This window comes from Delphinapterus leucas, chromosome 4, assembly GCF_059928025.1.
Source record: "Delphinapterus leucas isolate spDelLeu-1000000601 "Yukka" chromosome 4, BTC_Dleu_Yukka2, whole genome shotgun sequence".
Lineage (NCBI taxonomy): Eukaryota > Metazoa > Chordata > Mammalia > Artiodactyla > Monodontidae > Delphinapterus > Delphinapterus leucas.
The window spans coordinates 59,426,672-60,580,104 of record NC_143132.1 but is presented as its reverse complement, the minus strand read 5'-3'; the positions used below and the strand labels follow the sequence as shown (position 1 = coordinate 60,580,104).

General features: G+C 40.2%; 15 protein-coding genes, 4 non-coding genes and 2 pseudogenes across 58 annotated transcripts; 11 read left to right on the top strand and 10 right to left on the bottom strand.

Annotated features, from left to right (window-relative positions):
* The first annotated feature begins 12,745 nt into the window (after positions 1–12,745).
* On the top strand, positions 12,746–48,837 carry DRD3 (dopamine receptor D3). 2 transcript variants are annotated; one of them, XM_022574953.2, is made up of 7 exons: positions 12,746–13,056; positions 24,058–24,170; positions 35,436–35,578; positions 42,653–42,849; positions 47,202–47,337; positions 47,437–47,484; positions 48,626–48,837. In XM_022574953.2, the coding sequence occupies exons 1-7, from the start codon at positions 12,787–12,789 to the stop codon at positions 48,820–48,822; spliced, it is 1,104 nt and encodes a 367-aa protein (XP_022430661.1). In that variant the 5' UTR covers positions 12,746–12,786; the 3' UTR covers positions 48,823–48,837. The 2 variants fall into 2 exon arrangements, with proteins under 2 accessions (XP_022430661.1, XP_022430655.1); XM_022574947.2 differs by having other exon boundaries at positions 47,202–47,484.
* A 25,536-nt stretch (positions 48,838–74,373) lies between these two features.
* Positions 74,374–98,856, bottom strand: QTRT2 (queuine tRNA-ribosyltransferase accessory subunit 2). 9 transcript variants are annotated; one of them, XM_089910562.1, is made up of 11 exons: positions 98,731–98,855; positions 98,476–98,550; positions 94,173–94,416; positions 92,122–92,342; positions 91,320–91,375; positions 89,538–89,614; positions 87,363–87,575; positions 83,164–83,360; positions 80,852–81,003; positions 79,044–79,161; positions 74,375–77,155 (listed from the first exon to the last, which is right to left on the bottom strand). In XM_089910562.1, exons 3-11 carry the CDS (start codon positions 94,182–94,184, stop codon positions 76,924–76,926), a joined length of 1,278 nt encoding a protein of 425 aa, XP_089766688.1. In that variant the 5' UTR covers positions 94,185–94,416; positions 98,476–98,550; positions 98,731–98,855; the 3' UTR covers positions 74,375–76,923. The 9 variants fall into 9 exon arrangements, with proteins under 9 accessions (XP_089766691.1, XP_089766688.1, XP_089766689.1 ...); XM_089910563.1 differs by lacking the exon at positions 98,476–98,550 and having other exon boundaries at positions 98,731–98,856; XM_089910560.1 differs by having other exon boundaries at positions 97,925–98,855.
* Positions 98,857–99,061: 205 nt separating this feature from the next.
* Positions 99,062–206,859, top strand: CCDC191 (coiled-coil domain containing 191). 5 transcript variants are annotated; one of them, XM_089910551.1, is made up of 18 exons: positions 99,063–99,224; positions 101,694–101,732; positions 105,748–105,889; positions 116,992–117,135; positions 120,498–120,676; positions 122,145–122,368; positions 125,744–125,897; positions 143,428–143,618; positions 151,750–151,996; positions 160,542–160,987; positions 161,798–161,910; positions 164,673–164,755; positions 165,508–165,609; positions 184,789–184,932; positions 189,251–189,403; positions 189,945–190,090; positions 201,458–201,637; positions 201,848–206,859. In XM_089910551.1, exons 1-17 carry the CDS (start codon positions 99,132–99,134, stop codon positions 201,600–201,602), a joined length of 2,745 nt encoding a protein of 914 aa, XP_089766677.1. In that variant the 5' UTR covers positions 99,063–99,131; the 3' UTR covers positions 201,603–201,637; positions 201,848–206,859. The 5 variants fall into 5 exon arrangements, with proteins under 5 accessions (XP_089766679.1, XP_089766678.1, XP_089766677.1 ...); XM_089910553.1 differs by having other exon boundaries at positions 99,062–99,224; positions 160,806–160,987; positions 201,458–206,859; XM_089910552.1 differs by having other exon boundaries at positions 99,062–99,224; positions 160,641–160,987; positions 201,458–206,859.
* Positions 161,481–183,893, bottom strand: LOC149749318 (ATP synthase peripheral stalk subunit b, mitochondrial pseudogene; annotated as a pseudogene).
* On the bottom strand, positions 191,309–215,584 carry ZDHHC23 (zDHHC palmitoyltransferase 23). 4 transcript variants are annotated; one of them, XM_022554143.3, is made up of 6 exons: positions 215,337–215,584; positions 215,054–215,126; positions 214,561–214,755; positions 211,812–212,522; positions 210,051–210,218; positions 191,309–208,190 (listed from the first exon to the last, which is right to left on the bottom strand). In XM_022554143.3, exons 3-6 carry the CDS (start codon positions 214,719–214,721, stop codon positions 207,923–207,925), a joined length of 1,308 nt encoding a protein of 435 aa, XP_022409851.1. In that variant the 5' UTR covers positions 214,722–214,755; positions 215,054–215,126; positions 215,337–215,584; the 3' UTR covers positions 191,309–207,922. The 4 variants fall into 4 exon arrangements, with proteins under 4 accessions (XP_022409851.1, XP_022409913.1, XP_022409718.1 ...); XM_022554205.3 differs by having other exon boundaries at positions 214,561–214,730; XM_022554010.3 differs by lacking the exon at positions 215,054–215,126.
* Positions 215,585–216,316: 732 nt separating this feature from the next.
* Positions 216,317–250,783, bottom strand: GRAMD1C (GRAM domain containing 1C). 4 transcript variants are annotated; one of them, XM_089910555.1, is made up of 13 exons: positions 250,423–250,783; positions 247,733–247,851; positions 245,205–245,337; positions 241,765–241,924; positions 235,261–235,398; positions 230,962–231,080; positions 229,380–229,522; positions 228,514–228,617; positions 226,983–227,159; positions 225,797–225,854; positions 223,702–223,812; positions 223,376–223,481; positions 216,317–218,758 (listed from the first exon to the last, which is right to left on the bottom strand). In XM_089910555.1, exons 2-13 carry the CDS (start codon positions 247,774–247,776, stop codon positions 218,639–218,641), a joined length of 1,413 nt encoding a protein of 470 aa, XP_089766681.1. In that variant the 5' UTR covers positions 247,777–247,851; positions 250,423–250,783; the 3' UTR covers positions 216,317–218,638. The 4 variants fall into 4 exon arrangements, with proteins under 4 accessions (XP_089766681.1, XP_089766680.1, XP_089766682.1 ...); XM_089910554.1 differs by having other exon boundaries at positions 247,733–250,782; XM_089910556.1 differs by having other exon boundaries at positions 216,319–218,076; positions 247,733–250,778.
* LOC115802405 (U6 spliceosomal RNA) lies at positions 235,689–235,790 on the bottom strand. Its single transcript, XR_004022871.1, has one exon. It is a non-coding gene; the product is annotated as a U6 spliceosomal RNA (small nuclear RNA).
* Positions 250,784–322,674: 71,891 nt separating the features above from the next.
* ATP6V1A (ATPase H+ transporting V1 subunit A) lies at positions 322,675–377,277 on the bottom strand. The gene is made up of 15 exons (XM_089910548.1): positions 377,082–377,277; positions 351,884–351,978; positions 344,491–344,619; positions 342,452–342,666; positions 342,035–342,172; positions 340,619–340,770; positions 337,896–338,058; positions 337,261–337,369; positions 332,856–332,978; positions 332,648–332,762; positions 331,768–331,831; positions 330,087–330,290; positions 328,645–328,739; positions 326,636–326,807; positions 322,675–324,879 (listed from the first exon to the last, which is right to left on the bottom strand). The coding sequence occupies exons 2-15, from the start codon at positions 351,966–351,968 to the stop codon at positions 324,787–324,789; spliced, it is 1,857 nt and encodes a 618-aa protein (XP_089766674.1). The 5' UTR covers positions 351,969–351,978; positions 377,082–377,277; the 3' UTR covers positions 322,675–324,786.
* A 657-nt stretch (positions 377,278–377,934) lies between these two features.
* Positions 377,935–402,797, top strand: NAA50 (N-alpha-acetyltransferase 50, NatE catalytic subunit). 5 transcript variants are annotated; one of them, XM_089910549.1, is made up of 6 exons: positions 377,940–378,266; positions 387,120–387,185; positions 397,098–397,231; positions 397,628–397,747; positions 398,185–398,251; positions 399,620–402,797. In XM_089910549.1, the coding sequence occupies exons 1-6, from the start codon at positions 378,259–378,261 to the stop codon at positions 399,795–399,797; spliced, it is 573 nt and encodes a 190-aa protein (XP_089766675.1). In that variant the 5' UTR covers positions 377,940–378,258; the 3' UTR covers positions 399,798–402,797. The 5 variants fall into 5 exon arrangements, with proteins under 5 accessions (XP_089766676.1, XP_089766675.1, XP_030616657.1 ...); XM_030760797.2 differs by having other exon boundaries at positions 397,095–397,231; XM_089910550.1 differs by lacking the exon at positions 397,628–397,747 and having other exon boundaries at positions 377,935–378,266; positions 397,095–397,231.
* Positions 402,798–403,805: 1,008 nt separating this feature from the next.
* TRNAR-CCU (transfer RNA arginine (anticodon CCU)) lies at positions 403,806–403,878 on the top strand. The gene has a single exon. It is a non-coding gene; the product is annotated as a tRNA-Arg (tRNA).
* Positions 403,879–415,148: 11,270 nt separating this feature from the next.
* Positions 415,149–463,315, top strand: USF3 (upstream transcription factor family member 3). Of its 4 annotated transcripts, none has more exons than XM_022553387.2 (7): positions 415,149–415,421; positions 435,101–435,216; positions 436,645–436,709; positions 438,444–438,472; positions 440,573–440,655; positions 448,167–448,263; positions 450,915–463,315. In XM_022553387.2, the coding sequence occupies exons 3-7, from the start codon at positions 436,663–436,665 to the stop codon at positions 457,343–457,345; spliced, it is 6,687 nt and encodes a 2,228-aa protein (XP_022409095.2). In that variant the 5' UTR covers positions 415,149–415,421; positions 435,101–435,216; positions 436,645–436,662; the 3' UTR covers positions 457,346–463,315. The 4 variants fall into 4 exon arrangements, with proteins under 4 accessions (XP_022409095.2, XP_022409034.2, XP_089766672.1 ...); XM_022553326.2 differs by having other exon boundaries at positions 435,101–435,225; XM_089910546.1 differs by lacking the exons at positions 415,149–415,421; positions 435,101–435,216 and adding an exon at positions 441,581–441,609 and having other exon boundaries at positions 436,647–436,709.
* A 13,540-nt stretch (positions 463,316–476,855) lies between these two features.
* On the bottom strand, positions 476,856–564,949 carry SIDT1 (SID1 transmembrane family member 1). Of its 2 annotated transcripts, XR_016392996.1 has the most exons (26): positions 563,525–564,949; positions 539,066–539,187; positions 537,889–538,059; positions 528,254–528,299; positions 524,888–524,989; positions 524,188–524,271; positions 522,454–522,541; positions 519,995–520,066; positions 519,483–519,576; positions 511,238–511,281; positions 504,849–504,920; positions 503,357–503,502; positions 502,282–502,355; positions 500,826–500,892; positions 499,032–499,105; positions 497,926–498,049; positions 497,601–497,718; positions 495,146–495,282; positions 494,400–494,511; positions 490,536–490,612; positions 487,767–487,813; positions 483,255–483,360; positions 483,060–483,170; positions 481,730–481,843; positions 477,908–478,612; positions 476,856–477,821 (listed from the first exon to the last, which is right to left on the bottom strand). XR_016392996.1 is itself a non-coding variant. In XM_022552926.3 (25 exons), exons 1-25 carry the CDS (start codon positions 563,723–563,725, stop codon positions 478,550–478,552), a joined length of 2,466 nt encoding a protein of 821 aa, XP_022408634.1. In that variant the 5' UTR covers positions 563,726–564,949; the 3' UTR covers positions 476,856–478,549. The 2 variants fall into 2 exon arrangements, 1 of the variants encoding a protein (XP_022408634.1); XM_022552926.3 differs by having other exon boundaries at positions 476,856–478,612.
* Positions 564,950–580,923: 15,974 nt separating this feature from the next.
* Positions 580,924–643,004, top strand: SPICE1 (spindle and centriole associated protein 1). Of its 2 annotated transcripts, XM_022551983.2 has the most exons (18): positions 580,924–581,033; positions 587,925–588,023; positions 591,028–591,075; positions 595,127–595,270; positions 599,588–599,690; positions 600,515–600,621; positions 603,844–603,959; positions 611,538–611,680; positions 611,892–612,029; positions 612,382–612,647; positions 623,362–623,493; positions 626,804–626,945; positions 627,870–628,094; positions 634,362–634,843; positions 636,938–637,121; positions 639,529–639,631; positions 640,481–640,568; positions 642,514–643,004. In XM_022551983.2, the coding sequence occupies exons 2-18, from the start codon at positions 587,925–587,927 to the stop codon at positions 642,565–642,567; spliced, it is 2,574 nt and encodes an 857-aa protein (XP_022407691.1). In that variant the 5' UTR covers positions 580,924–581,033; the 3' UTR covers positions 642,568–643,004. The 2 variants fall into 2 exon arrangements, with proteins under 2 accessions (XP_022407691.1, XP_089766668.1); XM_089910542.1 differs by lacking the exons at positions 639,529–639,631; positions 640,481–640,568; positions 642,514–643,004 and adding an exon at positions 639,265–639,451.
* LOC115802417 (U6 spliceosomal RNA) lies at positions 606,583–606,689 on the top strand. Its single transcript, XR_004022883.1, has one exon. It is a non-coding gene; the product is annotated as a U6 spliceosomal RNA (small nuclear RNA).
* On the top strand, positions 640,482–810,254 carry CFAP44 (cilia and flagella associated protein 44). 2 transcript variants are annotated; one of them, XM_089910540.1, is made up of 37 exons: positions 640,482–640,568; positions 652,103–652,204; positions 668,632–668,787; positions 669,282–669,441; positions 673,268–673,430; positions 675,243–675,345; positions 679,071–679,287; positions 681,185–681,299; positions 684,184–684,348; positions 693,821–693,976; positions 694,774–694,821; positions 695,420–695,519; positions 696,191–696,285; positions 698,946–699,155; positions 699,779–699,889; positions 723,121–723,282; positions 724,326–724,553; positions 731,886–732,031; positions 732,656–732,926; positions 738,403–738,458; positions 738,625–738,787; positions 740,271–740,401; positions 743,530–743,726; positions 746,326–746,500; positions 757,463–757,640; positions 760,199–760,699; positions 766,778–766,981; positions 767,943–768,138; positions 776,190–776,300; positions 777,588–777,718; positions 778,790–778,906; positions 779,779–779,980; positions 783,691–783,851; positions 785,378–785,512; positions 788,443–795,493; positions 796,641–796,719; positions 798,125–810,254. In XM_089910540.1, exons 2-35 carry the CDS (start codon positions 652,108–652,110, stop codon positions 788,614–788,616), a joined length of 5,535 nt encoding a protein of 1,844 aa, XP_089766666.1. In that variant the 5' UTR covers positions 640,482–640,568; positions 652,103–652,107; the 3' UTR covers positions 788,617–795,493; positions 796,641–796,719; positions 798,125–810,254. The 2 variants fall into 2 exon arrangements, with proteins under 2 accessions (XP_089766666.1, XP_022406866.2); XM_022551158.2 differs by having other exon boundaries at positions 788,443–796,719.
* BOC (BOC cell adhesion associated, oncogene regulated) lies at positions 792,627–1,030,766 on the bottom strand. Of its 6 annotated transcripts, XM_022551515.3 has the most exons (21): positions 1,030,637–1,030,766; positions 980,243–980,344; positions 866,836–866,927; positions 833,465–833,626; positions 832,495–832,773; positions 815,783–815,929; positions 813,867–814,010; positions 813,256–813,549; positions 812,622–812,894; positions 811,240–811,547; positions 807,459–807,621; positions 806,941–807,051; positions 806,365–806,571; positions 805,054–805,235; positions 799,397–799,502; positions 799,013–799,135; positions 796,632–796,853; positions 795,632–795,867; positions 795,375–795,451; positions 794,474–794,667; positions 792,627–793,376 (listed from the first exon to the last, which is right to left on the bottom strand). In XM_022551515.3, exons 4-21 carry the CDS (start codon positions 833,559–833,561, stop codon positions 793,189–793,191), a joined length of 3,351 nt encoding a protein of 1,116 aa, XP_022407223.1. In that variant the 5' UTR covers positions 833,562–833,626; positions 866,836–866,927; positions 980,243–980,344; positions 1,030,637–1,030,766; the 3' UTR covers positions 792,627–793,188. The 6 variants fall into 6 exon arrangements, 5 of the variants coding, with proteins under 5 accessions (XP_022407223.1, XP_089766667.1, XP_022407423.1 ...); XM_089910541.1 differs by lacking the exons at positions 980,243–980,344; positions 1,030,637–1,030,766 and adding an exon at positions 870,804–871,310; XM_022551715.3 differs by lacking the exons at positions 980,243–980,344; positions 1,030,637–1,030,766 and adding an exon at positions 870,804–871,310 and having other exon boundaries at positions 807,459–807,618.
* A 4,057-nt stretch (positions 1,030,767–1,034,823) lies between these two features.
* GTPBP8 (GTP binding protein 8) lies at positions 1,034,824–1,093,963 on the bottom strand. 3 transcript variants are annotated; one of them, XR_016392995.1, is made up of 7 exons: positions 1,093,577–1,093,960; positions 1,091,682–1,091,780; positions 1,089,870–1,090,000; positions 1,088,777–1,088,876; positions 1,086,261–1,086,379; positions 1,051,188–1,051,302; positions 1,034,824–1,034,922 (listed from the first exon to the last, which is right to left on the bottom strand). XR_016392995.1 is itself a non-coding variant. In XM_022550968.3 (6 exons), the coding sequence occupies exons 1-6, from the start codon at positions 1,093,910–1,093,912 to the stop codon at positions 1,080,878–1,080,880; spliced, it is 876 nt and encodes a 291-aa protein (XP_022406676.1). In that variant the 5' UTR covers positions 1,093,913–1,093,957; the 3' UTR covers positions 1,080,453–1,080,877. The 3 variants fall into 3 exon arrangements, 2 of the variants coding, with proteins under 2 accessions (XP_022406676.1, XP_022406596.1); XM_022550968.3 differs by lacking the exons at positions 1,034,824–1,034,922; positions 1,051,188–1,051,302 and adding an exon at positions 1,080,453–1,080,968 and having other exon boundaries at positions 1,093,577–1,093,957; XM_022550888.3 differs by lacking the exons at positions 1,034,824–1,034,922; positions 1,051,188–1,051,302 and adding an exon at positions 1,080,975–1,086,066 and having other exon boundaries at positions 1,093,577–1,093,963.
* Positions 1,057,616–1,070,126, top strand: RMP64 (ribonuclease MRP subunit p64). 4 transcript variants are annotated; one of them, XM_022552102.3, is made up of 9 exons: positions 1,057,616–1,057,821; positions 1,059,434–1,059,588; positions 1,061,461–1,061,540; positions 1,061,921–1,062,052; positions 1,062,525–1,062,602; positions 1,064,029–1,064,390; positions 1,064,725–1,064,786; positions 1,067,015–1,067,274; positions 1,068,951–1,070,126. In XM_022552102.3, exons 1-9 carry the CDS (start codon positions 1,057,719–1,057,721, stop codon positions 1,069,408–1,069,410), a joined length of 1,692 nt encoding a protein of 563 aa, XP_022407810.1. In that variant the 5' UTR covers positions 1,057,616–1,057,718; the 3' UTR covers positions 1,069,411–1,070,126. The 4 variants fall into 4 exon arrangements, with proteins under 4 accessions (XP_022407810.1, XP_022407887.1, XP_089766670.1 ...); XM_022552179.3 differs by lacking the exon at positions 1,057,616–1,057,821 and adding an exon at positions 1,057,848–1,059,309; XM_089910544.1 differs by lacking the exon at positions 1,057,616–1,057,821 and having other exon boundaries at positions 1,057,848–1,059,588; positions 1,059,872–1,061,540.
* Positions 1,081,064–1,081,363, top strand: LOC149749317 (signal recognition particle RNA). Its single transcript, XR_016393155.1, has one exon.
* Positions 1,093,964–1,111,982: 18,019 nt separating the features above from the next.
* On the top strand, positions 1,111,983–1,144,921 carry CD200R1 (CD200 receptor 1). Its single transcript, XM_022550689.2, has 8 exons — positions 1,111,983–1,112,283; positions 1,131,691–1,131,774; positions 1,132,868–1,132,927; positions 1,137,913–1,138,230; positions 1,138,346–1,138,597; positions 1,142,316–1,142,421; positions 1,143,141–1,143,180; positions 1,143,850–1,144,921. Exons 1-8 carry the CDS (start codon positions 1,112,217–1,112,219, stop codon positions 1,143,988–1,143,990), a joined length of 1,068 nt encoding a protein of 355 aa, XP_022406397.1. The 5' UTR covers positions 1,111,983–1,112,216; the 3' UTR covers positions 1,143,991–1,144,921.
* A 4,739-nt stretch (positions 1,144,922–1,149,660) lies between these two features.
* Positions 1,149,661–1,150,871, bottom strand: LOC111174592 (protein Cripto-like; annotated as a pseudogene).
* Positions 1,150,872–1,153,433: the final 2,562 nt, after the last annotated feature.

The window sequence follows — 1,153,433 nt, the reverse complement described above, 5'->3', positions numbered from 1 at the left end:
GATTTGCCAAAAAAAAAAAAAGGCACAACCTATTCTATAATAGAATGTTGTCAACTATGAAAAAGTTAAAGAACCTCTACTATCCCTCCATCTTATTCCCCCTATTGTCCCTCACCCCTTAACGTAAGAGTTGAAACGTGCCTCACCCAGTCTAGAGCTTCTAGCTCTCTTTTGGGCTCCCAGATCCCTGCTTTCTTAGCCATCTCTACTTCTGTCATAACATTCCTCGTACTTCTCCCTCATCTCTCACCCCACACACATACAGCCTCCTGATTTCCAGGGGAGCAGTAAAAACAAATGGAAAATAAATAATACATTGTTCATGTCGTGTCTGTAACTGTATCTCTTTTACAGGCTTTTTCTTTACACTAGTGCTTCTCAAACTTTAATGAATAACCGGGGCATCTTGTTAAGATGCAGATTCTAGACTCAGCAAGTCTGGGGTGGTACCCAAGATTCTCCATTTCTAACAACTTCCAAAGTGAAACTGTGGCTGCTGCTCCTGGTCCATGGCCCATACTTTGAGTAACACAGTTTTATAAAATCAGTTACATAAACAGCATCTGAGATTCAAACAAAACACACTAAATAATTAAATGGCAATTGCTTCAGAATGGGATTTGACAGAATTTGAGATGTGCTCTTCTGAACACTAAATGTGACAAGTTCTAGAAAGATTGAATCTACCTGTTGCTATACAATATAATTCTTTGCTTAAAACAGTATCAAACATTTATTGTGCTAATGAATCTGAAATCTGGGCAGAGCTTTGCAGAGACAGATTGTCTCTGTTCCACATGGCATCAACTGGGACAGCTCAATTGGAGATTGGAGGAGCCACTTACAAAATGACTTACTCTTAGGTTTGGCAAGTTGATGCTGGCTTTCAGCTGGAAGCTCACCCAGGGCTGTGGGGCAAACTGTCTTGGTTTCTCTCCATGTGGATCCCTGCAGGGGTTGCTTGGGCTTTCTCAAAGCATGGGGACTGAGTTCCAAGAAAAAGTGTCCCAAAAGAACAAAATGGAAGTATGTGGCATTTTTATGGCCTGACCTCGAAAATCACATAGCATCACTTCTGCCATACTCTATTAGTCGAGGGAGTTACAAAGGCCTACCAGGTTCAAGGAGAGAGACATAGACTCTACTCTTGGTGGTGGAGTGGCAAGGTTCTAGAAGAGCATGAAGGATCGGAGATGTAACTGTGGTCATCTTTGGAAGATACAATCTGCCACACTCAACAACCCAAAGTCCTTTTTGAATAAATGATAAATTAATTAAGATATAGATTTCTCTAATTCCATCCCATCCCCATTCCCTTTTATATGTAATTTGGGGAAGAAGAAAAGAAATAGAATATTGGGGGAGAAAATGAGAAAAAGGTAAAAGAATAAAAGATTATCTGATGGAGAGTAGGAAAAAACAGGAAGAAAATAGGTGGAAAAGTGAAGATGAAAGTATAAAAAGGAAGTAAGATAGATGCAAGCACACAGAAAAGTTGATATAAATATGAAGACAGATATCACTTATTTACTTCCTTCCCTACTCTTACTCTGCTACCTGTAAAAGAGTGGAGTGGGTACTAATCTGATTGGTTGGGAACCTTCCACTGTAACTTGGTGCCATTCTCTGGTAAAAAAGAAGAAAGGTTCGAGCCCAGTACTAGACAATAAAAAATGAATTGACCTATTTTTCTCTTTCATACATTTATTACAGCAGCAGAGTGAATTCAAACATAAAACCTAGGGCTTTCTCATCTATGGCAAGACCACCGTGTCTTTGGTGAGGAATGGGGGCTGGGATTAGGAAGATGCCATCATACTACCTGGACCACTTACTGCATTTGCCAAATTACCTTTGCACTCTACAACTTGAGGTCTGATTCTAGTGAAAAACATACCAAAGGGCTATTCTTTGATGGTATTTATGTAATTTAGTATCGTCATGTGAAGTGAGAGAGTAACACTGACATATATACACTCCCAAATGTAAAATAGATAGCTAGTGGGAAGCAGCCGCATAGCACAGGGAGATCAGCTTGATGCTTTGTGACAACCTAGAGGGGCGGGATAAGGAGGGTGGGAGGGAGGGAGATGCAAGAGGGAAGAGATATGGGGATATGTGTATATGTATAGCTGATTCACTTTGCTGTACAGCAGAAACTAACACAACATTGTAAAGCAATTATACTCCAATAAAGATGTAAAAAAAAAAATATTGTCGGGCTTCCCTGGTGGCGCAGCGGTTGAGAGTCCGCCTGCCGATGCAGGGGACACGGGTTCATGCCCCGGTCTGGGAAGATCCCACATGCCGCGGAGCGGCTGGGCCTGTGAGCCATGGCCGCTGAGCCTGCATGTCCGGAGCCTGTGCTCCGCAACGGGAGAGGCCACAACAGTGAGAGCCCTGAAAATTGGCTCCCTACCCTGCCTCATTTGGTCTCCACACTGTCCTGCTGAGTGTGAGCTCTGTGGCGGCTTAAAGTGATGTGAGAAAGTCATGGTGCTGAAGTGGTTGGTGCTGAAGGCAAGCTTCCTGTGATGAAACCGAAGAACTGCTACCCTGGAGCAGCATTTCAAAGACTAGAGGGGAATATTTCTACCACAGACTTCACGCCAATATCCTTTCAAACAAAACCACTGAGCATGCCTGTGTATCAGACACCCACCACCTCTTAACTCTTGCTCTAAACCTCCCAGTTCAGGTTCAGAATATGAAGACTTCCCTGAGGAAGCACTGTTGACTGCAACATAAGATGTTCCAGTCATGCTACTGAGACGGGTTCCTGGAAGGAAAATGAGAATGATCTATATTTTTCTTGGTTTCTGCCCAAGCATATCGGTTTTGTAGGCGTCCTGGAGTCCTTCCCAGAAGGCAGGTCTCCAAATCTTCAATGCCAATCACGAATAAGAGTTCTGTTTACTTAAAAGATTGAAACTTGTTCAGTGTTGTATGAATGGAAAGTGCCAGATTAAAAGGAGCAATTGCTGACTGTCATCTACACTGAAGTCCTGAGAGAAAGGACCCCCTTAGTCACCACCCACTTTCTGTTCCCTAAGGCAGTCAGGGAATCTACTAGAGAGACAGTTCAGTCAAGACTGAGTTGAGTGCCTAGATGGGTGACTTTGGGCATGTCGGTTAATTTCCCTCTTTATCTTCCTTTGAAACTTGCCAAAGAAAGACATCACAAAAATGCTGAGGAAAATTCTGCCAGCAACATTTATAGCTGCTCTGTGAGGATACACCATGTACTCTCAACACAGAAAGTTGAGAAATGTGACCTTTCCTGCTACATTCGTGCATTATCAGGGCAGCATTATTATCAGATATGATATCATCAAATGTTAAAGAAGGGCTTCCCTGGTGGCGCAGTGGTTGAGCGTCTGCCTGCCGATGCAGGGGACACGGGATCGTACCCTGGTCTGGGAAGATCCCACATACCGCGGAGCGGCTGGGCCCGTCAGCCATGGCTGCTGAGCCCGCACGTCCGGAGCCTGTGCTCTGCAACGGGAGAGGCCACAACAGTGAGAGGAACGTGTACCGCAAAAAAAAAAAAAAAAAAAAAAAAAAATGTTAAAGAAAATAAACGTAGGATACTCAAAGTGGAACCATGATGCTGAAAATGAGCAAGAAGACCCTGAGCTCCTTAATATGATTCTGCTAAATTCTACTCGTACATTCTCTGCTGTTACATATCAGACATGCCAAACCTTGACAGTGCGTATTCTCTTGGTCCGCAAATCCAAGGGAAGAAGAGCCTAGGGGTTTACATTCAAGCTGGAAATTCCAGTTTTAGGGCATATTCGATATATTTATGTCACATAACAGTACATTTATGCCCCATAAATCATGAGCAACCTTGGATATGGCACCTAACCTTCCTAAACTTCTGTATTAGTTTGCTAGGGTTTATGTAACAAAATACTACAGTTTGGATGGCTTAAACAACATAAATTAATTTTCCTACACTTCTCGGGGCTAGAAGTCCAAGATCAACTTGTTGACAGGTTTGGTTTCTCCTGAGGACTCTCTTCTTGGCTTGCAGAGGGCTGCCTTCTTGCTGTGTTCTCATGTGGCCTTTTCTCTGTGTGTGTCTCCCTGGTGTCTCTCCCTCTTCTTATAAGGACACCAGTCAGATTGTATTAGGGCACACTGTAATGGCCTCATTTTTACTTAATCACCTCTTTAAAGACCTTATTTCCAAACATAGTCACATTCTGAGATTATGGATTTGGGGAGGATACAATTCAATCCATAACAGCCTCTGTAAAAATGGGCATCATGAGGAGTTATGTAAGATGCAGTTGGGAGCATGAATTAGAAAATGCCTTATAAACTATAAGTCACCATAGCAATATTGTATCATTGATATCATCATTTTTGTCATCATAATTATTATTCTCTATGACATATTGTCAGTCTCCTGGGAAATCTAAATTTTCCATCTTTGGAAGAATTGTAACATAGCAGTTAAGAGAGCTCCAGAATTAATTGATGTCAAATCCAAGCCCTGGCTCTACTACTTGTTAGCCGCGTGACCTTCAGAAATTATTTTAACCTCTCTAAGCCTCAATTTCCCTATTTATAAACTAGGAATGGAAAAGCAGTACCTACCTTTTAGGGTTGTTGTAAAGATTAAAAGAGAGAATGCATTAAAATGACTGGCTACTAGTACATGCTCAATAAATGATGGCTGTTATTAATAGCAATATTTAGACCTTGTTGTTGCTGCCTTTCTCAGCCAGCAGAGGTCTCTATCATAGTTGAACTGGGACTAGCTTCCCCATGACAGTCTGGACTGCAGCTGCCAAACATATACACTGTTGGCAGAGAAAGTAGTAAAAGCATTACAACACCTTGTGAAGGAAGGAAAAGAAATCGAAAACAAGAACCTAGGGAACAGTTAGGATTCCATGGTTAAATGTTATATGAACAGGTGACAATGAATTAAGATTGTTTAAGTTCTAGTGCTGCTTCAGAAACTGACTTTCACTGACTGTCCTTCATGGCATCTCCCTTTAGCCAGTTCTAAAGTTGAGTTTTAAAAAATTACTCACATATACCTCAGAAGAGCAGTTAGAATGAATTGGCAAACGTTATTGTAAAGTTCTCTGAAAACAAGGAGTGCCACTAAATAAACATTTAACATTTCTCACAGTATGAAACTTATTTCAACTTTATCACCAGTTATTCTTCATGCCTCAGTTTTGCTTCTGCTGTAATATATTTCCTTTAACCTTCTTCTCCAAGACAGGCTTACACCTCCAAGTTCAATTATTCTGTCAATTGTGTTTTAAAGTGTACTGATTTCTATTAACCACTTGTGGTATCAATTTGTTGATCTGCTCATTCTTCTGAACCAATCATCTTTACACCCACCAAAAGCTGGAATGACAATTAAACTAAGGAAGGTGAGAATTATTCAAGAGAAATTAAAGCATAGAAGCAAAGACAGTGGGAAAACTGAGATTCAAAAGAGCACTGAGGGGAAAATACACATATACTAAAAAGCATAGCACAAAGCACATAGAGGCACAGAGGGAAAAGAGAAGAGAGAGGTGGAAAACGGATCCTGCTACACCTCTCTTTCAGCACCAAGGACAGAGCTTCTGAAGGGCTGACCCAAGCAACGTTCAGTTTAGGGTCCCTCCCAAATTCTCTAGAGAAAATGATGCATTCGAAAGCAGCTATGAAACATGCAGTAAGGTCTAATAGGGAAGCTGGAAGAGCAGCACACAAGTGATTTCACCTGAGAGGCAAAAATGGGTGATTTTCTTTCTGTTCATTTCCACAGTTTCTGTGTCTTGGGAAAGGCAAAGTTTGCTTTGCTTGGGCATGTCTGCTGTTAGTAAATGGCTGCAGGAGCTGAGGTGCTAAACCCCACAGTCTCCAGAAATCAGAAGAAATTTTCAGGGTAAGTAGTTTTTCTTTTCGTTTCTAGTTTAATACACAGTGTTTTCCTGAGAGGTTATTTAAGCAGTTTGGGGTTCTGTGGTTCTCTGAGAACACGCATTAAAACTCTGTACCCTCTCTTATTTAAAAACCTGAACCCCTGAGGAAACTGTTTTCATTTTCTTCTCATTTTTTGGGCAGTAGAAACCTGTTCTCTTTCTCTTTTTTTTCCCCCAAATTAGATCCTCATGGGCTCTAGAAGCTATATCAAGGCAGAATTAAAAGACGGAAAATAAAAAGCTGTTACTATTCCTGAGATTTTTATGGAAGTTGATTGTTTTCCTCTTAAGGGTTTTACTTAATTGGAAGGGTCTGTTATTTTAAATTCCCCAATTCAGCACCCTGGTAATCCAGGGCTGAGGGTTTGGAGAGGCACTGTTTTCAATGGTCTATTTTAAGTCAGGCTGTTTCCAAGTCAGAATCCAATTATTCCCAACAGAGATATGCAGTACTTGAGATGATAATTGTGTATATTTTCTTTACTGATGGCATATGATTTTGAGGGTATTGTTGTTTAATTGTAGGACTTTCATTACTTACTGTAGCTTATTGGGTCAACGGAAGTTGTTGCAATTAGTCATTTTTCCAGTTCATGCCTTTAGTTTAATCAAATACTATCAAAATAAATGCACAAACATTCATTTCTAAACACATTCTGCGTGCCTGTTTGCACTTTACAGGTGAAGCCCTTTGCTTACTGACACTAAAAGGTCAGTAAAATGTCTGTCCATGGGTAGGAGTGAAGAATCGCTGCTTGACATAGCATTGGATCTCTTGTAGCCAAAGAGAAGCAGATACCATATGAGAAAGATTCTTACTCAGACACATGTTTATTTATAGTTGAACATTTTTAAGGGTCTGCTTGGCTAGCAGTGTGCAGGGATGTTGGGCATAGAAAACACTGACAGTATCCGAATGCATGCCTGATATTAAAGAATCTATACAGAAGCCTGCTTATTATGGAATATGAATTTAAACAAATACAAAGTAGATTTTACCGAATACTAAATTCATTTTCTAATGTATTGAAGTTTGTCATCAATTAACATTTACTTATTGATTGATTGACTAATCCATTGAGTTCCCCATTTTATCTCTGAATAGAATGGTAGGATGCTCAGACATTAGAATTTGTGATGGAAAGTAGGGATGCTCTGCTTTACTGGGAAAGTTTAATGAAGAAAAACTATATTACCTTAGCTACTGGATCTCAGTAACCAGATATGTTTTTTCTCTGTACATTTACCAACAATGTAGATGTGCCCAAAAATATAAATAGGCTAGGTATTTCAATGCACTCGTGAATTTTTAGTAGGAAAATAAACTAGACAGCAATTTTCAAGAATAAAGTGCCATAGAAATGCTAAAGACTACCTCTAATAATAATGACAATGTAACTCCCACTGTTGCTATGTGCAGTGTGCACCTGCATTGACTTCACTGAGCTTGGTCTGCTCATGTGCACAAGATACTCTGAAAAGGCGAAATTTTAAAATTAGCCCCCAGGGCTTCACTGGTGGCGCAGTGGTTGAGAGTCCGCCTGCCTATGCAGGGGACACGGGTTCGTGCCCCGGTCCGGGAAGATCCCACATGCCGCGGAGCGGCTGGGCCCGTGAGCCATGGCCACTGAGCCTGCGCATCCGGAGCCTGTGCTCCGCAACAGGAGAGGCCGCAACAGTGAGAGGCCCGCGTACCACAAAAAAAAAAAAAAAAAAATTAGCCCCCATTTCAGGCTTGTCTCCTTCACCTGAATAATTGGGAAGTTAAGAACATGGAGCTCTGGAAACAGACAGATCTTGGGTTGAATCAGCTCCATAATTACTGGTGTATGACCTCAGCAAGATACTTAACCTTTCTGTTACTTACTTTCTTCAACTGCAAAAATGGGGATAATAATAGCACCTATTTCCTTCATCAGGTTGTTGTGAGGTTTAAATAAGATAATGCTTATAAAATGTTAGCTATAATTATTAATTTTTTCAGGCAATATAGCAAGTTTGCATTGAAGCCCCAAGCCAGAAAAGCTCTGGAGACTAGAGATCAGGATGTAACTGAGTGAAAGTTTAGAGGTTGCAAAAGACGGAGATCTATGATATAAGTAGTTGGTCTTGTGACCCTGCTATCAAGGCATTTTGTTCTGGGTTCAGGAAAAACCATTTCTATGTGGAAATGACTGCCCACATCACCTTCCACCCCCAGCATAGACACATTAAATAAGTCACAAGTTTTGGATTTAGGGAGACACAAGATGAAAGCTAGGCTCAACGTAGCCCCCTACACATTGTGTAATCTTAAGAAAGTTACTGAGTCTCAATTTTTTAACCTATAAAAGGAAGATATCAATATCCACCTTCAGGGTTACTATAAATATTAAAACGAGGTAATATCTGTACAGTACTAGTGCCCGGCACACAGTAGCAGCCAGAAGTGGTAGTGAATATTGTCTTTAGAAGGAGGTTGAGAACTTAAGATGTTTCTGTTTTTCTTGTTTGTTTTTTGCTTAACTTGATAGCCTTGAGAAAAGAGAACAAACAATTAAAACCCTGTAAATCTTAATAAATAACTTCTTAACAAACTCAATGGGAGCCTGGTATGGAACCAGGAGCCCAAACGAGACAACCTACAGATAGGTGTTCCAGGCAGACTGTGGTTCCACACTGAAGGACTGAATATCATCAAATCAGGATGTACGTCATAGCTGATGGGGGCCTGACCATGCTCTGTCCCCCTGTGTTTTAAAGTAGATTATTCACTCACTCTAAGAGATGCTAGAATAAACTATAAAGACTGTGTAAGAAATTCAAAGGCTCGTTAAAATTTGTAAGTAGTATTATATATAATGATTCTTAAAAGAGTAAGACCAATCTTCTAGTCCTTGCCTTCTCCACTTTCTCACCTCCATCCACTCTTAACTAACACTCTTTGCTGAGGTCATCAGTAATCTCCTAATTTCCAAGTCCATTAGCCACTCTGCAATTGTAGTTTATTTGACCCATGCACCTATTCCCACTTGCCCTTAAACAATAAAAGCTACAATATTTTAAGTGCAACGTGCCAGACATTATGTTAGAGCCATGAATCTCAATGGGGAGAGCAATTTCGCTCCGCAAGGGACATTTGACAACGTCGGAGACTTTTTTCACTGTCACAGCTGGGGCGAGGGGAAGTGCTGCTGGCATCTAGTGAATAGATGTCAGGGATGTTGCTAAAAATCCTACAATGCAGATGACAGCACCCCCTGCCCCAAGAAAGAATTATCCAGCCCCAGTCGTCGACAGTGCCAAGACTTTACGTATATAATTTTAGTTGACTGCACAATAACCCTATAGATGGGTATGATTATCCTGATTTTGCTGATGAAGAAACCAGGCTATCATTATGAATTACTTAGAGAGTGATTGTCAAGTTAATGAATTCTCCAGGCTCTTCACTTCTCCTACCTGAGACCAGTTTACTATCTGATAGCATATCAAAAGGAGAAAGAAAGGAGAAAACCCAGCCCAGTTCTGTGTTATATAAGCAATGCTGGTTAAAAAAAATTTCTTTTTAATCTAAGGAGGGAGGAAGTTGAAACAATGAAGCTGAAAAGTGGGGAGTAATCTAGCATCTCACTCATTTTCTGCTTTCACCTCCCACACCCACAAACTCATCAGGAACTGCCTGGGCAACCAAGGCTTACCCCCACCTGCTGCTCTAAAGAATCTAAGAGCAGAGACAGTGCAATGCAAAAAATAAGTAAATCAGAAACTCATGCAGTGGTGATTACAACGTCAGGCTCAGAATTGATTTTCAGAGTTGAGGGTTTCCTTTCATATAGTTTAGTCATTGACACTTAGCTGTACTATTTTTAAGTAGCTGTCAAACCTCGGCAGAGTAAAATGTCCAGCAAGATGGTAACAAATATCCCAAGGCTTTATGCCTCCCTCCTACCTGACAGGGAAGATGAGGCTAAGACATCATAAGCCAACTACAGACCCTAGGAAAGAGTGATTTCTGGCCATTGATTTCCAACGTGGCCCAGTTGCAGAAGGAAAGGCGTTCTGGGCCTGAGCCTGCCTCGAAGGTGAAAATATCCTTGAACAATCAGAAAGCTTTGTGTTTTTCCAGAAGCTATTGGCAGCAACAGTGCTATCTCCAGGGTAGTGGCTGCCCTTCTCTGAATAATGAGAAAATTATAATTATTATCAAAAATTATTATTATGCTTTAAAATATATTTAGTGCAAACAGTGTGCCAAGATAAAGAACGATTTTTTTTTAAACAATTCTCTGAATTCATTCCAAATCACTCGCCCCTTACAATTATTTGTTCATTTTAACACTTTCACATTCCAGGCTGAAACATTCAAAATAGCATACAAAATGACAGCCAGGATTAAGCCAATCTCCTAATCAAAGGAGAGCAGCAGTTAGCAGAACTGAGAGCAAATCCTGGCCACCAAGCCAGCCTCTACCTCTGCCACAGCCTAGAGCAAGAGTTCCCATGGAGGCCCATATACTCCATGTCTAAATATTTTCGTTATAATTAACAAACACCATTGAATGAAATGTTTACTCCTCCTGTCTTGATAAAGGCACCTTCTTAACAATCTGGAAGGCCAGATTTGAATTTAGGGTCCCTGGGCCTTAAGAGTTCCATACAAAATGTGAGAGGGCAGGAGAAGCTGCCCCACCCGACATCCCGTCCCAGGGACTCTGTCCTCTTCTCTCCACACCTCGGGCTACATCCAAGCTATTCATCTGAGCTCGTCCAAACAGCTACCCCTGGAGCCCATGGGTCCCACACATACATGCCACAGTCTTCCTTCAGGGTGACACATCCAAAATGAGGCTGGTGCTGCCCAAGAAATAGGCTCCAAGCAGTTTGGGCAGAGAATCCTGAGATCTTGGTACCAAGAGTATGGTCTAGAATGGGAGTGTGGACCCGATGGATCTTCTCCTTGGTGCCATGGGAGAGCATGACCTCATCCTCTAGGAAGGATACGACCAGATGGGGTCCAATGTGGAGCCCTCGGAAGCACAGCGCCCAGGGCAGGAGTCACTCTTACCCAAGTCTCAGGGTCCTACCATAGGCTATAAGCCTTGTGCTTCCCCCCCAGCATGTGGCTTTGATGCACTGCTACCCTTGGCACAAAGTCATTTCCATATTTTTCTTCAGGACACAATGACTTTTGTCCCCCACAGACATGCACAAACCTGGCTTTAAGAGCCCAGAGTCTCTTCTGGCCCCAACAGGTTGGTGTCATGGGGGCAACCAATGGGCTCTGTTGCCTTTCCCACGCTATGTCCAAAGTCCCCACGGTTGGAGGATTGGCTTTTCCCAGAGGGCTAGTGATGTGACAATTTCTATGGCTTTCAGATGTCAAAGGAGGGCGTTGGAAGGCCTGCATGCCAGTTCTGCCACTAAGAAGCTGTGACTTAAGTTGTTAATCATCTCTCTGGGCCTCAATTTCCCTGTTTGAACAGTGAGGGCATTGGACTAGGTCAGAGATTGAAAACTGATGATGCATGGGTCATTGGCCATGGATGTGCGATTTTGGGGTGAAGGGGGGATGGGAGACTTCATAAGGCTTAAATATTTTTTAAATTAATAATGAGTCTTTAAAAATTAGGAGGTTTCAGGAATTCCCTGGTGGTCCAGTGGTTAGGATTCGGCACTTTCACTGCCATGGCCTGGGTTCAATCCCTGGTTGGGGAACTAAGATCCCACAAGCCACATGGTGCAGCCAAAAAAAAAAATTAGGAGGTTTCAAATAAAATTCGGTACATGGATTTCCCCTAAATATAAAAACCACTGTACTGCCTCTAAACCCCATTATTCTTGAGATTTTCTCCCACAGCCCAGTCTCCCAAACCCACCATGTCCTGCTACATAAGACCCAAGAGAAAGAATGGGAGATTGAAGGAAGTGAAGGGAGGCATGGGAAAGGCAAATGCGGGCAAGAGAGACAGGGAGGGAGGAGACAAGGAGAGGGGCTGGGAAGCTAAGAGAAACAGACCAATCAGAGAAAAAGAGCTAAGACTTGCATAGCTTTCTAGGTGTCGGGCATGGCTGTCAACGTCTTCCATATGTAATAGCTCATTTAATCTTCACAAAATCCCTGTGGGACGAGTTCCATTATTTCCCCCATTTTACAAAGGAGGAAACTGAAGCTCAGAGAGGTGAAGTTACATGCCCAAGACCCCAGAGTTTGGAAGTGGTAGAGCTGGGATTCTAATCCTGCAACAGCTCCCCATCTCACTCAGAGTCCAAGCATGGTTCTTTCAATGGCCCAGCACGACCTCTCAACCTCACACCCTTCCACTCTGCCCCTGCCTCACCCAGCTCTTTCCACTGGTCTCCCTGCTGTCCCTTCCACCTGCCAGCCGCCCTGCCGCCCTGCCTTTGTACCTGCCATTCCTCCTGCTTGGCTATCAGCACAGTGGGCTTCCTCAGGTCCTCCAGTTCGTGACTCAACTGTCACCACCTCCACGAGGGCTTCCTGCTTACCTAAGTACTCACACACACACCATCCTCACCCTGTCCTCACCCCCTTCCCTACTTTTTTGTTCTCCAAAATACATGTCATCATCGAACATACCACATCTTGGATTTATCTTGTTTATTACTGTCTTCTCTGGAATGGAGGCTTCATGAGGGCAGGGATTTTTTTCTATTTTTTTCATTGCTGTATATCCAGGGCTTAGAATAGTGCCCAGCATATAGAAAGTGCTCACCAAAATATGTATCGAATCAAAAAATGTACCCAAAGCAGCCAAGCTCCAAAGAGTCTGACTTGACCGACATTGTTTTCTATCTCCTCTCAGTAAACGTGTCGGGGTCCCTCCTCTCCCTCCGGGCTATGGCGCCTCTCAGCCAGCTGGGGGGCCACATCAACACCACGTGTGCGGCAGAGAACTCCACCGGGGCCAGCCGGGCCCGCCCACATGCCTACTACGCCCTCTCCTACTGCGTGCTCATCCTGGCCATCATCTTTGGAAATGGTCTGGTGTGTGTGGCCGTGCTGAAGGAACGGGCCCTGCAGACCACCACCAACTATCTGGTGGTGAGCCTGGCCGTGGCAGACCTGCTGGTGGCCACCTTGGTGATGCCCTGGGTGGTGTACCTGGAGGTGAGTAGGTCGCAAGTGCAAGCTGCCCACGTGACCGTGCTTGTCTTTGTCTTCCGTGAGCTCCTGGCATCTGGGGTCAGAATGCTCCCTGCCATGATCCAGGGTCTAGGGAGGGAAGGACAGCTCCTGCCATTCTCCCTTTCATGAGGGACCTGAAGGTCCTGAGAGCACCATTATTCCAGCATCACTTGCCCACGTCAGAACCAGGGAGCTGGGAATGATTCTCTCCCCAGGCCTCCAGCATCCAGGTGACTGGACTTGAGTGATGGGACTTGTCCTAGAAATGCACCAGGCTTACTCTCTGTGCCAGTCATGTTGCAAAGATACGGGGGGTGGGGTGGGAGAAGTCCAGTGGCCATCCTCATCAGTGTTTCAATGTATATAGGGGTGGTGATGTGCAGGAGGCATGTAGGGGCAGAGGAATTAATTTTTAAAAAAACAATTTTCTTTTTTAACTGAATGAGAGGAAAAGAGAGCAGGAACAGTCTGCAGATAGATCAGACTTCTGATGGCTCAGTTGCCCTTGGACTCAGCATTTTCCTCCTGGGTACCAGCTCTCCGCAGACTCCGCTTCCAAAGGAAAAGACCAAATTTATATTTTTGGTGCCTCCATCACCAGTTAGATAATGCAGCAGACCCTGGAGAATTCTGCCGGAGAGAAGCATTTCTTAAATTTGAAAGTATTTTCATTTGAAAGTGCAAAACAGAGTCAGGAGTTGATCAAGGTAAAACATCCATTTGCTAACAAGGAAATCAGGGTGCCTACACCTGTTCAAGAAACAGATATTCCTACCAGGAAAACATGCAATTACTAAAGAGTTTTTTTTAAACCCTTAATATCCTATTAATATTTCTCCTCTGCACTGTGTATCATTCTAAAAAGGTATCCAATGAAGGCTCAAAATGATGCCATGATTAAGAGAAATTAAAATTCATCAAATTAATATCTCAGTTAATATTAATAGTGAAGATGACAGTTAATTAAGTATGACATATCACAGGAGAACAAAAACCTCGAACATAGACTGCTTAGACGAGTAACCATATTAAAGAATGACTGGGAACTAAAATTAGACTTATGATCTCAATGGGGAGACATTAAGGAAAGAAATCAAGGAGATAGAAAAGGAAAGGAAAAGAATAAAAACAACTAGGCTGATTGGGATAGATTTAAAGCCTAAGGGAATACTCAGAGGAAAAAATATGCATTAATTTTTCCCAGTTAGGATTATCTTGATGTCAAAGGGTCTTGTAATTATCTTGACCTTTCTGTCAACCCAATTAGGCCGAGACATCCTTGAAGTCAGAAGCTATGTCTTTGTTCTTTTTTTCCCTGTAGTCCAAACATACTACCTGGCACATAATATGTACTAAATAAATATTTGATGTATGAATGATTAAATGAATCTGGTCTGCAATGTATGCATTAGATGGGCCATTCCTGCTTATACCATCTGCAGCTACATCTATTGTTACAATGAACTATTTACTTTTATTTTATTTTTTAATAATGACACTGAGAAGGAGTTAGAAGTATATGATATTTCTGTTCAAGAGTGAGGCAGACTTTAGGTGCTACAACCCAGTGTGGATGGATTAGTCAATGATTCAGAACATCACCACACCCTCCTCAAAAGTGTTTCTGTCCATCCCTATACATTACAAGGATTCTTATGTCTGCCAGAAGGATGAATGTCGGAAAGAAAGGCAGGAAGAGAACCTTCACTCTGATAAGCATTTTAATTGCCTCTGACATAAAACCAGGCTTTTGGTGTCTGTGCACTCGGGGCACTCATTTGCTGTCCATTTGTGATTGCTTCCAGGACTCTGAATGGATTATATTGGAAAACCTCTGTAGATACGGGTATAGGAGATGGACATTGTGACCTTCTCACGCTAGATACCCCTGCAACTGAGCAACAGAGGGCTAGCATGAAATCTTGCCAAAGGCCTTAGTGGACTCTCCGCAAGTTGTATCTATGGGTTTTCCCCTGTGAGAAGAGCTCTGCTGGAGCTCTTGTTTTCCCTCATTAAAACCAAGATGCCCTCTGTCCGACAGGTTATTTATAACAGGTAGGTGTTCAGTAATCAAGAGTACGGTCACATAAGTTTAAAATCATACAAAAAAGATGTGGGAGAGCAGAGACATCTCTCCACTGGGAAATGGGCTTTGTGACCTCTTTTTGGTCCTACCCACTTGCTTCAAGGCTCTAGTAATTGCAGCTTAGTATCTCTACGTCACTTTCCCCAACAGTCAACTAAGGGTCTGTCTCAATAAAAGACAGAATATGACGTTAGGTAGCCATCATTAACAGACAACCAGTTAAGATAATAGAAGGCTCTATTCCAAAGGATCAGGTCTCCCTATCCCACCCCAGTCTGTATATTTCCCTTAGTCTTAAATGCCTGCCTGCTTTCTGTGGACCTCAGAAGTAGACTGGGTGCTTTAACGAGAGAAAAGAGCACTTTGAGCTCTTAAAGTGATTGTGAATACATAAATTCACATGTCTCAGAGAAGAGCAAAAAGTGTTACTCTCACTAACTTGTCCTAATGATGAGTAGCTGGTCTAGTAATTAGAAGATCATACCAAAGAGCTCCCTTGAAAAGAGGAAAGGATGCAGTGTTGACCACAGAGACTGTTGGAGGTTTGAGGGCCCCCAGGAGGACAGAACAAACATAAGAACACCATGAGGGGGCCAAATTAGCTGTCAAATTCCCAGCTTCCCACGCTTTGATTTGAATGTATCCATCTTGTTTGAAGGGAATATTCGCTCACATTGGCCAGACCCCTTCCTTCAGAGGAAAACTGGCTCATCATGACAGACACCAGAATATATGAGTTATGAATGTTTTGACTGTAAATATTGGAAAATTTGACTCACTGTGGCTTAAACAAATAGGAGTTACTTTTCTCACATAAACAGAATTCTGGAGGAAGGAGTTCTGTTGGTATTGGTTCAGCTGCTCCAGGTGTCATCAAGGACCAGACTCCCATTCTTTCTGTTCATCATCCTTGGCAAACTCACTTCCTCTTGCTACTCACAACAGGGCTGCCATAGCCCCAAGCATCATGGCCATACTCAAAAATAGGATGTGTGGGGACAGCAGAAAAAGAAAAAGTAAATAAAAGCCCTTTCCCTGGAGTGGCTTGAAGCATCTCCCTAAGGAACTTCATTTGTCTAATTGGCTACACCTGGAACATAAGGTCACTTTTAGATGCAAGGGAGGATAGAAAAGGAAAAGTGAAAATGTGGGTTTTATTAAAAAAGAAGATGTGGGGGTGATGTAGGCAATAAAATGTCATATAACTTTGTGCTTCTTCTGGAATTCACTGGGATGAATGTTATTCTGATGCAAGGTTGTGCTATGAGAAAGACTCAGAATTGGGAGTCAGAAGGCGTGGAGTTAAATGAATAAAATGAAAGTGACAACTACACTTTCCCTACCTCACAAGGTTGATTTAGGCTCAACTGTCATCAACTGAAAAAAATGTTTCAATAACTAAAAAGTGTGATCTATAAATATCTCAGTTTAGACAATTTTATTGTTAAGTAAAAGAAACCTTAACTCCGATTGACTTAAACAATGAACAGAATGCATTGGCTCTCATACCAACAAGTTTAAAAGTCCTGTGGTAGGGTGGGCTGCAGGCACAATTTGAACAGGGCTCCAGTTCCATTTCTCTACAGTTCTCTCAGCTCTGTCTTCTTCCATATACTGACCTTATCCACAGGCAAAGGGTAAGCTATAGACCTCACATGTGTGCACCACACCATTCACAGCAAAAGAGAAAATCCATGTCCCAGAATTTCTAGTAGAAGTGTCAAGATGTACTTCGATTGGACTGGCTTATGGCACACGATTTTCTCTGAACTAATCACTGAATAGAATTGTCAGTTTAGCATAGGTTATGTGTACCTTCCATAGAACACATCAACTGCTCAGGAATCTCAGGGGTTCCCAGTGGAATCCAAGGACTATTGGAAAGAGGAAAGAAGATAGTCAGCAAGTATGCACCACAGTGGCCTTCGCTGGTACCATTCTCATCATGAAGGCACACAGAAGACTGGGCCTGGACAATATATTAAAAGGGACTAGCGGGGGCCCGTCACTGACTTTCTTCAGTTTCCTCAGTCCTCAGGCCTAGCAGAGAAGTTGAGGACAAGAGCCATGCAGGTGACCTCAGAGTCAATTATATTCCAGAGGGCCCTGGCCTGGCCGTCTCTGTAATTGTTTGCAGCATTTTCATGAAAACTCTTTTCTGTTCTGTACCAAAGAGTTCTATCTCAGGTTCCCTCTCAAGTTTTTAATTTCCTGATCTAGAAGCTGCAGTCTGTTTGGAGCTCCCTCTCTAAGCACCAACATTCCATTTTGTTCCACTCGGTTAAGCACCTTTTGTGATGTTTAATACATTTGTATCAGGGCAGAAAGGCAACGTAAGCAACCAGGGGGACATTTAGAATACTAAAGTCAGAGTACTTGGGTCCCAGTGTGGACTGGAGAAAAGATTTGAGGGTTAGGGAATATAGACAAGCAAAAAAGTGCCAAGTGGGTTCAGGCAGGGAAACTCGCCATAGAGAGCCTGATCGAAGGTCAGAGAGTGCTGTTTTGGGAGACAGATGCCTTTGGACTCGTAATGATATTGATTATTAAAAGTAAAGACTTTTTTAAGAAGAATTTTACCATTGTTCAAAAAACCCCAGATGATAGCAATTTAAAAGCTCCCTACTGGAAAACAAAAGCAGGGGGTTCTCACAGTCTCTTCACCAAAGTCTAGATTTTTCTGGAAGTCATAGGCTGTGAAAGCTGGAAGGGCTTGGAGTGTATTTCTGCCGTCCTTTCTAAAGTATGATCCAACCTCAAGAAATTTCTGGCCACATTCCAGTGACCGGGATTCTCTGTGGGCATGGGCCTCAGGGTCTGCACTTTAAAAGAGCTCCTCCATGACTCTCATGAACCTAAACTTTGAGCTAAGCCTTTATGACGGGGAGCTGCTTGTTCAAAATACAGACTGATGGGTGTACCCCAGATCTACCAAACCGGAATTTCTAGGGGTGGTCCTGAACGTCTATAGCAACTGTAACAAACCCTTAGTCCCAGGCCCATTCCCACCCCAGCTGATTTGTGCAGCCAGCTGGCCATCTGCTACAAACTGACAGGTAGGAACCACTAATCTGTAAAAAAACCATTTCGCAGATGAGGAAATCGGGATTCAGAGAAGTGAAAAATCCTTATTTAGTACCCTATTTTGTCCCACAGCAATCCCCTCCTGCAAAAAAAAAAAGAAAAGGAGGAAGGAAGGAGGGAGGGAGGGAGGGAGGGAGGGAGGGAGGGAGGGAGGGAGGAAGAAAAAAAAGGATTTCAAATGTGGCAAACAAAAATGGAATGAAGATGCTAATTAGAGAAGTAATTCCATCTTTTCTCCTTGGATATCTCCCACAAACAACTAAAAATCCATCCCTTAGGGCAGGAGTTCTTAACCTGGGGAGTCCATCAACTTGGATATAAATAAAATTACTTCTTTATTTTCACTAAACCGAAATTAAGCACTTCCTTCAATTATGAATGTCAGCATCAACCCACAGCAGAAGGAATCCTTAGCGTCCCCGGTGGAAATCACAGATATTTATATTTTCACATCGCATTACAGTTTTGCAGACCCCTAATACCATTTACACTCATCAGTGCTTCGAAACTACTAGGGCTTGTCATTTAGTGCATTCTTAAAGAATCACATATTTTTTAAAAAAAAACTTTGGTAACTATATTTTGATATAATCACTATCCTTTGTGATCCACTGTATTTTATTTCACGCATTTAAAAACGTTCTTCTGAGAAGGAACTATGAGGCCAAAGGCATCCAAGGGATAAAGAAGGCTTAAGGAGCTCAAGGGACAACCATTTCTTTCTTTCTTTCTTTTTTTTTTGTGGTACGTGGGCCTCTCACTGCTGTGGCCTCTCCCGTTGAGGAGCACAGGCTCCGGACGCGCAGGCTCAGCTGGCTCAGGGGCCCAGCCGCTCCGCGGCACGTGGGATCCTCCCAGACCGGGGCACGAACCCATGTCCCCTTCATCGGCAGGCAGACTCTCAACCACTGCGCCACCAGGGAAGCCCTCTTTCTTTTTTAATATATATATTTTTAAATTTTACTAAAGTAGAGTTGATTTACAATGTTGTGTTCATTTCTGCTGTACAGCAAAGTGACTCAGATATATAGATATAGATATAGATATATCTATATCTATATCTATATATCTATTCTTTAGGGACAAAGTCATGCCCCCACACCCCCTAGAGCCAGCATTTCCCAACCCTTCCAGGCAGCAAAAATCACTGGAGGGACATTATTCTGAGTAGGGCCTAAGAATCATTTTAACAAGAGCCTCAGGTGATAATTTGGGAAACGCTGCCTTAGGCTGTGTCTGTTGAAAATCAATAGCCAACTTCAGTACCTGAAGACACTCTTGCTTCTCCCACCTTCTGTATTGCCAAAGGGAGTTAGTTATATTCATTAGCAAGTGAGAGCAACACCATCTGGCTGCTGTTTAATTCCAAAGTGAGTTTTATTCATTAAAATTTAGGAAGAAGGTAGAACCGTGTTTCTAAAAAGCCTTAAATCAATCAGATTTTTTTTTTTTTGCTTTGCTTTGCTTCTCCTTTAATTTCAAAAATCACTTTACCTTGCATGTTCTCCCAGCACTCTGTAGTACTCATCTCACTGTCAACACTTATCATACTGTATCATAGTTATTTCCTTAGCATCCATCTCCTGGGCCCTCAGTTCATCCCTTCCCATTCACACATGACTCCCCCTAACACACAGATACTATATTTTGAGGCCCTGGGAACAAAAACAGGTTTAATTCATTTCAGTACACCCACCCCAGCAAGGTATCAGCCCTATAATGGGCCCTCAGTGAACACCGGCTATGTGGGTGGGTAGACGGACCAATGCCAACTCTTCTCCCTCCTATGATATGAGAATGGAGTTAAACTGTACACTTCCCAGAAGCAGCGTGTCGGGGTGCTGACCTCTGAGAGGCAAAACAGAGTAATGGTTGATATTAAGGGTTTGAAATTCCAGCTACTTTTTTTTTTTTTTTTTTTTTTTGCTGTCCATGGGCCTCTCACTGTTGTGGCCTCTCCCGTTGCGGAGCACAGGCTCCGGACGCGCAGGCTCAGCGGCCATGGCTCACGGGCCCAGCCGCTCCGCGGCATGTGGGATCTTCCCGGACAGGGGCACGAACCCGTGTCCCCTGCATCGGCAGGTGGACTCTCAACCACTGCGCCACCAGGGAAGCCCCCAGCTACTTTTACTAGCTATATGTCCTTTGGCAAATTATTCAACCCCTCTCAGACTCCATTTCTTTATCTATAAATTGGAAAGAACATTTACCTCATTTGGTTGCTGTAATAGTTACTTAGTATGTTCTTGGCCCTTTCAGCTCTTTATTGATCTTTCACTATTATTTACTTGGCATGGAGGACTTAAGTGTTTCCATTACACATCCCACCAATTAGGGAAAACCAAGTGATGGCACCTTAGCGGGAATTACTTAAATTAGTTAATCAGGTTGTTTTCTTCTTGACACTTAGCTGAGATCAAGGAGTGAATGGGGATTTTGCTGGCAGAGTTGGAGACAGGATGAGAGGAGAGCCAGAATGGGGTAGCACAGTGGGGGCCTGGAAGCCAGAGGGCAGCTTGAGGGCTTTGGTCCTTAGGGGCTCAAGAAACCAGGGACCAAAGAAATCTGCCAGGTACATACTTTCACTAGGCCCCAAAGTCAGTAGCCCCCACTGTTTTGCGCTGTTTTTCTACAACCCTGGGACACAAGCAATCAGAAGGAGGTGTCTCATTCCCTAGAAGGGGGTTGATGCGGTCTGTCACACAAAAATCCTTGATGGCACAAGGTTTTCTCCTTCTCCCTTGTGGCCACCCACTTCCATCCCTTTCCAACAGCTGCCCCTTCCTCACCTGACACCCCCATACAGCAGGTGTGTAACAACCTACATTCCAGTGCCCCACCTGCCTCTATAGCCATGCCTCTCTGGGCAAGGTACTGAACCTCCCCAAGCTTTAGTTTCTTTCTCTGCAATGAAGATAACAATAGTCCTCTCTCACAGGACCATGATCAGCAATAGAGGCCATGTATGTAAAGTTCAGACATCGGTAATTATTAGTATTAACACAGATTATGTCAGAGACCATTCCTTCTGTCAGAATATACTTGCAGGCTGGGCATTGCTCTAGGAGCCTGGATGCAGCAGCAAACAAGTAAGAGTCCCTGCTCCTATCAGGCTGACTAAGTTGCAGTCATTTAATCTCCTATCAAATAAGTGTATAATTTGTCTTCAAAAAGCTTTAAGAGCATATACAGTTTTAAAAAATTCAGGTATCAAGTTATCAGAATCAATGTTTCAAAGTTAGAGAACTTTCTGGAATGGGTCATATGGGTTGGTGACACACATAGATTGAGTTCTCAATAAATGTTAGCTTGTATTAATGATATTAGGATCTCATGATGATCTCTAGGTACTTTATTTAAGAATGGCTTGCTTCTCCAGTTCTCTTCAAGAAGATCTTTTTTAAAAACCTCTTAAAACACGTAACAGGGCTTCCCTGGTGGTGCAATGGTTAAGAATCTGCCTGCCGATGCAGGGGACACAGGTTTGAGCCCTGGGCTGGTAAGATCCCACATGCCGCAGAGCAACTAAGCCCGTGCGCCACAACTACTGAGCCTGTGCTCTAGAGCCCGTAAGCCACGACAACTGAAGCCCGCACGCCTAGAGCCTGTGCTCCAGAGCAAGAGAAGCCACTGCAATGAGAAGCCCACACACTCGCAACGAAGAGTAGCCTCTGCTAAACGCAACTAGAGAAAGCCCAAGCGCAGCAATGAAGACCCAACACAGACAAAAATAAATAAATTTTTAAAAAAAATTTAAAGTACATAACATACCCTCCTCCAATGAACTAAGTATTAGGAGTTTCACAGTACTTGTTTTATGAATGAATGAATGGACAAATGAGCAAACAAATAAATGAACAAACAGGACATCCAGCAAGCCTGCAGTTTTCTATTGTTCTAATGATCCTCTCTCACCTACACTGTCCCCCAACATATGTACACAAACAGGCACTCACAATTTTTCAAAAAAAAAAAAAAGTGGTTTTCCCCAATTTAAGACGTAAATTGTATAGTAAACATATGTTAAAAGAGATTTAGTATACAAATTTCACCTTTTGCAAGAAGCTTTTACAGCATACAACTGTCCTATGGATTGAGCAAAACCATCTTCTATTATCCTGGTTCCTCTCATTGTGTTATGACTATACATGTCCCTTTAAAAAAGTTTTCATTCTCAGAATTCCTTTAAAATTCATATTAAGCTTTTATTTACATAGAGTCAAATGGTTGGACTAAAAGAGAGAAAGTAAATCCACAACTAAATGAACAAAAATGATGACTTCAACCCTAGTTTGAACTTTTCATTGTTGCTTTTAAACAAAATATTTTCGGTCAGAGTTTCTCATAGTAGAGCTTGGAAATGACCAAATATAGGGAAAAGATCAAATGCTGAAAAGGAAATAAATCTAAGGGGAAAGAAATTAGTAGGGAAGGGGAAAGACAGAGAGCCTTTCAGGAACTTGCATTAGTGCCATAAAACAATGATGTATAGTCAAGTGGCCTGGTGATATAACCAGCATCTTGGATGAGAAAAATTAGACAGAGGGCCAACAGCATCTTCATGCACTATTTTTTGTAGCTTTTTTCCTTGAGAACCTACTTCAGAGGCTACTGTACCTATGTTTCACTCCCTTTTCTCTTGAATAGCCATTGGGCCTGCCCAGCAGAGATAACATGAACACCCAGCTATAGCCTGGGGTACAAAGCTTCACAGGTTTCCCCTTGAGAACCATGGTGCCCAAGAATGGCAGCCCCAAGGGCAGGAAGCTGACAAATGCACAAAAGCCTCGGGGCCCCAAGAGTGGCATTTGTGGATGAAAGTGATAATCTCCCTAGCATATCTCTCTGGCTCAATTAGGTAATGTAAAAAAATTTTTAAAGAAAATAGAAATGTGCTAGAATATAACTTAAATTACCTAAATTCCTGACTTACTTGTAAGTGTTACTCGGAGGAGTTATGGAGCTTGGAACACATGTGTAAATGCGTGAGGTCAGAACCATCCTCAGTGATTCCGTGAATAGTAAAGAGGATCTGGGCCCCTTTCCAATGCCCTGGACACACCTTCCCCCTGACCTCTTGGTGAGTGGGACCATGGTGATGAAGGCAGGCACACCAGCACGGATTTATTTTACATAGGCTTTTATAGATGTTGTTAAAGCTTCAAAACCGGAAGCCAGATAGATTTTCATTTTGGAGGTAAGTTTGATGAAAAATGTGTTCTCAGTTTATTTCCTGGTATATGGTGAGCTCTCCACTGGGCGGAGGGCTTCAGAGACGCAGTTTTGGCACGGTGCACGCATCTGGCAGTCACCCAAGTTCTTTTACTCCCAGCTGTGCATCTATGGGCATATCACTTAACCACGATGACCTTTAGTTGCCTCCTGAGTTTGAACCAGATGAGCAATTCACAGACCCTGGTGTGATGGGAGACAGGGGGATTTATTTTTTTAAAAACCAAGATTCATGGGCCCCAAATCCAGAGACTGTGACTCAGGAGGTCTAAGGAAGGGTTCAGAAATCTACATCTTTAATGAGCACCCCGCTGTGGACCACACTTTGAGAAATGCTGGACTAATTGATTTGGAAGATCCCTTCCAGCACTAACATTCTATGGATTTGTCCTTTCTTGGGCGACCAGTCTTGGGCAGCCTGACAGTCCCTCGATGCCTACCTACCCTTGGTAATGATGTTGTACCAACAGGGTGGGCATGTCTGCGTCTGTGCAGGGCAGCCTAGGGAAGGTGGTAGAGTCGAGTGGGTTGCTGTCTCTTCACTGGGGGGAAACACTAACATCCTTGTCTCTGACACCCAGGTGACAGGCGGAGTCTGGAATTTCAGCCGAGTTTGCTGTGATGTTTTCGTCACTCTGGATGTCATGATGTGTACAGCCAGCATCCTGAACCTCTGTGCCATCAGCATCGACAGGTACGGCTGGGCTTCCCTTCCAGACTTAGGAGAGAGGTGGCCTAGGTCAGGTGGTGGGGGAAACCACCTAGGGAAGCTGCTCTTGCTATATTCAAGGCACAGGCTTTGCATCTGATGGCACTGGGGTCACTGCCATGTACAACTTAACTCTGGGACATTTTCTTTTCTTTTTCTTTTAAGCGATGGTTTGTAGGTGAGAGGAAACTCCTGTGACAGGAGAGAAATAACTATCCTATAAGCTTTCCTTTCCCCTAGAGGATTCTGGTTTTGCTTTTCCACCACCCTTGGGGCTTTTGTGATTCCTAATTTTTTGTGGGGAGAAAAGGTGAGGGGGACAAAGAGGTGAGATGAGCTGACACATTTAGGAGAGACTGTTCCTGTTGTTATTGTGTTTTGGTAAAGGGAGGGAGATAGAGCAGGGGCAAAAGACAGAGAGGGGAGAGAAAAGCTTGGGAGCTTGGGAGTACCTGTGAGGAGGGAGAGAGGAGTGGAGAATGGTAATTTTAGAAAATGTGGCTGTGCCCTATTTATTTATTTCCTTCATAGAGTTTAAGAAAAACAAGTAAAGAACAATGTTTTTTAGAATTGCCTTTTGGTTGTTGGAGTGGATTTCTGTGATTTTGACTAGAGCCTTTGTGTGTTCCACCAGAGTAACATCATTCTCTATCCCTAAGAGTGTACCGCCTCGGCTCTGGGGACCTCTGTTCCTCTCTTCCCCTCTCTTTCAGTTTCCTCTCCTCTTTCCCTTTCCTCTCCCTGAGTCTTATATCTGCCATGGCTCCCTTTCCTCTCCCTGAGTCTTATATCTGCCATGGCTCCAAGGACATCTGCCATGGCTTTCCAAGGACACTGAGCGCCCTGGGGAAAGGAAGTCGCTTTCGAGCTTATGGCCCCTGTTGCCAGTCAAGAGCCTCCAATCTAGGGCTTCCCTGGTGGCGCAGTGGTTGAGAGTCCGCCTGCCGATGCAGGGGACACGGGTTCGTGCCCCGGTCCGGGAAGATCCCACATGCCGCTGAGTGGCTGGGCCCGTGAGCCATGGCCGCTGAGCCTGTGCTTCCGGAGCCTGTGCTTCCGGAGCCTGTGCTCCGCAACGGGAGAGGCCACGGCAGTGAGAGGCCCGCGTACGGCAAAAAAAAAAAAAAAAAAAAGTCTCCAATCTTCCCTTCTCCAAGTCCCCGTCCACCTCTTCTTTTCCTACAGTCTCTCCCAGGAATATTATCCATCCACTCCATAGCTCCAACAGGTGACCCCAAATAAAATCTGCCATCTACTGTGAATTTAGCACATCGTGCTAAGGCACGACAAAGCCTTAACTCGTTTCCTCTTCACAACAACTCTCAGGTACTATTACTATCTTCATTTCCAGCTTCTTAGACTAATTAAGGAATTTGCACAGTCACACAGCTGAGAAGAAGCAGTGCCAGGATTTGAATTCATGTCTATCTGACTCCAAGTTAACAATCTTAGGCTTTGTGCTAAGGCTCCTCAAATCTCCAGCCTCACCCCTAATTTCTCCCCTGATATCCAGACCACATTACTTCCTGGATATACCACTGGCTCCTACAAGGCAAAATGTTAAAAACCAAACCATCAAACCATCACAGCACCAAACCATCTTGACTTGATGATCTCTTACTGACAACATCATTCTTCTGAAAACTTGGATTTTGTTCGATTCCTTTCTCTTCATCTCCCACATCTAAGCAATCAACGCTTACAGACTCTGTTTCTGAAATGCTTTCTAAATGTGACCCATCTTTCCCTTCTTACCTCACCTGCTTATTTGGGGCTCCTATGACCTCCCACCTAGACTTCTGCCACAGCCTCCTAATTGGCCCCTCAACCACTCTCAGAATTATTCCCCCAGAAGTAAAGCCCGAATGTCTATTGCCCTACTCAAAACCCTTCAGTGTCTCCCTGGCCTGTGGAATAAAAACTGAAGTTACCTTCACAGCCTAAGATTCAAAGTTTTCCACAATATGGCCTCACGTTAGTTTTTCAATCTCATCTCTTTCTGGGTTGCCCTCTAGCCCTCTCATGCTCCAAGGCCGATCACACTGGCCCCCTTTTCTGTGAAGCCCTTCCAAATGTCTACAGCTTAATTCAGTCACCCCTGTACTCTCACAGTGCTTCCTCTGTAACCATTTGTGGCATCTCCAGGCTCCCTTTGCAGGAGTCCTAATACACGTCCTCCTCACGTCCCCAAGTGTGACATTCACGTGACCCACTGTGGTGCCCTCTGTATCAACAGCCCTAAACTTCCTTGCATGTGTATAACCAAAGAATGGGCATGAAAACCCTATCCTCTAGTGATACTGCAAACCCAGCCAGACAACTCGGTGGGCTTTGACTTTTATCATTTGCTTGGCTATCACTTGACTTTTATTACTTGATTGGCTAGCCTGAGAAGGAAAATTAAAGAACGTGTCCATAATGCTGAAACTAATACCATTAAAGAATGTGTTAAAAATAAAGGGATACAATTGCATAACTGTAAATATACCCAAAAAATCCACATTGATTTGTATACTTAGATGAATTGTGTGGTATGCAAATTATATCTTGATAAAGCTGTTAAAAAGTGAATGGATAGTTAGTGATTTTATAATATGTTTAGCTCTCTGAGAACAGAATTCCTCCAATAACATCTAAGTTTTTTGTGTGATTTCCGGACATTTAGTACATGTTTTAGTACATGCTCTCAGAAATATATCATTTACAGAAGTAATAGACTGCATCTGGTTTGGTATATCATCACCTCCACCACCCCAAACTATTATATCATCCTAGTTCCTCATTACCTGTGAATCTCCCTGCTGTGCCTATTACAGAGCTTTGAACAAGGAATATTAAACAGGGAATTTCCCTGGAGATCCAGTGGTTAAGGCTCCGCGCTTTCACTGCTGAGGGCACAGGTTCAGTCCCTGGCAAGGGAACTAAGATTCCGCAAGCCACCTGGTGCGGCCAAAAAAAAAAAAGGGAATATTAACTGAATCCTGAATCCGGTGGTCCCTGCCTGAGGGTAGCCAATGCTTATACCACAAATATGCACCTTCAGAAAGGACATGAGAGAGTAGGATCAGATCAGCCTTGGAGGAGGGAGGGAAGAACTGTATAAAGAGAGCTTCTAGAAGAGGCTCTGGGACAGCCCCCCCCCCAGCCTTCCAGTTCCGACCCTACCCTCTACCATCTTGGAAAGTGTGCCTATACACTCCACCCACACACATTCTCACACATGCCGCTGGCAGGTGAGGCTGTGCAGGCTGTGCACTGGAGTGTGGGAACTGAATTCAGCCAAGGGCTTCATTGCCAAGCCTTGAGTAAACCAAGAGAGGGTGCCCTTTACCAGGCAGGAAAGGGTATCTTTTTGTAGCTTGCACAAAAGCACCATTTTGTTGGCAGCGGTCATGCTTAATACACGCTTCTACTTGTACCACCTAGTAGATACAACCAACAAGAACAAACCTTGAACTGGCTTCTGTCCCATACAGGGAGAACCCCCAGAATGCATACCATTCACCTACCTGCAACCTGAGGAACAAGTCCTGCCTTAGACCGCAAAGGACAAAGATGCACCCCTCTTGGCCTGTAGGTCTATATGAACCAATCCTCACCAAACTTCAAAATGGAGCCTCCTTTCTCTTCTAGGACTGAAAATAGGCCTTGGAAAAGCCGTCTCCATTATCCTTCACAGCAGTTTGCAGTACACAGCATTAAATTCTGTTCATGGGATGCCAAATAGTTGGTCAATTCATTAAAAATGCAGTCATTCATGCAGACCTTTGGTCTTCACACAATGCTAGTCACCCGTCTGACAAACTTGACCAAATGGATTCAGCATTTTTTGGTCATGAAGCCCTGATCTGTAATAACAGGGTGGTAAGAGATAGGAAAGAAAAGGAAATGATAAAAGGGTTTTTGAAAGCAAGTAATGCCATTGTCATTAGATTCGTAGGCATAGCTCTGGATGTTGGGATTAATGCCGCCTTTTCTTTTGTAAAAAGCAGAGTGGGTGAGCACAACCCCCTAACCCGCCCTTGGCTCCTTGCCTCCCAGTAGGCCAGCCCCCTCCCGCCACATCCTGGGTCAGAACTAACTCGGGGAGAGGGCTGAGAAAGTGTCAAAGGAGCAGGACAAGATCCGAGCAAGCGGTGAGAATTCGAGTCCTCCGCAAGGAGCCCAGGAATAATGCAACCAAATTCATTCACAGGGAGTTCTTTAAGTGGCTCTCAAACGGCACCCATCACATAGGCAAGCCTCCGCGTCTCTGCAGCGAGCACAATAGGTACCAGATGAGTCACCGGCACCTTGGATTTTTAGTTTGCATCTAAATAAGCACTTTATGTTTGCAAAGGGCTTTCCAGTCATTTGCAAAAAGCTTTCTCCTTCAACCATTCCGTGAGGGGAGTCCACGGAACTAAAGATTTATTGAGCCCCCTGTCTGACCAAATAAAAGGTGGTGAAAAGCAGCCCTCACAGAGCTCGGGGGCTCATTAAACCCAGGCGGGGAGTTAGACTCAGGTCCTCCCACCCAGCCCAGCCTCCTTCCTCCCCCACTGCCGCTTCCCCGGGACGCACCTTCCTCTTTTCACACACACACACACACACACACACACCCCTCCCACTTGGGGACAGGGCCCCAGGCAGAGGTCGAATTCTGTGAGGATCCTGAAACCTTCAGCAGGGTGACAAGCCCACGGACCCCCGTCACAGAATTGGGAGTCGTAAGGGGCGTTAGAGTTTAACTCATTTGTGCAGAAATGAGTTAAACTAAATGCCCCCACGGGGACCCGTAGCCTCTTAGGTCTGAAACTAGAACCTGAGTCTCCCAACTCCCACACCACCGGTCTGTCTGGCCCCTTCATTGGTGGAGGCGGGGATGGGACACCGAGGGAGGGGCCTCTGGCCATGCCGGCACCCAGTTTTCTAGGTGCTATTTCCTGGGACTAAACCAGTCACATTTCCTTTGTCTTCAATGCCCTGGCTACCTCTGTGCCAATCCTAACTTGAGTGAATCTAAAGGCAACAGCGGTAGAAATAGCTACCATTTCTTTAGCATGTACTACATGCCGGGCACCAAGAGCTTGTCATTATCGCTAACCCTCACGACATCCCAGCAAGGTAGGTGTATTACCCGCACTCTACCGGTAAGGATTCTTAAGACTAGACTGTGTGGGTAACCTTGCCCAGACTACACAGCTGGTAGGTGCAGGAGAAGGGGTTCAGCCAGCCCCTTTCTAATCCAGCTCACTGCCTTTCTCAGAGGCTTAGCCTACTCTGGGCCCCTAGCTCTGGGTCACACTGCATGGCTGGAAATCCTGGCTCTTTCACTTAATAGCAAGGTGAACTTGAGCAAGTCAGTTAACCTCACTGGGCCTCAGTTCCCTGACCTGTTTAGGGGAGATCAGAGCAAAAGCGTTGTTATGAAGAGTAAATGAGTTAATGTTTGTAAAGGACTTCGAACAGTTGCCTGGCACCTAGAAAGTGCTGTATACTTGTTTGTTTGAGAAATAAATAAATTTAATGTTCCCTGATAATCAGGAATAAGGGGCAGACACCCCTAAACTCACTGATACGAACAATCACAGATCCCTTGGGCTAGCACAATAATAATGACAATAATAATAATACTATTTTTTGAATGCTTAAGATGGACCGGGCATTGTGCTAAAAAACTTCCCAGAGATCATCGCATTCAATACGCATAACAGCTCTATCAGGCGGACTCATTATCCCCCTTGTGCGATGAGGAAACTGGGTCTCAAAGAAGTCACATCTGTGGTCCAGGTCACGAGGTTCAGCGGCAGGCCAAGCGGGATTCAGAGGCTAATCAGTCTGTTTCCAACGTCCATTGACTTACCCACTGAGCACACCGCCAGCGTTCCGGCCACGCCAGAAAAGACCCAAAAAGCTAGGAGCTCAAAGGGAGGCGGCTGGCCAGGTAGCGATTGGGCAGCACGCGCAGCGCGCGCTCACGCTCTGACCGAAGACCCGGAAGAGCCGGGTGAGCGCATCGGGCCCACGCCCAGCCCTGCCCTGACCTGCGGTCGGTCATCTGCGATCGATTCGGGAGGAGATCAGAGGCTGAGCAGTCTGCTTGAGTTGGAATTCAGGGTCCCTGCAGGGCTGCAGGAACCAGGGGGCCCGAGCTTTCCCTCCCCGCCTCCCCACTGGGGGCCTGGAGAACCCCCAGGTGAGCCGTGAACTTCTCACCCCGCCGCGCTGGCTGGGTTCTTGCTGCATTCTGGTGCCCTCCGATGGCCAATGCCGGAACAGCCTCTGTGTTTCAGCCCCGATGGCAAGCTTCCTGGCGTTTTTCACCCTAGAAACAAATTTGGCGCGGCGGGGGGGGGGGTCTCATTTATTCTAAAAGTTTAATCATGTTTTAAAACTAAGAAGAAAAAATATATAAATGTAACAGTGGTAAACGTAGTCTCATCTCTCACTTCTTACCCAAGTTAACAAGAGTTTTGACACAGAAATTTTCCCTAATGCAGACTTTCTCCAACTTGTCTAATCTTGTAAGATGCACTTGCTTGTTAAAAATACAAACTTCTGGAGTGGAACAAGTATCCAAGGGTGTGGCCTTGGAATATGTGTTTTAACAGGACCCCCGGAAATTAATACAATCAAGCTAATTGATGGGGAAACTCAGTTCTGGGTAGCCGCGATGCTCTCAAAGTACAAACCACCTTTCAGTGCCACGTTTCCTGAGGAAGCCCTTGTCCCCCGTAAGGCCTCAGAGACTTGCAGTGCCCTTGGCAGGGAGCAGGGCACCCAGGAGAGACCTGGCCTCGGAGACTGGTACCACCAGCTGTGGGAACTTGATTTCATCATGTAACCTCTCTATGTCCTTGATTCCTCCTTTATAAAATGGAGCCAATGCTCCCTACACTTACTGACTCATTGAATTAATGGGAGTCTCCAAGAAGTTGCTGAATATTAAAGCGGATCTAGGAAAGTGTGCAACATTCAGTGGTGGGCTTGGAGTCAGCTTGTAATGGCTAGTGGGAACTGATTGGCAAAATTTTAGTTTTTTGAGCCGGTTATTAAACCATTGGTGTAACTTGAAGTGGACAATGGTGGGAGTATTTGTACCACAGAAATTGACAAATGGTATAAATTAGGGCTTTTTTTCACCTGCAGAGCCAGTTGTTAGGCATTTAGCAGCACACTACCAAATTATGGAATGGTCAGGTTCTTTTACATCCAAGGTCATTATGTAAATGAAGGCCAACAGGTCTGGACAGGAAGAAGTGTGCCATACCTTTCCTTCCTGACCCTCATCAGCTCTTTGGCCAGGACAGTTGTGGGGCTTCAGGCTCAGCCTCTCCTCTACGGTGCCTCAGGGATCACAGCTAAGGGCCAGACCCTGGTTGACATATTTGACGTGAAGCCCCAGCTCACTGCCCCAGCAGAGTCGGAAGTCCTGAGAGAGTGAGAGGCCTGGAGGAGTGCCAGGTGCTGCTTGCCCTGCTCCTTTATCGCCAAGTTAGGGATTCAAGGGAGGATCTATAGTGTATGTGCATCAGGAGAAGGGAACTGGGTTGTCATGGGCCTTCCTTGAGGCTGATGGTGGGATCGTAATTTGACCTTATTAAATAAGGACTCTATTTCTCCCTCTTGACAAAGAAGCCACCTCTGTCACATGTTAGGGTGCCAAGGCCAAGTTCTGCAGAGTCTGCCTCCATGTGAGCCCTCAGAGCTGACTCTCAGGCTGCTCTTTGGGGATACAAATGTTAACACGTGAACTCTAAGGCCAGATGCATATAAGGCAGATGAGTCAGGTGGCTGGCACATATAGGAGGAGCATCAGGGAGCACTACCCCACCCCCTCCAGCCCAGGGTCTGTCCTTCCCTTCCTCAGCCCCAAGCCTTGAGGTGCACAAGAGGAGCTAAGGGGGTTCCTGCTCTGCATCTGGCCTCCAGGTTCCCTGGACACTGACGAGACAATGAAAAATTGAGCATATGTACTATTTACAATTGCCAAGATATGGAAGCAACCTAAATGTCCATCAACAGATGAATGAATAAAGAAGATGTGGTATATATACACAATGGAATAATACTCAGTCATAAAAAAAAGAATGAAATAATGCCATTTGCAGCAACATGGATGGACCTAGAGATTATCATACTAAGTGAAGTTAGACAGAGAGAGACAAATATCATATATCACTTATATGTGGAATCTAAAAAAAATGATACAGATGAACTTACTTACAAAACAGAAACAGACTCACAAACATAGAAAAATACTTATGCTTACCAAAGGGGAAAGGTGGACAGGACAGATAAATTAGGAATTTGGGAGTAACATATACATACTACTATATATAAAATAGATAAAGCAAGGACCTACTGTATAGCACAGGAACTATACTCAATATTTTGTAATAACCTATATGGGAAAAGAATCTGAAAAAGAATGTATATATAACTGATTCACTTTGCTGTATACCTGAAACTAACACATTGTAAATCAACTATACTTCAATAATAAATAAATAAATAAATACAAATTGAGCATATGTAGACCCAGCTATATATATTAGATCCCTTGAGCTGGGCTAGGATTAGAATTGTCCTCTTATGAGGAAGGAGGCCTTCAGAGTCCATGAGGCAGTCAACAGCTTCTTACTACTTGCTTTGTACAAGGACCTATATGGAATACCAAGGCTATAAGATGATTTGAGCCATTAAGTAACTTAAATCCTATGGGGTCTTTCTCTCTCCAGCCATGAGGCAAGTCCAATAATGCAGGCAGAAGGGCAACGTGATTGATTGGCATAGGAGTGCTATGCATTCAGAGTTAGAGGTCTCTGTAGGATAGAAGGACTGGGAAGGTTACTGGAGAGCTGATCTGGGATCAAAGGAGATAAAAAATGAGCTACCCAGGGAAGGAAAAGGGATAATGGATTGAACAAAGACTGTTGAAGATAACCCGTCACTAGGCCAGTATGGCTGCAGTTATATGTTAAGTGTCAGGGTCCAACGGAAGGTCAGGTTGGCTGGGCAAGTTGGGGTCATGTTGAGGAAGGCTAAGTATTGACGTTGTATTTGTTTTCTGTTGCTGTGTAACAAATTATCACAAATGTAGTGACTTTATATCCATTTTTAATCTCACAGGTCAAACAGTCTGTGCACCATGTAGGTAGGTTCTCTGCTAAAGGTCTCACAAAGCTGAAAATGAGGTGTAGGCTGACTTGTGTTTTCATCTTCCAAACTTATTCAGGTAGTCAGTAGAATTCAGTTCCTTGCAGTTATAAGATTGAGGTTCCCACTTTCTTGGTGGTTGTCAACCAGGGGCTGTTCTCAGCTCACATAGGCCTTTTGCTGTTCCTTGCCAAATGATCTTTTCCCAAATATGGCAGTTTGCCCCTTGCAGGCCAGGAAGATAATTTCTCATGCTTTGAATCTCTCTGAATTAAGGAAGGGCTCAGTCCCTTTCAAGGGCTCACCTTGATAATTATCAGGCTCACCCAATATAATCTCCTTTTTGATTTACTCAGTCTGTTGATTTGTAATCTAATCACAGGATTTCTACTAGTTCTACAGTGCATAAATCTTGGGGGCCATCTTAGAATTATGCCTATTTCAGACAGTTTTCATCTGAGTCGGGGGGAACATGGGGTGGGGTGGACATGATGAAATCTAGTTGGGGACTTAGCCATAGGAGACCAGCCAGGAGGCTGTGGCCATCACAGAGAAAAAGTGGTAGAAAAGAAATGCATGGATAATGGGGGAGATACCATAATGGGTAAATTTACAGGACCTGCTGTCCTTCTGCCTAAAATGTTCTTCTCCTACCTTCCCTCATGACTGGCTCCCTCTCACCCCACTCATTTTCCTACCCACTTATGTCATTTGCCCCTTCTTTACACCCTCCACTATCCTTAAACACATCACCCAGCTTACTTCCTTCGTGATACTCATTTTATATTAGCATTTTTTTCATCTATCTACTCCACTCAACTCCCAGCTCAGTAAGGACAGAGACAATGTCCCATTTGCACATCTCTGTATTTCCAGAATAAGACCTGGTATATAGTGAGAACTCAATAAATATTGAATGAATGAAAGGCTAAATGAATGGGTGAGCAAATGATATGGAAGGGCCAAAGAAGAGTCAAAAAGCCTGAGCGTTGGGTGTGGATGTCTGGAAGAAAGGCAGGAAGTGGAAGCAGATTAAGAGATGTAGGGAAATAGGAAGATATATTTCAGATAATTTGAGTTTGGGACAACCATGGAGCAATCGTGCAGGTAAGTCCAATAAGCAGCTGTAAATGTATGTGTGGATATACCACAGAAAAGACAACAATATCCAACAAGAATAAGAAACTGTGCTTTGACCATGTAAAAGCATGTGCTGTAGAGCGAATGTTTGTGCCCCCCCCCCAAAATTCATATGTTAAAATCCTAACTGCCAATGTGATGGTATAGGAGGTGGGACCTTTGGGTGGTGATTAGGGCTCCACCCTCATGCATGGGATTAGTGCCCTTATAAAAGAGACTCCAGAGAGCTCCCCTCAGCCCTCCCACCGTGTGAGAACACAACAAGAAGACTGCCGTCTACAAGCCAAGAAGTGGGTTTTCACCAGGCACCAAATCTGCCAGCATATTGATGCTGGACTTCCCAGCCTCCTGAACTGTGAAATATAAATATTTATTGTTTAAGTCACCCAGTGTATGGTATTTTTGATATAGCAGCCCAAGCAGATTAAGACAGCATGAAAACTTGATTTTAAAATAAGCCTTCATTGGATATTACTCATCTCTATTTACAAAGTCTCTGCTACTTGGAATAGTTGTCACTACGAGGGTTAGAATTAATGTTAGGATACAGGCAGGGCTAAACATCCTCTTTGGGCACAGTTCCATCATGATCTGAAAAACTGTGGGCGTAAAGGCACACAAACCAGCATCTAGAGTCTTCAAGGTTAAGGGTGTGTGAATATAAGGCTGGGATATGCTGGGCCGTCAACCAGCACTGGTAAGAAGCTCTCCGGCAACCCAGTGTTGCTATGCTATGCTTTTTATTCTTTCTCCCTTTCTCTGCTCACCTCTCTCAATGAGTACTTCATCTATCTTGTCTCAGCCTTTCTGCTATGTTCGCTCAAATACCCCTTTCTCTCTAAGTTTCTCCAACCAAATTATTTTTCTCCTGCCACAAGTATCAACCTGAGTATTTCTCTAGTAACCTCTTTCAACTTGTCTTTAGAACCTTTCTCATCATGTCTATCCTCTCTCCCCTCCCTTTCACAGGTACACTGCAGTGGTCATGCCAGTTCACTACCAACATGGCACAGGACAGAGCTCCTGTCGGCGCGTGACCCTCATGATCACGGCTGTCTGGGTGCTGGCCTTTGCTGTGTCTTGCCCTCTCCTCTTTGGCTTCAACACCACAGGTAACAATGAAGGCCCCACTTCCAATAGCGGCGTGATTCACAGCACATCTGAATGGTTGTGAGTGGCGCTCTGACCCCTGGTCAATGTAATCAAACGAGGATGCTAGACTGCAAAGCGTTGGCCTTTACTGATTACAAATAAAATAGAAAACAAAACCTCTTCAATTAATGGCACAGGAATAATGTTCTGCCCCAATTAATGAAAAGTCTGCTTACTCCTATTTTGAAAGAAAAGCCATTGTATTCATTTGAAGAAATGTGCCAGTTAAAAAACTATGCTATATGAATAATTCAGGTGAAGTTTACTAACGAAAAGATGGTAATTCGTAATGGATTTACAATGCAAAATAACATATCATGAAAGCCCTGGAGTAGGGTATACAGTTCTTTTTATTCAATAAAAATCATTTCTGGTGTTTGGGAACTAGGATGAATTCCTAAATTACTGGAGGATGTATTTTATATTTTTTAATATACAAAAATTTTGGCCATGGTGCTTGGCACATGGTACATCTTCTATTGGATGGATGGATGGATGGATGGATGGGTGGACGGACAAATGGATGAACAATGTGTATATCTGAGTTGTCTGGGATTTTAGATATGACACCAATCCAAACTGACACCTCACAGTGCCTTCAGTGTCTGTTCCATGACCATCTTTCAGCCTCAAGAATTTCATGTGTTGAGTGGAAACTATTAGCACATATAGTATAGTTACAGGTATTGAAAATAAACAGAGTGTTCACTAAGAGAGAACTGATTGACTCATGTTCTAGTGTTCATCTGGATTTCTTATTTTCTCCATTTGAATTGATTCATTCAACTCCTACTATGTTCCGGGTTCATGAATTGCTGGTATATATGTACAAGTCACGTAGCTGTGTACTTATGTGTATACAGATATATTATATGTAACACATTACATATAAATACAGGCAAATCTTAACTTATATATAGTCTTCAAAGAGTCATTTGCTGGTCAATTATTTAGAAGTCAAAATACATTTAGGAAGACAGAGGCTCTGGAGTCAGAAAAATCTAGGTTCAAACTCCAGTTCGGCTGCTTAACAGCTGTGTCTGCTTGAACAAGCTACTTAACTTTTCTAAGTTAAGCTTCCTTGTTGATAAATTTGGGATAACAATATAGCACAGGATAAACTTGAACAAAATCAAGTATGTGGACTAGGTCTATGTATTTAGTTAGGAAGTTTTCAATATTTATTTTTATATATGGCCTCCTACAAGTAAGTCCAGCAACTTCATCTCTAAAATTGTATGTTAGGTTGAACTCTTTATAATAGATGACATATTACTGCATGTGTCATATGTCTTTACTTATTACTGTTCAGGGTTGTAATCAAACCATGCGTATCTTTATATGTGATTCAGGGTGAATTTTGACTCCCTATAATTTTCATTGACTCTAGAATCTAAGCCTACATATGTTATAACTCCACTCTACCTCCTTCACAGAGTTCTTTTACAAGTAAGTGTGGATTAAATTGGGATAACATACATAGATGTGCCAAACACATATCACCTGCTCAAGGTTAGACTTGTTTCTCTGCTGCATTAGAGGTTAAGTAGCCAACTTATCCAACAAAGATGTGCCTGGTTAACTCAGGGTGTTCCTAAAATATGTTGTTATTGTCTTTGCGTTACTCTTTAATGCTTCCCATTATCAGTCACCAATGTCACGTTATAAACACAAACATGCGTGTGCACGCACATGCACCAAGGCGACATTCTCTAACACGACTGTAGAAGCTGACTCTGGCGCTCAAATACCATTTCAATGAGTCTAAGTGTGCTTTGGGGGTTAGTCCGATAACTAAGCCACCTTCTATATCCATGTTTCTATGAGAAAATGCCTTCTAAGTTGGAATTTGTAGTATGGGCCACTACCTACCACTGCTAGACCAAGGCAGTCCTTAACCCGGCCAGCAGCAAAGCCCCACCAACTTTTGCTGGGCCGAGTGATTCCTCTTCCTCATTCTTAGAGGCTGGCAGGGGCGGTCTTTCTCATGTGCACGCGCGGGCACACACACACACACACACACACACACACACACACACACACCTGGTAACACTTAGTCAAAATCTGACATTAGACAGAGTTCCCAGTTAAAGTCAACATATAAAGTGAAGAAGAATGAGGACCTAATGCAGTGTTGTTGCCACCAGTGAGATCATTATTGTTTCAGAAACAAAACTCAGAAAAATCTTTCCAAAAGGATTTTCAAATATAGAATTGAGAAGGCAAAAAAGGCTCATGACTTACCACGTATAGACTCACTTCTTTCTCATCTCTCTCTCTCTCTGTCTCTTACTTATAAATTTATTAATTAGGCTACAGTAGGCTCTCCATGTATTCATGTATTGTGCTCAAGTGACAGGTCCATTGTAAAAGCCCAGTAGATACTAGCTAGTGTTATTGTTGTTATTATTATTATGTATTAGAAAAGTTCCTGTGCCTCAAAATTTAACTATGCCCCTGCTCCAAGGGATATCTAAACAGTGGTAGTCCTTGCTCTGCTCTCAGGGAATTCGTAAGCAGGACTCAAGGCAGAGAAGCCCCACTGGCCTTCTCTGCCTCAGTCTGACCTTCACAGCAAAGCTTCATTATCTTGATAGATGTGGGTTCCTCCAGCACCTCTTACAGCTCTAAGGAATTTCCCAAGTTCATTCAAAAGCCCAATATAAATGACTTCTCTTGGCCATTTTTTTCTGCTCCTCCTGTGAGAAGGAGAAAAGGGCAGGATACTGCCAACAACACCTGATATTGGCAGTGGCCGGACTTTCATGAGGTGCAACACAAAACAGAACTTTCTGGCAGGGCTCTTCTTTTAAGGAAATGGGCTGCCACGTGGGACTCTGAATTGTCAGAGAATGTAACGTAGAGGAAAGTTGAACTTCAGGTTCTTCTATCTTGGAATTGCTCTTATTGCCCGAAAAAGAGTGACATGCATGTCTGGATGCACACATAAAGCAGGATCTTGGGTCACAGAGAGTTCCAGGACTGTGGGGCCTGGCTGACCCGTGTTGCCCCAGGTCCCAGCAGAGACCCAGCAGTCAGGAGCCAAATATCACATCACCAACAGCCCCTGATAGCAGCAGAGGATGGAGTGTTAGTACTAGAGGAAACCTGAAAGATCCCTGACCCTTTTATTTTACAGATAAGAAAAATAACTAGTATTTAAATTTCTGTTAAATCAGATAGCTATTGGGTTATTAAAAATTCCAGAATGGATAAGCAATAGCTGGTGACCAGGGTTTAAGAAACTTTCAAGGGCAGAAGAACTTAAAGTTGCGAAAGTCCTACCAACTGACTTAATATTCCTCTGAAACAAAGAAATGGAGGAGGGCTATTTAGATTTTAGCAATAGAACGCCTCACCTGGCTTTCAGAACCCTGCATCTGGGGGTAGGGGGACTTGGTTGAGAAGCACAAAGAGAATACTAGGCTCATCCTCGATCAAATTCATTAAGATCTCCTGTCTTTGGAAACAAATTGAGGACAAATCCTTCAATGAGCTAGAAGTTCATGAATCTCTCAACTCAACTTGCTTTTGACTTTGCCATTCACATGACTGTGGGACTCAAGTTCCCAGGCTAGCCCACGAAAGACATTTAGTGTATCACCGAGCACAGCGCCTTGAATACAGCGGGTGCTCTGTAAACTTGTGTTGAATGAGTCAGTGGATGAGTCCTCATCATCATTCTTTCCTCCTTAGCTGTTGAGATTAGTTGGGATAAACATCCCAGTCGCGGAGGATGGGGGGTAGCCTCCTGGCCTTCCCTATTATGCTCCAGCTAGTGACCGCTGATGTGCTTATGGAAAATGTTCATCTGTACAGTTTGCTCATTTATTCATCATTCATGTATTCATTCATTCAATAACGGTTATGCTGACAGCACACTACCCTTTCAGTTAAATAATCAAGACAAAGCACCTCATCTCCTGGGGAAGTCTAGCTCCTGGGGGCCCCACTGCCCTCACCACCTCCTCAGGACTCAGCAGAGAGAAGCTTTCAGAATTGGCCGTGTGTGGTGTCTCACTCTGCACTGCCCACAGGACACACACCCAGGCCAGGCCTGGCGGAGGCTGGGGCAGGGCCCCATTCACTGCCCAACCGCCTCCAGCATCACTCTGCCTGCTGTCAGGCCTCACGGGGCGCATAACATGGAGAAATTCTGGGAGAGGCTGCAAAACTCTGTCTAAGGACAGGCAGCTGTTTCTCAGGTAGGGAAGGAAGGAAGGGATGACAATGCAGGTTCAGGGACTGTACACTGAAGATCATTGATCAGCGATTTCGAAATAGCTATGTGCTCTCTCTTCACTCTGTTTCTCATACATATCCTTTCAATATTTCAACGTTTCAATATTTCAGTGTTTTTAATGGAAAAATAAATACTTGCACATGATAAAACATAAGGTATAATGAGGTATATATACAGACTTACCTGTACGTCTCCCTTCTACCCTAGATTGCCAGTCCCCCTGTCCCCTCCCTAGAAGTGAACACCCATATTCTTAAAAGATAATGCTCGGGACTTCCCTGGAGATCCAGTGGTTAAGGCTCCGAGCTTCCACTGCAGGGCGCATGGGTTCAATCCCTGGTCAGGGAACTAAGATCCCGCACGCCACGCTTGAAGCAAGTGCATACACACGCCCGTGCATGGACACATGTGAGTGTGTGTGTGTGTCCATGTTTACACAAACGGAAGCACACTATACCCACTCTGGCTCCTGGCTTTTTAAATGTAGTAGTTAATATATAAAATATAGAGGTCAGCCTCCCAAAGCCCAGAGGAGGATAGAGAAGGGTAGATGGTATATCTGCAGAGACGCATGGGGACTATCTAGCACACCAAGGATGGTGACAAGATGAATAGGGGGAAAGTGACCCTGCCACCCCTCTGACCCCCTCTCACTACAAAACGTGCTGAGGTACCTCCTCATGAGAGGAGGCATTTCAATCATAGTCAGACGCTGACAGCAGGGGAGCTGACGGCAGGGGAGGGGTGATCACTGCCAGCATGGCTCCTTACAGATTCAGAAAGACCACCAGCTGCCTCCCTATCCTTACTCCCAACCCCACTCCCCTAGAAGACCAGAAGATGCCATTTTGTTGACCACTGTTCAGAGTTTTATGAGCCATTTCCTAAAAGACGATGATATAGGCTTTGGTGAGATGACATTAATTTTACCTGAATTTTACCCCCCTACCAAGAGAATCAGAGAATTGGGAGTAGCTCATAAAGATTCTGGTGGCAGTGCCGTCATTAAAATGCCTGACTGAGCACTGAATACATGCTTTCTTGTTCATTTTGTTTTAATTCTTAGCTGTTGCTCCCTTCTCTCCCCCACAAATATTGTTCCCTATAAGTCTCTCTCCAAATTTTCATTCCAAGTGATACCTTCCCTTTCAAGTTCAAAAAGCTCGGAGGAAGTATATAATAAATAGCAGTAAAGAATAAATAGTAATCATAGTTACCATTTCATCTCACAACCACTACATGAGACAATATTTTTGTCCTTCTTTTATAGACCACGAAACTGAGGCTTGGCATGGTTAAGTAACATGCCCAAGGTCACACAGTTAGTAAATGGAGACCTGGCTCTCCCACTTCAGGCTGCCCGGCCTCTACCTACCTCCGTAGACCAAGAAGCAGAACGAGGGGACCATGTGGCCACGGCCCTCTCCCCACCAGTTCACATCTGAGGCTGCATCTTCCGAGGCCAGAGTTTGGGTTGGAGAATGCCCATCCCTTTATTAAGATTGGCTGGGTGTGCCAACACCTGTTGCTGACAGGACGAAGTGCAGATTTGTCGTGCCCCAATGGTAGAGGGAGGTGGAGAGTCAAAATCATAGAAAGAGCATTGGTTTGGGGGTCAAAATGACTGGAGGAACACATCCAGACTGTGTGTTGTTAGGCCACTTACTGAATAGCTCTGAGCCTCAGTCTGCTCATCTGAGAATAGAGACGGTAATGGCACCTGCCTACCTCATGTAGCACATTTATTAGGTAAGATAATGTGTCTAAAGCCCTTGGAATCACCTGGAAGATATTAGTTTCCTTCCACTTTCTTTTTCAAGATGGGGCAAGTTGTAGGCCTCACTTTGGCTACTGGAGGGTCTCAAGATCTGCTAGTGAAGAAGACAAAGCTGCAGGGCCCCCTAAGGAGGAAGGGCAGGAGCGTTTCAGGACATAAAGCAAGGACAAGGATGTGCCTCCATTCACATTGCCCATGATGACAGTAGGTTTACTGGCCCTTTTCCCATCTCAACCCTGAGCAGTACTGGGATTCGCCGAGAAATAGACTTGCCTGTATTCAGCCACCACCTGCCCGACAACTCAGCTTCAAAACCGGGGACCTGGCATTCTCAGCAAAGAAGCCTTCCTCCTTTCTTTCATTGCATGCAACAATCCTCTGATGCCTCCACACAGGCAGGCCCTTTTCTGGGGGCCGCATCCCTCCTGGGAGCCTCTGCTCTGCCGCTCTGTGACACCCCCCGACCCCCGCCTCCCAGGCCGCGTTCCTCTGTGACGCTTAGCGCAGCATACGGAAGGGATCGTCTGTCTGTCTAGACTGGGAGCTCCTTCAAAGGAGGACACTGTGTCTTATTCATCTTTGCAGCCCCATTGTAGAGCAGTGTCTGGCATGTGATCATCGGTAAATTTTCTTTTTAGTGAACTGTGCGTGACATCGGAATGAATTAGACCTCCTACTCTCAGCGAGAGGACGACGTAGGTGTCTGAGATGGCACCCTCACGAGTTAACAATCAGGCCATGTGTGCTAACTGCACAGTAAAGGGCTGTGGGGCACAAAGGAAGTAAGAGTCGCTCCTGACTGAGAAAATCAAGCAAGGAAGCCTCCACGGAAGAGGCAGCACATAGACCAGGACATGATGAGGGGGTAGGTGGGACTGGCCAGTGCTTCTCAAAGCTCCACTGTGGATTCGATGGTGGAGACACCACACATGATGTGAGGTCATATTTTGTGCTCCCCACCGAGGTCCCATACTTGGCCAACTACTTTGCTCTCTCCCCTTCTCTCACTCACAGGAGACCCCAGCATCTGCTCCATCTCCAACCCTGACTTTGTCCTCTACTCTTCAGTGGTGTCCTTCTACCTGCCCTTTGGAGTGACTGTCCTCGTCTATGCCAGGATCTACGTAGTGTTGAGACAGAGGAGACGGAAACGGATCCTCACTCGACAGAACAGTCAGTGCATCAGCGTCAGGCCTGGCTTCCCCCAACAGGTAAGCACCCTGGAGGGGCAAAAGGAAGACAACACTCAGCCCCGTGGCCTCCAGCCTTGTGTCCAGCAGTGCATGCTTTTGCCTGTTCTGCCACATCGGGGACCCACATCTGATACCCACCTTTTAATCAGCAGATATTGGCTAGGCTTTAAAGGTAGGAAATCGAATCTCAAAAGTGCACTGATAGTCTTCCCTAGAGCGCACTTGACTTAGCAAGATGATAGGATAGCTTCTGGGCTTCTTCTGCTCCCCTTCAAAGTCTTTCATTGCCCCTAAATGGCCAGCTGTTCAGATGTCACACAGGTATGAAGTGTTAGTGTGAGCTTTACCATTGGCTGATGCCGGGTTTCCAGGAATGACTTTTTGGCCAGATCATTACATCAGGAATCACTGGGGGGTCCACTGAAACTTCTTGTCCTTTCTAGATCTGCCTCTGTGTTGAGGCACTACCCAGCTGAGGGAATGGGAGATGCTGATGACACATTTTACTAGGTCTTTCAAGGCTCTGAAAAGGAAGGTCACTGAAATCTTCTGATTGCTTGGGCTGTGAATTCTGCTCATTCCAGTGTCTGGCACATGCTTCAAGGTGTACTTGAAGCATGAATGGATGAATACCAATCACCTGCAATCTTCTAGGGAAGAGACAGCAGGAATATTATACAGCCTCTGCCTTCATGTAGCTTAGAATCTTAGACAAGCCGATAAAACACACCTCCACCGAAAATTAATGAGCAGCCCAACACTGACTGGGACGTTTGCCAAATGTGAGATGAAGACAACTAAGCATCTAAATACTAAATGCTGGAGAGGTTATGAGAAGATAAAGGTCAGTATGCTCCAGAAAGGCTTCATAGAGTAAGAATTGAGTTTGATGTTGAAGGACGGTACACGTTGGATGTCTAGATCAACCTATAATGACTTGAATGAGAATCAGAACCTCAAACTCAAAGTCCCAAGACTTGCGTAGAGCAAAAATATTGGCCCCTGCAAAATAGGAGGTCAGGACCCGAGATGGAGGATATGAACACACTGTATTCAAAGCATTGTCACCTATATGGCCCAACTATGTAGAGCTTAACCCACAACTGTTTTTCCTTCAACCCACCCTAGTCTTCCTGGCTACGGTTGCATCCTATGTGACAGTTTTTCAATAAGGGCCAGATTTCCATCAGATGCCATGGGGAAAATGGTGAGTAAGCCATGCCTTTGACTGTAGGAAAAGAATAAGAGACCCTTTCTCAAGTCATTGGCTTGACTTAATTCCGCTTCCACCCCAAAATCAAATTTAGCGCCAAGCTCACACTTGCATCTGTAATAAATAACAGATCTGAGACTGCCTGATTTGAGCTTCAGAATAGGCATTATCAAATAATATTCCAAAAGCATAGGACTGTTGAGGTAGATCCCAATGACCAGAGCCAATGACTCTTGGATGTGTTGTGAAGATACCATCCAGAACAACCTGCATTAGAGGAAACAGGGCATCGCTGAAACAGACATGGGCAGATCCAAGAAACGCCGAAAAGGGAGACTAATGGGAAACCTTCAAGTGCCGTATTTGCCATTAAATATGGGGAAAACCGAGACAATTTCATAGTCACCCTGATTCTTATCCTTCCAATTCAAACCAGCCCCAAGAAAGCCAAGTGCTGCATGGAGCCTGAAGGTGTTAGATAAAAGACCAGTATTCCTCTCCCTGAGCTCCACAGCCAAGTAAATATTAGGAATGAAGCTTCAAAAACCCATAATGATGAATGTCTAAGCCTTGTCTAATCTCCGTATAGTTAATTAACCACTTTTACATGGGCCGGATGTAGCTGTTACAGACTCTTGCTGTAAATGATTTTTTTTAATAGATAAGAGATTTAAAGTCCAAGAAGGCTCCAAGGCCAAAAGAAGGAAAAGTGTTGACTATGGAGGAGAGATGGAAGAGTCAAGAAGCTGGCATTGCCTGGAGTGTGGAGAATTAGGTTCTGTCCTGCCATCTGGGAGTGGAGGGCTCTGCCAGGCAGATCCAATGCAATCCAATGTTTCTTCATGTCAGTCATGGAGGTGGTGATAAAAGTTTGCAGAGAGAGCTGAAAAGCACACTCATCAATATAGAATCTTGGAAGAATCACTTTCCTTCTACATGACTGAATTTCCAAATCTGTGAAATGGAGACAAGCTGTACTAGATCAGTGTTCTCAAATAGGAGATTTCATAAATTTTTTTTTTCCTTTGGCTGTGCTGGGTCTTCGTTGCTGTGTGGGCTTTCTCTAGCTGCAGCGAGCGGGGCCTACTCTTCGCTGTGGTGCATGGGCTTCTCATTGCAGTGGCTTCTCTTGTTGTGGAGCATGGGCTCTCGACGCACAGGCTTCAGTCGTTGCAGCACGCAGGCTCAGTAGTTGCGGCACGCAGGTCCTAGAGTGCAGGCTCAGTAGTTGTGGCGCACGGGCTTAGTTGCTCCGCGGCAAATGGGATCTTCCCGGACCAGGGATCAAACCCATGTCCCCTGCATTGGCAGGTGGATTCTTAAGTACTGCGTCACCAGGGAAGTCCCAAATCTGAGATTTCATAAGCACTCTCAAAAATTTGTCCCTAGTCCTTTAGTTTCAGAAATAATGCATCTTTTAGAAGATCACTAGATGCCAGCTCAATCATAAAATATAATCTTGGTTACAAATGGTCATTCAGATAAAACATGGTATACTTACATTAATTATTAGGAAATTCCATCAAAATGAAAACCAAATTAAAAAAAAAACTATGTTACGATAGAATTCCTACAAACACCTCTGTGGAGCACAGTTTTTAAGACACTAAATAATCTTGAAGCCCACTTACATTAATTCATTTATTCAACAATGTTTCTAAGTTTGTACAGTGTACCAGCCCTGTGTGTCTAGAAAACTATGATTCCTTGAACTAAGGAGAGACTAGTGAAAGTTCTTGGTTGCTGACACTGACTAACTTACGTCAAAAAGGAATTTACTGGAAGGATATCAAGTAGCTCAGACTCAACGAGAAGGCTGAAGGACAGCTTCAGAAGATACTGTTCATGCCTAAGGAAGAATCTGGTTCAAATACCTAGGACACTGAACATTGACTGTCACCACTGCTAGATGAATTCTGAAGTCTCCCTGCTTCATGAGCTCTAATTCAAGGTTGTAGGTGCGAATCTCCAATTGGCTGGGCTTGGTTCAGGTACCAGAGTTCTAGCTGCCCAGTGGGGAGGTCGGGGAAAGTGAATATCTGGCTTTTATGGCTTTGCTAAGGGTGCTGGGGAGTCCTGCCTTCTACTCAAGATTGACACAGCATCTGATTTTTCAAACATGGAAAGAAGCTCAGACGTTGGCACACACACGTCCTCCCAAAATACCAGAAACTTTCACATATCTTCAGTTTCCTACTCTCAGAGTCTGTTCATCCCAAACCTGTTTCTTTTCATTTATTTTCTGTTTTACAAATGAGGCTCAGAGACATTTAATTAACTTGACCAGGATGCATCAACTAAGTAGGAAGCTGAGATGAAAATCCTGGGTTTTTAAAACTTTTTATTATTGAAAATTTCAAAACTAAAAAAGTAGAAAGACAAATATAACTAAGCCTTCAGTAGTCATCAGGCAGCTCCAGCAATTATCAACTCATGGCCCCGTCTTCTTTCAACTACACTCCCACCTACATTCACACCCCCCCGCTGGATTGTTATGAAGCAAATTTCAAACATAACAACATTTCAGCCAAACATATTTCTCTAAGACTCTCTAAAGGATATGGGCTCTTTTATAAAACACGTAACCACAATACCACATCCCACTAAAAAATTTAATAATAATTCCCTACTATCATTAAATATCCAGTCAATGTTAAAATTTCCCCAACTGTCTTACAGATTTTTTATAGTTGGTTTATTTGAATCAAAATTCAAATAAGACCCATACCTGGTAAGTGGTGGTGGCGTTGTCACTGCAATTTATCTGTTGAAGAAACTGAGTCATTTGCCTTATCATTTCCCACTTTCCAGATTTTTCTGCTTACGTCTCAATGGTGCCATTTAACATTTTCCTCTGTGTATCCAGGTCATTCTACCTTAAAAAGGCCAGGCTATAATTGTATTCTGCCCTCCTCAAGGGATTATTGTGACTCTCAAATGTTCTTTATGTGGTAGGTGCTTTTGAGTTGTAAAGGCGGAAGCAGATTTTGTTTACCTTAACTTCCCATGAGCCCACCACTCTCAGATGCACCCTCTGTAGGTTTCACACAATGATGGCTCCTTCTTCCTTCATTGCATTCTGTTTCCCTTTCAGGAACATTCAGAAGATAAACAATATCCCCAGAAATGTCAGGACCCTCTCTTGTTACACCTACAGCCCCTCTCCCCTGCTCAGACACACATGGAGCTGAAGCGCTACTACAGCATCTGCCAAGATACTGTCTTGGGAAGACCAGGCTTCCAAGAAGGGGAAGGAGAGTTGAAAAGGGAGGGGAGGACTCGGAACTCCCTCAGCCCCACCATGGCACCTAAGCTCAGCTTAGAGGTTCGAAAACTCAGTAATGGCAGGCTGTCGACATCCCTGAAGCTGGGCCCCCTGCAACCTCGGGGAGTGCCACTGCGGGAGAAGAAGGCAACCCAGATGCTGGTCATGGTGCTTGGTGAGTCAGGTTAAGTTGGGATGGGTTGGATTACGTTGAGTTAGGTTGAGTTCAATGGAGCTGGTGGAGGATACTAAGGTAACCATATTTAACAGAAATTGGAAATCCAACGACTGTAATATTTATAAATGTTTATAATGTAAATGAAAAGAGTTTGTGAATAAATCTTAACTCTGGTGGAAATTCAAAACACCTAGACTGAAATTTATGAAACCGAACAAGTCACATAATTGAGCTGTGTTTCGTGTCTATCACTTGGAATTATAATGGATAAATAAAATAATAAGTAAGATAATGATTCATTAAAAGCATCTAGCACATACTGGATATTTCCTACCTGCTTACCTATTTTAAAATATTAAGTGAAAAATGTGAGGATGCCAAAAGACTACTGTCATATGGTATTATAACATCTAGATTATTTTAAATACAGAGAAAAAAAGACTGAAAATTAATTCACTCAGATGTCAAAAGTGATTGATTGTCTTTGTGTGGTGGGTGATTATTTCACTTCTTTCTACTTTTGCATATTTACCCAGTTTTCCATACTGTATAAAATCAGGGCTGGTTTTTATAGTAGAAAAATATAAATTTATTTAAATAAAGAAATTAAAAATTGATAAGTTGTGGTACCATACAGAGTTAGTGACGGTGAACATATCCTGTTCACTGTCATAGACAAGCCCCAAACTACTCATGTCTTAGGGACTTCTCATGTCCAGGGAACCTCTATGTTAATCCCCTCAACAACCTTAACTATATGAATTGCATCTTTAAGGTCTTTTTTCCTATCAGTGCCTAGGAACATGTCTTGCATGGATAGACATAAAATAAATATTTGAATTGAATTGAGAAGTAGAAAAGACTAGCGAAGGACTATCTAAAGATCAAACCAGAAAACTGATTTAGGAGCAAAGGCTTGGGATGAATCAAAGATGTTAGCATCTAGTTTTCTCACCTAAAAAAAAAAAAAAGTGACTAATCACACCTGCTTCATAGGGTTGGTGTAAAAATTAAAAGGGTATGTGAAACTTCCAGCGTAGTAGCTGCCGTAAAGTAGACAACTGTGACTCATTTCCATGTTACAACAAAGGGAGTAAACAAATCCCTGACCCAGTTTTTCTCTTCCTTTTCAACCTAGGGACCTTCATTGTCTGCTGGCTGCCCTTCTTCTTGACCCACATTCTCAATACCCACTGCCAAGCATGCCACGTGTCCCCAGAGCTCTACAGTGCCACCACGTGGCTGGGCTACGTGAACAGCGCCCTGAACCCTGTGATCTATACCACCTTCAACATCGAGTTCCGAAAAGCCTTCCTCAAGATCCTGTCTTGCTGAAGGAGGAGGGAAGACTCCCTGTGCCCACCTTTAGCTGCCAGGCCACCGGGCCACTGGCCAGGGCCTGCCCAGAACACACAGTGCGATGTCTGCTGGCATGTGGCAGGAAGAAGATTCCCGAAGGCAAGATGTCCCTGAGTAGCAGGTGTAACGAACTGCTTCCTCCAGAACAGACAGTTCTACCTCCCCAGCTAAACTCCGACTTCACTCTGGCAATCTTCAAGTCGTTCGGAGGCCCCCAAGTGATAAGCAGTAATTCGGCGAGAAGATGATAGAACATGACTCCACACACAAACACAATTTTCATCAGAGGCATGATTCATTATAGCGAAGGAAAAATGAACAGATCTCATCATTCTCAACTTGCCAAGGGTCCTTGAAATCTCAGCCAGTAAACCGTCTTGCAGACAGCCAGTCTCGCTTCCTTCAAACTTCTAATTAACTGTCAGGCTAACCTTGTACTTTCGTGGGCCCACTCTCTTTGGTCATTCCTTTCATTCATTGCATCCTGAAATACAATAGCAAGGCCAATGCTTCCACCTCTCTGTAGAATCTGATTGGCTACATTTGATTTGGGAAATTCCTCACCCTGAGGGAAACATGGTCCCACACTGGGACCTGGGCTTCCTTTTCAAACCTTGCTCCCCCTGTATTTTAGCTCTAGCTAAGAAGCCCCTTTGATGCCATTTCCTTACTCTCAGAGTCTCAGTTCCAGAGTAATTTAAGATGGGGATGTTAAGTGACAAAGGAACGGCAATGCTCACTACAGTATCACTGTTGAATCTTATGGTTCAGAGCACGCTTTAGATGTGTTTTCATAACTCCGTGAGGTTTTCCTACCCAGGCGTCTCCATATCCTGCTTAACAGAGACCCAATACTTTCAGACCCTGAAACCCATTAACTATTAAGTGTCTACAAGGTGCCATTCACCTCCCAGGTTCTGGATATATGACATTGAATAAGACAGCTCCTGCGCTCAAGGAGCCCACCGCCTGCTCTTGTATTTGGCAGGTTACTTGTCTAAGGGTGGTGGGGACCCACCTAAACTGCCAGAGGACACAAGAACTGAGACAGACTAGCTGTCCAAAGCCATCATATGGACAGTCTTTGTAAAGTCCTAATGCAGACGCTAAACATCATCCTCTCACAATTGAGATTAAAGGTATAATAGAAACAATGTGTAAATGTCATTCAAAAGTGCATTTATAAGAAACTTGAATATCCTCCCATTTACCTTTTCACCTACAGAAGCTATTTCTTCTTGATTACAGAATCAAGATACAATCTGTAGATAATTTATGAAAAGTTATCATCCTGAGCTTCAATGAATTTACTGTTAAGACCTGTTAGGGCATAGGCGTGACAGATACCTGCTGCAGTGCTGTTAAAACCTCAAAATACACAGGAGTTTTATATGGAATCTGAGGTGTCCCTTGTCCCTTCTTATTCCTCTAACCCTTAAGTGTATAAGGAGGAAATATATACCACCCCCCCCAGTGAGTCAGTTATGTTACTCCTGAATGCTTTTAATGCCAATATTTTTAAATGTTATCGTTGATAACAATGCTGTCTGCCCACTAGTTCTTGTACCTGGAGCCGTCTAGCTCAACAGGTTTATGGTACAAGCAGAACTAGGGACCGAGACAATTAAATATCAGAAGAAGTCAAAGTACGTGATTCCTAAGTTTTTTCAATCAAAATAAACAGCAAATGGGTGAGAGAGTGGGGTGAAAGACCACAGAATTTCATGTCAAAATCAGAGTTTTACAGAGAGAAATATAAACAGCATCAGTATTCATATATTTGTGAGGAAAAGTGATAGCAAATATTTTGTTGCATTTCTTTACATCAGGTCATCAACCCTTATGATGACTTTCGGAAGATAAACATCATTTTGTAGGTGAGGAAACTGAGACAGAGGGAGGTTAAGAAATTTGCCTCAGGTCACACAGTCAGTAAGTGGCAGAGCCGGGATTCAAGGGCGTGCCTGCCTGATTCCCAAGCTCATGCAATTAACCACTATGGTGCACTGCCTCCCACCAGAGTGGCAAAGGGGTGGGGAGAAAAAGATGGAGCAAGATCCCTGGGAGAGCCTTACCCTGCCCCACCTACCTCCGCCTTAGACTCTCCTGAGAACCCAGCACAAGGCATTACTCTCACTGTCCTGCCATATTCAACCTCTGAACCAGTCACATGGGATATGCATAACCTATATTTATAGAATCATGGAACAGACCCGAGGGAGTATTTGGTTCTACCCTCTCCTTCATTTACAGAAAAGGAAAGCGAGGCCAGGAATTGCTGTCCCATGGTTGGATAATGACACACAAGCATTCAAATCCTCTGAATCCTAGTTCAGTGCTCTTTCTACTTTACCCTACTCCCTGAGAAGCCCATAAAAACTATAAACTCCATACAGATACAAGGATAAAATCATATTGTCATCTCCATCGTTAAACTGAGAGGCACTTTTTTCCCTAGATAGTATCTGTTAGGAGACAACATCTCCTTCCCGGGATTTTCTTCTGATCCAGGAAGAGCCTCCTAGAGGAATCCCAAACACATCTCCCAAGCACTCACTTCAGCCGCTTCATCCTGGGATTCTGCATTCTATCTCTTCCAACTCTACATTCCCAACATGAATCAGTAGGCTTGACCTCAGAGCTCTCCACTTTCAGAGCCAGTGTGACTCTGGAGAGATGTTGGCCTGAATAAAGCAGAGCAGAGTTCTTGGGGCAAACCAGGTCTGGAGCCCAAAGACACCTCACAGCAGTCCATTCTACTTGGGTGAAATGCAAACAGCATCGAAATCCAAACAGATTACAATCAACCTTCAACTCTAGACCTTAGTAAATATTTTCTTCTTCTAAGACACCATCCTGAAAACATTCCATTCATCACTCATTTATTAAATCAGTCCCTTATTCAATAAATAGATTGATGACCTTCTATGTGTTCGGCATGATGCTTGGTGCTGGGAACATGATCAAGGAAGACATAGTCCTTGCTTTCAGAAACCTGTAGACCACTGGGGAGGTAGAATTCCTGTGTACAGTGATGGCCTGCTTGTCATCTATAATAAAGGGAATTCATGGTGTCTGGAAATCCCATATTCTGCTTTGAGAAGGCTTCACAGACGTGTTGCCAGGGCTGAGACATAATGAAAAAGTAGGAAGAGTGTTCTCAGCAGAGAAAACGTCTGAGAAGTTAAAGAAACAAACAAGTAAGGAACATGCAAGGAATCTCAAATAATTCCAACTGGCTGTAGAGAAAAGATCTTACAGATAGCACAGGAAAGGAAAGGGCCGTATCTTTGGAGAAATCCTCTGGCTCTGCTCAGGTGGCAGCTGAGCTTATGGTGACACCTCTCACAGAAAATCTCAAGATTTTGCCTCCACCTTCCTCCAGGTGGGCAACATGCGTCACAGAACATTTATCACTGACTAACTTAACTACCTCTCTCTGAGCTGCAGTCAATTTCAGCAAACGCAGAATTCGATTTGAATTCTCTGCTCTTTTGTCTACAAGAGGAGGGATGGCTGGTTGGGTGTCTGTAGAGTCAAAGATAACTAAAATAAGGCAGTTCAGGGAGTTTAGGTCAGAAACCAAGGGAGGTCAGGCAGAGAGATTTGTTTTTCTGAATGCTTGGGTCAGAACTAAACAGAGAGGCAGGTTAAGGGACTCGCTAAAAACTAGCTGTTTCCTGGAGATCCTGACTCCCAGGCCTGTGCTCTGATCGTATGGTATCTGCTGACATCAGAACACTGAAAAAACTTAATTTGAATCAACACACAGAGAGCAGAGAGCGGATGACAGGCAATTAATTTGATTCCTCCTTTCTACCTAATTCTCTCCTCATCAGCTTAGAAAGGGAGTGAGTTTCCATGACTACCTCCTGCCACGGAGACTCAGTTGAGGGTGATGCCAGGCAGCTCAGCTTTGTAGCACACACTGGCAGAGGCCGAACCTGAAGTCTGTGCCAAGCACAAGACCTGGAGCCTCTCGCTCCACCTACCCTCACCTCAATTAATCACCCAGCCTCCACCACTGTGCATCAAGTCCCAGCTTTGTGCGGTCTGCTGGGTACTGGGACGAGCGGAGAGACGGCCATAGGCCACTGAGGATGGATGTGCCCCAGAGAGGGCGCTGGGCTGAACCCAAGGTTTCTCTGACCAGCTTATGGGAAAAACAATGGACAGAAATGAATCAAAAAGACTGGAGGACTAGCAGGGACAAGCGACCTTGGGCAAGTATTTCACCTCTATGAGTTCCAACCTCCTCATTAGTAAAATGGTGACCTGAAGACCTAGCCTTCTACATAGACCATTGAAAGATTAAATAGCTAATATTGTATTTATTTATTTATTTTGTGGTACGCGGGCCTCTCACTGTTGTGGCCTCTCCCATTGTGGAGCACAGGCTCCGGACGCACAGGCTCAGCGGCCATGGCTCACGGGCCCAGCCGCTCCGCAGCATGTGAGATCTTCCCGAACTGGGGCACAAACCCGTGTCCCCTGAATCGGCAGGCGGACTCTCAACCACTGCGCCACCTGGGAAGCCCTAAATAGCTAATATTAAAAGTGCTTTATTAACTACAAAGCTCTAACAAATGTAAGAGATTATTATTATCATTGATATTATTATTATTATTTCCCCCCTAAGCAGCTGTTTCTATGCTATCTGGTTCACAGCCCACCTTTCTTTCTCTTTGCTGATTCTCTAATAGTCTCAAGTTATTAGGCATAATCTGTTCAGCCTCCCACTTGAAACTGATTTTTCTCTTGTCTTTTATTCCCCAAATGTGCCCAAGATACTTGGCTGAATTTGTAGTCAGATTGTTAGGCAATTGGCTAGTCCCTTTCCCTGTTCACACAGCCAAGTACACAAGTGTGGCATGATCTAACACCAGACTGACGGCAGATGCTCGCTTGCTAAAGTGACCTCAGGGCCTCTCTTCCTCTCCTGGCCAGGAAAAAGCAGCAGAACACATCTATTCCTCAGGACTTTCCAGTTTTGTTCTTCATGACATCTGAGCCAAACATGCTTTTCTCTTTCTCCATCTCTTCCCTCCTGAGACAAGTACATTGGATCTGGTGCAGTAGTTTCCTGGGGCTACTGTAACAAATTACTAAAAACTGGGTGGCTTAAAACAACAATAAAGAAGTTTATTCTTTCACAGTTCCAGGAGCTAGAGTCCAAAGCCAAGGTGTTGGCAGGGCCATGCTCTCTCCGAAGGCTATAAGGGAAGATCCTTCGTTGCCTCTTCCTAGTTTCTGGTAGCTGCCAGCAATCCTTGGTGTTCCATAGCTTGTGGCAGCATGACTCCAATCTCTGCTTCCATCTTCATATGGGGTTCTCTCCTGTGTGTCCATGTCCAAATTTCACTCTTCTTATCAGTCATTGAATTAGGTCCCACCCTAATCTGATATAACCTCATCTTAACTCAATTATATCAGCAAAGACCCTATTTCCAAATAAGGTCACCTTTACAGGTTCTGGGGAATTAGAACTTCAACCTATCTTTTTGTGGGAACACAAATAAATCCATAAGCTATGGTGAAAGTGATCTGAAAGGCAGGAGGACTTGGAACTTGGATGACTTGGGGAAGTGTACAAAGCTCTGTCATTCGGAATATAAGAGGTCTGATTTCAGCCTTGGCATATAGTCCTTTTAGTGGCCCTGAGTCAACTCTGCAGACTTCCTGGAACTCAACTTTCTTATCAGTAAAAGTGATAAGTCTGAATTCCTAAGCTATGATGAGACAAGTTAAAATAATTCTAGAAGGATATGAATTATCTTCTGAGCCCTAAAAGCCTATAAATATGCTTACTAATAAAAGTCAAAACTGTTCAGAAACAACTCTTAGTTGCTTCTCTGTGTCTTAAGAAAAACAACTAATTCAACAGCAATTAGGGGCTGAGGAGGAAAGCTGAGGGAATATCATGTAGGTCTCTTACTCCATGTAGCACCACTTCAGACTGACTAAGGTGGAGGAGGGTGTTTTTTCCTTTAAGAAAAACAAACATAATTGAGTCTTGCATTATGGTTTGAGCAGACTCCATAAAACTCCATAGTAAAGACTTGAAAAGCTCACAGTTCGGGCTTCCCTGGTGGCGCAGTGGTTAAGAATCCGCCTGCCAATGCAGGGGACACGGGTTCGATTCCTGGTCCGGGAAGATCCCACATGCACGGAGCAACTAAGCCCATGCACCACAACTACTGAGTCTGCGCTCTAGAGCCCGCAAGCCATAACTACTGAGCCCACATGCCACAACTACTGAAGCCTGTATGTCTAGAGCCCTTGCTCTGCAACAAGAGAGGCCACTGCAATGAGAAGCCCACGCACCACAACAAAGAGTAGCCCCCGCTCACTCCAACTAGAGAAAGCCCGCGTGCAGCAAGGAAGACCAAACACAGCCAATAAATAAATTTATTTTTTTAAAAAAAGCTTGCAATTCATCACAGGGTAAAATTATGGGATTCAAGAGTTGGAGGGGACTTTACTCCAATCCCCTGGTTATTGTAGAAATTCTCTCTAACATCTCTGATTCGTTAACACCCAGCTGTATTAAGGAGCTGGCTCACTTCTTTCCAAGACATATAACAAATTACCCTTTAGAAAATCCGGCCCTCTTTTAAGCCAAAAGTTGCCTTCTTATAAAATCCACCTTTTGGTCCCTATTCTCTCCTTTGTTCCACCTTCTCAATGATAGCCTTTGTGCGATTAAGACAATTCTCCAAAGTTTCAATCCCTATATCTCTGCTTCAAGGTACATTTTCTTACACTCTGTATCTTGGTTGCTTTCCTCTGGATGTAACCATGTTGTTAGTGTTTCTCTTAAAATATGAGGCCACAGGGGCTTCCCTGGTGGCGCAGTGGTTGAGAGTCTGCCTGCCGATGCGGGGGACACGGGTTCGTGCCCTGGTCCGGGAAGATCCCACATGCCGCGGAGCGGCTGGGCCTGTGAGCCATGGCCGCTGAGCCTGCGCGTCCGGAGCCTGTGCTCCATAACAGGAGAGGCCCGCATACCGCAAAAAAAAAAAAAAAAAAAAATGAGGCCACAAATAGAATCCAATCTTCTAAATATTGTTTAACCAGTTCAGAGTACCATGGACTCATTATTCCACATGATTGGTATATTCCATTTTTAATGACCCAACTCAAATTGCATAGACTCTTAGGGCTCATATTGAAACTCTAAGAAGGAAATTTGCATCCTAAATGGATAAATGTAATGGGGTATGCCTTAAGGAGAAACACCTATACTTGAAGGAAGTAGGATTCAGCAGAGGGAGGAATTGAACAGTGTTGCAGTCACACAAAAATCTTAGATGATCCTACAGGGAGTTCTTGAGGGAGCAGGGTCCCAACCAGTAATTGGATGCAGTCTACCTCTGGGAAGGAGACATGACTTAGGCAAGGAAGCTCTCTTCATTTGAAAGGTTTCAGCTGTCAATACTCCTAGCAACTGGGGGAACAAATTCCTCATTCCTGAAGAGTGATCTGGGTGGCACACCACAGGATCCACTACATTTCACCCTTTATACCATTTGGCTTCACTTTTCCTCATATAGTAAATTCTAGAAATAGCTTCCTCAGGAATCTAGTTGTCCTCTTCCTATGGAAAGTTAGTGGAATGGACTATAATCTCTGCCACAGCAAATGGTTTCAAAGACAAGGTAATTCTCATCATTTCCCTTTCTACTGTCTATTCTAGATTCCCCTCACTATTGATTATCACTCTACTGGTCCAGGTGGCTTACCTGGTAGAGTGATCCTGAGGGACATGGCAACTTTCTCAGGCCGTGGCTGCTACACTTATCCATTACCATCAAAATAAACGAAGGAATACAAAGAGATACCTCAGTGGATCATCCAGGTAGCAGATGTATTCTTCCCTGTCCCCATTGTGTAACAACATCCCTAACTTCTCCTAATGATCAGGATTCAATTATCCAGGATGCTCCATCACTTGCCTGTTGGTCTCCCGGCACAAGGAGCTCTAAATCACTAGATGGAAACTATAACTTAGAGCTTAATGGGATTCTCATCCCCTAGTAGACATGTTCCCCCTTTGAAAACAAGGACTTTACCTCAAAAAGTTAAATATAGCATTGCTATATGATCCAGCAATTCCATTCCTATGTATGTACCCCCCAAATTGGAAACAAATGTTCAAATCCTTGCATAGACATGTTCATAGTAACATTATTCATAATAGCTAAAATTACATATGATATATATATACATATATAGTATATATGATTCCATTATATAGATAATATATATACCACATATATTATATATAACTCCATTTTACATATATATATGTAAATGGAATATTATCCAGCCATAAAAAGGAATGAAGTACTGATACATGTTACAATGCAGGTGAACCTCAAAAACATTATGCTAAATGGAAGAGGCCAAACATAAAGGTCACATATGGTATGATTTCATTTATATGAAATATCCAGAATAGATAAGTCCACAGAGACAGAATGATTGGTGGTTTCCAAGGGTAGATAGGGAGGGAATGGGGAGTAACTGCTTAATTGAGTACATGATTTTCTTTGGGGGTGATGAAAATGTTTTGGAACTAGATAGAGGTAGTGCTTGCACAGTTGTTAGATGTACTAAACGCCACTGAATTGTTCACTTCAAAATGGTTAATTTTATGTTATGTGAACTTCACCTCAATATATTTTTTTTAATTTTAAAAAGAAATAAAAATGAACAAGGGCCTAGAGATCCCATGTTCTTGGACTGGAAGACTCAGTATTGTTAAGATGGCAGTTCTCTCTCCAAATTTATCTATATATTTCATGTAACCCATCTCAAAAGTCCAGCAGACCTTCTTTTTTTTTTTCTTTTTCAGAAACTTATAAGCAGATTGTAAAATTTATATGGAAATGCAAAAGATTCAGAATAGCCAAAATTATTTTTGAAAAGAAGAACAAAATTGGAGAATGTTTACTTTCCAATTTCAAAACTCACTATAAAGCGACAGTTATCAAGGTAATATGGGGCTTCCCTGGTGGCGCAGTGGTTGAGAGTCTGCCTGCCGATGCACGGGACGCGGGTTCGTGCCCCGGTCCGGGAAGATCCCACATGCAGCGGAGCGGCTGGGGCCGTGAGCCATGGCTGCTGGGCCTGTGAGTCTGGAGCCTGTGCTCCACAACAGGAGAGGCCACAACAGTGGCCTACGGCATACCGCAAAAAAAAAAAAAAAAAAGATAATATGGTATTGGCATAAGAATAGATATATAGATAACTGAACAGAATTAAAAGTCTAGAAAGAAATCCTTACATTTATGGTTAATTGATTTTCAAAAAAAGGCAATCTGTTAGCGAAAGGAGAGCCTTTTAAACAAATGGTGTTAGGACGGTTGGATATTCATGTGCATAAACATGAAATTAGACCATCCCCCCATATTAATTCAATATGGATCATAGAATTAAATGTAAGAGCTAAACAATAAAACTTTTAAAAGAAAACCTAGGTAGAAATCTTTGGACCTTAGGATAGACAAAGATTTCTTAGATATAACACTATAAGCACCTTAAAAAAGAAAAACGTGATAAATTGATCTTGTGAAAATTTAAAACTTTGCACTTCAAAAGACACTAATTAGAAACAGCAGACTGCCTTGCAAAATATTTGCAAAACACATATCTGATAAAGGACTTGTATCCAGAATACAAAGAACACTTACAACTCAATAATAAGAAGACAACTCAATCTAAAAATGGCAAAATATTTTAATGGATATTTTACTGAAAAAGATAGAAAAGTTGCTTATAAATACATGAAAAAGATACTCATCATTTTCATTAGAGAATGACTAAAAAATTTTTAAAAAGACAGACAATAACAAATGTTGGAGAGGAGGTGGAGAAATGAGAATCCTCATACATTGCTGATAGGAATGTAAAATAATGCAGTCACTTTGGAAAACAGTTTGGCAGCCTCTTAAAAAGTTAAATATAAATTTACCGTATCATCGGGTGATTCTGCTCCTCGGCATCTATTCAAGAGAAAGTAAATAAAACGAATATCCACACAAAGACTTGCACATTATGCTCTTTGCAGGATTATCCATAATACCCAAAAGTTAAAAACAACCCAAATGTCCATCAACTGGTGAATGGATAGACAGATTGTGGTGTATCTGTACAACAAAATGTTATTCAACAATGGAAAGTAACAAACTGGTTGTACATGCTGTGACGTGGACAAATGTCAGAAACTTTTACTAAATGAAAGAAGCAAGCCACAAGAGACTATGTATTGTATGATTCCGTTTATATGAAATGTCCAAAAAGGCAAATTTATAGAGAAAGAGAGAAGATTCGTGGTTGCCTGGGGCAGGGAGATGTAATGGGCATGAGGATCTTACTGGAATGATACAAATGTTTTAAAACTGATTTATTGTGATGGTTGTACAACTTGGTAAACTTACTAAAAATCACTGAATTATACACTTGAAGTATGTGAATTACACATTATGTAAAATATACCTCAATAAATATGTTTTTTAAAAAAAGACCTGTAAATCTGCAGAGTCCCGAATAGCATGGACAAGAAGTACAAAATTCCTCAAGCGCATCAGAGAGAATAATGTTAAGCAGTGGTGCTTCTACTTCTCATTTCCCAGATCCATGTGTTTTACTGATTGGATTGGCATCATATATGGGTCTTTGGTTTAGAGTATATACTCTGTCTGAAGTCTGGTGCCCATCATCAGAAGGCATCATCTCCAAGCTGATGCCTCTATCGTGCATCCAAAAAGCTGTTGCACATCCATTAGACTAGCAGCTTCTGGGAGGTGTAATATGTGATAGAAACAGTGGATCACATGGTCATGTGCATACGGCCAGCCCTCCATCCATACAAGCAATTACCTGGGTCTGAGGTAATGTTTGTCAGGATTCTATTCCAGTGGATCAAGTACCACATAAGCACTGTTGGGCTAAGATTGTATGAGTAGGAAAGGTAAATCCATACTGGAAAATGTGTTAATTCCTATCAAGAGGAATCACAAGATGGAAGGTCCCATTGTAATAAACTTTCCATTAAGGAGCTGATGGGTCTCTTCAAGAGGTGGAGCCATATTGGGAGCTCATTGCTGGTGTTTTTTGGTGGTAGGCTGGATATTCAACAGTGGCAATAATTAGATCAGACTTAGATAGCTGGAGCCCATGTTTTGGGGCCATGTGTAGCCTCCATCCTTGCTACCATTTCACAGGCCATGGTTGTTGTACTTGTCCATTACCATCATATTTGGGCAACTGAGTATTCTTTTCTGTCTCCATTATGTAAGAGCAGAACTGTCTTCTCCTGGTGATAAAGGTCAGTGAGCCTTGCTAGGATGGTGGCTCCATTTCTTACCTACTAGTGCATTAATGTGCCTTTTGTGCCAGCACTGATAGAAGTTGGCTGACATCAACTAGCTAAGACATTCTGTTTTTTAGGTTGTAAAGCATCAGCTGGCCAAATCATTCCCTACTGCCCATGAGTGATATATATTCTTACCTCAAAGTATTTCTCTTGACAGGCATACTACCTGAGGCTTTGTCCCTTAAAAAGAATTCCCCTCATCCTTGGATTAAGTCTGTAACCCTCTAAAATCCATCCTGGCAAGGGGAATGGAATACCATGATTGGTTTAGCCTTAAACCAGTCATTTGCAATGGAATCGATGTCAGGCTTCCTGATCCATAGTTGGTAGAATCTAATCTGTTCCCCTATGTGAAAAGCCTTCAGCCTTCAGACACCTCTCCCTTTTGCTGTAACCCCCAATGGATTACTGATAGAGGCACTGGGAATCCCTCTGCACTGCACATTATTTCAATTCCTGGCATTTAATTCCTCCAGCTCTAGAAACTTAAATCCACTAAGAGAGGTTCCATGTTTTCTTAATTTCTCACTTATGTGGGACTTCAATTCTCCTTGCACCTTCCTTTCAAAATTGAATGTGGTATATCCTGGTACCCCCTTCCTCTGGTTCCTACATTTGAAAGTTGGTTTTTATTTTCCCCAGGCCCCCTAGGGAACTGAGCTGAGTTCCATCTTCTATTTCCATAAGAAGTCCACTCACGCTAAGGAATTAACAAGCCTTAATGGAATTTACCCAAGATCTGAGCCCAGTGGGGAAGAGGGGAGGGGCAGATCACCATCTTCCTGGGTTGGTCTTTCTCCTGTATCTTCTCACCACCTTTCTCCCAAATTTGGCCTCGGGGCTTCCAAGTCTTCTCCTGTCTTTTTTTTTTTTTTTTTTTTTTCTTCTTCTCCTGTCTTTGATGCCCAGACTCTGGAAATCTTCATTCCTTTTCCAAGTGGGATAATATCAATATACTCCTTCCATACTAGCTAAGAGAAATACAATTTTTTTCCATCTTTTTGCATGTCGGTGAAGACAGAGCAATATAAACAATAGAAAAAATTAAGAACTACTTAACTTATGTTAACATTATACCATCTCACTTACTGAAAGAGCAAGTTGCTCCATGTTTGGGCTTCTCCTTACCATAACAAAGCTTTTAGGGTCCTTACAGCAGTCTTTAGCACTTTTTGTAAGGCTAGGTTTATTCCCAACTTTAGCCTCCTTTATTCTGTTTTTGAAGGTTCATGACAGTCTTTTGTGTTCCAGCTCATCTGTAATCCACTTTCCCTGTCTTTTGTGCATGTCCTTTTAAAAGCTTGAGCTCTGCAGAGAGCTCCCTGTACAACCACCTCCTTCTTTAGATGTCTCCCCTTTTATCCCTGGATTATTTCCTATTATATTATAATCAGGATTTTATTGTTTAAATCTCCCACCTCCCCCAAGTCATATTCCATTCTAAAGTCTCACATCACAGAATCACACCTGTGGTAAATACTCTTTTGAAGTGAAGAGTTAATTTGTAATGCAAATAATTTATCTCATTTTATTATTTATTTATCTCATTTTCAAGTAGGAATTGTCATATATCAAATTTTCATAAAGACAAATTAGGAGCAAATTCTTTCACACCTTTTTTCTTCTCCGTTACTTACTCTCCTTCCCCCTCCCCCTTCCCTCCTGTCTTTTTCCCCTCTGTTTTCCTGCTTCCTTTCGGGATCTGTGTAAGACCCCTGGGCTTCTCTTCCAGACACTGCTTTTGTTGGACTGAAATACCTTCTGTTCATGTATCGGAGTGAGCCTTTGTTGTACCAGGCAAACTCAACTACCACCTGCCTCCAGAAAACTCATGAGTGGAGGTAAGTGAAGAAAGCACTTCTACAGGGAATTGGTTGTCTCCGCCTGTAAACCCTGACAGCTGGGGATTTCCATCTCCTAACTGTTCTGCTTCTATCAACTTCAATTAAAGTCCACCTTCTTCAGCTGACAAACTCTAAGGGGTAAATCTCTGCCTCAGCCTCCTCAGTGAGGGCAATGAACTCTGTCCTGTCTACAGAGCTGTTGAAGAAAAATCACGTGTAAGAAAATATAAACTGGAAACCATGATCTATCTATACAAGAATATCTACTACTTGCGCTTAACATAGATATGTTGCCTGAAAATATCAGGGATGGGAGTTATGAGTTGGAACTGGGTAGAAATGAACAATCTTTAGGGAGAATCTTGAGCAAGGAATGCTGAGAACTGAGTTTTTTAAAAAATTATTTTATTGAAGTACAGTTGATTTGCAACGTTGTGTTAATTTCTGCCATACAGCAAAATGATTCAGTTATACATATATATATACATTCTTTTTCATATTCTTTTCCATTATGGTTTATCATAGGATATTGATATAGTTCCCTGTATTATACAGTAGGACCTTCTTGTTTATCCATTCTACATATAATAGTTTACATCTGCTAATTTCAAACTCCCAATCCATTCCTCCCCTACCTCCCCCTCTTGGCAAACACAAGTCTGAGAACTGAGTTTTTTAAATCAAGAATTGCCCTGTGCCCGCCTCTCCCCATGGGGGTGGCCCTGGGTTTGTGAAAACCAGGGGTGGCCTGTCTGTATTGTGTTTGTGGTATCTGGTTGCAGTGCCCCTCTACATACCTGACTCCAGGGATATCGCAGAAGAGGGGCAGACCAAGATTATAAGGGTCATGCAGGGTATGTAGGGGTGGAGTGTGTGGTCAGGCCACTCAGGATGGCTGTTCTCTTGTTCTCCGTACATCCCCTGCCTGACCAGTGCCTGCTTCACCTGTATCTTACTCATACGACTGAATTTCCTACATACTTATCTCAGGCCCCAGCTAGTGATTGTTCTTATCAAAGGGGCGGTGAAGGGTGTGACCCTCTATTGGTTTCTCTGGTAACTAATGAGCCCACCTGACATGTCAGTTTCCCTATAACTGGTAATCTCCCCCTCCGCCCCCAGGGAAGCCTGCCGCCACCTGCGGCCACACACAGTGGGGTGTCACTCCAGGACCTTTCTTCAGATGTGTAAGTTCCCCTATCAATAAAACTACTGATGTCCCCCCCAACAAAAAAAATGCCCTGTCCCCACACATATGGGGATTAAAGCCTGAGGACATAGGAGGGTTTCATGAGATAAAAAGGTTACTGCCTCTTAGATGATTTGTCTCACTTTTTTTTTTTTTTTTAGAGGGGGGCGGGTGGTGGGAGAGAAGGACTGGGAGTTTGGGATTAGCAGATGCAAACTATTATATACAAGATGGATAAACAACAAGGTCCTACTATACAGCACATGGAACTATATTCAATATCCTCTGATAAATCATTATGGAAAAGAATATGAAAAAGAATGTATATATGTATAACTGAATCACTTTGCTGTACAGCAGAAATTAACACAACATATAGTTGTGTTAATATACACAAGTACAGTAAATCAATGATACTTTAATAAAATTTTTAAAAAAGAAGTGAATGGATACTGTGATATATCCATACAAAGAATTATAGATACATGCCACAACCTAGATGTATCTTAAAATTATTATGCTGAGTGAAAAAAGCCAGAGGGAAAAATAAGAAGTATATATTATAGGATTTAATTTACAAAAAGTTCTGTAAATTGAAAACTAATCTATAGTGACAGAAAGTGGATCATTGGTTGCCTGGAGGTAGGGGGAGCGGTGTAGGAGGGGAGAATGGAAGAAATTATCGAGACAGAAGGGATTTGTCTCACTTTTGAAAATACTATAAAGACAAAACTGTCCAGAAGACTGAGGTAGAGGGAGGGGAGTGGAGATAAGGGCAAGTCTTGCTCAGGATCTGCAAAGGGAGGTAAAGTGAGGGAGCAAAGATTCTGTGAGATAAGGGAAGTTGTGCTGTGTAGGATAGAAATTGAAAGGAAGTAAGAAAACAGCTTGATCAAGTGAAAATAAATTCAAGTTTAGAAAAGAGAGGGAAGCTGTGAGATATGTTAGTAAAGAATTCAGTGAGAAGCTAGAAAGAAGCTAAGAAAGCTAGGAAGAGTAATTCTTTTCAGTGAAGAAGAAAACAAAGCTTGCCTGGTAACGCCATCCCACCCATATTCTCATTCGGCCCAGCACTATCACCTTCAAACTTCATCAGGTTTCACTCTGAAGAAATGTAGGAGAAATCTCAAGGTTCTCGTTCGTTTAATTATGTCAATCCGTGAGCAACATCAGCGGGGTGGAAATAGAAAATGAGTTTTAGTTCTTGTCAGGAAAAAGAAAACAAAACCATAGGGAACAAATAAAAAGTTGGTTCTCTGTTGGGCTGCCCTGGTGGTTACACAAACATGACCTCATACGAACTTCCTAAAGAGGAGACAGGGAGCTCAGAGAGGGGAACTGGAACATCCAGCTGGTAGAAACATTAAATTCTGCAACCCTGGGAGTGGTCCATGAGATTAAAAATGTTGTCTTCTTAGATGATTTATTTCACTTTTGAAAATATCATAAAATGTATCAAATACTCAGAAAACTTTAAAGAATAATACTACACCTAATAGCTATATCAGATGTTAACATTTTGCTATATTCATTTCAGATCTTTTAAAAGAAAGAGTACATTATAAAAACACTTAATCATCTTTATAGCATTTTTCTCCTTCTATGCCCAGAAGGAATCACTATTTGGCATTAAATGTTTATCATTTTCATCATGTTTTATGCTTTGCTACATACACATGTATCCATATTGCATTTTATTTTATGCTTTCAAAGTATATATAAGTACTATTCCCTGAAAATTTGTTTTTTTACATTAGTTGATACATGGAAGTTTAGTTCAATCATTCATTTTAACTCTATATAAACATACCATTCTCCTGTTGATAATCCTATAATCTGTTCAGAAATCTTTATTGTTTTAAAAAGGTATAACGAATATTTTTATAATATATCCTTGAGCATATGTGCTGAATTTTTTCTAGGATATAAACCTATAAGAGAAATTATTGGTAGAAAGATTTGCACATCTTTTACTTTAGTAGATATTATCAAATTTTTCTCCAAAGTGGTTGTGTTAATTTACTTCCCCATCTTTAGTTTATGAGTTCCCATTTATCCATATTCTTTCAAACGTTTGAGTTGTTAACTATTTAATTTGTTAATCTAATGGGTATTATTTGTTCCTAGACACTTTATAGCTTTATGGCTATCATTGATGGAATATCATTTTTATAATTGCAATTTGCTTATTACCACAATATAGAAATACAAGTGATAATTTTGTATTGATATTGTATCCAGAAACCTTCAATGACTCTCTGATTAAGTCTTGTAGTTTGTAGATTCTCTTAGATTTCCTATGTAATCAAAAATGTTGACTGAAAATAAGATCTGTTTTGGAACTTCTTTGTAATTTCTGTACCTCTTACTCTTGAAGATGGCACCAGCTTGCTGTTTAGAGTTTCTGTCAAAGAATAGCAAGGATCTTGTTTATTGAATCCACTGCAAAGGAGATAATGGAATCAGGATTAGCTGCTATAATACATGTGTGTTTTTTTTAAAGGGAACTTCATTATTTTTATTTCTTTATTTTTGGCTGTTTTGTGTCTTCGTTGCCGTGCAGGCTTTCTCTAGTTGGAGCGAGCGGGGGCTACTCTTCGTTGCGGCGCATGGACTTATTGCGGTGGCTTCTCCTGTTGCAGAGCACGGGCTCTCAGCGCATGGGCTTCAGTAGTTGTGGCACACAAGCTTTGTTGCTCCGTGGCATGTGGAATCTTCCCGGACCAGGGCTCAAACCCGTGTCCCCTGCATTGGCAGGTGGATTCTTAACCACTGCACCACCAGGGAAACCCAGGATTAGCTGCTGGTTATGTCAATCACAGAAGTCAATCACTTCTGATTCCAGGAGAGGTTGTAACAGTGGCCAGAATACCTCCCCTGGCTTTGAAGCAGACACCCAATTGTGGGCAGTATCTCCCCACGTTGCCTCTGCTACCCTACATCACCCCCAATGCTGAAATTTAAAAAAGATTGTGGGACTTTTGCCTGGTGGCACAGTGGTTAAGAATCCGCCTGCCAATGCAGGGGACAGGGGTTTGAGCCCTGGTCCGGGAAGATCCCACATGCCATGGAGCAACTAAGCCCGTGCGCCACAACTACTGAGCCACAACTACTGAGCCTGCGTGCCACAACTACTGAAACCCACGCATCTAGAGCCTGTGCTCTGCAATAAGAGAAACCACCACAATGAGAAGCCCAAGCACCACAATGAAGAGTAGCCCCCCGCTCGCTGCAACTAGAGAAAGCCCACACGCAGCAACGAAGACCCAATGCAGCCAAAAATAAATAAATAAATTTTAATAAAAAGATTGTGGATCTAAAGATTTAGATCATCTATGTGAAAAAGTGAAGAAATTCCAACTGCTGTCAGGGAAGGAGACAAATGTTTCCAATCCAGCTTGAGCCAGCGTTCCTCCAGGAGAAGCTCACATGATGGAGACAGGGCTAACTTGAATATGAAACCTCCAGAGGGAAGTTAAATCCCAGCGGGAGAACGCTGGAACGGCTGGAATCAGTGAACCACCCCTTTGTGGAATACCACCTTCCTTCCAGCGCTAAACTTCAGGGATTCTGGGTTTCATTTTATCAGAGGAAACAACATTCCTTTCTTCTGTATCCCTTGCATTGCCTGCCTAGTCAGTCAGCAAATTGTGGGTGAGTAAGGGATGGATAACGGAAGGGTAATCAGAGGCAACATGGCACCGTGGAAAGAGCACAGGCAAGTCCGGGAGGAATTCCTGGACCACTTGGTTAGTGGCCTGGAATCTTCTTCCCTTGGTAAAACTCTATACATCGTTTTTTAAATTACCAAGTCAACTATTTTCCCTGTTGTCCCCATAAGTAGATTCACATTCATCCAACTACATGTTCCTATTTTGGTTAAAAAAAAACATGGTGAGTAAAACTTTCATACCATGGTATTATACTTTGTATATCCCACCAGCAATGTGGTTACTGCGCTGTTTTGCACAGTAAAATGTTTATTTTCTCCACTAAGCTGTGATTTCAAAAGCAAAACCCCTGACATTTTCACCTTTCAATCTCCACCATCCAGCAAATGTGGGACATATAAGCAGGCAATACATGTTGAATGAATAGACCATCCATCGACAAATATTATCAGGCATCCAAACAGGTTAATAGTATGAAATGGCAACTTCTTTAATTTTTTGTTTTCTGGATGAACACTCCAAATGTGGCTTTCTAGCTAGGATCTTTTTACTGACTTCAAAAATCACACGAGAAAACCAGTAGTAGTTTGCTTTGCAGCTACTCTGACCCATACACCCACACCCTTTAAAAAAAAATCATAACCAGAATTACTTAGCTTGACCTTCTCATGAGACATGGATTCAAATGACCTTCTGTTATTTTCTAAAATGTAAAGCACGTATACAATGCTGTCATTACAAACACTCAGCTGGGTGTGCTTTCCAGTCTGAACTCCTTTCCCAAAGTCTGTTTCCAAATGTTGCTCCAAGAAGGTTTTGAATAATTGCTGGGTCATTAGGAAAGGTCTCTACTCCCATGATTATCTTCTAGACATCAAGAATAGATCACTTCTTTCAAAATTCCGTTTAAAAAAAATCAGTGACACGTCTCTGTAGAAATACATTTATTAAAAGAAGGCAGGCTATATATATATCCATTGCAGTGCCCTACCCTGGACCCCAGGTGTCAGTGAGAAGGGGGTGAGGTCAAAATTATAGTGTAGGCTCCAGAGCTAGATATTCCTGGAATCAAGGTACATAATTGTAAGTAGTTATTTGATTGTTCCAGCCTGTTTTCTCAAATATAAATGGGAACAATTATGCTTTTTTGAGGGATTGTACATTTGTTGGGAGCCTTAAAATGAAGAACACTCAAATTGAATTAGTGTGAGCCAGCCCAGGCAAACTCAGCTCACTAATTTGGCCCTCAGTTCTATTTCTTCATTAACGAATAGTAGAAAACTCTTTAACATTTGTATTTTCTTTTTCTATAGGTATTATCATCTGGTGATCTTCTACATTCTCTCATTTCTTAGGACAGTTTCATAGTCTTCTTTCATGGTTGGAATATGATTTAATAGATTATTGAGCAAAGTGTAATTTTCTAACTGTAGAATGTATGTAATTTTGAGTTTGCTCCTGGTCTATAAATTCCAAGAAGGTAGGTGCTCTCTGTGGGGTGTTTGTCATTGAACCCCAAGTGTAGAGAGTGCCTGACACTTAGTTGGAACTGGATAAGTTTTTTCTTGACTGACTGAATGAACGAATGCTAGGTATTGGAAGAATCAGGATGCTGAGGATATATATGACTGAACAATGTCCCCAGTGCCAAATTATGGGGAAGTCCCTCAAGATTTGTTTTTATGTATTGATTTAGCTGGACCAAATTCCATAGATCATCAAGGACACATGAGAAAAAGATATGATCACCTGATGAGGCCCTGGATGATAAACACCATTGCTCACTCCTTCCCCTCTCCTGACACAAAATTCATAAAAAGCAGTGGGGCCCTTTACAATTATGGGAAGGGCATAGGCCAGAGAAGGGATTATAAATGGCATAATGTAATACATTGGGAAAAGCTTGGTCAATATGATCTTTCTGAACTAGGCTTGAGACATCTTTGCCAACCCAACATGGTGCCCACAGTCATAATGAGGTCAATGCAGACTTTTAAAAATGTATCTGCAAACAGAATGACCTTTGTGTTCAAGAATCACTATTATCCCAACAGCTGGGGAGGCTACAGCCACTGCCAGAGTGGTAAAATCATGCCTGTCAGAGTTCTCCAGAGAAAAAGAAACAAAAGGAGATAGAGAGATGATAGATAGATAGATAGAAGACAGATAGGAGAGATTTATTATAGGAATTGGCTCACATGATTATGTAGGTCAAGAAGTCCTACAATCTGATCTGCCATCCACAAACTGGTGGCCCAGAGAAGCTGGTGGTGTCATTCCAGTCCAAACCCAAGGTCCTGAGAACCAGGGGAGCAAATGGTGTAAGTTCCAGTCTGAGTCCAAAGGGCCAAGAATCAGGAACATCGATATCCAGAGGAACAGGAGAAGGTGGATGTCCCAGCTCAAGCAAGAGAGCTAATTCAGCCTTCCTCTGCCTTTTTGTTCTATTCAGGCCCTCAAGAAACTGGATGATGCCCACCGCACTCGTGAGAGAGATCATCTTTATTCAGTCTGTGGATTCGAATGCTAATCTTTCCTGAAACACCCTCACAGACACACTCAGAAATAATGTTTTACCAGCTCTCTGGGCATCACTTACCCAGTCAAGTTGACACATAAAATTAACCATCACAAGCACCCAGTATATGACGTAGGAGCTGCTTAAGAGTACTGAGCCTGCATGAGGCAGAACAAGAGATAGGGACAGAGAGAAGAGCTGAGAAAGGAAACCTAAACTCCTAAACTCCTGTTCCAGCCTTGCCTCCCATTTCCTGTTGGACCTTGGGTTAGTCATATTCTATCTGGGCCACGGTTCTACCTCTGTGTATAAAATGAGGGGTTTGATAAATTATTATATTCTCTGTGTCACCGAAGAATCCTTTACTGACAAGGAGAAAAGCTAATTTCCTCCCCCCACTTCTACAATTTAAATGTCCTTTTGTTTTTCATTTATATGTAAATGTATGAGACTTTGACCAAAACAAAATTACCATCTCTGGGTGACTCCTCAGTCCTCTCATCATTAAAATGCAGCTGCAGATTTCTGGACCCCAAAACGGAAAAGAAAACATTTGCTAAGTCAATCTGACTTACCAGTCCTAGAATAACAGGCAGTAATTACAGGGGTGGCCCAGAGGGCAACCAGGAGAGGTGATCACACAAGGAACTTTGTTTGGCCTAGGCTTCCACCTACCTCTGGCCTTTGTTCCTGAAGGAGAGCAGATGCTCTCAATTTAGGGAGTTCAAGGAGTGAAACTGGGAAACACTGGGCTTCAGACATTGTTTGTTTTTTGCGGGGGGAAGAGGGGAGGGAAGTCCATGGCAACTGGATAGCACCAGATTGTGACAGGCCTAGACATTCATGCAGCCAGCTTAGTGCTGATCTATATGGCATTGGACGGCCATGGAAGGTTTTTAGTCAGGGAGTGTCCCAGGTGAAGGTAACATTTATGACAGCTTAGCCTAGTAGCAGTGAATGGTAAAACTAAAAGAGAAAGAGAGGAGTGGGATCAGACAAGAAGGGGATGAGGGCAGGACAGGTGGTAATCTTCCTTGAATCATGACTTAACTGCATCCTCTGAACCAGTCATCAAGCCTTGTTGCTCTCGCCCTTAAAATATCTTATCCCCATCCCTTTTATGAATTATACCATTCATCCAAGGAGTAAGTTTCCCAGCTGGATTGACTAGAAGACAGGTGCCATTGACAGAGGCAAGGAAGTTGAAGTGGAGAACTAGTTTGATTGAAGGAACATACACAATACATCTAGATTCTGACATGTTGGATTTGTGGTAATAGCTGAATGTTCAAGTCAAAAAGTGGAGTTGAACTGACTTTTTTCACATGACTGGAAGTGACTTTTCTACTTAGACAACATGAAATTGGAGTCTAACCAAAATCAGATACAGGGTAAAAAAAGAAAAAATTGAACATGCTCTGTCATTCTCTTCTCTTTTGATGTGTAATTACTATGTGGGGGACTGAATATATTTACATAGTTTGTATTTTCTTCAGCTGGCATCATGGGGAATGATACAAAGAAGTGTCATGAAATGTTCTATAAGTTTGTTAAATGAAAATAACAATAAAGTAGGGAATGGAAAATGCTGGAAAAAGTGGGTAAATATTTAGCTTTTGGGAGGTGTGATTTGAAAAACTCTTATATCTATTATGTAATTGAATTCTATGAAAGGATTTATGACCAACATAAATGATCCTGGGATGGTTCTGAGTAGTACTTTAACCATTTGGAAGGAAATCAGATCCTCCGAGGGGAGACCATCTTCCCATTCCATCCATAAAAATTAGAGGAAAACTTCACCAGACCACTGGGCTTGTAACGTTCAGTCCTGAGGGCTAATCTTACCTAATTTCTTCACGAAAGAAGCATCCCGAAGATGCTTGCCCCGTTTCTCAGTTTTGGAGATTCCCTCACCCCCTCACCTTTTGGCTTCTCTTCCCTTACTTTTATCTCCTCTCTCATATGCCTTATTGATAGCAACGATAAAGAGTAGTTATGAAATGGTTATGAAACTTTTATCTGAAGCAGAGATGATTATGTTGTTCGGGAGGGAAGGGAAAATGGACTAAATAAAAGGAAGTGACTCTGGGCTGTTAAGAAAGAAGACCATTAATAGCCACATCCTGATTTTGTTCCTAAGTCATCAGAAAGAGGCAGGGAACAAGGGGATAATAAGAGAAAATGTATTTCTCAGACAAAGGAGCAGACAGCAGGGGACAGCAGTTTAGAGAAAGAGGCGAACATTGCAGAGGGAGAGTGTGCAGAGTGGGGATGCCCTAATCCCTCTGAATCACACTGGCAGGGGCACAGGCGTTTGAAGTCCTTGGCAACTTCAGCCTGGTCTCAAAGTGGATTGTGAGGAATAAGAACAAAAGAAAAGTTCACTCTGAGTTCCTCTTGTCAGAGCAGGAGAAATTGCTTTGAGGTCAGCACTAGAAGATGCTAATGGTAGAAAGCCGTCAAAGAAGAGAATAAAAGTGTGTCAGGTCACTGGGAGCTTGCCTAGCGTAAAGTGAGATAAAGCCACACTAACAAGACATTCAGCCTAGGTCCCACCACGTATTGCTGTGCCAGTCACTTCTAACCAGTGCTCAGCTGGCGAAAATCTGAAGACAATGCCTCAACTATTCTGAAAATCTTCGTTCCCTCGACAAACAGTAATTGAGCTGTGTCGCCAGGACTATTGCTGTTAATGCTGGAAGGTGTGACAGGAGACCTTATGTCCTCGTACCAACTGGTTTTGTGAGTCAGAAAGGATCCTTGGAAAGCGGGTACTGGGAAATCACTGCTGACCCTGGAAGGGCACAGCCCGGCAGGAAATAGGGTAGGACGGGGGAGAGCCAAAATGGTAACTGGAAAGAAATATGCTTCTGTTTTAAACTCCTTAAGAGGACAGACACCGTCACTGCTACTCTTTCTTCTCCAGGCCTGACATTTCTCAACCATAAAATAGGTTGAACAAGGCGATCCATACCTTCCCTTTGGGCAGGTTTGGAATGGTTCTGGGAGTTATCTGGGGATTGTGCCAGGGAGTTGGGACAACATAGGGATCTCTTTAAAAAAAAAAATACAATTACTTTACTGATTTCTTAGAATCAAATACTGCCAACTAGCATTAGTTCCACTCATACATCACTAAAAACAAAAGGATATTTCCTTGGTATTTCCAAGTGATGCATTACACAATAAACAAAAAAAGAAATTAAAATGCATCCTGATTAATTATGTAAACTGGTAATTTTTTTAAATAAAAGCATAACTAATAATTTGGTTCCTGACATGGGGACCTCTTAATGGGGAAATCTGTAAATCAGCTGCAGGAAGTAGAAACTCTAGGTGCTTTTTCTATATATTTTTATGCATCCCTGAGAAACTTCTAAATGTTAAAGATGCCAGTCTTCCCTCCAGATTCTAACCCAAAGGCTGCAAACTAGGCACACCTAGGTTTTGTCCGGCTAGCAGGATATTTTTAAAAAATTGATCCAGCATTTAAAAATTGTGAGTTTTCACGTGAAAATCCAGATTTTTGGCTTCTCTGAAACACTGGAAGATCTGACAGCACTGGACCCACAGCAGCAGTTGGCAAGAGGTGGGTAGCAGCTGTCCTGTTTAGATGGGCGTCTGCTCTCTAGTTTGACCATCCCCACCACTCACATTAGGGTGACCATATAACTTGTCCAAACAGGGCACTTTTGAGAGTAGAAGGGGATGCTGTTAGTAATGACGCCTGGACCACAGACATAAACCAGGACTGTTGTGAACAACGAGGATGTATGTTTACCCTACTTCACACTGCCTACACTGGGCTTGCTTTTCTGGTTTGGCCAACTGTTATTTGGGTTATATGGTCATAAGTCAGGGACGCCCATGAGGAAGAAGAGAGAGAAAAGGTGTAAAATGAGGAAGAGACTTGACAGTTGAAAAAAATAAAAGAAATGAAAAAGAATATTAGGATGAATGCCAATTACACCAAACCTTCAGGTAAAGGCAGAGCCTTGCTGGTGGCTGGCTCAGCATGTGAGTTTGACCTTCCTGGCTCCCTGCCCCCGACAGCACTGTCAGTTTTAATAAGCTGTAATCCCATCGCTACCAGCGAGACTAATCAAACTGCAGAGAGCAGCCTGTTCCTAATTAGGAAGGCACGGGATAATCATTTAACTCTGTGGTTTCTCAGTGAGCTCCAAGCTGCCTCAACAGGAAAAAACATCCTGGAGAAGATGGTTGCTTATACACTCTAATCTTGACCTTTTGATGGTCTTTGTTTGAAATTTTTATTAAAATGCTTTAATTACACAAGTATTTAGTTTGAAAAATGTTTTAAAAGAATCTTTTCCCTTTATTCCCAGAGAATAATAAAATATCCTTCCCCCAAGGCATATAGGAAACCTCAGACTCCTATTGACTCCCCACTTTAATTGATCGCAGACAGAAACCCTCTCAAAACCATTCAAGGTGTGATTACAGTCCCCAAACTGGGGTCAGGAAGGATTGGGGGACGTGGAATGGCAACTCACGTTGAGCACCTACAGACCTACGGGTGCCAACATGGTACCATGGGTCACACAGGCCAGGGCCAGCTAGTCTCCAGTGGAGGAGTGGAAACCAGGACTGAGCTGCAGCAAAGCTCCAGAAGCACCCCGCACCTCGGGGCCAGAAGACCCATCTCTTCAGTCCTCACTTCTCATAGCCCCTTCAACTCAGGAGTAAGCCACCAGGAAGAAGCTAGTGCAACGGTTAACTGTTGAGCTTTAGTCAGATGGTGCCAAGTCTAACCTGGGAGCTGACTAGTGGTAGGTCCTTAGGCAAACTACTCAACCTTCCAGAAATTCCTGGTACGCCCTCAGGCAGGCTACTCAACCTTCCCGAAACTCAGGCTAGGAATAATAGTATAAACACCTCACAGCCATGCTCTAAGAGTCAATGAGATATGTGTGGAAAGCAGTTACTAAGGTGCCTGGCACAGTAAAAGTACTCCATAGATTGTGGCTATTATTATTTTTTTATTATGTGCTAGCATAGCCTTAAGGCCCTTGATTATATAATGTAAAAAGACAGGTGCATCCCTGAATTTCTTGGGATTCTGCATTTAGTGTGAGTGCACTTAAAACAATGACTACAGATGGAATAGTAGAGAACATTTCTGGTACCATGGAAATTTAACGTTTTGTTTAATAGACTCATTACTATTTACAGGAAACCAGACTAGTATATTTTTTTAATTAAAAATGTTTATTGGCTATTGACCTTAATAGATTTACATTAAAGGAAAGGAACATTTTTTTCAAATGTGCTAATGAGAAAAAGACCCAGAAAAATGGACAAAGTTGGACAGAATTTTCGGTTTTGAACACAAATAAAACTCATAAATTTTATATGGATTCTGGGATATTTATTAATACTCCTCCAACCATGGGTTTGGCATTGAACAGGAGTTGTAAACATATGAACAACTCCAATCCAATATATTTCAAAACAAGCAGATTCTGTTTTTTTTTTAATAAATTTATTTATTTTTGGCTGCACTGGGTCTTTGTTGCTGCACTCAGGCTTTCTCTAGTTGCGTTGAGCAGGGGCTGCTCTTCGTTGAGGTGCACAGGCTTCTCACTGCGATGGCTTCTCTTGTTGCGGAGCACAGGCTCTCGGTGCGTGGGCTTCGGTAGTTGCAGTACGCAGGCTCAGTAGTTGTGGCGCACGTGCTTAGTTGCTCCATGGCGTGTGGGATCTTCCCGGACCAGGGCTCGAACCCATGTCCCCTGCCCTGGCAGTGGATTCTTAACCACTGTGCCACCAGGGAAGCCCAAAACAAGCAGATTCTTGAGAACAGAAACTCTGTCTTTCATAAGTATCCTTGCCATTAATTGGAGGAGAGGTTGTAAGAATATCCATGAATTCTGGAATTCATGAGCTTTGGAATTCATGGACGTTCTTAAACCACTAATAAAAGAAAACAGTATAGATGGGCACCCTACATGTAAAAATATAGTAACCACATAATAATTAAAAACAAGGTTCAGTAATGCCCACTAAAATGAACAAATAGAAAAATGTAGCACAAGAATGTAAAACATATATTTTATACCCCTACAAACAAAACAAAGACATCTTTTTGGTTCTGCTGTTTCTATAAAAACTATGTGTGAAACGTGCATGTATGCGTATGCTTATAGAAAGCTTGACAAATATAGAAAAGCACAAAGAAAATAAAAATAACCTCTCACACCATCAACATGATGTCATTCCTTTGACGAGAGCAGAAAAAATTCAGAGAATCAGAGGTGATCAGCGAAGGTCTTCCCAGCCTCAGGACCTGCTGATGCCAATTTACCAACCACTTTAAAAGCCACAGGCTAAACCTTTTTAGGCTCTCAAATATCTCTACTGTTGCCTGACTCCTGGCACCACTGCATTTTTCATCAGGCCAATAGTGATCAATAAACAAGGATACACATAAAGCTATGGTTCCAATCTAAAACTTCTTGTTCCCCAAATATTAGAGCTAAACGGAAACTTAGAAATTCGTTTAGTACTATTCACTTTGCCTGTCCCCATTTATTCAGGAGGAAACAGGCATGGAGAGGTTAAGTGATTTGCCCAAGTGTCTTAGTCGAGTAGAACTGAAACCCAATCCTCTAACTGGCAGGCCAGGGCTCCGTCCAAGTGAACACATGGTGACTGAATCTCCCCAGGTGATGTAGCTCCAGTTATTATGTGGTTCGACTCTTAATGAGCCTAAAAGGCAGACCACAGTGGATCTGTACGACCAGATGAAAGCAGCTAGGCAAACTTTCAGCTCCTAATAGGCAACTGCGCTGACTCTAGTGAGACAAGTCACAGAAAGACCATATGGTCAAACGAAGAGTGTGCCCTGGGCCAACTGGTCATTGGAGCAATGTGTGAGCTCCACATTCCATGGAGATGTGAGCCTGGTTAAATCACAAGGTTGATTGCACTGCCAGGACAGCTTGGAAGGCACAAGTGTCCAAAAGAGACCCCTGAGAATATAAGGATTAAAACGAAGAAAACTCTTGAATCAGACAAATTCCTTCTTGGTCAACAGGCATGTGTCCACAGAGGTCATGCTACTCATGACCAATCAATTCCCTTTAAGCTCCAATCCAACTCAGTGAACCCTCAGATTCTCATCATCCCCACTTCAAGGCTGTCCCTTCACATCTAAAGCTTTTATCTTTGACTAAACGAATCTCTGTTGACTAAAAGAGTTAGCGCAGAAATATTCAAGGTCAGGTTTCAATTCTTTCTGATCAATCTAGGTGATTCTAGGTCATTTCAGTCGTATGAAGAAGTCTCTTTAGCCTCAGGCGGGCAGAGTACAGTACAGACGTTCCTTATTTGAGCAGACTTCATTCTCAAATGTAAGTGATTAAAGTGAAGATCACTTCCTGCTGTCTTCCTCCCACATTACAACCGTGGTGCAGGCTCAATGTGAAGAGTCAGGTTATGCATACCAGGTCTCAAGATGCTTGCCTGTGGATGAGCTCTTTCAACTGTGCCAGTCGGTCACTTTTTAGTGCTTCCCGGATGGCCTGGAAAAATCCAAAGTAGTGTTCAAAGTTGTGCATCATAAGCAGGACGCCAGCCAACAGCTCGTTGGTCACCAGCAGATGGTGGATGTACGCACGAGTGTGATTCTTACAGCAGTAACAGGGACACTCTCTCACGAGCGGATCAAAGTCCTCCTGGTACCTGAGAAAGGAAGTTACAACGATATTCCGGAAAGTGAGGAAAACAAGACCTCGACAACCTAGACTAACCTATTCTGCTGGCACGTAACCAATAGTTAGTAACACAACTGGCAAACGTAGTGCCAGGCACCTGCTTAAGACGGCAATGTGGTCAAAAGTTAACAGAGAGTACAATGGGCCAGGAGACTCAGGAGTCTTCCTCAGATGGATACAACCTCCTAGACTGAGGCTTACCAAGGAGCAGCAGAAGAGTCACGTGCTCGCTCCCCCCTGCTGAGCAGGGTTAGTCACACTGTAAAGGCACACAAAAATGTCAGGAGACACTGTTCTGATGAATGACACTTTTCTCCCACTCGCCACCAGAGCTAATATTAGAAGAGATGATACGACCTTTTACTTGCATAGCTTTTTGCAGTTTACAAAAAACTTTTATATATACTGTCTCATTTAATCTCTGCAACCACCCATGGAGATAGGCATTTTTTTTTTTTTTTTTTTTTTGCGGTACGCAGGCCTCTCACTGCTGCGGCCTCTCCCGTTGCGGAGCACAGGCTCCGGACGCATAGGCTCAGCGGCCACGGCTCACGGGCCCGCCTGCTCCACGGCACGTGGGATCCTCCCGGACCAGGGCACGAACCCGTGTCCCCTGCATCGGCAGGCGGACTCTCAACCACTGCGTCACCAGGGAAGCCCGAGATAGGCATTTTTCCTGTCACTTTACCAGTGAAGACTGCCAAGGGGTTTAAGAGGGAGGGCTATGGAGCTACAATGCCTGGGGTTGGTTCCTGGCTAACAACTCACTTGGGAAAGTCACTTAACCTCCCCTTGTGTCTTTCTTTTCTCATCTGAAATGTAATAAGGCAGTAACAGTGCCTACCTAATAGAGTTGTTACAAGAATTAAATAAGTTAATATAGTAAAGGACACTGCTAGGTACATGCTAAGCACTATATACGTGCTACTTTCTATCAGCTATTAAAAAGAAGTTAAATGACTTGACCAAGGTCACACAGTCACAAGCAAGGCTACAATCTGAACACCAAATCTCCAAAACTTCTAGCGCTGATGATAAAAATATTGCAGTTTCCAATTATATCTATAATGTAAAGTGAATTTTAGTAGTAACCATTTATATTACCCTAGCTTTTTAAAAATGGAAATGAATCTCCTTGGCTATTTTTCAAGAAGTCAAATGTGATAAACGTCACCATTACAGACCTATAATCAAGAAATTACTATAGAAAGAAGAGCTAGCAATTTCATATTCTTTCATAAATTTTCAAGTCTGTCCTGTTACTAGATAGACATAAATAAGTCTGAGTCCCTAAAATGTCCCTTTATGTACGACCAAAAACACCCCAGCATTAAAGTGAGTATACCAAGTTCACAGAAAAACCACTCACTGGTTCACTGATTATTTCCACTTTTGGCCAAATACAAAGTTATAAGATATCTTAGTTAAGTCTCTATAGAGGCAAATATTTTATTTAAGATTTATAATCTGTATATAACCAAGATGGCTTAAATTCCTTAAAATTTAAACATTTTGTTGTAATATTTTATCTTGAAATCCTTATTTTACACTGTTATTATTTAAAGTAATCATAAGGAGTAAAGAACACCAAACAATGGATCTGGTCTAATTTTTCTGACAGCTCTTCTAAAACAGCAGTTATCTAGCCTCAGTTTTTTGACAAGACAAAGTACACAAATTCATCTGCAGAGAAAAAGAGTACTGCTGGCACTGAATTTGAGAAGGCCCAAACAATATCCAACTATAAATATTTTTTGAAGTCATGAACTGAAAAGGGAACAGTTATATAAACTTTCAAAACAGACTGAAATTAAAAAGTCAGAAATCAAAATCCATACTTAAAAAAAATTCCTTACTTTTTTTCCTTCAGATTAATTTCAAATGATGTGATTTCTTGGTTGCAACTAGTTGTTTTACTCTTCTTTGTTTGATCCACATATTTTACTTCTTCCTCTGTCCCATTTTGTTGCAGTACTAAAGGACAAACCAACAAAAAGTCTTGAATGAAGATCAGATAAAGAATGGCCATTGGGAGAATTTTATTTTAGTTACTATTTCATGCCCTTTGACCCTGTAATTCCACTCCTCAGAACTTATCCGAAGGAAATAGCACAAGAAAAACAAGGCAATATGTAACAAGATGATCAATGACCTATTATCTATAGTATCAAAACTTGGAGATTCAACTATGTCTAAGTGAATAGTAGTTACAAGTATATATCTTATAATTAAATGGGGACTTGAGTTGTTCCCTTGAACTCTTTGCTTTAAGAAAGAACATTCCTGGAATTGCAAGAGAAACACCAGGAATACTTATCTACTTGCCTCTCTTCAGAGCAGCTGGCTCTTTGCATAGTAACTAGTGTTACTAGGGGGAATTGCTGCCTACATTATGCAACTTATTCCTTTGGAATTTTCACTTTGTAATTGGCAAAAAGCCTCAATTTACTATACACACACACGCACACAAATGTGATTCATAATATTTGCAGAAAAATGTTCAAACTCAGTTTTCCCAATCATAAAGAAATTTGGCTTTCTCTGGCCCAAAAGGAACGTGTTTGTTACAGAGAATTCAATATCAGGGTCTTTGTAGAGTTTTGCGTATTCACGGTACAGAATGTCACCTATGTCCTGGCAGAGATAATTTCACTTGTAAATGAAGTCATGAACATGTATAAAGTGTTTATGGTGTGCCTATCCAAATACATTACGTTCTAGTCTGTCTAAAAGACAGTAAAATTGACCTCCTCTATATATGAATTTGATCAACTTGATTGATTTTGTTTCTAGAACTAATTCCATTTAGATTAACGCTTAAGTTGCTTTATAGGAGTGTAACATATTCTGAATGAAATTTTCATCACTTGTGGGGAATAAAATGAACCCTTAAAGAAGTCTCTGGCCCTACTCAAATTTAAGGCTGGCGGTGATAGAGCAAGAGTTCAACGGAGAGCAGGAGGAGAGAAAGGAAAGCACACTCTGAAGGCCAGACGGAAGGCCAGGCACACAACATTCTCCTGAAACACTGTGGAGACACTTCAAGGGACCCCAACCCAAAGTCTGTATCCTGGTTCCTTTTCTACTGCCAGTTAAATGTTAGAATCTGAAACTGCTTTTCTTGACCTCTGAATAACTAAACACTAAAAGAAAATGGCAGTGCTTCAAAGCACCATTAGCAGAGGAAAACAGCTTTCACATCTCAGTATGTATAAAAAACCAAAAAAGCAAAAGTAACACTAGGATCAGAGGGGATGAGACTCCCTGTATATTAATAGCATGGGGTTTGCAAAAAGCAGACAAGAACTCTTTTGTGAAAAAACAAATTAACTTTTACCAAGCAGTTCAAAGGTTTTCTTTTCTTAGATTTTCATCACTATTCACTCTGAATGCTCTTTTTTCAGGTTGTTAATAGAAGAGGTTTTGTTTTTCTTGGTTCTGCTCACTACAAAATCACTTCCTAATATTGATGAGCTATGTGTATAGTATTAAGTGCCTGGTTTTGTGTGCCAACATGCCAGGGCGTACAGATAAGAAACAAAGACATAGTTTTATAAAAGGCTGGCTTTATAGTATGCACATATTTCTGGCTTGTAACTCAAGGCAAAAATTGATAGGAAATAGAATTTAAGGGTAGCACAGAGATTAACTTCAAAAGACCTACATGTCTCTTCAGGAATCGGCTGGTAATCAAAGCTGAAAGTGAGGGCACATCCCCGCTCTGTTGCTAGATAAGGGAAAAAACTCTCAAATAAGTCCACTCCTCTTTCAATACACTCGAGCACCTCATCTGGCTGGCTAACACCGCAGATGAGCCTGTGAAAATAATATGAACAGTGACATAAGAACAATGCCAGGAATGAAATCAGAGAGTCTTTCCAGAGAGCATTAACAGTAATAATAACAAAAATCATGGTTAGCGTGGCAGGCAGCAGATAAGGAGGTGTATGGAAAGAACATAGAGCTTTGGAGGCAGAGAGACCTGGACCAGAATCCCAGCCCTGCCATTTATTTACTTGCTGTGTTACTTTGGGAAGGTTGCTTAACCTTTCTGAGTTTTAGTTTTCTCATTTTAAAAACAACAGCAAGAATACATACCTCATAGACTGGTTGTAAGGATTAATGATATATTCGCAAAAGCACAAAGTGTAGTTTCTGCCCCAAAGAGAAGCTTAACAAAGGTTAGTTTTCCTTCCCTTCTCATCCCTTCTGAAATAACCTCCGTAGTCTCAGGCTGAACTTTGTAGTCTTCCTATCCACTACATAAGATTTTTTTTAGTGCAAAGCTGTGTGCTTTATTTCCCCTTCAAATACTCTTCCATGTTTTAACTGTATTTTGCTTATAATTCTTTTTCATAATTGCTTCAAGAAAGACATTTTTATCTACTGTATTCTTCACAGGTTCATTTATGAAGCAATTCTTGCTCTCGGAATTTCAACTCTGCCCACAGGCTCGAAGAATCTAGTCAGTTTTCTTTATGCTTCTTTATATTTTCTCCATTAATAAAATGTCTGCATGGTAGAATGAGATGGTATTTCCAGAGGCAATGGGTAATGAATTCTGAGTGTTAATAACATTCAACCAGGTTTTGCCACTAAAACAAGATGAGGAAATGCACTAGACTAGGGCTGGCTGGCTGGCTGCTATTTTTTATGTTTGTTTTTCTACTCATAGGTCCCTTTCACAAACTGGCAGAGAAAAGCTTATAGACTCCCTGATTTCTAAAAGAAGTCCAAAAAAAGGCTTATGTAATATTAAACAACTAGAACCCTTAAATATATGCTGGTTTTTCTGACTACAGTTTCCTTCAAGTAATGTCATGTTTTAGAACTCCTCTCCAACTGAAGCTGGCATTTCTACACACTTATAGAAAGAAAAACAATCCCAGCTTTCAAATCCAGTAACAGACATCTGTGAGCACTTAACTCAAAAGGAGTCCAGAAAATGACTAGAAATACTAGTGCTGAATTATCATCCACACCAGAATGAAATAAGCACAGGAGGGAAAGCAATGAACACAGAGAGCTAGGATAAAACTGGGGCGGGCGGGCGGGGGGAGGGGGGAATGCTGGCTGGGGTGATGGCAATAGCTTGCTCTGGCTGGTGTTTACACAAGCATATATACAAATAAAAATTCATCAGGGTATACATAAGATTCATATACTTAACTGCAAGCTATACCTGGATTTTTTAAAAAAGTAGTAAAATTACATACACATATCCAGCAGCCCAAGGGGTATAAAGCAGCACCCCATAATCAAACCTCTTAATATATCTGTAGGAAAAAAGCATGAATACTCATATCAACTGGGATAAAAGACTACAGTTTTTTAGAAAGAAAAAATTTGAATAGTCTAATAAGACATTGGCTATACTCAGAAACTTGGGGATTTTTAGCTTTGAATCTTGCAGATCACTCTTCTCTCCAGCACATAATGAATCCTGTGACTGATGGAAAGAACCAACCCCACTAGGGTTGCCAGTGCCCTTGATTTCAAAAAATAATACCACTCACTACCTGCCTCAAATCTAAGAACTTCTTAAAGGACCTTATTGACAGAACCCATCTTCATTCCACTAGGCATCCCAGGTCTGTCCTCAACTTTACTTGCTTAAGGCCAGAGTTCCACATGACTTTCTATCTGTCCCCAGGCACCAGGTTATAGTGAATAAAGAACAATATTTACAATTGACACAAGAATGAGGGGAACCAATATAACACTTGCCCTCACTTATAATGAGGATCAAATAAACTAATTCACATGGCAGTGTCCTCTGGTCTACATTCTGAAATCAAAGGCAAGACAGCCTTGATGGAAACTTCCTCCACAGTCTGCCTCAGCAGACTCAGCCCAGAAAGAACGTAATCCAAACATGAAAAGACACACCCATGTACAGACTGCATACCACACATTCGGCAGCACCCCTGCTCTGCAGCCCACCAGGCTCGGCCTGCACCCTAACTGAACACTAGCCTCGGTTTGTGCTCCGGTAGCTCCGCAGTGACTGATGACAGCAAGTGCAGTCTAGTCTCCAGGGTTGCAGTCCCTTGAAAGCCATCCAGAAGGAAGCCACCTACAGGCCGCTTGGCTGTCTCTCGTGCTGACCTCAGCCTCTCCTCCATCACATCTCCACCTTCAATCACTCCAATGATCACACTTTTCTGGAGGACCTAAGGTAAGAAAGGATTGAACGCTTTTAACTGTTTCCAGTAGTGGAGACCTTTGTTTAAATGAGCCTTACCGCCTTCCTAAGAACCCTTAGGGCTCGAAAGAACACAATTTGAAAGCCACTCAAAAAGGGAAGAAAAGACTGAAGAGAAGCTGAGGCAATCAACATAGTTAATCAGGCTTTAGCTTAGATTAAATTAAGCACACACCAAGCAGGTATAAGAGGAAAAGAACAAAAGCAACAGTTTTAATTTCTATAAATGGCTATCCTGGTCTACCTTAGGTTACTTCTAAATCTCTTAGTTAGAAATACCTTTAGGAACTGCAAAACTGTTTGGATGGGACAACTGACTGTCCATTTGGAAAAAGATAAAACAAAAATTACTACTGTACACCATCCTCAAAAATAAATTCCAGGGCTTCCCTGGTGGCGCAGTGGTTGAGAGTCTGCCTGCTAATGCAGGGGACAAGGGTTCGTGCCCCGATCCGGAAAGATCCCACATGCCGCGGAGCAGCTGGGCCCGTGAGCCATGGCCGCTGATCCTGCACGTCCGGAGCCTGTGCTCCGCAACGGGAGAGGCCACAACAGTGAGAGGCCTGTGTACCGCAAATAAATAAATAAATTCCAGATGGCCCTAAGATCTAAACATAAAAAATATAGCTATACAAGTATTAGAAGAATAGGTTGAATATTTTTATAGTCTTGAGATAAGGAAGGCCTTTCAAAGCAAGCTAAAGCTTACAGGAAACGGCAGACATATTTGAGTACAAAAACAATAAAAATTCCCTAGTGAAATATACTATCAACAAAGACAAAGGGGAACTTATTCTTTGGAGGAACACATAAATGTCTACACCATAGGTAAAGCTCCGACAAATCCTCTAAGGAAATGACAACCCCATAGAAATCTAGGCAAATATGTGACTATGAACTTCAGAAAAACAAATGTGAATGCCTCGTACATATCTGGAGAGCTTACTAAACCTCACAAGTAAGGAAATGAAAACTGGAAATAATTCGATACCATTTTTGCCTATCACACCGACAAAAAAGTTAAAAGACAGAGAGCAACATAGCAGAGGTAAAAGTGTTAGAGAAATGGCATTTATATACCCTGATAACTAGAGAGAATAAAAATTAGTTCAGCCTCTTGGGAGGGCAAGTAGATAACACTTACCAAAACGTCAATGCTTTTATCTTTATATATCCTAAAATTCCACTTCTAAGAATATCTCCTACAAATATATTCATTCATATGTACCAAGGTTTATTTGCGAAAGATGTTTAGAATAATGAAAAACTGGAAACATGCTAAACATCCATCAATAGAATAAAGGCTTGGGCTTCCCTGGTGGCACAGTGGTTGAGAGTCTGCCTGCCGATGCAGGGGACACAGGTTCGTGCCCTGGTCCAGGAAGATCCCACATGCTGCGGAGTGGCTGGGCCCGTGAGCCATGGCCGCTGAGCCTGCGCGTCCAGAGCCTGTGCTCCGCAACAGGAGAGGCCACAACAGTGAGAGGCCCGTGTACCACAAAAAAAAAAAAAAAAAAAAAAAATAGAGTAAAGGCTTAAGTAAAGTATCAATATAATATGTTCATAGTAGGCTTCCTATATAGCTGTTTTAAAAAGAAAGCAGAACATATATTAACATATACATTGACAGGAAAAGAGTTTCAAGATATTGTTAAATAAAAACAAGCAAATTTTTGAATAGATGATCATATTCATGTAATAAAAACCACACATAGGCATGCATATGTGTAATAGTTATGTGTATGGAACTGTAAAAAATAAGGTTTGCAGGGAAAAACACAATCAACAGTGGCTCTCTGGTAGAAGAGAGGGATGGGGAGGGAGCCTGGAAGGCTATAAAGAGGGAATTTTGCTTTTTGGTTTAAGTAGGAGGAATACAATCAGTCTACTCCTCCAGAAAGAACACTTCATCTGCTGCACGGAGAATGAATGAGGGGAGGGTAGGATGGGGTAGGAGACGACTTTAATCATCCAGGGAAAGACGAAGAAGATCTGGACTAAGGCAGTGGCGGGGTGGGGGGTGGGGGTGAAGAGGAGAAAGAGGATTTGAAACCTCATCAGGAGGTACAATCAACTCAACCTGACCGATTAGTTGCCTGGGGGGAGGACGAAGACAAAAATCTAGGAGGACTCCTGGCTCCAATTTCAGAAGTCCAGGGAGATGACGAGAGGAGCAAAGACAGGGAATCCTAAGAAAACAGTGGAGGGTGAGGCAAGATGATTATTCTCTTCCGTGCATTCTGGGTTTGAGGTATCAGCCACTGAACATACGGACCGAAAGTCAGGGATATGTATATAAAGTGTGACTGCCCAGCCTAGAGAGAACGGTAGGTGCTTGACACAGTGCTGCCACTCCCCACGCCTGCTGCCATGGCAGACAGAGCCAGCCAGCGGGCCATCCTCACCCCGCTGCACCTGGGAGCAGCTCCAAGCACCTTGAGATGGAACTCATTTGCCATCCCTGGCCTAGGGAATGCATGGAGAAGGAAAGAAAGCCGACAACAGAACCTTGGGGAGCTTCAACATTTAAGGGCATTCAGAGGAAGAGGAGTCAGTGAATCAGAGGGGAAGAAATCACAGGAAGAGGAAAAGATGTATGCCGCCATACAAAGGAGACAGTTACACGGCCTGCCCCTTTCCGTGACCGGTACAGCCCCATCTGGGAAATTCATTTTCACGGTGTAAGAACTATAACCATATAATTTATTGTCTAAAACGGGACACATTTAAAAGTAAAAGGGGGCACTATCAATAATCATGTCAAGACAATAGCGTGAGCATAAGGGGTACAGAGAGGGACCCCTGCATTTGACCAACGCACAGAAACAACGTGAAATGGTCAGGCTGACTGAACACAGAAGAGGGATTTGAGGCTCATCTAATAATCATGCTCCGTCACACGCCCTGTCCTCCCTTTCTCCTCATCCAAACATTACTTATCCTACGAGGATAATTACTGGCTCAAAACAATTGCTAGCAAACAACTGTTGGCAGAGCTAACAATGCAGACCCACAGCCATGGCCCCATGCTGGACCCTTACTGCCCATACTGAGAGTTCTATTAAGAACGACAAGTAAGCTTCCTCTAATTATTTCATGTATATTAACTTGATTAGCCAAGTTATATTTTTTATTGGTAAACTCAAAATAATGACGTTTTTGAAACTCCGTGCGCTTTTGCCGTAGTGGGGCCCACTTGTTGCTCAAGATTACTCTACATAAATGATCAGACACTGACAGCTTCTCCTCTGGTCGTATCTCCTGTTCTCCCACCTCCTCTGCTCTCTCCTAATGAACCCTTCCTTTTCCAGCTTTATTAACTCTGCTATCAAGATCCTTTATTCACTGCTACAGCTTCATCTTCCCCAGCTCATGAGATGATGAGGTTACTGTGCCTTAAGGAGACAAGAAGGGTGGGGAGGGGCACATTCCAGACTTATTTAGGGAACTGGAACCAAGGTGGAGTGAAAAACTGAATATTACTTGGATATTAAAAGGGGTCTTGAAAGACTCAAATCTCTGGGCTGAGGAGCTGGGGGCTGCCACAAAGGGAGACAGAGTATTGAGGGAGAGCCAAAGGAAGAGCAGGTGAGAGGACGGGAGACGCTGAGTTTGGTTATCTCTGAGTTTGAGGTGCATGTGAGGAATACTCTAGTGACAGAACCTAGCAAAGGCCTGTGGTTATGTAATTCTAAAGCTAAGTAGAGTGATCTCCATTACATACACAAGTTCAGAATTTTCAGCAATTTAAACTAAGGGGAGCTGCCCAGGGAGAACAAATAGTGAGGGGTGAAAAGAGAGCCTAAGACAGAATCCTAAAGAGCAATAAAACAATCAGGAAAAAAATCAGGTGATTTTTCCTCCAAGAAATGAGGAGCAGAGAAGCAGAAGGAGAAGAAAGGGTGGTATCTTGGAACGTAAATGAGCGAGAGTTTCTAAGAGAAAGGAGTGGTGAGTGGCACGGCTTTACCTCTGACTCTTCCTGTAGCTTCAGACAATTATCCAGGAATAGAAGCGATCGGTCAACAGACTTTCTGGCTCTCTTTATGGAAGTGGCTTCATCACAAGTTGCCTCTCCATCTGAAAGACACTGGAACCAGTCTGGCTGAAGGACCTGCTGAATTGCCATGAACTTGGAGGCAGTCATTTCCACTCGTCCTCCAACACCCCACACAGACACTGACTGCCACAGGACAAGACGATGAGGGATTCGGAAGAGTAACATGAAAAGAAAAAGAAAATAATAAAATGATCAAAGCAATCCTGAACTCAACTCTTCTTTACAGATGGAGAGATGGTGGCAATTCAATATCCTAGACACGGTGGGTAAAGAGGTTTCCTATACTATATTCCAAATTCTCTAAGGACCTGATAGCTCAGAGGCACTCCGATAGAGTCTTTCAATGGCCACACAAGCCACCTTCTGAGTTAGCGCTCAGAATTCTATAATTACTTTTCCAGAAGCCCAGTCTTCCATTCTCCGCCACCCCCTGCTGTTCCTGAATACACCACAGACTTTAATTCTTCTGTCTTTGATCACATTGTTCCTTTTGACTGAAATGGCCTTCCCCTACTTCTCTGCCTGGTAAAATACTATTCAAGACATAGGAGTTCAAATACCATCTACTCTATTGTGTTCCCCAAACGTTACTAGGCATAATCAATTGCTCACTCTTATAAGATTTTTCAGCAATTTGTATTTATTTCTTTCACAGAAAAGATAGCCCTGGGGCTTCCCTGGTGGCGCAGGGGTTAAGAATCCACCTGCCAATGCAGGCGACAAGGGTTTGATGCCTGGTCCGGGAAGATCCCACATGCTGCGGAACAACTAAGCCTGTGCGCCACAACTACTGAGCCTGCGCTCTACAGCCCACAAGCCACAACTACTGAGCCCATGTGCCACGACTACTGAAGCCCGCACGCCTAGAGCCCGTGCTCTGCAACAAGAGAAACCACTGCAATGAGAAGCCCACGCACCACAACGAAGAGTAGCCCGCACTCGCTGCAACTAGAGAAAGCCCATGAACAGCAACGAAGACCCAACACAGCCATAAATAAACAAACAAAGGAAAAAAGAAAGAAAAAGAAAAGATAGTCCTTATCACACCATTGTATATATGTCTGACTAGAGTATCCGAATTCATGGTTGTACCCCAAGTGCACAGTCTGGGGCCTCACACATTATTAATGTTTAGTAAGTGTTTACTAGATTGAGTTAGATACAGAAATATGTGCAAAGACATAAATCCCATAGTACACAAGAATCTCTATATGTACTTTTGGTTACTCCTTTCCCTACAGCATCTCTCTTCTTAGAAGAGATGGACATAAATGCGGGGCCACATATAATCTTTTTATTCTGGCACAAGAACACTGTTTAAATGAATCGTTTCTCCCTTTCTCTATAAATGGAATAGACAACCGAGGTCAAAATATTTTCTTTTGAATTCAAATTACAAAATAAAAAGAAGTGTAAAAGAGAAGACAAATTTAAAATAGTTACCTTAGGTAAGATTAATAGATATTGTTGATATCAATAAAGTGGGTGCAAGAAAAGTAACTGTTTGTAAAGTGGCAATATATACTAAAGCTTTTCTAGAATGCTGTCCTCAGGGACAATGCAATGGGGCCATATCTCAGGTTAAAACTTTTAAGGAAGTCCTTTGAATACTGTTTTTCACCAGCTAAAATCTCCAGCTTTTTCAAATTCTGTTCTAAAAAGCAGTATTATACTGAGATTCTACTATATATAGTTATACATGTGATAATACTCGTCAGCAACTTTCCCCACTATTCCTGAGGTTGTTAAAACTTCAAATAAAGCATGGTATCAAAAGACTATTGTTTTCTACCATCATAGCAATTTCTTTTTTTGGCATGTACTTGACCTTTCTCTACTCCCAAATTTTGGGCAACAATGAAAAAGCTGAGGATACAGTCCTTACCTTAACCTTATCCTTGGGCTGCCCCACTCTAACTCCTATGAACCACACCATCCCACTATAGTCGTAGAAATAAAGAGAAGGCATAAAGGGGTCTGGAATGGTTCAGCATCCCAAGCAGTGGGATCGTTGCAGCTGAGAGATCCCATAGGCTGACTTCCTGAGAAAAACCTTCAGCCTTGGAGGACCTTCTGAGAACATACCTTATTTGTTACATAACCAGCTGGGCAAGGGCTGACTGGATCATGCAGGGAGCAGTACAAGAGTGATTCTGGCATGCCTGTATAAACATAAAAAAAGAACCCTTGAGAGCACTTACATCAACAATTACACTGTGTTGTAACAGAGAGCAGCTTCATAATGTGTACTGCTGGATAAAGCAAGTCTAAAACACAATAAATTGCTCATACTTTATCTTAGAATTGTAGGAGGCCTGTCAACATGAATGAAAAGATTACTTTGAAACCTACTAATCTAAAAGAAGAATTAAATGTAAAGGTTCATGTCTGAAGACATAGCGAGTTGCTACAAAGGAAAGGTATAACCTGAAGTATGATACAATGAAAGTGTTTAATGATATGTTGACCCTACTTGATTCGCTTTGAAGAATTTAATACCAAGTATGGTCATTCTAGGCACTATCCAAGGGGAACTAGCTACTGGAAAGATGAAATTATACAGTCAATAGGTAATCTTACTAATAATAAATCCAGCCCACACCATGGGTCCCTAGGGACAGAATTATAGAAAAGCTGTAGGACATTGCAAATAGATCTCATTTTCAATGAGTTTCATTTACTCAAGATGCCAGTTTCTTAGGTTCTTTAATCAAAAAGATAGTTGTTTAAAAAAAAAATCCAAAAAAAGTTTACTAAGCCATATGTACTTAAATTTCATATGCTGCATTTTCATAAGAAAAAAACAGAATTTTGCTGAAAAAAGACCAAAAATATAAAGCAAACAAAAATCTCTGCAGTTCTCCACCTTACTGTCTACAATTTCAATTATTACAATTATCTCTACAAAGCTTATATTAGCTATTTTCACTTAATTATACACTCGTATACTTTAAAGCTGGTTATTAAAATTGGTCTCAGATCAAGGAAAACGATATTATATAAATTCCTCTCCTGAAACACAGGTCCTTGTGACAACCAAGTTGTCATGCAGTTTCCCTCAGAAGCAGAGGACTGAACAACCAATGGAAGCAGGATTTTCATTCATTTAAGTGAGTCCTAGATATTGCGAAAAAGCTTCAAGAGAAAATGGTCTAAGAAGAATTGGTTCTCTGGCTGTCCCTGCTAAGCTTTTCCTATAAATAAATGGACACATAGATCAGCATTCAAAATCCTATTTCTGGAACAGAAGATAATATTAACATATCAGAATATAGCTGAATATAGACTCTTCATCCTCTGCCTTATGTTTTAGGTGCAAACAGACAAGCCTGCTTTGGATCTTAGGTGTGTCCCATGCAGTCCTTCACCTCTAGGTCTTTGCTCTTTGCCTGGAGTGTCTGCTCACACCTGTCTGCCACCACCACTGCATCCACCTCCTGACCTGGCTAACGCCTACTCTTCCTTGACCCAGCTAAGGCGCCCCGTCATCTTCTTTGTCAAGAATACTTCCTTTATTCTGACCTCCTTCCACATGGACCCAACAGCAGGTTATGTGTTCCTTCCTCTGGGCTCTCATGATACATGTATCTACACCTGATCCTGTAAATGTAGTCACCACGCTCTACTAGAATTACCTGTTTATCTTTATCCCAGCTAGGCTCTGAGTTTCATGAGGGCAGCAGCTGTTTCCCACTCATCTTTGAATCCCCAGTTCAAAGGCGTTCCTGGTTCTTAGATACTCATTAAATGCTTATTAAATTAATGAATAAATAAATGTATGGATGAAGGATCAAAGAATAAACAGCATCTCCAACCTCCAAATTAATACACCACAAGGCACACACAAATAACTTGATTAACTTTTACCTATAAACTTTCCAACTCCTTCCTTATATTCTGCCAAGACTTCGTGATGTTCTGCCCTGTAAGGAAAACAGAAAACTATGTAACATAATAATAAATCATTCTACAGATACTCTATGCAACAACTGAAGCCCTCTGCTCACCCAAACAAGCTACGTGACAGTAAATGTAGTCTCAAACCACCAAGTACACCATTACTCAAGAGTCCCCACTCATTAGGTTGGGTTCATTAGCCAGAGCAAAGCTCTTCAATTTGCAAGTGGTTCTGTGAGAGGAGAGATTGGCAAAGAGCAATGGCCTCAGAATATCTCGATTTTCTTCTTTCCCTTGTCCCTTTAAAATCACTGTTATTAACACAATCTTACAGAGTTATTTGATCTTACAGCAGATTCTTCAATTAGGGATGAGGTCAGTATGTCCATTACACAAAATGATCTCACTCTTTAGTTGTTTCCCTAGAGTAGAACATGTGCAGAGACAGAGAAAACTTTGAGGCTGGTGCATGAAGACAGCCCCTAGGTTCCAAGTTTAGCCCTCATAGAGCATTCCAGGCCCTGTCACCCCTGGGAGCAGTGGCAATGAGGGCGGTATGGAAAAGTGAAGCAGCTCTATCACGTAGGTCTGGCCCATGATTCCAGATTAGGGCCAGATGATGTACAATATTTGATATCTCTCTTCTGATTTCATTCTAAAAAACCCACAGATTTTGCACGTAAGCAAAGAAGTCTTTCTCTTTACCACACCTTATTAAGGTAACCAAGCTGCTGCCAGGGTTGACATGTGAACGATAAGGCCTCATACTTACAGTGCCGACAGTGTAAGCTGAGCCATGGCAGGAACCCCGTGGATCTTATGCAGTGTGTGATGGGTCAGGTGTGGGGCAGAGCCAGTCTTCGTGTACAGAAGGCAGCCTGGAATGTCCATGGTGCAGTCCCCTGTTTTGCCTAGGTTTTTTATTTTTCCTAGGCGACAGCCATTAACCACCTTGGTAAGACTTAGCTTCATCCTAAGGGGTTCCTCTAGGTCCTGATAAGAAAAGTACATTACATTCAGAAGGAGTTCCATGACATCTAAAAGCTAAACATTTTTCCAAGCAAACTACAAAAAAAAAAAAAGATAGCATGTTTGTTATTACTTCCAGTCTAGGATTTTTTTAGATATCAGGAATAGGGGAATGGGAAAAGACACAGAGAGAATAAGACACCTTCCCCAAAGTCCCAGCACAATATGACGACATCAACCACATTTAAATTCAGTCATGGAAATTTTGTCTGAGCTGATGGAAACCAAACAAACAGAAGGACAGAAGTAAAGACTAATCATGGAAAGAGCACTGTGAAGCCAAGGATTGCTCTCAGCCATGAAAATGTGTATAGAGAAAGGTCATACTGCTTAGGAAATACTGATTACTGATTTGATCTATTTTTTTCTTTCTCTAATTTGAGAGAATACTAGGCAACATAGCAATTTTTCCTAATATGTAATTAAATGAAGAAAACAGGTTCCAAAACAGCATTCTGCTGTTTATTAAAATATATGGAAGAACATACATCAAAAGATAAACAGAGGTTATGTCAGAGAGGTGGGATTATTCTCCAACTTTGTTCTTATACGGTGTCCAAACAGAGGTGAGAAACTGTGTGGGCATCCATGCAATTCGTAAGCAACGTTTCATTATTCTTATAATTGGGAAGGAAAAATATTTGATTAACAAAAAAGATATACTTTCTAAATTCCACAGATACACAGGGAAAAAAATCAGAAAACATGGTCAATTACTTTGTTGGACTGTGTTAATTTATTATTCAGTGAAGCAAATCCTGGGCCCCACTTTTTTTTTTTTTGCAGCACGCGGGCCTCTCACTGCTGCGGCCTCTCCCGCTGCGGAGCACAGGTTCCGGACGCGCAGGCCCAGCGGCCATGGCTCACGGGCCCAGCCGCTCCGCGGCATGTCGGATCCTCCCGGACCGGGGCACGAACCCGCGTCCCCTGCATCGGCAGGCGGACTCCCAACCACTGCGCCACCAGGGAAGCCCATGGGCCCCACTTCTTTAAATGCCCTGTAAAACTCAGTGACCAGGCATGGCAGATCATTTGCAAAATGTCATTGGATATTCAGCATTTTGAAATACCAGCGTCTCTGCAGCAAGTACTGATACCATACCCTCTGGAATTTTTGCCACTTAGGCTAGGCCCAGTTTTATTAATAGATAAATTAATACAGCTCTCTGAGAGGTTCCAACCTTAGATCCTATCCTCTTAAGCATTATACTAAACCACACGCTGAAAGTCAACCATTGTTTAAGATGTTACCAAATAAATAAGCATTATTTATCATTAGTTAAAAAATATTCAGGGATGTATATATTACTTTTTGGGGAGTTATAAATTTTTATATTGAAATAAAATAGTTAACAGACTTTTGAATTTTAGAAATAAGAATAACTACTTTCCGTATGGTTCAATAAGTGATTTCATGTTAAACATGAATTATAAAAAATAGTATAAGTATTTGGGGAAAGGCTGGTCAATTTTCTGTGACTCTACCTTCATTATTTCAAGTTATCACAAAGATTAAATGTCTCACTGGAACCCACAGAAATGGAGAGTGTTAAGAGAAAAAAGTTATTATGTTTTAACAAAGGGTAATATAAAAGCTATTTTTTTAAAGCCATGCTATTACACATTAAAACTGTTAAAGTAAAAGAAAGTTTATACCAAAAAAATAAATATAATTACAGGCTAATGAGAATGTAATATAGAAAATACAAGAGAATACAAAAGAAGAGTCATTAGTTTATACAATCATATTCCTTTTTTAAAAAAAAGATTTATTTATTTATTAATTTTATTTACTTTTGGCTGCATCGGGTCTTAGTTGCGGCACGCGGGATCTTCGTTGAGGCATGCGGGATCTTTCCTTGCGGCGCGTGGGCTTCTCTCTAGTTGTGGCGTGCGGGTTTTCTCTAGTTGTGGCTGGTGGCGTTCAGAGCGCGTGGGTATCCCCCAGGCTCTCTCATTGAGGCGTGCGAGCTCAGTAGTTGCGATGCGCAGGCTTGAGGGATCTTATTTCCCTGACTAGGGATCGAACCTGCGTCCCCTGCGTTGTAAGGTGGATTCTTTACCACTGGACCACCAGGGAAGTCCCTCATACTCCTTATTGATATATCAAATAATACACATAACCTTCTGGTTTCAAGTGATAAAAATCTTTTAAACTAACAGAGCTTGGAAGCCATTTGTAGCAAAGTTAAAGAATGTATTTTGCAATCTAAGTAAGTTCTAGAGAACTGAAGCGGGGGAAGCACGAAAGTAAGAAATTCACTTCAAAGTTAATAAATCAACCCTATTATTCTGACTATTAGAATCAACAAATATGGAACAATAGGTTTTTGAAACATAAATAAGAACTAATGAAAATTTAATGGACCAAGATTACTAATAATGCAACAACTTAGCGCTTACTACCCTCACACACATCTGAGAATGGAAGACACTACATTGTCCCGCGTGTTTTCAGAAAGGCCTAGAGAGAAGAATTTGCTGGTTCCTCCCCTTACTCCAAAAGTTCTGTCTCATCTGAGCTGCTTAAGTTTTGTAAAGAGTTTAAATGTACACAGGAGTTGTATTTTTTAAATTAAATCCATATAAAAGTACGAAGAGTCTTCATAGGATAAAATTAGCATGTTTGAAAAATGAAGTTTAGGATTCTAGAATGCTACCAATTTTTATTATTATCTCTCCCCATCAAACCCTCCTTTCATTTTTCCAGTTTATTAATAAATAACATAAAAGACTGACAATCAAAGCTGCTGACAAGCATGAGATAATGTGCTTTTCCATGTCAAGTTAACTCAATTCCAGGTAAAAACAACAAACCACAGCGCTTTAGTAAACTTCTGTTTAACATCCCAGGTAATGTATGATTGCCATCAGGCTTTAGAAATGCTGAAAATAGTTAAGTCTGACCATTACTACCAGAGACGCCAAACTGAGGGCTCCTCATGGACCATCCCCTCTGCCGTTCCACAATAACAAATCTGAGGCTAAGCAAGATTAATCAGACTTAGTCTAGAACCCAGGTCTCTGCCAAGAGGCCTGAGCTTTTGATTACATCTTTGAAGTGAGAGTAATACAATGTCTGTATATGCATATCTCCTCTTCCCACTCTTTCCTCAATTGAAGAAATAGCTTCCTTCATTCTTAACCCAAGGTCTGTCATTACAGGTCCACAGTAGTCCTAGAGGACCTCAGCCACCATGCTCTTAGATGCAGAGATGGGTCCTCCTGTGATACAATGCACAAAAGTTTAACCTCCATAACTTTAAGGATGAAATTGAAAATCCTTAGCTTAGTGTACTGAACCCACTAGGTCAGCTAGAGAGAAATACCCACTTGGTTCTCTCCACAGTATGGGACTCTGGTGCTGTGTGCTCACATTCTGCTGTTCGGGGTTTCTTAAGAGTCCTACCCTAATCACAGTAAATGGACACAGCATCAAAGGAAAAAGTATAAGCAAGGAAAAGTAGACAAACGCGTCTAAAGAAAAGTATTGTAATAGATAAATTGTTACTGGTGATTCTGTGTATTGTGAGGATGAATGCAAATATGAAGAAATCTGAGGAAAGCATCAGAGAATGTACTTTCCTTCCCCCATTACTGATCAATTTGTGGTTAGTGTTTTTATAATTGCACATTTTTTCTAGGGGCTTGAACACAAAAAGTTTTTATTATGGAGTAATGTAAATATATACACACATACACATATTCATGTACATATATATATATATATATATATATATATATACATATTTTGCGGTACGTGGGCCTCTCACTGTTGTGGCCTCTCCCGCTGCGGAGCACAGGCTCTGGACACGCAGGCCCAGCGGCCATGGCTCACGGGCCCAGCCGCTCCGCGGCATGTGGGATCCTCCCGGACCGGGGCACGAACCCATGTCCCCTTCAGCGGCGGCAGGCGGACTCTCAACCACTGCGCCACCAGGGAAGCCCTCATGTACGTATTTTTAAAACATGCTTTTGGAGTGATACAGTCTATTAATCCAAGCAAAGTTCTCAAGAAGCAAACTAACGGTCTCCAAAATATTAACTGGTTTTTATTTGGCTTCATATCATTACCCTTTTCCCTTTCACTTGTTGTGAGTCTCTTCTAAGATTTCTGGGGTTGTCTTTTCTCAATATACAAACATCTACATTTTCACTTCCTGGTAAAGTCTTAAAAAACCATTAAAAGAGCCATTTGGAAATAATGGTTAATGGAAAAACTCTTAATCACTTTAAGGACAAGTAGATCTATGCTTTTACAAGGGCTAACCAAGATTCCCTGCACTTGTGGCAGCATTGTACATATCTTAATACCTCCATTGCCACATATTTCTCCCCTCCTTCCATCCCCTTAGGAAAAAAGGGATTTTTAAATGTTTCTTAATGGATTCTCTACAGACTGTCATGGAAAGATGACCACAATACACTGAGGGAAAAGAGCAAGCTTAGGTGAACATATTTTTTGCAAAAGAAAAATTGCGTATATATATTTATAAATATGCACACACAAACACACACTGTACACTGTCTGTATATGCATGCAAAAAAAGTCTGAAGGACTTCTAAACAATATGGTGCACTGAGCTGACTAAGAAAGACATACAGAAATGATGGACTCTAAAATCCTAGAAACTAGTAATGGAAGATGAGGAGGAAACTATTCAGAGGTACTATTCTAAAATTCTTACACTATTTGGGAGGAGGAGAGAGATCATGAATAATGTTAAACTTTAAGTATGCATTTTAAAAATTTTTAAGTAAGCATTAAAAGATTACTGAAAATGGATAATTCCCATTCCGCTGGGGAGGGGCAGGGAAGGATCAAGAAAAATTGGTTAATACTTAAGGGAAAAAAAGAGGAAAAGAGACCAAAAAGCACACCAAAAATAGAAAATACAAAATAAGACAGCAGGCGTAAGTCCAAATATGTCAGTAATCACAATAAAAGTTAAATTAGTTTCACCTATTTAAAGAAATAACAACAACAGTAGCAACATTTATTGGGTGTTTACTATGTATCAGGTCCTGTTATTCACATGTTAACTCCACTATTATGTACTGTCATGTCAATCTAAGGCAGATGCTATTATTACGGGCATTTTACAGATGAGCAAACTGAGGCTAAAAAAGTGACCATTTACAAAGTGGCAGAGCCACTTAAATCATAGAAGTCTGCCTTTAGAGGCTGTACTCTAATACGCTGGTAGTCTATTAGAAGTCCCATCTTGTCCATAAACATATGCAATGTTTACAAATTAACTGTAATGTTAAGATATAATGTTACAGTCATATTTTCCATTTTGCTATACTGTTATTACTGTTCTTGTCTTCCTTTATCTCCCTTCTCTGCCTGTATCCATCCTCCAACCTGTACAACCTTTCTATATATGCACACAAACATTTAAATATACTGTATGAGAAAGGGTGTTTTTTAATTTAAAAAATGCAAATATACTATACTATAAGCACTTCTCTGAAATTTGCTTTTCGCCCAGGAATACACAACGGATATTTTTCCTGAAGAAGAGACAAAGAATTTAACTTACCCTTTAAAATAACTACTTCATGATACTGCATAGCTTGGATGTAACACAATTTAATCTACCATCACCCTTCTGATGAACACTCAAGTTACGGAACAGGTCCTGTGATTGCTGCAGTAGTCTTGAGGGCACAGCTTCCCTGATTTTTTTGACAAATCTCAAGTCTATTTCAGTTTACGTTTCCTGGCAGAGTTCTCTACATACATTGATTTTTTAATGGGTACCACACTCTAATGCTTTAGGTACTATAGCTCCCATTTTGCAGATGAGTAAATCGAGGGTCCGAGAGTTATTAAACAAGTTGCGTAAGGTTATACAACTACAAAGTAGCTGGGTCTAAATCTCTACCCTGCCTTATGAACCTACATATCCCAGCATGCACTGTCCCCGGGAACACTTAGGCTCAGTCAGTAACGATGGATTTAGCTTCACTCCATGGGCCATCTCCAGGGGCCCCAGACCTCGCGAAGCGCTTAGATCAGGTATTCGAGATCGGTCCAACCCTCCCAAGCATCCTGGGGAGTCTAGAAAAAACTTGCGCACGGAAACTTGACCTTTAAGCAGAGCCCGGTCGAAAGGAGACACTTTTCTCTCTGAGATGCGGTGAGGCTCACACGATTTGGGAGAATCTGGATTTACAGAAGCCAGGATCCACCAGGAGACCCAGAAAAATGAAAGAGACATAGCGCCAGTACAATCACAGTTACCGCAACACAACCAGGAAGCGTCTAGACGCGACGCGACTCTCTCGCAGCAGCCTCCCCTTACGCGTAGCAGCTCCCACACCAACAGGAAAAGGGGGCACTTACCTGCAAACCTCCCAACTTTTTTGGGCTTGAGACCCCTTAAGCTCCTCGCCGTTCGCTACCACGTGTCCAGCTTTCAGAATTCTCGGCTCCCTGAACCACTGCCTCCGATGCAGAGCCAATCAGGGAGCATTGCGTCATCACCGGGCGCCAGGAAAAGGCAAAGGTAATTGAAAATGAGCTTCGGTGTTTGCAAGACCGAGGGACTGCTACCGTCGCCATGGGTAACTGAGCACACACGTTTCCGCCTGCGCAAAGCCTCCTGGGAGTGGTGGTTCGACGGCGCCCCACACCTGCAGTCTTTGTGGGCAGAGGAACTACAACTCCCAGGGAGCCCCGGAAGCAGTCTAGGCAAAGGAGCGGTTGTTTCGGCTTTGGCCGAAGTCCGGCCCTGAGCCTGGAAAATGCTTCTAGCGCCCCAGGAAAGGACCTCCTCAAGGGAGAGGTCGGGGCTGAATGGATGGAAACAGTTTACAAGGAAGCCGAGTCTCACCAAGGTGATCCATTCCTATCGGGAGCTCTTGGAGAGGAGAGGGGAGGGGAGGCGGGGACCGGCCCTAAGGCCAGCCGCAGCCCCACCTGCGCGTCCTCCCTCTTGCCCCAGGGGCATCATTACCTGGTCCGCTCCTGCCATGACCCACTGAGAGCCAGCACTGCGCTAAGTGAAGGGGGCCTAGGAACTTTGGGGCTTGGTTACCTTACGGCTTTCATGGGCAGCGTCGTGCAAGAACTGTTTCCATCTAACGCTTTTCTCGAAAACCGGAGAGTCTTGATAGTGCCCATCCCGGTGAAGAGAATTCGAGAGCTATCCCGGCTCCCCACCACTCCTGGTTTTAGGGAAGTTCCCACACGGTTTCATTTCTTTTTCTTTTCTTTTCTTTCATTCTTCTTCTTCTTCTTTTTTTTTTTTTTTTTTAATGTTTTGCAAATCATAGGAAACTTCTTTGTTGGAGGGGTAAGATCTTCACCTTAAGTCCTCGGCCTCATATTCCTCCCCTTCTAGTTTTACATAAAGTATCTAAAATGAACTCAGAAATGCAAGTGGATATTGACTATATCAATACTTGATTCACTTGAAAATCTAAATTGTAGAAACAATCAAAAAATAGATCCTCTTTATATTTGCCACCTTCTTTGATGCATTAGCATCCAAAGACATGGAAAACTGATAACCCCACTGTAAACTTGAAACGTGTAAATGACATGTGAAAAGTCACAGTCACACGGAGTGTGCTTTACACAGACTACTTTTTTTAAAAAATTTCTTTATTTTTGGCTGCGTTGGGTCTTCGTTGCTGCGCGCGGGCTTTTCTCTAGTTGTGGCGACAGGGGGCTACCCTTCGTTGCAGTTCGCGGGCTTCTCATTGCAGTGGCTTCTCTTGTTGTGGAGCGCGGGCTCTAGGTGCTTGGGCTTCAGTAGTTGTGGCTCGCGGGATCTAGAGTGCAGGCTCAGTAGTTGTGGCGCATGGGCTTAGCTGCTCTGCGGCATGTGGGATCTTCCCGGAGCATGGCTCGAACCCGTGTCCCCTGCACTGGCAGGCGGATTCTCAACCACTGCACCACCAGGGAAGCCCCACAGACTACTTTTTTTAACAGTCACAAAAATGAATGCTTTAAATGTAAATGGGAGTACCAAATGGAGGACTTCTCAGCTTACAGCTGTTTTCACCCTTAAGTTACCCCTCCTTAAAAAATATTCCGTAGACATGTGGTGTTTCTGTGGCCCCTAGGCAATTGTGCTTGCAGGTTATTCTAAATATACCAGCTAAATAATGCACTGGACATACTTTACTTGGTGAATATCTTGTGCCAGATGCTGGAGTGTGCAGACTGGAGCGTTAAAGAGACTTGGAAACAGAGTCTGCTCCTGTTGTACCAGTTCCATAATAGACTGGATCCAAAGTAGGTTATGGGTATAAACTTGATGATGAAAGGTAAAAACTGGGGACAGTTTTGGGGACCCCAAAAGGAAAGTTTTTGCTGCTAGTGCTCATTGTTACTACCTAGAGGATAGAAAGGTAAAAAACAAGAGATCCTTGAGGTTCAATTGTGTTTGAATAGGATCAGCTGTTTCTTTGTTGCAGCCACAAAATTATTCAGCAGTACAGCTGCATTAATTAGTTATCTGTAAGGTGCTTTGTAGGGGAAGTGTTATATAAGTGAAGGATAGTATTATACCTTTCCCTCCTGTATGTGTCAGCATGTTCGTTTAGATATTCCCTTATTTATTGAAAAACCCACCTGAATTATTAGCAAAGCAAATACCTCTATTTGTTAAGTTGCTATTAGAGGGAATTCTGCAAACTTCTGAGACTTAACAGAGAGTGAAGAAAGCAGGTATCCTACTGGTCTGATTTCTAATTTCAGATTAATATCTGACTGACCTGGGTAGAAATTTATGTGATTTCTGCCTTATTTTTGCTCTGTAAAACAGTGGAAGATTGGTTATCCCTCACTCTACCCCCCATTTCTTATTGGACCAAACAATATCCTTGCTCTAGGTAAATACAAGTTACTCATGAAAAGAGGGGTCTGGGGAGAGGCGCACACCTTTCTCCAAGCAGATTTGCTTCCATGACACTTGGATAACCTGGCTAATTAATCAGTGCTTATGTGGGTTTTTATAAGCAATATTATATGTAGCATTCCTCTGTCTTGGCTCTTAACCCTGGGGAACTTTAAAAAAATACTGACACATGGGCCCTACCCCAGACCAATTAAATCAGAATCTGGAGATGGGCCTAAGTAAGAGATAAAGCAGTCAGAAGTTGTTCCAGAGAAGGCTTCGTGTTTTCTTCATCCTACCAGCATTCTGTATTTTTTTTGTTGCTGAACTTTCTAATGCAATGCTTTGGGGAAAGACTAAAGGACGCTTGTCCACAGGCTTCAACCAGAAAGACAAATTAAAATGGCAAAGTTGATAGATACATTGCTGGGTACTAATATTCTGTATATATTATCTACAGCCTGTGTTTGACCCTGACAATGTGGAACACTGGATTAAGGTAAGGATATTTCATAATTAAGATAGAAAGAGAATTAAGAGTCACACATAGTCAGATGGAATAGGAATACTAATAGGTCTCCATTTTGCATATATTTTGCTGTTTTCCTTCCCATGTGACTATATATGTTGCCTTAGTTTTGTACTATAGTACATTTTCATGATTTTGTGGCTTCTATAAAAGCATGAATGACAAGATAACAGGTAGACATCCCTTTCAAATGCCATGAGGATCATCTGAAGAGGATTAAAGGAGGAGGGGAGGAGAAGCCTTAGGAGAGGACATTGTGGCTTTCCCCAGATAATTGGAAAGAACGTACTGTAGTTACATTGACCTGTGGGACCAATACAATATGTAAAAGCTATGCATGCATCACAAGTAAGAATCTTCTAGTAACTAAAGCAATCCAAAAATGGAGTGGGCATTCTTATAAACAGATGGATTTTCTATCACTAGAGGTATTCAAGTGGGTTCTAAGTGGTCACTTAATGTTAGGACTAATGAGGAATATGTTTGAGCGTTTAGTGGGGGTGGCGGATGGTGGTGGATTGTGTTAGATAACCTCTGAGGTCTCTTCCAGGCCTGAGACGTATATTTTTGAGTCCAAGTACCATTTAAGTTGAAAGTACCATTAAACCACTTCTGGTGCGTGCCTCCGAGTGTCATTTTGGCAACTTGCCATACTCATTTGTGCACCACCTGTTTCAAAATCATGTAGTACCTTCCTGGGAAAATATCCTTCTGCTTGGTAGTATTTTGAAGAGTTATTACTTATCAAAATTGACAGGCATTATGAGCACCAGGCCGAGTGGAACCTAGGACAGATATAATCACTGTTAACCATTTTTTCATCCAGCCAGTATTTATTAAGTTCCTGCCAAGTACTAGCCCACTGTGTTGGGCACTGGAAGTAAAACAGTGCATGGGGCAGGTACAGTTTCTGCCCTCCCAGAGTTTATAGTCCAGTGGGGGGCTAAACAACTTACTTTAAATTGTTGGGAGAATTAAGGATGCAGTGGAAGCTCATGGCGTGGGGCGCTCATATAAATGGGGCCAGGGAAGCTTCCTGGCTCCTGCAGAAGGCCTGACTTAGAAGACAATAAAATGGGTCCACTGTCATGGAGGCTGACCTCTAGGAAGCCCACTTCTCAGTCTCCATCAGGCTCAGCTTGCGTGTCAGTGTTGAAAGTCAGAATGCCAAGCCTTTGCAGGGCTTAATTGGACATTTAGTCACCGTCTCCTCCAGAGGGGAAGATTTGGGTAAAATAAAAGGATAAAATTCTGCTGTGACTTGTCTGCACCATTTTCCTCTTTCATGCTGCTGTCAGCCAGCTTGACTTGGTTAGATTTTATCATTCCTCTAAAACTTCTGCAGTAGCTCTTTCTCCATTATACCCTCAAATCTCCCATCTAGAAAAAAATCAAGAAGTTCTCATTTCACCATGCAGTCCATTCTGATTGCCATACTATTTCTTTTTCCTTTCCAGTATCTTTGGATGTATAGCCTGGACTCCTTGCCTTTGTGTTTTTATTATCCTCTTGTGTCCAAAATTATTTTCCTTCAGTTTCTACTTCTTACCACTCCACAGAAAGTTGTCATAAGTGACTTCCTGAGTAAATCCAGTGGTCCGTTCTTTGTCCTCAAACTTTTTCAGGTCTGTTTGATACAGTTATCATTTTTTTATTCTAGTTATCACTTTTTTATTCCAGAAATTCTCTCCTCCATTACTTTTTCGTGACACTGTTTCCTCTTGCTTCTCTTTTTTTTTTTTTCGCGGTATGCGGGCCTCTCACTGTTGTGGCCTCTCCCGTCGCGGAGCACAGGCTCCGGACGCGCAGGCTCAGCGGCCATGGCTCACGGGCCTAGCCGCTCTGCGGCATGTGGGATCTTCCCAGACCGGGGCACGAACCCATGTCCCCTGCATCGGCAGGCGGACTCTCAACCACTGCGCCACCAGGGAAGCCCCCCCTCTTGCTTCTCTTAATACCTCTCTGTTCACTCCTCTGTCTTCTTGTCTGATTTTATTCCCTAATATATTCCAACTCTGGATGTACCCTAAACTGTTACAACTTCTAGAACCAAGATTTCCAAATCCACTTGAGTGGACCACTCACTCAAAATGGAAGAGGGGGACATATATGGAAAGATAATGTGGGAAACAGATCTCTCCAGAGTGACCTCATAAAGAGTAAATGATACTTTCTTGACTCTAACCCTGATTAGATCATTTTTCTTCTGATTCATATCTTTTCCCATATGTTCTATTTTCTACATCTTTTTCAAGTTACCCTTGCCTTTTCAACTTTATTCCTGTGCTTCTGTCTAATTCAAACTTAGTATACGAAACCTTTGAGAGTTTAAAAGGCAAAGCCCATGGCAGGTTTTGACAGTTGTACTACCAGTCTTTCCACGAAGGGCGTGAGGAAAAATCATTTTCAAAATAGGTCAGACAACAACATAAACTATGGGAAAGTTTGGCTTTTTTGAATAACTCTTTAACATAGTCATTCTTTAACAAACACTGATGGGGCATCTGTTATATACCAAGCACTGTTCTAGGTGCTAGGGGTTTCACGCATGAAAAAGACAAAAATCCCTGCTTATGTTCGAGTTAGGGGAGATGATAAACGATAAAATATGTTATAAGGTCATAAGTGCTACAGAGAAAGTCAGAACTGCCGAGGGAAACTGGGAGAGCCAGGAGGAGGGTGTTTACAATTCTTTAAGGGGTAGTCAGAGCGGGCCTTGCTACGAAGGTGACATTTGAGTAAAGACTTGAGGAGGGGAGGGAAAGAGTAGTACAGCCTTCTGGAGGAGAGCAGTCAGAGGGGAAGAAAGCACAGAGGCTGAGGTGGGAATGCACTTGGCACGTTTAAGGAGGAATAAACAAGGAAGTCAGAGTGGCTGAGGTAGAGTGAGCAGTGGCAGGAGCGGCCAGCGAGCTTAGAGAGCTCACAAAGGGCCTGATGTTGGAGGACCACGGAGTGCATCATGAGGACTTCGACTTGTTCTGAGGGAGCTAGGGAACCATTGAAGGGTTTTGAGTGTAGTTAACAGGAGACGGCTTTCATTTTAAAAGGGCTTCTCTGGCTGCTGCGGTGGGAGACTATTCCAGAAAACGTGTCAGGAGACGGTGGTGCCTTGGACCAGGGTGATAGCCCTGGAGGTAACAAGAAGGGGTCATCTTCTGGATATATTTTGAAATTAGAGTCAACAGATTTCCTGACAGATTATGTGTGGGATAACAGAGAGTGGATTCAAGAAGGCCTCCAAGATTTTTGTCCTGATGAACTGAAAGAATAGAGTTGTCACTACCTGAGCTGGAAGGCTAGGAACACAACAGGCATGGAGAAAAACCAGCTTGTGGGGTGAGGGGTGAAGTCGGGGGTTAATTGTAAAATACACTTTTTATACCATGCAGGTAAACCAAACGCCAGGAGTTTGACCACCTCTGCTAATCCCTTCCCCGTTCCTGTGAATTTGGCCATACTTTTACTAGATTCTCACTGTTGAGTTAAAATATTCCTGATTACTGCAGTTCAATGACTCTGTTTATCCCACTTTTTTTGAACTTACAGTTTCCCTAATATATGATGGGAAGTTCCTTTCAGAGGTAGTAATTTGAGGAAGTGTAGCTACCTGCCTGTGGTTCATATTCATATGCAAGTCCTAGTGACATGGAAACTAATAAAATATTATATATTTTTTAAAATATCCAGGTGTCAGGATCCCATTACTAATGCTCTAAACAAAAGTTATGTAAAGCTTAAATTACCTTTTGTTCAAATATAAACATTGTGAACACCTGTTAAAACTTGGTAAAATACTGTAATTAATTGCATATTTAATGAATGAAATTATTTAGGGTGGATGTTTAAACCTCAGAGTTCCTTTAAAAATGGAAAAATGAAAGTATCTTGGTAGTTGGTAGAAAATCAGATTCTTAAATCTGAGAGAAATTCTTTAACCCTGAAGAAAGCTGTCATCTTAGTGGATTTTTTCTTTTTTTTAAAGAGAGTGGAGAAAGCTTCAGAATTTGCAGTTTCAAAAGCATTTTCTGCTGGAAATTCAGATTTATCCAGAAGGCTTTGGAACCAAATTGTAGATTTGGAAACACCTGAGCAAATAGAGGATCATGATGAAGTCTATGCAGAAGGTAAGAGAATACATTTTTTGCTGCGATGTTAACAATTCTTTGGAGTACAACTTACTAAAGTGTAACTCATAATGTATTTCAGAGTATGAAATGAAAGCTTTTCTTTCTCTTGTTCTTAATTTTTCTTTGTTTCTACTTCCCTGAAGCTAATTTACTCTAACTCCAATATTACAAGTCAGTTTACATTTAAGGCTTATTTTGTCTCTTGAAGTAGAACCACATCCAGAGGCAGTTTTGACATAACACAGTTATCTAGTAAGTGTAAGATATTAATCCTGTGGCACAGAGGGCAGCTTGTTAACTTGATCTACTATCATATAGATAATCTGACCACTAGTTTATAAATCAACTTTGTTCCTTATGAAGAGAGTCTAAAGCTTACCTCACCTCCCTGCCTCCGCAAAACATTTACTCCTCTGGAATTCAGTATTTTAGTTACTGATGCCGTGAGGAACTCCACTGTTTAGGGATGAAAAGATCAGGAGGGACCAGCAAAGAAGACTGGAAAGGAGAGGCCCCTGAGGTAGGAGGAAAGCCAGGGTGCCATGTCCTGGAAGCCAATTTCCATTTGGATCATTTATGTCTCCAGTTTTTCAGATTGTTTCTTCATTTATTCAACATATATATTAAATTGTTACTCTGTGCCAGGTACTACTTTAGGCACTGGAAGAGCAGGTTATGAACAAGAGATGAAGTCCTTGCTTTCATGGAGTATACATTCTAGAGTGGGAATAAATAAAACGAAAACTAAATGGTCAGTTAGTGATAAGTCATCCGAGTTTGGACCTGAATAACAAGAAAGAGCCAGGTGAGCTGTGATGGAGGAAGAGCATCCCAGGCAGTGGGAAAGGTGGCATCAAGAATTAAAGTACAGAGAGACCTTCAAGATGGCGGAGGAGTAAGACGTGGAGATCACCTTCCTCCCCACAAATACATCAGAAATGCATCTACATGTGGAACAACTCCTACAGAACACCTACTGAATGCTGGCAGAAGACCTCAGACCTCCCAAAAGGCAAGAAACTGCCCACGTACCTGGGTAGGGCAAAAGAAAAAAGAATAAACAGAGACAAAAGGATAGGGACAGGACCTGCCCCTCGGGAAGGGATCTATGAAGGAGGAAAAGTTCCCACACACTAGCAAGCCCCTTCACTGGTGGACACGGGGGCTGGCGGGGGGAAGTTTCAGAGCCACGGAGGAGAGTGCAGCAACAGTGGTGCGGAGAGCAAAGCAGAGAGATTCCCACACATAGGATCAGTGCCGACCAGCACTCACCAGCCCAAGAGTCTTGTCTGCTCACCCGCCGGGGTGGGTGGGGGCTGGGAGCTGAGGCTTGGGCTTCGGTCACATCCCAGGGAGAGGACTGGGGTTGGCTGCGTGAACACAGTCTGAAGGGGTTAGTGCACCACAGCTAGCCGGGAGGGAGTCCGGGAAAAAGTCTAGAACTGCCTAAGAGGCAAGAGACCATTGTTTTGGGGTACGCGAGGAGAGGAGATTCAGAGCACTGCCTAAACAAGCTCCAGAGACGGGCGCGAGCCATGGCTACCAGCGCGGACCCCAGAGATGGGCATGAAATGCTAAGGCTGCTGCTGCAGCCCCCAAGAAGCCTGTGTGCAAGCACAGATCACTATCCACACCTCCCCTCCTGGGAGCCCGTGCAGCCCACCAATGCCAGGGTCCTGAGATCCAGGGACAGCTTCCCCAGGAGAACACACGGCACGCCTCAGGCTGTTGCAACATCACGCTAGCCTCTGCCACTGCAGGCTCACCCTGCATTCTGAACCTCTCCCTCCTCCAAGCCTGAGTGAGCCAGAGCCCCCTAATCAACTGCTACTTTAATCCCGTCCTGTCTGAGCGGGAAACATATGCCCTTGGCGGCCTACACGCAGAGGTGTGGCAAAATCCAAAGCTGAACCCCAGGAGCTGTCCGAACAAAGAAGAGAAAGGGAAATTTCTCCCAGCAGCCTCAGGAGCATCAGGTTAAATCTCCACAAGCAACTTGATGTACCCTGCATCTCTGGAATACCTGAAAAGAACAAATCATCCCAAAACTGAGGCGGTGGACTTTGGGAGCAACTGTAGACTTGGAGTGTACTTTCTGCATCTAATTTGTTTTTCGTTTTATGTTTATCGTAGTTTAGTATTTAGAGTTTATTACCATTGTTAGATTTGTTTTATTGATTTGGTTGCTCTCTTCCTTTTTTCTTTTTATATATATATATATTTTTTTTCCTTTTTCTCTTTTTGTGAGTGTGTATGTGTATGCCTCTTTCTGTGATTTTGTCTTCATAGCTTTGCTTTTATCATTTGTCCTAGATTTCTGTTTGTTTGTTTGTTTTTAGTATAATTTTTAGCACTGGTTCTCATTGGTGGCTTTGTTTTTTGGTTTGGTTGCTCTCTTCTTTCTTTCTTTTTTTCTTTTTAAAAAAATTTTTTTATTTCTAATAATTTTAAAATTATTTTTTATTTTAATAAGTTTATTTTATTATATTTTTTCTTTCTTTCCTTCTTTTTTTCTACTTTTTCTTCTGAGCCATATGTCTGACATGGTCTTGGTGCTCCAGCCGGATGTCAGGCCTGTGCCTCTGAGGCGGGAGAGCTAAGTTCAGGACATTGGTCCACCAGAGACCTCCCGGCTCCATGGAATATCAAACAGTGAAAGCTCTCCCAGAAATCTCCAACCCAACACTAACACCCAGCTCTACTCAGTGACCAGCAAGCTACAGTGCTGGACACCCTATGCCAAACAAGTAGCAAGACAGGAACACAACCCCACCCATTAGCAGAGAGGCTGCCTAAAATCATAATAAGGTCGCAGACACCCCAAAACACATCACTGGATGCGGTCCTGCCCATCAGAAAGACAAGATCCAGCCTCATCCACCAGAACACAGACACCAGTCCCCTCTACCAGGAAGCCTACACAACCCACTGAACCAACCTTAGCCACTGGGGGCAGACACCAAAAACAATGGGAACTACAAACCTGCAGCCTGCAAAAAGAAGACCCCAGACACAGGAAGTTAAGCAAAATGAGAAGACAGAGAAACACACAGCAGATGAAGGAGCAAGGCAAAAACCCACCAGACCAAACAGATGAAGAGGAAATAGGCAGTCTACCTGAAAAAGAATTCAGAGTAATGATAGGAAAGATGATCCAAAATCTTGGAAATAGAATGTGGAAAATACAAGAAACGTTTAACAAGGACCTACAAGAACTAAAGAGAAAACAAACAACAATGAACAATACAATAAATGAAATTAAAAATTCTCTAAAAGAAATCAATAGCAGAGTAACTGAGAAAGAAGAACAGATAAGTGACCTGGAAGATAAAATAGTGGAAATAACTACCGCAGAGCAGAATAAAGAAAAAAAAAAATGTAAAGAACTGAAGACAGTCTCAGACACCTCTGGGACAGCATTAAATGCACCAACGTTCTAATTATAGGGGTCCCAGAAAAAGAGGAGAAAAAGAAAGGGACTGAGAAAATATTTGAAGAGATTATAGTTGAAAACTTCCCTAATATGGGAACGGAAATAATCAAGTCCAGGAAGAGCAGAGAGTCCCATACAGGACAAATCCAAGGAGAAACACGCCAAGACACATATTAATCAAACTATGATAAATTAAATACAAAGAAAAAGTATTAAAAGCAGCAAGGGAAAAACAACAAATAACATACAAGGGAATCCCCATAAGGTTAACAGCTGATCTTTCAGCAGAAACTCTGCAAGCCAGAAGGGAGTGGCAGGACATATTTAAAGTGATAAAAGGGAAAAACCTACAACCAAGATTACTCTGCCCAGCAAGGATCTCATTCATATTTGACGGAGAAATTAAAACCTTTACAGACAAGCAAAAGCTAAGAGAATTCAGCACCACCAAACCAGCTTTACAACAAATGCTAAAGGAACTTCTCTAGGCAGGAAACACAAGAGAAGGAAAACACCTACAATAACAAACCCAAAACAATTAAGAAAATGGTAATTGGAACATACATATCGATAACTACCTTAAATGTAAATGGATTAAATGCTCCCACCAAAAGACATAGACTGGCTGAATGAATACAAAAATAAGACCCGTATATATGCTGTCTACAAGAGACCCACTTCAGCCCTAAGGACACATGCAGACTGAAAGTGAGGGGATGGAAAAAGATATTCCATGCAAATGGAAATCAAAAGAAGGCTAGAGTAGCAATTCTCATATCAGACAAAATAGACTTTAAAGACTGTTACAAGAGACAAAGAAGTACACTACATAATGATAAAGGGATCAATCCAAGAAGAAGGTATAACAATTGTAAATATATATGCACCCAACATAGGAGCACATACATAAGGTAGATGCTAACAGCCATAAAAGGGGAAATCAACAGTAACACAATCATAGTAGGGGACTTTAGCACCCCACTTTCACCAATGGACAGATCATCCAAAATGAAAATAAATGATGAAACACAAGCTTTAAATGATGCATTAAACAAGATGGACTTAATTGATGTTTATAGGACATTCCAACCAAAAACAACAGAATACACTTTCTTCTCAAGTGCTCATGGAACGTTCTCCAGGATAGATCATATCTTGGGTCACAAATCAAGCCTTGGTAAATTTAAGGAAATTGAAATCGTATGAAGTATCTTTTCTGACCACAACACTATGAGACTAGATATCAATTACAGAAAAAAATCTGTAAAAACTGCAAAAACATAGAGGGTAAACAATACACTACTAAATAACCAAGAGATCACTGAAGAAATCAAAGAGGAAATCAAAAAATACCTAGAAACAAATGACAGTGAAAACACGATGACCCAAAACCTATGAGATGCAACAAAAGCAGTTCTAAGACGGAAATTTATAGCAATACAATCCTACCTCAAGAAACAAGAAACATCTCAAATAAACAACCTAACCTTACACCTAAAGCAATTAGAGAAAGAAGAACAAAAACCCCTCAAATTTAGCAGAAGGAAAGAAATCATAAGGATCAGATCAGAAATAAATGAAAACGAAATGAAGGAAACAATAGCAGAGATCAATAAAACTAAAAACTGGTTCTTTGAGAAGATAAACAAAATTGAGAAACCATTAGCCAGACTCATCAAGAAAAAAAGGGAGAAGACTTAAATCAATAGAATTGAAATGAAAAAGGAGAAGGAACAACTGACACTGCAGAAATACAAAGGATCATGAGAGATTACTACAGGCAACTACATGCCACTAAAATGGACAACCTGGAAGAAATGGACAAATTCTTAGAAAAGCACAACCTTCTGAGACTGAACCAGGAAGAAATAGAAAATATAAACAGACCAATCACAAACACTGTAATTGAGACTGTGATTAAAAATCTTCCAAGAAACAAAAGCCCACGACCAGATGGCTTCACAGGTGACTTCTATCAAACATTTAGAGAAGAGCTAACACCTATCCTCCTCAAACTCTTCCAAAATATAGCAGAGGGAGGAACACTCCCAAACTCATTCTATGAGGCCACCATCACCCTGATATCAAAAGTAGGCAAAGATGTCGCAAAGAAAGAAAACTAAAGGCCAATATCACTGATGAACACAGATGCAAAATACTAGCAAACAGAATCAAACAGCACATTTAAAGGATCATACACCATGATCAAGTGGGGTTTATCCCAGGAATGCAAGGATTCTTCAGTGTATGCAAGTCAATCAATGTGATACACCATAGTAACAAACTGAAGCATAAAAACCATATGATCATCTCAATAGATGCAAAAGAGCTTTTGACAAAATTCAACACCCATTTATGATAAAATCCCTCCAGAAAGTAGGCATAGAGGGAGCCTACCTCAACATAATAAAGGCCATATATGACAAGCCCACAGCCAACATCGTTCTCAATAGTGAAAAACTGAAACCATTTCCACTAAGATCAGGAACCGAACAAGACAAGGTTGTCCACTCTCACCATTATTATTCAACATAGTTTTGGAAATTTTAGCCACAGCAATCAGAGAAGTAAAAGAAATAGAAGTAATCCAAATCAAAAAAGAAGAAGTAAAGCTGTCACTGTTTGCAGATGACATGATACTATACATAGAGAATCCTAAAGCTGCTACCAGAAATCCACTAGAGCTAATCAATGAATTTGATAAAGTAGCAGGATACAAAATTAACGTACAGAAATCTCTTGCATTCCTATACACTAATGATGAAAAATCTGAAGGAGAAATTAAGGAAACACTCCCATTTACCATTGCTACTAAAAGAATAAAATACCTAGGAGTAAACCGAACGAAGGAGGAAAAAGACCTGTATGTAGAAAACTATAAGACACTGATGAAAGAAATTAAAGATGATGCAAACAGTTGTAGACATATACCATGTTCTTGGATTGGAAGAATCAACATTGTGAAAATGACTATACTACCCAAAGCAATCTACAAATTCAGTGCAATCCCTATACTACTACCAATGGCATTTTCATAGAGCTAGAACAAAAAATTTCACAATTTGTATGGAGACACAAAAGACTCCGAGTAGCCAAAGCAATCTTGAGAAAGAAAAACATAGCTGGAGGAATCAGGCTCCCAGGCTTCAGACTATGCTACAGAGCTACAGTAATCAAGACAGTGTGGTACTGGCACGAAAACAGAAATATAGGTCAATGGAACAGGATAGAAGTCCCAGAGATAAACCCACACACATATGGTCACCTTTTTTTGATAAAGGAGGCAAGAATATACGATGGAGAAGACAGCCTCTTCAATAAGTGGTGCTGGGAAAACTGGACAGGTACATGTAAAAGAATGAAATTAGAACACTCCTTAACACCATACACAAAAATAAACTCAAAATGGATTAAAGACCTAAATGTAAGGCCAGACACTACAAAACTCTTAGAGGAAGACATAGGTAGAACACTGACATAAATCACAGCAAGATCCTTTTTGACCCACCTCATAGGGAAATGGAAATAAAAACAAAAATAAACAAATGGGACCTAATGAAACTTAAAAGCTTTTGCACAGCAAAGGAAACCATAAACAAGGTGAAAATACAACCCTCAGAATGGGTGAAAATATTTGTAAATGAAGCAACTGACAAAGGATTAAACTCCAAAATTTACAAACAGCTCATGCAGTTCAAAATCAAAAAAAACAAACAACCCAATCCAAAAATAGGCAGAAGACCTAAATAGACGTTTCTCCAAAGAAGACATACAGATTGCCAACAAACACATGAAAGGATGCTCAACATCAGTTATCACTAGAGAAATGCAAATCGAAACTACAATGAGGTATCACCTCATACCAGTCAGATTGGCCATCATCAAAAAATCTACAAGCAATATGTGCTGGAGAGGGTGTGGAGAAAAGGGAACCCCCTTGCACTGTTGGTGGGAATGTAAATTGATACAGCCACTATGCAGAAAAGTATGGAGGTTCCTTAAAAAACTAAAAATAGAACTACCATATGACCCAGCAATCCCACTACTGGACATATACCCTGAGAAAACCATAATTCAAAAAGAGTCATGTACCACAATGTTCATTGCAGCTCTTTTTACAATAGCCAGGACATGGAAGCAACCTAAGTGTCCATCGACAGATGAATGGATAAAGAAGATGTGGCACATATATACAATGGAATATTACTCAGCCATAAAAGGAAACAAAATTGAGTTATTTGTAGTGAGGTGGGTGGTCCTAGAGTCTGTCATACGGAGTGAAGTAAGTCAGAAAGAGAAAAACAAATACTGTATGCTAACACATATATATGGAATCTAAATTAAAAAAAAAGTCTGAAGAACCTAGGGGCAGGACAGGAATAAAGACGCAGATGTAGAGAATGGACTTGAGAACATGAGGAGTGGGAAGGGTAACCTAGAATGAAGTGAGATAGTGGCATGTACATATATACACTACCATATGTAAAATAGATAGCTAGTGGGAAGCAGCAGCATAGCACGGGGAGATCAGCTTAGTGCTTTGTGACCACCTAGAGGGGTGGGATGGGGAGGGTGGGAGGGAGATGCAAGAGGGAGGAGATATGGGGATATAAGTATATGTATAGCTGTTTCACTTTGTTATAAAGCAGAAACTAACACACCATTGTAAAGCAATTATACTCCATTAAAGATGTTAAGAAAACAAAAAAGTTAAAGTACAAGCTTGGTGTGCTTGAGTAACTGAAGGAAGACCAGTGTTGCTGCAGCTACCCCATGGAAGTGAGCTTGCAGGAGTGAGCAGAAGACGTGTCACATAGGGCCTTATAGGCCTGGTGAAAGAATTTAGATTTTATTCTGAGTATGATTAGACATCATTGAAGGGTTTTAAGCAGAGGTGTAGTAGGATAATTTATTTAATATATGAAGAATGAATTATAGGGGAGAAAAAGAGGGAAAAGGGAGACTAGTGGGAGGCTGCTGCAGTGGTCTCTGTGAGCTGTAATGGCACTTGGTTTTGGGTGGTTGGTGGTACTGGAGTTGGAGAAAGGAGATTGATTCAGAAATTGGCAAGGCTATGTCTTACCCACCCCTTCTCCCACCCCACCAATAGGAATACACACTAAACTTTAGCCACTCAGCGTTTCCAAAAAGTCCTGTAGTTAAATATATATTTACTTACCCCATTTTCCAAGCTTCCTAGAACCTGAACTCTTTTTATCTTGAAATACATATTAATATCCTGAGAAACTAATGATCCACATTAGAAAGTACTCGTGTATGAATAGAACATGTGTTTCAAAGGTTTATATCCTTTTTTCCTCCTCTCATCAGCCGTCTATTGATATTCAGTAAGAACTAGTGTTCTGGGGAATGTACTTTGAGAAACTCTGCTTTGAGGTAGGCATCAAGCCTCTGATCCAACATGAGGCGTTACTACAGTTGAACCCTCCAAGAGACGTTCTCTTTCCTTGTTCTTTCGAAGCACTTCATAGTATACCTCTGTTTACTAATAAATGGCATTTAGTAGATACAAATTATTTTACACATAATTTATTATAAATATGTGAACTGTTGTACACAGGGTTACTCAGTAAATATCTGCTCCCTTTCTCTACCTTCCTCTGAAAGCCAGTAGTGTCTGTTGCTAGCGTAATTTTTTTTTTTTTTTTTTTTTGTGGTACGCGGGCCTCTCACCGCTGTGGCCTCTCCCGTTGCGGAGCACAGGCTCCGGACGCACAGACCCAGTAGCCATGGCTCACGGGCCCAGCCGCTCCGCGGCATATGGGATCCTCCTGGACCGGGGCACAAACCTGCGTCCCCTGCATCGGCAGGCAGACTCTCAACCACTGCGCCACCAGGGAAGCCCGCTAGCATACTTTTTGTACTTAGTTTCTATCACCTTGATTCATTTTTTTCTATTTTTACATATCATGCATTCCCATCTATGTTAAATGTCTCTTGGCATCATTTAGTATTTGGAAACACTCCATTCCGTTAGAGCTGTGCAATAATGATAATAACAATGATGAAGATAATACTGAAATAGACATTCTTCTTCTTTGAAATGCCCATGCCCTATCCATAAGAGCTGTATGATAATGATGAAAGTAATGCTAAAGTAGACATTTTCTCTCATAACTCTATAATTAAGAAGATTTTCTGAATGTCACTAAGAAAGAAATCCAAATGGAAGTTGGCTTCCAGGATATCACACTCTTTGATTTTCCTCCTACCTCAGTGGTCTCTCCTTCCTAGTCTACTTACCTGGTTCTGCCTTATCTCTTCAACCCCTAAATACTAGAGTTCCTCAGGGATTAGTCCTTGAACCAATTCTCTTATCTACCTTCCTCCTTTGCCGATCTCATTCATTTCTATGGCTTTAAATACCATCTGTATGCTGACAACACCCACATTTATTTCTTCAGCTTGGACCTCTCCCTTGAAATCCAGATGATATAGCCAATACCTATTTGACATCCCTATTTGGACGTCTCATAAGCATCTCAAACCCAACTCATCTGATACTGAACTCCTGATCTTCCGTCCAAACCTGCTGCTCCCTTGGTTTTCCCTATCTCGGTAAATGACATCTCCATTCTATAGTTGCTTAAGCCAAAACCCTTACAGATTTTTCTCTCACATCCCATATCCAGCCCATCAGCAAATCATGTCAACTCCACCTCAAAACATTATGTTCTAGAATCTGAGCATTTCTACTACCTCCACTTCAGGTCTAGGCCATCATCACCCCTTTTCTGGATATTTGTCTCTCAACTGTTGTCTCCGGCTTCTGAGCTTGTCCCCGTATAGTCTATTTTAACATAGTAGTCAGAGTGATGCTCTTAAAATATGTTACCTCTTTGCTCAAAAACCTCCCATTACATACAGAGTAAAAGCCAAAGTACCTAGAATGCTGTCAAGACTTATCTAAACAAAGTGTTTTCAACCTCAACACTGTTGATATTTTGGGCCAGATAATTTTTGTTGTGGGGCCTGTCCTATGAATTGTAGGATGTTTAGCAACATCCCTGGCCTTTACCCAGTTCCCCAGTTGTAATAACCACAAATGGCTCCAGACATTGCCAGATGTCCACTGGGGAGTAAGATCACCCCCACTGCTCTAGAACCACTGCTCTAAACCTGATCCCTACATTACCTCTTCTACCTCATCTCCAACTACTCTCCCTTTACTCATTCCTCCAGCCATACCACCTCCATGCTGTTTCTCCAATACACTAGACACTCTACTGCCTTGGGGCCTTTGCACTTGTTTTCCCTCTGCACAGATTAATTTTCCCTTACGTAGCCGTATGGCTCACTCCCTCACTTCCTTCCCTTTTTTGCTCAAATGTCTTCTCAGTGAGGCCTCCTTTGACCACCCAATTAATTTAAAAGTATCAACACCCATCTTTCATTTCTTGTATACCATTTCTCCTTCTCCTGCTCTGTTTTTCTGACTTGCTTGTTCATTGTCTCTCTTCCCCAATTAGAACATAAGCTTCATGGTGGTAGGTTTTACTTTTCCTGTTTTGTTCACTGGTGTATTCCCAACATCTAGAGCAGTACTTGACACATGATAAGTGCTCAGTTAACGTTTATTGAATGAATGAAAACAGCAAATGAAGAAAGTCTCAGAAGTAAAAAGATGTTTTTGTTTTATTGACAGCTCAGGAATTGGTCAATGACTGGTTAGATACCAAACTTAAGCAAGAACTAGCAAGTGATGGGGACGGTGATACTGAAGACACTGTGTCACGTATCCCTCCTGTGCCAGAAGCCAACGGGCATTTGAAATATGACAAGTTCGATGGTAAGAACTTATTTAATTGTGCTAAGCTTTATCATCCACTGAATGTGTCCAAGAAGTCTTTTTAATTGTTTTGAATAATAAATGATATGTTATTTGAGTTTTCTGTGTTTTGCTTATTTTTTAATTGGCTTTTATTTTTCTTGATTCAATTTAAATTACTTATCTATATCCTCAGTAAATTCGTGGGTTTTTTTAAATTAAAATATTCTATTATTTGTAATTCTTCTTATGATTATAATGGCAATTAATGTTGTTTAAGAGTGTCTCTTTCCATATATTGTTGGATGACCATTTACTTTGATGGCTTTTAAATGTTTTACTATATTTAAACATTGATATCTCATTTTGTGTTTACAAAATGCTTCATATGTCTTTATAAGGGAGGTTATTACTTGTACACAGAGTTAGTGTCAGACAAGTTAAATAGCTAACTTGTGAGGATTCCTCAGTTGTACCCAAAAAGTCTAAGATTTTTTTCCCTAAGCGTAAGGATATGCATAGTGATGGTGGTGGCATCTTGCCATGCATGGCTCAGACACCCCTGATGAACTCATCTTGCAGCATTTCCCTTGTTTAGGACACTACAAAATCCCCAGCTCGCAAATCACAAAGTCATGAGCCCTTAAAGTTAGGGGACTCCTCAAGATCACCTAATCCGATCTACCCTCTTCACCCCTTTAGACAGAGATTCTTCTGTAGTATCCCTAATATGGGGTAATACAATCTCTGCCTGAACACCTCCCAGGATAAGGAGCCTGCACTCTGGGAGGAGCCCATTCAGCTGTTGTGAGGCTCTAATATTCATAAATTCTCTCTTAGTTAGGAGAATTAGGATTTTGTCCTCAGTACCTTTTACCCGTTTGTGCAACAGAAAATAATATCATGTTCTCTCTCTCAAGAAAAGTCTTTTCTTTTCTTGTGGGAGTTGTAATCATATCTGGTCTTTCATATACATCAGTCTTCCTAGATTAAATAGCACCAGTACTCTCAACAGTTCTTTATATCAAATTGTTTCTAGATATACTGATTGCCACCTTCTGGATGTTTTCTAGTTTAATGATATCATTATTAAAGTGAGGCATTTCAGTACATAATATTTATTCTAAAGCATGTCTGAAATATAATGAAACTGCTACTTTCTTTCATATGGTGCTAATATATCTAGTTATATCTCTTAGATTTGTTATTACCTTCTAGTATCTTATCAGGCCTCACTCATCTTATGCTTGTAGTATTACTTTTTTGGGGGATCAAAACATTGAACAAAAATATTACCTAGCCATTAAAAAAGGATGCTTATCAAAATTATTAACTAACGGACTTCCCTGGTGGCGCAGTGGTTAAGAATCCCCCTGCCGATGCAGGGGACATGGGTTCAAGCCCTGGTCCAGGAAGATCCCACATGCCGTGGAGCAACTAAGCTCGTGCGCCGCAACTGCTGAGCCTGCATGCCACAGCTACTGAGGACCGCACTCCTAGAGCCCATGCTCTGCAACAAGAGAAGCCACTACAACAAAGAGTAGCCCCTACTCACCGCAACTAGAGAAAGCCCACGTGTAGCAATGAAGACCCAACACAGCCAAAAATAAATACATTTATTTTTAAAAAATTATTAACTAACATATGATTATCTCAATAGGTGCAGGAAAAATACTTGACAAAATTAATTCCTGATTAAAACTCTCAGCAAACTAGTAATAAAATGTAAATTTTTCATCCTGAAAGGGGCATTTACATGAGACATGTAGAAAACAAATACCAAAATGACAAGCGTAAATCCTGCCTTATCAAGAATTACATTACATGTAAATGGATTAAACATTCCAATCAAAAGATGGAGACTGGCAGAATGAACTTAAAAATATGACCTAACTATATGCTGTCCCAGGAGACACAGTCTAGAGTCAAAGACACAAACAGCTTGAAAATAAAAGGATGGAAAAAGATGTACTATGCAAACAGTAACCAAAAGAGAGTGAGAGCAGCTTACTAGTCTCAGAAAAAATAGGCTCTAAGATAAAAAATTGTTACTCAAGACAAAGAAGGGCATTCTATAATAATAAAAGGGTCAATCCATCAAGAAAACATAACAAGTGTAAACATATATGCACCTAACAAAAGAGCCCCAAAATATGTGAAGCATAAACTGACAAAATTGAAGGGAGAAATAGATAATTCAGCAATAACAGTTGGAGACTTCAGTACCCCATTTTCAATAATGTATGGAACTAAATAGAACATCATCAAGAACGATATTCAGTATTGCTAGTCATTAGGAAAAAGCAAATTAAAACTACCATGAATAACCACTATGCACCTATTATAATGGCTTAAATTAAAAGACTGATCATACCAAGTTTTGGTAAGGATATGGAGGAACTGGAACCCTCCTACACTGCTGGTGAGAATGTGAAATTATATAACCACTTTGGAAAACAGCTTGACAGTTTCTTAAAAATTTAAACACGTAGTTATGTGATCCAACCATTCCAGTCCTAGGCATTTTCCCAAGAGAAAAGAAAGCAAATGTTCATACAAAGACTTGTACACAAATGTTCATAACAACTTTATTTGTAATAGCCAAAATCTGGAAGCAACCCAAATGTTTATGCCCAGATGAATGAATGAACAAATTGTGGTATGCCCATACAGTGGAATACTACTCAGCAATAAAAAGGGATAAACTATTGATACAACAACATGAATGAATCTCAAAATAATTATGCTGAGTAAAAGAAGGACGACCAGAAAGAGTACATAGTATATGATTTAATTGATACCAAATTCTGGAAAATTTAAACTAATCTATTGGCAGAAAGCGGGTCTGGGGTTGCCTGGGATAGGGCAAAGAGCATGGGGAGGAGTGAGAGGAAGAGATTGCAAATCTGCGTGAGGACCCTTTTGCAGCTGACAGACACATTCATTATCTTGATTGTAATGATGTTTAATGGTATCTATATATGTCAAAGCTTATTGCAGACTTTAAATATTTACAAGTTTATTATATGTCAATTATACCACGGTAAAACCTTTTTTAAAAAGAGCAATGGAGTCCTCAAGGATGTTTAGATCCTTGTAACATAAATGTAAAATTAATAGCTTTTAAATTTGGCAGTGAGGGAGTTAGTGACTTGGGTGAGGGCAATTCCTCATGAGTGGAGGTTTTATCCTCTTAGTTGAAGGTAATTGCTGAGGGCTGTATTCATCCAGTTGGCATTATCAGTTACTATTTATTGAACACTCACAGCTTTGTATTTTTATTGTACCAGGATTATTTACATAAATATGGAAATTGTACTAAAATTAAATTTTAAAAAAATTAAAAATTTTTTCCTTCTTTGTTGTTGTTATGTTTCTTCCAGATTTATGTGGTTATTTGGAGGAAGAAGACGAAAGTACCACCTTTCAAAAATTCATAGACCATCTGTTCCATAAAGACGTGGTAGATTCTGGGATATTGGAAGATCTTGGAATGAATGAAAACCAAGACAAGATGTGGCAGAAGGATCCTCATCTTACCATGGAGATGAGACATAAGCAGGTGGGAGGGAAAAGCAAAATTAAAATGGATAACAGGAAGCAATTTTTGTGTAACACATTTAATAAGCTTAAATAAAGACTTAGGCTTTATTGTGAAAAAGGGTGCCATCTGTGGTTTGGTTAGAAAGAATAAAAATAAAATATAAGAACTTCAGAAGAAAAATAATGCTCATAAGCTGAAGATAGGAAACAATTTATTTAAGAAAACCAAAAAGAGGAATAATTGATTTTGACCATGAGAGTGGTGAGCTAAACTTTATTAGTTTGGATGTGATACTTCCTATTATAAATATGTAGATTGGGTTTTGCTTGAATTTGGTTTTTGTATTGTGAGATCAAGATATTAATATCATGAATATTCTGGTGAATGTTATAATGATAATTCTTTTCTAGACAGTGGGAAAATTCACTTATTTTGTGATTATAATTTGAAAGGGAGAACAGAGCTGAATTAAATCTAGTTCAGCTGTTTTGAATTAGAAAGGCGTATGGGAACTTTCTTTTCTCCAAAGGGAATAGTAGGTTATAGGAAAAAGATTCATCTCAACACTTTGTAGAGGAACTTAAGGAAGTACGAAAGACCAAGTCTTTTCCACATGTCCAGAACCAAGACCAGGGTAGTATTAATGTCTATATGTGTGTATGCTATCTTTTTGTAACACTGAATTTCTGATTACTTTAAACCATAATGTATGCCAAAGCAGCACTAAGGGTGTGAGAGAAACTGGAGTAGATGCATGATCCTGGTTTGGATTTATGATAAAAGGGAAGAGAAAATGTTCGGTAAGAGGTAGCAATTATCTAGAAGTCTTATCATAACTGAAGAGTAAGATAAGGGTAAAGTTAAATGAAGCAGGAAGGAAAGGACCACTCCTTAATTCATAGCTAGTCTAAAGAATTGAGTTTGAAAAAAATGATTGTGCTTATTCAGAAATATCTGTGAAGTTTGTGGTTTTGATTTCCAAATATCCAGAATCATTGATAAATGCAAATAAAGATAGAATTGAATAAAAGGTCATGATGCTCCTTTAAGGCAGTAAATCACTGTTCTAGCCTTCACAAAGTAGCCTCTCCAAAATATCCTTATTCTTTCTTAAATTATAATTAACATACAGACAGAGCTTAAATAAATAACAGTAATGTACACCTTGGAAAATCTTATGGATTGAAAATCATTACTAAATAAGAATCCAGAATTTGGCATCCAACCCATTGGATTTTCAGCTTTTCTGTAGTGCCGATCATTCCCAAATTGTTTGGAGTCACCTTGCCTGACTTCATTTAAAATTTTGTATACGCCATTACCCAGTAAACAAATGAATTTCCCCTATTTTTCTGGTAAACAGTGGAGTTCTGGGCCAAAATGTTTCAAAGTAGTTGTATTCTGAACTTCAAAATGTGTCCTAAGGCTTTGCATATCCCTTTCTACTTGAAAGGCTGCATTTCACCCTTGTTGTATTCTCTTTAAGGTAAAAGAAAATCGCTTAAGACGTGAGAAAGAACTGGAGCGCCAGAGAATTGAAAAGACCCTGAAAAAATCAGCCTTCTTAGAGGCTCAGTATCTGGTGCAAGAAGAGAAAAAAAGGAAGGCTCTAGAGGCCAAGAAAGAGGAGGAGGAGATTCAAAGGGAGATGGTAAAGCTGCGGAGGGAGATAATTGAGAGGAGACGCACTGTGGAAGAAGCATGGAAAATGTAAGCCAGCCATGATGAGCAGCATGAAGTGTTTTTGTTTAAGCAGTCATTTTGGAAGTACTTTAAAGGTCCTTAAAATGCACAGACAATGCAATAATAAAACACAAAAGAGAAATCACCCACTAGTCCACCATCTTAACAAGTTAGCTATTTTCATTTTTCCATGTTTCCTCCTGGTCTTGGTCCCTTTATGAACTTAACTGCAACCATAAAGTACATTTAATTTGTTATTCTGCTTGTTGTAATAACCACATCGCCTGGAGTCCTAAGGTCTGTATATTACTCCATTGAGTTCCTATACCATAATTTATGTAATGACCTCCACTCCCTATACTGCTAAGAATTTCAGCTAATTTCAGATTTTTCACCAATAGTGCAGTGAGCATCCTTAAGCATAGAGCTTTTTCATTCTTTTGAATTATGTTCATAGGAGTATAATTACTGAGGTAAATTATGTAGGTTTTTTATGACTTTTGAAACATTGCCAAATTCCTTTCCAGACGAGTTGTGCATATTTACACAATTGCTGACAGTGAGCCCCACTCAGCATTAGGGGAGATCATCATTTTCAATATTTTTGCACTTTTAATAGGTATTTTATTGGTTAGTGTGCATCTCTTTGTGTACCTGAACATTTGTAAGGTTGAACACGTTTCCTTATGCACGTTTGCTAATTATGCCTCATTCTATTGTGATTTGCCTCAGTGTCTTATCTTCTGATAATCATACAGAGAGTCACCATTGCCTTACTGCCACTGATAAAGAAAAAGAATATCTGACATAAGAGGGAAATCAAAATAGTCCTCACAGGATGTAGTACTATTGTGTATTCTCATGCAGAAAATGAGCTTCATAAATGAAATAACTAATGTATTTATTCTGAGAAACAGCACTGGTGCATAAACTGCAAAAGCCTTAAGACAATGTGCCTGAAATGCTTGAATACTCAAACTGAGGGGCCAGAAAGACCTATTAGCCTGCCACCCCCTTCCACCCCCATCAGCCTACACAGCTTTTCCCCCCGTGTTCTTGACTGCTCTCATCCTACCCAGTTTAAAACAGCTCGGCAGTGGACATGCATCTCATTCTTCCAAGTGGCAGGCTGAAGCCTCCTCCAGAGGCCTTTCCTTTCAGAAAGCAATCTCCAGTTTTTTAGTGAGTTCTTGCTAACGTCAGCCTTGCTCTTCAGATTGTTCTCAAGCCCTGAAGAATCTAGGCTGACCTAAAATAAATTGTGAAAACAAGTAATATTTGATGGTAGCAGGAAGTTCTGCTCACAGTGGGCACTCAACAGACATTCACTAACCAGTCATTTCTTTTAAAAGTTAAAAGCTTATCCACATGGGGATATATGTATATGTATAGCTGATTCACTTTGTTATAAAGCAGAAACTAACACACCATTGTAAAGCAATTATACTCCAATAAAGATGTTTAAAAAATAATAATAAATAAAAGTGGGCAAAAAAAAAAAAAAGCTTATCCACAGATACAGTGAGACAGGTAATATGCAGTACTTCTAGGTGGACAGATTGGTTTAAATGTTCCAGAAAGCAATTTGGCAATAAACAATAAGAGCCATAAAAATGTTATCACTTGACCGGGGAATTCCAGTCCTAGGAAAACTACCCTAAGAAAGTGATCAGAATCGCTTCTAGGCCTTTTTGCTAAGATCAAGTGTAGAAAGTGATCAGAAATCCAAAGATTTGTACACAAATATAATGAAAATAATATTATTTATAATAACAGACACTAATAAATATTGGAGAAATTAATAAATACTAGTTGTACAATGAAACAGCATCGACATGTTATCAGGGTTTTCTTCTGGGTAGAAATATGGATGGCTTTTATACACCTCCAATTTTGCACAATGAGCAAACATTGCTTTCATAACAGATACGTATTTTGATTTTTTTTAAAGACTACATCCATGGTATTAGAACTGTATTTCTTTAAATGCCCACTATGATCTGTCTGTAACTATCTAATATAACATTGTTATGGCATTAGTAAGTTTGGAAAGAGTCAATAAAATTTTATTGTTGGTAGGGCTTTTTAAATTTATTTGTAAGGTGTCCTAAATCTGCTTCATTGCATAGTTTCAAAGTATCTTCTCTAAGAGATTTATTGATTACAAAGGGAAAAATAGCAGCTTTACACTGGAGAAACTACCTTAACCAAATGATGGTTCATATCACCAGTAATAAGATTGTGTGCCCCCTGTATGATATATGATAATTAATGAATGAATGTCTATAGATTATTCTGTCATCCCTCTCTCAATTTGAGTTTCCACAACTACAAAGTGAAATTCAGAAAGACTGGTGACTTGCCTGCGTTTTCACAGCTGATTTGTGGCCAGAACCCATGAATCTAGATTCCTGACTAGATGCTATCTTTACTATATCATTGATAAAATATATACCTTATACACTTACACACACCTGTGTAGTTTAATACACTCCAATAAGAAGGCAATGGCTATGAGCTGGCTTGGATTGCTGAGTGTAAGAGGGATGACTGGATGAGAAAGAAAAGGTAGGTGAGTGAGAAAGAGATAAGCAGAAATATGAGCAACAAAGTTACGAAGAGATTCTTGTTAACTTGCCTGAAGTCCTTTTCCTTATTGTTACTAAGTTCTATTTTTTCTCTTTCCAGCTATTTTAGAATTAATATAAATTTCATTTTCTCCTTATTCAGTAACACCTGATTCTTTTATTATTTTTCTTCCGAGAAACCTTGTAAAAACCTTGTGGGAAAAATGTCATTCCTTTCTCACCTGAGGGTCCTGTTTTGTCTCCCCTTGTAAAAAGAGAGAGAACTTATGTCTGTATTAGAGAATACCTGATAGTTGTTATCTCTCAAATTTTGATCAAGGTATCACTCAATTTTAAACTCAATAAAAATACTTTACTAGGGGCTTCCCTGGTGGCGCAGTGGTTGAGAGTCCGCCTGCCGATGCAGGGGACACGAGTTTGTGCCCCGGTCTGGGAGGATCCCACATGCCGTGGAGCGGCTGGTCCGTGAGCCATGGCTGCTGGGCCTGCGCGTCTGGAGCCTGTGCTCCGCAATGGGAGAGGCCACAACAGTGAGAGGCCCGCGTACCGCAAAAAAAAACACAAAACCTTACTAAAATATATATAAGGCTTTCTCCTTTTCGGAGTACATTATAATTTTATTTCATTTAACTGTATTTTATAAAGGAATAAACTAAATCTCAAAAAAAATCACCCTACTTTGTAGTTTTAGGGCCAGATCTAAAAATCTCTATCTTCTGATGGAAAATTCAGTGTTCATTCCACTATGGTATGTTCTAATTACTCACTGTTAAGTCTATTATTCATACTTGTGTTTTTTAATTGTTATTAATAGAGAGAAGAAAAAGCAAGAAGAAAATTCTCAAAAAAATCCAGAGAAAGGCATGTTTCAAAGTGTCCATACTCTTCTGGATGAAGAAAAAATGGCAAAAGAAAGAAAGAAGAAACTGAAAGAGTTATTAATCCAAACTTTCAAGGAAAATCACCAGGTAGGAATTGTAATGTCTCTTTCTTCAGCATTCTGTAGCATAAATGACAAAGGGCTCTGTCAGAGATGGACAGTGTAACGCTAAGCCCAGTTGAGCCTCGTTACAAATACCGAAGTTGCCCACACCGTTTGTTCTGTGCTACCCAGCTGGCTTAGTACACAGGGGAGTGCTTCAATCCTCTATTCAGGGCTATTCTTATATACTCCATGTGATCCTGGGAAATTGGGGTATGAATTTGGGATGTCTTCCTAAATTACCCTTTTTAGAATTGCACGCAAGTGCTAATGTAGATCTCTGGCAGTTTGAAAGCGTAGCTTCCACTTTGACAGTCTTACGGGCCGTTGTGTTCTGGATTATTCAGAAGAATTATTCAGAAAGTTACTTGCCTTTTGGTAGCTCAGATCCTAAACAATGACATGTTTGTGCTTCTACTTTTAATGGTCTGCATTTTATTTTACTCTTCTATCCCTTTCTTTAGTTTCACTTTTTGTAAAATTAACTGGCCAATTTTTTATTGACTAATGAGCATCCTCCCCAGGCTACTTAGGCAGAAATTTTTTTCAGTGAAGTGGGATTGATAACACTATAAATTTGGGGTTTATAAACATTTCAGGTGAAAGGAATTACTTGGAAGATTTGTAAATGAGGTGGTCAGATGAGAAGAGATAAATATGTATATTTTATATCTCCTACAACATCCACTCCAAGGCCTTGGGCATTGATGAAATTCAGTGAAAGTTAATGGAATGAATGTATAAATGAATGGATTTAACAAGAGAAAAGAATGTCAGGAAGAGATTGAGGGAGTTTGATAAATGTAGGATAGACTTAAAGGGACCTAGAAATTAAAAACAGGCCTGTGAATATGATATGGATAACTAAGATATGAGGGAAAAAGTAAAGTAGTCAAAGCAATTCTTTAAAACTAGACACGTTTGATGGTAGCATTTTGGACTGATAGGCAAAAAGTCATAATTATTCAAATATAAAACAACGAGTTTGGTCAGAGTTTTGGCTTTAGGAATAGGCAGAGGCAAGTGTGATAGGAGGAACTATTAAGAGTTGGGACTAACATTTTGGGAAAGATGGGCAAAGGCTTTTGGATGCTGTGTCCCCTCCATGAGACGGATGAAGTTAATGTGTCCTCCTACAGTAACAGTTCAGATTTATGAAAGAAAATAGGAAAGGAAATGAGTACAGAGGGGGCCATCTTGAGAAGACATAAGGAAAAAGGGCCATGATATGTTTGTTCCCCAACCGATGAGAGATGGATAAGATGTGTGTTCCCTATAAGATTAAGTGTTTACTTTTATTGAAGTCCACTGTGCAAGAAGAAGTAATACAGTTGTCCCTTGGTATCCAAGGGGGATTGGTTCCAGGATCCCCTGCAAATACCAAAATCTGTGGATGCTCAAATCCCTTATATAAAATAGCATAGCATTTGCATATAACCTATTCACATACTCCTGTATACTTTAAATCATCTCTAGATTACTTATAACACCTATGTAAAAAATTAAAAAATAGAAACCTGAATTAAGTAGAGTCAGAAGACCAGAAGGGGGAGCTCTCATGCCCTGTGACAATAGCAGAGCCCAAAAGGAAAAAGAAAAACTCTTATTTCCTGGCACAAACTCAGCCAATGAAAAGCCATGGACTCTGCCTACTACAGCCCTCCCAACTTACTTTTCCCTCTATAAGAGTTCTCCTCCCCTTGCCCTGAAAGAGCTTGCACATGGATTACCAAGGATGGAGATCCCAAATTGCAGTTCTTTGCTGATTCCAAATAAATCCATCTTTGCTGGAGTAAACCCTAGCAGTCTATTTGTTCCAGGTCAACACCTAATACAGCATAAATGCTATGTAAATAGATGTAAATACAATGTAAATGCTATGTAAATAGTTGCCAGCCCGGCAAATCAAGTTTTGCTTTTTGGAACTTCATGGAAATTTTTTTTTTTCCGAATGTTTTCTATCCATGGTTGGTTGAATCCACAGATGTAGAGCTTGCAAATACAGAGGGCTGACTATATATGTTTTAGAAAGAAGTGTTAGGTATGAATTTCAGACACACAAAAAGAGTTTTACAAAATTAGTGGCCTACCAAAACAGATTACTCAGCTTTAAAAGGATCAGCTGGTATATTTAAAAATGAGCCAATATGAATAAATTATCTCTACTTTGCCACAGATTCTGCTTGATTTGAACCTATATTTTTGAATCTTTATTTTGAAATAATTTTAGACATACAGAAAAATGGCAAAAAATAGTACATGGAGTTCCTGAATACCCTTCACCCAGCTCTCAATGTTAACATCTTACATAACCATAGTTTAATTATCAAAACTAGGAAATTAACATTGGTAAAATACCATTAAGTACAATTAACAAGACTTATTAGAATGTCACCTATTTTTCCTCTAAGGTCTTTTTTCTGTTTCAGGACTTGATCTGTAATTTCATGCTGCATTTGCTTGTCGTGTCTCCTTAGTCTCCTTCAGTTTGTAATAGTTCCTCAATCTTCGCTTTTCTTTTATGACCTTGACAGTTTTGAAGAGTACTGGTCAGGTATTTTGTAGAATGTCTCTCAATTTGGGGTTTCCCGATGTTCTCTTCTGTTTAGATTGAGATTATGCATTACTGGTAAGAATACTACAAGAAGTGATGCTGTGCCCCGACACTATAATGTCAGGTATACTTAATGGTTTCTTTTGTTGTTTTTTCTTTTTTGTTTTTTAATTTTTTAATTTTATTTTATTTATTTTTTTATACAGCAGGTTCTTATTAGTTATCCATTTTATACATATGAGTGTATATATGTCAATCCCAATATCCCAATTCATCACACCACCACCCCCCAACCCCCCGCCGTTTTCCCCGTTGGTGTCCATACGTTTGTTCTCTACATCTGTGTCTCAATTTCTGCCCTGCAAACCGGTTCACCTGTACCATTTTTCTAGGTTCCACATATATGTGTTAATATACGATATTTGTTTTTCTCTTTTTGGCTTACTTCACTCTGTACAACAGTCTCTAGATCCATCCACGTCTCTACAAATGACCCAATTTCGTTCATTTTTATGGCTGAGTAATATTCCATTGTATATATGTACCACATCTTCTTTATCCATTCGTCTGTCGATGGGCATTTAGGTTGCTTCCATGATCTGGCTATTGTAAATAGTGCTGCAATGAACGTTGGGGTGCATGTGTCTTTTTGAATTATGGTTTTTTCTGGGTATATGCCCAGTAGTGGGATTGCTGGGTCATATGGTAATTCTGTTTTTAGTTTTTTAAGGAACCTCCATACTTTTCTCCATAGTGGCTGCATCAATTTACATTCCTGCCAACAGTGCAAGAGGGTTCCCTTTTCTCCACACCCTCTCCAGCATTTGTTGTTTGTAGATTTTCTGATGATGCCCATTCTAACTGGTGTGAGGTGATATCTCATTGTAGTTTTGATTTGAATTTCTCTAATAATTACTGATGTTGAGAAGCTTTTTATATGCTTCCTGGCATTCTGTATGTCTTCTTTGGAGAAATGCCTATTTAGGTCTTCTGCCCATTTTTGGATTGGGTAGTTTCTTTCTTTAATATTGAGCTGCATGAACTGTTTATATATTTTGGAGATTAATCCTTTGTCCATTGATTCATTTGCAAATATTTTCTCCCATTCTGAGGCTTGTCCTTTTTTTCTTAAATTTATTTATTTATTGACTGTGTTGGTTCTTCCTTGCTGCGTGTGGGCTTTTCTCTAGTTGCAGAGAGCAGGGGCTACTCTTTGTTGCGGTGCATGGGCTTCTCACCGCAGTGGCCCCTCTTGTTGCAGAGCACGGACTCTAGGTGCACAGGCTTCAGTAATTGCGGCACGTGGGCTCAGTAGTTGTGGCTCACGGGCTTTTGTTGCTCCGTGGCATATGGGATCTTCCCGGACCAGGGCTCGAACCCGTGTCCCCTGCATTGGCAGGCAGACTCCCAACCACTGCGCCACCAAGGAAGCCCCTGAGGGTTGTCTTTTCGTCTTGTTTATGGTTTCCTTTGCTTTGCAAAAGCTTTTAAGTTTCATTAGGTCCCATTTGTTTATTTTTGTTTTTATTTCCATTACTCTAGGAGGCGGATCAAAAAAAATCTTGCTGTGATTTATGTCAAAGAATGTTCTTCCTATGTTTTCCTCCAAGAGTTTTATAGTGTCTGGCCTTAAATTTAGGTCTCTAATCCACTTTGAGTTTATTTTTGTGTATGGTGTTAGGGAGTGTTCTAATTTCATTCTTTTACATGTAGCTGTCCAGTTTTCCCAGCACCACTTATTGAAGAGACTGTCTTTTCTCCATTGTATATCCTTGCCTCCTTTGTCATAGATTAGTTGACCATAGATGTGTGGGTTTATCTCTGGGCTTTCTATCCTGTTGCATTGATCTATATTTCTGTTTTTGTGCAAGTACCATATTGTCTTGATTACTGTAGCTTTGTAGTATAGTCTGAAGTCAGGGAGTCTGATTCCTCCAGCTCCGTTTTTTTTCCCTCAAGACTGCTTGGCTATTCGGGGTCTTTTGTGTCTGCATACAAATTTTAAGACTTTTTGTTCTAGTTCTGTAGAAAATGCCATTGGTAATTTTATAGGGATTGCATTGAATCTGTAGATTGCTTTGGGTAGTATAGTCATCTTCACAATATTGATTCTTCCAATCCAAGAACATGGTATATCTCTCCATCTGTTGGTATCATCTTTAATTTCTTTCATCAGTGTCTTATAGTTTTCTGCATACAGGCCTTTTGTCTCCCTAGGTAGGTTTATTCCTAGGTATTTTATTCTTTTTGTTGCAATGCTAAATGGGAGTGTTTCCTTAATTTCTCTTTCAGATTTTTCATCATTAGTGTATAGGAATGTAAGAGATTTCTGTGCATTAATTGTGTATCCTGCAACTTTACCAAATTCATTGATTAGCTCTAGTAGTTTTCTGGTAGAATCTTTAGGATTCTCTATGTATAGTATCATGTCATCTGCAAACAGTGACAGTTTTACATCTTCTTTTCCAATTTGTATTCCTTTTATTTCTTTTCCTTCTCTGATTGCCGTGGCTAGGACTTCCAAAACTATGTTGAATAATAGTGGTGAGAGTGGACATCCTTGTCTTGTTCCTGATCTTAGAGGAAATGCTTTCAGTTTTTCACCATTGAGAATGATGTTTGCTGTAGGTTTGTCTTATATGGCCTTTATTATGTTGACGTAGGTCCCTTCTGTGCCCACTTTCTGGAGTTTCTATCATAAATGGGTGTTGAATTTTGTCAAAAGCTTTTTCTGCATCTATTGAGATGATCATATGGTTTTTATTCTTCAGTTTGTTACTGTGGTGTATCACATTGATTGATTTGTGTATATTGAAGAATCCTTGCATCCCTAGGATAAATCCCACTTGATCATGGCTTATGATCCTTTTAATGTGTTGTTGGATTCTGTTTGCTAGTATTTTGTTGAGGATTGTTACATCTATATTCATCAGTGATATTGGTCTGTAATTTTCTTTTTTTGTAGTATCTTTGTCTGGTTTTGGTATCAGGGTGATGGTGGCCTCGTAGAATGAGTTAGGGAGTGTTCCTTCCTCTGCAATTTTTTGGAAGAGTTTGAGAAGGATGGGTGTTAGCTCTTCTCTAAATGTTTGATAGAATTCACCTGTGAAACCATCTGGTCCTGGGCTTTTGTTTGTTGGAAGATTTTTAATCACAGTTTCAATTTCATTACTTGTGATTGGTCTGTTCATATTTTCTATTTCTTCCTGGTTCAGTCTTGGAGGGTTATACCTTTCTAAGAATTTGTCCATTTCTTCCAGGTTGTCCATTTTATTGGCATAGAGTTGCTTGTAGTAGTCCCTTAGGATGCTTTGTATTTCTGCACTGTCTGTTGTAACTTCTTTTTCATTTCTAATTTTATTGATTTGATTCCTCTCCCTCTTTTTCTTGATGAGTCTGGCTAATGGTTTCTCAATTCTGTTTATCTTCTCAAAGAAGCAGCTTTTAGTTTTATTGATCTTTGCTATTGTTTTCTTTGTTTCTATTTCATTTATTTCTGCTCTGATCTTTATGATTTCTTTCCTTCTACTAACTTTGGGTTTTGTTTGTTCTTCTTTCTCTAGTTCCTTTAGGTGTAAGGTTAGAGTGTTTATTTGAGATGTTTCTTGTTTCTTGAGGTAAACTTGTATTGCTATAAACTTCCCTCTTAGAACTGCTTTTGCTGCATCCCATAGGCTTTGGATTGTCATGTTTTCATTGTAATATGTCTCTAGGTTTTTTTTGATTTCCTCTTTGATTTCTTCAGTGATCTCTTAGTTATTTAGTAACATATTGTTTAGCCTCCATGTGTTTGTATTTTTTATGGTTTTTTTCCCTGTAATTGATTTCTAATCTCATAGCGTTGTTGTCTGAAAAGATGCTTGGTATGATTTCAATTTTCTTAAATTTACTGAGGCTTGATTTGTGACCCAAGATGTGATCTATCCTGGAGAATGTTCCATGTGCACTTGAGAAGAAAGGGTAATCTGCCATTTTTGGATGAAATGTCCTATAAATATCAATTAAATCTCTCTGGTCTATTGTGTCATTTAAAGCTTCTGTTTCCTTATTTATTTTCATTTTGGATGATCTGTCCATTGATGTAGATGAGGTGTTAAAGTCCCCCACTATTATTGTGTTACTGTTGATTTCCTCTTTTACAGCTGTTAGCAGTTGCCTTATGGATTGAGGTGCTCCTGTGTTGGGTGCATATATATTTATAATTGTTATATCTTCTTCTTGGATTGATCCCTTGATCATTATGTAGTGTCCTTCCTTGTCTCTTGTAACATTCTTTATTTTAAAGTCTATTTTATCTGATATGAGTATTGCTACTCCAGCTTTCTTTTGATTTCCATTTACATGGAATATCTTTTTCTGTCCCCTCACTTTTAGTCTGTATGTGTCCCTAGGTCTGAAATGGGTCTCCTGTAGACAGGATATATATGGGTCTTGTTTTTGTATCCATTCAGCAAGCCTGTGTCTTTTGGTTGGAGTATTTAATCCATTCATTTTTAAAGTAATGATCAATATGTATGTTCCTATGAACATTCTCTTAACAGTTTTGGGTTTGTTTTTGTAGGTTCTTTTCTTCTCTTGTGCTTCCCACTTAGAGAAGTTCCTTTAGCATTTGTTGTAGAGCTGGTTTGGTGGTGCTGAATTCTCTTAGATTTTGGTTGCTGTAAAAAAAAAAAATTCTTTATCAAATCTGAATGAGATCATTGCTGGGTAGAGTAATCTTGGTTGTAGGTTCTTCCCTTTCATTACTTTAAGTGTATCATGCCATTCCCTTCTGGCTTGTAGAGCTTCTGCTCAGAAATCAGCTGTTAACCTTATTCAAGTTCCCTTATATGTTATTTGTCATTTTTCCCTTGTTGCTTTCAATAATTTTTCTTTGTCTTTAATTTTTGTCAGTTTGATTACTATGTGTCTCAGCATGTTCCTCCTTGGGTTTTATCCTGCCTGGGACTCTCTGTGCTTCCTGGACTTGGGTGGCTTTTTCCTTTCCCATGTTAGGGAAGTTTTTGACTATAATCTCTTCAAATATTTTCTTGGGTCCTTTCTGTCTCTCTTCTCCTTCTGGGACCCCTATAATGAGAATGTTATTGCATTTAATGTTGTCCCAGAGATCCCTTAGACTGTCTTCATTTCTTTTCATTCTTTTTTCTTTCTTCTGTTCTGCAGCAGTGAATTCCACCATTCTGTCTTCCAGGTCACTTATCCTTTCTTCTGCCTCAGTTATTCTGCTATTGATTCCTTCTCGTGTATTTTTCATTTCAGTTATTATATTGTTCATCTCTGTTTGTTTGTTCTTTAATTCTTCTAGGTCTTTGTTAAACATTTCTTGCATCTTCTCGATCTTTGCCTCCATTCTTTTTCCGAGGTCCTGGATCATCTTCACTATCATTATTCTGAATTCTTTTTCTGGAAGGTTGCCTATCTCCACTTTAGTTGTTTTTCTGGCGTTTATCTTGTTCCTTCATCTTGTACATAGCCCTTTGCCTTTTCATCTTGTCTGTCTTTCTGTGAATGTGGTTTTCTTTCCACAGCCTGCAGGATTGTAGTTCTTCTTGCTTCTGCTGTCTGCCCTCTGGTGGATGGGCTATCTAAGAGGCTTGTGCAAGCTTCCTGATGGGAGGGACTTGTGGTGGGTAGAGCTGGGTGTTGCTCTGGTGGGCAGAGCTCAGTAAAACTTTAATCCACTTGTGTGCTGATGGGTGGGGCTGGGTTCCCTCCCTGTTGGTTGTTTGGCCTGAGGCGACCCAACATCAGAGCCTACCCGGCTCTTTGGTGGGGCTAATGGCAGACTCTGGGAGGGTCACGCCAAGGAGTACTTCTCAGAACCTCTATTGCCAGTGTCCTGGTCCTCACAGTGAGCCACAGCCACCCCTGACCTCTGCAGGAGACCCTCCAACACCAGTAGGTAGGTCTGGTTCAGTCTCCAGTGGGATCACTGCTCTTTCCCCTGGTTCTGGATGTGCACACTACTTTGTGTGTGCCCTCCAAGAGTGGAGTCTCTGTTTCCCCCAGTCCTGTCGAAGTCCTGCAATGAAATCCTGCTAGCCTTCAAAGTCTGATTCTCTAGGAATTCCTCCCGCTGCCGGACCCCCAGGTTGGGAAGCCTGACGTAGGGCTCAGAACCTTCACTCCAGTGGGTGGATTTCTGTGGTATAAGTGTTCTCCAGTTTGTCAGTCACCCACCCAGAAGTTATGGGATTTGATTTTATTGTGATTGTGCCCCTCTTACCATCTCACTGTGGCTTCTTCTTTGTCTTTGGATGTGGGGTATCTTTTTTATTGAGTTCCAGTTCTTCCTGTTGATGATTGTTCAGCAGTTAGTTGTGATTCCAGTGCTCTCGCAAGAGGGAGTGAGAGCACGTCCTTCTATTCAACCATCTTGAGCCAATCTCTGTTTTTCGTTTTTGTTTTTTGGTGGCCATGCCATGCGGCTTGTGGTATCTTAGTTCCCTGACCAGTGGTTGAACCCAGGCTCTCGGCATTGAGAGCGCGGAGTCCTAACCACTGGACTGCCAGGGAATTCCACATAATGTTAATAAGTCTTATTACTGTTGATGTTAACTTTGATCACTTAAGATTGTGTCTGCTGGGTTTCTCCACTGTAAAGTTACTATTTTTCCCTTTGTAATTCATAAATGTCTTAGAGGAAATATTGTGAAACTATGCAAATATTCTGTTTATCCGTAAACTTTCACCTGTTAATTTTAGCATTCATTGATGGGTCTTGCCTGTAACAATAACTAATGTGGTATTTGTCTAATGATGATTTTGTATTTCCCTTCTTGTCTCCATGTATTCATTTAAATTCTTCTAGAAGGAAAAACTGTCCCTTCTCCCCCATTTATTTATTTCATTTATTCAGTTGTTTATTTGTATCAGTATGGACTTGTGGATATTTACTTTATCCTAAGGATTATATTCTAGTATTATTTTTACTTTGTTTCTCAAATTTTTCTAACCTTGGCCACTGGGAAAATTTTCAGGTTGACTCTTTTGCCCTTTCAAAATCCTTTTTTGAAAAAATCCTTTATTTCTCTGGCACCACAAGATGTTCCAGGCTCATCTTATATTTTCCCTGCCCTAGCTCTGGAATCAACCACTTCTATCAATATATGGAACCCTGGTTCCTTTTGTTGGAGAATAATATTTGGAAACCAAGATCTGGGTACTAGCTGTGCTCACTGCTACTGGGGTATCATGTTTTCTGGGCCCTTTCAGCAGACAGAGCTGGGAAATAGTTGTACATATACTAACTACACATACACACACATTATATTTGTTTCTGTGTCTATTTATATGTGTACACATTAAAATCCATTAATTCATACTGATACATCCAATTCCAGTGAAGCAACACAGAGGTCGTGCTCTCCTCCCCTTTCCTTAATTGTCACTTATTTCTCTATCTATCTGTATATATATTAAAATAATTGTGAGCTCATAACGATAACTTCAACCCTAATCTAGCACCATAGGCTTTAGTGTGGCCTTTCCCCCTTGCTTGCTTATACCTGGAGCTTATTATCTAAATTATATTTACTTATTTGTTTAGTCCTAGTATACTATAAAAGTAGTTTCAGAATTGGTAACCTATACTGCTGTGGAAACAAATTTACTAGCTACAGTGTAATATTTGTACAGTTATTTTTGTTTTCAGCCTTACTCGGCCAAAATTGTTTTCCAGAGTTACTTAGGTTGGTTCTTTTCTTCCCCTTCCCCTTCCATGTGATTATGTTATTCGTGTGTATTATTGTTAGTGAACCTCTAATTTAGATTTCCCCAGTGTATGTGGGTATAACTGAGACAGAGGGGGAAATCCACTTTCCACACTCCTCAGGCTTTTACGTAGACTTGGCTGGAGACAGGATGTCCTCTGGTAAACACCGCCAGAGTAGCAGGCCCTCTGGGCTCATTATCTTGGTCCCAGTCCACATTCCTAGCCTGGCTCTGAAGGAGCTGAAGCTGCCCTTGGGTGATGAAACTTGGATACTCAGCAGCCTAAATATGACCACAGAATAAAAAGGGGGAAAATGCCTACCTGGCTTGCAGTGAGTGGTTAGATAGCAGGAAACTCCTGTCAGCACCCTCAGAATGGTTCACTGGCACAAACCCAACGGCAAACTATATAATTCGCAGGAAGACTTCAAAGAATCGTTTCTAAGGGTTGCTCTAGTTCAGGCCCTTTTAGGTCCTGTATTCTTTGTGCTTTGACTCTGGGTTTGTTCTGCCAAACAACTTCTTAACATCACATTTGGGCCACGTTATTTTTTTGAGTGTGTGGGTCAGAAATTTATGTATTTATTTATTTATTTTTATTTACTTTTAAACATCTTTTTTGGAGTATAATTGCTTTACAATAGTGTGTTAGTTTCTGCTTTATAACAAAGTGAATCAGTTATACATATGTCCCCATATCTCTTCCCTCCTGTGTCTCCCTCCCTCCCACCCCTCTAAGTGGTCACAAAGCACCAAGCTGATCTCCCTGTGCTATGCGTGGGCCACATTATTTAATAGGAGACTTTCTGAGAGAAACAGAGCAGGCTCTCTTACCAAAACACAAGTTCAGGTGCAGCACTGTTCATGCCTCTTTCCCACTCATTTCATTGCCAGGTCTCTTTATTTTGTCAAAAACACTTATTTTTATATAGAAACTTTCTACTTCCATCCTATCCTACTTTCTCTTTGATCTTGCAGTGAAATCTCTTGGGGAGATTCAGCAATCCACATGTCAGTGCTAATTAGCAGAAACAACAAGGGATTAAGTATGAAATTCTTACACTGTTTGGAAAGTGGCCTTCTTAATTCTCACCCTATTCTGAAATACATTTTATGTTTTCTTCAGATAAAAAAATCTATGTTCTTTCCTGCTTGTAAAAGTTGAAAGCAAAGAAAGATGCGTTGACACTAACTAAATCTTAATTCTAGGGGGGGAAGGTTTTGAGTTGCTTGTTTACTATCTCTGTTAGAGGATAAGATAATAATGACCCAAAGGAGGCATTGTTGATGTTATGCTTGTGGCATAGTGCCTTCCAGGAGGCTGTCCTGAACTAAACTGAGGGAATGTGGGAATCCATAGAAGAGAAGCCTGCATTTTTTTTTTCTTTCTTTCAAGGTGTTGAAAACTGTAGTTAAGAACCTCATTTATACAGCCTGATTCCTTCCCAAAAATCTTAGTTTTAGCAGGACTGCCTACATAGCACTGAAACACAACCATTCCTGAGCTGAAACATAGCAGTTGCTGCTGTCGTCTCAGCAGTGTTGTCTTACGTTTGGAGAAGAAAATGAAGGAAAAACCTCTTTGCAAATAAAACTGCGGAGTAAGAGAAGTGTTGGGCACACACACGAAGAATATTGGGATTCATGTAACTCTCCCCTCTAAACATATTGCCAAGGACATTGTGTGCTGTGCATTTTAGGAGGGCTTTGATGCATTATTATATATAACTTCATACAGCCACTCTGTGGAAAATTTCCAAATAAAATTTTGTTGGTGTTGGTAAAGAGGTTGTTTAGTTTGTTATTGTACTCTTCCTTACCCTGTGAGTAACCCGGGTTTTCCATTCTCACAGAAGGGACAGTGAGAGCCAGTTTACCAAAACATTGCAAGAGTGTTTTGCTTTTCAAAACACCGTTTTGGGGCTTCCCTGGTGGCGCAGTGGTTGAGAGTCCGCCTGCTGATGCGGGGGACACAGGTTCGTGCCCCGGTCTGGGAGGATCCCACATGCCGCGGAGCGGCTGGGCCCGTGAGCCATGGCCGCTGAGCCTGCGCGTCCGGAGCCTGTGCTCCGCAATGGGGGAGGCCACAGCAGTGAGAGGCCCGCGTACTGAAAAAAACAAAAAAAACAAAAAAAACACCGTTTTGATCCCAGAGGTTGTAATTCAGAAGTATCTGATTTTCTTTTTTTTGTCTTCTGGAAAAAGTACTGATTAAATTCTGCTTTTAAAAAGTTAAGAAAAGAGCCTTTGGCATAAATGAAGCACATTCTCTAAAATTATGCAGAGTAGAGTATCTTTTCCCCTAAACACTAGAAATTTCAGGTGAATATTTATACGGATCTTAAGAACCATATGGGTGAGGAACAAATGACATCACATCATCGCCTTACTGTCAGAGACCCCTAGAGGTGAATCCAGCATTTGTCTAATATATTCTGAGGTCAGCTGTACTTTTGGCATAGTGGGGCATGCTTGGAGTGGGGAGAATGGGCAGAGAGTGGAGATTGTAGAGGGAGGAAGAAGGTCTAGAAGGGAAAGAAAGATGAAAGAGAAGCTGATGAGCAGTAGTCCTGCCTTCCCTAAAGACATGAGGTCATGAAAATTGGTTCAGGCTTTGTTGGGAAAGGAGCCCTATCCTAGTCAGGTTATAGGCTGTATTGTGGTCATTCTTCTTTAAAAGATCCCAGAGCATTTTATTGGTTACGAATTTAATATGATGAGACTAAGCAGTTGCTTTCTGAAATTCTGCTACTTCTGCAGTGAAACAGAATTAGATAAATACAGCAATATTATTGATTGAAACTTCTTAGCAGAATTAAGAAGAATTTATAAAATGTCCTTTTGTTAGTAATACATATCAATGCATTTATGGGTGAAATGATACAATGTCTGATGTCTGGAATTTATTTTTAAATACTCCAGGAAAGAAAAGTGAGTGGAAGAGAAATGAAACAAAATCAGCATAATGCTGGTAATTTTTGAAGCTGAGTGAGGGGTTTATTCTTCTGTTCTCCTTTTGGGTATGTTTATGAAATTTCTGTAATAGAGTGAGGGTTTTTTTTAAGTTTAAAAAATGAAGGGGAAAAAATTAAATCCAGAAGTAAAATGAGCATCACAGCTTCCAGTATATAACAAAAGTAGCTTTTTGTCTGTAGCCAGTGTTACCATTTCACATTGCAGTGGTTGTCAGAGTTTAGGCTTTTCCATGGAACCCAACAGCAAGTCCAGGTCTTAGCACAGTGTGCTGAAAACTGAATGTATTTTCCCTAATATATTTATCTATAATAGTTATGGGAGTGTATATGGTTGGCGGTAGGGGACACAGTGATTTCCTCTCTTTTCTTTGGGGCAAAATTATGAAAATCAGGGATATGATGGGATATAGGGGACTGCTTTTCAGTGCTGCTTCTTCCCAGGGGCATTCATTTCGTCATGAACAAGATCCTCCTCTCCACCCATCAAATACTTCTTAGCATCTGTGGGGTCTTCTGCCTAGCTGTAGTGGTCCTCAAAAAGGAAAAAAGGAGTGGAGGACAGCTTTCTTGGGTAGTATTAGAGCATCTGTCTGTTCCTTTGGGTCTGGGAGCAGCCAGGGGTCAGCTGGGCCCTTTATCTCCAACCTTTGGTCCTTGTCCGGCGCCCCTTGGCCACCAGTTGCACCGGTTAGTTCCATTCGTCAAAAATAAACTCTAAACTTGTTGACATTTTTGTCCTCTTTACAATTCATTGTTTATTTTTCCATGACTGAGAATTTTGAGGCAGTTATCACTGAGCTTTCTGACAAAAGGGAAATAGCTGAGGAATTTTGATGAGTTACCCACTTCATTAATCAGAACAAGCATCTCTAGTGACAGGGTTAGAATTACAATGAAGATTAGATAGCAAATTGCTGTTCCACCTAACGTCAATCATTCCCAGTGACAGCAGTGTGATTACACTTCAGGGAAGAGTTTTTCTTGCCAACAAAACGAGGGTAACTCCAGTGCAGGTAATAAATTTAGCAGGGTGAGCTGTCATTTCTTCTCTTGAGTGGAATCCTTAATGACCAAATGATGTCTCGTGGAAGATTTTGATTTTGAAAAGAGAAAAGCATTTCACTTAAAAACTTTCTAAATTTCACTTTTTAGTATTTTATTTTAAAAATTATTGTAGATATGTACTTAGGAGCAGTTCTTCCTACAGTGATTTTCAGTATTTTACTTACCTGTAACAAGCCGTAATTATCACCACAACTATAATAAAGAGATGGTAGAAGTTACTAAAAGAACGCATGACTGTATTTGAGAATCTATCAGAAATAAAAACATGGTGCAGAAATAAATGAACTAGGTAAGAAACGGAGGAAGGTCAGACTAGTTGTCCATCTAGTTCAAACATTAAGTTATTTGGCTTAAGCAGAAGGTGTTCCTCTTCTGACCAGTTGCGGTTTTAAATAATAGTTCTTGTTTCAAAGAGTAAAGGGATAGAGCACTGCTGTAGTTCGAGTGTAGAACTGAAGAGGAAAAGCAGGCCTGAGCGCTGCAGGGACGCCACTTGGGGGAGGGTAATAGGAAATGTGAACAGTTGGTGACTGTGAACTATGCCACTTCTTGTCCCTTCTAAGTAGGAGCGGAGTGCTAGCATCTTCTCCCAGAGAAGACAGGACCAAGAATGTTTTCCTTTCCCGAGTATTTTCCTCCAAGCACATTTATGGGACTCCTGTTTGCCTAAATAATGTTTGCTGTGAATCAAGAATAACTAAGTGGCTATTCTTGATTCATACTTTTATTTTTTTAATTTAATTTAAATGGGATTGCTCTTTTGAGTAGGCAGGAAAAAAAAACCAATGGCAAGTTGATTTCAAGAAAGCAGTTACTGTATGAGTATGTCACTTTGCTGCTATTAACTTCTGTGTAGTGAAACTGAATTATAGACCTTCAAAACCGATCATTTTGCTCTCACAGTCTAAACTTAAGTATTTTTAAAGAAATATATTGACTATGGCATTTACAGACTCAAATTTTCCCCCTCTTAAATTCACATATTTTCCAGCAGTGCTTTTCTACTGTAGTAAGTTGTATATCAAGTTCTTTCTCTTTCAGAAAACAAGCAAGTAATTTGTTCTTCCTCTTTAAAAGAGACTTTTTGCCTAGTAGATTAGGGTCATCAGGATGCCTGAATGTTTTGGATTTAGCCTTAGGTATACCACTAACTCTTTGCTTTGTGAATATAGTCATTATTCGTTCTCTATTTGAAGTTTGGCTTGGTAAGGTAAATCATAATATCTGCAGCCTCTCTATTTTGTAATGATGGTCTATGAGCCAATAAAATAGTACACGTGAAATGCTTTGGACTAGAGAAAAAAAATGTGGAAATCCAAGAAGGACACTATTAATAGTGCTATTATTGTCAAGGTGGATTATGTTTGTACTATTTAATCATTAGAAATATTCCAAGAGTTAAAATTAGAGATAACTACCCATACATAGACTATTTCATCAAGTCTTTTAAGAAGAATCTCTTAAATGAATCTGGTATATAGATAGATTTTCTTTTGACTATGTTAACACTGTTTTTTTTTCCCCCATGCTGTATTTTGTGGGATAGATAAGCAAATAATAATGCAAAAAGCATACCCTCTCAACCAGGAAGCTGTGTGTCTTTTCCTTGTTATGACTGAAGGCATATCTTATATTCAGCAAATTTCCCTTCATTCATTCCTCCCTTCCTCCCTGTTCTCTTGCTCTCTCCCTCCTTCCCTCCTTTCCTTCCACAGAATCTAAGGTGAAGGTCTAGGAAACGTGCTCTCGTTTGACATAATGGAAAGGGAACAGGGCTTTTTAAAGACTGCCATGGTTTCTCCTAATGGAAAATTATAATAAAGAAGATTTTGTAGTTTGTCTAAATGGGAATATAATTGGTTTCTTTTGTAGAAAATATTTCAGGCCAAATGGGCTATTTCTAAGAAGTCTAGCCTGTGCTCTCTCATGTTATTGGTCTTTTAATTTATATATTCTCTCTCCCTATAACCTTTCAAAAATAGAGATTATATCTTAAACAACTTTTTTCAGAATTCCCAAATTCAAACACAGCTTACTAAATGTTGAAATAGTGAAAGACAAGTATTTTTAAAGAGAAAGAAGCAATAAATAGGGCTGACCCTGATATGGCTACCAAGTTCTCGAAGCTGGTCAGCAGGCATCTCCTATACCTCCCAGAGTCACTTCCTGTGAGGTTACTTTCTGTTTCAGTGTTCCTCACATGTGGTACTCTCGGATCTGCCAGTCCCTCCTTCTGGAGGCTCACAGTCTTGTGGAAACTGGTAAACAGGTGATTATAACACAGTGTGATGACCATTTTGACTAAAGAAAGCATAGGTCGCTCTGGGAACACAGTGGAAGGGCACTTACATGTGGGGAGAGTGATTGGTATTAGGAGGGCTTCCTGAGAGAGGTGACTCTTGAAATAGGCAGAGAGAGGGCAGAAAAGGACAGAGAAATTACTATGACCATAGATAGAAAAGCACAGAACAGTGTGGTTGGTATAAGACCAAGAGCTGAAAGTAATTTGATATAGTAGGAGCATAAAGTTTGCTCTGAAGATAGAAGATGTAGGCAAGGCCTAGATCGCAGAGATTTTCTTAGCCTAGGACCGTAGGTACTTCTCTGGAGACGTGCTTAGGGTCAGTAGACCTTGTCTGATTTGTTGTCAGATACATATAGTGGAAGAACGCAAGCAGCCCGCGTATCTAGCTTCTGTAGGAGTGTTCACCAAAGCCCTGACGTGGTCAGTGGTAGCCCAGCTGAAGCTGGTTTTAGCCATCTTGTTCCCAGGGACCAGAGACCCCATTCCATCCTGTGGGATCTCCCATGTTCATTTGTGCAGGACATCAGTGGTGATAATGGTTAATGGTATTTTAAACTCTAAGACAGCCTGGCAGGGGAGATCTGTTGGAAGCAGGCCTTTCAAGTCTCTCAAACAAGGCCCTTAACTTAGATCTTAGTTGTGACAGTTACTCCAGCCCTGCATAGGACTGGTGCCTTACAATGAGAATTAAATGTTTTAGTTTGCCATGAGGCTGATGGTGCCTTCGTTGCATGGCTTGAATATTTCCTGTCATTTGAGCATAAAGCAATTGTCTGTTCCCCTTCCATCAAGACAACAGTTCCTAGATTTGTTAGAAAAAGTGTGAGGCGGATATCTGAGGACAGGGTTCTCACTAGTAGATATTAGAAACCCTAGTACTGATTTTCCAATGTTTCCATTGCAGTGTCAAAAACGGTATTTCTCTGCCTGGCACAAGCTGATTCTTGATCATAGGATTAAGCTGGGGAAAGCTGGGGCCCTGTCTGACTGGAAGTTGCAACTGAAGGTCCTGCGGGCCTGGAGAGACTACACAAGATCCCAGAAGTTGGGGCGGGAGACTCAAGCCATGGAAAATGACCTTAGGGAAGAAAACAGGTACTTATGCCATGAAAATCCTTCTAGTATGTTTATGTAGGACATCTTTCCTCCTGAAGAATCCAGAAATAAGCTCTAAAAATGCTGTTCACTGGAATCATCTCATCTACTTATAATATATGATAATCACTGTTTTTCTCTGTTACATCCCAAACTAGAAAATTGTAACGGAAAATTATAAGTGAAAAAAAATTTTTGATTAAAATATACCAATGTACATGCTTTCCTATTTTAAAGGAAGCAAGTATTATGCTTTTTCCCTTATCCTTTGATGTAGTATCATTGCACCCTGGACCATCTTACAATTTAGAAGACAGAATTTGGCTTATGCGGTAGTAATTCTCATTGAGAGAAATCACTGTCTGCACATGGAATGTTAATTAGGCAGACAGGGAACATTCATCTGGGAAGGCAGACCTGGCAAGGGTGATTTCTCCCTTCCCCCACACCTTCTTTAGAGGTTTTGGACACCTTTATATCAGCTCCCTCTTAGGCTTGTGAATGACACAGAATTTGCCTTCAAATAAAACTTTCTTTGTTCCATCATCCTAAAATCAAATACATTTTCTTCTTTTCATTTCCAAGGTCAACTTTGCATTCTTGAACCGAAATCATAGATGTAGAAGGAGCCATTTGTTTATTGGTTGGGGGAGCTGGAGGGAGCAGTTCACGGTCTTACGTTTAATCACTTTTCTACGAGCAACTCTGTTATTCCTTCTGGGTGAAAAATTGGATGAATGGTATGTGAAAGTATCGTCATGTAGAAGGGAATGGCGCCCCCTGGAGTTGTACATTCCTGTGACAGCATCAGGCCCTGGGGAGAATACTTAGGAGCCTGACACATGGCCCCTTGTCCTCAAAGAGCTCAGTTTTGTGGGGAAAACGAGATCTAGAAACAGTACAGGTATGGATTAACATTATAAACTTTGTAATGCATCTCCTTCTGCCGCTGAGAACTTAGTAGAGGGAAGTAACTGGGGAGGCTCCTACAGAGTGTCCGGAAAGGCTTTATCAGGAAGATGGGTCTTGCTGGGCTCTGAAGAGTAAGTAGGATATTCCTAGGTAGAAAGAGGGAGATGAGATAATGGCATTACGTGTGGCGGGAAATCATCAAGCATGTGCTTGTCAAGTTCATCAACTTGTGGAAGGCCTTAAATGCTAGGGCAAGGAGTTTAGGCGTTCTTAGGTAAATAAAGGTGAATTCCTGAAGGTTTTTAAGCAGGAGGGTGACCTAGACAGTTTTCCTTTCCTACACTATGTTGGGAGAAATCTTCAGTGGGGAAAAAAAAAAAAGCTCTTTCACAATTTATGTCTAAATTTTCAGGACCTAGTGATTGATCCAGGGAATTGGGATGATAACTTACTCAAAGCTGGATTTGTTGGGTAAAGAAGAGAAATTGGAGGTGTTGGAAAGGGGAAGCATCATGAGTGAGGGCATAGAGGGAGTGGCAACTAAGATATTAAAGGTAAAAGTGGTCTGTGAAATTTACATGGCAGAAGAAACTTGTAGAAGAAAAATCTGAAGAACTTCAGATTCCATTCCAATTAAACTATTTAAATATAAAAGCACTAAATGGGGATTTCATAATAGCATTATGTGCCAATTTTTTTTAAAGATCCTCTTAGAACTTCTTGTCTCATATCTGTGAATTATTTTCAAGTGTCTATTTTTAAATGTTCAGAATGGGTGCTACATTTTTTTAACTGTCAGAGTTAGAAAATATTTAACTTATAATAATTTTTTTTACTATAAAACTTTAGAGCAAAAAGTTCTTAGAGTAGGAAAGCACCTCAAGGAGCATCTAATCCAGCCCCTCATTTTACAGATGATAAAAGTAAGGCACAAAAAGGATAAACAACTGTCTCAAGTCATAAAGTTACGAGTAGCCAGTCCAGGACTAGAGCCTGGTCCTTTCGATGCTGAGTCAGATGCTTTTTCCTATAACATGCTGCTCCTAGTTAAATAGCATGTAGGTGATGGCTCCCTAAGACAGTCATGTTTTTCAGTTATATTGCAGTTGACTTCAGATGATGGTAGATATAAAACAAGAGCAATAATGAACAAATAACAAGTTATGCTAGAAACATATAAGAAAGGAGCTATTAGATACAAACTGTCCTTTATGCTGCTTTCCTACAGATCCCAGGCTCTCTGCATGTTGTCCTTTGTTCTAGAGATTGTTTTAGGAAATTGTTAGGTAATTTTGTTCAAAGAAGGTTGGAATAATAGAGATGGAGAAAAAACCTCAAAGGTAGCTACTATCAATACAAGCAGAAACCAAGAAATGTCAGTGGGATTGGGGGTGTCAGAAGAGCCAGGACCCTCTTTACCGTGCTCATTGGAGCCTCTCCCAGTTCCTCTGTGGACACCAAATACATAATTGTTGAATAATAGCTGAGTTAGTGGATGAATGAAGAGCTCAGTTGCTTCCTCTCCTGCAATTTAACTCCATAATATTCTCAAGCACTTTTTTCTAAATAGTGAGATCGAGGGATAGAGCGCATTTATTGTAAATGGGTTACTCATTGTAACAACTAAACTCTTACCAGATTGACAAGACATAGGTGGTTCTTTGGCCCATCCACCTGGACATGGAAATCATTTGCTGTGTCTGTTTCTCAGATGTCAACTGTGTCCTTAGCCTCCAGCTCTTGAATCCACATTTGTTTTTGCCACTTGGGCTTTCCTCTTACTGGCTATGCAGGGCCCAGCCTTTTGGGCTTCTTTCTTTGCCTTCTTTCCTTTTTGTTCTTCCCACTTTCTCTCTGAAGCAACAACAGATCCCTCACTTCTTCTCATTCACGATTTAGCCACCATATTTTCTTTTTTATAAATTTATTTATTTATTTTTGGCTGCGTTGAGTCTTTGTTGCTGCACGCGGGCTCTCTCTAGTTGGCAGTGAGCGGGGGCTACTCGTCATTGCGGTGTGCAGGCTTCTCATTGCAGTGGCTTCTCTTGTTGCAGAGCATGGGCTCTAGGCACATGGGCTTCAGTAGTTGTGGCTCGCGGGCTCTAGAGCGCAGGCTCAGTAGTTGTGGCGCACAGGCTTAGTTGCTCCGCGGCATGTGGGATCTTCCCAGACCAGGGCTTGAACCCGTGTCCCCTGCATTAGCAGGCAGATTCTTAACCACTGCGCCATCAGGGAAGTCCAGCCACCATATTTTCTTACTGAGCCTGTGCTCAGAGTCTCATTCCACTCCAAGGTCATCCATGTATTTCTTCTAAAAAATGTACCTTGCTTTCCCTAATAGGAATTTTTGTCCATCTCTTTTCTTTTAAAAGTAGTTATGGTAATGGTGTTATAAAATTTCAATACAATATTGTAATACAATTGCAACATTAACAAATATTCCCAAACTCTAACTAAGGATTCAGTCACTCAGGCAATACAACAAAATTCTGGTACACATGCTAAATTAGACCCTTGGACATGGTGGTATGGGAATTTGAACTGTATTTTTAAATTCTTTAGCATATTCATTTCTGAAAGTTGGCTCCAGATCTTTCATTCCTCCTCTCTCCCTTCTTCTCTCAATTTACAGCCAGCCCTAGACAAATTGGGAAGAAGCAGGGTTTGTTTCAACATCCTCTACCCACCCTTCCTGAGCCTTGGTACTCAGTACCAAATACTTTGGGCCTTTCCTGGAACAGGCTTTTATCTCTTCCCTGTGTCCCTCTATCCCCTCATGCTCTGTCTCCATACTCCTCAACTGATGTTATCCCTGCCAGGAAACTTATACATTAATAGGCATTGTCTGGAAACAGTGCCCAAAATGTAAGTGATGGGGATTTGAGGGTACAGTGGCAGGCCAGTAGAAAAACTGGCCCTATGATGTCCCTTAAACCATGGCATTCATTCATTCACTCATTCATTTATTCTGTTTGATAGCATATATTCAGTCAGTCAGCTTTACTGACTGAGGCATGCGGGATCTTAGTTCCCCGACCAGGGATTGATCCCGGGCCCCCTGCATTGGGAGTGTGGAGTCTTAACCACTGGACTGCCAGGGAAGTCCCTAGACTCTTTCTTAAGTACCAGCAGGGGTATTCCTGCCTTCTAGGAGTTTTCAGTCTAAGTGAAGAAGTTAAAAATTTACCCAAATACTAAAAATAATTGCAACAGAAGGCACAATAATATAAAAACTTAGGAGTGACATAGACTTGGCTATCATGCATTACAATCCCCCAAGCAGCTTTTTAAAAATAGAAACTCTTTGGTCCCATCTTCTGAGAGAGACAGATCGTGGCTAAGTAGAAGAGAGCACTTTTCAGTTTAGGGGAAAACTGGTAAACCAGCACATATGCAGCTTGTGTGGGAACAGGCTGGGGTGAACCCGCCAGGCTAGCCTAGGGGTGGGGAGACTGAATTGAAAAGAGATTGTCAGATATTCCCCATTCCCAGCACTCCTAATTTCAGCGTGCGTTAGGGCAGTCATTTATGGAGCACCTCTGTTAGTCATGGTCCATTGCCCTTCCCTCCGTGCTCACCTGGGTATCCAGTTGAGAGGCTAGAAATTGCATGGCATCTGAAGCTGATAAATCTCCTGGTATCTGCCAGAGAGGCAGGAGGACCAGACTTGCATTGACTGGCTCACTTTAAAACTCTTTAAAACAGAACTGTGTTATCTTCCACATTTTCCCTGGGGGGCTACCTGGTGCATTTCTGAATGCATTAGCTTATGCATTCCTATTCCTGCTGAACCTGCCCGTCCCAAATGCAGCTGTTTGCATCATTGCTATTTTTATGTTCTGTTCAGATTTCAGCACTCAATCAGATCAGTAGTATGTAGTTATTTATTTGTCATTTCTCATTTCCCTTTAAAAAATTCAAGACACTTTTTAGATATCTAGTAGTCTTGTTCTAAGATAGTGTTATTACCTTACATGTGAATTTGTTCTATATTTTCAGGTTCTTTTTAAAATTTAATTACATCTTTAAAAACAAAATCCTGTAGGATAGGCAGCATAGGGCTTGTTGTTGTTCTTAGAGTGGCACCATCTTCGAGGAGGAATTTAGATACTTACAGCTGCTTGCCCAGTGTCCTATATCTAGTTGGTCTTGTTCTGACTCCTGTGTTTTAGAATGTGCATCAATAACTGAGTATCATTTGAGGTGTTGATTCTAAGCATCCTGGTTCATATTTAAATTCCTATTTAAACCTATATATCTTATATTCTTAGTTCTTTAGAGACAGTCTTTCTCTGCATGCAGTTGTATAATTATAATGATCAGTTTATAGACCCTTGACAGAAATTCCCTGATTTCAGCTTGGAAACATATTGGGATAGGATGTTTTCCATAAAGAAACTCTGTCCTTCATTTTATGATTATCTGGGAACTGTGGAACCATTTCTTTGGGTTAGCATGCCCAAGTAAATCACATCTGACTAAGCTTTTAAGAAATTTAAGTGATTTTTCACTTTCAGAAATATTTGTGTTTTTAGTGTCATCATTTAAAAAGTATAGAAATGGGGACTCCCCTGGTGGCGCAGTGGTTGGGAGTCCACCTGCCAGTGCAGGGGACGTGGGTTTGAGCACTGATCCGGGAAGATCCCACATGTCACAGAGCAGCTAAGCCCGTGCGCCACAACTACTGAGCCTGCGTGCTGCAACTACTGAAGCCTGCGTGCCTAGAGCCCGTGCTCTGCAACAGGAGAAGCCACCGCAATAAGAAGCCTGCGCACCGCAGTGAAGAGCAGCCCCCACTCATGGCAATTAGAGAAAGCCCGTGTGCAGTAACGAAGACCCAACGCAGCCAAAAATAAATAAATAAAATAAATAACTTTATAAGTGCATCCATTCTTTAAAAAAAAGTATAGAAATGGACTTATCTGCAATATTGTCACTCTGCTGAAGTGAACTTCAAGCGAGCAAGAGTACAACCAGTCTTGTCTGTGGATCCCTAGCTTCTGTGTTCTTACCCTTCCCATGAACATAGATATCTTAAGTACATCTTCAAATCTCCTGCATGATCATGATAGAGAGGGCTCTAAACACAATAATTAACACGCAGTTTTTAACCCACCTTTTTTTTTTTTTACTGTTTAGTCTTTTGTTATATTTACCAGAAATATTTTTCTCTTTGCCTTTTCATACTGTCCAAATAACCCTCTCCTTGTCAGTCAGAACTCCAGTGTGGCTTTTGGCTGTTTATGCTGTAAAAACATGAAATTAACTCATCAAGTAAATTTCACACTCCTCCTTCCTAAGCAGATTGATGTAAATCAAATTTTACATTAATCAGACAGAGCAACATATGTCTTCTAGTCTGTGGAAATACATGATTTCCACTTACTTGAGTAAAATGCCATCAGGTGTTTTGTTTGTTTCACTATTTAGACATTGATATTTTTGGAGCTTTGTTCTTACCCTGTGTTGCTACCTGATTTATTATTCTTATTTCTTTTAAAATTTTTATTTCAAGGCTATTCAGTCTCAGATACTTTCTTTTTTTCATCAAAGTAAAATATTATATATAGATGTTTATTACCACCTATATTGTATTTTTATTATAAAAACCATCAGTCAATCATATTTATTATCTATCATTGCATTAGAAAGAAGCAATTATATATAATGAAATATGCTCTTGGCAGAATTGCTGTTAGCATTTACCCTGAATTCTATTATTTCAGTCAACACTACTCTCACTAATTGGTTGTTTCACCCAGCTTCTCCGACATAATGTTAAATTCTGTGACTCTAGAGTAGTTTCAAGCTAAGGGTTTTAACTCATTAATGGGTCCTAAAATCAGGCTCAAGATGAGGCATATTTTTTGAAAAATAGAAAAGATTAGAAAAGAAACATTGGAGTACATCTCTGGTAGTAAGGGTGAATATCGTTTGGTGGAACCTTTGTTTCAATTATATATACTTTTGTTTCATGGACATGTACACACATCAACTTATTTTGAAGTCATAGTGTGACACTTTTTTCTTTAGGTGGCAGTCAAAAAAGGTTTAAAAGTCACTTAAGCATTTAAGAACTGTAGAAATGTTCTTCTGACTCATTGGCTTAAAATGTTACGATTTTTTTGATATGACCCCAAAAAGTCCATGAGGTGGGTTAAACATTATTTATGTTTAACAGAAATGGATATGCAAATAGTGTTGTAGAGACCTTATTCCAGTCATCTTTACAAGATAAAATCACGTAGGTATCTAAACAATCAAATCTTAAACCTCGAAACTGACCCCGGTTGCGACATAAGTTCCAAGCTCTACAGCTCACTTCTTCAGAGACAATAATCATCCACTTATAGATTGATCTCAGAAAGCTCTACACTTGAATTCTCAACTGGCTACCACAAACATGTCTCCTAATGGAGAGTCCCTTTGGGAGGGGAATGTAGCTGGCAGTTCCCAACTCCACTCAGGCACGTCCTCTAACATCATGAAGTTTCCAGGAATCAAAAGGAGCTCCTCCTTAGGAATAGAGTGAATCAGACCCCCTACTAGACTGTGAGTGAGTTCTCTGAGAGCAAGTGCCTTGTGTATGCCCTTCACACGTTTCTAATGTTCAACAAGTGTCTTCACAAAGCAGTTCTTCATTCACTCAGTTTATGGCTTTGGTAAATGAGACCTTCTCTATAGAGAGCCTTTCCCTGACCAAGTCCTTCTTTCACAAGATCCACCCTCATAATTTCATGTTGATTTTTATAAGTCTTATACTTAGTTATTGACAATTCACTTGTTAAGTTTCGTTCCTTTCTTTTTCTCCCAAACCTCTTGTCTTCCTTAGATTTGCAAGTATAGCTGAATATCTCCCTCATGTATGCATATTTTTTAAAAGCAGTTATTTGAATACCTATTCTTTCTGCTCCTTCCCCTCCAAAAGCTCTCAGAAACTATTTTATGGTAATCAGAAAATTTAATATGCCTTTGTGATGTGATAGAACAGAACAGTCACTCTTCTGAAGCAATGCCTTGAGGTGCCAATGACTTCTATGAGCAGACCCTTTGCCTTGGGGAGCTTTATAAAATGATTCCTTTGAGCTTAAATAAAAGAATAAGCTGGAGCTAAAATGGAGCATTTCTGGGACTCCTTTGGACTTGTATTTCATTTATATTGTCAACCAAAAAGCAGTAAATGGCTTCTTTTTTTTAATGGAAGTGCTTTGCTTCTTAGAAAACAACAACTGGCCACTGACTATAACCGGAAACAAGTTCTCCGACACCATTTTGCAGAATGGCAGCATTGGCATCGTGCAGAGATCCAAAACAGAGAGCTGGCTGTTACAAAGGAGGAAACTAGGAAGAAAATGAATGAGCTGCTGAAGGCAGCATCACTAGGGAAACTCAGTGCAAACGTGTCATCAAGCATCAGTCTACTTGAGGAGGCAACAGCCATGGAGGATCCACCTAGAAATGGAGAGGTAAGTTGCTTTTCCTTTGCTTAGTCTTCCTGCTTTTGAGCTTTATACTTGTATAGCCTGGGGTATGTTAGCTGTTGTCAGGTTGCCTGGCCTGGGCTATCTAAAAGATGAGAGCTGCTACAGTGCACAAAGTTTATCTTTCAGTCAGTGTTGATTTTCTTGAAATGAATCCTCTTTTATAATCACATACAAACTGGTATAGTTGAAACTTGGTAAAGACGTAATATAGACAGGGAATTTAAAACAACTAAGCGAAAGACTCTTTCAGGAACAGATATATAAAGCATTGTTTACAACTCTTGAACACCTCTTATTTGATTGTCAGGCATTTCCTTTCTAAATGAGCTTGTGACTTATAAGACGGGAATGTTTAAGTTTTTATTTTCCTAATAAGAAGAATCTTATGTATTAATTGTAGCAATTTGGCAGGAGAAAATGACAGAGGAAAAAGAAAAGTAGGCAATAATTCTATCATTTAGAGATAACCACCAATAAATAACCACATGTTGAAGTATAGCCATCTTGTCTTTTCTCTATTCAGGCATATGCAGATTTTTCTCTTTAATGTTGTATTTAGCTTTTAAATTTTCTTCAGTAAAGTCATTTAGGATATCTAATCTGTCATAATACAGGAAAAGGAAGGTCATTTTTTTTTTTTTTTTTTTTTCGGTATGCGGGCTTCTCACTGTTGTGGCCTCTCCTGTTGCGGAGCACAGGCTCTGGATGCGCAGGCTCAGTGGCCATGGCTCACGGGCCCAGCCGCTCCGCAGCATGTGGGATCATCCCGGACCGGGGCCCGAACCCGTGTCCCCCGCATCGGCAGGCAGACTCTCAACCACTGCGCCACCAGGGAAGCCCAAGGCCATGTATTTTTTCTTCCTTTTTTTTTAGTTGAAATACAGTTGATTTCCAATATTGTGTTAGTTTCAGGTATACAGCACAAGTGATTCAGTTATATATATATTTTTTTCAGATTATTTTCCATTATAGGTTATTACAAGATATTGCATATAGTTCCCTGTGCTATACAGTAAATCCTTGTTGCTTATCTGTTTTATATACAGTAATTTGTATCTATTAATCCCATACTCCTAATTTATCTCTCCCCCTTTCCTTTTCCCTTTGGTAACCATAAGTCTGTTTTCTATGTCTGTGACTCTATTTCAGTTTTGTATATACATTCATTTATATTATTTTTTAGATTCCACACATAAGTGATATCACGTAATATTTGTCTTTCTCTGTTTGATTTACTTCAGTTAGTATGATATTATCTAGGCCCATCCATGTTGCTGCAGATGGCAATATTTCATTCTTTTCTATGGCTGAGTAATAGTCCACTGTATATATATACACCACATCTTCTTAAACCAGTCGTCTGTTGATAGGCACTTGGGTTGTTTCCATGTCTTGGCTCTTGTAAATAGTGCTGCTATGAACATTGAGGTGTATGTATCTTTTCAAATTAGAGTTTTCATTTTTTCTGGATGTATGCCCAGGAGTGGGATTGCTGGATCTATATGGTAGCTCTATTTTTATTTTTTTAAGGAATCTCTGTACTGTTTTCCATAGTGGATGCACCAATTTACATTCCCACTGACAGTGTATAAGGATTCCCTTTTCTTCACACCCTCTCCAGCATTTATTATTTGTGGACTTTTTGATGATAGCTACTCTGACCAGTGTGAGGTGATACCTCATTGTGGTTTTGATTTGCATTTCTCTGATAATTAGTGATGCTGAGCATCTTTTCATGCGCCTGTTGGCCATCTGTATGTCTTTGGGAAAATGTTTATTTATGTCTTCTGCCCATTTTCTTTATTGGGTTGCTTGCTCTTTTGATATTGAGGTGTATGCATTGTTGTATATTTTGGTTATTAACTCCTTGTCAGTTGCATTGTTTGCAAATATTTTCTCCCATTCAGTGTGTTGTCTCTTCATTTTGTGGATGGTTTCCTTTGCTGTGCAAAAGCTTTTTAGTAGTTTGATTAGGTTTATTTTTGCTTTTATTTCTTTTGCTTTGGGAGCCTGATCTAAGATAATATTGCTATGATTTATGTCTAAGAATGTTTTGCCTATGTTCTCTTCTAGGAGTTTGATGATATCATGTCTTATATTTAGGTCTTTAAACCATTTTGAGTTTATTTTTGTATATGGTGTGAAGGAGTATTCTGATTTCACTGATTTACATGAGATTGTCCAGCTTTCCCAGCGCCACTTGCTGAAGAGACTTTTTTCTCCATTGTATATTCTTGCCTCTTTTGTCATAGATTAATTGACCGTAGGTGTGTGGGTTTATTTCTGGACTGTCTATTCTGTTCCATTGATCTGTATGTATGTTTTTGTGCCAGTACCATGCTGTTTTGATTACTGTAGCTTTGTAGTATTGTCTGAAGTCTGGAAGTGTTATGCCTCCAGCTTTGTTTTTTTTCTTCAGGACTGCTTTGGCAATACTGGGTCTTTTGAGATTCCATATAAATTTTAGGATTATTAGTTATAGTTCTGTGGAAAATGTCATGAGTATTTTGATAGGGGTTGCATTTAATCTGTAGATAGCTTTGGGTAGTATGGCCTTTTTTTTTTTTTTTTTGCGGTACGCGGGCCTCTCACTGTTGTGGCCTCTCCCATTGTGGAGCACAGGCTCTGGACACACAGTCTCAGCAGCCATGGCTCACGGGCCTAGCCGCTCTGCAGCATGTGGGATCTTCCTGGACCAGGGCACAAACATGTGTCCCCTGCATCGGCAGGCGGACTCTCAACCACTGCACCACCAGGGAAGCCCAGTATGGCCATTTTAATAGTATGAATTATTCCAATTCAAGAGCATGGGATATCTTTCCATTTCTTTGAATCACCTTCAGTTTCCTTTATCAGTGTTTTGTAGTTTTCAGTGTATAGGTCTTTCACTTCCTTGGTTAAGTTTATTCCTAGGTTTTTGGGGGTTTTTTTGGACACAACTTTATTTTATTTATTTATTTATTGAAGTATAGTTGATTTACAGTATTGTGCCAATATGATGTAATTTTAAATGGGATTTTCTTTTTTGCTTTCTTGTTCTGATATTTCATTGTTAGTATTAACAAATGCAACAGATTTATGTATGTTAATCTTGTATCCTGCTACCTTACTGAATTCCTTTTTTTTTTTTTTTTTTTTGGCCATGCTACATGGCATGCGGGATCTTAGTTCCCCAATCAGGGATCAAACCCATGCCCCCTGCAGTGGAAGCACGGAGTTTTAACTACTGGACCTCCAGGGAAGTCCCCTTACTGAATTCATTTGTTAGTTCTAATAGTTTTTGTGTAGAGTCTTTATTGTTCTCTGTATAGAGAATCATGTCATCTGCAAATAGTGACAGTTTTACCTCTTCTGTTCCAATTTGGATACCTTTTATTTCTCTTTCTTGTTGATTGCTGTGGCTTGGACTTCCAATACTGTGTTGAATAGAAGTGAGAGTGGGCATCCTTGTCTTGTTCCTGAATTTACTGGGAAGGCTTTCAGCTTTTCACCATTGAGTATTATATTGGCTATGGGTATATCATAAATGGCTTTTATTATGGTGAGATATGTTCCCTCTATACCCACTTTGATGAGAATAGATTTTTCTACTTAATAATAACGTAATCTGTTTTTCTAAAATTATTTTCTGCAATATAACGAGAATTTTCTGTGTCACTAAATCTACTTCTGCAACAGTAGTTCCCAACTGAGAGTATAACATAGAATCAGAATTTACTAAATCAGAATTCTACTAAATCAGAATTTCTGGGTGTGGGGCACCATACTTTTTTTAAAGTTCCACAGGTGAACCTGATGAATAACCCCCGGTTAAGGACTGTCATTCTGTATCTTTTTTAATGGCTGCATGAAATTCTATAATGAACCACGAGCTAGACTGTATACCTCCTTTTTCGTTGCTGGACATTTAAGTTGCTTCTAGTTTGCCACTATTATAAACAGAGCTTCAGTGAACAAGTAGCTAAGTCTTTGCACACATCCATAAGGCTTTACTTAGGATAAATACCTAAAAATAGAATGCATATTTTAAAGACTTTTACCAAATTGCCCTTCCAGGAAGGTTGTGTCAAAGAAGTACCTGTTTTCCTGCCTGATAACATATTTATCATTTTTGCCAAGTTGACAAGTAAAATATTTTTTGTGTTACTATTGCTTCAACATTTGCATTTTTTATTACTAGTGAGGTTAAACATGTTTTATATTTTCTATTTACATATATATATGTATCTGAAAATGGGTATAGAAAGATGAATAGTGATGCCTTTTATCCATTTTTATCCTTGAATATATATCTTTTTCTTGTTTATAGGGGCTCTTTATATTTTTAAGACTATTGATGCTTTTATTATTATATATTCTGCAGGTTTTTTTCATTGTTTTTTTTGTCTTTTTGGTTTATTTATGGTGTTTGGTACTATATACAGTTAAGTTTTGTTTTGTTTTGTTTTTAATTATTTGTCATATTTGAATACAAATAACTTTCCTAGTTATACATTTATTTTATTTATTTTTTTAACATCTTTATTGGAGTATAATTGCTTTACAATGGTGTATTAGTCTCTGCTTTATAACAAAGTGAATCAGCTATGCATATACATATATCCCCATAACTCTTCCCTCTTGCGTCTCCCTCCCACCCTCCCTATCCCACCCCTCTAGGTGGTCACAAAGCACTGAGCTGATCTCCCTGTGCTATGCGGTTGCTTCCCACTAGCTATCTATTTTACATTTGATAGTGTATATAAGTCCATGCCACTCTCTCACTTTGTCCCAGCTTACCCTTCCCCCTCCCCATGTCCTCAAGTCCATTCTCTACGTCTGCATCTTTATTCCTGTGCTGCCCATAGGTTCTTCAGAACTACTTTTTTTTTTTAGATTCCATATATATGTGTTAGCATACGGTATTTGTTTTTCTCTTTCTGACTTACTTCACTCGTATGACAGTGTGTAGGTCCATCCACCTCACTACAAATAACTCAATTTCGTTTCTTTTTATGGCTGAGTAATATTCCATTGTACATGTGTGCCACATCTTCTTTATCCATTCATCTGTCGATGGACACTTAGGTTGCTTCCATGTCCTGGCTATTGTAAATAGAGCTGCAATGAACATTGTGGTACATGACTCTTTTTGAATTATGGTTTTCTCAGGGTATATGCCCAGTAGTGGGGTTGCTGGGTCATATGGTAGTTCTATTTTTAGTTTTTTAAGGAACCTCCATACTGTTCTCCATAGTGGCTGTATCAATTTACATACCCACCAACAGTGCAAGAGGGTTCCATTTTCTCCACACCCTCTCCAGCACTTATTGCTTGTAGATTTTTTGGTGATGGCCATTCTGTCTGGTGTGAGGTGATACCTCATTGTAGTTTTGATTTGCATTTCTCTAGTGATTACTGATGTTGAGCATCCTTTCATTGTAGTTTTGATTTGCATTTCTCTAGTGATTACTGATGTTGAGCATCCTTTCATGTGGTTGTTGGCAATCTGTATATCTTCTTTGGAGAAATGTCTATTTAGGTCTTCTGCCCATTTTTGGATTGGGTTGTTTGATATTGAACTGCATGAGCTGCTTGTGAATTTTGGAGATTAACCCTTTGTCAGTTGCTTCATTTGCAAATATTTTCACCCATTCTGAGGGTTGTCTTTTTGCCTTGTTTATGGTTTCCTTTGCTGTGCAAAAGCTTTTAAGTTTCATTAGGTCCCATTTTTTTATTTTTGTTTTTATTTCCATTTCTCTAGGAGGTGGGTCAAAAAGGATCTTGCTGTGATTTATGTCACAGAGTGTTCTGCCTATGTTTTCCTCTAAGAGTTTGATAGTGTCTGGCCTTACATTTAGGTCTTTAATCCATTTTGAGTTTATTTTTGTGTGTGGTGTTAGGGAGTGTTCTAATTTCATTCTTTTACATTGTACATTTATTTTAAATTCTGTGCTCTAAGTTCAGAATTATTAATCTGTAGGGAAACCTATTTAACTCATTTTCTTTTTTCTTAAGTTTTATTTTATATTGGAGTATCATTGATTAACAATGTTGTGTTAGTTTCAGGTGTACAGCAAAGTGATTTGGTTATACTTATACATGTATTGATTCTTTTTCAAATTCTTTTCCCATTTAAGTTATTACAAAATATTGAGCAGAGTTCCCTGTGCTATGCAGTAGGTCCTTGTTGGTTATCTGTTTAAATATAGCAGTGTGTTTATGTCAATCTCAAACTCCCAATCTATCCTTCCCCCAACCCTTCCCCTGCCACCTTCTACATAATGCCTTTAAGTATCAATACTTAACTCAAATGTGTGAAGTTAAATTGAACACTTGGATGATTCCCAGCCTTGCTTTTTATTGTGATTATTGTTATTACTGCCAGTAATTTAATTTAAGCTTAATTTAAGCTTAATTTAATTTAATTTAAGCTTAATTTAAGCTTAGTGTCTCAACAAAGGGGGATCATGAGGATGCTTATTTGGTCCCTTCCCCTAGGCAATTAATGTAACTTTATGTCAGTTAGATAATCTTGTTTCCATTGAGACCCAAGAGAATCTTATCGGTTCCACCCAATAGCTCTGTGGAACCTTTTACCTCACAAAGTTCCACTATTATCTTCAAACGGAAAATGTCAGCAGAAAGTCTTTTGTTACCTGCATAAAACAGAAAAATTACTAAATGTATATATAATTTAGACTCAAGAGAAATGTCTCCAGATCTCTGAAGTCAAGACAAAAGATTTTATCAAGAAAAGATAAAATTGTGAAAAATAGAGCAAATTAAAATAAAAGGCTATAATAGACTCTGTAGGTTACTGATAAATTCTGATCTTGTCCAGAGTATATAGTGTAACATGAACAAATGACAATATAAAATCTATAGTTAGATGTTCATTAATTGTACAGTCACAGGAACGCATAAACCCATATCTTATACCTTGAAATTTTTTGAAATTATCAGTTAGCTAATAGGTGATTTTCTCTAATTGAGCCAGACTGTTCAGTCCTGTTCTATTAAGTACAGTCTGTACCATTAAGATTTTCTTTCGTTCTCTTATTTTCACCTTAAAAAGTTACCATGATCCAAAAGAAATCTTGTTGCTGTACTCAAGGCTTTTACAGTCTTGCTGGGTTAATAATGTATCATTACCACAAAGTTTAAAAGGGCCTAAAACACAAACCCTGCTTGACGCTAAATTGCTTAAGCAGGTGTTCTCATGAATAAATGTCCACTGACATTTCTGAAATAAAAGATATTTTTTAAAATATTTAACATTTCAGAGCTTCCATATATCACATCTTTCACTTTGGCTGAGTCTATGGAAAATATTTCCATCATTCTGAAAAATATCTTTGAGTTCCCAAATATGGCGCCCTGTTAGAGCTAGAAGCTTCTAAGATAATAAGACAGTTCACAGTACTTTTTTTCCTTACACCACTGCAGGTGACAGAATCAAAAACTGATCAGAGCTTAGAGCATGGAATCAAACTATTCTTGAAGAAACATTTTAACTGTGACATCATTTTAGCCAGGATAAATTTTTCTGATTAAGAATTCTGCATCTTTCCCATCTGTATAGAATTTGTAATTGAGTATGACACCTCAGTGTGTTAAATGAGATTTATGTGATAAAGCTTTGAAAACTATTAAGCCATATGCTAATACAAAATATTATTAGGTAGCATTATTCTTATATAATGCAGATGTTTGCCCAGTGATCGTGGGCTTGCAAATATTTCCCATAAATAAATTGTTTGGGAATAGCTGGATTAAAGCTGTATGCTTTAATCTAGGCCTTGATCCTGAAATAGACAAAAACCCTGTGATTAATTTACTGGTGGCAAGAGAGACATTGAAAGCTCTTATTAAAGAGCTATTGTTAGGGAGGGTGGGAGGGACGGAGACGCACGAGGGAAGAGATATGGGAACATATGTATATGTATAACTGATTCACTTTGTTATAAAGCAGAAACTAACACACCATTGTAAAGCAATTACACTCCAATAAAGATGTAAAAAATAAATAAATAAAAATAAAAAATAAAGAGCTATTGTTATTATTAAAGAGCTATTATTGATTTGTAAAGTTATTCCTTAGTTTTCAAACATTCTTGAGAAACAGTATATACTTTGCCACAATATTTTCAATTTCCTGCAAAATTCAGGGTCAATTCATGCAGATTAAATTCCTGGAATATATATCTGGAGTAATCATGCCTAATTCACAAACAAACTATCCAAATTAGATATTTCTAAGAGCACATTTTTCCGATTCCACATATCCTGGCCATGGCAGTGGTTCGTATGATTGTACCCACTCTTCCACCAGCTTCTGTGGTGAGCAGCAGGGCACGTTCTAAGAGTGACTCACAGAGCTAAGGCTGGTGGCTTCTGAGATGGTCAGGCCAGGAGCACAGGGCAGCTCTGGCTGGGGTGCAGGGCAGTTGTGCCATTAAACAGAACAGTGCTGACCAGGTAGAGTTGGATCTCACCAGTACAGTCCTTTAAATAGCTGAGCTATCACACGTTCCTTCTCTCTCAGGCGGCTGCCGTCCCCTCTTTGTGGGAAAAGCCTCCCTTGGGGACCAATGGTTATGTGCCCAGCCCCCACCTAGGAAGACCAACAAAGGACATCTTGCAGGTTCCCCTCCAGAATGTCCCTCTGGCTACATCTGACACTAAACCGCACAAGGCCCTAGAGGCTGAGCCCTCCCAACAGCCTGGCAACAAAGAGAAGCTCAGAACCAGCAGCCAGAAAGCAGAACCTATGTGCATGGGTCATTTCCATAACCGCCACATCTTCCAGCAACAGCTGATTGAAAAGCAGAAGAAGAAACTTCAGGAACAGCAGAAAACAATTCTGGAGCTGAGGGAAAACCAGCGGCTGGCAGAGGCTCGGCGGGCAGCAGGGCATGCTGACACACAGAGCTGCCTACTCTCAAACCCCAGAGAAGATGAACGAAAAAGAACCTGCCAGGTGCTTCCAAAGTATGTCCATTGTATCAGAGCACTCTTTGGACTCTTTATTTGGGGTTTTTTACTTTGTGATCGAAAGGCTCCTGAACTTTACCCAGCGTCCAGACTCTATAATTACTCCTTTTCTTTTACTGTGCACTCGCAAAGCAGAGAATCCCCGTGCATGGTGATTGGTATGTGACAGGTACCAAAACGTATGTAAGGCAAGTGGCTGCCTATAAGGATCCCGTTATATAGTTAGCATTTGTATGGTGGCTGCCTTTGTCTGAGGAGCTCTGTCTATACTATAGCAGTACTATACCAGTAAAAGAGAAAAATGCTTACTTGCTCTAACTCAATTTCTGGATTTCTGAGTATGTTTAGGGCTGAGAACAAGGTCAGACAATATCAGGTCCAAATGGAGCAGCCCTTGGTTATGGCCAGTTACCTAGCTTAAGTCTGTAGTTGTTTGAGATAAAAGTAAACATCTTTGAGCTTAGAATTAGAGTCCAAATTTCTCAAAAGCTATTTAAGATGGTTTTAGACATGCTTGTGACATACTCAGTATGTGTGATAAATGGTAGGATAAGAAGTGGGTGATGTATTGATTTGAAGCACTGGGATGGGAATCAGAGCGCCTGACTCACATTGTAGACTCAGGCCAATCACTCGACCTTTCCACACCTCATTACACCAATTTACTGAATGGGTATAATAATACATAGTTATTTCAGAAAGTGAGGATTAATTAACGTTTGTAAAAGGTGTTGAGTTCCTCAGATGCAAGGGCTTTGAATGAAGCTGGTCATTGGTCTGAATTCTGTTCCTTTTTTTTTCCCGCAGTTCACCTGTTGCTTCCCCTGGGACTGAAGGTAGTAGAAGTGACTCCCGAAGTTCTCTGTCTGGACCCAGAAGGAATCCAAGGCAGCTGATGGCACCCCATCCCATACTGAAAGGCAGGGCTGTCTTGGTGGGGCCTTGGTTGTGGTTATCTTTCCTCTTGGAGTAGAATGTGTTGGAACTGAATCCTGGCAACTCTTGGGTTTTGAGACTCGGCAGAACCTAGTCAAAGTCTAAGATGGGTAGACACATGAGAAGTGGATACACCAGAGAACGCCACGACTTTTTCCTACCCTTTTTGCCAAACTTTCTAGTCTTCCTAGCCAATACAAAAACAAACAAACAAAACATTGCTGAAAGGTTTAAGCACTTTTCTGTAATTTGGATTGTGATTTTAGAAATGGAACAATTACACAAATAAAAAATTCCATGTAGCTGCTAAGAATAAACCTGATAAAGATCACCTATCACTGTACTTTGTTAACATTAAAATATTGATCAGTTTACAGCAATCCACATCAAGTTATTACATAATTTTATAATGGGTTGTGCCTTGATGATAGGCTTTTAGAATGAAATCCACAAACCAGACATTTAAAAAAACATTTTTTTTATTGAGGTATAGTTGTTTTATGATGTTGTATTAGTTTCTACTGTACAGTGGAGTGAAGAGTTCCCTGTGCTATACAGCAGGTTCTTACTAGTTACCTATTTTATACATATTAGTGTATATATGTCAATCCCAATCTCCCAATTCATCACACCCCCTGCCACTTTCCCCCCTTGGTGTCCATACATTTGTTCCCTACATCCATGTCTCTATTTCTGCCTTGCAAACCGGTTCATCTATACCATTTTTCTAGATTCCACATATATGCGTTGATATATATTTGTTTTTCTCTTTCTGACTTACTTCACTCTGTATGACAGTCTTTAGGTCCATCCACGTCTCTACAAATCAAACCAGACATTTTAATAACATTCTTGATGTGCATAGAAATCATTTTTTAAACCAAACCATACTATGAGAACAGAAGTATTCCTTAGAACCCCCCTAGTGAATCTGCCAGTTGTTTTTACTCTGTACTTAGTCATGCACTGAACATATGTTTATATGAAGTGGTAGGCATTTTGACAATTACATTGTGGTTTGTAAATCTGATCTTTCATCTATGGTAAGAATGCTGCCCTAACAGGAAGTGATGTCACCTGAAGGACACTGTGCCTGAAGTCCATCCCTGTTAATGAAGAAATCAGCCATCTTTACATTGACTCTCTTCCAGGTCAGCAGTTTATGCCCTCTTTGTCCACCAGTGAGGATGCTCAGGAAATGCCCAGTTTGGTGTGATTATTTTTAAAAAATTATTATCCGATCAAAGACTTTGCATGTTTTAGAACACCTGGTTACTTTTCAAGTAGTCTTTAATGACTGGCTCTAGAAAAGATGGAAAAAGGCCATATTACCACAGACTCTGCCTCTCGGGGCTCTCTCACTTTAATCCTCTAGTCTATTTCTGCCCCCTTAAAGAGAGTCTCATTCCTGCCATCTTTGCCAAACCCACTATTCTTTTTCCAGCAAAGCAGACACTTAATATCTGTAAGAAATAGCCTGGTGAGATTTTTATTAATTCTTGAAACTTGGACTTAAATTTTCTTCTCTGTAACATAGCACAAGGAACCGAAAGTAACCATTGGCTGACTTAGGTGAGCAGAACTTGATACTCTTCCTACCCATGCCCCCCTGCCTATGAAACCCCAACTGGTTACAGAGTCGTATTGTCAAGCCATCTTGCACATTTGCTTGTTTTGGATGGATATTTAATAGACTGTCAAGAACAGGAGTCTGACACTTGAATTCATTCAGATGCCAGTTCTTCAGATGCCTAGTACGATTCCATTTCCTGTCCATCTGGATATCCAGGCCTTAAAGCTAGTTTAAAAATGTAATCATTATGACCCCAAACTTCAGTTTGTTTGTTGTCATTGTTGTTACATATACAGACATATGTATAGTGACTTAGGAAAAAGTAGCAAACTCAGTGGGATCTGAGGAGTGATTCTATTCTCAGAGTATTTGTTAGATGTAATTAAAGTTTTCTACATTCATTAAAAGAATTATCAGATTAAAATTCTGGTTTCTGGGTTTCACGTACTAAAAGTATCATCAAGACAGATTATCTTGTTTAAACCAGTGAACAGTTATTCTAATAGAAATGTGAACAAAAACATAATTAATCTGCAAATTGTTCATCATTGCTGAGGATGGGATTGTAGGTCTTTAACTTGTAGGGCGTGTGTGTGTGTGTGTGTGTATACCTACAGTTTTTGTAATTATATATATATTTTTTTAATTTTATTTATTTGTTTGTTTATGTATTTTGACTGCTTTGGTTCTTTGTTGCTGTGCACGGCTTTCTCTAGTTGCTGCGAGCAGGGGCTACTCTTCGTTGTGGTGCGCGGGCTTCTCATTGCGGTGGCTTCTCTTGTTGCAGGGCACGGGCTCCAGGTGCATGGGCTTCAGTAGTTGTGGCACGCGGGCTCAGTAGTTGTTGCTTGTGGGCTCTAGAGTGCAGGCTCAGTAGTTGTGGCACACGGACCTAGTTGCTCCACGGCATGTGGGATCTTCCTGGACCAGGGCTCGAACCTGTACATGCCCCCTGCATTGGCAGGCGGATTCTCAACCACTGCACCACCAGGGAAGCCCTGTAATTATATTTTTATATAAATTTTATGCACACACATATATTTCTGAGATTGTGAACATTCAACTTAAAAGAAAACTTTTAACAATAACACTAAATTTTACTATAAAATGGAGACATTTCTTTTGCAGCATTCCTTATATTTTTTATATTGGATCTGCATTACTATTTTCTAGCCATGGAAGAGAGAGCAGTTCAGCGAGCTGAACGTAGGCGGATCTTGGCAGAGAGGAAGAAAAAAAAAGAAGAGGAGAAATTGGTAATAAATCAAGAATGCAAAGTGAAGCAAGAAAAAGGATTTGTATAGGTCTTTATTAAAAGATGAAACCTAGCTTGTTTAAGACCGTTAAGGCAATAGTGTAACACCAACTTTGGATATGGCTTTTTGCCTCCCGGCCTGAACTCTGTGATAATTTTAGGAAAATGAAGGGAAAAAACATCAGCATTATTAGTATAGCAGGAAGGAAATATTATGAAAGTTGTTGGGAGCTGGCAACTTAGGAGATTTACACATAACCAAGACTAATGTGTTACAGGTAAATGTCCAACCTGATAAGTTTACAAAGGTGAGTAATTCTTATCTTCCAAAGTTTTGACCTGGACTGCCAGAAGTAAATTTTGTACCTACTAAGAAAAAATAAATAGTTCTAACAGCTTTGGGGTTTTTTGGTGAAATGGAAGAAAAATTTTTCTTACGCTATATATAATTTGGACCTAGTATTTCATAAATGAAAATAAGAACTAAAAACTAATCATTTTGTAATGAAAAGTTAATGGTCTTATTCATGCTTAGTCTCATCTTCCCAAGTAGAAGAGAATTCTTTTGGAGAAACATTTAGGTTACACTACTGACCACCTGCTGGTCAGGCTTTCTACTTTTAACACAAAGCGCAGGCTTCTTCCAGAGACTGGGCGAGCACTGTGGTAGATACTTGACTTTCCTCAACATAAAAGATCTTATTTCCACACAAATTGAGGGTTCTGATTTTTACAAATTCTAATCTTGATCAGGCCCAGTTAAAGGCCCAAGAGGAGGAGCGTCGGAAGAGGGAGGCAGAAGAAAAGGAGGCTCAGCTTGAGAAAAAACGAGAAGAGAAGAGACTGAAGAAAATGGTTAGTAGTTTCTATTTGGTCAGCCACCTGTCCTTTGAAGCCTGTTGTGTGCAATCCTGTGGTCCTGTGCACCTTTCCTCCGGAGAACTTCAGTCTAGAACACTCTTCTCTCGCCTCCACCCTTTCTCTACCTTATTTAATGAAAATTTATTCATTCCTCAGATCTTAACTCAACATGGTTAGCCTTTCCTGCCTTGTCCCACCTTCCTCTCTACCCAGAGTTAGCTTAGGTCCCCCTTTATGGACTCTGAGTATATCTTCTTCAAAGTACTACCAGGGCTTATAATTATGTATCTGTTTCTTGATTATCTTATTCATTTCTGTATCCCCAACTAAACCGTAATCTCCCTAAGAATAAAGGGAGCGCTCAGATGTTACTCACTATTGAACTGGCTAGTGGTAGAAACTCAGAAAATCTACTGAATGGATGAAAAATGAATGGACAAACAAATGAACAAATGGAAGAAAATACAGAAGAAGTAAGAGATAAAGCTCTTACTTTCAAGGTTATTAAATTCTAGTTGGAAAGATAAGGCCTAAAAATACACACCTGTCAGAGAGAATATAGTACAAGCATATGCTGTCCTGTGCCTCACAGACCAAAAGAGATCAAGAGAGTTATATGAACAGGGCCAGATTCATGAAGATTTTACAGGAATCAGAAGTATTTTCACAGAAGAAGGATTTGAATTGGAAACTGTATTAGTCAGGGTTCTCCAGTGAAACACAACCAATAAGATATATGTATATGAAGAGATTTATTATGAGGAACTGGCTCACAGGATTATGGAGGTGAGAAGTCCCAGGAGCTGCTGTCTGCAAGCTGAAGACGTAGGAAAGCTGGTAATTCCAGTAATTCCAGTCCAAGTCCAAAGGCCTGAAACCAGAGGAGCCAGTGGTATAATTCCCAGTTCAAGGGCAGGAGAAGACCAATATCCCAGCTCAACAGGCAGGCAAGAAGCAAAAAACAGGCAAATTCCTCCCTCCTCTGCCTTTTTGTCCTCTTCAGGCCCTCAAAGGACTTGATAATGCCCACCCACATTTGGGAGGGCAGCCTGCTTTACTGAGTCAGCAGATTCAAAGGCTAATCTCGCCTGGAAACAGCCTCACAGACACACCCAGAAATGTTTAATCTGGGAACCCTGTGGAACAGTCAAGTTGACACATAAAATCATAAGTCCATGCCTTATCAACTTGGCACCCACAGACATCTCCCTAAACCATACCTAGTCTCCAAATAAACAACAAGATCATAATTCTGCCTAACATGATACAACTATCCTGCATACAACTGAACATGAACACCCCTTCCCCAGAAGAAGAGGTAAAGTCCTTGAATGATGTTTATTCTTCTCCTTGCTAACCACGACACAAAGTCAATACATCTTATGTTACATGATTAGGGAATAAGAGTGGAAAGAAAACAAGATACATATACACACAAACATATTCATAGCAAAATAAGAAGGGAATACTCATGACCATTACAGTCTTCATTTCTGTAACCGGTCAAGTTGATGTAGCTGGTACTTATAGTTACCTTCTTCCACTACCCACTCTATCCTTTGTCTTCAGCAAGCATCACTGCTAATCATGGGATGACCTGAACCTTCACTCCTGAAAGGTCTGGCCCGTTAGTAGTCCAGCATGGATTGGGTTGTAGTTTTCCTTTCACCTTAATCACAGGGCATGGTAATACTAAGAGATACCCTAAGGGGTCTCCTATAGTCCAGGAATACTCTTCCTCACCTCCATTGTGGAGTAGTAGTCCTATTGCCCCTAGTAGCCGGGGTCAGTCACCCCAGCCAGCACTTCCTTTTTTACCTGTTGATTCAGAGGCATGAGGTACCCACAATGATTAGGTGGCATTCTTTCCAGTTCAGTGGAATCATTTTATGTCTCCTTGTGGAAGCATTTCCCCATTTGGAACCAAGACCTCTAGGCCAACAGAACATAAATTTGTGGGAAAAGAAGCAAAAATTTTGCTAGTTATAGTGGTGCCACTCCCACTTCCACCCCTTGCTTCCTGGACCCCATGAATACTGGCTATGGGAGAAACAGTACCATGTACTGGGTGCTGGTTCAGAGCATATTACAGACTTCCAGAGAACTAACCCCAGACCCACAAGGTACTGCCACCTAGCTGGCGTTGCAGCTGAGTCTTCATAAGGCCATTCCACCATTCTGGCAAGCCAGCTGCTTCAGGATGGTGGGATACATGATAAGACCAGTAAATTCCTTGCATATGGGCCCTTTGCTGTACTTTTGTTGTAAAGTGAGTTCCATGATCAGAAGCCATGCTGTGCGGAAATCATCATTGTGAATAAGGCATTCCGTAAATCCAGGGATGGTCTGTAAGTCCATGGATGGCAGTTTTGGCAGAAATATTACAGGGAGGAAAGGCATGTCCATATCCAGAGTAAGTGTCTATTCCAGTAAGAATAGAACATTGCCCTTTACATGATGGAAACAGTCCAATATAATCAGCCACCTGACAGCTGTCTGATCAACCTGGAGAATGGGGCCGTATTGAAGACTCCGTGTTAGTTTCTCCTGCTGCTGGTAGATTGGGCACTCAGCATGGCCATAGCCAGTTGGCCTTGGTGAGGGGAAATCCATGTTTATAAGCCCATGTATATCCTCCATCCCTGCCATCATGGCCACTTTGTTCATGAGCCCATTGGGCAATGACAGCAGTGGCTGGGGGAAGAGGCTGACTGGTATCCACATAATGGGTCATCTTGTCCATGGAGCAAAAGGCATATATAATTCATCCTTTGCTAAATCAGCCAAAGAAATCTCCAGAAACAGCTCAGTTACTTCCCTTAAAAACTACCTGAGGGGGGCTTCCCTGGTGGCACAGTGGTTGAGAATCTGCCTGCTAATGCAGGGGACACAGGTTCAAGCCCTGGTCTGGGAAGATCCCACATGCCGCGGAGCAACTAGGCCCGTGAGCCACAACTACTGAGCCTGCGCGTCTGGAGCCTGTGCTCCGTAACAAGAGAGGCTGCGATAGTGAAGAGGCCCGCTCACCGCAATGAAGAGTGGCCCCCACTTGCCACAACTAGAGAAAGCCCTCACACAGAAACAAAGACCCAACACAGCCAAAAATAAATATATAAATAAATAAATAAAAGATTACTATTAAAAAAAAAAAAAAAACTACCAGAGGGGTTCTAAGCGAACATTTCCCCAACATGTGTTCTGTGTAATCCTAGTAGTTCCTGAGATATTAAGTAGTTTTGAGAAAATACAAATTCTATGGTCAAAAAAATTTGGTAAATGCTGGTTAAAAAAATCAAGTTAAACAAGTTTCATTATTAGCTGCCTTCTCAGAACCTTTAACATCCTACCAGGTATTATGAGTCTCCAGAAGAGGGACAGTGTGCCAAGCAGTCACATATGGCTGACCAAAGAACCCTTTTTATAGAGCAGCCAGCAACATCTCATGAAGAACTGCGGGCATGCTACTGTAAAGAAGTGAGACCATTTAAAAAATACACAGTACAGAACATTTCTCCTCTCGTATCTGTTCATTGTAGAACACCGGAGAAATACAAAAAAGATGGGGGAAAATAATCTATGAGGTAACTACTCTTAATATCTTAGAATATTTACTTCTGTTCTTTTATCTCAATGCATCTCTCTCTTTTACTAATTAAGTTGATAATTTGTGTGTGTAGGTGTATATAGTTTTTAAGCTGCTTTTTTCATTTAGGACTTTATCATGAGTATTTTCACTTGTTATTCAGAATTCTTCAAAACCTTTTTATTTATATGCTGAAGGCCATTTTTTAAAAATAGCCTTTTTATTCTGAAATAATTTGTTTCTCTATTCTTCTGTTAATATTGCTTCCAGTTTTTAGCGATTATGAATAAAGCTGCTACAGACATTCACATGTAGGTTTTTGTTTAGACGTAAGTTTTAAATTCACTTAGGTAAATACCTAGAAGTGTGGTTCCTGGGTAGTATGCTAAGTCTATGTTTAACTTTTTAGGTAACTGCCAAATTCTCTTCCAAAGTCGCTGCATTGTTTTGCATACCCACCAGAAAGTTCCTCTTGTTCCACATCCTTGTCAGCAATTGTTATTGTCCTTTTGTTGGTTGGTTGGTTTGCTTGTTTTTTGCATTTTAAGCATTCTAATAGGTGTGTCATGAGTGGTATCTCATTGTGGTGTTTATTTGCATTTTCCAAACAACAAATAATATTGAGCATCTTATTTGTTTACTTGCCTTCTAAATGTCTTATATGGTGAAGTGTCTGTTCAGATCTTTTTGACCCATTTTTCAATTGAGTTATTTTCTTATTGAGTTGTTATTTCTTATTGCTTATTATCTTATTATTTCTTACTGGGTTTTAAGAGTTCTTTATATATTCTGGACCAAGTCCTCTACTAGATACGTGACTGCAAATATTTTCTCCCAGTCTGTGGCTTGTATTTTAATTCACTTAACAGCGACTTTCACAGAGGAAAAGTTTTAATTTTGATAAAGTCCAATTTATTGATTTTTTTTTCTTTCACTGGATGTGCTTTTAGTATTGTATGCAAAAACTAATCTCCAAATCCAAGGTCACTCAGATTTTCTCTTATATTTTCTTCAAGAAGTTTTATAGTTTTATGTTTTACATTTAGATCTGTTGTCCATTTGGAGATAATTTTTGCATAAGGTGTAAAGTATATAGACATCCATTTGTTTTGCATATAGACATCCATTTGTTCCAGTATCATTTGTTGAGAAGGCTCTCTTTTCTCCATTGAATTACATTTATACTTTTGTCAAAAATCAGTTGACTGCATTTATGTGGGACTATTTCTGGGCTCTGTTCTGTTCATCTTTATGTGTAGTCCTTTGCCAGTACCACATTATCTTTGATTGCTGTAGCTTTATAGTAAATCTTTCAGTCTCACAATGTGAATTTTTCCACTTTATTCTTCTTTTTCAGAATGTTTTGGTTATTCTAGTTTCTTGTACTTTCTATATAAATTGGCAATCTTGTCAATTTGTATAAAAAAGCTTGCTACATTTGGGACCGTATTGAGATTGATTGGGATCATATTGAATGTAGATCAAATCAGGAGAGTTGACATTTTAACAACATTGGGTCTTTAATCTGTGAACATGATATAGCTCTCCATTTATTTAGATCTTTGATTTGTTTATGAGTATTTTATAGCTTTCCACATATCTTATATACTTTTTGTTAGATTTATACCTAAGTACTTATTTTTGTGGTGCTATTGCAAATGACATCTTTTTAAAATTTCAGATTCCATTTATTCATTGCTAGTAGGTAGGAACACAGTTCATTTTTGTATGTTGACCTTGTATCTTGCAACCTTGCTAAACTCACTTATTCATTCTAGGAAGTTTTTTGGTAGATTTTTTGGGGGGGATTTTCTACATAGTCCACCATATTGTCTGCCAATAAACGCAGTTTATTTCTTCCTTTCCAATCTGTATGCCTTTTCTTTCTTTTTCTTACCTTACTGTACTAGCTAGCACTTCCAGTGCAAGGTTGAATAGTACTGAGAGAAGATATCCTTGCCTTAGTCCGGATCTCAGGGGGAAGATTGAGTCTCTCACCATTATTGTCATATATGTCATATATTTTACTTTTATGTATATTATAAATACCCATCACCTTGTCACTGCTATTGCTTTATAGTTATATTTCAGTGTATTTAAAAATAAGCTGAAAATTATATTTTACATTCATTTCTTCCATTTCTGGCGCTCTTTATTTCTTTGTGTAGGTCTAAGTTTTTAAGCTATGTCATATTCCTTCTGCCTGAAGAATGTCCTTTGACATTTCTTACAGGGTTGGTCTACTGGTAATGAATTCCCTTAGTTTTTACTTGTTTGAGAATTCTTTATTTTTCCTTCCTTTTTGAAGGGTATTTTCACAGGGTATATTGATAGAATTCTGGTTTTACAGTTTTTTTTTTCCAACACTTTAAAAATGTCATTCTGTTGTCTTCTTCCTTGTCTGGTTTCTGGCAAGAAGTTTGCTTTAATTCTTATATTTGTTCCTTTGTAGATATCGTAGTCTGCTCAGGCTGCCATAACAAAATACCACAGGGCAGGTGGCTTAAACAACAGAAATTAACATTCTCACAATCCAGGAGGCTGGATGTCCAAGATCAGGGTGACAGCATGGTTAAGGCCACCTTCTCAGTGTGTCATCGCACATCCTTTCCTCGGTGCATGTACACAGAGAGGGAGAGAGACAGTGTGTGAGCTCTCTGGTGTCTCTGTTTATGAGGACACTAATCCCACCCTTAGAACCTCATTTTACCTTAATTACTTCTTTAGCGGCCCCATGTCCAAATACAGCCACACTGGGGCGGTGGGTGGTGTGGGTTTAGGACTTCAACATATGAATCTGGAGGGGAACAAAAACATTAAATCCATAAGAGTAGGTACGATTGGTTTCCTCCAGCTGCCTTCAAGATGTTTTCTGTCTTTGGGTTTTGGCAATTTGAATATGATATGTCTAGGTATAGTAAGTTTGTTTGTTTGTTTGTTTTCCTTGCTTGGTGGCCTCTAAGTTTCTTAGGTATGTGGTTTTGTGTCTGTAATTTTAGGATATGTTTTACCCATTATTTCTTCAAATATTTTACCTGCCCCATTTTTTCTTCTCCTTCTGAGATTCCAGTTACGCTTGTATTGCATTGTTTGATATTGTCCCACAGCTCTTCAGTGCTCTGTTGTTTTTTTTCACTCTTTTTTTTCTCTTTGCTTTTCAGTTTATATAATTTCTATTGCCCCAACTTCAAGTAACCTGATACTTTCCTCAGCTGTATCAGGTCTAGTGATGAGCCTATTGAAGGCCCTCTTCATTTCTATTACCGTGTGTTTTTGATTTCTAGCATTGTCATTTGACTCCTTATTATAGTTTCCATATCTCTGCTAAGATTACTTATCTAATCTTGAATGATGACTGCCTTTTCCATTAGAGCTTTTAATATTATCATAAGTTATTTAAAATTTCCTCTCTGATAGTTCCAACATCTTTCATATTTGAGTGTTGTTCTAATGATGGCTTTATCTTTTCAGACTTTGTTTATTTCTTGTCTTTTAATGTCTGATTTTTTTGTTGTTGAAAGCCAGACATGTACAGGGCAATAGAAACTGAGATAAATGGCCCTTTAGTGTGGAGATTTGTGTTAATGTAGCCAGGCGTTGGGCTATGTTTGAAGTTTGTTGTTGCTATGGTTACCATTGTTGAGGTTTGTTGTTGCTATGGGCACCATAGACTTCAGTGTTCACTAGTGACTTTTTTTTTGTCCTCTCTTTTGGCTTTAGGTCTTCCCTTTGTGCTGTTCCCTGAGAAAATCTGTCTCTCGCAATCCTCCAGCTGTACTCCTCTGTTATTACTAGAGGTTTGCTAGCGTGCTGGTGTGTGGATGAGGGGAGCATTCTCTAACGTTCTCTTGGGAGTGCACCGTATTGGCCATTCGGAAGAATTTCTGCTCCTACTCTAGGGGCAGAGCTTTTCCCTGCCCCTGTGTTCCCTTCTTTCAGTATCCACTGTCTTGGTCTGTGACCTTAAAGCCCTTCCCTCTGTGAGGTTCCTTCTTCACTTGAATGAGATAGGGAGGCTGGTCTGGGCAGAGTTCCCCTCCCCCAGCTGCAGTGGCATTACACTAGTGCCTTCAGGTGGCGCTGCTTGCAGATGAAGCCGTGGAGAAGAGTAGGGGCAGATTTTGCAGTGGTTGCTGTTCCTCTCCCCCAGCTAGAACCACGGTGGGGACTTTATCCAGATTTTCCCTGATCCTCTCTGTGAGAGCCTGGTGGAGTTCCTAGAGCAAAAAGGTAGGAACCTCCCTATGACTGTGACCCCCCCCAGGAGCTTCACCCTTCTCATGCCGGCCCACCCTTGGCCTTCAGCAGTTAGCCAGATTTCTAGCTTAATGATCTTACTGGCTCATGGTGTAGGGTAGCTTCTGCCTCAGATAAGCAAATGCTTGGGTGTTGTGTCTCACTGAAGGTGCCTGTCTCCAGATTTGGGGATGGCTTCAGTTCTCTGATTGGCTCATAAAAAGTCATTAATTTGTTATCTATCTGTCCAGCTTGTTTCTTGCTGGAAGCAAACTGCTTATACAGAGCAAGAAGGATGAGAAATACATTACTGGCCAATAGGTTGTTCTGTTTCTCTCACTATCCAAGCCCAAATCTTTTCTTTTTTATGAAAGGTAAAATGTAAGTTCAGTCTACAACAACAGACAAAAAGATTTTGTCACATAGACTAGTTTCCATTTAGTAAATCAGCTGTTTGTAGCTGTCTCAATTGAGATGGATGCATTTATAGACTGACTTGTTTGAGCTTTCTTTGGGAGCAGCTTTAGATCTAAAATGCACTTGGCAATTGTCTCCTTTTGCTTCTGAGCAAAGATGCTCTGCACAATGTGTTTTTCTACCCAGTTTATCATGTGGTTGTATTCCTTTTGATGCACCATTTTCTGCACAGGTGATTCTTGACCTCCTATATACTTTATATAGCCGTTACCAGTAAGCAACCTCCCAGGCCATAGCAGTGTTATTCCTCTGAACATCAAAAAAGTTAATGACACTTCTCAACCAGTGCCTGCTGTGGCTTGTCCAAATCAGTTGCATCCTGGATGTGTTTGATGGAAGCCTGCTTCCTGTCTTCTAGTTGGGCTGTTTTTGCTCATTAAGTTTATCAGCAAATTGTCCGACAGAGGTACCATACTTCTTTCTAATTACATAGATGAGCAACCCTACTGTTGATAAAGGTCTCTAGCAATCACATATATTTCTTTGGGTAGAAAACACAAGATCAGTTCTGTGATACCAGTTTTAGGATACAGAACTGGAAGAATTCCTCAGGGATAAGCCCATGACAAATTTGTCCTCCATATTTAAAAAAAAGAGGTGGGAATTCACTAGAGGTCCAGTGGTTAAGACTCCATGCTTTCATTGCTGAGGGCGTTGGTTCAATCCCTGGTCGAGTAACTAAGATCCCACAAGCCACATGGTACGGCCAAAAAATAAAACCCCAAAAAACAAAACAAAACAAAACAGAAGTGGTTCAAGGTCTAGACATGGCTGCCCTCTGTGAAAGATTCTTGTTACCTGCAATTTGCCTGTATCTACAAGTACTGCATTCTTCAGAGAGGGGCCACTTAAGCAATGGCAGAAGTACCACCTATGGCAGCATGGTCAGTGATGCTCCAAGTGGTGGCTTAATATCCCTGTGACCCTGACAGGATAGCCTATCAGATGCAGCAGTAAGATGGCCAGTCACAGGTCTCACACAATGATCTTTTTAAGATAATCTAAATTCCTTTTAACCTCCCATTGCTTTATTTTTATTAAAAGTATTCTAGAAATACTTACCAGGCAGTAACTTTTATGGCTGTGTAAATATGCTTTGTATTAATAGACAGTTGATGAAGTTTATGGCGGAAAGATAAATTTATCAGAGAAGACCAGGCAAGATTTGAAGTCTTTCATAATTGCTTAGCAAGCATATTTGTTCATTTAACAAATATATGTAGAGCATCTACTATGTGCTAGGCATTGTTCTAGATATTAGAGAAGTGGAGAAGACAGACAATAGCCCTGCCCTCATAAAGCTTATATGCTAGTGGGGAAAACAGGCAATAAATAAGATAATAACTAAGAAGTAGAGGGAGAGGTATAATGGGGAAAGCAAGATGGGGAAAGCCTCTCTGAAGAACTGATATTTGAGCTGCTAGATGCTGAGGAGGCCTCTATACGGTCCACAAGGGCAGGTTAAATGTGAGATACCTATTAGACATCCAAATGAACATGTCAAATAGGCAGTTGAATATATAAGCCCAGACATCAAGATTGTAGTAAGGAACCTGGGAGTCAAAAACATGTCAGTGTTTTTAATGCTCTGGAAGTGAATGAAATCAACTTGGGAGACTGTCTGGATAGAGGAGAAATATGAGGATCCAGGACTAAGTCCTAGAATATATGAATAACTACTCAGAGGATGAGGAACTCGTGAGGTAGAAAGCATACCAGGAGAATTGTTTATTGAAAAGCTGAGAGAAAAAAGTATTTCTGGAAGGAAGTGATGGTGTTTAACTGGGCTAAATGCTGCTGGGTTCAATTAAAAAGAGGACAGACAAGTGAAACTTTGATTTGGCAACATGGAGGTTATTCATGACATAGACAAGAGTGTTTTCAGTGGACTGCTGGGAAGGGAGCCCATATAATAGGGGTCACATGAGGTCGAAGAAGGATTTTTTTTTTCTGTTGGCAGTTGGTCTTTTGAGTGTTATTTTGTTTTTTAAAAGATGGGAGGTATCAGCACATATATGCATATTGATGGGAATGATCTAGTAGCGAGGGAGAAATTCATGATACAAGAGGGCAAAGACTATAAATCACAGGAGTACCTAACTGGGAATACGTCCCAGAGCACAATGAAAGGGTGGCTTGTAATGGATGGAAGGCAGAGTGTGGGAATGGTGTCGACTGCCCTGTATTCCTCTTAATTCTTGCTGTAATTCCTTGTCTTTCTTTCAAAGCAGTAGTGGTGGAGATATATATATATTTCAAATGAGCCTTATTTGTTGCATATCGTTTGTTGAATAATTTAAATCAGAAAGATACCCTGATTTTGTGTCCCTTTTTAGCCTGAGTGAATTATGCTCTGTGAAACCCTAGCTGCATAGATCCCCAGTATAAGTGCCGTCTCAAGGCAGACAGCATCATTTCATGTAATCCTCCCAATAAACCTTAGATGCAGGTGTTATGGACATTTTCTATACAAGGAAATGGAAAATACAGTATTAGTAATGAAATACAGCCAACTCTATTGAGGAAACCTTAATCAAGGGAGGAAATACACATTTAAAGTAAATTGCTGCATATGAATACAAAACTTTGGCTCAAGCAGATATCTGATTTATTAAATGTTTTTCTTTCTATTTTTCCATGGAAAAGTATACTTTTAAAAAATCTACAAACAATAAATGCTGGAGAGGGTGTGGAGAAAAGGGAACCCTCTTGCACTGTTGGTGGGAATGTAAATTGGTACAGCCACTATGGAGAACAGTATGCAGGGTCCTTAAAAAAAATAAAACTAGAGCTACCATATGATCCAGCAATCCCACTCCTGGGCAGATATGCAGAGAAAACCATAATTTGAAAAGATACATGCACCCCAATGTTCATTATAGCACTATTTACAATAGCCAAGACATGGAAGCAACCTAAATGTCCATCAACAGAGGAATGGATAAAGAAGCTGTGGTACATATATACAGTGGAATATTACTCAGCCATAAAAAAGAATGAAATAATGCCATTTGCAGCAACACGGATGGACCTAGAGATTGTCACTACAGAGTGAAGTAAGTCAGACAGAGACAGACAAATACCATATGATATCACTTATATGTGGAATCTAAAAAAAAAGTACAAATAAACTTATCTACAAAACAAATAGAGTTACAGATGTAGAAAACAAACTTAATGGTTACCAGCAGGTAAGGTGGGGGAGGGATAAATTGGGAGATTGGGATTGACATATACACACTACTATATATAAAATAGATAACTAAAAAGGACCTACTGTATAGCACAGAGAACTCTACTCAATACTCTGTAATGGCCTATATGGGAGACGAATCTAAAAAAGAGTGGATATATGTATATGTATAACTGATTCACTTTGCTGTACAGCAGAAACCTACAGAACATTGTAAATCAACTATATGCCAATAAAAATTTTTTTAAATAAGTAGGCCATTTTCCATCACAAGCCACATGAAAATGGTTTTCCTTAAGAGGCTACGACACCAGCCATAGAGTTGTAATTCTAGGAAGATAACTTAGGTGTGTGTGTGAACAGGGTTGGCCGAGCCTGAGGGCTTCTCCAGACGCTTACTGTGTTAGATTCCTGTCTACAAGTTGCAACTGCTGCCTCGATGCTACAGGGACATTTCAGTGGATGTGAAGATGGCCAGCTTCCATTTTCCTCTCCATTTAACTCTCAGCTTCCTCTTGTTGGTCATAAGAAAATTCTTGAAAATAATTTTTCTGTCCATTCAATATCTCAACTGTCTAATAAAGATTATGAAGGTAATTTTGGTTGAATCCTTTAGAGAATATGGACATTTCATATTCATTGAGGAATGTGTACAGATAAAGGTAGTGTGGATTGGAAGATCAGAGCAAATCTCCCTTCCACCTTAGAAATGTTCCAGTGCCCTATCTCTCTTTTTTTTTTCCTCAGAGAAGACTCAGGCAATTAAGTAGCTTGTCAGAATCAGCCAATTCACCACAACCGTTTTCTTGAAGTGAAATTGTGGCAAATAAAGAAAAAGAAGCTTAAATTAAGTGATTTTTACTGCAGAGACTGACAACTACTGTGAAGACAGTCTGAAGTCTTTGCTTTTGCTCCTGTGACTTGCATAACAGCCATCACTAGACTTTTAATGGAGTATGAAGTATCTTTAAATTTGAATAGAATTATTCATATATAAATTTCTACCCCATGATCTAAATGAAGGGGCTATATTGCTACGTTTCCCGTAATAATAAGGGGAAAATACTGATTGCTCTCCTAACTGTTTTACTTTCTAGTAACTTGGTGAGATGTAAATCATTTCTGTGAACAATGCTGAATAAATCCAAGGATATGCATAGCCCTGATTCTTGCAGGATTCATGAGGAACTTTTCCTCACCCTCTTTGCAGAATTGTTTCCTTTTTTTAATGTTCCAGTGTTCTGTTACCATGATTAACATGCTGTTTAGTGGTTACATATTCAAATTAAAATAATTAGCTATTTGTTGAAATGAAATTCATGAGTTTTTAGGTCATTGCATCTTTTTTTTTTTAGTTTTATTGAGGTGTAATTGACAAAATTGTAAGATACTTAAAATGTACATAAAACATGATTTGATATATGTAGGCATTGTAAAAGGATTCCCACTGGGTTAATTAATATATCCATCACCTCACATACTTATTGTATATGTGTGTGTGTGTGTGTGTGTGTGTGTGTGTGTGTAAGAACGCTTATTTTCTCCTCTCTTAGTAAGTTTCAATTATGAAATGTTAACTATAGTTACCGTGTTATACATTAGGTCCTCAGACCTTATTCATTTTGTAACTGAAAGTCTGTAGCATTTTTCCAGGCCCTACCTATTTCTCCCACCTCAAAGGCACTGACAGTCACCATCCTACTCTGTTTCTACAATTTCAACCCATTTTTGTTTTAAGGTTCCACATATAAGTGATACCACTTAGTATTTTTGTTTTTCTCTGTCTGGCCTATTTTACTGAGCATAATGTCCTCAAAATTCATCCATGTTGTCAATAATGACCACATTTCCTTCTTTTTTTTTAAGGCTGAATAATATTCCATTGTGTGTATCTATAGCACATTTTTTTATCCATTCATACATTGATGGATACCTACTTTGTTTCCATTCCTTGGCTATTGTGAATAAAGTTGCAATAAACATAGGAGTACAGATATGTCTTTGAGACAGTGATTTTGTTTCCTATGGATATATACTCAGAAGTAGGATTGCTGGATAATATGGTAGTTCCATTTTTAATTTCTTGAGGAACCACCATACTGTTTTCCACAGTGGCTGTACCCGTTTACATTCCCCAACAGTGTGCAAGGGTTCCCTTTTCTCCACATCCTCATTAGCATTTGTTTTCTCTTGTCTTTTTGATAATTGCCATCCTAACAGGTGTAAGGTGATAGCTCATTGTGGTTTTGATTTGTGTATCCCTGATAATTAGTGATGCTGAGCACCTTTTCACATACCTGTTGGCCATTTGTGTGTGTCTTCTCTGGAAAAATGTCTTTTCAGATCCTTTACCCATTTTTTCAAATGAGTTTTTTGGGGGTTTTTGCTATTGAGTTATATGAGTTCCTTATATATTTTGGATATTAACCCCTTATTGGATATGTGGTTGCAAATATTTTCTCCCATTCTATAGGTTGCCTTTTCATTTTGTTGATGGTTTCCCTTGCTGTTTAGAAGCTTTTTAGTTTGATGTAGTCCTGCTTATTCATTTTGGCTTTTGTTGCCCTTGCTTTTGGTGTCAAATCCAAGATTTTGATTACTAATTGAGTCTATAGTAATTAGTCTATTCAGATTTTCTAATTCTTCATGATTCGGCCTTAGTAGGTTGCATGTTTCTAGGGATATATCCATTTCTTCTAGATTATCTAACTTGTTGGCATTTAATTGTTTATAGTAGTTTTTTTAGGATTCTTAGTATTTCTCAGTTTTCTGTAGTAATGTCTTTCATTTCTGGTTTTGTCTTTTTTTTTTTTTTTTCCCTTAGTCTAGCTAATGGTTTGTCTGTTTTGTTTTTGGTTTGTTTTTTTTTTTAAACAGCTCTTAGTTTCTGTGATCTTTTTAATTGTCTTTCTACTCTCTATTTCATTTATTTCTGCTCTGATCTTTATTTCCTTTTTACTACTAACTTTGGACTTAGTTTGTTCTTCTTCTAGTTCCTTGAGGTGTATAGTTAGGTTGTTTATTTGAGATCTTTCTTTTTTCTTAATGTAAGCATTTAAACTTATCTCGTAGAACTGCTTTTTGCTGCATCCCATAAGTTCTGGTATGTTGTGTTTCCATTTTCATTTTTGTCAGATATTTTTAAATTATTTTATTTTTCTTTTGATTCCTTTTTTGACCCTTGGTTGTTCACAAGCATGTTGTTTAATCTCCACATATTTGTGAATTTTCCAGTTTTCCTCTTGTAACTGATTTCTAATTTCATAACATTGTAGCTGGAAAATATGCTTGGTATGATTTCAGTCTTTTTTAATTTATTAAGACTTGTTTTATGGCCTAACATATGATCTATCCTGAAGAATGTTCCATGTACACTTGAGAAAAATATGTATTCTGCTGCTGTTGGATGAGATGTTCTGTATATGTCTGTTAATTCCATCTGGTCTAATGTGTTGTTTAAGTCCAATATATCCTTGTTGATTGTCTGTCTGGATGCTCTATCCATTGTTTAAAGTGGGTTATTGAGATCCACTACTGTTATTGTATTTCTGTCTATTTCTCACTTCAAAATGTTAATATTTGCTTTATATTTAGGTGCTCCAATGTTGAATGCATAAATATTTTAAATTGTTACATCTTCTTGATGAATTGACCTCTTTATCATGATATAATGACCTTCTTTGTCCTTGATATCATTTTTGGCTTAATGTCTATATTGTCTTATGTAAAATAACTACCCCTGCTCTCTTTTGGTTCCTGTTTGCATGGAATATCTTTTTCCATTCCTTCACTTTCAGTCTCTATGTGTCCTTAAAGCTGAAGTGAGCCTCTCATAGAAAGCCCATAGTTGGGTCTTGTTTTTTTTATCCATTCAGCTACTCTGTGTCTTTTGAATGAAGGACTTAATCTATGTACATTTAAAGTAATTATTAATAGGTGTGGACTAGCTATTGCCATTTTGTTAATTATTTTCTAGCTGTTTTGTAGTTCCTTTGTTCCTTCCTCTCTTGAATTATTCCTTTGTGCTTTGATTATATGTATTTGTGCTGTGATTTATAAATATTTTGTATATTTACTATAAGTTTATGCTTTATGGTTACCATGAGGCTTACATAAAACATCTTGTAGTTATAACAGTCTATTTTAAGCTGATAACTTCAAATGCATACAAAAACTCTACACTTTTACACTTCTCCCACCATAGTTTATGTGTTGGTCACAATTTTATATTGTGTATCTATTAACAAGTTATTGTAGTTATAGTTATTTTTAATACTTTTGTCTTTTAACCTATACTAGAGTTTTAAGTGATTCACTCATCACCATTATAATATTAAGAGTATTCTGAATTTAACTATATATTTACCTTTATCAGTGAGTTTATACTTTAATATGTTTTCATATTACTTATTAGTGTTCTTCATTTCAACTTGAAGAAGGCCTTTAACATTTCTGGTAAGGCTGGTCTAGTGGTGATGAACTGTTTCAGCTTTTGTTTGTCTGGAAAACTCTTTATCTCTCCTTCAATTCTGAAGAACATTTTTTCTGGGTAGAGTATACTTAATTGGCAGGGTTTTGTCTTTCAGCATTTGAATATAACATCTCACTTCTCTGGCCTATAAGATTTCTGCCCCAAAAATCCACTGATAGTCTTATACTATCAGTGTATAAGGAGTGCACTTATACCTAACAAGTTGCTTTTCTCTTGCTGTTTTTAAGATTCTTTGTCTTTAATTTTTGACAATTTAATTATAAAGTGTCTTGGTGTGTGTCTCTTTAGATTCATCTTATTTGGTACTTTTTGGGCTTCCTGGACCTGGATATCTGTTTCTTTCTCCAGGTTAGGGAAATTTTCAGCCAGTATTTCTTTTTTTTCTTTTTTTTTTTTCTAGATTCATACCATTGTGGTCAGAAAAAAAATGCTTGACATGATTTCAATCTTAAATTTATTGAGACTTATTCTGTGGCCTAGCATGTGATCTGTGCTGGGGAATGTTCCCTGTGCACATGTTTCATGATGCAAGATTCTGGAAAGGGAGTGGTCAAAACCTAAAAAATGTGGTTATAATGAGACTAGAGCAAAATAAGAAGTAATTGGCTTTATAGAATAGGGTATACCAGTGTTTCTGTATATTGTCATAGGTGTAGAGGTAGAGAAATATGAGACAAAGATGGAGATAAAGTACTTTTCCCTTTGAAAGATCTATAAAATTTTATAAAAGAGCAAACTGGGAAAACTCTTTTGCTAAGTTGTTTAATAAGAAAAGTGTTGTTAAGGAAGAGGGACTGGTTACGACAGAATGAAGGCATTGTTTAAAAGGCCAAGTTTATATGGATTTGCCTCTTTAATCAGCAGAATTTTGTGGTTAAAAACAGTCACAGATAAAGTACTACAGGATGGAGCAGATTTAGAACTGGCACTGGGAAAAGACTGTATCACTGAAGCCCAAGGGATTACAGATGCTAAGCATCTTTCCAGCTGCCTGACCATGTGAAGTTGAACTGTCCAGTATTTCTTTGAATAAGTTTTCTGCCCCTTTCTCTTCTCTCTTTCTGGGACTCCTATGTTTATTCTCCCTTTGATGGTGTCCCATTAGTCCCTTAGGGCTATCTTCACTTTTTCTCATTATTTTTTCTTTTTGTTCCTCCAGTTGAATTCCACTGCTCTGTCTATAAGTTGACTGATCTTTTTTTCTGCTTGATCTGGTCTGCTGTTGCAACCCTCTGTTGAATTTTTCAGTTCAGTTATTGTATTCTTCAGCTGTATGATTTATGTTTGGTACTTTTGTATATTTTCTATCTCTGTTGAAATTCTCACTTTGTTCATGCATTGCCCTCCTGACATCAGTGAGCATCTTTATGACCATTATTTTGAAAACTCTATTGGGTAAATCACTTATCTCCATTTCATTAAGACTGGTTTCTGGAGGTTTATCTTGCTCTTTAGGTTGGAACATATTTCTGTGTTTCTTCATTTTTCTTGACTCTCTGGGTTGGTTTCTGTGCATTAGATAAAACAGTCACCTCTGCTAGTCTTGACAGAGTGCTCACATGCAGAAGATGAATCTCATCAGCCTGGCCCAGGCTCCTGGTTGTCTCTCAAACCTTTGTCACTGCCTTTGTCCTTAGTAGCTCCCCGTATTTGAGCGTGTGCCAAGACCTGTCGCTTGGGGTTGGAGATGCAGAGCCTGAGTAAGGGAATCCCTCTCTGCTGGTTCATCCTGTGTCCTGGGGGCTGACTCTGGGGCAGGTGCTTTCTGTGCGGCTCTTCACTAATCCATGCAGCAGTCTCATCTGAACCTCTTTCCAGCTCCCAGAACCCTCTTAAGCCAGCCTGCAGGGCTGTAAATGAGGCAGGCTTCAGGGTCAGGCTAAGGGAAGACCCTCAGGCTGGAGGCAAGGGGGCTGGACAGGGGAGACACTTGGGGAAAGCAAGCAGAAAAATCCTCTGGGCGCAGAAGCGGCTCTCTCTCCAGGAGCCGGGATTGGGAAGGAGCTGGTTTAGAGGCAGCAGCCTTCCCTATAGGGGCCTGGATCTCAGAAGCAGCCCTGTGCTTCTTCCAGCAAATTCTGGTTCCTGGTCAAAAGACAGTTGTCAAAAGAAAGGATCTCGGTCAGCACCTTGATACACACTGATTATTAGAAGCTGTACCCTCAGGCAGCAGCTGTGAAAATACGTAGTTAAGCCCCTTCCAGGGAGAAACTAGGAGATGTGTGTTTTTCCTGCTCCCTTTCACTGAGCCCAGGTGTATAACCATGGGGCTGGGTGGCCAGGGCGATGGGGGGAGGGCGGGGGGGTTTCTCCTGTGCCTGTTTAAAGCCTGCTTGTTTGCCGTAGTCCTATGGGACTTGTGAATGTAAGTTCCACTGGCTGTCAGAGCCAGGCAGTCCAGGAGCCCATCCCACTCAGGTGGCAGTCACAAAAGTTAGCATGCAAAATGTGTGTACAAGCTCCTTTCAGACAGATGCTAGCAATCTGGTTTTACCTTTGGAGTGAGCCAGAGGGAGAAGGCAGAGGAAGTACCCAAAGGCTCCCTCCTGCTCTGGAGAGGATCTCAGCCAGCTCCTAGATGCGTGCTAAATTAGAACCTGGACCCTCAGGCAGCAGTTCGTAAAGTATGGAGTCAAATCTCTTTCAGGGAAAGACTGGGAAATGGGCTTTTTGCCTGCTTTCTCAGGACTGAGTCCTGAGAGCACAGGAGTGAGTATAGGACCATAGCCACGGTGAGTACTCTCATCCAATAAGACCTGTTTCATTGTTTGCTATAGTCTTGTGTGTCTCGTGGACACAAGCCTTGTTGGTGTTTTGGGGGCCCATCCCTTGCTTGAATGGTTGTCTTTAAAGTTGGGGTGCTAGATGTGCAGTCCAAATCCTTCACTCCTTAGGAAGAAGCTGGGAGTTGGGAGTTCCCTCCCTATTACAGGGCACTGAGCCAGGGGTGGCGTTTATGGCAAGCCTGTGTCTCAGCCTTTCCTGTCAATATTTTTGATGTATCAATGTACGTATTTTCTCATTCGCTTGATGTGGAAAAGTCACACAGCTAGTTTCTGGATTTCTTTCAGAGGGAAGTGCTCCATGTGTAGCTATACATTCAGTGCATCCAAGGGAGGAGGGAAGTTCAGGAACTTCCTATGTCACTATTTTGGTTCCTCCTTGGCATTTTTACCTATTTATTTTTTCCAGAAAGAACTAGAGAAGCAGAAGAGAATTAAGAGGAACCAGCAGCTGGAAGCAATAGCCAAGGAACATTATGAAAGCGTATTGCTAAGAAAAAAAGGTCTGGAGCCTTGGAAGAGACTGAGAATGCAAAGCAAGCAGAACCTCCAGGTACAGTGTCACACTCTTATCCCCCCAAATCAGCAAGTGGACTTTAAAATAGGATAAACCCCCAGTGAGGCTTTGGAGGTCGTTTGGAGATTTAAAAGTCAGAGAGATAAATGAATTGAGTGTGGATATTTACTTGTTTTAGATAAAAGTTTGAATTTGGTCTTCCAAGGTAGAGAAAGACTTCTGTAACTGAATAGGTTGGAAAAAACTAGAGTACATTTTTTATTAGAGAACCTCCAAGGTAGGATGAATAGAGGCCTCTCTCAATTTTAGCAGTGTATAGCTATGTAATAAAGCAAAAATAATTACTGTAAGGTATACTAATCAGATTTCTGCTGCAATAAAGCTGCCTAACAAACAGCCCTGAAATATCGTGGCTTACAACTCAGGTATTTATTTCCCACTCATATGTTTGTGGGCCAGTTTAGATCAAATTCAGATCTCTCCACAGCCTCTTTCTGGCTCCAGCTGTTATTCAGGGCAAGCTTTCACCTGGCAAATGTCTGAGATACAAAGGCCAAACCCAATTATGTAAACTCATATGAAACCTTGGTTTGTATCATGTCCACAGCAAGTCATAAGGCCAAACTCAAGGTCACTGAGAGGAGAAAGAGGCTCCATTTACTCCAGTGGGAGACAGGATGAAATCACATGCAAGTGTGTGGGTGTCTGATCCTATTATCTGGAATAGTCATCCACTCTACCACACAGGGATATATGAAATCAAATACCACTGAAATTCAAATTTATCCAGTGCACAGAACAGGGCATTTAACTAAATGATCAAAAGCTCAACATAGATAAAATGTTATCTTTAGAATTCTATTTCATAATAAGGTCAGTAATGCCTACCAGTTATGACCACTTTTATTTACCCATTTGGCCAAGTTAATACTGAAAAGTAAGGCTAATCTTCTTGGTTATGAAAACCAGGATTAAAGATGAACAATAATGCTGTGGTATCATAAGAATCCCACTACACTCAGTAATGCTGCAGGTTGTACCTTTGTGAACGTGACTTAGGCTACTCTTTTTCCTCCCCTAGCCAATCTATTCACCCTTCATTCTCTTTGTTCTCTTCCTATTTTCACACTTTCTTTTCTTCTTTTTATCTTCCCTAAATGCCCTCGCCACTGTTTTTCTGTCTCTGATTTTTTTGTCCTCTGCCTCCTAACCGGTGGTTCTGGAACCACTGAGTATCTCAAACCAGCTAAGGAGGCCAATTTGTGGTGGTCAGGCCTGAGGGCGTGAGGATCCCTCCTCTTGGAGGCCTTGACCCATCTGTGCCCCAAGCATTGCTATTTTCCTGGTAATGATATGGGAGGGCTGAGACTTAGTTTTCTGAGTGAATGAGTCTGGAAATGAAATCTGAATGGAAGTTTGCTTCTTGCAATATACTACAACAAACATTAGTCATATCAGATAATTTGTTATCCAGTTGAGCACTCCTAGTTTTGTTTTATTCTCTCTGGCTTTTGTCTGTTTCTTTGTTTTTAATTATTAATACACAAAGGAAAAGCAGACAGGAAGTAGAAAAACTCACTCTTAAATTCTTATCAGCTCTTCTTTTTTGGTCCCTGTTTTTGACTGAGTAAAATCAAGAAAGGTATAAAATTTAGAAACAAAATAATCTATGGGTGAATAATCAAATTAAATTTTTAAAAATTTACTTATAAGAATATAAAAAGAGGGCTTCCCTGGGGCGCAGTGGTTGAGAGTCCGCCTGCCGATGCAGGGGACATGGGTTCGTGCCCCGGTCTGGGAAGATCCCACATACCACGGAGCAGCTGGGCCCATGAGCCATGGCCACTGAGCCTGCGTGTCCGGAGCCTGTGCTCAGCAACGGGAGAGGCCACAACAGTGAGAGGCCCGCATACCGCAAAAAAAAAAAAAAAAAAAGAATATAAAAAGAAACAGGAATTTGAGTTCAAAATGACAGTTATAGGCCTTAAATATAGAAAAACCTAATTAAAATAAAAACAAGAGAACACAGATCTGAATCCAGCGTTTCCAAATTTTCCTATTCATAAAACCATCTGGAGAGCTTATAAAAATGCAAGTTCCTGTTCCCACCTACAGGTGTTCTCAGTAGGTCTGGGTTGTTGGCCAGGGGGCTGGGGGCGGTGTGTCAGGGAATCTGCATTTTTAAAAAGTAGCCCAGGGACTTCCCTGGTGGTCCAGTGGTTAAGACTCTGCTTTCAATGCAGGGGGTGTAGGTTCGACCCCTGGCTGGGGAACTAGGATCCCACAGGCCACATGGCGTGGCCAAAAAAAAAAAAATTAAAAAAAAAAAAAACAGTAGAATAAAAAACTATAATATTAAAGGAAAAAAAAAGTAGCCCAGGAGATTCTGATCCAAGTAGTCTGAGCACCACATTTTGAGAATCACCTCTTTAGTTTGTAACAAGTGTGTTAGTTTCCTATGCTGTTATAACAAATTACCACAAACATAGTGGCTTAAAACACAAATTTATTATCTTAAATTTCTGGAGGTCAGAAGTCCAAAATCAGACTTGCTGGGCTAAAGTCAAAGTGTCAGCAAGACAACTGCCTTCTGGAGTTTCCCAAGAGAGAAACTGTTTCCTTTTCCAGCTTCTAATGGCTGCCTGCATTCCATTGCCCATAGCCCCTTCCTCAATTCACTCTAATCTCTTACATTCATGTCACATCTCATATTGATGCTGATCCTCCTGCCTCCCTCTTACAAGAACTCTTGTGATTACATTTAGGGCTCTCCCATATAATCCAGGATCATCTCCCCATTTTAAGATCCTTCACTTAATCACATCTGCAAAATCCCTTTTACCATGTAAGGTAACAAAATCCCTTTTACCATGTAAGGTAACATTTACAGGTTCCAGGGATTAGTTTGTGGCTATCCCTGAGGGCCACTATTCATCCTACCACACAAGATAATAGAATTTTAGAATGTTAGTAATCCTCTCCTTCTCTTTCAATTTGTAAATAAGGGAACTGAGTCTTAGGAAAACTGACTTGCTTAAGGTCACACAGCACATTGGTTACAAAGCTAGAATGGAGCTCAGCAACCCCTTCCTCCAAAAATCCTGCCCAGTTCAGGCATGTTTTTTGTGCTGTGTAGGAATCAGAGGTATATGTAGATACCAACCACCAGCTGAAAGTTTAAAAAAAAAAAAAAAGAAAGTTAGAAGAAAAACAGAAAGGAGTAAAAGGAAAAGTTCTGGAGGACAGTAAGAGGAAGCAGTATCTTCTTCATCCAGCAGAGCTGACATCCAGGCAGGGATAGAAAAAATTAAGAAAGAAAAAGGGTCCAGTTAAACAGTTCCTGGCTTCTTTATAACGTTTTTGGTTTTTTTTCAGAAGAGTTATTTAGCATTTTCCCTTAAACTCACATGTGCTATATTTCATTTGTTCCAATAACAGTTTTCAGAATTTTTAAGGGATCTTCTGATTATCTTTCTTTTTCTCCCTGGTTCTCTGTGTTTTCCTAGAAGATGGAGAGCAGAGAGGGTAGGAGGTTGTGTGTTTCTGGCTCCCCTTGCCTTTTGGCTCCCAGGTGTCACAGAGACCTCCTGTGATGGTCATTTTGGCCAGTATGTGTGACTGCCAAGGGACTCAGATCAGTCACATTACAGTGCTCAGTAGCGAGACAAGACTCAGGAAAAGGTCTAATGGGGAGGACTAAGAGAGAAGGGCTTTTCCCTCTGCCTCTTAAGAGAATGTAACAGTTACTTTTAAAAAAATCTATAAAGTCTGAGTTGTATGTTTATTTTGGTAGAATGATACTCTGAGCCCTTTAAGTTGGTAAGAAATTATTCATCATGTTATTTTTCTACCAAATGGTTTGTGGTTTATTGATAATGTCTAAATTTCAGTGCTAGTGACAGCTCCTTCTACAAAACTAATTGAAAGTATTGGCATTTCCTCAATTAGACAGTGGTTAAGCACATAATAGAGAGGTTTGTTATGCAGTTGCTGCCCAAGCTCCAGGAGAAGGAACCAAGAATGTTGCCACCCATGCACTTTAAAGCTCAGTGCGAGCGACAAAATGGTTTTGGAGGTTGTTTGTTCCATTTCCTGAATAACCAGCCAGTCATTGTGGTTTCAGGGAGTCAGCATTGAAAGGCCATGCATGATGTGAATCTAAAGTCCCCATGTAATACAGTAATACAGTCAGTAGTCAGAGCTTTTAGGACATAGGTGAATGTCCGTAAGATTATTCTGTCCAGTAACTGCCTGTATGTGGTTTACAGCATCACTTGCCAAGGTGATGTGTATTTCCTTAAATGATTTAACATATAAGGAATAATTTCCTTTTCTCATTTAAAAAACTGTCCAGGTGGCCAAAGGACATCACTCTTTGGCCCTAGAGAGGAAATGCCTGCTGACCTGGTTCCAGTGGAGTCAGGAAAGCCTGGCTAGGAAGATGGCCAAAGCTGATCGATTTTATTCCCAAATATTACTTAGGAGAGTCATCCGGAGCTGGCTACAGGTAAGGCCCCGATGAAGGGAGTGTTAAATACATGTCTCTGCCCAACCCTATGTAAGAAAATTAGGTGCACTCCAGATGTCAACAGTCATTATGTTTTTTTCAAGAACAATATAGAAGAGGCAATTCAATTCACTGCTTTGAAATGAATTTGAAAATGTCAAATCAATGTTTTGTTAGTATAAAATCTTAAGCACGTTTCTTTTCACATACAGAGTATCCCTATAAACTGTAATGTGTCATCACATCAGCTTTTGTTTTTATACTAATTTCTTCTTTCTTGTCCCATAATTGCTCAAGTGGTTTTACTAGAAACCTACGCCCTCAGTCTTATAACTGTTTCTATCCCTCTGATTCCATTTATTATCTTTTAATACCTTACAGAGGATATGGCCTTGGCTGCCACATCATCCTTTCTCCTTATGACTCCAGTGTCCTTTGTTTTGTGTCTGGTTCGATTCTTTCTCTTTTGTACTGTTTATTTGCTTGAATTCTTTGTCTGTGCTGTTATTTGTCTCACTTTTTCCCCTGTTCTCATCCCCAGTACCTGACTGACCTCGAGGAAGAAGTACAAACACTGTGTGTACGTTTTCTTCAGAAGAAGATTTTCAGGGCCTGGTATAACGTGGTCAGGGAGGCCAGGATCGATTCCCAGAACAAGCACAAGGTTGCGGTGGAGCACAGTGACAGGTGAGGTTTTCATCTCTACGAAAATTCACTCAACTGATTTCACAATTGCTCTGCAATAGATTCTATGCCTGGAATGTTCTAAAAAGATAAGGTGGAGGCTAGGAGAGCTGGGCACTCGGAGATACCCGGCAGGGGTGGGAGTCCCAGCTCGCCCCCTGACTGCATGGGTGAAGACAAGAGAGTAACCCCCTTGAACTCCAGGGTCCCCATCTTTAAAATGAGGAAGGGGAGGAGGATGCCAGGACCAGCAAGAGAATACAGTGAACTGTGCATATAGCTGATTCACTTTGCTATACAGTAGAAACTAACACCACGCTGTAAAGCAACTATACTCCAATAAAAATTTTTTTTTAAAAGTGAATTTTGAAATACATGAAACACACCTAAACAGAGGTACTGTGTTCTTTGTCATAGTTTTTTCTTTAAGTTTAATTTTTTTAAACATTATTTATTGTGAAATATAACACAAATATAGATGAGTGCTTAAATCCTATAAATACAGCTTAATGAACTATAAAGTGGACACCCCTATCACCACTCCTGAGGTTGAGAAGTAGGACACTGCTGGCCCCTAGAAGTCCCCACGGGCTCCTCCCCAATCACAGGTCCCACCCTTTCCTCCTGAAGGTACACTACTCTCCTGACCTTTATGATAAACATTTCCTTGCACTTCATTTTATTTATACCTCCTCAAGACTTGGAACTTTATATAAGTAGAATCATACTGTATGTCATATTAATATTTATAATACAGTGATGACATTTAATTCAGTGTCTTTGGGGAATAAGGTATTCCATATAAGTATGCTTTTTCTCTGTTTTATAACTTTAAGCATTTTGGATAAAAATGTTCTAAATTTCATTATGCCCTTCCCTTGGAGAGTAAACAAACGATCTGTCCTTTTTTGGTGATTTAATGTCATTCCTTAGGAGCACCAGTTAATGTGGTGGGCATAAGCCTCCAGGTTCTGAGGTGTGAAGACTATTGTGAAGGTGTAGAAGTGTCCCTTTTCTCACTATATCAATTCACTTTTGGTTGCTTTGTTTTCATTTGTGTGTATGTGTGTGCGTGTCTGGTTTTTTATAAGTGTTTCCATCTTGTTGCCAGTAGGGTGCCCACCTCCAGCAAAACCTGCTCATCCTTGTTTAATTTACAGGTACTAAAATCTGTGGGCAGAAAAAACATAAGCAAGTTGATTCTAATTTTGTCTAAAATAAATAGGCAATGAATGAGGGTATTCAGAGGACTTGCCTTTGAAGAAGTGCTCGCATTTGAACCTCCCTATTCCTCTTTTATAAAATGAGAATAACCGCAGAACCTGTCTTACAGCGTTGTTGTGAGGACGAAACAAGGTAACGTAGGACCTCAGTTAATGTACTGCTTGGCCCAAAATAATAGCTATTGTTTTGTTTATTGTCATTGTTAATGTATTACTATTAAACACCCTTTTTGTCCGCCTTTGTTTTCTGTTTCTCAGCTGCCAAAAACAGACCAAGAGATTCACTGGGACAGCTGCCTTATGTGACACAGGGCAGTAAGAGGGCTTTCACACATGCCATCTCAGCTGATGGATGAGTATAGGCCAGAGGGGAGGGGGCAGATGTCAGGATTCTCATTTTCAAGCAAAGAAACTGAAGCTATGCTCAGGTCGATGAACTGCCCGAATAAATAACAAATGGTGGAGCCGCTCAGGTCGATGAATTGCCCAAATAACAAGTGGTGGAGCCTGGACTCCAAATCAGGTTTTCTGGCTCCAAATCATCCTCTTCTTGCTAAGTCAGTCTTCTTCCCCATTTTTCTAATTCAATCTCATTTGTAAACTAAAATACAATAGTAAGATAGTGGTCCTATTTAGGGTTTGAAGTTAGTTAGAAAATCAGTGTGTGAATCCATGCACTCAACAAGAAGTAAATTCTCAGCCAGAGTCCACTTGATGTAAGAGCATGGCTGTGACTTCGTCTCTCCCCATTCTGCCCCTGTTCACCATGGTCCAGCCCCACTAGCCTCCCACAGTGTTCCTCAGACGGACAATGTTCACGTCTGTGTCACAGCTCTCACGTGACCCAGATCTCACCATTCAGGTTTCCACTCAGATGCACACCACCTGCCTCCATTCCCGTCTATCCAATAACCTGCCCCCATTCCCGTCTATCCAATAACCTGCCCTATTGTCTTCACAGCACGTAAGACTCTCTGAAATTGTCATTTACTGTTTGTTTACATGTTTATCGTCTCTCCCCATCACATCTTGCGTACAACTGTATCCTCAGCATGACAGAGCCTAGTACATGGGTGTATGATAGATATTTGGTACACAAATAGATGCATTTTATGGCAGGAGTGACACTAATGGATCTTTTAAAAGGAACGTTAACACTTAAAAATTGATATTCAGAGTTCTTAATTTTATTTGAATGGAAGAATATTGTATAGAAAAGCTGTGGGTGAGAAACTGCAGTACCACTGAAAAGATGATTCCTAGTAAGACCATGAAGTTTAATTCTGCGTATCTATATCACTTCTAGGTGTATATAATTTGTAATTGGATATAGATTTATAATTTTACAAATCTGGTATTTTTTATATACATGGTGGGACTAAGAGATGTCTCCAGACCTAAGTCTCTCATTGTCAGCAGTTACTGTATAGTTCTGCAATTAGAGCTCAGCTATGCACTTAGCCAGTTCTTCTCAGCCAAACTAGTACTTCTTATATGTCTGGTATTGCCTTGATACTGCAGTTCTTAACCACTTTGGAATCATAGACCCCTGTGAGGTAGTAATGAAAGTCGCAGACCTGCTCTCCAGAAAATGCACATATGCACATCACATACAACTTCACACAAAATGTCAAGGAGTTGGTGGACCTCAGGTGAATAGATATAGGTAGGTAGATAGATGTACATAGGTAGGTAGGTAGGTAGGTAGATAGATAGAGACTATAAATAAGCACCAAACCAGTGATTGTGCCCATGTGCTTTAGGAGTTCAGAGGAAGGAAGATAAATGCAGGCACAAAGACGATCTAGGAAGATTCCCCCAGAGGGCAGAGCATTTCAGTCAGGATAGAACAGTAGGAGCTAAAATGTAGAAGTCAGAAAATGGGAGCGTAGCCAGAAGAAAGTTGTGAACAGCACGTGAGAGTGGGAGATAGATAGATAGGGGCAAGGACTGTGAGTGGGTCATATAGCCGAGTACAGGAAGCTATAAATGGTGGACTGGATGGATGAAAGAAGAAAGCAAATCAAGCAGCTCCACTCCTTGAAGGCTTTTTTAACTGAACAGTAATACCTCCACCAACAAAAAAATCAACATTATCAGAAGCATCAACCAACCATGAGCCATAAAACTAATGGGAACTGAAATGCATTCTAGGGGGGCTTCATCAGAAGGTCATGAAGCCAGAATAAATCCCATCTATGCCTCTACTTGTGAAAATATAAACTTAGCTATTCTTGCCTCTGCCTTTACTCAAGACATGCCCTCTTCTAGGAATGCCTTTTCTTTGCCTAGGAGGGATCAAGATGGCGGAGCAGGAGGACATGGAGCTCACCTCTCCCCACAAGCACATCAAAAATACGTCTACGGGCTTCCCTGGTGGCGCAGTGGTTGGGGGTCCGCCTGCCGATGCAGGGGACGCGGGTTCGTGCCCCGGTCCGGGAAGATCCCACATGCCGCGGAGCGGCTGGGCCCGTGAGCCATGGCCGCTGAGCCTGTGCGTCCGGAGCCTGTGCTCCGCAACGGGAGAGGCCACAACAGTGAGAGGCCCGCGTACCGCAAAAAAAAAAAACAAACGTCTACATGTGGAACAATTGTCACAGAAAACTAACTAGAAACTGGCAGAAGAACTCTGTACAACCAAAGCTGCAAGAAAGATCTCCACTTAACCGGGTGGGGCAGAAAAAAGGCATCAGATTGGGACCTGTGTCCCTGGGAGGGCTCTGAAAGGAGAAGGTCCACATGGCCAGACCCTTACCCTGGGGAGTGAGCAGGCCAAGCCACAGTCTGAGTGTTCAGTCCTGGGACCCTGAACGGAGGAGACAAGCCCCTTTGGCTGCTGGGAGAACTGCTGGGACAGACAGAAGAGCTGCAGAAGCCTAACTCGACTCACAAGGAGTGCACACAAGTTGGCTTGCAACAGCCAGGGCAGAGAGAGCCTTGCACTGGTGGCTGCTGCCTCACCAGAATCCCTAACCCAAACGGGGCGAACACCCCTGCTCTGTTCACTCCACACCACAGTCTGGTGTGGGATCAGGGCCAACCGGGCCATAGGAGAAGACTCAGGCTAGCCACACAGAGACAGCCCCGGGGGGCCTGGGTTCTGATCTGCGTGGGGTGGCAGCAGCCACTGTCAGCGGGCACTCGGGCAGCACCCCAGGAGCAGGCAGTGGTTCATCCCCCAGCTGAGCAAACACTCCCCGCCCCCATCCACACTGCAGCTTGGTGCAGGATCTGGGGCAGACAGGCCCAGGGAGAAGGCTTGACCTAGCTGCTCAGAGACAGCCCTGGGGGACTGGGCTGTGATCCAGGTGGGGCACCGGCGACCACTGTCAGAGCTCGCTCCAGCAGCACCACAGGAGCACCCGGCCCCGCCCACTCCACAGCACAGCTCGATGCTGGGTCTGGGGGAGACCGGTCCTATAAGAAGGCTGCCACAGAGGCAGCCCAGATCTCAGGCCACCTCAGTCCCTGCAGCCACAGTGCCCTGACCCCCAGCCCCAGCCTAGCAAATGCCCCGGCCCCGCCCACTCCACACCACAGCCTTGCACTCGATCTGGGACAAACACAGCAGGGGAAGAGATGTGACCCTGGGCTGCGTGTGAGCAGAGCTGACGTCACCTACTTAGGCGGCACATTGGTGCTCTGTAAGTGCACGAGCCCCAGTTCCTTCAGCACTCCCCACCTTTGGGGCGGAGCATGCACTCAAGGGTAATGGAGCCTGATCAAGCCTGACCCTCAGAGCTTCTGCTGCAACTGGGAACCTGACAAGGTGGTGACTGCCACTGAGCAGAGAGGAAGTCCTGCCTCACACCCTGCACAGGGTTTAGATCCCCCAACACCAACACCCTATCAGAGTGACAACGGCCAGTACACCCTGAGGACAGACATGGCTGGTGTCCATATCAAAACCAGGCCTCACACCAAAAACATTGGACATACACAGTCTACACAGGGATGCTCTCACATAGAAACACTCCTTCAAGACCAAAATAGATAACTGTTTCTCCTAAATTCATGGAGACAGAGAAACTTAACTAAAATGAAAAGCAGAGGAACTACTCCCAATTAAAAGAGCAAGAGAAATCCCCTAAAATAAAAAATAATGAAACAGAGCTCACCAGTCTACCAGAACTCAAGTTCAAAAAGGTAATAATCAAAATGCTAACTGAATTAAGAAAGATTATCAATATAAACACAGATCACTGTAACAAGGAACTAGAAACTAAAAAAATGAACCAAAGATAATTCAATTTCCAAGATAAAAAGCAAAGCTGACTGAATGATGCAGATGAACAAATAAGTGATCTGGAAGACAAAATAATGGAAATCACCCACTCAGAACAGCAGACCACTATGGAGAACAGTATGGAGGTTCCTTAAAAAACTAAAAATAGAACTACCATATGACCCAGCAATCCCACTGCTGGGCATATACCCTGAGAAGACCATAATTCAAAAAGAGTCATGTACCAAAATGTTCATTGCAGCTGTATTTACGATAGCCAGGGCATGGAAGCAACCTAAGTGTCCATCGACAGACGAATGGATAAAGAAGATGTGCACATATATACAATGGAATATTACTCAGCCATAAAAAGAAACGAAATTGAGTTATTTGTAGTGAGGTGGATGGACCTAGAGACTGTCATACGAGTGAAGTAAGTCAGAAAGAGAAAAACAAATACTGTATACTAACACATATATATGGAATAAAAAAAAAAAAAGTGGTTCTGAAGAACCTAGGGGCAGGACAGGAATAAAGATGCAGACGTAGAGAATGGACTTGAGGACATGGGGAGGGGGAAGGGCAAGCTGGGACAAAGTGAGAGAGTGGCATGGACATATATACATTATCTAATGTAAAATAGATATCTAGTGGGAAGCAGCCGCATAGCACAGGGAGATCAGTTCAGTGCTTTGTGTCCACCTAGAGGGGTGGGAGGGAGACACAAGAGGGAGGAGATATGGGGATATATGTATATCTATAGCTGATTCACTTTGTTATACAGCAGAAACTAACACACCATTGTAAAGCAATTATACTCCAACAAAGATGTTAAAAAATAATAATAATACTTATTGGGCAGGCCAAAAAGTGCCTTCAGTTTTTTAAGTAAAAATAAAAGACACATTTTTCATTTTCACCCAGAGCTTTATTGAACAACATATTCACCCTTTTGTTCCACTACCTTCTACCATTTTTCAGGCAACTTCATAATTCCATCTTCCCAAAACTTTTTATCTTTTTTGAGCAAGACTGCCTTTTACAGTCTTCCAGGGAATTGACATTTTTTCCATTAAGAGAATTTTGTAAAGACCAAAATAAATGGAAATCCAAAGGTGCAATGTCTGCTGAATACGGCAGATGAATCAGAACTTCCCAGCCAAGCTGTAACAGTTTTTGCCAGGTCATCAAAGAAACATGTGGTCTTGCGTTATCCTGACGGAAGATGATGCGTTTTCTTTTGACTAATTCTGGATGCTTTTTGTTGAGTGCTGCTTTCAGTTGGTCTGATTGGGAGCAGAACTTGTTGGAATTAATCGTTTGGTTTTCCGGAAGGAGCTCATAATAGAGGACTCCCTTCCAATCCCACCATATACACAACATCACCTTTTCTGGATGAAAGCCAGCTTTTGGTGTGGTTGGTGGCGGTTCATTTCACATTGTTGTACAGTATCCACTTTTCATCACCCGTCACAATTTGTTTTAAAAACGGAACGTCTTCATTACATTTCAGTAGAGAATATCACGTGGAAACGTGGTCAGGAAGGTTTTTTTCACTTAACTTACGTGGAATCCAAACATCAAAGCAATGAACGTAACCAAGCTGGGGCAAATGATTTTCAACACTTGATTTGGATATTTTGAGTATATCAGCTCTCTCCCGCGTGGTATAGCGTTGATTGTTCTCAATTATTGTTTCGATTTGATTGCTATCAACTTCAACTGGTCTACCCAACCGTGGACCAACATCCAGCGAGAAATCTCCAGCAGGAAACCTCACCACTTTTGACACATTCGACCAGTCACAGCACCTTCTCCATACACTGCACAAATCTTTTTGTGCATTTCAGTTGCTTTTTTACCTTTCTTGAAATAATAAAGCATAAAATGCCAAAAATGTTGTTTTTCTTCCATCTTTCATATTAAAATGGCTACATAAAAATTCACCAATTTTTATGTCTTTTTTTAAATGCATGCTGATATGACAGCTGTCACATACAATCTAACAAAATTGTTTCGAATGAAGTTAAAGACAAGTAAGTGCTACTAGAGCCATCTTATGGAAAAAACCAAACGAACCTATTGGCCCACCCACTAAAATGGCAAAAGTTAAAGAGAGGATTCTAAAGGCAGCAAGAGAAAAACAAAGAGTTGTTTACAAGGGAACCCTCATAACGCTATCAGCTGATTTCTCTGCAGAAACTCTGTAGGCCAGAAGGAAGTGGCGTGATATATTCAACGTTCTGAAAGGGAAAAGCCTGCAACCTAGGATGCTCTATCCAGCAGGATTATCATTTAGAATAGAAGAAGAGATAGAGAATTTCTCAAACAGGCAAAAACTAAAAGAATTCAGCAATACCAAACCTAACCTAAAAGAAAGGTTGAAGGGTCTTCCTTAAATGGAAAGAAGAATCCATAGGAAAGGGAAAATCCCAATAGGAAGAGCAAACATATAGTTAAGGACTGAAGATCACTCAAATAAGCCAGTACATAGATTAAAAAACAATGAAAAAATTATAAGAGATTATAATTACAGTAAACAATAAAAGGATAAGCATGAAGATGTAAAGTAGGACATCGAAATCACAAAACGTGGGGGAGGAGAGTATAAAAATGTAGATATCTTTTAGAATGTGTTTGAACTTGAATGACCATCAGTTTAAAGCAAGTAGACGTATTTATGGGTCAACATACTTTAATTCCATGTTAACCACAAATAAAAAACATACAATAGATTCACAAAAAGAAAGGAATCAAGCATATACTACAAAAGAAAATCATCAAACTACAAAAGTAAAAGCAAGAAGAAGAAATGAACAAAGAAGAACTACAAAAACAATTGGAAAACAAGGATTAAAATGGCAGTAAGTACATATGTATCAATAATTAATTTAAATGCTGATAGACTAAATGCTCCGATCAAAAGACATAGAGTGGCAGACCGGATAAAAAACCAAGAACCTGCAATATGCTGCCTAAAAAGAAACTCACTTCAGGGCAAAAGACACAGACTGAAAGTAAGGGCAGCAAATGGAAACAACAAGAAAGTGGGGGTAGCAATACTCATATCAGACAAAATAGAGAACTTGGATTCATTCCAGGGTCACAAGGATGGTTCAGCATATGCAAATCAATGTGATACACCACATTAACAAAAGGAACAACAAACCACATCATCTCAATAGATGCAGAAAAAGCATTAACAAAATTCAACATCCATTCGTGATAGAAACTCTCACCAAAGTGGGTATAGAGGGAACATATCTCAACACAATAAAGGCCACTTATGACAAATCCACAGCCAATACAATACTCAACAGTGAAAAGCTGAAAGCCTTCCCACTAAATTCAGGAACAAGACAAGGATGCTCACTCTCACCACTTCTATTCAACACAGTATTGGAAGTCCTAGCCACAGCAATCAGACAAGAAAAATAAATAAAAGGTATCCACGTTGGAGGTGAAGAGGTAAAAGTGTCACTATTTGCAGATGACATGATACTCTATATAGAGAACCCTAAGTCTCCACACAAAACTATTAGAACTAATAAATGAATTCAGCAAGGTAGCAGGATACAAAATTAATATACAGAAGTCTGTTGCATTTCTTTACACTAATAATGAAATACCAGAAAGTTTAAAAACTATCCCATTTAAAATCACATCAAGGGACTTCCCTGGTGGTCCAGTGGTAAAGAATCCGCTTTCCAACGAAGGGGACGTGGGTTCGATCCCTGGTCGGGGAATTAAGATCCCACATGCTGAGGGGCAGCTAAGCCCATACACCACAACTACTGAGCCCGCGTGCTGCAAACTACAGAGCCCACGCACTCTGGAACCCGCGTGCCACAACTAGAGAGAAGACTGTGTGCCACAACGAAAGACCCCACATGCCGCAACGAAGATCCTGCATGCCGAAACTAAGACTCAGTGCAGCCAGAAAAGACCCAACGCAGCCAAAAAAGACCCAATGCAGCCAAAAAATAATAATAAAAATAAATAAATAAAATAAAATCGCATCAAAAAAATAAAATATGTAGGAACAAAATTATCCAAGGAGGTGAAAGGCCTACATGCTGAAAAGTACAAAACATTGATAAAGGAAACTGAAGGTGACTCAAGGAAATGGAAAGCTATCCTGTGCTCTTGTTGGAAGAATTAACATTGTTAAAATGGCCGCACTATCCAAAGCAATCTACAGGTTTAATGTGATCCCTATTAAAATACCCATGACATTTTTTACAGAAGTAGAATAATACTAAAATTTATATGGAACCACAGAAGACCCAGAATTGCCAAAGCAATTTTGAGAAAAATGAACAAAGCTGGAGGTATAACCCTCGCAGACTTCAGACAATACTACAAAGCTACAGTAATCAAAACAATGTAGTATTGGCACAAAAAACAGACTTACAGATCAATGGAACACAATAGAGAGCTCAGAAACAAACCCATGCACCTATAGTCAATTAATCTGCAACAAAGGAGGCAAGAATATACAATGGAGAAAAGACAGTCTCTTCAACAAATGGTGTTGGGAAAGCTGGACAGCTACATGTAAATCAATGAAATTAGAATATTCCCTCACACCGTATACAAAAGTAAACTCAAAATGGTTTAAAGGCCTAAATGTAAGACATGACACCATGAAACCTCCTAGAAGAGAACACAGGCAAAACATTCTTTGACATAAATCGTAGCAAAGTTCTCTTAGATCAGTTTCCCAAGGCAAAAGAAATAAAAGCAAAAATTAACCAATGGGAACTAATCAAACTTAAAAGCTTTTGCACAGCAAGGGAAACCATCAACAAAACAAAAGACAATGGACAGAATGGGAGAAAATATTTGAAAATGATGTGACCGACAAGGGGATAATATCCAAAACAACCAGCTCATGCAACTCAATAGAGAAAAAACAAAACAACCCAATCCAAAAAAGGGCAGAAGACCTAAACAGACGTTTTTCCAAAGAAGACATACAGATGCCCAACAGGCACATGAAGAGATGCTCAGCATCGCTAATTATTAGAGAAATGCAAATCAAAGCTACAAGATGTCACCTCACACTAGTCAGAATGATTATCATGAAAAAGTCTACAAATAATAAATGCTGGTGAGGGTGTGGAAAAAAGAGAACCGTTGTACACTGTCGGTGGGAATGTAAATTGGTGCATCCACTATGGAGAACAGTATGGAGGTTCCTTATGAAACTAAAAATACAGCTACCATATAATCCTGCAATCCCACTCCAGAAAAAAATGAAAATTCTAATTCAAAAAGATACATACATCCCAATGTTCATAGCAGCAATGTTCGTAATTTACAAAGCCAAGACATGGAAGCAACCCAAATGCCCATCAGCAGACAACTGGCTTAATATTTTTTTCCTCAACTAAAATTCAAGACCGTTGTTGGAGGTGAGGTTACCAGTGGGCTTTTTAAACAATTCACGTCCAAGCACCAGGACCTTGATGCTAATAACTGTGGCATGTGCTGCACGTGCTGCACGTGCTTTCCCAGCATCTCCATCTCAAGGACTTTGGCTGCTGGAGCCTTTGTTCCACTAGCCCTGCCTCACACACAAGGTGCAGGCTGTGGTCAGACCCCCTGAGGAGTACATCTCATGGCCTGCACTCAGAGGCCACCAGGTGCTCTGCTCAGATGTCACCTTCTCACAGAGGGTGACCTGTGATGGAAGCCCACCTGATGCAAGAGAAAAATAACCCATTAGTCACTTCCATCCTCTTTTGTTGCTTCATTTTCTTTGCAGCATTCTTACTGTCCGAGTCCCAATTGTGATTTCCATACCTTTCATATAACATTTTATTCACATAAGGATTACTTTTGTAAAGTTTGCAATTCAGTTAGATGGAAAGTCAACTTTTCCGTCGTATTTCACTTTTTTCCTTTTTATTCTTAAAGGAGGATTCTCTGGATCACATTTCAGACATGGAAGAAGTTTGCAAAATTTACGAAAGAGGAAAGAGGAAAAGAAGAAAGGCGAGAGCAGCTCCGTAGGAAGGTAGCTGAAATTCTTCCAGACTTCCAGATGCTCACACCGCTGTGACTCAGGTGTACAGCAATCAGATGCTCGGCCCGTGGGTAAGGAGTCCTTGGTGTGCCAGTGGCCACAGCCCAGTGCAGTGCTTGCAATGGGAATCTCCATCAGTCCGTGTGTGTGTGTGTGTGTGTGTGTGTCATCTCCACCCACCCACATATGCGCGCATATATCTGGTTTATGTTCTGTCACGTACTTCTTGGATCAACGAAATTATTTTGTGAATTTGTATTCCCTTCTTTGATATCTCCTAGGTTGCTAATCAGTCCACTAACGCATTTATCACAGCAGGATCATCCAAAGGAACGGTCTAGAGCTCTGCTGTTCAAATGTACCCTATGTATTTTTAGGATCATAAACTTTAAAAAGGACAAGTGTTTGCTTGCCTGAGACTGTGAAGAAAAATATGTCCTTATAGCTTAATGTGAACTGTTGACAAATGTAACTTTAGTTAAATAGAAATTAAAAGTAGTGGGCACTTAGAAAAGGAGGGCCAGTCATCTGGTACCTTAGCATCAGCAACAGGCATCCTGCCAGACCCTGCCCTTTTTGCCCACCTGATGGAGAACCGTGGATCAAAAGGCATCCTAGGCAGCTGCTGCGAAGGGTAGCAGTGTATCCTGATTCCAGAGAAGCTGGAGCACCAGAGATACTTCTCCTCGGTGCACTTTGCTAAGCATGAAGGGAAGTCCAAAAGCTAAAGGCTCTATCAAAGGCAGTCCAGCAATTTGTTCAAGTGTCTGCTTGTGCGCCCAACTGCAACTTCTGCATAACACCCTCGGTCAGTCTTCCAGTCCTCAGCTCAGTTTGCTCTATGTATCAAGGTCCTTATCTTGAATTCAAAGAATGTTTTAATGTTTAAGATGCTAAAGAATATAAAGACTGACAAGACACTCCTGTGAATTGTCTGAGAGAGTTGCCTGCTAGAAAAAAAGTTTTCATTACAAAACACATGTCCATTACAACAAATTCAGGCAGTAAATGCACACAGTAAAATAAGACAGTTCCTTGCAGCCCTGAGGTAACTACTATTATTTGATAAGCTGAAACTTTGAGTTGGTAAAATAAAACTGTGTGTTGTTCAATAAATTCTGTTATTGTCTCTTACTTCCTAGAAGGGATATCTAGCTACACCACCTGCAAAATCACATATCCTTTTTCTAGAGAAAATGTATTATGATTTACTCAGATATGACAAAACATACCATATTGAACTTTATTTCTTCCACAATGTCCCTATTCCCACTCATCTTTTCCTTTAATATGATTATAAAGTCATCATCTAAAAACTCTTTTTAAGACTAATGGCCACTAAAGAAATGCGACTAAAAGTAACTCACAGTTAACCTCTTCCCCCCTAAATCACTATCTATCTTTACTTACCAATAGCACAGTTATAGAATATTGGCCGGCATCGGCGCCCAGAAATAAAATATCAGTTTTATTTTAATGCCAAGCCAGTAGATAAGGAAGGGTGACTACCTCAAGTAAACCTGCCAGGGGCCTAAATAAATCCCATAAAGCTTAAGTTTCCTCTCTTAAGCTTTATTTTAGTTTTATTTCACCTCAAGCATCAGTTAGAGATTGAGTCTTCAGCAGCCCGTATTCTCATTGGGCCAGCGAGGACTTTTTAATCTACTTATAGAACCTTCTAAAGAGACACCGGGAAATAACTTAGAAAATGACCTCCTTAGGAAGTGACTTAGTAAATGACCTAACGTTTCTTGCTGCACTCTAAGTCTTAAAGATATGATTTAAAGTGTTACTGCTGACAAAATGCCCAAATAAGCAGTATCCCTGGCCTACAAAACCGGAAAAGCAACCGCAAGGAAAAGAACAGTTTAGGACTAGGGACGGTTTAAGTCCACAGGATGGGGACATCTAGGTAGCCAAAGAGGCAGCCCAGGTCTAATGCACGCTTTTCTTAAAGCAAAAGAGTTCAGGAGACACACCAAGAAACAACAACGATTTTCCTTAAAGAAAGCACTTTATTTTCCATTTAAACAACTTGGTCACAGTACGTTATTTTACATAAATGGCAGTAATTTTTAAAATCTCCACTTAAAAGGCCTTGTGTCTGGGTCTGAGGTGATAAGAGGATATGAATACAAGTATAAAAACAGTGCAAAACGTTTAGCCCGCAGCGCCCAGTGTTGGCTTCACAAGTCCCCTTTAACGTTGCTGAATCAGTTACGTTAAATTTAATATTAAATAAAATTTCCTGGGTTTCCTCTAGTCTAACATCAGACCCAGAAACGTAAGATTAGATGAAAAGGCTCAGAGGCCCCAACAACTCCAACCAGCAAATCACCTAGACCACAGGATCGCGACAAGCTGAGCTCTGTAACACGGCATCTTGTCAGTGGCGCCATGTGAAGAAATAGAGGGTTTTAGTTGCATCGATAACTAGAATAGACTAGCTCTGCTTTTAAAGGTTTGCTTTTAAAGTATGAGTTTTCTAGAAGTTAATGGTGCCATCGGGAAGGCTAGCTAGGAACGTCACAAGCCCATCTCGGAAACAGTCACAACCTCTAAGGAATGTGTCTCCACTAAACCATTCAGTCTCTGGCCTGCTGCTGATACTACAGTGAAACCCTTAGTGCCAACTGAAGTGGGGATAACTGTCCATTAGAAACAGGATTAAATGTAGCTGATTTTGCAAAAAGTTTATATTAATCACAACAAACATCCACAAGAGCATACCGAATTTTATTCAGCCATCAGTTAAGCATAGCTCTCGTTCTCCCCCTGCATCACCTTGGCAATGTTTAATACAGAATGGCATACTTGTCAAGCTGCTGCTGAGAAAACCAGATTCCAAACAGGTGCCTCAAGCAAAAGTCTCTATCATCCATTGCTTGTTTGAGGAACTGCTCCTTTTTAAAATGCAGGGTACCAAAATATAGCTAAAAATGAAGTCATAGAAACCTGCTGACCGGGACGCTTAAACCTCACAGAACATTAATTTTCAAACATCCTGGTTAAAACTGTGCTTCTAGATGTCATATTTTTGCTTATATTAGTTGTGTTTTATAATAAAAAGCTAATGTCCTACCCAAAGGAAACAGTCTATTAAGCAGATGGTCACTATTACAGAGAACCTGACCAGCATTGTGTTTTCTGGCAGTGGAAGATTCTATTATAGAAAATTTTCTCTTGCTAAAAATTTTAGAAGTACCAAGGACTGTTGCATAAGAGAAAGTTTGTAGCAGTCTTTCTGCTAGGCAGATGGTACAGTGGAAGACAACATTTAGTTCATTCACCAAAGGAGACCACCAGTGCTTGGAAAGCAAAGATTTACAGGATCCAAAAAACAGACACGCAGGTGGCTGACGTGAAAGGAGCAGCCCAGCGTCCCCAAAACACGCTTCAGGCTTGATTCAGCAGCATCAGAGGAGCCTACCAAAGGGCCGCTGTCAGTGGTCAGTTCACCTTAGGTGTGCCCAGCTATAATCACAAAGTACTCTTTGGGTAGCGTAAGAAACATTTCTAAATACTAAAGGATTTTCTCCCTTCGTGCAATCCTGATTCTCAACTATTTCTCCCTCACATCTTTCAAGTGGACCCATTTCTCTCCCCCGCGAAGAGTGTACAGTGGCATGACAGTAATGTAAGTGGTCAGACTACAGCAGATCATTTACTCAACTCCACATCCAGTATGTTTAACAGAAACTGAGGATGTGGGGTGAAAGGGGGGACGCACTTATCTGAAATACGTCAGGGCGGGCCTGCTCCTACGGCCAAGAAACTGCGGTTACAGGTCCGCAGGGCAATCCTCCCAGCCGCCACCACCACTTGCGCCCGGGACTCATTTGTTCCCAGAGGCCTTGTCCTTTCAAAGGACGAAATCCCTCAGATAGCTCCAGACCCTAAAAAGGGTTGAAAGTCCAGGAGTAGAGACCAGGGATATCCCAGAGCCCACAGAAACTGCTCACACGTAGCGCCTTGGTTATACTGCTCCTTTTGGTGCAAATACTTCAGTAGGCTTTTACCTCCGCAGAACCACGGAGCTTTTCAAAGGGTTGAGCTTTCTTCTGTAAACTGCCAACCATGAAGTTCTCAACTTCAAACAAGCACCTGAATTCCAATCAGCCAGAATAATATACAAGGAGTTCTTATCTGAGTGAGGGAAACAGTGAGTTGCCCCATCCAGGTAACCCTGTTAGGGGTGCACTGTTACAAGGATGATGGTCATTCCTAACTCTCCCAGATGACTCTGGTCTTTAGGGTACTCCTCAGCTTCAGTGCATCATATTTTGATTGTGGTTAAAGATTTGGCAAGAGGCCAAGATTACTGACTATATTAACATTTCTATGAATTTTATTATCAATCGCTAGACAGTCAGAGCTGGCTATACATCTGGCATTCAAGAGACTACAAGCAGAGATTTCTGGCCACATGTGCTGTCCTTGACATCATTACTCTCTCTCTCTCTCACCTCCAACCCACACAAAGAGGAATTCGTTACATCACCTCCAATGTTAATTGCAAATAAATGCTTGATTCTGGACCAGGGACAGGGTACCACTGTACACACCACAGACTCTGCTAACATCCCCAGACTTGCTCTTTGGCTCATCCTAGTGGAATACGGAGCCTATCGTTCAGTAAACAATCCATCTCTAGGGAGAGCAACGACAAGCCTGTATAAAAATGTGGTGCCTGTCTTAAGGACAGCCTCGATTAATGGCAGGACATGGGATGGTGCCAGCTGCAGAGGGTGGCAATGCTGTAGAAGTAGCAATATTTCTTCTCGACCTTTATAAACCTCTTGCTACAGCAGCATGCACAGAAAGACTGACTGAAAAAGCTGGCAGTATTTTCCCTATATTAAGCTATTAGCCAAAACAAATTTAAGGGCTCATGAATTCTTTGGGGTTCCAAAAACAAGTACAGGTACAAAACCAAATATTTCAAGAGGGTATTTTTCCCCACGTTAAGTTGCCTCATCTTAATTCTATGCCAGAATCGCTAAATATTTCATCCTTTACACGCTTTCCATTTTGAGGTAGGATTAAAGAAACAATTTAGGAAGAGCCAGGGAAGAACAGTAATCTATTAATTAGTGGAAACCACATATACCCTGTTTCTTCTCTCCTAGTGAGATACTTTTATCTTGGGAAAGGTGAATGAGAAGTAATGTGCAAGTTAAGTGGGAAGACGTCAATCGGCCCCTCAAAGGGAGCTCATGCCAGAATAATGTGAACGCCAGAATACTGGTTTTTGCAACTTGGTGCTATTACTGACAGTGCCTGAATTACTTATATCAACAAAAAAGTCAAGCTCTTGATATTAACCAGCCACCCTACCCACAAAGAGAGTAAAATCTTCCCGATAGGAGTGTCTGTTCTCGTCCAGCCGTTGTCACAAGTGTGCTAGCACCTGACCAGGCAACACGTGGGAAGAGGAAAAAAACACTGATGCCTACTGGAGTTACTTAGAGTAAATCCAAACAGAATAAATCCATAAGAAATAAGATCAATGTGAGAACTCATCACCTAAACTCATGACCACTGTGCATTACACTAGCAATAATTAGGCTCGTAATTATTATCAACTTTCAAGATCAGATGACAGCGTAAATCCATTTGGTCGTCTTCTACCCTGTTTGAGTAGTTAATGTCTAATACTTCAGAAAGAGAAATCCCCATAACCGTACAATATGGTATTTGGGGATCGTTTTTTCACTCTGAAATGCTGAAAATGGACTGGCTTCAACATTCTGACCTGAAATATTTTTTCCAGTCTTAGGAGTCTCCTAATAATAATTCACACCTCTCTGGTGCTTTAGTTTTTTGTTGTTTCTCAGTGCTTTCCACATACCGCATCCCTCTCGTGACCCTCCCGTGTCCCCCCGCACAACCGCTCTGTGAGGTAGCCAGGGCAGCATCAGTACCCCACTTGACAAATGAACCTGAGACTCAGGGAAGTGACCTGACCGAGGGTCGCATGGCTATTAGGAGTTGAAAGAGGGACTAGAAACTACCCTAATCCAAAGCTCTTTCTCCCATACTAATGGGTGAATTGCTTCTATCAATTTCTGCATTAGCAATCCACATCCTTTTCAACTTCTGGTGACTGAGTTAGTTAATAAGGTGACTGGAAAGGAATGGCTCTACTTTTACTGCTTTGATATAAAAATCCCTTAAATTGTGAAGTCAGAAAAATTCATTTCTTCCCAGTCCAGTGCCTAAACCTGAGCATGGCCCTATAACGCCTTTAAGAAACTGGGGATAAACACAAGCATCCTGCGCGTACCGAAGTGTAGGATGCAAGGGAGCAGAGGGAGGAGACGCCCTCCCGCCCCCGGAGCCGTACAGAAGGCACTTCATACTATGTCCTCAGCAGGGTGGTGGAAGGGGTGCGTGCCCAGGGTGGAGAACTGGTGCCAGTTCCGCAGGAAGCCCCGATTGTACTGGCCTGTGTCCACGATGAGCCCGCAGAGCAGCCGGCGCCCCGTCTTCTGTCGAAGGGCCTGCTGCACTTCCCTCTCCGTCACGTTGTAGCTGATGTTTATCAGCTGGATCAGGAAGATGTAGGCCATGCCCCCCATGATGATCACAGAGTACCACACGCAGGTGAAGCACAGAGCTGAGCTGGGAGCAGGAAAAGGCAGGTCAGGGCGGCCAACGCTGCACATTCAGAGAGCTCTCCCCATGGTCACATTTTACACACGTAGTACTTACTCCTAAGGACGCTGGCCCCTTCCCTGATTACCCCACTCGGAAGACACTTTTCTCTCCTCGGAGTGCCAATAAATAACCTGCTTCACTTATGACTCTTAACATGTTCTTATAATTACTGGTGCCTCCTTTTCTAGGATGTGATACTAGAACAGCAGGGACTGTTTTGTGTGTTTCGTGTCCCCCACACAGCCAACAGTGTCTGACACAACCGCAGTCAAGATCTGTTTGTTGCATGAATAATTCCTAAATTGTTCTTAACGCAGAAGAAAACGGAGGCGCCGTGAGATTGCTGTAAACGTCCTCAAGGGAGCTGTGGGTGGGACCGAGCAGCAGTGCTAAGGTTGCTCATCCCCGTTCTTTTCCGTACAAGGCCGACGAGCACAGGTAAGAGGACAGCTCCCAGCACCAGCAGCCCTGAAGGAGCGCCAGGAGCACCGTCACATTTCAAATCCCGCTTTCCAAAACCAAACAGGGTCACACAGGACAAGAAAGCTGCTTCCAGCTCATTAGTAAGGCTGTGAGGAGAGGCTGCCGATTAACGTCTGCCAAGTGATTATTTTCAAACATCTGCACGTGAGTTAGCGGGAAATTCATTCAGAATCTTCATCTGTTAAGCTGAAAGGGACCTCAGGGATGATTAAATCGCCACAAAGATGAGGAAAACTGAGGCCCAGTGAGGAGACATGAATCGTGGGTCCATAGCACTGAGAACACAGCAGCAGGACTGTGTTCCTCATTTCATTTACGGGGCCCACAGAAAGCCTAGAAAACTCATGCTTACCAACATACAGACACAACGACCCCCAAGGGCCTCTGCTTTCTTCTCGCTCTTTGTTTTCAAGACACTCCCTGCTTTGTCCACATAGCACCCCTGTGCGGGCCCTTGTCTGTACCAGTCTGTGGACAGATCTCCCCCTCGCCACTGCAGAGCTAGACATTCGTGGGCATTAGAACAGATGGGCCCTCCTCCGCAGGTTAAGTTCCTGTCTTCTCTGTGTTGAGAGTCTTCATAGGTTGTGAAATCCTTCAGTGACTACTATTCTTAGTGGGTTGTGATAAATGTCCTCAAGCAGAGCTTTCGGGGACAGGGTGGGCAGGGGATTGGGCCAAAACTAAAAAGTTCCCGCTTCTGCTACAGCACGGAGATCATCACACTGTATAAATGGGCCCCAACCTAAAAACACTGAAGGAAATTCTGACCTAGATACCACAGTAATCATGAGTGGTGATTTAAAAAAAAAAAAAAAAAAAAGTAGAACAGGAAAAAAATCAATGGAGGTTAAATAGAAAAGAAAGGTTACAGAGATTGTAAGCATTTCACGAAAGGGTCAGAAGCAGTAAATTAAGACTGGGCTACAAAGCACCAGAAAACAGCAATAAAGTGAGAATTTCCCCAATAACGAGCGACAAAAGAGACCACATCCATACCCAGAGACTGCTACTTTAGTTATCATTTCAGTTTCACTGTGGCTACCTTGGGCAATGCTAGTGGTCGTTTGACTCTGAAGTCCCTGAGTAAGCCTAGTCCTACTTGTAGAGCACTGGTTCCTCACTTTTTAAGGTCAACGTTCCTTGTGACATCACCCAGAAAAATGCACGTATCCACTGCACAACTGTGTGTTGGCAATTTTAGGGATACCCAGCATCCCCAGAACCTGTCCTGTGTTTTGGGTGAGACCCCCTAACCTAGCAGTGAATCACAGCCCCATACATTCACTGCAAATCCACTCCCGCTTCCGTGGGGCCCCGTATGGGGTATCCATGTCTCACCTGTAATTTGCATAAACTCCAGGGCAATAGAAGAGAGCTGTGAAGACACTTCTATCCGTACAAATGGTGTCCAAGGTCAGCGTTATCCCGTACACCGAGGTGAGGAGGAAGACCAGAAGGGCAAGCATAAATGCTTGATGATTTGATTCTCCGACACAGCTATTTATCCTCCAGACAGCACAGAGGGGGAGAAAGCAAACATGTTTTTAAAAGTTCTCTAATAGCTCAATAAACAAGAAAGCTTTTAGAACAGAGATAGTGTGAATTTCAGTTATTAGAAAATAAGTTCTCTTGTTTTTCAGTTTTAGGGAATTAAAAACTTGTCTGCTGAGAGATGTAGTCTTATATTCTCCGCTCTTTGCAAGGTGAAATCATATCATTAGCTTAAGGACAAGACTAAGTCAAAAAGCAGAACCTGGCTAACAAATCTTTCTGGGTATTAATAAGTGAAGTCTGTTACCCAAGTCTGTTACCCAATGTTAAGAGAGTTAACACTGTAATCACCACCATAAGGATAGGATGGTATCAGTTATAAAAACTTAAAAATGCTAAATCAGAAGTATTATACGATGTGGGAAAACATGTATTACATACACATATTAATAAAAGATCCCAAGAGGTTAGAAGCACAGTGTGGGGTAGAGAACTCAATAGTATGCAGACTACTTGTCGGGTACAGAGTTCCATGTCATGGCCGTTTGCAGGGCAGGATGACAGGCACGCCGGGATGCTCCAGCAGGCAGAGATCTCACAGGCGAGGCTGTCAGGACCTCTGCAAACCAGCGCTTGTAAATGGGCCACCACCCTGCACACACGCACGCACACACCCAGGTATGCACGATAATAAATGATGAAGACAGAGAAGAGGAAAACCTAAAAATGAAAATACCTGCTTACTCCTAAAGACAAAGCCCCAGAAAAGAGCTGTCCCTGTTCATGAGCCTTGAACTTAAGGTCTGCTCCTGTGTCCTCCAGGGCTGTCTGCACCCTCACCCTGTCCCATGTCCCCTTCTGAGGGGGAGAGTGTGACATGATCAGAAGCCTAGATAAAAGGCATAATTCACTGACCATGACTGCCTGAAGAGCAAGTTGCAAACATGCTACTTACAGCATTCATATCTGAATTAATCACGCTCCTTTAGTTTAAGATTTATTCAGTAAAGCTGCAACATTTTCTTTAAAAGTTGCACCGCACATGTTACGGGTGTCCTCAGGTGTCCTCGTTTGTCGCTGGCCAGCAAAGAGGTACCCAAAAAGCCCATTTCTGCACCACTAACCAAATAGGGAGTTATCTGGCAGGGCCTTAAGTCAATAATGTCAACTAGAAATCACTGGTAGCATCAAAATGATGACGGATACATGGTCAGAGGATAAGAGTCACCTAAAAGTACAGGAACACTTTCTTGAGCTCTGTGAGCACAGGGGGATGTGCCTATACTATGTCTGATACATTCTTTTTTAAAAAGTCATTCAACTGTAGATACTTCTCTTTTAGAAAGGAGAAGATGAGGGGCAGCTCTAAAGAGAAAGCGGGGAAAAAAAAAAAAAAAAACACCTTCAGGAAATGACTGAAAAGAACTAAATTTGTGAAGCTCAAAAAACTGATGACTAAGTGGGAACATCATAACAGCCCACAAATATCTCCAAGGTGTAAAGCTGGGAAGGAGAGAAATCTGAGGATGGCACAAAGGAAGAGCAAACCCGGCTAGAGAGTCTCACGTGAATGCACCCTCCGCAAGCCTCCAGATTTTTCCAACATACCAGACGCAGTGATGATCCATCCTCCTCACACAGGCGCCGCAGATCCGGCAGTGCCAGGCCCGGGCCGGCCGCACCAGCCGGCACTTGGCGCACCAGTCCTCCTTCCCCGTGGCGGGGCTTCCGGCCGACGTCCTGGGGCAGCCCTTAGGCTCATCCTTGGGCCCGCGGTTGTTGAGACCGCCCGCTGGGTCTGCGCCGGGGAACCCTTTGGGCTTCTCCGGCCCTGTTCTGTTCAGGTATTCGGTTTGGCTGCCGCTTAGAGATCTGTCATCGTTTGCTGGGTTTCTGAGGTAGCCTGGATCCTTCTTGGCTCGGCACAAGGCTAAGAGTATGAGAAGTAACCCGCAGGTAAGCAGAGCCAGCTGAGTGGGCCCTACACGCCCCCTGGGGACGACCTCCTGCAGGAACACGTAGTACATGTAGCCCAGAGAGAACAGTCCGAGGCTCAGGAAAAACAGAGTCTGTTCTTTCCTTCTGTGAGTGAGGTAGTAGTACCACAGAGCCAGCACAGGGAGGGAGGTCAAAACCACCACCCCCAGGAGGAAATGCCACGAAGCCACTCGGAGGAAAACAGGCAGCAGGAAGAGTGGGGGAAGGAGGCTAATGTTAACTTTCCTGGCTCCCCTAAGCCAAGGAATCCGGAGGCGGTCAGAGATCGTATCCATGATCCTTTCGTAGGTCTCGGGCTGCACGGACTTACACGTGATCCATCTGTTCAGAGAGAGCACAGAGAAGACACCTCTGACGTGTTTGTTGAATGAAAAACCACTCAACACTGTAGGCCAGACAGCAGGATAAATGATAAAAGATGCCAAAGACCAAGCATTCTACTTCCTTACTATTAAACACGAGCTCTTCAGATTCATGTATAATTTTTTAATACGAATGACAAAATGTTTAGATACTTAACAGAACTATTTCTCCACGAAACAAATACACAGGAATACACACGTATTGCACGTAAGTCCTGTTCAGACTGGGGTGGGCGTAGAGACATAAAAATCTCAAAAAAATTCACCATCTAGTTGTGAAGACAACATGGGAATTCAAGAAATATTAGGTAAGTGACAAAGTAGCAAAATCACCCAGTGAACTATTACAGTGAAACACGGTAAGGTGTGCTCAGAGGAGAGGACACACTTCTGGGTGGAGTCATCACAGGGGTCTTTGTGGGAAAAAAGGGATTTGTGCTCGACCTTGACGGCTGGCTAGTGTTCCTGTGGGTGGAGAGGAAGGCAAGAAGGCGTTCCAGTGGAGAGATGCATGTGCAGCACAAAACCTGTCCTGGGCCGGGGGAGTAAACCAGTTCAGTAGGGCAGGGGGCTGCATAAGGAAGCGTGGAGGTCAAACTAGTACAAGTCAAATGACTGAGCTTGGTGGACAGGTAGTATTGTTGACTTTTTTTGCATATTAGGCTATTACGGAAAGGAACAGTTTAAGGAAGGATAACATTGGTTTTAGAAATTTAGAATTAAAAAAAAATTTAGAATTTTAAAAATTAGGGCTAGACTTGGAAGTGAATGGGAACTAACTATATGGGAGGCATACAGAGCAGCAGGTCTGCAGAAATGCTGGGAGCCCATCTCATCCAGAAGGGTCTGGAGAGAAGAAAACTCAGGGACCAGCCCAGGTCTCAAGGGCTGGGAGGGAGGAAGAGTTAGAAGGCCAATGGAAGAGCTGTGGTCTTGAGTGATGGAGGTTACAGAAAAGGCATCATTTCTCCATTCATTAGTCCAAAGTGTTCTACTTTCTCAGTATGGATTTTAGACTAAGACTAAAGAACCTACATTTAAAGATACCTGTAAGAGACTATTGACACTGTCAAGGAAGAATTACAAAGGGATTATGGGATACTAGACTACAGTAGTCCCCAAGAACGCTTCTCATGGCGAGATGAACATACCAAGCAGCATACCAAATCAGCAATGTGCCACTGCAATGACTTTTTTTAACCAGAAGGAATTATTGACGGGAAAAGCAAGTTTCCACCATCTGTGTTCTCCCCACATTATGCTTTCCATGTGATAATTTTTAAATATATTATTACTTTGAAAATAGACAAAAACCAGGTTATTACTGTTTGGCACAAAATTTTTTCAGTGATATTAGAAATCACCTCTTTGGATAGTTAATTTCCATCACTTGGAATAATGGTGAAAATAAAAGCCAAATACAATAGCATCAATCAGGACTGTGTCGCTGCTCATGCTGAAAACAGCCAGTCCAGGGGAGGCACATGCCTTCTGGCTGGACCTCCCCAGAAACAAGGGGTGAAACCAATTCCAAGAGCAGAAAAATGATTTTTCAACCCTCAAGGCCCTGTGTGGCCAAGTGCAATCCAGTCCCAAGATGTCAGTCTCTGAATGCTGAGACCACTGAGAATTGTAGGAACTTTCCGGTACTAACGTGTTCATTTTAAACTTACAGATTCTCCTGGCCTGCATTTTATTTTTTTTAATGCGTTTAACTGGCCTACTATCCTTTTACCTGCCTGTTCTCTCTGTCACCTCCTCCCTTTAAATGAGAAATAATGTCCTAGTAAACTGAGCTGAACAGACAGTTGTGCACTACTGAGTAATAGTTCATCTTTATAAAGTCCTCACACTTGACATAAAAGACAACTTTCAGTTGGAGATAAGTGGAAATAGAATGAAGAGCAAATTCTAGTGTTCTGGATGGCTAAGCTGAAAGCATACGTAGTTCTCAAAAGGGCCGGAGGGATCAGCATCAAGAAACACACAGCTCTTACCGATCACACCCTTCATCCAGATCTTGGCAATCACACAAACAAGCTGCCACGTGGTTCTTTTCCCCATTTCGATCTAGGTACTCGCAGCAGCACAGGGGCTCCAGTTCAGGTTCTTCCGCTTTGTTTTTCTTCCCTGGCTTCATACTGCCCTTCTTGGTCATGATTTCCACCTGTCACCACGAGGCATAAGAAGCCCTCAGGAAGTAAAGTGGAAAGAACACAACTCACATCTTGTAAGCACATCCAAGCCTATCCCTGATTAACCACCAACGCCTGAGAAATCAAAAATGAGAAGAGGGGGAGGTGGTCCCCTTTTCATCAGGCTTTACTGGCTCGGCGTGGCCAGACACAAAGCTCTAGGGCTCTAAGGGCTCCAAGCGCCTTCACCGCCAGGTCCCCATCCAGGACAGGCGCCGCCTGGGCGCTAGCCGTTCCCATGACGACAGCCTACTACGCGGCCCGGGACAGCCGGGGCATGGGTGGCTGCACTCACCTGCGGGTGCGGGCTGGGGAGGGCCGGGCTGTCCCCGCCCGAAGCCAGGGTGAGGGTGGAAACACCCTCGGAGCTGCGGGAGGAGACAAAGCATGTATCCGCTGGGGCCGACTACCCGGCTCCGGAGAGGCCACCCGGCGCCCGGGCAGCGCTCAGGGTCGCCGTCCAGACCTACTTCTCCGCCGCGAGGTGGCCGCGCCTCTCCCGCCCCGGCCAATCGTGAGGACGTGGGTGGGCCGAGAACACCGCCCAGCCCGAAGAATGACCTTGGGAGGGAAGTTACCTGCGCTCCCGGGCCGAGGTGCGGCTGCAGTCAAAGAGGCCGAGGCGGAGAGGAGAAGGGTCGGCTCCTCCCGAGGCGCGGACGCGTCTGCCAATCTCTGCTCCACGGGGCTCCCAACGCGATGGCTGGAGTCTCAGAGACCCCGGCTCCGTTCTCCGCCGCGCCCTCTCCGCCGCCGCCCACCTGTGACCACAGCGGGCCGCCGCTGGGGCGGTGCGCCCGCCTCCCGCGGTGCCCCCAGCCAACCCCCGCCGTGTCCCCCGCCGCCCCACGGCCGGCCCGGCTGAGCGCGGCAAGTCTGCGAGCTTCCGGGTGCCCCGCCCCCGGCGCCGGGCATCCCCCGCCCGCACGTGCGGAGCCCTTCGGCGAGGCCCCTCCCCCGGCCCGCTGCCCTGGCGCCCGGGTGAGCGGAGGAGCGAAGGCCGGGCTCCTGCAGCGGGTCCAGGTTAGGCGCCGGGCTGATCCGCACCTCCGCCCCGCCCCAGAGGCGGCCGCCCGGACCCCGCCCGGACCCGCGGGTGCCTGCGGGCGGCGCGTGGGGGAAGCCTCCCGAGCCTTCGGGGGCGGGGGGGTGGGGGGGGTCGGCGAAGGCGGAAATACGGGAAACCTGGACCCCTGAGAGTTTCCTAAATACATGAGACCCGTGGGTCGGCAGGTCTTCGTTCAGACGCCAGCAACAGGCGTTGGGGGAGATCTCTACGGCAAAATGTTACCGACGTACCGCCCCCAAATTCGCTAACCTTCTCTTAAAGGCCCAGGTCACTGTCCCTGATCTGTTAATTATCCAACTTGTTCATTTTCATGATTTCTGGCCAGCAGTCGCTACATGAGACCAGCAGGCCTATCTAGTACTCTTGCTCCAGAAAGCTGCATATTTGAAACGAAACTGCCCTAAGATGAGAGTCCTCTTTGGGTTTCACTTTTAAACAAAATTTTTTTTTAAAGGGTGTAGGCCCATGTATACGTTTTCACAGAAACAGGCTTTCTAGTTTGGGGAGGGTTTGACCGAAAAAGAAGGAAAACAACTCAGAGACTTGGGGTTTTATTGATATTCAATTTACATAGGCTCAAATACAATTAATTGAATGCATACATATTTAGTTGTAATTTACAAAGCAACTTAACTTTGGTAACTTTCTTTGAGGTATTTTATGAAGTACAGGTTTTAAAGAAATATCACAAAAATACTCAGCTTGTCAGTGACCATTTTTGTGAAATTAACAGAGAACAAGGTTTCAAGTTTACAATCCAGTCACTTTTGCTCAGACACATCATAAATCCTTATCAAAAAACCTCCAGGTAGGTACACTGGTATCCCAAGGTAGGTTAGTTGAGATTCGCCCAGAGAAACCCGTTTTTCCTCTAATCCAGTCAATAATTTCATTCCCTATGGGCATCTCGAAAATGACTTTAGCAATCCCATGTGGCTTGGGTGACTGGGCAAAAAAGAGACATCTAACTAAAGGCAATTGTTATTCAAGCAGTAAGAATATATACAAATTATTCTGCACTGTCCTTCTCTTGTTCCACAGACATCACTTGTATTGAGACACATACGCCTAAAAACTTTTAATGAAGAGCCAAAGCTCATGTCTGATTTACAACTTGTCAGTGCACTTATATTGGGAGAAAATGCCCCCCAAAGTCTTTCTTAAAGAGCTAAAGTTTGTCTGGCTTACAACTGACTGACTAAAGCCACACATGTGAATGAGTAAATGAAGCCATACTTGGCTACTGAAAAGTAGTCCACAAATTATAATATTTTCAACCAGATGGCTCATTTCCACCATGAAAGTCTGCTAAGCTGAAGCCAAGCTTAGTTCAAGTATTCATTTGATCTGTCACTAAAATGCCCAGATTTTAACATAATCTTCTAGTTTTTAAAACTCAGAGCATGGTTCTTCGTTTTGAGAGATGGTATCCTACATGTTTCCTTTTCCAAAATTGACTCTTCTGCCATATAATGTATGAAGAGCAAGATAATCTCACCTCTGAGAGCCACCTGAAGAAACACCTATTTCTTTCATAAGGATACCACATGGCTGAAGAACCTTTCAGATAATAATCATCAACATGCAGATTCAAAAGGTTTGACTACTGAATTTACACGCTAAATAAATGAAGGCATTGTATTGATAATATTTATAGTACAAGAATCTATAAATGTTATAATAGATGCCTGAAAACTGATCCTTCAAAGTTAGTAATGATTTAGAGATTTCTTCTTATATTGTCTTCTTTATCCTCTTGAATGTATCTCAAATGTGAAAGCAGCCTATTGGACACATACTGATTCTGTACTAACAGATAAAGTGTCAAACTTCAAACTTCACTGTGAAAATGAGGCCATACCACTCAGTTCAGAATGTCTCATTTTCTTTTTGTATCATAGAAATTCAAATCCACAATATATTTCACGCTTCACTGGAGAAATTCACAGCTTAGAATTATGTATAAGAAATGAAAGGATGGATTCCTAAGGCTGTCAGAGACTAATTCTCCAATAAATGTTATTCAAAAGAATGTTCATATTAGAAGTACAAATAATGAGAAAATATGGAAATGTTCCTATGACAATTCAAATCCTTCACCCTCTAGTTTTCTTCAAGACGTTTTCTTTTGGTTCCACATATCTCTATAATTTTGGTCCTTAAGATCACTAGCTTTGGACAGCCATGCCTGTCTTGTTCTTATTTAGTAGATCAAAGGTTCTCTGAAGCATAATGAGTGAGCTCTTCAACTGCAAAGAAAATTTTCAAAATCAGATTGTTTAAATTTTTCTGATTATTTGTATGCCAAAAGTTTGCATTTAATAAAATTCTGTCTATACTGATGCCCAAATAAAAGACTAACTATAAAACACCCGATTCCTTCGGTTATCTGTCAGTGTGACTGCTAGCGTTCTTTTCATTTGCTGTAGTGTTGCACTTCTTCCTACAACGTATTACTGTATGCTTTACCTCCCAATAAGTCTATTCATCAAATGATCCAAAGTGAAGGGCTTGTTTACTGAAATGGTTTCTGAAGCTACAGTGGTCTCCCCACCATCCCCTAAACAACTCAAGTTCCACTCAAGGCCTCTGCTTGCTATTATGCTCATGTTCATCTTCACCTATCTAAAACTTACCCGTCCCACTGTTTCCGTGCAGTTTTCCCTAATCATCCTGCCTCTAAACTCCTAAAGCTTTACTACTTACTTTGATGCTTAATTTTGTACTTTTTCTTTACAGTCTTTAACAATACACATGGACATCTGACATCTCTAATAAAATTGTAGACAACTTGAGAGCAAGAATTATGTCTTACATATGGACACCAAGGGGGGAAAACTGCGGTGGGGTGGGGATGGTGGTGTGCTGAATTGGGCTATTGGGATTGACATGTATACACTGATGTGTATAAAACTGATGACTAATAAGAACCTGCAGTATAAAAAAACAAACAAAACAAAACAAAAAATTATTTCTTTTTTGTATTCATTCATTCATTCAACAAATATTTTTTGCTTGCCTGTTAAATGCTGGGCACTGTGCTAAGTACTGGGTATACAATGGTGAACCAAATAGGCACTGTCCCTGCCTTCATGGAGCTTACAGACTAGTGAGGGACTCAGAACTAAAACGAATAATTACACAGATAAATATATACTTACACACTGTATGAAGTTTTTCACTTGAGCAACTGGAGGATAGTAGTATCATTTTTTGAAATTAGGTCAACTAGAGGAGAACTAGGTTTGGCTCAAGATGAAAACTTAATTCTTTTTTGGATATGATCAGTTTGGGATGCCTGTTAGCCTCGAGGTAAAGACGCCAAGTCAGCAAGTGGCTGTGTGAGTCTGGACTCAGGGAAGAGGTCAGGGTGAGAGACATGCTTTGGGAGCCATTGGCGCATGTGGTATTCCAAGTTAGGGGAGCAGCTAAGATCACCTAGAGGGCAGTAAAGGAGAAGGGAAGAGAATCTAACGCAAAAGCCTGCAGCACTGGGAGGGGACGAGCTCAGGAAGTGGAGATGGTTTTAACCAGCAAAAAGCAGTTTTACATTATGCTAGGTGGAAGCCAGGCATGAAAGACTGTATATTATATGATTCCATTTATATGAAATGTCCAGAATAGGCAAACCCAAAGAAATAGAAAGTAGATTAGTGATTTCCAGGAGCTGAGAGAGTGAGGGATGGGAATGACTGCTCATGGGTACAGGGCTTCTTTGGGGGACGATAAAATGCTCTGGAATTAGATAGTGGCGATGGTGGGACAACCCTGTGAATACACTAAAAATTCTTTAAAAGGTGAATTTTATGTTATGTGAATTATATCAAAATAAAGCTGTGTTTTTTTCCATGGTTCCAAAGCAGGGAAGATTAGATACACTTCAAGAAAGGAATGGTCAGCTTTGTCAAATGCTGGCACTGTAAGATGAAAAGTTAAAAAAAAAAAAAGGTATATTAACTTTAAAAGCCAGAGGTCACTGGGGAGCTTAGCTTGAGCAGTATCAGTGGAAGATATGGGGGAAGAAATCAAGACAGTGTGAGCTGAAGAGTGAGTGAGCGGATTAAATACAGGCATCCAATTTTGCTCCCTCCTGAAACACCACCAAAAGCACGGTAAAGGGATTTTTTTTTTAAGACATAAGTCCACAAGGACGGAGGAAAACAGAAAAGGTGACAATAGCAACACAACTTTGTAAACTGGATAGCGGATGGATTACTTAGCAGCCCTGAAAACGCTGAATCCTAAGCTAACAGTAGGGAAAGCTGAGAACCAACCAAATGTACCCTGAAGAATCCTCTAAAGCCTCAGGATTGACAGGCATCTCTGGAAATGGGAATAAAGACGAAGGGACTGAAATAAGGATTGGATGAACTTCTGGACATGTGGCCTCTCCTACTACCTGGGCAGAAGTCTAAAGTCCTACTTTCTGGAGAGGATAAAAAAGAGGGTCTCTGGCAGTCTGGCCAGGAGGACACCAATACATCGTTAAAGACAGCAGTACCATACCAAAAATGGGGGTTATACAAAAATGTGTATACCGCACGTTGAGATCATCCCTTTGCCCTGCCCTCCTCAATCTCTCTACTCTCTCTCACCTAAAATGCTGGCAGCCAGCCCTTAGTCCTTCAGGGAGGAGACTGGAAGAGTCTTCTCTGTGGAAGCTGACCAATCCAAGAGAAAAGACCTAAAGATACTGACATCCGGATTTCTTAGCCAACGGCCCAGCCAGATCTACCAAGAAGTTCAGAGTAGACCAGCCCAACCCGCGCGATAAGACTTTGGATCCATACAAGCAGACAGCAAAGGACTACAGACATCTAAAGAAATCCTCTAACCCTAAGGATAGAAATCAAAACAGGGGGAAAGGACCTTGCTGGAATGTGGGTATGCAAGAAGAAGAAAAAAAGATCGTTTTTAATTATCAGTAATATGGTCAGAGAGAAAGATATTATGGCCACTTAAAAAGTTCACACTGCCATTAAAAAAGAAAATTCAGAGAAATGGCAGCTCTTTGAAATTAAAAACTTGTTAGCAAAAACTGAAAAACTCAGTAAAAGAACTTGAAGATTAAGTTGAGGAAATCTCTGAGGAAGTAGAGCAAAAAGGCAAAAAGATGGAAGCTGGAAAGAAAAGGTAAGGTTAGACAACCTGTCCAACAGAAGGCAGACACCTAATTACAGGTGCTATAGGAAGTCAGGGGAGAGAAGGTGGAGGAGAGAAAATCATCAGCCACACAGCTCAGTATATCCCAGGACGAAAGGGCACCAGTTTCCAGACGAAAGGATCAGGAATCTGACAGCCTCAGAATTCTCAGTAGTAACACTGGAAGTCAAAAGGCAATGGAGCAATGCCTTCAGTGTTCTGAAGGAACCTTATTTCCAAGCTAGAATTCTATCCCCAGCCAAATAATTAATCAAAGGGGAAGGACAGAATAAAACATTTCAGACAGGTGAAGTCTTAAAATATTTACCTCCATACCCTCTTTCTCAGGAAGCTACTAGAGGATATGCTCCATTAAAAGGAGGGAGGAAACCAAGAAAGCAGAAAACATGGGATATGGGAAACAGGAGGTGGGCAACAGGAGCCCCAAGATGATAGCTGTGCACCTGCAGAGAGGGCCACTGGCCCTGCCTGGAGCCCGTCAGAGGCGCCATGGATTGAAAACCTGAGGTGACCGAAGATGATGAGAGGAGACAGAGCATCAGGGCATGAAACACTTATAAACAATACAATAAAATAATCAACTGTAATAAGAAGACAATTTCAGGGGTAAGAAAAAGTAGCCGCGGTTCATTCTATGGCTCAGCTCAGAACAGTAAACTTAGTCAAAACAAAGCCAACACTGAATACTGATCCAACCAAAATTACAACTTCCTTTGGAGGATGGGGGATTAGAAATGGGAGCATGAAGAGGTGAAAGAAAACAAAATCCCAGTCTCCATAACGGGAAGTCAAAAGATAACGTCTAAAACTGAAAAATCAAGAAGTATCAACACACGCTTGTGGTTTATAAATATGGAGGTAAACACCAGAAGAATAAACCAGGAGAGTTAGATTGTTGTCTTTGGGAAAGAAATGGAGAAGAGGATACCAGGATTGCTATTTTTCTGAAACAACCCTGTAGAACAAGTTAACTCTTCATGTGAACGAGTGACTTTGGTGAAAATAAAACCTCAAAAAAGTGAAGGAGTTATAAACGATAAAAGAGTGACAGCCAGAGTAGGCAACACCGAGAGTACCTGACGGTGAAAGGGAGGAGAGTGATAGATGAGCAGATGATAGAGAAGGATGTGGATGGCTCGGGTTTTCTAATGTAGGAGATAAGAGAGCAGGGGAGGTGCTGATGGAAAGATCCAGCTGAATGAGGGAGTCTGAAGATGGGGAAGCTAGAGGGGTAGATGGAGTCTCCTGCCAACTCGTGCTGGGACTTGCGTCTCACAGGCAAAGCGATGCTTCTAATGCAGTGCTGAACAGTACGGGTGCAGTGACGGGGGAAGGTCTGTAGATCTGGTTATAGAAGGAGAGGGAGGGTCTCTTTTCTCCTTGAGGCATGGTCATGAGTTCAGAGTCAGCAGGAAATGAGTGGAGAGGATGAGGAGAAAAGTGAGAGTATGATCTACTCCTTGCTGAGGGGGAGGAGAAAGTTACTAACTGCAGGCACTCTGCATCTGAAGAGTGCCTAGCGGAAGCACCTTTAGTGCCCCACATGATGTTCTAAGAAATGCTCAATAATTGAATCTTCTAAAAAACAAACCAATGCATAGAAGAAAAGGATGGAAGCAAATAAAACAAAATGTTAAAAGTGATTATGTCTGAATGCTAGTAGGTTCTCTTCTATTCTCTATTTTTCAATTTTGAAAAGTACACATATATTATAATGGAAGTATTAGTCCTCATTTTTCAAAGGGAATCCTAAGTTTTGGTTCATAGAACCGAGCAGCACACATTGATGACACTAAGTTCAAGAGATAACGCTTATAGCAAAACACCAAAACAACCTAAATGTTCATTCTTCAGTGGAGAACTGGTAAAATAATTATGCCACATATGTACAGTTGAATTCTAATGCAGCTGTTAAAAGAAGAGGATATGAAAGTATCTCCATGATACATGGTTAATAGATAAAAACAAAATAATGAGCAGGTTAATAGATTAAAAACAAAATAATGAGCATGGTTAATAGATAAAATAAAATAATGAGCAATCTACCACTTCTATAAAAAGCTGATACTGAGCATGAAATTTTATATAGAAGGACCAATAAAAAGAATGAGGTATATGTATACAAGCTGATAGGGAAACATCTTCAAAATATATTACTAATTGAAAAAAGAGGGTATGCAACGGTAAGTACAGTACGTTACCATTTTGTTAAAAACAAAAAGTACCAGTGACTATAAAATGTATAATCCAGAAACTGGCAAGGGTAGATGCCTCTAGGAGGGGGATTTCTTCAAATAATGGAACAGTAAATATTCTCTCACAACCAGAGGAGCAGCTGATTCACTGGGATGACTACTAAGTAACGTGGTACACAGAGGTGCTGACCTGTTCCAGCATCACGATGGAGTCCCGGAGCACTCCTTTTAAGCGATGGGCCTGATCTTTGCTCTTTTGAATATTTTCTGCTCTTGACACCATATCAGAGGCTAAACTGAAAGAAAAATACCATCTTAAAGATCAAGGGAATAGCTTCTAGGCTTTCATCTCTAGAAATCATCAGTGCCCTATAAATTTGCAAATAAAACAAAAAAGTAAACAAAAAAGTTTATGACTAGAGAATAGTTGGCAGACCAAAGTCTCTAAAATTGGAATGAAGTTCCCTGCAGCAAAGGAATTATTGACATAATAGGTTGCGAGGGAAGAAGACTTACTTAACAGATTTCTCTTCCTGGAGGTGAAGACGGTAAAAGGACTGAGCAGCGTACTCTATCTTTGACAGCTTCAGAAACAGCGTCACATTCAATAAAACCAGCAACAGCAAACTAGGCAGAGCAAATCAGACCTGGTTAATCCACCATTACTAGGCAGAGCAAATCAGACCTGGTTAATCCACTATTACTCAGACCTAAAGCGTTGCTAGTGCAGAATAGACACACAAAACCTTCAAAAATGTATATTATCCAGACTAGTTTCCAATTATTATTATTTAAATCAATTACCCCTATTTTATTGTATGAAATACTTATTTGTAAGTATTCAGTGGATGTTGAGGGAACAGTTAGAAGATAACTAGTGACAATAAAGTCCCCAAACAAGCAGGTTGCGATTGTCCCTGACGTCTCTTCTCTGCTAGGAATCCCAGCCAGTGTGGATGTGCGACCACTGGCTTAGAAATCTACCATGTTAGCTTTCAAGATCTATTTTTGGGTGATTTTGTCTTAAGCAATTACACATACATAATACTGCACTTCAGAAAGGAAATGAAGATCAATATGGATTTGATCTTAGATCGTGATGTACCTCTTATTCTCAGCAGAAGCCAAAACAAATTCACATTCACAAAATCACCGTTCAGCAAAAATTTCTTCTAGTTCAACTTAGACAAAATTTCAAATCCCAAACATACATTAATTGGATCACATATAAAACATTACCTGCTAAATAAACTTACTCTGTTGGTTCTCACAATAGTATTTCAAGCGAATGAACGTATCTCATTACACATACATGCAAATACATAGGTGGCATCATATCTCTCTGGTTTTTTCTGTTAAAATATTGACTTGCCCTTAAAAATACATCATATTCACTTTTACCCATCCAGAAGATTTTTCTTGAATGAAAACTAAGGTAGTAGCAAGAAAATCAAATCTATGAAATTATTGTGTCACTGAAATGGGGTATAGATCAACATTTCAACATCTGACTGTAAATCTTCTACAAAGTAATACAAAAGATCACAGATAATATTTACTATTCAAAATCGTCACAGCAAACCAATGGAAGCAGAATATGAAAACCTTTTATAAAACTCAAAAGGCACAACAAACACTTTGTATGTTCTGAAATCTATAATTAGAAAAAACAGCTGATATAAGAACTTCATTCCAAAACCCAGAGTGTATCATCCAGTCAGAACTAATTCAATTAAATGTGATGGACTACCTCAAGATCCAAGTACAGCCATGGAGAAAACAGTAGTCTAAATAAGACTGGCTGAGTAGATTCCAGTAGAACACTGAGATTCAGACTAATTGCCCCAGTATTTCTCACCCTACAATCCTCAGATCATTCACATCAGAATAACCTGCATGTGTGTTTTAGAATACTACTGATTCCTGATCCCTACTCAAGACCCACTGACTCGATCTGTAGGACTGGGGCTGGGAAATCTGTATTTCAGCAAGTGATTCTTATGCACAGTAAAGGGTAAGGACCACTGGTCTAACCAAGTAGAGTAAATAAAATAGCATTGTTGGGATTTCATCAGCCTGCATATAAAAATATCCCCTTGGGCTTCCCTGGTGGCCCAGTGGTTGAGAGTCCGCCTGCCGATGCAGGGGACACGGGTTCGTGCCCCGATCCGGGAAGATCCCACATGCCGCGGAGCGGCTGGGCCCGTAAGCCATGGCCACTGAGCCTGCGCGTCCGGAGCCTGTGCTCCGCAACGGGAGAGGCCACAACAGTGAGAGGCCCGCGTACCGCAAAAAAAAAAAAAAAAAATTCCCTTTAAATTTATGGTACTTCCGTAAAAATCTATGATGGTAGAATCAAATCAGATTACTTTAAAAAACAAAAACATTTACTGAACGTGTATTTGGTATTCCCTCGAATTTAACAGTTCTTCTGAAAATCATTCAAAAACTATCAGACTGAAGCATATAAAATTACTGTTTTTGTAGGCCAAAATTGGTCAAATTGTGGTAATTTCTATATAATAATATACAAATACATTCAAATTCTTTTGGAAACCATTAAAAGATGAGTGAGGACACAGCAAACTAAGCGTTCAACACAAATACTTACAAAATACTCATCACCACAATAAGGATGGTGTTATAGCTTTCAATTTCCTTTTTCTTTCCTGCAAATTACAAAAAAAGGCCGATTTAGAATCAGGATTGTTTAATCTCATTTGAAAAGTACTGGAAAAGAAGTTTTTAAAATTATTTGTAAAGACAAAGTGATTTACAGTGAATTCCCCGCACCCCTCTTCTGACTTTTGATATCCTGAGTATTAGTAAACAAATCTACAAAAAGAAATCCTGTATCAGTTCTGCAAATTTGGCCTATATTACAGATTAATTTGTTCTAAAATTAAACAAGCAATTCAATATATCGTGTATGATCTCTAGCTAAGTTCCATCTCTGCAAATAATATTTGAAATAGTTTTACGTATAATGCTTCCCTCCTTAAAAAAAAACTTTTTTAATCATCCTCACCTGTTCTCTGTTTCCCAAATTTTGTTGCCAAGTGCCAAAATTAAAGAGCTATTAAGTTGAAATGGTAGAAAAACATATTCACACTAAGATGTAAACCTTAGAAAAGGATTTGATAATGTAGAAGGATGAGAAGGTATGACAGCTTTATAGCACTGAGAGGGAGGGAACAACAGTTAGTAGGGGCAAGATGTCTTCAAAATTGAGAGTAGAGATAATCAAAGTCACCTTCTATCTCTGCAATTTTGCTGGGCTGGCCCTGATAGTACATAAGGATTAAAAGCATACAAACATGGTAGTAGATTCAAGGGTAGAAATCAAATGTGTACAAACGCTAGGCAGGAAGTTAATGAGTGAAGCGTCCAGCAATAGGGTAAGAGTCGTGGGGACTGGTGACCTAGGGAGAGTGCACGCTCGGTCAAATGGGGCAGCTACTAATAAGCTCCAGCCACCTGCTGCTACGAAGGGATGTGGGTCCAGGGCTGCCAGATCTGAGACTCTATATAAAAATGTCCAAGGTTTAAAATACCATGTGGGCCCAGTAAAATACTTCTACTGGCCACATGCCTGCCATTTTGTAACTGCTCCTTTATACTTATATATTGGTTTTCTTTAAGGAAACCAGAGTTCGACAAACATTATTGGAAAAGGAGAGGAGAAAGGGAGACCTCCTAACTGACGTGTCTTATGAACAAGAGGCATATTTGGCTTCATATAAAATAAACTTATAAGGAAAAAAAACTTTCATCTCTGTTTACCAGGTAACAGCTACCTGTAATATCCCCTTTGGCATCTAAGCCCAGGTCTCCAGAAGAACGCTGAGAAGAAAGTTTAGGAGCTGTTTCTGCTGTTCTGTTGACTGTTCGCCTTCTCCTTCGTAGGCCACTAAGTTTTCCAGGGTCTTCAATGGGCTGATTTACCATAGATTCTTCCATTAACAAATCTGATTCTAAGAAGAAAAAAATCCTTAGATAGTGGAGAAACCTTCTCAACTATAAGATACTGGGGGGTTGGTCACTGTTTTGTTCTCAGTTTGCTTTTTTTTAGACCTTGGTAACTTTCTTTAACTATTACTCAGATTCTTATGGCCTAGATTCAAACTTTACTCTTAATGAAAAGTTTTGGAGTGTACGATGATCCCATAATGAGGCTGCATTATTCTAGGAAGAATGAACTGTATTAATTAATGACAGGATCATCAGAGCAAATTTGCCATGTGCTATATTAAATATTAATGTAGAGATTTCAGTTATGGAAACAACCCACTTACATTGGATCATTAGAAAGATTTCCAAGATAGGTTATAGTACTTGATTGTCAATCTCAAAGGAAGGAGAAGCATATAATAGTTCTAATTTACAATGAGGGTTTGCAAAAAAGGAAGCACTAGTAAAGAAAATCTGCCAACAACCTATCAATAAAAACCTCATTTTCCACATTTGTTTTAACCTTTCCCTTCACCAGATTTTTCATTAGAAGTTCATTATCTAGTGGTCAAACTCATTTCTGAGTTTCATTTTTCTAGTGATCTGGAGCTTAATAATCAAATAACCAAAGACAAGGAAACAAGGAAAATAAATAATCAACAAGCTGGATGATGAAGCCTTAAATTACCCTGAGTTGATTGGCCACCACCTTTCCTTTAACTAAAATTAATTATGCTCACATATGTATATATATATATGTTTTTTCCTCATGTATATTTTAAAGAATATCCAAACAGAACAACTACATCACCTCCCCAGTCTAGTACCCACCTCCACCAAATCCACACATGTACGTGGTACCATTGCTAGGTGGGCCTGCGTAAACCCAGGAGAGCTGCATTGGTAAGGGAGATGTGGGCCTGAGGAGGCTCCAGACCTTCGTGGGTACAAGTGCATACTTGTGACCGGATTACCCAGTCCCTCACTGCAGTCAGCTTCCTTGGCTCCTTACAGAGGGAGGGAGTGTGACAGCTCCTAACTGTGTGATCTTGGACAAGTCACTTAACCTCTCTCTCTGTGTGTTTCAATGGAAAAAAAAATAATAGTACTTATATCTCACAGGGTTGTAAAAAACAGGTTGATATTTATAAAGCACACAGAACAACGTCTGGCATATCATAGACATTATATAAGTGTCTGGTAGACCAATGAAAATTAGAAGTTTTGAAATTCCAAGTGGAGTAGTTGGAACCACTTCAGTAGGAGTCATTCCAACATCACCTACCAGTTCCTGCTACGAATCCAAATGAAGAATCCATCCATTCTGTTAATAAATGCCATTTTTACAAAAATAGATAAATCAAGAAATTTACAAACCAAGCTGTTTGAAATAGTCCGCCAAGGAACTCCAGGAATTCCTCTCAATTAAAGATTTGACAATGGCCCATGGTTGTTTTTTGTATTTCAAATCTGTTGAAACTCTAATAGATAAGGAAGAAAGAATATTTAATTTACAAATTTTAATTATATTATTAACATTACAATTAGATGTAGGAATGAATTCAGCGGAAAGCCAAAAGGATTCAAAGTCATTAAGACTTAAAAAAAAAATTGTTCACTGATAATGAATTCTTTAAAAAATTACTGGGCACTGCTAAAATTTCATCAACTTGGCATTTTATTTCTTTCCTTTCTCTAACCCTGAATTTTCTTTACTTAAATAGCAATAAAGGCTCAAAATAAATTTTAAATTTCCTAAATGCCTCGTATAAAAAATCTCTAGTGGTCATACATTAGCTGCAAGTCACTACATTAGCTGAGACTAGGCCAGTTGTGTGATGGCCCAGCACCATCTTCAACACGCCAACATTTCTGGTCTCCCATCGCAACAGAGCTGTTTACCGCCCACCACGTGCTCCTCAAGTCTCCCAGTCCCCTTGCCATTAAACGGGGTCCTGTGAGCATTTCTGGCCACTGGACTGCGAGCACAGCTCTACAGCTCTCTCTTCCAGTGGCAAATGAAATGACACATATTCTGGATTGTGCAGCCCCGGGAGGTCAAAGCCTTCATCAGCCTGGGTCCTTAAGTAAGGATCCCCGCCCCTCTGTGGATTGCCGGTGGACACGTAAAGCAAGAAATAAAGCTTTGTTGTGTAAGGCTACTACTAAGATTTTGGGATTGATACGTTACCAGCACACAATGTAGTCTGTCCTGACTAAAACACTCATTTACAGCAGCTCACCTCAACCGGCATTTCTGCTTTGAAGATCGGATGATATAGTATCTGTTCAGAGTATAGAAGTAATCATGGTAGGGGACATCGTGTGTCAGCACTTCTGAATCTACCAAGTAAAATTGTGCTTCCCGACTTTCTTTATACAGTCTCTGCCAAAATAAGATTAAGTTTTTTTGCATGTACATGTTTAATACATCAAATTCCTCACCAATATAGTGCCTACATACTCGAATTCCTTCTCACCAATTACAAAAAACATGAGAAGCCTATATACAGAGCCAGAAGGACCACCATGTTGGCTGTGAGATCTATGAATTGAGACGGGACCTGCAGAAATAATATTTGCTACCTCTCTGTCACTTCACTGTATAATTGTTTTTTTCCTTTCTTTGAGGCATGAGGAGGAGAAAGGAACTACATAATCTCTCGTGTGTGTTAGTAATTTATAAAGAATTGCAAACGTTCCTGGTAGGGAAACAATTCAAAATTCAATTGAACAAGGCCAGGACCCCACTCTAAAATTCATCAAAGTTTAACAAAACCACCCTTCACCAAAAACGTGAAGGAAGGAGACAACCAAAAAAAACACTGCTTTCCCTAAACAGGATCAGAAGTGGTTGCTGGCCAAATCTTTCTCATTTTCACCTTACCGATTCTGCCCATCCTCTAAGGTTATCAAAGACTCTCCAATTCAAAATACAAAACTTCTCTTAAATGTTTGAAAATCTTTGGAAGAAAAATATTTAAGTCCTTTTGAACACTGACGGACAAAAACTATGATAGCACAACTAATTCAGATGTTAATAAATATTTTCTAACTTTGCAGAACAGTTATACTATATGTCAACAACAACTGGCCAAACATAAACCCCACTGTATGACAGTGACATGCTGGTCACACAGTAGACAGAGCATTAAATATCTTACAATCTCTTCCTCATATGTCACAGCAGCCATCTAGTTATTTGGCTCTAACCCTTGACATGATCCAGTAAATCAGATTCCAGTAGTGTTCTTTTAAAAACCATTTATTATGGAAAAGTTCAAACATATACAAGAGGAGAAATGAACATTATACAATAAACCCTCATAAGCTCATCAACCAGCTTCAACAATATTAACTCCTGCCCAGTCCTGTTTCATCTGTACCTCTCCCCATATTCCCTCCCTCTACTCCCATCCTCTGCCTGACTAGATTACTTTTAAAAAACACCCTAGATACCAGCATAATTTCATCCAAAAATACATCAGTTTATCTCTTTATAAATTCCTCAGTATATCCCTTTAAAAGATAAATATTCTCTTCTTTAAAATATAGCTACAATACCATTATTGCACATAAAAATGAACAATTCCTTAAATCTCAGAAATACCCTTTTACAGTTGGTTTGTCTGAATTAGGATTGAGTTAATTTGGTTGATATAACTCTTAAATCTCTTTTAACCTGTACACAGTTTCTCCTCTATTTTTTTCCTTGCTGTTTATTTGTTGAAACTGTCCTGTAAATTGGTGACTAGGACCTATGACAGGCATCTTCCCTCTTCCCACATGCACGATTCTTTTGGAATACTGGCAGCACAGACATACCTGCTTTTCAGTGGCCGTGGTGCACTTTCCAGTTAGTGGATTATTAAGGACTATAGTGTAGGTCATGGTTCTCAGTTGGTCACCTCCAGGCTCTACATTCCAAGGGGTAGATACTATATCTAATCACAGCAAATATAAAAAGAGTTAGTTCTAGAAATTTGAGGGGTATGGCTTGGAATGGAATCAAAGAGGGAGTTTTTGGATTATTTCAATTTTTATTTTTGACCAATCCTAACTTCCTTATAACTATGTTATTAGTTTAACATTAAACAAGAGTAAAATCACATGTTAGGCACTCTTCTTGTATGTGACATACGCCCCATCTCTGATCCATTTACTTCTAAATTGTAGTTTATTAAAAAACTTTTTTCTTTTCTCTAGAAGATAAAGTTAAAAGTCATTTCATCAGTAGGCTTCTTTTTAAAGTCCCCAGTACGTACAAAGAGAAGTAACGGTGCTGGCCTTATTAAACAGAGATAGAACACTTCAACATTTCCATCACTGAGGACAAGACCTTGGATATGCAGCAACATGATCTGATCCCAACTTGTGGGGAAATCACGTCGATGAGAAATCATGTAGTGTTAATGGTTTATCTGCTGAGATCTTTAATCAAGGAGGGAGCAATGGAATATAAATAAACTATGTAACCTTTTCTATATGAAGAAAGCTATAGAATAATCTCTCTGCATTTATGGCAAGATCTTGGTCAAAATTCTCTTTTATTTACTTAGCAACAACACAGCGAGTAAAAATACGCTCTGAACGGAAACGTATCTTTAGAACATAGCACCATACATTAACAAAGGTCCTTTAACAAGCGAAACACTAGGAAAATATAGGTAACAGCATCATGAACTCTATTCAAAGATCTGACTAAGCTGGCTAATGTTGTTGGCACAGTGGATTGAGGCAATTAGTATATCTGGCTGCTATTCATCAATGTCCTAAAACATAGGAGCATTTATCTAACCCACTACCCATCATCAAAGGATTGAAGCAAGGCTTTATGATATATCCAATTTTGCTCAACTTCTTTCATTTACTTAGGCCTAGAGATTTAATGAGGGATCCTGAAGCTGCCTTTTGCATATCTAGAAAAGTTGTGCAAGCAAATTAAAAAGGCAACATTACAAAACATGGGATCTACAATACAGAATTTGCTGTAAAAATGATTTATTTAGTTGTCCAAGAAAGCGATATAAAATTAATTATAAAACTTTTCAAAAGATCATTTTAGTCATATGTCAGCCTGTTTCAGAAAAATTATACAAATAGTCCATTGTTAATCAGCAACAGAATTTAAAGATATCATTGAATTCTGCCATTAAAACTGCACACCATTCAACAAAGCAACTATCAACACAGATGAAAGTGTCTCTTCCACTTGTATCTTCACCAATGTTGCCAACAAGCCTACTGAACATAATGTGCCAGAACATCGTCTACTTCAGAGACAGAAAGTAGAACAGTGGTCGTCAGGAGTCGGGGAGAGGGGGGAAATGGAGAGTTATTGTTTAATAGGTACAGAGTTTCAGTTTGGGAAGATGAAAAAGTTCTAGAGATGGATGATACTGATGGCTGCACAACAAAATGTGAAGGTACTTAATGCCACGGAATTGTACTTAAAAATGGCTAAAACGGGAAATTTTATGTTATGTACATTTTACCACAAGAAAAAAGATTGGTGAATCTAGGTAATGGGTATAGGTTTTATTACACTATTCATGCAACTTTTCTGAAGGTTTACATTTTTTTCAAAATTAAAAAGTTGAATAAAAAGACTTAAAACTAGCTTTGAATTACAAAAGTAGTGTCATACAATAGTAAACAAAGATTTAGAAGAATCCAATTCAGATAATTTCTATTGAAAATTATTAAGAATTACCATCATTTTTAATAATTTAAAATCATTATTAAAAAATAGATCCAGCAGTAGCCATTTTAATGCTGAAATTAGGTTAAATCCACAAATTACTGACCATACTAAACTTTCCCATTAAATTCTTGATATTTTTAGAAAGGAGCCTTTGAGACCCATTCTCAAGAAACACAACTTTGATTACTAGGTAACAAGTTCAGAAGATAACATAATAGCGTGCAATCAGAAGCAGATTATCTCTTTTGGGGCAAACCTTCTGACTAATTCTAGGTCTAAAGGCAACATGCCTACAACTATTTACACTTGTGATTAGCCAGAAGGCTTTGCTGCCCAAAACCATTTATAGCATCAGATAGCAAACACAGTCATCCATATTGAAGCTAGATATGATATCAGACACCAAATGCAGCTATGATTCAAAAAACAAACTTCATTTAGTACCAGCGTGGAATAACATGCTAGTTTCTTGTGGGCCTTTTCAGCCATAAAAATAGTGGTGCAACATCAACAGGCATCATCTTAGAAAATTAAGAGAAATTACGTATCCTACTCTTCTGAAATAGCAAGTTCTCCAGGTAGACATGAATGGCAAAAAGATACAAAATAGATTCAAAACAGATATAGTAAGTTAAATATAAGCTACTGAGTGAAAAGATTTATATCCCTCAGGTATTATACATTTTTAAAACTGGAAGAACTGGGGCTTCCCTGGTGGCTCAATGGTTAAGAATCCGCCTGCCAATGTAGGGTACACGGGTTCGAGCCCTGGTCCAGGAAGATCCCACATGCCACGGAGCAACTAAGCCCGTGCACCACAACTACTGAGCCTGCGCTCTAGAGCCGGTGCTCCGCGATAAGAGAAGCCACCGCAATGAGAAGCCCGCACAATGCAACAAAGAGTAGCCCCCGCTCTCCACAACTAGAGAAAGCCCACACACAGCAATGAAGACCCAATGCAGCCAAAAATAAATAAAATAAATAAGTTAAAAAAAAAACTGGAAGAACTGAAAAAAGTAAAGATTTTTAAAAACATGACATTCTTAATATAATCACAAGACTCAGTAGCTATCAATTAGAAACTGCTTTGCTACTCTACTATAAATAATAAGGAAAAATTACTCTTTACAACTGAATCTATATCAATGATATAATCTATGAATATGTAATTATGTTTACATAAAAGTTTCAAATAAAGGAATAACATCTAATCGTTAATAAAATGGCTAAATTATAAACTATATTTAAATTGATTGTAGAATAACTTTCTCTTTGACTATATCAAATGACTCAGCTTATATGGATCTCTGCCACTGCTGATTTCTAATTTTATATAGCAAGCTAAACCACATGCTCCCAAAGTTTCTAAAATATCTTGAAATATTTAGGATAAATTCAATTTCAAATTGACTATAAGCTTATTTGAGACGTTTACCAAAATAGAACTTTTAATACATAATCAATAAAATCTTTTTTATAACTAACTTCCTAACTGGAATTTTTTTTTTTTTTGGTATTTTCATTAAGGTAGACCATAGACACTGCAATCTCAAATTTCCATGAATTTGCACAGAGAAAACACACACGTGTACCACTACCCAGATCAAGACAGAGAACTTTACCAGCATCCCAGAAGCCCCCTCCCAGTCTTTACCCACCCAATTACCAACTGCAGTTAACTAGTATGCTGATTTTATGCCCATAAATAAGTTTTCCCTGTTTTTGAACTTTATATAAAGAAATCACAGTATGTACTGTTTTGTGTCTGGCTTCTTTTGCTTAATACTACAGAATATCAGTAAGATTTACTCATATTATTATAAGTAGCAGGTGTTTTCTTTTCATTGCTATACAGTATTCTTCTGTGTGAACATACACAATCTGTTTATCCATTCTATTATTGGTGGATACTTGGGCTGTTTTTTGAGTTTGGGGGCCATTATAAATAACGCTGCTATGAACACTGCAGTACATGTCATTCAGAGTACACATGTACCCATTTCTGAAGGCTATATATACCTAATAGTAGAATTGTGGAGTCAGCTTTAGTAGATACTGCCAAACCATTTAGCAAAGTGATTGCACCAATTTATACTCTACTAGAATCCAATTTTTCCACAGTAGAACCCTTTTAAAGGTGGTTCAACCCAACTAAACTGCTACATTAATAAATGAATGGAGTTTTAGTTCTCAAAGGGTCTGAACTTAATTGTAGGTAGGACCTGACTAATTGGACAATTATACTATCTACATGTGATTTTAGCCCAAACACCTAAACACTAGTTTATACATCACCAAAATAAAATGGAAGCCTGTCTAAATTTTCCCCTTGACAACATAAATCAATTTACATAGGCTCAAGCCTCTAAGGATAATAAAATTCTCCCAAATTTATCATTAGATAAGAACACAAGACCAACCTATTATATTTCTAGAACTGGCAAATATCTGCATAAAGCGTGAACTGGTGAACAGCAATTCAAACATTCTCTCAGCACTGATATGAAAAACACGGTTGATATAAAGTCTTCCGTGAAGATCTTTCTCAGGGATATTTTCTGGGGAAACAAAAAACATGGAACAAAGAGTGAAGACATCAAGGAAAGGTAATTTCAAGGTTTTGTTTGGTTTGTTTTGGGCACAAAATGGTTTTTACATGTGATTACAATGATCAGCACATTACAGGACACTATTAAAACTCTAAATTGGTATTATATACATATGTACTATGTATAACTATACATAATAGTATATAGTAATTAAACTATACATGATCAATAGTTCAGTCAAAACCCAAAAGACATAGAAATATTTAACTTGAATATCAAACTCCCATAATGTATCATTCAAAAGAATATTTCATGAATTTGTGTGTCATCCCTGTGCAGGGGCCATGCTAATCTTCTCTGTATCATTCCAATTTTAGTATATGTGCTGCCAAAGCGAGCACTCAAAAAAATATTTCAAGAGTGACAAGGGCAGTATTGAGACACATAGGGTGGTATCTACCACGGTGAATAGCAGGTCCTATTTCTGAATACGCAAACATTCGGTAATTACTAAGTCATGAATGACTCGAATATCTCTCTGCTGCACTCACTAACTTACTAGCCTGAACAGTGTTTCAAATCTGACTTGAAGCTCACTCCCCCAAGACAAGTATCACTGTATCCGCTACCTGCTCCCAATACCACACATTAAAAGAAATCCTTCTGAAAAGTATTCTTCAAAGCTAAATAAAGCCCAACGGAATATTACATTTTTCTAAGAATTTGACAGCGATAATTATGTTGAAAACTCCTGGTAGCAAATGAAGAAGCAACATCTGCTCACCTCTCCTCATGTTCCCTGGAAACACTGCATAAAAGAGCCCAGGAATCTATGGTACTTAGCATATGGCAGGTATTGTGCTAAGCACGTTACAAATATTCACTCATCTTATCCTCACAGCAATCCTGTGAGATAAGAGGTATTAACATCTTCATCTCCATCGTACAGAGGAGAAAACTGAGACACTGAGAGAATTGCTGAAACTCGCCGAAGCTCTGTGGCTAGTGAGTGACTGAATGGGAATTTGAATTCACTGTAGCTCCAGAGCACGCAAACTAAACCTCTATTTTATAGTTCAAGGAGTTTAACTTAGAAGAATTAAAAGGAAATGAAAAAAAAAAAAGGGACATCTAGGAATAGGAGCCTGGTAGAATAAAGGAAATAGAATAAAGCAATCCAATGTGAAATTTTAATGATTTCAGGGCTGGGATTATTTATTATTTCAAGGATTATGCCTGTCAGTACAGAATGACAACTGTGACAGAAGCTCCCCACAGTTCACAAATCAAGCTCTAAGAATTATCTGTGTCAAGCACCTGTCCATGTTAAGCCATGAGAAGCAGTCACTTGAAGTAAAAGATAGTGGTTTATGCATCAGAAAAACTCTTCTAGCTCTGCCTTCACCCCAGCTGTTGGCTTTTCTCCCTCATGAAATGGTTTGTGTCTCCCTATTTTGCTACAGGTGCAAAGAACTTAGGGACATCGGGTAGATACTGATTTACCTTCTCCCTGCAACAATACTATGTGTAGGCAAAAGCTATTCACTGCAATTTCAAGTAATGGCTACTTGGGCACAGAAATGAATCACTGAAACTAGGCAATTAACTAAGGTTCTGTGAGGCAACTTCCTAATTAGGCTTGAGAAATAGCTTTTTCTGACATAGAAGTAATACATGTTCATTGTAAAAATAATTCATGTATTCACAAAGAAACAAACAAGTACACGTGATTCTATTAATCCTGCTCGTCACCTTCACAGAACTTATCCCAACTTGTAATTATATTTTTATTGGCTTAGTGACTTGTGTATTGTCTCTCTCCTGCGCTAGACTCTAAGTTCTATGTGGGCAGGGATCATGATGATTTCAAACACCTAAGTACGTTACATGTTTGGCACACAATAAGTGTTAAATAACTTTTTGAATGAATAAGTGACTATTCAAAACGCAAAAAATCTTAGGGTCTACTTTTACTTATAGGACTTTAAATTTGCAATCATATTTTTAAACTTTTTATTTTTTAATAATTTTAGAGGTACAATTAATTAAACTAGGCTTTATTCCTATTTTTTCCAGTAATGTCCCTTTCTGTTCAAGAACCCAACCCAAAGTCCCATGTTGAATTTAGTTGTTATCTTCTTAGTCTCCTCCAATCTATGACAGTCCCTCACTTTTTCCTTGTTTTTCAGTGCCCTTATACATTTGAAAAGTACAGGTCAGGTATTATATAGAATGTCCCTCAATTAGGGTTCATCTGAGGTGGGTTTTTTTCATGATTAGACTGGGGTTTGGATTTTGGGGAAGAATACCACAGAGATGAAGTACCCTTCTCTTCAAACTCAGGGTGTACACGTATCAGCATGACTTATGATGATGTTAACCTTGATCACTTGGTGGTGTCTGGCAGGCTTCTCCACTTCAAAAGTATTATTTTCCTCTTTCCACATTCTATTTGTTAGAAATGAGTCACTAAGTTCAGCCCATACTCAAGGGGAGGAGAATTAAGCTCCACCTCCTGGAAGGGGGAGTATCTACATATATTATTTGGGACTCTGTAAGGAAGACTCATGCTTGCTCCCCCATTTATATATTTATTCAATCATTGGTATCAGTATGGACTTATGAATAATTATTTTATACTTTAGGTTATAATGCAGTATTATCATTATTTATTTTGCTGCTCACATTTTTTTTTGTTTGGCCATTAGAAGTTCTTTCAGGTTGACTCCTATGTCCTTTCGACATGCCTCTTTTTTTCTTTTTCAAGCACTTCTTTATATTCTGGCACTACAAGATGTTCCAGGTTCATTTTGTATATTCCCCAACTGGGCCCTAGAAGCAGCCATTTCTCTAAGGAGTCCTGGAACTATAATTTTTCAAAAGTAAGTTTCCTGTTCACATTTAAGAAGGACATAAATTACACTTATATAAATATTTCAATACAATATCTTCATATTTCATTTAAACTCCATTATTCGATAAAATGTTCTATATCATGACTGATAAAACATAATCTGTGGTATTGCTGCTGGAAATTAACAGTAATACTTTTTGTATGTAAATGTGTTTGAGGAAGTAAGGATATGAAATAAACTATTTCCACCTGGGATTATTTTTTTTAATATTTATTTATTTGGCTGTGCCGGGTCTTAGTTGCGGCATGCGGAATCTTTGTTGCGACGTGCACAATCTTTAGTTGCGGCATGCATGCGGGATCAAGTTCCCTGACCAGGGATCGAACCTGGACCCCTGCATTGTGAGCGTGGAGTCTTAACCGCTGGACCACTAAGGAAGTCCCTGGGATTATTTATTTATTAAATTCATGGTACTTTAAAGCTTCCTACCTAAATAACATCACCAATAACATTGCTGGAAATTTATTAAGCTAGCAGGTGGCATTTTAAATGGGGAAAGGAACACTGCTCAACTTAGTAGCAGGTTACTATTTCCAATAAAGAAGAAATACTATTCCAAGCGTATAAGTTTGAAAGTGGCCAGTGGAAATCGTGGGAAAATTGAGACGTAAGTATGAAAAGGACCTGGACATGAATAAAACTTAAACCAGATGTTGATAGTATTTTGAGGATGTGTGAAAAATGTATTAGGTAGGTATGCAAGAAAATTAGGTAATTTGGAGTTTAACTGAGTAACTAAGGACACACAATTTTTTTTATCTTCCATTTTCTAAAAATGGGTGATTAGGGCTCACATGCAATACAGAAACTACATCACTATTATTCTTTGTTTATTTCTAGATAAAGACACAGCTTATGTGAGTTTTAATGTTATCCTTTAATCATTAATGTTAATTTTATAGGAACTCAATAAAGAAAGTAAGGCATTTTTTTTAAAGGACCATTCTTATAAAAGAGCAGGTGAGAAAAAAGAGGGGAAAAAAAATCCCCGTTTTGCTGTCACTTACGTGTCTGGCCACTGGGTGCCAGAGTAGATCTTCCTACAGTTAGAGGTTCAAGCAGGCAGGGGATAAGTAATTCACAGGGCTGCGTACCCAGGCATGAATGGTAAGGACACCAAGAGAATCTAGTCATTCCTGGTGCTTGACCCTTTTATAAAAAAACTTCCTGTCAACTATCTTTTCAAAAGAACACATCAACTGTCTTCTTAATGCATTCTATGATATTTTAGGGACTTGTTTATTTTTATTTACGTTTTTAAGAGCATGGGTTTAGTTTTCATCAGAGATGCTTCAGTGTTTCCAAACCAAGGGTGAATCTGATTTGGATTTGGATTTGGTCTTGGTTTGGTTTTGGATTTGGATTTGATTTTAGATTTGGATGTGATTTGGATTTGATTTAGATTTGCCTTGGATCTAGTTTTAGTCTTCATGGATTTAGTAAACAGCCTGCAGGGGTTCCCAAACCAGGTCTAAGCCAAACAGTAAGTGGACTAGCAAATACAATCATGCCAGACAGATCCAAACCACTACAACATCCCCATCACCAATATTCTGGTAGGAATATTAATATAACATGCTGGTACAAAAGCAGGTATAGCAAAACTCCACTGGCATTACTCCGTTCTTGAAATTTGAAAGTAGTCACTACCCTAGATCTTTCCCATTGTCTCCTCACTTCACTGACTTCAGTGTCAATAATCTTACAGCTAAAAAGAAAACAAATTCCTTGAAATGCCCATTTGATAAGCATGACAAGCCCTAGGTTATTGGTTCTAACTTAAGAGAAAGTAAAGAGAATATGATTTGCTATAAAGCTTCCCTTAAGCAACTGCTTTTTATTTTTATTATATTCTCTACTTTTGAATCTCTCTCTCTTTCTCTTTTTTTTTGTGGCTAAGGAAAGTAGCAAAATTATAGTGTTACACCATGAAGATTTTTATTATGATTTTTTAAAACTCAAATGGTATTAAAGACTCGAATGTAAGACCTGAAACCATAAAACTTCTAGAAGAAAACATAAGCAGTACATTCTTTGACAGCTTTCTTAGCAGTATTTTTTTGTGTATATCACCTCTGGCAAGATAAATAAAAGCAAAAATAAATAAATGGGACTAGATCAAACAAAAAAGCTTTTGCACAGTGAAAGAAACTATAATCTAAATGAAAAGGCTGACTAGAATGGGAGATGACATTTGCAAACGATATATCTGATAAGGGGTTAATATCCAAAATATACAAAGAACTCATACAACTCAACAACTGAAAACCACCTGATTAAAAAATGAAATGAGTAGAGGACCTGAATAGATATTTTTCCAAAGAAGACATACAGATGGCCAACTGGCACATGAAAAGATGCTCAACATCACTAATCATCAGGGAAATGCAAACCAAAACTACAGTGAGGTACCACCCCACACCTGTCAGAATGGCTGTCATCAAAAAGACAGCAACTGACAAGTACTGGGGAGGATGTGGAGAAAAGGGAACCCTTGTGCACTGTTGGTGGGAATGTAAACTGGTGCAGTTACTATGGAAAATAGTATGTAGGTTCCTCAAAAAATTAAAAATAGAACTACCATACAACCCAGCTATTCCACTCCTGGGTATTTATCTGAAGAAAACGAAAACACTAATTCAATAAGATATATGCACCCCACTATGTTCACTATAGCATTATTTACAGTAGCCAAGATATGGAAGCAACCTAAGTGCCCATCAACAGATAAATGGATAAAGAAGGTAAATGGATAAAGAAGGTGTGGTATGTGTGGGGGTGTGTGTGGGGGTGTGTGTGTGTGTACACACACACACATATATATATATATATATACACACACCCACACCCCCCCACACACACCCACACACACACAATGGAATATTACTCAACCATAAAAAAGAATGAAATCTTGCCGTTTTTGACATAGATGGACCTAGAGGGTATTATGCTTAGTGAAATAAGTCAGACAGAGACACATGCTGTATGCTTTCACTTATATGTGGAATCTAAAAAACAAAACAATGAACAAACATAACAGAAACAGAGTCATAGATACAGAGAACAAACAAGTGGTTGCCAGAGGGGAAGGAGGTTGGAGGAGGAGAAAAACAAGTGAGGGAGATAAGCACAACATCCAGTTACAAATGAGTCATGGATAAAAAGAAAAAAATTGCTTTTCCCTTGTTACTGCTTCATCTCCCCCATCTTAAGGCTTGGGACGTTAAAAGCTAAAAGTGATGAAGATTTTCAAATTCCAGGCTTCTGAAAAGTGGAGAGAGGTTAGATTATGAGCCCCTTTCCTCTATTTCTTATTAACTTCCATCCTTTTTTGGTTCATTATAGAGTGAGACTGTATCTAATGCAAAAACCAAATGCTCAATTTGCACACATCTAATATAAAAGTAAACATTAAAAGACGTAACAGAAATTTTACTAAAATTTATAAGAAATTCTTTACCTTCATCAACAGAATCTGAAGTGCTGCTTTTGTCCAAAGAAAGATATTCATTTTTATTCAAGTCCAGTGATTTTGATGACAGTCTACTTAACCTCTTTTCTGAAGTTAGTGAAGGATTTTTGATCTGTTTCTCACTCTGGGGTTCCTCTTTCCCTAACCCCTAAAAAGCAAACAATGAGATCTTTAATAATAAAGACACTTTGAAATACTGCTTTTTGAAAAAATTGTTATGTTTGTATCACATTTCCAATTCAGTCCAAAAAATATTGGTAGATAACACAGACTATCCTAAAGTCATCTTCTTATACATTAATGAACAATACATTTATGAAGAACATCACAAAAAAAGAACTCACAGACAATTAACAACATGTGAATCACTTAGGTCGAAGAGAAAGGGGACAAAGGACAAAAATAATAGAACAGTCAGTTCTTTGGGGTGTGAAAAGGAAAGGAGTCAAACCCAGTTAGTTTCCCCAGACAATACCTGCCCCATCACCTCAAGGAAGAGAACTCACCCATCTCTTAAGACCAGTAACTAAAGGGGAAAGGGAAAGAAAAAAGAGAGATAAAAGTCACATAAGAGTACAGTGAGGGAGAAAAGATTAAAAGGGAAAATTAATTTCACAGCAAACCCATAAGAACAGAGTTGGCTTTGCTGTTAAGGGACTAAGGAATTGGGCATTAAAATATATTCAATATATACCGCTATCCATACTTTCTGGGAATGGCTTAATAAAGATATGTCATTTCTATAATAAATTTAATACTAGGCATTAAAGTATGAATGCTATTGCTATGTTAGTAGTATTCAAGTAGAACAGTATTATAATTAGGCTTAAAAGAGCAGTGTGATAAATATAAACTACACAGCAATGTACTTTCTTGCATTGTCTGTGTATAAGCAGATGAAAGACAGCAGAAGTGTATCTATAACTTCCTGCCCCATGAGATCTTTGAGCAGCACTTAACAACAGAAACAGCTCCAGGGAGGAGACCGGTTTCCATTGGCCGCTCAGAAAGCAGAATAACAACCGGGCCCCAGGACTCAATTTATTAAAGGATTATACTATCCTAGACGAGGATTGATTTTTCAATCAGAGAGTATTGTTAAAATCAAGACTTGATTTATTTCGGAGTTCCACACTACGAAGCAACAGGTTTATTAGCTGACCCAGGGTCTCTTTAGATGCTAAGTAGAGTAACTTTCCACACATATTACTCCTGTTGTTTCTAATTAAGATATAGTTCCTATTATAAAGAACATGGACAGATACTTACAGGAAAAGTAACAGTCCCTATCTTTGAATGGTTAGCATCTGGACAATTTTTATTTCTTTGTATATTTTTCTATATTTCCTGATTTTTTACAAAGAGTATTAAGTTTATAACTTAAGAAAAACCTATTTTATTCTTGGAAAAAATGTTATTTCTAACTTTTTGTTATTTCCAACTTTGTTGGAAGTAAAAATGAAACAAATTAAGTGACATATGATATTCATGATATCTGAGAATCTCACTTTACTGCTCTTGAGTGCAAAAGGAAAAAAAGGACCAAACTTCTAAATTACTTGTATTCCATAACCTGAAAACATCTATACTAAACATCAATGAATATATAATCAATCTTAAAACATTAAATTATTCCTCTACATTCCATTCCCTTTCATTAGAGAACATATGACTTCCTTTAGGGACAAAACTAGAAGCAAGGACCAATAGGTTAACTGTCCCAAGAGCAGGTACAGAAGACATTGTCTGAGAACCCAGTCCTCAAAGTCAGACTTTTGTAAAAGGAGGAGGGGACTGTAAGAGATCCCCTGTCCTGTTACCACCCCAAAATTGAGTGGTTTGGTCTTCTCAGTGAGAACGTACAAGGGGATTAGCATTCAGAATCACCTCCCTTACACCAGCAGTAAGTTCCCAAGGGTCTCTTGATGAATACGTTTTACGTGAAATCCACAACACAAAATCAGACTGAGATAGGTGCGTGATAATTGCCTGAGACAAGTTTATAACTTGGTGGCCTTTTACATAAATATATTCTGTTTCAATGTTTCCCCAACATTTATTCACAGCAGATGCTGGGAGCTCGAGAGAAGGTAGAAAAAGTCCACTGCTGGCCACACACAGATTCACCTTCAATCATAATAGCTTATGGTTATTGAATACTTAATATGTGCTAGGGACTGTTCAATGCATTTTCACATATATTAATTCATTTAGTGCTTATTAAAAAACCCTGTGGGGTAAGTGTCCTCATCTTATAGTTGAGAAAACAAAAGCATAGAAAGGTTAAGGAATTAAGTTAATTTATTTAAGGTCATACAGTTAGCAAGTGGCAGAGGTAGGATTTGAAGCCAATGCTCTGATCTAAAACAAGAAATTCAGCATTGGCCCCAAACTTGCATCCCCAATCAGAAGAACAAAAGTTGTACACTCTTAGCACTCAGAATGTGGCCTAAGTACCATTCTTCATTAAAACTATGGCTCATTAGAAAAAATGGCTGATACTAAGTCTGGGACAGAAAGTATACAAACAAAATGTGCCTAGGACACATTATTGTATCAGAAAGAAAGGAAGTCATCAAAGATTATTGATTATTTCAAAAGGACAAAGGAGCCAACCTGAAGGGGCTCCCATTGGCAGAGAGGACAAACTGAGTATAAAAAGTAGTAACAGGGTTTCCCTGGTGGCGCAGTGGTTGAGAGTCCGCCTGCCGATGCAGGGGACGCGGGTTCGTGCCCCGGTCTGGGAAGATCCCACATGCCGCGGAGCGGCTGGGCCCGTGAGCCATGGCCACTGAGCCTGCACGTCCGGAGCCTGTGCTCCGCAACGGGAGAGGCCACAACACTGAGAGGCCCACGTACCGAAAAAAAAAAAAAAAAAAAAGTAGTAATAATAATGACTTCAAGTGATAGAAACTCACTGAAATTTAAAAACATTGAAGGGCTTATAATAATACTTGAAAAAATAAAGAAACTAACTAACTATGAAGCCCAGTAATTAACTGGATGTGCCTGTTTTAGTAATCAGCTTAACAAGCATCTCTTGTTATTCAAGCATGGTGCTCAGAGTTCTCCTCTCCCCTTCAAAACAGATTCTTTCCACTACGCACATTACCTACTACGGGAAAAATTCTGCTAACTATGAATTTCTCCACCTTATTATATTTTTAATGATGTCTATCCCCCTTACAGACTGATGCTCAGGGAGCGGCCTGGTAACTCTGCACCATATCCAGCTCTGAACAGAACCACATGTTATTCCCATACAACCTCTGCAACTTATAGGCTTAAAACCCTTGTCCTAAAATACAAGAGCAGCCTGACATCTTAAGTTTTTAAACATTTTGTATATTGTATTTTTATTTTCTCTTCCATTGTGATGAACACATGGCAGTATCAGACAGATTTTAAAAGGGATATCATATACTAACCCCTTTTTGTGGATTTCCATCAATTGACTCTGTTTCTGAAACCCGACTAATTGATTCACAGGTAAAACTGATTGGCTTGGATAATTTTTCATCCCTCTCCCCACAGCCATCCAAGCTGCTCCTTCTTGGACTTCTGTAAGAAACACATCATAGAAACATAAACAAGGTCACTTCCGCACAAGTAGCTGATTCAGTCTCCTCACTGAGGTCCTTTTCTATTACAAAGCATTTGGACAACAAATTTTCTTTTTGTAATGTAACAAATAAGCTTCTACTTATAACAAAGCTATCTTCTTAAATCACATGCAAATTGACTTCACTGCTGAAAATAAAATATGCTTATAAAGATTTTATAAACTTCAGAAACCATTAAGAAATTAACCAAGTACAAGTGGCCGTAACAGCAACTAATAAAATGAACGTTGCTTATTTAAATTTCAGTTGCGGACAATGAAGAAGCTTCGAAAGGTGCAGGGTAGGTGTTTGAGTTGGATGCCAGGCAACACCGGAAGGCAGTTCTAGATCTCGTCTCCTTCCTTCAGATTCAGTACCAGCTGAGATGGCACATCACTCCAGGAAGGGGAAGCTCCTGATGTCTGAGCACAGAGCCCATCCATCAGTCCATGCCTCCCTTCTTGTTCTTCTCGTTCCTGAGAACAGGAATTCCTAAGGTTAAAGGAAAAGCTTTCAAATGGTCATAGGAACAAGATTACAATAAATGTCTTGGGACCTTCTTTTCCTCTTTCAGGGAGTGGGGGAAAAACAGGAAAGTGTATTAAATATAAAAGCAGCACAATGGATCTAATTTCCAGACCTCAACTTTATTGAGCAATTAGCATTCCCATGTAATCATTGCTACGTTTAGACTTAAAGCGCTCCTAAAATAAAGTGGCTGCCTGACATCTGAATCCATATTATCCTGACAAAGAGACAGAAAAGCTAAAAAAGTCTATTCTACTCCACCCAAATAATACTTAGGTCTACTACTCAGTTACTCCTGGCCAGGCAGAATAGCAGGACTCTGAGGGAACCAAACAAGGAAAACGGCTCCTGGAGACAAGACCACCAGCTGAGTGTCTGTACTTGAGGATTTTAAGGATGGAGGTGGATTGTGGAGAAATGAAGAAAAAAAGAGGAAGGAGAGTGAAGGAAAGATTGAAAGTGAAACGAAAGAAGATAGAAGAGCTGAGGAAGTACAAGTGTGAGGTAGATATGCTTCTCTCAGAGATTGGAAGAATGAGAAAAAGAGCAGAAGAGGGAATGAGGATCCAGGGAAGTCCCAAGCCTAGTAAACTTTACAAGGAGAGTATTCTAATGGAAATTTTTAACTTTACAGAAAACTAATAAAATATACACGTGTAACCATGTAAAAAAGACTGTAAAATATTAATGCTGAGCTGACACAATATAAATAGGATCAGTATAACTAGAAGGCTTATCTAGATAGAATAAAATCTTTGTATACACATGAGACTTTGAAAGATTTCCACCTTAAGACTTATTTACTACAGAATTTTTAAATAAATAATTTACCTAATTTTTTATTAAGGTATAATTCATCTATCATAAAGTTCACCCCATTTAAAGTGTACAATACAGTGATTTACAGAGTTGTGCAGTCATCACCACTATTTAACTTTAGAACATTTTTATCACCCCAAAAGAAGCCTTGTGCCCATCAGCAGTTGCACTCTCCACTCTCCCTTTCTCCCAGTCCCTGGCAACTGCCCATCTACTTTCTATCTCTATGGAGTTACTGATTCTGGACTCTATTTCGTATAAATATGAAGACGAGATGTGGTCTTTTGTGACTGGCTCCTTTCACTTAGCATAATGTTTGCTCTAGAATTTTCATGTATTATCCTTAGCTGTTTTTGTTGCTCTGACCTCAATCACCATTGGACAAAAAGCACTTTTATTTGTACAGGTTAATAATAATGTCCACTCTTCCAAATGAATTCCCATCAGTCAAAAACAATCTCTCTCCACCCTGAATTTTTCCCATATTATCTATTGCTCTTCTTGGCCCTTATCATTTCCAACCCTGTATTATATGTATTTGCATTCCCTGTAGCGCTATAAGCTCCTTTCATTAATGCATTCAATATTTATTGAGTGCCAACTACATGTCAAGTACTACGCTAGGGTATCCTTGAGGAAAAGTCATATTATCTTTCTATCCCTTAAAATATCTTCCAGCTAATTTTCTTTATTGTTATCTATAGGTGCAGAGATTTCACTAGGTACTTCTCCATATCCTTAATAAAAAGGTTTACTAACCCCATGCTTTAAGCAAATCCTAGGTGACACAGTTACAAAGTGAACATTTCCTCATCCGACCTGTATTTGCTTACCAATTTAGCAAACTATTCACTGTCCTCACCTTTCACTCATTCCACTACAGAGAAGCAAGAGGCAAATTTCACTGGATGGTGAATAAATAGAAAGCCTGAATTAGTAAAGTCTAAAATAATTCTGCTTTGATTAATGATGAATAAATCTTGTCATTTCAAGACACTTTGCAGTACCTTGGCTGCACACCATCCTCCATCGACAGGGACAAGTTCTCCATCTCTTCAGCATTTAAGCCTAGCTCAGTGCCATAGTTCTGCTGGAGCAGCTGCCAGACTTCCTGTCTGGTCAAGCTCTAGAATGACAGAAAGACTACCCTGACTATTGGAAAACATAACATAGTATACAACATAGTGATTCAAAACATGAATTCTGAAGTCAAAACGACCTGTTATGCAGTTACTAGTGTATGGCTTTGTTAGTTATTTCACCTTTCTAGATATCAGTTTTCTGTATCTATAAAAAGTGGGTTAACAAAACGTATCCGACATAGTTGATACTGGGAATAAGCAGATGATGATTTTAAAGTGTGTAATATAATAACTACTGCCAATGGGTGTAAGACATTTAAAACCCTCTTTTTATAAAATAATTTGTTCATCCTTTCTGGCAATTACTAATCTGTGATTTAAATTCTGCAATCCAACCAGTCTACCAGGATGACTGGATCACCATTCAGAATACCAAACGTCAGTTCAGAATCCCTCCCCTTAATTCATAATGTATCTGAATATTTTAACTATATTTGAAACCTCACATATCAGTAAATTTTAAATTATATTTTCCTAAAATATAAAATGCAAGAGTCTGGAATTCAGAATATTTCCGTTTTTATTTTTATTTATTTTTAATAAAGTCCAGCTTGTTCTTTCTTTGTAGGTATATATCAGTGTTAAATAATCTAAAATGCATGTGTTACAAAGGAAAACCAAAACGATAATAGTATGACAACCAACAGTCTGATTTTTAGAAACATTATGGATGGTTAATTACATAATTAAGCAAGGTAGAGGGAGGCAGCATAACACTTGAAGCAACTGTTGGCAAGATTCTTTACATCTCTTTCATTCAACAGATATTTATTTAGAACTACCACATGTGTATCACTGCACTAGATGCTAAAACAGATAAAAATGATGTCCTACTTGCTCTCAAACAACTATAATTTAGTTGAAGAAACACTGCAAACTTTTAAGTAAAAGTTAAATATGACAAGCTATATCATTATTATGTACTAAAGAACTGGTAGAATCAACATGATATAGAAATCTAAAGGAAAGAAATATTACTGTGGTTTAGGGTGATCAGATAAGGCTTCACATTGCAGAAGGGTCTTCAGCTAAGCTGAAGGAAGGACATGAATAGAGGAAATGGAGAAATAAAAAAATTTGGGAGAGGGAAGCTACATAAAAATATAGAATAAAATACATGAAAAACATAAGCAATATTTGTTTTGAAGTCAGTTATCAATTTATCAGACTAATCAGAGTAAAAATTTTAAGTGGGTAAATAGTAGCGATAAATATAGGGAAATTTTATGGGGCAAAAACATACAGACACCTTGAATTCCTCGCAGATATTCCCAATGACAAATACCACATTTCCTTTTTTCTTTTTCCCTGTTTCTCCTCTCGGTCTAGTAGCTATGGTATCTTTGTTTGTTACATTATACTAGATGACCTTCATTACATTTCATGGAAACTCAAAGATATTAAGAACAGAATTTCTGCACTTTAGACTGCTAGTTCCCAGATGACTAAGATTCCATAAGAGCAGGTGTTGAAACTTCAGATGTTACTATCAGTATTTCAAAAAGTCAAAAATATCCAAACAGTTACCTACAATAAAGTTTTTCAATCTAGGTAAAATGTAAGGCCTCTTCGTTCGGAGCTGAATTATATTAACCTAGAGTGGTTATTCCAGGCTGATAAGAAACTCTCATTGGAAATAATGTATCCCTAACAAACGATAAAGTTCTAACATTTTATTATTTAATATACACCACTTATTTGGTTGACAAAAAGTCTTTTGAAGCATAGTGTCCATAGAAGAAAAAAAGGATCACTAGTGGTAGAGAAAGAAACCACTGTTCTTGATCCTAAAGGTACCCACACACATTTCTGATTCCCACTCCAGAAGAACCATTTGTGAATGGCTTTTTTTTTTTTTCACAATAGCAGTTAGCTCATACTAATAATTAGCTCAATATTCCAAAGATGTTATCTTTGAAACAATTTTAGTGTCATAAATACATGGTTAACTTTATAAAGAGAAACAAGCAATATTTCAATATACTTGTGGAAGATTAACCTTTTATAAAAAGTCTTCTGAAATAATAGGTATCAAAGTATTCCAAAAACAAACTAAAGCAAGTAGATAAACAATGAGCTTAGTAAAATAGTAACAACAAAAATACAATTTTTGTTGTAAAATAGTAACAACAAAATACAATTTTATTTGACTACATCAATAAATGTTTTAAATATATTATCAAATACTATCAGGAAGTTAATAGCAGAGTAACAGAGTAATAGCAGTAATAGCAGAGTAATAGCAGAGTATTAGCAGAGTATTAGCAGAGTAACTTCAATATACTTTTAATCTGTTAATTAAATTTAAACATATAAGGTTAATAGAAAACAAAACAGAACTCATTTAACTTGTCACCTTATAGATTTGCTAATTTGTTAAAAATGACTTTTTCTACAAAGTCACAAAAATGATTATTTACAGCCATGCTGAATATTCAAACATTAAAACATATACCCAGACTGATATTCATAATTCTTTCAATAATCAGCAGCAGAACCAGGGTTAAGTAACCTTAAAAAACAACTTAAGTTTTAAACAAAGGCTGACCACCTACCTGCTAACAATAGGGAGGAAGGCTCCCCGTTCAACCTGCTGAGCACTTGAACAAAATAAAGAGGAATCAAGCAGTAATCAGATAAGGCTCAAAAGTCAGATCAATTTCTGGCCCAGAAAGCTTTGTATTCTAAGTACGCTGCAAAGTCTTTATCTGCAGCAGAGTTCCAAACATTTAGTGACAACCATGCTTCAATCTTCTAGTTTTGTTATGAGAAGTTTTCCTTATAAAAGACAAGCTCTACTATAATTTAAGGCAAATGATTTGTCACTTCCTGGTTTGTAGTATCAGCACTCTTATCCAAGGCTGCCCTTCAGAATGCAGAATTGGAAGTTACACCTCACTCTACAGGTTCCTAAGCCACTCCTACTAGAAGAGGGTAGGTAAACAGGGTTTTATTAAAGAGACAGTTCCCAATTTCTTCTGTTCTACACACTGATTAGAAACAAAAAAATGCAAATGAAAATATCTTGCCTATGCTCAATTATGTAAAATGCTTATTGCAATATGATTTTAATCTCTTTTTTTTTTTTTTTTTTTTTTTTTGCGGTACACGGGCCTCTCACTGTTGTGGCCTCTCCCGTTGCAGAGCACAGGCTCCGGACGCGGAGGCTCAGCGGCCATGGCTCACGGGCCCAACCGCTCCGTGGCATGTGGGATCTTCCCGGACCGGGGCACGAACCCGTGTCCCCTGCATCGGCAGACGGACTCTCAACCACGGCGCCACCAGAGAAGCCCTAATCTCATTTTTAAAATTAAATATATTAAGGGTTAAATTTTCTTCTCCATGCTAATACTTCCTATTCAATTCTGGCCATGTCATTGCTTCTTCATAGCCCACTTCTTCAGTACTAATGTCACATCCCCATCAGACTCCTGCATTAACCCTTTACAACTATCAAGGATTGCAACTCTTGAGTACTGTAAATGGAACGTCAGGAAATGTCAAGAAGAATGAGCTATTCAGGTGGAGCAATTCCAAGAAGCAGGCGGCATATCTTTCATCACTGAAAAGTTTACATGTTGATTACTCAATAATTCTTTCCTTTAGAAATATTTTTTCCTTTATTCAGAATAATTTCCTGGCAGCGACCTACCTGGACTATAATAAACACTATAGAGAGTCTCATCTACCAGTTCTAATTTATTTCCCAGAAGAAAAATTTTCTTCTAAATGAAAAATCAAATCTTGCCCTAATTTCTATGTAGCTAGAAACAGCTACCTAGCTGTTCCATCTAGTCTGGTAAAGTGTGTAGACATGTCAAACGCTACTTGATAGACTGCAAGGATCAACCTTTTGAGGGTAGGTAGGGTTGCTAAAATCTAATCATTTTATACAACAGCAGAATGAGGGACCAAAGCAACACTGGAGGATACTACTCGCTCAAACTGAAGAGAGCTCACTATGGGGCTAGCTTTTACTCCCTAAAAACCAGTGCTCTTGGCATATTATGGCAGGTCTTACTGACCTAAACCATAGATACATATCCTCACTGTACCATGGTAACCAAATAGCTATGAGAAAAATATACATTAATTGTACTGTAAATGATTTTTATATACTTTTGCTAAATATAAAAATCCTTTATAGTAAACCACTGGATATGGAGCAGAGTTGAGCTCAGTAGGTTTAAGAGGGAAAACAGAACCTAAGACTGGGCCCAAAGAAAGTCTGGCATGCAAAGGCTGAGTGGAAGAGGAGGATAAAAGGACAGAAAAATACAAGAGAGGTAGAGCAAAGTTCAGAAAGAATGATATGGAAATCAAGGGAAGAAGGTGTTTCAAAATAGAGGGAGTGTGCCATGGTGTGAAATGCTGCTGAAATATCAAGTAAGATGAACTCATGTACACCAAATGCAAGTGTGCAGAGAAGTGGAGCGGCCTGGCAAGCCAGTTCACCATGACTCGGGAGGGCGGGGAGAGGAAGACACAGAGAGGAAGAAGGAAAGAGTCAGTGGGGAAGGGGGAAGCAGCCAGGTCATGAAGAGCCTGTATTCCATGCCAAATAGAAAGAGCCACCAAATAGTCACGCATAGAAAAGCAACAAGTTCAGAAGTGCGTTTTTAAAAGATCCACTTTTAAAATGACTTCTTTTTTGGTAACAACCTAAAGCAGTGGTCCCCAACCTTTTGGGCACCAGGGACCTAATGTGAGCAATGGGGAGCATCAGATGAAGCTTTGCTCGCTCACCTCCTGCTATGTGGCCCGGTTCCTAACAGGAACCTAACAACCCCCCCAGGGGGTTGGGGTCCCCAGGTTGGGGACCCCTGACCTAAAGGACAGATTAGAGTGTTAAAAAGAGATCCTTAGGAGACTACTGTAATGGTTCAAGCTAGAAATGATGAGGGCCTTGATGACCAACATGACATGTTGGCAAAGAAGAGGTAAGAAACAAGGATGCACCAGGTTTCTGGCTTGAGTGACTGGGCAGGAGGAGGTATACTTCACTGACCAAGGGAAAATAGGTGGAGGAGTTCTGCCAACCAGAAAGGTAAACAAGAGGGAACAATATACAAATACTAATACTTCTACACTGCCAGGTTATTATAGAATATGTGACTAAAATACTTAGCAATTTGCATTTTTTTCCTGGTAGATTTGAATACTGTACTTATTAGATTTATAGGACTACTGGAAAACGTCTAGATTTCCAAGTAATTCCAAAAGAAAGAATCATTGGAGAGGGGCATAAGCAGTAATAAGGGGTTTGATAAGGCTGAGGAGTCTGCAGGAAAAAGCTGTATGACACTCTTCTGAAAGGTCTCAAAGGTGACACTAACTTGATAAACTAACCACTGTTTGCAGAATGGCCTCAGCACTGTTGACATCCTAGAGATGCACTCAGATCAGCTGACTCAAACCAGCCACACTCACAAGCTGCATGTACGTGCTCCGTAGTAAATATACTAATGCACAGCAGGGGAATGATCTTTTCTAATCATCAGAATTCGTTCATCCTACCTGGAGAACCTGAATATTCAGGTATTCAGATACCTGAATACCTTGGAAATCAGACTAGTAATCAGAAATTTGCATGATAAGCATGAAGTCAGAGCAAAGGTAGACAGTTTTAAAGGAAAAACTACTGTGACACTGATGGAGCCTGATGATTCATCTCTGTCCTATCTTTGTACATTTCTCTAGTGGTCAAAGTCCGCCTCTGTGACTTTGCTTTTCTGGCCTAAGTCTTAAGTTCTTGGCCTAAGTCTGGCCAAGCCCGCTTCAGACCAACACATTCCTTCTTTATATATACTAATACAATCAGTAAACTGTTTTAAATCCTTTTTTCCCCAACCCACTTGAGGAACAGGATACTCTCCTGTCATCCTTCAACTAGAGATTCCCAAAATAGAAGATGGAGTGACATGTATCAAAATTGGAAGACGGTGGGTCTGTATACATTGACAAAACACCCCTCATAACCTCCTCCCTAATTCTGACACATGCCTCCTACTTCTGGCCTTTGGGAATAAGCCTGAAAGCCATTCTGTCTCTTTAAGCTTTAGAATTTAAAATGAGCGCAGATTTCTGCTCTGTTAGGCCCCGGATTTAAACATCTACTCTCGATATGTACTCTTAAATTTCCATGGAGAGCTAGCTTCCCAGTAGCCCCCGTGTACTGGCAAGAGATACCACTATTACATCTCTCAGAGAAAAAAATAGTACAAAAAGAACAATTTCATTCTGTACACATCCTGCCTGTATTATTAGCATGAGTAATCCTAAATCTAAAAATATGATAATATCACTAGAAACATAAAAGTATTAATGAGGCTGGAGTGGTGGGCTGGGGCCAGATCATACAGTCTCTATAAACAATTAAAAATTTTTATCCAAGGGTGATGGGTATTAAGCAGGAAGCTAACATTAGCAGGTATGCATTTTATTTTTTTCAAAAAAAGATGAGTTTGGTTTAATATTGTTCAGAGGTTAAAAAACTGTTTCTGTAAAAGACCATAGAGTAAATATTTCAGGCTTTGTGGTCCATTTAGTCTCTGTTGCAACTATTCAAGTCTGCCTCTGTAGTGTGAAACCAACCACAGACAACACATAAAGAATGAGCATGGCTGTGTTTCAATACAATTTTATTAATGGACACTGAAATTTGAATTTCATATAACTGTCAGGAAATATAAATGTAAAACCACTCCTACTTTGTGGACCATACAAAAACAGGCGGGAAGACTGTCTGGCTCCGACACAAAGCATGGAAGGGGGCGGGGCTTAAACTCAAAAAAATGTGGAGGGCTGGAGTGGGGAAGGGCTGAGGTTCTTTACAAAGACAGTAAACATCAATTGTTTGTAATGGAGAATGGAGCTGCCACAGTCTCCTGGCCTCACAAATCTCAAATAGTCAATGTGCTATCTGCAAGAAGGGTGCTAAACTCAAAGGTTGTGAACTAAGCTGAAGTGCTATTAATTACAGCATCAATGACATGGTGACAGTTTAGACACATGTCTAAACATTGAAGACTTATGGTAAGCTAACTCAAATACCTGAAATAAACTGTCCTTTCTGAAGCAATGCATCAGAGGAACCTTACGAATTAAAAACAAATGTACTTTTAAAAGCATTCTTTCTCAAAGGCAATATATTTGCCTCCAGCTTTTTCCCCTTTTGTAGATTTATCTTACTGGAGAATTAAATAAAACACACACACAGATTTAAAATCACTCTATTGTCTTAATCAATCTTACTGGAATAGTCTTTTATCTAGATTAATATGCTATACCTTTAAGGCTTTATTACGCAAACAGCAAGCAAAAGTAACACATATTTACTTTTACTCTCAAATTCCCTAATTAAAAGTAAACATGATTATAATATTCTGAACTTAAATTCCCTAAAATAGTTTGAATATATACAAAATTTATTATTCAAGTTACTTGTGTTGTTTTCTAGAATTTTGTAGTTAGGCTGTGTATTTTATGAATTTTGGTTTTTACCTTCTCTTTTAAAAAATAGTATTACAAAAGATCAAAGAATCTAACCAATGTGGCTTTATCACTTTAAAAAACTAGAAGACAACTGAGGCTCGTAAAATTACAGACAATACTAAGACTACACCAAGCACCTAGCACTATGCCTGGCACCTAACACTTCCTAAGTGGGAGTTACTATTATTGTTATACATATTACCATGTTAAAAAGAATTGTTCTTCAAAGATTACTAGAAGAACACAGGAAGGGTAGCTTTGTTGTTGATTTTGTTTTCTAATTCCTTTTCTGGGTGGATTCTACAGTGTTCAAAATTCCAATTAGGACAGTTTTAAACCTGACATCTCATCTTCAACTTTCATTAAGTCTGTATAGCACTTAACATATAGTATATGCATAAACATTGATTTTTCTCATAGTATAGAGCAGAAATGGTAACCGTTCTCTTTATTAAAATGAGAGTATAGCGATATTCCCTGGCGGCGCAGTGGTTAAGACTCCGCACTTTCACTGCCGAGGCTGCGGGTTCAATCACTGGTGGGGGAACTAAGATCCCGCAAGCTGAGCAGCATGGCCAAAAAAAATTTTTTTTAAAAAGGGTATAGTGTCCACTTGAAATAGAGTTGCATGTTCAATGTTAAAGATAACCAAATAATCCAAAGATCTGAAAGGTATAACTACAGTAAAGATGGTGATACTCCTCGTGTACACATCAAGAACACGGGTGACATGAGGATCTTTTCAAAGAGGGTTAGATTTTACTCCCAGCCAGCATACAAGACATTTCTTGGCTATGGTGGCCTCAGAAGTAGTCTGGAATTCCCTCTCTTTCTCCCACTTCAAAGAGCTTTTTTTTTTCTTCTTTTTTCATTAAATTTCAGATCTCAGTTTCTCCCCGGCTCATCTGTAAGCCTGAACTTTATCATTTCCCAGGAGGTATTTGTTTTCGTGAGGATGCATCCCAACTCACCCCAGTGTGGTAAGCGCAAAAGTGATTTGCAGAGGACACTCTGATCTAGGGTATAACCAAACGTAGGCTGCGTAGCAGTCTTTGGTTCCTTGTTAGCATGAGAACGCACCTGGGGGATTCCCAGAGTACTCGAAAAAAATTGGTATTTGGGGGAAGGGTTAGCCATGCCATGTCCCTAGAGCAACACTGGTAGGGCAGAGTGGAGCTGCGGGGGGCTCATGCCTTAGCACATCTGCTCCGTGCTCTCCCAGGTGGCTGCCATGCACCGCTGGACCTGGCACCCACGGGCCCACCGCCCTAAACATCTCCCAGGTTAGGAGCATGGGCATGGGGAGACTGGGCGCCCAAACTCCTAGAAAGACTCAAGGGGGTGGGGGGAGCTTGGGCTTGGGGCTGCCCTGCCAGCCTTAAACGTTCCCTTAAGGAGGGAGGAGGGTCTGTGCTTGGCAAGTTCCCCCACACCCACCCACTTCTCTCCTCCATCTCCCAACTTCCAGATCACCTTGAGTCCCCCAGCACTCCTGCAAAGTGAAAGCATCCAAGCAGAGCACTGTTTGAAACACCCAGACCTCAGCAGCTGCCTGAAAAACTGGAAGTCATTCAATCCTAAGAGCCCTTAGGCAAAAGCTGTGCACTCCAGTGAGGAGCTGAGCTGGGTAGCGGGGAGGAGAGGAGGTCAAGTTTCTGCCAGTGGTGTTTAAGCTCCTGCTGCAAAGAAGGAGCCTTTCTTATCAGCTGGAAATCTCTACTCTTCCCCCAAACCATTTTTTAAAAAAGTAACAGTTTTACTGAGCTATAATTTACATACCATAAAGTTCACTTTTCTAAAAGCATACAGTACAGATGTTCCTTAAAAAAACTAAAAATACAGCTACCATATGAGCCAGCAATCCCAATCCTGGGCATATATCCAGGGAAAACCAAAATTTGAAAAGATACATGCACCCCAATGTTCATTGCAGCAAGATTTACAATAGCCAAGACATGGAAGCAACCTAAATGGCTATCAACAGAGGAAGGGATAAAGAAGATGTGGTACCTATATATAATGGAATATTAATCAGCCATAAAAAAGAATGAAATAATGCCATTTGCAGCAATATGGATGGACCTAGAGATTATCATACTAAGTGAGGTAAGTCAGACACAGAAAGACAAATACCATATGATATCACTTACATGTGGAATCTAAAAACTGATACAAATGAACTTACAAAACAGATTCACAGATTTAGAAAACAAACTTGTGTTTATCAAAGGGGAAAGATGGTGGGGAGGGATAAATTAACAGTTTGGGATTAACAGATACACATTACTATATATAATATAATCAACAAGCACCTACTGTATAGCACAGGAAACTCTACTCAATACTCTGTAATAACCTATATGGGAAAAGAATCTGAGAAAGAATAGATACATGTATTTGTATTGGTATAACTAAATCACTTTGCTGTACACCGGAAACTAATACAACATTGTAAATCAACTATACTCCAATATAAAATAAAAATCTTTTTTAAAGTTTTTACAAAATAATGGCTATAGAGAAATAAGTGTCTGTTTAAAAAAATTTTTTAAATAACAAATAACAGCTTTACTAAGCTATAATTCACATACCATAAAATTCACTTTTCTAAAAGCATACAATTCAGTAGTATTTAGCATATCCTGAGTTGTACAACTATCACTATGAATTTTAGAATATTTTCATCAACCCAAAAAGGTGGCCAAATTCATTAGCAGTCACTCCTCATTCCTCCCTCCCCCTGGCAACAAATTTATTTTCAACTTCTATGAATTTGCCTATTCTGGACATTTAATAAAAACAGAATCATACAATATGTGTTCATTTGGGACTGGCTTCTTTCACATAGCATAATGTTTCAAGATTTACCATGTTGTACCATGTATCAGTAATTCACTCCTTTTTATTGCTGAATAATATTCCATTTTATGAATATACATTTTGTATATTATTATGTATACTTTCATCTGTTGATGTTTCTATTTTTGGCCACTATGAATAATGTTATGAATATTTGACTGCAAGATTTTGTGTGAACATATGCTTTCAATTTTCTTGCATACAGCCCTAGAAATGGAATTGCTGGGTCATATGGTAGCTCTATATTCAACATTTTGAGAAACTACCAAACTGTTTTTCAAATTTTTCAAAGTTTTACAATGCCACCAGCAATGCATGAGGGCTCTAGTTTATCTACATCTTCAACATGAGGTAATGTCTGTCTTTTTATTTTAGCCATCCCAGTGGGTGTGAAGTGGTATCTCACTGTGGTTTTGATTTATGTTTCTCTAACAGCTAATGACACTAAGCATCTCTGCATGCACTTGGTTATTTGTATATGTTCTTTGGAGAAATTACAATTCAAATCCTTTGCCCACTTTTTAATTGGTTATTTGTCTTTTTCTTGTTGAGTTGTAAGAATTCTTTATATACCCTTAACTTGCACATATTTCCTCTCCAGATATATAACTCTGGATGCAAATACCTTATCAGATATATAACTTGCAGATATCTTCTCCATGAGTTAGTTGCCTTTTCCCTCTCTTGATGGACTCCTTCAAACACAAAGTTTTTAATTTTGATGAAATCCAATTTATCTATTTTTTTCCTTCGTCACTTGAGCTTTTGATGTCATATCTAAGAAACCATTGTCTAATCCAAAGGTTATGAGTATTTATACCTACAGTTTCTTCTGAGAGTTTTATACTTTTAGACATTGCATTTAGGTCTATGATCCATTCTGAGTTAATTTTTGTATATGGTATGAAGTAGGGGTTAAAATTCATTCTTTTGCATGTTGATATCTAGTTATTCCAGCACCATTTGGTAAAAAGACTATTTATTCCCCACTGAATTATCTTGGTAACCTTGTCAAAAATCAATTTATGATTGATAATTAATTTTAAGATTTTATTTCTAGATTCTCAATTCTATGCCATTAATCTATGTCTAGACTTTTGCCAGGTATACTGCCTTGATTACTGCAGATTTGTAGTACACACTGAAATCAAGAAGTGTAAGTCCTCCAATGTTATGAACCAAACACGGTATACTGCCTTGATTACTGCAGGTTTGTAGTAAACATTGAAATCAAGAAGTGTTAAGTCCTCCAATACTATGAAACAAATTGTATTCCCCCAAATTCACATGCTGAAGCTCCAACCCCCAATATGACTATACTTGGAGACAGAGATTTTAAGGAGGAAATTAAGGTTAAATGAAGTTGCTATGGTCCGAATTGTGTCCCCCCCAAACCCATATGTTGAAACCCCAACTCCCAATGTATTTGGCGATGGCACCTTTGGGTTCCAGAACTCTAAGAAAATAAATTTCTATTGTTTAAGCCATTCAGTCTATGGCATTTTTTAAATGGCAGACCTAACAGACTAATTCATCCAACTTTGTTCTTCTTTTTCAGATTGTTCTTGCTACTCTGGGTACCTTGCATTTGCATATGAGTTTTAGAATCCACTTCTCAATTTCTACCAAAATGCCAGTTGGTATTCTGATACGCATTGCACTGAATCTGCAGACTAATTTGGGGAGTACTGCCATCTTAACAATATTAAGTCTTCTAATCCATGATCATAAGATTCTTTTCATTTACTTAAGTCTCCTTTAATTTCTTTCACCTATGTCCAGTAGCTTTCAGTGTACGTGTCTTATACTTCTGTTAAATTTATTCCCAAGTATTTTATTCTTTTTTGATGCTATTGTAAATGAATTTTTTTTAATTTCTATTATCAGATTGTTTATTGTGAATGTATAGAAATATAAGTAATCTGTATTTTGATCATGCATTCTGCAACATTACTGAACTTATTTATTGGTTCTTGCACATTTTTATTGTTTTCCTTAGGATTTCATATACACAAAAACATGTCATCTGTCAATGGAGATACTTTTATTTCTTCATTTTTTTTTTTGGAAATGACAGATCTTTCTTAGAGCTTTTATTTAATTCATGTTGTGTATATCTCTATAGTATATAAAATAGATACATGTGTTGAAATATAAACTTACCAAAGAGAACTTATCTCCTGGCAGTTCTCCTGTTTGAAGAACTAAAATAAATAGTCCCTAAAATTTTTTTAAAATTTTTTAAAATTAATTTTATTTTTTTTTATATAGCAGGTTCTTATTAGTCATCAATTTTATACACATCAGTGTATACATGTCAATGCCAATTGCCCAATTCATCACACCACCAGCACCACCCCCCTGTGGCTTTCCCCCTTGGTGTCCATACGTTTGTTCTCTACATCTGTGTCTCAACTTCTGCCCTGCAAACTGGTTCATCTGTACCATTTTTCTAGGTTCCACATACATGCATTAATACAATGCAATATTTGTTTTTCTCCTTCTGACCTACTTCACTCTGTATGACAGTCTCTAGATCCAACCACGTATCAACAAATGACTCAATTTCGTTCCTTTTTATGGCTGAGTAATATTCCATTGTATATGTACCACATCTTCTTTATCCATTCGCCCACCGATGGGCACTTAGGTTGCTTCCATGACTTGGCTATTGTAAATAGTGCTGCAATGAATATTGGGGTGCATGTGTCTTTTTGAATTATGGTTTTCTCTGGGTATATGCCCAGTAGTGGGATTGCTGGATCATATGGTAATTCAATTTTTAGTTTTTTAAGGAACTTCCATACTGTTCTCCATAGTGGCTGTACCAATTCACATTCCCACCAACAGTGCAAGAGGGTTCCCTTTTCTCCACACTCTCTCCAGCATTTGTTGTTTGTAGATTTTCTGATGATGCCCATTCTAACTGGTGTGAGGTGATACCTCACTGTAGTTTTGATTTGCATTTCTCTAATAATTACTGATGTTGGGCAGCTTTTCATGTGCATCTTGGCCATCTGTATGTCTTCTTTGGAGAAATGTCTATTTAGGTCTTCTACCCATTTTTGGATTGGGTTGTTTGTTTCTTTAATATTGAGCTGCATGAGCTGTTTACATATTTTGGAGATTAATCCTTTGTCCATTGATTCGTTTGCAAATATTTTCTCCCATTCTGAGGGTTGTCTTATCGTCTTGTTTATGGTTTCCTTTGCTTTGCAAAAGCTTTTAAGTTTCATTAGGTTCCATTTGTTTATTTTTGGTTTTATTTCCATTACTTCTAGGAGGTGGATCAAAAAAATTCTTGCTGTGATTTATGTCAAAGAGTGTTCTTCCTATGTTTTCCTCTAAGAGTTTTATAGTGTCCGGTCTTACATTTAGGTCTCTAATCCATTTTGAGTTTATTTTTGTGTACAGTGCTAGGGAGTGTTCTAATTTCATTCTTTTACATGTAGCTGTCCAGTTTTCCCAGCACCACTTACCGAAGAGACTGTCTTTTCTCCATTGTATATCTTTGCCTCCTTTGTCATAGATTAGTTGACCATAGGTGCATGGATTTATCTCTGGGCTTTCTATCTTGTTCCATTGATCTATGTTTCTGTTTTTGTGCCAGTACCATATTGTCTTGATTACTGCAGCTTTGTAGTATAGTCTGAAGTCAGGGAGTCTGATTCCTCCAGCTCCGTTTATTTCCCTCAAGACTGCTTTGGCTATTCAGGGTCTTTTGTGTCTCCATACAAATTTTAAGGTTTTTTGTTCTAGTTCTGTAAAAAATGCCATTGGTAATTTGATAGGGATTGCACTCAATCTGTAGATTGCTTTGGGTAGTAGAGTCATTTTCACAATATTGATTCTTCCAATCCAAGAACATGGTATATCTCTCCACCTGTTGGTATCATTTTTCATTTCTTTCACCAGTGTCTTATAGTTTTCTGCATACAGGTCTTTTGTCTCCCTAGGTAGGTTTATTCCTAGGTATTTTATTCTTTTTGTTGCAGTGGTAAATGGGAGTGTTTCCTTAAATTCTCTTTCAGATTTTTCATCATTAGTGTATAGGAATGCAAGAGATTTCTGTGTATTAATTTTGCATCCTGCAACTTTACCAAATTAATGATTAGCCCTAGTAGTTTTCTGGTGGCATTTTTACGATTCTCTATGTTTGGAATCATGTCATCTGCAAACAGTGACAGTTTTACTTCTTCTCTTCTAATTTGGATTCCTTTTATTTCTTTTTCTTCTCTGATTGCCATGGCTAGGGCTTCCAAAACTATGTTGAATAATAGTGGCGAGAGTGGACATCCTTGTCTTGTTCCTGATCTTAGAGGAAATGCTTTCAGTTTTTCACCATTGAGAATGATGTTTGCTGTAGGTTTGTCTTATATGGCCTTCATTATGTTGACGTAGCTTCCCTCTATGCCCACTTTCTGGAGAGTTTTTATCATAAATGGGTGTTGAATTTTGTCAAAAGCTTTTTCTGCATCTATTGAGATGATCATATGGTTTTTATGCTTCAATTTGTTAATATGGTGTATCACATTGATTGATTTGCATATATTGAAGAATCCTTGCATCCCTGGGATAAATCCCACTTGATCATGATGTATGATCCTTTTAATGTGTTCTTGGATTCTGTTTGCTAGTATTTTGTTAGAATTTTTGCATCTCTATTCATCAGTGATATTGGACTGTAATTTGCTTTTTTTGTAGTATCTTTGTCTGGTTTTGGTATCAGCGTGATGGTGGCCTCATAGAATGAGTTAGGGAGTGTTCCTTCCTCTGCAATTTTTTGGAAGAGTTTGAGAAGGATGGGTGTTAGCTCTTCTCTAAATGTTTGATAGAATTCACCTGTGAAGCCATCTGGTCCTGGGCTTTTGTTTGTTGGAAGATTTTTAATCACAGTTTCAATTTCATTACTTGTGATTGGTCTGTTCATATTTTCTATTTCTTCCTGGTTCAGTCTTGGGAGGTTATACCTTTCTAAGAATTTGTCCATTTCTTCCAGTCCATTTTATTGGCATAGAGTTGCTTGTAGTAGTCTCTTAGGATGCTTTGTATTTCTGTGGTGTCTGTTGTAACTTCTCCTTTTTCATTTCTTATTTTATTGATTTCAGTCCTCTCCCTCTTTTTCTTGATGAGTCTGGCTAATGGTTTATCAATTTTGTTTATCTTCTCAAAGAAGCAGCTTTTAGTTTTGTTGATCTTTGCTATTGTTTCTTTGTTTCTATTTCATTTATTTCTGCTCTGATCTTTATGATTTCTTTCCTTCTGCTAATTTTGGGTTTTGTTTGTTCTTCTTTCTCTAGTTCCTTTAAGTGTAATGTTAGATTGTTTACTTGAGATTTTTCTTGTTATTTGAGGTAGGCTTGTATAGCTATAAACTTCCCTCTTAGAACTGCTTTTGCTGCATCTCATAGGTTTTGGATCCTCGTGTTTTCATTGTCATTTGTCTCCAGGCATTTTTTGATTTCCTCTTTGATTTCTTCAGTGATCTCTTGGTTATTTAGTAACGTATTGTTTAGACTCCATGTGTTTGTGTTTTATACGTTTTCTTCCCTATAATTGATTTCTAATCTCAGAGCGTTGTAGTCAGAAAAGATGCTTGATATCATTTCAGTTTTCTTAAATTTATTGAGGCTTGATTTGTGACCCAAGATGTGATCTATGCTGGAGAATGTTCCACGCGCACTGGAGAAGAAAGCATAATCTGCTGTTTTTGGATGGAATGTCCTATAAATATCAATTAAATCTATCTGGTTTATTGTGCCATTTAAAGCTTCTGTTTCCTTATTAATTTTCTGTTTGGATGATCTGTCCATTGGTGTAAGTGAGGTGTTAAAGTCCCCCACTATTATTGTGTTACTGTTGATTTCCTCTTTTACAGCTGTTAGCAGTTGCCTTATGGATTGAGGTGCTCCTATGTTGGGTGCATATATATTTATAATTGTTATATCTTCTTCTTGGATTGATCCCTTGATCATTATGTAGTGTCCTTCCTTGACTCTTATAACATTCTTTATTTTAAAGTCTATTTTATCTGATATGAGTATTGCTACTCCAGCTTTCTTTTGATTTCCATTTGCATGGAATATCTTTTTCCATCCCCTCACTTTCACTCTGTATGTGTCCCTAGTTCCGAAGTGGGTCTCTTGTAGACAGCATATAGATGGGTCTTGTTTTTGTATCCATTCAGCAAGCCTGTGTCTTTTGGTTGGAGCATTTAATCCATTCATGTTTAAGGTAATTATCAATATGTATGTTCCTATGACCATTTTCTTAATTGTTTTGGATTTGTTTTTGTAGGTCCTTTTCTTCTCTTGTGTTTCCCACTTAGAGAAATTCCTTTAGCATTTATTGTAGAGCTTGTTTGGTGTGCTGAATTCTCTTAGCTTTTCTTTTCTGTAAAGCTTTTGATTTCTCCATTGAATCTGAATGAGATCCTTGCCAGGTAGAGTAATCTTGGTTGTAGCTTCCTCCCTTTCATCACTTTAAGTATATCATGCCACTCCCTTCTGGCTTGTAGAGTTTCTGCTGAGAAATCAGCTGTTAACCTCATGGGAGTTCCCTTGTATGTTATTTGTCGTTTTTCCCTTGCTGCTTTCAATAATTTTTCTTTGTCTTTGATTTTTTCCAATTTGATTACTATGTGTCTTGGCGTGTTTCTCCTTGGATTTATCCTGTATGGGACTCTCTGTGCTTCCTGGACTTGGGTGGCTATTTCCTTTCCCATGTTAGGGAAGTTTTCAACTATAATCTCTTCAAATATTTCCTCAGGTCCTTTCTCTCTCTCTTCTCCTTCCGGGACCCCTATAATTCAAATGTTGTTGCATTTAATGTTGTCCCTGTGGTCTCTTAGGCTGTCTTCATTTCTTTTCATTCTTTTTTCTTTATTCTGTTCTGCAGCAGTGAATTCCACCATTCCGTCTTCCAGGTCATTTATCCGTTCTTCTGCCTCAATTATTCTGCTATTGATTCCTTCTAGTGTAGTTTTCATTTCAGTTATTGTATTGTTCATCTCTGTTTGTTTGTTCTTTAATTCTTCTAGGTCTTTGTTAAACATTTCTTGCATCTTCTCGATCTTTGCCTCCATTCTTTTTCCGAGGTCCTGGATCATCTTCACTATCATTATTCTGAATTCTTTTTCTGGAAGGTTGCCTATCTCCACTTCATTTAGTTGTTTTTCTGGGGTTTTATCTTGCTCCTTCATCTGGTACATAGCCTCTGCCTTTTCATCTTGTCTATATTTCTGTGAATGTGGTTTTTGTTCCACAGGCTGCAGGATTGTAGTTCTTGCTTCTGCTGTCTCTATTTCTTCATTTTTAATGTGGATGTCTTTTACCTCTTTTTCTTGCCTACTTTCCCTGGCTAGAACCTTCACTACAATGTTGAACAGAAGTGGCAAAAAAAGGACATCCGTGCCTTGTTCCTGACCTTAAGGTGGAAGCATTAGTCTCTCACCATTAAATATGTAGGTGTGAATTTTATCAGGCTGTTGAAATTTCCTGCTAGCCCTAGCCTGTTTTATTTTTTATCATGAAAGGATGTTGGATTCTGTCAAATATTTTTCCTGTATTAATTGAGATGATCATGTTTTTTGTCCTCTATTCTAATATAGTGTATTGCACTGATCAATTTTCATATGTTGAACAACCTTGTATAAATCATGGCATATAATCTTTTTATATGTTGCTGACTTTCGTTTGCTAATATTTTCTTGAGGATTTTTGTGTCTACATTCATAGACACAATGAACATAAATATTGGTCTTGTGATGTTCTTTGTCTGTTTTTGGTATCAAGGTAATACAGGCTTCATAGACTGAGGTGGGAAGTGTTCCCTCCTATTTAATTTTTTGGAATACTTTGTGAAAGACTGAAAGATTGGTATTAATTTTACTGTAACATTTGGCAGGATTCACCAATGAAACCATCTAGGCCTTAGCTTTTCTCTGTGGGTAGATTTTTGATTACTAATTCAATCTCTTTCCTTGTTATAGGTCTATTCAGATTTTCTATTTCTGATTGAGTCAGTTTTAATAGTTTGTGACATTCTAGGTATTTGTCCATTTCATTTAGGTTAACTAATTTTTTGGCATACAATTGTTCATAGTATAAACCCTTTATTTTTATAAGGCCGGTAGTAATGTTACCACTTTCACTTCTGAATGTAATAATTTTAATTTTTTCTTGGTAACCCTAGCTAAAGGTTTGTCAATTTTGTTGATCTTTTCAAATAAAGAACTTTTGGTTCTGTTGAATAACACTATTTTTCTATTCTTTATTTTATACATTTCTCTTTTTTAAATAAATTTATTTATTTATTATTTTTGGTTGCATTGGGTCTTTGTTGCTGCATGCGGGCTTTCTCTAGTTGCGGTAAGCAGGGGCCGCTCTTTTTTGTGGTGTGCAGGCTTCTCTTGTTGCAAAGCACAGGCTCTAGGCATGCAGGCTTCAGCAGTTGTGGCACACAGGCTCCGTAGTTGTGGTTTGTGGGCTCTAGAGCACAGGCTCAGTAGTTGTGGGACACAGGCTTAGTTGCTCCGTGGCATGCGGGATCTTCCCAAACCAGGGATCGAACCCGTGTCCCCTGCATTGGCAGGCAGATTCTTAACCACTGCGCCACCAGCGAATTCCCATATATTTCTCTTCTAATCTTTATTATTTCCTTGCTTCTATTCGCTTTCAGTTTAGTTTCCTCTTTTTTTCTAATTTCTTAAGGTAGAAAGTTAGTTTATTGATTTGAGATCACTCTTCTTTTTAAATATAGGTGTTTATAGTTATAAATTCCCCTCCTAAGCCCTGCTTTAGCTGTATCTCATAAGTCTTGGTATGTTGTGTTTTTGTTTTCATTTAACTCAAAGTATTTTCTAATTTCCCTTGTGATTTCTTCTTTCACCATTGGCTTTCTAGGCGTGTTATGCTTAATACCCACTTTTTTGTGAATTTCCCAAATTTTCTTCTGTTACTGAATTCTAATTTTATTCCATTGTGATCAGAGAACACATTTTGTATTATTTCAATCCTTTTGAATTTATTAAGGCTTGTTTTATGACCTAGTGTATGGTCTATTCTGAGAACGTTCCATGTACACTTGAGAAGGATGTGTATTCTGTTTTGAGTGGAATGTTCCACAGATGTCTTTTAGTTCTAGTTATATAGTTTTGTTCATCTTCTACTTCCTTGTTGATATTCTGTCTAGTTATTCTATACATCATTTAAAGTGGGGTACTGAAATCTCCCAACTATTATTGTTAGATTGCCTATTTTTCTCTTCAGTTCTGCCAATTTTTGTTCCATGTATCTTATTTATTTATTTATGTTTATGTGGTGATTTATTTCTGTTCCATATATTTTAGAGTTCTCTTATTAGGTGCATATAAGTCTATAATTATTATGGATTCCAGATGGATTGACCTTTTTATTATTATAAAATATTCTTCCTTGTCTCTACTAATTTTTGTCTTTAAGCTTATTTTGTCTGATATTACTATAGTCACTTCGGCTCTCTTTTGGATATTGTTTGCATAGTATATCTTTTTCTATCCTTTTACTTCCCATCTGTTTCTATCTTTAAATCTAATGTGTCTATATATGGAATCTAAAAAAAAAAAAGAAAATGGTTATGAAGAACCTAGGGGCAGGACAGGAATAAAGGTGCAGATGTAGAGAACAGACTTGAGGACATGGGGAGGGGGAAGGGTAAGCTGGGATGAAGTGAGAGAGTGGCATGGACATATATACACTACCAAATGTAAAACAGATAGCTAGTGGGAAGCAGCCACATAGCACAGGGAGATCAGCTCAGTGCTTTGTGACCACCTAGAGGGGTGGGATGGGGAGGGTGGGAGGGAGACGCAAGAGGGGGGAGATATGGGGTTATATGTGTATGTATAGCTGATTCACTTTGTTATAAAGCAGAAACTAACACACCATTGTAAGGCAATTATACTCCAATAAAGATGTTAAAAAAAATAAAAAATAAAAAAATCTAATGTGTCTCTTATAGATAGCATGTAGTTGGATCATGTTTATCTCTGCCTTCTGCTTGAGGAGTTTCATCCACTTATGTTTAACGATTTAATGTAATGTCTGCTATCTTGCTATTTGTCTTCTTGCTAATGTAATGTCTGCTATCTTATTAGGTCTTTTTTGTCCCTCTATTCCTCCATTACTGCCTTCTTATGTGTTAAATAGATATTTCTAGTGTGCCATTTTCATTCCCTTTATGTTTCTTTTACCATATTTTGGATGGTAAGTTATTATTAAGTTATTTTCTTGGTGGTTACTCTGGGGATTACAATTAACATCTTAACTTGTAACTATGGATTTTGTTTTGCTTCAAGTTTCTTCTTGGATTTGAATAGTCTAGTCAAAATTAACCACAGAAAAATAAAAAAGAGCTTTCAACTCACAAACACTGTTTAGGTACACACTGGGAGGTTGCTATTATAACAAGCACCAGCCTCTGGTATGAACACTTACCTTGTCTAACAGTACGTTCTGCCACAACCTAAAGATACTGAGGTAACTTCTATCCCTGGCAGCAAAAGATGTGAAGAAAAACTGCAAAGACAAATAATAGGACAATTTTAATGTCATGGAAAAAAAAGGGAAAGTATCTGTCATGACAGTCTGCTGTGACTTGATATGGTCAAAGCAAACTAGTAGGTCACCATTGCCTACTTTATATACTCATTTTTGTTAAACTTTTCATTATAATAGAAAAAAACCACGTAACTGGTGCATGAACAAGGTGTCTTTTAAAATTGTACCTTACAGCAAAATAACTTTATCAATATTTACTAGGGAAAGGAGCTTGAACTGGGTAGCTATTTACATTCATTGTAGTTTAATTATTAAAATCAATCTAAATAAACTTATGAAAAAAATTAAAATTTTATTTATTCTGAACTTTGCAGAGAGATATAATTTGGTGGCCGTTTGAGCCAAATATACACAAAGAATAAGAGAAAACTGCAAGTGGACTTCAGAGATAGATTTATTTTAAGGATCCTAATTTAAAATTATATCATCTTTCACAGTCTTCTAAAAAAATCCAGAAATACATAATCTCAATTAATGATAGATATAAAACACCCATGTTAACACTAAACTTTGCTTTCAATGTTATATAAGAAAACTAGCATACTTCAATCTATAATTCCATGTTTGCTTTTAGCCCCATCTCTTCCTCTGCATGTAAATGATTTTTGCAAAGTCGTATCTTATAATAGGCTTTTATGAGAAAATATGACAAGTGGCAGCCCTAAATACAGTCTCTCAGTGGACTGTCTCTTCTGATCCCCCAGTTAGTGACTTTGCATGATTGACTGGCTATATTTAGGAATGAGAAAGCTCAGTTCCATTTTTCATTTATTAAATAAAATGCCAAACAAAATAGTATTTGAGGTGTTTATATTTTTCATAGAAAGGTTTTAAAGTAGTATTTTTCCAGTTAATAAACTGAAACCTAGTTTATATAATATTCTTCAAAAAGCAAAACTTTTTATCATGGGGATATATCTAGAAGCTCTTCCAAACACAGTTACACATATAATATTGTGACCTAATGATCACTATTTACTACCCTTTATCTCCTTTTCTTAGACCAAATTTTAATAATCTTACAACCCTGTATGTAGATACATAGATAAGAAAAATCTCCTAGTCCATCTCTTTTTCACCATGGTGTTATGCTTATTATTCCCACTTTTTAAACCTAAATACTTTGTTATCAACTTTATCCACTCTTATATACCAAAACCACATTCTCAACTCCTTAACACTCCCATCTTTCTGGGCAATCCATGTAAATTACCATCTTATTTTATTCCTTGTTAGATATCCAACTTCAAAAATTTACTAATAGGGCTTCCCTGGTGGCACAGCGGTTGAGAGTCCGCCTGCTGATGCAGGGGACGCAGGTTTGTGCCCCGGTCTGGGAAGATCCCACATGCCGCGGAGCGGCTGGGCCCCTGAGCCATGGCTGTTGAGCCTGCGCGTCCGGAGCCTGGGCTCCGCAACGGGAGAGGCCACAGCAGTGAGAGGCCCACGTACGGCAAAAAAAAAAAAAAAAAAAAAAAAGTTACTAATATATCTTGCTTCTATAATAACCTTAGAGAGTTCCCTGGTTGCCTAGTGGTTAGGATTCCAGGCTTTCACTGCCGTGGCCTGGGTTCAGTCCCTGGTTGGGGAACTGAGATCCCATAAGTTGTGCAGCACAGCCAAATAATAAATAATAATTATTATAATAATAACCTTAATTTGTGAGGAGTTCTGCATAATAACATCTCTAAGCTGCTGGGGCATAGAACGTATGCTAGAAACGAAAACAACTAAAAGTACAATGATTAACCTTCCCTTAACCATACAGTGCATGGAGGGATAAATACTTAGTGTAGATTTTTTTTCTCCATGATGATGGTAAAAGAGATCACTGAATCAATACAGTGAGGTAGTTAGGGCCAGTGTCTCTGCAATTAAACTACCTGGGTTCATATCCTGGTTCTACCACTCAGTTCTATGACTTTGAGTCACTTTTATTTTCTTTAGTTTCCTCATCTACAAAATGAGAATAATTTCAGTAGCAAATTTTTGTGAGAACTAAATGAGAAAATACATGTAAAAAAAACTTAGCACAATATTTAGAACAAGTATGTTCGGCAAATACTAGCTGTGGTTATCATTATTAAAATTTAAATGCTTGGCCTTCCCTGGCAGCGCAGTGGTTGAGAGTCCGCCTGCCGATGCAGGGGACACGGGTTCGTGCCCCGGTCCGGGAAGATCCCACATGCCGCGGAGCGGCTGGGCCCGTGAGCCATGGCCGCTGAGCCTGTGCGTCCGGAGCCTGTGCTCCGCAACGGGAGAGGCCACAGCAGTGAGAGGTCCGCATACCGCAAAAAAAAAATAAAAGAATAAGCTTATTTTAGGTCTTGTTCCCTTCCTGAACAGTTTGGCCCTAAAGCTGTTTAGCGGAACAGAGGAAAGCAAGGCATCCACGCTAGAGGTAAGGGCAGGGGCGGAGGAGCTGCAGTAGCCCAAAGCAGGGTGTCAGCACCAGAGAAGAATGAGGAGGTTGTCCTCGTAGAAGGGCTGCCCTGTGTGGAGTATCAGAGCCCAAGCAGGGTGAGGAGAGCTTTTTCAGGATGAGAGCCCTAGTGTGGTGGTGGGATGGGCAGCAACCTGACTCTACGTGTCAGAAATCAAGTGTAGGGAAGGGGCGGCAGAGGAGATGAAGATGCGTTACATACAGGTCCACTGATCAAAGTAAATATATTAAGGATAATGGGAGCCTGGTTTCTCTCAGTCAGGGAAGGGAGTTACAAATACAAAAGGAAAGGGATTTCCCTGGCAGTCCAGTGGTTGAGACTCCACACTACCAATGCAGGGGGCATGGGTTCCATCCCGGTCAGGGAACTAAGATCCCACATGCCACATGGTGCAGCCAAAAAAAAATGAAGGGGAAAAGTAAAAATAACTCTGTGTTGTTGGACTAGAATTAGAGGTACTCATGTGAATTGGTGATTTACCATTCATAGATAGACAGATAAACGTAGATGTATAAGTGGGAATATACATGTGCGTATTATGTATATAGGTGTGTAATTTATATATATATTGTATATCCCCTTGTTCTGCCCAATTAGAGGGCTCAAACAGTGATACCCTATAGCAATGAACAAACTGGCTTCTAAATATCAGTCTCCCCCAAAAGAAAACAGGACTTCTTGGAGAAATGGCTGATTCCAGGACTGAGGCAGAGAAAACCTGTAACATCTTGTGCTAAAAAGCAAGAAAGTGCTCAAATAATGCTGAGAATGGTCAAAAGAACACTGGAGCCAGCTTGAGGGGGCTCCCACTGGCCAAATTTGGGACAATTTGAGCATCAAAATAAATAATGATAGCAATGGATTATAATTCATTGAATAAAATAAGAAGCTATGAGGTCATATTGATATAAGTAAATAAATGAATACATTTTATGAGGCATAGTATATTTACATAGTTTCAAAGTAGTTGACCACAAAACATTATTACAAAGGAACACAGACTAACTTTACAGTAAAATCTGGCAGGCACCACCTTATTCAAGTGATCAAAGTGAATATCACCAGTAATGGTAGAAATTAAATCATGCACCACTTGATAGGATGCAATGGAAAGAAGAGAGTATCACTTCTGTGTTATTTCTGTCAAAATTGTATAACTTAAACTTAATCATAAGAAAATATCAGACAAACACAATTGAGGGATATCCTACAAAATAACTCACCTATAATCTTTAGAAGCATCAAGGGCACAAAAGTTAAGGTAAGACTAAGGGACTAGTCCAGAATAAGGAAATTAAAGAGCATGACAGCTAAATGTAATACGTATTTCTGAACTGGGCCTATTTGCTATAAAGGATTTTATTGGGATAATTGAGGAAACCGAAGCGGGTTTGAGAACTGAGCAGTGATAATGATCAATGTTAATTTCTTGAATTTGATGGTCATGTTGTGGTTATGTAGGAGAATGTCTTTGTTAGAAATACATGCGATATTTTCTATAAACACATATTAGGTTCATTTCCAACTGCCATCTTTCTGGGGGATGAAAAACTCCCTAGCTGAAATATGTTTGCTAATAAATATAACTTGAGATTTTTCTTTGAAATTAAACTGTAAAAATGTTAAAAAAAGAAAAAAAGAAATACATGATAAACTATCTGGGATCATGTCTGGAGTGATAAGTCTTCAGAGTGACAACTTATTCTCAAATAGTTCAGAGGGTAAAAGTTCTTTGTACTGTACCTGGCAGTGTTCTGTAGGGATGAGATTGTTTAAAAAGAAAACTGAAAGCGCATGTGAAAGAAACTTTACAAGATTAAAAAGTATCATCATAATGATTCAATCTCATGATCGTGTTTCTCTCCCCTCTCCCCTGCTCTCTTTCCTCTTTTCTCTTTCATTTCCTTCCTTCCTTCCTCCTTTCCTTCCTTTCTTCCTTCTTCTTCTCCTTCATTCCCTTCCATACTTTCCTTTTTTCCTTCCTTCCTTCCTTGTTTCTTTTTCTTTCTCAGCATTATGCTTCTTATGTCACATACAGAGCCCGTATCAATTTTCCAGGTGGGTAGAAAAAGATTCTTCATACCAAGAAATGATGGATATTGTAGGTGGATAATAAAAATGATGGCAATTAAAGAAAATCCCCATTCTAAAAAAGATTGTAGTGATTATGTGTTTATTTGTATGCTACCAAATCTCTGTTCACTCTGGTTTTTATTAGTTGCTATTGTGCAGGTATTATTGACCAAACAACGATCATGGAATTATAGGGTATTTAGAAATAATAAGGATATTTGCTAAGGCTTATCCTACCTACCTCTTATAATGAAGAAATGAAAAATATGGGAGAAATTTCTCTGTAAACTATAAACTACAAAAAATTTTAGCAGTCATTTAAAGTTAGTCACCAATAAGTATTTAAGTATACAGAAATCTAGTATTAAATACTATTAAATATTCCTAACTTCAAGAAGAATTGCTTACATTCCCAACATTGATGATCAGTATGAGGCAGATTTTCTCCACATTATGTTACAAGGCAAAGGTAGAAAAGTTTTTCACCTTTTCACCCTCTGTAAAGATCTGGATAGCATTTGGGATGAGTCGAGCGGTCTTCTCCTTGGTCATAAAGGTTATGTTCTTTAAAGCAATAGAAATCTAAACACAAAAAAAAGGATAAAAAATTGCAAAATGAATTTCTCAGAAACATACACAACACAAAATACCAAATATTACATCAATCTAGTCCAGAATATTCAGGTGAAAAACCTAAAGGAGTTAATAAGCACATGCCCACATTCTCTGAGATAAAAACGGTGAACAGATATTCTTCCCTTCAGTAATTTCCTCCATCAGCTCCTATACCTAATATTAGGATAAAGTGTGAAAAGACACATGGGTATTTATGTTCCACATTAACACACACAAAGACACACAAATACACACAAAAAATTCAGACAGTCTGTCACATAAGACATGCTTTTGGCAGCCAAAAGGAGGTATGTTCAAGCTTTTTTCAACCTGAAATCTCTCTTCCCAACTATATTAAATATACACAAATGGAGCTCAATGTATTAAGAAAAATATATTACACACTTATACTACACATAAATATATTTAGATGTATACAAGTATAGATAAATACATGTAACTTACTTTGAAATCTAAAGTACATTGTTTTCAGAAGGACTGTATACATTTCTATCTATGCAACTATTTGTATCAGCAAATCAAATGAAAACACATCTTACTGTAGTTTCCCATCTGAAGATGTTGCTATAGAAACATAGCCAGTTTTCTGAAAGGTATAGTCGTCCCTGAAGCAAAATGTCCCTCTGAAGAGCACAAGCATAATCTACATTAAAAAATAATAATAATAAGGAACAGGTTAGTAACAAAAAAATGTGGCAACTTCATAAATCTTATACTACTTGAACACATGGAAAGTCATCACTTTGTTCATTAGTTCATTCATTCATTCATTCACTTATTCCTATACTTTGGGCACTATACACCAGATATTTTGCTAGTCACTAGGGTTACCAGAAATGGACCTTTCCCTCATGGAACACTGTCTAGAGGGGAAGGCATACAATAAACAAATAGAAAAATAAGTATAATGACCAAAGTGTGGAGAAAGCTGAGAGCATATAGCAAAGGGTATACAGGTATGGGGGAGTGGGCAGGGAGAGTATACATGGAAAAGTTCTCCAGAAAAAGTAATCTATAAACTGAGATCTGAAGATCAACAAAGGGTCAGCAGGAACATGAGGGAACAGCATGTGCAAAGGCCCTGTGGTAGAAGGAAACAACATCTTTGAGCAACTATACAAAGATAGATCTCTTGCTAGAGAAGCTGGAGAAGCTAGCTCATGTAAGGCCTCACAGGCCATGGCATAGCGTGGATTTTATGAAAAGCCATCGATGAGTTTTAAGTGGGAGGACATGATCAGATGTATGTTATTAAAGACCACTTTATTCACACTGTGAGTATGGATTCAGATAAATCAGTTGGAAATCCAGGGGGGAATTGATGGTGGCTCAGACCAAAAGATGACAGTACTAGAGAAAGAAGTAGTTAGATTCAGAGATATTTAAGGGGTAGTACTGATGGGGAATTGGTAACTAATTAGATGTTGGATGAGGGTGAGGGAGGGAGCAAGGATGACTCTAAAAATTGTATACATTTTAAGTTTAGTTTCAAGTTTGATCCTCTCTACCTCAGCACTATAATCCAGCAAAATCAAGAGTGCTCTGGTAAATGCCACTGTCTACAAGCAAGTTAATACCATGCCTCTAAGATTAAGACCTGTCTCTGTGACTAAAGTAAATAGCATTGCTAAATTATTAATAATATAAGATATAAGGAGCTGCTGTGAAGAGATTTAGTTTAATTGATAAATTTTAAAACTATATAAAGTGATTAGCAATTTTAGGAAAAAGTTATTGAGGTTATGAACCTTAAAATATTTCAATTTGCTTGTGGTAAATTTCTAAGCAAACACTAAAAATAGAGCAAAGGAATGCAGTCTTTCACAGTGCTTCCTTCAGCAAAACATGGATGAGAGGATGAGGGATGAGAGGATATTTAACATATATGAAAGGCCACGTAAGTCAGGCAGTCAAGCTTTATTCTAAGGTCATTGGAATACTATCCATGAAGGGTTTTAATCTGATCAGATTTGCATCTTAGAAAAACCACTATAGCTACAGTACTGAATAGATTGAAGGCACATAAGAATAGGGGAGAGACAAGTTAGAAGGTTACTGTGGTGTACACTAAATCTTTATTTCCAGATAATATTTATATTACATATATACACATATATATGTATATATATATTTTATTTTTTTAGTTGTCTTGGCAACTCAACCTCAACATGCCCAAAATTAAAATACTTGCCTTCCTCCAACATGTTATGTCTTCCTTTGTACCACTTCTGTACCTTGTTAAAACTGTTCATATCACCCTGAATCATAGTGATTTGTTTATATGTGTTTGCTCTCCCACCACACTCCAAGTTCTTCAGAAACAGTATGGTGTGTGGCACATACTGAGTACTAATATTTATTGAACTAGCCTATAACGTATAATATTGTGGATTTGAAATGACAATGAGTTCTTTTTTAAAATAAAAGTTTAAATTAAATTTAAGATTCTCTGTTTCAGAAGACAGTGATCCAATATGTGGTTAAATCGAAGAACTCAAAGCGATTTGTACAGAATGATACCAATTAGATATTTTAATTTGTATAGATATGTGTGTCATTGACATTATTTCCAGATAGTACAATTATAGGTGGTTTTAGATTTCTACTTTGTAAATACCTGTATTTTCCAAATTTTATACAATGAACACGTTTATTATAGCAGTGAGTGAGGAAAAACACAAAAAATGTAAATTTTTAAAAGCGAATATACATACTGAAAGATATCTACAAAATATTAAGCAAAATTACATATAGGTAGTAGGATCACCAATGATTTTCAATTTTTTCTTTATACATTTCTGTATGGCTTTAATGCTTTATAGTGAGTATATATCACTGTATTATCAGATTAATTTCTTTCAAGAAAGCAGTGATGAGTATAAAATATTTTATAACGGTTTCCATGAAAAGTATTTGATTTCAAGTGACAAAACTGGCAAGACACATTTGCAACAACATGTGAAAAATATCTTTTTTTTTTTTTTTTTTCTGTATGTGGGCCTCTCACTGTTGTGGCCTCTCCCGTTGCGGAGCACAGGCTCCAGATGCGCAGGCTCAATGGCCATGACCGGGGCACGAACCCGTGTCCCCTGCATCGGCAGGTGGACTCTTAACCACTGCGCCACCAGGGAAGCCCTAAAAATATCTAATTTTTTTTAATATCTAACAAGCTATTACAAGAAAAAGACAAATAACTGCTAGAAAAATGGGCAAAGTTTATGAAAAGAAAGGTTCACAGAAAAATACAAATGATTTATAGATGTTCAACCTCCCTCATAATTAAAGAAATGCATATTTAAATACAATTTCTATCTACCAAATTTTGCTAAAGCAAAGTTCCTGAGGTGTGCCACAACAGATAACTTACATACACTGTTGATGAGAATGAATATTGGTGTAGCCTTTTTGGAGGATAACTTGGCAACAGTATAAACCTTTTAAATGCTCATTACCTTTTAGTCACAATTCCACTTCAAGGAATTTAACCTACAATACATGTGGCACATACGTGCCAAAACAAATGAACATGAAGGTTCAATGTAGCATTAGTGGTAATAGCAAAAGACAGGAAGCAATCAAAATGTCCATCAGTAGGGGATTTATTCAACAAATTATGGTACAAAATTCATTCAATTGACTGCTAGGCAGCCATTAAAAGAATGAAGTGGGTCCATAAGTAGTGCTAATAGAGCTCTAAACAAGACTGAAAACAGTAAGCACAGTGTGCTCCCATTTAAGTTCTCTTATATTCCTCTTGATATACATACAGAAAATTTCTGGAAATATACATAAGAAATTGCTAAAAGTGGTTATCACCCAGGAAGAAGGTCAGAGTGGTCTTGGGTGAAATGATCTTTCACTTTTTTACCATACACTCTATTATCGTGAGACTATATTACATTCCAATCTTTTTAAAAATTGTTTTGATTCATTTCTTTGATATTTAAAGAACTAAACTGAACTCTCTAGAAATTCAGTTACATTGAATTGAATATTAACCAACAGCACCAGAAATCTGAGAAATTCCCATGAATAAATGGTTTAAATGAAATATGTACTAAAACAAAAGCCAACTTCAGTATTTTGATGGTAAAGAATCTATATTATACTTATAGCAAAAATAAAGCACTTTTGTAAGTTCTGTGACTAAATTTTTCCTCTTAAGGCCTATTTCAAAAAAATTCTACCTGAAAGACTATATGAATAATGATAAAGCCCTAAAATATTTTATAAAATTGCTCTATTATCTGCTAAGGAGCACCTTTTTCTGAGGAACAGTAATATATACTGAACATCAAATTTAAACTTTCCCTACAAAACCATATGAAACAAGCACTAGAAGAAACTGACAAATCATTTCCTCTTAGGTCTATTTTTTAGCAGTATAATTGACCCTTGAATAACATGGGTTTGAACTGTGTGGCTGGACTTATATGCAGATTTTTTTAAATAGTAAATACTACAGTACTACAAGATCTGTGGTTGGTCGAATCTATGGATGCAGAGCCACAGACACAGAGGGACAGCAGATATGAAGGGCTGACTATAAGTTATACGTGGATTTTTGACTCTGCAGAGTCAGTGCTCCAAACTCCTTCAATGGTCAAGGGTCGATTGTACTTAATACCGCAGAAATCACTCCTCCCTGAATTACAACTTAGTTTTACATTGTCTAATTACAGATGATAAGACGCTGCTTATCTCAAAAAATAGTTTCTATGTAACATAAAGGCTTAAATTTCCTACAAATATTGTTACTCATCATCTCTACTTTGATGTGGTAGTAAAAGGGTTTTTTGTAACTTCCTGGTTTTTTACCTGCTATCAGCTTCTCTGTATCAGGTAGATGTGTGAACTGTCTTTTATACTCCTCATTCCTGTCTTTATAAGCAGAACTTGAAATCTGCAAAAATAAAAAAATTAATTTTCTGTTTAATTATGATCATCATTAAATGAACTGAATTGTAGTGTCTTAGAAAATAAAATTAAAATGGACCTTAAAATCATTCACTTTTTATGCAATATTTTTGTTTGTCTTTATATGAAAAACCACATAAACATTTCAAAAAACACCAAAAGGAAGCAAAGGATGCTTCCAGGATGATGGAGTGAGGACTTTGGCAAATCCTCCCTGCAAAGTCAAATATACAGTTGGGGAAAAAAAAAAACAACAACTGTCAAAAGCAATCATCTCAAATGATTGGAAACTGACTAAAGGCATACAATAAATGGAGAAATATTTTCTCAGGAAAATCTACTGGACCTGCGTATGAGCATCAGAAGTCTGTGGCACTCTTTCCTGGGCCTGCTCGCATTACTCTTCCTCCCCCACAAGTTAAGTCAGTATACTACTTCTACAAAGGTGGAACAGGCCATGAAAACTAGCAGCGCAGGACTCAGCTGATTCAGAGTGGAAAGCAGAAAACCTATCCCAGGAGTGAAAGGAAAAATTCTGAAACTATCCAAGTGTGTGGAGGTTGAAGTCCCAGTTAGGACAACAAACAAGCAGACTGTCAGATCAGTAGGGAGTGTAACAGAGAGACCTTAGAAGCGAGACAGCCACAGATGAACTTGATAAACTCTCCATGTACTCCTAAATAAACAGGGACTACACGCATGTGTAACAGAGACTGGAGAAATCCCAAACTATCCACACATTCCAGGATGGAGATACAAGAAGTCTCAGTGGAACATTAAAACTGGGACAAACTTGAAAATGATCCGAATTTCGAATGCACTACCCAATCTATACACAGATCTGTCAGCAGAAGGGAAAAGCCTTACTGGCTCTCTGTCTTTGAGCACAATTTCTCACCAATGATTGGCTGATATAAGGGATGACACCAGAAACCAGCCTTAAAAGTAAAAGAACAACAATAATAATAAACTGAGCAAAGACATTTGCTTACACATACCACAGGACAAACATATTTCACAGATTTACTCTAGGCAAGTTACTAAACAGAAATTAGCAATGACAAGCTTTAGCGGTAGAAAGGATGCAATCAGAATCCACAGCTGCTACAATATGTTATCTATATTATCCAATTTTCTTTTTTTGTAATTAATTTTATTTATTTATTTATGACTGTGTTGGGTCTTCGTTGCTGCGCAGGCTTTCTCTAGTTGCGGTGAGCAGGGGCTACTCTTCATTGCGGTGTGCAAGCTTCTCATTGCAGTGGCTTCTCTTGGTGTGGAGCATGGGCTCTAGGCGCGTGGGCTTCAGTAGTTGTGGCTCGCGGGCCCTAGAGCGCAGGCTCAGTAGTTGTGGCACACAGGCTTAGTTGCTCTGCGGCATGTGGGATCTTCACAGACCAGGGGTTGAACCGTGTCCCCTGCATCAGCGGGCGATTCTTAACCACTGCACCACCAGGGAAGTCCCTATGTTGTCCAATTTTCAAAAAACTTATGAAACATGAAAAGAAACAGGAAAATGTGACTCATAATAAGAAAAGAGATAAGCAGGCAATAGAGTCTTTCATGGTTCCCAGATACTGCATCTAGCAAAGACATCAAAGCAGTTATTTAAAATATTTTCAAAGAACTAATGAGAAGAAAAAGAGGAAGAGGACTCAAATCAATAACATTAGAAATGAAAAAGGAGAAGTTACAACGGACACCGCAGAAATACAAAGCATCCTAAGAGACTACTACAAGCAACTCTATGCCAATAAAATGGACAACCTGGAAGAAATGGACAAATTCTTAGAAAGGTATAACCTCCCAAGACTGAACCAGGAAGAAACAGAAAATATGAACAGACCAATCACAAGTAATGAAATTGAAACTGTGATTAAAAATCTTCCAACAAACAAAAGCCCAGGACCAGGTGGCTTCACAGGTGAATTCTATCAAACATTTAGAGAAGAGCTAACACCCATCCTTCTCAAACTCTTCCAAAAAATTGCAGAGGAAGGAACACTCCCTAACTCATTCTATGAGGCCACAATCACCCTGATACCAAAACCAGACAAAGATACTACAAAAAAAGCAAATCACAGACCAATATCACTGATGAACAGAGATGCAAAAATCCTCAGTAAAATACTAGCAAACAGAATCCAAGAACACATTAAAAGGATCACACATCATGATCAAGTGAGGTTTATCCCAGGTTTGCAAGGATTCTTCAATGTACGTGAATCAATCAATGTGATACACCATATTAACAAACTGAAGAATAAAAACCATATGATCATCTCAATAGATGCAGAAAAAGCTTTTGACAAAATTCAACACCCATTTATGATAAAAACTCTTCAGAAAGTGGGCATAGAGGGAACCTACCTCAACATAATGAAGGCCATATACGACAAACCCACAGCAAACATCATTCTCAATGGTGAAAAACTGAAAGCATTTCCTCTAAGATCAGGAACAAGACAAGGATGTCCACTCTCGCCACTATTATTCAACATAGTTTTGGAAGTCCTAGCCACGGCAATCAGAGTGGTTAAGACTCGGCACTCTCCCTGCCAGGGCCCTGGGTTCCATCCCTGGTCGGGGAACAAAGATCCCACAAGCCACGCAGTGTGTCAAATATATATATATTTGTGTGTGTGAAGTCTATATAAATATATATATATATATATATATTTAAAGTATCTGTCCTCGAAGGTCCCAATTTCTTCTTTCTCTAAAATAATTTTCAAAATATAACAATCTTCTCATTCTAAGTAATTCCAACGCTTTTGGTGCATATTTATACATGTCAATGCAGTAAAATTCAATAAACTAGCATCTTGCAGTCCAAAACTCCTAATGGCTGGCAGCAGCTAGTCAAAAACGATCTGGAGAGTCTCACTGATTAGTATCTATGGCACACTCCGTAACCTCATAAGCAGATTTTTAAAGCAGTTTTGATAGCAGACTGGAATAAGAGAAAGTGTAAAAGTTAAGAGTAAATTAACTTGGTACATCAGTCATAAAAGACTACATTGTACGGTAGTAAGCAGCAACTCCCAAATCTCAGTGCTTACAAGAACAATGGTTTATTTCCCATTTAAACACAAATGAACAGTTGTGGGTTGGCAAAAGGCTTAGCTCCACACTGTCCTAACAGAGGGACATACGCTAATAAAGGCTCCACCATCCAGGGACAGGAAGTTGGCAAAGAGTGTATGTACTAACTCTAACGGCTGCCCCCTAGAAATGACACACATCATTTTGTTCACATTTCATTGACAAAAAAAATAGTCACATGGCTACACTTAATTCAGGCACATGGAGAAACAAATATCTATCATGGGCCCAGAAGGAAATGAAACAAAAATCCTGAGGAACAGAATGAATGATTATTTAAGATTACTGAATGGGCTAAATCAAGAATTACCTTACTACTAGAGAGGCAATGAATCTCTTCAGAGAGCCCATTTCTACCCATTCAATGAAGAAGAAAATAGTCATTTAGAGTTCCATGCCAACAAGGCACTCAACTTTGAAAATGGAAATATAATTCACATACCATAAAATTCACCCTTTTACAATATACAGTTCAGTGTGTTTTGGTATAGTCACAAAGCTGTGCCACTATCACCATTATCTAATTCCAAAAACTTTTATCATTCCCAAAAGAAACCCTATACCAATTAGCAGTCATTCCCCACTTGCCCCTCCACCCAGGCCCTATCAACCACTAATTTACTTTCTGTCTCTATAGATTTGCTTATTCTGGGAATTTCATATAAACGGAACCATGCGATATTGTGGTCTTTGTGTCTGTCTTCTATCACTTAGCATAATGTATTCAAGGTTCATCCATATTGTAGCATGAAACATTACAACATTTCAGCTTATGGATATTATTCCACTTTATGAATATATTATACCACATTTTATCTATGCATTCATCAGTTGATGGACATTAGTGTTGTTTCCATTTTTTAGCTATTATGAATACTGTCACTATGAACATGGATGTACAAATTTTTGTGTGAATGTTTCAGTTCTCTTGGGTACATACCCAAGAGTCGAATTGCTGGCTTACATGGTAACTCTATGTTTAACATTTTGAGGAACTGCCAAACTATTTTGCAAATTGGCTGCACCATTTTACATTCCCACAAGCAATGCACGAGGGTTCCTATTTCTCCACATACTCACCAACACCTAATGTCTGTCTTTTTCATTACAGTCATCCTAGAGGGTGTGAAACGGTATCCGATTGTAGTTTTGATTTATGTTTAGATAATGATGATTGATGTTGAACATCTTTTCCTGTGCTTATTCACCATTTGCATATCTTTGGAGAAATGTCTATTCACATTTTAATTGGGTTATTTGTGTTTTTATTATTCAGCTATGAGTTCTTTATATATTCCAGTATAAGCCCCTTATCAGATATTTGATCTGCAAATATATTTTCAAATTCTGTGAGTTGTCTTTTCATTTTCTTAATGGACTCCTTGAATCACAAAAGTTTATAACTTTGATGAAGTCTAACTTATCTATTTTTTTTTTTTTTTGCCCCTTGAGCTTTGTATCATATCTAAGAAATTATTGCCTAATCCAAAGGTCATGAAGATTTACACCTATGTTTTCTTCTTAAAGTTTTACAATTTTAATTCTTACATTTAGGTCTATGATCCATTTTGAATTAATTTTGTATTCAGTATGAAATAGGGGGTCCAAATTCATTCCTTTGTATGTGGATATCTAATTGTCCCAGAACGATCTGTTGAAAAGACTATTTCCCTCAATGAATTGTTTTGGCACCCTTGTCAAAAATCAACTGACCATAAATGTGAGAGTTTATTTCTAGACTCTATTCTATTCTATTAATCTATGTGTCTAGCCTTATATCAGGGCCATGTTGTCTTGATTACTGTAGCTTTGTAGTAAGTTTTGAAATTAGGATGTTTATATTTTCCAACTTCACTCTTTTTCAAGATTGTCTTGGATATTCTTGGCCCTTGCATTTCCAATTGAACTTCGATTCAGCTTGTAAATTTCCACACCCCCCCCAAAAAAAAAAAATCAGTTGGGATCTTGATAGGGATGGCACTGAATTTGTAGATCACTTTAGGGAGTACTGCCATCTCAACAATGTTAAATCTTCCAACCCATGAACAAAAAATATCCTTTCATTTATTTATAGAATTTAAAATTTCTTTCATGAGACTTCATAGTTTCAATGTTCCTGTCTTACACTTCTTTTGTTAAATTTATTCCTAAGTATTTTATTCTTTTGATGCTATTGTAAATGGAATTCTTTTTTAAATTTCATTTTCAAGTCGTTCACTGCAATGTATAGATTTTCAATTAATTTTGGTTTTAGAATCAGGGTAACACTAGCCTCAGTGAATGATTTAGGAAGTGTTCCTTTTTTTTTTTTTTTTTTTTTTTTAGGGAAGGGATTTTGAAGGATTTGTGTTAATTCTCCTTTAAACAATGTGGTAGAATCTGCCAGTGAAGCCATCTGCTACTGAGCTTTACTCTGTGAAGTTTTCTTGCTTTGGTTTGGTTTGGTTTTCTTAGTAATTCAATCTCTTTCCTTGTTATAGGTCTTTTGAGATTTTCTATTTCTTCTTGAGTGAGTTTCAGTAGTTAGTGTTTTTCTAGGAATTTGTCTAGTTCATCTACATTCTCTCAGGTATTATTTCAAATGTATAAGGTTAGCAAAACTTTAAAGACTGATAATATGAAGTGTATTGGAACAAAAACCAAGACAGACTATATGTTCAGCCATATCTCAACAAAGTAAGAGAAGTGAAACCATACGGAGTGTGTTTTCTGACCATAATGAAATCAATCTAGAAATCAGTAACAGGAAGATAGCACAAAAATCCCCAAACACTTGGACACTAAACAATGCACATCTAAATAATCCATGGGCCAAAGAGGAAGTCTCAGGGGAAATAAAAAATGTACTGAACTGAATGAAAATAAAAATACAATATATCAACATCTGTGGGACACAATTGAAGCTGAGAAACAAATTTATAGCACTAAATGCACACATTAGGAAAGGGGAAAAGTCTAATAATCTCAGTGTCCAACTCAAAAGCTTAGAAGAGGGAGAGCAAAATAAACCCAACATGAGCAAAAAAAAAAAAATATATATATATATATATAATAAAGGTAAGAGAAATCAATGAAACAGAAAAACAAAAACAATAGAGTATCGATGAAAAAAGAGATGATTCTTTTAAAATAATCAATGAAACTGGCAAACCTCTAGCAAGACTGACAAAGGAAAAAAAACCTTGAGCAAGATATGAATTACCAATATGAGGAATAAAACAAGGTATATAGCACTACAGACTCCAAAGACATCAAAAGGAAATAAGGCAATACTATAAACAGCTCTACACATATAAATATGACAACTTAGATGAATAGACACAAACTATCACAACTCACTCAATATGAAATAATTTGAATAGATTTACAACCATTAATGAAATTGAATTTATAATTTAAAATCTCCCAAGGAAGAAATCTCCAGGCCCAGATGGCTTCCGTGGAGAATTTTATAAAACTTAAAAAAAATTAACTCTAAGTCTATACAGCCTCTTCTAAAAAACAGAAGAGGAGGGAGCACTTCCCTACTCATTATATTAAGGTAGTATTACCCTGATACCAAAACAAGATAAAGACAGTACAAAAAAAAAAGAAAATTACAGAACAATATCCCTCATAAATATAGATGCAAAATTCCCAACAATATACTAGCAACTGCAATAAAGCAATATATGAAAATTATACAACATGACCAACTGTAGTTTATTCCAGGAATCTAAGGCAGGTTCAACATTCACAAATCGACCAACGTAATCCACCATACTAACATGTTGAAAAAGAAAAATCACATTACCACATCATTTGAAACAGAAATAAAATTTTACAAAAGTCAATGTCCATTTGTGATTTTATTAATTAATTTGTTTGTTTATGGCTGTGTTGGGTCTTTGTTGCTGCACGCGGGCTTTCTCTAGTTGCAGCAAGCAGGGGCTACTCTCTGTTGTGGTGCGTGAGCTTCTCACTGCAGTGGCTTCTCTTTGCTGCGGAGCACGGACTCTAGGTGCACGGGCTTCAGTAGTTGTAGCTCGCGGGCGTAGTTGTTCCGTGGAATGTGGGATCTTCCCGGACCAGGGCTTGAACCCATGTTCCCTGCATTGGCAGGCAGATTCTTAACCACTGCGCCACCAGGGAAGTCCCATTTCTGATCTTAAAAACTCAGAAAAACAGGAATACAGGAAACATCCTCAACTTAATAAAGAACATCTATCATGAATGTTGTGTTAGCAGGCATGAAAACAACATTAATCTCCTTGTATATCTCCATCAGAGCTCCTGGGTGACCAGATGCATTGTCAATGAGCGGTAATATTTTGAAGAAATCTTTTTTTTCAGCTGCAGGTCTCGACGGTGGGCTTAAAATAGTAAACAATATTGTTAGCAGATGTGCTGTCATCCGGACCTTGCTGTGCACAGAGTAGATTTGGCATAATTCTTAAGGGCCCTAGGATTTTCAGAATGGTAAATGAGCACTGGCCTCAACTTAAGTCACCAGCAGCATTGGACCCTAACAAGAGAGTCAGCCTGTTCTCTGAAGCTCGGAAGGCAAGCATTGACTTCTCCTCCCCAGCTATAAATGTCCTAGATGGCATCTTCTTCCAATATTAGGTTCTTTTGTTTACATTGAAAATCTATTGCTTAGTGTAGCCACCTTTGTTAATTATCTTAGCGAGATATTTTGGATAATTTTACTGCAGTTTTACCTTGGACTTTGATGTTATGGAGATGGCTTCCTTCCTTAAACCTCATGAAACAGCATCTGCCAGCTTCAAACTTTTCTTCTGCAGCTCCCTTACCTCTCTCAGTCTTTGCAGAACTGAAGAGAGTTAGGACCTTGTCGGGAGTAGGCTTTGGCTTAAGCGACTGTCGTGGCTGGTTTGATCTTCTATGCAGACCACTAAAACTTTCTCCGTATCAGCAATAAGGCTATTTTGTTTTCTTATCATTCCTGTTCACTGAAGTAGCACTTTTAGTTTCCTTCAAGAACTTTTCCTTTGCATTCGAAACATGGCTAACTGACGCAAAAGACCTAGCTTTCAGCCTATCTCGGCTTTCGACATGCTTTCTTCACTAAGCTTAATCACTTCTAGCTTTTGATTTAAAGTGAGAGATGTATGACTCTTCCTTTCACTTGAACACTTGCAGGGTTATTAAACGGCCTAATCTCAATACTATTGTGTCTCAGGGAATAGGGGGGTCCACAGAGAGGAAGAGACAGGGGAATGGCAGGTCAGTGGAGCAGTCAGAACATAAAAAACATTTACTGATCAAGGTAAACGTTTTATGTTCTGACATAAAACATCCCCAAACAATTACAATACTAACATCAAAGATCATTGATCACAGATCACCATAACAAATATAACAATAAAAAAAGTTTGAAATATGCAAGAATTATCAAAATGTGACACAGAGACACAAAGTGAGCAAATGTTGGAAAAATGGTACTGATAGACTTGCTCAACACAAGCTACAAACCTTCAATTTGTAAAGTATGCAGTATCTGTGAAGTGCAATAAAACAAGGTATGGCTATATTCTAAAATTTAAATTTATATGTAAGGGCCCTTTTCACGATAAAAACTGTCCACAAGGAGGCAAGAATGCAGAGAAACTGTATCACTCACACTTGCTAGTGGAAATGTAAAATAGTACAGCAAGTCTGGAAAAGTTTGGCAGCTTCTTAAAAACTAAATATGCAACGATCAGATGACCCAACAATTGCACTCCTGGGCATTTATCCCAGAGGAAAACTTACGTTCACACAAACACCTGTGTGTGGATGTTTATAGCAGCTTTATTCATCATGGTCAAAAACTGGAAAACAGCCCAGATGTTCTTTCAATGGAAGAATGGTTAAACTGTGATTCATCCATACCATGGAATACCACTCAGCATTAAAGAGGAATAAACTATTGGTACATAAAACAAAAGGGATGGATCTCCAGGGGAATATGAGTGAAAAGAGCCAATATAGAATGTTACAAAACTGTATTATTTGTTTTATATAATATTCTTGAAATGAAACAATTATCAAAATGGAAAATGTTTTCCACTAACCTGGCAAATAGGTTAGTGGTTGCCAAGGGTTAAGTAGGGGCAAGGGGCAGAAATAAAGTGGCTATGTCTATAAAAGGGTTGTGCCTATAAAAAGGATTCTTGTTGTGAAAGAAATGTTCCATATCTTGACCTTATCAATATCAATATGCTAACCGTGATATTGTACTACAGTTTTGCAGGATGTTACCATTAGGCAAAACTGTTTAAAGGGTACAGAGTATCTGTATTATTCTTACAACTATATATGAATGTAAAATTATCTCAAACTACAAGTGAAAACAAAAGAGTAAAAGAAGGAAAGGTTGGTAGGGATAGAATAAAGGTGTTAATTCTATGTAAGAGGGGCAAATGTTTAAAGTGCTTTTAATGCTGATTCAGATGTCAATACCCCGTACCCTTATTTGTACTGCCCACCATTAGGCCATTTTACTACTTAGTAACATCTTGACCAGAGAAACAATGCAATTAAAATAACTTAGTGATTGAGCCAAGTGTGACTAGGGTAATAGAAGCTCACTCTGGTAGATCCACAGGAAGTTTTAGAGGGACTAACATGCTATTTATTGAATCTCCTTCTGCTCACTCATACAGTATTAAATCCAAGTCCCAAAACTTCATGGGAGACGAACAACAGTTAGTCCCAGTTTCCCCCACCACCCCAAGCCCAAGTTGAGACAGATAAGCTTCCTTGTCTTCAACCTGCCCTTTCACAAAGGGTAAAACTCTTCAAGAGTCATAGCTTTGTAAACAGTTCTCAGTTCCAATTCTTACAAATGCAAGGCATCATCCCCTATCCCGGGGTGGCCATTAAACCTTTGGTTACTGAGACTAATAAACTCCTCAGGGCTGCCTCAGCATTAATTCTCATGCTTACAACTCTGGCAATCAGTTCCCTCTTCTCCTTTAGCCCTTAGTTACTTCCCTTGCTATCTTGAGAGCCCATAAAAGCATTTTATTAAAAAGATGTTTGTAACATTTCACCCAGAATTTCTAGGTACTTGGTAGCAAAAGAGCTTTTAAGTTAGACAGTCCTCTCTCCATATTGCTAGAAATGTTAGTTCCTACCCCTTTATAATTAAATCTAAAAGTGTTAAAAAGAGATCTAGGTTTTTCAAACAATATCTATCTATAATTGAAATTTTTTTTTTAATTGAAATTTTTAATTGCATAAAATATGTTTTTTAAGTCAACAGAAATTGGAAAACGAGTTTACTTTTTATCAGTTTCCAAAGTGAAATTACAAAATATCATTCTTAGCTTGAAAAAAATCCAAGATATGTTGTGGAGGACAGCATATTACAGGAAGCCTCTTAGTTGCCAAAGTTTGTTACAAACATACTAATTAATCCTCGTGGGCTTTTTAAAAAAATTTACAGTGCAACATTAATTAATCATCATGATGTACCTATAAATCTGGTTTGTCGCAAGTTTCATCCCCCAGTTATAAGTGGAAAAGCTTACCTGTGAATAACAATAATATGATCATGCAATACATGAATGACAAAGCACACAATCAAGACTTCTGATTTCTTGTACAATTAGAAAAACTAGATTATTATCTAGAAAACTTCAAACATAATTTTTTTTTTTTTGCAGTACGCGGGCCTCTCATTGTTGTGGCCTCTCCCATTGCGGAGCACAGGCTCCGGACGCGCAGGCTCGGCGGCCACGGCTCACGGTCCCAGCCGCTCCGCGGCATGTGGGATCTTCCCGGACCGGGGCATGAACCCGTGTCCCCTGCATCGGCAGGCGGACTCTCAGCCACTGCGCCACCAGGGAAGCCCCAAACATAATATTTTTTATTAAAACATAGGTATACTACTTATTATCTGTACATATGTAGATAATATTTAAAAATCTAGACTTGTTTTGCTCTTAAAATGTTTTAGAGCAAAAAAAGCAACAAATTTTCTAATCTCTTTTAAAATTCTCTTACTCCACCTTTTCTTTTTCCTATTTCCCTTACTAAATCAAAGAACTGAGGGATCGGATATCACATATCTTCTTTACTCTATATTTGTCAAGATTTCCAAATACACAATTATTTAAAGAAAAACACATCAAGGACCTCTTAACAAATTTAGTTTTAATTTTACTTACACAATTCAGAAAACTTTATAAATCCTTCCACTTTTAAAATGCAAACAACAACTAATCAGCTACTAAGGAATAAATATATACAAGTGACAAATATTTTTAAATGGGAACTTTATTAAGTACCTTACTCAAAGCACTAATGCTTCTATTTAAAAAATACAGTATTGCAGCAACATGGATGGACCTAGAGATTTTCATACTTAGTGAAGTAAGTCAGACACAGAAAAACAAATATCACATGCTTATATGTGAAATCTAAAAAAAAAAAGGGTACAAATGAACTTATTTACAAAACAGAAGTAGAGTCACGGATGTAGAAAACAAACTTATGGTTACCAGGGGATAAGGGGTGGGGAGGGATAAACTGGGAGATTGGGATTGACCTGTACACGCTGCTATACATAAAATAGATAACTAATAAGAACCTGCTGTATAGCACAAGGAACTCTATTCAATACTCAGGAATGGCCTATATGGAAAAGAATCTAAAAAAACAAAAAGAGTGGATATATATATATATATATAAAACTGATTCACTTTGCTGTATGCCTGAAACTAACACAACATTGTAAATCACCTATACGCCAATAAAAATTTTTAAAAATCCAGTAAAGGATGTCATCTTCTAAACATACATAACAGAAAATCTCAAAGGCTTTTTTCTACTCCCAATAGTTGCCAGTTCTACATCACTAAGAGAAGCTAACACTAAATAAATGCATCTGCTGCAGATCTCTGTATGCTCTTCCTCTGGGACCTAATCCACCGGGACTATACCATTATTTAGTCAGGAAAAAAGAAAAAAAGTTTATGATTTTGGGTTTTTTTCTTCTGCTATGTATTTTTGCTAACCGATAAAGGGCAAAGCATAAATAGTTATTTGCTATTAACTTCATTTTAAATTTCATTTCTTCATTTCACATCATTTTTATTGTTACATTAGGATTTAAAAGTTAATGATAAAACTCATCTCCCACATATTAGGGTTAAATATTTTCATTTTAAAATAAAAAAATAAAACAAATGTAACAAGATTCCTATGTTTGTAAGATGGAAATTGAAAATCTGTAGCTTTTGATCTCAGTATCAGTTGCTACGGTGATTTAATCATATTCATTTAAATTAAAGTCCTACTGCCAGAAAGACACTAGCCACTCTATTAAGTAGCACAAGATTAAATGGATAGGGTCTAAAAGAAATCAACTTCAGGGGGAGAAAAAAAAACTTAAACTTTGGTTCACTTTCTTGTATCCTCTTAAGTTTTCACAATTTTTTTTTATTTGCGGAAAAGCATCAAAATAATTTTCCAGTAGTACAAATATTATGTCCTCTTATCTAGAACTTTTCAACCTTTTTACAACTGGGACAATGTTAAGGGAAGGTGTTCCCCATGTAACATACTGTCTTATGACTGACACAAAGCTTTCAGGACTGTAAATTATGAGCACTTGCTAGCCATAAACCTCTTTTGTCTTGATTCAAGACACACTGGTGCTGCAATACTATGGCCCAATCTCGAATTTTACAAGTGAGCCACCTGAGGCCAAAGAGGTTAAACAACATACTCAAGGGAACTACACAGTGAAATCACCAGGGGCAGAGCACGTACTCTATCCCAGATGTTTTGTTCCTGATCTCCAATTTGTTCAATTATATCATGCTGGCCTCTAAATTCATCACAGTTAGATCAATAGAGTTAGCCGGGCCAGAATATACGAGATATTCCCCATAAGTGAAGTTTTCAGATCCCTGGGGCTTAACACTTTAAATACCAAAAGTTTACAAGTGCTCAATCTTTTTTGGTACAAACTTTCCCAAAGTGAAAAGGCGCAAAACTAAGTTCCTTGGGTGTTCCAGTGAAACGGCTCTGACACTCTACTAATTCTTTGCTTAACTACCCAGTCATGTGCCTCATGAATATTTTCCTGTTATGCTATTGGTCTTCATTCTGTTACTTTTGGATCTGTCGGCGAACTCTGCCATCTTACTCTATTCATTCAATTCCTACTTTATTGCCGGGAGAACATGAAAATGGCAACATGGTGGAGTAGAGTGGTAGAAGCATATGGATTTAAAATGGCAGAGGGAAAAAAATGCATTATTTATTTTCCAGACTTCTTAACCATTTTTGCCAGCTACAGTACTGTATTAGAGTCAATGATCTGCATAGACCTTTGGCCTCCACATTGAGAGGCCCAAGTTCCTACACTTTTTGAGCTTCTGCTATCACTTCTTGCTACTGTCCATATGTCATCACCAAATAATTCCCATCTCCAATAATCTATTCAATTACACAATGGGAACCTACTTATTTAGGCTTATAAAAAACACGTCAAAAAATACATTAAAGAAATTCCAAATGAAGGCTTAGGGATTCTCCTTTTACAGGATCCATCCGCATGAACTCTGATTTAGCTCTTCAGGTTCTTTTTTGGTTTTGTTTGCTTCTAAGTTCTGATAGTTCTAGTTTCTGGATAAGTGACCTCTGGAAAAGTCAGTAAAACTTCTGAGATGTTGTATTTGTCTCTAAATCTATTCCATGTGAATTCATATAAAAAGTCCTCAAAATAAAGTGTTTGCAATCATCATAGAAACTTAAACTGAGCCAAAGTGAACATTCGACACTCGAAATCAGTGCTTCTCAAACTTGAATGTGCATACAAATCACCTGGAATTCCTGTGAAAATGAAGATTCTGATTCAGTAGGTCTGAGGTTGGGCCCTGGATTCTGCATTTCTAATCAGGTAATGCCAAGTCTGCTAGCCCCACATACTAAACTTAAAGAGTAGCAAAGCTCTAGAACACATACCTCTATTTTTCTCTCTCCTTCTATTTCTAAATCCTCTCATTCCTTTGCTTTTTCCTTTTCTTGCTTTACCCTTTTTTGTTGTTTTAAGTCTGCCACAGGAACTGCTACAGTCTAGTCCTGTAGATAACACTTGGAGCTATAAAGGTTTTCCAAACTATAACATAAGCTGTAAAAATCACAGTGCAGAAGGGTGAAAACACTACAGCAGTCATAAACTTCCTCAAAATGTGACCAAAATTAATATAATCAATATAGATGACATGATTTTTAGGATATGTAGCTATTTTAGTATATTTCTTAGCAATTAAATATTTTCCTTAGGATATGATTCCAAAAAAATATGATGTTAAATTTTTTAATGGGCAGTAAGAACCTGTTATTTATGCTAAGTTTCAATAGCATTCAATAAATGAGCTGCTAATTATGAACGGAATAATGGTGCTTAAAGTGATCCTTATAACCTGTTAATATTGTTTTTTCTTAATCTAGTCTAAAATTATAAGAAATTCTGCTAACCAAGTACACCTAATCCTCAAGAGACGAGCTTTCTAATGAATTAGTATTGGAACTACATATGCCTTAGAATCTTATGTAAATTTCACTTACAGTTGCATTACACCAGATTCTATCAAATGGCTCATAACTCTCATAGGAATTGCTAGATTTAGAATGAGCCCTTTAAAATAATAACTGCTGGCATTCATATGGTAACAGAAATGTTGTCCTTACCAAAGACTCTGTGCTCCTAATCAACAAGCAGGAGTCTCATTTTACAGTGGGGAAACCTGAAGCATATCCAGGATATACAACCAGGTGAACACAGGGCAAAAAGAATATGAAACTCCTACCTTTAAAACCTATCCTATAATCATTACACACTACAGGTCAAACATTGTTAAACCTCCTTTTAGGTACAGGAACGAATTCTTTAAATCAAAATTATGTAAAGTGGCTGGTTTCTCAGTAACATTGAGAAATACAGTTTCTGTATGATATTAGTCTCTTGCCAATATAAGGCACAACAATGTAAGTGGAATCCATTTCTGTGGTGTAGTTTTCTCCCAGGGAAACTGAAGCAGATAATTCTACTCCATCACTGCATCACAATGCAGTGGCCACAACACTGCATTCTAGTGGCCAAAGGAGAGCATAATCAGAAATGTCTTTCGGACTCTGGATTAAAACTTAAAATATCTAAAGTCTAGAAGTTAATAAGAAAATATTATAAATAAGAATTGCTATAGACAAAGAAATCTTGCATTTAAGATTAAAATGAAGATACAAGAAAGAAAATATAGTCAGTCACCACTATAGTGGTCCAGTCACCACTCCAGTTACGTAAATTTGGCCCCTGTTTTGTAGCTGACACTATATTATTCTCATCCACAACTGGACTGATTTTCCTCTAACTCTTCCTGTAACTCAGCAGCAAAGTTTGAATCCCTTTCATTTATTACCTGGAAACAAGTATCAAACAATTAAACTACTTACTGAGAAATGCCCCATTTTAAAAAGAAAACAGTTAATGTTCAAAATACTCAAATTAATATAAAAAGGACAATATTTAAACTTTTAGAAAAGAGTAATTAATATGTTTTTGCCTCTATAGTTCATATGTTTATACATGCAACATATATTTTCCAACTACTACTATTTATTAGGTAGTTTAGTTGGCACTAGAGTGAACCAGGAGTTCATAGTCAGCTAGAGGAACAATTAAAAAAAAAAAAAAAACAACAACAAAAAAAAGTAACGGGAGTTAACCATTCTCTCTTCGGAGAATAATTTGCAATGCCTAGTAGGGTCTAAGATGGGTATACATGTACTACGACCCAGCAATTTAATGTACATGAAGTTAACAATGTTTGTAATACTAAGAAAGTGGAAACAACCTTACTGTCCATTGGTAGGAAAACTGGTAAATTAACTCTGATTTATACAAACATGAAGAAATAAAATAAATGAATCAGATGTCTCAACCAGGCACTGGCCTCAACCTATAGAGTGCTTAGGGGAAAGGTTATACCCTATGCAAGATATTGGCCCATGGGGTGGTCACTCACGAAAAAGCAGTCACTATGGAGTTTAAAAAAAAGGGGCGGGGGTGGAGCGGCATCCATCACAAGACCGCAAAGCTCACCAGGACTCTTAAACACTGCTGCCGCTACTGCAGTCACCACCTATGCCTCTTTTAACAAAAATGCTGATCCTCAGGGTTACAGGGAAAAGCTCCCACAGCACCCACGTGGCACAGTAAAGGGGTAATTCAAACACAACTTCTGCTTGAGTTTCCTAAACTCTACGAAGTAACCACTGCCATGGGGGAAGCCCCTAACCCTGGTGATACTGATTTGAGGTTCTCTGGAGGAAGAAATTTACAAATATGAAAGGATACAGAGGACCCCCTCCACAGGAAGTACATTCACTAACCATCAAAGAGAGAGAGAAAAAAAGAAACAAACTGGGCTGGATACAGGGAGAAGAAACCAACCAAAAACAAAACAAAACAAAAATTGAAACAGAGGTCCACAATTTGACACAGTTGGAAATCCAAAACGTATTAAAATAATTTATACAACAAAAGGTAAAGATGGGCTTTCATACCTCTACAGCATAGGGTTTTTAAAATATATATAACCATTCTTTTTATTGAAGTATAGTTAATTTACAATGTTGTGTCAGTTTCAGGTGTACAGCAAAGTGATTCAGTTCTAAATATATATTCTTTTTCAGATTCTTTTCCATTATAGGTTATTACAAGATATTCAACATCAGTAGGTCCTTGTTGTTTATCTGTTTTATATATAGTAGTGTGCATATGTTAATCCCAACCTGCTAATTTACCTCTCCCCCCACACCATCCCCTCTGGTAACCATAAGGTTGTTTTCTATGTCTGTGAGTCTCTTACTGTTTTGTAAATAAGTTCATTTATATCATTTTTTTTAAGATTCTACATATAAGTGACATCGTATGATTTTTGTCCTTGACTTACTTCACTTAATATGATAATCTCTAGATCCATCCATGTTACTGCAAATGGCATTATTTCATTCTTTTTTATGGCTGAGTAATATTCCATTGCATATATATATATGTACCACATCTCCTTTACCCATTCATCTGTCGATGGACACTTAGATTGCTTCCATGTCTTGGCTATTGTAAATAGTGCTGCTATGAACATTGGGGTGCATGTATCTTTTCTCTAGATATATGCACAGGAGTGGGATTTACAGCATAGGTTTTGAATGAACTTCAACATTTGCTGAAATGCATTGAATGGCAAATCTTCATGGCTCTAATCAATATTGGGCTCAAACTACAGTTATACCTGAAGAACTAAAGAACTGAATTTAAACAAGTTACCCTCTATAATCTTAGAGGAATTACTCAACATAAAATAGACAACAAATAGGTATGTCTCACCTTAACTACCAGAACTACTATCTTGCCTAAATTCTCCCTGGTCATAGAACACATTGCCCTAAAATATCCTGTAGTGGCAAAGGATGCTCTGACCCAATGAGTAATAAATTTATATCAAGCCTTTGGGGCTTACAAAACGCTTTTATAAAAGTCGGACCCTATGGACCACCCCTCAACCCCTAGTTAAAATAGCTAACATAGCTCAATGTAAAATAAAACAGGGCCTTCAAAGATTGAGATTTATTATATAAGACCTAATTAGTGAAAGAGTGATTATCCCTATTGCTTCTCCATTTAACAGCCCAATGTGGCCTGGTAAAGATGGAAAAATGCATAGTGCCTCACAGTTGATTACTGTATCCCTGATGCTATGGTCCTACCCATGAAGGCCCCTCTACCCAATACTACTAAAATTACTGACACCATCCAATCAGAAACTGGTAAATATCTGGATAATTTTGACAAATATGTTCTGTTCAGTGACCTCTCAGTCACAGTTTGCCTTCCCCTACAGAGGGACATGATATACCTTTACCTGGCTACCCATATGGCATCTCAAAAGCCTTGCCACCACATACAACCTTTATAGGTAACTGTATCCAATTCTCTCCAGGAGCACAGGTATGATGTTACATTGATTACATTCTTTTGACACACCCATTCAGGACCTACAAATACTCATGAAAAGAGGATGGGTCACTGCCCCACACATAGTGTAAGGCCTGCCACCTTGTTTACATTCGTGAAAACTATTTGGTAAACCAAGGGCCACTCCACCCCTTACAGTGTCAAGGGGCAACATTAAAACAAGTCCAACAAGGAACAATATATATTCAATATCCTGTGATAAACCATAATGGAAAAGAATATGAAAAAGAATGTATATATCACTTTGCTGTACAGCAGAAATTAACACAACTTTTTAACTCAGCTACACTTGAATAAAATAAATTAGAAAAAACAAAGTCCAACATCTTTTAGGTCCTTTTGGATACTGGAGGTTATATATTACTCATTTACAAATTTTACTTAAGCCTGTTTATGCTGTTACTTGCAGGTCAATCCACCCTTAATAGGTGGATTCCCAAAAAAGATTCTAAAATTTGTCAAAATTATAATATAACAGACACTCCCAACAGTGGTACTTCCTCCCCCTATCCCCCCACACACAAAAAACCCCACACACAAACACACATATAAACACACAAAGAATCCTTCACTGTAGAGACTTTAGCAGCCTCTTTTCATGACTCCTGGAGTCTCTGGACCACCCACAGTGTCCATAAGTTGTCCACTGGCTTCTGATGCAAGAAACTCTCTCCTCACCTCCACACAATATGCCATTTAAACAGCAATGACTGACAGCACACTGGACCCTCCTAGAAGTAGAGGCTCTCACAAGCCCTGAGCCTATGACCCTCCATACCCAGTTGCCCATTATGCCTTGGGTCCTGGAAGCAACACCTTGCAAGCTCAGCATAGCCACCAAGGTCTCCTTGCTGCAGGACAGAAACAAATCTGGGCCCTCTGGCATATCCCACCTACAGGCAGGCATGGCCCTCCCCTGTTCTCATTCAGATGTCACGGTGCTAGAAGAGGTCACCCCTCTCCCGAACCCCTTGAATACCTGGAGACCAGTTTGGATTCAACTGAGTGAAAGCAATAGGAGTTCAACACTTCTAACTCCCATCTTAAGTCTGATGGACAAACTTGCTGTTCAGTGGACAGCATCACGGCCCCTACACATGCTCACTGGAGACCTACTGCTTTTCATCCCTTAACCAGGATGTCCCTGATGAAGGAAAGGACCCAGAGGTCAGCACAACTGGCTGAACTTCCCACAGTTTTCTTAACACTGAATGCTCTGGCCAACAATCGGCTCCATCTGCACATTTTCACAGACTCTTGGGCCATTGCCTAGGAGTTGTACCATTTGGAGTAAAGAACTCTGGAACTCTCTTGCTTTCAGATACTCAAAATATAAATCATGGTCCACATGTCTATACATATACTAAAGCCACAATAAAAGGCCTCACCAAGACACTCTTTATCCCCATTAAGAGTTCCAGACATTACTAATAGTGACCAAGGTACTCATTTTATTTCTCAAAATACACATCATTGGGCTCTTGAACAAGGCATTCCATGGAACTTACGTTTTCCTTACTGACTTCAGGTTGCAGCCCTCATACCACAGCCATGATGGCTTAAACAAGTTCAAAATTAAACTCAATGAAAAATGGTACATTTCAGTCATCAGTCAGACACCAACGGTGAATTGTAATCAGTCTCATTCAATTTTTTTAAGTTTGCCTGCTGACAGCTTTTAGGCCTCACCCCCTCCTTCTTCCTCTCTGTCCCTCAAATGGGCAAGTTGGTAAAAAAAAAAAAAAAAAAAAAGCCTGGGTGCTCTTTCCTTTGGTGTGGGTGGGAGAGTCAAACCAAGCAAGACCCTGTAGGCACACAGGAACCCCTGACCCCACCCCCTAACCACAATAAAAGCCCAGAGCCAGTCTCCTTCCCTTGCCCTTTCAAATCATTTTGGATCTTCTTGAAGAGACTGCCCTGCTCTTCCCTCTTCACTATGTACATATATAAGTAATAAGCCTTTAAATAAAAGTAATAAACCTCTTCACGGTGTGTGTGTGGCATCGTCTGTTTCTCTCTCCAAATCAAATGTTGGGTAGGAGTCCATTCTGGCTTTACAGAGTGGCCACAGCACAATCCTAGCTCTCTAAGGTATTAGCTACGCGGTCACTTGCAGTCGCTCAACCTCTCTAAATCTGTTTTCTCCACTCCACAGTCTGGGTAACAGTGCTCTCTACTCTAGACAATAAGCTCATTGAGAGCAGGGATCACGTCTGTGTTGCTCCCCATTTACCCCAAACACGCAGTGCCAGGGACATAGCTGAATGAGTGACTGCTTCGGTCCATAAATATCTACCTGGCCTATTTCGTAGTAATGTTTTGAGAATCAACTGACGTAGCACATTCATTTATTTGTTCATCCAACAATTATTTGAGTGCCTCTGCCGTTTTATAAACTATAAAATGCTCTCGATTAAAAGGGACTGCACTGGCTGCAACTCTCTAAAAGTAAAACACACACACAACCAAGGTAAAAGCAATGAGGATAGTGTTCAGAAATGCAGGTTCTCCTGCAACAAAAGTGGGCTTTCACCCTAGAGGTTAATCAGCAAGTTCTTCCATTAATCAAATAAGGTAGTAAACAAATAAAACTAGCTGAAACCAAAAACGTAGTTGACTGCACAGTGATTTAAACTATCTATAGTTCTCAGCCCTTTTATCAAGAGCTGAAAGTTAAGGGAATGGCGTGAGACTGGATCGACGTGATCCCAGGTCGGAATCATGACAGTGGGGCCTTAGGCTGGTGCGTCCGGACTAGGACATCTCGGGACCAAATGCCAGCGTTCCACGCCCACAAACAGGCAGATCTTCCCACCACCGCGCAGACGGAAAGGTTCCCAGGAAGCACAGGAAACCGTTTCCTCGGTAACAACTTGCCAAATTACTCTAAAGAGCACCAAGAAAAGGAAAAAGACGAAATAATTTTCATAATCTGAGAGGGTTCAAACTACCTTCGTGAAGAAAACTGCCGGGTGCATCCCCCCGCTTGGGAACTCATTCCAGCGCGCTGCCGCTTACCTGGCGGACCATCAGAGCGCCTTCCATCGCGGATCCCTCCGCCGCCAAGGTACCGCGCACGCGCGCCCCGCCGCGGGGAGGGGGCTGCAGGCGCGCTCCCCGCGGCCCCCCGGCGCGCGCTCCGGGCTCCCGGCCCGGCGCGTCCCTCCCGCCCGCCCTCCGAGGGCCACCTTGGGTCCCGTCGGCGCGTCTTGCGCCCTCTGGCGGCCATTCACGACTCGCCCCCTCCACACACACCCCCACCCCAGTATGTAATGTTAATTTGTTAGCCGGCAGGCCTATCTTCGCTAGAAATCAGGATGAGTCCCTGTCCTTACCTACCTCCCAACCTCAAACTCATGTGCCTACCGTGAAGTGGCTTCTAGGCACAAGTCACTCCTCAAAAAGCCTCCACTCTGCTTCTCATTTATACGTACCCTGCTCCAATGTGCAGAAAAAGTGAATTGCATGGCAAGGGCTGTTCCTTCAAATAAGCAATGGACTTGAGGATATGGGGAGGGGAAGGGTAAGCTGTGACAGAGAGAGAGGCATGGACATATATACACTACCAAACGTAAGGCAGATAGCTAGTGGGAAGCAGCCACATAGCACAGGGAGATCAGCTCGGTGCTTTGTGACCGCCTGGAGGGGTGGGATAGGGAGGGTGGGAGGGAGGGAGATGCAAGAGGGAAGAGATATGGGAACATTGTATATGTATAACTGATTCACTTTGTTATACAGCAGAAACTAACACACCATTGTAAAGCAATTATACTCCAATAAAGATGTAAAAAAGTTTTAAAAATTAAAAGAAATAAGCAATTGAAGTTATTGATAAAAAGCTATTGAATGTTGTTGCAGATGCTAGTTCCAAAAAAGCTATAAAAGACATTTCTAGAACAATTGAGGAATATTGAATACGAAACGTTTATTAGAGCTAGTGTTACAAAATAATGAATGACATAGATAAATTTATTGATATTCGTTTATGGATAATTAATACTTTTGGTTATGTTGGAGAATGTCTTTATTATTAGAAAATTTGTGCTCGAGTATTTAGGAGTGAAGTGTCATGATGTCTGCAACTTGATTTCAAATGCTTCAACAAAGATAGATGCCAGAGAATGGATGTGTCCCCCCAAATTCATACATTGACGCATAGTCTGCTTCCACCGTGTGAGGACGCAGTGAAGAAGACTGCCGTCTGTGAACAGGATGCCAGCTCCCACCAGACACCAAATCTGCTGTTGTCTTGAGCTTGGGCTCCCCAGACTCCACAACCCTGAGAAATAAATGTTTGCTGTTTAAGCCACACAGTCTGTGGTGTTTTTGTTTTGGCAGTCTGAGTGGACTAAGAGAATACATAGAAAGCAGAATAGCAAAATGTTAACAATTATTGCATCTTTGTGGCAGGTATACCAGTGTTCAGTGATTCTTTCTATTTCTGTATGTTTGAAAATAATCATGTAAAGTTGAGGAGGAGGAAAGAGTCAAATCCAGTTCCACAGAAAGTCAGATATTGAGTGTATTTTTAAAATATATAATACATGCTAAAGGACAAATTACCTAATAAGATAATCAAGAAAGGATAGGTTCTTGTCCTAGTCCTGCAAAACTTTGCATAAGCTGTGTTTTCCTTCAATGTTGTGTACAAGAATAGGCTGAAGAAAAAATGACTGTCTATTCTTTGAACCAGAAGCCACACACTTCTTTGGATTGAAAGAGTTTAATAATGCCAGTATTTTTGTTTGTTTGTTTTGCGGTACGCGGGCCTCTCACTGCTGTGGCCTCTCCCGTTGCGGAGCACAGGCTTCGGATGCGCAGGCTCAGCGGCCATGGCTCACGCGCCCAGCCGCTCCGCGGCATGTGGGATCTTCCCAGACCAGGGCACGAACCCGTGTCCCCTGCATCGGCAGGCGGACTCTCAACCACTGTGCCACCAGGGAAGCCCAGTTTAAACTATTTGTAAAGGCTGAAAAAATGAAAATCATCTGATAAAGGAAGATCCTGTGGTTGGGCTGAGCGAATCACTATTCAGGTTTTAGACCCAATTTAAAGTGAATGGCATTGGTTTTAAAAATCTAATTTTTAAGAAAAAGAAGAGGAGAATAGCAGTGAATATCAAATTTCTGCAAGGGTAAAAATTATGTTGTAAGCAATAGAATATATCATAAGAGAAAAATTAATAATGTCCATTAAAATATAAAATTCCAAAGGTTAAAAAAATAACACATTTTTAAAAGACAAAGACTTTTGGTATCTTTAAATGCATAGAGAATTTATTAAACATTAAGACACAATAACATGGATGAATCTCAAGAACATAATGTTGAGTTAAAGAGGTGAGTCAGAAAAATACAGTAAGATTCAGTTTATAACATTTCAAAACATGTAAAACCAAACAGCACACTCCAAATACAGTTAAAGGACACAAATATAATAAAACTCTAGAGAAGAAAAAATCCCAATAAGCACAATTTCCCTTTGAGAGGGAAAGAAAGGCGTTAGATTCAGGGAGGTGCATAGGGAACTTCAAACTGGACAGGGGTATAAAGTTGTTGTATTGTCATTCTGGATACCTTATATATATAGATATATAATATATATATTCTTATCATATAATTATTCTATCTACTCAATATTCAATAAAAGTAATTTTAAAAAATAAGACCCTTCATAGATAAAATGAAAAAAAGATACGATTAGACGATCCCATTGGCTAGGCAGAACAAATGGCTGGCCGTGAAGTAAAAATTGTCTGGGTTCAAATTTTGGCTCCACCATATACTGGCAGCTCATCTAATCTCTTGTTACCTGTGTCCTCATTTGATACGTAGAGATAGCAACAGTATGGTATTAGTCAGCTACCATAACAAAATAACTCAGACTGGGTGTCTTTAAACAACAGAAATGTATTTTTTCACAGTTCTGGAGGCTAGAAGTCCAAGACCAAGGTTCCACCTAGTTTGGTTTCTACTAAGGACTCTCTTCCTGGCTTGCAAATGCCAGCTTCTTGCCATGTCCTCACATGGTGTGCTCTCTGGTGTCTCTTCTTACTAGGGCACTAATCCTGTTGGATCAAGACCCCAACCTTATGACCTCATTTAACCTTAATTACAATACTTCCTGACTCCAAATACAACCAAACTGACAGGCTAGGGTTCAACGTATTAATTTAGAGGGGATACAAATATTTAGTCCCTAATAAGCATGAAGTAATAATGGACTCGAATTTGATAATCTATATAAAATAGCACAGCCTCTAGCACAGAGCAAATTTTCAATTAAGGTTTGCTCTTTTTAGTATATAGTAATCAAAGAAATGCATATTTAAAATGACAAACCATTTTTATAATTCAATTGTGTGATAGTATAAATTGGTACTTTATAAGTCCTTTTCTGGGAATCTACACTAAAGAAATAATCCTTTATTCATCAAGATGTTCTCTGCAGGATTTCTTATACTTGTGAAATATTAGAAAAGTAAACATCCAAAAAATGGGAATGCTAGTAATTAAATTACAGTATATTTACTCAGTGGAAACTTATGAAGGCATTATATGTTTTAGACAGATTTCTGAAGAGCCTACTATCTGGAAGGCACTATGTTTTGGTTTTGGCAGAAATAATAACTTAAATTTCCTAAATTTAAAATATAGAAATGGAGATAGACAATCATATAAAATTCATATTAATGTGAGACTGAGATTATTATAGGGCTAATTTATTTCTCTTTAATCAGACACAAAATTGGTATTATATTAATAAATTGTAACACATTTTATTTTGGTCTCTAAGCAGCCTATGTTGAAATAAAAAAGATTTAAAATGGTTTGTAATCATTAATTCAATGGATATACACTGAGCCCCTAATATGGACCAGGCACTGTTCCGAGAGCTGGGAGCTCATAAATAAAATAGATAAAAATCACAGTCTTCATGGAGCTTATATTCTAAAGTTGGGAGATAGATCATAGGTAAAATTACACCTATGCCAGATGGTGATAATGGCCTTGGAGACCACAAACCAGGGAAGAAACAGAAAGATTTTGAATAAACAGGTCATAGTTTCACTGAGAAGGTAATATTTGAATAAAGGCACGAGGGAAGAAGGGAATATGCCACAGGGATATCTGGGATAAGGGGGCTTTAGACAGAGGGATGAGTGAGCTCAAACATCTCTGGGGTGGAAGGGTGCCTGGCCTGTTTGAGGAGCAACAAGGGAGACCAGTGTGGACAGAAGCAAGTAAGCAAGGGGGAGAGTAAAGTAAATGAGACCAATCAGGCAAGGTGGATGAGGACAAGTCAGATCTCGCAGAAGCTTTTAAGTATCGTAAAGACTCTGGGTTTTCCTTTGCATGAGATGGAAGCCAGTGGAGAGCTGTGAGAATAAGAGTGGTGCCATCTGACTTGCTCTGTAAAAGGACCACTCTGTCTACTGTAGTCTCCTGATTGGTCTCCGTGCTCCTGTCCTCTCCCCTTACAGACTGTAAAGGGGAGCCTGAGCGGACATCCAGATAAGAAGAGCCCCTGCCTTGAGCCTTACTTTAGAGGCTCTACTCTAGGCCTCCTCTGGCCACATTCCTCCCTTTAGAGACCACACTCCAAAGAGCCAGAACTCTGAATTCCTTGCCCAAACTGCCCCAAGTCCACTTCCAGGAACCACAAAGACCTCTTCTGTGAATCTGTTCTTCCAAGAATAAATGACATCACTGGTGTGCACACCCAAAGCCTGTGGAGTTACCAAGGGGTGGCTGTTTGTAATGGGTGTAAATGGAGCTTGGATTTGTAGACTAAGTGTCCATATGCATGGACACAAGGGTCCTTGCAATGGGGAATGGAGCCAGAGCTGGAATAAAAGAAGGGCAGGTTGCAGGCTAGTGGCCAGGAAATAGTTATCTCCACATCACTTACTACCTGGCATAGAATTCTGGGTAGCCCAAGAACTCTAAATTCTAACTGGTGTTTTAGGTCTTTGGAGCGATATATTTGCAAAGATAGGAAAGTAGAATATATTTAAGTTATTGATTTATAATTTTTACAAATTTAGGCAAATACGCACATCCGTTTATATTCTTGTCCCAAACTCCACAAATGTTAGGAAGAGATGATAAAGGGACAATGACAGAATCAAAGAGACCAATTAGAAGGCTACTGCAATAACTCAGGTTAGAGATGATGACTTGGACCAGAGTGGCAGTGGTGGTAGTGGTGAGACTCTGCATAGACAGTATTTTGAAGGAAGAATTAAAATGATTTTCTAGTGGATTGGTTGTGTAGTATGAGAGAAAGAAGTCAGGATCACTCTAAAACTACTAGCCTGAACACTTGAAAGGATGGAACAACTATTAACTGAGATAAGAAAGCCTAAGAGAAGAACAATCTGGGGAGAGCTGTGAGTTTGGTTTTAAACGTGTTAAGTTTGAGATGCCAATTAGACATCCTAATGGATCTGTGAAATAGGAAGTTGTATGCATAATCCCGAAGTTCTGGGGATAGAGATTTGGGAATTATCAGAATATCAATGGTTTTTAAAGCTATGAAAGTGGATGAGATCACCAAGTGAGTGAATGTGGATAGTGAAAACATCTGATGACGTCTTCCTGGAACAATCCAAGATGTAGAAGTTGAGGAGATGAAGAGGAAACAGCAAAAACTCTGGGAAGGAATGGTCCATGAGGTAGAGGACTTCAACCTGAAGCCAAATAAAGCATTTCAAGGAGGATGGAAAAATCAAAGATGACAAATATTGCTAATAGATCAGATAAGATGAGAACTAAGGATAGTTCTAGATTGCTCTGTATTTATCAATCTGGAGGTCATTGGTGACCTTGACAAGAACAATATCAGTGGAGAGCCGATTCAGGAGGAAAGGGAAAAGAGTAGAAGGAAGTGTGTATAAACAACTAGTTGGAAGAGTTTTGCTCTAAATGAGACAGTGAAATAAGGCAGTAATTAGAGGGGGCATTTAGAGTCAAAAGGGGGCTTGTTGTTTAGCTTTGTTTTTAAATTTTGTTTGTTTTTTAAGATGGGAATGATAACAACATGTCTGAACATTCATGGGAATGACCCAACAGAGAGGGAAAGTCACTAATGCAGGAGAGATAGGGTAGGGAGAGCTGCTGGAGTGAAGACCTTGCATAGGTAAGGGGGTAGGATTCAGTGTGCAAGTGGATGGGCTGGCCCCGGATAGGAACCTGGGCTGTTCTTCCTTAGTATCAAGGAAGAATAAATGCGCACAAGTGCAGGTAAGTGAACAGATGTGCTGAGGTGAGTTTGTGGAAGTTCTCTTTTGACTGCGTCAAGGCAGCCCTGACAGCCAGGAGACGGCCTGGCACTCACAGCCAGGCCACGGTGTTCTGTGAACACATAAATTTCACACCACACTAATGTCAAACAAAGCCACTCTGTGACTGCGGTAGAACAAGACAAAAACAGGGTCATAGTCATGTCTAAACAGACACAAAAATATGGACATGGTTCAAACCACCAAAATAAGCAAATATCCCCCTAAGCTGGCTGATACGAGTGACACCTGCTTCTTTCCCAGGCACAGCTTTAGCTTCACTTTGTTCCTCCCATCTTCTAGGTAAGGTGTATGGAGATACCCAATCATAGAATTGCTGCAGCTTTCTGACAACATATAATCCAGGGAAAATCCCCACCTCTTGAATCCTCCCTACAAAACCCCCCAACACAAACCCAAATCCCATAGTAAATCTTTTCCAACACACTTTTACTGAGACGTCCTCAAGGTTCTCCGTGATGTGCTTTAAACCTCATGGCAACGAGTGTTGTTCCACTACAGGTGTGCTCCTGGTGGCCTTTGGCTGAAGGGAATTGATATTTCTCAGTGAAATAACACCCAAGCCTGAAAGTGAATATGGAGGACAAGTTGTTGGAAGTTTGAGGAGAAAGGAGAAATTATGAAATACTTACTTGGGACCATAGGAAAACAAATGGACTGACGTATGAGGGAAACAGGATTGCTGGGCAACACCAATGTTTAAATGAGATTCATTGTCATGTATTTAAAGAGAGGTCACACTAGTAAATAAAGAACTCCTAGAAACTGAAATGGAAAAATCACAATCAGGTAAGAAATTGATAAAGTATATGTCAGAAAGTTCTCAGAGATGAAATACAAGTGCCTCTTTAAAAAATATTAAAAGGTGCTCAATTTCACTCAGAATAAAAGAAATTAAAACCACCGTGAAATATCATTTTCACCTGTTAGATTGACAAAGGTACAGAAATTTGATAACACATTCTATTGACAAGACTGTCAGAGATATAGGAACTCTCATAGTGGGAATGTAAAGCAATATAGCACTTTAGCAATAGCTATAAAAATCACAGGGGATTTTTAGTCGGGGAATTAAGATCCTGCATGCCTCCTGGCATGGCCTAAAAATTTTTTTTTAAATTTAACAAAAAATAAAAATCACAAAATGCAGATACTCTTGCAGCAATTCCACTTCTGGGCTTTTTCCTATAGATTTAATTGCATACATGCAAAATAATGCGCAAAGTTACTCACTGGAGAATTGTTTGCATTAGCAAAAATTGAAAATAAATTGTTCATCAATGAAGGCCTGGCTAAATAAACTATGTACATCCACCCATTGGAATTCTATGCTGATTTTTTTTTAAGAATGAGAGGACGATCTCTATGTCGTACACCTGAAACTAATATAATATGGTAAATCAACTATACTTCAATTAAAAAAAAAAGTGAGAGGGAGTAATATCAACAAAAATGGCAGAGTAGGGAATTCTGAAAGTCTGTGCCTTCACAAAAGCAACAATTAAGCTGGCAAAAACTGTCAGGACCTACCTATTCGGAACTCAGGGATCCAACAAAAAGCTTATAATAATCAGGGGAATGCTTAACTAAGAAAAAAGAGCTGAGTCTCAGTAAGAGAGCTTTGTGACATTTTAATTTACTCTGCTACCACCCCCTGCTTCACAGTAGCCCACATTTCTAGGACTGGTTCCCACTATTAGAGGAGTAGCACAGAACTTATTAAAGAATTGTGGTTGTTTGCTTTGACCTGTCTTGGTGGCTCCCGGAAGGACCAGCTAAAGGATTTGCCTTATTTCACCTAACTCAGAATTCTCTACCTAAAGGAGGGGAGCAGGGTGGGATTTATGGAAAACATTTGAAGGTAAACACTGTAATAGCCATTGCCTGCCATTTGGGACAAGGGAAAACAGTTGAGGCAAACAATAGACAATCTGAGAAGTTTGAGAGGAAAGGCTAGGGAATAAGGGCTTTGAAAAGCTCCCACAAATTCCAGGGAATCCAGAAAGTTACACACATGTCCAGAGCTTGGATCATGAAGACCTAAGGCCCTAAGCTCTCACCTCTGGCTGACTTTCGCCCTCTTCAGAAAAGGAAAGCTAGGGCAGAGTTGTAAATTGCCTAGCTGAGTTTTTTTTTTTTTTTTTTTTTTTTTTGCAGTTTCACGGGCTTCTCACCGCTGTGGCCTCTCCCGCTGCGGAGCACAGGGTCCGGACGCTCAGCCCCAGTCTCTCTCTCTCTCTTTCTTTCTTTCTGTTCCTGGAGTTTAAGGAAATCTCTGTCAAATCTCTAGCTGACCACTAAACTAACAGAGATTTCCATGGCCACACATGATAAACAGTATAAAATTAGTTCAACTTACGAGGTACTTAGAGTAGTCGGATTCAGAGACAGAAAGTAGAACAGTGGTTTCAAGGGGCTGGGGACAGGGCAGAATGGATCCCCTATTGTTTAACAGGTACAGAATTTCAGTTTGGGAAGATGAAAAAGTCCATCCATGTTGCTGCAAATGGCAAAATTTCATTCTTTTTTATGGCTGAGTAATATTCCACTGTATATATACACCACATCTTCTTTATCCATTCATCTGTTGATAGACACTTAGGTTGCTTCCATATCTTGGTTATTGTAAATAATGTTGCTAGGAACATTGGGGTGCAGGTAACTTTTCGAATTACTGTTTTTGGTTTTTTTCCAGGTATATACCCAGGAGTGGAATTGCTGGGTTATATGGTAGTTCTATTTTTAGTTTTTTGATAAACCTCCATACTGTTTTCCACAGTGGCTGCATCAATTTATACCTCCACCAACAGTGTAGGAGGGTTCCCTTTTCTCCACATCCTCGCCAACAATTGTTATTTGTGTTCTTTTTGATGATAGCCATTCTGGCAGGTATGAGGTGACTGGAGTTAGTGTTCTTATAAAAGAGACCCCACGGAGATTCCTTGCCCTTCCACCAGGTAAGAACACAGAGAGTAGGCGCCGGCCATAAATCAAGAAGAGGGCACTCACCAGAACGCAACTGTACTGGCACCTTGATCCTGGACTTCCAGACTCCAGAACTGGAAGAAGTAAATTTCTGTTGTTTATAAGCTACCCAGTCTGTGGTATTTTGTTATAGCAGCCTGAACAAACCAAGACGCCAAGTATAAAAAGAGTAGCACAGAGGAAAGTGACCATGAACAAGGAAATAAATCTTCAATGAAAAAGAGTATGTGGGGCTTCCCTGGTGGCGCAGTGGTTGGGAATCCGTCTGCCGATGCAGGGGACACGGGTTCGTTCCCCGGTCCGGGAAGATCCCACATGCTGCGGAGCGACTGGGCCCGTGAGCCATGGCCGCCGAGCCTGCGTGTCCGGAGCCTGTGCTCCGCAACGGGAGAGGCCACAACGGTGAGAGGCCCGCGTACCGCAAAAAGAAAAAAAAAAAAAAAAGAGTATGTGACTTTGTAGATGACTGCAATGAAGAGAGGTAGTCCGTGGCATACTTTTCTGGCACAAAAGTGAGAGCTAGGGTTTTAGGGAAGAGGGAAGGAGAAGAGTCTGGAAGTACTAGTCAGCAGAAGGAAAGGCAATCACTTTTTCTCTGGGCCCAGTGGTGTTCCATTTAGTATAGCTGCATGACAAATCGCCCAAAACCTTAGTGGCTTGAAAATAACAATAATCATTATCTCTCATGATTTCTGTGGATCAGGAATTTGGGAGCAGCTTGGCCTGGAAGTTCTAGTTCACTGTCTCTCATGAGGTTGCCCTCAGTAATCCTGTGGGGCTCCAGTCATCAAAAGGCCTGACTAAGGCTAGAGGAAGCACTTTCAAGGTGTCTCACATAGTGGCTGGCAACTTGGTGCAGGCTGTTGGTTTGGGGCCTTAGTTTCTCTCCACATGGGCCTTTCTAAGATGCTGCCTGGCGGGGCCTTCCTCAGAGCCTGTTGATCCAGGAGAACAAGGTGAAAGCCGCAATGCTTTTTATGACCTAGCCTTGGAAGTTATACAGTGTCGCCTATACCACATTCTATTGGAGTCAATAGTCAGCTGTGATTCACACTAGAAAGAGGGGAACAAGTGGTAACTGACTTATAAAACTGAGAAAGCCAACCCCTAAACTGGTAGTGGGGAAAACTGGGACCAACCCAATTTATACCACAGAATCCCGCAAAAGCATAGGCATTGGCAACACCAAAATATGTGTGGAACTGGTGATAAATAAAAAGGGAAGAGGAAGTAGAATAGCAGCTAAAATAAGGAGAACAAGGTCAAAGTTGTTTGAGAAGCAGTTACATACCCTAGCTCATCTCACCACCTCCAGGTTACTAGGCAACTATATGTTTTTAAGGTCTACAGTGTCTCAAAAAATTTACCACCCTATCTGAGAAAGAAGCTACTGGAGAAACTGCTCACTGAGAGACCAGTAAAGACAAAAAGTGGGATACAAAGAACAGGAAATGGAACCAGGAGAGAAATGAAGGGAACCCCCAAGAAGATGCTGAAGGAAGATCCCAGAATGACAGCTGGAGACAAGATATAGAAGACAACTGTTTAGACAGGGGCAGTGCAACTCGAGACAAACCAATTGAGTGCTGATTTCCAAGATCCCTGTTGCCATTTACCTTCTTTTAGTTGAGGATAAAATCCCCCCAGGGGTCTTGCTCAGATTCTTTCCCGTACTTAGTTTGTGAAGCTCCTATTCTCCCTCCATGCTCTACTGCTTCACTACACAAGTTTCTGCTTTGACTTCCTCCTGAGAGCTGGAAGTAGCCAGAGGAGGTTTAGAAGCAGAAATCACAGAGCAGGGCTTCCCTGGTGGCGCAGTGGTTGAGAGTCCCCCTGCCGATGCAGGGGACACGGGTTCGTACCCCGGTCCGGGAAGATCCCACGTGCCGCAGAGCGGCTGGGCCCGTGAGCCGTGGCCGCTGAACCTGCGCGTCCAGAGCCTGTGCTCCGCAATGGGAGAGACCACAACAGTGAGAGGTCCGCGTACCGCAAAAAAAAAAACAAAAAAACACAGAGCAGTCTACTCTCTCTGACCATATTTTTGCTAAATGTCTGTTATCTGGTCCAGGGGCCTAAACTATCATGAGCGCTATGCTCTCAGGGCTCCATAAAGCCCTTGCCCCCTGACTTCCTAGAAGAGGTTCTTATAAATGCTCAGGGAACCCAACTGGTGTCATGACCAAATCATGACCCTGACTCTGTTGAGTTTATTTTCTCCTAGAAGTTGTTATCTGATACTGGCAGTGTCACCCTTCCTTTACACAGGAAGCTTGGTGCTTGCTACTCAGCTTTTCTTCTTTTTTTTTTTTCTAACTAAGGAATATTGTTTAGGAATACATATGTGAGTGGTAAATCTGTAAATAAGACAAGGGACTGATTAACACAAAATTCAGAGTGATGTGTATCTTTGTGGGGGAGGAAGATAGATGCAACTGAGGAGAAACACAGGGTTTCTATATTCCTGTAATGTTCTATTTCTTAATCTGAGTAATGGGTACATACATATTTATGCTATTCTTTAAATTGCCCATGTAAATATTATATATTCTTCTGTATGCACGATACATTTCATAGTATTTTTAAGTTAATAAAAAATAAACAACTAACAAAAGTAATTCCCTTTTTATTTAAATGTTGCTTGTTGAATGTTGGTTTGACAGAAAGATTTTGGTTTTGATTTGAATCACTTTTGTAAGATGCAAGTGGCTTGAATGTATTTTTAGCCTAGTAGGAAAGAGCCAAAAGAGAAAAAGAGGATTGAGAAAGGGAAAGGGATAATAATGTTATCTGGGAGAGTAGCATAAGATCCACTGGACAGAACAACTTTACAGACTGGCAAAATCTAAGGGTACATGTGAAGTAGAAGGTAGTGTTGGGATAAAAAGAGAGAAGAGCAAGCTGAGAGAGCTCCTTCGTCATTTGCTAAAGGTATTGGGTTTCTAGATTTCATTCCATTAAACCGTGAATTATTTAAATCCACCTTGAGCCAATTTCTGAAATGGGATGCCTTATATTATCTAATGTAGCACTGTAACCTATGGTGTTAAATAAATAAACATACCTAAATTTGACCTGCCATCTCACACCCCTTTCCTATTCCTTTGCTTTAATGATATCACTTAACCTCACAATTTTAGCATTGCTACTTTAAGTAGAAATGCTTTGCTTTTACAAAGATACAAGTAAATGTTTTCTAATAGACTATTGATAGTGTAATTAAATTCAGAGATCATCAAACATGTTGAGACAATGTTTTCCCTTATATAACACTCTTCCTGGAAATTAGACATATTTAGAAACCATATTATCTATTTTATTGAATCTAACAGGCCACAGGAGTATTGTTTTTTTAAATCTCTAGTAAGATCATTAGCAGTTTAACATTCAATTATAACAATTCATGGATAAGTGTTAATTCTGCCTACAAAAGATAAGAATACAAATTGTGCTCACAGTAATTAGAACGCAATGTTAAATATATACAAACTGTAAAATATGTAGTATTTTTTGTGTAGCTATGTTTGTTGGGGACAGAGAACAGAATACTAATATCAGTGAATATCTTGCCTTGGACCACACAACGGTACATTTAAAAGTAAGTCCCACCCCTGGGAAACAGCATCTGTATGTGATTCAGATCCTAGAAAAGAAGAAGGTCATAGAAGAAAAATATGTGGACTTGAATTCTCAATTCTTTCAAAATGAAGATTATAATTTGAAGGACTTTTTTCAGTGAAAACTTCTCAGAACAAGATGCCTGACCATGTTCAACATGGCTGGAAAAATCCTGGTAGTTATTTCTACTCAGTGAGAAATTCTGTGGAAGAGAAAATGGTCCAAAGGGAGGAAATGGAAGGTGATGTGTTTGGTTCCATTCCCTAGAAATTGAACCTGAGAAAGAGATTCCCGTACAAGTGACTTGCTGAGGGAGTGCTGCTCAGGGGAAACTTATAAGGGAAGCAGGAAAAGAGAGGCAAAGTAGACACTCATGTGGGTGCAGCTGAAGTTCATCCTGATCCCACAAGGAGCTCGAGAGCATGAATGTCGCCACAGGCACACATGACGACATTCACCTTGAGGCAAGAGGATTGGTCTTTGATACCCTCATATTGGCTTGGGACCACCGGGCGTGGGGTGGTGGGAGAGCACAGGCACAGAATGCTTAACCTTCCAGGCATTGCCACATGTGGCAGCTCCTTTTGGTTGAGGGCAAGTTTCAGTACAAGTGCGCTGCTGTGCATCTTAGCGGTCAACACTCAGTTGGAGGCAGTGAACTGGCCTGGTAAATGGACTCTGGGAGTTCACCAACAGGATCAACTACAGGTAATATTTTTATTTGTGTTCTTTTCTCTTTTTTCCTAAGCTGTCACCATCTCCTTCAGTTGCATATTCTAACTCCAGAACATTTTTGGTAGTTGTCATTAATATAATTGTTCAAAATAAAACTGGATTTGATCCCGGGTTCCAGCACCAAAAAGAAAAAAACAAACAAAAATAAGGATTCTAGTGTTCAAACACCTTTTAATTCAGCATCTGGGTCCACTGTTATCTAATACTTTAAAAAGGCAAAATAAAAAGGTTAAATTACTTTTCAGAAAAGTTACCAAAAGTCTTCACTCTGCGTAAGGCATATTGTTGGGTCGATAAGGGAAAAAGCTTTGAGCAAAATAGAAGTGGATTTTTTGTTGCTGTTGTTGTTGCACCTTGCAGCTTGTGGGATCCCCGACCAGGTATTGAACCTAGGCCTTTGGCAGTGAGAGCACCAAGTCCTAACCCCTGGACTGCCAAGGAATTCCCAAAATAGAAGTGAATTTAAATTCTGGCTCTAATATTCACTAGCTGTATGATTGTGTGTAAGTTCCTTCTATGTGCCTCATCTGCTTCTTTATCTGGAAAAAAGAGGAATAGTAACCCCTTCTTAGAATTGTTGTCAGGTTTAAAGAACACATGGTAGAGTTCTAATTGTAGTTCTGGTAATAGGGTGGGCCACTTACTTGGACCAACCTTCCCACTAAGAGTAACTACAAATGCTTTATAAAATATTTTTTTGAAAACCTTCTGTAAATTATCAGAGAGATGACAAGATAGTAAGAATTATCAGGCCAGTATCTAAGGAATCCAGAAACACGAGTGAAGTAATGAAGCCGCTTTTGCTTTGAATCTGGCCAAGCACTAAGTTTTAGTTTACAAGGCCTGGTGAAGAGAATGACAGGAGATAAAGTCCCAATGTGGAGAGTCTAATGGGAAACCACCTTCTCATAAAGCTGGGCATGAACTTGAAGAAAGCCCATCCCATGTTCTCACCAGTAAGAGATTAGAAGGTGAGTTGGGGAACACATACTTGAAATTTTGTTATTATAGACCAACCATTACGCTGCTTTGCAGACCATATTCACACTACCTAGGTGGTCCAAATAAATTTCAATGTGAATTTAGTTTAAAACCATCCTACAAGTCCTTTTTATATAGAAAATTCCAAGCTAATAAATACAGAAGAAATGATGAAATTGGATATCACAAGTGTGAAATAATGGATCTAGACTTGTGCTCTCCAGTACAGTAAGCATACCCACAATTTGCTAACTTTAAATCAATTAAAATTAAAATTCAGTTCCCTAGTCACACTACCACACTTCAAGTGCTCTATTGACTCTAGTGGCTACCGTATTAACAGCACAGATGTAGAATACTTCCATCAACTTAAAAGTTCTATTGGGCAGCCCTAATCAAGACAATGATCATCAATGGTTGCTATTTCACCACTGGGTGAAATATGAGGATGGTAAGGTAGATGGATTGGCTGACAACATCTAAATCCACCATCAGTTTTAACACACACACACACACAAACACACACACACACACTCAAACACATACATTCATTGTGACAAATTTTAAAGACCTTCACAAATTTCCAGAACTCCCTTAAGGATGATGCTACCGTCACTGAGAAACCCTGATCTTTGTCTTGGCTCACGGCTACGTGGAATAAAGACTATATATCTCCCAATTTCTTTGCAGATAGGTGTGGCCTTGTAACTAATAACTGGCCAATTTTATGTTAATAGAAATGGTCTAAAAGGGAAGGACAGGGGCTTCCCTGGTGGCGCAGTGGTTGAGAGTCCGCCTGCCGATGCAGGGGACACGGGTTCGTGCCCCGGTCCGGGAAGATCCCACATGCCGCGGAGCGGCTGGGCCCGTGAGCCATGGCCACTGAGCCTGCACGTCTGGAGCCTGTGCTCCGCAACGGGAGAGGCCACAACGGTGAGAGGCCCGCATACCGCCAAAAAAAAAAAAAAAAAAAATAGGGAAGGACATATTCTTCTTGTTTCTGATGGTTGGGATATGCTATGTAGGCCTAAATGGCAGGAGCTGGAGCTGTGTTGGATGAAAGACGTATATTGAGGATGAAGAACAAATCTGAGTACCTGAAGTACTGAGTAAAGTACTGGAATGCTTACACTTACGTGAAAGAAATAAACTTTAACCTTATTTTAACCACTTTGTTTTGGATTTCTGTCACTCAAGCTGAACCTAACCCTAACTAAAACAGGTAGATATTTTTATCATATCTATTTTACAGATGGGAAAACAGGGGCTAACTTGACTGCCCAAGGTCATACAGCTAGTAAGTAACAGAATTGGGATTTGAAATTGGACCGTCTAATTTAAGAACTTATGCTCTTACTGACCATGATATTTTATCCCTGCTACTAGATAAAGGGGAAAGAGACTACTGGAACAGGAGCAATTGATGATATATATATATTTTTACAATTTATTTATTTATTTTTGGCTGCATTGAGTCTTTGTTGCTGTGCGCAGGCTTTCTCTAGTTGCGGCGGACGGGGGCTACTCTTCGTTGTGGTGTGCGGGATTCTCATTGCAGTGGCTTCTCTTATTGCAGAGCACAGGCTCTAGGTGCGTGTGCTTCAGTAGTTGTGGCACGTGGGCTCAGTAGTTATGGCTCGCGGACTCTAGAACACAGGCTCAGTAGTTGTGGCGTGCAGGCTTAGTTGCTCCACGGCATGTGTGATCTTCCCAGACCAGGGCTCGAACCCATGTCCCCTGCATTGGCAGGCGGATTCTTAACCACTGTGCCACCAGGGATGTCCCAACTGATGATATTTTAAGTATGAGATAATTGTTGGAACAAATTTCTCAGGGGATGATGGGGACAGTAATGAGAACTGCTTATGCTTCAAAGCTTAGAAAGAAATTACACTTACATTTAGTTTAACATATTATGTAGCTGTACTTCAGGAATTCTTTTCCAAAAGAGCAAGCCCATCCTTTTGGCTTCTGTTATGTTTATGAAGTAAGTTATTTTAATGATGTATAATTTTAAAATCTTCACTTTATAACATTTAAATGGATATTGCTTATACTTCAACACAATTTGCTGTAAAATCAAGGTGCATGTTTCCCCTTCTGCTCAATATACAGACTCAATAGCCTGTGTTTCTGTTTACAAAGTTTCTAGGGATTAATTTAATTTTCTCATGAACATACATTTTGAGGACAACATATAGGTGACTCTTGCTATGACACAGGCCCTTTCTTTATGGGCAAAGAATTGTTAACTAAGTTAGAATCTAATGAATGGAGGGTTCAAATAAGCTAGTCACTGAATTTGGGTTAAAATACAGGCAGTGTGGCACATGCAAAATTCCCTTCGGGAAGCCCAAAAAGACACCTCAAAGACACAAAGCAGCTGCAGAGGTGCATTGTGTTATTTCTTACTTGAGCAAATCTATAAATACCAGAGATTTATTTAATTATGTTTATCACAGAACTGCTGCTTACCTGGCAGTAGTTTAATCTAAGTAATACCAAGAGGTGCTGCTACAAGAAAGAAATATATTTGAAATGGTTCTTGTCGGTTCATTCTATTTAATTTTTAACTATTTGATTAGGTAAGTCACATGATTCAAATGTGAAGAAATATGTTTTATTATTTTTGAATTAGTCAATTCCTGAAGAGTTTTACATTTGATGATGAATTTCTATATGGAATCAGGCCAACACTGGTCCTTTCAGAAGTATTCAGTAAGCACTGACATTTTAACAAGCACTAAAAGAGTCCGGCTTTTCACTTGTAGGGGTTGTTAAAATTTCTGGTTTGAAGACTGCCTTCATGATCTGGCCATATCTTCTTATTGCCTGCACTTTTCTGTACTTAATATTTTTCTTTAGAAATGGCTCAAAATTTTTTTTTACTAGTTTGGCCTCCTCCCTAAGCAAATCCTTGAAACCTTGGATATGAAGTACATTTTCATGAAGTACATTTTATTTTTTTAATTTTTATTTTTTTGCGGTACGCGGGCCTCTCACTGTTGTGGCCTCTCCGGTTGTGGAGCACAGGCTCCGGACGCGCAGGCTCAGCGGCCATGGCTCACGGGCCTAGCCATTCCGCGGCATGTGGGATCTTCCCGGACCGGGGCACGAACCCGTGTCCCCTGCATCGGCAGGCGGACTCTCAACCACTGTGCCACCAGGGAAGCCCATGAAGTACATTTTAATGTACAGAGGCAAAAATGTATATTTTTGCCTCTGTACATTAAAATGTACACTATACATCTGTCTCTCCCCCAAAACTACCTCACGGACACAGAATTGTGCTGTGCAATCCCCCGTCAAGGAAAGACTTGTTGGTCAGCTGCCAGGAGTGTGGTCAGCAGACAGCTGCCAGCTGTCAGCTCCTTCTAGGCTAGATCTGCAGATGCCACCTCACCTGAGGTCACATCCTCACAGGGCAGCCTGAACCGGGATTCCATGAGGTTGGGGGGAGAGAGAGAGAGAGAGAGAGAGGCACTGGGGTACTAAGGGCTGGCCGTCTCAGTCTGATGCATGTCAACTCTGATCTGCAATATTTCCTCCACAGCTTCCCCACTGGAGTGGCTAAGGCTTTGCCAAACCTGCTTTGTATTTTGATTTCCTCTCTGCCCAATCCCACTTCACCCCTTTCCTTTCTCGTGTTGATTCCAAATAAGCAACTTGTACCTCCATCTCTATCTCAGCATGTTTCCAGAGAACCCAACCTACAATACCATGCTTGAGACTGTCCTAAATCATATTTTTAGGACAAGTGTCAAAAGGTCTTTATAGAGTTTGAAATAAAGCATGCAATTTAAAAATAAAGGCCATGGAGTTCCCTGGTGGCGTAGTGGTTAAGAATACGCCTGCCAGTGCAGGGGACACTGGTTCGAGCCCTGGTCCAGGAAGATCTCACATGCTGGAGCAACTAAGCCCGTGCACCACAACTACTGAGCCTGTACTCTAGAGCCCGCAAGCCACAGCTACTGAAGCCCCGTGCACCTAGAGCCCATGCTCCACAACAAGAGAAGCCACCGCAATGAGTAGCCCGTGTGCTGCAACAAAGAGTAGCTCCCACTCGCCTCAACTACAGAAAGCCCGTGCATGGCAACGAAGACCCAACTCAGATATAAATAAATAAATAAATAAAAATACAGGCCATGAATAGGATTTTATGTGATTGAAAGTAACATGGCTTTTATACAAGGTGTCTAAAACTCAGTGCAATTTTAAGTCATCTAGTAAATGTTAGATGTACTACTTGGAAGTTATAAAAGTATAAGAGCTGTTCAGATGATGGTTGAAAATCAAACTAAAAAATTATTGTAATGGATTAAAGAACAAGGAATTTTAAATCCCAGGACAAATGCTGTTTAAAAATGAGACTAAATTATATTCTTCTTTCATTTTATTTACAAATTAAGCCTGTGTATGAAAAAATTCAAATATATCACAGAATTTTGATTCCTTTCTGAAATCTCCTGCATACAAAGAAATGAGCAGAAGAGAAATTGCTAGTTCATTCAGTAAATACCTGAAACCACTGTAACAGAATCCTGTTTGAAATCCATAGGTATAACAATTATTATTGCTCAAATTCTTACTGCCAGACAATTCTGGATCTAAATTAGTCAGAATACACATGAATCAGTAGAGCACTGTTTAAGACCAATAACAGGGGATGTCTTAAAGGATAAATGGTTCAGCAAAATCTTAAAATACTGAGATAGATTGTGGTAAAACTGTTAGTATTCAGAGAATACTTATTTAAGTCTCCTGTGTTACCTTTTATATCTAAGCGTTGAATAAAGATACTTATGTCCTAAAACTTGCCCCATAGTAAGAATTATGTGGGTTATTTGTTAAATTGACTCCTATACCTTTTCCCTAGAATGGATTCCAATTCAGTTGGCTTGGTGCAGGGCCTAGGAATCTGTATCATTAACACAGTCCCATATTTCCTATAGTCAGACAAGTTTGAGAAACAGTTCATTAAGACATCTATATTTAAAACATCAAAGCTGGTTTTAACAGTCATCCACTGCTGCTTTAAGGGCTGTGATGTGTGTTCAGGGACACCTGAATACGTATTTGCATGCAACCAGCTATAGCACTGTTAACAAGCCAACAGTGTCTGCATTCTATGGCTGTGTGGTCTGGTTAGCTTCATTCTGTTCCAAGAACATACTTTCCCCAAATCCTGGTCAGCTGTCTGGCAAAGTAAGTTACTTGTTGCAAACAGAACTGAGGGCTCCTGGATTGAAAAATTCAAATCTATCACCACTGCTAGAAAAGTGCACATTTAAAAATCAAACAAACAAAAATGTGATCATTTTACTAGGTAAAATTCAAAAGCACTTTAAAACCACCACTATACATATCTTAGTGTGAAACTACTTTAAATAGAAATCCCTTAAGTGTAATGTTTTTGGTAAACATTATTTAAGTATGATATACATACAGGAAAGTGCTTGAATCATGTGTGTGAATTTTTACAAAATGAACACACCCATGTATGGCAGGATCCACAAGAATCAAAACATTACCAACACCCTAGAAGGTCCCCATATTCCACCCTCTTGATGACACTCCCTTCCCCACATGTGTAACTGCTATCCTGACTTCAAACACCACATATTAGTTTTATGCTTTTGAATTCTATATAAATGGAATCATACAGTATACTTTCTTTTGTTTAGCTTCTTTAAACGTTATTAGTGAGGTTCATTCATGTTGTTGCATTAACTCTCACGTCTATATAGTATTTCACTGTGTGAATATACCACAACCCACTTATCCATTCTTCCATACTTTTTGGGTCATATCTTCTGGTTGTGAACATGTATGTATGCATTTCTATTGTGTATTAGGTATTACTAACTCAACTTTGTAGATACCACCCAAAGTAGTTCTCCAAAGTGGCTGTAGAAATTTATGCTCCCACCAAAAATGTATGAGTTCTGGTTGCTCCACATCTGTATCAACACTTGGTATTCTCTGTCCTTTCCATTTTAGTCATTCTAGTGTATATAAAATTGTATCTCGTGGTAATTTTAATTCACATTTCCCTGATGACTAGAAGCTGACCATCATTATTCAACGATTTTGTGAGGTGCCTGTTCAAGTCTTTCATCCATTTATGTCATCATTTATCTTTTTTTTTTTGACTTGGAGTTCTTCATATATTCTGGATATAAATCCTCAATAAGGTATTTATAATTGTTTATGTTTTTACTCCTCCCCACTTTAAAGACTTCTGTTATATAATTTTGGTAAAAATGGCTATTTCTAGACTCACCTTCCTAAACTCTGGCTCAAACTCAACAGTTTCTCAAACACATTTTCCTTCTAAAAATGACTTGAGTCATGACAATGTCCACAAGCACCTTGGCTAGCCAGCCATTTCTCCCTACTTTTCTTCTGATTGCTTTATCTGTCTCATTTATAAACCCAACTTCTTGGTTCTGAATGAAAAGTACATAATAAGGAAAAGATATACAGTATGATTGAGCACAAAGAGACACTAGAAATCAGGAGGTCTGAATTCTGATATTAAGTGGCTGTGTGACACTGGGCAAATCAGTTAAACTTCCACTTCTCTTCTGTATTATGAGGGGGTTGGAATATATGATCAAAATCCCCACTAATCCAAGAAACTGCTTTACTTTCAGGAGCATTAAACCCCACATCTGCCTATTTATAATCATAATTGGTGTGTGTACTATCTGCTCTTTAAAAGACATCTTTTCTCTTTGAAGAGATGCTCTTTTAAAAACTCTTTTCAAAGAGTGTCCCGATCCTTTTACAGGGTGCTTCTTTATGTTGCAGAACAATGGCTTTTCAGTTATTGATTGAACAATCTTTTTTTCCTATGTCTTAAGAGGCCTGAAGCAGATGCTATGAGTTCCCCACCCAAATCTCTTCAGCCATGAGTACCATTTCAGTGCCCACCAGCTGACCTCCCAACTGCCGGCACCTAAATCTCTTTGCAGAGGGTTTCCTGTGGCCACCAGAGCCCGATCTACTTATACTCATGTGCTGGGCACTGACTCTCCCTGTCTTTGTGGGAACTGCCTTCAGTGGATGACTGACAGCAGGTGGCTGTCAATCAACGATGCTGAAAGGACGCTAGTTCCTTTGCACCCCAGGTGGAATATAACGAGGTGCATATTTTTCAGTTGTTCCCAGAACTCCCCAGCAGGATGGTGCTCCAAAATGTTGACTTGCTTGATAAGAACACGTATTGGCTTCCTTCAATTCTGTCTTAATTCTCTATTTCCCTACTGGTGCTTTCCTAGGATCTCATCCCAAATAAACTGTCTGCACGCAAATACATGTCTCAGTGTCAACTTCTGGGGGAACTCGAACTAAAAGGGAGCCCTTAGAACAACTTCAGAGGCATTTTATCACACCTCACCTGAGAAAATTGGTTCCCTTCTTCATACTCTTACATTGTGGCAATACATTAAAACTAATAACCTGAAAATACTGGATTATTACCAAAAAAGAATAAAAATCACCCATTCTATAATGAATAAGCTTTCTCATGAATTTTTAAGTATTTCTCTACATAAAGTTGGTAGAGTTTTTCATTTCACACTGCTTCTTACTCCTTTAGAAATTGTTAAAATACACTTAAGGAGATAAAAACCATGTTGCTACACTGGGTCTTAAATAATTTGGCTTGCAGAATTACGAATTACAATGCTTTAGTTCATTTGCCAAAAGTAGAGATGAGTACACTGATTTCCTTTCATTTTAAGTCTACTTTTAGAAACCATTCATTTTTTCAATTTAAAGTAATATTCAGAATGCTATGGGATTCCATGTACCATATTTCCAAATCACAGTGGTACATGATTATAGGACTTTTTGCAGTCTATAGTGAGGGCGCCAATTCAATTTCATGATCTTAAGTAACAATCTATAAAGAGGGAAATAAAAAACTTTAAAGTTCATACTGAAAACAAGCCGAAATACAATAAGGTGGCACTTTTTTTAGCAGATCTTGCCACACCCACACAAAAAAAGGAAAAATGTTAATTTAAATCCACTTTTTATTCTTTCATAGATTTTAACAATTATACACAACTTTTAACATAAAGATAGTGAAACCTCAAGGATAAGGAGGCAATATATACGACCTCTTCTATTCGTTTGTCAGGATGGAAGGAAGTTTCCAAAGGGTACAATGTGTGAGATTTAACACTGGAAAAATACATATGAAACTTGTTAACTGGCTCCACTTAGGATCAGGCACAGCACAATAAATATAGAACTGCATCATCTTTTTAAAAGACTGTTGTTAACTTTAACACATTCTTATTAAAGAAATATGATCAGTGACCAATGTGAAATTCTACAACATATGGGTGAAGGGACACTTACAGTGAGGCTCTGAGCAAAGCTTCTCTAGCATGTTCACACCCATACATCAACATTCTTAAAAAGGAGTAAGAATGTACATTGCAAATTCAGAAAAACACAAAAGAAACTTGGTCAAACTTTCTTCGTCATATCATTCATTACTAACACAATCCTAGTTTGCTGGTAGATTTAAGGTAGGAATTGAAAGTTTTTGAAATTCTTTTAATTTCCACTGGTCTTAGGGCCTCTGGGTAGGAGGCCACATTGGAAAGCAAACTGATTCAGCAGCACCATTACATCCACGTCTCAACAAATCACTGCACAATTTTTATCTTCCAATATTCTGAAAGGTTAAAAAAAGATACATGGCAGAATACTTATTCTGAACAGCAGGCCACTGTAAGAACATGTAATCTGCAAGGATTTAAACAAACATAGCTGAATTCTCTAACTGCATCTTTCCTTAACAGACCAAAAGAAATATATTACCTAATGTGCCTTATCATACAAACACAGAAACTTTTATTTTAAAACATATACTTAAAAGATAGGAAGAAATGATCTTTTTTTCACATGACCCAGATTCTGTTATCAGCAGATATAAGAATTAACTTCATCCCTATGAAACAGAATGGAAACTGTTATGCTGCTACAGCTACAGGTATTCTGAGAAATCTTTTGAGCCAGTGAATCAAAAACCATGTGAAAGAATAATATTTTTTACAATCAGGAAGCTGGTTGTTCAGAAATTCAATTAGCAAACAAAAACATGTGAAACATGTCATTATCTTGTAAAAACATAGTGCCACTCTGGCCCCAAGAATCACTAAAGCCCAGCTGGTCCTTAAAGGTGCAAACAGCCTTTAACCACTACTAAATATCTTCTCTGTGGCATTTTACTGCCTATCACATTGCCACATGATTCTTAGAAGCTTAGGGTTCTACGATGTTTGAGGAAAAAAAAGAGGGTGTGATGTGGATCAACTTCTTGGTGATTGTTTTAAACGTAATTTTAAAAAGAATTTGCTAGCAATGTAGTATAATAGTCCTTGATACCGAATTTTTCCTAGTGAAGTAAAATAGGCTTTAACAAGATGATGTTAATCTAAGTTTGATCACCTGGCTCCTTTTTCACTTTTTTAGAGGGCACTGATTCATCTATTGTGCTGAGTCCCACAAATGCCTGCTTTAAAAACAGTACAGTTCTCAACAGTTTCCCACAAACATTCTTGATTTATACTGGGGGAAAGCAACACATAATAGAAACATTAATTATTCACGTTTTAAAAAAGTAATTATTTCCTACAAAGCAGGTTACTTAGCAAAATGCTAAGCTGCAAACAACTTTACCACACAGATGTTGAGTCATTTCACAATGAACCTGACAAAATGTATAGAAGTCTGGCCTTCCATTCCAGATCCATTGCAAAGAGAGTACACGCGGTAGTCCTGTTTACAATTTAATGGCGATGAGGAAAGGGCAAACCTAGGACAAGGAGAGACGTCACCCTACATACACGTTTACAGTAGTGTAGCCATTGTATATCCTATTTACTACATTCACCACTTTGGAGAAAGGATCAGGGAGGCCCTTCAAACACTGGAACAAAGGAATGTTTGTTTTATATAAGACCTACCAAATAAACAGGGAAACAAATGATAACACACATAGGCACTAGTCTCAAAGCTGCACAATAAAGAAGCAAAGGGTTTGAGATGAGAAATTTAGGAAAATATACACATATGAGACCTTGCTGAGGAAAAGGAGGAAAGAAATCACAGTTCTAATCTTCAAGGCTACGGAATGCATTCTGCATATCCTCAAGAAGTTGTGCATAGTCGGCCTTGATCTTTGCCTCACCATCTTTCACTGGATCCTGAAAGAAGACATGACAGAATTCAATTTACCTTTGGAAAATAATTTTCAGAACACATAGTGAGTTATTTATATTTACTATATTTGAGTACTAGGCTGAGGTGCACTGGTAAAACACAGGCAGGAGGCAGAATTAACCTTATTTTTCTTTTTTCCTTTAAGGGTAGAAATGTATAAAGTAGTCATCCAACCAAACAGAAGACAAAATTTCCATTTTGTGTCTTGCTTGCTAACTGTATTCAACAACCAATGGATTTACCCTCAACGATATGCAAACTATTAGGGAATTATGCAGCAATGTGTATTAGATGCATTCCTCTCTGTGTATATGATAGTCGGAATTTAATCAAAACAGAATTTACTATTCAAGGTCTGGTAGTATCACCTTGGGACGGGGGGAGTAAAATTTCTAAAATAATCTCAAAATGCACCCCATTTAAAATCTGTATGGAAAGCAACTTAATTGAGTAAAATGTATGAAAGAAACCTTAAAGTGTTTAAGCCCTCTGACCCAATCTTCCACTTCTGAGAACATATACTAGGAAAATACACAAAACCAACTACATGAACAAAGTTGTCCATACCAACAACTGGAAATTTCCTAAATGCCTAAGAATAGGAAAATATTATTCTCCAGCCACAAAATAGTGCTATAGAAAAATACTTAATGATATTAAAGAACAACTGAAATGTTAATTTGATACAATATACCTGTAAACAGAAAAAAGAGAGCACCTTTAGTTATACTACCAGAAGTCATCACTATTATATTATTGCATATATTTTTTTATCATCTTCCTATGAATGTATAATTTTAAAAAATAAAATTTGGATCAAATTACATATGGAATTTCTTTGCAACCAACTTTTTTCACTAATTATACCATAAGCGTTTCCCTGTGTCTTTGGATATTCTTTGAAAAAAAGATGTTAATGCCTTTATAATATTTTTGCTGTAATGTACATGCCACAGTGGTTCCGTTCACTTTTGGATGACATTTAAAAGTTTAATATACAATCTTTTACATACATCCATATCAAAATCTCTAATTTTTTCCTTGGGTTATATGTTTTGAAATGGAAAGACAGGACTCAAAGGGTGTGAATATTTTAAAATCCTTGATACAGTGAGTGTCTATACAAATTTACTTCCAATCTATAATGCAAACACTATATACATAACATACACATTCAGAGAATCACTCTTAATTTCTCAGTAGGAGATTAGCAAATATACTTGGATGTCATGACTTAGAAATAATTAAATACAACTCAACTGATCAAGTGTTTTAAAAACAATCTTACACATTTGAGTTTCTACAGATAATTTCACTTAATTATCTATTTATGTCTTGTGTACTTCCCAAAGAATGAGAGTCTACTTAAAAGTAAAAATGATGTGTAATAGGATACTTGAAGTAAGCAGCAGAAATCGTTTCAGAGGAGCATCGGGATTAGATATTAACAGGCACTTGAGGTAAGGTAACTGCTCCTTAGCAATGATTTTAGCTCTAAATTGCCTGGCAGTTAAGACAAAAGGGAAAACACGTCGGCGTTTATTTTAGACGTGACATACTATAGTCTTTATCATGTGAATTCCTATTTGAACATAGCTTTGAGGTCTCTTCTGGTTTTACATAACCCGAGCATGTATGAAAATGATAAATGCCAGTTTCACACACCAGGTTTGGGACCCAGATATTTTAAAAAATCAAAAAGAAACTACTAAAAGAAGTTTATGGTAGAAACAAATATACCTTGAATTTCATGGAGGAAAGCTTATAGAGGATCTCCCCCATGTGCTCACGGATAATGGACCATGTGATTTTATTGTCACTCTGGGCAGTGGTTTCAACAGCTCTGCGGGCCATATCATAAAATGCAATCATGTTGGACAGCATCCCTACTGTCTTGTAGAATGGGCAGAACCTAGGATAAATGGAAGTCAAAATAATAAACAAAAACAAAATCCAAAGCAAGTTCATAGTTTTTACTTCATCTGTAAAATACCAGAGCATTAACTTCTTTATTTAGATATGCACACTACTTACATTTATTGCATGATACATAAGGAATGAAAAAAGAATAGTGGAAAAGATCAATAATACTTAACCAGAGTTTTTGGACAGAGATGTCTCAGGAATAGGGGGTGGATGGAGAGATGGAGCTATGTATTCTTTTATTTAAAGAGTGACGTTAATTTTTGTTAACACAATCAAACAGGAAGAACAATGAAACAGTACTGCTACAATCTAATGACCTCTGAGGGTTTGTGTTTGTACAGTGCAGTTAAAGCAGTTACCCAAATGGTAAAATAACTGAGTTGTAAAGACTCCCTTGTGACAGTCGGTGAAGGTTTAATAAATAATAGGAAAGCAGGGAACTGCAATTTCCTAAAGTTAATAAGCATTTCCTTTCTCCATTAATGTGTCCACTTTCATTTACCCATATCTTTTAATAATGAAGACACAGAAGTTAATATTCAACTTGCATCACATGCATTCTAATCAAATTTCCAACGCATTTAAACTTACTTGCATACACAATTTCATGCACACTCTCCATTACACTCTCTTCAAATAATTTTCCCTTTGTGGAGATATCTTTGTGTGGATGCTTCCTAGAGCTTCTTAAGTTCCTGATAGGTTTTTTTGAGCCTTACTGATTATACTGTCATATTTTCTGCTTGTCTTACATTCTGGTAGTCTTCCTATGTGTTCAGTTTCCACTTTAGTCTTATACAGGGCCAAATATGATTGAGGGAGAAAAACTAGCCTATGATGAAAAAGGGTTCAAATTATCAAAGTTTAAAAGAAATGGGAACTTTTAAATAAGCCATGGAAGTAGCAGAGACAATAATGAAAAACAAGCACTGGGCAGGAGTAGCAGGGACTGGTGAGATGTCCGACAGGGACTTCAGTAGAAAGAAAAAGAATATGACTCTTGGGCTTCCCTGGTGGCGCAGTGGTTAAGAATCTACCTGCCAATGCAGGGGACATGAGTTCGAGTCCTCGTCCAGGAAAACCCCACATGCCGCGGAGCAACTAAGCCCGTGCACCGCAACTACTGAGCCTGCACTCTAGAGCCCACGAGCCACAACTACTGAGCCCACGTGCCACAATGGTGAAGTCTGCATGCCTAGAGCCTGTGCTCTGCAATAAGAGAAGCCACCAAAATGAGAAGCCCGTGCTCTGCAACAAAGAGTAGCCCCCGCTCTCTACAACTAGAGGAAGACTGCGTGCAGCAACAGCGACCCAACGCAGCCATAAATAAATAAATAAATAAATATAAAAAGAATAGAACTCTTGGGAAATGAGGCACGAAAGTATATTATTTAGGAAAAGAGTAGAAGAGGCACAGGCTGTGGTAACAGGTAGTGAGAAAAGCTTCTGAAAGAGGCAATGATCCCCAGGCTCTGTACACTAAGCCACAATTTAATCTAATTAAAGATGGCTGGATAATGAGTGAAAACACTGTCATAACTGGAAAAATGAGCCAACTCAAGATAAGGGAACATACTGGATCACTAGATGTCTGCTATGAAAATATAAAATAAACCTATACACGGAGTCAGAGTGTGTCTGTATGAGAAAAAAAAGGCGGCGAGGGTTTTGTTTTGTTTTTTGTGTTTTTTTTGTGGTATGCGGGCCACAACACTGCGCCACCAGGAAAGCCCCGAGGGGAGGGTTTTAATGTGTAGGCAGCTCCTTCTTCAACACTTGATAGAATATCCTCAAATTAAAAAAAGAAAATCAGGCTAGATTACCTGTCATAAGGAGTATATCCATTTTGTTGAAGGAAATCATCTTTGATAAGTTTTGCTACCTCCAGAGTGATTTTATCTGTTTCTGCTAGTGAAGCCTAGAAGAGGAAAAAATACATTTTTAGAAATTTACTGCCACAACGTGGGACCAATAGTTCTAACCAGTTAGCATGCAGAAACCACATAATCAACACACGATCACCTATCATTAATAAATTCACTTCAGGGGCTTCCCCGGTGGCGCAGTGGTTGAGAGTCTGCCTGCTGATGCAGGGGACACGGGTTCGTGCCCTGGTCCGGGAAGATCCCACATGCCGCGGAGCAGCTGGGCCCGTGAGCCATGGCCGCTGAGCCTGCACGTCCGGAGCCTGTGCTCCGCAACGGGAGAGGCCACAACAGTGAGAGGCCCGCGTACCGCAAAAAAAATAAAAATTAAAAAAAAAATTAAAAAAAATAATAAATTCACTTCATAACTGCTTCCTGATTGATGTTCTTTTTTGGATTTTGTTGTGAAAATATATAACATAAATTTACTATCGTAACGATTTTTAAGTGTAGTTCAGTAGGTTAAGTATGTTCACATTGTTGTGAAACAGATTTCCATAACTTTTCATCTTACAAATTTGAAACTCTATACCTATTAAACAACAACTCCCCTTCCGCCCTCCCGGTCCCAGTTAACCACTACTCTACTTTCTACTTCTATGAATTTGACTACTTCAGATACGTTACATATAAGTATTTGTCTTTTTGTGGCTCGTTTATTTCACCTAACATAATGTCCCCTCAAGGTTCATCCACGTTGCAACATGTGTTTGAATTTCCCTTCCTTCTCAAGGCTGAAATGGAATATTAATTCCATTGTGTGTGCATGTGTGTGCGCGTGCGCACGTGAGTGTGTTGCAAAGGACATCTGGGTTGCTCCCACCTTTTAGTGCTTAGATGTTTCTATGAACATGGGTACACAAATAGGCTGATTTTTTTTGAAACACCACATAGAGAGAAATGCCCAGCCAACCCTTAGCTATTCCAGTCATCCTAGCCCAGGCACCAGACATGTGAGGGAAGAAACTTTCAAATGACTATGGTCTCAGCCACCATATGACTGCAAAAACTGTATGAGGGGACCCAAGCAAGGCTTCCCATCTGAGTCCACTAAACCCAAAAACCATGAGCAAAAAAACACTACTTAAGCCACTATATGTCGGAGTGGTTTGTTATTCAATAATAATCTAAACACCAATCATCTTTCTACTTTCCATAACACAAGCAGGTCCCTCAAATATCTGCTGGATAAAGGAATAATCTAAAATCCTATTAGCTTAAAAAATATTTAATAAATACTAATTCTCCCAGCAAGAATCCACATATCCAAGGTTCTGTTTGTCCTTAAAAAGCTTCAGTGCAACTCACAGACCTGTCTTCCACAAGATTTTACAACCTACCTTTCCCACAAGCTGTACAATTTCTGCCAAGTCTTCTTCTTCCTGCAGAATCTCCTTAGCTTTGGTCCTCAGAGGAACAAACTCTGTGAAGTGTTTGTCATAGTACTCATCCAAGGCACGCATGTACTTGCTGTAGCTGATCAGCCAGTTGACAGACGGGAAATGCTTCCGTTGAGCTAGTTTCTTATCTAAGCCCCAGAATACCTGATTTAAAGACAAAAGCAAAAACAAAACATAAAAATTTTTCTTAAATACAATTTTTTTTGAAGTATTGAAATGTATTTGTTTGTCCTAAATATGCAATTCTATACTTTTCTGGTCAAATTATTTATCTTTTTAGTATATAACAAGTATACATGAAATAGAACAAAACTGCAAATAGGAAAATGTATTTCTTTTAGTTTCAGTATGGGTAATATCTACAAATCAAAATTTCCTTAATAGTATGTCAAATCTGATAGCAAAAACACTGACTCCTTTGAAGATTATGACAGTGCAATATAAACAGATGAACCAGAAAATGCTTATTAAGATAGATACTTCACTTTAATGAAAACCTCTAAATGTTCTGAATAAATTCAGTTCCCTATCATTAAGGGCCAATCCTAAAAGATGTGACAGTCATTTTTCTGAGGCCAAACATATATATGTATTTTATGCGTTCCTAACTTTGCTCCCCATTTCACTGCAATTAAAAATTCAAAATTTCAGCAAAGGTTAAACATCTTGAAAGTTGTGAATTTAGCCTCTACCACTTCCTTTTATCTGAAACTGACAGAAATATAGGCAAATATTCTATTTTTCCCATATGAATAATACATATGCTTATAAATGTATCAACATTAAAAAAATTATAGCTCTGATTTATATACATCTTTCATTTAGGCTTACTTTTTAAAAATTTTTTATTTATTTATTTTTTATACAGCAGGTTCTTATTGGTTATCTATTTTATACATATTAGTGTATACATGTCAATCCCAATTTTCCAGTTCATCCCCGCCCCCACCCCCCCCAGGCTTACTTTTAATGGCCAAGTTGGCTGGCTATCCACTAGAATTCATGCCCTTGTCACCGGGAAGCTGCCTAGGCAGAAACTACGCTTTCCAAGTTTTGCTTTCATCTGGGTGTGGCTAACAGAATGAGTGGAGTGACCAGGCCTAAGCCCAAAGTAGGTGTGCCTTCTACACAGTCCCCCTGTGCCAGCCAGATGCAGACAACTACCAGGCTAGGTGGAGCCCAAGGTGGAAGAAGCGCTGGTTCTGGATTACTGTGGAATGGAAAAGAGCTGCCCTCTAATAGGGTTACCTGCCTTGGACCATACCACGAGGAGAAACTTCTATGGGGTTTTTGCCATTATATCTTTTCTGGGCCCATTTGTTTCTACTCCTAGGGTTACTCTAACTCAAAGTGTAGTATTACTTTAACACGAATAAAACTTTGCTACCCGGATGTATTTTCCACTTACAGAATATTAAATCTATTATAAACTCTAGATAAAGAGCTAAGAAAGAACAGACAGCACTGAAGACTTTCAGTAGTAAGAATGTTGCTAAAACAGACTTTACCGCTGCCTACTCTTCAGTGACCAAATGAAATACTTCACAGTGATGTGGATAACATGAGGACAGCCTGGGGTGGGGTGGAGCTCAGAAGCTGACTACACGAGGGAAAGATATACCTGAACAATACCAAGAGTAGCAGATGTAACTGGATCAGAAAAATCACCACCAGGTGGAGAAACTCTAAATTTAAAAGAAGAAAAAGTCATTAGAAATGCTTATGGAAAATAACTTGTATATAAAAGCAATTTTTTGCAAGTCCATTTTAATGTAAATAACTTTAGAAATATGACCTTCGGAAAGAAAATGTTATACAAAAATCTTAAATAAAAACCAGTACTAAGTTAAAAATTAAGAATGACAACTATTAAACACCTTCTAGTTTGAGAAATGAGACAGATTTAATTATAATCTGTTTCACTATTCTAATCAAACAGATGAAACAGGAAGGAAGGAAAAGGTCTGAGAACAAAGTATGGCTTTATGTGGGGATCGTGAATCTTCACATTGTTTTTATCATGATACAGTCTTACCTTAACATGTCTATAATTTTCTAAATTATTTCTATGATATTGTGACTTGAATATAATAACTCAGTCAAGTCAAATCTATAGAACCATAACATGTAGAGATGACCCTAAACATGTGCATTTTAAAGAGCTCCTTGGATGACTCAAGTGCAACCTTGGTTAAGAATCACTGCTCTCGGGCTTCCCTGGTGGCACAGTGGTTGGGAGTCCGCCTGCTGATGCAGGGGGCGTGGGTTCGTGCCCCAGTCCGGGAAGATCCCACATGCCACGGAGCGGCTGGGCCCGTGAGCCATGGCCGCTGAGCCTGCGTGTCTGGAGCCTGTGCTCCGCAACGGGAGAGGCCACAACAGTGAGAGGTCCGCGTACCACAAAAAAAAAAAAAAAAATCACTGCTCTCAGGGGGGCTAAATATTGTCTCTTTAAAATAAATAACCTTTTTTCTTATGAAAAGTACAGTTTTGATACCTACGCTCCTACAATGCTGACACTCCCTTCTCTCTCAGGATTTCCAAGACATTTCACTCTGCCAGCTCGCTCATAGAATGAGGCCAGGCGGGCACCAAGATATGCAGGATATCCACTATCTGAAAAATGAAAAGAAATTTTAAGGAGCGGTTATAAGCCAGTCCCCAAATCCTAAAAGTCTTGCTTATGTAATAAGCAATACAAAGACTTACCTGCAGGCATTTCAGCTAAGCGACCAGAGATTTCTCTAAGAGCCTCAGCCCATCTGGAGGTAGAGTCAGCCATCATACTGACGTGATAGCCCATGTCACGGAAATATTCTGACAGTGTAATTCCTAAATTGGGAAGAATATTACAAGTTATAATCCTATAAAGTATCATCCTGACTTTTTCACCCTTAAGAAAAATTTAAAGCAATAAGTTCCTAAGACTGCTAGCTGTTCACCATAATCTGTGCTGCTTCTTTTGGGCATACAGCTGAATTATATTGTCTAGCCTCCTCTGCATTTAGATGTGGCAAGTAACTGACCCCTATCTAATGGAATGTAAGAGTCATGTGTTCCACCACCAGGCAAGCCACACATCCTTCCATGCTACTTCTTCCTTCTGGTTTACTGAGAGGGCGAGAACTCCCAGGATCCATGCAAGATATGTGTCGAAATGAAAGAGCTCTTTTCAGCCTGCGTCCCAGCCCAAAAATGACAGAATAATGAAGATTGCCCGGATCATCTGAAATAAATGTCTATTATATTGAGCAATTATATGTTTGGGTTTATCATAGCCTAGTATACGTTTTTAAAAGTAGGAAAAGACTTTCCTCCCATTCATTGTTGAGATAATTAGACATAGGCATCAAAAACTCCTCAACTAATTAGCTTGTTTATTTTTCAAAAGTAACAAATGTTATTAACGTGAGTAATAATCTTAATTATCCAGATCATTCTGCTATGCAGATTGGGTCCTCTCCTGTAAAATCACATACAGTAAACCACTTAGAAGAAGCTAATATACAGAAAGATGTCCTGGGTTCTACTTCCTATTCTGTCATTAATTTTAGCAAAATAACTTCATTTCCCAGTGTGGTTTCCTAATCTGTGAAAATGGAATAACTCTCACCCTATCTATCTACACATACCAGATGAAAAGATTTCTATAAATGCCCTCTGCAAAGTACAAAGTACTATACAACTCTAAGATATTAGAAATGTATATTTGTTGCTACATCATAAGCAACAGTAGATTCCAGCAAATCTAGTGCCCTAATTCCCTTATTTTACCAGTAAAGAAACAGATGCTTATAAAAGTAAAACAAAATAGTTGCTGGAAAACTCAGAACTTTACTATTTATCACATCCTTCAGAATAAAAAATACTGACTTAGGCTTCCAAAATATGATCCAAGGAACAAAGTCTTTAAGAAATCCACTTATCATTATTAAGGCTTAAAAAACACAGTAATTATCACATATTTCAATCTGATGGTAGAATCAGATCCTCTCTTATACAAATACGCTATGTCTCTGTGACAACATTCACTAATGCCTGTGTGTATATATTTATTAAAAAGACTTGACAGAAGAGACAGATACACATGACTAAACCTCAAAGAAGTCTCATAGACCACTTTCATAGACCTAAAGATATCAGTGCCTACAAGAAAAAAAAAAAAACCCTCAGACAAAAATCAAAAGATAAGCAAACTAGGACAATATCTGCAACTCATAACAGATGAAAGACTGATTTCAAAGAGCTTTACCAATCCATATGATAAACAGCTACTACCAATACAAAAATGGACAGAAGGCAGTTGTCAAATGGTGAATACACACAGAAAAGATGCTAGCGCACTGTAAGAAATACAGACCAAATAGGCATCTAATAAAGCAGGGATGGTAAAATGCTAATTATCAGATCTAGGTGTGGGGTACATGGGTATTCACTGTAATATTCTTTCAACTTTTCTGTATGATAATGATCATAAGAAAGTATTGAAGAAATTAGCATTGGTGAGTATGTGAAGAAGCAGAATTCTTGTCCACTGTTATTCCTTTTGAAGAGCTATTAGAAACTAAAATCTATATTAACAGTTGTATTCTTAGCAATTTTACTTCTAAGAGCTTACCTGACAAAAATACAAAGAAACATGCGCATAAAACATACAAAGCCACAGTGTAAAAAACATGCTTAAGAATGTTTTATGGTGTGAAGTTTGTGGGAGCAAAAAAATTATCAATAATCCAAGTGCCCCCTAAAAGGATGCTGGTTAAATAAATTACGATATATCCATACAAAGGGATACTGTGCAGCCATTTAAAAGAAGTAGGTAGACTTGTCCTAAAATAGCAGATGAGTATGTCACTTTCTCCTTCTTCTCATAAGAGTAACCACCAAACAAGGAGAATAAGAAATACAGAAACACAAACTCCATAGTCAAAAATTAGGGGCCATGTTTAGCTTCACAACAAAATAATGAGGAAAGCCAACTAAATGAGATAAAAAACAAACAAGGGGGTGGAAAGACACCAAGAATTCACCTGAGGCTGCACATCTCAGATTAAGCTTTTGCAAACCAGAAGGTACATCCTGAGGGGCAAAACAAAGAATCCGTTGTCTGGAACACAGTAAAAGGGGTACAGGGCTAGTGGCAGGGGTTCCTTGGACCCAGTTTGGCATCAAGGGGAAGTAGAGAGATGGGGACCCAAAAAAAAGGAAGGCACTCTTTTTCAGTAAGTAAAAAGTGAATGAGGCAGGGTAGAAGAGAAAGAATTCATTGTAAGTGGCCTTGTAGCTGCGGATTTTTGTTGGCAGGAAAGAAAAAGTAAAATAACTTACACAACTCTATGCTATAACAAACTTCACAGATTACCAGGAAGAATTCCTGCTACCCTGGACCACAGTAACAACCATTCCCTCCCAGCTCCTGCAAAGATGAGTAATAGTAATAATAAACATCAGCACAGGAACAAAAATAAAAGAAAAAGAGAGACAGAAGAGCAGAGTACAGCAATGAACCTGCCAAGAAACAAATGAAAACTGTGACCACAATTAATTAATAAAAGAAAATCTTAATATTGCATCCTACCACAAAATAAAAATCTCAAGGAGTATACAGTAAGATCACAAAAGATGTTTCATGAGCCAGCAGAACTCAGCAAAGAGCTAGAAGAACATAAAGGCTTCACTGGAAGCAATACAAAGAATACACGTTGATTACCCTGTTAAAAAATGGATAAAAGGCTAAATAAAAAGAATTAGAGAGGAAATGATGCATATGGAAACAGCTAAAGGAGACGCTATATGTTTAGCTTCAAGAAGATAACCATAATGGAAAAGAAAAAGTTTCAGAAACCATTCTCAAAAATTTTCCAAAATAAAAGACATATTCATAGATTGAAAAGGTATACTATGTCTCAGGAAAAAATTATCAGAACTATCAATACTGGGATATATCCTAATAAAGTTATAAGACTTCAAGGTTAGGACTTCCCTGGTGGCGCCGTGGTTAAGAATCCGCCTGCCAATGCAGGGGACACTGTTTTGAGCCCTGGTCCGGGAAGATCCCACATGCCGCGGAGCAACTAAGCACGTGTGCCAGAACTACCGAACCTGAGCTCTAGAGCCCACGAGCCACAACTACTGAACCCGTGTGCCACAAGTACTGAAGCCTGCGCACCTACAGTCCAAGCTCCAAAACAAGAGAAGACACTGCAATGAGAAGCCCGTGCAACGCAATGAAGAGTAGCCCTCACTTGTGGCAACTAGAGAAAGCCCGTGCGCAGCAACGAAGACCCAACAATGAAGGTCTGACGCAGCCAAAAAATAAGCAAATAAAAAAAAGAAGACTTCAAAGTTAAAGAGACATTCCTTTGGGTAAAAAGAAAAATCACCTATAAAAGGAAAAAAAAGTAGGCCAGCGTCAGATCTCTCCCCAGCACTTAATGCTGAAATAAGAGTTCTCTAGGCAAGAAATACTGATCAAAAAATTTTATACTCTGCCAAACTGTTAAAATTTAAAGGCAGCTGAAAAAACCCAGACTTACAAAGAAACAAGAATTCAAATTTTGTCCAACCATGAAACAAATGGAAAAACTGTAGTCAAGGGACTGCCAGTGGGCATGACTCCATTTCACTAGGTCTAAGGCTAATACAAATACTGGATTTATGGTTATAGAACAGAATACGAACATTATAAATCCTGAAAATGTAGAAATCAAAGCACCAAAAGCTGGATGGAAGTGGGAGCAAAGATGGAAGATAATACATAAACATACTGATATTCAAAGTATTACAGTTCAAAGCTGATAATTCAAGTTATAGAGATACAGATATATTCAGAGAGCAATGGTAAAACATGTAATGAAAAAAGGAAAACCAGTAGTAGAAGATACATCATTTTAAAGTCATCAAAAAGATTGTGGCAGCTCTATTAATGTCTTAAATTGACATATTCTCAAGATATAATAATATGTGAAATATTAAAAAAAATATTCTAGGAACATGGTTGTGTGTATGTACTTTAGAAGGAAAGAAAAGTTCTTTGGAAAAGAAAAAGTTTGGTGCTAGATTTAAACTTAAGAACAGATATGTTAATCACTTTTATTCCAATTCATATACTCACCAGTATAAATAGAGGCTTCTCTAGCAGCAACAGGCATATTAGAGGTATTGGCTACCAACGCTGTCCTCTTCATAATTGACTCTACCTTACCATCAACTTCCATCGTGAGCTAGAGGCAAGCAATCTATTAGTGATCCCTAGAACATTCAGTCCCCTTTTCACAACTTGTTTATATTTAATCCCTCTTATAATCTGTATTCCCAAAGCCATATTCCCAGCACTCCAACCTCTTCCCTCTATCCCACTGTGTGGTAAAGAAAACAGCCAGTATTTCCATTTCATAAATGAAGCCCATTATTTTATGGAAAAAGGAATATTACTACAGTAACCTAGTAGATCATATAAAGGCTATGTAAATTCACACCTATAAATATTTTGCCTATTGTATCTTTCTCCCAATAACTGAAAACCACCAGACCACAAAAAGAAACTTTCAAGTGTTTCACTGAAAAATTCAAATTCGTCTCCTTGAGTATACAAACTGAATCACAGATATAATTAGAAAACTTCCTTAAAAGATCCTTGACAAATGAGAGCATTGCTCCAGATTCAACACAAAGCTTTATTAATTGCCAATTAAAGTTGATTAGTGGTATTTTCTCTAGATTAGTATTGGAAGCGTTACAAATACAGACCTCTGGGAAGTCCCGGAGGACTTCAGACATCTCATTTCCTCTCTCACCACATCCTACGTAGATGATCACATCACTGTTGGAATACTTGGATAGAGACTGCGATATCACCGTCTTTCCACAGCCAAAAGCCCCAGGGATTGCAGTAGTTCCTCCCTGTACACATCTATACCAATAAAACAAGCACGGATTACTTTACTCGCTAATACATACCAATAAATAAAGTAGGTAAGTGACACAGAAATACAAGTTAAAGAACGAAAGCACTTTATAATACTGTCATCTGTATCTATATATGTACTTACAAAGATAGATATACAGATAGATATATAACAATTGCTCCCCTAGTTTCCACCTATAATAGTATATGTTGTTTATTATAAATTAATCATTTCTATCATCTTTAATAGCGAAAAGTGAAAGTATATTCCATAAGGTAACTGGGGAAGAGGAATATGAAAATAAATAAAATAGCACTAATGATATTCTGAATGCTTAAATAAATTAGTTTATGAAAGGACAATGTAAGAATTAAAGCTGAAAGAGAAATATAAACACTTTGAAAGTTGTCTTCTGAGGTAAAAAATAAGATCTAAGAAATTCCTATCTTGTCACAGAGGTTAATAAATGAAGACTTTTGTTAAGGTGTTAAGTCAACCCCCTTTTACCCATTCAATAACGATTTATGAGGTACTTCCAAGGTACTACAAACTACGCTTGGAGATGCTGGAGAGACAACAGCGGAGAAAATAGCCATGTTTCTGTATTCAAAGAGCTCACATTCCAGTGGAGTCAACTGGAGAGTCAGCTTGTGATTACAGTACCATTTGCACCACTTTCAAACTTTCCCTAAAAAGTGTCAGTGGAGAGTGAAATCCCATTAAGGGCAGAAGGAAGTTAAGAGCAGAGGGAAGTGAATGTCACAGGTGTGTTTGTGTGTGCGGGTGAATGTGTGTGTCAGGCAGGAGTGTCTGGGCAGGAGAAATGAGACATAATGCTAAGGGAAATTCCTTGGTAACAGTGTGTTTTATCATAAAATTCACACAAACACTGCATCGTTAATAATAATAACAGACTTTTCTCATATGAAACTAATACGCATTAAAATGTTTTCTCCTTCAAACCTTTCAGTGACTCTGATACACTAAGAAGGCATGTCCATTCAGCCTATGGCTTTGTATACGTCTTTCAAATCACCTTTAAGCCAGGGTGGGGAGGCAAGGCTGGGTGTGCCCCACTTTAGAAGTTCAACAATCCAATGTGAAAAGTGCTATCATAGAGACCATCCAAGGTTTGTGGGAGTACACAGGAAGGAGTACAAAGTCTGACACTGGATGGGAGTGGGATTAGGAAATTCTTTCTGAAAGAAGCTAAGACCTGAAAGAAAATAGAAATTAGCCAGATACAGGGAAATAACATTCCACATAGAGGGAATAGAATGCCCAAAGGTCCAGGGGCAAGAGGGAGCATTGCTTGAAGAATTAAAAGTCCTTCGTTAAGTCTGGAAGATGGTGTATAAGGAAGCAGTTGGGCAGACAAGTGGCTGAGACAATACTGGAAGGTAAGCAACAGCCAGATCATGGGTGGCTTTGTAAGGAGTTAAGGAGTGTGTGTTTGTCTTGAGAGCAATAAAGAGCTCTGAAGGGTTTCAAGCAATATTGTGCAGGATCACATATGTGCTTTAGTTGGATCACTATGTAATATGGACAACCACTTGGAAAGAAGGCAAAACTGAAGACGGGAAGTCTGATTAAATGAGTTTATTACAGGAATTAGGGTAAGGTCCTTAATTATAGTCATGGAGTAGAGATGACAGATGCAGATAAAAAACATTTAGGGAATAGAATAACAGCATTAGTTCACTAATTAGATGTGGGAGGGTAAAAATGATACTTGAGAGAAGTCATAGCTTTTAGATTAGGCATTCACTGGATGTATGATAATGACACTGGTTGAGAGAGGCAGCAAAGTTTCAAGGAAAGGAGTGGTGATTAAGATGATGATTTTAGTTTTAAACATGCTGACTTTGAGGCACCTATAAGATATTCAAAAGGAGAGGTATAATCAGAAGTGGATGTATGAGTCTGGAACTCAGAAGAGATCTGGGATGAAGATACAGGTTTAGAAATCATCATATATAGATGAACATTTAAGTCTCGAGAGAGAATGAAGTCATCCACAGAGGGTAAGACGTATAATGAGGAATGAAAGAATTACTACATCACTGCTTCAGTCTTTTCTGGGAATTAAATGATAAAGTTATCTGTTAAAAGTAAAGCAGGGTATGGTAATGCCTAAGATTTAAAGAGAAAGGAGGTTTTTAAGCAGGTGATGAAGAAAATGGCAAAGAGCAGACTACAAAGTAAGAAAGATTGCTGGGTAGCATAAAGAACCCAGTTGATGTTAGAAGTCATCAATTTATAGTGACACCAATCTACTAATTCTAGGATAACTTAAGAAAAATAGTTATATTATTCTGGCACAGATTTCCTTCTGGAAATTTCATTTTTTCAGAAAGTTTTAGAAATAATGCTTTCCTTTTGCAACTGTGAAAAAATAAATTTTCTTCAACAGTTTGATTCTCTAAATAAGCACTGGTAAAATATATTTCTCTAGATAAAATGTATTAAAGGATTAGCACATAAAACCTTTATCTACAAAGAAGTGAAACAATAAGCACATATAATAACTCTGAGGGAAAACCACGGGACACAAATCAAACTTACGGAAAAAGGGCATCAAGGACTCTCTGGCCAGTCAACAGAGGATGATTAGCTGGCAACTTCTCAGTGACAGGCCGAACCTGACGTACAGGCCATACTTGGACCATGCTGAACTTCTCCTTTATACCTTCAAATTCAAGCTCCAACACAACATCCTACAAAAATACAGCAGGACTTTAAGTACATCATAAACATTTCTTCCTCTAAAATCAAAGTAACGCCAGATTTCTCTTGGGGGGTTAGGGAGGTGGTATGTGGAAGTGGGGAGGGAGATTTATACTTTTTTATTGTAAATCTTTACATACTGTTCTAATTTTTTTTAAACCAGGTGCATTATTACTATTTTAATGATTTTTTAAAAAAGCTTAGAAGTTTTGGAGAAAGGAGTATCTCAAGTAATAGAGGGATAGTTAAATAAATTACATGAATATGCATAGGAAAAATTCTTGAAGGGTACAGAAGATACTCCTGGGACTGAGGGAGGGAAGAAATGAAAGCTTTCATAATTTATTTTCCATTCTTTATTTTGCTTACTTTATTATAATGCTCTTACACTGCTTTAATGAAAAATACTAATCTATTAAGAACCCTAACATATTTAATAAAGTTAAATATTTTAAATTATTTACAAAAGCAAAAAGATAATGAGTAATACGCTAATATTTGTGAACACTGAGATGGTTTTAACTGTTCACAAACAATCTCAAAGTCCATAGATCTATAGAAATCTGTAATCTTGTTGATGCATGAATCTGAACTGTCTACTTCAGGGTTTTCTTTCAAGTATAGGTGAGTCTCTAAGCTAGTGAGTAAGGTTAGCTGACTGCCCAGAATCCCGATTTAATTCTTTTGCTCTGTATATGTTGTAGAGCACAGACTGATTCTTGTGAAATGATTAGAAAATTATCTTTTATCATATTTTATTGGGAAAAAATTATATGCTATAATGATCTTCTCAATAAAGCTATCTTCATACCCACAAAGATTATCATGCACCTACTGTATTTGGTATGATGTGACTATCAATAACATAAAAGGACTAAGTTTTAAGTGGCTCACCCAGAGTAAGAACTTATATAATCCATTATACAATTCATTATGTGAATAGAGACTGACAAAAAGATCAAAGTCTATTCTATGCCTAAAGAATCAGAGGTTTAAATAATGTAGCATAAGTTAAGAAGGTAGGAAAATACTATACTAGCTATTTCTCTTCAAAAAGAAATAATATATTTTGCTTTTTGTATTCCCAAGCTCAAGTTTTAAAGAAAAAAATCTTAAATAAAAAAATAATTATGGGAGTAACTTAAAACATACACATTAAATACGAATTCTGTAACTATTCAGAGTACTAAAACTGGGCAACTGTCACATATAAGGGGGGCCACTCTTGTGAGATAAAGTTTATATGATACTTACAGAGGTATCGTAATTTCCAGGTGGAGCAATGTAAGTGACAGTTCCTCTGTTTCGTGGGGGCAACATGATTTTGTGTTTGATGAGTGAGTTCTCGTTGACAATTCCATAAATATCTCCACCAGTGATGTGACTACCAACCTAGAGAACAAATGCACTTGTTTAATGTTCAAATAAATGACAAACCATTTAATGTTTAATAAACGTCAAGCAGACTCACCCTTGCTATTATTTAAATCATTTGCTTCACTTATCAATAGAACACATTTGTTCTATAATCCTTCTAGTGGAGCTAAAAAAAAGATGTAAACTATGCTTCTATGGTCTATTTTTATTTTGACTAAGAGTACAAAATAGTTCAGTAAACACTCTTTTCACATTCTTTCACCAATTTTAGAAATTTAGGTTACAAAGACATACCCGTAGGTTTTTGCAAGGTGTGAAATCCCATTTGACATCTCTGCTAAGAGCAGACACATTTACTCCTCTGGGAATGTAAATACTTTGAGTCTGACTGCTGATATCCGACAAAGGTCTTTGAATACCATCAAAAATGGCTCCCATAATGCCAGGACCAAGCTCTACTGAGAGGGGTTTACCAGTGCGGAGTACAGGATCTCCAACAGACACACCAGCTGGAAATGGCAGTTGAGAAAAACTCACTATGAAAGATTAGAGATACTATAAAAAGGAGATACCACAGTTTAACAGGAAATGATACATAAGGCGCTAAACCTGCGATTCTCAAACTTTTAGTCCACAGCATCCTTAGTGTTTCAGTAACTTTTTCATAGTGACCTACAACAAAAGATATATATATATATATATATATATATATAAATATATATATATAATTCCATCTATTAAATAATTATGTCCAAACATCTTAATATATGTGTATGTCCTAACAACTAAGTGGTACTTTGAAAAATTGAAAGAAAAAAGAACATTTTAATTTCATTATAAAATAATCTCAATTCTTAAAAATGGGATTTATGTGCCTGTTGGGTATTCTACAATTTCCAAACCTTGGAGTCAGATTGAATACTCATCCCACATCATTTTTGTATGACACTTGGTTTTTAGCTTAGCAATTGCCAAAACTCAGCTTCACAAAGATATGATACCATCGACAAGAATATAGTACAGTCAAATAATAAAAGTGTTTATTATCTCAAGCTACTAGTTCTCATGGTGTCTGACAAAATGTCTAATATCCCCGTGTTTACCGTAAAACCTTAAAATATCCTGGGGCACCCACGTGAGTTTGCTGCAGCTGCCCAGAGTGCCCTGGGGCACAGTTTAGGAACCACAGGCTTAAAAATAGAAGCAAAAGCCTCTCCATCATACTTTGTTTCAACTATACTGGTGAGGAGTATCAGTTCCCTAAAAAGGATATTAGGACCTGGACAAAAACTTAAACTCTTAAGACTAAGAAACAACCAAAAAAATCTTTAGACTTAACAATCATTAAGGGATTTATTAATAAATGTTGGTATATTCGTAAGCTGGAATTCTATGTAGACGTAAAAAAGACTAGGCACTTCTACAAATTTTTCAAGAAAGATCTCCAAAATATATTTTCATTTCCAATATTTGATTATGAAATATTTCAAACCTACAGCAAAGCTGAAAGAATTTTACAGTGATCTACCATAAACATTGTACTATATTTATCACATATTTATCCATCTTCCACCATACATATATTTTTAAGTGAAAAAAACAAGGTGCAGAACAGTGCATATAATATGCTATCTTTTGGGGAAAAAAGGAAATAAAAATAAATATTTATATTGGTTCATACAACAAACTAGAAGGATACAGAATAAATGGAACTAACAAAATGGGCTGCATGAATGCATGTCTGTTTTGAAAATTGGCCAAATACAGGATAACAAAGGCAGAGCGGGTTCTCACTATACACACGGTCATTTGTTTATTTTAAATCTTCAAGCCATGTAGAAGACTAAATAAAAGATAAACCTAACAATAGAAAAAAATCCTTTTGATTAGTGATGATTTCATAGCTATGAAGACTCTTAATTTTATTAAAAATTTCAAATTAAAAATTTTAATTTTATTAAAAAATTTCAGATTTTGTTTAGAATTAGCACTCCAATACTGACAGAGAGAACAGGTACCATAAGCATATATTTTAGTATGGCAAAAAAGCTGTACCAAATAAAACTTAATTAAGTAGCCAAAGAAGTAATGCTGATCCTGAGAATAAGAGCAATGAAATATTAAGAGCAATGAAAGGTCAGGAGATAATACTAATTTCTTAAAATAAGAGCACTAATTCTTAGTACCTTTCTTCAACAAACTCCTATATATCAGGTTTCTTCAAAACACCAATATTCCACGTTTCTGATACCATTGGTGCTGCTTATACCTTTGCCATAATCTTTCAAATCTGATTTATAGAAAATGGCTAGAAATTGAACCAAAAAGGATACAGGTTTCTTCATACACCTGGATAGTGGCCATGTCACCCTCCAATCGGATAATCTCTCCAACCAACTCACTGTGGCCTACTCGCACCAGTTCATACATGGCTGCACCTGCCATGTCACAAGCTGTAACCACTGAAAAGAACAAATGAGTATTAAGATAATTAAAACATCCAATAAATCCTATAATACACTTCTCTCATATATTCACAGGAAAAATAAAATACCTACTATGGAACACACTATCTCATAAAAAGACAGTTTTAAAAAATTATACTTGATTTAAAATACTGTGTTAGCCGCAGAAATACAAAGCATCCTAAGAGACTACTACAAGCAACTCTATGCCAATAAAATTGACAACCTGGAAGAAATGTTAGAAAGGTATAACCTTCCATGACTGAACCAGGAAGAAACAGAAAATATGAACAGACCAATCACAAGTAATGAAATTGAAACTGTGATTAAAAATCTTCCAACAAACAAAAGTCCAGGACAGATGGCTTTGCAGGTGAATGCTACCAAACATTTAGAGAAGAGCTAACACCCATCCTTCTCAAACTCTTTCAAAAAAGTGCAGAGGAAAGAATACTCCCAAACTCATTCTATGAGGCCACCATCACCCCGATACCAAAACCAGACAAAGATACTATAAAAAAAGAAAATTACAGGCCAATATCACTGATGAATATAGATGCAAAAATCCTCAACAAAATACTAGCAAACAGAATCCAACAACACATTAAAAGGATTACACCATGATCAAGTGGGATTTATCCCAGGGATGCAAGGATTCTTCAATATATGCAAATCAATCAAGGTGATACACCATAGTAACAAACTGAAGAATAAAAACCATATGATCATCTCAATAGATGCAGAAAAAGCCTCTGACAAAATTCAACACCTAGTCATGATAAAAACTCTCCAGAAAGTGGGCATAGAGGGAACCTACCTCAACATAATAAAGACCATATATGACAAACTGACAGCAAACATCATTCTCAATGGTGAAAAACTGAAAGCATTTCTTCTAAGATCAGGAACAAGACAAGGATAACCACTCTCACCACCATTATTCAACAGAGTTTTGGAATTCCTAGCCACAGCAATCAGAGAAGAAAAAGAAATAAAAGGAATACAAATTGGAAAAGAAGAAGTAAAACTGTCACTGTTTGCAGGTGACATGATCCCATACATAGTGAATCCTATACATGCCACCAGCAAACTATTAGAGCTAATCATTAATTTGGTAAAGTTGCAGGATACAAAATTAATGCACAGAAATCTCTTGCATTCCTATACACTAACAACGAAAGATCAGAAAGAGAAATTAAGGAAACAATCCCATTCACCACTGCAACAAAAAGACTAAAATACCTAGGAATAAACCTACCTAAGGAGGCAAAAGGCTTGTATGCAGAAAACTATAAGACACTGATGAAAGAAATCAAACATGACACAAACAGATGGAGAGATATACCATGTTCTTGGATTGGAAAAATCAATCATGTGAAAATGTCTATACTACCCAAAGCAATCTACAGATTCAATGCAATCCCTATCAAATTACCAGTGGCATTTTTTACAGAACTAGAACAAAAAATCTTAAACTTGGTATGGAGACCCCGAATAGCCAAAGCAGTCTTGAGGGAAAAAAACGGAGCTGGAGGAATAAGACTCCCTGACATCAGACTATACTACAAAGCTACAGTAATCAAGACAATATGGTACTGGCACAAAAACAGAAATATAGATCAATGGAACAGGATAGAAAGCCCAGAGATAAACCCATGCACCTATGTTCAACTAATCTATGACAAAGGAGGCAAGGATATACAATGGAGAAAAGACAGTCTCTTCAATAAGTGGTGCTGGGAAAACTGGACAGCTACATGTAAAAGAATAAAATTAGAACACTCCCTAACACCATAGACAAAAATAAACTCAAAGTGGATTAAAGACCTAAATGTAAGACCAGACACTATAAAACTCTTGGAGGAAAACACAGGAAGACCATTCTTTGACATAAATCACAGCAAGATCTTTTTTGATCTACCTCCTAGAGTAATGGAAAGAAAAAAAAATAAACAAATGGGACCTAATGAAACTTAAAAGCTTTTGCAAAGCAAAGGAAACCATAAACAAGACGAAAAGACCACCCTCAGAATGGGAGAAAATATTTGCAAACAAATCAACGGACAAAGGATTAATCTCCAAGATATATGAACAGCTTATGCAGCTCAATATTAAAAAAACAAACAACCCAATCAAAAAGTGGGCAGAAGACCTAAATAGACATTTCTCCAAAGAAGACATACACATGGCCAAGAAGCACATGGAAAGCTGCTCAGCATCGGTAATTATCAGAGAAATTCAAATGAAAACTACAATGAGGTATCACCTCACACCAGTTAGAATGGGCATCATCAGAAAATCTACAAACAACAAATGCCGGACAGGGTGTGGAGAAAAGGGAACCCTCTTGCACTGTTGGTGGGAATGTAAATTGATACAGCCACTATGCAGAACAGTATGGAGGTTCCTTAAAAAACTAAAAATAGAATTACCATGACCCTGCAATCCCACTACTGGGCAAATACCCAGAGAAAACCATAATTCAAAAGGACACATGCCCCCCAGTGTTCATTGTAGCACTATTTACAATAGCCAGGTCATGGAAGCAACTTAAATGCCCATAGACAGACGAGTGGATAAAGAAGATATGGTACATATATACAATGGAATATTACTCAGCCATAAAAAGGAATAAAATTGGGTCATTTGTAGAGACGTGGATGGATCTAGAGACTGTCATACAGAGTGAAGTAAGTCAGAAAGAGAAAAACAAATATCATATATTAATGCATTTATGTGGAACCTAGAAAAATGGTACAGATGAACCTGTTTGCAGGGCAGAAATAGAGACACAGATGTAGAAGACAAATGTATGGACACCAAGGGGCTAAAGTGGGGGGTGTGGGGTGGTGGTGGGCTGAATTGGGAGATTGGGATTGACATGTATACACTGATGTGTATAAAATGGATGACTAATAAGAACCTGCTGTATAAAAAAATAAAATAACATGCAAAAATTCAAAGAAGTATATAAAAAAAAATACTGTGTTAGTTTCAAGTGTACAGCAAATGATTCAGTTATATACTTTTTTTTCAGATTACTTTACATTTATAGATTATTACAATATATGGAATATAATTCCCTGTGCTATACAGTAAATCCTTGTTGCTTATCTATTTCATGCACAATAGTTTGGATCTTAATCCCATACTCCTAATTTGTCCTCTCCTGCTTCCCTCTCCCTTTTGGTAACCATAAATTTGTTTTCTATGTCTGTGAGTCTGTTTCATATACAGATTTATTTGTATTATTTTTTAGATCCCACATCTTAGTGATATCATACAATATTTGTCTTTGACTTACTTCACTAAGTATAATATTCTCTAGGTTCATCCATGTTGCTGCAAATGGCAATATTTCATTCTTTTTATGGCTGAGTAATATTCCATTGTATATATATACCATATCTTCTTAAGCCAATCATCTGTTGATGGGTACTTAGTTTGCTTCTATGTCTTGCCTACTGTAAATAGTGATGCTATGAACATTGGGGTAGATGTATCTTTCGAATTAAGAGTTTTCCTCTTTGCTGGACATATACCCAGAAGTAGGACTGCTGAATCATATGGTAGCTCTATTTTCAGTTTTCTAAGGAACATCCATATTGCTTTCCATAGTAGCTACACCAATTTACATCCCCACCAACAGTGTAGGAGGGTTTGCTTTTCTCCACATCCTCTTCAGCATTTATTATTTGCAGACTTTTTTGATGACAGCCATTCTAACTGCTTTGAGAAGATACCTCACTGTCGTTTTGATCTTCATTTCTCTAATAATTAGTGATGTTGAACATCTTTTTATATGCCTGTTGGTCAGCTGTGTGACTTCTTTGGTAAAATGTCTATTTAGGTCTTCTGCCCATTTTTTTTTTTTTCTGCCCATTTTTTTTTTTTTTTTTTTTTGCGGTACGCGGGCCTCTCACCGCCGTGGCCTCTCCCATTGCGGAGCACAGGCTCTGGAAGCGCAGGCCCAGCGGCCGTGGCTCACGGGCCCAGCCGCTCCGCGGCACGTGGCATCCTCCCGGACTGGGGCACGAACCCGCGTCCCCTGCATCGGCAGGCAGACTCCCAACCACTGTGCCACCAGGGAAGCCCTCTGCCCATTTTTTGATTGTTTGGTTTTTCGATATTGAGTTGCATGAGCTGTTTGTATATTTTGGAGATTAACCCTTCGTCAGTCACATCATCTGCAAATACTTTCTTCCATTCCATATGTTGTCTTTTCGTTTTGTTGATCAAAAGACACATTTTTAGGGACTTCCCTGGTGGCGCAGTGTTTAAGAACCCACCTGCCAATGCAGGGGACACAGGTGAGATCCCTGGTCTGGGAAGATCCCACATGCCATGGAGCAACTAAGCCTGTACGCCACAACTACTGAGCCTGCACTCTAGAGCCCACGTGCTGCAACTACTGAGCCCACGTGCTGCAACTACTGAAGCCTGTGCGCCTAGAGCCCGTGCTCTGCACCAGGAGAAGCCACTGCAATGAGAAGCCTGTGCACCACAACAAAGAGTAGACCCTGCTCGCTGCAACTAGAGGAAGCCCGCACGCAGCAATGAAGACCCAACGCAGCCAAAAAAAAAAAAGAGACATTTTTAGCATAAGACATAGTTGGGGTAAACAATAAACTTTGTTAGGCTAAAGATTACTTATTTACATAATATACATGAAAACTATATTCATTTTGAAGTTCTATATGACAAACTCTTACCTAGTAGCATTGAGGCAAGTTTTGATCAACCTAGGTTGCTATAATATATGGAATGATGGGTTTTGGAACAATAGTAGTAAAAAAAACCCTTAAAACTAAAATGAGCACAAGAGCTTTAGCTAGTTGCATGATAGAATGCCACACAATTATCAGTTTGCTGTGTTGTCACCATCGCTTTGAGAAATATTATATAAAACAACATCTTTACTTTCTAACACTTTATACCAGTGGTTCTTAAAACTCTTCTGGAACAAAGACTCTTGATAAACTAATGACAGATCTATCTAGAAAACCTCCCATTTGCATCAAAAATTTGTTTCATATCCCATAGGATGTTTATTTCATATCCCATAGGACATTTATAATCAGTCACCACCACTGGGTGAAATCCTAATTAAAAATCCCTATTTCTTATAAATACTGAACTAGAATTTACACTTATTATTTTGGTTTATTTATTTGTTTGTTTGTTTGTTTATTTATGGCTGAGTTGGGTCTTCATTGCTGTGCGCGGGCTTTCTCTAGTTGCGGTGAGCAGGGGCTACTCTTTGTTGCGGTGCACAGGCTTCTCATTGCGGTGGCCTGTCCTTGTTGCAGAGCACAGGCTCTAGGGCATGCAGGCTTCAGTAGTTGTGGCACACGGGCTCAGCAGTTGTAGCTCGTGGGCTCTGGGGCGCAGGCTCAGTAGTTGTGGTGCACGGGCTTAGTTGCTCCACGGCATGTGGGATCTTCCGGGACCAGGGATGGAACCTGCGTCCCCTGCATTGGCAGGCACATTTTTAACCATTGCACCACCAGAGAAGTCCTGATCATGTTGTCTAGTAAGCAAAAATTACTTTTCTGGAAGGAGGGGAATGTTGTACATTTTCAGATATGTAGAAATAAGTCTTTTTTTTAAAATTAAGGAATCCACTTCTATGACTGTCATGAAGCCCAGGCTGAGTTAACAGTGACAAGTTATGGAAGTAACAACATCCCACTCTGGACTTTCTGGTTATAACCACTGTCTTCTCTCTCTAACCTCAACCTCTCTACATCTACCTCTCTTTGTCTCTCTATCAGACTCATGAGGCCTCAATCCCTGCCCTCCTATTCCTGGAAGATGCCAAAGCCAGCTATGTAAGAGGCCTTTTCAGGAGAAGACGACTTCTGTCTTCCCAGAAGACAAAGCCTCTACTGTGCTTTATGAGGCGGATAGCAACCCCAAACCACAGATAGGTTGGGACCTGCGCAGGCCTCAATGGAATAAGTCTATTTTAATATTTAGCCTTCTGATACAATTAATTAGATCTATGAATTAGGTAATATTCGAGTGAAAACTATTAAGGTGTTAATATTTATTTAACATTGAACAATGGAAATTTATTAATTTTTTAAATACTTACCTCTGAACCTATATATAAGAATAGTTAAGATGCACCAAAATACCAGAGATCACTAACGTTTGAAATCATATTTCATAAACAAAAGTATGCCATTTTTCTACTACCTCATTAAGTACTTAAAAATTATAAATAGGTTCCAAGAGCAGTTAACTACAAGTTTCAGAAAAATATTTTTACCTAAACTCTTTTGATAGTGTTCTTTTGCCTTTTCCCTAAGAGTTCTTGTGTATAGCCTGTCTTTCCTGAAGACCTTACGATCCTCAAGGGGAAAAATTGTTTCTCTGAATGGCAAAAGAGATTGAAAACAGTGAAATATATTATCTGCTAATAAGTTCAAGCTCAAACACCAATTTCTAAGTGGTAGAAGCTTCTTAGGGAGGAATAGGCACAGTGACTGACAGTGTTTTCTTTGCATTAACACCAAAAAGTGTCATCACCTCTTCTGTGATTAGAACAAGAAAAAGACTACAACATGACTTTGTAAAAAGATATAAGGAAAAATGAATTTCCATGGCACTAAAGATACAAATCAATGAGCAGCTTTACCTATGGAAACTATGAACCACATTTTGCAATAGAAGTGTGGAATAATAAAATGAATACTAGAACAAAATTTATTATTTAAAATGCAGTACCCCAAGTGTGGGTAGAACAAACATAAACTGCTTTCCATTCTCATTATCATGTCATAAGACTATTTTCCTATAGGTAGCTAGTTATGTGATATCTGAATAACCATTCAGGAGGATTTATACATGCAAAGAGCCAAGGTTGATATTTCTGAGAAATGCTTTGAAAGCAATTATTAAAATTCAAATCCAATTAACAGACATCTAGGTATCACATACTAAAACCTATAAACTTTATAGTTTTTTAACCTCACGCTTAACAAAAAAATTAAGACATATAACACCAACTATACATTTATATAATAAACAGGATATCACAAATTAGTACCTCAATAATTATCAAATTTAGATAATAAATGTTACAGTAGCCCTTATGATGGAGGTATTACCTCAGTCTTACAGCAGCTATGAAATCTTTTAAAGACAGAATTTATGTAGGTGAACAGAAACTTGTGTATTTCTGCCTAAAACATCTTGAAAAGACATTAATTGATGTTAGGAATTTTTACTATTGAGATTATTATGTATTACTTACCAGGTCCTGAGACCCCATGCACATAACCAAACGTGCTTTCTTTATCTTCATCACGTATTTTGGGTAGCTTGGAGAAATCCATCATGTTAACTTACCTATGGTAAAAAAAAAAAAAAAAAAAAAGAATTAAGTTATAATTACAAACTTTACAGCAAAAGAACCAATATAGGTAGTGAACTTTGGTGTATTCTTGAGTTATTACCACTTCTTCAAAGTAAAATATAAAATTCTTAAGATTTGGTTAAAAGTACCTCATTCTTGGATAGTCTACAGTTATTAAAACTCAGAATTATATATCCGTATGCAAGACATTCAATAGAAAATACCCCATGGAATGTAACAGACTGTGAATTCTTTCCAACCTCTTATCTAGCCTGACAACATCTTGCCCTTCCATTATTTCTCTGACTGCCTCTCTAACTACTCTTCCCCTTAATCAGGCTGCATAAACACTGAACTCCTTGCCATTACTCAAAGCACATACACATTCTGCCTCAGGGTCTTTGTACATGTTGTTCCCCCTGTCTGGAGTACTCTTCTGCCAGATGTCAGCTTCTATATACCTCCTTCAGGTCTTTCCTCAAATGTCCCCTTCTCTGAGAGGCTTCTCTGCCTATCTGCCCATCTATTTAAAATACCTCCCCTCCTTCTCTGCTTTATTTTTTTTATCATCTAACAAGTTATATCTTACATTTAATAAATGTTTAAATGTAAAATCTACCTTTAAAATATTTCTGGGATCATTTTTCCCTTTTTTCTTTTTTTTAGCAGAACACAGAATATCGTAAGAAATTTAGTTCAACTTCTTTACTTTAGAGATGTGCAATCTGAAAAACCCAAACAATGAACTATTCAAGTCCAAATAGAAAACTGGTTACAGATCCCAAAGTAGAAAGTTTCTATGTAACTGCTGGTCTAACTTATTACTGACAATTTAATAAAGAAGATAAAATATATGTACATTTAAAAAGCTAAATAATGTCTCCAAACAACCATAAAGTAAAGGTTACAGATCAATATGTAATAAAGTATCAAATAATACACACTTATTTAGTAAAAGTTCAAAGATTAGAATGTTTGGGGAAAACATCTTGAAGGTCAGGTATAATTAGCATAGGAAAAGGAGGAGAGCAAAAGGCATTTCAGGTGGGGAAATAACGAGAACAAAAGAAGGGAAATAAAAATCTCAGAAACAGTTAACAGCCTGACTGGAATAAAAGGTTTATGTTATAGCAAAAGTGAGAAATAAGGATAAGGGAGACTAATTTGTGGGTCTTGAAATGAATGCCTACTGGACTTTATCCTACAAACAATAGGAAATAACCAAAGATTGAGGGAGAACTGTTATGAGAATAATGATGTTTAACCAATCTAACGTTAAGTAGGGGAAGGGATGCAGGCATGAAGAGAAGTTGAAAAGCTCCGTAAATAGTTATGGGGTGAGTGTCAATATGTTACCAGAGCTGTCACCAGACCCTTGCTCAAAACCCACCAACCCCTCCTTGGAATAGGAACTAACATATATCTTTAATCACAGGGTCTGGACACAAAGAAAGGAAGCTATAGGAAGAGAAAAACAAAAACCGGACAGAACCAGCTGAAACAAAGATGGCAATAAATCTTAACTCCAAGAGACCCCGAGTCTCTTTCTACACTGATTTTACTACATTAGTGTACTAAATGACACACCTACTGGCAGCCGTGACTGGAAGTCACTGACCAAAAAAGGACAGAAAAGTGGTGGCATCCCATTTCCAGGAAAGCCTGCCTCTTTCCCAGAAAACTAATGCATATGCATCCCCATCATTAGTCTCACTCCTTCCCCCCATTGTCTTTATTCCTTAAAAGCAAATCCGTCTTGCCATTAAGGCGAGAGCTTGATTTGTGAACTAAGTTCCCACTTATCCATTCTCTGGCCATTGAATAAAGCTTCTGTTGCTTCAATTTCTGCTTTGGTTTCATTTTTTGGCTGCTGGAACCCGAATGGAAAAAAACCTTCTCTGTGGAGGCAGAGGGCCTCAGTGGGCTACGGCCCGAGTAAGGGTCCATACAACTTAACTGGTAACAAATGGACTCAATTTATTAATTGTTTACTGAGCTCCTACCAAGGAAAAGGTACTGTGTTAAACTTAGGGAATAAAGACTATGAATAAAAGGAGATTTCACTGGTTTTAAACAACTGTACCATAATACAAAATTACTTAAGTGTTCAAAATGACAACACATTGGGAGAAAAGGAGAAGTTGATTCAGATGTGGGAAAAGTGTAAAGCAATGGGGATGAGTTAGGGGAACAGGTGAGAACTGGAAAGTAAGTTTCAAGGCTGAGTTGAGTCCAAATAGAAAGAATACAGAAAGAGGAAAATCAAACCCTGAGGCTTAGGTATTAATTCAGGCAGGGTACAGTGGTGTTTTTCAGTCTTTCTGGAGTCATTGAAGGATGGCTACAGAACCCTACACTCCTTGGAATACAATTTGTAATCCATTAACCAAGGTATCAAAGAATTCGGGAAGGGCGTGTAACAATAAAGTCATTAACAGTGGAATTCTGGTTTGATACACTTAGTGCCTTCAGAAGCAGGACGGTGTACAGGGATAACAGGGAAGAATTAAAGAGTGATTAAAGAAACAAGCAAGAGTAAAAACAATTAAAGATCAAAACCATATGGCGATTCACTTTGTTATACAGCAGAAACTAACACAACATCGTAAAGCAATTATACTCCAATAAAGATGTTAAAAAACCCAAAAATCAACCACATGGCAATATGGGAGACCTTCCAAATGAGAAGAATATGATCAAAGGGGCAAGAAAAGTACCAACACCTTAAAGATGGTATCAGTGATAAGGTAGAGACTATCATCACTTTGGTCATTTATTGATAAAGATGAAGTTAGTGTATAAGTCCTTAGAAATCATGGAAAAATAATAATAAATCTGATATTACAGTCACAAATGTCAATGTAAAGGAGACAAGGATTTTGGTGTCAGTAGGAAAATTGGAGGAAGCGCAGTTGAGGGAGGAAGTAAAGAAAAGGGGAAACTGGTTTATTTAGGATTTTCCAGCCTCCTAAAGATGCAGAAGGGAACTGTTGAGGAAGTAGGAATGGGACTGCAAAAGATTAGAATATAAAAAGATGAAAGTTTTTCTAGAACCGACTTAGATAACAGGGGAAAAAACAAAGTTTCAAGATAAGCATTTATTTGGGAAATGGGCTGGGCAAAGTCTTCAAAGAAGTACTAAACAAGCAAAGGAGGTCAAATTTTAATCTCCAGAAAATCAAAGATTTTCAAAGTCAGAAGAGAACTTTATAATAATACAGTCTAACTTCTTCCCTAAATATGGGTATTTCCCATGATACATGATCATCTGCCTATTAAAGTGGAAATATCATGAAATATTGAGTCAGCAGGCTTAGGAAATATCCTGATTCTACCAGCGACACACTGCAGGAGATCTTGGACAAATCAAAATCTCTTAATATCTTCATTTGAAAAACACAAGTACCACCTACCCTGGGGCTATGATTAAATTACAGTTTGTCAAAATGTTCCTTGTGAGATGTAAAATGCTCACAAAAAATTCATCTGTAATACCTACCATTTAAACAGGGCTTCAGTTTTGAAAAAGCCATTCTATTTTCAGAAATCGCCTCTTACAGAGTTGTCTTATATCCAACCTAAATCTACTTCCCCAACTTCTACCCTCTGGCCGTTTCTTCCAACTACTGTAGCCACACACAGTATTGTCCCTCCCGGAGGAATTCTCTTTGGTGTCAACTGTCCCTCAAAGGATAGAATTTTTCAGATCTTTCTCCCCTGAGGCTACCCTCTTCCGGAAGTATTTCAGATATCAATGTTTCTTTTAAAACAGAGCAAACAAAATTAAAAACTGTATTCTAAATGTCATATGAGTAAGTTCTGAAGAGTACCACTTTCATCTGTTCTGGCTGCTTTCTTTTTATTGAGAAACAGAGACCAAGGCTTTGAGTCAGACAAATGAAGTCTGAAATTATAAATTGTGCCCTTGAGCAAATCAAATTCTTTCAACCTTTTGAGACTCATTTCATCTGTAAAATCTACTGGGATTGTTGTGAAGCACCTAACAGTAAGCCTAACAGAAAAGTATTACTGATGACTACTAACTTTATTCTGTTAGTACAAGCTAATATTGCCTATATTTCTAAAAAGAACCTAACATATTCTTATCTTCTTATTATATGAACCAAATCTAGTCAAGTGGCTAGTTTTTTTCTTAGCTATTATGTGTATTTTACCATAACTTTATTTTCTAAAACTAAGTAGATTTTATTTTAAGCATCAGTGATATGCCAGGTGCTGTATCATAGACTGAAAATACAGTGGAGTAAGAATAGTTACAATAGGGTAACAAATGTGCTCTCATAGAGCAGTGCAGAGTGATTTAGAAGAGGCATCTAACCTTGACTTGGGCAGGACAAGAGTGACTTAGAGGAGGCTAAGCTGAAACTTGAAAGATGTGGAGGCATTAGAGTATACAGTAGAACTTTCTTACAGATGCTTTAAATCTCCTAGGGTTCATGAAGGTGTTCTAGAATGTTCATGAGGCAATAATAGTGTCTGTTCTGATTTTTAAAAACAGGTGTTTACATATTTTCCCTTTTAAACAACAACAAGAGCCTCCAAATGTATGAGCAATAATTAGTGGAAATCAAATGGGTTTGTTCATGATTCAGCTGCCTTGTGAATTTATCACTCAGCTGGATAATCCTAGCCACCATAGGAAACTGATGATTCTACAGTTTTAAACTTTATTTTTAGGCATATATTGTTTAATTTATGCCAAAGGCAGCAGGCATTAGGAACAGTGATATCAAACTAATAAGTGAACCAAGAGCCTAAGTGATAATTCTATAAATTCACTTAAATATGCTTTTCACCAGATCCACAAATTTCCATTCATCTGATTAATATTCTTATAACAAATCAAGATGATTCTACTTTTTAAAAAGTCAGTGTTTACAACAGCCAAGATATGGAAGCAACCTAAATGCCCATCAATAGATGAATAGGTAAAGAAGATGTGGTATACAAATATAATGGAATATTTCCCGGTTGTAAAAAACGAATGAAACCTTGCCATTTTCAACAACATGGACCTAGAGGGTATTATGCTTAGTGAAATAAGTCAGACAGAAAAGGACAAATACTGCATGAGTTCACTTAAATGTGTAATCTAAAAAACAAAACAGGACTTCCCTGGTGGTCCAGTGGTTAAGACTCCACACTTCCACTGCAAGGGGGCACAGGTTCCATCCCTGGTCGGGGAACTAAGATCCCGAATGCTGCACTGCGCAGCCAAAAGAAAAACAAAACAAATGAAGAAACATAACAAAACACAAACAGAGTCATGGATACAGAGAACAAGCAGGTGGTTGCCAGAGGGGAAAGAGGTGGGGGAAGGAAAGAAATGCGAGATTAAGAGGTACAAACTTCCAGGTGCAAAATGAATGAGTCACAGGCATGAATGTACACTGCGGGGAATACAGTCAGTAAGTATAAAACTGGAAGGAAAAAAAAAGTCAATGTTAAGAGGAGAAAAACATGATGATGGTCACAAGTAATTTAGCTTTTTGTACACCACTGTATGATATTCAGAGAAGTGGTTACAAATACATTCAAAAACCAACTCTTAACACATCTTTCATGATAAAATAAGAAAATTATGAAAACATCAGTTTTTTTTTTTTGCGGTACGTGGGCCTCTCACTGTTGTGGCCTCTCCCGTTGTGGAGCACAGGCTCCGGACGCGCAGGCTCAGCGGCCGTGGCTCACGGGCCCAGCCGCTCCGCGGCATGTGGGATCTTCCTGGACTGGGGCACGAACCCGTGTCCCCTGCATCGGCAGGCGAACTCTCAACCACTGCGCCACCAGGGAAGCCCAAAACACCAGTTTTTAAAGTATAAAATGTAGGAACTCCAGGCACTTTTGTCCATTTTTGATGCTTCAACATGTTAAATTTTAATCTCGGCTTCAACTCAGACCTTTATATTTGCTGTGCCCTGCCTAGAATGTCTTTTCCTCACTCTCATGAAATAGTCCCTCTCCTCCCATTGTCATCCTCAATGCTCTTACCCTGCTTTTCTTCATAGAACTTTTAACTACCTGAAAGAATATTTTTTTTTTAATTTACTTGTTTACTGTGGTTAGTATAAGCATCTGTATCACTCCCTAGAATACTTAGTTTCATGAGGGTAAAGAAAACAGTGCCTGGGCAAAGAAAAAAGCACTCAGTGAATAGTTACTGAATAACTTCATACCCCCTAATACCATCTCCATTTTACAAATGTGGAAACTAAAGAATGGAGATGTCAGTAGCTTTGCCCAAGATCACAAAACCAGCAAACAGTAAAGGTGGGATTATGAGCCGAGGCAGTCTGACATCAAAGCCTATGCTCTTTAAGCACTGCACTCTGCCTCCTCAATTAACTAGGCTGATTTCTATTGTACACATCTAAACAATCCTGTGTGGTACAGAGGACAACAGTCTCTACCTCAAGACTATATGTTTTATCTATATCTTTTATCAACATTCAGATTCCACTTCAAGGAAGAGGATAGCCAACAGCTGTCAGCCCTTCAGGGATGCAGAGAGCTGCCTTGCCCACATTCATACCCTTCACAGAGCAACCTGCACCGGGTGACTGAGCAAAGTGGAGGTATAAAGAAAGGCCCAGCCCTATCAGCCCAATGCGGACGTCACAAGCAATAAATGCTCACTCCAGATCATCCCACCTGGTCAGCTGAGGCTTTGTCGGGCTTGCATTGCATTTGCACTTCTTCCCCAGACCAACTCTGTTTCCGTCCCCTTCCTTTCACATGTGTTGATCCTTAAGAAAATCTTATACACCAGACTCCTTTTAGACATCTGATTCCAGAGAACCTAAAATACTTACAATGAACAAACTGAATAATTACTTCCTGGATAACTGAAACTTAGACTCACACTTGAAGCACTACAATTTTTGGCCTGTTTTCTGTCTTAGTAATCTTGTAATTGGTTACTTCAGGAAAACGAAAAAACAATACAAAAGTGGGTTTAGAAAGCACGGCCCAATAGGCAATTCTCCGGCTAAGGTTCCCATGCAACGAAAGCCTTAGTTTCTGAAAGGAACTTGCTCCTCCTGCTTCAACATAAACCTTAGATACAGCCCATCACCAGCATTCACAGGAAAAGAAGTCTAAAGTACTATTTTCTGATATTGGAAAATATGTTTTCCTGGTCCATAAGTTTCAGGCTCCAACCTCTTAACAGTTAAACACTTTGAGAAACTTCCAAGGATCAGTCCAAGGTACTAGGCTTTCTTGAACATTAAAATTTGCAATTCCCACAGCACTGATATAAGGATACACACACACACACACACACATAGATAATATATTTCTAAAGCTTTTTCATCAAAGCACCCCAATTGCAGAAGAACAAGTAAGCACTAAAGTAATAAATACCTCCCCACCACTTCCTCAGAATCTTGACAGACAACAGGATGTTACTGCAGTCTACTGTAAGCAGCCAAATTTCTTTGTCTGCTCTTGTATACCCTCTTAACCCAAACAAGTTTTGCCCTCTACATCATCATACACAATGTGTGTTTTACAAGAAAAATATGGAAGTGTTTCCTCCCCACAAATAAAATAAAAATGATAAATTAGGTAGACATATTATATTGACAACTACTGAATAGGGCAAAGCATATAGCAGTTTGATAGACATGGTCATACAACGTACTAATTTGTATCCATTAACCACCCTTCATTGTTATCTATGAAAAGAGTGAAAATAAAAATACCCCACTAAAATCTTCTGCTTCACTACTGAATGCTTATGTATCTATGTGAAAAAGTATAGGCTTTTTTTTTTTTTGGCTGCGCGAGCGGTTTACGGGATCTCAGTTCCCCAACCAGGGACTCAACCCATGCCCTCGGCAGTGAAGTCGTGGAGTTCTAGCCACTGGACTGCCAAGGAATTGCCAACGTAGGCTTTTAAAAATGTTAAGACAACAACCTCCCAAAACAGTTTAATGGCTATAAGCAAATGATACTGCAAGTCAGATCATACTGAAAGTTAATCTCATGCCAAATCTCCATAAGATCCAAACTATCATGATATGATTTAATCCTACATGAAGTTTTATGTGCTATGTAATAACTCCTTTCTAATACGATATGCAGCTATTATTGTTGCTTTCAATCGTTTAAAAAATAAAAGCATGATACTTACTTTAAAAACAGTTGCTTTCGATAAAACAATGTGTTATATGTACCTGCGCTCATAGAGAAATCAACTCGATTATATTTTTAAAATTGGCTTTAGTTGTTGGACTCCTCTTTTAAGGATAAAAAGTAAATGCAATTAAAACCAAGCTTCTGGGGACTTCCCTGGTGGCACAGTGGTTAAGAATCCACCTGCCAATGCAGGGGACACGGGTTCGATCCCTGGTCTAGGAAGATCCCACATGCCGCGGAGCAACTAAGCCTGTGCACCACAACTACTGAGGCTGCGCTCTAAAGCCTGCAAGCCACAACTACTGAAACCCACTCACTGCAACTACTGAAGCCCGCACTCCACAACAAGAAGCCACCGCAATGAGAAGCATGCAAACCGCAAAGATGAATAGCCCCCACTCACTGCAACTAGAGAAAAGCCCACACACAGCAATGAAGACCCAGTGCAGCCAAAAAACCCCAAAAAAACAAAAAAAAATCCAAAATTCTAATAGTCACAAACTGTAACCACCCCCCATATTTGTGAAAGATTAAAAAAAAAACCCCAAAACAAAAAACCCTGCTGTAGAAGGGGAAAAATCCAGATAGCACAGGCAACCATCGGATCTAATGAGTCACCAGTCTCTCCTCCAAACACTGCAGAACACTGCAGTGGCAAATCACAACACCAGAGGCCCACTTTTGTTCCTTTTGTTTTACAAGATCCCTTACAAATTGCTATTGGTTAATGCACTATACCTAGTAATTTCATTACTCAAAGAAATGTTTTCACTACCAGTCTTGCATGATACAATTGCTGGAGGCAAGGGTAAGGTGTTATGTAAAAGCTAAATACCAAGGTTCTAAGACAAGATTTATTTACATACAAAATCCTTAATTGATACCGGGGCACTTCATTGATACTTAACATAACACTTGGAAATGTACATCCTATCCAACTGACTGAAGATTATCTTTGGAAATAATAGATTTTTTTTTTAAGATGAAGAAGAATCTAGTTGATTAAAAGCAAATACTTATTTTCATACACAGTTTACCTTCTTGGGGAAAGGCATCAAGAATCTAATATTTTTATGCTTGCTATAAATTATAACGAAAGTTATAGAATTGGTAGAATTCCAGCTAAGCACTACCTTATATTCACAGAGTATAGTACACAATCATTTTGTGAAGTACTTTTCTATTCATTTTATTTAACCTACCTCCCTAGCAACACCATTAGAAGGGCTTATGTGTGGGCTTCCCTGGTGGCGCAGTGGTTAGAGTCCGCCTGCCGATGCAGGGGACACGGGTTCGTGCCCCGGTCCGGGAAGATCCCATATGCCGCGGAGTGGCTGGGCCCGTGAGCCATGGCCGCTGAGCTTGCGCATCCGGAGCCTGTGCTCCGCAACGGGAGAGGCCACAACAGTGAGAGTCCCGCGTACCGCAAAAAAAAAAAAAAAAAAAGAAAGGCTTACGTGGCAGATTACTGACTAGCATAACTAGTTCCCCCTTTTTATCTTGTTAGCAAAACCCTAAATTGGCTGAAATTTTGGTAGACACATCAAGGTAATTCCAGGTCCCCTGTCAATGACTGGTTTGGAAATGAGCATGTTATGATGTTCTGACCAATAAGAGGTAAGGCAAAGTCTACTGGGGAGCTTCTGGGAATGATTTCTTTTTTCTTTTAAAATATACAGGCCATGAAAAACACTTTTTCCCTTGGGATCTGGTCATCTGCGTGGTACATGCAGCCATCTTGGGACCTTGAAAGAAGCAAATCTAAGTAGCCAGGCCACCTTGCTAAGGACAGCAAAACTGAAAGAAAGCATCTGGGTCCCTGTTGCCTTTATAACAAAACAGAACGGAGAGGATTTCAAGAATAAATATTTTTATATGGTATACATATTTCATAGTGTTATTTTTTTTAAAGGATAGGCCAAAAGGTTAAGAATAAAGGCATCTATGAGGTCATTACTTAAATAGTTCACAAAAAATTACTTGAGATGGACTACAAGGAAATATGCAGACAAAAGTGGGAATCAGAGTAGAGAAGTATAGAAAGATCACAGATGGCAAACTGGACTAACAGAATCAGAAAAAATTTATTCCTACTACAATAAAAATTTTTTGAGGGCACACACAGATAACACCCTTTCACTTATTAAAGTACAACTAATCCTGTAAAAGAAACAGTAAAGATAAAAGGTAGGGTGGACAATTAAGCTGGGAATAGAATTCAAATCTTATTGGCTACATATTCTTATGCTTTGATGACAAGCTTATCCATAAACAATTTTGATAGCATTTCTAGAAATAAACAATCACAGATTCCTTTCACTTCAAAATTTTATAAATAAAAGTGGGTTATATTGAGGTGATAATCCAAAGTATTAACCAGAATAACAAAATACTGTATTTAATGTATAAGTTCTATGGTTTGAAATTTACAGGCTAGAAGCCTATGACCAATGGTAGAACTGTCATATGAAGAGACTCAAGTATCCCTGCCTTCAAGGGGCATAAATTTATCATTTTCTTAACTCTCTTCCCTCCACATAGCATGGAGCCTTGCACAGCAGTAACTCAATAAAATGTTCTGATATTAAAAACAGATAAACTACTACTTGTTAAGCACATATCACACTCCAGGCATTATGTTAAAAAATAAACACATCTCATTTAACCTTTAACAACAGTCCTAGGAGGCAGGTATTGTTTGATTACGAAACAGGTTTTGAGACTTTAAGCAACCCGCTCAAGATTAGAGCTATGGAGTGGAGAAGTCCAAATTTAGTCTGATTTTAACATCTAAGCATTTATAATAACAACAAATAATTCAAAAGACCTTATTTAGCCAGTAGCTTTAACCTTTATTATCTTAAAAAAAAAAAAAGCCCAGGATGCCTCTTTTCCATTATTAACTGACTCTATGTTAGAATGGCAAAGAATAATATGCAGGCAAAAGGGAGAAGACGAAAAAGAGATGATATAACAGATCATTCACAAACTAAAGAGCAAGTAGTATAACAACCAAGAATTGACTGTTTCTAGAATATCCATCTCCTAAAGAACTAAGATTTTTAAAGAACAACACACAATGCTGTGTTTTATTAATGCCTAGCTTTATAACACAAACATAAATAACTGATAATAATAGTAAAAATAAATTTAACTGTAAAGTAAATGGCATATTTGGAACTAATAAGAATATTAATGAAAACAGACCCAATATAATTTTGCTACAGGGAATAGTAGTAGACAATTTCTGGTTAATAGTCTGTCATAAATTTGGAATAATAAATTTACCTGAAACAGTATCTGACAAATTCCTCTTATTTTTCTTATCTCTAAGACAAAACTTATTAAAGAGTTAAAAGTTATAGTGAAGCTAACATTAATATCCCATAAGACTTCTATGTGAATTTTTAGAATATTTCTTGATTTCAGATTACAAAGAAAAAAACGAGTCACTGATTTTATATTTTAACTTACCAAGAATGTAAACAGCCAAAAAGATAGCTAAATGATACAAACAGTAAAGAAAATAAGCATTTGTTACATACTTCTGCTTAAAATTTATTTTCAGAAGCAATATGCTTATAATTTTTAAAATACCCAAAGAAAAGTCTCACAACTTGAATACTGTTGACTTTGATGTTATTTCCTCACAATTTTTTATATAATTGTAATCAATACTATAATACAACTTGACATATTTTTAATAAGTATCATCTTAAACAGTACAATATTCCATTAAATGGATACCATAGTTTATGTAATAATTCTCTTTAAACTACAGTACCCCACTTTTTGTTATTTATATATAAATAAATAAATAAATATAAATAAATAAATAAATATATATATATATATATATATATATTTTTTTTTCGGTACGCGGGCCTCTCACTGCTGTGGCCTCTCCCGTTGCAGAGCACGGGCTCCAGACGCGCAGGCTCAGCGGCCATGGCTCACCGGCCTAGCCGCTCCGCGGCATGTGGGATCTTCCGGCAGGCGGACTCTCAACCACTGCGCCACCAGGGAAGCCCTTAGTGGTTATTTTGTTTGATGTTATAAATGCTAGAACACCAAATAATTATACAAAGAATAGATAAAATCTTATCTCCATTATTCTGCCTGGTATTATTATTTAAAATTTTACAAACAAATATTAGCTCAAAAAGGCTATACAGGAACTTCCCTGGTGGTGTGGTGGTTAAGAATCTGCCTGCCAGTGCAGGGGACACGGGTTTGAGCCCTGGTCCAGGAAGATCCCACATGCTGCAGAGCAACTGAGCCTGTGCACCACAACTACTATGCCTGCTCTCTAGAGCCTGAGTACCCCAACTGCTGAGCCCACGAGCCACAACTACTGAAGCCCACGTGCCTAGAGCCCGTGCTCCGCAACAAGAGAAGACACCACAATGAGAAGCCTGCACACTGCAACGAAGGGTAGCCCCCACTCGCCGCAACCAGAGAAAGCCCACGTGCAGCAACGAAGACCCAACGCAGCCAAAAATATAAAAATTAATTTATTTTTTTAAAAAAGGCTATAGAACCACACACAGAAATGGACAACTGACTAAAATGGACAATTTTACACAATTAAAATGATGGGCAAGAGATCTTAAGATATACTGCACAAAGAAGACCCATGAGTGGCAAATAAATACATGAAAATATGCTTAATATTAGGAAAATGCAAAGGAAAACCACAATGAAATGCCACTCCATACCTAGCGGGGCTAAAATTTTAAAAGACTGACCACAGGAAGTGTTGGTAAGGATGCAGAACTAGAACTCTCACGTACTGCTGGTAGGAATGTAAAATGTACAACCACTAAAAAAACAATCTGGCAGTTTCTTAGAAAGTTAAGCATACACCTATCATATGACCCAGTCATTCTACCCCTTGGTATTTACCCATGAGAAATGAAAGCTTATGTCCAAACAAAGAATTTTACATGGATGTTCATAGCAGCTTTATTCATAACAGTCAAAAAGCAGAAACCACCCAAATATCTATCAACAAGTGAAGGGATAGACAAATTGTGGCATTTGTGGTATACAGTGAATACTCAGCAATAAAAAGAAATGCATCATTGAAACATGTAAAAGTAAGAGGTAGACCCCCCCCACCGCCCTGGGCAAAGGGTTACATTTATATAAAACTCTAGAAAATACAAACTAACCTATAGTGATAGAAAAGAGATCAGTGGTTCCTTGGGGATGGGCAGTGGGGAGGTATAGAAGGAAGGGATTACAAAGAGGCACGAGGAAATTTCTTTTGAGGGTGATGGATATGTTCACTATATTGACTGTAGTGATGGTTTCATGGGTGTATACATATATCAAGATGTCAAACAGTACACTTGAAATATGTTTGCAATTATGTCAATTATACCTCAATAAAACTTTTTTTAAAAAGCACAAAGTATTGACAATATGACTCCTGTAAGGGCATAATGCTTACACAGAATATATCATATTCACTTTTGTTTTTACTTGTGAACTAACAGTTACAGAAGACTACATGATGCTATGTATGCCTATGATGCTAATAAGACAACCTTAACCCTAGGAACAGCTGAAAACCACCACACAGGCTTTTGTCTGTTTAGAATGAACTAATGTGGCTCTTGATAAGGTTGTGGGCACCCACTTGTCCAGTCAAGTTCGGCAAATCCTGAGAATTTCCAGTCCCTTATTAACAGCTCAGAAGTATATTAGTCAGAAATGCCTCTAAAGTACTTACTCATCTTTGTTTCAGAACAGGGCTTAATGGCAATATCTTGTGTGAGGATTTAGGAATATTATCTTGAACTGTCGAGCCATGAGGCATGAGGCATAGAAGGGTTTGTCCTCCAAGGTTCAGGCTCAGCTCTAATATTTTAGATATCAAAGTTGCTACGGTGCAATGATTCATTTGGAGGGTGAAGGTAGAGGGAGCTATTGTCTGTTGTTTTATTCTTCTCTGAGGTAGAAATAGTCTACAATAAAGAATTAATAGTCTTTATCATTGCCTATTTTTAGGTACTTCCCCCACCCTCCTTATCCAACAGCATCTTTGGGTGAGGATGAGATCATATTTAAAATACGCACACACCACTGAACAACAGCAGGTACTATAAATCTACATTCAAGCACTGCAGGTGTACCAAGTTGGGACCTGAGCATTCTGTATTTTAAGTGTCTGCTTTGGATCACATTGAAGAGTTTGGGTGTCACTTGGCCTATTCTTTGGATTAATAAGAGATACTTTTCTTTCTTGAAACAAATGAAATAGAGGACACTGAACAGAAGTATGTTATATTCAAAATAATTTGTGGATATTGTAACTCATGTTAATAAAGTCCCTCACTGTCTGATTCTGCATTACCTAAGACTAGTACTTATAGAGTGACAACCCATTTTTCACAAGATACAGTTATTCTCACATTTAGCTAGCTATCACACTCTAAATGTTCGTATTAATTGGCAATCTGATTCCCTATGTATTATTTGAGAGCTCTAACATAATTGTTTTGGTTCATAAAATCAGCAACTTTCACAATTATTAACTGTAGTATTTTACTTTTAATAACTTACAAACTTCAATTGATAGAATTTCAATGTATGAGTCACATAAACAGCACTTCAAGTTATATCTAGGATGTTTACCATTATTTGAAAGTAACAAAAAGTCATGACATTTGTCAGACCTTGATCTCATACTGACACTGTTAGATACTGATTAGATATGGGGTAACCTATGCTATCACATGATGGTAGGTCACATGTAATTCAGGGATGCTAGAAATGTTAAAGGCATCCAGCTATTCAGCTTCCCTAAGACTCAAGCTAAATGGACAGATTTTGGCAAAATACTGAGGACAAACCTGACCTTCAGTGCATCCCTAAATTGGACAATAAGTTGGCAATACCCACCAAAATTCAAAATCCTTTGACCCACCTCTTCCATTTTTAGGAATTTACTTTATGTGTACAAAATGTGCTATTAACAAAATAATCTATTACAGCACTGTTTCTTACAGCAAAAGACTGGAATGTCCATTAATATGGAGACGACGTCTTCAGAGCTGTGGTGTTAAGATAGTAATCTCTGGAAAAAGACTCTCTGGGTTCAACTCCAGAGTCCTATTACTTATGAACTGTGTGACATTTGTGGGCATTTAACCACTCAAAGCCTAAACTGCCTCATCTGTTAAATGGGGATAAAACTAACACCTATCTTATAAGGTTGTTGAGAGCCTTGCATGACTTAATTCAAGAAAAGTGCCTGATACAGGAGTAAACTCTCAAAAAATTGTTATGTAGGATGATGATGATACATTAGTACAACTGAATACTAGACTATTGTTTAAAAGAATGTGGCATCTTTAACTGTATCAATGTGGAAAAATCTCCAAGGTAACATTGTTAAATGAAAAATGTAAGGCCTGGGAATAACATGACAAGATGCTACCTTTGTGAACAAATACATGAGAAAAAAGAGTAAGGATGGAGAGACGGGGAGAAAACGCACACATGTATGAATATAAAAATTTTACTGTATTTGTACATGTATTATCCATTCAACTTAGTTAAAAATATTGAGTGATTCGATGAGCGCTAAACCAATTAAGCCAAGTGATAAAATTACTATATATAACTAATTAACTGAGCAAAGAGCATAGTAACTAAATAATAATGGCAAATATGTACATGGCTCTTATTATGTAAGTCATTGTTCTAATCACTTTTCTTATATTATTCATTTAATCCTCACAACACTTAATGAAATAAATATACTCTTAATATCCTTATTTTAAAGCTGAGAAAAATACAATACAGAGACATAAAAGAAACTTCCCCAAAGTCACACTGCTAAGAAGTAACAGAGCCAGGGTTTGAGCCAGTCTGGCTCCAGTACCTACACCCCTAACCTCCTTGCTTGCTATGGTGCCTCTCAACACTACTCTAAAATTACTTTTTATTTACATATATCCCAACTCTTTTCAAAAGGAATTTGTACATTCCTCAAAAAATGAAAAACAGAACTCTCATATGATCCAGCAATTCCACTCCTGGGTATTTATTTAAAGGAAACAAAAACACTAACTAGAAAAGATATATGCACCCCACTAAGTTCACTGCAGTATTATTGACAATAGCCCAGATATGGAAGCAACCTAAGTGTCCATCAACAGAAAAATGGATAAAGATGATGTGGTGTGTGCATACAATGGAACATTAGCTGTAAAAAAGAATGAAATCTTTCCATTTGCAACAACAGAGATGGACCTATAGGGTATTAGTGAAATCAGTCAGAGAAAGACAAATACTGTATGATTTAGTTACATGTGGAATTTAAAAAACAAATGAACAAAACAAAACAGAAACAAAGTCATAGATACAGAGAACAAACAGGTGGTTGCCAGAGGGAAGGGGATTGAGGGAGGAAAGAAACATGTGAGGGAGATTAAGAGGTACTAACTTCCAGTTGCAAAATAAATGAGTCACAGGTATGAAATGTATAGTGTGGGGAATATAGTCAATAAGTATGTAATATCTTTGTATGGTGACATGTCGTAACTAGACTTATTGTGATTATTTTAAAAGGTATAGAAATATCGAATCACTATGTTGTATAGCAGGAACTAACATAGTATTCGCTTTAAGTCAATTATACTTTGAAAACAAAAGAGATCAGATTTGTGGTTACTAGAAATAAGGGAGCAGGGGAAGGGGTAACCAGATGAAGGTGGTCAAAAGGTACAAACTTCCAGTTATAAATAAGTGCCAGGGATGTACTGTATAACATGATATATAATTACATTACTGAATGTTAAATATGAAAGTTGTCAAGAGAGTAAATCCTAAGAGTCTTCATCACGAGAAAAAAAATTTGTTTAACTTTCCTTAATTTTGTATCTATATGAGAGGATGGATGTTTACCAAAATTACTGTGGTCATCATTTCATGATGTATGTAAGTCAAGTCATTATGCTGTACACCTTAAACTTATACAGTGCTGTATGTCAATTATATCTCAATAAAACTGGAGAGGAAAAATGTGTACAGTTTACAATAAAGAACATATACATAATTAAGTTAGTAAAACTTTTAAGGAAAAGGGGAAACAAAAAATATCAACATGAGAAACAAATACAAATGCTTTAAACATATAACAAATCTCACTCTAAAGCAGGGGTCCCTAACCCCTTGGAACCCGGCTGCACAGCAGGTGAGTGGCAGGCAAGCGAGCGAAGCTTCATCTGCCACTCCCCATTACCGCCTGAACCCTCCCCCCACCACTGCACCACCCCCCCCCACCGCCGCCACCCACCCCGTCTTCAGAAAAACTGTCTTCCATGAAACCGGTGCCAGATGGCAAAAAGGTTGGGGACCGCTGCTCTAAAGCATCTGTTATTTTCTATTACGGCTTTGAATGATATATTAATTTCAGATTCTTAAAAGGACTGAAATCAAGTATTAAGTAACTTAATTTTGCTTCTTTATAGGCATTCTTATTTGAAGCTTTCTAAGGAGAGTTACGTTGTATTTAGTTTTTTTATTCACCAAAACCCAAATGTGGACTTTCCCTTATGCTGACCGTCAAACAATTACGTCAGGTAACAGACTCCATAACTGTGCAATATGCTCTATTATCTCCAAGGCAGAAAACATTTCTGGAGGACTTAATATCCATACCAAAAATAAAATTTGTAACCCTATCTGGTAATGCCTATCACTTTTCTGTACATTTTTAATGACAACTTCTTACTGGATGCCCATGGGTTATCACATACACAAAAAAATTAAGGAGAGTTTATGGAATCAGCAGGGTAATTTATACACTTTCCCCTCAGATACCTAAGTAATTAAGACAAAAAAAAATTTCAGACAATTGCCATTTCTGGCCATTTCAAATGGAATTCTTCCTTTTGTTAATTCCTTCTTTGCCCTAACAGATCTTTTACTTTTAATTAATTAACTTATTAATTAATTAATTTCTGGCTGCGTTGGGTCTTCATTGCTGTGCGCGGGCTTTCTCTAGTTGCGGCGAGCAGGGGGCTTCTCTTCCTTGCGGTGCACGGGCTTCTGCTGCAGAGCACAGGCTCTAGGCGTGTGGGCTCAGTAGTGGTGGCTCGCCGGCTCCAGAGCGCAGGCTCAGTAGTTTGGCACACAGGCTTAGTTGCTTCGTGGCATGTGGGATCTTCCCGGACCAGGGCTTGAACCCGTGTCCCCTGCATTGGCAGGTGGATTCTTAACCACTGCGCAACCAGGGAAGTCGCTTCTTTTTAAAAAAGGTAGTTTTTTCTAATTACAGAAACACTACATGTTCATTGTAAAAATAAAAACACATAATACAGAAAAGGGTAAGAAAATAAAAACCACCCAAAATGCCCATCCATGTACTAAGGTAACCACTAAACATACACTTTGGTGACTATCCTTTCTGCAATTCAACTTGTACAGATATGCACAAACATGTAGTTTTATGCATGTGTTATTGTGAATACCCTGCCTTTTTTCCTTTGTCTTTCTGTTTTCTTTTGCTTACTTCCTCCTTCCAGTGTTGACAATCATATAGGCATATACAAAACTCATGGTGTTTTTCAGCTGTTTAACAAAAATGGGATCTCGTTACATATTTTTCTCTAAACTTTGCCTTTCTCACTTAAGATACATGATGGATCCTTTTAGGATGTATTTGGAAATCCTTTTGATTCACCAGTATGGATTTAACTTCAATTTTTTTTTTAACTCCTACTTTTAATGGACTTTAAAAACATAAAATCTATAAGTTATATACCAATACCCCTACTGACAGGCATTCCCTTTGTTCCCAGGTTTTTGCTACTTCAAACACTGCTTCAATCGACATTCATGTGAACACTTGCTACTTGCTGGTGTTTTTATTCTAAGGAAAAGAGTCCATACGGTGGGATTGTTGGATGGGAGAATATGTGTTTTTAATATTAACAGATATTGCCTGATTGTTTACTAAAAAAACTGTAACAATTTACATCTCCACTAGCATTTTATGAGAAAATCCTTTACCACTAGCGGTAGGTTTACCACTTAATTTCTGCTAATCAGAAAAAAAATTTTTCATTGTTAGTATATTGATTACTAGTGAAGTTATACATCTTTTCATAAGTTTGTTGAATGTCTGGATTTCTCTTCTTGAAGTTCTGATCATATGCTTTACCCATGTTTCTATTGTGTGGACTTTTTCTTAATATGTAAAAGTTCTGACAAATGTTAACTCTATCTGTTATACATATTTCAATTTTTTTTCAATCTGGCTTTTGTCCTCTATTTTTGCCATTGAAAAATTCTTCATTTCTATGTGTTCTCATACACCTATGTTTACTTTTATGACTTTCAGATTTCCTATATTGGTTTAAAAGGTCATCACTACATCTAGATTGTATATATAAAAAAATTTTAGGGATTAATATTTTTAATATTTTATTTTAAATATTTAAGTTTTTAATCCATCTTGAAACTAGTTTCTGCATATGCTGCAAAGTACTGGCTCAAGTTAATTTCTTCCAGACAGACAAGCTGTGTCAGTTACATTTACTATATATGTCCCCATTTTTCCCACTGGATTGAAATATCACTTCACCATGTATTAAATTATTTTATATGCTGGGATTTACTTCTGCTTTTTAAAATTCTGCTGAGCTTACAGAGGCCTAAAAACATACCTGCACCTATAAACTTAAATAACATATTCAGTTATCTGGATAAGTCAAAACATTTTCACTTAGGATATCCAAGTAATTAAGAAGAAATCATCATTTAAATGCCTAATTCTCCATACCAAATTAAAAAATTATTGCCCAAAGCAATAAACAGTGATTGTAGGAACTCAAATAGAAATTTTAGAACTTTCTTAAATCTCCTAATCTAAGATGACTTATTTTGATGCATTTCTGTCCATCTTTTTCAATATGTATATACAATCATTACTACACATACAGTTTCTGTATCATGCCCTTTCTTCAATTTTATAAGTGTTTTCTAATTTAGTCTTCTCTATTTTATTGTTAAATAAACACTTAAAAGAATTAAACTAAGAAATAACTAAAACAAAACAAAGTCTGGTTGTTTTTCATTGCTCAAGCACATGTGCAGCTCTTCTGCATTATATCATGCATTACCCATTTTACTTTCAATGAAATAAGCTTAACTATTTTTCAGAAAAGAAATAAAACATGGCATGTTGTTGATATAATTTTTAAAAAGGCTTGTCAACGAAAGAACAATGGTTTCTACAGATAGCATTAAGATTCAGAAAAACACTGAAAATTTTATTGTAGTAGCTAGTCATAATATTGACACCAAAAAAATAGCAACAAAAAAAACACAGGTTAAATCTCAAAATATCTATGAAATACCAGCAATTTTGAAGGCTAAGTGCAGTTGTGAAATTTATTAAACAGAGCTAACTATGAACAAATATAAAGGGGCGTTTCAAAAAAATTAATCATTAAATAATTTTATTCACAGTAGTAACTAATTCTAAAGATGACTTTAATAGTTACAGGTAAAAATAAAGATTTATTACTATGAAATACATCTATTTCAGCTATCTTTATAAACACACACACAATGTATATGTATTTACTATACATATAATATGTATATACTATATATATATAAAATAATACACTTATATAAACCGAAGTCACTTTCAGTTCACAACAGGAAACAAAGAAAATAGTAAAATTTTAAAGTCTCTACAGAAAAATTAAATGGAAAATATGGTTATTGATCATAATTTATTTCACTATAATAGAAAACTTGACATTAAAGACATTAAAGAGAATATTCAATAATCTCTTAATAAAATCTTTCCTTAGAACAAATGAGTTATTTTTTTCAGGACTAAGGTGAAACATAAACTCATGATAGCTACACTTCAATTATTGTTTAATTTACTGATATTTTCCAATACAAAACCACTAAACCTTGTGAATCGTCAACCTAGGAAGGGAAAAGTTTTACTCTAGTTCACGTCTCCATTGTGTTCTCTATATTCCTATGTCTACTTCAAATGAGGATAAAAATAAGGCATAAAAACAGAATAAAAGGCAGAAATTTTAAATATAAGCTAAACTTGAAAGTTCCACCTCTATAGGGTGGTATAATTTTAATATATTTCTATAATCCAGTGAGGGATAATAATTTAGAAATACAATACTTCCTTAAATTGATTCCACATATTAATGATCATGAGCTCTGGAAAATCTTTATATAGAAAATATTAAGTCACTGCAGTTGCCAAAATAATAGACTTTATGTTGATATTTCTTAGCTCCTATTAATAAATCTATTTTAGAATCTTTGCTAGAAGTACATTTTTCTTGCTATTTTTTGGTAATAAGCCTCATTTCAAATTCTACTCCTTACTCCATACCCCAAACTTGTTGCTCAATTTTATAGGATATCTAAAAGTCTCCTTTAGAAATTCAGTATATAAAATCAAACTAGGTATCAGCAAAGTTAAGTTTTTAAATGTACAAAGTATGTACTAGGCCCTCTGCATCATGATCTAATTTAATAGCATCTATGGCATAGATTTAAACAGGAGGAAATTTAAGCTTAGATTAAGTAAATTGTCCAAGGTCACACAGCTTAAATAAGTGGTAAGGCCAGACTTGAACCCAGGTCTATAGGATCAGGGAATACCGCTTAGTTTTAAAAATACTTTCACATAGATTACCTAGGGTTTATCTCACTTGAAATCGTAACACCCTTGATAGAAAGGTTCCTAAGTATCAAACCATAAGCCCCCACCCCCAACTTTACTTAAAAGCATATAGCTAAAGTGGCAGTACTTAATGATGATTTTCTGACTTTTAGTCTAGTGCTATATCACGTGTAGCCTGTACAGTGCCCCTTTTTTCAATAAACACAACTCACTCCTCTTCCCTTCCCTATCATGCAAACACATATGTTGTGAAAATAAGTTGATCACTACATTAATAAAGTCCATCTGAGGTTTATATCTATTCTATTGACCATGATTTGGATGGTTACTATTAACAATTTATATCTGAAAGCTAATACCTAGTGCATAAACTCAGTAGGAGCTATGATCTGCAAGAACTTTAAAAGTAGTTTAATCTCCCTGTCCAACTGTCAAACACTCATTCAATAAACAATTTATTTAATGCCTATCAAGTACTTCTGCATCCTGGTACTAAAGACACAACAGTAGAGACACTGTCCTTGAATTCCTAGGAGCTTTACAGTTTACTAAGGAACAGCCCAGCAAACAGTAATTAAATACAACGTGCTAGAAATGAAAATAGAAGAATAGAAAATATTGTGTAGTAGTCTATAGAAGTTAGTGCCTAGTTCTGCCCACAGAGGAAGAAAGCATCTTGGTGGTGGCCATAATCTACAAAGGCAGTGACATATAAGAAAGACCTCAGAGTAAGCACACAAGAGGTGTCAGGGACCCGAACACAAAAACCCCCGTGTGCCATTTAATGTTGGACTACAGCACAATTCTCTAATGAATGTTAAGATTTCTACATATAGGGAATTCCCTGGTTGCCCAGTGGTTAGGACTTCGTGCTTTCACTGCCGGGGGTGGGAGTGGCGGGGGGTGGGGGGGCCGGTTCAGTCCCTGGTCAGTGGTCAGTGGACTAAGAACTAAGATCCCATGAGCCACGTGGCAGGCCAAAAAAAAAAAAAAAAATTTTCTGCATATAATACTCATAGATTGATAAAAAGCTCGTCTCAGAAATGGTTTCCACACTTCACATCACTTGTTTGTGTGTGTAAATCGAGTATAACGTCAAAGCTCTTTTTCAAATTCAACTTAAGTAGCAATTTAGTCACCAATTCCTGCTGCCAATCTTCCAGATTTCATTAGTGGTCTAAATTATTGCTTTTGCAAGTTCCCTAAAATCAGGGGAACTGTGAAGTAAAATTGCAAACTCATTCAACCTCTTTCACATTGACATTTTCTCCTCTAGTGCTCAATCCTTTTTAGCCTGTTTTCTCTGTTCCATTTTGGTCTCACCCAGACAGGACTGGTTTAGACTTCAAGAACTCCTCTTATTTGGTGGAATGTTACCTGGGCAATGAAGCAACACTGCTTACATTTTTCTCTCCTCTAGTGATCAGGGAACCTCACTCTGGAGCAAACTAATGGATAAAACTATATTTATATCGGTAGCAAGCATACCGATACTTAAACATCTCAAACAAATTAGTGCTTTTGTCCAATATAAGTTATATGCACAAAATGCTAAAACTGTAAATCATAACAGTGGCCTTCATCATTACTTAGAGAAAGCAAGAAAGATCTTTAAGGTTATGTTTTCTAGTAATGAGCATCAATAAGCGAGTTTCTCTATTTTGAACTTACTACAAAACATTTTGTTAAATTGATGTTACTCTAGAATTTTAACTTCCCCCTTAACAAAATAAGACCAGTTTATTGCAGAGAATTTGGAAGATACCAGAAAAACAAAAATAAGTCATTCATACCCACCACTCAAAGATAATGATTCCATCCTCCTCATTTTTCAGTTGTCTTTCTAATGGATTCTTCAATGACATGGGTTAGAAAACTCTAAGGTTTAACTAAGAATATAATTTTTTCAGATTAAGAAAAAGTGTAATTTAAATTTAAAAAATCAGATTTGTAATTTCTGTAAGGCCTTTCAATTTAAAAGAACCAAGGGACTTTCTGAGTTTGCAGTATAAACAAGAGTTTAACCCCAAACAGAAAAACACTCTTCCCTAAGGCACATTGTTTGGGGTCAAAACATTGGTTACTATATTACATGTGAAATGGGAGTACACTGGGTTGGGCAAAAACCTAAACAATCTTTTCTGCACTTTCAGAAAATACTGTTCATCAAAATCTGAAGAGGTCACCTGGACTTTTACAAATGGGGAAAGCTAAGGAGGGATACAAACGCTACTTAACATAAATTTACCACTAGTCAAGGAATTGACTGGGAGTGGCAATTACGTAGGATTTTAGGGAGAAATGGCAAGAGGATGTCAAAGGCAGAAAATATGAAGTCAGCAATATCTCGACTTAACCTCCTTACCTTTAAGTTTATGGTCAAACACATTAGTTTAATTATCTTTCCAGCCCAATTAGTTTCTGAAGAATTACTTCCCTTTCAGGGAGGTCACTTTTCCATAAGCTAGCCTGGGTCTCCTGCAGATCATGACACCGCAACACCATCTTTCAACGCCTCCCCATTCAATCTAGACTGTCGCATTACCAACACCTCCTATTTTGAAGGTGGCATATATTTATTCTTTCAACTGTCCTCTCCTTTTCTGCACCATTAAGTCAGAGAAGAGAAAGGTAAACGGCCACCTTTTACCCTTCCAGATCCATTCAAAGCTTGTGGACATCTATAAAACGCCTCTCGCAGGGATGTCAGATAAAAGCTAAGAATTAACTGAAAATGCACATTCGGAAGCAAGATTTACAGTGACACCGCAGTGAGGGCCACATCGGTGACATTCTCTCCCAAGCCTGTCTCACAGGAGACGCCTCTGCCTCCGGGGTTTTTCCTATCTCCCCGCTCCCCAGCCCCGGGCTGAAGGTAAAGACTTTACAAGGCCTCTGCCAAAGAACAGGGGATTGAGACCTGGAGGCTACTGCAGACCCCGAAGAATGCCTGAACCAATCCCACTACCCGAAGCCCCAAAGACTCGAAAGGGGAACCATAATGGCGGCACTCACCCCCCAGCCCCGGGAAGGGTGGACATGTTAACTCCTATGTTGCAGGGGCGACCACATTGGGGGAGCGGGTGTCAAGATAACTGGAGAAATGAGATCGCCGGTGCAGGGTGACAGCGGGGGGAAGCCCGGGACAGCAGAGGCCACCATTCACACTCTCTCTTCTCTTCATCCTCTCACCTCTTCTCTTCTATCCCAACCAGCCGCCGGTTACCGGTCGCCACTCACCTGCCGGGGCGCGAGGTCCAGAAACCGTACCGATCACCTACCCAGAGGCTCTGTCACTGTGGGAGGGGAAGTCTTCAGCTGCAGAGGGGGGCGGGTTTAGACAGTCACGTGACCCCGGGCTCCGCCCTGTTCTCCCCAACCGGGCTTGCTGCATCTCCGGCGCCTGTATTTTTGCGGATCGTTTGAACATTAATTTTCTTGCGATTAGATTTTAGGACTGCAAGAACAAAACAAAAATGTCCGCAAAGATTATGTTGTAAAGTGCAACGTAGAAGGCGTGGGTGGAACGGGCTAAAGTGCATTGCTAAGGAAGTGACGTTCACGCAGTGGTCTCGGGGCCGGAAATGGAGATAGAGTTCCGCCCCCCTGGGGCCCGCAGGCAAAATCCCAGGCTTATGGGTTTGGGGCCATCACGTAATATCGAAACCGAAACGTGCTGGACGGAAGCCAAGTTATCCGGCCAATTGTTAAATACACCTATTTGTCTTAAAAGCACTAACTTACTTAAGTCTCCCACAGGCTTCTTTACATTTAGAGGAACCAGCTTTATAAAATCTTATTAGGAGACAGGCGCGTTTGAAGGTCATACTGGAGACTACCAGCTGGGAAGACCAGGGTCGGGGAAGATTGATCTTGTTGAAGTGGGAGAGGTGAGGGAGGGGTGGAAAAATCTAGCTTTTACCGCCAAGGCCTTCCCGGCAAGCCCCACAAGTTGCGTCGTAAGATATGGGAGGAGGAAGATGACGCCGGAAGGCAGAGCCCAGTAGAAAGATGGAGGTCCTCAAGTGGAGGGGGAAGGGTACTCGGAGGCCTGCAGTGCGGCTGCGCGCCGGGCTGCCGACGCGCCGGCGCGCAGAGGGGGCGGGGTGAAAGGTCACAGCGCGGCGGCGGGTCGGGCTGGCGGCTGCGGTGGCGGAGGGCGGGAGGCGAGTGCCCCGTGTGCACGTGTGGAGAAGCGGCGGCACCAGCGCGGCGGCGGGAGGCACCCCCGCCCCCTCTGGAGACGCAGGGCCGCGCTCGACTCTCGCGGCCTCCGTCACCCGCTCAGCTCCCTGCCCTAAGCGAGGAGGCCGGCTTGCGGGGTGGAGTGGCCCGAGCTGAGGGCGCGGAGAGCTCAGGGCGGCGACGACAACGGCGTTGATATCGGTGGTAACAACGGCCTCAGCAGGCGGGGAAGATGAAAGGGTGAGGAAGGGCAATCGGGCAGGGCCCGAACGGCGGGGGAGAGGGGCTGCGAAGGAAGGGAGAGACTCCGGGCGAAGACCCGGCGGAGGGAGGTTTCTGGGCTTCTCTGCTCATGGAGGGGGCGGAGGCTCGGCTCCGGCTGTTGGCGGGCGAGACCCGGGGAGCCTAGGGTTTGGGCCTGGAGGACGAGTGCGGGTTTAGTGCACACCAGCTGCTGAGTGGGGCAGCGGGGAAAAGCTGTCGTGAGGCGCCTGGGGCCTCCTGCCCGGGCGCGGACTGCGGAGCCACCCCCGGCCCGCCCCTCCGAGTGAAGCGGTTTGGTTGTCCTCTTCAGATCCCGGCTCGACACTGAGAACTGTGGTCTTTGACACCTTTCGGGCTTATTCACACTTGGAAGCCGTGCAGAACCTTCTGGAGGGAGCAGGAATTGGAATAAAGAGCACGGAAAGGAGTATTAAGAGCTAGTGACTCAACTGGATTTGGGTTGGGTCAGAGCGAGTGGAGGAGGGGGAGAGAGCGTGAGCACTGAAGACTTGGGGTGCCAAAATGTTTAAGGAAGTGTTGCTGATCAGTAGGTGGAGCTATTGCTCCAGCCGTTTACTGTTGCCCTTGTGCCGCGAGGGGGTCCTGGGTTCCTAGTGAAGCTTTCTTCAGGGGTTTGGCAAAGTGAATATTCTTTCACAGGTTCCCTCTTGGACAAAGTTAGGGATTATTTTGGTTCGACTATTTCCATTTGGATAAGATGTCATCTTACTATTAAATTGCATATTGTTAAAGTATTAATTACCTAACACTGTGTTTTAACATATTGACGGAGTGAGCCGTTTTGAAGCTTGCCTTTACCCTCCTTAAAGAACGAAATGGAATCTTAATCAGTGTTAAAAGCTTTCTGAGGTGCTGAGTGTTTTCTACGATAGCAAGTCAGTTAAAGAATTGTAACTGTTTTGAGTTGGCGAAGCCTTTCAGACTGTTAAGCAGCCCTTTTGAAGATGAAGTAGAAGTCTGTTCGAAGTAATCTCATACTGCCTGAAACAAGGGTCTGTATATTACTTCGGTGTGTATATGTGTTTGAGGTCGCAGAAGAGGTCCAAGAAAGTTTAATTTGAAGGTCTGTAGCGTGATTCCTTACTCTGATTTTGCTTTAAATATTGAGAATCCACTGTAATGTCGAATTGCGTGTTTTGTATCAAGTTTAGAAATCATGAAGAAATTTTCACAGTACCTGCATTAATTCACATCAAGTTCTAAAGAGTTCCAATCAGGATACTAATTGAGGGGGTATTTGAAGTATGTGCTGCACTTGAATCATGATCTAGGAAGTTTGGCTGTTTTGTATATGATCCAATATAACTTGGCGAGATTTATCTCTTTTCCTTGAGTATGGATGCTGTCTCTTAGTTGTTTTTGTGTTCTCATTGGCACTCAGTGCTTATTTGTCTTTGTTAAAGTAATAAAAATGAGGCTGAAGAGTTCTTGGTGTTGAGCTTGTGCATGGATTTATAAAGGAATGCCTCCAAGGAATTATTCTGGATGTTTAGATCCAAAATCTTTTGATCTAGCTCAGTCTGCCTAGGATGTAATGCTCTTCCTGATACTAACTTGGCAATAGAAGTAATCTCCCTTCAGTTAACATACTCATGAGGCAATTATCTTTTTATTTAAAATGGTTATTTTATATGTAACAAATGATGGAGGCCAATCTCCAGAAATGAGTAACTGGTCAAATTTAGAGGAAATTTATAGTTACTGAAGCTGTACCTAATGCCAGCAACTATGCCTAAAATGTAGAGTCCTTAAGTCTAGTTCCTATCACCTCTTACTATTGGGAGCTTAAGATCATGTTCTTAATGGTAAACTTTTAAGATGATTTCAGAGGAACTTCTAAGGTGAACTAACTCCCAGGTAAGATGGGACTGTAAAATTTTTTTCATTTGTTAGTCTTGCCCTTAAGGCACTGAACAAATGAAGACAGTGGATATTATTTAAAAGATTTTAAGTTTCTTGAGTTCAAAGATTTGTATCACCGTGTACAATGTAGTCAGTGTTATAGTCCTGACTCTTGGTTTATGAAGGCCTGTGAAAATGAAACAGTGGTCCTGATTATGTGGTTTTTGTACGAAATTTTATTTGCTAAGTGTTTTATTGTATATTGAGCTAATTGAACTGTAAGTTGAATACAAATATCTAAAATTGAAAACATGCAGAACTCCTCACTCTGAATCAGTCTACTGTTTCAATATTTTACATCGTTGCCTATATTATCTATCATTTTGAAACTTTTAAAACTTAACTATTTTACCTGGCTTTTTCTTCATATTTTTACTTAGTTTTTTATTAGTAGCAGTGGGACGTTCCATGGTATTGGCATGTATTTGCCTTTCCTCCATAGTAGATAAGCTTCCAGTTGTTAATTGCTGCATGCATTTATATTCATGGTTTAGAAATTTGAAGTATATTATGAAGTGTTACTTGTACTGAGGTTGCTTGTTTTTATGAACCAGGGACATTATAGGTTGAATTTGTGGATGGTAAGCTGATTATTTTTATCTGTTCCCCTGTAGGGAGGGTGATATTCAAGCAAGAAGGTATGCTATACACAGCCATGACTGAAATGAGATGGCAGTGTAATTAGTCGATATAATAGAAAGTAAAACTGAGTCCATTTGCCCTTCAATTGTAGCAAAGAGGTGTAAATTCTAATAAAGATGTCTTTAACTAGATGTGAACAAAGTAAAGATGACAGCAATAATATAGTATATAGAACAGTGTAGTTTCCTAATTGAAGTGTTAAAATATAAGATCCTGCAAGTAGAAATGAGTCTGTTGAAGAACTCAAAATAATTGTTACATGGACTGGAAAAGGGCACAAATAACTTTACTGAGGTGCTAGAGACATTCTGTATCTTTACCTTGGGTATTGGTTGCAGAGGGTGTATACATATGTATAAAATCATTGAGCTGTAACAAGATTTGTGCTCTTTACCGAGTGTATCTTATATGTCAATAAAAGTTTTTTTTTTTAAGGTTTTATTGCTGTTTTTGTCAGGGGAAAAAAAAACAAAAACAAAAAAAGAAAGCCAGTAAGGCCGAAGTATGTAGAATTCAGGAACTTTTGTAAAACTGCAATTCATACTCCTTGCTTCTGTGAAGCCAATGATTTGTAGGATGTTGATTAAGTTACTGGATTTTAACAAATACTTTGTAATGTTCCCTTGCTTTGTTCAGATGAATTCATATAAAATATAACCTGTCTGTACCATAATTTTAAAAAATCAATATCCTAACTAATATAAAGGAGAATAAAAGGAAAGTAAACTGCAGTAAGATATCTTTCAATATGCAGATGAGCAGGTACAACAACACCATAAATCATAAGATCAGGTGTTTGCATCTATCTGTAAATATAATCAACTGTATAATTTAAAAAGTATATCTGCTACCAGTACAGATGTGTGCATTGGTGAGTAATGCTCTGTTGCCATCAGTGTTGTGATTTCTTCCCCAAATTGTGGACAGCTGTTGGTAAAGTTCTGAACAAAACGCACAATAATCAAGAACTGTGGGTTGGGAAAGATTTTTAAAAGGCACTCATAAAGCATTATCTTTCAAAGCCAGTGCTTTTGCCAGACCAAACTAATATCTATAGTAAATTTCACTTTGCTAAATCCTCTCTTTTGGTCTGTAGAAATTATTTTGACTCCTGATTTTCTCTTCTAGGTATTAGCTATGGCTTCCAGCTTTGTGCCATCTGGAAAGATACACCTTCTCAATTATTTAAATGGCTGTCCTTTTTTCTTTTTTTAAAAGTGCAGCCTACAGAAACCGTTAGAATACCAGTACTAATCAATAGAAATGTCCTTCGCGTCATAGAAATGAGAATTGTATGATTATAGTTTAATAACTTACAAAATTATATAATTATACTATCACAGAACACTCCTTTCTCTTGAGCTGTTCTCTTCCATCATGTGCTGTTTACGTTCATTCAGTGCCTGACTTATTAGCAGAACGTTAGTCCTGTCTTGTCCAATACAGCAGTGACTAGCTATGTTTGGCTGTGGAGCAGTTGAAATGTGTCTTGTGTTACTGAGGAGCTGAATTAAAATGTCAGTTGTTGGACAATTTTTATGTATGTTTCGAACAACTTGGATGTGTGAATCCACTGTAAATTTTATGAAATTTAAGTACAGATAAAACATTTCCAAGGAAAATTACCATCTGAATTGAGATGTGCCGTAAGTGTAATGCGCACTGGATTTGAAGACTTAGTATGAAAAAAGATTTTTTTAAAAGGTCATTAATTTTATTTTGATTACATGTTGCAATGATTTCAGCTGTTTCTTTATGCCTTGTTAATGTAGATATTAGGGGAAAAAAGTTTTTTTTAACAGGGATTTGAACCCTGGACCTAGAAATTTTTAAATTACATATGTGACTCGAATTACATTTCTGTTGGACTGTGCTGTGCTAGACCCTGAAAAAAACAAATTTGTCTAAAACATGATCTCTTCCCTTAGGATCTAGTTCCTGGATGGTAAATGTTTCAAATGTGGGACAACACGTAGTGTGTGGCTGTTTATACCTCTGTGGTAACCACTCCTGGTTTTCAATTAAGATATTATAATCCAGTAGTATCCTCTGGGTAAATGAAGGGGTAATTGGAAGTATGTATTTGCCTTGCCTGAGCTAGTACAACCTGTATTCTACCTCTGTCATTGTTGAAGCTGTTCTTAAGGGAAAACCTTGTTTCCCAAGTTCAGACTTCTCTCAGTCTTCAGTAGAGCAGAATGCTTGCTTGTATAACTACTGGACACACATGCTTAATTATTTCTTTTGGATAATTCACTAGAGGAGAATTTTTTGGATCAGAAAGTACTGCCATTTTTTTTTTTTTTTTTTTTGCTGTACGCGGGCCTCTCAGTGTTGTGGCCTCTCCCGTTGCGGAGCACAGGCTCCGGACGCGCAGGCTCAGCGGCCATGACTCACGGGGCCAGTAGCTCCGCGGCATGTGGGATCCTCTCGGACCGGGGCACGAACTCGCGTCCCCTGCATCGGCAGGCGGACTCTCAACCACTGCGCCACCAGGGAAGCCCCAGTACTGCCATTTTTAAAGCTCTGATATTTGTTGCCAACTGACCTCCAGAATGATAGTAACAATTTATACTGACAGCAGTGTATGAGAGTGCCCTTCTCTTCAAGGGCTAGTGGAGAAAGGGAGGAGCACTTGCAGAAACTTAAAGGAAAATGGAGGAAGACATTGTGGCTGCCATTTGAGTGATGGGTGGTGTAAATTACCTTTGTCTGCAATGAGTGGCATACATTGAGCATTTCTAAAATGATAGAAATAACTAATAGTGTCTTGACAAGTTGGTTTTGAGGACATATACACATATACCCTTAATTCTAATTTTACTTTGCTGATTAGATGATAAATGGCCTTTCTTTCTTCCTTTCTTGTTGATTACTTGGTGGAGTTGGACATTTCCCACTTTTACTGGCCATTTGTATGCATTTTAAATATTTCTTATTTCTCCTTCCAGAAAACTAAGATATATTTAAGGAAATATTTGGATGCCCCCCACCCCCCAGAATGTAGTTTGTTATTTGTAGCATAATTTATCTTCAAAAAGGAGACTTACTATAATGCAAAAGGCATTTGAACTAAAAGCAACCACATTTTATAGTTCAGTGTGCCACCAATAATAGTCAGCAGTAGTAGGGACACTGACTAATAAGTTCTTGGCTTCTGGGCCCTCATTTCTTTGTCTCTTTTGCAGCTTGTGGGATCTTTAGTTCCCCAACCAGGGATTGAACCCAGGCCCTGGCAGTGAAATCACTGAGTCCTAACCACTGGACCACCAGGAATTCCCTCATTTCTTTGTCTTTAAAGAGAACAGCTTGAACCTGAATAGGAAAGGCTGAAGGTTTGAGTTCTTGTGCCAGTTCTAATCTGTTGATAGTATCTTATCAGTATTATATTTAGTCTGTTGGTAGCTTTGATGAGTTCTCAGACTGTGGGGAAAACAAGTGATGTCATTGATTATTAATGGCACGTGTGTCGCACGTTTGCCATTCCTGGTCTCTGTCAGCTCTAGCTTTCTATGATAGCAAGAAACAAAACTTTGGAATCATATTTGAATTGTTCTCTTTTAAGCTGCACTCTTCATTTTGCTCTTGTGTCTGCTTTTTGGGACCTGCTCTCCCATCCCTTCCCCATGCCACTATTACCTTTTACAGAGGAGGCACTGTTAAGGCAATGTGCCAGGCAGTAGTCTCATTTAATCCTCACAGTAGCTCTAAGATAGTATCCATAGTCTACTAATGTATCTGTAAATATAGTATAAAACAAATATAGAGGTGGGCCAAGAAGGGAAGAAAGCTTGTTGGGTGGTGGGGTTTTTGAGTAGTTTTATATGGCCAAAAAACAATGGGGGGGTGTTGGGGAGAAGGCTAGGCCAGTGGCCACAGCTAGGCGATGAAGGGCTACTTGAATTTTATTTGGTAGATTATGCGCAACTTTTTTGAAAGATTTTACGCAGAGAAGTGGTCAGATTTGTGTTTTAGAAGGATTATTCTGACTGCATTGTGATGGCTTTGTCTCCTTGGCTCTAGTCTTATTCCCCTTTATTAGGCTATTAAAATATGTGTTGAAATGAGGGGTTGAAATGATGGCCTGAACCATGCTGCTAAGAGAAAGGGTATAGGAACAGGTTATAAAGTTAGTTGGGAGGCAGAATTATCAGGGATTAAAATGGGATGTTAGAGTGCATCTGAAGCTCAGTGTCTGTATTGGATGAATGATGGAGCTGTTCGGAAAGGTAGAGAACAGATTTCCTATGGAGAACGATGAGTTCAGTTTTTGATGTGTTGAATTTGTGATTCCTGTAGAGATAGCCAGTAAGCCGTTGGAAATATGTGCTTGAATTCAGAGATTTGTAAGTAAAAACATCAGTGTTTAGGTAGTAGTAGGGAAGGAGCCATACCTGGGAAGGGGCTCTCCTAATTGAACGTATAGATAACGATGGAAAAATTTTTCAAAGGATAATTTTATTCTTTTTTAGGTTATAACCTTGAGTATATTGTGTCCCTGTGTGTGTTTAGCATTTCTGGTACCCAACCAAATAATTACTGAGATTTTTACACACCTGATACTTGCAGTCACACAGCTTGGAGGACTGATTCACCCACCACTGCTTTTTTGATAACCTGCTAAACCTCTAGAACAGTGACTCTCAACCAGCGGTACATCTCCCACCCCACTCTGGATATCTGATAATGTCTGGAGACACTTTTAGTTGTCACAGTGGGATGGCATGGTTACTGACATCTAGTGGGTAAGGCTAGCAATGCTGCTAAACATCCTAGGGTGCTCTGGGAAAGCCCTCACAACAAAATTATCAAGCCCTAAATATCAGTAGTACCAAGATTGAGAAACTGCTCTAAAATCTAGATGAGATGAAAGAGAGCTCATCGGTTTTACTAAGGTCCTAGAGATTCTTAGATTTACTAAAAGTAATTTAGCAATCCTTGAAATAGTTGAGGTTCTGCCCTAAGTCTTGTAGTTCAGTAGAAGAGGTAAGGTTCGAAAACAGATGCTTATAGCAGTGCAGAAGTTCTGTGCCTTGGAAGAGTACAACTGTAATATAGTTCAAATGAGGTGGAAATCTCAGCAGGATGACACGTTAGCCTCATGAGCAGTTAGTATTTAAGCTGTGCTTTGATAAATGCTGAGTGGGCTTACTTTTAGGTTGAAGGAATTTATAGTTTAGATGAATCACTCTTTCATGTAATTTACTTGAAGGCAAGAGTTTAGAACCAGATTACTGCTAGCTAAGAAAAAATTATCTCTAAGCCCCTTGAAATTTTTAATCAAAGGACCATGGGCATACTTTGATCCTTGCCAGAAGACTTAAATTTTATGCAAAAGTCCTTTATCAGTACACCTTAGATAAATGTTGGGTATTTCTCTCTCTCTCTTAACCTTGAGAAGTAAAGATGACTCCTTTGAGGGAAGTCATATGGTGTGGCTAATCTTGCACTATAATGGAATTCGTAGACATAAGCCTGATTCTGGCTTTATTGATAGTTGACTGTATAACTACAGGCACATCGGTCTCTGGGCTTCAGTTCCATCATCTGCAAAATGAAGGGGAAGAGAGCCAGTGGTCTAAGGTCCCGTCCAGATCAAACACTCTTCATAAGAAGTGACCAGACAGTTAAAATTTTGTGCCAGGGTGCACTTAAATACCCATCTAAAGTATAAAGACTTTAAGCTTTCTCTATACATCATTTCCTCTTTTTGCTATGTAACTTTAGCAGTCAGACTTTGCCCAAGAAAGACCCACTTTTGTGTAGTCGTATCTCCATCTTGTGGCCTTTCAGAATATTGCCACTAAATTTTGTTTTTGTAATTATGGCCATAATTGACATTACCCTTAAAAGCTAGAAACATTTGAGTGCTTATTATCTGATGTTGCTGTACTAAATACTTTACCCATGATAAATACCACTTGTTTTTTAAGCCAAGGGTAAAGGTTTCCTACTACCATATTCTAAGTGCAAAGATTATTTGAGATTTGACTGAGTAACAGGCTAATCTTGTGGTGCTACTCTCTAAAAGTAGGAGGCAAGTAAGTAGCTGTGTTTTCCAGATCTAAGGACTTGGTTCACATTTCTGTGGATGCTTGTGCTGTATGAATCTGTCCCCCCCGCTTAGATCTTAGTCTCAAAACTTTGGTATGAAGATGTGTTAGAGTTTGTTATGGATTTGAAAAACAAGAAAAAATAACATGTCACATGAATTTACTTGAGCTAAGAGAATAATTTAGTTACTTTAATAACTGCTGTCTTCAGTTTTTTACTTAGAGTTGTGAACTCTAGTGCCAACAGGAACCCAGGACCTGGGACCAAGCAGATAAGGTAAATGAATAAAACAAGAAATGTAGGCTTTATGTAAAATCTTCTGATTTAAGTATTAGCAACCAAGTTAATTTGGAAAAACAAAAAATTGTTGAGTCAAGTAGATGTGGCCACATGGCTGATTTGACTTCTAGGCTAGGAATTTGGGGCTTATCTACAGAACAGAGGTCTTGAACCGATAAATTAAAAATAGTCTATGTTGTTAAATTATATTGAAATCTTACCTGAAGTAAGCAGTCAGTGTAGTAATTTTAAAAACCCAGCTTTCAGAGTTAGGCTGATTTGAGTTTGGGTCACAGTTCCTCAATACCAGTTATGTCACATACATTAAAGCTATAGTGTAACATACTGTACTGCTTGCATAAGGGAAATGATTAACATTTTATGGGGACATGATTAACATTTTATGGAAACCCACTCTGATCATATAGTGTATTTTTTTGCAGTGGTCTATTCCACTTCCCTGTGCCTGTCTTTAGTCTCTATTTCCCTTACCAGACTCCTTGGATTTAGAAATTTACACACATGCAGTAGGAAGTTTCTTGATTAAAGTGGGTGTTTAATTTGTATGGTTAAAAGAACAAGCTTTATTACAGAAGTAAAGATTCCAAGGTAGGATGTGGGAATTTGAGTTTTTAACCGGCAGAATGATTCTGGTGTATAACCAGGTTTAGAACCCAATCTTGGATTTTAGGACACTGCTTCTCCAGATTTATCCCTACTCTCTTGAATATTGTTTCTCAGACATCTTTATGGGCTCCTACTCTTTTCCTTCTGAAATGAGATTGTCACTTCACACCACTAGAATAACTATAAACAGAAAGGCAGTAAAAAGCATTGGTGAGGATGTGGAGAAACTGGAACCCTAAAACATAGCTAATGGGAATGTAAATGGTCTGGCCACTTAGGGAAACAGTTTAGCAACATATTAGTTTTCCCTTACTACTGTAACAAATTACTACAAGTTTAGTGGCTTAAACAACACAAATGTATCATCTTTGTTCTTCTTTTTTTTTTTTTTTTTTTTGCGGTCCACGGGCCTCTCACTGCTGTGGCCTCTCTGGTTGCGGAGCGCAGGCTCCGGACGCGCAGGCTCAGCGGCCATGGCTCACGGGCCCAGCCGCTCCGTGGCTTGCGGGACCCTCCCGGACCGGGGCACGGACCCGTGTCCCCTACATCGGCAGGCGGACTCTCAACCACTGCGCCACCAGGGAAGCCCCATCTTTGTTCTTGAGACCGAAAGTCTGAAAGGGGTTTCACTCTGTTAAAATCAAGATGATGGTAGGTATAGTGACTCCTGTCTACCTGAAATTTTAGCATGTGACCTTATTTAGAAATAGAATCTTTGCAAATGTAATTAAGATGAGGTCATACTCAATTGGGGTGGGCCCTAAATGACTAATGTCCTTATAAGAGGAGAGCGTACATACACACAGAAGACCATGTGAAGATAGAGGCAGACATTAGAGTTATGCTGCCACAAGCCAAGAAATAACCTGAGGCCACCAGAAGCTGGCAAAGGCAAGGAAAGATTCTGCTCCAGAGCCTAGAGGGCATGGCCCTGCCGACATTCTGATTTTGGACTTCCAGCCTCCAGTACTTCGAGAGAATACATTTCTGTTGTTTTAAGCCACTGAGTTTGTGGTAATTTGTTAAGGCAGCTCTGGGAAACTGATACAACAGGACTGTGTTTCTTCTAGAGGCTCAAGATGATGTAACGTTTCCTTGCCTTTTCAGCTTCTAAGACCACTTGCATTCCTTGGTTCATGAGCCTTCATCTTCAAAGCCAGCAGCATAGCATCTTTAAGTCTCTCGTGTCTCTGCTCTTAATCACATCTTCTCTGACTCCTAAGGACCTGTGTAATTACAGGGGGCCCACCCGGATAATCCTGGTTAATTTTCCCATCTCAGGATCTTACATCTGCAAAGTCCTTTTTTCATGTAAAATAACATATTAAAGGTTCCTGAGATTAGAACATGGACAGCCTCCGGGGGCCATTATTCTGCCTACCACAGGCAGTTTCTTTAAAAAGTAAAACATGGACCCCAGTGTTCATTGCAGCACTATTTATAATAGCCAGGACATGGAAACAACTGAAATGTCCAATGACAGATGAATGGAAAAGAAGATGTGGTACATATATACGATGGAATATTACTCAGCCATAAAAAGGAATGAAATTGGGTCATTTGTAGAGATGTGGATGGACCTAGAGTCTGTCATACAGAGTGAAGTAAGCCAGAAAAAGAAAAATATCATATATTAACACATATATGTGGAATCTAGAAAAATGGTGCAGATGAACCTATTTTCAGGGCAGGAATAGAGACGTAGACATAGAGGACGGACATGTGGACACGGGGCAGGGGAGAGGAGGGTGGGATGAATTGGGAGATAAGGATGGACATATATATACTACCATGCATAAAATAGATAGCTAGCGGGAACATGCTATAAAGCATAGGAAGCTCAGCTCCGTGCTCTGTGACGACCTAGATGGGTGGGGTGGGAGGGAGGTCCAAGAGGGCGGGGATATAGGTATACATATAGCTGATTTACTTCATTGTACAGTAGAAACGAACACAACATTGTAAAGCAATTAAACTCCAATTTAAAAAAAAAAGTGAAACATATTTGCCATACGACCCAGCAGTCCCACTTCTAGGTATCTACCAGAAAAAAACTAAAGCCTATGTCTGCACACATACTTGTATGCAGTAATCATAGCAGCATTGTTTATAATAGCCAGGAAGTAAATACAGTTAAAATGCCCATCAAGTGGTAAATGGATAAACAAAATGTGGTATATTCATACAATGGAGTACTGTTCCACTACTGACACAAATTGCAATATGGATGAACCTCAAAAACATTATGCTGTGTGAAGGAAGTCTAGTCCAAAAGATCACATTTATTGTATGAAATGTTCAGAAATGGCAAGTCTTTAGAAAGAAGGTAGATTTAGTGGTTGGCTTGGAGTAGGTAAGGGGATCTATGTCAGCTGTGCACAAGGGATTTTGGGGATGTGATGTGAGTACTCTAAAGCTGAATTGAGGTGATGATTTCACAACCCTATAAATAGTTTAAAACCATTGAATTGTACACTTAAAATAGGTGAATTTTATAGTATGTAAATTATACCTCAAGAGGGCTGTTTAAGAGAAAAATAAATGAGAGGGTTGTAAGGGGATGAGGCTCATATAGCTAAATGTAATAAATCTTCTAGAAGAAAACAAAAATCTAAATGTTAGTGGCCTTGGGTTAGGCAAAGATTTGTTAGATATTACCCTGAAAAGCATGATCCACAAAAGAAATTCATCAAAATGTATAACTTCTGCTGTGTGAAAAACACTGTTAAGAAAATGAAAAAAGCCACAGACTGGGAGAAATCCTCTGCAACATACATAACTCGCAAAGGACATGTATTCACAGTAACTTAAATCTCAATAATTGGAACCCAGGATTTTTTTAAGAGCAAAAGATTTCAACAGCACCTTTACCAACGAAGATAATATGGGTAGCAAAGAAGTACATGAAAAGATGTTCATCATTATTTAGGGATATGCAAATTAGAACTGCAGTGAAATGTCAGTACACACCTATTAGAATGGCATAGATTTTAAAAGTTGATAGTGCCAAACACTGGTTTCGATGCAGAACACCTGAAACTCTCGTACACTTAACTAATGATCCAGTATCCCCTCTCCTATGTATGTATTCAAGGGAAAGAAAAACTTATGTTCACACAAGAACCTGTACATAAATTGTTTGTGGCAGCTTTATTCATAATCTCCAAAAACTGGAAACACCCAAATGCCCTTCAACAAAAGTATAAACCATGGTACATGCATACAATGGAGTACTACTCAGCAATAGCAAGGAATGAAGTTGATACAGTAGTGTGGTGAATCTCAAAGGCATTGTGCTGAATGAAACAAGCCAAGAAAATGGGAATGTATTGTGTGATTCCATTTATGTGGTATTCTTGAAAAGGCAAAACTATGGGAAACAAAACATTAATGGTTCTGTGGGAGTGGTGGTAGAGCTGAACTACAAAGGGTCATGTGGGAGACTTTTGGGGTGATAGAACCATTGTGTTTCTTGATAATTGTGGTAGTTAGGTGACTATACGTATTTGTCAAAACTCAGAACTATATGCCTGAAGTTAATATAATTTTATATAGGGAATTCCTTGGCGGTCCAGTGGTTAGGACTTGGTGCTTTCACTGCTGTGGGCCTGGGTTCGATCCCTGGTTGGGGAACTAAGATCCCACAAGCCATGCAGCAAAAAAAAAAAAAAAAAAAAAAGGTTTATGTGAACTTTTAAAAGTTTTTTTTGTTTTGTTTTAGCTAAGAAAATTTTTTTTTCCCGAAGAAAGTAAATTGACCCCCCAAAATGGCTGGAAAATAATGGAGCAACTAATAGTTGATACAAATTAGAAAATTGCAAGCTGGTGGACTTGAATACACTATGACAATAATTACGTTAAATCTGAACAGACTAAATACTCTGATTACCAAATTAAAGGAACAAGACTCTTATGCATTTGCTGTTTATAAAAAGACACTTTAAATATAAGGCCACAGAAGTTCAAAGTAAAGGGTGGTAGAAGATATACCATGCAACATTGATTAGAAGAAAACAGTGTGTCTATATTGATAAACAAAGTAGACTTTAAGGCAAGGAATATTACAGCAAAGAGGGACATTTCAAAATGATAAAAGGATCAATTCATCAACTCATAACAGTCCCAAATATTTATGCTGTTAATAACATAACTTGAAAATACAGAAGCAAGAATTGACAGAACTGAAGAACAAGAAGAAACACTTCCAAACTTTCTTTGAGGCCAACAAACCTTATTGATAAGAAAACCTATCAAGAATATTATAAGGGAAAAAAAGAGTGTGTCAGAGTAAGACTTCCTGACATATCATTTGAACAGACGTAAAGGAGGTGAGAGAGTAAACTTGCAGCCAAGAATGGAAAGGCCACCAGCTTAGATAGGGAAAGCTTCAGGAGAAGCACATTTTGTGGGGAAGATCAGATAGCTAGTTTTGGATATGTTTAATTTGAGCTGTCTACTAGAGATGCTTTGGCATTTAGGAGTGATTTCTAGGCTAGAGACAGAAATTTGGGAGTTGGCAGCATTAAATCCATAGGACTATATATAGATTGAGGTCACTGAGAGAATGTAGAGAAAACAATGAAGTACCACCTTGATGTGCAAGGCCCTCCTCTCCAGCCCCGGCTTCCACATGTACACAAAGCATACTTTGTTTTACTATAGCAAACTGCCTGTGGTTTGGGGAATACATGAATGTAAACTCCTTTGCATTCCAGGTGTTAGCACATAGGTGTTGAAATAGAACTGATTTATGCTTTGAATAGGCAACTGTTATGTTCATAAGAACTATAGAAAATTTAAGATTCATGATGGAGTTCTTAAAATCTCTATTATTTAATTTTCTAATCAAGTTCTTTTAACTTCTAAAAGCTTTTGGTTATTTACAGTCAAATGATGTTCTAATTTACTTGATATTCCTACATAACTATGTTTATGCCTTTGGTACTACATGTTCTTTACTGAATTATATTTACAAGTTGATGATATTACTCTGATATATTTAGAATATCCACATCTTAGAATAATTTGGAGCTAAGTGATCAGGATTACAGAAATGTTCCATTTCAGTCAGACATATCATGTTCAGGAGAGTTAAACTGTATCTGAAGGTGAATTTTGCTGACAAAGTTATGTTTAATAGACATTTAATAATTCTGTTTCTAGTATATGCTGACAGTCTGGTAATAATAAAAATTGATTATAAACAGCAAGGTCCTACTGTATAGCACAGAGAACTATATGCAGTCTCCTGGGATAAACCATAATGGAAAAGAATATTAAACAAAGAATGTATATATGTATAAAACTGAGTCACTTTGCTGTACAGCAGAGATTGGCACAGTATTGTGAATCAACTATACTTCAATTTAAAAAAATCAAACTTGATTAATTTCTTTCTTAAACAGCTACCGAACAATACAGTATTCCAATTCTGTTTTAAAACTTGTCAGTATATATGTGCATAGAAGAATATTAGAAGACTATATGTCTAACTCATTTCTATGGTGTTGGGTTTGTTTTTTTAATCAAGACACACTTTTTTTTTTAAATTAGGCATGGTAAGATTAAGCTGCTTATTCCCTAATTATTCAATATTGTATTCTGTATTTAGTCTTGATCTGCCCACCCTAATGGAAATTTTTTTAGTAGTTACCTTTTATTAGTTTCAGTCTACCACACTGCACCATGACCACCTTTTCCTTCTGTATGAAGTCATGAAATACCTGGTTATTATCCTTTTAAAACTTATACATATACTTGAAGCATGGTAATTACCTAGAAATTATTCTTAAACTCTTAAAAACTCAAGTTCTTTCACTTATTGTCTAGAATCTTAACTTCCTAGATTCTGAAGTTTTCCTTTATTGTTTTTTACTATTAGATTTCATAATGTATTTTTTCAATCACTATTAAAATACAGAGACTGACTTTTAAGTGCAGTGGAGTAATTTTTTTTTTTTTTTCTGTGTGGCATGCGGGATCTTAGTTCCCCAACCAGGGATCGATCCCGTGCCCCCTGCAGTGCAAGTGAGGAGTCCTAACCACTGGACCACCAGGGAATTCCCCTGGATTAATTTTTAAATGGTGTGTTCTAAATATAATCAATATAATAAGCTATCTTATATTTAAAATAAATTACTGCACCCAATCTGTGGTACAATATTAAAGAGTAGCATTAGGCTGAGTGAAATAAGCCAGATAAAGACAAATACTGCATAGTATTACTTTATTACTTGTATGTGGAATCTTAAAAAAAAAAAAAAAGACAAGCTCATAGAAACAGAGAGTAGAAAAGTAGTTTCCAGGTGGGGAAGATAAAGAAAGGTTGGTTAAAGGGTACAGACTTTCAGCTGTAAGGTGAGTAAGTTCGGAGAATCTAAAGTATAACATATTTGGTAACACCGTATCATATAATTTAAATTTGCTAAGAGAGTAGAACTTAAATGTTCTTACCAAAAAAAAAAAAAAAAGGTAGGTGATGGATGTATTAATTAAGTGGGAGGAATCCTTTTTTTAAAAAAAAAGAAGAGACTGTGCAGGTAAGATGTGATCCCTGTATTTTAAGGTGAAATGTCATTTACCTCAGCCTTAAAGAAGAGAAAGCCAGGGTGTGCTTTAATGAAAAGGGAAGTTTTTCTGTGAATGAGATGTAACCTAGTAAAGAAGACATGACTCAGTACTTCCCTGGTGGCACAGTGGTTAAGAACCTGCCTGCCAATGCAGGGGACATGGGTTTGATCCCTGGTCCAGGAAGATCCCACATGCCATGGAGTAACTAAGCCCACGTGCCACCACTGCAGAAGCCCTCGCGCCTAGAGCCTGTGCACCGCAACAAGAGAAGCCACTGCAATGAGAAGCCCGCACACTGCGAAGCCTGTGCACGGCAACAAAGAGTAGCCCCCGCTCGTGGCAACTAGAGAAAGCCCACGCGCAGCAACGAAGACCCAATGCAGCCAAAGATAAATACAAATTAAATAAATTTAAAAAAAGAGACATGAGTCATGAAGGGAATTCATTTTAGTCAGATACTTGGGAAGAAGGCCATATTTACTTCATATTTACTCGTGTGGCTAGAAATTGAAAGAAAATATAACAGATCTATATATTTTTTACTAAGATGCCTGCATCTTAAAATTTTGTGTGGCTGCTAAGAAACTCAGTGTGCTTACATTTTAAGAAGACATGCAAGATATACAAGGGTGGTTGGTCACAATAGTGAATAATGAAAAACAGTAGCATACAAATGAAACAGTTGAGACAGGAAGGCTAAAGTTCCAAATGAGTATAAGGGTCTGTAATCAGGTTTTTTTGTTCTTTAAGAACTGTAATACATTCTGGTCGTTTCTGATTATCTTATTAACATTTCAGAGAATATTGTTATAAAAGTTATCCACAAACCACACATTGTTTGAATGTGCTTTTAAACATTTTTCTGTATGTTAACAAAAGTTGGAGATACATTTATATATATCCCCAGGAAACAATATATCAATGTCTTTCTAATATAAATGTATCATGCTTTATTTAATTAACCAGTCCCCTAATGGTGGACACTCAGATTTTTTTCTTTTCCTTTCTTTTTTCTAACCATTATAAAAGTGTGATGATTAGCTTTCTTGTTTAGTCATTTCTGTAACAGCTTTCAAAACCTCTGTGCATATGATGTAAATGGTTAATTAGGGTGCATTGTTAGCATTTTCCTGCTATTGACTAATGCAGTTGTGATGTGGAACTAGCACCTAGTGGTAGGACATACGTCATTTTCTAGCTGCTTGGTTGGCATCAGATTGTTTTGTTTATTTTTGAACTCATTTTTAGTTTGATTTGACAATTTTTTTTATAAGATACTATTTTTTAAATTTATATTTTGGCTGCATTGGGTCTTCGTTGCTGCGCTCAGGTTTTCTCTAGTTGCGGCTAGCGGAGACTTCTGTTCATTGCAATGTGCGGGCTTCTCATTGTGGTGGCTTCTCTTGTTGCAGAGCACAGGTTCTAGGCACGCGGGCTTCAGTAGCTGTGGCGCGTCGGCTCAGTAGTTGTGGCTCGCGGGCTCTAGAGCGCAGGCTCAATAGTTGTGGCACCTGGTGGGATCTTCCCGGACCAGGGATTGAACCTGTGTCCCCTGCATTGGCAGGTGGATGACATTGTTTTCTTTAAATGTTTTTATGACCCACTGTTAAGATTTTTTTAAAATTTTTTTAAACTTTTTATTTTATATTGGAGTATAGTTGATTAACAATGTTGTGTTAGTTTCAGGCGTGTTAAGGTTTTTAAGAAGGCAAATAGTGTATATAAGCAACCTCTACAAATGATAGTGCTGGTGATAATAGGAAGAAAAATTGTGTAGATGCTATTCAGGTTTGTCTTGTCACTTTTGATCAACCTTTAGCATGTGGTGGTGAGATTGATTTGAGCACTTAAAAATTTGTTGACAGCTCTGTAGCCAAATCAACTTTATTACCATGAGTCTGAAACTTTTTAGTGGTTATCCCTTTTCCCATGGAGCCGATTGTTTTGGTTAAGTATGGTTACTTAGCGATGCTACTGTTGTGTTCTTGATAAGTAGTTTTCAAGCTGGGGTTTGTTTCGTTTGGTTGGTTGGTTTTGTTTTGTTTCTGAAATGTAGATTCCCATGTTCCATTTCCAGAGACTGCTTCTGAAGGGGGTGGGGGTGGGGAGTCCAGGAATCTGGATTTGGTCGCCACCCTCTGTGACTCTGGTGTATGTGGTTCCTGTGTCCAGTGACCAGAATACATGTGATTCTTGCATATTTTAATTATTTTCTTAGAATAAATTCCTAGAGTGGGGATACTTTGACAAAGGAGGTGTACTTTTTAGGCTTTTTAGTACATAGTTGTAGATTGTCTTCCAGAGATATTGTATCTATTTACATCCCTGCCAGCAGAGTATAAATATCTTACTTGCCACCCCTTTGCCAATTAGGTATCATCAGTCTTTTTGATCAGTAATAGATGTCTTTAAATTTTTCTGAAAATTTCAACATTTATATGTAGATTATTATTCTGGCCTTCTTAGTAATTGTTGTTTACTGTATTTGTCTCTAAATGTATACAATTGTATGAAAGCTAGGAGTTGGAACCTGGATGGAATGACTGGCAAAATCTGCTTATAAGTGATCTTCATAGGAGTGGAGTGTAAGGTTACTGTGAAAGGGTTGGATTTATCAGTCATGTAAAAGAGACTTGGTACCCTTTTAATATGTCCATCTTAACAAATGAAGCTAATTATATTTTATTGAGTACATTTGGTTTGTTCCAGTAGCCGGATCGAGCTGGGAGATGTGACACCACACAATATTAAGCAGTTGAAGAGATTAAACCAGGTGATCTTTCCAGTCAGCTACAATGACAAGTTCTATAAGGATGTGCTGGAGGTTGGCGAGCTAGCAAAACTTGGTATGATATGGTTTTTCTTCTTCCCTTCATTTGTTTATTCATGTTCTTGACCTCTAGTTTTTAATATCAGGACAAAAAAAGAGTTAACTGATTTGAGGAAATGGGGGTGATCCAGGTTCTGAGAAAAATCAAGATAAAATAAAATACTTGAATTTCAAAAGGAAATGCTAAATATCTTTTCTTATTTAGGCTGTGTCTGTGTTTTCACATATTTAAGAGGGGTCTTAACTTCTGAAGGTATAGGATATTTTTGAGGCTGTTGATACTCAGAGTACCTGATAAAATTTAATTAATGCTAATAACAACAATTTAGTCATTGTACAAGGGCAGGGAAAGATTCAGTAAAATGTGTTATTCTGTCTGCTAAACTTTGTATCTTTATATTTTCCGTGGCAGCCTATTTCAATGATATTGCAGTAGGTGCAGTATGCTGTAGGGTGGATCATTCACAGAATCAGAAGAGACTTTACATCATGACACTAGGATGTCTGGCACCATACCGAAGGCTAGGAATAGGTAAAATTATTTGTGGGTTTTGGTTTTGTTTTTTTCCTTAAAGAAGCATAAATACATTGGTACTGTTCCTGACCCCACTAAGGCAATATTTCTTCTAGGAATACTGGGAAAGGGTTACTGAATTATATAAAGTAAGGTGGAAAAGAACTGTTTTATATGTCAATTGAACATAATTCAATTGAAAGCCCTATATATAAATAGATTTGTTACTAATACACCTTTTGCTTTTTCTGTTTTCCTTCTTCCTGGAAGGGCTGTATATAAAGATTGCTTGTCTGCTAGCAGTTTTAAACACAGTAGGTAGTGTAGAGAGAAAAAAATTGTGGAAAATCAGGATGTCTGCTGTTTACCTCAAATTCTGTTAGGACTCAGTAAGATGTTTAGTTTAAAGATTGATTTTTATGAGATTACTTATTTGTTGTTTGTCTTGTTAATAGGAACTAAAATGTTAAACCATGTCTTAAACATCTGTGAAAAAGATGGCACTTTTGACAACATCTATCTGTAAGTAAAGTCATATTTAATGATCTTATCTAAAGAATTTAATAAATTGGCAATAGAAATCTTTACTAGAAAATTTAAAATCTGGTCACTTATTGTCTTTGGGAAATACCATGGAAGTGGTAGTTATGAAGTTTGTTTTAATAATAGATAATGAACCTGTGATAAAACATTCTTGTTTTGCTTTATTACATTGGGGTGGGAGCTCCAAAGTCACATATCTGAAACCAAGATTAAAACTCGGATCTTCAGAATTTAAGAAATTAATACCATTAATATTACTTTTATCATGCCATCTGTTTGCACTCTGAGTTTTGTTCAAGGCTCTCAGTGACATGCTCATTAGTAGTAGAATTTAATCATCAAAATCAGAGAGTACCTAGCTGATTTATACTTGAATCTTAAGAGTAAGGCTAAGGTAGCAACTATGGATTCCTTTTCTTTTTTTTTTCATTGAAGTATAGTTGATTTACAATGCTGTGCCAATCTCTGCTATACAGCAAAGTGACTTATACACATACATACGTTCTTTTTTAATATTCTTTTCCATTTTGGTTTATCCCAGGAGATTGAATATAGTTCCCTATGTGGATTCTTTATAATACAGATATTGAGATTATTCTCATTTTCACTTTGGCATTGGGAGAGATTAAATTATATAATGCTGTCTTGAGGAGTAATTGAGAAAGCACAAATTATTTTCAAAATCTAACATGTTTTTTATCAATCAGAAAGATATATTCAGGCATTTGACACCCTAGGTTTTGTTTGTTTATTTTTTAATGTGTTACTATGGTCTTTGAATCATCCCTGTAGTTATTTACGTACTTTTAGTTACAGGAACCTTTTCTCCTCTTGAAATAAAAAATGTTATGATACTTTAACCTTTGTTGATTTTAAGAATAAATGCTGTTCCTGCATATCCTAATCTCAGCTAGCTGTCTTCCAAATGTTAGATTAAGACTTAGGTTAGAGGGCTTCCCTGGTGGCGCAGTGGTTGAGAGTCCGCCTGCCGATGCAGGGGACACGGGTTCGTGCCCCGGTCCAGGAAGATTCCACATGCCGTGGAGCAGCTGGGCCTGTGAGCCATGGCCACTGAGCCTGCGAGTCCGGAGCGTGTGCTCTGCAACGGGAAGGGCCACAACAGTGAGAGAGGTCCGCGTACTGCAAAAAAAAAAAAAAGAGAAGTATAAATTTGTCATCAAAGTTTCTCTTAAATGAATACCTAATCTTTGTTGATACCTAGTAATTGTAAAGAGAGTCTAACAAATGTCTGCAGTATTCCAGCTCCAACCAATAGCTATCTGTGGAGGATACATAAAAGCTGATGGAATCTTAATTTTTTTTTTCCGATACCCTCTTGTATCTCAGGCATGTCCAGATCAGCAATGAGTCTGCAATTGACTTCTACAGAAAGTTTGGCTTTGAGATTATTGAGACAAAGAAGAACTACTATAAGAGGATAGAGCCCGCTGATGCTCATGTGCTGCAGAAAAACCTCAAAGTCCCTTCTGGCCAGAACGCAGATATGCAGAAGACAGACAACTGAACAAATTACAGATGAACTTTCTTGCACTTGCTTGTCGCCAAATAAAAGAGAGGCCCATTGATCCCCCCCCTTTCTTTTAAACCTTTCCCCCTTCCTTGTTCTTGTGTTTCCTCCCTTCAAAACTTCCTTCCCTTTCCTCTAAAAGTTTTAAACTTTTAAGGATTTATTAATCATGTTTGGATTGTTTTAGTTTTCTTATTTTATGAGGTGGTTTGATTGTAGGAAGGAGAAGGTATAGATCTGTTTAGTTTCACAGTTAAGATATATGGTCCCGAAAACTTGAGTGTCAATTTCATTTTTTTTTTTAACGTCCTGCTTTCACATTGAAGGGCAGAGCCTACAAAATATTGTATATTTCAAAGGACAAGAAGCAGCAGCAGCAATATCTTGTTCTCTAACTCATAGACAAGTTTAGTGTGTTTGTGGTACTTTGGGGTTTTCAAGATTTTGTGGGATACTAATCCCTATACATTGCCTTCACTCCACCTTTTGTCCTTCTGAGTATTATCTCAGGAGTTGGACCATTGTCATCCTTGTAAGAAATACTAAGCTTATTTTGTTCTGTTAAGCAGTTATTTCTTCCTTCCTCGCTGGTGGCTGACGGTGGCTGGGACAGTCTGAGTAAGTAGTATTATACTTTGGTCTCAGCATTTGAGTTAAACTGCTTTTTGCTAATGAGTGGGCTGGTTGTTAGCAGGTTTATTTTTCCTGCTGTTGATTGTTAGAAGTGGCATTAACTTTAGGAGTGTGGGCTGGTGAGATTAATTTTTTTTAATATCCCAGCTAGAGATAATGGCCTTTAACTGACCTAAAGAGGTTTGTTGTGATTTGCTTTTTTTTCTCTTGTCCTTTTTCTTCAGTAAATCCACAATAGTTAGTCAAACCTTAAAAATGGAGTTGATGTCCTTATAGGTCAATGCCCCTAAATAAACCTGAAGCAGGTGTTGTCTCTTGGACATATGAAAAATACCTAAAAGGAAGCTTAGATGGACTTGTGGCACAATAAATGCATTTAATGTCAGCTAATGCAGACGGTTAGAAGTGTGGCCACTGAGCATTTGATTTTAGAGGAAGGAATATCTAGACAGTATTTTTGAGAATAACATAGCTGTGCTAATTGCTTATCTGTTGGAGAACATCCCAGATTTGCTTACATTCTGTGCCTGTGATATTGAGTTTAAGGATTTGGGGGTGGGGGAATTATTAAACATATTGCTTCTATTCTTGGAAAAAGTAGAAGTCTAGAAGTGTTAATAACGCAAATGTCACTGTGACCTCCTCTACTGACAGGACTGGTTTATGCCAGCTCGTTTCCTGGCACATAGGGAGTGGCTTTGACGGGTCGATAACTTTTTGTAAGATAGAAGACATCTGAAATTTTCATGTTTTCCTCCATAATCCCATCTCCAATATTTAAAATTTTCTACATTGCCAATACTGGTGGCCCAAGAAATGTTTTCATTAGACTTTAAAACAATGCACAGAGCTTGAATTTTCTGTCATTTGACTTTAAAAGGAAGATTGATTCATAATATTTATCCTCTTATGTAAATTCTGGCATAAAAGTTTCATCTCTTCAAATATGTTGAATGACAAAATTATTTTACACAATGTTTATGCACATTTTATAATCTTAAGTTCTTATTTGAGAATGTAAAAATACAAGGTACAATAGACTTCAGCAGTCTTAGTTGAGTGCCAAGTATAATATAGAAAAGGAAGATAGTTGATAAATGAGTTTATAGGGTTATAATCTTAAGATAGTAAAAATGTAGAAAGACCATGCTGGTTTCTTGGGTATCTGTTTCTTAAGCAGTCCAAATCTAAGCTTAGAAGAAAAGTTTAGCATTAAGCACCTTTACCTTCATGGATAAGCTTCAGCTTGCTCTTGCCAAGAGAAGAATGCTTGAGTTACAGAAGGCATAATTAGTTTGAAGATTCAGCCTTTTTGTAAACTTCGCATATCAGAATAGATTTTGATATATAAATGAGTTTTGTGAGATGACACTGCCTCTATTTCTATAACCATTTCACCTGGACTATCTAATCAGTCCTATGAATGTATCCCTGAATGTGGTTAATGAAAACCGAATAGCTGCCTCATGACAATTAAGTACATATTATTTATGGAGGAAAAAATATTAAATTTTGAATTGAGTGTGTAGGCTCCCTATCATTTTAGTGTTTCTTTTTCCACACTAGTCACTGACTTTAACCTAAATTGTAAGTGTTTGTAAAGGGTGAATTGTCCTACATCAAACTTACATGAAATAATTCCATCCACTTATGGAGGAGGAGGATGTAGAAGAGGTGGAAGCTGGGCACTAGTTCACGTGCCTATGAGTCAGTAAAGACTGAAATAATGTCCCATGTTCAGTTGGTTATTTTGATAAAAATTATCGTTGAGGTAAATTCTATTAACTGGAAGATCACAGGATATATCCATCATATTTTTCAGGGTAGATAGTTTTTTTCTGTAGGGCAAATAGATAAACATTATATTGTATGGTAATTCCATTTAGGTTCTAAAGAAAAGAATCTGCAGAGAAATCTATGCAATATATAATTTGTCCAGATTAGTTTTCATTTGGGGAAAGAAGTTCTGAAATATCCCCAAAGTGGCTTACTCATCAATTGAAAGTCCTCCAAAAATAGAACTATTGGGAAACCATGACATATGGGGTGGAAAAGAAAAGCTCCCTCAGTTTTTTGGAGGGAATAACTTTAAAAATACTTAAATAGCTGAGTTTATTTGGTGCAGTTAAGATTTAAACTTGTTGATTTTAACATTGCTGTTACATCTGAAATAAACTTACATGATGTTCTGGTAGTAATCTGTGATGTCTGGTAAATGTCAAAGAAATGTAAATGCATTGTGTTGAATTCTGAGATCAGCAACTATATATGTAGTCATTGTTTACTGTTGCCCATACTGGTTTATGTACTTTCACTTTTCTTTAAGACCTAACTTAAAAACTAATTAAAATAGGCCAAGTGTAATCAAGGCCTCCTAATTCAGACCTTTTGGAACTTGCTAGAAACACTGCCTGGTATCGGCAGTTCAGTCCCAATGAGAGAAAAAATAAGATCTGAAGAGCTGTCTTACTGTTACTATATTTTGAACGCAATTGTTAAAAGCACCTGACACTTTAGGCTGTGAGCTAATTAGCAGTGTGCATTGACTAGAGAGAACATATATTCAGATTTTTTTCTTTCTGTTAACAGTGAGGAAGGAGTTTAGTTGAGTGAGTTGGGAATTGCTTTTTAAGTTTTTTCTGAGTACCAAACAAATATGAATTTAGAATTTTGTCTTTAACAAAATTAACTCAGTATCTTAGTCAAAAGTGTTAGAATTTTGCTTATTCCATTCAAGAAACAATGGGTGATCTTTGCCCGATGTGTCTTAATCACATCATCCCCAAATTTAGCAGCTTAAAACAATGAACATGCATCATCACCCGGTTTCTGAGTCAGGAATCCAAGGGCAGCTTAGTTATGTGGTTCTGGCTTAAGGTCTCATCAGGTTACAGGACTGTCAGCCAGGGCTGGAGAAGCCACTTCTGAGATGACTGACTCACTTGGTTGTTGGAGGGGTTCAGTTCCTCACTACGTGGGTGTCTCTCCAGGGCTGCCTGAGTGACAGCTGGCAGCTGACTTGCCCCAGAGCGAGTGATCCAAGAGAGTAAGCAGAAGCCATACTCTTGTATGACCTACCTTCAGAGTGACATACCTATTACTTCTGCCATATTGCATTGGTCACACAGACCAGCCATTGTACTAGCCTGGTAGTATGGGAGGGGGATACACAAGGATATTACTACCAGGAGGTGGGAATCAGTGGACCTGGCTACCATGTCATGTTTGGAGGAAATGTTGGGCTTTATTGACAGCCAACACAGGGAAGTTGGAAAGGTTCTGTTAATCTTACTCTTTGAAGGGCTTGATTTCCTAAATGAGGGTTAGAAAACATTGCACTTTACCGTTATTCAGAATGTTAAAGAAGGGACTTCCCTGGTGGTCCAGTGGCTAGGACTCTGTGCTCCTAGTGCAGGGGGCCCAGGTTCGATCCCTGGTCAGGGAACTAGATCCCGCCTGCCACAACTAAGACTCGGCACAGCCAAATAAGTAAGTAAATTAATTTTGAAAAAAAAAAAGTTAAATAGGGAGTGGACCTAAAAGTTCTGCTCTTATGGTTGGGTTTTCAACTGTGTGGCCTCACTAATCTGTCTCCCAGGTTGGTGCTTTTCTAGTTGTGTGATCTGAACATTCCTGGGAAGTTGAGTACTGTGGGGATGAGTAGGAGTGATGAGCCTTTGAGAATTTTTCAGGGAGTAAACAATGACAGAGGGTCCTGAATTGGACTTCTTTACAGTGCTGCACTACAGGAATTTAGTCCTAGTTCAAGATACAGCCAAGTAGCATAGCCATATGGAAAAAAAGGCTTGAGTCAGATTTTTACATGTATCAATAGGTATAGTTATCTTGATAGAACATTGAGGAATGTAAAGTGACGAGAATATGTAATCTGTTACTGGGACAGAAGTTCTCACCTTTTCAATTTTCTAAAACAGTTCAGAAAAAAGTATCTAGAATCAAAGCCTACTCCAAGAATAACTGGGAGCATAAAGCTAATATGAATCAATCACCGCTTAAACAGGCTGGAATTTAAATCTCAAAGACTTATAGCCTGGTTTTTTTGTTTTGTTTTCTTGGTTTTTTTTTTTGCGGTACGCGGGCCTCTCACTGTTGTGGTCTCTCCCGTTGCGGAGCACAGGCTCCCGACACGCAGGCTCAGCGGCCATGGCTCACGGGCCCAGCCGCTCCGCGGCATGTGGGATCTTCCCGGAGCGGGGCACGAACCCGTGTCCCCTGCATCGGCAGGCGGACTCTCAACCACTGCGCCACCAGGGAAGCCCCCTATAGCCTGTTTTAATATTGATTTGTGATGGAAGCTTAAATCCAACATTTGGGAGAATAGTCTGTTGTGCAGGGATATTTGGAGTGAGTGAACTTGGAATTATTCCTGATATACTGAAACTAATCTGCCACATAGCTGGATTTCGTCCCGATTTTTACTCTTATTTATTTACTGTGTTCAAGAACTCAAGACATCCTTGGGACTTCCCTGGTGGCGCAGTGGGTAAGACTCTGCGCTCCCAATGCAGGGGACCCAGGTTTGTTCCCTGGTCAGGGAACTAGATCCCATACGCATGCTGCAACTAAGAGTTCGCATGCTGCAACTAAGGTGCCCGCCCACCTGCCGCTACTAACACCTGGTGCAACCAAATAAATAAATATTTTAAAAAACCCTCAAGACATCGTTTTATAAAGGAATCTAAGTAGTATAAATTAAATCACGTTAAATGGCTGTACCCTCAAGAAGATAACTGATTATAATGTTTTTCTTTGTTTCCTTGACCAAACTTCGTTAGTTCGTCTTTTAGAAACTGTACTTACTGGCAATATCAAAAGTTCTCTATAAAGATTTGAACAATCTTAAATCCTATTTGTCACTAGTAATCTCTATACTAAAGTGAAAACTGTATACTGAAAACAGGCACCACAAGTATAACTGCTTATGCAGATGAAACTTGAATACACAACTTGAAATAATTAGTATATAGAGCAGTAAAATCTGGTAAGATGAAGGCTTTCTTATAGCAGTCTAAAAGCAGTTTAATGACTTTCTTTATCCTTACCATCTTCCAATGTGAGAAAGTTATCTGCCTTTCGCTGGTGTAAATGTTGAAAACTTTTTGCGAATTTATTGAACACCTACTATTCTAAGCTTTAGGGATATGTCAATGAACTAGGCAGATAAAAATCATAGTCTCTTTAAAGGGAAGTAAAACTCTAATTAATTTACATAGAATTCATGTCTAAGTAGAGGCCAGCTTCTTTACTAAAATAACAACCAGAGCCTCCAAGGACCTTGACTTTACCTTAACTTTGGAAGGAGCTTGGTGGAGAGGAATATTCTTTATGCTGACTTGCTTTCTTTAACATTGGTTTGAGTATAAACAAAAAACCTAATTCCCATAGAAGAACTGAGACTAAAAATATGAAAGGGAGTGCAAAAGGGATACAAATTCAGAATTTATACAACAAAAAGCATCTAAGTTACATTTTGTAGAGTTTCTGCTTGTCCCCCAGTTCTCAGCCTATCCCATTCTAAACTGCCTTGAGGAAGCTACAATTTAGAAACAGCAGACTAGCTCAACTGGCACCTTAGCTGGAGATTATACTATTAGCCAAATTAAGAATGACCTTCCACAGAATTTGACCTTTTGCCTCAAAATCCAAAGAAAACTTCTACCTCCGTAGGTCTTCCTTCATCATTGGTTTCTCTTCTCTAACAAATTTCTTCTGATGACAGACACTAGGAAAGACTACCTATTAGGGACTTGATTCAATTCATTTGTTTTACGTAGAAGTAAATCTATATGACCTTTGTTCATACTGTTCAGGTTTTATCAGACGTCTTATTTAGTTGGTTATAGTTGAAACACTGATAACTCTTGCAATTTTTAAAAAATTTTCTTTTTTGTGTGCGTTGGGTCTTCGTTGCTGTGTGTGGGCTGTCTCTGGTTTCAGCGAGCGGGGGCTACTCGTCGTTGTAGTGTGTGGGCTTCTCATTGCAGTGGCTTCTCTTTTTGCGGAGCCTGGGCTCTTGGCGCGTGGGCCCAGTAGTTGTGGCTCGCAGGCTCTAGAGTGCAGGCTCAGTAGTTGTGGCGCGCGGGCTTAGTTGCTCCGTGGTATGTGGGATCTTCCCAGACCAGGGCTCGAACCCATGTCCCCTGCATTGACAGGTGGATTCTTAACCACTGAGTCACCAGGGAAGCCCACTCCTGCAATTTTAACTGCAACTACCGTATACTAAAAGCTTCCCCTTCTCTTGTAAAACCCTCTTTCCCTACATAAGATTGTCTAGTGTCTCTTCACTCCAAATTGAAATCCAGCTAGTAATATGTAACCTGGGACAAATTTACAGCATGGTTTCTGGACTACTGCCAGTCCTTAAAGTTATTATTATTATTTTTTTTAATGTTCTTGTAACTTGTGGTACTTAGTACAGAGATAAGGTCAAAGAATGTACCCACAGTGGTTCAGGCACTGACGATACAACAGTGAAAAAGATAGGCATAGACCTGCCCTGGTGATCTTAACAGGGAACAAACATTACATTATTTCAGTCGCCATGAGGTACTGTGTTGGAGTGGTAGGTGTAATACATTTTACAGAATTTTGGAGAAAACATTTCAATCAATTATTACTTTGGTTCTCAATACAAAATGAATAATTGTTAATGTTTTTATACCTAAGAGTGGGGGGAAAAAAGAGAGATGAATGATCATTGTAAAACTTTGAAATTGAAAAGCCCAAGTTATCGCAACATTTCAATACAGAACCAACTAAGTTTAATAAAAGCTAGACACAAGTATCAAGAGCATACTGTCAGCACTCACCAGCTAGATAATGGGAAACTAACCCATTCACAGTGATCACAGAGGAGAGAGATTAACTTAGTAAAAGCTATAGTTTATACAAAATATGAAGTTCCTTTGAAACTGAATGAATTAATGGAAGAGATAAAGTGATATACCACATTCGTGGATGTGAAGAATATAAAATGCCTGTAAAAATGTCTGAAAGAGTGAAGTTTAAAAAAACTCTAATAGGCATATCCTCCAGGAAAGTTACAAAAATCATAAAGTTTTAAAAATATGGTCAGATTTAACAGTTACAAATAATTGTATTAGAAAGGGGACTGCAAAATTTTGCATTAACACAGTTTTTCTGTCTAAAGAGCTCAGAAAAACATTGAGATCTTTTGATGGTGAAAGGACGTAATTCACAAAGGAAATACAATTAATGGAAAAGGAAGCTCTAATAAGGCAGCTTACAAAAGTATGTCCTTTATTTTCCTAAATGATGAGAATTTGAAAATACGTGCATCCTCAGGGCCTAACCCCACTGTCTGTCACTGAATTCATTCATTACTATAACACTTACTGAAAGATTACCATGTGGCAGGCACTTTGATCGATGCTCTCACTGAATTCACACAACAGTCTTTTGTGGTAGGAACTTTCATTAGCTCCATTTTACAGTTTCAGAAACAGGCTTAGAGAAGGTAACTTTCTCAAAGTCACAATTAGTTAAGGGGCTGAGCTGTATAATGCTCACTATCAATATGATAAAATATGGTATCTCAGTATTACCCAGCTTTTAAAAACTAACAATATGATTAAAGTGGAAGAAGGCAAGGTATAAAATGTACACAACAAAGAATAGATGAGACAAATAGAAAACAAATGGCAAGATGGAAACTTCAAATACAACCATATTGATCCTTATATTGAATGTAAATAGTCCAAACACACCAATTAAAAGGCGGAGATTTTTCATACTGAATTAAACAAAACAACATGCTACCTATAAGAAACCCACTTTAAATAAAGTGAACCAGAAGAGGGGTAGAAAAGATACACCATGTAAACACAAATGAAAGGGAAGTTGGAGTGGCTAAATTAATACCAAAGTAGATTTTGGAACAAAATATATTTCCAGGGATAAAAGAGGGATATTTATGATAAAGGAATCCACGAAGAGAATATAATCTTAAATGAATATGAACCTAATAATAGAAAACTGACAAGAGAAATAGACAAATCTTCTGTTATAGAGATTTTGAACTCTTGGTAAGTATGTCACAATATATTAAAGAGGATTGATACTATGCAAACCACATCCTTTAACCACACCAGAACTAAACAAGAAATCAATAAATCTGGAAAATCCCCCAAATACTTGGAAATTAAGCAACATTCTTCTAAATACTCATGTGTCTAAAAAGGAATTGCAAGAGAAGTTAGAAAAAAATGAATAGAAGGAAACAAAATATGTCAAAGCTGTAGGATTAAATGCTTAAAAGATAATTTATAGCATTAAATGTGTATATGAGATCTGTTTTTCTTCCTTGAAGTATAGTTGATTTAGAATATTGTGTTTCAGGTGCACAGCAAAGTTATTCAGTTATTTATTTCAGATTATTTTCTATTATAGTTTATTACAAGATATTGAATCTAGTTACTTGTGCTATATGGTAAATCTTTGTTGCTTGTATATGAGATCTTGAATCAAAGATCTAAGATTTTACCTTAAGAAACTAGAAAAAGAGCCAGTTAAACCTAAAGTAGGCTGAAGGAAGGAAATAATAAAGAGCAGAAAGCCATCAAATTGAAAACAGTAAGAGGAGGAAAATTAAATGAAACTAAAAGCTACTTCTTCGAAAAACTAAAATTGATAGACCTCTCCTCTAGCCAGACTGACCACTCCCCCCGACCCCCTACACAGAAGACACAAATTACCAACATCAGCAAAGAAAGAGAGGACATCACTACAGAACTTACAATAAAAAGATAATGAATATTGCAAACCACTTTATTCAATAAATTCAACAAATAACATGGACAAATTTTTTTGAAAGACACAAGTCACTCAGGTCACCCAAAAAGAAGAGTTTGGCAGTTCTTCAAAAGGTTGAACATATGACTCAGCAGTTCCACTGTTAGGTATGTAAGTATATAATTTCAAGAGAAATTAAAACATGTCCACACAAAAACTTGTACATGAGTGTTCATAGCAGTGTTATTCATCGTAGCCAAAGAGTGGATGCAACCCAAATATTCATTAACTGATGAATGGATAAACAAAATGTTTCATATGCATATAATGGAATATTATTGAACCATAATGGGTGAATTGTAAGTATGTGAATTATATCTCAATAAAGCTGATACCAAAAGAAAAAAGCCAAACATTAGAAAAAAATAAAGAATAGGTAACTTGAATAGCCTTATATGTATGAAAGAAATTGAATTTGTAGTCAAAATCCTTCCTGCAAAGAAAATTCCAGGCCCAAATGGCTTCTCTTGTGAATTCTAAAAGATATTTAAGGAAGAAATAATACCAGTTCTACATTCTTCAAGAAATAGTAGAAAAAAGAATATTGCCCAACTCATGTTATGAGAACAGCATTCTACTAGTACCAAAACCAGACAAAGACATTACAAGAAAACAGTAGACCAATATCCCTCATGATTATCTCGGTAGATGCAGAAAAATTCAGTACTCCTTCACGATAAAAACTTACAATGACAAATAAAAAGAAAATTAACTTGGAAAGGGTATCTGTAAAAACCCTACAGCTGCCATCATACTTAATAGTGAAAAACTGGATGCTTTATATGTAAGATTGTGAAAAAGGCAAGGATGACTGCTCTCACCACTTCTATACAGTATTGCCCTGGAAGCCCTAGCCAGTCCAGTAAGACAAGAAAAAGAGATAATAAGCCTGTATGTAGATTGGGTAGAAAGAAAGAAAATTGTCTTTATTTACAGTTGATATGATGTAGTAGAAAATGCTAAGATAACTTAAAAAAAAAAAACTAGGACTAATAAGTGAGAGTACCAAGTCCACAAGATACAAATATCAATCGTATATCCAGCTATTAAAATTAGAAATTTAATAACATTTACAATAGCATAGATGTGATATTTAGAGATAAATTTAGCAAAATATATGCAGGACCTGTATACATAAAGCTATAAAACAGTCCTCAGAGAAAAATTTAAAAGACCAAAATAAATGGAGAGAACACATTCATGAATCCAAAGACTCAATATTAAGTTGTAATTTCTTCCCAAATTGAATTATAAATCCCACTCAAAATTTTAGCAGGCTTTTTTTTTCCTTCTTGACAAGCTTAGGTCTATATGGAAATGCGAAAGACCTAGAATGTTAAGACAATTTTTTAAAGAACAAGAAAATTGGAGGACTTACATACACTACCTGACTTCAAGACTTACAAAGCTGCAGTGAATTTAAAAAAAAAAAAACTGCAGTGATTAAAACTGTTGTATTGGTGTCAAGATCAATAAATAGATCAATGGAACAGAATAGAGTCCAGAAATAACAACCACACATATATGGTCAACTGATTTTTGCCCAAGGTACAAAGACATCTCAGTGGAAGAAGGATGGTTTTTACAGTTGGTGCTTGAGTACTTCCCTGGTGGTCCAGTGGTTAGGACTCCATGTTTCCATTGCAGGGGGCACGGGTTGTGTTCAATACCTGGTTGGGGAAGTTCCACATGCTGTGCTGTGCAGCCAGAAAGAAAAACAAAAAAACCACAATTGGTGCTTGAAAAACTGGACTTCCCAATACAAAAGAATTTTTCATCCATAGTTCTGTGATATACAGCAATTAATTTAAAATGCACCGTGGATCTAAATATAAAACATGAAACTATAATACTTCTAGAAGAAAAAGAAAAATCTGTGTGACTTTGTGTTAGTCAAAGATTTCTTAGATATGACCCCATAAGCATAATTCATAAAAGCCATAATTGATAAATTGGACTTAAAATTAAGAACAACTATTTGAAAAACAGGAGAATGAAAAGACAACCCAGAACTGGGAGAATATATTGTGTATCACACATCTGATAAAGGCTATGTAGTCAGAATCCATAAAAAACTCTTAAAACCCCATAAATAACAAATGACCCAATAAAAATGGGCAAAAGCTTTAAACAGAACTTCATAAAAGATATACAAATGGCTAATAAGTACATGAAAAGTGCTCAGTATCATTAGTCATTATGGAAATGCAAATTAAGGTCACAAGGAAATACCTCTATACACCTATTAGAATGACTAAAATTTTAAAAGATTGACCATATTAAATGTTGATAAGGCTATGGTACAATTCAGATCCTCAGAGTCTACTAGTGAGAATATAAAATAGTATAACAACTTTGGGAAACAATATGGCAGTTGTTTAAAAAATGTACACTTAGCACCTGACTCAGCCATTCCACTGGATATTTACCAAATTGTTACCCAAGGAAAATGAAAGCAAATGTCCATGCAAAAATTTATACACAAATGTTCTAGCATCTTTATTTGTAATAGTCAAAAATTGCGAACAATCTAACTGTCCACCAACGTGAATATATATGATATATCCATATGATGGAATACTACTTAGCAACAAAAGCTAATGAATTATTGATACAACAAAGTGGATGAACCTCTCCCTCCCCCCCCATGCTGAATGAAAGCAGATAGACAAAAAAAAGTATAAACAGAAAGATTCCATTTATATGCAATTCTAGAAAATGAAACGAATGTAGTGACAGAAAGCAGATTAGTGGTTGCCTGGAGAACAGGATGAGGGCAAGAGGAAGGAGTGAATAAGGAGGATGAGGAAAACTGAGGGCAGGCTTGATATGTTCATTTTTTATTGTGGAGATGGTTTCACAGGTGCTTACAAACTTCAAAACCTGCCATGTTGCACATTTTAAATATGTTCAGTTTATTGAAGATTCCTTAAAGAAGCGATCTTGGTTTTGTCCCCCTCCCCCCCAGGATACTCGGTGAAAATATTTGCACAACATATATCTGAGAAAGAACTTTTACCCAGAGGGTACAAAGAGCTTTTACAACTCAATAACTAGACAAGCATCCTGCTTTTAAAATGGGCTAAAGATTTGAACACTTTACCAAATAAGATGTGTATCTGTCCAATAAACATGGACCATATGCTCAACACCAGTAGTAATTAGTGAAGTGCAAATTAAAATCACGAGAGACCACTTCACACTCACCATAGGGCTACAATGAAAAGGACTGACCATATCAAACGTTGGCGATGTGGAGTACCTGGAATCCGCATATGTTGCTGTTGACAATGCGAAATACTACAACCATCCTGGAAAACAATTGACCGTTCGCTTGTACCGCTGCCATTCATTTCCGAAAGCTTCTAAAAAGAACACGCAAGCTTGGAGCCTCTCTAGCCCTCCACGCATCTGGGGATAGGGGCCCAGCGTGAGCCCCCCGCGGGCCTGGCATCCTGCGACGCGGGGCGCCCGGAGGTTGGGTAGAAGAAGGGCGCGCGCACCCCCATTCTCGTGCCCCACCTGGCTCCGCACGCAGGGGTCCCCTGCGAGGAGGCAGACTCTGCGCGGCCCCCTCTTCTGGGAGCAGGGAGGTGTTGGGTAGAGTAGGGCCCAGAGAGCCCCTCCGTCCCCTAGTCTTTCATCCCCAGGAACAGGAAAAAAGAGGTGTCAGGAAATGAAACTGGGGAGGCAAGCAAGGGGCTTGTAAGTCATGCAGAGAGTCTTTTAGAGCCACTGAAGGATCTTAAGTACGTGGGTGAAAATCATATTTACTCCAGCGGTGTGAAAAATGGATTTGGCCTAGAGGCAGGGAGACCAGTTTCACTTGGCCACCATATTTTATTATCAGTGTAGGTACTATAAGCACATGTCAGCTAGCCGGGAATTGGACTGGTGCGATATTCTGATGTCATCCTCTCATCTAGAGCCGTAAACCAACGTTGAATAGGCAACGTCAACGAAGAGTTCTATGATTAGGACTTGGGTTTCAGTCGGGAATGAGGATTAAATTAAAAAGCGAACATTCAGACCTTTCTGTTGTTCTTGTTGTTGTTAATTTTTTATTGAAGTATGGCTGATTTACAATGTTTTCCATTATATCTTATTACAAGATATTGAATATGGTTCCCTGTAGTATACAGTAGGTCCTCGTTGTTTTTTTATATAGTTTGTATCTGTTAATCTCAAATTCCCAATTTACCACCCCCACCTTTTATCAAATAGAAATTTAACATTTCTACACTGTGCCAGAAAGGTATTCATGTATGTTTTCAATGGTGGTCCAAAGAAACTCTTAACAACTGTTTTCTGAACTGTCAAAACTATTTGTGTTATTTTACTTTAGGCTCGATGCATTGCACTTGCTTGGAAAATCATACATACCCGAGATACAATGTTTATTAACCAGAATAATTTTTAACAAGAATACCTTATATTCTGATCACAATGGAAATTATTTCCTACAGCTGGACATACTAACTAATACTATACAATTTCAGGCGCTATATTAGCATTACTATTAGGCTCTGAATCCTAGGGTCTTATCTGCAGCTTTGATTTGGGTATGCTAAATGCATTCAGAGGCTAGAACTTTATATGCTGAGATGCAAGAGTTAAAGAAAATTTCCAGGCTGTTTATCATGCCATAGTTTACAAGTAACACTAAAGGCCTTCTGTTTCATCATAGCTTTTAAACTGCTGTACAAACATAAGGTGTGGTTACTGTTTAACTTTACACCTTTTCCCAATACAAGGTCAGCTTCCTCTGTACACAGGCTCAAGTAATTCCCACTATGCCATGCCCTGTGTGCACCTTCTGGAAGTTCCCTGGTCTAGCCCCTGGACGTAAGATCTGGGACATTTCCGAACCTGGTGGTGGAAGCGCTTGGAAATCTTTCATCACCACTAGGTGGAGGACACCTGTTTCAGGGGAGGAGGGGTTACGAAATAGGAAGTAAAACCAGGAAAAGGGAGTTGTGACCACGGTTCCAGGGCCCCAAACCCATCTTGGAATTAGTGGACCCTCAGGTCTCCATGCCATCACCCGCGGCTCTGTACCTCCCAGATCTAGGTCTATAAGAACCCAAGCTTGAAGTTCCAAATCCCATCCCCGAATGTCACATATTCGCTTCCCCCAGCTAGGAGGCCCCCAGGACATTTCTGAACGCTGTCATCTCCAGTTCGCAGGAATCCGCCTTTGTGGCTAATGAAAAATGACAGATGACCACAGCCAACAATCTGAGCAGCGTCAGGTCGGCAACGATCTTCCAGTGAAATGGCAGCCGCAGACGTCTGCAATCTCTTTTTTCTTCCCCACCTCCTGTGTTACAGAGGCATCATCCCGCCTTCCTGCCCTCTAGGCTAAGAGGATCTCTCTAATCGTTTCTGAAAGGCTTCCGTGCCCTCCTCCTTTCCAGTTTTTCCACTTCCAAACTCCTACCGAAGACGTGTGAAGCAGAACAGAGACCATGATACAAAGAAGTTTCTTAAAACACCTCCTTTTCTAGGTTCTCAAGGCGTCCCCTTTAACGAACCAGGCCCACCTCTTTCCCATTCACCTACTGGCTTTCCGTCCTGCCCATCACTCTACCTTTAAGAATATTTCCTGTTCCTTCAACCCAACTTGCACACCTCCGCCCCCCGGCCCTCCTCATTGGGCCGCCAGAGGCCCGTTCACTCTTCACTTTTCCCTCCACCTCCTCCCGCCCTCTAGCAGAGCGCAACGGCGTCTCGGGTTCTGATCGGCTACCACGGCAGCCTCCCCGGGATCGGATTGGTGCCATGAGTGGCAGAGGCGGGACCGCGGTGCACCCAGGATAGGCTGTTAGCTAGCCGAGCGGCGGCCGCGGGAGGGGCGGGGGGAGGGGTGGGGAGGGCGGGGGGAGGGGGGCTGGGAAAGTTGAGGCCGTGCTGCTGCCGGGTCTCCGGCCTTGAAGGCTTGGGCTCGCAGCTGCGGCAGTGGCCGCAGGAAGAGGCGGCGGGGGCGGGGGGAGAGGAGGGCCTGGGCCCGCGCTCCCCCAGCCCCAGAGGAGCAAGCGGCGGCCGCAGACTGAGAGATTCGCCCGGGCGGCCGGACAACCCTGTGGAACCCGCTTGGGATCATGACCCAGGCTGGGGTCGCCGCCGCCGCCGCGGCCGAGCCCACGCAGCCCCGGGGTGAGTGACTGCTGGAGGGGGCCGCTGACAGCCGGGGCGGGGGGCGGGGGCCGGGGCTGCGGGGGCGGCTCCGGGGGGCGGCTCCGGGCTCTGCTCCACCCACCCCTTCCCCGCTCCCGGAGGCGAGGGCTGCGCAAAGTGTGTCTTCCTCCTGGGGACCCCTGCGTGCGGAGCCTAGTGGGGCGCGAGCGCCGAAGGTGCGCGCACCCCTCTTCTCCCCGACCTCCCGGCGCCCGCGTCCCCTGGTGCCAGGCCCGTGGGGGGATCGCGCTGCGTCCCGACCCCCGACATGCGCGCGAGGCGAGAAGGGCTCCACGCTGCCCCGAGTGCATAAAGAGCTGGGCATTCAGGTTCATACCGGATGGCCTTTGCCCGCCTCCTTCACCTTTTCCTGTTTCCTTCATTCCCTCTTCTTTCCTTGCCCTCCGATTTTCCTTCGGACCCACTGGTCAGACTCCTGTGACTTGCTTTTTAACTCTGACACCTGTGTCGGAGAGTTAGGCTTGCGTCTTCTTTTTAGAAGCCTTTCTTTTCCTTTCTGAATAGGAACGATTCTCCCATACCCGCTGGCCCCTTCCCCCTCCCCCCACTACGGTTACAGTGGGATATGGTCCTTCGAATTTATTAACTTTATCTGGAGATAAGAGAATGCATAAACCTATACGTGGGATCCCAGCTAATGACTTCCAGCTTACGTTCTCATGCTGTTTTTACTATTAAGTAGATATATTGACCTAACACCACACAAAACTAGACAGTTGTGGCTAACTTAAGTTCGCGGAAAAAAGAGAGTTGCTTACTTATCAAAGTACAGATTTCTTGAATAAACCCTTCCGCGAGTAACAGATTCTGAAGCATATTTGTACCTTTGCTTTTTCTTAAAAAGCAATCAAACAAGCAAACCTGCTTTTTGAAGGATCAACAGGCTGTCATGCACTCTAATCACTTTGATGACTTTTTCCTCCTACACAGGACGCGTGTTTAATGTAGTACAGAGTTGCTGTATGGGATACATTTGGTGTTTCCCTTTATTTGTGAAGTACGTTAAAAGTAATTGTTACAAAATATGCAAAATACTTTGTAATCATTGCACTAATGAAACCAGGAACAGTATCCTGTCTCAGGAACAGTGTAAAGAAGAACTTAATCTCATGTTTTGCTCTAATCTAAGCAGTATGACTTTTTTATACATAGGCATTACATTCTCTCTATATTTAAAAAAGAAGTTTTATAAAATCCAGATATGCATGCAGCCTAGAACATTCTTTGGAATAAAAGCACCTCATTGCAGGGATTCAAGGGCAGCGTAGGATTGAAATGCTATAAATAAAATTCCATGAATTTTATTTCATGGAAATAAAATTCTAAAGTTGCAGACTGTGCAGTCAGTGAAATAGGCAGGTAAGAGAAATTGATCTGCTGTTTTCCTATTTTCAGACCTTAGCATTGTCAACAAGGGAAAAGAAACATAAGAAAACTGAGAATGTTTAACTCAAGTTAGGAGATAGGCTTCAACAGGCAATCAGCTCAAAATTGTTGCTTATAAACAGAGACTGAATCAAGCTTGGGTCTTAACCATATCTTCCATGTCTTACCTTTTTATCCTCTAACCCAGTGGTTCCCAGTCTGGACTATACAGTAGAATCATCTTATGTACTTTCACATTTTAATGCCCAGACTGCTTGCCCCAGAGAGTCTCTTAACTTTTGATGTGGGGTTAACCTCAGCTGTAGGTGTAGTTTTTAAAGCTCCCCAGGTGTTTCAATTCAGCAGTCAGGGTTGAGAGCTACTCTGTGTCTAGAACAATGTCCAATCCACTAGGCTTGCCTTCCAGGCTCTTCTAAATTAGGCCTTCACTCATGTGTCCAGCTTTCCCCCCACTACTTCCCAGCATGAGCCTCCTTGTGGTCCCACAGATATGCAGTTCAGATCCCTGCTTTTGTTAATGACATTGGTCTTTCTCAGCATATGGATGCCCCTCCCTGTGCGCCCTCTCCCCAGTGACAACAGTTCTAACCCTAAACTTTAATGAAGGTTTTCCTGGACAGCCCTTTCTCTTTAGTGATTGGCTCCCTTTGAACTTTTAATCCACATATTGTTTAAAAGACTCCCTTTGTGGTTACATCATGTGGTGGTTTAACTTTCTTTTTCTTTAATACATTTATTTATAACTTCTTTTGTATATGTGTTTCATTATTCTCAAACTTAACGGCAAGGAGTATTTTATTTTTCACTCTTCTACAATAGTTTGCTGTAGGTTGGATTGATTTGCTTTGAAACCTCCCCACTCTGCTTGCAACCATAGTTTCAGGTTTGATCCCATCCCAGATGTTTCTGTCGTGGTAGCTTCCTCACACCTTAACTCACATTGAATTCATGTATGGATGTCAGTTTCTTCCATGTATTTTCCTGACTTCTTCAGTAGGTTGATTATTTTCTGTGGCCCCATAACAGCTTGTACTTATTTCTGTGTTAACACTAATCACATTGCCGTTGAGTATGTGTTTATCCACCTTCTCCATGAGCCTGCTACCCCTAGAGCATCCACATTGAGAGCTCCAGGAGGTATGATTCACACTGTATTCTTAAATACCATTGCAGCATGTGGAGCTAGAACCCCGTGAACATAGCAACTGTGTTCTCTTCATCTTTGTACTTCTGGGACCTAACATAGCACTTATTAGTAGGCACTCAAAAAATGTTTGTGAAATGAGTAAATGACTGTTGTGTTATGTATTATGCAGAGATAACCATATACATCTTTAGCATAGGTTGATTTGGCATTAACTGATTTCACTATTAAATATTTTTATGTCCTAGACTCCTATTATGGATTTATTAGGGATTAGTGGAATTTAAGTAATTATGGTTTTGATAGATCACTTAAACATGTAATCATCCTTCCAATATGCATGGAAATATATGCCTTGAGTCTTTTATTCTGAGCTCTGGAAGTCGACTCTTGTTATCTGTAAAATATTTGTGGAACTCTAAGAGAAAAGCTGTTAACTGTTCAATTAGATAATTTTTCTTTTTCTCATTAAATTTTCCATACGGGTACAATTGCACTACTTCAGAAGTCCAGATCTTTTAATTAGATCAGTAGGGCATAATAAGCTGCTCCTATTAATGTGCTAATATCCTGTTTTTAATTCAGTTCATCAAGTATTTATTGAGTGCTTACCACGTGTCCAATACTCTTAGGTGCTAAAGAGAATACAGAAGTAGTAAATGGTGTGGACTCAGCTCTCAAGAAGTTTTTAGACTTATTGGGAGGATTGGAAAGCATCATATCAAATAAGGGACTGAACACAATATTCATTAGCTAATTTAAACGTAAGTACTCAAAATTGATGATGCAGTGATTAATACCATGTAAAATTAAGAAAGACCAGACATTCCTTCAATAGACATTTATTACTCCCATACTGAGTACTAGTTGTTGAGCATACAAATATGGAAGATGTGGTGTCTACCATTTAGAAGCTTACGGTCTAGTGGGAATAGCCAATAAGCATATAGAGTGTATTTCCTGTTAAGATATTGTGGAGTATGTATTATGTCAGGATGTTTGGGACTAACCTGTAGGGATCAGAGAAAGTTTCAAAGAGGATACTTAGGAGTTCCCAGTTGGAAAGTTGATATGAGCATTCCAAACACAGTGATAGGTGCAAAGGCATGGAGATGAGAGAGGGCATTTCTTGATTAAGGAGCTACAAGTAGATTGTCATGGTAGAAAGTGGTATGTTAAAGAGCGTGGACTTTGGGGTCAGACATGTGTGGTCAGACGTGTAGTCAGACATGCAAACTTTTATTACTGAGAGGTCTGAGCCCTGGCAGACCTTGTCTGTGTAATATAGCAGTAGTGTGGTAATTTTGCTGCTAGTATTAGTAAATAGAGGTTCCCCAGGGTTCTCCCATGCATGAGGAGCCCCAGACAGCCTTCCCTCCAAATTAATGAAGCCATTATTGGGTCCCTTGGCAAAAGCAGTCTCCCCTTAGCTACTATAATTTCTTAAACAGCAGAAGCCTGTAGTGAAGGTGACAGGGAGAAGAAATTTGTAGTGTAACCATGAGAGGTACCACTTCTACCTCTACTCCACTTGCAGGATCAATTTCTCTTTGGTTAGAGCAGCAGAAATTGTCTTTGGCTAACTTAAGCAAAAAAGGGGGATTTATGGATAGATACTGGTAAGTTCATGGAAGTGAAGGAAGGTAGAATAATGAAGCCTTGGGAAGACCAGAGAAAGCAGCTTCTAGGATCACATGGGTCTGTGGGGCTAACTCAGCCTCAGCCAGTTTTCCTCCTTGTGCACAGAGTCTTGTTGGTCAGCCCTGTGCCCATCCCAGAGGTGAGCCCATGTTTGATAGTCATATCAGACCTCAGGAATCAGACAGAGAAGCTGTCCAAAGGAAGAGCGAGGTGGTATTGCCAGAAGGCCAAAACCAAGATATTTCCTACAGAGTTCATAGGATCTGGCAGTGTGGAGATCTTGATGTGTGAGCTTGTTGTAAACAGTTTTAGGAATAAAAGCCATGTAACAGGGAGTTGAAGAGTGAATGGGAAGTGAGGATGAAAGGACAGTGAGTATAAACTACTTGTTCAAGGAGCCTGATGGTGGGACGGGAGAAGAGAATAGGAACATCTAGAATCTGTGGCAAGATCAGAAAAGGAAAAAAAATTTTTTTTAATCTTTTAAATAGGAAAAAAATGAATAATATATTTTAATGTAAAAGCACTAATACGGAAGGAGAAATTAATAATATATGAGAGAAAGGATATATTTTTGTAACAAAATTGCTAAGAAGTGGGAGTGATAGAGTCCAGAACAAAGGTAGAAGGTTTAGTGTTAGCTGGAAATATTAGGGAAGGTTTTATAGAAGAGGACGTATTTGCACTGGGCTTTAAAGAGTTAGCAGGATTTGGATAAGCAGAGCAAAGTGGAAAGGTTGTGTCAGTGGGAAAATAGCATAGATTTAGCAAAAAATAAACTAGCTGATAAGGAGCACAGGGAAACATCTGTCTGAATTGGGGAGGAGGGAAGAGTAGATGATGTGATCAGCTATATAACCCTGCTCCTCTGTGTGTTGTACTAGGTAGAAATGGATGAGTGAGCCCTGCAATAAAGAAGGCAATGTGAGGTAGAGTCATGAAAGGTAGGACCCAAGAGTTTGGATTTGATACAGTAGATGTTGGAAAATGGTACTGTAGATTCTGGAGCAGGACAGGCATGTGATGGGATACAGTGCAATGGAAAGATGAATGAGACATTGGAGTATAAAACCATTGAAGAATAGGGAAAAGACTGGGAGCAAAAAAGAGCCAGACCTGTGTAAAATGGGGACTCATCTAAGGTGGTAGTAACAAACATGAGAAGAACATTGTGCAAGAAATTGAGAGGATTCGGTGAGAAGATCTGAAGGTTACTTTTGGGTTTAAAGCCATGTTAAAGTTTTGGTGTCGTTGATAAAATGGAGAAATTGGAAATAGGTCTCTTAAGAGGCAAGGCCATTTGACATGTTGCACACAGACTCTTGTTTATTGGTTTTGAAATGAATTGCTCTGAAGAGAGCTTTGCCTAACCAAAGATTTGGAATAAGATCAGTGTTGAAATGTAGCTTTATTGTAGAAAATGTAACAGCTTTTACACAGAAACAATTTGAAACTTTGCAGGGGAAAAGCAAATAGAAAAAAAGCATTCAGCCTTGGAAGTCAAAGTGAGAGAAAGACAAGGATTCATGTTAGAGAAAGATGATGCATAATTGGAGAGAGGAAGACAGCCTGGGAGAGAGAATTTCAAGAAAAGGCAGAGATCAGCAGCCTCAAATCCTGCAGAGAGGAGAAGACCTTTGACTTGGTGAAAAATAGTCCCTGACCTCTAAGAAAGCAGTTTTGGCTAGCAGGAGCAATCAGAAGGCGTACTGCCACGGGCTTTAGAAGAGACTGGCCAGTGAAGGAAAGGTGAGACGTTTCATAGGAAAGGAGGAAAGAAACGGAATGATAGACAGAAAAGGCAGTAAATTCCAGTTTAATATGAGGAAACTCTTTGTATTTTGGAAACAAGAGAGAAACGGTTAAGGAGGGAATATAGTACTAAAGAGGAAAGAATCAAGTATAGAATCTCTCTCCACAGGTGGTGGAATTAGCTTTAGGATGTTCTGGTAGCCTGAAAGGACAGATGTGTAGACAGAGGTCTGTTATGATAAATGTAGGATCCAGTTAAGGAACGTGAACCAGATGACCTTCATCTTCCCAGTGAATTAGGGGGGAAATGGAAGAACGGCAAGTAAAGTGTCTTTAGCTCTTGCTACATACCAGGCACTTTGCTTGATCCATTAAATGTATTATCATGTAAACTCCTAAGAGTTCTTTGAGGGGTTGGCGATAATCTCCCAATTTTAAATGTGAGGATACTAAGACTTCAAGGAATACTTACTTTTAAAAGCAAATAGCTAGTAAATGTCAACTTTGAGATTTGATCCTCAGTCTAATATCAAAGGCTAGTCTCATTCCACTGTACCATTCATTCATTCATGTCAGGTGAAGAATATGGGGAACTTGAGAGAATCTGTACCACTGATTACAGTGGCCGTGCCTCACAGTCACTTGAGGAGCTTTGAAAAGCTCCTGCCTGCACCTTACTGATTACCCACTATATTAGTCAGGCTTCTCCAGAGAAACAGTAGGATATATGTCACAGGATGAGTCTGGAGCATCTTACAGTGCCAAAAAGTAAGAAAGTACTAAAGAGTGTTAATAGGAAATTTGAGGAGGACAGCTGGTGGAGAAGACTACTACTTTTACAACTTAAATCCTTCAGAATGATCGGAGTAGTTTAATATAAGGGTGTTTTATTTGTATAATGAAAAAATCCAGTTAAATAACAAGAATAAGAAAATGGGAGAATAAGGACACATCCTTATTAGTGTTGAGAAGCTGGGAAAGGTGTCATCTAAAGACAAAAAACATTGAGGACTTTAGGAGAAATGAAAAGCATATAGGAGCAGCTTGGTGACAAACCTTATAGCATTGAGAAATCTGCAGCCTGATACAGGCTTAAAGCAGAAACACTAGAAAAGTGAGTTTTGCCAACACAATCCCAATTCTCAGAGACTTTGAAAAGTTGAGGTTGGTTGTCTTAGTCCATTTTGGTTGTTATAACAAAATACCGTAGACTGGGTGGCTTATAAACAACTGAAATTTATTTCTCACAGTTCTGGAGGCTGGGAGTCCAGATCAGGGTGCCAGCATGGTTGGATTCTGGTGAAGGCCTTCTTCTGAGTTGCAGACCGCCTACTTCTTGCTGCATCCTCACAAGGTGGAAGGGGCAAGCGACTTCTCTGGGCCTTGTTTTATAAGGGCACCAATCCCTCATGACCTAATCATCTCCTAAAGGTCCCACCTCTTAATACTGTCACCTTAGGGATTAGGATTTCAGCATATGAATTTGGGGGGTGGGGTGGGGAAAGCAAATATTCAGATGGTAACAATGGTCTAAAGGTAATTAGTTACTGGATTTTAGAACAACTGTACTAGGCCTAATTAGAATAGCTAATTACAGTGTTTACTCTCAAGCTAAGCTACTAGAACTTATTTATATAAATTGGGTGTATCTCCATCTTGGGCTTGAGGGCCAGAGAGAGAATCAGGGTTATACCTCAGAGAACTTCTAAGTGCCCCTGTGAATGTAGGGTTCCTTCCTTCAGAAGTTACCCATCTAGCTGCTCCCCTCCATCTCTGCATGATTCTCTGGATAGCCAGCACTCTCATAATCAGCATACACTTTCATGATGGGGAGAAGAGTGATATTCACGTATATTAAAGCAGTGGTTGTTAGTGGTGGAGGCCCATTAAAAGCACCTAGGGAGCTTTTCTTTTCTTTTCTTTTCTTTTCTTTTCTTTTTTTAAAGATGATTTCTACAGTGCATCCAGAGTTGAGAACCACGGTGCTGGGGAAACCAACTTTAGCTATCAGTTCGATTAACCAAGACTCACTAAATATTTAAGGAAAATCAAGAGGGTGAAAGAGGGACACCAAGCTGAACAAACAGAGGAATTGATTTTTGAGAAAACAAATTGAATATAATAGATAAAAGATAATATTTGTTATTCAAAAATAATCCTGAAAGATTTTAGGGAATATAATTTCCATAAAATAACAATGGGGTGCTATGAAAAAGAAACAAGAACAAGACAGTTTTTGGAAATTGAGAACATGTTTTCTGAAATAAAAACTTTAATAGCAGGCTGAATAGCAGCATGGTTGTAATAGATGACTGAATTAACGAACTACAAGATCAGACCAAGGAGTTCTTCCAAAATGTGGTACAAAAGAACAAAGAAGAAAACTGTGAGCTGCTGGACATGAAATATATATCTAGGAGGAGAACTAATACTCTAGAACTAAAATTCTGCACCATTTCAGTAAGTCTTTGGCAGAGGGGAGATGGTGGGCATTTGGTAGGTAAGAATTAGAGTGTGTTAAAACTTCTGTAGTGGTAGAAGAGGAGACCATAGATACTGTTTTTAATAGGAAGAAAATTTGTTTAAATTTAATATTAGTATATCTTAAGTTATTGATATGTGATTCCTTTTCTGTCAGCTTTATCCTCTCAGCTTTGCTTTTCTTTGTGTGTCAGTTTCATCCTCAGACTGGCTTCCCTCTTTTGCAAGATGTCTGCAAGTTCAGTATTTGGAATTACCTGCTTTCTCTTTAAATTGGAGAGAGAAAGGGCACAGCTACCCATATCATCAAAGAAAAGTCCTGAGCTTTGCTTTGATTGGATAGGTCAGAGACCAGTCACTGTTGTCAGAAAAAAAATCATTTGCCAAGACCTGCCAAGGCCTACTACTGAAGCACAAGGGCTATGCTGGGGAGGGGTACATACCTAAGTGAGAACTGGGGAAGTTCATGGAGTGGAGAGGAGAAAATGTCTAACAAATGTCCACTACAGTATGTTTCTTAAAATTGTTAAGGATATTTATGAATAGAATAGATATAGAAGGAAAGAAGATATTGAGGAAAATAAACAAAAAGCCAGCCAAGGAAAAGTAAAAACTTAGTGGAGGAGGGAAGAGAAAAAAAGCGAAATATGACCAAATGTAGCAATAGTTACAATAAATGTGACTGTAATACATTCTCATTTTTTTTAAAAAAGCTCTTAAATTATGTAGAAACAAATCTCCAGATTTGTGTTATTTTAGACAAATATAAACAAAATAATGCAGAAAGGTTCAAAATAAAATACACACATACATACTCCAGGCAAATGTTGAATGGAAGAAAATGCATAGTAATTTGTTATCAAAATTTAATTCCAGACAACAAACATTTAACTTAAAATAGTTGATAAAACTTTATACCTAAGGAGCTAAAAATACACACTCTTCTCAAATACTCATATAACACTTAACAAAAATATATCATGTAACAGGGCTACACAGAAAATCTCAAATTGAAAATTTTTTATTGCCAGTTGTAATGCAAGGAAATAGTTCCCTCCCTCCCTTCCTCCCTCCCTCCCTCCCTCCCTCCCTCCCTCCCTCCCTCCCTCCCTCCCTCCCTCCCTCCCTCTCTCTCTCTCTCCCTCTCTCTCTCTCTCTCTCTCTCACTCTCTCTCCCTCTCTCCCTCTCTCACTCTCACTCTCACACACACAGACTCTTAACAAAAGTGGAACCAAAAAAGAAGAAATATAACTTCTTGGAAAGCTTTTTACTTTACCTAAGTTTGAAGAGGATATAAAAGTTGAAATTACAAGGAAGAAAAAGTCAAGGTAATAAAAACAAGCAAATCATGGAAAAAAGAAATATAAATGATTTATAACATGTGAAAGGGTATTCAGCCTCATTAGTCCTCAAGGAGATGCAAGTTAAGCAATAATAAGATATTTTGTGTTGCTTTGGACTGAAAAATTTAAAAGATGTTGATTATACCCTTTTTTTGTCAGCATTGTTTTTAATAGCAAACAAAATAAAACAAAACCCGGAAGTAAAAAAGGAAGAGGGATAACAACATTGTAAATCAACTATACCCCAATAAAGATTTTAAAAATAAAATAAATAAAAAAGAGGGATAAAGAGTATTTATCAATGGGTAACAGCTAAATAAATGATGGCTCATCCATGTTACACAGTGCTATGCATGTATGAAAAAGAGTAAGTTAAATTGATATGTACTTACTGGAAAGATGTCCATAATGTATTTCTAAGTAAAAATAAAGCAGATTTCAGAGTGACATAGAGCATGATTTAATTTTTATAAAAAAAAAGTTGTGCATGTGATAATACATACATGTAAATAACTCTGTAGAAAGATCAAGAAAATTGATCTCAAATTGATTACCAACTGGGAGAGGGTAGAATGAATAGGTGGAAATGGGGACTTTGATTTTCCTCCTTGAAAAAAGGGATGTGGTTAGGGGTAATGTGTATTTTTTTGTTTTTCCGTATAGCATTTAAAAAATAATTTAATATTTAAGTGAACCTGTATACTATTTAGAAATTAATAACTTGAAAATATTACCTATCAAAATTTATGGGCTGTGGACAAAGTTGTACCTTGAGGAAATATTATAGCCTTAAATGCATTTATTAGAAAGACAAAAATTAATTCATAATGCATACATGTGGCAAAAATTAAAATTGCATTTGAAGATATACACTAGGTCTCCTGTGTACTGTGTCCCCCATTTCCCTTCCTCAAAGGCAGTCCTTCCAGAGAAATTACGTGCATCATTTATTAACATATGTTCTCCTCCCCATCCCAAAGGATAGGTATTATATACAAGTTTACTTGTAACATTTATTTATTTATCAATATTTATTTATTTACTTATTTGCTAGGGCTGCCATAACAAAATACACAGACTGGATGGCTTAAAGAAGAAAAATTAATTTTCTTAAAGTTCTTGAGGCTCAAAATCCAAGATTAAGGTGTTAGCAGGTTTAGTTTCTTCTGAAGCCTCTCCTTGGCTTGTAGATGGTTGCTTTCTCCTCACGTGGTCCTCCCTATGTCTGTGCGGTCTGCATTCTAATCTCCTTTTCTTATAAGGACACCAGTCATCTTGGATTAGGGCCTACCCTAATGACCCCATTTTAACTTAATTACCTCTTTAAAGATCCTATCCTCAAATACAGTCACATTCTGAAGTATTGGGCAGTAGGACTTCAACATGTGAATTTGGGGGAGATACAATACATAACAAATAAATAGGTAAATAAATAAATTTGACTATCAGTACATATAACTACATTGTATGGGTGGAGCTATTAGGCTGAGTGAGAGGCCCGCGTACCGCAAAAAAACAAAACAAAACAAAAAAACCCCATTTTTTTATACAAACAGTTTACTTGTGTAGCTTAAAAATAAAAATTTAAAACTGCATTCAGCAAATTACTATGCCCTTGGCTTATTTCTTTTTCTTGAAATATAGTTTCACTCAACTGCCCAGTAAAAGCAGGACTTCATTATTTCATATTCTTATATATGTAATAGCATCTCAAGGTTGACATTTATGAAAACTCCATGACTGATTGCACCCAACATGATGGTGGGAGCCAGTAGACATTGTTAAAGGACATAATATTTCTTTAACGGCAGAGAAAATTAGAACTTCTGATAGCAGTTGCAGAAAGCAGAAGACAACACAGCACACTCATAAACAGCTCCTCAAGCTCCCACCAAGATGGAAAGCAGCTGCTGAAACCACAGGCACAGAAGAAGGATTCTTTTGGGTGTGAAAAGCACCCCTGTGCTATTCCCACTATTAATACATATATGCCAGATTTCAAGATTTAATGAGTCGGACCCCATAGACCAGGTAGGAGGTTATTAACCTAAAATGCTGGAGAAGATAAATGCAAATTGTAGCTCATCTAGCAAAATACAGAGAGCAAAGGTGCCTCAAAGCACTAAATAAGATGATAGCATACGTATATCCAAGATACTAAACATAAATGCTGTAATCACAATTTTGAATGACATGGAGAAATGCCCACCTTAAGTAAAAAACAGAACATAGCATTGCCTATGGCCTAACATTTTAATGACTGTGACCCAGACCAGGAATTAATGCTTAATTGCGTTGTAATTTCCATGGATCATATTCTAGTTCAGTAGTGTAAATCATTTTGATTGGAGAGGACTAAGGATTTATTATAGATCTCATATAAAGAAATGGAACATATTTTAAAATTGCATATCTACGTAGCCACTCTTAAAACATTTTAAGTAACTGTAAAATGCTTAGGAATGCGTTAAACAGCAGCAAGACAAATACCGAGATTGAAAAGATCTTTCTCAACCCGTGGACAAATGATGTTTAAGCAATGTGCCATAAAATATTTTCAATTAAGACACTTTAATTCCAGCTTGAAATTTTTATAAGAATTAGGTTTTTCTCTTCATAGTATCTAAAGACACAATTAAAATTAACCTTTACCACTAATTTGCTTCTTGGTGGGAAGAAAATGCAACTTGCCACTGAAAGTTAAACTAAATCTTCTCTTAAATAAATGCCAGTACTTTTTGGTGGCTTCACATTTTCCCTGTGTTAGGGAAATTGGGGATGACTGGTAACTAAGTAGAATTTTGAAATTATATGCTGAAAGAAAGCAGATGTACCAAGTGATGAAAAAGATGAATGGGTAGAGTTTCAAATTACCCAAAGAGACTTCTATCAAACAGTTTTTTTTTAATTTAAGATCTTGATTGACACATAATTCACATACCATGAAGTTTACCATTTAAAGAGTAATTCAATGGTTTTTAGTATGTTTACGGAGTTGTGCAACCATCACCATTATCTAATTTTAGAACATTTAATTATCCCCCAAAGACCCCCCACCCCACCTTCCTCATTAGCATTCACTCCCCATCCTTCTCAACCCCTGGCAACTACTTTCTTTCTCTATGGGTTTACCTGTTATGGACATTTCTTATAAATGGAATAAATAAAAGTCACAACATGTGACATTTTGTGTCAGACTTCTTTCATTTAATATAATGTTTATAATATAAAGGATCACCCATGCTGTAGCATGTATCAGTACTTATGTCTTTTTATTGCTGAACAATATTCCACTGTGTGGATATATCACATTTTATTTACTTGTCACTTGAGGACATTTCGCTTGTTCCAACTCTTAAACTATTATGAACTTTGCTGCTACAAATATCCATGTACAAGTTTTTGTGTGAACATGTGTTTTCAATTCTCTTGGGTATATACCTAGGTGGAATTGCTGGATTATATGGCAACTCTGTGTTTAACTATTTGAGGAACTGCCAGACTGTTTTCCAAAGTGACCACACCATTTTACATTCCCACCAGCAATGTATGAGGTAGTAGCACACTTCTGAATGTATACATATATTTTTTCCAGCTTTATTGAGGTATGATTGACAAATAAAAATTATATATATTTAAGGTATATAACATAATGCTTTGATATAAGTGTACGTTGTGAAATGATTACCACAGTCAAGCTAATTAACACATCTGTCACCTCACATAGCTACCGTTTGTGGTGAGAACAATTAAGATTTTCTCTCAGCAAATTTCAAATATACAATACCTTATATTAACTATAGTCACCGTGCTGTACATTAGGTCTTCAGAACTTTCTCAGTGTATAACTGATTGTTTGTACACTTTGACCATTTCCTCCACCCCCTGGCCCCTGGTAACAACAATTTTACCCTCTGTTGCTATGAGTTCGACTTTTTTAGTTTCCACATATAAGTGAGATCATACAGTGTTTGTTTGTCTGTGTCTGGGTTATTTCATTTAGCATAATGTCCTTCAGGCTGATCCATGTTGTTACAAGTGTCAGGATTTCCCTTTTTTTAAGGCCAAATGATATATACATACACATATATATATCACATACAATATACAAAATAATACATTCATATAGTACAGTATTTTCCTTACCCATTCATCTGTCAATGGACACTTAGGTTGTTTCCGTATCTTGGCTACTGTGGATGATGCTGCAATGAATGGAGTACAGATATTTCTTTGAGATAGTGATTTATTTCCTTTGGATATATACCCAGAAGTGTGATGCTGAAACATATGGTAGTTCTATTTTTAATTTTTTGAGGAACCTCCATGCTGTTTTCCATAATGGCTGTACCAGTTTATGTTTCCACCAACAGTGCAAGAGGGTTCCCTTTTCTCCACACCCTCACCAACAACAGTCTTTTGACTTTTTGATAATAGCCATTCTAACAGGTGTGAAGTGAGATCTCTTTGTGGTTTTGATTTGCATTTACCTGATGATTAGATGTTGAGCATCTTTTCACATACCTGTTGGTCATTTGTATGTCTTCTTTGGAAATATATATTCTTCTTTGAATATATATATATATATATATATATATATATATATAATTTATTTATTTATTTATATGGACCATTTTAAAAGTCTTTATTGAATTTGTTACAGTAGTGTTTCTGTTTTATGTTTTGATTTTCTGGCCACAAGGCATGTGGGATCTTAGCTCCCCGACCAGAGATCGAGCCTGCACCCCCTGCATTGGAAGATGAAGTCTTAAACCACCGGACTGCCAGGGAAATCCCTGAATATATACTTATAAAAGAAACTTCAGGGAATTAAGTGGCAGTGACCTCGAAAGAGCCTTTTGAGATGCTGATAATGTTCTATATATTGATCAGAGTGGTGGTTACATAGTTGTATTCATGTATAAAAATGCATGAGGAGTTCCCTGGCGGCCTAGTGGTTAGGATCACAGGCTTTCACTGCCGTGGCCTCCAAAAAAGCATGGAGCAGTGAACTTAAGTTAGTGACTTACTGTACGTAAGTTATATTACCAATAAAAAAGAAAAAATATCCTAACTGCATTGTCCTTTTTTCTATTTTACTGTAGACCGGGGGACTTCATTTTACTTCAGACCAGTGGTGCTAGGCTAGTTTCTTGGATTGCTATTCAAGAACCACTGATTTTAAGATAAAATCTGAACACATTCATTAGGCATAGAAAATTCCTTTACAGTCTGGTCCAAGTTCTCTTTCTGCCCTCCACACCCCCGGCCCTCGGCAGTGAATGTGCAGAGTCCTAACCACTGGACCACCAGGGAATTCCCTAAATTCGCTTTTAAAAACTTTTTATTTTAAAAATAATTATAGACTCAAAGGAAGATACAAACACAGTACAAAGAGTCCATGTGCTCTTCACCCCGCTTCACCCAAAGGTGACATCTTTTATAAATGTAGGACAATACCAAAACCAGGAAGCTGACATTCATTAACCTATCTTTTAATTCATCTTTCACCTTTTAACTTATTTTTTACATTCCCTGTGTTGTCCAGTACAGTAGCCACTAGCCACAAGTAGCTATTTAAATTACTTAAAAATATAGAAAATGAAAAATTTTATTCCATGGTCTCACTAGCCCCATTTCAAGCACTTAATAGCCACGTGTGACTAGTGGTGACCATATGGAAAGTAGATTTTCCACTGCACAAAGCTTTTTTGGAAAGCCCTGATCTAGACTGTATTCATCTCTATTTCTGCAATTGCTAGGCAGTGTACATACTCAATCCATACTTGAACAGTTGAGTCTAGACCTACCCTCTTTTACACATGAAAACACTCAGGCCCTGGGTTATGGTAAATAAAATGGAATATAGCTATTGAGCAGCAAATCTGAGACAGAGCTCAGGTTTCCTAAATCCAGGTTCACTGGTCTTTCCAAGTGGACCCTAATGTGTAAGCTCACCAATTTGTATCAGTTTTAGAGGAAGGAGTGTTAAAGTAATGTAATACTTTCTAACTTTGGGGTGTATAAGAATCAACAGGAAGCTTGTTAGAACTGCATATTCCTGGACCTCTCCCTCCCCTGATTCTGATACATTAGGTCTGGGGTGGGGTGTAGGAATCTATATTTTAAACATAAGCTTAATCAAGACTGTGTGGTGATAATATAAGGATAGATCAGAATATAGAGCAACAGAATAGAGAGCCTAGAAACAGAACTTCACTGTTACAGATATTTGACTTTTAACAAAGATGCCATTGAAGAAAGGAAGTCTTTTCAAGCAATGGTGTTGGAACAACTTAAATATCCGTATGAAAAACAAAGAACTTTGACCCCTACCTCATGTCATAAATAATATGGATCATTGACCTAAATATTATAATTAATTAGTAATTAATTTATAATTATAAACTTCCTAGAAGCAACCATAGGAGAATATCTTTGGGATGGGTAAAGGTTTTTTGGACAGGACACAAAAAGAAATAATCATAAAAGAAAAAATTGAGGGGCTTCCCTGGTGGCGCAGTGGTTGAGAGTCCGCCTGCCAATGCAGGGGACACGGGTTTGTGCCCTGGTCCGGGAGGATCCCACATGCCGTGGAGCGGCTGGGTCCGTGAGCCATGGCCACTGGGCCTGCGCGTCCGGAGCCTGTGCTCCGCAGTGGGAGAGGCCACAGCAGTGAGAGGCCCGCGTACCGCAAAAAAAAAAAAAAAAAAAAAAGATAAGAAAAAGTGATGTTATATTTCATCAAGAATTTTGCTCACCAAAAGGCACCTTTAAGAAAATACATAGGCAGGGACTTCCCTGGCAGTCTAGTGGTTAAGACTCCTTGCTTCCTGTGCAGGGGACGCAGGTTCCATCCCTGGGTGGGGAACTAAGGTCCCACGTGCCCTGAGGTGGAGCCAAAAAATCAATCAAATCAAATCAAATCAGAGAATCAATGAACTTGAAGAGAGAAAAAAAGAAAATAAGAAAAAGCATAGGCAAGCCACGTAATAGGAGAAAGTGTTTGCAAAATATATTTCAGACAAAGGACAGGTGTCCAGAAGATATATCAGTTAATAACTCAGAATATATAAAGACTTCCTATAAATCAATAATAAAAAGATAAACAGCCCAATTAAAAAACTGGTTAAAGATATGAACACACAAAAGAAGATCTACAAATGGTCTTAATAGGCACATAAAAAGCATTCAAGGGAATTCCGTGCCGGTCCAGTGGTTCGGACTCTACGCTTCCACTGCTGGGGGCATGGGCTGGATCCCTGGTTGGGGAACTAAGATGCCGCAAGCTGCGTGATGCAGCAAAAAAAAAAAAAAAAAGCATTCAATATCATTAGTCATGAAGAAGTGCAAATTAAACTATAATGGGATACCGCTATATACTCACCAGCATGGCTAAAATTAACAGGCTGACAAAACCCAGTACTGGCGAGGCTGTGGAGCAACGAGCAATTCTTCTACCTCGTGGGCGGTGCAAAATGGTACTACCACTCTGGAGAAAGTGTGACATCTCTTGGGTAAATACCTAGGAGTGGAACTTAAGGGGACGTGATAAACAATTATACTTGTAGGTATTTACCAAGAGAAATGAAGGACTATATCCACAAAGAGACTTACACAACAGTGTTCTTGGGTAGCAGCTTTATTCATAGTAGCCAAAACATGGAAACAATCCAGGTGGCCATGAACAGAAAAATGAATGAACAAATTGGGTTATAAATTCACACACAATTATATATTCATACTCGGGAGTAAAGAGGAACAAACTACAAATGAATTTTAACATGTTGAGTAAAAGTTTGAAACAGTAGCATTCTCAGTTAATACATTATAAAGCTCTATGGTGAAAAAAATGAGAAGGCTGGTCACCTCTCTGGGAGTAGGGGGAAGGCACTGATTAGGAAGGGTCCTGAGAGAACTTTCTCTGATGATAATAATCCGTACCTTGCTAGGGGTTGTGTCACACAGGTGTGTGCATTTGTCAGAACTCTCTAAATGTTACACTAAAATCTGTGCATTTGACTAATATGTAAGCTTTACCCTGAGGGGGAAAAAAGTTTTAAAAGATGTAATTTTGATGCAGGTGATCTGAAGGCCACACTTTGAGAACCACTGGGTTTGACTGATTTCAGAAATAATTCTTTCTTACCGTGAAAAATAGTAATCCATAGATTACTAATGTAACGTTTTGACAATTTTCAAAAATTCATGGCACTTTAAAATTTTAAAGGGTATATTTGTATTTAGTTACATAAATATTGTATTAAAAGTGCCATTTCCTTATTAGTAGGTTAATTAATAAGTGGACAAGGATTTATGACAATATTATATAGTTCTTCATTCCAGTAAATGTTCTTTTTCAGCGTCAGGAATGCAATTTTAATATCAGGAGGTAATGGACATGGAAATAATTTTGCACTGAATTAGATTAATTGAATTGGTTAAAATGTGCTTTGAGATGGATATTTATAGTGACATTTGGTAAACTGGATGATTTTGATTTGCCGTTATATTCCTCTTTCAGTAAACTACTGGCTTTCACCACAGTGAAGTTTATTGAATGTGTTTACTTATGTGATAGGCCTCTAGTGTCATTTACTTTAAGATTCTAGATGTTAAAAAAAATTAAAACTTTTACTTCATGTATCTTAATTGTAACATGAATCTGCAGACTTGCAAAAGGGCTACAGGGGAACAACTGGAACTATGATATTAATGACCAAATGCTGACTCATGTGGGTATGAGGCAAATCTGACCTTACTGGTTTATAGGTAAAATTATCTGGTCAACTCTCATACCACATCCCAAACAATCTCTCCTACAAGTAGAGTATTGGTCAGGTCCCTGAAATTTCACCAAGATACCTGCCTGTGCTTTCAAATTGTCCTGATAAGAACCACCTGGGGGCACTCATTAAATTTCAGATTCCTCCATCAGAGATTTGAATTCCTTCCTTAGAGATTGATTCAGTGGGTCTGAATCTGTATTTTTAAACTAGTACCTTCAGATGATCAGGAGTGTTTAGGAAATATTGCCCTAAAGAGGAGCTAAGTTTGTCCAAAAAAAAAAAGAGAAGGGCTTCCCTGGTGGCGCAGTGGTTGAGAGTCTGCCTGCCGATGCAGGGGACACGGGTACGTGCCCCGGTCCAGGAAGATCCCACATGCTGCGGAGCGGCTGGGCCTGTAAGGCATGGCCCGCGTACCGCAAAAAAAAAAAAGAAGAAAAGAAAAAGAAAAAAATCATCCAGAGACCTTGTTGAAAATACAGATTCCTGGGCCCTACCTAGCACTTCTCATTTGTCTGGGAGGAAGCCCCCATATGTCTGCTTTTTTTTTTTTTGCCATGCTGCAAGGCTTGTGGGCTCTTTGTTCCCCGGCCAGGGACTGAACCCAGGCCCTGGCAGTGAAAGTGCTGAGTCCTAACCACTGGATCATCAGGGAATTCCCCCCCCATATTTGCATTTTTTAAGAGCATAGACAATGCGCAGATCTGAGGGCTGTCTTCCTGGTGCCTTAGTGGTAGGTTCTTGAGTAAGTTTTCAGTCATTCGCACAAGAGAGAATGGGGAAGTAGGAGATTGAAGGAAAGATAATTTTAGAATTGAGGACAGCAGAGGGCAAGGAAAACTGAGCATGCATGAGAAAGGGGAGAATCACCTCCTGGAGACTGTCCAATGGCTGCTGTGCTACCATCTTTGTGGAGCACTCATAACCCACGGGGAAGTGACTTTTGAAAGAAACCAGGTTCATTAACTTTTGAGAGGTGGGGAGAATTCAGGATCATTCTGTATGCCACGGAAAATCTGCCTGCCTGCTCTAGGTTGCTAGTCCTTGTTTTCCATGCTGCTAATGGAAACCTATAAACATTCACTGATTTTTCTCTTGTGTAGTAAGAAGAAAACATAACTTATAGACCATCTTCTGGCAGAAGATGATAGATTTGGATCAGAAACGGGAGGCGTTGGAAGCCAGGAATCAAAAGTGAAGAAATTCTGCAAGCCCTTGGGTGAGAAAGGTGACAGGGATTGATTTATTTACTCACGTGTCCCGCATTGTCAGTCTGTGGTTATCTAATGTGAACTTGTTTTTTAGGCTGATCTGGACCTTCATAAATGTTAGGGAGAAGGTTGGAATAAGCTGCTGGAAATGGGTCTAGAGCACACATTTCTCCTCAGGCTGCTTCAGTTAGTACTTTTCTGTCAGCACCTTGTCTGCATCTACTTCTTTCTTTCCCAGGACCCTTCCCCCTCCTTTCTAGAGCTAAAGCCTTAACCTGAAATACCTCATTAATATCCATGGCCAATGTTGATTAAATTCTTACTCCAGCTAGGCACCATGCTGTTGTCCTCTCCCTGCATTATTTCATCATTCCTTTCTTGAAACAGCCCAATAATCTAGATACTGTGATTATGATCCACTTTTGAGATGAAGCATCTGAGGTTCCAAGACGTTACATAACTTGCCCAGGACCTCACAGCTAGGAAATGGCAGAACCAGATTTTAAACTCACGCTGACTTCGGTTCCTTACTTGCTGCCTTCTTTTTCTCTCAAAGAGAAAATAGGAAACTGCTCTTGCAGCCTCCTGCAGTATATCAGAACAGGTATCCCAACTTGACAGACCTCTTTTGAAAAGTTGTCAATCCCTGGGATTTAAAAGCATTAAAGTTGTCATTACAAAATTCTGAAAAATCAGAAAAGAGAAAGAAGTCACCTATAATATTCCTGGCCTTATATAACTGTGATTAATATTTTAATGTATTTGCTTTCAGGCTTTTTTGGCATAGGTGTATATTTCCATATTGTACATATATTCTTTAGTATCATGGTATTTTAAATATAAATAGAATTTTCAAACTCAGATTTTTAACGATTCTCAAGTGGTAATGTTTAAGACTTCTAGCAGTTTGAAATGAAGGAAGCCTGGCAAATGAGTGAATGAATAAATGAATGAATGCTTGCTTCCATGTATGGAATATTATTTATTTGTGTACTTGTCACTTTTGTTTTTTTCTGCATTCAGAGAGGAGGACCATTGTTTTAAATTTTGTGTCATGAACAAACAGTATCATGAACAAAGAACATACTCTCCCAACAAGTGTGTTTTACCTGTCTTTCCAGGTCTTGCTCAAATCTACACCCCCCTTTAGGCTTTTCTTGATTTCCAAACCTATAATGACCTTTCTCTCCTCCAATCTTCTCAAGCACTCCTGGCTATACCTCACATTTGACATTCACCATGTTCTCCACCTGCTGGTTATAATATTTTTTGTCCTATCTTCTTATACTTATCTACAACACCTAATCCAGTGCTTTTTCGTGATGTCACTTTTATTTCTTAGCGTCTTGGTATTCAAACCAAATTGCTATTAATCAGTTTCTCCAAGATACCAGAATGCCTTTAGACTTTCTGACATGTCTTTCCATGCCTTGTAGGTTCCTATCACTGTAACCATGCCAGAAATGTCAGAGAATGAGACTCCTACAAAAAAGCAGCACAGGTATGAAGACACAATCCAAAAATAATATAGTTTGGCAGATAAGAGGCAGAATTAGTCCCCACTTTGCTAAATAGGTAGTCCTTTAGGGAACTTTCCTTTGGATGCCTAGAAAACCATTACTCTTCAAAAATAGGTGTGGATAAATATAAATAGATTTACTGAAAGGGGTGCATAATTAAAATTTACCTGTCCTTTAAATTCTACTAGCAGTGTAAGAAATAAAATGACTATCAGTAGTTAAAATAGTGTAATACCTAATCTGTGCTAAATGTTTAGTTCCTCCTGAAATTTTTACTTGCATTCAATATTGGTCTTTGTGGCGGATACTAAGTTCGCTTAGGCTGCAGTCAGCTTCAACAGGCATTTTGTGACATTACAAACCATTAATGCCAATATGCACATTAGTATAGTATTAGTTCTGGTTCTTTGTATAATACCTCCTTCAAACTTTCTAGCATTTGGGGCAACGTTTCTGCTTAGAATTGCATGGCCAGTGCTTCCATTATTAAATATTAAAATCATTATTTTCTTTCCTTACCAAATAGCTATTAGAGAATTCTTATATATTGAGTAATTGTACATAAAAGGGAAAATTGGTGTTTTTAGTAGATCAGCTTTTAAGAAAATGTAAGAGTTTGGATAACCTAAGGTACATAAATGCAAAAGATGGCTCAGATGCCAGTCGTTAGTGCGTGAGTGCTAGTGACTACCACACTTCCCTCCCTGGGGATTACAAGTTTCTTCTGTACCATTGCTTGTTTTCTGTACATACTCATCCCTACCCCTGGCCAGGTGCCAGAGCAAACATCAGAAATCACCTACAGGGACTTTCCTGGTGGTGTAGTGGTTAAGAATCCACCTGCCAATGCAGGAAACATGGGTTCAAGCCCTGGTCTGGGAAGATCCCATATGCCCCAGAGCAACTAAGTCCGTGCGCCACAACTGCTGAGCCTGCGCTCTAGAGCCTGTGAGCCACAACTGCTGAGCCCGCGAGCCACAACTACTGAAGCCCGCACGCCTAGAGCCCATGCTCCGCAACAAGAGAAGCCACTGCAATGAGAAGCCCATGCACTGCAACAAAGAGTAGCCCCCGCTCACCGCAACTAGAAAAAGCCTGCGTGCAGCAATGAAGAGCCAATGCAGACAAGCATAAATTTAAAAAAATAAAATAAATTTATAAAAAAAAAGAAATCACCGACAATTGACCCTTGAACAGCGTGTAGCTAGGGGTATAGCCAGACTTCCTGTTCACAGTTCTCCATATCCATGGTTCCATATCCATGGATTCAACCAACTGTGGATCCTGTGGTACTGTAGTATTTACTATTGAAGAAAATACAAGTATAAGTGGATCCGTGTAGTTCAAACCCATGTTGTTCAAGGAGCAGCTGTACTTGGCACATCACTTAGAGAGCTGACTAGCCCCTTAAGTACATTTTTCAAATAGGTAAGATTTTCAATGATTGACTTACTTCCCAACCAATGACTTCTGGGTGTGGAAAAATGGAGAATTGTAGTTACTTTGAGAAAATTGTGAATTCTGACTTTATATTGATGTATCTGCAGTTAGGTTTTTATACCATAATATATTATTAAGAAAATTTTCCTTCAAATGGTTTCTCATTGATACAACAAATACAAATTCATAAAATTAATTTTTATGGTTCTCAAAATATAACGTAAAATGTTTTCTTATTATTTTCATGTTCCTTTTATCTGTACTTTTTGTTTCAGAAAGAAAAATCGGGAGACACACAATGCAGGTAGAAACAGCAATTTAAGTTTTATTTGTTAGCACTTTTTGCATTCAAAATGAAATTATACTGCAGTTGATTGTGTTTTTATGTTATAAGCACAGAATCATTATTCATTACATTTTAGGAAAGTGTTCCTTTATTGTTTGGGTTATTTTTTTTTTGCATTTTTTATATTGAAGTATACTTGTGCAATGTTATATAAATTACAGGTGTACGACATAGTGATTCAAACTTTTAAAGGTTATATTCCATTTATAGTTATTATAAAATATTGACTGTATTCCCTGTGTTGTACAATACACCCTTGTATCTTACTTATTTAATACAAAATAATTTGTTCTATATTGTTTTTAGTTGACAAAATACTCCCTAAGTCTCATGAAGGTGGCTTATCATTTTCTGATTCACAGTCTATTAAATAATTTAAGGATTAATATACCCCTGGAGCTAGTGTTTTAAGTGATTTCACCCACTGAGGAATTCCAGATATACTCCTCCTGAAAAGAGTGAAGAGTATGTACCTCTGCAGAAATTCTAGAGTGGGCTAGCTGCCTACAGGAGTAGGGAAGAAATGGGGAGCAGCTGTAAATCTTAAAGGTACTTGAAATGTGAACAGTCTTAAATTAAGATGTGGAGTTCTCAATTATAAGAAGAAATGTAGAAAAAAATATTTGATTTTTATCTCAAACGTCAAAATTATAGGCCACAGCCAGGTAAACATTTATAGAAGTAATTGTGCATACATTGACAATTTGGTACATTTTTAACATTTTATTTTCCATCAGGGACTACAGTCAGATCTAAAAATATATATTTTAGACTCAATTTCTATTACTCTATAAATAATCTCTTCCCTTCCCTAAGGAAAGGGCCCTGGGGAAAACTTTATCTATGGAAAGTTGTGTTGAACACTGGTAGGGCATTGCTGTTCCCCAGAATGGGAGTTTACTACCTTTGAATTCCCTTTTATCACTGTGGATAGAGTCTTAATGTTGTTGTTCTTGTGGTTTTATCTACACACATTAAAAAATATGCTCTTAGATAACAGCAAATACTATTGTTAGAGAATTCAGAAGAAAGGTAAGCTATAGTTTATTGCTTTGTGGGGGTTTTTTTTTTGGCCACATCAATAAATCTAATTTTTTTGGCCATATGAACTAAATCTTTTTATTAGAATCAAATGTCACATGGGACCATAAATATGTCCTGATAGTAATTTATTAAGAGAGAGTAAATGGATGTCATTGAAAGGATGTTCTTACTGCTAGATTATGAAGCAAGAAGTATATATTTTGAAAAACAAGACCTACTTATGCTATATCTGAAAGATCATCCTCTTAGAAGCGCTGAAGTCCTTTGTAAAAAGGAAGGTTTTAGAAAACTAACAGAAAGTAGACTGATTTTCCTATTTACAGTGTCTTATAGAAAAATTATTTAGATCATCGCTTGTATCTTCTTGCCACTTTCATACAACTTTTAAAGTTGTAGCACGTAAGCCTGGAACATTGCTCAGTTAATTGAGAAGTTGTCAGTTGTTCAGCTTCTTAGATGGGCCAAAGTGAACAGCACAGACCCCATAGAAAAAAATAAACCAGTGCCTTTTCTTCTCTATTTTAAGTCACAACTAATAGCCGTTTCTATTCCAAAAATGCCTTCTAGTCAGCCTAAAAGGTGTGTTAAAGTTCTTTAATCTGTCTAGAAAGGTCTAATTTGCCCATTTGCTATAAAGAAGCAGCTTTCTAGTAACATAGCTAGTGGGTTCTTGTAATTTAGTTATCATTAGAATCTCTAATAATTACTTGAAATATAATAATGGCCTAAGAGTAATGTAGTATTAGCACATTGTGTTTATAATTTGAATTTAATTATTATAGATTCCATTATTTTAAATCCTAATAAATGGTATGGCTTATATTGATTTCCATAACACTAAACCTAGAATATGACATTCTTAGAAATCTTATTGTAGTTATTTGTATTCAGTAGATACTATTTGATAAGACTTTCTTAGGTATTTCTTTACCTAAAATTTCTTTACCCAGGGAGAATGAGACACTTTGGCAGTAGTATTGTAAGGTTTGATAAATGAATTTTTCCTCTATCTAGTGGAGAGGCATAGAAAGAAGAAAATCAATGCTGGGATAAACAGAATAGGAGAGCTGATCCCATGCTCCCCTGCGCTGAAACAGGTGAGAAATCCACTCATACTTTCACCAATTGCTTGTGATCAGATAATTCCCTAAGTTGTTTCTGTGCTCAGATGATTATTTTTGTTCCCTGCCATTAATGGTTTTTTAGAGTTAATAATTGCCTCATTGTTTTTCATTTGCTCAATTTTCTATATACCTGCCTATCTTTAATTCTTTCCACACCTCCAACAGTCTCTTACTACAGTTTCTATATGGTCAAATTGCCACATAATTTCCATGTTCCTAATTTTTCCTTTGAACCTTTACTTCTGGAACCCTCTACCCTTCCTTTTCAATCTCAATTAGTTGGTTTCTTTCAACTCTTCTGTTTTTAATTTCAGCTCTTATATTTTTAATTTCCAAGTCTTTTTTTCTTATTCTCTTTGTTCCTTTTCATACATGTTTTTTTATGGATATAATATCATCTCAGCTTTGAGAATATTATATAGGGTTTTGGTTTTTTTAAATGTTTCTTCTATTTTCTATATTGTCTTTGTTTCTTCTGATTTCCTTTTCCCCTCCTCTGTTTTGATGTTTTGTCTTTCTTTTTGGAGACATTCCTTAAATGTTCAATGATACTTAGCTGTCTTTTTCATATTTGAGAACGAGGCATTAAAAAGCTGATTGAACAGGCTTGTGGTTTGGTGGTCCTAACTGTCCGGTGATTGGCTAGTGAGCTGATATTGTTGTTATTGTTGCTGAACTAAACAATATCAGTATTTGTAGATTTCTTCTTTTGGGGTTAGCTATTAATTTTTATTTTCCGGAGAAGGATCCTTCAGCACCCTACCTAGGAGTGGGAATGGTGGGAAAAGAACTATAAGGCTCATTGCCATTTTGCTGGGAGCTGGGATGGGGAAGGGGTGCTGGAGAGTCTCATGCTTTAGAAGGCAGGATTTTACTGTACCTCCCTGTTTTCATTTAGGAGCCTCATCTTGTCCACTTCTGTGCCAAGTAAGTATCCTTGAGGCTGAAATCTTCTGGTTCAAATTTCACAGAAAATAAACTTGTCTCCTGTGGTTGGGGAAGAGGGGAAGTCATCCAGCTGCATAGGATGTGTGTGTGTGTGTGTGTGTGTGTGTGTGTGTGTGTGAGTGTGTGTGGTTCTTATTACTGCAAAAGAAGAATCTTTCTATCAGTCCCCTCGGTTTTAACCCATGCCTCACCCCACCTTCTGGGGTAGCTGGAGCTTCCCAGTCCCAAACCATCCCAGGCTTTTGGTGGGGAGGGCCAGATCAATGTGTTCACTTCACAACACTGTCTCCCTCAGCAAGGTCTTACAATTCAGTTTCTTTTCATTCTCCCCTACAAGATGGTACCTAGTCTTGCATAAATGTGCTTTTTAGTCTTTTTAAAAAGGTACTTTCTGTTTCCTTAACACACAGGCAAACTTAAGGGCAGGTACTATGTCTTCTGATTGTTTTTCTTTCTCCACATATCAATGTATAGTAGCTGCTCACTAAGCACTGGTGTTTGCCCAATAAAATGTTCCTCCCCTTGGCTTTTATTCCTACAAGTTTATCCGAAAGGAAACCATAATCATTTCTCTTTCTTGGTGCCCTAGAATGTGCAATGGAAGTCAGTATTTGGTCTCCAGAAGCTGAATAGATTTAGATTTTCTTAACTATTGCCGCATGTCCCCACCCCCATCTGCAGTAGAGAAGCAGTAGGTGGGCATTATCAGGTTCTGCCTTTGTCTCGACATTTGCTTTAAGAAAGGACACTATCTTAGTTTTTTTCTCTAAAGTACGGTGTTTCCTGGGTTATACTGGATTTCTGATGGGACCCAGCCTAAGGGACCCAAAATTGTAACTTGCTGAACCAAAGCCCTAAATCACCAACTCCTACATGAAGAGAGCTATCAGATAAAGTACTGGAGATATTTAATAGTATAAATACTGGGTAGAGCTTAAACATTCACTGTAACATTTTTAAAAGCTGAAGAATAAAAAAAAACGAAATTCCTCTTTCATAGCTTAAGTATTTATCAGTAATAGACTGGTAAACAAAATAAATACAGCCTTTAGAAAGTATAGCGTAGATATAGATATATGCACACACATATCACATCTTATTTATCCATTTATCTATTGATGAGGACTTAGGTTGTTTCCATATCTTGGCTATTGTAAATAATGCTGCAATGAACATAGGGATGCATATATCTTTAGGAATTAGTGTTTTTGTTTTCTTTGGATAAATATCCAGGAGTGGAATTGCTTGATTGTATGGTCATTCTATGTTTAATTTTTTGAGGAGTTTCCATACTGTTTTCCATAGTGACTGCACCAATTTACATTTTCACCAACAGGACATGCAGGTTCCCTTTTCTTCACATCCTCGCCAACACTTCTTATTTGTTGTTTTGGGGTTCTGTTTGTTTGTTTTTTCTGTTTTTTTAAATTTATTTATTTATTTATTTGGTTGCTCCAGGTCTTAGTTGTGGCACACGGGATCTTCGTTGTGGCATGCGTGATCTTTAGTTGTGGCATGCTTACTCTTAGTTGTGGCATGCATGCGGGATCTAGTTCCCCAACCAGGGATCGAACCCAGACCCCTGCACTGGGAGCACGGAGTTTTACCCAGTGGACTACCAGGGAAGTCCCTGTTGTCTTTTTGATAACAGACATTCTGAAAGGTGGGAGGTGATATCTCATTGTAGTTTTGATTTGCATTTCCCTCATGATACTGATGTTGAGCATCTTTTCATGTGCCTGTTGGCCATCTGCATTTCCTCTTTGGAAAAATGTCTATTCAGATCCTCTGCCCATTTTTTAATTGGGTTGTTTGGTTTTTGATATTTAGTTCTATGAGTTCTTTGTATATTTGGATATTAACTCCTTATTGGATATATCATTTGCAAATATCTTCTCCCATTCAGTAGGCAGCCTTTTTGTTTTGTTGATAGTTTCATTCACTGTGCAGTAGGTGGGCATTATCAGGTTCTGCCTTTGTCTCAACTTTTGCTTTATGAAAGGACACTGTCTTAGTTTTTGTTTGATGTAGTCCCTTTCGTTTATTTTTGCTATTGTCTCCCTTGCCTGAGGAGACAGATCCAAAAAAATATTGCTACAATTTATGTCAGAGTGTTCTGCCTATATTTTCTTCTAGGAGTTTTATGGTTTTCAGTCTTGCATTTAGGTCTTTAATCCATTTTGAGTTTATTTTTGTATATGGTCTGAGAAAATGTTTTAATTTCATTCTCTTACATGTAGCTGTCCAGTTTTCCCAGCACCACCTAATAAAGAGATTGTCTTTTTCCCAAAAGCATCCTTGCCTCCTTTGTCATAGGTTAATTGGCCATAAGTGCATAGGTTTATTTCTGGGCTGTCTATTCTATTTCATTGCTCTATGTGTCTGTTTTTATGATAGTACCATACTGTTTGTTTGTTTATTTGTTTGTTTTTGCCACGCTGCACGGCATGTGGAATCTTAGTTCCCCAACCAGGGATTGAACCCACATCCCCTGCATTGGAAGCATGGAGTCTTAACCACTGGACCACCAGGAAAGTCCCAGTACCATACTGTTTTGATTACTGTAGCTTTGTAGTGTAATTTGAAATCACGCATGATACCTCCCGCTTTTTTCTTCTTTTTCAAGATTGTTCTGGTTATTTGGGGTCTTTTGTGTTTCCATACAAATATTAAAATTATTTGTTCTAGTTCTGTGAAAAAAGCCATTGGTATTTTGATAGGTATTGCATTGAATCTGTAGATTACCTTGGGTAGTATGCTCATTTTAACAATATTAGTCCTTCCAATCCATGAGCACAAAAATTACAGGCCAGTATCACTGATGAACATAGATGCAAAAATCCTCAACAAAATGTTAGCAAGTTGAATTCAACAGTACATTAAAAGGATCATAAACAATGATCAAGAAGGATTTATCCCTGGGATGCAAGGATGGTTCACTATCTGCAGAGCAATCAGTGTGTTACACCATATTAACCAACTGAAGAATAAAAATCATATAATCATCTCAATAGATGCAGAAAAAGCTTTTGACAAAATTCAACATCCACTTAAGATCAAAACTCTCAACAAAGTGGGTTTAGAGAAAACATACCTCAGCATAATAAAGCCATATATGACAGCCCACAGCTACCATCATATTCAATGGTAAGAATCTGAAAGTATTTCCTCTAAGAAGACAAGAATGCCCACTCTTGCCACTTTTACTCATCATAGTACTGGAAGTGCTAGCCACAGAAATCAGATAAGAAAAGCAAATAGAAAGAATCCAAATTGGAAAGGAAGAAGTAAAACTGTCACTGTTTGCAGAAGACATGGTACTCTTCATAGAAAATCCTAATGATGCCACCAGGAAACTACTAGAACTCATTAATGAATTTAGTAAAGTTGCAGGATACAAATTAATATACAGAAATCTGTTACGTTTCTATACACTAACAGCAAACTATCTGAAAAAGAAATTAAGAAAACAATCCCATTTATAGTCATATCAAAAAGAATAAAATACCTAGGAATAAATCTAACTAAGGAGGTAAAAGACCTGTACCTGGAAAATTTTAAGACACTGATGAAGGAAATTAAAGACAACACAAACAGATGGAAAGATATACCATGCTCAAGAATTCGAAGATCCATAAAATGACCGTACCATCCAAGATATATAAATATATTTTTTAAATTAATTAATTCATTTTATTTTTGGCTGCACTGGGTCTTTGTTGCTGCACGTGAGTTTTCTCTAGTTGCAGCAAACGGTGGTTACTCCTTGCTGCGGTGCGCAGGCTTCTCACTGCAGTGGCTTCTTTTGTTGTGGAGCATGGGCTCTAGGCATGCGGGCTTCAGTAGTTGTGGCACGTGGACTCTAGAGCACAGGCTCAGTAGTTGTGGCACACGGGCTTAGTTGCTCCATGGCACGTAGGATCTTCCCCGACCAGGGATCGAACCCATTTCCCTGCATTGGCAGGCGGATTCTTAACCATGCACCACCAGGGAAGTCCCCAAAGTATATTTTTGAAAATTAAAACAAAATAATGTAACATACTTAAAATTTTTTTTTGTTGATGTAGAGTTGACTTACAGTGTTGTGACAATCTCTGCTGTATAGCAAAGTGACTCAGTTATACACATATATACATTCTTTTTTTTTAAAATATTCTTTTCCATTATGGTTTATCCCAGGAGATTGAATATAGTTCCCTGTGCTGTACAGTAGGACCTTATTGTTTATCCATTCTAAATGTAATAGTTTGCATCTACCAACCCCAAACTCCCAGTCCATCCCTCTCCCTCCCCGCCTCCGCCTTGGCAACCACAAGTCTGATCTCTATGTCTGTGAGTCTCTTTCTGTTTCATGGATAGGTTCATTTGTGCTGTATTTTAGATTCCACATATAAGTGATATCATATGGTATTTGTCTTTCTCTTTTTTACTTACTTCAGTTAGTATGATAATCTCTAGTTGCATCCATGTAACATACTGTTTATAGTATCCTTCTATCTGGGTTTTTAAAAAAAGATTTATATATATATATATACATACATATACATATATATGTGTATATATATACATATACATATATATGTGTATATATATATATATATATACACATATACATATATATGTATATATGTATTGGCATAGAATATTTCTGGAAAGATACATAAGTAACTTACAGTTGTTGACTCCGGAAAGGGGTTTGGAGGGCTAAAGTCAAAAGGAATGTACTTTTCATTATATATCTCTTCATATTATTTACTTTTTTCTTGCCATATGCATATATTGTATTTTCAATTTTAAAAATTTAAGTAAAGAATACAGGAACTTTGACATAAAATACGATCATTTTGAGAAAGCTTAGGAATGGAATATATTGGGACCATGACACCAAAACTCAAGTGACATTGTTATCTCAACCTACTATTTAGAATAGTTTGTAGCTGTGGTTGACAGAGTAAAGAATAACATTAAAATCTAAAATCTTTCCGTGGTCTTGAAGGCTCTCTCTGGCCTCTCTCCTCTTACTGTTCCCAATATACTTGACTCTAGTCTCACTCACTTCCTTACTATTCCTCCAATACGCCAAACTCAGCCCCGCCTGAGGACCTTTGTCCTTGCTGATCCTGATACCTGAGCCTTCTTCCTCCACATATCCACAGGGCATAATTTCTTGTACTCCCTTCAGATTTTTGCTTAAATATCACCTTACAGAGAGGCCTTCCCCAGCCTCCCTATATTAAATAGATTGTAGCAGAATGTCTTGGTCAGTTTGGGTTGCTATAAGAAAATTACCATAGACTGGGTGGCTTAAATAACAAAAATGTATTTCTCACAGTTCTGGAGGCTGAAAGTCCAAGATCAAGGTGTCACCGGGTTCGGTTCCTGATGTGGGCTTCCTTCTTGGTTGTGTCCTCACATGACAGAGAGAATGATCACCTCTCTCATGTCTTTTCTTCTAAGGGCAGTGATCTCATCCATGAGGGATCTACCCTCATGACCTAATTACCTCCCAAAGGCCCCACCTTCAAATACCATCACATCAGGGATTAGGGCTTCAACATGAATTGTAGGGGGACACACACATTCAGTCCACAGCACAGAGTAACCTCTGCCATCTCTCTGGCCCCCTACTTTACTATTATTTTTTTAATATCTTACAATTTTATTTGTCAATTATACCTCAATAAAGCTGAACAAATAAGGAAACACAATATAGTTCTTCTAATGAGTCCAAGAAATAATGCATTTGATGTACTTAACATAGGACCTGACAAACAGTAGCTACAAGAAGCTAGCAATTATTAAGCACTTTCCATACCCCACTAACTGTGTTCTCAGAGTGTTACATGCTCTCTCTATATTAAAGACTTTAATCCTTACCACACACTTCAAGGTACGTACTTTTATTATCCCCATTTTACAAATGAAAAACTGAGGTTTAGAAAGACTAAGTAACTTTCCCCAGTTACAGAAATGCTAAGTGGGGGAATCTGCGCTCCCATACATTATGCTCTCCTGTGATCTGGAATAATAAAGCACACAGTAAATATCATAGTAAGAGGGGAATAATACCTGCCGTCTAGCCAAGGAAATATAGAGTTCTAGAACAGAGAGGCCCAGGGAAGAGTTCCTAGAGAAAGATGCATCTAAACTCAAACCTAGACCGGGCAAGGGAGGTGACTAGATTAACAGAGAGTGAAGTACCCTACTTGCTTTTTCTTCATAATATTTATCACCACCTGATTTTATTTATAAATATAAATAGATATTAATATATAATAGTTCCTCATAAATAAATAATATTCCTCAAGGTCAGGAACTTTGTCCCTTTAATTTATTATATCCCCAGTGCCTAGAACAGAGCCTCAATAAATACTTACTAAATGAAAGAGGAACAGTAGAAGTTTTGAATATGGTGGCAGTTTTAAATTTTGAAAAGATACGTATCACATATATGTGATAAAACCAAAGCTTTAACTTTCTTCTGGCAAGTTCTTACCCTTCAGTGAAACTTTTAAATGGTTGATTTTCTTTGGCAGAGCAAGAATATGATCCTGGACCAAGCCTTTAAGTATATAACAGAATTGAAAAGGCAAAACGATGAACTCCTGCTTAATGGAGGAAACAATGAACAAGGTAAAGATTTTAAGATTCTTACTTTCTGTTGCTTTTTCAATGTTCAGGCCTTTGTGTCACAGTGCAACTTATATTAGGATACAGAAGGCTTCTTTGCCTCAGTACATTAAGATCATGCATTGGGTGGGCCTGTGAGAATAGTGTTGCAAATAAATTCAACCTAGTTGACCTCTTTTCCCCCTTCTTTGAGCAACTCTAACCTTGTAGGCATACACAATTTTGATTTTTTACTCTTCTTGTACTTCATGTTTGCTAAACTCATGATGCAAATAATACTGGATCATGATGCAAATAATACTGGATCTCCTTCCTTCCAGGTGTATCTTCCAGCTAGGGGAATCCCATAAGAGGATGCAGTGGGAGTCCTGCTCAGTGTAACTTAATAAAGATATGCCTGTGCCAGGACTTAACTAGGAGTTAACTCCGAAGGCCAAAACATTCAGTTCATAATTGTTTATACTGCATGTAATGTGTGCATGAGACTGCCTGGTCATTTAATAACATTTGATTTTTAGAGGTGACTTTTTTATGCTATCAGATGAGTTCCCTTTTCCCATTTGCATTGGAGAGAAGGTTTCCTTGTAACAGCTAAAAAGAAAAATGAGAATCTCCTGTGACAACTCAGTAGGTCACCTTAAAAGGAGACAAACCTCAGAATTTGCTGATGTGGGAGCAATGCTGGGCTGTGTTTATTGTAAGAAGTGCTGGAAAGCACATCCAGAAGGTCGGCATTCTGAACTCTTGTTTACTTTCAGTTAGCTGACAACTTATCCCTCCCCTCAGTCAGCTGTCTTTTATGGTCCAGGTCCTGTTTTATGATGCTGTCAGGCAATGAGATACATAATCAATATTTGGTAACCATTTTGAGGCACCCACAAAAGGGATAGTAAGGCTAGAGTGATGTATAGGCTTTTCTAATGAGGGCTCCTCTGGTTTCACAGCCCAGCATGAGGCAATCGAGTTACCCTAGGGAAAAGGGAAACTTGAAGAAATACAAGTTGCAGGCGGTTCAGGAAGAGCTGAACAGCCAGGCCAGGGGTTGGGGCAGCACCCGAGGCCCCTTAAGTCCGACCATGTTGTCATCGCAGTCATGATCCTTTCTTTGGTTCTGTTTTGTATCTGCTCTCTCTTCTTTTCCCAGCAGCTTCCTCCACATACTCACTGTCCACGTGACAGTCTTGCACAGTGGCCACAGCAGTGCTCTTGGGAGTCAGGCCCACCTGGGTTTGAGCCTTGACTTCCTTTGCTCACTCAGTACCTTTGGCCAGTTACTTAACCTCTCCAAGTGTCAGTTTCCCTGTCTTAAAATGAGGATAATCATAGCATCTATCTAGTCGACTTTAGGCAAATTATATAGCTACTCTGAACCTGTTTCTTACAGCTAAAAGTGATGATGACAAAGGTGTTTGTCCCATCTCGTGGTTGTTATGAGGATTAAAAGAGCTAACACAGGTAAAGCACTTAAAGCGCAGCACAAGAGTAAATGCTTGATAAATGTTACCTGTTGTTGTTGTTGTTGTTATTATTATCATTATCATTAAATGAGACAGTGAATGAAAAGTGCCAGGTATAGAGTAAGTGCACAATAAGTGAGAACCATCTTCTTTATTCCTTGGTCCATGATAATTGTCCTTTAATTTCTAATGTCCATAGCACATTGGCATCTTTCTTCTGTGGCTCTTTCTTTAAATAGCTGAGAAAAACAGTCTGATAGTCTCAGCTCCTCCTTGTTGGAACAGAACTTGTTACTTCAGGCTACCTCATAAGGTACTGGCCTTGAGGATCGGCTGCCTTTGGCGGAGGGAATGGGGGAGAATACCTACTATGGCACGGCAGGTGGGGATGTACAGGGTCACAGAGCATACATACCAACAGCCAAGGCTGACCCTTAGTATCCGTGGTTGAGGCTGTCTCCTTTAAAACAGTGTAGGGCATCACGGACATCTTCGTTACTCACTAGCATACACACATTGGCCCTACCAAGGAAAAAGCAAGTTTCACTGGTGGTGCTTTCTTCAGCACTCTCCCGTCTTACTTCTTACATGTTCTGCTTGGTCTCTGTCGTTTCAAAGGGTAAAATAGAACCAGTTTAAAGCCATTTATAAAAGAGACTGTCGGGAGTTCCCTGGTGGCCTAGTGGTTAGGGTTCTGGGCTTTCACTGCCGTGGTCCCAGGTTAAGTCCCTTGTTGGGGAACTGAGATCCTGAAAGCCATGCAGAGGGGCCAAAAAAAAAAAAAAAAAAACTCTCTGTTACCGCCATAAAGTAATGTTAGTTATTGCAACATTTAAATGCTATTATATTGATATTCAGTGTTATTTTCCTAGCATGTTACCATGACATCAGTATGCCTTTCCTTGCTGCCCTATTTTGAATTTTGGAATTTTGAGATTTCTACATTATGAGTAATTTCTGACCTTTGAATTGTTGACCTTTAAAGATACATACTTTTCAAAGGATTAGGATAGAGATTTGAGGTACCATTCTAAAAAGAAGAAAGAACTTATATTAGAAAAGAGCTGAAGATTCTCAATTGAGGTATTTAGAATGCTAAAATTAGTATTCAGTAGTTTAGTATACAGCTGTTTCTTAAATTATTATAAATATTGACACTTAGAGGTAATTTTTTCATTTTTGTTTTTGATATTGTAGCTGAAGAAATTAAAAAGCTACGTAAACAACTGGAAGAAATTCAAAAAGAAAATGGCCGATATATTGAATTACTAAAAGCAAATGACATATGTTTATATGACGACCCCACAATCCACTGGAAAGGAAATCTTAAAAACTCAAAGGTCTCTGTTGTTATTCCCAGTGACCAGGTTCAAAAGAATATCATTGTTTATTCCAGCGGGAGTCAGCCTGGTGGAAATAGCCAGGGAACAGCTGTTCAGGGGATAACCTTTAACGTTGGTCATAATTTACAGAAGCAAACTGCCAATGTGGTGCCAGTACAGAGGACTTGCAATCTTGTGACTCCTGTGTCTATTTCTGGAGTTTACCCTTCTGAAAACAAGCCATGGCATCAGACCACGGTTTCTGCATTGGCTGCCAACCAGCCTGTTCCTCTTTGTCTTCCTGCTACCATTTCTGCTCAAAATATTCTTGAGGTTTCCACCTCCGAAAGCGAGTCGAGTGTACTTGGTGCCAGCAGTGGCTCACTGATGACTGTCCCTGTCGGGCCTGTACCACCCCAGCATCATTCATTGCACACATGTCTAAAGGATCAAAATTCTTCTGAAAATAAGAATGAGCAAGAGAGCCCCAAATTATTGAAGAAAACAGTCCCTTGTGCCACAAGCGTCTCCTCCAGCTGCTCAGCAACTGCCACTAAAGGACACCAAGGAAGCAAGTCCTGCCTGAGCATACAGGAGTGCAGAAGTGACTTTCAAACCACCTTTGTTGTTTCCGTTGCCACGACAGTCTGCTCCCAGCCTCCAAGATCTGCAGGTGATTCTTGTCCTGCGAGCATTAGCAAGGGTGCAGACTTGACAAGTGTTACTGCGGTGGTGGCCCCATCTGCCCCTGGAGGAGGGGAGACCACCACCCCTGTGAGCACCCTTTCTGCAAACCCTGTGGACAGTGGTTGGACTCTTTCTTGTTCTTTGCCTTCTTCAGCTGTTAGTGCTTCAGATTTGAAAAACATTAATAGCCTTACCCGAATTTCCTCAGCTGGAAACACGCAGACGACGTGGACTACTTTGCAACTGGCGGGAAACACTATTCAGCCCTTAAGCCAGACACCATCTTCTGCTGTGACTCCGGTATTAAATGAGTCTGGTACTAGCCCCACCACGGCCAACCACAGTAGATGTGTGGCTACAGGCGTCAACTTGAATAATTCCTTTCCAGCAGATGGGCAGCCAGTTGAGCAAGTAGTTGTAACCTTGCCTTCTTGTCCATCTTTACCTATGCAGTCACTGATTGCCCAGCCACAAGTTAAATCTCAGCCTCCAAAAAGTATCCTTCCACTGAATTCAGCAATGCAAGTGATTCAGATGGCTCAGCCAGTTGGGTCGGCTGTTAACGCAGCTCCTGCTAATCAAAACGTTATCATTCTTCAGCCACCCAGCACCACCCCGTGCCCAGCAATGATGAGGGCAGAGGTTCCCAACCAAACAGTAGGTCAACAGATAGTAATCATACAGGCAGCTAATCAGAACCCTTTGCCGCTCCTCTCCGCTCCACCTCCTGGTTCTGTTCGACTCCCTGTCAATGGAGCCAGTGCTGTCATAGGGTCTAACAATTCAGTGCAAAATGTTTCGACCCCACAGAGTTTTGGAGGAAAGCACCTTGTCCACATATTACCAAGACCTTCATCTTTATCAGCGTCTAATTCAACACAAACTTTTTCTGTAACCATGTCAAACCAACAACAGCCTCAAACGATTTCTTTAAATGGACAGCTCTTTGCTTTGCAGCCTGTGATGTCTTCATCAGGAACTACAAGTCAAACCCCTATGCAAATTATTCAACCCACCACCAGCGAAGATCCAAATACCAATGTTGCCCTGAATACATTTGGCGCTTTGGCCAGCCTCAATCAAAGCATATCGCAGATGGCTGGGCAAAGCTGTGTACAACTGTCTGTTAGCCAGCCTGCCAATCCTCAAACTGCTGCAAATAGTCAAACCACCCCAGCTAACTGTGTTTCATTAACAACAGCTGTAGCGTCTCCCATGACAACGGAGAATTCAGCCACACTACCCAGTACGTATAATCTAGTGACTACTCCCTCAATGAACACTGTAGCTTGTTTGCCTAACATGAAGCCCAAAAGGCTGAATAAGAAGCCGAGTGTCAAGAAACACGTAGCCACTAATAAGTCAGCCTGCACCCTGAATCCAGCCAGAGATGTGGGTAAGTTAGACTGCCCCAGCACCGAAGGCTCCACAGAGCCATCGTGTAATGATGGACTTCTGGACAGCCTCCCTGGTGTGTTACCGTCGGTCACTATGTCCCAGGTAAATAGTGTGAGTGTTTCTGGCTCACATTCTTTGGATATTCTGAATTCTGAATCAGTGATACCTGAGTCCATACCCAAATCTAAGTCAGCAGAAGAGTCTAGCTCATCCTCCCAAGAATCTGTAACAAGTGAACATTTTACAATGGCCCCAGCAAAATCCAAAGATTCTCTCCCCGTTTTCCAACGAGAGACATCTCAGGATAAGCCACCAACTAGTTTGGCATTGCCAGATGCTGCCAAATCCTGCACTTCAGCCAACGTGTTGATTTCGTCTGCGAATGATCCCCACGTTTTGGTTTCTCAGGTTTCTGATTTGTCATCTGCCACGAGCACTGCAAGTACTGACTGTGTTTCTGAGGTAGAAGTCATTGCGGAACCTTGCAGGGCTGAGCAAGATTCATCGGCTACAGTGCAAACCACAGGTCTCTTAAAGGGGCAGGGTTTAACTGCACTGCTATCTGGTCTTGCTAAAGAAAAAGACCCTCAGAAATCACCTCTTTCAGTCCAGGTGGACCATCCTGACTTTTCTTCGGAAAATTCTAAAATAGTCCATTCAAGTGTTGATTTACATCCCAAACAGGAGCTATTACTGATGAGCAGTGATGACAGAGATCCAGGACAGCATCATTCCTGCATCTCTGATCAGGAGGTTATTAATGGTTCTTTGCTCACCAGTAGGCAGGCTGACTCCCCCATGTCAACCAGCTCTGGCAGTAGCCGTAGTTTCTCAGTTGCATCCATGCTTCCTGAAACAACTAGAGAGGATGTCACCAGCAGTGCAACGACTAATACATGTGACAGCTGTACCTTTGTAGAGCAAACTGATATAGTTGCTCTTGCAGCAAGAGCTATTTTTGACCAGGAGAACCTTGAGAAGGGAAGAGCTGGCGCCCAGGCTGATATAAGGGAAGTTCCTTCAAAGCCTTCTGAAGCATCCTCTTTAGAGGGAGACCAGCCTTTCAAAACCCAGATATCTAAAGAGAATGGCCCAGGACAGGCAGAAGCAACACCAAATGAATTTAATTCTCAGGATTCAATTGAAGCAAGTGTGGGTCGGCCCCTTGAAAAACCAAGTTGTTCTATAGGGATGAAAACATCAAATGCCTCTTTACAGGTTTCGACTTCTCAGCCACCAAGCATCACCAGTTTAAGTGTGAATAATCTTATCCATCAGAGCAGCATCAGCCATCCTCTGGTCAGCTGCGCTGGTTTATCCCAAACTTCAGAGCAAACAGCTGTTCCTGCAACGGTTAATCTGACAGTTTCATCTAGCTCCTATGGCAGTCAGCCTCCTGGCCCATCTCTGATGACCGAATACTCCCAAGAACAGCTCAGTACTATGGCTGGTACCATACCAAATCCACAGATTCAAGAGCCACTCTTAAAGCCAAGTCATGAAAGCCGTAAAAACTCTGCTAAGCGTGCTGTCCAAGATGACCTTTTACTGTCTTCAGCTAAACGTCAAAAGCATTGTCAGCCGGCTCCCCTCCGGCTGGAAGGTCTGTCCCTGATGAGCCGAACTCCAGACAGCATTTCTGATCAAACTCAAATGATGGTTAGTCAGATCCCTCCCAACTCGTCAAACTCAGTTGTGCCTATTAGCAACCCAGCACATGGAGACGGCCTTACGCGGTTATTCCCACCTGGTAACAACTTTGCGGCCCCTGCGTTGAGGCAAACTGAGGTTCAGTGCACTTCGCAGCCTTCCGTGGCTGAGCAGCAGCAAACGCAGGCCAGCCAACATCTGCAGGCCCTGCAGCAGCATGTGCCACCTCAAGGGGTGCCTCACCTGCACAGCAACCATGTCTACTTGAAGCAGCAGCAGCAGCAGGCGGGGCAGTTAAGAGAGAGGCATCACTTATATCAACTGCAGCATCACGCACCTCACGCGGAGAGCTCTGTCCACTCTCAGCCCCACGTCCACCAACAGAGGACCCTGCAACAGGAAGTCCAGATGCAGAAAAAGAGGACTCTTGTTCAGGGCACTCAGGCCTCTCAGCTTTCTCTACAACCCAAGCACCATGGCACTGACCAATCCCGACCCAAGAGTGGTCAGCCACACCCCCACCATCAGCAGATGCAGCAACAGATGCAGCAACACTTTGGAAGCTCCCAGCCGGAGAAGAGTCGTGAAAATCCTTCCACGAGCCGCAGTCACCATAACCATCTCAGTCAAGACATCATGCACCAGCAGGAGGTGGGAAGCCGGCAGCAAGGTGCGGGGCTTTCTTCTGAACACGTATCTGGGCATAATCCAATGCAGAGGCTTCTGACATCAAGAGGCATAGAGCAGCAAATGGTGTCCCAACCGAGTATCGTGACGAGACCTTCAGACATGACTTGTACTCCACACAGGCCAGAGAGAAATAGAGTTTCAAGTTACTCTGCGGAGGCACTCATTGGAAAGACATCTTCCAATTCAGAGCAGAGAATGGGTATATCGATTCAGGGTTCCAGAATTTCAGATCAGCTTGAAATGAGAAGCTACCTTGATGTTCCCAGAAATAAGAGTTTGGCCATTCATAATATGCAGGGTCGTGTGGACCATACTGTTACCTCAGATATCCGCCTTTCCGACTGTCAGACATTTAAGCCCAGCGGAGCCAGTCAGCAGCCCCAGAGTAATTTTGAAGTACAGTCTTCAAGAAATAATGAAATAGGTAACCCTGTGTCATCCTTGAGGAGTATGCAGTCCCAGGCTTTTCGAATTAGTCAAAACCCTGGTCCACCACCAATTGACCGCCAAAAGAGATTACCTTACCCACCAGTTCAGAGCATCCCAACAGGAAATGCTGTCCCACCAAGGGACAGTGAAAATACATGTCACCAAAGTTTCATGCAGAGTTTACTTGCCCCTCACCTGGGTGATCAGGTCATTGGGAGCCAGAGATCACTGCCAGAGCATCAGAGGAATACACAGTGTGGTCCCTCCTCTGCAATCGAATATAATTGTCCCCCAACTCATGAGAGTGTCCATATTAGAAGAGAGAGTGAGAGTCAGAATAGGGAGAGCTGTGACATGTCCCTGGGTGCAGTTAACACCAGGAACAGCACTTTGAATGTTCCGTTTTCGAGTTCTTCTTCCTCAGGAGATATTCAAGGTCGAAACACAAGTCCCAACGTTTCTGTACAGAAGTCCAATCCCATGAGGATTACTGACAGTCACGGGACCAAGGGCCACATGAACCCTCCAGTCACAACCAACATGCATGGGGTTGCAAGGCCAGGTTTGCTGCATCCGTCTGTGTCTCACGGAAATGCTGACCAAGGGCCTCCTGTACGTCAAACTAGTTCTTCAGTTCCCCAGCGATCAAGGCATCCCTTGCAAGACAGCAGCGGTTCCAAAATTCGTCAACCTGAAAGGAATCGCTCTGGAAACCAAAGACACAGTAATGTCTTTGATCCAAGTCTTCCCCATCTTCCTCTGTCTACTAGTGGCAGTATGATTCTCGGTCGCCAACAACCCACTACAGAAAAGAGAGGAAGTATTGTTCGTTTCATGCCTGATGGCCCACAAGTACCTAATGATAATTCAGCGCCTGACCAGCATACCCTATCACAAAATTTTGGTTTTCCGTTTATTCCTGAGGGTGGCATGAATCCACCAATAAATGCTAATACTTCTTTCATTCCACAGGTTACTCAGCCTAGTGCCACTCGAACTCCAGCCCTCATCCCTGTAGATCCCCAAAATACTCTCCCCTCCTTCTATCCCCCGTACTCTCCTGCTCATCCTACACTGTCCAATGATATTTCAATCCCCTATTTTTCTAATCAAATGTTCTCGAATCCTAGCACAGAGAAGGTAAACAGTGGAAGTTTGAATAACCGATTTGGATCAATTTTATCTCCTCCCAGACCTGTTGGTTTTGCTCAACCAAGTTTTCCTCTTCTCCCTGACATGCCTCCAATGCACATGACCAACTCTCACTTATCCAATTTTAATATGACATCTTTGTTTCCAGAAATAGCTACAGCTCTCCCTGACGGCTCAGCAATGTCACCTTTGCTTACGATAGCAAACTCCTCTGCCTCGGACTCTTCCAAGCAGTCCTCAAACAGACCTGCCCACAACATAAGCCATATTTTAGGTCATGATTGCAGTTCAGCTGTTTAAATACTGACTGACTATACATAAATGTAATGGGTGAGATTACAAATGTATTTGTGTGTGTATTCACACATGTGCACAGGAAGAGAGAGAGTGTGTGAGTGTATCTCCTTGTGTTTGTATAATCAATTGTCAGTTATCTTCTGAATGTAGGGAAGCCGTGTCAGAGATGAGGCAAATACTGGGTCGTCGAAAACAAATTATCTTTCATTTTTAACTGCATGGTGTACTTTTTAAATTTTCCAAGCAGATTTACATTTTCAAGTTTGATCTGTAATCTGACATTCCCTAGATATTAATCGGCTGGAAGTTGAGGGAGATCATCTTGGTGTGTCCTGGGTGGTAGGAAGGAACCTAGATTTTTAAACTTGATTGTTGATAATTTGTAAAATAGTTGAGCTGATTGAGTTGCTTTCCAAAAATACAGACAGTTCGATATAACACAATGGCTCATAACCAAGTACGGGCCAGTGTCAGCATCTAGAACAGTTTCTTACCCATGGCAGGTGTTGAATTAATGTAGAATGAATGTCCATGATTCAAGTCAAGCAGTTAGCAAATAAATGAGTTGTTTAATCAACCTGTGTTCCCAAGGTTTGGTTTAGGTAGAGGCTTCTTTCTTAATTATAACAATTCATAAATTATCTGAATGTCATGTCTTGTTCTCCAAATTAGGGAGCCATGTTATCCTTTAATGTGCCAAGATCCTGTAAAAGCAAAGGTCTTCCTTAAACAAGTAGCCTTAAAAGTGGAAAGCTAAAAAGCAAAGTACATAGATGTTCTCCATTTTGTACTTGCATTTTGCATCAGGCCATAAGGATAAAAGCAGTTGTATTGTGGAGTTTTGCATGTGTTCAGTTAAAGATTGTTTGATCCATTGAGTTTTGTTGTAGAATTCTCTCCTATTTATTTGATCTTGAAATAAGTTCTTTTATATTTGTTTAATCATTAGGGACTGATCAGTAAATAGCGCGTTTGGAATCTACACAGTTATTTGAGCCTTACTTTTAAAATATTTCTGAACAGAGTCTTAAGCTCTGTCAGTATTTTCATTACTGATATTTATATTTAAAATATGGCATTGTATATTGCATTATTACCCTTCATAGTAGAATTACAATGAGAAGATGAATTTGTTCATTATTTTTCCTGATGGTAGATGTGAAATGGTGCTTCAAAACATTGTCTTTGCATATGTCCATGTGTGTGAGCGTGTGTATACTCGGACATAGATTTTAAAGTATAAACTGGCTCTTTAAAAATAGGCCTGCCATCTGAAAATGAGGAATTGGGACCTGAGACCTGCTGAAGTGTAGAAGAACTTGACGTAGCGTTTTTTTAAAAGCCCCGCTGAAGTTAATAATGAATTTTAAAAATATATTCAAAATTCATGAATTGAATTTTGAAAATTTAATTAAAAATTAAGAAAACATATGTACTCACATTCTCAAGCCCATTAATTTTTGTTGTTGTTATAGTCTGCCAAAAATGGGATGGAGTGGGAGATATAAACTGTTCTGTCTACTCTGTTAGCAAAGTGAACCCACGGACCAGAATTTTGTGTTTTTTTCCTTAAAAAAAACCTCCTAAGGCTTGGTTAGAGCAGTTAACTCCAGTGAATACCTCTATTAAAGACTCAGCAAAAGGGTCATCTGTGCCTCTTCAACTGTTCTCACCAAATTTTCCCGTCTCTTCCCGCTGCCAGCTGAGGCAGCCTCCTGGGGGCAAAAAAATAAGAAAAATGTATTTTCTCCCTTCAAAACGCTCACGGGGAGGAATAGGAGAGCATCGTGAATTAGTTACTTAAACAAGACAGCAGATAAACACAGTAGTCAATTGAGAAAAAACATGTGAGGTTTATAACTTTAAAAAAAAACTAACTGGGGCTTCCCTGGTGGCGCAGTGGCTGAGGGTCCACCTGCCGATGCAGGGGACGCGGGTTCGTGCCCTGGTCCGGGAGGATCCCACGTGCCGTGGAGCGGCTGGGCCCGTGAGCCATGGCCGCTGAGCCTGCGCGTCCGGAGCCTGTGCTCAACAACGGGAGAGGCCACAACAGTGAGAGGCCCGCGTACCGCAAAAAAAAAAAAAACTAACTGAGTTTTAAGCTTTAACATTCAAGTTTTTCTTTGTTCTTGAAAGGTCCAGTCTGCTAATTGCAAGGACTGGTTTCAATGTGTTCAGCTATTCATTCTCCCTCCCTCCCTTCCTCCCTCTCTCTTTCTCACCTTGTGTTTGTCTATCTGTCTCCCCCTCCTCCTCCTGTACCCGCCAACACACACACAGTGGCTGTTGAGTTCTGAAGAACTGGGGACTGTTAGAATTGGAACTAAGGTAACAGGCTAAGAAGAAGCTCGATTTGAACATTCAGTGGAAAGGCCCCAAGCCTGGTACTTGCAGATATTTCTCTGTTGCCTCGATTGTATTTTTCTGCTCAGCTCTGTTCAGAGGTAGCATTTACATTCCTCAGAGCTTTCATTCCAGGAATATAACACTTTGATCCCGAAAGAGTCTCTGCCCCCTAAGTAAGGCTTATTTGACCATTGGAGGAAAGATATGACCATCTGCAAATAATTTGGCTCCTGCTTACATGTAGCTCTAATTATCTTACAGACATGTATGTATGTAAGAGATCATTTTATACACAAACTCAATTCTGAAAGTGTTTAGAGCACAGTAATCTTACTTGATTTATAAGCATGAGTATATGAGATTTTTTTTTTTTTTTCAGTACGCGGGCCTCTCACTGTTGTGACCTCTCCCATTGCGGAGCACAGGCTCCGGACGCGGAGGCTCAGCGGCCATGGCTCACGGGCCTAGGCGCTCCGGGGCACGTGGGATCCTCCCAGACCGGGGCACGAACCCGTGTCCGCTGCGTCAGCAGGCGAACTCTCAACCACTGCGCCACCAGGGAAGCCCGAGTATATGAGATTTACCAGCAGTATTAAGTATTTGATAATTAGAGCTACATGATTTGGGGGAGGAAATTTATTATTTAATATCTAACGAGCTCTGGATATAATTTTCGGCAAAGGAATGGCAGAGAACATAGTCAATTTTTGTTATAGTAAATTTAATGTTATTCATGGCCTGCTAATATATGTCTATAGAATGTAAAACCATTTCCACAGATAAATTTGTAATTTCTAGAAATACACTAACTTAGGTAGGAGTCATAAGTGAGAGTCATTGATTAAATTGTTTCTCTCTCTTGTAGTGTTATTGATCACATAGAATCAGTTTCAGAAAGTGGTTGATTCCTCTAGACATTTTACACAGCAACTTCTGATGAGGTGAAAATTTTCAGATTTCTCATCATGTGAAAACTTCTAATGTGTCAATCATGGATAAAAGAAATCAACTTTGATGTCATTTCTTTTTTTTTTTTTTTTTGGTACATACAGATTGTTTCGGGGTGTTTTATACTGCTCCAGGAAGTTTATTTTTATTTTAAGACCTTTGGGGTGTACTAGAGATGGCACCCTTTTTCTAAGTAAGGAATGCAAATTGCAGAGTGATCATGCTTTATAAAATGTAATGTATCAGAACTTTGGGAAGAGAAGAACGAGGAAGGAATGTTCTTTTTCAGTGATTTTCAGTCACATATCAGGGTGAACTGCAATGAGGATCAACTTTTAAAAATCAGGCTTCTTAATATACAAAATTATTTAAACATTTTAAAGATAATTCATTTGCCTTGTTCTTGCCTTCTAACATTGGCCATTTCATGGAGAGGCTAAGATTTATACTCCAAAAAAATGTAGAAGTACATTTTAATGGGAGTGAAGTTTTTAAAATTTGAGAAAGGGTAAAGACTCACTAATATGCATCTTCTTAGCTCTATCCTTCCTTTGATACATGAGTACTTAGGCTCTTATTTTCTTCCGTCTGCTCCATGTCAAACAGGTGGCAGGGAATCTGGTCATTTCCTTAGAAGGATGATTACTCCTCTGCCTTGAAACATTTATTGAGTCCAGTGTCTATTGGTTCGGTGTGTGATAGGGACTCATACTTCCAAATCAGTGATTCCCAAATGCCTGCCTTTGGAAACCATTATATCTCCTATTCTATTAAGGGGCAACAAGAATTTCTCAAAACAAAAGTAGTTCACGAGCGACTGAAAATGTTTAATGTGCCATATAGTTCTGTCCCTTGTTTGGGAGAGTTTTTTTTGTTTCCCCCCATGGAGGAGTAAAGAAAGGGCAAATGTGGTAACAAAATCAGACGGCTTTGGGTTGATATCCTTCGGAACCTGGAAGTTGTTGTTCTGATTCTGTTGTCTCTCTAAATCTGCCTTTGCCCAGAGATAATGACCTATGGCTGTGTATTTCCAGAAGGCAATAATAAATGATGATTTTATGATACCTTTATGCAAATTAATGGCCAGAAATTAGTTTCTTCTCCGATACCTTTTTGGCTGAAGGATACCATTTCTCCTTCCTCCAGAGTTCAACAGAAAAGGGTCCTTTTTTTACTTAACAATATCCTCCCTGCATTCTACACTTCCTGTGTGAACCTAAGAGTGTTTCTACTAGGGTCTGTGGGGGACATAAGGTTCAGGTTGAGGCCATCCAGGTGTTCTGGGAAGAAGTGTTGAGGAACTTCTTGGACACAGAGCTTCTAGTTGTGCCCACATGCCACTACCCTGAGACTGCACTTTACCTGCAACTGTGCCTCTGGTCCTAGGACCAGCCATTGGAACATACTGCTCACTCACTCCTCTGTTACAGCAAAGGACCGGCCGGGATGGTCCATGCTGTGTAATCAAACACCTAGACGACAAGTACAGCTGATGTTTCTCACTGTTGCCTTATCATTCTCTGAGCCATCTTTAAAGCCGATCTTGTAAAACACTTAGTAGTTAGATGCAAGACTTCTTTTAAACTCAGAGCTTGTATGTGGTGGCCATTCATTCTTCTTTCTAGATTTGCACAAACCCTGTCAACTGTAATCATTTTCTGGCGCATGCCTGTGTTCAGATGCTTCATAAACATGAGCCAACCTGGGTTGAAAATATTGGGGATAGTATCCAAATTGGTGTTATTTTGAATGACCGCATAACCTGTCACTAGGGATCTCATGAGACATAGAAGACAACTCTTCATTTGTCAACACTTTTTTGAAGAGATGATTAATTTTTTTCCCTCAGTTGTGTGTACAGCTATACACCATACTATGTCATAGGAACTTAAAGTTTACTCCATGTCAGTCCCCTCTTCACTTTTCTGGACCTCTATTCCTCCATCCCCTAAGTCTTAAAACCGTTTTTCATCTGTGAGGCACTGGACGTGACTATATTGGTAACTTTTAGGGGGAGTTGAACTGTTGATCTTCCAGGAAGAAAGGGACCAGACAGTGTTGCTTAAAATGCTGCAGTTGTGTTACTGTGAAGAAAAGATTTGCTTCCACTTTCAACAGGAGATTTTATATATATATATATATATATATATACACACACACACACACACACACATATATATTCATTTCAGTAAAAGTGGGTGGAAAAATCTGAGAACATAGTTACCTTCACAAATTATTTATAGATACACTGGGTGAGAAGCTTACTGTAGGGCAGTCACCAGAAAAAAATCTAACTGTAGTGTTTTCAGTAGTGTATGTAATATTTGTAACTATTCTCACGCCAGCAATATCTGCTGTGCACTGTGTCCTATTACTGTAAATTACCTGGTTTATAATCCTAATGGGAACTAATTTGTTTTGTAATAGAATCCAGAGCAGATATGTATAATATGGTCAGGATTGTCCTACAGTTGTAAATAAGAATAGGTCCTGTTTATTTTGACATCTTTTTACAAATGCATTGTATTAGGGTGTGAATATTCTGAACCATGCTCTTGTTTAAAGTTTTGAAATTTTTATTGGTAAATGTAACATTTTAATGGTTGTAATAATTATTTGTATAGATATGAATATAGTATTTTATTTAAGAAAATAAACTTTGCATTTTTGCATTGTGAATTCTGCCTTTTCTCATCATTGCCCGTGTGCCGCTTCAAACCTGGCATTAAAATGATTCGTCTTACATACTGAAGGTTCATGTTCCGGTAATCTTTAAATTTTGCCAAAATGTCTGAAAATGATACCATGACACATTTCCCATGGGGTTGTGTTTCTGATCAACGAGTCAATCTCAGATAAATCATAATTATGATCAGCGCTATATTTTTGGAGTAAACTGTACACCTCTATATTTATTGTAAAAAGTAGAATTTCAGATCCGGAGAGAATTGATAGATGATTCAATTTAAACTCTCCTCCTTGTGTATTTGTAGTGGCAGAAACTGAAGCACAAAACTTTGGGACAAGAATTAGGTCTTTCATTACAACTACCCACACCAACTTGTCACATCTCACAAGCATGAAGTTTGAGGGGAAAAAATAGGTTGCCGAGGATCTTGTGCGGTATAAAGCTATGTAAAGTTTAAACACCTTTAAATCAAACAATTTATTCTTTGGGGATAGCCTACAGATGTGGGAAAAATTACAAATTGAGGGGAAATTCCCCGGCAGTCCAGTGGTTAGGACTCTGCACTTTCACTGCTGAGGGCCTAGGTTTGATCCCTGGTCAGAGAACTAAGATTCCACAAGCCACATGGTGTGGCCAAAAAACAAACTACAAAAATTATAAATTGAGGAAATGAGAAACCCAAAATTCAGGATAATGGATACTTCTTAGGAAAGGAGGGAGGGAGCAGGTATCAAGAGAGGTACTTCAAAAACACTGGTAGGGGACTTCCCTGATGGCACAGTGGTTAAGAATCCGCCTGCCAATACAAGGGACACAGGTTCAAGCCCTGGTCAGGGGAGATCCCACAGGCCGCGGAGCAACTAAGCCCGTGCACCACAACTACTGAGCCCACGCTCTAGAGCCTGCAAGCCACAACTACCGAGCCCACGTGCTGCAACTACTGAAGACCGCGCGCCTAGAGCCCGTGCTCCACAACAAGAGACGCCATTATAATGAGAAGCCCGTGCACCGCAACGAAGAGTAGCCCCTGCTCGCTGCAACTAGAGAAAGCCCGCACACAGCAACGAAGACCCAATGCAGCCAAAAATAAATAAATAAATTTATACAAAAAAACCCCCAAAACATTGGTAGGTTCTATTGAATCTGAGAGCAGATGCTCAGGTGTTCATCTCACTTACACCTGACATTTTTGTCTTATGAATGAGTAAAACATGTCCTAATATTAAAACAGGTAAAATGAGGACTTTAGAGAGCATTTATTTCACATGTTCTCCAGGAAATTAGTGCTCACTATATTTTCCTGGTCTAGCTTTTTGCGAGTTCAGGTTAAAGCTCAGTATTCTATCAAGGGTTTAGTGTTCTTTCTGCTATTGCCCACTGCCTCTCATATGATAACAGATGTATCATATATTTTGGTTATACAAGGAACCCTAATATGCTGTAAAGTGCATACAACCTATAATAGTGCAACCACTGTGCATAGATTCAATATCCCTAAAATGAATGTGCAAGTTATAACAGCCATATATTTAACGTTTCGTTAGCTTTCCAGTTTAGTTAGATGTTTGAGGGAAAGTGATTTTAGTAACTTATATCTCTTTAAAAAGCTATCCAGGGAATTTTCACTTTTGGATAGAATGTAATAGCTAGTGGCATGTTATCGATCCCACTGCACCACTAGAACAAAGAATAAATTAGAAAATTATGTTTAAAAAGATACTAAAACCCATCAAAATAAGAGGACAAAATTCCTCTGACTATATAAATAGATCTGAACAAAACAGAGAGAAAAGGCCTCCCTAGGTGAGGTGAGATCTCTGGCCTTTCTATTTATCCCCTGGGGACATTGGATGAGTATGGGTTGAAAAGGCAGAGTGAAAGCTCCCACAGTTTTATGAAGCTTGGGAGACAAATTCCTGCTAGATGAAGCAGTCTCACCTTCAAGACACTGAAAACCAGAAGCGAACTGCCTCTAACTACAGCTGCATCCCCGTTCTCACCCAGCTCAACTCTCTAACAGAGGAAAAATGTGATTCCCTTCTGGTGAAAAATAACACAACTTCAATCTTTGCTGTTCGTTTATGTACAATATCCAGGAAATATATACAATGTCCAGAAAAATGTAACCGATAAAAAGAAGAAAAGGCAGACATATGATAGAGAAAATCAGCAAACCCAAAAGTTGATCTTGGGAAAAGATTAAAAAGAAAACAAAAGAGCTCCTAAGAAAGACTGATCAGGGAAAAAAAGAAAATATAAATTACCAATAAAATGAATAGAAAAGGGGACTTCACAAAAGATCATACAAAAATTAAAATCATAAAAAGATCACTTACAACATTATGCCAATATTATTGACAACTGAGATGAAACGGACAAAATTCTTGAAAAATATGATTTACCAAAAGGAACACAAGAAGAAATAGAAAATCTTTATACCTCTATACCTGCTGGCCAAATTGAATCTATAATTAAAAACCTTCCTACTAGGTATTATATAATTCCATTTCTATGAAATGTTCAGTATAGGCAGATCTAAAGAAACAGAAAGTGGATTTGTGGTTACCTAGGGTTGGGGAGTTCGGGAGAAAGTGAGAGGTGGCTGATTGTGTGTGGGGTTTTTGATGGGGGGATGATGAAAATGTTCTAAAATTGATTGTGGTGAGGGCTGTACAGCTCTGTGAATACACTAAAAACTGTTGAATTGTACACTTTAAATGAGGGGATTCTATGGTATGTGAATTATATCTCAATAGCTGTTTTGATTTTTTTAAAGGTCTTCCCACAAAAAACCCTCAAGCCCAAGAGATCTAAGTGGGGAATTCCTCTAAATGTTAAAGGAAGAAGTGATACCAATCTACCCAAACTCATGAGGAAGAGGGATCATTTTCAAACCTGTTTTAAGAAGTTAATATAACCTTGATACCAAATCTGTCACAACATTATAGTAAAAGAAAATTATAGCCCAATATCCCTAATAAACATAGTTGTGAAAATTCTTCTTTTTTTTCTTTTCTGGCTGCATCATGGCTTGCGGGCCAGAGTTCCCAGAGAGGGGTGGAACCCAGGCCCACACAGTGAAAGTGCAGAGTTCTAACCACCGGGCCCCCAGGGAATTCCCTGAAAATTCTAAACAAAATGTCAGCAAATCAGATCTAGAGATATAAGAAAAGAATAGTACATCGTGACCAAATGTGGTTTATTTCAGGAATGCAAAGCTGTTTTAACATTTTAAAATCAATTTATGCAGTTCATTGTATTGACAGAATAAAAGATAAAAAAAATATGGTAACTCAATTACCATATTTTTAAAATATGGTAACTTTTTAGTTGATGAAATTCAGCATCCATTTATGGTAAAAATTCTAAACAAAAGAGGAAGAGAAGGGAGCATTCTCAATCTGATAAAGCATTTCTGCCAAAAAGTCCCCAGTAAACAAAACTACAGCTAATATCATACTTAATAATTTCTCCCAAGTTGGGATCAAGACAAACATGATCAGTGGCAATTGCCACTGAAATCACTGCAGGGGTTTTTTTTTTTGGGGGGGGGTGTGGAAATTGACAACCAGATTCTTAAATTTATATAGTATTTAATATAATAATTATATAAATGTGAAAGTCCTAGAATAGTCTAGACTATCTTACAAATAAAGTTAGAAGACTTAAACTACCAGATTTCAAAACTACTCTAGTAGGGTAGATCTTAAATCCTCATCACAAGAAAAGAAATTTTTTGTAATTATGTATGGTAACAGATGTTAACTAGACTTGCGATGATGGCTTCACAATATATACAAATGTCAAATCATTCTGTTGTACACCTGAAACCAATATAATGTTATATGCAAATTATACATCAATAAAATTTTTTTTAAAATTACTATAAAGCTCCAATAATTAAAACAGTGTGATATTGGCACAAGGATGGACAGTAGACCAACGGAAGGGAACAGAAAATTCAGAAACAGATTAGACACATATAGTCAAATTGATTGATGATAAAGGTGCCAATTCCATTTCAGTGAGTAAAGGATGGTCTTTTCTGTAAATGGGCTGGAGCAAGTGGATATCAGTACGGAAGGGGAAGAAGCCCTAGACACCTGCTCGCCGCCACCACCTCACATGATAAACAAACATTAATTTGAGTCGGGTCAAAGACCTAAATGTAAAAGGTAAAACACTAAAGCTTCTAGAGTAGTGCTTCTTAAAATGTGATCTCCAGCCTCCCTGGGTTTCTCTGAGACCCTTTTAGGGAATCTGTGAGATCAAAATTACTTTTATGATAGAACCAAGATGTGACATGCCTATATACTGTGTCGACGTATGCACTGATGGTGCAAAAGCAATGGTGGGTAAAACTGCTAGTACTTTAGCACAAATCAAGGCAGTGGCACTGACTACTACGCTAGTAGTAATAGTCACTGTATTTTTTTTTTTTTTTTTTTCGGTACGCGGGCCTCTCACTGTTGTGGCCTCTCCCGTTGCGGAGCACAGGCTCCGGACGCGCAGGCTCAGCGGCCATGGCTCACGAGCCCAGCCGCTCCGCTGCATGTGGGATCTTCCCAGACCAGGGCACTGAACCCGTGTTCCCCGCATCGGCAGGCGGACTCTCAACCACTGCGCCACCAGGGAAGCCCATGTATTTTTAATCATCATAAAGTCATGGTAAAAAAAAAAAAAACCAAAACAACGTAGTTTAGAATCTCCTTGATGAAGCAACAGAAATTAACAATTTCATTCAATCTTAACTTTTGAGTATGCTTCCTTTTAATATCCTTTTTAAATATTGTGTGAGCACATGGGAAGCAAACATAAAGCACTTCTGCTGCAAGCCAGAGGATGGTGGTTTTCACAAGGAAAAGCACTGGTGTTAAATTACAGAATGAACTCCTGGTTCTCTTTATGGAATACTATTTTTAGCTGAGAGAATGACTAAAATCTATAGTTATTCAGACTTGGGTATTTGGCAGACATTTTCTCAAAAATGAATGAAATGTACATGCACTGTATCCACTACTGTGAGCTTGACAGGTTCCCATTAAGACCTCTCTGATGAGATCAGTAGTGATGTAAGTGAATAGGATATGTATACACATGTATATAATTAATAATTGTATAATTAAATTTGTAATATTTGAAAGGTTTGCACAATTCAGCGAGACAATATTTTCCAAGTGACTGAGGCATGCTGTTACAAAACCATGCGTGGGTAAGAAGATCCATTCAAATTGAAAGATAGACCAATGGATTTTAACATTACAAAACATGAAAAGTTCACTGATATGGTTTTGGATTCCACATTGCAACTAATTTTGGGAAAGTACCATGTGTTGAGTTTTGGTATAGTATCAAAGAGAATATCTACAGTTATCTAGAACGGCTGCTCCCTTTTCCAACTATGTATTTCTGTAGGGCTAGATTTTCTTCGTATGCTTCAAGCAAAACACACACTGCAGAAGAGTGAAGGCAGAAACCAATATGAGAATCTAACTACCCTCTATTAAGCCAGATATTAAATGGATTTACAAGAACGTGAAACACACTCTTCTCACAATTTTTTTTGCTTTGGAAAATATAGTTATTTTTCATGAAAGATGTTACAGTTGGCCCTCAGTATCCTCGGGTTCCATATCTGAGGTTTCAACCAATTGTGGATTGAAACTATTTGGGACAAAAATTCCAGAAAGTTCCAAAAAGCAAAACTTGAATTTGATGCATGCTGGGAACAATTTACATAGCATTTACATTGTACTGAGTATTATAAGTAATCTAGAGATGATTTAAAGTATCCAGGAGGATGTGCATATTTTATATGCAAACACTATGCCACTTTTATATAAGGGGCTTGAGTATCTGTGGATTTTGGTACAAGGGGGTCCTGAAACCAATTCCGCTCAGCTACCAGGGGAGGACTGTATTTGTGTTATGTAATGAGTTTATGATTATCTTTAAATGAATTAATAAAATTTGTAAACTTTCCATTTTTTATTTCTAATGTGGTAAATATTAACAGATATTAACTCACATAAACATAATAGATATTAACTCACAAACAAATTAATAGATATTAACTCACATAAACTCACATATTAACTCACATAAACAATAGATATTAACTCACATAAACTCTGGGGGGTCCTCAACAATCTTTAGGAGTGTAAATAGGTCCCAAGACCAAAAAATGAGAACTAGTGTTCTAGAAGAAACCACAGGAAATATCATCTGACTGTAACATAAAAGAAAAAAATAAGTTAGATTGCTTTCATTAAAATCACGAATGTCTCTTCAACAAGTCACAGACTAGCGAAGATTATATATATCAGAAAGAAAAAGACTCATAGCCAATTTAAAAAATGGGAAAAGAACTTGAAACAATCCTTTACATAAATGGCCAAGAATTCTATATAAAAAGGTGCTCAACATCAGTAGTTATCAAAGAAATGCAAAATAAAATACAATGAAATACCATTACGCCTCACCCAGAAAGTCTAAAATTGAACGAGCTGACAAATGCCGAGTGTTGGCAAACGTGGAGTAACTGGAACTCTCATATGATGCTGATGAGAGTGTAAACTGATACGACCACCTTGGAAAACAGCTGGTAGTATCCTGGAAAACTAAAGACTTATCCCATGACTCAGCAATTCCATAGTGTACTGTGTACATACTCTGGGGAAAATGTATGTATAAGTTCACCAAAAGAAATGTATAAGAATGTTCATAGAAGCTTTCTTTACAGGCGGCCCAAAACTGAAAACAACCCAAACATCCATCAATAGGAGAATGAATAAGTGAAATGTCATATATTCACACAATGAAGCTGCTGATTCACACAGACAACTCTCACAGACATTACGTTGAGTGAAAGAAGCCAGACGAAAAGGAGTACATACTGCATAATTCCATTTATATAAAGTTCAGGAGTAGGCAAAATTCATCTAGGAGGAGAAAAGCCAGAATAGTGGTTATCTCTGGGGAGGGATGAACTTGGAACAGTCACAGTGATGCTGGAAATGTTTTCTTTCTTAATGTGGGTGGTGGTTACAATGGGGTGTGTGTGTATGTGTGTGTAAATATATCTGTAAAATATATGTAAAAATTTACACATCAGTATACACTTATGATTAGTGCACATTTTGTACATTACTGAATATATTTTATGCCTAAATAAAAAGGTTAAGAAAAAACTATGGAAGTCTGATCTGATGATGTTGGTTTTCTCATGATAAATTTCTTGAGTCAGCCAAACCTAAAAGTTATTTTACTGTCATTCTTTAGCAAAAGAAAAGGCCAAGGCACTATTTTGTATCTGGCTCCTGTTGCCTGGCTATGTGACTTTGAGCAAGTGGCATAACTTCTTTGCATCTTAATTTATTTGCTGGTACCTTATCTGTCCTGTCCAGACCACAGGGTTGTTGTGAAGGACAAATGAGGTTTTATATTTGAAGAGGTTTCACATAGTTGCAAAGGAATATTTAAATGTAAAGTGGCGATTTCTTTCCATGACATTCCTCATTTCTGTTGCCCTACATGGGAGACTGAAATGCAGGGCTCCACTAGCATGTGGTTTCTTGGTCAGTATCAACACCTCTTTTGACCTTTTCGTCTTCCTGTGAGAAATTAAGGACACAATTCCAATTTGCTACCTACATAAGTTCAGAAGTCAGGTAGGTTGCTTACCTAGTATCAATGTGCCACTTAATTTTTCACATGACCATATAAACTACCGATTTGGGGAAGATGTGAAAATCCAGGTTTTAACTAAGTGTGTGCTGTGCAGGTCTGGTTTGGGTGGTGTTTTCTTACATTGCTTTATCACATTCAAATCTGTGGTTTGGAAAGAGACTGAAGCCTAATAGTAGTGGTAGAGAACTTACTGCTGCAGGGACGTTTCCTTCTGGGAACTTGTGATTCAATTAGGTTAAATCCCATTTCAAAAAAGAAATGCTGCTGAGTGGCAAATATGCAAATTCACATTGTTTTTTTTTTTTAAGCCTAAGAGACAGCTTAGTATAGGAGAAGAAAATTGGCTAGTATGTTGGTGTTTCAAACGAAGTCGTATTGGTTTTTTTTTTTTTTTGTCTTACTTCTGGACAATTTAGAAAATTTTATCTCCATTATCATTGTACCCCCAATTGAAGAATTATGATTTCCCAGTTCAACGCAGGCTAGTTCCTCTGCCTCAGTTTGGTGGAATGGAAATACTCCCAGCCACCAGGAACAAAGATGGTTCAGCCATTGATGGGAGTCGTAGATTCTGCCTGACCTACTGGACCAAGCATAGACTGGTTTCAGAGGCAGCTTTGGAGGACTTTAGGACTCTTGACAGTATTTTGAGTCTCTGAACATGTTTTAGGAAATTAAAAAACCCACTTATTCCAGGGACTTCCCTCGTGGTCCAATGGTAAAGAATCCGCCTTCCAATGCAGGGGACGCAGGTTCGATCCCTGGTCAGGGAACTAAGATCCCACATGCTGCAGGGCAACTAAGCCCACGCAGCACAACCACTGAGCTCGCAGGCCTTGACTAGAGAGCCTGCATGCTGCAAACTACAGAGCCCACAAGCTCTGGAGCCCACGAGCTCTGGAGCCCACGCCACAACTAGAAAGAAGCCCGCCCACCACAATGAAAGATCCCACACACCTCAACAAAAGTTCCCGCACGCCTCAACAAAAGATCCCGCACGCCGAAGCTAAGAGCCAATGCAGATAAAAAACAAAACAAAACAAAAAAAACCCCATTTCTTATTCCTGTGCTTTCTCTCCACTGTTATTTTTGTTTCTGAACCAACAGGTTCCCAGTAGAAACCTGACACCTTATGCTACATATATTTCAATTTAAAATGAATCTTTGGGTCTACAGCCCTTTGCCAAATGCAGTCATTGAATGTATAAAAAGGACTTTGGTCCTTAACTTTACAAGCTTAGAAACTGAAGCAAGAGTCCTCTGAATCCTGCTGTTCCAGTTTAAAGAGCCAAAATGATCCACAGCTGCAGTTTTATTGGTTGACTTTCCTAAAGCACGATAGGTTTCACTGTCACTCAGGTTCATATAACAGACACATCTTCTGAATTTTGGAAAAACCTTTTCTTTTTGTTAATATGTTCAAGGGTTATAGAATTCTAGGCTGTGTGTTTTGCATATATAGATACATGAACAAATAAGGGCTGCAACACCATCCACCTTCCCTGTCTCTGTTCTTGTTACCTGAACCACCCATTCCTGACTCTTAATCAAGGCTTCTGCACCTTTCACTTCATCTAGTGGACATCGACTTCTCTAAGTTTCAGTTTCTCTGTCTGGCAAATGGGGATGATAGTAATAATACCGACTTCATGGGGTTGGTGGTGGTGAGTGTTTCAGGATCCAGCATGGAATGTATATAAAACCCTTGGCAGAATGTCCGAGGACAAATGTTTGCTGTTTTAATAATCGGTTCTAGGGGCAGCAATTTAGGGGCTTCACATCTAGGGATAAAAATTGCTGATAATTACTTGGACTTTCTTTGCGTCTGTGCCTAGTAAGATTCTTCTAAGGCCATTCTCTTCTTGGAGCTCTTTGCCCACTTATAATGAACAAGTTACTTGTTTCATGCATCTCTCCCCTTTTGGACCGTAGACCCCGTGATTGAAGAGACTGGGTGTTTTGCCCATTGCTTTGCCCAGTTCCTCACAGTTCTTGGCCCAGATATTTCTTGACTGACTATTGACTGAAGCAGTATTTCTGACTCTATGTAAATGAACAGAGAAATGGTGAGGAAGGAGAGGATAAAGGGGAAATGGACCTCCTAAAAAGCAGGTTACTTTACAAGGTATCCCACACTGAGAGAGAAGCCTAAACCTTAGGCCTGAATTTGTCCTCTTCCTCAAAGGGACCCGCCTAGAACCGGGTACTGAGCCTTGTGAAACTCTCAGATAAGCAATGTAATAAAAATCATAAAACGCAGGACTCCCCTGGTGGCACAATGGATAAGACTCCGTGCTCCCAATGCAGGGGGCCCGGGTTCGATCCCTGGTCAGGGAACTAGATCTCACATGAATGCTGCAACTAAGAGTTCTCATGCCACGACTAAGAAGCCCATATGCCACAACTAAGGAGCCCATGTGCTGCAACTAAGGAGCCCGCCTGCCGCAGCTGAGACCTGGTGCAACCAAATAATTAATTAATTAATTAAAAAAAACAGTGTACTTCTAAAAATAAATCATAAAACGCAAATCAACATTTTTGTATTGGCAACATTAGAGCACCTTAAAAGAGAGAGCTTTTGAATTATTATGGATAGTCTTCTGTTTAAAGGACTTAGAGTCCTAATTCACAAAGAATGTCAAGAGTTTAAAAAAAAATATCAAGAGTTACAGGGTTAGAGGAAATTAGGGGCCCAGGAGCCAACCATAGTGGGATTGCATGTTCTGAGATGAGAAATGAGACACCCAGACATTAGCATGACTGAAATGTGATATAACTTCAAGGCTATTCTATGATGGTTAGCTATTTTTCATCTCCAATGAAAAGGATAAGGCTTAGATGACAGGGAATGAAAAAAAGGTAGGATAAAACCATGGAGTTTTAAAAAATTTAGTTCAGGAAAAATCATGAAAACTTCTAATATAGAGATATTCAGAAAGAACGCAGAGCTCCATTTCCCTAAGACTGGAGGAGCAAAGGGTAATTCTTTGTCAACATTGGTCACCACTTAGCCCTCCTTGTACTTTAATAAGAATAGTAAGACCCTACTTCAGGAAAACCATATGATGAACTGCAAACCCCGCCCCCCTTGGAGTTCACAGGGGTCAAAAAAGTCTAAAAATCGGTTTCTTTTTGCAGAGGAATCCCGTCCAAGTGAAAACTCTATTACTATGGCTTTTTAGAAACTCATTGAAAAAGGCTGATCCATGACCCTCGCCAAGCTTATTTGAATTCATGTGTGTTAAGGCCTAAGATTCAGCAGGTCATTAACCTTATTGACGATGGTGCCTTAATATTGAGGAGACATTTGAACTTAGCCACAGAACTATATCTTGTCCCCACCAAAACCGTGGGTAATTAGTCAAATCCATTTCCCCTGCCTTCACTAATCAATGTCATTTTAAGGCTTGCCTGTTCTCCAAGAAGCACGAGGCCCAAACAAGAAACTGCCTGAGTTGCTTTCCAGGAATTTGGAGCAGGTTGTATCTAGCTCAGCTGAGCTTGTTGAAACTAGGCGGGACCACTGACCTTCCAACTGGGCATGCGCGAGTGTCCACCCGTGACCTTTGGAACGTGCAGAGGCCCGTAGCCTAGCTACGCCTGCGCAGCATGGTGATGACGGCACGTTTTCCAATCACCTTTCCCCGCCTCCCCGGCTTCGCACGCTCCCGTGCCTCAGAGCAGCCTGCTTCTTCATTCCTCGTCCCATAAATACCCCCGCCTCCTCCCTTCGGGGTGGAGGGTTTGAGATTTGTTCTCACGTTTTCTCCCTTGGCTGCCTTGCGATAAGCCCTGTCTTTGCTGCAGACGTCAGTGTCTCCGCGTTTTGGTTGCGGTGCTTCAGGTAAAATGAACCCGGTTCCCTAACACCAGCATTTAAAAACAAAGCAAAAAAATGACTGTAAGCTGGGCAAAATTATGGTAAACATAATTTTGGGTTTTACGTTGCTTCAGGCAGAAGCTAGTTGTATCTTTACTCATAATGCTTTTCCTCAGTTTCACCAGGGGACATTAGAATCATTTCAAAACCAGAGCGACCCTCCCAGGCTTCCTCTGGGACCTGTTTTGTCACCCGCAGGCTGAAGTTCCTCTTCATCCAGGCTGAACATCCAGGCTTTCCCTACGGAACATTTGGTGATAAGGGTCGGGGGAAACGTTTGCACCTGGCATCCCCTGGACTGTAGTAGCTATAGATGCTGGAGAGAGGAGAAAGTCTAGGTTTTCTTTGAGATTGCCAGAGTAGAACTGGCAGTAACGAGGTGTGACTTTATACACAGCCAGACTTTCCACTTGGCCCCAGCTTTGGCAGCAATTTTTCATCTGCGTTGGAGTATTAAGGGCCAAAGACGATGAAATGCAGCAATTAAAGGGCAAGGAGGGGGGCTGGGAGGTGTGATAATTCTGGGCAGTTTCTCTGAAGGTGAAGAGACCTCCCAGCCCCTTCAGGGCCTCCTGGAACTGAGGACAGGAAACAGCATAGCTGGTTTCAATGAGGGGCCCCCTTGGGTGAGAGGTGCCAGCCCAGCAGGGAGACCTGCTCTGGCCCTGCCACCCTGCAGGATTCGAGAGGTGCAGGTGAGGACCTTCTCTCTGCGGGCACCGCTCCAGGTGCTCTACACAGCTCCACCTCTGTCACCTTCATGTCGCGTCATGTAGATGTGGCAATAAAGATCAGAGAGTTCCAGCAGATTGCACAAGGTCACACAGCAAGCAGGTGAACATATGTGGACTAAAGTCTGACTCAAGAGTTTTTCTAGGATTCAACTGTTCCTTCTATGAAGAATGTTTCTCTTTGTTTTTCCCTTTTTCCCAAGTTTTAGACAGAGAGACTGTCTCCCAGGAGGAGAAACATTGGGTATTATTTGTTTCCCCGACACATGCATTTTGCGACCCCACGGGACATTCTGGTGGCAGCTTGGAGCTACAAAAGAAGCTGCCACTCTCTTTACCCCAGGAGCTGACTCGGTGATCTCCTTCAACCATGGAAAGTCCCTTCCCCAGATAGACTCTGGTTTTCCACTGGCTTCTCCTGCTGCTAAAATAAAACCGGGCTAATCCCTCAGCCATCCAGTGTTAACAGGTGGGGCTGCCTCCCCAGCATTTGTCAGAGGTGTGAAGAGGCCTTTTTTATGTGCAGTTTTGCTCCTCTGGCTGCCACACCTCTGTCCTCCAAGGGAACTGCTCTTATTACCCTGGGCCTCTCTGCCAAGAGCCTCTTAGTGGCTGGCTGGCTCCCGTTACCCTCCTGTTGGACTCGGCTTTCAGAGTTGCCTTCCCTTCTCTTGTGAAGAGAGAAGTCCATGAGGACAGACAAAAGTCACACAGCCCTGTGCTACATGTGGATGAGGGACCACTGTGAGTAACTGTGGCTGCCTCCTCCACCCCGAGTTCCTATCAACCCTACAGACGCAGCTGAGTGACTTTCTTGTGGCCTCCAACCATGCACAAATCAGCACTATAGAAAAAGCTAGCAACAGGTACATTTAGAATTGATATTTATAAGAGCAGGCTTGGTCTGGGTTTTTCGTCCTGCTGCAGAGAACAAAACTGACCACAACGTGTAAGTTTGTAGCACAAGACAGACTTTGTCAGAAAACGGTCAAGAATACAGCAGCAGAGTCCGTCCATTTCTCTGGGGCCCCTTCCCCATTTCCATGGACATATTTCCCAGACAAGCTACCGAACAGGTAATGTGTCTTGCAATTTATTCACTTCAGGCCACAGGGCTGCTTGAACAGACTTTGTCGTTCGCATTCTGCACCACCCCACACCCCCGCTTTTTTTTGGATTTGAAAACTTTTAGTGCATTAAAAATAAAAGAATTAGGTCAAATCAGCCAAGTTAAACAGGTTCGAAATTTATTTTAAATGTTAGATTGATACAACCATTTAATAGGTGGCCTTCATATGGCCTATGGAAGCCAACGATTTTTAAGGAATAAAGAATAACAACACCAATTATGAATCTGGGGGCATTTTAGAAAAAAAATCATAATGTTTCATTGAAAGCATCTTTGTGTTCTTAAAATCAGGGAAAGTTTGCCATTCAAACTTCCAAAATGTGTTTTTGAACATTATTTTAGAGAAAATTATATATATATATTTTAAAAAGAATGAAGGATCCTTCTAATGAAGGATCAAGAAAGCAGAGGTGAGAAGGTGACTTCAATTTCACAGGCAAATATATCTGTGTATGCATATTTGCATGTAAATTTTCTGATGACGTCATATCGCAGGTAATACAGGAGTTTGGTCAAAATGGGACTTCCTGGGGGCAGAGCTGCTGGACAGTGAGAGAGTGAAGTGGGACACTGAGTGCTTCAACACCATCCTGGGGAGTGAATGTGAATCAGGTGTGTCAGAGAGACAACCGCCCCGCCCCCAAACCGGCTGAGCTCTTTGCAACTGGAGAGGAGGAGTGAGATGTGTTCACCCTGAGACGGGCCTCCAGAGAAACTCAGGAGAAAGTCTAAAGCCCCTGATCTGCATAAAGCAGCAGAGGAGGGGCTTGGCCGGTTGTACAGGAGCCCGAGAGCAGTGCCCCTGCTTAGAACACTTATTTCTTCCCCAAGGGTGATGCAGGCACAGAATGGAGCTATTTGACTTGGAGGCCTAATTGCCTTCGCTGAATGTACTCCAGGAGCCCAAGTCCTTAACGTGAGGCCTGAGTGCTTGATGCTGATGTCACCGGTCTCCTAGTGCTGTCGGTCATTCCTCTGGTGCCTCCTGCTGCTGGAAGAGTTTTCCCATTTCCCCTTCCGCCTTGGAGCTGGTCTGTGGAGAAGTGGCCTTCCCAAGAAGGTAGAGCCTGAGTCAGGGGGTCAACACACAGCGGTGAGATGAAGACACCAAGGAACAGGGAAGCACCCACACCTTGGTCTCAGGGACAGTTACCTGCCAGGAGCGGGTGACCCAGCCTGATGTAAGAGTCCTCCTAATGCGGTCAGGAACCTGGGGGAAGCGTACAGCATTCCTTTGGTGGAGGTGACGAGCTGGTGCTACAAAACATCTATCCCAGTTGGGTAGGGCCTTGGGGCCACCCCTCTACCAGACTCTAAGGAATCACATCATTCCAGGACTTCGGAGAAGTGGGCTGGTGTTTTGGGATGTCTAGAGCAGCAGATGTTACAGAGGTGCATGGGAGCCACCCTGGAATTTCTGGGCAGGGAGGCAGCTGGAGGGTGGAGAGCAGCATGGTCTCCCCATGGCTGGCGAATATCAGGTGAGGGCGGGAGTGGTCCCAAGGTCAACTTCGATGCAGCTTTTGTCCATGTCTAACTCAGAGTAGTGACAGAAGGGGATGGTGGGTGTTTTTCGACTCTGAAGGGCTTGACTCTGTCCACAGTTGCTGCTTCCCTTCTTGCAGGTTTGGGTCCCCCTGTATCTCCTCTCCTCCCTGCGGGAATGTGTACAGAGCCAACCCAACAGAGGGTGAGTGGAGCATTTGGCAGTGGTTACTTTGCTGCAGTCCCTGTATTTTTCATGAAACAGCACCAAGATTGGTTGCTCTCTCTCCCTGCTCTCCATGCTGGAGGCTTAAAAGACAGGGATCTGGTCTCTCCGAACCACATCCAGGTCATCATCCAGGGTTAACAAAACCTGAAATGAGAGAGGCAGAGAAATGAGAGGAACCCACAGTTGCAATAAATCCCTATTTTCTCCCAAAGACTCACAAGTGCCCTTACTTGTTTTCATGTCTTCTGCAGCTTTCTGCAACGCCGTGCTCTTAACAGGCACTTGTCATAATTACATAGTTCATTTATTAATTCAAATATTTATCAAGGGTCTATTAAGTGCTATTCCACGTGCTAGAGATATGGCTCAGAACAAAAGAGACAAAAATCCCTTCCCTGGTGGGGCTTACATTTGAGAGAGGGCTTCAGACATGAAGCAAACGCATGAGCAAAGTCAAGTATGTTAGCTAGTAATATGTACTAAGGATAATAATTAAACTGTGGTGGGGATATAGAAAGTATGGGATGGGGCGAGGTAAAAAAATTTTTGGTTAACATTTTATTTTTCTAAATTTTGTATTTTTATTTTATATTGGAGTATAGTTGATTAACAATGTTGTGATAGTTTCAGGTATACAGCAAAGTGATTCAGTTGCATATGTATAAAATTTTGTTTTTCATTGGGTGGCCAGGGACATCATTACCACTTAGGAGGGGACATTTGGGTCGGGACCTAAACGGAATGAAACCTTGTTGCATAGAATATTGCCATATAAGAATTGTACCCTAATCCTCCATTTTTAGTTCCCTCTACCATCACTCTCTCCACATGGAACCCTTAGCTCCACTTTTGTTGTCTCTGTCTCTCTAGAGAAGGTGACTATCAAAGATAAAAGCCTTCAGGAATGATGTTTATACAGACTGGTTAAACTTCCCAAACTGGCCACAAGGGGGTAGCCCTGCTCCACTCTTGAGGTTACATGGACAAGACTAAAGTAAGTGGGCAGCGTGAAACCAGGAGGCCTAATATTGGGCTGGCCAAAAGGTTCGTTCGGTTTTTTCCGTAAGATGGCCCTAGTAGCACTTAGTTGTCCAAACTTCATTTGGAACAATTTTGTTAGATTGTGTGTGACAGCTGTCCTATCAGCGTGCATTTAAAAAGAGACCTATCAAAATTGGCGAGTTTTTGTGTAGCCATTTTAATATTGAAGATGGAAGAAAAACAACATTTTCGGCATATTATGCTTTATTATTTCAAGAAAGGTAAAAACAACTGAAACGCAAAAAAAAGATTTGTGCAGTGTATGGAGAAGGTGCTGTGACTGATCGAACATGTCAAAAGTGGTTTGTGAAGTTTTGTGCTGGAGATTTCTCGCTGGACGATGCTCCACAGTCAGGTAGACCAATTGAAGTTGATAGCGATCAAATCGAGACATTAATCGAGAACGATCAATGTTATACCACACGGGAGATAGCCGACATACTCAAAATATCTAAATCAAGCGTTGAAAATCATTTGCACCAGCTTGGTTATGTGAATCACTTTGATGTTTGGGTTTCACATTGAGTTAAGCGAAAAAAACCTTCTTGACTGTATTTCTGCATGTGATTCTCTACTTAAACGTAATGAAAACGTTCTGGTTTTGGGCTTCCCTGGTGGTGCAGTGGTTAAGAATCTGCCTGCTAATGCAGGGGCACGGGTTTGATCCCTGGACTGGGAAGATCCCACATGCCTCAGAGCAACTAAGCCTGTGCGCCACAACTACTGAGCCTGCGCGCCACAACTACTGAAGCCCGTGCACCTAGAGCCCATGCTCCGCAACAAGAGAAGCCACTGCAATGAGAAGCTCGTGCACTGCAACAAAGAGTAGCCCCCGCTCGCCACAACTAGAGAAAGCCCGTGCACAGCAACGAAGACCCAACACGGCCCAAAATAAAAAACAAACATAAAAAGTTCCGTTTTTAAAACAAATTGTGACAGGCAACGAAAAGTTGCTACTGTACAATAAAGTGGAATGGAAGAGACTGTGGGGCAAGCGAAATGAACCACCACCGACCACACCAAAGGTCGGTCTTCATCCAAAGAAGTTGATGCTGTGTATATGGTGGGATTGGAAGGGAGTCCTCTATTATGAGCTAATTCCAGAAAACCAAATGATTAATTCCAACAAGTTCTGCTCCCAATCAGACCAACTGAAAGCGGCACTCGACGAAAAGCATCCAGAATTAGTCAACAGAAAACGCATCATCTTCTATCAGGATAACACAAGACTACATGTTTCTTTGATGACCTGGCAAAAACTGTTACAGCTTGGCTGGGAAGTTCTGATTCATCTGCCGTATTCAGCAGATGCACCTTCGGATTTCCATTTATTTTGGTCTTTACAAAATTCTCTTAATGGAAAAAAATTCAATTCCCTGGAAGACTCTAAAAGGCACCTGGAACAGTTCTTTGCTCAAAAAGATAAAAAGTTTTGGGAAGATGGAATTATGAAGTTGCCTGAAAAGTGTCAGAAGGTAGTGGAACAAAAGGGTGAATACGTTGTTCAGTAAAGTTCTTGGTGAAAATGAAAAATGTCCTTTATTTTTACTTAAAAACTGAAGGCACTTTTTGGCCAACCCAGTGTTATTTGTTAAATGACCTTGTGTACAGGCACCATGGGCTTTTATTTTGGAAAAGTCAAAATTAAGATGGAAGTAGGCTGGGAGTTCTCCTCCTGGGTTGTTATAATATGCATGGCTTCTGGAAAGGTGTTTGGGCAAAAAATGGAGGGACTACAGGAGAGATTTGGAAGAGACTGGTTAGAAGGCAAAAAGAGGCCTGCCTGCTATCCTGAGCCACTCCAAGAACTTGTGAAATGTTTGTAAGACATGCAGTGAGACTGGAAGAGGGGGAGGAATGTGAGTATAGCACAAGAAGGTATAACCTAGTGTGGCTGAGATCGTAGCCAATGCCAAAAGTGGTTCCCGGGGGATTTGGGCATGTGAGTTCTAATCAACAATTCAGTCCAAACATTGCACAACTCAAGGAAAATTATTTTATCACTCTGTGTCTTAAAGTATTGAAGAGTAAAAGGAGAATGAAAATAACGATCTAACCTAAGGATACAGTGTAAAAAAGAAATTCTGTACATTGAATTATAATGAAGACTTGGAAAGGGAAATTAAAAATACAAAAGGGGATGTAAGAAAGAGGGGAAGAGAAAAAAAGGGGTACAGGATGTAAAGCGAGAAGAAATGAAAAAAGTTTTTATAAACTCACCAAGAATGAGAAAAACAGGGCAGTAGCAGAGAGGAAGTGCCAGATGTCATGGTCATCAAAGAAATCCAGCAGGATACACTCTCGATTCTTCTCTCGGGATTCGGCTGGCGTTCCCTGGAAGAAGGTGAGGCAGGATGTAGTGGGGGCATTCCCACAGTTCAACTTCTTAGAGCGCTGAGTATCCAGAAACCTAAAAAGTCACTACTAGATGCCTGGGTCAAAAAGTTAGCTTCCGGACTTCCCTGGTGGCGCAGTGGTTGAGAGTCCGCCTGCTGATGCAGGGGACACGGGTTCGTGTCCCGGTCCGGGAAGATCCCACATGCTGCGGAGCGGCTGGGCCCGTGAGCCATGGCCGCTGAGCCTGCGCGTCCGGAGCCTGTGCTCCGCAGCGGGAGAGGCCACAACAGTGAGAGGCCCGCGTACCGCAAAAAAAAAAAAAAAAAAAAAGTTAGCTTCCAAGAAAACATACGTCCACACAAAACTTGACCACAGTTGTTCACAGCAGCAGCATTCATAAAAGCCAAGAAGCGGAAACAACTTAAATGTCGATAGACTGCTGAACGGGTAGATAAAATGAGGTATATCCATACAATGGAATATTCAGCAATAAAAACATGAAGTACTGATAACATCTACACATGGGTGGACCTAGGAACCATTATGAAGAGAAGCCAAAGACCACATGTAATGTGATTCCATTGATATGAAATGTCCAGAATAGGTAGATCTGTAGAGACAAAAGATAGATAGTGGTTGCCTAAGGCTAAGGGGTTAGGGAGAAATGGTGATTGACTGCTAACGGATGCAGGTTTTTTCCTGGGGTGATAAAAATGTTCTAAAGTTGCCTGTGGTGATTATGGTGATGGAGAGCTAAGACTTCTTCCCTGTTCTGTGCCTCAGATACATCACCCGTTTCCTAGGCCTCAGCTTTCCTATCTGTGAAATGGATTTATAAACACCGGCACCTGTGTATTTGTTTATGGATGGTGACTATGATAAGGTGGAGAAGATACACTAAGCAAGGTTCCTGTACATATTAAACATCCACTGGGAACAGGATCATAATCATAATATGACACATAATGAAGATCACATTTGCAGTGTTGGTAGAGCTTCGTTTTTAAGAGGTGCCACCCTGATAATGATGACATGCCATTTATTGAGCAGTCACGTGTGGATATTGAAAACCATCCCCTTTAGAGAAAGCATTCATGTCAGAGAACATAAAAAAGATAAACAGCAACAAACACATGAAGAGAGGGAGGTAGGAAGGTCATAAAGGCAAGATGGAGAGAGAATGTCATCCTGGAAAAGAAAACTGCCCTCTTACCTCCCAGCTGCTGAGATTCTGGAAGAAAAAATACAAGGCAGCGGCCCACACTGCAGCGGTGGCAACGATGCAGAAGAGCGGGATCAGGAGGATCTTCTCGGAGCTGCGAAGCTGTGGGTGAGAAGCGCTGCTGCCAAGCCGCACGCGTCACCCGAGGAGGGCCCGCGGTGCCCTGCTCCCAGCCGCCACTCTTACCTTCATGATGACGTAAAAGGCCAGGTAGAGCAGCAGGTTACAGATGAAGATGCCCAGCATGTAGGAGGCAAAGTCCCTGGGTCGATAGATCAGTCCAAAGAGGGCACTGAGCACACAGAGGAATTATTTTGTAGCTATGAAGGTGGATTTGTAACATTATTGGCTTTTTCACTTCCACACCCCCATTTCTGGTGGGAGGGGAATTTAAAAATGTTGTAAGTAACTTTCAATTCATTACGTCTTCCTCAGAACATTCATTTTTAACGATTGTGAGGTTCCTATCAGTGGATGTACCATAAGCAATCATCCTACCTCTCTAGTTGAAATGAAGAGTTTTCTCTTTGTCCTTCAGTTGTGCACTATTATTAAAAACTGCAACAATAAATACCTTCAGACATATTGTGCTTTTTTTTCTTTTTGCATTTAAGATGTTTAGAATAGATTACTAGACATAGAATTATCTCAATACTTGGCTTGACACACATTACCAAATTTTTGCTAGCTGTCTAAATTAATACTGAAGTTTATTTTGGTTGGGGTTTGGCCTTAATTTTGCTCCAAATTTCTATTCCGTTCTAACAAAAGTCTTTATTATACAGCCCTTTCTTATCTCCTGGTTTTGAAAGCTTGTGTTTAATACAGACACACCATGCACATATATATATATAGTTGGATTTCTGGCCACTTCATCCTGATTCACTAATTTATAATTTCTAGTTTTGGAGCAGTGGCTCATCATGTTATTGTTGTTTTATAATATGTTAGATTATCTAACAAAGGTTAGGCTAGCTTGCACTATCCAATGTGGTAACCACATGTGGCTATTTAAATAAAAATTAATAAAAATTTTAAAAAAATTGAAAATTCATTTCCTCAGTCACACCACATTTCAAGTGCTCAATAACCACACGTGGCTAATAAACACATCATTCCAGAAAGTTCTATTGAATAATGCTGGGCTGTCACTATACACCTCTGCCCCTCCTTTCTCCGGTTAACCTTTTGCAGAGACCTTTGACAATTTTGTCTAACTAGGTAAATAATTTCAGAATAAAATCCTATTAACTTCATTCCATTTCTAATTCTAAATTTACACATTAACTTGAGAATTGTTATCTTTACAATAGTTAATCTTCTCACCCAGGGCATGCCATCTTTCTTCATTTAGCTAAGTTTTCTTCTATCTCTCCTGATAAGGTAATTAAATTTTCTGCAGAAAGATTCCACACATCTCTCAAAGTTTATTCCTAAGTATTTAAGTGGAAAGCTGTTATTAATGGAGTGTTTTTGTTCATTTTTTAAAAAATTTATTTTTTATTGAAGTATAGTTAATTTACAATGTTATGTTAATTTCTTCTGTACAGCAAAGTGACTCAGTTATACACATCTATACATTCTTTTTAATATTCTTGTCCATTATGATTTGTCCCAGGGTATTGAGTATAGTTCCCTGTGCTATACAGTAAGACCTTGTTGTTTATCCATTCTGTATGTAATAGTTTGCATCTACTAACCCCAAACTCCCAGTCCATCCCTCCCCCGCCCCCCTACACTTGGCAACTACAAGCCAGTTCTCTATGTCTGTGAATCTGTTTCTGTTTCGTGAATAGGTCCATTTGTGCCATATTTTAGATTCCACATGTAAGTGATATCATATGATATTTGTCTTCCTCTTTCTGACTAACTTACTTAGTATGATAATCTCTAGTTGTATCCATATTGCTGCAAATGGCATTATTTCAGTTTTTATGGCTGAGTAGTATTCCATTGTATATATGTACCACAACTTCTTTATTTATTCATCTGTCAATAAACATTTAGATTGTTTCCATGTCTTGGCTATTGTGAGTAGTGCTTCTATGAACATTGGGGTGCATGTATCTTTTTGAATTATAGTTTTCTCTGGATATATGCCCAGGAGTGGGATTGCTGGATCATACGGTAATTCTATTTTTAGTTTTCTGAGGAACCTCCATACAGTTTTCCATAGTGGCTGAACCAACTTACATTCCCACCAACAGTGTAGGAGGGTTCACTTTTCTCCATACCCTCTCTAGCATTACTTATTTGTAGACGTTTTAATTATGGCCATTCTGACCATTGTGAGGTAGTTTTGATTTGCATTTCTCTAATAACTAGTGATGCTGAGCACCTTTTCATGTGCCTATTGGCCATCAGTATGTCTTCTTTGGAGAAAAGTCTATTTAGGTCTTCTGCCCATTTTTTGATTGGGTTGTCTTTTTGTTATTGAGTTGTATGAGCTGTTTATATACTTTGGAAATTAAGCCCTTTTGGGTCGCATTGTTTGCAAATATTTTCTCCCATTCCATAGGTTGTCTTTTTGTTTATGGTTTCTCTTGCTGTGCAAAAGCTTGTAAGTTTGATTAGGTCCCATTTGTTTATTTTTGTTTTTATTTCTATTGACTTGGGAGACTGACCTAAGAAACTTTGGTATGATTTATACCAGAGAATGTTTTGCCTATAATCTTTTCTAGGAGTTTTATGGTGTCATATCTTATGTTTAAGTCTTTAAGCCATTTTGAGTTTATGTTTGTGTATGGTGTGAGGATGTGTTCTAACTTCATTGATTTACATGTGGCTATCCAGCTTTCCCAACACCACTTACTGAGAGACTGTCTTTTACCCATTGTATATTTTTGCCTCCTTTGTCAAAGATTGATTGACCGTAGGTGTGTGGGTTTATTTCTGGGCTCTCTATTCTGTTCCATTGATTCATATGTCTTGTCTGTTTTTGTGCCAGTACCCCACTGTTTTGATTGCTGTAACTTTGTAGTATTGTCTGAAGTCTGGGAGGGTTATGCCTCCTGCTTTGTTCTTTTTCCTCAGGATTGCTTTGGTAGTTCTGGGTATTTTATGGTTCCATATGAATTTTAGGATTATTCTAGTTCTGTGAAAAATGTCATGGGTAATTTGATAGGGATCACGTTAAATCTGTAGGTTGATTTGGGTAGTATGGCCATTTTAACAACATTAATTCTTCCAATCCAAGAGCATGGGACATCTTTCCATTGATTGTTAAATCTGATTGCAGACTTGGGTCTGATTTTAGTTCTACTAGAGGCAGGGACAAGCTAGGTGATGCTGACCCTGCAGACACTATCATCAGTTGTTCAGTATCGTATCTCCTATCAACAGCCTCCATCCTGTCTTACAGAGTCGCCAGGACTGTGGGGTCTTCCCTAAAAGGGTGGCCGAGAGAGCATCGCAGGTGACCACGGCCAAGAATCACCCATCCTGACGTGTCCTTGAGTAAAGGACAGTCCTTCACAGGTATGGACCTTCCCCAAGGTAAACCCTGGGGCAACAATATTGTGGGAAGTTTCTTCCAGAAGCATGTGGCCCCGAAATAAGATTCAAATTCTCATGACTTGATTCTGGCTTTCCCTGATGGTGTGCTTATTTCTTTGCATCTGGTATCTTTTTTTTTTTTTTTTTTTCCCGATACGCAGGCCTCTCACTGCTGTGGCCTCTCCCGTTGCGGAGCACAGGCTCCAGACGCACAGGCTCAGCGGCCGTGGTTCACGGGCCCAGCCGCTCCGCGGCATGTGGGATCTTCCCAGACCAGGGCACGAACCCGTGTCTCCTGCATCAGCAGGCGGACTCTCAACCACTGCGCCACCAGGGAAGCCCTGCATCTGGTATCTTAAAGGGAGGAGGAGTAGGGTGTCACCTTTCTATCAAAGGTCGCTGACCCAGAGGAGCACATCAGCTAAGAACCACTAATAAAAGCAGCTCAACATACTTATTTTTTGAGGGATCAATAAAACATCTCACTCATTCACATTTGTAAGTTAAGAGTAAGTTGCAAAAAATAGATACATAAAATACAGCTAGCAGAATTGTACTTCTGTTGCACTGTTCTACTTAGAGGTCATTTGAGGAAACAAGACCAAGGTGATAATGAGGGAAAAGAAAAGGAAGAAAAATGATATAGGCAGAGTAAGAAGATTGAGACCTGGAGGGAAAGAAAGAAATGAGAAAGACACACACACACACACACACACACACACACACACACACACAGACACACACACACACACAGACACACACACACACACCCTAGTAAGAAAGAGAAATGCCTACCTGGTAGCCTTTATGGAAAGTTCTAAAAAGAGTTTAAAACTGTTGCATTTTTGCTGCTGCTGGCATAATTACTCTCTTTGTATATATGTGTGTATGTGTGTATATGCATATATATCCAATCTAATTTATCCACCTAGATATAGCAAATTTGATGTTTGTCTTGTTGAACAAATGAGCTCAGGGCATCAGTGTGTTGAACTCATTGCTTTAAGGGAGGCAACTATTGGTACACAAGAGCTTCCTAGTGCATTCTTTGCAGGACGAAAAATAGCTTTCAAGTCACTAGAACAAGCACATGCTCTCCTTAATTTAAGACTTCTTTATAAAAATGACAGCCAAGGAAAGCTAAACCACGGTGTTACAGAGAAATTAATAAAGAGAAAAACGTGTTTTCCTAAGACTACTTACAAGGACCAGTTAACCAGATTCCCCACGATGAGCAATACCATTCTGTCCTGGAAAGGAGGAAAGAAAACATCAAATGAGGGGCCGCACATACTGCTTTTTAAAAAACTTACCATAGGGGAAGCATCAATTATGGGAAAACAATTGCCTTGGTGGAAACAATTTTTCTATAGTTTTAAGAGAGCTGTGCCTATGACTGGAAAGTCCTCTACGAGGACTAAATGGCAAAGCCTCTGACTGCTAACAGACGTGACCTCGTCCCTGTAAAAGAAAGCCTGGTGAATAAAGCAGAAGTCTTGCTGTTTTCCCCCCAGTTTTTAAAGGAGCTGGGCGCCTGGGCCCACCTCTTGGCGGGAAGGCTGGTGGTATGTGCTGATTACTCAGTAGTTAAAAGAATTCTGCCACCACTGTTCTGTAACCAAGGACTCTTTCCCTGGGTTGTGTTAACTGGTGGGCCCTAAGGCAGCTGTTGGGATGCACCTGGAATTAGTTTCATTATTCTGGCTCCAAGGAGGTCCTGCAGCTCCCAGGCTCCTGGTTTCTAAACACATGGCCTTATTAAGATTAAAGTTATTGGGGCTTCCCTGGTGGCGCAGGGAAATATCTTCCTTTTAAAAAAACGAATTCATCTACTAGAAAAGCCAAAATCCAAAACACTAACAACACCAGTTGCTCGTGAGGATGTGGAACTCTCACTCGTGGCTGGTGGGAACGCAGAATGGTCCAACCATTTCGGAAGACAGTTTGGTTGGCAGTTTCCTAGAAAACTAAACATACTTTTACTGTATGATCCAGCAGTTGTGCTCCTTGGTATTTACCCAAAGGAGCTGAAAACGTGCCTATACAAAAACCTGCCCACAAAATTTTATAGCAGCTTTATTCATAATTGCCAAAACTTGGAAGCAACCAAGATGTCCTTCAACAGGTGAACGGGTAAATAAACTGTAGCACATCCAGACAGTGGAATATTAGTCAGGACTAAAAAGAAATGAGGGCTTCCCTGGTGGAGCAGTGGTTGAGAGTCCTCCTGCCGATGCAGGGGACATGGGTTCGTGACCCGGTCCGGGAAGATCCCACATGCCGCGGAGCGGCCGGGCCCGTGAGCCATGGCCGCTGAGCCTGCGCATCCGGAGCCTGTGCTCCGCAACGGGAGAGGCCACAGCAGTGAGAGGCCCGCGTACCGCAAAAAAAAAAAAAAAAAAGAAATGAGCTAGCAAGCCATGAAAAAACATGGAGGAAACATAAGTGCATATTATTTCAGCCAATCTGGAAAGGCCGCATACTATATTATTCCAACGATATGACATTCTGGAAAAGGTAAGACTAAGGAGACACTAAAAAAGATCAGTGGCTGCCAGGGGTTGGGGAGGAGGGACAGGTGGAAAGAATAGATGGAGCACAGAGGATTTTTAGGGCAGGAAAACTACTCTACCTTCTTTGATACTATAATGATGAATATATGTCATCACAAACTCGTCAAGAAAACCATAGAATGTACAACACCAGGAGTGAATTGTAATGTAAAGTATAGACTTTGAGTGATTATGATGTGTTAACATAGGTTCACTGACTAGCAAATGCACCTCTTTGGTGAGGGTGTTGATATGGGGAAGCTGTGTCTGTGTGGCAGAGGGGCATACGGGAAATCTCTGTATTTTCTTCTCAATTTTTCGGTGAACCTAAAAAAACTAAAAACTCTTAAAATGCCCTAAAAATAGTCTGTTTAAAAAAACAAAGACAGCCTGCATCAATTAATGTAAAAAACACCAGAAACACTAATTTCCCCTTATGGTTCACAGCTGAGGCATTCTTCTCTCTCCTAATACTCACAGGTCCTAATGGGCTTTTAAGTTCTCCCCTGAGTAAAACCCTCCAGCTTCAATTCAATTTTTAGTGCCTATAGCTCCTGCCCAAGCTCTACCGGGCTTAAAACATTCCCAGGTTCCTTTTTGTAAAAATCCTTCTGATTATAAACTATCAGCAGGAATTTAGTGAATGCCTGTGTGCCAGGCCCAAACGGCATCACTAGTTCTGATCACAGCATGGGGTAAAGGTTGGGGCAGTGGCTCAGAGGAGGTATGTAGCCTTCCCAAGGTCACTGGCCAGCAAGCCAAGGCAGCTGGGAGCAGGGCTGATCCCAGCTCAGTGTAGAAACTACACTGATCCCTCCGCTCAGTGTAGAAATGTGTAATATATTGAAAACCATACGGTAGAATTTTTAAAAGTGTATTTCTGCCATCAAGCAATAGCTACAATTTTGAGAAAGCATTCATGCTCATTGTAAAAGTCAAACAATGTATAAAAAGCAAACAAATGTATAATGTGGAAAGTTCCTAATGAAAGTGATTGGAGTGATCATATGTCCCTAGTTTGCTTGGGACAGTCCAGGTGTCATTATTAATAGTGCCCTCTCTTCACTTTCACAAGTGAAATAATCATACCTCTTTGGATGATTATTTATAGGGACACCCTATCTTGACCCTCCCTCCTCCAGCAATCATCACTTTAATAGTTTTGTGTGTGTATATACATACATATGTTCTTTCTATACTAGCAATTTTTCATGTACAAAAAAGGAACCATCTCAGCGTGTCTTTTAAGAGTGAGAAGGGGAAGCAAGATGCCTCTTCCCTCACTAACTGGACTTCAGCCACGCTAGGCCATCTGGCTCTCTTGGTCTGGGAAGCCTTGTGTGACTACCCCGAGCCTGCCCCTCCTGCTGTCCTCCTGTTGTCTGGGAGAAGGCCAAGGCATGCAGGAACACACACTTACCATATAGAGAGGCCGGCTGCACTGCTGGATGCAGTCTGTGTAGCACACCATAGCGGCCCGTCGGAAAATTCCCAAATCTGCAGATGACACAATCGCATGGTGAGAAGGCTTGATCAGAGATAATCCACAACACTCCCCTTTGGCCCAAGCTTTTGTGGCCAGGATGATGTCACCTCATAAAAGCCATGCTTTGTCCCTAATAGGTCAGCAATAAATGTTTGCTTTAAAAAACGCCACCCACAGCTGCCTGGGCTTTCGTGGCAGGTGTGCTCTATCCATGCAGCATCCCACAGAAAGGCAGGCAAGATGGACACAGGGAACAAGCACTCACAAACCATTTGGGGGGCTGGCCAACCCTCCTATGGTCTCCTTCAGCTAAGTTTCCCTCTGTTGATAGTTTAGTGTTTTCTTTACAGCAGAGATGTATGGGGACTCTCAAAAGTCACCTTGAAACATCTGCTCTCCCTAGACCATGGGAAATCTTAGCTTGTAAAAATTCGAATCTGTGTTTCTCAGTGTGGTTATAAGTCAGTAAGAATTGAACCGGGGACAGTGGGATCTACTAAGCACGTTCAGGAAGCCTGTACGTATGATGATTGTTTTATGAGCAGGGTCAGGGCGAGGCTGGGGTCTTCCCGAAGTGAGCATTTCAGTAAGCGTGGACCCCAGCTCTGCTGTGCTGCTGTTCCTCTTCAAGGCTACCCCTGGGGTCAATTTAAGCAGCGTTCACTAGACTAGATACACTGTGGGGTGGGGGCGCGGGCGTGTCCGTGCACTAGCCCGGAAGAGGCGCGTTGCGGGCTAGGTTGGGGTGCATCCCTGCCTCTGAGCCTCTCTCCAAACCCCCTGCCCACCAAATCCTGCCCAATCTGGAAGAAGTGTTCAGAAAGCAGAGTTGGCAGGTCAGTCAGGCAGGTTGCTTTGTTAAGGAAACAATGTAGAAAACCCTGGGGAGGGTGGCTGAACGTTACCTGTGTCAGACACATCTGAATCAGTGGGAAGCAGAGAATTGAGGAGAGAAAAAAAGATTCGTAAGAAGGTAGCCAAACAGGTAAACTACTGGTCATTTTATTTTTCTCTCGAAACAGATGACTTTAATTTTGTTTTCTGATTACAAAAGTAATCTTCTCGTAAAGAACACAGACTCCTTCTGCCTGTCTCAAACGTTCAGAAGTTCACTACTCTTCAAAGCGTGAATCAGACTTTCCTCTCTCCCTGTGTGCTTTTGTGCACCACTTGCAACTTATAATCCATCCTCTGCCTGTGGTCCTTTTCGGGAAACAAGAGGCACGACGGTGATCTGGGCAAGTAGCTCTGCAGTTTTCTGTCCTGCTTATGAAATGCTCTGCCTCATTGCTACTGCCTTTCCTCGTGTCCACTTTAATTTTCCTGTGTGGCCTAAGGGCCCCAGAGAAAGGAGTCTGTGATTTGAGAAAGCAAAGGCAGCTTATGGAATGGGCAGAGAGGTTGGTGCTGCCTGAACCACTGTCCACTAACCCGACTTCCTGCCTTTGGACTAAATGTAGATGCAATTGTCACAATGTTTTCCTTTTGACTTTGGTAAATCCGTAACCACTTGGGGGAGACTCCCTAGGTACAGAAATTTTAAATGTTGGGTTAAGTTGTGTGAAGGTTATCTTCCCTTTGCCCCTCCAGACTCACCTGCCATGTCTCTCTGTCCTCACCACGCCCAGGGAGGCTGACTGCAGGGACCACTCAATGGGTTCCCTCGCTCCCCTTGGATTTGGACAATGAGAAACGCCAGCAGGAGACTGGAGGGACAGAGGAAGGAGAGTGAGCCCAGAGTACTATCTGTCTGGTGCCTTCCCTGTGAGGTTGCCTGTCTGTTAGCCAAAGGTCACTGCTCCACGCTCATGGAGGAAGGTGACTTTCTCTCCGTGATGCCCTCCTTCCATGTTTTGGTAACCACTTCCTCTATGCCCTTTTGGGCTTGTGGGTAGTAAAAGCTTCTCTGCTACTAACCCCAGGTTACTGTGCTACCCCTTTCATTCTTCCCCACCCCACCCCTGTCCTATGAAGAGTCCCTCTGTGAATAAATCTTTTGTCTTTGTATGTGATAGCTTTTTCCTGTTGGGACCCTGACAAACTAGTACATGGTTATAATAGACTACATTCAATTTCTCCTTTTTTAAAAAGGTAAATTAATTCAGTATTGCAAAGTTGCATGGGGCCAAGGTGGTATAAACATACTAAAAGCTCCTCTATGTATTAATGGTCACTACCATTACATATATCTGTATTCAAGTTTATGTTTCCAACTTGCAAAACCCAGAGGAACAGTGCCTAACTTATGTTCCTTTTGAGAGTTTAGTTTGTATGACTTCATTCACCTTTGAGTGTGGAGGATGGAGCATGAACAGAGTGCTGTACCAAATGTTCTACCCAACCAGCTATTGATGCTTCCACTGGGGGAGGGAGTTGGAGGTATACCGGCTATGTTAACACCAAGGGTTAATCTACTGACCATGCCAAAAGGAAAAACTGAACTGCCAAAATGAGAGATTGTTTTATTTGGTCTTCTAGTCCTAAAGCCACTTGTTTATGTAGAATCGCTCTTAGATCTGGGCAACAGGGGTGCCATATTTTAAAGGCCCTCATTCCCCAGTGACTGAGGAGTCTGCAGGGCAAGGGGACTGCTTCTTCTAGGCCACATTCTGAATTCCTGGACCCAAGAATTCCCTGTCCTGATGTCCTTGAGCCCGCTCTCAGAGCCTGCATAGGTCCTTTCCCTGGTTTGTCTTCCTGAGGGCAGATAGCACCACTAGAGTATGCACTTCTAGTGGCAAGGAATGGCCAATTGGATGTTAGACAAGGGTGTCCATATGCATACCTGTGAGACCCCTTAAGATGCAGGACAGAGCCAGAGGTGAGAAGAAAAGAGGGGCAGGGGTTGGGGACCAGCTCTCCTGTATAGCTATGTTCTGGAGTACTCTTCCATGCACCTGAGAATTTTAAATTTGAACTTGTACCTTGTAGGTTGTAATGAAGGTATGTTTATCAGCTTCTTGGTCTTCCTTCTTTCTTCCTTCCTTTCTTCCATATATTTAATACTTTTTTACTCTGCTTTATAACTTAAACATTTTTATACATATGGTAAGTGGGCTTTTATTTACAGTCTTGCCTTGGGCTCTGCAAATATTAGGGATAGGCCTAGTTTATATATATATTGGTTTTTCTTGAAATATACAAATGAATCTTTGAGTCTGACTTCCCGGACTTTAAAATGATGGGTGAAATTTAGATGCTCTAAAATGACTTGCACCTGCTCAAATGTATGCTGACTGACCAAGAGCAGATCAGAAGCTGATTTCCACGGAACACTTGGTGATCTAACGTGATACGTTCATGCCGTCAGAGGGCGTTCGGCAGGTGTCCTGCCTCTAAGATTGGCAAGTCGGTCTCCAAAACTTCCAGCTCCAGAATTTGAAAATAATGTAGAATTTATTCTTGTTAACCATTTAGGATGGTTAGAGAAATGCTCCTTTTAAGTGCTATGAACTGAAAAACATTCTTCTCGGTGGAACTAGCGGTGTGATGATCGTAGTGTTCTACAAACGCACTTTCAAAGTTTGGTGAATTGAAAACCTTTGGGGACTTGGAGTTAGGAGGACGCCTCAGCTCTGAGCTAGCTTAGTGTCTCAGTTGAAAACAGAACTAGTGATAGTAGATTGTTGCTATCTTATACAGGAGAGGAAGCTCTTGGAGAGAATATATGCTATTAAACACAGAATTCAGAGCAAGCATTCACGGTGACAAGTAACACTTCCGTTTAGGATAGGCAAGACAGTCCTTTCTCAGGGTGAGTTAATCAACATGTTTAGTATAGAGTAACAGGTGACTCACCTATCTTGAAACGACCCATGTAGTAGATCTGGGTGCTGAGGGCCAGAGAAGCCAGAATATGGATTGCAGAGAAGATGACCCAGAACAACCCCAGGTCATTTTTCCCAAACACCTAGGAGTAAAGATGGAAGTTACCTTCATCTGGGTTTTTTTTTTTTTTTCCCCCAGAGAACTTACTAAAATTGTTTCATCTCTCGTGTATGCATAAGCTGTCAAAAACCTAGCTGTGTGTGAATTTTGGTTTTTCTCCCTTCTCTGATCTCACAGGGACCTTACTGCAGCCAGGGCGGGAAAAAGAATGGCTACCTGGCCGAATGAAAAAGAAAGAAATGGAAAAGGGAAGCAATGGGTGAGGCAGCTGAACAGCAGGTGAAGAGGCAGTAGGTCTAAAGCTGGGAGCTAACGCTCTTCAAATAACAGAAGATGACTGGTGCATGTGCACGCACATTTAGAAAGTGGTTTTTGTCCTTTCAAGTCAGTCTCTCTCCCATCAGCCTGTGCATCTCTATTCCAGTCTCACCCGAGTCAGGTCCGGCTTTGTATTGACACTGTCCAGGGCCGGTGTTCCAGGGGCCTGTTACATTATTAAAAATTCTAGCTCAGTAACTAAACTGCTGTGAACGGACCAGTGATGAGGGTGTGTCATGAGCCAAGGATTATGATTAGTTAAACCTGTTCACCTGGGGTCCAAAAAAACAAAATACAAAGCCTCCCAAGAGGGCTGCCGGCTGTGGGGAGGGACGCACCACTCCAAGGACGGTGAGCGTGATGACCAGGGCGAAGGAGATGTAAGCAGCGTAGGCACTGGCGTTGATGTCTGGGTGGCGGGTCTGATAGAGCTTCAGCATGCAGAGGCCGGCGATTATGTACATGAAGGAGGTGTCTGAGGAGAAGCCGAGACAATCGAGATCCAGTAGGTGGCAGACAGACCTCTCTTCAGCCTCAGAGAACCCCTCCCTTCAGGCCTTGGAGTATTTGCTGCCCTCAGCCTGTGTGGTGACCTCCAACACACCAGCCTCTCCAGGCACATTCTAGGTAAACCCTACACACTCCACCTCTCACCCCCTCCAAGGGGGGCATTCCTAGCTCACAGAAGAAAAGTATCAGATGATATGATGAATAATTGCCTATCCCCACTCGCAGGGCTATGTGTGTATAAACGCTCCTGTCCAACAACAACAAAAGAATCCCTAATGGGAACAGGGCAGTGTGACAATAAAGAGAATCCTACGTGGGTGCAGGAGGTCCTTCTCAGTATACTGAAACATAACCACATTGATTACTGCTCATATACAAGGCTTTCTAGCCTAGGGATAGAAGACAGCTAGAAATTCCATGTGGCTTAGCTGCATGGGGGTTAAGGAAATGCAAATTAAAACAGCCATGCAATGTCCCATGTTACTAAAAAATTGGCAAAAGTGTAAATGTCTAATAATAACACATGTTAGTGATGATACGGGGGAAGTGGAAACTCTCACTCAGCCAGTGGGAGTGGGAATTAATATTCTGGGGAGAAAGTTGGCTGTTTTTGGTAAAATGGAAGATGCATCAACCAGGACCATGTGACCCCAAAATTCTACTTCTAGGTATTCCAGGGAACCTCTCTCCCATGTGCGCAACAGGCACAGATGAGGCTATTCATTGTAGCACTGTCTGTACTAGCAGAATATTGGCAACCTCTAAGTGTTGTTCAATAGAGGAATTGATAAGTGTGGTATATTTTTATTACAGAATGACAATCTTTAAAAATGAATGAACTGGATATCCTTGATTTAATACCAATAAATCTTGAAAACATTGTTGAATGAAAAAAGAAGGATGCCGAACGAAGTGTGATAAATTAATATTAATTTGTTACAAATGAAGAAAAACTATAAAAACAAACTGGAAGGATAAATATAAAATTAATCACAGTTGTTGCTTCTAAGGAAGGGGAGAGTTGATAAGTTTAGAAAACAGTTCAAAATGGGACCTCAACTTTACACAATGTTTTATTTCTTAAAGTAGATTTAAGGCAAATATTTTAAAGTGTTGGCATTTGTTCCTTCTGAGTGGTGAATGATATTATTCTCTATAGTTTTCCTCTATTAAAAATATCTTCCAATTTAAACAAACTAAAACGTGATGGAGAATTTCTGTGGTGTTGTGAGTTAACAGCCAGAGGCTAGAGCACAAACACAAAATAACTGTTTTTAAAAACCTCATCCTCGAGTGTGGAGGACATTGTTAATTGCCTTCTTCCAGCATCAGCTATTCCCTTTCTCCATCCTAACAGCATCTCGATACCAACTCAAATATCTCAGCCCCATTTTCTATTCAGAAATGCACACCCTCCCAGACCACTTGCTTTAGGAAAGCTAACCGCACCCCTGGTTCCAGGGAAGGGTCTCATTGTTCTAAAGGTAACCTCACCTCCTTTGCCACCGTGACTGGTGTAGCAATGCTGGCCCGAGCTAACCCTCACACAGAGAAAGATTCTGGAGTGAGCTCAGGGCTGTGTAAGCTGTTGAGGTGTGTGGGGCTGTTATCTGGGGAGTTTAGGGAAAAGAAGTTTCCTGCTCTCAAATGAAGGCTCCTGGAAGCCAGCTCGCTGCTTTCTCTAGACATCATGGTGCGGAGACAGGAAGCCAAAGACCTGCTGTAGCTATTTCTGCCACCACGAGGGAAGGCAGCTGGAGGAGACCACCAGTGTGCAGGCTGGGTGCAACCAAGGGGATCACAGAGAAGCGGAGCCAGAGCCACCAGACAAACTACCCACAAGGCCATTCCACCTCTGTACGTTCGGCTGGTGCACTGGTGAGTGTACCTATTATTTAATCCAATTCGAATTGGGTTTTCTATTACTTTCAACCCAAAACAGGCAAACTGCTAAATTAAGCCAAGCTACACTGAGGGAGATTTCTAGATGTCTGTTGGTGGTTTCTACCTGACCTGCTGCCTGACACTTAGCCCATTGCCCACCTGCAGATCTAGCCATGAGATCAGTATCCAGTGTTCACTCTTTTGTAGTCTACAAATGGTGGTCAGAGAGGAAAAAACGGTACAATGTGGGGAAACCATGCCCTGTGGTGAGGTGCCCTCAGATCACTTCATGTAAAATGTCATTTAATTCTTGCAAGCATGACCTTGACATTTCTGAGAGGGTCCCAGGATAAGACTCCTATAACTCAAATCTGTGTAGCTGATGTAAATTCTAATTACCGAATTGGAAGTTGGAGTAATTAGGGCAGACATGGTAACAAGCACTGAGCACCCCTTCCGTCATCAGTGCGATGCCCATAGCATAGAAGAGACCGAAGTGTTTGGGAATCCCATACTCCTGAAAAAGCAGAAAGCTTGGTCAGTGGAAAGGTACTCCTTAGTGACTCAGCCACAGAACCGGGACGCCCATGCTCTGGCCTCGTGTGGTCCATTACATGTGATCCATCGTCACACCGTCTAGCCAGATGTCCCTCCTCTTTGCAGATCCCGTTTGGAACCATAACCCTTCCTAGCTCTCACCTCCCTCATCCCACCCTCTCCTCACCATGGCAAAGATGTCCTTGGCCTCCAGGGCTCTTCGATGGAGAATGTCCCGGCGCAAGACTATCAGTAGGAAGAGGCAGCCCAGGAGCATGTGGCCCAGGTTACTGAGAATGTTGTTGAAGGCACTAAGGGGATGACAGAGAGACCATGAGAGAGTCAGGGTATCAAAGAGCTTTAGAGACTGAATGAAGGCATGGATGAGCGAGTGAAATCCGCATTCAGTGTTTTCCACTGCTAACCTTTCCATAAGATTTCAGGACCGAGATCATCAGAAAGCATCTTTAACCTAATGCCACGTTAGGATGCTTAGCCTGTGATAATGTGTCCGTTTCCTCTCAGGGATGCCTGCTTAGCTTCCCTAACACCCACTCAATCCTCCCTTGTGCTGATGGCGCTGGCGGGGAATGAATCCTAGGAAAGAGAGTCGCTCCACAGATGGGCAGTTGGGCCAAGCGTTTCAGCTACAATGTGAGAGTGAATTCACATAGATGGACGGACCCACGTTATGTGTCCATACTCAGCTCTGTAACCATGAATTTCAGGATAAGTGTCAACTGGTCACAGCCAACAGATTTATTTAAGGAAACTGAAACTAGTTCAGTTCTGGATCGAGAAGCCAGGCTCGCAACTCCCAGGCAAATGCTCTCTCCACTTCGCCATGTTCTGGAGGCTGGAGCATGGCCTTGGAGGCAGCAGGCCCCGGTGTGAGTCTCAACATCACTAACAAGCTGAGGGACCTTCCGCAAGTCCTTACCTTTCTAACTGAGCCTTAACATCTTCATCTAAAAACGGGGGTAATAATAATCCTATCTATCTCATGAGGTTGTTTAACGGCTTGAATGTACTAGTAGCTCATGCCCATGGATGAGGGTCATCACAGCTAGGGACCTGGTATTTTCAAACATATCTCTGCCTTCTCCTCAGGACTGTTTCCTGAGGGCCCCATACAGGAATGGAAGAGGCATACCTGATCTCAACTTCCTGATTTCATTCCTCTTTACCCTTGATTGGGGTGCTTTTCCACAATTGTTTCTAGTATTTTTAAAAACTGAAATCGTCACATTACACAGAAAGGCATCTCTCATTGCCTCAGAGGACTGGGCTTACCTCAGGACACCCCAGGGGTGAGCGCAGAGGAAGTTGTAGTAGCAGATGTCCTGGTTACCAGTGACATTGACTATCTGTAAAACCAAGAGTGAAAAGAGGAGATGCTGTTTTCCTCCGCCCCCTGAGCCTGAAATCACAAAAAGTGGACAGTGTTCACAGCGATCAACTGTCAGTGATTTACAGTGTAACCAGCGCCCCTTCTCAGCAGGGGATGGGTCATTATCTTCAGCCTTTACACAGTATAGACACATTTCCTTTCAATGCTGCCATCTTGCTTTGAATTGAAATATTCCGTGTCCCTCATTATGTGGCCTCACGGCAGAATGCAACTGAGTATGTTTCCTTTGTTCTCATTATAAAAGGATTTTGAGAGGATGCTAACATTGGGACCTGCCTATTAGGACGGTCATGGTACATCCTATTTTCTAGATGAATCCTGGGAGGGTAAGGAGCTGTTCCATCCTCTGTGTGGAAATGGTAACCACAGGGCAGGTGGACATAAGGAGATGTGTGACCGGTTGTCCATAGTTATCACTATCGCTATCGTTAAGAACCTTCCTAGATCACAGCACAGCTGTATCTTCTGACAGCACCAAAGTATTCAGAGAATATTTAGATTATGAATGGTGGTGCTGAAGCTTTATAAAGTCCTCATCACGTATTAAGTATGGAATTGGTAAAATATTATTAAACTCCTGGCTCTCAAACTTGGCTGTACACTGGAATCACTGGGAGTTTCATCAATACTGATGCCTGGGGCTGCCCTGGTGGCGCAGTGGTTGAGAATCTGCCTGCCAGTGCAGGGGACACGGGTTCGAGCCCTGGTCTGGGAGGATCCCACATGCCGCGGAGCGACCAGCCCCGTGAGCCACAACTACTGAGCCTGCGTGTCTGGAGCCTGTGCTCTGCAACAGGAGAGGCCGCGATAGTGAGAGGCCCACGCACCGTGATGAAGAGTGGCCCCCGCTTGCCGCAACTAGAGAAAGCCCTCGCACAGAAACGAAGACCCAACACAGCAAAAATTAATTAATTAATTAATAAACTCCTACCCCCAACATCTAAAAAAAAAAAAAAAAAAAACTCATGCCTGATTCTGATTCCACTCTGATCTAACTGGTGTGGGGTACAGCTTGGACACTGGGATTTTTAAAAGTCCCCCAGATGATTTTAATGCAAAGTTTGAGAACCATTGCATTAGAAACACCTTTAGCCTGGTGCTATTCTAAATGGGCTTTTTATGTGTAATAGATCCCAGACAGGATCACTTAAGTGACCTGGACCCTAGGGTTCTGTGAAGGTGCAGTGGGGATTCTCAAGCTATTTTAATTATTATTTTTGTTTGTTTTTTTATTTATTTTATATTTTCTTTTAATATTTCATTAGTACTGTGAAGCTGTTTTTACTTTTACAAAACATATTTACCCTCAATTACAGGACACAGGCTAAATTAGACATCAGGTTTCTTTGTTTAGGTCTGGAACTTTACCCATCATCCCATGATGATCAAAAGTGCAGACTGGTAAAAAATAGACATAGTTGATAGATACCAAGACTAAATGAGCGCAAGGTAATAATTTCAGATTGGTAGTCAAAATAATACAAGAGGTCTGTGATAAAACAATTGGGAACTAGATTTAAAGGTCAAAGACGAACCAGTGGAGAAATCCAGTGGGAACCCAAATGGGGAATTAATTCTTGGACGGAGCTCAAGTTATACCTTTCTCTGTAATTCGCAGCAAATATCTTTCCCTGAAGTATGAAAGGTGGGATTTTGGAGCTCGGGGCAGCACTTACTGTCTGGTAGGTGATAACCAGCTGGATCACAGGCAGCGCATAAAACACAGCAATGGTAATGATGTTCCTACGCAGGCAAAGAATCAGAAATGGTTATTTCCAAAATAACCATGGAAACTTTGCCCTTTTTTTTTTTTAAAAAAAGAATCTTTCCACCCCATAACTCCCTAGTTAACTCACAAATGCGATTAGAAACTGATTATGTGGTTCCTGTTTCTCCAATCTTCCTCTCATACAGTTACTTGTAAAACAGTGTAAATAATACTTGCTTCTGGTTTAACCAATTATTAATGAGGGCCTATCTATTTAGGATATTGTTAGATTAAATGTGATCAGAGAGGGACTTCCCTGGGGGTGCAGTGGTTAAGAATCCGCCTGCCAATGCAAGGGACACAGGTTTGATCCCTGGTCCGGGAAGATCCCACATGCTGAAGAGCAACTAAGCCCGTGCACCACAACCACTGAGCTTGTGCTCTAGAGCTCGCGATCCACAACTGCTGAGCCCGCGTGCCACAACTACTGAAGCCCGTGAGCCTAGAGCCTGTGCTCCGCAACAAGAGAAGCCCACCACGGTGAGAAGCCTGCACACCGCAGTGAAGAGTAGCTCCTGCTCGACGCAACTAGAGAAAGCCTGCACACAGCAACAAAGACCCAACGCGACCAAAAATAAATAAATTAAAAAAATAAAAATAAGTTGGTGACTTAAAAATTAAAAAAAAAAGTGATCTGAGAGTAGGTAATGGGTGATGGATCTCACAAAGGGATGTGGCTCTTTTAGATATCTCTTAGTTCCAAAATGATGGTCCTAGTATGGAATTCCATGTGGTCCCCACTGGCCCTTGTTTTCCTCTAATATCTGTATCCCAGTAAAAGGGTATCCTTCCAGAAAAAAGAATGGGAAGGGCTATCACAAGTGTCAGCTGGGGATTTCTGAGAGGAAGGAGGGGACCCTGCCAGGCACCTCAGACTCTCTGCTTGTAGGAAGACTGCATCTGTGTCTGACCATCGCAGGTCTATTTATCATTGGCTGATGGTATCATCTTCACTCAGGGAGGTTTCTAGCTACTATGAGATGCTCTAGGCATCTCATCCCTTTAATCACTGGCTCTTGCAAGAGCAAGTCCTGGTGAGGAGAAGAGGGAAGGTGGTGACATTAATGTTATCGTTACTGTATTTTCCTAGAAAAGGATTTAGTGTCTCCCTATGGGATTCCACTACCGTTCTTATTTAATACTTTGTATTTATTTAATTTAGGGCTGGTTGCCTTTGGTAGTTCATTTTTGTCTTTCCTATCGAATGTGGCATGAATCCTTTAAACACCTATACCTGTGCCTCATTAAACACTGAAACCTGTGATTTGATTCACTTATATGAATCTCATAAGTGATTGTGGCTTTTACAAGGAAAACTTTAATTTTACTAAAGAGAACCATAGCCCTCCTGGTCATCTACTCACCAAAAATAAATCTTATATTTTTTGCTGACAATTCTCCGGTCCTTCCTGGACAGATCTGACAGGTAAAGGAACATCTGGGATGCCAAATAAAAAGAGAGTGCAAAACTGTACTTGGATTTCTTGCATAAAATATAAAGGAGAGCTTTACACATTTCAGTTCAATCACTCACTAGGGATTAAAATTGTTTAACAAGACTTTAATTTTGCTTTTCCCAGGATGCCTTTAAAAATCTTAGTATTTCCCTTGGCTTTAGGGAAATTGGCTGATGTGGGAAACCTATTGGGAGTCTTGAATGCTTCTTAAATCTCAAGAATTGCTTTCCCAGTTTTCAGAGATGCCCATTGTGTGATTCTTGAATTACGAGGTTGAAACGGTACGATTCACCTTTGTGTCCCTTACTGGATACAACACAATGTGATACATACAAGCCAGAAAGAAATGATCTTTTACTCCTGAAGGGTTTTATGTATACACCAGGGGGTTTTTCCAAGTACACCCTTCAAATGACTCTTTTCTCCCATTTGGTTGGATCCCTTCCTCACTTTTGTCCATGGTCAGCCCCTTCAGACCCTGAGAGCGTTTTAGCGCCCTGTTTTCTGTACTGCTCTCACTTTCTCCCTCCGGAACGAAGTGTTAACCAACCAACTATTGCTTTTAGTACGTAGCTAAGTTTTATCTAAAAAGCCCCCTGAACATATATACACTACCAAACGTAAAATAGATAGCTAGTGGGAAGCATCTGCGTAGCACAGGGAGATCAGCTCGGTGCTTTGTGACCACCTAGAGGGGTGGGATAGGGAGGGTGGGAGGGAGACGCGGGAGGGAGGAAACATGGGGATATATGTTTATATACAGCTGATTCACTTTGTCATACAGCAGAAACTAGCACACCATTTAAAGCAATTATACCCCAATAAAGGTGTTTAAAATAAATAAATAAATAAAAAGCTCACTGAGAAATTTGACTCCCCCTGAAGAAAAAATATATATATAAAGGAAATTGAGGCATTGCTGAAGTTGTATTTGGCTCCTGGACTTTTCGCCCTCTCGAAGAGCACCACCCGGCAGAAGTACCTTGGTCCGGATGACGTTCTTATCGCTCTCAATGTCTGGCATGGTGTCGAAGTCACTTTCCTCCACGGAGCTGTCCGTGTCTGACTGGCATGGCTGTCTGCCGTCGGAGGAGGACATTTGCCTGCCAGGACTGGAGCTTGACTCATCTGAAACAGAGGAGACTCACCTGCCTTCCCAAGCCGAGAAGAACCCACCGAGTCCATCTTTCTCTGCAAAAAGCACAGTGCTGACTCATTCCTGAAAACGCTGTGTTGGTAAAAACCAACTCCTTACCCATAGCACGTGTTCTTTCTCTAATTCTTCCTCAATGGACCTCTAATTTTCCTCTCCTCCTATTTTTATATTTAAATCATCTCTTTCCAGGGCTGAATACATAATATAAAGGCATCTGCTCTGTTAACTATTTGGCTGCAAAAATAATATTATGCTTATATTTCATGTTTCATATTTTAAAATATGAGCATAAATGTATAAACATACACATGCACGTAATTATGTATAGCATCTACCACATGTACGTGTAAGTACCCACATGTCCAGCAGCTATACATTTCTCGTGGATAAAGTATTTGTACACCGAAATCCCCCACATGCCATATCTATGATTATATAATGGAAACAACATTCTCAGGAAGAAGAATCCTGTGAATGTTTCCCAGAGCAGATGGGAATTTGCACAGCCTACTGAGCACATGAGCAGAGCCTACCTTCTGCTTTATTTCTTCTATTCAGATGGTTAAAAAAAATAACAGAACCCTGTTCTTGCAGAGCCAGAAATAAGTCTCCAGCACTGAGCCCACATGCTTCTCAAAGTTACAGAATAACAGGGCAGGCATACAGGATTCCCAGCCCCTCTATGCTGACAGCTTAAGGTGCACCATTCATAGGCCCGCAAGCATCATGGAAGTGTGTGGAAGCGTCAATGCACGCGGACTCTAACAAGACAAGGATCAGAATTCTGACCCTTCAGGCCACTGAACGAGCCCTGGGGGTTGCCATGTGAATGACTGGGTGGCAGTGAGCAGGTTCGTTTATGCAGTTATAGCCCAAATGGAAGATCGTTAGGCTTCAGCCGTGTTCACCTGCTGCACAGCCTCAGTCTTCTGATCGCCCTTACTCCACTGAAACCTGAGAATGAAACAACGGGTCAGTTGATGTCGGGCTCCCTGATGTCAGACTCTTGACGCATCTTTCACGCCCTAAACTCAGGCTGGGTACGAAAAAATCCCCAAGGGAGTTGATGGCAACCGTAGAAAATTCTGCTCAAGTGTGGCTAGTAGACCCAAGAAACGGATCAATAGAACCAGAGAAAATTAGAGCTGGAAGGAACCTTCCAGATCATCGAGCCAATTCATCTTATAAATAAAAGATAATCTTATACGATGACGGCCTTGCCCACTCTCACAGTTATTAGTGGCTGGAGGGCTCCTTGTATCCTATTCTTTGGAGAATCAGGAAACACTTCCATGAATGGACTCATCGTAGGAAATACCTATTGCCCCATAATTGCTTTCTTCAGGGGTGCTGGCAGCAATGGGATGTGACACCGACGTATTTCCAGAGCCTGTTAAAAAGAAAAGCAAAGAGGCAAACGCTTTATGTCCCGTTGCCAAAGTGAAAGAACATAACTCTAAATAGTTTGATTTTCTTTTCACTCTAATGTAGGAACCTGCAGGCCAATTTTATGGTCTGCAGACCAGATCTAGCCTGCCACCCGTTTTTGTATGGCCCTTAAACTAAAAGTGGTTTTAAATCTTTTTAATGGTTAGGGAAAAATCAGAAGACGAAGAGTATTTTATGGCAGGTAAAATTATAAATTTCAGTGTTTACATATGACGTTCTACTGAAACACAGCCACTCATTGAGTATGTCTATGGCTGCTTTTGGCTACAATGGCAGAGTGGAGCAGTTGCAACAGAGACTACGTGGCCCGCAGAGCCTAAAACATTTACCATTTGGCACTTTACAGAGAAAACGTTGCCGATTCCTGCCTGGCAGTGTTGCAGAATCACAAGAACAAAGGCGCATGGGTCCTGGAATCACTGTGAGGAAGGCCACCGCTGAACATAAACACCGGAAATAAACTCCTGTGATTAAGGGGCTATAATTCGGAGGTTTATTTGTCACAGTCGTTAACAGTACCCTAACTGTAGACGGGATGAGCCCTGACAGGTTGGAAATTACTGCACTCCTTGGAGCAAAAAATAATGACAACGTGAACTAAGGATGTGCAGGAATATGGGTTATTTGGGGGATAGTTCAGAGGTAGAATAGGCATGTCTGTGGCCAAATGGTTGTTGGCAGTGAGAGAAAAACATTCTTTAAGAGGACGCGCCTCAAACTTTTCCAAATATTACATGTGCAAATAGTAAGCGAAGAATGATACTAAAATCATAAGCCCCAGAATTCTGGGCATTTTCTGTTCCTGGGAAGCCCCCTGGCATGGGAAGTGGACACGTGGGGCGGAGAGCGCTTGAGTTCCTCTGCAGCGGGGGGTTGAAACGGTCTGTAGGAGGCAGAGGGTTTTCGTGTGTGTGATCAAAAGAGAAAAAAATGCAAAAACTAACGTCAAAGCAAGTGAGCAAACAAAAACAATCACTGTTTTGTTAGGCGACAACTTCACTAAAAAGAAAAAGCCAGCTGTGTAGGTTTGTTCAGACTTCGATGATTTCTGCACTCTGCCTCGCAATCGAGCAGGACCTGGTTTCCATGTAGTCGCTAGTTCTTTTCACCCCGAGGCAACCACAACAACAATGGTTCTGTGATGGACAAGAGCATCGAGATTTTCATGAGCAGTGCACTTGTTTCAAATCTGTGCACTTCTGGGCTTCCCTGGTGGCGCAGTGGTTGAGAGTCCGCCTGCCGATGCAGGGGACACGGGTTCGTGCCCCGGTCTGGGAAGATCCCACATGTCACAGAGCGGCTGGGCCCGTGAGCAATGGCCACTGAGCCTGCGCGTCCGGAGCCTGTGCTCCGCAACGGGAGAGGCCACAACGGTGAGAGGCCCGCGTACCACAAAAACAAAACAAAACAAAAACAAATCTGTGCACTTCTATATGCACAATTAAATAGGAGACTGGTCAACACGGGATAACGGTATTCTGTTAACATTTCTAATGTCTAAGACCTTCTTAGAATGCAAAAACCGAAGCATTACCTCCCAAACTTCAAACATGATGGATGCGCCCAGAAGGCAAGCCATATTTCTATTTAACTGTATGGCATTTAGAAAGCAGAATTAAACACAAAATATCAGTTTATAGGACAGACCAAGATGTTCTGGCTGGGAATAAGCAAACATATAAAGTTATGAATGAGCTCATCTTAATGGGGAGACTTGTTCTGGTATGTTTTTCTCTGCGTGCGGGCCCTTTGCCATCTGTCTGCTTTACTAACTTAGAATAGGATATGCTTGCATGCTTGCCTTTTATATTAATTGCTCCATGTGAGGAGAAAAACTTCATTTCATTTTGAGCATGCTTGGCTCTTTCAGGGACGTCACATTTATAATTGTCCTGCCCGCTTCCGTCTCCAGACTCAGGAGGTTGGAAGCGGAAGAGGGAGTCAGTAACGCTGTGAACCAGCTGACATGAGATTTCATTTTTATGCCAGTTGGCTACCTATCCCAACGAGTGTCATGCTGTATCTCAAAAGTTGAGGAGAAAATGAAGAAAACCACTAATCTTTGCAGAAGGACGTAAAAGTAAAATTCCTCTAGAAGAAAAAACCGGGCAGGCAAAGCTGGGAGAAAGCAGAGTAGAGAGTCAGGACTAGAGTCTGAGACCTGTTGCCACAGAGCCTGAGGATGGCCTGTGCTCCCTGACCCCTCTGGACTCAGCACGCTGCTTGTCTTATCCCTCCCGGGCCCTGTTCTTTGCTGGGAGGCTGATTCAGTAATCGCTCCATCCAGGGAAGGATCTGATTGGCCATTTGGTTCTTAAATCTGCAAACTTGGCAAGTTCACCAAGCTCCCTCACTTGAGAAAGTACCCTCCTCTTAGGCTGCACCCAGGTTCATGGTGACAGCTCATGTGGTCCCAGAGGCCTGTGAGTCACGTTTCATCTGTCTCTCTTTCAAGGTGGTAACTGAATTTCTGTATAGGCTCTTTAACAATGTTGTGAAATGTGGGTTTTTTCCACTGATAGAGCCACTGGAGGACGTGTTTTTAGAACACAGAGCCTTGCCCAGTGCCCTTTAGATTACCACAGAGGCCCCTGTCCTAAGTGCTAAGTGAGGAATAGAGAATACAGTGTCCATCCAGTCACACCGCAGTAGTAAAGTCCCTTCACAGCCTGAAGCTGCTCTTTACCAACACTATTTCCATTTCACCTGGGCTCCAGCCTCTTATCTCCTTCTTTATCCCATGAAGTATGAAAGAACTTCCTTTGCTTTTTAGTTTAGTTGGAGCCAATGTCAACATTTTTCAAACACAACTTTAAAAACTGCAGGCAAATCAAAGAAAAACACATGCAGGGGAGCCGACAGATTTTCCAAATGCAGCCTTCCTATCATTACATAACTAAAACAGAGCTGCCAACAATTTAGCAAGTTGTAGGGACCTGGCTCCATTTCCTCCATCTCAGGCATACCTAGGGTGAAAGCATCAGGCCAGGTTCCTCAGATATCTAGCTCCACGTTGATTGCGGCAGACAACATGCCAAATCTAGTGGGGTCCCCTATCTCAAACGCTGCTCCTAGCATTTCTTCTAGGCACTAGCCCCCAGGGCATTTCTTGTAGCTCTAAGCTCCATTAAACTTCTTGTAGCCCCCTTGGGCACACTGATACTGGCCCTTGGGAGACAAAGACATTTCTGTATCCTTGCTCCTCTCTAAAGGTTCCTCCCCTGAATCTTTCACATTAGCTTTCAGATAAGGTCCCTCACTTGCCTCTGTCTCTTGCTACAGGCTGGTTTCTCCATGCTCTGTGTCATGTGATTAAGAGTCACTAACTGGTTCCTCCCTAGGGTAGAGCTTATCTTCTCTGCTCTTGTTTGAAGAACCTAGGTCTTGTCTCACCAGTGGTCATGTGCCATCTTCCCCCATAGCCTCTCAGCATTACACAGGTTCCTTACTTCCTCCTGATTTCAAAGCCCTTTGTGGTGAACATTCCTATTTCCTACTTCTTAACTAAGCTGGGATTTTGTTGGGGTATCCTCCCTCACCTGTGCCTGGAAGCCCATATTTTTAAGTCAGTGATTCTCGGTTGGGGGTAGGGGTGGTGGGAACATTTTGCTCCCAAGAGGATGTTTGACAATGTCTGGGCATAACTTTAGTTGTCACAGGGAGGGAGTGTATTACTGAATTCTAGTAGGTTGAGGTGAAGGATGTGGTTAAACATCCTATAATGTACAGGGCAGCTCCCAACAACAAAGAATGATTCTGGCTGTAATGTCCATAATGTTGAGTTTGAGAAACGCTGGTCCTAGAAAAAGATGACCTCACCCTAATTCTATAAGCAGGCTTGATTGATCTGTAAGTAAATAGATTCCTTTGCAGTGACTGGTTTAGCAACAAGTATATGATCCTCTCTAGGCCAATGAAACATGAGAGAAGTTGCTAGGTGCTTCTGAAACAGTCCTTCCTTCTGGACATTGTCAGGTGAGGACCCATCTCACTACCAGCTTTGGGGGCAAAGCAGAGTCAAGGGAATGGCAGGAAAAAGGACCAGAGCCACTGGACTCAGTGAATCCTGAAGCCCACCCTTCTGCTCAGCTTCCAGGGAGAGGAGACACTCTTTATTGTTTAGGTATGTTTGAGATAAACTTTGCTGTTACCTGCAGCCACATGAATCCAACGGATGCATCTTTATTTATTTTTTTGCTCACTCATTCATTTCTGCTTGTTATCTGAAGGGTGCCTCTAGCTCTTAGCTAATTTTCAGAGCCATCTTGATCTTGGACAGTGATTTGGCTCAAGTCCCAGCTCTGTCTACCAGTGCTTCACTGTTCAGGAGACCCTTCTGAATACGAAGTTCCTTTAATTGTCATTGCAGTGATAAAATGACTTCACTCATACAATAAAAATAACAGAGAATCCATTCACAGAGCACCTATCGGATCCAACCAATCGGGCTTTCTAAGTTCGACTAAGCCTAAATAAGAGCAAAACCTGGAGAGCATCAGAGAGAAAAGGCCGAGATCCAGAGAGAAGACATTTCATTTTAACATTTTATGAATAAAATAGAAAGTAGTACTTAGCATTTTAAAGACACTAGGGCAGGTGTTCTTTTATATTCCTTTACATTGGCTGTTGAATGTTATTAAAACCAATTGCCTGGATGCCTGGAAAAATAGACACGTTGACATTAAGGAAGACAAAAGTCAAAGGAAGGCAGGAGAAGCAGACCTCCAGCAGAGGGAGAGATACTCCTGCTGGGTGGGGTAGGGAGTCGCTTTGTGTCTTTCTAACTTAACTGTAGAAAACACAGAACTAGACATCTGCTGCATACCTACTGTACAGCACAGGGAACTCTACTCAGTCCTCTGCGGTGACCTAAATATGAAGGAGATCCAAAACAAGAGGGGATATATGTATATGTATAGCTGATTCACTTGCTGTACAGTAGAAACTAACACAACATTGTAAAACAACTACACTCCAATAAAAATTAGAAAAAAAAATCTGCTGCATGTGACTTAAAAATCAAGTCTCACTCCATCATTCCTTTTCCAAATGATCATTCTATGCCAAATAGCTTGTGAGCACTGAGTAACTCATGCTGATTGAGGCTTTTCCAAAAATAGGACACTTACAAAAGGTGCAAACTTCCAGTTATAAAATATAAGTAAGTCCTGGGGATGTAATGTACAACATGGTGACTAGAGTTAATAATACTGTATTGTATATTTGAGAATTGCTAAAAGAATGATCTTAAAAGTTCTCATCACGGGCTTCCCTGGTGGCGCAGTGGTTGAGAGTCCGCCTGCCGATGCAGGGGACACGGGTTCGTGCCCAGGTCCGGGAAGATCCCACATGCCGCGGAGCGGCTGTGCCCGTGAGCCATGGCCGCTGAGCCTGCGCGTCCGGAGCCTGTGCTCCGCAACGGGAGAGGCCACAACAGTGAGAGGCCCGCGTACCCCCCCCAAAAAAAAAAAAAAAGTTCTCATCACAAGAAAAAAAAGTATAACTATGTGTGGTGATAGATGTTAATTAGATTTCTAGTGGTGAGCACTTTGCAATATATACAAATATAGAATCGTGTTGTACACCCAAAACTTATACAATGTTACATGTCAATTATATCTCAAGTTTTAAAAATAAGGACATTTAATTTTTTTTAAAAGATTTAATAAAAAGATCAAGCAACTAAATTCCTTTGTTCAAATCCTCAGAGTGGAAGAAAGGGCATATTACAATGGTTGGATAATCAATTACTCTGGATTTCCCAAAGTTATAATACTCTCTTATACTTGCTGGTCTCAAATACTTCAGTTTTCTAGATCCTTGAACAAAAAAACCCTCTATCTCAATTGGGGAAAAGTAAGCTCTGTATTAGATTTGACACAATAAATTCTTACCATTGTTCGCAAGTCAGCTCTGTGATAAGACAGATATGAACAGTTTATGTCCTAGAAAACATTAAACTCCTTAAAAAGATGAATTGCTGACAAATGGGCCGTGGACAACTATGAGGAACTCTCCGAACAAAGGCTCTTCGTGTGAGCTCCATATCTCAGTAATTATCAAGTGTGTAAATTGGTTCTCACTGGCTCTGCTTTCTGCAGGAAGACTGCAAATTGGACCACTCTGTGTGTGTCTGTGGGGGGATAGGAATCAATAGAGGGTTTGGGAAATCACAAAAGTCAGAGAGACAAAAGTACCAAATGGAATGTTGCCACATACTTGACATCAGTTTGAATTGAAACCAGGGATTTTTCTTACCGTCACTGGAACCAAAGCTTCCATCAATGGACTTTCTCTGAAACCTGCAAACAAGCACATACACATGCTCCTAAGACCGCAAAAACGTCAGCATTTTCCATTTGTTCCCTATGGACTTTGTTGCAGATTTGTCTGCTAGGATCTCCTAAAAATGGGCCTTTGGATGTGCAGAAATAGGAACTCTGATACATTGCCGGTGGGACTATAAAATGGAGCAGCCACTTTGAAAAGCCATTTGACAGTTCCTTAAAAAGTTAAACCTAGAGACACAATATGACCCAGCAATTCCACACCTGGGCACATACAGGCATACATATATTAAATTCATTAATTTATTTCCATATTCATTTATTTTCAGATAACTCACATGCCATAAAATTCACCCTTTAATGTGCACAATTCAGTGAATTTTAATATGTTCACAGAGTTGTGCAACCACCACTATTTTCTAGTTGCAGAACATTGTCATCATCACCCAAAGAAATCTCAAACCATAGCAGTTACTGCTCATTCTCTACTCCTCCCAGCCCTTGGCAACCCCTAATCTACTCTCTGTCTCTATAAATTTGCCTATTCTGGACATTTCATATAAATGGAACTGTATTGCATGTGGTCTCTTTGTCTTCTTTCACTTAGCGTAATGCTTTCAAGGTTCATCTATGTGGTAGCATGAATGAATACTTCAGTCTTTTTATGGCTGAATAATATTCCATCGTATGGATATATACCATGCTTAATTTATTTGTTTACACTTGATATACATTTTGATTGTTTCCGCTTTTTAGCTATCATGAATAACACTGCTATGAATATTAGTGTACAAGTTTTTGTGTGGATATATGTGTTAAATTCTCTTGGGTATGACCTAGGAATGGAAGTGCTGAGTATGAGGTAACTCTGTGTTTAACATTTCTTTCTAAACTGTTTTCTACTGTAGCTCAATAGCAGGAACTAAATATTTTACATTCCTACTAGCAATGTACAAGGTTCTAATTTCTCTCCATCCTTGCCAACTCTCGTTATTTTCGTTAAAAAAAATTTATTATAGCCATCCTAGTGGACATGAAGTGATATCTCATTGTAGTTTTGATTTGCGTTTCCCTGATGGCTAATGTTGTTGAACATCTTTTCACATGCTTATTGGCCATTTGCATATTTCTTTGGAGAAACAGCTATTCAATTTTAAAAATGCCTATTTTTAAATGGGGATATTTTTCTTTTTATCTTTGTTTTGTAAGAATTCTTTACCTAGTTTAGATACTAGACTCTTACTGGATATATGATTTACAAACATTTTCTCCAGTTTTGTGTATTGTATTTTCACTTCCTTGATAATGTCCTTTAAAAACACAGAAGTTTTAATTTTGATGAAGTCCAATTTACCTATTTTTTTCTTTTTTTACTTGTGCTTTTGCTATCATATCTAAGAAACTATTACCTAATCTAAGGTCACAAAGATTTACACCTATGTTTTCTTCTAAGAGTTTTATAGATTTGGCTCTTTTATTTAGATCTGTGTTCTATTTAGAGTTAATTATTTTTATATGTTGTGAGGTAGGGGTACAACAACTTCATTCTTTTTCATGTGGATACCCAAGTGTCCCAGCACCATTTGTTGAAAAGAATATCCTTGTTCCATTGAATTGTCTTGCTACTCTTGTCAAAAATCAATTGACCATAAATGTAAGTGTTTATTTCTGAACTCTCAATTCTGTTCCATTGATCTGTATGTCTTTCCTTATGTCAGTGCCAGGGTTTTGAATATTGTCGCTTTGTAGTTAGTTTTGACATCAGAAAGTGTAAGACCTCCAGCTTTGTTCTTTTTTTTTTTCATGATTTTTTTCCTATTCTGGGTCCCTTGCATTTCCAGATGAATTTTAGGATCAGTTTATCAATTTTTGGAAGAAAGTCAGCTGGGACTTTCATAGGGATTGTGTTGAATCTATAAATCAGTTAAGGGAGTATTACCACGTCTTTTAGTTTATATTGCTGCTGTAACAAATTATCACAGTCTTAGTGGTTTAGAACAATACAAATTTATTATCTTCAGTTCTGGATGTCAATTCTAAAATGAGTCTTATGTGGCTAAAATCAAGATATCAGCAGGGCTGTATTCCTTCTGGAGAATCCAGGGGAGGATCCATTTCTTTGCCTTTTCCAACTTCTAGACGTGGCCTGCATTCCTTAAGTCATGGCCCCTTCCCCCATCTTCAAATGTATTACTCCAACCTCTGCTTCCCTCATCACACCTCCTCCTATCTTTGACTCTCTTGCCTCCCTCTTATAAGGACCCTTGTGATTACATTATACCCACACAGATAATCCAGGATAATCTCCATAATTTTATCACATCTGCAAAATCTCTTTTGCCATGTAAAGTAACATATTCACAGGTTCTGAATATTAGAACATGAGCATTTTGGGGGGGCCATTATTCTGTCTACTATACCATCTTAATAATATTAAGTCTTTCAATCTGAGAACACAGGATGTCTTTTCATATATTTAGGTTCTCTTTAAGTTCTTTCAAGGATGTTTTGTAGTTTTCAATGTACAAGTCATATTTAATTTCTTAAATTTTTTCTTAAGTACTCTATTATTATTTTTGATGCTATTGTAAATAGAATTATTTTCTTAATCTCGTGTTTGAATCGTGCACTGCCAGTGTATAGAAATACAATTGATTTCTGTATATTGATCTTGTATCCTATAATCTTGATAAACTCAGGGTTTCTTTTTGGAGGTGATGAAAATTAGACAGTGGTGATGGTTGTGCAACTGTGAATATACTAAAACCACTGAATTTTTAAAGGGGGGTGAATTTTATGGTCTATGAGTTATGTCTTAATAAAGTCATTATTTTAAAAACTGGGTGTATCAAATGTAAATGTCTATCAAAAATTAAAATGTGAATTGCTCTCTTCCCCCCAAATAAGCCTCCCTTTTGGACATGAAGTTGGAGTTGGGGGAGAAGGGAGAAAAGTTGGGGACTACATGTGCCTGTGCTTTGGTACATGTTCTTGTTTATTTCCAAATGGGGGCTCTAGAAGTTGCACACCCCTGATCCTGGTATGTTTGGTGGAAGGACTTCTCTTCATACCTCTTTTGTTCCTAGACACAGCAAACCCATCCCTGCCTCAGGGCCTTTGCTCTTGTTCTCTGCCTGGGCCACTCTCTCCCCAAATCCTCACATGGCTGGCTCCTACTTGCCATTCAGGTCTTGGTCCTGAGAGGTCTTCCCTGCTGAACAAATCAAATCTAAAGTAGCTTCCCCAGTCCAATCATTCTCTGTCCCACCACTGTGTTTGTTCTCCTCCTGTCACTAGCTGAAATTATTTTCTTTATTAATTGCTTGCTTGCTTGCTTGCTTATATGTTTTTCCTTTGTACAATGTAAGCTCTATTAGAGCAGGGATCTAGACTGTCTTGTTCATCACTGTATCACTAACCTTTGGGACAGGGCCTGGCACTCAGGAAATGATAACTAAATATTTGTTGAGTGAACAAGGCATATCATTAAGGAGAGCAGTTACAATTGGGTCTGACTGTTCTAGCTGGCAAATGAGGCTCTAGGGAAGTCCCTTTAAAAAAACAATTTTAGTGATATTAACTAGCAAGCAATTATATGAACTCATAAAAGATGATGTGTTTGGACTGTGTTTGTATTAACAGGCTTTAACCACATTTGCCCGAGGTTTTGGAGCTGATAAAGTTCTTAATTAGAGGAGTTAAATGATTTACAAAGCTAGGGTGAGGCAGGCAGTATCGAGTGAACAAACAAAAAAAGAGTAATTGAGACCTATGCTAGATTGATTGAAAAATGGCTGTACCTCATCTTGTATCTAGCTCCTTCAATCAAAAGTGGAGTCTGTGTCTTTACCTCTTGCAGCTGGACTGGCCTTATCACTTGTTTTGGCCAATAGAAAGAGGGGGAAGTGATATCATGCCACTTTTGAACCTACCTCTTAAGGAAGCCTTGCATTCTTCTGCTATCTCTTTTGGAGATACAGTAGGGCTAGGCTGCTGGAGGATGAGAGGCAAAGTACAGCTGAGGCCAGTCTAGAAAAGCCAGCTCTTCTCTGACCTGCCAGTTGATTTCACTCTATGACCACACCCAGCTGAGATCTCTGAGCCTAGTCCAGATTAGCAGAATCATCCAGCTGACCCATAGATTTGTGAGCAAATGTAAATATGTATTGGAGTTTTTATGGTTGGAGTTTTTGGAGTTTTTATGGTTGATTTTTTTTGTGTGTGGTACGCGGGTCTCTCACTGTTGTGGCCTCTCCCGTTGCGGAGCACAAGCTCCGGACGCGCAGGCTCAGCGGCCATGGCTCACGGGCCCAGCCGCTCCGCGGCATGTGGGATCTTCCCGGTCCGGGGCACGAACCCATGTCCTCTGCGTCAGCAGGCGGACTCTCAACCACTGCGCCACCAGGGAGGCCCTTATGGTTGATTTTTATGCAGCATTATTGTGGCAATAGATAACTAATACAGGAATCAAGGGAAGAACGAGTAATCAGGATCATGTAGTTTGAACTCAACATCTGGCAGGGTGACTGAGAGGAAGGAATAAGAGACATGTATGCAGGGCTTCCCTGGTGGCACAGTGGTTAAGAATCTGCCTGCCAATGCAGGGGACACGGGGTCGAGCCCTGGCCCAGGAAGATCCCACATGCCGTGGAGCAACTAAGCCCGTGCACCACAACTACTGAGCCTGTGCTCTAGAGCCCGTGAGACACAACTACTGAAGCCTGCGCGCCTAGAACCTGTGCTCCACAACAAGAGAAGCCACCGCAATGAGAAGCACGCGCACTGCAACAGAGTAGTCCTTGCCTGCCGCAGCTAGGGAAAGCCCCTGCACAGCAACGAAGACCCAACGCAGCCAAAAGTAAATTAATAAAATAAATTTTAAAAATAAATTGATATAGATATAATATAATTAAAGAAAAAAAGAGACATGTATGTAGTGCTTGACCCAGGGGGGTCATTGCAGGGGCTCCATAAATACTTGCTGAATGAATTGGAGCTGGGGGTGGGGAGGGGAATGGAGTTCAGGGTTGAGCCAAAAAAACATAAAAACAAAAAAACATAAAAAACAAAAAATAGCATAAAAACATTTTGAATTCTTAGCTCCCTGAGGACAGGAGCCATATCTCTAATCATTGTTTTCATCCTGATCTCATAGCATGTACTGCGAACCCCACATGTATTAGTAATAAAGAACAGGGGGCTCAACGAGCAATTGGCATTCTGCTCCAGGACTGGCTGGCTTCACTTGGTTTTGTAGAAAACTTTGTTATTTCTGCTTAGTTCAATGAAGGAAGAGTTCTATTAGCATTTTCTCTCAGTTTATTCCCCTATTTAGATGCCAAGTAGTTCTTATGTCTCCAGATTTCTATTTTCAGTTTGCCTATATTTGGAAAGAATCTATGCTTGTGCAGTTGGCAGTAGCAAAGTAATCTGGCAGCCAGAGGTTTCAACAGAGCCTACGCCACAACTTTCAAAAACTGTGCTCGCTTCAGCAGGCTGAATAACAACTTTAGAGAGATTGATATCCAGCTATTAATTTCTGTCTGTTTGTACACTGGTTATATCTGCTAGGTAACTAAAGAGGTGAAACCTATTTTCTAAAATCTAGAACATCAGTGGTAGAGACAGCCTTCCTAAGAGAGGCAGAAAAGATGAACTTCTTTTCCCATGATGCTGTAACTCATCTGAGTCAAAACTGGCAGCTTTTCGGACCCCTTTTCAATCAAATTCATGCTGCGGTTCCAGGTTTTTGACCTGGTTTCCTTGATTAGGACTGCCCTCCTTCACATGCCCTGATCACTCCAGACCCATCTTGTCTGGGCTGCTTAAGAGCTAAGGCTCTGGAGCCAGGCTGCCTGGGTTCAAACCCAGGCAGTGAATTCTTGGTCAAACTGCTTAACCTCTGAATGCCTCAATTTCCTGAACTGTCAAATAATGCTAATACTACTACTTGTTGTGGGGCTTTAGATGAGATAGTCTACTCAGAGTGCCTGGCAAAGAATAAGTACTTGTTCAGTGTTAGTGATTATGATCTGATAAATTGATGAGCGGATAACCAGTTAATGTATGTATACTTTCCAGGTATAATATTTGCCTGTAGACTGGAGATTTTGTTTTTAATTTTTTATTTGAAAATAATTTCACATTTATAGAGAAGCTGTAAGAATAAGAATAGAATATAGAATACTCATGTATCATTACCTAGATTCACTTATTGTTAGCGTATTACCCCCTTTGCTTTCTCATTCTGTCTCTGGGTGCATATGTGTGTTTTCATATACATGTATATGTAAAAATTTTTTTCTGAACCACTTGAAAGTAAGTTGCATATGTCATGAACTTTTGTGCCTAAATATTTCCAAAGAATAAAGATACTCTCTTCCATAACCACAGTGTAGTTGTCAACTTCAGCACATTTAACATCGGTATGATAATCTTATCTAATCTGCTGTCTGTTTTACAGTTTTGTCAATTGACCCAATAATGTCCTTTATAGCATATTTTTCTTCTAGTAAAAGAACCAGTCTGAGATCAAATATTGTCCTTAGTGGTCACATATATTTAGTCTCCCTCAATCTGGAACATTTCCATAGCTATTTTTTGTCTTTCGTGATACATTTTAATAGAATGTTCATCACTTTGAGTTTGTCTAATTTTTTCCTCAGGATTATATTAAAAATGTGCATTTCTGGCTGGAATACTGCATAAGTGATGCTATTTCCTTCTCAGGGCATCACATCTGGAGACACAGAGTGTCCAACTTTCCCTTGGTCATATTAATTTTTATCACCCTGTCAATAGTCTAATTTCTCCACTGTATAGTTACTACTTTTCCCCTTACAACTACTAAGCGATTTGTGGGGATACACTTAAGGCCATGCAAATATGTTGATCCTCATCAGATTTTCCTGCTAGTTTTAGTATTCATTGATGATTCTTAACCTGATCTATGCAAAATGATGATTTTCCAATTCTAGCACCCTCTTCTTATTCACCAGTCAGTGTTTGGTGTTCTGCTGCAGGCAAGAGTCCTCCCTTCTAGGTCAGTATTTGCTAATGGGTCCTGTCCCTAATGTGTATCTATTTTAGTAATTTTGTTGAGTTTATTAAATGTATATCTGTAAGAATTTTGGTCTTTCTTTCCTTCCTTCCTCCTTCCTTTTCTCCCTTCCTTTCTTCCCTTACTGATATGGATTCATGAATTTCTATTTTTCTTAATGGTTTATAATTCACTATTCTCCTTAATTGTTTTGGCTCTCAAATTGTCCCAGGTATGGCCAGTGGGTTTTTGAAGTCAGTTTCTCAATTGCAAAGCTTCATAAAAGTCACAGAAGGGAGTTATGTTTTGAGTCAGAGGTAGGCCTGTATCACTGAGATAGTTGTATCACTGTGGTAGCCTTGAGGTTTTTCTCCAGATGAGACTAATCTTGCCCATTAATCTGAAAACTCTATACTGGCTTTGTTTTCTTTACATTCTCAAGAGGAGAGAGAACATTTGTTTGTTATACCTCCTGCCATTCCTTTGTAGTTGTTTTACAGAGACCACGACAAGCTATGGAATTCTCAAGGTTCAGGCCTGCTCTGAGATACAAGGAAAGACTGGTGCTCTTTTCACTGGGGGCTCCAAACTCTTGGGAAGGGAAATTTCCAAATTACAGCATGATTGTCTCCTTTTTTTCTCTCGAGGAACATTTTACTGTAAAATTGATGCTACAACAGTAAGAAAGCACCGGGTAATGTAGTGTCAAAGCATATTTATTACTCCTGCTACTTATTATACCTCAATATTTATTTTAGGCATTAATTGTACTTTTTGATGGAATGTTTAAAGCTGTTTCTAAATCTCCATGTTAGGTAGAACTCATTTCTTACATTCCATAGGATCTACATTAAGTATTTTCTGGTCTAAAGATTACCCAAGCTATCTTTCTGTTGAAGTTTCATTAACTATGAAAATAGCTAACACTATCAGCACTTACTCTGTGCAGGACATTCATGTAAACACTGCAGTTACACTGGTCTATGAGGTAAATTATTATCTCATTTTACAGATGAAGAAACTTCAGCACAGAAAGTTTAAGTAACTTGCCCAAGATCACACAGTTTGTGGCTAAGGTAGATCCGAATCCAGTTAATATGGCTCTAAAATCTAATGTGCTAATCACTAAGCAGAGACAGGTGAAGGGGGTTGACATTTCTTGAAACTCTTGACATACCTGATATAATGAACAAATGCAACAAACAGGCATCCCAAGTAGAAGGAGAAGAAGATGAGGAAACTGAGGAGAATGGATTTCACATAAACAGATCCTGAGGGAAGAGAAACAGCCTTGGTCAGGATGTCCTCAAGAGAAGAGAGGACCATGTTTGGGACAGGACAGCTTCATGGGCCCATCTGCATCACACTCATTCTTAAATCCTAAGATAATTCCACTCAAAGCAGCAAAGCTATTGGAGGTCACCCAGACATCGTCCATAAATGGCTGCCTTTCACAGTGATGACTTCCTCAGGGAAGCTGGGGAGGGACTTCCTGTATACAACTTCATAATTGACTTCCCTTTCTTTCTGCAAAGGATTTAGCAAAATGCTTTGATTCTCTCTTCTATCTCTAAGGTAAACATTAGTTTTCTTACGATGTTTCTCTGGAAGGATGACATTAGCATTGAATGACATGACTGCCTTCCTGACATAGGAATCTCTCCACTGAATCTCAGTAACAAGACTGACCTTTGATGGAAGGAACAATGGTCACTTTAAGGTTCTTTGCACGTTGTAGATTCCAGGTCTGGTTCTCCTTTTCTGGTAAAAAAGAACAAAGCACAAAGGATCAGATACTAGGTTCCTGGTCTCTGATCTGAACAGCTGTTTAAAAACTGTCCAGAATTAACTCTGGTTGCTGAATTTCCTTTTAGCAAGAACTACGTGAAAACCTTCAAACTGTCTAATACTCTCTTCGGTTAAAACTTTCAACTTGGCCTTTGTTTGGGTGCATTTTGGTAGCACTAGGTGAGTCAAATGAGAATGCAGCCTCCTTTCTTGAATGAAGACGGCTTGACCCTTCTCCTGATATCATATGGCTCAATATGCCACAGACATCTGAAGAAAACAGCTGCAAAAATAGAAAGCTACTACATTTTTGGTTTGCATTTTCCTTTTTCTTTTTTTTTTTAAAATATCTTTATTGGAGTATAATTGCTTTACAATGTTGTGTTAGTTTCTGCTGTATAACAAAGTGAATCAGCTATACGTATACATATATCCCCATATCTCCTCCCTCTTGCGCCTCCCTTCTACCCTCCCTATCCCACCCCTCTAGGTGGTCACAAAGCACCGAGCTGATCTCCCTGTGCTATGGAGCAGATCTCCCTGTGCTATGGAGCTGCTTCCGACTAGCTATCTATTTTACATTTGGTAGTATATATATGTAAATGCTACTCTCTCACTTCGTCCCAGCTTACCCTTCCCCCTCCCCATGTCCTCAAGTCCATTCTCTATGTCTGTGTCTTTATTCCTGTCCTGCCCCTAGGTTCATCAGAACCATTGTTTTGGTTTTTTTTAGATTTCACGTATATGTGTTAGCATACGGTATTTGTTTTTCTCTTTCTGACTTACTTTGTATGGCAGACTCTAGGTCCATCCACCTCACTACAAATAGCTCAATTTTGTTCCTTTTTATGGCTGAGTAATATTCCACTGTATATGTATGCTGCGTCTTCTTTATCCATTCATCTGTTGAGGGACACTTAGGTTGCTTCCATGTCCTGGCTATTGTAAATAGTCCTGCAATGAACATTGTGGTCCATGTCTCTTTTTGAATTATGGTTTTCTCAGGGTATATGCCCAGTAGTGGGATTGCTGGGTTGTATGGTAGTTCTATTTTTAGTTTTTTAAGGAACCTCCATACTGTTCTGCATAGTGGCTGTATCAATTTACATTCCCACCTAATGAAACTTAAAAGTTTTTGCACAGCAAAGGAAACCATAAACAAGACAAAAAGACAACACTCAGAATGGGAGGAAATATTTACAAACGAAGCAACTGACAAAGGATTAATCTCCAAAATATACAAGCAGCTCATGCAGCTCGATATCAAAAAAACAAACAACCCAATCCAAAAATGGGCAGAAGACCTAAGAAGACATTTCCCCAAAGAAGATATACAGATTGCCAACAAACACATGAAAGAATGCTCAACATCATTAATCATTAGAGAAATGCAAATCAAAACTACAATGAGCTATCACCTCACATTGGTCAGAATGGCCATCATCAAAAAATCTACAAGCAATAAATGCTGGAGAGGGTATGGAGAAAGGGGAACACTCTTGCACTGTTGGTTTGCATTTTTCTAGGCAGTGAGAATTTGTTTTTTTCTTATATGGCCATCAAAGGACTTATAGTTTACCGAGAACATTGGATGTTGGCAAAACTCTAGAGCTATGTAATTAAGAGATTAAAGAATATATTAGAAGAAAATTCACCTAAATACTGAGGGAACGATGTTACACTCAACAGTAAACACTTTTCGTGTTGATCACATATGGCCTATCAGCTGCTGGGGGGTCTGTGTTTTCAATCAACAGCCTATTCCTTTCCCGTGGTAGGTAGTGGGTAGCTGCCCATAACCACTTGTACTATGACTAAGAGCTGACATAACCCCTGCCATTGGGATAAGTTGCCCTACTTTGCTCACTTACTGCCTTGAAAGGTACAATTTTGGCAATGGGAATTGAGAAGTCTGAATTTTCCTTGGGGAAATGATGACTACTGATAAACATAAGTGGCTCCATTACTGCTCGCTACCAAACTGATCTTTGAAAATGGACCTCGATCTGCTGTATAAGATCATTACTTCACGGTAGTAAATATTTGTTGAGTAAAGGGCCCACTGAGTGAACTGGGCCAACTGGGTCAACTGAGGGCGTACAAGACTTTGAAAAGATTCAGGCACTAAATGGCATTTTGTAGTATCAATAATATCTTGAGATTTATTATTTTCTTCCCTTTATTTTTTTCTCACGTATGTCTCAGACTGCCTTGCCAAGCCACTGCTGATGACCCTCACTTAGTGGGAACTAGAGATGGTTGGAAGGGGCCAGACGGGGCCAAAATGAGCTTTTGGCTTCCTTTCCATTGCATTCTGTTAGGTTTTTCTAAGTAGACAAATACTCCTCACTGTTCCTTACCCTGGATGAAGAAAGATCCTCCACAGGCATAATCTTCAGGCTTTATCACAAACACCACATAGAACTGCTCACCTGGAAAATCCTTCTTCTGCACAAGACATAAAGATAGGGAGAAGAAGGGAGAAAGTCCATATAATGGTGGGGGCAAAAAGAAAGAGGAAAGAGAAGAAAAGTAAAGTTCACCTCTGCTCCCTAGCTCCTTAGAAAGGACTCACATTCCCATGATCTACTCCAGGTTATCCATAATAAAATAATTGTTATATCCAAGAAATTATGTAAATAGAGTGTTCTGATTTCAATCTGTCCGGTGCCCACTTGAGTGCTTAGAATTGTAGTAGACCCCGTATAAAATATATGTCAACAGTCTATGTTTAATAATTCATACTTGCATATTAAATTCTTGAATAAACTTTATTTTTTAGGACATATTAAGTTTTTATTATTTTAAAATTTAATGATAAATGACTTTCCTAAAAGTCACACGGTCAGCGGTTAAATAAACAATTTACGTTAGGGAAGCAAAGACTCAAGTCAGGAGACCTGGGTTACAGTCCTGGCTTTGACTTTCTCTACATGGGCTTCTCTGTGTCCCAGTTTCTTATCCATGAATGAAGCATGGTTGACAAGATAATCTTTAAGGTCCAGTATATTTATACAACTCTGATCTTTTTAATTATCCCCAAATTTCTGATATTATGTTTAACCCACTGAGAAAATGGCCCAGTACTGAATCATGGGTCCAAAAGAGAAGTAATAACTTGTTGCCAAACATATTGAAAGTAGGAATGTACTGATGTGATTTGCACTTCATTAATTTGGTGTCCAGATGATGTAAAATCTGAGTTTCCTACTATGGTTATTCTTTTGTCTTTTTAAATTTGGGACCACATAATGCTGATGTGCTAAGGAAGAAAAAATACTAAAAACAAGGGCAGATATTTGAGATATCGAATCTGAGACATTAAAAATAAAAGCCTGACTAGTAGAAGTTTTTTGGTCTGATACCTAAATTATAATTAACCTCTCCTCATTCATGGCCTGCTATTCAATAAACAGTATCTCCTTACCTAGAGAACAGATCAAATTGCAGGTACTCCAAGTAAGTACCGCTCTAAAGCCAGGGACAGAATCTCTTTGAAAATATGCTGACATGATGTCTGTACATTTTTGCTATAAAATTACCATTGAAATAATAATTTAATTATCATACCAAAAGGGCAAACTTCTGCACAAATGTGGTTCATATTCCTTTGAACCTGTCCATTCTGTCCAGAGTTGAAGTTATGTTTTGGTTACAATATGTTTTTTTTCAATTGAAAGATAGTTGATTAAAAATATTGTTTTAGTAGAATACGTTTAGTTGTTTTAAACAGATCAGGTAAACTTTACCCTAAACCAGCATCCCCCATTGGGTAGATTGGAATCTTTTGCCCTTACTTCTCTAAGCAATCTGTCAGACACATGTCCCACTGCATCACAGGTTCCCAAGATTCCCCAAGGGGAACGGAGCACCTGGTAGAGTTGCACTGTCTACTATCACCAAGGCTTTGATTTCAGGTGTAGCAATCTTTGTTTTAAAATCAATCAGAAAGGAAAGAGATTCAAGGCACACAGTGAGCGGTAATCCCTTAGGTTTTTCTAAATCCGGCAGGTAACCTGACTGGTCCAGTAGGTGATCTGATTATAAACTGTGCACTATCATTGACAATAACAACCACAGAAGCGATGTCTCACCTGTAGTGTGATGGCAGCTTTCTTGGTCATGGACTGATAGACACCATTAAATTCTACATTGTGGTCGAGATCATACACTGGGCACTGTAACATGCATGAGGGATAAAAAAGGAAAGCATCACTAATGTCATAGTATACATACCACACATGCCACCTGGATCACAGGGGAGGGGGTCCCTACTGAGCCAGAAACCATGAAGAGTTTTCCCCCAGAACAGTCATGAAATAGTCCTCCTAAAACTTGGTGCCTTGTCCTCTGAAGTCAAGGTCACTTTATATCAAAGAGAACTGAAAAGATCATCTTAAAGTGTATCACACCTTTCCCATTTTTTATTTAACACCTTATGAAACAGAAAGGGCCTAATGACGCAATAAAAATTTTAAAAAATAGAGCAAACAGGTTTCTGTTTTTCTTGTGCAGCCCACAAGTTGGTCTTCCTTGCTCTCTGTCATAATCCTCCCTCCCTCCCTTCCTTCCTTTGTTTATTTTGGTGAGGAGTCAACTGCTCTCTATCTCCCCAGATCAATGTCTACAAGCACAGACTGCCCACTTGTGTGCACAAGATACTGTTTTTATTATTTAGCAGTTTTGTCAGGAATATGTAGCATGAGGATGACATGGTGGTCACCCTTCTCTCTCATTTATCCTGGGACAGTATAGTACTCCATATTGGAAGTTTGACAGGTTATGAAGACTCACCATGATATTCTGGACTGAGACAACAGAGCATGGATAAGCCATTTCAGACACAACTTTAATGATAACTGACTCCACATCTTCAGGAAATTTGTATAGAAAATACTAAGAATAAAAAAAGGAAAGACAGGATTTGTTAATGTTAAGAAATGTTTATGGTCAAAAACTCAAGCTATTTTCCCATGAATAAGGTGGTTTCCTCAAATATTAAGCAGAAAGTTCAGATGTAAATCTCAGTAAACCTCCAGTAATTCAGTCAGCCATTCATCTCTTGCATATTGAGCAAATGCTCTGTGCAGGGCTCAGGCACTAGGAACACAGCAGTGAACAAGAGCAAGGAGCCATTTCATACAATATTGCCATATCATTTTTTCTGGTTTTTCCTTCTCAACTAAACTTTGCTACACTTCATTCTAATTTTGACTTAAGAAGATGCCCCCAACCCTTTGAATTAGAGATATGTGAAATGTGACAGGAGACAAGGTTTGCCTCTGTGGGGTCATTTTGAAACATGAAGCTCCTCCTTGAAAAGCAGATAAGCCTGTTCTTCAAGAATCTTAACCACATTCCCACAGGCAAGAATTAGCACTAGACCCACCCTTCCCCTAGACTTTCTTGCCAAAGAATCTATTTCCTGGCTGGAATACAGTGAGATGACATTTAGATTCAAAGACCAAGCCCTGCATCTAGCCTCCTGAAATACGTTCACAATTTTGGGCAGAAGTATTTCTCCAATATCATCAGAATAAGGAAACATTTATAATAGACAAAAGTTACACTATTTACCTACTTAGATTATCAATCCACTGGAAAAATTTATTAACTCTAAGCCTTAAACATGTTGCTAATAATGAAGAAAGGGGACTTCTGCCCAGTAGTTATAAATATAGAAACTGGTTGAGAAGCTTGACATGAAATATACGATTAAAATTTTGAGGAAAACAAAGCAAACCCCTATCCTAGGGCTTTAGTAAATCTATCACTTTAAAGGAGAAGCAAAACCCGTGAAAACTTCATTTTGCATTCCCACATCCTCTTTATTAACCTTATTCTGAGAACCAGAGCAATAAAAATATAACTTTTTCAACAATCCAAAGCCTTCTTAAGGGGAAAAAAATCATCTCAAGATTAAAGAGTGCCATTAACGCTGCTTTTTGGAAGTCTGTTCATGCCTTGTAACAGATGGCAACACTCTCAAGAAGCCACTCCATTTTTGTGCTTTTATTTTGGAGCTTGATTCAAATACATATAATACAGGGCTCTTCCAAAGGTGAATACTCTGGAATTCCCAAGAGGCGTTCATGGTTCTTAGGGGAACCATACTTTGTAACTCAAAAGCATTATTATGGTTACTATTAGCAGTAATGAGCATCACATATATGCCTGTATATTCTAGGAGTTGGTTTTGTGCAAGCTGTAGACATCTACCGAAGCCTTATCTGTATACCAAGGTATTACTAATCGTTTTTTACCTTTAAATTACCATAAACCCCAAATAAATAAACCCCTTGCCTTGAGAATCTACTTTTACCAGAAGGAAGCAAGTGACAAGGATCCAAAGCAATGCCTGGAATTTAGTCTAAAAATCACCATCTTGTGTCCTGATTATCTATCCAGTTTCTGTAACCTGCTTCTATCTACAGGAATAGAGGCAGACTGTGGTGCTTCAGGTTGTCTGAGTATGTGCAGTAGTTTGGGTGGACTTACAGGAACAGAAAATTTTTTCTACAGTTGAAGAGGATATAAAATATAGGCCGAAATGGGAACAGTTATGAGTAAAGTTAAGACTTTCAGAGATGTCAAAGAATTTCTGTTTTGTTTCATGAGTTTGTTTTAAGTATATTTTACTCTAGTTTGTGATTTATATACAAATTATTTGGGCTTTAGTGTTTAATACTTTTTTAAAATTGAAAGAAGCTATAATATATAATCATCACTGATTTTCAGTCTACAAAGTACATCACGACATTCACACATTTTTATTATATTTATTTATAAATAAATATAATGATATTATATTTATAAATAAATAAATAAATGATATTTATAAATAAATAAGTATGATATTTCTATCATATTTATTATAGCTTTCGACAGGACTATTAGACTGTACTCTTTCTGCAGTTGGGGTACAAGTTTTCCCCTCCCTTTCTATATAGATATCTCCCATTGCCCCTAGTAACTAGTGCTTTCACATATTTCATGAATTAAGTGGCTAATACTCTGAGGGCAATGGATCATGGGACTTAGTCCTCTTCTGTCACTCGGTGGCAGCATATATGCACTGTGGAGGCTTTCACTGATGGGAAATTTAACTCTTCAAGGTGTGCTGGAGTTGGCTCTTGCAGGTCTGGGGAGCTGACTGTACACATCGATTCCAAACTCTGTGTTCAATGACGTCACGCTGGCAGCTTGAAATCCGCCAGAGTGGAGGTATTTACACTGCAGAAATGGGCAGATGCTACAAAACAGGGCTTTCACTCTAAGAACCAGTTGTTAAATATTCACCAGCTCACAAGTGGTTGTAACAGATTTACAACATTATCCATATAATATGTTAATCCCAGTTTTAGTACAGTACATCCAAAGCCATTTTTGACAAAGTTGCATTACAGCCTACAGAAGACTTATAATAAATACCAGGACATTAAATAAATCTGTTTTAAACTTGCTATTGCATAAACTTCACTCTTTCAGAAGCTATGAGAGGAGAAAGGAAGGTAGCTAGAAGTGTCACCAGAAAAGCAGCCTAAGTCAATCAAAGTTTTCATCTATTTAGTCTGTTTATGACTATGGCCTAATGGAGAGCACAGCACAAATATCTAATTCTTCTAATAATTTTTGTCAGCATTCCTTTTCTTTCTTAATGACAGGAGAAACTAATTAATTTCACCCATAACACTGCAGAAATTAAAATCTGTCTCATTTTTATTATACTTTCAGATCAATTGATTATTTTTGTATTTGTTTAGTGGTGGTCTTCCATCCTCTGTCTCCCCACCCCCATCCTGATTATAAGGTCCGTGAAGGCAGAAGTTGCACCTGTCTCTTCTTCATCCTTCTATCCCTGGCACCTAGTACAATCTATCACTGTACTTGGTACATAGTAGGCCCACAATTTTATGAATGAAGGTTGAGCCAAGGAACATCTGCAAATACTTCATGCCTCCCATTTTACACCAATTCAAGTGATAAGGTTAAAGGTGTGTCTAAAATCCCAGTTACATGAACAACATTCCAAAAGTACAAATATAACTCATGTTGTGAAAGATCAAGGGCAACATCACATGCTAACTCTACCTGCTACCATGGTTTCTTTGGGTAACACCAACAGGAAGAATCATGATAACCTTGAAGCCCTTCACTTACCTGGGGTTGAGAGGGACTGGCAGTAAAGTGAAAGGCAACATTTGTCCTGAGAAATATAAGGGGGAGAGGGGAAAGTGGGAAAAGTGAAAGAAAAGCATAAGTTAGCAAACAAAAATTGTTTATTAAAAAAAAATCTTAAACTAGATGCAAGGAAAGCCCTACCCTTTGGGAAAGGAGTTCTGGGCCCATAAAAGTGACAAAGTGTGCTGCATGGGAACTTGGTTTCAACTCTCAAGAATGATCAAATTGGGGAACTGATCAATTTTATGTCTTTGTAAACCCATGAAGTCATACCTATACAAGTAAGTACTTTGTTGACTTTTATAGACACATTTGTCTTTGGATTCTCTTAAGATTTTACAATCAAGTACAGGCTTTAGGTGTCAGAAGTGGTCTGAAAGGGAGAGGAAAAGGAGGTTTGAGGTTCATTTGCATAATTCAGATAGCACTTCCAAATTTTGATGTATCCATGGCAGAAGATCACTTTTTAAAAAATGTGGTGGATAGATAATCACCATGGGAGGGTCTCTAGGGATAGGAGCATACTCTTCCTGCCCCCCAAGCACCCCCAGTTGTCTACATTTCCCTCCAAGGTTGTGTCCTCTTTGGGTTAGGCATTGCCTTCTAAGACCCTTCTTAAAATGCACATACCACCAAAAGAATATAATGAAGTTATTTTCTCTCCAATTATTAATTCGCTGTGAATTATTTTATTAGATATTTTCATTCTTCTGTGAAAGACAGAAATGATCCAGCACTGAGGAAAGGACAGTGTGGGGAGCATGTGGGAAGCATACATCTGTAGCACAGGGTGCTGTTGGAAGGAACATACGTGAACAGTTCAAGAGACTGGAAAACAAAGAGAAATTTGCTCTTCTCTGTAGTCATGTAAGGGCTGTTTGGGGCTTTTGTTCTTTCTGGTTCTTGCCTCATTTTTAGTTGTGAAGATCACTCACACATGCCCACTGCACTCTCAGTGCCTGCGTCCGGGGAGCGTCATGATCCCAACTGTCCAGTGTGACCTGCACTTCTGGGAACCTGAACCTGAACTTCTTCTGGGGTCCTTCCCCAGCTTTATCCCCCAATGCTAAGGAGTCTTTCTCTCCACTCCTAATTTTCCTTTTATAAAAATTAAATAGTTTAAAATTTTTATTAAAGATTCCTTTAGAAAGGGCATGTCAGGACATTTAAGCATGAAGTTTATAATTGGAGGCGTTGTTTAGAAGTCATAAAATTTGAGCACTATTTCTAAAGGTAATGACAAACAATTCAGGCTGTGAGCAGACGAGGCTTAGAGTTTAGCAATGGCTGCAATTTGTATATATTCACTCTCAATAGAAATCATCATCAGAGTCAAGGATTGGTTCTGCTGACATATGGTTAGTAACTCGTGATCTTAAGTCACCTAGAGAAGCCAAAGTCGGTGTCAAATCCAGTTGTGTGTGTTCTCCTGAGATTCCACAGCCAGAGTCAGGACCCGCGGTGCTGTGTGTGGCTCTCAGCGTGTGGGGAGTGTCATCTGCTATTACCAGGGCAACACGGGGCCCTCAATTCTGTTTGTTTCCAGGTCAGGGGAACAAAGAGGACAGTGATTTTCTTGGCTGGCAACAGACAGTGTAAGATTTCCAGGAGAAAACAGTTTTCTTTGGCCAGCAATTTGTGTTTCAATTCTCCCCTGTCATTTGAATTGCAGTTATGACATTGAATGTGTGGACATTGATAGGAATTTTCTGGGTTTTTTTTTTTCTTGTTCTTTATGTTTGCTTTACTAGTACAACACATACAAACTTTGAAAACACTTTATTTTCTTTAAGACTATCACAGTTAAGTCTTCTCTTTCTCATGGAGCCAACAGTGTGTGCAAAATAAACATGGTGCCTGTTGCAGATGAAAGGTTCTGTTTCCTTCCCCATGGGCCTCAGTGGAGGTGGGGAAGGTTTATTTTAACAGGTGTCATTAAGCAACAGAACAAATCTAATTGAGACACACGTACGCCTTTAGTTTTAGAGAAGGAAGTACACAATTTTCGACTTATTTGAAAAAATTAAACACAGGAAACAAAGGTTTATTCAATAAATAAGAAAACCCAAAAGCAAATTTTGTTTCCTCATTTTGGCTAGTTTGAGGGAGAGGGAAAGAGAAAAGGAACAGAGGAGTCAAGAGAGATGGGTGTGCAGGGAAGGGAGTCAGGAGAAGAGGGAGAAAAGGGCCCATGGGGAAGGGAGAGAGAAGGGGGAGAAGTATCTACAGGAGAGTAATAAAACAGAAGGAAAAGGAAGGGGGGATGGGAAGAAAGGGTAAGTCGAAAGACAGGCAGAGACAAAAACTAAGTCGTTTTTGAGGTGAGTACAGAGAGGACTGTGAGATTCAGGGCATCATATTTATCTTCTGACAGCAAGCCCCCAGCACAGAGCACAGTGAGCGTTGAAAACCCTCACTTTGTCGAAGGAAATCACACTGGTTATTCACTTGGACTATGGACTTCAGAGTATCATTTCCTGTTATCTCCTTACTGCCATCTGTCATGAGCTGCCTTTGCTTATCCCAAATCTTTCCCCAACCCTCCATCATCTGTAACCCTCCACCTCAAGGCTCTGGCTGAAGTATAAACTCTCCACGCATGTGCTAAATCCTGTCTTTTCTTCCCTCCTCTGGGACGTTGCTTCTACAAAAATCCAACTCTCCTATAAATTTTACCCGCCTTTCTACTCCTTAGTTTATAAATATACTCTAGTCTCAACCATTTTCAAAATAAATAACAAACAAAAGCACCCCCCAGAATTGCCCTCTTTTCCCCAAATTTCTCTCCTTTGATGTCATTCTATATCCTTCTCCTTCACAACCAGCCTCTTCAAAGAGTGCTCTGCTCCAATCCCTCATTCATGCTTTCCTCTCCCCACTGCTGTCAGGATTCTTTTTCCACCATCTCCCTGAGGTTGCAGTCACCTCCTTGTAGCTAAATCCAGTGACTTAGTTCTTAATTTTCTTTACCTGTCTGTGACAGTTGACACTCAGAGCCACTTCCTCTGTCTTAGAACTTCCTCCCGTGGGCTTGTGACCCCTGCTTTCCTGCGTTTTCTTCCGCACATCTGACTATGACGAGTCAGCTTCTTCTGAGAGCTCCTATTTCTCAGACCATCCCTTATATGAGAATGTGACCCACAGTCCTGTTCTTGATCTCCTCGTTTTCCTTAGCCACATGCATCTTCATTCATATATGTATAATTATATATATTATAATTGCCATAAAATCCATATATATAAATATTCAGTTGCCACAAAAACCACAACAATGGTAGTGAATCACAAGTTTCCATGTCCAGCCCAGGGCTATCTCCTGGGCTCCAGTCACAGAAAAGTGTTTCTCTGCTGGGCTTCTGCACTTCACTGGCCCTCAAGCATCTCAAACTCCATATGATCAAAATGGAATGTACTCCCGTTTCCCTGACCCTGACCTGCCACGTCTGTCGATAAGCCTCACCTGACTTGTGACATCATTGTTGGAGTTGTCTTGAATTCCCTTTTTATCCCTTCCACAGCTGACTGCTCACCAAGTCTTACTGATTCTATTAGTGTAAATGTAACCTGGATGCACCTGCTCCCACCTGAAGCACTGTCTTTGCTCAGTATAGCATCCAAAAAAAAAAAAAAAAAACCCGAAAAACAATGTAAATCACTGTACTCTACCCCAAAATACCAAAGGGCCATTACATAGGATGACATACAGCAAAATGGTCTAAAAGCCTCTTTACTCATCCATTTCCTCAAAAATCTATGACTTTTCACAGCACAGTAGCTGAGCTATCGCACTCAAAACTCTCAAAACAAAGACTCAAGATCCCTACTTAGAAGGCTAGAGGAGGGTTGAAGCCTTCAAGTACTCATGTAAGACTATATTTTTGATTCTGCCACATGTATTTTTTGAATTTGTGAATTATCCCCATGTGTATTACTTGACTCTTTTTCTCCCTTACAACTTTGTTGCTACCATGATATGTTCAGGTCCTAATAATTTTTTAATTCTTCTCTGTTCAAACTTTTGATTTGTCTACGTGCCTCTACCCTCTCCTCTCCAGTTCATCTTCTACACGGCTACTAAAGTCATCTCAAAAATCAGACCTGTTGATATTCTGTTGCTTAAAATCTTTTAGTGGCTCCCATAACCTTAAAGATGAAGTCTAAACTGCCTGGTGCAGCAAAAATATCTCAAAGATCAAGGATTGCGTACTGCCTGTTTCTCCCCTTACCTCCTGTAACTCCACCTCAGGCACCATAGGGACCAGCCTTCTTGAAGCTTCTACTCAGTGGCCTCTCTGTCTCTCAGCCCTCTCTCCTGAGCATCGTGCTGTATAAGTTCAACACTCTGCCAGGCACTGCACTTCAAGTTCAACATGTCCCAAAGTGAACTTATCTTTTCCTTCCCTCCTCAAAATTCTCATTTTCTCTTAGGGGCACCACCAGCTACAAGTTAGATGGTCATCCTAGACTCTCCCACTTCCCTTACCCTGAATATCCAATCAAGCTTTGTCAACTTCACCTCTAAATTCTTCAGTTCATTTCATTATTTATCTTGACCACGGCATCAGCCTTCTAATTTCTCTGCATCCAGTCGAGTCCCCCTCAAATCCATTATCCATACAAATATCACAACATAGACAGCTGTCTAAATTTCTTTCTTTTTCTTTTTAAACTATCTGTCATGCATTTTCCGTTCTTGGGGATATCTTTTTTTTTTTTTGGCCGAGCCACATGGCTTGTGAGATCGAACCCAGGCCCACGGCAGTGAAAGCATGGAGTCCTATTCACTGGATCACCAGAGAATTCCCAACAGCCCTTCCAGGCTCCTCCCACCCCAGGAGCAGGTGCCTGCCTGTTCCTGCAGCCTCCTGCTGTTCCCTGTCTGCAACTTCACACGCTGCAGCACTGAGCGCCAGGGCAATGGGGTCTGGGAAAAGGAGCAGGGGCAAAGCTGGTGTATGTGCATGTGTGGAGGCAGGTGGGGGAGAGTTAAGACGGCACAGAGTAATGCTTTAAGGCAGAAGTTAATTTTTTAAGCTGGATTTAAGTAAATAAATGCTTCATGGAATTGAGAAACATATTTAGGGCAACAAAAATTAGGAGGATGGTGTTAAACAGAAAGTAAAAATAGCATGGTATAGTGGGAACAGCTCAGAACTGCAAGTCAGAAGTCGAATCTAATTTTGATTTTGGCCTTTCCTGGCTGTGTGAGTTTGGACAAATCACTTAACCTCTCTGGGCATCAGTTTGCTCATCTGTAAAAATGAAATGAGTGGATTCAATTCCCAAAGTTCCTTCTATTCTTAAAATTTATGATTCTAGAAAAAAAAAAACGCTTGTAGTCTGCCACTGAAAAACATACAACAGAAACTGCAATGTTGGGAAATTTGAGTTCTTCAGTGTTTCTCTCTATACCTGAGTTCAGATCTCCCCACAGTCCTCAGCTCTTTCCTGTTACCATCGTCCTCTGGATTTCTGAGTTTCCAGCAAGGCTGGTGTGGGACAATCCAGAGCCAGGGAGGAAGAGACACATATATCTTAGTTACCATCTCTTCTCGGGCTTATCTTATTCGCATAAAACCCCTGGTAACTGTGTGCATTTTGAAATGCTCTGCATGTCTGGTTGCTGAGGTCAGGTCACATTGTGAGAGGCGGAAACAGAAAACAATATGAGGGAATAGACTTGCAGTTTCACCACATGCGTATCATTCAATAACCCTCTCACAGAGTTGTGACCTTATGGCTTCAGTTTCACAGAATTCAGTTTCTCCAAAGGGTCTAATTAGCCTCACAGATACCAGCCCTAGAATTCAAGTACACTACTACCAGGTGACAGCGACAGGTCAGACACACAGAGACCAGTTAGTAAATGCAGGGCTTCTCCAAAGTTCAAAATGCACTCTGTTCGGGTAAAGCGCTACCACCTCCTTCAAATTATGAGTACGAATTCCCATACTGTTTAATATCACAAATTAATTTAGTTATTAACACAATTAAACACAAGCACCGCATTTAGAAATTGCTTAAAGGTAGCTGTTCTCAACTCTGCTGCACATTGGAATCACTTGGAGAACCTTAAAAATGTATATACTATAATGCTCAAACCTCCCTCCTAGAGACTCATATAATTGATCTTTTTCTGCCTTTTTTGGGGGGCTGGTTCTTTGCTCTTGAAATTATCACATCACTTTTTTCTACACCAAAATTAATGGAGGGACTTGGAAAAAAAATGCTGTAACTACTTCACCATCCTTCTGACCATTCATTAATCTATCTGTCCATCTGTATCTATGGGTATACACCGTCAAGGGGTGTAGAGAGGACCAAGATAAATATTTGATTCATATCAGCAACTCCACTGGCTACAGACTTCAGGATAAACTGCCTTAGAAAATTTAAGGAGAGCTTTATAATAGGGCAGAACATTCTGATCAGAAAAATAAGCTGCCAAAAAGTAGTATATATTTTAAAATATTCTTATTTTTTAAAAATTAATCTTTTTATTGAAGTGTAACAAACATATAGATAACAAGACATAAGTATATATCTGAAAGAATTCTCACTAAGTAAACATAGCCGTGTACTTCTCCTTTCCTCCCTGACGGTACCACTGTCCTAACTTCTAACATTACAGAATAGTTTCGCCTGTTTTTAAACTTTATATAAATGGAATCAAACAGTGTGTATTCCTTTTGTCTGGCTTCTTTTGCTCAACATTTTGTTTGTGAGATTTATTCACGTTGTTAGGTACAAAAATGGTTTGTTTTTATTGTTGTGTGATATTCCTCGAATGAATAGCACAATTATGTATCTAGGAGTTGAGTATATAAGTAGGAGTGGAACTGCGTTGTCAGTCCTTTCAAAGTATAGCAGTTTGGTAGGTGCAGTGGAATCTCATTATGGTTTTAATTTGCATTTCTGACAGCTGATGAGGTTATGTTTTTGGACCATTTGTATAGTTTCTTTGGTGAAGTGTCTGTTTAAGTCTCTTGCCTATTTTTTTTCCAGTGGGCTTGCCTGTCTTTTTTATTTTTTAGAAGACAATTATAAAAAGAATGCTGGTCATTTTAAATAGTTGACCTGTGGTTTGGTTGATTTTGTCCATTGTTAATTTGCTTTCTATTTCATTGTTTTGGGCTCTTATTTTAGTACTTACTTCCACTTTCTTTGAATTTTATTTTCAGTTCTTTTACTTTTTTTTTTTCAAGCATTTAATTCAAGAATTTATTTTAATGATCATAACAAACCTATAGAAATCAAGAGAATGATGATGTTTTAAAATACACAGAATTTGGACTTCCCTGGTGGCACCGTGGTTAAGAATCCGCCTGCCAATGCAGGAGACATGGGTCTGATCCCTGGTCAGGGAAGATCCCACATGCCGCAGAGCAACTAAGCCCGTGCGCCACAACTACTGAGCCTGCGCGCTGCAACTGCTGCATGCACCTCACCAAAGAGTAGCCCCTGCTCACCACAACTAGAGAAAGCTCACGTGCAGCAACAAAGACCCAATGCAGCCAAAAACCATTGAATAGCAATTATACTCCGATAAAGATGCCAAAAAAAGAAACTACACTAACTGAAAGAAATCTGAAGATTTTTGCTTTTATGAAAAAAGATGAAAAGCGAAAACAGTGCTCAGCGTTTGTTTTGCAGTGTGCACCCTGAGCGGTGAGGGTGGCACTGCCACCGCCTTCCCTGGAGCAACACTCAGCATCTCAGCATCAAGCCACCATAGCTGTGAATTATGTCTGGGAACCTCTGTGCCTTATCTCAATTTATTCTGTGCATCTGTTAGCAAGATGTGTCCTAAGGTAATTGCTTCTTTGCTTAATATCATTTGGCTTATAAAAGGTTTCACAGGAACACTCTACTTTCACATGGTGGGGGAACCTTGTACATACATTTAAAATTTTTGGTTTGTTATTTTATTAGCTATAGAGAAGGTTACCACAAAGATTGTGAATTTGTACACTTCTTCCCATTCTGCAAGTTTTGCTTTGTATATTTTGAAATGATATTACTAGGTACACAGAAATTTAGAATTTAAATTTGTCTTCCTGGTAAATAATTATTTTAGAAATATGGAATGTCTCTCTATATCTAATAATGTTCCTTGCATTAAGGAATATCTTGTATAATGTGATATAATACATCAACTTTCTTTTGTTTAGTATCAGTATGGTATTTCTTTTACTATCTTTTTATTTACATTTATACATTCTTTTTAAAGATTGTACTCTTGTAAGCAACATATATTTAGTTTTCTTTTTTTCTAAATCCCATTTGATATTCTTAGTCTTTTACTTGGCATATTTGAGTCTATTTATATGTCATTTATTTTCATTGGGTAAATATAAACACTGACTCCCCTTCTGAGATCTTCTCTCTCTGTCCCAAAGTTCTAGTGAGAGGTCAAAGTCTCAAATATCGTTTCTGTTCCTGAGATCTCCTCATTTTTGCCCCAGAGAATCTAGTTATTTCACTGAAGCGGAGTCTGAACCTTGCACCCACCTGGGTGCCAGCCCCCACTCTGAGCAGTGCTCAGACTCATAGGCTCCAAGATTCTTGCCCAGAAGTAGCCAGAGCCACAGAAGGGTGGGTGATACTGCAGACAGCAGCCAAAAGCTTGCCAGTGTTTTCTTATTGATTTGTAGGGGTTCTTTATATATTCTGCCTATGAGCCCTTTGTTAGTGTTGGAAACATATTCTCTAGTCTATGGCTTGTCTTTTTGTTCTCTTAATGATAACTTTTGATGAGTACAAAGTAAAATTTTAATATGACCGATTTAATGACATATTTTAAAAAATTTTATTTAAAACACTGAGAGGGGAGGGAATGGTTTGAACCCTTGAGAAGCCTTGAACTTAGAGTAGGATAGGGCAGGAAACTCCCTGAAGTTTCTGGCCTTATTAAGGAATAATCTTAGCCTTTCTGTTTACATTTTCACACAGATTTATGCAATATTTTATGCGACTACCCTCTGGGAGAGAATAGATCCCTTAGAGACAATACCCTCCACTGAATTTATTATACTCCATGTCTAATAAAAAAAATCGAGATGCTGTATCCCGACTGATTTGGTTTCAAAGGATGGTAGAGCAAGGAGAAGGAGGAAACAGTCATAAGTTTTCACTCAAAGCCACATAACATATTATTTTCAACCTGTATACATTCCTAACCAGAAGGAGAAAACTGGAATAGTAATAAGGGTAAGAAAAATAGCTTAAGATCTTCCTTAAAACAAAACCAAAACTTCCTTCAGGAGAGTGGCACTGGTGAGTGACACAGAAGTACCCATCACTAGTGCTTGGGTGTCACACTTGCTTGGACGACAGACAGGAGGGGGCCCTCACAGATGCCCAGGAACAGATACACCTATCAGGTGCGCTGCCCTCTGCTCTGCTCCAGTCGCCTACTGCTTCCCCCTTACACAGACTAAGGCCCTGCTGCCCAGCTGTGTACAGGAGAGTTCAGAAGTTGCTAAGACAATATGCCAAGTGGATGATTTCCTCCTGGGGTGCTGATCTGGGAGGAAGGAAGCTGGACCGTGCACAGACAAGCTCAGGAAGAGCAGACAAGCGAACAGAGAAAGGCCACAAGGAGTCCCGCTTACTGCAGCTGGAAGTGCTTGATCTTGGTAACCAGCAGTCTGTACTGGGCACCCAGGGGCGCCATGGATGCGACATCTACAAATATCAGTTGTTCCAGAGGCCCTGTTTCATTGGTCGCTTCTGAGGGACATAAGGTGCGGCTCACTTCCTGGTAGTTGTAGCTCCTCTGGTATCTGCAGCAGCCAGCGGAGAGAAAAGCCAGCGAGAAGGAGAAAGACACTCAATGAACAAGCAGGGCAAAGAACATCTCGTGTCACTTCTCCCTGAACTTCTTTCCAAGTCCTTATATTTAAAATTTCATCCTGGACCTACTGATAGTAATTTTAGGGCTACCGTGTCTGGCACACATTGTGTGACGTTATAACACAGACATGAGGACTGTTGGGTGTTGAGTGCAGTTCACTTAGGTGTCTTCATTACCAAATCATCCTCCTAATCCAGTCAGGAAAGCTATCAGATTTTGAAGGGAAAACTGTTAAAAACTGACAAAACAACCAGTTGATTCCATTTTTCCAGTCTTCAAGCTTTTGCGAAATGAACATAAAGAAAGCCCCAGAGTCCGAGTCAGGGCATTAGAGTCAGTATTTCAATCCTCACGTGTATTAACCTCCAAAAGTGATTTAACACTGTACTATGTGGCCATGTCTGCATGCTTTCTGGTTTGTTCTTGTTACTGCTCTAGTGCCTTATACAGCAAAAATATAGATTCCACAAGGTGGGAATTTCACTGTTGTCTTCCACCACTGTATCCCCAGCATCTATCATTTGAGCGCTCAATAAATATTATGGGATAAAGAAAGTACACTCGGTGAACATTATGAAGAATGGGGAGAGGTGTCACTCATCGAAGTTGTTGGTGGGACCTAGCCCTGACCTTGGTGGATGACCCACTAACCAACCAAGAGTAACAGAACATTCTGGGTAGAACTAAAATGTTAAACGTTCTTCTGGGTGCTACAAACCTAGACAGAGTGCTTATCAGAACCTCAAAGAGGAGAGAAACTGAACAGAGCTGAACGGTCAATGCAGGCACCACGACGACTGTTTGCACTTAGCATACATAATATGTCAACATTCTGCATGTCTGATTTCTCCTTTCGCGAGGGAAAAGGGCAATTAAGGTCTAGCACATTGAAAGAAAACAAATGTAATGAAGCTGTCGGGGAAAGATCCACTTACAGTCCTTGGAAGAGCAGAGGAACCTGCCAGGACAGCACCTCTTTCTGCTGGCGAACCACGACCAGGACCGGGTAGTCGAGGTTCTCTGAGGAGCTGTTCACGTACACCCGCACGGCGTTCACCTGCGAGCCAGGGCAGAGAGAGAGGAAATGCTAATCACACACGCACGCACACGCACAGACATGTTACATCATAGCTGCCATCTGAAGCTCTGAAAAACTTTAATTCATACGTTTGCTGCTGACCATAGATACTCCAAATATCCCAGCTGTCTTCTCCTCATTCATATTGTAACCATACTCAGTTTCAACACTGATTGCACAATGAAATCACCAGGGGAGATTAAAAAAAAAACTGACGCCTGGGTCCAACCCTCAAAATTTTGATTTAAGTTGTCTTGGGTGAAGCCAAATTATGGAGGCTTCAAATGGCAGGCTGAGGAGTTTGAATTGGGCGGTCAACACAAGATTAGGAGAATAAGCCCAAACAGAAAAAGAAAGAGGCTGATGTGCTTCTCTTCTTATCTGAATATAAATGCTAAATATACAAATATCTTAAAAAAAAATACCTACAAGTGCCTCAGTTGCCAACAAACTTTAATATTGGTTTGGAAAATCATTCTGTGCTTCTGACCAAAATGTTATTGCCACATTGTGTTAAAGTCTAGCAGATGGTCTGATGCTCCCCCAGCAACAAATACTATAGGGGCTGAAGAGTCTTCTCTTTGCCCTGCTCCAAGGCATAGATCAATCCCCAACACTAAATGCTTTTTGATATCAGCAGATCCGTGGCTTCTTTTGAATACATGTGTCACCCCAAGGATTGAACACTATCATGGCTGTTTAAAAGACAGGAAATTGAATTGTGCCCCTGGATCTAGATGGTTTTGGTGTTTCCCTTCAGTTTTTTTTTATATATATATATAATACTGTAGGCAATAGAAAAAAGACAAAGTAAGAAAAAGTTGGTCTTTCGTATGAGATTTTTTTTCCCCTAATGAATTTAAGCCCTAGTGTTCTCTTGAAAACACCTTATTAGGGGAAAGAATTGAAGCAAGAAAGGCTTGCAGTGAAACCCTGAAGATCTATGACATGTTCAAAATGGAAACTGAGAGGCAGCAGAATAGCATGGGAATCATAGATTATTACTATTTGGATATCTTATATCATTCTTGATTAAGACACTTAGTTTTTTAATGTTAAAACCGTCCAAGAGTAATTTATAATTAGACAGGAAGTGCTTGCTCACAAAGGGAGCGTTTTCTTGTGCCTGTGCTCTACATGTTTCCATGGAAATTATGCTGCAGCTGATCTTTGGCGACACCCTGTCTCTAGTGCAGACCTCTTCCCCAAGCGCTGGATGTTCCACAGGCATCTCAAACTCAACCTGTCTGAAGTGGCACCTGTCACTTCCTTCGCCCCTAACTTTCATTTCTTCTGAATTTCCTTGCTTATTGAATGGCCTCACCTCACAGCCATTATTCTGAGCCTGAGTCATCCTTGATTCCTACTTCTGTAGCATTCTCCATCAATAGGTCATCAAGTTCTACACAGTGTTCACACCCAGATCCTCCCCTCCCCCACCAATGACAATCCTCGTCCAGTCCTTTATCACTGTGACCCTCCCTGACAGCACCTTATCTAGTCTTCTTATCCCCAGGGCTATACTCCCTCAGATGCCACTTTCATCTTGGTATTCTCCTGCTGAAAAGGCCTTCAGTGGCTCTGGGAACTTTCAGATTTTCCTCCAAAGGAACGGGAATAGTACTTTTATGACAATATAGAATAGAATAATGAATGCTCATGTACTTATCCAGCTTTAATAATTATTAAAAATTGTACCATTGTCTTTCATTTACACCTTCCATTTTCCACACACATCATTTTTGGATTATTTTAAAGTAAATACCAAAGATCATACCTTTTCATCTGTAAATATTTCAATCTGTACCTCTAAGGGACAAGGCCTCTTCTTTCTAACATAACACATTACCATTATCATACTCAGTAAAATTAGTAATAGTTCTTTAAAATCACCCAATATCCATACAGTGTTTGAATTTCTTCATTTGTTGAAAAAATTGTGCTTTTTTCAGCTTTTAAATTTTGAGTACAAACAAGATCCACATATTGCATTTGGTGGATATGTGTTTTGAATCTCTTTTAATCTAAAGGTAACCGCCCCGCCCCCGCCTTTGGGCATTTATTTGTGAAAGAAAGCAGCTCACAAAGCAGCAGTACAAACCTGAAACACCCACATACTAGGTTTTGCTGACTGCACCCTGTGGTCTCATTGAACAGGTTCCTTTATCCCCTGTGTTTCCTGTAAACTGGCAGTTACAGCTAGAGGCTTGACTAGATTCAAGTAAATACATTTCTCCATCTTTTCCTTGGATTTGGAATTAGTCAAGAAAGTTTTCACCACTCCAGGTTACTGAGGCCTGTATTTTCTTCTAGTACTTTATACTTCTAGTATCATATGTTTAATACTTAAATCCCTATCCCTCCATGATTAATACTAACATATGGTATGAAGAATGATTTTAATTTTATCTTTTTTTTTTTAATATGGCTCTCCAGTTGTCCCAGCACCACCTATTAACAAGTCCATCTTTTCTCCACTGATCTGAATTGCTCTGGGCTTTTCTTGATTATTGCCTTCTTCTCTAGTTTCTTTGCCTGCCAATCCCTCACATGGCCAATTACTTGCTGTTTCTCAAAAGGGCTCTGTCCCCAGTGATTGGCCTTTCAATATCCTTCTCATCCCTAAAGTCCTTTTTTTGGGATGTTTTCCCTGATATGTCCCCATCCCATCAAATAAGTGGGTGTCCCTCTTTTGGGGGGACATGTGGCCTCTGATTACCTCTATACAGCATATTAATACCACTGTGAAATAAGAGAAATATATATGGCCTTTGCCCCCAGTCCCTGGAACAGAGCTCCTAAAACCCTTGTATTTTTCTAAGTGATAAGAGCACTAGTGGCATATTTTGTTCTAATATTTGGTCTTATTCCTGACTCCTGACAGAACTCCTAAATCCTTTGGAATTTTCTGGGTGACAGGAGTCTCTTTTGTTCTAATGAAGAGACTCTTGGTGGGCTCCTGGATAACTTCAGTATGGGAGCTGGTCACCCAAAAGACCTAGCCATGATTAGAAGATTGGAACTTTCAGTTCTACCTCCATCCTCCAGGAAGTGGAGGGGGCTGGAAATTGAGTTAATAATTGATCATGCCCAAATGATGAAGCCTCCATAAAAATTCCTAAAATACAAGGTTTGGAGAACTTCCAGGTTGGTGAATGCATACATATACCAGGAGGATGGAGCAACCCAACTCCGTGGGGATAGAAGCTTCTGTGCTCAGAACACTTTTGGACTTTACCCTATGCACCTCTTCTATATTGCTCATCCTAAGTTATATCCTTTTATAGTTATATCCTACTATAGTAATCTAGTAAATAAACTGTATTCCTGAGTTCTGTGAGCTGCTCTAGCAAATTAATCAAACCTGAGGAGGGGGACTTGGGAACCTCTGATTTATAGCTGTTTGGTCAGAGCATAGGTAACAGCCTGGACTTGTGATCAGCATCTGAAGTGGGAGGTAGGCAGTCTTGTGGGACTGAGCCTTAACCTATGAGATGTGATGCAAACATCAGGTAGACAGTGTCAGAACTGGATTGAATTGTAGGACACCCACCCACATAAAATTGCTTAATGTGTGGAAGATCCATAAATCTAATGTCAGAAGTACTGGGTGAGTAGAAGAAAATAGAAGTTAGCTTTTTCTACAGACAAGCACAAAACATTTTTTCATGCAGTCAAATTTATTCCATTTTTCTTGGTCACTTTTAAAAATTGAGATATAGATAACATACCACACAACTCACTCTTAAAGTGTATAGTTCAGTAGTTTTTAGTATATTCACAGAGCTGTGCACCCATTACCACTACCTAATTCCAGAATAATTTCATCACCCCAGAAAGAAGCCCTGTACCCATTACCAGTCACTCCTCATTCCCTTCCTTCCCCAGTGCCTGGTAACCACTAATTTAACTTCTCTATGGATTTGCCTATTTCACATAGGATATTTCATATACGTGGAATAATGTAATATATGCTCTCTTGTGTCTGGCTTATTTCACTTAGCATAATGTTTTCAAGGTTCTTCCATGTCGTAGCATGTGTCGATACTTCATTTCTGTTTATTGCTCAATAATATTCTAATTGAATGAATATACAACATTTGTTTAATCTTCAGTTAATGGAAATTTTGGTTGTTTCTACGTTTTGGCTATTACAAATAATGCTGCTATGAAACATTTGTAAACAAGTTCTTGTGTGAACATGTGTTTTCAATTCTTTTTTTTAAAATTTTTATTGGAGTATAGTTGATTTACAATGTTGTGTACAGCAAAGTGAATCAGTTATTCATATACATATATCCACTCCTTTTTTCTTTTTAGATTCTTTTCCCATATGGGTCTTTATAGAGTACTGAATAGAGTTCCCTGTGCTTTACGGTGTTTTCAGTTCTTTTGAGTGTATACCTAGGAGGAGAATTGCTGGGTGACATGGTAACTCTTATGTTTAACTTTTTGAGGAACCGTCAAAATGTTTTCCAAAGAGGTGCATCATTTTACATTCCAGCAATTTACATTACCAGCAATGTAAAAGTTTCAAATTTCTCCATATCCTTGTCAGCACTTATTATTGTCTGTCTTCTAGATTGTAATTATGTGGGTGTGAAGTGGTGTCTCATTGTGGACATGGATCTCTCAGTATTCTAACATTTAGTTTACCTGCCTGACTCTTCTGCAAAGCTGAAAACTTCACCTTTGGCATCTCTGGTGCTGGCAAAATGAATTAACTTAGAAGCAGGCTCACTTTTGAGGTTCATAACACAAACACCAACTTACAGCACATGTGTTTAGAGCACACTTTTGTCCGGCTTAAATCTATAGCAGTCAGAACTGAGGTAAAAACCTAAGGAAAGCTGTGCACTAGGCCAGCTTCATCTTTTGCTTGTCTGCTTCCCTTTTCGTTACCTAGGCTGCAGTCTTCTCCTTCCTTCTTAGGTACTTAGTTCCAGAAGGGATTTCCCTCCTTTTTTTTTTTTTTTTTACATGTCACTCTAAGGCAGTGATTCTCAAATTTTAGCGTGCTTTTTAGCATTTGAATCTCTCAAACCCACCCTCATCATTTCTGATTCAGCAGATCAGGAGTAGAACTTAAAAATAATGTGTTTTTAACAGCATGCTAGGGGATTCTGATACATGTGGATTGGAGCCCATACTCTGGGAAGTACTGGGAAGCCCATACTCTGGAAGGTACTGTTCCAAAGAAACCATCTTGTCAGCAGCCTGCCAACTTCCCATTATTATGAGATGCACAACCGTGAGATCACCAATGTCACTAGCACGTCTGGAAGCTAGTGTGTCTGGTGGGGCTGAAACTGGGCCAGCAGGAAGGAGGTCTGCTGCGAGCAGAGCAGGGCAGATTGTTACTCCACTCCACTCCACTCTTTATCTCCACACTCTTTTATTCCTGGTCTGGCTCTTGTAACCCACTTAGTTTTTTTTTTTATTATTATTTAATAATGATCTTACTAATTATAATTTAAAAACTCAGAGATACTGGCATAATAAATTGCAAAAAAAATATATTAGAGTGGGAAATAGAAAACACTGAGCAGTTTTTCAAGATGACCAGATAATGCACCACCCCCGGGAAAGGATATAAAGCCCTGTTCACATGTTGCTTTGCTTTTCCAGAGGCCAATATGCAACTGGGAAAGTTGGATTACATTTGCAGCAGTGAAGTAAGCCATGTAAAGCCAAAACTAAATGAAGGTATTGACAATACATAATGGACCCTGATACCCTGTAACAGACTACTGTTTCTTTTTTAATTTAATTTTATTTATTTTTTTTATACAGCAGATTTTATTAGTTATCTATTTTATACCTATTAGTGTATATATGTCAATCCCAATCTCCCCAGACTACTCTTAAGAGCCAAGATTTTCCCTCCTGTTGTCATGACAAAAAGAGCACATTTATTACATATATCTTGTTCTCCTCCTATGTTACTACAAGCAGGGAATTGCATTATAACTATGAGGGAAGAATTATTTAAGTACTCCCAACTCTGATATTATATAGATCACAATTACAAAAGGTCTTAAAGCTTAGAGAGTCCCTTTTTAATCTTTTAGAACATGTCAGTAGGGAAAAGTTCAAAATTACAAATAATAGAGTTCTGTTGCAGAAAGAGGGTGAAAATGAGTTTAATTCAAAATCTAGTTTGGTTTTGCTAAAATAATGAGACTGTAGGCTTTATTGGAATATCAGATTAAGAATCAGAGATTACTGGTTTCCATATTAGGCACACCATTGTTTTCTGGTGTGATCTTGAAAAGCTGATTCCACTTGTAAGATAGCTACCATAGTATTTGCTAATGGTTCCTTTTCCTCATGTTACAAACGTTAGAAAATGATTTTTTTTACATACAAATGTTATTTGGTAACTGTTTTAATAACCTGTTATGTTCACTGGGTGTGTATTTTGGGGGTGTTTAGGTTCTTTGGTCCTTCTGTCTGTCCTTCCTTCCTCCCTCCCTTCCTTCCTTCCCTCTTTCCTACCCTGTCATGCTCCCTCCATCATTCTTCAAACAGTCACTGAGTCAGGAGCTATGGGAGGTGCTAAGGATATACTAAAGGGAACCCTGTCCTTGAGTAGCTCATCATCTAGTCAGAGAGACAGATGGTGTTATCATCGAAAGCATAATGTGATGATACTATAGTAGCAATGTGAGCAGGTTCACATAGGTCCTGCTGTTGCCTGCCTGGCGCACATGACCTTGACTCATGGCATTAGAGAACCTTGCATCTGGGAAGGTACTCAGGGAGATCATCTAGTCCAAAGGTTCCATTTACAGAGGAGGAGCCCCAGACGTAGAGGTGATATGACTTCCCCAAGGATGCTCAGCTATGGAAGTATCATTACTAGAACCCAAGCTTCTTGCAGCCCAGTCTCCACACAATGCTTGGTCAGATCATGCTATCATCACCATTTTGAATCCCTGACTACACTGAACACCATTGTGGATGTAGACTTCTACTGTGACATCAAGAAGGTGTATAAACACCATAAATGAAGGGAGAGTATAGGAGATGTTATTTGTACATATATAACAGACAAAATATCAGTATTGTGAATGTATAAAGAATCCTAAAAACTCATAGAAAAACACAATAGCCCAATAGAAAAATGGGTAAAGGATGTAAACAGCAACTGAAGAGAAGAATGACCAAAGAACATGTGAAAGGATGAGAATATTTTACAGTCGTCAGAAGGTAAAGACTCAAAAGTATGACAATACCACATTTACAAGGATGGACAGAAATAGGAACTCTTGCATATTGCTTACGAGAATGTTATTCGGTACAACCATTTCAGAGAACAAGCTGGCAATATCTACTAAAGCTGAAGGCGACTTCACATTACAGCCCAGCATTTCCACTCCTAAGTTTACACAAAGTCATGAATAAGAATGAAATGAAATGAAGTAGACTATGGATCAGGGTGGATAACTCTGAAGAAGATAAATTAAGAGAAAGAGCAGGTTGTATGATCCTATTTACATAAACTTTGTAAACAAGCAAAACAATAATATCTGTCTATCTATCTTTCTATCTATCTTTAGTAAAATAATATCTATCTATCTTTCTGTCTATCTTTAGTAAAATATATATACATGGAATTAATACACACCAAATTCAAGACAATTGTTTTCAAAAACTTGGAAGGATCTCAGACTTAACCCCAGTTGCCACAGTTTCTTAGATATTGATAGAAGACCCAGACTCCTGGGTTAGAAGCAAGTACATTATTAGTCTGGTCACAACATGGGCAGAAAGCCTGCCTGAACTTTCCCCAGAGAGGGACACCACCTCTATTTTCTGAGGTGTTCACTATACAAATGTCCTTGAAAGAACTATGTAGAAAAATTTCAGTCATTGCCTTCCTGTAAGATGTGCAGAAATCAAGAGACCTATGAAGAACTGTCTCCCTAAAATGGTTACTTTGGGGGATGAGGGAAGAGGATGGGTGGAGGTAAGGAGGGAATTATAATTGTCTTCTTGTTTCGTAAGCTGAGATGTGGGTACACTGGTGTTATATTGTTTTCTATACTTGTGTATATGTCTGAAATATTTCACCATCATCATCATCATCAAGAAGCCGTGATGTGCTGGCGTTTGTGTTTGCCCACTTCTGAGCAACAGCCCTCATTTTATACATTTTATACAGGTTCTTTGTTTTTGTTTTTGGCCACGTGGCTTGCAGGGCCTTAGTTCCCCGACCAGGGATTGAACCTGGGCCATGGTAGTGAAAGTGCCTAGTCCTAACCACTGGACTGCCAGGAGATTCCTTGTACAGGTTCTTTGCTATTGAAGGAAGTGGCAAACAGTCTCCAAAACATGCTCTCATATAGTCTGTCCTTACTAGTGCTTGACCTGCTTGTACTAACTTCACCGATTATAGCCTGCCCACCTCCCCACCCACCTTGCGCACGTGCAGCCAGCTGGAAAACTTTGCATTGTCTTTGGTCTGATTAACATGACTCATTTCTCCATTGCTCTTCCCTGGAAAGGAAATATGAAGATGAAGCTAGTACTGCACTGGACAGTAATGTGCCAGCCTAGATTCCGTGTTGTTAGGTGTGTGAGTTTCCTAGGGCTGCCGTAAGAAAGTGTCACAAACTGGGTTCTTAAGACAACAGAAATGTATTCTCTCACAGTTCAAGAGACTAGAAGTCTGAAATTAAGATTTCAGCCAGGCCACGCTCCCTCTGAGACTCTGGGTAGAATCCTTTCTTGCCTCTTGCTGTTTCTGGTGGTGATGATCAATCCTTGAGCTTCCTTGGTTTGCAGCTGCGTCACTGCAACTCATGCCTCTGTCATCACGGTATTCTCTCTGTGTGTCTGTTTCACATTCTGTCCTATTCTCTGTGCATGTCTGTGTCCAAATTTCCCTATTCTTATAAGAATTTCAGTCACATTGGATCAGGGCCCACCTTAATAACCTCATCTTGATCTGATTACATCTGGAAAGATCCTACTTCCAAATAAGGTCATATTTACAGGTCCCAGGGGTTAGAGGTTCAACATATATTTTGGAGGTGGGGACATAAATCAACCTATAACATTAGATCTGTAGAATTTTTAAGGAATAAAGCCATTCAGGTACAGATCTGTACCTTTCCCTGACCAGCAGCTTATCTCCAACTTGTACCCACCTGCCAAGACCCTTCATGCTGAATGAAGGAAGGCTTGCTGGGAGAGTCCATTATGTGACTGTTGTATGAAAACACCTTCCCCGGAGTGAAGTGGCCTTGCAGTTCTGAATCCTTTTCTGGAAGGATTAGAGGCTGGAAAGTCCTAGTAAATGAAGCATTTCATCCCACAAGTTTTATAACTACTGCAGGGAACTGAGCTGCTTTAATCACAGGTTATACTTTTTTTTTTAAAGATAAGCTTTAAAGTAATTCCTGTAGTTATTGATGAGACTGTTTAAAATTCCCTCTGCCTGATGTAGCCTTGGAAAACCATCTTCTGTAAACTTATGCTATAAGGCAGAAAGATACATACAACTGGATTTTATTTCTGGCACTACGTCTACTATCTGGGTGACTTTGGACATTCTGTTTCCTCAACTGTAGAATGGGAACAGTAACACCCAAACTATCCACCTCCCTAGACTATGGGTGACCTGTGTTTTGTGACCTGCCGAGCACCAGGCAGAGCAGAAGGCAGAGCTGTCCCATCCGGGCTCTGGGTTGGGGCAGTGCTTTTCCACTCCCACGCGTTCACCAATCAATCAGTTATTGACTGTCTTTTTTCCACGTGTGGAGACACATTTATAAGCCCACCTGCCCCCGGGCAGAAGAGAGGGTTCTGTCCATCTCACATAGGATATGAATTTCCTTTCACAGCTTGGCTTCCAGCTTTCCTGGAACAGCTCATTCATCTCATCGAAAAGAGCAGTTTACCCCTTGGGAGCTATTTCTTCCCTATTCTTTTAGATTCTCAGCATTACAAAATGATTACAATTCAGAGCACTTTCCTAAGAATCATGCTTTACAGACCTCATCTCACCAATTTCATTATGCCAACAATAATCTGGACAGAAATACATTTACATACCTTTTCCTCTTTTGGCTTATGATTTAAATTTTATTTTAAACATTTCAATTCCAATAAAAACATGGGAAAACAGTGAAGAGAGGTTAATGATTGGCAGGCCAGGAATATAGAACAATACACGGTCTAGATTCTAGCTACTTTAGGATGAACTTTGTTCATTCTATAAATATTTGACTCCCCACCCTGTGCCAGGCATTGTTCTGGGCATGGGAGATACATTACTAAGCAGTGTAGACATAGCCTTTTGTCCTCACTGAGATCACAGGTTTACACATGGAATGCCAATTCAACAAGCAAGTGCATTAATATTCAAGTTGCTGTGGAAGTGCATGGCACAGACTTTCCAGGGAATATCTTCCTAAAGGATGAGTAGGAATTAACCAGAAAAATGTGGGCAGAGCTAGAGAAATGTCCAAACAAAGGGAACTGTGTAGCAGACATAAGGAAGGAAAGAGAGGAAGGAGGGAAGGAGGAAAAGAGAGAGAGAGAAGGCAAGAAGCGAGTTTGAAGAATTAAGGGAAAATTAGTTTGGCTGAAGCCTGAGGTGCCTGAAAGGCCATGATAGTCCTGAAGAGTCTTAAAGTCATGTTAGAGAGGTTGGGGCTTTACTCTAAGGACAATAGAAAGCCTTTGGAAGGTTTTAAGTGCTACCACCCCATTGCTATGGCCATCCCTGGACGCCCAGTGCTGCCTCTGTTGCTGCTGAACAGCTGCTTTCCTGCCTCACTGGCTCCCAACTCAAAGTCTGGGGAAAGCAGATCTGATTGGTAGCACCGAGGCCACAGACCCGAGCCTGAGCTTGGTGGGGTTGGGAGGGGTGTGTTCAAGATAGCAGATGCCCGCTGTTCTGCTTCCCTAGTGGAAGGAGCTCTATCTCCAGCAGAGACTCATGAAATGAGGAATTTCCCCAAAACATATAGGAATGGGGTTCAGATACTGGGCAGTTAAAACATGGCCAAATTCCACTACATTTGGAATCCTTTTCACATGCCACACCAAGACTATCCTACAGAACAAATGTTCTATAGAACACACTTTGGGAAATGCTGTGATATTTTTTTCACAAGAACTGAGGTCAAATCAGGTATGTCCTGAAGACCCTAACTCGCCCTAATCTAGCCATTTAATATCATAAAACTTAAGGACGGTTACTACCCAATTTAGTGCTCAATTACATCATATTTTCATGTTTTGTAATATTTGCTAATTGTTCCATGTATTTGTTTCTCTTTGAGGATTTTATCTGTGACATTATTTGGAGTCAAGCATGTATTTGACAGTACATACACTACAGTTTCTGTTTTCATATGAGCGGAGGTAGCCCAGCTAAGGTTGTAGCTTTCAACAAGTCCTAAAAAAACACCCCAGGATGCCAGGGAAATGGCTGTTCTTAATTCTTCAGCATTATTTCTACAGATATTCCTTTCTCTCCATTCGTTTTCTTCCTGTGGGACCCCTATTATGTTGATGTCATAATTGGGTCCGTGCTCCCAATTTCTTAATTTTTCTCTTTATATCCTACATCTCTTTAGGTAGATCCTCAACACGATCCTCCAGTTCTCTGATCCATTATTCATTCTAACGTCCAACCCATTGCTGAGGTCTTTATGTAAACAGTATTATTTTTTAAATCTGGGATTTCCCAGTTGCTTCATCTTTCATCTTTATAGCTGTAACCTGTTTCATTTGAACAACGTCCTCCTATCCACATCTCTTCCAGGATGTTCACTTTGCTTGTCATGAAGTCTTATTCTTCCTGTTCATTAACTCTACTACATCTGGTAAAGGTCATTCAGTTTGACATTTCTCACGTAACTTCCCTCTGTAGATCTGTTGTTATTTTCTCCCATGAGCTCTGATTTCCTGGGCTATCAGCTACCTAGGGTTGTAGCGTGAACTCCAGAGGGGAGGAGCTAAATGTGAGGGGAGTTCAGGGAAGAAGGAGGGACTGGAAGGGTGGAGAGCCTCTGAGTTGACCATGCCCCTTTTCACCCCCCTCCAGGGGTCCAGTCCCTGCCCATCTAATTTTACTTCTACCTTCCTGCCCCTCATCCACCGCCCCCCAGCACCACCGTTCCTGCTCCCATCCTAACCTGCCGGCGTCTGCCCTGTGAAGGGGCCTGTGGGAAAGCAGGGACAGCTCGGGGTCAGCAGGTCAGCAGGCACAGTGGTTACCCTTCTCCACGCCAGCCTCCACAGACATTATCCCGCGAGCCAGCCCGCCCTGGGTGGGTACTGCTTGTTTCCTCCCTCCTGATGATGACGAGGCAGGGCAGGCAGCAGTACACCTGGGCCAAACTGAGGGAGGCAAAAAAGCACCACAAGAAAGCTCTCCTCCAACCTATTCCCTACCCATGGCCTCTTAGACTGAGGGTGGCCACGTGCCTCTCACCCCAAGAGCTGACCATCTTCTGTCTCTCCAGGCCTCTCACAGACTTTGCATTAGCTCCTCTGTCCCACTGCCCTCCGTCTGGCTTGAGGCATCTCCAGCCTTGGCTCCTGGGAGAGAGCCAGGGGCCTCTGTTGGTTCACCAACCTCTTAGGTATCTGTGTCTGCTCATCTCTGTGTGTGATTCCTTTTTCCTCTTTATCTTTCCTGTCTTTTTCTCTCTATTTCCTGCTTATATTCCTTCTTTTGGGAGGGAGAAAAAATTATAAAGAGGTAAAAATAATTTATTTTATGGTTTGAGGCGGAACACAAGGATCTACTCCCTGGATTTTATTTATGTGCTGAGTGATTGCCCTGCAGGCATGTTTCTTCTAGAGCTATTCTGAGGCCTACTTAATTAATGCTCTAAAGATGGAAAAGCACTACAGAACTGCGATGCTTGTCAGAGTTATGATCTGATGTTTATCAGCTGTTTTTTTTTTTTTTTTTTTTTTTTTTTTTGCCGTACGCGGGCCTCTCACTGTTGTGGCCTCTCCCATTGCGGAGCACAGGCTCCGGACGCGCAGGCTCAGCGGCCATGGCTCACGGGCCCAGCCGCTCCGCGGCATGTGGGATCTTCCCGGACCGGGACACGAACCCCTGTCCCCTGCATCGGCAGGCGGACTCTCAACCCCTGCGCCACCAGGGAAGCCCTATCAGCTGTTTATTTCTGTAGTGGTATTCATTGCCAGACTGGTGCCATTTGTAATTTTAAATAAGGATTGGCAGGATATAAGTATTACCTAAAGAAAACTGCTTTCTAAACAAGACAAAGCCAATCATCTGAAAACATCATCCCCTTCAAAATCTTCAAAGATAATTTCCTGAGACTAGTAGAAGCGGCCTCAGGGAAGGCCATATTTCAGAGACACAACTATTTCTAATCATGGAGTAAACACTGTGGCCGAGATGATATATATGACTTGAATTCTTCTCTGGTGCTCAGGTAAGATGTTCCTCTTTACATGGGCAAAGATAGCCTGCAGTAGCCCAGATTTGCTCCCTTTGGTCCCTGATCACTTATGTCTGGGTCCATGTAACTAACCTCCAACAAATGTCCTAGCTAGAGAACACCCCGTGAAAAGTTTTGGTGGGGTTGATTTGGGGGCTGCCCAGCATCCAAATGCCTTGCATGTTTTAGAGGAACTTCCTCCCCTCCACGCCACTGTGTGAGTTTTGTGGGAGGCAAGGCTGCCTGTAGATGCCATTGGGGGCAGGTACAGGACCCACGCTCGGAGAGTTGGATGCTCCCACTTGGTACTTTCAACGGTGATTAAATGATACAAAGATGAAGGAAGAGTTTGACACTCGCTGTCAGTGGTGACATCAGTAGGGACCATGACAACAGGGTCCAGGGGTGACCATGTCTAATGGCAGAGGAGGTGGTAGTGCCTAGGTGAGCATCCTGGCCACACATTCCTGCTGCGTGACTGTTGTTATAATTTCTTGCAGTGTATTCTCTCTTGGTCCCCACAGCGTGAGCTTAGGAACTCAGGTTGGGTGCTATCCAATATCCTTCTAGTAAATTCTTTTTCTCCTTATGTTAGCCAGTTGATTTCTGTTGCCTGCAGCCAATAACCTTGCCTGACCCCACACCCTCTTTCCTTCTCTGTCTACTTCATTCATAGCCCACAGCTAACTTGAGCCTTACTGTCCACAGATCTCCCCAAACCATCTCTGCACACCCAGACTTCACTCTGTTTGCCTGTTTCCTTATCCCCCACTTTTTATCCCTTTATTCCCCAGATAAACATCGTCCTTCTCCTTAGAAACCTATAATTCCTCCACTCTGGTGAAGACGGCGCAGGGATAGAGTGGGGATGAATACAGGATTCCTTTTTTGCAAGTATTAGAGAGGATAAAATAAAACTGTGAGCATTTACATGCTAATTTTGGGGGGAGCATAACATACTCCCCCAGTCAGACAAATTAAAATAGTTGTGAGTCAGTTCGTCCACAGAAGGGCAGTTAGATCTAAAGGGACAGGAAGAGTCAGTCATTCCTGTTTGCTATGGCTTATCTTCATAGCTATTTAGTGGGGATCTGGAAATACCAGTTCTCAGCATTAATACTGCCCTAGAGGAACATATAGGTTAACTGCTTAGGTCTCCAAGCTGCCCTATGTCTGGCACAAAGAAGGAACCCAGCATTAATGACAATAAAGCACAAAAGAGATGAAGGCTGGTCCACAGGGTGGTGGGTGCCTGTGGCTCTGTGAAACACTGAAGGAAATCTGTCACATTCACCGTTTTCCTTAGTGTCAACTCTGCTTGCCTGACTTAACACAGGCAAATGGATGCCTCGACGATCCATGGAGGAAAAACAGAAGTGAAAATCCTCTTGTTTCAACTTTCAGTAACTGTAAGGGAGTCAGACATAAAGCTCTTAAACTGTATGATCAAACAACCTGACTGTGGAATTATGACTATGGTATTTAAAATTTTTATTGTTGTTGATAACCATAACAGATGTGCTTTTGTGGGAGGTTTAGTAGAAATATCCTGAGGAAATGTCCTCAGGAACCTGAGTTATATTCCTGGCTTTGCTTCAAACTAGTTGTATAATTTGGACAAGTAATTTATTTTACCAGCTCTGTTTTCTCTCCTTTTAAGAGAGAGGAGATTGGGTAATTTAAAAGATCCTTTCAGCTCTTAAGTTTAAAATACAATTACCTCTTTCTTATGGTTTTCAGGGATATATATATATATATATATATATATATATTTTTTTTTTGCGGTACGTGGGCCTCTCACTGTTGTGGCCTCTCCCGTTGTGGAGCACAGGCTCCGGACGCGCAGGCTCAGCGGGCATGGCTCACGGGCCCAGCCGCTCCGCGGCACGTGGGATCTTCCCAGACCAGGGCACGAACCCGCGTCCCCTGCATTGGCAGGCGGACTCTCAACCACTGCGTCACCAGGGAAGCCCTTCAGGGATATTTTGTGTTTCTTTTATTGATAGAAAAAATAGAAAAAACATCACAAATGCAAGCCCAATGACACACTTCTGTAGCTAAGCAGACTTGACAAAGAAAATCTTGTTGACATGAAAAAAAGGAAATAATGGTACATGAAGTCAAAACAAATATATACTGATTGCCCAAATAATGTATGCTCTTCATCCTCCACTGTTGGTATTATTAACATTCTATAGCAAAACCTTAAAAATTGGGAGACCGGCTCTGAATCAGGAAGGAAGGAACAAAACATATCTCCTGAGATGAAGAAGAAAGAATATTTTGCCAGTAGCAGAGCTTCAAACGACCAGAGAACAGGAAGAACCTTGATGGACTGACAGTGTTCACAGAAGACTGGAAAGACAAAAGGGGTGGAAGAAGCAGAGAGACAAAAGATACATAGAAAAAAGGAGCAACAAGAGAATGGTAGAGATCGGAGATGGTGGTAACAGAGGGGAAGGTTGGAAACAATGGTAAGAACAATGAGCCCCCAATAAAGAGTTGCTTCAAACTCCTTAGTCCAAGATAGGCTATAAATGTATACACACGTACACAGTACTATAATACTAAAAATATGGGGTGGCCTTTTCAACAAATGGTGCTGGAACAGCTGGATATCATATGCAAAACAAAAACAAAAACCAAACAAAAATTCTAGACAGAGACCTTACACTTTTCACAAAAACTAACCCTAAATGAATCATAAATCTAAACGTGAAATTCAAAACTATAAAACTTCCAGAAGATGATATAAGGAGAAAATCTAGGTGACCTTAGATTTTATGGCAAACTTTTAGATACAACACCAAAGGCATGATCCATGGGGAAAAATTGATAAGTGGTACTTCGTTAAATTAAAAAATGTCTGCTCTGTGAAAAATGCTTTTAAGAGAATGAGAAGACAAGCCCATAGACAAGGAGAAAATATTTGCAAAACTTGTTTCTGATAAAGGACTGGTATCCAAAATCTACAAAGAACACTTAAAATTCAACGGCGAGGAAACAAACAATCCAATTTAAAAATGGGCAAAAGATCTGCAAAGATGCCTCACCAAAGAAGATATACAGATGGCAAATAAGCATATGAAAAGATAATCAACTGTATATGCCATTAGGAAACTGCAAATTAAAACAATAAGAGGGCTTCCCTGGTGGCGCAGTGGTTGAGAGTCCGCCTGCCGATGCAGGGGATGCGGGTTCGTGCCCCGGTCCGGGAAGATCCCACATGCCGCGGAGCGGCTGGGCCCGTGAGCCATGGCCGCTGAGCCTGCGCGTCCGGAGCCTGTGCTCCGCAACGGGAGAGGCCACAACAGTGAGACGCCCGCGTACCGCAAAAAAAAACAAAAACAAAAAACAATAAGATATCATTCTACACCTATCAGAATGGCTAAAATCTAAAGCACTGACAACGCCAGATGCAGATGAAGATATGGAACAACAGGAACTCTCATGCATTGCTGGTGAGAGTGCAAAATGGTACAGTCCTTGTGGAAGACAAGTTTGACAGTTTCTTATAAAACTAAACATACTTTTACCGTATGATCTAGGAATTAAGCTCCTTGGTATATACCCAAATGAGATGAAAACTTATGTCCACACAGAAATCTGCACCCAAATGTTTTCGGCAGCTTTATTCATAATTGCTAAAAATTGGAAGCAACCATGATGTCTTTCATAGGTGAATGGATAAATAAACTATGGCATATCCAGACAATGTAATATTATTTAGTACTAAGAAGACATAAGCTATCAAGCCATGAAAAGATATGGAGGAACCTTGAAAGCATATTGCTAAGTGAAAGAGGCAAGTCTGAAAAGGCTACATGCTGTATGATTTCAACAATATGACATTCTGGAAAAGACAAAACTATAAGGAGAGTAAAAAAAACCAATCAGTGGTTGCTAGGGTCTGAAAGAAAGGAAGAAGGGATGAATAGGTAGAGCACAGGGGATTTTTATGGGAGTGAAATTATTCTATATAACTCACCATAATGATGGATATATGACACTATGCATTTCTCAAAACCCATAGAACTGTACAACACCAATAGTGAACCTAATGTAAACTGTGGACTTTAGTAAATAATAAAGGCCAATAAAATATCAATATTACACCAATATTTGTTCATCATTAGTGTACCACGCTAATGCAAGATATTAATAATGGGGAAACTGTGTGAATGGGGGAGGGTGGGGAGAGGATATATGGGAACTCTGCACTTTCTGCTTAATTTTTCTGTAAACCTAAAACTGCTTTGAAGAATAAAGTTTTGTTAAAAATATGTACATATAGGGGACAGTGAGGAAGCAAACAAAGTTGAAAATCTTTTGCAGCCAAGGTTAGGCAGAGGGAGAGGTGAACTTTTATCTACACTTTTAAATGTCCACAGTATCAAGTGTAAGTTCCCAGGTAGCCAAAGGATGTTTTTACTCAGGACAACATGTTACTTGATGATGTTAGATAAACTTTAATTTTGCCACCATTTTTGGAAATTAAGTATTTTATTCAAACACTTAAGAGTCTAACCAAAACATAGGTGATCTTCACTTTTAAATAACCAATACTTTCATAATTACATAGTGACGCCCCTGGCCATCCTTGGGATCAGCTGTAGAAGGCTGGGTCCAAAATAAAGTTCCTTAAAATTATGGATTGAAAACTAGCTCCTCAAAACCTTTTCAGTGGTCCAAATAAGAGAAAATTTCCCACTTCTTGGGAGCTGTGACAGGGAAGTGGATTCCTACAGCTTTCTTATCAGGAAAGAAAACTCATATTCAACTTTCTCTGGACACATTTTTCAATATAAGACAACTTCAAGCCAGCTTTACTCTTCTTGTTAAACTAACTGAAAAATCCCCTGTTGAATCTTGTAGCAAAATTAACATCTGCGTATAACTTCTTCGCAATAGTAAAATCAATTTCTTTGGCTATTACTGTCACTTCAAATAAACTGAGGGGATGAGAATTTGAAGTAATTAATTATTACAGCAAATTAATTTTATTAATAACATTTACTATATAATTTAAATTTGCTATATAACATTCAGCTTTGCTTTTCAGGAATGGAGCACTATCTTTTAACATGTAAATCAACTGCTTCTATCTAATTTTTACACACATTCTTATATATAAAAACCGAAGGATCTTAGGCTGAGGACTTAATAGAATACAATGTTATTCTTATTGCTGACCTTAGGTTTTAAGCAAAATACAGGTCCTTAGGTTTTGTTTTGGTTTGCATAGCCAGCTAATGTACTGGAAGACCTCAAAGTTTCCATTTTCAAAATGTCCAAGTAAAGAAAAAAAAGATCAATGTTTATAATTTTTTTTTTTTAGCAAAATAGAAAAGACTATATTGTCTGGCAGCCCATGATGTATTTGATATTTTTCTTAGCAAATAAGCAGAAAGGATGGTGAGGCCCCAATTCCAATAGCTCATTAGTTGTGCCTTTAAATCATTAACGCACCATCTTGGTGTGTTGACATGAACTTCAGTCAGCTCCAGCGTTAAACAACGCAGGAAGAGCTGGCTAACATACTCTGGGGTGCTGCATGGCAACGTGTAATAATATCAACAGGGTGTGGTTACTTCTATTTGAAATGAAGAAAGAAATGCTGGCACTTCTAGCAGCAAAGAGGTTTCACGGTATCTTCAAGTCCCTTGGTCTTTAAGATTCAAGCTAACAGTGAGGAATGACATAGGAGATACATCTGGTAACACATTGAAACCAAATCGGGAAAGGCAGAAAGGCTGAAAATCTCGATGAACTGTATAAGAACCTAAAACACCCTGTCAGAAGGGACCATCACAGCAGTAAAATCTACACCAAACAAAATAACAACTGAAAAACCAAACCCAACACTACAGCAAGCTTATAGACATGGCACTCAGCAAGAAACAAAAAGGAATTGAAAAACAAGTTCAGCACAAGTAGCAAAGGTAGAGGTCCATTGTACAGTTTAGCATATGATTATCAGGTCAGGGCAGGCAGAAGATGGGCCCTGCATAAAATCAGACTCATAACTGGAGTAATGTCAGCCCCTAAATACCCTTATGACATGTCAATACTCTTTTTTCAGAGCCACGCAGGAAAATGTGAGAGGTGACTCTACGGACTGAATGTTTGTGTCCCCACATCCCCAAATTCATATGTTGAAGGCTAATCCCCAGGGTGATAGTATTTGGAGGTAGGGCCTTTGGACGTTAATTAGATCTTGAGGTTGGAGCTCTCGAAATTAGTGCCCTTATAATAAGAGACAGGAGAGAGCTGGCTACTCTCTCTGCTCTCTGGGCCACATGAGGACATATCTGTAAGTGCTGTTTACAAGCCCGGAAACCAGCTCTCACCAGATACAAGTCTGCTGACACTTTGATCTTGGACTTCCCAGCCTCCAGAACTGTGAGAAATCAATGTTTATTTCCTAAGTCGCCCAGTCTATGGTACTCTAACAGGCTGAACTGACTGAGACAGTGACCAACCACCCAGGTAATGTGCTAATGAGATGATTCTTCCCAAACAAGCACCAGTCCAGTTCAGTAAGGAGATGTGGGAGGACAGCAGAGGAGGTTTCTCTGCCTCATTTTGTAAAGAAAACGGGGAGAGTACATACGACTTGGAGAGAACTGAGGCTATTGCATTAACATTTTAAATTCTTCTAAGTAGTAATGTATACAGCTAGAAGTTACCCCTGGAATGTCCTGTTCATGAGAATTGGATAGGCTTTTTCAGTCTGGATCTGACAGGCTGGTATAACTGATTCTAGATACTGGTTGATATTAATAAAGCCAAGATTTGTTCCTTAGGCATAGACAACTATATGTCATTAAAAGATAAATGCCTCAGTGTAATAAACAAAATAAAAGAAATAAGTCCAGAGAAACATTTCAAATTCAAAAATCTATGGCAAACAATGAATTCTGTCACTGAAAGCCTCAGAGAGGACCTCTTGCTGGGTCATGGTTAGATTTTTATTTAAGGGCTTCTTATCACCATCTAGCTCAAATATAAACATCTTATTATTGTCGCCACGTGTCTCTACAAGAGCATTCTCATTTCCCAATAAACCTGCTTTTATGCCCTCTGTCCCAGTCAAACCCATCTCTGACAATTTTCTCAACAAGGTGATTTCCTTCTAGTTTGGTCCCAGCCCTTGACAAAATGAAACCCTATGCCCCTTGAAAGGAGTCTCCAGACACTTCCCCTCCAGGGACTGAAATGAACCACGATCTTGCCTGACCTGTACCTTCAATCGTTATTTTCATTATACTTCTTTAAACCAGTCACTCCATTCCTTCAGTGATTTTTCTTTTAACGGCAACTTCATATTTACATTACTCTCAGCCTGGAAGGCATGTGAGACTTTTCCAGGTGCTAGCTTAGCTAATTAGCATGACACATTTGGCTAAATAGTTCTCCAAGACAGCGTTTGGTATGGAAGATGCAGTGGCTGACAGGAGAGGTTAGGAACAAAGTCTCCCATAGCGGTTTCCTCTCTGCACCAAAGCCTAAACTTAGAAGAGTCTTTCTCCTCCAAGCTGAAGGAAAAAGAATGGCAAATATACCAATGGCTTGAAGTGAAAAGGAAAAAAGATTAAAACGAAAAAAATTAGTCTTTTTTTTCCTAAACCGAATTCTTTTTTTTCCTTTTTTTTTTAAATGCACTTATCCACATTGTGTTAATTTTTTCTTCCTTTGCTTACAGCATTATAGTCAGTATTTGCAGACAGTGTCTTTATATGAAACATCCCGTGTAATTTTAATGATGATTAGTCTTTTCCAAAAGAAAAATCTTTAAATAAAATGTACTTAATTAAATTGAGAAAAACTTGTGTGAAGTCAAGATTTCTGGAGAGCTGCTCTCTGGAGAGCTAGATGCTACGTGAAAATTAGGAAATAAAATTTATGTTCATTGGAAAAGAAATGGGAAGCATTTGAAAAAGAGTTCAGGAAAGTCTTCTTTTTATAATGCTCTGTAGTGTGAATTTAATGATTTCATGTGCTACATGTCCATTAGTGCCAATATAAACACTGTTATTTGTATTTCATTCAATATTTTTCAGTTTTCCAATTAAGAATACACCTATGTCTAAACCAAATTCTTAGTCGCACTGAAGACAGGTAGATGGGAAATGACATGTGCAGGGGAGAGAGCCCTGACTAAGACTTTGCTCAGGTTAAAGGAAAAAGGTTCTGCTCTTGGGCTCATAGCTCTTTATTTAGCAGAGTTCTTTAGTGAGTTTGGGGTTGGTCATGGAGGCAAAATTGCTTGACGTGAGAGAATATCAAAAATTTAGAGACTGAGAGGCCAGCATTTGGGGTGAGGGGTGGCCAAGAAGATGGTGACAAGCCAGGACCTGAAAAATAGTGCCACCATCCTGATATTTCTCCTGGTGGAGGAATAGCTGGTAAATTGTTATGACAGTGTTGCTTAGATTTCTGGTTTAATCTATCACCTACTCTGTGCTGTTCTGCAATTTCCTTATGTTACTCCAAACCTTCAGTAAAATTCTGCTATATCCAACAGGATTGTGTTCATGGTATTAGAAGGAGGGGGCGCTGGTCTCCAACATGAGGCAAAAGGGACCAAGAAGAGAGGAGGCCATCAAGAGAAACAGAATAATGGTTTGGATGGGTAGGTCAGAACAATGCCATTTCTGGAGAAAGCAACTGGAATACAGGACTGGAGGAAGAGAAGGGCAATTTTCCAAAGTAAATTGATTGAGGATTCCACTGTCTTATTTGCACATTAAAGAGAAGTTTCAGAAGGCTGTAAGATTTGAGGACATCTGGTTCATATTATTGCATACTGGCATTAAAATAATTAAAACACTTGAGTTTTCTGCTAGTCCTAAGGTTTCCAACTATATTTCTCAGACTAGTAAAATTTAGGGACCGTCAGCTTTTTATTGTATTATGCAAAGATATTTTAAAAACTAATTATCACCATTGTTTCATAAAATAAAGGGCATTTTAACATACATACAGGCAAAGTGGAAAGAGCATAATCCCAGAACAATTTTGAAAAATTTTGTTTTTATCTGAAATGATCTCACATTCAACCTACTAAAAAGTATATTTTATTTAGGTTTAGCTTAAAGAATCCTTAAATCTTTTTTCAACTATTTATTCATTTTTTCAAAAACATTAGTAAACCTGTTATGTGTCAAGCACTGTGCTAGGTACTAGGGTATAGAGATGGACATGACTCTGCCCCCATCCTCAATATCTCACGGTTTTCTGGGAAAGTCAAGTAGGTGACCCTAACTGCAAACAGTGCAACGTGTGCTGAGGTAGAGGAACTCACTGAATACTGCAGCCAAAAAGGTCCAAAGAACAGTAAAAAAGCAGTCACTGTATCTCTAAGCAGCAGTGTAAGAAATACTAAAGCCTGATGTAGGGTCTTACTTTGCACACATCATTTGAGTTTCCTTACCAATGATTTGGGGGGAAACTGGCAGTACACCCCAGAGATCATGGGGTTTTTCAGACATTTATTTATTCTGAGCCAATAACAGGGCTGGGAACACACTTCAGGTGCAATGTCAGCTGGTCCATACAGCACACAGAACTGGAAAATGTGGGTTACAAGGAATGTGGGGAGTAAAAACTGACACCCCCCCCGACTTGTCTACAGTGGAATGGCTCTGCACACAGCCACTCTGCTTACTTCAGGAGTACAACCTAAAGGTCAGCGAGGGACAGGACAGGGTAAGAATATGGTGACATGGTCCATGGTGAAGACCAAGCTTAGGATCTGGTGCCAGACTGGAGATGGTGCACTTGCTCAGTACACACACTTAGGAAATGTCTGGGAGTGGTGATGGGCACACTGGTCCCTCTTGGCTAAATACTACCCCAAGCTACCAGGTTTCTGAGTTTTGATCCTAAGTGAGAGTTAGGGAGGCATAGCATGGTATCCCAATCATCTGGTTCTGGAATTTCCCCAATGAGTAGGGAATGCTGGCATAGTAAGGGATACATATACATTCATACATATGTATACACATATATACACATTCATTCACATACATTCCTGGGAAGAAGATCTAGAGGCAGGTACACTGGGGAGTTTTCTCTTTTCTCTGTGCCTCCTATTAGAGGAGAAAAGCTAACTGTATGCATTTTCTTACATTATACAATCAGAGTATATGTGTCAAAGGAGTAGTTGCTGGAATAGTCCTTTCCTTCCCTTGTCTCACCTCAATTTTTGTCAGAAACAGGTCTAGAACTTTCACTCAATTATCCATCCTTGTATAAAATCAAAACCTCGATAAATCGGCTGATGGCTGCAGTTCCAATATCTTTGGCTGGGTCTTCTGGCTTCTCTGAAGCACAAACGTGTGACAACGGTACAGAAACGCAGACAGTGACTCTTGAACACACAGAGGTTCTGCAGCTTGGTCTGTTCTCACACATTCCCATTTTAGATTCTGAGCAGCTCTCCCTCCCCATGTGCTATGAGATAGAAGTCTGGCAGAATCATCCAAAAAAGATGAGGTTCCTTCCCCGCAGGGGATTAGGAACAGAGGTGCGGTCCTTTCCCTCCTCAGCCTTAGAAATCGTGACCTCCCTAGAGAAGGGCCCAGCAGGGGGCCAGGACCCGCAGACGGTGCGGGGAACCAGCGCCCCTGCAAAGCCCAGAGATGCTAGAGACCAGGCCGGGAAGGCGCGAGAGGAGGCGAAGGTGTCCCCGAGGCCGGTAGGGGAGGATGCGGCAGCTTGGGCAAGGCAGTGATTGCTTTGAAGGAGAAAGGGAACGAGGGTCCCTTGGTCCCTGTGGTCTCCCGAGGTCGATTCCCCAGGGACCCAGAGCAGCGACGGGGCTCTGAGGTCTGGCAAGTTCCTGGGAGCGAAGGGAGCGAGTGTCTTACCTGGCCGGGCTGGCTAGTGTAGTTGAAGGAGTAGATGTTCTCGGTGCTGAGGCTCACCACCCCGTTGTAGATGCGATCGAACTCAGCGCCCCTGACGGGGTCGCGGGGGTCGTGGCGCCGCGCTAAGGGTTGCGCGGGGAGCCCGGGTGCCGCCGGCGGCAGAAGCCAGGACAGCGCGCAGAGCAGCGTGCAGCCCCGCATGGTGGGTGGTGGGCGCCGCGCCCCAGCGGAGCGGGCGAGCGAAGAGCCGGTCCTTCCAAAGCCCCTTGCGGGCCCCGGCGCCGGCTGCAGCGCAGCGCAGGCGATGCCCGGCAAGCCCTGCCGACGAGTGCTGGCAACGCGCTGGCGAAAGGCTGATCAAATATTGATGCAGCCTCCTGGGGTCTCCACGGAAGGTCACGGGGCGGAGGTAGGGGGTGCGGAAGATAGGGGGACCGGGGGCTGCTGCTTTGCTTGCCGGCTTCTAAGTCCGTTTCCTTCCCCCTTTCTCATTTCTGAGAATTCCCCAGCTTACCCAGCCAGAATTTCAACCATCTCTTCCCCCTTAACCTCAAAAAGAAAGAAAGAAAGAAAGAAAATGCGTTGGAGACATTAAAAAGAAATATCCACTAGTCTTGAAGAATCAACCTGACCAGCCATTGAGAGGAAATTCAGTCAGTTTCAAATAAATAGGCACGCGGCTGCAAGCGAAGAAATAGAAAGCAACAGAGCCTGTCCCCAAAGAGGGTGCACAAGTTCGCATTTACAGACTGCTACCTGCAGAGACCTCCTGCTCGTCTGAATGACGGTTAACTCTCAATTCTCCCTTCTCTAACAGAATTCTCCCTTCTCCCTTCCCAGCCACCTGCTTTATTTTCTTATCACATCCTAATCTCAAGGAGCCTCACGTCATCACTTTCTCTCTCCCTCGCCATACGTGTACGTATGTAAATATGTACAGTCATAAAAAACCAAATAGATATGGTAAAGAAAACAATTTCGAACACCGCCTTAAGTCTAGTCCCGGAAGTTGTCAAAGACGACCCAGAGCAGCTGGCTTTGTGCAGAGGGCACAACTTCTGCCCTAACTTCTTGTCTACTTTACCTCTGCAATGACTTCTTAGATTTAGCAGAATCCCCAGGATTCTGTATTGTTTTTCAGGAGAGAAACCGCAGCCCCAAATCAAAAGGAGATACCCTTCAGGAAAAAATTAGGGGAGTCAATTTAAACAGTTGAAGAGGCAGGTAAAGGGTGGGTTGAGAAGAGGATCCCTCGGAAGTCCTGGCAGAACATCAGTCACAAGTCAGGAGGACTCTTTTCTTTCAGCTTCAAGTTATTTGTAAACTAGAAAAGAATATAATTGAGTTCAACCTGAGGGAACATTAAAAAAGAAGCCACAAAGAAGGAAAAATATCATGTTCAAAGAATTACAGATTAAAATCCTAGCATTCCCTACCATTCAATGGGAAGTGTTTCTCTCTTTTTTTAACCTTATTGAATTACTACAATTTATTAAAACATCAAAAACAATGAGCGCAATACATTTGGTTTAAAGTTATAAGTGCACAATCAGAAAACAATGCAGATGGACGATTGAATTAGATGACTTCCTATTAGTACTTTTATTAGAATTTAAATTTTTTTTTACTTTTTAAAAAATGTTTTTGAAAATATATGGGCATGAGGACAAAGATACTGATTCAAAGAAGAGTCTGGGGGTAAAGTTTAAAATAGAACTGATCGTTTTTGAGAAACATAGCATGATAATTTCATCCAGAATTTGAATGATGTTAAATTGCTGTATTTAAAATGTCTATGCCTCTTTATATAATTTTAAAACGTTTCATGAACTTGAAGTTTATGATGTCCTTTGAGATTAGCTGCCCTGGCCAGTTCAAGCCCTTTCTAGAGGAGTAGGATCATGGAGTCCTACTCAAACACTAAGAGGAGTGAGGAACTGGCCCTTTCACAAGGTGACCCCTTCTTTGGGGGGCAAGTGTCTCATTATTAGAAAGATATTTCACATTTTAAATTGAAATCTGCCTCTCTTCCACTCACTGGTGTGAGTTCTGCCGTCTGGAGCCGTAGAAATAAACTTAATCCTTCTTCCACATGACAGCCTTGTAGGGATTTGAAGGGAGCTATGACCCTTCAATCATTTATCCTAACTTTAAGTAATGAATTTAGAAACAGTTGGAACAGACCCTTTATCCCCTAGAGCCCAAAATATTTATTTTAAAGCCATTATAGATGATATCTATACCAGACAATTTTGAGTGTTACATTGCAAATCAGGCTATACTGTGACTGACTCCTAACTCTAGCCCAAATCCAATGAATGACATTAGGTAATTAACCTCCCCAGGATTACAAGATCGCTGTAAGGATAAAAGGGGGGTAGGGGAAGAACGTATTTGGAACTGTGTCAGTATTAGAAAGCATAAAATGTTATACGACCAAATATTATTATCTGACTATATTGTTCAATAGCTAAAAAGTAAAACATGGTCCATCAGCCAGGTTTTAAAAATATCTACAATGCCCAGCTTCCACTGTGAGAGACTAAACACACAAACAGACAATGGGCAGTCCATGTATGATGACAGACGCCCGACCCACAACCTCTGCACCAGCCAGTCCAGGAAGCCAAACCACAAACTCTGTAGCAAATGGCCCAGAACAGTCAGGACTTGGTCAGTGACTGCCAGCTTCTCCAATTTTTGCTCCTGCTTCCAACTTAGGATCAGTCAGAGGAAGCCAAATATGTTCTACAAACCATAAAATGCGCCTGCTTCCAGCTTCTCCATGCCACCAAGATCCAATCAGAGCACTTCTGAAAACCTTCCCTTTTTTACACTATAAAGCTTTCCTACTCCCCTGCCTTTAAGTCTCTGCCAAACACAAGTGGTGGCTTACTATAGCAAGCTCTGAATAAATAACTTCTGGTTGTTTTCCTTGCGTGGTCCTTATTTCCATAGTGTTCCTGATGGTTCCATTGAGATGTTGTCTGCACTGCCTGTCATCAAGGACTCCAGCCTTCAACCAGGTGCAGTACCCACCGAGTCCACTTATAGGCATTGACATGGTAAGTTAAGTCAGCACTGGGTCTGAATTCTGCCCTTTGCTTTGAGTTCTTTGGTTATCGAGTCTCAGTTTGATACCACGGTTTTGTTATTCGTTCCCATTTGTTCGGCATCTCTGGTGGGGTCAGGTCATTCTATCCTTTTTTTTTTTTGCTCTCTTTTCTGCTTCTGTTTTATGTTATGTCATCTAAAAGTGTTGTTTATCACAGAGTAGAACACAGGCATAGGCCTTTTAAGCTCTTTGTTTAAGCTGGTCTCACAGACCAGTACGGTTCTCACTTGCCTGGCATCCTTTTGGACGTACGTTGCTTAGCCTAGATAAGACTATCCTTGTGTTTCAATTTTTTTTGGTCCCCAGAGTTTGGCTTTGATCCACAGAGAGCTTCCTCTCTGGTTCTACACCTGCCTGGAGGTGTAGCTTGTTGGGTCTACATTTGGAGGCAGTTACCATCACACTGGGGGCTCAAGACTCAAAGTGCACAGCATGACTTTCAATGGACTGTTTGTTGCCAGCTCTTATGGGGTCAGCTAAGTCTAATTCCTCTCTTCCTTCTGGAAGAACTCCTACTTCTTATATGTCGACTCATTACAGTTCTAATTCTTGCACCTGTGTTTCAAATGGCATAACTTCCCCAAGGATGATCTGGGCCTTCAATGGCCACCGTGTGGAACAATGGGCTTGAACAAAATTGTTCATCTGAGAGGTGCCTTAAAAAAGAAAGAGAATAAACTTCTTAGACTCAATGGGCAGCATTTTTTTTTACTGGTTTGCAGACACCTTGAAATGAAACTCTGTTCAAAATTGCTTCACTGGGCTTCCCTGGTGGCACAGTGGTTGAGAGTCCACCTGCCGATGCAGAGGACACGGTTTCGTGCCCCGATCCGGGAAGATCCCACATGCCGCGGAGCGGCTGGGCCCGTGAGCCATGGCCGCTGAGCCTGCGCATCCGGAGCCTGTGCTCTGCAGCAGGAGAGGCCACAACAGTGAGAGGCCCGTGTACTGCAAGAAAAAAAAAAAAGAAAAAGAAAAAAAATCTTGCTGTGATTTATGTCAAAGAGTGTTCTTCCTATGTTTTCTTCTAAGTGTTTTATAGTGTCTGGTCTTATATTTAGGTCTCTAATCCATTTTGAGTTTATTTTTGTGTATGGTGTTAGGGAGTGTTGTAATTTCATTCTTTTACATGTAGCTGTCCAGTTTTCCCAGTACCACTTATTGAAGAGACTGTCTTTTCTCCATTGTATATCCTTGCCTCCTTTATCGTATATTAGGTGACCATATGTGCGTGGGTTTATCTCTGGGCTTTCTATCTTGTTCCATTGATCTATGTTTCTGTTTTTGTGCCAGTACCATATTGTCTTGATTACCATAGCTTTGTATTATAGTCTGAAGTCAGGGAGTCTGATTCCTGCAGCTCCGTTGTTTTCCCTCAAGACTGCTTTGGCTATTTGGGTCTTTTGTATCTCCATACCAATTTTAAGATCTTTTGTTCTAGTTCTGTAAAAAATGCTATTGGTAGTTTGATAGGGATTGCATTGAATCCATAGATTGCTTTGGGTAATATAGTCATTTTCACAATATTGATTCTTCCAATCCAAGAATATGGTATATCTCTCCATCTGTTGGTATCATCTTTAATTTCTTTCATCAGTGTTTTATAGTTTTCTGCATACAGTACTTTTGTCTCCCTAGGTAGGTTTATTCCTAGGTATTTTATTCTTTTTGTTGCAATGGTAAATGGGAGTGTTTCCTTAATTTCTCTTTCAGATTTTTCATCATTAGTGTATAGGAATGCAAGAGATTTCTGTGCATTAATTTTGTATCCTGCAACTTTACCAAATTCATTGATTAGCTCTAGTAGTTTTCTGGCAGCATATTTAGGATGTCATCCACAATCAGTGACAATTTTACTTCTTCTTTTCCAATTTGTATTCCTTTAATTTCTTTTTCTTCTCTGATTGCCATGGCTAGGACTTCCAACACTATGTTGAATAATAGTCATGAGAGTGGACATCCTTGTCTTGTTCCTGATCTTAGAGGAACTTTTTTCAGTTTTTCACCTTCGAGAATGATGTTTGCTGTAGGTTTGTCGTATATGGCCTTTATTATGTTGAGGTAGGTTCCCTCTATGCCCACGTTCTGGAGAGTTTTTTATCATAAATGGGTGTTGAATTTCAGCAAAAGCTTTTTCTGAATCTATTGAGATGATCATATGGTTTTTATTCTTCAGTTTGTTAATATGGTGTATCACATTGATTGATTTGTGTATATTGAAGAATCCTTGCATCCCTGGGATAAATCCCACTTGATCATGGTGTATGATCCTTTTAATGTGTTGTTGGATTCTGTTTGCTAGTATTTCGTTGAGGATTTTTGCATCTATATTCATCAGTGATATTGGTCTGTAATTTGCTTTTTTTGTAGTGTCTTTGTCTGGTTTTGGTATCAGGGTGATGGTGGCCTCATAGAATGAGTTTGGGAGTGTTCCTTCCTGTGCAATTTTTTGGAAGAGTTTGAGAAGGATGGGTGTTAGCTCTTCTCTAAATGTGTGATAGAATTCACCTGTGAAGCCATCTGGTCCTGGACTTTTGTTTGTTGGAAGATTTTTAATCACAGTTTCAATTTCATTACTTGTGATTGGTCTGCTCATATTCTCCATTTCTTCCTGGTTCAGTCTTGGAAGGTTATACCTTTCTAAGAATTTGTCCATTTCTTCCAGGTTGTCCATTTTATTGGCATAGAGTTGCTTATAGTAGTCTCTTAAGGTGCTTTGTATTTCTGCAGTGTCTGTTGTAACTTCTCCTTTTTCATTTCTAATTTTATTGATTTGAGTCCTCTCCCTCTTTTTCTTGATGAGCCTGGCTAATGGTTTATCAATATTGTTTATCTTCTCAAAGAACCAGCTTTTAGTTTTATTGATCTTTGTAATTGTTTTCTTTGTTTCTATTTCATTTATTTCTGGCCTGATCTTTATGACTTCTTTCCTTCCACTAACTTTGGGTTTTATTTGTTCTTATTTCTCTAGTTACTTTAGGTGTACAGTTAGATTTGTTAATTTGAGATGTTTGTTGTTTCTTGTGGTAGGATTGTATTGCTATAACTTCCCTCGTAGAACTGCTTTTGCTGCATTCTGTAGGTTTTGGATCGTCGTGTTTTCATTGTCATTTGTCTCTAGGTATTTTTTGATTTCCTCTTTGATTTCTTCAGTGATCTCTTGGCTATTTAGTAACATATTGTTTAGCCTCCATGTGTTTGTGTTTTTTACGTTTTTCCCCCTTTAACTGGTTTCTAATCTCATAGTGTTGTGGTCAGAAAAGATGCTTGATATGATTTCAATTTTCTTAAATTTACTGAGGCTTGATTTGTGACCCAAGATGTGATCTATCCTGGAGAATGGTCCGTGTGCACTTGAGAAGAAAGTGTAATCTGCTGTTTTGGATGGAATGTCCTATAAATATCAATCAAATCTCTCTGGTCTATTGCATCATTTAAAGCTTGTGTTTCCTCATTAATTTTCTGTTTGGATGATCTGTCCATTGGTGTAAGTGAGGTGTTAAAGTCCCCCACTATTATTGTGTTACTGTCGATTTCCTCTTTTATAGCTGTTAGCAGTTGCCTTATGGATTGAGGTGCTCCTATGTTGGGTGCATATATATTTATAATTGTTATATCTTCTTCTTGGATTGATCCCTTGATCATTATGTAGTGTCCTTCCTTGTCTCTTGTAACATTCTTTATTCTAAAGTCCATTTTATCTGATATGAGTATTGCTACTCCAGCTTTCTTTTGATTTCCCTTTGCATGGAATATCTTTTTCCATCCCCTCACTTTCAGTCTGTATGTGTCCCTCGGTCTGAAGTGGGTCTCTTGTAGACAGCATATAGATGGGTCTTGTTTTTGTATCCATTCAGCGAGCCTGTGTCTTTTGGTTGGAGCATTTAATCCATTCACGTTTAAGGCAATTATTGATATGTATGTTCCTATTACCATTTTCTTAATCGTTTTGGGTTTGTTTTTGTAGGTCCTTTTCTTCTCTTGTGTTTCTCACTTAGAGAAGTTCCTTTAGCATTTGTTGTAGAACTGGTTTGGTGTGCTGAATTCTCTTAGCTTTTCTTTTCTGTAAAGCTTTTGATTTATCCATCGAATCTGAATGAGATCCTTGCTGGGTAGTGTAATCTTGGTTGTAGGTTCTTCCCTTTATCACTTTAAGTATATCATGCCACTAACTTCTGGCTTCTAGAGTTTCTGCTGAGAAATCAGCTGTTAACCTTATGGGAGTTCCGTTGTATGTTATTTGTCATTTTTCCCTTGCTGCTTTCAATAATTTTTCTTTGTCTTTAATTTTTGCCAATTTGATTACTATGTGCCTCAGTGTGTTTTCCTTGGGTGTATCCTGTATGGGACTCTCTGCACTTCCTGGACTTGGGTGGCTATTTCCTTTCCCATGTTAGGGAAGTTTTCAATTATAATCTCTTCAAATATTTCCTCGGGTCCTTTTTCTCTCTCTTCTTCTGGGACCCCTATAATGCAAATGCTGTTGCGTTTATTGCTGTTCCAGAGGTCTCATAGGCTGTCTTCATTTCTTTTCATTCTTTTTCTTTATTTTGTTCTGCAGCAGTGAATTCTACCATTCTGTCTTCCAGGTCACTTATCCGTTCTTCTGCCTCAGTTATTCTGCTATTGATCCCTTCTAGTGTAGTTTTCATTTCAGTTATTGTGTTGTTCATCTCTGTTTGTTTGTTCTTTAATTCTTCTAGGTCTTCTTAAAATACTTCTTGCAGGGCTTCCCTGGTGGCACAGTGGTTGAGAGTCTGTGTGCCAATGCAGGGGACATGGGTTCGTGCCCCAGTCTGGGAAGATCCCACATGCCATGAAGCGGCTGGGCCCGTGAGCCATGGCTGCTGAGCCTGCGCGTCCGGAGCCTGTGCTCCGCAATGGGAGAGACCACAACAGTGAGAGGTCTGCATACTGAAAAAAAAAAAAAAAAAAATTTCTTGCATCTTCTTGATCTTTGCCCCATTCTTTTTCTGAGGTCCTGGATCATCTTCACTCTCATTATTCTGAATTCTTTTTCTGGAAGGTTGCCAATCTCCACTTCATTTAGCTGTTTTTCTGGTGTTTTATCTTGTTCCTTCATCTGGTACATAGCCCTCTGCCTTTTCATCTTGTCTATCTGTGGTTTTTGTTCCACAGGCTGCAGGACTGTAGTTCTTCTTGCTTCCACTGTCTGCCATGTGGTATATGAGGCTATGTAAGAGGCTTGTGCAAGTTTCCTGATTGGAGGGACTGGTGGTGGCTAGAGCTGGGTGTTGCTCTGTTGGGCAGAGCTCAGTAAAACTTTAATCCACTTGTCTGCTGATGGGTGTGGCTGGATTCCCTCCCTGTTGGTTGTTTGGCCTGAGGCAACCCAACACTGGAGCCTAAGTGGGCTCTTTGGTGGGGCTAATGGTGGACTCTGGGAGGGCTCACGCCAAGGAGTACTTCCCCAAACTTCTGCTGCCAGCGTCCTTGTCCTCATGGTGAGACACAGCCACCCCCTGCCTCTGCAGGAGACCCTCCAACACTAGCAGGTAGGTCTGGTTCAATCTCCTATGGGGTTACTGCTCCTTCCCCTGGGCCCCAATGTGGACACTACTTTGTGTGTGCCCTCCAAGAGTGGAGTCTCTGTTTCCCCCACTACTATCGAAGTCCTGCAATCAAATCCTGCTAGCCTTCAAAGTCTGATTCTGTAGGAATTCCTCCTCTTGTTGCCGGACCCCCAGGTTGGGAAGCCTGACGTGGGGCTCAGAACCTTTACTCCAGTGGGTGGACTTCTGTGGTATAAGTGTTCTCCAGTCTGTGAGTCACCCACCCAGCAGTTATAGGATTTGATTTTATTTTGATTGCGCCCCTCCTACCGTGTCATTGTGGCTTCTCCTTTGTCTTTGGATGTGGGGTATCTTTTTTGTTGAGTTCCAGTGTCTTCCTGTCAATGGTTGTTCAGCAGTTAGTTGTGATTCCAGTGCTCTCACAAGAGGGAGTGAGAGCACGTCCTTCTACTGCGCCATCTTGAACCAATCTCCACACAACACTTTTAAGTCAGCCAGTTAACCTCTTATGAATTTCTGTTGCCCTCTCCGTCTCACATTACTATTAACTGCACAACACCGCGAATTTTGCCACTCTCCTGCCCTTACCAGAAAGGGAACCTCACAATCGTCTTGCTTCAGCTAGGGACTTTCTGTACCTCGCTCAGCTTTATTAGAGAAGATTCTCCCTTTGAGAATTCTCCCTTTGAGAATAGTATTTGTTGATGAGTCATACTTCAGAATCGAAACTGGAGATTATCATGCCATCATTAATGCTATCACTAATCTCAACTCTCCATTACAGGAGAGTCCTCTACCCGAGGGAAAGTTAGTCCAGACGACAGAATTTATAACACTTATTAGAGCTTGTCAATTAGCTGAAGACCAGAGAATAAACGCATATACAGTTAGCAGGTATGCTTCTGGAGTAGTACATGCTGCTTTAGAAAGAAAAAGATTCTCTCACTTCTGCTGGAATCCCTATCAAAAGTGGACAACAAGTTAAGAAATCTTTAGATGCACTTCAACTTCCCAGTGAAATGGCTATTGTAAAGATTGAGGCCCATTGTAACAGAGACAAAAAGATCAAATGGAAGTTAAAGGAGATGCTCTAGTAGATAATTTTGCCAAACAAGCAGGCTTAACCAAGATTATGATACTAACTCCCTAAAAGACAAATCTCTGGATTGAGACAAAGAAGCCATTATCAAATATCCACATCAAAAATCCAGCCCATGATTTGGAAAAGGAAGAATGGAAGAAATGTGGTGTATATACTTCACTTAGATAATCCTTGAGACTCTCAAGATGACAGATTGGTGGCACCAGATGATTTCAAATGGATATTAGCTGAATTTCTCTTTGAAACTACGCATCATGGTGAAGACATATTGCTTACTATCTTAAATCAATGTTGGTGGGAAAACTTTAAAAGACAGCTGAGATTATTTTGGGGACATGTATTACTTGTGAACAACATAATCCTGGAAAAACTGTAAAGATGAGGCATGGCCAGGAACCAAAACCTCCAGGACCCTTTGAACACCTGCAGATAGATTTTATCCAGCTTCCACTCTCCATGGGATTTATTTATTTTTAGGATGGGTTACAGCATTTTCTGGCTGAAAATCTTCTTTGCTGGACATTCTTTGCAGTCTCTAAAACGCTGCTTGATTTTGTGTTTCGAATCTGGGGTATACCAGCTTTTATATTGAGTGACCAAGGCATACAATTTACATGAACTACTATAAAAGAACTTTGTAAGGCATCACTCTTTCTCAAAAACTATGCTGTCCTTACCACCCACAAGCTTCTGGAAAGATGAAAAGAACCAATGGAATTAAATTAAATTAAAATTAGCAAAACTAAAAAATAAGATTAAAATTAGCAAAACTTTCAGAAATTCTTGAGCTCTCTTGGCTAGAGGTACTCCCACTAGCCCTTTTGGCCATATGTCTCAGTGACACATTGGTTATATCCCTATGAACTGTTAACAGGAAGGCACATACTTTTAGAAATTACACCCCTGATATTAGACTCTTTTCCGCTGCATGCAGATGTGGCAAAATATTGCAGGTCCTATAATGGACACGTTAAGGCCAGCTTCACACGACGCTTCTTAAATTGGCTCTTCGTGATCATCAACTAGGAAATTTCATCTATTGGAAGAGACACTGGGAAAAACCTCTCTCGAACTTCACTGGAAGGGACCTTATTAGGTACTGTTAACAACTGTTGAAATACCTTTCTAGGCCCAAGATGGAGCCACTCCTGCCTGGGGTGCCACATTTAGTAAACTGAAACTTAGATAACTTTCGCATCCCTTTAAATGCTCCACTTGACCAGAAAAGCAGTATATTTAGTCGGTCAGTCCCCAAATGCAAGCCAGCTCTTGGCCTTCTCACCCAAACATGGTTGACAGTGGGGCCCCAGCCAATCAGATATTTTCTGTTTTTCTCTTTCCTTTTCTTTCTTTATCCTGTAAAAGCTTCCTTCCTTCTACCACCCCATTTTGCAGTTCTCCAGAAGGAGATTGTCTACTTCATGAAGTGTTAAGTAAAGTTTGTTTGTATCACCTAAGTTGTCTTCTTTAATCATTTTTTAACACAACAAATATATTAGTGAAACTTCAGTAAGTCAATTTTTTTTTTTTTTTTTTTGCCGTACGCAGGCCTCTCACTGTTGTGGCCTCTCCCCTTGCGGAGCACAGGCTCCGGACGCACAGGCTCAGCAGCCATGGCTCATGGGCCCAGACGCTCTGCGGCATGTGGGATCCTCCTGGACCGGGGCGCGAACCCGTGTCCCCTGCATCGGCAGGCGGACTCTCAACAACTGCGCCACCAGGGAAGCCCAGTAAGTCAATTTTTGACTTAACTTTTCACAGCTAAGTAAGCAACTCAGTTCCATATAACTGGAAATCTACTCCAATAGGGGACTTCAAGCTGAGGATTATCACAGATCCTTTAGAAGCATCGGATCTTTGGAAATAGACAATGGACTGAAGAACTTTGGAATAAGCACATGGCTTTGGAAAGTGGACAGATTCCAACTAAGACATTGTACCAGGACCCCTGTCTAATTGTTGTTTTGTTTTTGACTGACTTACTGATATTCTCCTTCTCTATTACTATATAGATCACTGATGTTTTCTACCCAGAATGCTCCCTTCTCTCCTTTTCCCCCCTCTTTATTATAATTGTTGGATCAGGACATAGTCACTCTTCTTAGATTGTCCCAGATAGGACCCTCTGCCCTCAGCCTTACTGACTGTTGGATACGCCATTCATCATTGGATTCTCACAATGAAAACGTATAGGAGATCATGGAGAACTATAGCCAATGGCTATTCCACTTGCACCTACATGGACAAACTACATTAAACACATTAACCTGTGACTCTGCTAGTTTTCTTTCTCCCAGAGAAAGAATCAATTAGTACAATCTATTGATCAGACCCCAGGTAATTCTAAATTTGAATTCAACAAACTTTGTAGGGTGATGGGCCAAATACTTGCCACTTGGAAGAGACTAATAGAGATCTAAGTATGTAAGTTCTTGGTTCTGATTTCATTTTATGATAAAATCTTTTTTCTCTGATCTCCATGTGCCCCTATAGGCTACTTCTTCCTTTGCAGGCAGAACACATGGTCTTGTTTGCCTCAGACTAAGATTTTATCCAATTTAGTAATAGCATCCCAAGACTTCTTTATACACCTAGACGTTAATTCTATAAACTACCAAGGATGGAAATTCTGACTCAGATGCAAGCTACGAAAGGAGACCACCCTTGATTGTACAGGTACTCTACCTGGAGGAATTGCTGACTCATTGTTTATCCTAATAATCAGAGCAGTCTTCTCAATGGTGAGAATTATACAAATAGAAAAGACTATAAGATGAAGTTATCATTAACTTTGGCAGAAGTTATTAATGATACTACCTAATCTCTAGAAGGAATAGAAATCAGTCTCAACTCATTGGCATGAGCAGTGGTGGACAATTGCATTGCTCTTGATCTCTTGTTTGCTAGTCATGGTGGTGTCTGTGACTGAATATTCAAACAGACAATGGGCAGATGATATATAACAATAGAACTTGACCCACAATCTCTGCAGCAGTCAGTCCAGGAAGCCAAACCATAACCTCTGCAACAATCAACCCAGGATTGTCCTGATTTGGTCATGTTTGCCAGCTTCCCTATTTTTTGTTCCTCATAACCAACCAGAGATCTATATGATTTATATCCCAGTTTAGGTATTTTTACATTTCAAAAATCAGGATATATAAAAAGTATGATTCTTCTCATAGTAGTACTGAAGACGAATCTTCCCCATATTAAAAAAAAACCAGTGTCATAAAAAATAGAAGCAGTTGTGGAAACAAACACTATTGACATGAGAATAAACAGAAATTATTTATTCAGCGTTTGATATAGGAAGGATCATCCACCATCACCTGCATTTGGCGGAGACTCAAAGACAAGAGGGGAGTGGGAAAGGTTTACAAAGTAAATAAAGGGAAGACTTCAGAAATACTCTGATGAGAATTTGGGATGGGGGATCTGGAGGTAGACTAAGCAGAAGTAGAGCATCTTATGGCTTGGGGATCATACCTGGCTCACATGTGGACTGCCCAGAGAAGCTAAACAAATAGCTTTCTTGAGGTATAATCGACATACAACAAACTTCACATATTTAAAGCATATATATCACCTGTGTTATAGACACACATACTCATGAAACCATTTTCTACATATCCAACATCCTCTAAAGTTCTCTTCTTCCTTTAAGTCTCTCTCCTGCTTCCTCTCTGCTTCCTTTCTATTATCAAGCATCCAGTGGTCTGTTTTCTGTTACTACATTAACTTTCATTTTCTAGAGACTCATAAATGGACTCACACAGTATATACCCTTTTTAAAATTTGTTTGGCTTCTTTCACTCAGCATAATTATTTTATTAAATGAGTTTTGTTAAAATTTTGCTAAGAATTTTTGCATCTATAATCATGAGGGATATTCGTCTGTAGTTTTCTTGTAAACTTCTCTCTGATTTAGATATCAGGATAATGCTGGCCTCATAGAGTGAGTTGGAAATTATTCCCTCCTCTTCAACTCTTCAACTTTTTTGAAAGAGTTTCTGTAGAATTGGTAATATTTCTTCCCCAAATGTTTGATAGACTTCACCAGTAAAGCCAACTGGACCTGTACCTTTCTTTGTGAGAAGGTTTCTTTTTTTTTTTAATTGCAACTTTAACTTCTTTAATAGATATAGGACTATTTAGGTTATCCATTTTTCCTTGAGAAAGTCTGGTAATTTATGTCTTTCAAGGAATTTGTCCATTTTTTCCTATGATGTTGAATTTATTATATAGGATTGTTCAAAATATTACATTATTCTTTTAGTATCTGTAGAATCTGTCACCTCTCTCATTTCCAATATTGGTAATTTATATGTAATTTTCCCCTGATCAATTTGTTTATAGGTTCATCAATTTAATTAATCATCTCAAAGATTCAGCTGTTAGTTTCATTGGTTTTCTCTATTGTTTTTTGCTTTACTATTTTATTGATTCAGCTTTAATCTTTATTATTTCTTTCCTCCTTGGATTTAACCATTGTGGTCAGAGAACATAGCTAGTATAACTTGAATCCTTCTGGATTTATTGAAACTTGCCTTATGGTCCAGATTATTGTCCATCTTGCTAAAAATTCTGTATACATATGATAAGCATTTGTATTCTGCTGGTTGTTGGAGTAGTATTCTATGTATGTAATCAGGTCAATATGGCTGATAATGTTTTTCAAGCCTATTATAACCTTGCTGATTTTCTACCTACTTATATTATAGGTTATTCAGGGAGGGGGATTGAAATTTCTGACTATAATTGTGGACTTTATTTCACATTGCAGTTCTATCAGTTTTTGCTTCATTTATTTTGAAGCTCTCTTATTAGGTGCATAAATGTTTAGAATTGTTGTATACTTTTGATTTAATGGCCCCTTTACCATCATGAAATGATCTTATTTACCCCTGGTAATATTCTTTGCTCTGAAATCTACTTCATCAAATATTGATAAAGCCACTCCAGCTTTCTTTTGATTAGTGTTAGCATGATATATCTTTTCCCATCCTTGTACATTAAACTTACTTGTGTTTTTATATTATTGATAAATGTGTGTCTCTTTTTATAGGCAGCAATTAAAAAAATCTAATCTGACAATCTCTGCCTTTTAATCGAGGTGATTAGACTATTTGCATTTAATGTAATAATTGAGTTGTATCTATCACCTTGCTGTTTTTTTCTATTTCTCTCATCTGTTATTTGTTTCCGTTTTTTGCACTTTTCTGCCTACTTTTAATCAACTATTTGTTATTATCTCTTTTATAATATCTCTTTTTATACATATCATCTCTTTTAGCTGTAATTCTTACTACTTTAGTGATAGCTTTAGGGTTTATAGAATACATCTTTAACTTGTTACAGTCTAACTTCAGGTGATTTTATAACACATCAGAATAGTATAAGAGCCTACAACAATATATTTCCTCTGGACTTTATGTTATTGTTGCCATGCATTTTGCCTTTACATATATTATAAACATCACAATACATTTTTATTATACTTGTTTAAGTAGTCAACTATCTTTTAAAGAGATTTAAATAATAAGACAAATAATCTTATATACTTACTCCTGTAGCTATTTCCAGTGCTTGTCATTGTGTAGATCCAGATTTCCATCTGGTATCATTTTCCTTCTGCCTGAAGTACCTACTTTAACATTCCTCATAGTGGGGGTCTGCTGGTGATAAATTTTATCAGTTGTGTGTGGAAGCATATTTATTTCATCCTCATCTTTAAAATATATTTTTGACAGATATAGAATTCTAGGTTGACAGGTATTTTTCTTTTAATACATTAAGGATGTTTTACTCTCTTCTTGCTTGCAATAGTTCTGATGAGAAATATGATGTTATCCTTATTTTTGTTCCTCTGTAATGTCTTCCCTCTGGCTGCTTTTCAGAGTTTTTTCTTTATCACTGAATTTGGTTATTATGTACCTTGATGTAATGTTCTTCATGTTTCTCGTGTTTGGATTTTGTTGAGCTTCTGGAAGGCAGGTTGGTGGGCAACGATGCTGATAGGAGGATTGAATTAGTGATGAGAGCTTATGGATGTTCTCTTCAGATTGCTTCAGTGTTGTCAATGAAGTAGGGAGCAAGGTCACTGGCTGAGACTGAGGACAGAGGAAGAGATGTTGAGCATGAGAGAAGGTATAAAGCTGTCATTTGGGAGGGTAGGAGAATTAATAGAGCAGGGAACGGTACTGTGGTCTTCAGTCATTTTTAAAGGCCCGCTTAAAATTAGTTATCATGAATTTAAAGTCAGCATGGCTGAGTGTTTTTCTCCTTCCAGTTTTATCTGGAAGGGTTCAGGCACTTAGTAAATACAGTGTTGAAATGGCCAGGTTTGTGGTTTTGCCAAGTTTACAGTAACTCAGAGAGGGGCAGGGAGTTGAAGATGTATGCAGGGGATGATTATATTGACTGACCGTTGAATATAACTACATCAAACTTCCTCAATCAGAGTGGAAAGAAACTATTAGAAGGCAGTTCTTTGCATCTAGAAGGTGTTGAATGTGTATTTGCTGGCCCATGTATGGGTATGTCTTAACAGTAGAAAACCAGGACCTGAAGGAGGTTGTATTATTGGACCAAATTAACTCTGTTTTCCAGTGAAATGGTCTGTGAAGATCTTAACATGGGATACGCAACTTTGCCTGTCTTGGCTCCGCCCAATTAGGTCAGCCTTCCTTACACCAACACCAGAGGTACTGGACTTCTTCCACTCCCTTGCACTTGCCACACACCTTTGCATATGTGGCTTCCTCTGCAGGAAGGCTTTACCTGTCCCTGGTAATTTACTCATCCTTGCTTTTCAGCTTTCCTAGTAATTCAGATATCCCTGTAAGTTTAGTATCTAGTTAGTATGACTAATTGTTAGCACTTGTCAGAGTTTTAATTTGACATTTGTATTGTTGGTAACTGTTTGCTATTACACAGTAAGCTTCCTGAGGACAGGGACTTCGCCTGTTTTAAGAGTCCGCTGAATATAACATAGTCTCCGGCACATTGGTAGGTAGTAATAAATATTTTTTAAAATTTTTTTTATTTTTTTTTTAAGAAGATGTTGGGGGTAGGAGTTTATTAATTAATTAATTAATTTTGCTGTGTTGGGTCTTCGTTTCTGTGCGAGGGCTTTCTCTAGTTGTGGCAAGCGGGGGCCACTCTTCATCGCGGTGTGCGGGCCTCTCACTATCGCGGCCTCTCTTGTTGTGGAGCACAGGCTCCAGACGTGCAGGCTCAGTAGTTGTGGCTCACAGGCCTAGTTGCTCCGCGGCATGTGGGATCCTCCCAGACCAGGGCTCGAACCTGTGTCCCTTGCATTAGCAGGCAGATTCTCAACCACTGCGCCACCAGAGAAGCCCAGTAATAAATATTTTTGAATAAAAATATCTTCACAGAGGTGAAAGCAAGTGTGACATGTGAAGTTTGGTGTGGGGAGCAACATCTTGCTTTCCGAGAATTCACAAGAACCTGGCTAATGGTACACGCCTATCCTCCAAAGCTATGCCCGGAACCCTGCCGACCGGGGGCGCCAAGGGAAGACACGCAAGAGCATTTTTATCTCATAGCGTAAGCCAGATCTTGGGAGGCGCCTGCGCACTGGCCTCGGCGGATGTACGCAAGGGAATGGGGCGGGGCTCCGGTAACCTCGGCAACATCCCGGAAGCGGCGGGCTGTGTTAACTTGTGTCCGGCCGGGCGATTCCGGAGCCTGGAGTTTTAGTCGTGGTGGAGGCAGCAGTCAGGAAACTGCAAGGCAGGTTGCGATGACGGGGCGGAGGCCTGCAGCCCGCCCCACAGAATCTTAGGGACAGGGGCTACAGGGCGGGGCGAACGGTCGTGGCGTCTTCCTCTCTGTTCCCTGGGGATCCAGGCGCCTGGGTTGAGGATCCTTACTACAGAAAGTGCACCCGCGACTCCATGTGTTTTGCGAGTGTGTGTGCGTGTCAGGATGCCTGTCTGGGTGTGTTTGTGTTTAGCGCGCTCTCCCAGGAGCATCCTGAGTGTGCGCGTGCGCACCGCTTTCGGGCACTTTTGCGCAGAGCTAGAAATTGGGGTACCCTAATGTAGTTTTCAAGGAATTTCCGGTCTCATGGGAGAGAGACAAACTACCCGGGGTACTTGGGGACAGGGAGGGTCATTTAAGTCGATTTGAAGGTTAGGAAAGGGTTTATCAGGAAGGCCCGCCTGAAAGTTTTGAAGAGTGAGTGGGAGTTAACCCCGTGGAAAAGGGAGTGGAAGTGTGACGGGTGTTCCAAGCAGAGCGTAAGGAACGGCTGGAACTGTATGGGAAGGCGAGAGCTTTGTTTTAGGATGTGTGGGAGATGTGAGAGGAGAAATGACTGCAAAGAAAGGTCAGCTGGGTCGCACGGAGCGGAGAGATTGTCGGAGTGCCGAGCTAAGCTGGATTCCTCTCTGCAGGGGAGCGCTGTTAAAATCGTTTGAGGAAGGAAGTAAAGTTTTGAGAGCTATCCTCTATCCATATATCTGGGTAGGAGTGATTGGAGGGATAGTGTTTGGAAAGAGGTCTTGTTTCCCTTTGATCAATTTTCCACTAGCCAGAGTGGTTTTACTAAATCCCATCGTAACTGACCTTGCTTAAAACACTTCAGTGGCTTCCTATAGGTCTTTAGGTTAGTGTTCAAATTGCTGTGGCTCACAAGGCCATTATCTGGCCTCTGCCTTTCTTTTTTATCCTTTTTCTAGCCTTCCTACCCTCTCAAATCTTTGTTAGTCAAACTGAACCTCTCAAACCCTTTGTAAGTGCCCTCCCCCGACCCCGACCTGGAGCATTTTTTCCCCAGCTTCTAACTTTTATTCATAGTTCTGCTCTCAGCTTCAATATTTTTAGGGGAATTAGAGGGAGGAGGTGGCCTTTTCTCACTGTGTAGAGTAAGATAGGTATTTCTATGACACTGAATTTACTTCCAACGTTAGCCTTTTATTGCAATTCCTTATTTAATTGCGGTCGGACAAGCTAAGCTCTTTGAGGGTCCAGAGTTATTCTACTTTCTTGCTGTATCTGGTGCCAAGCTCTTGGCAGGTGCTTTCAAAATACTTGTTGAAATAATAGATGGATGATGAAGTAGGAGAGTGAATGAGTGAAAGGAAGATTAATTAGGGGAAATAATGAGAACCTGGACAAGAACATTCATAGTAGAGATGAAAAAAGGGGGACATGAGAGAGATGTTTGAGGGAAAGAATGAATAGATTCTGGTGTCTGATTAGCTTTGAGACAAGAAGGGAGAGAAGGTGATGCTAAGGTTTTAAACTGGAGCAACTGGAAGAAAGGTAATTCTGTACTTCAGTGTTATGCAGCAGACATTTACTGAGCAAGCCAGTTATATATCAAGAACTAGACATTGGTGGGGAGGGGGCATGGATGCTAAGCTGTATATTGGCCATACTGTATTTGAGATATTTGAGAGATGTGCACAGAAGCCAGTTGGAAATGAGCGTTAGGTGTTTTGAGGAAAGGTGTGCATCCTTGATTTGGGACTAACTTTCACAGTGTATTTGTGTTCCCAGTACGTTGATAGCTTTGCTCAAGGGAGTAGGTGAGATCACTAAGGGAAGATGTGAATTCCCCGCGGTGATCTAGAAAGTAAGCTCCATGAGAGCTGGTGCCATATTAGACTTGTTTACTATCGTATCTCCAGTGCCCGGCCAGTGCCTAGCATGTGGTAGACTCTCAAAAACAATTACTGGACAAAGAGAGAGGGTGTCCAATGGAAAGAAAAGAAGACTGGGATAGAACTGAGTGAAGATCCTTGACTACATAGTATGTGAATATTGTCTTAGCCTGAAAAGGAGAAAAGAATAGGAGAGAAACCAGGAGAAAGAGTGTTATGGAAGCCAAGGGAGGGGCGAGCTTCCAGGAGTGGGCATCTCTAGAGATGGAAAGGGCCTGAGAAATAAGGGACCAATAATTTTAGCAATTAGGAAGCTATTAGTATTTTAGATTTTCTCCCAACGAGCCTAGATTTTCTGGGTTATGCTAATTTTATTATTTGACATCTTGGCACTGTAAACCATCAGACTATCTTTATAGTCTCACATTTCAGCATGTAAACTATAGCTCCCTTATGATACCTGGTTCCTGTAAGTGGCACAAAATCCCTTCGTTAGACCACGAAGTCTGATCTTTGGTCAAGAAAAATACGGTCACCTTTACTGGTGATGTTTAAGAGAACACTTTTCCGTGCATAGGTGGTTCCTGTGTTATAAAAGTTTGAAGTATAACTGGGGCTTAGTAAATATAAGTGCTTAAATAGGCCTCTCCTTCATGAAGTTTGTTGGTGAAGGGAAGGTCAGAGATGGGATAGCAGCTTTGTTACACCATTGTGAACTTAACCTTTGCGTACTTCAGATTCAGGGATGGTTTTTCAGAATTGAGGCGGTGGAAAAGTATAATATTTTAAATAACTTGAAATAAAGTATTTTAAGAGTAACATGAGTTCATTGTAGAAAGTTTGGAAAATATAGAACCAACCAAAGATAACTTAATTCTAGTAATGTTTTCTAGAATGTGCTTTATTATAATTAGTCATAATTAGTCAGATCTGATTTTGAGTGTCAGCTCCCAGCTCTGTGCATTATTATTTCTGTGACTTGGAGCAATATCTCAAAAGCACCAGTTTTCTCATTTGGGAAAGGGGGTTAATAATTGTTGCTGACATAATCATTAGTAATCCTTAAGTAGAACTTAGGGTGTGCTAGGCAGGGGTTCTGAGCACCTTGTGCATTTAATTCGTTCCATTTTACAGCTAGTGGCAGAGCTGGGATGTGAACCCAGACAGTCTGGTTTTAGACTGTACTCTTAACTACTATGCTCTAGTGTGTCTCAGGATAGTATGTGCCTCATCGGGTTGTGGGATTAAATGTGAAGCTTTTAGCACAGGTAAGTGCTTTATTAGTATTGTGTGTGTATTAACATCATGAGAATATACTATATGCGCAGTTCTGTATTCTACTTTTCTTTTTTTTTTTTTGCATTATGCGGGCCTCTCACTGTTGTGGCCTCTCCCGTTGCGGAGCACAGGCTCCGGACGCGCAGGCTCAGCGGCCATGGCTCACGGGCCCAGCCGCTCCGCAGCATGTGGGATCTTCCCGGCCCGGGGCACGAACCCGTGTCCCCTGCATCGGCAGGCGGACTCTCAACCACTGCGCCACCAGGGAAGCCCCTGTATTCTACTTTTTACACTGAACTTTCTGTGTATTTTCCTACGTTCTTCATAATGTAATTTTAATGAATACATAATTCATCATTTAGATATACTGACATTTTATGATTCCCCTTTGTTTCTGCCAAGTAAATCGAAGATCTAAGTGGTTAAAGAGTAAAATACATAAGAAAGCTTTTTTGAATAACCATTATATTTTTCCATATCTTTTTTTATAACAGCATTGTTGAGATATAACTCACAGACCATAAAATTTAGCCCTTTAAAAGTATACAGTTTAGAGTTTTTTAGTATATTTACAGTTTTGCAACCATCACAACTATCTAATTCCAGGACATTTTCATCACCGCCAAAAGAAACCCTGTACCCATTAGCAGTGGCTCTCCATTTCCTCCTCCCCCCAGACCCTCCCAACCACTAATTTACTTTATGTCTTTATGGACTTGCCTATCCTGGACATTTCATATAAATGGAATCATATAATTTATGACCTTTGGTGTCTGGCTTCTTTCTCTTAGCATAATATTTTCAAGGTTCATCCATGTTGTAGCATGTGTCAGTACTTCATTCCTTATTATTGCTAAATAATATTACAGAATATGAATATACAATATTTTATTTATCCCTTCTTCAGTTAGTGGATATTTGGGATGTTTACACTTTTTGTCTATTAAGAATAATGTTGCTATGAACATTCATGTCCAAATTTTTGTGTGGACATAAGTTTTCAATTCTTTCAGCTATATATGTGGGACTAGAATTGCTGAGTCATGTAGTAACTCTGTGTTTAACTTTTTTAGGAACTGCCAAACTGTTTTCCAAAGTGGCTGTGCCATTTCACACTCCCGCTAGTGATATATAGGGATTCCAGTTTCTCCACATTCTTGCCAAAGCTTGTTATTTACATCTTTTTGATTATAACCATCCTGGTGGGTGTAAGGTATATCTCATTATGGTTTTGATTTGCGTTTTATGACTGGTGATCTTGAACATCTCTTCACATGTTTATTGGCCATTTGTAGTATCTTCTTTGGGGAAATGTGTATTCAAATCCCTTAGCCATTTTATTTATTTATTTTTTCTTTCTTTTTTAAAAAAAATTTAAAATTTGTTTTTGGCGGCATTAGGTCTTCATTGCTGCGCGTGGGTTTTCTCTAGTTGCACCGAGTAGGGGCTACTCTTCGTTGTGGTGTGCAGGCTTCTCATTGCAGTGGCTTCTCTTGTTGCGGAGCATGGGCTCTAGGCATGCAGGCTTCAGTAGTTGTGGCACATGGGCTCAGTAGTTGTGGCTTGCGCACTCTAGAGTGCAGGCTCAGTAGTTTTGGCGCACAGGCTTAGTTGCTCTATGGCATGTGGGATCTTCCCGGACCAGGGCTCAAACCTGTGTCCCCTGCATTGGCAGGCGGATTCTTAACCACTGTGCCACCAGGGAAGCCCCCTTAGCCATTTTAAAATTGGATTTTTTGTTGTTGAGTTGTAAGAGTTCTTTATATATTCTGGATACAAGTTACTTATTAGATACATGATTTGCAAATGTTTTCTCTCATTCTTTTGGTTGTCTCTTCACTTTCTTGATGGTGTCCTTTGAAGCACAGAAGTTTTAAATTTTGATGGAGTCCAATTTATTTTTTTTTGGTTGCTTGTGTTTTTAGTGTCATTTCTGAGAAACCATTGCTTAACCCAAGGTTCATGAAGATTTATGCTTATGTTATCTTCTAGGAGTTTTGTACTTTTAGCTCTTACATTTAAGTCTGTGATTCATTTTAAGTTAATTTTTTTTTACATGTTGTGAGGTAGGGGGTCTTACTTCATTCTTTTTCATATGGATATCCAGTTGCCCCAGCACCATTAATTTAAAAGACTGTTCTTTCCCCATTGAATTGTTTCTTGGCACCCCTGTTGAATATAAACTGCCCATAAGTTTAAAGTTTTGTTTTGGACTCTTGGTTCTATTCCATTCCATATCTTTTAAAATGGCACATATGGCTCTGCAATTTACTGTGTGACCTTCCCAGTCAGTTAACTCTTTGTCCCTTCGTTTTCTCATCTGTAAAGTGAGTAACAAATAGTAAATACTTCATGGGATTAGTGTGAGGATTAAAGGAGATAATATATGGGAAGAGTTTAGAACAGTACGTGGCTTGAAGAAAGTACTTAGTAGCTAATTCCATCATTATAACCACCACCACTGTTGTCATCGTCGCCATCATCACCATCACTATAACACTTAAATGTTATTCTCTAACTTGTATGTGACTTATCTCCTTTGCTGGATTGTACGTTCTGAAATTAGATACCATGCTTAAAGAGTGAATGTGGTTGCTAAGAGTTATAGGACAGAGGGCCAATTCCTGAGAAATACTTGCATTTAGTCATCTTTTTTCACAGTAGACTAAATGATTTTTTTCAAAGATGTACTTAAGGAAGATACTAGAGTCTTTGTTTTAGGATAGTTTGGAGTAAGGGGGTCAGCTGGAAAGTTCTGTAATTATTTAGGTGTTAAAGAAGTTCTGGAATTGGAGTCATGTATATGTGTTGCTTTTTAAAAAGCATATGTGTATCCTCAAATCCTAGTGTTCAGGCTCTGTGAGTCTTTTTCTAATTTTGTATGATGTTTAGTCTAATGTCCTTAGCATTGCATTTTAAAAGTGCCAAGCAACTGTTGGCCATTTTCATATTCTAGTTTAGTATCAATAATCACCCCCATTGAGTATTATGTGAAAAATATACTAGAGATCGTATCATAACTCATTCATTCTCTAAACTTTAGCCACCTTTATTTTAAGGTAAGTACGTATGTGTCTGGTAGTGATTTTGAGTGTTAGATGCTTAAAAAAGAACCCCAACTATCTCTTGCTCTCCTTCTCTTACATTCACGTTGTTCACATGTGATTGACATTTCCTCTATTCATTGCGAATTTGTGTAACAGGTGACAATGCTTATGACTGCTGTCAGATAGATCTCTGCCTTAGGTCATACTTGCTTCATTCCTAGGGTTCTTTATTAATCACATATATTTAATTTGTTGATTTGAAACCTCTTTTATCATAGTTATCAGTATCAACTTTCTAATAATTATGAATTGAAAGAACCAAGTCTTTTGGTAGCCTGTTCCTTTCAGTATACTTAAAGTTCTCTGATTTTTTTTTTTTTTTTTTTTTGCGGTACGCGGGCCTTTCACTGTTGTGGCCTCTCCCTTGCGGAGCACAGGCTCCGGACGCGCAGGCTCAGCAGCCATGGCTCACGGGCCCAGCCGCTCCGCGGCATGTGGGATCTTCCCGGACCGGGGCACGAACCTGTGTCCCCTGCATCAGCAGGCAGACTCTCAACCACTGCACCACCAGGGAAGCCCTCTCTGATGTTTTAAAATTTATTTTCTTAGATATCTTTTTCCCTCTCTGGTGATGATTAATTAGTAGTTTTTCATGTATTTTTAAAATTTGATATGATTATTACTCCTAGATGTCATTTGTCAGAGTGAACCGTTACGGTCCCCGTGGAGGAGGAAGGAAAGCACTGAAAGTAAAGAAGAAGAAAATGTCAGTAAAGCAAGAATGGGATGTAAGTCTAGGTGGGATAATACATGGTATAACGTTACATGGAAGGAATAAATGTGATGACATGGCCTTAGTCACTCAGGATGGTGCTCTGAATGGGGCTTAGCATGCGATATGGTGGAATGGGTTTCTGGGCATGTTATTGGGTTGGCCAAAACGTTTGTTTCGTTTTAAGTAAAAATAAAAGACATTTTTCATTTTCACCAAGAGCTTTATTGAACAACGTATTCATTAACCGAATGAACTTTTTGGCCAATCCCATATCCTAGGTCTTGGAGGGAAGAGCAGATGCCTTTGGGGAATTTTTTAAAAATATGCATGTTGAAGCTATAGCTCTACCTCTTTTTAAGAACTGAAATCTTGGGGCTTCCCTGGTGGCGCAGTGGTTGAGAATCTGCCTACCAATGTAGGGGACACGGGTTCGAGCCCTGGTCTGGGAAGATCCCACATGCCGTGGAGCAACTAGGGCCGTGAGCCACAACTACTGAGCCTGTGCATCTGGAGCCTGTGCTCTGCAACAAGAGAGGCCGCAACAGTGAGAGGCCCGCGCACTGCGATGAAGAGTGGCCCCCGCTTGCCACAACTAGAGAAAGCCCTCGCACAGAAAGGAAGACCCAACACAGCCAAAAATAAATTAATTAAAAAAAGAAAAGAAGAGAAGGGATTTCCTTTCTCTTCTCTCCTTTAAAAAAAAAAAAAAACAAAAAAACCCTGAAATCTTAAGTGGGTGGGGAGTGTGTTTTTAAAAAGTCCCTCACCTCTACTTTGAGAACTCACTGCTTTAAGGCAACTCTAGTTAACCTGAAATCTGAAATTTTTGGGTACATATTTTAGATTTGCCCATAGCAATCTGTGATGTCATAATCATGTGAGTGGCATTTTTGACTGAAAAAGTGGGAGATCCTTGCTCTCTTACCCCTCAAATTGTTTTTTGCTCATCTCCAGAGATTTGTCAGTTTCAGTACAGAGGTTCTCGTAAGATGTAAGACAGGTCTCAGGTATCTGAGACATGATCCCTGGCTCCTACCCGGACTACCACTTGGTATTATCAAGGGGATTTTTATCTTTTGGAGTTGGGTACTTTGGTTTGGACCATGAGACTTTGGGTACTTTTACTTTCTGTTGTGAAGATTAACTGGTCAGGGACTAGTTTGGATCTTAGGGATTCTTTTGGACTTAGAACCTTCTGGGTTGTGGCCAGCCACCTTAGCCAGGTATCCTGGGCAAACTGACAGCCTTAGAAAGTGGGGCAGGGGGATTTCTCTATGTTTAGATTGCTTTGTTGCCATGTGATTGGCTATAAAATAGTATAAGGATATGACTCTAAGGTAATGATACTGATTAAAAGGTGAAAAAATACACCTTAACATTTATGTTATCATAATGTTAACATTATGTTATCATGAAAAGATGATAACATAAGTTGTCCCCTTCAGAGTGGTTACTTTGGGAAGTTCCATATTTATTTTGCTATGCTGCTGTTGCTTAAAACATAATTGAAAACCATTATTTGAAATTGCATTCAGAACCTTCCTCATTTACTTTATATTATCTCCAGTGGTGGAAAAAACTTTGTTTTCTGAAGGTAGATGGAACTTGAAAGTAGTTATAGCTCATTTGGTGTGAATGGTAAATGAGGAAGGAGAGATCAACTGAATAATACTGTTTTGATGAAAATATTGAGGCATTTTCTGAAATGGCTTGTAAATTAGATTTAAAGGCAATTTCAGAAGAAAATACAGTTGACCCTTGAACAACATGGGGGTTAGGGGCACCGACCCTCTGCACAGTCGAAAATCCACGTATAACTTTACAGTTGGCCCTCTGTATCTGTGGATTTGCATCCATGGATTCAGCCAACTGTGGATTGTGTCACACTGTAGTATGTATTGAAAAATATCGACACATAAGTGGACCTGTGTTCAAACCCATGTTGTTCAAGAGTCACCTGTAGTTTTAAGCAATAGTAGTATAAATGAAATTATATTTTCTCCCATGAAAGCTAATTCCAATCATATCACTTATATGCCTAAATTTTTATTATGATTATTAAAAACAATTCTCGGGAATTCCCTCATGGTCCAGTGGTTGGGACTTGGCACTTTCACTGCTGAAGGCCCAGGTTCAATCCCTGGTCGGGGAACTAAGATCCCATAAGCCACGTGGCATGGCCAGGAAAACCCCCCAAAAAACAAACAAAAAAACAATTCTCATGATCTTACTGTTGTATCTTATACTTTTCTAAATCAATATGGAAGGAATAACAGTTTTAGTATATAAAAGACTTGAGCTAAATACAAACTATGGCCCAAAGGTTAAGTCTCTGAATACATCAGAAGCTATTTCACTAGGCTCAGTTCTGTATATTTCTCTTAGAATTAAAAGTCTACATTGCTTTTTTCCCTGCCTTACCAAATCTGTATAACACAAATGGCTGAAGTCATTTTGGAAAGGACCAAATTGCAGGGCTGCTACTCAGAGCTGTGCAGGCTGTGCACTGCACAATTCCAAGGGGCACTATTTACATGGCCTGTGATATCAACAGAACCACCTGAGTTGTGCAATGTGGAAGCCCTGCCTTTTGGTTTAGTGCCTTTTTACTTGAGTGACTGTTTTCACATTTTATGAAATTATACAATACCCTCAAAATTTGTCTCTCATTATGATAGGTTCTATGTTTAAGGTGTTGGCATGGGCACAAATTGAACCTCTACTTTTTGAATTATGTACTACCCGGTTGTTTTCATTATTTTAATATAACGTATGCTTGCTTGGTGAATTTGGTGCTTAATTTCTGTGAGACACTTAAAAATAGTCAGTTATTTTCTACAAGACACCTAAAAGTAATCCATGTTAATATTTAAATTGAGAATTTAATTCTCAAGGAAAGACTTTTTGGTCTCAGGATTTTGAATCCATTTTCAGCCATTAAAATTCAGCATATACTAATATTTTGTAAGAAACCTTTTGCTTTTTAAAGAAAGTTCATCCTTTTTTTTTTTTTGCAGAACACTGTAACTGATCTAACAGTTCATCGGGCAACTCCTGAAGATCTGGTAAGTTTACTATTGAAAGTTAAGTCGTTTGTTCATCATCTTATTTGATATTTGATACTTGATACTTCTAACCTACAGAATAGAAACCAGAGGCACTTCTTAGAAGTTGTTCAGTTATTTTTAATCTTGCTTATGCCTATATAAAATCAAAAAGTGTATGTCCTGGGCTTCTTTATTTTACTTAGGCATATCAGTTAGCATGCATTATAATTTCATTAGATAGGTTTGGTTTACAGTTCAAATCTCTCTAGTCCAGTATTTTCCTGTACACATTTATCGTCTTTTCCTATCTGTAGATATCACTAGCATTATTTACCATTACTTCCCTATACAAAAACATACATTATAATTTATTTCTTGAACATGCCATGTACATTTCCACATTTGAGCCCCAGTTCATGCTATCCTCTTTACTTGGAACAGTTTCCCTACCTTCTTCTCCTCCTCTACAAATCTTACTTTGCTTCCTTATCCTAGTTCAAGTTTTACTTTAAAAAAAAAAGCTTTTATTACAGGTTTGCTTGTTTTTTTAAACAGCTTTATTAAGATATAAATCACATAACATAAAATCTACCCTTTTAAAGTGTACAATTCATTGCTTTTTAATATATTCACAGAGTTATGCAACCGTCATCACTTTCTAATTTTATAACATTTTCATCACTCCCCCAAAAGTAACCCTTTACCCATTAACAGTCACTCTCTATGCCCCACCCCTCCAATCCCTGGCAACAACTAATCTGTTTTATGTCTCTATGGATTTGCCTATTCTGGACATTTCATATAAATGCAATATAATATGTATTCTTTTATATCTGGCTTCTTTCTTTTAACGTAATGTTTTCAAGGTTCATCCATGTTGTAGTATCGGTACTTCATTCCTTATTATTGCCAAATACTATTTTGTTTACGGATATACCATGTTTTATTTATCCATTTATCAGTTGTTGGACATTTGGGTTGTTTCTACTTTTTGACTGTTATAGATAATGCTGCTATGAATATTCATGTACAAGTTTTTGTGTGAACATACACTCTTAGTCTCTTGGGCGTATACCTGGAAGTAGAATTGCTGAGTCGTATGATATCTCTATATTTAACTTTCTGAGGAACTGCCAAACTGTTTTCTAAAGTGGCTGTACCATTTACATTCTTACCAGCATGTATGAGGGTTCCAGTTTTTCCACATCCCTTGCCAGCATTTGTCATTGTCATCTTTGTGGTTTTAGTTCCCTAGGGGGTATAAAGTGGGATCTCATTGTAGTTTTGATTTGCATTTCCCTAATGACTAATGACACTGAGTATCCTTTCATATATTTATTGGCCATTTGTAGTATCTTCTTTGGAGGAATGTCTCTTCAAGTCTCTTAGTTATTTAAAAATTTCCATAGAAAATATGTGACAACTATGAACTGGGCTTGATGAAGAGAGGGACACAAAAAGTAAAATAAAATAAAAATAAAATTGGATTATTTGTGTTTTTTTTGTTGAGTAGTAGGAGTTCTTTATATATTCTGGATATGTTTCTTATCAGATGTATGATTTGCAAATATTTTCTTCCATTCTGTTGGTTGTGTTTTAGCTTTCTTGATAGTATTCTTTGAAACGTAAAAGTTTTAAATTTTGATGAAGTCCAATTTATCTAATTGTTTTCTTTTGTCACTTGTAGCTTTAGTGTCATATCTAAGAAACCATTGTCTAACCAAGGTTCACAAATATTTACTTCTATGTTTTTGTTTAGGAGTTTTAAAGTTTTGGCTCTCATGTTTAGGCCTTTCATCCATTTTGAATTAATTTTTGTGTATGGTGTGAGGTAGGAGTCCAGCTTCATTCTTTTGCAAATGGATATCCAATTGTCTAAGCACCATTTATTAAAAAGACTGTTCTTTTCACATTGAATTGTCTTGGCACCCTTGTTGAAAATCAATTGTCTGTAAAGATAAGGGTTTACTTTGGACTCTCATTTCTATTCCACTGATCTGTATGTCTGTCATTATGCTAGTACCATACTCTCTTGATTATTGTAGTAAGTTTGAAGTCCTACTCTTTGAAGCTGCCTAACAGTTGCTTTCTTCTCTGAACTGTTGTACTTACTACCTACATAAGGCATTGAGTATATGCCATCTAATGCACGTCATTTATCTTTATATGCATAAGTCCAATCTCTCTGGGCAGATTATTAATGTTTTTGAGGGATAGAGGCCGTATCTTATACGTCTTTGTGGACCTAGGAATCTTAATCGTAGTAGGTACTCATTAAATGTTTGTTGAGGATAATAATGATGCCCAGATGACCTAAAATTTTTTATTATGAAAAATTTCTTATTATGAAAAATTTCAAACTCACGTGAAAATAGCGACAAAAGTATAAAGAACTCCCATATGCTGTTCACCTAGATATAATAGTTATGAAAATTTTGCCATACTTGTTTCATTTATCTTACCCTTTGCTTCTTCACTGGAGCATTTTAAAGCAAAGCCCAGAGGACATGTCATTTTGTGCCTACATATTCAGTTTGCATTAAAAAAAATAGATATTTTCATATATAACCACAATACCATTATCATGCCTGACAAAAGTAACACTAATATTTTGGTATTACCTAATCCCAATCCATATTCAGATTTCCCCGATTGTCTCAAAAATGTCATCTTCATTTGTTCTTTGTGAATCAGAATCCTTACATAATATTTGGTTGTTAGTCTCTTAATGGACTGATTTCATATTTACATGGTGCAAACTCAGTAGTACATTTTATCAGATGACATACAGGTTTTGTTCATATTCGTAGTTCTGAATACTAGAGTGCTTGTAAAGCCAACATCTGCTTTTGTTCCTTAGCCACCTTAGTGAACTCCTCCCTTCTAACTCTTAAGCTGTGACTCATATCTCTGCTTCTGCTTCTGGAATTCCACTTCCTTGGAGTCCTGCATCTCCATGGACCCACTTCCACATGCAGCCATTGCAGGGCTATAAAAACACTGCATTGTGAGCTCTTGGTGGTGATGTGAATATCATGGAATGGGTGTGCCTTTGCCAGAGATAACTCAGTGGATTTTGTGCCTTTTATGTCATACTCACTCTGTGTGTGTGTGTGTGTGTGTGTGTGTGTGTTTATAATTGTACATGTACACACATGTGTAACTGAAAAATTTAACAAACGAATTCTTTTTTTTTTTTTTTAATTTATTTATTTATGGCTGTGTTGGGTCTTCATTTCTGTGCTAGGGCTTTCTCTAGTTGTGGCAAGCGGGGGTCACTCTTCATCGCGGTGCACGGGCTTCTCACTATCGCGGCCTCTCTTGTTGCGGAGCACAGGCTCCAGACGCGCAGGCTCAGTAATTGTGGCTCACGGGCCCAGTTGCTCCGCGGCACGTGGGATCTTCCCAGACCAGGGCTCGAACCCGTGTCCCCTGCATTGGCAGGCAGATTCCCAACCACTGAGCCACCAGGGAAGCCCCAACAAACAAATTCTTAACTTTTATTATGTGCAATGTGTTCTTAATATTTTCTATTCTATATTCTATTTTATTTTTTTAAATGTTGGTTTTGATCCACTAATTTATTTTACCACCCATTAAGTGAGTCCCAAGATGCAGTTTGCAAAACACTACTTTATTGGATAGTCTTGTACAAAAGAAGTAGAAATTAATATTCTTTCATTTTGTGTTTTAGCTAGGTCTACTAGTTTGTTTTATTTATTTATTTTTTGTCCATGCCACGTGGCTTGTGGGATCTCAGTACCCGACCAGGGATTAAACCCAGGCCACAGCAGTGAAAGCCCAGAATCCTACCCACTAGGCCACCAGGGAACTCCCTAGGTCTACTAGTTTTAGATACCTCTTTTTTAAAAAATCATTTTTGAAAAAAAAAATCATTTTTGAAAATTTAGGAGATGGTGAAAATTTTGTGAATATATATATATATAAAATATACATATACGGAACTAGAAAAAATTAGAAAAATGAACTAGGTTAGGTTGCCCTACCATCTGAATAGGCAAGTTCTTTGTTCCTGAAATTCTTTTATATATTTTTTCTTCCATAATAGATCCGTCGTCATGAAATACACAAATCGAAGAATAGAGCATTAGTACACTGGGAGCTCCAAGAAAAAGCTTTGAAGAGAAAATGGAAGAAGCAGAAACCGGAAATTTCTAATCTTGAGAAAAGGAGATTGTCTGTCATGAAGGAGGTAATGCTAAACTGCATCATCTGTAGAGTTAGAAAGAAAAGAAGAGGTAAATAGGTGTCTCTCTTTTTCCACGTATTTGATTCACATTGGACAGATTCTAATCATTATCGTGTCCTTACGCAATGATCTACAGGTAGACTTTGGAAAAAGGAGCAGAGTGACGATTACAGTCTAGTTTCGTGATTTGAATTCCCGCTCTTCAGCTTACTAGCCAGGTGACCTTAAATTGTTAACTTCTCAGCCTGAATTTTCTTATCTTTAAACTGGAGTAACAGTATTTACCTGATTGTATTGTTAGGAGATTTCAGTGATAAAATGTTACTAAAGTGATTAGGACAGTCCTTGGCACATAATTGGTGTCATATATATATATATATATAAAGCTGCTATAATTATTTTTCTCAGTTCAGCAGTGATGCTGTTAGATTACTTTGCAAAAAGAAAAATGGGTGCTTGTCCAACAAATTAGTAAGGCACTTGTCTTTGACTTAATCTTTTGTCAGATGTAGGGTGTTTGAATAAGTAATCAGAGTGGGTAGGAATACATATTATGGAAAATAAGAAGAAACTACAGCAAAACCCTTCTTTTATTTGGGCTGAAATCATTGTAAAAGAAATGCCTGTTTTCTTCTTGTTCAGTGTTGGAGCTTATGGCACTTGGCTGTCTGGGTGACCTGCTGCAGCTTTAAGTCACATTCTGTCTTTTGAGGAATTTGTTAGGCTTCTTAGTGAAATATGAAAGTCATGACTTTATATATCATGAAGAAGAAGTATATCTCCCAAATAAATGTTTACATGAGCTTGTAAAAAGAACAGTGGATTGAGAGAATGGTTCTTTAGAGGTACGTATCTTTTGGTGATCTTAGGCAAGTCACCTACATTTAAATGTTACATGGTAATTCTCCATGAAAGGCCTAAGAGCACAGATCTGGCCAGGGAAAAAGGCAGCCCCTTTGAGGTGACTCTGGGCTTTAGTTTCCCCTCGCTAGTGGCCCCTGCTCATGTCCTGAATCCCTTATACCTTGTAGATGTGGTAGAATTAGGGATTGAAGAAGAGTGGTAAGAGAGGGTGAGTGAAATTTCTCTGCCTTCTTTCTGTAATGTGGCTTCTTCATGCCCTAGCGTAGTGTTTATCAACTCTGACTGATTCTAATTTCCATTTAAAAAATTCCCATTTGGGTTTCCCTGGTGGCGCAGTGGTTGAGAGTCCGCCTGCCGATGCAGGGGACACGGGTTCATGCCCCAGCCCGGGAAGATCCCACATGCCGTGGAGTGGCTGGGCCCGTGAGCCATGGCCGCTGAGCCTGCGCATCTGGAGCCTGTGCTCCGCAACGGGAGAGGCCACAACAGTGAGAGGCCTGCGTACTGCAAAAAAAAAAAAAATTCCCATTAAAAAAAAAAAAACAGTATCTGGACTCAGACATATTTATGCTCAGGTATTCTAATTCAGTGGATCTGGGATGCAGCCCCACTTAGGTATTTTTAAGACAGTTGATATGTAATTTTTAATATTTTGCTAGGGTTGAGAACCTCTGCTATTAGTGGGATTTAGGCATTTCCATTTAACAACATATTTTGGAGGTTTTGCTGTGTCAGTATTTAGAAATCTACCTTTTCTTTTTTAATGGCCAGGTAGTATATGGATATACCACAATTTATCTAGTGCTTTATTAATGGACATTTGGGATGTGTATCAGAGCATGGTATAAGCACCTGGAAAAAAAAAAAGACCCCAGAATATACTGGTTTAAACAAAATAGAAATCTATTTCAGTTTTATGGAACAGCTCAGATATACATGGTAGTGGGTAGGGGGATCTCTGGTCCTTTATTACAGGGCTTCCATGTCTGAGTTTGCAGTGGCTGTTCCAGCTTCCTTCAGATGTTTCCCAGGCAGCATGAAGTGGGGAAGAGAATGCACGTTACTCCCTTTACGTATCACCCAGAAGCTCTGGCTTCTATCCCATTGTCCAGAACTTCATCAAGTGACCACTGTCACCTGCAAGGGTGGTTGGGAAATTAGCTATGTACTTGGCTAACTTGGGAGTTCTGCTGTTAAAGAGAAAACAGAAAGAAAGGCTATTGGTGGATAAGTAGCAGTGTCTGCCACCGACAGATTATTTCCTGCCTTGTCACTATAAATGATGTAATGAATATCCTTGAATATGTTTTTGAGTACATGTATAAATATATTTGTAGGATAAATTCTTAAAAGTGGAATTGCTGAGTCAAAGGATTCGTACATCTATTATTTCAGTGTTGCTATATTTGTAATGTCTGTGATAAGGTATGTGAGGGGACCAAAGGAAGAGTCCTCCTTGGGCATATCCACCTAGGTTTTATCATTATGTGTTAGAGCTACCAGGACCCGTCCCCCAGAAGCTGGGCTCCTAGATAAACGTAAATTAAGAAAAAAGTTCTTTGACCAGCATAATCTTAGATTTCATTTGCTGTATGATCCACTCATGCCATAGGAATCAAGCAAATAAGAGTCCAAATCCAAATCAGAGAGAGGGTGGCTTTGATAAAGATTTTGTAAATTTTAAAAGTATATTAACTAACCTAGTCTCTTTGTACTTTCCCAATTCTGTCTGGTTTTCATTACCAGAGAGCAAAACTGCTAGCATGAGAAGTTTCTAATAATGTTTTTGAAGGGACCTTGACTGATCTTTTGAAAATCCAAGATGTATTCTTGGACTAAGTTTGGTTTTGTGCTCTGCAAACCCTGGGGAAGTAATATTATACAGATGGGCCTGCAGGGATTGATTTGCCTATCATGAGGATGAGTTTTATCATAGAGGAGTGATAAAGAAATCCAGAAAGAGCAACAGAAAGCCAATGCTCTGACCTCTGGCCACTCAAGCTGTCTGCCCCAAGGAGCCTGGGCAGGGACTAGCAGGGAGAGGGCTGCAGGGCAGTGGGTTTTCTGGAGACCTCATTATAATTAGTATCAGGTCTTGATATGATAAAATTATTCCTCCACAATCTGCTTCTTTCAATTTATATCTCTTCATTTGGATAGGAAGTCAGTACCTTTTTTAAAAATAGTAAACAAAACTGCTGCTAGGAAATATATTTTGTATAATTTTTCTAGTATAAATGGTAGATTATAGTGCTCCATTTACTTTCTCTCCTAAACTCTAATTGCATGTGCTACAAGATGGCTAACCAGGGATGAAAATTTAAGTTGTAACAACATTCTCAAATATCTCTAGAATTGTATACAGATTTAGTATACACTTTTGTATCTCTTGACAGGGCCTAGGATGCCAGTCTTCTGACTCCAAATGTGCTCTTTGTCCTGTGCCATTCCAAAACTAACTCTTTGTGGAGAGAACAGATTCAGGACTTTATTCTCACTAACAGAGCCAGCCAACCTGCTTGGCTTTAGCAGGGGAAGAAGGGGGAAAAAGTCAGAATGTGACTTTTGTTATTTTTCTTCATGTCCTAAAACAGTAACTGAGGTCACATTGTATGCTTGTTTCCATGGTCTAGAGAAATTCTGGTAAGAGCATTTGTTACCAGATGTTTTGATTTGAGTCAGTGTTGGAAACTGGAAAATTTCCAATTTTGAGACTCCTTTGAGCCTAAGAATGTGATCTGGTGGTGGTAGGTGTTGACTTGGTTTCACTCTAGCCCTTGCATCCTTGCTTGTAACTGGGAAAATTCCTAAGTTGAAAGTGTATAATCAGAGACACCGCCATATTGGTACTTTTTGAGTTCTCATTTTTCCAGAATAAAAATCGAGCTTGCTTATAAATGCAGAAGCATCACTTTTTTGTTTAATGCCCCCAAAGTCGTGTCTCACGTCGTGTTTTTTAAGTTGTGGGTCATGACCCATTAGTGGATTATGAAATCACTTTAGTGGCTGAAACACCAAAGAGCCACACATCTGAGTTTATGGCTCAAAGATTCATGTTTAATCAGTGTTTTTCAAACTGTGGATCACAACTTTTTAATGGATTGTAAAAGTTAGTGGGTTGCAACCATCATTTGAAAAAATAGAATAGAAACTAAAAAGAAAATATCAGAGTGTTTATCAAAGAGTAAGTTTAAGCAAAGCTTTTATTTTGGTGTTTGTCTACATTTGTGTGTGGACTGGGTCATAATTTAATAATGTATTTCTTTGGATCAAAGCCAAGCATTTGAAATCCACTAATTATTATAATAGCTCCATCTACTGGTACTTAATGATATTGCCGCTGAAGGATTTGAGATGATTTTTAAGCTCCTGCCTTTGTATGGACTTTTCCTTTGTGTTTTATTAAGTATATATATTTTTTCTGAATAATAATATTTATCACTAACATGTGTCTAGATTCTTAATGATCAATACCAGATGCAGGATGTATTGGAAAAATCTGATCATTTGATGGCTACAGCAAAAGATCTGTTTGTTGATTTTCCTCGTAGGCGCACAGGTAAAGTAGTCACATCAAACGAAAGTTTCTTTATCTTATTCATCAAAGCCCACACCTGGCTGTTTGAAAGAATTTAAAATCTTTTCTCAGGCATCATATTATTTCTATCACATGTGTTCTAGGGTGGATAGCATACAAGAGTTGTTAGACATAGATTTATTACAATTTATTTGCTTTTCACTAAGAATATTAGCTATTACAAATTACTCAAGTTAAGGAAAGGTAAATTGTTATTATTTACTAAAATATTTTGTGAAATGTATAAGGTTTCATAATTTAAGGTATGATTTCATTTTCAGCTTATTAATATTAAATTACCATATAATTAAAGTATCTGCTTTGTGTGTAATTTGAGTGAAGCTTAATTTGAAAACTAAAGCAACTTCAGTGTCTCTCTAAAAGGAACTTTGCCTCTTGTGGGATGCACAACATTATTCACTTTAATGTGTATATAATCTGTTGTTTATCTTAATCCCTAAAAACAGATCATTAGTTTTTAGTTTAAGGTTTGAATCCTGGCTTGGCCGCTCGCTAGTGTGACTCTGCGCCTGTTGCTTCACGTCTCTGAGTTTCAGTTTACCTATATGTAAAATAATGATACTAATAACCTCATAGGATTTTGTGAGGGTGAAACAATTTAATATATGTAAAAGCATTTAGAACAATGCCTGGCATATAGTAAGCACTGTTTAAGTGCAAGTTGCTTTTATTATTATTTAAGATTTTCATACGATAATTCAGATCTATGGCAGTGTATTATAGTATGTGTGAAGTCAATTTAATTAAATGAAACAAAGTCATCATGACTTACTTTCCTTCTGCAGGGTTTCCGAATGTAACAATGGCTCCTGATTCCTCTCAAGGTCCCATTGTGGTAAATCAAGACCCTGTCACCCAGGCCATCCTTAGTGAATCTGTTATTGAGCCTCAGGTAACGTGCTTTGCTCACAGCCATAATGCTCATGCTGAAATTCAGTTTAAGTTGATGTAGATAGGCATAGTGGTAAACATTTCAAAAGCTTTACTATCTAAATACCAAGTTGTGGTTGCTAGAATTGTTCTTACTCAAGCATAGTGCACTTTCTGTGAGTAATGCTCACAGATAGGACTAGATAATAATAGCTAACATTTATTGAGTGCTTACCTAGGAGGTAGTTACTATTATTATCCCCATTTAGCAGCTGGAAAAACTGAGGCTCAGAAAAATTAAGTAAGTTGTCCAAGGTCACATAGCTAGGTAGCATGGGAGATGGCATTCAAATCTAGGCTGTCTGGCTCCATAAGACTGTGTCACCCAGAGATGTAGAGAACAAACGTATGGACACCAAGGGGGGAAGTTGGGGGGATGGTGGTGGTGGGATGAATTGGGAGATTGGGATTGACATGTATAGTATACACTAATATGTATAAAATAGATAACTAATAAGAACCTGCTGTGTAAAAAATAAATAAATAAAATTAAATAATAAAAAAAAGACTGTGCACCATCTACAAATATGGAAACAGCAAGAGAGTCTTTCCACGTCCCACTTTGGAGTCGGGTGAATCTATGTTCATATTCTGTCACTTACTAGTTGTTCGATGTTGAGTTGATCTCTCAAGGTATCTGAGTTGGCTCAGAGAGTTTTTTGTTAAATGGGAATAGAATATACCTGCTATGGTTGTTGTGAGGATCAGCTCAGATAGGTTATGTAAAGTGTTGAGCATAATACCAGATATTAGCTCTTCATTAAATCTTTGTCCCTTCTTTTTTTTTAAATAAATTTATTTATATTATTTATTTATTTTTGGCTGCTTTGGGTCTTCGTTCCTGCACGTGGGCTTTCTCTAGTTGCAGTGAGTGGGGGCTTCGTTGGGAGCTTCTCATTGCAGTGGCTTCTCTTGTTGCGGAGCATGGGTCCTAGAGCACGCGGGCTTCAGTAGTTGTGGCACCGGTGCTCTAGAACACAGGCTCAGTAGGTGTGGCTCACGGGCTTAGTTACTCTGCGGCATGTGGGATCTTCCTGGACCAGGGATCGAACCCCTGTCCCCTGCATTGGCAGGTGGATTGTTAACCACTGCGCCACCAGGGAAGCCCAAAAAGAATATTTTAGACTATATCTGAAAGTCAGTGAATTAGTTCTAATGTATTAGTAGGTTTAAAAAGCAGCTACCCAAGAAACTTTGAATTTATTGACTAGTTACATGGGAAAAGTATAGTAGTAAAACATTTATTAGCTGTATCTTAATCTAATTGGAACTCTTAATTAATCAAAATGTTTAGAATTTTGAGATAGGAAACATTTTTTAAAAGCCCATGAAGAATTTAATACTAAAATAAATCAACTTTTTAAGAATGACTAGGTCTCAGTACCCGTTTAATGCAATTTCCTAAGTTATTTGTATCTTTTATGAAAAAAAAGGAGAATCATCAATTAGATGGATGATCCTAGGGAATTACAAGGTCCAGAATCATATAAATATACCGTTTTCTACTTATAAAGGCAATTAAGTAGAATGTTACACATACTTATAATAGCCAAAGTCCATTAGCCATATCCCTAGCCAAAAGCCATGTATGTTTTGGCACTTATTAAAAAGTTAGCTTTCTGGGCTTCCCTGGTGGCGCAGTGGTTGAGAGTCCGCCTGCCGATGCAGGGGACATGGGTTCGTGGCCCGGTCCAGGAAGATCCCACATGCCGTGGAGCGGCTAGGCCCGTGAGCCATGGCCGCTGAGCCTGCGTGTCCGGAGCCTGTGCTCCGCAATGGGAGAGGCCACAACAGTGAGAGGCCCAAGTACCACAAAGGAAAAAAAAAAAAAGTTAGCTTTCAAATGATCATGGTCTCTATGATGAAGGTTGGGAAGTGGCAAGAGGCAAGGTAAGAGAGACAAGAAGGAGCTGAGTCACAAAGGGCTAAGGAACCAGAAAGCAAAAGTAGAGCCACTAAAGGATTTTAAGAAGAGCACAGTCATGACGAAATTGACAGTAACGTGGAAGATGGATTGGGGAGGGAGAGACAAGACTGGTGAGTGGATCTGGTTAGAAGACTCACATTGGAATCTTAGCGTGAAGTGGTGAGGACTGACCCAAAGCAGTGGCAGTAGGGAAGGAGGTAGAGGGGAAGAGGGATAGATTTGAGAGATTAAGAAGGGATAGAATTGACAGGATTGGGTGATTGATTGGATGTGATGGATGAGGAAGAAGGATAATTTCCAGTTTGCTGGCTTGAGAACCTGAATAGATAGTGATGCTGTTTATGGTCTTGGTAACATGACAAGAACAAGGTTTCTGGAAGAATGATAGTAGAGGCTTAGGAAAATGATGAATTTTAGACATGTTGAGTATATGTGTGTAGGATGTTCTCCTAGGGATATCTTTTAGGCAGTTAGATATAAATGTTGAGGGCTCAAGAGAGATCTGAGTGAAGCTAGAAATTTGGAAATTAACAGCATTTGGCTCGTAATTGCACCTTGGAATTAGATATAATCATACAGAAAATGAGTCAGATGAGAGGAGAAAAGGTCCAAAGGGAGAACCTTCAGTGACATCAGAAAAAGGGAAGGGTAGGAAAAGAACCAATAAAGGAGATTGGGAAGGAATGGCCAAAAGAAGAAAAACCAAGAAAATATGGTATCATGGAAGTGGAAAAGAAAAGTTTATCTTCCTCAAAAGAAGATTTTGAGGGAAAGAAATGAGTGGTCATTGATGTCTAATGAGTCAGAAGTAAGGGAAAGCAAAGACAGAAATATCCATTTGATTTGGGAGCAGGTGTGTTGATGTTGACCACGTAGAGAACAGCTTAAATGGGGTGGCAGGGCAGAAGCAAAGTTGCAGGGCATAAATGGTGAATGAGAAGTGGTGGGCAGCTTTTTCAAGAAGTTTGTTGCACAGAAAGAGTAGATGGTAGCTCGAGGTGAGTATAGGGTATGGATAAGATGGCAAAGACTTAGATTTAAATGTGGATGAGCTGAAGCCAGTAAGGAGAAGTTGAAGATGCAGGAGAGAGAAGCGGCAATTGATGGACTAGAAGGAGGTAAGAGGGTTTGGGTTCTAGACCACATGTGGAGGGATTAGCCTTAGAAGGAGGGATCTCTCTTCTGTTATGACAAAAAGAAAGGATGAGTGTGTATATAACCAACCTGTGTTATTATTTTATTGTTGTGTTGATAAAGGCTCTTAATGAAGTAGATGATGACCAACGAGAAGGAACTGTTAACAGCCAGTCAGAAGAAAGTGAGAATGAGTTGGATAACTCTCTAAGCTCTCAGTCAAACACAAATGCGGACACGTAAGTATAGATGGCATAAGTATCTAAGATGCTTCCCTTTTTCCCAAGGCCATTTCTTCCCCCACCCCTACTTTATTGAGATATAATTGACATATAATGTTGTATAAGTTTATAAGGCATACAACATGTTGATTTGATATACTTATATACTGCAAAATGGTTACCATCATAGCATTAAGTGATGGATGGTTAATACCTCTGTCACATCATATGATTACCATTTCTTTTTTGTGGTGAAAACATTTAAGATCTTCTCACTTAGCAACTTGCAAGTATAAAATAAAATATTATTAGCTATAATCACAAGAAGTTATTCATCTTATAACTGGAAATTTGTACCCTTTTACCATCTTCCCATTTGCTCCACCTCCCAGCCCCTGGTAACCACCACTCTGTTTCTATGAGTTTAGCTTTTTTATTATATATTTTTTAGTTTTTTAAAAATTGTTTTATTTATTTTTTTTGGCTGCATTGGGTCTTCGTTGCTGCATGGGCTTTTCCTAGTTGCAGTGAGTGGGGGCTACTGTTTGTTGTGGTGCACAGGCTTCTCATTGTGGTGGCTTCTTGTTGCAGAGCACGGGCTCTAGGCTTGTGGGCTTCAGTAGTTGCAGCACGCAGGCTCAGTAGTTGTGGCGCATGGGCTCAGTAGTTGTGGCTCACAGGCTCTAGAGTGCAGGCTCAGTAGTTGTGGCGCATGGGCTTAGTTGCTCTGCGGCGTGTGGGATCTTTCTGGACCAGGGCTCAAACCCGTGTCCCCCTGCATTGGCAGGCGGATTCTTAACCACTGCGCCACCAGGGAAGTCCCCTCAGCTTTTTTAGATTCCACGTATAAGTGATATCATACAGTATTTGTCTTTCTTTGCCTCACTTGTATTTCTCAATGTAATATCTTCCAGGTTCATCCATGTTGTCACAAATGGCATGATTTCCTTCTTTCTCATGGCTGAATAATATCTCACTGTATATGTATACAGTGGAATATGATACGTATCTATGTATCTCAATCACATCTTCTTCATCCATTCATATGTTGACATATACTTAGGTTGTTTCCATATCTTGGTTATTGTGAATAGTGCTGCAGTTAACATGGGGGTGCAGATATCTCTCTGAGATCCTGTTTTCATTTCCTTTTGATATATACCCTGAAGTGGGAATCCTGGATCATATGGTAGTTATATTTTTAATTTTTTGAGGAACTTCCACACTGTTTTCCATAATGGCTGTACCAATTAACAATGCCACCAACAGTGCACAAAGGTTCTCTTTTCTCCACATTCTCATTAACACTTGTTATCTCTTGACTTTTTGATGATAGCCATTCTTATTATAGATGTGAAGAGATACCTTATTGTGGGTTTGTTTTTTTAATCATTTTTATGTGTTTGTTTTATGTTTGCTTTTTTTAGTTTGCTTTCTGTTTTTGTTTTGTTTTTATTGTTTGTTTTTTTCGGGTTCTTTTGTTTGGTTCTCTTGTTTTTTGTTTTCTTTGTTTTTTTACTTTTGTTTGGTTTTGCTTTTATTGTGGCTTTGATTTTCATTTCCCTTATGATTAGTGATGTCAGGCACCTTTTCGTGTATGTGCTTGTTGGCTATTTGTACGTCATCTTTGGAAAAATGTCTTTTCAGTTCCTCTGCCCATTTTTTTTATTGGATTGTTTGGCTTTTTTGCTATTAAGTTGTATGAGTTCTTTATGTATTTTGGATATTAACCCCTAATTAAATATAGGATTTGCAAATATTTTCTCCCATTCCATAGATTGCCTCTTCATTCTGTTGATTGTTTCTTTTGCTGTGCAGAAGCTTTTTGGTTTCCTGTAGTTCCAGTTATTTTTTTTTGCTTGTGTTTTTGGTGTCAGATCCAAAAAACTGTTGCCAAGATCAATGTCAATGAGCTTCCTCTATGTTTTCTTCTAGGATTTTTACCATTTCAGGTCTAATGTTTAAGTCTTTAATCCATTTTGAGTTAATTTTTGTGAGTGGTGTAATGTAGGGGTCCAATTTCATTCTTTTGCACATCTTTATCCAGTTTTTGCAATGCTATATGTGTGTGTATATATATATATATACACACACACACAAGTATTTAAGTTGTTTCCAATATTTTTCAATTAAAAAATGCTGCAGTGAATAACTTAGATGCATATGTATTTTTGTATGGTTGAAGGTGTGTATTTAGAGTAAATTACTAGAAGTGGGATTTTGGGATTAAAAGGTAAATGCTATGTAATTTTTTTCTAAAATTACTGAATTCTGCTTTATGAGGGTTGTAGTATTTTGCACTCCTACTGGCAACTTACAAGAGTGTCTGCACCAGAGTGTGTTGTCAGACTCCTCTGCTGATTTCATAGGAGAGAAATGTTATCTCAGTGTAGTTTTACTTTGCCTTTGTAAGTGAAATTGATAATTTTGTCATATATTTAAGGGACATTACAGTGAATTGTCTATTCATGTCTTTTGCCAATTTTGCTTTTAGGGTTTTGATCCTTTTTTTATTAATTTGTAAGCATTCTTTACATATTAAGGATATTAGTCTTTTACCTGTGTAATATGTTATATTTTCTCCCAATTCGTTGTCTTTTGAATTTCTTTAACAAGTAAAAGATTTAAGAATATATATATAGTGCTCGCTTTGGCAGCACATATGCTAAAACTGGAACAATACAGAGAAAATAAGCATGGCCCCTTTGCAAGGGTGACACACAAATTTGTGATGCATTCCATGTTTAAAAAAAAAGAATATAGGGCTTCCCTGGTGGCGCAGTGGTTGAGAGTCTGCCTGCTGATGCAGGGGACACGGGTTCGTGCCCCGGTCCAGGAAGATCCCACATGCCGTGGAGCGGCTGGGCCTGTGAGCCATGGCCGCTGAGCCTGCGCGTCCGGAGCCTGTGCTCCGCAACGGGAGAGGCCACAACAGTGAGAGGCCCGCGTACCGCAAAAAAAAAACAAAAACAAAAACAAAACAACAGCAACAACAAAAAAGAATTTATATATAGTTTGAATTTATCATTCATTGCTTTTACATGTGGATCTTGAATCATACTCTGAAATTCTTTCCTAAAACTGATTTTAGAGGAATTCACTCATGTTTCTTCTGATACTTCTGTGGTTTTATTTTTTATTTAGTTCTCTGATCCATTGAAAGTTTATTTTGGTATGTGGTATGAGGTATGGCTCTGCTTCTTATCTTTTCCTAAGTTGGTATCCAGTTGCCCCAGCACCATTTATTACTGCCCCACTGATCTGAGATTCTGCCTGCATACGTTAATTACCGTGTGTACCTGGATCTACTTCTGAATTTTCTAGTCCACTGGCCTTGTTTCTGTAGTCATGCTCCAATACCACACTGTTTGTTTTTTTGGTTTTTTTTGCGGTACACAGGCCTCTTACTGTCGTGGCCTCTCCCGTTGCGGAGCACAGGCTCCGGACACGCAGGCTCAGCGGCCATGGCTCATGGGCCCAGCTGCTCCGCGGCATGTGGGATCTTCCTGTACCGGGGCACGAAGCTGTGTCCCCTGCATCAGCAGGCGGACTCTCAACCACTGCGCCACCAGGGAAGCCCACCACACTGTTTTAATTAGAGTTTATATTGTTTTAATAGACTTCCCTCCTAGCCTTTTCCAGTTCAGAGTTTTCATAATGATTGTTACATGTTTATTCTTCTGTATGAATTTAGTGTCAACTTATTTAGCATCATAAAAAAGTTTATTGATATTTTTGTTATATTAATAAATTAACTAGAGAGACCTGACATCTTTATTATGCTGGGTTTTACTATCCAAGAACAAAGGATGTTTTTCAATTTGTTAATGTCTACCTTTTTGTTTTTGAGGAGTATTTTAATGTTTTTTTCATATAGGTTTCCTCATTTCTTGTTAAAATTATTCCTGAGTATTTTTGTTGTTGGTTACTATTTTATTTTATTATATATTAATTTATTTTTTGAGAGAAGGAAGGATTTATTATTACTTGCAGCAAGTAAGATGAACTCGGGGGATATTTCCCAAAGCAGTGTCTCCCCAAACTAAAATTGGGGAAGTTTTAAGCTAAGAGTACGTGCATATTCATGAAGAGGCTTGAGCAGAGGAGAATTCAGCATAGAATTGGGACAAATGTTGGCAGAGTCCAAGCTTTAGTTGATTGAAGTCAGGAGGGTCAACATCATCATTCCATCTTCCACCTAGGTGGGGGCCTTAGTTCCTGCAGAGCTCAAAAACTGTATCAGATTGTTATGTATATCCCTTGAGGAGCAATTAGCACTCGTTTTATTGCTGAACTTTTGTTTCTTGACTGCGTTTTCTTTGTTACTGAATTCCCTTACTTCCCTTAAGATCATTAACTACCGAGACTGGTTCAAGGGCAAGAATTGTGGTCAGGCTTAGATCACAAAATGGCTTAGGCCAAAAGTGGCTTCTCTCTCTCTCTCTCTCTTTTTTTTTTTTTTTTGCGGTACGCAGGCCTCTCACTGTTGTGGCTTCTCCCATTGTGGAGCACAGGCTCCGGATGCACAGGCTCAGCGGCCATGGCTCACGGGCCCAGCCGCTGCGTGGCATGTGGGATCTTCCCGGACCGGGGCACGAACCCGTGTCCCCTGCATCTGCAGGCGGACTCTAAACCACTGCACCACCAGGGAAGCCCTTTTTTTTTTTTTAATGCTAAGGAAACATCTTTCAAATCCTGTTTTCTTGAGTGTTTTTTATTTTGCTGTACGTGGGCCTCTCACTGTTGTGGCCTTTCCCGTTGTGGAGCACAGGCTCCAGACGCGCAGGCTCAGCGGCCATGGCTCATGGGCCCAGCCGCTCTGCGGCATGTGGGATCTTCCTGGACCAGGGCACGCACCCGTGTCCCCTGCATCGGCAGGCGGACTCTCAACCACTGCGCCACCAGGGAAGCCCAGTTTTCTTCTTTTTTTTGCATGTTGGGGGCAGGAATTTTCATTAGCTGAAATATTTCAATTTCAGTTTTCTGTTTTGATATACTGCCTTTGTTATATTGTACATTTTGTGGAGAGGGTTGGGAGTTTTAGGTGATTCTTCTGTCAATTATGGTGAGGCACAGCTTATTTAGAGCCTTTAAAAAAAAAAAAGCGTTGGTGGGTTAAAGTTGGCTTGTTCTCCAATATCATGGTTCTCTTTTGTCTTGAAGGACTTTTGCATCTTTTCTCCTTTAGCACTCAGCCTCCAAAGGGTACCTCTCCCTTCATGTTCACTCTCTTCTCCTTAAGAAGTGATGCCTTCCCAAGACTACCACCTTGGGTTCTACAGACTTCTTGGTGGCGTTATGATTGCCCAGGTTTTTTTTTTTTTTTAAGTATTTACATACTTAGAGTGGACTTTTTCTTTCTAGAGGTGATTTTTGTCACCATTAGGCTCTCAGCTTTCCTTTTCTCTGTGCAGTTATTTTGAACTGCCCCCATTCTTTGCAAAGGCTTCTTACAGGAGCTCAAGAAATATCTTTGCTGGAATTTGATGCTTATTTTTCTACCTACAGGTAGTTTGAAGTTAGTAGTATTCTCTGTCTTCCAATAATATAGAAGGTATGGGTTATATGCTGTTTTATTTGCTTTTCTTGTTTCACTGTATAGTTTTTTGTAGGATGTGTAGAGTAATTCAAATTTAGCTGGTCACCATTTTGTTAGGAATACCTGGAAATATGTATAGTCTTTTAAGTACTTTTTCTTTCAGAACCTAAATATAACTAATCTTGTACAGAATTACGTTTATTCTTCAAGCAACAGAAATTTATTCTCTCACAGTTCTAGAGGCCAGAAATCCTTAATCAGTTTCACTAGACTGAAATGAAGGTGTTGGTATTGCCACATTCCCTCTGGATACTCTAAGTTATAATCCACGCCTTGCCTTTTCCAGCTTCTGCTGGTTGGTGGTGTGTTTTTGGCTTGTGTCCACATCACTCCAGCCTCTGCCTTCACCTCCACATCACCTTCTCCACTTGTGTGTGTCAAAACCTCCCTCTGCTTCTCTCTTAAGGATGCATATTATTGCATTCAGGGCCCACTTGGGTAGTCCAGGATCATCTCCCTATTTCAAGACCCTTAACTTAATCCATCTGCAAAGTCCCTTTTTAGTCAGATAAGGTAACATTCACAAGTTCCAGGGATTAGGTTATGAGTATCTTTTGGAGGGCCATTCTTAAGCCTACCATAGATAGTATTGTCTTATTTTGTTGTTGTTAGATATAACCTAATTCTTAAAAGTATAAACATTAGAGGTGGTAATGGGAGTTCAAACTGGTTTGGATTTTCCCAACTTGTACAGAAATCTCATTATGACACTTTTCTTAGGACTTATCCTGAAGGTTGGACTTAGACCTAACTAACACTGTCTTACAGAGGGGTCTTTCTGATGCTTTGATAACTAGCCATAATGTGAATGGACCACATTACAGCCTTTTGTTAACTAAACTTAATAGCAACTAGTGTTCAATGTGCTGTCCACAGGTTGCTTTAAAGCAACTCCTCTAGGTTGAGGTTTGTAGAGCCACTAAATAAGATCTCCCCTTTCCTCTCTCATTGTTGTTGTTGTTTTCCCATAACAGTTTTATTGATTTATAGTTCACATACCATACACTCTACCCATTTAAAGCATAATATTCAAAGATCTTTAGATTTTTAGTATATTCATTGAATTGTTCAACCTACAGTCAATTTCAGAACATTTTCGTTACCCTCAAAGAAGCCCTATACTCTTAAAGAGTCAGACCCTATTTTCTCCCAAACCTTTCAGCCCAATCTAATTTGCTAGATGAATCTGTTTTTTTTTTGTTTTTGTTTTAAATCTCTGTAGATTTGCCTGTTTGGACATTTCCTCTGTATAGAATCATGCAGTATGTGATATTTTGTGTCTGGGGTCTGTCACATGTTTTCAAGATTTATCCATATTGTAACATGTTAGCACTTCATTCTTTTTATGGCTGAATAATATTCTTTTGTGTGGATAGAGCACATTTTACTTATCCATTCTTCAGCTGGTGGACATTTGGGTTGTTTCCACTTTTAGACCCTCTACCTCTTTTAAATATTAGTCTAGTTGGGGAATAGACAAAGAAATCAGACAGCTGGAGATTGAAAAATCAGCTTTATCAGTGATAAAGCTGATTACAGCAAAAGGCTTATCTCTCTCACCCCCTACACTGTAGCTCTTCTCGTCATTCCCTCTCCCCGCCTCCCTGAAACACAGGGGCAGAGTCTGCTCCAGTCACTTTACTTCAGTGATGAGCAGCGACTGTGCTCTGAGGACAAGCTGCTTCATAGAAACCATGTACTTTCTCTAGAGAAAGAGAGAGGAGGACATAACCTATAGCACAAAACTTCAGAAAGGGCAAATCGCTCCTGGTTTAGGAGCCAGCATAGCTAGGAAACTGGGAGGGAGATGGAATGATTCCTTCTAACACCGAGAAGACTGGCATTTTAGATTTTTATCTTATAAGTTAAAGCAAAACATATTTCTCTTTGATTATGAATTATTAAAAGTTTCTTCAAATCAAACATGTAAACAGTTGAACAAGTTAAATGATAGTACTTATTAATTCTAATATAGCTTGTTGTCCCATAATTTATAGGTTTCTCCACAAAATAACGGAAGATAATTCCGAGTTAATTAATAAACTATGGACTGATATTCAGCAGAAAGAAGCAACACAATCACAAATAACAAGCTCTTCAGGAACTCCACCATCTGCTTCTCCATCAGGAGAACAAAAAGGTTTGGTTCCTGACTGTATTAGTTCTCCCAGAGTAGTAGCTTACTTTATTATGTTCTTTCTTAAGCACAGTAATTTTTTAAAGGAACATTACTTGAGTTTTGACTGTCTTAGCCTGGTTGAGTAAATACTCATTGACCTGTCGATTGACATGCTTAAAATTTTTTTGTTGTTGTTCACTTGAGATACTTTTGGAAAAATTCTCCCTTTTAGCTGCTCTGAATGCTACTAATGCTGTTAAGAGAATCCATACGAGGCTTCAACTGGAAGAATCTACTGAGACTCTAGACTCAAGCTATGTAGTGAGACAAGTGCTGAACTCAAGGAAGCAAAAACAGCTGCTAAATAAAGGTTCAGTCTCTTAATTGACAAAGTGGGTTATTAAACATGTAACTTGACACAGCTCTCTTAGTTTATTAGTGCATGTCTTTTCCCTTAAACTCATCCAGTTGGATCCTACTAAGTAAGAGTTTGTTGAATGGTAGCCAGGCAATGCCTCCTTTTATTCCATGTAACTCTAGAAGGATGGTTCTCATCCATTCATTATAGATAGCGTAAATCTGGTTCAAACAGTATAGATTCTTTATGAGAAAATGATGATAACTTCGATAAAAAACCTTTTATAAATTGTAAACAACAGTCAAACGTTTTTCTACTGTAATTTTTCCCAGTCTTAACATAGAATGACTTCTGTCATTATCAGTGAAAAGAAAACCAGATTTGCGTGCTCCTTCAAAACAGAAGAATAGAGTGTTATCAGCCAGCACAGCCTCCACAGACTTACCGAATAGCAGTAACCCCAGCCTAGATGTCCTCAAACACATGATACATGAAGTGGAACATGAAATGGAAGAATATGAGCGGTGGACAGGACGCGAGGTCCGGGGGCTCCAGAACAGTCAGGGTCTCACCGGCTTCACCCTGTCGCTCGTGAGCTCCCTCTGTCGCCTGGTTCGGTACCTTAAAGAGGTGAGGTTATTAGAGTCTTCTCTTCTGCCAGACTAATGGCAGAAATGGGTAGGTTTTTCCCCTCTACACTTGAATTATTGCAATCTCCAAATAAAGTATAATCAAATTTGAATAGTTTTGTTTAAAATACCTCAGCTTTAGATGATCTGTAGTAAAGGTTTATCCTCTTAATTTTCCTCTACATCCTTATACAGATAACATCAGATAAGTGATGTTGATTTTAATATGAGCTTTAGTAAAATGTAATTAGTTAGGTAAATCTGCTATAAATAAAATTATATCTTGTGCTAATACTTCATATTACTGTTTGGCAGTTACAGGTTAATGAGAACTACTAAACATGTCCTCATTCTACTGCTTTTCTCTGCTTGCTATTCCCACTTCAGTTCAGTTTGGAGAGTGGTATGCCTGTAATCTGTAGACACAGATTAGGAAAATTCTTCATATTATTTGTATCACTGGTAACTTGGGCTTTGCTTCAGTGTTTGAAATGGGAGACATTTTATTGTTGTAAAAGTAATTTATAAGACAAGCAAGAATTGTATCTTTTATTTATTTTTTTTTACATCTTTAAAGAAATGTATCTTTAATTCATTTGTGAATAATAATCAGTCCTCAGAATGCTGTGGGATTAGAAATGGTTATGTATTATACCTTTTTAAAAAACCTATTTAAACTGTTATTTATTTTTTATATATTTAAATTTGTTAAGCAAATATGACCAAAAACTGTTTAAGGAAATTTTATCATTTAAAAAAAGTTGATTCATCACCCTAATTTACATGTATCAATTTCTCTGGAGATGTCTTCCTAAATTTTCTTTTTAAAAAATTAATTAATTAAAATGTTTACTTCTGTTTTATATTTTTTAATTTAATTTAATTTTTATTTTTTATGTTGGAGTATATTTGATTTACAATGTTATGTTAGTTTCAGGTGTACAGAGAAGTGATTATACATATACATAAGTCTATTCTTTTTCAGAGTCTTTTCCCATATAGTTTATTACAGAGTGTTGAGTAGAGTTCCCTGTGCTATACAGTAGGTCCTTGTTGATTATCTATTTTATATATAGTAGTGTGTATATGTTAATCCCAGCCTCCTAATTTATCCCTAGCCCCCACTGCCAACCTTTCCCCTTTGGTAACCATAGTTTGTTTTCTAAGTCTGCTAGTCTGTTTCTGTTTTATAAATAAGTTCATGTGCTATACAGTAGGTCTTGTTGGTTATCTATTTTATATATAGTAGTGTGTATATGTTAACCCCAACCTCCTAATTTATCCCTAGCCCCTCCGCCCCCCTCCACCAACCTTTCCCCTTTGGTAACCATAGTTTGTTTTCTAAGTCTGCTAGTCTGATTCTGTTTTGTAAATAAGTTCATTTGTATCATTTTTTTTAGATTCCACTATAAGTGCTATCATATGATATTTGTCTTTGTCTGACTTACTTCACTTAGTATGATAATCTCTAGGTCCATCCATGTTGCTGCAAATGACATTATTTCATTCTTTTTTTATGGCTGAGTAATAATCCATTGTATATATATACCACATCTTCTTTATCCATTCATCTGTTGATGAACATTTAGGTTGCTTCCATGTCCTACCTATTGTAAATAGTGCTACAGTGAACATGGGGTTGCATGTTTCTTTTCGAAGTATGTTTTTCTCTGGATATATGCCCAGGAATGGGCTTGCTGGATCATCTGGTGGCTCTATTTTTAGTTTTTTAAAGAACCTCCATACTGTTCTCTGTAGTGGCCATACCAATTTACATTCCCACCAACAGTGTAGGAGGGTTCACTTTTCTCCACACCCTTTACAGTATTTATTGGTTGTAGACTTTTTGATGATGGCTGTTCTGATAAGTGTGAGGTGATACCTCATTATAGTTTTGATTTACATTTCTCTAATAATTAGCGATGTTGAGCATCTTGTGCTTTTTGGCCATCTGTATGTCTTCTTTGGAGAAATGTCTATTTAGGTCTTCTGCCCATTTTCTGATTGGGTTGTTTGTTTTTTTGATATTGACCTGCATGAGCTGTTTATATAATATATTTTGGAGATAAATCCCCTGTTGGTCACATCATTTGCAAATATTTTCTCCCATTCAGAGGGTTGTCTTTTTGTTTTGCTTGTTGTTTTCTTTGCTGTGCAAAAGCTTTTAAGTTTAATTAGATCCCATTTGTTTGTTTTTATTTTCATTACTCTAGGAGGTGGATCCAAAAAGATAGTGCTGCGATTTATGTCAAATACTGTTCTGCCTAAGTTTTCCTCTAAGAGTTTTATAGTATCCGGTCTTACATTTAGGTCTCTAATCCATTTTGAATTTATTTTTGTGTATGGTGTTAGAGAATGTTCTAATTTCATTCTTTTACATGTAGCTGTCCAGTTTTCCCAGCACCACTTATTGAAGAGACTGTCTTTTCTCCACTGTATAATCTTGCTTTCTTTGTCAGAGATTGATTGACCATGGGTGTGTGGGTATATTTCTGGGCTTTCTATCCTGTTCCATTGATCTATAAGTCTATCTTTGTGCCAGTACCATACTGTTTTGATTACTGTAGCTTTATAGTATAGTCTGAAGTCAGGGAGCCTGATTCCTCAAGCTCCATTTTTCTTTCTCAAGATTGCTTTAGCTATTCAGGGTCTTTTGTGTTTCCATGCAAACTTTAAGATTTTTTTTGTTCTAGATCTGCAAAAATGCCATTGGTAATTTGATAGGGATTGCATTGAATCGGTAGATTACCTTGGGTAGTGTAGTCATTTTTACAGTATTGATTCTTCCAACCCAAGAACATGGTATATCTTTTCATCTGTTTGTGTCATCTTCGATTTCTTTCATCAGCATCTTATAGTTTTAGGAGTACAGGTCTTTTGCTTAGGTAGGTTTATTACTAGGTATTTTATTCTTTTTGATGTGATAGTAAATGGGATTGTTTCCTTAATTTCTCTTGCTGATTTTTTGTTGTTAGTGTATAGAAATGCAACAGATTTCTGTATTAATTTTGTATTCTGCAACTTTACTGAATTCATGGATTGCTCTAGTAGTTTTCTGGTAGCATCTTTAGGATTTTTTTATGGGCCATGCGAAGAACCATAAATATTACTTACTCTGCAGGCAAAGGGAAATCCTTGACCTGTCCTCAACAAAGGAATGACACAAATGGATTAACATACTGAACCTATCCAGGTTCTGCATGGTGGACTCATTGTAGGAGAGCAGAGCTCCCACTGTTCTTTCCCCACATCATTGCAAGGAATAATGGTTTTGCTTTCTCTGAGAAAAAGCAAGGAGTGAAAAATACCTCCACCTTCATTAGGTCCAGAAGCTCCACCTGGGGAAGAATTTTCACTAAATGTAACCACTGATTTCCACTGGACTGCTGATGAGATCTTTGTTAAGTAGAACATATTTCTTCAATTCTTACACCTGAACATATCTCCTCTCCCTATTATTTTACCTAGAAGCAATAACAATGTCCGAAGATATGCAGTTCTAGCAGGAGTGATAGTGCACACATTCTCAAGCAGGACACCTTTTGGAGTAATTCAGAAATTACAGCCACAGGTCTGTAACAAAGAGAAATGGATATGGTAGCTCTCTGAAAAACAATAATGCATCATGCAAGTAAACATTATTACCAGGAGTTCAATACCAAATATGTGTAAACTAGGACAAGCACCTGCACTAAACTTCTGGTTCTCATCACTTGGTCCATTGAGTCTCTATGTGTAAGCAAGTATCAGAAAAAGATGTTTGGCACTGCCATGACAATAAATCTATCAAAGTTGGAAGCACTGAACTCTGTGAATTATTTCCCAAAATACAAAGCTCAAGCTGGAAAGAGTTGTATTCACCTGAGGCATTTCTGTGAAAATAAATATTACATAAAAGAGACAATGGACATAATCAGTGTCTAGATTGATACAGGATATTTAGTGACTTTCAGAAGACACTTATGATATGCAAAATTGCATTCTCTTCTTGTTTGCAATTATTATACTGAAATGTATTGAGGAAACACTTTGATGTAAATATTGAAGCAGCTATTTGCTTTTTAACACAGTAGTGCAAGGTCATTTCTCCAAAGTGGGGGGGAAATTAAAACTACATGAGTAGCTCTGGAATGTCACACTGATGTTAACGTTACTATTTAGATTAAACTATCAGTATCAATGACTATGGAAAAAATTGAAAAGCATTTTTCCCATTTAAACTTATCAGACAGATAATACCAAAGTAGGGACACGATTTTCCCCTTGGCTCTGGTTAGTCTCGTATGTAGAAAGTGTATGGATAATTTTTCAAGCTTATCAGGGCCTATAGACATACTGACTACATTGTTCTGCAGGGCACAGATCCTACTGGCTTGAAGAGATACTGCAGAAGCCTATCAGCTAGATGAATGTACCTCTCATGTTTTTGTTTCCTGGTTGAGTACATAGATCAAAAAGGTGGCATGTTGGTTTTTTTTTTAACATCTTTATTGGAGTATAATTGCTTTACAATGGTGTGTTAGTTTCTGCTGTATAACAAAGTGAATCAGCTATACGTATACATATATCCCCATATCTCCTCTCTCTTGCATCTCCCTCCTACCCTCCCTATCCCACCCCTCTAGGTGGACACAAAGCACCGACCTGATCTCCCTGTGCTATGCGGCTGCTTCCCACTAGCTATCTATTTTACATTTGGTAGTGTATATATGTCCATGCCACTCTCTCGTGTTTGTGGTTTTTACAGTTTTTTTCTCGTAGTTGATTTCTAATCTCATAGTGTTGTGGTTAGAAAAGATGCTTGATATGTTTTCAGTTTTCTTAGATTATTGAGGCTTTCTTTATGGCCCACTATGTGATCTATCCTGAAGCATGTTCTGTGTGTACTTGAGAAGAATGTGTATTCTGCTGCTTTCGGGTGGAATGTTCTATAAATATCAATTAAGTACATTTGGTATAATGTATAATTTAAGGCCTGTGTTTCCTCATTGACTTTCTTGTCTGGATGATCTGTCCACTGATGTAAGTGGAGTGTTAAAGTCCCCCACTCTTATTGTGTTACTGTAGATTTCTCCTTTTATGGCTGTTAGCATTTGCCTTGTATACTGAGGTGCTCCTATGCTGGATGCATGTATATTTACAATTGTTATATCTTCTTGGATTGATCCCTTGATCATTATGTAGTGTCCTTCTTTGTCTCTGGTAACAGCCTTTATTTTAAAGTCTATTTTGTCTGATATGAGTATTGCTACTACAGCTTTGTTTTAATTTCCATTTGCATGGAGTATCTTTCAGTCTGTATGTGTCCCTAGGTCTGAAGTGGGTCTGTTGTAGACAGTATATGTATGGGTCTTGTTTCTGTATCCATTCAGCCAGTCTGTGTCTTTTGGTTGGAGCCTTTAATCCATTTACATTTAAGATAATTACCAATATGTATTTTCTTATTGCCATTTTTAAAATTATTTTGGGATTGTTTTCATAGGTCTTATTTCTTCCCTTCCTCTTTTTGTTCTCTTTTCTTGTGATTTGATTATCTTTGATGTTGTATTTGGATTCTTTTTCCTTTTTGGTCTGTATATCTATTGTAGATTTTTGGTTTGTGGTTATCATGAGGTTTTGATATAGCAGTTTATATATATACAATATTGTTTTAAGTTGTTGGTCTCTTAATTTCAAATGCATTTCCAATATCCTGCATTTGTACTGTCCTCACGATTGTTGATTTTGATATCATATTTGTGTATGGATGATTTCCTACCTTTACTGTATGTTTGCCTTTACCAGTTAATTTTCCCATTTGTAATTTTCTCATTTCTTGTCGTGGGCTTTTCTTTTCCCCCTAGAGAAGTTCCTTTAGCATTTGTTGTAAAGCTGGTTTGGTGGTGCTGAATTCTCTTAACTTTTGCTTGTCTGTAAACCTTTTGATTTCTCCATCAAGTTGGAACGAGAGCCTTGCTGGGTAGAGTGTTCTTGGTGGTAGGTTTTTCCCTTTTATCACTTTAAGTATATCTTGCCGCTCCCTTCTGGCCTCAGAGTTTCTGCTGAAAAATCAGCTGATAACCTTATGGGGATTCCCTTGTACGTTATTTGTTGATTTTCCCTTGTTGCTTTTAATATTTTCTCTGTCTTTAATTTTTGTCAATTTGATTAACAACTTATTGACGGGCAATGTATTAATACATCTTTTGTTACCTGAACGTTATTGACCAGAGACGTATCAGTACGTTTTTAGAAAGTGATACAATCAATATCACCGTGTGAAGTTGTTAGGGCTTAAAATTGATCAAGGGTTCATTATACAACTTGCGATTGTCATTATTATTCACGTTTTGCTCCATTAGGTTTTTGTTCCAACATTGTGTAAATTATAAATGCAAGTTTATTATCGTAAAATCTTCAAAAATTATGCATCATGAAATTTTGAGTGAAGAAGAATTTTTCGGTGAATTTTATGCAGATACTTTCTCTGATTGTTCTAGTGACATATATACTAGTGTCTCAGGAGATGATAGTTCTTCAGAATATAGTTCTGATTCAGCAGATGTGAATATTAGACCAACAAAAAGACAAAAAACCTTAGTGATTGATTCTGATACAGAAAATGAAAATGAAACTCACAGTGCTGGAGAATGCTTCTTTGCTTCTACAGAAGAGTGGGTTGAAGGCAACATTTCACAAAAATTAGAAGACTTTACGGGTGTGTCAGCTGTAACTATTGAATGTAATAACCCACAAAGTGTTAGTGAAATAGCAGAATTAATTTTTGGTAACGACTTTTTCAAGTTGGTTGCTTCTCAAACAAACTTGTATCACCAACAGAATGAAAAATCATAAAAAGTATGATAAGGCTTTAAAATGGACTGATGTAAGCAATAGTGACATGAAGAAGTTTCTTGGATTAATAATTTTGATGGAACAAATAAGAAAGTCACACTGGAAAGAATATTGGTCGACTGACCCCTTACTTGAAACACCTATCTTTCCAAAGATTTTGACGAGAAGAAGGTTCAAACAAATAATGACATTTCTTCACTTTAATGATAACTTGGAAACTCCACGTCCTGCAGACAGAATTTCAAAAGTTAAATCTCTTTTGGATTGTTTTCAACCAAAATTTCAATCGATCTATGTACCCAAACAAGAGCTATCACTTGAGGAGGCAAAGATAAAGTGGAGAGGACGACTCAGATTCAAAACCTATAGTCCGGGCTTCCCTGGTGGTGCAGTGGTTGAGGGTCCGCCTGCCGATGCAGGGGACACGGGTTTGTGCCCCGGTCCGGGAAGATCCCACATGCCGCAGAGTGGCTGGGCCTGTGAGCCATGGCTGCTGAGCCTGCGCATCCAGAGCCTGTGCTCTGCAACGGAAGAGGCCACAACAGTGAGAGGCCCGCTTACCGCAAAAAAAAAAACAACCCTATAATCCCAGAAAACTTACAAAATATGGAATTTTGGTCAGGATGGTTAGCAAAAGTGAAACTGGATATACATGCAGCCTTGAGATTTACATGGGTGAAGGAAAGAAACTGCAAGAAACAATATTATTGGTCCTACAACCTTATCTTGGTTCATGGCACCATATTTACAAAGACAGTTATTACAACTGTGTCCACATCTGAAATATTGTTGAAAAATAAAACCAGAGTTTGTGGGACTATAAGAGAGAATCGTGGTCTATTAAACCAATTAAAGGAGAAATCTAAAAATCTACAGATGGGAGAAATGACATTCTTACAGAAGAGAGAAGTGATTCTTCTTATATGGAAAGACAAGAGGCTAGTCCGCATGGTGACAGCTATTCATGACGCCTCCATAGCATCTACAGGAAAAGAAGACAGGAGGACTGGCCATCAGATAACTAAGCCCACTTGTATACAGAGTATAATAAATATATGAAAGGAGTTGATTGATCTGATCAAATCTGTCAAACTTCAGTGTCCTCTGGAAAACTCTAAAATGGTATAAGAAACTGGGTTTCTTTTGAGTAATTGTGGTTTATTCAATGTGTTTAAAATTTATTGTAGCCTTAATGCACAGAATAAAATGACTTACAAGTAATTTTTATTAGCTAGACAATGGGTAACTGACCATTCTGGTGAATGTAATGGTAGTCCCGCACCTGGTCCTTCTTGTGGCGTTTCTAAAAGAGCCCCCTGCAAAGATCCACCTTGTCAACTATCAGGTAAAATAAAAACATATTCTAGAGGAAATAATACCCACAGGACTAAAAAGAAGTGCCACCAGAAAGTGTAGCATCTGCTCTTTCAGGGGAAAGCACAGTGAAACACAGTATGTTTGTAATAGATGTTCTGTTCCCCTGCACAGAGGTGCCTGCTATACTGCCCATCACACTCTAACAAAATATTAGAATGCTTTAGTAAGACATGTACAAAGTTTCAAATAAATACATTAAGTGCAAAAAAAAGCTGTCAATATTTACTGAAATGCTAGTGTTTCCATATTCACTTACATAACAATTGCCAGCCACCAGCATTAGTTTCTGCAAAAATCCCCTGGTCAGTAATGTGTTAACATGTGTCTTGGCATGTTCCTCCTTGGCTTTATCCTGTATGAGACTCTCTGTGCTTCCTGGACTTGGATGACTGTTTCCTTTCCCATGTTAGGGAAGTTTTCGGCTATTATCTCTTCACATATTTTCTCAGGCCCTTTCTGTCTCTCTTCTCCTTCTGGGACTCCTAAAATGCAAATGTTGGTCCGTTTAATGTTGTCCCAGAAGTCTCTTAGGCTGTCCCCATTCTTTTTTCTTTATTCTGTTCTGTGGCAGTGATTTCCGCCATTCTGTCTTCCAGCTCACTTATCCGTTCTTCTGCCTCATTTATTCTTCAGTGGATTCCTTCTAGTGTATTTTTCATTTCAGTTATTGCATTGTTTATCTCTTTTTGTTTGTTCTTTGTATCTTCTAGCTCTTAAACGTTCCTTGTATCTTCTCGATCTGTGCATCCATTCTTTTTCTGAGATCTTGGATCATCTTTACTATCATTACTCGGAATTCTTTTTCAGGTAGACTGCCTATCTCCACTTCATTTAGTTGTTCTTCTGGGGTTTTATGTTGTTCCTTTGTCTGGAACATATTCCTCTGTTGTCTCATTTTGTCTAACTTTCTGTGTTTGCGATCCCACAGGCTGCAGGATTATAGTTTTTCTTGCTTCTTGTGTCTGTCTCCTGGTGGATGAAGCTGATCTAAGAGGCTTGTGCAGGCTTCCTGGTAGGAGGGACTGGTGCTGACCACTGGTGGGGTCTTGTCTCTCTCGTGGACAGGGCCATGTCAAGGGGTGTGTTTAGAGGTGGCTGTGGGCTCAGGAAGACTTTAAGCAGCCTGTCTACTGATGGATCAAGCTGTGTTCCTGCCCTGTGGGTTGCTTGGCCTGAGGCATCCCATCACTGGAGCCTTCAGGCTGTTGGGTGGGGCCAGGTCTTGGCATCAAAATGGCAGCCTCCAGGACAGCTCATGCCAATGATTACCCAGTACCTCTGCCACCAGTGTCCTTGTCCTTGTTCCCGCAGTGAGGCACAGCTGCCCCCCACCTCCAAGACCAGGACGTAGGTCTGGCGCAGGCTCCTCTGCAGTCACTGCTTTTTCCCCTGGGTCCTGGTGTACATGAGACCTTGTGTGTACCCTCCAAGAGTGGCGTTTCTGTTTCCCTCAGTCCTGTGGAGTTCCTGTGATCAAGCCCCCCTGGTTTTCAAAGCCAAATGCTCTGGGGGTTCCTCCTCCCAGTGCCAGACCCCCAGACCAGGGAGCCTGACCTGGGCCCAGAACTCTCACTCCTGTGGGAGAACTTCTGCAATATAATTATTTTCCAGTTTGTGGGTTGCCCACCCGGCAGGTATGGGATCTGACCATGTCGTGAATGTGCCCCTCCTACTGTCTCGTGGATTCTTATTTATCTTTGGAAGTAGAAGATCTTTTTTGGTAGGTTCCAGCCCTTTTTTGTCAATGGTTGTTTAGTAGTTAGCTGTGATTTTGGTGTTTTCGTGAGAGGAGGTGAGCTCAGGTCCTTCTACTCCACCATCTTGTAGAGATCTATCTAAATTTGCTTTTTAAAGATTTATTATACTGTCAGACTTGTGATAGTCTTACCATTCGTCTACCCAGAAGTTAGGAATCTCTAGGAATGTACTTTTGGCTCTCTGAACGTATTACAGGCTTAGAAGCATGTACTTTTTAGTTAATCACTTGCTTTACAAAGCTAAATCATTTAAACCCGTTTTTTATTTTTAATTATATTTTAACAAACTTAATTTTTGAATTGGTGATACATTTACATGGTATGAAATTCAAAGATACAGAAGAATATACGATGAAAAACTTAATTCCCACCCCTAACTTCCATTTAACCTGTTTCCTTCCTTGTAGTCAACTATCATTACCAGATACCAGTGTGCCCTTCTGGAGATGGCCTACATACATTCAAGCAACATGTATATGTACTTCCTTCCACTCTCTTCTATAAAAATTGTAGTTGTTTAATTCTACATACCATTCTGTTCATTGTGTTATATTTAAAGAAGGGAAGAGGATAAAGCAGCACATTATAATCAACTATAAACCTTTTAATAAAAATATTTAATTGTCATTACTGTCGCATAATATATACTTTGTAAGTATTCTCTTCTTTGACAGCTTTGAGTAGAAACTTTCAGTTTTCAACATGTGATGCTATGGATGGGAGTTTATTTGACATTTTTTTTTGTAGAGTGAGCTCCAACTGCGTAAAGAAGTAGAGACAAGGAAGCAACTGGAACAAGCATTAGGCGATCATCGAGAGCTGATTGATGCTCTGACAGCAGAAGTTCTTCTCCTTAGAGAAGAAAATACTGCTACCCAGGTACTTAGATGAGATCCCAAACTTTTCTGTGTTTAGTAGTATAAAGCATTTTTATGGATGTATGAGATTCTCTTCTTTGCCTTTGATTTACTTGTGCTGGCATGATTACTTATTGCTTTTTTATTATCATCAAGAGTAAATTTTATGGCACATTTATTATATTGGAGGTAGTATAGTAGAAACTTGGACTACAAATAGTGTAGAATAAGTCTACTGTCTTTAAGAAACTTACTATTTATTGGGGAAGACAGAATCTACATTTAAATGATAACTACCAGTATTATAATAGTTTATCCAAAATATGAAATGAGTGTTATGATAGCTACTTTTCATTTCAAAATAGCAGAGGATACCCTTTGAGGAACCTTCCTATAACATATGCTGTTTAAAGTTGTTTATAGTATCTTCAGTATCTTTATTCATCTTTTTGTTCTCAAATAGTGGTTATTATTACTTTTACTTAACAGCCAAAAGAGACTAGAAAATCAGTAGTTAGTAGACAAGTTATGTTTGTGTCAATGGACATTAGATATAAGACATGCAATTTTTTTAATTGATATATAGTTCACATACCATTTAACTCACCCTTTTAAAGTGTGCAGTTCAGTGGTTTCTTAGTATATTCGTGGAGTTGTGTACCAGCACCATTCGTGGAGTTGTGTACCAGCACCATTAGCTAAGTCCAGAGTATTTTCATTAACCCAAAGAGAAACCCCATACTAATTAGCATTCACTCTCCATTCTCTCCTCCCCTCAACCCCTGGTAACCACAAACATACTTTATGTTTTTATAGATTTGCCTTATCTGGATATTTTATATAAGTGGAATCATGCAATATGTGGTGTTTGGTGTCTGGCTTCTTTCACACAACATAGTATTTTCAGGGTTCATCCATGTCGTCACATGTATCAGTACTACATTCCTCTTTATTGCCCAATAATATTCTAAATATATGCTCTACCACATTTTGCTTATCCATTCATCAGTTGAAGGACGTTTGAGTTGTTTCCACTTTTTGTGTGTAATGAATTAATAATGCTGCTATGGACATTCATGTACAAGTATTTGTGTGAACATATATTTTCAATTCTCTTAGGAAGATAGTACACTTTTCAAGTATACTAGTACGTTCAACAAATCTTTATTGAGCACTTATTGTGGGCCTGGAACTGTTCTAGGTGCAGGAAATACAGTAATGAATGAAAAAAAAATCTTGGCCCTCAAGGAGCTTATATTCTAAATAAACACACCCCCAAATAGTGAAGTATATTGTAAGTTAGATGGTTATTATGTACTATAAAGAAAAATAAAGCAGGTAAGAGGCATAGGAAGTGCCCAAGGTGGGAAGGTATAAATAGGATGGCCCATGTCTGTCTGAGGAGGTGACATTGAGTAAAGGCCTGAAGGAGGTGAGGAAGCGAGGATGCTGATAGCTGAAGGAAGAGCACTCGAGGCAGAGGAACAGCAAGGGTAAAGGTCCTGAGGTGGGAGCATGGCTATTGAGCTCAAAGCCATCAAGGAGACCAGGGTGGCGGGAGTGGGATGTGGCGGAGGGAGCGCAGGAGGAGACAGGAGCAGGGAAGCCAGATCACATGGGGTCCTGCAGGCTGAGTGAGGACTTGGGCTTTTGTTCTGAATGAGATGGGAAATCACTGAAGGGTTTTGGGTAGAGAAGAGATGTGATCTGACTTAAGTTTTAAGAGAATCACTCTAGGCTGTTGTGTTGAGATTAGATCAGAGATCACTGCCCTAGCTCCATTCAAGCCCTTAGTACCTCAGGACACTCCTAGACCAAAGAAATACCCAACAGTTCCATTTATTAAGTAGTTAGGTTCAAACAACTTAATAAGCATTTATGTCTTAACAGCTTGGATGCTGTGTGAAAAAAATAATACATGTAAATTGATAGAAAAAGTCTTATTTTTATCATGATTAAATAACCACAGTTATTTACTAATGGAATATGTATACATGTTGTACATGAAGCATTGTACAGCTTCTCATAGCTTAGAATCATATTGGACACCATCAGTCTTATTTCCTATTCACAATCATTTTTATGCAGTGTTGCTTTTTAGCACAGCAACTAATGAAAACTCAGCCTCACGAAGATATGACATCATCAGAAGGAATGTATCTTGACCTGATGTTGAATCTGTAAACACTTTAAGCTTGTAGGCAATGTCCCCTGCATTGGCAGGTGGATTCTTAACCACTGCGCCACCAGGGAAGCCCCTTAATATATTTTGAAGTCAACCGGTAGAATGTGCCAATGGATAGGATATGGGGTGAAGGGGAAGGTGTGAGAGAAGAGTCAAGAGTTTTGGCCTGAGCAGTTAGAAGGATGGAGTTGTTATTGATGAGGTGGGGATGTTCAGGAGGAGTTTGGTTTTGTGTATTTTAAGTTTGAAAAGCCTGTGTGAGTTCCTGGTGGAGATGTTGAGTAGGCCACTAGATATATGAGTGTGGAATTTGGGAAAAATTTGGGCGGATGTAAAAATGTTTAGTATACTTCATTCAGCAGTCCTACTGATAATATTTCTGACTTCTGACCACATCTGATTTTTATCTAATGTCTGTTCATCTTGGAGATATCTATGTCTGTTTGTGTATATACCATTGGCCCTTGAACAACACTGGTTTGAACTGTGCTGGTTCACTTATACATGAATTTTTTTCAATAAATATGTACTACAGCACTACGCAATCTGTGGTTGGTTGAATCCACAGATGCAGAGCCTCGAATACGGAGGGCCAACTGTAAAGTTATACATGAATTTTCACTGTGCAGAGGCTTGATGCCCCTAATTCCTGTGTTCAAGTGTCAACTGTAATATATATACATATGTGGTATATATATATATATACATATATATATATGTATATATGTATATATATATATAGTCTTTTAACACTATTTTATATACATTACCATAAATTTTTATAATGCTCATGTTTATCAGTTTAAATGCCTCTATAATATTCGGTTGAGTTTCCTCCACTTGATGTATCTCTCAGGGTAGCTCGAGAGTCAGTAGTGTATCATCTATATAAAGAGATTTTGTAAATTGAAAGCCCTATGAAAAGGTTAATTCTTATTGTTGTAGCAGTGTATTTATTTATTAATAATATTCCGTGATTTATTAGACCATTCTTCTATCATGGAATTTTTAAAATATTTATAATTATGTGTCTTAATGAATGCATTGTTTTAGTATTTGAAAGTCTGAAATGATATAGTTATACATACCTAGGTGATGATTTGTTGCCTGATATGCCAATGATATTATTTTGTTCGTTTTTCTCTAGGCAAGACTTCAGCAGTACATGATCACAACAGATGAGCAGTTTATATCACTCACACATGCCATTAAGAACTGTCCTGTGATAAATAACAAAGAAAGTCAGACATTAGAAAGGGGAGCCACAAGTAGAAATATGGACAGTCCAGGTGAGTGGAATAATCTTATTATCCCAGATTGGGATTAAAATACTTACAGAGAAAACAAAACTGTAAACTTGTATGTAATTATTGGCTGTGCATAAACAGCATTAACACTATTACATTTGCCACTGCTACTTCCAGCTAATATTAATTGGATACTTGCTCTATGCCAAGTACTTTTACAGTGTTTTACATGTATTATCTCTTTTAATCCTCATAATAGAGCTTTCATTTAATTTTCAAGAGTTCTTCACTCAGTCTTATGAGGTAGGTGTCATTGTTACCCCCATTTTTTAGATGAGAAAACTAAGGCTTAGAGAAAGTGTTGGTAACTTAGCAAAGTCACACAAATAGAAAGTAGAAGAACTAGCTTCCTAGACATGTGGGAATTTAATACCAGCACCTTTCATTATGGTGCCCCAGGTTCAGAAGGGGACGGGATGGTCATGGAAAGAAAAAAAAATACTGACTTTCAGAAATTCATGACTTTAGTTCATTTGTGGTGATGCTTTTTTTCACCTCATGTGCCATCATTATATGCCATAGGCTGAATAGGACATTTAGGATTTTTTACTTCTAAGTAATATTTTGATGAGTGTCTCTGTGTGGAAAGAGTTTTTTGGATTTAGGCGCGTTTTCTTAGAAGGGATTCTAAGAAGTGGCTGACTCTAAAATTTAACTTGCATGAGATAAACTCAATGGTGAGGGTGGGTCTTCAAGGGCAGTGCTTTTCTCAAAAACAGCCACTTCTTCCCAGTGCTGGCCCCCCAGGAGTTTTGCCTGTGAGGGACTGCTAAATGAGCATATGGACTAGAAGTGAAGGCTCCCGAGGCTCCGTGATTTTGCCCTCTGTGGAAATGCATCTAAGTATAAACACCTGAAATGCGCTCATAATTCCTTTGAGTACTCATAGCCTCTCATCTTCTTCAGAGGGTCCAGCTGTAAATGCTAATGTCTCCGTGCCATTGATGTTCAGAGGGGAAGATATGGTTGAATTGCCACAGGAAGATTTGCCTGTTAAACTGTCTCAGGTGCCAAACCCTCCAGAAAGCAGGAATCTGGCCAGCAGTTTTCCAGGGCATATATTTGAGCCAGCGGTATTGTTAACACCACCCAGGCAGAAGAGCAACTCAGAATTCTGTCCTTTGCAGGATGGTAAGCAGGCTTCTTCTAAAGCTATAAGGCAGCTGTTTTTTTTATGCTTCATATATGTAAAATATTGTGTTCATTTTTCCCTGATAAACAGAATTTTAAAAGATACTGATTACCATACCTAATCTTTAAGCTGAAGGAGGGTCTTTCAGGGTGGTTTATATCATGTGTATTACACTTATGGTGAAATGTGACAGTGAATTTCATTATGTATCTGTTCCATCAGACATTGTAAATATTAATTAAACTCAGATCAAAGGACCAAAGTCCTCAGCAATAAAATGCAGAGTAAGGGGAATCCCATTTGTGTCTATGGTCCAGGGCCACAGGAAGGGGTAAGAAACAAGGGGAGATTGTACTCCAGAGAGCAAGGAAAGGTTAACCAAGGAAAGACAGGAACTGTGACTTAGAGGATTTTGTAAGTCAGATCTGATTATTAACCTCTTTTTTAGCAAAAGTTTTTAGCTCAGTCAGCTTGGAGAATTTTATAATGAAAGCCTATGTATAATTATAAGTAGCTTTAGAATTACTTTTGCAGCACATATAAAGAGAACTTTGAATAATATTTTAAAAATTTATTATTAATCCTTAGCTCATAGATTCTTAAAACTTGGAGCTCATGGATGGTCTTCAGATGTTCCATGGACTCCTTCACTGTTTGGAAAATTATGTTTATTTGTCCACATGTACATTTTTCTGGAGCTATAGCTTTCATTTCATTTTCAGAAGAGTTCTTCAATCAAAAAAACTACCTTAGATGTTCCTCCAAAGTTTTTAGAAAAATGTTATTCAGCCCTGATTTGCCTAAATTTTTCTTTCTTTAAAAAGAGTGTTTATATTTTTATGTAGAGGAACAGAAGAATAATTTTTATTGTCATTAGGACATACAGAATTTGTCAGATTTTCTGCACTTCGTTTCCCTTAGAGGACGTGAAAAGACCATAAGAGGTTAAAGAAAATGACAAATCCTTGCTGTTATAAAATTTGTTTTAGCATTTACAATGCAAATGTAGAGTTTGTCAGATCTGTGTGGTGCAGGGGGACAGCGCTAGGCTGAGGGTCAAAAGTGCTGGAGCCTTGGTGTGCCGGTCCAGTGACTAGCTGTTGTCATGGGGCTAAGATACCTCTCCTGGACTTTAGTTTTCCTGTCTCTCAAATGAGAGTCTTTTCCTTTATCTTTAATGTCCTTCCAGCTCTACAGTTCTGTGATTTGATATTTCCTCTTTAGAGGTCTAGTAAGTATTATTAACATTGGCTAGATTTACGAAATATAATTTCAGTTCTGATTCCTGTGCAAGTTAGCTTTTCATTCCTTATTTTTCAAATGTTTGCATGTTATTAATGGGCTTGCCTAATGATCTCTTATGAGATATTGTAAATTATTTTTCATTGGTGATAACAAGGTAGCTTGAAATCCTTTTAAAGAAATAATTATAATAAATATTTTTACTCTGCAAATATATTAACTGTTTGTGAAAGCAAATTATTCAGGGATTGCTCTAGACAACATTTTGTTAGCATCTTCAGCAGGTTCTGCATTGAAAATAACACTGCACATTTCTTTTACTGTGTGCAGATAGAACTACCTTGGAATATGTATTCTGAATTGGTGAAGTTTTATTAACATACTTTTCAGCATTTTCTTTGGAATGCTCACATGTAAAGAGTTGTTCAGTTAAACTGAACATGCAGAGATGAGAGGTACATAGGGTGCATCATCAGTGTTCATTTATGCTCTAGAACAACTGTTCAATAGAACTTTCTGTGATGATAAAAAATGTTCTGTATCTCCCCCATTTAATATGGTAGCCACTATTAGCCTTATGGGACTGCTGAGAACCTGAAATGTGGCTACTGTGACTGATGGAACTGAATTTTAAATTTTATTTAATTTTAATTAAAGTTTGAATATGAATAGTCACATATAACCAGAGGCTGCCATATTGGACAGTGTTGTTCTAGAATTTCCCATCATAAATACTTTCCTTTAGCTACTAATCAATTTCTACTTTGTTTTATAACCATGCTTCTTGAAAGAGTGGTATACATATGCTGTTTTCACTTTCTTATCTTCCATTCACTTTTTAAAGTATTAATTTAATTCATATTTGCAGGTGGTTAAAAAAAGCACATACAAGGGTCTCCTCCTCCTCCACCTCTAGGCCTACCGCAAGAGGCAGTTATTTTTATCCCAGTTTGATTTCTGTTTATCTGATGGTGGTCTTAATAATTAACATAAAATATTTTCACATCTCTTTTCTTGAAGTATCAACTTTACACAATCATTATAGACTCTCCCTTATTAAAGAAGAGGGTTTAATTCATCTTAACACCTGCCTCTCTTCTCTGTCTAATTTGGATAATTATACTTTTATTTTTATTTCTTCTGTTGCAGAACTTCATGACTTTAAATACTTTCTATTTCTTTTTCATTAACTTCAGGCAGTAGCTATTCGCTCTCTGCTATGAGAGGAGAACACTAACTCCCCTCCCTTCCTTCTTCCTCTCCTTTGTTTCCACCTCCCATCTTCAGTCACCTTTACCTTTCCTTTGGTAGTATCAAGTTTGTTAACATTTACAATGTTCCATTACCATTATATCTTCTCTGTCTCATCTATAGATGGATACTGACATTGAAAACAAATAACAATTACATTTTCTTTTTGGGTCCATTGTTACTATCAGTCCTTGTGCCACACAAAAGGAAAAAGTTCATAGTATGAAGGTCAAGGTGAATTTTTATTTCACTTCATCATTTGCTCAGAATGTTTTATTTGGCTCTGTGTTTATACTGTGATTTTCTTGTTCTGTTTTTATTTTGCCTGAAGATTCAAATTGCTTTTATCGTCTTGTTGACAAAAGTATAATGTGCCTTCACCCATTTCATTTGCATGTCCTTTAGTCATTCCACTTTGACACCAGAGATACCTTCCCAGAGCCCACCAACCTCTATTCCAGTCTCAACGGATTGCTTCCTGGGCCTGTTGCACAGCTCTTATCCTGGGACTTGCTGTTATCACACTTTTAAAAAAAATATTTATTTATTTTATTTTTGGCTGTGTCAGGTCTTAGTTGTGGCACACAGGATCTTCGTTGAGGCATGTGGGATCTTTCGTTGTGGCGTATGGACTTTTCTCGAGTTGTGGCGTGCAGGCTCCAGAGCGCGTGGGCTCTGTAGTTGTGGCACATGGGTTCTCTAGTTGTGGCTCGTGTGCTCAGTAGTTGCGGCACGTGGGCTTAGTTGCCCCGCAGCATGTGGGATCTTAGGTCCCCTGCCAGGGATTGAACCTGTGTCCCCTGCATTGGAAGGCAGATTCTTAACCACTGGACCACCAGGGAAGTCCCTGTTATCACACTGTTGGTTTGGATCTGCTGCGTCCTAGATTCCATTTCTCCCTCTTTTTTGGTTTTCTCCCTCAATTTTCTGAAAGAAGACATCAGAAGGGGTATATAGAAGGTAAACTTTGAGTTTTTGAAAATCTGAAAATATTGTCATTTATCTCTTATACTTGATTGATGATTTGGCTAGAAATAGAATTCTAGGTCCTTAGTCCCTTTTCCTGAGAAATTAAAGGCATTGTTCCATTTATTTTTATTATCCAGTGTTGCAGTCAAGATGTCTGATTTCATATCGAAATTTTATTTCTTTGTATTTTTGACCTACTCTTTCTCTGTGGAAGCTTTTAGGATCCCTTTATTTTTATTCTGAAATTGCACAGGGTGTATCTAAATGTGTGTTTTTTCCTCATTACTGTGAGGCACCCGTGGGACCTTTCTGTCAGAAGACATGACTTTCTGCAGTTTGGGGAAATTATATGTTGACCTTCTGGATTATTTTCTCATGTATTTGGCCTTATATCTTCCTTCTTATATTTTGGAAGTATTTTTCACTTTAAATTCAAGCCTGACTTTTACATTTTTGTATTTCACCAACCATATTTTTAATTTCCAATCAAGGACCCTTTCTTATTTTCTGATTGTCCTTTTTTCCATTGCTGCTCATTATGAATGCAATATCTTCCAGAAACTCTCTTCCGAGGAAACCAGTTAAAATTTTGTTACATTTTCCTCTGTACCTGAATTTTCTTTCTTCTCTTCTTAGTCTGTTCTATTTATCTATCCTGGCTTTTCTTTTTTGTGCTACTGGCTTTCCTCAATGTCTGGTCATCCTTTATTGTCCATTCATATTTAAGAATAAATGACTAGGTTGAATAGTATAGGTAGCTGGCATAAGTTTTCTCCTCTATGATGTAGGTAAGGCTAGGTCTGTCTTCCCAATATGTTTTGCCTTAAGTAGTTGCTTTGCGCATATGGGCGTGAGATGTTAACTGCAGGCTTCCTGTAGCATATGGAAGCAGGATCCAGCTATTCAATTGGGTCTGCCACATTTGCTCTTCCCAACCCTGTTTTTTTTTGTTGTTGTTTCCAAGGATGGGTGTCGGAAGTGGTGAGCAACAGGTTGACTGACATCACTGTATAAAAGACAAGCTTTCAAGTAATTCCCCAGTTTAGCCCTACTTTTCTCTTTCTCTGTACCTGTCAGCTTTGAGCCTGCAGCCTTCTCAGTACTCCCCAAAAGAAACTGGCTTTACCTGTAGCTTCCTTTTAATTAATAGACATATTCTGGACTGTGGCTTCTGCACAATTTCATTCTTTCACACACTTCCCATCCACTCTCAGTCTTCCAGAAATGTGGAAATATCTAGTTTGCTACTGCTTCTCCCCAGACCATTATCTTTACTGGTGTGAGTTTATTTGTGTTTGTATTTCCTTACTGTCAGTTAAAGAAGGCGAGATAAATGTATGCTCAGTCTGTAGTCTTGAAATAGAAGCATCTATTCCCCCGATTCACTCTCAAATTTGTCATTCTACCTAAATCACTCTTGCTAAGGGCTCCAGTGGCCAATGTGTTGTTAACTCCGCTGTACGCTTTCTGTCCTTATGTTTCTAGATCTTACAGTAAAATTACACACAGTTAACCACTGCCTCTTTGTTTCCTTGAAACCACATTCTTGTAATATTTCTTTGTCTTTCTGGCTGCTCCATTTCAGTCTGCTTTGCTAGCTTCTCCTCCTTTATCTGACTCTAAATGTTGAGTTCTTCGTGTCTTGTTACCGGTTTCTTCTCTCACTCTATTCTTTCTCTCTAAATAATCTCACTCGTTCTTGTGGCTTCCATAAGATGTTACGGAAAAACCTGAATGAACTTTTTGGCAAACCCAGTATATGCCCAGTGACCTCCAGTTTGGGATCTTAGCCTAGATAGTCTCTTAAGTTTCTGACCCATGTTTCATCTGCTTGGATGGATATATAGGCACCTTAAACTTAGCATGTTCGAAACAATTCTTAATAATCCTCCCTCCACCAAATCTGTTCTCCTTGTCTTCTCCATGTCAGTAAATGGCATCACCATCCATTCCTTGTGCATGCCATCTTGCTCTGTGCGTTTCCCTCACTCCCTACTTTCAGTTCATCACTCTCAGTTCTATTGCCAAAATATTTCTCAAATGTATCTACTTCTCCATCTTTATAGCAAACATACCTTAGTCAAAGCTACCATCATCTTTCTTCTTGACTACTACAGTTGCTTATTGGTCTCCCTACTTCTATTCCTGGACCTTCCAATTATCGACAGAATTTAAGAAATGTAAATTATGTAAATTGAGTTATTCCCAAACCTCCAGGTTTCATTGCTCTTGGATTAAATTATAAAATTTCTAACATGGCTTTTAAAAGCTCTGCAAGAAATGGCCCTGTATGCCTGTCTGGTTTCGTATACTCCCAGTTCTGCCTTGTTGCTATGCTACAGCCAGACTGGCCTCCTTTCTTTGCTGTTTCCTATTTTGGGGCCTTCACATATGTTGTCCTCTCTGACTGTAATGTTGTTTGCTCTACTTTCTGTCACATATGTAATCATTTAAAAACTTTACTTCTTCAGAGATGCTTCCCCTGCCCATCCTCAGTTTACATTATATATCTATACTCCCCCCAAGATTCCCAGGTATGAGTTAATATATGTGTTAAAATGTGAACTTGGTAGATGGCTTTTCACAAGGATGCCGATAAAGCTCTAAGGAATATAAAAGACTCTGTACTTCATTGTTAGCGCTGGTATTGCTGGTAAGTTCTCTGCTAAAATAAATGAGGCATTCAGAAACCAAATCCTTCTATTGAAATATTTCTCTAACTACTAAGGAGGGCTAATGAGATGATTATAGTGCCAAGTGTGGTTAAGTGGTACATGTTTCTTATGCTTTAATTTTATCTACAGTATTGAGGAGGACTGTTCAAACTCGTCCTGCCCCACGAATTCCTCCAACCGTGGAAATAATTGAGAAGGAACAAAATTGGGAAAAGAAGACTGGCACAGACATTCAGAATTCAAGTGAAGAGAGTCATCTCTTTACTCAGAGGTGGAGGGCCTCTCACATGGGAGAAGATTTGCAGAACAAAACCCAGCCTCCTTTTGTTAACCCCTCACAGCCCCTCTGCAATTCCCGTTCAAGCACTCAGCAATCAAGAAACCCCGCACTCTCAGAAGAACCCCCAGTATTGGGAGATGGGCAACAGCTTAGAACAAATGAGACGTTAATACAAAGAAAGGACATCATGGCACGAATTGCTGAGTTGACACTGCAGAATTCAGCTATCAAGGCACATCTGAATAATATTATTGGGCCAGGGGGAGAGCAAGGGGATGGACTTCGGGAGTTTAACAAACAGGAGACGAGTCATGCCAGCAACATGACCTCTGTGAGTACCCGTTAAGGATTGCCTACAGACATATTGGTATTTAAGTATATTGCTGGAGCATCCAGAAGTGACCCTGGTACTTGAAGCTGGTACTAGATGGCTTATGCTGTGTCAGGTCCTCATCACAAAATAAGTAGAGGTTATTTATCAGTTTATGTCACACATGCATTAAAAGAGTACAACATAAAATTTAAAATGGGGAAATGAATGAGGAAAATAGGACAAAAGTAAAACAGGTAGGAAAGCTAAAATTAAGCTAGGAATGAAGTTTTAAATATAATATATAGAATAAATATGTCTTGAAAGTTTACCACATAACTGTGTTTTAATTGAAATCATTTTTACTCTTAAAGGGGCTCATAAAAGAGAATTATGTGTAGTTGGCCCTCAGCTCGTGAGTAGTTAATTTTTTAGGACACAGAATGCATTTTCCCTTAGAAATGATGTTTTAAAGAATATTAAAGTCAGTCTTTAATGTACATACTAATCATCTGGGAATCTTGCTAAAATGCAGACTCTGATTGAGTAGGTCTGAGGTAGAACCTGTGCGTTTCTAATAAGTTCCCAGGTGATGTTGGTCCAAGGATTACACTTTGAGGAGCAAAAGTCTGCATGTTGTAGTGCTGGAATTTTGTAAGTTACGTAACTGAGGGCTGACCTGGCAACGTGAACCTTCATTTCCTTGTTTGTGGGGAGCAAAGGGATTCTAAGTTCCAGCTGTGGAGTGTTGATAACACACGCCCTCATGCAGATCCCAGTGACGGGAGAGTCCTCCTTTTACCCTGTCATGAGCCAATGTGGCGCCTCTCAGAGTTCTGATGGGAGGCGGGGCCGTGGGAAGGAGCTGGCCAGCTTCATGGATTAGGGGTTCCAGAGTGATCGCTTCCATAGGGGCTTAACCAACTGTGGACTGAGGGCTTCCATGAGGAAGGTTAGGAGAGGGTGGGGGTAAGGGCCATCTCTGTCAGCACTGGCTCATGGGCAATAAGGGCAATACAGGTATCGAGTGACAGAAATAGCAGTCAGAAGGGACTGGCAGAAGAAGCCGAGACAGAGATTAGGAGTGATCGTTTCAATTGTATGTAAGTACAAGCTGCCTCAGTTTTAGTCAACAGAGACGTTTCTGTGTATGCAGAGTTTTGAAGATTATTTGAAACATGTTTTTTAAACATGGTTTTAAAAAGCCCACAGAATTAAAGATGGAGCTTGCCCCCTTTTCCGATTAGTATAACAGTTGGGCTAGAGAGGACAATCCAGTACTATTGCCCTCACCACCCTTTTCATTATAATCAGAATTACAAAATGATTTTTAATTCATGCTGTTTTGCTTATCTCTTTTTTAACTAACGGGCATAAGCTACAAATTAGTGACTTCTAGTAGGAATTGTTTTTCCCCAAAGGGACATATTTACTAAATGAAATACTTAAGAGTGACATTCCTTTCAGGAATTTTCAAATCAAACTTAACATTATATTCCTTGGGTGGCTCCTTTTTACTCTACCTCTCATATTCCTTTCCAGTCACCAGCTTTCTCGAATCAGGTATATTAGGCCAAAAGTGGCCTGGGTAGGGTGACACATGGTCAGAAGGAGTGATAAGATTCCTAGAAATCTTTGCCAAATAGCTCATAGTGCGTGTATGAAGATTATAATTATAGAAGCATCTATTTCAACTATCGCAGGTCCTCTTTTGTATATTGTGATTCAAACTCCAGACCTGTCTTTAATAGGGATGTTAGAAGTCAATCACTTGGAGTAGTATCTTTCCTCGTGTGATCTTTGTGCAGCTCAACAAACGCCAAGAGATGCAGGAAGGCTTTGTTTTGTCCCACAGACACTCTCCATGGACAGAGGGACTAGAGGGCTTATGTGGCACTGATATTAGAAGGATTAGTATCCCTTTACTTTAGCCTTTATTTTTCAATTAAGAGATTTGTAAATTCTATTACTATTTGCCCAGTATTCAAGTTCACATGTAGCAAAGGCTATGAATACTAATTTGCTGGCTCTTAGTGGAAGAGTTCGTTTTTACAGAAGGTCATAATTGTTTGTATTATTTTTAATATGGAGTCTGTGTCCTTTTTTTTTTTTAAGTCTCTTCCAGCAGTACAACCTCTAACACCAAGTAGCATGGAGGAACGGATTGCAGAATTGAATCGACAGAGTATGGAGGCTCGTGGAAAACTCTTGCAATTAATAGAGCAGCAGAAACTTGTTGGTTTGAATCCTTCCTCTCCACCGGTATCACCTATTCGGTCACCTCTCGGAGCATGGACTGGTTAGTCACAAATTCATGATTTAAAAGCCTAGACACGTGAAAATTTTCATTTTCTTGATTTTGCAAGTATATATTTAGCTAAAAGAAATCTCAGAGCGCATATATTTCAGTGTCTTCAATTTTATGTAGAAAGAAACAGACCTAAGTGACAGAAATGGGACTAGAAGGCCGGTCTCTCTAGCTTCTAGAAAGCTATCCCGTGGTGCCTGCAGGTAGTCTGTGGTGTCTGAGTTCCTAAGTTGCCCTACATGTAAATGGGATCTAGTTCTGTATATGATTCGTTCACGGCGTATGCTGCAGCTATTTATAAACATAAGCGTCAAAATAATTTAGAATTTCATCAGCAACAAATTACAAGTTATTATTCTGTTAAAACCATTAAAACATTTTCACTTGTAAGTTAAACTTCCCATTTAATTGTTACGTTTAGGAATGTGGAAAGCTACAGGTGATTCTAAACAATAGAAAGTAACTGAAAAATTAGTTGTCATAGCGATCACATTCCAAAAGGTACTGATGAAAGGAAGTAGACCTCAAGTTGCTCTTTCGCCAAAAATTGAATTATTAAGACCCTCAAGGGGTAGAGCTGCATGAAGGTTCTAGAGAGACTAATTTGGGCCCGGTGTAAGAGAAGGTTCTAATTGTCAGGAATAGACAAAGCTCTGTATCAGTAAGTGGTGTGCCCCCTGAGATGTTCAAGCATTGTTTTAGAGAGATTCCTATGGCCTGTGGCTGGTTGAAGTAGGTTACCTATGAAGGATCTACCAATAAGACTCTTTCTCTCAGAAGTTATTTCCTTTTTGAATTATAGACCCAGAAAACAGAGTGATTTGAGGCACTTCCCTGGTGGTCCAGTGGTTAAGACTCCATGTTCCCAATGCCGGGGGCCCGGGTTCGATCTCTGGTCAGGGAACTAGATTCCTCACGTATTCCGCAACTAGAAATCACGAGTGCCGCAACTAAGACCTGGTGCAGCCAACTAAATAAATAAATAAATATTTAAAAAAAAGAAAACAGGAAAACAGAGTGTTCTGGAAGTTACTGGAAAGTGATAGATAACGCATTTCCCTAAGGTCCTTCCTCTTTGTTTATTCTAGGCTCCTTCACATTACAGCTTTATCTACCGTTCGTCATAGTCAGAAAGTCTAGAGGCAACTTGTGACTAGAATAAATAAGTGAAATCACTCAATATATGTGAATACCAACGATGTGCCACCATGTTCTGGGCACTGGGGATACTGCATCGAACAGGACAAGCCCCTGCCCAGCTTGACTACTCCGGGATTCAAGCTGGGGAGCAGGCAGTACAAATGAGCAAATAAATACATGAGACAATGTCAGTTAGTGCTAAGTGCAATGAAGAAAAAATAAAGCAGATCACTCGTAAGAATAATTTTGTGATAAAATGAGACATCTATTTCAGTAGTTCTTTGAGGTTAATACTTTCATTTCTGTTGGCTCATTTAGTTTTCAACATACCTTCAGAGTAGACAAAGCTGATACAACTATTTGATAAATAAGTAAACCGAGGCACAAAGAGGTTGAGTGATTTGTCTGAAATTCTAAAGTAAACTGGTAGATTTGCAACCATGTTCTTTCCGTTCTAGTGCTTATTTGTCTAAGGTATTCTTTTCTTAAGTAAAATTATTGGTTTCACAGGAACCTCTGTGGGCTATAATGATAAAGATAAAAATAAATCATATGTCATGCAGAACCTCTTTTGTTTTCTAGGGCAACCAAGGAATATGTTATAAAATTGAATAGAGCTTCATTACCCCTTAAAGTCCAGAAATTACTGGTTTTAAGCATGATTCTTAGGAGCACTGCCTGAGCCTTTCATTAGTACATACTTAGTAAATATTTGTTGACTGATTATCTACTTCTGAAATATTGAAAATGTACATAATTATACTTGCCTTTGGCCATACGAGCTCTTCAGCCAACTTTCCCCTCCAAATTTAATGTCTTCAGTAACAGTAATAATGTAATAGATTTAGAAGATTTAAAGTTTTACTGCATAACTCCAGAAATTTTCTTTCTTTTTCATTTTTTTTTTTTTTTTTGGAAAGCTTTAGATAAGTCGCTCTCACCAAGATCTCCTATTCTTTAGGGCTAGCTCTTAATTTCTGTTTTTCACTTGCAGATCTGACATGATACCACTTGTCTGAAGCTTCTGGCTCTCTAGGAACTGGCATGCTCCTGAATTGACACTAAGAACTAAAGTTTCTTGTCCCACAGTTCGTTTTTTAAAAAATCCTTGAAGTGTATTTGTGGTCCATGATGATAAAAATATAGAAAGAACCCTCAAATTTATAATGTATAATTTGCAGTAAGACAGAAATCAAGTTAAATTTTAATTTTCATTTTATTGAAAGGTAATAAACTAATGCTTATTTTTATATTATAGAAGGAGGAAAGAGGACGATTGAGGTATCTATTCCAGTAGCGGAAGCCCCAGAAAGCTCAAAATGCAGTACTGTCTCTCCTACCAGTGGGCTAAATTCAAGAAGGTAGGGTTAAAATCAAGAACGTGGTTTGTGTTTTATTCCCTTTGTGAAAAAAGGTAGTGCATAATATCTGACTTAGTTTCAGACAGATTCACTCATGTAGAGAAAATCAAGTAATTGGGGAGGAGAATTTTGGACGAAAAAAGAAGAAGAGTGAGGAACAAGCCTTAATTAAGTAGAAAAGCATTGGGTTGGCTATTGAAGACAAAAATAGGATAATAGCACATATATAGAGCGTATGTAATAGCACATATGTTGAGCACATATGTAGAGCACGTATGTAGAGCGTAGAGCACATATGTAGAGCGTATAGGGTTACAAAATTAGGACATAATATATGACAGGGTAAATTGACCAATAGTATTTTCCTCCTTTACAGTAAGTGAAACCAAAGCTCATAGAGCTAATTGGGCAATTTGCCTCGATGGGTCACGTGGTTGGTAAATGGTGACACCAAGGATGTACCTGGCCCTCTGTGTCCACTCTACATGCTAGTACTGCACTGCTCCACATCTCATTACTCTTCCACGACCTTGACCTTCTTCCCCACCCCTGCACATCCACTCTTCCTCTTTTAATGTTAAAAACTTATCTGTATGGACCTCTAATGGTCTCTGTACATTCCATTCAGTCTTTCTGTAAACCTAAACATACTCTAAAAAAGAAAATCTATTAATTAAAAAAAAAAGACTTAGGTTGGTGAAAATATGTTGCAAATAATTTACTTCATTTGGACTTAAGTCAGCCATTCCTTTCAAGCTCTTCTCAGTATTGAGAATTGTGTCTTATATAATTTTTAAAGGTGAATAATAATAGATTACTCTCTCACTCTCTTTTATTTCTCATAAATAGATCTCCAGGGGCTACTAGTAATTCTTGTTCTCCATTAAATGCCACCTCAGGAAGTGGGCACTTGACACCTCTTAATCCAAGAGCAGAGGTATGTGATAAAATGTAATTGTGAAATGTGTCTAGAGGTTGGGAGGGCAAAGGTGGGAGGTGGCTGATTTAGTAGTTTCCATGCTTAATATTCCTGTTATCTTAAAGATAATATAAAATTCTCAGAAGAAAAGAAATACTAATTCACCTTCATTAGGAAAAACAAATAAGCATACACTTCTTTTGTTTTTTAGGGTAACTAAGGAATAAGGTAAAATTCAATAAGATTTCAACAAAGATCGGACATTATTGTTTCAGGCAGAGCATTCCAAATAGTGTGGCAAGACACGCAGGGGTGCCTTGAATGGGTTGTGGGCTTACTGAGATACTGGTTTCCTCAGTCTTTGCTGTGGCTGTGTAGGGCTTGGGATAGCCAGAGCGCTGGGGCCAGTCACTTTCCTTGTCACTCTGCCCCAGTGTGCTGTATCTGAGTGTGCCACAGAGAGGTTATGTGCCACACGTAGAGAGGTTATGGCACAAAGGGTAAATAAATGTCTTACATATTTTTTATGTGTTCTGATTTGCTATAGGAATGTACAGAAACTAAGCATCTTACAGTATATCCAAAATTTTTGCAAAAGGCGTTTTTCTGTGCTGGTAATACAGCAAAATATAGTTCCTTTGATTAGTCATAGCAAATTGTGAGGGTGTCTTTATTTTTTATTTTTTTAACATCTTTATTGGGGTATAATTGCTTTACAATGGTGTGTTAGTTTCTGCTTTATAACAAAGTGAATCAGTTATACATATACATATGTTCCCATATCTCTTACCTCTTGCGTCTCCCTCCCTCCCACCCTCCCTATCCCACCCCTCCAGGCGGTCACAAAGCACTGAGCCGATATCCCTGTGCCATGCGGCTGCTTCCCACTAGCTATCTACCTTACGTTTGTTAGTGTATATATGTCCATGCCGCTCTCTCGCCCTGTCACAGCTCACCCTTCCCCCTCCCCATATCCTCAAGTCCGTTCTCCAGTAGGTCTGCGTCTTTATTCCTGTCTTACCCCTAGGTTCTTCATGACATTTTTTTTTTCTTAAATTCCATATATATGTGTTAGCATATGGTATTTGTCTTTCTCTTTCTGACTTACTTCACTCTGTATGACAGACTCTAGATCTATCCACCTCATTACAAATAGCTCAATTTCGTTTCTTTTTAAGGCTGAGTAATATTCCATTGTATACATGTGCCACATCTTCTTTATCCATTCATCCGATGATGGGCACTTAGGTTGTTTCCATCTCCGGGCTATTGTAAATAGAGCTGCAATGAACATTTTGGTACATGACTCTTTTTGAATTTTGGTTTTCTCAGGGTATATGCCCAGTAGTGGGATTGGTGAGGGTGTCTTTAAAATCATAAACATTACATTTGCAAACGTGAGCTAACAACTGTTTGATGGGGTGGAGGGGGGAATCTTCCTTGCTATTCTTACTACTAGCTTCAGTAATTAGACCAAATAGTGAATGCCTCAATAAACATTGAGTATTTATAGTCCAAATTAATCGGTAAGCTCAGAATATTCCAATTGCCCAGCACTGGAAGATTTGTCCTTTGTTGTTTCTTATATTCTTAAAAAGCTTTAACGTAAACTATTTTATATAATTTGCCCTTAATTTCTGGAATTTAGTAACAGATTTAATTTACCAAGGTCAAATAACTTTTTTTGTTATTTTTAAAAGTTGTACTTTGGTTTGTATAAAATACTGGATTGATTCTTTTAAAAAAAATTAGGCCTGCCAAATCAGTAAGGGGATCTGTTGACCAGGGAATATTTGGGAGTGTCTCTGATAGAGAATAAAAATTGCTAGTAGCAATAATTTTTAGTACCATTCAGTGGTGTAAGATAACTGGTTCTAGGTACTTGGTATAAATAATTGTAAATCTTGAGTGGTTTCATGCTCCTGATTACTTTCTAAAGCCTTTCTGCATCTTTGTTCAACAGATTGAGAAACAAAATGAAGAAGGCTGGTTTGCTCTTGCTACCCACGTGTCATAAGTGAGGTCGAGTTGTAGAGTTTGTTCTCAGTAATATATTCTTGAGCTTCCACTCCCCTTTCCCTGCTCCTGCTTTTAAGTTTTTATGTTCTTCTTTCAGATACAACTTACAAAGATCTCGTGACTTAGTACTAATGGAACAAAGAAATAAAGCAATTATTTTAATTTTTAACCTTTTCAAATAGATTTCCAACAAACAAACAACCTATAACCTCTTGTGAATAAAATTTTGACTAGAGGGAAATTAAAGTTTTATATTCTAATAAATTCAAGGATTTTTTTTAGTAATATATTTTTATCTTTATCATCTTTATTCAGATTTTGTTTTGGTCCAGTGTATCTCAAATGTTGATCTATTTTATTTTTATTTTATTTTTTTCTGAAGAACTAAGCTGTTTTTGCATATAACTTACAATAAAATGCCTCAGTGTGACTAAAGTCTGGCTTTCAGAAAAATTTACACCCCCTTTTGAGAGAAGTCACTGTAGTCCATCACTTTTTCCATCAAGGGAATGTATAGTTTTCAAAAGTAAGTGTGGGGGCTTCCCTGGTGGCGCAGTGGTTGGGAGTCCACCTGCTGATGCAGGGGGCGCGGGTTCGTGCCCCGGTCCGGGAGGATCCCGCGTGGCGCGGGGCGGCTGGGCCCGTGAGCCATGGCCGCTGGGCTGGCGCATCCGGAGCTTGTGCTCCGCGGCGGGAGGGGCCACAGCAGTGAGGGGCCCGCGTACCGCAAAAAAAAAAAAAAAAAAGTAAGTGTGGGAGTATTTGTTTATATTTGCTTAAGCAGGTAAGGGTGGTTATATATATTGTAAAATTCTTACATAGTCTTTACATGTGAAAATGTTATCAGTAATGGTAATGTATATCAAAAAAATAATGATTGAGCTTAAATATCTGAATGCAGTAACATTGATTTATTGGTTTATTTAATGTTTGAAACAGAATTGAGTACAAAACGTTGCTATCAATTTTCCCAGCCTTGAATCTACAATGCATTCAGGGTAGATTTTTCTTCAAGGCACCTGTTTGATCTCACATATTGGTTTCTGTTTTAAACTTGGTTTTTGAATGGTCTCTGCTCCGTGGCTCTATGATAGGAATTCTCAGCCTAAGTGAGGTGGGAGTGGCGAGGGGGAAGCACACTGTAACTCCTTGGGGAGCTCTCTCAGATAACACCTTCCCTCCTCCTGCAGTTGTAAGTCACTGTGGTAGGAAGTGTGCTATGCAGCTTTCATTTGGGCCTCTTCATTGTTGTAGGGGCAAAATAATTATTATCTTTTGGTATCACTGATTTTATTTATGTGAAGTCATCTGTATGCATTTGCATTATTGCAGATTCTTCCGTCTGTATCGCACTTTTTAAACCTTGGTGTTTAATAAATACTATCCCTGTATGGCATATAAACCCATTTTCGTGTTATTCCTTCTCTTACTGAAATGTCAAGTTATCTGCTTGCTTTGTGAATACGTTCTTTTGACGTGTATTTTCTTTAATATTCTCCAACTGGTCGGCTCTTTATTTTTTTCCTCTATATTCCTTTCAACCTCTAAGATGACTTGGCATGGCATTTTAAAAAGCTGCTCATGGTGATTTAATGTGCAGCCAGAGTTGAGAACCAATGCAAAAACTTTTACCACTAGCTCACTGGCAACCTTTGGGACTGATATTGAAGTATTCATCCTGTTAATGTTTGTTTTTGCTGATAAAATACAAAGGTAGATTGAAAAAACTCCAAGAATAATAGATACAGCGAAAGGAGCCTTTCTTTCTTAGGCCTTCTGGAGTAGTGCTTCTCAACTTCAGCTGTTATTAGAGTCATCTGGGGACCTTCTAAAATTCCCAGTGCCCAATTCTCACTCCAGACCAATTAAATAAGAAACCCTGGGGACGGGACACAAACATTAGTATTTTAAAAACCTCCTGAGATGATTCCAGTGAACAGCCAAGCTTGGGAAACATCATTATAAAAACATTTATTATCCCCAAGTCATAAATTAGTGCATATTTGTTTTTAATTAAGTTAAACTACCTTTATTAGCTTCTCTTTATCAGCTTTCAGAGCCAGCTGCATCGGTGGGCCTCAAAGCGTGAACACCAGCCAGCAGCATCATTATCACCTGGGGTACTTTTTAGATGTGAAAATTCTTGCGCCCTACCCCAGACCTATTGATCAGAAACTCTGGTGTCTTTTTTAATAAGCCTTTCATGTGATTCGGTGCATGCTCAAATTTGGGAACCATGGATCTATAGCACTGCAGACAGGTGAACGCTGCTGTATTTGACTGTGATGTACTACATTTGTATTTACTTTTAACGGTCCAAACTCAGCTTACTTGTGTTTCTTGGTTTTAGACGCAAGTTTTTTGCTAACATATGTCTTGTCCGATATGTCCCAGAAAGCTGCTGATCAGTTGCTAATAAACTTTAATAAAATTGACAGTTCTCCAAATTGCAGCTTGCGAGAGAAACTAGACTGATAGCTAAATCCATAGTTATGATACAATCACTCCTACACTGTATGGCAGAATCATTTGGATTAGCAGAATTTAATAATGGTCTAGTATGTGCTAAGTGCCAGGCACTGTTCTAGCCGCATGACTTCATGACACCTTCCTGAGGTAAGTACTGTTATCCTTATTTTGCAGATGAGGAAATTAGATCCGAGGAGGTAAGCACTCTCTCAAGGTCACGTAACCAGGGAGTGGTGGCGCTAGAATGGGAACATAGGCAGACTTTCTCCAGTGCCTATGCTGCGCTGCCCTCTTATGGTGTACAGAATATGGAGGCACCGTAATGGTAATAATAGCTGTCCTTTATTGAGCCGTTCCTGTGGCAGGCGCCGTGCTAAGCCGCAGTAGCCTGTTATTGCATTTAAATCTCACAGTCAACCTATGAGTTAGACGTGTTTAAATGCCACCCACCCCCCTTACAGATGAGGAAATTGAGCTCTAGAGGTCGAATAAGCTACCCAATGTCAGAGTGCTTATAAGAAGTAAAGCCAGGACTTGAAGCTCTTTTTAAAAACAATTATTGGACTTCTGCTAACTTAAAAGAAGTAACTAATATAGCATAGTGGCTACGGGTGCAAGTGTTGCCATCAGAAAGCTTGGATTCATATGTCATCTGTGTTCCTTGGGCTGTGTCCCTTGGGCAGATGAATCTCATTTTTCCCATTTGAAAGTCAGAGGTAATACCTTTCTTACAGGGTTGTGAGAATTAAGTGAGGTAAATAGGTGTAAATATGCTAAGAACAGCACCTGACTCACAAGCATTCAGTAATGACTGCCAGCTTTTTGGTGTAGAAATAAATACACTATTCCCTATGTACTTCTGGATTTTTAAAGACATTCTGTAGTGAATTTGTGTTTTTCTCAAATTAATAACTGGATCCAGTGCTTTAAAGATGTTTGGAGGTTGAAAGGAAACATGTTGAGCATATTATTTGAAAATAACGAACATACTGTTTAAAAGTAAGATTATCCTATGTTTTCTGACTTTTTGACACCCTGGATATACTATTTAATAATTAACAGCCGTGATAATGGTCTTGTTTTTTAATCCTCGAGAATACTTGACTAAAGAGAACATTTCAATATTACCAATAAATGCATGGTACAAAGTTTTTGGAAAATCGTTGTGTAACATTACAGAAATCAGTAAACACAAAATATAATACAGCCACTTTTTTCTTACCAACTTTATTGAGAAATAATTTATATACAACAAAATACATCCATACATCCATTTAAAGAGAACAATTCATGGACTTTGGCAGTTGTATATACAGACAGAACTATCACCACAATTAAGACCATTTCTATCATCTCCAGAAGATTCCTCCTGTGTCTTTGCAGTGCATCTCTCCCTTTACTCCAGCTCTAGGGAACCACTGATCTGCTTTTGGTCATCATAGATTTGTTTGCATTTTATATAAATGAAATCACACACACTGTAATATTTTGTGCCTGTCTACTTTCACTCATCCTGAGATTCATCCATGTTGTGTGTATCCGTTTCTTCCTTTTTACTTCTGAGTAGTATTCTGTTGTACAGATATTTATCCATTCACCTGTCAGTGACCATTTGGGTGGTTTCCATTATTTTGCTATTGTGAATATGGCTGCTATGAACATTCACGCATAAGGCTTTGTATGGATGGAAATTTTTTATTCTCTTGGGAAAATACCTGGGACATGGAATCGCTTGGTAAATGTTTAACTTTTAAAGAAATTGCCAAACGTTTTTCCAAAGTGGTCGTGCTACTTTACGTTTTCAACAGCATTATATGAGAGTTCCATTTGCTCCACATCCTTCCACATTTGGTGCTGGCAGTTTTAAAACTTTTACCCATCCCAGTAGATATGGAATGCGTGCATTGTGGTGTGCATCTCCCTGGGACCTACTGTTATGTATCTTTCCATGTGTTTATTGACTGCTCATACATCTGATGTGGTGAGGTATTCAAAGTCCTAGGTGGTTAGTTTTTTTGTTATTGAATTATAAGAGTCTTTACATATTCTGGATACAAAATTCTTTGTCATATTATTGCGAGGCTGTAGCCATTTAAAAACAATGTTTTGTAACCAGTAACATTAGTTAGGTACTTAAAAATAATTAATAATGATTGCTGGCTGTGCCACAGAGCATTTGGAGAGCAAACTGCTAAACCGAAAAAATCTGTCAAGCTAGGCCTATATTTTGTGCACCTGGAGTCCTGTGACCAAGGAGCCCACAACATAAAATACTTACTCTTAAAGTCAACAGAGATAACATAGCGTAAAATAAATAAATAAAACAAAAATCGCCCCGCGACGTATTTTTGCTGATGACGGCGTGTGATCAGGGCACCTTTGAGCCATTTTGTATTATTGGGCATATCCTCGAAAGTCATCAATGTATCATCCTTAGGATAATAATATAAACTAGACATAAAAATTAAACGGGGATAATAAGCTGGTAGAATGCCGGGCTTTCTGTTTGGCCTTGATCCTGAGTCATGGGCCACGAAATAGCCGGGCCAGAGGGCAAGCGAGGTCAAGGGTACCCCTGCCACCGCCTTGGCATTTCCCAGAAAGCGGCCTTAGGGCGGCGCCTGCGCCTCTCGGCCCGCCCCTCTCCGCCCACCCGGGAGGCGGGATGGCGTTGCCGTGGTAACCGCAGTAAACGGAGACCTGGGGCAGACGCCGTGACTGGGAACGCGCGGCGGAGGTCGGTGCCTTAGGTAAGTTTTGACCCCAGCAGCCTGGCAGTTCCCACAACCTCCCCCTCAAATCTGTTGGCGAGTCAGGAATCAGTCGACCCCATTTGGACTTCTCTTAGGCTGAACTAGGGTTCTCCGGGCTTTGCTGAGACACATTCCTTATTTCTATGGATCAGTTCGACAAACATTTGAATTGACAGCGTTCGCAGGCATGGGGCTACACACTTTAGATATAACGTGGACGCTGTTCCTGCCTGCAAGGAGCTCATGATCCAGCTGGGGAGGAGGACAGACGACGGCAGGAGTCCGAGTTGGACCGGGCTGAGCCAGGAACAGGGAGTCTGTGGGAAAGTGCCTGGGTTCTGGGGTCAACAAGCCACCCAGACCTGTTAAGTGTGACACTTGGCAAGTTGACCTTCTGCACTTTAGATTCCTCATCTAAGTAGGGAAGGTGGTAGTGCTTACTTCATGGGGTTCCTGTTGCAATTAAATAGGATAATGCAGGTCAAGTAAGTGTGTAGCACATGCAAGACACGGTAGGTGCACAATAAATCCTTGTTGCATACAAGTAGATATAGTAGCATACAAGTACTCAGCATGCCCGGCCAATTGTGAGTTGTCCAAGGTGGCTACTGACTAAAACTTTTGAGAAGGAGGAGGGGCTGAGGAGGATCCAGGAAAGGGAAAGGTGACAAGAGATGAATTACAGACCCTAAGATGAAGGACCTCTGTGCCACACCAAGGAATCTGAGTTCTTGTTCTGTGGCAATGAGGAGCCATTAAAGGTTTTAAACAAGAAGAGTGGCACATTAAAAGCTGTGTTTTAGGAATATAAGAGGCAGTGTACAAATGGACCAGAGAAGGGAGAGAATGAGGCTGTGGTAATGGTAGAGGTGAGACAGTATGAGGACCAGAACTAGGATGGGGACAGTGGGACTAGAAGGGAGAGGATGAATTCAAAAGGCTTAATAACTGGACACTGGGCAACAGGACTTGGAAGTCAATTGCATGAGTTGGGTGAGAGGGAAAGATTCAAATAGTAACTGCTCTGCTATCTGATCTGTAAAATGCACCTAACTCATAGAGTTTTGAGAAATATATGAAACAGTATGTGTAGAATCCTCAGAACTGTGCTCCACACATGGTAAACATTAAAAACACACAAGCTGTTATTCTCTCCACAGTTGTTATTTCACACTGTAAAGTAAAAACAGTGTCTGTTTTTATACAGGAATCTCTATGAATCTCAGCGTGACCAGCTCTGGCACACTGCTGAGATGGAGTGTTTGAGTTTGTGAGAGTGGGGACCGACCCTGGAATCTAAGGAATGAATCTTGAGTAATGTCATCTTGGGGAGCCCTCTGTCCAGCTTCCAGCCAACCTCCTTCTAGCAACACACACTCTGCAACACTGTGTACTATAATTTTCTCTTTTCTTTACACTTCCTCAGGGTTGACTCAAAACTTCACAGTCTACCTAATGAGTTGGTTAACAGAATTAACCATAGGCTGGACCAATAAGCCTGAGTCTAATGAAAATAGATTTAAGGTAGTTCTGCAAATAGACTTCCAAACCTAGCTAGTTCAGTTGTATAAGATAGGACATGGTTAGGTATACAGAAATAAGGTATAGTCATTCTAGCTGGTTACAAATGGATTATTACGAGTCAGTATATGAGGAGCCTGCCCACCCCCCAGACCCTGGCAAGATAATGTAATATTAGGCTGCCTTGAAAGAATATAATGTCCCCAACGGATAAAGTGATGGTTCATATCTTCTGGAAAGTGTCCAGATCCTTCAGAGGACATACAAAATTGGGAGGGATATATGATGGATTGGGAATTAAGTTTTTGACCTATCCAGATGTTGAAAGGAGTTGAAAACATGTTAGTGAGAAATAGTTGAAAGAATTGGGATGCTTTATTTGGGAAAAGAGAGGATCTGGGTAGGAAAGTTAACTAGCTAATTATTTGAACGGCTATAGTAAACAGGAAAACTTATTCTGTGTGTCCCCAGAAGAATAGGGCCAAATAGATCCAAGTTGCAGGGAGGAAGATTTCATATAATATAAAATGAACTTCCTAAGAACTAGAGCTGAGAACATTAACAGAATGTGCTCACCCTCTTACCTGAAATGTTTAAATTAAAGCTGACTGTCTCTTGGTGTGTTCCTTCATTTGTTCCTTTATTCAGGAATTAAAACATTCATCCCTTCAACTATTTTACCTACTGAGTGAAAGGCACTGTTCTTTGAAAGCTTTACTGTATTAAATCATTGAGATCTCAGAACCACCTTGTGAAGTAGGTACTGCACTTTACAGATGAGAAGGCACAGAGAGGTTAAATACTTGTTTAATACCTCACAACTATAATAGTAAGAGGAAGAGCCAGGCTTTGAGCCCAGTCAGTGTGATTCTAGCCAATACTCTTAGCCTGGGCTTGAGTTGTTGATGCGTGACTTATATTGGGTGGGAGGATTGGACCAAATTAACCCTCTTTCAACTCTCAAGATTCTGTGATCATATTTATTGAGCCCTAGCTGTATTAAAGAGAATGTGTAGTAATTATAGTCAAACTACCATTTTCCAGTACCTACGAAGAGCTTGATATAAACCCATGGTCCTTAACTCTGGTTCCTATTCTTTGGCTCCACAAAAGAATTATATAGAGAGTGAGACCCCGAGAATGGTACATTGTAAAAAGTTTCCAAGTGATTCTAAAGTAAAGCCAGAGTTGAGAACTGTGGGTATAAAAGATCTCATTTAATACTTATAATAACTCTGCCAGACAACCTTATCTTCCCCATTGTACATATAAAAGGACTGACAGGTTAAGGGATGCTAGGGGCTTGGCCCTTGGCCAAGTAAACCTTTTTTCTTTGCCAAACAAGTCTCTGACATCAAAGCCTCATCAGGTTACAATACAACTTCTCAATCCCTTAATTCTAAAAAAATGAAAACAAACACAAAAATCAAGAGAGGGTATCATGATGCCAGTGCAAGGAAACATATGGTATAAACCCTAATGTCCAGATGAAGGTGGGTAGTTGTCATCCTGCACTCTCATGCACTGATCATGTAGTGTAGATCCTGGCTGCTTTGGGCATAGTAGTCTTTCTTGAGAGACCAGGAAGGTATAATAATGCACTAGTTCAGTTAATTCGCATAGCAGCCTTATACATAGTTTTTTCTTCACTCCCATTTTACAATTGAGGAATTGATGTAAAGTAATTAGCTAGTTCTGTGGCAAAACTGGGATTCAAACCTGAATCTAACCACAGATCTCATCCAAACAGAACTACTGCCCTACCTGCCAGCTGTGCCATAGAAGAATGTTGAGGAAACACGGGATGTTTAGTGCGGAGAAATGAAGACTTAGAAGGAAGACATAGTAGATATTCTCATCTACAAGAGCTGCCATAGAGAGAGAGGACAGAGAAGACCTCTCGTGTCACTCCCCTCCTTAAAAACCTTCAATGGCTTTCAATTACCATAGAAATAAGTTCTAAACTCCTTAGCAAAGCTTAGAGACAATTTGATGATCTGCTACCCGTTTCCTCATCAATGTCCATTTCAGTCTCCTGCTCTAGCCAATAGACTGTTCTCAGGCCTTCACAGACATAAGCCTCTCTTAGAAGCTCTCTCTGCCAATAATCTTTCCCATTTTATGCCTGGCCAACGTCTACTCAGTACCTGTGTCTCAAATGCCTCTTCCTTAACCCCAGACATAGTTTAATCTTCTTGCTGTATGTGCCCACAGCACCCCTTTTTTTTTGTAGCACTCATTGTATTTTAATTACTTGTTTAATACCTATATTTCTAAAAAAGCTCCACTGAGTTAAGGATCGTATCTTTCTAGTTCAGTACTACAATTTAGTGCCTAACATAAGATTTGACACATAGAAGTTATCCTCAACAAATATTTAAAAATTGAAATTGATTAGTAACACCAGGGGACTTTGATGATGGGAGGGGGAAGAGGAGGGGATGAACCAAAGGAAGGATGGCAAAGGGTTAATTTTAATGTGGAGCATTTAGAGAAGAGATAGGCTTGGGTGGTGTTTCACTGTGGACTTCTGGAAAACCAGAGGGCACCACAATGACAAGTTTGCCTGGAGGAAGGGATATCTGACTACATTTTGCCATTCTACGGAGGTCTCTGATGATGGCTGTGCCCTCCAGCTGGTGAAGTCATTTCTGATACCTTGCAAACACACAGATTGTCAACACACGTGGTGTTTGGTGCTCATGGAATTTGTTTAGGGGGAAAATAATCTGTTAAAGATTTCTACTTTACAGCTCTATCCCTGTCTCTGTCTCAATTTTTTGCTTACAGAGAAAATGAAGGAACCAGATGATCAGGATACTGATGGGAGGAAATCAGAGAGATCAAAGAGTGATGGAAGGCAGTCTCATTCTTCTAGATCTGCATCAGAACGTGAGTAAAGATTATAATATACACTTAGGGTCTTGATTATTAACTTTAGGTAAAATAATTTTTAAAGAGTGCATATCTAAGTTTATACGACAGAAAGGGTGACTTGTTTAATTCCCTTACTATAAGTTCTTTAAGAGCAGATTCTGTGTTTTAGTCATTTTATCTCTAGTCCTGGAACACGGAAGTTACTATCATCTCTATGCTGATAATGACCCATCTTCACACCTGGTCTGGCTCCTTCCTGTAGGGTCTACAAGGTCTTTAATGGGCTTCTCTAATACAGTGCAGTGGAAAGAGAGCTGGACTTAAGTTTTGAGTCCTGGGTCTACCACTTAGAGATGCTTGATTTGGATAAATTATTTCACCTTTCTGAGCTTCAATTTTCTCACCCATAAAATGATCGTGAGCTGTTTGAGGATTAAATTGGATAACATATGTGGAAGGATATCATAGATTGCAGATAGAAGGGAAAGTGAAGAATTTTGTAATAGGATTTTTAAAAGATGACTGGCTCTGTCTGGGCATCGTGGTGTTAGGTAGCTTAGTGGAATATTGACATGTTTAGTTCTAATCCTAAATATAGTTTCAGAATCTAATTTTTACTATTCACCTAGAGAAGAGCAGGTCCTGGGGAAATCAATTCATTTACAAAATGTACATTAAATTCTTTCAATTTCTCTGAGGCATGTCTGGTAAATCCATGATTTCTCCGTATTGTATTTTATTTTAGAGGTCTATCTCCTCTTGCTTGGACTCTTATAACAAGGATTTCTGCTTAAGTCTTCCTGTCCACACCACCATTAGAGTTATCTTTCCAAAAAATATGATTATATCACTCTCCTGAAAAACTTTAGTTTGCTTCTCGTTTGTTTTTCCATTTCCACTTTTCTCCACTCCCTATGTTTCTGACACAGGATTGTCTACTTTTTAGTTTCTAGTGCTTTGCAGTATTTTCCTGGATGATTTATATTTTTCTTTTTTTTCAAATTTTGTTTTATAGATCTTTATTGGAGTATAATTGCTTCACAATACTGTGTTGGTTCCTGTTGTACAACAAACTGAATCAGCCATATGCATACATATATCCCCATATCCCCTCCCCCTTGTGTCTCTCCCTCCCACCCTCCCTATCCCACCCCTCTAGGTCGTCGCAAAGCCCCAAGTTGATCTCCCTGTGCTATGCTGCTGCTTCCCACTAGCTATCTATTTTATATTTGGTAGTGTATATATGTCGCTGCTACTCTCACTTTGCCCCAGCTTCTGCCTCCTCCTCCCCATGTCCTCAAGTCCATTCTCTTCTTCTCTAAATGTTTGATAGAATTCACCTGTAAAGCCATCTGGTCCTGAACTTTTGTTTGTTGGAAGATTTTTAATTACAGTTTCAATTTCATTCCTTGTGATAGGTCTGTTTATATTTTCTAATTCTTCCTGGTTCAGTCTTGGAAAATTGTACCTTTCCAAGAATTTGTCCATTTTTTCATGGCTGTCCATTTTATTGGCATATAGTTGTTTGCAGTAGTCTCTTATAATCCTTTGTATTTCTGTGGTGTCAGTTGTGATTTCTCCTTTTTCATTTCTAATTTTATTGATTTGTGTCCTCTCCCTTTTTTTCTTGATGAGTCTGGCTAAGGGTATATCAATTTTGTTTATCTTCTCAAAGAACCAGCTTTTAGTTTTATTGATCTTTGCTATTGTTTTTTCATTTCTATTTCATTTATTTCTGCTCTGATTTTTATGACTTCTCTCCTTCTACTGACTTTGGGTTTTCTTTGTTTTTCTTTCTCTAGCTGCTTTAGGTGTAGGGTTAGATTGTTTATTTGAGATTTTTCTTGTTTCCTGAGGTGAGATTGAATTGCTATAAACTTCCCTTTTAAAACTGCTTTTGCTGTGCCCTGTAGGTTTTGGGTCGTCGTGTTTTTGTTATTTGTTTTTATGTATTTTTTTTATTTATTCTTGGATTTCTTCAGTAATCTCTTGCTTATCTAGTAGCACACTGTTTAGCCTCCATGTATTTGTGGGTTTTTTCAGTTTTTTTCCTGTAACTGATTTCCAGTCTCATAGCGTTGTAGTCAGAAAAGATGCTTGTTGTGATTTCAATTTTCTTAAATTTTCCAAGGCTTGATTTGTGACCTAAGATGTGATCTGTCCTGGAGAATGTTCCGTGTGCACTTAAGAAGAAAGTGTATTCTGCCTCTTTTGGGTGGAATGTTCTATAAATATCAGTTAAATCTATCTGGTCTATTGTGTCATTTAAAGCTTGTGTTTCCTTATTTCTCTTCTGTTTGGATGATCTGTCCATTGGTGTAAGTGAGGTGTTAAAGTCCCCTACTATTCTTACGTCACTGTCGATTTCCTCTTTCATGGTTATTAGCATTTGCCTTTTGTATTGAGGTGCTCCTATGTTGGATGCATAAACATTTCTAATTGTTATATCTTCTTCTTGGATTGATCCCTTGATCATTATGTAGTGTCCTTCCTTGTCTCTTGTAACAGAGATAAGACCTCTGTTAGTCTTTATTTTAAAGTCTGTTTTATCTGATATGAGTATTGCTACTCCAGCTTTCTTTTGATTTGCATGGAATATCTTTTTCCATCCCTTCACTTTCAGTCTGTATGTGTCTCTAGGTCTGAAGTGGGTTTCTTGTAGACAGCATATATATGGGTCTTGTTTTTGTATCCATTCTGTGTCTTTTGGTTGGGAGATTTAATCCATTTACATTCAAGGTTATTATCGATATGTATGTTCCTATTACCATTTTCTTAATTGTTTTGGGTTTGTTTTTGTGGGTCTTTTTCTTCTCTTGTGTTTCCCAGCTAGAGAAGTTTCTTTAGCATTTGCTGTAAAGCTGGTTTGTTGGTGCTGAATTCTCTTAGCTTTTGCTTTTGTGAAAAGCTTTTGATTTCTCTGTCGAATCTGAATGAGATCCTTGCTGGGTAGAGTAATCTTGGTCGTAGGTTTTTCTCTTTCATCACTTTAAGTATATCCTGCCTCTCCCTTCTGGCCTGCAGAGTTTCTGCTGAAAGATCAGCTGATAACCTTATGGGGATTCCTTTGTATGTTATTTTTGGTGTTTCCCTTTTAATATTTTTTCTCTGAATTTAATTTTTGTTAGTTTGATTGATGTGTGTCTTAGTGTGTTTCTCCTAGGGTTAACCCTGTATAGGACTCTCTGTGCTTCCTGAACTTGGGTGACTATTTCCTTTCCTATGTTAGGGAAGTTTTCCACTATAATCTCTTCAAATATTTTCTCACACCCTATCTTTTTCTCTTCTTCTTCTGGGACCCCTGTAATGTGAATGTTGGTGCATTTAGTGTTGTCCCAGAGGTCTCTGAGATTTTCTTTTCATTCTTTTATCTTTATTCTGCTCCTTGGCAGTTATTTCCACCATTTTGTCTTCCAGCTCACTTATTCATTCTTCTGCCCCAGTTATTCTGTTATTGATTCCTTCTAGTGTATTTTTCATTTCAGTTATTGTGTTGTTCATCTCTGTTTGTTCTTTAATTCTTCTAGATCTTTGTTAAACATTTCCTGTATTTTCTCAATCCATGCCTCCATTCTATTTCTGAGATTCTGGATCATCTTTACTATCATTACTCTGAATTCTTTCTCAGGTAGGTTGCCTTTTTCCTCTTCATTTATTTGGTCTTATAGGATTTTACCTTGCTCCTTCATCTGTGACATGTTTTTTGCCATCTCATTTTTTTTTTTTTAATGAGTGGGATTGTGTTCCTGCCTTACTGGTTGTTTGGCCTTAGGCTTCCAACACTGGAGCTTGTAAGCTGTTGCTTAGAGCTGGGTCTTGGTGCCAAGATGAGGACCTCTGGGAGACTTCACTCTGATGAGTATTCCCTGTGGTGTCTGAGGTTCTCTGTTAGTCCAGTGGTTCAGATTCGGAGCTCCCACTGCAGGAACTTCAGCCCTAACCCCGGCTTCTGAACCAAGATCCCACAAGCTGCGTGTGGGGCAGCAAAAAAAAATGGAGAAAAATAACAAGTAAAAAATAAAATTAGACTAGGAAACTAACAGATATGTTAGAAAGAATGTAAAAATAAAAATATAGATGAACCAACAACCAGAAAGTAGAAAAGAACCACAGTAGTAAGAAAGAGGAGGAGGAAAAAAAAAAAAAAGGTGGAAAAGGCCTTGGCTGTGGAGGGCGGGTCCTAAGCAGGGGTAGGGTTTGGGCAGTGGGCAGGGCCTATGCTTAGGACCCACAGGGGTGGAAAAGGCCCTGGGAGGTGTGGGGGGTTGGGGCTTAGGCTCAACAGAACAGAGGGGCCCAGGCCTGCCTCCCGCCTGTAGTCGCAGAGGGCAGGGGACACCACGTGGGAGCCCAGCAGGCTTCCAGGGCCCGAGTGGGTGGGACCAACACCCTCTGCTCCTCTCCCGCTCTGGATGGATGGATTTAATGATAATATCCCTTTGTCCAGCACTGCCTGAATCTCCCTTTTTAATGTCAGACCTTCTTAAGGGCAGGTCTTATCAAGTCTGGCCTGGCCCTGTCCTCAGCTCATAAATTAGTTCATAAATCATGGGTTTTAGGATCTCAAATGATAATGTGAAATAGTCTGCTGACACTCTGAAACCTTCTACCTTGGTGCTGTGAGAAGAGGTCTCTGTCCTGGTTCAGCTACATAACTGATAGCTGAATTTTTTTTCCTGGAGCCCTTACCTTGTTCTCAGTCTTTCTAAAATATCTAAGCAACATCTTACCCTTTGGAATTCTCATGCAGAGTGAATTAATTTCCTGGTTTTCTACCTAAGTACAGAGATTAAGGTAGACTCTTCCCCATACCCAACAAGGAGTTTCTGGTGTAACAGAGTCCTATTAAGGGATTTAGGCCAAATGTACCAGCCAGACCATGCAGCATTTTTCACAAGTGTGAAGGACTTTCGTTACCAAGACATTGGTTTCTGATTCTTACCAAAGTACTAAATTATTGCTGACTTCATATAATAAACTGGGAAGTATTTTGGTCTCTTCTATTTTCAGAAATATTTTGTGTAGAATTAGTATTATTTCTTCCTTAAATGTTTGCTGGAACTCACCAATGAAGTAGCTGGGCCTGTAATTTTCTTAGTGGAAAAATTTTTAACTGTGAATTCAATTCCCTTAATAAATAGAGGGTTGTCTCTTTCTTCTTTACTAAGTTTTGTAACTTTGTATCTTTCATAGAATTTATACATTTCTTCTAAATTGTAAAATTTGTTGACATAACTCTGTAGGATCTATTTTAATTCCTGACACTGAAGATTTGTATTGTCTCTCTTTTATTTCTTGATTGGCCTAGCTAGGAGGGCATCCATTTTGTTGATCTTTTCAAAGAATAAGGTTTTGGCTTTGATAATTTTTCTGTTGTTTTGTTGGCTTTTTATTTCACTGAGTCTTGCTTTCATTTTTATTATTTACACTAATTCTATTATTGTTTTATTATTTTATTTTTTTAATTTCCTTTCTTCTACTTACTCTGAGTTTTGGGTTTTTTTGCTTTTCTTTCTCTAGTTTCCTGAGGTGGAATGTTAGGTCACTGATTTTTGAGTTTTCTTATATATGTACTAAAAGCTATAAATTTCCCTCTAAGCATTGCCTTAGCTGTATCCCACAAATTTTGGTGTTATATTTTAATTATCATTTACTTTGAAATGTTTTATAATTTCTTTATTAATTTCTCCTTGACCCATACATTATTATTAAGTGTGTTTTTTAATTGCCAAATGTCTTCTGTAATTTATTTTATTTTATTTTGACATCTTTATTGGGGTATAATTGCTTTACAATGGTGTGTTAGTTTCTGCTTTATAACAAAGTGAATCAGTTATACATATACATATGTTCCCATATCTCTTACCTCTTGCATCTCCCTCCCTCCCACCCTCCCTATCCCACCCCTCCAGGCGGTCACAAAGCACCGAACCAATATCCCTGTGCCATGCGGCTGCTTCCCACTAGCTGTCTACCTTACGTTTGTTAGTGTATATATGTCCATGCCTCTCTCTCGCCCTGTCAAAGCTCACCCTTCCCCCTCCCCATATCCTCAAGTCTGTTCTCCAGTAGGTCTGTGTCTTTATTCTTGTCTTACCCCTAGGTTCTTCATGACATTTTTTTTTCTTAAATTCCATATATATGTGTTAGCATACGGTATTTGTCTTTCTCTTTCTGACTTACTTCACTCTGTATGACAGATTCTAGGTCTATCCACCTCATTACAAATAACTCAATTTCGTTTCTTATTATGGCTGAGTAATATTCCATTGTATATATGTGCCACATCATCTTTATCCATTCATCCGATGATGGGCACTTAGGTTGTTTCCATCTCTGGGCTATTGTAAATAGAGCTGCAATGAACATTTTGGTACATGACTCTTTTTGAATTATGGTTTTCTCAGGGTATATGCCCAGTAGTGGGATTGCTGGGTCATATGGTAATTCTATTTGTAGTTTTTTAAGGAACCTCCATACTGTTCTCCATAGTGGCTGAACCAATTCACATTCCCACCAGCAGTGCAAGAGTGTTCCCTTTTCTCCACACCCTCTCCAGCATTTATTGTTTCTAGATTTTTTGATGATGGCCATTCTGACTGATGTGAGATGATATCTCATTGTACTTTTGATTTGCATTTCTCTAATGATTAATGATGTTGAGCATTCTTTCATGTGTTTGTTGGCAGTCTGTATATCTTCTTTGGAGAAATGTCTATTTAGGTCTTCTGCCCATTTTTGGATTGGGTTGTTTGTTTCTTTGTTATTGAGCTGCATGAGCTGCTTGTAAATTTGGGAGATTAATCCTTTGTCAGTTGCTTCATTTGCAAATATTTTCTCCCATTCTGAGGGTTGTCTTTTGGTCTTGTTTATGCTTTCCTTTGCTGTGCAAAAGCTTTGAAGTTTCATTAGGTCCCATTTGTTTATTTTTGTTTTTATTTCCATTCCTCCAGGAGGTAGGTCAAAAAGGATCTTGCTGTGATTTATGTCATAGAGTGTTCTGCCTATGTTTTCCTCTAAGAGTTTGATAGTTTATGGACTTACATTTAGGTCTTTAATCCATTTTGAGCTTATTTTTGTGTATGGTGTTAGGGAGTGATCTAATCTCATACTTTTACATGTACCTGTCCAGTTTTCCCAGCACCACTTATTGAAGAGGCTGTCCTTTCTCCACTGTACATTCCTGCCTCCTTTATCAAAGATAAGGTGACCATATGTGCGTGGGTTTATCTCTGGGCTTTCTATCCTGTTCCATTGATTTGGCTTTCTATTTTTGTGCCAGTACCATACTGTCTTCATTACTGTAGCTTTGTAGTATAGTCTGAAGTCAGGGAGCCTGATTCCTCCAGCTCCATTTTTCGTTCTCAAGATTGCTTTGGCTCTTCGGGGTCTTTTGTGTTTCTATACAAATTGTGAAATTTTTTGTTCTAGTTCTGTGAAAAATGCCAGTGGTAGTTTGATAGGGATTGCATTGAATCTGTAGATTGCTTTGGGTAGTAGAGTCATTTTCACAATGTTGATTCTTCCCATCCAAGAACATGGTATATCTGTACATCTATTTGTTTCATCTTTAGTTTCTTTCATCAGTGTCTGATAATTTTCTCCATACAGGACTTTTGTCTCCTTAGGTAGGTTTATTCCTAGATATTTTATTCTTTTTATTGCAGAGGTAAATGGGAGTGTTTTCTTGATTTCACTTTCAGATTTTTCATCATTAGTGTATAGGAATGCCAGAGACTTCTGTGCATTAATTTTGATTCCTGCTACTTTACCAAATTCATTGATTAGCTCTAGTAGTTTTCTGGGAGCATCTTTAGGATTCTCTATGTATAGTATCATGTCATCTGCAAACAGTGACTACTTTACTTCTTCTTTTCCGATTTGGATTCCTTTTATTTCCTTTTTTTCTCTGATTGCTGTGGCTAAAACTTCCAAAACTATGTTGAATAAGAGTGGTGAGAGTGGGCAACCTTGTCTTGTTGCTGATCTTAGTGGAAATGCTTTCAGTTTTTCACCATTGAGGATGATGTTGGTTGTGGGCTTGTCATATATGGCCTTTATTATGTTGAGGAAAGTTCCCTCTATGCCTACTTTCTGCAGGGTTTTTATCATAAATGGGTGTTGAATTTTGTCAAAAGCTTTCTCTGCATCTATTGAGATGATCATATGGTTTTTCGCCTTCAATTGGTTAATATGGTATATCACATTGATTGATTTGCATATATTGAAGAATCCTTGCATTCCTGGAATAAACCCCACTTGATCATGGTGTATGATCCTTTTAATGTGCTGTTGGATTCTGTTTGCTAGTATTTTGTTGAGGATTTTTGCATCTATGTTCATCAGTGATATTGGCCTGTAGTTTTCTTTCTTTGTGACATCCTTGTCTGGTTTTGGTATCAAGGTGATGGTGGCCTCATAGAAGGAATTTGGGAGTGTTCCTCCCTCTGCTATATTTTGGAAGAGTTTGAGAAGGATAGGTGTTAGCTCTTTGCTAAATGTTTGATAGAATTCGGCTGTGAAGCCATCTGCTCCTGGGCTTTTGTTTGTTGGAAGATTTTTAATCACAGTTTCGATTTCAGTGCTTGTGATTGGTCTGTTCATATTTTCTGTTTCTTCCTGATTCAGTCTTGGCAGGTTGTGCATTTCTAAGAATTTGTCCATTTCTTCCAGGTTGTCCGTTTTATTGGCATAGAGTTGCTTGTAGTAATCTCTCATGATCTTTTTTATTTCTGCAGTGTCTGTTGTTACTTCTCCTTTTTCATTTCTAATTCTGTTGATTTGAGTCTTCTCCCTTTTTTTCTTGGTGAGTCTGGCTAATGGTTTATCTATTTTGTTTATCTTCTCAAAGAACCAGCTTTTAGTTTTATTGAACTTTGCTATCGTTTCCTTCATTTCTTTTTCATTTATTTCTGATCTGATTTTTGTGATTTCTTTCCTTCTGCTAACCTTGGTTTTTTTTGTTCTTCTTTCTCTAATTGCTTGAGGTGCAAGGTTAGGTTGTTTATTCGAGATGTTTCCTGCTTCTTAAGGTGGGCTTGTATTACTATAAACTTCCCTCTTAGAACTGCTTTTGCTGCATCCCATAGGTTTTGGGTTGTTGTGTCTCCATTGTCGTTTGTTTCTAGGTATTTTTTGATTTCCTCTTTGATTTCTTCAGTGATCACTTTGTTATTAAGTAGTGTATTGTTTAGCCTCCATGTGTTTGTATTTCTTACAGGTCTTTCCTGTAATTGATATCTAGTCTCATGGCGTTGTGGTCGGAAAAGATACTTGATACAATTTCAACTTTCTTAAATTTACCAAGGCTTGATTTGTGACCCAAGATATGATCTATCCTGGAGAATGTTCCATGAGCACTTGAGAAAAATGTGTATTCTGTAGTTTTTGGGTGGAGTGTCCTATAAATATCAATTAAGTCCATCTTATTTAATGTATCATTTAAAGCTTGTGTTTCCTTATTTATTTTCATTTTGGATGATCTGACCATTGGTGAAAGTGGGGTGTTAAAGTCCCCTACTATGAATGTGTTACTGTCGATTTCCCCTTTTATGGCTGTTAGTATTTGCCTTATGTATTGAGGTGCTCCTATGTTGGGTGCATAAATATTTACAATTGTTATATCTTCTTCTTGGATCGATCCCTTGATCATTATGTAGTGTCCTTCTTTGTCTCTTCTAGTAGTCTTTATTTTAAAGTGTATTTTGTCTGAGATGAGAATTGCTGCTCCAGCTTTCTTTTGGTTTCCATTTGCACGGAATATCTTTTTCCATCCCCTTACTTTCAGTCTGTATGTGTCTCTAGGTCTGAAGTGGGTCTCTTGTAGACAGCATATATATGGGTCTTGTTTTTCTATCCATTCAGCCAATCTATGTCTCCTGGTGGGAGCATTTAGTCCATTTACATTTAAGGTAATTATCGATATGTATGTTCCTATTCCCATTTTCTAAATTGTTTTGGGTTCGTTATTGTAGGTCTTTTCCTTCTCCTGTGTTTCTTGCCTAGAGAAGTTCCTTTAGCATTTGTTGTAAAGCTGGTTTGGTGGTGCTGAACTCTCTCAGCTTTTGCTTGTCTGTAAAGATTTTAATTTCTCCATCAAACCTGAATGAGATCCTTGCTGGGTAGAGTAATCTTGGTTGCAGGTTTTTCTCCTTCATCACTTTAAATATGTCCTGCCAGTCCCTTCTGGCTTGCAGAGTTTCTGCTGAAAGATCAGCTGTTAACCTTATGGGGATTCCCTTGTGTGTTATTTGTTGTTTTTCCCTTGCTGCTTTTAATATGCTTTCTTTGTATTTAATTTTTGACAGTTTGATTAATATGTGTCTTGGCGTAGTTCTACTTGGATTTTTCCTGTATGGGATTCTCTGTGCTTCCTGGACCTCATTAACTATTTCCTCTCCCATATTAGGGAAGTTTTCAACTATAATCTCTTCAAATATTTTCTCAGTCCCTTTCTTTTTCTCTTCTTCTTCTGGAACCCCTATAATTCGAATGTTGGTGTGTTTAATGTTGTCCCAGAGGTCTCTGAGACTGTCCTCAGTTCTTTTCATTCTTTTTTCTTTATTCTGCTCTGCAGTAGTTATTTCCACTATTTTATCTTCCAGGTCACTTATCCATTCTTCTGCCTCAGTTATTCTGCTATTGATCCCATCTAGGGTCTTTTTCATTTCATTTACTGTGTTGTTCATCATTGTTTGTTTTATCTTTAGTTCTTCTAGTTCCTTGTTTAATGTTTCTTGCATTTTGTCCATTCTATTTCCAAGATTTTGGATCACCTTTACTATCATTATTCTGAATTCTTTTTCAGGTAGACTGCCTATTTCCTCTTCATTTGTTAGGTCTGGTGCATTTTTATGTTGCTCCTTCATCTGCAGTGTGTTTTTCTGTCTTCTCATTTTGTTTATCTTACTGTGTTTGTGGTCTCCTTTTTGCAGGCTGCAGGTTCATAGTTCCCGTTGTTTTTGATGTCTGTCCCCAGTGGCTAAGGTTGGTTCAGTGGGTTGTGTAGGCTTCCTGGTGGAGGGGACTAGTGCATGTGTTGTGGTGGATGAGGCTGGATCTTGTCTCTCTGGTGGGCAGGTCCATGTCTGGTGGTGTGTTTTGGGGTGTCTGTGGACTTATTATGATTTTAGGCAGCCTCTCTGCTAATGGGTGGGGTTGTGTTCCTGTTTTGCTAGTTGTTTGGCATAGGTTGTCCAGCACTGTAGCTTGCTGGTCGTTGAGTGAAGCTGGGTGCTGGTTTTGAGATGGAGATCTCTGGGAGATTTTCGCCATTTGATATTATGTGGAGCTGGGAGGTCACTTGTTTACCAGTGTCCTGAAGTTGGCTGTCCCACCTCAGAGGCACAGCACTGGCTCCTGGCTGTAGCACCAAGAGCCTTTCATCCACATGGCTCAGAACAAAAGGGAGAAAAAGTAGAGAGAAAGCATTAGTAGAAGTAGGAAGGAAGAAAGAAAGAAAGAAAGAAAGAAGGGAAGGAAGGAAGGAAGACAGAAAGAAGAAAAGAAGGAAAGAAGGAAAGAAAGGAGGGAGGGAGGGAAGGAGGAGGGACAGAAGGAAAAAAGAACGAAAGAAAGAAGATACAGTAAAATAAAATAAATTATAATAAAGTTATTAAATTAAAAAATAATTATTTAGGAAAAAAAGGGGACGGATAGAACCTTAGGACAAATGGTGGAAATAAAGCTATACAGACAAAATCTTACACAGAAGCATACACATACACCCTCACAAAAAGAGGTAAAGGGGAAAAAATCATAAATCTTGCTCTCAAAGTCCACCTCCTCAATTTGGGATGATTCGTTGTCTAAAGGAGAGAAGGAAGGAAAGAAAGCAAGAAAGCAAGCAAGAAAGAAAGAAAGAAAGAAGGAAAGAAGTTAAAGTATAATAAAGTTATTAAAATTAAAATTAATTGTTAAGAAAAGAATTTAAAAACAAAACGGACGGATAGAACCCTAGGACAAATGGTGGAAGCAAAGCTATACAGACAAAATCTCACACAGAAGCATACAGATACACACTCACAAAAAGAGGAAAAGGGGAAAAAATCATAGATCTTGCTCTCGAAGTCCACCTCCTCAATTTGGGATGATTCGTTGTCTATTCATGTATTCCACAGTTGCAGGTACATCAAGTTGATTGTGGAGCTTTAATCCGCTGCTTCTGAGGCTGCTGGGAGAGATTTCCCTTTCTCTTCTTTGTTCTCACAGCTCCCAGGGGCTCAGCTTTGGATTTGGCCCCGCCTCTGTGTGTAGGTCGCCGGAGGGTGTCTGTTTTTTGCTCAGACAGGACGGGGTTAAAGGAGCCGCTGATTCGGGGACTCAGGCTCACTCAGGCCGGGGGAGGGAGGGGCACGGCGTGCAGGGCGGGCCTGCGGTGGCAGAGGCCGGCGTGACGTTGCACCAGCCTGAGGCCTGCCGTGTGTTCTCCCGGGGAAGTTGTCCCTGGATCCTGGGAACCTGGCAGTGGCGGGCTGCACAGGCTCCCCGGAAGGGGGGTGTGGATAGTGACCTGTGCTCGCACACAGGCCCCTTGGTGGCGGCAGCAGCAGCCTTAGCGTCTCCCGCCCGTCTCTGGGGTCCGTGCTTTTAGCCGCGGCTCGCGCCCGTCTCTGGAGCTCCTTTAAGCAGCGCTCTTAATCTCCTCTCCTCGCGCACCAGGAAACAAAGAGAGAAGAAGACGTCTCTTGCCTCTTCGGCAGCTCCAGACCTTTTCCCGGACTCCCTCCTGGCTAGCCGTGGTGCACTAACCCCTTCGGGCTGTGTTCATGCAGCCAACCCCAGTCCTCTCCCTGCCCTCCTACCAAAGCCCGAGCCTCAGCTCGCAGCTCCGCCCACCCCGGCGGGTGAGCAGACAAGCCTCTCGGGCTGGTGAGTGCTGGTCGGCACCGATCCTCTGTGCGGGAATCTCCCCGCTTTGCCCTCCGCACCCCTGTTGCTGTGCTCTCCTCCGCGGCTCTGAAGCTCCCCCCTCCGCCTCCCACACTCTCCGCCCGCGAAGGGGCTTCCTAGTGTGTGGAAACCTTTGCTCCTTCACAGCTCCCTCCCACTGGTGCAGGTGCTGTCCCTATTCTTTTGTCTCTGTTTTTTCTTTTTTTCTTTTGCCCTACCCAGGTACGTGGGGAGTTTCTTGCCTTTTGGGAGGTCTGAGGTCTTCTGCCAGCATTCAGTAGGTGTTCTGTAGGAGTTGCTCTACGTGTAGATGCATTTCTGGTGTATCTGTGGGGAGGAAGGTGATCTCCGTGTCTTATTCTTACGCCATCTTCCCCTCCGCTCCCCTGTAATTTATTTTTAATTTACTACTGTTGTAATCAGAGAATATGCATATTTTGTATTATTTCAATCTTTTAAAAGCTATTAAAACTTGTCTTACGCTCCAGCAAGTGATCTCTCTTGGTAAATGGCCCATGTGCCTTTGAATGTGTAGGTGTAGTGTTTTTTCAATATCAGGTGGGGATGTTTGATAGTGTTTTTCAGATCATCATATCTTATGGAGTTTCAGACTGGTTGTTCCATCAGTTGATGAAAGATGTGTATTACTGTAATATTAACTAAGTAGACTGTGAGAAGTAAAGGATAAATATTATAATCTCTGAAGCAATTATTTAAAAAACAAAGAAAAGTAGTTAAAAAGCTAGCAGAAATTAAAATGGAATTTTAAAGAATAAATAATCTAGAAGAATAACAATAAATGGTCTAACAGAAAATAGGAAAGAAGAAATAGAGGGAAAATGGAAGAGTGGGAAGCACACAAACAGAAAATAAATAATTAAATGTTAAATCAAAATCCAACTATACCAATAGTTATATTAAATATTAATGGATTAATAAGTCTTGTAAAAAGGTACAGATTATCAGAATGGATAATAAAAGCAAGAACCCACTATATGATGCATGAGACACACATTAAGTATTATGATACAAATAGGTTAAAAGTAAATTGATGGAAAAAGATATAGTAGGCATACAGTAAGCATTTGAAGGTTGGAGTGACTATATTAATATCAGATAAAATAGATTTCAAGACAAAGAGTACTCTCTGTGACAAAGAAGTACATTTCACGATGATAAAAGGAACAATACATTAGGAAGACATAACTATCATAAATATGTATGCATCTAATAACAGAGCATCACAATACATGAAGAAAAATAGAATTAAAGGGAGAACTAAATAATTCCAAAATTGTAGTAGGAGAACAGTCTGGTACTCCATCATGGTTACTTCATCATGGCCAAAATGGAAGTCCCAATTATTAATTTTTGTATATTGTTTTTGTATGTAGTAACCATGCAAAACTCTTTTAAAAATTGTAATAATTATAGGGAGTCCTTATGGATGTTCTATGTGCACAGTCACATCATTTGCAGACTTCCTCATTGTGTTCCCAATCTCACAAAGGAGGTGGAGGTAAACAAGGACCAGAGAGGCAAGCTGTATTTGCAGGAGGCAGCCTGCCTCTGTGGCAGCTGGTGAGGAGAGGCACCACAGCTTCATATTTCTATTGGCTAGAGGGAAGAAAAAGCTGAGGAAACTCACCTATAAAATCCTGGGTCAGGGACTTCCTTGGTGGTCCAGTGGGTAAGACTCTGTGCTCCCAATGCAGGGGGCCTGGGTTTGATCCCTGGTTGGGGAACTAGATCTCACATGCATGCCAAAACTAAGAAGTCCGCATGCCACAACTGAGTCTCCATGTTGCAACTAACAGCCCACATGCCACAACCGAAGATCCCGCATGGTGCAGCTAAACATGCTGCAACGAAGATCTTAATTAAGATTGCCATAATTAAGACCTGGTGCAGCCAAAATAATTAATTAATTAATTAATAAAAATCCTTGGTCATAAAACAAACTTTCAGCTGGCTCTTTTTGAGATCTGTGGCTATGGTGTCTCCTCGCCTTGGTTACCTCCCTTTGCTTCCTCCTGCACTCATCCTTGTTCAGTGTCCACTAATTTTGCCAACCCTTCCACCAGCCAGCCCTGCCATCCATTTCTGATTTGAGGTTTTAGCAGCTTCTAGTTCTACAAAAAATGGCATTTGTAATTTTGGCTTTCATTTTCAGTGTTGATTTTAGATTATTTCCAAGAATAGAAAGACAAATGCTGATTTGTACATCAAACCATAATCCTTCCACCTGTCTATTTTGGGATTATAAAAAGTATAGAAATCTTTGTTCTCACCAAGTTGCTAAGATCTGCTGCTTTGCCAGTCTGATTTAATGTGTCTACTTCCTGTTAAATTAGTTTTTTTCCAAACTCCACTTTTCCTCTCAGTGGCACAACCCTTCAACCAGGCTCAGAATATTCATTTTTAGAAAAATGATTTACTCCCCTTCATTCATATTCACTTCTGATTCCTTTATCAGTGATTCCCTCATCCTAGCTGGCAGCCTGAACTCATCTAATGGCAGCTTGAACTCTGTTCCCAGAGAGAGGCAGGCCAGCAGATAATATCCTAATCTTGAGATGGGGATATAATGTTTGATTGCAACAGTCACAAGAAAGAGCTAAGAAATCTGTTAAATGGTATTACTGGAGAATATTTACCCAGGGCTCTCCCCTAGGGGAGTTCAAGAAGTGGGCCCCATTTAGGTGTCCAGGATTATTTTCTTTCCATCCAAATGCATGAATCCTACAGAACCCTGTCCTCTTATTCTGCTAATTGGATTGGCCCAGCTTTCTCACCTCATTCAAGTTAGTCTTGGGCCTTGTTCCTCTTCTTTTAGCCTCATCTCAGATAGACCTACTAGGTGGTTCTACTCTGTTTCTGACATACTTACCATTTCTGCCTTATTATTCTGAAAGTTCATCCAGCCCTTTCACCTGCTGGACATGGTATATGTGAACAATAGCCATGTTTGGACTTGATCTGAATGTTGGCTTATACCTAGGTCTATTCTACTCCCATTCCAATTCTTTTTCTCTTCTAGCTTGTCCTGAAGCAAATAGTCTGATGTATTCCTAGGATATCACTCAGACATAGTCATACCCAGAGGAGTTTATTCTTGAATATGCGTTATTTATCTTTGACATAAAAGGTCCTTATAAATAACGTGTTGTTCAAGTGAAATTGAACTGAAAAAATGATAGCAACATACTAGCCAATCTCTTTTTCTTTATCCTTTACTTTCTTGTAAGCGTGCAGTGGTAGGAAATAGACTGCAAATGAAGTGAAAATGGAGATTTACTCACAGGAAAAGCTTTAAAAATTTTTTGTAAAGCTGCAAGAGTGACCAAATAAAATGATTTTTGTAGCAATTTTTGAGTTTAAAATTCATTCAGTTTAGAGCACAAACGAATTGGAAGTATTAGGTACTTTGGAAATAAGAAATGTTTAATTCAAATTTAGAAATTATTTAATGTTTAAGACAATGTTTAATTCAAATTTAGAAATTATTTAATTCAAATTTAGAAATTATTAAAACAAATTGTTTTTTATAGCCACTATGAAAGAGGATTACAAATCTGTTGTAGATACCACAGGCGAAACATTTACTGAAGTGGAAGAATCATATTTAGGGGACGATGAATCCTATGTGGAACATTTGGAAGGAAGTTCAAGTTCATTTCAAGATGATTATGTGGAAAGCATTGGAAGTAAGTATTACTAGTTTTCTATCAGTACTTGTCACTGTTTTAACTGAACAGTTGTAAATCCATAAAAGAAATGGTTGCAGGAAGTGTGGAGGTGATAAAAGAAAGAGCATCAAACATATCCTGATAGGGTGCTTTAGCAGCTCTGGAGTTGTGTATTCTGAGTATCACATACTCTCATACTCAGTTTTTCTGGGGAGTGGGATTGTCTAAGGAGTGATCTATCCCACATTAGTGAGACTAACTCTCCCTTAGAACTGACCGTGCGCTGTTCTTTGAGACTGTCGGAACCATGCAGGGCTAGGCGTTCACCCCAATGCACACAGGCGTGTTGCCTCTTCTTCCATGCTCACTTGTGGGTGGCATCCTATGTCCAGGCCAGAAGTAGTAGTTACTGCTAGAGTATATGGGCTACGTACATTCCTCCTGTCTTCATGAAATACGATTTTAGGATTGACCAGACACTCTTCTTAGTTAAAATATTTTTAATTTTTTAGAATCTCAGTACATGGAAACTCCTGTCCCAGATGCAGAAGAGGCAGAGGAGGAAGTTAAGAAGAAAATATCAGAAAGCTTCTTCTACGATTACATGGAGCTTGCTTCGATGCCTTTTGTGACTCCGGATTCAAACATACCGCTGGATCTTCTTACACTTGTGTATCCACTCCAGTTACATATGTATAATCTTGGAATTTCAGCTTTTTAGGTCAGGGGTTGGCAAACTGCAGCCTATGGACCAAATCTGGCCTCTGGCCTTTTTCCCTAAATAAAGTTTTATTGGAACACAGCAATGCCCATTCATTTACATGAAGTCTATGACTGCCATCACACTACAAGGGCAGATTTAAGTAGTTACAACAGAAATCATCTGGCTCACAAAGCCTAAAATATTTACTACCTGGCCCTTTACAAAAACAGTTTGCCAACCCCTATCTTAGGTAATTCTAAGAAGCTTAAGATAGAAATGCTTGATCTTAATTTAAACTACGCTTTTGCTGGCTTTTGTTAGATGCCAAATAACCATAAAGAGATATAGTGCTTTTCTGGCTGTCCTTTCAGGAGATGTGATGTGAAGGAGACCAGGAGGCCTCTTATCCCCATTTATCTCTACCAGATTGGCACCCCTTTTTCAATGCCTGTTAAGTTAAAATCATTGATCTCCCTGCTTGAAACGCTGACATGGCCATTGTCAGGCATTACTGCTTTCGCATTATTTACCAGATGAGTTACAGAGAAGACAGCCCTGAGGAAGTGGGCACAATATAACCCATTTTAATAGAAGAATAAAAGTCTGTGAAGAAAAGTAAAAGTGGGATGATTAACAAGGGGATTTAGGGTTTGCCATCACTTTATGATGTTAGGTTTGTGAGGTGCTAGTTAGGAGACAATTTCCATTAAGGCCCTTGGTTAGCAATTTAGCATGCCTACCCTCAGAAGGGCAGTGGTTATGACCGCATGGCCCAGACACTGACTGGCCCCTTATAAAAGGGGTGCTGAGAGGGGAAGGGCAGTGTACTTCCTGACTCAGTTTTGCTTTTTATGTAAAAATAGAACATGTTATTGTTATTATATCTTCTAACTTTATTTCGATCCCAGGTGTAACTAAAACTAATTCACCCTGAAATTTGTAACCTGGAGTTTTCTCTCTTGAGGGCCTTTTTTTTTTCCTTTGTGGCCTTTGGACAGGTTACTGATAAAAGTTATGCTGTTGGCCTTCTAGTCGATTTTTTTCAAATGAAGTGGTTTATTAGTCACCTAGAAGCTTTTCCTGAAATGCACGTGCTCTGATAGCTTCCTGGACCTACTGCATTATTTCCACGTGGAGAGGGGCTTGGGTATATATGTACTCTGAAAAAGCTTCTCGGGTAATTTTTATTGTGCTGCCTTCTCCCAGCTCTCAACACTGGGGATTTGGTGCTCCTGAATACAAGGATCTCTGTATTAGAGAGATATGCCTAGCCTGTAAATAAGGGAGTCAGAGCGATCTTGACGTTTGGCTCAGTGCATGAATACTTTCTACTCATGCTGGAGGAGTGGCTGTATAAGCTATGGACTTGAACACTTTCAAAAGCAGGGCAATCACAAAGCAGCTTATCCCATTTTTGAATAGCTTACATTATTAGAGAGCTCCTCCAGGCCTTGAATTACAATCTGCCTTTCTGGAATGTCCTGCGTTAGACTTAGCCCTACTCTCTAGAGATGAAAAAATATAATCTCTGTTTCTTGTGAGAAGCTGTAAGAAGTCTGCTCTCATGTATCCCCATATACCCTTTTAATTCTTCATCTACTTCAGTTTTAACATTTGTGTCTTCTAAATCAATCAAGAAAGTATAATTTATAAAATATCACGTAAACCACAGCATAATTTATAGAAGACACTAAACAGCCCTTAAGACAGTGTTTAAACACCACTTTAAAGTGGAGGTTCTAGATGGACATGGACAAACAGCGAAGGCCCTGGGCCTCTGATAGGAAGTTAAGAATAGGTGCCAAAAGGGAGGGTGAGATAAAACAGAAGGGAGGTGAAGGTACGTCAGAATACATTTTAACATTTTCAGAGCTCTGCTTAGGGACTGCCTTGTCCTCTGGGGTTAAAAGGAAAAGATCAGACTCTAGTTATTCATTCATTCGTTCATTCAACCGAATAGGCTCAAGACTGTGGCAGGCATTCTAGGAAACAGATGAATGAGAAGCAGCCTCTGCCCTCAAGCAGGTTGTGATTGATTTAGAGGGAAAGTGTTTGGCAAGCTACAATCTAACCCATTTCTGCATTTGAAAGGGCCTTCAATCAAAACAGCAGCAAGTAAGAGGGAGTTTCCCCCTGAAATTACAGATGATAATATTAGATAAATGATCATGTCTCCGATTCCCTGCTGTCATCCAAGTTAGTGAAGGGATGGTAGCCCGCTTCTACCCTCATAGTTGGACATTCTTCTAGCCCTTTAGAGTATTACACTGGCACCTGGGAAAAGGGAAAGGAGAGAAGGAAGAAGGAAAGGTGAGAACAGTAGTTTAGGGAGAGGGAAAAAGAGGGTAGGCAAAACTTCCTGCCCCATACCAGGCTCTGTAAAGATAAGGGGCTGTAGACTCTACTCTTTATTTGTGAGGCAGCCCCAGGTATTCTCCATGAGGGCCGAATAGCTTCATCTAGATCTTGGATCACATATTCATTTGCATTTCTATATAAGTTTCAATTTTAGGCATTAATGTCTTTTAAATTTATAAAACTCCTTTTTCTTGTACAAATGCCCTGAAATGTTCTCTTTCTCTTTTTTCAATTTAACTATGAGGCAGTGAGATAGGTATAGTTACTTGTAGTTAGTTATAATTTATATATTCTTCACAATTCAAATTGCATTAATTAAAATTTGCTCTTCCTTTTTTACATTCTACATATCGTTCTTGTTAAAACTTTTGTATAATTTCTTTCTCTGAAAATATTTACTTACAAATAAGGGGAATCGTCTAAAATCAGACTGAAAAAACAAAACAAAAACAAGGGCTCAAGAAATAAGGATTGCTCCAGTGATCCTTCAACTTTTGTGTTCAGCAATGAATTCTTGGAAAATAAGAATATATCTACTTAAGATACACTACATGATATATATCTTTGGCAAACTCTAATTTTTTAATAGGTTGATCTCATTTAATTATTACACTTATATCTTGGGTTATATTAATTTGAGCTTGAACGTAATAACAAAGTACACTTAAAAAATGTTTTATAGCTCAGTTTTTTTAATCTGTTTTGAATTAATGCAGTTTTACTCTATAGCATAAACGCACACACACGTATATACGCATCTGCACACCCGTACATACCAATGATCTTGGAAAGGAAATGTTAGCCTATTTATTTTATATACTTATATATTATGTAATTTAGTCAATTTTTATAATTTTCATATGGTTAAATTTCAATTATATTTATGTGAATTTATTACAGTAGTCACACTGTCACTGGTGTGTCAGAATTTCACAAACGTGTCAGAATTTTAAACATCTTGTGTTTCAGCATCAAGGAAGAGGCCTACATGATCCTTTTACTATGTTCAGTCAACAAACTGGACAGGCTTTGGGAGTACAAAGATGGCAAAGACAGACTTTCTCTCACGTTATAATGTGATTTAGTTTTAGCAGGAGAGAGGAAAATGAAATTATTTAGGGGACTACTTTGCTCTCTATAGTACCCAAATAGAACGTTTATTTTTTATTGCAAACAAAATTAATGTGCTCTCAGGGTTTTCCTAGGAAAACTAAAAGACTGAATCAGAGTATGAGAATTTTCACCTAATTTAAAAACAAGATTACGTTAGTAATACAGTAAATAACTCTGAGTTTCAGCATAAAATTCAACTACTTCAACCCCGGATCTTTATCTAACTAAGGGTATGGGTTTTAAAAATATATTCATTTCATTACTTTTCCCCTCTCTAGGATGGTCATGTTGTTTCACTTGTTTTCCTTTGCAACTTTCCCTCAGACATTCCTTTGGTTATGACTGCAGAAAGCGGGCCAACCTACAACTTCTGGACAGCAATATGGTGTTGTACGTAGCTGGGAACCAGCTGATCCTTCTGAATTTGAAAACCAAGGAACAGACCTACCTGCGAAGCAGCAGTGGCAGGGGAATTGGTGTCATTGGGGTATGCCTTTAGTAACTTAGAAAACAAAAATCCATCCATGTGTTGTTTGTTCTGTGGACCAGCCAGGCTGTGAGGAGGGATTACATGAGATGCACAGCAGTCTTTATTCTAAGGTATTTTCAATTCACGATGACAACCACTACGTTCACTGACATTAGCTCCATGCAATATTATAATATTATATTAATAATATTATCATCTCATTTTGCAGATAAGGAAACTGGGGCTAATAGAGGTTGAGTGACTTTCCCGTAGTCATGCAGGTTTTTCACAGTAAATGCTATGCTGCTATTCTGCAAAAATACTGAGATGAATAACACAAATGATAATTCACATAATAATTAAAGCTAAGTGCCAGATAAAAGAGTTGAACATTAGGAAATGAAGCATAAATTGTACATTCAGTAGTTTCAAACAGTTGACAAAAAGATCTGTGTGTGATTTCGAGTCTGTCTCTTCATTCCTCCTCAGGTGTCTGTCTCCATCAGTCGTTTTCTTTCTTGTATCTTCAGCCTTTACTTCCTTAGGCATCCTCAGCATAAAAGCATACTAAATCAACTTGTTCTCACTTTAAAAGGCCCCTCTCTGGGAATTCCCTGGTGGTTCAGTGGTTAGAACTCCATGCTTCCACTGCAGGGGGCGCGGGTTCAATCCCTGGTCGGGGAATTAAGAAATCGCAAGTCATGTGCACGGCCAATTAAAAAAAAATAAATAAAGAGGCAAAACCAAAAAGTTAGGTATATATACACAAGTACATGCTACCGTGGCACCAGCTGTTGCAAATATTCACGGGCCCGACATGAAGGCTCTGTGGAGGAAGTTGGTCGGGACCATCTCAAAGTACCATGAGCCCTGAGGTCCCCCCGCATCTGCAGAGGACTGAGCAACATCTAGCCTGCTTATTTTTCTATCACTTTGTGGCCAACAATAGTTTTGAAATGTCTGTTTTTCTATTTTGTGGCACGATAATTTGGTTTGAGGTCAGTAGTTAGGGGTGTAGTGTGAACAAGAATGCTAACCCTAAACCTCACCCTCCTGAACCCTGAGCGCTTGTGTGTCGGTGGGGCTCTTCTCCGTGTGTGCTGGGGCTTGCTGGTGTCCAGACAGTGACAGGGACCTTCCTCCACTGCCCATGTCACTTCAATTTTTCTGAAATAGTTATCCATTTGTGGATGAGAAATGCTCTTGTGAGGCTATGAGAAAGCCATGAGAAATGTGGTTTGGAGGATATAAGCTCTCTTCCAGAAAAGACAGGGTGAATTTATGTGTTGAGTGTAAGTAGATGTCTTGCTTGTCCTAGGTCTCCATTAAAAATAAAGCAAAACACCAAACGCAGGGTAAGCAATTCATCTAACTTAGTTGTTCTCAAAGAGTGGTCCCCAGATTCAGCATCACCTGGGAAATTGTTAGAAATGTAAATGCAGAATATCAGGTCCCAGCCCCAATTTACTGAATCAGAAACTCTAGTGTTAAAGCTTGCAATCTGTGCTTTAATAAGCCCTGCCTGCGATTCTGATGCCTGCTAAAGATTGGGAACCACTGTTCTAGCTCTTCTGATGGCAATTTAAACAATTGTAGAGTTAAGACATGACTCTCTTAATGAAAGTAAAACTTAAAATGAGTATTCTTCTAGTTTTCAGTTTAAATTATATCCATTGTCAAGTATTTATTAGATGCCGAGTTTTGAGTTTTCTATCAGAATGGATCCTAATAAACAAATTATAAAGTAACAGATGCTAAATACTGTATTAACTGAGTGATTTATATGATAATCTCCCTTTCAGTGCTTTAGTGAGATTTTATCTTTTATAGGTTCACCCCCAAAAAACTTACTTCACAGTAGCAGAAAAAGGAGTTTTCCCAAAGATTATCATTTATGAATATCCTTCTTTGAGGCCCTACAGAATACTTCAAGGTGAGTCTAGTAGAATCTTTAAAATATCTCACGTTTAAGGTCAACAACATTTTGAACATGTAACATTATTGTAGCAGTCAGGGTCCTCCAGAGCAACACAGCTGGTGGGAGACAGATGAGAGATTTATTTGAAGGAACTGGCTTACGTAATTACGAGGGCTGGCAAATCTGAAGTTTGTAGGGCAGGCTAGCAGGCTGGAAATTCTTGGGAAGGAATTGATTCTACATCTAAGGGCAGAACTTCTGCTTCCTCAGGGAAACCTTAGTTCTGCTTTAAGTGCTTCCAGCTGATGGGATGAGGCCCACCCAGGTTACCAAGGATAATCTTAACTGATTATAGATGTTGACCACATCTACAAACTATCTTCACAGCAACATCTAGATTAGTGTTTAATTGAATAACTGGGTACTATAGCCCAACCAAGTTGACACATAAAATTACCATCACAATTATCTTACAATTCTGTTTTCCATATAATTTCAGTAGTCAATTTTAAAAAAAGATTTTATTTTTCAGAGCAGTTTTTAGGTTTACAATAAAATTGAGAGGAAGTTTCAGAGATTCCCACATACCCTCTCCCCTCACCCATGCTTAGCCTACTCATTATCAACATAACTCATCAGAATGGTACATTTTTTACCAAGGATGAGTTGATGTTAACAGTCACAATTACCCAAAGTCCGTAGTTTCCCTTAGGGTTCACTTGTGGTGTTCTGTATTCATTTAGACAAGTGTATAATGACATATATCCATCATTATAACATCATTCAGTATTCTGAATAGGAGTTTTCCCAAAGCCTGTCCTAAATATCGTCTGTGCTCTGTCTATTCATAACTGCCCTACTGTCTCTGGCAACCACTGATCTTTTATTGTCTCCATAGTTTTGCCTTTTCCAAAATGTGATAGAGTTGGAATTATACAGTACGTAGCCTTCTCAGATTGGCTTCTTTCACTTAGTACTATGCATTTAAGCTTCCTCCTTGTCTTTTAATGGCTTGATAGTCCATTTCTTTTTAGTGCTCAATAATATTCCATTGTCTGGATGTACTACATCTTATGTACCCATTCACCTATTAAGGGGCATTTTAGCTGCTGTCATTCATTTCAGTTACATATAAGCTTATATATAAGCATTCATTTCACTTACATAACACACACACACACAGACATAAGCATACATAATCAATACATTATTGCTTTTATTTTGAACAGTTATCTGTTACATCAGTCAAGAATAAGAAAAATGAAAGTTTTATTTTACTTTCATTTACTCCTTTGATTCTCTTCCTTTATGTAGATCCAAGTTTCTGACCCATATTATTTTCCTTCTTTCTAAAGAACTTCTTTTAACATTTCTTGCAAGGCAGGTCTCCTGGCAACAGATTCCCTCAGTGTTTGTTGGTCTGAGAAAGTCTTTATCTGTCACCTTTTTTTTTTTTTGCGGTACGCGGGCCTCTCACTGTTGTGGCCTCTCCCGTTGCGGAGCACAGGCTCCGGACGCGCAGGCTCAGCGGCCATGGCTCACGGGCCCAGCCGCTCCGCTCCGCGGCACGAACCCTCGTCCCTGCATAGGCAGGAGGACTCTCAACCACCAGGGAAGCCCTATCTGTCACCTTTGAAGGATAATTTTTCAGGGCGCAGAATTCTAGGTTAGTGTTTTTTAGGTAAGATTTTTGTCCCCCCTCTTTTTCTTTTATCCCCAGTATTTTTTTTCTGTATCTTTCATTTTCTGTAGTGTTTCTGGGCATTTATCCTGGTTGGTGATCTCTGAGCTTCCTGGATCCATGGTTTGGTGTGTGACATTAATTTGGGAAATTTCTCAGTCATTATTGGTTTAAATATTTCTTATGCTCCTCTTTCTTCTCCTTCTGGTATTCCCACCACACATACATTACACCTTTTGTATTTGTCCCACAGCCCTTGGATATTCTGTTCTGTTTTTATCAGTCTTTGTTCTCTTTGCTTTTTGGTTTTTGAAGATTCTATTGAGATATCCTGTAGCTAAGAGTCTTTCCTCAGCTGTGTCCAATCTAGTAATGAGCCCATCAAAAGCATTCTTCATTTCTGTTACAGTGTTTTTTTTTTTTTTTATCTCTAGCATTTCTTTTTGGTTCTTTCCTTAGGATTTCCATCTCTCTGCTGACATTGCCTATCTGCTCTTCTATGTTGTCTACTTTATCTGTTAGAGCCCTTAGCATATTAATTATAGTTGTTTTAAATTCCCAATATGACAATTCCAACATCTATGCCATGTCTGGTTGTGCTGCATGCTTTGTGTCTTCAAACTGTCTTTTTTTGCTTTTTGGTATGCCTTGTAATTTTTTCTGGGTAGCCAGACATGATGTACTGGGTAAAAAGAACTGCCTTAAGTAGGACTTTAGTCACCTGATGGTAAGGTGTGGGGCAGGGGAAGCATTCTCTAGTCCTGGGATTAGGTCTCGGTTTTTTTGGTGAGCCTATGCCTCTGGACTGTGAACTTCACAAATGTTTCTCAGCATTTTTCTCCCCCCTTAGGTAGGACAGGATGGCTAGAGTGGGCTGGGTTGGATATTTCCTTCTCCAGGTCAGTTAAGCTCTGATAACATTCCAGCCGGTCAGGCTCTGGTTAATTAGTTTCCCCTGAGGGCAGACCTTATTAAGAAGAACAGAGGCTCTCGGGTATGTCAAAATGGTTCCTTTTCCCCTCCTTCTGTTGGAAGCCTGGGGGGATTTTTCTAGATATTTTTACGTTAGGAATCTGGTCAACTCCTGGAGGTAAATCTCACAATATTGTTGGGGCCACCTTATGACTGGGTCCCCCTGGAGTTTTTAATTCTCAGACTTGTCCACACTGAGCCTCCAGCAATTCGTCAGTTAGAGTTCGTGTTTTACTTCACCGGCAGTGGTTCCTTTAGCTGTTCTGGCTGTTGCTGCTTGGAAGCCTCTGCTCTGGTGAGTTGCAAATCCCTGTATTTACCTGGTGGTCTCTCCATTCTTGGGGGCAGGGGTTTGCCCTGTTTCCTTTCTTCTCGTATAGATCCAAGAAGAGCTGTTGATTTTTCAGTCTGTTCAGCTTTTTACTTGTTGTTAGGATGGAATGGTGATTTCTTAGCTCCTCACATGCATAACCAGAAAACTGAAGTCATCAATTTTTATTTCGTGAAATTTTCAGTGACAGATTTTAAATTGATTTCTCTCTGCTGTCTAATATGCTTTTGTGTCACCCTTCCCCACTTCATAAAGTAGAATGTATTCTCAAAGTGTTTTTCTCATGCAAAGTGTGATTAAGATTTCTTCACCCTCCCCCGCTCCCCCCATATCATGTAGTTCATTCTACAGCCAAGGGTGATGAGTGATTTTGGAATTGTTTCTTTAGGGGAGTCTTGGCATGCTTCCACCAATGCACACCACTAAGGGTGCTCTCTCTCTCTCTTTTTAAAATTTTATTTATTTATTTATTTGTGGTACGCGGGTCTCTCACTGCCGTGGCCTCTCCCGCCGCGGAGCAGAGGCTCCAGACGCGCAGGCCCAGCGGCCATGGCTCACGGGCCTTCTGCTCCGCGGCACGTGGGATCTTCGCGGACCGGGGCACGAACCCGCGCCCCCTGCATCGGCAGGCGGACTCTCAACCACTGCGCCACCAGGGAAGCCCTCTCTCCTTTTTTTTGATTTAACTAATACATTTTTGAGAAGTAAGTGCTGTCCGTGTTCATTAGACTTGCATTCATCTTTTCATCCTTTCAGATGGGACTGATCTGGCCTATGCATGTGTAGACTTTAACTGCGATGGTACTTTGCTGGCCTCTGTGGGTGGCAACCCTGACCACACACTGACAATCTGGAATTGGAAAGAAGAGCAGCCCCTACTGAGGACAAAAGCTTTTTCCCAGGAAGTTTTCAAGGTTACTTTCAATCCTGAAGATGACGAGCAGCTTACTACATCGGGATCCGGCCACATCAAGTAGGTTGCATGACTGATACAGGTGCTAGTCGTTTATTGTTAGGGTCTTTTCTAAGAGGATTGACCAGCTGGAGACATTTTTGCTGATGTTGTTAACATTAGGATAATTTTTAAATGTGTTATTTAAAAAACTAACTGTAGTGCAGCTTTTCTAGTTGGGTATGGAGATTTTATTACTGAAACCAGCATAGATAAAAGAAGGGCTTTTGAATTTTGCTTGCTGCCTTCACTTCCTAAGAGAGTTTGTATAATGTCTTACTAACATTGGCGTGCTGTGTCCAAGTTCATATTGAACTTTCATATCCACTGTTCAATGTGTTGTAGTGATACTGTGAGATGGATAAGTCATCTTGATGTCTCTGAACTCAGTCTTCACTTGTAGAATAAGAATTATAACAGAACCATTCCTGATGCAGGACCCTCAATACTAAATGGTAACAGAGCCCACTCTTGATCTCAGGTCTCTGGGTGTTTTCCACTATATTATATACCCTTTGTTCTTTGTTCAGGATGGAATTGATTTTGTCCTTTATTTAACAACCTTCTAGCAATACTCTCGAGCTGCCCTTAACTTGATTCCCAGTGTCTCTTTATGAGAAAGAGGTTTTTTTAATCTATCTTAAATTCTTTTCATTCCAGTTTAAGTCTGGTCCTTTTGAAATATAGAATAATTGAACAGATTTTTAAATCTTGGGGGAATTGTCAACTGACTCTCTGCTGATAGGTTAAAAAATTCTAATTTTTCCATTGCTTACTAGAGTGCATATTTTCTTTTTTTTTAACATCTTTATTGGGGTATAATTGCTTTACAATGGTGTGTTAGTTTCTGCTTTATAACAAAGTGAATCAGTTATACATATACACATGTTCCCATATCTCTTCCCTCTTGCGTCTCCCTCCCTCCCACCCTCCTTATCCCACCCCTCCAGGCGGTCACAAAGCACCGAGCTGATCTCCCTGTGCTATACGTAGAGTGCATATTTTCTATGTACTATGTCTTTGGGGAAAGACAGACCTTGAACAATTTCATGTGTGGTGTGCTGTAAAAGAAACAGAGGAAATGGAAACATATGATCAGGGGACCTACAACAGCCTTGGAGAAGGGTGTTGGTCATTTAGGCTCTTGGCTTCATATTATTGGCTTTTTGATACTGTCCATTATCTATTCTATATCCAGTTGGTAGGCCAGATTCTTTCTTTTATCTACATGGTTTTTCGTCACTCTGACTATTGATTTGTTTAGATTATGAATAAGAAAATATTGGTAACTTAACATTTATTGACCTTATGTGCTAGGCACTGTTCTAAAAGAGTTTTTCAATTTCATGAGGTTGGTGCAAATAATATTCTCCTTTTACACATGAGCGAATGAAAGTACAATGTGATCACGAAAATCACTCAAAGCTACACAACAAGTAAATTAGAACTTTTGGGAAACGTTTATATCCTCTAAAGTGGTACTATGCGGTAGAACTTTCTGCTAGGGTGGGGGTGCTCTGTGCTGGCCAATCTAGTAGACAGTAGCCACATGTAGCCATTGAATACTTGAAACTGATCAGTCTGAATGAAACACTGATGTTTGAATTTTATTTAATGTTAATTACTTTAAGTCTAAATTAAAATAGTCAAACGTGTGGCTATTGCATAGGAAAACACAACTCTAAAATGTACGATCTGCAAAGGCATGGAATGTTTTCTTTTTGGACTATTTTGCTCGATGCCGAATTCATATTGCCTAGAACTTTGCCTGACAAGTAGTTGATACTTAATACATTTTCATTGAATGAATGGATAAATGAAATAATATGTGACTATGAAATATGTAAATGTTTGGATGATATTAAAATTAAAATAAATAAAATTTCTTTGAGGTACATTCAGGCTCTTTTGTTGGCAGGTTCTGGGAAATGGCTCTAACATTCACTGGCCTCAAGCTTCAGGGTTCATTGGGTCGATTTGGCAAAACAGCCACTAATGATATAGAAGGTTACATGGAGCTCCCAGATGGGAAGGTGAGTACAGCTACTATTCTACAATAATGAAATTATTGAAATGAAATGAAGTGATATACATATATGAAAGCAGTCTAAAAAGCACTGCCAATATTGGCAATAACAGGCACTATAATTGCAAATATAATGAGCATTTAATTTTACCTTTTCAGATTATCAATTTTAATTCTGTGAAATTGTCATAATCCACATGTACATATCATTTTGTCTTTACTAAATATTATATACACATATAAAGTATGTGAGCATTTTCATATATTAACATAGTGACTTGTCACTTTTAACTGTGTCATGGAGTTGCAATGTTTATAATGTTTATCTTTCCCTTCTCTCTTCTTTGCCATTATCCTCCAAGAGGACTTACTGGGTCAAAGGTTATATACAGTCTTGTGGCTTTTGCTTTTATATCAAATTATTGTTCAGGAAGATTGAGCCACTGTATAGTGACATCTACAACACTGCAATTTTAATCTGTTAGTTTCTTCTTCTTATAAAATTTATAGACATATTGCCTATAGGATCAGTTCTCCATTAATATTGTATAAGGCTCCCTATTAGGATGAGTTATATAGTATTATTTGTGGTCATCTCAGTTATAAGAAAATGCCAACATACAAATATTACTCTGAGGAACCAAATGGTCTAGTCATTGCCTAGTGGAATATTCTTAATTTGAAATCATGGTGTATGGTAGGAAATAAAAAGTCTTGGGTGCTGGCTAAATTATAAATTATATATCCAAACCTATAAGATGATAATCATTCCAGCTTCAAATTCTGTAAGAATTAAGCTAAAGATCATTAAAAACATGGTATGAGATATATCTGAAAAAGGTTCAGAAGAGTTTGTGTAGAGGTAGGGGAGAAAAGAACCCATTTTAAATGAAAGAGCCACAAAAGGAAATATTTAGAGTTAGGAGTAAATATTACATATTTAGAGGATTAATTGGAGTACTCATGTTGGGAAGGAGTGGGAAATGAGATTGAGAAGTATGGTGGGGCCCTAGTGTATGAGGACTGGAACAGCCAGGCGGAGCTATTAGGTTCTGGAAGAGTAGAGTTGCAAATGAAAGAAGTTATATATAAATTTGGCCACAAATGCCAAGCATATTAGAAGGGAAATGTGGAGCCAAGGAGATGAGCTCAGAAGGAAGATAACTGCTTTTATGTAAGAAGAGATGATGAGAGTCTGGACTTTTCTCAGGACAAATGGAAGAGGGAAGCTAGACATGAGTGACATTTCAGAAAGAAATGACTTATAGGCTTTGGTGACTTTTGGTGGTTTTAGTTACTGGACAGAAAAAAAGAAGTCTAAGTAAAGACAAGTGGGCTGAGGCTTAATAGGTAAAATAGGTAGAATAGATAAGCATAGGTAGACTGGAGAAGTAGAAAAGACTGAGTAAGGTCATAAGTTCCTCTAGGTGAGAGGAAAATGGGGCTGCAGAGTCCTCGAGCAGGCAGGCAAGAATTAGATCAGAGTTCCCCAAAGGGCATCGCCTGCAACATTATTTTGCACAGAAACTCTATGAAAAGACTTTCCTGGTCAAATTCCTTTGCAGCTAGAAATTTCTCATGGTGATTCCCAGTGAACACTTCTGTATTAAAGCTTCCAAGGGAGGCTTCCCTGGTGGCGCAGTGGTTGAGAGTCTGCCTGCTAATACAGGGGACACGGGTTCGAGCCCTGGTCTGGGAGGATCCCACGTGCCACGGAGCGACTGGGCCCGTGAGCCACAACTGCTGAGCCTGCGCGTCTGGAGCTTGTGCTCCGCAACAAGAGAGGCCGCGATAGTGAGAGGCCCGCGCACCGCGATGAAGAATGGCCCCCGCTTGCCACAACTGGAGAAAGCCCTCGCACAGAAACGGGGACCCAACACAGCCAAAAATAAATAAATTAATTAATTTAAAAAAAAAGAAAAAAACGCTTCCAAGGGGTCCTAGAGAAAAGAAACTTGTTTGACTTTGTTTTTCCTAGCATATGTCTTTTGAGGCAGCATTAGTTGGAATGGGAGGTTTTGAGCCATAGCGCGTGGTTTAGAACCCTGACTCCTCTGAGTAATTTTGGGCATTCTGTGCTTCAGTTTTTTTACTTTATAAAATGGGGATAGTAATAGTCAGGACTCCCATCATCAGCCCAGATGGTTCCTTTGTGCAAATGAGAAAAACTGTCTCTTCTGGGAAAATAAAGTACCCAACCTGTACAACAGCACATGGTATCCTTGGTAAATGTACCTAGTTCATATGGTTTTTAGGATTAAATAACAACATATGTTAAGTGCTCAAGCACTGCTTGGCATGGAGTCAATATTCAATTAGTATTACTTATTATATTAGTTAAACATCTTAAGAACTAGTGTTTGGTGGTACATACTTTGGGAAGTGCTGGATTAAGTGCATTAATGTGAAGTGGTTCTAGATGATCATCCTTATTTGAAATTGAATTATATTCTGCTATAATTTGCTGAGTTCAGTACTGACCTCACAATTATCAAACATAACATTTGATATTATCACTCTTAAAAAGTAGAATTTCATCTATCAAGAACTTTAAACATGTCTCTAAATTTTGACCTGGTAATTCCACTCCTGGGTTGTGTCCTTAAGAGATGTACAAAGAAATCTACTGCAGATATGTTTGAAAAATTAACCAACATACACAATGAGGTAAAACTATATATAACGCTAGGCAAATATGTCAAAATGTGACAAGTGGTTGTTTCTGGGGTAGTGAATTTTCATAGCTGTATCTTATTATTTTAAAAATTAAAAAAATTTTTACTTTCATAACCAAGAAAAATCTTTAGAAACAAGTCTCACCAGCTCTTTGAAGCATATATACACGTTTGTCTGTCTTCATGCACGTTCTTTCCTTTCCGCACACCTGCCAGGTGCTCTCAGGGTCAGAATGGGGCAACATGCTGCTTTGGGAAGGTGGCCACATCAAAGTCGAGCTGAGTCGAGCTGCAGGCAAGCCTTGTCACCGGGGTCCCATTAACCAGATAATGCTGGACGAGGGTGAAGTCATCACCATCGGGTCAGATGGATGTGTTAGGGTAAGTTTTCTTTACACTTGGACAGTAGCACCCACATCAAAACCTTGCAGATCACCCTGTGGGTTTTATCAGATTTTTATTTCTCACAAAGGTCACTTGATAAAGGAGATCAGTGGTCATTTACTCCTAGGGCCACCTCATTTTAAATAATGCTTCTCTTGTAAATATTTAAATTCTAGTCAAAATTCATTTATATCTTGACACTGAAGTTTTCTGAGGGGACCTTTTGTTATTTTGATTCTGTTGATATATCAATAGTAGCTTTGGAAAATGAATATCCATCCTAGCACAATATTTTTTTTTTTTGCTTTAGATATCGATTTGTTTTTATTTTATGTATTTTTTAAACATCTTTATTGGGGTATAATTGCTTTACAATGGTGTGTTAGTTTCTGCTTTATAACAAAGTGAATCAGTCATACATATACATATGTTCCCATATCTCTTCCCTCTTGCGTCTCCCTCCCTCCCACCCTCCCTATCCCACCCCTCCAGGCGGTCACAAAGCATCGAGCTGATCTCCCTGTGCTATGCGGCTGCTTCCTACCAGCTATCTACCTTACGTTTGGTAGTGTATATATGTCCATGCCTCTCTCTCGCTTTGTCACAGCTTACCCTTCCCCCTGCCCATATCCTCAAGTCCGTTCTCTAGTAGGTCTGTGTCTTTATTCCTGTCTTACCCCCAGGTTCTTCATGACATTTTTTTCCTTAAATTCCATATATATGTGTTAGCATACGGTATTTGTCTTTCTCTTTCTGACTTACTTCACTCTGTATGACAGACTCTAGGTCTATCCATCTCATTACAAATAACTCAATTTCGTTTCGTTTTATGGCTGAGTAATATTCCATTGTATATATGTGCCACATCTTCTTTATCCATTCATCCGATGATGGGCACTTAGGTTGTTTCCATCTCCGGGCTATTGTAAATAGAGCTGCAATGAACATTTTGGTACATGACTCTTTTTGAATTATGGTTTTCTCAGGGTATATGCCCAGTAGTGGGACTGCTGGGTCATATGGTAGTTCTATTTGTAGTTTTTTAAGGAACCTCCATACTGTTCTCCATAGTGGCTGAGCCAATTCACTTTCCCACCAGCAGTGCAAGAGTGTTCCCTTTTCTCCACACCCTCTCCAGCATTTATTGTTTCTAGATTTTTTGATGATGGCCATTCTGACTGGTGTGAGATGATATCTCATTGTAGTTTTGATTTGCATTTCTCTAATGATTAATGATGTTGAGCATTCTTTCATGTGTTTGTTGGCAGTCTGTATATCTTCTTTGGAGAAATGTCTATTTAGGTCTTCTGCCCATTTTTGGATTGGCTTGTTTGTTTTTTTGTTATTGAGCTGCACGAGCTGCTTATAAATTTGGGAGATTAATCCTTTGTTAGTTGCTTCATTTGCAAATATTTTCTCCCATTCTCAGGGTTGTCTTTTGGTCTTGTTTATGGTTTCCTTTGCTGTGCAAAAGCTTTGAAGTTTCATTAGGTCCCATTTGTTTATTTTTGTTTTTATTTCCATTTCTCTAGGAGGTGGGTCAAAAAGGATCTTGCTGTGATTTATGTCATAGAGTGTTCTGCCTATGTTTTCCTCTAAGAGTTTGATAGTTTATGGACTTACATTTAGGTCTTTAATCCATTTTGAGCTTATTTTTGTGTATGGTGTTAGGGAGTGATCTAGTCTCATACTTTTACATGTACCTGTCCAGTTTTCCCAGCACCACTTATTGAAGAGGCTGTCCTTTCTCCACTGTACATTCCTGCCTCCTTTATTAAAGATAAGGTGACCATATGTGCGTGTGTTTATCTCTGGGCTTTCTATCCTGTTCCATTGATCTATCTTTCTGTTTTTGTGCCAGTACCATACTGTCTTCATTACTGTAGCTTTGTAGTATAGTCTGAAGTCAGGGAGCCTGATTCCTCCAGCACCGTTTTTGGTTCTCAAGATTGCTTTGGCTATTCGGCGTCTTTTGTGTTTCCATACAAATTGTGAAATTTTTTGTTCTAGTTCTGTGAAAAATGCCAGTGGTAGTTTGATAGGGATTACACTGAATCTGTAGATTGCTTTGGGTAGTAGAGTCATTTTCACAAGGCTGATTCTTCCCATCCAAGAACATGGTATATCTCTCCATCTATTTGTATCATCTTTAATTTCTTTCATCAGTGTCTTATAATTTTCTGCATACAGGTCTTTTTTCTCCTTAGGTAGGTTTATTCCTAGGTATTTTATTCTTTTTGTTGCAGTGGTAAATGGGAGTGTTTTCTTGATTTCACTTTCAGATTTTTCATCATTAGTGTATAGGAATGCCAGAGACTTCTGTGCATTAAATTGTATCCTGCTACTTTACCAAATTCATTGATTAGCTCTAGTAGTTTTCTGGTAGCATCTTTAGGATTCTCTATGTATAGTATCATGTCATCTGCAAACAGTGACAGCTTTACTTCTTCTTTTCCGATTTGGATTCCTTTTATTTCCTTTTTTTCTCTGATTGCTGTGGCTAAAACTTCCAAAACTATGTTGAATAAGAGTGGTGAGAGTGGGCAACCTTGTCTTGTTGCTGATCTTAGTGGAAATGCTTTCAGTTTTTCACCATTGAGGATGATGTTGGCTGTGGGTTTGTCATATATGGCCTTTATTATGTTGAGGAAAGTTCCCTGTATGCCTACTTTCTTGAGGGTTTTTTATCATAAATGGGTGTTGATTTTTGTCGAAAGCTTTCTCTGCATCTATTGAGATGATCATATGGTTTTTCTCCTTCAATTTGTTAATATGGTTTATCACATTGATTGATTTGCATATATTGAAGAATCCTTGCATTCCTGAAATAAACCCCACTTGATCGTGGTGTATGATCCTTTTAACGTGCTGCTGGATTCTGTTTGCTGGTATTTTGTTGAGGGTTTTTGCATCTATATGATATTGGCCTGCAGTTTTCTTTCTTTGTGACATCCTTGTCTGGTTTTGGTATCAGGGTGATGGTGGCCTCGTAGAATGAGTTTGGGAGTGTTCCTCCCTCTGCTATATTTTGGAAGAGTTTGAGAAGGATAGGTGTTAGCTCTTCTGTAAATGTTTGGTAGAATTCCCCTGTGAAGCCATCTGGTCCTGGGCTTTTGTTTGTTGGAAGATTTTTAGTCACAGTTTCAATTTCAGTGCTTGTGATTGGTCTGTTCATATTTTCTATTTCTTCCTGATTCAGTCTTGGCAGGTTGTGCATTTCTAAGAATTTGTCCATTTCTTCCAGGTTGTCCATTTTATTGGCATAGAGCTGCTTGTAGTAATCTCTCATGATCTTTTGTATTTCTGCAGTGTCAGGTGTTACTTTTCCTTTTTCATTTCTAATTCTATTGATTTGAGTCTTCTCCCTTTTTTTCTTGTTGAGTCTGGCTAATGGTTTATCTATTTTGTTTATCTTCTCAAAGAACCAGCTTTTAGGTTTATTGATCTTTGCTATTGTTTCTTTCATTTCTTTTTCATTTATTTCTGATCTGATTTTTATGATTTCTTTCCTTCTGCTAACTTTGGGGTTTTTTTGTTTTTCTTTCTCTAATTGCTTGAGGTGCAAGGTTAGGTTGTTTATTCGAGACATTTCCTGTTTCTTAAGGTGGTCTTCTATTGCTATAAACTTCCCTCTTAGAACTGCTTTTGCTGCATCTCATAGGTTTTGGGTCGTCGTTTCTCCATTGTCGTTTGTTTCTAGGTATTTTTTGATTTCCTCTTTGATTTCTTCAGTGATCACTTCGTTATTAAGTAGTGTATTGTTTAGCCTCCATGTGTTTGTATCTTTTACAGATCTTTTCCTGTAATTGATATCTAGTCTCATGGCGTTGTGGTCGGAAAAGATACTTGATACAGTTTCAATTTTCTTAAATTTACCAAGGCTTGATTTGTGACCCAAGATATGATCTATCCTGGAGAATGTTCCATGAGCACTTGAGAAAAATGTGTATTCTGTTGTTTTTGGATGGAGTGTCCTATAAATATCAATTAAGTCCATCTTGTTTAATGTATCATTTAAAGCTTGTGTTTCCTATTTATTTTCATTTTGGATGATCTGTCCATTGGTGAAAGTGGGGTGTTAAAGTCCCCTACTATGATTGTGTTACTGTCGATTTCCTCTCTTATGGCTGTTAGTATTTGTTAGTATTTGTTAGTATTTGCTCCTATGTTGGGTGCATAAATATTTACAATTGTTATATCTTCTTCTTGGATCGATCCCTTGATCATTATGTAGTGTCCTTCTTTGTCTCTTCTAATAGTCCTTATTTTAAAGTGTATCTTGTCTGATATGAGAATTGCTACCCCAGCTTTCTTTTTTTTTCCATTTGCATGGAATATCTTTTTCCATCCCCTTACTTTCAGTCTGTATGTGTCTCTAGGTCTGAAGTGGGTCTCTTGTAGACAGCATATATATGGGTCTTGTTTTTCTATCCATTCAGCCAATCTATGTCTCCTGGTGGGAGCATTTAGTCCATTTACATTTAAGGTAATTATCGATATGTATGTTCCTATTCCCATTTTCTAAATTGTTTTGGGTTCGTTATTGTAGGTCTTTTCCTTCTCCTGTGTTTCTTGCCTAGAGAAGTTCCTTTAGCATTTGTTGTAAAGCTGGTTTGGTGGTGCTGAACTCTCTCAGCTTTTGCTTGTCTGTAAAGGTTTTGATTTCTCCATCAAGCCTGAATGAGATCCTTGCTGGGCAGAGTAATCTTGGTTGCAGGTTCTTCTCCTTCATCACTTTAAATATGTCCTGCCACTCCCTTCTGGCTTGCAGAGTTTCTGCTGAAAGATCAGCTGTTAACCTTATGGGGATTCCCTTGTGTGTTATTTGTTGTTTTTCCCTTGCTGCTTTTAATATGCTTTCTTTGTATTTAATTTTTGACAGTTTGATTAATATGTGTATTGGCGTATTTCTTCTTGGATTTATTCTGTATGGGACTCTCTGTGCTTCCTGGACTTGATTAACTATTTCCTTTCCCATATTAGGGAAGTTTTCAACTATAATCTCTTCAAATATTTTCTCAGTCCCTTTCTTTTTCTCTTCTTCTTCTGGAACCCTTAATTCAAATGTTGGTGTGTTTAATGTTGTCCCAGAGGTCTCTGAGACTGTCCTCAGTTCTTTTCATTCTTTTTTCTTTATTCTGCTCTGCAGTAGTTATTTCCACTATTTTATCTTCCAGGTCACTTATCCGTTCTTCTGCCTCAGTTATTCTGCTATTGATACCATCTGGATAATTTTTCATTTCATTTATTGTGTTGTTCATCGTTGTTTGTTTCATCTTTAGTTCTTCTAGGTCCTTATTAAATGTTTCTTGCATTTTGTCTATTCTATTTCCAAGATTTTGGATCATCTTTACTATCATTATTCTGAATTCTTTTTCAGGTAGACTGCCTATTTCCTCTTCATTTGTTAGGCCTGGTGGGTTTTTATCTTGCTCCTTCATCTGCAGTGTGTTTTTCTGTCTTCTCATTTTGCTTATCTTACTGTGTTTGGGGTCTCCTTTTTGCAGGCTGCAGGTTCGTAGCTCCCATTGTTTTTGGTGTCTGTCCCCAGTGGCTAAGGTTGGTTCAGTGGGTTGTGTAGGCTTCCTGGTGGAGGGAACTAGTGCCTGTGTTCTGGTGGATGAGGCTGGATCTTGTCTCTCTGGTGGGCAGGTCCACGTCTGGTGGTGTGTTTTGGGGTGTCTGTTGACTTATTATGATTTTAGGCAGCCTCTCTGCTAATGGGTGGGGTTGTGTTCCTGTTTTGCTGGCATAGGGTGTCCAGCACTGTAGCTTGCTGGTCGATGAGTGAAGCTGGGTGCTGGCGTTGAGATGGAAATCTCTGGGAGATTTTCGCTATTTGATATCATGTGGAGCTGGGAGGTCTCTTGTTGACCAGTGTCCTGAAGTTGGCTGTCCCACCTCAGAGGCACAGCACTGACTCCTGGCTGCGGCACCAAGAGCCTTTCATCCACACGGCTCAAAATAAAAGGGAGAAAAAGTAGAGAGAAAGAATTAGTAGAAGTAGGAAGAAAGAAAGAAAGAAAGAAAGGAAGAAAGAAAAGAAGGAAGGAAGAAGGGAAAGAAGGAAAGAAGGAAAGTAAGGAGGGAGGGAGGGATGGTGGGAGGAAGGAAGGAGGGAAGGAAGGAAAAGAGAAAGAAAGAAAGAAGGTAAAGTAAAATAAAAAAAAGTAAAATGTAATAAAGTTATTAAATTAAAAAATAATTATTAAGAAAAAAAATTAAAAAACGGACGGATAGAACCTTAGGACAAATGGTGGAAGCAAAGCTATACAGACAAAATCTCACACAGAAGCATACAGATACACACTCACAAAAAGAGGAAAAGGGGAAAAAATCATAAATCTTGCTCTCAAAGTCCACCTCCTCAATTTCAGATGATTCGTTGTCTATTCATGTATTCCACAGATGCAGGTACATCAAGTTGATTGTGGAGCTTTAATCCGCTGCTTCTGAGGCTGCTGGGAGAGATTTCCCTTTCTCTTCTTTGTTCTCACAGCTCCCAGGGGCTCAGCTTTGGATTTGGCCCCGCCTCTGTGCGTAGGTCGCAGGAGGGCGTCTGTGTTTTGCTCAGACAGGACGGGGTTAAAGGAGCCGCTGATTCGGGGACTCAGGCTCACTCAGGCTGGGGGGAGGGAGGGGTACGGAGTGTGGGGCGAGCCTGCGGCGGCAGAGGCCGGCGTGACGTTGCACCAGCCTGAGGCCCGCCGTGCGTTCTCCCGGGGAAGTTGTTCCTGGATCCCGGGAACCTGGCAGTGGCGGGCTGCACAGGCTCCCCGGAAGGGGGGTGTGGATAGTGACCTGTGCTCGCACACAGGCTTCTTGGTGGCGGCAGCAGCAGCCTTAGCGTCTCCCGCCCGTCTCTGGGGTCCGCGCTTTTAGCCGCGGCTCGCGCCCGTCTCTGGAGCTCCTTTACGCAGCGCTCTTAATCCCCTCTCCTCGCGCACCAGGAAACAAAGAGGGAAGAAAAAGCCTCTTACTTCTTCGGCAGCTCCGGACTTTACCGGACTCCCTCCCGGCTAGCCGTGGCGCACTAACCCCTTCAGGCTGTGTTCACGCCGCCAACCCCAGTCCTCTCCCTGCGCTCCGACCAAAGCCGGAGCCTCAGCTCGCAGCTCCGCCTGCCCCGGCGGGTGAGCAGACAAGCCTCTCGGGCTGGTGAGTGCCGGTCGGTGCCGATCCTCTGTGCAGGAATCTCCCCGCTTTGCCCTCCGCACCCCTGTTGCTGTGCTCTCCTCCGCGGCTCTGAAGCTCCCCCCCTCTGCCTCCCGCAGTCTCCGCCCGCGAAGGGGCTTCCTAGTGTGTGGATACCTTTCCTCCTTCACAGCTCCCTGCCACTGGTGCAGGTCCCGTCCCTATTCTTTTGTCTCTGTTTATTCTTTTTTCTTTTGCCCTACCCAGGTACGTGGGGGGGTTTCTTGCCTTTTGGGAGGTCTGAGGTCTTCTGCCAGCATTCAGTAGGTGTTCTGTAGGAGCTGCTCTACGTGTAGATGTATTTCTGGTGTATCTGTGGGGAGGAAGGTGATCTCCGTGTCTTATTCTTACGCCATCTTCCCCTCGTCCCATGTTAGCACAGTATTAAGAGTGGACTCAGATGTCCTTCCAAAATGCCTGGTATGAATGGGTCATTTTCTAGGGACAACGAGGCCAAACATTTGTTAGATGTTTTTTTACTGAGTTTACCGATTAGAAATACAAAGGTGAGCTGATAGAGTTTGCCTATGGATGCTCCCTTCCTGGTGCTCTGTGCACTAGTGAACTCGCTTGTCCTCACCTGTGGACACTGTCCTGCCCATAGTGTGGGCTAAGCTGGGACATTGCTTCTGCATCTCCATCCTTCTGGCTGTTGTCACACCTCTTCTCCCACCTACCCATGTGTAGGTACCCTGCTGTTGCTGGCAAAACTGCAGTCTTCTGATTTGCCTTGTGGTCCCCACAGTATGTATTTCTACTGGGGCCTTTCATAAGAAAATATTCATAAAAGGGAGTATTCTCCGGACATTCTTTAGGAAGTAGTATTATCAGAAATGAGACTGTATTATTATTTTTTTTACTAGTATGGTTACTCTGATACTTACTGAGTTTATGTATGGCTCACACAATATATTAGAGACATGTCTTCCACAGTTTGTCCTCTTACCATTGGCTTTTTGAGTCATGTTAAATTTAATTTTGTTCTATTTTACTCATTGCTCTGAGAATCTTTTGTCCTTTATTATGTCATACAACATATTCAGTATCCTTCCAAGGCATATGTCACCCCCAAATATGTCAAAATACCAAGTGGAGGAAAACCTCAAGAGAAGAGAAGTTAAATACTTCACAGAAGATCCCTTCATGGACATCACTAATTTGCTTCCCCTTTCAAAGTCTGCCCTTATCTCTTCAGTCCTCTATGTTGTAAATCTCTACTTCTCACCCTCTAGGAAAAACCTACTCCAACTCCCAGGAGTTAGTCTGACCCTAGGATCTGGGACTCTCCTCCACAATGCTACTTTGTGGGACACCACCAATCCTCCCAAAGTCTGAGTTGTTGAGTCTAGGATGACGTAGCAGGATGTGGCTACAGAACCATCCAGGCTGGCCTTCGGTGCTTCACAGAGGAAGTCCTTCTGAGTCTCTTCACCACATAAAGTGAAACTGTGCTCCCTCATCCTTCCCTAGTACTATTCTGGTCTCCTATCGCAAGAACGACAATCCTTATCGGAATAGGACAGTCTAAATCTATGATAAGGAAGAGAAACATTATCTCATGAAGACATTCCCTACATCCATTTTTCTCTGCTTATAATGAAGATAGTGCTTGAATCATTAAGCAAGAAAGTCTGTGTCCCCTCTCCAGGAGCCCACGAATCTAATGTAAGACGAGGCTCGTCATAATGTCTCAGTGTATGGCTGAACCATTTATTCCTTGCGGCCGCTATATATGCAGTAAGGCCTGACAGAAACCTTGAAATGAAGTTTACTTTGGGCAAATTAGAATTCTTATTCAGGTCTGTACTTTCTCACTAATCTCCATAAATACAAAGGAAATTATAATAATTCATTATTCCCATTTCAGAGCAAAATCCCAGGGTTAGATTTTGTCTGGTGTTTTAATTTATACCTACTCATTATTTTCCTGAAACAAGAAGAAATGACTTTTGAAAAAAAAATGGGGCCTAGGGGCTTCCCTGGTGGCGCAGTGGTTGCGAGTCCGCCTGCCGATGCAGGGGATGCGGGTTCGTGCCCCAGTCCGGGAAGATGCCACATGCCGTGGAGTGGCTGGGCCCGTGAGCCATGGCCACTGAGCCTGCGCGTCCAGAGCCTGTGCTCCGCAACGGGAGAGGCCACAACAGTGAGAGGCCTGCATACCGCACAAAAAAAAAAACAAAACCAAACAAACAAACAAAAAATGGGGCCTTTTCTGGCTTATAAAATATATATTCAGAAACTGCTGATTGATTAAAGTATTTTCTTATTTTTTAAGATATGGGATTTTGAGACAATAGACACTGCTGATACTATAGACGAGACTGGATTGTTAGAGATAGAGCCCATTAATGAACTTCAAGTAGACAAGAATGTCAGACTCTTCTCTATGATAAAAATGAATGAAATCGGAAATAACTTTTGGTTGTCTCAGGTAAGATGCACTCTTCTCTCTTTGCTCTTTAAAGTTATCTGGACATTGGGACTTCCCTGGTGGTCCAGTGGTTAAGACTTTGACTTCTAATGCAGGGGGTGCAGGTTTGATCCCTGGTCGGGGAGATAAGATCCCACATACCTCATGGCCAAAAAACCAAAACATAAAACAGAAGCAATACTGTAACAAATTCAATAAAGACTTAAAAAAAATACATTTAAAAAAGTTACCTGGGGCTTCCCTGGTGGCGCAGTGGTTGAGAGTCCGCCTGCCGATGCAGGGGACACGGGTTCGTGCCCCGGTCTGGGAGGGTCCCACGTGCCGCGGAGCGGCTGGGCCTGCGCGTCCGGAGCCTGTGCTCCGCAATGGGAGAGGCCGCAACAGCGAGAGGCCTGCGTACGGCCAAAAAAAAAAAAAGTTATCTGGACATAAAATTAAAATAGTAGTATAATTTATGGTCACTGTAAATCCATTGTACTATTAAGACTACTGTTGATACTACAATGAAGAGTTCCCTGAATTTTGATATTTAATTGACTTGTATTTTATACACAGAAAACAAATTAGCATTTTTATTATGTTAAATTGACTGTAAGTTTTATGAGATTGCTTCATTTATTGTGTCGTTGTGTTCTAAGGTGCATGAAAGTTGCTATTGTTTAATTTCAGTCACACTTTACAATATATGTAAGTTTTTGGTATGTTTTGTCCTTTAACTAAATCATAAAAAAAATTCCTTTAATTTGATAAAAGTCCAAAACGATGAAGAAAATATTATTAGGTATTTAATTTTTTAGGATTCCAATGGAGCCATATGGAAGCTTGACCTTAGCTTTTCAAATATTGTAAGTTGCCTATTTTTCTTTTTTTCTAATTCTCATAGTAAAGACCTTTGTTGTTATTCTTTAAAAGATACTCTTTTTCCATATTTGATCATTGTTGTCATCAAAAACTTGCTCAGCATATCCAAAGAATTCTTACTGTCTCTGTCTCTTTCTCTCGTTATGACTTTACATAAAAGAGGATCTATCTCATAACAGAATTTACAAGAAAAGTGGCAAAGCTTTACAGTTTTCATAAACATATGGCATTTTATTGTATATTATCTCATATAATCCTCACAACTACTCTGTTTTGTAGGCAGGCAGTTGCCATCCTCTCATTTTACTGATGAAGAAATGGAAACCGGCATTTGAAGTGACTTGTGCCAAATCACACAGCCATCAAGCGCATCATCTGTCTCCCCTAATTCCAAACTTCAGCGCCCTTTCTATCTTACTATGCCTTTTCTTATTTCTGTTCAGATAAAGTCACACATGATACAGGGTTCTAATTGCATTTCTTTAAACTTGGCCTTAGTTCTGTGTTAACCTATCTTTGAGCTCTAATAGGATCTTTTTACCTATCTTTGAGCTCTAATAGGATCTTTTTTTTTGTTATCAGACCCAAGATCCAGAATGCCTCTTCTCCTTCCATTCTGGAGCCATTGAAGCCTTGGCCGTCTCTCCTCTCACTTATCTCATGGCCACTACTGGCTTGGACTGTAAGTAGGAACTCATATCTGGACCTTTGTGTTTTGTTTTCAATTCATTTTTTAATGTGTTTGATTAAAGTATTTGAGAATTTTTCCAAAAGGGAAGCTTTTTGATGCAAGTGAGGTGAGTTTCAGGAGAGGGGAAAGGGCCCAAAATACGGCAACCATGGTTATTGCAAGAGATTAAAATAAAGACACATCAGTAAGTTACTCGTGAAAATACCATTCATCTTGGTGTTATCCGCATTCATGCTTTTCCCTTTCTTTCCATCTCCTTTCTTCCTTCTTGACTTACAGTGAATCTATGTGGACTGTGCAAGGTGAAATTGATCCACCAGTCAATCATCAGTTGTTTCTTTACTACAGTCGTCCCTTGGTATCTGTGTAGGGATTTGTTCCAGGACTCCAGATACCAAAATCCACAGATGCTCAAGTCCCTTATATAAAATGGCATAGTATATATATATATATAATGGCATATAAACATTATTCATGTTTATAAATTACCTGATTGAGGATATACATGTAAAGTTTTAACTAAAGAAAGGCCATTAGATTATCAGTTGATTTAATTTTTATGATGTTTCTTGTTTAGTGCTTAAATGTGAAGTGAGCTAAAGTTATTAAAGATATTTATATATATATATATACATGTTTCTTTTAAAACTGTCTTTCTGTAGGCTCTGTTAGACTCTATGATTTTGCTAGCAAAACTCCTTTGGTTCAGATGAAATTCAAACAAGGAGGTACTGCCCTTGCTTGGGTACCACGACGGGTAAGCTTATTGTTATGATGAATTTCTACTAGAATCTATTTGTAAATATGGTATATTAGTGCTGTTTCTTAGAAACACAGATATTTTCTGACTCTGGATTTTAGAGAAGAACAAAAATTTTAGTTCACTCAGAATGTGATAGAAATCATATCATGACTTTGCTATCGTGGTTTTGGTTCAGTTTTAATGAAAATCTGTTGTTATGCCACCTAAAGATTAGAAATATTTCCATGTTAAAAAGTAATTACCTGATGGGCTTCCCTGGTGGCGCAGTGGTTGGGAGTCCACCTGCCGATGCAGGGGACACGGGTTCGTGTCCCGGTCCGGGAAGATCCCACATGGCCGCGGAGTGGCTAGGTCCATGAGCCATGGCCGCTGAGCTTGTGCGTCCGGAGCCTGTGCTCCACAACGGGAGAGGCCAGAACAGTGAGAGGCCCACGTATCGCAAAAAAAAAAAAAAAAAAAAAAAAGTAATTACCTGACAGAACTTTGTGTATCTGTCCTTTGCCTCACTCTGATTCATTCATTCTATACATTTCCAGCATGTTTGCAACGTGCCAGTCCTGATTCTGGGAATATAGCAATGAACAAAAAGAAAAAAAATATTTGCCCTCATGAATCTCCCACTAGAGTGGGAGACAGGAGGCAGAGACAGACAAAAAACAAAATAAGTAAATTTATGTGATATGTTAGATAATGATAAGAGCTATGGAAAAAATTAGAGATCATTGTTCTAGTTGTCTATTGCTGTGTAATAAACTACCCCAAATGTAGTGGCATAAAACGGCAATCATCTTATTTTGCTCAGTCTCTGGTTTGGGAATTCGGACAGGTGACAACAAGGATGGATTATCTCTGCTTCACAGTATCTGGGGCCTCAGTAGGGGAGATTTGAATGGTTGGGGCCTAGAGTCATCTGAAGGCTTCTTTGTTACAGGTCTGGCACCTGGGTTGAAGGTTAAGCTAAGCTGGGATGTCAACAGCAGTGCTTACCTGAAGCCCATGCCACATGGAGAGGTCATTATCACAGTATGGTGGCCTCAGGGCAGTCACACACTTCTTTATGGCAGCTCAGGGCTCCAAGATCTAGTGTTCCAGCAAATAAGGCAGAAGCTGCTGTCCTTTTATGACCTGGCCTCGGAAGTCACATAACGTCACTTGTACCATACTCAGTTGGGTGAAGCAGTCACAGGCCCCCCCACCCACCCAGATTCAAGGAGGGAGGGACTTAAACCCCACCTCTCCATGAGAGGCATAGCAAAAAATTTGCAGCCAAGTTTTAAAAATGTCATGGGAATATTTGGGGAATATTTTATCCTTATTGTTTTGGGTTGAAGTCAAAGAGAAAATGTTCCAGGCCCAAAGTAGATGTGGAGGTGGCTGGAATGGAGGGGAATTTCATGATGGGATCAAGACCAGAAGGAGAACTCAGGCCAGGGAATAGAAGCAGAACAATGATGAGGCTGGATTAAGTAGAAATGACAGAGTATTTAGATTACCAAACATGGATCACTCTTTATCCTAATCTATTTACACTCTTACCTAAATTCTTTAAAATACAGCCTATGTAATTGAATCATTTTTTCAGATGCTTGGGCAGTGTCCATAGACTGTTTCCTTTTTTAGCCTTATATCCAAGTAATGATCTTATGGACATTATGCTTGAATTGCCCCTTCTCCATACCCTCTTGCCTTTCTGGAAAACTGCACATCATTGTTTACAGTTTAGCCCAGGTCAGATATCATCTCCTCTGCATAGCCCTCCAGGACCCCACCTTCAAGTAGAGCTGTGTACTTCTTCCTTTGCGGTTTTTGTTTAAGGACTGTGTATATACCTCTTTTATAGCACTTATCACAGTGTACTAAGATGACTTGCTTTATTGACTGTCTTTCCCACCAGACTGTTTGTTCTTCATGGCGACGCCATATCTTACTCTTCTTTGTACTTCCAGTGCCTCTACAGTTACTGGTACATTTAGACACTTAGTAAATGTTTGCATAAACATTCAGTTGGAATTGAATGGAATATAGTTTTCTTATTCCCAAGGTTTTCATAATTGCCTGGCTTCAGGGATGATCAGTCTGCTCTAAAGAATACCAAGGCTCTTGCCCTTCTCCTGAATGCCTTTTGAGATAGCAGATTTAGTACATTAAGACATTGCTAGATTTATATCTCTGGCCCAGACTTCTCCTCTAAGCTGCAGACTAGGTCAGCTTTCTTTGCTATGTGCTCTCAGAATGTTTATTTCCTTTTACTTATTTCAGTTCATAATTCCATATTCATTTGTGTGGTTGATTAATGTCAGTCCTCCCACTCGACCATACATTTGTGAAAACAGAGGTTGAGACTGTTTATGCTCACACTTGGGCTGCTGGTGATGGGTGCCTGGCACATAGTAGATGGACGCTCCACCAACTTTTGCTCATTGAATGCTTGGATTGTCATTGTTTACCTGTCTCATGGTCTGCAGTGATAAGGAACTGTCATAGAAGAGATGGAGGTTACCAGAAAGTAGTATAAGGAATTATTGATTAGCATTTATTTTAGTTAATTATTTAGTTAAATAATTTAAGTCTAAATAAAACACAGAAATCTGTTATGTAGTACAGCTTTCTTAATCAACAAATTTCAGAAACCTTGCATTTCTTTTTTGTCCAAGGTAAGCAACGGTGGAGCACAGATTACTGCAGGATTTGAAGATGGCGTTGTTCGAATTCTTGAACTTTATGATCCAGAAGGGCTCACAAGTTTTGTGGGACGGAAGAGAGTTTCAGATGCAGATATTCGTTTGAAACAGGTTTTCAAACCTCATACTTCTCCTGTCACTGCTTTAGCTTATGATCGTGATGGAGAAGTTCTAGCCACAGGGGTAAGTAGTAGATTTCCTTGTGTTTCCTATTGAATTTTCCTGGTTCGCCCTGCCTTATTAGTCTTCCTACTTAATGATGCCTTATTTGCTTATATTCCTTTCTGAGAATATATCCCTATTTTGTTTTCTTTGTATTCAGATTCTTTCAGTATAGTCTGTGCATGACATTTAAAAATATTCTTACAAATTGAGTTGTAATGCTTATTTTAAATGAATAGAAATGTTCAACTGGGAATCATGCAACATGTTTTACGTATAATCAATGTTTTATAACCTAGGTATGTTCTTATATAGAATTGGCCTAAATGAAGAGAATAAACATGTAAATGCTTTATGCATAAATAGGTGAGCATATGCATTGTGGAATTTTTTGTGAATCTTATATACAGGTATGGTGAGCATCTTTTCAGAAACACATACAAGAAAACATGGTTTGTCAAGTGTTCTCATGGGGATAATGAAGCAAATATTTGAAACAGGAATGTTCCCAGAATAACCTGGGGAAATATGATCATTGTAGGTATACGTATACAGTGGGTGTAATATAGCTGTTAAATGCTTCTTTGTACTGTATGCAATATGTTTCATAATAATATATATTTCGGTATCTCTCTTTTTCTTAGAGTAAAGATCAAACTGTCTTCTTCTTTGAAGTGGAAAGGGGTTATAAGCCAATCGGTTATATTACTACTCCTGGACCTGTTTGCCAGTTAACCTGGTCTACAGCCTCTCATGTAAGTAGTTATTTGTCTTCATGTTTAAATCTCAGTTACTACGTAGTGAAGTGATCTGGTAGATAGACAATAGTGGGTGGGATTATTAGCTCCACTCCTGGGTCCCGCTGTGAGGGGCCAGGGAAGCTGCTCAGCTTTACTAGTGGAGCATTACTCAGGAGCTTCAAGCCCTTCCCATTACCTCCTCCTTCTTCCATAATCTAATTATTGTATCAGACTTTGCTTCAACAATGGAGACTTCAGCCCAGAACACAACATGTCAGAATGTGTTGAGTGTACTTGTCCTGTTTAATCTCTTTACTTCTCTTCTGCTCCCGTTCCAGCTCCATTTTCTCTTCTAATCTTCCATTGCCTCTTTTCTAATAACAATTGGGGATTCAGTATTGATTACTAATCTTATTTAATGCCCCTAATTTCCCTAATTTTGAGCATAGGATAATTCAGTCACCTGAATATTGATTGAATGTATAAACCGGGTACTGTACTAGGGTTCCAACATAATAATAATGCTGATGAACTGCATAGAGGTACTGTCAGGATTTTGGGGGGGGGTAACATCTGTAATCTATTTTAAGCTCTTCTAAAGAAAATGGCTATAAAAATATAGTAGTACCTAGTAAAAATATTTTTTTAATTAACAAATACTCATTGTTTTCATCTTTGCTAGGCCCTGGCAATGGATTCAATAAGCAGTACATAACAGTATCTTCTGAAGGAGAAAAAAAATACACATGTTTAAGAAGTTATATTGATCTGTGATAGAATTATTTAAGATTTCACAAGGGAATGGGTGACTAAATTATCAGTGATATCAGTGGTATAGACAATACGTGCTGTGAATATAGAGCATGTATATCAAGAAAGGGAGAAGTTAACACGTGATGTGAGCTAGTTGAGAGGGGGAGAGTGCAAGTTGTGTAGGTGAAGCAAAGAGAGCTGCAAAGGATGCTCTGTGTTAAAGCATGAGCTACTGTATTACAACATATAATATTTTGTGCATCCTTCAATCATTTCCCTATATAACAAAGTTTTAAAAAACCCAGCATTTTTCAGGGGTTGGGAATGATGGGCGGGAAGGGGGTGGGTGTGACTACAAAGGGGCAGCTTGAGGGAGATCTTTGTAGTGATGGGATAGTTTATGTTTTGATCGTGGATGGTTGCATGAATCTGCACATGTGATAAAATGACATAGAACTATACACGCATTCTATATTAATGTTGATTTCCTAGTTTTGATATTGTTGCAGAAGTAACCAGTGGGAGAAACTGGGCAAAAGGTATAAACCTCTTTGTACTATCTTTGCAGCTTCATATGAATTAATAGTTACTTCAAAATAAGAAGCTAAAACAAAAATTAAGGCAGAAAAGGCACCCCCCCCAAAACAAAAAAACAATTCAAAAGTCATTTCAGGCAGTGGTGCCAATTAGCACTTATATTTCTAGTATTATTTGGGAATTACTAATGTAAATTACTCTCATCTCACAATATCTACATGCACCAAATCATCACGTTATGCACCTTAAACTTACACAAGGTTATGTCAGTTATATTACAATGAAGCTGAGGGAAAAAAGTAAATTAACATGTATAACTGATACTGCACACTTCAGTTGACAAATGGCAATAGCGGTTAGCCCCTACCAGCTCACTGGTCAGACCTCCTACCTTCCTGAATGCATTAAGCTTCTGCTCATTATTTTGATTTCCAATAAAGCTGCATCACACACAGAACCATTCCATCTGCAGTGGTCACTACCATGATCACTTAGGCAGCAGTGTGGAGAAGTTACAAGGGAGCCAAATGAGAGGCAGGTAGATCTATTGGACAGCTGTGTTCCAGAGAAGATGTGACCAAAGTGTGAAAGACTGTGTGGATAAGAGATAGGTAGAATTGACTGAACTTGGTGATCTTCTGAATTTCTGGGGGGTGATTTTGATGTGTCTAAATGAAATTCATTAGAGTTTTTCTAAGACATGTTTTTTTTCCTCCTGCATTTTTCTGAGAACACCATTCTCCCTCTTATCTAAACCAGAAAATCTTTAGAGCCATCTCTTCCCTACCTCTAACCACCCTGCTTTGGTGGTTCACCAAGCCCCCCCATTGGTTATGCACCCTAAACATCTGTTAAATCTGTCTCTTCCTCTATGTTGTCTTGTTCCTCTTTGTTTCATGCATTAAGCTTTGAACTTGATCTTCTCTGCCTAAAATGACCTCCTTCTTGTCATCCTAGCACACATCAACTCACTATATTTTAACACACACACAGTTTACTAATATTTTATTAAGGATTTTTGCATCTACATTCATAACAGAGTGATAATTTCCCCCTTTTGTAATGTCCTTGCCAGGTTTGGAATCAAGGTATTTCTGTCCTCTTTTTTTTTTTTTTTTTTTTAAAAAAAAGGTCTTTTCTATTCTCTGGACCTGATTTGTTGTTTGTAGGAGGATTTTTAATAATGGATTGAATTTCTTCAGTAGATGTCTTCTTTTAGCAGTTTATAGTTCTATAACTTCCAACCCACAATTTTATACCCAGTGGTAGTATCTTTCAAAAATGAAAGTAAGTAAACAATAATGTGAATTTTTGGATGAAATGAGCAACTCCTGTTCTCATGCAGCTTAGGGTTGTGCAAATGTTTTAAAGGCAAAGGCCCAGCAGAATGTCAGGCTCCCTTTTCTGCATTTCCCTTTTCTCTGGTATCATGTGCCAGCAGGCCCTAACTTTCTTGTCACTTTGAACTTCAGCTTGTGTCTATTCGTCTCTGAGAGAATGCCTAAAGCTCTAGAACACTGCATTCTGTTTGGCTTCTAGGTCCCATGCAGTAAGTTGACCAATGCCCTTAGGAGAAAGAGGTGCAGAGAATGCCCAGCTCACCTCACCTAGCTTCCCTTCTCCTGCTATCTTGGCTCTTAGAGCTGTGGCTGTACTGGTTTCTCTGTGTTGTCTTGAACTAGCTGGTTTAGCAAAGTTTTCATGTGTCATTGAATTCAGTTTGCTAACATTAGTGTTTTTCATCTATGTTTATAAAAAAGATTTGGATAATATTTTCTGTCTTCATAGTTCATCATCAAGTTTGTTATTAAGGTTTTTTTCATCTCCTAAGATGAGTTGTAAACTATTCTCTCTCTCTCTTCTCTTGAAGAATTTGTAATATATTAGAATTTTGAGTTTTTGGCAGACTTGGTAGTAGAGCCATCAGAGCATAGGGTTTTTTTTTTTTTGAGGTGCTTTAAAAAAAATTAATTCAATGCCTTTAATGATTATAATTCTTCTTTTTAAATTTTAAAGTATAATTGACATAAATAAGTCTCAGATATGTGACATGATTTGATAATTGTATACATTGAGAACTGATCACCACAGTAAGTCTAGTTAACATCTGTTACCATACATGAGAACTTTTGAGATCTACTCTGAGCAACATTCAAATATGCAGTACAGTATTATTAACTATAGTCATCATGCTGTACATTACATTCCCATGACTTATTTTATCACTGGAAATTTGTACATTTTGAACCCCTCCATTTTATCATCACCCAGCCCCTGCCTCTGGCAACCACCAGTCTGTTTTCTGTGCCTAATTTTTTTTCTTTTTTAAAGATTCCACATACAATTGATATCATGCAATATTTGTCTTTCTTTTCCTGACTTATTTCACTTAGCATAATGTCCTCAAGGTCCATCCATATTGTTGCAAATGATAAGATTTCATTCTTTTTTATGGCTGAATAATATTCCACTGTGTACGTATAATCACAATGGAATATTTTCTTTAACCATTCACCCTTCAATGAACACATAGTTTCCATATCTTGGCTATTGTAAAGAATATTATGATAAACTTGAGGGTGCATGTATCTTTTCCAGTTAATGTTTTCATCTCAGATAAATACCCTGAAGTGGGATTGCTGGATCATGTGGTAGTTCTATTTTTAATTTTTTGAAGAATCTCCACAATGTTTTCCATAGTGGCTGTACTGATTTATGTTCTCACCAACAGTGCACAAGGGTTCCCTTTTCTCTACATCTTAGCCAACATTTCTTGTCTTTTTGATAATAGCTATTCTAACAGGTGTGAGGTGATATCTCATTGTGGTTTTGATTTGCAGTTCCCTGATGATTAGTGATGTTGAGCATATCTTCATGTACTTGTTGTGTGTCTCTATGTCTTCTTTGGAAAAATGTTCGGATCTTCTGCCCCCTTTATAATTGGATTCTTTGTGCTTTTTTTTTTGCTAATGAGTTGTATGAGTTCTTTATGTATTTTGGATATTAATCCCTTTTCAGATAGATTATTTGCAAATATTTTTGCTTATTCATAAGGTTGCCTTTCATTTTGTTGAGTTCTTTGCTGTGCAAAAGCTTTTTTAGTTTGATGTAGTCTCACTTTGTTTTTGTTTTGTTTTTGTTTTTGCTTTTGTTGCCTTTGATTTTGGTGTCAGATCCAAAAACTCATCACAAAGACCAATGACAAAGTCAAGGAACTTACTGCCTATGTTTTCTGTAAGGAGTTTTATGGTTTCAGGTCTTACGTTCAAGTCTTTAATTTGTTTTGAGTTAATTTTTGTGCACGGTATAAGATAGTAGTCCAGTTTCATCCTTTTGCCTGTGGCTGTCCAGTTTTCCCAGCACCATTTATTGAAGAGACTGTCTTAACCCCCTTGTGTAGTCTTGGCTCCTTTGTCATAAATTAATTTACCATATATATGTGGATTTATTTTTGGGTTCTCTATTCTGTTCCATTGATCTCTATGACTGTTTTTATGCCAATACCATATTGTTTTGATTACTATAACTTTGCAGTATAGTTTGAAATCAGGTAGTGTGATGCCTCCAGCTTTGACTTCTTTCTCAAGATTGCTTTGGCTATTCAGGGTCTCTTGTGGTTCCAATCAGATGTATTCTTCTTGATTTAATTTTGGTAAGTACATGTTTTCCCCCTAGGGGACCTGTTTATTTCCTTTGAACTTTCAAATTTTTTGTCTGTAATTTTCATAATATTCTTAATGTCACAGGATCTGTAATGATGTTTCCTTTTCAGTTTTTTATACTGGTCATTTTTTTCCCTTCCTCTTGCTTAATCTTCCTAGATGTTTGTCAATTAGTGTTTTCAAGGAACTTTTCACTTTATTGATTTTATTTTGTTTTTTATTTTATTAAGTTATATTCTTTTATTACAATCCTACATTTACTGTCTTAAGGTTTATTTTCTTGTTTTCTAATTTCATGAAACGGATATTTATATTTTATTCTTCTTCTTTATATGTATCTTTGGTGTACCTTGTAAAGCTATAGGCTTTAATGTATCCCACAAGTTTTGATAATGTAGTATTTTTATTATCATCCAGTTGAAAATATTTTCTCAGTTTCATTTTGATTTCCTTGACCTATGGACTATTAAAAAGTATTGATATTTTATTGTTTATTTATTTTTAATCTTTTTTTTTTTTGGCTGTATTGGGTCTTCGTTGCTGTGCACAGGGTTTCTCTAGTTGCGGAGAGTGGGGGCTACTCTTTGTTGTGGTGCACAGGCTTCTCATTGCAGTGGATTCTCTTGTTGTGGAGCATGGGCTCTAGGCACGCGGGCTCAGTAGTTGCAGCACATGGACCCTAGAGTTCATGGGTTTCAGTAGTTGCGGTGCATGGGCTTAGTAGTTGCAGCATGTGGGCTGTAGGGTGCACAGGCTTTAGTAGTTGTGGCTCATGGGCTCTAGAGTGCAGGCTCAGTAGTTGTGGCACACAGGCTTAGTTCTCTGCGACATGTGGGATCTTCCTGGACCAGGGATTGAGCCTGTGTCCCCTACATTGGCAGGGAAATTCTTGACCACTGCACCACAGGGAAATCCTTTATTTTTATTATTTAACCTTTATTTTTATTGAAGTATAGTTGATTTACAATATTAGTTTCAGGTGTACAATATAGTGATTCAGTATTTTTATAGATTATACTCCACTTGAATTGATTATAAAATATTGGCTATATTCCCTATGCTGTACAATATATCGTGTGGCTTGTTTATTTTACACATAGTAGTTTGTACCTCTTAATCCCCTACCTGTATCTTGTCCTCCATCTCCACTGGTAACTACTAGTTTGTTCTCTATATCTGTGAGTCTGTTTTGTTATATTCACTAGTTTGTTTCATTTTTTAGATTCCACATATAAGTGATAACATACAGTATTTGTCTTTGTCTGACTTATTTCACTAAGTGTGATACCGTTCAGGTCCATCCATGTTGTTGCAAATGCAAAATTTCATTCTTTTTTATGGCTGAGTAACCACATCATCTTTATCCATTCATTTGTTGATGGACAGTTAGGTTGTTTCCATGTCTTAGCTGTTGTAAATAATGCTGCTATGAACATTGGGGTGCATGTATCTTTTCAAATTAGTGTTTTTGGGTTTTGTTTTGTTGGGGATATATACCCAGAAGTAGAATTGCCAGATCATATTGTAGTAATATTTTTAGCTTTTTTAGTAACCTCCATACTGTTTTTTTACAGTAGCTTCATCAATTTACATTCCCACCAACAGTGTACCAGGGTTCCCTTTTCTCCACATCCTCCCCAACACTTATTAATTATGGTCTTTGGGTTGATAGCCATTCTGGCAGTTGTGGGATGATATCTCATTGTGGGCTTTGATTTGCAATTCCCTGTTGGTTAGTGATGTTGAGCATGTTTTCATATGCCTGTTGACCATCTGTATGTCTTCTTTTAAAAAAATGTCTATTCAGGTCTTCTGACCATTTTTAAAATTGTTTGTTTGGATATCGAGTTGTATGAGCTGTTTATATATTTTGGATATTAACCCCTTATGGGTCATGTCATTTGCCAATATTTTCTCTTGTTTAGTAGGTTGTCTTTTTGTCAGTGGTTTACTTTGCTGTGCAAAAGATTAAATTTAATTAGGCCCCATTTGTTTATTTTTGCTTTTGTTTCCTTTGTTTTAGGAAACAGATCCAAAAAAATATTGTATGGTTTTGGTCAAAGAGTGTTCTGCCTATGTGTTCTTCTAGGAGTGTAATGGTTTCTGGTCTTACATTTAGCTCTATAATCCGTTTTGTGTTTATTTTTTGTATATGGTGTGAGAAAATGTTCTAGTTTCATTCTCTAACATATAGCTGTCCAGTTTTCCCAGCATCATTTATTGAAGGGACTACTTTCCCCATTGTATATTCTTGCCTCTTGTTGTAGATTAATTTTGCCCATAAGTGTGTGGTTTATTTCTGGGCTCTCTATTCTGTTCCATTGATCTATGTGTCTGTTTTTATGCCAGTACCATACTGTTTTGATTACTGTAGCTTTGTAGTATAGTCTGAAATCATGGCATGTGATACCTCCAGCTTTGTTCTTTTTTTTCAAGATTGCTTTGGCTATTCAGTGTCTTTTATAGTTCCATGTAAATTTTAGGATTATTTTATTTCTGTGAAAAATGCCATCAGTATTTTAATGAGCATTGCATTAAATCTGTAGATTGCCTTAGGTAGTATGGTTATTTTAACAATATTAATTCTTCCAATTCATGTACATGGGGTATTTTTCCATTTCTTTGTATCTTCAACTTCATCAATGTCCTATAGTTTTCAAAGTATAGATCTCCTACCTCCTTGGTTAAGTTTATTCCTAGGTATTTTATTCTTTTTCATGTGGTTTTAAAAAGGACTGTTTTCTTGCTTTTTCTTTTTGATAGTTCATTATTAGTATATAGAAAAGCAACAAATTTCTGTAGATTAATCTTTTTTTGCCTTTTTTATTTCTGTTTATTGTAAAGTTTATTTATTTTTACAATTGCTTCAATTTCAACATTTGCAAGGACAACCACAGAAACAAACTTTTTATCAAATTTGTTGTCATATCCTAGTATATGCCTAAATTCTTAGAAAATGTCATTTTATATTTGCAAACATTCACTCTGCTTAAGCATACTTTGGGGTGATTGATATGTTCATACATGTAAAATAGATTCTAGGTAATCAAGAACTGAAACATCAGACAATCAGGAACAAAAGTTTGCAAATTAGCCTTGAATAAGATGTTTATAAATGAATATTTTATCAGTCTGGCATTCTGCTATAACAGAATACCATATACTAGGTGCCTTAAACAACAAACATTTATTTCTCACTGTTCTGGAGGCTGGAAGTCTGAGATCAGCCTCATGGTCAACCTGCTCAGATGCCAGCATGGTCAGATTCATAGTGAGGGCCTTCTACCTGCTTTCCAGATCACTGCCTTCTTGCTGATTCCTCACATGGAGAAAGAGCGAGCTCTGGTCTCTTCATCTTATAAAAGTACTAGCCCCATAATGGGGGCTCCACCCTAAGGGCTTCATCTAAATCTAGTTACCTCCCAAAGCCCCCACCTCCACATAGGGTTTCAACATATGGATTTTGGAGGAACCCAAATATTTAGTCCATAGTAAGTGGCAAGCAGTTATTCCCTAAAAATATTTGATTTCAGGAAGTGTATTTTACTGAAGATCATTTAGGATATGTTGTTAGTATCTAAAATATTTGGGATACATTATCTAACCTTTCAATATTAGCATCCAACTTGTATCATTTCTTGAATAAGACAAGGGTAGACTGATTTTTTCAATTTTTGAGAGAGATTAATGAATCAAAAAGAATGACAAGATTAATAGTTGCTATATTCTTAAAGTTATGAGAATTAAAATATTCAATATTTTTCATCATGGGGAGAGTATGTTTACTAATTATCAAATTGGAAAATTGAAATGATACACTTCAGTTCATCCCCAAAATGCAATATTACTCATGTGATAAAAGCTTAATAAATGTATTTTTGAGTGCACTACTTGAAAATTTGAAAAAAATGCTCTCCACAATGAAGGGGCTTTGATTTAGCTAGTTCTTATTGGTTCTTATTGGTAGTTTTTCCAATGTTAGTAACTTTGTCATATAGAGTAATTACAGAGTATAACCAGTGGGTGACTATTACATTAACTATGATTTGTCAATTGAATCTGCTAATTTAATAAGGAGTAAATGTCTAGGTCTTAACAATAACAATGGAGTTCTTCGTAGTACTTCACAAATACCCAGCCAACCCTTGTCAATTAATTTGCTTAGTGGAATTTAGATGACCTTCATAAAATATCCTCTTGATTTATCTAGTCACGTTGTAAATAAAAAGATTAATCAAGGTGTAATACAAAAGAAAATGAATTTCCTTTTATAGAATTTCACTTGATTAGAAAAGGAAATCTATAAAATGTGGTAGAGAAGTATTAAAGCTCCTTATTCCTATAGGGCATATATTCTGCTGCTTTGATTCATTTTGGGGATGAAGTCTATAAATAAATGTATATGTAAGAAAACCACAGCATTTTCTCTTTAGATGATTCTGAAGTTTTCTAGTTACCTAGCAAAAATGGCATGGCATGCATATATATGTATATATGCATATATGTGTATATACATAATATATATGTCATGTTTCTGTATACATATATGCATACTGTACATAAATATCAGTCTTCAAAATTTAAATAAATTTACTGGTTGTTGACATACAGCTTTTCATGAAGGAATTTTGTAAGACAGATTAAAGACAGGAAGAATAGAAACTGCAAAACAGTGCCTCTCTAACATCTTTCATCTCTAAAACATAAACTACATTCAGTCATCAAGGATACAGACCTTCATGAAGGATAGAGAAGTATAATGAAATTGAATTTTCAGGTATTTTAGAATTAACAATGTGATGAGAGTGACTTACTGTGATACACATGATGGATGAAAAATATCTGGTTGAGTTATTACAATTACAACGATGATTTTGTCATTTTATCACAAAAAATAACCCAACATCTTCCACTTGAATAAGATTACTTAAGAATGTGTGCATAGAACATACAATTGGGTAAGGGTCTGCATTAGCTCATGGAGTACTAGGTGGCTCAATTCAACCTTTTCATGAGGATAAATAAAAGGTTTGACAGAATAACCAAGGCATCTTATTGGTGGTGTGAGATGTAGCACAAATACTGGGAAAACTTCAAGTACCGAAAACTGATTCTGCTAAGAGGGCAGGCATATTCTGATCAAAAGGAAAAAAAGGAAAGAAAGAAAAAAAAAAAGAGCCTCAAAAATTGGCTATCTTTTTTTTTTTTTTTTTTTTGTGGTATGTGGGCCTCTCATTGTAGCCTCTCCCGTTGCGGAACACAGGCTCCGGGCGCGCAGGCTCAGCGGTTCCGCAGCATGTGGGACCGTCGCGGACCGGGGCACGAACCCGTGTCCCGTGCATCGGCAGACGGACTCTCAACCACTGCACCACCAGGGAAGCCCCAAAATTGGCTATCTTTTTGATGTCCTCCTTAGTCTATGGAGACTCATGTTCAAGATGAGGGCATAGCAAAGGAAGAAATTATGACAAACCTTCACTAACTTAAGCTTTTTTTTTTCTTTTAAGGTTTAAACAAGGAACCAGCTAAAGGATCCATTCTAATTCACTATTTTTTTCTAACTCTCCCTCCATCCATCTCCCTCTCCTCCTTGGCAACCACTAACTAAAACTTATATCCCCCAAAACTATGTACTAAGATAAAGATGAACCATAAGTTAAATAGCTCTAAAATGCACACTTATGGCCCTGTGTTGGATCACCCAAGTGATTTGGAAATCTTCAAATATGAAAATTGGAATAATGTAGTTCTAGACTAATAGAAACCCCGGAAGACCTCAGGAGAAAGAAACTCTTTCCTCCTCTACAGGGGAAAAATATTCTAACATCAAGTAAAGAAAGGTTGATTGGAAATTCCAATAAATTGTTTCTCTAACATTATTTCCAATGTCTGGATGCTTGAAGGGAATAAGCTGATGAAGCCACGTAGAGATATGTGACCTTGATTTATATTTTGGGTATCTATGAGTCAAGATATTCCTTGGATAAGGAATGTTGTTACTACCATTGGCTGTATCAGGCAGACAGACAATTGTTAATGGCTCAAGATTTTATAAAAATATTGATGAACTAGTTGTTGGCCAGTGCTAAGATGACTACCAGAAGTATCTCCAACTATGTTGACCCATGGGTCCTGACTTTTATCATGGATGTCCTGGTTAAGGGACGTAAAACAGCAACTCTCCAGTGGGTTTATCATGCATGATGGTAGTTGATACCATGTGTACAGTGTATGACTGTATATTAATCTTGTATTTTGCGACTTCATTCTAATACAGACTAGGATTTTTCTATATATAGTATCATGTCATCTTTAAAAAGTGAGTTTTACTTCTACCCTTCCAATTTGTCTTATTTTTCTTATTTGATTGCTGTTGCCAGGCCTTCCAATACTATGTTTAAAATATTAATAGAATTGGTGAGAGTGGGCATCCTTGTCTTTTTCCCAATTTTATAGGAAAAGCTTTCAGTTTTTCACTATTGAGTATGATGATAGCTCTGCGTTTGTCATAAACGGCCTTTTTTATGGTGAGGTATGTTCCCTCAAGGCCAACATTGATAAGTTTTTTTTTTTTATCATGAATGGATGTTGAAATTCGTGAAATGCTTTTTCTGCATCTATTGAGATGATAATGTGATTTTTTTTAAACATCTTTATTGGAGTATAATTGCTTTACAATAGTATGTTTCTGCTTTATAACAAAGTGAATCAGTCATACATATACATATGTGCCCATATCTCTTCCCTGTTGCATCTCCCTCCCTCTGAGCCTCCCTATCCCACCCCTCTAGATGGTCAAAAAGCACCGAGCTGATCTCCCTGTGCTATGCGGCTGCTTCCCACTAGCTATCTATTTAACGTTTGGTACTGTATATATGTCCATGCCACTCTCTCGCTTTGTCACAGCTTACCCTTCCCCCTCCCCATGTCCTCAAGTCCATTCTCTAGTAGGTCTGTGTCTTTATTCCCGTCTTACTCCTAGGTTCTTCATGACATTTTTTTTCTTAAATTCCATATATATGTGTTAGCATACGGTATTTGTCTTCCTCTTTCTGACTTACTTCACTCTGTATAACAGACTCTAGGTCCATCCACTTCATTACAAATAGCTCAATTTCGTTTCTTTTTATGGCTGAGTAATATTCCATTGTATATATGTGCCACATCTTCTTTATCCATTCATCTGATGATGGACACTTAGGTTGATTCCATCTCGGGGCTATTGTAAATAGAGATGCAATGAATATTTTCATACATGACTCTTTTTGAATTATGGTTTTCTCAGGGTATATGCCCAGTAGTGGGATTGCTGGGTCGTATGGTAGTTCTATTTGTAGTTTTTTAAGGAACCTTCATACTGTTCTCCATAGTGGCTGTACTAATTCACATTCCCACCAGCAGTGCAAGAGTGCTCCCTTTTTTATTTTTTTGCAGTACGTGTGCCTCTCATTGTTGTGGCCTCTCCCGTTGTGGAGCACAGGCTCCGGACGCGCGGGCTCAGCGGCCATGGCTCACGGGCCTAGCCACTCCGTGGCATGTGGGATCTTCCCGGACTGGGGCACAAACCTGTGTCCCCTGCATCGGCAGGAGGACTCTCAACCACTGCGCCACCAGGGAAGCCCTAGTGTTCCCTTTTCTCCACACCCTCTCCAGCATTTATTGTTTCTAGATTTTTTGATGATGGCCATTCTGACTGGTGTGAGATGATATCTCATTGTAGTTTTGATTTGCATTTCTCTAATGATTAATGATGTTGAGCATTCTTTCATGTGTTTCTTGGAAGTCTGTATATCTTCTTTGGAGAAATGTCTATTTAGGTCTTCTGCCCAGTTTTGGATTGGGTAGTTTGTTTTTTTGTTATTGAGCTGCATGAGCTGCTTATAAATTTGGGAGATTAATCCTTTGTCAGTTACTTCATTTGCAAATATTTTCTCCCATTCTCAGGGTTGTCTTTTGGTCTTGTTTATGGTTTCCTTTGCTGTGCAAAAGCTTTGAAGTTTCATTAGGTCCCATTTGCTTATTTATGTTTTTATTTCCATTACTCTAGGAGGTGGGTCAAAAAGAATCTTGCTGTGATTTATGTCATAGAGTGTTCTGCCTATGTTTTCCTCTAAGAGTTTGATAGTTTCTGGCCTTACATTTAGGTCTTTAATCCATTTTGAGCTTATTTTTGTGTATGGTGTTAGGGAGTGATCTAATCTCATACTTTTACATGTACCTGTCCAGCTTTCCCAGCACCACTTATTGAAGAGGCTGTCCTTTCTCCACTGTATATTGCTGCCTCCTTTATCAAAGATAAGGTGACCATATGTGCATGGGTTTATCTCTGGGCTTTCTATCCTGTTCCATTGATCTATCTTTCTGTTTTTGTGCCAGTACCATACTGTCTTGATTACTGTAGCTTTGTAGTATAGTCTGAAGTCAGGGAGCCTGATTCCTCCAGCTCCATTTTTCATTCTCAAGATTACTTTGGCTATTCGGGGTCTTTTGTGTTTCCATACAAATTGTGAAATGTTTTGTTCTGGTTCTGTGAAAAATGCCAGTGGTAGTTTGATAGGGATTGCATTGAATCTGTAGATTGCTTTGGGTAGTAGAGTCTTTTTCACAATGTTGATTCTTCCTATCCAAGAACATGGTATATCTCTCCATCTATTTGTATCCTCTTTACTTTCTTTCATCAGTGTCTTATAATTTTCTGCATACAGGTCTTTTTTCTCCTTAGGTAGGTTTATTCCTAGATATTTTATTCTTTTTGTTGCAATGGTAAATGGGAGTGTTTTCTTGATTTCACTTTCAGATTTTTCATCATTAGTGTATAGGAATGCCAGAGACTTCTGTGCATTAAACTGTATCCTGCTACTTTACCAAATTCACTGATTAGCTCTAGTAGTTTTCTGGGAGCATCTTTAGGATTCTCTATGTATAGTATCATGTCATCTGCAAACAGTGACAGCTTTACTTCTTCTTTTCCAATTTGGATTCCTTTTATTTCCTTTTCTTCTCTGATTGCTGTGGCTAAAACTTCCAAAACTATGTTGAATAAGAGTGGTGAGAGTGGGCAACCTTGTCTTGTTGCTGATCTTAGTGGAAATGCTTTCAGTTTTTCACCATTGATGATGATGTTGGCTGTGGGTTTGTCACATATGGCCTTTATTATGTTGAGGAAATTTCCCTCTATGCCTACTTTCTTGAGGGTTTTTATCATAAATGGGTGTTGAATTTTGTCGAAAGCTTTCTCTGCATCTATTGAGATGATCATATGGTTTTTCTCCTTCAATTTGTTAATATGGTTTATCACATTGATAGATTTGCATATATTGAAGAGTCCTTGCATTCCTGGAATAAACCCCACTTGATCATGGTGTATGATCCTTTTAATGTGCTGTTGGATTCTGTTTGCTAGTATCTTGTTGAGGATTTTTGCATCTATGTTCATCAGTGATATTGGCCTGTAGTTTTCTTTCTTTGTGACATCCTTGTCTGGTTTTGGTATCAGGGTGATGGTGGCCTCGTAGAAGGAATTTGGGTGTGTTCCTCCCTCTGCTATATTTTGGAAGAGTTTGAGAAGGATAGGTGTTAGCTCTTCTGTAAATGTTTGATAGAATTCGCCTGTGAAGCCATCTGGCCCTGGGCTTTTGTTTGTTGGAAGATTGTAAATCACAGTTTCGATTTCAGTGCTTGTGATTGGTCTGTTCATATTTTCTATTTCTTCTTGATTCAGCCTTGGCAGTTGTGCATTTCTAAGAATTTGTCCATTTCTTCCAGGTTGTCCATTTTATTGGCATAGCGTTGCTTGTAGTAATCTCTCATGATCTTTTGTATTTCTGCAGTGTCAGGTGTTACTTTTCCTTTTTCATTTCTAATTCTGTTGATTTGAGTCTTCTCCCTTTTTTTCTTGTTGAGTCTGGCTAATGGTTTATCAATTTTGTTGATCTTCTCAAAGAACCAGCTTTTAGTTTTATTGATCTTTGCTATCATTTCCTTCATTTCTTTTTCATTTTATTCTGATCTGATCTTTATGAGTTCTTTCCTTCTGCTAACTTTGGGGTTTTTTTGTTCTTCTTTTTCTAATTGCTTTAGGTGCAAGGTTAGGTTGTTTCTTAAGGTGGGATTGTATTGCTATAAACTTCCCTCTTAGGACTGCTTTTGCTGCATCCCATAGGTTTTGGGTCGTCATGTCTGCATTGTCATTTGTTTCTAGGTATTTTTTGATTTCTTCAGTGATCACTTCGTTATTAAGTAGTATATTGTTTAGCCTCCATGTGTTTGTATTTTTTACAGATCTTTTCCTGTAATTGATATCTAGTCTCATAGCTTTGTGGTCAGAAAAGATACTTGGTACAATTTCAGTTTTCTTAATTTTACCAAGGCTTGATTTGTCACCCAAGATATGATCTATCCTGGAGAATGTTCCATGAGCACTTGAGAAAAATGTGTATTCTGTTGTTTTTGGATGGAATGTCCTATAAATATCAATTAAGTCCGTCTTGTTTAATGTATCATTTAAAGCTTGTGTTTCCTTATTTATTTTCATTTTGGATGATCTGTCCATTGGTGAAAGTAGGGTGTTAAAGTCCCCTACTATGAATGTGTTACTGTTGATTTCCCCTTTTATGGTTGTTAGTATTTGCCTTGTATATTGAGCTGCTCCTATGTTGGGTGCATAAATATTTACAATTGTTACATCTTCTTCTTGGATCGATCCCTTGATCATTATGTAGTGTCCTTCTTTGTTCTCTTCTAATAGTCTTTATTTTAAAGTCTATTTTGTCTGATATGAGAATTGCTGCTCCAGCTTTCTTTTTGTTTCCATTTGCATGGAATATCTTTTTCCATCCCCTTACTTTCAGTCTGTATGTGTCTCTAGGTCTGAACTGGGTCTCTTGTAGACAGCATATATATGGGTCTTGTTTTTGTATCCATTCAGCTAATCTATGTCTCCTGGTGGGAGCCTTTAGTCCATTTACATTTAAGGTAATTATCGATATGTATGTTTCTATTCCCATTTTCTTAATTGTTTTGGGTTCATTATTGTAGGTCTTTTCCTTCTCTTGTGTTTCTTGCCTAGAGAAGTTCCTTTAGCATTTGTTGTAAAGCTGGTTTGGTGGTGCTGAACTCTCTCAGCTTTTGCTTGTCTATAAAGGTTTTAATTTCTCCATCAAATCTGAATGAGATCCTTGCTGGGTAGAGTAATCTTGGTTGCAGGTTTTTCTCCTTCATCACTTTAAATATGTCCTGCCAGTCCCTTCTGGTTTGCAGAGTTTCTGCTGAAAGATCAGCTGTTAACCTTATGGGGATTCCCTTGTGTGTTATTTGTTGTTTTTCCCTTGCTGCTTTTAATATGCTTTCTTTGTATTTAATTTTTGACAGTTTGATTAATATGTGTCTTGGCATATTTCTCCTTGGGTTTGTCCTGTATGGGACTCTTTGTGCTTCCTGGACTTGATTAACTATTTCCTTTCCCATATTAGGGAAGTTTTCAACTATAATCTCTTCAAATATTTTCTCAGTCCCTTTCTTTTTCTCTTCTTCTTCTGGATCCCCTATAAGTCGAATGTTGGTGCGTTTGATGTTGTCCCAGAGGTCTCTGAGAGTGTCCTCAGTTCTTCTCAGACTTTTTTCTTTATTCTGCTCTGCAGTAGTTATTTCCACTATTTTATCTTCTAGGTCACTTATCCGTTCTTCTGCCTCAGTTATTCTGCTATTGATCCCATCTAGAGTATTTTTAATTTCATTTATTGTGTTGTTCCTTTATTGCTTGTTTCATCTTTAGTTCTTCTAGGTCCTTGTTAAATGTTTCTTGCATTTTGTCTATTCTGTATCCGAGATTTTGGATCATCTTTACTATCATTATTCTGAATTCTTTTTCAGGTAGACTGCCTATTTCCTCTTCATTTGTTAGGTCTGGTGGGTTTTTATCTTGCTCCTTCATCTGCAGTGTGTTTTTCTGTCTTCTCATTTTGCTTATCTTACTGTGTTTGGGGTCTCCTTTTTGCAGGCTGCAGGTTCATAGTTCCTGTTGTTTTTGTTGTCTGTTCCCAGTGGCTAAAGTTAGTTCAGTGGATTGTGTAGGCTTCCTGGTGGAGATAATGTGATTTTTACCATTCATTTTGTTAATGTGCTGTATCATATTGAGTTTTGTGGATATTGAACCATCCTTGCATCTCTGGAATAAATCCCACTTGATCATGCTGTATGATCCTTTTTATATATGATCTTTTCTACATATTGCTGAATTTTGTTTTCTAATATTTTGTTGAGGGTTTTTGCTATTGACCTGTAATTTTCTTTTTTTTGTAGTGTATTTTGTTTTGGTATCAGGGTAATGGTGGCCTCATAGAATGAATTTGGATGTGTTCAATTTTTTGGAACAGTTTTAGAAGGATAGGTATTAGATCTTTTTATATATTTGGTAGAATTCCCCTGTGAAGTCATAAACTTGTTTGCTGGGAGTTGATTACTAATTCAGTTTCACTACTAGTGATTGGTCTGTTCACATTGTCTATATCTTTCTGATTCAGTCTATGTAGATTGTATGTTTCTAGAAATTTATCCATGTCTTCTAGGTCATCCAATTTGTTGGCATATAACCTTTCACAGTGTTCTGTTGTGATTTTTTTGTTTCTCTGTGATGTCAGTTGTAATTTCTCCTCTCTCATTTCTTATTTTGTTTACTTGGGTCCGCTCTCTTTTCTTCTAAATGATCCTGGCTAAAAGATAATCAATTTTGTTCATGTTTTGTTAAAAAAAAAACAGCTCTTGATCTCATTGCTGTATTCTGTTTTTTTGGGTCTCTATTTCCTCTCTGATCTTTATTTCGTTTCTTCTGCTGATTTCTTTTGGCTTTGTTTTCTTTTTGTAATTCCTTTAGGTGATTGGTTAGGTTACTTGATATTTTTCTTGTTTCTTGAAATAGGCGTGCATCACTATAAACTTGATCTTAGAACTGCTTTTGCTGTGTCCATAGCTTTTGGAAAGTTCTGTTTTTATTTCCATTTGTCTCATGATATTTGCTGATTTCCTCTTTGATTTATTCATTGGCCCTTTGGTTTTTCAGTAGCATGTTGTTTAGACCCCACATATTTGTGTTTTTGCCAATTTTCTTCGTGTAATTGATTTCTAATTTCGTACCATGTTGTTGGAAAAAATGCTTGATATCATTTCTATTCTATTAAATTTGTTGAGACTTGTTTTGTGGCCTAGCATGTGTTCTGTCCTAGAGAAAGTGCCATGTGCACTTGAGAATAATATGTATTCAGCAGTTTTGGGATGGAATGTTCTATATTTATCTATTAAGTCCAACTGGTCTAATGTGTCATTAAAAACCACCACTTCCTTACTGATTTTCTGTCTGGATGATCTGTCCATTGACATTAGTGGGGTGTTAAAGTTCCCCTACAATTATTGTATTATTGTCAATTTTTTCCTTCATGTCTGTTAATATTTGCCTTATATGTTTAGGTGCTCCTATATTAGGTGCATATGTTTTTTAGAAACATTTAAAAATTATTTATTTATTTATTTGGCTGCACCGGGTCTTAGTTGCAGCATACAGGATCTTTAGTTGTGGCCTGCAGGAACTTCACTGTGGCATGTGGGATCTGGTTCTCTGACCAGGGATTGAACCTGGGTCCCCTACATTGGGAGTGCAGAGCCTAAGCTGCTGGACCACCAGGGAAGTCCCAGATGCATATATGTTAATGAATGTTATATTCTCTTCCTGTATTGTTCCCTTAATCACTGCATAATGCCCTTCTTTGTCTTTTGTGTAAAATTTGTTTTAAGGTCTGCTTTGTCCTATATGAGTATTGCTACCTCAGCTTTCTTGTCATTTCCATTTGCATGAAATATATTTTTCCGTCCCCTCATTTTCAGTCTCTGTGTGTCTTTAGCTTTGAAGTGAGTCTTTTGTAAGCAGCATATGGATGGTCTTTTTTTAAAAGACCCAATGAGCCACCCATAATTCTTTGTTGAAGTATTTGGTCCATTGACATTTAAAGTGGTTATTTATAGGCATGTGCTTATTGCTATTTTGTTACTTGTTTTCTGGCTGTTTTTGTAGTTCTTCTGTGTTCTTTTAGTTTCTTCACTTGTGGTTTATCCTGTTTGGGAATCTCTGTGCTTCCTGTACCTGGATATCTATTTCCTTCTGCAGGTTTGGGAAGTTTTCAGCCATAATTTCATCAAATAGATTATCAACCCCTTTCTCTTTCTCTCTTCTCCTTCTCGGATCTCTATAATGGGAATGTTAGTATGCTTGATGGTGTCCCAGAAGTCCCTTAAACTATCCTCATTTAAAATTTTTTTTTCTTTTTGCTATTCTGATTGGGTGATTGCCATTATTCTACCTTCAAGATCACTTATGCTTTCTTCTGTATCACTTAGTTTGCTCTAATTCCTTCTAGTGTGTTTTTCATTTGTTACTGTATTCTTCAGCTCTGATTATTTTTAATATTTTTCTAGTTTTTGTTAAAATTCTCACGTGTTCATCTATTCTTTTTTCAAATTCAGTTAGCATATGTATTACTAGTGCTTTGAGCTCTTCATCTGGTAAATTGTTTCTGTTTCATTAATCTTTTTTTTTTTTTAAGGGTTTTTTCCCTTGTTCTTTTGTTTGTAACAAATTCCTCTGTCCTCTCATTTTGTTTAACTTTCTCTGTCTCTACTCCTACTTTTTCCAAAATGTCACACTGGTTTTTTCTGTCATATAAATGACAGATCTTCCGTATTTTCTAGCTTAAAAAAATCTCTCCAGGCTGTATTTTACAGATTTCTTCTCATATTTTCTACTGACTAGTAATCTCTTCAGTTATCTGGTGTTAAAGCCATCCTTTGTGATCTTATTTTCAACTTCTGTATTTTTTAGTTCTTGAAGTTTTATTTGGTTGTTTGTCATATTTGTTTTGTTAGTTTTATATTTTTTTGCTTCCTGTGGATACTTCTATATTCCTTTACATATAGTAAGCATAATTGTTTTTTGGACTGAGTCTGATAATTTCAACATCTGAAGTCTTTATGGATTTTTTTGGTATTTGTTTTGTTGACTCTCACTTTTGATGTCTTATTTCTAATGTGTCTGGTTATTTTATCTTCATGGATATGGATTGACCATATCTTCACTGAATGAATAAATGAATACCCTTTTCTGTACTCGAAAAAATTCTATTCTGAGGAGAAAAGTGTGAAAGGATACACATCAACTTTTTAGCATTCATTATATATGTTTGGGGTCAGGGAGAGAAGTATAATAGTTAACTTTTATTTCATTTGTGACAATATTTATTACTTTTATGACTTGACTCATAAAATACAAACACAGCTCCTCTGAGGCTCTTGTAACTTGGCTATATCACCTTCTATCTTTTTATGTTGCTGTTATCATCTGACCACCTGGTCAAGCCTGCCTCTTTATTAAAATTTTGAGAATATGGTTATCTTTCTTTTTATCTGAAGTGTAAACAATTATACTGAATGATATTAGCACCATATGCCTAGTCAATCAAATCACATCAGCCTCTGAGCTTCTTGACCTCTTCATTTCCCATGACCTTTACAGTTTATCCACACACATTCACAGCCACCCACTGGGCACTATTACCACAGTTTATTAGTTTACTAGGGCCTCCATAACAAAATACCACAGTCTGGGTGGCTTAAAGAACAGGAATTTTTTTTCTCACAGTTCTTTAGGCTAGAAGTTTAAGATCAAAATGCTGACAGGTTTGGTTCCTTCTGAGACCTCTCTCCTTGCCTTGCAGATGGCCACCTTCTCACTGTGTCCTCACATGATTGTCCCTCTGTGTCCTAATCTCCCCTTCTTATAAGGACACCAGTCCTATTGGATTAGGACCCACCCTAACAACTGTATTGTAACATAATTACCTGCTTAAAGGCCCCATCTCCAAATACAGTCACATTCTGAGATACTGGGGATTAGGACTTCTGCATAAGAATTTGGGGGGACATGATTCAGACTACAACGTCTTGTAAGAACTCAACTTTAAAAGTCTACTATTCAGATATCTCACATTCTAACCTCAACCTCTCTTCTATCCAGCCTGTTAACTTAGCTACTTCTGCTCTACTTGTTCTCTGAAGTCACAGGCACCCCTTGTTCATTCACCATTTGCTTTCCCTCACTCATTAGTCCACTCTTGTCTTAAATTCCCCCTACATCCGGCTTAAATGTCATGATTCTTTTCAGTAGGGTTCAATAGCACTCTTCCAATGCCTTGAGCTCCCTTCTCATTTTTTCATACACTTCTGGCAAAAATCCATCCCTGAATGCCCCCAACTGATTTGTATTTGCCTACAGTGATTACCAAGGGCAGCTGGAGATAGTCATACATCAGAGAAGATTAGCTTCTCCCTAATTTAGTGACTCAAATGGCCTCAACACAATTCATGGTATGGCTTAGCAATCCTATGACATTGTTCTTATCAACTCTCTTTCACCCACAATGAACACTTAAAAACTCCTCCTCTTCTCAGAGCTTCAAGCCTCCCACTAGCTGGCTCACTCTCATTCTCAGCATCATTTATTTCATAGAGTAGGAGCCCTCTGCCAGGAACTCCTTTGCCTTCCCACTACCAAACGTAAAGTCCTGTTACCTCTTCATGTACCTGCTCCTCTTCCCTTTTTTTTTTTTTTACAATAGGGGTGCTGTGTGCCTTCCTACTTGAGGCCAATTCTCCCTTGTGACCTTTGGATTCTACTCCCACTTTTTTCAACATTTCACACATTTATTTTCTCTTTTCTGTCATATAAATTTAACCTTACTTGTTAAATGGATTATTTCCATCAGTATTTAAATATATTCAAGACCCTCATGTATAAAAAATAAATTCCTTGACTTCATGTTCTCTTCCAGTCACTGCTCCATGTTTCTCCTCCCAATTTTCTTAAGGGGATTGCTTATTCCTACAAACTGCATTTCCTTACACCTACTCCTTCCTTTACACATTCTTACGAGTTTCTTGTGTCTCATAATTCCACCAGATCAGCTCTTCTAAAGATACCGGAGGTATCCATTTAACAGTTTTAGTTCTTATCTTCTTGCCCTCTTAGCCTCAATTGACCTTGTTGACCCTCACTTCCTCTTTGAAACACCATGTTTGTTTGATTTGGGGGACATTATGCTCTCCTTGTTCCTTCTCTTACATCTTGTCACTCCTTCTCAGTCTCCCTCACTCAGCCTTTGAGTGTTGTTTCCCCAAGGCTCTGTCCCAGTCTCTCTTCTCACTCTGTTCTCTTCACCTAGGTGATACCACCAAGGCCACAACTTTCTTAAAAGCCCAAATGTGCCACAGGATATTTGCACATGGTATGTCCTTTACATAGCATGCTCCCTCAAATCCTCCCCTAAGTCATTATAAAAATATCTTCCACTCATCCTTCACCTTGAGACTTAGGTACCACCTTCTCAGGAAGCCTTGTACAACCTCCTTACTCTTGTGGTACCTCTGCAACACTTATTGCAGTTATAATTTACATTTATTTATATGATTTGCTAAATGACAGGCTCTCCCATTGGAGGTAAGCTTCATAATGACAGAGACAATCCCTATTTTTCTTATTATAATTTTGCCTCTAGCCCTCTACAAAATTCTGAACACATAGTAGGTGTATAATAAGTATAGAATAGAATAACTGAATGAATAAACATTTCGAATAAACATTTTGAATAACGTTTCTGTAGACTATCAAGATGGGGATTTCCCACACATGGTTAAATACGTGATTTTGGACTGGACTAGAGAGATTAATCTGGAGTCTAATTGCTTGTGAGTGGTAATGAAGCCTTGATTGGCTATAAGATTTCCCAGGGCATGTTTATGGAGAGAAAGAAGAAGAGGGAAGTGAACAAAAATCTTGGGGACATCCACATTAAATGAACTCAGGCAGAGAGAGGATGATCCATCAAAGGAGGCTGAGGTTGTATATGCCATTCACATACTGCAGATTTTCCTTGGCTGTCCTAATTTTAATATTCTGCCGTTTGGGCTAACATTTCACAACCAATTTTTGGCTCAGAAAATATGGCATCTATAAGGGAAATGAATCTAAATCTAATTTTAACACTTATTAATTAATGATATAATTGTACTAATAATTGTGTATAGTGATTAATAAGATTGACTAAGTTCCTCACTGTGGTTATTACTGGTAATAAGTATCTTTTAAAAATGGCTAATATACATAGCAATTATAGTTTCCCTGGTTTAAAATCTTTATGAACTGTGCTTCTAAAAATTTGCCTAAATGTAAATGATATGTTTTAATTTTGTTTTTAGCCTGAAAGTACTTTACTGATTATTTGTGAGAATGACTATGTTCTTGAAGCTCCATTTCCAACTATAAAGGAGGAGGAGGAGGACCATGATGTAGTTTCCTATGAAATCAAAGACATGTGTATAAAATGTTTCCATTTCTCAAGTATCAAATCTAAGATTCTGGTATGAAATACCCTTGAAGCATTGTCTTCTAATTTTTTTTCTTTCTTAGAATATAAAATATCCTGTGTTAAATGCTGGGAAAATACGAAGAAGAATAAGACATAGACTTTTACTTTAAGGAGCTTATTTGGTAGAAAGCAGCTTATTGTATTAGAAGGTGGTAATGAGTAGATATTAAAATCACAGTGCAAAGAAAACAATTTTAGGGGCACACAGAGGAAAGAATATATGATTCTGATAGAGGGGTGAGAGGAGGTCAAGGATGACTTCATGGAGGTAATATTTAGTATTTAAAGAATGGGAAGGATTTTCACAGGTTGAAAATGAGGAGGAAGGCAATAAAAGCTGGGAGAACATCCTGAGGGAAGGAAGAGTTGCAAGAGTTTTGGTATCTTCGAGAAATGAAGAATGGACCATGAGGCAGAGGGATGCAATTTGTGGAGGGGTGTGACAGGAGTCTGTGACCACCACATGGAACCCCTTAAATATTAGCCAAGTTGTTTTAATTTAATTTTTGGGCCACTGGAATCCATTTTGAATTTTTGAGGAGGAGATTGATGTGATGAGATCATATAAATTTGGAAGTTAATTCTAAGAAGTAAATGGAATAAAGAGGTAAAAGATGGGAGGTAGGGATGCCAGTGCTAGGGGGCTTTTGCAATAGCCAGTTGATAGAGGCTGAGGGCCTAAATCACTGTACCACTAAAGATAGAGACAGCTTCCCCCGTGGACTCTTTCAATCCACCAAATTCATGGATTGACAGTGATAGGCTCTGAGAGAAGCTATATTTAACTTCTCTATTAGGAAAAAAAAGGCAAAATGATTTCTGTAAAACCAGGATCAATGGAAGTTATGAAGAAAGTCACTCCAATGATTTGAAAATTTTAACAATAAAAATATATTCCCAACTTGATAATAATCTTTAAATGACATTATTTGTTACATTAGAGCTGTGAATTTTTCTAGGACTCTGTCTTCCTCCTACTTTAATAATAGTGTGAATGAATGAGTTTTTTTTATCTCAATGTCTCTCTTGCACAAGAGATTAATAGAAATTGCAAAGAGAAAGAAACAAAAGGAGTTGAAGGAGAAGGAAAAGGAAGAAAGGAGGAAAAGCCTAGAAGCACAGATGGGAGAAGATGGAGAAAAGGAACTCCAGGGGGAAGAGGAGGAGGAGGAGGAACCATTACCCGAAATCTTTATTCCTTTAACCCCCTGTCACATCCTCTGTGGATTTTACTCTGGACCAGGGAAGTTCTGGGTTTCTTTGGTAAGTAATAATGTAATAAATTTTTATCTCAACCCTAATCTAATTATAGGTATTATTTTCCATCACTTTCTTCCTTACTCTATGGTAAGACTTCAGCTATTAACTACTACCAAAGGTGTGAATTTTGATGAATGAATGTGAGTTTGTTTTTATATCATCTTAATATGTTTTATATGTCTACTTATTGTATCTGTTATCTATGACAATCACACATTTCAGAAGGTCAAAGGGGAGGAGAATTAAAGGTAGAAGGGCAAAGGGCTAAGGGGTTTTCCAGCTGTGTTTATCATTTTAAAGTTTTGAATATGATTGCAGCACAGTCAACTAGACTTTGCTTACCTTTCATTATCTACAACTATGCTGTGTGGCTGCATGGAAGTGTGGGAAGCTGACTGTTTTTAGATGGTCACATTGCCACCCTGAGTGAGATTGGGACTTGGCTAATAAGGAAGAAGAGAAAAATGCGAGACAAGTACCTGCAAATGTTACAATAATGTGACAATTACATCCCCTAATTATATATTTTCTACTCTTATAAAATATTTTATTCATCTATTGCAAAGCAAGATTTCCTTCATTATGAATTTGTCACAAATTTCAATTCCATTCACCAAAAAAGTAGTCTTTCACATATACTTTTATGTCAATTATTATCTCTAATTCATAAGTGGTATCAGATCTTTGGCCAGGCCAGGAGACTGCCTAGCTGAGTACTGTTGCTATAAGGAATGATGAGAGTTAACTCCACTCCTCTTCAACATTTCTTAGAAATATATCTTTGATGGCAACTTCTAAGGAGACAAGCAGCAAGGATAGAAAGTAGTGATGGAGGCACCTTAGGATTCCATGTATTAGTGCCTTGACCTTTTATCCTCTGTGCTTTATGAAACAATTATCGATGGTTACTGTTGTGTGGGGTTCATGGGGTAAAGGAATAATTAAGACATGATCCTGCCTTCTGAAAGTTCCCTCATATCATGAGGGAGAGAGGCACAGAAACAACTGTACAGTAATATAATAGAGTTCTAGTGTCCTTGAAACATATGCAAGAATTATTAATTATTTGACAAACTTTTTTTTTTTTGGCGGTACGCGGGCCTCTCACTGTTGTGGCCTCTCCCGTTGCGGAGCACAGGCTCCGGACGCGCAGGCTCAGCGGCCATGGCTTACGGGCCCAGCCGCTCCGTGGCATGTGGGATCTTCCTGGACCGGGGCACGAACCCGTGTCCCCTACATCAGCAGGCAGACTCTCAACCACTGCGCCACCAGGGAAGCCCTGACAAACATATTTAATGCTTACCTTTAGGGGTGCCAGATAAGTATTACATGGGACATGCTTATACTAAAAACATATTTGTTGTTTATCTGAAATTCAAATTAACTGTGCATCCTGCATTTAAAAACTTGTTTCCTGGTTTTACTGATATAATTGACATGCAGCATTGTATAATTTAAGGTATACAGCATAATGATTTGACTTGCATGTATCATGAAATGATTACCACAGTAAGTTTAGTTAACATTCATTCTGTATTTTTATTTGCTAAATCTGGAAACCTGCTTATTATATACCAGTCACCATTCTAAGTGACCACCCTATAAAATAAGCGCTCTTCATAATTTGCATTTTACATAAGAAGAAACCAAGGAGGGGAGAGGTTAGGTCACTTATCTGAGGTTGTATAATTAATGAGGGGTGGAACCAGGATCTGGACTCAGGCAGTCTGGGTCTAGAGTCCGCACTCTTAACCATTAAACTACACTAGCATACAAGGTCAAGGCATAGTTCAGAAGAAGTGACACTAACCCTGCTTGACTCAACTATTTGCCAACTCTGTGCCTGCATCCAAGCAGATGGCAGAAAACCAGTCTCATTTTGAAGGCACGACCACAGTTCTCAAATCAGTACTCACAGTGCAGGCTGGTTCTACTGCCCAGCCATGTTCACTTTCCCACTTTCCAAATTATCGCTTTAATTCTTCTCCCATCAATCATTTTGTACCTTCCCTCAACTTCTAATGATAACCTTATCTCACATTTCTTTTCTTTTTCCTTTTCTTTTTTTTCTTTTCCCCGCTGAGCGGCTTACAGGATCTTAGTTCCCTGACCAGGGATTGAACCCAGGCCCCGGCAGTGAAAGCACAGAGTCCTAACCACTGGACTGCCAAGGAATTCCCATCTCACATTTCACTGAGAAAATGAAATAAAAACAATCAGATGGAATTTCCTTATCTTGTCTTAATGAGATCTAATGTCCTATGGAGATCCATACAAGTTTGTCTGCTACTGTTAACAATTGGTGAATGGTCCCCTGCAACTTTCCAAGGACACTATTCCAAATGGCCTCTTGATCCTATCCCCTCTCACTTTCTCAAAGATTTTACTCCTGAAATAAACTGGCTGGTCTCCTGTATCTTCAACCTCTCTCTGTTTACTCATTTCTTATCGTCAGCACGTAAACATGCTCCTAGTACTTGATTTTTTTCTTTCACATCTCTTTTCTTCTCATCCACTTCTCCTTTATAGGAAAACTTGAAAGAATTGTCTGTAGTCACTGGCTTCATTTCTTCACATCCTATTTGGTTTTGAACACATTCCAGTCAGGTTTCTAGCTCCACCACTTCAAGTCATCAAAGATTTTCCTACTGCAGAGCTCAGTGGTCACTTCTCTGTCCATTTGACCTCTCAGAAACATTTGATAAAGTTAACCCTCCATTCTTCTTAAAGCATTTTCTTTTTTGGCTTCCATGACACCACGATCTGCTGGCCACTCCTTTTTAGACTCTTTTGCTGGCTTCTTATATGTTGAACTAGCTTTGAACTTTGAAGTACTCTAGGATGTGGTCTTGGGTGCCCTCTTTCTTGCTAGATGATTTTATCTGGTCCCAAGATTTTAAATATCAAATATATGCCAATAAATTTCATTTTTATCTCTAATCTTGACCTCTCCTCTCATATTCGGACTTGTATGTCCAACTTGACATCACTACTTGGCACCTCAAAATGGACATGTCCAAAATATAACTTTTTTTTTTAATATTTATTTTGGTTGCTCTGGGTTTTAGTCACGGCACATGGAATCTTTAGTTGTGGCATGTGGGATCTTTAGTTGCATCACGTGGGATCTTTAGTTGCGGCATGTGGACTTCTTAGTTGTGGTGTGCGGACTTCTTAGTTGCAGTATGTGGACTTCTTAGTTGCGGCATGCATGCAGGATCTAGTTCCCCAACCAGGGATCGAACCTGGGCCCCCTGAATTGGGAGCACAGAGTCTTACCCACTGTACCACCAGGGAAATCCCCAAAATATAACTTTTAAATCACACTTGCCCTGTGCAAACCTGCTTCATCTCCATCTCAGTAAATAGGACAACCATCCATCCAATTACTAAGCCAAAACTCTGAGTTGTTAATGATTCTTTTCTTTCCTTTACCTTTGATATTCTTATTTCAAAGTATGTCTTTTGTAAGCAGCACATGGCTAGGCTTTTCTTTTTAATCCTGTAGTAAAATCTTTATTTTAATAGAACACTGTGTCCTTTTATATTTAATGTAATGGCTAATATATTTTAGATTAAATCTACCATCTTATTATTTCTGTTTATCACACCAATTCTACGTTTGGTTTTTCACCTTCTATCAGATGATTAGGTAGTTTTTCCCCCAATTTTCCTCCTCTATTAGGTTATTAGTTTTTTTTTTACTATTTTGTTTTTAGTGGTGATGCTAAAGGTCATATAGTATATATCCTTAATTTAATAAAATCTGATACAAATTTATTCTTTTATTAGCTCTAGAGAAAAAAGATCTTTGGGCACTTTAGTGTTGTGTATCCTCCTCCTCACCTCATTGTCACATTATATATATATATATATATATATATATACATACACACACACACACATATATATGTATATATAAGTTTGGGGGTTTTTTTTGCCTCGTGCCTATTTTGCCTTTAAAAGTTTTAGTTCTTCTGTATATTTTCTTTTTAAAACTTTGATATCTTATCATCTTTTGTCTTCCATTCTGCCATCTATATCTTTTTTTTAAATTTACTTTTGGCTACATTGGGTTTTTGTAGCTGTGTGGGGGCTACTCTTCATTGCAGTGCACAGGCTTCTCATTGTGGTAGCATCTCTGTTGCAGAGCATATCCTCTAGGTGCACGGGCTTCAGTAGTTGTGGCATGCAGGCTCAGTAGTTGTGGCTTGCGGGCTCTAGAGCACAGGCTCAGTAGTTGTTGTTCACGAGCTTAGTTGCTCTGTTGCTCCACGGCATGTGGGATCTTCCCGGACCAGGGATCAAACCTGTGTCCCCTGCATTGGCAGGCGGATTCTTAACCACTGCGCTACCAGGGAAGCCCTATGTACATCTTTTTATTGTTATTTTTTGTTACCTATGCATCTTTTTTTCTCTTGTTGCTTTGAAGATTTTGTGTTAAAAGGTGTAACTTCTTTATTTTTTTATTGAAGTACAGTTGATTTACAGTGTTGTGCCAGTCTCTGCTGTACAGCAACGTGACTCAGTTATATACATGCGGCCTTTTTTTTTCATATTCTTTTCCATTATGGTTTATCACAGGATATTGAATATAGTTCCCTGTGCTATACAGTAGGACCTTGTTGTTTATCCATCCTATATATAATAGTTTACATCTGCTAATCCCACACTCCCAGTCCTTCCCTCTCCCACCCTCCTCCCCCTTGGCAACTACAAGTCTGAACTCTATGTCTGTGAGTCTGTTTCTGTTTTGTAGCTAGGTTCATTTGTGCCATATTTTAGATTCCACATATAAGTGATATCATATGGTATTTGTCTTTCTTTTTTTGACTTCAGTTAGTATGATAATCTCTAGTTTCATCCATGTTGCTGTAAATGGCATTATTTCATTCTTTTTATGGCTGAGTAGTATTCCATTGTGTATATGTACCACATCTTCTTTATCCATTCATCTGTCAGTGGACATTTAGGTTGTTTCCATGTTTGGGCTATTGTGAATAGTGCTGCTATGAACATAGGGGTACATGTATCTTTTGAATTATAGCATTGTCTGTGTGTATGCCCAGGAGTGGGATTGCTGGATCATATGGTAATTATATTTTTAGTTTTCTGAGCAACCTCCATACTGTTTTCCATAGTGGCTGCCCCAACTTACATTTCCACCAACAGTGTAGGAGGGTTCCCTTTTCTCCACACCCTCTCTAGCATTTGTTATTTGTAGACTTTTAATGATGGCCATTCTGACAGGTGTGAGGTGGTACCTCATTGTAGTTTTGATTTGCATTTCTCTAGTGATTAGTGATGTTGAGCATCTTTTTATGTGCCTGCTAGCCATCTGTATGTCTTCTTTGGAGAAATGTCTATTTAGGTCTTCTGCCCATTTTTTGATTGGGTTGTTTGTTATTTTGTTGTTGAGTTGTATGAGCTGTTTGTATATTTTGGAGATTAAGCCCTTGTCTGTCACATCATTTGCAAATATTTTCTCCCATTCCATAGGTTGTCTTTTGTTTTTAATGGTTTCCTTTGCTGTGCAAAAGCTTGTAAGTTTGATTAGGTCCCATTTGTTTATTTTTATTTCTGTCACCTTGGGAGACTGACCTAAGAAAACATTGGTATGATTTATGTCAGAGAATGTTTTGCTTATGCTCTCTTCTGGGAGTTTTATGGTGTAATGTTAAAAGGTGTAAATTCTTCACATATCTTCCTTGTGGGTCATTGCATTTCTTGTACTTCAATACATTTGTATTCAGTTTTTAGAAAATTCTCAGACATTTATCGACCACAATACTGCTTCTGGTCCATCTTTTTAGTCTCTTCTTGTGGGATTCTAATTTTGTGTATATTAATCATTATCATTATGTCCCATGTAGATCTTACACTCCTTTTTAAAAAATTTTACATCTGTATTTTCTCTCTCCTGCCTTACTCTATTTTTTCTGATTCCGTTCCAGCTTCATAACTCTAGTTTTAGCTGTGTCTAGTTGCTTTTAAACCAATCTATTGAATTCTAATTTTTGTCATTTTATTTTTCAGTTCTAGAATTATTTTTTCCATTATCTACTTTTTTATAGACCCTAGTTGACTTCTTTCTGTATTGCCTTCAAAGGCCTAAATATATTAATCAGAGTTATTTTGAAGTCCATTTTGAAAACACCTCTATCACTATTTTTTGTACTTTTGTTTCTTTGGTCTGTTTTTTCTTTTGATTTTCAATCAAGACTTTTCTTTGTTAGTATACCTAGTTTTTTTTTTTTAATAATTGAACGCTGGATCTTGCCTGTCAAAAACTGTAGCATCAGCTTGAGTCTCTGTATATTGCTGTTGTCTCCTGACATTTATTTTTAGCTCTGGAAAGCAACTAAAAATCCTAGATCAGTTTCATCCAGTCAGTGATTGAGATGACTTGAAATTAGGTTTTACTTCCTACGAGGGCCAGTCTATTTCTGGTTTATCCATACGTGTGGGATATAGTCCTCCAGGGTTGCAATGGAAAGCCCAGTAGAAGGTGAGTTTACAATGGCTCCTTCTTCTTGGAGGACTCTGGGAATTCTTTGCCTTTCCCTAAGCCCATGACACTACAGATTGCTCTGCTCAATTTCTTAACCTCTCAGCTGCCACTTTCAGAACTGGCAGTTGCCTTAGGGAGAAAAAAAATCTCCTGGACTGGAAATCTCTGAAAACCATGATCTACAAAACTCTATTGTTAAATACTGCTTATGCTGAATAATCCTTAAAATAAAATGGAATTCAGTATGTAGATAGAAATGATATCTCTCGTGTATTGTCTTTTTTTAAATATTTATTTTTATTTATTTTGGCTGTGTCAGATCTTTGTTGCAGCATGTGGAATCTTTCATTGCAGTGCATGGGCTCTTCCTTGCGGCACATGAGCTCAGTAGTTGCAGCGCGTGGGCTCCAGAGTGCATGGGCTCTGTAGTTGTGGGTGCATGGGCTCTCTAGTTGAGGTGCACGGGCTTAGTTGCCCCGTGGCATGTGGATCCTAGTTCCCCAACAAGGGATCGAACCCGCGTCCCCTGCATTAGGAGAAGGATTCTTAACCACTAGACCACCAGGGAAGTCCCTCTTGTATTGTCTTTTAAGTAGGAACAAATCATTGTAAGGTGTTTTATTTTTATAATTATGTAGTTGCATATAAATGATTAATAGGTTTTATAAAGCATCTCCATCTGTAACCATAGAAATCATACAAAAGTATATGTTTTAAGACACCTATTTTATGTGTTAAAATTTGAAATAATCAAAAACTCCTCATGTGGTCATAGGATTTTTATATTCAGGTACTACCTTGTATGTTATTTATCTCTTTTCCAGGGTGGCTATGATTCTGGTTTTCTATATCACTGTGAGTTTCCCCCATATGACAAAAGCAGTGATATCACAGAAAAGAAAGATGAACCCTTTGATTTCCGTCTTCTTGAGGATACAGAGGATAATCCCATCACAACTATTACTTTCAGGTGACCAGAATTTCAGAAAGCTTTAAAACAACTATATCCCATTACTCTCTGTTTTTGTCCATCATTAATGTTGTCAATTTTAAAGATCTGTCCAAATGGAGGAGTACTCAAACAATGTTTAGTTAAATAAATCAAGTGACTAGAGTAGAATCTAAACTATTCCTGAAACTACTTCAATCCCTTCTATCAAATATTCTGTCAGAATTTACCACACAGTTCAATTGTATGGATTTTCTTTCTGTTACTTAGGAGGATGCTACTGCACAGTCAGATAATGAAAGTTCTGGGTTACAATGATTCTGGAAAGATCACTAATTGAATCATTAGTCCTTTAATAGTTAGTTCTTTAATAATTAAAGGATATATGCTTATATCCTGGTCATTTTTTTGAAGACTGAATATAATAGCTCCAAATTTCAAATTGTCTTTTTCTCCTTCTACTCTTTTGTATTAGTTTGCTAGAGCTGCCATAGTTTGTTAGGGCTTCAGCATATGAATTTTGTGGGGACACAATTTACTCCAAAACATCTTTGTTTTTAAAACTTTAGTCATTTTTCAATTAACTTACAATTAAACATTTTCAGATTAATGTGAAGAACGATTTACTTTCCTTTTGTTTCGTAGCATTAACCAAGAAATGATGTTTTGTGGAATGCAAAATGGAGCAATTCGAGTCTATATCCTAAATAAGAATGATCCTTCATTGACCAATATGGAGGACTACTGGCACTTCAGTATGCATGACAATAATTATGGATGCATTAAAGCCATCTCCACTAGCTTTGATGACCGTTTCTTGGTGACTGCTGGAGCAGACAGTAATATCTTTGTTTTCAACATTTTTTCTGAATTTGCGTTAAAGAAAGTCATGAAAGCCAAGGTGCCATCTCCCAGGGTATGTAACTGACTAATAATAATAACTTTATTTTAATATTGTGATGTTAAAATGCTCATATTCTTTAAAAATGAAACTTTTTCGACACAAATACCTCGCAGTCTAATCTTCCTGCCAGTATTATAATTTTGCCTTTCTGGTGCCTCTGTTATCAAATATTAAAGATGTTGAATTCACCTTATTATTAAAGGTGCAGAAGTCCCTCTATTAAAAAGACTGTCAATTTTTCTGTCTCCATCACCTTCACAAAGTTTTTTGTTTTCAAGATGCCCAACTTTTTTCCAATATATTTTGCTTTCTGTTTATTCATTTGCTTATTGAAGAAGCATATGTGGGATGTATACCATAATTTGTACCTTTGAAAGGGGTTGTAAAAATATTATTATCTTTAGTATTAGAATATGAGAGTTTCATCAAAGATTCAGGTAAATTATTGTATTCTTAAACAGAATACATTATTGGCTTTGTAATGAAGATTGAGGGTTTGAATCCCCAAATTATATCCCTTTGCCCTATCACAAGACCTAAATTTTCTATTATCAAAATGGTTCCTTTGGAGAGAATAGCTAACACCTATCCTTCTCAAACTCTTCCAAAAAATTGCAGAGGGAGGAACACTCCCAAACTCGTTCTACAAGGCCACCATAATCCTGATACCAAAACCAGACATGGTATCACAAAACAAGAAAATTACAGACCAATATCACTGATGAACATGGATGCAAAAATCCTCAACGAAATACTAGCAAACAGAATCCAACAACACATTAAAGTATCAACACCAAGATCAAGTGGGATTTATCCCAGGGATGCAAGGATTCTTCAATATACGCAAATCAATCAATGTGATACACCATATTAACAAACTGAAGAATAAAAACCATATGATCATCTCAATAGATTCAGAAAAAGCTTTTGACAAAATTCAACACCTATTTATGATAAAAACTCTCCAGAAAGTGGGCATAGAGGGAACCTACCTCAACATAAAAAGGCCATATATGAATAAACCCATTGCAAACATCATTCTCAGTGGTGAAAAACTGAAAGCATTTCCTCTAAGATCAGGAATAAGACAAGGATGTCCATTCTCACCACTCTTATTCAACACAGTTTTGGAAATCCTAGCCAAGGCAGTCAGAGAAGAAAAAGAAATAAAAGTAATACAAATTGGAAAAGAATTAAAACTGTCACTGTTTGTAGATGACATGATAGTATACATAGAAAATCCTAAAGACAGCACCAGAAAACTACTAGAGCTAATCAGTGAATTTAGTAAAGGTGCAGGATACAAAATTCACAGAAGTCTCTCACATTCCTATACACTAACAGTGAAAGATCAGAAAGAGAAATTAAGGAAGCAATCCCATTTACTATCGCAACAGAAAGAATAAAATACCTAGGAATAAACCTACCTAAGGAAGCAAAAGACTTGTACTCAGAGAACTATAAAACACTAATGAAAGAAATCAAAGATGATACAAACAGATGGAGAAATATACCATGTTCTTGGATTGGAAGAATCAACATTGTGAAAATGACTATACTACCCAAAGCAATCTACAGGCTCAGTGCAATCCCTGTCAAATTACCAATGGCATTCTTCATAGAATTAGAACAAAAAATTTTACAATTTGTGTGGAAACACAAGACCCCAAATAGCCAAAGCAATCTTGAGAAAGTAAAATAGAGCTGGAGGAATCAGGCTCCCTGACTTCAGACTATACTACAAAGCTACAGTAATCAAGACAGTATGGTACTGGCACAAAAACAGAAATATAGATCAATGGAACAAGATAGAAAGCCCAGAGATAAACCCACACACCTATGGTCACCTAATCTATGCCAAAGGAGGCAAGAATATACAATGGAGAAAAGACAGCCTCTTCAATAAGTGGTGCTGGGAAAACTAGACAGCTAGCTACATGTAAAAGAAGGAAATTAAGAACACTCCCTAACACCATACACAAAAATAAACTCAAAATGGATTAAAGACCTAAATTTAAGACTGGACACTATAAAACTCTTAGAGGAAAACAGAAAAAACACTCTTTGACATAAACCATAGCAAGATCTTTTTTGACCCACCTCCTATAGTAATGAAAATAAAACCAAAAATAAACAAATGGGACCTAATGAAACTTAAAAGCCTTTGCACAGCAAAGGAAACCATAAACAAGACGAAAAGACAGCTCTCAGAATGGGAGGAAATATTTGCAAATGAAGCAACGGAGAAAGGATTAATCTCCAAAATATACAAACAACTCATGGAGCTCAATATCAAAAAAAAAAAAAAAGTCAAAAAACGGGCAGAAGGCTTAATTAAATAGACATTTCTCCAAAGAAGACATAGAGATGGCCAAGAAGCACATGAAAAGCTGCTCAACATCACTAATTATTAGAGAAATGCAAATCAAAACTACAATGAGGTATCATCTCACACCAGTCAGAATGGCTATTGTCAAAAATCTACAAACAAATGCTGGAGAGGGTGTGGAGAAAAGGGAACCCTCATGCACTGTTGGTGGGAATGTAAATTGATAGTCACTATGGAGAACAGTATGGATGTTCCTTAAAAAACTAAAAATAGAACTACCATATGACCCAGAAATCCCACTACTGGACATATACCCTGAGAAAAACATAATTCAAAAGAACACATCTACCCCAATGTTCATTGCAACGCTATTTACAATATCCAGGACGTGGAAATAATCTAAATGTCCAACAACAGATAAATGGATAAAGAAGATGTGGTACATATATACAATGGAATCTTACTCAGCCATAAAAAGGAATGAAATTGGGTCATTTGTAGAGATGTGGATGGACCTAGAGTCTGTCATATGGAGTGAAGTAAGTCAGAAAGAGAAAAACAAATATCATATATTAATGCATATATGTGGAATCTAGAAAAATGGTATAGATGAACCTATTTCCAGGGCAAGAGTAGAGACAAGGATGTAGAGAACAGACATTGGCACACAGAGGGGGAAGGGGAGGGTGGGATGAAATGGGAGATTAGGATTGACATATATACGCTACCATGTGTAAAATAGATAGCTAATGGGAACCTGCTGTATAGCACAGGGAGCTCAGCTCCATGCTCTGTAATGACCTAGATGGGTGGGATGGGGGGGAAGGGTGGGAGGGAGGTCCAAGAGGGAGGGAATATATGTATACATATAGCTGATTTACTTTGTTGTACAGCAGAAACTAACACAACATTGTAAAACAATTATACTCCAATAAAAAAAATGGTTCCTTTGGATAAAATGACTAATAACTGTTAGAATTGCTTCTAAAGAATAAAGGATTGTATTAGACCAAAGTTAAAATTCCTGTGGACACATTGGCTTCCTATTTAACAGGTAGCCTGCTTCAAAAGAATATGCAAAGAATGTAGGGAAGATTTGAGCAGGTAAATTTTCATTTCTATTAATAGCAGCAGAATTTGGAGAATGAACTGCTGTCTAATGAGGTCAAGCTAAGGAAGAGGAATTTTCCAGAAGGGAAAGTGTATGAACAAGAAGAAAATCTTTATCTTTCTACTTAGTGCCAACTCTCTATGGAAACCCATATGGGATAGAAAAAATCCATTCCACATTTGTATAATGGTCTCCTTTTATTTATGACTGCAATAAATATTTCTGAAGTCACTGAAGCAGCCTCTGCGTTTTAGAAGGCAAAATCAGAAAGAATTGAATAGACAAAATTAAAAACTAAGCTCTGCATAGGTCTGAGGTTCTTACCGTATTTTAGAATCACAGGGGAGCTCTTGAAACTATAGATGCCTGAGCAGTTAAATCAGAATCTCGGAAAGTGAGGCCCAGGCATCAGTACGGACATTCTTCAACATGAGATACGATGGGATTGTGCCCTGATAAACCCATCATAAGCTGAAAATGCATTTGATACATCTAACCTACCAAACACCACAGCTTAGCCTAGCCTACCTTAAACGTGCTCAGAACACTTGCATTAGCCTACAGTTGGGCAAAATCATCTACCACAAAGCCTATTTTATAATAAAGTGTTGACTATCTCATAATTTGTTGAATACTGTATTCAAAGTGAGAAACAGAATGGTTATGTGGGTACCGGTTGTTGACCCTCATGATCGTGTGGCTGCCTGGGAGCTGTGGCTGCAGCAGCTGCCCAGCATCACGAGAGTGGATCTACCACATGTCCCTAGCCAGGAAAAGGTCAAAATTCCAAACTTGAAGTATGCTTTCTACCAAATGCAAAGTCATCAAGTTGACCGTTGTAAGTAAGGGACCATCTGTATTTTATAAAAGTCACCCCTCCCCCCAGCCCCCGTGGTTCTAGAGTGCAGTCACGATTGAGAACAATTGGCAGGTGTTTTGGAACTCTTTGGAAGCACCTTTGTTTAACTCAAATTTATTGTAAACAGCTGAGGTCAGGAGAGAGTTGGCTGATATCAGTATCAAATCCTGGAAATCGTAACTGATATTGGAGAAGCAAGGGGCTTAACTCTGAGCAATAAAAGAATAGAGTTCAGTCAAGTTGTATCCTAAGTGATTAATAGTAACTAAAATGTATTAGCCATCACTTGTCTCTTACATTGGTCATGTTTTATGACTTCACTTTATGAAAATCACAAATCTTGTCTTATATAAATGTAGATTTATATTTTATGTGTATAAAGACTAGTACTGTAATAAAACAACTTGATCAAAAGAGAATCTTTATTTCTTTACAACAAATGATAGCTAAACAGAGACCTATGTGCTATGAAGAGAATAGAAAATAAGTTCAGTTTTACTTAAGAACTGGTTAGCTAGCAAACTAGGACTTTTTGTTTCATTCACTGGGTTATAAATCCTGTTCTTTAACAGCCTAAGACATTTTTCAGCACAGCACCTGAATAAACAAAGTACTTCTGAGTGATTTACTTCATAGTGCTTCTTAATTTAAACTGATTTCCTTTCTAAAGGGAGAGTCATATTTCTGATTTCATCTTTCTTTCTCAAGGAGAGGGATTATAGTATTCTGTGTATTTCTCACTGAATATCTGTGATAAGATCAAGTGAAACACTTAAAATTTTAAAAATATACATAAACTTTTTCCTGTATACACATGAGGTATTGTGGTGGGAATCAAAGCATGTATGAAAGGAATATGCTAAAAAAACAGTACTTTAAAGTAAATGATCTAGAGGATTTTTTGGTGTATTTTTTGTTAGTAACACATGAATATTACTAATTCGTATTTTGGAGGGGAATATGGTGATATTAACATTTTGCATACATGTGATTTTCTTTTTCTACATACCTCTTTAAATGAAGTAGAAACAAATAAGTTTTTTTCCCTAGTTTATTTTTTGTGACAATACTTTCCAGGCCTACAGTTGTTAGAAATTAGCAGAGAAAACCCCTCAATTTACTACTTATTAGATATTTTAAGGTAAATATGCAATTTAAAGGAGCTAAGCTTTTACTCCTTTTCCTACAGTTTGGAATAGAAACAGAGCCAATTCCAGAAGATATTGAAGATCCTAAAGCCTACAGGTATGGGAATTTTTGATCAATACCTAATAGGACTGGGCTTTTGCAAAACACACCAATATTTCACCAAAGCTGACCAAGTTAAATGAATTTCCAAATTATTAAATACTAATTTTCTCTGCTGTTTCTCTATCTTTAACCTGTTACCTTTTAAATTTTCTGTTTTCAGTATTGAGAATGCCAGAAGAAAAAGAGAACATGACAAGTTAATGAAAGAAGGGGAAGAAATCAAGGCTGAGAAGAGAGAACGAATCAAAGCTTTAAGGAATCAATTACAGAAACTACTACAGATGAATGAAGAATTACCAAAACATATGCAGTTTAAACGGACAGTAAGCCTAAAATAAATTTGATTTTAATTTTAACATATGCTATTTCTGAATTGAGGCTGCTATTTTGCCAACAAGTAGGAACACTTAAAACTACCTTTAAATTTCCCTTGTCTGGTTGGTCAGTGTGTTGGCAGCAACTAAACTACTGTAGAACTTGTCATGCAACTTGGTTTGGATGTAGATGAGCCTCTTTACACAAAGTTTACTTCTGGATTTAGCTACTTCACATTTTTTTGGTAATAAGATATAAGTTTGAATCTGGTTATCCTTACCATACCTAGCCAAGATATTTAACTGTTGGATAGGTACATACTATATAATTTGATTCTCTGTGGTTCCTTTTCCATAATTCATCAACTCTATTGAAAAGATAGTACCTGGTTCATCCACAAAGTTTCTAAAAGATGACTTAGTATAGTTGTAGCTATGGGGACAATCACCAAATTGTTTAAGCTAATATTGTATTAAATTTTTTTCTTCTGTGACTTGTTGCAAAGCCCCATTTACCTCCTAGTGATAACTTTTTTCCTAATTTTTTTTACATTATCTTAAATGGAATTACTGTCAGGAGCCTAATCAAATAAAAGCTCAGAATTTATTATCCTGACTATACCCATGGGTTACCCAGTCCTATAATTCCAGAAGCACTTAGCCAATTTCATATTAAAAAAAAAACTGTGGTGAAATCATGATTAACTCATTATATTGGTTAAAAGACCAACTTATAATGGTTAAAAGATGTTTGTTATTTTACTAAGAAAAGTGTTGACACTTGCAGAATATGGTTACATAATTCAAAATAAAGAACAACTGAGGTAAGTTCTGTGGCTAAGCATTTTACATACACCATTATTTAAAGCACCAACACACCTGGAAAGAATAATTACTCTCAATTCAGTGTGAATGAAGGCCCTGATATTTTTCCGGGAGTGAAGGAAAGAAACACGAGGCCCCTAAGTATCCTTATGGGGAAAATGGCCCCTTTGGTGAGGGATATTCAACCAGAACTTGGTTATATCCGGAAGACACCAAAGACATTACTGTCTTTCCTAGGTGGGGAGTCACATGGGAAGGAAGGTTCAGCTAATGATCAAGTGCCATGAACTTTTACCCCATGCCCTGCTGGTTATGTAATAGTAGTTATTCTGGGGTGGAGAGAGTTCCTCTTTTTTAAACTGTTTAAACTCTCCAAATATTCTGTTAGCATTCATTGTTTTTATTGTGGGAAAAATCTTTTAATATGTAACTGTATTTTCATCATTGTTAATTATTTCTGGGAACTTTTCTCCATATTTTGTGACAGTAAAATCAAAAGTATGTTTCTTTTTCTAGAACGAGAGAGTTTATGATACTTAGGAGACAGTTATGATGTAGCATAAAATTGAGGACAAACCTTAAAAATCTGTATTTATGTATGAAATAGGATTGATAAAGTCCATCGATAAAGGTACCCATTTTGATGAACAAATCTACTTATCTGCAGGATTTTGATCTAGATTCCAAAATTCGTGCTGAGATTGACAGGAAAACAGCTAATAAAATTCAACGAGTGGAAAAGGAATTAGCTTGGGAAAAAGAGAAACACCAGCTTGGCCTAATGAAGCTACAGAATAGGTAGGATCCATATTTCTTGCAAGTTAAGATGTCTGAGAGCATATATTTGAAGAAAGTAGTTCCCAGTGGCTTTATTGAAGTGGTCAGATTAAGAGGTCTCCTGAAGTACCTACTAACTCCTAAAATCTCAAGGAATCCTCTTGTCAGTGCTACTGATTTCCTGAGCTCATTCCTTCCTAGTTTAAGTCTGCAAAATTTTTTGCAAACCAAATTATGTCATACATATTTACTTTCGGTTTTTAACAAACTATTTATTTTATAACTAATTAACACGTGAGCATGTATATATTAGAAAATCAAAATTAAAGTAGAGCCAAGGGGGCTTCCCTGGTGGTGCAGTGGTTAAGAATCCACCTGCCATTGCAGGGGACATGGGTTCGAGCCCTGGTCCAGGAAAATCACATATGCCACGGAGCAACTAAGCCTGTGCGCCACAACTACTGAGCCTGCATACCACAACTACTGAGCCTACACTCTAGAGCTCACGAGCCGCAGCCCACAATGAGAAGACTGTGCACGGCAATGAAGAGTAGCCCCCACTCGCCACAACTAGAGAAAGCCCAAGCACAGCAACGAAGACCCAACACAGCCAAAAAAAGAAATAAAAATTCAAAAAAATTAAAAAAATAAAAGAACTTTTATAACACTCCAGAAATTTCCCTCGTGGCCTCCTCCCGATAAATATTTACTCTCCAAAGATGAATGTTTATCACCATAGATTAGTTGTGTCTGTGAACTTCATATACATGGAAAGCTGCAGTATGAACGCTTTTGTATCTGGCTTCTTTATTCAGTATCATGCCTAAGATTACCCATGTTGATGCAGGTAGCAGTACTTCATTCATTTTCATTGCTTTGTAATATTCTATTAAATGGTTGTACCACAATTTATTAATCCATTTAACTGCTGATATTTGAGTTGTTCCTATTTTTTGGCTTCGATGAATAATGCTGACATTCTTGTGCATGTCTTTTGGTGGACATAAGCACTTATTTCTGTTTTCTATATAATCAGGAGTGGAACTGCTAGACCGTAGGTTCTAAGCATGTTTAGCTTTATTAGACACTGACAAACAGTTCTCCAAAATGGCTCAATTTATTTATACTCTGATCATCAATGTATGAGAATTCCAATTGATTCCCATTGTATTCATTTTCTAGGGCTTCCATAACAAAGTACCACAGACAGGCTGGCTTACAATAACAGACATTTATTATCTGATAATTCTGGAGACCGGAAGTCCAAAATCGAAGTGTTGACTAAATTGGTTTCTTTTGAGAGCTGGGAGGGAGAATCTGTTCCATGCCTTTTTCTGAGCTTCTGGTGGCTTGGCCAGCAATCTTTGGTGTTTCTTAGCTTGTAGATGCATCACTCTAAATTTTCTGTCTTCACAGGTGTTCTCTCTGTGTCTCTTCATATAATATTGCCTCTGTGCTTGTCCAACTTTTCTCCTTTTATGAGGACATCAGTCATGTTGGATTAGGATCCACCCTAATGATCTCATTTTAACTTGATTACCTCTGTTAAGACCTTATTTCCAGATAAGGTCATATTCTGAGGTACCTGGGGGGTTAGGACTTCATATTCTTTTGGGGGGACACAATTCAACCCATAACACTCATGCTTGCCATCACTGGGCATTGTCAGCTCTTTAAATTTCAGCTATTCTGTAGTAGTGTCTCAGTGTGATTTAAATTGGCATTTTCCAGATGAGTGACGATTTTCAGTCGCTTTTCCTATACTTACTGGTTATTTTTATATTCTCTTTTGTTAGGGGTTTGCTCAAGTCTTTTGTTCATTTAAAAATTGGGTTGTGGGAGTTGTATATTCTGGATGAGTCTCGTCATACACACGACACATGTATATATGACATATCTATGTGTGTGTATGCATGCATGTAAAATATCTTGCTCTACTCTGAGGCTTGTCTTTTCATCCTCATTATAGTGTCTTTTTGAACAGAAATTTTTCATTTTAATAAAGTTTAGCTTATCAGTGTTTTCCTTTGCAATTTATCAATATTTTCACTAACTTTTTATGGTTAGTGCTTTTATGTTGTAGTTAAGGAATCTTTGCCTATTCCCAATTCATGAAATAATTCTCTGTTTTCTTCTAGAAGCTCTACTGTTTTGCCATTATCTATCTTGGGTAATTTTTGTGGGTGGTGTAAGATAGAGATCAAATGTCTTTTGTTTCTATATGGATATCCAATTGGCCCACTGTCATTCGCTGAAAAGACCATCCTTTCCTTACTAGACTGTAGTGATGCTTTTGTCAAAAATCCGGTAACCACATATATGTGGGTCTGTTTCTAAACTTTTCATTTTATTCCATTGGTCTGTCTGTTTTTGTGCTAGTGTCACAAGACCTTAATTATTCTTGACATCTGATATTATGAACCCTCTGGATTGTTCTTCACCTTCAATATTGCTTAGGTCCTTTGCACAGAATAAGTTTGTCAACTTTCACGACAAAACCTAGGATTTTGATTGGAATTACATTGAATCTATAAATCAACTTAGACATAAAAAGATGAGGAAATAATTGTGAACCAGCCAAAAATAACAACAATTAAATTGATGAAGAACTTTTAAAAGATAGATATCTGTGAGCTATAAGAGAAAGTTGAACTGGAGAGTAGTACAGACTCCTGAGCTTAATGTTTTTTATAGAGACAAATAGGGTAATATGTACATACATGTATCACCACCTGTTATCTATCGTGTATGTAATATATGAAATATTATATATAATAAATGAGATAATAGATAGGAATCTGAATTACATTTCCTCAGAGTTTGATATAATCCATTTACCTTTAAACTGTAGTCTGTCTGAAAATTTTTGACTCTTCATACTATCAAAACAATGGCATTATACTGTTTATAATGAGATGTTTAGTATTTTCATTAAGAAGAAAATTCTACTTGCTCTTTAACCAAGTCCTATTCAAATTCCACTACATCCTTGTTGGGTTGGTAGTGGAATTCATGGTTGAATTTTGGATCCAGTGTGATATAATGGTATCATTTATCAGCATAGTACATTGTGATCTTATTTTATTATGTAATAATCATGCAGCATGATTAAACTGGTAATGATTGCAAATACTTTTTCTTCCCTTCAGATTTCGTGATTCGTTGGAAAGCGATACTATTGTGGTTCATGCCATACAAAGTGAACACAAGATATCCTCCTATAGGCTTGTGAAGCCCTCTAAATACTCCAAATCCAAACGGCCAAGTCAATCAGAGAGAAGAGCGAGCAAATTTGAGAGGTTTGAAAAAGAAGGAACTGGAAGAAAGGACAGTCAGAGAGATACAGGTAACCTAAATGACAAGAAGGCTTTTAAATCCCTATTTATTAAAATTTCAAAGTTGAATTATCTTTTTGTGAGCAGAACCTTTGACTCCCAGTCATGGAACTGAGAGTGGATGAGAGCACCTGGTGCTGCGGATTTCTTAACTTCCCATGTCCAGCTGTTCTTAAATCTAGGATTTCCCCAGATGCTAGTTTTCCTAGGCAGTGTTTGTTCCCAGATTCCTGGGCTCCATCCCAGAGGGTAGGGCTAGAACACAGCATTTCACACTCTTTTCCAAGAGCGTATGCTTTAAACAGTGATGAGCTGAGAATACAGATGTGAAAATAGTGCCTCTAATCCCTGCGCCTTGCCTCTTGTGACTGCCTGCAGGATGACTGCAGGTGAGTAGGAGGAAGACAGGAATTCTGGGAATGGCTTGCAGAGCCCAGTCAAGGATAAAGGTCACTGTAGCCTGACCAGATCTAGACTAGTGCCCAGGATACAGTACTGACCTTAATACTGGTTCACTCTCTTCATTGAGAAACTTTTAATGGCTTCTTTCTGCCTCTAGGATAAAATCTGAAACCATTATCCCCATATTTAATCCTTCCACAATATCCCTAATTTATTTCCAATAGCGCATTCTCATACTGCGTGATTGGCACGTTTAGCTTATTGTCCTGCTTGTTGCTTCCTAATTATGTCTGAAACTTCCACATCCAGGTTCCTGATGGAGTGACCAATTCACTCCTCTCCCCTCTGAATTCTCCCCGGTCCTTGGGGATCCAGATCAAATTATACTTTTAATTTTTTAATTGAAGTATAGTTGATTTACAATGTTGTGTTAGTTTCAGGTGTACAGCACAGTGATTGTTATATTTATATTCTTTATCAGATTCTTTTCCCTTATAGGTTATTACAAAATATTGAGTATAGTTCCCTGTGCTCTACAGTAGGACCTTGTTGGTTATCTATTTTATATATACAAATTACACTTTTACTATAAAGCCTTTCTGTGGCCACTCAGGCCACATTAAACTATTATTTTACCATGGTGCCATATATTTGAAATATGAAATGAAATGGTAGCTTATAACTGTATGACCATCCATATTATTTAACTTTTTTTGTGTATATCCAAAGTATATCTCTATGCAACTTGAACGTAGAGTAATACCCCCAGTAGATACTTATAACTGATAAAAATCAGTTATTTTAATTAATTGTTATAGAAGTTTAATTGACCTACAAAACTGTTAGTTCTAAGTATGCAACGTAGTGATTCCATATTTCTATACATTACAGAATGATCACCATGATAAGTCTAGTTATCATCTGTTACCATACAAAATTATTACTACATTATTGACTGTGTTTCCTATGCTGTACATTTCATCCCCCGACTCACTCGTTTTGTAACTGGAAGTTTGTACCGCTTAATCTCCCTCACCTATTTCATCCCCCCACCCCCTCCCCTCTGGCAACCAGCTGTTAGTTTTCTGTATCTATGAGTCTGTTTCTGTTTTATTATGTTTGTTCATTTGTTTTGTTTTTTTAGATTCCACATATAAGAGAAATCATGCAGTATTTTTCTTTGTCTGACTTATTTCAGTCTAATACCCTCTAGGTCATCCATGTTGTCACAAATGGCAAGATTTTAATTTTTTTATGGCTGAGTAATATTCCATATTATCCTGATATCCATATACATGGATATATATATCCATGTATAATATATATATGTATACCACGTCTTCTTTATCTGTTCACCTATCGATGGACACTTAGGTTGCTTCCGTATCTTGGCTATTGTAAATAATGCTGCAGTGAACATAGGGGCACATACATTTTTTGAATTAGCGGGGTTTTTTCCCTTTGGAAAAATATCCAGAAGTGGAATTCCTGGGTCATATGGTAGTTGTATTTTTAATTTTTGAGGAACCCCCATACTGTTTTCTATAGTGGCTGCACTAATTTACATTCCTACCAGCAGTGCACAAAGGTTTCCTTTTCTCTATCTCCTCACCAACACTTGTTATTTGTCGTCTTTTTGATAACAGCAATTCTGACAGGTATGAGGTGATATCTCATTGTGGTTTTGATTTGCATTTCCCTGATGACTAGTGATGTTGAGCATTTTTTCATGTGTCTGTGATAAAGCCCATAATTTTTAAATTCTACACGTGTGTGTTTCTGACTAGTTTTTTGATTGGTCACAGACCACTGCAGTTGGTATATGTCACCTCAAATTATACATGTCAAATAGGACTCACTTGCCTTTCCCTTCCCCCATCATCATGTTACAGACACTCTTTCCCTGCTTCCCAATATCTGTCAGTGGTCTGTTATTCATTACCTTGTTCTCTAATTGTTATCTCACCAACTTTTTAATAAGGTTCGGAGGAGCAAAAATTGTGATTTAGATCTCTTTATTTTGGTATTCTAAAATACTTATGGGATTTAATTCATGGTAGTTGCTTAATATATACTGCAGATTATAATATATATTACAGATTCATTATATTCTTGGATTTTTAAAATGTGGCAGGGTAAAAACAATATTTGAAAGTTTTATTTTGATGTTTCAAAAAGATTGAAAAAAAATGTTGACTCTCTTTACAGGTGGGAGTATTAGTGTGCCAGAAGAATCAATCATAGAAAAAGGGAAGAAATTTCGGCCTAAAACCCTAAGTGAAATTATGGTGGAAAGTCAAATTGAGAAAACAAGGAAACTTATATTAAAGGCTGAAAGGGCCCAACTGAAAATTCAGCAGCGAAAAAAAGAATGGGAGGAAATGTAAGTTTTGTTTACCTGAAATCTTTTGTTTTAACGAGTCTCAAAATATCTTTTAAAATCTTTACATTTATTGAAATTGGTATTTAAATAAAGAACTAAAAGAAATAGAAACCGATAGAGATATTAAAGTCAGGTTAGGTGGATCTTTCAGGGTGGTGATACTGTGGTGGACCTTCAGCGACCCCTTGAGTTTCAGGTCTAGGAATTTCATTTTACTAATATATTCAGTGATTTTTAAGAATTAAGAAATTCTTTTTTATCCCAACATTAAGAAGATATTACTCCTGTACGTTCTTCTAACATCCTATAGTTTGGGTCTTCATCTTTAGGTCTCTAAAGGTACTTTAATTTAACAAGCACATCTTTTCATTTATTTGTTTTCCACCTTTATATCTTTGGTTAAATATCTCTTCATGTCTTTTGCTTATGTTCAGATAACAGTGTTTATCTTGTACTGTTAACTTTTGAGAGTTCTTCGTATATTCTAGACATGAGTACTGTGTTGGATATTTTATTTGCAAATATTTTCTCCTAGTCTGTGGCTTGTCTTTTTATTCCCTTAACAGGATCTTTTTCAGAGCAAAAGTTTTTAATTAGGTTGAAGACAATTTATTAATTTTTTTTCCCTATGAATCCTGTTTTTGGTATCAGGTCTAAGAATTCTGCCTGGCCATAGGTCCCAAAGATTTTCTCCTATTTTTAGTCTAAAGGTTTTATAGTTTTACATTTTACATTTAAGTCTGTGATCCATTTTGGTGTTCATTTCTGTGTAAGATGTGTAAAATGTGGGATTTAGATGTAATTTCATCTTTTTTTTTTTTTGCCTGTGGATGACTAATTGCTCTAACACCACTTGTTGAAAAGGCTCTCTTTCCTCCATTGAATTGCTTTTGCACCTTTGTAAAAAATTATTTAGGCATATTTGTGTGGGCCTATTTCTGGGTTCGCTTTCTATTCCATTAATCTATATGTCTGTCCCTTTGCCAATACCGTAGTGTCTGTAGATTACTGTAGCTATGTAATAAGTCTTGAAATTGGGTAAACTGATTCCTTTCATCTTATTCTTCTTTTTCAAAATTATTTTAGCCATTCTAGTTATTTTGCCTTTCCATGTAAATCATATATTCACCCCCAAAAAATCTTGCTGAAATTCTTTAGGAATTATTTTAATCCTGTATATCAGTTTGGGGAGAATTGATGTATTTATTATGTTGTCTTCTAATCCGTGGACACGGTATGACTCTACATTTACTTAGATCTCCTTTGATTTCACCAGTGTTTTGTTGTTTTTAATATAAAAGTCCTATATATATCTTGTCAGATTTACACACAGATATTTCACTTTGGGGGTCAATTGTAAATGGTATTTTTTAAAATTTTGATACCTATGTGTTCCTGGTATAGAAATAAAATTGTATTTTGTAGGTTTATCTGGTATTCTGCAACCTTGCTGAACTGTCATATTAGTTCTGAGAATATTTTTGTAGGTTCCTTGGCATTTTCTGTGTAGGCAATCATGTAATCTGTGAATAGAGACAGTTTTATTTCTTCTTATCCAATCTGTTTGCCTCTTCTTTTCTTTTCCTTTCCTACTGCACTGGCTAAGACTGCCAGTACCATGTCAAAATAGCATAGGGAGAGCTGGTGTCCACAACTTGTTCCTGATCTTAGGGGAGAAGCATTCAGTACTGATGGTGTAACTTTTCATTCTTTTATTTCAATCTTCTTATATAGCTACATTTGACTTTAGTGTGTTTTTGACAGCATATAGTTGGGTTATGTTTTTAAATCCACTCTGTCAATCTCAGTTCTTCACTGGGTGTATTTAGACCATTTACACTTAATGTAATTATCGATGTTTAGGGCTTATATCTGCTATTTTATATTTTGTTTTCTATTCTGTATTTTTCATTTTTCTTCTTTTTCTTGCTTTCCTGTGGTTGAATATTTTAGGGTTCCAATACGATTAATCTGTAATGTTTTTGAGTGCATCATTTTGTGTAGCTTTTTAGTGTTTGCTCTAGGTATTACATTATGAATACATGACTAATCACAGTCTGCTAGTGTTGACATTTTATCAGCTTGACTGAAGTATAGAAACCTTACCTGCCTTTATGTCCCTTTACCCACCCTTCCTCATTTCCCTTGTTTGTAATATAATTGTATAAATATTTCTTCTATGTACATTTTAGAACCATATCAGACAGTTACAGTTTTTTCTTCAGTCATCAAACATAAATTAGACAATAGTAGAAGAAAAGTGTATTTGCCCATATTTTTACTATTAACATCATAATTTCTTCCTTCTTGAGGTTCCAAGATTCCTTCTATCATTTTATTTCTGTTCAGAGAGCTTCCTCTAGCCATTCTTTTAGAGTAGGTATGCTGGTAACAAATTCTCTTAGTTTTATTTGATCTAAGAATGGCTTGATTTCCCCTTTATTTCTGAAGGATATTCTTACTGTACATAGAATTCTGTGTTTATCATTCTTTTTTTTAGAACATGAAAAATTCCTGCTGGCCTCCATGGTTTCTTATGATCAATCTGCTGACATTCAAATTGTTTTCCCCATAAATATAAGGTGTTATTTTTCCCTTGCTGCTCTCAATATATTTTCTTTTAGTTTTCAGAAGTTTGATGTATCTTGGTATGTCTTTGAATTTTTTTTTTTTGGTATTTATTAAACTTCTTGAATCTGTATACTGTGTCTCTTGCCAAATTTGGGAGGGTTTTCAGCCATTATTTCTTATAGTTATTTTGAAGACCTGTCCTTTTTTTTCCTTTCCTTCTGGGACCCCAATGAGACCAATATTAGATCCCTGAGACTCTGCTTTCTGTTGTTGTTTGTTGTTGTTTGTTTGTTTCTAGTATCTTTTCTTTCTGCTATTCAGATTGGGTAATTTCTATTGTATCTTCAAGTTAATTGATTCTTTCCTGTGTCTCCTCCATTTTGATTTTGAGCCCATCTATTAAGTTTTTTTTTTTTGGTTGTTACGTTTTTCAGTTCTTTTAAAGATTCTGTTTGGTTCTTTGTTATCCTACATTTATTTATGAGACTTTCTATTTTTTCACTTGTTTCAAGCATCTTCCTAATGATTTTTTGAAGAACTTTATGATGGCTGATTTTTTGAAGAACTTTATGATGGCTGATTTTTTGAAGAACTTTATGATGGCTGCAATAATCTGAAAACTTGTCAGATTATTCTAACATCTCTGTCATCTTGGGTTTGGTATCTGGTAATTGTCTTTTCTCACTCAAGTTGAGGTCATCCTGATTCTTGGTATGTCAGATTATTTTTTATTGAAATCTGGACATTTGGGGTATTATGAGACTCTGGATGTTATTTATACATTCTGTTTTAGCTGGCTTTCTCTGATTTCAGCAGGATAAGGAGGAGTGCCATCTTATTATGAGTATAGAAGTCCAGGTTACCCATTCTTCTCCAGTTGACACCTTAGGAAGGAAGGGGCTACTCACTGGTCAAAAGTTGGTGCTCCAGATTCCACTAGGCTCCCACTAATACCACTTTGCTCTCCAGTTGACTTCCACTGTTACTGTGGAGCATGGTGAAAATCATTACTCTCCACTAGGGCTCCTCACACACAACTGCAGCAGGGAGGGGGAGGGGTAGATCACCTTGTTACTGCTAGGCAGGAGTGGAAGTCCAGATTCCCTTTGGGGTCTCCACTGACACTGTGGTAGGGAGGTTTGTTCCACACACTGGTGATGAAAGTCCTGGTTCCCAGGACTCACTTTCTCTAACACCACTCTGTTGGGGTTGTGTTGCCTTGTTAAAGCCTGGTGATGGAGGACGTTTAGACTCCCCACTTGGCCTTTGCTGGCATGGGTGGAAGTAGCACCACATATTTTTTTCTGTGGTATTGGCTGGAGTAGAGAGTTTAGTGTCTACGAGTTTTTTCTCTCGCCATTCTGTTCTTTTCTTGATGCTTTAGCTAGAGAGAGCAGGATTTTGTTGGGCTTTTGTTGTCTAAACACACTGGTGTTTCTGAGTTACTGTTTTTTTTCTTTTTTTAATTGAAGCATAGTTGACTTACAATGTTGTGTTGATTTCTGCTGTATAGCAAAGTGATTCAGTTATACATATATATTCATTCTTTTTTATATTTTGAGACATTATGGTTTATCACCATCAGATATTGAATATAGTTCCCTGTGCTATCAAGTAGGACCTTGTTGTTTATCCATTCTATATATAATAGTTTGCATCTGCTAACCCCAAACTCCCTATTCATCCCTCCCCAATTACCCCTCCCTTTTGACAACCACAAGTCTGTTCTCTTTGTCTGTGAGTATGTTTCTGTTTCATAGATAGATTCATTTGTGTCATATTCTAGATTCCACTTCTAAGGGATACCTTATGGTATTTGTCTTTCTCTTTCTGACTTAACTTCACTTAGTATGATAATCTCTAAGTCCACCCATGTTGCTGCAAATGGCATTATTTCATTCTTTTTATGGCTGAGTAGTATTCCATTGTGTATGTGTACAACATCGTCTTTATCTATTAATCTGTCAATGGACATTTAGGTTGTTTCCATGTCTTGGCTATTGTGAATAGTGCTGCTATGAACACAGAGGTGCGTGTATCTTTTTGAATTATATTTTGTCCAAATATATGTCCAGGAGTGGGATTGACAGATCATATGACATGAGTTACTGTTTTCTTTAGCTCCAAGTCTGAGATACACAAGGCAAAAATAAAACCCAGAGAACTTGCCATCATATACTTCCTTGGGTCCCAAGGTTTTATGTGGCCTACCTCCTTTTCACCTTTCAGAATCTTCTTATATTTGTTTTATATATAATGTCCAGGGTTTTTATTTTCTGCTTGCTGGAAAAAATAGAAAAATGTGGGTCTATTCCATCTTCCTGGAAGTGGAACTCCTCTCAATTGATTTTTCTCATATTTATTTTTAATCTGATGATGTTGCTAAGCTTACTTGGTGTAGTAGCTTTTTTTCAGATTCTTTACAGTAGTTTACAATAGTACAGTCATCTGGTCTCATGGGAGACGAGCCTTATCTTTCAGCCTGGCCTGAGATCTTCATTGTCTCTTAGACCTTTGTGATTATCCAAGGCATCTTTGTTCTTAATGGCCCCCAGTGGCTGAAAGTGTGCCAAGATCCATTTCAATATGTGTATTTTTTCATTCACCAACGTGTGGGAATCATTCAGCTAGTTTCTGAACTTCTTTCAGATGTAATTATACCATGAATAGCTGTAGATTTGGTGTGTCTGTAGGAGATGGTGAGTTCAGGAACCTCATATGTCACCACCTTGGACCAGAATCCTAAACCTGGTGTTGCCTTAGGAGAAGCTACTGAATTCTGCTTCTTCTATGAGCTTTACTTTAGACAGTAGTTACTCAATCATCTGTGAGCTGCTCCACCAAGCTCAGGCATCAGTGGAAATTTAATCTGTGGAGATTTCAATAGCTTACTAGCTCTTTTTACTGTCTGGCTCACTCTGTCTTGCTCGCTCTGCTTCCGTCTCCCTTTCTCTCTGTCACACACACATACCCTTCTTTGCATCAGTATCCCTGATGAACATAGATGCAAAAATCCTCAACAAATTTAGTAAACTGTATTCAACAACATATTAAAGGGATAATATACCATGATCAAGTGGGATTTATTCTAGGGCTGCAAGGATGATTGAACATCCACAAATCAGTGTGACATATCACATTAACAAAAGATAAAAATCATATTTCAATAGCTGCAGAAAAAGCATTGACCAAATTCAACGTCCATTCGTAATAAAAACTCACAGCACACTGGATATAGCAGGAACATAACTCAACATAATAAAGGCCATATATGACAAGCCCACAGCTAACATTATACTCAGTGGTGAAGAGCTGAAAGCTTTCCCTCTAAGGTCAGGAACAAGACAAGTATACTCACTATTGTTATTTCTATTCAACATAAGAATGAAAGTTCTAGCCAGAGTAGTTAGGCAAGAAAAGAAATAAAAAGCATCCAAAGGAAGAAGTAAAGCCATCTCTGTTTGCAGATGTCATATTATATAAAGAAAATCTTAAAGACTCCACCAAAATACCATTAGAACTAATAAACAAATTCAATAAAGTTGCAGGATACAAAATCAATACACAAAAATCAGTTGCATTCCTATACACCAATTATGAACTATCAGAAAGAGAAATTAAGAAAGAAATCAAATTTACAACTGCATCAGAAAGAATAAAATACTAAGGAATAAATTTAACCAAGGAGGTAAAATATCTGTACACCAAAGAGTATAAGAACAGTGAGACAGAAATTAAAGAAGACACAAATAAATGGAAAGATATTCTGTGCTTATGGACTAGAAGACATAGTATTGTTAAAATATCCATAGTATCTAAAGCAATCTACAGATTCAGTGCAACCCCTATCAAAATGCCAATAGCATTTCCCACAGAAATGGAAAAAAATACTAAATATTGTACAGAACAACCAAAGACCCCGAAAAACCAAAGCAATCTTGAGAAAGAAGATCAAAGCTGGAGGTATAACACTCCCTGATTTCAAAACTATATTACAAAGCTGTAGCAATCAAAATAGTATGGTGTTGGCATAAGAAGAGATATATAGGCTAATAAAATAGAATAGATAGCTCAGAAATAAACCCATGCATATATGGTCAGTTTATGACAAAGGAGCCAAGAATATGCAATGAGGAAAGAGAGTCTCTTCAATAAATGGGGTTGGGTAAACTGGACCACTATCTCACACCATACAAAAAAATAAACTTAAAATCGATTAAAGACTTGAATGTAAGACCTGAAACCATAAAACTCTAGAAAAAAATAGGTGGTAAGCTCCATGACATCAGCCTTGCAATGATTTTTTTTGGATTTAACATCAAAGGCAATAAAAACAAGAAGTAAATAACTGTACTACATTAAACTAAAAAGCTTCTGTACATCAAAGGAAACCATCAACAAAATGAAAAGGCAACTCATGGAATGGGAGAAAATATTTACAATCATATATCTGATAAGGAGTTAATATCCAAAATGTATAAAGAACTCGTACAACTCAATAGCAAATAAAATTTAAAAAAAATGGACAGAGGAACTGAATAGACATTTTTCCAAAGAAGGCATACAGATGGCCAACAGGTATGTGAAAGTGTTCAGCATCACTAATCATCAGGGAAATGCGAATCAAACCCACAATGAAATACCATTTCACACCTGTTAGAATGTCTGTCATCCAAAGGACAAGAGATAACAAGTGTTGGTGAGGATGTGGAGAAAAGAGAATCCTTGTGCACTGTCGGTGGGAACATAAGTTGGTGTAGCCACTATGGAAAACAGTGTGGGGATTCCTCAAAAAATTAAAAATAGAACTACCGTATAATCCAGCAATTCCACTCCTGGTTATATATACAAGGGAGATAAAATCATTATCTCAGAGATATCTGTACCCCCATATTCATTGTATTTGTAATAGCCAAGACAGGAAAACAACCTAAATCTCCACTGATGGATGAATGGATTTTAAAAAGTTGTGGCACATATACTGTACAACAGAATATTATTTAGCTATAAAAAAAGAAAGCAGTCCATTTGTGACAACACAAATGGACCTTGAGGGCATTATACTAAGTGAAACAAGTTTGACAGAGAAAGATAAATACTATATGATCTCACTTGTATGTGGAATCTAAAAAAATCTGACCTTATTGAAACAGAACAGATTGGTGGTTGCTAGAGGCAAGCGGTGTTAGGTGGGGATGGGAGAAATGGGTAAAAGTGGTCAAAAATACAAACTTGCAGTTATAAGAAATAAGTTCTGGGAATGTAACTTACCGCATGGTGACTATTAACAATACTGTTTTGTGTATTTGAGCTGAGAGAGTCAATCTTAATAATTCTCAGCATAAGGAAAACATTGTAACAGTGTGTGGTAATAGATGTTAACTAAATTTATTGTGGTAAATGTTTTGCAGTATATACACATATCAAATCATTATGTTGTATACCTTAAACTAATACAATATTGTATGTCAATTATATCTCAATGAAACAAAAATAAAATAGACTTTTGATATTTTCAAAAAATATTTTGCTGGATTTGATTTGCTAGTAGTTTGTTAAGGACTTTTGTATCTTATTAATGAAGAATATTGTTCTCTAGTTTTATTTTTATGCAATGTCTTCTCTGGGTTGTTATCAGGATGACAGTGGTTTCATAAAAAGAGTTGAAGTTTTTCTTTTCTATCTTCTAAAAGACTTTGTTTAGGCTTGGTATTATTTCTTCCTTAAATATTTGATAATATTTATCAGTAAAGCCATCTGGACCTGGAGTATTCTTTGAAGGAAGGTTATAAATTATAAACTCAAACTTTAAATTATTATAGTGCTATTCAGATCTTCCATTTCTTCTTGGGTCAGTTTTGGTAATTTGTGTCTTTCAAGGAATTTGTGCATTTCATCAGATTTATTGGCATAATATAGTTCATACAATACTATTCCCTTATTATTATTTTAATTTCTGTAGTATCTGTTGTGTTGTCCTCTTTTATTTTTGACATAGTTAATTTGTATCTTCTCTCTTTCTTGATCATTCCAGCGAGAGGTTTATCAATTTTATTAATTTTTTTAAGCAACTGGCTTTTGGTTATAGATTAAAAAATATATATTGTTTGTCTGATTTCTATGTCATTGATTTCTGTTCTATATCATTTCCTTCATTCTAGTTTAATTGGGTTTAATTAACTCTTTTCTTTCTTGTTGAGGTTTAAGTTTAAGGTGTAAACTTTGATTTTATACTTTTCTTCTAATGTAAGTATTTAAAGTAAAATTTTCCCTCTAAGCCCTGTGCTGCATTCCACTAGTTTTGATATATTTTCATTATTCTTCAGTCCAAAATATTTTCTAGTATCCCTTGTGATTTTTTCCTTGATTTGTGGTTTATTTTAAAATATGCTGTTTAGTTTCCAAATATTTTGAGGTTTAAAAAATATCTTTCTGTTTGATTTCTAATTTAATTTTTTTGTGGTCATAGAAAATAGTCTGTGTGATTTAAATTCTTTTAAATTTATTGGAAATTGTATAGGCCTGCATATAGTCTCTTAGTTAAAGTTCAATGTGTGCTTGAAAAAGAGTGTGTATTCTTGTATTCTTGGGTGTACTGTTCCATACGTGTCAATGAGGACAAGGTGATTGATAATATTGTCTAAATCTTCTGTTTCTCCTACTTTGAAGGCATGACTCTTTTGGGGTTTCTACTGAATGTCTTCTACATTTAACAAGGTCTCTTTAGCTGGTGGGATCATAAGTGAGTCCCACCCATGTGTAAACTATGAGAATTAGTTGTCTTACAGCTTCCCAGTATTTGACTTTCCCCAGATGTTCTTTGTTCACCTTCATGGTGTTTCACATTACAAGTGTACAAATTAATACTCAGCCAAAAACTCAAGACAGCCCTATATAGATTTCTTTGTGTAGCTCTGATAGTCTTTACCACAAAATTCTAGCCATTCTGGCCTCTGTGAAATCTGATTTCTGGGATTCCAACCCTACTCCATAGTATGGTAATTTCCTCCATGCAGAAACTAGAAGACAGTAAGGATTACTTATTTTGTTTCACTTTTCTCAGGAATTACAGTCCTGTGCTGCTTATCATTCAATGTCTGAACATAGTTGTTTTATATATTTTTGTTCAATTCTAGTTATTTGTAGCATGAGGATAATTATGGGCTGTGTTTCTCTCACATGGCAAGAGCAGAAGTATTTTGTTTCTTCCTTTCCTTCCTTTCCTTTCCTTTCATTAAAAATATTAATCTTTCCTTTTAGTGCTGTTATACACAAATGAACAATTGTCAGTTAATACATTAGATGGCATGCGTTTCCTTTGCTATACGCATGTTTGCTTTCCCCTAAAGGGCTGACTGAAGCTATATGCTCATGTTGACAGACAGGCTTCACTTTAAAGAATTAGGTAGGTTAGGGCCTCCCAATGAAGATCCCCTCCAGTGGGGTGCCAACCCATAACATAACTACCTTAGTATTTCCCAAGCAGAGAGGTCAGTTTCTGTAGAGATTAGTACTTCAGTTTTAGTTTATGTATAAGGTTGCTACTGCCTTGCATGTGTGTAGATGGGAAAGCTGGGAGGGCTCAACTGGTTCAGGCATTCCTTTTCAATGCTCTAATTAATTTTACCAAATAATGTCTAGCATTCCCTGCTCCATACCTGCTCCATCTTTGCTTGGAGCCTCCTAGGAACTCTATCAAGAAGACCCAATCCAATTCTCTTTATAGCCTTTTCCTGGGGGTATCTGGGACTAGAGTTTTCATTGGTCTGGTTTATCCATTAATACAATTTCATCTTCTTTCTGTCTTCTAGAAATGTATCTCTATCACTAGTTTGCTCATGGTTTTCTATCCCATTCTCAGCTTTCCTAGTGATTTACTTCCTTTGACACCCCACAGTGCTATTTCCATAGAATGTGAGAAAAGAGAGGGAGGTAAATACATATATACTCATGCTATCATTTTGAATCACATGCCTTTTTTTGAAAATGTTATGACAAACTTTATGACAATCGTTTATGTTTTTTAAAAACTTTAACATTTTAGTGATTAAAAAAACCCCAACGAACCTGTATCCAAAGCGTAATTTCTATTGAGGGAATAAATAACAGTGTTGATCTAAATTACTTTGAAGTTAACCAAAGCCTAAGAATGATTCAGATTATTTCAGCACCATCTAGTTGATTATTTTTTATTTATTACTTATTATTTTGCTTGAGTGGCTTTAAAAATAGCCATTAACATAAAAAAAATCTTGGGCTCTATAGGAAAAGGCAGCACCACAGACTCAGAATTATGCTTTTGCTTCATGATTAAATTTGATTATATGCCTAAAGTAGACAAATTAGAGTTTATTGTCACGTTTATGGCTGAGTTTTCTGTTTTTCTGATAGGTACAAGAGTAAACCTGATGATGACTATGAAGATCCCAAAGATGTTCAAGCCATCAAAGAGGCCCAGTTGTATATGGGAGACTTCAATTTGAAGACAGCCCCAGACTATAAGATACCTGAACACATGAGAGTAAATGCTGCCAAGAAGGAAGAGGAACTGGGATACCTTGACTCTATGGTACTTACCCATAGCTTTCATGACAATGAGCCACACACCCTGGATTTTTTTTTTTTTTTTCAATTGAATTCTGCTGAAACCACCTATTTTGTTAGCTGGTCCATAAAGATATATAGTCGTAGAAATTTAGAATTGGAAAAGGCCTTCATGATTATCTAGAATAATGCCCCTTTTTACAAATGAGGAAATTGAGTCCCAAAGATAAGAGATTTATTCATGACTATTTAGTTAACATGGCAGAACCAGCCTTCAAATTAATTACTTGGTTCAATACCAGTTTCATGAGTGAAGGCATTATATTTTATGAACTTTGAATCTCTGAAATTCAAACACATCCTTGTTGGCTATTGTTTTTGGCTGCTGTGGACCACCAAGACTTAGGAAAATAGACCACTGTATTTAGCCTTTGTTTGAAGGACTTCCAAACTTTTGTAGGTGACTCTACTGAGCAATTAATATGTTCCTTTTTGATTCTCTCTGCATTTCCCCAAACTGCTTCTAATCATCCTGATTTCTCATACCTGTTTTCATCCTAAAGTTTCCTCTCCCTGTCATAGTAATTCCTTGCTTTGAATTGACAAGTGACTTTTCACACTTAGAGGCTCAGAAGGCATCTGAACTACCATTTTGAGGAGAATTTTGTATACGGCCACCTAGTATGGCTGTGCAGGTTGCCCATTTCAAGGCATCACATTGAAAAGAGTGCCAATCATACCACAGATAGAGCATGTTTGAATATTTTATAATTTTCTGACAAATGGAAGTATAAAGTGTCTTGAGGAAGGAGCATCTTTTTCTGTTTCACCAAAGATGCTGTACATGCCAGCACTACAAAGATCCTGGTATGGCGATTCATAGCCACAAGTAAATTTTCAGAGCTCATACCTATAACTTTCTGATCAAATGGACATTTTGAACATTTTATTAGTGACCGTTTGGATTGTTTTTCTATCTGTTTGTCTAAGGCAATTCTTGTTTCAACTGTCACGTTTCATCCATTGTCATAGACAAATGTTCTTTTGATCACAATTTGCCAGTCATCCCACCTGAAATTTCATAGTCCAGGTAGAGGTGATGGACAGGTGTGATGTCTTGAATGGAACTGCATTGTACTGAAATCTATTTTATTAAAATGACAGCATTAAATAATGCAGAGCACACAATTCTACTGGTCAGAAGATCAGAGTTCTGTTCCAGTCTCTGCCACTTTATAGTTATATGAACTTGGATAGTCATGTAACTCTCCCTAAGCCTCAGTTGTATTGTCTGTTTAAACAAAAAAAGGTATTACTACCAATGAACAACAGTAATACAAGACATGTCTAGTCTTCTTCATAGGGTTAAAGTAATGGTCAAAGTCAATAAACAGTCATGCTTATCATGGTTAAGTTCAAAGTCACTGAAAAGTATCAAGCATTTTAGAAGTTGTGTATTATACATTCACCGCCTCCTCCCCCACCTCCCCCATCCGTGGCTAGTGTTTAGGTGTGTGGTATTTGGAAAATTAGAAAGAGAGGCTTGGTATGTAAATTGGGCTCCTAAAAGAGGTAGGCCTTACAGCCACCAGGCTGGTTTGGATTTGTTCTCCACTTAATTCTCGGTCCTCCAGGTACTTCAGAAGTGGTCCCCCACTCACCCAAGGGCTGGATTTTGAGTTTAAACCCTAATGCTTTAAAGGTTTGTTCTTAAGTATGTAAAACATCTCCTCTATTTTGTTACAGTAGATAGTAAATATACAGGTAAGTTTTGTAAGACGACTTGAAGAAATGCCTTTTGATCTTTTATTTTTCTTAACCTGTATATTTATGCAAAGTTACTCTTAACAGCCTTTGGGCCGTCTAGTTGCCTAACTGCACACCAGGAGCAGGGTTGCATGTGACTGGAGGCTCTGGTCAGGGCATTTAGGAAACACAGCCTGGGGAAAGAGCTGGCAGTGAGGGAGCAGTGGGCCTGTTTGGCACCTGTGACTGGAGGCAGGGGCATAGCTGGGCTCGGATGAGTGGAGAAGGAACCAAGGAAGAGTCCAGGAAACTCTTAGTGTGACATGGTACTGGAATTCAGGATCGTGACCTTGCCTGCACAAGGAGTAACAGAAAGAACGTGGCCAAAATACAGAATGACAACAGGCTAAAGTGGCCCGAGATGGGCAACCCTAAGTGAGTCTAAGCCAATAGGATTTGAGTTTTCATCAGGGAAGGATGGTTACTGTGTGCTCCTGACCAAAGAATGGCCTTCCCTTCCCTGGGATCTGGCTGAGTACAGGGCTCAGGAAGGACTTCCATTGAGTGGTGGAAAGAGGATGGGGGAGCTCAGCCCTAGAAGCCAGCTGGGGGACACCAGAGGTCACATCCAGACTGTCTTCCCCTTATGGAGAGGTGAAATGGGGAAAAGCCTAAAAAACTAGAGAAAATAACTTAGTAGCAAACAGGAATGATCAGATAAATTTTTATCTTGAATTTTTGCTAGGCATTCCAGTCAAGGGACAAACGCAAATTGTATTTCAAGCCGCCCTTTGTGAGCAGGTTGTCATTTTGCTTTCTTCCTGTTCTTTTTATCAGGCCTATGCAAAGAAAATGCACATGAACAAGTGCATTGTCTCTCTTCGAGACCTTAAAGTGGCTGTCATCGAGGAAATACAGTGCCTGGTGCAAGAACTGAAGAACATTCAGTCGACTCTTCACGTATCCAAGCACATCCCCATTCCCCAAATCCCTCAGATATACCCAGAAGAAGTCCCAGAAAAGAGATTTCAGTATGATGAGGAAACCCTCCTAGCTTTTAAGCGGCAGCAGATGAAAAATCAGGCTGAAACGGCCCCTCGAGTGGAACAGGCAGTGTCTGCAGGCTCAGCTGGAAGCTTCCTCAGACTCTCTTCTGGAAAGGATGGGGATTTGACGACAAGTGATTCATTGTCTAGATCATCAAAAGCATCAGTATTCAATCTAGATATTCCAAAGTTCATGGAATTTGAAAGAACAGATCCAACTGAAGTGGAGCTGGAGATTATGAAGAGGGATGAGATTAAACACTTGTACATGCAACAGTATTTGATCAACAGGGTAAGAAATGAGACTGCTTATTTAAAGCTGAAGGAGAGAAGAGCAGGATAATTAAAATTAAATTATAATTTAATTTAAAATAATTAAAATTATTTTTAATTTCTCTACCTTAATCTTCCCCAAACCCTGACCAGCCCACAACTCACCGATGGCTTGGCTTTCTCCCCATCCCTGGTCTTCTGAAAGTCATTGTGCTCTGCTCAGAACTTTGGAGCTTTTCAACTTTTTTCTTTTTGGAAAGCTAAGAATTAAGGGCAAATCCATGTTAATTGGTATCTAACTAAAGTCATGGTAAGGAGAAGTGATGAAGCAGCCTTCAGATGATGGATGGAGCATAACTAAAAACCTTCCGGTGAAAATGGGGCACCCTCTGCTTTTCACCCCCTGCTCTTTCTCTAATGTGTGATTTGCCCCTTTAGTGAGAGTGTTCACGGTAATGACTAGCTTCAGAATTATTCTGGAGCTGGAATGGCAAATATTTTTATTTGTAAGAAAATCAGGACCAGGCTGGGGCCAGTTGTGTGCAGGAGGTGCTCTGAATATGGAAGGAAAAGGTCCTTTCCTGGATGGAAGTTCCCTCCTGCCAGCCATATAGAGTCGCCTTCCTCAGTGTGTCTGAAAGCAGCACCTATTACTCCCCAAACTTATTCTTCACCCATTATCTCTACTTCTTCCAGTGCTGTTTTCTCACTCTTTCTGTTTCTCCACACTTACCACCCCACTTCTGAGTTTCATATCTGTGCTTTTTTCTTTGCTATTTCCTTCTACCTACAATGACTTCTTCCAAAGTTGTCATCATTCAAAACTCAGCTCACTTCCAAACCCTCTCCAGAATCTTCTGCCCACACTACATACTCTCCTTTCTTCTAAACTCCATTTGCACTTATAATCAGCATCTTAGGTTTTGTACTTATTTTTCTTGCTGTTTTGTATGTGTTAGTTTTGTCTTACAAATTTTTAATTGAAGTATAGTCGATGTACAATATTACATGTTACACATGTATAATATAGTGATCTACAATTTTTAAAGGTTATACTCCATTTGTAGTTATTATAAAATATGCTGTGTTGTACAATATATCATTGTAGCTTATTTTTTAAACAACTTTATTGGAGTATAATTGCTTTACAATGGTGTGTTAGTTCATTGCAGCTTATTTTATACATAATAGTTTGTACCTGTTAATCCCCTACCCTTATATTGTTCCTCCCTCCTTCCCTCTTCCCACTGGTAACCACTAGTTTGTTCTCTATATCTGTGAGTCTCTTTCTTTTTGTTATATTCACTAGTTTTATTTTTTTTTTAGATTCCACATATAACTGCTAACATATAATATTTGTCTTAACCTGGATGACTTACTTCACTACCCAAAATATCCCCCAGGTCCATCCATGTTGTTGCAAATGGCAAATTTTCATTCTTTTTTATGGCTGAGTAATATTCCATTGTATGTATGTACCACATATTTTTCCATTCATCTGTTGATGGACACCTAGGTTGCTTCCATATCTTCGCAATATCTTGTAAATAACGCTGCTATGAACATTGGGGTGCACATATCTTTTTGAATTAGTGTTTTTGGTTTTTTTGGATATATACCCAGGAGTGGAATTGCTGGGTCATAAGGTAGTTTTATTTTCAGTTTTTTGAGAAACCTCCCTACTGTTTTCCACAGGGCTACACCAATTTACATTCCCAACAACAGTGTGTGAGTGTTCCCTTTTCTCCACATTCTTGCCAAAATTTGTTATTTGTGTGTGTGTGTGTGTGTGTTTTAATGATAGCCATTCTGACAGGTGTGAGGTGATTATCTCATTGTGGTTTTGATTTGCATTTCCCTAATGACTGGCTATGTTGAGCATCTTTTCATGTTCCTTTTGGCCACCTGCGTTTCTTCTTTGGAAAAATGTCTATTCAGGTCTTCTGCCCATTTTTTAATCAGATTGTTTGTTTGTTTGTTTTTTGATGTTGAATTGTATGAGCTGTTTATATATGTTGGATATTAACCCCTTGTCAGTCATATCACTTGCCAGTATTTTCTCCCATTCAGTAGATTGTCTTTTCATTTTGTTGATGGTTCCCTTTGCTGTCTGAAAACTTTTAAGTTTAATTAGGTCCCATTTGTTTATTTTTGCTTTTGTTTGCTTTAGGAGACAGATCCAAAAAAATATTGCTATGATTTATGTCAAAGAATATTCTGCTTATGTTTTTCTCCAGGAATTTTATGGTTTCCCAGCCTTACATTTAGGTCTTTAATCCATTTTGAGTTTATTTTTCTGTATGGTGTTAGAGGATGTTCTAAGTTTATTCTTTTACATGTAGCTGTCCTGTTTTCCCAGAACCACTTATTGAAGGGGCTGTCTTTTGTCCATTGTATATTTTTGCCTCCTTTGTCATAGATTAATTGACCATAGGTGCATGAGTTTATTTCTGGGCTCTCTATTCTGTTTCACTGATTGATGTGTCTGTTTTTGTGCCAGTATCATACTGTTTTGATCATTGTAGCTTTGTAGTATGGTCTTGAAGTCAAGGAGCATAATTCCTCCAGCTCCATTTTTCTTACTTGAGATTAGTTTGGCTATTTGAGGTCTTTTGTGTTTTCACACAAAAATGTTTTTGTTCTAGTTCTGTGAAAAATGCTATTGGTATTTTGATAGGGATTGCATTGAATCTATAGATTGCCTTGGGTAGTATGGTAATTTTAACAATATTGATTCTTCCAATCCAAGAACACAGTATATCTTGCCATCTGTTTGTGTGATCTTCAATTTCTTTTATCAGTTTCTTATAGTTTTCCGAGTATAGGTCTTTTACCTCCCTAGGTAGATTTATTTCTAGGTATTTTATTCTTTTTGATGTGATGATAAATGGGATTGTTTCCTTAATTTCTCTTTCTGCTAGTTCCTTGTTAGTGTATAGAAATGAAACAGATTTCTGTATATTAATTTTGTATCCTGCAACTTTACTAAATTCATTGATGAGCTCTAGTAGTTTTCTGGTGTTGTCTTTAGGATTTTCTATGCATAGTATCATGTCATCTGCAAACAAGGACAGTTTTGCTTCTTCTTTTCCAATTTGGATTCCTTTTATTTCTTTTTCTTGTCTGATTGCTGTGGGTAGGACTTCCAATACTATGTTGAATAAAAGTGGCAAGAGTGGGCATCCTTGTCCCTCTTCCTGATCTTAGAGGAAATGCTTTTAGCTTTTCACCTTTAACACATTTTTGACCAGAGGCATATTATGGCCACAGGCATTAGTTTCTGCAAAGATCCCCCAGTCAATAATGTGTTAGCTATGGGTTTGTCATATATGGCCTTTATTATGTTGAGGTATGTTCCCTCTATGCTCACTTTTTGGAGAGTTTTTATCGTAAATGGATGTTGAATTTTGTCAAAAGTTTTTCTGCATCTATTGAGATAATCATATGTTTTTTTTTTTAATTTGTTAATGTGTATCACATTGATTTGTGGATATTGAATTATCCTTGCATCCTTGGAATAAATCCCACTTGATCATACTGTATGATTATTTAATGCATTGCTGGAATCAGTTTGCTAATATTTTGTTAAGGACTTTTGCATGTATGTTCATCAGTGACATTGGCCTGTAATGTTCTTTTTTGTGTGATATCTTTGCCTGGTTTTGGTATCAGGGTGATACTGGACTCACAGAATGAGTTTGGAAGTGTTCCTTCCTCTGCAATGTTTTTGGAATAGTTTTAGAAGGATAGCTGTTAACACTTCTCTAAATGTTTGGTAGAATTCATCTGTGAAGCTCTCTGGTCCTGGACTTTTGTTTGTTGGGAGTTTTTAAAATCACTGATTCAATTTCAGTACTGGTAATTGGTCTGTTCAATTTTCTATTTCTTCCTGGTTTCCTTTTGGGAGATTGTACATTTCTAAGAATTTGTCCATTTCTTCTAGGTTGTCCATTTTGTTGTTATATATAGCTGTTAGTAGTAGTCTCCTATGACCTTTTGTATTTCTGTGGTGTCAGTTTTAACTTCCCTTTTTCATTTCTGATTTTATTCGTTTGGGCCCTCTGCCTTTTTTTCTTGGTGAGTTTGGATAAAGGTTTATCAATTTTGTTTGTCTTTTCAAAGAACCAGCTTTAGTTTCATTGATTTTTTTCTATTTTTTTTTAGTCTCTGTTTCATTAGATACAATTCTAGGATTCCCCTGAAGTGTCTAGGACAATGCAAGACATATAGTAGATATTCAGTAAAAAGTTTTAATTGATTTAATTTTAACTATTAATTTAACAAATATTTATTGGACATTCTATGTGCAGAAACAGTGCTAGCTAGGTAGTAGGGATGAAACAATTGTCAAGTCATACACATTCTCTATCCTATACAGCTTACAGGCTATGAGGGGTAGTGAGAATAAAACAAGCATAACCCTTACAACCTTGGACACCTATGTGGTGTAGTTGCAGAATGGTGTTGCACTGAAGAAAACATAGTGCTTCCTCCAAAGAAATTTAAAAATAATTCAAATTTGTTGAACAAGTATTAAAGTGGAACCCAGTTAGCCTACAGTCATACATTAAAAGTTTAATTTTTCTTCTCCTTGGTTTGTTGGGTTTTTTTGTTTTTGCTTTTTAGCTCTCTGAAATTCTCCAGCAGTTTCACAGACCCAAACCCACAGATATTTTCCTCTTTCTCAGCCCCAGGCTGAGCCCTCACTCATTATAGGCATTTGATAGTCGAGGCTCCCCATTCAAGTACAGCCTAATGAAAAACATGGAATGGTTTGTCTTTTTCCTGGTGTACTAGTTTCATTGGGAGAATCAGCTCTTTGGGCTCTCTGTTGATCTCTTCATCTCCTTTGTGATGGGGCAAGGGAGACGCTGTGTCAAAATCAAAGTAAAATTGAGGATTTAAAATCATTTGAAATTGCAGTGGAATAAAGTCTAGACCAGGACATGAGATATTTGGGTTCTTTTTTTTATTTTTTTATTATTTTTTTAATTTTAATTTTTGTCTGTATTGGGTCTTCGTTTCTGTGTGAGGGCTTTCTCTAGTTGCGGCAAGCGGGGGCCACTCTTCATCGCGGTGCGCGGGCCTCTCACTATCGCGGCCTCTCTTGTTGCGGAGCACAGGCTCCAGAAGCACAGGCTCAGTAGTTGTGGCTCACGGGCCTAGTTGCTCCACGGCATGTGGGATCTTCCCAGACCAGGGCTTGAACCCGTGTCCCCTGCATTGGCAGGCAGATTCTCAACCACTGCGCCACCAGGGAAGCCCGATATTTGGGTTCTTATCCAAGCTCTGTAACAAATTTGATCTCAGGGAAGTCACTTTTAGTCTCAATTTCTTCATCTGTAAATAAACCAAGAAGATTGTACAGGTTTCTTGTGGCTCCGCAATTATATTTATCTGTTTAAAAATATTTACTGTTCTGTAGATTTAAAACTTTTCAAAATAAGAAGGTGAGGAAAATATTATTTTAGTGCTTACTGTGTGAAGGGCCGTGTAGAGATACCATGGGGATAGAGTGGAGACAGACACAATACTACCCACAAAGAGCTCACAGTCTCTGATTTAAACCAGCAAGAAGGACATTCTTTTTTTTTTTTTTGTGGTACACAGGCCTCTCACTGTTGTGGCCTCTCCCGTTGCGGAGCACAGGCTCCGGACGCGCAGGCTCAGCGGCCATGGCTCATGGGCCCAGCCGCTCCGCGGCATGTGGGATCTTCCCAGACCAGGGCATGAACCCGTGTCCCCTGCATCGGCAGGCGGACTCCCAACCACTGCGCCACCAGGGAAGCCCTAAGAAGGACATTCTTGATCAATGGCTTAATCAATGGTGAAGAAACAGTTCGAAGGACTGCAGTTACAGAATACCTACCACTTAATAAACCAGTTCATCAATGGTATTAAATGTACATAAATTAAATTATGAGACTGTATACACACCCATGTGCCCCACCCACCCACCCTTGTAATTCTCCATCCATAATAAGGGCATAATAAGAAAATGCTTTTACCCAAACAAATCAGTATTGTTGGATAGTTTTAAAAATGCATGTACCTGTTTTAAACTTCTAACATACCCTCAAATCTTTTTCCACCTCAGATCAAAGAACTGATTGTCACTTTTGATGCAGAACTCCGTCTCCTGAGACATCAGAAACTGAAACTAGATACTCAGATGAAATTATCTGACCTGCACCATGTCACATTATTTCAAGAAATGCTTCTCCTGAAGAATTTTGAGAAACAGGAGAACATACTTCAAGAGCGTGTTAATTCATTAGACAAAGAGGAACAGGACATGCAAGTATGAATGGGCAGAAGAGTGCTAGCTGGCTACAGCCTTAGTTATGGAGGGGACTTGATTCTTCTTTTCTTTCTTCTTCTCAACTTAATTTCCCCCCTTGTTCTAGTCCACATCTCTTTTTTGTCTTCTCTTCCTCCTCCTTTTCCCCGTTATTCCTGTTTGCTCTCTGTTTTTGGTAGCTGTGCTCAGGGAGAAGTGAATCATACTTTTTAATGAATTTGATCTGATATTTTGTAAGGTAGGAGAATAAATTTTTCAAAAGTGACCCTTATGTTTAGTTTACCTAATTAAAAGTCTGTTTTTGTTGTCAGTAGCTATCATGTGAAGTTGAGTTTTGATTATATATTATCCTTATGAATGAACATACTTGGAAAAGAAGTTGGTAAATTTCTTAAATATTATAGCTAGTTTTAGAGTAATAAATAATTGAATAGCACAGGAAATTAAGTTTATTTGTTACATATATGTTAAATTTAAAGAGATTAATTAGACCATCTATCTTTGTCTTAAAAGAAGAAGGATTGTATTAGATAATACGTACTCAGTAGTGATGTCAGTTTTTAGGTATATCAGTTTCACTAAGAGCAGATGTGCCTTTTTGTATTAGTTATCTTGTATTGATATGAAAAAAACTTTTTTGAGACCACACATGGAAGAATACTAGCTGATATCCACATATCAGTAAAAATTTCAATTTACCTAATTTAATATCTTGAGGAAGTTAGACGTCAAAGAATCGATCTTATCTGATTCTGAACGTAACTGATTTTTACAAAAGAATTATAAAATTTTAATCAAATAAATGAATGACTCTGCATTCAGAAACATCAGAAATGTAAACTTCTATTAAGAAGCTTCAAAAATGTTTGTAGGCTATAACCTTACATTGTAATGTACATTGTTCTCTGAACCTGGTTTATCAGAAATATTTGTCATTTGTTCTTATTTTTTGTTCGTTTAGTGGAAAATAAATGAAACTCTTAAAGAGATGGAAGAGAAAAAGAATGAAGTCGCCAAGGTCCAGGACCAAGAAAAGGCACTCTATGCTGGTTTCCAAGCAGCCCTTGGAGAAAACAATAAATTTGCCAACTTTCTCATGAAGGTACTAAAGAAGAGGATTAAGCGGGTGAAGAAAAAGAAGGTTGAAGGAGATGCTGGTTTGTATTTCTTTTTACGTATGATCCTATTTTTTTCTCATTAGCATGAAATAGAGAAATAACTAAGGGAAATAGTACACCCTTTTATTTCACTACAACATAGACAATGTAGAGGCACTATGGGGTTACAGAAGAGAGGATATAAACCTTTAGGTCTCTAACCATCTGGATTGTGTGTGTGTGTGTGTCTGTGTGTATCTGGTATAAGATATCATAGGATAGTTTCATTTAACAAGCACGTCTTTTCATATGTTTATTTGCCACCTGTATATCTTTGGTAAAATGTCTCTTCATGTCTTTTGCCCATGTTTGAATAGGATTGTTTGCTTTGGTACTGTTGAGTTTTGAGAGTTCTTTACATATTACACCTACTAGTCCTTTGTCAGATATGTGGTTTGCAAATATTTTCTCCTGGTCTATAGCTTGTCTTTTCATTCCCTTAACAGAGTTTGCAGAGCAATAGTTTTGAATTTTGTTAGTGTCCAGTTTGTAAATTTTTCCCTTAAAATTATTTTTCTTGGGCTTCCCTGGTGGCGCAGTGGTTGGGAGTCCGCCTGCCGATGCAGGAGACACAGGTTCATGCCCCAGTCCGGGAAGATCCCACATGCTGCGGAGCCGCTGGGCCCATGAGCCATGGCCGCTGAGCCTGCGCATCCAGAGCCTGTGCTCCGCAATGGGAGGGGCCACAACAGTGAGAGGCCCGTGTACGCAAAAAAAAAATTATTTTTCTTCTTTTAAATTGAAGTATAATTGATTTACAATGTTGTGTTAATTTCTGGTGTACAGCAAAGTGACTCAGTTATACACATATATACACTTTTTTAATATTCTTTTCCATTATGGTTTATCATAGGATACTGAATATCATTCCCTCTGCTATACAGTAGGACCTTGTTGTTTATCTGTTCCATATATAATAGCTTACATCTCCATCTTGCCCCCATCACCCTCCCTCTTGGCAACTACAAGTTCTCTATGTCTGTGAGTCTGTTTCTGTTTCGTAGGTAGGTTCATTTGTGTCATATTTTAGATTCCACGTGTAAGTGATAGCATATGGTATTTGTCTTTCTGAGTTCACTTAGTATGATCATCTCTAGTTGCATCCATGTTGCTTCAGATGGCATTATTTCATTCTTTTTTATGGCTGAGTAGTATTCCATTGTATATATGTACCACATCTCCTTATTCCATTCATCTCTTGATGGACATTTAGGTTGTTTCCATGTCTTGACTATTGTGAATAGTGCTGCTATGAACATAGGGGTGCATGTATCTTTCTGGATTAGAGTTTTGTCTGAATATATGCCCAGGAGTGGGATTGCCGGATCATATGGTAATTCCATTTTGAGTTTTCTGAGGAACCTCCATACTATTCTCGTAGTGGCTGTACCAACTTACATTCTCACCAAGAGTGTAAGAGAGTTCCTTTTTCTCCACGCCCTCTCCAGCATTTGTTATTTATATAGTTTTAATGATGGCCATTCTGACTGGTATGAAGTGATACCTCATTGTAGTTTTGATTTGCATTTCTCTAATAATTAGTGATGTTGACCATCTTTTTGTGTGCCTATTGGCCGTTTGTATTTCTTCTTTGGAGAAATGTCTATTTAGGTCTTCTGCCCATTTTTTGATTGGGTTATTTTTTGTTGTTGAGTTGTATGAGCTGTTTGTATATCTTGAGTTTTTCCCTTTTTGGATCTTGTTATGGTGTCAAGTCTGAGAACTCTTTGCCTAGCCCTAGGTCCTAAAGATTTTCTCCTATTTTTTTCTAAAAGTTTTATCATTTTACATTTAAGTCCGTGATCCATTTGGAGTTAATTTTTGTATAAGATGTGAGACTTTGGTCAAGGTTTTTTTTTCTCCTAGGAACCTCCAATTGTTCTGGCACCATTTGTTGAAAAGGCTGTCTTTCTTCCATTGAATTGCTTTTGATCTTTGTCAAAAATCATTTGGGCCTATTTGTGTGGCTCTATATCCAGGTTTTCTATTCTCTTCTATTGATTTATGTGTCTATCTCTCCACCAATACTATAGTCTTGATTATAGTAGCTATTGAGTTCTGAAATCAGGTAGACTAATTTCTCCCAGTTTATTCTTCTTTTTCAAAATTGTTTTAGCTATTCCAACTCCTATATATTTCCATATTGTAGAATTTTTTTTCTCAACCTACAAAAAATCTTGTTGGAATTTTGATAGCAATTGTGTTAAACTTCTATATCAATCTGGGGAGAATTTGCATCTTTACTGTGTTGAGTCTTCCAATGCATGAACATAGTATGTATTTATGTAAAGCTTTGATTTGTCATCAGCATTGTGTTTTCAACATACAATTCAAGTTCATGTTTTGTTAGGTTTACACCAAAGTATTTCCCTTTTTTTTTGAGTAATTTTAAAAGGTATATTGCTTTTAATCTTGGTGTCCACATATTCATACTAGTATATAGAAATATAATTGCTTTTTAGATGTTTATCTTATATCTTATAACCTTGCTTATTAGTTTTAGGGGTTTTTGATTGATTCCTTGGGAATTTCTATCTGTAAAAGGGGCCAGTTTTATTTATTTCTGGTCGGTATGCCAATTACCTTTTATTGCCTTATTGCACTGGTTAGAACATCCAGTACTATCTTGAAATAGAGTGCTCAGAGCTGATATCCTTGCCTTAGTCCAATTTTAGGGGGAAAGCATTCAATCTTTCACCATTAAGTATGCTACCTGTACCATTAAGAAACACCTGTGTTTCATAGTCTTTATCAAGTTCAGGAAGTTCCCCTCTCTTCCTATTTTTCATGAATTTTTATCATGAATGGGTGTTGAATTTTATCAGATGCTTTACTGCATTGACAATTATGTGATTTTTTTTTCTTTAGCCCGTTAAGATGGTGGATTATATTGGCTGATTACTGATTACCAGATCAGACTAGCATTTCTGAAATAAATCTCCCTTGGTGTGATGTAAAATTCTTTTTATATATTGCTGAATTCTACTTGCTAATATTTTGTTAAGAAATTTTATGTCTATATTCATGAGGATCATTGTACTGTTTTTGTACTATATTTATCTGGTTTTAGTATCAGGAGAATAATAGCTTCAGAATGTGAATTGGGAAGTCTTCTCTCCTTTTTGATTTTTCTGGAAGATATTGTAAAGAATTTATGGCAATTCTTTATAAATGTTTGGTAAAGTTCTCCAGTGAAACTATTTGGGCCAATGGATTTCTTCAAGGTAGTTTTAAAATTAGAATTTCAATGTTCTTAATAGTTACAGAACTATTCAAATTATCTATTTTATATTGGGTGAGTTGTGGTAATTTGTATTTTTTGTGGAATTGGTCTATTTCACCTAAGTTAGCAAATTTATGTGCATAGAGATGTTCATTGTATTTCCTTGTTATCCTTTTAATATCTGCAGCGTCTGTAGTAATATCACTTGTTGCATTCTCAATATTGGTAAATTGTTTCTTATCTTCCTATTTTTTTTCAGTCTTGCTAGAGGTTTGTCAATTCAATTGATCTTTTTGAGAACAAATCAGCTCTTTGTATAAGTGATTTTCTCTATTATTTTTCTGCTTTCAATTTTATTGATTTCTGTTATTATCTTTACTATTAGCTTCCTTCAGCTTGCTTTGGGTTTATTTTGTACTCCTGTTTTTAAGTTTTGAGGTGGGAGCTTAAATCATTGACTTGAGAATTTTTCCTCTTTTCTAGTTTAGTACTATAATTTCTCTCTCAGCACTGCTTTAGCTGTATTCCACAAATTTTCAAGTGCATTTTCATTTCCATTCAGGTCAATGTAGTTTTAAAATTTACATTGTGACTTCTGGGTCCCATCGATTATATACAAGTGTGTTGTGTAGGTCCAAGTGTTTTGAGATTTTCCTGTTATCTTTCTGTTATTGAGTTCTAGTTTGATTCCATTGTGGTCAGAGAACACACTTTGTATCATTTCAGTTCTTTTATATTTGTTGAGATTTGTTTTATGGTCTGACATACGGTCAATCTTGGTGTATGTTCTGTGGGCACTTGCAAAGAATGTATATTGTGCTGTTTTGTGTGAAGTGTTTTATTGCCGTTAGTTAGATTCTACTGATTGATGATACTGTTCAGGTCTTCTATATCCTTGCTGATTTTCTGTATAGTTTTTGCATCAAATGTTAACAGAGGGGGTGTTGAAGTCTCCAAATATAATCATGGATTTGTCTATTTCTCCTTTCATTTTTGTCAGTTTTTGCTTCACATATTTTGCAGTTCTGTTGTTTTATGAATACACATTTAATATTGCTATGTCTTCTTGATGGATTGATACTTTTATCATTATATAAGGTCTTTTTCTGTCTTGGGTAATTTTCTTTGCTCTGAAGTCTATTTATCTTATATTAGTATAGTCAGTCCTGCTTTGCTTTGATTAATAGTTGCATAATATTCCTTGCCCCTCCTTTTAATTTCAACTTGACTATATAGTTATATTAGAAATGAATTTCTGATAGACAGCATATGGTCAAATAATGTTTTTCATCCACTCTGTCTTCTAATTGGTATATTGAACCACTTACATTTGATATATTAGGGCTTAAGTCTGCCATTTTATTTTTTATTTGTTCTTATTCTCCGTTTTCTGTGTTTGTTCTTTTTCCTACCTTCCTGTGGGTTACTTGAACATTTTTTTTGGAATTCCATTTTAATTTTCTCTAGAACTTTTTAATGTATCTCTTTGTATACTTTTTTTAGTGGTTGCTCTATATATTATTGATACATTATATATACATAATTTATTCCAGTCCACAAGTGTCATCATTTTACCAGTTTAAGTCAAGTATAGAATCCTCATCTACCTTTACATCTCTTTATCTTCCCTATTTATAATATGCTTGTCTTAAATATTTCCTCTACATACATCTAGAACCATATCAGACAATGTTATAATTTTTGCTTCAATTATCAAACGTAATTTAAACACTTGGAGGAGGAAAGCCTATTGTATTTATCCATGTTTCTGCTCCAAGTTTCCTGTTTTAAAAAATAATTTTCCTTCTGTGTAAAGAATTTCTTTTATCCATTCTTTTAGGGCAGGTATACTAGTGGCAATTTTTAAAATTTTCCTATAATCTGAGTATGTCTTGATTTCTCCTCTTTTTCTGAAAGACATTTTCACTGGGTATAGGATTGTAGGTTGGCATTTCTTTTCTTTCAGCATTTGAAAAATATTGTGCCAATTCCTTCTGGTCTCCATAGTTTCTGATGAGAAACCCTCTGATATTCAAATTGCTTATCCCCTTTTCTCTGTTTGCCTTCAAGATTTTTTTCTCTTTAGTTTTCAGAAGTTTGACTGTGATGAGTCTTAGTGTAGATTTTTTTTTTGGATTTATCCTCTTTGGAATTCATTCAACTTATCCATAGGTTTATGTCCTTTGCCAAATTTGAGAAGTTTTCAGCCATTATTTCTTCAAGTCCTTTTAAAGACCCCCTCTTTTCCTCACTCCTTCATGTGACTCTAATGGCATGAATGTTAGACCTTTCATTATGGTCCCATAGGCCTCTGAGGCTCTGGGGTTTGGATTCTGTTTGTTTTTCCAGTTTGTTTTCTCTCTGTTGTTCAAACTGGCTACTTTCTACTGTTCTTTCTTCAAGTTCACTGATTCATTTCTCTGTCCCCTCCATTCTGCTGTTGAACCCATCCATTAGTTTCTATTCTAATTATTGTATTTTTCAGTTCTAAAATTTCCATTTAGTTCTTCTTTATATAAATAAATAGGCTGAGACTATTTCTTTGAGGCATTGCATTTTTTCATTTGCTTCAAGTGTGTTCATAATTGCTCATTGAAGCATTTTTATCTTGCCTGTTTAAAGTACTTTGTCAGATAATTCTAACATTTCTGCATCTTACTGTTAACATTTATTGGTTGTCTTTTCTCATTCAGTTGGAGATATTCTTGGTTCTTGGTATGATGCATGACTTCCAGTTGAGAGCTGGAGACGTTCATATTATGTATGAGATTCTGTATCTTATTTAAATCTTCTGGTTTAGTTGGCTTTCTCTAACACTGTTCTTCCAGAGGAAGGAGTGGGTGCATCCTCCTTACTGCCAAGTGGAGGTACTCAGCCTTTTTTTTTCACCCAAGGGAAAGGAGATCTCCTTACTATTGTTGTGTGCAGATGGGAGTCCCAGCTCCCCACAGAATCTCTACTGACAGCATGGTGAGGTCATTTGGCTAGAGAGAGCAGGTTCTGGTTGGGCCTTTCTTTATCTGCACCTGTTGGTGTTTCAGGTTTCTTAGTCTTCTCCACCTCTGAGATACAGGGCAAAAAAAAAGGCCCAAGGAACTCACCACAGTGTTGTTCCTCAGGGTTTGAAGTGCATTAGTAGGTCTGCCGCCTTCTTCCCACTTCTCAGAGTCTTCTTGTGTTTGTTTTACATATAATGTCCAGGGGTTTGGGCTGTATTTAGTGGGAGGAATAGGGGAAGTAGATCTGCTTCCTTTTCTTGAAAACAGAAATCTATGTAAGAATCTTAAAGCCTAATTTTAAACTTTGCTGATTTATTCCATAAGGTGGTACAGATCACTTGTAGTCATTTTAAGAGACATTTTAATTTAATTAAATTTATTTATTTATTTTTGGCTGTGTTGGGTCTTTGTTGCTGGGTGCAGGTTTTCTCTAGTTGTGGTGAGTGGGGGCTACGCTTTGTTGCGGTGTGTGGGTTTCTAATTGTGGTGGCTTCTCTTGTTGCGGAGCGCGGGCTCTAGGCATGCGGGCTTCAGTAGTTGTGGCTCGCGGGCTCTACGGTGCAGTCTCAGTACTTGTGGCGCACAGACTTAGTTGCTCCGCGGCACGTGGGACCATCCTGGACCAGGGCTCGAACCCATGTCCCATGCATTGGCAGGCGGATTCTTAACCACTGTGCCACCAGGAAAGTTCTGAGACATTTTAATTTAACAAATCTTCTAGTGAGTATAAGGTCCACTTCTTATCTCTATTTTTTGATGTTCCATATAATAGAAATTGCCAATTGTTCACACATGGGCTCAAGGTGTTTTAAAAGAAAATGGGGTTAGATTTGAGTGGGGGAGGTCTGCAATTCCTTATCCAAAACTCTTGGGAGCAGATGTATTTTAGTATTCAAAAAATTTTATAAAATGTATTAAATATGACATTGTTAAAGGAAAAAATCATTCATGACACTTGTTAAGAATAAGGCAGACTTTATTCAGGGGGATCACTATAATGGAATTTTGTAGTAGGGGAGAGATCAGCTCAACTCTGAATACAACAAGGCAAGTGGAGATTTATAGCCAAGGAGCATGGTCAGGGTTAGTTGATAGAAAATTACTAAGAGGTAGGGTAATTCTTTGCTAAACTGACCTAACAGGGTTTCTGTTGAAGGCAGACCAGAGTGATAAGATATTGAGGGTAGGGAATAAGGAATTTGACCAGCTATCAAGGGTGGGGAATTACTCAGCAGGACTCTTGCTAAAACTGAACTAAATGGGCCCAGGACAGAGCCCATTTAGTTCAAGGTCAAGGACTAGTCAGAGGACTCAGAGGAGTCTGACTCAAGTTTGGTTAAAGGCGAGAGTCTTTGTCCACTAACACCCCCAGTAGGGTTTGGTGCAGAATCTCTAAATCAAACATCGTAATAGTTCTGCAGCAGGACATGAATATCCACACTAAGCAGGTTAAGTGAAGGTTATAAATGGTATTACTTCGGTTCAGAGAAGTTATGAAAAATCTTCTCTGTTTTCAGAGCACTGTGATTTAGGAATTGTGGACTGTATAACCAAGCGTGTGTTAGGTGGGTCACAGCATAAGCAGCTTGGCAGCTTGATCTCAACCCTCTGTGACTCAATGCCGGGAAATTAATTGCACAGCCTTCTGCAGGCATTTGAGTTTGTGGTCTCTGTATCCGTAACCATTTTAAATTCTTCTAAAAATACTGAATAATTTCCTTATTTACCTGTTGTTTCCCTAGTAACTAACTCATTGAAAAATGATTTCTTTTTAAAGTCTTAACACAGGAACTTCTCTGCCTGTTAACAGTGTTTCCCTCTCTCCTTAGATGAAGATGAAGAAAGTGATGACTCAAGTGAAGAAGAATCCAGCTTGGAGAGTGACGCGGATGAGTCTGGATCCGAAGATGACGTTTTTGATGATTCTATCTGCCCAACAAGTAAGTGGGGTAAAACCATGCATTCTCTGTTACGTGTGACTATGGATTGATAATACCAGAAATTCCCTTTTTTTGGTTTCTCGATTGTCTCATAATGATATTTAAGGAAAGGATGGCTTAATCTGTATGAAGTATAGTCTAATGGATACTCTTTGGGGCTCTCCGGACAATTAATTTTCTGTTTCTTGAGGCAGCTACTTATGAGTACCCAATTAAATAATCTGCAGACAATCTCTAGTTGATTCAGAGTCATAAATTGTGCAGAAAGTTTCATTTTATAGAGAAACAGAAGATTTATATATAAAAATATATATTTAAGTATATTTTTATAAAGCTCTTCCTTTTTGCCAAACCATTCAGTTTTCATATTTCAAACCTGTTTTGTAAGGGCAATTTTTACATTTCCTGGAGATGCTTGGCAACTTATATTCACTGTTTTCACTGGTGAAACCAGTCTGAAATATTCTTACAGTCCAATATTCTTATAGTCCAGACCAATATTCTTACCGGCTCAATACATGAATGGCTCAGTAGGAAAACTATTTCTTCTTGATCTGAAATTATTTTCCTAGGTATTTCATACCAATTATAAATCAAATTTTAAAGTCAAATAAAGTTTAAATCTTGTTTTGATTTTGAAAATAAGAATCTTCTTAAAATCATATTTATGAGTGGAAGAAAGCTAGAAAATCTTGTAGTGCAACTTGTTATTTTATAGCAGGATTAAACGGCTTGAACAAAGGCTCACAGTTAGTTTAGTGGTAGAACTTGGGATGGAGCTATGGTTCCTAAATTCCATTGTAGTGATCCATTATATTTTCACATTCTTTATCAATTACTCAGTGGATAAATGTGGCTGTCAGTGTGATATAGTGGAAATTAATACAGAGGTACTGTACTTGAATCCCATTCTGTCACATATCAGCTGTGTGACCTCTCTGAGACTTACGGTGGTCGGGTGGTCGTGACCTATAAAATGGGAACAACAGTCTCTACCTTGCAGGGCCTGTGAGCCTTGAATGAGATAAGGTACATAAAGGACCCAGCACCAAGCCTGGCTCAGAGCACTGCTCAGAACATCAATACTAGTATCATAACCACTATCATGATTATTAATACCATTAATAATTTCTACCCAGAATAATTTCTACCTGGAGCCCTAGGTATGATGGAACCTTGCTGGAGTAGATGGACATTAATAATTCTGAAGCTCCAAAGTCCACACTTACTGTATTACTACATTCCCTAACAAATGGGGCTGCTTTACTCTTTTGACTGTCTTTTCAGATTGTGATAAGGGTCTCTTTGAACTGGCCCTTCAACTTCGAGAGAAAAGGCTAGACATTGAAGAGGCCTTAGTTGAAGAAAAGAAAATGATCGATAACCTCAGAAAGGAATATGATACATTGTCCAAAAAAGTATGTTGGTCTGCCCTTCTCAGGTCTGTTCATCCTCTCCCAAAAAGCTACATCTCCTTGCAGCTATAATATTGCTATTTCATAGCAATGGCATGAGTTAGGACTTCTTGTAAGAGAACAGACATTTCCCATGTTATATCCATTTACAGTTGTGGTTGAGGGGCCATTGCTCTTTTAATGACTGGGACTTTCTTTATCTAAATCACTGGCCTCCAAACTTTTTTGATTACATACTTCTATAAGTAAAAAAATTGTGGAGCACATATTCCCACAATAAATGTATATTTATTTATAAATTATATACATGAACTATTGTACTAATATATTTTATGTATTATGAAACATTTGCAAAAACAGAAATTAACAAGAATAAGATAAAAGTAAATGGAAATTGAAACTTCTTTCTGGACCCCAGTAGATGACTTTGACACTCTGGGGTGTATGCATTCCATGTGGGAGGCCACTAAACTAAACTTCTGGGACAATTATAGTGATTTTTCTGCTGTATCTGCTCAGCTTCCCTCTTAGGTACTCTTTCCTAGAGCAGCATCATTTGACTCATATTCAGAAATATTTTTGATAGATTGCTTCCCCTCTTGAACAAGGAAATGATTTGGAAAACTTTCTAGTATTTTAGGAGATGAAGCTATGTGCTTTAGAAATACTGTAGTTAGTAGTTTCATTACTTTAAAGGGCTTTTTTCTCTAGTTTATTGATGTCATTATGACCAAATGAGATTTGAACCATCCTGACAAAGACATTCCAGGCTGAGAGATGCTTTTACTGCAGAAAACAAAAGGGAGATGGGGACAAGTCTTCTGAGTTTTCATTAACAAAACCTATACAACTCTGGGGTCATTGGAACAATTGAAAAGGTGGTGTGGATCATGACTTAGCAGGAAGAGAATAATATATATTGCTGGGCTGCAGACTGGGATCGTCCGTTTAATCACAGCCCAACAAAGCAGATCCAGCTCATGCTTTTGCTTCCTCCCAGAAAGGCTTCATTTACCACCTCGGGAATATATTCAGTGAATCTTTTCAACATCTCACACATGGGGCTTTCCACAGGTCAAGATTGTGGCAACTAATCTGAACATGGCCGAGGAGGCCCTGGAGGCTTATCAACGTGAGAAGCAGCAGCGGTTGAATGAACTGCTGGTTGTGATTCCTCTCAAGCTCCACCAGGTGACGGGTCTGAGAGGTTGCCCCACCCTGTCTGAGCAGGAAAGCCATATGACACTCAGGCTTTTCCAGAGAAAAATTCATGGGCCACTAGGGGGCAGAAGTGCAGTCCTTGGCTGAGAAATCTACCTGTAGAATGACACCCCAACTTTTCTTACCCCTTCTCAGATTGTTATAAAAGCATAATATGAAAACATGTATATTTCCCTGTGGTCCATTATCACTTTGAAAGTTGAATCATTTCAAGTCTGAAGAAATGAGAAGCCTATGACTTAAGGGAATGGCTTGGAGGTTGAAATGTTGGCTCTCGGACACATGTCACTTTTCACACCATCTTTAAGTAGACATGAACTAATGATGCAAGAAGTAGCTTCGCTTAATCTCTACTTGTTAATGAGGGAGGTTAAGATAAAAGGAAAATATTCTTTCTCTTTTTTCCCTCTCTTTGTTCATCTCTATATCCCGCTCAAACTACAACTTACATTAAAATGCAGAGATCATATCAGCGAAGTACCATGTTTTGTCACGTAAATAGAGAAAGCTGTATGTTAGAAGAAAAGCCTAAGATCAGCCTTACATACATCTTGTTTAACCTGACCCAAACAGGATTAGCGATCTGTAGCAATTTGCCTAATATGCCAACCCTGAAGTGTCCGTTCCATCCTTATGCAGTAGATATCAAGCATGGTCTTTTCGGAAAGAAGTGCTGTCCCTGAGGGACATAATGTGACTTCTATTTGAAAGTGGCTTCCTGCTTTTACCTTACTCAGTGGTGACAAGGGACAGAGAAAGAAGTGTTTCCCTTATGCTTCCATGACCTTCAATTTAGCTTGATCTTTGTCTATTTTGATTTCTGTTTTGTTTTGCTTTTGTAGATAGAGTATGTGGTATTCGGAGAAATACCTAGTGATCTTTCTGGAACTTTGGTCTTTTCGAACCACTCCTTGGGACGACTGCAAGAACGAATTGTCCAGCTCCACGAGGAAAATTCCCAGCAGCAAAAACTTAACAAAGATTGCCGGGAACGGCGTAAACAGCTCATCCGAGAAAAGAGAGAGATGGCCAAAACTATACAGAGTGAGTATTAAGCCCGTGGCTTATTTAGTAATATTTAGTGATTAGAGAGGGAACTGTCAAGTGACATCTCCAACTTTGAAAACAGTAGGTCATCACAGATCAGAACCACTGAGAGGAAATAACACCTTCCCGTCTTCCCACTTACTCTCTCTCCTGATTCTATCAAAAGGTCATTCTCCTGTTTTAAAAGGATAAATATTTTGTCACAGAAACAGTTTCTCGCAATTTTTAAAGGTTTTATGTATAATAAATTATAGAATAATACAGCAATATCCCTTGTACCCACTACCAAGCTTAAGAAATAAGCATTGAAGATACAACTGAAGGCCCTTCTCCTTATAATACTGTTCTGCTCTCTCCTTCCCCAGAATCAACCACCAGGCACGTCTGTATACATATGGATGTATCCACACACAGTATACAAAGTGCCTTTGTATGTTTTTAACTGTAATATAATATTATTCCTATCATTTTGCAGTTCACTTTATTAAACCAGTTTTTGAGAGTAATCCGTATTGCTACAGATAATTACTCATTTTAACTGGTACTACAATATTCCATTGTAGGACTATAAAAGAGTTTTTCTTCAGTCTCCTGTTGATGGATATTTAGGGTACTTGTAACTTTTCATGATTACAGACAGTGTTACAGTGAACCTTCTTGTACATGTCTCCCTGTGCATGTGTGGAAGGAGGTGAGTCCCCAGGACTGGGGGCTCTGGGTGAGAGGCGGGTGTGTACATTTTCCATTCTCCTGGGTATTGTCAAGTTGCCCTCCAAAGTGGCTGTACCCTTTTCTCTCCCTTGGCAGTGTGAGAATTTCCTGGGCTCCATAGTCTAATCAACACTTAATACTGCTAGACTTTCATATTTCTGCCAACCTCATAGATGTTAAAATTGTATTTCACTGTTTCCTGAAGCCCTTGAGGTTGAACGTCTTCACATAGCTTATTTGCTGTTTATTTGTGTTTCCTTTTCTTGCCTGTCATACACTTTGCCCATTTTTTTTTTATTTTATTGATTGTAGGGAGTTTCTTCCTACATTTTATGTCTTTCTTTGTCCATTACATTCACTTCGAATCTTTTCCAATATGTGTCTCACCTTTTTACTTTATTTACTGTATCTTTTTGGGATACAGACATTTAAAAATCTCAATATAATTAATTTTATCAATCTATTTATAGTTTGTTCATTGTGTGTGTGTGTGTCTTAAGAAATCCTTTCCTATTTTGAGGTCACAAAGATATTTTTCTATCGTTTCTTCTATTAGTAGTGTTCCTCACATTTACGTTCTTAATTCAGATGGAATTGAGGTGTATAGTATAAGATGTATGGAGTAAAGACAATTCTTTTAAAATACCTTTTGAATATTTGATATATGGAACATATGTGTAAGTGATGAAGTATTCCAACTTTAATAATAATATTACCAATACTATAATAGCATCTACCTTAATGCCACAGACCTGTACACTTTAAAGATTAAAATGGTACATTTTGTTATGTGTATTTTACCACAATTGAATAATATTTTTTAAAAGAAAATTTGAAAAAGAAAAATGGGAAGAATATAGAGTTCAGTCTATCCCAGTTGCTTGGATTTGTAGAGGTCAGTTTCTAATGAGTGCTGATGGTTCTACCCTCATGGGTGGCTGGATTATAAAATTTTAAAATACATGTTAAGACTCTATGTTTGAATAACACTTATTTGAGACATAGAGTTTTCTCACGTATAAACCTTGAGGCCCCAATGTTTCTCACGTACTTCACATTCCTTTGGCTTCTGTAGCCTGTGAATGTTGTTTATATTTGGAAATACTATTTGTCAAACCAAGGAACAAACTAGTATGGAAATGAGGAAAGAAGCTTATTTCCATCTGAGTAACCTCACAGTTTGGAAAAATGTGTGAAGAAGATGAAATGAAGTATTCACATTTCTGGAATGTTAGTTGAAATTAAAAAAAAAAAAAAGTCCCATGTGGTTCAAGTTTTATTCAGTGACTTTGAGTTCTTCTCCTAACCCCGGTCCATTTTCTGAAAGCAAGTTGTGAGTCTGGTTAAAGACTGATCTCCTAATTCAGAAGGTGAAGCTAGGAGTGGTTCCTTTACTGTATCTCAAAGAACAAATGCTTACCAGTGATGAGAAACACCACAGTCACTCACTGTTGCCTGCCTCCATCCCTAGACCCAATGGGGAAGAAGAGGAGAGTCTAGAACATGGGGTGGGGAGGTAAGTTCTCTCCTTTTCAAGGAGAGCACAGCTTGCAGCCATGGGGACAGAGGATGGGGAGTGTTCCAGAAGGCTTTATGTGCCCAGGGAACACTAGCTGGCCTAAGTGAGTCAGGAGAAGGGTGTTGTTAGGCTGGCTCCACAGTGGGAAGGGCAACGACCAGAGTCCATGTCCTAGTACATGAGGCTGCCTTGGGAGAGGGCACCCTGTTATATGGGGCTAGCTGGGGGAAGTCAAGGTTCTTACTGAGGGAGGCCAAGCAGGCAGCCACAGGCTAGCCACACATGTGCCAATAATCCAGTCATTTCATTTGCATCACTGAGTATCATGGCCACCGCATGACACAAGTCCATGGGGTGCCACTCACGTAGAATAGAAATGAATAACCCTCCCTGGGTTGTGTAAAATGGCAGCCATAACGATTATACCTGAATACAAATTCCTGTATTGTAACAGAATTGCATCATCTTGTTATACCTTAGGGCCTTCAGACTTCACTTAGGGGACTCTGGTGACTGAGAAAATCTTGTTACAAGATTATACTTTCTTGGGGAGCTCAGACTCCACAAATGGAATTTTCTCCAGGTTTTCCAGTGTTCACATGTTGAGGAAACACAGTAAACAAAAGTAAAACATATTGCATGTTAGATGGAGAGGACTGTTAAGAAGAAAAAATTAGAAAGGGACTGGGAAAGAGTGCTGAGGTCCATAGGAAGCCAGGGAAGAGCTCCCTGGAAAGGTGATATACTTACTAAGATGTGGTTCTCCCTGGTTAGGGGACAAATTACATTTGGTTACACCTTCAGAAATGGGTGTTTTGGAAATGAGTCTTTCACCGGTCTCACAACTTGTTTTCAGAAAATGGGCTGTGTGGAGTGAATCATGTGGCTATTCGGGAAGAGAATTCCAGACAATTCCATACGAGAATATCCAAGTGAGCCTGGAATGTTTGAGAAGGTTGAGAAAAAGATGTCTGGAGTGAATGAGGAGAGAGGTGTGGGAAAGGAGGTGGGAGAGATAATAGGGGCAGGGCAGGGCAGGACAGGTAGGACCTTGTGAACCACTGCAAGGATTTTAATATTTTTACTTGGAATAAGATGGAAACTTCTGTTCAGTGACTGTTCTGTTCTCAACACCAGATGTTATAGAGATCAGTAATAAAAAGTTAAAAACTGAAGGCTTCATAATCCCATTTGGGCCCATGAATAATCTGAGGAGGGGCAGATCAGGTGTAGCCAGTTGGGAAAGATGAGTCCCTTTTACACAGGAATTTGAAGTAGATGAAAAGACAATAGAGCAATGTGCATTCTAGGTGAGGAAAGTAGTAGGTGAAAAGTCACAGAGGAAAACCCAACTGGTAACGTAAAATCTCTTATCTTCTTGCAAAAGCTGTTCCTTAGAATGGTAGTGGTATTGGTATTATTCATTTAATAACAGTGGGATCTGGTGAACAACCTGACAGTGACTGTCTTCTTTTAGAAATGGAAGAAACAGTCAGTCAACTAATGGTCAGCAAGTTTGGCCGTGTGATCAACCTAGAAGCCCTTCAGACACTTTCTGTGAATACAACACTTGAAGAACTAAAGATCAAGAAACTTCGAAAGGAGCTATCAAACGCAAAGGAAATGAAGATGTGGGAGGTTAGGACGAGAGGGCAGGTGATCCACTGGGTGGAGGCAAGAACTCCTGGTGAGCTTTCAGTGGTTCCTGCGAAGCATCTGTACACCTGGAGACACGTGTGTGAGCCCCACTTGGTTCCTCCATGATCTTAAGCCTGTCTCGGCTTTCTTACCATTTACTTAGTTGAGCCACTGGTCTATCTTGGGATGAAAGCACTAGCATTGGGTCTGGGATCCAGGATTCATGTAAATATGATGGCAAAATCGCATGAAAGATTACAGAGAGATTCTACTCTGAGGTCTGCATTAATGTATAAACGTTCTAATAGTGTTAGACATGAACTGCTATACTCTGAGGACCTAATTGTATTATTCTACATAGCTTTTGATGCTATTTCCATTCTGGAAATTAGAAAAAACATCTCTGAGTAATACATTTTATAACAAGGTATATACTATTTAGCTGGTAGGGTCTTAGAAGGTATTAAATGCCTACACTGTTCCCAGAGCCATGAGATGAGGCAGTACCCCAGTTACAGCCTGATTCAGACAGGAACTTTTACAAAGATTTTATAAGCCCACAAATAATTATGGCTTCTCCAGTTTTCTGTCTTCACAGTACATAGGGAAGGAGGAGAGGTTCCTAGCGCTCTTTTATTTTTTAATATTTATTTATTTTCCTTATTATTTTTTTTGGCTGCCTCAGGTCTTAGTTGCGGCACACGGGGTCTTTGTTGAGGCATGTGGGATTTTTTTGTGACGGCGCAAGATCTGCTCGGGTTTCTCTCTAGTTGTGGCGTGCGGGTTTTCTCTCTCTCTAGTTGTGGCGCGCTGGGTTCCAGGGCACGTGGGCTCTGTAGTTTGCTGCGCGTGGGCTCTAGTTGATGCGCGCAAACTCAATTGTTGTGGTGCGTGGGCTTAGTCGCCCCACGGCATGTGGGATTGAACCTGTGTCCCCTGCACTGGAAGGTGGATTCTTTACCACTGGACCACCAGGGAAGTCCCTCCTAGTGCTATCTTGTCTCATCTTATCGAAGATTTGCCACTGTACCGTGAAGAAACAAATTACTTCAGTGTTCGTGTCAGTGGGATGGTCCCTATCAGGGTAGTGCTGGAGATAATACGCGCTATCTAAAATAATTTGTTGGAGTAGTAGGAGAACAAAGGAAAGCCACTGGCAGATGTATGGCCATTCAAGCGGGTCACCTTGAGGATCCTGGGCCAAGACTGGGGAAAAAGCAATACAGGAACATTTCCTGCTTAAAGGATCATTCTCCCTTTCAATGAACGAATACCATCACTCAGTATGCACGCTAATGTCATTGTTCAACAATGGAGTGATGTCTATCTTATTTTTACCTACTTTCATCCCGCTTTCATTCTTCTTTAATCAAACCAGACCCAGTGCACTTGCTTCTGGTATTATTGGCTTATTGTATTTTTCTATGTGCACATCACTCCACTTGCCTGGTGGTTTTGATCAAATCATTCATTTTTCTCTGCTTCCTCACTCACTTAATCCATTTTGCATCTTTCTGCCCCGGTAGGAAAAGATTGCTCAAGTGCGATGGGAATTGATGATGAAGACAAAAGAACACACCAAAAAACTTCATCAGATGAATGATTTATGTACTGAAAAGAAGAAACTTGATTCTCAGTTGAATATTCTACAGAACCAGCAGGTATGTTCCTTTTCTTCAGACCTTTTGTCAGAATTGGGGATGTTCTATAAAGGAAATATCAAGTGCTGGCTTTTAAACAAACCTTGATCTTGGACGTTTCTGGCCCACTTGGGTCCCTGAGGACAGAGTTGATACCGTCTACATTACAATGAGCCTGAGGGACTAGCTTTACTGTATGCCTACTGGGTACCATGAATTCATACAAGTACTAATTAAGGGATTTGCCTTGGCCCTTGGAGAGGTAAGGTTACTTAGGTATAAATGATGACATCAACACGCTCCCTGAATTTGGTGTCAAACATCCATTTCCAATACAGGTTTACTTCCTTTGACCTAAAGGGGGCCTCCTGAATTATGGGAGGCCACATGTTACTTATTAAAACACCTGTTACTTTTTAGGGCTTTCAACTTGCTTTTATATAATATTTATTGAGGCTAACCTAGTAGTACTTAATACAGCATGTGGTGGATAATACTTATTTATAAAGTTTCACCCTATTTAAGCCTTGCCTTCTAGGGACATAACACACGTATGGCATATTCCGAACTACGTGCTATAATCTTTTAATAGTACCTGCAAAAATGCTTTTTTTTTTCTCTTGGTTTTCTTTACGCGCCCAGGAAATGTTCTAAGCCAGGGGCTCTCAAAGTGTGGTTCCCCCAGATCTACAGAATCAGAGGCTGTGGGGGAGGGGTCCAGCAATCCAGAACAAGCCTTCCAGGTGATTCTGCTGCATGCTAGAGCTGAAGAATCACTGTCTAAGCAAAAGTCCAAAAGAAAGAATGAATAAGAGGCTTTGGGAGGTTTACAACTAAAATAGAGGGGAAGACTAGAATCTGAGTATCAAAGGCCCTTTATCCACTAAAGAATTATTGAGCAAAGAGTCACAGCAGTATTCAAGAGCGGTGATGCCTAGACAGAATCTTCACAGAGTCGTCAGTGAGTAAACATCTGTTGACTTGATGTGCTTTGAACGTCCAGATGCCTTGGAGAGGAAAGAGTTTGGAGGCAGATCAGTTGACTGGGAAAGGGAATTAATTGTGTAGGTCTCGTTACATAGTATATCTTTATATATATAGCTTTACATGTATGGTCTCTTTCCATTGGCTGTCTCACTGAATCTTCAAAATACCACTTTCCAAAGCTCAGAGTGGTGAAGTAACGTGCTCATGCTCTCAGAGCTAATACGTGGGGAAGTTTCTTTTTTTTTAACATCTTTATTGGAGTATAATTGCTTTACCAACGGTGTGTTAGTTTCTGTGTATAACAAAGTGAATCAGCTATACATATACATATATCCCCATATCCCCTCCCTCTTGCATCTCCCTCCCACCCCTCTAGGTGGTCACAAAGCACCGAGCTGATCTCCCTGTGCTATGCGGCTGCTTCCCACTAGCTAGCTATTTTACGTTTGGTAGTGTATATATGTCCATGCCACTCTCTCACTTTGTCCCAGCTTACCCTTCCCCCTCCTCGTGTCCTCAAGTCCATTTTCTACGTCTGTGTCTTTATTCCTGTCCTGCCCTTAGGTTCTTCAGAACCAATTTTTTTTATTTTTAGATTCCATATATATGTGTTAGCATACGGTATTTGTTTTTCTCTTTCTGACTTACTTCACTCTGTATGACAGACTCTAGGTCCATTGACCTCACTACAAATAACTCAGTTTCGTTCCTTTTTATGGCTGAGTAATATTCCATTGTATATATGTGCCACATCTTCTTTATCCATTCATCTGCTGATGGGCACTTAGGTTGCTTCCACGTCCCGGCTATTGTAAATAGAGCTGCAGTGAATGGGAAGTTTGTTTTTAAACTGAGGGCTGTGTGCCTCCCAAGCTGACTCCATAGCTATTACTCTTACAACAATCTAGGCATGGATTGGGATGAAGATGGCAAGGACAAAAAACCAACAGTCAAAGGCGTTTCAAAGTAAGAAGAGCCAAAATTGTTTGGATATGGTAAAGAGAAAATGAGGGAAAAGCTAAGGTGACTTCAGAGTGACCGTCTGGACTGACTGGGCATGAGGGGCCGTGCATTTAGCTACAAATAACCAAAAGCCCCACTTTTGGAGAGTAGCTTGAACAAATAGGGGTGCTTTTCCTCACTTAACAAGAAGTCTGCAGGATATGACTGAGGGGTTTTAGTTTAGTGGGGCTGTGATGTCAGGGCCAGTATCTCTGTGACTCTCTCAGTGGCTGAAGTTTCCTTCAGAGTCACAAACAGCTGCCCCAGCTCTGTGGTTGCTGCCCAAATGCCAGACTCTTAACAAGTTCTAGGGCGGATGCTGGGTAGAGTGGTGAGATCCAGGCATATTGGGCTCTTATTTCTAAGGCACAGGATCTAGCAAGAAAGATATCAAACAAGCACTTAGGTCAAACCGTAGGAAACTGCTACTTTTTAGGTTAAAAAATGGTCACATGTCACAAATTTCAAATGGTTCAGTCTAATAACTACAGTGATGAGTGATGGATGATTTGACAGAACGTAGAGCAGGAATCCTAACCCAGCCCATGGGGTGAAGAAATCCTCCCTAAAAATGATGTCTGAAACATGAGCAGGAACTGGCTGGGCAGGGGAAGAAATCAGATGAGGGAATAAAGATTTCTTTTTTGGAAAACAAGATATGGGCTGTATAGGAAAAGGAGGTATCTAGCCTTTTAGAATTCCAGCGATGAGCCCTGTGGGGTATGAGTGACTGATAGCTAGATTAATGAGTTACCCTCTAAAGGGGATTTGCATTTTAAGAGTTGCTTATTAGCTCAAAGGGACACCTTTCCAATGGTGGGATTTCAGTGGAGGACTTGAAGGCTTCTTAAAATCAGGAGCGATGGCTATTTAAGTCAGGCACACCTAAAAGACAAATTAAGACAGGGGTGTTTCCATAGTCCAAATGGTGCTTAAAGCAGGGAGGTGTTTTCTCTCAACAGGGAAACGCCTTCCAGGGCCCCCGGAAAGCAGATACTGTGGCCAGAGAGAAGGTCACTGAATTGATCCAAGTCCAGGCCGAAAGGATTCTGGCCTTAAAGGAAGAGGTTGCTCTTTTGCGTAAGAAAGGTGGCCTTGTTCTCCCCCCGATTCACTCGCCAGGAGAGAATGAATGAAGCCCGTGGGCCTTAAGTTTGCTTTTTTCTCAAATCCAGCCAAGATTTCTGACACTTAATTCAACAGAACTTCTGTTTCCTTGTCGCCTGCAACAATCCTACTGTTTTAAAGTGAACTTATCTGAAAGTCTAAAACCACATCCAGTCATGTAGTTTTAATAATTTCCCCCCAACTGCTTATCTTAAAACTGACTACAGCACCCAACAGCTACTTATTATTGAACTGAACCAATGCAGATGTGTTTGCAACCAACTGGGTCGAATATGAAATCTTAGGAGGCTGTTACCTCAAATCGCCAGAAACCATCGGTAATATATCCTGTTTTAGGAAATTTGTTTTTTGGTTATCTGAATTCTGAGCCATTAGCAAGAAAATCGGTCATTCAGCAAACCATGAGAAAACTTCCTTTTCTTGGTCGTTGGATCCTTGGAAAATAAACTTTGATGTTATCAGGTATTCTCTGAGAGGGCACAAGAGAACAAAAACTATTTTGCCAACAATATCTGAGAAAAATGCAATTTAGAATTTTGACATTGTTAACTTCATAAAGCAGTTATTTGAGGGGTCGGGATTCAGGAAATGCAGACAGAAAGAGCAGAGCAGTTTGCTTTAGACTGGCATAAAGCAAAAAAATAAACAGCTTCCTGAATCACCCATAGTTTTAGCAACCTCCTCAGCTCTGGGTGGAGCAGAGAAGTGTGTTTTGCAAAATGGTTAAGAAGGAGGCTCTTCTCTAAAGGTGTCTGCAACTCTACCAGTATCCTAAGCATTTCCTATAGTTTCTCATGTCCTGTGCCATTTTCTTTCTGTTTCTACTTGAGTCATTTGCTGGTTTTGATATAGATCAGGAAGTAATGAAATAGATCCCATCACTGAGAGATCAACTCTAATAATCACTTTTGATTGTACATAACATTTAAACTAATTTGGGAGTATTCCTTTGGTTTGGGGGTAAGTAGTCAGTGGAATTCATCTAAGAATGATTTCACTGATATTTGGATTCCTGTTTGTTAGTAATAGAACATAGCACTTTAAATTCCGTGCTCTATGGGTCCATTTTAATGAGCTACTCCCTTGAGGCCATCCCAGAATATGAACTGGTTACCGAAAAGGAAAGGTAAAGGCGGCAATGTTGCACCAATGTAGAAAGTGACCTCAGCAAGGTCAAGTTTTCGTAACCTGTCTAGCCTGCTGATCTGCCCCCCAAAATTATAGACAGGACTTGGGGTCTTTTGTATGTTGGAATATATACATGTTACAGGGGGCCACTTGGCCTATTGTGTCTCTAAGATCCTTTCATACTCCTATTTGAGAGGTCCAAATAGCTTACTGTTTGTGCCTATCACCACAGAGCTCTGATGTAGCAGCTTTTCTACTGGAGAGCACCCTTTATCACATTCTCTGCTGTACACCCTAAACTATGTGTGCCCTTCAAGCATTTCAAAAAAATGTGCTAGTCACAGTTCTGAGTGTTTTACCTACTTATTTATTCCTGCATAAAAAATTACCCCCAAACATAGCTTAAAACAACATTATCTCACCCAGTTTCTGAGGGTCAGGAAGCTGGGAGCTACTTAGCTGGGTGTTTCCAGCTCGGGTCTCTTACGAGGTTGTAGTCAAGCCGTAAGCTGGGCCCGCGTCCATCTGAAGCTTGGCTGCAGCAGGAGGGGCTACCACCAAACTTACGTAACTGGCTGGCTACGACCTTGAGCGACCGCCTGGATACAGTGGGTGGTCCCGGAGGAGACACTATCCCCTTGTTGTGGTGAGAGCTAGGGTAAAAGTTACATTATTTTCCTGGGCCTCATTATCAGACAAATGAGAGATCTGGATAAGCTCTGAGGCTTCTTCCTATTCTAAATCCTGTGATTCTAATTGCAGCAAGAATGAATTTAGTCTATGGAAGAGCCATGTCAAGGATTCCATGTGTCTATCAACTCAGAGTAAAACCAGTCAGGATTATTACTTTTTCCCAAACTGAACTAGACAAAAATCACTAAAGTTTACAATACTAGGCATTCATACAGCATGTTTGGGATTTGACAATACAGTTAATTCATTTTTATTTTGAATTAGATAAGAAAGATAGCTTTCGTTTCATTTCATTGATCCCAGGCTTAGTCTTGAATCTATAGCAACTGAGTCTTCGGGAGGTTTAATAGCAAGCAGGAGAGCACCAGGGTGCAGCTCTGGCTGGGGGTGGATGGAAAGCTGTCCTAGTCTCCTGATCTGTGCTCTGCCTCCTGCTGTGCCCTTAGAGAAGGCAGCCTCACCTTTGAAAGAGGCCAAAAATCTGCCTGAGTTACTTGTGGATCAACTGTTAATGTCCCTTGGCTATTCTGAACCCTCGTCCATAGTATCATCAAATCTCAACATTGAAAGAAAACCTGTAGAGTCCAGCCCCTCTGTCAGAACTTCACAGGAAAAGGAGTTTCTCATTCCTGCCGACTCAGCCTGTCCCGTGTGGCTGTCCTGAGCCATGAGCTGAACTCCACACCACCACCACCAGCTCCTGCCCAACTAGGTCTTACTCTTCCTTTTGATTAATTTATATAGCCACTGCTGACTGAATCAGATTTTTAAAAGGCACTATAATAATTAACCTGAATCTAAAGAAATGCAAGATGCGATGAAACTGAATATCTAAGCTGTTTCCTTTTCTAGGCTAAAATTTAAAGGCCTGATGCCTAACCTTTTCCTCCTCTCCTGCAATTGGCTAAAGTAAATATGTACATTTATCTCATTTAACCTGCCTTAGAAGTGCTTTTTCATTCCCAGACTTTTTTTTTTTTTTGAGAGCTAAAAGCACTGTTGTCACGTAAAACTGCTTTCTGCACAGCACTGGAACCATACCACTTCCATAAAGTTCACCAAAACTCACCTTGACAACCACTGGGATCATCAAGCATTAAGAAAACAGGGGAGTTTTTTTGTTTTCAAAAGCCAATGGGCTAGAATTTGAGTTATAGCCCAGATCTGAGAGATAAGATCTGTCCCTCTTCTGGAAGTGACCTCTAGGCCCTTGATGCCAGATTGTGTCTGAAGTCACAATATCTTATCTCTTCTCTTCCCTGCTCTACGTCTCCTTTCCTGTCATTTCCGTATTCCTACAGTCCTTCATTTCATTTCTTGAAATATTTTTAAAAGACTGCTTTTCTGAAAACCATGTTCCAATTTAGCTGCTGGACAGAGAAAGGATGCAGGAATCTCTTATGGCCAGCAGAGGGCGCACTTGCCCTAGACCATCAGTCACCTCCTGGGGCTTTCTTAGGACTTTATTCAATTTGTGACTGGAGTGTGAAGCTAGGGTCTGCCATTGATGACCCGGAAGAGGATTAAGTGTTTCAAGTGGCATTTCATCTGTAACTCAACTCTACTGAAATCTAAAAGGTACATTTCCCTCCTGAAAACAGTTAAAGTGTGGTAGGGCTCTCAGCAAAAAGCTTCAGCCTCCATCTACTTCCACTTGCCCGGACAAAGGTTGATTCTGTGGTTGGACGGCAGTGAGTAAATGTTGATTTTAAACAACTAGTGAGTCAACTCCCCTGCCCACGTTGCTGTTTCTTTGGAAAGAAGCAAAGTGAATTTTACGAGGCACCATATGTTCACCTGTAGCACAGCACTTCACTAAATGGCATTTTGGAGAAAATACTTAGTCTTCAACACACACCTGTATAGAAAAGATGAGCCTCATTCCTTCCGATCTGACCACAGCTTTACCTCAAGTCCAGTCAGAGAACGGTGAATCTGCTTCTCCTCGCCCACTGTACACTGTGTCCCTCTTGGACTAAACAGTTACCACGCATCTGCATTAATGAAAACACAACTGAGAGTCAATATTTAAAAAGACAAAATTAGAAACATTTGCTACCTTTTCCAGACTTCTCCTCGATGGATCTGAAAACATCACAAGTGGATGTTTCTTCAAATACTCAGACTGAATCCTAACATCTAAAGAGAATGCTGACTCATACGTGACTAAGCTGTAGGTTACAAGGAAGACTAAACATTTATTTAGACATTACAGTGTTTATTTTTACAGAGATATGTTGCCACAGATTATTGATTCTGGAAGGTTTGTTAATGCTTATAGTACTATACACATCTTAGTCTAGTCTCACGGGCATCTTGGGAAAACGGGAAAACGTTTCCTTTAGCACCAGATCCAGCCACTGTCGCGGGTGGCTGCAGCCTCCGATCGCGTGGCCCTGGCCCTTCTCTTGCAGTCACTGTGGACAGTGTGCCTAGGAGTCCTCCTTCCACGGGCTTCTCTGTGGGCCTTCTGCAGGGGCCCAGGCAGCGGCGGAGGGTCTAAGGGACGGGCTGCCTCCTCAGTCTGTGCTGCTCTTTCCCGGTTGACTCCTGTTCCATTGCGGCTTCTTTGCTTCCCACCTCAGACCTCCTCAGTGGGGAGGATTCCCTATGTCTCTCCAGAATTATAAAAACATATACATTTATTTACAAGTGCATAAATATATAAATATGGCTATTATAGAAAAATAAATACCACTTTTCTCTCTTTTTTAAAGAAACAACAATATATAGTGTCTTTCTGGGATATCAGCTTCTGCCTAAATTGTAGGAGGTGGTATTTCAAAAGACATGTGAACCGGTGGGCTGGGGGAGAGCCGCATCCCAAGTTCCTGCCCTACGTAGGCCCCCACGGGGTGCTGGGGACACCAGTCTCCTCTCCCCGCAGGGCAGGAGTCAGGACTGGCCACCTCTTCAACTGGTACGAGGCCCAAGCAGCACCGGGACCCTGAGGGGAGAGAAAAGTGGGAAACGTTAGAATCCAGACTGACCAGGAACTAGTGCTCAGCAGTACTGGGTCACCCTCTCTCTGGGCTCTCTCTGGGAGCTGGTTACTGGCTTTAGAGGAAGGACAGAGACCTACAACCACAAAAAGGACAATTACACTCCCTCTAAGTATGGGCCACTTCTTACCCACGTCCCACCTGCACATTTCAGTGGTGAAAGCGTGGAGACCCTCATGCATCTACCCTATAACCAGGGGCAGATGACGTCAGCTGAGCCCAGGAACCGTGCAAGAAAGTTCTGCTCTCTCCAGGTGTGGGCTGCTAGTACACCCTTCTGCTATGCTTTCTGGCCATGATCATCTCACTCACAACTCATGCCCCCCAATGGAGGGAGTCCCGTGTGGATGCTACTGGGGTCTGGCTCTAGGAGGTACCTGTCTTAGAATTTCATCTCCCAGGGTCTGGGGGCTGCATGTGACCTGGAAGCCACACCATGGAGGCTATAAGAAACAGCAGCTAATTCTCTGAATCAGCCTGTGCCCAACCAGGTATCAAAAAGATGGGCACAAAGAAGGACAGTGGGCTGGTCGCGCTGTGCATCGAGTCCCTTGGAGGGAAAGTTCTCTGGAAGCACAGAGTTCTGATGATGTGAGAACTTGGCTTAATGATGGATGCAACCCCATTCCTTAATTACGAGACAAGACCCAACAGAGCAAGGTACTTCGGAGAGATTAGAGAGCGCCTCTTAGTGTGATGAGAGGCGGCGGGAATTGGTGAGTGGCCTTGAGATGCTGAGACCAAAAGGGCTTCTTTCCCTGAAATGGAGAAGTGCCCGTTCTCTCAGCCTTTGAGGACAGAGCTTGCCATGTTGGACCCACCTGACACTCCCTGCAGATGTGCTGGGCCTTCAGCAGGGAAGGAGGTGGCCAGCTCCCCTTTGCACCCCCATCTCGGATATACAAGTTGTGGATGGTCTTCACCAAACACCGCCTTCGGGGACTGTTCTCGTCCCGCCTGCACGTCACTCCCGGGTCGTGGATGCCTACACCTCACCTCATCCCCAGCCTGTTCAACCGCCCGCCCTGCCCTCAGCACTGACCTGGGTGAGAAAGAGGGTCCCACGTGGCTTCCAGCCCAGGACCCTGGGGTACACGCCTCATGCCGGGCTGGCCCGTGGCTGCTGGCTGCCCCTGGAGGTGGTGGCAGTCCTGCTGAGGCTGGAGCAGCTGGCAAGCTGAGTCATCGGGCAGTGTGTATAAGAGCGAGCCCTCGTCCGGGTTAGACTTGGGAGCCCTGCATGCACAAAACCAGGCGGAGGGGTGAGGTAGGGGCAGCGTGGGCCTGGATCCCACTGCCCTGGATACTCCCGTCTGGGGCAGCAGAGCTGGGCAGGGCTCAGGCGGGGCAGGGGCTGCTCCCCTTTGGACATCAAGAGGTGCCACACCATCGCTTCCACAGGCAATTCTAGTCTCCTTCCATTTGACTCCATGCGTGTCCTGAGTATATGAGAGGACGTGGGGCCTATGGGCAGAGCCAGCTGGGTGGGGCTGCTCTGGCCTGAGAAGCGAGGGAGGAATTGCTGAGCAGAAAAGGCATCATAACTGCAAACACAACAACTAACTCCCTTAGGCTAAGAGTCCAGGGGAGGGCTTCCCTGGTGGCACAGGGTTGAGAGTCCGCCTGCCGATGCAGGGGACACGGGTTCGTGCCCCGGTCCGGGAAGATCCCACATGCCGCAGAGCAGCTGGACCCGTAAGCCATGGCCGCCGCTGAGCCTGTGCGTCCGGAGCCTGTGCTCCGCAACGGGAGAGGCCACAACAATGAGAGGCCTGCGTACCGAAAAAAAAAAAAAAAGAGTCCAGGGGAGCAGTTTGTCAGATGAGGGGATCGTGAGTGAAGCACTTGTGCTCACCTCTCAGTGATCCACGCTGGGTTTGAGGAACTAGTGAGAGAGCGAGCCCTGGGGCTCAGGGGTGGAAGGCAGGGAGGGGCCTGGGTACCTGGGAATCTGGTGACTGGGGGGGTCACATCCACTGCCAAGAACGGTCTGCCTCAGCGTGCTGTTGGTGTCACCCTGCTGCTCAAACGAGGAACGAGAAGGTCACGTCAGAGAGTCCAGGTAACTTCCCCATTCGTTGTTCAGCAGGCCCAGCAGCCCGGGATTAGAGGCTAGAAGGGAGGGAGCCTCAGGAGGTGGCCCGGCCACGCCCTCCATGTGACCCGCCCCTGCGTGCCCACACTCCCAGAACTACGTTACCTGCTGGAGCTCCCCTGGGCGGCACTGCTGAGGCTTCGTGCCTGGGTAGCCCATGGCAGCTGCAGGGCAGGCCCTGTTCACAGGTACCCCATCGGTACAGGCCCGTCCGTGGGTGCCACTGAGGTAGGGCTGCCCATTGGCTCGGTGGCCTGGGAGCCCTCCCAGTGGTACCATAGTGTATTGGCAGGAGGAGGGCAGAAGGGCGCTTCGAGGAAAACCCAAGTCTGTTGTATGTTCTGGAAGAACAGAAGGATAGAGCTACGCTTAGGTCAAGGAGGCCTGGGGCAGCTTGAAAAAGTCCCACGTGAGTCTCAGAAAACTCCTGAGGACTTAAGGTCAAATGAGGTAGGCGGGGAGTTGGCATCGCGCCAGGGTAGAGAATATTCTTTCTCTCGGAAAATTCTTCCTGTCTCCCACTTCTTCCTAACATCTAGACTTTTTTTTTTTTTTTTTGCAGTAGGGAGAGGAGACACAGGACCAGGATTGGGGAGAATGAAGTGGCAAGTTAACACAAGGAACAAGATTTAAATGAAGCAAGTTGGCCAGATGTGTTACCATCTGAAGCAGAAATCAATGGATAAATCAGATTAACCTAGGATTAGGGGGAAAGCTCGAGGGAGCCACAGACCTAAAGAGGCGGGAAGAGGCAGGGTCAACTGAAAGTATGAGTACGTGGTCAGAGCTTGAGACAGTAAAAGAAAACAGAGCCAGCTAAGTACTGAGCTCTAGGGATGCAGAGGACATAGACCAACTCCCACTTCCTCCTCTCCATCTGCCAACACCTATGAGCCGAAGGGAAGGCCCCATCTGTGAGCGTTCTCCGACTCTCTCCAAGCCCTCTGGGGACCCACCAGGAACCTGAGCTCCCATGTGTGAAGCAGGGCGCCTGGGATCCTGCCCTGGGCAGAGGCCTCCTTAGGGACTGGGAGACCCCTCCTCCCCTCACCCCCGCCCCAGGCTCCTTCCCCTTGGTGTTGAGGACGGTCATTCACTCACTCACTTTGCTTAGACCAGGCCCTCCACAAGCAGAAGGGGATGAAGGCAACGATGATGAGGACGATGGAGCCCAGGACGACCCCGACGATCAGGTAGGGCAGGTCGCTGGAGCGGGCCACCATGGCCCCTGTGCCCACCGGCCGCTCTATGGTTTCATGGGGTGGTAGCTGTGGCGGGGCCAGAGTTGGGGGTGGGAGTCGACCAGGCTGACCAGAAGACTTCCGGGCTGTTAATTGGGACAAAACTCACTTCAGCCTCTATTTCTTTGACATTTCTTTCACGAAAAAATAGGAAAACAATATCCTGATTCCATGGGTGTGAGAAACGGGGTCAAACTTGTAAGACAGGGCCTTTGGTGGATGAGCGTGGTGTCCAAGCTTAGCATGAAATTGACATCTAAGGTGAAATTGGGCGTCGCTGAAGACACTTGAGCCTTATACTTCAAAAAACACCCTGAGATATTTGTGGACCAAGCACTAGGGGCAGACTGGGTCTTTGGGGGCAGAAGTGGTGTAGGGGTTTTCTAGAAGCATAGCTGGGGAACTTTTGGAAGAAAATATAAAAAGTACCTGAAACCAGAAAGAACTGGGAATGGAAGAACTTCCCCGTGAATTTGCTATTCCTGGGTGCATCGAGAGATGTGAAGTCCTAGGTCTGAGCTGGGGTGCAGAGCAGGGAGACGGGGTTCGGGGCTCACTAGGACTGACAGTGCTAGAGAAATGCCAATCCAAAAGTTTACGAGGTGGCAACCTCGGCATCTGGCTTTTGCTGTTATCAGGATGTATCTGACATCGTTAACTCCTTTTCGCAGCCGTCCTCCCCCGTGACTTTCTGATACTACAGTCTTCTGGGTTTCCCGTAACCTCTCTGCCGCTGCTGCTTATATTTCTCTCTTCTTGCCCTTTTCTTCCTGTCTTTGCCTCAGACACTGAGAAGTCTTCTAGTTCCTCTCAGACTACACTCTGTCTTCTTCTTCCCTCTATTCCCGTGATTTCAGCCTACACCCCAGTGACCGCCAAATACCCTTACCCAGGGTCCTCCCTGGGTAGGAGACCTGCTTCCCTCACGGGACACTTGCATTTCAACGTCTCAGAAGAATCAGACTCAGGTACGCCTCCAAGTGGTTCACGTTGTTCCTTTCTTGTGGAAGCGAGTTCCCTGCTGGCTTTCCCCTTTTCGATAGATGGCACCACCACCTGTGTGGTTCTTCAAGTTCAAAACCTCAAGGTTTACGCTGAACTCCTTTCACTCTCTCCCAGCCTCAACACACTATCAGTCCCTGGTCCTCCCTACGCTCCCTAAGAGGCTCAAACCCACCCCTTCTCTTCACCTTTCCTTCGCGGCCCCGGTTCTCTCCCCTCAGCCCATTCGTGCATAGTCACCAGTGACCCTTCCTGACAAACAAATCCAACAACGACCCTTCTCCACCTCACAGCCCACAGGGTCCCTGATGCTCGTGGCCTCTTCCCTGAGCACTGCCCTCTCTCATCCTTCCAGTGCCACATACTCCCACCATGCGGAGCTACGTGAAGGCTTGTCCTACGCCCCAGGCCACTGCCTCCACCCTGCTGAAGGTTCAGTCCTTCCAGAAGACCAATGTGAAGGCTGTGTGAAGTCTCTGTTCTTTGCCCCGGGCACTCTGCGTGTCCCCTGACACAGGAATGCTGGCTGTGTGCGCATCTGCCCCTTCACTGTACGTGACAGAAGAGGGCAGGAAGGGCACACGGGAGACAGAATGTTGCTGTGACAGGAAAATGGATCGTTTTCTTGGCTCTATCCCTGTTCCTCTGGGATCTTCTCCTGATTACAATTTTTTGCAATACACCTTTCAGTATTTGCAAAATGGAAATGATATCTATCCACTTGACCGATGTGCAAAAATCAAGTTATTATATGAATATATTTAACGTGTTTTAGTGCAGGGAAAGAGTATGGGCTTGTAGTTGGACAAACTTGGCCCAAAGTGTGCTCCACCGCTAACCAGCTGTGTGACCTTGGTCAAGGTATAACATGTCGTGATGCTCAGTTTCTTTTCCCATGGGGTTGTAGTTAAATTAAATAAACTAACCAATGTGAGTACCAAATGTTACTGTAGGAATAAAGTGTTTATAGAAAGCTCCCAACTTAAGAGTGGGTTCTAACCCATGAGTTCACGTGTGAGTTAATTCCCAAGCTCCATGAAACCGTCATGATGGCAGCCCACTTGCACTTAATACGAAGCACAGGCAAATGAAGAGAAGGGTTAAGATGACAAAGTTTGGGGATACTTGGAAAATAAGGAGTCATTCTGGAGAAGAGATACCCAGCATGGCACACAGAGCAGTGACTCTGCCCTAGTCTGCTGGGAGGAGAGCGAGAGGAGATCAGAGAACCCAAAGAGATCACCTTTGGTTTCACAGATCATCACGTTGCTGAACTCACTCTCCCCTCCTTCGTTGAAGCACTGCATCTTAATGTCATAGGAGGTCTCTGGCTGCAGGTGGCTGATGGAGTGCCAGTATCTATCCCCTGGGAAAGACAGAGAGTCAGTGTGATGATTATGCATGTGGCTTGCTTGGCCCCCACTGGAGGCAATGTTCTAGGTGCCCACCCATGTTCCTGTTGTCCCATCACCATGGAAAGAAGCATGTGGGTTTATGAACTCAATGACCCCAAGTGTGTCAAGAAAGAGCCAACGATGTGGGGCAGGCCAGCCCACGTTTTCTACTTTCACCAACTCCTAGAGCCCCTTGCCAACAGAGGAAACTATCTCACACACGTGTTTCTCACCTTCCACCATATCCTTCTTGTAGTCACTATCATTGTCACTGTCCGTGGGTCGGTAATAGATATAAAAGCCATGGATTGGGGTGTTGTTGTTACTTGCTGGAATATACTACAGGGAAGAAAGAAGAAACAAGTTGACAACGGAGCAGAGGAATCATCGTGTGATCAAAACCACTGGGGGATGGAAATTTTACCCTGGCCTAGAGTTTAAAACTCACTGGAGACCCCAACTAGGGGTTGGGCCTGGGCCTCCAGGGTGGAGACATAGAGTCCAGGATGCTGGAACACCAGAGAATTCCCGGGCCCAGGGAATATTAATTGGCGTGCACGTTCCTGAAGGTATCCATATCAACACCAAGACCCGACCGCACACAACTGCCTGCAGGCTCCAGTGCCAAACACCTCACACCAAACAACCAGCAAGACAGGCCCATCCATCAGTAGACAGGCTGCCTAAAGCTGGACTAAGTTCACAGACACCCCAAAACATACCACCTGATGCAGCCCTGCCCATCAAGAGGGAAAAGACTCAACTCCACCCAACAGAGCACGGGCACCAGGTGCTCCCACCAGGAAGCCTGTACAAGCCCCTGGACCGACCTCACCCAGCAGGGGGCAGTCAACAGAAACAACAAGAACTATGACCCTCCAGCCTGCAGAAAGACGACCATAAACAAAGTAGGTTAGACAAAATGAAATGACAGAGAAACACTCTGCAGGCAAAGGAGCAAGGTAAACTCCCACAAGACCAAATAAATGAAGAGGAAATAGGCAAGCTGTCTGAAAAAGAATTCAGAGCAATGATAATAAAGATGATCCAAGATCTAGGAAATAGAATGGGGAAAAAACAAGAAACATTTAACAAGGACCTACAAGAACTAAAGAAGAAACAAACAGTGATGAACCACACAATAACTGAAATGAAAAATACATATGAAGCAATCAACAGCAGAATAACCAAGGCAGAAGAACGAATAAGTGAGCTGGAAGATACAATGATGGAGTTAACTGCCAAGGAACAGAAGAAAGAAAAAAGAATAGAATTGAGGACAGTCTAAGAGACCTCTGGGACAACATCGAACACACCAACATTCGAATTATAGGGGTCCCAGAAGAAGACGAGGAAGGGAAAGGGCCGAGAAAATATTCGAAGAGATTATAGTTGAAAACTTCCCTAACGTGGGAAAAGAAATAGTCAATCAAGTCTAGGAAGCACAGAGTTCCATACAGGATAAACCCAAGGAGAAACACGCCGAGACACATGTTAATCAAACTAACAAAAATTAAATACAAAGAAAAAATATTAAAAGCAGCAAGGGAAAAGCAACAAATAACCTACAAGGGAATCCCCATAAGGTTATCAGCTGATTTTTCAGCAGAAATTTTGCAGGCCAGAAGGGAATGGCAGGACATATTTAAAGTGATGAAAGGGAAAAACCTACAACCAAGATTACTCTACCCAGCAAGGACCTCATTCAGATTCGATGGAGAAATCAAAAGCTTTACAGACAAGCAAAAGCTAAGAGAATTCAGCACCACCAAACCAGCTCTACAACAAATGCTAAAGGAACTTCTCTGGGAGGGAAACACAAGAAAAGAAAAAGACCTTCAAGAATAAACCCAAAACAATTAAGAAAATGGGAATAGGAACATACATATCTATAATCACCTTAAATGTAAATGGATTATATGCCCCAACCAAAAGACAGAGACTGGCCGAATGGATACAAAAACAAGATCTATATATATGCTGTCTGCAAGAGACCCACTTCAGACCTAGCGACACATACAGACTGAAAGTGAGGGGATGGAAAAGGATATTCCATGCAAGTGGGAATCAAAAAAGCTGGAGTAGCAATACTCATGTCAAACAAGATAGACTTTAAAATAAAGACTATTACAAGAGACAAGGAAGGACACTACATAATGATCAAAGGATCAATCCAAGAAGAAGATATAACAACTGTAAATACCTATGCTCCCAACATAGGAGCACCTCAATACATAAGGCAAATGCTAACAGCCATAAAAGGAGAAATCGACAGTAACACAATAATAGTGGGGGACTTTAACCCTCCACTTACACCAATGGACAGATCATACAAAATGAAAATAAATAAGGAAACACAAGCTTTAAATGACACATTAGACAAGATGGGCTTAACTGATATATTTATAGGACATTCCACCCGAAAATGGCAGAATACACTTTCTTCTCAAGTGCTCATGGAACATTCTCCAGGATAGATCACATCTTGGGTCACCAATCAAGCCTCAGTAAATTTAAGAAAACTGAAATCGTAGTCAGCATCTTTTCCAACCACAATGCTCTGAGATTAGAAATCAATTACGAGAAAAAAACTGTAAAAAATACAAACACAGGCTAAACAATACGCTACTAAATAACCAAGGGATCACTGAAGAAATCAAAGAGGAAATCAAAAAATACCTAGAAACAAATGACAATGAAAAGGCGATGACCCAAAATCTATGGGATGCAGCAAAAGCTGTTCTAAGAGGGAAGTTTATAGCGATACAATCTTACCTCAAGAAACAAGAAACATCTCAAATAAACAACCTAACCTTACACCTAAAGCAACTAGAGAAAGAAGAACAAACAAAACCCAGAGTTAGTGGAAGGAAAGAAATCATAAAGATCAGGCCAGAAATAAATGAAATAGAAACAAAGAAAACAATTACAAAGATCAATAAAACTAAAAGCTGGTTCTTTGAGAAGATAAACAATATTGATAAACCATTAGCCAGACTCATCAAGAAAAAGAGGGAGAGGACTCAAATCAATAAAATTAGAAATGAAAAAGGAGAAGTTACAACAGACACTGCAGAAATACAAAGCACCTTAAGAGACTACTATAAGCAACTCTATGCCAATAAAATGGACAACCTGGAAGTAGTGGACAAATTCTTAGAAAGGTATAACCTTCCAAGACTGAACCAGGAAGAAACAGAAAATATGAACAGACCAATCACAAGTAATAAAATTGAAACTGTGATTAAAAACCTTCCAACAAGCAAAAGTTCAGGACCAGATGGCTTCGCAGGTGAATTCCATAAGACATTTAGAGGAAGAGTTAACACCTATCCTTCTCAAACTCTTCCAAAAAATTGCAGAGGATGGAACACTCCCAAACTCATTCTATGAGACTACCATCATCCATCCTGATACCAAAAAATCAGACAAAGATATCACAAAACAAGAAAACTACAGGCCAGTATCACTGATGAACACAGACGCAAAAATCCTTAACAAAATACTAGTGAACAGAATCTGACAGCACATTAAAAGGATCATACACCATGATCAAATAGGGTTTATCCCAGGGATGCAAGGATTCTCCAATATATGCAAATCAATCAGTGTGCTACACCACATAATTAAATTAAAGAATAAAAACCATATGATCATCTCAATAGATGCAGAAAAAGCTTTCAACAAAATTGAGTACTGATTTATGATAAAAAAAAACTCTCCAGAAAGTGGGTATACAGGGAACCTACCTCAACATAATAAAGGCCATATATGACAATCCCACAGTAAACATTATTCTCAATGGTGAAAAGTTGAAAGCATTTCCTCTAAGATCAGGAACAAGACAAGGGTGTCCACTCTCGCCACTATTATTCAACATAGTTTTGGAAGTCCTAGCCAAGGCAATCAGAGAAGAAAAAGAAATAAAAGAATCCAAATTGGAAAAGAAGAAGTAAAACGGTCACTGTTTGCAGATGACATGATACTATACATAGAAAATCCTAAAGATGTCACCAGAGAACTACTAGAGCTAATCAATGAATTTGGTAAAGTTGCAGGATACAAAATTAATACACAGAAATCTCTTGCATTCCTATACACTAACAACGCAAAGGCAGAAAGAGAAATTAAGGAAACAATCCCATTTACCACTGCAAGAAAAAGAATAAAATACCTAGGAATAAACCTACCTAAGGAGGCAAAAGACCTGTACTCAGAGAACTATGAAACACTGATGAAAGAAATCAAAGATGACATAAACAGATGGAGAGATATACCATGTTCTTGGATTAGAAGAATCAATATTGTGAAAATGACTATACTACCAAAAGCAATCTAGAGATTCAACGCAATCCCTATCAAATTACCAGTGGCATTTTTTACAGAACTAGAACAAAAAAATCTTAAAATTTGTTAGGAAATACAAAAGACCCCGAATAGCCAAAGCAGTCTTAAAAACAGTGAAGCTGGAGGAATCAGGCTCCCTGACTTCAGACTATACTACAAAGCTACGGTAATCAAGTACTGGCACAAAAACAGAAATATAGATCAATGGAACAGGACAGAAAGCCCAAAGATAAACCCATGCACCTATGCTCACCTAATCTATGACAAAGGAGGTAAGAATATACAATGGAGAAAAGACAGCCTCTTCAATAAGCGGTGCTGGGAAAACTGGACAGCTGCATGTAAGAGAATGAAATTAGAACATTCCCTAACACCATACACAAAAATAAACTCAAAATGGATTAAAAACCTAAATGGTAAGACCTGACACTACAAAACTCTTAGAGGAAAATATAGGCAGAACACTCTATGACATAAATCACAGCAAGATCCTTTTTGACCCACCTCCTAGAGAAATGGAAATAAAAACAAAAATAAACAAATGGGACCTAATGAAACTTCAAAGCTTTTGAACAGCAAAGGAAACCATAAACAAGACCAAAAGACAACCCTCAAAATGGGAAAAAATATTTGCAAACGAAGCAACTGACAAAGGATTAATCTCCAAAATATACAAGCAGCTCATACAGCTCAATATCAAAAAAACAAACAACCCATCCAAAAATGGGCAGAAGACCTAAATAGACATTTCTCCAAAGGAGACATACAGATGGCCAACAAACACATGAAAAGATGCTCAACATCACTAATTATTAGGGAAATGCAAATCAAAACTACAATGAGGTATCACCTTACACTGGTCAGAATGGCTGATTCTCAATAGAAATAGAGACATAGATGTAGAGAACAAATGTATGGATACCACGGGGGAAAGGGGTGGGAGGGAGGAATTGGGAGATTGGGATTGACACATATACATTATTGATACTATGTATAAAATAGACAACTGATGGGAACATACTGTAAAGCACAGGGAACTCTACCTAATGTACTGTGGTAACCTAAATGGGAGGGAAGTCCAAAAGGGAGGGGATATCTTTGTGTGTATGGCTGATTCATTTTGTTGTGCAGTGGAGGCTAACACAACATTGTAAAGCAACCATACTCCAATAAAAATTAATAAAAAATTCACTGGAGACCCTGACAAACATTTCTGATGGTCTCCCCAAGGCTCTCTGGACAGTGCTGTAGCGATCACTCATTATTTTATTTAGCCTAGGAGTCCCTAACTTTTGGAGACAAGAAACAAATGGTCATTTCTTCAAAGACTTAAGTCCCGTCTGCAGTTTCCCGGGTATTGTGAGGTTGAGTCCCTCTGGCCCAATTCCCAGGTACGAAGGTGGAGGAACACTTAAAGGGGTAGCAGCCTAGAATGAGCCAAGGGAGAAAGGTGATTCCTTCCTGCCCGGGCTGCAGCGTCCAGCTCCCACCCAACATGGAGCTCAGCACCGTCTTCCGCTGCTGGCTGCGCCAGGCCACTTACCATCCACTTGAGCATGATGGTGGTCTCGTTGACGGCATCGGTGAAGGTGATGTAAGGGCCTGCCACGGGCCTCTCGTACACACGGCCGCTGTAGCCTGACACAGCGTAGGGCCGGGAGGGGGCGCTGGGCTCGCTCTCCCCCAGCATGTTCAGAGCCCGGACTCGGAACTTGTAGGAGGTGCCTGGGGAGAGACACTCACTGAACCTGGGGGCTGGGAGACACCATCTCCCTCCCCTTCAGCCCATCCAGGCTCAGGACCTGGAGGGATCTTTTGGGCAGCCCTTCCCCAAAAGCAAGCCCCAAAGGACTTAAGCACTCCTACCCTCATTAGAAAGGAGCCACACAGAGAAAAGGGAACCCTCTTGCACTCTTGGTGGGAATATAAATTGGTATAACTGCTATGGAGAACAGTATGGAGGTTCCTTAAAAAACTAAAAATAGAGCTATACCATATGATCCTGCAATCCCACTCCTGGGCATATATCCAGAGAAAACCACGGTCCGAAAGGATACATGTACCCCAATGTTCACTGCAGCACTGGTTACAATAGCCAAGATGTGGAAGCAATCTAAATGTCCACTGACAGAGGAATGGATAAAGAAGATGTGGTACTTATATACAATGGAATATTAGCCATAAAAAAGAATGAAATAATGCCATTTGCCCCAACATGGATGGACCTAGAGATTGTCATACTGAGTGAAGTTAAGTCAGAGAAAGACAAATATCATATGGTATCCCTTATATGTGGAATCTAAAAAAAAAAAAAAGATACAAATGAACTTACTTACATACAAAACAGAAACAGACTGACAAGGGGGGGAAGGGTGGGGCGGGGGAGGGATAGTTAGGGAGTTTGGGATTGACGTGTACACACTGCTGTATTTAAAATGGATAACCAACAAGGACCTGCTGTATAGCACAGGGAACTCGGCTCAATGTTATGTGGCAGCCTGGATGGGAGGGGAGTCTGAGGGAGAATGGAAAGATGTATATGTGTGGCTGAGTCGCTTAGCTGTGCACCTGAAACTAACAAACCATTGTTAATCAACTCTACTCCAATATAAAATAAAAAGTTAAAAAAAAAAAAAAAAGGAGGCACCACGCAGGAGGTGGCTTGGGACCAATTATGGAGAGAGGGAGGGAGAAGGAAGGCCTTGTGGGACTGAAGTAACACAACCAAGAGTGGCCACAGGAGGCTGGTGGTGGGTGGACGACAAGCAGAGAGAAGACCCTCCAAAGCTTCCCTTCTCCTCCAGGGGGTCGAGGGCAGCAGGGGGACCAGGGAGGGCAGTGGCCAGGGCCCTACCTTTCTCTAGGCCTGTGATCTCCACTGAGAGCCGGGAGGGAGGGATGGCGCTGGTGGCCAGAATCCAGTCCCCCACTTTCTTCAGCTTCTTGTACTCCACTCGGAAGGACTGGATGGGGAAGCCGCCGTTCCCACGCGGAATCCAGGTCACATACACTGAGGTCTCAGAGGCCATGGAGATAGTGGGCCTGTCTGGAGCTTCTGGGGCTGCAGGAGACGATACCCAAGGGAGGAAGGAAGTGGGAGGAAAGGACATGATGAGAAGATGGTTGCAATGTGACTAGACCTGGCCTGTTCCTGATGGGGGCCAGCTTCACCCCACAGCCCTCACCCCCTGGTGGCCGCGTCAGATCTCTCTAGGGCTCTCTGGGTCACTCTCTCCTGGGAGGAGCCCTTGAAAAGCTCCAATCCATATCTCCTCACTGTGGTTAACTGGGGAGAGGCCAGGAAAATGTCACAAGGACTCCGGGACTCAAGACCGCATTCAGCCTGCAGCAGTGAGCCTTCTGAGGCGGTGGACCTGGTTCCAGTTCTGACTGCTCGTCACTCCCGCCCTCGGGGCTGCCGGGGGCTTACGGGACAGGCGGCCGTGGTCCGGCTGGCTGCTGCTCTGGGGGCTGGCTCCAGGGTCATCTCTCTGGATCTGCTGCTCTTTACTGGCCATGATTTCAGGTTTGGGCCGCCGTCCTGGGTAGAAATGGGTTGAGATCAGCACGAGAGGGAGTGTGCATTAGGTCTCTCCTTCCACACAGTCCTTTCTGCCTGAAGCTCTGCCAGGGGGTCTGACAAGACCATGGAAATAATAGAGGACACTGGAAGTGTGGTCTGAGTTCCAGCTCTGCCCGACAGTCATGAGATTGCACGTGGCCCCCAAGTGTGAAAGGGGCAAAGGGATGCCAGAGGCCAGCTGGTGCCTGTCCTGATACGAGGCGGGACCTCAGCCTAGGCATGCAGACCAGAGGGAGGCAGGAGCTGAAAGGAAGATGAAGTTCAAGGTGAAAAGCTGGGGCAAGGTGAGCAGGACGCCCACCTGGCCTGGTAGGACCGCTCAGGCCCATGGAAGCCCCAAGCTGGGGACAACATTGGACCCTTACCAGTTCGGAAGGTGACCATGGCCGTCTGGCCTTCGCCTGCACAGTTGTAGGCTGCCATCTCTACTTCATATAAGCTCCCAGGGTCGAGTCTGGTGAGGGTCAGGCGGTGCTGGCTGGCTGGAATGCCAGAGATGGTCCAGTCGTCAGAGGAGTTTGTGACCTGCTGGAGAAGGTGGCTGGTATAAGGACCGGCATCTTGGCCTGGAGCTACAGGTGGGCTGTAGGTTGCAAGGAAAGCAGAACTGAGGCCAAGAGGACAGAAGAAAGGGAGGGAAAATGGGCCAGGTTAGGGGAGAGGTGGCCCTACAGAAGGCAGACCGTTCCTGCTGGCTCTGGGACATCCATCCTCGCTGGGACAATAAAGTCAGGCTCCCTGACCCCTCATCTAATGATCTCGTCAAAACTCTGTGGGGAGGGTCAAAAGGCCCAGATGACATTGCTGAGAGTTTCTCCAAAGACCTTCTCTCTCTTTCTAAAAACCTCCCTATTGCTTGCCTAAGATCAAGTGTAAAAACCTCCCTATTTAACTTTCTTTCTCCTCGATCTATTTAAACCAAACAAACAGTACCTTTAGTTTATATTCTAATGAGATGATGATGAGAATGATAAAAGCAGCAGCATCATAGGGCTTCCCTGATGGCGCGGTGGTTGAGAGTCCGCCTGCCGATGCAGGGGACCCGGGTTCGTGCCCCGGTCTGGGAAGATCCCACATGCTGCAGAGCGGCTGGGCCCGTGAGCCATGGCCGCTGAGCCTGCGTGTCTGGAGCCTGTGCTCCGCAACGGGAGAGGCCACAACAGTGAGAAGCCCGCGTACCACACACACACACACACACACAAAAAGCAGCAGCATCATAGAAATAGCCACATTTTTTGAGAGCTTACTATGTGCTAAGCACGTTGTATGCACCATAACACGCCTCCACGACAACAGCCCAAGAGATGGGTGTTAATATTGTTCCCACCTCACAAATGCAGAGACTAAGGTTTAGAGAGATGAGTGATTTATCTAAGACCACATTGCCAGTGAGCGCAGAAACCCTGACTTGACTCCAGATATCAAACTCATAATCGTAACCTACCCTAGAAAGGAAGTCTGGGAGCCAGAAAATCCTGGGTTCAAATCTGGATTGTGTCTCTTACCACACACAGGTTACCAGCTGTGTAACCCTGAGCGAGTTCCCTCATCTTTCGGATCCCTAAGCTTTTCTTTTCTAAAATGAAGCAAATAAAACCTCTCAGGTTACTCTGAAGTTTAAATCCGATGATTTACGTGACGTGTCGAACGTTGAAGCTGGCACACAGTAGGTTCCCAACAAGTACATGCCGTGCCCCCTCTTCCTCCACTCGGTGAGGATTTCAATCCTCCTTTTTCTGCTCCTGCCCTCAGGCCTTGCTTAGAACTTAAAAACTGTGGATGAACTGTAACCATTAGAGATTAATCTTTAATGGCTTCAAATTCCTGGCTCCTTAAAGAAAAAAAGAAAAAAAAAAGGAGTTCCAGGCTTCCGGACAGGCGTCGCTGAGAGGTTGCTTCATCTCACCCACCCACCTTTCAGGACACAGACTTCACTGCTAACTGTGCACATCTCCGTGAGCCTGCTGGGGCCTGAAGCTGTGGTTTGCTGAAGGAATTAAACAGCTGGTAGGAAAAGCTCTTATCCCCAAGCAGAATATTCCAAATTAGAACAAAACCTACTATTCAAGTGACAGGGATGGTCTGGGCTCATTCATGTCAGGCTTCCAGGACTTGTTCCAAAGGGAGAAGTTTTTACAAACTGAGAATCCCCAGTGGTGCTGGAAACCCAAACACAGTAGCCCAGGGTCTGCAGATGCACCAGGAAATGAAAGCTGGCTTCATGCATGTGAAAAAGTGAAAATGAGTTGAATTGACTCCCAGTCTCCAGCAAGAGGGGAGGGGCTGAAAAAACACAACCCAAATGCTGATTTTTGCTTTCTTGTGTGATGATCTTGAAGACACGTTACTCCCTCAAGAATGAAACTGCTTTCAAGACATAATCGTGCCTTGGCAATGCCCACCTAACAGCTCCAAGTGCCCCATGGGCCAGAGGCGAACAGAAGCCAGACGCAGCGGGGCACCGTCCTCTCACTTCCCCTGTGCCCCTTTTCTCCCTCTGCCTCCTAGCGCTGGCCTCACTTCCACTGGGCTCAGAAATGAAAATAAGAAATGGAACGGTAATTAGTCACTGTCACGCATACTGAGAGGGTGAATGCGGCCTCAGCCTGGCGTTTCCGGATCACCTCATGTGGCCTTTGCCAGCCTGCCTCTTGGTGAGGCCGTTTCATGGCCACCTATTGGCCAGAAAAATATTATTCTTGCTTTCATGCTGGTTCCTGCCTCCTGGGGACCACGAGCATTTGGCCCGCCCTGATCTTTGTCTCCAACTCTGCAGATGGAGGTGTCCAGTTACACGGGGAAGTGAGGATTTGGACCAGCCCTGCCCCATAACCTGGGTTGAACAACACTGCTTTTTGTTAAAAACTCATCCACCCCCTTTGCTGGCTGCCTATGAAGAGGCCAGCAGGCCGAGGGTTAATTAGAAACTGCCCCCTCTCGACCCCCACCTAGGAGGCGGCTTTGCCTTAGGTGCCTCTGTGGACCTGTCCTGGCCGGAGGTCTCCTCGGAGAGCGTGTTAAGAGGAAGACCAGAACGACGGGGCTGTCGAGGTCCGGAGCAGGGGCAGAGCTTCTGCACAGGTGGCACCTTTCACTGAGTTTCGCTGGCTTTGTTTCTTTTTGGAGAGGGAGGCAAGTTGATAAATGCTTTTCGTTCCGCATTCCTATATTTTCCGTATTTTCTACCAAGTGCACATGGTACTTTTGTTAGCAACAACTAAAGAGATGCATAATAAAACCTGGCATTTATGATACATTATTACTTATCAAATAAGATTTAAAAAATCCATTAAGAAAAATAATTTTCTACTGTCTAATGGCCGTAGGAAAAAAACAGCATGCACCTGGGATAAACAAAAATGTTTTCAAGGATATTTTCTTAAGGGGAATTTCATGTCCTTCTCCCCTGAGGGGTCAGAGCAGGTGAGAGTGCAGCCTTGAACGGGGGTTGCGGGGGGTGGGGTGGGGTGGCAGTCCGGGGGCTGCGTCCTGTCTCGGAGGGCAGAGTGTCTAAGAAGGTGGGCCGGCCCAGCTCTGTCCCCGGATCCCTCCCTGAGAGCTCCCAACACATCCACCTGGACAGACCTCCTTCTGCCAAGGAGAAATAGCTGAGGTCTGAACAACACGATGTGCTTTTAGCTCAAAGGCCTGCTTGTCAAAGCTGAGCCAGGAGGAATCCTGAAAACTGAGGCGGTATTTTGTAGCCCTCAGAGAAAACACTTGCTCACAGATATTTGTTTTCCTGGCTCTAAAGCTAGCTTGCCACGCCCGGGTTCCTGCAGGTAAGCACCGGCAGAGCTTACTTAGATTCAAAACAAAACAAAACATCAACAACAAACGGCAGAGGGGAGGACTGGGGTGGTCATTAGGGAGCCTACGAACTCTCCTCGGGACTAGAAGCTGGTGTGCGAGGCTCAGACCTGGAAGCACACCCACGGCTTCTTCCGGGCCTCTTAGGGCCCCAGATGCCCATCTCACAACCAGCTTCCCGGGGGGTGGTGGGAAAGCACGCTGGAGGGATCAGGTGGTCACGATCATCAGCAGATACGACTCCTCCAGGCTTCAGGAGCTCGAGGGGAGATGGTCAGCGGGTGGAGGCCCCTGCCCAGCCTCAGCGAGAGGTAGGCGCAATGCCAGACACCATACCTTGCGGTGTTTCACCACATAGTAGAGGATCGGTGCCCAGCCGCTGCCCTCGTGCCGAGGCCGCCACACCAGCTCGTACGAGTCAGTCTTGGAGGTGCGGGGCGAGCTGAGGATGACAGGTGCCTCGGCGGGGGCCACCTGTCCCTGCTCTCCCAGGCACGGCAAGGGTGCTGGCTGCGCCGACGCCGGTGGCCTCAGAGCCCCTGGATGGCCCTTCGGCATCTGGGCAGGGCTTCCGGGTCCGGGCGGGGGCACAGGAGGTGTGGCAGTGGCCGGCTTAGCATCCCGCCATGGCCTCAGGGTGGTGCCTGGAGGACAGAGCCAGAAGGAGAAGGTAAGGAAGAGCCCTTAGTCCCCTGGCCACCTGCTGAGCTGTTGTCTCCATGGAGAAAACAGGGAGAAGTCAGAGGGAAGGGCTGCCAGGGCAGGAAGAGCCCCTGGCTCAGGACGTGAAGTGACCATCAGCCCACTGGACACACAGCTGGGCTCCGTGGGGGTAGAGGGCTGTGCCCCAGCCTGGCCAGGAGGGAAAGGCAGCCGGACGCCCCTGCCCGGGCTTCTCGCCGCCGGCTTGTTTTCCTGTGTCTGCACCGGGTGTGTCTGAGCGAACCATCTCAATTTGCTCCTGAGGTGCAGGAGCCTGTGTCCTTTTTCTCACGTTCTGTGTGGGTGTGGGGACGTGTCCCCTTCACTGTGGGATCCACACCATGGGACAGTGTGGGCCTCTCCCTGCTCCACTGTGGGGACCTGGAGGTGTGAACTGTGAATGTAAATACGTCTGAGACTTTCAGAGGCAGGAGGGGTCGCTCCTCCTTCAGGAAGCGTCCACAGACTCCGCCAACACTAGTTTCTGCTACCCGACCTCCTGCGCAGGAGGTTGGCTCCTGATAAAGATGAGTCAGCATTACTCCTTGCTGTATTTTTCTCCAGTTGATTCTTCGGTAAGTTTTATTTCCTCCCTAGGAAAGGTAGGGTCTCTGCATCCCCCTCATTGCCTAGCCCAGTGCTGAGCAAATAGCAACTGCTCAATCCATGTAGATGTCAACTGAAAGGAATCAAACTAACAAAGACAGAGGTGCTTTCCTTTGTGCTGGACCAGTGGCTGTCCAGCTGGGTTCCACGGAACTCTCGGAAGCCACAGGTTCTGCAAACTAATTTAAAAGGTTTTTGTTTTTTTTTTAAATACAGTATTTAAATGGGTCATCTGCACTACTGAAAATCTGCACTTCTGACTTATTAGGAAGTCAATGTAAATTTAAACTTACAACTAAAAGCCACATTTATTTATTTTATTATATACTGGGGTTTTAAGCTGGATTCCATTTGAGAAAAGGGTTCTATAAATGTTCAGCTGGAATCTCAGACCCTTGGGCTGCACTCACCCGGCCTGGCGGTCCTCAGCTGGACCACAGCGTGGGCGCTCCCGACTTCATTCTCGGCCATGCACTGGTAGACGCCTTCATCCTCGGGCCCTACACTGACCACCCGCAGGGCCCTACGGGACAGTCGGAGGCGCTGGCTGGAGGTGAGGGGCACGGCGTTCCTTAGCCACAGCACGGAGGGCGGGGGGTTCCCTCGCACCTCACAGGTGAGCTTGGCGCTCTGGCCCCAAGGGATGACCAGCTGGGACAGCTCCATGGTGACCTCGGGGGGTTCTGCCAGGAAACCAGAGCAGAGGTAAGAAAGGCTGAGCCCTTCCATCCAGGCCCAGACAGGCTGGGGAGGGGACTGCTGTTGGGCAAGGCTCCCTCCTTCCCCATGACGTTGGTAGAGGAGAGAAAAGGTCCCATGTCTCCTCCATCAGAGTCGTGACAGGGAAGGGCTACCGGGCCCCTACACCCTGGCCCCTGGGATCCAAGGCCTCCTACTCTCTCAGTTCTCCTCCATCACTCACTTGGCACGTGACCTCTCACAAGGCACGTGACCCTGTCTGAGCCTCAGCTTATGAGCTTCTAATAGAGAGGCTGTGCAGATAAGAGAAGGCCCAGGAAAAGAAGGACTACAGAAGACACTCACCGAACACCTGGACGTTGTAGAGGATGACCGCGGCCCCGGGATCCCCAACCCCGTTGTCAGCCATGCAGCGGTAGGTCCCGGAGTCCTCGTCACTGGTGGTGTCGATGAGGAGGTTGCTCAGCAGGAAACGTGTCTTGTTGTAGCTGGCGACACTGGACCCATCCTTGGCCCAGGTGACCCTTGGGGGTGGGATCCCACCGGCCACACACTCCAGGATGAGACTCTGGCCTTTGGTGACAACGATGGTCTGGGCCTCTGGCGGGTAGATGATGCGGGCAGCCTCAGCAGTGGAGCCTGGAGGGGCAAGGAGAGGAAGGACAGCGTGTAGGACCAGGACTGGGCGCAGAGGATCCCCTCCGCCCTGCCTCAGGTGGCCCAGCCCCAGGCGGCAGCCTGGAGACTGTGGATTTGGAATCAAACAGCTCTTCAGGGGCTTATGACCTATGTCAAGTGGGGCAAGATACTAATTCCCTTGGGCTCCCCAAGGTCCTCCTGCAGAGAGCTGTCACGAGGAAGAAGTGAGACAGCAGTGCAGCAGTAGCATCAACACAACACATGCCGGATGCCCCTCCGACCCCAGCCCCCCTCCGTCAATGAGACCCTCCCCTTACGGCGCACGCGCAGCCTGTCACTGGTGCCCGAGGTTTTCACTTCCTGGGTCACTGGGTTGTAGGCAGCGCACTTGTACATCCCCTCGTCCTCCTGGCTGGCGTTCACAATCTGGAGGTTCCCCGATGGCATGATCAGGTAGTTATCTGAAGAGAGGACAGGGATGAATTTGGGCCCGGAATCCTGCCCTCAGCAGCTCCCGCAAAGGATCGCGGCAGGTAGGGCCCAAGTCAGAAGTTGTATACCTGAACTCCAACAAGCCCAAACTGGAAATGCTATTCTCCCCATAAAACCTCACACCTAGTGGGGCGGAAGTGTCGGGAGTGACACTAACCAACCAGCTAACAAACTGGCTGGCTGACACCCCACCACCATCCCAAGTTCATACATGGGTCTGTGGAAGAGCATTTTATAACTTTTAAGGGAGCTTGGGTGCCATGGCAAGGAGGCAGGATTTGGGATCTGCCAGACCTGGACTCCAGCTCTGGATCTGCCGCATACTAACTGTGTGATCCTGGGCAAGTTAATTAACCTCTCAGATCCTGTTTCCTCACTTGTAAAACAGCATGATGTGTGCTGCCTCAGAGCCATCTGTAAGGACTGAGAGGCCCGTGCTGCACACATGGGAGATGAGCTGATCATTCCTGCAAGCCACCAGGAAGGAGGGAATTGACTTTAGAATTTCCCATCAGTCTCTGTCATGGTCACAGCTCTGAGCCATCTCACTGCTGAATTTCTGCAGCCAGGGAGGGATATTCTAAGCCCCAAGCCCCACCCTCTCCATGAATACCACTGAAGCCCTTCCCCCTGCATCGCTGGCCTGCTAGGCTCCGTCTGCTTCTGGACCAGGGGTGCCATGGGGGTGGGGTCCCAGGGCTGAGTTCAGCTTCTTTCCACAGGAGACAGATTCACAGCGACTCAGTACACTTGGTGACTGGGTTGGTGTTTAGCTTCCTGGCAGGCAAAGCTTCCTGGTGGCCTGCCCTTGGCAATCTGGATGTCCCTGCAGTCTAGAATCATTGAGTCTGGTACCTGCCTGTCACTGGGCCGCCCCAGGTGTGAGCTGCTTAGGCAAACGCCAGATGGAAAGGAAAAAGCCCTTGACTCTTGTGGGATGGGCAGGCCTTCTCTAGGGGCTACTGCCAGGCCTCTGCTAGGGACAATAGACATTCATACTCTCCTCAGTCTCCGGTTATTTCTGAGTGGAAGGATTAGGCTTTTTACCCTTAAAAAAAAAAAAGTTTTTTGTATTTTCTATAGTAAACATATACTCCCCTTTCATAACCAGGAAGTTAACAAAGATATTTTAAAATCTCTAGGACATTTAAAAAGGTACACATTTTGAAGTGTCGGGTCCAGCCATAGGGTCTACTTGGCCTTGGGTGCAGGTCAGTTGTGGAAAGAAGCTGACTTGGCCTTGAGAGAGAGCTTGTCTCCCTGCTGGCACTCTGTGGGCGAAAGCTTGGTCGCCGCTGGACCAGCTGTCACGTCCACTTAGCAGGAAGCTGTGACTGTTGAGACGGTTGCGTTACCGGCTCTGCTGTGCGGGGGAAGAGCCCCGTCTCCCAACAGGGAACCCCACAGCTCCAGGAATGTCTGGTATGTCAGGCAGCCCTCCTGTGTGTGCCTGGTGTCGGGGAGCTTGCACGGGGAGAGTCTCAGCCCTCATCCGATGGCAGCAGCTCAGAGCATCTGCCAGGGCCTCAAAGGATGAAGAGATTCCTCGCGACAGGCTCAGGGGACCTCCACAACGGAGGCCAATCCCTTCAGGATCCCGCAGGGCTAAATGTCAGGGCAGAAGACAGCTGACGAGCATGGGGAGGGGCTGCTGGCGTGGGGAGGGGGGTTTGGGAAGCACTGCAGAGACGGCCAGCTTCCCTCCTGGCCCCGGCCGCTGGGCTCCTACTTGTTCGCTCACCTCTGGAGGCCTCCAGCCACTCGTGTTTGACGCTGTATCGGACCTGGGCTTTTGGGTGGCTCTCAGGAAGGTGACAGGCGATGACCGCCGTGTTCCCCTCATCCACTTCAATCACGTGCTGCACGTCTAACTTGAAGTCCTGGAGATCTGTGGAGAGAAGGGAAGGGGCCGGTTGGGCCTCAATGGAGGAGAGAGGCAGACAGTGTGACGTTTCAGGGTGGGCTTGTGCCTCAGTGTCTTTAGTCACAATCAACAGCTGCAAGAAGCTCACACACTGGGGGTGCTCTGGGGGTGCTCCGAGTCTTTCCTCCAACCTTTTGGTGTCTAGAGGAGTTTACAGGAGGGAATGTGTGGCCCGCGTCACTGCATGGGGAGCTCAGCTGGGTGTATATAAGCTGAGGGGGCGGGTTGTAGAGAATTCCATGAAGTGGTGCCTGTGACGCAGACCAGCCTCTTTTGTTACACTGACATGGGGGGCAAGTTGGCTACGCCCATCGGCCCCACTGAGCCTGGCTGGAAATGGGTCATAGTCAAGGCACAGGTGTCCCGGCACAGCTCATGGAGACTGAAAGGAACGATACAGAATGCTTTTGTCTGTTTTCCAGTCCAATCAAGAATCGCCTTCTCCTCAGACATCCACAGTGAAAAGTGAAAGGCCCGAGATTCTGCTCAATTGCTAACCGTGGTTACAACCAGAAGGCTGATTCCTGCTACCCAGGAGCTACGCAGTCCTCCCCAGTATCCTCGGGGATTGGTTCCAGGTGCCCTACTAAAATCGGCGGATGCTCAAGTCCCTTATATAAAATTGTGCTGGACAACAATTACAGTCGGCCTGCCGTATCCTCGGATTTTCCACCTGCAGATTCAGAGAGCCGACTACATGTCATGTCATGGCTAATTCTTTCTCAGGGCTAAGGATGGGGATCTGTGGATGCCTGAAGGATTTTCTAAGGCAAAGAGGGATGTCCCCAGTGTGGCTTAATGGCAGTGGAATGCGGGCGAGCCGAGGGTCCTGACGCCAGGCTGCAGTCTCTCCTGACTTAGCTCAGTGGCAGGAAGACTGGGATTTAAACTGGAGAGGATGGAGATCCATCTGGAACCAAAGCAGGATGTTTCCTAAACAATCCAACGGTCCAAACAACAAAACTCTCTTTGAGCCAAATCACTGCTGTGGCTGAACAAAACGGGCCATTTGTGCAACAAAACCGCATTCCAAATTTGGTTTTCAGGATTGTGGCTGAATTTAATTTAAGAGAGGAAATAAAACTAATAGAGAATAAGATAAGAGAGACGAAGATATTTACCCAGACACTCTCTCCATAAAGGTACTCAGAAAGCCCTGGAGGCACCATCTCAGTGCCGACCACACCACATTCTGTTTCGCAGTGTAACTGCAGGTCACAGCAAGACTCCACCTGCCTGTGTGGTTGGTTCCCAGACAAGGCCAAAGGAGCGGTGGGAATCAGGTTTCTCACAGAAGACATGAGCTAATTACCAAAAACAAACTGCTGTCACCAGAGGAGAGCTCAGTGATCAAGGCACTCAGTGAGGTCAAGAGGTTTCCCATTTAATGGAACTTTCAAGAAATTCTTAGTCAAGCCAAGCCAGAGCAGGGCAGGAAAGCCCTTTTATTTCTATGAAAGGATCACTGTCCCCTTGATTCCAATATTCAAGTGTGAACTTTTTAGGGGCAGGGACCAAGTCTTCTTCATGTATGTGTCCTCTGAACCTAACCAGTGCCTGGCGCAAGTAGATGCTCAGTGAATGCTGAATGACCAATGAGTGACTATCTTGGAGCTGGGCCACTCAAGTCAGGTACAAGATGCCCATGCATGTTGCCTGTGAACTCAAATTTCATAGTTGAGTTGGGTCTATAGTTATGAGCTCAAGGGCTTAGCACAACAAATTTTCCATGAACCTTTTATCCAAGTGTGGCCAACCTTTATCTAAGTTTGGATATTTTGAAAATAGAATGTTTCTTGAGTGATTACTTCCAGGGTCACAGGAAAGAGATAAAATAGGTGTACTAAATGTGGAATAAGAAATACATGCTGTTGGTCGGGATAAGGTGGCAGAGTAGAAGACCTTGAGCTCACCTCCTCCCACGAGCACACCAAAATCACAACTAACTGCTGAAGAGCCATCAGTAGAAAAGACTGGAACCTACCAAAAAGACATATTCTACATCCGAGAGACAAAGAAGGAACCACAACAAGATGGTAGTAGGGGCACACTTGAGATATAATCAAATCCCATACCCCCAGGTGGGCAACCCACAAACTGGAGAATAATGTATCACAGAAGTTCTCCCACGGGAACAAGAGAGAGTTCTGAGCCCCATGTCAGGCTCCCCAGCTTGGGGGTCTGGCATCGAGAGGAGGAGACCCCAGAACATTTGGCTTTGAAGGTCAGTGGGGCTTGATCGCAGGAGCTCCACAGGACTGGGGGAAACAGAGATCCATTCTTAGAGGACACACACAAGGTCTTGTGTGCACTGGGACCCAGGGCAAAAGCAGTGACTTCATAGGAGCCTTGGCCAGACCTACCTGCTGGTCTTGGAGGGTCTCCTGGGGAGGCAGGGGGTGGCTGTGGCTCTTTCTTGGGACATAAAAGCTGGCGGCGAACGTATCGGGATTACTCATCTGAAGGCTGACATCTTGCTTGGGTCATTAGCACCAAGACCTGACCCCACCCAACAGCCTGCAGGCTCCAGTGCTGGCACACCTCTGCCAAACAACCAACGCGGCCGGAACACAGTCCCACCCATCAACAGACAGGCTGCTTAAAGACTTCCTGAGCACACAGCCACCTCTAAACACGCTCCTTGACACAGCCCTGCCCACCAGATGGCCAAGACCCAATTCTGCCCATCAGTGGGCAGGCACTGGCACCTCCCACCAGGAAGCCTGCACAAGCCTCTAGACCAGCCTCACCCACCAGGGGGGCAGACACCAGAAGCAAGAAAAACAGTCACATAGCCTGCGGAACTGAGTCCGAAAACACAGGTCTGGACCTACCCTGGGACCAGCTGGTCCCTGGCCACCAGGTGACGAGAGGGGAGTGTACTGCTGGGATACACAGGACATCCCCTACTGAGGGTCACTTCTCCATGGCTGAGAAACATAACTAACCTTCCACATACATAAAAATACAAATAGAAGTTTAGACAAAATGACACGACAGAGGAATATGTTCCAGATAAAGGAACAAGATAAAACCCCAGAAGAACAACTGAGTGATGTGGAGATAGGCCATCTACCAGAAAAAAAGTTCTGAGTAATGATCGTAAAGATGATCCAAGAACTTGGGAAAAGAATGGATGCACAGAGCAAGAAGTTACAAGACGTTTTTAACTAAGAATTAGAAAATATATAAAGAACAACTAATCAGTTGAAGAATAACTGAAATGAAAAATACAGAAGAAATACATGCTGTTGACCGAGTAGTGTGGCAAAAACAATGACAGAATGCCTGATTCATCTCTATGGCCACATTTTGCTTTCCAGGCTGAACCAGTGGGTCCTGGGGGTCAAGGTGAGCTCTCTCATGGATTCCTTCCTTTGGCTGGGTGCAGGGTCTTCTGGGCTTTTAAAGAATTATCTCATCATTATTTAATTTTGTGTTGGTGATAACCAACCCAAACTAAGTTGCAAATTCCTGGCGGGCAACCTATTAATTTTGCACTCCATGCCCCCGCCCCAAGCCCCACTGCACCGTCTTCAGGATGCACCATGCTCACTTGGTCCTTGTCGAGTGACTAGTTTGGAAGGCTGTGCCCAAGGCCAGCTTGGTGGGCCCTGCGCTTGGAAGACTTTCACTTTGCACTGAGCCCCACAAAATATGTAGCCCAGTCTTGGCTGAGCCTCTCAGCCAAGAGAGCGGATGTGTTTTCTCCCCGAGAGAAGGAAGGGTGGACTGCCTGGGCTCAGTGTGTTCTAGCTGGATGTTGCTATCTGCTTTCCCAAGCAAGGCACTGCAGCAATGCAAAGGTCTTAACCCTCCTCAGCACAGGGTGTGCCCTACCTGCCGAGTCAGGAGGCTCCCCACAAAGTGAGCTGTGAGCGATCGTGAGCTCAGCGGCACCTGGAAAATTCCTCAGTCACTGAGAAGCACTCTCATGCATGCTCTAATAAATCTAAAAACTACTCCACCAAGAGTTTCTGAGGTTTTGTTTCACCCTTCTCCTTTACCTCATTCTAAGAAAATCTGCCTCAAGCAAGAATGTACTTAAGCCTAACAGATCATTTTGCAAGAAAGATGTGAGCAACGGAAACGAGTCTGGGATCAGAACGCCATCTCCAGCTTAGCCCTTGGCTTCTGCCCCATTGTAATTGAGGTCTTATCCGTGCACGGAGCACGCTGTCCTCCATGTACCCACCTCACTGCCCCAACACTAGATAACACTATGCACTCCCCCTTAAGCCCCTCTTGGTGCCTTCTGCACGCTCGGACAATCCACTGCTGCCTTGGAGACAGCAGGCTATGTGTGCAGTAGCGGGGGCACTGGTCAGTCATGGCCCCTCTGTTCTGATGCCTACATGTGCACGACAGCCCATGCGGGCAGGACCCAGGACACCCCAGCTGGGCTTCCAGCTCCCCACAAGGGCCGACTGGCAGGCGAGCCTCCTGGCTTCAAAACAAATAAGCAGCAGTTGGGTCCTTGGCCCTGTCCCCCCAGAGCTTAAGCTTTAGCTGTTGCTTCACTAGACAAATGCTCCCAATTTGGCTGCTGGAGCAAAAGTTGAGTTTCACTAAAAAGGGATCAAAGGCAGAGTAATGAAGTGATGGACGATCTGAAAATCAGAGCACCCCCTTTTCTAGCAGTTCTGGGCAGGAAGGAGGCCAGGCAGGGGCAGAGGCTTTGTGATCAATAACAGTCTAATCAGCCACCAGATGAGAGGCAGATGCAGGGAGATCTACTTGGCTGCATATGAAGGAAAGCAGCCTGTTCTCAGGCCCCTTTGTCTGCAAAGCCAGTTTCCTGGCGAGTCCCTGGGCTGCTCAGAGCGCCTCGCTGGGAATAAGGGGCAGGCCCTTCAGTTACAAATGGGGTTAGCAGGCCTCAGGCCTCGCTGCACAACGATGGATCAGGTTTCCTGGGGGAAATGGTTTGACAGGACACCTGCCCTCGCCTGTTGGCTGGTGTGTTTGAGAAATCCATTAGAGGAATGTTTTTGCAGCTTTAATCCTCTCACCTTCCCTCAGACCCTTCTTCTGCATCCCCTCTTTGTGTATTCTTCCAACTATTTTATTAACTTGTCGGCACTAATCAAATGGCAATGGGCTCACTCCTGTTTCTCAACAGGCCAGAAGCCCCCGTCTTTGAGGCCATCTCTGGGTTTATGGACCTTCTTTATTTGTCACAGAACTTCGTGCTTTCTGAGAAAGCCCATAACATCTCAGGCTCCATATAGAACCCTGCCCAGTTCTTTGCCTTCTAAGCACTCAATTTCTTAACGGAACATATATCTTCTCATATTATCACTTCCGTAGGAGCCTTGGATACACAGATTACAGGGATCTGTTCAGACACAAATCATGCAATATGCTCTGAGTTTCCTCTTCACATTTACAGGGTACATCAGGCTCCTACCATCTTAGCTGTGGGGATAAAAGAAGGAAAATAAAAACTTTCAGAGGCATGTCGGGTGTGGCTGCCATCACCAGGATCACATGCGAAACTACAAACTGACAAATTTCACCTTGAGCTCCTTCTGAATTTCTTTCTCTCCACCTTCTAGCCTGGATCCTTCCTTTATGAATAAAAGGCTCAGTAGATCTATGAATTAAATGACAATATTCAGTGTATGTCTGTTCATTCTCATAACACAAAATTGTCAAATCTTGATTGTAGGCTCATCCTCCAATTTCTATAGACTCTACCTGTCCCGTTACGTGGTACACTGTACCTCAGCAAAATGCCCCCAGTGTAATCAATAAACCTAACTTTTACTTTCAGGGAGTTTCCTTATTTGATCATCTTCTCCCCGAGTTCCTCCCTTAGGCTGAAAATTAAAGTTCGCTTCTGTTTAAGAAAGAAGTCAGGTAAGACGGTGCCTTCAGGTGGAGGCTGCCTGGATTTACCAACATCCCCATCTCCCTGAGCGCTGCGGAGCGATTAAAAACATTCTGGCTTTCAAGGCCTCCAGGCATTTCTCGTACCTAGTCAGTCCCGTCCTACCCTCCTGCCTGTTCTCAGGGAGCACAGGACAAGCCTGCACGCATCTGCCGAGGCTTGGATGGGATCCACCAGATCGTGAGGCGACTGGATTGGGCTCACTTGGCAACGCTGCCGGGTGGCTCAGCAGCCTCATGGCCGTCGGCAAGTTTCAAGGCTGACCGATCATTCTACCCCCCAAACTCTCCTGGCTGCCAGGCCTCAACTTGCCCCTGTGCTGGCTTGCTGCGTCTACGGCCAGTGTTACAAAACGTAGAAAGAGCTTGCCTAATGGAGTACCCCAGTGACATGCTGACCCTGTGGCCCATCCCGGCATGCTTTGAAAGGCAGCAAAGGTACAGAGGAAGTAGAACCAAGCGCCCGGGGCTCACCGCTCTACCGATGGACTTGGAGGAGCTGTCTGAGCAGGTGAAGGGTCCTAGGCCTTGCCTCCCTGTGTGGGCTCTTGCAATGCAGGGGCTCTCCAGTGCCCTGAACTGCTTCACGGATGGGCAGAAAATCACAGCACGACTTGATCTCCAAGTCACCTGAGGAGCCATGGCCTGGCACGACCCCAAGGTCAAGCCTCTGAAAGGAAGTGCGCTACAAGTGGAAAACCATGGTGATGGACTGCAGAAGCGGAGTGGAGGCTGGGTCCTGACGGTGTTCCTGTTAGAGGTGGGACTGCCTGGATCCTGGTGAGTGGACGGGGTTTACTGTGGGATGGGCAGGCCTCTCAGACGCCACGCATTCTGGGTAGTGACTAAGCCTATGACTAGTCCATAGCCCTGGCACACAGACCACTGAAGTCAAACCCAACTGCAGCCCACAAGGCTGGGCAAAATCTGCGTATTCTGCAGTCGGCATCTGGCACAATACCGTCCCTCCAGACACCAGTGATTCGTTCACTCAGCCAGCCAGAAGCTGCAAAGATACCAAGAAGATAAAGACGTAGTTCCTAACCACAGGAGCTTTACTCTAATAGAAAAGACAGTTAAAGCAACACACAAGGCAGGGTACAACAATTCGCACGAGTGGTGTCCCCAGGCATAGTCCCTGCCACCTTCACCAGCATTCCAACCTAAGTTAGGTTACCTCGATCTCCAGAGCAAGTTAGAAAGGGGGTTGGTGGAGTGAGCAACCGTCCCTTTGCAGGCTGGAAGAGTGGACAAATACATTTGCTCTCTTCAGGATTTTTTTCTGCCTGTTCAATTGCATAATTTTGGCTCCAAAGCTGTCTCCTGACAGCCATGGAAACGTGACATGAAATTTCTCACACACACTTTCTGATGAAAGCAAGGCATGCTATTTAAATAAAAACAGTTTCTATGGGGGAGAGAAAAACCTTGGCAGATGCCAAACATACTAGTTGTTAAATCTTGTGTTTCTTTCTTTTCTTTTGAGTTAAGGTGGGGCGTGCACCTAGATTGGAGCAGTGGGAGAAAGCTGAGGTTGGGGAAGAGATGAAAGGCCCAGAGGGAGGAGAGCGGAAGATCAGAGTCGAAACTGGAGGTGGGGAGGACAGGAGAGAGGGCATAAAAGGAGGGGTGCGAGAGGAAGAAGGAGGAAAAGAAAAACAACCTAGTTTGCGATGTCATTAAATGATTTGCAGTAAACTGGCCTAATGCTTCAGGAATTTCTTGGCTTGAACCAATTAAAAATATATATTTTTTAAAAGACATATGAGAATGAGAAATATTATTAATCGTTGAAAACAAATCAAGGATGGGAGCCGTTTCTCCACTGAGTCTGGCAGCCAGATGAACAGAGAAGATGTCTGTAGACCATCCCATTTATTTGACTCCAGTGCTGCTGTGAAGTAGGGCTGGCTAGCAGAACTGGGGAGTTTCTTTTGGACTAGACGAAGGAATAAAATGGTTTGAAAACATACACTGGGGAAAGAGAGAAGAAGGAAAAAGAAGACTGACTTGCCAGCAACCCACATCACACATATTTCTCTGATCAACCAAATATAAACTAGAAACTTAGCAATGGGAAAATTAATGTGAATCCCGGTGGTCTGGGCTCATCAGAGCCAGAGCTGCTTCCTGGCATGGCCTTTGGCAGGCGGGCGGCCTGTACAGGAAGAGAGAGAGGAGAGAAGACGGAGGCGTTCAGAGGAACAATGGACGTGAGCCCTTCGGCGTGGCCTTTACAAACAGAATTCTAGGTGGGAGAGGCGGGGGCACAGTCTGAAGGCCGTGGGACCCACAGTGGTTCCCGCTTTCCCCTCCACACACCTGGGAACTACGTAGTCCTAAAAGCAGTAATGACTACCCATGTCGTCTGCCCACCCTCTCTGACAGTGTCCCGTGAGGCATCTGGTAGGACGTGGAGCCACTTCCACCGGCGTCTCCCTTCAAACGTTCCAGAGTTTCCTCTAAAAATGCTCCACGCTTCTGACGTCCATTAATTTTTCTAAACCCTTCCTGAATCTATTTGTATTTTCAGCCTGTTTATATCCCAAGATGTTGCTTCATCCTTTCTTGTTTACTTCCTCAAAATTTTTACTATGTCATAGTCTGGTGAAGAAATCTTTGTTCACCTTCTGCATGCCCTTTCTGATCTTCTAGACTTCAAACACATCTTATCTGGGAGTCTGCCTCTCCCTAGACATTCACCGAAGGCCTAGCCTGCGCCAGGCCCACTGCTGTGCAGCAGTGTGGTGGTCACAGAGGTGAAGGGCAAAGAGACGGTGGCAGGAGAGGCCTAGAGAAGTAAACTCGGGATGGTAGGGATCCGCGAAGAGGGGACCCCACTCCAGACTTGGGGGATCGAGGGGGTCAAGAAAAGATTCTTAGAGGAGAAGATACTTGAATCTTGAAAACTGAGAAGGAATTATTTATTAACCAAAGGGAGGTGGGAACTCTCTGGGGAAGAGAACGGAAAGGAGGTTGTTACAGGTGGACGGAGCACCATTCCAAAAACCAGTGCAAGACTAGCTGAGGAAATGGCAGGGTTGCTGGCTCTGGAGTGGGAGGTAGGGCTGAGAGGGAGGCTTAAGTGTCACGCTGCAGCCTGGGTCTTACTCTGTGACGCCTTTTCAATGTTTTTAAGTAGAAAAGGAACGCATTCACCAAAAACGAAGCACAATTTTCCCTAAAGAAAAAAACACGCCGTTTCTGCCTCAGCAAGTTTTTTTTTTTTCCTTTTGCTTACCGTTTTTCCCCTCAGTATTAAGTGACAGTCCTTTATTTAGATTTGAACATTTTGTCCCATTTGCAGGACAGACTCACTGTTCTATAGTTCCTGGGACTATTACCAGATTCCAAAAAGGGTTGCAAGTCTAAAACACAAGATCAGGGTAGAAATCCCTAAACTCTTCTACGCACACAAAAAAAGGAGAGCCAAGGAACTCATTTGCTCTCCTGATTCTTTTTCATTTTAAAAGAACCATCTTGCCTCATGTTCTTTAGAGGTTGCAGTGATTTCAAGCAAGCTAATCAATCCTTCCCCTTGTCTTCCTGTGCAAAAGGCTTCTTAAAGTCTGTGCTGGCTCCACTGAATCTATAGTTGTACCTGCGTAACACACTGTGTGGTCCTTCCCTTTTCTCTTAGCTTAGAAAATGAACCTAGGATTTTATTTAAGCATATGGGTGTGTGTGCAAAGAACAGACTGAGGAGAGGAGTGGGGTAGGTTAAGAGTTCTAAGCACGTCCTTGGGAGAAGATGCACCATGGAACTGAGCCCTCTTTTGGTAAATATTGACGGTTGCTAAATAGAGAATTGGAACCCTGGCTGTTTGGGGCAGTTGCTGCCACGATGCCCTGAGCTAACTCCACACATTTGTCTGGACACCTGTGCCAGGCCTACTGGGATTAGCACTGCCAAAGCCATTTGAAGATTTCACCAGAATACCAGGGGAAATTCTTTTGAGGTGTGAATTTCTGCCTGTATCCAGTAGAAAATAGAAAGGGTTAATATGACTTTGGCCTAAAGCTGTAAGGTATTCCTTAGTCATCTCCTATTTAGGTACTCAAGTTGCTTAGTACCTTTTAGGTTTAACCTGTCTTTCAATAATTTTCTTGTCCAACTGGCAAAGTAAAATACACAACGCTTACGGCATAAAGCAGCTGGATTTCAAGCTCAAGTTAGTTCTCCTTTTCCAACTATACCACCATGTGGAGCTGTCTCTCTACCTCTCCCAGCAAAGGCAGATTCACACACTCTGCCTGGAGGGCATCTTCAGACCCAGCTTTCAGCTGCAGACTCCTTTCCCCTCCTAGGGAAAATACAGCCACTGGGTGATCGTCTCTCTCTTGCTACCTCATCCTAATTTCAGGATCTGACTGAACTCGCTATGGAATTATCTGCACCATCCAAGAAACTGCACTGGGCTTAGGTCTAAGTACACGATGTAGAGAGCTGAACTTCGTTGTTGAAGGTCTGAGATCCGGCCTTGTGAGGACTCAAAAAATTAGAGATAAAGGTTGTCCCGCACACATTCTTCAAGGCTCAACCCTGAGTCTTCCTCAATGCCCTGAAACTGAAATGAATCACTATTCACCTGAGCTCCCATTAGAATCTGTTTGTATCTCTATTAGGCAACTCATGGGTCTAACTGACTTGCTTTATGGCTAACGTGTAAATGCAGTCCACCTTCTCCATCAGACTAAGAGATCCTCAACAGGAGGGACTAGGTCTGACTGTGCTGTTGGAAATTCTAAACACTCCCCAATTCGCAGGACACGAATCTCCAAAACACCCAGATATTGAACTCAGGAGAATGGTTCATTTGCTGGTTCCCTAGTGGGACTCATGAATCTCCAGCCTGCCGGCTAGCCCTATGGATTTTGGACTTACCAGCCTCCACAATCACGTGAGCCAATTCTTTAAAATAAATCTTTCTCTCCCTTTCTTTTTTCCTTTCTCTACTCGTCTTTCTCTCTCTCTCTCCCCATATGTGTGTGTGTGTATAATTATATATATGTTCTCCATAAAATTACATGTGTGTATATATAATTATATAAGTGTGTATATATTCATATGTATATTCTCCATAAAATTATGTGTTTACATAATTATGTATGTGTGTGTGTATATAAACATACATGCATTTTATATATATATGTAGAGAGAGAGAGGAGGGTGGGGGAGAGATTGGCTCTTCTTCTCTGGAGAGCCCTGACTAAAAACAAGGATAGGGCTTCCCTGGTGGCGCAGTGGTTGAGAGTCCGCCTGCCGATGCAGGGGACATGGGTTCGTGCCCCGGTCCGGGAAGATCCCACATGCCGCAGAGCAGCTGGGCCCGTGAGCCATGGCTGCTGAGCCTGCGCGTCTGGAGCCTGTGCTCTGCAACGGGAGAGGCCGCAACAGTGAGAGGCCCGCGTACCGCAAAAAAATTAATTAATTAATTAATAAATAAATAAAAACAAGGATAAAGGAAGCTAGAAATATTGTTTTTAAATGTCGACAGCAATCCTTAATGGCCTATTCTAATTCAGGGTCACAGCACAGAAGACCTTAAGGAAGTGTCTGATGGGAATCAGAGCTGGGGAGCTGAGTAAGAAGAGTCATGGCTCTTCTGTTTGTGGAACTCACAAGGCCAAGGGCCAGGGTTGGCCCATCCTGCCAGCGCAAACCAGCACTGTCTCCTTGGAACAATAAGCAGCAGTGAGCCAACACAAGCATAAATGGGCAACTCTGCGGGCTACACGGACAACATATATGCAGTGACACTACGGGCTGCTCTCAAAGGCGGCGGGGAGGTGGGGACCCAGGCTGGAGAACATGTGAGTAGGGGAAGCTAAGAACTTCACAGGAAATGGGTTTGCTCTCTCTTCCTGATAAGCCAGTCCTCTCTCTTGGCTCTGGCTGTGACGGAAGCTTTGCCCCTCTTGGGCTCTGTCGTCCTAGGGCTGCTCCCAGAATGCAGTTGGGCAGCACAGGGTTGGGCACAGGCCTCAGAGCCTTCTGCAAGAGGATACTCCATGGATACGTGCTGACCAAATGGGTGAGTGAATAAAGTCTGGAATTCATAAAATGCCTCAAAATATTACTATCATATACTCTCTCATTTGATTCTCTAAAAACAAAACCATAAGATGGATGATGTAATCATTACTGTGCTCATTTCACAGTTGTGGCAATCTGAGAAATCAAGTGACTTGCCCAAAGCCACATTAACTCTTAAGTGGCAGAGTTAAAACTTAAAAAAAAAAAAAAAAAAAGATGCTCGGTTTAAGTTTCTTGTTTTTTCCATCATACCAGTTGGACTCTTCATTTCACTCATGGGTTAAATTATGGTAACAAAGGGCCCCTGTCCCCTTCTGACCTTTCCTCAAAGGCACAGAGTCATGGACACAGCTGCCTAAGGGGAACTCCTTCCTTTCCTGTCAGCTGTCTTGCCTCTGATCTCTGATGCCAGAGAAGGATAATTCAGGTGTACGTGACTGGTCCTAGGGCTTAAAGACCTTACGGAGGGGTTACATATCGGCTGTCAATTAAACCAGCACCAGCATAAGACTTCACATTAGCCTGAGGACTAAAATCCCCAGATATAGAATTACTACCCAGTGACGGCCTATTTTATTTCCAACTATGACTAGGACCTAGGGATTATAGGATAACTGGGAGAATTAACTGAAAAGATAGCAAGAAGGTAAAAGTGAAGAATTATTAGGAGTTTATCTGAATGGTAGGTGACTAGTGGTAGGGGTCGGAAACAGCTTTCACGCTGCACGCCAGCTCTGAACTGGCTGTGATTACGTGCTGTGCTGTGTAGAGAACAACACTAAGGATGCCTCGGGGTCCAGCAACGAGGAATGCGGTGTCCACGGGCAACATCCGCTGTTGGTTCAGGCTCACAAAGTGGTGGCACCCGGGTGTGAAGCTTGTGAAAAGCGAGGTAAGAGGAAGAGAGGTAAGAAAGGAGAGCGAAGTCAAAGCATTTCAAAAAGAATTAGACAACATGGTCTGAAGAGAGGCATTAGCAGCAAGAGAGATTCACCACAAAGAAAGCTTAAGTGAAAAGGGAAAAAAGATCTCCACGGAAGAGAGTGGGAAGGGCACCTCCACAGAGAGTAAGAAAAGCAGTTCTCCACACAGCCAGGACCACCTGGAGGAGAGGGTGGGAGTGCACAGGTGAGACTTCAGGTGGTCCCATTTTACCTGAAGAACACAGGCTGATGTTACCAGGCAGGGGTAAAGTTCAAGTGCACCCCCTGGCATCAGAGTAAAAGTGGTCTGGACCAGGGAAGTTCTGCTAGCAGCCTCCTCCACATCCCTGAATCCTCAAGCCAGGTCTTAGCCCCCATCACTGAAAGCCCCATCACTGAATGCCCCCATCACTGAATGCCCCCATCACTGAAAGCCCCCATCACTGAAAACCCCCAGTGACCTCTAGGGGTTCACCGAGATGCAGGAGGCAGCGCCCTGCCACAGAGGCCAAACAGCAAGTGCCCTGCCTGAGAATGAACATCTGAATGCACTGGGGAGAGGCCAGAGGAGAAGGAAGCCTGAAACACCAAGTGTGGGTGTGTGTGCGTGCGTGCGTGCGTTTGAGCGCCGGCACACCGCTGCCGGCCTCGCCTCTGAATGAAGAACGTGCCTTCCATAATCCCTTCTGCTGCTCGGCCTCCCTCGCACACCAGCCACCCAGCAAAACACAGCCCCCATTCTGCTCAGGAATGTGCTCTGGGAAACTTAATCCAGCTGCTGAGTCTGGGCCAAATCCCCCGTGGCATTAACCCAAGCACAGCACCCCTCTCTCCCGCCTTCCCGCCACCCCGTTACTGCCTCCTCCAAGTTTGGGAGGCTGTAGTTCCAGTCCACCAACTCGCTCTCCCCAGGACACAGACCCTCCAAGCCTGCTCTCCCCATTTCCAGCACTTCTCCATCCATCTTCTGGTCAGGCCCAAACATTTCTCTTCTGATTCATGCCTAAATGACAAGCCAATAGCTCTTGGTTTTCAAACAAGACTCGCCTCAGCTTCTGCACAAGCCCCCTCTTCTCTCACTGTGCCTTCTTGGGTTGCAACCAAACCATTCCCTTTGTCCTCACTGCCAACTGCAGATCCCTTTGAGCACCAGAGAAAGAAGGGGCCAGGAATTTTTTTTAAAATAAAGGCTATAAATTGTCTCTCCTCACACAGATTCACCTTGAAGTAGAAGGAGGGCTCCAAAATAAATCTTATACTCTCCAGCTCTCCCGTTCTCCAAACAATGAGAGGTTCAGGCTGGCTTGTGATCAGGCCAAGTTAGGGAGTCTCCCAAGTCTTCACAGACAAGGGCTGACCATTTGCAGGTGAGCAAACCTACTGGAGGAGCGGCGTTGCTAAAGGCACAAAGGTTGCTAAGAGGCACCTCTCATTTGGAATAATGAACAACTGGCAAGGACCCGATTGCTCAGCCCTAGGAAAAGCGTTCAGGACACTATGGTAGAGCCACTCTGGGATATTCTAGGGCCATGAGCAACTGTGCTCCTCCTCTGGAGGGGGACGGGGGACAGATTAACTAGGAGCGTGCCAGAGCAGTGAGTACACGGTATGTACACGCGAAAAACACACTGGGCTGTTCACTTAACATTCGTGTGTTTTGTGTACTTGATGCATTTTATACTTGATAAAAAAGAAAAAGTAAATCCGGTCATATGGCCAATGGAAAATGCTTGTCATACGATGTCAAAGGGGAGAGAATAAGGACAGAAACTGTATATTCAGTAGTGTAAAAATATAGGTAGGGATGAAGACCAGAAGGATATACTCCAAAATGATGATGGTGGTTGTACAAGGACGGTGGGGATACATTATGTTCCATATATTCTAAACTTTCTAGAGAGTCAATTGAATTATAATTTAAAAATCTACGAGAGAAGTATAATGGTAAGAAGTGTAGCTCTGGCCTCAGCCCTTCTTGTTATGATGAGTTGACCCCTGTCACCCTCCTCACCCAGCTCTCCCAGCACCCTGCCCCAGTCCACCAGCACACCTGGGGGGAGGGCCCAGCAGGTGGCCCAGGGCCTGCCTGCCTCACTGAACCCGAACCTGAACCCTAAGCCTGCTCCCCAGAGGCCTGGCACTCAGATTCAGCGAATGGTGCTGCAGCCACAGAGGCAAAGTGGCTCCAAGATGCAGCCCAGGCTTGGCCTCCCCCACTAGGGAGGTAGCTAGGGACCCACCCTGTCTTCAGGCCTCCTCTGAGAAGAGGGCAGGGCTGCTAAACTGGTTCCCCAGGAAACAGGAATACTGTTGCCAGCCTCGTTCTAGTCTCTATTCTACCATGGGAGTGAAGTCCCTCTAGGGATCTGGAAACCAGAGGGCAGGGCGGGGTCTTTTCTCGTCTGCTTTTCTACTCCCCCTTCTCTCACCACTTTCTCCCCAGGACTCACGCCTCACACCTCAGGGACCCCAGCTGATGCTTAAGGAGCATCTTAGAAGCTGGCTGCCTTAGGTGTGACCCGTAACATAAGGACCACCAACCTCCTGGAACCACATGGTCCAGGAGGGTGATTAACGATGGTGACATGGAAGCAGGGCTGTCCGGGATAAAGAGGCACAGCTAAGTCGTGAGGGAACAAGCTCAGGAGACCTTCTAAAAGGTTAAGCCCAAACACCATGGAACTCTCAACAAGATCCCCTGTTTCCTAGGCTTCAGCCACCAGGAAGCGGAGGTAATTCTTAATACTGTTGACCTTGAACAACATGGGTTTGAAATGCGTGGGTCCACGTGGCTGGGGATCTTTTCCCACACAGTAAATACTATGGCACTGCATGACCCAAGGTTGGTTGGACCTGCGGATGCAGAGGACCCCTTATGAGTTACATGCCAATTCTCGAGTGCCCAGAGGGTCGGCGACCCTCACTCTGAATTGTTCAAGGGCCAAGTGAACGTCCTGGCTATAGACTCCACATATAAGAGCAGGTGTTGCGGCTGCGCTTCCAAAATAAGCCTTTGGAAGTTTATTTACCCAGTCAAGTCTCATTTCCCATACGTACCAGGGGTAGAAAATCAGGTAATGTGTGTATTGAGCTTGGGCACAATAGTGTACCCAAGTGGCAATTATATATAAGAGTAGCATGAAGTCTTCTCCCAGCAACCTCCTTGGACCAAAGTGTCGCCTCATTTCTTCCTCTCTACCCTCCGTCCCACAGTTTCCTTTTCATTGTGTTCCACTACTTCTGTTTCAGGAATTTAGACTATGCCTGCCCCGCAGAGAGGCAGGAGGCCAAGGGGGAATGGGCGGGCTCTGTTCGGACCACACGTGGCCCTGTACATGCTCTGACTGCAACTGCTGCGAGGATGGGGGGCGGGGGGCACAACGACATCGAAGACCACAGGGCGACCAAGTAGAAAGGCACGGCGTGGCCCAGCTCTGGAGCCCACAGAAACAGTTCAACCATGTCAAGTTTCCTTCTTTCTAGACGCTCACTCCAGACCCTGCCTCTACTCAGAGAGCACAAAGGTCCCCAGCCACTGGAGATTACTGGGCAGCCACCACTCTCTGATTGGAAACGTCAGCTGGCAAGGCCCCTTTTATGGTGGGACTGATGACAGGGGGTTTGATCGGGGTGGGGGACAGAGACAGAATGGGAGGGGGCAGAGGAGCAGTACTCACTAGCTAGTGTCACGGTGGCTGGCACGCTGGCCACAGCCCCTGCAGCCATCCGGGCCACACACTGGTACCGTCCCACAGTGTGGTTGCTGAGGGCAGTGATGACGAGGGTCCCGCGGGTGATGAGGACGCCCAGGGCATCATCCGAGCCATTCAGCTCCTTCCCGTTCAGGCGCCAGGTGGTGTTCATCCAGGGGGGCTCCACCACGCAGCCCAAGATCACGGTTCCTCCGAGCTTCTGGACGGTGGAAGAAGGCTGGACAGTGACCTGAGGGACCTCGTCTGGAGGAAGAACAGGAATGTGGCGATGAACTGACACCCCCCAAGAAACCAACAGCATGGCCTGCTCAGAAGCACTGCACCGAGGCAGCTTCTCAGAGTTGAGCAAGCCAGAGAGGAGTTGACCTTTCTCTGAAGAACTCTGCTGACCTCGGGTCCATTTCCCCAACCTGGCCTTTTCTCCAGAAAGTAGACTGGAGTGGCAGTGTGCTGTGAAGGCAAGAGCTCAGGCTTCGGACCTGAGCAGGAGCTGTGTCTGAATCCCAGTGCCACTGCTTCTGAGCCAGGGAACTTTAGCCTTTTGGGGTCTCAGTTTCTTATCTGTAAAATGGGACTAATAATATTTGTCTCACAGCGTCGCTGGGAAGCTGACAAACAATGCATGTAAACTGCTTGTTGTAATGCCATATAGTTAAGTGCTCAATAAAAGGTAGTTCAGTCATTATCGTTACTCCTCCCTAGTATAAGTTTCAAATGATTAAAATACAACCAATATGATGTTATTGAGATCATTTCTCATCTTGTATTATTGAGCGTGTCCCTGAAGGTCAGTGGGAAGGAAATGCTCTTTGAAATCCAGGAGGAAGGAGGCCTTTTTAGAGGGTCCTTGTAGAACGCTTGATGCTTCCCTCTGACACTAGGGGCAAAGTGTTCTTCCCAGAAGGGCCACCGAGAAGGCAAGGAAAACACTCACTCAGGTTTGCGAAGCAGCCGGCCATGGCCAAGAGGAGGCAAGCAAGTGTGACCTCGGACCTCTTTCCTCTCTGCGTTATCATCATCCCACGTGACATGGTGTGTCAACGTCCCATAAGCCACAGGAGTCACTCAAAGAGGTACCGCAATCCCCTGCTACACTCTGTTGCGAAAAAGAGAGAGAAACGGCTGTGGTAAGAATGCCTGGGGCACCCCTGTGGTAGCCATGGGGCCTGGTTTTGTCCCCATGCCCCCTGCTTCCATCACACAGGTGGTAACATTCAAAGTCTTGACCTGGCCGGCTGTTGGAAGACTAAAGAACACTCTCATGCCATTTCTCATCTAACATAAGCTGCTTCTAAGTTGCCCCTTTGAGCTAGAAGGTGATGTCACGGTAAGAAGGCCAGAGCCTTGCCCAGTGCACCCATAGCAACAAGGACAGGAGAGCCCAGGACACGGAGAGGCGGAGACCGGCAGCCATGTCCCAGGCTCAGGGCAGTGAGTAGCCAGCACAGATGCTGGAAAGGATGCAGTTATCTTTACCATTTGCTTGCAGGAGGCTAGGTGCCCAGGGCTACGTGGCACACCATGTTGCTAGTTTAGACTACTGTGCACAGTGCTGCCGTAGTATACTGAATGCATGCTGCATCCCTCAGGTAGGGGATGCTACTAATTAATGAATCCTAAAGTCTCAGAGGCTCATGAAAGATCTCCTGTTTTGACTCACCCCAGCTCTTCACCTACATCCTTGTCAACAATCTTTGATTTCCGGGAACCTACCAACCCTCCTCAGCTTGTCTAACCTCTGCAACTCCAGACACAAACACAGACAAAAGTCACTCAGCCAAGGTCCCTCTTCTTCTCTCCGTCCCCTAGTGCTGAAATTCTGGTATTTTCCATCTCTACAAAATCTGTGCTTTTTTTTTAATAGACAATTTCATTTTTATCTTGGTCTTCTGCCAGATCATTTTTTTTTTCAGAGGATCTCCTTTATACACATTCTTTTTGGCCCTGAGTCCTAATCAGATTATTTTAAATTTTAGCGACGTAAAATTTTCACATAGTGAAACACACACATCTTGAGTGTATAATCATAAATGTGCATATACCTAATACATTTTTTTTAAATGACAGAATTAAAGTGGAAATTAGGTAGTTTTATAATCATAGTGGCAACTGTTACACTCCCCTGGTAATAAATGATAGCACAGTTAGATGAAAAATTGTAGGGATACAGAAGATCTGAATAACAATGTCAACCTTCCTGATCTAATTGACGTTCATTAATCATTAGAGCCAACAACAGTATTCTCTTCAAGTGCATATGCGATGTTCACAAATGCAGACCAAATATTGGGCCATAAAATTTCAGAAGACTGAAATCTTACAGAGTATGTTACTTGAACACAATGGAATTAAATTAGAAACCAACAAAACAAGATATCTAGGAAAGCCCCAAATACTGGGAGTTAACACATTTCTAAATAACTTATGTATCAAAGAAGAAATCACAAAGGAAATTAGAAAATACAAAATCTGCACTCTTGACGGCTTGCTGTGTTGCATCTCCACCCAGAACGTTTCCTTGGGGGTCTAGACTGTACTGCTCCTCTAGCCGCTTGATGACATATCTCGGCTATCATCAGCCACCCTCTTGTTGCCTGCCTAGAACTTTAATTCCACCCCTTCTACAGTATTGTTTCTTTATGCCTCGTTTAAGCTATGGTGTTTAAAAGATTCATCAAAATCACAAAGACGCAAATGTACACACACTTCTGTCACAGCCGAAACCAAGATCTTGCCTCTGCGTTTTCACTGCTGTACCTATAGAACATGAGACCAATGAGGAAGGTGTGCCAACACCCTGCTAGGCGGGGAGACAGTAGAGTGAAATTCAGGTAACTGAAGGCAGCATCACAATGATCTAGACAGCGGATGCATAGTCCCGAATCGTGCACATGCGGCAATAGTAATAGTATATTTCCAGGAGGGTGACATATACTCAAAATGCGAACACTTTTGGACCAGTTTATCTGAACCAGCGACTCTTTCAAAAACCTACAGTCATCATTGAAAAATCATAGGAGGTAGTTAAGCTGCCCAGCTGACAGCTGTGTTACGCTCTCCAGTCTCTGGAGCTCTGGCTACTTGTACGGTCTGTTGTAAGAGCCGGTCTTGGGCCTCTCAACACCCATGGCTCCTTTCACAGAGGACTGAAGGCTGGGCTTCGAGGCTCTTGCTCTGTGCTAGGGAGTGCTTGAGATTTGCCTAAACCTCTCTGTTCTCCAAGCTCCTCTGGCTTCTCACCTAGCTACTTAGAGAGTTAAGAGGGCTACACTGCTTTGCCAAACAAGCACCCCTCCAAACCAGATCTAGGGCCTGGCCCCACACTGATGTTCGGGACGGCTTCTAGGGCAGAGTTCTTTCCCCTTGATTTTTAATCCTTCCCTTTGCCTCGTGTCTTCAACATCAGAGGACCTCCACTCTTCTGGGGAAGAACAAGGGGACATTTTCTAAAAGAGGTTTGAAAGAAAAATATTAAGCTTTTCCTGACAAGCTTTTCCCTCTTGGGGTAGAGAGAGCTTTTGCTCTTTTCCAGACAATCCAGGAAGTCAAAGGGTCGTGTTATTAGCAAAGTGAGATTAAGGGAAGCTGCAAAGGATGTACGTGTGGCAGGGGAGGGCAGCCGTAGTGGGAGGGAGGGCACGCCTGTTACCACCATAGGTATCTTGCGAAGCTCTTTGCACAAGGTATTCTCTTAACCTTCAGAACAACTCTGCATGGTGGGGACTATTATCCCCACTTTACAGGTGAGGAAACTGAGTTCCACAGGGTAAGTAACTAGCCCGAGGTCATATAACTGTAGGCCTGGAATGAAACCCAGGTTGGGCTCATTCCAAAGTTCTGTGCTTTTAACCACAATAGTAGCCTTTTCATGTTTTTTTTTCTACCAGCCCTCTGCACCAAGTGGGTGCTTGACGAACAGAGTTGGAATAGGGTGAGGTAGAACAATGAGGAATTTTAACAGTGGTTTTTTAATCACTGTTCATTAAGTTCATTAATATAGTTACAGACAAACACCAAAAAGCAAGCCTTTGGTGTCCCCTCCATCATCCAGATACTAGCTTTAATTCTCTACTTTCCCCCAATGAAATAACGTATTTATCTAGAACACTGCATGAATGACCAGTTACAGGATTTTAGGGAACTTGCTTGCTCATGCCGTGTTCCTCTTTCCCCAACTCCTTGAGGAGATTGCCCACACCTGCTCTACCCCTGCCCCAAGAAAGGAAGAAGGAAGGAAAGGAAGGAGGCAGCAGGGAGACAGAATGAATACAAAGTAGTAAAAGGCAGAGAGAAGACAAGCAGACAAAGGGACAGAAGGGCTGTTTCTTATCCCAGCACAGAGTGGCCACCGAGGTGTTTGGGTTGTAAAGTCGACAAAGGTTTTACTGAGGAAATTCAGCCCAGACCCCCTCCTGCTTAACGAGGGACAGCCAAACAATTCCTGTTACTTCTGCACCCTGGGTAATTTATAAGGTTCAAAATGGAAACAGACCCCACTACTGCTGCCAGCCACCATCCCGCTTTTAAAGGAGAAAAAAATGTAGTTGAGGAGGGAGAGGGAGTGAGGAAGCAGGTGTCCAAAGAGGGAGAAAGGAGTTAACTCATGAACTCCCACAACAGAGTTGTAAGCAGATACCACTCAGTGAGCGCAAAGCAGGACACATGGGGTCTCCGTCATGGCAAAGCAGAACCGCGACAAAAATACAGAGGCAGGGGGATCACCGTAGCTATGATGCATCTTATTTAGCAGCTGGGGAAACTGAGCTGCTTCCTGGAGGAAGTTACCTAGTGAGCTTGGTCTAGAAAAATAGTTCCAAAAATGCAGGTTTCTGAGAACATTTTTTTAATAATAAAAAAAAGGCAAGTAGGACTTAATTGGAGTACCTAACTGCAGTGTAAGTTTGTCCCACTGTGAAATGAACAAGGTACAATTTCAAAAGTGGGCGAAGGCAACAGTAAGGCCTGTTAGTTTTCTTGGCAATGCAAGGTAGGTCTAGATCCTTCTTATTTTTTCTGCATTTTCTCACAAAAAGAGATCAAGGAAAAAAAAATCAAAAGCAGAGAGAAGGGGGCTTCCCTGGTGGCACAGTGGTTGAGAGTCCGCCTGCCGATGCAGAGGACGCGGGTTCGTGCCCCGGTCCGGGAAGATCCCACATGCCGCGGAGTGGCTGGGCCCGTAAGCCATGGCCACTAAGCCTGCGCGTCCGGAGCCTGTGCTCCGCAATGGGAGACGCCACAGCAGTGAGAGGCCCGCGTACCGCAAAAAAAAAAAACAAAAAAAAAACAAAAGCAGAGAGAAGGGAAAACGAATTCTTGACATAAATTCCTCATTGAGGCCTAGGTACTTTCTATTTTTAAGGGTTACTTGGACACAAAAAATAAAAGAAAATGCATCTGAGAAGTTGAACTGCTGACATACATGTTCCCACTGAAATAATCTCCAAGCAGACGTTTTTAAAACTTTCCAAAAACAACAGCAGCAGAATACACGTCTAAGGTTGAGACCAAGCACTAGAAATTACAGCCTTAGAGTATTTACTTTGCGAGAGAAAATTACAAACAACTGAGAGTCGATCATCAGCAGAAGTAGGCCAGCTCCACCTTCTCCCAAGAGGGCTGGCGGGCTGGCAGGAACGAGAGGGAGGCAAGGGCACCCGAGGCCACATCTCATCCCCTGATCACCCAGGCCACTACAGCTCTCTGAGACAGAAGCCTCCACGGTCTAAAATGCCAAACACACCCTGTGGATGTCCTATGACCACTAACAAGGTGAGCTACACAGAAGAGCACGTGATCTAGCAGGTAACACAGAGAGTCCTTCTTAAAAACATTCTTCCAGGGGCTTCCCTGGTGGCGCAGTGGTTGAGAGTCCGCCTGCCAATGCAGGGGACATGGGTTCATGCCCCGGTCTGGGAAGATCCCACATGCCGCGGAGCGGCTGGGCCCATGAGCCATGGCCGCTGAACCTGTGCATCCGGAGCCTGTGCTCCGCAACGGGAGAGGCCACAACAGTGAGAGGCCCGCGTACCACAAAAAAAAAAAAAAAAAAAAAATTCTTCCAGTGGCAAGAATGAGATCTGACAAAATTCTTGTTCCATTGGTTGAGAGGGGCTGGCTAGATGAAAAAAGGAACATTTCTGACCCCAAGTTACATGTTTTTCACATGTTCCCAATTCTGTGGAGTAAGACTGGCCTTTTCCAAGGCAGAGAGAAGTTTTGCCCTGCGAAGGTGATGCCAAGTGACTGGAGGGTGAGGTCTGGCAGCCCTCTGGCCTCAAGAAAGAGGGTGGTACTTCTGCACAGAGGACTGACATTGGGGGAAATCTTGGGCAAACAAGTGAATTTAATTCTCAGCTGAATATGTGGGTTTAGACAGATCTAGGAGAAGGATTTAAGAAAGGGCATTTTTTTCTAATGTAAAAAGTTTTTACCCCCAGACGTAATTAAAGGGAAACATTTTAAATCAGGAGGGACCTCAGAAAAATTAATAGCTTTGGATAACACCTAACAGATATTATAAATGAGGAAAGCAAGGTGCAGGGAGGCTGAGTGATTTGCAGAAGGTCTCCCAGTTAAGAGGGATCCAGGGCTACAAGTCAGGTCTCCTGACTCTTAGTCCGGTGCTCTTTCCACTACCCTGACACTGTCTCCCAGAAGATTGTTTCTGGGTCATATTAACCAACTGCTTAAAACTGCTTTTAGAACTAAATTTAGAATGTTCTTGAATTTACTTCCTTAGGCATAAAAATGTCACCTGGATCATTATCTATAACAGTAACTTTCTGTGTGGTCATTTTCATTCTTTTACCATTTAGAATTCTAATCTGGAAGAATCTCTTACTGTTCTTTACATGAATGTCTTTGATAAAATTTTCTGCAATGATGAAAATGTTCTATATTTGCACTGTCCAAGATGCTAGGTAGCCACTAGCACTTGTGGCAATTAAATACTTAAGTGTGGCTAATATAACTAAGGAATTGAATTTTTAATTTTAAGTTAGCCAACAGGACTAGTGGTTACCACATTAGGCAATACAGTTCAAGATTAATATCTGGGACATCTACCCAGACCACTCTGACATCACACAGGGGAGAACAACAATGGTTTGATGGTCTTAAGTATGAGCCATGCTCTAGCCAGCCTCTAAATATATTTCTAGCCTATTCCTTATCCAAAGTTAGTGTATGTTTTCTATTAAAAAACTATGTGTAGGGGACCTCCCTGGTGGGGCTCAGTGGTTAAGAATCCACCTGCCAGTGCAGGGGACACAGGTTCGATTCCTGGCCCAGGAAGATCCCATATGCCGCAGAGCAACTAAGCCTGCGCGCCACAACAACTGAGCCTGTGTTCTACAGACCATGAGCCACAACTACTGAGCCCACGTGCCACAACTACTGAAGCCCGCGCGCCTAGAGCCCGTGCACTGCAATGAGAAGCACGTGTGCCGCAACGAAGAGTAGCCCCCACTCGCAGCAACTAGAGAAAGCCCGCGCACAGCAATGAAGACCCAACGCAGCCAAAAATAAATAAAATGAAAAAAAACCCCAAAAAACAAAAGACTGTGTGTATTGTGATTTTATTATCATTATTATTATTGGGAAGAAAAAAATATCACTGTGATCTACCATATAGAAGACAGTACGCAAGGCACTGTACTAGAAGATGGATCCTGTCCTGAGAAGCTTAAAAAAAAGCTTGGAACGTAAGTCAGCCAGTGCTCGGCAAATATCCATAAGCTCCCCACTTCCCAGCCTGCTCTGCAGTTGGCTTAGAGCCAGGTGACAACTGCTGGCCAATGACATGTAAGTGAACATGTTCTGGGTCACTTCCAGACCAAGAGAGTTAAGAGAACTGGGGGGCTGCTTCTCCCTCCTCCCACTGCCAGTGGGCCACATCCCATGTTTCACAAGGCATAGCTATGAGATGGAAGAAGACAGCACAATCTATGACAGGAGAAGAAATAAATCTTTGTTGCATAAAACCACTGAGGTTTTGAAATTACTCTCATCTAACAACTTTAGCATTCTTTACTCTAGAACCTGAATGGATATCAGTTTAGTCACAAATGGGAAGTGGAAAATGAGCAGAGGGCGGAGAGCATTTTCAATTTCAGGCCTTCAGGAAAGGTTTTTCTGGATAAGTGGGTTTGAAACTGGGCCTTCTAGAATATGTGCACGTGTAAGAGCCGGAGGGCACTACAGAGGGTGACGCTGACCTGGTGGGAAAGTTCTGTTTGCAGGGTGGTACATCAAGCCGATGCTTACCTGGAAAGTGGTCTCCTAACCTTTCTGATTTTGCTCTCGCACGAGAAAAATACTCTGGGCAAATCTCCCAGAATATCCTAATACATGCATATTTATTTATAAATTAAATGCACAATACTGCCAAACTAAAATTTAAGAGTAGGTAGAAGTGAAACCACATTTTTTAATGACTTGTTAATCACTATTGTTTTATAATATCATGAAGCTAATACCTTAAGGCAGAAAGTCTATTTAGAATTAGATTCATCACTAATGATATGGATGTAATCTCTTTCAAATGGTCTGCTTGAATGTTAATTTGTTCACTTCTCATCAGATGTGACTCCATTATTATTGTTTCTACCTCCTAATGTGACTTGAAAAGGGTCAGCTCTGCTGTTTTCATCCTGTCTGCATGTGCCAGGATTATCAGCATACTCTTCAACCCACTTGCTTTGCAGCAATCTTTTTAAGCTACTTGTCCTTTTGTGAGAGTTAATTTAGTTAAAACGAAATAACAATCTATAAATCCACTTAACAGAGAACAAGAAAACTGGGGAGTGAATGATCAAGCGAGTGAGGTCCCCACTGTCAAGCCCTCGGAGAAATGCAGATCTCTCTGTTGCAACACGTCATTGCCCGACATACAGACTAACGACTGTCAATCCCAGTATTAAATATTAGGAAAGTTGAATTTCTTTCCTATTCCTTTTGTAGATAGAAATAAACCATAAGAGAATCTCTAATATTTTCTTCCAGTACCCCAATGGAATATCTTTTATTTCCCCTTTGGAGCCCCCAGCTTAGAGACCATTCTAGAGGAATGAAGAGAGACAAGGGAGGAAACTGAGATTGGGTCATGCCGTGGAAGGCTAGGAAAAAGAGTCTGAAATTAACACCATAGACAGAGGGGAACTACTGGTGGTTTGAGAAGGGAATATATAAGCAAAGAGGCATTCTGGGGAGATTAGCTAAACCTGGGCTAATTCACACTGAACTCCACATTTATAACAAGCTGCTTAACAACATGGACAGAGCTTATTTCTCCTCAGGTAGGTAGACCCCTTTACCATTCAGGCAAGGGGAAAGGAAGAGTCTGGACACAGCATCTTAGCTCTGGGGAGGAATCCCCCCAGAGAGAAGGCCCCTCTGCCTTCGAGTAAAGAGAAGGTCTGGTCTCTTGATTTGCCCACTAGACAAATCTAATCCTCTCCCCCGCCTCCACCACTTGAGGAAAAAGTTACTAGGGAGTCTTATTTCTTCATCATATATACCTCTTCCTGAAAATGGCCTCATCTCCTTAAAGAGATTTTTTTTTTTTTTAGATCTACCTTTAAAGAGAGAAAGGTGAGAAAAAAACCCCACAAACCTTGTTGCTAAACTGGCAAAGAGAGAAAAGAAAAACCACTTCCTTTCTTCTACACTCGCTTCTCAATTCCCCCACCCCTATTCCATATAAATTCAACTTGACAACCCTGCTAATTGGATAAACGTAGCTTCTACACTCCTAGAAGGCCATTCCCTTTTCTTTTTTTTTGTCTTTGGAGGGCTCAAAACAGGGTGATTGTGCTGTTCTTTAACACGAATTCCATCTGCTTTATTTCTCTCTCCCCATTCACCGCTCCTCTTGAATATTTATAAGGCCTTCCCCCCTTCCTTGCCCCTTCCCACCCCGCCTTCCTCCGCAACCCCCCTCCCCTCTCCTCTCCCTTCTCTCAGAGCAGCACAAAAACCTTCCAAATGGCCCCCCCTCCTCGCTTTAGATAAACACAGGCAGTGTCAAGTGTGAGGAGTAGGGGGAGGTAGGGAGGAGGCTCAACTGCCAATCACGCCCCCGGCCTTCAATGAGGCCCAGGGGCCTCCCCTAATCTGCTGCATGCCTGCCATATGGGGGCTGTGTTGCCCAGGGAAACACTAACAGGCAGAACGGAGCTTAATAGAGTCCATATTCATTGTAATGCAGTGAGATAGCTCGAGGCACCACTGCCTCTTCGGTCCAGTTTCATTCTTCTGTTTGCTTCTTTCTTTCTGTTTTTCCTCTCTTTTCTTTACTTCTTCTTTTTAAAAGGACCAGGTCCCTAGAGAGCTCTAATCTGGAGAAGTCTGGGCTGGCAGAAAGGCAGGACTGTGGGGTAAGGAGTGAGGAAGGTGAGGTGATGCTGAGACGGGGGCTTGGAGTTGGCGGGGAGAGGTGACGAGTGGGAACTTCTTGGGCAGCAGAGTGGGGCGAGCAGCACAGCACCTGCGCAGGGGCCGGGGCACGTGGAGCCGCAGGTGTGCGCGGCCCGTGCACGTGTGGAGAGACGGTGTGGCGGGTGGGCAGGTCCATCGGGGCCTTGGCGCACACAAGCCTTCAGAGCTATTCAGCCCGCTATGCCTAGATATCCCAACCCCTACCTACCTACCCCCAACACCCACCCCAGTCAACTGAAGGGCATTCAAGCCAGCAACAGCTACCTCCCGGAGGTGTCAGGGCTGTGGTCAATTCCTAGCTCTCCACAGTTGCATGGGAAAAGTCACAGGTTTTGCAATGAGATGAAACTACTTTAGAAATACATCCCTGTAGGGGCAGAGGATCCACCAGCCTGCCAAGCTGGGGCCCTCTTTCTCCTCGGGCTGCTCTGCCACTGCCAAACTAAGGGCATATGGGGCTTCTTTGAGTTGATGGAGTGGGTTGTCTAGCAGATGAAGCCTTGTCATGAATATATATGATGGAAGTGAGACTTAGGGCTCCCTGAGGTCAGAGGTGATCTTTCCCCAGGGCCAAAAAGGGAAGGAGGGGAGAGTTGTGGGGAGGGAACAGAGTACATTTCTCCCAACTTCTCAGAAAAAATAAAATTGGTAACCAAGCTATGATAGAATTCCTAAAGAATAATCAGTTTTGTAAGTTGTGAGACATAGTTATTTGTTCTGTGACTGTAAAAAAAGATCACAAGTTTAAAATCAAGACAGAAGATAAAAACGAAGAAAAACTATAAAAACGTTCACATACTCTCCTACAGTTGAAACTTTAATCCCACGGTCTGGTACACAGGAAGAGCTCAGTAAATGGTTGCTGAAGGAATGAACCGTGTACACGCTCCTATAGTTGTACTATTGCTGACCAAGAACTTGAAACTCTTTACCCAACTGACAACTACAATCAGGGTCCTGGTGGGTGACAATGGCTTAAACAGAAGCAAAATGCTGGTGCACCTTTGCTGGGAAAGCCCCCGCCAGAGTGGTGCTAGCGCCTATTACACGGGCCTTTTGCCTCGCCCAATGCCGGAGTCGGGCAGGCTAGGTCAGATAAAACTGCTCAAACCGAGGCAGATTCTGGTGCTTGCCGTGGTTTGATTTTTGTCCTCCAAGCTTGCTCTATTCTACTTTCCTTGCTCTTCCCCGACTGAAATGCATCTTGAACCTGTGGTTTCCTAAGATCAACCCCCGGGGCGGGAGGGGAGGGGGTGGGGGAGGGCAAGACTGTAGGAGAGTATATAAAAGTGCTCATAATTTTTCTTTGCTTTTATCCTGATTTTTAAGGCCCTATATCCCAGCACCCCTTCAGGAAAGGCTACAGTGGATATTTCGAGAGCCAGGTACAATTTCAATTCCTAGTTCTAAAACCAAAATAGCATTTGGGTACCTGAAATGCTACCCAGAAGTCTATCTCAGCGTCATATCCATTTACATCTATTAGGGAACCACAAAGGTCTGAAGACCCCAAACCAGAGTAGGTGAAGACACACAACTGACCAGGGCCTAAAAGGACTCTGGACACTTACGATCCCTGCAGAGCAGCCTTCCCCTCCAACTTCTGTGTTTGTAATACCACATATTGCGTGTGTTACCGAGAAGTGCGTGGGGTGACCTGGGGGGAGACCACGAAGGAGCAAGTGGGAACACCTGGGGCTCCGGTACAAACCATTGCTGGAGCACTTTGGGAGCTCAGCAGAGCAGCCAAGCTCTTCCCAGCCCTCCCGGCAGTGGGCACTTTGGTCAGTAATCTCACCACGGATGTGTGTGATGTGGCGACAGCCAGAGTGGCAGCTCTGAAGGAAAGCAGGGACAGCTCCTCTGGTCCAGACCAAATACCTGCTTTTCATTTCACTGCTCAGAGGACACCCGCTAATGACCTGCTTCTACAAACACAGACTCAAACCCATCTACTCTTGCCCGGTCTTCCCTAAAACTATGTAAAGATTCACCATCCACTCAGCTGCCCAACCTGGACTCATCCTTGTCTCCTGGCTCCCTCTGATTCTCCACCCCAGTATCTGATTGGTCGTGTGGACTCTAACTCTGGCAGGAGCAACCAGAGAAACACAATGCAAGCCACATATAGTGTTTAAAATTTTCTAGTAGTCGCACTGAAAAATCAAGTGGAAATCATTTTAATAATATCTTTTTTTTAACACAATATATCAAAAAATACCATCGTTTCAACATATATTCGATGTAAAAATCATTAATAAATTTTTTTGTTTTATACTAGGTCTCCTAAATCCAGTGTGTATTTTCTATTTACTACACATCCCAGCACAGACTAGCCACATTTCAGGCGCTCCATAGCCACATGTGTTAGTGGCTACTGTATCAGACGGTGCATGTCGAGGGCCTTCAAACTGGCTCCCTGATTCTCCTCTCCCCAACTAATAAGCCTCCACATTGTCACCTACCTTCTTTCTAGAATATCAAGCTCAACCGAACAGTAAAGATGACAAATGAGCAGCTACCATTCACTGAGCAATGCCTCCTACAGGCCAGCATCCATAATTTGCCTAATTTGATATAATTCTCACAATGGCCCTGTAAGGTAGGTGTACGACCAACCCATTTTATAAATGAGGAAATTAAAGCTCAGAGTGATTAAATATGTTGTCCAAGATCACACAGATGGTAAACCACAGAGTCAGGATTTGAACGAGGTCTGGCTGACACTAAACACCCTGGCTCGGGCTTCCCTGGTGGCACAGTGGTTGGGAGTCCGCCTGCCGATGCAGGGGACACGGGTTCGTGCCCTGGTCCGGGAAGATCCCACATGTCGCGGAGCGGCTGGGCCCGTGAGCCATGGCCGCTGAGCCTGCGCGTCCGGAGCCTGTGCTCCGCAACGGGAGAGGCCACAACAGTGAGAGGCCCGCGTACCGCAAAAAAAAAAAAAAACCTTGGCTCTTTTCACTCTACCACACTGCTTTAAGTTACGGCAGAAAAATCAATGGACTATTATGCAGCCATTAAAAGTAATAATTAGAAAGAGCAAGCAGCAACATAAAAACGTTTAAAGGATATTAAGGAAAAAAGCAGATCGCATTTTGTAAAAAGCATGTAAACAGTTGGGTAAGGCATGGAAGGAGATAGGAAACAAATAAAAGCAGCTGATTTGAAAATGTGAAGGAATTAGGAGTGATTTTTTTCCCCTTTTGAGGTCAGTTAAAAACAAACAAGCAAAAGAGCTAATAGACTCACCTTTGATAGCTCCCCAAATAAGTATGATCAAATAAGGTTCAAACTTCTTCACACAACCTTCCAGGCTCTGTATTAACTGGGCTGCAGCCAACCTTCCCCTTGTCTTCCTCCCACGAGCCCTAAGTCCCGGGCAAGCTGCTTTTTCACACCTTCCTTCTCCCAGAACCATCTTCTGCTTCTCCCTTTCTTATCCTTCGAAACTTACCTCCAGTGTCACTGTATAATGCCTCGATTATTCCTCATCCCACTTTCCACAGCGCTGTGCACACCGACTGCAACGTTTCCACGATGATTTATGCCTGTCTATAATATGCCTCTTTCCCCAGACTCCAAACTCCCTGAAGGCAAGGAGGCGTCCACTTCATCTCAGTAACCCTAGCGCCTAGAAAAGTCAATGTCTGCTCAGCTGAAGGGTCTATTTGGATTAGAAATTTGGGATTGGGAAGAAACGTTACTCTGACCCGTGGGCCTATAAGAGGAACGCACGCAGACACACTTATCAGTGGTGGAACCAAAGGGTTTTTCTAGGGGGAAATGACTAACTGTGGCCTTTATTTTTCAAACCCAAATGGCCCTTAGATGAGTTGGCAGCCCTTGGGGAAGGCCAAGCTGCCTGACAGAAGTCAGTGCCTCTGCAGATGCTCCTATGGCTTGAGGTTTCATTCAAGAACCTTCTTTGTTTTCCTTTTTGTCTCTTCTCCCAAAACAAACACCCAGATAAGCTTGAGGCTTCGGGCTTCCTGCAGCCACTGAACTGCAGGGAACCTCATCTAGGATGATACCGTGATTGGCTATCATCTAGCCAGCGACAGCATGGCCCTGAGCTTGAGGCCAGGGTGGAAGAAGGCAGGCAGAGAGGGATGGGAGAAGGAGAAGGAAGAAAGCTGTATGTGAGAAAAAGGACAAGTTCAGGCCTGAAGAGAGAGCGTGGGGAGGGGAGTAGGGACGAGAGCACTAAATATGCCGAAAGCACCTACTCTGTGCCGAGCCCAGGGCTGGGGGTGGACACACACATGGTCCACTTTTCATCATCACAGCCCAGGGAGTGTTACTTTACAGATGGGGAAAGAGGTTATTAAAACACTTCGTGATGCTTTACCACGTAAGGATTTTAGGGCTCATCTCAAATTTGTATTATAGACATAGCTTCTCTACTAAGTGACAACATTGAAACTCTGCAGGATCAGGTACTGAAATACCATGAGCCTTGGGTTTGGATAAGAGCTCTGCCACTTCTACCTTTGGTAGAAGGTGACTTTGGGTAAATTACTTAGTCTTTGACCCTCAGTTTACTCTCTGTGAAAATGCGAATGATAATACCCCCTTTGCTGAGCTGCTAATGAAGAGTTAAGGAGATTACGTGTGAAGGCAGCCTGGCACATAGCAGTGAGGGGGGACAGGTGTCGTGGAACTTTTCTACTGAAAGCCGTTCACTGGAGGTCTGATTTCATACTGTGGCACTGGTGGGCTTTGAGATTAATGTCCTTTAAGACTTAAGGACTTGTTGCATTTGAACAACTCCCCACAGATGGGCTATCCTCTCTTTGCTCATTGCTCCTCATAAGCTGTACCCAATTAAGCAATGGCCTGATTTTGCTGCCCTACAACACATGCATCAGAAGTTCAAGAAAGATTCTTTGTCGAAAAAAAGCAGTAACACCTACATTCTATACAGTGTTTTACAGAACCTCACAACAGCCCAGTGGGACAGGAGATCCCTGGGTGGTACTACAGTGTTCCCAAGTTTGTGGTAAGACATTTGCCAGCCTCTCAATCTCCACCCAACACTAGTCAACATTTATATCACTTAAGCTAATAACCTCTCCCACCATCCCACCCTGTTTATGCCCTCTCTCTGCACTCTCTTGATGATGATAATAATTTCTCCGTAGTGTCTCTACTTGTTTGGAGAGAAAGGGGAAAGATCCCTGTCAGACAGTAGGTCATCTGGGCAAGAAGTTATGGAGAAGTATTTATAGAAAGGAAAACACACCCCCAATCCCTCTCTGACCCGCCCCCCCACCCAGCCCCAGAACGGAGCTCACCTCCGACCACATCGGTGAGCTCACAAAGCCACAACAGATCACCTGCTCTTTTTACACCTACCTGTTTCTAATTACAGCCTATGGCCAGGGCTATAGCCACACGGGTAAACAACAAAGTAAAATGGTTAACAGTGACTGGAGAGGAAACAAGAGCATTCAATTCCAAGGCTTCTGGTGCACACAGCTGATGAGAGGCCCAACGTGAAAGGAATTAATCCGAGTGTGGGTAGACAGCACAAACACAGTACACAGGCAAACCAGTCCCAGGACTTGAACAGCACTTAAGGCAGACCGTAACAGCTTAAGTCCTATCTCTTAGGACAAAGGATTTTGGACAGTGGGCCATGCGTGAACACAAGCCTTGCCAGAAGAGTAGGACAGACAACGTGTTCTGCTTAGCGATCACGGTGAGCGGAACAGACAGAACAGCTGGCAGCCCCAAAGTCACTCCTGATGAGCAGCACAAGCCCCTGGGTGGGCTCAGGGCAGAATTCAGGTCAGTCCAGCAAAACCACACTTAGCACCCACTAGGTGCCACACACTGAATGGAGGGTGGAGGGGACGTAGAGAAAAGTAGGCAGTGTCCCATCCTTAAAGAACCTGGGACCTAGTCAACCTTCGCTTTGACACCATCTTTCTATTATACCCAATGCAGCATGGCCTCAAGAAAAGATCAAAGATAGACTGGATTTTACAAAGTACAGGCAAAGAACCAGAACCACCAGCAAAGTCATCAGACGCATGACAAAAGAAATGTGGCATACATTTGAGCACACGCACACACACTCACACTTGTACACTCGGGCCCTGCTCAGCACAGAAGGTCAGTCCTCCAACTGAGTCCTCTTCACAAGTTCTAAAAGAAGCCTCCTTTCCATCATCCACATTCATTCCTACTATAGTCCCGGGAGAGGCATCAAAGTACATCACTTAAGGTAGGTAAGAGGCTTAGAGCTAATGGAAGCCTATGAGGACTGCTGAAGCCTCTGCTTTGTCGCTGTCACTTCTCACACTGTGTTGTACCTTATCTATATACAAGTCTCTCCTGGACACATAATAGATACTCAGTGAATGTTTGCTAAGCTGTAAAGACCTACCTCCAAGATCTCTTCCAGGTCTGACTCTATTTGGTCCTTGGAGTTTGGATCCGGTGAACCCCCAGGGCTGCTTCTGATGCAAAGCAGTGCTTGAGCAGGGGAAGGTGATGCATGGGTGTCTGAGATCTCCGTCCCTATCGCCCTGCCTCTGGGGAGCCCAATGGGGTTCTTATTCAGGGGAGAAGACAAGCAGGACACAGGGCTTCCCTTCACAGCGCTGGAGCATGACGTGGGTGAGGGCAGGCTTGCCAAGGAGGAGACGGGGGAGAGTGTGGGGAGAAGCAGGCGCCCAGGGAAACTAGCTTCCCTTCGCTAGGCAAGCTCCCAGCACCCACTCTACGTCAGGCAGCAGTTGGGTCACCAGCTCTTGTCCCCTGGAATCCTGCACTTCCCCCATGGAAGCGCCATCACGCTAATTACTTATGGTCTGCCTGACCGCTGGACCAAACGCTCAGGGATCAGGAATGGTGGTGATCTTATTACAGGGGCATCTTGAATGTATAACACGGTTCGAGGTATTCAGCAAACACCCGTTGAGTGAACGAATTACAACCCAAAACACAAAAGTGAAAGGTCATGGCAGAGAGGAGAGAGAACTGTAGTCACATAGTCAAGAGGGAGCTTTTTCTTAGGAGGCGAAGCTGGGCCTTTAGGAAGTTTGGGGGTTGAAAAGACTGATTTACTCTGTTAGGCAACATAATTACCACCAATTCCAATTAAGCTGTCACCTGCAGTCATTTTCTGTGCCCCTTCCTCATGATGACTAAGCAACCAATGGCACCAAGCCCATATCCATACCCTCCCCAGGACTCAAAACCGGTCTCCGGTTCTGTGACCCAGATTGAATGAGGGTCAGGCTGCCACTTCTTGACCTGTCCACTCCTGGGGCCGATTCAAGCAAATGCTGGGCTAAACCAGCCCCAACTCCAACTCGTAGGCACACTCACACCTCAACCCCTAACACACAGACACACACACACACACCCCCAACCCTTAACAGGCTCTTGCATGCTGGCAGGAAATCTGAAGCACTTAAACGAAAAGCTAAGTAAGCCATGGGGCAAAATAGCTGAACTGCTAAGCCAGGGCCAAGGCGGGATCAGAAGCTGCCTCTCTTTAGCTGGCATCTGACCTGACTGCACTGTGACACAGACAGTGTCTCTCCTAGACTTTCCTTCAAGCAAGAAACCCTTACCCGGACATTTAGGAGGAACCACTTTGATGCAGGACAGTAACACCTCTCACACAAGCATGTTGAAGGAGAAACAGATCACATCAGCAAATTATCTAGAACAATGACTGGTTCAAAGCAGTTGTTCAATAAATGACAGCAACTTATTCAACTTGAGTCACTTCCTTTAGGGTTACTTGTAGAAGTACCTTCATTAGTCTGATCCTTATTACAGATTTATCCCTAATATTTCAACAAAAGAGGTTTAAGAATAGGTAAATATCTCAGGGGCCAGACGCCTCCACCCAGGCTCTCCAGGCATCCTGCTCTGGGCATGTACACGCACTACCTCTAAGACAGACGAACAACACACACACACACACACACACACACAGCACGCGTGTGCACATGTGCTCACACAGCAAACAACTCCAGCTCTCCAGCTCCAGCTGGGAAGTATGCTTTAGAATCATGACAGTTTACTTTTTTCCTATCTGACCTCATGCAAACCGACTTTCTCCACCTCTCTGACCCCCAAATATACACATTCAGTCCCCGACCCACCCCCAATCTTCCTCACTTAGAAAGCTCTTTTAAACCATCTAAAACTTAAAATAAATACCAATTTGGAAACCTGAAGCATGCTCCAGTCCGTCCGTCTGTCCCCACCTTCTGCTGGAAGCCTCCGACCCCAACTCCTGTCAGCCTTCCCCAACTTGGGAAGCCCAGTGGCCTCCGTGCAGGGCTGGCACACGCAGAGAAAACAAACACATGGAATCCTGCCAGCTGGGTCAGGCACCACTATTTATAGCAGAGCGAAGTGTGGGGAATTGGAGGCGTGATGAAGGGTGTGGGGCGGAGGGGGTAGGGATAATTCCAGCCGCTCCTCCCAGGCTCCACAGCTGCAGAGGATCCCTGCTGATGTTCTGCCGGCCCAGGTGCTACCCATCCTGTGTGACTAATACCTTCGCTGTGCTGGAGCCTCCCAGGGTAGAGGGCCTGTTATCTTGCTCGTTACTGTAGCCCCAGCATCTATCTCTAGGAGCACAGTAAGTATTTGTTAATGAAATAAATAGATGAGCTTTTTTTCTTCCTGCCTACCCCACAAGGCTGCAGATGGAGGATCTGGAGTGGGTGGAGGGGAGGTGAGTGAGGAATGCCTAAAACAGCCTTCTAAAAATCTATCAGTTGTTAAAATGTGCTAGCCAAAAGAATGTAGGGAAATGCTCTGTTAAGAAAAGCAAATTAGGTTTCTTTAGTGCAGGCCTTTTCAGAGCCTTTAATGGGCTGTTATTATTGTGAATCACCAAAAGGTGGGTAGAGTATGCACTGAAGGCTGAACTCACTCAACCACAGGCCTGGACTTATTTGACCACAGGCCTGGACTGACTTGACCACACTACTCTTTTTTCTCAGAGTACCATTAGTGAGGAGAATTTCATCAAATACACTTTGGGAAATGTTGGCCTAAGAGGTTCCTGGAGAATATCCCAAAAACAACTTGTAAAACAGCAACCCATGTTTGTAATTTTAAAAAATTACATGTGAATATGTGGTGTACAGTTATTTGGATTGTCATAGGATAAGGTCAGGAGACACTTAAATGTTAACATCAGTTATGGTGAAGAGCAGGAAATTTGCACTTTTTATACTAAACACTTCAGAAATATTCCAAGTGAGTGTGTAGTTATTTTTGTAATTAAAAAGGTAAATTAAAAAAAAAAACTATCCCCAAATATTATCACGTCATCACTGAAATTTTATCTTCCCATAGGCCCAGGGCCTCATTTCCTAACAACTCCTTGGGCTATAAAATGTTGCTCTTTGCTCCATGATCACATCTAAAGTGTTTGCTGTGGCTATATCCAACTGTCAACTCCTTCGGCTTATAAAGAACCCCCTCCCCTAATTCCAGGATTCTGTTGCGTCCACACAATGTGGACAAGTATTTTGGAAAAAATGAAAACACATTTAATATTCTTTTAGCAACCTTTACTAATCTGAAATTACTTTGTTTAGTAAATTGTATAAAATATGCACCAAGCACTTCGTTTGCTGCCATTACCATGTTGGGCATATTAACATTTAAGGACTGCCTTTTTTTCCTGCTAAATCACTAATTTCCTAACTTAACTGATTAGTAAATGTAATTAAAAGTCATTCAGATTTAGTGAATGTAACACACCAGGTTTTGTTGTAATATGAGATTAAGGCAAATATTTAGAATTGGAAGAAATATTCCATCTTAGCATAAAAGAGAGTATGTGACCATTTGCTGAGTTACTGTGTGTGAGATGATGTGCACGTATTATCTTGTCTAACCTCTAAGTAACTCTGTGAAGGAGGTAGTATTGTCATCTCCATTTTACAGATGCAGCAATTGAGGCTTAGAGAGGTTAAACATCTTACTCAAGTAAAGGATTCAAAGCCAGGGTTACCTGCTTCCCCTGCCTGCTGGTCTTGGTGTCCTTGGTAGATTTAAGCAGACAAACTGAAAAAGGAAACTGAGGAAGGCTGAAAAAACCAAAGTCAGCCTGGGTTGGAGTCATGCATTAGCCACCATGTTTCAGGAGGGACTGGTTCATCAGGTCCCACAATGCACTCTGTAGCCAACTCATGAGGATGCTCAGTCCCCCACCCCAGCGGAAGTCAGCCCTGAGTGAGCACCTCAATCCCATCCACAAGTTGGCCGCGGCCCTCTGAGTCTGGATCCATGTAATATGCACCAGCATGTAGTGAGAGACAATAAAATTCTTCCATTTCTTAATCTGACCTCTCTCATCTTCCTTCTGTTCTTACATATAAGCATAAGACTGGAGGTTCCCAACGCTGGCTGCATGGAACAATCATCCGGGGACACTAAGACACATCAACGCCTGGGCAGCACCTCAGGCAAATTCACTTAGAGCCTGTGGAAGTGGGGCCCAGGTATCAGCATTTTCAAAACTGTTTCCTGGAAACCGTAATGTGCAGCCAGGGTTGGGAACCCCTGGAGTCTCCGCCATGGATTTGTGGGTCATTTTGACAGAGAAGGTCTGCCAGAAATGCCTTGGTTGCACTGGATGCCACGGTTGGAATTGCGAGTTTTGTATAAAGATGTTCCCTCTGCTCTATTATTTTTAGTGGAATTCTTGCCATTTTTAAAGCAATTTTCTTTTATTCCACAAATTGAATATCTTAATACACTTTAACGAATAAAACCTTTTCTCAAAGTTTCTCTCAGATACCCCCAGATATCTTCTGGACTTTCAGATTCCTAGTTTTCTCCTCTTCACACGGAAATAAAAACCCAAGAAGAGACCACCATCGCAAACAGCACCTACTTTGGGGACCGAGACGGCTTCCAGAGTAGCAAAGGTGACACGTAAACAGGTCCCTGGGCCACAGTCACCCCTGCTGGGGCCACCACCACTTCTGGGGGCAGAGAGCTTAGCAGGAGGCAGGAAGTTTTCCAAGCGTATGCACATTTTAGCGTTTGCACATGAAAACCTGAAGTGCCGTCAGTGATTCCCTTAACAAATTGAGAACAGCCTCGGCCTCACAGACCATCAGGAAGTAGAACAGGTGTTGGCTGTCCAGGGGTCCCACATCCACTTAACACCAGATTGCACCAGTGGGCTTTGGCTCCCCTGGAACTGGCTTTTTGACATTCCAAAGGCTTAACAGCTCAGCCTCTAACTTCTGGCCTTCCCTTCCCCAAGAAGTGGATTTTCAGTTTGGTCCCTGCCGGGGTGGAAGCAGCGCCTCACCCCAACCTTAGAGACTTGGGTCCCGCCCAGCCCCTCCCCACCTGCGGCCCTCCCACTCCAGGAATGAAGCTGCCGCTACCCAGCGTATACCAAGACTGGTTTCATCTCCTTCCAAATCCATTTTGTGTCTTAACTTCTGCCGAGGATAAAAATTAAAACACTCACACACACATCACGCGTGTATGCGAGGACAGAGCTCGAAGTTTAAACTGAAAAAGACCAGGCAGGGAAGGGAGGGGCAGGTCGCTGATCAAAGTCGGGGCCTAGAGACTTCCCTGGGGTCTGTGTGGGCCCTGGCACACCCTGCCTGAGGCCCCTGATGGCTACACCCAGGGTCAGACCTGAGCCGGCGTTTGCAGCATCTCCCCTCCTGCTCCTCCAACACCCCTTTCACGCCACCCCAAACACTGCCCGGGGGCCACAGAGCAGCCGAGATGCCCAGCACTCCACAGGCTGGAAGCAGACTCTGGTCCTCACACTTGGAGGAGCCCGTTCCTTGCCAACTCCAAAATGAATAACAACAGTGCTTGGAATGACACGCGGGTCCTGGTGGCACAGGCAGCTTGCGGACTGCTTCTGGCCACCCAGAAAAATGGGTCTGGAGCTGGAGCCTCTGTTCTTAGACCCCTGTCCCCCCATACCCGGGTGTGCAGACACCTGAATCTGGGCACCAGGCAGACAGCAGCTCTGACCCAGCTCTCTCCTGTCATCTCTTGCTGCTGACTTCTTCCTTCTTGGCCAAACCAGGAGCCCCTGCATTGCAGAACGATCACGCCTAACCTTTCACCCATTCAGGATCCCCCAGAGTTCACATAATGGCCCTTTACTCAACTCTAAACCCCATCAGCTGCCCCTTTTCCTCCCCAAATGGTGAACTAAGTACTCGCATCACTTACACCTGTCCATTCTGACTCATACAATCCTTTGCCTTCCAAGTCAATAACACTTCTTGAACACTCATCCAATAAGAAGCTCTGTGGATCCAAAGATAAAGTTCAAGCTCTCTAGGAGCTCAGCATCTGGTAAAGGAGACACACAGAAACACCTCAGAGCACCGTGGAGCAACTGAGAATCAAACCCGAGGGCCCTGGGCTGGGGTTCTTTCTTTTCCATGCTCCTGTTAGGAGGGCATGGGAAGACTGGATCACAAACTTCTTTTGGAAAAAGTACCCTTGTGGCGTTCATCCTTGTCCTATCTGCACACAGAGCAGAGTAATGAAAACAAAGTAGTAGTTTTTTTTTTTTTTTTTTTTTTGCGGTACGTGGGCCTCTCACTGTTGTGGCCTCTCCCGTTGCGGAGCACAGGCTCCGGATGCGCAGGCTCAGCGGCCATGGCTCCACGGCATGTGGGATCTTCTCGGACCGGGGCACGAACCCGTTTCCCCTGCATCGGCAGGCGGATTCTCAACCACTGCGCCACCAGGGAAGCCCCAAAGTAGTATTTTAAAAAGCTCTTTTGTCTTGATAATTGTTGAATCTGGGTGATGGGTACATGGGGTTCACGATACTCTTCTTTCTGCTTTTGTGTATTTGAGTTTTTAAATAATAACGAAACTTGCTTTTTCAATAGGATGACTAGAACAAGATCATGCCAAACCTTCTCAGTCCTGCACCAACTTCCAAGACGCCCGCTCCTCCAATCCCCGCCCATTGCTCCCCATGTCATCTCAGTTAAGCCAAATAGCACTGTCCGACAGGTTTCCACAAGCGCCCAGGTTCTGGTAACGGAGGACAGTATACCTCTCTTCAACCTTTAAAGGGCTCCCTAGTGTTGGGCCAAAGAGGCAGCCCCACCCCTGAAAGGGTACTGCTGGCCGCAGCCAGAGGAGGCCCTGAGAAGCCTATCTCCTTGGTGCTCTGGCTTGGGAACCTGGACCCTGTTGGCTGCCCCCCATGCCCTCTGCTTCCTTTCTGGGTTCCCTGTCCTGGATGGGCCTTCCCCAGAACCCTGAGCATATCTCACCAATGACAGGTCCCCAGTGTTGGTGGGCTTTTCCCTGATGGCAGAACCAACCAAGTGCACAGGCTTCAGGGTCCGAGTGAAAGACCATCACTTTTCTCTGGACCTCCATTTCTCTACCTATAAAATTCCCAAACATACCGTAAGTGACACAGCTCTTTAAATAGCCAAGTTCTCCGAGAATATGGGCTCTTGGGAAGGAATTATAAATCAGCAGCTTATCTCAAAAGCCAAAGTAATAATAATCATGATGATAATAATGGTGACATCTAGCACCTCCTCTGAGCCAAGGGCTCTTCCAATGAGAGAAGGTAGATAACGCAGTTCAACGTGAAATGACCTCTTGCTTGGATTTGGGAAATATTCAGAATCTAAGTTATAAGCGTCTTGAGGGCAGCACTCATGGTGCTCAATAATCTGTTGGCTGATCAACTGAAAGGCCACTCTTTAATGGTTACAAACATGTCTTTGGGGCCACGTGGAAAATGCCTGAAGAGGCATGAACAGCACTGCTCTAGGCAAGGTTTATTGCTGGGTCTTTGGATAACCAGAAACAGCTCAGTGTGGAAGCTCAGTGACTGAAGGGAGGCTGGCTGCAGCGGGCATCATGACCTTTCAGAGGGTGGGAGACAGGTCAGAAGCCCCTGCCCGGGGAAGGGTAACACACCTCATTTTGGCTGAGGTTCAGAGAAACAAGGCCTCACTGCCTTTCCCCCATCTAGACCATGGGCGTTAGCGCTAGCACTTTGGTTAGTGTCCTTGTGTAGGGAAGATGAGTTCTGCTGCCTAACACTCCATCACAACGGGGCAGGCTGGTCCTCTTTACCTCCTGACTTTGAAAGCTGTAGAACTTAGCTGTTCAGGAGCCTCCCTGTTCCACGGCCATGGAGACTTTTTCTAGAGAGGGGAGTCGGGCAGTGGTGGGTAAAACTGGGACCCTGCCCTGGTTTCCCACAGATTGTTCTATAGAGAAAGTGCTAGAGAAAACCCAGACTACCCTGGAGACTTCCTTCCACCAACACTCGCTGGAGCTTCACACGTGTGGCGAGGCCATGCCGCGTTTCCCTGCACAACCTGCCCTAACAGGCGACCACGCCGCTGGGAGGTCCTGGCATGGCCCCCAACTGGACAGGATGCCATTCCTCGTACTAAAGGGTTTTTTATTTTTATTTTTTTGTGTGGTACGCGGGCCTCTCACTGCCGTGGCCTCTCCCGCTGCGGAGCACAGGCTCCGGACACGCAGGCTCAGCGGCCATGGCTCACGGGCCCAGCCGCTCCGCGGCATGTGGGATCCTCCCGGACCGGGGCATGAACCCGTGTCCCCTGCATCGGCAGGCGGACTCTCAACCACTGCGCCACCAGGGAAGCCCTAAAGGGTTATTTTTTAATACATCACAAGATATTTATAAACTCAGCGTTTCTGAGATTTTTCCCCCCAAAATAGGGGGAAAAAGTCCCACGCAAATGCTTTGTCAGATCATGTATTTATCTTTTGGTTTAGCAAACGTGGTCCCTGCTCCTCGACACACACTGCCTGGATGCACCTACAGAAGCCGGTCTGGGATTCTCCCACAGGACCTCCTGGGGGGACAGCATGTGAAGGGGTGACTCAGGAATGAAGGCCGGATCTGGCAGGGAACATGGGCCTCACACTCCCATGTTCAGCAGTCCTCTATCCTTAGCCTCCACAGGCAAACTGTGACAAGGGCCAAGGCCTCCCATGTGTTGACGGCCAGTCATCAGACACAGCCTTCCAGATGCTGGAGCGAGACCCAGGAAGACAAGAGGGTGCAGGGCACACCACCCTGATTCCACAATTAACGACAAAAGCAAGGACGGCTTGCCTGCAGACGGTAGTTCTCTGAAGAGTTTAAGGAGCATTCAACACTCCACTGCATTAGTGCTCACAGTCTTGGTGACACACCTGGGACAAGTACTATTAGTCTCCACTTACACAGGGTACAAGTCAGAAGAACCACTGAATGGTGGCTCAAGAGCTCTCGGCAAGTCCCTGAACAGGATACAGATGGGAGGGTGGGCTAGGCAAAGAGCAAACCAGAGGACGAGGTGGTAAGGACTGGATGACTGGCATGGAGTTTCTGCCGTCTGAGAGCTGACTTTCCAAGGAGGCCATGTCTTCTTTCTCCTTTACTGAACTCTGAGGCACCTGCCTGGTGTCCTTGGAAGTGAGGAGGTGCCAGCTGGCCTCAGCTCTTCGTTTTCTCCACATAGAAGCAACAGAAGCTGGGGTCTAAGTCTCAGTCCCTGCTCCCCAGGGTCGGAACCCTCTTCACCTAGTACACCCCTTTCCTCTCAGCCCTGGAACGTTTCAGCCTGCTTCAACCAGATGGCCCACGTGACCCCCATCCACACGCACTTCCTTTTCCTCTAACTGGGGTCCAGAGTTGGAGCCTGGCTGGAGGAGGTCCTCCTTCTGCTCTAGTTGTAAAATCCATCATTATCCCTCATCCCCCAAGAGCCTCACTGTTTAATGACTGGTGAGGGCACTGAATACTGGGGTTCCTGCCACACACACACACCAAGGAATCCTCGTTTGTGAGGCTGACTGAAGAAAGAAGCACTTCTTGACAGGGAAAACATTCTCACTCTCTTTGTGCCTGATCAGTCTTCCTGCTTAATGACCACAAACAAGCCCTGAAGCTCAGTGCCTCCCAGGGCTCAGCACAGACACCACTGGGGCTGAGACAGCAACTCCGGCGTCTGAGGGAGCTGTGGCTGCTGCCGGATGCGGCGTGAAGGAGTGCTGCCTGCTCTGCCTGCCTGGGAGGCTCACTTCCCCGCCGCTTGTCCAAAGCTCCAGAGCAAGTAAACCAAACTAGCGAGGAGGAAGGCAAACGGCCCGGTGCTCCTGTCTGTCTACTTAAGAGGTCTGCACAGCTGATACTTCCAGATGTGGAACCAAAACACAGGCAGCAACCGACAGTTTACCAGCCTGGGCTGAACTCCAGTAGCACCAGCGCCAGGCGTGTCCAGTGGATGATGACAGAGGAGCAGCACTGCAGACCCGTGGGCTCTGGGCAGGCGGGTCTTAGCCCTGGCTGTGGGCTCCTCCGTTGTCAGCGCCTTGCACCCCAGCTGGATGTATGGTGTGAGGGGGCATGCCGTGGAGAAGGCCATGTTTAAAACTGGAGGAGAATGCAGGGGACGCGGGTTCGTGCCCCGGTCCGGGAAGATCCCAAATGCCGCGGAGCGGCTGGGCCCGTGAGCCATGGCCGCTGAGCCTGCGCATCCAGAGCCTGTGCTCCGCAACGGGAGAGGCCACAACAATGAGAGGCCCGCGTACCGCAAAAAAAAACCCAAAAAAAAACAAAAAAAAAAAACTGGAGGAGATTGCTAAGTGAAAGGAGCCAACCTGGAAAGACTATATATACTGTATGATTCCAACTACATGACCTTCTGGAAAAGACAAAATTACAAACACTGTAAAAAGAGCAGTGGTTGCCAGGGATTGGGAGAGGGAAGGAAGGAGGGCCAAGTAGGTGGAACACAGGGGATTTTTAGGCAGTGAAACTATTATTCTGTCTGATACTATAGCAATGGTGGATATGTATCATTACGCATTTGTCAAAACCACAGGCTGTATAATGCAAAAAATAAGTCTTGTAAATGTAAACTATGGACTTTAATTAATAACGATGTGTCAACATTGACTCATCAATTCTAACAAACGCATTACACCAACGTAAGATGTTGGTAATTCGGGAAATTGGTAGGGGTGGAGGGGTATGAGTTAACTCCCTGTAATTTTCACTTAATTTTTTTCTATAAACCTAAAACTGCTTTTTTAAAAAAGCCTATTAATTTCTTTCTAAGTTAAAAAAAAAAACCTGGAGGAGGAGGTCTGGACTATTCCCCAGCTCCCTGAGATGCTGTAGATGTCGGGTCTGGGGATCTTGGTAGTGTAATTTCTCAGGCACGTTTGTTGTCAGCAGGAGACCTCTTGGGATATTTGCCCCTATTTTTACTGTTCCTTAGCTTCTAAATCTAGAACTAAGCTAGAAATGACTGAGATGCAATTTGAAGTCAGATCTATCCCCCTCTGGGCAGACATCCAAACCTCCTATTCCTTGTATTTCAGGCTGTCAACTCTCCAACCACAGAGACAATTTCTTTCACCTGTGTGCCTACCACGGGGCCTGACTCCACCAGGCCCCCATATGTAGGGAACTGAACTAGTCTCAAATTCCTCCCGTGTTCCTCACGTCCCAGATGCAACAGAACTCCCATTCAACTGTGCTAAGAGAAGGGAGCAGTACAGTGGATGGTCCAGGCACACTTAGGAAATTCCAGATGAACAAACAACTAGGCTATAAACTTTTGATGGAGTGAGGACGCCCTGGGCTTCTCTGCAGCTCCCAGCCTGGCCTAGCACAGTGCTGGACACAAAGTCCATGCTCAGTAAACTCCTCTTGAGTGATGCAGAAGGGCCAGAGAGGCATCCATTCTCACCCTCCCCTTACAGATGGAACAGTGGCACAATGGCACAGCCACGGACATTCCTGAAGTCAGTCACCTTGAGGAAGGCAGAGGAGCTGAGCTACTTCTGCTGCGGCCTAGCACGCTGCTTTCTGGCTTTTCTAAAACAGACACCCTCATAGTATTAGAATTCCCTGCCCCTCTCTCCCACATTCCCCCCATATACATATACCCAGAATGCATTTTTCTTATATAAATCCTTAGGTAATTATTTCATTCTGTTTGAAACTCTTATTATACTCATTTTGAGATTCAGAAAAGACCTGTAGACTAGTAAAAAGAAAAACTGAGTACCAATTACATCCCAGAGTCTACTCCAGGCACTGGGGAGGTGGTGAGGTGCAAAATGAAGTCCCAGACCCCGTGGATCTCTCCTTCTAGAGGATAAGCAGGCAATAACAAGTAGATGAGATGAGATGAGATGAACAAGTAGAGACACGTCAGGAAGTGTAACGTTGAGAAAGAACAGATTAGGTTGAAGGAAGAGAGAATGACGGTGGGAGTGTGATTTAATAAAGGGCAATCCAGTGAGTGTGGCCACGAAGCAGACACTTGAATGAAGTGAGGGACGGGCTGTGCAACTATCGGGGGAGTACCTTCCAGGCAGCGGGCGAAGCCCCGGAAGGGAGGCTGTCCTGCTTAGGCAGAGGAGCAGCAAGGAGGCCACTGAGGCTGTGGAGCGGACAGGGGAAGTGAGGGCACTGGCAGTGTGTGGCATTTTCTCTGCATGAAAGCAAACCATGCACAGTTTTGAGCAGAGAACTGACCTCGCCTGGCTCCTCTTTTGGAAGCTGACACTGACTTCTCCATGGAGAACAGACTCTGGGCAGGGGGGTCAGGGCCGGGTGGAGGCAGGGAGAACACTTAGGAAGCTACTGCAATAGACCAGGTAAGAAATGTTGCTGGAAGACAAGGATGGTGAGAAGTTGCAGGATTCTGAATACATCTTAAAAATAAAGCCAACATCATCTGCCAACTTAAAGTGGAGTATGAGAGAAAGAACAGAGTCCAAGGTGACTCTCAGGTTTGGGGCCTAACCAGTAGAATGGAATATGCTGAAGCAGGGAAGAAGCAGAGGAGAAGCCTGGGTGGGAGCTGTCTTCCCAGTGACCGGGCCTAAAGATTGGTACCTATGGGGGCACCTGGGGCACAACCTTGCCCCACTGTGGGCTCCGCTCTTTCCCCATCTTCTCATTCCCTCATCTCCGTAGAGCCTTGAGCCAGTGGGGGCTTCCATCAGTGCAGCCTTCCACCTACTCCTCTTTCCAGCTGCGCAATCCGCCGATAACTCTCCTTCCAGTCTGTTTTTCCTTCCTTTCCTTTCCTATTAACGGCCACCTTCTCCTGAATGTTCACAATGCATTTTGTGCGCTTTATATGCAGTATCTTGCCTTCTCTTTGCAACAACTTTAAGAAACTAGGGTTTCAGAGTGGAGGTGACTAGCCCAGGGTCATACGCCTACCACCTGGCAAAGTTACGTTCAAATCCAGGCCTGTCTGGTTCCAAAGCCCGCCCTTAACCAGGATGCCACACCATCTCCAATCTGGAAGTGGCCCCAGAGACATGGCTCCCTCCTGCAACAACCGTCTTTCTCTAGCACTTTCCCCTTTTTCTAATAAGATTCACTCCAAACCTCTGCTCTCTCAGATGGGGTCACCCCAACTCTCCTCAGACTCCTCTGTTCCTTCCTCTCTCAGGAAGAGTGCGAACCAGGATCCTCTTGCCACGAGAGCTTTTCTTCTCTCAAGTCCTGCCAGACCCTGAGGCCTTCACTGTCTCTTCCCACAAGAGAGGGAAAAGCAGCTTATCTGGCAATAGGACCTAACTGCCTTCAGTTCAGGCCTCTGCTCTTAGAAAACAAACACAACCACAGAAGCAGATGCAGCTCTTGTGCCTAGACTCTGACCTCTGGCCAGTTCCCTCAAATGTCTTATCTCCCAACTCATCTTGGGTGACCCAACTCATCTTGGGTGAGCACAGATGCCAGAGGCTTTTGAGGTGGGCAGGAACCTTCTGCATCAAAAGTGTTCCCTTGTGCCATTTCTCTGCATCCACATAGTGCCCTGAAAAGGCAGCTTGCGAGGATGGGGAAAGAGAGGCTCAGAGAGTTTCCATGATTTCCTCTGGGTTACCCAACTAGTTGGTCACATAATTATATCTTAAACCCAGGTATCCTATACCCACCCCGCCACACACACACGCAAAGCCAGAACATCCTGGCTTCAGGCTTTCCACATTTGTTAAAGAAAAACAAGGAACTGAGGGCAACTCCATGCTCATGGCAGCCAAATCTCCCCACTCTCTGAAGCCAGCTGGGAGACTCGGTTTTGCTCTGCAGGTAACGGCCTGTAGCATTCTTTCTGCTGGCTGCCCTGTATTTGCCTGGAAGGTACCATCTCCTGTCAGTTACCTGTCTGTCGAAGTTGCTACTTCCTTCCCCAGGGTATTTTTCTGCGCAAGCTGCCACTTCTCCTGACCAGGAAAAGTACCTGCTGGGCAGAACGCCTTCTCCCCCCTCACCCTGCCGAGGCTCAGAGGACCCTGAGCAGACTTGTAGAGGCCAAGGAGCACGTGGATTCAGCTGGCACCTGTAGTGGGAGCAGAGACTCAGACAGCCAGTTCAGATGATGTCCCAGGGCGAGCAAAAGCCAGGAGACACGTTCCAAGAGGAGACCCAAGATAGAGGCAGCTTTCAGCACTGCCTACGAAGTCAGACATCAGCTGGGCCTCAGGACCCAGCTTCCCTCAGGCTGCTGCTGTGGAACCACTCAAAACCTTCCGGTTGTGGCCCCAGTTTTCAATTCATGTCTCTTAAGGCAAGTCTCATAAAGGCCGCCACCTGCCCCTTGCACTCTGTTAGTTGCAAAAGAAACAGTTCTCCCAAGCTAAGGGGGCTCTACTTAGACTGAGAGGAGAGATTGTCTGGATACTTTTTTTTTCTCAAAGCCTGAGTTTTGGAGTCAGCAGCCCTGCCATGAAATCTTGGTAAGCTGCCACTTACCAGCTGTGAGACCAGAACAAGTCCCTACAATTATTTAGGCTTCAGCTCTCTTATCTGCCGAATAGGATCACGCTGCCCATCTTCACAGGACTGCTGGGGGGTTGCAGGGACAGTGCTCACAGGGCTTAGCGCAGGGCCCGGCACACAGTAGGTCTCGCTAAATGGCAGCTCTCGTTCTCCCCGTCATCAGAAGGACGACGGAGGCAGGCGCGGCTGCCTCTTTGGCACTGGGATCTGCCGGTCTCGGCCTTCTCAGCCTGCCCTTCAGGTCCACAGCTGATTCCCTGAGAGGGTAAGGGAATGAAGGGCACGGGAATGTCCGTGACGGAGGGCACCTGCTGCTCATGTGTGCTCACCCTCTTGAGGGAGAATCACCACATACACTGTAAGGCTTGGTTTGTAAAATCAGGGGAACAAAAATGAGCTCCATCACAATACTGCTTTCAGCAACCTGTTCTGTCCTTTTCAGGCACACTCGGGACCTTTGTGGTGTTTCAGTGACGGGGTTGGTTGCCAACCTTCTTGTTCCCCTTTGGTGAGGAGAGCTGAGCTCCCCACCCCTCCCATTGTTGAAGACCACCCAGTGAAACGCGCTGGCAAGCTGCCACCATCCAGGCAGGCGAAAGCTGGGCCTGACGACCCAGCCTCCATCTCTGCAACAGAAGGCTACAGAACGACAGGCACCTGACCGCGGGGCTTTCACCTGGAGCCGACACGGCCTTCACGATGGCCAGACCACCAGCGCTGTCCACAAAGGGCTGCAGGTGATTGCTTGGAAGGCCTGTGCATTGCAAGAGACATTAGATTCTAACCCTTGGCTATAACACAGCAGATTTTTATGTAACTTGTTCACTACAAGACATCCGTTCATAACGACACAAGTAAACAGCCGTGAATTTCCGTCACTTTATGTGGTCTCACTTGCAAAAGTGGGTACTGTGCTGACTGACTGCATGATGAAATCCCTCACGCGGGCGCAAGTACGTAAAAAAGGACAAGGTACCGTGACACCTCTGTGGGACGACAGTCATCAGGCAGAAAAGCAGAGAGCCAAGTCGGGGGCTGGCGGGGGAGATGCTTTGTGAAACAATTAAGAGCAGCCTCTGCTTTCACAGAAAAGTAAGAAATCCAGAACCCCCCAATTTTCCTCTCCATTTAACTGTGACCCATACCTAATAGACCTGCTGGGATTGCAATGTTAGGTAAGTTCAGACTAGTCAAGGCACTTGGCTGGGACTATTCTGGAAAAATATTGGCAGGCCGGGAGACGTGCAGAGTGCTCTCTTCGAGAGTCCAATTCCAGCCCAGCCTCCAAGGCCAACCAGTTCTACACACCCTTCTCCTCTTACCTGTAGCTGCCACCCTGTGTGACAGCCACCTCTTAGCAGCCAAGGAGGTTCCTGGGCAACTGGAGAGCCCAGCAACTTTTATTTGCCCCTAAAATAAACGTCTTCTCACTTGTTACTCTGGGAATAATTGCAGAGCCAAGCAAACCTACCCCAGACAGCAGAACAAAGGGCAAATGGAATTTAAAAGTGAAAAGCTGAATTCAGGCATGTGTTTCTAGCATTCTCAGCTAAAATCTGACCCGGCTGAAAAAGAAAAGATCACAAATTTCTCCTTTTTCCCCTGAAAGCTACTCAGTAACTGCTTTTAGAAACTTGTCGAAGACTCGCATTTCTGAGGTTCTGTATTTAGTGCAGAGATTCCAGTTTGTTTGTTTGTTTTTTTTGCGGTACGCGGGCCTCTCCCGTTGCGGAGCACAGCCTCCTGACGCACAGGCTCAGCGGCCATGGCTCACGGGCCCAGCCACTCCGCGGCATGTGCGATCTTCCCGGACCGGGGCACAAACCTGTGTCCCCTGCATCGGCAGGCGGACTCTCAACCACTGCGCCATCAGGGAAGCCCCTCCAGTTTTTAACTTTACTAAAATTAAAAAAAATCACTCTGAACTTGAAATCTCCTGTCTTAATACTTCAGTCTATTATCTGCTTAGGAAAAGTAAGTTTGCAGGGAGAAAATAATGAACATACGGGCAGAGGTAAAAGAACGTTTCAGTCCTGCCAGCCCCATCGCTGCCTCTAGGACTTAGCCTGAGAGGCTCTCAGGCTCTCCTCCTTCCAGGAGGCTTTCTTCATGACCCAGTCCAAGCACTTTCACACTGGAGTTTGCATTGCCGTGCCCTGAATGTCCCCTCCCCTCAGTCATGGAATTCTGGAAGGCGTGGGCTCTGGTATTGATATTGAGCACACAGCGAGCGCTGAATAAAAGCTTGTTGAAAGGATGTAGGCTCCAACCTACTAATGAGTCATCACCCTCATCTTGTCCAATGCTGTCCAAACTCATTTTGGAGAAGAATAAACATTTCTTTTCCATATTTTCTGCTGCTCAGCTCCTTTTGGATGATTTTTTATTCAACCCATAAATGTACTTTCCTGTTACTAACTAGGAGAACTAGTTGAGACTTTCCTCAACGTTTTCTCTGGCAACCAAGTTAAGTTGACTGTGTATCATTGGCTCTGATCTTTCTCCTACCATTTCCTCTTACTGCCCAATAACCCTGTCCCAAACATCAAAGGCCTTCTTTGAAGATAAGGCCAAATTCACCATTAGGAAAAGAGAAACTATTTCCTAACTTTATTTCAGAAGATGGTATGACACGGAATCCCTCTGGGTTTTGTGAGATAAACACAGCCCAGTACATCAGATGAGAAGGCATTTGCTGTAATACCATTGGTAGACACATAAACACAGGACTTTCCTCATCCAAACCTAAGCAGGACTTTTCCACAGCAGTCTTGGGCTCCAAATCCACAGTAAGTGGTTTATAACCAACATGTTGAACAGAATTTGCCACAGGGAAAGGGGGGTGACGTGGTCACGCCAGGGGAAAGAGGCCACCACAGGCTCTGACTATAAGAGTATCCGAGCTGAACTAGAACCAACTTGTTTAGTTCAGATTCCATTCAAAACTGGACCCTTTCAATACTGAAGGATGGGAAACACTCTTATCTTCAAGCAGAAACATAAAACATGAAAATATGACTGACCCAATAGGCTAGAGATATTATTAGACTATGGGCAGAAAACCTCACCTGCTTTTTCTACTTCATTGCTGATACCCTCAGACGGTGTGAATGTTGACAAGACTTCATGGGTCACGGGTTCCAGGAAGCTTGTTCTGGGCCTGAGGAAAAAGAAAGTGTCTCAAACAAAATAAATAAACACTTTGAAAGTATTTGCTTTTTATAAGGTACATTGCTATAAACCAGAGTAATTCCTTATTAGTCCATTTTACAAATAAGAAAACAGAGGAAAAGCAGTTTTTCTAAACCACAGGCTTCCTTAAATCTCCAGTTACCTGGCCCCTTGCTAGAAATGAACTGAATGGATGAAGGACAATGATTACATTGAAAACAGTCTGTTGCTCTTACAAAACGATTACCTTTGCATCCAGTGGTCCATTTTCACCAATATTCACCAAATATCTGTTAAGAACACATTATCCGCCGCCCTCATACGAAGTAAGGTGGGTTAACAGGGAAGGGGCTGGGACTGGTAAGGCAGCAGAAGGAGTGAATCCCTTCCAAAATCAAGGGTCGGCTAATAGATGGGTCCAGCTGGAGCAGAAGGGTTCTATCAAGGTAATATTATTATGAGATGAGACAGAGCCACATGTGAGAGGGCTAAGAAATTTAGATTGTAAGCTTAGACTGGGGGATGAGTTTATGGGACTGATGGACGATGGGTGTTGGCGGGGGGTGAGGGTAGGGGGGTGATGGGTAGACAGTGGGGAGTCCAGCCATGTGTCAGCAATTGTCAAAGGCATGAAGAAGCATGGTGGTGCCACTTGAGATGGATCCTCTAAGTCTTACTTCCCGATTCCACCTCCCCTTCTCTACCCATTTCCAACCCTGAGGGCTCCAAGGAGGCAAAAGCCCTATTTAGGAAAGCTTCTTGTAAACATGGATTTCTAGATTAAAAATAAACACCCTCTTCCATCCCACCGTCCAGCCCCAAATATTTGATCCAGCCTCATAAATGATGAAAATATTACATGTAAAGGCTCCATGTGGGAGCATTCTCAGGACTTAGGCCGTTCCCAGCAATAGCAAAGTGGCTGGATATACCTGCTCCCTATGAGTCTTTGGTCAAAAGTGTAGAGCTGCTTCAGGGCTGTCTGACTACAAGAGTCTTTACTTTTATTGGAGCTATGTGAAAAGTATGTATGCACATGGATGAACAAAAACAGTTATAGTATGGCAATGTGGGTAACTTTAAAACACATTTTTTTTTATTAGTAGTAGATGCTTGTGCAAAAAATAAAAATTGGGAGGGGAAGGTCGTTTGGAGAACCATCCTTTGACTAAGAAAGCTTATTTTCTTGGGACAAAAAAGCTCCCAGTCTGGGGTCTGATGTGCTATAAACTTTTGCTGAATTGAAGTATGGAGATGACAATAAGTTCCATATGTTAAAGTAAATACACTTTAAAAAATGTAACAAATCACTTTCTTTTCTCTCCTTCTCCAATTTCCATCCACCCTCCTCCTTATTTTCACAGATAGCAAGAAGGCTTGGAGTTTGGAGGAAAGAAAGCAAACTCCCAATGTACAATATCTTCTGGTGCCAGGTTAATACTTTCTTACTCAGAGGACAGAAAGTACTGGAAGCAATTATCTGGTGCACTTGGGTCTTCTTCAGCTTCTATCCGCTTGTTTAAAAGACACAGAAAGGAAAACCCTTATTCGTTAACCATACTGGTGACTTTGTCGAAATCTGAACTCAGAACCCTAGGGTCCCATGGAATATTGTGACCACCAGGTTCACTTCTCACCATCCTTGCTTATACCCTGGGGATCCCTGGGGAAGTCAACTGAATTATCTCATGAGTAAAATCTCCTACTCCTTCTTAGGGTATGGAAACCACAGATAAGTTGCTGAAGAGAGCTAGGAGCCCAAACATTTGAAAGAGCATTTCAAAGAAAGGAAAATCTCTGGACTCATTTGGAGGATGTAAAGGAACAAAAATCACCCTCTTATTCAAGTTGGCCAACCGATCAACAGCTAAGCAGGGTTCCCTCTATCCCACCACAACCCCATCCCAACTGTGGTCAAGGAACCAACTATCCTGGACTCTATCAACTTCCTCTCCTCAGTAAAGCCAATGCTGTGGCTTGGGCAATTTCTCCTGAGAAGCTGTTTCTTGCAGTTTTCCTCTTCTGAGATCTCTTGATAGAGGATGAATGAGACAGTGTCTGACATCTCAATCCTCAGATTTCATAGGTGTAGACAGCCTCCGGCCTCCTGAAGGGCCAAACTTTAAGCAATAGTTGGGGGCAGGCAATGTCAGCAAAGCGGCAACTCTTACTTCTTTCATTTTCCATACACTCGCTCCAAAAACTCATCCTGCAGGAAAATCATAACTTCACTTCTGTTTTCACCCTGCCTCTGTCCCACTGACCCCAAGGTGCTTCAAGATTACCATGGGAACCTTCTAGATTTCAATTATGAAACCATAAAAAAGTACCAATTATAAGACCTCAGAAACGTTCCTGGGAAACCTGTTACATACCTCAAAATGGCCAAACTCTTGCCTCAGATTTACTTTATGTTCAGAAAACAGGTTGGACAGATGTATGGGGGCATCCGTCCCCACCTTAGTCCAAGGAGACTGTTTAAATACTGTCATGCTGCCCTTGAGAAAATAGAGATTGATTTATTGACTGTAACCAAAGAGATGAAAAACCATAACAGGGCTAAGCTGCATGCTTAGGGCCCGATTGTGGAATAAATCAGAAATGTTTGTGCATTCAAGAATTTTGAAAATTTCATTCATTCAATGGCCAGTGTTTGCAAGGTTCTGGGTAACAAAGATCTAGGTGACCAATGTGAGCTGGGTACAAGGCACTTGGAGGTGACACAAGGGCCTGAAACCACAACATACTTTTCACTCAGTCCATTCAAAGAGGTAACTCTGGGTCAAAAACTTATGCAAACCCATTTGAACTTGCTGAGAAGGGATGAGGGAGAGGCAGAACACCCCACCACGCCCAGAAAGTGCCTGTTTAGGATCGCTGGTGTGTGGTTTGGGTATTCTTAGCTCTACTGCCACATCTCTGGAGGCACACAACCACCTTTCAAGTAACACTGCCACTGCAATCCCATACCCAAAACAAAACTAAGCAAACAAATCCCTAGGGCTCCTTAAACTCCACCAGGTCTGCCTGCACCCCCAGCCCTCAAAATCCTCCTACCATCTGGAAGAGCAAACTAACACTGGGCACCCTGAAAGTTAAGCAGAGCCTTCAAAAATCCAGCAGAAAATTCTTCCTGGGTTCCTCGCCCTACTCCACAGCCCCTTCCCACTTGTTGCAAAGGATCATTTCCCAACCTCTCACAGTTACACCAACAAAAACCCCCAAGAGAACAACCCCAGGAGGACATCTGGACACTCTCACTTCAGCCTCGGCCCTTCCACCCCTCTAGCGGGGGATGCTTTTCTGGGACTGTTTTGCACCCGGTCCGTTCGGTCCCTCATTTAGGTTTAGTTTTTTTTTTTTTAATTTTTAAAATTTATTTATTATTATTATTTTTAAACTCCGAGACGGTAAACCCTCACCCCCTAAGAGGCCAAATGGGTGTGCGGTGGTGCTGTGTATTTGCCGACCCCTTGTGGGTTTCTCCCCAGAGCCCCGCGCTGGGAGCCGGAGACCGGTGTCAACCTCCGGGGAAGTTTGGGAGGCTGTCCGGGCCCTTCTTCCACCGGGAAGCTTCCGGGAACGACCGTCCAGACCGCACCCGCACCGAACGAGATGCGGCGGCCCCGGGCCTGGAGGCGGCCACCCGGCACCCCGCCGCCCGCCTCGGCCGCAGCCCCCCGCCGGAGCCCGCGGGCCGAGCGCTGGGACCCGCTCCCGCCGCCGGCGCGTCCCCACCAGCCACCCGCCGGCGCTTCCTCGGTATCGCCCGGCCTGCGGCCGCCTCCCGCCCCCTCCCTCCCCAAACCAACAAATAAACACAACTTTTTATGAAAAGAAAACAAACTTCAGCGACGTGACTCACCTCTGGTGCAGCCGGCTCCTGGGAAGGGTGAGCCGGGGCCCGGGGGCGCGGTGGGCGCAGAGAGAGCCACACAGCCCGGTGCCGCACGGACACACAACCCGCACAGTGACACCCAGGGACACACAAAACGGGAGAGCGGCGGCCGCGGGAGCAACAAAGGAGCCCCGGACCGAGAAGCTGCGGGCCGGGGAGGGAGGGCGCGTGCGGGTGCGTGCGGCTGCGGCGGGCGTGAGTGTAAGTGTGTGTGCGCCTGTGTGTGTAAGTGTGAGTGTGCGTGTGCGCTCGCGGCGGCTGACACCGGCGGGCCGGGGCTCAGGGTCCCTGCGGCAGGAAGCGGGGGCCGCGGCGGCAGCAGCGGGAGGACAAGGCAGGGGACGCCGCGCCCTGCGCACCCGGTCCCTCCATACGGAAGAAGCTTTTTTGGATGACTGAACTCGCAAACAATTCCTTCTTTTGCTTCTGCCTAGGAGCCTCCCATTACCGCGCGAGGAGGAGGAGGGGGAGGGGGGAAGAGGAGGCGGGGAAGAGGGGGAGGAGCAAAGTGGAGCAAAGAAAGTCTTGGGAAGGAAGCTGGGAAAAAAAAAAAACAGTACCCCCAAACTCAGTTTTTCTCCTAATACCCATTTTTCTTTCTGTTGCGCCTTAGTCCCGTGCTCTCCCCAAACTTCACTTTCTTTCCGGTACCAAAAGCAAAGTCCTCCGCCTTTCTCCCACACCCACGGGCTCCCAGGAACCCCCATTTCTCTTTAGCTTCACCTCAGACCCTTGCTCTGCTACGCTATCCTTCCCTCCTTTCGCCCAGTCTCTTCTCCCCAAGTCTTTTTCTGACAGCCCCCCCTTCTTAATGGTCTCCTTCATTCTGCAAACAAATGATTGGATAAATCATTAAAAGTAAACTCTGTTGTTAAACGCGCCCCTACCCGCCCCCAAAATGGGGCAGCGGCTGTCGAGAAATTTATAAGGAAACCACAGCCCCAGTGCTACCTCCCCGCGAGCGACCCACCCGGTGGGTCGGGGAAGGGAGGGTTCGCCGCGTCCTCCTCCGTTGACAGCGCCCTGCCCTGACCTCCATTCATCATCCCAGGATGGAAGAGCGAGGAAAAGGATGGGGGGTGGGGAGGCGAGGGAGGGGTAGCGGCCACAGAGAAAAGTTAGTTACGTCCTTGTGCGCGTGTGCGTGTTAAGCCCTCCCTTTAGTGTTGGGCAGAAAAGCATTCAGAGTAGCGGTTCTCAAACTTGAGCTGCATCAGAACCCCCTGCAGGCTTATTAAAAAACACAGGTTGCTGAGCTCCACGCCCAGAGCTTCGGCTTCGGTAGGGTCTGAGGTAGGGCGGAGAATTTGCATTTTTAGTAAGTTCTCAGGTGGTGCTGATGCTGTGTGTCCAGGGCCACGTTTTAAAAACTACTTTTCCACGGTATTGAGAAGTCAAGCACGTACTGAATTGGTGGCAAATGGGCCCCCTTCTTAATCTGTAAGTGATGAAACATAGTGAAGGGTCATCCAGTCCACACCCTTATACCGAGGCTGAGGAGACTGAGACCCAGAAGGGTTAAGGCAGGCGTTCGCTGGAGTTTGTGCCAAAGTGGGAAGGAACCGTTCTGAAAGCGGACAGGCAGGCGGGGAGTGGGGAGAAGGAAGGTGCTGCCTCCTTTATGGCAGGAGAGCCGCACTGGGAGGCAGCAAGCTACCATGTGGCTCTGAGAAAGTCACCTAACCTTTTTGGGCCTCAACTTTATTTTCTTCAGTTTCTCATCAGTAAAAATGCATACTTTACACCAAGTATATGATTTTAATTGAACCTGAATCCAAAGATGTTTAAAAGGGCAACACAAACATCCTTTAATCGATATGTTGTACTATTTTTTTCTCATGCTTTTGGAAATCCAGGCATGAGCCAGTTTCTTTATTGATGTATCTGGAACGTTCAGCTCCACGTGCCTGGATTCTTGGGTCTGTCCCCAGGGGAAAGTGGATAAAGGGGATGATCCATTTTCAACAAGGTGAAAAAGACTATATACTCCTTCCTTGAACTATGCACTTGTATTCTTTCCACTCCTTTCTTCTGCAGTTCCCTCCCTCCCCACTTTCCTTCTCTTAATCTCCAACATTCTCCCCCTAACATTCTCCAAGGCCTATTTTTCTCTCCACTCAATGCCCATATCAGCTTCCACCTTCTTACCGTCCGTCCTCCTCTAGGGCACAACTCACAAGTACAGGCCTGGGGCCCATTCTGGGTACAGAACTCTCAATTTCCCAAGGGAATGGACCAGCCAGCCTTCCACTGCAGTGAAAACACTCCCTCTCCCCAGAGCCCCCAGCAGAGTATTGAGCTGTCTGTTTTTCAAAGATGACTCCAAGTACCACTCTCACTGATAATGTGGGATACCAATGAGGAAACTATGCATGAAACTCTCATATTGATTCTTCTATATTCTTTTATATACTATTCATTGATCAACATCTCAAAGATGTCTCTTACCCCTTCCCATTGTCTTCTTCCAAAGACTTTCTCCTAGGACTCTTGATTCCCTCCATTCTGGCCTTTGGGTGTCCCCTGAACCCTGAGTCAACCAGTCAGAGCACAACAGAAAACAAAGAAGGTTGAAGTCCTTACCAACATTATTTAGCCAGGAGAAAGACCCCATGGCCTGTACTTCCCTCCATCCCAGGCTGCTCGTGGGGCTGCTCATCTTTCCCACAGAGTTCAGACAGAATGCAGATCACAGCCTAACTGAGAAGGCTTAATTCTGCCGCAGCACCAAGCACACTGTTGGCAACTCACATGTGTTTATTGTTTTGATGGCTCTTTGTATTAACATAATTGTGTTTATTATTATTACCCCGTAAGAACATTGTATCTCTGAACTCTCTACCTTTGCCTGGAGCAAGTTCCTTGCCTAATTCTCCCTTCCCCTTTTTATTAGTTTCCCTATCACTACCATCCGTACCCCACTCTAACCGCCCAGCCATCTCAAAACAGAGTGTGGGCTTGTGATCAGATGCTCTCTGCTACTCTCCACTTTGTTCATGGTGAATCCCTCTGGTGTTTTGCTTCCTTGGGGGCTATCTGGGCCTCTATCAAGAAAGCAGCATTTAGTATGGAAGTCACATTTATTATGTGAAGTCACACTTATTATGTCACATTTATTATGTTGGGGGTGGGTAGGCAGGGATTGTAGATCCATATAAGTTGCATATCACTAAACTGTGCAGAGTGAACTGGAAGGAATCGCAGTGAGTGACATGAAGAGAGTATGCTCCCTCCTTAGTGTGTTATAGACACTCCATTTGTATCATATGGACAGGGGGCCCCTTGGTGGTAAAGGATATCTGGAAAGAATTGTGCTGAGAAAATTACTAACACATAGGCAAAGAGAAATAGGGACTTGATAATCTCCCCTCTGTTTTAATATAAATCTGTTTTCCTCATTATAAAATATGTTCATTGAAGAAAATTTAGAAAATATGGAAAAGCACAAAGAAGGAGGAAATTACCTTAATCCCACTACCTACAGGTAACAATGTTAACAGTGTTTTCTCTAGTCATTCTTCTCGTTTTTGTTTCTCATCATACAAATCCATAGTTCATCTTCACCGAGTATATGATTTTAATTGATCAGAACTGGAAGATGTTTAAAAGGGCAGTGTAAATGGATACTTTTATTCAATATTTTGTATTTTTTTCTTATGCATTTGGTAACTTAGGGGTCAGTTTCTTCACTGATTCATCTGGTACTTTCACATTTTGTAAAATTGTGTTCACTGTAAACACAGGTTTTGATCCTACTTTTTAAATTTAACATTGAAATGTGATTATTTTCCCCATGTCATTAAATCTTCTCCAAAGTTCAACTTAAACAGCTGTGTGCTATTCAGAGAGGTTGTTATTTATTCAACCATTCTCCTGTTGTCATGTATTTAGATTATTTCTATTTTTATTATGATCATGCATCACAGTTGACTAAACATCTTGTCATAAATCTTTATTTATAATTCTGATTATTTCCTAAAGGTGAATTCCTATGAGTAGGAGTTTTGGATCAACGGACAGAACGTTTTAAGGGCTTTTGGCTGCTGTTGCAAAACCGTCCTGTCGTGGCTCCAATATATATTTTCATCTCTCAGATCTCCACAACAATGAGATCATCAGATACAAGGCTCCAAGTGGAGACTTGATTGAATTGTCCAGTTTGGATGACTACACAGATAAAGAAAACAACTGCCAATATTCACTACAGTGGAGACAATGCTCAAGTGGGAAGGGTGGAACAGTAATTTCTTACTATGTGAGCTCAGTTATATTTATGAACTTATTTAACCTTCCCAACAACCCCCTGAGAAATAAACTAACATTTATTGAGCACTTACTGCTCAGAGCCTCTGTGCTGGATTCTGTGTGTACGTGTGATCTCGAATCCCCACAGCAACCCTTTCCCGTAGGTTTCATTATCTCCATTTTACAGATATGGAAACTCAAGTAACTTGCCTAAGATCCCTAGCAACTAAGTGGTGGTACTAATTCTGAAACCTGGGGTTTTTCAGTGCAACCTATGGTTTCCCTGCAGCTGTTTCATGAGTTACAGGCTTCTTAGTGGAGTAAGAAAGGCATATTAAGAAGATGCTTGAATTTTGTCAAGCCATTAAGGAATCTTTTGTGGGCTTCCAGATGACTGTTTTTTTGTAATAGGACATCCAAATACATTCAAAGAGCTAAGGTGACTTACTAACTCTAATTAATAGAAGAGTCCAAGGATTGTATACCTTATGAGAATGCTGTTCTGATGTATGAGTTAAGATATCTAGATTAAAGACTAGATATTAAAATTCACAGTACTAACAATAATAAGAAAACTGGCTTTTGTATACATTCTTATTCCCAAAGCTAATGTCTGGATAAAGACTTTTTATCTTGATCAGAGGTGCTAGAAATAAAATATTTGTGCGTCCAACTTCCTAGTTTCAAATTCTAGCTGTTGAATGTATAGTTTTTATTTATTAAAGCAATATCTGAAAACATTTTCAAAATAAATGCAAAACTTAATTCATTAATTGATTATTAGGAAAATTGGGGAATTCCCTGGTGGTCTAGCGGTTAGGACTCTGCGCTTCCACTGCAGGAGGCATGGGTTCGATCCCTGATTGGGGAACTAAGATCCCACAAGGTGCATGGCACGGCCAAAAAGAAAAAAAATAAAAAGGCAAATTAGCCCTCATTTGCTCTTTAGTGGGCCATTAACTAGCTATCTGAGTTGGCCTACCTCTCCATGATGGTTATCACAAGGGCTGCCAGAGAAGGAATGTGCCCAGTTACTCCAAAATATTTGATGACTGAATGAAGAATGATGAATAAAAGTATAAGATTGACCTCTGCAACAATTAGTAAACAATGCAAGACAGTGTGTAATTAAACCCTAAATTGCCGGTTGAGGCAGGATTACAGGTGAGCCTGGTACAATGCCATCTACTCCGCATTCAAGTTGAGCTGGCTGGGACTGACTTCTGTCGTCCAGCGCTGCCAGCACAGGTGTTCCTACTGGCCATGTGTTCTTTGACTTTAAGGAGTCATTCTCCAGATTCCCTTGAGGCTGCCTACAGACAAATGTACCCTAGGGGGAGGATGACATAAAAAAGCAAGATTGTGGGATCAATCTGGATTTGGATCCAGTCTTAAGCTGTATGAGCTTGGATACTCTGAATCCCACTTTCTTTATCTGTGAAAATTCAAAATAATATATATGAAGTATCTCTCTCAGTATATGATTCTTAGTGGGTCATCTGGTGCAACTATACCAGTTGTTTACAGTTAGCACTTATTCTGATTGGTCAGTTCCAATGCCTTGACCATTATTTTACATATATATTTATAGAGTACCTTGGTGGGTACTCTATAAGTGGTAGTTATATTAGTAAAAGTTTGGGTCAGAGGTACAGCTAGGACAGAGAAATGGAAAATAGAGTAATCCAAGGCCATTTCCATTACCCATGCTGCATGCTTGATTTTGCACACTCCTTAAGTCTCAGACAAATGGAATCTGTCTATTGACACTGAGTTCTAAGAGACTCCATTTTTCCACGATATAAGATCCTCTGATGCAAGCACAGGCCCCATTTAGTCCCGAAGGAAACCCCTACATTCGTCAACTCCCTCCATCCTTTCTCCCCCTACCCTCCTTGTGTGTTAGGCTGAGAAACGTGGATCCTGGAGCTGTCCAGACTCCATCTGTCTGATATTGTGAAGCTGATGGCAGTGGAGGGCAGGAGGCAAGAGACTCCAGATAAAAGCAAAAACTCAAGGAGAACTTGACCTTAGTGCTTTGATACCGAACTCAGTGGGTAACAGCCTCCGTTAAATTTGTTCAGTCAGCCATTTAAGAGGGAAGGAGTTTCTCACACATCCTGGAAGGGTATTTAGCGATGAGATGCTTCCACGGAGGGGAATCAATGTTCCGGGGACTGAGTAGAGCAGAGTCAAATGCCAAAGCTGTCATGGCAAGCTGAGAGACAGGTAGTGTGCTGGCTTGTTTTGCTCTCAATATATTATTTGCTTTCTCTTTCATGAGTTACCAGGGATTTACTAGGATTTTTGGTCACAGCAACAGAAAACCAGCTGTGCCCCACCTTAACCTCCCCCACCCCACTTCTTTGGGTTTCAGGGAGTAGCCCTCAGGGCACAGGCCATGAGGAAGAAAGGGGAGTTGAGAGGAAGACAGAGATACTGGGCTGTATGAGCCTCCCCACTACCTCTCCAACTCAGATTCAGAACCCAGATTCATCTTCTTTGCCTTCTATTGGTTGGATTCATCAACTAGGAAGTGGAATCATTTGAGGCTTGGTGGGCGCAATTTGAGAAGCACCTTACCTATGAACCTCTGCCTGGGATAAGGAAGGACTAAGAAAATGAATCATAGAGCCCGCTGATTCTCTTATTCCTTAAAAAAAAAAAATCCATAAGCCTTGTCCTTGTTTATCCAGGAGAGGCGAAGACAGGATCAGTCATGTCACTGCCTTACTTAAAGTTTATGAGTGGCTCCCAGCTCCCTTGGTCTAAGGGGACAAGTGCTCCCTGCTCTGGTCCAGCCCACCTCTCCAGCCTGGCTCGCCCATGGCCCACCTACCTGTATCTTGCGCTCCAGCATTCCCTTGCCCTTCCTCAAAGCACCACACTTTCTCATGCTTCCCAGCCTGCCCAATTCCTGTCTTCCCTGACTTAAACCTTTTCTTCTCTTTTGTGTTCACCTAACTCCTACTTACTCTTTAAGATTTTCCTCTAACATTACCTCCTCTAGGAAAACTTGCCTGAACCTCCCCTCCCCAATTCCACTTGTCCTCCATGGACCCCTCTTCTTACCTTTATTACAGCATCTATCATGAGCATTGTAGTGGTTAACTGTGGGTCCATCTGACTTCTCCTCTTGACTGGAATATCTACAAGCACAAAGGCGATCCCTGCTTCATCTTTGTACCCCCAGTGCTTAGCCTGATACCTGGCCCAAAATGAGTGCCCCATATATAAATACTCGAACGAAGAATTAATAAAATCAAGTATCTCTGTCATAGCAGTTGAAGCCTAATGGATCTATACAGTCTGGAATGTTGAAAGGATACCAATAACTGGTACTGCACCTGAGGCGGAATCATAGTTATCAAAACCCAGGCTCTTGCCTAAAGCACGTAAAGACTGATTTGTCTTAAATATAAAGTTGGATGGCTATTATTTAGTATTTTGCGTTTAGATGCTAACGGTACGTTTGAAATGATAGCACATGATTGGCATATTTTTTTTTACTTTTTATTTTGAGTTAATTATAGATTCACATGGGTTGTAAGAAATAATACAGAGATTTCCCCCTAACTGGAACACAATATCTAGCCTAACTGTAGTACAATATCTTAAAGATATCTTAACAATATCTTAATAACTGACTTTGATATATCAATCATTGACTTTATTCAGATTTTGACATTTTTACTTGCATACTCATTTGTGAGTAGTTGTATGTTTTAAAAATGATTTGTTGGTTATTGCGTGCGTGCAGCCCAGCCCCTAAAAGTCTGGCCACAATCAGTAAGAGTCAGGACCATGCCCTTCTGGTCCCGAAAAGAAGGGGCTTGAGTCTTTTCCAAAAGTCTGTGGCAATGGGTTCATTCCTGACCTGGTCTCTGCTTTGCACCCTCTTTGACCCTTCCTTGAATGTCTTGTTCTTCCTCTGACAGGTCAAGAAAGTTCCTAGTTTCTGGAGGATGCATGATGAGTTGGAACAATTCCACCCACCATTTTCTGCCATTGGTCAACACACCCAGGGGTAGGCTCTATTATTTGCAGAGTTCAGTGCAAAGTGAAAATGCAGGGAGGGTCCCAGTCAGGAGTCAGGGAGTCAATCTCCCTTTTTCATACCCACAGCAGAAAGGTGACCCCCAAGGAGTTGTAATCTCTACACCAAGACACACTAGGGGATGGGCTAGAGGCCCATGTCCAGGTTTCTGCTGAAATTCTGTGGACCTGCCAGCCTAGGGTGGGGACAGCCACTGCTTTGCCCTTCTCTGAGATGCAGGGTGGGTACATGCTGTACCCCAACCCACCCCATATTTATGCTCAGGCCCCAACCTGGGGCAGAAGGCAACTGAGGAGCAGGTATGGGGAGGGGAAGGTTGGGGGAAACTAGGGCACGAGGGTTCAAAGGAATGCACAGCTGAGAACTTATCCCAGGCAGGAAGAGGGAGGCAGGACCACATGTGAGCTGAGACTCCAAGCCTCCAGTCTATGCTTCATCGTCCAGTCTAACTTCATTTACAAAACACAGATTCAAAGACAGACTTTCAAGATGGCAGCCACAGAGATTAAAACCAAGCAAGAGGCCCTTCTGAGTACAAGGCTCTGTGTAAGCACACTGACCACTTTCCCATGAAGTTGCCTGAACACACCAAACTCAAACTTTCCTGAAACTGTAACTTTATACTCTCCCTTGGGACGGAATCATCTCCTTTATTCTACAGTGGGGTCTAAGAATGATGGCATGGAGCAGTGAAACTTTCTTATTTGATTCCTCCTCAATGAATATGAGTAATATTAGCAAAACCCCACTTATTTAGCAGAAAAAAATCTGCTTCTTTCTCTCTCTTTTTTATATCTGTCTGATGTAAATCAAAAAAAAAAGGTAGTCTGAAATCAAACTGCCTTAGTGAGTAACACCATGATCTATCTAGCTGTCAGAAGAACTTGGGAATCATCTCTGGTGCCTCCTTTTTCTTCACTATTTTCATTCAGTGGTCACTAACTCTTGCAGTGCCACATCTAAAGTCTCCCCAGAATTCATTACCAGCATTCAGTCCCTTCTGCAAGTGCCCTAATCCAGACATGCATCATTTCTCATATTGCAAAAGCCTCTTGATTAATCTCCCTACTTCCTATCTGGCTCCATCACTGGTCCATTTTCCACATTCCTGATGGAGACACCTTTAGAAATGGCAAATTTGATCATGCCACATCCGTCTCTCCTCCTGAAATTGTTCAGTGACCTCACCACTTTTAGGATGAAATCAAACTCCTTAGCAAAGCACACAAAACCTTTCACACGGTCCCTAGCAAGTATCTCCTCAATATGATCCTACCATTTCCCACTCCTGACCCTATTCCCTCCCTCACCATATAGAGCTTCCTTAGATCATTCCAGATCATTCACTTCTCTAGGTCTTTGTGTATGTGGTGCCTTTGCTTGGAGTACCTTTACTGACTCTTGCACCAAACTTCTATTTGTCCTGCAAAGCTAAGCTCAAGTGTTAACTCCTCTGGCCCTCCTTGCCCACCTCACCTCCCCAGCATGTGAGAGGTGCTTGTTAACCAAGGACCCGTATCACTTGGTGTTTACCCTTATCATAGCACGTACTCCCCATTTTAATAATTGTTTCAGGCTATCATGTTTCTCAACCACAGGGGATGCCATTCACACTGTGGTGTATTTTCAATTTTTCTTACTTGGTGTGAAACTCTTGAAGCCGGGTCCTGGGCCTTAAACATCATTGCACAACTTCTGGAATATGGTAGGTAGTGGGTAGTTGTTATCTGAAGAAAGGAAGGAAAAGAAAAAAAGGAGAAAGGAAGCACTGCAGCTGCCAGCCTGTAATATTTCTTTCTCTCTCAACCCTGGTCCCAAAAACCCTCCCCCCATCAGCTGTTTGATGTCTTAAGAGACAATATAGACTGACAGCACAGCCAATCTGATTGTGCAGACCTGGGTTCCTTAGGTGATGCAAAGTCATGATTTGACCAAATTTGAAGCAGTGGCTGCATTACAGACACAAGTTGGTTCCGCAACTTGGGCCCTTCTGATGTGAAACACAGAGACGCTGAAACTTCTCTCCCTCAGGAATGACCAATCCATAAAGTTCTAAAACAGTTTGAAAAATAAATGGAAATGCTTAGATATATACAGCTAGAAAAAAAATGTCAGTTTTATGAACATAGAAAACAACTTAAAAATGCATAACATGCAGTTGTCAAAACTCATAGAACTATACTTCACAAAGAAAATTTTACTATATATAAATTTTTAAAAAATGAACCAGGATGAAGGAAGAGCCCCAAATGGAATACAAACTATAACAACTGAAAAATTAAGTACAAAGAAAGCATATTAAAAGCAGCAAGGGAAAAACAACAAATAACACACAAGGGAATCCCCATAAGGTTAACAGCTGATCTCTCAGCAGAAACCCTACAAACCAGAAGGGAGTGGCAGGACATACTGAAAGTGATGAAGGAGAAGAACCTGCAACCAAGACTACTCTACCCAGTAAGGATCTCATTCAGATTTGATGGAGAAATTAAAACCTTTACAGACAAGCAAAAGCTGAGAGAGTTCAGCACCACCAAACCAGCTTTACAACAAATGCTAAAGGAACTTCTCTAGACAAGAAACACAAGAGAAGGAAAAGACCTATAATAACGAACCCAAAACAATTTAGAAAATGGGAATAGGAACATACATATCGATAATTACCTTAAATGTAAATGGACTAAATGCTCCCACCAAAAGACACAGATTGGCTGAATGGATACAAAAACAAGACCCTTATATATGCTGTCTACAAGAGACCCACTTCAGACTTAGAGACACATACAGACTGAAAGTAAGGGTATGGAAAAAGATATTCCATGCAAATGGAAACCAAAAGAAAGCTGGAGTAGCAATTCTCATATCAGACAAAATAGACTTTAAAATAAGGACTATTAAAAGAGACAAAGAAGGACACTACATAATGATCAAGGGATCGATCCAAGAAGAAGATATAACAATTGTAAATATTTATGCACCCAACATAGGAGCACCTCAATACATAAGGCAAATACTAACAGCCATAAAAGGGGAGATCGACAGTAACACATTCATAGTAGGGGACTTTAACACCCCACTTTCACCCATGGACAGATCATCCAAAATGAAAATAAATAAGGAAACACAAGCTTTAAATGATACATTAAACAAGATGGACTTAATTGATATTTATAGGACACTCCATCCAAAAACAACAGAATACACGTTTTTCTCAAGTGCTCATGGAACATTCTCCAGGATAGATCATATCTTGGGTCACAAATCAAGCCTTGGTAAATTTAAGAAAATTGAAATTGTATCAAGTATCTTTTCTGACCACAACGCCATGAGACTAGATACCAATTACAGGAAAAGATCTGTAAAAAATACAAACACATGGAGGCTAAACAATACACTACTTAATAATGAAATGATCACTGAAGAAATCAAAGAGGAAATAAAAAAATACCTAGAAACAAATGACAATGGAGACACAACGACCCAAAACCTATGGGATGCAGCAAAAGCAGTTCTAAGGGGGAAGTTTATAGCAATACAAGCCCACCTTAAGAAGCAGGAAACATCTCGAATAAACAACCTAACCTTGCACCTCAAGCAATTAGAGAAAGAAGAACAAAAAAACCCCAAAGCTAGCAGAAGGAAAGAAATCATAAAAATCAGATCAGAAATAAATGAAAAAGAAATGAAGGAAACGATAGCAAAGATCAATAAAACTAAAAGCTAGTTCTTTGAGAAGATAAACAAAATAGATAAACCACTAGCCAGACTCATCAAGAAAAAAAGGGAGAAGACTCAAATCAATAGAATTAGAAATGAAAAAGGAGAAGTAACAACTGACACTGCAGAAATAAAAAAAATCATGAGAGATTACTACAAGCAGCTCTATGCCAATAAAATGGACAATCTGGAAGAAATGGACAAATTCTTAGAAATGCACAACCTGCCAAGACTGAATCAGGAAGAAATAGAAAATATGAACAGACCAATCACAGGCACTGAAATTGAAACTGTGATTAAAAATCTTCCAACAAACAAAAGCCCAGGACCAGATGGCTTCACAGGTGAATTCTATCAAACGTTTAGCAAAGAGCTAACACCTATCCTTCTCAAACTCTTCCAAAATATAGCAGAGGGAGGAACACTCCCAAATTCCTTCTACGAGGCCACCATCACCTTGAGACCAAAACCAGACAAGGATGTCACAAAGAAAGAAAACTACAGGCCAATATCACTGATGAACATAGGTGCAAAAATCCTCAACAAAATACTAGCAAACAGAATCCAACAGCACATTAAAAGGATCATACACCATGATCAAGTGGGGTTTATTCCAGGAATGCAAGGATTCTTCAATATACGCAAATCTATCAATGTGATAAACCATATTAACAAATTGAAGGAGAAAAACCATATGATCATCTCAGTAGATGCAGAGAAAGCTTTCGACAAAATTCAACACCCATTTATGATAAAAACCCTGCAGAAAGTAGGCATAGAGGGAACTTTCCTCAACATAATAAAGGCCATATATGACAAGCCCACAGCAAACATCATCCTCAATGGTGAAAAACTGAAAGCATTTCCACTAAGATCAGGAACAAGACAAGGTTGCCCACTCTCACCACTCTTATTCAACATAGCTTTGGAAGTTTTAGCCACAGCAATCAGAGAAGAAAAGGAAATAAAAGGAATCCAAATCGGAAAAGAAGAAGTAAAGCTGTCACTGTTTGCAGATGACATGATACTATACATAGAGAAACCTAAAGATGCTACCAGAAAACTACTAGAGCTAATCAATGAATTTGGTAAACTAGCAGGATACAAAATTAATGCACAGAAATCTCTGGCATTCCTATATACTAATGATGAAAAATCTGAAAGTGAAATCAAGAAAACACTCCCATTTACCATTGCAACAAAAAGAATAAAATATCTAGGAATAAACCTACCTAAGGAGACAAAAGACCTATATGCAGAAAATTATAAGACACTGATGAAAGAAATTAAAGATGATACAAATAGATGGAGAGATATACCATGTTCTTGGATTGGAAGAATCAACATTGTGAAAATGACTCTACTACCCAAAGCAATCTACAGATTCAATGCAATCCCTATCAAACTACCACTGGCATTTTTCACAGAACTAGAACAAAAAATTTCGCAATTTGTATGGAAACACAAAAGACCCCGAATAGCCAAAGCAATCTTGAGAACGAAAAAAGGAGCTGGAGGAATCAGGTTCCCTGACTTCAGACTATACTACAAAGCTACAGTAATCAAGACAGTATGGTACTGGCACAAAAACAGAAAGATAGATCAATGGAACAGGATAGAAAGCCCAGAGATAAACCCACGCACATATGGTCACCTTATCTTTGATAAAGGAGGGAGGAATGTACAGTGGAGAAAGGACAGCCTCTTCAATAAATGGTACTGGGAAAACTGGAGAGGTACATGTAAAAGTATGAGATTAGATCACTCCCTAGCACCATACACAAAAATAAGCTCAAAATGGATTAAAGACCTAAACGTAAGGCCAGAAACTATCAAACTCTTAGAGGAAAACATAGGCAGAACAATCTATGACATAAATCATAGCAAGATCCTTTCTGACCCACCTCCTAGAGTAATGGAAATAAAAACAAAAATAAACAAATGGGACCTAATGAAACTTCAAAGCTTTTGCACAGCAAAGGAAACCATAAACAAGACCAAAAGACAACCCTCAGAATGGGAGAAAATATTTGCAAATGAAGCAACTGACAAAGGATTAATCTCCAAAATTTACAAGCAGCTCGTGCAGCTCAATAACAAAAAAACAAACAACCCAATCCAAAAATGGGCAGAAGACCTAAATAATAGACATTTCTCCAAAGAAGATATACAGAATGCCAACAAACACATGAAAGAATGCTCAACATCATTAATCATTAGAGAAATGCAAATCAAAACTACAATGAGATATCATCTCACACCAGTCAGAATGGCCATCATCAAAAAATCTAGAAACAATAAATGCTGGAGAGGGTGTGGAGAAAAGGGAACACTCTTGCACTGCTGGTGGGAATGTGAATTGGTTCAGCCACTATGGAGAATAGTATGGAGGTTCCTTAAAAAACTACAGATAGAATTACCATATGACCCAGCAATCCCACTACTGGGCATATACCCTGAGAAAACCAAAATTCAAAAAGAGTCATGTACCAAAATGTTCATTGCAGCTCTATTTACAATAGCCCGGAGATGGAAACAACCTAAGTGCCCATCATCGGATGAATGGATAAAGAAGATGTGGCACATATATACAATGGAATATTACTCAGCCTTAAAAAGAAACAAAATTGAGCTATTTGTAATGAGATGGATAGACCTAGAGTCTGTCATACAGAGTGAAGTAAGTCAGAAAGAAAAAGACAAATACCGTATGCTAACACATATTTATGGAATTTAAGAAAAAAAATGTCATGAAGAACCTAGGGGTAAGACAGGAATAAAGACGCAGACCTACTGGAGAACGGACTTGAGGATATGGGGAGGGGGAAGGGTGATCTTTGACAGGGCGAGAGAGGGTCATGGACATATACACACTAACAAACGTAGTAAGTTAGATAGCTAGTGGGAAGCAGCCGCATGGCACAGGGATATTAGCTCAGTGCTTTGTGACAGCCTGGAGTGGTGGGATAGGGAGAGTGGGAGGGAGGGAGACGCAAGAGGGAAGACATATGGGAACATATGTATATGTATAACTGATTCACTTTGTTATAAAGCAGAAACTAACACACCATTGTAAAGCAATTATACCCCAATAAAGATGTTAAAAATAATAATAATAATAATAATAAAGAAGGAAAATAAATTCTGGAAACAGCAAAAGGGATTATACTGCAGAAGTATATAGGATTTTAGCAATGAATTAGGCAAACACCTTACAGGTAAAAAATAATACTTTCATTAATACACTCAAGATATTCTTTCCATCAAGGAGAAGATACAGCTGAAGAGCCAATTATGAACTTGGAATACAATATTGAGGAGTTTGTTTAGAATGCAGTACAGAGAGACTGGAATTAGAAAGTTAAGGTAGATGAGGAATAGAAAGAACAGGGCCCATGGATATTGTGAATTTCAGAATGAAATCAGTGAGGACAATGTCTGCGACAGTAGGAAAGGCCAATTGTTGGTCTTTTACAGAGATGTAGCAAGAACTTGCAGTTGCTAGGGTGCATGTGTCTATACACGAAATGTGTCTTGCTATTTCGCAGCAAAGGGAAGGAAATTGAAGGGAGAAAATGCCAAAAGATATGGGGAAAATACAGTCAAGGAGTTAACTGTCAGTGAGGCATTCTATACTCACCCAAATTATCATTAAAGGGCAAAGGTGAAGGGGTCAGCAGGGGAGAGATGCATACATATGAGAGACTTGGGCGTGTCCGACCTGCTTGGACTCGTATCTCCTATGTTAAACCTTCATGTCAGGCTCAGCGTGTCTCCCACAACTGATTATGCCTCTGTTTTCTCTTTACCTCTAACGTGAATGTACTAGGATTTGGGCATCACAATTCCACTGAAACTGTGGCATAAGATTGAGGTGGAAATTACTATGACCTACAGAATAGAAGGACCTCAGGGTCATCTGTGAGGTGCCACAGTTGGCTCATACTTGTGAAAGTTGATTCTGTTCCCACCTGTGTATCCAGTGCATTCAAACTGGCATCTTGAAGTTGGGCATGAAGGGAGTATTTACCAAAGAAACAGATAATGTAAACAAATCAGAACACTGAGAAAAAGTGATGTTTTCATAGAGCTGGTTTGCCAGCACACCACCTGGCTGTCGCTTCAAACACCTTGCGCCCATTCATAAATTTATTTATTTATTTAAAAAAAAAAAAACTATAACAACTGAACCTAACCATATTGCAAATGAATAACAGAACCATAATGGAGTGGGGAAGAAAAAAACTAAGTTCCTTTGGAAATCAGTATTTTGGCTGGATACTGTAAAACTAATGGCAAAAAGAACTATACACAAATACTGCCTTCTAGTTAGTAAACTTATTTTTCATGGGGATACAGATTAGCAATTCTGAAACTACTTTGTGTATATACTAGGGTGAACAAATACTTTAATACACTGTATATAATGAAAGTCAGGCTTTTCACTGTCAGAGTAATAAGTTACAAATAAGGAAAGAGGGAAGGCTAGAATGAAATCTATGGTTTTGGATAAGAGTCAGAGGTATCAGTATGAACTCATGGTTTAAAATATATATATATATGTACTATAATATACATATATACACACACATACATCTCTCTCTCTCTCTCTCTCTCTCTCTCTCTATATATATATATATATATATATATATGTTCCTAGTATTCATCCATAGATTTCCTAGCTCTATCTGCTGAGAGGGACTAGAAGCAGTGACATCCCAGTAGCAGTGAGCAAACCCACCACCTAAGTTTTGGTTTTTACATCCCATTCTCCAATCTAAAGAATTAGGGATTCTTAGAAAAGTGTTTGATTCCAGGGCTGGGGTGGGATAAATACAAGTTGAGACAGGAGCATCTCATGCTGCTAGAGAAGCAAGGAAGTACCTGAAAAAGGCTGGGTAGTGTTGAAATGGCAAAGTGGCCAACCTGCAGCCAAAGCTGGAAAAATTTCAGCAACAAAACAAACAGTCATTGTATTGGATTATAACTCATAGAACAAAATAAATATCCATGAATCCATACTGATATAAATCAATAATTGAATGAATGAGGCAGGAGGGGCAGCTCTTCCTTACAGAAGAACTCCAAATAATAAATGTAGAAGCAGTTAGGGAAATAGAAAATCTTTATTAGAACACCACAGCAATAATTTTTCAGGCCAAGAGCGAGTGATGGATGCTAAAATTAGTGGGCAAAAGTTTGAAGAGAAACAAGGTGTTTGCACAGTCTCGAAGTATCACCCCCAATCTATTTATTAGTCACAAAGATGAAAAAAACCTGCCTTTACTGTGAAGAAACCCAGGAGATACCACCAAGTGATTAATGTTAACATCACTAGTGGTAAGATATTTTGATGTTATGCATCCCCAGTATGATACACTGAGAAGGACATATCACTTCTGTGGTATTCTTGTCCCCAAATGGAAAACATCAGAAAAATAAAAATTGAGGGACAGTCTATAAAATAATTGACCAATACTCCTCAAAAGTGTTAAGGTCAAGAAAAGACTAAGGAACTGTTGCAGATTAAGAAGACCAAGGATCCATGACAACTGAATGCAATGTGGGATCCTGGATTGACTCCTGGAGCAGAAAAAGGACATTAGTGGAAACACTGATGAAATCTATACAGTCCATAGTTTAGTTAATAGTATTGTAATGATGTTAGTTGCTTAGTTTTGATTATTGAAGTTGGTTGTTAGGATGGTAATAATAGAGAAATTGGGTGAAGGATCTAAGGGAACTCACTGTACTGTCTTTGCAACTTTTCTGTAAAGTTACTTAAATACAAAGTTGAAAAAATGAGTGGGGATCATGCAGGTAAAAAGCAAGATGGAGACAAGAGAGAAAAGGGAGAAAGGCATGTCTGAAGTTCTCTAAGAGTCAACAAAATGCACTGTAGGAATGGCAGCAAGTTCAGAATGGCTCAACAGAAATGCGAGGTGGGAAATTTTTTTTTTGAAGCATAATGGAAAAATCAGCTTCTCACTTTAAGTCGCTGATTTAAAAACTGGAGGCCCATTCAAGCAGCCAGGGACTAGTGCTGGCCTTCACAAATGTTAAGGCCTATTCTGGAGCTATGGACGGCGCCTCCAGGACTTGCTCTGGATGCTTCAAAAGGGCAAGTGAGTGCTTGGCCAGGACCCAGGTTGGGGCTCACCTGGAGAGCCTGGGGCTTGTATCTCTCAGATCCCACAGACACTTAAGTAGGGAAGTCAAATCTCAGAGTTACTTCAGTGAGCATGGAAACAACACAAGGGGGTTAGGGGTTTTGGTCCAAATTTTAAGAAGCATCTATTATCACAACAAAGGGGTCCATGCCACTGGGCCTGTATGGGTCAAGTCACTGGGCCACATCTTCCTCTAAGCTGAGCTCAAGTGGGTCTTGCCACATTTGTCTCTGGGATGATGACCAACTCCCCTTTCTGCTTGCCATATAATTTCTTAGATGTGTCCCAACATCTTACAGGTTTGGGAGCCATTCTATTAATACCTATAAGGTGATTTGGGATATCGCTTGTCTACCAGAGTTAACTTTATAGTTTCATTCTCAAAAGCAATCTCGTTTCCAATCTAGTTGACCATCAACATAGACATAGTTTTCATGACCTCACTCACCTCTCCGTCAAAGATATTTGAAATGAACAAAATGTTGAGGCAACTAGCTGTGAAGCTGAGCTACAGGAGAGTGTTGAGGTGTGAGGGGGATAACTGACATATCTGCATTCCCACTGATTGCCAGGGTTCCTGCAGCAACTGTGAAATCATGGATCTTGGAATCAGAAGACCTGAGATGGGTTCTGGAGCCACAATTTCCAGCTGTATGGATTTAAACAAATCAGTAAGACTTACACTTCGTTTTCTCATCTGTGAAATGGGGATAATGATAATACCTATCTCACGAGACTATTTTAAGAATCAATAGAGATATAACATGTGAAAGTACTTTTCAAAGGGTAAAGTACTTTACTAATGTTAATTTTAATTTCACTGTCCCAACACAGTGAAACATATGGCATTTTTTAAATGTTAAAAAAAAACCCATAGGCACAAATTTTTAGAAACCAATAATTTCAGTAAACCCATCACTTTTGTTTTTAACCTAAAACATAATTTTCTGCACTTAGCTATGTAGTCAGATGTGAAACGCGGGATTCTTTTCTATGGTATCCTTAGCAGTGCGAGCCCAGTGTGGTTGCCAGGACCGTAAAAACAGAAGGCTGTTGATCATTAGTCTGTGTAAAACACAGCACTTGGGCATCTCACTTGGAACTCGCTTTTTAACTTGTTTCAAGAGGTGGCGCTTAGAACTGAAAAGAGTATTGTATGCCTGAATGAGTGCACCAAAACACCAGGCTGGACTGGGGTGTGGGCACCCACTTATGTGTGCAACTGCCTTTTTACCTAATTAATCCTCTCCTTGCAAGCCTGAACACGGCCTGTGAACTTCACATTCCACTGGTAACTGGAACTCTGGGTCCTACAGAACCTGGAGGCTTTAATGGCACGTTATTTGTTCAGGGCCCTTGAAGCAATGATATCTAATGGAGCAGAAGCAAAGAGAAAATGCCCTGAGCTTTAGTAAGAACAGTTGATTTCCATCACAGATCAGGCCCTGTCACTCCCCTGCTTAGAAGCCCTGGAGGGCTCCCCTCCTGGACAGAGTCCAGACTCTTCTCAACCAACCCCAGCTTCATCTTTCCACACACTCAAGCCACTCCCACCGCCCCCACTTCCCACATCCCCAGGCCTGTGCTCTCCAAGTGTGGTTGGCAGACTACCTGTAAGAAAATAAACTGGTAGTGTTTTCTTAAAATGCAGATATCCTCGCTGGCCCTCAGGGCTACTGAATCCGAATTTCTGAGTGTAGAGACCTCAGGACTCTGCAGATCAAAACTAGCTCCTCTAGCCATTCTTACAAACACAAAAGGTTGGGGGACACCTATCTAGCCACACTTGTGCTAACTCTGTTCCTTGAACTCGGCATGCATTTTATTTCTCAGTCCCTCTGCCTTACTCTTCTTTTCCTCTCCACAGACTTACTAAGGAAAGCTTCCTTTATTGAGTACCTTCTGTATGCCAAATGCAGCCTATACATTAATGCTACAAGGCCTAGCTCACAGTCATGGATTCTCTGATGCCTTTCCTGATCCCTCTCCAACAATGAACAAAAGTAACCAAGCACTTACTAAATATCAGGTTTCACGTGCAGAGAGGAAATAGAAATAAATTAGGCTCAGTTTCTGCCCTCAAGATGCTCACTCAGAGTGACAGAGATCTCATATGTCTGTCCTCGTCTCTCAGTTGAGAGACCATAACCATAGCACTGGAAGAGACTGGAGTGTCAGCCAGCCCAGACGAGGAGGGGCTTTCTAGCAGGAAGATGCACAGGCACTTTTACACCTGGAGTCCATCACGTGTCAAGCCAGCAGTCCTTTTCTTTTGAAAACTGCTTTCACTGAGGGAATGCCAAAGTGCTCTTCTAGTAGGTTTGATTTGGGTATACGTTTTACAGAGGGTAAAACTGAGGCTGTGGTGTACTGAATTTCCTTCTGTAGTTCTTCAGGTAAGCTATGGCAGAACTGAGTATATGAGAACTTCTCCAAGTGTGTGCTGGCATGGGGCCCACACGTCATCGGCCCTTACTTAATGTGCTCCAAGTAAGAGAGTGAATCAGTGAATGATCGGTCTGCTTTATAATCTTCTAAAAAAATAAAACAGGCTTTCCTGGTGGCACAGTGGTTAAGAATCCGCCTGCCAGTTCAGGGGACACGGGTTCGAGCCATGGTCTGGGAAGGTCCCACATGCCGCGGAGCAACTAAGCCCATGCACCACAACTACTGAGCCTGTGCTCCAGAGCCGGCGATCCACAAATACTGAGCCCACATGCCACAACTACCGAAGCCTGCGCACCTACAGCCTGTGCTCCGCAACAAGAGAAGCCACTGCAATGAGAAGCCCGTGCATCACAATGAAGAGTAGCCCCCGCACAGCAACAAAGACCCAACGCAGCCAAAAGTAAATAAATAAATAAATAAATAAAAGAATAAACCACCTCTGACAGAACTAGCCTGGAGCTTGAGTCTCTCTGCTCCCATACTGAATGTCCCTCACATTCTGAGACTTTGGGCCTACCCCCTTTTTTTTGGTCCCTTGTTCTCTTTTCAGATTTTTAGCTTTAATTTGTCCAAACTATATTCCTTAATTTTGCAAATTAATTTCTTTTTCTTCCTAGGTTTTTTACTTGGTACTTTCAAAGTTTCTTTTCCCTCTCCCACCTTATTTCCCTCCTCTCCCCATCCCACTTCCCCCTCCCTCTCTCCCCACCCTGCCCCTTCCCTCCCTGTGGCCCACATCCTGAGTCTGAATGCAGTCAGGATTAATCCAGCAGGGAACAGGATGTCTGAGAGCCGTGACAGACTCACTAAAGCATGCAGCAGTGATAAAAGGCAGCTCTGATGGGCTCTGTCAGGAATCCCTGAGAAACACTGATGGGGAACCTTTGCTAACCCCTTTCCTGGCTCCAGGTCCCCAGGGCCCACAACAGGATCATACCTAGAAAACCCAAGGGAGAAAAGTAGAGAAAGTAAAAAGTCTCCTTCCCATCCTGGCACCCTACACAAGAGACTTTTCCCCAACAGTCCGATTCTCTGGCTTTTTACCTGAAAAACCCCCTGGGTTAAAATTGTGAGTGGCCACAAACTTTCAAATAGCCCTGGATTGTTGAAGGAATGCCATAGGGCATCTTAGGAAAGAAGCCTGGGTAACCTGCTTCTGGCTTGTAAGGAGAAGGATGAATGATAGGAAAAAGGATACCTTTAAAGCATGTCTGATCCAGTATCTAGGGGGTGTGCATATATGCACATGCATGTATGCATGAACATACAAACATACTAGTGCATTCTGCTTCTATTTTCCCTCCAAGTACATCCAATTAAAAAGGATCTGCCCAGCTCAGAGAGTTTGTGGGTATGTAGGACAAGAAACAGCACTTGAATTATTACCTAGTGAATTTGGTCTGCTAAACAGCACAAACTTTTACCCAGGTTGACCTAATTAACCAGAAAAAATAATGATTGATACACTCCATGTAGATGAAATAGAAAGACTGAAATAATTCCCAGTATTTATTCATGTTTCCATTTTTGTCTTGTCCCCTTGGACTTACTCAATTCCCTAGACCCACTGCCTTCCTAAATACCTCCACGATAGTCACTACTAGCTGTTTGTACGGTGATCACCTTCCTTGTTTCATAGGGCTGTAGCCTGGTTATTTAAACATTGTCCCACTGGTACTGTCTGTCTCTGGCTCTCCCTCTCTCCCCTTGACTCTTGGTCTCTCCAGCTCCATTATCCAGGTAGGCAGGGGCCCAGCCAGGCTAATGGCTGACTGTTGGGGTCTTCTGAGATAATAAAGGCTGGGTTTCTAAACAACCTCTGTTCAAATGCTCACCACGTCCCGAGAGCCTGAATTTTAGCCCTTTTCCATTATTATTTTAGCATAAATTAGATTTACCTGGTTGATACTAAGGTGATAAATTGCAGGGCTTTAAAGTTTCCCTAAGGAAAAACAAGGTAGTAATAACATCCAATCATTCACCAAATAATATGCAAATACTATCATGTGCCAAGCTCTAAACTCAGTGGGCAGAGGTCTGCATGGCAATCGGGGAAGGTGGCTACTTCTTAAAAAAAGAGAAAAGCAAATTCAGTCATTTTGCTTGAACAAATAATCCCTGAATTCTTATTATGTGCCAGCCATTCTGCTTGGTTGTAGAGACATGAATGACACAGGTCTCTGCCCTCGGAAGCTCATACAGGCCTTTGGTGACAGGTGCTCTGAGAGTGGCTCAGCCAGTGGGGCTGGGAGACGTCAGAGTTGGAGGACTGAGGGAGAGGCATGGAGAGAGAGTAAACAAATCAATGACGTCTTCCAGAAGGAGGTAGCACATTAGCTGTGGTGTGAATAAAGGGGGGAGGGGAAGAAGACTTCAAGCTGTAGAGATGGGAAGTAGGGACATTCTAGGAGGTAGAAGTAATCTGATAAATGACAGAGATAAAATTGCTCAGAGGACAGATTATTGAGAACTTTCAATGCTAGGCAAAGTTAGGTTTTCTTTTACAGTCAGTAGGGAGTATTACAGGTTTTTGAGCAGGAAACTGACATGATTTGAGCTACGGTTTATGGAAGAAGGTAGAGATTCAAGCTAGAGGACTAGTCAGTTAATTGTAATAACCTAGGTGAGATGTAGTGAGAGTCAGAACTGGATAGTGGGAGTGGGAATTGAAAGAACAGGTGAGATGGCCAACAGGCACATGAAAAGATGCTCAACACTGATGCAAGTGAAAACTATCAATACTATGAGGTATCACCTCACGCTAGTCAGAATGGCCATCATTTTAAAGTCTACAAATAATAAACGCTGGAGAGGTGTGGAGAAAAAGGAACCCTCCTACAATGCTGGTGGGAATGCCACTATGGAAAACAGTTCCATATGGAACTGTGGAAGTCCCTTAAAAAACTAAAAATAGAGCTACCATATGATCCTGGAATCCCACTCCTGGGCATATATCTGGAGAAATCTCTAATTTGAAAATATACATGCACCCCAATGTTCATAGCAGCACTCTTTACAATAGCCAGGACATGGAAGCAACCTAAGTGTCCATCAACAGATGAATGGATGAAGACGATGTGGTGTGTATATATATATATATATATATATATATATATAATATACACACAATGGAATATTACTCAGTTATAAACAAGAATAAAGTAATGCCATTTGTAGCAACATAGATGGACCTAGAGATTATCATCCTAGGTGAAGTAAGTCAGAGAAAGACAAGTATGACATGATATCACTTATATATAGAATCTAAAAAAATGATATAAATGAACTTATTTACAAAACAGAAATAGACTCACAGAGATAGTAAACAAACTTATGGTTACCCAGGAGATAGCGGCGGGTGGGAGAGAGATAAATTAGGAGGTTGGGACTAACAGATACACACTACTATATATAAAATAGATCAACAACAAGGACCTACTGTGTAGCACAGGGAACTGTATTCAGTATCCTGTAATAACCTATAATGGAAAAGAATCTGAAAAAGAACATATATATATATATATATACACACATATATATGTATAACTGAATCACTTTGCTGTACAGCTGAAACTAACATAACATTGTAAATTAACTATACTTCAATTAAAAAAATGGTTAAATAAAAGAATAGGTGAATATGAGAGAGATTAATTTATATTGATGTGTGTTATAGGTAGTAGTAAAATCATAACTGAGGCTTTAGAAAATAATAATATTAAGATAGAAATCTCGGGTTCAAGGTGGTTAAGCATACACCTTTATGGTTTCACTCCCCAAAATATATCCAATAATACTAAAGGAATAATAAAAAAGTTATCAATTCTCTTTAACCAGGATGGAAAAGGGCACAAGAGGCTTCAACATATTGGTGGAAGACTAAAAGTAGAAGAAAGAGCAGTGATTGATTGAGCAGTGTGGGGGAGACAGGGCTGACAATGTACACGCAGAGACGGCTGCAGCCAAGAAGGAAGCGGTCTACATATAGGGAGAAAAGGCAAGACTCGATAGATTTAACAGTCAACTTTCAACACACCCCCACCAACTGCCTGCAAAAGTGCCAGGTAGTCAGGTGTGTAACTCCAAATGGGAGAAAGGAGGGGGTCTACTCTAAAGAAACAGAAACTCTTTGGAGAAAGCCAAGGGAACTATTGTGGAAGCTGGCACCTCTGGCCTTTAGGTGTCTCAAAGCAAATGGACCGTCAACTGTCCCATCGCCCCTGGAGTAAATACTCCCTTTTGATCTGCTTCACTTGTGTACACAAAGCTCAAACTGTATCTGCCTGTTGCTTTATATTTAAATATGAATGAGGAACCAAAGATCTTATAACATGAAGGAAAGACATGAAGAGAAACTCATATGAAAAGACTGGAAGTAGGAGAAAATTCAGAGAATCAAAACAGAACTGTAAAAAGGACCTACAAGTCTTGTTTTATGAATGATTTCTCAAATCTCTCTGAGAATACAATAATCTGTAATAGCTTAAGCAAAACAAGAACAGGATGCTATTTAAAAGCACTTAAAACTACGGCTACCTGAAAAATAAAACAATAGTAAATTTCTCTTCTCAGTTGGAAAGTAAAATATAAAGGAAATTTCCTAGAAAATAAAATTTAAAAGACAAAAATGTATAAAGATAAAAGAGACAGAAAATATTACCCCAATTGTTCTTATATCTGATTAATAGAAATATCAAAATAAGAAACAGAGGAAATGAAGGAAATAAAATTATAAAATAAATAAGAGAATTTCACAGAACTGAAGGACATGAGTCCTCATATTTAAAGGTCCCACTGAGTACCCAGCATGGTGAATAAAAAAATGCTCACCTAGACACCTAGTTGTAAAATTTTAGAACATCAGGGTGAAACAGAAGATCCAAAAACTTCCAAGAAACAAAAACTGAACACAAAAAAACAGAGAATGAGACTAGGATCAACATCAGGTCTCTCAACAGAAATAACTGAATGTAGAGAACAGTGTCTTCATTTTAGGAGAAAACTTACTTAAGCTTATTCTATACCCTGTCCAACCATCTTATCTGAGGATATACAGAAAGAGAGAAAAGTGGGAGAGAAGAAGGGAGGAAAAGGGAGTGAGGGAGGGAGGGGAGGAAGCCAGAGGAGAAATATATGGTATCCAGAAAAAAACGGATCCAAGCTAGATCAGTGCAGTTCCAGTAGTTCCAGTACAACAGCTGTGCAGCAGATTAAAAAGCAGAGCAGGAGGGCAGAAGGGTCTAGAAGAAATATCTTCCAGAAAAACAATTGGGTGGTATCAAAAGAAGGGGTTTTGTTAAATGCAGCTGTAACAAAGGCAAATAAGAAAGAGGGGGAAGTACCTCACAAAAGCCAATAGAAACTCCAGGAAGAATCAAACACTAAGAAAGTAAGGAAATATAATCATTGTGGGGCACTTGGCATTGCAGTGGATAAGTATTACAGAGCCATAATGACGTTAACATAGTTTATTGATTTTGAACTTTTAGGGTCAATTTACAGATGAAAAATGGAAACTTAATTACGATTGAAGAACAGAATATAAATGTTATCAACCTTGACAACGTAAAAGTTACAAGAGGGTGGAAGTTGGGATATGGAAAAATGGAAAAAGGATGCTAATATCCTTATTTTCAAAGTGGGAAGTCAAGAAATATAGCCTGCAGGTGACAGAACTATGCATAAAAGTATAATTTAAATCTGTAATGGAAATAAACAGAAAAACTGAAAATAGAAGAAGTGTTGGGTTACATAGTGAACTAATTTCTCATCTGTCATAATAGCAAGGTTTCCCACCACCAACGCTATAGAGTCTTCTGGGTCACATGGCACAAGAGGCAGGGCTGCTTACACTGTAGCCTGGGCCTGCTACGGAGCCCTTTTCTGCTGTGTCTCACTCAGAGCAGGCAGCCTTTTTGTGTCCCCCAGTATATAGACTGAAACAGTGGAATGTGTTGCCTCTAGAATCCAGAGAGGCCTATCAGGCGGCCAGCCTCCTCCTTTGCGCTGGGGGTGCTTAGTAAAAAAATAAAATAAAAAATAAAAAAAATTGTCTTTTACTTTGGGATCCCTAAAAACTTCCCAGATGTGGTAGGTCCTTGAATCTTCATAGGATTCATCTTCCATCTTCTGGAGCATATGCATTTTAACAAGACCTCCAGTGAACTAATCACCTGTTGTTCTTCCTGCCTAATCGGTGTGGTCGTCCATGGAAGATGTGATATTCTTTGGGATGGCCTGGTAGTCTAGATCTCTTTGGGTTATATTATGACAAATGCAGGGGAGTTAAAATAGCTTTAAGGCAAATTGTAAATAAATATTGCTGTTCATTTCACATGAATGCAGACTGTTTCTGGTTCTCTTTTCTCATTGGAATTGAAAAGAATGCATTCACCAGATTAATGGCCACATGCCATGTACTTGCAGCCACGTTAATCTGTTCTAAAACTGATACCAGGTCTGTCACAGCAGTTGCAGTCAGTGCTACTAGTTGGTTGTCCTTGCAGTTGTCTACAGTCATTCTTCAGGATCCATTCAGTTTCTTCAGGGGTCAGACTGGTAAATTAAATGAGGATATGATGGGGGCTACCACTTCTGTGTCCTTTGGTCTTTAAAGTTGGCAGTAATCTCTGCCACACTCCCTCCCCAGGATACGATATTGGTTTTGATTTCCTATCTTGGCCCAGCATTGGAGGATGTTAGGGGAGGTTTAAGAGGTTTCCATTTGGGCTTTCTCCACTATAGCAATTCTACTCAGCAGGCTAAGGACCCATGAGGTGGTTACTCCAACTGCAAGCATATCATTTCCAATTATATACTTGGACACTGGGGAAATGACCCCTTGGTGTATCACAGACTCAATGGGTTCACTGTGAGCCAGACTTTAGTCAGGACTCCATTATAACTTGGTTCCCATAGTCCCCTGTTCTAACAGGGTGGGGGGCATGATGATGCTTTGGGTCTCTAGGTATCAATGTCTGCTGAGATCCTGTGTCCAACAGTCCTCAAAATATTTGAATATCCCCCGCATTGCAATGTCTAGTCACTGGGGTAAATAGTTCCCTTTGGGGAAAGATGAGGGGAATGTTCATAGTATAAACTTGCTATGATGTCACATCTCATGACTCAGTGGGTTCCAGATACGAAAATAGGCTCAGGTCTGGGAACTAAGTCAGATACCATGACTTTTTATTAGGGCGACTGCCCTCAGCCTCCTGCTCCTCCATTCTTGACCTTTTTTTGTAGATGCTGAGCAGCATCCTTGTTGGCTGCCCATCTGCTTTGTCTCGTTCGTACTTTATCAAGCTCAGCACCTCCCCAGCCAACTTATACTAGGATTTAACCCTAGTTATTAGCCTATCATCCAGAAGAGGAGTTGGGAGCAGCTCTTGAGGGGGTGTCGCCTCTGGGGAAGGGACCTCTGCAGCATCTTCCAGCACAGGGGAAATGTTACCTCTGACTAACAAGGAGGGAGCCAACTCTGCAAACTCTGAAAGTTTAAGGAAGTGGTGCTTGTAAAATCAAAATCTTCAGGGGCATCTGTCCTATTGATCCCATGCTGATTCAGGGTCCTAGTATTTTCCAACGAGGCCCCTGATTTTAGCATAGCAGCCCTGCCTTGCTGAGCACTCAAATATCTCTGGAGCTCTTCAACTTTAACTATGAGATTTGTTTTTTGCACATTCTACTCTTAGCTGCATCTTTGTCAGCTTCCAAAGAAGCCTTCTGGCTTGTACATTTAGCTCTTGGCTGCTTACTGATGGCCCTGTTTCTCATTAGCCCTCTGCAGGGAGTCAATACATCTTATCGGTAACCAGAGGCTCCACTCTCTTTGTAGACACTGTTTCCCACGTGGTTTTTCAAATTCTTGACTCACTGCACCTGCCGTGGCATCACCCTCCATGGAGACATTTTTATCTCCTGTGAAACCTTCAGGGATAGGACCGCTACTGTGTGACCATCTGTGCCACACACATCGCTTACGATGGTGTCCTCTTGGCCCACTGGTTATTGAAGGAGTCAGCCTCAGAACCCTATTTATTGCCCCTATCCTTAGACCAGTGCTGGCACCACTGTGTTAGTTTAGGTCCTCGTTTTACAGATAATGACACTGAGATTTAGGATTAACTCTTAGGTTAAGGATTTTGCTGAAGACCACACAGCATAGGATTTGAACGCAGGTCTGGGTCTGTGCTCTTTCCATAAGTAAATGGGGAAGAGGTAACTGATGGATGAAGGGCATCTGAGGGTGAGCCATCTTCTGATCCTTGGCACATAAGCCAGCCTAAACAAGGCCTTGGCCCAACAGAGTTCCCAAAGAGCTGAGGGGGCCAGTGTTAGTCATTGTTTAGCTATATCATACATATTTAGCCTCTTAAATCTTTTCTGACAAATCATTTCTTTCTACTCCCTTAATCATCCTTGAATACCTTCTTATAATAAAAATACACAGAGGAAGATGTGGCTGAGAGCTGCGGCCTGTCTGGGGCGGGACTGGAGGTTGGATAAAGTCCGCAGCCTGTTTTCTGCTGAGATGGACAGAGCACATACTACCAGCCCTGTGCAGACACCCTGCCCAGGGACCAGCCCTGAGGGCAGCTGGCGACTCTGTCTGTTTATCCTTAGAGCCTGAAAAAGACTCTTTGCCGACAAGTGTAATCTTTCTTGATAAACATATTAATTTTCTGTCTCAGCTCAGTGGAGACGATCCCTGGATCTGTGATACAAGCTCTAATAATATTTTCTATTTCTATGGTGACTTCTTCTGGGTTGGCTTAGACAGTAGAGGAGAAAGTCAGAGGTGACCAGTGTCCACAAAACAGCAGCCTTTGGCCTCGAAATGAATGAGATCACAGCGTGCTATTCTGCTGCCATTGACGGGCAGGCGACAACTACCAAGGGAGGGTGAGGGGCAGATGAGCAGAGTCTCGGGGCCAAGTAAGTGTCCTGGGCAAGTTGACAGGTGCTTGACCAAGACCACCCCTGTTCAGCTCAGCTTACTATTGACTGCTGGTGACTCCAGCGCCTCGGAGCCAGGGGTTCATGGTACGTAATAGTATCCACCTCACAAGGAGTAAGTAATAAAAAGCAGATTAAGTATTAGCTTGGTGCTTTGTGACCACCTAGAGGGGTGGGATGGGGGGGGGAGGGAGATGCAAGAGGGAGGAGATATGGGGATATGTGTATAAATATAGCTGATTCACTTTTCATAAAGCAGAAACTAACACACCATTATAAAGCAATTATACTCCAATAAAGATGTTTAAAAAAAAAAAAAAAGTACTTAGCAAGTGCCTGGCAAGTACTCAGTGCGTGTTAGCTATCACTATTAAGAAACCTATTAAGTGTACCTATTTTATTCTCAGAGGATGGATTTATATTGACAGGACTTTTTTTTTTTTTTTGACAGGACTTTTGAAATAGAAGTTTTGAATCCATATGCAGTTAGATCCATCAATCTTTTACTTTCTTTTTTGTTTCTCCTCCCCTATTATATGATAAATATATAGCTACATTTTCTTAAAGTTATTTTATGGTTTACCTGTTTCTTAATGTTTACCTCCTTAATTCATCAGGAGTGTATATGGTATGAGGTAAGGAGATAATTTAATGTTTTTCCAAATAAACAATTTCCCCAAAGCCACATATTGATTTGAGATAATACTTTCCTCTTATACTGATTCTTCTGTGTATTTTGGGTTTACATATTACAAAGCAACTTCTATACTAACATTTCTCAATAATTTAAAGTTAATTGTTTCCCACATTAAGGATTTCTATTTAATAGTTTACAGTTAAAATCCTGCTCAAATTATTACTAACTCTAGAATGGACTCCATATACTGCTGGTGAAAGAGTAATATAGACCAACTTTCTGGAGAGCAACTTGGTTTGAAAATGTTTATTTACCTAAGTTGTTCCACTCCTGGCAATTTTTCCTGATGAAAAATAACTTCAGACAAATATTTATGTATATATGTATATTTATGTATTTATGTATAAAGCCGTGCTCCCACTATTGTAAAAGCAACAAGTTGGAAACAGTATTTTTTGAAAGGTATGGTTATGCAAATTATATTACATTTATTGCATAGAATGTTGTAAGTCATTAGAACCATATTTTTGAAAAAAGTAATAACATAGGAAATGCATTTTTATATTACATGAAAACACAGTATGTAAAATTTTATATTTAATATTATCTCATTATGTTTTTTAAAAATTAGCTTTAGTCATAGTGGCCTGTGTTCATTTCCTTGAACAAACTCTTTCCAGCCTCAGGGACTTTGCATATTCTGATTCTTCCCCCTGGAAAATTTTTCCACCTGTTCTTTATAAGGCTGTTTTTTTTCATTCTTTAGGTCTTTGCTTAAATGTATCATTTCAGAGAAGCTTTCCCTAACTACCCGATTCAAAGGAGATCTAGCTCCCCTCCGTCATTAGTCTCCATGTTTAAGTATCTAATTATCCATTCCACATGGATGAATTCTGCCTACCCATTTTGAAGGGTTGCTCCTAGACATCTGAGACCATATTTTTTCTATTTTCTTTCCAAAGCACCCATTCCTGTGATCTGAATGAATTGAATATACACTGAATATTGCCCAACCCATTTTTCCATTTCCTGATAATTTTAAGTCACCTGATACATCCTTTAAATAATCGATATGCAAAAGCATCAAACTGGTCCCTTATTTTACACCACTCACAAAAATTACCAACAAATGGATAAAAGACTTAAATGTAAGACCTGAAACCATAAAACTCCTGTAAGAAAACATATGGAAAAGTTCCTTGACATCAATCTCAGCAATTATTTTTTGGATATGACACCAAAAGCAGAAGCAATAAAAGCAAAAATAAACAAGCGGGACTACATCAAACTAAAATGCTTCCACACAGGAAAGAAAACTACCAACAAAATGAAAAGGCAACCTACAGAATGGGAGGAAATGTTTGCAAATGATATGTCTGATGAGGGGTTAAGACTCAAAATATATAAGGTACTCATACAACACAATAGCAAAAAAACCCCAAATAATCTTATTTAAAAATGGGCAAAGGACCTGAACAGACATTTTTCAAAAAAAAGATATGCAAATGGCCAACAGATACATGAAAAGGTCCTCAACATCACTAATCATCAGGAAAATGCAAATCAAAACTACCATGAGCTATCACCTCACCTGTCAGAATGGCTATCATCAAAAAGACAAGAGTTAAATGCTGGGGAGGGTGTGGAGCGAAGGGAACCCTCTTGCACTGTTGGTGGGAATGTAAATTGGTGCAGCCACTATGGAGAACAGTATAGAGGTTCCTCAAAAAATTAAAAATAGAATTACCATATGATCCAGCAATCCCACTCCTGGGTATATAACCAAAGGAAATGAAATTACTATCTCAAAGATATATCTGCACCCCCATGTTCATAGCAGCATTATTTACAATAGCCAAGACATGGAAATAATCCATGCCCACTGATAGAAGAATGAATAAAGAAAATGTGATACATATATATACACATATCATATTCTGTTTTATATATATGACAAAATATTATTCAGCCATAAAAAAGAAGGAAATCCTGCCATTTGAATGAAACTTGAAGCATTATGCTAAAATGAAGTAAGTCAGAGAAAGACAAATACTGTATGATCTCGCTTATATGTAGAATCTAAAAAACTAAATTCATAGAAACAGAATAGTTTGGTGGTTGCTGGGTGGGGTGGGGAGCACTGTAACAATGGTCAAAGGGTAGAAACTTCCAGTTATAAGCGGAATAAGTTCTGGGGATCTAATATACATAGCATGGTGACTATAGTTAATAATACTGTACTGTAGTATATTTGAAAGTTGCTAAGGAAGTATATCTTAAAAGACCTTGCCACACACAAAAAGTGTACCTATGTGAGGTGATGAATGTGTTAACTAACCTGATTGTGGTAATCATTTCACATATATACGAATAGCAAACCATCACATGGTACACCTTAAACATTGTTATACATCAATTGCACCTCAATAAAGTTGGGGGAAAAAAGCATTTCAGTGTGGAGACACTGTTACCAAGACAACCTGTGCAGAGGAATTAAGTTGCTGATGATCAAACTTAAGGTAGTTGTAACACATGAAACAGTGACGAGATTCTGGAGGGTGTATGTCAACAGCCATGGTCCTCTCCACCACCTGCATTCCTTTCAATTCATGTCAGAAAGAGGATGAGAGTCTCGTGAGAGTGAAGTCAGCCTGGGAGAGTCAGATGCAGTTTTTCTTCTAGGTAGATGGGGCCCTGGATAAGCGGACCCAGGTGCCTGGGAGAGAGGCCACAAAGCTTTCAAGGTGTAATCAAGCCTACTCAATGTAAGATTATAAACAGCATGTGTCCTTTGCTTGTCAGAGCTCTCTGGGCCTCAAATCTGACAGGAATCTCCAGTTCTTCCCTTCAGACTCAATTCCTCGCCTCCTCCTGCTGTTTCCCACAACCCAATTCCCATGGCTTTTATTCTTCCTGCTGCAGAAGGGGTACTGCTTCAATCCCTTTTCCCAAACCCAGAATCAATCAGATGTATCTCCAGCCCGTGAAACCCAGTATCAAGGATTCCTGGGAGGAGCTCCAAATGGGCAAAGAGATGGAGCCCGGGCTCTCCGCACAGATGGAGTTTGCCCACAGCAGCCCTGTGCAACACAAGATCATGGCGATAACTACCTTGGCAAACTTCGCAGTGGCTGCCAAGCTCCCAGCCCGATGTCTGGCCTATTGGATTTCAAAAAACCACATGAAGGACTCATCACAGCCGACACCTGACATTCACAGGTTAAGAACTTGCAGTTTTGGCAATTCTGCCCAAACTTTAGGATCCATGCAATGCCAGTCTTTCATTTTCTTGAAGCTCCAATTTGAATTTCCTCTTTGTGAGGCTAATCCGTGGGGACTAGTGATTGAGCAGAGTCGACTGCTCAGAAGCCAGAGTTCAGAGCAACTTGGTATATTTTCTTCTATCACAAGGGCAGGGATATAAACTCTCCTTAGAGGACAGAAGGGACTCCTAACATTTTCACTTACAGCCTGCTGTAATTTCTGGGGGAAATTATACGCTATAGAGGTGTGTACAAAAGTGGAGCTCCACAGGAGATCCTCTTGATTTTCATGGGTCTGTTATGGTCCTTATTTTCTAACTCTTCCCCTAGGTTTTAAAAAAGAGCAAGACAAACTCCATGGCCTCTTGCAGACAAGATTCATTTAGTGTTTTCAGGCTGTCAGAGGGTCAGGAAAGGAGCTTAGAAGAGGGTCCCCTTTATAGGCCTTAGCTACAGAGGTGGGCAAACCTGCGATATGCCCCCAAACTGTGTCCACAGGGTCACTTTCCCTCCACCAAAGGGAAGAAAGCTCCTGTTGCAGGCTGCCCAGGGGTCAGCTGTTGGCAGTCCAGGGCAGGCCTCCAGGGACCCTGCCCCCACGCCCACGTGGAGGTGGTTAACACAGGGCCTCCTCCCCTGTGGAGAATTAATTGGAAATGTTACACTCCAAGAGGAAAAACAAGAGTAATGGAAAAGGCATCTGTGTGTGACCAAAGGCTTAACTGAAAACAGGCTGTCTCCGTTCCCAGGCTGGGAAACCAGGGAGGAGAAGCAGCCCAGGAGAGAGCAAGCGTGGTGTGCATCTGAGGATGGAGTGACGTGGTCTGTGTGTGTAAACTGAAGGCATCTGAGGGGCTTGGGAGGTTCAGGGGAGGCGGGGGCGGGGGGGGGGAGAGGGAAGGTGGGTGTGAACAATGAGGAATGAAGCACAGCTGTGGTGGGTGGCTTCTACTTTCTTCTGGGGTTGGGGTGGGGTGATGGAGGCAGGATACACTAAGGTTTTATCTGGTGGCTTCTTAGGAAACTTGGGCTTTTGATTAATAACGTAAGTAATTTGACAAATGTATACTCAGTACTGCTTTAGTTGTCTCTCCTCCTCTCTTCTGAACTCATTCCTATCCAGATAAGCCCACCCCTTTCCAGGCTCCCAAACCCAGCTTATCTTGGCTGCCCTTCTACCAGCCCCATTACACTGACCTTATTTTTTCTTTTTATAAATGTATTTATTTATTTATTTTTAGCTGCATTGGGTCTTCACTGCTGCGCACAGGCTTTTCTCTAGTTGCAGCGAGCGGGGGCTACTCTTCGCTGCGGTGCGCGGGCTTCTCATTGCAGTGGCTTTTCTTGCTGCAGAGCACGGGCTCTAGGCACATGGGCTTCAGTAGTTGTGGCACATGGGCTCAGTAGTTGTGGCTCACGGGCTTAGTTGCTCCATGGCATGGGGGATCTTCCCGGACCAGGGCTCGAATCCATGTCTCCTGCACTGGCAGGCGGATTCTTAACCATTGTGCCACCCGGGAAGCCTGAACTTATTTTAACAGAGAACCATTTTTCTCAAACCAAACTTATGGTGACTGTAAGTCCAAATATTGGAAAGAGTCTCTTGGCTTGGTATGCCTCTGGGCCCAGTCTGTTGTTTTCAAATATATTAATTAATTCCATAAACTTTTACTGAGCCCATTCTGGGCCAGAAATGATGCCAGGCACTGTAAATAAAGGCACAGTCACTTAACTCTAGCCTAGTGAGAGACAAATAAGTGAGCGATTGGGATACAAGGTGAGAGAGTCATGAAATCCCAGAAGAAGGGCCCCTGACTCAGTGTTAAGAGAGATGAAAACTTCTTGGAGATGACATTTGAACTGACTCTTGAATGGTGAGTGGGAGTCGCAGGCACTAAAGAGGAAAAGGGGAACTTGGAAAGGACGACTTGGTTCACATCCCAGGACTGCTTTTTCCAAATTGGGGGAGCCCAAGTTTGGTCATCTATGTACTGTCTCTAGTAACAGACATTTGTGTTTTTTTAATTTTTGAATTTTTTTTATGCACAAAAGGAACTACCCCCCAGAGGGTTATAAAGATTATAAAACAACATAAACTACAAAGTGCTATATGTAGCCCAGCCTTCTGGTTTCTCAGTTCCAGCGGCCTTCATCTGTATCTTCTTCTCTTCAGCACCCTCCTGAGTGACCACACTGCAGACCTCTCAGTGCTCAGCTGCTCAGCTTCTAAGATCTCAAACCATGAAAGTCCTTGAGCCTCTCACCTTCCCACCTCTCTCCCACCCGTGCCAATGCTGGACTGCCTCTGTATCCCCTCTGTGAACTTTAGTCCCTTGATATTCCCTAGATCAGTTCATCTGATTCATGACCTTATTTGCCTTTTTCCCCCTGCGAGAGGCCATGGTCAGCAAATAAGTGGCCTCTCTGGCCTCATCCACCCCCTTACCTCTAGGCTTCCACTTACATATCTCCAACCCTTGCTCAACTGCACTGTCTTCTTCAGATTCCTGCTCGTCGTTTGTGCAGCCTACAGAAAGCCCAGATTGTTTAGTTCCATTACACTGGATGCTTTCCAGTTGCCAAGGAGCCCTTGCTACCTCTTAGTTATCTTTTTAATTTGTTCCCATTGAAATAAGTCAATGTATGCAAAGGGCCTAGCACTTAGCCCGAAACATAGTAAAAGCCCAACATGTTCACTTCCCTCTCCTCTTCCCCTGACTCCTTATCACATAAGGGTGCCTAATCCAAGCCTTTTTTCATCCTCTCACATCTCTGATTGCCTCAGGCCTAAGCTTTTGCCATCTTGCACAATCTTGTTCTACTTCCAAATTCTCAGCTTACACATAATGATTGAGAGAACATGGCCTCAGACAACTAGCCTGATCTAGTCATGTCTCTAAGCCTCAGTTTCCTCTTCTGTAAAATGGAAATTATAATAGATATTATAAAAAGTACCCATGCCATAGGTCTGTTCAGATGATTAAATGAGATAATATGTGAAGTGCTTAGTACAGGATCTTTTGCACAGCGTACTCTATAAATGTTAGTTGCTGTGATGTCAATGATAATTTTTTATGCCTTTTAAAGTTTTTTTATCTTCTGTTTCAGAGAAATAGAGTTGCCAAGAACAAACTTGTGCATCAGATTCTATCCTCTCCCATTCCTTAGAAGACCTTCCTCTAAAATGAACCTCTCTTACTTCAAACACTTCCTTCCCACTGGCTTCTACTTCTGAACCTACAAGCACATCAAGTCTTCCCCATCCTTAAAAACAAATTAAAAATCACATCCCAGCTGGGATATCTCCTCCAACTTCCTATATCTACTCCTCAACTCACTGTCAAACTTATCCCGATGGTATTTATAATTACAATCTTTCTCTCCACCACCCCACCTCCAGCGCTCACCCATAAATCCCTTGATATATGGCTTCTTCACTCAGCAATCCACAAAGCCAAAAATGGCTTTCTTAAAGGTCACTGACCTTTTCTCAACCTTCATCCTTCTCAAATCATCTCTGCAGCATCCTCTGACGTTGGTCACCCCTGTCCTCTGGCATGCTTGACTCTACCTCTCCTGGTTGTGCTCCCTCCTCTCTGACCACCCATTTGTTTTGTTTTCTGGCTCTCCTTCCTCCTATACATACTTGAGCATACATGTTTCTAAGAATCAGACCTCAATCCCCCCTTTTGTTTCTTGCTTTACATGGTCTCCTAGGACAAACTCATCTGCCTCCATGGCTTTAATAGTCACCTCCCTGGTAATATCTCTCAAATCTTTGTCTCACTGGCGCAACTACTTTGAAAACCAGTTTGGTGTTACTTGAAGAGCTGAACATTTGTATGCTGTATGACCCAGCAATCCCACTTACACTTGGGTTTAAGCCCAAGAGTAATTCTTACACAGATGCACCAGGAGTCATGTGAAAAATTGTTCATTGCTCACTGCTCAGAATAGCAAAGAAACTGGAAACAACTCATACACTTAATGACAACAGATAAGTAGTGTATTTTTCACCCAATGGAATATTATACAGTAGTGAAAACTAATGGTATTCAGCTTCACATAACAGGTATGAATCTCAGTGACATAATGTTGAGTGACCAAAGTAAGTTCCAACAGACGTTATAGTATAACCTGTTTATAAAGTTGTAAAACAAGAAAAATCAGTCAATTTGTTTGTTTAGATTTACTTTTTTAGATATATGTAATAAAACAGAAAACAAAGGAAAGGCATTAGAGACACAGAAGTCAGGATAATGGTTTCCTCTGAGGTGGAGGGATGGGATATGGATGACCAATTGGGTAGGTGTGGGTTACTGGTAATGGTTGGTTCTTGTGTTGGGCTATAGTTTCATAGTGTTCATCGTATTATTAAAGGTTAAATAAAATAAAATAGGGTCATGCATGGTCCAATGATGAAGAAAATCTAGTTCTAACCTGTCTCCTAAACTCCATTCCTGTTTTTCTACCTGCTTACTAGCATCTTCATTTGATTATTTCATTAGCTCTTGAAACTCAAAATGTGGAAAACTCACTTTATATTCATCTTCAAATTTGCTTAGCCTACCTAACTCCAAATTTTTATAAATAACCATCTCCTCCAGGGCAGTTGGGCCTATACCTAGACTTCTAAAAGACTCTCTGTTTCCCCTTAATTCAGCTATTTGCCAAGTCTTACTTTCATCCTCAGAAAAATGCATGCAGAGAAAGGCAGAGCCAGAATTTGGACCTATACTGTTTGTTGACACAGCCTACACTTTTAATCACCTCTGTGATAAAACGTGGTGATACTGGCTCAGAGTGAGCCCCGAGGCAATGACCTCTGGCATTGAGGCCTGAGGATGCATCGGCTCTTCCCAATAGGGAAGATGAAGCACCAATCCACTCTTACCGTAGCCACTACCTTCTGTTGAGTGCTGGCCTCTCCGAATCCAGGCTGCTGAGCACCCAGACCCACCCCCTGAAGTCCTGCCCAGTGTCTGGCTTTGACAAAATTTGCCAGGCCTGTTGGACAGCTCTTAAGGCCACCCGGTAGGGAGGACGGCTACACTAGGCTCAGTGTTGGTGGGAATAAACAGCTCTTGTGAGCAGCTGGGATCAAGGTAGGCTCCGCCAGATGGAATCCCTGTCTTTTTCTTTTCTAGGGTCCTGCTGAGCCGCAGTCTCCAGAAGCAACCATAGAGTAACAGCGTCACTGGGTTCCTACAGCAGCAACAGGGAGGACAGGCTGGGGCCAGGAGGGAGGAAGGCGGTTGTGAGCACAGTCTCAACAGCCACTTCTCCGCCTGGAGAAGTGATTATTCCTAATAAGGACACAGCAGTTCCTGTTTACAGTTGTCCCAAACATCCCTCACACCACAACCTGTTGCGAAATATATGCCAAGGCTCAGGAACCTTTTCTGTTTAAAGACTCCTCTGACTTTACAGCTGGTTAGGTCTGCAACCTTGCTGGATTCTGGCCTCTGCTCCCTTATAGCAGAGGCACTTTCTCCCTCCACCTCAGCTCTGCCCTATTTTCCCTCTTTTGTGTCTGTCCACAGGGCTCCCCTTTTGAGTCTAAGCACGTGAACAATGAACACCTACAGACAGGACCGTCTGGCGGGATCATTAGCATTTCTTCAGAGGTCTGGTCACCAAACACAGGAATTCTTCAAAATGCAAAGTAGACAATTCCTAAGAGATTGCCTGTACAGGGAATTTATGTAATTCAAATCCTAGGGCTTCAGGTTCTGTGACAGGAGGCGTTTCCTGACTGGCTCGGCCGTGCATGAGGAGGTAATCAGCACAGGGGATGAAGGGTCTCAGGATACAGAAGGGAGAAACCTTCTATAAGACAGTTTTCTTTCTTTAGGCAGCTTGGGGAAACCCTGTTTTCTTATGAAACACTCAACAAACATTTATTAAGGAGCCACAGTATAAAATCATGCTGTTTCCAGGGCTGTTGTCTTCTTGAGACTTTAAAAGAACTGGACTCTTGACTACAGCTTTCTTTTCCTCCTTTCCTCTTCTTCTCACCCCCTCTTTACCTCCTTCATCAAAGGGACCTAGCTCCCACTCTAAGGACGGGGCCCATTTAAAAGTATTTTCAATCGCAATGAAAGAAGAGGACACTGTTTTGGAATCCTCTGTGATAGGAGCCGGGTCTGCAGATAATTAGCTCTGGGACCTTGGGCGAGGGATGAAATTCTTAATCTACAGGGTAGAGATGAAAACAGTTAACTCATAGAGGGGCTATGAGAATTAAATGAGATAATTTATGTCGAACACAATACAGTTAGCATTGTAATGATCGATAAACGATGGCTATTGTTATTTTTATTAATGTCATTGTCTCATCTAACTGGAACTCATCGAAGAAACTTATCCATGGAGAATTCAACCGAAAAATAGTACGTCAAAAGAAAAAGGTCTCTGAGCAGCTAAAATTAGTTTCTGTGGGCTGAAACACAAATATTTTATTCACAGACAATTTAATATTGCATATAGAATTCAATATTGCATATAGATTTAATATTGCATGTGGAATCCTATCAAGCTCACAGCAGATGAGCAGCAAACTAAACAGGGAAGCAGGTGCAGAGCATCAACGTGTGAGAGCTGAATTCTGATGATTAGAAACTAGAACTACAGAATTAAGACATAAGAATTACAACCACACACTATTCAGGGACATTTAGAACAGGGCCATTTATTGACTACCCAATGGGTGATGGATACTCTATTGGGTGTACTGGGCATATTATTCTATTTAATCCTCACAGCAATCCTCTGTAGTGTGTATTTTATCCTTATATTACAAAGGTAAACGTGGAGGTTCACTGAGCTTATAAGACATTTGTCACCAAGCTAGGAAGGGGGTGTACCTCAGAGCCTGCCTGCATTTAAAGCTCCCGCGTCTTTGATACTCCACACTCTTTCCCATATAGTTTTTTAGATCTCTAAAGGTCCCAAGCCTGCCTGTCTGTCCTCCCTTCCTTCCTTCCTCCTTTCCTTCCTTTCTTCCTTCTATTCGTCCACTTGATAACTGAAACGAGTCCCTGATCTCAGGGTACTTTAAAAAAAACCTTATTTTGAATGATTTTAGACTCACAAGAAGCTGCAAAAATAGTTCCTATGTACGCTTCTCCCAGCTTCCCCCAATGATATCATTTTACATTAGTCCGTGATCAAAGGGAAGAAACTAATGCCAGTACATTGCCACTAAATGGACTACAGACCTCATTTGGATTTCACTAGTAGTTTTTGCAGCATTCACTTCTCAATGAACTTATTGTCTAGTATTTCTCTTATTGTAACATAATTTGTAATTGGCATTCCTCAAGTGAAATTAAGTTTGTATTTAAGAAGTAAAGGAAAGGTATATGCCTTTGGAAAAGATTTCATTCAAAATCACTGAAGTAAATTTTTGGCATTCAAAGGGGTGAACCCTTTTCTCTCTGTAATGTTTAGCTCTTCAAAACAATAAAATTTCCAAAGCATTCTAGATAGCCAGAGGAGATAGTCTATAATTTCTCTTCATAGGATGAAACTGGCCAAGTCTTCAGTGACACAGAAATCTCATAAAGAATGTAGCCCCTGTTCAAGGTGTCCGTATGTAACTGTGCAGAGGTTTTCCCACCATGGTGCTCTTCTGTTTCCAGAATGCATCAGGACGCCACACTGTGTGGATGGAATATTTAAGTCTGGCTATCTCCTCAATTCCTTCCACGTGCGTCATGGAATTTAAGTGCCGGAGTCAGGCATTTCTGAATACACTTTTCCACATGTAGGGCCACCACGACCCACTGAAGCACACACTTCTGATCTAGTTTTTGGGGCTGTGAGATTACTCATTTCTCTCACTTTGAGAACACTTAGAGTGATCAAAAGTGAGACACAGTGGTGTGCTAGCTCTGATCTAGGCGTGCTCAGGCCAAGGGAGCCCACTGTTTCTGCTGATCTCATGTCAGGCCAGAATGAAGCCCCTTCAACAAGGGCTTTCATGTTCTCTCACCTCATTTTTCTTTCCTTTTTGCTGTGTGTGTCTGAACTTTCTAGGCAGCCATTTTTTTTTCCTCCCCAGATGAATAAAGGCCTCCCTTAGTGCCATTTTACAGAGATGTCTCACCAGATTTAGCAGGCAGGTTCCAAACCGGCCCTGGCATCTTCCCTCTCAACTGCTTTTCTCCTCTGTAATCTCGATTTTTGCTAATATCATCACCATCCTCTGAGACACCGAGACTTGAACCTTCAAGAGCTTCCTTGATGCTGCCTTGTCCTTTGCCTCTCACGTCTGCTCAGGGCTCAGTGCTGTTGATTCCATCTCTTGCTTATCTCTCCTTCTGTCCTGTCATTTCCATTCACACTCCCTTGAATATCGGGCGGGCAAGAAGGAAGCTGGCCACTCGCCTGTACCAGACCGTGAACTCTCTGAGGGTGGGGACTGCATCTTAGCCACCACTGTGGCTCTGAGACGGCTGTGCCATGCTTGACAGGTGGCAGGCCTTCAGTGCTATCTGCTGAGTGGTTAACTCGGAAGCTGAATATCGTTTCTGGAGGACTCATTCCCCAGGCATGGCTCTGCTCATTTTAGGCTGGGCTCCGAGGTCGCAGAGGAGAAAGGACAATGGGGAGGCAGGCCAGGTGGCCTGGGGAACATGCATCTCCTTATGCCTCTGCTTCTCACCACTTGCTTAGGCCACTGCTACCTGCCCAGTGGCCATCTTCCTTTCTCCTGTTACCCTCAAACTTCTATGTTCCCACGGTGGAACAGGAGACTATTATCTGAGAGTTGATGGTTGTGGATTCAGATTTCCTGTTACCTGTTCTCAGCAACATGCAGTCACTCCTCACTCAACCCCTCACTCAATTCACGAAGTTTCTTCTTTGTGTTAGGTGTACTGCATACTTTCTCCATTGCTCACTCATTGTGTTTATACGGGACATTTATATACATTGTGTGTGTGTGTGTGTGTGTGTGTGTGTCAGCATTACTTTGAAACTCACCCACCCCAGCCATTTCACCATTTCACCTGTAAGTGAACCAGAACTCAGAGACCAAAGTGGTGGCTCTCAGTTTTCAGGGCCAATTTGGGGCAGAGCCTTAAGAGATAACAGGGCATCCTACGTTTCCTGCCTCATTCCCTGCCCTGAGATCAATCAGATCATTGAAAATCCATCCCATAGAACTACATCTTTGAGCTGCATTTCTGGTGGTTTTTCTTTGCCAGGTACTTTCAAACTTTAAAAGTTGTCTCTAACACCCTAGGATTTATGTCTTATCTGCCTAAGAAGATAATCAGGCCACAGCCAGGCATTTTGCAGGATTACACGTGGAACATGTATCTGGGGTATTGGTTGTAAAATATGCTTGGGAGTCTCCAGACAGATTAATCTTTGTCACCATCGGGTACTGAAGGGTCACAGAGTCTGCCAAGCCTGGGACTTTCAGCTACGCTTTGATTCACTGAAGAGACAGGGATGTGAGCCTGGACTGTGCTGGCTCTGAACCCCTTAAGCCCTGCAAAATTAGGATTCTGGAAAGGCCCTCACATCTTTTTGTGTTAAAGGCAATGTGTTTTTGGAAAAACACAGCTTCCTGATTTTTTATGCTGAAAGCAAGGTTTTTAAACTTCCAAATAATGCTCATAAAGCTTCTTAGACATCAAACAGATCTTGCATAACAGTATTTTGATGATTTAAGGGTAAGTAAGCATATGCATTAAATGTCCCTTACGATACACAGGTGTTTTAACGTTATGGGGGGAAAGTGCTTGACAAAAGGCACACTGGGTTTCATGAATCCCTGAATGTTTGAAAACTAGGACATTTGATGAATTCCAAACAAAACCAGGTTCTCCTATCTATGGGAGAACGCAGCGAGCCAGTTTTCTGTATTTCCAAGGTAAATGGTCTGCCTGATCCTGGAAAAGAACGGCAGCCCTCACTCCTGCAAGTAAGCCCTACACCGTGAGCCATGGTTTTCAGTGGAGAAACTGGAGTGAGGTAATGGCTGCAGGCGCACCAGTTAACTCTCCAGAGTGGCCTGATTTATAGCTGCTCTGGGAGCCTCACAATCTCTTGATTTTGTACACACATAATGTCTCAGCCTTCCCACCCACAGATGTGTTAGGTAGTATTAAAGACTTTTCCACTGGGGCATGTGAAACCTTGGCTTTGGTCCAAGCCAAAATTCAGCCAACCCTTGGGCATTATAATTGAGTTCTAAATAGAACTTGGCATCATCCTAGGGTCTCTCAATCAATCAACTGACATTAAATGCCTACTAGAGCAAGGCAGCACGGGGGGGCGGGGGGTGTATGGAGGAGGAAGGGCATAAAAAAGTTCAGAAACTCAGCAGACCAAGTCCCAGTTTCAAGTAGCTAATGATCTAGCTAAGGGGCTGAAACACATGGGAAATTATCAACTGTCACCAGGCAGGTACAGGTAAGGAATGCTGGGCTCTCTGAAAGAGGAGAGACTTGTGATGGGCCTTGAGGACTGAGCTGGTTCATTCACTTGTGAAAATTCACTTGTGAAATGTTTATTGACCACCTACTATAAGCAACACCCTGGGCTAGTACTGGGGATACAGAAGTGAACCAGACAGGACTGGTCCTTGCCCTTGGACGGCTTGCACTTGACTTGGAAGATAGGCATCAAACAGCTAATTACATCATTTGTCCTTAATTGTAATTGTGAGTACTAACAAAGAGAAGGACAGGGTCCTGGGAGAAGCCTCTAGCAGGGGCATTTGACCAATATTACATGAGCTGAATTGTCCTAGACTCCTGAAGTGTGGTCCATCCACCAGCTTGTTATACATGCAGAATCTCAGGCCCCTCCCCAGTGCTAGTGAATCCGAATCTGCATTTTTAACTCAATGCCAGGTGATTTTAATGCACATTAGATTTCTAGAAGCAGTACTAAGGTAACAGTATGCAGCAAGAGAGCAGAGGACTCCTGGATCACACGAGTGTTCAAATATCTGGATTAAATGGAACAGACACCCCTTTTCCTGGATGATAGTTCTACACCTGAATCAAATGTGGAGGAGTCTGTATCTCTTGCATAGATGCTGAAGGATACCCAAGTTCAGTTAACAGGTCACTCATCTTTGCCTCTCATGGCGGGGCCTCTTTGTCTACTTGTATCTTATTTTCAATTATACATCTACTGGGTCAGGATCCCTGTTCCAAACTAGGAGATCTGCTCTGTTTGGCATCCATATTTCCCTCCTGTTTCCCTCCCTCCACTCTTAGTGCTGGCTAATGCGTTCCAGATGAGGTGCGAGCAGCTGCTAATTGTACCCGGATCAGCCTTGATTTGTGTTTCAGTCAGCAAGGCACCTCACTAATGGGTCTGAAACTTGGCAGCAGGCCTGGGATCAGTGTCAAAGGAAACAGATCCAAAAGGCACACGGAGAAAGGCAAGGAGACAGGGAGTGGATGGAAAAGGTTTGGAGGATGAAAGGAGGGGGAGGGAATCAAAGGGACAGGAGAGAAGTAGAGTGGTTTTTTGGGGGAAATCACCAGAAAAACAGATGGGGGAAAGCAGGGGGTGTGGAGGAGGGGGAGAGCTGCAAACCCAGGAAAAAGGGGTGGGAGAGGCAAAGGGGAAGGGAGCAAGGGCCTCTGTACTTCTGAGAGAAGGCAAGATAATCGCACTGTATTTTGCGATGCGGTCCAACGCTGACGATGCCTGGGGTTGCTCACCCACCCGCTGTACATGTAACGGTGACACTGTACACCAGGGGAGGGGGTGTGTGTGTGTCAGATAGGGCAGCCCCCTCCTTTCTGCAGGCAGTAATCTGACACCTCTCTGTTCTCTCTGGCCCCCAGCTTTCCAAGGGCTTGGCAGGGAGCACTGAACTCTGACAGCAGCCAGTGAGTGAAGGCTCAAGTTCCAAGCCTGACAGAGTTGGGGGCCCAGACACACCTTGGCTTTATGAGCTCAGGCCCGAGGAAGGGCCTCTCCTGGCTTGCGCTCCGGGAGCCTGATTTCCTGGAATCGACTTGGAGAGGGGCCTCGTTAGGGGAAGCTAAGAACTGAGGCCTAAGGGCTTTCTGAATTGTACACATTCATTGTACTTATACATATATATATATATATATATATATATATATATATATATAAAGAAACCTGTGTAAGAGGAGGAAATCCACTTGCCAATATGAATTCCAAATTGTTTGAGTGGGGGAGAGTCCATATACATGCAAATTTGTGCAGGGAAGAGAGAGTAAGGGAAAAATAGGGAAAGGCACAAGTACAGGAACAGATGGAGACCACCAGTGGACAAGCTGAAACTTGCTTAGGGCATCAGCAAAGCAGTGCCACACCCACCCCTGCCCCCAGCAAGAAACAAACAAGCCTGCGTTTTGGAGAAAAATAATTAATACTTCCAAAAAAGCATTCGTGTTCAAACAAAAACTTGTATGAAAAAGTTCATAGCAGCACTATTTACAGTCTCTGAAAGAGGGAAACCACCCAAATATCCATCAACTGATGAGTGAATGGATAAACAAAATGTGGTATATTCATATAGCGGAATACTATCTAGCCATAAAAAAGAAAAGAAGTACTGATGCATGCTACAACAATGATGGACTTTGAAAACATTATGCAACGTTAAAGAAGCCAGACACAAAAGGCCACCTATTGTATCACTTCATTTATATAAAATTTCTAGAAATGGCAAATCCATAGTGACAGAAGGCAGTTTTAGTTGTTGCTGTAGGCTTGGGGGAGGGGAGAATGGGGAATGCCTGCTTAATGAGCATGGAATTTCCATTTGGGCTGATGCAAAAGATCTGGAACTAGATAGTGGTGATGGTTGTACAACTTTGTGAATGTACTTAGTGACAGTGAATTGTACATTTTAAAATGGTACATTTTGTGTGGCATGTCTTTTACAATTAAAAAATGCCCCCAAAAAGCATCGAAAAAATCATTATCGTCAAAATCTGAAAAAAACAATTTGTTCTCCCATAAATTTGTTTTATAGTTAGGTACTGCTTTTATTTTGATTCATGTTTGGAGGGGTGGTATTATAATGTCTCTAACTGTTGCAGTATGACCCTAAAAGGGAAAGAGAGAATAAGAAGTTCTGATGAAGAAAGGAAAAGGGTGATGGGAAATAGGAGGGGAAAAGTCTAAGAAAGTCAATTACTATAGGGTAGAAAATAAAAGAGCAGGGATGGTCACCAAAGAAAGGTGGCCAGGATGAAGTGGGGAGAAGCAAATGTTTCATCTGGGAGAGAAAGAAACCTCAGACATAAAAAGAGAGAAGTAGAGAACAAGGCAAATCTTTGAGTGGTGCCAGACAGAATGGAAAAGAAAAGATGAACGAAAAGAGATTCTTAAGTCAAAACAAAACTACCGAAAAACAACAGAAAATGTCAGTTCTTCATCTCACACCCCCTTTTATTTTCCTTGGGATGAGCTCTTACAGCCATGAGATGGCATAAATTTGGGGGCTAGGATCTAAGGGTGCATGTTCTGTAGGGATGGATCCCTCCTCTCTGTAAGGTGGACCTTCTTAACTAAGGCCATTACCCAACAATGGCTGGTCTCCCTACCCTGTGATATGACTAAGCAGAGACTGGACAGGACCCAGTCAGACATGTAGAAAGGAGAGCTGTGCACTGAGCAGGCAGTCAGGCAGGATCATTTCTGAAATCTCTCTCAATTCTGTAACCTTGCCTGTGAATGGTTCTAAACCGAGTGCAGGCGCCTAAAAAAAGGAGGTTGGTCACTGGGTCAGGGGATCAGTCTGTCAATGTTTACCACACACAAGTGCTTTATTTAAAAGAGGATTTGTTGGAGGGACTTACAAGGCCCTGCCTTGTAGAGAGCTGTTAGACAGGAAGTACTGAGGTTGAGATGGTAACTTTCTGATATTATTATATATACATGTAGATGGGATATAAGGATTTTTTAAAATATGTTTTAAATTTGAAAATGCACATAAAAAAGATAAAAATCACCCATAATGCCATTACTCTGGTAGTTATAGCTATGCATAATTACATATACTTAGATTATACTGAGCGTACCATTTCATGTGAATATCTTTCTAGGTCATTAGTCTTCAACAATATCATCATGATGTGTGTGTGTGTGCGTGCGCACGTGCATGTACACCAGTGTGTTCAAAAACTTTATGATGGAGCTTCCCTGGTAGTGCAGTGGTTGAGAGTCCGCCTGCCTATGCAGGGGACACGGGTTCGTGCCCCAGTCCGGGAAGACCCCACATCCCGCGGAGCGGCTGGGCCCACGAGCCGTGGCTGCTGAGCCTGCACGTCTGGAGCCTGTGCTCTGCAACGGGAGAGGCCGCAGCGGTGGGGGGCCCACATACCGCAAAAAAAAAAACAACTTTATGATGAAAACAAAATAGGGAGATGGGAACAAGAACGTGATTCTGGGCAGACAGTATAGGCTTATTTTGCCAAAGAAAGCACAGAAGTTGCACCCTGTTTTGCAAAAACCATCAGTGTTTGGGAATGATCCTGAGGACGATGATGAGCATGTTGAAATAGGGACTATACCTTCAGCCTTGGTTCTGGAATGAAGACTGTATGGGCCTACAGCCATGCACGGTGGACATGCAGCATGAGCAAGAAATAGACCTTTGTGTTGTAAGCCAAACACACACACACAAACACAGAACAAAATGTACAAATGACCAGACCACCTGCATTTTCTAAGACTTCAAGGAAGGACCCCTGTGAAAGAAATCAGCTTCTGGAATCTGGGTTCCTGCCTTGTGCATATCTGCTAATGCATTTGAATCTAATGAGGAGGGTGGGGTTTTCCAGGCTGAATCTATAAACTCTCTAGACAAAGCCCATTCTTTAACTGTATGGGGACTTAGGGGGATATCTCACTTCCTATGCAAGGAAGAAGCTTGTAAAGGCCTGCCCAGTCCTTTGTCCCAGGCGGAAGAAGATGGACGTAGCAGGTGTCCTCCTAGGCTCTGTTGAGCAGAGGTCTGGTCTATGGAGAGGTTAGGAGGAAGAATTCAGGAAGCAGGAAGCAGACACTGTTTTCTGAACACTGGAGCACCAGCCACTTACTAGCACAAGATACAACTCAAGTAGGAGGCCAAGGCTACCCCCACCTGCAAGGCTGCATCTGCCATCATCCAGATGAGGAAGGCTTTGCTCAAGTGGCCTGAGACCTGCAGGCTTTATGTCTTTCTCCCCACTTCAGGCCTCTCTGCAGCCTACAACCACACAATCGGCGGTTGAAATACACATCTGTGTTCCCTGTAATTGGGGCTTTGGGGGGCACAACCTTTCACAGGCTAGGAGGCAAGTACAGCACTGGAGAATCACACGTATATGTGGGCACAGTGACTCCCAGGCTGCCCAGTAACCTGATGAGTATGTGATCCTACAACTGCCTCTTACTGCACTCCGAATACATTCCTAAATCCTTGTTATGTTCTGCCAGGCCCCATGTGGCCTGTACTACGACATCCCCTCTAACCTCTGTGACCTTGTCCCTTATGATGCCACCCTCACTCACTTATTTCCAGCCCTAGGGGCTTCCTTGTGGCACCAGCACACTCCCGCCTGCCTCTGGGCTCACTGTGCCCTTTGCCTTGGATGCTCTTCTCTCTGTCTGCGTGGCTCCCTCTCACTTCATTCCAGTTCTGCTCAAATGTCACATCATTACCACCGAAGCATCCTGTGTCCATTCTATCTAGAATAGCATCCTCCCTCCATCACTTATCTATTAACAGGAGGGAAAAGTGCTAATAGAACCAGGGAAGGGGACAGACAGGTAAGTGATGGAGGGAAGGTATATATAAATACATAATTATAGAAATATATATTAAAATACATAGTAGATATCATCTGTCACCCCCACTAGAATATAGGTACCAGGAGAGCAGGGATTTTGTTTTGTTCACTGCTATATCTCTGGTACCTTAAACAGTATCTGGCATACAAGGTTTAGTGAACAGTGGTGGAATGAATAACTGGTCACTCCTTCCTTTCCTGTTGGCTGATTACCTTTCAGTCCATAACTTGGAGCCTTTTCTCTCATGTCTCAATCTCTTTTCCTTACTTAAGTCTCAAGTCACTGCCATAGTTTCAGATGGAAAATGCCATCAAACCACCTGAATCCCAACTCAGGGGACAACGGAAGGACCTGCCTGTAGAATTTCCTTGGCTATAGCTGCCTTTCCATTGGACACAACATCTTCCTCATCAATTCTGAATCCCCTGACTCAAATGAATCCTCTCTTCTTTCTACCCCATCAGAAACAGGTGGGGCTCTCTTAAAACCACTGAGGCTAGCCATGTCTCACATGTGTGCTAACTAATGTCCCAGATGTTAAATGACCTTATCAGATATACCTAGCTGCTGACTGTGTAGGGCAGCAGTAGAAGAGCATCTCCAGGCCTCTACCATCTTGGCTCTCACACAGAGCTGTTACCATGACTATAACAAACCTCCTCTATCCTTCAGCCCCCACTTCTAACTCTACCCCAAGATTCTATGTCCATGACACAGTCTATGAGACTGACTTGAGATGGCCTGGCCTCCTGGCACCCACATCTCCTAATTCTCCTCTCTGTGGCTTCCCATCACTCTCTTCTGCTGGACCCCACGCAGCCCCACCATTCACCTCCCCATAGCCCAAGCCCTGGGAGCCCCTGATGAATGAGGCTAATATCCTCAGAGTGACCCACCATGTGTGACCCAATGGCAGCAGAGCCTCTGACCACTCCTCTCAGTTTAGAACCTTGTATAAGCAGGACATGATCTCAAAATGCCCTCAAAAGATGAGAAAACCAAAGGACAAATCTTTAAAGTCTGAGTGGTGCTCCTTGGAAGTAAGTCAAGATGCTCTGGAGCCCAGTTTGGGGTCATAAGTTGCCAGCTTCTCTGCTCTTCTGAGGTTGTAAGGACACTGGGCAGGGGCGGGGGGGTTGACTGTTGCTTCTGCAAACTCAGATGCTGCCATCTTGGGAACCGGCAGAGGCTTTGCAGTCCTGCAGGAGGGCAGCTTTTCCTGTTCAGGTGCCTGTCTGGGATTTTGGCTTCATCTGAAGGAGGGAGCTAGGACCCATAAGGCTGGGAGGCTATGGCTGGTGAAGACGAAGAGTCAGGATGGCTCTAGCTTGTCACAGGCGCCTCATTACACACGTCTAAGCTTGACTCCCCCTCAAGCCCTGCTCAACCAAGGAGTGGTGACTGAATGACTCCCACCCCTCACTCCCACCTCCCTCAACTTCCACTGAAATGCAATGTATTGGGGGATCTTTTTCAGCTGTAATGAGTCGTTCTATAACTCCTATGCCAGAATCTTTATCTTTGAGGAAAAACAATATCAACATTATGTAGACAGGAAGCATCTACACGTCCAGCAGAAGACATGACACTATGATACACAGAGGTGAAGAAATTCAAATGTTTATGCACACATGTCATCAAAGCATCTTAGAATCCTCCTTTCACTTTCACATACACTTAGCCCATGGAGCGTTGGACATGTTCATTCACCTACAGCAGACAAATGGACGGAGTGGATGTCAGAATAAGTCCAAGCCCTCTTACCTAGCAACATAACCAGGAGTGGAGAGGATTTGAACCCAGATTCTCACCACCTGCACCCCATCCCCCATCTGCTTTGACTCCTGATCATTCTCTAACCTGCACTAGTCACATAAGAAACAACTTATTGATTGACATTCAATATAATGTATAATCAAGAAGGTAATTATAAAAAACTCCTCTTCCATCAGAAGGCCTTTCTAAGCATGAAACAAAGCTAGAAATCAGAAGTGAAAAGATTAATCAATTTGACTACATATGAACTGCCGGGTAAAAGTCCTTGATAAGCAGAATCAAAAGACACATGCCACGCTGGGGGAAAATATGCATCTTATATCACAAACGGTTCATTTCCCTCATGAATAAATAACTTGGAAAATAGCAATAAAAAAATCTTACCAACACAATAGAAGAAAGGGTAAAGGATATTAATAGATATTTAATAGAAAAGAATATGCAAAGAGCTCTGAAATGTGTGAAAGATGAACAATCTCATTCATAATAAGAGAAACTACTTAAAAATACACTGACATACCATTTTCACCTATCAAATTGACAAAGTCCAAAAAGTTTGATAAACTGAGTTGGTGAGGGTTTAGGGAAATAGGCACTTCCATACACTGTTAAGTAGGAGCATAAAATAATATATTTTATGAAGAGAAATCTGGCAATATTTATCATAATCACAAGTGTTCATACTATTTTACTCCCTTCTTGGAATTTATCCCAAAATACTCTCTCATCTGTGAAATGATGCATATATAATGCTATTTATTGCATTATTATTTTAAATAATAAAAGGTTGGAAACAAATGTCCATCAGTGGGGGCTAAATTATGATACATTTACGGAAATAAACATTTTCAGCTTAAAAAAGAATGAGAATGCTTTTCTATGTGCTGCTATGAAAGATTTTTTTTAATGTTTTTTTTTTTGGCCACACCCCACAGCATGTGGGATCTTAGTGCCCCGACCAGGGATCAAACCCGTGCCCCCTGAATTGGAAGCGTGGAGTCTTAACCACTGGACCACCAGGGAAATCCCTGAAAGATTTTTAATATATATTAAGTGAAAAAAAAAAAAAAGAGGTATGTAGTATATGCCATCTTTTTGTAGAACAAAGTGGGGAAGTAGGTGTATATATTTACCTGTATATAAAATAGCTATGCAAAGATACACACAAAACTGGTAATGTTGGTTGTCCTGAGCAAGAGAGCTAGGTGGCAGATGTGAGGGAGATATTTTACATATATACTTTCAAAATTCCTAAATTTTGAAACATGTGAATGTATTACCTCTTCAAAAATTTTAAAGCAATTTGTTTTTGTTTTTGCGAGATATCAATTAATTTAATCATCAACTTCAAAAAATTAAAATCTTGGATAAAAATCTCTTCAATAAAAGCAGCAAATAACATTAAAAAAATTCTTATTCTTAACTCATGGTTGGATAAGGGAGAGAGAGATGGACCGTGTGAGAAAGTGGGAGGAATAGATGCCAGCCAGAAGACTAGGGAGGGATGATGGGGAATGAGCAGGACGCAGACAAGGAAAGAGGAATGCACCCGAGAGGATCACAAATTAGGGAGAAAGGCAGGGCAGCCTTTGCTGCAGTAGGTGCCCTGGGTGAAAATGCTGCTACTGCACTTTGGCACTCACTTCTGGGTGTGCTTCAGACCAGACTGTCCTTTGTTACTAGTGCTCTTTGAGACTGAGTTTATTTTTCCATGGACTTCTTGGGGTTTCTCTTGTATATAAGGAATTGACAAAGGTTTGAGAAATTTACTGACGAAATATGGAGGTCCTCTGACCCCACCAGAGAAAATAAACAAGTGTAAAGTGGTACTTATGGGAGGATAAAATAACTGTGACTTCATGATTTGACAGGCAATATCAATAATATGAACTGTGGCTATTCAGTGAGTTTATCGGATTTACCTATATATGTATTATAAGGGGTGAGAATAACTTATAACGCCACGCAGTTTACCCCAGTACATTTTGCTTCCTTACTAATAATGATGACTGTTCCCATAACACTTTTTTGTTGTTGTTGTTGTATGCGGGCCTCTCACTGTTGTGGCCCCTCCCGTTGCGGAGCACAGGCTCCGGACGCGCAGGCTCAGTGGCCACGGCTCACGGGCCCAGCCGCTCCGCGGCATGTGGGATCTTCCCGGACCGGGGCACGAACCCGCATCCCCTGCATCGGCAGGCGGACTCCCAACTACTGTGCAACCAGGGAAGCCCTCCCATAACACTTTTAACAAACCTCCACTTTAGAAGGTATCGACTACACTACAATAGTTTGCTTATGTATCTTCTCTTGTGCACTAGTTCGTGAACTCTCTGAGGGTAGTGGGTTTTATCATTCTCATCCTCGTATTCCCAAACCTAGCACATCATAGGTGATCTCTGCTGAATTTAACTCATTTCAAATTGCTAGCAGTTAGGGGTTACGTTTGGCTGCAGGCAACGACGTACCCAACAAACGGCGCCTTAAACAAGATATGACTCACAGGTGGTAGGCCAGCGTTAGTGCAGTGTCTGCTGGGAATCATCAAATATCTGGGCTGCTCCAACATTTCTGCTCGCCAGCCTGCCATTCTGCGGTCCTTCTCTCAGGGAAAGAGGCTGGTCCCGGCGTCCACACTCGCATCTGAAGTGCAGCGCAAAGAGCAAGAGGCCAAAGCGTGGCAACTGCTCAGTACCTGACTCCAGCGAGCTCTGTTCATTATCTCATTGGCCAGAATTGGAACATGTGGCCTGCCCTGGCCACAGAGGAATCTGGGAAGTTGAGTGGTTTAACTGACAGCGCTGTTGCACCTCATAATAAAATCAAGGTTCTCTTAGTATGGAAGAAGCGGATAATGAACAGTAGTGTTGGGTCACAAGTGTGTAAAGGCCAAAAACACAAACACATTTCCAGCTCTGAAACCTCCCTCTCGTTAGCCATGTTTCTCCTTGTCTGTAGATTGGCACTGGTGACGTTCTACGCTTCTGCAAATCCCAGCCAGTTCAATTTGACTACAGAATGTCAGAGGCCCTGCATTACCTTCCTCCTACCTACCCCCTTTCCCGGGAGTGATGTTCCTGGCATCTTTTAAGACTCTAACTAAAATAACGTAAGTGCTTGGGGGCAGGGGGTAGTACCTTCCCTCGACTCTATGGGCTGTCTTCAGGGTTGAGGATTGGATGTTCCTGAGGCGCAGAAGTGGGCGCAAATTCCTTCTCACTCTGTTGTTCTTCTGCAATTCCAGCCCCTCCCCGCAACGCAGCAGTCCTCTGTGGATTGTATCATGGGATTGTCTCCATCAGTGTATTTCTTACAAACATCTGGCGGCAGAACCTTGCCTGTTCCAATGCTCTGAGTCCTCTCAGACCACAGGCGTTTTCCTGGATGGTCAAGTGATCTTTCCCCTGAGTCTGAGGAGGAAATTTGTGCTGGTCTCTTGGGCCTCCTTCTGAGCAGGAGAAGGTTGTTTATTCCACATAATTAATGGACAGAGAAACTGAACCTAATTTATTTTACTCATAGGAATGCAAGTCTATTCTTTCAAGAGAAGAATGTGTGTCTTTGCCTCACCCAAGCTGACTCACAATTTCCCAAAGGGGTAGATACACTTGGGCCAAAGTTGACGGAAAGGAGCAATTCTCAAATAATCTAAAAGAGAGATTAAACACATTTTTAAAAGAAATCATGTTTCTGTTTTGGTCTTACCATTTTAAGCTCTTTGTGTGATCATCTAAAAATATTACTGAAAGGCATTTAATGAGGATTTTTGGATTATGGCTATGTGTTACGGATTAGATTTCTGTGGCCTTTCAGAATTTTCTAGCTCTTTAGGAAGTCAACATTCTTTAACTTATCGTGAACCAAGATTATTGGATTTTACTCACACATCTGAAGCTAAATAGGGAACGGCACATTTTCAAAGCCTGCCTGCTGTATACAGAGCAGTGTGCTAAGGATGGTGATAAATTACGAAGCTGTGGCTCTGAGACCCTGTCCAACTGCATTTGCAAAACTCTTTGCAGATGAGTTTTATGAATTCTTTAGAGTAAATCAGCAAAACTTACATCCTTCTCAGCAAAGGTCAGTGATTCCACACTGGTAGTAGTCATGTGTCTGCATAGTGGTAAAGGAGATAGCAGAATGGGAAAAGCATGGCTTCAGACCCAAGCGTATGTCCAGCTCTGCTGCTTGTATTAGGGAAGCTACTCCTAGCAAGTAGCCTCGCTTTGCTGGTTTCTTCATGTGCCTTGTAGGGTTGCTGTTACTGAATGTACAGTTCTTGCCTCATGGCAAGGTACTTAGTAGATGGTAGTTATCATTCATGTGCAAAGCTTTTCCCAGCATTTAGCTTCCTCTGAAACCTGCTAAACTCAAAACAAGATGGGCATTTGTCTCAGCACTGCCTCCCATGACATAGATACTGCTGTCACTGACTTGGTGTGGCGCCTCTCCTACTCTCCCACTCCCATTTACTCTGCCTGAAACAGTTTCTCCCAGGCAGACATCATCTCCTCTGAGAAACTTCCCTTGAGTGCCAGGATTGGGTTAGGTGCCTGAGTGCCCCCGGAGCCCCCAGGGCTCACCTCCATGGCAGCCCTTAACTGACAGCGCTCTAAATGCCTGCCTCCTCTGGGGACTGTGTTTTGCTTTGTTTTGACAGGGTAAAGGTCATGGTAGCCACTCTTTTCTTTTAAACAGCTTTATTGAGGTATAATTAAAATCCACTCATTTTCAGTGTACAATTCAATGGTTTTTCAGTAATTGTACAGAGCTGTGCAATCATCACCACAATCTATTAGTATCAGAACAACTCTACCACCCCAAAGAGGCCCCTTGTGCCCATCTGCAGTCACCCCATTCCCCAGCCCCAGGGAACCACTAATCTACTTTCTATCTTGATAGATTTATCTTTTCTGGAAATTTCATATAAGTGGAATCATACAATACATAGTTTTTGCCTCTCAATTTCACTTAGCATGAAGTTTTTGAGTTTCATACACATTGTAGTCTGTACCAGTAATTTGTTCCTTCTTCTTGATATATAGTATTCTGTTGCATGCACACACAGGGACTCTGCTCTTTGGACTAGTATCCTGTAGCTAGTTCAGTGCCTGCATATTACAGTAAAAGCTGAGAAAACGTGTGTTGCTTGAATTAGGTTCACACTGTGATAATACTGAAGTTGGTCTGACATTTTAATGCAAATAGTAACGAGGGAAGCAGACAAAACACACAAATACCTGTGCCATGTTTTGGCGATGTCAAGGTATTAACTAGAAGGACTCCTCAGTAGCTTCTTACCTTGCCACTTTACCTTGTGTGAATTTTTAAAATTTCTAAGTGAGAAACACCCCTTCTCCCAGCTATTCTGACCTTGCTTTCTTCTCATTTTCCATGCCAAAATTGAATGCTTGTATTTGTCCCAATACATAGTGGGTATCTTATAAATATTTATTCACTTATTCAATACTTATGTAATGTGCACCTGCTGTGTACATTATTTTAGGTGCTTGGGATACTTCAGTGAACAAAATAGACAAAAATCTCTATTTCCTAATGATGAATGTTTCCACATTTGGGTATCCACAACATCAGTAATGCTTAAGAATTTGGCCCACAAAAGCCTTAACACGTTTTTCAAAAATCATTGTACCTGAGGTCAAAAGACATGAATAAATTATTCACATAGGAAGAAATATGGAAAATTATTCAACACGTAGAAAACAGATCAGCCTCAGTAATAGTGAAAGAAATTAAAATATAAACAATTTCATAGAAGTTAGTGGAAACATACAATTTTAGGTTATCAAAAAGAAATTTAAATTATTATATGCAATGTAGAAAGGGTTACAGAAAGCCAAAAATGCTGATAAACTGCTGATGCTATTACAAATGGATCAGGTATTTGGAAACAGATCACATCACTGATCTAGAAATTTAATTTTTTTCGTGAATGTCCAAAGGAAATAACTTAGGGGGAAAGTTATACGAGTGCTATTAATAAAAGGAAAAAGCCAATATATTCCAAATGTCCCACCATTTGTGAGTAAATAAGAAACCTAAGATATGATAGGATGGAATGCTCTTAGCTACTAAAAGCAATGGGAAAAACATACACTCTGTGATCCACAAAATGTATATACAAAATAACAGATAAAACACAGAATATTATGCAAGAACTGATTACAGCTAAATAAAACAAGTACCAGAAAAGAGCATAAAATGATACACATATTTGTATTTGAGAATTTTTTTGTGACATATATAATGGATTTTTAAAACTCAGTAGCCATTCTTCCCTGCCCCCCACCAGCCCCATCTTAACACGGCCAAGTTTGATGTCCTTGCAAAATAGTCTCCACTTCTACCTCCTTTTCTGGTTCTTTACATAAGTAAATTAAGAGGACATTATTATTCTCCTTAGGTGCTGTTCCCAGGCCTACTCCACCAGCACAGATTCCCCTGAACTGAGGCAGGAATTGCCGTCCATAAAGGGGGAGGGTCTTGCCCAAGGTCTCCCAGATAGTTAGTGGCCAGGATACTACAAAACATAAGTCTCAAACTTTTCATCACGGACCACAGTCCCTGGTACATAGTAGGAATCCAAGATAACGTGCTGAATGACTGACTGTCTTTTATGACAGAATATTGATATGCCAGAATTCACCGAAATGCCCACATCCTGGGGTTCTTGGCTCTGGGTACCCAGCTGAGAGTCAACATCTGAGTATGAAAGATTTGAACTCATAGAGCAGAACCAAAAACCAAACCAAAACAACAAAACCAAAACCCCAAAACCAACAAAAAACAAGAAAAGGAAGGCTAAGCAGTATTCTGCCTTGGTAGAAGGCTGCTATTCTACCTAAAATACTTGGAATAGTCCTAATTTTCATGCATGTACCTGCTGTCCTGCAGATCTAGGTCCTGGACCAATTTAAAGCTATGGGTTTATTTTGGTTTGTTTTAGGTGGCCTGCTGTGGCATCTTCCTCTTAAGGCTGACGACTGTGTCTGGTTGAACCAACACTCGGACTCTTACTTGGATTAGAGCATAATGCTCATTGTCGTATTTTAAAAAGAAGCAGAGCTGGTATAGGAGGTCTATGGAAGACCCTGGAGGAAGACAGTGACATCTCTCACTGAAGAACTGGGGCAATAGGAAAAAAAATTGAGATGGAAAAAGGTGTCTGGCTACCTGTGTTTGTTTTGGAAGCAGTCCAGGCTAGGGGGAAAGATCTCCATTCTAATGAGCGATCCCAGGCAAGTCACTCTGATCTCAGTTTTTCCTAGGGTAAATGACAATCCCGATTAAGAAGTTTAGAGGAAGTAAACAAACTAGTAGTGGTGACGATGGTCACTGGAATTGAATTCAGCATGGCAATAATTTTAAAAAGAAGCAGTTGATGTGATGTCATTTCTTTTGAAACAACGGTAAGTAGGAGACAGTGACCAGAGGAGGCCATGCTTACAAAGAGGAAGGGAAATGACCGGATGACAGGTTTTATACAACAAGGAGAACGAGAAAAATCTTTGGCCGGTTTCTTCTTGTCCATTCACCTACCTTCCAGCTACCTCTAAACACTGAATAGTCATGAACCTCGGCCGAAGTTTAGTCTCCCTCTTCCATCCTCCTTGCCCTGATAGCATAATGTTCATCATGGGACACTGGTAGATAGTTATGCCGAATAGAAAGGACAACAGATGGATTTGAAAGCTGGGGTGTGGACCCAGGCTCCTCCACACATTAGCTGCGTGACCTGGAGAGGTTTTTTTCATCCCTCTCATCCCAGGTTTCCTCATCTGTAGCCAAGGGAAGAACAACCTACCACACACACTTTACAAACTGCAAAGCGCATGACAAATGCCTTTTGTTGTTTCTCCTTAGCCTCTTTTGGCCTCAGTTTCTGCATTTGTCAAATAGGGACAATGACATCTATCTTACCAGGCTATTAATGGCTCTAGGTGAAAGCCCTCTGCATATAACAGGGTCTCACATTACAGCTCACCCGAGATCGATAGGCTCCAGCACATAGTGGAATATTTATTTCCAATGCGACATTCTTTCTGTCCTGCTAAATTTCACCCTCAGAGAACTTGCAGTTCCCTTGGGAAGCTAAGACCCTCTCGTGGTTTACCTGGCCCCCCTCTCTTACAGAAGCCTGCCACTCTAGGAAGCTGGGAGCCACATCTGACACAAGAAGCTCTTGCTTCTCTTCTCCAAGGGGATTTAGGCAGGCCACTTACTCCAAACACTCCGGCCATGCTGATTAGAGGGAGACCCGGGACGAGATGAAAAAGCCAAGTGGACAACTAGAAGACACTAAGAAGGAACTTGCAGACCTGTGCCACTAACAGGCCTGGGGGTGCCAAGTGTGAGGAGGGGCTGTGTCCCCCAGGCCTGCCGTCTCCTGTCTCGCCTCCCAAACAGATAGCCCCTTCCATTCACATCCACATACGTCTGTTCTCTGCCTCTTGAGTGGGTCTGAAACTGGAAAACATCTGCACTAGTTTCATCCGGGTGTGATTTATAAGGACTCCCTGCGGTCCCCTCTCGCCTTTCTCCTCCTCTTCACCTCTGGGGCTTGGGGGTTTCGGGTTTTTGTTTTTTTTTTTAAACAGGCTTGTGTTTCTTGAGACTGGGTCACCTTGATTTATTATGCCCTGGACTCATTAACAAAAGACTCTGGGACAGGTCATTTATTTTCTGAGTGGCGATTTCCTGTCTTACCCCAGCCGTACTCGGCAGGGGCCTAGTGGAGCACAGACTTATATGAGCTGCACTGTCACGGTGGGAGAAGAGAATCGAGCAAGGAAGGTTCAGGGGGCAGAAAGCGTCTCTTTTCTTTAGAGCTTTTCTCCTCACTTTAATATTTCCTTCAGAGTCCATTTTGGTAGTTCTTTTATTCCTCCTCCAGCAAATGGGACAAAGTTTAACAAATAAGTTGCGGGGTTGCCTTGTTAAAGGAACAAACACTGACCTTTCTTCTCTATTTCACATTTGAATTGTTTAACATTTATATACAAAAAATATTATATATATGTGTGTGTATATATATATATATATATACACACATGTATATATACATATATACATGTATATATTACTCTCTATATAGGGTACTAGTGGGCACCCAGGCTAAGCATGAATTTGATGAATTAAACTTTATGTTCACTATGGGCAACATTTTTATCAGGCCCTTATTAAAATTATACATTCACGTTTGGGCACTAAAAACCAGAGATGTTAATAATTTAGAGATAGACCATAAGGTAAAAATGAAATCATTCAAGATTTTCAGGTAGGACCTTAGGAGGAAGATGAAAGAAATTGGCATTGCTTAGCCTGAAGATCAGAGGCTGAAGAGTGATTTATTAACTGTTTTCAGGTCTCTGGAAGGTAGTTATATATAGGAATGATGGTGACCACCTGTTTTTCTGACTGCACTAAGGACAGAATAAGAGGAAGTAGAATTAAACTATAGCAAAGTGACAAAATAATAGTAATAAGGGTGAGTAGCCATGGCTAAAGCCCGTTAAGAAAGATGTGATACATCTGTAAGGTGGTAAAGTTGTTAGTCCCATTTTAGAGATTAATGAATGGAGGCTCAGAGAGATTAAGCAATTTGCCCAAGGTCACACACTGAGGACGTGACAGAATCAGGTCTAGCTGCCTCCAGTGTATGAGAAGGCTGACTTATAGAGCAAAGAAGTTAGCCCAAACAAACAAACAACCTTATCAAGTTTCCATCTAGATTGATTTGTGTTCAAAAGACAGGGAATTCAATCCCGTGAATTTAAGGCCTTGGGATTCTGTGCTATGCCTGACTCTAAGCTGGGAGGGCATTATTCTCCACTCACCCTCAGCCCAAGAGACAGACAGAGTGGGCACACCCAGCACCACTGTCCCCCGTAGCACTCTGGAGACCTTTGGCTCTGCTTGGACTGGTCTCTACCGCCTGTCGTGGCTGCACTCCCAGACAAAGGCTGTGGTCTAAGGAAGGCCATGGACCTGATGGGCGTGGATGGCTGAGGATCGGGAAAGGCATCCCTGTGCTCACAGTGCATGCCCTCCTAAAAGTCATCCCCGCACGGGGAGGCCAGGTAAGGAGCTTCCAGAGTTTGTTCTACTGTGAGGATTGGAATTCATCCAGAGACACCAAAGTGTCTGGACTCCTTTTGAGGGGTGTGCAGAGGTGGGAGGGGCAGCTCCCTGCTGGATCAGTGCCCTGTGGGTGGGTCTGTTTGGGAACGGCCAGGATGGAAGAGCAAAGCTATAAGACACCAGGGCTGATTTGCTGGATGGGACCGATGGCTAACATTTCGTGCACACTTACTCTGCCAGGCACTGTTTGAAGGGCAGTGAACTATCTTAGCTCTTTCAATCTTTGCAACAATCCTGTGAAGTCAGTTATATTATTATCCTCGTTCACAGAAGAGGAAACGAAGCACAGAAAGATCAATAACTCATTCAAGCTCAACAGCTAGGAAGGACTGAAGCTTGAACCCAGACCCAGGAACAGCCTGATCCTGAAGGCTGCATTCATGGCTTAGAATGAGGTGCCTGGATTCCCCCACCTCCTCCCACCCACCCCTGGAGGATCTTTTGCTCTGGGGTCACTGACTCAACAATGACATAGCTTCTTGCTGCCTGGTTTATAAGAAGTACTCACAATTGTAACCATTGTTCTAGTTTAAGCCTTTTACATTCACTCTTCCTCTGTCTCTTTCTTTATCTTAGAGAGCAAACATTTATCAAGAAGCAAGCATTTTATACTCCTCAACTCAGACCTTGGGTATTTAGGGGTTAATTCTTCTCTAATTGTTCAGTTAATTACTTGGAAGGCGTGGGAGGAGGTAAAAAAGGAGGGTGGGTTTTTCCACAGTCAATCCTACTGGAAGGGGCAAGAAGAGAGAACTAGTGTTTGCTAAGTGCAGACTTGAGCTAAATGTTTTCCCACTAGTTACTTCATTTTCATCCTCCTAGCAGTCCTTGGAGGTAGGCATCATCAGTACAATTTTACAAATGAGGGAGGTCAGGTAATTTGCCTGAGGTCACGTTGCCTGTGTACAAAGAGGCTGGGATCTGAACCCCAGAATGTCCCCCTCCAGAGCTGTGCCCAAGACACCATCCACCACTCAGTGCAAAGCGCAAGACAGAGAGGACTCAAAGGGCTCAGCCAGCAGTACGGCGGAGAGCACGGAGATACTGCAGACCCTGGCAGCATCCTCGAGCTCAGGTTGAGCTCAACCCTTCTGCTCTCCTGGCAGGATTTCAACCTTTGGTGTGTGGAGCAGCAAACTGGACAAAGAAGAAGCCATCATTTCTGGGTTCTGCTCTGCCAGAGGCCTGGGCTATGACAAGATCGTTAATGCAAAATTTGGCATGCCTTCCCTTCTTAATTTAGGCCTCCTCCCAGGAGGGAATCCAGAGGCAGGGAGGGGAACATGAGAAAGGGAAAGGAAAAATAATAAGAGATAAGTGAGAAAAGAGAATATTTATAGGGCTTGGGACATCTAATGGAAACCAGCTGCCTGACTAGGGGTGGGCGTGGGGGGTCTCTGGTCTTGTCTGCAAGGGATTATTCGGCCTTCTTTTGTATGCACCTGTGTGTGGAGGGATGTCCGAGCAGAGAGGGAGGGAGAGAGGAAAGAGAGACAGAGGCAGAGAAGGGAGCCAGGATGCCTGGGGGAGGGCTGTGCACTTGGAACACTGGACATGAGACAGCTGATATCCCCTCCTGGCCTCACCACCCCCCCACCTTCATTTCAAACTGGAGCTGATTCAAACCTGCTGCTCTTGGAAAGAGGCCGTCAGCGTAGTCTCCAACAGAAAGATGATCCGCGAGGGGATGTGAGTGTGAGAGAGCAGGGCAATCAGAAAGAATGAGAAAATGAGCCAAGGGAATGGAAAAGGTGAATAAACAGAGGACGATGGACGAGGGAGAAAGACTGAAAGATTAAACTTGGCCCGAGTGGGGAACTTGAAGAGAAGGGAGTGACTGAAAGCCTCGAGTTGGAGCAAGTCCAGAGCTGATCCTTCTGGGCCCTGTTCTCTCTCACAGATCCAGAGGGTTGCAATAAAGATGTGTCTGTTTGAGATTTTCCAGGTCTCTTTCCCATAAATCTGTATTTTCTTCTTAACTAAGGTCTTCTGGACCAAAGGTGTCATCCAAGAACTGTGTAAAGAACACAAAGATAGGAAGAGGTGTCATCGATGGGAAAAGTATGATCATTAAGGGCCAGCATCTGGGGCACACACTGAGAAAGACAGCAGTTAACAGCAAGGTACTTTCAAGAGGCCAAGTGGTCCTGACACTAAAGCCTCAAGTGTTGGACCCTACCTTTTATTTTAGGCTCTTACTCAGGTTCTTGGGAGAGGATATGCCCATGAACCATGGAGTCAAGCGCCACGGGTTTTTAACTGACATGAGTTCAATAATATGTGTTAGGAAAAGAAAACAAAAGAAAGAAAAGAAAAAGAAAGAAAGAAAGAAGGAAAGGAGAGAGGGTCATTTAAATAGTGAGGATGATTTGCCCATCTTTCAACTCAATGAGTAGTGTTAAATGAGCTGAGAGATGTGAATCTACTCTTCCCTTGTTCCTCTTTTTTTTTTTTTTTGCGGTACGCGGGCCTCTCACTGTTGTGGCCTCTCCCGTTGCGGAGCACAGGCTCCGGACGCGCAGGCTCAGCGGCCATGGCTCACGGGCCCAGCCGCTCCGTGGCATGTGGGATCTTCCCAGACCGGGGCACGAACCCGTGTCCCCTGCATCGGCAGGCGGACTCTCAACCGCTGCGCCACCAGGGAAGCCCTTCCCTTGTTCCTTTTTGATCTTGGTTTCTAGATGTATCTCATAATATGATCTGATTGTGTTTAAAGAAATAATTTATTTTATAAAACATGATCCTTTAAATAAAAGTCTACTGCTTTATCTCCTACCCAACTGAAGGAAAACACCCACAAAATTATGTTGCATTTGTTGAAAGCTGGTATAACAATGAAAGATGGTATAAAAATGGTGTAACAATTTGTTGAAAGACGGTATAACAGGAAATGTAAGGGATTTTTCAAAAGTCATTTTAATTAGACTTTTTTTCCACCTAATAGTGCTGCATTTAGACTTCACTGTCCATTGGGGTTGGTGAGTGTGTGAAAATATTGAGAGTATTTGGACTTATGCTTGGTTAATGGACTGTTTTCTCCTGATTATCCAGCAAGTCCATAGGTATATAATAAATTGAGAGAGTTCCACAGACCTTTGAACTCAGGCAGAGCCATAAGAGGGGGCCAGTTGAAACTCTCTCCTTTCAACTGTGTCTTTTCCTCTCATCATATACACTCAATTCCTGTCCCTTAGTTTGAAACAAGTGGCTGCCTTGCTATCCTCTGGCACCACTCTATATGTTATAGTGGGTCCTGTGCACTGTCACCATCTCACAAAGACAAGCCTCTAGCTCACTCGCTATCTTAAGCTGGCCTTCCCTGTGTTTGTCCAGCTCATTCACTGATTGATCCTCTTCATTAACTCAGCAACATGTTTTCTGTGCCAGAAAGATTAGAGAGAAAGTCAGTTCAAAGCCCATGCTAGCAAGAGCAGCAACTTTCCTTTAGGAAAGAATCATTACTACTGCTTTAAGAATTTCAGGGAAAGAAAAGCAGACTTCCAAATAAAAGGCAGGGATGTTGTCCCCTTTGGGAAGAAATTCCTGATCAAATTTTCAGATAGGCTCTGTCACAGACAACCTCTTCCGACTGGCAGATTACAGCTCTGCAGCAGCCTCATCTTGCTCATGGAAGCATCTGGCTTCTAGAACTGGCGTCCTTGATCATCCACAGATTATACACTCTTATGATTTGAAAAACTTCTATCCCATTAACTCAACCAGAAATCCTAAGACACTGGGCAGAGAAGGGATTTTGAGAGTACTTAAATCTCCCTACTTTGACTTCCAGGTCAGACTGCTGCTGGATCCTTATTCTTCAAGAATCACCAGGAATGTGATTCTCAACCTTTCAAAGTAATGTTAGAGAAGATGCCTTGACAGTTTATAATTTTGTGTGCTGAACTCTGCTGGTTTGGTACTTTTTGATCCACTATGTTCCATATTTCCAGGTCATTCTTTATATTACATAATCTTTTAAATTTTTACTTATTTCTCAGTAGACCCACTGCCTTTAAAGAACAAAATAGCCAACTTTATTTGTATCTTGATGAACTGTAAAAACATCTCCCACCATTCCTTCCATCCTATGACCAGTCTTCTCTTCTCTAAACTTTTACTATTGTCTTCTCATTTATATGTGTTTTACACAAAATGCTAGATATAGGTCAATCACTATGATTATGCTAGTCAGTGAGTGTTAGTAGGAAAACATAGACATAATTCACAGTTTTCAATGGCAAGAACATTATGTGGGGTGTTGGCACTTGAACTTCTTATTCTTACCACATGAGTTGGTCTAAATGGAAACATTATTTAAGCAGTCTAGCATACCTAGGTGTCAATTTGAATAAAAGGTTTTCACTACCCTAGAAATGGAAAATACAAGGGTCTCACATACTATGTGAAATATATAGGACCGTGGTGTTTCATGGCCTGCATTTAGGTCCTGGAGAAAGTTGACTGCCTTTAAGGCCATTAAGTACCTCTACTGTGACAACTCATACCATGGGAAACTCCAGAGGTACACTGATCTGGGTGTGAGGTGACTTTTTTAAGGATCCACTACCACTTCTACTGGGTCAATGGCCAATGATAGTGATAAGGAAAACAAGAGCAGTGGCAGATTTGGGGCAAGAGATGAGTATAATTTTGGTCCGTGACTGAACCAGCTATAAATTTATTTAACCATACTTCTAGCCGGTCAACTTTTCTCCATTTGACGTGAAAATTTCATGGAGGTTTTGCCAGATTCTTTGCAGATAAACCTTTTCTATGCATTCCCTAATCTACCAGCCTCAACCATAGAATGCTCACTCCTGCCTAGAGACTCCCAAACAATCATGGATGCAGTTGGAATGGTGCATGGAAGCTGAAGGTTGTGAGAAGTGTTGCACCAACCACTGAGTTCCCTCAGTAGATCCTTCCAGTCTGACTCTTCCACACATCGGCTCCTAACATACTCTTTTATACTCTCTTCTCCTTGTATAGTCTCTCCACCTGAAATTCCCTCACTTCTCTTTGCATGACTGAGTCCTGCTCATTCTTCAAAATTCAAATTCATTTCCTCTTTCTCGACGATGCAGTTCACCATAATTTCCCCTCAGACAGCTTGTAGTGCCTACCTGTCCTCTGTCTTAGGTTTCTGTACTGTCCAGTAATCTCTGCTAGGTTTCTGGGTGTTCAGGAGCCAGCCAGTGTGAATGGGTTCTGTAACTCCCCTGATAGAGAAGTTGTAGAATAATCATACTGGACATGGAAGAGATAAAGTGTGGGACTGTGGGGCTCACATGAGAATGTGTAACCAATAGGCTCTTCCTTCATGGGAAGATATTTAGCACAGATAGCATCCTTCTGTTCCTTCTCCCTTCTTTCTCCCAGAGGGAGAATGAGCAGACCCGGGCTTAAACCCAAGGAGACCAGACTGACCTAGATGGGGAAGACTGGGCTGAGCTGTAGTAAGGTGTTTGCAGTTTACAAACAAGTCCTGACATCCCAACTTGAGTGCTGGCAAACAATGTTATCAGCCCAGAAAGTTCTCAGAGATACACCAAGGCCCCAGGCTAAACTGCAAGGTAGGCAAAGCTCTTCCCCACTCCTCCTCATACCTCCGCAGTTCCCCAACACCCTGGATACTCTCATACTGCTTTTTTGGGGCCTTTGTCTCTAACTGGGCCTGATCATCATAAGGAACCTACAAGGTAAAGTCAGTCTTTCCTTCTACTTACCAGGTACTGCTCTCTTAAGACCAGGTGAGCAATTGGCTTTATCTTTCCAGGAGTGTTCTGGACTAGAACTTCCACTAAACTGGTGTAATTTGGTAGGGGACATATTGAGGGGCTAATGGCTTTGTCTCTCTCTATCAGCTGCACCTCCACTCCCGAAACTAGACTTTGAATAAAATAACTAGATCATGTATTCTCTGACTTAGCATTTGGTCTCCTTTCTCCCAGATGTCTTTTGCGCCTTCATCTTCTACCCAGCCAGAGTCCCCCTCACAGGAAAGACTAAGAGTTGGTACAGAGACTGTTGGAAACTGCAGGTGATCCCAAAACAGAGAATCTCCTGAATGTCCTATTAGTGTAAGCTTCTGGAGGACTATCTTTCACAGGGTCCTGAAGCCTTTGGAAGAGACCTTCACTGCCTCATCTAACACCCAGTGCAGGATAACCTTCTACAATGTCCTCAATTGGCAGCAGGCAGCTTTGGATGAAATACTTCCTCTGAGGGGAAGTTTAGTTCTTTCCAAGGCAGGCTGTTCCATTGTCCAAGAGCTGTACTTGTTGGAAAGCTCTTTTTACATAAAGCAGAAGTTCAGTTCCAGTTTTACATTTTAAGGGATGTGGAATACAGTGCCTCTTCTCCATGACAACCCTTCAAATTACTGAAAGGCAATTGTGGTTCTCACTACCTCTCTTCTTCCCTCCCTCCCCCTTCACACACACACACACACACACACACATATGCATATACATATGCACGCGTGCCCGCACACACACTCCTTTAGGTTAGACATTTACACTCCCTTAATACTCCTTATCTGACATGGTTTCAGACTTTACTACCCTTGATCCCCTTCCTTTCTCTGGACATTTGACTTTGTTAATATCTCTTTTAAAGTTTGGCTCTCAAAGCTGGCTATGTTCCATTTCTAGAAATGTGCTGGTGTTGAGACTCTATCCTACTTTGATCTTGATTTGATTGAAGTTAAGTATTTCTTATTTACCTAGTATGTGTCAGCCCCATCCATTAACAAGGAACCTGTCCTCAAGGAATATTTTTTCATCCACTGGGTGACAGTAGCTCACACTGAGACTGTTAGCTATTAAAAACCCGAAAGGTTCTTTGCTGCAAGAACCTTCATCACACAAAGGTTCCCCATCCCATTTTATACAAATATAATTCACATTCACCTATGGCTTTTTTTTCCCGTTTGTCATTAGGCAGATATTTTTTCCTTTTCAATTATATGCTTCTCCGGGGTCAGGTAAGGGCTTAGTGATGGCTTTACCTGCTTTCAATCACTTGGTGGGTTTATTAGTTAGGGTAGGCTGAACTACTATCACAAATACGCCCTAAATGTATAAAGGCGCAAGCACAATAGAAGTTTGTTTCTCATATAACTGTTCAAGGCAGGTGCTCCTGGCTGGAGCAGAGCTCTTTTCCATAAAGGTGGTTAAGGAACCCAGGCTTCTTAGGCCCTGTGACTCTGCCAACCCTTAGGGCCACATCATACAGCCCACAGAAAATGTGTGGGACAACAGAGAAGAATTTTTATCGCATAGGTCTTTAAAGAGTATACAGATATCCTATGAGCTTTACCTTCGTATCAAAACCTCCCAGCTGCCCAGAACCAAAATGGCGGAGTAGAAGAACGTTCTCTCACTCCCTCTTGCGAGAACGCCAGAATTACAACTGACTGCTGAACAATCATCGAAAAGAAGATACTGGAACTCACCAAGGAAGACACCCCACATCCAAAGACAAAGGAGAAGCCACAATGAGATGGTAGGAGGGGCGCAATCACAATAAAATCAAATCCCATAACTGCTGGGTGGGTGACTCACAAACTGGAGAACACTTATACCACAGAAGTCCACCCACTGGAGTGAAGGTTCTGAGCCCCACATCAGGCTTCCCAACCTGGGGTTCCAGCAACGGGAGGAGGAATTCCTAGAGAATCAGACTTTGGAGGCTAGCGGGATTTGATTGCAGGACTCTGACAGGACTGGGGGAAATAGAGACTCACTCTTTCTTGGATAGCACACACAAAGTAGTGTGCGCATCAGACCCAGGGGAAGGAGCAGTGACCCCATAGAAGACTGAACCAGACCTACCTGCTACTGTTGGAGGGTCTCCAGCAGAGGTGGGAGGCGGCTGTGTCTCACCGTGAGGACAAGGACACTGGTGGCAGAGATTCTGGGAAGTACTCCTTAGCATGAGCCCTCCCAGAGTCCGCCATTGGCCCCACCAAGGAGCCGGGGTAGGCTCCAGTGTTGGGTTGCCTCAGGCCAAACAACCAACAGGAAGGGAACCCAGCCACACTCAAGAGCAGACAAGCAGATTAAAGTTTTACTGAGGTCTGCCCATCAGGCAACACCCAGCTCTACCCACCACCACTCCCATTCATCAGGAAACTTACTCAAGCCTCTTAGATAGCCTCATCCACCAGAGGGCAGAGAGAAGAAACAAGAAGAATTACAGTCCTGCAGCCTGTGGAACAAAAACCACATTCACAGAAAGATAGACGAGATGAAAAGGCAGAGGGCTACGTACCAGATGAAGAAACAAGATAAAACCCCAGAAAAACAACTGAATGAAGTGGAGATAGGCAACCTTCCAGGAAAAGAATTCACAATAATGATAGTGAAGATGATCCAGGACCTCGGAAAAAGAATGGAGGTAAAGATCAAGAAGATGCAAGAAATGTTTAACAAAGACCTACAAGAATTAAAGAACAAACAAACAGAGATGAACAATAAAATAACTAAAATGAAAACTACACTAGAAGGAATCAATAGCAGAATAACTGAGGCAGAAGAACGGATAAATGACCTGGAAGACAGAATGGTGGAATTCACTGCTACGGAACACAATAAAGAAAAAAGAATGAAAAGAAATGAAGACAACCTAAGAGACCTCTAGGACAACATTAAATCAACAACATTCACATTATAGGGGTCCCAGAAGGAGAAGAGAGAGAGAAAGGACCCAAGAAAATATTTGAAGAGATTATAGTCAAAAACTTCCCTAACATGTGAAACGACATAGCCACCCAAGTCCAGGAAGTTCAGAGAGTCCCATAGAGGATAAACCCAAGAAACATGCCGAGACACATAGTAATCAAATTGGCAAAAATTAAAGACACAGAAAAATTATTGAAAGCAGCAAGGGAAAAACGACACATAACATAACAAGGGAACTCCCATAAGGTAAACAGCTGATTTCTCAGCAGAAACTCTAAAAGCCAGAAGGGAGTGGCATGATATACTTAAAGCGATGGAAGGGAAGAAGCTACAACCAAGATTATTCTACCCCGCAAGGATCTCATTCAGATTCGATGGAGAAATCAAAAGCTTTACAGACAAGCAAAAGCTAAGAGAATTCAGCACCACCAAACCAGCTCTACAACAAATGCTAAAGGAACTTCTCTAAGTGGGAAACACAAGAGAAGAAAAGGACCTACAAAAACAAACCCAAAACAATTAAGAAAATCCTCACAGGAACATACATATCGATAATTACCTTCAATGTGAATGGATTAAATGCTCCAACCAAAAGACACAGGTTGCTGAATGGATACAAAAACAAGACCCATCTATATGCTGTCTACAAGAGACCCACTTCAGACCGAGGGACACATACAGACTGAAAGTGAGGGGATGGAAAAAGATATTCCATGCAAATGGAAATCAAAAGAAAGCTGGAGTAGCAATACTCATATCAGATAAAACAGACTTTAAAATAAAGAATGTTACAAGAGACAAGGAAGGACACTACATAATGATCAAGGGATCAATCCAAGAAGAAGATATAACAATTATAAATATATATGCACCCAACATAGGAGCACCTCAATACATATGGCAGCTGCTAAGAGCTCTAAAAGAGGAAATCGACAGTAACACAATAATAGTGGGGGACTTTAACACCTCACTTACACCAATGGACAGATCATCCAAAATGAAAATAAATAAGGAAACAGAAGCTTTAAATGACACAATAGATCAGATAGATTTAATTGATATTTATATGACATTCCATCCAAAAAGAGCAGATTACACATTCCCCTTGGGTGCACATGGATCATTCTCCAGGATAGATCACATCTTGGCCACAAATCAAGCCTCAGTAAATTTAAGAAAATTGAAGTCATATCAAGCATCTTTTCTGACCACAATGCTATAAGATTAGAAATGAATGACAGGGGGAAAAAAGTAAAAAACACAAACACATGGAGGCTAAACAATACCTTACTAAATAACCAAGAGATCACTGAAGAAATCAAAGAGGAAATCAAGAAATACCTAGAGACAAATGACAATGAAAACATGATGGTCCAAAACCTTTGGGATGCAGCAAAAGCAGTTCTAAGAGGGAAGTTTATAGCTATGCAAGCCTACCTCAAGAAACAAGAAAAATCTCAAGTAAACAATCTAACCTTACATATGAAGGAACTAGAGAAAGAAGAACAAACAAAACCCAAAGTTAGCAGAAGGAAAGAAATCATAAAGATCAGAAATAAATGAAATAGAAACAAAGAAAACAATAGAAAAGACCAATAAAACTAAAAGCTGGTTCTTTGAGAAGATAAACAAAATTGATAAACCATTAGCCAGACTCATCAAGAAAAAGAGGGAGAGGACTCAAATCAATAAAATTAGAAATGAAAAAGGAGTAGTTACAACACACACCATGGAAAAACAAAGCATCCTAAGAGACTACTACAAGCGACTCTATGCCAATAAAATGGACAACCTAGAAGAAATGGACAAACTCTTAGAAAGGTATAACCTTCCCAGACTGCACCAGGAAGAAATAGAAAATATGAACAGACCAATCACAAGTAATGAAATTGAAACTGTGATTAAAAATTTTCCAAAAAACAAAAGTCCAGGACCTGTTGGCTTCACAGGTGAATTCTACCAAACGTTTAGAGAAGAGCTAACACTCATCCTTCTCAAACTCTTCCAAAAAATTGCAGAGGAAGGAACACTCCCAAACTCATTCTATGAGGCCACCATCACCCTGATACCAAAACCAGACAAAGACGCTACAAAAAAAGAAAATTACAGACCAATATCACTGATGAATAGAGATGCAAAAATCCTCAACAAAATACTAGCAAACAGAATCCAACAACACATTAAAAGGTTCATACACCATGATCAAGTGGGATTTATCCCAGGGATGTAAGGATTCTTCAATATATGCAAATCAATCAATGTGATACACCATATTAACAAATTGAAGAATAAAAACCATATGATCATCTCAATAGATGCAGAAAAAGTTTTTGACAAAATCCAACATGCATTTATGATAAAAACACTCCAGAAAGTGGGCATAGAGGGAACCTACCTCAACATAATAAAGGCCATATATGAAAAACCCACAGCAAATATCATTCTCAATGGTGAAAAACTGGAAGCATTTCTTCTAAGATCAGGAACAAGACAAGGATGTCCACTCTCACCACTATTATTCAACATAGTTTTGGAAGTCCTAGCCATGGCAATCAGAGAAGAAAAAGAAATAAAAGGAATACAAATTGGAAAAGAAGAAGTAACATTGTCACTGTTTGCAGATGACATGATACTATACACAGAGAATCCTAAAGATGCCACCAGAAAACTACTAGAGCTAATCAATGAATCTGGTAAAGTTGCAGGATACAAAATTAATGCACAGAAATCTCTTGCATTCCTATACACTAATGATGAAAAATCTGCAAGGGAAATTAAGGAAACACTCCCATTTACCACTGCAACAAAAAAAATAAAATACCTAGGGATAAACCTACCTTGGGAGACAAAAGACCTGTATTGAGAAAACTACAAGACACTGTTGAAAGAAATAAAAGAAATATACCATGTTCTTGGATTGGAAGAATCAATATTATGAAAATGACTATATTACCCAAAGCAATCTACAGATTCAATGCAATCCCTATCAAATTACCAATGGCATTTTTTACAGAACTAGAACAAAAAATCTTAAAATTTGTATGGAGACACAAAAGACCCCGAATAGCCAAAGCAGTCTTGAGGGAAAAAAACGGAGCTGCAGGAGTCAGACTCCCTGACTTCAGACTATACTACAAAGCTACAGTAATCAAGACAATATGGTACTGGCACAAAAACAGAAACATAGATCAACGGAAGAAGATAGAAAGCCCAGAGATAAACCCCTGTACCTATGGTCAACTAATCTATGACTAAGGAGGCAAGGATATACTATGGAGAAAAGACAGTCTCTTCAATAAGTGGTGCTGGGAAAACTGGACAGCTACATGTACAAGAATGAAATTAGAACACTTCCTAACACCATACACAAAAACAAACTCAAAATGGATTAGAGACCTAAATGTAAGACCGGACACTATAAAACTCTTAGAGGAAAACATAGGAAGAACACTCTTTGACATAAACCACAGCAAGATCTTTTTTGATCTACCTCCTAGAGTAATGGAAATAAAAACAAAAATAAACAAATGGGACATAATGAAACTTCAAAGGTTTTGCACAGCAAAGGAAACCATAAGCAAGACGAAAAGACAACCCTCAGAATGGGAGAAAACATTTGCCACTGAATCAACAGACAAAGGATTAATCTCGAAAATATATAAACAGCTCATGCAGCTCAATATTAAAAAAACAAACAACCCAATCAGAAAATGGGCAGAAGACCTAAATAGACATTTCTCCAAAGAAGACATACAGATGGCTAGCAGGCACATAAAAAGATGCTCAACATCACTAATTACTAGAGAAATGAAAATCAAAACTACAATGAGGTGTCACCTCACACCAGTTAGAATGGGCATCATCAGAAAATCTACAAACAACAAATGCTGGAGAGGGTGTGGAGAAAAGGGAACCCTCTCGCACTGTTGGTGGGAATGTAAATTGATACAGCCACTATGGAGACCAGTACGGAGGTTCCTTATAAAACTAAAAATAGAATTACCATACGATCCAGCAATCCCACTACTGGGCATGTACCCAGAGAAAACCATAATTCAAAAAGACACATGCACCCCAATGTTCATTGCAGCACTATTTACAATAGCCAGGTCATGGAAGCAACCTAAATGCCCATCAAAAGACAAATGGATAAAGAAGATGTGGTACATATATACAGTGGAATATTATTCAGCCTTAAAAAGGAACGAAATTGGGTCATTTGTTGAGACATGGGTGGATCTAGAGACTGTCATACAGAGTGAAGTAAGTCAGAAAGAGAAAAACAAATATCGTATATTAACGCATGTATGTGAAACCTAGAAAAATGGTACAGATGAACTGGTTTGCAGGGCAGAAGTTGAGACACAGATATAGAGAATAAATGTATGGACACCAAGGGGGGAAAGTGGCACAGGAGAGGGGGTTGGTGGTGTGATGAATTGGGAGATTGGGATTGACATGTATACACCGATGTGTATAAAATTGATGACTAATAAGAACCTGCTGTATAGAAAAAGAAATAAAATTAAAAAAAATAAAGAGTATACAACACTTCCACTCACTTCATTGGAAAGAATTTAGTTACACGTCTGTACATAACCGCAAGGAAGACTGGGAAATGTAGTCTAACCATGTGTCCAGAAGAAGGGGAGGATACCTTGTAGACTGACATGATGACATAATTCTACTTCTACTTTTAAACACTGCTGTTCACAGCCCTAGTTTAATTTCTATAACATTTCTGTAACTTCTCAGGTGTGTTGTTGGATGACCACTGTAGTAAAGAATAGTTGGGTGGGTGGCTCTAGCTCAGTCAAGGACTGAGAGGTAAGTGATCAGGGAGACCCAAGAGGTAGCATTCTGCCTGCTGATGAATTTAGAGGACTGGAGGAGACTGAGTGCAGGAGGCCAGAGGTGACTGGGAGGGTGAGGCCAGGGGCCCTGGGTGGAGGTTAACATAATAGCAAAAGGAAGACTGAGATAGGAAGAAACAGGAAGATGGTTCATTTGGGTTTGGGAAGGACTTTTAATACCCTAGTCATGGCCAAGCATATTATACCCCTAATACTACATGTCTCCCAGGAAGTTTCCAAATGATGAAGATGATACTGGTAACCAGGAGGTGCACAGTTCCCTTACCTATGCTGAGTCTCCACCTTGACCCCTGCCAGGGCAATGCTGTCTGTCCTACTTAGATCTGACCTCAGAGATCACCTCCTATGTCCATCTGGAGACGAGGCCTTCTGCTTATTTCTTTATACTCATTAGGGCAAGATTCAGCTCCTAGCACTGGTTTGTTGGCCTCCTTGGCTCACCACACTTTTAAAAACAAAACAGAGACTGTATTTTACAGTTTTCTAGTATAGTTGGAAGGAACATCCGAGATAAATTACATAAAAGTGTTTCAGAAACTGAGAAGGACCATACAAATGCAATGGACAATCAGTGTGGTGACCACCGAAGATGGTCAGTCCCCTGCTCCTTGGAGCATAGCCTCTCAGGGATGGGTTTTGCGATGACATGTGTGCAAAAGGCCCTGACTTTTGGATCCTTAGCTTACTGATTGTGCAAAGAGGCCAAGTTTGGCAGCCACAGGTGACTCACTTCAGGCACATTTATCTGATTTGTCTGTTAGCTAGTTTGTTTACAGGTGGTATAGTCTGCATACAGGGCTGGGAGTCAGGCTCTCCAGATCTCTAATCCCTGCTCAGCTTTTAGCCTGCTGTGTGGCCTTGGGTAACCTGCTTAACATCTCTGCCAGTTGGGTTTTAACCATCACCTCAGAGTCATGCGGATTTGCCCAAGAGGAATTTTGTCAGGATGAACTGATTATTACCTCTACACTGATTTTAAAATACTGACGTAAGGACTTCCAGTTTCCTGTTCAGCATGTAAAAAGCTTAGAATTTTCCACTCAGTTCTAACAAGTGAAAAGCTGAACAAACTGAAAAATCAACAACTCTTCTTAGATCAATCAGAGAAGTAAGATCACAGTTCAAACTGCTGCCCCCCAAATTGGAGAGACAGACAGATATGGAGAATCACAACTTACTGGACAGAAAGCCACAAGCAGCAACCTCTGAGGGAGCCAGTACCGGGGTAGGAAAAACTGAACTGTACCAGAGAAACTGCTGGAGGCTCAGGGTGAACAAGTCTGAGATATAAAAACTCCAGGGGGATCCCAGGCATGGGGGGGGGGGCACACAGGGAAGTAACCCTTACACTTTGTCTTTTGTGACTTTTGACTCCCATAGCTCTACCAGGTGCTCACAGTGAGGATCAGAGAATAATCTCCTGGTGCTTTAGGCAGGGGGAGGGGAAAAGAACCATTTTGAAATAAGTCCACAGCATTCTGTTCTTCTTAACAAGACAGGCCCTCAGGAGAAACTTTTTTTGCTAGGGCCTAACCCGCTGGGATTATCAGAGCCTAACCCCCATGGAGGAAAGGAAATATCCAGCTCCAGTCCCTTCTGAGCTTCCACATGAAGGAAGGGAAATACAAAAGCCCAGCGCCCTCTAGCCATCCTGTTCCACCAAAGGGAGGAAAAAAACTAGCACTGGTGAATTTCACAGTCCAGGGGCACAGGCTCACCAAAGGCCTGAAACCTAATCATAAGACTATAGAATACTTCCCTTCCCCGCACATCTTACCACTACATTACTAAAGGCCTATTTGTTACAGTTTCTTTTACCCAGTACATCATATCTACCTTTCAACAAAAAAGTACAAGACATATTAAAAGGCAAAAAACACAGTTTGAGGAGAGAGAGCAAGTACCAGAACCAGACTCAGATATTGGCAGGAGTGTTGGAATTATCAGACCACGAATTCAAAACAATTATGAGTAGTATGCCAAAGGCTCTAATGGATAAAGCAGACAACACGCAAAAACAGCTGGGTAATGTAATCAGAGATGGAAATTCTAAGAAAGAGTCAAAAAGAACTGCTAGAGATCAAAAATGCTGTAAAAGAAATGAAATAATGTCTCTGATGGACACATCAGTAGACTGGACATGGCTAAGGAAGGAACCTCTGAGCTTGAGGATATGCCAATAGAAACTTCCAAAACTGAAAAGCAAAGAGGAGAAAAGGCTGACAAAACACAGAACAGAATATCCAAAAATAGTGCCTCAACTACAGAAGGTGTACGATATACTTAATGGGAATACCAGAAGGAGAAGAAAGAGAGAAAGAAACAGAAGAAATATTTGAAGGAATAATGACTGGGAATTTCCCCAAATTAATGACAGACACCAAATGACAGATCCAGGAAGCTAAGAGAACACCAAGCAGATTAAGTAATGAAACACTACACCTAGGCACATCCTATTCAAACTGCAGAAAAACAAAGATAAAGAAGCCAGAGGGAAAAACACCTTACCTCTACAGAAGCAAAAATAAGAATTACGTTTGACTTCTCAGAAACCATGCAAGCAAGAAGAGAGTGGAGTGAAATATTTCAAGTGTTGAGAGAAAAAACTCACCAACCAGAATTCTGTACTCTATGAAACTGTCCTTCAAAAGTGAAGGAGAGGGGCTTCCCTGGTGGTGCAGTGGTTGAGAGTCTGACTGCCGATGCAGGGGACACGGGTTCGTGCCCCAGTCCGGGAAGATCCCACATGCCACAGAGCAGCTGGGCCCGTGAGCCATGGCTGCTGAGCCTGCACGTCCAGAGCCTGTGCTCCGCAATGGGAGAGGCCACAACAGTGAGAGGCCCGCGTACCGCAAAAAAAAAAAGTGAAGGAGAAATAAAGATTCTAACAAACAAACAAGAATTGAAGGAATTTGTTGCCAACAGACTTGCCGTATAAGAAATGTTAAAAGAAATTCTTCAGGGAGAAGGAAAATGATACAAGTCAGAAGCTTGGATCTACATAAAGAGTATTGGAGAATGAATAATGAAGGTAAAATAAAAACTTTTATTCTTAATTGATGCAACAGGTAAGAGTTTGTTCAAAATAATAGCTCCAACTATTTGATTATGAATGCTTATGTATATATACATATGCTTATGTATGCTAATATATAAATGAATGGTACAAGAAATAATGATATAAGGAACAGGAGGGAAAAAGTGGGAATATTTTGTTATTACAGAGTACTTGTACTACCCAGGAAATATTATAGTGTTATTTGAAAGTGGACTTGGTTTAACTGTAAAGGCATATTGAAAATTCAAGGGAAACCACTAAAAAAATTCAGAAATAAGTATAATTGATATACTAAGAAAAGAGAGAAAATGGAATCATATAAAATGCTCAAATAAAACCACAAAAGGCAGAAAAACAGTAGAAGACAAAATAAGAACAAAGAAAAAGGGCAGCAAATAGAAAATAATAATATGTTAGACATTAATCCAACTATATCAATAATCTCTTTAAATGTCAATGGTCTAAATACACCAATTAAAAGTCTGAGATTGTCAGAGTGGATAGGAATAAGACCCAACTATATGTTGTCTACAGAAGCCTACTTTAGTTTATTTTTTTAAATTTTATTTATTTATTTTTATTGGTTGCGTTGGGTCTTTGTTGCTGCACGCAGGCTTTCTCTAGTTGCGGTGAGCGGGGGCTACTCTTTGTTGTGGTGCGCGGGCTTCTCACTGCAGTGGTTTCTCTTTGTTGCAGAGCATGGGCTCTAGGTGCACGGGCTTCAGTAGTTGTGGCACGTGGGCTCAGTAGTTGTGGCTCGCAGGCTGTAAAGCGCAAGCTCAGTAGTTGTAGTACACGGGCTTAGTTGCTCCGTGGCATGTGGGATCTTCCCAGACCAGGGCTCGAACCCATGTCCCCTGCATTGGCAGGCGATTCTTAACCACTGTACCACCAGGGAAGTCCAAGAAGCCTACTTTAAATATAATGACATGTATAGATTAAAGGTAAAATGATAAAGATATTGCATGCTTACATTAATAAAACGGAAGCAGAAGTCATTATATTAATTTCAGACAAAACAGACTACAGAGAAAGTAAAGTTTTCAGGGATGAAGAGGGGTATTACATAATGATATAGGGGTCAATTCTCCAGGAAGACATAACAATCCTTCATACGAATGTGCCTAACAACAGTTTGTCAAAATATGTGAGGCAAAACCAAATAGAACTTGTCTTAGTCCATTTGGGCTACAATAACAGAAATACCATAAACAGAGTGGCTTATAAACAACAAACATTTATTTATCACTGTTCTGCAGGCTGGGAAATCCAAGATCAAGATGCAGTCAGATTTGGCGTCTAGTGAGAGCCCGCTTCCTGGTTCATAGACAAATATTTTTTGCTGTAACCTCACATGGTAGAAGAAGCAAGAGAGTTCTCTGGAGTCTCTTTATAAGGGCACTAATCCTATTCATGAGGGCTCCAACCCCATGCCCAAATCACCTCCCAAAGGTCCTATCTCCTAATACCATCACCTTGGGGGTTAGGATTTTAACATATAATTTTTTATGGGGGACATAAACATTCAGTCCATTGCAGAAATACCAGGAGAAATACATGAATATACTATTATAGTTGGAGACCTCAACACCCCTCTGTCAGAAATGGACAGATCCAGCAAGCAGAAAATCAGTAAGGACAAAGCTGAACTCAACAGCACCATCAATTAACTGGATATAATCCATAGGCAACTTCATCCAAAGAACAGTAGAATACACATTCTTCTGAAGCTCACATGGAATAGTCACCAAGATAGTCCACATTCTGGTCAATAAAACACACCTCAACAAATATAATATAATAGAAATCATATAATGTCTGCTCTCAGACCACAATAGAATTAAACTAGAAATCAATAACAGAGAGATATCTGGAACATTGCAAGATCCTTGGAGATTAGACAAAATACTTCTATACAATGCATGGGTCAAAGAAGAAATCTCAAGATAAATTTTAAAAATATTTTGAACTAAAAGAAAATGAAAACACTATTAAAATTTGTGAGATGTGTAAGGTAGTGCTTAGAGAAAATTTATAGCATTGAATGCATATATTAGAAAAGAAAAAATCAATAGTATGAGCTTCCACATAGGAAACCAGAAAAAAATAAGAGCAAATTGAATCCAAAGCAAGCAGAAGAAAAGAAATAATAATAATAATAATCAGAGCAGAAATCAATGAAATTGAAAACAGGATATCAATAGAGAAAATCAACAAAACAGAAATCTAGTTCTTTGAAAAGATCAATAAAATCATTAAGCCTCAAGCCAGGTTAACTAAGAAAAAAGAGAGAACAAACAATTACTAATATCAAAACTGAAAGAGGAAACATCACCACATGGACATTAAAAGGATAATAAAGGAATGTTATAAACAACTCTATGCTTACAAGTTTGATAATCTAGATGAAATGCAGATTCTTTGAAAGACACAATCTGCCAAAACTCAACTATAAGAAGAAACAGACAGTCTGAATAGACCTATATCTATGAAAGAGATTAAATAAATACCTTTCCAAAACAGAAAGTATAAGGCCCAGATGGGTTCACTGGTGAATTCTCCCAAACATTTAAGGAAGAAATTTTACCAGTTCTTTACAATCTCTTTCAGAAGATAAAAGCAAAAGGAATATTTTCTAACTCATTCTATGGGACCAGCATTACCCGAACAGCAAAACTAGAAAAGGACATTACAAGAAAGCAGAACTACATCAATATCTCTCATGAACACAGAAGCAAAAATCTTCAACAATGTATTAGCAAATTAAATCCAACAATGTATAAAAAGAATTATACACCATGACAAAGGGAGATTTATCCTAGGTATGCAAGGCTGGTTCAACATTCAAAAATCAATTAATGTAATCCATCACATCAACAGACTAGAGGAGAAAAATCACATGGTCATACCAATAAATGCAAAAAAGATTTGACAAAATCCAACACTCATTCATGATAAAAACTCTGAACAAATTAGTTATAGAGAGGAACTTTCTCTACTTGATAATGAACATCTACAAAAACCCTACAGCTAACATCATACTTATGGTGAGAAACTCAAAGCTTTCCTACTAAGATCAAGAGCAAGGCAAGGATGTCCCTTCTCACCACTGCTTTTTTACATCACAATGGAAGTTCTAGCTAATGTAGTAAGACAAGAAAAGGAAATAAAAGAGAGGTATACAGATTGGGAAGGCAGACATAAAACTGCCTTTGTTCACAGATGACATGATCATCTATGTAGAAAATCCAAAAGAATCAACCAAAAAAAAAAAAAAAAACAACAACACTCACCAAACCTTCATGAACTAACAAGTGATTATAGCAAGGTTGCAGGATACAAGGTTAATATGCAAAAGCCAACTGCTTTCCTATATACTATCAATGAACAAGTAGAATTTGAAGTTAAAAATACATTACCCTTTATATTAGCACCTCCCAAAATAAAATGCTTAGGTATATACCTAACAAAATATGTATAAGATCTATATTAGGAAAACTACAAAACTCTGATGAAAGATATCAAAAAATTAAATAAATGGAAAGATATTACATATTCATGGGTAGGAAGATTCAATATTATCAAGATGTCAGTTCTTCCCAATTGGTCTATAGATTCAATGCAATCTCAGTCACAATCCCAGCAAGTTATTTTATGGATATTGACAAATTGATTCTAAAGTTTACATGGAGAGGCAAAAAACCCAGAATAGTCAACACAATATTAAAGGAGAAGAACAAATTTGAAGGACTAACACTAACCAACTTGAAGACTTACTATACAGCATTAATCAAGACAGTGTGGTATTGGGGAAAGAAGAGGCAAATAGATCAATGAAACAGAATAGAGAGTCTAGAAATAGATCCCCAGAAATATGGCCAACTAATCTTTGACAAGGGAGCAAAGGAAATATAATGGAGCAAAACAGTCTTTTCAACAAATGGTACTGGAACAACTGGCATCTATATGCACAAAAATGAATTTAGACACAGACCTTACACCTTCCACAAATATTAACTCAAAATGGATTACAGACTTAAATGTTAAATGCAAAACTATCAAACTCCTGGAAGATAATATGGGAGAAAACCTAGATGACCTTTGGTATGGTGATACCTTTTTATATCCAAGACCAAAGACATATCCATGAAAAGAAATAACTGATAAGCCAAACTTCATTAAAATTAAAAATTTCTGCTCTGAAAAAGACAATGTGAAGAGAATGTGAAGACAAGGCATAGACTGGGAGAAAATATTTGGAGGACATCTGAAAAAGGACTGAAATCCAAAATATACACAGAACTCTTAACACTCAACAATAAGAAAACAAACAACCCCATTAAAAAATGGACCAAAGACCTCAAAGTCACCTCACTAAAGAAGATATACAGATGGCAAATAAGCACATGAACAGATGCTCCACATATATCCTCAGGGAATTGCAAATTAAAATAACAGTGAGATACCACTGTACACCTATTAGAATGGCCAAAATCTGGAACACTGACAACATCAAATGCTGGCAAGGACATGGAACAACAGAAGCTCTCATACATTGCTGGTGGGAATGCAAAATAACACAGCTCTTTTAGAAGACCATTTGGCTGTTTCTTACAAAACTAAACATACTCTTACCACAGCATCCAGCAATTGTTCTCCTTAGTATTTACACAAAGGAGTTGAAAACTTATGTCCACACAAAACCTGCACACAGATGTTTACAGCAGCTCTATTAATAATTATCAAAACTTGGAAACAACCAAGATATTCTTCATTAGGTGAATGGATAAGTAAACTGTGGTAACCTAGATAAAGGAATATTATTCAGCACTAAAAAGAAATGAGCTGTCATGTCATGTAAAGATATGGAGGAAACTTAAATGAATATTTCTAAGTGAAAGAAACAATTTAAAGAAGGCTATAAACTGTGTGACTACAACTACATGACATTTTGGAAAAGGTAAGATTATGGAGACAGTAAAAAGTTAAGTGGTTGCCAGGGGTTAGGGGAAGAGAGGGATAAGTAGGCAAACCCAGAGAATTTTCAGGGCAGAAACTATTTTGTATACTACACTTGTCAAAGCCTGTAGAATGGACAACATCAAGAATGGACTCTAACGTTAACTACATACTTTAGGTGATGATGTGTCAGTGTGGGTTCATCAACTGTACCACTGGGGTGCAGGATGTCAATATTGGGGAAGACTGTACATGTGTGAGGAAAGGGGGTATATGGGAACTCTCTGTCCTTGCCACTCAATTTTGTTGTGAACCTAAAATTGATCTAATAAAAAATAAAGCTTATTTTAAAAATATTGACATAAGTGCTTATACAGGATCAAGTAAAAAAATTTTTTTTGCTTATTTTTCCTTTGAACTATATTTTATTCTTTCCAATGGTAAAGTTTATAACCAGCATGCAATGTTTTTGTTCTCCCCTTTGGAAGGCATATTCAGGTAAGATGTGAGCTACATATGTTCACATAGAGGAATTCTGATCTCCAGTTCGCTCATTACCTCTCTTTCAACAGAGGTCATTCCTGCCAGAGTTTAGGAACTATCCAAATTCCTGATACTAAGTATGGACTAGATGTTCATATTTTTGTCTTGAAAGTATTGCCACTGTTCATAGTCCTCAAATTATATATCTGGTATTCTTCTCCATGGCAATTGGGCTTGGGTGGGAAGAAGTGGAAGCATGAAGGGAAGGGATGGAGGAAGGAAAGGATATATAAGGCCACTTTGGATCCTTGTGTGGTCTCTCGGAGGCCCTTATCCAGGGTACCTCTGGGGTGTAGCACCAAGCCATCCTTAACTACAGAGCCCACCCAGTCTGCTGCATCTGTCCTCTAGCTCTGCTTAATAAATTGCAGTAAATATTGGTAATCAAAGTTTAAAGAAAAAACAAACCTGTTGGTTGACAGTAAGAGCATAGACAGTTAAATTACAAATTAATGCTCGAGATGAGAACAATCTAGATCTTATCTCAATTAGGGTCTTTGGGCACCTTCATTTTATTCATAGCCTTTTCTAGTTAGGCAAGAGAGTTACCCTTACTGGAGGAAGTAGAAGTTGCTTCATTTTTACAAATGGCCAGGCAAGTCCCAGTATCTCTGGGTCAGGTAACAGGAAGTCTAGGTTTACCTTTCTTTTGCTGGAGAGACTCTTACTGGTTTCAATTCTTTGATTCACATTAAGTCTCACAATCCTGAAAAGAAAAGGAGGTGTTGGGTTTCCCTGGTGGCGCAGTGGGTGAGAATCTGCCTGCTAATGCAGGGGACATGGGTTCGAGCCCTGGTCTGGGAGGATCCCACATGCCGCGGAGCAACTAGGCCTGTGAGCCACAACTACTGAGCCTGCGCGTCTGGAGCCTGTGCTCCGCAACAAGAGAGGCCACGATAGTGAGAGGCCCGCGCACTGCGATTTAGAGTGGCCCCTGCTTGCCACAACTAGAGAAAGCCCTCACACAGAAACGAAGACCCAAAACAGCAAAAATAAATAAACAAATTACTAAACTCCTACCCCCAACATCAAAAAAAAAAAAAAAAGGAAAAGGAGGTGTTATGCTCAGCTGGCTGGCTTTTAGCTAGCTTACTTGAGATTTTTGGAGGATGCCAGTGTTAGAACAGGTATAAGCTACTCTGGTTTTTCTTAGGGTTGTAGAGATTTAGAACATTTTAGGGGGTCACCTATAGATCCTGTTAACACTTACAATATCTGGTCCTCAGCAATTTGCCAAGAATTTTTACTTATGAAGGCATAAGAAAGAGTTTTTAAATTGATATAAAATTCTAATGATGAGAATCAACTTATATTTACAAGGAAGTTGTATTAATTTGCCAAGGCTGCTGTAACAAAGTACCATAAACTGAGTGGCTCAATCAACAGAAATTTATTGTCTTATAATTATGGAGGCTAGAAGTCTGAGATAAGTGTTAGTAGGGCCATGCTCCCTCTGAAGGCTCTAGAGAAGGATCTATTCCAGGTCTTCCTCCTAGTTTTTGGTAGTTCCTTGGCTTGTGGCAACATAACTCCAGTCTTCACGTGGCATTATCCCTATGTATCTGTGTTCACATTTTCCCCTTTCATAAGGATACCAGTCATGTTGGATCAGGGGCTCACCTTCCAGTATGATCTCATCTTAACTAATTACATATTTATTTATTTTTGGCTGCGTTGGGTCTTCATTGCTGCGTGCGGGCTTTCTCTAGTTGCGGAGAGCAGGAGCTGCTCTTTGTTGTGGTGCGTGGGCTTCTCACTGCAGTGGCTTCTCTTGTTGCAGAGCATGGGCTCTAGGTGCACAGGCTTCAATAGTAGTGGCTCATGGGCTCCAGAGCGCAGGCTCAGTAGTTGTGGCACACAGGCTTAGTTGCTCCACGGCATGTGGGATCTTCCTGGACGAGGGCTTGAACCCGTGTCCCCTGCATTGGCTGGCGGATTCTTAACCATTGTGTCACTGGGGAAGTCCCACTAATTACATTTTCAATGACCTGGTTGCCAAATAAGATCACTTTCTGAGGAACTGGGGGTTAGGACCTCAACATACACATTTTGGGCAACATAATTCAACACATAACAGAAGTCAAAGATGAGGAAAAGGCTTTTAAACTGGATTACAAAGCAAAATTCAACTATAGGCTATATAGAGACCTACCTAAAACGAAGGAATCAGAACAACTGAGAATAAAAGGGTGGGCAGAGTAATACTGGTAAATGCAATGGGCCATAACCTTAATATTAAAAAAAGGAAAGCTTAAGGAAGTCAAGGAATGGTACTTTATAATGTTTTAACAGTATGATTTCCAAAAAGTTAGAATACCAACTAGCAGAGAACCAACAACCTGAAGCAAAAAAAAAAAAAAAATGTAAGATATGGTGAAAAATAAATACTTCGGTAACAGGAAGTTTTAATTCTGCCCCCATGACAGATTAAGTGGAAACAAAAAAAGTATGATATAGAAGATCTAAATAACATAATTAGTGAGGTAGATCTGACTGATATGTATCAAAACCTATACTAGCCATAGACAGTATGCTGTTTCTACATGAGTTGTGTGGCATTCACAATTGACCATATTTTAAGCCAAAGAAAAAATCAATAAATTCCACAATGTAAAAGTAGTGCAGAAAACATTCTCTGCTCATGATTCTATAAAACTAGAATCTTAAAAAATCGAGATAGCAAAACAAACAAAATACCCTAAGACCTGAAAAATAAAGAGAAAACAAAACTCTTTTTAAACAACTCTTGGGTCAAAGAGAATCAATATCAAAATGACAGAATATTTAGAAAATAATGAAAAAAATTTAAATCTGCAATAAAATATATTTTAAGAATATATATGGGAATAGATAGACATCATAAAACTACACAAGAAGAAAAGCAAGGGAATGAAAAACAAAGAATTGAGAATGATGCTTATCTCTGATTGAGCTGGGGGAGGAGGAGGCAGTGAAAGGGGATGGGAAGGACCATGTAGGTAGATATCGGCTATTGTCAAGACCATGTTGGATGGTGGGTCCATAATTATAAAAATTATAACTTTAAAAAAGTTAACAGAATAAACACATAAGTAAATAAAAGACTGTGCATTGACCAATGATGAGAGTGTGCCATGAATCAAGACAATGATTAACTCAATTCTGTGCCAAAAACAAATTTAGAAATAATTACACACCAGAAACTATAGCGTGCAATTAAAGCACTGCTCAGAGAAAAATTCATAGCCTTACATAGGTAGAATGATAAACAAAAAAAGGCTAAAAATGAAAAAAGTAACATCCAACTCAAGGGGTTAATAAAAAGAACTGAATGATAATAGGGATAATAATAAGCCTAAAGAAAGTGGAAAGTAGAAATTAATCAAAATAAAAGCAGAAATTTCTTAACCAAAAACAACCAAAAAAAGAACAGAGTATATTACATCTAAGAGCTAGTCCCTTGAAGGAAGAAATAATGTACTTAAGGAAAAACACAAATATATAAAATAAGAAAATAAAAAATTATAAAGGGGGACAATAACTGCAAATACAAGGGAAGTTAAAAGAAACATAGAGATTACCTTTCTCAAAAGTATGCAAATAAATTTGAAACCCTAGTAAATATATAATTTTCTAAAAATAAAAGTTACTTAAAATGTCTCTAGAAGACAACAAAATATCTACACAAACAAATTGTCGTTTAAAAAAATAGTAAAGTTTTTAAAGAAGTAACATCCTGCAAACAACCAGACAGCAAGAAAGCACGAGGACCAGATGAATTCACAGGTAATTCTACTACATCATTGAGGAATAGATTATTCCAATGCTCTTAAATTTTTTTCTGGGAAATAGAAAAAGATGAAAATCTCTAAGATAACATCGATACGTGTAAGAAAACTAATAAACAGAAACCTCAATTAAATAGAGTTGGGAGACCAGAAGGAGGAGCTCTCATGCCCTGTGACTATAGCAGAGTCCAACAGGAAGAAGAAAAACTCCTTTTCTTTCCTGGCAAAGTCTCAGCCAATGAAAAGCCAAGCACCCTTGATTTACTACAGCCCTCCCAGCTTCCTTTTCCTTTGTATTAGAGCGCTCTCCTTCCTTTGCTGTGTGGGGACTGGCACATAGCTCACCATGGTTGTAGACTCGAAGTTGCAATTCTTTGCTGACCCTGAACAAACCCATTTTTTTGCTGGAGAAATAACTGGCAGTCTATTTGTTTTTGGTAACATTTTGGTGGCCTGTACAGGGACCAGAGTAGACCCCTGACAGCTTGGGAGCTGGTGAGTGAGCAGGTATGGTACCCACAATTGAGCCTACTGGGTTCACTGCTTTTTTCGCTGACCCTGGAATTTAAAGGTATGTCTTTCTTCTGGATCCAAGCTTATGCCCCTCTTTGCTTTTGAAGCTCTCCAGGCTTTGTTCAGGATCTATTTTAGGGTTTTGTCCTTTCTGATTAAGGCCTTGTCTGTATGCAAGTACTCGTTTGGCACTTGGTCTGATTTTGAGATCAGACTCTTTCAACTGAAACTAGCTGAGAAGCCCATTCCTTTGGAAAAGCAGCTATTTTGTGGGAACTGGCTAAGAAGTCTTCAGCCTGGTCCCTCCAGGACCAAGCTGTTCCCTTAGAACTGGCTGGTATTAGGCCTGCAGGCTGTTTCAGTTGCAAGTTGTTTGAATTGAGCTGTTTGAGCTGTAGGCTGTTTAAGCTGTTTGAAAACTGTTCTTTTACTCTAGAGAAAAACCTCTGAGAGATGGGGTCTCAGTTACCTAAATATTTTGAGGGTGTTCCCTCCAACCCAGGGATTCCAGCTGATTTTATGTTTAAAAACTGTGGTCTTTCTCATGCACATTTCTAACTAAATGGCTCAACCAAACTGAAGGCAGTTTAGAATATCAATAACCATTATAGGGAACTTTTGAAATTCCCAAACTTAATTTTCTTAAAACTGAATTGGACCACTATAGCTCTAAAATTTCCAGAACTGAATGAAATGCCTATTTTGATTGATATTCTGAACCTTCCAAATATTATCAGGAACCTAAAATTGCCTCTCTACAAATTAAGACTTTAACTGAGTCAAATTAAAGAAAGATCAAATGGCTTCTAAGGCCTCCTGCTCCTCTTCCTTGGTTTCTTTTTCTCAGGAAACGCCTCTGGCACCATCTTCTTCCTTTCTTTCTATGCTGCCTACGCCTCCTCTGTCCTCTCAGATTCCCTATACTAATTCTCTCACCAAACTTCCCTTTTCCTCTGAAACTCTCCCCACTCCCTTTTCCTCTGAACTTACAGAGCCTGTCCCTTTAAAACTAAGCCTTCTGAGGATCTAGAGGCTAAACTCTTACTTTCTTATATTCTCTGGACTAAAGCTGAACTGCGAGCCATAGTCCAAGATTTTCCCAAAATAACTTAAGATCCTTACAGATTTGTTGAGCTATTTAAATATAATGATTCAAACTTATCAACCTGGTTTCTCCTATTTACATCAGCTAGTTCATATGCTTGTCGGTGAAGGCCAGGCCCAGCATTCAATGAAAACCACTAATTGGGAAAATCCTGAAAGGTCTCTAGAAATTATAACCAGGAGACCAACCCACTACTTATTATATATCAGGCTTAGGCAATTGCTTGGTGACTTCATCAAGCAATTCCTAGGGCTTTTCCAAAGCTTGTTGATTGGAACAAAATTCAGGATTGCACACAATCTGAACCTGTTCATGACTATTACTATTGACTTCAGATTCTGGTCTTCCTTCAAATGTTGATTCTATCCAGGTAGCTTTTAACTTTAGGTTTATTACTGGGCTGAACTGAGACCTTTCCTTTCTAGTAAAAAGGACCAGGATGGAATGGGAAACTATATCTACTCCAGATTTAGTTAATCTGGCAAATAGCTTTCTCACACTCTAGATGAGCCACCTAAAAGGAAGGCCACAAAAATCATTAATCTTCAACTCTAGCAAATGAAGACTGCTAAATGAAACCAAAAGCCTTATATTTTCTGCTATTATTGTAAAGAGCATGGACATTGTAGAAGAGAGTGTTACAAATGTTAAGTGCTTCAGGCACCTTCAGGCTTCTAATCAGCCTCTCCAATGTCCTTCCAGTTATCAGTGACAGGGCTCTAAAGAACTACAGGGGCTCTTTCTAATCCTCCCTCTTCATTGGCTTAAAGAAACATATCTCCATATTGGGGATGAATCTCTTCCAGTCCTGACTGACACCAGAACCACACTCTTGGTACTCAACACCATTACTATAAAGCAGCCCCTGCCTCAAAGTACTAAAACGGTTTAAATCATGGGGATCTCTAATGAACCTCAAGAGGTTCCTGTTTCTGAACCTATTCCCTTTTGCTTAGGCCCTTGGAGAGCTGCATACCCTTTTCTCCTTCGTTCCTCTGTTCCTAACTGTTTATTAGGCTGAGACTTCTTAGAGAAGTGTCACACTGGAATTTCTTTCTCCCCAAAGGGGGAAGTAATTCTAGAATTTGACAGTAGTCATCAAAGTAACCAACCAGGTGAATTATATGACTCTTTGACATCTTTTATTTGTTCTGTCTCTTAGTACTAAAGCTGATTCTAGAACACAGATCATTTGTTCCTTTTGAATCAGCTATCACCAACTGATATGGGCAAAATCTCCAACTGATACTGGCAAAATTCATAGTGCACCGTCCATCATGATTCAAACAGATTCCTCAAACCCTCTTCCTAGAATTAATCAATATCCTATAAGTAAAAAAGCACTTCAAGGCATAAAGCCTATAATAGAGGATTACAAAGCTCAAGGCCTCATTATCCCTTGTACTAGTCCCTGTAATACTATTATTATTTTACCAGTGAGAAAACCCAAGGGCTGAGGGTTTAGATTGTGCAGGCCCTCTAGGCAATAAACAACATTGTTATCCCTCAACACCACGTTTTTTTGTTTTTTGGGGTTTTTTTGCCCACACTGCGCAGTGTGCAGAACTTCCCCAACCAGACATTGAACCTGTGCCGCCTGCATTGGAAGTGCAGAGTCTTAACCACTGGATCACTAGGGAAGTCCGACACCCTGTTGTTTTTAACCCTCATACTCTACTAACATCCATTCCCAAAGAAAGTAAATTCTTTACTGTAACTGATTTATGCAGTGCATTCCTTAGCATTCCAGCTAATGAAGCTAGCAGATACCTTTTTGCCTTCACTTGGGAAGAAAAACAATTCACCTGGACAGTAATTCTTCACTGTTCTATTGAGAGTCCTTTCTACTTCTCACAAACCCTGAAGGCTGATCTGGATGACATAAAGTTCCCTAGATGTTCTACTTTGTTGCAATATGTGGATGATTTGCTTCTTTGCTCTCCTTCTCAAGCTTCCTCACAGGAAGACAGCATCCACTTGCTAAAGCTTTTGGCCCTAAAGGGACATAAGGTCGCCTAAGAAAAACTGCAGTTTTCCCAAATCCAGGTTTGATATTTAGGGCATCTGATATCAGAACAAGGGCTACACCTAGATCCAGATAGGCTTCATGGCGTCCTAAGTTTCCCCAAACCCCAAACTAAGTACCAACTGCAAGGTTTTCTTGGGCTAGTTGGTTATTGCTGAAATTGGATTCCAAATTTCTCTGCTATGGCCAAAGCTCTGTATGTTTTACTAAACAGTAACAACCCCAACCCAATTTTATGGGAAGAATTGGACAACATAGTTTGTAAGGCCTTGAAGGAGAGTTTGATGAACCCACCTGCCCTTGGGCATCCCAATTATTAGGTTCCCTTTTTCCTTTTTCAAAAGGAAAAAGGAAGGAATGCCCTTGTATATGAAAAGGAAAGGAATGCCCTTGGGACACTCACTGCAAAACATGGAGACCACCACTGATCCACAGGGTTTTATAGCCAGCAACTGGACCCTGTGGCATGGGGATACACCCCTTACCTTAGAGCCATTTTGGCCACTGCCCTTTTGGTTAAAGCCACTGAGAAAATTTTTGTGGGATCCCCTTAAACTATTTTTCTACCTTATGCAGTAGAAATTCTCCAGAATTCTCATCAACCTCAATATTTATCAGTCAGCTGCCTCACCTTCTATGAAGTCCTTTTGTTAACTGCTCCTCACATAACTCTTTTATGTTGTAACAACCTTAACTCTGCTACTCTTCTCCCCTCTGTCACCAATGAAGTCACTTAAGACTGCTTAATGCTCACAGACCACCTCCTGACTCCTCATGATGACCTACAGGAAATGCCTTTGGGTAATGCTGAACATGCTGCACTGATGGTTCTTACTTAAGAGGTGATGCTGGCAAATACTGTGCTGCATATGCTATTGCAACTCCTTTTGATGTTGTTCAGGCAGCATCTTTACCTATGGCCACCTCAGTCCAACGGGCTGAATTAGATGCTTTTACTTGGGCTTGTACTTTCGTCAAGGACAGAACTACCAATATTGATACTGAGAGTAGATATGATTTTAGAGTAGCTCATGATTTTTGGAATGTACTGGAAGTTTCCAGTGGAAATTAAATTAAAATGGCCCCAATGTTCAGGAATTACTGAATGAAATACTTTTACCTGCTGCTTCAACCATTACTAAGATTACAGGGAATTCTAAACTTGAATCACTGGAACCTGATGCAAATCACCTTGCTGATATTTCTACAAGGAATTCTGTTCTTTTTTTTTTTTTTGAATTTTATTTTATTTACTTTTTATACAGCAGGTTCTTATTAGTCATCCATTTTACACACATCAGTGTATACATGTCAATCAAAATCTCCCAATTCATCACACCACCACCACCACCACACCCCCACTGCTTTCCCCCCTTGGTGTCCATACGTTTGTTCTCTACATCTGTGTCTCTATTTCCGCCCTGCAGACCGGTTCATCTGTACCATTTTTCTAGGTTTCACATACATGCATTAATATATGATATTTGTTTTTCTCTTTCGGACTTACTTCACTCTGTATCACAGTCTCTAGATTCATCCACGTCTCTAAAATGACCCAATTTCGTTCCTTTATATGGCTGAGTAATATTCCATTGCATATGTACCACATCTTCTTTATCCATTCATCTGTTAATGGGCATTTAGGTTGCTTCCATGACCTGGCTATTGTAAATATTACAGCAATGAACATTGGGGTGCATGTGTCTTTTTGAATTATGGTTTTCTCTGGGATATGCCCAGTAGTGGGATTGCTGGGTCATATGGTAATTCTATTTTCAGATTTTTAAGGAACCTTCATACTGTTCTCCATAGTGGCTGTATCAATTTACATTCCCACCAACAGTGCAAGAAGGTTCCCTTTTCTCCACACCCTCTCCAGCATTTGTTGTTTGTAGATTTTCTGATGATGCCCATTCTAACTGGTGTGAGGTGATACCTCATTGTAGTTTTGATTTGCATTTCTCTAATAATTACTGATGTTGAGCAGCTTTTCATGTGCCTCTTGGCCATCTGTATCTCTTCTTTGGAGAAATGTCTGTTTAGGTCTTCTGCCCATTTTCTGATTGGGTTGTTTTTTTTTTAATATTGAGCTGCATGAGTTTATATATTTTCAAGATTAATCCTTTGTCCATTGATTCGGTGGCAAATATTTTCTCCCATTCTGAGGGTTGTCTTTTTAGCTTGTTTGTAGTTTCTTTTGCTTTGCAAAAGCTTTAAAGTTTCATTAGGTCCCATTTGTTTATTTTTGTTTTTATTTTCATTACTCTAGGAGGTGGATCAAAAAAAGATCTTGCTGTGGTTTATGTCAAAGAGTGTTCTTCCTATGTTTTCCTCTAAGAGTTTTACAGTGTCTGGTCTTACATTTAGGTCTTTAATCCATTTTGAGTTTATTTTTGTGTAAGGTGTTAGGGAGTGTTCTAATTTCATTCTTGTACATGTAGCTGTCCAGTTTTCCCAGCACCACTTATGAAGAGACTGTCTTTTCTCCATTGTATATCCTTGCCTCCTTTGTTATAGATTAGTTCACCACAGGTGGGTGGGTTTATCTCTGGGATTTCTATCCTGTTCCATTGATCTATATTTCTGTTTTTGTGCCAGTACCATATTATCTTGAATACTGTAGCTTTGTAGTATAGTCTGAAATCAGGGAGTCTGATTCCTGCAGCTCCGTTTTTTTCTCTCAAGGCTGCTTTGACTATTCAGGGTCTTTTGTGTCTCCATACAAATTTTAAGATTTTTTTGTTCTAGTTCTGTAAAAAATGCCATTGGTAATTTGATAGGGATTGCATTAAATCTGTAGATTGCTTTGGGGAGTATAGTCATTTTCACAATATTGATTCTTCCAATCCAAGAACTTGGAATATCTCTCCATCTGTTGGTATCATCTTTAATTTCTTTCAACAGTGTCTTATAGTTTTCTGCATACAGGTCTTTTGTCTCCCTAGGTAGGTTTGTTCCTAGGCATTTTATTCTTTTTGTTGCAGTGGTAAATGGGAGTGTTTCCTTAATTTCCCTTGCAAATTTTTCATCATTAGTGTATAGGAATGCAAGAGATTTCTGTGCATTAATTTTGTATCCTGCAACTTTACCAAATTCATTGATTAGCTCTAGTAGTTTTCTGGTGGCATCTTTAGGATTCTCTATGTATATTATCATGTCATCTGCAAACAATGACAGTTTTACTTCTTCTTTTCCAATTTGTATTCTTTTTATTTCTTTTTCTTCTCTGATTGCCATGGCTAGGACTTCCAAAATTTGTTGAATAACAGTGGTGAGAGTGGACATCCTTGTCTTGTTCCTGATCTTAGAGGAAATGCTTCCAGTTTTTCACCATTGAGAATGATATTTGCTGTGGGTTTGTCGTATATGGCCTTTATTATGTTGAGGTAGGTTCCCTCTATGCCCACTTTCTGGAGAGTTTTTATCATAAATAGGTGTTGGATTTTGTCAAAAGCTTTCTCTGCATCTATTGAGATATCATATGGTTTTTATTCTTCAATTTGTTAATATGGTGTATCACATTGATTGATTTGTGTATATTGAAGAATCCTTGCATCCCTGGGATAAATCCCACTTGATCATGGTGTATGATCCTTTTAATGTGTTGCTTGATTCTGTTTGCTAGTATTTTGTTGAGGAGTTTTGTATCTATATTCATGAGTGATATTGGTGTGTAAGTTTCTTTTTGTGTAGTATCTTTGTCTGGGCTCTTTGATGGGGCTAATGGCAGACTCTGGGTGGGCTCACGCCAAGGAGTACTTCCCAGGACTTCTGCTGCCAGTGTCCTTGTCCTCACAGTGAGACACAGCCACCCCTTGCCTCTGCAGGAGACCCTCCAACACTAGCAGGTAGGTCTGGTTCAGTCTCCTATGTGGTCACTGCTCCTTCCCGTGGGTCCTAATGAGCACACTAGTTTGTGTGTGCCCTCCAAGAGTGGAGTCTCTGTTTCCCCCAGTCCTGTCAAAGTCCTGCAAGCAAATCCCGCTAGGCTTCAACGTCTGATTCTCTAGGAATTCCTCCTCCAGTTGCCGGACCCCCAGATTGGGAAGCCTGACGTGTGGCTCAGAACCTTCACTCCAGTGGGTGGACTTCTGTGGTATAAGTGTTCTCCAGTTTGTGAGTCACCCACCCAGCAGTTATGGGATTTGATTTTATTGTGATTGCGCCCCTCCTACCATATCATTGTGGCTTCTCCTTTGTCTTTGGATGTGGGGTATCTTTTTTGGTGAGTTCCAGTGTCTGCCTGTCGATGATTGTTCAGCAATTATTTGTGATTGTGGTGTTCTTGTAAGGGAGTGAGAGCATGTCCTTCTACTCTGCCATCTTGAACCAATCTCAGGAATTCTGTTCTTAGAGAGACCCACAGCAGCCAAACCTCTGCCATGGTCCAAAGGGATATTTCCCCAAATGATAACTTAGAAAAACTGCCTAGAGAAGACTAAGAGTTGGCCTCAGATAGGGAAAAACAAGATTGTTAATTTAGCAATTGATGGTTTGATAAAAAGAGAAAGTTCTGGTTTGGACAAAATAACAACCCAGTCCTACTGGAGACTTTAAATTCTCACTCCTTACCACTGAACATGCACTAAGCCATTGGTCTACTGATAAAATGATAGCCTTCACGAATACATATTGGTGGGTAAACATTAACAAGGCTGCAGAAGGTGCCTACCTCACTTGTCCCACTTGTCCAAAGTATAACCCAGGGAAGCCTGTTCATACTGGTTCCAAACATTTTAAACTGCCTAATGAACAAGTTTATTTGTATGGCAAATGGGTTTCATACAACTTCCTTCATCTCATGGATGTAAGTAAGTTTTACCATGGTCAGTATGTTTCCACACTGTTCTGAAGCCTTCCCTTGTACATAGGCTATTGTTTTTTCTGTGGCCAAAGTCCTTTTGGAAAACATTATCCCTACCTGGCAAACTCCTCTTGAACTTTATAATGATCGAAGCACCTATTTTATTGATCAGGTACTTTGACAAGTCTATGTTAATTTTCAGTAAATACCGCAAATAAGTGAAAAATGCAATGAAAATAGAAACAGCTTTCCTTTCTTAATATAATTATATATTTTTTTCAACCCAAAGCAGCATTAATGGGCAAACACTAGAAACATTCCCTCTCAATTCTGAAATAAGAGAAAGGTGTCCACAATTATCACTATTACTTAACATTGTTCTGGCTCTGGCCAATACACTTAACAAAATAAGGAAAATAGAATTTGCATCAGTTTGCTAGGGCTGCCATAAAAATATACCATGGACTGGGTGGCTTAAACAACATATTTATTTTCTCACAGTTCTGGAGGTTACACATCTAAGATCAAGGTACAGTAGGGTCAGGTCCTAGTGAGGTCTCTCTTCCTGACTTGCAGATGGCTGATTTCTCATTGTCCTCGCATGGTGAAGAGAGAAAGAGAGAGATCTCTGGTGTCTCTTCTGATAAGACACTAATCCTATCGGATCTGGGCTCTCCCAACCCTTATGACTTCATTTAACCTGAATTATTTCCTTAGAGGCCCCCTGTCGAAATACAGCCACACTGGGGGTTAGGGGCTTCAACATACAAATTTTTGGAGGACACATTCAGTCCACAAGAGAGGCATACACAATGGAAAGAAGGAGATAAAATTATCATTGTTGAGTCACAATATGGTTATATACCCCCAAAACTTAAGTGACTGTTACAAATAATGTGAGAATTCACTGATGTGGTGAGATACAAACTGGGTACAAAAATCAAAGCTATATAATAGCAACCACTCAGAAGAGATACAAGGAAAGATCCCATTGAAAACAGCAGCAATAAAAATAAAAACATCAAGGGATGAACTTAAGAAGAAATGTGTGAGCTTTTTATGAAGAAAATATCCAATTGCTACTAAGGCTGGAAATGAACCCTTTATCAAATGAAAGGCATCTGTGAAGAGACTCAACATCATAAAGATATCTATTCTCCCTAAGTCAACCTATACATTTAATGCAATTCCAATAAAAATTCCTACATGATGTTTCTTTGGGACAAAAGTTGATCCTAAAGTTCATATAGAAAGAAAAGTAAGAATAGAAGAATGGTGAAAAACAGAGCAATGAGCAGGTCTGGGTGGTGAGAAGGCAGAAAGACAGGCCCTCTCATATCGCTGGGGTTACAGATTCTAAGAAGGGCAGTTTTGCAATACTTATTAAACTTACAAATGCACATATCCTTTAACCCAGCAATTCTGCTTCTAGGAATTTATCCTTCATACATATGCTCCTATGTGAAAAATGACATATGAACAAGGTTATTCATAGCAGAATTGTTTCTGGATTGATAGGGAATGATTGCCAAGATACTCAGCTAAGTAAAAAAAAAAAAAAAAAAGAAGAAGCAGGGTGCTTTTGTATGAAGTATGCTATGATTTGTGTAAAAACAAAGAAAAATAAAGAATGTATAAATACACATATATACATACATACAGATGCATATATACGTTTAACTGCTTGTATATGCCTATAATGTCTCTGGAAATATTTATCAGAAAATAGTAGCATTAGGTGCTTCCAAAGAGAACTGTGTGGCTGGGAGAAGGGGTAAGAGAAACATTTTTACCCTTTCGGATCATTGGAATTTTGAATCACATGAATGTGTTTATTTAAAAACTTAAATTAAATAATTGAAAAAGTAATTTATTTCTGATTTTTAAAAATATCATGGAATTGAATGAGCCTTACCAAGAAATATAGCAATAATAGTTTTTATTTTTCTAAATCATGTATTCCAAATTTCCTCTCAGTCATGAGAGAGAGATTGTAAAAAATAAATAAATAAAGGGCGTGAAGAACCACAAGAGAACAGAGAGATTGTAGAGGATGAAACTAGGAGTTAGGAGCTTAGGAACCTCTCCAGAAGAAGAGAGAATCAGAGAAAGCTGGCGAAACAGGAAGAAGTACAGACAGTTGGTAAGTTTTCAGGTAAGGATAGTCAGGTGAAACATTCTTGCAACACTTTGCTGTCCATGGAGACATGGGCTTCACAGCACACTATCTTGTTCCACTGGCCTTTGAAATTATTGTGTGTAAATAAAAAGTTTATTTTTCCGTTGAAAACTACGGGTTTTCTCCTGTGTGAAAGGAATTAAGAAAGGTCAGAGAAATTCACTTAGGAACCTAATGTCCCTTTGATATTCAAAAGCAGTCTGATTGCTTCATCTTTGCTCTTTGAGAGTTTAGGTTAGCTTACTTAATAGTATCAGGAGGCTATATTTGAAAGCAGTGTTTTATTTCACCTTTTTGAGCTTCCCTAAACCACGAACAAATCTAATTTATGATATTAAACATGATTTTGCCATTATTTCTAATTTTTCAACTAAAAGCATCAAACTCTTAGAGGAGGGGCCATTCAGAAATCAGAGTGCAGCAGCAGCTCAGTGAGGAAAAGGTTATATATCTGGATACAGTATTTTGGCTTGAACAATTCCAACTCATAGAATGCTAGTGTAAGGCAGAAGGAAGTGAAGTTGGGGCCCAATCAAGTTCTGAAGATTCCCATCTCTGGTTTATAAAGTAATACGAGTTTAATCTTTCCGGAGACACAATTACCTCTATTGCCACCTGCTGGTAAACTTATGTCTCACTTAATTCAGTTAGTGGCTTCCCCACCCCTAATGAAGCACTTTTTGGAATACAGAGATAGATTTGCAACAAAAGAACTTTTGCTGCTTCAGAGTGGAGAGGATGGGTCACAAGTCAAGTGCCTGGGTACACAGGACAGCAAATATCAAAGACTCCACTGATATGAGGAGTTAGTTTCCTCTGGCACTATCTCCTGCCCTCCCAATTCTTTAAGTTTGTCAACTCTCTTGAGTTCATCTAAATACAGTAGCCCCCCGCACCCCCAAAGAGACCAGTTTTCAAAGACACTCAGTGATTTTAAGCCGTAATTTTAAAAGTTTTTTAATACAACACATATGCAGGCACTTGCCTCACTTTGGTCCTGGGGTTGAAGTCAACGTTGACAGAGACTCCTTCATTTATTCTACACGCAGACCTTCTCTTGCTCCTCCCACTCAAATACTTCACCCTTCTGCTCCTTCAAAACCTACATTTCAGGGACTTCCCTGGTGGCCCAGTGGTTAAGACTTCATCTTCCAATGCAGGGGATGCAGGTTCAATCCCTGGTCAGGGAGCTAAGAGCCCACATGCCTCATAGCCAAAAATCCAAAATATAAAGCAGAAGCAATATTGTAACAAATTCAATAAAGACTTTAAAAATGGTCCACATCAAAAAAAAATCTTAAAAAAACCCCCAAAACCCCTACATTTCATACTCAATACCTATATGCTTAGGCACAGGGAACTCATACACAGCATGGTTAACACAAGCGTCAATGAACAGCTTGCACATTTTCTGATGTTTGTGGTAGCATAAAATCCTCACTTTATCTGGAATCTTAATAAGTAGAAGAAAACATATGACCATTTTCCTCCTATGGTACCACCTCATGACACTAACTGATCATAATGTTTCTTCCCCCCAAAGTACTGTAAAATTCTGAAGTAGCTTTTGTTTACCCACTCACTTAGTGAAGGGCATTGGGGTTGTTTCAAGTTTTTGGTGATTATGACTACAGTGGCTATAAACATGCATGTACACATTTTCATGTGAAAATAAATTTTCATTTCACTAGGGTGAATATCCAGGAGCAGAATTGCTGGGTCATATGGTTTGTGCATGTTTAACTTTTAAAAAAACTGGCAAACCTTTTTGCTTTCTCACCTGCAATGCCTAGAGTTCGAGTTGCTCTGCATCCTTGTCAGCACATGGCATTGTCAGTGCTTTTTTTTTAGCCATTATAATAATAAGTGGTAACTCATCTGGTTTTAATCAGCATTTCCTTAATGATTAGTGCTGTTTGACATCTTTTTATGTGCTCACTTGTCATCCAAATAGTCTCTTTGGTGAAATGCCTGTTCAATTATCTTACCCAATTTTTTTTCCATTGGGTTATTTGTTTTCTGTTGTGTTTTAAGAGTTCTGATATATTCTGGATATGTCTTTTGATGAAGTAGTTCTTGAATCATCAAAAAAAAAACATTTAGGGTCTTTTAGTGTAAGCCTATTTTATTCTATTCACTTCTTGATGATTTACATATGCCGTGCACAGTCAAGTCTATAAACTAAACTTTTCCATTAACCAAAACTGTGGGTGTCTTGAATGATGAGGTACTCTCTCAGGAGGCCCAGAGGGAAATCTGGTGAGCTGCCCAAATGGGACTCAAGAAAGGGCCATTTACCTTGGTGAATTCAGCAAGGTCCAGGGTTTAGTCTTAAGTTTTGGGGTTTTTTTTTTATTTTAAAAAATTAATTAATTAATTTTTGGCTGCGTTGGGTCTTCGTTGCTGCACATGGGCTTTCTCTAGTTGCGGCGAGCGGGGGCTACTCTTCATTGCGGTGTGCAGGGCTCTCACTGCGGTGGTTTCTCTTGTTGCAGAACATAGGCTCTATAGCGCAGGCTCAGTAGTTGTGGTGCATGGACTTAGCTGCTCCAAGGCACGTGGGGTCTTCCCAGACCAGGGCTTGAACCCGTGTCCTCTGCATTGGCTGGTGGATTCTTAACCACTGCGCCAGCAGGGAAGTCCCTAGTCTTAAGCTTTGAAGATTCAGAAACGTGATTTGGCCAGTGGCCTAAGAGCAGATTCCACTTCAGGACACATTCATGCTAGCAGAGCTCTAAATAGACTAACGTGCAAGGCCAGGGTGGCAGCTAACTCACCAAGGTAGCCTTCTTCTCCTATGGACTTACATGATGGTTGTAGGCTTCTTTGGTGAGCTTGGAATTGGAATAAGGAAAACTTAGCCATATCAATGGCTGTGATGGCCTTTCCACTGGGCCATGGCGAAAAAAATAAGCATAGTTTAATTTTCTTAATTGGTTCAATTTAAAGAGCTATCTTTTATTCTGAGGCTATGTTTTCCACAACTTTGACACAGTCCATATGAATTTATTTCCTTCACACAGAGTGATGGCTTGTTGGCCTAGCAGACACTCAGAAAGTGAAGAGCTGTTCTCTGCTCTAACATCACCCTTATCTCTTGAATTTCTGAGACCTTGGGAGGTACTTCCCAATCTGACCCCTAGCTTCCAATTTCATTTCAATACACTTCCCCATGTGATTACTCTCCAGATGAACCAGTCTGCTTGCGACTCTCAGTGTGCTATACCTTTTTCTTTGCCTCTGGAGATTTGCTGTTCAATTCCTAGACCACCTCTTCCCTCTCCACCTTTCTTCGTCTGAGCCAGCAGTGAACATTTACTTCTCTGGATTCCTACAGCACCTATCTTCATTATCGTTCCTAAGGCATTTATCCTACATTATCGCTCACGGTGGGTGACTTGTACGCTTTAGTGGATGATCAGATAGTACCCCCATCAGATGGTAAGCTTCTGAAGGGAGAGGAATAAAGGCCCATCTTTTAGAAATAATAGCATGTCTCACAGCAAACACACAGTGCTTCTCACAGTAGGTGCTCAATGAAGGTTTGTCAAATGAATGAAGAAAGAAATAAATATATGAGACATGGTATATTTAAATTCTTGCAACATAACTCCTCTTTTCACCCACAGTTACCTAAGTATTTTGATACTTGAGTGCCCCCTTACACACACCTCCTATATAAATATACATATCGAGGGCTCCCTCGGGCTATCTCCTCAGATGTGTGGGTCTGTGAGTGTGGCCTGTGCATCTGCATGCCCAGGGAGATGGAAAAACAAGCAGGCACTTCCCAACTGGGGCAGTCATTTGCAGCTCCTCCCATTATTACTGGCTGAATCTCCTTATTTAAAACAAACAGAGCTGGAAGCAGCAATTCAAGTGGTGGCTATTAGCAAGTTCAGTTAACAAAACACAGACCTAGTCTTTAAACATATAAAATAGCAAATGCTGAAAGTCCACTCCTGACCTGTAGCATCTTTGCAGCCACAGCCTCCCCTACCATCTCCCTTTAGGACCCTTAGGGGTCATGTGTTCTTACCACATGGAGGCTGTTTTCAGATTTTAATGCTGAGAGCACTTTCCTTAATCTCAAAGAGACTTTTCTCTCCTTTCTTTTCTTCCTGTCCCACAGGGCAACCACTCCCCGCAAAGGTAGTCCAGCTACCATTTTCCACCCAGTCTGTGTCTAGTTAAGGAAGTTTCTGAGGGTTACAGAGAAGGCAGTCCTGAAGTTCAGATCACAGGGATGAGAGGGCTATGGTAGAGCCAGCAAAGATGACCAAAGGAGGAAATTGGAACATGACCCAGCCCACATTAGGGAGAAGTGGTTCATTTCCTGTTTCTGATGTCCACTGAGTGGTCCTGTAACCTGAGCTGCTCAAGTGTGGGCCTATCCAGGCATAAGCCAAGGGAAGGAAGTATAGTTAAACTCCTTTAATCTGTGATGCTTGTGAATCATCACTGTGGTCATCATCATGGACACCAAGCCTCACTGTGCTGCAGATAGAAAAGGGATGGAAAACAGAAGAGAATTTATGGCGACCACAGGCCACAGCCTGGCAGTGTTTTTGTTTGGGTTTTTTAAATAAGATCTACCAGCTTATTTGTCGTCCTTTACCTCTTTCTCTTAAAAAGTGGAGTGCATTAAAATACTGGTTACATAAATATTCTGATGTTTTGATTATTTAATACCCACTTTATAGGTTTAGATAAAAGGAGATACTTTAGTTAAAACTATTTTGCATGGCGCCAGACATACAGAAATAGTCAACAAATGGCAACTATAATTATCAGTCCCTGAATTCTTATAACCAAAGATTTTATTATATTAACTTGAAATGACTACTGAATTCATTCTTGGCCTCTTAAAAAATAACATTACAAACTGTTGCAGTATGATCTCAACTATAAAATGAAAATGAAATATAGAGAAAAGATCTGAAGGAACTATACTAAAAGACTTAACAGTGATTGACTCTGGGTGATAGAGTCATGGATAATTTTTCCTGCTTCTTTGCACTTTGCACTACTTTCCAGACTTTCTATGATGATCATTTATTACTGTGATTATGTGGGAAAATACCGACTAAAAATTTTTTTTTTAATGAGATTACATTGTTTATTTAGTAAAGGTTGTTTTCAACCTAATTCATCTTTCAGAGGCTTTGCTATTTTTCACCTGTGTGACCTTGGGTAAGTTACTTAACCTTTTAAATCTTAGTCTCCTCTCCTGTAAAATGAGGACAATAAGTATGTACTTCCTTCACAGGTCTGTGTGACAATTAAAAGAAAACAGGGAAATCACCTAGCACAGAGCCTGATGGATGCAGGTACTCAATAGTTAGTAATCTAAAACTCTGAAGTACCATCTCCGCTTTCTTAGAGTATAAGCATCTTTAGGAGCCAATCTGGATGAGTACTGAAAATAGAGTGACTCCATTTACTTATTGCCACTGTCAGAGTCTGCCCACTGCACAATTTCTTGCTTTTTTTTCAACTGTGCCTGAGGATTGCCTGACCCAAATTTCAGAAGATTAATGCAGTCCTAAGGGCAATTATTTGAGTGTAAATAATGGAATGATGTGGTTAAACAAAGGCACATGTGCTTTGGATTTGGAAAGACCAGAGTTTAAATTTTCCTAATTACTAACCGTGTGATCTCAGGCAAGGGACTTATGTTTTTGGAGACTTGATTTCCTCATATTTGGTAATCCTAGCTAACATCCATCGAGCCCTTATTACACGCCAAGCCCTGGGCTCAGCACTTTACATACATTATCTCATCTAATTAACACAGCATCTTGGTGACATGCAGTTATTATTCCCATTTTACAGATGAACAAGTGGTAAAGTAAGTTGCCTGAGGACATGCAGATGGTTGCTGGTAGAGTCTGGATTTTAATCCAGGCAGTCTGACACCAGAGCCCATGCTCTTACCCACTCTGCTGTAAAGGCTCCCATTCATAAAATGGGGATCCAAATCTGAGCTGATGGGTCTATTACAATGATTAAATGGAATAATATTTGTAAGGTGTCTATGTATAGTAGGCTCTCAATAAATATCTAAGATTAGAGTAGACATGTTAACCTTAGGAGATATTTAGGAGTGCTATATACATAGAACCCCCAAGCACTGTATGTTGGGAAATGGTGTATCCACTGTATCACACCACTGACTTCTCCATGCGTGTTATTTGTTGTTATTTGGGCACATCTCTCCCACACTCCTTTTCTTGACACTTAGTAGAGCATCTCAAGGAAAAGGCAAAAAATTTTAAATATCCTTCAGATTTGCTACATGATATCTTTTCGACATTGCACTGATATTTGCTTATTATTCCAATCCTAACACTAACAATAATGGTTCTTACTTATGGAGGACTTGTCAGTTACCAGGCACTGGGCTAAGGGATTTACATAATTTCTCTCAGTGTATCCCAACAATAAACTTAGGAGTTAAGCATTATTAGTCCCATTTTTCAGATGAGGAAAGAGAGACACAGAAGAGTTAAGAAATTTGCCCAAGTTCACATGGGCAGTAAGTGGTGAAAGCAGGATGCAAACCCAGCTCTGTCTGATTTTGAAAACTCCGCATTTGATCATCTCATTACTCTAGTCCCCCCCACCTCCCTTATCTCCACTGTGTGTGTGTGTGTGTGTGTGTGTGTGTGTGTAACTATATGGCTGGAGAGTGGCATGAAAGGTCACCCTGGAATCAGACTACTCCAAGAACCTAGTGGGAATTGTGCTTTTCCTACTTTCCTTTGAGGCTGAGGAGGCAGAATTCACTATGATGAGGTCGAAATTGCCCAGTGGCCTAGCATCTTAGGGTTTGGGTCAGCACCTATCAAATCTACTACACACCACTGTGGTAGTCACTAGTACTATTTGCCAAATATTTCATTTTCCTCAATTCTGTCACAGAGGAAGATTAAACTTCTTGGATTCTTATGGTTGAATTGGGTATTGTGACTAGTTATATCGCCTTTGAATTTTGTGCAGAAGTGACATGTAACTCTTCCTGGCTGGGGCCTGGAGCCTGTTTCTGAGACTTTCCAGACCATTCTTTTATCTTTGGCACAATCACCAGTAACGCTCAAGATGGTAGCTGCTCCATCAGCTTGGGATTCTAAGTGACTACAAAAGCAAAGATCCCTGCTGACTTGTGATGCATATGTGACTTGAGTGAAAACTAAATCTTTGTTGTTTTAAGCCACTAAGATTTTGGAGTTGTTTGTTACTATAGCATAACCTAGTCTATCCTGACTGATACAACCACACAGCAAAGTGCAGATGATAAAAACAGTGCCTGGATGTCATTGTGGTTGTTGCCAACAGACTCTGCCCATGACTATCACCAGTGTGAGGAAAGAGAGGAAGACAGAGGGAGAGAGACAGAAAGAAAGTGGGCAGAGGGTGGAGAGAAAGAAAGGTGGGGGAGAGAGTGAGAGAGCAAGAGAGAGCACAGAACTTTTAGGAAGCTGTGCCTTTTACTTTGAAGAAACATCATCAAGGAACCATGAGGGCTGAGACTGACTTGCTCAGTATTTCCAGTGCTCACTAAGGTGACTGACACTAAATATTTGTCAAATTCATAATATCTTGGATTACCATTTTATGAACAATAGAATCTGTAGGGATGCCCGTTCTTGGAACATTTCACTTGGTTTTGGAACTTACTTTAGCTAAAATTAATACAACTCTCCTTGTCAGCTTTTTAAATGAGGCTAGTTTACTTCCTAGCTTTTTCTCATTCACTAGTCCATAGTTTCTAGCCCTGGGGGTCTCATGATACCAGGGTAGGTACATTTTAAAAAATTTACCATATCCCTGTGCTTTAAAAAGGAGTGTCGAAGCTCACTCACATTCAAATAAGAGTTTTCACTCTTTAACCTCTTTAAAGTAAGTAAATATATTGGCCCAAACTTGAGCTTACTCCGAAGATCCCTGTTCCTTTCATGGAGGGGTGCCCCTCTATGTGTGGGGACAGGTGGGGATGACTCATCCTGTGAAGCAGCGCCTCAGCCCTCAGGCGGGGAGAACAGTCAGACTCAGGCAGGGAGGAAAGAGCTGGAGGGCAGGGAGAAGGAGGAAGAAGGGGAGCGCAGCTTCCAGTGCAGAAAACCAGCCTTGTGCTTGCAGGAAGGATTTCAAGGGTGGATGCCTCTCCAGGCAATTCCAGATGTTCCTTGTCCTTCTTGCCTGTTATTATCCCATAACTTATTCCAGGAACCACTTGCCAGAAAGCCAGCGTTCCTGCCTTCACTAGACTGTGAGTTCCTGGAGTGCACGCACCATGTCTTGTTCATCTTTTATGCATCCTACGCCCACACTCCGTGCCGTGAAGCTTGGAGGTTACTAGTAGATGTTTGCTAAGTGAGTGAGACTTCAGGAGCTGGGACCATCCTGAAAGCTACAACCAATAAACTGATCCAGAGAGAGGACAATTAAACTTCAGCCCCCTGTCCTGCTTGAGGGCCCAGGTCACACATACTTACTTGCAGCTGCTTTTTCATCTCTTATTTGATTCCTCTGCTGTACAAAAAGTTGCTGTTAAGGGACTCAGCCATCTCTCATCTCAATTCTTTCTGCGCTGTGTGGGAAGAATGCCTAGAGCCAGCTTCACTGAAGAGGTCAAGGCGAATGCCTAAGTCAGAGAAGGGATGGTAGAAGGACTACATGAACTCAGTGTCCATCTCTGGACACTGTGACTCAGGAGCTGTGACTCAGGAGCTGTAACTTGGGGAGAATTTGCTCCTACCAACAGATCACAGGACTAGAAGACATTGTAGGGCCTAGAGACCACAATAAGGTGTGTTCTAAGACCTTGGAAATATAGTTCCCTGTAAGAGTGAAACTACTAAGATCCATACACAATGGATGTGTTTAGCCACCTGTGGAAGTAAATCACGATATCATCCCTAAATATGTGAGTCAAAAGCTTAGGAATACCTAAGATACCAATCAAGGTGAACTAGGAGAAAATTCAGGGAAGCAGGTAGTAGGACAGTACTCAGAACCCAACCAACTGAGTGCACGCTGTTTGAAGAACCCCTCTGAACAGAACACATCTCTCTGGGAAGTAGAGTGGGGAGAGGAAAACGATCAGCTTTAAGAGTCAAGGAAAAGCAAGTTTGCAGAGGCACTATCCTGGACAGAGGTTTTCCTGGCCCCTGACCTTGTGAGAGTGCCTAAAGCTTCTTCAAGGAGAGACGCTTCTGAAACTCAACTTACATCCTTCATTCTGAAGGAATGATCTGATCAGGCCAAAGGGAATAACTAGTACTCTTATCAGTTGTATTTATCAGGGTTAATTAACAAATTGGCAACATGTGTGCGCACGTGCGTGCGCGTGTGCGTGCATGCGTGTGTGTGTGTGTGTGTGTGTGTGTGTGTGTAATATCTGGATGCACACAGCCTTGGAGTTTCAGCTTTTGGGGGTGGGGAATGCTATTCTAATGATGTCAGGAGAGTCAGGATTCAGAACGTGAAAGGATGGTGATGAGTCTCTGAGGTCAAGGCCATCTGTGGACCTTCTCTGCATCCCTATGTGTCATAGGCTGAGCTGCCCATTTTCAGGTGCAGCAGAAGACACTTTTCAAAGACAATGGCCATCCCTTTGCTTCCTGGCATGACTGTACTTTTATCCAATGTGCTCAATTTTTTTTTTTTTTTTTGCGGTATGCAGGCCACTCACTGTTGTGGCCTCTCCCGTTGCGGAGCACAGCCTCTGGACGCGCAGGCTCAGTGGCCATGGCTCACGGGCCCAGCCACTCCGCGGCATGTGGGATCTTCCCGGACCGGGGCACCAACCCGTGTTCCCTGTATCGGCAGGCGGACTCTCAACCACTGCGTCACCAGGGAAGCCCTCAAATTTTTTTTTTTTTTGGTACGCGGGCCTCTCACTGTTGTGGCCTCTCCCGTTGCGGAGCACAGGCTCCGGACGCTCAGGCTCAGCGGCCATGGCTCACGGGTCCAGCCGCTCCGCGGCATGTGGGATCTTCCCGGACCGGGGCACCAACCCGTGTCCCCTGCATCGGCAGGCGGACTCTCAACCACTGCGCCACCAGGGAAGCCCCCTCAAATTTTTTTGACTATGGCAAAAAGCCCCATGGCTCACTTACCCCATCATCTACCACATGAAGCTCCATCCTTCCCCACAAAAGACATACTTTAACCCTTTCAAGGCTCACAAGTCCCTTCCTGCCTGCTGTGAGCCTTAGACCACCCTTTGAGGGTCACTGTCTCAGACGCAAGCCACCTTCTATTGGAGTTTTATGGCAGAAGGGTATGTCCCTTTCTTGGTAGTCTGTTCGACTCTGCCAACATATACACTGTGCCCACCATGTGCCACTAGTGCAAAACACCTCTAATCCCTTCTAATAATAGATGCAACCAAAGCAGGAAGTAACTTTGTATATGGGGGCAGGGAGGTCAACTATAGGGCTCGCAGGTCTGCAGAGGCTAAGTCCTCACCTAGGAAGAGAGTTGAGTGGGAAGATGAGACTTGTGATATGAAGAGGCCTGGAGGTTTCTGGAAAATTTACACTCACACCACTGAGAGTGGGAGGAGAGCTCTTAGGAAGCAACAGGGCCACCAGAAGTTCTTTTTCCACAAAGAGCTTCAAAATAGTTTTACAACTGCAACAGCTTCCTTTGTTTTGCTCACAAGCCTGGCTAAGAGTCTTGACTGCTTCTGTGATAGTGGAGAAGAGAGGTCTGAAGGGGCCAGACTCAACCTATGAGCAGACCCTCCATGGAGAGTTGGAGAGGAGTGCTACATGGAGGCTCTTTGGCCCCCAAAGTTCCCCGTTCTGGGGATATACCTGAAATTGTCCAATTATCAAGAAGTCAAACCTGGACTGGAAACTATTGATGAAGTGGGGAAATGGGTTTGCTCCGAGAGATACTACTCAGGGGAAACATCAAAGTGTAGGGCAAAGATCAAGGACATCTTGATGGAATGATAAGGGCCACCGAATTCACAGGTAAAAACAAACCACTAGTAGGGAGAGGAGCACAGAAAAGGAAAATGGCTGAACCCACGAGAAACATCTCCATGGTTTTTCCTACAATCAGTTGTGGCCACAGGTATCATATTTTAAAAAAAGAAACCACGTCTGTCACCTACTGGTCATAACTCAACAATAATTTTTAACCTCACATCCCTCACCTATTCCTTGTGGAAAAATAACTGAACACAATAAGCTAAATTCCTTGCTTGCAGAATTCTTTTCATTTTTATACTAGACTTTCAGGCAAAAATATTTGCCCCAAAGTTATTTAGCAAATATCTTAGTTGAAGACCCCACAAAAGACTGCTCCAGCTGCTTTTTAAAGACAATGCCTATAAGCTGAAATGCAACTTATCCATACCAATGTATGCAAACTTAGACTTGCCTTCAGAAAGATGCAACTTATGATAGCACGGGGCAGCAGAAGGTCAAATGAAGAAAAACATATGAGTACAAAACAAAACAAAAACAAGTGATTATTTAATTTTGTGGGTCATCCTAACAATATAATCTCCCAGATACTTTCAGCAGCTGACAAAGACAGAGTGTGGCGTTTAGATTAGCATGGAGAGGGGTAGCATCACGTCCTTATTTCCCCAACCAGGAAAGATACTCGTTGTTGTGTGGCATCCTAATTGCCCGTCCTCTTTCTGGGACTTACCTGTGGAAGGGTGATAGCACTCTGCTCATTCTCACCACCATCCATTCAAAGTCAAGGATCATGTCTGGTGAGGAAGCTGGCCCAGGTGACTGCAGCAGCATACTGTAGACATAATAGGCAGCCATAAGAAACAGAACTTCAGCTTTCCCACTTATAAAATGGGACTATGCATAATCCCAACCTACTTCACTAGAAAGGTGTCGGAATATTTTTTAAAATGCCTAGCTAGAGGTTCTGTGGAAAGGCACAAAGTATTGTTACCGCCATAATGTGTTAAGAAACGTAAATTACTTCAGGACCCTAAAAGGTTTCATGCAGAAGTCCATGCAACAGTTTCATTTTGAACCTCATCAAAGTGCTCCTTGGTTTTTAAGTGTAAAAAGGATCTTAATTTTATAAAATTAAACTACAAGTGCTCCTACAACCTGGTCTAAAAGGTAGAGTTAAAATGAGGTTCTTATATCAGCTATCACCTAACTCCTCAGGTGCCGTGTCTTTGCCTCTTTGTCTTCCCCTTTCCTTCTGGAAACCTGTAATCCCACAGTGTGTGTGTGTGTGTGTGTGTGTGTGTGTGTGTGTGTGTGTATGCGCGCGCGCGTGCGCATGTGCACTGGGGGAGCTGGTGGGCTCAGGTCTCAGGGAGAACACAGAAGCTGTGCCTGGATTGCCAAATAAGGCTTTGATTTCCTTTGTTCCTACTGCTGGAGCCTCCTTGGCAGATTAAGTCTGAGGCTTCTCCCAGGTTTTGTTGGTCCGTGAATGGAACCTCTTCAGTGCTCACTGGAGTGCAATACCATTGATACTTCTTCTGCCTGCTTCCCTTCCTCTCCCAGCCCAGCTGAGCTGATGGATTAATCCTGCTGTTTACTTGGAAGGCTCACAGGCAGAAATGCAAGCTGAGGTAGAAGACAAAGACCAGGGCTGGAAGGGACCATGGAGACCTTCTTTCTAGAGTCTAAACTCCTCGCTTTGCTTAATTGGACTTGATTGAGGCCCAGGGCAGACCAGTTAGGGGCCTGCCCCAAGTTCCACAGCAGCAGGTTAGGTAGAGTCTTAACTTCCAAGGCTTTCCAGCCTTCTCACCACAGGCACTTGTCAGAGGGAAGCCTGAAAGAGCTCTGCTGCTCTCGCTATAGAACAATACACTGGATCCACACACAGAACAATAGCACCCTATCTACACACATCCTTCACATTCTTACAGCAATTGAGGGATCTGGTGACTAAAATCATGAATCTTTGTTGGGAGAAATGAAGGGGGTCTAGAGTACTGTCTAATAAGAGTCAGAAAGCTGCCTTGTTTGCTAGTGATTTGTCTGTAATTTTTGTTTTCCTGCCATATCCCTCAGTCTCACATACACGCCCCACATCCTTGAGTCTGGAGATTATCTATCTCTGGAGTCCTTCTCAGAGACTGGCTTCTGACAATTTTCCTCTTTAGAAACAATACTTTACAGCATTATTACTTCCTGACACATTATATGTTTATTTGTTTGACTGTCTCCTGTCACTAAAACGTAAGCAATCCTTAGGGCAAGGACTTTGTTTTGTTCACAGATGTATCTCTCTCCAGCACCTGTAATGCTGTCTACATCATATTAAGCACTCAAAAAATTTTTTTGTGGAATGAATGAATAAAGGAATAAATGAAAACTACCTTCCTATGCACAACACTGGAGAGGAAAAACAAAGTGTCCCCTTGGCTAGTAGGGGAGGGAACAGACTTGCACCTTCTTTCGTTTTTTTTTTTTTTTTATAGATTTACTTATTTAATTTATTTATTTTTGGCTGTGTCGGGTCTTCGTTGCTGCGTGCAGGCTTTCTCTAGTTGCGGCGAGTGGGGGCTACTCTTTGTTGCGGTGCGCGGGCTTCTCATTGTGGTGGCTTCTCTTGTGGAGTATGGGCTCTAGGTGCACAGGCTTCAGTATCTGTGGCTCACGGGCTCTGTAGTTGTGGCTCGCGGGCTCTAGAGCACAGGCTCAGTAGTTGTGGTGCACGGGCTTAGTTGCTCCGTGGCATGTGGGATCTTCCCGGACCAGGGCTTGAACCAGGGTCCCCTACATTGGCAGGCGGATTCTTAACCACTGCGCCACCAGGGAAGCCCGCACCTTTCTTCTTGGCTCTCAGTCCCTCCCCAAATCCCCTTCCCCACCCCATGCCCCCAGAACTCCAAACACTGTCCCCTGGCTTCCTTTCCTTCTCAAAATAACCTGGTTCTGTTCCTTCAACACCAAATATAAATAACTGATAGCCATTTAAAAGTAACACCTTCCAGGGGACATTTTAGGAAAACTCTAAACCTTAAGCCAAAAGGATGAGTCCCTAATGGTGGAATTATAGGTATTGGCCAACAGATGGGAGATGAGGTAAGAGGTAATGGCCTTCATACAGCCTGTTATAATCCAGCATGTTCACAGCCTTGGGATGCTACTGGCCACTAAAATAGCATTCCTGAGAACCTTTGCCATTGATCGTGGAATGGTGGCCAGAGAGCAGCCAAATCTCATCAGTAAACAGACAGTGTCTGAAAGGATTTGAGAAAAATGGGTCATTTGTATGGTGAGGTTCCCAGTGTAAATGAGCAAAACCTTTAAAAATACAATTTGGCAATACATAGTGAGAGTCAACAAATATTTAAACCATTTAATCCAGACATCTTACTCCTGTGAATTTTTTCTTAAAAAAAAAAAAAGACCAGGAATAAGAGAAAAACTTTATGTACAAAGAGTACATTGCCATGTTATTTCTAGTAGTTAAAATTTGGAAAGAACCTTAAATGATGAATAGTAATGAGAAAAAAACCCACAATGTAAACTACACAACGAGAGATCTGAGTTACAGTGCACCTGATCTATTTCCTAGATCTTGGGTAAATTACTTCACATCTCCAAGCTTCAGTTTCCTCGTCTGTACAATTCCTTCTCTGTAATAACAGTGCCTAATTCATGGAGCTGTGAGGATTCAATGAGATCACTGCAGATAAAGTACTTAGCACAAGCACAGTTATCACTTTATTATTATCATTATTATTTCAATAGGTGGCATTATATCTTTGTGGAATGAATTAGTGAACCAAAATACCTAAATCTCCCAACATTCCAGATAAATGAATATTGTAGGAATCATATTGAAGCCTGAGGCTCCATTATGAGTATACATCTTCTTACCGGTATGAGTTTGGGATTTGTTGATTCTAAACAGGCAGGACTTCAGGGTATCTTTGCTCAGAGGTTGCCTCACATTTTCACCCCCAATTAACCAAAAATAACTTGGCTTTGAAGAACAGGGCAGATCATCCCTTTCAAATGTTTTGCCTGGGTACATTCTGTGGAGGGAGAATTGTTGGCGGAATGGGGAAAGAAAGAGGTGAAAGGGGTCCAATTAAGGAGATAGTTTCCTTTCTGGCTTTTCAGCTGTTTCTGAGCTTGTTTTTAATCATGGATCCCCTCACAGAGCTTTTACCCCCTCCCCTTCTCCCCTTGTCTTGACCCCCAACTCAATGCTCAAATCTGATGTTATTACTGGCTTGCACAGATCTGGAACCCTTCAAAGAGCAGGGGATGCCTAACTGGGGAGACTCTGAGAGCCATCATTAATAAACTGCTCTGGTCTTGGACCTTGAAAAATAATAATAATAAACGCATTGGCTCAATCTGCACTGCCTTATTCTTTTTCCCACCCCCTCTTGATCCTTTATTTACCTACCACAGATTGGACTGCAAATCTGGGATTTTTCTCTTTTTAACTGTTCATGGGATAGTAATTTGATCTTCTTGGCTCCTTGTCTATTTGTTTTATTGTTGGAGAAGTGTGTGTGTGTGTGTGTGTGTGTGTGTGTGTGTGTGTGTTGGTGATTATGTTTACAGTGCAAGTTCTAGGGCTGCCCCATGGTGCTTATGAATCTATGTCCATGGACAAGTTGGGGTACACAATTCTTGGGTATAGCTTGTGAATATTAAGCTTTAAGTATCTGGTCACATTTGTATATCTGAGTATTTAGATATATTTGTATCAACTTTTATGTCAGCTGAAAAGAACAGCCTGCCAAAAAAAGCATGTTCCCTACTTAAGGATTTCTAGAATGATATAACTCCCCAAATGAATGAAAGAGGAGGTGGTGCTACGCAAGGATTGCAATTACACACCATACACTTTCTAGATTATTTAAGAAAGCAGGCAGGGCTGCATTATGGTTTTCATAGGCATTTTGTGTACCCTTACCTCCACATAAAAGTATTAAAAATTATCCTTTATAACTTCTTTGAATATAATAAATTATATTAGTTTTTCTCTTCTGATTTTATGACAAATTAAAACATTTTTGTGGGTCTTTAAAAGGATTGTGGGTTCCCTGTGATTGCTGTGCCTAGTGGGCATCAGCTGGGAGCTGGGAGCCAGCCAAGAGGAAGGACTGTGGTGAAGGGGGCCAAGGTCCTTCCCACAAAAGCTCCACCACTGTAGCCTTCCATTTCTAGTGTCTGAGAGCTTAGGGATTTCTCATATAAAATCTATGACATTGGGGCTTCCCTGGTGGCACAGTGGTTGAGAGTCTGCCTGCCGATGCAGGGGACACGGGTTCGTGCCCCGGTCCGGGAAGATCCCACATGCTGCGGAGCGGCTGGGCCCGTGAGCCATGGCCGCTGAGGCTGCGCGTCCGGAAGGGGCCACAACAGTGAGAGGCCCATGTAAAAAAAAAAAAAAAAAACACACACACACAAAAATCTATGACATTTCTTGCTACCAGCAGTAAGGAAGTGCACTGTAGTGGTTCGTGCTGTCAATCAGACTTAGAGGTGGATTCCAGCTCTGCCACTTGATAGCTCTGTGACCTTGGGCGATCATTTAACGTCTCTGAGCCTCAGTTTCCTCATCTATGGTATGTGGAAAATAATACATTTCTCATGGTGCTGTGAGAATTTAAGGAGGTGATGGGTGTAAAATGCCTTAGCCCAGTGTCTGGCAATTTGGGTAGGCATGCACTGTATAACAAATGTCATAATTTACTTCTCATTTCTGTTTGGGGGCTTTTGGGCAATATGAATTTAGTCACCTGGCTCCAAGTGCAATGAAATCACAGGGTAGACATGCATCCAGGTGAGTAAGAGGCAGGTGCTCCTAGTGGAAAAACTTGCTTGATGCTAAGAGACACACTGACTGGTTCTCTATATATCCAACAGGCAGGTCCCCAAGTGGTGTCTCAACTTTTCCTGCTGTACCTTACGCCCATCCCTTAGCTCCAGTGCACTATGTTCTGGTTATATACAGCTCAAGGCACCTACTTTAGAGGCTCTGGCCTTCCCCGGAGCCTACCTAGCCCACTAGCAAGTTTCCATTCTTCAGACTCTTCTTTCCCTTGTTCCTTCACACTCTCAAATTAAGGTTTTCCATATGGCTCACTGCCTTCCCCAAATCTGTTTCTTGTTTCTTCCAACATTTCATTGCTCTAGTTCATCCCTCATCCCTCCCTCCACATATCCTAAAATTAAGTTATTTTTTTTTAACTTAACCTATGCTGCACATGCCATGTCTCATTTAATCTTCCAAACAATATGACAAGGTGGTAGTTCAGTCCAGTTCAGGAAACTGAACCTCAGAGCAATTAAGTGACTTCCCCAAAATCAGCCTGAAAGGATTTGAATCTCTGTCCTTCTGGTGCCAAAGGCTTAGTATGCTTTTTCCATTAATTAGCTCCATAATCGTTTATCTGTAATTTCCACATCTGAAAAGAAGCTCTAAAAATCACAACATTTTTTTCTCAAAACTCTTTTGGTCAAAAACCTGACATGAACCGATGAGGCTGGTTATAATGTTCACTTATCTCAGTTAGTGAGTTCAATAAAGTCTGGACCTCCCCGGGCACTGCTTTTTCTGCTATAACATGCTATTACTTAAAGTTAAAAAAAAGCAGTTAAGTCCCAGACCTGAGTACTCCCCTACCAGCCTGAGTGGTGCAGGGCCCCACATGTCCTAGCAATGACCCTGCAGAGTAAGCGAAGACAAGCATGTTGGCACTCTGAACCCTAATCCTGCAGCTAAGCCAGAACAATATTCCATGTGGGCTGATACTGAATTTCCCATCCAGGTCCCAGCAGAGCTGATGCAAACTGGCTAGGTGGCTCTTCCCAATAAGCAGATCTTGGGCCATAGCAAAGTAAAATAAATATCCCAACTTGGCTATCAAAGGGAGAAGACTGAATCCTGCTGCTGACAAAGGGGCCCACTGGGACAAGAGCAAAACAGCCAGCTAAGAGTCCTTTGTTTAGGATAACAAGATGTTTGAATTACACAGGAGCATCTCACTGAGTACCCCTCAGTAACAATTCCTGCCCCGCCCTTTACAACCCTGGGATAGACAGCGGTGTACTGGGTATTCAAAATGGAACCATATGGGCTCAGGAAAGAGAGGAGACAGAAGAGATACCAGCTCAGAGGACGAGAGCCTAGGACCTGAGACCTCTCACCCTGGAATTTCCCTCTGTGGTCCGTGGTGCACTTCATCTCTTTCTCCCTGAGAACAGGTAGCTGAAACTCAGCCCCAAAGACAGCCTCTCCAGGTCTCTCAGATTTGAATACCTGACAAGAATGTGACATGGGAAGGGGCTGATAGGTTTAAACGTGGAGATTGCTGGTGGAAAGCGACTGCCCATCTATGAGGCTCAAGAAGGGCTGGTCTTCCTGAGGGAGATGTCAGAAGTGAATCTTGGAGAGGCTAGTCTACACGGACATGCACTCACAGTCCTTTCAGGCAGTGGCTGGAAGCCAGAAGAGTCTGCAGAAGCTTATCCAGTATAGAGACTAAGTGGGGAGTGAATATTTAGCCATAAAATCTCTCAGAGCGACCCCCAACTTCATATCAGTTCTCCATCCCTTATTCGCGAAATGGCTGAGGAGAGACCTTTGGCTTCTCCCAGTTTGGGTAATGTCATTTCTGCATTTGGACTCTGGCTTAGAAATAATGTGATCCATCCCTCACCAGAACAGGGGAAATAAAACTTTTCAGACTGGAACAAAGCCTAATTTAACATACTCTTGGACTTTGCAAAAGTACACTGTGTACCTTGTCTTTTATTTCTGGGCATTGTCTCAGTCGAGGGCGCAGAGACTGGGAGAGGAGGTTCGTATGAAAGGGGATAGCATTGAGTGTGGGTGCTTGGTTATTCCTTAGGTGCTTTTGTCACTTAGATGAAAAGGTACAAAGAACAGCCTGTCATTTCCAACATCTTGAAGCCCACAGAGACACTTGGATGCTGTTAGAGGCAGAGGCCTCTAACAGGCCTCTGTTTGGATGCTGTTAGAGGCAGAGGCCTCTAACAGGCCTTCGCTTACACCACCAAGCGAAGTGATGGACAAAAGGGTGCTCAGAGTTGGAGAATTATAGATTTGGAAAGAACCCTGGACATCATCAAATATTACTCCTTTAATTAAGGGATGAGAACACTGATGCCCAGACAGGGTAAGGGACATACTTAACTGACTGAGGAAATGCAGAGTAAGAAACCACATGGTTCTTCTATGTGGCCATAGAGGCATCTTGGCATAGTCTAGGCTCCAGTACCCCAAGCTACATCTACTTCTTCTTGGTAAAAGGGAAGAGGATCCACTCATGCCAAGCTTCCTTTTCTCAAATGTAAAATGAGGAAGCTAGATAATGCCAAGTGTTGGCAGGGATGTGGGTTCAGAGGACCCTCATATGCTGCTGATGAAACATGGATAGTGTAGCCATTCTGGAAAGCAATCTGGCTCTACTTGGCCAAATAAATATTTACAAACCCAATGACCCGCTAATTTTAGCCCTAGACATACTATTCCAGTGAAATGCTTACAACATGCCATAGGGAACAGACACAAGGATGCTTATTCTAGTACTGTCTGTGATGTCAGGAAGCTGGATAGATAAAGTACAATGGAGGACCACCCTGAAGTGCTGGGCAGCAATTAGAAGCAACAGAAGAGATGAACACATGGCAACATGCACGGTCTTAAACTGGTATTCCAAGGGGGAAAATGTAAGAAGTAGGATGTGATATATAAATGATCATACTAAGTGAAGTGAGCCAGACAGAGAAAGACAAATATCATATGATATCACTTATATGTGGAATCTAAAAAAAATGTTACAAATGAACTTATATACAAAACAGAAATAGACCCACAGACATAGAAAACAAACTTATGGTTACCAAAGGGGAAAGGGAGGAGGGATAAATTAGGAGTTTGGGATTAACATATACACACTACTATATATAAAATAGATAACCAACAAGGACCTACTGTATTGCACAGGGGACTATACTCAATATTTTGTAATAACCTATAAGGAAAAAGAATCTGAAAAAGCACATATATTTGTATGTGCATATATATAACTGAATTACTTTGCTGTACACCTGAAACTAACACATTGTAAATCAACTATTTCAATAAATAAATAGATTTCACTGAATCTAAATATCATTTACTGTATTAGGCACCACTATTTTGTGCTTTGACTAAGAAAGTAGAAACTCTTCTACTTTCAGTCAACTGACCTACCGTTGATTGCAAGGTGCATCCTTATGTCAGAGATTAAAATGTGAAAAAATGTTTTGGAATCCATTATGTAAATAAAAACACATGCACACAGGGTAATATCTATTGCAAGAGTGCCTTTATTAAAGACATATTAAGCATGTTGCCTATGGGGTGTGGTGGTTAAAGGGGAGCAGCTGTGGGGATAGAGGGAGGAACAAACAAACGTAAGAGCTCTGTACAAACTGAAATGACAAAGTGGTTACCTCTGAGCAATTGTGAATAAAAAGTGAGAAGTTTATGATACCACCAGCTTCATTGGCTTGTGGTGAGAATTACTGAAATAACCCAGACACAGTCCACAGCATGACGTAGGGTTTACAAGTTGTTTCTACTTTCCCTTCATCTTCAGATTTGAAGATGCTACCCAGGACAGGAGTGGAAGGGAAAGGGTAAATGTCCTGAGTGACATTTACTTCCTTAAAATATGAGTAAACTTGAGTTTGCCTCACATTCAGGCTCCAACACACTGTCAATAAATGTGGAAAACAGCATGTAATCTTCTGCTTTTCTGGCATCAGAAGTCCACTTGATTATTTATTTATAGAAGGATTTAAAAGCACAGTGATATGAGGATGACAGTGAGGATGAATAAAAGCCAGTGTTTCAAGAATGCTTAACTTCCTGAAGTTCTTTGAACGATTTTCCAATTTCTCTGGGGGAGCAATACAAAATCAACTTAATATGCAAATAATATCCAAACGAAGACTTTGCTGGGGGCCACCAGGAAATAGGTTAACTTCCTGGGAAGGGGCTCATACATTCCTGAATTAATAACATGTTCAACCTGAAAACATGAAGCATTTTCTTGAAGGAGCATTAGAGAAAGGGAACAACAATGTTTAAGGTGCTCTGGGAAAGAAGCACAAGGAACAGTGAGAGGCAATAAAAAGTACACTAGTCCCTCCTGATCTGTGCTTTTGCTTTCCGCAGTTTCAGTTATCCATGATCAACCGTGGTCCAAAAATATGAAATGGAAAATTCCAGAAGTAAACCATTCATAAGTTTTAAGTTGCATGCTGTTCTGGGAAGCATGATGAAATCTTGTGCCGTGCCACCAGGATCCCCAACCATCAACATCATCATGGTGTGAAGACCCAGGATCACCCAAAGCAGATGACCCTTCTTCCGAGCTATCCTCAGAAGGTCAGGGTAGCCTAACACTATGTCACGATGCCTACGTCATTCGCCTCACTTCATCTCATCACATGGGTATTTTAAAATCTCATGTCATTAAAAGAAGAAGGGGGAGTACAAGACAGTAAGATATTTTGAGAGAGAGAGACCACATTCATATAACTTTTATTACAGTATATTGTTATAATTGTTCTATTTTATTATTATTGTCAGTAATCTCTTACTGTGCCTAATTTATAAATTAAACTTTATCATAGGTATGTATGTATAGGAAAAAACATGGTAAATATATGGTTCAGTACTATCTGTGGTTTCATGCATCCACTGGGGGGTCTTGGAATGTATCCCCTGAGAATAAGGGGGAAGTACTGTATACAATTTGTGGCTATCATTCTGTCTTCTCTTGAGATTCCAAAGAGGGGTATAAAGTACTCTTGGTAAGTCAATTAGATCACTAATGAATATGCTGAGGAACTGTCCTCTCCCAAAGTTAGCAAAGGCTCCTAAGCTTGAGGGAAAAAAATTATCTTGATCTTTAAAAATTAGGCAGTGACAAAGTAAGCATTTTAATAAAAGAGGACAAGATAAGCCACACTGCAAGCTTGCTGACACTGGAGACTGCAAAAGCAACCATGCTGGCCACTGTGAGAAGGGCTGCTGACATCAGTGCCATTTTTTTTAGAGCAAAGAACACTACTCTGGATTTTCTGCACTAATGGAGGTTTAATATAAATGGTTGCCACCCACAGTGTCTAGAAAACCACACTATTAAGAGGTATACGAGAGAGTGGTTGAGTGTGGGATCTAGGCCTCTGCCCTTTACAAGAGGACAGGCACTGGGGAAAGAAGCTATAGCATTTCTGGGTTCCTGGACATCTTTCTTTCTCTTCCTTTGCCTTTCTCTTGAATTTCAGCTGCATGGCTGTTTCCCTCTGTGCAACCATTCTCTAGGGTTTCAATGAACTCAAGAGTTTTATGGTTTACTACCTGGGGCGCAGTAGATAAGAATCTCTCTCTTCATCTTCTACAGTCACAAAGTTTGTTAGAAAAGACAAAGAAGGAGCTGTTTCCCTTAAATTTCTAGACCAAAGGCTTTTGGAGGAAATTAACAACCAGGATTTAAATCCAAATAATGACCATTTCCTTCATTTTGCATTGTTTTACCCTAACTATGAAGAGACAGTAATGGCTGGTTCTGAGTGGAAAGTCCAGCCAGTGGGCAATTCTGTTTTTCAGGGAGAATCTTCAGGGTAGGCCAAAAGGAGGGGCAAATCCAGGTCACTCATGACTTACTCATTCACCCTCAGATTTCTCGACTTGGAGAATCCTGAAGCTGGCAAGAGCCTCACAGATTATCTGGTGAAGCTCCAATCTGGGGTCCTTGAACAGGTAGGGGATACTCAAAGACAAAAATAGTGGCTCTAAAAGCTTTACTTCAACAACTTTAAAAGTTTATAAGGAATCATACATTTAACTTTCAGCAAATTCCCCAACTGATGATCATGTCAGGCAATTCAATTGTTAGCACTGAGAGCTCACGGGGATTTGAAGCTCTGGTTGGCTGATGACATCATTGCCAACATAGAGGAATGGGGGCCTTGGTAGTGACAACACCAGGAACCTAAGATCAAGATCAAATCTCACTTTGTAGGCTTGGTAACTGAGATTCTCAGTGAGTCATGACAAGTTATGAAGAATGACTGGGTGGACTTTTCAGAAACTCTCAGGGCCTCTCAGTTCACAGAAAGTGAATGAAGATGTTAATGTTTGTTTCTTTTGTTCAAGATTAGGTTTAAGTAGCATTTCACTTTTTCACATTTTTATTCTGTTCATGATGATTGGATGCTGGAGAAGGAACTTGAAACAGAAGATAGCCTGCTTTTTTCAGTTTTTCTCGGAGACCCAGTACTTGGCCCAAACCTTAGAGCGGGAGGCAGACACATATGGACTCATTCCCTCTTTAATTGATAGGAATAGAGCAGACAGCAGCCCTCGAAACTGAAATCCTGTTTGTCTAAAAAGTCTGCTACTGATGTATTAAATAGTGCTTAAGATTTAGGAGTTTCCCTTGCCAGTACTAAACAAGCCACTGAAATAAGCTCCACACAAAATCCTTTGAGAAGTGTGCTGTGCATATGTTAACCACACAATCTCACAAAACTGAAGTGTCCATAGCAAACAGTAACTTCCAATACCAGGAAGACATCTCTGTGTATATAGGTCCTCTTTGTGGGGAGGTTGAAAGAGCAGACGAATATACTGCTAGACTTCGTTCTACTTCACCCCATCTGGAAAATCATTTCTGCTCACTTGAAGGCCCCTGACTGCCAGGGAAGATAAGGTGTTTCATAAAAGCACTTAAGGCTAACATACATTAAGATGAGGTAACAGTGCCATTGATTTCCCAGAATTTCTTAGCGGCTGAGCCTCGGTGGCTGGGACGATGTGAAGGGGTTCACTAAGAGAGTGAATCTTGGTGTTCATGCATGAAACGTTTACACAGCTCCTGGAGAAATATTCCAGAGGAGGCTGTGCCCCTCCTATTCAGCCACCTCGTTTCTATGAGATCTAAGCAACCTTGGTCTCACTTAGGTTTCATGGGAACTTGAAAATCCAAGGAAAACTTGAAAAGACTTTTTAAGGTAATTATTCTGTCCTTATGTTCTGAGAAGGAGCAAAGGGATGGGAAGAGGACCCAATGTCAAGAGCAAACTGGAAGATAAGCGCTAGTTGTGACTGTTTCTCTAAGGCTGTAGCTTATGCTTTTATATTTATTTTATTGATATATTATTCACATACCATACCATTCACCATTTTAAAGTGTACAATTCAGCAATTTTAGTACCTCCACAAGGTTGTACAACCACCACTATTATCTAATTCTAGAACATTTCCACCCCCTCACCCCCAAGGAAGAAACCCTGTAGCCTTTAGCAGTCACGTAGGCCTGCCTCAACATGACTCATTCATTCATTCACTCACTCATTCAACAAACACTATGGAGCATTTAGCAAGCCCCAGGCATGGGATAATTTAACCCTTTGCGGCAGAGCCACCCAAAGCACAAAGTGTCAAACATTATCTTGGAGAACCAAGTCTCTTTCAGGATTACAGTAAAGTCTGCAGGTGTGAGGCTGTGCAGCTAGAGGTGGGGCATCCACCCATGGCTTGGGGAGGGTTGGGAAGGAGGGCTTGTGACTGACAGAAAGTATACAGAGGGGTTATATGTCCTGCAGGAAGGTTTGCTCTGCTGCTTAGGTTCTTTTTAAATACCCGCAAGCTCATGGCTTTTAGGAGTCGTTACCTCCCCAGAGGACTCACTGGCCGGCAAACCAAGCCCTGCACGTTTCCAGACTCCTCTGCCTCTCATCCGCATTTCCTGCTTAGTCTGTATCCAGCTGCAAAAATTCTTTCCATCTTTGACAATTTCCATTTTCTTTTCTTTCACTTAGTTTTCTCTCATGTCTTTTTCCAATTATTTCTCCCTATAAATCTCCTTCGCTATCATCATCTCTTCTTTTTCTCTCACTTTTCTTCTTTTTTTTTTTTTTTTTTACTGCTCTTTCCCCTCACACCCAAGGTACCTAGCAGACGTGGCTGGGAGAGTTGCCATAGAAGGCAATGTTTAGAGGTAAGAAAGAAATTACGTCTCGTTATACACATTCACCTTTAGAAAAAGTGTGAACTTGGTGGCCTCTCCTTTCCTGCAATGTCATTATTTGTAATCATATCAATATAAAATAATACACATTAAGCTTTTACTGTGTACAGACACTGTACTAAACTCTTTACAGGATTTATCTTATTTAATCCACACAATAATCCAATAAATTAGGTGCTCCTATGAGCTCCGGTTTACAGATTAGAAACCTCAGCCTTGGAGTGGTTAAATCACTTGTTTAATATCAGAAGCTAGTAAACGGTGGAAAGTCACCCAAAGTCAGCTTTATTTGACTGCAGAGCCGCAGCTGTGACTTGATGATGCCTTATTTACTCTCTGGGTTTCTCCCTCTCCTCCGACCCACCTCCCAATGAAGCTAGCTCCCTCTAAAGTGAACTTGCTTTAGAGTTGGCCTCTTGCCAGCTTTAGCGAGCTAGGGGATCCTTGGCACGGGCTCAGCTCTGAGCGCCACGGAGCACTGTAGCTGCTGGTACTAGGGCAATAAACCTTAACGGTCTCCAGAAAAGACGCTGTAAATTCTTCAGAGGTCCCACTTTGGGTGTAAAGGCTCACGCCTCTCTTCCCCCTCTTTTTCCTCCACCCCACCCCCATGAATTCCCTTGGGTTTCATGAAAGGGGCCATGCATGAAAACAAGGCACAGAAATCCCAGCAGCCTCCAGCTGCAGCCAGGGTTGTTTTTTGTCTAAGGAACATTCTTAAAAAACAAACAAACAAACAAACAAAACTTTTGGAATCAACTTTGTTCAGGATCATACACACATAGCTTGTGCTTTGGGGAGCAATACAGAGAAAAAAAGAAGTGGCAGGGAAGACGGCCAAGGAGAATAACAGAAGGGAAACAGGGAATAACCCTGAGTGTGTAAGGATGACCAGAAGAAAACTTTGTGAAGAAAACACCCAAGGGATTCTGAGATTTTTTCCTCTCTCGATTATTTTAATATTGTTGCCTGGACCCTGACACTCCAGCTGTAGTTTTTCCGAAAAATTCATTTGACTGTTTGGAACTGACCTGGGAAATAAATATCAGCAGAGACCTGAGAGGGAATAAAAACTCATTTCTTCCTCAGGGAGCAAGAGAACAGATACCAGGAGTACCTGGGGGCTGATGCATGAAGAGTAACAAAGGGGCCCCTTTTAGGGTCTCCATTTTGCCCCAGCCTGATAACTGACTGGCTCACATTTAGAGAAAGTGTGAAAGTGGGACAGTGATCTGGGAAAGTGACCACTGGGACAGATATCTTGGGAAGCATGTGACTTAAGTCCCAGCCACCACACCAACGAAGTTGCCTTAACTTCTCTTCCCCAAGGAGAGGCAGCCCAAAGGGAGGGGGATCTGAAGGGCTGAGCTCAAGACAGGATGTGGTGCCAGTCAAGGGTGGATGAAACTAAGGGGGCCTTGGGCCTAGTGAACACGACAAAAGGGTTTTATGTATCTTGTGTGATAAAATGCAAAATGTATTCGTCTAAATCCTGCTCCTCTCCTAGTTTCTAAACCCCGGTGCATTTCACAGGAAATTAGATCTGTGTTTGTCAGGCTCCTTTGCCTTTACCTCATGGAAGGGAGGGTAGGTTGGAGTTGGCTTACATACCAGAAACTCTAGGATTTGTTTCTTTAATGAATTTCTAGTGCTTTTCTGATCAAGACTGAAGTCCTGTGGCAGGGCCAGCGGCCACTGGAAGGCGGATCCTTCACTGGCCAGCTCCACAAGGACACGACTGCTGCTGAAGTGTGTGTGTGTGTGTGTGTGTGTGTGTACACGTGCGCATGTGCATGTATGTAGGTGCATGTAAACGAGAGGGGTTTGGAGTGGATCATTTGCACTCTGCCTTTTTGCTGAACTCCAAATATCAAATTTAAGTGTTTAAAAAAGAACTTTGGGAGTTGCTCTGTTTTCTCCTCTTCGTCAGATGTCATTTTGGAAGGAATGTGCACAATTTTTCTATTTTCTTCTGTCTTTCTTCAAATGCTCCTGGAGGGCAAAAATTGTGTCTTATGCATTTCTGTCTCTCAGAGTATAGCAGAGTCCCTGGAACCCAGTAGGTGCTCAATTATTGTTCGTGGAATGGAAGTAGAAATCTTTAACAGGGCACTTTAACCACCCCTTTGGCTCCTAACTGTGCCTGCTTTTCCTTCTTTAGCCTCTTATAGATCTGAATATGTGGTTTCTCTTTGAAACCCCTGGACTTCTCTTTCTTTCCTTTTTTTTTTTTTTTTTTTTGATACCTTAAAAAAAAACTACCTTTATACAGATGACTTCCAAATTCCTTTGTTTCCACCCCTCCAGACTGCCTTCCCCCCATCTCCACCTTCTGGCTCTTGGGAATCCTATTGTGGGAGAAGGAAAGTGCTAGGGAGAAGGTACTCCACTGACATCTCAAAGCAGCATGGCTGAGACTACCCTTCTAGGACCCTTTTCCTGGCAGAGCTGCCCTCTTTGCACAAGTCTAGGCCAGGAGACTCAGACTTCCCTGCTGCTCTCATCTGGCGGTGGGCGGTGCAGTCTGCTGACGTCCCAGGCTGCAATGGGGTTGGAGGCACCCCTGGGTCTTGGAATCTGGGGAGGGGCTGGGAGTGTGGAGGAAGGAAGGCAGTCTGAGGTTGTGAGGTCTGAGAGGTTGCCTGGGGCAGGGCTTTGCAAACAGTGCTGTTGTACAAAGTGTTATGGTTCCTGCTGAGATCTCATCCTTTGGTTGGACACCCCAGACCGCAGTCCCTCTGAGCTGCCTTTCCTTCCAATCCCAAACACAGTTGTGTAAGCCATCTTCCTGTGTTTCCTATACAGAGAGTCGAGTCCAACCTCCTTCTTTACCACAAACTGCTTGACCCTAAGAACCTTCTGATTGCTTGCCAAGCCTCCAGCCCTTCACTTACCCAGTGGTTCTCCAACTTTAGGGTGGTTCAGAATCACCAGAGGGCTTGTTAACACACAGGGAGCTGAGTCCCACCCCCAGAGCTTCTGATCAGTAGTTCTGGGATGGGGCTGGAGATTTCACATTTATAACAAGTTCCCAAGGCTGCTGCTGCTACTGGGGGGGACCAATGCAGACCAACAGGCCCACTGATCCACTCTTCAGAAACCTCTCATCCATGCTTTCTCTCAGTCGAAGCAAGTGTTGCCATTTACTGAGCTAGCTTTCTGCTTAGCTTTTTAGACGCTTTATCTCATTTAATCCTCACAACAACCTTATGGAGTAGCTCTTGTTAATATTCCCACTTTAAAGAGGAAGAAACAGGCACACAAGTTATACGTCTTGTCCAAGGTAAGTGGTGCAGCTGTTTCAAAGCTGGGCAGTATGTTTAATCACCCTGGCATACTGCCTTAATGGTCTAAGGATTTCTTTTTCCCCCCGAATGGACGTCTTCGTTTTCTACCTTAGAAACACAGAGCTTTGCAAACAAGGTGCCCTTTCATTCTGCACCCCCCAACCCCCCACAATTTCTCTTTGCTGCTGGCTAAGTACAGCAGGAGAAAACACACATTTAATCTCCATTAAGGCCTTCAGACTTCTGGGAGAGGAAGTCTAGTCTGACTTGGGAATGAAGTCTGAAGTACTAAGAATTTTAAAGAAAGGCAGTTTTACTGCCTCCAATAGTATATGGTAAAATACAAATGAGCAACTAACTGGAACATTTCTCCAAGAATTCCTCTTAGCCTTTTATAATAAATAAATATGGCTCATTTGCATACAAGCTACTGTATTAAAGATCAGGGGCTGATTATCTGAGTTCTGGTTAAAAATATGTTACGAATTTTGCAGCTGAGTTTTCAGAGGCTCGATATGGATTAAGAACCCATGTTTGGGGACATGCAACCTTTAAGATCATCCCATCAAATGGACTGCTTTCCTTTTGTGTCAGATTCAGGTTTGGGTCTCTCAGGAGAGCTCTCTGGCAGAATTCACAAACTCAGAACCGGTACGTGAAGGCAAAATGTGATGCCCAGCAATGGAAAGCAGGGTAGGATTTGCTTTCAAATAAAGGCAGCACAAACATATTGGTGCTCTGCCCCAGCAGGAGTTCCCACACTTGCTGGGAGTTTGTATAAGTTACAGAATTTTCTAGAGATTCACTGTGTCTGGAGGGGACCAGGGAATCTGCAACATATGTAGTCTCAAATTTTATTTTGTTGTTTTTTCTTTTCCTTACCAATCTTTTTCCTCCCCATACAATTCTAATGCCCCACACTTTGAGAACCACTCCTGGATTTTGGGGAGAGCATGGGGCCTGGGGGTGGGAGTGGTTCTCAGATACTTCAGTGGCTCTATCCTTACCTGTACATTGGACTCACCTGCAGCTTTATAAAAAAAAACACCAATTCCCTGGGCTCTACTCAAGACCTGATTAAAGCAGGATTTATTAAGAGTGGACCCCCTGCACATCGACATTAACAAACGAACAACAAAACACACAAAACAAAAAACTCCCTAGGTGAGTCTAACATGGGGAACATTGGTGAAAACCACGAAAACAGTCTGATTTGGAGCAACACGCTCAGGGTTATGACTAGCTGGGAATTAGAGGACAGCGTAGGCCTAATGTACGGGTGGGTAGGTGTGTGTCTTTTCCAAATTAGAGTGAACTCCTGTGGGAGAAGACCCTGACTTAGGAAACAGGTGCTGCCTGGCTAGGCAGCCACAGTCCTTCCTACACCTGATTCATTCTTTCTCTCCACATGCTGCGGTGTGGGTCCACAGACCGGGGCTCTCCGTGCCCGTCAGCCTAAGGTGCTTGGGCAGGACCTTGCCCTCACTTGTGCTGGGCCCTGCAGGCGCTTCGCCCTCTCTACCGGGCTGCTCCCCTGCTGCTCAAATCTGGTTGCAGGAACCACTGCAACCTGGTGCTTTCTGAATGATATCCCTTCAGCTTCAGCTCAGGGGCTCTGGCTTTTCCATTTGTTTTCTTTTTTCTTTCTTATTTAAGAAGCTCAAGAGAACTTAAAAGCAAACCCTTGAAAGCTAAGCATTTCTAATCACATAAAGGTGTCTCTGCAGGGCCTGGACTGAAGAGGGTTTGTTTGGGGTCTTTCATCTTTCTGTGTATCCCCTTCCTTCTTCAAACAATCTTTCTGGGCTCTTATCCACCCAGCTTCTTTGCTGGATGCCCACCCCCATCATCTCCACGTTTGGGGCCCAGAGGGTAAAGGAGCAAAGGGTGGTGGCTGAGGGCCTGAGGGGGAAGGGCAGAAGCAGGCAGCCCCCAAGCTGGGCCCAAGGAGACTTTGTGAGAAAGTCCCTCTCCATCTGCAGCCCAGCCCGGTGGGAGTCAATTAATTCTGAATAACCTAAACCGACAGAGGTATTTGCATTCACAACCTGACTGATGACCGTATAAAATTGATTTATGAATTAAAGTGCTTCCCCTCCCTTTATCCCGATTCAGGCTGCAATTGATTATACGTGCTGCAGCGAAATTAAATAAAGGGAAATTAAAAAGAAAGGAAAAAGGAAAGTGAAAAAAAGAAAGGCCCTTGCTTGGCTGTCCGGCATTCTCAGGGTTCCCCAGGATTAGCCATTCTCTTCATCACTTATCATTTTTTAATTTATAAAGTTACTTCCCCCCTTTGTCTCCACCTCACTGCCCCCCACCCCCATCCCTGCTATCGGCAGCCTTCTCCTCTCTGGCCTCTGCCCACTCGCTGATCCTTTCGGGTGAACTAGCCAGTTACCCTTATGTTCCCTGGACAGGGAGAGAAGCTGGGAGGGGGAGGGCTTCCCCCGCGTAGCACAAAAATTTGAGGATTAAGCAAAGGTGTCTTCCATCTCTGCCTCCCTCTTCTGTGTCAGTCTCTCATTCTGTCCCTTTTCTGACTGCCCCCCGTTCCGCATGCACATGATCAAAATTTCCTTGCAGGAAATTATCTCATAAATATGTTCTCAGTAAGGAAGACATTAATGCTAAACTTTTTAATGGCTCATTCCTCTCAGTAGAAATTTACTAAAGAATAAAATGTTTAGATAAAGGATAAATCTCTAATCATAAAATTTCAAGCTCCTTCTACTTAAGGGACAACCGTTGTCTTAGTGGGAGGAGGGTCTGGAGTAGGGGAGTAGCGGAGCTGAATTCCAATAACCTATATAGCATGAGGTCAGGCTTTGGAAACAGCTGGACCAAGACTTTGAAAATTACTAGTCATGTGTCCTTGTGCAAGTCACTTAACCTTTCTTGCTTTCACTGACTCCCATTTAAGATGGAGATACCTCCCTAAATGGAGGTAATGCATGTAAATCCCCCGGAAGTGCGGCTCAGCAAACATGGCAGACTGTGCAAACATTAGAGCCTCCTTCCTTGCTTAGTCTGCTTATGAAACAAGGTAGTGCTAATTCAAGAGTTTTCTGATAGGAGGATAATCAATGGCTTTCTCCCAATTCAAACCCAGTGTTGCTATTTGAATGACAAACAGACAACTGTTTTTCATTGCCAAACCAGATCTTGAAAGCAGACTGCCTTCTTTACTTCCATAGCCACGGAGATCCTGGCACACAAAACACATCATAACTAAACCATCTCACTCAGTTCACCCTCACTGCTTCTTCACCTTTTGTCTTCCCCCTTCCTCCTCAGGACTGCCAAGATTTGATGCCCACTTCCTGCTACTTCTTTTCCTGCCTCCGTTGCTGTCGCAGAAAGTCCCCTTCCTACTGCCCTCCTTTTACTGCCTTTAACAGGTACAGTATCCACCCCTCTCCTCTAGTGCTAATGTGTACTTTTATGGGTACTCTCATACTGAGTGCTGTCGGCCACATTTCACAGAAAGTTAAACAAGGTAGGGAGAGGTTGCGCTTGGGCCTGGCCGGAAAAAGCCCACTCTGTTGACAGCCAGCACGATGCACGCATTCCTCAAGCAGGAGCTGGTGGGGAACAGATCTCTGAACAAAAGTGAGGAGTGTGAACTCCAAAGAATCACTCCAAGAAAACTGAAAATCGGACTCCCTTCAGGGAATGTTTGAGAGGTGAATTACCTGATGAGACAGTTTCCAGGAGATGTTCAGGCTCCTCTAAGTGAGGAGCTAACCTGGAAAGGAAACTTTTAAGGGGTTTGGAGCCTCCCTTCTCCCCATCTCAGGAGAGCCAAAGTGCCTCCACCTCGAGGTGGGGTCAGGTATCTCGAAGCTTCATGTGTCTACTCTTCTCCTGGCTGATCCTAGCAGTCCCTTTTTGAAATGCATTAAGGGAGGGAAGATGCTTAAGCTCTTTTCATCCCTTTACTGCTCGGGATGACTGGGGTGACTAGAGAGCCTTGGAGCGGGTTGTGAGCGATCCCTGAGGGCTGAGGGTGGGGCTATGGTGAGCACAGAGGCCCCAGGGGGTGGCTGGGAAGGAAGCGGCCAAGAGAGGAGCCTGAGGAGGCAGACCACCTCTGCAACTTCTCTGTGGAAGCCCCCATGTTCATAGGAAAACACCCCAAACGCATTTTATTTGTTATTTATTTATTTATGGCTGTGTTGGGTCTTCGTTTCTGTGCGAGGGCTTTCTCTAGTTGCGGCGAGCGGGGGCCACTCTTCATCGCGGTGCGCGGGCCTCTCACTATCGCGGCCTCTCTTGTTGCGGAGCACAGGCTCCAGACGCGCAGGCTCAGTAGTTGTGGCGCACGGGCCTAGTTGCTCCGCGGCATGTGGGATCTTCCCAGACCAGGGCTCGAACCCATGTCCCCTGCATTGGCAGGTGGATTCTCAACCACTGCGCCACCAGGGAAGCCCCCCAAATGCATTTTAAGTGTATGTAGATGTCAAGAGGATAACACATTAATATAGGGAAGGAACCAATGGGAGAAATCTAAAGTGGATGGCTCTAATTGAAACCGAGTCCCCCTAAAACCGAATTCCCCTGCCGTGTTTATAATGAACCTCTCTATCTAAAACTTTATTCCCTTTCTTGTCTCACCCCTGTTACTCTCAGGATTGAGGAGTACCAAAGAAAAGGTGGGATTAAAACCAAGCAGGACCCTATGAGGTCCTCCCAGGTATGAAAGCCCTTTTGTATCCCCATTTCTTGTTTTTAAAAAAGGCTTTAGTCTCCTAGGCCTTCCCTGAGTTTCAAAGAGCAGACTCAAGCAGTTAACTAATTAGGAAAGTAAGGGAATGCAGAAACAAAGGACAAGCAGTCAAACAAGAAAAGTAATGATAGCTTAAATAATAGTTCAGTGATGAAACAGTCCTAGTTCCTCCTCAATGAATATAGATAACAATCTGACACATATCTTTGAGTTGTTCTGCAGAAACTAAGACCCCCAGCCAGGTGGAGGATGGTGACTACATGCTGACCACAAGCACACAGACCCCAGGCTGGTCGGAACCAGAAGGTTGATGGTTAAGATTCCTGAAACACCACCCTGTTACCTCACCACCAACCAGTCAGAAGAAAGTCATGCCCCCTGAAACCCTTACCCTAAATGTTGCCTTTAAAAACCCTTCCCTGAAAGACATTGGGGAGTTCGGGTCTTTTGAGCATGAGCTGCCTGTTCTCCTTGCTTGGTGCCCTGCAGTAAACACTGTACTTTCCTTCATGACAACTGGTGTCAGTATATTGGTTTTGCTGTGTAGAGTGGGTGAGCAGACCCAGGTTTGGTAATATAAGAACATCTTTTTTAAGTGAAACAAAGAACTTCACGATGACTATTTTCCTGAGGCTGAAGCGGGTTTCAAAAACACACAGGTGGGGCTTCCCTGGTGGTGCAGTGGTTAAGAATCCGCCTGCCAACGCAGGGGACACGGGTTTGAGCTCTGGTCCGGGAAGATCCCACATGCTGCAGAGCAACTAAGCCCGTGCGCCACAACTACTGAGCCTGCGCTCTAGAGCCCATGAGCCACAACTACTGAAGCCGGCACGCTTCACAACAAGCCACCACAATGAGAAGCCCATGTACCACAGCGAAGAGTAGCCCCCACTCGCTGCAACTAGAGAAAGCCCGCGTGCAGCAACAAAGACCCAACTCAGCCAAAAATAAATAAATAAATATATTTATATTAAAAAAAAATAAACCACACACAGGTGGGAAGGTGTTAAGGGTGGGCTATAAATGTAGCATCTAGCTAGCTGGGAATTGGCTTCAGAAGATCTGTCTGTCTGCAGCATGTGGCTGGAAATGGCATTTCCAAGTGACTTCTCAGACAGAAGTCCAAGTTCCACGGGCCAAAGGCTGTGGTGGAATAGGTTCCTTTGGGTCAGTTAAGACTGCCTCTCCTCCACAATGGTGATATCTTAGATTTCATCTTGACCTGGGCTGGGATCAGCCATCAGGCCATTTGGACATAACTATGACCTTAACCTCTGCATGTTAAGCTTGGAGGACAACCAAGAATGGTTGTGAGCAATCTGTTCCTAGAGCCTTGGAGCCAGCCAGTCAATGAATCAGATGGGGAAGTGTGGGGATATAGAATTCTGGGAGGCTTGCTTCTGTTACTGAACTTCACAATGAGAAAAACCTGCACATGGATGTTTACAGCAGCTTTATTCATGACTGCCAAAACTTGGAAGCAACCAAGATGTCCTTCAGTAGGTGAGCATGGTATATCCGACAGTGGAATATTATTCAGTGATAAAAAGAAAAGCCAAGCCAAGGAAAGACATGAAGGAACCTAAAGTGAGTATTGTTCATTGAAAGAAGTCAATCTGAAGATACTACGTACTGTACAATTCTAACTATATGACATTCTGGAAAAGGCAAAACTATGGAGATAGTAAAAATATCAGTGATTGCCAGGGGTTAGAGGACAGGGAGGGAGGGAGGAAGGGATGAGTAGGTGGAGCACAGGGGGCTTCTCAGACAGTGAAACTCTTCTGTTCGATACTGTAATTGTGGATGCTTTTCATTATACGTTCGTCAAAACCCATAGGATGTATAAAACCCTAATATACACTATGGACTTTAGTTAATAAATATGTATAAATATTGGCTCATAGGCTGTAAGAAATGTACAACAGCAATACGAGATGTTAATAACAGGAGAAACTGTGGAGGAAGGAGGTAAGGGAATAGGGAGGGAGAGAGAGTATATGGGAACTCTGCACTTCCCATTCAATGTTTCTGTAGACCTAAAACTGCTCGAAAGATAAAGTCAATTAGAGAAAAAGAAAGAGAGAGAGAGGGATTCTTTTGTCATTATTGAGTTTTAGATGCTTGTTGGAAAGATCCTACATGAATGCCAACTTAGTTTATCAATCTTAATGACAGGCAGAAATGATTTCTGAAGACATAAAAACAGCCTGCTAATATACAGAAGAAGATATAGCCTGAAATAGTAACACTGTTGGGCCTGAGTGGCTGTCATTGCCATGGTCCCAGTGGCAAGCTCAGGACAGTCCACATGGTGTGACTCTGCTCTGGCAGTCTGATCCTCCTTAAACAATGATGTCTTTGGAGCTTCCAAAGATAAAGAAAACGAAAGGTCAAAACTCATACTATGGTAAAGAGAGCAACCTGAAGAGAATGGATAAAGAGTTGTTGAAACCACAAAAATCAGATCCTGGGATCGGTTTTGTCATAACAGCCCAGTCAAACATTCCTGGCAAGTCACTCAACCATATTAATGCTTTTCTTTGAACATCTTTGTCTCCGGTATCCCATGGGTTGGCTTTCCATTCTCAGTGCAGATGTTTCTCCTGGACTCTTCTCTACAAATGTTACAGAGAATGTCTCTTCTTTTGTTTAGAGAAAACCCAGTCTTACTTCTGGTCTCTAACTTCAGCATCTTCCAATATTCTGGACAGTCTTCCTCCTTTGGTCCCACCATCACAGAGTGGCCCAGGCTGGATTCCAGCTCCATTTCTGCTGCTGTCTGGGCTCCTGACCTCACCTAGGCTTATCTTTCCATCTGCCAGAATCTGGCACAGTCCAGACCAACATTTCTCCTCTTCTAGATGTGATACTTTGTCTACTTGGCCCAGTTTCCCAATGAATTCAGTGCTCAGCAATCATACTTAGGGAAATATGTCATTTATATATAGCACTGTCTCTAATTCAGCTCATCAAATTGTCTGACCTATAAAATCAGGCTCTGCAGAATCTGCAAAGAAAAAGAATAGCCGTTTTCCTTGGCTAAGATGTGTGCCAGTTAAATAAATAGAGAACAATCCCAAGCCAAGATAATAAACAAAAGCTTGGTGGTAAGGTGCTGTCTATATACTTAAATGCCAAGAGAATTCAAAGAAAGGAATAGATACCTTTGGGAAAGGCTTGTCAGTGAAGACTTTTGGAAGAAACTAGTATGTAAGATCTAACAGAAAACTTGTTTGGTCTAATGTACTCACTTCCCTTGGTTCAGCAAAGAGATGAAAAACAATCATGGTTTGAGTTTTCAGTAAAAGAGATGATAAAATAGTTAAACCAACCCAGAAAACGCATACACAAGGAAAAAGCAAAATAATAGCAAAAAGTTTCACCAAGCATATATTTTTTTCAATTGAGTTATTTGAATACATTTCCCACGTTATCTGATTGTGAAGTTTAAACCAGGTGATTTCAGAACACCTCCTATATTATCCTTTCCTTCTCCTTTTATCTTGCTTTAATTTCTGCTGGTGTTGGAATAGGAAATTAATAGGATAAAAATAAAAACAGAAGGAACAAGAGTAAAATTGCCAAACACAATTGCGGGAGTCTTAAATACGTTGTAAATAGTGTAGAGTTCAGGGCAGACTTGGAGAAGTTAGGGCAGGACAAATGAAGAAGAAGAACCATATTGACTATGTTTTAAAAGATAAGTCACTTTCAACTCTGCAAATGAACAGGCCATCAGAAAACCTGATACCTGGCCATAAACTCTAAAGGCTGAGAAACATCTATGTTCTCAGAACACTCCTCATGTCATTAATGTTATCTTTTTGGAAAGGAGGATAATAGTACCTCATAGAGAACTGTGATGATTAGATAATTGATACATATAAAGCGTTTTGAACAGTGCCTGGAACATAGCAAATACTACGGTATTGACTTTTATTATTCGTATGTGATAAATACACACAAAAGGTAAAAAAAAGCAAACAGAAACTCAATCACTCTTAATATTTGGTTGGTATATTATTTTTAAGTAACCACATATTTGCTCTTTGCAAAATAAATGATATCTAGTATAGAAATGAGACAGGTTAAATGAATGTTTGGTCTGGGTTTAATAACAAATCCATGTTTTTGTTCAGATGAGGAAATAAAACCCTAATAATTACATTAAAATGAACTTTGATTGCCTGATATTAAGATCCAAAACAGGCATGTTTCGGACACTATATATATATATTTTTCTGATTAAAGAGTGGTTTAAGGGGATAAACCAATGCCACTAGAAATAAGGGCTTATTCCATTAAAAAGACCCTCTTCCAACCTTGGAGCCAATGTTCCAAACCTTGTGGAAGAGTGGGTTGACCAGTCCCTTAAGTGCCCCTGGTGGCTCCCACAAGAGTTCTTGTGCCACATGAAGGCTCTCTGCTTGATTTGGTTGGATGTCCTCACCACGTAACAGCCCCTGCTGGTCTAGCTACATGTTGGTAGATAAAGGGAAAAAGAAGCGTTCCCTGATGTGTTCCTCCAAGGCTGTGCTTTTGGTGGAGAAAAAGAGATGCTGGCTCGAGAACTCTGCTCTCCTGACAATCTGGAGAGGAACGTCCCTGCCACTGCCTCACTGAATTCTGCTTAACTTCCATGAAACTGAAGAGTGGGGACACACAGTCTCTTCACTGCCTAAATGACATCCCTTCTAGTCCTTCCAGCTCTCAGCATCTGAGTCTCATAGACAGTGTTTCAAAGGACAGCCCTCTGGTCCTCAGTTCCTCATGGTGACCTTTCAAAGGAAGACTTTTCTCAGCATATTTCAACCCCTAGTCTTCTTTTAAAAAAGACACATTTCTGCTCTCCAAAATGACATCTTCTCAAAGTACAGGTCTTTGCTTATCTGGATTCCTAAAGATATTCCCCAGGAGTCTGGGGGCAAATCTTCCATAAAACGATGCTGGACAACAGAGCAGCAACGTGAAGAGTGAAGAGTCTGCACTACAGCACAGAGGAAACTCATCTCTGCAGAAGGTCATGAAAGATTTGAGGTTAAAAAAAAAAAAAAAAAAAAAAAAAAGATTTGAGGTGATGTTCAATTTTGGGGAAAAGTAGCATGCTGAGAAAAATGTGCTGAAAATTTATCCCTAATATCAAAAAGCCATAACTAATTTGGAAAGTTTTTTTTGTGTGTGAAAAGCTGAATGCTTATGCAAATATTATTTTTGAAATGAAGAACAAATGCAGACAGGCAAGGCCAATAATATAAGAAAAGCAAAGAAATAAAATTCAAAGCTGTAAGTTTGTAGGTACCTGATAAACAATTCTGGCTTCGAAAAACAACTTGGAATTCTTAAAAGTTATTTCAATATTTACACCTTCATGTGCTATTCATAGCAGAGGTAACTGCTTTTATTTTTATTTTGAATATATTTACCATTAAAAACTACATTCTAGAAAGGTAAAAATCCTGAGGAGATAATTTACTGTGGGTCTGTGGCAAATCATTCCTCAAGGTGTGATAAATGGTGTATTTTTTACAAATTTCTATTTGGGCTAAACAGTTTTAGCACATGAACATCACCATTAATAGAAGGAAAAAATAAATGTCCCCTCAAAAAAACATGAGACTGCTCAAATAAATAAGATCTGTTGTAAAATTTAAAAATTTGATTTCAACTCTGAGGATGAAGTTGTAAAAAGTTGGCCACTTTTGATTGTGAAGTGGGCCTTTGTAGCTGTTTTCTGAACCCCTGGAATAAAGAGGGTTGATTTGCGATGGAATCTCCGGAGGCTCCAGTCATATATTACAATATGTTGTAAATCCAGAGGGTACAATATAGATTTCACAGGGGGCCCTGGGGTTAACTGAAATTCCATCTGTTTCTTCTCTGTGGCAAACTTAGTCTCCTGGAATATTAGCTGAGCATAAAATAGGGGATTTACAATTTTTTATTTTTAGGCTAAAGTAGAAGTTTGTCTACATCTGCTCCTCCCTACTTTCTACCTCTTACCTTCACATTAAAAGAAGTTTACAAGACAGCCTTTATTTTCCCCACAGCTGCCCCCGAGGCAGCCCCCCCAACCTTCTTTCCAGTGCATGCCGGGCAATGCCATGTATTCTTAGACTCCCAATGGCCCCCATTACTGTCAATTAGTTACGGAATGCTACAGGGATTCATGCCTGACAGCTCAGGCAAAGGCTGGAGAAATGGGCTCAGTAGGGAGCGAGGGGCCTGATTCTTTTCTGTGCACAAGAAATACCTTTCTCAGCAAGGCTTTTAATGGCCTTGCCTTCTTTCTTTCCCTCTGCCCAAGCGCTGTGCCCCCCACAATCCCAAGACACATCATATACACATAGGATCCCATATTCACACCCTGACGTGTTTGTGGGACTGTTGCACAGGGCTGTGCGAACTCTCAGGGCAGGAGGCTCTGACGCATCCTTATAACCTCTGAAAATTACTGAGCTTTAAAATTCCAACTTATATCTTTGTTATAATCTGATTCCTAACTTCCTTTCTTCACAAGGATTCTTGTTACTAAGTGCCTGTTTTGCCTCTGGCTTATTAGTGTCTTTTCCTACTGCAGCTCTCCTCCCTCCAAAGAAGAAATGCACCCTCTGGCCGCAGCGCCTGGGTGGGAGCCCATGAGCTGTGATGGCCATGGCTTGGGCAGTGGCTGTGACTGGCATCCCCTACCACTCCCATGTCTTTCTGACTTCTTTCTCTACCTCTTGCCTTCCTCTCCTCTACTTTCCCATATTTTCCCCTCTTCCTCCTCATATCTGTGCCTAGATCATTCCACTTACTCTGGAGGTTTGAGGCCAGAGGTTTTGTTTTACTCATTTTTGTTCTCTCTCTCTCCTTCCTTACCCACCCCAAATATCTGTCATGGAAAGACAAAGAGATTTTGTTTTGATCACCAAAATACCTGCACTCCATAGAAGAGCATCTGGCACAAGTAGGAGCTCAATAATATTTGTTGAAAATGAATGCATGAGTGAAAAAAAACATTTACAGTGATGTCATTGGTGGTTCTCAGGGTTAAGGAGAACCCAGCATCACACCAAAATGGTTGGCCTGTTCCTGGTCTGCTGTCTTTGCTCTTTTATATGAGCACTAGTCTTTTTTTTCTATTCAAAATGAAGATACACCTAGGAAAAGCCTAATCGGAAAATAACAGATCCCAACAAGAAATAAATACAATACTTAGAGCAATTACGTTTCTCCAGATGGCTTTTGAGAAAGATCACAGAGAAAAGACAGCAGCAGATGACATACTACAGAAAAACGCTCTCTGGGTCAATTTATGCCTGGGTTACACAGAGTTCCAGGCCCTTTCTCTCCTGGAGCCTGGCCTCGTGCAGGGTGTTGAGAGGCACTCAAAGGGCAGCAGCAGGAACTCGCTGCCAGCCTGTCTAAAGCAGGCATCTGTAGAAAGGCAGAGAGGGAAGGTTCAGGAGGAGAGCAAAGTGACAGAAATGAGTGAGGGCTGGAGGGTGGACTGTAAATCTTGGAGGGATTTCCTGAGCCCAAGAGGAAGGCTGCAGGCATTTCTTTCAGGGCTCTTGCAGCCTTGAGCATTATTCAGGACTCTGGTCTGCAAGATGAGGGTATCTTATATTGTCAATTCATCAACACCCACATATTTGCTTTAAGATTCCTACAGAAACAAGCATCCCATTCATGCCACCTGAGATGAATTTCCAAGGCTGTCTAATCATCAAATCTGCTTTACTTCAGTGCTTTTCAAACTTTAATTAATGTGAATGTGAATCAATTGGCAATCTTGTGAAGATGCTGATTCTGAGGGGTGTCCTGAGATTCTGCATTTCTCAGAAGCTCTCAGGTGATGCCTTTATTGCTGGTCTACTGATACACTGAGTCAGTCACAAGACATTACTTCACCAACTTGGCAAGAAATGGAGACAGCTTTGTGAAGATGGACTGACTCTAACCTGAATTAAAGTAGCAAAGTCTCATTAGTAAAGATTTTGAATCCTCACATAAGGAAAAAAGATGTATTTATATCTATGATTCTCACATCTTTCCTTTTTGGTAAATGAGTGTAGGTGGTGCTTAACTCATGATCTAGATATACTAAAGCTGTTTGTCTGGTATAAATTTCCATTTTTTTTAAAACATACTTAAATCAGATTCTATTACAAAATTTCTTTCTTTTTTCCTCCCTTCCTTTTTTTTTTTTTTTTTTTTGCTTTAAACCATGGACTTACTTTAGCATAAAGAAAGAAATTAGCCATTGTATGAAAAATGAGGCTACTTGAAAGAGAATATGACTTGCTCTCTACCTTGCTTCTTTCCCACCTGCTAAGAAAGGCAAAAAGAAAGGATAGGGTAAGGTACATAGAGTTCCACTGGTAGCCAATCAATAAGATTTTGTTTGAGAAGAAGCACAACAAAATATCCACGCCAGCACGTAGTTAATCCTATTGAAGATGTCTGCTCTCATAAACACACAGGCTTGGAACTTAATTTACAGAGGCAACTTATATTTATAAAGCCACAGAAACTCAGAAGAGAACAGCTAGTATTTCCTACGTCTGAGTTGGGTGTCAGTTCGGGGTCCATATCCAAGTTGAGCAGACAATCTAGTTAGGAAGATAATAAGAAATTAAGCAAGATTTTAAACCTAAAATGTAATTTTTTTTTTTTTTTTTTTTTGTGGTACGCGGGCCTCTCACTTCTGTGGCCTCTCCCGTTGCAGAGCACAGGCTCCGGACGCGCAGGCTCAGCGGCCATGGCTCACGGGCCCAGCCGCTCCGCGGCATGTGGGATCTTCCCGGACCGGGGCACGAACCCGTGTCCCCTGCGTCGGCAGGCGGACTCTCAACCACTGCGCCACCAGGGAAGCCCCTAAAATGTAATTTTATATAATTTCATAACCTTCCAGGAGTTTATGAGAGTTCAAGGGAGTTTAAGGAAAGAAGAGATTTAGATTGAGATGGGCAAGGAAGGTTTTCTGAAAAGCAGGATTTGCATTGGAATTTGAAGGAAGGTTAGGCCAGGAGAGATGGGAATAAGAAGGATGAGTGCCTCAGGAAGGACAAAGCAATTGTGTGGATATAAGAGAACGTAAAGTGTTTGGGAGCTTACGAGCAGAACAGCTTGCTGGAGTGATGTACTTGTTTATGAGAAATATGGTAGAGGGAGAAACATTGGGAACACAGAGCTGCGACTGAATTAAGAACGGTCTTGAATGTTAGGCTAAGGTTGGACTTGATTCTGTAAATTATATGGAACCACAAGATGTGTGACTACAAAAAATACATTTTAACAGATTAAAAATACTTTTAAAAGTATTTTAATAGATTAATTTCCATAGTCCAAGTGTCAGGGATAAGGGCCAGAATTAGGATGGTGGTGAAGGGAACTGAATAGATAGGATTGAGGGTTCATCTAAAGGAGTCATAGACTTTAACGACTGATGGGATAGTATAGTTGGCAGAAAGGCAGTGACCTTGAGGCTTAAAGTTAGAAGAACAGAAAATGAACAGTTTAGGAGGAAAAATAAATTCAATCTGAGATATTTTAAGTAATAGTAAGATGGACAAGTAGAAAAATCCAATAGACAATTGGAAGTGTGACAGTATGACCCTACTGAGACGTGGTAATAAGTGGAGGCTTGTAAGTGAAAGACATCACCAAGGAAAAACATGCAGAGACTGAATCTCAGGAAATGTCCACATGTGTGGCCTGGATGAAGAAATAGCAGTAGTACAAGAAACAGAGGCACACATAGTATTAAAGAAGTGAAAGGAAGAGGGCGTGGCCACAGCATCAAATGCAGCAGAGAACCCAGCACAATGAGGTCAAGGAAAGACTCTTCAAGGTTACTGTTGCCTTTCCCAGTATGAACAACACAGAGTGAAAGGGAGGAAACCAGATGACAAAAGATTGAGTGACCGAGTCATAACAAAGTTAGAATTTATCCTTTAGATAAAAGGAAAAATAGGATGGAAACTGAAGGGGAACGTAAGGGCAAGTGCTTTTGTTGTCTTTTAATTTATTATAGTGGTGACATATATATAATATATATATATATATCTTTATTGATTAAGGAGAAGGGAAAAAAAGGAGAGAAATTTGATGATATCTAAAAACTGTAGAGGGACAGGAATTTGAGGGAGGCAAAGGCCTGAAGGAGAAAGGCCCATTGTTAAAGGGGTGAGCCCTACAAATACCCACCAAAACCAAAAAACAACCCCAAACAAACCTGCCTCCACATATCTGGAAGAAGAGGGCTACAGAGATGGAATACTCAGGCTCCTGGAGGCCCCACTACCTCAATAAAGTAGCATGTGGGATTGTTTTCAAGCTCTGGGTCTGGAGGTAAAGTGGAAGAATGGAGAAGGTTCGGACTGGCCATTGTATTAAGAAATTGGCAACAGGTGAACAAGAAGCATTGCTAAACAACAGTTGAGGGACTTCCCTGGTGGTACAGTGGTTAAGAATCCGCCTGCCAATGCAGAGGACACAGGTTCGAGCCCGGGTCCGGGAAGACCCCACATGCTGTAGAGCAACTAAGCCTGTGCGCCACAACTACTGAGCCCGCGCTCTAGAGCCCGAGAGCCACAACTGCTGAGCCCGCGGGCTGCAACTACTGAAGCCTGCGTGCCTAGAGCCCGTGCTCCACAACAAGAGAAGCCACTGCAATGAGAAGCCGGTGCACCACCACGAAGAGTAGCCTCCGCTCACCCCAACTAGAGAAAGCCTGCGTGCACAGCAACGGAGACCCAACGCAGCCAAAAATAAAATAAATTAATTTAGAAAAAAAACAACCCCCAAAACAACAGTTGAGATGATTATGAATACGCCACGTAAGCACAGACACACACCTAAAGACAGTGGGCTTGACTCGGGGGGGTAGAACCAACACAACAGGCTGGGGAAAGCGAAGTGGGCATCAGGATATGTAAAGAGCTGAAGGCAGCACTGAAGTCACTGGCTAAGTCCACATGGAGTTAAAAAACCTCAACTGGGATGCTCCAGAAAGTGGAGCATGCCAACAAGAGGAAGATGATTCAGAATGGTGAGCAAAAACAACTGGCAGACCAAATCCACTCTGAGCATTCCGATCAAAAAGGCACTTGTTGGGAATCCAGCAAAGGCCCGTTACCGAGCAGCATATGCTCCCTGCTGGGCTTGGGCATGTTGGGGGTGCTGAAGAAGTATGAGGCAGGGCTCCTGCCCTCAAGGAGCTTTGTAGTTAGAGGGAGGGGATAAGCACATCTGAACCCTGTGAGCGAGCGCATCCACATTGTGTGGTAGAGTTAGGACTCCAAACGTCGTGAAGAGTTGGTTGGAGGAGAGCTGGTTAAGAAGTGGCCAGATGGCCGAATGGGCCCCTCTCCTACCTTTTTCACATCCTTCCCAATATTCACAGTCAAGCCACACAGCTGCACCTTCAAGACATTGGAAATGGAGCCAAGGAAAGGGTAACTGTGATTTCCTCATCATGTGTGAGAGACCTGAAAGCTATACTCATTTGCCTGCTCAGAGATAGGTTTAAAAGCAATACTCATCTTCCTTCTACGCCTGGTGTGGGGTACTTTGCCCAGCAGAGCAAGTTGTGTTAAGAGGAAGAAATGAGATTTGTGAAAGGTGAGAAATCTGGAGTTCTTTAAGAAAATTATTTACTCTTCCCTCTCTGCCCAGTTATACTGAGATATAATTCACACATAACATTATATAAGTTTAAAGTATACAACATTATGATTTGACATATGTATAAATATGCTGCAAAATGATCTCCACAACAAGATTAGTTAACATCCATCACTCCCCGTAGTTATAATTTTTTCCCTCATGATGAGAACTTCTAAGATCTATTCTCCCAGCAACTTTCAAATATACAATACAGTATTGTTAAGGACAGTCATCATGGAGCCCTTGATGAGAAGGCAGTAGCCAGGAGCCACTTCACAGCTCACAGCCACTGAGTGCATGACCAACCCTTAGGAGCATTCCTGTGAGCTGTGTGGAAGTCTACTTTCCAGCACTCCATCACTCCCATCCCACTCCTGGGGTCTCCTCCCACTTCAGAGCATGCTGTCTAGATCATTCAAGCCTGGGGAGGCATTCTGGCTCTGCCACTTACCAGTTGTGTGACCTTGGGCAAGTAGCTTGAGACAACTGAGTCTCAATGCCCCTTCTAATTCTTGGAGGAACTGTGTGGCACTGAGCAATTGTGTGATGTTACTGTCATCTTCAATTACTCCTTCCCCTTATCTTCATTGTTTGGTAATGAAAATGATAATTTCCTCCTTCCCATTTCTTTCATTCAGCTACACTGCTTAGTAGCAGAGAGCCTTTCCCTGGTCGGATGGATATAAGTCACGTAACCAACCATTTGCCTGGCACTGGCTTAGTGTCTAGTGACTTTTTTTTTTTTTTTTTTTGGCGATATGCGGGCCTCTCACTGTTGTGGCCTCTCCCGTTGCGGAGCACAGGCTCCGGGCGCCCAGGCTCAGTGGCCATGGCTCACGGGCCCAGCCGCTCCGCGGCATATGGGATCTTCCCGGACCGGGCGCGAACCCGTGTCCCCTTCATCGGCAGGCGGACTCTCAATCACTGCGCCACCAGGGAAGCCCTCTAGTGACTATTATTTGACTAATGCCTCTCTGATCCAACACACACACACACACACACACACACACACACACACAAACTCACAAACCCTGAGCCCCTTTCAGAGCTACTGAATCAGAATCTTGAGGCCTGGAACCTATATTTTTTCAAGCCTCCATGCCTGACTAAGAATGTTGCACCTATTCAGACTCCCATATCCCACGAGAATCCGTTACGATATTCTTTGAAAACTAGATGAATTATTTTCTAGCAGGCTAACTTCAGAGGCTGCGGCTGCCTCAGTGATAGACATAGGAACAAATTGACAGGGATCTGTCTAGTTGGGGACTTAACATTTCACAGAAGTCCACCATCAAAAACAATGTTGTTGTTTGTTGTCTGTTGTTTTCTACACACTAAAACAGTCTAGAGTTCAGGCTTGGGTTTGCTCCCATCTTGTTTTCGCTTATTTTGTTAAAAGTAACCATCACTCCATCACGGAGCTCTGCTTTACCAGTCATCATATGACTTATGTCTTTTTAAAGAGTCAAAGACTGAGGAATCCACGGGAGGAGAGAAGGGGTGCACAACAGAGAAAAGAGGGATTAGAGGCTGAGTGTGGTGACACCGGAAGAACAGGGGCAGAACAGTGGTGGGGATGGCTGTGAGCTGAGTGTCCGTCCCATATGTGCAGTTCCAGCGGGCGGACAGAAAATGCAGCAAATCTGCAGCTGAGGAAATAGCTTTTCAGACATTTCTAATGTCTTGCTCTGTGTCCCGCACTTTTAGGGGTGTGTGTATGTGTGTGTGTGTGTCAGAGAGATGGGGCGTGGAGGTGGCTGTACACTCAGAGTTGAAAATGAAAAAGCTCTCCCTATTGACTCCTGAATGGCCGAGATAAAGAGAACCACATGGGACTCATTGTCAGAAATGAGAGCTCAGAAGCTGGCCTCCTTTTTCCCATTATTGTGCTATTTTCCTCCTTCCCCCTACCCCTCCACCTCAAAATGTCCCCCCAGCCTCCACCTAACCCCCCCAACAACAACCCAAAGAGACCCTCTTTTCAAGCTCCCACTGCCAAGGCCCCCTCAACGGAACCCAAGACCTCCATTCAGAGTCACTGGTTTGGGTAAAATCCCTTATTCACCCTCTCGCCACCCCCCTGCCCCATCAGCTGAGCCTCAGTTCAGACCTCACAAAACAAAACAAAACCACACCATAGAATTGATGGTTGCTGCTGGAGGACCCCCTCCACTCCTTCCCCGGGGGGCTCCTGCCGAGGCAGCTTCTATTCTCCACGGTTCCCTCCCTCCCTGCCCCCAGCTCCTGCTGGATTTTTGTAGTTAACAAGTGCACACTGTTATTATTGTGCCCCCTATCATATTTATTCCTTTTCAGAGCTGATCTGCACTTTTGTCAGAGGCAACCAAGGCATCTTTTGACACTTTAGCCTTTCTGTCTGCTGGGGACTGATGACAGTGGTGGCAGCAGGGCAACCCAGCCTTCTAAGATGAGCAAGCAAGGCAGAAATGAGGAAGAAGAGAACAAAACCCCAAAACAAGGGCGAATGGAGAGGAGAGAGAAAAACATTGTAACTTGTTAGTGACCCAATGTGAAAGAGGTAAGGGGAGGAGGATGCTAATGAGTTTGAGGACACTCGTATTTAAAAGCGCTTTATTTCCCAGCAAGGCTGTGAGATGGCTAACTTTGTTAAAACACTCAGCTGAACTTTCATTTTCACAAGTTCCCTAAAATTTAGGGAAATGAGAGAGAGAAACAGAGAGAGTGAGAAAGAGTGAAACCCAGAGAGATTCAGAAAGAGATATCAACAAAGAAAGAAAGAGGAAAAGAGAGAGAAAAGAAATAAAAACAATTTTGGTGTTTTTAATCTAACACTCAGCTGAAAGTGTCTAACAGATCTAGCAAGAGTCTCTTGTGCCTTTTTAAAATGTAAAGCTTAGGAAATTTCACCAGAATCCCCAAACTGTAGTGATTAGTAAACTTCCCAGATTCCTTCATATCCATTTCCACTGAGAACTTTCTGGTCACAGGATAGAAGTAATGTCTGAAAGCGTTGTTCCAATTAATGACACAGAGAGTGCTGAAATATCAATGGAGAGGAACTTAAAGAAAACACAGCTAATTAATTTTCACTTGACCTCCCAGAGAGGGGCGTTTTTATTCCACTTGTACATATGAGGAAAGGAAGTTGAACAGCACTTGATTTGCACAAAGCCCAAGGTAAAGCAGGGGATCAAGAACATCTGACTGCTGGGCCCACAGCCAGCAACTTGCAAAACTTCACTGTCGTATTTCTAGGAAAGAATGCATTTATACTTATGAGGAAATCCAAACGACAACATTCCAATGTGCTCCTTCAGCAGAAGAGCGTGTGTCCAGAGAACATTAAAGGAAGAGATTAGCCTGTGGGTTTAGTCATCTCCCAACTTGGTTTCCTTTCCTTATAAGACAAAAAGAGGAATCTCATGAAAAGGCTACGGAGAGGGAGATGTCCCAAGTGTTCTCTCATCATGTTCTTTCACTTTTCTAAATAATATGTTGTATTCTTAGAACCCTTGTTCTGCCAAATAGCCCAAAGCATTTTGCAAACATTAATCAAGCCTCAGGACAGTTGTAGGTGGCCTAAATTATTATCCTCAGCTCTCAGATGGAGAAACCGGTTTGGAGAAGTTAAATCTCTAGTGCAAGGTTACTCAGAAACTCCATGGTAGACTAAGGTCTAGAATTCTTCATTCCTAGGCTGAAATCCACCCACCTTTCTGTAAGACCAATGTCATCCAACAAAATTTCCAACGGCTTATTCTTATTTTCATACCCAAAATTTGTCATCAACAAAATTTCCAACGGCTTATTCTTATTTTCATACCCAAGCTTTCCTCTTGTCTCCTTGGGCAAACTTAAAAAGCTGCCCATTACACCTTTTATAATCTTTCCTGTGATATGAAATCTAATGTTCTCACAGTTTTTACTTCCAAATAAACCCTGCAACCTTGACTTTATTCTCTCATCATACAACTTCTGCTCACACTAGGCAGGACTCACATGTATTCGAAGGCAGAAGCAGAATACCTGCCCCAATTTCCCTTTCTTGGGAGAAGAGGTACACCAACTATTATTAGCAAAAAGAAAATATGGCTCCATGATATTTGGATAGTACTTCGTAGTTTATAAAAAAGCTACATACAGCCTATCAGCTGAACTTCACTGCAGTCCTAAGAGTTTTACAGGTAAGGAAACTCAGTCAGGCTTAAAGAGGTCATGTGTCCAAAGTCAACAGCTAGGAAGCTGTGTGTGTGTGTGTGTGTGTGTGTCTGGGGAGGTGGTGCGGAGTGACAAGAACCCAGGTCTTCTAGGGCTCAAGCACAGATGTTTCACCCTGGTGCCAGGGAATGAATTTTCTGTTCACACTGAAGAAATTAACGTTAGCAATACAGTCTCTGAAAATAATTCACCCTCAAAGAAAATTTGTAGGTTTGATAGAGTATAGTATTTCTCAGGTCTTACTACGGAACCTAGAACTACTACCGGAAAAACAGAAAGACTGTAACAAATGTAAAGTAAACTGTAATCTCTTTGGATGCAGGGACCTGAGATTTGAATGACACTGAAATGCTCTGCCACATTGTGGGCAAAATTTATTCAGGTAACCTGTACAAGCTTTGAGGTAAGAGCTATCACCTGTTTTTGAAAAGAACGTGTGTGTTCTCTAGATGCTGGGTGAAGTGTTCGAAAATATTAATTCACTCAAGGGGGTCAGTAGTGTTGTCCAAATCATCTATGTCTTTACTAACTTTTTGTCTAGCTCCAGCAATTGCTGAGAAAGGAAATAGAAATTAGTTCTATCAATTGTGTTAAAATCTCCAGCCGTGACTGTGGACTTGTCTATTTGTGCCTTTGATTCCATCCATTTTTGCTTTGTATGTTTCCACTTATTTTATGTCTTCCAGTAGGATAGACTCCTTTATCATTATGAAATGTCTCTCTTTATCCCTGGAAATACTTTGTCTTGAAGTCTATTTTATTTGATATTAATATAGCCATTCCATCCCTCTTATGCTTACTCCTTGGGTGGTTTATTTTCTTCTACCCAGTTAGTATCAACCTATATCATCCACTCAGAATCAATACACCTAAATTCATGTTAACAACCTTTTGTGAATTTCATTAATTCGAGTAAGATACTGAGAGTAGGATCATCTCCGGGTGAATTAATAAGAGGAAATTTCTGGACCTAAAAAGTTAATGAGATCAGGTGTAGATGGCCCAGTTAATGGAATTGGCCAGCTCCCTCAACCCACGTTGAAAGCTCATCTTCTGAACTCTCCATTTCTTTTCCTCTCTTTTCTCATTGAGACTCCCTCCAAGTCTTCTCACACTTTCGATTGCCATCTTTTTCTCTTTGTCTCTGAATACTAAACACTAGTCCATGACCTTGTCACCTTTGTCCAGGATCATTAAAGTTTTCTTCACCCGGACATCTCTGCCTCTCATCTCTCCAGCCAAAAGAGGCACCCAGGGAATCTCAGTGAGTCCTTTCTCCTGGGACTCTGTCCTCAATGCTCCTTTTGTTTCCTTTTTAACTCCTTGGTTTGGTAATCTTGCCTAGATGCTTCTTGAAATGGCTCACATTTTCATGCTACCTTTTCCTCCTTCACGTCCCTCCATAAAACCTCACTTTTTTTCTTGATCTCCCAGGTTTTTCCTCCTTTCCAGCCACATCAACGCAACTAGATGTCTGTTTATTCAGTGTTTTGTTTATATCTAAATCAGACAGTCAACGCCTTGAGGCTGGGGTTTCATTCTCAGAGTTCTGTGCTTTGCAAAATGCCATGTGTACTTACCACACTCTATAAATAATAATCAGGCAAAAGAATCAGTAAACTGGTGCCAGATTACTGATTAGCATAAGCACTCAACACATCGAAAGACTTGCTGCTGCTGCTGCCACAAAGACTTTTCCTCCAAGAAAAACAGAGCAATGAAAAAGAATCTTGGAAAAGACACTTGGTCACAATTCCAGTTGGACGAGGTAGAGGACAAACTGACTGTGGAAGGAAAGGCTCCCAGGACTCCTTCCCACCCTCTGTCTCCTAAAAGAACGTTCATGTGGACTGAGAGCTCTTTCAGGTCTTATTACTCCTCTGTACCCAGCCCCTGGCACAGTGCCTGACATGAAGTAGCCATAGAATAGACATAGTCTTGAATTGTTGACCTGAACCTAAAGAATTAGGGGGACATTTAGCTCATTCCAGTGCCTAGCTATAGAATTATTCTTTGAGACAGAACCTCACCCTTGACTAATCTGTAGACATATCCAATTGATACAGGAACTAGACTACTACATTAAACCATATTTAATAGTCATAATTTGATGTTCAGAACACAGAGAATTACGTTCAACAGGCTCTGGTTAAGAAGGGATGTATATATATATATATATATATATACACACTATATATATATATACACACACATATATTTATATATAGCAAATGAAAATATATGAAGTATATATGAAAATAAATATATCTATAATTTCAACATAGTTCAATGAAAATATTTGATACTTAAAGGGATACATGGACTGCATGGTTATCCTATTCACGACCTAGTCTTCATAATCAGAAACTGTATCTTCTATAAAATATGGGAGATACGCTATCATCTGAGTTTTTCATGCTTCCAAAGAAATTCAGGAAATCTTCTTTCTCATCCAAACCTGGTTTTTAAGCCTGTTGTCTTGTTAAGTAGGCCTCCAACATGGAGAGCTACAAGGAAACATCCAGCTCTTTAATATTTTCACATCTTTCTCTGTCAACAAATATAAATCCCCTTAAAGGCTACTGAAAGGAAGGTCCTGTCTTTGAAGTCAGGCTGGGATACCAATTCAGGTTCTGCCATCAAATAGTTTGTGATCTTGAGCAAGTTTCTTAATTTCTTGGAGTCTCAGCTTCATAATTCGTGATTTAGGGGATAGGTGGAACTGGGGTTTAATGGTGTTACCAGACCTTTCTGGTTCATCTGAGACTATCCTGGTTTTAAAACTAAAACTCTGCATCCCAGGAACCCTTTCAGTCCTGGGCAAACTGGGATGGTTGGTCACCCTATAACCCAGCAGAATTGTTATGAAGATCACATATAATGTAGCAGTGCATCTCATTTAGATGGATCGCTGTTCTCAGAGTAGCATGAATGAGTGGTCAGTTTTGCTTTGCTCCATGTCTCTACAGTTCCACTTTATTCCCAGCTATGCAGGGATCACCATCTGTTCAGTGGATATATCTGTGGTTGATGAGTTAGTCTTTTAAGTCATCTCAGTAGTATGATTATTAGGCAGAAAGTAAGAATTTTGAGATTGATCTGATATAATTCATCTTCTCCTAGTCTAGTCCCCAAAATGACCCTTTAAAGAAAACCTCTGTAATCTTCTTGCTACGAAAAGTCCTTGCCAACGGTGGACTGATTCTTTTATTACTTCTGTTGGAATAATCAGTGCAATCAGAGAGGCAGAGGATCAATCAAGCTATACCTTCTATCCACCGCTCTGGGGACCAGCACGGAATTGTTCTCTCACAAAGGCTTTATTTAGGCTAACTTAATAAGAACCTCTCTTCTTAAAATATAATGTGAGTTTAATGCTGATGACAAGGGTTGGACGGCAAGTGCAGAACCAAATCTTCTGTGTCTTGAGAATGTTCAGCTGATGTAGCCACTGCACAAGTTTCTCTCCCCAGGTCTGAGGTGTGCAATCCTAACAGGTATGAAATAGCTCTAGAGAGGTCTGTTTGGTCTCAGGGACTCATTCCAACTCTGATGCCTCTACCACAGATGCCCAGTTATGCCAGGCAGAATAAATGACACTAGTAGAGGCAATGCTCAGGCTGACATCAACCTTTTTCCATCTGGAAAGAATTGAAATCACCACCTCATTTTTGGTAGTTTCCTAGGGAGTAAAAGTTGTGATTTAAGAAATTGTGACTTGGAACTCAATTTAGGACAAAAGATGCCTTTTTCCCAATTACACCAGATGGTACATACACAGAACCTTCATTACCAGCTCTTCAAGCACACATCCCTTTTCTAAGTTGGCAGGCCCTACGTGGTTGGAATTAATAAACCCAGTTCTTCCTGAAACATTACATGTTCAATGTGCTGGCTGGGAGGGAGGAATTAATGAGTCTCAGTTCTTCCTTTAATTCCACTCTGCTTCCCCCTACTTGTGAGTAAGTTACACTGGAAGTAGCAGTATGAAAAGCAAGGATTAGAAACCATCACAGTACCTGGCACATAGTAGGGGTAGTGGATGAGATGTGGTTCCAGCCCTGGCTGTGTCACTTGCTAACTGTATGACCTTAGTGTCATTTTACCTCTTTGGCTCTATTTCCACGACTCTCAGTGAGGGGTTGGATTGAGTAATCTTCAAGTCCTTTTCCATCTCTAAAAGTCAATGAATTGTATGTTCAGCATCTTTCCTACTCTCTCCTTCTCTTTGTTTGTGTTCCTCTCTGCCTCTCCCTAGAAACTGAGTAGGCTGATGGGATGACTCTGGTTAGGAATGAGGTGGGGATAATGATTAAGACTGGCTAGGAAAAAACACAGATGTTTCTTTCCTCCCCTTTACTCAAGTCCTGCTCTCAACAGGAGCCTCCCCAAGACACCATATTGCTTTGCTCTCTTCTGGAGGCTGGCTTAACAGGAGCCACGTTAAAACCTAATCCCCAATATGATAGTATTTGGAGGTGGAATCCTTGGGAGGTAACTGGGTTATAAGGGTGGATCCCTCATGATTGGGATTAGTGCCCTTATAAAAGAGACCCCAGAAAGTTCTCTCACCCCTTCCTGTCATGTGAGGACACAGTGAGAAGATGGCCAGCCACCTAGGAACCGGGAAGGGGCCCCTCACCAGACACCAAGTCTGCTGGCACCTTGATTCTGTTGCTTTGATTTTTTAATGCACACATACATACCCATGAAAATATAATCAACTTTAACCTTCCATATTAGCATCTTTGAAAGGAGAAGGTGCTCCTAGAGCTAAACTTTATGCAGCATGAATTCCATCTCACACTGGAGTTTTCTTGTGGTCCATGTCAGTCTGTGATTTACTCAAGGTTTCCTTCTCAAAATGCCATTCATGGTGATCTCTGGGAATTGACCATCAGGTCAGAGGAAGATTTTAGAGACCAATCTATTATTAGCAATCAGATACTGACTTCACAAAGGTTTAATAAATTAAGGAACCTCCTCTGTTGGGTTCTTTCTCTTTTTAGTTATTCTCTTGTTTAACTTTTTCCCTAATTTTGTTGTGTAAGCTTGCTTTGCAGGGCCATGTCAGTTGTGGCTCTGGGACAAAATGTTCCTTTTCTAGGCAGAGATGTTTCCTCTGGAGCCAAACCTGACTTTCCTTTCAGCCATAATGTAAGCATGAAAGTATGAAAATTAACAGCACAAATAAGGTTTTCTTGCTTTCTCTAGCAACGTCAAAAGCCAGGAAAGGCAATATCAGAATGCAGTCATTCATCCTCCTTTTCTAATCACTTGATTTCAATTTCTCTTCCAGAATAAATATTTGACACATTTCTTCATTAGTGTGGAGCTGGAGAAAGGGCAATAACTTTGGCTCAGGTGGGTTAATATTGCTCTACCCTGGCAGTTCTGGCTTGTGGAGTTTAGTGTTGGGTTTGTGATTCCTACCAGGCTATATGGCAATGATTAAATAAAGAAGGCGATGAAGTGGCTGAGTGATGGTCCAAGGTTGGATCAGCCAAGAGCAGACATCACAGGCCAAAGCTGAGGTGTGCTGGCAGAGATGTGCTTAAGACAAAACTGTGCATCCACTGGCTATACTCACGTGCAACGGCTGCCACCACCTCACCCACCAGAGACCCTCTGGCTCCTGGAAGGACTGCTGGGACATACAGAACATCTGGAGAAGCCTATACTCTACTCATGGGGAATGCACACAGTTGGCTTGCTGACAATCAGGGCGGAAAGAGCCTTGCACTGGTGGCTGTAGCCTTGCTGCACTCCCCAATCCGAATGGGGTGAACACCCTGGCCCTGCTCACTCCATGCCATAGCCTGGTGGGAGATCAGGGCCAAACAGGCCATGGGAAAAGACTTGGTCTACTCTCACTTTGCCCCAGCTTCTCCCTCCCAGATTCACTTTGTTGTACAACAGAAACTAACACAGTATTGTGAAGCAATTATACTCCAATAAAGATCTACTAAAAAAAAAAAAAAAAGACTCAGTCTAGCTACACAGAGATAGTCCGGGGGTGGGGGGGCGGGCCTGAGGTATGATCCAGGTGAGGTGGTGGCAGCCACTGCCAGCACGTGCTGGAGTGGCACCATGAGAGGACTTGCAGTTCTCCTCCCAGCTGAGTGAGAGGGCTCCATCCCCACGCATTCCACGTTGCAGCTTAGTGCTGGATCGGGGGCAGACAGGTCTCAGGAGAAGACTGCTACAGAGGCAGCCCAGATCTCTGGTGGCAGCACAGCCACCTCAATTCCTGCAGGCACAATGCTCCAACCCCCAGCCCCAGTCCAGCGAAGGCTCTGGCTTTACCCACTCCTCATCACAGACTTGCACTAGATCTAGGACCAGCACAACAAGGGAAGGGATGTGACCTTGGGCTATGTCTGAGCAGAGCTCTGGGTGCCTACACAGGTGACACATTAGTCCTCTGTGAGCACATGGGCCTCACTTCCTTCAGCACTCCCCACCGAGGGGCAGGGCATACACTCGAGGGGAATAGAACCTGATCGAGCTTGACCCTCAGGGCTTCTACTCCTACAACTGGGGACCACACCCCACCCCTGACAGGGCAGTGACTGCCAAGGAGCAGAGAGGAAGTCCCGCCTCACACCCTGCACTGGCTTTATGACTCCCAACGCCAACCAAATCCCCTATCAAGGTGATAACAGCCAGCATACCCTGAGGAGAGAAGATATGGCTGGTGTCCATATCAAAACCAGACCTCACAACAAAGACACTGGACACACACAGTCTACATGGGGATTCTCCCACATAAAAATACGCCTTCAAAACCACAATAGATAGTTGTTTCTCCTAAATTCAGAGACAGAGAAAATTAAAGAAAATTAAAAGGCAGAAGAACTGGTTCTGATTAAAAGAGCAAGAGAAATCCCCTGAAAGAACAAATAATGAAATAGAGCTCACCTGTCTACGAGATCCTGAGGTCAAAAAGGTGGTAATAAAAATGCCAACTGAATTAAGAAAGATTATCAATATAAATGCAGATTACTGTAACAAGGAACTAGAAACTATATAGATGAACCAATCAAAAATAGGTAATTCAATTTCTAAGGTAGAAAGCAATCTAGAAGCAATAAATAGCTGACTAAATGACACAGAAAAACAACTAAGTGATCTGGAAGACAGAACAATGGAAATTCCCAATCAGAACAGCAGACAGAAAGACAAATGAAAAAGAAAAATGAAAGCAACATATGAGACCTATGGGATAATATAAAGTGTGCCAACCTATGCATAATAGGGGTCCCAGAAGGTGAAGAGAGAAAGGGATCTAAAATGTATTTGAAGAAATTATGGCCCAAAGCTTCCCAAACCTAAAGAAGGAAAGATATCCACATATGGGAAGGACAGAAGGACCCAAACAAGATAAACTCAAACAGACCCACACTAAGACATATTATAATTAAAATGGCAAAAGTTAAAGATAAAGAGGATCCTCAAGACAGCAAGAGAAAAACAAAGAGTCATTTACAAGGGAACCCCCATAAGGCTATCAGCCAATTTTACTACAGAAACTTTGCAGACCAGAAGGGAGTGGCATGATATATATTCAAAGTCCTGAAAAGGAAAAACCTGCAACCTAGGTACTCTACTCAGCAAGATTATCATTTAGAATATAAGGAGAGATAAAGAATTTCTCAGATAAGCAAAAACTAAAAGAATTCAGCAATACAAAATCTACCCTACAAGACATATTAAAGGGTCTTCTCTAAATAGAAAAGAAGCACAAATCTATAGGAAAGGTAAAATCACAACAGGAAAGGCAAATATATAGTAAGAATTGAAGGTCACTTAAATAAGTCAGTATGTAGATGAAAAAGTGATTTAAAAAACTGTAAAAGCAATTATAACTACAATTAACAGTAAAAGGATAAGCATGAAGCTTTAAAATAGGATATCAAAATCACAAAATATGGGGGAGGGAAGCATAAAAATGTAGATCTCTGACAATGTGTTTGAACTTGAATGACTATCAGTTTAAATCAAACAGATATAGTTATGGATCAACAGCTATGAACTCCATGGCAACCACAAATCAAAAACATAATAGATTCACAAAAACCAGAAAGAAAGAAACTCAAGCATACTACAAAAGAGAATCATCAGACCACAAAAGGAAAAATAAAAAGAAGAAAAGAACAAATAAGAACTACAAAAACAACTAGAAAACAAGGATTAAAATGGCAATAAGTATATATCTATTAATAATTACTCTAAATGTCAAAAAACGAAATGCTCTGATCAACAGACAAAGAGTGGCTGACTGGATAAAAAAACAAGAACCTGCAATATGCTGCCTACAAGAGAGTCACTTCAGGGCAAAAAAGACACATATAGATTGAAAGTTAGGGGATGGAAAAAGATATTTCATGCAAATGGAAATGACAAGAAAGCAGGGGTAGCAATACTCATATCAGACAAAATAGACTTTAAAACAAAGGCCATAAAGAAAGACGAAGAAGGGCATTATACAATGACAAAGGGATCAATACAAAAAGAGGATATTACACTCATTAACATATATGCACTCAATATAGGAGCACTGAAATATATAAAGCAGATACTAACAGACCTAAAGGGAGAACTTGACAATAATACAGTAACAGTAGGAGACTTTAACACTCCACTGACATCAATGGACCAATCATCCAGAAAGAAAATCAGTTGAGCAACAGAAATGCTAAATTATACAATAGAACAGTTGGATTTAATTTTTATCTGCAGGACACTACATCCAAAAAGAGCAGAATACATGGAATATTCTCTGGGATAGACCACATACTAGGTCACAAAACAAGCCTCAACAAATTTGAAAGTACAGAAATTATATCAAACATTTTTTCTGACCACACCAGTATAAAACTAGAAGTCAATTATAGAAGGAAAAATGGAACAAACACATGGAGACTAAACAACGTGCTACTAAAAAACCAATGGGTCAACATTAAGATCAAAGAGGAGATCAGAAAATACCCTGAGACAAACAAAAATGAAAACACAACTTTACAAAATCTATGGGACACAGCAAAAGCAGTTCTATGAGGGAAGTTCATAGAGATACAGGCCTTCTTCAGGAAATAAGAAAAATATCAAATGAACAACCTAATCTACCACTAAATGAATTAGAAAAAGAACAAACAAGGCCCAAAGACAGAAGAAGAAAGGAAAAAATAAAGATCAGAGAGGAAATAAATAAAATAGAGATCAAACAAATAATTCAAAAGATCAATAAAATCAAGAGCTGTTGTTTTTTAGAGATAAACAAAACTGACAAACCTCTAGCCAGGCTCACCAAGAGGAAGAGAGAGGATTCAAATAAACAAAGTAAGAAATGAAAAAGGAGAAATAACAACTGATACCACAGGAAAACAAAAAATCGTTAAGAAGATACTACAAATTGGACAATCTGGAAGAAATGGACAAATTTCTAGAAACATACAGCCTGCAAAGACTGAGTCAAGAAAAACAGACAATTTGAACAGACTTATCATTAGAAGTGGAATGGAATCTGTAATAATAATAATTAAAGAAAAACATCAAACAAAAGTCCAGGACTGGATGGCTTCACTGGGGAATTCTACCAAACATACAAAAAACTTACACCTATCCTTCTCAAACTACTCCAAAAAACTGAAGAGGAGGGAACACTCACAAATTCATTCTATGAGGCTACCATCATCCTGATAGCAAAGAAATGGAAAGATATCTCATGCTCTTGGATTGAAAGACTTGATATTGTTAAAATGGCCATACTACCTAAAGCAATCTACAGATTTAGTGCAATCCCTATAAAAATACCCATGACATTTTTCACAGAACTAGAACAAATAATCTTAAAAATTATATGGATCCACAAAACACCCAGAATTGCCAAAGCAATCCTGAGAAAAAAGAACGAAGCTGGGTATAACTCTTCCAGACTTTAGACTATACTACAAAGCTACAGTAATCAAAACAGCATGGTATTGGCACAAAAACAGATACATAGATCAATAGAACAGAATAGAGAACCAAGAAATAAACCCACACAGCTATGGTCAGTTAATCTATGACAAAGGAGGCAAGAATATACAATGGAGAAAAGACAGTCTCTTCAAAAGTGGTGCTGGGAAAGCTGGACAGCTACATGTAAATCAGTGAGATTAGAACATTCCCTCCCACCATATACAAAAATAAACTCTAAATGCAAGACATGACACCATAAAACTCCTAGAAGAGAACATAAGCAAAACATTCTTTGACACAAATCATAGCAATATTTTCTTAGATCAGTCTCTCAAGGCAAAAGAAAGAAAAGCAAAAATAAACAAATGGGATCTAATCAAGATTAAAAGCTTCCGCACAGCAAAAGAAACCATCAACAAAACAAAAAGACAACGTACAGAATGCGAGAAAATATTTGCAAATGATGTGATGGACAAGGGGTTAACATGAAAATACACAAACAGTGCACACAACTCAATATCAAAAAACAAACAACCTGATACAAAAACTGGGCAGAGGACCTAAACAGACATTTTTCCAAAGAAGATATACAGGTATATACAGATACAGATATACAGGCACATGAAAGGATGCTCAATATCACTAATTATTAGAGAAATGCAAATCAAAACCACAATGAGGTATCATCTCACACCGGTCAGAATGGCTATCATCAAAAAGTCTACAAATAATAAATGTTGGAGAGGGTGTGGAGAAAAGGGAACCCTCGGACACTGTTGTTTGGAATGTAAATTGGTGAAACTGCTATGAAAAACAGTATGGAGTTTCCTTAAGGAACCAGAAATAGTATTACCATATGATCCAGGAAGTCCACTCCTGGGTATATATCCAGAAAAAAACAAGAAGTCTCATTCGAAAAGATACATGCACCCCGATGTTCACAGCAGTACTGTTTACAATAGCCAGACATGGAAGCGACCCAAGTGCCCACCAATGGCTGACTGACTTAAGAAGATGCGGTATATGTATATACAGTGGACTATTACTCAGCCATTAAAAAGAATGAAATATGGCCATCTGCAGCAACATGCATGGACCTACAGAATACTACGCTCAGTGAAATAAGTCAGACAGAGAAAGACAAATACCATATGATATCACTTATATGTGAAATCTAAAAATTAATACAAATGAATCTAGATATAAAACAGATAGATTCACAGACACAGAAAACAAACTTAGTTACCAAAGAGGGAGGAGGGACAAATCAGGAGTATAGGATTAACAGATACAAACTATTATACATAAAATAGATAAGCACCAAAGATTTACTGTATGGCACATGGAATTACACCCAATATCTTGTAATAACCTATAATGGAATATAATCTGCAAAAAAAAAATCACTATGCTGAACACCTGAAACTAACACAATACTGTAAATCAACTATACTTCAATTTTTTAAAAAGTGAGGAAGATGCAGAGGTGACAGGTAGAGAAGGCAGCTGGAAGGTTGGGGATTGGTTACCTTCAGCAAATAAATTAGTTGGCTGAGCAAGTATCAATAGACAAGTATATTGAGGAGAGTCAGATCCACATTTTTCACCATCTTTTCACTTTCACAAGATTTTCAAACACGTAAACTGGGAAAACTAAAAAGATACTGAGGCGTTGGATTGAAGTTGGAAGTACCAGTATGAACTTATGAATTTTCAAATACATATATATACATAGATATAGAAAAGTTATAGATACATGTAGCAATGAGCACACCAAATCCCCAGATTTTGGCTTTTAAATACCTCCTGCACTAAAAGGAGCCAGGATGCCTTAGAGGAATGGGTAATTGTAAGGCTAGGGTAAGGAAAGAACAAGATGAGCCTGAATCATCTTTTTGTGACAGAAAGTAAAGAAATTCCCAAAGAATGATAGGGACATGTCAATAGGATAAAGAAGTCAGCTTGAAGGAGTCTGCACTGGCCAAGTCTAGGACAACTACAGCATCAAAATAAATGATGGAAATATTGGATTGAAACTCAATGAATAAAATAAGAATCCATAACTTCACCTGATACTAATAAATGAATGTATAAGTAAACAAATGAAAGAGAAGTTCTTCCTTACAGTAGAATTCCAACTGTAAAATGTGAAGGTTTGATGAATAGTATATTGGTGTAATATTCGAATATCTCCCCACAAAATACTAATTAAGTACAAAGAAAAAATGGTGACTTCACAGTGGGGAACTTGGCAGACCCAAATTTGGCCAGAGGATCAAGACTAACATCACCAGCAGTGGGACAGATTGGTATAACATAGCCTCCTAATGTGGTGCAGCATCATTTCTCCTAGTGTGCGCCGAGAAGGCAAGGCTTGAGTCGGAGAAACATCTGACTGATTCAAGTTGAGGGTCATCCTAGTGAGTGAAAAGTCAATGCTTCTTTAAGACTGTCAAAGACACACAGCCAGGGGAGGAAGGAGGAAATGTTCCACACCGAAGGAGAACAATGAGATAATGAATGGGTGTTCCTGGAGAGGAATGAGGAAAAAGAGATGATGGGACAATTGGAGAAATTTGAATGCGGTCAGTAGATTGGAGGCTGGTGTTGTGTTGACATTGATTTTCCAGAATGGAAAGGTGGTACCACAGAAGAATGTTCCTGTTTTGTGAAAGTAGACAGGGAGTATTTAGGAGTCATGGGTCATGATGCCAGAAAAAAAGACTCTCTCTCTCTCATATATATATGTATGTATTTATACACACTTACACACATATATTTGCACACAGACATATATACACATATAAGCAAATAAAAATTATATATATTTCTCAATAAATATATTTATAAATATACACATATATACACATATACATAGATACATATGTGTGCTAGAGTTCCTAATATTAGCCTAAATAATAGAGCCCTTAGGGGAATAATCACGGAATGAATTGATAACTTCTAATATTTTCCCCATCTTTACTTGTTGTCATTTGGATCACATGCTCACAAAACATCATGGATCCATTCTACCTCCTCAGAGTCCCTGAAATACCCCTCTTTGGTTGTCATGTTAGAATGAAAAGCTATGACACTACTCTAGTCTTTCATTTATCTCAATATCTCAACGATCAGTCAAAGCCACGAAGAGCATTGATTCACACAGCAAGTATTCAAGGAGCACTTACCATGTGCCAGCCTCTGTTCAGGTTCTTGGGCACATCAGTGAACAAGAGGTAAGATCCCCTGCTCTTACGGTGCTTCTTCGTTAGGTGGTGATGTATGTGACACAAGGACAATGGTCTTCTGGTTGGTACCAGGTCACTCAGTTGAGACCATGCCACAACAGTGTTGAGACAGACTGTGTTCATTCTGAATGAAAGGGAAAACTGTTCATACTGTGGTACAGGCAAAACATTTGCACCAAACCAGGAAACCTCGAGAAACTCTTTTGTAACATAACCAAGTTTCCTTGGTGACCTGCATGGGCTGCACCACCTCTTCTCTTTCACACTGGGGGAATGAACATGACCTTCAAAACAGTCAGATGCTTCTCAGCACCAGCTGTTCCCTGAGCAGAGCCACATGCTCTGGTGTGTCTGAGGCAAATACATGTTTTCTGGGATGAAAATCAGAACACTATGGCTTCCTCGTTGTAACTTCCAAATACATGGGCACAGGAGAGATGAGCACAAACCTTTACAAGTGCTTGGTCACTTCTGTCTTGACCTGAGGGTGGCTCTGACAGGTCCTGCTACTGGGGCTTAATGTGCTACCAAGTAAGGAGAAGGAGCACATCTATGCCTTGGGCCCTGGACAGAGATTGGCAGTGCCAGAATGCTGCTTCTTCTCAGGGTCAGCTTTGGTAGGAGCTTGGGCCTTGCCCTTGAGCCTGGCCTCCCCCTGACCCAGCCTGCCGTTGGTTTAGCCAGCCTTCCTCTGCATGAGAAATGCACGTTAGGGAGATTGCAGCAGGGGAGACGGGTGCTGGGTGAGAGACTCAGCTAAAGGCTTCTTTACCACAGTGTAGACATTGTGGTTTTGTTGGAATCACATCCAGCTTAATGTGCATTTGGTTTTATGAAAAACCCAGGGCCATTTGCCCAGAAGTGAAATGAGTTGACCCAGCTCAGCCACAAATGATATTTTGGCTAGAGATAAGCTCCTGTAGGGAAGGGGAAAAACCTCCCTTCTCTAACTTTAAAGGCTCTCGAGGGTTTGGTGTGGTAAAAGAGGAAGAACACTGGACACCTGGGTTCTGCTGCTACTCTGCCACCAATGAGCTATGTGACCGAAGGCCGGCCAGTTTGCCTCGCTGTGCCTCAGTTTCCTCACCTCTAAAATGGGTGGTGGTAAGGAAATGATGACCTCTCAAAGCCCTTCCAGCTCAAACATTCTATGATTCTACACAGGACTGTCTACAAAATTTGCAGGGCCCAGTGCAAAATGAAAATGCAGGGCCTCTTGCTGAAACTTATTAAGAATTTCAAGACAGCAACAGCATAACACGAAGCCAAGCACAGGGCCCTTTTAAGCACGGGACCCTGCATGCCTGACCAGATAGCTCACTCAGTAAGCCGTCCTTGATTCTACAGGTGGCCCCTCACTACCCTTTTTTGATCACATATGATAGAGCATCTGCTTAATATCGTGAGAAAAATATGGGCTTTGCAGTTAGAAAGACTTGGTCTTTACCAGAAACTAACACAACATTGAAAATCAACTATACTTCAATTAAAAAAAAAAAGAAAGACTTGGTCTTTAATCTTGGCCCTATATACTAGTGTGTGACCTAGGGTTCCTCACCGAATTGCCTCTTGCCTCAATTTCCTTGTGTGTAAAACAGATGCATCACACCCACCCAGCAGGAAGATTGTGAGCACGTGTTGGGATTCAGTAAACAGCATCACCAGTGTTTGAAGGTACCGTTATGCACATTAAACTGAATTCCATCTGAACGAGGGTTTCATGAAGCTGTTGTTTTTTAAGGCAAGGTCATGTGCTGCTAGAGAGACTGTCAGATTCAAAACAGACTTTCTTTTCGCCAAAAAAAAGTCACGAGTGGTTTTTTTTACAGTAACTGCATCTGTGGTGTTCTGCTCCTGGACCACACACTCTACGATTTAGGAAGTCATTCCATTCCCAACTGTAAATTATCTCTTGGGCCTGTTACTCTTTTCACTTAGCTCCCATCCTTCCACTCATTTTCCCTACTATTCAGGACTGCATATGGCTTTTGAGAAAACCATTTGAGTTTCACATTTGTTTCACGGCTATTCTTGTTCTCATTTGCTTTTACTTCACATGTATCCACACGTGCAGTTTTCCCCTAATCTCCCTCCTGAGGTCTCTCTCTGTGTTAATACACTGGAAGCAGAAGTCAGCTTCCACTGGGGGAGGAAATATCATTCATTCACACATCCATCCCTTGGTTCATTCACTCACTCATTATTTTTGAGCACTTACTGATAAATTATGACCTTTGAGAAGCTTAAAAACTGATGGGAGAGACAAATGAGTGAAACTTGAAATACAAGGTAAATACTTTTATAAAGGTTGCAGGGCCTGGGCGGGGCAGGGTGGGGGAGTAGGACCCCCATGAGTTCAGTTTTCACCTGGGTAAGCCAGAGAAGGAAACATTTGAACTGGGTCTTGAAGGCTAAGGAGCTTCCCAGGAAAAGATGTGCCCATCTGACAGGAACCCTGGGGCCTCACTGCTGCTTTGCCACCCCTTCGCTTGTCTCTTGTCATCTCCCTGACACATTTGTTTCAGGATTGTCCTCATGTAACTCCAGCTTCACAAACTGGGCACACCTGGGCACAGGGTTTCCCCTCCTGCTCTGGTGGATAAGAAAGTGTGGAGGTGAGGCCCCTCCACCCTCCTCTTTGCCTTAGGCATGTGATTCCTCACTCCTCCCACTTTCTTTCCTTCTCTCTTGGAGGAAGAGGTCTTTTCTCCTTCCAAAGCCAGGCCTTCCGCCGAGACTCCAATCCTATCCCACCTCCTCTAAGACTTTGCTTATTACATTTTCTGTCTCATAGCTTCCAAATCTCCTACTTTCGAGCTCCTTTCCCTCTGTCAACAAACAAGTTCCAGTCTCAGGCACAACCTAAAAACAAACACAACCTTTCTGAGCCCTGCTATGCCCTTAAGCTATTGTGGTACCGACGGCCTTCCTCTCACTGACACACTTGTTGAGGAAATCGGTTTCTTCTATCTTAGCCATTACATTCTCACTGCTCCTTCACTCCATACCTCCTAGCAGTCTGGCTTTCAGGCCCTCTACCCCACGAGTCTCATCCTCAAAAGGCAGCAGACCACCACATCAATATACCCACTGGCCTATCTCCAGCCCTCATTCTTACTGTTCCTGCAGTGTTGAAGCCCTTGAAATGCTACTCCACGGCACTGTGCCCCCCTTCCCCTTCTCCCGCCCGCCTCCCTCACCAGCCCCTCTCCTCTCCTCTTGTCACAGACCCCACCCCTCCGTCTCCCTGTATTGCCCCTTGGCCTCAGCTATATGACTGACTCCCAGACTCCGTCACTGGGCTCTCCCGCTTGTCTAAGCCTCATGCTCATCTTTCCAACTGTCTCTGTTATATTTCTATCGAGGTGGCTCATTGACACTCAACTGCTGCACTCATTATCCTTTCCCCCAAAAGTTTATGTTTCAGTAAGTGATGCTGTCATCATCCCAGCACCCAGAGTCAGGGTCTGAATATTATTTATTCCTACTCCTCTCTCTCCCTTGTCTCATTTCGAGTTACCAAATCCTGTACCCCATCCACTGGAAATCGTTCCTGACATCTTTGTTATTATCAAAGCGATGGCTTTACCTCACCCTTGGACTACTGTGGTTTCCTGATAATGCACCTCCATTCTTTCCTGACCCAGGTGAATTAATCTTTCTAAAGCTTCCCCATGATGGGTTGCAATCCCCTTCCTTTCTGTAAACACTTACACCTGTCTCTGGATATGAACTATTTTTTTCTTATTGGAGTATAGTTGCTTTACAATGTTGTGTTAGTTTCTGCTGTACAGCAAAGTGAATCAGCTAGACATATACATATATCCCCTCCATTTTGGATTTCCTTCCATTTAGGTCACCACAGAGCATTGAGTAGAGTTCCTTGTGCTATACAGTAGGTTCTCATTAGTTACCTATTTTGTACATAATAGTGTATATATGTCAATTCCAATCTCCCAATTCATCCCACTCTATGTCTGTGTCTCTATTTCTGCTTTTCAAATAGGTTCATCTGTACCATTTTCCTAGATTCCATATATATGCGTTAATATACGACATTTGTTTTTTCTCTCTGACTTACTTCACTCTGTATGACAGTCTCTAGGTCCATCCACATCTCTGCAAATGGCACAATTTCGTTCCTTCTTATGGCTGAGTAATATTCCATTGTATAGGCAGAACAGTCTTTGACATAAACCGCAGCAAGATCTTTTTTGACCCACCTCCTAGAGTAATGAAAATAAAAACAAAAATAAACAAATGGGATCTAATTAAACTTTAAACCTTTTGCACAGCAAAGGAAACCATAAACAAGAAAAAAGACAGCCCTGAGAATGGGAGAAAATATCTGCAAACAAAGCAACTGGCAAGGGATTAATCTCAAAAATATACAAGCAGCTCATGCAGCTCAATATTAAAAAAACAAACAACCCAATCAGAAAATGGGCGGAAGACCTAAACAGACATTTCTCCAAAGAAGACACACAGATGGCCAAGAGGCACATGAAAAGATGCTCAACATCACTAATTATTAGAGAAATGCAAAGCAAAACTACAATGAATTATCACCTCACACTGGTCAGAATGGCCATCATCAAAAAAATCTACAAGCAACAAATGCTGGAGACAGTGTGGAGAAAAGGGAACCCTCCTGCACTGTTGGTGGGAACTGAGTATTTTTTAAACGACCTCTGATTTTTTCTATTCAACAAATTCTTGATTAGTGCCTAGTATGTGCAAGTCCCTTGGTGAGGAGCTTTAGAAAGAGGAAGATAGAGTCTCTGCCTTCAAGGAGCAGAATCCAACTTTAAGAGAAGACCATTGGGAATAAGATGGAGAATGAGGAGAACTAGAAAAGAAGAGAAAAAAAGCAAAGATGCTTTCAGAAGGAAGAGATCATAGTGTGTGTGCATGTGAGTAAGTGTGTGTCTAGAGTTGTGAAAACTAGAGGTGGTGTTTAGGAAGATTTTAATTGGGAGAAATGAGAATAGATGCTTTCAGGGGAAGAAAATTTCAACTGTGGTGTAAAGATGGGAAATTACCATGCGTGTTTGGAAAATGGTGAGTAAACCAGATTTGCTGAAGCATAGAAGTCTAGTGGGGTCTAGTCTAATTTTATCTACTTGATAAATATGGAAATCCATGTATTCCTTTAGGAAATATAGAGTAAATGTTATAACTCAGGACTTTGGCTTGTGCTTACATAAACATCTATTTGAGTGCTGTGTATATTTGGTGAGACACACACACACACACACACACACACACACACACACACTGTGTTGGGTAGTGTGGATATAGAGACCTTGCTCTTGAGAAACTCACTCTCTTGAGAGGAGGGGATAATTGCAGCTCTGGGTGGTAAACACCATTAGTACTGGTAGTAAAGATGTGTGCAGTGCCTCTGGCAGCCAGAGGCAGGGAAGGAAATTATGCTGGCATAGGTTGTAAGGAAAACTATACAGATAGATACCATTTGATTTAGGCTTTCAAGAATAAGTAGAGGGCTTCCCTGGTGGCACAATGGTTAAGAATCTGCCTGCCGATGCAGGGGGCATGGGTTCGAGCCCTGGTCTGGGAAGATCCCACATGCTGTAGAGCAACTAAGCCCGTGTGCCACAACTACTGAGCCTGTGCTCTAGAGACCATGAGCCACAACTACTGAGCCCATGTGCCACAACTACTGAGCCCATGCGCCACAACTACTGAAGCCCATGCGCCTAGAGCCCGTGCTCCACAACAAGAGAAGCCACCGCCATAAGAAGCCCACGCACTGCAACTAAGAGCAGCCCCTGCTCACCGCAAATAGAGAAAGCCTGAGCTCAGCAACGAAGACCCAACCCTGGGGTAGAGTATGACAGTCCTAGAAAGAAGTGGCAAGAAATGAGGTTGGAAAGATAGATTGGTGTTAATTTGTGAAAAGTCTTAAATGCCATATAATATAATGGAGGTTTCTAGGAAGATAAGAGTTTTATTTTTATTCATTTAATTGGTCTCCTTTTATTCAATGGTACTCATTTATAGTATAGTTCAATAAAAAGCAATAATGCTTACAAGTGACAAAGGAACATTTTCTTTATGAAATTCTAAAACTAAGCTTTGAGGTTAGCTGAACAAAAATTTTCTTATGGAAAGGAGTTTATTCCTATGTATTCCTTCCTTGATTACCAGCTAAATTCCTCTGCCCCCTGCAACTCCTCCACCTCCACCCCCACCGCCACCCAAGTCACCCAGGGTTATCCACTGAGCTTTCTGGCTGAGCTGAGCCATGAAGTACAAGGGCTGAGCTCTGGGTAAAGGTGGACCAGGTCCCTCAGAGACTATAACCAGGAACTGACCACTTGTTTAGCTTACAGCTAGGTATGGATTCTCAGGAAAGACTGGCTCTGGTCCAGGACTAATACATGATGTTTGTGGACAGAAGTCAGGGGATCACTTTTTCTAAGCCATATTCATGTTGGAAAAAATGAGTACATATTAGCATTACTTAATTCAATACTTTCCCCCCACACTCTTGCATTATGAATTCCTGCCCAACTCCCAGAATTGGGTTTTATCACCACTTCATGATCAGGAGGTTGATAATTCGCCAGAAATCACTCAGGAAACACAGGACCTCCTAAGTCTAGTTTCAACCTTCTCAACTAAGGTATCTGCCCAGAAATTATCTTCCAAAGTACAGGGGATAAAGAATGTTATAGGGCAGACCCTTCATTCAGATAAAGCAAGGCTGATACCAAAGACACTATACTAGTGGTGTTCAAAACTCTGAGCTCAGAGGACATTTCCAAATACTGGAATTTTCTATGGCACACCTAAAGGAATTAAATGGAACCCATTGTCATCATCATACTACAGTGGCATTTGTACATCAAAGTAAAGAAGATACAATCTGGGGAGACCTTCAAGATGGCGCAGGAGTAAGACGCGGAGATCACCTTCCTCCCCACAAATACACGAGAAATACATCTATATGTGGAACAACTCCTACAGAACACCTACTGAACGCTGGCAGAAGACCTCAGACTTCCCAAAAGGCAAGAAACTCCCCATGTACCTGGCTGTGTGGCTGACATGGTCTTAGTGCTCCAGCCGGGTGTCAGGCCTGTGCTTCTGAGGTGGGAGAGCAGAGTTCAGGACGTTGGTCCACCAGAGACCGCCCAGCTCCACGTAATATCAAACGGCAAAAGCTCTCCCAGAGATCTCCATCTCAATGCTAAGACCCAACTCCACTCAACAACCAGCAAGCTACAGTGCTGGACACCCTATGCCAAACAACTAGCAAGACAGGAACACAACCCCACCCATTAGCAGAGAGGCTGTCTAAAATCACAATAAGGACACAGACACTCCCAAACACACCACTGGATGCGGTCCTGTGCACCAGAAAGACAAGATCCAGCCTCATCCACCAGAACACAGGCACTAGTCCCCTCCACCAGGAAGCCTACACAACCCACTGAACCAACCTTAGCCACTGGGGGTAGACACCAAAAACAACGGGAACTACGAACCTGTGAAAAAGAGACCCCAAACACAGGAAGTAAAGCAAAATGAGAAGACAGAGAAAATCACAGCAGATGAAGGAGCAAGGTGAAAACCCACCAGATCTAACAAATGAAGAGGAAACTGGCAGTCTACCTGAAAAAGAATTCAGAGTAATGATAGTAAAGATGATCCAAAAATTTGTAAATAGAATTGAGAAAATACAAGAAACGTTTAACAAGGACCTAGAAAACTAAAGAGCAAATAAGCAATGAGGAACAACACAATAAATGAAATTAAAAATTCTCTAGAAGGAATCAATAGCACAATAACTGAGGCAGAAGAACGGATAAGTGACCTGGAAGATAAAATAGTGGAAATAACTACAGCAGAGCAGAATAAACAAAAAAGAATGAAAAGAATTGAGGACAGTCTTAGAGACCTCTGGGACAACATTAAAAGCACCAACATTCGAATTATAGGGGTCCCAGAAGAAGAAGAGAAAAAGAAAGGGACTGAGAAAACATTGGAACAGATTATAGTTGAAAACTTCCCTAATATGGGAAAGGAAATAGTCAATCAAGTCTAGGAAGCACAGAAAGTCCCATACAGGAAAGATCCAAGGAGAAACATGCCAAGACACATATTAATCAAACTATCAAAAATTAAATACAAAGAACAAATATTAAAAGCAGCAAGGAAAAGCAACAAATAACATGCAAGGGAATCCCCATAAGGTTAACAGCTGATCTTTCAGCAGAAACTGCAAGCCAGAAGGGAGTGGCAGGACATATTTAAACTGTTGAAAGGGAAAAACCTACAACCAAGAATACTCTACCCAGCAAGGATCTCATTCAGATTCAATGGAGAAATTAAAACTTTTACAGACAAGCAAAAGCTAAGAGAATTCAGCACCACCAAACTAGCTTTATAACAAATGCTAAAGGAACTTCTCTATGTAGGAAACACAAGAGAAGGAAAAGACCTACAATAGCGAACCCAAAACAATTAAGAAAATGGTAATAGGAACATACATATTGATAATTACCTTAAAGGTAAATGTATTAAATGTTCCCACCAAACGACAAAGACTGGTTGAATAGATACAAAAACAAGACCCGCATATATGCTGTCTACGAGAGACATGCTTCAGACCTAGGGACACATACAGACTGATAGTGAGGGGATGGAAAAAGATATTCCATGCAAATGGAAATAAAAAGAAAGATGGAGTAGCAATTCTCATATCAGACAAAACAGACTTTAAAATAAAGACTATTACAAGAGACAAAGAAGAACACTACATAATGATCAAAGGATCAGTCCAAGAATAAGATATAACAATTGTAAATATTTATGCACCCAACATAGGAGCACCTCAATACATAAGGAAAATGCTAACAGCCATAAAAGGGGAAATCGACAGTAACACAATCATACTAGGGGACTTTAACACACCACTTTCACCAATGGACAGATCATCAAAATGAAAATAAATAAGGAAACACAAGCTTTAAATGATACACGAAACAAGATGGGCTTGATATTTATAGGACATTCCATCCAAAAACAACAGAGTACACTTTCTTCTCAAGTGCTCATGGAACATTCTCCAGGATAGATCATATCTTGGGTCACAAATCAAGCTATGATAAACTTAAGAAAATTGAAATCGTATCAAGTATCTTTTCTGACCACAATGCTATGAGACTAGATATCAATTACAGGAAAAAAACTGTAAAAAAAAAACTGTAAAAACTGCAAACACATGGAGGATAAACAATACACTACTTAACAATCAAGAGATCAATGAAGAAATCAAAGAGGAAATCAAAAACTACCTAGAAACAAATGACAATGAAAACACGACGACCTAAAATCTGTGGGATGCAGCAAAAGCTGTTCTAAGAGGGAAGTTTATAGCAATACAATCCTACCTCAAGAAACAAGAAACATCTCAAATAAACAACCTAACCTTACACTTAAAGCAATTAGAGAAAGAAGAACAAAAAAACCCCAAAGTTAACAGAAGGAAAGAAATCATAACAATCAGATCAGAAATAAACGAAAAAGAAATGAAGGAAACGATAGCAAAGATCAATAAAACTAAAAGCTGGTTCTTTGAGAAGATAAACAAAACTGATAAACCATTAGCCAGACTCATCAAGAAAAAGAGAGAAGACTCAAATCAATAGAATTAGAAATGAAAAAGGAGAAGTAACAACTGACACTGCAGAAATACAAAGGATCATGAGAGATTACTACCTAAGCAACTCTATGCCAATAAAATGGACAACCTGGAAGAAATGGACAAATTCTTAGAAAAGCACAACCTTCCAAGACTGAACCAGGAAGAAATAGAAAATATAAACAGACCAATCACAAGCACTGAAATTGAAACTGTGATTAAAAATCTTCCAACCAACAAAAGCCCAGGACCAGATGGCTTCACAGGCAAATTCCATCAAACTTAGAGAAGAGCTAACACCTATCCTTCTCAAACTCTTCCAAAATATAGCAGAGGGAGGACACTTCCAAACTCATTCTACGAGGCCACCATCACCCTGATACCAAAACCAGACAAAGATGTCACAAAAAAGAAAACTACAGACCAACATCTCTGATGAATATAGATGCAAAAATCCTCAACAAAATACTAGCAAACAGAATCCAACAGCACATTAAAATGATCATATACCCAGATCAGGTGGGGTTTATCCCAGGAATGCAAGGATTCTTCAATATACACAAATCAATCAATGTGATACACCATATTAACAAACTGAAGGAAAAAAACCATATGATCATCTCAATAGATGCAGAAAAAGCTTTCGACCCAATTCAACACCCATTTATGATAAAAACCCTCCAGAAAGTAGGCATAGAGGGAACATACCTCAACATGATAAAGGCCATATATGACAAACCCACAGCCAACATCACTCTCAATGGTGAAAAACTGAAACCATTTCCTCTAAGATCAGGAACAAGACAAGGTTGTCCACTCTCACCACTATTATTCAACATAGTTTTGGAAGTTTTAGCCACAACAGTCAGAGAAGAAAAAGAAATAAAAGGAATCCAAATCAGAAAAGAAGAAGTAAAGCTGTCACTATTTGCAGATGACATGATACTATACCTAGAGAATCCTAAAGATGCTACCAGAAAACTACTAGAGCTAATCAATGAATTTGGTAAAGTAGCAGGATACAAAATTAATGCACAGAAATCTCTTGCATTCCTATACACTAATGATGAAAAATCTGCATGGGAAATTAAGGAAACTCTCCCATTTACCACTGCAACAAAAAGAATAAAATACCTAGGAATAAACCTACCTAAGGAGACAAAAGACCTGTATGCAGAAAACTATAAGACACTCATGAAAGAAATTAAAGATGATACAAACAGATGGAGAGATATACCATGTTCTTGGATTGGAAGAATCAACATTGTGAAAATGACTCTACTACCTAAAGCAATCTACAGATTCAATGCAATCCCTTACAAAATACCAATGGCATTTTTCACAGAACTAGAACAAAAAAATTCACAATTTGTATGGAAACACAAAAGACCCCAAATAGCTAAAGCAATCTTGAGAAAGAAAAATGGAGCTGGAGGGATCAGGCTCCCTGACTTCAGAGTATATTACAAAGCTGCAGTAATCAAGACAGTATAGTACTGGCACAAAAACAGAAATATAGATCAATGGAACAGGATAGAAAGCCCAGAGATAAACCCATGCACATATGGTCACCTTATTGTTGATAAAGGAGGCAAGAATATACAATGGAAAAAAGACAGCCTCTTCAATAAGTGGTGCTGGGAAAACTGGACAGCTACATGTAAAAGAATGAAATTAGAACAACACTCCCTAACACCATACACAAAAATAAACTCAAAATTGATTAAAGACCTAACTGTAAGGCCAGATACTATCAAACTCTTAGAGGAAAACATAGGCAGAACATTCTATGATATAAATCACAGCAAGATCCTTTTTGACCCACCTCCTAGAGAAATGGAAATAAAAACAAAAATAAACAAATGGGACCTAATGAAACTTAAAACCTTTTGCACAGCAAAGGAAACCATAAATAAGATGAAAAGACAACACTGAGAATGGGAGAAAATATTTGCAAATGAAGCAACTGACAAAGGATTAATCTCCAAAATTTACAAGCAGCTCATGCAGCTCAATATCAAAAAAACAAACAACCCAATTGAAAAATAGGCAGAAGACCTAAACAGACATTTCTCCAAAGAAGATATACAGATTGCCAACAAACACATGAAAGAATGCTCAACATCACTAATCATTAGAGAAATGCAAATCAAAACTACAATGAGGTATCACCTCACACTGGTCAGAATGGCCATCATCAAAAAATCTACAAACAATAAATGCTGGAGAGGGTGTGGAGAAAACGGAACCATCTTGCACTGTTGGTGGGAATGTAAATTGATACAGCCACTATGGAAGTTCCTTAAAAACCTAAAAATAGAACTACCATACGACCCAGCAATCCCACTACTGGGCATATACCCTGAGAAAACCATAATTCAAAAAGAGTCATGTACCACAATGTTCATTGCAGCTCTATTTACAATAGCCAGGACATGGAAGCAACCTAAGTGTCCATCATCGGATGAATGGATAAAGAAGATGTGGCACATGTATACAATGGAATATTACTCAGCCATAAAAAGAAACAAAATTGAGTTATTTGTAGTGAGGTGGATGAACCTAGAGTCTGTCATACAGAGTGAAGTAAGTCAGAAAGAGAAAAACAAAGACCGTGTGCTAATACATATATATGGAATCTAAAAAAAATTTTTAAACAAATGGTTCTGAAGAACCTAGGGGCAGGACAGGAATAAAGACACAGACGCAGAGAATGGACTTGAGGACACAGGGAGGGGGAAGCGTAAGCTGGGACGAAGAGAGAGAGTGGCATGGACTTATATATACTACCAAATGTAAAATAAATAGCTAGTGGGAAGCAGCCGCATAGCACAGGGAGATCAACTCAGTGCTTTGTGACCACCTAGAGGGGTGTGATAGGGAGGGTGGAAGGGAGATGCAAGAGGGAGGAGATATGGTGATAAATGTATATGTATAGGCGATTCACTTTGTTATACAGCAGAAACTAACACACCATTGTAAAGCAACTATACTCCAATAAAGAAGTTAAAAAAAAGAAAAAGAAAAAAGAGTCATGTACCACAATGTTTATTGCAACTCTATTTACAATAGCCAGGATGTGGAAGCAACCTAAGTGTACATCGACAGAGGAATGGATAAAGATGTGGCACATATATACAATGGAATATTACTCAGCCATAAAAAGGAATGAAATTGAGTTAATTGTAGTGAGGTGGTTGGACCTAGAGACTGTCATACAGAGTGAAGTAAGTCAGAAAGAGAAAAATAAATACTATATTTATCCACATATATATGGAATCTATATATGTATATAGTGTATATGTATATAGTGTATACATATATACACTAATATGTATAAAATGGATAACTAATAAGAACCTGCTGTATAAAAAAATAAATAAAATAAAATTCAAAAATTCAAATAAAAAAAAAAAGAAACATTTTAGCCGTGTTTTGCTGTGTATTACTAACTCTGCCCTACCCGCAACTCTCATTTCCTTTAGTTGTAGAGTCTCTTGTGACTGCTTCTCTACATGTGACTGCTCCTTTTTTTTAAACGTCAGTGCTTCTGTGATGTTTCCCCACCTCCTGTTAACATGTCTATTTATTCATTCTTAAAGCCACAAGCGTTCACAAAATGCTAGCTGATCAATTGAAACTTATTGTTTATTCCTTTAGTATTATAGAGAGGAGATATGGGGATATATGTGTATGTATAGCTGATTCACTTTGTTATAAAGCAGAAACTAACACACCATTGTAAAGCAATTATACTCTAATAAATGTGTTAAAAAAAAAGATACAATCTGTGTCACCTGAGAGAAAGGTCACAATTACTTAATTAATTAATTTAATAGAATTCTATTTATTTATTTATTTATGGCCACGTTGGGTCTTTGTTGCTGCATGAGGGCTTTCTCTAGTTGTGGCGAGTGCGGGCTACTCTTTGTTGCGGTGTGTGGGCCTCTCAGTGCAGTGGCTTCTCTTGTTGCAGAGCATGGGCTCTAGGTGCATGGGCTTTAGTAGTTGTGGCACATGGGCTCAGCAGTTGTGGCTCGGAGGCTTCAGAGCACAGGCTCAGTAGTCGTGGCACACGGGCTTGGTTGCTCCGCATGTGGGAACCACACGGGCATATGGGATCTTCCCGGACCAGAGCTCGAACCCATGTCCCCTGCATTGGCAGGCGGATGCTTAACCACTGCACCACTAGGGAAGTCCAACAATTAAAAAGTGAGACAGTTCTCCCACTATTTTGCTCAGGAAGAGCAAAATGCTGTAGTATACGCTGCAGATTAGGATTTCCAGATAAAATACAGGGCACCCCGTTAACTCTGAAGTTTAGTTAGTGAATTTTTTTTAGTGTAAGTCTTTGTCCTACGCTAAATTCACTTATCTGAAATTTAAATTTAACTGTGCATCCTCTATTTCTATTTGCTCAATCTGGCAACACTACCCCAGAGAGCGTGTGAATCTCATTTATTCAGTCAGCATCTGTGCCCATGGGGTAAACAGCTTGCCTCTCTGGATATGACTGTTGTTAAGGGCCCCCTGACTCAAGACAACTACATCAGCTAGTGTTCAACTGAAGAAATCATGATCTGCTTTCATGCTGGAGGGGGTGAAAGATTATCTGAGATGGACTTACTAAGAGATGTTGGTCTCTGATGCGGGAACTTTCTTAAGCACTTTTTTCATTTGACATATTAACTGAGCATCTGAACTGTTCTAGGCATTTAGGTCAGAATGAGGAACTGAATAGCTTCTTGTTAGAACAAGGAACTAAACATTCCTGTTCTTGTGATGCCTACATGCTCATGGGGGGAGATTTTCCATGCCAATTTTAATATCCTTCGTTTTTATTCTAGAGTTGACCTGAGTTAGACGTGACTCCATGTACTGGCTTTATCACACTTGAGTACCTTGTCACTATTTGAATACATCTGCTTACTGCCCTGATCATGTTTTCTTATATATTCCTGAGGTAAAATTCTTGCTATGCCAGCATCTCTTATAGTAGATTTTATGAGAAGAGATAGCAGTAAATACTGGTGTAAAAGTGAGAAAGCTTTCAGGACCATGATTCTCCTGAGAACTTTTTGTTTCTTGGCAAGTGTGCATCTCTGTATGTGTGTTTTTGTGAGTGTATCTGGGTGCACAGATGATGTGTCTCTTGAAAATGTCAGGTGTAGACAGACTATCTCCTTTCTGAGTGAACCCTAATTTTCAAAAACATTTTCTTGACCGGTTTTTAGTCGCAAAAGCAAACACTTGAAAGAGTCCAGTAACAACTTCTTGGGCAGAAAAGATGGCCCCTGCTCAGAGCTTGGTTCAGCGGCAGACACTGAAATGTGGCTTGGCTCTGTCCCTTGACTTAGCACTAGGGTGTTATGTTCCACTAGAGGCCCTGGTACCTTTTCAGCAAGGCGCCGAATCAGGCACAGACTTGCTGGCAGCCACAGCAGAGGGATTTTACTGATCCGTGCCCGGATCTCAGGAGGTAACTGGCAAGAGAGAAGAAAGCAAAACAAGCAACCAAATCCCTATACACCTTATAAATTTGACTTGGAAATTTTGTCTCAAGGCTGTCAAAGAGCAGGAATAATGATTTCACTTTCTCCAAGGTCAGTTCTTGGGCATTGAGTCTTTAATGTTGAAAAAAATATATCCAATTATCTGATTATCAACTTTTTTTCTTTTTTTAAGTCTTGCCATTCCCAGGTTCAAGTGACTCTGTGCCTTGAAAATAAATTTAGGTTAAGCCACTCCTGGCCAAAACTATGCCTTCAGGTCACACGACTTGCTTCCAAGTTAGGGGCAAAGCCTTGAAATCATGTGCATCTACTTTGCTGTAAGACGTTTCTTTGATAATTTGCATCTCTTCTGCCAGGGATAAGTCGATTTGTCTCCATTCTGTCTGAGGTTGTGAAGCTGGGATTCCACTGGCGAGCTGGAATGTAGATTAGGCTCTGCTTGGCTTCTAACTAAACCAGGAGCCATTAGAGAGTAATCTGGGTACAGCCTCTTGCTGCCTCCTGGTGGAGAGGTGGGTATTGAGCAAGCCATAACTGAGGACTGTGGATTTCCTCAGCAAATGCTGTTAAGGTGTCTGTGTAAAGGTCCGTGGGGAATAATTACACTTAAAGCTATTAAGTTATACTCTATTGTGAAGCTAAATGTTACAATAAAATATCTATTGAATGGAGTTTGAAAGGTTGCTCTATAAGAGTCTGATTTCTCAATAATGGGTGCTTTAATTCCACTCTCTTTTTACTTCTGTTTTTTGGGAACTCATTTCTTATCTTTTTTTCTCTAAACTCTTCATTTTCTTCAATCATCACTTCATGTATCTTTAGATAATTATGAGATTCTTGTAAGGGGTTATCTTTACACATTTCCATAAAGTGAAAATCAGCATTTGACCCAAGAAAATTGTAATTCTTATATACTCCAGATCTTAAACTGGGATTTATACCTATACATTCAGATCAAAATCCAAACCGAAATTCACTTCAGGAATTCAAATGAAACATGTTAGTCTTATATCTTCTGAAAGTTCCTGAGTACAAGTCAGAGGCTGTCTCTTTAAGGCTTTTGCGTGCAAATTACATTTTGAAAGAAAATGTTTGTTTTTTTAACAGCCCTAAAAATGCCAACATTTTCAAAAAGTAGTCAGGTAGAAGCATGCTTTTTAAATTAAAACCTGTGACAGAATGCCTTTTAGAATCAAGGAAAATTTTTGGAGACTATCATATGGGTTATTAACACATTATGCATATGTATGCCTAGCCTTTCAAATGTGTTCCCGTGACTTCTAGAACTATTGTTTCTTGAGTTAAGAAATTCTTGATGCCAGGCTAGTATTTGGTTCTTATTGAAAGACTTTTTTTATTCATTACTTAATTCATTCAGTATTTATTCAACAAGTATTTACTGAGCACCCATGTGCCAGCAGGAGGGAGGATATACATCCCTGCATGAAAGTGCTTACAGAACTCGGTACAAATGTCTCAAGAACAAGGCAGACTGTGGGCAGTCAGTATCATAAGAGGGGTAGAGAGAAAGTGAGATGGGAGTTCAGAGATGGAAGAGATAAGTTCCAGATTTTGGGGGAGGTGAACAAGGGGCAGCGGAACTAGGAATTAAAGGATGAAGGGGATTTGTACATAAAATTATTCTAGATGACAGAAATTTATTCTAAAGGAATTTATTTGGAAATTTATTCTAAAGGAAGAATTTTTCTCAGGAAAATAAATTATACACAGCTAATATGTGCATGGAAATGACTTTCACCCACTCAGGTGACTTCTGAAATGTAAGAATTATTAACAGTTCAAATACTGTCAATTCTTGATCAACCTCTGTCCTTTATGTATGAAAAAAATTCTGCTCTCCTCCTCAAAATACTCTTCTCTCTTCTGACCAAAAACAGTAAAATAGGATAGGAAGAATAACTCTTTTATTCCCTTTCTCTGTCCCTATCTTTTCCTTAACTCACCAAAGCTACTCATTTGATAAATACTGTGCACTTGTTATGTGCCAGATACTCTGCTAGGTCCTGGAGGCAGCAGTTAACAAGCATACATGATCCTTTTTCTGAAAAAGCTTTTACTGGATGGAGACAGCCAGTGAAGGGATTCACCTCAGGTGAGGGGAGGATCGCCTTACACATTGTAACTGGAGGAATGGAAGATAGGGTGGTGGGGGCACAGGTAAATTTGTAGGTTTGGCATTAGTAAGTTGAGAGAGTTCTTGTCTGAGGACTTCAGTTTTTTTCCCCATAATTACAGAAAATTCAGAGAGTGGAATTAATAAAGGGTTGGACTTTGGCTAGGCAAAAGTGATGGAAGTAACGGGGAGAGGGGATTGATAACGTTGGCGTGCAATGGACTGGGAGAATCTAAGCTGTATAAAAAGAAGGGTACTGATGTGAAGACAGTAAGAGGTTAAGGACTGTTGATCCAGTAAGGTTTAAGATCAGATTTATAAGAAATAACTTGAGTAAGAAAGTTGAAAAGATAGGATGCTATCATCAGAAAGAAAAATGTCTGAATTTATGATATCAGATATGGAGTAATTCTGGATGATGGCAAGATTTGGGATATGATTTGAGAGCATGTGACTGAAGTGAAGTGAATATGAAGGTTACTGGAGCTGAGGACAGTGAAGGAACTGGGATGACAGAAGACTTGGGATGGAGAGGAACTAAAGTATTCAAGAGCACTACGTCTATGAATGGGAAAGTGAATGGGAAAAACATCTCTTCCCCATCTTAGGAGTCCCTAGCATTTCTCCCATCATTCTAATCTGACACCCCACCACTATATCTCCCTTAGAATCCTGGGTCTTAATGTGATCATGCCGCATGGGGACCCCTGCCCAGGCCTAGAACCCAGCTCTCCCCTCCACCTTCTTGCTCCCACCATGCCAGGGGCTCACTGCTGAGAGATCTCAGCTCCCACTTCCCACCTGGTAGAGAAACTGGTTCTGGGAACATGGCAGGATGTAAGCTCCCACTCTGAGTGCCAGAGCTTGTTGGGGGTGAGGGTGACCCAAGCTGAGGGAAGATGTGCTCCTGCTGTTTTAATCTTGATGGTGGAAAGCACTTTTCTGTAACAATCCTGGAATCCATAGTTGTCCTCTATAGAACCAACGGCCGGGACATCACTGGCCGGAACCAAATCACATGAGTGATTGGAGGAAAGTGGCTTTGGGGGGCTGGCTCTGGTTCCTCATCATCATGTTTTACGTTCACTTTATGGGCGAAGACGTTCAGTTTCAAACAATGCACTTAGAAATGGCTTTTCTAAATTAGGAATTGTCTGTATTAAAATTGTATGCTGGTCCCTAAATACTTCAGAAAACAGAGTGGTAAAAATAATGCTATCTATCAATGGGCAATTTTTCTTTACATTTCTATGAGCTTCTAGGAGTTGACAGATTGATCATCAGCAATGACGCTAAAAGAGTGCTTTGAGTTTATAATTTAGATATTTTAACATTAAAAAAATTATTTATCATGTTATGGAGGTCATTTGTGTTCACTGAATACAATTCTGAAAATGAAAAGAATAGAAGATAAATCTTTTGTACTCTCACCAACCAGAAATAAAAATCTTGGTACCATTTTCACTCCAGATACACATTTCTCTTTGCCCCTTCCCGAACTTGGAGTCATACAAAGTTTTGTAATGCCTTCCATTCATTTAATATAATGTGAGCATTTCCCTGTGCCATTGCCTATCTTTAAAAAATGATTGTGGCAGAGTCTTCTAGCTGTTCATCAAAATCCATTTTCTTCTCCTCGGGCATGCAGCTAGACTACATTTCCAGGATCCTTTGCAGTTACATGTGCTATTCCTGGGCCAATGCTTTTTTTTTTTGGCGGAACGCGGGCCTCTCACCGTTGTGGCCTCTCCCGCCGCGGAGCACAGGCTCCGGACGCGCAGGCTCAGCGGCCATGGCTCACGGGCCCAGCCGCTCCGCGGCATGTGGGATCCTCCCGGACCGGGGCACGAACCCGTGTCCCCTGCATCGGCAAGCGAACTCTCAACCACTGCCCCACCCGGGAAGCCCTGGGCCAATGCTTTTAAGAGGCAGATGTGTATCCTTTATGTTATCTTTTCTTACAGCTAGATGTAGATGATGACAAGGCCCTAGGGGAATTCAAAGTCAAAGGATGGAAGGAGCCTAAATTTTTGAATAATCATGTATTGAACACAATGTGGGTGAGAATAAACATCTATTGTGCTTGAACCATTATATATTTGGGGGTTTGTTTGTTACAGCAATTTTGCCTACTCTGTTTTTCATTGTATGGATGTACCTTAATTTTTTAAGAGATATGTTTCTTGTTAGCCTGTAATAAGTTATTGAAAATGGACCCAGTGACTGAATTGGGTCTCTCTGTGTCCACACCTCTTTGCAATACGTCTTTACTGCTTTTTCCAACAAGAGCTCGTGTTTGTTTCCCCATTTTTTGAATCTATTCTGCCCTTCTGACTTGTTTTGACCAATAAAGTGTGATGGAAGTGGCATTTGGGGACTTCTGAGTTCAGACTCTAAGAGGCCGTACAGCATCTGCCTTTGCTCAGGATGGATCCAATCGCTGCATAAAGAAGTCCAGGTTATCCTATTGGAGAGGGAGTCTACATGGGGAGATGGGTCCTAGAGGATAGATGCCATGTGGAGAGAGAAACCACACAGAGGAGAACCAAGGCCCCACACATATGTGTGAGCCAGGGTAATGCCACGGAAAAAGAGAGACCCAGCCATCCAGTTCACCCTCAGTCATTTGAGCCATCCCAATGGGAGTGCCAGACTTGTGAGTGAGGCCATTGTAGGTCCTCTAGACCCAGTAGAGCCCTCCCAGCCAACACTATGTGCAGGAGAGACAAGCCATCCCTTCTGAGCTCTGTCCAAACTCCTGACCCACAGAACTGTAAGTAATAAAAGTAATAAAATGATTAAGTCGTGAATATGTTGACTAACCAGCAATAAATAACTGATACATAGATACTTATATGTTGCTAAAGTTTTGTTCCTGTAAAGGACACTGACAAGCATCTTTGTACTAGCTTCCTTGTTCATCAAGAGATTTTGTGCTGCTGAACTTGTTTAAGTCTGGAAATTGAGTAAGGAGTCATGTCTCCTCTCCATTTTGGTGCTCAGATTAGGTTTCTGGTCCCTGCTATATAAATGAAGTAATATTTTAATAGGCTGCTATCTATTCAATTCCTACAGGCACTACAATCAATTAGCTACTACTAAAGATTCCTGCTAGTCAAAATATTTGGTTAACATTTTGTCTCTACTGCCCATTATAGTAAATGCACTAACCTTGTCTCTTGTGGTTAATTGTTGCCACTTGGCCTTTGTCATTCTGGGATCCCATCGTTTTCACTGAAATCATGGAGCCGATTTCAATGGCGGTATCTTCTACCATCACCATAGCCTACAGAAGACAGCCATCACAGAACTTTGTGAGGACACAAAAGTAGCCCGTCATTAATGCCTTTCCCAATGCCTCAGTGGGGTGAGTGACCTCTCAAAGGACACAGTTGGGGGTGGGTGGGTGTGCAAGTCAGATTATATATGCACCCCATCATTCCAATCTCTCTGAGTCTTTGACTCCTCCTTCTACATTGTGCCAGGAAAAATCTGGTATTTTACCTTCAGTGAGTATAGGCTATAGTTGAGTTCAAGTTTCAAGCAACCAAGAAAATCATTAGACACACTTCTAACTGTAAGATCTTTTTTATTTTTTTGGTTGCACCACTCGGCATGCGGGATCTTAGGTCCACGACCAGGGATCGAACTCGCACCCCCTGCAGTGGAAGTGTACAGTCTTAACCATTGGACCACAGGGGAAGTCCCTAACTAAGATCTTTAGTAACTGTAATAATGACCCATTATCAATACATTTGGTCTAATCCAGTGTTTTATATTCCTTCCTCTTTTAGTCTAATAACTTAAAATCCACTATTATTTCCATTTCTGTCAATTAGCAACATTTTGCAATTATTTTGGAGTAAACCATCTCCTTCCATGTCAGACTTTGTACTTGCCCCCTTGGAGCAAACTGAGATCTGAACTGGGTTAGCTCTAGAGGTGATGAGAAGTAGTTGGAGTGGGTCTTGAGGTTATTATGGGGTCTTAACACAAGTTTCCTCAGACACAAGAAGGCAAGCAACTCCAAGATTCTCAGCTTTTCCCAAGTCAAACTAGATGGTTCCTATTCCAAGTCTCAGAGTTCTTCTTGCCAGTCAGTGCCCTAACTTTCACATACAAGATTTTCAAATCTATGAATTAAATTCTGGTTGAAATTCGGTAACCCACAAAATTAAATTCTGGGTCAAGGTCAGCCCTGCAGCTTTAAGAAACAGGTGATTCTTTTAGAGCCACTATAGAAACTCTCTGATTCTCTGTGACTTGAGCTAAGAGTTAATGATCTGAGCTTGTCATTTCTTGTAGAAGCATCATTGCTATCATAACGGTCATCTGGTCCCTCTTAGGGCCACAGAAGGCATTTCATCACAATCAACCACAGGTGATTAAGTATGTTGCCACAGGGTATCATGGATACTCAAATCCCATTTCCCCTTGCTAAAGAGATCACTATGGTGTTCAAAGCTAAGGATAAGCTCAGAGCAACCTCAGAATCCCATTTTGAGGGGCTGTTTATTAGGACCACTTCTTGTTTAAGAATCATGTTAGTAAAACAGACTCATACTAAGTATTTCACCAGAGAGAATTTAATATAATGAACTGGTTAAACAGACGTTTAAGAACTTAAAAGCACACATGCAACCCTGAGGTAACACAGAGATAACTGCTGAAAGCAGTTACAAGCCCTGGACCTGGGGAGACAAGGAGAAGACTAGAATTTAGATTGTTGGAGGAAGTGATCTGCAGAACTGGGACTCAGATCTTTGACAAGAACATCATCCAGGTGCTGTTAGTACCTTAGAGGGGTCAGTTAGTTCTGCCAGTGTGTAAAAATGAGTCAGGGACTAGAAGCAACTGTCATTACCTGGGATGAAGAGCTGTTGCCTGGCAACACTACCAGGAATAAGAAAACAAACAGGAACTTCTCTCCTCCTCCTGCCTTCCAATCTCCCTCTAGTGGTCCATATGGGTATAACCACCAGCTGGCAAAGACCATGTGGTTTTGCAGAATCCCAGCCCCGCATCACAGAGCAAGAAGCATGAGATTAGAGCTGAAAGACCGTAGCTGGATGGGCCAAAAAATGTATGTCTCCGAATATGCTGGTGTATGCACGCACACTCACACACACACACACACACACACATCCTAAGAGTTTGATACACAACGTTAAAAATAATTTTTTCTCATTACAATAGCAACATGTATTTCTTTCCTTTAGAAAGTACAAATAAGCTCATAGAAGAAAGAAAGATCCACCCTACTGCTGCAAAGATAATTTTGTCAACACCTTCATTTAGATCCTTCCAGACCTTTTTCTCTATGTGTGGAGGTATATTTTTGCATGTAATCACATTGTACATAGAGTTTTCTAAACTGCTTTAGAAAACACCTTAATGTATGGTAAACAATTGCACACATCAACACATATTTATTTATTTACAACAGTGGATTCCAAACTGTTCCTAGGAAGTGTCTTATGAGGTACTTCTAGGAGCCTGGGCAGGAGGCCTTTATGAGAGGGCCCTGCGTTCTCCTTTGTACCCTTAACCACTACAATTCTGCTTTTACTGTTTTATATATTTGATTGTTTTATATATAAGATTTTGTGGGGGAAAAAGAATTCCACTGCCAAAATATTAGAAAACCACTGATTCATTGTGTGAATATATCATTTTCCATTTTCATGATTACAACAACAAAGGAACACTTCGTATCTGAATTTTTGTCCAAAGTCCTAGTAACATGAGACACCATGCTTTTACTGTCTATATGACAATACCGCGAAATTATTTTAATCTGTATTTTTTGAATTGCTAATGAGATGGACAAGGTTGTCTATTTCATGGTCATTTGTGTCTGTGGCAGTCTTTCTTTGCAAATTTGAAATCTGAAAAACGTAGCCGTAAATCCTTACTTTCTCCCTAATATACAGAACACACGCCTCTTCCATATCCCCCAGTTCAAGGAAACTCTGATTTTAAATATCCACTGCTAGCCCAGAACCCATCTCCCTGCCCTCCCCTCTTGGTAATGATCCTCCTTCACTGACAACATAGGAGCTCCCTCATCTTTCTGTTACCATACCCCAAACACAGCCATGTCTAAAGCTATCTTGATTTTTCTTCCTGGCTCAGAGGATAAAGGCTTGTTGATCTTTAAGACAACCCCTCTACCTGAGCTCTTGATCCCACCTTTGCTTGTCTCCTCTGGGATGATGCTCACAAACTTTGTTGAATGAATAATGGATCTTTCTTCATCAATTCTCTCACCTTTATCTCTTTAGTAGGTCCAGCTTCTCTCACTCTTTTGGCCCCATTTCTCTTAGCCTGTTCAGGTGATGAAACCACTTTCTGTCTGTGATGGTCAGTTTTATGTGTCAACTTGACTAGGCTGGGGCACCCAGTTATTCAATCCAACATGAGTCTAGGTGTTGTTGTGAAGGCATTCTGTAGATGTGATTATCAACTACAGTCAGTTGACTGTATGTAAAGGAGATTATCCTGGGTTATCTGGATGAGCCTAATCCAATGAGTTTAAAAGACCTTGAGAACAGAACTGTGGTTTCCCTGAGGACATGAAGGAGAAGAAATTCCATCTGTAGACTGCAGCTTCAGCTCCTGCCTGAGATTCCAGACTGCCATTTACAACAGCCTGCCCTATGGACTTCAGACTTGACTATTCAACCCCTACAGGCATGCGAGCCAATTTCTTTTCAAAAGTATATATATATATATCGTCTACTGGTTCTGTTTGACTGGTGGAACCCTAACTGATACACTATCATTAAAATTAGAACAAAACAAAACTATACCCTGCTTGATCCTACATCTCTCTGTTATCACATAAACTCGGCCTTCCCTTCTCATCTAAGCCGCTAAAAACGTTATCCTATATTCATCATCTCTACTCCCTCCCTTTGCAATTACCCTTTGAGCTACAGTCCCATTTATTCAACTGGCAAATTGGACATACTCTTGTGGGCAGCATGGGCAATCTCAAACTCAGTACATCAAAAGTTCTCTCATTGTTCCTATTATTTAGATGTATGTAAATTTGTTCTTCTTTTGGATGCCACATGTCACACCCAAGGCAAAAGTCTGGAAGTCATACTAGACATTTAAATACCTAAGTACCAGACATCTAAATAAGTCATACTGTCCATCTTCAGTGCCAGTGCTGGAATTCAGGCCTTCATTATCTCCTGCCTCAGCTTTTGTAACAGATTCCCTTAGGTCCCTTCCTCCAGTCTCATCTCCTTCAAACCTGTTCTCCAGAGTGCTCGTCCTCTGATGCAAGGTGCCCAAATTGCCCAGCCTAAATCTCAGTGACTCCTTTGTCACCTCCAGAAAGGGATCCCTAAAGCAGACCACCAACATAAGGCGCTTTTAAAAAAACCCAGATTAGAGCCCTACTCAGACCTAATGAATAAGAATGTGCAAAGTGGGGCCTGAAAATTTTATAAATATTTTTAAAAGACTATCCAGGTAATTGTGATCAGCCAGGTTTGGGAATCACCAGCCTTCAGGGTAGGTCCAAATTCTGTCCCTGATCTGACACCACTACTCCCAGCTTCATCCCTCAGAACACATCATGCTCCAGCAATACTGACTCAGCCAGGACTAATGATTCTTCCAACTCATGTTGTTTACCACCTCTCTGTCAGGAATGTCTTCTTCCCTTATCTGCCTGGGAAATTCCTACTCGTCCTTCAAAAACTCTATTCAAGCATCATCTAGTCTCTTATTTAGCCAGTAAATATTGACAAACTAGTAAAATTGTACACATTAACTACGTGCAGTTCTCTGTATATCAGTTGTACCTCGACAAAGCTGTTAAAGCCTTACTGAGGTCTTACTACACACCAGGCCCTGAGCTAAGCATTGTGATATAGAGATCAGTAAGCTACATTGGTAGTACTGCCTTCAGTCAGCTCACCTGCCACTGGAGAAAGAGACATACAAATATACAGATTAATACAGTACAGTGAGGTAAATTCTGTGAGAGTCTGTGGTAGCCTGAATAATGCCCCCCCACAAGACAGCCACATCCTAATCACCCAAATCTATGAATACGTTTACTTAGATTGCAAAACAGATTGTGTAGATATGATTAAGTTAAAGACTCTGAAATGGGGAGAGTATCCTGGGTTATTCTGGTGGGCTCAGTGTAATCACTAGGGTCCTTCTAAGATGAAGGCAGGCAGGGGGTGAGAGAGAAAGAGAGGCTGGAGGAAGACTGGAAGATGCTATGCTACTGACTTTGCAAATGGAGGATAGAGACATGAGCCAAGGAATGCAGGTGGCCTCTAGAAGCTGAAAAAAGCAAGAAAATGAATTCTCCACTAGAGCCTCCAGAAGGATCCAGCCCTGCCAACTTTAGTCCAGTGAGATCCGTTTTGGACTTCTAACCTCCAAAAATGTAATATAATAACTGTGTTGTTTTAAGTGACTATGTTTGTAGTAATTTGTTACAGCAGCAATAGGAGGCTAATACAGAGGCCAGCACAGGGCACTACGGATGTACATAAAGTCGTCTCTACATCAAGCTATGGAGTGGGAATGGGATGCTCAGGAAGAATTACCTACAGGTGATGACACCAGAGCTGAGGGAGATTGTGTTTCAGGGAAATGGCCCAGATAGAGAAATTAATATGTACAAAGGCACACACAGAGAGCATGCAAAGTGTTTCAGTGTGGCGTGGCTATCTGTATTAAACAGTAAAAATAATATCAACAATACTAATTCTGCTAACAATAAATACTGTTTGTATGCCAGACACTATTCTAAAGCACTTTTTAACTGTGAGCACTTTACAAGTTTGTATTATTATCTTCATTTTACCTGTAGGAACACTAAGATTTGGAGGAGTTAGGTAACTTCCTGAGATCATAGAGCTAGTAAAGGGCAGATCTAGAATCAAAACCTTGCTGGTCCGTCTTCAAAACCCACTAACTGCCTCTCTAATACATTCGCGGGGGGCCTTAAGTAAGCTGGTATCAGGGTAGCTGAAGATAAATGAACTATTAGAAAGATATAAATGAGGTGAGGATCAGGAAAGCTTGGTATATCGTCTTGTTTTGGACACTGACAGAAGATGGGGTTGATGGACAGTCAGACGGCCTCCAAGTTTCTATGATCGTGGTTTTGCTGCTGCTCCAGGTAGAGCCTTCCTTGACTAACTTAAATTACTTCTGCGTTACAAATGCACACTTTGCATAAGCCTCTTTATTTCATTTCTTCCTTTCCCGCTAATGCTTGAGGTGGAGATGGGGGCGTATGCACCAACTCAACTGCGGACCTCACTTTCCACATCTGTAAAATACCTTGAAGTAGTACCGAAACTGGTTGTGCTTCAGAATCCCGTGGGGAAGCATAAACACAAAGCGGATTCCTCGCCCCATTCCGAGATTCTGATTGAGTAGTACAGGGATGCGGTTCCCCCAAATTCTCCCAAGTAATTCTGATACGCGGCCAGGTATTAATGACCAGGGGCTGGATGACTCTCTGGGTTCTTCAGGTTCACCGTACTTGGTCCACTATTTCGTGAAGGAACCTCCCCTTTCCCCTCCCGGGCCCCGCCCCCGCCCCCGCCACCCCTTGCCCTCTACCTTCCCCTGACGTCGGCTCATCGCTCCTCCTTCGGTCGCTCCACTGGGTCTCGCTCAGGTCCGCCTTTCCCAGTCCCTCTCCTGCCTCCCAAAATGGCTGCGCTGCTGCCGGGCCCGCAGCCATGGAACCGCGTGAGGCTCCCTAAGGCGGGGAGCCGCAGCACAGTGATCGTACAGGACCCTGGCGCAGCGATGGGTGAGTGAGGCGCCCGGCGAGGGGTGCAGGCTTTTCCGGCGGAGGCGTCAGGCAGGCGCACGTGCGCGGGGTGGGGGCGGGACTTCCGGAACCCGCGGGACGCTGCGCAGGGCCGCGACCGATAGAGGCCTGGGTCCTAGAGCTTGCTGAGGAATTTTGCAGGCGTCGCCGTTCCTCGCTGGACCCACCGAGTCTACCGCAGGGCCTGGCTGGGGCGCCGAAGGCCCAAGATCCAGACCCGCACCGAAATGGGGAAAGAGGGCGGACGCAGCTAGCGTCAGGAAAAATTGCTGCTTGGGGACCTGCGTTCACTCAGGCCACCAAGTGCTGTGGTTACCCCTCAGTCTTTCTCGACCTCTGCCTCTGAGAGGCTGCGGGTCGTCACTCAAGCACTCTGCAGTTAAACCGCAATCTTTCTGGATCCCCCGTTTCTTATCTGTAAAATGGGGTTAGTTTTCCCTATCACCGGGTTGTTGGGAGGATCTAATGATGTCATTTAGGAGAGCGTGGTCTAAAGTGTTCTATCAAGGTATGGTGGCATTGCCGTTATTAGGCAGTAGGGCAGTACACGCTGGGCTCAGGAGCCAAATTACCTGGGTTTGAATCCTGGCTCTTCTCTCTGCTGGAGCTGGGGTGAGGAGTGGGAAATGTCATTATTTAACCTTTCTGGGCTTAAGCGCATTTTCAAATGGGGATAAAAATAGTACTTGCCTCATAGAGCTGTTCTGATGAAAGAATTAACATTATAGGTAAAGCATTTGGAACAATGCCTGATACAGTAAATAAACACTCAAATGACAGCTGTTATTATTAAATACTTGTAACTTATCTAATCATCACATCCCCCTCCCCATCCATCCATCCTGCTCAGTTTACAGATTAATCTTACCCCTTCCTCTATTCAAAGATTCTTTAACAGGATTCTGTTAGGCGTGGAAATTCACCAAGTCTCCCCCCACCCCAAAGGCAGCCCATTCTGGCCTCCAATAGTTCGTATAGTAAGAAAGTTCTCCACATTGTGCGTAAGTCTTCCTTTGCGTTACTGCCACTTAGGCTGGTACTGCTACCCTTAGAGCCACAGAGAACACATTTACTCCCATCTTCTGTTCACAGCTTTTTCAGACTAGGAGGCTGTTACCTTGTTTTACTAAATAAGCACCCCGTGTTCAGTCAGACATTCATTATGTAATATAATTTCCAGCTGTTATCGTGATTTCTCTTCTGAATATATTCTTAAAGTGGTAGAGAAGTATACAACACGTCCCACCTTTAAGGTACTCGAAGTGTTAAGTGTACACCAAATGACTGCAGAGTATTCGTATGAAAGATTATTAAAATCATGATAAAATGTGGTGTAAAGATGTACATTCTACTTTAACACATGTTCTCTTAATGATTTCCTGGACTTGATATCATCTGTCACTGTACGATCACTTCCTTCCTATGTCACTTCTCACATACTTGGAAACATTAATTGTGTTCTTACAGGTGAGGCTATGTTAATTTGTTCTTGATTTCTTTAAAACATAAGCAAATATGCTTCTTTCAGTGTATTTTTTATATACTTAATGTAGAAATGCATATTAAGTCTTACAAAACATCTCTGCTTTAGACCTTTGCATTGCAGCTGTAATTAAAGAATGCTGTCTCGTTACATTGTCACTGAAGAGCCAAATCTTAGATGCAGAAACAGATGTATTATGTGCAGTCCTTTACAGCAATCACAACAGAATGGGCCGCCACAAGCCCCATTTGGCCCTCAAACAGGTAAGGTGGGAGCCCTGTGTTTAATACTCAACATGTTTGAGTTGATGAAGATGGAGATCACACTGCCATTTAATATTTTGTAACTTAATCGCAGTAACTTACTTGTGATTTATAGGTCATCTTGCAATTGCATGTGGGCTTTTTTTTTTTCTTCCCCTGAAAGCATTTCAAAAAACAATTTAAAAAGGAACTATGTTGGATTCTTTCCCAGTCTTGTTTCTAGTAGGTAGGTAATTTTTTGTTTTTATGTTTACTTTTTATTTATTTATTTATCTTATTATAGGTAATTTTTGTGAAAAATTTTCTTCATTATATGCAATCTGTAATAAAGTACCATGCCTCTGCCTAGTTTAAAGATTGAGTACTTTGATCAAGACAGAGTTTTGGATTAAGAAACAATTTTCCTGACCATAATCAAAATCCCAAAATCATAAAAAGAACAAAGTTGCAGTCTATTTATTGTGGGGTATGTAATCTAATCGGTAATATATTGAATAAGTATATAACAAGTTGTGTAAAGTGGTTTTGTGTAACTTTTGGAGTTTAAGACAAAATTGGGCCCTCCAGCTCAGGGACTACACCACAGAGTAGAGCCTCCTAACCTGAGTTCCTTACGTGTCCATTCATTCATTCATTTTATTAATTCTCCAAGTATTTTTGAATCTTTCTATGTGCCAGGCACTGTGCTTCGTGCTAGGTGTACAGGATGAAAAAGACAGACATAGTCTCTAACCTTACAGATTCATGCTCTCTGGTTAGTTTTCCACTCCCATTACTTAAGGCAAAAAAGATGAAGATTTTTTCATCAAAGAAAGATTTGGGATCATGGTCTTTCTTAAGTTTTCTTCTCTGGGGCAGCTTTTATCTCCTTCTGAGTCTTTAACGCCAAAACCAAACTTACCATCTCAGATTGAGCATACGTATTTCTCCTCCCGGCTTCCAAGTTGCGAATAATTATCCGGTCAGAAAAATTTGGTGTTCTGTTTTCTCTGCTTCTTTCTTTTACGTAGCTCTCCTATCCGGCCAACTGATCAGTCAAAACTTTCTCTGCATCTAGTCCGTTTTTAGTTCTGGCTGCCATTTCTTTTTTCGGACCTTGTCAATTGTTAGTTGTCTTGCAATTCTGACTCATCTTTCATCTTCCAGTCTTTCCTCCACTCTGGCATATTCATGTGTACCAAAGCCAGGTTAATCATGCTAAAACACAGCTTTAAGTTTTAATATTTCTCCACTGTCTCCTGAATAAAGAGGAAGCCTCTTAGGTTAACTTACAAGATCCCCCGTGATCTGGCCTCTTCAGTTTTCCTTAACTCAGGCTTCTCTCTGGTCTTCATCTTCATATATTTTGTATTTCAGACGGCCTGAACTCTTCGTGAGTCCTCCTACTCACCACATTCGTTCCCTCCTCTGAGCCTCTGCTCACCTGGTCCTGTATATTTACAATGCCCAATCCCTCTATCACTTGATCCCTTATGTCTGTGGCACTTACAGACTGTTGAAATTTAGTACTTAATAATTTACTATCTTGTTTTAATAGTTTCACTATTAGAAATCATGTTGCTTCAGAAAGAATATAATCTTGAGAATAATCTTATACTTACCTTGGTCTCCTTTATAGCATCAAGCACATCCTGGCATGTAGTACAATAAATTCTTAGTCATAACCTGATTTGAAGAATTTATTTGGCTGGATAAATTTCAAATTTTTAACCAGAAGCAATTGCTTTGGGCTATGGGTTTCCTTACCCTTAAAAAAAGGTATTCTTTGGTATTGAGTGTATTTCCATACTTTGAAATTTTGTATTTCTTTGTTTTCCTGGTCACATCAGTGGCTTTGTCTGTGTCACACATGAGCTGCTCTTCCCCTTTCAGGTTGAACAATGTTTAAAACGCTTGAAAAACATGAATTTGGAAGGTTCAATTCAAGATCTCTCTGAGTCATTTTCTTCTAAGTAAGTGGTCCAGTTGCTTTGTAATGGGCTTTTTGGTGGGCTGGGAACCCAGTGTCTTGTTGTGACCTCGCTTTAGACTTTCTTCACTTATTGTTAGAATATAAACAATTATACCTTAGCTGTACAAATTTTGTTTCAATAAAAGTCCCCTGGTATTCTGTGGTAATCTCCCTCTGTTGGCCAGTGGGAGGAAATGATGTGACATTGAAATCTGGGTCATGGTAGATTATTTTGAAACATAAGTGTCAGTCAACTTCAGTGAGTCATTATTAAACATAACTACCTCAAACTGAGCTTAAAGCAAGTCTGCACTTGAAAACTGCTATATAAGTGCTTTATATTTAAGAATGAAAGTAATGTACTTTTCTATTTTTCCCAAGTGAAAATCAGCCTGTAAATACCAAAGCATGTGTCATCCCTAGCCAACCAGTGGTGGAACTGGTGTTGATGAAGATTTTGGGAGCCTGCAAGTTGCTACTTCGCTTGTTGGACTGTTGCTGCAAGACATTTCTGTATCCTTGAATCAACTAAAGTACCTTCTTCTGAATTGGAATTGTTGGGATATATTTAATAGTATTTCTACTTGAAAGCTAGGGAGTCTGTAGGAGTTATAACTTACGGGAATTCTTAAAATTTTGCTCTTTGGCTTCCTTTTCCTGGGATTTGCCTGATATAGCCATTGCCAGAGACTTCTGTCTCTACCTAGTATGTATTATCCTAAGGGCACTGACTGTTAGAAATTCTTAATCTTAGAAACTAAATTTATATGAGACCTCTAGCAGAGTGTGTATTACTTTATTTTTCCTCTAGCAGAGTGTATATTACTTTATTTTTAAGCTTCCATGACTTAAATAGAACATGTTTTAAGGTTTTAGTTCCTTCAAGAAAATTCTTTCTACCTTCAGTCTGTTTTTTTCATAAATGTAACTTAAAAAACCCTAAATTCCTTTGATTCTGTTTTCCAATTTTAACTTGATTCTCCAGCTTGACTGTGAAACATCTAGGTTTGCAAGAATTCATTATTTTAAACCTTGTGATGGTTGGGCTGGTGAGCAGGTTATGGTATGTATGTATGTACCTTTGAAATCCTTCATTTCTCTAACTCAGACTAAGTTTCTTATTAGTAGTTTTCATATTTGCTTTCCCATGGGATGCTGAAGGTGCAGGAATTCTGTTTCTTCATTTGATCAGAGTTTTTTTGGGGTAGATTGGGAAGCTAAGTGTTGATGGTTATGTCAAAGGATTAGGCTTTGAATCTGAATCCATGAGATCACCTCAACACTAAACAACTAAGCAAATGAATTCCTAGGATTAGCAGCTGGAATTAAAAAAAAAAAAAAGGTTCCTCTAATCATTCAGCAGCTGGGCCATTTAAAATGAAGGTGTTCCTGAGCAGTCTGTGTCATTTGTTTCTGCCATTAGGTTTCTAACTTTTAAAGGCAGTGACCTTCCTTATGTTTTCTAGATTCCTTTCTTCCACCTGAACCACCACTGCTTTTTGAGCCATAGTTAATTGATGTAAAGAACACTGATAATACTAGTTGCAAGCCAAAGAGCCCTTCCCTTGCATCTCACAATATATATTATGAAACTTATTTGATGGATAATTGGATTCAAAATCTGCCCATATTTATAAGGAGACCTATTCTGGGCCATTTTAAACAATTGGTTTGATAAGCTCTAATTTGAATGAAAACCAAAAAACAGAGACAGAAAGTTCTCTCTAAACCTTGCTTTGATATCTTAACCTGGATATCTCAAGTACTATTTCCAATCATCTTATTTTTTATTCTGCTTGTTTTTAGCGCTAACAGTGTTAGAATTACTAATCATATTATTTTAAAATGTCAAACCTTCATTATTCCTATAATGAAAATAGCTTTGATTTTTGCTGATTATAATAATAATACATGGTTATATTAAGAAACTTTTAAAAATAGAAAAAATGCAAAGAACCTGAAATTTGCCTAAAATATCATCATCTAGATAAAACCACACTTAAGATTTTGAGGCACATCTTTTGAGATATCTCTCCATGTAGTACTTTATTTGGTTTTATATAGCATTTTGTACTTGCATTTTTTTGGTTAGGCTGGACTAATCTAGTTCTTTGCAAGTATCCGCTTTAGCATTTTTTTTTATCTATAGTGGCAGATTCACAGGCATTATTTTCAGCTTTGACTCTCATTATTATTTTTCTTACTTTTTTTTTTTTTTTTTTTGCGGTACACGGGCCTCTCACTGTTGTGGCCTCTCCCGTTGCGGAGCACAGGCTCTGGATGCACAGGCTCAGCGGCCATGGCTCACGGGCCCAGCCGCTCCACGGCATGTGGGATCTTCCCGGACGGGGGCACGAACCCATGTCCCCTGCATCGGCAGGTGGACTCTCAACCACTGCGCCACCAGGGAAGCCCTGACTCTCTTATTATTATGTAGTCTGCAAATGATAATTACTAGCTAATTCATGAGATCCTTCTTCTTTCTCTAGGGTTCTCTATAAAGATGTTTTAAAAAGGCTGGTTTCTTTATATGAGCCATTGTTTGGATTACTTCAAGAGGTCTCCAGGATTCAACCATTGCCTTACTTCAAAGGTTTTACCTTTCCTTCTGATATTGCTGAATTTTTAGGAGAGCCCTACTTTGAAATCTTTAAGAAAAAAATGCCTACAGCTTTTGCAGCTAAAGGAGTAACTAAACTGTTAAATAAACTATTTTTAACAAAAGAGCAATCACAGAGGTCCAGTGAAGAAACATTACTTAGAATTTCCAAAAAAGCTAAACAAATGAAGATCAATATTCAGAATAATGTGGATCTTGGACAGCCAGTAAAGAATAAGAAAATCTTAAAAGGTAATTTGCTTTGATATGGCACATACTCTAAAAAAAACAAACAAAAAAACTTTTGAAATTACAGTGTAGTCATGCATTGTGTAGGAAGAAATTCAGCATCTTTCTTCTTAATTTAAACTCCGATGATTCTTAGAGAGGTATGGTAATACCTGTGTTTTCTCAGCTTGAGCATATAAAGTTGTTTCTGTTGTTGCTTCATAGTTCTTTGCTTGCTTAATTCCCTTTGTTTCTCTTGTAGTAATTTGGCAAGAAATGTAGTCATGCACATAAGAATTTGTTGATTTGAAAATAGTATGCCTAAGTTTTTGTATCTGTGATCTTTCCATCTTCACAGAAAAGTCATCAGAATTTGACGTGAGGGCTTTCTGCAAACAGCTGAAACACAAAGCTATTCAGGTTTGTCTGGCTTATTTTAATATAGCTTATGATTTCTTCTGATTTGTAGAGTAGATGCCACTTACCAATGGCAGAGACTGAATCTTCTGTTTTTATCCCCAGCTCTAAGAGTAGTGCCATCTTAGTTCTCAGTGTGTGTTTTTGAATGAATAGAGGCATTCCCAAGGGATTTGAGTGCATGTAGTTAATTCAGTTAATACAGTGCCTTCAGAAACATTTTACTAAGAGTTTTGCTAGAATTTTAAAGTGACCCTAGGATCCATCATAGGAGTGGATTGTACTGCAGCTTAAGAGTATGGGCTTTACAATCAGAAGTGGTTTGAGTCCTGGCTTTGGTTTGTACTACTCTGTGACTTATGTAAGTTGCTTGGCCTGTCCATACCTCTGTTTCTAATAACAGTATGTACCTCATAGGGTTGTGCCAGTTTTAGTTCATGTAAAGTGTTCAGCACAGAGTCTAAAGTGTGGTAAGCATTTAATTGGTGTTAGATATTGTTAGCGACTTCCATCGTCATTATCGTCATCCTCATCCTTTGTCATGAGGCTTCTATTTCTTTCTTCCTGTCAGCATTCAAGCTTTAACCTGATTCCTCTCCTTGGCCAGTGTCTGCAAATTCTGTTCGTTCTGGACCTGACATAGATAAGTACATCAATGTCATCCTCTTTCATCAGAACTTTCAGAAGTTACTGATTAACTTCTTGACTTCTTTTACCCTTTCTCTTTTCAAAACTGTTTTCTTCTGGTTTCCTTCATGGGTTATTTTTTCCATTCGATTCAAGAATTCTTAATCATTTCTAACGAGTCAGTACTTTCTTGAAGGCTTACAAGGATTCCAGTTTGCATTTATATTTTGTCCGATTCACAAGTTCCAGAGGAAGATATGATCATCATCACACTTACGTTGCATTTACTCTTTGCCAGGCATTGTTCAAAACACTTTATATGTGTTAACTCATATAATCCTTGCAAAAGCCCTGTGAGGTAGGTGCTATTATTACTGTTGCCATATTTCAGATGAGAAAATTAAGGCACAGAAAGGACAAGAAATTTGCACAGGCCACACAGCAGATATGGGGCAGAACTGGGATTTGAATGCAGGCACTTTGGTTTCATAGTCTTTGTCCTTTATCTTTACACCAGTCCTCCAAATAGTTTCGTCAGCTCTCTCTCTTAATAACTACGGCTCTCTGTGACTCTTGAAACTTTCTGCGGTCCGTCCACCTGTTCCTAGGTGAGCTGTTTCCAGCATCCCTCTTATTCATGACCAATGACTACCATATTTTTAGCATTTAGCACCAATATGCTTAGCTTGCTTTTAGGTCAAACTTTTATGGATCACCAACACAAAGTGTTGATAGGTCTCTGCTTTCATATTTTCTACTACTTTATGTTCTTGAGAGTGAGAAATTTGGAAGAAGGTAAGTTTTGAACAGAGGATGGAAGCAGACCTACTAGGTGGCATATTTCAATAAACAGTAAAAGTTGATAAAATTCAAACTTGACTTGATATAGAAAGATGAGGTTGAAGAGACCAAAGGTGCCACATCAAAAGATGGTTGGATTGGAGTTGGAAATGTTGCTCAGTTAAGCATTTTTAACATATATTCAGCAATCATCCCCATTTTCACATGCTTTCAATAACATTTATGACCCATCATTGAGGAGGGTGACTCAGGATATAGAACTAAATGAAAAACAAGTTGTGGTAGTCCAGTATTAGAGGAAGAGGGCTCTTCAGTGATTTTTTTCCCACTAGATAGGCTTTGACCAATACTTAATCATGTGGAGTTTTATTCGTATGTATAGGTTAAATAAATAGATATGTATGCAAATATTTATATTGTTACCTGTATACAGCTGAATTTAGCTAGATGGGATCTGTTGTAGCACAGAGGGGAAAAAATCTTGTGTTAGAAGCAGTGAATAAAAACATTTTTAAGAAAAAGGAAGGGAATTCCCTGGCCATCCAGTGGTTAGGACTCTGTGCTTCCACTGCAGGGGGCACGAGTTCAGTCCCTGGTTGGGGAACTAAGATCCCACAAGCCGAGCAGCACGGCAAAAAAAAAAAAAAAAAAAAAAAAAGAAAGGAAAGCATAGTGGGCTGAAAAAACTATTTTTCCTTCTTTTAAAAAGACATATTTTCAAATTTTTATAGTCTGTGAGTCAACTTCTGTTATATAAGTCAGTAACAAATCCAATATATTTTTCTCATCCTTCCATATTTCAGGCGAACAGTTTTGAGTTTAAATGTTCTCAATCCAAACTAAAGGCAACCAAACGTTCTTCTTGGAAAGCAATAGGAACTCCCTGTGTAAAAAGTCTTGTGCAAAGATTCCGAGAAACTGACACTTTCGTACAACTTTCTGAAGAGATCCAAATGGCAATTCTGTGGTGTAGGAGCAAAAAACTCAAGGCTCAGACCACCTTTCTGGGTAATAAACTTCTTAAAAGCAACCGGCTTAAACATGTGGAAGCTCAAGGCTATAGGTAGGTACATCACAAAAATTGTATTTCTTTACTTTTTCTATTATCATTTAGAGCAAAAGTATATATATTCAAGTTAGCCTTTTTAATGTCCAGTAGTCTAAAATTGAGATCTACTTAAAGTACAGTTTTGTTAAACCTATTACAGTACAGTACTATATAGTCGGGTACCTAGGCTAACTTTGTTGGACTGACAAACAAATTGGACTTACGAACATGCTCTCGGAATGGAACTCGTTTGTATGTAGGGGACTTACTGTATCTATTCAGGGCTTTATAATGGTTCCCGTGGGTGAATCACAGTCTAAAATTTGTTAAATTTTCTTTAAAAATTTATGGAAAAGATATTCCTATTTTAGTAAAAAATATATATATTGATGGTTTTATAGCAAGTTTTCATTAAAAGCTGTTGGGGAAGTTAAGGGTTTTTACATTACATTCTAGAGTAGAAACTCAGCCTAAGATGGAGGTGTTCTGTTCAAGACTGCATGTAAAGTCAGAGAGAGATGAGGCAGAGATGATAATTAAAAGTTAATGCAGAGGGTAAGAAACTAGTAGTTATTTGATTAGACCATTATTTTGCACCCCACAAAAATATAGTGTCCTTTCATTCTGCCCTGGTTTGCTGTTTCAGTAATATATTTGTAGTACATTTGAATTTTATTTAATGTCCACAATAACTCTGTGAGGTAGGTAGTATTATTCATATTATATAGATGAGGAAATAGAGGATTTTACTCAGGGTATTAGAGCTGGAGATCTAGAACTCAGTGCAGATCCTCTGATCCTTCTGTTTTCATTCTTCCTATTTCCATTTCAATTGGGAAGTACACCTACCCTCTCCTCAATTAAAGATTACTGCTTATGGTAAGACAAAATGGTTTGGAAACAGAGATCATGAATTACTACATTAAAATGGGCTTCCTCAAAGTTTATATTTGTTTAAAAAGGAAGAGGGTAGGGTAGGAGATACAGACTTATGCTAATCTTTTGCAGTCTATCACAAACAGGCAGTTAGCAGGGTACCGATGTACCTTGTGGCAGTGTACCCTATTCAGAAGCAAAACACCTAAAATAACGGGCCATTTGAGTTCCAAATTCCCAAATTTGAAGATGATATATGAATCACAATTAGGGTAGCTCAAGGCTGTCATTATGTCTATGCCAGGAGCCCTGTTTTCTCATTTTACATAAACTCCCTCTTCACTTTTATTCCTTTTTCTTTGTTCATTTCCTGCTGTAATATGAAGCTGTTAATCCAGAAATGGGTTGATGCATCCTAGCAATTTTTCTATTTGTGATTCATCTTTTCCCCAGTTCCATTCCTATTATATTATGAACAGATTAGCAATTATCGGGGAAGAGCTCTGGCACTAAAATATGGAGATATCTCACCACTCAGGTTACCTTGCTACTTGTAGGAGATACTTTACTTTGGAAGCATAATGGGGACACATTTGCTCACAATCTAAATCAGAGGGAAGTTGTGCTCTGAAAACAGACTTGGGTTGAAGCTCCTATTTACTTATTTTTCCTTATGATTCTGGAGTTGTACACAGGCATAGGACTTATAAATTATATATTTTTCAATTGGAAGTTGGTAAAAAGGAGACAAAAGTTTCTGAGAATGTTTTTCTGCATCTTAACAATCTCCAATTTTTCCTCTCTCTGTCTTAAAGTTTGCCAAAGAAACTAGAGTGCATAAAAACATCAATTTGCAACTGCCTTCTTCATGGCTCAGGTAGCAAAACTTTGAAGAATCATCTGAGACGAAGATCACAGAATAAATTTTCATTGAAACGAAGGAAACCACAGAGAAAGTTGCAGTCGACTCTTTTAAAGGAAACCCAGCAGCCCCCTCAAGGGACTCAGAGTGCTACCGATATCATTAAAGGGAGACTCTCACACCCTACAGTTCGTACAACTGATCTCTACCCTAACAATAAGCAAGTGTTGAGTAGAAGAGTTTCAAGTCCTGTCATACAAACTAAGGAGAAACAAATTCATGAAAATCTTATAGAAAGCAATGAAAATGAAACTGATTCTTGGACAACGATGCAAATAAATAAACATAATACATCAGGAATCACTAAGGAGACAGACGACATTGATGATATTTTTGCTTTAATGGGAGTTTAGATGCTCATATGTGAGACTTTTAACTGGTTAACCAACTGCTCCAGTGTTCTGTTTTAAGTAGAACAGCTGAGATCTGGAAAGATCTGAAAGTACCATTTGGACTCAGAGGAGCTGCTTAAGTGCAACATTGTAGAGCAGTTCATTTTATTTCAGTAAACACTTGTCATAGCTTTGTGTCATTTAACTGACAAGTATTTGACTAAGAGTCAATTTTTGACTTAATTAGGACCTGAATAATTAGGTTTGCAAAACCTACACTGTGCCTTAGGTAAATGGGGAGTGGGGGTGGGGAGTAGCAAGGAATCACCAAAAAGGTCACTTTAGCCTTAATGGCTCCATTGTAGCTAAGTGCTCTTCTGAACACCAAGGTTTGTAGCTTTTAACAGTTGTGCCCTCTTCTGTCTGTTAGAATTATCATAGAAGTTTTGCCACTATTACCAGGGAGTGGTCACAACCATTATTTCACTTCATTTGTTAACCTTACCACACAGGAGGGCATATTAAAATGCTTTTGGAGTTCCACAAAGTTTATGGGGGCTTTTGTTTATTTATTTGGGTGCTAGTGACTGAGTCCAAATAAAATTTTTTTCAAAAAGCATGTAAAGTGACTTGTGGTTATACACGAAGTAGAAGTAGGTGAGAAAGATGAAAAGATAAGGCTAAGGAGACACAAAATCAACCAACCCAATGAGGCTAAAAATAAATTCATAATTTGGTGCTGATGTTGTCATCTGATTATTTGTATGTTGCTCATACAATTGCTCTGAGAAGGTAAATCTTACATATTTTCAAATAATGATGTGAAGTTTGAGGTATCTTTCAAATGTTCTAGTTTTCTAGAATTAGGTTAATAAGCTATTTGTTCAGCAGGTTATAGGCTTAAGTTTTCTGTTTATATACAGTAATTTATAGAAAAATGAAACAGTGCCCTAGTATATACTGCATCCTTCCTTTCCTCAGCCATCCTATCATTTTTTAGCATCCTTTTTGTTCTTTATCTGGCCTTGTTCTTTCCTCATCTGCTTTCTGTATATTTTCCCACTTACCTACAATACTGTATCAGAGGTTCTCAAACTGTAGGATGTTTTGAGAATCACTTGGTGGGTTATTTAAAAATGCAGGTTTTGAGTCCCTTCCAAAGAGATCGATAAATATGGTTAGGGGATAGGACCAGAAGCCTGCATTTTTATTAAGGGGCTCAGGTGATTTTGATGCAAGTAGCCCGAAATGCAAAGTTAGATAAATGCTGGTTTAGCTTCCTTTTCTGAAGCCTTGCTAAATATCCTATTTAATTCAGAGTTCTTAATCAATCTCTAGTCACTTTTTATTGTTTATATTTCTCCCGGTTTCCTACCAGGTGGTAGAGCTACTTAGTGCTTTAAAACATGGACAATACCAAGGAAGTCTCATTCATGACAAGTCTAGAAATAGCCACCAGCTTCTAAGATTTAAGGTCAGGTCTTGCATCTACTTTTCTTTGCACATGCCTCCACTAGTCTTGTGGAGCTAGTAGGTTTCCCTGGTCTTAGGTCCCTCCATCTTTAGTGGCATTATTGTCTAAGAATCATAAACTTTTACAGCTGGAAGAGACTTTGGAGGTCATCCTTCGCTGAAAAAACAGAGTGGTTCAGTGAATTGTCTAAGGTAAAACTGGATTAGACTATAAGCCTAGCATTTTTTTTCTACTTCATTAATGTTCCTTTGGAGTATGTTTCTTTATCTCCTCCTTCTCCCATCTGCCCCTTAAAATTCTGGGAAAAATGTAAAGAGCTTCATGTGTCCATAAAATGATAATTTATATATAAGGAACATAGTATTCTATATGTTATTTTTTCCAAACAACTTAAATTCAAATGTTTTAAATTTTTAAAAGTGAAATCTTAAATATACAAACCCATAACTTATCCAGTAAATTAGATTAGAAAATACTGTTAGCGTCATCATAGTGAATACCAATTTAATCACTTTGGGTGGCATTAAAACACTCTGGTCATTTTAAGAGCAGTGTGGTAGACCTCCCATATGTCACTTCAAATCCTCTTGGCCTCTTACTTGACCACTAGTATGGCAACTAGTTTCAAGCAGGAATGGGCAACTGCACCTTGCCTCCTGGCTTCTGACAAGCTACAGGAACTGCTTGGCATTTGGGCATATCCAACTTGGGAGAGGTGTGGCGCCGTCCTCTAACCCCCCTTCAAAGACAATTCAGAGGCACATTTAATAAGGCTCCTCAAGATCAAGCCCTAGTACTATGTTGTTTCCAACTCAATGCGTCCTTGATTGGCTTTCCTGCCATCTGTTTCATTTCCCCTTCACTCCTGTTCGCTGGGATCACATCCCCAGTAAACTACTGGATGCAAGCTTTTGTCTTGGGCCGTGCTTTTAGGAGAACCAGAATCAAGGCTAAGACAAGCAGTAAAAAAAACACTGGCAGGTAGAAAGATGACTTTTAACAAATTCTGTTGTTACATATTTTACTCGGTGAATGCCTATATTAAAAGTTATTTTAAAAATTTATTTTATTTATTTTTGGCTGAATTCGGTCTTCATTGTTGCATGCAGGCTTTCTCTAGTTGTGGAGCACGGGCTCTAGGCACGCAGGCTTCAGCAGTAGTGGTGCACGGGTTTAGCTGCTCCGCGGCAGGTGGGATCTTCCCGGACCAGGGCTCAAACCCGTGTGCCCTGCATTGGCAGGCAGATTCTTAACCACTGCACCACCAGGGAAGCCCTTAAAAGTTTCTTTTTTTTTTTTTAAGCTTAAATCACTGCTGATTAGAATAAACCACCACAACTAACTATAAAACTGAAAACATATCCAGAATTGAATTTTCTAAAAAAGTCACAAAGCTGTTTTACAGAGTTAATTTTTTATCCAGTGCTATTGCTGTAACATTATAATATTCAGCTTCACTTTGAAAAGCTAAGCCACTTATATGAATAGGTCAGTAGCATCTTCATAAAAATATTTTCCATTAACATTAGTTCAAAGTAAGGCTTTGTCTTTCCATTCTGAATCTTTTTTTTTAACACCTTTATTGGAGTATAATTGCTTAACAATGCTGTTTCTTTTTTATAACAAAGTGAATCAGTTATACATATACATATGTTCCCATATCTCTTCCCTCTTGCGTCTCCCTCCATCCCACCCTCCCTACCCCACCCCTCTAGGTGGTCACAAAGCACCGAGCTGATCTCCCTGTGCTATGCGGCTGCTTCCCACTAGCTGTCTATTTTACGTTTGGTAGTGTATATATGTCCATGCAACTCTCTCACTTTGTGCCAGATTACTCTTCCCCCTCCCCGTATCCTCAAGTCCATTCTCTAGTAGGTCTGTGTCTTGCGCCTAGGTTCTTCATGACTTTTTTTTTTTTTTTTTAGATTCCATATATATGTGTTAGCGTACGGTATTTGTCTTTCTCCTTCTGACTTACTTCACTCTGTATGACAGACTCTAGGTCCATCCACCTCACTACAGATAACTCAATTTTGTTTCTTTTTATGGCTGAGTAATATTCCATTGTATATATGTGCCGCATCTTCTTTATCCATTCATCCGATGATGGGCACATAGGTTGTTTCCATATCTGGGCTATTGTAAATAGAGCTGCAATGAACATTTTGGTACATGATTCTTTTTGAATTATGGTTTTTTCAGGGCATATGCCCAGTAGTTGGATTGCTTGGTCATATGGTAGTTCTATTTTTAGTTTTTTAAGGAACCTCCATACTGTTCTCCATAGTGGCTGTATCAATTTACATTCCCACCAACAGTGCAAGAGTGTTCCCTTTTCTCCACACCCTCTCCAGCATTTATTGTTTCTAGATTTTTTGATGATGGCCATTCTGATGGGTGTGAGATGATATCTCATTGTAGTTTTGATTTGCATTTCTCTAATGATTAATGATGTTGAGCATTCTTTCATGTGTTTCTTGGCAATCTGTATATTTTCTTTGGAGAAATGTCTATTTAGGTCTTCTGCCCATTTTTGGACTGGGTTGTTTGTTTTTTTTGTTATTGAGCTGCATGAGCTTGTAAATTTTGGAGATTAATCCTTTGTCAGTTGCTGCATTTGCAAATATTTTCTCCCATTCTGAGGGTTGTCTTTTCGTCTTGTTTATGGTTTCCCTTGCTGTGCAAAAGCTTTGAAGTTTCATTAGGCCCCATTTGTTTATTTTTATTTCCATTTCTCTAGGAGGTGGGTCAAAAAGGATCTTGCTGTGAATTATGTCACAGAGTGTTCTGCCTATGTTTTCCTCTAAGAGTTTGATACTGTCTGCCTTTACATTTAGGTGTATAATCCATTTTGAGTTTGTTTCTGTGTGTGGTGTTAGGGACTGTTCTAATTTCATACTTTTACATGTACCTCTCCAGTTTTCCCAGCACCACTTACTGAAGAGGCTGTCCTTTCTCCACTGTATATTCTTGCCTCGTTTATCAAAGATAAGGTGACCATATGTGTGTGGGTTTATCTCTGGGCTTTCTATCCTGTTCCATTGATCTATATTTCTGTTTTTCTGCCAGTACTAAACTGTCTTGATTACTGTAGCTTTGTAGTATAGTCTGAAGTCAGGGAGCCTGATTCCTCCAGCTCTGTTTTTCATTCTCAAGATTGCTTTGGCTATTTGGGGTCTTTTGTGTTTCCATACAAATTGTGAAATTTTTTGTTCTAGTTCTGAGAAAAATACCAGTGGTAGTTTGATAGGGATTGCATTGAATCTGTAGATTGCTTTGGGTAGTAGAGTCATTTTCACAATGTTGATTCTTCCAATCCAAGAACATGGTATATCTCTCCACCTGTTTGTATCATCTTCAATTTCTTTCATCAGTGTCTTATAATTTTCTGCATACAGGTCTTTTGTCCCTTAGGTAGGTTTATTCCTAGATATTTTATTCTTTTCGTTGCAATGGTAAATGGGAGTGTTTTCTTAATTTCACTTTCAGATTTCTCATCATTAGTGTATGGGAATGCAAGAGATTTCTGTGCATTAATTTTGTATCCTGCAACTTTACCAAATTCATTGATTAGCTCTAGTAGCATCTTTATGATTCTCTAGGTATAGTATCATGTCATCTGCAAACAGTGACAGCTTTACTTCTTCTTTTCTGATTTGGATTCCTTTTATTTCTTTTTTTTCTCTGATTGCTGTGGCTAAAACTTCCAAAACTATGTTGAATAATACTGGTGAGAGTGGACAACCTTGTCTTGTTCCTGATCTTAGTGGAAATGGTTTGTTTTTCACCATTGAGGACGATGTTGGCTGTGGGTTTGTCATATATGGCCTTTATTATGTTGAGGAAAGTTCCTTCTATGCCTACTTTCTGCAGGGTTTTTATCATAAATGGGTGTTGAAGTTTGTTGAAATCTTTCTCAGCATCTATTGAGATGATCATATGGTTTTTCTCCTTCAATTTGTTAATATGGTGTATCACGTTGACTGATTTGTGTATATTGAAGAATCCTTGCATTACTGGAACAAACCCCACTTGATCATGGTGTATGATCATTTTAATGTGCTGTTGGATTCTGTTTGCTAGTATTTTGTTGAGGATTTTTGCATCTATGTTCATCAGGGATATTGGCCTGTAGTTTTCTTTCTTTGTGACATCCTTGTCTGGTTTTGGTCTCAAGGTGATGGTGGCCTCGTAGAAGGAACTTGGGAGTGTTCCTCCCTCTGCTATATTTTGGAAGAGTTTGAGAAGGATAGGTGTTAGCTCTTCTCTAAATATTTGATAGAATTCACCTGTGAAGCCATCTGGTCCTGGGCTTTTGTTTGTTGGAAGATTTTTAATCACAGTTTCAATTTCAGTGCCTGTGATTGGTCTGTTCATATTTTCTATTTCTTCCTGGTTCAGTCTCAGCAGGTTGTGCATTTCTAAGAATTTGTCCATTTCTTCCAGGTTGTCCATTTTATTGGCATAGTGTTGCTTGTAGTAATCTCTCATGATCCTTTGTATTTCTGCAGTCAGTTGTTACTTCTCCTTTTTCATTTCTAATTCTATTGATTTGAGTCTTCTCCCTTTTTTTCTTGATGAGTCTGGCTAATGCTTTATCAATTTTGTTTTTCTTCTCAAAAACTCAGCTTTTAGTTTTATTGATCTTTGCTATCGTTTCCTTTTCTTTTTCATTTATTTCTGATCTGATCTTTATGATTTCTTTCCTTCTGTTAACTTTGGGGTTTTTTTGTTCTTTCTCTAATTGCTTTAGGTGCAAGGTTAGGTTGTTTATTTGAGATGTTTCCTGTTTCTTAAGGTAGGATTCTATTGCAATAAACTTCCCTGTTAGCACTGCTTTTGCTGTGTCTCATAGGTTTGGGGTCGTCGTGTCTCCATTGTCATTCGTTTCTAGGTAGTTTTTGATTTCCCCTTTGATTTCTTCAGTGATCACTTGGTTATTAAGTAGTGTATTGTTTAGCCTCCATGTGTTTGTATTTTTTACAGATCTTTTACTGTAATTGATATCTAGTGTCATAGCGCTGTGGTCAGAAAAGATACTTGATATGATTTCAATTTTCTTAAATTTACCAAGGCTTGATTTGTGCCCTAAGATATGATCTATCCTGGAGAATGTTCCATGAGCACTTGAGAAAAATGTGTATTCTGTTGTTTTTGGGTGGAATGTCCTATAAATATCAATTAAGTCCATCTTGTGTTTTCTTTTTTTTTTGCTGTACGCAGGCCTCTCACTGTGGTGGCCTCTCCTGTTGTGGAGCACAGGCTCCAGACGCGCAGGCTCAGCGGCCATGGCTCACAGACCCAGCCGCTCCGCGGCATGTGGGATCTTCCTGGACCGGGGCATGAACCCATGTCCCCTGCATCAGCAGGCGGCCTCCCAAGCACTGTGCCACCAGGGAAGCCCCCCATCTTGTTTAATATATCATTTAAAGCTTGTGTTTCCTTATTTATTTGCATTTTGGATGATCTGTCCATTGGTGAAAGTGGGGTGTTAAAGTCCCCTACTATGAATGTGTTACTGTCGATTTCCCCTTTTATGGCTGTTAGTATTTGCCTTATGTATTGAGGTGCTCCTACGTTGGGTGCATAAATATTTCCAATTGTAATATCTTCTTGTTGGATCGATCCCTTGATCATTATGTAGTGTCCTTCTTTGTCTCCTGTAACAGTCTTTAAAGTCTATTTTGTCTGATATGAGAATTACTACTCCAGCTTTCTGTTGATTTCCATTTGCATGGAATATCTTTTTCCATCCCCTCACTTTCAGTCTGTATGTGTCCCTAGGTCTGAAGTGGGTGTCTTGTAGACAGCATATATACATGGGTCTTGTTTTTGTATCCATTCAGCCAGTCTGTCTTTTGGTGGGAGCACTTAATCCATTTACATTTAAAGTAATTAACCATATGTATGTTCCTATTCCCATTTTCTTAAATGTTTTGGGTTTGTCATTGTAGGTGTTTTCCTTCTCTTGTGTTTCTTGCCTAGAGAAGTTCCTTTAGCATTTGTTGTAAAGCTGGTTTGGTGGTGCTGAACTCTCTCAGCTTTTGCTTGTCTGTAAAGGTTTTAATTTCTCCATCAAATCTGAATGAGATCCTTGCTGGGTAATCTTGGTTGTAGGTTTTTCTCCTTCATCACTTTAAATATGTCCTGCCAGTCCCTTCTGGCTTGCAGAGTTTCTGCTGAAAGATCAGCTGTTAACCTTATGGGGATTCCCTTGTGTGTTATTTGTTGTTTTTCCCTTGCTGATTTTAATATGTTTTCTTTGTTTTTAATTTTTGACAGTTTGATTAATATGTGTCTTGGCATCTTTATCCTTGGATTTATCCTGTATGGGACTCTCTGTGCTTCCAGGACTTGATTAACTATTTCCTTTCCCATATTAGGGAAGTTTTCAACTATAATCTGTTCAAATGTTTTCTCAGTCCCTTTCTTTTTCTCTTCTTCTTCTGGGACCCGTATAATTCAAATGTTGGTGCATTTAATGTTGTCCCAGAGGTCTCTGAGACTGTCCGCAGTTGTTTTCATTCTTTTTTCTTTATTCTGCTCTGCAGTAGTTATTTCCACTATTTTATCTTCCAGGTCACTTATCCATTCTTCTGCCTCAGTTATTCTGCTATTGATCCCATCTAGAGTACTTTTAATTTCATTTATTGCATTGTTCATCGTTGCTTGTTTCATCTTTATTTCTTCTAGGTCCTTGTTAACTGATTCTTGCGTTTTGTCCATTCTATTTCCAAGATTTCGGATCATCCTTACTATCATTATTCTGAATTCTTTTTCAGGTACACTGCCTATTTCCTGTTCGTTAGGTCTGGTGCATTTTTATGTTGCTCCTTCATCTGCAGTGTGTTTTTCTGTCTTCTCATTTTGCTTATCTTACTGTGTTTGGGGTCTCCTTTTCACTGGCTGTAGGTTCATAGTTCCCGTTGTTTTTGGTGTCTGTCCCCAGTGGCTATGGTTGGTTCAGTGGGTTGTGTAGGCTTCCTGGTGGAGGGGACTAGTGCCTGTGTTCTGGTGGATGAGGCTGGATCTTGTCTTTCTGGTGGGCAGGTCCACGTCTGGTGGTGTGTTCTTGGGTGTCTGTGGCCTTATTGTGATTTCAGGCAGCCTCTCTGCTAATGGATGGGCCTGTGTTCCTGTTTTGCTAGTCGTTTGGCATAGGGTGTCCAGCACTGTAGCTTGCTGGTCACTGAGTGAAGCTGGGTGTTGGTGTTGAGATGGAGATCTCTGGGAGATTTTCCCCGTTTGGTATTATGTGGAGCTGGAAGGTCTCTTGTGGACCAGTGTCCTGAAGCTGGCTGTCCCACCCTGATGCCTGGCTGGAGCACCAAGAGCCTTTCATCCACACAGCTCAGAATAAAAGGGAGAAAAAAGGAAGGAAGGAAGGAAGGAAGGAAGGAAGGAGGGAACGAAGGAAGGAGGGAAGGAAGGAAGGAAGGGAGGCAGAGAGGGACGGGATAAAAGAAAGTAAGAAAAAATAAAATAAAGTTTTTAAAATAAAAGAAAAAATAATTATTAATAAAAAAATTTTTAAAGTAAAAAACAAAAAAATACAGACAGACAGGACCCTAGGACAAATGGTGAAAGCAAAGCTATACAGACAAAGTCTACACAGAAGCATACACATACACACTCACAAAAAGGGGAAAAAATAATATATCTTGCTCCCAAAGTCCACCTCCTCAATTTGGGATGATTCGTTGTCTATTCAGGTATTCCACAGATGCAGGGTACATCAAGTTGACTGTGGAGCTTTAATCCGCTGCTTCTGAGGCTGCTGGGAGAAATTTCCCTTTCTCTTCTTTGTTCGCACAGCTCCCGGGGCTCAGCTTTGGATTTGGACCTGCCTCTGCATGTAGGTCACCTGAGGGCGTCTGTTCTTTGCTCAGACAGGATGGGGTTAAAGGAGCAGCTGAATTGGCGGCTCTGGCTCACTCAGGACAGGGGGGGAGGGAGGGGTATGGATGCAGGGTGAGCCTGTGGCGGCAGAGGCCGGCGTGACGTTGCACCAGCCTGATGCACCCCGTGCGTTCTCCAGGGGAAGTTTTCCCTGGATCACGGGACTCTGGCAGTGGCAGGCTGCACAGGCTCCCGGGAGGGGAGGTGTGGATAGTGACCTGTGCTTGCACACAGGCTTTTTGGTGGCTGCAGCAGCAGCCTTAGCGTCTCATGCCGGTCTCTGGGGTCCAAGCTGATAGCCGCGGCTTGCGCCCGTCTCTGGAGCTCCTTTAAGCAGCGCTCTTAATCCCCTCTCCTCACGCACCAGGAAACAAAGAGGGAACAAAAAGTCTCTTGCCTCTTTGGCAGGTCCAGACTCTTTCCTGGACTCCCTCCTGGCTAGCCATGGCGCACTAGCCCCCTTCAGCCTGTGTTCAGGCTGCCAACCCCAGTCCTCTCCCTGCGATCCGACTGAAGCCCAAGCCACAGCTCCCAGCCCCTGCCCGCCCCGGCGCGTGAGCAGACAAGCCTCTTGGGCTGGTGAGTGCCGGTCAGCACCGATCCTCTGTGTGGGAATCTCTCCGCTTTGCCCTCCACACCCCTGTTGCTGTGCTGTCCTCCGCGGCTCCGAAGCTTCCCCCCTCCGCCACCCGCAATCTCCCCCATGAAGGGGCTTCCTAGTTTGTGGAAACCTTTCCTCCTTCACAGCTCCCTCCCACTGGTGCAGGTCCCATCCCTATTCTTTTGTTTCTGTTTTGTCTTTTTTCTTTTGCCCTACCCAGGTATGTGGCGAGTCTCTTGCCTTTTGGGAGGTCTGAGGTCTTCTGCCAGCATTCAGTGGGTGTTCTATAGGAGCAGTTCCACGTGTAGATGTATTTCTGATGAATTTGTGGGGAGGAAGGTGATCTCCACGTCTTACTCCTCCGCCATCTTCCTCCCTTCCTCCATTGTGAATCTTAATGAACCAATTATAAACTGTCCGATCAACTTTTTTCTCTTGTCTTTTGCAAATCACCTTCTCATCTAAAACTTCTTTTTGGTCTTTCATTAGATAAAATGTTACTTTTGACAGGATGTTTTCTGTGATAAATCTACCTGTAAATTTTGCTATATACTTGAGTTGGTCTTGCTTTACAAATACGTAGAATATGCAGATGTCCTTTTCACATTTTAATCTTCATAGCTTTTGAGGTAAGAGTTACAAAAGAAGTTCAGAGAACTCAAGTAATTTGCCCAACGTCCAACATGTAATAAATATTAGAACTGGAACTTGAATTCTGGTCTTCTGATTCTGAACCCTGTGAAGGTTACTGACCCCAGCCTGAAATAACTGGTACTTCCAGTATGGACTGACTCAAATTTTATGAAGAATAATTTTTTTTTTTTTTTTTTTTTGCGGTACGCGGGCCTCTCACCGTTGTGGCCTCTCCCGTTGCGGAGCACAGGCTCCGGACGCGCAGGCCCAGCGGCCATGGCTCACGGGCCCAGCCACTACGTGGCATGTGGGATCTTCCCGGAACGGGGCACGAACCCGTGTCCCCTGCATCGGCAGGCAGACTCTCAACCACTGCGCCACCAGGGAAGCCCAAGAATAATTTTTTTTTATATTCAAATAAGGTCTCTAAAAAAAGATAAGTTATAGCCATACATATAAGAATTTATCTTCAACCTATCTATTAGTGCTTAGCAGAAAAGTAGCCCCTTTTTTACCTAGTCCATTGTAATATTTTAATAAAATATATATAATAGACATTCCTTTAAAAGACAAAAACCCAATAAATAATATGGCAAACCTTGTCTACACAGTAGGAAATAGACTTGCATTTTATGGACCTCTATATGCTCTTGTTTGTCAGTTTGTTAAAACAGGAAAAATGGCTGGTATCTCTTCTAATGAACAGCATAATTCAACCATGTATAAACCTTTCCCCCGCTGCAGGCACAAATTCATTCTTGTTTTGGGAATATGTAGGTTTTAAATCTGAAGTGATCCTGCAAGTTACAGATACACAACATTTAAAACAATGTTGAAATTCTAAGTCTTTAACTTTAGTTGGCATAGACAATTTTGAATCTTCAGCTAAACTGGAAGCCATTAGTCTCCAGATTTCCTGTTATATTTGCTATAAAGCATCTCAAGAGATGGATTCCAGAATAGGTCACAGCACTGTGAAAAAAAAAAGAAAAAAAGCAAAATCATTTTCTTCCTTACTTCAGAGGTAGTAACAGATCTGAATTCATCTAACTCAAAATCTGTTTACAGCCGGGTGCGGTGGCATGCGCCTGTAGTTCCAGCTACTCGGGAGGCTGAGGCAGGAGGATTGCCTGAGCCCAGGAGTTCTGGGCTGTAGTGCGCTATGCCGATCTGGTGTCCGCACTAAGTTTGGCATCAATATGGTGACCTCCTGGGAGCGGGGGACCACCAGGTTGCCTAAGGAGGAATGAACCGGCCCAGGTCGGAAACGGGGCAGGTCAAAACTCCCATGCTGATCAGTAGTGGGATCGTGCCTGTGAATAGCCACTGCACTCCAGCCTGGGCAACATAGTGAGACCCCGTCTCTTAAAAAAAAAAAAAAAAAAAATCTGTTTACAAACTCTTGTGAGTTCCATGTATGAAACAGAATGTCTTAATCTGTCCTACTTTTCCTCTCTTCCCCCAGCCTCTTGAAGTATTCTAAATCTGGAGATCCACATTATCGGATCTATGTCTTTCATGATTCTAAAAATTTCACATCTACTGTTTTGCCTTTTATTTTCCAGACTAAAAGTGTTTTTCTGTTTGTTTTGTTTTGTTCTTTATTGCAGTATAATTGACACATAACACTATATTAGTTTCAGGGGTACAACCATTCGATATTTGTATATATTGCAAAATGATCACCACAGTAAGTCTAGTTACATCCGTCACCATTTATAGTTAAAAAATATTTTCTTTTCTTGTGATGAGGACTTTTAAGATCTTCTCTCTTAGCAATTTTCAAATATGCAATATAGTATTACTGTAGTCACCATACTGTACATTACATCATCCCCATGGCTTATTTTAGAACTAGAAGTTTGTACTTTCTGACCTTCACCCATTTCTCTTACCCCCAACCTACACCTCTGGCAACCACCAATCTCTCCTCTGCATCTATGAGCTTGTTTTGTTGTTGTTTTAAATTCCACATTTAAGTGAGATCACACAGTATTTGTCTTTCTCTGACTCATTTCACTTAGCATAACGCTCTCCCATCCATGTTGTCGCAAACGGCAAGGTTTCCTTCTTTTTTTGTGAATGAATAGTATTCCAGTTGTGTATACACAATGACCCTTGAATAACATGGGTTTGAATTCCATTTATCCATTTATATGTGGATTTTTTCTATGGTAAATACTACAGCATTACACCTGGTTGGCTGAATACAGGGATTTGGAGAAAATGTGGATATAGTGGGTCGACTATAAGTTATACTTGGATTTTCGACTGGGCCAAGGGTCAGAGCCCCTAACCCCTAACACTATTCAAGGGTCAACTGTATAATACCACATTTTCTTTATCCATTCATTCACCGAGGGGCACTTAGGTTGTTTCCATATCTTGGTTATTGAAAATAATGCTGTAACAAACATGGGAGTGCATATATCTTTTCAAATTAATGTTTTCATTTTCTTCAGATATATATCCAGGAGTGTAGTTCCTGGATCACATGGTAGTTCTATTTTCAGTTTTTTGAGGGATCTTAATACTGTTTTCCTTAGTGGTTGCACCAATTTACATTCCCACCAATAGCGCACAAGGATTCCCTTTTCTCCACATCCTTGCCAATACTTGTTATTTCTTGTCTTTTTGATAATAGCCATTCTAACAGGTGTGAGGTGATATCTCACTGTGGTTTTGATTTGCATTTCCATAATGACTAGTGATATTGAGGATCTTTTCATATACCTGTTAGCCATCTGTATGTCCCCTTTGGAAATATGTCTATTCAGATCCTCTGCCCATTTTTTAATCCGATTTATTTTTTGCTATTGAGTTGTATGAGTTCTTTATATATTTTGGATATTAACCCCTTATCATATATATGACTTGCAAATATTTTCTCCCATTCAGTAGGCTGACTTTTCATTTTGTTGATAATTTCCTTTGCTGTGCAGAAGCTTTTAGTTTAATGTAGTCCTATTTACTTATCTTTGCTTTTGTTGCCTTTGCTTTTGGAGTCAGATCCAAAAACTGATCACCTACACTGATGTCAAGGAACTTAGGGCCTGTTTTCTTCTAGGAGTTTTATGGTTTCAGGTCTTAACATATTCTTCTGCATGTGGCTGTCCAATTTTCCCAGCACCATTTATTGAAGAGACTGTCCTTTCCCCATTGTATATTCTTGGCTCCTTTGTAAATTAACTGCTCATATATGCATGGGTTTATTTCTGGGCTCTCTGTTATGTTCCACTGACCTATGTGTCTGTTTTTATGCCAATACCGTACTGTTTCATTACTATAGCTTTGTAACACAGTTTGAAATCAGGAAGTGTGATGCCTCCAGCTTTGTTCTTTCTTAAGATTGCTTTGGCTATTTGGGGTCTTCTGTGGTTCCACACAGCTTTTAGGACTGTTAGTTCTATTTCTGTGAAAAATGCCATTGTAATATCTTCTGTTTTGCTTTTTATTTCCCAGACTAAAATTCTGATTTCTTTAATTTGTTCTTTTTGTATCACAGATTCAATTACCATGATAATGTAGACCTTTTCTCATGATTTTTTAAAAAAAATCATCACCATTATTGTGTCTATTATTCGATCTATCTTACTGTATCCATCCATATCCTTTCATCCATTTATCAGCATGGAAATGACACATGGTTTCTTGGGATACGTGGACTCTTATGGAGACACTATGACGTTTATGGATACATGTATGGTGTATACCTGTATATAACACAGGTAAAATATTTTCTGCTGTATTGCTAATTCTCTTTTTGATAAAGTACAGCATTTTAGACTTTTTGACCAAAGCTGCCTACTTGAGAACAGTCCATAATGATTCTCAGTTATAACTGAAGTTACACATGTACAGTTTACAAGAGCGATACAAGTTGGATAGTCCACACACTAACTATGGCACCGTGAACTGATTTGCAACATTTCTGTCAACTCATATGATTTTCTTTGTCCTTAAGACTCAGTTCTCATTTGCTTGAAAACCACGGAAACAATTATATTGTGCCTACTTATATATTTCTTCCATACCATTTATAAAAACAGACTGATCCCAGAATCAATCTTTAGGGGTCTTTCACCAATTTTATTTCTCTACTCAGCTGGGGCAGAGTTCAGACATGAAGGTTAGCACTTAACTTTTGCCAGCAGGCTTAAAGGCCAAACCCTGTTGGACTACATGTCTACCCACACTTCCACCTTTCTCCTACCAAGATCATACAGGAAGATAAGGAAATAAAACCTGACTTACTTTATAATAATTATTCTGTGAGTAGGCCAAATCCTCTTTTGGAGGGATGTACTGGGACTTGGTCAAGCAAATAAAAGCAAGCAGTATAAATAACTCTATTTTCTGAATTGGGTTTTGAGAGCTACAGAGTACAACCTGACAACTTCCTGTATGTTGTCACTGTGGTATGGTGAACGTTGAAGTTCTTGAAAGCCAGCAGCCTCCTGCATGTGTCTCAATCCTTAAGACCTTGAGTGCTGTGTGGCTTCTGCTTAGTCACTTAGTGATACAGTGGCAGTTATTCCAAGGTCATGCAGCAGAAAATGCTGGCACATCTAAAGAAGGGTACACCTCTAAAAAGTACTGAGAATCTGATGGTTTGGGTTGTTGGCCTAACCCTGCTATTCACTGACTGACCTTTGGGAAGGAAAGAAACTAACATTTATTATGTGGCTAATGTGTGTATATCAGTCACAATGCATTTTATTTAATCCTTCTGTCATTTTTTTTACTCAGAAAATGAAATAAGTTGCTTTTTTAAAAGCCACTGCCAAGAAGTAGAGGAACCATGCAAAACCATGGCTGTCTGACCCTGAGGTCCATGCTTTTTTTTTTTTTCATGCTCTTTCTATTTCAGCAAATACCTCTCTGTAACTCACTTCACTTCTCCGACTTGTAATCGTATCTGTGAAACAGGGATGCTTACTTTGTGGATCAATTAAGTGTTTTGAATGATCTAGTGACATAACCTCCCCCAAGACCATCTGTTTTCAGATAGCTCTAGCTGTTCTTAATGTCAAGCCACAATCTAGCTCAATTGATCTGGTAGCATACAGCTTATAGCAGCGTGAGACTACTGTTTGATGATTCCCTTGTTTTGAACACTATAATTCTACTAATGTAGCTCAAGAAAACATTGTCAGTTTTTCCCCAGTCCCATTATACTATTTAACTCAGCTTACAGTCAACTAAAACATTTTTTTTCAATAAATGCTGCTGTTAGGCCATAATTTGCCCATCTTATGTTTGTTTTGCCTTTTTAGAGGAAGTCTCACTTCCTTCTTATTAAATGTTTAAAAGAAACAGATATATTTCTATGCCAATGCTCAGGGCTCTAAGAAGAATTAGGATTTCATTCCTGCCCCTAGGAGTTTCCACTGTATATATGGGACACAGACAAATGAACAGGATAAATACTTGAATGTAAGACAAGGGGGAAAAACATTTTGTAGGAAAGAATGAAGATGGATTTAGACTGGCCTGTTCATAATTACAAACAATTTAATTGTGATCTGGATTTGTAGGAAGTAGAATGACTGTTTAGAGGACAGTTTCATATACAACTAAGTGTTACTTGGTTTCATTATTTTCTCATAGAAACTATCATAGTGTCAAAGAAGTTAGAGTCAGAAAATCACAGGGAAGTGGCACTGCATTTCTGCTAGTATATAGGTTACTTACTGTACCCAAACTGTACACTGAAAAGACAAACTCATGTTTCGTTGCTAAACCACACCTAATATCTCAAAAATTGCTGCTCAGGAAATAACCATCCTGTCTGCTACTGATGCTTAATTCTAACTTATACGAAGCATTTCTTCTTTGCACATCGTCCTTTAAAAGGAAAATTCTTATCCTTCACAGCCTGAATGAGCTTTCTACCATAAAGATGAGTTGTTTTTCTTTAGAATTGAGAAAGAGATGGTAGTATCTTTACTATGGCTGTTGTTTATGTGATTTAAAAAGTAAAAAGTTTTCACTTCTACTGTGGTCTAGGGTTGAAATAGGCTGAGGTAGAAAGATCATGAAGATACTACAGCGAAGATTCAGCAAGAATCTGCAGAAAAAAGAAAGAATAGAGGGAAGAAAAAAATAAAAGTGTTGATGGGTTGTACCAATAAATTATGGCTAAGTGCATAGTCTTCCAAACTCCTCTAATTTTAAGTGATACCTCAGATACACTGATTTAATACTAAAGGTTGTTAGTACATAAAGTTATATGTTAGTACATAAAGACAATTCAACTCTTACCTTACAGGAAACAACTGAGGAAAACATCCTTGTGTTTTAGTGTCAACAAATTTCTGGATCTGAAGGACTTGTTTTAAAAGATGTCCCTTGGAAGATTTGTCAATTTTTGTCAATACCATCTGTAGGAAAACAAATATTTAAGCATTAGAAATAAAGTACAGGTGACCCTTGAACAACATGGGCTTGAATTGCAAAGGTCCACTTATATGCAGATTTTTTCAATAGTAAATACTACAATATTACACGATCTGTGGTTGATTAAATCCACAGATGTGGAACTGCCAATATGGAGGAACCCCCAATAGGGAGGGGTGACTGTAAGTTACACTTGGATTTGTGACTGCAAGGAGGGTTGGCGCCCCTAACTCCCACACTGTTCAAGGGTCAACTGTTATTTCTTACTCTACAGTTTTATACATTTTAGTTACAAATTTCAGTAACGACTAGGTGACCTATGCAAGTTTCTTAATCTCTCTGTACTTGTTTCCTCATCTATAAAATAAAAGCAATACCTCCTAAAGGAGTTGCTGAGAAGATTAAATGAGTTAATGTATGCAATATATAAAGCATACACTATATATGTTTGCTGTTTCCTATGCTTTAACTACATAGGGCCATAATATCTTTGATTCAAGACCAGTGAAAAGCACCCTGGAGCCATGTTTGCAATTGCCATATGCCAAATGTTTCATACGATCACTATATATCTTACGGTCTAAGATACAGAAGTGAATATTATTAGGTTGATCCATATAAAACTGCCAACTTATAATCATTTTTGAACTACATAATTGTTCTGCCTTATATGTAAAATTTAAAGGAAAAATTAGAAATCAGTCTAGTTGTAGGTTGTAGCCACTAGAGTTATATTCCAAGCTATATCGATATATAGTTATATTCCAAGTAAGCCTAGATTCTACTAGGTTCAACAGTAAATACTTTGAATAATTTACTTACTCAATGACAATTATCAATACATACTAGAGGAAGGTCAATGCATGGATGATTACAAAATCAATTAAAAAGTAAAAGCTTGAGGGCTTCCCTGGTAGCGCAGTGGTTGAGAGTCCGCCTGCCGATGCAGGGGACATGGGTTTGTGCCCCGGTCTGGGAAGATCCCACATGCCGCGGAGCGGCTAGGCCCGTGAGCCATGGCCACTGAGCCTGTGTGTCCAGAGCCTGTGCTCTGCAACGGGAGAGGCCACAAGAGTGAGAGGCCCACGTACCGCAAAAAAAAAAAAAAAAAAAGTAAAAGCTTGATGTATCTGTCAGAGGTTTTCCTAGGGAATTTCTATAAAATTAAATTTCCTGACTAATCATTTATGCTTTTCAGTTATAAAAAAATTAATGATTGTAAATCAACTATACTTCAATTAAAAAAATATTAATGGCAGAAGGAGTGAGAAGCAGAAAGTGAAAGTCTTTTTTCATAAAGGCAATTATTTAAAAGGAGACATAATTTCTCTATGACAACATCTTTTCCAAAGAAGAAAGGTTAATATTTCCTTAAAGTTAAAATGGAGAAAAATATATGATTCCACAAAATGGTATCTATGATATCAAATTAGGAGTACTATCACTGTCACTTAATATAACCAGTTGCACAATATTTGGGCTTCTTCTTTTTTTTTTTTTTTTTTTTTTTACTACGTAGACTATGTTTATCAATCCTTTGGCTCCTCATAACCATAAATTATCTCTAATGTTTCACAGGGCTTTTGCAAACCCCAAGAATTCCATAACCCCAAGAATACAGAAAAGTTTCTGACTGGTAACATGGTTTGATTTGCATTAAACTCCAAAACCACTACATTTTAGTGGTTTTCTGACATTTTTTTGAAACCAAATTATAGTCAGTGGGCTCTTTTCCTTAGAGAGGAACTTTAAGACTGCCATTTTATCTGGAAAACCTACAAAGCAAAATAAATGTGGATACCAACCTACCAATCTGTATTCTATTCTAGGGTAAACAACAGTAAGAGCTGTAAGATATTCTCATAAGAAATTTTGTTTTCCTTAAGAATATAAACATCCTACTTATGTGTGCTGGAGCTTACTATATTCTTGTGATGTTCTTAAATTCCAGATTAGTTTAGCAAATTTTTCAGTTGCAGCTTTGTTTACATTCTGATAAGTACTATCTGCCAACCTGCTGATAAGGAGCTACAAATGAGTCTTAGCAAATATTTATATTGTCATTTAAAAAAAACCCAAAAAACAAAGAAATGCACTTAGGAACACTAAATGAACAGTTTAGAAAACTTTTACTTTGACTATAATTTTGAAAACTTAAAAGCTAGGAGAAGGAAAAGGGACTAAAAGTACCATAGAACTTATTTTAATATTAATGGCTGATAATTGAAAAGATTGTTTAAAAGGTACTCCTTTATCTTTTGAGGAGGCAAGACCTACTCTTTCATTAAAAAGATGTACACATGTGCACATGCACACACACACATAGACACACAGGGAACTTGTATTTCTAATTGCAACTATGATTCAAAAGAAATACTTACCACATAAGGTAATGCAAATTCTTCACACATTTCTATGGCAATGTTGTCTGTTTTTTGAATTCCAACAACACTATCCACTAACAAAAATGTTCTCATCAAACTATAAGAATGCAGAAAAGAAGATTAACGGCAATATAAAATATACTCATTCATTTCTTCCCCCCAACCTTCACTATACTAAGAAATTTTACTTTGAATAATTATCAATTCAAAATTTAAAAATTTCTTTAAGCAAAAGGAATTCTCAATTCACTATGAAGTCCATCCTACAGTCCAACAGGTCTCAGTGTTTACGTTCAGTAACTAAATTAATATTAATTTATTTCAATAGCATATATTGAACATAAGATAATCTGCCTAGAACTGGATACAAAGAGGAATGAGCCCCTTCCTCTAAGAGCTTGAACTCTAGTGGGAGAAAGAAACAGGAACCCAATTAACTATAAGTTACCATAAAAATGTCTAAATTTTCAAATATTACTTTAAGACTAACAGATAACAGAAACCAAACGTTATATTTTTCATTTTCTTTTGCAAGTATTTTATCTTAGTTTCTATGTAAAGCTACAACAAGCAAGATACTTGTAAACACTTTTTTATTCTTCAAAAAGTTAACATTAATTTTTCTATATATTGTGCAATGCTTGAAACATAGACCTGCTACTTGACTACCTATGGAGATAAAAAAAGGTAGTATTTACAGAGGCTATGATGTCAGAAGTATTTTAAGGATAATCAGAATTTACTGAAGTTTATTTAAATCTGGTAAATACCACATTAACCAACATTTTTCATTTTTAAAAACAGCCAGCTTAGAGTTTGGTATAAAAATAAAGTCTGCTGAATTACTATTGATAGTCTCAATTTAGGAAAACAATTGAAATTAAGTTTAAGCTAACTTACAGGAAAAAACTAAGCAGGCAGTATATACCTTGCTCCTAAATACTGTATTGTAGAATATTAAGGGAATAAAGTGGACTTTCTAAAAAAGTCATTTGATAAAACTGAAGTGTTCATCATGTGTAGAATGTCCTAGTCATGAGAACTTTGGGGGGGTTCAACATAACAATTATAAGAAAAATGTTTTTCTTACTTCTTTCGTTCTTTTAGATAGGTTTCTACCATGTCAACAAAATCTTCAGGTGCTCTATAGCCATAACCTGGCATGTCCACCAATGTAAAATATTTTCCAACTTTGAAAAAATTCATTTTCTTTGTGTGGCCCTGATAAAGTAAATGGAAAAATAAAAGCTTTCTTAAAATATGTCCTTTATATATTTCATGACTCAAAATATTTTCTGTTCAATTAACAATTACTTATTAAAAGCATAAAAGTATTCTGTATATAACCCTATGCTGATGATGATACAGGAAAAGAAGACAGAAGACGAGTGGCTGGAGATGAGCTTAGATGATACTACTACTTCCCTCCAATTCATTTTTTAAAGAGAATCTATATGATTTAAGAACTTTAGATTCCATATTAGAAATAACGTAGGCAAAATATTTTCGAGTCTTTCCTACTTCATTAGCTCCCTCTCTGTGAAAAAGTTATACTGTTCTAAATAGTACGACTGCATTAGTCAATATTCTCTGATGAACAATATAACTCCACTTTAAAGAAGAATGAATTATGGCACAGATAGGTTAAATTAAATGCTTACTATCAGGCATACAAGTTTGCATAACACCTAGATGCAAAGCCTGATAGTTTATTATGCCTAGACTATAACTTTCCTAAAATCAAGATGTTTTGCATGTTTTATTAGGTGGGTTTAGTGCTTTCATTAAGCATTTTTTAAAAAGCATGTACAACTGTAAAATGTGCAACTAAAACTGATGTAAAGATGATAAAAAGTGGTTTATTCATGTGGTTTCGTGTCCACGGACATTATTAATCAGAAAAGGAAAGATTAACACAAATAACTTTAAAAGTCAATTGTTTAGAACTTAGAAGAATTATTTTCAGAGGAAAGATTTTATAAATGATGCTTAGGTTCCCAGGCAGCTTAAGTGTCTACCTATAGGAAAATAATTTTAGAATTACAGATTAGGAATGTCAAGAATACATTTCTTCCATTGTCCTCTCCCAGCAGAAAGGGAACAACCCTACCTAGAAGTGAGAGTTTAGCTGGGGTATTTGGTGAGGCACGGCAGGAAGGAGTAAAGCTAGGAGGGTTAACAAATGACTACAATTGTCAGGGATGGTATCAGGGAATCAACCATAGGAAAAACTGCGGAGCAAGAGAAGACCAGTGAAGCCTCAGGGAAGGGTTCCAGTGCAAGGCAACAGGGGCAGTGAGCACTGGGTTGGTGTGAACATTTTGCTAAGGATAGATAATAAGGTGAGGAAAACTGAGGTGAGTTTTGAGAAGAGGATATCTTAAATATTGGTAGAGTCTGCATTATTGAGAAGGAAGCAGAGGAAGTGAGAAAATGACAGAAAGCTACTACAGCAGGCTGGCTGGGATATTAGGCACATAATTTGGCCCTGGGTAAACTGGGAATTGCCTGATGGGTGTATATATTTGAGTTAGCAAAGTATAAAAGATTACAGGAGGAAAAAATAATACACTTTAAAGCTGTTTTTTTAAAATCAAAGTAGAAGCAGATTATCATTCTCAAAGAAGCAAATATAGAATGACACTAGAACAGCTCTTTGGAAAAGACTGGACCAAGGAAGATTTCCCAAGATACTGGCAACACTACTAAAATAACTCCGGATACACTTCCTTTTCTTCAGAGAAATACACAGGCATTAATGAAATGTCTTACATTAGTACTTGTGTGAAAGAAATCACTTTTCTAGGAACTTAGCAATGATGGTTTCTTCTACCCCCTCAACATTTATTATTCATTTTAGTCAATTCAGAGATAGTTAGATATATTTTAAATTTTAACATACCGGGTTTTTGGAGACTCTAACTTCAACCTCTGGGGCAAGTGAAAATAAAGCCTTTATTAGAGAGGATTTTCCAACATTGCTTCTGCCTATAAAACACACCTTATACAAGCAAAAAGAAGATAATTGAGTACTAGTTTATATATATATATTACTATATAATGTATTAGCTGCAAAAATCTGTGAATACTAGTCAGTCTTGCCTAACCATAAAAAGTGGCTTATAGTTAGTCAAACCTCAAATTCTAATAGACAGCTACTATCTACTAAATGATTTCAATGTGGCAGGTACTGTTTTAAAAGCACTTAACATATTTTCTTATTTACTTTTTACAATATCTCCATGAGACTGAGAATATTCGTATCCTCATTTTACAGGTGATAAAACTAGAGGTAGAGAGAGGTTAAATAACTGGCCCAAAATTATACAGCCAGAAAGTGAAGAAACTGGAATCTGAACTCAGGGCATCTATATCCAGAACCTGTGCTTTTAATTACACTATGCCACTCAAGAATATCTGCAACATTTATTAAGAATTCCATATTTATAAGGCTTTTTTTTTTTTTGCGGTACGCGGGCCTCTCACTGTTGTGGCCTCTCCCGTTGCGGAGCAGAGGCTCCGGACGCGCAGGCTTAGCGGCCATGGCTCACGGGCCCAGCCGCTCCGCGGCATATGGGATCTTCCCGGACTGGGGCACGAACCCGCGTCCCCTGCATCGGCAGGCGGACTCTCAACCACTGCGCCACCAGGGAAGACCCTACAAAGCTTTTCTGAAGTTACAAACTAGACGCGTTTCAACAGAACTGGCTCTGTGTTTGGAACTCCATTTCCCCACAAACTCTCAAAGTACACCATAGCACCATTATAATTACTCCTTTCTCTTGACCTTTCTTGTTCCAATTAAGCTTTTCTCCTTTAGTCTGAATGTAGAAAGCAACAAAATATTTCTAATATTAACCATTAATACACATGGCTCGTCTTTTTAATACAGTATTGAAGAGGGTACATTTCCAATCAGTGCTTCTAAATGAGGGCGGTACCGCCCCCTGGGGTGTTTTAGAAATTTGTAAGGGCATTTTTGGTTATCAATAGGATTGGGTGGCATTTAGTGGGCAGGGGCCAGCAATGCTACACATTTTGCAAAACTGGGGTCAGTCCTTCAGAATGAATTGACTTGGATCCTGCAAAAATTTCAAATGCTCTCCCAGATTAAATCCAATGATAATATACAGATAATAAAACTGAATTAAAAAGCCAATTACACAAAAAGTCCAGTAATTTAGAAAATTGAAAATCGATGCTATCTCAAAATCATTAAGTGATTTATGTACTCTTAAATTACTACAGCAGTTCTAAATATATTAGCAGAAAAGTTTCAGTGCAGTGGTACCGTTATCACAAGTATGTAAGGAGGTCAGAGCCTTCATTTACCAGACAGAACAAAATAGTAAACTGCAGGACATGAATAAAATGCACACTCACTGAATTTCACTTAAGTTGTTTTTTAAAATGTTATACATTATTGCCATCTATATATAAATTTTTTTTTGCCACGATAGGAAATTTAGATTGGGTGAAAATTACGTACTGATAAGAATCACTTCATTTGTGAAACTCCTATACTTTTCATATTCTTCACTTTGTCTAATTTGTTTTGGCAGGTATTCTCTACTGCAATTAATTAGAAAAAAAGATAAATGGTTAAGTTTTTAAACGCCTTTTAAAGTCTTTTATATTCACTATCAAAATAATTAAAACTATATCTGCTTACTTTGTTATAATAATGATATGCGTCCACAGAAAGCTAGTAAATCTCTCCGGTCTGCTGACAAGAAAGAGATGACAGCAAAATTCCAGCCCAAGTCCTCAACACCCGCATCCGGCTGCCGTTCTCACCTCCGGGCGGCGGAGGTCCGGGGCGTGGTCGAGACGCACGGCGGAGCTGAGGTACTCGATGCGGTTCCGCGAGGAAGCCGTGAAGACGCTCTCCGCCCTCGCGATGTCATCCAGGCTTGGGTTGAAGATCTTCAGGTGAAGGTCGGGCCTCGAGCCCGGGACGAAATGCCGCTCGAGTTCTTGCAGTGGGAACACGAGCTTCGTCAGTTGCTTGCTTGGCAGCCGTAGAACCTCCGCGAAGGCCTGGGACGTGCAGTAAGCTCGTCTTCCGCTCCCCAGCTCTGCCCCCATCGCAAACAGCCAGCCCACGTCAAACCACAGCCGTCGTGCTGCCATTTTCCTCTCCTAGAACCCCCGCCTCGGGCCTTCGTTCCGAAGGTCTGAACTGCGCGTGCGTGACCCCGCTCCCGTTACGCCTGCTGGGAATTGTAGTCTCCGCTGGCCTCGCTGGTTCCCGCTTAAGCTTTTCGCGTACAGAGAGCCGGAGGCAGGTGTTATTACTTCGCAGGGGGAAAAAAGTTCGCCGGGTGCCTTTCACACTCTAGCCCTGACACCTGTGCCTTTGACTTGTATGTCGCTGTGGGGAGGCTGTTTAACGATTTTCAGAGGTGAAGAGACATATCTGGCTGTGTGAGCCTTGAGGCTCAAATGGAGAAGAAAACCTGTGCAGCTCTGGTGGGTTTCAGGCCAGTTTGCTCTTCACAGTTTCTGGTTGTCTCACGGACGTTAACGTTGTACAAATCACTAGGAAAAACACTTTCTCAACAATGAAAAGGGCTGGTGAGAAATGTAGTTGAAAAAGCGCCTGTTCATATTTCATTCAGCCTTCTCTATAGTTGCAGGAAATGTCATTAAATTTTAGAGATTTCTTACAGAATAAAATAAAAGAAAACAGTTTGCACAAGTGTTCGAGTTGTTTCATTGAAGTTATGTAATGACATCTTATTTCAAAAGTTTCTTTTCAAAGCAATTCAAACCGATCACTGCTGGAATGGGAGATACAGGGATCATGACAAAATGAATATCTGTAAGATATTCCTGCTTAAAAGACGATGGGTCTTCTAAAACGTTAGCAGCAAACAGCATACCAATGTTAACGCACGGTCTTTTGAGCGATTCCCCAGGTTGTTCAGTGACTGATAAGGGCAATTCTTGAATTAATGTTACAGAAAAGTTAATGAACAGGACCAACGACTTGGAGAGTAGCCTGACCTACTGCCGGCCGGCTAATTTTTTGTTGATCTTTGCATTGGGCTTTGAGGCTTTCCTCCTTCCCCTAGTCTCTCTCCTCCAAAGAAAACACTTCATTGTAAACATCCAGACATTCTGGATACATATATTACCATGTATGTATTTTAACTCAAAATACTGTTCTAAAGCCTTTAAAATTTTTTAAACAATATATTTGGAAGTCTTTTTATATCAATACGTACCGACCTACATGATTTAAAAAAACAAACAAACAAACCCTAAACTACCATAAAAACACAAAGTCCTCATTCACTCCAAGCACTAGTTAGATATGAGAGGGTGGCCTCTTCTCTTGTTATCATTGTTCACATGTGGTTTTCACATTGTCAGAGTAACATTTCCTACATGATTGTTTTTAATGGAGGCATATTATTCCGTTTATATCTCCAGTGTCTTATTGAGCACTAATTAGGTTTTGTTATTACAACAATGCTACAGTGAGCACTCATGAATAGATATCTTTGCACACTTGTGGAAGTAGGATAAATTCCTAGAAGAGGACTTGATAGGTGCATAAGGTGTGTGCACTTTTTTTGTTTTTAAAGAAGATGTTGGGGGTAGGAGTTTATTAATTAATTTATTTATTTTTGCTGTGTTGGGTCTTCGTTTCTGTGCGAGGGCTTTCTCTAGTTGTGGCAAGCGGGGGCCACTATTCATCGCGGTGCACGGGCCTCTCACTATCGCGGCCTCTCTTGTTGCGGAGCACAGGCTCCAGACGTGCAGGCTCAGTAGTTGTGGCTCACAGGCCTAGTTGCTCCGCGGCATGTGGGATCCTCCCAGACCAGGGCTCGAACCCGTGTCCCCTGCATTAGCAGGCAGATTCTCAACCACTGCGCCACCAGGGAAGCCCAGGTGTGTGCACTTTTATTTTTCATATTTCTGTAGAAAAATCATCTTCCAAAGAAATTGCAACAAATGACTTCCTAATAAAAGAGTATTATAGCATCAAAACAGGCATTATAAAAGTAGGGTATTATAATGTTATATAATATTGCCATACATAGATGAAAAAATTAAAAAAAACTATTTTTTGTTTTAGTTAATATTTTCCTGATTATTAATGAGGATAAACATATTTTGAGATTTTGTTTGGTCATTTATATTTATTTGTTGTAATCATGTTTTCTATTAGGTTATTCACTTAAAAAAATTGATTTGTAATAACTGTTTCGTTATTGAGAATGTTGATCTCTTGTCTGTCATGTTTTAAAAATATTTTTCCCAACTTGTTTACTTTTGACTTTCTAATAGTACTTTTTTTTTTTTTTTGCGGTACGCGGGCTCCGGACGGGCAGGCTCAGCGGCCATGGCTAACAGGCGCAGCCGCTCCGCGGCATGTGGGATCTTCCCGGACCGCGGCACGAACCCGTGTCTCCTGCATCGGCAGGCGGACTCTCAACCACTGCGCCACGAGGGAAGCCCTCAGCTTCACTTTTTTCCAAATGGTTAGCCATTTGTCTCAACAATATTTATTAAACAGTCTATCTTTTCTTCACTGAATGTGTATGTGGGTACATTTGCAGACAACTCTGAACTTTGAAAGTGCTTTCATATGTGCTATTTCATTTCTAACTTTGGGGTCCCAGGTGTGGAGATAAACCCGAGCATGAAGGACTTTTGCCAATTCTTACAAGGGTTTGAGAGGTGTTCAGGGATTAATAGACATCACAGTACTCGTTTTGTAATCCTGCATGAGGCATTCATAGCTGTGAGGCCTGCTAGTCAGAGGGAAAAAGCTAGAAACTGGAGGAATTAGTGTAGAGGAAATAACTCTGTTGTGGAACTGCAATGGAAATCGTAGGGTACCCAGGGAATTGTCAAAGTCCAGGAAAATCAGGCCAAATCAGTATTGAAGGGATCCAGTCTGGTGGATGAATGTTGTAATAGTATTATCTGTTTTCTGGCAATATTCTGCCTCTGACTGTAGGCAGCATCTTTGTTCCAGGTGGTCTGTCTGCATAAAGTAGTACCCTAGCTAACGGTTTTGGATTGGGAGTCAGGATCCTCCTGGATAGGCAGGGTGTCAGGGAGACCATTCAGAATAGGATTTACGTCCTAGTGGGAAAAAGGAGTGTGAATTAGGAAACCAAGCAGCTACTTAGTCATGCAGGTTCCATAGACATAACAAGGATGTGAGATAGGGCTTGAATTGATCTAAGGGCATCTTAGCACTCCTCCCAGAGAACTGTGGAAAACCCACACTTGGTTTAGTTCCACAGCACTGAGGTCAAGACATACTCCCTAAGCTGTGGTACCCCAGGGAGGCTGATAAATGAGGACTGTATTCATGGACTGTACTGTTTTGTACTCCTTCCTGTATAATACTGTAGTGTACATTACCTAATACCGAGAGTGATAAGGCACGCCTGGTCAATTCCACCATTTGTTCATTCATCAAATATCTGTGCTAGGCACTGTACTAAGAGCTGGAGGTGTAAGACAGTAAATGAAACAAAAAAGTTTCTGTTCTCATATGTTATGGTCTTGAGACAGTAAGTAAAATAAGGGTATATTAGATAATGAAAAATGCTTAGGAAAAAGCTAAAGCTGGGTAGGGAGGTTAGATGTGTATGTGTGTAGAGACGCAGGAATGTTGCCATTTTAGTGTGATTTTCACTGATAAGGTGACTTTTGAGCGCAGATGGTAAGGAAGTGAGGGAATAACCATGTGATTATCTGGGAGAAGTATTCCAGGTGGAAGTGTGAAGGCTCAGAGACAGGAGTGTGTATGGCTTGTTTGAAGAGTAGCAAGGAGGCCAATGTGGCCAGGATGGAGTAAAAAAAGGATGGATTCTGGCAGTGACTCTAGCCAGCTTTGGCTTCGATACAGACATTTGAAGTGAATGTATGCATAAGTTATTTTTAGCTGGTTGGCATCCCTTGTGTAGGGAGGAACCTCCTACATCCACTCTATGTGGTTCTAATAGGCCTATCAATTAAAGAACTCCACTCTTCTGGTCACAGGAGGTGGGATTTGGTTATACATTGTGTGTATTATGACAATAAGGATTACTTGGGTAATGTGCAGGTGATTGCAACCAAGCCAGTCATGATGTTAAAGTTAGACAGGCAGCTGGCTCTACCATTAAACCTGGTGTCATGATGTTGGAATGTGAGGCCTACACTCATGATGGCTGATGGCTATTCTTCACTGCTACACGAAGGATACCTGTGGGGATTTAAGAGGGAATGAAGCTAACACAGAAAGAAAAACAGTATTGAGAGGTGGGGATGGGAGGTGGCGTGACTCCTGATGACCTATGTTGAATATCATGTTCTCTGTCCCTCTGCTGTCCAATCACACAAGTCAGTATGCTCCTCTCCTTGTTTACTGAAACTGATTTGACTTGGATTTGATGGCAGCCAAGAGTCCTGTTTAATAGAGCATTTTAAGATGATGTGTGGTTCCTTGTGTAAATTCAGAGCCCTCAGACTACCATGCAGGATAGCTGGAATGTCCTATGTAAATTTCAACCCTATTATAGAGGAGTCATGGTAAAGCTTTAGGGCTTAGATTGCCTGTGGCTGCAGGTTAAGCAGGGCCAAACTATTACCCTCCCTTAATGTAACAGCTGGACTTTAGGAGGCTTAAGAATCTTCCTTCCACTCAGGATATTTCCTCATCCAGTGGATATTCATGATCTTTGGTAAAGGTCAGTAATCTGGTTATGTTGTGAAAATCAGCAGAGTTCAGGATGTGTTTATAGTCATCCTTCTGAGAAAAAGTACCTTCTGTTTGACAGCTTAGGAGGTAGTTCACCACAAAGTTAACAAGATTTTACTATTTAATATGATTTGGGAGGGCATTACATACTTTATATACACTCCTTACAATCAGCTTTCATTGCTAAAACCTATCTGACCTAAATGCTATAGTTATACTGTCATGTTTATCTAATAAGAATGGAAGGAACATAGGTAGAACAGGGGTGGGATCTTACCATTAGGACAGGATCATCTCAATTATTCCTTCAGTGATGTCTGTCTCTATAACGAATTGCCATAGAATTCAGAGTGATCTCAATTTATGTCCAAGTCCTGTAAGTGTTAAGTTTAGGGAATCCATCAAGACATGAAGAAGGAAAACATTGTAGGCAGAATCGGTAACATCAGAGAGTTAGCAAGCATAGAATACACATAGATTAACTCTCATCCTAGGCTAGAAATGGTTTGAAAGCTCTAACAGAAGCAAGGGCAGAGATTCTAGGAAAACGTAGAGAGAGGTAATGGATTAGGTCTCAGTGTCCAATTTACACAAGACCTTTTCCTACCATACTTTCCCGCTTGTTTTAAACAACAGTAATTAACGTTTATTGATTGCATGCCATGCCAGGAATTGATCTGGGTGCCAGGAATCAGAAAAACATGGTTACAATCTAATTTGGATCTCAAAGTCTTGTATTAGGAAGACACATTGTATGAATGAGAGTAACATGGAAGAGCTTTCCACGTGTAACTTAAATTGCTTGAATTGTAATAACTACTGTCTGAGTGAATGCTATAAACTAAAAATGCATTTAATTATACTTTTTAAATTTTTCTGTGCAACAGCTGATTAAAAAATTAAATTACATATCGCCTAACATGTTGACACAAATTTACGGCACACATATGTAACATGATGTATGATTTGTCCACCTAATTTCCTAATTAGGTTATAAATTGTTATTCTTGAAATTTATTATTTGACCATCATTCAAGAAACAATAGAGACATAATTCTTATAATCCTCTTCTTTGGGAGCTCATCAATCACTTAGTTTCAGTTTATATTTCATGAATGTATCTTTAGAGAATATCTCTAACAGAGATATTTTTTTTTCCTTCAGATAAGCTTTTTGAGCTTTCTTTTAAGGCTATGCCTCCTGTACTAACAGATTTCTAGAAAGATCTGGAGATTAAATATCAGACCTTGATCACGTGTAGGAGGTGAGCTCTTAGAATGATTTGGGTTTGGAGGAGGAGGAGTGTAGAGCTTCACTTCCTTCAAGGTTGTTTTTCTCAATAAAGAGAAAAACACTTGTTTTACGTAGTCAGTTGTTCTCACTTGTAACTGCGTATTTGCTCTCTCTGCCATACTAGTGCTATTAAAATATTTTAGAACTCTCTTCAACGTGTGTTTTTATATTATTCAGTTTTTATTTTTGCTGTTGTTGGAAAAAAGCATTTTGCTGTTCTCACAGATAATTCATTAACATTTAAATTCTTATTACCTATTAGGCAAGATCATTTTGATGGGCAAGTTTACATTGTATCAATAGTATGCCTCTAATTTATCTCTTCATTGCCTTACTGGAAGTGAATGGTGTGTTCTCTGGCACGCTGAATAGATGAGATGACATTCCAGAGGCAGAGATGTGGAGATATATTCAGGTTCTTTAACTCACTCACAGGTAGATTGTGTCAATGGTCCCCAAGACTACTCCTCAAATTTGGTGATTCACTAGGTGGGCTCACGGAACTCAATATATGGGTGTACTCATGGCTATGATTTATCCAAGTGAAGGGATATGAAGCAAAATTGGTAAAGGGAAGGGCACTCAAGGTGAAGTCTGGAGGAAACCAGACACAAGCTTCTACGAGTCCTCTCCCAGGGGAGTTGCACAGGATACACTTAATTCTGCCAGCAGTGAACTATAACGACACGTGTGAAATGTCCACCAGGAACATTCACCTGAGCCTAGGACTCCAGTGTTTTATCATGGGCTGGTCATATAGCACATAGTGCTTGTGTGGCTGACTGTGGTCACTGAAATTCCAGACTCACAGAAGGAAAGCAGATGTTCAGCCTAAACCACATTGTTTGTACAAACAGTTTAGGTCCACTGAGCCACTGTTATCATTTAGGGGACATTTCCTAATCAAGTTCTCAGAGGCCAATCTTGCAAGCAAGCCTTTTTAAGGATAGCAGTCACAGGCCTACTATGTTAACTCTTTTCTGCACATAGATTAAAAGGTTAAAAATTTTTTTTTTAATGAGGAGTTTCTTATCTGCACTTGTTGTGAGAGCATACGCTTGTAGAAAAGCTATATTTCAGGTTTTGCTCTAAATACAAATGATTTTTCTAGAGATTTTTGAGAAAGGTGGGACAAACCTGCTCTAGTCATTTGAGTGAAACATGGCAAAACTAGAACTCTTTATGCTGAGGGAGGTTATAATCAACATTGCTTGTGCCATCTACCTGTCATGAAGTACGGAGACCCTAAGAGCAGTGCAGTTAACATTAATGGTTGAATTGGTAGGAACAGCAGAGCCTAGGGTGACTAAGTGAATCCTGGGGTATTTAGCTGCAGTTGAGTGCAGTTAGGTTCTGGGATATTCCCTCCAATCTCCTTACTCACCTTCCGTCATGAGCTGGACAATACATTTCAAAGAATGTTTTGTGATTACTTTTAGAAAGGATGCTTGGATAGAAGTACAAGGCAGTTACCTGATAGGCAGATCTCATGAGTGGAGGGCATAGAAGGAGTGGCTGAGCCCAGAATGTAATGCAAGATGGTCTTCATGCTGTGGGGTACCCCTCTACTGCCCAACTACTACAAGCTAGGGCTTAATTCACTCTTCTCACCCTGTACCTGTATCTGTTATTTGCCAATGTAACTAACTGATTTTACCATGATAATATGAGCTCACAAACTTACATTACAAACCCACAAGCCAAAAAAAAAAAAAAAAAAAAAGGTAAAAGTAAAAAAAATCATTCTAGAGGGTAATCAGAGTGAACAGATCTGGTAGACAAAGAATTTAAAATAAAACCAGTAAATATTCACACAGAGATAATGGGGAACATGAAAAACATGAAACAGGAAGCTTCAAAGAAGAACCAGTTGGAGATACTGGATATGAATGTATTATTGTTGAAGTAAAGATCTCAATGGATGGACTTGATAATTGAATAGCAGAATGAATACAGCCAAAAAAAATGGTGAGCTGGATGATCAAGTTAAAGAACAGTCTAGGAAAGCGCTGGGAAGGGGTAATAAAATGAAACATAAAAAAATTAAGAGCTGTGGGGAGTAGAAGAAGAAATGTTAGTATCAGTATTATTGGAGTCACTGTAAAATAAATGGAGGAAAGTTAGTATTTTAAAAAATAATTATTGAAAAAATTTCCAGAATGGGAGATGAGAAACCTCAGTTTGAAAGGGCTTATACAACAGAATAGATGAAAGAAACTTTATGCCTAGTCATGGTAAATTAACATTTTAGAGCACCAAGTACAAAAAGCAAATGTTAAAAATTTCCAGAGGATAAATGCAAGTCAACTACCAACCAATAGGAGTCAGATTAAATCTTCTGGGTAGCAGCACTGAATGTGAGAAAATAATAAAGTAGCATTACTAAAGCACTGGAGAAAATGAACATCAAGCTCAGTATATGTTATTGTTGACTAAATAAGCAATGACACACAAAAGCATATTCTAACAACCCAGAACTAAAACTCTAGTCTAAACCACTGCTACTCTAAGTGCAAGTCCAAGAAGTGACTGTTATTCATCTGGATGAAACAAGAAGCATATGCAGGAAGATAAATGAATACACCACTTCCTTTTTTTTTTTTTTTTGATAATATCTTGTTAGGGAAAAAAAAAAAGTAAGCTGGACTAAACTGTGTGCTTAGAAATACAGATGATTTAGACTCCGGCACAAAGTTCTTTTTTCTAAAAATATCAAAACTGATATCAAACACTTTGTAGGCTAGTGCTGGTTCAGGGACCATATTTTGAGTAACCTGTTTGCAGAGGATATCATTATGAGGTGGGTGTGGACTGGAGGTGCACAAGACCATAGGAAAATGAACATGAGCTTGGGTATTTGTCTTGGCTTCATGGTGGAAAGAAGTTTTAGATATGGATAAACTTTAAAACTTTATAGAAAAAATAAGCATAAATATGAATCTTATTAAGTTGGGCTATCCACCGTAAGAATAAAAATAGGATGTAGATCTTTTAAAATAGAATAAGAAAATGGAATTCTTCTAACGGGAGTATTAGAAAAAGATAAGTAAATTTTAAAAGTATGGTAAATAGATAACTAGAAATAAGATGGCTGAAATATGATCTAATATCACAGCAATATAATAAATATAAATAGTTTAAACTAACCCATAAAATGATACGATTCTCACATTGGTAAACAACATAAACAAACACAATGAAAATGCAACATTCAAATTCATTAGGTAATTCTATATGCTGTCTTTGAGACAAAGTTTAAAATAAAATATGTAGCCTTTTAACTTCTTTTAAACTATTGGAAGCAGACAGATGGGGTGGGCCCGAGCCAGGAGGTAGCTGAGGTGATTAATATCTTGAATATAAGGAACTTCAGTATATCAACAAATATTATAGTTTAACTCAAGTAGAAGGAGAAAAGGCTAGGCAAAGCATATTAATGGTCAGTTTACTGAGGAGGAAAACTGAATTGTATAGAAACAAGAAAAGGATTTGTGACATAATTACACTGTGGCTTATGAATTATATACGTTTTATGACTCTTTCGAACATAGATAGACCATCAAGAGAAGACTCAGAGTTACATAATAGTAATTGAATTTGACCATCTCTGATATTTTGCCAACATTTGGCCTTATACAAATCATAGGTTTACATTTTAAAACTTTTTTGTTTTGAAGTTCTATTTGTTAAGGTAGGAGGATAAAACACACTTTATTTAACAATTTGTTAGCTTGACTTATAACTTTAAAATATTTAGACATGTGCTATGTGGGCCTCCATCTGTACTCTCACGTGGGCCCAACAAATATTGGGAGTGGACTGATAAAGGAGAAAGAATAATAAAAGAAAATCATAGCAGGCCTTTGTACCTATTGTGGAAGACTATACAAGCATAACAGTGGTTAAACAGTGTATTAATTTTCTGTTGCTGCTCTAACAAAATACAGCAGTTTAATGGCTTAAAACAACTCTTGTCTTACAAATTTATTGTCTTACAGTTCTGGAGGTCAGAAATCTGAAATGGCTTTAACTGGGCTAAAATCAAGGTGTCAGCAAGGCTGTGTTCCTTCTAGACGTTCTAGAGGAGAATCTGCCTCTTTGCCTTTTCCAGTTTCTAGAGGCAGCCTGCATTCCTTGGCTCTTGTCTCCTTTCTCCATCTTCAAAGCCAGCGCCTTTCATCCCTCTGACTCTGAGTTGCTTCCCTCCCTCTTTCCCCTTTAAGGGTCCTTGTGATTATATTGGACCCAACTAGATCATCCAAAATAATTTCCCCATTTTAAACTCCTTAACTTAATCACGTTAGCAATGTCCTTTTTGCCATAAGAAACCTATTCACAGGTTCTGAGGATTAGGATGGACATGTCTGGGGGAAACATTGTTCTGTCTACCACAAATGGAGAGTGGGAATGAGAAGGCAGGTAGAAATTGGAGAATTTGGAGGAACAGTTTCATTTTTTACTTTATATAACTTTGTGCTACTGTTTCAATTGCTTTCGCAAAGAAGATACTACTTTTATAATAATAACATTAAAAATATATTTTGATCCCTCTCCATTTTTTGTTTCTTTTTATAGAAAGTATATTTTATATCATGCATCTCTTTGCCTTGCAGGAGAATTATTTCAAATGGCCTCTTAAAGTCATTGTGTTTAATCCCATTTACTAGAGATACAAATTGGTGTATATAGAGCATAACTGAGTTACCTAATATATATATATATTTTCTGCGGTACGCGGGCCTCTCACTGTTGTGGCCTCTCCCGCTGCGGAGCACAGGCTCCGGATGCGCAGGCCCAGTGGCCATGGCTCACGGGCCCAGCCGCTCCGCGGCATGTGGGATCTTCCCGGACCGGGGCACGAACCCGTGTCTCCTGCATCGGCAGGCGGACTCTCAATCACTGCGCCACCAGGGAAGCCCTGAGTTACCTAATATTTACACTTGAATAAAGGGACAATCTTTTGGAAGAAGAATAACAGTGGAATAAGAGACTATAAGTAAGATTTTTAAAAAGATTCCTTTCATCATGTCACTTCTCCAAAACTAGTTCCAATCTGTGTATTGAGTCTGATTCTGAATAATACTGATACCCCAGGGCTCAAGGAGTTGTTATTTGCTTCCAAATGGGCCCAAGTTAAAATTTAAGTTAAATACCTGATGACATATTCCTGGGAAAGCTTAACTCTTTTAGCGGTAGTAATAGTTTATTTCTCTTTTTTCTTGATCCTCTCACGTCAGCAAACCAGATTTAAGCAGTCATAAAATGCATTACCTTAGAAGAGAGATTATTTAATACATGCACAATGGACAAAGATAAAAGCAGCCTACCCTTCACATCACTGCCCACATCCCTTCTCCCAAATGTTTCTCCCAAGACATTCTAATGGTCCAGGTTTCCTCCCTCTGGATGGAGGTGCCTCATGATAGATACTGTGGTGATGATTTGCTTTGGAAGATGGAAGCGTGGCTGCTGTGTTCCCACTGCCGTTGGTTCTGGGGTTTTCGTTTTGAAAAATTAGGGTTTATATATCAACAGGTGATGAAGCTCATCTCTGATTCATTCTCCCCAAGGTTGGTGCATCTCCAGCAGGAGCTCAGTCATAATTGGCCTAGGACAAATTTGTTAGAACCAGGGCACCACTTCTTATAGGTATGATTGCTTTATCATGTTCACCTAAGGAAAATGTAGAAGCACTAAACCAGATAGATCTTATCTACTTCCTTTTTTTGATACAGAGCGTTCAACATCTAAACAGTCTCATAACCTTCCCCCCCACCGACAAGTGTGAGATGATCATAAAAATATTCATTAGAAAATTCCCCTAGACACACTTTCAAGTCATAGTAAACCACTCCGAAATTATTGGCAGTATATTAAATAAGATGAATTAAAGCATACAGGAAAGAAACGTCACTAGTAGGAAAATAGTCACAGAAACGTAATTTAGACAGATGTTAATGCAGCATAAATGATTTCAAGGAAAAATAATGTAGGACTTCTGACTTTTAAAATTCTTAAATTTGGTGTATGGAATATCTGAGCTTTTATGTTTCATTAACATAGTCAAGTCTACAAGTGACCAAAATAAAGATTTTAGTAGAGCAGATTGCAGAAAGGTGTGATAAAACGGAGCAGCTACCAAATGCAAGGGTTCTTCAGCTTCTGGTATCTGTTTATCTTTTTGCTACTGCCCACAAGTTAAATTTTAAAAAAAAGTGCTTTTGAATTAAGAACTTTAGTCTCTCTCTCTTTTTTTTTTTTCTGATCCAATACAGTGGAGATTGGTAGAATGGCCAAGTTAGGAAATATTTTTAAAGTTAATTTAATTAATTAATCTTGTTATACAGCAGGTTCTTATTAGTTATCTATTTTATACATATTAGTGTATATATGTCAATCCCAATCTCCCAATTCATCACACACCCCCTCCCCCGCCACTTTTTATTTTAAAGGAGGAAACAAAAAGACTTGCTGATGGATTGTGGGAGATAAGGAAGAGTAAAGAATCAAAGGATGGGACTTCTGTATCAGGTAATGCCAGATAGAAATTTAGACCAACCTTCCCACTGAAGACAAGTAGAAAAGCTAGAAATAGTAATAATAATAATAATAAATCTGTTGGAAGGTATCAGAGAACTCACAAGGTGATAAAGAATTACCTGGTCAAGATCCAGAAAAAGAAAGAAATACAGATTGGTGAGGCTAGCACCTGTAACTACTTTTACCTTGGGGATATTTGTTGATCTAGATGAGCTGGCTGAAAAGTTAAGTAGTGCTTTACAGTTTCTTGGGGCAAGAGAGGTGGGGAGGCAAGGAGAAAGTAAAACCACTCCTCACGTAGACTACAACCCAGCTTTCAGGCCCCTGGTGGCCTAGAGAATCTGTCCTTAACGTTGGATTAAGATGATGCCAGATTGCTAATGTTCAGATTCTGGGCAGAAGTAAATGAAAATCTTCTCTGGAGACAGATAAAATCATACAGGGCCTCAAATTTTTTCTACACTTTGGAAAACAACACACAATGCTTGGCACATGAGGAAACCTGACATCACAGAAAGAAACAATAGAAACAATAGATAATAGAGATTTACTCACAGCCACTCTAACACTGGAATTCTCAGATACTTTAAAATATTCTTTTTATGTTCAAGGAGACAAAAGACAAAGTCAAAATTTTGGCGGAAAACGAGAAATTAAAAAATGACAGCAGATTTGAAAAAAAGAATCAAATAGACATTCTAGAACAGAAAAAAAAAATGCAGTAATCAAAAACTAAGCAGCAAAACTGAAGTTTGAACCCAGGAAGTTCAACTTTAGGGACCATGGTCTCAACAGCTACTCTGAAAACTAGGAAAAAAATTGTTAACATTCTTAAACTTCCAAATTTAATGAGAGTTTAACCAACTTAAACTACATTCTGGTTAATCATTGAAAACATTATGGGATGTCATAAAAAATAGACAAATATGTAGTATGGTCAAATATGTAGTTTGGGAATACAAATTTTAAGCCACTGATATAATAAAACCATGGTCAACAGGACATTTGTCATTTCCCTGAAAAAGTTCCATTGAAAATTGAATGAAATTGTAGAGAGATACCAGCTTCTATGAATGATATAATTTTCATGTTTCATATTCTTTTACCAGAAAGTTGCACAGAAATAATTTATTAATTTAATACTGTCTAAAACTTTTAAGGTGATCCCATTGAGCTCAGTCTGGAAAATTTATTTTTAAAAGTTCCTGTTCCTTCTTGACTCTAGTAATTAAGGCGTTTTGGAGATTAGATAATATGTGTCTCTTTTCAGAATACTTTGCCTGGATATTGGTTTTTAGCCAAGGTATATGACTTGGCTTTTCATTCTTTTCAATTCATTTCTGTATTCTTCTGGACTTCCCCGTCCCAGTTGTCACTCATAGATGAAAATAACATAACTTCCTCTGAAGTTTTTTTTTTTTTCTTCTTCTCTGAGAATTGCCAGTTTTACCCGAAGTTGCCAAAATCATCACCAAGATTCACCAAGCGGTGTGTAAGGGGAATTAGGAGGCTCAAACACTGATTGAGGGGGTGGTCAGGAGTTTGGAAGGAGGGGGAAATGGGTTGGGGAGGTCCCCAGCTGTCCCTCCCCTTTCTAATGCCACAGAAAAGGGATGTTTCTCTGGTCAGCACTCCTCCCCCTCCCCCATATCCAAGTTCTCTTTGGGAAGTGGAGTAACATGTTAGAATGTTAACATACTTTGTAATCAAAATCTCAGTGTAGCTGTTACTGAATTTGCTAATAAATTGATTTGTAAAAATATTAGCTTTGGTTTCACCAAATTATCCCCAGGGGGCAGCAGAGAGTGACCTTACTGCAAATAGTGATTAGAGGCAGAGCACAGTTTCTCCCTCTGTCTCTGTCTCTGTCTCTCCGCCTCTGTCTCTGCCTCTCTCCCTCCATCCATACATCCATGTATCTCTCTCTCTGTCTCTTCAAAACAAACTATTAAGTTGTAAGAGTGCCCAAATGGAAGAAAGAATGAGTGAGTAGAACAGATTAAGGAAGGGTGATAAGTGTGGGGGATGCATTAGAGTCAAGACAGAGTTAAAAAATAGGTAGTAAAGTAATTTGCCACATAATTAAGAGACAGATTTGGAGTGCGATTTCTTGGGCTTGAATCCTATCTCCATCACTTATTAGCTGTGTGACTGGACAATTTACTGACTTTAGTAAACTGTAAAATGGGGATAATAATGTTTTTACTTCATAGGGTTGAGAGGGTTAAATGAGGCCATATTTATAAAATGCTTAGAACAGGATCTTAACTATTTACTATGGACAGAACCAGTGAGGTCTAGAATTGATATTTTAACAAAATATAAATATATAAAATGTGTTTACTAATTTCTCTGTTCTGGTTTTACTTGTTTATTTGATATTGCATACATTTTATTTTCAAATATTTATTTCTAAATTTTCTTTTTGTACAATTTATGAACTTATATTGGAAAACAATGATTAGCTCTTATCTATCTTCTAACTTTTAAAGGAGAATTATGGAGGTATAGCATCAACTGTATATTGAAAGTGAAAAATTTCAAGGTAAATATCAATGACATAGTAGAATGTAAAAAATAGAAATATACATTTTGTGAGGCTTTCTTAAGTTACTCATCCGTACATTTAATGACTGTGCATGGAAGAAGATCCAGGACTTCAGATGGGTCTTCAGAGCTTGGGTCAGGGAAGACTGCAGAAAAGTGAATTAGAGAATAGGGAAATAGGAAATGGCTAGGAGACCAGCCATTTTAGGCAATCACAGATTGAATTATAGTGGCTCTGTGGTAATTCATTAGCCTCAGATCTCTAACCATTGTACCATGAGGGCAGGGAGGAAATAAAATAAAGAGTGGAGCATTGTAGAGTTTGAATTCTTTGAAATTCTTCACATTGTTGGGCATTGTTCTTTCACCTCCATGAAATAGTTACATTAGCAACTGGGTGGCAGTAGGACAGGGTAAACTGAGGGACTTGGGATTAAGCATTTAGTAGTGTGCATGTGAGTTTGTGTGTGCGCGTGTATACGCACATGCAAATGGAAGGGTAAGTCAGGCCACATATCTAAGCCAGAATGTTCACAGAGAGCAAAAATGACAAGTAGGCATTGGCTCATTACCGCAAGGATACACATCCAGAAGATTCAGCTAAGGAAGGAGGAGCAGGTAGGTACTTCAGTTACAGGCAGTCAAGACTCAAATCCAAGAGGTGAAAGAGCAGGCAATGGAGAACAAGGGGTCAGAAATAAAAGGCCATTAGAGTCTGTGCAGTAAATATTCAAGGTCCATGCAAAGCCTTTATATAATGGGGAGGGGTCCCAAGGGCAAGATGACAACATCTTCTTGACTGGTTTCAGTTGTGGCTAAGCATGGCTGTGACACGAGACAGAGATACACCTGACTGGAAGAAGTTTACTTCAAGAGCATTTATAGGTAGATGAATTTTTTTTTTTTTTTTTTTTAGTAAATCAACAGTGCAAATTGGGGGCATTATGTCTTAAAGCAGCTCTAACTTACTAAAGCTTACTAGGCCTTTTCGTCTTGGCTACTACAACATTAACCTGCATAACATTGTTCTGTTTGTCTCTGTGGGCACTGATTCATAACTGGCAGTACTGAAGAGGAGTTGGAAGACTGGTGGAGTAAAAGGTTTGAGTTTCTGGTTTGAGGGGTACCTTTCTCTTGATCTTGTTTCCATCTTTTGCTCTGCTTTTTGGGACCCAAGGGGCACACCTAAGGAGAATCTTTGAGATTTTTCAGAGACCTGCATATACAAGACAATCACATTTTTCTCTCATTCTGTTGACTTTCACGGCTTATGTTTGGTGGATGGTTATGCTAACAAACCCTTGGTCTCTTTATTGTTCTTCCAAATACTTGCTCTGCATAAGAGGTCAAGGTGGGAGTTGGGAGGTTGGGGGGATAGGGTTTGGGGATGGAGGGGATGTAAGAGTGTGAAGAGAAGGTCTCATCCCGCCAAATCTACTTTGAGAATTCTATGGTTTTTCACACCATGCGCTTGACTCTTAAAATGCTGATTGTACATTGTGGTTGGACCTGAGATGAGGGCATAGGAGTGTGTCTATTTAAAGTTGTTGCCTGAAATGTCAAGCCAGAGGAGTTCACTGGAAAGAACAGAGGGCTAGTGAACTTGAAATGTGAGTTTTACTCCCAGCTTTGTCACCAAGTCGCTTTGGGACCTCAGGCAGATCATGTAACCCTTCTGTGTTTTAGTTTTGGCTGTGTCATTGAACAGGCATTAACATAAATGATAATCAAGAATTTTTGATGACATGAGAAAATGCTCATATCAATATAATATTAAGTGGAAAAAATAGGTCATAGACTCAATTAAGAAACTTGCCTAGTATCATCAGATTAGTAATTGTCCAGCAGAGACTCAACCCATGGTCTTCTTAAGTATTCCATGCCCTCAAGCACTGATTTCACTGTCTTAAATTGACTCAGTGGAAGGAAAGCTTGAGAAGGGGAAGAGGGGAAATATATATAGTTTACTCTTTGGCAAGAGGCAAGATGGAACTGCTAGCTTAAAGAAAAAAAATGCATGTTATTTAATTTTTTTCCTGTTTGCAATGTTTTCTTCCCCTTCCTGGGGAGTTTTGCCTTGGGGTAGGAAACTCAGCACATACAGGAGTTTGTTCCTCCCAAACATAATCTAAATACCTATGAATAGTCACATTAAGGCAGGTGTTTTTTGTTTTTGTTTTTTGGTAACTCTAAATTCCAGACGTGTGGCAACTGAAGATGAGTATTTATTTGTAATTTGGTTCAAATGATCATTCTAGCTCTTCAAACATGAAAGTGAATGGGAATAAGTACTGAATTGTGATAGACAGTATTATGCTCCCCCCAAAGATGTCCGTGTCCTAACCCCTTGTATATGTGTAGGCTTACACAGGAAAAGAGACTTTGCAGATGTGATTAAGTTAAGGATTTTGAAATGGGGCTATGATCCTGGATTACCTGGGTGGTCCAATATAATCACAAAGGTCTCTATAAGAGGGAGGCAGGAAACTTACCACCAGAGAAGATATAACAAAGGAACAGGGGTGGGAATGATGCAGCCACGAGTCACAGAATTCAAGTGACCCCCAGAAGCTGGAAAAGGCAAAAAACAGATTCTCTCCATGTGTCCAGAAAGAACACAGCCCTGCCAACACCTTGATATTAGCTCTATAAGATCTATTTTGGACTTCAGACCTCTAGAATTGTAAGATAATTAGTTCGTGTTGTTTTAAGCCACTCAGTTTGTGGTAATTTATTACAGTAGTAATACACTTATGATGCTTCTAGAGTTGTATGTGACTCCCATTATAGACAGTAATCACATAAGAATTTTCAAGGGAAAATCTTTTATTCTAAACTTGATTACTGAGGCTGTACACCTCTTCAAACTGGAGGTAACTGCTAAAAGTTATGATGACTGGGAAATTTACAGGATGGGTCAAATATAGAGAAATATCCTGTTTTGCTTTCTAAACCAAATTTAGACAAATCAGTTTATCTTGGGCACGTTCAATGCCTTACTCTAAAGTTTATCTGTGTACAGCAGAAGTGAGAAGAGGACCAATGAGCTGAAAGATAACTCAATCAATCCACTTCCTCCGTCTTTGCTTCAGTGCTTCATACAGGAAATCTATTGCTGTGTCAAGTTCCAGAGAAGTTTCTTCTGTTCCAAGTTACTAATCAGGCTGAAACACATAGAGTTGACGGAAGGGGCTATGAGGAAAGAAGTGTCGTCGTGCTGCTAATGGGCTAAGAGGATCCAGCACGGAGAAGTGGACGAGAGAGAGCCTCACCATGTCCATAGCTCCTTTTACACCTGTGTGGAGGAACAGTGCTGAGTGAAGGGCAGAAAATAAGAAAACAGAAATGCCCTGCACTTGGATAACTTCTGATCTTCAGCTACTACTGATTTTGACTCTCTTCTTAGTTGCAGGTGGGTTTGAATTCTCTTTGGGAGGGTGACAGGAGAATGACTGGTGAGAAACCTGGTCTAAGCTTTTCCTGAGCTTTCTTTGCCTTTTTTATGGAGCAGAGCATGATAAATGCAATCTGAGATATGGGGGATGGGGTTTCCATCTAAATTTACTTCACTTTATTATTCTTATTTTCCTCTTTGTCTTACTTATTTTATTTTGTGTCCTACTACACTCTACATATCTCTATAATTTGCCCCACTGCCCATTTCCTTATTCCCCCTCCCCCTTTTTTGAGCGAGACAGAATAAATTAATTTCTAGTAGCAATCCAAGTCACCTGAAAAAAGTGGCGCTATTTTCGTCTCTCCCTCTTAAAAAACTTAAATAATAATCCCAACCTATTTATGTCCATATTGTTAACAGTATAAATTAGGAAAGTTTATTGCTTTCTTGTCACTTTCGATGACCAGGCACTTTTAAAAATATAATACGTTCCGATGTTTGGTGGTGCGTCTGTGATGTAGGTCTGTATTTATCTTTAACATGTGTGGGCTGTCAGAGACAGTTTCTGGGTTAGAAGACACGTTCTTCAACATCTAGGTTCCTGCAGGGGTTGTGGAGAACTTGGGGCTATTGAGGGGCTGTCCGGGTTTCACTATAGAGGGTTGGTAGGAGTGGGAGGGAGTTTTCAGGTTTCACTTGTAGTAGGTGGAAGCAGCTGCAAGGAAACATTTGGTTTTAAATTTTATAGTTTGGTAATTGAAGGAAGAAAAGTATTTTTTCTCATATAAATGACTTTAAAATACTATCTTCCAGCAAAACATATGTTTTTCTGCATGTTAATCTTACTGGTGAGCACATGTGAAGTAACTATACTGTATTACTGTACTTTTCTATGGAGCATTTTCACATACTTTTTCTCCTCTGCTCTGCACAGCAACCAGTGAAGCAGGCATAGAAGACATTTCTCCATCTTACAAAGGTAGAAACTGAGGCATAGAGAGGTGAAATGATTTGTCCAAGGTTACACTACTAGTATATGACAGTCATACCCAGTAATAATATACATCTGTAAGCATCACTAAACATTTGAATAGGCAATTTTCCTCAATACTTAGTCATTATGCTTTTCACTAACAACTGCCACTAAGCCAATACTTAGTTATAAACTGAATGGAGTATTTACTCACTTAAAAAAAAAATCAATTGATCTGAATCTTTCAATAGTTGAGGTCTTGTTGTAGAAAGTTCTTAAAGAAACCTGTGCAGGACCCAACTTGGCAGGGAATGCCAGCTAGGCAATGAGCTATTTATGTCAAGTTGCACTATGACTTTTGGGTAAAAGAAAAAAGATCAAGATTAAAACATAATCAATAATTTTGAATTTAATGCTTTAAAGGTTTGGATTTAAAAACTATTTCTAACCACAACTAGGCGACACTACAAATATCAAATCTCTGAAGTCTGTGCTTCTATAATTATAATGTTATCAGAATGTTTAGGATAAAGATATGGAAAAGCAAATTACTTTATGTGCAGTGATTTCGCATGATAAATTCACCATGAAATAATTCAGAATAATGATACGCAAAGCACTTGGGGCATGAGTTTATAACTTTATCACTAATATTTTGTTATTAATGCTGCCAAACAGAAATAACTCACTTTATTATAAAAGACAAACTCACAAAGGAGAAAGAGAGCTAATGACTTCACTGTAAACAACATACTATTTTAAAAAATCCACTTACTTTTTTTTTTACTTATTTGCTTATAAATTCAAGCAGTGTGGTAGTTGATAGACAAAGTTGATAGGCAAGATTTATTAAGAAAATACCTGAGAGGGAAAAATAAAAACAATGCTAATCATCCACTACAGAGTCAAGCTCTCCAACCCTGTGTCTAGTCCCCTTCCCTCCAACTCCCTTTACCCCACACCATTTCTTTTTTACTTTATTCTATTATCTTCTAGATTTTTTTCTTGTGTTCAAATTATATTTTGACGTCCCCATCAAAATCTTTTATAAAAGATTCTATCTTTTATAACGATATATAATCTCACAGATATTGAGATTATGAGTTACTGAAAAGGAATCCTCCACCTTTTTTCTTCTTTGGGCTAATTTTGACCATTTGTTATTATCTCCCAGTAGGGGGCAGGCAGTAACAAGAAGAGGAGATAAAAATCAAGGCAGGGCTGTTTGGTAGCTTCAGCAGGTTTGCAAAAAACCGAAAAAGAGATTAAAAGAGATTGAGAAAAAGAAGGTGTTTGTCCTCATTAATTTCAGTCTTCTCTTCCTTTTCTAATTTGTGATAGCTGTGAATTTACACATTATAGTAATTTTTAGGTGTGGTTTCCTCTAAACATCCATGCTTAAACAATTAATAAATGAACCAAAAGTCTTTATATAGAGTCTTGTATATAGAGTGTGTGTCTGTGTGTGTGTGTGGGGGGGTGGGGAATAGGGCCTAAAAATTGTTAGCAATCTAAATTAGAGAGATCAAGCTAAGACGAAACAAACGGAGAACATTTTCAATCATTCAGTCTTGAAATTGTGTATGAATCTAGTAAAAATCCAAAGATAGGAGAAATTACGGTGGGTTGGACTTATTGAAGCCTTTATGGAAGAGATGGGTCTTGAATGATAGGTTTGGATAGATGCAGAAAGGCAGAGATAGAAAGTGGGAGGAGGAGACGTGTAGCATGGTCAAAGGCAAAGTTGTTCAGGGAGAAAAAGAACTCTTAGCTTGATGGATCAGAGATTGTTTGTTATATGACTGCAGGAAATAAGGCTGAATTTCAGGGGTCCTTGATCTCTAAACAAAGAAACTTGGATACTGTACACTAGTCAGGAAAATAATATAATAAAACAATATTTTGGAGAAAAATGTGGCATCGGTATCTCACTGAGTGGGAGTGGCACTTGGTAAAGCTTTATTTTGAAGCAGGGGCAAGAGCTCCTACCCTTGAGTTTACATTTTAGGAAGGCCCATGACATTACTGAGAGGCATTGGCAGCTGAGAAGGGAAGTTTCTTTGTGGAGGAAGATGTTAAATTCAGTATAGAGAGGATAAACACATAGGATGAAAATCCCTATGAGTACTTGGAAGTATAGCACATCCAGAATTTGTGGATGGAGGATCCCACAAAGAGAGTACACATGAAGAGATAAAAATAATAGAATAAACTCTAGAGATTTTTGGATTTGGGTCCTAGGAGTGATACTTCCTCTCTATAACAGAGAGTAAGATCTGAGAAGAGATGGGAAGGGAGACAATCTGCCATACAAATGGAATGCTTCACTTTAAATAAGAGAACAGACACTCTTCTGAAATTTCAGAGTAAGATGAGAAGTTGGATGTAAGGACGCTAATAGGTTGAGGATAGAAATAAGGAAATGGGAACAAATGAGAGTTCCACAGTAGATAAATTCCCTCCCAAAAAAGTCATGAGTATTTCAGTTAATGGTGCTAGTTAATAAGATAATTCAGTTTTCATTTGGTTTTATGTTGTATCTGAATAGTGATTAAAATATAGTAACTTTTAATATATACTTTTGCCTCTTCCCCCTTGTTGTCATCAACACACATTTGATAATTCCTAAATGGGATTAGGGAGCAGATCTGTGGTTATGAAATGACTTTGGACTGTGTGATGCTAATTGCTCCTAAGAATCAAACCATTACTTTTTTTTTTATAGTTATAAACATTAAAAGTTGAGTTTTGAGCAGAGAATGTTTATTAGCGAGGACCCTTGGAAGAAACAGCTGGGAAGTAGGACAAGGGAGCAGAGGGAGAAGTCCATCAGCAATCTTAACCATGACCCTCATCTGACCCCTCACGGGGGTCTCTAGAGTTACAGTGGCTCCAGAGAGACTCTGCATTGAATCAAAATGGCTGGGGCTTTATACCTCCAAATTAGTCAACGGATGTGGGCTGCCCTGGGAAAAGTCTGACTGTGCGTGAGATAACTGAGGTGATCTCCGAAGATGCTGAGAACTGAAGGCTGGCTGCTGACAGTGCTCCTATAGCAGCAGGAGCAGAAACTCATTCCTCGAATAGGATTTGGGTACACATACTATCTCCATCATAGCTGCCATTTCCAGGGCTCTTCATTCCTTCCTGAATTTCTGAGTTTCTGTCTGGTGTTATTTCCCTTCAACCTAAATAATTTCTATTATCATCACTAGTAGTGTAGTTCTGCTGGTGAGGAGTTCTCTTAGTTTCATTTTATCTGAATATGCTTCATTCTTGCATATTTATTCTTGCATATTTTTGCTGGATGTAGAATTCTGGTTGACCTTTTTTTCTTTCAGCACTTTAAAAATGTTGTTTCACTATTTCTGATGAGAAGTTGGCAGACTCAAAACATTGTTCCTCTGACTATAATGAGTCATTTTTTTTCTGGCCGCTTTAAAGATCTTCTCCTTATTGTCAGTTTCACCACATATAATGTGTCTATGTATAGTTATTTTCATATTTTCCTGCTTGAGGATTACTGAGATTCTTGAATCTGTAAATTTATGCTTTTCAGCAAATTCAGGGAAATTTTTTTTTTTTTTTTTTTTTTTTGCGGTACACGGGCCTCTCACTGTTGTGGCCTCTCCCGTTGCGGAGCACAGGCTCCGGACGCGCAGGCTCAGCGGCCATGGCTCACGGGCCCAGCCGCTCCGCGGCATGTGGGATCTTCCCGGACCGGGGCACGAACCCGTGTCCTCTGCATCGGCAGGCGGACTCTCAACCACTGCGCCAACAGGGAAGCCCCAGGGAAATTTTTAATCACTGTTTTCTTCAAATATTTTATCTATCAACTTTCTAAGCTACTTCATTGCAGGTCCCTATAGCTATTATAGGTTGTTTTTTTCAGTTTTTTTTTTCTCTCTGCTCTTCAGATTGGATAACTTCTATTGATATATTTTTAAGTTTGCTAACAATTTCCTCTCTCACTTCTCTTAAGGCCATCCACTGAATATTTTATTTCAGATATTGTATTTTTCAATTTTAGAGTTTCCATTTATTTTGTAACTTGTCTCTTTTCATTCTGTTGAGATTTTTTGTTTTTTCATTCATTGTGAGTCTATTTTCTTTTATATCACTGAGCATAGCTTAATATTTACTTTATGGTCCTTTTCTGATAATTGCAGTATCTGTGTCAATTTGAGGTTGATTTCCCTTTAATGTATTTTTTTTCTTCTAAGAATGGGCCACATTTCCCTGGTTCTCTGTAGGGTGAGTAATTTTGTTTAGATTGTGAATATTACATCTTAGAGGCTATATTCTGTTATATTACTTTGTTGATTTTTTTTCCCCAGAAGACATTTACCTTGGTGGAACTCAAACTAAAAACTCTCTCGGACAGTATTTTATTTCATTATTTTTTTAAAAAAAATTTATTTATTTAGGCTGCACCAGGTCTTAGTTGTGGCACACGGGATGTTTGTTGTGGCACGCGGACTTCTTAGTTGCGGCATGTGAACTTTTAGCTGCAGCATGTGAAATCTTAGTTGTGGCATGCATGCAGGATCTAGTTCCCTGACCAGGCTTTGAACCCGGGCCCCCTGCATTGGAGCATAGGGCCCTACCCACTGGGCCACCAGGGAAGTCTGATCTCTTGGACAGTATTTTAAATCTCGGTGCTTTTACCTTTAGCTAGTTGGCTTCAAGTGTGCCCTGCCATGTGGGGCTTGGGGTCAGCCAGAGAGGTGGGTACAGTTTATACACAGAATTTAGAACTCTAGCTCTCTGCCTCTCTCAATTTCAAGAGACCAGGGTTGCCCTGAAATTTATCTTCTTGTTCTTCAGAGAACTGTGGGTTTTCTGTTAGAGTTTTAGCTGTCCAGTGTCATGCCAACTGCAGCCTTTCCTGGGACTAGAAGTGGTAAATATGGGAAACTTTCTTTCTTTCAAGGATTGATACTTCTCAAGAATCTTCTTGCTTTTTCTACTTGCCAGTGGCTTCAAATAGTTGTTTTTCTATTTTGTCCAGAATTTGTGGTTGTTATGTGTGGAAGCTTACTTGTCCATAAACGAAGTAGAACTTTCTTCAAATCTCTGTCTTTTTAATATCATTGTGTTTTTGCCAAGTGATATTGATTTGGCTGGTTGTATTATCTTGGACATTTAGATCGAATGTATTGTATTATTAAATGCCTTTTTTTTTCTAAATTTCATCCATGCCTTGACTATTTTGGTGCTTTTCATTTTTCTCAAGAAAATCTCACTCCCCTTTCCCTCATTTTCTAGATTCTTATATATCTCTGTATTGGACTTAAAGATCCGTCACGAGATATAATTCTAACCGCTAGCTATGTCATCTTTAAGAAATTACTTGCCCCCCCTTTAAACAGTAATTTCCTCATTTGTGAAATAAAGGAGATGCATGACACTATTGAGAAGTATTGAGTTTTCAGACAGGAAGGATTTTAGAAACTTTCAAATTAAATTCTTTCATTTTATACATGGGCAAATAAAGCTCAGAAATGTTTAAGGAGTTACTAAAGACATTACCCAACTTTTTAGTGGATGAGCTGAGCTTGGAAATCCTCCATAGCACCAAAAAATAGAGGGGAAAGTGGATGTGGCAAGTATATGTGGGAGAATCTATGGTTTTTTAGATGTGATGTACTTGAAGTAACAGCAAGCATTCACGTGAAGAGAAATAGCAGCTTAAGGGTTGAGATTTTTGTTTAGGAAAAATAAGTCAAGGCTAGCATGTGGGCTAGTTTTTCTGTCAGTCAATAAGTAAGTGGGTGTTTGCCATGTGTCAGACACTATGCCTCATGCTGTAGATACCTGAATAAGACAGGCATTGATCCTGCTCCCATGGACCTTAGAATCTGGTAAGAAAGGTAGATATTAACTAAATCATCGCAAATAATTAAACAATATGAAATGTGTAAAGAGAAGTATAGGGTGGCATGGAAATGTGTAATTGGTAAGTCTGATCTGGTCTGAGGGTCAGGGAAGACTGCCCTGTGGAAGTGAGGTTTAAGATGAAGATGAGCAGAAAATAGCTAGGCAAGGAGGGTTGAGGGGATGAACATTCCAGAGAGTCAAACAGCCTGTACGAGGGCAGAGGGAGCTAAACTGTGACTGAAGTGGTAAAACAAGGAGAAAGCAACTGTGTCGAGGCCCAATTCAAATTCTGGAGGTGTGAAAGGATGGTGAGAGAAGGTGTAAAGGGAGAGAGGAGCAGGCGAGACTTGGGGCAATACCTTTATTAAGGTGCCTGAGGAGACAGGCAGGCTTGCAAATGAGGAGACAGATAGAGAGAAGCACAGGGTACTGGTAGAGGTGAAGGAAGGGGTTTTAGAGGGAGAGGAAAATAATAGCATCAAAGTATGCCAAGCAACTCAGGAACATAAGCACTGAAGAAAGGTCTAAAGTTTGACTGTAAAGGGCCTGGTGACCTTCAAAATTGTGGTTTGAATGGAAGGGTATAAGAGCCACAAATTGCTGACATAGAGGATGGAGTGGGTGGGGGGGAAACTGAGACTGTGGGCTTAGACCGCTAATTCTATGTTAATTTTCTATCAACATAGGGGGAGCCTGAGTGTGTTCAAACTGTGTCATTGGAGAACAGTCAGTGATCCGGTAAAGATATTTTCCCAAACAGGGTGTTCGCATATGCAGTTTTCAATTGTTTAGTGATTTCTTTTCTTTGTCCTTGCCATTTTGTTACTTTACCATGGAATACTATGCCATCTTTCCCTACAATTTATCTATTACGTAATATGGGAGTATCTGGTTATAGGATTTATTTTTGTGGTATTGACAATTTTTGAAAAAATGTTCAAGTAGCAAATAGTGGTAGATTCAAAATGATTAAATCTAGTTGTTTTTATTCTCCAAAATATCATTCTATCTGCCTTTTATTGGCTCTCTCCTACATGTTACCCAGAGGTTGTTCTAAGCCAGTAATTTTAAGCTAGTTGCCGGACAGAGTCACCCGCAGGGCCTAAAATATTAAAGATACAGTGATGGCATCCTAAGCCTACTTAATCAGACCTTTCAGGGCATCTGGACTTTCACAGATCTTTGCAGGTTATTCTGATGGGAGCTAGGATTAAGAACACTGTTTTAGGTCTTTCTTCATTACCCAAACTATCCCTGTTGTCCCAGATCGACAGGCTGCTATAGATCAGATTCTGCTCACCTTCAGATTTACCCATCACCCAATGTGGACTTTAACTTCTGCAAATGATAAGGTTTCTGAGGGCCAACGCCTTGCCTTATTCATTCTACCATCCCCAGAGCTCTGCACAGCTACCTGAAGCTGAGTACGTATACTCAGAAAACGTCTGTCAACCTAAACTTCCTCAAAATGTCTCTTGTATCTGTAACCACTCTTGCCCTTTATGCTTCTCTCTCAGAAACCAAGTGTCAGTCTTCAAAAGCAAGCCTCCACTTTGCGTTTGTCTCATCTCCTCCCACTACCTTTAGGATCCTGCTTTACCAGTTAGCCTCCTTCATTCTTGTAACTTCTAGTGCTCCCTCTTTCTGTCTACAAATATGCTATGCTCTCCTCTCTTCTTAAATACCCTCTCAGTCCTCATAGTTCCAGATATTGCCCCATATCTCTCTTTCAGGTTGGACATGAAAGGATAAAGCCACTGTCCCATTCTCCCATATCTCCCATACCTTCAAGGTCAAACTTCTTGAAAGAGCAAGTCTACATTTGTTGACAATTGCTTCTGCTTGGCCCCTTGCAATCTGTTCTACCCCTCCCTCTGTACTATAACACTACTTTCTTACAGCTCCTAAATGTCTCTGATGGCCTCGTTAGCAAACCATAAAGCCTCTTAGTCCTTACTTTAAGACTTTTCATACACGATTTGACCTTGAGTATTTCTGTCTTGAAATCTCTTTCCCTGGCTTCAAGACACTGAATTTACTTTCTACTTTTCCTCATCATTTCTGCTAACTTCACTTCCTCCAACAGATCCCTAATTTTAAATGTTTTCAAGACTCTGGTTGTGGCCTCTTCTCTAATTTCCACAACAGACAGCAATTTGGCAGCCCATGGGCTGGATCTGGCTTGAAGAGATTTTTGACTGGTTCATGTAATATTTTTAAAAATTTGAATTTGTTGCCAATATTTTTAAATTGGGAGATTTTACCCAAAAACCCTGAGATAGCGTCTGGGGTTGCTGTGAGGATTAAGCTAAATGATATATATAAAACACTTAATACTGTGTCTGAATTTTACAAACATTAAAAAAAATCGTATCAATAATTATTTTGCAGTTTCCAAAGCTCTTTCATAGATATTATTTTATAACTTATTTAATTGGCCCCTACAGACAGACTTTTTGGTTGTTTCTAGTTTTTTTTTTCTTGGAATTAAAAACTATGCTGGAATTAATATCCTAGAACATAAGGCATACCTTGGAGATATTGTGGGTTCAGTTCCAGACCACCACAATAAAGTGAATATTGCAATAAAGTGAGTCATACAAACTTTTTGGTTTCCCAGTGCATATAAAAGCTATGTCTACACTATACTGTAGTCTATTAAGTGTGCAATAACATTATGTCTAAAAAACAATGTACATGCCTTAATTTAAAAACGTTATTACCAAAAAATGTTAACCATCATCTGACAACACAGGGTTGCCACAAAACTTCAATTTGTAAAACTCTTAGTAAAGTGAAGCACAGTAAAAGGAGGTATGTCTGTATCTTTGTATATTTGATACGCATATATATTCATGATCTGTCCACTGAACACACTGACCCTTGTGATCACTGATACACATTTGTACAACATCTTCCATGAGCTAGGGAACAAATCTGTCTTCATTAACTAGTTTTGGACTATGCGATGGTAACTGCCTCAAAAAAATTAGCCCAACAATATGGCTTTCATTAATACTGTGTCCTAATAAAATGATGCAGACTTTGTGACTATTGTCACACACACAAAAATTATTCCCAGAAATATGGTTTTTATTATCATTGTATCCTATCCATGTTTCTTTTCCAAATGGCTAATTAGTTCTCCTAGTATCATTTATCAGTGATATAAATAATCATCCTTCCCCTTACGAATTTAAATGACCACTGTTATCAGATACTAAATTCCCATATGTGTAGATAAAGCAGCTGAGGTTCAGAGAGTAATCTGTGCAAAATTACAGAGGTAATAAATGGAAGAGCCAAAATGTTAGTTGATTTTCTTACTCTAATTTTGGTGTTTTTTTTCTATTTTTGTCTCTGCTAAAACTTTGGGTTTTTACCCAATATTTTGTTTACTGAACACCTAATTAGGTGTTGTCTGCTACTAAATTAATGTATTTTAAAACATAAATCACTTTCACACTGTAAGAACACGAAATATATGTTGTGATACCAGGATCAATTGTTGACATTATTATGTTAAAAAAGGTAAGTATTCTTGTGTTTCTTTGTACTTATTTTAATTTTCTTGTATAGTGACATATATAATATATATTGCAGAGTATGATATATGTGCATTTTAAAGAACAATTATACAGTGAATATCTATGTAAATTAAGACATAGACTGTTGCCAATTCTTCCTCAATTATAGCTCCCAAACTTTGCTCTAAAGGTAGCCATTATCTTTTGGGATAATCATTCTCTTTGGTGTATAATCATTCCCTGTTTTTTTTTTTTACATTTTACCATGTACATATGTAGTCCCTAACAATAAAATTTATTTTGCCTTTTTTTTTTGGTATTGTGCATAAATGGAATCATACAATGTATATTATTTTATAACTACATTTATTTACTCAATATTATGTTTGAGATTTAACTATATTTAAGTATGTAGCTGCTGTTCATTAATATAACTAATTTTTATCATAAAGTTTCAGATGTTTGCAAAATAGTTTTTTTTCCCCCGGAAAAATTCTGGTGCAGAAATAACAAATATGACTTAAAATAAAAAATTTCTTATTTAACATTTCAGTTTCTTTCCTTTTTGGAGGCAAGGATCATGTTAATTGAAATATTAAGCTATGAGACAGATGAAGGAGATAGTTTTAATTTTAAAAGGCATGTTTCATTTTATATTGCCAAAATGGCAAACATTTTTTTTTTTTTCTCTTCTCTTTCCGTAGGAAAATACATTTGTCTCAGGGAAAAAATCCTGAAATCATTATGGGAGACTAGATTTATAGCAAAAGCTGAAACTATCTTTTTTTTAGCCCTGGTCTTTCTTCAGATCCTAGTATATTCCCTCCAGATACATGTTCTCTGCACATAAAATTACTTTTATTTGGAATATTCTCCTCTCATTATCTTTCTTATTATCAGCTTCTTGTTCATCGGGCCATGTATTAATCACCTATCGCTGCATAATAAATTACCCCCCAACCAATATTTATATTCTCACAGTGAGCCAGCAGTGAGTGAGAGAGAAAACACCAGGACAGAAGCCACAGTCTCTTTATAACTTAATCTTGGCAGTGACATTCTATCACTTCTGCTGTATTCTATTTGTTAGAAGTGAGTTAGTAAATCCAGCCCACACTCAAGAGAAGGGGATTTTACAAAGACACGAATACCAGGAAGAGGGAACAGTAGGCGCCATCTTAGAGGCTGCCTACCATGCCTCAGTACTAGGATAAGTTACTCAGGTACATTTTATGTACTTTTCATTTATTGCTATTGCAATTTCACATAATTATTTGATTATTTGGTTAATGTGTATTGTCCCCATTAGATCGAAAGCTCCATGATAAATGGGCATTTATTGAGTGCCTAGCTATTGTAACTGAATAAATAAATATTATTAATGCAGCTTCCAGCTTCCATCCACCAGTCCAAAAGTTCTTATATATGTGATAGGTGGTCACTAAGATACCATCTCAATGAACACTAGTGAAAGAAGGCAGAAAAAAACCTATTTCCTTTCTTCCAAAATTTCTTGTAAAATTAGTGCATTACTTTTCAGGTAGCTTTAGTAGAGAAAAAGATCACATGAGTCTGTTATTCCAACCATTCCTGTTTGTTATTTAGAAAATAAAATTGGGGGGGAAATTGGCTATGCTTTCAATTATTCTTACAGGGGTGAGAGTTCTTTTAAATTATATATCAGAAAAAAAAATTGTAAATTAGGATCCCTTCCCCCAAAGTTACAAAGTTTATGGATTTTCTGGCCAATTATCATGGACTTCCACTAGTTCCCAACATGAAAATCATTGCATTAGAAGCAGAAATAGAATTAGACTATTTGGATGACAATTCATCTTATTTTCAGGACCTCTGAAGAAAACAATTCAATGTCTCTTCTTGCTTGAATCCATTCATAACTCTAAAAACTGTTGGGAAATAATACTTTTATGTCTAACCTATATCCACAATATGCAGTTTTATATAACACAGTACAAACATACTAACTAAAATGTTAAGCTTGATATTTTAAGCTTTCTGGAGCCAAAAAGTTATAGTAAAGTTTTCTATACTGTATTTACTTAACTATACTGGTGATTAGAAAAAGTTAGTGCTCAGTATAGCTAAATAAAGTTCTTCTGGCAATGTAATTTTAATATTCTTTGTGTGATTAAGATCTCAGTCTCAGAGTTGCATTTATTTTAAATGAAACTTGAATCTGTAGGAGAGATGTACGGTTTCCTTTTTACTGGGTTTAAAACCTCAGTTTGTAATGTTCATTGGATACCTTTCACTAGTTATTCCTTACTTATTAAGTAAGGATGACAGTCTGTGTTTTGCAGAGGAGAGAACTAGAGTAAATAAATTCATTTAATTATTTATAATGATTCAGGAAAGAAGCAGAGTAAGAAGTAAAACTCATATCCCTCATATTTTCCTGCCATTGCTTAATCCAAAATCGTCCAGTTCTGTATTTATTATGATAACTTGCAGAATTTTGAAGTCTGAGAGCTTGAAACACCAAATATTTTCCTTGTGTAAAATATCAGAATATTACCACAGATTTCAGTGTATTGAAATGTATTCAATATATTTGTATTCTATGTTCCTTTTCTAAAAGAGTTGATAGTAAGTTCATTAAATGTTAAATAACAACAAAGATGACGAGATGCAAAGACCATAATAAGCAATAAGAATGACTTTTAATTAGTTCAATACTAGCATAGAAGCCTCAAGTTTTGGAGAGAAATATCAGAAGAAATGTAAAAATAAAGCTATTCTACATTATTCTCTTTTACAGCTATATGGTAATTTTATTAGAGCATAGCCAGATACTTTAAGCTACAGTTTTGCTTCAATTTTAGAATTCTTTTAGCTTAAAATTCATTTGATCAGACTCCTTACTGCTTGTTTGTATTCTCCCAAAACCTTGCCAATGAATGAAAAGGCAGAAGAATCTTTAATTTTTTGTTTTCCGTCTTCATACATTAGAAATAATAATCTAAGGCACTATGCTGACTATTTAAGTATGGCATAATCCATGTTCTATTTTGGTTAATAACAGTTACTGAATCAGAGGTTTTTAATCGAGAATGGTGAAATTATCAGAAATGTCTATCTCTAACTTTTTTAGTCAGTAGAGCCCAGCAGAGCACAGGATTTTACAATAGATAAAAACTGTTAAGTAGCGCAAAAAAACCACGTGCTGTTTCTGAGAGCCTTTTTCACTCACTGGAGGAAGCCTTTGGAGTATGGGTTTGCACAGTCAATGCCTATACAGTGTCTACTGTGTGGGTGGTATATGCTTGCTCAGGCATATGACAAGGACGATTTGGGAAAGAAAACTCAAAGTGAGTGCTCAAAGTGACTAAGAGGTTTCATTAGTAGTCAAATCACAAAACATCTTACTTCTACTGATGATTTTGACTTAGATGGAAAAGGGTTTTTTTTAAACAGTATTTTCAGTGCCAAGGTTTTTCATTTGTATTTTCTTTTTTGTTTATTTGTGTAGAAGCATGTTCTAATATTATGTATGTTATAACCTGATGTTTCTGATATTATTTTAAATTAAATCTAGGGATAATTCATGTACAATTAACTGCATCCATTTAAAAGGTACATTATGATGAGGTTTGACAGTTGTATATATCTGTGATCATCATCGCAAACAAGATACAAAACATTTCTATCATTCCCAAAATATTCCTCCTGTATATTGGTAGTCCATCCTTGTCTTCATTCCCATATCTTCAGGCAACCACTGATCTGCCGTTTGTCACCATAAATTATTTAGCATTTTACATTAGTAGTACTCTTTTGTGTAGTGTGTAGTGTACTCTTTTGTGTCTGCCTTATTTCACTCAAGGGAATGATTTTGAGATTCATCAATGTTGTGTGTATTCCTTTTCATTGCTGAATAGTATCCCATTGTATGGATAACTAATTTATCTATCTGCTGACTGGCATTTGGGTTGTTTCTAGCTTCTGGTTATTTGTGAATAAAGCTGCTATGAACATTCATGCACAAGTCTTTGTGTGGACATATGTTTTTATTTCTCCTGGGTAAATACTTAGGATTGGAATGGTGAGGTTATAAATGGGCATATGCTTGACTTTTGAAAAAACTGCCAGAAATTTTCTAGTGCAGTTATACTTTTTTACATTCCCATTTATAATGTGTGAGAGTTCCAATTGCTTCACATTCTTGCCAATATATATTATCAGTCTTTTTAACTTTAGCCATACTTATAGGTGTGTAATCATTATCTCACTGTGATTTAAGTCTGTATTTCCTCTACGATTACTAATGTTGAACATCTTTTTCTGTATTTATTGGCAATTTGAATATATTATTGGTGAAGTGTCTGTTCAAGTCATTTGCCTGTTTTTTAATATCGATTTTTAAAATTATTGAATTGTAAAAGTTCTTCACATATTCTACATAGCAGTCTTTTGTTAAATACATGTATTATAAATGCTTTCTCCTAATCTGTGGTTTCCCTTTTCATTTTCTTAATGTTCTTTTTCAAAGACCAAAAGTTTAAAATTTTGATAATGTCCAGTTTATCAAATTTTATTTCATGGTTTGTTATTTTGTATTATAAGAAATCTTGGTATATGCCAAAGTCACAGAGATTATCTCCTATGTTTTCTTCTAGAAGTATTACAGTCTCAGCTTTTTACATTTAAGTCAATAATCAAATTTAAGGTAATTTTTTGTATATGTTATTAAGTAGTGGTTAAATTTTTTTTTCGTCTTACATACGGATATCTAACTGTTCCACCATCTGTTGTATAAAAGACTTTTCTTTTCCTTTTAAATTGCCTTAACATTTTTGGTGATAATCAATAGACCACAAATGTGTGGGTTTATTTCCAGACTCTCTATTCCGCTCTATTGAAGTATGTGCCTATCCTTTAGCCAATGCCAATCTGCCTTGATCAGTGCAGCTTCAGAGTAAAGCTTGAAATTAGGTAATATGAGTCTCCCAGTCTTATTCATTTATTAACTGTTGCTTTGGCTATTCTAGGTTTGCACTCCCATAAATATTTCAGCTTCTTAATTTTCACAGAAAAGGCTACTAGATTTTAATTAAGACTGTGTTGAATCTGTAGACCAATTTGAGGAGAGTTGACCCCTTGAGTTTTTCCATCCAAGAACAAGGTATCTATCTCCATCTATATAGGTATTCTTTAATTTATCTTAGTAATATATTTTGTAGTTTTCAGTGTAAAGCCTTGTGCATCTTTTGTTAAATTTATTCCTAAGTTTTTTCTTTTGCATTACTATAAATAGAATTGATGTAAAAATTTTATTTTCTAATTATGTGTTGCTAGTATATAAAAATATAATTGTTTTAAAACATTATTAGCATTTTAATACTATGACCTTGCTAATTTCAATTAATTCTAGGAGCTGTTTTATAGATTTCTAACAATCATGTCATCTGCAAATAAAGACAGTTTTATGTTTCTGTTTCTGATCTATATGCCTTTTTTTCCTCTTGCTTTATTGCAATCGCTAGAAACTGTAGTACAAAATTAAAAAGAAGTAAGAGCAGAAATTCTTGCTTTGTTCTTGATTTTAGAGAGGAAATATTTCATTATTAGTATGATGTTAGCTATAGGATTTTCATAGATGCTCTTTAACTGTTTGAGGAAGTTTATTTCTATTCCTAGAGTTTTAAAAATCATGAATGAGTGGTGAGTTCTGTCAAACGCTTTTTCTACATCTGCTGAAATGATCATATTTTTTCTCCCTTATTATGTTAATGTGGTCAATTTCATTGATTTTTGAGTATTCAATCAACATGCATTCTTGAGAGAAACCTTATATGATCATGTTGTATTACAAGTGCTAGATTTGCTTTGCTAATACTTTGTGAAAATTTTTTGTGTCTTAAAGTTTATAAGGGTTACTGCTCCATCGTTCTTCTTATTTGTAATGTGTTAGCCTGGTTTTGGTGAACAGTGTATTCTACACTCATAAAATGAGTAGGGAAGTGTTCCCTCCTTGTGTGTTTTCTGAAGAGGGTTTGTGTGTAGAACTGGTATTACTTTATTAAATGTTTGCTTAAATTTGTCAGTGTGGCCAATCTGATGGGAAGATTTTTATCAACAAATTTAATTTCTTTAATAAGTATAAGGCTCTTCAGATTATCAGTTTAATCCCAAATGAGGTTTGAAAGCTGTGTCTTTCAATGAATTTGTCCATTTCATCTGTTACTGAATTTGATTAGCATAGTTAATATTTGCTTGTTATTCTTTTCATGAATGTAGTATCTATGTTAACGTCCCTTCTTTCATTCCTGATATTTGTGTTCTGTTTTTTTCTTGATAAATATGGCTATTGGTTTATAAATATTGAAGAACTTTTCAAAGAACCAGCTTTTTTTTTTTTTTTTGGTCACGCCATGGCTTGCAGGATCTCAGTTCCCCAACCACGGACTGAATCCGGCCCCCGGTTGTGAAAGCACCGAGTCCTAACCACAGGACCACCAGGGAACTCCCAAAGAACCAGCTTTTGATTTTGCTTGTTTTCTGTTTTGTTGATTTCTGCTCTTCCTTTTATTATTTTCTTCTTTCTCTTTTGTTTTTAGCTTCTTTAAGTGGATTTTAGATATTTCTTATTTTGTAATTAATATTTAAAGCTATTAATTTTTCTGTAAGCATTACTTTAGCTGCATATCACAAAATGTGATACTGTATACACTTTTATCTGTCCCTCTTCTTTCATTAACAATATGCCCTGGAGATCACTCCATAATAGTAATATAAAGATATCTCTCATTCTTTTTAGGAGTTTCATTATACTTCATTTTGTAGATGTCCCATAATTTAGACAACTAGTTCCTTATGGGTGGCTATTTGGGTTATTTCTAAAAGCCTTGCTATTACAATGTTGTAATGATGAGTCTTCTGTATATATATTTTTTCATACTGTTGCCTGCATATCTTTGGGATAGATTCTTAGAAGTGATATGGCTGCATCAAAAGGAAAATGCATATGTAAATTTGCTATTTACTGTCATATTTTCCGTTATCGAATCGGTAACATTTTACATTCCCACCAGCAGTATATTGGCATGCCTATCTCTCTACAGTTGTGCAAACAGAGTATGTTGTCAAACTTTCGGGTTTTGACGATCTTATTGGTGAGAAATGGCATTTCTGCATAGTTTTAATTTGAGTTTCTTTTACCATAAATGATGCTGTGCTTCTTTCTAAATGACTAAGAGACATGTATACTTATTTTTCTGTAAACTAACTGTCCATATCTTTAGTCCAGCTTGCTATAGGGTTGTTGACCTTTATTTTTAACCCACCTTGAGCCAGCCACCTGCCAGGGAGCTGCGCAAATCACTCTTTTAAGCACTGAGGATGAAGAATGAACAACATAGATGAAAATCCCTGCCCTCCTGGAGCTTACAATCTTGTGAGGGAGTGGTGGGTTTGGCCCATGAATTTTGGCAATTGTCTCAAATCTTCCTCCTTAGCTTAACTATTCCCATTCATATCCAGCATTCATAATGCTTGTATCCATGTGCCATTATAATCCTGATTTTATGGACTTGCCTTTTAATGTTCTCTTTCAGACGGTTGTCTATCAGTATTTCTACAGAAACATGGCTTGGACTACCTTCTCCAACTCCCTCAATTTGGGTTAATTTGGGTAGTGTATTTATCCTTGTGTATTTCTTAGGATCCAACCCTTGGTTCCTACTCACTGCAGGAAGAACTACTTGCATGAAAATAATTGGGCAATTGGAGCAGCTTAAAAGTTGGGTGGCCTTGGCCAAATTGCTTCATCACTGTGTATCTATATTTCTTCATCTCTAAAATGAGGATGATAATACCTGTCAATGTGGAGAGACTAAAATGAATAACGTGCAAATTACCAAAAATCTGTTTCTAACGTTCAAAAATTATTATTTATCAATGTTTTGTAAAAGAAAATGGTAGCTAAGAGAAGTAGTGCATTCAAAATTTCTCCAGAAAAACACTGTGCCCTGAATTTTACTGTAAAATGTTTCTCTTTGCTGGACAGATATATCCATTGTCGATGCATTAGAAGTGTATCATTTTCTTGTGAAAACTTTTAGGAGTGTTGTGTCTTCCACAGTTAGAGCCCGCCAATATCCAGCCTCAATTCTAATCACACATCCAGTTTTTCTCACATAATGGCAATATAATACATAATGTGTAGTTCTTTGAAAATCCCGTGGCTTCATGCCTTCTTCTAAATGTCATTCCTTGTGCAGTTTTCTTTTTCCTTCTACCTTCCTGGAAAACGGATCTTCTAAGATCCAGCTCAAATATTATCTATTGTAGAGTCTTTCCTAATCTCTTACTACTGCACTCTTAGAATGAAACATCTCTTCTTTTTATCTTCTGGACATTATGTATACTGCTATCATCATACCAAAAACTTTATGTTATTATTGTTTACATAGCTAATTTCTCGCCTGGACCTTAGGCTCATGGAGGGAAGAAGCTATTGTTTATTCTGATGTCTCTATGCCTAGTGAGTAATTGCCAGGAGTTGATACCCTAAAAATGCTTATTCTCACTTAGAGCTCACCTTATAAAATTTGAACTTAATAGACAGCTGTCTATACGATGTTATCTCAACAATGTTTAGGAAGCTCCTTTTTTTGCTCTATACCAGCATCCAACCGACACATCACTTCTAAACTTCTTCTACCTCATCACTGGTGCCTGAAAAATCTGTATCAGATAGTAAAACACTTTTTCACAATTGGAGATAGATTAAATGCATATAAGCCTGGGAGAAGAAATACTTTGACTTGAATATAAAGACAGGAGGGTGGTAAGGGGCACTCTGGACTGAAAGTAGGGGTATGCCAAACAGGTAGGAAGATCAATTCAAAAGTTCATACGGAGACAAATTTTTTATGAGACTTTTGCTTGCCTGTCATAATTTATGTATTTATTGGCAACTGCAACCCTAAAATAGCCCAAAGGATGTGAAAAAATGTGATTTTAGGTAGGAGTCAGAAATACTAATGCATATTCCTCTCTTTACTTCATATGCCTTTTCAGAATGCATAAGCGCAGTAATGGAAGATCTTGTTACATCAAACAACTCATTAATGCAGCAGATGGTCAAGGACAATTACAGTTGGGGTAATGCTCACCTTTTAATGATAATTCTAATAGAAGAATGCCTGATGCTTGTATAGTTTTTATGTATAGTTTTACTTTTTAACCCCAAGGTAGGTTTATTAGTCAGGGTTCCTGAGAGAAACAGAACAGGATGTACATGTGTGTTGGGCATACATCCTGTAGAGAGAGATTCAGAGAGAGATAAATAGAGATAGAGATAGAGATAGAGATAGAGATAGAGAGAGAGAGAGAGAGAGAGAGAGAGAGAGGTTGTGTTACTTTAAGGAATCGGCTCACACGATTGCAGAGGCTTGGCAAGTCCAAAATATGCAGGGTAGGCCAGCAGGCTAGAGACCCAAGAAAGAGTTGCAGTTTGAGTCTGAAGGCAGACTGCTGGCAGAATTCCCTTTCCCAGAAGGTTAGTCTTTTTCTATTAAAACCTTCAACTGATTGGATAAGGCCCATCTACATTATGGAGGGTAATTTACTTTACTCAAAGTCTACCGATAGAAAGTTCCTTCACAGAAAAATCTCAAATAATGTTTGACCAGGTACCTGGGTACTGTGTCCTAGCCAAGTTGTCACATAAAATTAACCGTCATGGTAGAAAAATGGGGGAGAAAGACGGATGAGCTATTCTTCTCAATTCTGGTTTCAAAATTCTTGAGAAAGTATTCTGATTTGTCCTGCTGGGTGAGGTGCCTACCACTGGACCAGACAATTTTAATCGGGGTGTGGCATCTGGAAGAAGGACTATCACCAGCCCAACTCATGTGAGGTGCCCATGATGGACGAATCCATTATGACTACGGAATGGGTGGAGGCTGCGTTACCTTGTACGGAATAGTTTTACGTATAAAATGAGGTGTCACATAAATGGGGAATCATTGATTAACAGCTTATAAATGTAATTTTCAAATGTTCACATGTTTTTTTCCATATAGTGATGGAACAGCTTCTAATTTCTCTTTTTCAAGGATTTTTGTGTAATTTTAGTTATGGTTCGTTGATTTTCTATCATGTTGTATACAAGCTCTTGTGGAGAAATAATGGTTTTCACTCCATTTAAATATCTAAAATTGATTTCACCTACTTTCCTCTGAATATTTTCTAGCTTCAACAATTACTTCATCCCTGGACAGAAAGCAGAGCACTGTAACACCTCCTGCAGAAGGTAGTATGCTGTTTTTGGTTTTTGTTTGTTTGTTTGTTTGTTTTTGAGGCCAGTACTGAAGCATGGAATGTTGAGCTTCCTTAGAAACATAGTCGATGGTCTGGACCAAGTCCAGCCTTGTGCCCAGTTGAAGAATATGGTGATCTGAATGCTGTGGGATGAGGGACCTGAACGGCCTCACCCATCTTCCCCTAAAACAGCTCAATTCCACTGGAAGACTGTGGAGCTTTCTCTATCAGGCACTGTGCTGGGCTTTGTGGGGAACATAAAGATGAGCAAGACTATCAGAGAGTCCCCAGGGAGCTCAGTTTTGTGGGGGAACCCTGACAGGAGCACAGTTATCACACAGGCAGAGGAGGGAAGCACTCACATCGAGTGTACCAGGAATGTACAGAGGGGGTGATTAAGCACCAAGGCTTAGAGAAGGCCTCACAGATGAGGTAGCATGTGAATCAGGTCTTAAAGGTAGAGTACTTTAATAGAAAAAGAGCATCCTGTAGGGCACCTTAGAGAGTGAAAACGATGTGAGAAATGACATAGAAATGGAATTGTGCTTGGTGTTTTTTTCTGCAGTTTGGGGGAATGTAGTGGGTGATAAGATTGCAAAGTGAGTCAATGTGAAAAAGAGGGCTTTCAAAGCCAATACGAAGACATTTGAACTTATTCTTCAGGCAGCGAGAGATCTCTGGAGGGTTTTAGAGTTGAGGGAATCACATCTGTGTTACAGAATGATGTACTGGCTGCAGTGTAAGGTATGAACTGAAAGAAGAAGGGTTTTGAGACAGAGAGAGAAGTTAGGAGGCCTTTGCAGCAATCCAGGTACATGGCAACGAGGACTTAATCTAGGTTGTGGTTGTGAGAAAAGAAAGGAAATGCCCCAAAGCCAATAAGAATTTGTCAGTGTGCATAAGGCTGGATGAGACTGGAAGATATCTGTAGGCAAAGGATGCAGAAAAGATGGGATGTGACTGCTGGTTTGGGAGCAGAGATGAGAATCTACTATCTTCTCAGTGAAGCAAGAAGTGAAATCACCCTAGCTGATCACAGGAGCATATGGAGAATATATCTGTCAGACAGGTGCCAAACCCACTGAGTGTTGTAGAGGTATTGGCCATTGTGTAACTTATCACAACATGTATGAAAAAGGAAAGAAGAGGATGAAGAAAGGGTGAAAAAATAACAATAACATAAGAACTATCATTATAGGTGTAGGGTGAATCAAGTTTATAGAATGGAGGAAGGTGAAAGAACAGAGAATATCTGCAGTGCTTGGAATCCTCACCATTAGAGTTACTTCTTCGGATACTGTGCCCCTGTTCAAATACATGTTTATTTGATTAGCAAGAACTTTATTTTACAAAAATGAGTCAGATATTGAGGTTAAATATTAAAGCCTTATACCGCTTATAAGCTAAACTTCCAAATCCCAAGAACAACAGGACATTCACAACTTGCTATCTCGCCAGTCTCTTATTTTTCTGGTTTTATCTTAATCCCGATTCCCTTATGCACATATATGCTTCCCACACCCAACCTCTAGCAGTTCTCTAACAAGCCATGTTCTTGCTTCTCTCCAAGCCTTTGCCAAATTGGAGTTTCTTGCTATGAGGGGATGCCACTTGGAGTGATGGAAAGAGCATGGATTTACCTGCCCTCTTAGATCTGCATTAAAATCCTCCTTCTTCATCTAGTAATATGATCTTTATTTGGCCATGAAATGCAAAGGCTTGAGTACATCACAGAGGGGGCAGATGACACCAAAAGAGGATAGGAGAAATATTAAATGCAAAGTTTAGAAAAAATAAGCTTCATCCACGTAAAAATTTTGCCACACCACAGCTGGTTCTGTTTATGTTAAACTGATGAAATCAATGACACTCTCCTTCGTTACAGGTGACTTGTGACAGATACACCTAATCACCTGTCAGCAAACCCCTTTCTGTCAGGTACACATGTCAGCTTATGGGAAAGCGTGAGCTTCTACATTAGGAGATGCTTGCCGGTCTTAATTTGTACTTTAAAATATGGAAAAATAGGTCAATGCTATATTTAATCCTGATAATGTTATTGAATGTACGGAAACAAAATCTGTGAGCAAGGTTCACAGCAAACTGTCAGGGAGTATATGTGTGAATGAATAGGAAGGAAGGGGAACTCATTGAAAGGCCATATTTGATACTATTACATGCTTGCAATAAAATGCTTTTTATAGGAAATTTACAGAGGAAACTAATCCTTGTTTTTGCATTGATTTGTATTTATATACTATAGTACTTTTTTTCTAGAAGAATACTTCTAAGCATCTCTTACCACTTGGCATCATCATTTTTCATTTTTGTGAGGTGGTTGAACTGAAGAAATTACAGATTATTTAAAAATCTGTTTGTTTATTTATTAGTTAATTTTTATTGGAGTATAGTTGCTTTACAATGTTGTGTTAGCTTCTACTGTACATCAAAATGAATCAGCCATACATATACATATATCCCCTCCCTTTTGGATTTCCCTCCCATTTAGGACACCACAGTGCATTAAGTAGAGTTCCCTGTGCTTTACAATATGTTCCCATCAGCTGTCTATTTTATACATGGTATCGATAGTATATATGTGTCAATCCCAATCTCCCAATTCCTCCCACCCCACCCCTTTCCCCCTTGGTATCCATTCATTTGTTCTGTACGTCTGTATCTCTATTTCTGCTTTGCAAATAAGGTCATCTATACCATTTTTCTAGATTCCACATATATGCATTAATATATGATATTTATTTTTCTCTTTCTGACTTACTTCACTCTGTATGACACTCTCTAGGTCCACCCACATCTCCACAAATGACCCAATTTCGTTCCTTTTTATGGCTGAGTAATATCAATTGTATATATGTACCACATCTTCTTTATCCATTCCTCTGTTTATGGACATTTAGGTTGCTTCCGTGTCCTGGCTATTGTAAATAGTGCTGCTATGAACATTGGGGTGCATGTGTCTTTTTGAATTATGGTTTTCTCTGGCTATATGCTGAGTAGTGGGATTGCTGGGTCATATGGTAGCTCTATTTTTAGTTTTTTTTTTTTTTTTTTTTTGCGGTACGCGGGCATCTCACTGCTGTGGCCTCTCCCGTTGCGGAGCACAGGCTCCGGACGCGCAGGCTCAGCGGCCATGGCTCACGGGCCCAGCCGCTCTGCGGCACGTGGGATCCTCCCAGACTGGGGCACGAACCCGTGTCCCCTGCATCGGCAGGCGGACTCTCAACCACTGCGCCACCAGGGGAGCCCTATTTTTAGTTTTTTAAGGAAGCTCCATATTATTTTCCATAGTGGCTGTATCAATTTTCATTCCCACCAACAGTGTAAGAGGGTTCTCTTGTCTCCACACCCTCTCCACCATTTACTGTTTGTAGATTTTTTGATGATGGACATTCTGACCAGTGTGAAGTGATACCTCATTGTAGTTTTGATTTGCATTTCTCTAATAATTAGAGATGTTGAGTATCTTTTCATGTGTTTGTCGGCCATCTGTACGTCTTCTTTGAAGAAATATCTGTTCAGGTCTTCTGCCCATTTTTGGATTGGGTTGTTTGTTTTTTTGGTGTTGAGCTGCATGAGCTTCTTGTATGTTTGGAGATTAATCCTTTGTCAGTTGCTTCATTTGCAAATATTTTCTCCCATTCTGAGGGTCGTTTATTTGCCTTGTTTATGGTTTCCTTTGTGGTGCAAAAGCTTTTAAGTTTAATTAGGTCCCACTGGTTTATTTTTGTTTTTATTTCCACTACCCTAGAAGGTGGATCAAAAAAGATCTTGCTGCGATTTATGCAAAGAGTGTTCTTCGTATGTTTTCCTCTAAGAGTTTGATAGTGTCTGGCCTTACATTTAGGTCTTTAATCCACTTTGAGTTTATTTTTGTGTATGGTGTTAGGGAGTGTTCTAATTTCATTCTTGTACACGTAGCTGTCCAGTTTTCCTAACACAGCATTGTAAAGCAACTACACGCCAATAAAAATTAATTAATTAAAAAAAAGAGTGAGATCGATGTAGATATACTGATATAGTGATAGGTCTATTATATATCAACAAAAAAGAAAAAGACTTAGGACAATATACACAGTATGATATGCAATATACATCTCAATTTATATATATATATATATATTAAAATATGCATGTTTGTATGTAAATACATACTTAAGTGTGCATATTTACATCTGAAAGACAGAGCACGTGCTTCTCCTTGTTTTGTAGACTTAGGAAGTACATCTGAGGTGTTAGGAAGAATAAAGGAAATTTTTATTCTTTACATAAATAAATAAAATCTGCTGATTTAACTGATTTTGTGATTCACTGAATAAAAATTAAACAAAATAATTTCCACCTTGTTCAGCCTGATTGCCATCTTAGCTATTTTTAATGAAAGTACCATATCTTTCCACATTTATGTTTGTCTGAATTGCCACCCTTAAGGATAGGTGTTTACTTCTGATGTTACTGATTTTTCACTTTCATCAAAACTTAGGAGGAGAAAACCACATCACTAATTATTCCATTTTTTCCCCCCTGAGGAGCATGAGTTGTATGATAAATCTAATAGTCTCTGAAGCCAAAAGATTAGATTTAGAAAACTGCCTTTGTCTTTTAACTTAGATTCTGCATTCTCATCTGTTTGTCTTATAGATCAAATCTCCTGAATTAATTTCATAACACTTTAAACAATTTTGTCACATATATAATTCATGTTGTTTTCCTAATGATGCATAATCCTGGAGGAAGTTGGTTAATCTTTGGATGGGTTTAATACTTTATGTATACTTCATGAATGTTAATTTCTTACGTAAGTCTAATATTTCTGGAATAAGACCTCGCTAAGTAATGTTCAAGTACAATTTCATGTAATATGCTGTGAATAAATTTTAACACTGAAATTCTTTATCAAGCTTTTCTCTTATTATTCTCTGTATTTGTGCATGTGTGTCTGTGTGTGTGTGTGTACAGTTAACACTTCACTATCAGTACCAGTGGGTACAAAGGCTGTGCTCTCTTGCCCTCTTGTGCTGTGTACAAGTATACTGCTAACAACATGGGAAATAGTCCTCAGAGACAAGTTGCCCTGCTTCAGAGCCTTCAGGGGTGATACAAATGAGACCAAGGGAAGAAACTGTACCGACGAGAGGATAACCTGGGCCTCCAGACTTGACGAGAATCCTGCCCTTCAGATTGATCCAGTGGCCATCACTCATGATGGGTATTACAGGTGTCAAATGGTAACACCTAATGGGAATTTCCATCGTGGATATCACCTCCAAGTGTTAGGTAAGGAACGTCATATATTGTGGTGTTTCAGATAACCAGATTTTGGGCTGAAACAAATCTCCGAATTCCATGTCCCATGTGTTAAGACTGAAGCATTTCCCCTACATTTCTGCAGTGCCCCCTGAGGTGACCCTGGTTCAAACTGAGAATGGAACTGCAGTGTGCAAGGCAGTTGCAGGGAAGCCAGCTGCACAGATCTCCTGGACCCCAGAGGGAGATTGTGTCACTGAGCAAAAACATCATTGGGGCAACGACACAGTGACCATCCAGAGTACATGCTACTGGGAGGGCCGCCATGTACTTAATGTGTCCTGCTCTGTCTCCCACTTGACTGGCAACAAGAGTCTGTCCATAGAGCTGGATCAAGGTTAGTAATTTTTCTAGTTTTGTTTTTGATTTTTCCATTCTTTCAGAAGAGTTACCTTAAGAAGAAAAAAGGAGTGTGCAGAGAAATTTCATTCAGAGATGTCCTTTCCACCCTCCACTTTATCTCCCTTTCCTCCTCAAAGTAAAGAAATTGCCTGGAAGAATAATACAAAAATTTATTGTAAAAAGCCATGTTATCAAATGCAGTTTATTCTACTTCTTTTTTTTTATTTTTCTGCCCATGCTGCACAGCTTCCAGGATCTCAGTTCTGGGACCAGGGATTTGAACTGGGCCATGGTAGTGAAAGCCCGAATCCTAACCACTAGGCCACTAGTGAACTTCCCAATTTATTCTTCTTTTAATGTTCTCTTCTGTACTGCTAAATTGGCTTGTGTAGCGTACTTTTACATAAATATTTATGGTTTTAATAGAAGAATAATGGGTAATTTTAAACAAATAATTATTATTTTATTAGAAGAATAACGTTGCTCATAAATTATCTTCATGAATTTTCAGTCTGGTAGAATTCTCTCCTCCAGGGTCTTCCAGTGAAATTTCTTTAATGTCTTATAATAGTATCTATGATTCAGTTCATTACAGTTTAGTTTCTCTACTCTCTGCTCCCATCTACTCTTATTTCTTGTTATAAAAAATATTATTCTAATCAACATAACTCATATAGTTTAAAGTCTATCTTGTTCTATAGGGCTACCATGAAAAACGTTAGCCATCTCTCTGCCTCTCCAACCCCACCTCTCCATTCTTACACAACTCTCTAGAGACAAGTACTTTCAGATCTTCAAGTGTTTCTTCTAGTAATTGGCTCAGTTTTTATAAACAACATGGTTGTGCTGCTATTTCTTAATATAACAAATTTAAACCTAGTGTACCCACTTCCTTTTATGGTAGATGAGGATTTAACTTTACCTTCTCTTCCCTCACCATTCATATGTAGTAAAATAGCAATTTTTGGTTAAATTAAATAGCCAGTGTTTACATTATTTTGAACATGTATGTTTTGTTAAGCTCTGAATCAAGAAATAAACTCATACTTTCATTTTTGAATAACTTTTTGTTTTTCCTGGCCTTAATTGCTTTCCTTTTTCATTTCCTTAATAATGCATGTACCTATTATTAATTATCACTAACACTAAAAACAAAACAAAACAAAACCCTAGAAAACGCCTCTTAATACTGCTTTCCACATGGTCAGATTTGTTAGGTAATGTCAGTTCCATTTTTTTTTCCTTGAAGACATTCTTTCTTGAGTTTTTACACGCTCTTGTTCTAATCTGGCCTGGTTGGTCACGAGACATGCCGCACAGCTATTGTCCTGGATGTTCTCTTTCCCTCAGTCCTCTGGTTGATGCCACGTCTATGTAATCTGAGTTCCTTCTGCCTTCCTGACATTTGTTTGTTTTAATCTTTCTTCCACATGCAAGGCTTTCCTTAACTCCTTGGCTATCCGTTCACTTAAAAGTGAACACTAAGGAGCTGATTGGAAGCTATATTATCTGTGAGTGGGTTTGTTAGCTAGTAGGTTTCTATAGGGTAAAAACAGGTGATTGTTTTAAAATTGGGGATTCCTTATTTCCTTATGTACCTGAAGGTCTTTTCTCTGAGGCTATTCAGACTCTGCAGAAAATAACTCTCCAGTCTCTTGCCTGGGAGGGATAATCCTGACTATCAGTGTTCTGGGAGCAGGGAGGAGAGGGGAGTGTGTGTGTGTGTGTGTGTGTGTGTGTGTGTGTGTGTGTATGACTGTTGAGAACTCAACTTTCTTTTAATGACACTTCATCTTCACCCTCCATTATGTCTGGATCCTTGACACTCCGGAGTTTCTCCTGTTCATCTTCTTTGGGTCACACTTCCTGTTTTCTGCTGGTCGGGGAAGGTGTGATAACGTGGTTGCACGGGCTGGGAGGAGACTTGGCAGCCCCTCTGTTCTTAATACAGACCTTCAAGGAAGCTTCCAACTTTAGCTCCACGCTTCACTCCCTAAATTCCCCCTTCTCTATATTTGGTCTTTCCTACTCTAGAGTCTTACTGGAGTTCACTAAGGTTTATACTTATTTCACTCTGAATTATTGGCCATTCTTCTGTTCATTTCTCACCCTAAAAACAAGTTGAAATCTTTCATCTGCTCTTGTCTTCGTCCATGTTCTCTTTGTCTTTGCAAGTCTATACTTTAAAAAATTCTCTGCTGATATTTTAGTAAGTGTTAAGAAAGGAGAAGAGGAAAACACATGGGTTTAAACCACAATTTTCTAATATCTATTCTTAAAGTTTTATATACATATTAATAGTTTAGCAGTATTTACTGAGAAGAGTAATTGCCACTGGTTATGTATGAAGTCCGACCACCCAGTATTACAATATGATGTCATATTTATAGAATCTCAGAACTGGAGGGACTCTCTAGTCCACTCCCACCCAGTGCAGATATGTCTTCCTCGCAGGGTGGACCTTCACCTGGTGCTAGTGCACTTCCAATAAAAGAGAGCCCATTAGTTTGAAAGAGAGGGTTTCAAAACAATGTGGTCATTTAAAAATGCAAAACCAAACTTCTTTTTCAAATAAAAATCCAATGTTTAAAAACAAAGTATTGCAGGAAGGTGGAGGGACTGGATGCGGCCTCCACTTACCTTCCTCTGCTGCCCCAGCCGCGTTCACGAAACACCAGGAGCACAGTCTCAAAACCTCTCAGAGCTGGCAATTCCTTGGTTGACTTGTCCTCCTATCAGATTGAACTTTGTATTGCTGCCAGCAGTCAGTGAATAGTTTAAAGTTGCTGCCATGCATTCATTTCAGTTTCAATGCCCTGGAAGAAAGGTGACTTCAGAATTAGCGTTATTTATCCAAATAGTTTCCTTACAACTCTATTTATTTCTGAATATTGGAGATGAGAAACACTCTATTACTATAACAGAGAGGTCTAAATTTCACATCTCTCTTACAGGAATTCACCACATGAATCCTTAAAGCAACAAAATACTGATACAAGATGATGTCTTGTTGAAAACTTAAGAGTCTGAAACGATAAAGCAATTTAATTATAACAATTATTTGAACTATAAATGGATCAAAAGTTTTTCAAATAAAATCACAGAAATGAATTTCATGTATTGTGAGACATTCTTGAACCATGCTATATATATAGTTTTTAAACAGACTTTATTTTTTAGAGCAGTTTTATGATGACGGAGTATTGAGTGGAAAGTACAGAGCTCCCATATAACCCTTGACCCTACACATGCATGGTCTTCCTGTCTATCTAAATCCCCCGCTCTGCGGTTGTACCTTTGTTATAATGAATGACCCTACCTTAACACATCATTATCACTCAAAGTCCATAGTTTACATTAGGGTTCATTCTAGGTGCACATTCTATGAGTTCTGACAAATGTATAAATGCCATGTATTCACCGTTATAGTATCATATAGTGTAGTTTCACTGCCATAAAAGTCCTCTATGTTCCACCTATTTATCCCTCCTTCCACCTTAACTTCTAACAACCCCTGATCTTTTTACTCCATAGTTTTGTATTTTCCAGAATGTCATATGGTTGGAATCATACAGTATTTAGCCTTTTCAGATTGGTTCCTTTCACTTAGTAATATGCTTTTAATTTTCCTCCATGATTTCATGGCTTGATAGCTCATTTCTTTCTACTGCTGAATAATAGTAAATCATACATTTTTGTGTCTACATTTACAGATGCCAAAACATCAGCACCCTTAAGAATTTTACGTATCGTTCCCCCTATTTTTATTATCTTGGTCATCATTGGATCCATTTGGCTTTTGAAAATCAGTGGCTGCAGGTACTGACTGATGCTTTCTCTTCTCCTGCTTTATTGGATTAGAAAAGAGTCAAAAAACGGAATTGACTGGGTAAAAAAGGAACTCTGCTCAATATTCTGTAATAACCTAAATGGGAAAAGAATGTAAAAAAGAATCGATATAAGTATATGTATAACTGAATCACTTTGCTGTACACCTTAAACTAACACAACATTGTAAATCAACTATAGTCCAATATAAAATAAAAATTTTAAAAAAGATGTTAACCTCAGTTCTCTCATAATCAATAAGTGTGTCCTGAAAATAACAGACTTGGACTACACTAATGACGAGGGGGATTTTTCTAGGTTACTTAGACATGCAAGCATAGTGAATTAGACATGCAAGCATAGCCCACATAGGGCAGGATCTTGGGAGAGACAGTGCATGCTATTTTCTATTTGAGAAAAGAATTACAGTGATTCATTTCATACCCCAAATATGAGGTGTCACATATATTCTATTACATCAAACTTCTTTGCATAATTTCACTTCCTTTTCCAAAATCCAGAATTATCTTATTTGGACGAATTAACTTACAAGCAGCATTCTTCACTCATTTCTGGTAGTTCATTTCTGATTTATTAAGGCTTCCGTCAAAATGAACCACAATTGTCAATAGCATACTGTTTTGTTTTTCCATTTTCAATCTGAAAAATAATGTTTTGACATTCACTCCAGCTAATTTTTATTTTTGCAGAAAATTGAAAAAAACAGAACATACTTCAGTTTTTGAGGAGGTAAGATAAGATTAAAAAGAATATTTATAAACTTTTAAGCTATGTAGTCTGAAAATCTAGTCACATAATTTGTAATTTGCATCATTATTAGTATTTTAGTTGAAAAGCAAAAATTCTAACTTTACAGTGCTGTCAGGTGTACTTATTCTGTTAATTATCCACCAAGTACTATTTATATACACTCCAAATCCATATTTTTATTTCAAGAACTGCATCCTACAAAAGACATAATGTTTGCCTCATTTGGGCTGTAATCTTTGGAGAAGTTGAACTGGTACTTCCTCTCCCATTAAACCAGCTCTAATTCTTGACTTCCTTTTTTCAATACCATCATCATTTCTCTCTTACCCAAGCTTAAAACCTATCCAGCTCTATAATCTCTTATAGCCAATAGCTTACTAAGTCTTTGACACTCTCCTCTGAAATACTTCTCATATCACTCCATTCTTCTCCACTCCTACTTTCAGACAACTGCTATCATGTCACACTGAGACTTAAATAATCAATAATTTTTTGATAAAATATTAGAAAAGTCTTGCTCTTATGTTCATGTAAGCCCAGAGACTACTATTGGTAGACACTAAAGCTGTGGGCCCTTGTTAGAAAAACATAGGTGGTTACTGATTTCTGGCTTTTTTGAATTGATTTTAACTTTGGGTTATTTCTTAGGATGAAATGCAGCCCTATGCCAGCTACACAGAGAAGAACAATCCACTTTATGATACTACAAACAGGGTGAAGATGTCTAAGGTGTTACAAAGTGAAGTTGATGGGATGAGTCTCCATACTGTATATGTTCCTGAAGTGTAGCACCAGGACAAATGAATCAAGATACAGTACAGATACTGTTTTGATTTTCTTGGAGTTCTGGAATGGAAGGCTTATTTTGAAATTAGCTTTTCAAAGATTCTTAGAAGACAGAGACATTCTAGAGGATTTGCATTCATATCCTTATACATTTGAAATTTTAGAATTTTAGCTGTTACTATGTAGTTCTTTGAAGAACTGATATTATTACAAAGAAAGCTCATGCTCATGATAAAATATTCAAATTGTTCAATACAGTAGATGATGAAAACTGAGTTACCTCAAGTAACTCCACAGAAGGAACAATTAACCAACAGTTTTTATGTAATCTTCTAGAAAATTTCTATGTGCATATGTCATATCTATATGTGCATGGTATATGTGTGCACTTATATGTCCATTTACATATACATACACATATCCTTGTCAAGACACAAATGGGAACATACCATAGTTTTGTTCTGTACTTACAGAAAGCTAATAATGTAATATATCCTGAAGATCTTTTATATCAACACAAGCAGAGCTACCTCATTCTTCCTAATGGTTACAAAAAATTCCATTGTATGTAATGGAATTTAATTTAATTAACCACAACTCTAGTGGTGGACATTTAGATTAAGTTTTGTTTGTTTCGCTATTATAAGCAATACTACATAGAATGTTTCTTGTGACTGTATCTCTTTGTATGTATTTGAATATATTTGTAAGATAATTTCCTTGAGTGAAATTGCCAGGTCAAAGGGTTTGTGCATTTCTTTTATTGACTAATATGTCAAACTGTGTCAATTTACATTCCCTCCAACCCTGTTTGAATGTGCCTTTTCTGTTATTTTAATATCTGTAAAATGCCAACCTACTGTTAGCTAATATGATATAAGATTATAATAAGAATTTCACTATTTAATAAAACTGAATTTATATTTTTCTTTAATGCTTGTGTGTGTGTGTGTGTGTGTGTGTGTGAAAGAGAGACAGAGAGAGAGAGGGAGAGGAAGAGAGGGATGGAGGGAGGGAGAGAGGGAGGACAGACATGTAAGGACATTAGCTTCTTCTGAACTTATATCTCTATAGAGGTATTGCTATCTAATGCCTAATAGTTTTGCAGATGTGATAAATTGGAAATGTGTATTTTTATGGTGTGCACTTTACTGTGATGCATTTATCAAATAACAAATTTTTATAACCAGCTAAATATGCATTATGGAGGACTTGGGATATTTATAAAATATGATCTATGTGCTAAGGGAATAGCCATGGGATGACATGACCCTTTTCTACATTTTTCTATGGAATAAAATATTGGGAATGTGTATATTAATCACTTTTAATATTATTAAATATATGTTTTAATTATGAAAAATATGTCTATTTACTCCATAGCAGGAAAAAATGATACTGAAAATTAAAAATTTTCAACATGGTAGAAATTAAAACAAAATCCATTTCATTTTTTAATTGTGCCATTTGAAATGTTTAAGACAGTTATTTTGTTTTGTTAATATGTTTGTCTCGTTGAAGACATTTTGGTTCCTCTAGGCTTTATGCTTAAAAGGATTTTTAGTCTATTTTGGATGTAAAACTGATGATAACATCTGACATGATATTTTGTGTATATATGCACCACATCTTCTTTATCTGTTCCTCTGTTGATGGACATTTAGGCTGCTTCCATGTCCTGGCTATTGTAAATGGTGCTGCAATGAACATTGTGGTACATGTCTCTTTTTGAATTATGGTTTTCTCAGGTATATGTCCAGTAGTGGTATTGCTTGGTCATATGGTTGTTATTTTTAGTTTCTTAAAGAACCTCCACACTGTTCTCCATAGTGGCTGTATCAATTTACATTCCCACCAACAGTGCAGGAGGGTTCCCTTTTTATCATACCCTTTCCAGCATTTATTGTTTGTAGATTTTTTGATGATGGACATTCTGACCAGTGTGAGGGTGAATTTATTTATTTTATTTATTTATTTTTTTTAAACATCTTTATTGGGGTATAATTGCTTTACAATGGTGTGTTAGTTTCTGCTTTATAACAAAGTGAATCAGTTATACATATACATATGTTCCCATATGTCTTCCCTCTTGCGTCTCCCTCCCTCCCACTCTCCCTATCCCACCCCTCCAGGCTGTCACAAAGCACCGAGCTAATATCCCTGTGCCTTGCGGCTGCTTCCCCCTAGCTATCTACCTTACTACGTTTGTTAGTGTGTATATGTCCATGACTCTCTCTCGCCCTGTCAAAGCTCACCCTTCCCCCTCCCCATATCCTCAAGTCCGTTCTCCAGTAGGTCTGCGTCTTTATTCCTGTCTTACCCCTAGGTTCTTCATGACATTTTTTTTTTTCCCCTTAAATTCCATATATATGTGTTAGCATACGGTATTTGTCTTTTTCTTTCTGACTTACTTCACTCTGTATGACAGACTCTAGGTCTATCCATCTCATTACAAATAGCTCAATTTCATTTCTTTTTAAGGCTGAGTAATATTCCATTGTATATATGTGCCACATTTTCTTTATCCATTCATCCGATGATGGGCGCTTAGGTTGTTTCCATCTCTGGGCTATTGTAAATAGAGCTGCAATGAACATTTTGGTACATGACTCTTTTTGAATTTTGGTTTTCTCAGGGTATATGCCCAGTAGTGGGATTGCTGGGTCATATGGTAATTCTATTTTTAGTTTTTTAAGGAACCTCCATACTGTTCTCCATAGTGGCTGAGTGAGGGTGAATTTAAACTTTTAATAAGAGAATTTAAACCATTCATATTTGTTGTGATTACTTACATATTTGGCCATATTTCTATAATCTTATTTTACATGTCTCATTTACTATGTTTCCTCCCCCAGCTCTGTTTTATCTTTTCTTTTACTCTGCTTTGCTGGATTGATTATTTACAATAGCCAAGACATAGAAACAATCTAAGTGTCCATTGGTGGATGCCTGGATAAAGAAAATGTGGTAAATACCTAGAATGTACTATAATTCAGCCATAAAAAAGAATGAAATCTTGCTATTTGTGACTACATGGGTGGACTTTGAGGGCATTATGCTGAGTGGAATAAGTCAGACAAAGAAAGATAAATACCATATGAACTCACTTATGTAGAATCTAAAACAAAACAAAACAAAAAAAACCCAAACCAAGTTCACAGATACAGAGGATAGATTGGTTGTTGCCAGAGGTGGGGGTTAGGGGGTGGGTGAAATGGGTGAAGGGAGTCAAAAGGTATAAACTTCCAGTTATAAAATAAATAAGTCATGGGGATATAATGTACAGCATGGTGACTACAGTTAATGATACCCTGTGCTGCACATTTGAAAGATGCCAATAGAGTAAATCTTAAAAGTTCTCATCATAAGGAAAAAAATTGTAACTATGTGTGGTGACATGTGTTACCTGGACTTATTGTGATGATCATTTTATAATATATTCAAGTAACAAATCATTATGTTGTACACCTGAAACTAATATAATGTTATATGAGTTAATTATGCCTCAATAAAAAATGAAAAGGCAACCTACAAAATGGAACAAAATATTTGCAAACCATATATCTATAGGAGGTCAATATTCAAAATATATAAGGAACTCATAAAACCCAAAAACAAAACAAAACAAAACAAAACCAAATACTCTAATTTAAAACTGGACAAAGGACATGAGTAGACATTTTTCCAAAGAAGACATATAAATGGCCAACAAGTACACAAAAAGGTGCTCAACATCACTAGGCATCAAGGAGATGACAATCAAAGTCATGATGAGCTATAACCTTGTACCTTTTAGGATGGCTATCATCAACAAGAAAAAAGGTAACAAATGCTGGCAAGGATGTGAAGAAAAGGGAACCCTTGTGCACTGTTGGTGGGAATGTAAACTGGTAAACCACTATGTAAAACAGTATGGAGATTCCTCAAGAAATTAAAACTAGAACTACCACATGATTCACTAATCCTACTTCTAAATATATATCCAAAGGAAATGAAACTATTATTTTGAAGAGATATCTATACTTTCATTTTCACTGAAGCATTATTCATAATAGCCAAGGTATGGAAATAACCTAAGAGTGTGTTGGCGGATGAATGAATCAAGAAAATGTGGTATATACATGTAATGGATTATTATTCAGCCTTTAAAAAGAAAGGAAATCCTATCATCTGTGACAATATGGATGAAGCTGGAAGGCATTATGCTAAGTGAAATAGGCCAGAGAGAGAAAGATGAATGTTGCATGGTATCACTTATATGTGGAATCTAAGGGAAAAAAAGTCAAAATCATAGAAACTGAGTAGAATGGTGATAATCAGGGGTTGGGATGTTGGGGAAATGGGGAGATGCTGGTCAAAGGGTACACACCTTCAATTATAAGATGAATAAGTTCTGGGAATCTAATGTACAGCGTGGTGACTATAGCTAATGATACTGTATTGTATACTCGAAACTTGCTAATTTCAAGTATACAAAGAAAGGTACTATGTGAGGTGATGGGTTTGCTTTTAAAAAACTTCCTATGACTGATGTTAGAAATGACAACCACCAACTCCCAAATACTATATTAAATCTCTGTCAGAGATACTAAAGAACAATTTTGAAAGGGTGTGAATTCCCCTACAACTTAGGTGTAGTGATGAACTACAGAATATCCTAATTAATTAGAGGTATCCCTTATGGATGGATCATGTATATAATAACACCTCAAATTATTTTATTCCATCCATGTGTTGCAGCTCCTGAAATTAGGCCAGTAAGGTCTGTAAGCTTGCAACCAACTTCCTTTCTATTATCCTAAATTTACTAACATCAAGATTCGAGATATAGACCCCAGTTTCACTTTTTTTTTTCATCGTACTTCCCACTTTTACTAGACACACCAAATACACACCAGATACATATTTTTAAAATGGGCTTTACAATGTATAGTTTTATCACCTCGTTTACAATTAAATATATTGTGAACATTTTATCTTTTACCACCGTTAAAATAATTGCATAGTATGGAGAAATCATAATGTATTAAGCACTCTTAATACATTGGAGGACTTTACATAGAATTTTTTTTTTCAAGGCGACTTTATTCTCTTTTCAAATCCTTGAGAAAACCGGTGCCCTTGTCTTATACAGTTTCCTATAGATGATAGAAACTTGTCCTTCAACTTACCTTTTTAACTTGCTTCTCTATACCCATCCGACCAACCAAGTAGTTCATTTTATTTTCTCAACTCTTTCTCATTTGTTCCCACTTTAATATCTAGTCTCCTAGGGACACACGCACACTTCCGTTTCTCCAGCATCCTGTCTCTCACCTCCGATATCTGCCCCTCTCTTCTCCTTTGCTCCCTTTACAGATACTTCCTTTCCTTTCCTTTTCAAGATATTATCTTAATTGATTTTGATCAGCTCTATTCAGTGCTTTATACTCAGTTCCACACTGGGAGTAACCTTTAATAATCTGAAGATAGAATTCAATTGTTTAAAGGAAACTATTAATAAGCCCTTGCTAGAGTTACATGTATCAAGAAACATAGGACTTGGGCAGAAGATATGGGTTACTTTTTTTTTTTAAGTAGTTTTTTGGAGAGGGCAGGGCAGAGGAATGTAGTTGGTACTTTAAGGAAATGTTAGGGACCATCTATTCACTATTTCACTGTGTTAGGGAAATCTATTCACTATTTCAAGGCAACTAACAAATCATCATCTCTCAGGTGGGACATTGGAGGGACAGCCTTTACAGGTCATGAAATTTGTATGACAAATGTTGCATGCAAACATGGGTTAATTATAACTTTGTATAGCAAGGCAGATGACAGGTGGCATAAGAGCACATGCAGACAGTGTTAATTCTGGAGTCCCAGAAGCTGTGAGGTGGTTATCCATCACAACCAGGTAGGAATGACTGAGGAAGGCAGCAAAGCTGGCCATGCCAGCACTTACACATGGAACACTTCCTGGGCCACCAGGTGTGATGGGGCACAGGTCCACAGTTCTCTTTGTGCAAGTCATGCTCACAGTTCCGTCCATAGAAAGAGGGAGGGCAGGCAAAAGGGACCCCAGGATGCAGGTTTCCCCATACAGACAGGAGCTATTTAGCTCCTTACTGTCCTGGATTCCCATGGATGGTACAAACTGGGAAGGTTGATGATGAATTACAGGCTCCTCCCAGGACTGAAGGCCATCGTCTCCAAAGGCCAGGTCTCCCTGTGATGGATGGGCAAGTTCATGGTGGCCCAATCGAGCAACTAGTTCAAATGCTCTGGAAAAAGCCATGATCAAAATCACACTGGAAGAGAAGCACTCCATCTTCCTTCAGTCCATGTCTCACAGGTCAGTCCTAATAAACGCTTTGACTATAACCTTCAGGGAGATTCTCCTCCCTCAGCCACACTTGACTTTCAATTTTTTTCATTGAAATAATTAAATAATTATAGATTCACATGTAAGTGTAAGAAATAACACAAGAGATCCCTGTGCACCATTCTCAGTTTACCTCAATGATAACACTCTGCTAAATTATACTATATTGACAGTAACCAAGATATTGACAGTAATAAAATTCACCAATTAAAAGAATCCCAACTTTCATCTTCAAATGTGTAGAGGAATTATCTATCTGGTGACAAGAAGCTGATCCTGATGCTTTTCACAAGAAGTTTTCATTAATCGTTCCTTTGGATAATCAAACTGAAACCTATGTTAAACATTTGTTAATAGAACAAACCCAAAGGGAAGGATTATCATCTGTTCAAGAAGATGTAAGGAGAATTTATAAGCAGAAACTTCTGCCTACCAGTCCAGCCCCTCAGTCTTCACTGTCTCCTTCCACACAGAAAACCCAGGTTAACATTGCATTGAATCTGTAGATTGATTCCCCTACCCCGCCACCCTCTATTTTGTGGTAGAAGACAGCATATCCTAAAATGCCTTAGCCAGAAACAAACAGAATAAAGAAGAAAAAAGAAATAAAGTGGAAATTATGAAGTAGAAGAGGGTAACATCATCAGCAGGGTGTGAAAGTGTAAGGGTGAATGTTTAGGCAGGTCGGGTGGAGGCAAGGAGGACCTGGCCTCTCCCACAACAGGTCTGAGCTTGTGCAGTGGGCAGTGGTGTCCTCTGTTAGTTTGTGGCAGGGATGACATTCCACTAGGGCCATGTTCAGAAACAGCAAGGGGGCAGCTGCGCTGGAGCCAGGTTGGAGGTGCCTCAGAAATGCCACATGCGGCATTATCATGGATCTGGTCCCCTCCTCACCTGTGGAAGGCAGAAGTCCAGGGCTTGCGCATAGGATTTCTTGGATGGATCAAAGTAAAATTCCCCCAGCTGGGCTTTAATTCCTGAACGCAGACTGACCTCTAGCCCCAGCCTAAGCTTTCTACTTGGAAGGGGGTCATATGAGTGGAGACCGATTTGTATTACGGTTTTTTGGAGTGTTTTAAATACTCCATGCCTCAGCGTTTTTTGTATTAAAGTGCATATACTTCTAGAGGAAGAGGCCATGTTTGTCATCTCTCATAAACCACACAACAAATTACCAAATACACATAGACACACACACACTCACACACACACAGTACAATGCAAGGGAAGGAAAACTATCCGTGAAAAGATCACGGTTTCTATCCTGGTTCTATAGCTCTGTCATTAATCAAGTTAGGATAAGTTACTTAACTTCTCTACTTCTTTATTTATAAAAATGAATATACTGATACATGCCTCATAAGAATCATTTTTTAAAATAAATTTATCTATTTTATTTTATTTATTTTATTTTTGGCTGTGTTGGTCTTTGTTGCTGCATGCGGGCTTTTCTCTGGTTGCAGCTACTCTTTGTTGTGGTGCGCAGGCTTCTCGTTGTGGTGGCTTCTCTTGTCGGGAACACAGGCTCTAGGCACGCGGGCTTCTGTAGTTGTGGCACACGGGCTCAGTAGTTGTGACTCACGGGCTCAGTAGATGTGGTGCACAGGCTTAGTTGCTCCACGGCATGTGGGAACTTCCTGGACCAGGGCTCAAACCCGTGTCTCCTGCATTGGCGGGCAGATTCTTAACCACTGTGACACCAGGGAAGCTCCAAGAATCATTTTAACATTGTCTGGGCTATAACTCAAGTGGTTACCATTGGATCTGAATAGTGGGTCAAATATATATGCTTCATTGGAGAGAAATAAATGTATAAAAGCACAAACCAGGAAGTTCAGTCATTATCACCTCAACTCTCCAAACAGGAAATGCTTCTTCTTAAATTGCTCACTAGCCAGAAATACAGTGGAGTAAGACAGTAGGGGATTTCTCATCAGTGCTTATGGGAGAGATCAGGAGAAGAAAAAGACCACAGCTAGGTATATGGTATGGTGGAAAGAAAACAGAGAGGTAGGGATAGGAAAAAAAAAGAAGGCGGGAACTCCCTTCAGAATATGTCTTCAGCTTTTGGGATACTTTTCACAATTTTTCTCCCTTTCACAGCTGGTAAGTCTGTTCAGAGTGGTGGAGGGAAGGGTGAAAGGTATTGGAGTGAAATGGAAACCATCACGAGAAAGATACTTTAGATTGTTTTCCACCAGAATCTTTCTGTCTTTGAAAATGCTCAGTTTTATTCTTCTCTTTCTAGTTTCCTTGGCTAGCAATTTTAGAACAGTCCTTGTCTGGGTGCCTAATGCTCTGCGTTTCTAACAAGCTTCTAGGTGAGACTGCTGCTGTTGGTCTGTAGATCATACTCAGCAGCAAGGCTTTAAAGAAGTCTTGTTTTTTGAAAAAAGACACTTGTGATAATTCTTAGACTGCATCTTTGTGCCATTTGCAAAAACAAAGAAACAAACAGAAACCCCCAAAAGGAGTCTAAGAACAAACTCACACATAAACATAAATCTCCTTATAAGTGGGTATGTGTTATTTAAGCCATGTTAGGGGATTTTTTTTTTAAAGCATTCCAGAGGCAGTGTGATACAGAAAAGCCATGGTTGTTCCCTGTGCTCCCCGCTGCTGTCTGTGGAAGCTTTGGGTTTGAGTCTCTGCTCTGCCCTTCAGAGGTAGATTCCTCATGTGTACAACCGGGATAGCCGTTTCTCCCTGTTAGACAGTTTGTGAGTACTCAATCTTGAAGTGCCTCTCACATAGTGGATGCTCAATGAAGATTAGTGTTCTAATCTCTTTTCTATCTAATCTTTTGAAGAATCTATTTATTTATAAATAACTACCATTTTTACATTCAAGATAATTTTAATTTCTTACCTTTTTATCAATTCTTAGTGCATTCTGACAATGCATTTTAATTATTACATTGTGTTACTGTACATAATTAAAACTAATAACACCATTTATTCTAAAAAGTGTTAAAAGTGCTTTTGCACTAAGGTAGAGTGATCTTCTTTCCAGTTATTTTGGACTATCAAGGAAGTTTTGATAGAAGAATACTGGGCTTTAGGTCAAAATAACTGACTTAAAG

Excerpts from the sequence above, each read along its gene's own strand:
- SPICE1 (XM_022551983.2), top strand. The coding sequence starts at position 587,925 with ATGTCATTTGTCAGAGTGAACCGTTACGGTCCCCGTGGAGGAGGAAGG. Across the intron at positions 599,691-600,514 it reads TTTTCCTCGTAGGCGCACAG|GGTTTCCGAATGTAACAATG; the intron begins GTAAAGTAGTCA and ends TTCCTTCTGCAG. Across the intron at positions 639,632-640,480 it reads AGTGGGCTAAATTCAAGAAG|ATCTCCAGGGGCTACTAGTA; the intron begins GTAGGGTTAAAA and ends TCTCATAAATAG.
- GRAMD1C (XM_089910555.1), bottom strand. The coding sequence starts at position 247,776 with ATGGAGAACTTGTCCCTGTCGATGGAGGATGGTGTGCAGCCAAG. Across the intron at positions 245,338-247,732 it reads GAGGATGGTGTGCAGCCAAG|AAGTCCAAGAAGGAGCAGCT; the intron begins GTACTGCAAAGT and ends TGTTTCTTACAG. Across the intron at positions 223,813-225,796 it reads ATTGTGGTGATGAGTATTTT|TTTGCTGTTGCTGGTTTTAT; the intron begins GTAAGTATTTGT and ends TGCTCTGCCTAG.
- CCDC191 (XM_089910551.1), top strand. The coding sequence starts at position 99,132 with ATGCTTCTAGCGCCCCAGGAAAGGACCTCCTCAAGGGAGAGGTCGGGG. Across the intron at positions 143,619-151,749 it reads GACCTTAGGGAAGAAAACAG|AAAACAACAACTGGCCACTG; the intron begins GTACTTATGCCA and ends TTTGCTTCTTAG. Across the intron at positions 165,610-184,788 it reads AGAAGAGACTGAAGAAAATG|AAAGAACTAGAGAAGCAGAA; the intron begins GTTAGTAGTTTC and ends TATTTTTTCCAG.
- NAA50 (XM_030760797.2), top strand. Across the intron at positions 397,232-397,627 it reads TGGCGAGCTAGCAAAACTTG|CCTATTTCAATGATATTGCA; the intron begins GTATGATATGGT and ends TTTCCGTGGCAG. Across the intron at positions 397,748-398,184 it reads ATACCGAAGGCTAGGAATAG|GAACTAAAATGTTAAACCAT; the intron begins GTAAAATTATTT and ends TCTTGTTAATAG.
- SIDT1 (XM_022552926.3), bottom strand. The coding sequence starts at position 563,725 with ATGCGGGGCTGCACGCTGCTCTGCGCGCTGTCCTGGCTTCTGCCGCCG. Across the intron at positions 519,577-519,994 it reads CATTGTTCCTTCCATCAAAG|GATCTGTTTATGTGAAATCC; the intron begins GTCAGTCTTGTT and ends CTCTTCCCTCAG. Across the intron at positions 503,503-504,848 it reads AAGCAATTATGGGGCAATAG|ATGAGTCAAGCTCCAGTCCT; the intron begins GTATTTCCTACG and ends CCTCTGTTTCAG.
- QTRT2 (XM_089910563.1), bottom strand. Across the intron at positions 91,376-92,121 it reads CAGCTTACACTGTCGGCACT|GGCAGAACATCACGAAGTCT; the intron begins GTAAGTATGAGG and ends TTTTCCTTACAG. Across the intron at positions 83,361-87,362 it reads AGCTACAGGAAGAGTCAGAG|GTCCTCCAGAAAAGTGTGAT; the intron begins GTAAAGCCGTGC and ends TTCTTACCTTAG.
- DRD3 (XM_022574947.2), top strand. The coding sequence starts at position 12,787 with ATGGCGCCTCTCAGCCAGCTGGGGGGCCACATCAACACCACGTGTGCG. Across the intron at positions 35,579-42,652 it reads CTTTGGCTTCAACACCACAG|GAGACCCCAGCATCTGCTCC; the intron begins GTAACAATGAAG and ends TCTCACTCACAG. Across the intron at positions 42,850-47,201 it reads GGCCTGGCTTCCCCCAACAG|CCCCTCTCCCCTGCTCAGAC; the intron begins GTAAGCACCCTG and ends TTACACCTACAG.
- ZDHHC23 (XM_022554143.3), bottom strand. The coding sequence starts at position 214,721 with ATGACCAAGAAGGGCAGTATGAAGCCAGGGAAGAAAAACAAAGCGGAA. Across the intron at positions 212,523-214,560 it reads CTGGATGAAGGGTGTGATCG|ATGGATCACGTGTAAGTCCG; the intron begins GTAAGAGCTGTG and ends CTCTCTGAACAG. Across the intron at positions 210,219-211,811 it reads ATGGATCATCACTGCGTCTG|GATAAATAGCTGTGTCGGAG; the intron begins GTATGTTGGAAA and ends TGCTGTCTGGAG.
- ATP6V1A (XM_089910548.1), bottom strand. The coding sequence starts at position 351,968 with ATGATGGATTTCTCCAAGCTACCCAAAATACGTGATGAAGATAAAGAA. Across the intron at positions 332,763-332,855 it reads CTTAGCTGAAATGCCTGCAG|ATAGTGGATATCCTGCATAT; the intron begins GTAAGTCTTTGT and ends TTCATTTTTCAG. Across the intron at positions 324,880-326,635 it reads TTTCCTCCATGAAATTCAAG|GATCCAGTGAAAGATGGTGA; the intron begins GTATATTTGTTT and ends GTCTTCTTTCAG.
- BOC (XM_022551515.3), bottom strand. The coding sequence starts at position 833,561 with ATGTCACGTGGGATGATGATAACGCAGAGAGGAAAGAGGTCCGAGGTC. Across the intron at positions 799,503-805,053 it reads CCATCATGCTCAAGTGGATG|TATATTCCAGCAAGTAACAA; the intron begins GTAAGTGGCCTG and ends TCTTCCCTGTAG. Across the intron at positions 795,868-796,631 it reads GAGGGCCTGGTCTAAGCAAA|AACATACAACAGACTTGGGT; the intron begins GTGAGTGAGTGA and ends CTGTTCTTCCAG.
- GTPBP8 (XM_022550888.3), bottom strand. The coding sequence starts at position 1,093,912 with ATGGCAGCACGACGGCTGTGGTTTGACGTGGGCTGGCTGTTTGCGATG. Across the intron at positions 1,090,001-1,091,681 it reads TTAGAGTCTCCAAAAACCCG|GGCCACACAAAGAAAATGAA; the intron begins GTATGTTAAAAT and ends TTACTTTATCAG. Across the intron at positions 1,086,380-1,088,776 it reads AATTTGCATTACCTTATGTG|ATGGTATTGACAAAAATTGA; the intron begins GTAAGTATTTCT and ends GTTTTCCTACAG.
- CD200R1 (XM_022550689.2), top strand. The coding sequence starts at position 1,112,217 with ATGCCCTGCACTTGGATAACTTCTGATCTTCAGCTACTACTGATTTTG. Across the intron at positions 1,132,928-1,137,912 it reads TGTAACACCTCCTGCAGAAG|TTAACACTTCACTATCAGTA; the intron begins GTAGTATGCTGT and ends GTGTGTGTACAG. Across the intron at positions 1,143,181-1,143,849 it reads ATACTTCAGTTTTTGAGGAG|GATGAAATGCAGCCCTATGC; the intron begins GTAAGATAAGAT and ends GTTATTTCTTAG.
- CFAP44 (XM_089910540.1), top strand. The coding sequence starts at position 652,108 with ATGAAGGAACCAGATGATCAGGATACTGATGGGAGGAAATCAGAGAGA. Across the intron at positions 760,700-766,777 it reads AACAGTATTTGATCAACAGG|ATCAAAGAACTGATTGTCAC; the intron begins GTAAGAAATGAG and ends TTTCCACCTCAG. Across the intron at positions 776,301-777,587 it reads TGATTCTATCTGCCCAACAA|ATTGTGATAAGGGTCTCTTT; the intron begins GTAAGTGGGGTA and ends CTGTCTTTTCAG.
- USF3 (XM_022553387.2), top strand. The coding sequence starts at position 436,663 with ATGCCAGAAATGTCAGAGAATGAGACTCCTACAAAAAAGCAGCACAG. Across the intron at positions 440,656-448,166 it reads GCTCCCCTGCGCTGAAACAG|AGCAAGAATATGATCCTGGA; the intron begins GTGAGAAATCCA and ends TTTCTTTGGCAG. Across the intron at positions 448,264-450,914 it reads TGGAGGAAACAATGAACAAG|CTGAAGAAATTAAAAAGCTA; the intron begins GTAAAGATTTTA and ends TTGATATTGTAG.
- RMP64 (XM_022552102.3), top strand. The coding sequence starts at position 1,057,719 with ATGGCTGCGCTGCTGCCGGGCCCGCAGCCATGGAACCGCGTGAGGCTC. Across the intron at positions 1,057,822-1,059,433 it reads GGACCCTGGCGCAGCGATGG|ACCTTTGCATTGCAGCTGTA; the intron begins GTGAGTGAGGCG and ends TCTCTGCTTTAG. Across the intron at positions 1,062,053-1,062,524 it reads TGTTGCTGCAAGACATTTCT|CTTGACTGTGAAACATCTAG; the intron begins GTATCCTTGAAT and ends TTGATTCTCCAG.